Source organism: Odocoileus virginianus, chromosome 20, assembly GCF_023699985.2.
Source record: "Odocoileus virginianus isolate 20LAN1187 ecotype Illinois chromosome 20, Ovbor_1.2, whole genome shotgun sequence".
Taxonomy (NCBI): domain Eukaryota; kingdom Metazoa; phylum Chordata; class Mammalia; order Artiodactyla; family Cervidae; genus Odocoileus; species Odocoileus virginianus.
In genome coordinates this window covers 35,652,983-36,806,415 of record NC_069693.1, presented here as the reverse complement: position 1 = coordinate 36,806,415, position 1,153,433 = coordinate 35,652,983, and the positions used below count along the sequence as shown (strand labels likewise).

The 1,153,433-nt window shown below is 45.1% G+C and overlaps 19 protein-coding genes, 5 long non-coding RNA genes, 1 other non-coding gene and 1 pseudogene across 45 annotated transcripts; 13 read left to right on the top strand and 13 right to left on the bottom strand.

The window, feature by feature from the left end:
• The first annotated feature begins 58,548 nt into the window (after positions 1 to 58,548).
• On the top strand, positions 58,549 to 64,566 carry IRX6 (iroquois homeobox 6). Its single transcript, XM_020915290.2, has 6 exons — positions 58,549 to 59,163; positions 60,145 to 60,402; positions 61,106 to 61,215; positions 61,422 to 61,729; positions 62,533 to 63,147; positions 64,114 to 64,566. Exons 1-6 carry the CDS (start codon positions 59,119 to 59,121, stop codon positions 64,119 to 64,121), a joined length of 1,344 nt encoding a protein of 447 aa, XP_020770949.2. The 5' UTR covers positions 58,549 to 59,118; the 3' UTR covers positions 64,122 to 64,566.
• A 136,595-nt stretch (positions 64,567 to 201,161) lies between these two features.
• Positions 201,162 to 227,979, top strand: MMP2 (matrix metallopeptidase 2). The gene is made up of 13 exons (XM_070451292.1): positions 201,162 to 201,631; positions 204,570 to 204,796; positions 205,747 to 205,895; positions 206,965 to 207,093; positions 207,314 to 207,487; positions 210,113 to 210,286; positions 211,122 to 211,295; positions 213,506 to 213,661; positions 214,911 to 215,046; positions 219,055 to 219,191; positions 220,639 to 220,798; positions 225,188 to 225,297; positions 227,059 to 227,979. Exons 1-13 carry the CDS (start codon positions 201,476 to 201,478, stop codon positions 227,160 to 227,162), a joined length of 1,986 nt encoding a protein of 661 aa, XP_070307393.1. The 5' UTR covers positions 201,162 to 201,475; the 3' UTR covers positions 227,163 to 227,979.
• A 5,399-nt stretch (positions 227,980 to 233,378) lies between these two features.
• LPCAT2 (lysophosphatidylcholine acyltransferase 2) lies at positions 233,379 to 298,712 on the top strand. Its single transcript, XM_020900525.2, has 14 exons — positions 233,379 to 233,667; positions 239,210 to 239,349; positions 240,793 to 241,010; positions 242,492 to 242,604; positions 244,636 to 244,696; positions 245,383 to 245,441; positions 246,913 to 246,947; positions 249,631 to 249,685; positions 259,817 to 259,899; positions 263,167 to 263,292; positions 265,148 to 265,301; positions 287,629 to 287,727; positions 293,066 to 293,201; positions 296,837 to 298,712. Exons 1-14 carry the CDS (start codon positions 233,497 to 233,499, stop codon positions 297,019 to 297,021), a joined length of 1,635 nt encoding a protein of 544 aa, XP_020756184.1. The 5' UTR covers positions 233,379 to 233,496; the 3' UTR covers positions 297,022 to 298,712.
• CAPNS2 (calpain small subunit 2) lies at positions 274,254 to 280,058 on the top strand. Its single transcript, XM_020900526.2, has one exon. The coding sequence runs from the start codon at positions 279,133 to 279,135 to the stop codon at positions 279,871 to 279,873; it is 741 nt and encodes a 246-aa protein (XP_020756185.2). The 5' UTR covers positions 274,254 to 279,132; the 3' UTR covers positions 279,874 to 280,058.
• On the bottom strand, positions 283,234 to 284,166 carry LOC139029918 (integrin beta-1-binding protein 1 pseudogene; annotated as a pseudogene).
• A 35,084-nt stretch (positions 298,713 to 333,796) lies between the features above and the next one.
• SLC6A2 (solute carrier family 6 member 2) lies at positions 333,797 to 373,002 on the top strand. The gene is made up of 14 exons (XM_020900522.2): positions 333,797 to 334,287; positions 345,051 to 345,182; positions 346,191 to 346,428; positions 353,529 to 353,667; positions 358,557 to 358,691; positions 360,308 to 360,411; positions 361,623 to 361,747; positions 363,027 to 363,139; positions 364,398 to 364,526; positions 366,747 to 366,846; positions 368,064 to 368,164; positions 368,619 to 368,786; positions 370,603 to 370,674; positions 371,610 to 373,002. Exons 1-14 carry the CDS (start codon positions 334,020 to 334,022, stop codon positions 371,631 to 371,633), a joined length of 1,848 nt encoding a protein of 615 aa, XP_020756181.2. The 5' UTR covers positions 333,797 to 334,019; the 3' UTR covers positions 371,634 to 373,002.
• TRNAG-CCC (transfer RNA glycine (anticodon CCC)) lies at positions 340,117 to 340,188 on the bottom strand. The gene has a single exon. It is a non-coding gene; the product is annotated as a tRNA-Gly (tRNA).
• A 14,911-nt stretch (positions 373,003 to 387,913) lies between the features above and the next one.
• LOC110141577 (uncharacterized) lies at positions 387,914 to 393,343 on the bottom strand. Its single transcript, XR_002315084.2, has 3 exons — positions 393,217 to 393,343; positions 393,097 to 393,131; positions 387,914 to 391,167 (listed from the first exon to the last, which is right to left on the bottom strand). It is a non-coding gene; the product is annotated as an uncharacterized lncRNA (long non-coding RNA).
• An 8-nt stretch (positions 393,344 to 393,351) lies between these two features.
• Positions 393,352 to 417,461, top strand: LOC110141576 (liver carboxylesterase-like). 2 transcript variants are annotated; one of them, XM_020900521.2, is made up of 14 exons: positions 393,352 to 393,500; positions 396,325 to 396,529; positions 399,662 to 399,806; positions 402,268 to 402,401; positions 403,506 to 403,659; positions 405,371 to 405,475; positions 407,277 to 407,381; positions 410,286 to 410,324; positions 412,295 to 412,435; positions 413,999 to 414,079; positions 414,783 to 414,930; positions 415,627 to 415,758; positions 416,752 to 416,824; positions 417,103 to 417,461. In XM_020900521.2, the coding sequence occupies exons 1-14, from the start codon at positions 393,449 to 393,451 to the stop codon at positions 417,284 to 417,286; spliced, it is 1,698 nt and encodes a 565-aa protein (XP_020756180.2). In that variant the 5' UTR covers positions 393,352 to 393,448; the 3' UTR covers positions 417,287 to 417,461. The 2 variants fall into 2 exon arrangements, with proteins under 2 accessions (XP_020756180.2, XP_070307391.1); XM_070451290.1 differs by having other exon boundaries at positions 396,322 to 396,529.
• A 10,181-nt stretch (positions 417,462 to 427,642) lies between these two features.
• On the top strand, positions 427,643 to 460,590 carry LOC110143999 (liver carboxylesterase-like). Its single transcript, XM_070451291.1, is given in 15 exon segments — positions 427,643 to 427,709; positions 432,328 to 432,535; positions 435,275 to 435,419; positions 437,739 to 437,872; positions 440,238 to 440,391; positions 442,404 to 442,508; positions 444,318 to 444,422; positions 446,860 to 446,898; positions 448,393 to 448,533; positions 450,342 to 450,422; positions 450,784 to 450,931; positions 458,591 to 458,722; positions 459,889 to 459,961; positions 460,233 to 460,366; positions 460,369 to 460,590. Coding segments are annotated over 15 exon segments (1,698 nt in total). The 5' UTR covers positions 427,643 to 427,657; the 3' UTR covers positions 460,416 to 460,590.
• A 2,256-nt stretch (positions 460,591 to 462,846) lies between these two features.
• On the bottom strand, positions 462,847 to 465,139 carry LOC139029917 (uncharacterized). The gene is made up of 2 exons (XR_011482216.1): positions 464,852 to 465,139; positions 462,847 to 463,078 (listed from the first exon to the last, which is right to left on the bottom strand). It is a non-coding gene; the product is annotated as an uncharacterized lncRNA (long non-coding RNA).
• Positions 465,140 to 468,500: 3,361 nt separating this feature from the next.
• Positions 468,501 to 470,354, bottom strand: LOC110141575 (metallothionein-1E). Its single transcript, XM_020900520.2, has 3 exons — positions 470,235 to 470,354; positions 469,446 to 469,511; positions 468,501 to 468,734 (listed from the first exon to the last, which is right to left on the bottom strand). Exons 1-3 carry the CDS (start codon positions 470,260 to 470,262, stop codon positions 468,643 to 468,645), a joined length of 186 nt encoding a protein of 61 aa, XP_020756179.1. The 5' UTR covers positions 470,263 to 470,354; the 3' UTR covers positions 468,501 to 468,642.
• A 3,831-nt stretch (positions 470,355 to 474,185) lies between these two features.
• Positions 474,186 to 476,213, bottom strand: LOC139030050 (metallothionein-1B). The gene is made up of 3 exons (XM_070451921.1): positions 476,096 to 476,213; positions 475,347 to 475,412; positions 474,186 to 474,418 (listed from the first exon to the last, which is right to left on the bottom strand). The coding sequence occupies exons 1-3, from the start codon at positions 476,121 to 476,123 to the stop codon at positions 474,327 to 474,329; spliced, it is 186 nt and encodes a 61-aa protein (XP_070308022.1). The 5' UTR covers positions 476,124 to 476,213; the 3' UTR covers positions 474,186 to 474,326.
• A 2,580-nt stretch (positions 476,214 to 478,793) lies between these two features.
• LOC110141572 (metallothionein-1E-like) lies at positions 478,794 to 480,188 on the bottom strand. Of its 2 annotated transcripts, none has more exons than XM_070451289.1 (3): positions 480,060 to 480,188; positions 479,384 to 479,449; positions 478,794 to 479,017 (listed from the first exon to the last, which is right to left on the bottom strand). In XM_070451289.1, exons 1-3 carry the CDS (start codon positions 480,085 to 480,087, stop codon positions 478,926 to 478,928), a joined length of 186 nt encoding a protein of 61 aa, XP_070307390.1. In that variant the 5' UTR covers positions 480,088 to 480,188; the 3' UTR covers positions 478,794 to 478,925. The 2 variants fall into 2 exon arrangements, with proteins under 2 accessions (XP_070307390.1, XP_020756176.2); XM_020900517.2 differs by having other exon boundaries at positions 479,384 to 479,452; positions 480,060 to 480,177.
• A 5,571-nt stretch (positions 480,189 to 485,759) lies between these two features.
• On the bottom strand, positions 485,760 to 486,797 carry LOC139029916 (metallothionein-2). The gene is made up of 3 exons (XM_070451288.1): positions 486,634 to 486,797; positions 486,275 to 486,340; positions 485,760 to 485,998 (listed from the first exon to the last, which is right to left on the bottom strand). Exons 1-3 carry the CDS (start codon positions 486,659 to 486,661, stop codon positions 485,907 to 485,909), a joined length of 186 nt encoding a protein of 61 aa, XP_070307389.1. The 5' UTR covers positions 486,662 to 486,797; the 3' UTR covers positions 485,760 to 485,906.
• Positions 486,798 to 494,509: 7,712 nt separating this feature from the next.
• MT3 (metallothionein 3) lies at positions 494,510 to 496,133 on the bottom strand. The gene is made up of 3 exons (XM_020900518.2): positions 495,878 to 496,133; positions 495,580 to 495,645; positions 494,510 to 494,760 (listed from the first exon to the last, which is right to left on the bottom strand). The coding sequence occupies exons 1-3, from the start codon at positions 495,906 to 495,908 to the stop codon at positions 494,651 to 494,653; spliced, it is 207 nt and encodes a 68-aa protein (XP_020756177.1). The 5' UTR covers positions 495,909 to 496,133; the 3' UTR covers positions 494,510 to 494,650.
• Positions 496,134 to 510,930: 14,797 nt separating this feature from the next.
• Positions 510,931 to 513,215, bottom strand: MT4 (metallothionein 4). Its single transcript, XM_020900516.2, has 3 exons — positions 513,144 to 513,215; positions 511,682 to 511,747; positions 510,931 to 511,190 (listed from the first exon to the last, which is right to left on the bottom strand). The coding sequence occupies exons 1-3, from the start codon at positions 513,172 to 513,174 to the stop codon at positions 511,099 to 511,101; spliced, it is 189 nt and encodes a 62-aa protein (XP_020756175.1). The 5' UTR covers positions 513,175 to 513,215; the 3' UTR covers positions 510,931 to 511,098.
• A 35,199-nt stretch (positions 513,216 to 548,414) lies between these two features.
• LOC139029915 (uncharacterized) lies at positions 548,415 to 552,387 on the top strand. Its single transcript, XR_011482215.1, has 2 exons — positions 548,415 to 549,508; positions 551,206 to 552,387. It is a non-coding gene; the product is annotated as an uncharacterized lncRNA (long non-coding RNA).
• Positions 552,388 to 556,119: 3,732 nt separating this feature from the next.
• On the top strand, positions 556,120 to 581,444 carry BBS2 (Bardet-Biedl syndrome 2). 3 transcript variants are annotated; one of them, XM_070451284.1, is made up of 17 exons: positions 556,120 to 556,410; positions 562,373 to 562,600; positions 564,063 to 564,188; positions 564,466 to 564,528; positions 565,347 to 565,424; positions 569,315 to 569,419; positions 569,503 to 569,589; positions 572,445 to 572,580; positions 572,818 to 572,957; positions 574,186 to 574,330; positions 574,422 to 574,593; positions 575,276 to 575,405; positions 576,738 to 576,869; positions 577,310 to 577,447; positions 578,290 to 578,402; positions 579,727 to 579,875; positions 580,975 to 581,444. In XM_070451284.1, the coding sequence occupies exons 1-17, from the start codon at positions 556,294 to 556,296 to the stop codon at positions 581,079 to 581,081; spliced, it is 2,166 nt and encodes a 721-aa protein (XP_070307385.1). In that variant the 5' UTR covers positions 556,120 to 556,293; the 3' UTR covers positions 581,082 to 581,444. The 3 variants fall into 3 exon arrangements, with proteins under 3 accessions (XP_070307385.1, XP_070307387.1, XP_070307386.1); XM_070451286.1 differs by lacking the exon at positions 580,975 to 581,444 and having other exon boundaries at positions 578,290 to 578,406; positions 579,727 to 579,843; XM_070451285.1 differs by lacking the exon at positions 562,373 to 562,600 and having other exon boundaries at positions 556,121 to 556,410.
• A 4,658-nt stretch (positions 581,445 to 586,102) lies between these two features.
• On the bottom strand, positions 586,103 to 618,362 carry OGFOD1 (2-oxoglutarate and iron dependent oxygenase domain containing 1). Of its 2 annotated transcripts, XM_020892753.2 has the most exons (13): positions 618,134 to 618,362; positions 615,134 to 615,279; positions 611,685 to 611,731; positions 608,995 to 609,095; positions 596,215 to 596,331; positions 595,556 to 595,647; positions 595,222 to 595,350; positions 594,831 to 594,944; positions 593,354 to 593,433; positions 592,482 to 592,795; positions 589,555 to 589,677; positions 589,072 to 589,130; positions 586,103 to 588,587 (listed from the first exon to the last, which is right to left on the bottom strand). In XM_020892753.2, the coding sequence occupies exons 1-13, from the start codon at positions 618,285 to 618,287 to the stop codon at positions 588,426 to 588,428; spliced, it is 1,638 nt and encodes a 545-aa protein (XP_020748412.2). In that variant the 5' UTR covers positions 618,288 to 618,362; the 3' UTR covers positions 586,103 to 588,425. The 2 variants fall into 2 exon arrangements, with proteins under 2 accessions (XP_020748412.2, XP_070307388.1); XM_070451287.1 differs by lacking the exons at positions 611,685 to 611,731; positions 618,134 to 618,362 and having other exon boundaries at positions 615,134 to 615,251.
• A 185-nt stretch (positions 618,363 to 618,547) lies between these two features.
• On the top strand, positions 618,548 to 631,600 carry NUDT21 (nudix hydrolase 21). The gene is made up of 7 exons (XM_020892755.2): positions 618,548 to 618,805; positions 622,340 to 622,540; positions 623,391 to 623,454; positions 627,631 to 627,720; positions 629,223 to 629,298; positions 629,974 to 630,088; positions 631,323 to 631,600. Exons 1-7 carry the CDS (start codon positions 618,690 to 618,692, stop codon positions 631,342 to 631,344), a joined length of 684 nt encoding a protein of 227 aa, XP_020748414.1. The 5' UTR covers positions 618,548 to 618,689; the 3' UTR covers positions 631,345 to 631,600.
• A 6,854-nt stretch (positions 631,601 to 638,454) lies between these two features.
• Positions 638,455 to 678,761, top strand: AMFR (autocrine motility factor receptor). The gene is made up of 14 exons (XM_070451271.1): positions 638,455 to 639,091; positions 648,257 to 648,349; positions 651,507 to 651,671; positions 653,002 to 653,154; positions 655,464 to 655,504; positions 655,670 to 655,802; positions 657,357 to 657,490; positions 658,343 to 658,453; positions 663,068 to 663,258; positions 664,997 to 665,100; positions 671,148 to 671,282; positions 673,355 to 673,438; positions 675,953 to 676,137; positions 676,965 to 678,761. Exons 1-14 carry the CDS (start codon positions 638,474 to 638,476, stop codon positions 677,110 to 677,112), a joined length of 2,295 nt encoding a protein of 764 aa, XP_070307372.1. The 5' UTR covers positions 638,455 to 638,473; the 3' UTR covers positions 677,113 to 678,761.
• Positions 678,762 to 680,880: 2,119 nt separating this feature from the next.
• Positions 680,881 to 857,584, bottom strand: GNAO1 (G protein subunit alpha o1). 4 transcript variants are annotated; one of them, XM_020892757.2, is made up of 9 exons: positions 856,635 to 857,580; positions 856,345 to 856,387; positions 760,433 to 760,574; positions 707,697 to 707,857; positions 701,757 to 701,885; positions 699,860 to 699,989; positions 686,316 to 686,469; positions 683,174 to 683,389; positions 680,881 to 682,154 (listed from the first exon to the last, which is right to left on the bottom strand). In XM_020892757.2, the coding sequence occupies exons 1-8, from the start codon at positions 856,750 to 856,752 to the stop codon at positions 683,202 to 683,204; spliced, it is 1,065 nt and encodes a 354-aa protein (XP_020748416.1). In that variant the 5' UTR covers positions 856,753 to 857,580; the 3' UTR covers positions 680,881 to 682,154; positions 683,174 to 683,201. The 4 variants fall into 4 exon arrangements, with proteins under 4 accessions (XP_020748416.1, XP_070307384.1, XP_020748417.1 ...); XM_070451283.1 differs by having other exon boundaries at positions 680,881 to 683,389; XM_020892758.2 differs by lacking the exons at positions 680,881 to 682,154; positions 683,174 to 683,389; positions 686,316 to 686,469 and adding exons at positions 689,377 to 693,839; positions 695,952 to 696,105 and having other exon boundaries at positions 856,635 to 857,584.
• On the top strand, positions 749,007 to 756,944 carry LOC139029914 (uncharacterized). 2 transcript variants are annotated; one of them, XR_011482213.1, is made up of 2 exons: positions 749,007 to 749,424; positions 752,789 to 756,944. It is a non-coding gene; the product is annotated as an uncharacterized lncRNA (long non-coding RNA). The 2 variants fall into 2 exon arrangements; XR_011482214.1 differs by having other exon boundaries at positions 750,306 to 756,944.
• A 60-nt stretch (positions 857,585 to 857,644) lies between the features above and the next one.
• CES5A (carboxylesterase 5A) lies at positions 857,645 to 1,137,458 on the top strand. Of its 12 annotated transcripts, XR_011482212.1 has the most exons (17): positions 928,404 to 928,519; positions 928,688 to 928,781; positions 930,395 to 930,472; positions 930,693 to 930,833; positions 1,021,027 to 1,021,157; positions 1,107,484 to 1,107,622; positions 1,109,630 to 1,109,763; positions 1,112,799 to 1,112,952; positions 1,113,723 to 1,113,827; positions 1,115,645 to 1,115,749; positions 1,117,409 to 1,117,549; positions 1,120,484 to 1,120,552; positions 1,122,350 to 1,122,497; positions 1,126,015 to 1,126,164; positions 1,128,693 to 1,128,765; positions 1,136,889 to 1,136,987; positions 1,137,113 to 1,137,458. XR_011482212.1 is itself a non-coding variant. In XM_070451276.1 (16 exons), exons 5-16 carry the CDS (start codon positions 1,021,153 to 1,021,155, stop codon positions 1,129,086 to 1,129,088), a joined length of 1,455 nt encoding a protein of 484 aa, XP_070307377.1. In that variant the 5' UTR covers positions 925,011 to 925,070; positions 926,795 to 926,929; positions 930,395 to 930,472; positions 930,693 to 930,833; positions 1,021,027 to 1,021,152; the 3' UTR covers positions 1,129,089 to 1,131,686. The 12 variants fall into 12 exon arrangements, 11 of the variants coding, with proteins under 11 accessions (XP_070307380.1, XP_070307377.1, XP_070307381.1 ...); XM_070451276.1 differs by lacking the exons at positions 928,404 to 928,519; positions 928,688 to 928,781; positions 1,136,889 to 1,136,987; positions 1,137,113 to 1,137,458 and adding exons at positions 925,011 to 925,070; positions 926,795 to 926,929; positions 1,128,857 to 1,131,686; XM_070451282.1 differs by lacking the exon at positions 1,128,693 to 1,128,765.
• Positions 922,170 to 928,330, bottom strand: LOC110136826 (uncharacterized). Its single transcript, XR_002313739.2, has 2 exons — positions 926,915 to 928,330; positions 922,170 to 922,325 (listed from the first exon to the last, which is right to left on the bottom strand). It is a non-coding gene; the product is annotated as an uncharacterized lncRNA (long non-coding RNA).
• Positions 1,137,459 to 1,153,433: the final 15,975 nt, after the last annotated feature.

Here is a 1,153,433-nt window from a genome sequence, read left to right as displayed (position 1 = left end):
ACACACCCAGGGCTGTCTGATGGGGGTGTTTTTCCTTTCATTTCAGCAAAAAGACTAATCAATTCCATTTATGAAGCACACACCACATGCCAGTCCCTGAGTTCAGCATTTTACATGTATCATCTTCCTTCCAATTCATAATCCCATAAGGTAGCTACTATGCCTATCACCTCCCATGGAGCAGATGAGGATAAACTAGAGTTCAGAGAGGTTAATTCACTGGCCCAAGGTCACACAGCCAGTGAAGCAGCAGACCCAGGGTAATGGGCTGCAAGCAAATTAATAGATTCCAACTGGCATCTCTAAATTTATATTTCCGCCTCCACCGAGGTCCCTACCACTGCAAGTAATCCTGAAAATTCGTCATGAAGCTTTCAAAACAATTTATGCAAACAAACCTCAAGTGGGGCTATTTGTATTGGCAGCCCATTTCACTTAACCACCCACAACAAGGAACAGATGGCCGGAGCTCTGGAATTGCCTGCAAAGAAAAACAGGCGGGGCAAAGGCATCAGAAGCTGCCTTCCTTCCCCCACGCCTGCCCAGCTCTCTGACGGTTACAGGCTTGTTCTTGTTTATGTCTTTCATTCCGTTGTTATTTTATGTACTTGTGAAACCGACCCAGCATTGCACGAGACAAGTTTGTTCAAAGACCATTTGCCAACCATCTTTGGTTACCAGCAGCCTGGCTTTTGACACTGAACTTGGAGTACTTTCCTGGTTGAGCATTCTGGAAAAGGGCACAGCAGGAAGGAGAAACAGCTGGCAGATGCTGGATTCGAGATTGGCGAAAACTTCAAGACAAACATTTGGAGAGTCTTATTTACCTGCCTTTTTTTTCCCCCCACCCAGGTTTCCACTGGGCATTTGCCACTCTGAGGACAAGACACACACTGGGAGGCGGATCCTGGATTGATTTGTCCCTCACCAGCTGTGTTGATGCTGCACAAATTGTCTAAACTCTCTGAGGCTCTGTGAACTCATGAAACACTTCCTGGGCAGGGTTTTTATGATATTTAAGTGATCTTTGAAAGATGCATATATATGGGTGATTTGTCATCTTAAAATGCTTTTCGACCTGAATTGTCTTAACCGATAACAGTCATGTGGCTGTCTCCATCACAGACCCGTTAATCAACCAATAAATATAGCTAAGCATGTATTATTTTCAAGATACCATGGTAGGTATTTCCCTGGTGGTCCAGTGGCTAAGAATCCTCCTGCCAACGCAGAGGACACAGGTTCAATCACTGGTCTAGGAAGATTCCACATGCTGCGGAGCAACTAAAGCCTGTGGACCACCACAATAGAAGCCACTGCAATGAGAAGCTGGAACACCATAATTAGGAGCCCCCATTCACCACAACTAGAGAAAACCTGTGTGCAGCAACAAAGATCCAGCACAGCCAAAAATAAATAAAAATTTTAAATTAAAAAATTACTGTTAAAAAAAGATACTGTGTAATGGGTCTAAAAAAGACTGAAAGAAAATTAAGTCATGGTCCCCATTCCAGAGGGAACATTTCTAGGACTGTGGCAGATGATACTTTCCACAGATGACTGTAACAATACCTCCTACCCCAAACGCTCTAACACTGTGTCTTTGACATTCCTTTCACTGAGAGGTGGGGTCTGTTTCTCCCCCCTGAATCTGAGCAGGCTTGGGGCTTAAAGTGGTGATATGTGACACCCTGGCTAGCTCATAATAGGCAATATCTTCTGCCTGGTTCCCTGGGTCATGTGCCTTTGGAACCCTTCATGTAAGCTTCATGTAAGAAGTCTGAAGCTGCCGTGACGAGAGGAAGCCCAGTCCACACGGAGAGGCCATGTGCAGGTGTTTCATCCAATAGTCAGCATCAAATGCCAGACATATGAGCAAAGAGATTTCCATGTGATTTCAACCCCAGTCATCAAGTCACTTCTACCCTTGGGGTCTTCCCAGAAGAGACCCTAGACATCTTGGTACAGAGACAAACCATCTCAGTTCTATCCTTTCCTAGTTCCTGACACCAAAACTCCATAAACATCATACGATGATTGCATTTGCTGCTAATGTGGGGGATAATTGCAGCGATAGATTACTAGAACAAGAAAAAAAATGAGATAGATATACACATGGAAAGTGCATGTAAAATATACAGGAGCTGAGAGGAGGGAAGAAACGTGTAGGCTGGAGGTCAGGAAATATTTTTGAGGCAGTAAAGCAAAAGCTAAGCCTTAATTAAATGGGCATTATTTGGATAGGGAGGGCATAAGGTGAAGGGAGTTCACTTATTAATAAAAGAACCCATAACTCAATATGCCTATAGTGATTATAGTAATAACAATTATAGTAATAGCTAATGATGTGGGTGATAATTTTAAATACTTACCAATTATTGTTTTTCCCTGGTATTTCCTGTTACCCCATGACCCCTTCGTACCTTTTCAGCAGCTCCACCATATGGCATCCATTGCGTCCAGGGGAAGATGGGAAAGCAAAAGCAGAGAAAAGGTATTTGGGAGCCGAGTAACTAGGTCCCGGAATCTCCTTAGTAAAGACTTGACGAGGGAAACTCTGTTTCCAGAGGGACAGTACCAGAAAGAGATGTGTCGACCAATTGGCAAGAATATTGTGACTAATTTTAAATCCTTCTCTGGAGGTGATTTCTAAGTGTCAGAGCTACAGGGACAAGTAGATTATTTAAATGAAAGTCCAGACGATGTTGAAGAGGAACCTTAAATCCGAGGAGGAAAGGGGATTATGATAGATTAGAGTCTTCTTCTACCTTCTGAAAGCCATCCCCCCCCCCCCCCACTTAACATACTGAAAGCCATCTCTGCCCTGGATGACCCCAACCCCACCACTCTGCCTTGGCCTTCAGAAAAGCAGATACACATACTGTTCAGTGCCACATATTATCTTGGAGTGGCGGGCACATTTTCTGCTGTTCTAATGTCTCTTTGATCCTCATCTTCACCCAGATGTTATGAGCTAAGAAAGCTGCAACTATAATATGACTAAGGCAAGGAGCACTTCCCAGCCAAGACGTCACATACTCCCAACACCCTTAACCACCATGGTGAGGACCAGCAGGTGAGCAAGCCTGGGAATGGAGGAAGAAGAGGTGTCCCAGTTCAGGGAATTACAACTGTTCCTGGGGATTTTGTTTGCAACTTTAACACCAAACAGTAATTAATTCCCTGAAAGATCTCAGATGTTAATCCCCTAGGAAATCTTAATTAACCCTTCTTAGGATTATACTCGTTCTGAAACTTGGGAGGAAATAGACACATCCAAGTAATGCTTAATTGTGAATGTGTATCTTTCATACAAAGGGCTCACTACTGTTTCATTCATCCAACTATCCAGCCAACCAACCACACATCTATCTAGCCACCCAACCATTTATCCATCCATTCATCCAACCATCCATCTGTCCAGCCAAACATCCAACAATTTATCCATCCATCCACTCATTTAACAATAAGCAACATTCTAAATTACATTTCAGAAGAGATTGGGGGAAAGTTGGACATCATATAATCACACAAGTGTGCAATTACAAACTGATATTCAAAAGGGAGATTCTTGCAGACATAAGAGAAATTAGAAGGAAATGTGGTCTAGTGTGAAGGATGTTACTAGTATTAACTTTCCCTGGGAATTCAGGAGATTAACTTCCCAGCCCACTGGGGTCATGTGACTGGTTCTGGCCAAAAATATGGGTATAAACAACCCATTGAAACACCTCTCCATGATTCTCCAGCCTCTTATTCCCCTTGGAGGCATATGTGTTGAGGAGGTGGAGCTACAAGATGGAAATAACTTGGAGTTACACATGAAGGAGCAAGGCTCTGCAGAGTTGCTTGGATCTGCAAATGACTTGACATGACAGAGAAATAAACTTTAGCTACAATGGCCCATTGAGATTTTAAGGTTGGTTGTTAATGAAGCCTAAACTAGCCTAGCCTAGCCTAGCCTAACTAACATCCTTAGGGCGGGACAAGGCAGGTGGCCAAGAAAGACTTCCCAAAGGAGTGGTAATTCATTTGAAATGTCCAGGATGAGTAGGTATTAACTCTAGAAGGGAAGGCAGGTCTGCTTCATGGAGTCATCCACAGTCTCTCTCCTGGTCTTCTATGACCCAGGGCCAGTCTCTGCACTGGCTAATGCCATGTAAGAGAGTAAAACACGCAGAGATGAGCCCGGCCTGGTCCCAAAGGCTGACAAAATAAGTCCGTGGTGAGGGCTGGGGGTGTTTGGAAAAGGGAGACCCTTATTCTCCAATGAGACCCGTTGTGACCACCAACAAGACGTTCAAACTTGAAGTTTTTGGGTTGAGGAGAGGGGGCGGCAAGGAAAGAAGGGGCATGGCTGCAGCAGTGCAAAGCATTGGGTAGATCCTCACTGCCTGGATTCAAATCCTGATTGATCACCAACTAGCTGGGTGACCCTGGGCAAGCTCCTCCACCTCTCTGTCCTTAGTTTCCTCACCTGTAAGGTGGGGATAATAATAGCTACGTTTTTTTTTAGCTTACTTGCTTACTTGAGTTAATGTTTGGAAAGGAATCAGAATGGTACCTTGTACAGAGTAAGTGCTTTGTGCGAATCTGATAAATAACATAGAAGAGAGAGAACAGGGCAAGCCAGTCCACCAGCCCTGGGCTCCATGGCCTGTCTCCAGCCCAGAGAAATAATGTCCAGAGGGTGAGCCGGCTCGGTGACTCTGGCCACTAATCCATTACCCTGCTGAGGTCCTGAGAGCAGACTCCATTTAGATCAATAAGTATTCCCTACTCTGGGGGAGAACTGAGGCGACAAGAAGGAAGAACTCTTCCCACCTATAAGAAAAAGATCTTTAGCACAGAATAACATTAAAAAGAACCTTAGAGAAATCCCTGAAGGTCCAGGGGTTCAGACTCTGCACTTCCATTGCAGGAGGCACTGATTTGATCCCTAGTCAGGGAACTAAGATCCCTCATGCCAGGCAGAGAGACCAAAAATTGGGGTGGGGGGGAAGACCTTTAATTTCAGCTAGTAGGGCATGAATTTGAGCAAATTCCAGGAGACAGTGGAGGACAGAGGAGCCTGGCGTGCTGCAGTCCCTGGGGTCACCAAGAGTCAGACACAATTTAAGTGACTGAAAAACAGTGGAGCATTCCCTGTTAAAGTTTCTAAAATATTTCCATCAGGCATCTTTTCTTTGCTTGCACACGTCCAGGGACAGGGAGCTCACTACTTAATGGGTCAGCCATTCTTCGCTTGAGCACCTGTTTTGCCCATTGATTTCTGCCCATTGGGTTTAATGCTGCCTTCCAATGACTTGTAGAAGGCGCTCTGTCTCACTCCACTGGCAAGGAGAGAGTGCTCAGAGAGGGAGCCAGGGGCCAACACTGGGAGGAGAGGCCATATTGAAAGCCTTGAATACTAGCCTCATATAATGGGAGGCACGGGGACATGGAAGGAAACAGCGATCTCATCAGATTTCTATTCTAAATGGATCGCTCTCGCTGGCTGTGCGAAGGAGGGGCTGCAGGGAGCAAGGGTGAAAGCAGGCTACCAGGCGCTCAATTACTGCTCATTAATTAATATTGAACACCTTGGAAAGACTTGCCTGCAGCCATGGCCAGTGATAAAAAGACTTCTTGGTGGGGCTCCTGGAGTCACTGAGTTACTTCTCTCAAATCACTCTGTGCTCTAATTATCTGCCCACTTGTCCGTACTCCCCCAGGGGAGAGTTCCCCAGAGGCAAGGGCTGGGTCTCATTCACCACTGTAGCTCACCAGGGTAGCACTGGTACATGGGAGTTTCTGGAACAGCTCAACACTAGTTATTCAGTTGTTGGTGTCACTGACATCAAGACCATAAGAGCAGAGGGTGGGATGTATGCACGGAGCAATGTGGAAACATACATTGCCAAATGTAAAATAGATAGCCAATGGGAATTTGCTCTGTGACTCAAACTGGGGCTCAGAACAACATAGGGGCTTCCCAGGTGGCTCAGAGATGAAGGACAGACCTGCAACACAGAAGATACGGGAGACTCGGGCTGATCCCTGGGTCGGGAAGATCCCCTGGAGGAGGGCATGGCAACCCACTCCAGTGTTCTTGCCTGGAGAATCCCATGGACAGAGGAGCCTGGTGGGATATAGTCAGTTTTGTTCATAATTGAGAGGGTTAGTTTTATGTGTCAACTTGATTGGGCCATGGGGTGCCCAAATATTTGGTCAAACACTGAATCTGGATGTATCTGTGAGGGTGTCTCTGATAGAGTAAAGCAAATTGGGGCTTTCTGGTGGCTCAGACAGTAAAAAATCCACCTGCAGTATGGGAGACCTGGGTTTGATTCCTGGGTCAGAAAGATCCCCTGGAGAAGGGATGGCTACCCGCTCCAGTGTTCTTGCCTGGAGAATTCCATGGATAGAGGAGCCTGATACGCTATAGTCCATGGGTTTCAAATGGTTGTATAGCATCACCGACTCAATCAACATGAGTTTGAGCAAACTCCGGGAGATAGTGAAGGGCAGGGAAGCCTGGCACACTGCAGTTCATGGGATAGCAAAGATTCGGACACAATTTAGCAGCACAATAATAAACAACAAAGCTGATTGCCCTTCCTAATCTGGTTGAGCCTCATCAAATCCACTGAAGGTCTGAACAGAACAAAAAGGCTGAGCATCCCATGAGTAAGGGGGACTCCCTGCTGCCTCACTACCTTCAGGCTGGGGCATTGGTTCTTTCCAGTCTTTGGGCCCTAACAGTCTTTGGGCTTTTATCTCCTCCTGGGTCTCCAGCCTACTGGCCCTCTGATTGGAACTTGCATCATTAGCTGTCCTGGGTCTCCAGCTTATCAACTGTAAGTTTGGCAGGTTGTCAGCACCACCCCCTTATCACATGAGCCAATTCCTTATAACATGTCTGTTTATAAATGTATTTTATTGGTTCTATTTCTCTGAAGAACACTAATACAACAGCTATATCCTAGGATGTAGCCTGATACTCGGCACTTAGCACTCAGTTAATGCTGATGGAATGTGGGACCAAATTTAGATGTTTCTGAGGCCCTGAGTTTGTAGGGATAGTGGAGTCCCCAAGTCTCCATATTCAAATTAATAACAGGAATAAGAAACAAAACTCAAAATGTGCTCAATTTTTTTTGAAAAGCATATTTCTGAATTTTCTAATTGTGAGATTCAGGAAAAGTCTTTAGAAGCTGAACCGCAGAGCAGGGGGAGTTCCTCTGCTTGCTGGTGTCCAAACACACAACCTACAGCTGCATGATCTCGCACTGACTGAATAAGTGAATATAAGAATGAATGAAGGGGACTTTCTGGGCAGTCCAGTGGTTAAGTCTTTGCCTTCCGGTGGAGGAGGTATGTGTTGAGCCCCTGATCATCTGGGGCTGACATCCCACATGCCTCAGGGACCAAAAAACCAAAGCATAAAACAAAAGCAATATTGTGACAAATTCAATACAGACTTTAAGAACGGTCCACATAAAAAAAAAAAAAAAAAGAATGCAGGAGCATACAAGTGTCCGGGGTAATAAAGAGAAATCAACCCATAAATCACACTTTATTATTCTTTCACCTCTCTTAATTCAGCATTAGCCTGATTCCAGTGGGGTTATTTATTTTCTTGAGGTGCTGGTTACTTGATTCTTAACCTATCATTCCTGTGATACAGCAGCTTAAACTAATTAGCTTCTGAGTACAAGTCCTTCCCAGCTCACGGTCCAACCCAGAAACTCTGAGGCTCTCCACTCTGGGAAGGATGGTCCCCAGTGACACTTAGAAACAGTAGAGATCTGCCTCCTTCTTGCCACCCCAATCATGCCACGTCAGCTTTTCCATCTCCTTGTTCTGGCTCCACCACCATGAAATGACCCACATTTCTCTCGGGAAGTTATCTCTCATGTCTGCAGTGAAGCCAGAGAGAGAACCCAGATATTCACTGCAGGCCGTTCACCCCAACAGGTCACCTGCTCTGTACCAGCCACCATCTAATGATTTTCCTTTAAGGACCCAGGGCTGATAATGGCTCTTATCCTCATTTCTGCCCTTTGGGGCCATTCATTGTCACAGATGACAGAAATCCCAGGCCACTCAGCCATTCTTGACTGTTAAAAAGAAAAAGATGAAGCAAAACCCAGCCCAATTCTCTGTCTTTAGAATCAGCTCTGTCAGTTCAGTCGCTCAGTCATGTCTGACTCTTTGTGACCCCATGGACTGCAGAATACCAGGCTTCCCTGCCCATCACCAACTCCCGGAGCTTACTCAAACTCATGTCCATCAAGTCGGTGATGCCATCCAACCATCTCATCCTCTGTCGTCCCCTTCTCCTCTCTCTGAGAATCATCAGCTCAGAGAGAGGCAAAGAGACACTCTTCCCAGTTGGGCTGACGTGTGCGTGCATGCATGCTCATTCACTTCAGGCAAGTCTGACTCTTTGCAACCCTGTGGACTATACAGCCCACCAGGCTCCTTTGTCCATGGGATTCTTCAGGCAAGAATACTGGAGTGGGTTGTCATGCCTTCCTCGGGCTGATGTGTACAAGACCCAGAGTCTGTGAAAGGGGTAAGCTTTCCACTGGTGATTATGATTTTTTGTTACTTGGGTCTTTTCCTAGGATGTTCTGAGTACTTTCGGTGCATCAGACACTCTGTGGAGCCACTTAACCTTATGCCCTCTATGAGAAAGATGATGCAGGGTAGTGGTTAAGAAAGAGTTATCCTGGCTCAGATCCCAGCATCTGCTCATTGTGCAATCTCTGTAAGTTACTTAATTTCTCTAAGCCTCAGTTTCTCTATCTGCAAAATGGGGATAATAATAAATGGTGTTCTGTTCCACGGGGCTGGTTTGAGGACTAAATCACTTCATTCCCAGCACAGTGATTAAAACCAGGCCTTATGCATTTGCCATTTAAATGTTTTCATTTTATAGCAAATTTAGTACCTCTTTCATATTTAATAATGCATTTTGCTTAAAAGTCTATACTGTCTGATAATAATAGTTTGATTTAGTTTTTTTTTTTTTTTTGGAAGGGCTACCTTTTTACATTCTTTTAATTTTCTGTCTTTATAATATTAAACATGTCTTATGTTAAAAAATAAATAAAACAAAGTCAGGTTTTATCCTTGGAAAGAACTCAATGTACCTAAGCTCCTATCGTCCCATTTTTATACATAAGCAAGTGGGAGAGGCTTAGAGAGGGTGGGCCAATTTCTCAAAGTCACAAAGCTATGATGTGAAAGAATCCAGATTCCATCCCAGGCCTGTCTGATTTCAGACGCTCAGCTCATAACTGCTGCTCTTCCAGGGTTTAACAAATACAGAGGGAGACTTGCCTTGGGTCATTCAAGTTCTGCTAGATCAAAAGTGAATAATAGACCTAACATGGCACAGCATTAGACCCCTTTGACAGGGCATTTTCTGCAAAACTATCTGCTGGAAGAATTCACTCTTGACTTTCAAACATCTTTCTCCAGGTGCTTCTGTCTGCTTCTTCACTTGGCATGGGATATAAGCCCCAATCTCTACTTGTTGTCCCCTTTTCAATAGAAAGTTATACATCATGTCTTTCAAAGTCTTTAGTTACCTGGAATCCCATGCAAGTTCAGGCTGGAGGAGACCCAGCCAGAGCCCCTCACTCACCCATGAGGAAACTGAGGCACAGAGAAGGCAAGGGGCTTGGGTAAGGTCCCCCAGCCTCATAACAGGCAGACTGGGGCTAGAACCCAGGACGCTGGCCTGAGTCCACATGGATTCTCAGTGCTGAGAGGCTGAGACACGTTTACCACCTAATTTCATCCACGAGGTTCCCCAGGAATGTGGCAAGTGCTGCAGAACCAGGAGCCTCAAACATGAGGAGGAGGGAGTCAGGTTCGCCTTTCAGACATTCATTCCCACAATAAATGCAGAGCAACCAGGAACCACCTCTTGCCAGAGACACACCACAGCAAGAATAAAGATCTCCCACTTGAGTGAATCAGCAGGGCTCAGTCACTTTAAGCCATAACTCAGCTTCAGATCTGCTCTCGTGTGCTCATGCCGGGGCCCCAGCCATAGGGGAGCAACTCCCTGGCAAGACTGATGATGGCCAAGTGTCAGATAGCCAAGTACGACAAGACTTTGGTTTAAACTGGCTTGCAGGTGTTCTTAGCCCCATCTCACTGGCTAAAGCAAGTCACATGACCAAGGCCAATGTCAGGGAGTCAGGCATCACCCCTCTAATAGGGAGAGCTAAAAAAAAAAAAGCCACATACACAATAGCAGCTGGGGAATTAGCTCAAGTGGTAGAGCGCTCGCTTAGCATGTGAGAGGTAGTGGGATCGATGCCCGCATTCTCCACAGCTCGATTTTTACAAAGGGGGATCCTTTGCCCTAATAGTATCATTTGCCAAAGGATGTAGGTACAGAGAGGGATGAAGAAGTGGGCCAACAGTTCAATCTACCACAGAGGGCAAGAGAAGAGAGAATCCAGGGGTCACAGACACTGACTATGAGTACAGCTCCTTTATCCTGTCCTTTATCAGCTCTGAACCTTGAGCAAGCTGCGGAGCCTCTATTTCCCCCTCTTTAAAATGGACGTAATAATAGTATTTACCTGATAGAGCACTGGAGGTGCTTATCAGGGAGGGATTAAATGAGATAACTCATGGAAAGAGCTTGCAGTAGTATGTGGCAAAACATTAATGATCAAAAAGTACCAATCCTTTTTTCTATTGTGGGGCCACAGCTATTCAGGAGAGGCACACCCAAGGTTTGTTTCTCCCATCCTCCCAAAGTCAGTTAGGGTGCACTTGGCTGCAGACCTCTCAGGACACAGAGTGCCTTCCTCAAGCAACAACATGGGATGGGCTTGCGAAGTTGCACAGTGAAGATCCCCCACAAGCCAGTCCTGAGCCAGCAAGGGAGACCTCACCCCACAGGTGAAAACCCAAAGGAGGAGGCTCCCAAGGAAACATACCTGCCCCTATGGAACAGAAAGCCAGAAGTCTAAACCCAGCTGGGCTTCATACTCTCTGCCAGGCCTGCTTCAGCCTCTCGGGGCTGGCCTCCCCAACTCGTGATGCTTGTGAAAATCACAGGAGTAACTCAGCAGGAGCTATGAAAACTCAAAAAAAAAAAAGCACAGCCACTCCCACTCCACAGTTGCACTTCTAGGAATCTAAGGTTCCTTGTGCTCAAGAAAATACACTCACCAGAGTTGCCTGAGTACCATAGACAGAGGAGTCAGCATATCAATTATGATCCTTCATGATGCATCAGCATAAGGTGCATCAATTCTGCTTCTGCATCCTGGAAGGACAACTGTTATATATTAGCAGAGAGCTAACACACTGCAGAGCTTCCCCTATGGCTCAGATGGTAAAGAATCTGCCTGCAATGCAGGAGATGTGGGTTCAACTCCCAGGAAGGGAAGATGCCCTGGAGAAAGAAGTGGCAACCCACTCCAGTATTCTTGCCCAGAGAATCCCTGGCAGGCTATAGTCCATGGGGTCACAAAGAGCTGGACATGACTTAGCAACTAGACAACAACACTTTGCAGATCATTTTGTTGCACTATAAAACAATAACTAGAAACTGCGGCAGGACATACATAGAGCTGGGTGTTAACTTTGGGAGAGGAATCAGAATAGTGTTCCTCAACCTTTTCTCACTGCCCCTCAATGTCCCGCCTATGAAATATTAAAACCACAGATATATTGCCTATCTGTTAATGTACTATATGCATATCTGAGCTTTATACATAAAAGAGTTAGCTTTTTAAGACTTTCCTGGTGGCCCAGTGGTTAAGAAGTCATTTTTCAAGGCAGGGTACACAGGTTCGATCCCTGGTTGGGGAACTAAGATCCCACATGCCAGGGGCCACTAAACTCTTGCCCTGCAACTACCGAGCCCACGTGCCACAACTAGAGTCCACGCACCACAATAAAGGATGCCACGTGATGCAGTGAAGATCCTGTGTGCCGCAACTAAGACTCGATGCCACCAGATAGATAACTAAATATTGTTTTTTAAAAAAAGAGAGCTTTTTAAAGACCCCATCAAAAACCAATTTTTGCCCCCTTGGAAGTTACATTACCCCTGTTGAGAATGCATAGTTTGAGAAAGCATGTCAAGTTTTTCCCTTATTACTATGATTTGCTTCCCAATGGCTTAAATTTTTATTTAAAAAAATAATAGTGGACTCTAGAAGAATATTGTAAGCACAGGGGCAGCAGCAAAATCCCTACATACAGACAGAGGCTGAAGCAAGTGAATCTGGGAAGGAAAAGTAGGAGATCAGGTGAAAGAGGCTTTCAAGATGAAGTAGAAAGACTCCAAGCTCACTTCGTCTCCTGGGCCACCCAAATTACCACTATTTATAGAAAAACTATCAATGAAAAAGTTCAGCACCTATCAGAAAAAGGTCTTCTGCAAATGAAGATACAAAGAAAGAACCACATGAGACAGATAGGAGAGGGGGAGTCATGATATAGTCAAGTCCCAGACCCCACAAAGAGGAAAATAATTACAATCAGTTTCTCCCCAAAGAGTGAGGGGTCTGAGCACCACATCAAGATCCCCAGCCTGGGAGTCTTATGCCAGGAAGATGAGCGCCCAGAACATTTGACCTGGAAAGCCAGCAGGGCTTACATTCAGGAGGCCCAGAGGACCATGAGAAATAGAGACTTCACTCTTAAAGAGCACAAACAAAATCTCACATGCTCCAAGACTCAGGGCAGAAGCAGTAATTTGAAAGAAGCCAGGATCATCCTGATACCAAAACCAGACAAAGATATCACAAAAAAAGAAAAAGGAAGAAAATTAGAGGCCAATATCACTGATGAACATAGATGCAAATATCCTCAACACAATATTAGCAAACCAAATCCAACAATACACTGAAAGGATCGCACACTTATGATCCAGTGTGATTTGTCCCAGAGATGCAAGGCTGATTCAACAATCACCAGTCAATCAATGTGATACATGGCATTAACAAAATGAAGAATAAGAACCATATGATCATCTCAACAGATGCATAAAAATGTTTTTTACAAAATTCAAAATCCTTTTATGATAAAATTCTCCAGAAAGTGGGCATAGAGTGAACATACCTCAACACAATAAAGGCCATATATGACAAACTAACATCATACTCAACATCATACTCAATGGTGTAAAGCTGAAAGCATTTCCTCTAAGCTACAGAACAGCATAGGGACCATAGCCCCTATTTTATAATAACTATAAGTGGAGTATAGTCTATAAAATTTTGAATCACCATGTTGTGCACCACCTGAAACTAATATAATATTATAAATCAACAATAACTCCATTAAAAACATTTAATTAAAAATAGTGGTGAAGGAACTTCTCTGGTGGTCTATGGCTAGGACTGGGCACTCCCAGTGCATGGGGCCTGGGTTCAGTCCCTGTTTGGGGAACTGGATTCCACATGCCACAACCAAAGATCCTGAATGCTGTAACTAGGACCCTGTTCAGCCAAGTAAATAAATAAAAATATTTTTTAAAAAGTAATGAATCCTTATATAGCGCTTCCTACATGCCAGGAACTATACTAAGAAGTTTATTCATTTTTATCATTTAATCCTCATAAAAAAATCTATGAAGTAAGCCCTGTATTATCTACATTTTATATGAGGAAACAGATTCAGAGAGGGTAAGTAGCTTGCCCAAGGTCACACAGCTAGTAAGTGATGGTGCCATTACTCAAACCATGTCAACCTACATCCAAGTCAGTGTTCTTAATGAATTAGAACTGTTAATCACATTTGCAGTGCAAGGAAGAAAATATAAAAAGAAAAGGCAGGATGGGGGTGGGTTTTCAGTCTGTAAATGGATTAATGTAGGTCAAAGTAGTTTTAAAATCTGAAGTGGTTTATAAATGTAGGATGATATTCATTATGATGATTAATGTGTGAGACTACTACCACTACTATTACACTAATCAAATCAAGTCCAAATAAAACCACAGCCAAACTTGGAGATCTGACATCAAGTCCAGGAGATGGGGAGAAACTGACAAAAAGCCAGAGGCAGAATGAGAGAGCCCCTTTAATTAAGATGAACCAGAGCATGGGCAGCTGCGGGAAGAACCTGGAGGCAAAATATTTAGGCAGCTGCACTGCGTTCAGACGGCAGCCCCTGCCTGCTGGAGCGGCGCCCGCCTCCCCCCCTCCTCTGCTGAGCTCCTCCCAGCCCCTGGGGTGTGAAGCAGCCAGATGGGCCAACGTCTCAGCAGGGAGACCATACCTAGCCAGGAAGTGGGCAGGGAGTCACCAGAGCACTACTGTGGCCCACGTATAGAGTAGATACTAGCTACAAGGAAGGTCACTCTGATAGAAATGAGGAAGGGGTCCCCAGGACCCCGCAAGCTCAGCAGTGCCCTCCTCCCCCAGGACATCATCTCTGAATCTTTAGGATCCAAGGGACACAATTCCAAAACCACATTTCTAGTCTAATTTTACAGATGAGGAAACTGAGACTCAGAGAGGGGCTGACATTCGTCTAAAGCCACACAGCAAATTGGCAGCAAGTTTGGAACTGGAACCCTGCCTCCTGGCTCCCTGGTTACCAAGCCTAACTGCATGATACAGCTCTCCTAGGGTTTGAGAAGATGAGTTCGCTTCCTTCCCCTGGGCACTCTTGGCGGAATGGCTTATAACCAAGTTATATCAAAATCATTTGCCCATTCCAGAGCCTCTGGCTGCATCATCTCAGTTTTTTTAAAGGTCTGTCTGAATCACTATGACCTGGGAAGAACCCCATTAGAGCTCTTTCCCAGGGTCAAATTCTTTTTCATTGGGGCATTTTAGAATAACCTAGCACGTGCGCAAGCACGCATACACACACACAAGAAAGAAAATGAAAAACCTGGATAGAATTTCCAGGCATCAACAAGGCAGACAGCTTGGTATCTTTGAAGTTAAAACTGCTAAACTAAGGGACTCACTAGTGATGGATTGACTCCAGCTGTCGAATCTCTGAGGTCACCCTCAGCTGAACATATTTGCTACTGCAGTCCTTGAAGTCTCTGCCACGATGAGACGCATAGATGTCAGAGAACAATGTGCCACGGAAGCCACTGGAATGCAGGTTCCTCCTCTCCCTTCCTGTGCTTCCACCATTAACTGGCTGTGGTGCTCTCCAGCAGATCCAATATTCAACCTCAGAATCCTTCTCAATACAGCCCTTCCAGGCAGCCCTGACCAACGTAATCGGTGCTGGCCCTTAAAATGAAACACACATTCTTGATCTCATCCAACATTTCCCATTTTACGGATGAGACAAGAAAGCCCAGAGAAGCTAATTGAACCAAGAAACCCCTGACTCTCAGGAACCCCCACGGGTTAATAAAGGCCAGCCTTGGAAGCCCAACAATCTTGTCCTTATCTCATTTATTACTGACCTCTACGTCAGTAGAGTGGGTCACTCAGACCCCAGGCACCCAATTCTCAGCTCTACACCATTGCTCTCACCCCAGGCTCTTGGTGGTGGTGCTTGATTTTGCATCCATTAAGCAATCTAGGCTGTCGTAACAAACAGACCTCAAAACAAGATGCCTCAAACACCATCCACATTTATTAAAGAGTCCTTAGGCAACAGTTTTAGGCAGATGTTCCTAAGCAGCAGGGGTTTCCTCTGTGTCGTAATTCAGGGACCTCATCTCTTTCTGCTCTGTGGCTCTACCATCTGCTGAGGGTGAGGGAGGGACTTGTCATAATCCGTGTACAGCCTGAGGAAGGGGAGAGAGCGTTTCTGCTCACATTCCTTTGGCTTCGACTTTGTCACCTAGCCAGACTAAGTGTAGGGGGGACTGAGGAATGGGAAAGGGATCTAGCTCTGTGATGATGGAGATGAGGATGACGATGATGGTCATGATGATGATGGAGATGATAATGATGGAGAAGAAGAAGCGGGGGCGGGGGACAAGAAGGGAGAGAGAAGGTAGGAGAAGAAGAGAAGGAGGGGGAGGTGGGGGAGAAAAACAGAAGAAAAGCAGATTTTCGGTGAACAGCAAGCCATCTCCAACACACTCTCAGCTCTCCCTGGAGACTCAGGTGGACTTATGTCCTTTCTTGGAGTTGGACACCTCCCACTGCAGGTTCCAGTTTTCAGAACGTAATCCCAACAGCTAAGCCAATGTCCACAGCTAAAACAATGATCTGCCCAAGTTCACACAGCAAGACAGGACTCAATCATGACTCCAATACTGCCACACTCCAAAGGTTAATTGAATAGGCAGTTTTTAGAAGTAATATCTTCAACACTTAGAACATTATACATAAGGCACCAAACAGCATGTATTTATATGACAGGGGAAGGTTTTTATTTCTCATGATTTTCTTTGTGACTTTCAAATCAGGTTCTCATAGCCGCTCAGTCTTTGGATGGCATGAGGTGTTACTGAGAAAGACTTACAAAAGGAAAAACAAAATTGACTCCTGGAGTCAGAGGAAAGCACTATGCCACACTCAGGGGCTCAGTGAAAGTGTTTTCATTCATTTGATTCGAGTTCAGATTGTATCCTGGGCATCAGGTGCAAAATAAAGAAAGCAAACTATGCGTGAGTTTTCATTTGGCCTTAAGTACCTCCCATTTTTCTTATTTCTAAAGCCATATTCTCCCATTCTTAAAAAAGAATTAGAAAATACAGATAACAAGAGGAAGAAACTGAAAATCTCTCCCAACTCACCACCTTTGAATGGCCACTTTTAGCCCCCTAGCCGGGCATTCAGCCAGATTTTACATACATAATTCTTAATAAAAATGGGGTGTGGGGCTTTTAAGAGATTTTACCTAATTAGGCAAAAGTGACCAAGTCCCACCCTGCTTCCCAGGGAACCCACTGATGTTTGGCAAGCCACGCTTGATGAAATCTTCCAGCCCCGGTGCAAACGCGTGACCGGCATATATTCTTAATATGCTAATTTTTGTTTTGGTTTCTGAACAAAACCCGTCTTTTAAAGAAAAATTTAACAGATTTGAAACCAGAAACCCTGTCCTCCCTAGAGGCATTAAAAAAATGCAAACTGAAGGCTTCCCATGTGTGGAGGCTATTCCGGGTTTCCTTCCATAAACAGGAGAAGTGTAGCCGTGGCTGTAACGCTTGAGGTCCCCGAGCCAGAAACTGTTTGCTTTCTGCGCACTCATTAACCATGGTGTGGGATCCAGTAACTGCTCTAATTTCCTACTTTAAATGTTTTTCTTTCCCCCGCTTCTCAAAAATGCCTTTTTATGTTGTAACATTTACATACTCGTATTCAGCCACTTACGCTGATAAGCTGGTCGCTGTCAGACACAATAAAAAGAGACAGAAACCACTGCGAATTACAGTAGCATTAGTGTTGAAAATGGAAATTTAATTTCCAGAAATGAACCTCGGCAATAAAAGCTCCCTTTGTTGCTGTTCAGATCAGAAATGAATCGGGTCTGAAAGGGAGCTAACACGCAATTAAAAACTTCTCAAAGAGGTATTTGTTACGTGTTAGAACAGATGCGTTGGAATGGTGTTTGGAACACAGTGGGGGAGCGGGGAGAAAGTGTTTGATGAGAAAGAAGATAGTAGTAATGCCTTACACGTGGATCCTGCGTTGAAGGTGACAAAGTACTTTTGCCTCTGTAGTTGGAGTCTCACGTGGACCCGGGGAGGGGCAGTGCAGATGTGGAAAAGTTGTGCATGAAGAGGTAAAGTCACACAGTTTCCCCAAGGTGAGCTGGTGGAATCAGGAGGATGGGGTGCTCCCCTTAATACAGTTCAAATGACGGAAATACCTCAAACTTCAACGGTCACTCCCCAAGTACCACGTTACCCCGTGTGGGGGCGCTATGAAGCTGTATTTTGAAATACCTACCGGGTCTATTTGATCAGGATTTCCGGCCCTACCCCCACCCACCCCCCACACTCTGACAGCAGTGACCAGCGTTCTAGGGAACTAGCTTCAGCGGGCAGAAGGGAGAAAGAGAACATTCCCAGCTTTCAAGAGTTTCAAGAGAGACACTGAAAAAGCAAAACAAACGCAATAGTTTGAAAGGTCTTAAGCCTCAGAAACGAGGTTTTCATGTGTGAGTATTAAAAAGTGCATGTCCTTAATGTCCTAAAAAGTGCATATCCTTAATGTCCTAATAAGTGCATGTCCTTAAATGTCCTGATAAGTGTTTTAAGCAAACAAGGGCTTCCCCGGTGGCTCAGTGACCAAGAATCCTGCCAATGCAGGAGACACAAATTCGATCCCTGGTCAAGGAAGATGTCTCATGCCAGGGAGCAACTAAGCCAGCGTGCCACAAGTACTGAGCCCGGCGCTCTGGAGCCCAGGAGCCACATCAAGAGGAGCTACCACAGTGAGAAGCCTATGCACCACAACTAGAGAAAAGCCCTCCCAGCACCCAAGGCCCAGCACAGCCAAATAAACAATTAATTTTTTTTTTTTAATTGAGCAAAGGAGATCAGCCAAGGCCATCCCCCAGCACCCATGCAAGTCAAGATAGACGGTGCTGGGTTGGGAGGAGGAGTGGAAGGGATGGAAAGGGGGAGGAAGGAGGAGGGGAGTGGGAGTGGGGGGAGTAACAGTAGATCACCAGAGAGGGATGAGGACCCCAGAGGGGAACCCCTGTGGCTCTATTCCTGGGGCAAGAACAGGAAAACAGCAAGGCATTTGCTGTTTCCTGGGGAAAATATGAATCCACTCAGTTTACCCTCACTTGACTGATGGCTCCTGCCACATCTTGAAGCAGCAGAGAAACAATGGGCCATCCAGCACCTGAGCCTGGAGCAACTGTTCAACCAAGGGGAAGAAAAACATGGTAAGATTGTTCCATACCTCACACCTGGACAAGTAAAGCGTGACCAAATATTTTACAAATGCAGTTGTGAAAGTTCTGGAAGAAAACACTGAACCCTTTCTTTATCACCTGGAAAGGGCAAAGGTCTTCCTAATGATGGCTAAAAACCAAGATGTCATAAAAGAAAAGATTGATAAATTTGATTAAAAAACATTTTTTTAATCCTGCAAGTTCCCCCCAAAAGCAAAATATAAGTAACAACTATTTATAGGACTGGATAAGAAAAACGCCAGCCATCCAATAGAAAAACAGACGAGTAATGTCAGTGATTTTTACTGGAGGTGCATTGAAATACTGTTGTTCACCTGTCATACTGGCAAAAACTAAAAAGTTTAAAACACATTCTGTTGTCAAGGACAATGGTTAACAGGCATGCCTCATATATCATTGGTATTAATATAAATCATACAACCCTTATGGGGGGCTTTATTAGAATGACTAATGTAGATATCCTTTGACCCAGTAGTTGTATTTCAGAGAACTTATCTTACAAATATAAATGCATGGAGCGACATGACATAAACACAAAGTTATCCATTGCAGCATAGTTCTAAGAGCAAAAGTGTAAAAACTGCAAGTATTTATGATCTAAGGAAATGCTAGGCATCTATTTAAAAAACTGATAAATTATTCTATGCACTGATACAGAAATGTTGTCAAAATACATTAAGTGAAAAGGATCAGGGTACAATATTTTATTAGGAGAGAAATAAGAAAATTATATTTATCTGAGTGTTCAAGAGGATATTTTAAGGGACACACAAGAAACAAAAAAAAAAAATGGATGCTCAGAGTAATGATAGAAACTGGGCAGATTGGAGAAAGAGTAAAAGAAAAACTTTTCGCTGAATTTTTTCAATTATACTCTATGAATGTATTGCTATATAAATGTAACCTATTCAATGCTTTAAAAATCAGTGACAGATCTTTTAGTAAAAATAAAGTTTAGTGTTATTAAATGAAAGAGGGATCAGGGTACAAATTAGATTATGTGACAGAAGACATCTTTGAAAGTTATAGTTCTGCACAATATGAGCCTGTGGTCTGAGTGAAATTTGTATATTTTTAGCATTATGTAAAAGAAAAATAAAGTTTCATACACACACACACACACACACACACACACACACACACACTACAGTGGAGTATTACTCAGCCATAAAAAATGAAATAATGCCATTGTCAGCAACATGGATGAGCCTAGAGATTATTATACTAAGTGAAGTAAGCCAGATGGGAAAATATCATATGACATCATTTATATGTAGAATCTAAAAAAAAAAGAAAGAAATACAAATGAGTTTATCTCCAAAACAGAGACTCAGATCTAGAAGCAAACTTATGATTACCAAAGGGGAAAGAGAGGTGTGAGGACAGATAAATTAGGAGTTTGGGATTAACATACACACAATACTATATATAAAATAGATAAACAAGGACCTACTTACTGTATAGAACAGGGAAGTCTACTCAAAAGTTTTGTAAAAAAAAGAAAAAAAGAAAAAGATAATACTCAGAATTTGAAGAGATACTTTTTAAACTGTCCTTTTCAAATACTGCCACTCCATAGAGCAACTTCCCAATGTTCAAAAGCCTGAAAATCACACATAAACTTTATACCTAATCATTTCATTTGCAAATGTGCATCCTAAAATATAATCAGTGATATGAATTAGTGGTTATGGTCAAGGACATTGATGCAATAGTATTTATAAGGCAGAAAATTTGGAAACCATATAAATATTCAAATAATATGAAAGTGGTTACATGTATCATAGTATATCCATCTCACAGATTTTCTGTGCTACCATTAAAAATCACACTGGGAAAAAAAAATGTTTCATCACATGGGGAAATGGTCACAACACAGTAAGTGACAAAGGCAGATTACACAGCAATAAGCCCAATATGATCTCAGTTTTGTTAGGAAAAGACAGAAAAAGGTCCAGAGGATAAATATTTCTGGTGACAATCTTCAGGTAGAAGATCATTTCCTTTTTGTGCTTTTCTGCCTTCTTCAAATTTACTATATTGATATTGATGTACTTATATAAGTTAGAGATAGATGGATGGATGGATGGGTAGATAGATAGATAGATAGATAGGTAGATGTGTGCTCAGTTGCTTAGTCGTGTCTGACTCTTTGTGGCCCCATGGACTGTAGCCCATCAGGCTCCTGTGCTTTTCCAGGTAAGAGTACTGGAGTGGGTTGCCATTTCCTTCTCCACGGGATCTTCCCGACCCAGGGATCAAACCCACGTCTCCTGCATTGGCAGGCAGATTCTTTTCCACTAGCACCACCTGGAAAGCCTCTAGATAGATACAAACAATAGTACTGCATTCAGAGACATGCTGTTGCAGGTATGCAGGCAAGTTGTGGCTATCTGCATGACATATTTCCCTGGAATATAATGGCTTAAAACAACAACCAATTTATTATTTCATGTGTCAGCAACTCAAGCAGAACTCAGATGAGATATTTTCTACTTGACGTTCAATGGACTGGAGGGGTCCCTCCATGGTGTTCAGCTGCCAGTTGGATGGTCTGGAGAGACAAAGAAGGTTCACTTATAGTCTAGCCCTTGGGGGACTAGTTGAAAGGCTGGTTCAGCCAGGCTTACCCCCTCTCTGTGTCACCTCAGGGTTTCTCCATGTGATTTCTCCAGCTGTCTAGTTGGGCAGACTTTTCACAAGGCAGCTCAGGACTCCAAGAAGAAGGAAGCAGAAACTGACAGTCGCCTTAAAGGCTGCACTCAGACTGGCCAATGGTTCCTGCCACTGTATTCTATTGGGCAAACATTTCCAGACAGGCCCAAAAGCAAAGTGAGGGGAAGCAGACTGATCTCTGATGGGAGAAGGGTCCAAAAATTTGTGGCCAAGTGTAACACCTCACAATGGCATGTTTAAATGGCACAGAAGAAAATGAAACGTTTTATACTTAGAGAAAGAACTTAGGCTCAGGACTCCTGCCCCAACTCTCAACCACACAGATATCACTGAAGAAGTTCTTCCTCGCCTGTAAAAAGGGACCTATATTCATTATGAACACACTTTCCTATGTTGTCAGATACTGCACAACTCTGGCAGATTATTTGTGTTTAAAAAATATATATGTGTATGCAATGGAATATTACTCGGTCATTAAAAGGGAACAATATTGGGTCACTTGTAGAGATATGAATGGACTCAGAGTCTGTCATACAGAATGAAGTAAGTCAGAAAGAGAAAAACAGATATTATATATTTGTGGAATCTAGGAAAGTAGTTCAAATGAACCTATTCGCAGGGCAGGAATAGAGACACAGCAATAGCAAACGGACTTGTGGATATGTTGGGGGGGGTGGGAAAAGACAGGGTGGGACTAACTGAGGGAGCAGGATTGACATGTATGCAGTGCCATATGTAAAATGCTAGTGGGAAGCCGCTGAATAGTGCAGGGAGCTCTGCTGGGCGCTCGGTGGTGGCCTAGAGGGCCTAGAGGGTGGAAGGGAGGCTCTCGAGGGAGGGGCTATATGTACACATATAGCTGATTCACTTCATTGTACAGCAGAACCTAACACAGCATTGTAAAGCAACCATATCCCAATTAAAAAAGAAAACGCACATATAACCCAACGGAGCAGAATGTTCATAGATGTAAATGCCACCTATGGGTGCTAAAGATCGTTATCAAGCTTTTAGAGCTTGCTCCGACTGATACATAATAGTGTTGGCAGACTGCAGCCCTAGTGGCCGCAGGCATGTTTCACTGGGTTGTTGCGTCACATGAAAATCCAGATTCCTGCCTGGGCCCACCACATTCCTGCCTGGCAGCAGCTGACGGGGCTGAGTGATGGTTGTTCTCTGATGTGGAGACAGGGCCTCCTGGTTAGTCAAGGTCCCACCTCTCCCAAAATGCCTGCATGTGTGAGAACTTAACCCATTTCACTCGCATTACTTGGCCATCCCACGGCCATTTTCACTCGGGAGCCCTGAAATACAACATGCCCACATGAGTCGCAGGAGAGGATTGATGCCTTTCTACTATAATATGTGTGTGCTCTAAGTTGCTTCAGTCGTGTCCAACTCTGTGACCCTTTGGGCTGTAGCCTGCCAGGCTCCTCTCTCCATGGGGATTCTCCAGCAAGAATACTGGAGTGGGTTGCCATGCCCTCCTCCAGGGGATCTTCCCAACCCAGGGGTCGAACCCAGGTCTCCCGCATGGCAGGCAGATTTTTTACCAGCTGAGCTACCAGGGAAGCCCCTACTATAGTACAGCATTTGCTCTAATATCTAATAGTGAATCCATTTGGTCCAACAACCTAGGATGGTTTTGGCAAAGATGATGATGCAGATCCAGGGCTAAAGAACTACAACAGAAAATAAGGTTAGAAAATGCTGACCCCCTGTGTCGGGCAGTCTTTGAAATCTAGGAACCATGCCCAGGCAAACCGGGCCCCTAGAAATCCAAACCCCTCCCGCCCCCCCCCCCCAAGCCGCAAGACCTTCCTGGGGGTGGTGTGGGGTTCCTACACACCGCTGTGCACCTTGGCCAACTCAGGCCCCCAGAACGTGTGAGCTGCCAGCTCTGTCGCCGTTCTCACCACAAACCTGGAATGCATGTCTTCATTTATTTTGAAAAGCTTCAGGACTTTTTCCCTCCCAGATGTTAAACATTAAATGGCAGAGCCGATAGAGACGGACCCAATGTGACTTTGATTTTGGCATAGGCCATAATGCTCTTGCTGCTGGAGGAGCTCCTGTAGGGGGGGTGGGGGGGGGGCGTGTGTCCTTAAAGAGATAGCCACCAGCCCCCTCCTCCCCTCATTCTCCCAAGAAGAGCCCGCGCATCTCTCTCCCATCAGCAAACACAACTGCTTTTAATTCCAAAGAGCTGTTTTTCTCTTATCATTCATTTTGGCGGTAGAAAAATAACTCTTTGATATCAAAGACGGCAAGCCTACTAGAAATTATTATTATTATTAGATTAGTAAGAGCAGCGGTAATAAATTGGACCGAACAAGCATTGATGTAATGGACCCTCCTGGCCCCAAGCACAGAGCTGTCAGCTCTGCTTAACTCGCCTTTCTCTCTGCCCTGGGTTATGAGTGCTTGTGTGTCTGTCTGCCTCCCCGCTGGAGTTGTCAGCACCTGGAGGGCACAGGCCTCGTCTTGTTCGCTGTTTTACCTCCCAGCCCTCCGTGGTACAAAGCACAGAGAAGTGCTTAATCAATGCACCAAATAGGATATTCAGGAAAGCCTCAATTAGCTGGAAACCTCATTGAACTGAATTTTATAAATGACTCTCTCCTCGAAAGAGGACAAGGCCAGTGGGAGAGGATAAGCTCAAGGATTAGACGGTTTCTGTTCTGTTTGGGCTTTTGTCTAAAGCATTTTAAAGAGCTGGTCTGGGCTCTGCACATGTTTAATTCTACATCGGGTTCTTCCCCGCCCTGGGTCCGGAGACTAAGTCAGATGAAAGCATGATTGAAATGAGTCCTTCTTTGTCCCTGAATTATGAACTGAGGCAGAGGAAAGCGCTTCCCTAGTAGCTCAGAAGGTAAAGCATCCGCTTGCAGTGCAGGACACCTGGCTTCAATCCTTAGGTCAGGAAGATCCCCTGGAAGAGGAAATGGCTACCCATTCCAGTATTCTTGCCTGGAGAATCCCGTGGACAGAGGAGCCTGGTGGGCTACCATCCATAAGGCCACAGTGAGTCAGACACAACTGAGTGACTAACACAGAGACAAGAAGATAGTTTCCAGCACTGACTATAGGTTGTCCTGGGGCCTATAAATTCATTCATTCATTCATTCAACAAGTGTTCATTGGCCATTTACCATGCACACTGTTCTAGGCAGTAAAGACCTAAGCCCTAAGCCACCACGTTCTAGCAAGGAAGGCAGACAGACAGCAAACAAGGGAATGCGTAAACCTGTGTGCTATGTTAAGTTATCCTAAGAGCTGCAAAGAAAAATTAAACAACTTGAGGGAGTAGGGGTTCTTTAGGAGAGGGGACGTCTCAGGGGAGGGAGTGAAGCCAACAGATAATGAGAAAGAGTTGTCCAAGCAGAGAACCAGGCCAGTGCAAGGTGGAGAGGGACTGGAAGTTTAGGGAAGGAGACCGTTGTGCTAGACAGGCTGCCAGGGCTTCAGCTTTTATTCTGAGATGGGTTTTGAGCAGAGGGACAAAGGGGTCTGATTTACACTTGAAAAGCATCCCTGTGGCTTCCAGGGGGCAGGAGTAAGAAAGGGAAGAGCATATACCACACTGCTGCACCATGCAGGCTCTATGTGATGGTGACCTGAATGATGCATATGATGAGAAATGGTCACCGTGCAGGTTTCAGTGGTAGAGCTGGCAGGATTTTCTGATGTATGTTGTGTGTGTTGGGAGTCAGGGTGGGAATGTTGAGGGGAAGCCCCCATCTGACTCTGATGAGAGTCAGACAGTGATCAAGGATGACTCCAAAGTTTGGGCCTGAACACCTAGAGAGCCCAACACCTGTGAGAGATGGAGGTGTGCAGTGGGACAGGTGAGCTTACCTGGCTCTACCTGAATCTAAGCATCTTCTCATATAACACAAAATGAGGCTCTTGTCAATCTTGAGGGGCTGCTGTGTAAAGTGATGGGCAAAAAGATGTGGGTGAAGGCAGATTTTATACCTAGTCTTGCTTGTAAAGATTACCTCTATTCCCTCATCATTTTTGTCTAGAATCCATGCTACATTCTTTCAGGGTTTCTTACCTATTGCTTCACTATCATGGTTTCTCTCCAAGGGACGAATTAGAATTATAAGAGGGGGTGTTCTCATTACATAGATGAAAAGTGTAATTCCCAGGTCTACTCCAACCTATGAGTTCTCTGGCTAGAGCTGTGGGCTTGTGTGGGTCCCAAAGGTCTCCAGCTGTGCTCTGATGGTGAACTAGAAATTTAGAGTTCCAGCAAAGATGCGAACATGTGAAGATGATAAAGAGTGCCCTGTCTTAGAAGCATCTCTGATCTTGGGGGTGAAAACCTGAGTTTAAAGAATATTATTAGATTTATTATTATTAACAAAATATGCTAATATTCCTCCTAATACTAGAAGAAAATTAAGAGGAAAGGAAGAAACTAAGTATTTTTACTGTCTATATTAAAGGTGATATTAAAGTGATTTTGCATGGGAAAGAATATTATCCTATAATTTTACTACTTTTTGTGTTATTATTGTAAGTACAGTAGACTATATATTGGAATTCAGTAGAAAGTCATAATTTCTGGATATTCAGTAATAACTAGCTCTTCCAAGAGTATAAAATGACACAGCTTTAAAAATTACACATGTGTATGTGTTTGTGTATATGTATCTTAATAGGTATACATACACATATATGTCAGCAAATCTAAAAAATAGCAGAAATAACTCAAATTTTAATCAGTCATGTGACCTGCTCCTTCTTATTTTTACTTAAAATGTTTTATAAGTAAAAATTTACCAACTACTCCCACTACCAAAAGGTACTCTTATCTTTACTGTGAGGGCTTCCCGGGTAACTCAAACCATGAAGAAACTGCCTGCAAAGTGGGAGACCTGGGTTTGATCCCTGGATTGGGAAGATCCCCTGGAGAAGGGAATGGCTACCCACTCCAGTATTCTTGCCTAGGAAATCTCTTGGACAGAGGAGCCTGTTGGTCTACAGCCCTTGGGGTCACGAAGAGTCAGGCACAGCTGAACCACTAAGTTTCACTCCTTTTTCACTTTGAATTCCCTTACCTCACCACCGGGGGGTAGTAGCTCCCACTACTTTCTCTCTTTAAGGCGCATTTCCACCTGGAATATGGGCACATTGAACACACAGTAATTTTCGGGGTGTGGAGGAAAGTCGGGGCAATGTTTTATATGCCAGTAAATTGTGTGGGTCTTCTTATCATCTCCATTTAAAAGACAAAGAAACCGGGACCTCCCTGGTGGTCCAGTGGCTAAGACTCTGCGCTCCCAGTTCAGGGGGTCTGGGTTCAACTTCTGGTCAGGGAACTAAGATCCCATGTACAGCAACTAAAGAGTTCTCACACTGCAACTAGAGACCCCACGTACCATAGCTAAGACCCAGTGCAGCCAAATAAATAAAAAATAGACATTAAGAAAAAGATGAAGAAACGGATGCTCAGAGAGGTTAAGTGACTTGCAGGAAGCCACACAGCTCAACCTGTGCAGAGCTGGCATCAGAACTCAGTTCTAAGTGCAGAGACCAATTTGCTAACCACAAGGCTAAGTACCTCTCTGCAGCCGAAGAAATTATTTCAATCTACTGTCAAACGTGTCTTAAGGGATGAGCTGGTCCTTTGGAAGGTTTCTGAAATCTACAAAGTGCCATACAGATATGAGGCGATCTATGGGTAGTAAAACTGTATCCTGGCTCTCCCATATTGCCCTACCAAGATTCCACACTCCTTGAGCATGGGGAGCTCCGGCTTCCCCTTTTCTTGGGGAAAGGCCAGCACACAGTGGGTACCGCAGGCACGCTCACTGAAGTGCTCATTTGAATTTGTCCGCTCTGTAAAATCAGAGAAGCCAGAATTAATTCGGTTGCACTGTATTATTAATGTTGCTGAGATTGATATCAGCGTTGAATGCCAGAGGAGCATTCCAACCGCCTGTCCTCTTGAATACGCAAAGAAAGAGCGATGAAACAGTTTCCAGTTTCCCCCAGCGAGGACCCACCTAGTACTGATTCATAACTTCTGTTCAGACTCGACACCAGAGCAGGCAGCAAACTGAAGGGACAGCTTCTTATCAACAGCTTATATGACAACAGCTGACATCACAGGGTGTCTATCAGATGCCTGACACTGTGCTAAGAACTTCTCGTGCATAGACTTCCTTAGTCTTGCCTACATTCCTCTGAGGCAGGAACTACTAAATATGACCCTTATTTTATGACAGAGGTCCAAAGAGGTCAAAGAGCTGTAAAACAGAGAGCTGGGTTTCAAAGCCTAAATTGGTAACCTGTATACTTTCCGACCTCTGGAAATCAAAGCTGAGTCCATAAGACAGGATCTCACCAGTTTACCAAACTCTGGACACCCAGTGAAAAGCCTTGTATCCAAGGAAATGTACAACCCTCCCAAAAAAGCCAAAGAATTGATTATATAATCAGTCTCTCTCTCTCTCTCTCTCTCTTTCTCCATTAGGACACAAGGTATTTCTTCTGTTTGTGGGCATTTTGATAAATTTAGTCTGGAATATTCTGCTTGTGCACCAGGACATCAAAATGGAAAGTCAGGGGATCACTGTTACTTCAACAAATAACAAATTATAAAGCAAGGGACGTCACTGGAGTTATTGAGGTTCGAAAGTATCTCAGGACCCATTTACCATCGAGTTAGGCCTCAGCACTCCTGGGAAACAATGCCCAGGTAATTATTTTAAATGAGCATTAATTATGTCATTATTAGAAATGGGGAGAAAATGCAATTTCCTTCTGTCACTTCTTGATATCTTAACTAGAGGAATATTTGCCATGCTATTATAACAAGCCACTGTTCGCATAATGGTGCCCAGGCAATAATACAGAGACATGTACATTTTCATATGAATATATCATGCCTAACTAATGAGATTGCTCATTTCATAACTTCAGTTCCATTTTTATTATTTCATAAAACTGGAAGTCCTTATCCATTTTATGAAAAACACCAAACCTTTGTGAAATTCATTAAATAAGCATAAAAAATTCATTAAACAAGTGAATTGCATTCAGGGCTGCTTTGATGCAAATGCCCTTTAAGCAATGTAAAACTCCATATTGATTTAACCTTTCATGTTCTGATATTTCCATGTGGATATAAAAAAAAAATTCTTTATTCAGGGAATGAAATTAAGTGCTGATCCCTTGATCTCCAGCTGGGCAAGATAGATTGGTCAATTTAAGTAGCTGCTGCTGATCAGCAAACAACTGAATTTAAAAGTATTAAGGCATGTCGATATTTTAAGTATTGTCACCTGCACATCAAGCAAAGGAAAAAAAATTATTATTCCAGCTCAATTAAGTTTGTGTTTGCCGTCAAGCTGACCTTGGAAAGGCCAGCCCATTGGGCCATGGCTTCGTGCCCTTGGAAGTTGACAAGGGCAACAGTGGCAAGATGTAAAACACCAACAATAGCCTGAATATTTTGAATTGTGTGGTCAGAGCAACCACAAAATAATTAGCCTGGAGACACGGTCCCCTTGGGCTGTGTCCCCTCATTAGTGGGAGGCAGACAGTGGAGCAAACACTAGTTCAGAGGAGGAGAAAGGAGTTTGCCCTTCACTTGAGAAATGCTTCTGGGAACTCTCATTAGGCAAAGAGCATGAAGCAGATTTCAAAGGACTTCAGAGCTGACCCCTAGCCACTCATTCATTTATTCATTCACTCAGTCATTCATTCATTTATCCAACCAATATGTATTAGATGGCTACTCTTTGCCAAGTATTATGCTTGGTGCTAGAGGAATAAAGTTTGAATAACATAGTTGTAGCCCTAGTTCAGAAAATAAATAAATAATCAGGTCCATAGTGTTAGATGTCTGGATCAAATCTCAGCTATGCCATTTATTAATCACTTTGTGATTCAATCTCTATGGGCATCAGTCTCCTTATAGTTTGACTTCATGAGGTTGTTGGACCAACTAAATGAGATATTGTATATAAGAACCTTCAGCAAAGCAGATCAAAACAGAAAGTGACTGATAAGTGGCAGTCATCACCACCATCCTCATCCCTGCTATTATTTCAATCTTAGCTTTCTCCTTTTACAGATGAAGAAACTGAGATTGGAGAATAGAGGTCACACAAACACTGGGTAGCAGACTGGGACTCACAGAAGACTTTTCCATGCCAACAGTGGCCCCCACACCCCCCTAAACTATAAGTTTTGCATTTCCATTGATTCCTGACTCTACCTGTCTTCTCTGACCTTAAAATCCAGAGGGGGAACTACTGAAACTTCAGGTAAGGCATGATCCAGGAGCTGAGTGATGTCACCAGGATCCAGATTCTTTCTCTCGACTTTTCAGCTCCATTTGCTTGGTTATGACTCCAATCTCAATCAGCATTTCCAGTCCCAAGACAGCTTACAGCAATTTGAAGAGCTTCCTCTTCCTTTGTTTGTGTCCTGGAGAAGAAGAAAGAGAACCTTTATCTCAGTATTCCCAAAGACCTGAAAGCCAATATAATCACACCAACTAAATTCACCCTTCCACTCCTGAACCACTATCTAGGTGGAATGCATTGATTGACTTAGCCTGGTCTCAGTCACATTCCAGCCTGAGCCAGGAGTGCTAGAGCCTGCCCAAAATCACAAAAATCAGGGCCTGTTGGGAAAGTGGGGAATGGTAGAAAGAATGCACTCTCGAGATGTAACCACCAAGGTCCTCACATAAACTTAAAAGACAAACAAACGCATCACTGGAGGGTGAAGATTCTGCCATATATACCAGTATTCATAAAAACAATGATATGAGAAAGAGTTTAGTCTGGATGCTTATCAACATACACTAAATTATGAACTCCAAGAGGAGAGGAAATCACTTTTGTCCTTTGCACCAACATCTCCCCAGGGTGTGGCCCTGTGCTTGGGACCATTAAGTAGTTGGTGGGTGTGTGTCCAATGACCTGGTTGGAGGCTGCATTCCAGCCCCACCACTGACACATGAGAACTCCTATGTGAAGTACAAATAATTCAGGCTGTATCACAGCATGCTGTGAACATCCAATGAAAGAGTATCTGTAAAGCACACAAAAGAAATATGGCCAATAGGAAGCATGTGTATGCACATGTATGTGCTCAGTCATGCCTGACTCTTTGTGACCCCATGGACGATAGCCTGCCAGGCTCCTCTGTCCATGGGATTTTTCCAGGCAAAAATACTGGACCAGGTTTCCATTTCTTCCTCCAAGGAATCTTCCCAATCCAGGGATCAAACCTCCATCTCCTGCATTGCAGGAGGACACTTTATTGCTGACCATCAGGAGAAGCCCCACAAAAGAAATCTGGCCAACGGGAAGCATCCCCAAAATGCTCTCTATTCTTATTGCTATCACTTGGTACCACCAGACTCCAATCTGTGGTTTCTGTAGATCACACAAAGATATGTCGCATTAAGGAAAAGTCACTGCCTCCAACACACCCTGCGTTGTCTTGACCCACTATCTGTGTCACTGATGTCCCCCTTCTCCTCAAGACCCAGAGCAAAAGCCGTCTTCTCTGTGAGCCCTTTCCCAACCCCCTGAGCTGGAAGCAATCCCTCTTTGCCCCACACTCCCATAGATGTTTTTCTCTTCTCTCCTTTGGAACCCTTACCACCTTATATTACTATCTACCTCTAATTTCCCTGGAGGTACTCAGAAACTGTTGGAAACAATGTATTAAATTCTGCTTGTATGCCCAGAAGTGGGATTGCAGGATCAACTGGTAGGTCTATTTTTAAGGTCTATTTTTAGTTTTTTAAGGAATCTCCACACTGTTCTCCACAGTGGCTGTACTAGTTTGCATTCCCACCAACAGTGTAAGAGGGTTCCCTTTTCTCCACACCCTCTCCAGCATCTGTTGTTTGTAGATTTTTTGATGATGGCCATTCTGGCTGGTGTGAGGTGATACCTCATTGTAGTTTTGATATGCGTTTCTCTAATAATTTAGTGATGTTGAGCATGTGCCTCTTAGGCATCCGTATGCCTTTTTGAAGAAATGTCTATTTAGGTCTTCTGCCCATTTTTTGATTGGGTTGTTTGTTGTTTTGATATTGAGTTACGTGAGCAGTTGGAGGGGAGGGGTGGGAAGGAGGTCCGAGAGAGGGGATATATGTATAAATACAGCTGACTCACTTCCTTGTACAGCACAAACTAATGCAACATTGTAAAGCAATTATACTTCAATGAAAAATTTTAAAGTCAAAATAAATAAAATTTTAAAAATTAAAAAGCTAAAATTGTGCCTATAGATCACCCCAATTGTGGTACTTCTGTAAAAGACATGGGGCATCAGGAAGGAACTCAATCTTGGAGCTTGGAATCAGGGCCTAGACATATCTAAATATGTGAGGCTCCCTTGGTTGCAAGGGCTAAAATGCAAACTCTAGCTAGCAGAGTCTATGGAAAGAAAATAATAAGAGTATGATTGTCACAGTATGATGGGAATGTTATTGATGGGAAGATACTCACAGACTCAGAGAATATTAAGGTTTTATCATATCAAGGGAGTCAGAAATTAACAGAGATGCTATGCCAGGTAGAAGATAGCACAGCATGCAACCATCAGGGCCCCAGACCGAAACCACCTGCTTGGATGAAAGATGTCCATGTTAATCTTCATAAGAAAGGTCAATGGTTAATACCCTTCTGGTTCTCACCTCCCCTGACTCTTTGCAGTCTCTGGCCACTCCCCTACTCACTTATACAAACACATTCCTGAACTGACACATCAAGTGAACCTAAGGTTGATTTTTCAGGACTAAGTCCTAGAAATTGCATTCTTTTCAAGTGTTTAGCTGCAATAACTCTATGAGGCAGGTACTGTTCTCTTCCTCATTGTACAGATAAAAAACCAAGGGGAATTCCCTGGCAGTCTGGTTAAGACTTCGCCTCCCAATGCAGGGAGTGTGGGTTCAATCCCTGGTGGAGTGCTAAGATCCCACATGCTTTGTGGCCAGAAATACCAAACCATGACACAGAAGCAATATTGTAACAAGTTCAATAAATATTTTTAAAATGGCCCACATGGAAAAATCTTTAAACACCTGAGACAGAAAGAGCGACTAAGTGACTTCCTCTAGATGGAGTTAGCCAGCATGTTCACATGATTCCGTGCCCCAGACCCTCCACCTCTAACCTGCAGTGCCCTGTTGGTTGTCCAGGATTGAAGGAAGGGTGAAACAGCCAGAGCACGTGAAGAACCGTGAAACAGCTGGACCTGGTCTGCAGCTGATGAAAACGAAACAACTGGATCCTGGGGTTTACTCTTGCCTCCTCAGACTTAGCGGGTGGAATTCATTTTCTCTCACTGCAGTTGAGAATCCCCCTTGGTAGGAAACATGGCTGAGTCCATAACTTCTGCTCCACTCAGCATCTAATGCTGATCCAACTGAGGCCAGTGGAGTGGGGATCTGTGAAAACTGGGTGGCTCCCGCTGGAATCACGTGGCTAAAAATGAGTCAATAGGACTGTTGGGTGGTGCTGACTACACACCATGGATTTCTAAACGGTAACAAAATTCCAGCTTCTCTATAGAGTTATGGGAAATTGAAGAGATGAAATATACATGCAGGCATCCAACGTTAAAATCATGACGAGGTGAACATAGTCATTAGGGCTATACATCATCTTTAAAACTGCTTAATGATAAGAATGCCTGCTCACTGCCGGAAAGAGTAAAGCAAGACAAGTGAAAGACAGAACCACGGGGATATGCACAGCTTCTGAAGCTGTCAAAGCACGTGGCAGGCAAGGTGTGGCCAAGGAAGCAAGCTCTCTGCTTCTGAAGTTTAATCATTCAAACAGACAAAGCCTATAACTGGCATTGCTTATTTCTTCTCTGCCCTTCGTGTGAGCTGTGTGACTTTGGACAAGTCACTTAACCTCTCTGAGTAACAGGACTGGGAATGAGGGAAGCTCATAAAGCAGTGGTTGTAAATAAATGCTCTGCTGAGCCCTGAGGTGCTTCACAGAAGCTGCTGAAGCAGGAGGGTCTGGGGCTCAGTGGGTGGGAATTTGAGCCCCCCATCCCCACTTTAAGCATTCTGCTTTTATCTCTTTTATAATTAGAGTTCTGTATGATATTTTGAAAGAAGAAAGAATTCTGAGGCTAGAAAGAAAATGAAAACCACTCTGCCAAATGATCTCCGAGGCCTTCCAGCCCTCATATCCTAGCAGCCAAGAGATAATTGTCTGTGTTTTCTAGTCCTTCGACCTCTTGCAAATGATTCAGGCACCAAAAAGAAACCACACCCAGACGCCTGTCTGCGAGCTGCCTTCTGGGGGTACCAGATGGCTCTGTTACCCCCCAGTGAAGAGAAAAGTTCTCCCTCTGGATATAAAACCCATTGTAAAGAAAGAGCTTTCTCTCTTGGGCTGGACTTCACCCTCCCTGACACCACCCCATGGCAGGCATCTTCCTTGCTGCTTTACTGTTTATGTTCCCTTCAGAAAATCCAGAGTCATTGCGGTAGGATGGGGAGTAATTTTCCCTCTCGGCTAAATGGTTTCATGTGTAGTGTTTTGGTGTCCATGAGTTTGAAATAGAGCTTTCTGAGGCCCGGCAAAACTATCTATTCATTTGAGTTAATAACAACCGCTGACAAACACTATCTTTTCCATCTTGCTGATAAATTATGCCTTTCATGATGGACATCTGATTGGAAAGGCCCTTGGCAGTACTTGAAGGCATTTAACTTAAAACCATTATTAGACTTTAGTTTCGCTCTCCCTTGATACCCTAGTCCAAAAAGAAGGCCTGCAGGTACCCCTGAGATATTTAAGTATACATTGTCTTAGGAGACCACCCTCACACCAAAGGCAAATACTTTAAAAGTTGCTTTGTAATATTAAAAAGAGAGTGAGAGAAAGCATGAGAGAGATCTGGCTAGGTTTTTCATGATTACTAATTTAGCAGACTCTCAGTTATGTTTTATTGATAGCTCTAAACATAAATTTGCCTTTGGTATACTTTGCTGCTGATGCCTAAAATAAGACGTGTAAGAACACATAATCCTATGCCTACAGCTTTTCAGAATAATGTACAAAGGCTCTTTGTGGCAACACAAGCAAGAGATATTTAAATGGAGAAGCGCAAGGCTTAGGCAATTCTTCAAATTTGGGCAGAAAGAGAAGTTGCTGGCTACTCACTAGTGTATCACTCTAACTCTCCGTGTTCATGCAGCTTTAAATACGACACTTCTTCAAGTTTATTCTTGAATTAGGAATATCTGTCTCTCCCACGTTCTATTATTTGCAATTGGAGAATCACATTGTGAGGCCCCAAGTTCACAGGAGAAAAATAATACATATTGCACCACTTAAAAGGGTGGTTATTATTATATTATCTAGGGTGAAACAGATCACCAGCCCAGGTTGGATGCATGAGACAAGTGCTCCGGCCTGGTGCACTGGGAAGACCCAGAGGGATCGGGTGGAGTGGGAGGTGGGAGGGGGGACCGGGATGGGGAATACATGTAAATCCATGGCTGATTCATGTCAATGTATGACAAAAACCACTACAATATTGTAAAGTAATTACCCTCCAACTAATAAAAATAAATGAAAAAAAAAGGGGTGGTTATTTATGACAAAAACTTGCCGAGGTACCAGCATAATATATGCTACAAGATGCCTTTACGTGCTCAGAGAAACACCAAACTCCATGCATGCAGCCTGTAAAAAAGCAATCACTTTCAAGGATTTGCTGTCAGGATCTTTTTTTCTTCTTCTTCCTTTTGAAATCATGAGGTGCCCAAGGATAACCAAATGTATATATTTTATCTTCCAAATACTAATGAGCTTGAACACAGTGTGAAAGACGTGAGGGGTGATTAATGGAGGATGTAATGATGCCATTATAGGCACTGTTTTCTTTATAAATAAATGATCTCGATAAAATCTTTTATCCAAGAGGAATGCTACTGTGAACGATTTGATAGCATCTGTAACGGGAAATGGAGACGCTGCAACGGTGTCTTTATCCTGGTGGATAACACCGCATCTTCACAAATGATGTCTCCAGAATCAAACTGGTTTGCTTACTACAAGTTGCACACTGCTTGGGATCCAGGCAGTGGGAAAGCCATCACTCTGGTACATCAAGGCCATTCCCAGCAGGGCAGATGTTCTCTTCTCCTGGCCCCATTTCTGCAGGCGGCAATATAGGGCAGGAACAGAGAGACTTTATAAAGCCCATCTCTTAGTATTATTTTAAAGAAGACAAAGTATCTAATAGTGCGCTCTAGGCAAACACACTCTCAGAGACAGATCAGCTTAACTCCCCCATATCCTGCAGCACAAAGCATTTTAATAAAGAAAAGATTTTGGCTGCTTCACGAGTCTGAATTGCAGGCCTCTTTCCTAGACGTATGTATTCAAAGAGAGGCAGCTGGGAGCGTAGCTGACGTTACACTGAGCTTCAGGTCCTCGCCTCCAGCCCTTATTCCTCAAACTCAACCTCAGGCCCTAAGAGGCCAACTGGGGAGCCAAGAAGAGGCTTCCTTTCTCTTCTCCTCCCAGCCATGATTTGCCTTCCCCAAACAGAAGACCCCCAGAGCTGCCCTCCTTCACTGACCTGCTCAAGCCATAGCCTGACCAAAAGCTGACCTTTCCAACCATGGGTCAGGAGCAGGCTCCTGTTGCCAACACTAAGCTTTTCTTGGCTTAAGAACTGTGAGTGATAGGAAGTCTTTTTTTTTTTTGGCTGTGCTGGGTCTTCGTTTCTGTGCAAGGACTTTCTCTAGTTGTAGCGAGCAGGAGCTACTCTCTCATGGCGTGACTTCTCCTATCGTGGAGCACATGCTCTAGGGCATGTGGGGTACTTGGGCTGCCCAAGTAGCACTTAGACTCAGTAATTCTGGGGGCTTCGTTGCCCCATGGCATGTGAAATCTTCCTGGACCAGGGATCGAACCTGTGTCCCCTGCATTGGCAGGTGGATTCTTTACCAGTGGACCACCAGTGAAGTCCCTCTGGGAAGCTTCTTTAAGCTACTCACAGACAGAGAGAAGGCATGGGTTTCAAAGATGCTTTGCCTCATTGTAATAAATGTTTCATGCCCTTCTACTATGCGCCAAAATGTGATTCTGATGGTTTGTCTCCACCCTCAAGCAGTTCCAAGAGAGAACAATAATGAAATTGGACTATGAAGTCCCAAGCATAAAGGTGCAATGGAGTTTAAGCATCAGACTAATCCTTCATTCATTTATTCATTTTTGAATGTTACTACAATATGCCAGGTGGTTTACTATGTGATGGAGTGTCATAACAATGAATGGACATGATTTCTGTTTTCACAGGGAGAGCCTACTACAACATGATAAATGTAAGCAATCAGGACCATAAAATAAAGAGGATTTTTAAGATTTTTAGGAGACCATTCTCATAGGAAGTCCAGTGCTAGTGATATGTCACTTGTTAAAAATCTTGGTTAAAAAAAAAAAAAAATTCTTGGTAAGCCACGAGGGTACAATGGGGAGGGGTCTCCCTAAAAGGAGGAAGAAAAAAATTTGCTCAACTATACGCTTAAGAGAATAAGCTCTTTTAACTAAAGGATGCTTTGTTTACTGGACACTTCGATGATCTGGAAATCTGGGGTTAAATGGTTCATTCCATTTGTCAAGGGAAAAAATAGAGCGGAGGAGAAGAGGGCAGACAGAACAGGAACGTAGAATGGAGCTAGGTCACTTTTGTGGCCCATGGATATATAAGTTCATAGTTTTAACAATTCCTAAAATTGGTTGATGACCGAAATTACCCTGGGAAAAGAGTCAGGACCAGAGAGGGCAGAATGAGTTATGTAGGATGAAACATTTAAGGAGTCACTCACTCTCAGCATCCTGCAAGCACAGAGTTAGCACATGACTGTGGGTGCCTCCTTAAATCGTGCATACTAGGCAGCTCCTATGCCTTACCCTAGTTCTGACCCTGGGGAATTTTTTTTAATTTGTATTGGAGTATATTGCTTTACAGTGTGGTGTTAATTTCTGCTGTGCAGCAAAGTGAATCAGCTATGCATATACATATATCCCCTCTTTTGGGGGGGATTTCCTTACCATTTTAATTAGAATTTAAAAGATGCTTGCTCCTTGGAAGAAAAGCTATGACAAATCTAGACAGTGTATTAAAAAGGAGAGACGTTACTTTGCCAACAAAGTTCTGTATAGTCAAAACTATGGTTTTCCACTAGTCATGTATGGATGGGAGAGTTGGACCATAGAAAAGGCTGAGCATCAAAGAATTGATGCTTTTGAACTGTGGTGTTGGAGAAGATTCTTGAGAGTCCCTTGGACTGCAAGGAGATCAAGCCAGTCAATCCTAAAGGAAATCAGTCTTGAATATTCATTGGAAGGACTGATGCTGAAGCTGAAACTCCAACATTTTGGCCACCTGATGTGAAGAGCCAACTCATTGGAAAAGACCCTAATGTTGGGAAAAAATTGAAGGCAGGTGGAGAAGGGGATGGCAGAGGACGAGATGGTTGGATGGCATCACTGAATCAATGGACATGAGTTTGAACAAGCTCTGGGAGATGGTGAAGGACAGAGAAGCCTGGCGTGCTGGCTTGGGGTCCAAAGAGTTGGACACAACTGAGTGGCTAAACAACAACCGTTTAGATCATCACCGGAGCATTGAGTAGAGGTCCCTGTGCCATACAGGTTCTCATTAGTTATGTAATTTTTACACAGTAGTGTATATATGTCAGCTCCAGTCTCCAAATTCATCCCACCCTCCTTCCCCCCTTGGTGTCTGTACATTTGTTCTCTACATCTTTGTCTCTCTTTCTGCTTTGCAAATAAGTTCATCTGTACCATTTTTCTAAATTCTACATATATGAATTAATATACAATACTTGGTTTTCTCTTTCTGACTTACTTCACTCTATATGACAGTCCCTGAATACATCTACATCTCTAACCAGGGCACAGTTTTGTTCCTTTTTGTTACTGAGTAATATTCTATTGTATGTATATACCACATCCACTTTATCCATTCCTCTGTTGATGTACATTTAGGTGGCAAAATGCTGATTCCTGGGCCACACCTCAGAGGTTCTGATTTAACTGACCTAGTAATGGACCTGGGCATTAAGAATACTTTAAAGCTCCCCAAGTGATTATAATGTGCAGCCAGTTTTGAGAACCACTGACACAGCAGGTCTCCTCAAGTCAAACCCATTAGTAGTGGGCAGAGGTGTTAATTATGAATATCAAGGTTTGGAGGAGGAACAGTTGGATTCTCTGCATGCACTTGATTTCTTCTGGTTGGCTCTGCAAGATTTCAGTTTCCTCTTTTCCAGTGAGGCAACCCTGCTCTTGGTCAGAGTGGCTGTTGGGAGAGCTCCCACACACCAGTTCATCTAATTCTGATATTTAGATATTACTGTCTGCATTTTATGAAGAGGAAACAAAAGCCCGCAGAGATTAAGTCACTTGTCTAGGTGCTTCTCAGGCTTCCCAGGCGGCTCAGTGGGTAAAGAATCTGCCTGCAGTGCAAGAAACGCAGGAGACCCATGCTTGACCTTCAGGTTGGGAAGATCCCCTGGAGAAGGGCAAGTCAACCCACTCCAGTATTTTTGCCTAGAGAATCTCATGAACAGAGGAGCCTAGTGGACTACCGTCCTTGGGGTTGCAAAGAGTCTGACATGACTGAGGCGACAGAGCATACACTAGGTACCTCACAGAAAGGCAATGGGCTGTAGAATTCCACCCTGAGTTTGTCTTTTTTCAAAGCATGTGCTCTTAACCTCCCACTAAGCTTCTATATGTCTTTCCTGGGCAAGTGGCCACCTGGAATCAATGTTAATGGGAACCATGACTCTTAATTTGTAATCTGTGAGTAACTTCACTTACAAAAAGTCTCTCAGCCTTGACCTAAGAGAAAATCAAGCCATGCTATGCCTTTTAATCTCCAGTCACCGGAGTTAGCAGGTGTCCAGTTCTGAAGCCCACATATGATTAAGGTTAGATTTCAAGTTTGCTTCTGGCTCCAGGAAGGGTCCCATGTTGCCATGCCCAGACCTCTCAATAGTGGCAAGCGAGGGCACTGGGATGCTAGGTCCACACTAATTCTCCACAGTCTCCAGAGCATTCAGCCACTGGTAGCTGCCTTGTAGGGATGCTGGGTTACCCAAGTCCTTGAAACGACAGTCCCTTTCAGTTTGAAGATGCCTAATAATCACAGAACATGCTGGAAAGATGCCCCAAAAGGACATGCATAGCTTCCTGAAAGGTACAGAGGATTAAGGGGAGCACAATTAGTCTCAATGACAGTGTCTTTCAAAGCCAAATGCCATAAGCACCAATTGCTCCAAGAGAATACTATGTCCCAAGCCAAATGAGTTGAAAGTGGAATGGACTGATGTTGAAATAATCAAGGTTTGCATTCTCCATGTTGCCAGCTCTTATTTTACTTTTTATATTTATTTTATTTGTTTATTTGGTTGCCCTAGGTCTTATATGCAACATGCAGTGATCTTCGATCTTCATGGCAGCGTGTGGGATCTTTAGTCACAATATGCAAACTCTTGGAGCTTCCCTGGTGAAGAATCCACTTGCCAATGCAAGAGATGCAGGTTCAATCCTTGGGTTGGAAAGATCCTCTGGAGAAGAAAATAGCAACCCACCCCAGTATTCTTGTCTGGGAAATCCACGTACAGAGGAGTCTGGCGGGCTGGCAGGCTACATTCCATGGGTTTCCCAAAGAGTCGGACACGACTGAGCAACTAAACAAAAACAACAATGCAAACTCTTAGTTGAGCATGCAAGCTCTTAGTGGTGGCATGTGGGATCTAGTTCTCTGCCCAGGGATAGAACCTAGAACCCCCACCTTTGGAGCCCAGAGTCTTAGCCACTAGACCACCAGAGAGATCCTGGTCCCAGCTTTTAGCCATAGAAATACCCTCTTCCTTCCATGTCTGCTGATAACATCACTCCTGTGCTCATGGTCTTTATTGGGCTTTCCCCAAGTCAAGTACAAGTTCTGGTCCTTCATTATCAGCTATGTGAACTTAGGCAAGACACAACCTCCTATGGTCACAATTTCTTCACTTGTAAAGATAATAATAGTAGCTACCACTTGTGGTAGATAGATTACACATCAGTGATTTTTGCAGCATCTCCCCTCAGGAAGTGGAGCCTGTTTCCCCATTCCTAGAATCTGGACTGGCCAAATAGAATAGTGACTGTGCCATTTCCAAACGTAGAAGACTTCATAGGCTTTGTATGTTTCCAGTCTCTGTCTTAAAATCCTTGCAGTCTCTGTCTCTGAATCCTGTCAAAGACACATGAACATCCAAACTATCCTGATGGAAGAATGTGAAAGCATTCAACGGAGGCTGCCTAGCTTAGGTCATCTTAGACCAGCTAGACCCAAGCTGACCCATCAATTGAATATGATGGGTCATATATGAGTGACCCATATGAGTCACTCATATGAGTGAGCCTGAAATCAGCTAAGTTTGGCGCAGATCCACAGAACTTCTCTACACTCATGATCAATAATGAATGAGTATAATTTTAAGCTACTAAACTTTAGGATTGTTTGTTACACAGTAATAGCTAACTGATACATTATTTTATACAGTTTTTATGATTATCAAATGGTATCATATATTTAATATACTTTAGCACAGTGCTTAGAGCAGCCTAAAAGTTAGTTGTGTCCAACTCTTTGCCACCCCATGGACTGAAGCATGCCAGGCTCCTCTGTTCATGGAATTCCTCAGGGAAGAATACTGGAATGGGTAGCCATTCCTTTCTCCAGGGACTGAACTCAGGTCTCCTGCATTGGAGGCAGATTCTTTACCATCTGAACCACCAGGGAAGCCCAAGTGCTCAGTAAACACCAATTTGTATTATTAATAGTTACAGTGCTAATAGTAGTAGCAAAAGCAGAATAGAATACTCTAAACTTCTTATCACAATGTTCAGTGTCTCTTGTTTATTTTATGGAACCTGGATTTAAACCAGATTGAGCTGCTCTCCACACATACTTTGCATTTCTCATATCTTGAACTTGATTTAGACCTTTCCTCCTACCTGAAATGGTCTTTACAATGTGTGCATCTCCGAAATCATCTCAGACCTTGAAACCTTAACTGAAATGTTACCAGTTCTAAGAAACTTTCGGTGATGCCCATTATAGAATCCGTTTCCCATTTTTCTGTGTACCAGTAGCACTTGGATAATTCATCATAAGATCCTTCTTTGTCTTGTTTTGGAGCTAATTACACCTGCTCCATCACCTCTGCATGACTTTAGGCTCTCTGAAGGCAAACCTAACATGTATTCATCTCTGCACTTCCCCAGTGGACACAACACAGTTCTTAAATCAAGGATGGCAAAAACTGAAAGTTAAAATTTGGGGTGCAAATCATCCCTAATCAGTTGGTAGTCTTCCTGGAGTGCTAAGTTGAAAAGGATTGTGAGGCTGTGCCCAGCTCAATTAACAGCATCTTTCATGGGCACAAACGGGAAAGGGGCACCATCAGAGACCCGCAAATTTTTGCCAGTTACAGTTTTAAAAGTCTGTATCTGAAACAAAAATATGATATAATGCTGCATTTCTATATCGTGTCTAATTATTATTGCATTTATCCTCATGACAATTCTGTATTTATTACTCTCCACTTTACTGAAAATGTTAAATGGCTTGGCTGAAATCACACAGCTGACAAGAGGCAGAACCCAAACTTGAATGCAGATCGTCTGCCTCTAAACTTAAGGCTGCTTTTATTATGGGATATGAATTGTCCTAATTGACATCATAGCCTTGAGTTTATATTTTCATGCACCATGGAAATTCACTAAAATTATGTAAATTGGAATATTTATTTAAAACACAGGAAAGTACAATATAACCAATAGCACACAGGCATATGGGCAAGCATACATGGAATGGAGAGACATAAAATCAAAGAGCTTGCTTTCAGTTCTTTCCTACTATAATTCTCAATGTGGGCAACTGGGCACAGACATCATTATTGCTATAATTGCATCATAAGGTCATAATTTAATGACTGATTTACTCGGTAGAAAATGAAGACAATATTTCTAGCAAAGTAGTCTTGGCTGGGGAATAAAGGTGTTCTGGTAAATCCAATGTTCTGGTTAATAAAAAGGGATGACATGGAATATATAATATACACAGTAGTGAGGAACAATGAACCAGACATACATAGAATGATGTGGGCAGATCACAAAAGAGAAGCCTTCATGAGAAAAGTAGGAAAGAGAACAGAATGCTTAGTATAATCCAATTCATATAAATTAAACACACACACACAAAACCACATTACATATTTTACATATATCACACATATCCTTACATACGAAGGGGAGTGAAATGGAAATCACAGAAAAGGGAAGGAAATAAAGTTAGCAAGAAAAATTCACTCAGTGTTAATAACTGGCTAAGAATAGAAAAATATGAGTAAGATAATTCCATTTTTTTACATTTATTTATTTGGCTGCACCAGGTCTTAATCACAAAATGCAGGATCTTTTAGCTGTGGCATGTGAACTCTTAGTTATGGCATGTGGGATCTAGTTCTCTGACCAGGGATCAAACTTGGGCCCCTTGCATTGGGAGCATGGAGTCTTAGCCACTGGACCACCAAGAAAGTCCCAACATAATTCTATTTTTAATTAAAACCAAATAAAATCCCTGCTTTAAACAGAGAATGGATTCAAAATATACAACTACTTCAAAGGGTGCTTTATTATTGAAAATCATTTTCTCTACCTGCCATTCCATCAATACATATGGACCACTCTCTATAATCTAAATGTTGGGAGTCCAAAATAATGTAGACTCTCAAGGAACTTAAGAACTGCTAAAATTTATTAAGCACCTATTAAATGCTAAGTTCTGCCGAAGGTATGTTACGTATATTAAAATTAATTCTCAGAACATGATAGCAGTTATCATCCCCCTTTTAAAGAAAAGGAAATTAAGGCTAACAGAAGTCAAGAATTTTACCCAAAGACTCAGCCAGGAAGTAGCAGAGTTGGAATTCAGACCCTCATCCCTCTGTCCATGAAGCCCAAATTCTTTCCATGGATAATTTTGTGCAATTTGGTATTGGGGCAAAATAGGGATGGAGATATAAAACATATACTCCTGTTCTTACAGTGTCTTGGTGTAATCATTATAAATGTTGCACGGACTATGAACTCCTTGAGGGCACATACCAGTTCTCATTTACCCCTAGTGAGAGCACTCAGCACAATGCCTGACTTCACATTCTTAGGAAATGAAAAAAGTAATAACACTAAGAATAGAAGAGCATATTGCTGGTTGAGCTCCCTTTTTTGTATTTGTTCTTTAATATATAGACTAGGCAGTTGCATAGACCACCATAGGTATTGACACTTAATTGGTTTCATATGATACAAAAACAGTGCCCCAGTATGTGCCAGGGCTTCCCTTGTGGCTCAGCTGGTAAAGAATCCACCTGCAATGCGAGAGACCTGGGTTCAATCCCTAGGTTGGGACGATCCTCTGGAGAAGGGAACAGCTACTCACTCCAGTATTCTGGCCTAGAGAATTCCATGGACTGTATAGAGTCCATGGAAAGAGTCGGACATGACTGAGCGAGTTTCACCTTCAGTATGTGCCAGAGAAGATGCTCAACCACTGTCCAGAACTGGAGATTATCTGGGTTCTTCTACTTAAATAGAAGGGTTTGAATCCAGTTACTATAGCCAGCTTCTGAATCACCACCATCTTCACCATCACCATCGCCCCACTATCACTATTACCCTCACTATTGCCATGATCGTCAAGCATATTCTATGGCCAAACCCAGAGCTAAGCATTTCCATGCATCATCTCATTTAATAACCTTATGAGTTGATGCCATTATCTATCCTAATTTACAGATAAACAAAAGGAAGACTCAGAGAAGTTACTTGTCCACATAGGCAGTAAGCAATATACTAGTCAGGATAGGTTAAAATCTGCTGCATTAACAAATGTCTCCCAAATCTCAGTCTCTTAATTCTTGAAAACTTTGCTGCATGTCAGAGAATCTTAAGGCTAACCATCCTCCATGCAGTGACTCTACCATGTCCACATGAGACCTGCACATTTGCAAATTCAAGGAAAAAGAATGATAACCCTCTCACACAGAGATTTCTCATTGCTTCAGCCTGGAAGTGACTCATATTGTTCATTATCCTGTGGCCCAGACTAGTAACATGGCACTGTCTTATAGCAAGGAAGCTTGGAAATGTCTTCTCCAGGCTACCAAAAAGGAAAGGAGAAGTATATAGGTGAACACTAAAAATGCCTACCACAGACGAGGACTCTAAAGATCTCTTGGTTCCTGGAGAGACCCTTACTCACCATGAATGTTAGATGTGACTTCTTGAACACTTCTGCAGGAGCTGGGGAGGATTATCATGTGCTATGCCTGGATCCTGTGCTCACACCCATACAAGATCACTTGCATAAATGATCCTCGAACATTTACAATAACATCGCAAGATATGCACTACTGTCCCCATTTTATAGATGAGGAGACTGAAGATCTGAGAGGCAAGGTGACTTTCCTAAGCAAAGCTGAGACCCAAAGCAATGATTTTCTGCCTCCAAAACCCAATTCCAGCAAGATAATCACATTCACTCATGTGTTGTTTTACAAAATGCTTTCAAATGTGTTCTGGACTTTGCACTCATGACAGTCCTATAAGGTCAGTAGAAAGACCCCCATTTCACAGGTAAGGATGCTGGAGCTCAACAAGTTTAATTACATCACCCAAGAGTCCCAGCACTGGGCAAATGAAAAGTAGGTGCCCCCAGCCCCCAGCCTTATCATGGTAGCCCAATCCTTGGGGAGAGAGAAGGCAAGAGAAATTCCAAACCCTACAGAGTTCATGCTCTTAAACACTTATAAAAGCTTTAAGATCCAGACAAAATCCAGACCTAAGTGCAAAGGTTACTGGAGTTGGGATTTTATTGCCAGATGTAAATCCATCTTCTCTAAGACCTGTTCCAGGTCCCTTGTGCCTCACTTGAAATATTTCATGTGTGCTGAATGGATTTGTTGGCTCCCTGTTGCCTTCGTAAATTATGAAGTCCAAATTTCTTAGGGCCAGGATCCAGGAGAGGTAACTCTAACTGCCCTCCTCCAAGCCCTGAACGGAGGATAGCTTTGCTCCACTCCTGGAGATTGTCCTGATTTATTCTTTGATCCACCATTTTATATTTCAAAGAGCAGTGTTGCTTGGCTTGTAACAGGTAGACCCTGCAAGTCTCAGGGCCCAAGTTTGAGCCATCACCTGAAAATGGACCAATCATATTCTCTCTCTCAGGAATATCACACTTACTAAAAGGGATATTGCTATTGGATGCTTAATGGCAGCCTTCTGGAGGAAAAAGTCCTCAAATCTCTTGCTGAGAGCTCCGAATGTGTGTGCTCAGTCACTCATTTGTGTCTGACTCTTTGCGACACCATGGACTGTAGCCTGCCAGGTTCCTCTGTCCATGGGATTTTCCAGACAAGAATAATGGAGTGGGTTGCCATTTCTTTATCCAGGGGATCTTCCCTATCCAGGGATCGAACCTGCATCTTCTGCATTGGCAGCCGAATTTTTCACCAATGCAACATCTGGGAAGGCTGAGATCTCTGGATGTGTTTTCCTAAAGTAGGATTGCTAACTCGTCCTTTAATCCACTCTCCATTTACCTTTTTGTTCTTAACTGAGCCCGGCTTCATCTATCGTAGCAACAAAAAGAATCTTGACTGATACCTGTGTTAGCACCCACTCTCAAGACACAGGAACATCATCTTCAGCCTTCCCACTGCTTTTGTTGCTGTTCAGTCGCTCAGTCATGTCCGACTCTTTGTGACCCCATGGACTGCAGCAGAGCAGGCTTCCCTGTCCTTTACCATCTCCCAAAGTTTGCTCAAACTCACATCCACTGCTTCAGTGATGCCATCCAGCCATCTCATCCTCTGACACCCTCTCCTCCTGCCCTCAATCTTTGCCAGCATCACGGTCTTTTCCAGTGAGATGGCTGTTCACATCAGGTGGCCGCTGCCTATGACCTACTCTTCTGTACTTCTCTCCCAAACTCAGCAACTTTCACCCCTTTCTTTTGGAGCCCCCACAGAATGGGACAGCCTGGAGGGTGGGATAGGAAAGAAGGTGAGAGTGTGCACTGGGCAAGGGTTAGAGCTCTCGAAGATGCTACATTTGTCATTTGTAACACTCCTAGATTGAGAGATATGAATCAGAGACTCGGTGGTACCCAGCAGCCTCTCAGTCTGGCCCCACCCCATCCGTGCCTTCCCGTGCACCCTATTATCATCTCCAATGTCTCACTTCATGGTGCTGCCTATGCTAATTTCCTCTCTCACATGGAATGCCCCTTCCCTCCTTCTCTGATCAAAAACCCAGCTTGCCTGTCAGGGCCAGATTATTCCCTGGTCTTCAGCACAAGCTATAAGGCACAATTAGCTAAGATTAGTCACTCCCATTGCCCTTTATGCTTATTCTCCCTCATTACACTTCACACGTTACAGTATTATTATCTGATTTATTTCATGCCTGTGTCCCCATTGGACTAGTTGTCATTGAAATACCCCTTCCTTCATAGGATTAATGTCACCAAATTACCTAACATGTTGTCTCTGTAGATAGAGGACTTCTTGGTGGGTTTCCTTATTTGTTCATTTACTTGGCTATCCATCCATCCTAAAACAAGAGACACAGCCTCATGGAGGAAAAGTCTGCAAAGACCCAGTTCTTAAATGCTGAAGTAGAATGCATCATAAATGCTGCTCTGTGAGTGTGCCTAGCTCTGAAAATAACTAAAGGGGAAAGTTTATTAGACAAGAAGCTGTGAAAAGGACAGGCTAGCAAAGAAGAAAGAAGGCCAATCTCGGCAGATTCTCCTTGTGCTGTTAGCCAGCTGCTGACTGACATAAATCCTTTTAGAACATGATCCTCCATCAAGAGGGCTCATTCAAATGTCCCATGGACATTAAGAGAAAAAATACTGATCTCTGACTAGGGAATAATGTACACTGGGGTCCAAAGGAGGGATATCTGTGTGCTGTCTGGAAAAAGGTACAAGTCAATGGTTAAGAGAATAGAATGATACTCATTGTGTATAAAGTAGCAAACACTTTTGAGTGGTCACAGTGTACCAGAGAGAGCTACATATGCTTGACCTCATAGTATATTAAATCATCAGAAGAAACTGTGGTAAGCTTGTTATTCTCATTTTCCTAATGGGGGAAATTGAAAAACAGGAATTAAGAAACTTATTCAAGGGACTTCCCTGGTGGTTCAGTGGTAAAGAATCTGCCTTCCCATGCAGCAGATGCAGGTTGGATCCCTGGTCAGGAAAGGAAGACTCCAAGGACCCCAGGGCAACTAAGCCTGTGGGCCACAACTCCTGGGCTTGAGCATTCTGGAGCCTGTGCCCCACAACTAGAGAAGGGTGCTTGCTGCAATGAAGAGCTCAAGACCCAACAGGGCAACCAAAAACTTTTTTTAATTAAAAAAAGGAACTTATTCAAAATAATCATGGCTAGAAAGTATTGGGGTCACTACATACGCAGCCTGTATATCACTCAATACTATATAAACTGCATATGTAATACCTATGCTATACTACATAGGTTGCCTATATCTAAACCTCCAACCCCTCCAACATGCTATACTGTCATTAACTCTGTGTGTGTGTGTGTGTGTATGAGAGAGAGACAGAGACAGAGGGGGATTAGGAGACTGCATGTATAGCTTATATTTATATGACTTGTATTAACATAGAAAATTTCTGGAAGGCAGCCAAGAAACTGTTAGGAGTCTGTGCCTCTGGAGAGTGGGGATGAAATAATCAGATGACTTACTTGTCTCTTTGTACCCCCACTACACTGTCTCAGGAATTCATTCAGTTGAAAGTAATAGAAAACCCAATTAACAGAGACTTAGACAAAACCAGTTTGTCTGACATAACCAGAGGTAGTGTTCAATTGGCTCCCTGATAAAGGGGTACTTTTGCGCAGTTATCTTGACCTTTTACTCGCAGTGACTCTCCTTCTTTGCTTTCTTTTTTTCCTCCATAGCTTTTCTCTTCCTCTAGAATCTCTGTACTTGACCCGTGTACCTTGTTTATTGTCTGACTCAGGCCAGAATATCAGCTCCATGAGGATGGCGATTTTGTTTGGTTCACAACTGTACCCCCACATCTTAGAATCCTACCCAGTACTGAGTAAGTGCTCAATAAACATTTGTTGGACTAATGAACAAATGAAAGTTGCTGTTCCAGACTGAAAAGAGAGTGTGTGTGCTGCCATTGCTTCTGGCCTCCCTTGTCATGAAAACAAGTGCTTTCCCAGAATCCTCCATGCAAATCTCCTCTATGTTTTATTGGCCAAAACTGGTTCACACGGCATGCTCCTCTCCCTCATTGAAAGGTGCTAGAAATCCATGAGCAAGTGGTTACAGCTGCGCCTAGTCATCCCAGATATCAGAACATGCTTAGCCAGGAAGAAGCAGGGAATGGGTATGAGCTAGACAATCAGCCATATCATCCACAGGTGGTACAGCATTTTATCACTTGCATATTCTACTTTTATTTTTCGTTTTTCTGTTTGTTTTATTTTTTTTCTTTTTCTTTTTAAAAATTTTTATTTTATATTGGAGCATAGTTGATTAACAATGTTATATTAGTTTCAGATATACAGCAAAGTGATTCAGCTTTACATATATATATATATATATGTATATATTTAAAATTATTTTCCCATATAGGTTATTACTAGTATTGAGCAGAGTTCCCTGTACTATACAGTAGGTCCTTATCGGTTATCTATTTTAAATATAGTAATATGTACATGTCAGCAACATGGATGGACCTGGAGATTATCAGACTAAGTAAAATAAATCAGACAGAGAAAGACAAATATCATATGATACCACTTGTATGTGGAATCTAAAAAAATTATACAAATGAATTTATTTACAAAGCAGAAATAGACTCAAGACTTAGAGAATGAACTTATGGTTACCAGGGAGGAAGGGTGGGGCAGAGAGATAGATTGAGAGTTTGGGATTGACATGTGCACACTACTATATTTTAAATTTTTCTTGAATACAGATGTCCAGGCCACACTTCAGGCTTGCTCAGAATCTCAGAAGGCGAGGCTGGTCATGCGTACTTTTTAAAAATGCTCAAAAGATTTCAATGTGCCATCCATGATTAAAAAAAAAAAACTTTCCGGAGAGTCTGTGCTTATAAAGGTAGCAGAAGAATTTTTAAGTCCTGGAAAAGGAAGCGTGACCTGACTCCCAGAAAGATGTGAGCCCTAGGGACCCAGGTAGATCATAGAACTCAGGCTCTCCATTTTGCAGATGCATAAACTGAGGCTCCCAGAGGAAAAGAGACTTGCCTAAAGCCTTCCAGACAATCAGCAGCAGGACCAGGGCTAGATTCCAGCATTGTCTCTCAAACCAGTGCTCCGCTCTGTTAAGCTCTTGGCCACCTTTTCCTCCAACACCAAGTGTTTACAGCCAGGGGCAAGACCCTCCCGTTACTCACATTTAACTTTTACAGAGAAACAATCAAGTATCAACTTTCCCTTTCTCTGTTAACTGCATAATCTAGAGTAATAAATTAGTCCCCCAAGCAAAAAGATGTCCTTAATCCCCACACTGCTTTTCCATATCCCTGTGGTGTATAATGTAAAAGGAGTTTTAGTGGTTAATATCCACTCTCAGCCTTCCCCTTTATATATGTATAAATTTATATTCCATAATTATAGTTGCAGGTTTCCCCTCTGCTCTGCCCTTGCCCTTGAGCTGGAGAGTGACAGGAAATGGTTTATGTTCTCCGGTCTACACTGACAGTCTAATCCCACTCATGTATTTCATGCTGTCTCCGTCAAGTCCATTTTCTCCTGGCCATGAGATAGACACTGTGCCCAGTGTCTCCATCTCTGCAGGTTCAAAGCAGCATGTGCCTGGAGCTAATGTAGGTATCCCCTCTGAAAGACACCAGAAATGCAGGCGGGAGATCCAAAGTCCTGTTGGTGGATTTACTCCTGTTGATTAAATGTCTCATACTCAGTGTCATGTCCTGCCATTGCTGTGAACACTACAAACTTTCTCTTCTGAGCTCTCTATTAGAGTATACCTGAAACACCAGAAAACTTCCCAGGTGGCTCAGAGGGTAAAGAACCTGCCTGCACCGCAGGAAATGAGGGTTCGATCCCTGGTTGGAAAGATCCCCTGGAGAAGGGAATGGCAACTCACTCCAGTATCCTTATTGGAGAGTTCCATGGACAGAGGCTACTTAAGCAGAAAGCAGAAGCATGTATGGTTTTAAAACTGCCCGGCGAAATCTGATAGCAAGACCAAAATGAAAGAGCAAGGTGCCACCTTCCCAGAGATAAAAAGAGCTGCTAGGCTACTTCTCAAAGCCTGTATAGAAATCCAAGGTCGGACTTCATGCTTTCTTGCAAAAGGTGCTGGAACCCATGAGAAGACCATGCATCAATTCAGTGACCCATTGGTTTCCAGGTTGTCTCAAATGCTTCTCAGTTATGTGCCCTAAACCAGAGGTTTAATTCCTCTGAACCCTGGTTGCTCATCTGTGAAAAGAGGGTAAGAAAACCTCCCCTATTTAACCCTCAGAGTGACCAGGAGAACGGAAGAAAGTAAGTAATGGACCTGTAATAGATGTAGCAGGTAATATGGGTAGATTTGAAGCAACTGAGTCACAGCTCAGCAGTGCTCCATCTCCTATGCACATCAGCCAATATTTATGAGATGTGTTTCCCTGGTCATTTAGACATTATATACAACCCTAGTCATCAGTACATCAGTCAAAGGCAAATGTAAAAAATAACCCCTGAGAATCCAAGGTGTTTGTGTCAATGAGACCAAAACATCCACTTAGCTGCTCTATTGTTTTTCATTTCTATGCAGAAAATTGGTATTACATAGACTTTAAAAGGTAGAGGAAGCCAATCATATGCTATAAAAAATAACACAGCAGCTCAGATCATCTGTATGTTAGGTGAAGTGGTTATTTCTTGAAACAGCATCATCTCAGCAAGTAAGCATTTCATCAGAAAAGTTATTTTCCCCAGATTTTAAAGCCAGCAGTTAGTTCAAACCCCAGACTTTCAGAACTAGCTCTGTGACACTGGGCAAGTTAAGCTCTCTTAGGATTCAACTTCTGTAAAACAAAACAAATGATTTCTCATATCAGGTAGACATTACAACCAAACTGTAAACTCCATGGGGATAGAAATTTTCATCGTCTCTTTGAACAAATTCACAGCCCCTAAGTCAGTGCTCTTAAAAAAAAAGAATTCAGTGAATACTTGGCAAAGGAATTAATGAAGGTATAAAAGTTCTTAACTTCATGCCTAGAGTCTTGTGAGCATTCAGTAAATACTAAGCCACTTTCCCAAAGTATTACAGTGCTAGATAAGTGATTTCAGCATGATGAAAATAATATTTAACTGATTTGAATGTAACCTACATGAGGCAGGAAACTGTTCTGTTCAGTTCTGAATCCTCACCTCCTAGAACCACGCCCAGCACTCAGAAAATGTCTATTGATTAAATGATTTGGGTCGTTCTTCCCAGACAGGCCATGTGCTACTTGAAGAGAAGAATTTTCTTATATTCTCACCCCAACTGTGTGTGCACAAAAGGTATTCAAGCATTCAAAGCAGATGAGTTCAGTGGACTATCAGGGGCTCAAGGTTTCTTAGAACCACCACGATCTGTCAATAACATGTGTCATGAGGGTTATACAGTACTTTTGACTCCAAAGTAATGGAAACATCTTCTATTGCCCTGGAAACTCTTCCTGCAGACAGAATTTTGAGAGAAAATTGCACAAGAAAATACTCACTGTGAAATTTCACAAACTCTGTCACTATGAAAAATGTCATGGAAAAGGATTTTTCTTATAAAACAGCAACTTATGAAAGTAATCAGTGCCGGAAAACTCAAAGATAGATGAAGAAAACAAGAGGAACCGATCCAACAGCTCTGGTTTTATGAATAGACGATTCCACCATCCCACTCATTTGTAAGATTCTCATGAGATCTTTTTTATAGCAGGTTATGAATCATCTTCATGATATCTTTAAATGGATGATCAATACTATATTTTCCCATAAAATGTTTGGTTTGAAATCCGATTTTAAGTGCATTAGAGTTTTTGTGCACCGAATGGGTGAATGCCGTAATAAATTGTCATCAAATATGAAAGAAATATAGCAGAGATTAATTGCCATATTTATTTATGAGTCTATAAAATACCTTGTGAAAGTCCTGGCACATTTTTGGGATACCAATTTGAACCTTCAGGAAAGTTAAAAGCATTAAAAGAGACTGCAAGGAGATTTATTATCAGAATGTTTTTAATTGCAGACCTAAGCAGACATGCAGGTATTAGAATGGCTATGCCCCTAATGGGCATGTCTCATGTGTTTCTCTTTTTTTCCCCCTTTAAAAATGATATACTTCCCATATTTTTATTGATTTGTGAAGATTTGTCATAAATTACTCTGGCCAGCACGTGACATCACAAATGGTCCCAGCTTCCCTAAAGTAGCGGGCCCCAGGTGGCACAAAAAAGAAGACTCCCGGCCAGTTCTAATGCTCAGTTTCAAAAGTAGGAGAAACCACAGTGAAAGAGAAAACTGGTGGAATGCAGCTAATCAGACAAAATATGTGTGGTTTGAAGCTGCTCGTATTTTAATTGAAGCCTTAAAATCTACGACAGTGAAATACTTTAGGGAGAAGAATGACAAAATAGCATCCTTAAAAATGGCCTATTAGCAATGGTCCAGTTAGAGAGTTGTATGCAAAAAGGCGCAGTCCCTGGCTAGAATCAGAGCCAGCACCAAATCAGCTCCCTTTCCTACTGGTCTTGGCCATGTAGTTCTGTTCCCTAATTGTACACTCAAAACCACTCTTGGGCCTTGTTGCAAAGGGGAAAACGTACACAGTGTCTTATCCTCGCAAGTCTTTATATGCTGCCTCCTTCAGGTCTTTGTTTTTTACATGCATATTTTTTCCCAAAGACTTTGGCTTCTGGAACTGTTCCCTGGCTTTCAACTCCATATACATCACTTGTTGACTTTCAATTTTAATTCCTTGAGATTCCTTGAACTATCATGAGAAAAATGTCAAAGAAAATTAATAAAGAATTTCTATACATAAAAGCTGCTTTGTAACTGAGAAGTTAATGTACCAATCCCCCCAGTCTACCGATGCAAAAACAAAGATTAAAATATACATTCAAATATAAATAATTTGGTTGGTATATATGTGTGTGTGTGTGTGTGTGTGTGTGTATACATATATATATGTATGTATGTATGTATGTATACCGACCCAGGGATCAAACCCAGGTCTCCCAACTATGTATATAGGAGACCCGAGTTTGATCTCTGGATGGGAAAGATCCCCTGGAGAAGGAAATGGCAACCCATTCCAGTATTCTTGCCTGGAGAATTTCATGGACAGAGGAGCCTGGCAGGCTACAGTCCATGGGGTTGCAAGGAGTCAGACACGACTGAGAAACTACTATTTTCATACACACACACACACACACACACACACACACATATACATATATATCTTTCTGACACAGTCACTAACCAAACTGCATTAATTGTTTTATAAACCATTATAGATATATAGACACAATCCTGGGTGGATTTTTTAAGAAGTTTTTTGTCGCTGCTGGGATTTTAAATTATTATTATTCTTAGCATCACAGATGGGTCTGTTTGCCATTTTCTATTTTAATTAATGATCTTCATCAAATTTCTAAAACTCTTAAATTATCACATAAGCTCTTTCATAAAACAAGTTGATATAAAAGCATGTAGTAGAGACTTAACTCATGTTCTTACTGTGGTGTCTCTTCAGATATTTCTGGGCTAAATTACATTATGTTATTCCAGGGCAGTACATCTCCAGCTGTATCTGACTTTATATATGTTTGAAATAAGGTTTTGTGGAAAGACCCAAACTGCAGTTCTGCTTCCTCCTCTGTCATCTGTTCATTTGTGTGATCTGAGGTTTGCTTCCCACCTTTTCAATTTCCTTATCAAGAGCCTTAAATAAGATAAAGCAGAGGTGTTTAGGATAGCTCCCAAGAATCTACAAATGCAAAGGAATGTTATTATCACCAAGCTACAATTTTTTAAGTCTGAGCTCAGGTTTGTACCTGGCTTGCTGACACACCAGGATCTCTGCATTGTCTCATTTTTCACTTTATCTAGAAGTTCATTCTTTCTATTTGCCACCTTCCTAACAAGCAACATCAACACCCTCATCTGGGAATTATTGCCTTTTTATTTTCCTCTCCTGATGCCAGAGTTGCTGCTGACAATATGTATTCAGGCAAGGCAGGGGCTCGCTGTGTTTCACAATCAGATGCCATGCACACTACTTCCGTCAAAACAATTAGTGTTCATTTCGGTTTTACTCGGGGAGACCCATGGTGACTGATCAGTATAAATTATAGATGCACGTGTCCAGATGCACTTGTTCATTCATGCATAGATGTGAGGAGATGTCATCCTTCTCAGTTCAAAAACAGTCACTAAAAAAATTCATACTTAAAAAAATATAACAGCACATTTTTATCAGTGTTATTTTATCCGTATACTCACACACTCCATCTATGATCTGAGGCATCTAAAGTTGATTTGGGGCATTTTACAGTTATCATCCTCTCCCTGTAAAATCTGTTGTCTTTCTAAATCATTAGGAAATCAGAAATATTTAAAATATTCAAAATAGTACAGTATGATTTCTTTTCTTTTTTGTGTGTATGGCACCTGAATTAAGGTTTACTATCAAGACACATCCTTGACTCTGCCTGCTCAAGACCTTCAGTACATTTCAATCAAAGCAACCTGAACTTCAAATATACAATGTCAGATTAGTACTCTCCCTGCTCCAAAGAGGGCTTTGACTGTTGACTGTTTCAGATTTGTTTTAATGAGCAGTTAGAGGCGCTATCAGGGTATGTGGTATAATACAACAAAAGAATCTGTATCATCTATATAAAACAAGGTGGAATGACTCCCTTAAATACAATTGGGTCTGTATTTGATAGGTTTATTTACTTGCTTCAGTAAAATTCAATATGGATACACAGACAATTGGGCAGTTCTCCCCAAACTAAATGAATCAGGGCTGAACAAAGCAATGAAAAGCCAGCGCGGTGGAGAGGCTCAGGGCACTTGGCTGTCGATGTGACTGCCTGTCAACAAGTCCAGAAGAGAGCAAATTCCGTGGCAGCTTCCTTGAATCACTTTCCAGGAAACACTCCTTTTCACCCAAGGTTTCTGCCAGACAGAAGTTGATACTGGTTGAACCTGATGGTTTGGTTTTGTAATGAGGGCCCCCAAATAATGGGAAAAGGCAAGCTTCATAGGAACACTTTTAGGGAACCCCACTAAATGCTTAAGGCAGCGACAATCAAATGTCAGTGGCAGCAAGTGGGCTTGCTTTGAGTGCTGCCTCTCTCCAGGAAAGCAATGTGGAATCAAGGTCTCCATGCCTGGAAAGAGCAGTCTTCCTCTCCAAGACATTCTTATACCTTAAAGCAACTTAGAACACAATAGAAAGAAAGATGCCTTAACAGAAAACTGGCTCTTTTGTTTGTTTTCTTTTCTGCAGATGAAGAAAATGCTGAAGCATTTATAGTCACACCTCCCAATTCACTTCACCACTGTTCTTCCTCCTCTTTTCTTTTTTTCCCAAATCATGTTCCTTTTTTTGAATCCTAGAGAGGGAATACAAGAGGTAGGCCTGGAGGCCTTGCACACAGCACTGATACCACAGAGATCTTATAAATCAGCTGAAAATCAATAAATCCTATATGGTAGTTTCTCCTTTGCAACCAGATTGCCAGGGGACGGAACTAATGCTTTTTCTTCATCACCCTCCCCATTTTTCTGTCATTTAAAAAAAAAAAAATTCTGCTTAGAAATGAATGGGCAATCAAAGTTGCTGAGTAAGTATTTCAACTACCTAATTTTATTACTTTACAATTGACATACCTTCCCTCTGGAAATGTTTGCAATTAATTAATTAGCGGTAATCTTCCCCAAGGGACTAATTTAATGACTTCTCTCCAATTCTTACTTCAAAAAAAAAAAAAAAAATAGATGTATCCCAGCTGCAAACGTGTAGATGGCTCCAAAGTGCATTTTGAAAAATCAAGGAATCTTATCTTTTACGGTGAATTTTTATCACTAAATCAATCTGGCAATAACTGTAATTCTTCTAACTAGGATTTTCCCGGGTTGAACGCAAGGTTTCTCCAAGGTAACGACATGCAGTAGCCGCAGCCAGGAAACCTCGCTGGGTTTGTTCCTATTTGGAATGGATCTGGTGCTCCTGTTAATAATCTCTTAGGCGGTGGGAGTCTGCGGTTTGCGGCTTATTCAAGCTCGGTGTGCGTTCTGCAGAATCTGTAAAGAAAAAAAGGAGCCGGTGTCTTTCTAAAGAGGTCGCTGACTTCCGGGCCTACTAGTTTCCGCTGAAAGGTGCCTGAGGAAGGCTGGGGCCAGGGACCCAGACCGTACCCGTCCCTGGGCTTCCTCCTTGCCTCGCCAGAACCCAGGTCAGAGATTCTGGGTGTTCTTAACCTCCAGGCCACATGTTTTTGCGTTTCAGCTAGAAAGTAAAGCTAGGCCCTTGAACCACCACCCCCGGTTCCTCTGGGAAGGCGCAGAGAGGGACTGGGAGAGCGTTTTTGTAAGATGTAAAGCTCGGTGACCCCTGGAGTGACATTCTGAGACAATCTGAGGTGTCTGGCTTGCAAACCTGAAAACCCTAGAGTTCCACTCGCATGCCGGCAGCATCCCCGGAAGACCTCCTCCCACCGGACTGACAACCCCTTTATGCCCCCAGATGTCCTGGGGTTGGAGGCCCCGGGAGGCCCGGGGATTGAGCCTTCAGGAGTCCAGTTTCTCCCATATTCTAAAACTGGCGGCCCCTCGCCTGGGGGCCAGGCCTAGAGGACACAGCCCCCTCCCAGGCACCAATGAGCTCGTCCGCCATCAGTGCCCCTTTGAGGGCCCCTGGGATGCAGGGGATGGTCAGATCGCGGGGCCCAGCCAGGAGACCCAGAGGAGCGCAGGGAACCGACCGCCCTCCCCGCGCGCTGAACCGTGGCTCGCCAGCGCCACCCCCAGCGGAGCGCAGCGGCTGCAGCCCGGCCCCAACACCTTCGTGCGGCTCCCCGGTCCCCCGTGGACCCAGCGAGAGGCGCGCACGAGGAAGCCAAGCCTCGCCTTCCGATAAGACGCCCAGGGGTCTCCGCCCGCGGTCTGCAGATGCCCAGGGGAGTCCAACTTGGCGCCTTTCCCCACACAGTCCGAGGGGGAGATCTGAACTTGACCTGGAGGGGGCGCTATTCGGTCTATTGGAGGACCAGAGAGCAACAGGGAACCCTGGGGTCAAGACCCTAGTAAAGACCGGGTCATGGAGATCCTGGATCGAGCTAAAGTCCTAGGGCGGGGAGCCAGGCCCCCGAGGACAAAAGACGGCCGAACAGTGGATCCACCGACGCTGCCCCCAACGAGCTGGGGGCCCGCGGCGCGAACAAACTTTCCTGCAGCGGAGGTGGGAGGTGGGGGGCCGGGCTGGAGGCTTGTCCCCCGAGCCTCTGCGCTCCTCCACCTGCCAGCGTTCCACCGCCGCCCAGCCTTCGCCCACCCCTGTTTCCTCCCCTCCCCCGCGCGCCTCTGTTCGCCTAGACTCCTCATCCCTCTCCTCTCCCCTCCTCCTTCTCCCTCTAGCCTTTCTCCCCCACTTTCCTCCTGTTGTTACTCCTGTCTCTTCTTTTGTATTCTCTCCTCCCTCGCCGCCCGGCGCTTCTCTCCTCCTCCGGGCCGCAGGGGAGGAGGTAGGCGCGCTGCGCCCGGGGCCTGCGCGGCGCGGTGGGAGGCGTTTCTCCTACTTCTCCCGGGTAATTTGGAGAGATTGTATGTGCGCGCGCGCGTGAGCTTAAGGCGAAAAGGGGTAGGATCCTGCGCCAAGCAGAGAGGGTTAGGGTCTTTGACGTTCCTCACCAGCTGCACAAACCTCCCGGAACAAGTGTGAGTGTGGTTAAGAGTGCGCGCGCGCACACGGGCTGGCTGCGCTTGGCAGGCTTGGTGGCCCGGGGCCCCAGGGCCCGGGGGCCCGCCTGGCGGCCCGGGATTACCGTGACGTCACATTGAGCCTCTGGCCACCTTGGACTGGGGCACCTCGGGAGCCGCACAGCCCCGCACCGCGCCTCACCTGGCCTCGCCGCCGCGCGCTTTTGGGAACCCGCATCCTCTCCCTTCCCCTGCCCATCCATGGGCCCTTCTGTCTTCCGGACCACGCAGGCCGGAGGGGAGCCTTCTGGAGCGCAGGGCTCGGCAGCCGGGCTGCCTTCGGCTCTGCCTCCAGCCACGCCAAGCCGGAGGAGGACCCAGCACCAGGCACCGGCGACCGTGTAAGGAACCGAGGCCGCGGACGGCTGGAGGCGCAGAACCGCGGGGCTGAGGCGGCAACCCGCAAGAGAAGAGGGCGGCGGGGTCACGGACAGTCACAATGTCCTTCCCTCACTTTGGACACCCTTACGGCGGTGCTTCCCAGGTAAGAGCCGCCCCCATGGGGGATGGGGGCAGACTGGAAGGAAGGAGAGCCCAGTGCCGGAACCTGCCCGCAAAGCCCTCCTCTCCCACGAGTTCCCAGGGGAGCCAGAGAGAGCAGGAACCTGGGTAGTGTCCCGCAGACCCCTCTGACATGCCCCATCCCTGGCAGAGAATGCGCCGCTCCCCCAGGCAAGCTGAAGAATCGTGTGACCCGAAACTTGGTCACTCTGACCTCGCGCTCCGCGAGGTGGGTGGGATCTCCGGAACCTTCCAGACAGGCCTCCTGCTGTACAGATATCCGAGGTGGCCGGGAGGGTCCCCGACTCTGTCTCACTCTTTTTCTGGGCCCGTTCGTTTGTGATCCTCTGTTCTTCTCCTCTCCCTTCCATGAGTAGGTCCAAGCTCTCGGCTTCCGGTTCCTTCGATTTTCCAGATCTGGGTGGGCACTGTGCAATGACAGGGTCTCCTGGGGAAATTCTGGAGACGCCCACCCCTCTTCAGTTTCTCAGCAGAGAGCCCAAGGACTAGCCCCAGCTTGACCTCTGCCCTGCTTTGTGACCTCGGATAAGCCTCCTATTCTCCGTAGTCCTCATTCCCTATCTATAACGTAGGAAGAGTGAGACGGGGTCTTTAAGGCAAACTTCAAGTTCGGCCTCGGTAGGATCCTGTGGCTGCGAGAAGGGAGGGTTCACCAGGGAACTGGCCAAGTCTGGCTTTTGTAATTCGGGTTTCAGAACCTTCCCATGACCTGGATCCCCTGGAACTCTGGAGCTTTAGCAAAGCTTTCGGAGTGTCTATAAAGGCGGTTTGGCTAAATGGCGTCTACGGATCATTTCCGTCAGAGTCCTCAGGAGAACGCTCAGCACAAGGGGGAATTAAGTTCATATTGAAGGAAGGACTGATCTGGCAGTTCCGCCGCTGGCTCCCGCCAGCCCGAGGCGCCGGTCTCTGACCTCCGGTGCCCCCTCTCTCGCCCCCGTAGTTTCTGGTGTCTGCAAGTTCCAGCGCCACTTGCTGCGAATCCGCCCCGCGCTCGGTCCCAGATGTGGGCTCGGGCTCCACCCCGGCGGCCGCGCTCTGCTGCGCACCCTACGACAGTCGGCTGCTGGGCAGCGCGAGGCCCGAGCTGGGCGCGGCCTTGGGCATCTATGGAGCTCCCTACTCGGCCGCTGCAGCTGCCCAGAGCTACCCAGGCTACCTGCCCTACAGCCCCGAGCCGCCGGCGCTGTACGGGGCGCTGGTGAGTACCCGGGGTGGAGCCTGGGTCCGCGCGACAGAACCCACCCGTCTGGGGGCAGGAGCGGCAGGGGCGAAATCCCGTGTGATGTTTCCATCGAGGAAAATCTAGGACGTACAGCATCACTTCGAGGAACGGCAATGGTTAGGATTCTATATAAAATAAAATAAATAAATAAATAAAACATCTTTACAACATGTTACAGTTTGTAGAAGTCCATCCTGGTTAAAAAACATCTGTACCTCGATTAACTGCGTGAAGTAGGCAAGTCATCACTAGGCTCAGTGTATAGATGAGGAAACTAAGGTTCACAGTGGCTGGAATAATCTTACCCAAAGTCACAGAGATAGGAGGTGGAGAATGGCTCCAGAAAGGGAATAAGAAAGTGCCACAGCTGTTGGGAGGCGGTTGGGGGGGACACAAGTAATAATAGTTAAATGACAGTGAATACTTCTTATGCTGCACTAGGAATTCGTCCAAGCATGTTTCTTCAGTAACCTTTAGGCATGATTGTCATCCCATTTACCAAGAGGAAACTGAGGCATAGAGGGGTTAAACAGCTGTGCCCAGGATCACACAGTCAATGCGAGTGGTGGTGCTGCAGTTCTAACCAGACTTGACTCCAGAGTTCACACCCTTAGCAACTCCCCACCCCACCTCCTCCTCCCCAAATGTAGTCCTTATTTCTTCCCTGCTCCCCCTCCAGAATCCACAGTACGAATTTAAGGAGGCTGCCGGGAACTTTACATCCAGCCTGGCACAACCAGGAGCCTATTACCCCTATGAGCCAACACTGGGGCAATACCAGTATGATCGGTAAGGCATGGGGCGTTGGTGGCTGGCATCACAAGCTCTTTTCTCCTCCCCTGCCAAGGTAGGACCAATCCACAGAGCATGGGGTGGGGGATGGCTGTGGTCTAGGATGGTGAGCAGAACCTCACTTCCTTCAGGGACAGAGATTGTCTCCTGCCTGCAGCCCCAGGTTCCCAGCCCCAGAACTATGAGCCAGGTTCTCCCCACAGGTATGGAGCAGTGGAGTTGAGTGGTGCTGGGCGCAGAAAGAACGCCACCCGAGAGACCACTAGCACGCTCAAGGCCTGGCTCAACGAGCACCGCAAGAACCCCTACCCCACCAAGGGCGAGAAGATCATGCTGGCCATCATCACCAAGATGACCCTCACCCAGGTGTCCACCTGGTTCGCCAATGCACGCCGGCGCCTCAAGAAGGAGAACAAGATGACCTGGGCACCCAAGAACAAAGGCGGGGAAGAAAGGAAGGAGGAGGGTGGAGCAGAGGAATTGCTGGGCTGCCTAAATGGTGACACCAAAGGTACCCCATGTTCCCTGCCCCAACTTACCTGGGTTCTCCAATCATCAAACAGTTTGATTGGATTTTCACAACCACCCCATGGCGTAGCTTCTGTGGAAGTCTTCCCCTGGCTTCCTTTCACACCTGCAACCCCTGCATGCCTCAGGGCCTTTGCCTGTGCAATCAGTTCCCTTTGCCTGGAATTCCCTACGGATCTGGAAACTGCCTTCTAGACTTGAAAGCACCACCTCCAAAAAGCCTTCCCTGTGCACCCACACCAGCTAACTTCCTAAGTTATTCTCTACCACATGTGCCTACTTTTATTTCCTGTGGCATACTTACCCTCTTAAGGATGTCAGCTCCACCAGAGAGCCTCCACTGCTGTATTCTCTAAATTCCTAGTAAAATGCCTCAATGATGTCTGGCACATAGCTGGTGCTCAGTAAATATTTTCTGAATTAAATAATACACACCAGCTACCCGTGAGTGTTTAAATTGGATAAAAACTGCCCTCTGCTTTTTTAAGGCTGCGAAATAGATCCAGGTCTTAGGGAAAAGTGTCCCTTTCCTTGGGCTATCAAAGGGGAGGGCTCTTCTGAAGGGTGAGAGCAGGTCTAAGGGTGAGAGCAGGTCTAATTCTTTCCCAGCCTCAGGCCGGCAGCTCTGGGGGCAAGTGGCGGAGGCGGTGTGGCCATCCCGGTGAATTACACCGAGTCTTCCCTGAGTGCAGGGCACATCTTGCTAAAAGCTTCTCGGGGAGGGGCACTCCCGAGGATTTCCCTTGGGGCCGGGGGCTTTTCTCACTCGTTCTTGATTTCCCTCAGACGTTACTGCTGGCCAGGAGGCCCGGGGGCTCCGGCTGAGTGACCTGGAAGACCTGGAGGAAGGAGAGGAAGAGGAGGCGGATGAAGAGGAGTCAGTGGCCACAGCTACGGACAGACTGGCTGAGCTCCATAAAGACACTCAGTCGCTGCCGGCGGTGCAATGTGCGGCCGCTCGAGAGGGCCGGCCGGAGCGCAGGGAGTGCAGTCTGGCGGCACCCCGCTTCTCGTTCACTGAGCCCCCCAGATCCGGAGAAGCCGACTTCCTCCGGGCCGAGCCAGGAGGCCCCACGTTGACCATGCAATACCCCTGCAGCGAGAAACCATCGCGCATTTGGTCTCTGGCGCACACAGCGGCCGCCAGCGTCGTCGTCGAAGGGGCGCCTCCAAACCTGCCCCAGCCACGAAGTCCTGAGCACCATCTGATTCGCGGACAGCCTCCAGGCCCGGGCGCGCGACCCGCGGTCCCCAGAGACTCCGCGTGCCAAGAGTCTCCCCGAGTAGCCAAAGCCTTTGGAAACCCCACGTTTGCCCTACAGGGTCTGCCGCTGAACTGTGCGCCGTGCCCGCGGCGGAGGGAGCCGGCGATGCGGTGCCAGTACCCATCCGGAGCAGAAGGTAGTGGGCCCCCAACGGTGCTGGGAGTGTCTGACCAAAAGACCCCTCCCCTTCCCACCTTCCCTCACCCTCCCCGTACCCCAACTCCGGAGTACCCAGCCGCTGCACAGGCTCTCTGCCAAGGTTCAGACCTAGCCTAGCTCGAGTGTCTCACCGCACTCCTTGAAACAGAAGCTTAGAGATCAAGGTTCTAGCTCCTGAATCTTCTTAAAACCAAATACTAGATTACACTAGAATGAGACAGTAGCTTACCTAGGAAACACTGAGAAAGTCATTGAAGAGAAGGACAGCTTAGATCTCTCCACTGTTTAGATCTCTCCAGATGTGCCAGGTGGGCATGGTCATGACCCTTTAGCCCAGACATTCTTGTCCCCTTCCTGCCCTTTGGAGGAGGACAGCTGGCTCCCCTTATGGTCTTGTACCAAGAGTTTGCTAGGGCTAGGCAGGCACAAGGGCTTTCCCAGAAGTCTCAGGGGAAAGGCCAGATACCTACAGTCAGTTCAAGGCCAGTGCTTAAGGCCAAAAGCTCTCCATGCAACCCACTGAAATCCCTAGGGGTGTAGTTCAGGTGAGTGCTGTCTGTGTAGGGCCGTCTTACCCCCAAGCTGGATAGGACTGCCAATCAGCTGTCTCCTGCACCTGGCTGATTAACTGGTTCACTGGCTATGTTGGGTTGGAAGGGAATTTCACCCCACAAAGGGACATTCCCAAAGCATTTGGAAGCCTCCAGCAATTACCATCAGATTCTGCTCTTTGAAGTCATTTCTCTCAGGATTAACTACTAGCTTAGAAAATTGGGTTACACTGTTATTTGCATTTCCACCTAACAGGGTCCAAATGTTACCTCTGGCAAGCAAATTGCCTCTAGACCTTGGATTCCCTTGGAATGAGACACCACCGACCTCGGATTTCCTAGGAATCGCCCCCGAGTGGCCTTCGGGTTTTAATCAACCTTTCCTCTCTCAGCAGGTTAGCGCAATGGCTGCCATTAGCAGAAGCGTCCTGGAAATAAGCCCTGCTTTTTGGAACTCACCTCCACACTAAGAAGCTAAGAGACCTCGCCAGGGTCTGGGGCTCTCACTTCGCCTAAGAGACAGACACACAGAAATACTCCCAATGGCCCTCCTGGCACGCAGAGGGGAGTGGCTGGCAGAGGTCCCTCTTTTCAGATCCCTGGAGGAGGGGGGAGGGCACCTTGGGGAAGGTCAAGTGGGAAGGCTGGGCGAGTGTGCCCAGGGCACCCAGCTCAACACTCTGGTCCACCTCTCCCCTCTGGATTCAGGTCTCAAGCCACTCCCTCTCCTGTTCACTCACCCCATCACCCTCACTTTGTAACTTCAATGCTGACTTGGCTCCTAAGGACCACGCGTGTCTCCTCCCCTTTCTCACTCTTTGTGTCCTTAAAGATAATCCACCGAACCCAAGCTGTGTGGCTTGTTTGCAACTGGGGAATTCGGTGGGGTTGGGGTGGTGGGGAGAAGGGGATGCCGTCAGGGATTCTGGAGACACGGTGGCGTGGGCTGCAGGTTTCAGGCCCGTTTGTAGCTGGGAGAGAAACTGACAAGGTAATGGCCAAGACCCACCAAAATTTGCGGACCCAACAAAGTCGGAGAGCGCGTGAGACTCCCGGCTGATTCCGGGGAGTTGGAGGTGGGGAACGAGGGCGCAACTTGGGGTTGGGGCAGGAAAGGGGAGAGGAGAGCTGTCAGGTTATTTGGGTAGAAGCTGGATTTGTTTCCGAGTTCGTACTTGGGTTTTAAGTTTCTTGGGAGGAGGAGCGATGGGGGTCCTCTCGGCAGTGTTTGGGCGCGCTCCACCCCTCTGACCCAACGGCCAAGTCGGACAGCTAGCTGGGTCGATTAGAAGCGAGAAGAGGGCATCCTTCCCGTTTAATCAAGTGTCAGCAAACACTTCCGGTACAGGCCAACCAATGGGAGCCGATGAGCGGGGAAAGCGACTTTGTCCCCGGAGTGAGCAGTGTCCAGACTAGGGCTGGGGAGTGCAGACGGGCGGAGGTGAGAGCCTTGAGTTCGTGTCCCCGGCCCAGTGGCTTCGGCTTTAGCCCGCGAGTGCGTTCGCCGCTGCGCGAGAGGAAAGAGGGAGACGAACCCGGGACAGTGCCCTGCTGGGAGGTCCGGGGGAGCCGATGGGGACCGGGAGGCAGGAGGGAGGGCTGCCGGGCTGTGCGCCTAGGGGCCGTGTCTCCGCTGCAGGGCTCCAGCCCCTCCGGCAGTGGCTGGGTGACAGTCTTTCAGACCAGCGCGGCGCCAGCAGACTGGTCACTGAAGTCTGGGACGGGAAGGATCCAGACTTGAGAGGAGATTTTAAGAACATTGGAGGCTGCAGAGAGGAAAAGTGGGTGTTGAAAAAATCAAGGGGAACAGGCCACCTCCCCGCGCCCCACTCTGCTTTGTTGTCTATAGAATAGTCAGAGATAATGAATTACAAAAGCACAAACCCCTTCCTCAGATGAGGAAACTGAGGAAAGGCAGGGACTGACTCAGGGTCGTAGAGAACCCGTGGTGAAGTTAAATCCAACTCTCCACTCAGCGTCCAAGGCCCCCTTTCGCTCTGACTCCTCTCCCCCTTCCTCTGGGAAACCCCCTCCCTGCCTTCTTTCTGCTCCCGGGTGACAGCTGCTCCTACCCCCAGCCTCTCCGGGGACCCTCCAGTCGCCCTCACTGTCCGGCGGCTTAGGGTCTGGGAAATTAAACTGCGAAAAGATAAACATTATTTCCAGTCGGCTTTGCGGGATTAACGCTTGTAATAAAGAGCATTAGCTAGAGGTTTCTTTCAAGGCACTCTGGACCCCACCCCCTCCTAGGGGGCCAGGTAAACCCACCCCTATCCACCCCAGCCCCACCCCACCGCCAGGCTGCGGAAGCTAGTTCCTAGGGCCTCCAGTTGGAAGTGGGGCATCTGCTAGCCATTCTGTGGAGGGGAGAGGGGCGGTAGCATCTCATGGAGTCAGATTTCCAGATGGGAAAGTGAATGCCAGAGAGAAGAGACTCACCTACATCAAGGTCATGTGACTGAACTGGGACTAGGATGCAGAGTATATGGAGGATGGTAGTGGGCAGAGGGTTTACCTGCACCCTGCCTCCAGTCATGCAGCTTTCGTAGGACCCTGAACCTCAGAAAAGAAGGTCCAGGTACCATCCAGGACCTTATCTACAGGATCCAGCCTCTCTCTACCTCCCACATCCCAGAGCAGGAGCCTGTAGTCCAAGCTTGTCCCGAAGAGCTGGGACTGGTTGGCTGGAGTGTGAGAAGGGCCAAAAAGAGTAGCCTTCAATCCCAGGAAATGGCTTGGCCACCTCAATCCCATTGCATTGCATGCTCAGTTGTGTCCTACTCTTTGCAATCCCATGGACTACAACCTGCCAGGCTCCTCTGTCCATGGGATTTTTCCAGGCAAGAATACTGGAGTGACTTGCCATGCCCTCCTCCAAAAGATCTTCCCAACCCAGGGGTCGAACCCACCTCTCCTGTGTCTCCTAAATTAGCAGGCAGATTATTTACCACTGAGCCACCTAGGAAGTCCATTACTCCCTCCATATGTGGCCGTGGACAAGCCCTTTGCCCTCTCTTAGTTTCCCCAGCAGTCAAGTACGGAGATAATCTAGTTCTCCATCCTTGTGCTCAGGGCTCGGTGCTCTGGTGGTCGGCTCCAGGAGTACAGCCAAAGGCCTGAGAAGGGCGAGTCTGAGCCTGCGATCCCAGCCTCCGGCCCCCGGCAGCAATCTGCTCCCACTATCTCTGCCCCCACTGAGAGCCTCTGCAAATCTCCCAATATAATCTCCCAGAATCATATTTTGAATACTGTTTTGATTAAATGCTGGAGCAAGGGGAGGGGGAATGCAACCCTGCTGTCCTTGGCTGAGCCTGCTGGGGCCTGCAGACAACTGGCCTGTGAGCTCGGCAAAGTGAGCGACAGTCAAGGCAGCAAGGTGACGTTCTCAGGCTTGGAGAGACTATAGGAGGGTCTCTACAAATTCCCTTGATGACAAATGTGCTTCTTCCCTTAGCTGGGGAGCAACCACCAGAGAACTGGGTAGAGAGAGGCTGAGCTGAGGGAGCCATAGAACTTAAGTGCCTTCTTCCTTTATTGATTCCTTTCCGGCCAGTAGTCATGACATTGGCATGGGACTCACTAGATGACCTCTATGATCACTTTTGGCTGCAACATCCTATCACCCTGGTAATGATGTTAAGAGTTAAGAGTTTACTGTGTGCCAGACTCAGTGCCGTGTCCTTTAAATGCACTGACTCATTTATATGTTGCAGGAGTCCCAGGAACCTTTGTATTTTCTAACATGTCCCATCTACTCAATGAAGAAAAAGAAGCTCAGAGAAGTAAAATACCTTGATGTCAGTTATCCGGTTAGCAAGTAAAGAAGTCAGACCCTGAGTAGGGCTGACTCTTAAGTGAAAAGTGAAAATTGGTTGCTTGGTCATGTCTGACTGTTTGCGACTCCATGGACTGTAGCCCACCAGGCTCCTCTGTCCATGGAATTCTCCAGGCAAGAATACTGGAGTAGGCAGTCATTCCCTTCTTCAAGGGATCTTCCCGACCCAAGGATAGAACCCAAGTTTCCCACATTGCAGGCAGAGTCTTTACCATCTGAACCACTAGGGAAGCCCCTTAACCACTAAGTTCTACTGTCAGTGCATTTTCTTGTTTTAAAATCCTTTGATTCTGTTATGAATAGAAGCCTATTATGAATAGGAGCCTTGTCTCTGAGACTCTGTCTATGAGTGTTATCTGTTGCCTCTGGAGCTCCAGGTTGCCCTGCTTCCTTCTCAGGAATGTCCAATGGAAAAGGATTTTCAGTGCTTCCTGGACCTGCCCCCACATCCTGGCCAAGAGCATCCCCCACTTTCCCACTGCCCACCTTTCCCTGGGTCAAGACTGTCTGAGACACCCCTGGTCAGTGTTTGCTAAAATATAGCCTGTGAATCTCCACTGTTGCAATCAGACCATGACTAACGGACCCTGCTGAGAGGTGGGCTGGAAGATTTGCTTATGTGACAAGCACCCTAGGTAGCCTGAGGGGCCTCTGACCTGAGTAGTAGTGGCTGACCCTCAAGTGGCCAGACCCTAAATCCAGCCTGAGGCTTTAAAATGCCTCTTGTTGGCCAAGAGTAAATCACGTCCCAATAACAAGTGCAAATATTCCCTCCAGGATTTAATCTGGATTCACATGCAATCGCCTCATCTGGTTCAGCTCCCCACCCGCCACCCTGTAGCTCAAAGATTAGTTGTTATTGGAGGAGAAGGAGGAGGTGACCTAGGAGACGAACTTGTCTCCCCCAGCGGTCTGAGGACTAACTAGGGTTCCAGCGTTGGAAGCATCTTTGGGGCTCTCAGCACCTCTTCATGTAAGAGAATTCTGTCCCCAGACCTGAGCCTGCTGTCCAGAATCCTTACATATTAGAGAAAAATCAACACCATGAAGGGAAGATTGTATCTTATGCAAACAAAAGAAGTGATGGACTCAACATCACTCGTTATCAGAGAAATGCAAATCAAAACCACAATGAGGTACCATTACACACCAGTCAGGATGGCTGCTCTCCAAAAGTCTACAAGCAATAAATGCTGGAGAGGGTGTGGAGAAAAGGGAACCCTCTTACACTGTTGGTGGGAATGCAAACTAGTACAGCCACTATGGAAAACAGTGGAGATTTCTTAAAAAACTGGAAATGGAACTGCCATATGACCCAGCGATCCCACTTCTGGGCATGCACACCTAGGAAACCAGATCTGAAAGAGACACGTGCACCCCAATGTTCATCGCAGCACTGTTTATAATAGCCAGGTTATGGAAGCAACCTAGATGCCCATCAGCAGACGAATGGATAAGGAAGCTGTGGTACATCTATACCATGGAATATTACTCGGCCTTTAAAAAGAATTCATTTGAATCAGTTCTAATGAGATGGATGAAACTGAGCCCATTATACAGAGTGAAGTAAGCCAGAAAGATAAAGACCAATACAGTATACTAACACATATATATGGAATTTAGAAAGATGATAACAATAACCCTATATGCAAAAGAGAAAAAGAGACACATATGTACAGAACAGACTTGTGGACTCTGTGGGAGAAGGCGAGGGTGGGATGTTTCAAGAGAACAACATCGAAACGTGTATGTTATCTAGGGTGAAACAGATCATCAGCCCAGGTTGGATGCATGAGACAAGTGCTCGGGCCTGGTGCACTGGGAAGACCCAGAGGGATCGGGTGGAGAGGGAGGTGGGAGAGGGGATCGGGATGGGGAATACATGTAAATCCATGGCTGATTCATGTCAATGTATGACAAAAACCACTACAATATTGTAAAGTAATTAGCCTCCAACTAATAAAAATAAATGGAAAAAAGAAAAAGAAGTGATGGAGAGGGTGAGTCTCTCACTGTCTCTTGTTGCAGTCTTGGCTGCAATAGAAGGTTCTTTCTTTTTTGAACCAATTTTTTTCTCCACATCCCTCCTGAAATCAATCTCTTGAACCACTGAGTCTTACTCTTCTCCACAGTTCCGGGTTCTTTGTCCTACCGTGTATGCCTTCTCTTTCCCTTGCCAGCTTAGTGGGACCTGCTTGGCCCTTACTCTGAGATCACAGTAAGAATGCAGTCCAATGGCTGTCTCCCAGTTATGAGGTGAAGGACCCCCTCTGTTGGCATGATTTTCATTAAATACTAAGTTGGAGCAGGTGCTTTTGAATTATAGTATTGGAAAAGACTTAAGAGTCCCTTGGACTGCAAGGAGATCCAACCAGTCCATCCTAAAAGAAATCAGTCCTGAATATTCATTGATAGGACTGATGTTGAAGCTGAAACTCCAATCCTTTGGCCACCTTATGGGAAGAGCTGACTCATTGGAAAAGGCCCTGATGCTGGGAAAGATTGAAGGCAGAAGGAGAAGGGGATGACAGAGGGTGAGATGGTTGGATGGCATCACTGACTCAATCAACATGAGTTTGAGTAAACTCTGGGAGTTGGTGATGGACAGAGAGGCCTGGCGTGCTGCAGTCCATGGGGTCACAAAGAGTCAGACATAACTGAGTGACTGAACTGAAGCTGAAACTGGAGAGGGTGGAGAAGCAGTGACCTGAGTGAGTCCTTGGGCAGGTCACCAAAAGCCTCTGAGATTCACTTTCTCCTGGTAGGTTGAAATCACCTTGAACCACATGGCTTTTTCACAATTTCTCTAGCTGCCATGGAGACAAAGATGCAGGTCAGTGTTACTTAAATTTTGGCCAGTGCAAATCAATGCCCTGATTTTTGCCAAGAGTTGGAGAGATGTTAAAGACATGCTAGCACCAAACGGAGGATTTGTGAATCCTTTGTGAATCAGAGGATTCAAAGAAAGTTGAAGAGGGACTCATTTGGGTCACGCTGAGATTCAGAATTATTTAATGCCATGACCAGCTCACATCAAGGCTGGTACACATTCAACTGTTTGGCGAGTTAATCTGTATTAATGTGAAGGGTGATTATTATTTATGAGATCATCAGAGACTGAGGTCTTCCCTCATTGCCTGGGACTGTCTCCAAATTCCAACTTGGCTTTATTTAGACTCTTAGACAACCTGCCTTAGCACAATAATGCCAATAATGATAATGATGATGAGTCTAGAGTATTTGTTCTCAACCCTACAGGTGCATAGTATCAGCCAGGAAAGTTGTTTTGTTTTGATTTTTCATACCAATATCCAAGCTGTGTGTGCTAAGTCACTTCAATCATGTCCAACTCTTTGCAACCCTATGGACTGTAGCCTTCCAGGCTCCTATATTCATGGGTTTCTCCAGGCAAGAATACTGGAGTGGGTTGCCATGCCCTCCTCCAGGGGATCTTCCCGACCCAGGGATTGAATTCGTGTCTCTTAACATCTTCTGCATTGGCCAGCGGCTTCTTTACCACTAGAGCCACCTGGAAGCCATACCCCAGACCAACTAAATTCAACCTGTAGGGGTGGGCCCCCACAGGAATTTTGAAACTTTTCAGTAATTTCAATGTACAGCCAAGATTGAGAACTGGTAAACTACAATAAGGCTGTTTCTCTTTCTAGCCCCAGCATTTTTTAGAACAGGGAAGGAGTAAGTGATGAGGCTTAGCAGAAAAAGTTGACAAGCCTCTAGTTGCTTCCTAGATCCTATGGCCTTCATGTTTTCCCCAGGATAAAATGAGGTATAACAGTTACATTTTTCTACTTTGTTTACAAAGGAGCTCAGAGATGGATGTAATCTGGGACATCAGAGGCCAGTGTCAAGCCAGAGAGAGCTTCCTGAGCCTTGCTCATCTCATGTCCCAACTACCTGCACATAGAGTGGAAGGTCCTAGGCACATGAGCCAAGTCATGCCTGGGACAGCTCAGAGGTGGCTCTGAGCAGGGGTGGGAGCCCTGTGGAAGTGTTTCTTGGTGTTCCAATTATGTATTGCAGAGGGAAAAATCTCCCTCGAACTAAATGGCTCAACAGTCACTGATTTTGCCCATGGATCTGACACGTGAGCAGGTTTCAGTGGGAATGATTTGTTTCTGGTCCGTGAGGTGTTAGTAGATGCAGCTTGACTGGAATTGGAGGACCCACTTCCAAGGAGGATGTGGGGTTCCAGCCCCTGCATAAGTTTCCGCCCTCCCCATGGGCTGCTTGAGTTTCCTTACATTATGGCAGCCAGGTTTGGAGAACAAGTTTTTCAAGAGGCCTGGGAGAAGCTGCAAGGTTTCTTATGACCCATCCTCAGAAGTCACAAGATGTCACTTCCACTGTATTCTGTTGGTTTAGCAAGTCACTAAAGCTTGTCCGGAGTCAGGAGAAGAGGAATTCAACTCTACCATTTAATGGGAGGAGTAGCATAGAGTTTGTAGTAGAGAGCTGGACCATAAAGAAGGCTTTTAAACTGTGGTGCTGGAGAAGACACTTGAGAGTCCCTTGGACAGCAAGGAGATCAAACCAGTCAATCCTAAAGGAAATCGATCTTGAATATTCACTGGAAGGACTGATGCTGAATCTGAAGCTCCAATACTGTGGTCACCTTGATGCAAACAGCCAAATCATTGGAAAAGACCCTAATGCTGGGAAATATTGAGGGCAGGAAGACAAGAGGGTGACAGAGGATGAGATGGTTGGATGGCATCCTCGACTCAGTGAACATGAGTTTGAGCAAACTCTGGGAGATAGTGAAGGGCAAGAAAGCCTGGCGTACTGCAGTTCATGGGGTCACAGAGTCAAACACGACTTAGTGACTGAATAATAAGCAATCTTTACCCAAATTGGGATCATTGCTGAAGGCACAATTCTGAATGTACTTGCAGAGTGTATTATTCTCCTGTTCAACTTGTGGATTGGGGGTTCTGTCTTGGTCAGCTAAGGCTGCCGTAACAAAATACCATAGCCTGAGTGGCTTAAACAACAGACATTTATTTTCTCACAATTCCAGTCTGGTTAAGTTCATGACCAAGGTGCAAGCCAATGTGGTTTCTAGTGAGAGCTTTCTTCTTGGCTCACAGATGGCCCCTGTATCATGGCACCCTCTCACGGTGGAAAGAGAGAATGCTGGTGTTTCTTCCTCTACTTACAAGGGCACCAGTCCTATAGGATTGGGGAACCATCTTTATGGCCTCATTTGACCTTTATCACCTCTGCACAGGCCCTATCTTCAAATACAGTCCCACCCAGGTTGAGGGCTTCTTCATAGGGGTTCTGGAGGGCCATACACATTTAGCTCATAGCAGACCCTGACCGAGAACCCAAGTTAAACAAGTCCAGTTAGGAAGTAGGTGACTGAGAAAAGGGCGCTGACTCTCTGACCAATGATCTATACCAGGCACTAGCCAAAGTGATGCTGATTGGGGCAGGCATCTAGCTGCCAATCGTATTCTCCCATCAACATCCTGCCCTGGCGATCATGTCTGCAGCCTTGATGAGGAAGAAGAAGGCAATAACATATATTCAAGAGCCATGAAGTCTCTGACACCACATATAATTTCATAGCACTCTATAAAGGAAGAAACTGAGTTTTAAGAAGCAAAGTCCTGGGACTTCTCTGGTGATCCAGTGGTTAAGAATCTACCTTCCAATGCAGGGGGTGTGGGTTCGATCCCTGGTCAGGGGACTGAGATCTCACATGCTGCGGGGCAACTAAGCCCTTATGCTTCAACTAGAAAGCCTGTGTGCCACAACTAGAGAGACTGCATGCTGCAACAGAGATCCAGCGCAGACAAAATTTCAAAATTAATTAAATAAAACAAAACACACACACAAAAAGAAGCAAAGTCCGTTTTCCAAGGTGCCACATCTGGAAAATGACAGAGTTGGGGTTCCAACCCAGGTCTGTGTGACCCCCAAAGTCCATGCCATCCTTCAAGGGAAGAGAGAAGGAGGCTGAGTGCCTCCCCTCTAAGACCGTGCTGGGAGCAAAATGGTAAGAACATGACTTCTAAAAGCAGACCTATGGGTTTAAATCCCAGCTCTGCCATTTACAGGCTGTGCCACCTGAGGCAAATGGCATAACCTGTCTGGACCTCAGTTTGCTCATCTCTAAAATGGGAATTATAATAGTGCCTGCGTCATTGGACTGTGGTGAAGACAATATGTAAAGCATTAGAATTGTGTACCTGGTCCATAGTAAGCGTTATGTAAATTGCTGCCTGCGACTTCTTTTCCTATGACTATACCCCCGTGGTCCCTGCCTCCCCAGCGAAGCTTGAAATCACTGTCCCCACCCCCGCCTGCCCCGTTCCTTCCGCCAAGTCGATGTCACAGCTCACACGTGTCCCTCTTACCTAGAGCAAAGACATGGGGTCACTCTCCCGGGTGTCCACTTAGGGAGAAACCTCACCCGGCAGATTTTTATGAATTGCTCACACTTCCCCTCATCGAGATTAATGGCACCATTGCCCACAGTCAGTCCTTCTGTGGTCTCAGCTAATGAGTTCAACCCTCAACACGTTTCCTCTGCATTTGCTTCAGAAAATCGTTCTGAACAGCAAGACTGCTTTAATAGCCACTTGGTACTAATGATGCCTTTTAAGTGCGTAAAGAGAATCTCTAAGTACCAAACGGGAGTCCCGCTGACGGGTGACAACAGCTATTGACACGTGAGGCAAGGTCAGAGCGCTGCCCGCCACAGGGACTGTCACTCGGCCTAACGGTGGGGACTTTTTTTTTATTACATTGGAAAGCTCCTCATTTTTTCCTCTGGCTCCTCAAACACACCCACTAGCACCATTTGCTGGATTCAGCTATGCTTGTGTCAGAGCGATCAGCCTATGCTAGTTTTCATTTCACCTTTTAAGATTCAGGCCACAGCCAAACTTGCACCATTTTCTCTTGATATTTTCCTTTACATATACTCACTTCTACATTTTAAGTAAGTGTTTTTGGAAAGGGGACTTTGTATTGGTACCTACTCTTTATGTCTGCCCTTCCCGTTCTGTGTGGCCACCGTGACACGCTCAGCTAGTCGAGAGGTGGTGTGGTAGTGTGATTAAGAACGTGGGTATGGGGACATCCCTGATGGTCCAGTGGGTCAGACTCCACACTCCCAATGCAGGGGGCCTGGGTTTCATCCCCAGTCAGGAAACCAGATCCCACATGCCGCAGCTAAGATCCAGCGAAGCTAAATAAATAAGTGTGTATGTGTGTTGGTCGCTCAGTCATGTCCAACTCTTTGCAACCCCATGGACTGTAACCACCAGGCTTTCCTGTCAATGAGATTCTCCAACCTTCCATTACTGAAACACGTTGGTTCTTGGTCTCACCTTACGCTCAGCTTTTTGTTGGTGGTGGTTGGTGTTTAGGCTCCATCCATAAGGTTGGGGCAGAGCAGTGGGATGAAGCTATCCTCGGGGAGGGGATTCCTGAGCACTGGTGACAGCCATAAACTTTCAGTGAGCAAAAGAGAGGGGAAGGAATACGTGGGGGAGAAGCAGAAATGGAGTCTGGATTGGGGAGAAGAAGTGAAATGAGGACACAAGATGAAGGGGCATGGAGGATGTCAGTTCAGAGACTTCAGAGATGAAGAGCCAACTGTAGGCTGACCAAGCCTGGGATGTTCAGGAAATGAAGTCCCTCAATGCTGGGTATCCAGTGGGCTTTACTTAATGTGCAGTACGCTGTACATTGAATGCATGTGGCAGAAGGGCATGGGCTGTTATTGCATTTAGTACAAAACTGAATACTCTAGCACACATTCTAACTGAAGCAAAGACACTTCTAATCTGGGGTGTAGGCGGTTATCCTTTTCACTGTGGTCCAGGAGGCAACAGGCCCTGGGATGGATGCCGAAGCTCTGTCTGTGGTTCCTCCCACTCTCTCTTCATCTAACTCTCAGCTCCTATTCAGTCCCCTCCCTTCACTGTGACATTTGACACATGACACCCATGAGTTTCACTTGACCCCTTTGCCGAGTATCATTAAATGGCCTGAAGTTAAAATGTTAATTATCATTAATCATTCTTTACGAAATGGCTTTGCAAAGCCATAAATCCAGCAGAGAGAGGCTTCTTGCATGGAGCTGACAGTTTATGGAATACTGACTGTCAGAGAAAGCACTTGAATATGTGGATGTTTCTAGAGGGGTAAGTTGTAAAGAGAAAAATGAATGCCTACAGGTGGGAGGGGATGATCGACAGTGACTCAGGACCCAAAGGGCTCCTCCGGTGGCTCAGACAGTAAAGAATCACCCGGCAATGTAGGAGATCCAGGTTTGATCCATGGTTCGGGAAGCTCGCCTGGAGAAGGGAGTGGCTACTCACTCCAATATTTTTCTCCTAGGGAATCCCATGGACTGAGGATCCTGGTGGGTTACAGTCCACGGGGTTGCAAAGCATCTGACACAACGGAGCTACTAACACTGCTACTGCTACAGGACAAAAGAACATAACGGCACGATGAGTCCAGTGGTGGAGAGGGAAGGACAGAAAGAAGTCAGTTTTGTCCACCTTGCTCCCTACACCAAGCGCAGTGACCCATCAGAAGTAGATGTCCCAAAACAAACCTGGAAAGGTGAACAAATGAAAAAGGAGAGCAGAGTTCAGGAAAGAAAAAGAGGAGAAAAGCAGGGGACACGGAAGTTTACAGAGAGTTGGAGAGTAAATCAAAGGCGTGTGAAAAGAAAAGAGCCCAAATTTCTGACCTTGAGTTCATGACCCTGGAAACCTCAGTATATATGGATCTGCTTTTTTATTCTTGGCCAAAGTGTGATTTACCTGTTTGATTCCTGTTCAAGAAAAATTTGCCCATCATTAGTGATATTGCACTGTGCTTTTAAAAATCTGTTGGGGGGTGGTGAATCTCACGTCAATTCTTCTTAACCCCAAAACAAAACAAAAACAAACACACTCAAAAAGGAACACAAGGAAACTTTAAGAGGTGATGGATGTATTTGTTACCTGGGATGTGGGCATGATTTCACCAGTGTATACAGCTTCCCAAACTCATTGAATTGTATACATTAAATATGTGTCATTTTTGTGAATCAATTATACCTCAGTGTGCTCATTCGCTCAGTCTTGTCTGACTCTTTGCAGCCCTGTGGACTGTAGCCCACCAGGTTCCTCTGTCCATGGAATTTTCCAGGCAAAAATACTAGAACGGGTTGCCATTTCCTTCTCCAGGGGATCTTCCCATCCCAGAGATCAAAACCACCTCTCCTGTATCTCCTGCATTGGCTGGTGGGTTCCTTACCAGCTGAGTCACCAGGGAATCCCAAATACCTCAATAAAGCTGTTAAAAATAATCTTTTTATAAGAATAAACAGAGAGTGCCAGATAGTGTCTATTATTTATAGAAAAAAATTTTGAGAAGTGCACCCCAAATATAGGTGTGTTTGTGTATAAATTGCATGCATGTACTAAAATATGTAAATATACATAATATATTCATTAAAAAAATAGAATGTATGTGATAGTTTTAACCTTTCCACTCCATCTCCAAAAGTAGAAATCCAACCTCCCTGGACAGCACTTTTGGGAGAAAACCACTTCTAAATTTGAGGTCCCCATCTCCCCATTTTCCAGCCAAACTAACCCCAACTATAGGGTGCCAAGTTCCACAACAGGAAATAAAAACTCTGGTGTCAAAAAAAAAAAAAAAAACCTCTGCTGTCAAATTTGACATTTATAAAACACTGAAAGTCTATAAGACACTGCATAGCATCATAAAGGTGGAGATGTACTTCCTCCTGGCATAGTTTTTCTAGCACCTGTGGCTTCTTGGCTGAAGTACTCACATCGCCAAAGTTGCCCTGCCATCTCAGCTTTAAATTCAAGCAGCAGTGGTTTTACTTTTAGGGTTTAATATAATCATACAAGGGCTTCCCAGGTGGCACCAGTGGTAAAGAACCCACCTGCCAATGCTGGAGACATGAGAGACACAGGTTTGATCCCTGGGTTGGGAAGATCCCCTGGAGGAGGGCATGGCACCCCACTCCAGTATTCTTGCCTGGAGAATCCCCATGGACAGAGGAGCGTGGTGGGCTACAGTCCATAGGATCACAAAAAGTCCCACATGACTGAAGCAGACAGATGGGGACCACAGCATGGACAGTCATCCAGGGTGCATTTACGTCAACCCCACCCTGAAATTACCATGGCTTTCACCTTTCTACCTACTGTACATCACGGGGGACTATATTCAATATATTGTAATAACCTATAATGGAAAAGAACTGGAAAAATATATCATTCTGCTGTCCATCTGAAACTGACACAATATTGTACATCAACTACACTTCAATTAAAAATAATTTTTTTTCGAGATGAGGCTTTCAGCTACATGGAAATAGATGATGTTGCTTTTTATTTTTAAAAGCCTGGCTTCATTAAGGTGATTGTACCCAATACAATCACCCTTTTTCCCCTGTGGAGAAATGAAACCTGGGGTAAAGTTTTCTGAGGCAGTCCCAACAGATTTCCAGTTGAGTACCTGTAACAGAGAATGAACTGTTTATCTTTGTCAACATACCGAATATTAAAGACACTAATGCACCCATGTAGTCCATTTTATTGCCAACTCCCCATCTCTAAAGAAATAATAGTTAATTGGAATTCTAGTGTAGTAACATCCATAAAAGCAAGGCTCTCAGCTGAGATTGAGGGGAAGTACCATTTTAACAATTACACTTCCTTTACCTGTCAGAGGAAGGGATCTCTGCCCAAAGAATTCAGTCCTTGGCAAGTCTAGGTGAAATTACAGAAATGGAATCTAAACTGGTAGCTTGGGTGAAAAACACCTTGTGTTTTCCAGCCCACGTTATCCCTTTGTCCATTTAATGCTTTATAATTTGCAATGTATTTTCATGTGTTTTGTCATTAACCCTCACAATTGGCTATCCTAGTGGAGATTATTATCTCCCTTCCACAGTTAGCAGAACTGACGTTGAAGAGGTTCACATATCAAGACTGGATTTCCCCTGGAAGCTAACTCAAAAGCAAGAGTTGATTTGTTGTTTAGTCCCTAAGTCATGTCTGACCCTTTTGTGACCTCATGGACTATAGCCCACCAGGCTCCTCTGTCCATGGGATTCTCCACGCAAGAATACTGGAGTGGGTTGTCATGCCCTCCTCCAGGGAATCTTCCCGACCCAGGGATCAAACCAGCATCTCCTGAATTGGCAAGCTGGTTCTTTACCGCTGAGCCACCAGGCAAGCCCGACAAATTCAAGATACTTTAAATATGTGTTATGCTTAGTCACTCAGTTGTGTCCGACTCTTTGTGATCCCATGGACTGTAGCCCACCAGGCTCCTCTGTCCCTGGGGATTCTCCAGGCGAGAATACTGGAGTGAGTTGTGAGGTCCTTCTCCAGGGCATCTTCCCAAACCAGGGATCAAACCCACATCTCCTGCACTGGCGGGTGGGTTCTTTACCACTGAGCCACCGGGGAAGCCAAGACTTGAACACAAGCGATTTCTTTGGAAAATAGCCTCAGAAAATACCAGTGCAAGAGTAGAGAAGGAAGACACAGGAGGCAAGGAAGCCAATTCAGAGTGCATGGACAGACAAGTTACTTCTGTGGGCAGCGGGCTCGGTCCCACTGGAATCCACTGGAAACTGACATGAGATATGTCTTAGAGCTGCCCCCCTCGAGGGCACGGGAGCTGTGTCCATCTCCAGTGTCCTCTCCACATCCAATTTGCTCGCAGAGGTGTAATTTCCCAGCCCCAAGGGAATGCCAACATGCAGAAAAGAGAATGCCCCCAGCCCCTCACAGTAGAACAAAACTAGCATGTGTGAAGAGTGCCACGGAGATTCTGCAAGCATAGCCAATACGTGGTAGGCACCAGGGCTGCCGAGGAGCCCTGTCCATTCATCCTTACCTGTCTCCCAGCAAAGAGGTTTTCCCTGCTATCTCTGCAGCTAAAGTTGGCTTTCTTTTGGCTGATGAGATATAACAGAACACCCTTTGGAGGCTTCTGGGAAAGATTTTTTTTTTCTTTCCCATTAAAAGAAAACAGATTCACATGCTTACTTCCTGGCCTCCATGTGTTTCCTGCCTTTGGATGGGTTATGTGAGGTCATGCCTGGAGCAGTGGCGCCAACTGGAACCACTGTTTCAACCTTGACATCATTTGTATTCTGAACCAATTGGGGGACTGTATATATCCAGACTTAACATAATCTAACAGTGACTGACCTTTGTTTGAAGCCCCTGTTGGTTGAGTTTTCTGGTACTTGCAGCTAAATGCATTCTTAATTGACACAAAATTTGCTTTTGTCTCTGAATACAAACCTTGTGTCATTGTCTATTTAACTGTTCTTCTTTGTTCTGCTGGGTGATGTAAAGCGTAAAGGCAGTCTTTGCCTTACTTTTTTTTTTTTTGCCTGCTCTGTGTGGCTTGTGGAATCTTAATTCCCTGACCAGGGGTTGAACCCAGGTCCTCTGCAGTGAAAGCGTTGAGTCCTAACCACTAGACTGCCGGGGAATTTCCACCTTACATTTTTAATAATCATAATGAGGGTGGTGGTTTAAACTGATATAAATAAATGCTGAAACTTAACATACCATGCAACTGAAACAATCAAAATAGAAGATGAGCTATTATTTAAATGAATAAATTTATGCTTGTATTTTCTCAATGCCCCTTTCAGTTTTTACACCTCACAATTTGTCCTGGATATTACAGAATTCCTCCCCCCAGTACAAGCCCTACCTCCTCTTCTCCCTGCAAACAGTTCATGAATCAGATGTAATACGGTTCATCCATGGTGGGAGGAAGGGACAGAAGGATAACTTTTTGCAGAAATCAAGTTCAGAAAAGACAGAAATATAAACAAAGCTTTACCAACAAATAGTAATGCATGCAAAATCACTTCAGTCATGTCCGACTCTTTGCAACGCTATGGACTGTAGCCTGCCAGGTGTCAGAATGCCAGTTACAAGCCCAGATTGCCACCTGAGTTTCTGACCAACTGGCAATAGATTAGAGGGTCCAATAACCTCTCTCCTTGGGTTGGATCGTTTTGCAAGAGTGAATCTCAGAACTTGGGGAAACACTTATATTTACCAGTTTATTGAAGGATATGGTAAAGGCCATAGATGAGCATCCAGATAGAAGAGATGTGTAGGGCAAGGTATATGGGAAGGGACACGGAGCTTCCATGTCCCATCTGGGTTCACTATTCTCCCAGCGCCTTCACATGCTCACCAACCCAGATTCTCTCCAATCACCATACTTTGGAGATTTTAATGGAGGCTCCATCACGTAGGCATGATCAATCATTAACTCTGTTTTTTCCTTCTCCCTTCTCTAGGAAATGGGGGTGGAAAGCAGTGGAGCTGAAAATTCTAAACTTCTAATCATGACTTGGTTTTTCCCATGACCCGCCCTCACCCAGGAACCCACTCAAGTTGTTTCATTAGAACAAAAGACAATCCTGTCACCCAGGAAATTTCCAGGGTTTCTGGAGCTCTGTGTCAGCCACAGAGGTCAAAGACCAATATTAGAACAAGAGATGCTTCTAATGTTCTTACCACTTAAGAAATTACAAGGGTTTTAGGAGCCCTAGTCTGGGACCCAGGAGCAGAGACCAAAAGATATTTTATATTATTTCATAACCAGGCACCCACACTGGGCTCTTGTGTAGGTCATTTGCCCCATCTAAGCCCAGCTTGTCCCCCCAGTAAAATGAAAGTGCTATAAGGACTACCTCTAATTCAGTGGGATTCTAACAATGTCCTGATTTATCTTCATTTTCAGATTAAATTTTTGTATCCCTGTTTTTCTCAAAACTGAGCTCATATATTATTAGAAGCTGCAACCAAAGCTATGTTTGGTTTACTGGTCACTTCTAAATCTTTATTCCAAATATTAGTTGTGGAAATGTTCTAAAGACAAAAAAATAAAATAAAATAAATCAACCATGCCAGAAAATGGCATCCATTTATTTTAAAGTCTTCGGCTGCTACAAAGCAAGAGCATGTTAATATGACATTTACAAATCACCCCCAACCACTCTCTAATTAACTTATTGTGTGCCTTCTCTAAACTAACATACACAGAATTAGAGGAGAAACACTTATTTGTTCTGTTGCTAAGGAACCAATATAATTTGCATAGTGAAAAAAATCATTAGTATATTTAAACTGAAAATCTATCTATTTATAACAACCAGATTTAAAACATGAGATCAAAGTCTCAGCATTTTTTTTTTCCTTAAGGAAGCAGCCCAAAGCAGGAGTGTGGTTGTACTTAGTACATAATACTAGCAAGAACTTCTGGAGCAGTTTCTGGTACTTCTTCACAGTCAGCCGTAAGGACAGCCTGAGGAAGGTCAGAATCGGTCAATGGAAGTGGACCACATTGACATTACGTGTCATTTGGCTTCATTTGACATTTCACAATACACAGCTCAACATATACTTGGATTCCAAGTAAGTTCAGATTGATTTATTTTTAGGCTCTGGATAAAGGTGATTGTATTTTTTCTTCTTTTCCAAACTTACTCTTTCATTTGTATTTTCTGGAGGTGATGGTGACAAAGATATTGGAATTAGAGTCAGAAAAACCTGGGTTTGACATCAGTTCCCCTACTTATTAGGCCTTGACAAATTATTTCATCTCTATATAATCTTTTCCCATCTGTAAACTACACTAATAATAATATCTATTTCATAAGATCACAATGAGGATGAAGTAAGGTATTACATATGAGAATATTTAGATCAGTACTATACAAATGTAGTTGTGTATATATATTTTATTGTTATACATAACAATAAAACAATATTTTATTGTTGTGTATATATAATTTCAATTTTTTTAGACTTATACATGAACCTACAATAAACATCTTAATGCATAAAAAAAGAAAAAGAAAACCTGGATTTGAGTCTTAGGACATTGCCTCTGTGTCAGCTGAGATGACCATAGGCAAATGTCATTATTTCCCTGAGTTTCAGATTTTTCACCTATAAAGAGGGATTCCCAACATTATTGTGAAGCATAAAAGAGAAAGTGGGTCAGAAAGAGCTTTTCAAAGAAGGAAGTAATTATTTTTTCCCAGCTTCACTAAGGTACAATTGACAAATAATATTGTGACATTTGAAGTGTACCATGTGATGATTTGATATATGTATACACTGTAAAAGGACCTCCCTCACTGAGTTAATTAATACATGCATCAAGGGGATATTATTAATTAAGCATTTATTAAGTTTTTTTTGAGCACTTTGACATAAGGATATCGAAATTCATGTGGAAAAATAATCTTATAAGATTTTCCAGGAAAATTCTGAAAATAAACAATATTGTGGGGAACTAGTATGATAGGATATTAAAGCACATTACGAAGCTGCAGTAATAAAAACAGTATGGTCCTGGTGCAGAACAATGGAGGCAAATCAATGAATTAAAAGAATCCAAGTTAAATATATACAGGGATCTTACATATAATAAAAGTGTCATTTAAATTGATGGAAAAGCTATGGCTTATTCAATAAATGATGCTAATAAAACTGGTTAAACATTTGGAAAAAATGAAATTAATCATTAATGTACTTTTTATAACTTTTATAGATGTCTCAGATATTTAGATATCAAATGTGAAACCATAAAAAAACAGAAAGTGAGTTTAAATAATTGTATTTTAACAAAAAGGCAGAAGAAGGTTATTTCATATATGGCATACTACCCAGACACTATTATGTTAAAGATTGATAAATTTGACTACATAAAATTATTTCATGTGGCTAAAAATAAATCATAAAACAAATTGCAAAAATAGAAATAAAAGGGCAAAACACATAACCATTACATGTTTTTTAAAGAATTACCAATGGGTAATAAAAATGTGACTAGATGGTTAAACATATCAATAATTTGGAAAATGTAAACAATAAGATACTTTTCACTCACTGCATTGGATATGAGTGAGTGGATTATCCAAATATGAGAAGACTGGATAATGTCTACAGTTATTGCCTTTGAAATTCAACAGACACTCTGATGTTCTTTTTGGAGTAGATATATTTGTTGTAAACTGATTTGGAGTAATTTTAGTTGTTTTATTCGCTAAGTTGTGCCTGACTCTTTTTGCGACCCCATGGACTGTACCCCATGAGGCTCCTCTGTCCATGGGATTTCCCAAGCAGAAATACTGGAGAGGGTTGCCATTTCCTTCTCCAGGGATCTTCGTGACCTAGGGATCAAACCTGCGTTTCCTGCATTGGCAAGCAGATTCTTTACCATGAGCCACCAGGGAAACCCATTATTTTAGTAATAACTATTAAATTTTGGCCCAGTAATTTAACTCTCAGGAATTTTGTTCTCATGCATAAATTCACACAATTGTGCAAATATGTTTGTGTGATTATATTGTAACATTTTTGTAGTAGCAAAAACCTGGAGATAACCTAAATATAAAGGAGCCTGCTTAAATATAGTTTAGTAAATTCATATAATGGAATAGTAGGTGACTTAAAAAATGAAGTGAGAGAAATGATCTGATATAAAAAGTTAATACGTGTTACTTCTGCCCTTATGCTTGACATTTATTACAGACAGCTCACAAAATCCTGAGACAGGTGCTTTCACTCTGGTCCAGTTTTACAGATTAGAAAACTGAGAAAGGAGAGGAACTTGTCCAATGTTATACTGCTGGTGGTTGGTGAGCCAAGGCTGTCTGACTCCAGAATGATGCTCTAAACACTAGGTTGCACTGCCTCTCTGCAAAGCCTGACCACACCATTAAGTGAATAAGAGGCAAAATCAAATTACTGAACAACATAGCAAGTTGGTGTGGGAAGAGAATGAGAAATTTTGCATTTCCTTAGAAATGTCTGGAAGGCTACTTAGGGGAACCACAGATAGGGGAATGGATGGGGAAGGGGACTCCTTTTCCCTCTTCATAAATTCTGGTTTCGAATTTTTTAAACCATGACAATGAATGACTTTATTATTTTAAATAGTAGCTATTAAATTTCTCCAGGAGGAAATTGCCACAGGTCTCTCCTTACAGACTCCCTCCTCTTTACCTCTTACCTGTTGGCGTCCAAGTACCAAGAAATGTTGATTCATTCATTCACCTCTGTTGCAGGGTCACCTACAGTACAGCAAAGTGCCCAGTGAAGTCAGCTCAGATAGAGTCAGATCGAGCCTCAAATGCCCTAGAAGCACAGCAGTGATCTCTGTCCTGTGCTCGTCCTCACCGAGGTTCAACTCTGTCATTCTAAAGCAATCGGATGCCACTGTGGGTCCTTGGGGACTGAGCTCCACCAACTGGTCCTCCCACTGCAGTGGGTTGACTGATTGGACTTCATGACTCGATTGCCACCTGGAGTCAGCAGCTCTGAAAGGCAGCTCCAGGCAGTGGTGCATTGGTTTAACAACTGGCTGGCTCTGTAGGGTAGAGTAAAAGGAAGCTCTGATTCCTACTGATGGCTGATTGCTGGAGGATAAATACCCCTGAGTGCATGCTAAGTTGTTTCAGTCGTGTGCAACTCTTTGCAATCCCATGGACTATAGCCCGCCAGGTCCCCCTGTCCATGGGTTCTCCAGGCAAGAATACTGGAGTGGGTTGCCATGCTATCCTCCAAGGGATCTTCCCAACCCAGGGATCAAACCCGTGTCTCCTGCATTGGCAGGAGGGTTTTTTTTAATCACTAGCACCATGTGGGAAGCTCAAATATTCCTACTCTAGTCAATTTACAGCTACCAATATGTCACAGAACATGAAGTTGGGAAAAGAGGCAGCTTGAATAGCACATATGACATAGCATTTCATCACACAGCTCTAAAAATAATCTCAAGATCAGAAATATGGTAATAATAATTAGGAAATGATGACCTTTAAATATATAGGTCATCTTTGTTTTGAATATGATTTACTTAATTGAAAAGTTATATAGTCTAATTTTTAATAATGGCTGTGTGTAACAAACAACTTGCAAAATTCCCCAAAATGTAGTTATTAGATTTCGAGAGTTGGCTCAGGCTGGTGCAACTGTTCAGAATTTTTGGAATTGCAGCAAATTTACTGATTATGAACAATGATTACTTCTGTTTGGGGTGAATTTTTCTTTGTGGATTTTCCATTTATTTATAGTCAGATTTGACTATATTATGTTTTAAGGCCCAATGAACTCTGTATTCCTACTTCCTTTTTCATTCTCAGATTCATCCTTCCCTCCTCCAGGAAACCTCCCTTTTTCATGGTACTCACCCCTGTTCCAATATTATTTAAATAAACAGCCTATTGTTGGTGTAATATGTAATACTGATATTGTAATATGTTTCATTATTTATGTGATTCATTAGTTGTCTTTCTCCTTCCTAAACTGTAAACCCTTTAAAGTCAGAATATTCTGTTTGGTTTTGTTTTCAGTGAGATTAGGGAGGCTCCGTATTTTCTTTTCAGCTCCTGTCTTAATTGCCTGACACAAAAGAGTGTCCTAAAGAACATCTGCTGTATATCTTCCCAGAGAAATATATCAGCATCAACCCACCAGGTGAGGTTTTTGAGATGAGCCTGCTGCTGCAAGTTAGAACAGGCCTCTTTGGTTTTATTTTTGTGCTATTGGTTCTATTTATTCATTTATTTAGTTTTACTTTGTTTGTTTGTTTAATTCATGAAGAGCAGGGGCTTTAGAGAGAAGCTCCCATTCCACAGATTGGAAAATGGAGGCTGGAGACTAGGGAGTACTTTTCTCCAGGGCACACAGCCATTTCGTAGGAGCACTCAGATCCCCTGGCCTCACTTTTTACCACACTATGTCATCTCAAATAAATTATTTATCTTAATCATGGAAATAGGATGAGAATTTTTTAAAAATTAAAAGACAGCAGCATCAATAACAACACTCCTTCCTTGAAGACAGGAGGGCTGATGAATATTCTGAAACTTTGATATATTTGAGTAGAGCTTTAGTGAGGCCCAATGGCAATTATGAATCTTTGGGTTTAATTTGCTTGGGTTTTTTTCACACGTATTCTCAAAAATACCCAATATCCCTGCATGTATAGCCTACCATTTTCTTTGAATGAGAAGGAAGTAAACAGGCTGTCCCCCAGGACATAAAGATGGGGCTTAGCTGCCTTCGCATTTTAAAAGCACGACCTGAGTTCAGCTGTAGGAATAGAGAAATAGAAATCATTTGCGTTTGCCAGGCAGACTCTGGGTTTGGTGTCTTAAAAATGAGACAGTTGTAGTTATATGATCAAGAGAATCAGCTGAGGCACTAAGAATCCAGATTCCCAGGCCTTCCCCAGAACCACTGAATCAATTGATAGAGGAGAGACTCTGGAAATCTGTATTTTTACATAACCACGTGGGTTTCTTATTATCAGATAAATTTGGAAGATCCTGGCAGAGTAGCCAAGGGAGTGGACTTGAGAGTTGCCAGTGATGCATTTTCCTAAGTGGGTAAACCTGAAAGAATTAGTTGCTTAACCTCCTTGGGCCTCAGCTTCCCCATCTGTACAATGGGAATAATAATAATCACAATAAGCTCAATAATAATAATAATAGCAACCCACATCAGTATTCTTGCCTGAAGAATCCCATAGACTGTAGCCTGTCAGGCTCCTCTGTCCATGGGGTCGCAAGAGTTGGGCACGATTTAGCAACTAAACCACCACCACCTCCTCCTAAGATTTCTAAGACTGTCTGCTCCAGGTTTTGAGAAAACTGTCTTTAAAAAAGAGCTTTTATAATGAGTTCCCTACCCAAGATATCTAGTTTCTTGCTACTAAGAGGTACATTATTACAGCATGTAGAGAAACAGGAAAACAGAACAGTGTCCTCTTACCCAGCCAATATAACGGGACCAAGTGCTGGCTTTTCCAAGTTGCCACAAAGCGTGCTGTGCTGTTGGGTCAAGCTAAAGGACAAACACCAAGCAGGCAGAGGGGGCTGTGTAAGAACATCAGTTCAGGAGTCTGGAAATCTTACGAATTTCAGCTCCAACATTCACTAGAAAAATTGCCCTCAATGCAAGAGACCAGGGTTTGATCCCTAGGTTGGGGAGATTCCCTGGAGAAGGGAATGGCTACCCACTCCAGTATTCTTGCCTGGAGAAATTCCATGGACAGAGGAGCCTGGCAGACTATACAGTCCATGGGGTCACAAAGAGTCAGACACAGCTGAACGATTAACACTTGAGAAGAATTGAACTTTAAAAAAAATCTTCAAGCCTCCGTTGCATTGTTTATATAATGGGAAGTAATAAGGCATGCTTTATCTAGGCTGTTAGGAGGCTGCAGTTATCAAATGATAAAATGAATATCGATATGATTTTTATTTGGAAATAGAGGCTGGTTCTATAAGAAATGCTCATTAAACAAAACAGAGAAACTCCTAGATAGAGTTTTTTAAAATCCATTACCTACAATCTACCCAATCCAAGACAATGACTTTTTTCTAGTTTCATAGCATTCATGATTTGGAGTTGTGCTTTTTAAAGAAAATAAATTGCTTTTTCATGTTCTAATCATAGGGTCTCTACAGTTTTGCTTTTTATCTTCTATTTAGTATTATCTCATATGTATTCTTGCATCATTGAAATGACAACACAAGACCACCATTTACTTCATCAGTCCTGCATTGCTGGACCTTGCTTTGCTACATACCTTGTGCTGTGATAAAAATCACTGTCATGAACATCTTTGTGCTTTAATATTTCAAATTTATTTTTACTATTTCTTTTCAAGTCATTCCCAGAGGGAATATGGAACTACTGAGTCAGAGGTACACAATTCCAATCTCTAACACGTTTCTTAAAACCACAAAATGTTACGCAGTAAGGACTGGCTGCAGCTCACATTTATCAAGCCCTTCCCACAGCTGCATGGGACTGTCCTCCATGCCCCAGGAACAACTCACAGAGCAGCAGGGAATCCTTGTGTCAGTCCTGGAGACACTAATAAGTTAATAAGGATGACAGAGATGAAATCAGCAGAAACCTAGCCCTCAAGGAGCCCTCCCTAAGGAAAGCAGAACGATATCTTCATAAATAACGTCAGCAGATCCAGCCTCGGCTCAGCCACTGATGAGCTCTGCTACCGAGGACCAGACACTTCATCTCTGGGGGCCTCTGTTCCCACTCTAAAAAGAGGATCTCACACCAGATGGCCTCTCAGAGCTTCTGAGCTCTGGAAGTTCTCTGATTCTGCCCCCAAATTGTAGTTTATGTCTTCCAACAGGGATTCCAAATACTTTACTGTGCAGACTGAGTGCTCAGCGCTTGGGCATGTGAAGGATGGGACCAATGGGCAGTGGGCAGAGCAGGCCAATGACCCCTCCGCCTGCTCCAGACTTGGGATGTGCCGCCATGCACTGCAGAGGGTTTGCCTGGGCAAGGACCATGATTTTCTCTGCAAAGACTCAGTACTTGGGAGAGACAGATGTTTCTTCCCTCATGGGCATACTGCTTCTTTTTCTAGCTTTGGAAGGAAATCATACCCAAGTGAGATGAACTCTGTTCATCCATGAAGATAAAAGGCAGTACCATTAAGATGCAAAATGAAAATGTTTCCAAGCCCAAGTGTAAACAAAACTAGCATATTTGAAATGGCATGATGTAAATGACTTCACTAATATTTTTGTTTTTAAAATACTTTAAAGCAGTACAAATCGATCTGAAAGTATTAAATACTTAAATATGTAAGCTTATGCTGGGATTCCATGGTGGTTCAGACAGTAAAGAATCCACCTGCCAATTCATCATGGGTAACATCTAATTTTAGAGACAATAGCAGGATGAATCCAAACTATCTCTATGGTAACTTTTCCAAACATTTTTATTGTGTTGTTCTTTTAATTCAAATAAGACATCTTGTTCTCTGTGAGTGTGATACCTCCCTTGTTTACTTGAAAAACCTTCAAGAAAAACTCCCTGATTCTGACCTCATTGATTTTGCAGAGTGGGAGGTTTGCTAGATGAGAGCAGGAAATCTGGGTCAGCTGCCCCACCACCCACTCACTCTTTGCCCTGCTGCTGCTGCGAAGTCGATTCAGTCGTGGCCGACTCTGTGTGACCCCAGAGACAGCAGCCCACCAGGCTCCCCCATCCCGGGGATTCTCCAGGCAAGAACAATGGAGTGGGTTGCTATTTCCTTCTCCAGTGCACAAAAGTGAAAAGTGAAAGTGAAGGCGCTCAGTCATGTCCAACTCTTAGCAACCCCATGGACTGAAGCCTACCAGGCTCCTCCATCCATGGGATTTTCCAGGCAAGAGTACTGGAGCAGGGTGCCATTGCCTTCTCCATCTTTGCCCTGGAAAAGGCATTTTTCTCTTCTTGAACTTTAAGTTTATGATGGAAGCCAAGAGAACTACATTAGGTTTATAGAACTAGAACATTCCTCCTTTCTCTAGTTCAATAGTCTTGCTATTGAACTGGGGCTGCACTGAGATGCTCTTTGTATCTGAGAAGATAAACAAATAACCAGTAAAGTCGCAGAAAGAGATCTACTCTTGTGCTTAACAAAGAAGGTGTGGAGTCTACGTATTGGCCTGGATTCATCACCCCACCACACCCGACCATGTCCATGCCTTTCATCACATATTTGTTGTATATTTCTCTGCCCTTCAAGTTCAACCCTGTGACTTGCTTTAGCCAATAGAATGTTCACTGATGTTACTGGAGGCTTGAAATGTGCTTGGTTGATTGTGCTTGCAAAGATAGGCTTGCTGTTTTGCTTCTCTGCCATCATTCTAAGACCATATCCTGGTTAGCCTGCTGGTTCGAGGAGGAGAAAGAGAGACATGGAGCAGAGCTGTCTCAGCTGCTATATCCTAAAGCAGAATCTTTCAATGTATGAGCAATAATAAATGATCACTATTTCAAGCCACTGAGTTTCGGCATGGCTTGTTACACAGCCTTGCTGTGGCAATAGCTGACCAATATAAAAGAGGGCTTTTTATAGAAGGGAATTTATATCGGCCTATGAGTGAAATACCAAATAAAAATAAGCTTTGTTTGTTGTAAAATATAGAATTAAGACTTCCTACACCATAGGCAGCCTAAATTGGATTGTGTCCTGTATGATTTGGGGCTGATTAACTTCTCTTGACGTCAGTTTCCACATTTGTTAAGTGGGATGCCTGTGTAATTAGATTTACTGTGAGGATTAAATCTGAGATCTCATTGCAAACATTTAACACTGTGACCACACGCATAACAAGAACTCAATAAAAGGTTAACTTTCAGTTAGCCTACCATCTTCCAAACTCTTATGAAACAAAATTCAGCACATATCTAGGAAAATAACAGGTAAATAATCATTCTGATTGGCAAGTACTTTCTTACCCAACAGGCAAGCATCTAAAAGCAAAACTAGTTTCTGGGTCCACCCCAAAGGAATGGGACCACTGTAAGCACTTTGAGTGAAGTCAAATCATTCAGTCCTTTTTTCACTGTTCTTTACATCCTTCTGATTATCAAAGAGATATTCTCCACTGGACCTAGCACATCTTCAGCACCTTTCTGACACAGGACACAGGATTATACCCCTTTTTAATGAAGAAAGAGAAAGCCTGGGGCTCAGAAAACCTTAGGCAAGCAACAATTATTTTGATGGTTACTTTGTATTGGTAGTAAGTGGTCTCATTAGTGAGTTTTTTTTCCATTTATAGAAGTAATGCAAACTTCCCCTTCAAAAATAAATTTACTTAATTAAAAATTAAGTCTGTTTGAATAGAAAAATAGGTTAAATAATAATATAAGTTATACTTGGATCAGACAAAAAACAAAGTTGGTGCTTGAATGATGTTTGGAAATCACTGTGTTAACAAATACTTAAGTGATTAAAGCAAAAGTTCTGTTTACATATGGAACTTAGAAATTGTATCTGTTCTGCTAAAGCATTCACTAATTCAGATTTGATTTAGTGAGTGGCTTTATTTTCTATTTAATGATCTACTGATTGGCCCTATTTTTCTGCCGCTGAATTTTAGTCCAAATAACTGGATTTGATGGTGTTTCTGGTCTAAAAACATAAGGAACTCTTCTGGAGAAAAAAAAAAAATTCAGCATAACACTTCTCATTTCAACACCCAGGGCACTGACAACCAGCCCCTTTCAATAGTCTGAAGGAAAAAAAAAAAATACGGATTCTGTGTTTTCCAATTTTATTGGAGCCGGCAGAAACCATCTGCACACATGTAGACATGCAGGGTGACACCCATGACTCCAATAGGCTGGCAAATTAGGCAAAGGGTATCTTTGTGTCTACAATTATCAATTTCAAATCCTGGAACGATGTCTATAGAACAGAATCAGAGGGAAACAGGGCTCTCTCTCGTGTCTCCGTGCAAACAGCCATTGTTCAAGACCAATTAGCATTACTGGTGGTCCCTTCTTCCCGAGGTTTACACTTATGGGCTGTGAGCATCTGCTGTACGTTTTTCATTTCTTTCCCATTTTGAACAATTTGGCTCCTAAGCCCTCTTTCCTTGTGGCTTCCTGGAGTTCTGATGACAAACCACCACACTTTGTTCCTGTCCTTTAAGGCCTGAAGGGCACTGGAGAATGTGCAAAATTTGTTTCTAATTTTGCATCTGCCAAAACATTCCTAGGGTAACAATACAAGCCTGTAAAAATAGGATGCACCATCCCTCTAATTCCACAAAATAAACAAATCCAAAAGGAAATCAAACACAGTCCTTGAAAATGCATATTTTTTGCACCCACTCCCCCTTTACTTAGCTGGTGAGAACTTGTTCCTGAATTATGATTTGAGATCGCATATTCATCCTTTTATGTTTACAACCAAAATCATGACATAAGCAAATGAAAAGAAACACTAGGGCTTTCTTCTTCTTCTGGGCTTATGTCTTATAAAATGCATGTCCCTGAAGACAATTTAAGAGAATGAGGAATCCAATTTCCTCACTGGTGTTAGGAGTTTTATTTTTAACTACTCAAAATAATAGACATTCCCCATGTACTCTTATCCACAGCTGGAGTACACACAAGCAGAAAGAAGAATCATCTTTCCATTTTCATTTTCATATAATTCAGGGAACTTAGAGTTTTGAATTCCTGAATCTTGGCCAAGGTGATGTCATTAAATCTATAATGAAAACAGTGTCACTGGGAGAATTAATTCATTATGGTGGAATTAAGTTAAATCCTTTATGATATGCCATTAAGTACCCCTACTAACTTGCTTGCATCAACCTGAATGAAGCACATTCAAAAACAAAAAAGAAAAACAAGTTCCAACCTCAAACTTCATAGAATATTAGGTAACTTTCAAAGTTAAATTCATTTAACTATTAAAATATTTATAAATCTCATGGCATTTAAGCATCTTAAGATGTCTTTAATGCTGCTGTAGCCAAATACTTTGTGGTTTATACAACATCTTTGCCTAAGGGAGTATAACTTACTGTATAAATCATTATTATGTATTTTATAAATGTTTTTGCCTTGTTTCTCAGTTCCTTAAAACGGCCAAATAGCACAAGAATTGCCCAACATTTCAATAATCCTCAAAATATTACTATCTCAGTCCAGAGATGATAAAACAGCATTGCCAGCATTTGAGGTAACTTGGTCAAGATTTTAAAGACATTTCTCATCCCCAAGTCTACCATAAAACCAACAAATACTTATGTCGTTAGAGCCTGCAGAGAGGAATAAACAAATGAAATCTATTCCCTGTCCTCTAGGATTTTACAGTTCAGTCCGGAGCCATAACGTAGTCGTGTAAAAATCTATCCCCTATAACCTGGCCAGTATAGGAAGAGCTACATGACTATTAGCCTAGCACTTACAAGGGGCTATTTCTGCTTCTGACACCAAATTTCTGCTGAGTCCAGGGATACTTCCCACTTCCGCTCTATATCCTGGCTCACCACACACTTATTTAGAATAACGACTGCTTAGGAAGGGGGTTGGTTTCTTAGGAAAAAATATTATGATGGTATTGAATATGAAAACACCAATGTTAATAGTTCTGTTTTGGTTGTTTTCTTTCACAAAGGTCATTGCTTCAAAAACTAGGTCATTTCATACTGTTGAAAGAAGAGAAATTTTTAAGAGTTATTGAAAAAAATCTTAATTTGTGTTCAAAGCACCCTGCTTCCAACACATGACTCAGTAAAATGAGTTGACGATAAGCTGCGTAGAGTTTCTACAGAAGCTAGCTGTCAAAAAAGTTGTAGCCATCATGCATTCCATCATTAATAATGACAAGCCAAGTTCTTTGTCTGCAAAGACTATGGACTAAATATTGTTATAGCCTGAACTGGCTGTGCAAGCCTTTTTTTGTTGCCACCTTGCAAAAGAAAATTTTGTTTTTACAGATTGGCTCTCATTACAACAAACATCACCCCAAACCCTTGAAATAACAAAAAGAATTCCGAGGCCCAGCCAATGACCTGCTTGCTTTATACAATATTGATAGGGCAACCCCTGGACAACAAAGGAATTCTGACGGTGCCTTGGTTCTCTTTGTAATGGGGTTTGGCCAGGATCAGGAAAAGCATGTGTTTCTTTTTTTATTTATTTAAAATGTATAGCCTTCCTGCTTCTCAAAAGGTTTAGGATAGCCTACAAAAACACAACAGAAAAACCATCTGCATTAGGACCGGTACAAACATAAAAATGAAATGATTAAAAACTTAAAATAGAATGTTTTAAAAGCAAGAAAAGAAAGAAAGAAAATAGTCAAACACATCACTAGCCTAGACAAATACAGCTCCTATAATTGAGCGTTAAAGGAACTTCGAGGTAATATTTCCTGTTCAAGAAACAAGCCGGACAGAAACTCAGCTGGGACACTAGCGCAACTTACCAGACTTAACCAGCTGTTTTGTTTTCGGCTGGCTTCCGCTCCAGTTGGTGGGTGCTGAGGCTGTACTAGTTGTTAAATATGTTTATCATCACCCCAGGAGCTAGGCAGAGAAGAGGCACTCGATACACAGTAGCAGGTATTCAGTTCACATATATTTGCAATATACAGAAAATATATTCATGTTTTCCCTCTAAACAGCTGCCTGCTCAGTGCCTTCTGCCAGCAAAAGAAGACAAGGAATCAAATCGATCTTTCTCTGGGTTCTATTTTTCCTTAGTAGATGAAATGAGCACAAGAGGCCATTGCTCAGTTGACGTTTACCAAAAATCTGATTCTTCTTCCTAACAGACTTTGCAACACCAAATAAATTGAATACTGCACTGGGGTACCCCAGTTCTGCTCTATTGCTGAGAAGTATGCAAACACGATGTGGAGTTTTGAGCTTACAGCAAAAAGACAGGAGTTGTGGGGGGGGCGGGGGGGCGGGGGGCTCCTCACTCTCCTTTTCTCAAATTTTCTTTATATTTAAGCTTTCCACCTCTGGGAGACATCATGGAGCTAATTGTACATTTTCCCTTGTGTGAGTAAAGGACAAGTTGCCTGCTTTCACTTCAAATTGCCTGGCCCTCAATCAACATCACCATAAATGTGACAGATGAATATTAAATCCAAATATTTTATTGGTGCAGATAAATATGATTTGTAAAAAGAGTCAAATTAACAATCCATTACATACTAATGGGTTCTAATCAATAAGTTTAATTTGACTAAAAGGAGACGGGCGGGGGTTTGGGGGGAGAAAAGTGACTCAATTACACCCAAATGGTGCAATTTAAAATTATAAAGGCAACCGACTTCTACGACTTTTGAGCTTTAGTCTGACTTAGTGGCTTAGGGAACCAAGGCCTGAGCTATGTTGAAAGTGGACTTCTGTCTGGGGTCTACACGCTCTTATTTCTGATTATTTTTCCTTTAAAAAAATTACTTTAAAAACAGAAAAAGCACTGAGAATAATAAAAACAAACAGGCTTTCACAGCCCAGAAAGAAAAAAAAATGCTAGTGTCATATTTGTGTCAGATTATTTTAATACAAATAAATCAATGCACAGAAAAGTTTTTTGTCCCCCTCTCTGTCTCAGCCTCTCTTCTTTCCCTTCTCCCTCTCTACAACCTGGGTTGAATGCTGTTTCTTTCCTTCTTGTCCTTAGTTCTATACTCTTCTTACTAAATAGATAGGGCTCCATAAGTCAGCATAGTATCACTAGATGTGCTTGTGAAATTCTACTGCTGGCTTTTCCCCCTTGGCACCCTAAGTTATCTCTTTTGATATTCTGACTTGTGATTTTTTTTTCCCACTCATTCATTCCTCTCTTGCTAAGGTTATTATGACATCAGTTAGGAGAAAGGTGTCCACATCGCTTGGTCACAGATGTAGATTTCAGGTCTTAGGACAGGCCACAGCCTTACCTGTGGGAAGACCTACACTCTGCCCTCTAGGACTCAACGTGAGAGATCCAAGTGACAAAAATATCCCCTGTTCCTGCTCCTCTGTCTCCTCCTCAGCTGGAATTTTATGTGAGGACTCTGATCAGTTTGGCTCAAGCTGGCAGGAGTCTTTGAGCGTGAGACGTGCCCTCCTCCCCTCTCTTCTCTCCCACTCTGTGGCAACAGACAGAACTGAAATAAAGAAGGAAACAGACAACGCTTTTCTTTGCAGCAGCCCTGCCTCTTCAGACGGGGCGTCTGCAGCACACCCGTAATCCTTGTGTCAGTCTGCTCCCTAGCGTCGCAGGCCGCGTCCAGCATCTGACAACCTCCAATCTGCAGCCGCCGGCAGCTCCTTTCTGAGAAGCAACTCGCAGCTCCAGCCGCCCTCCTGCAGAAGAGGAACAAAGCCCAGCGGACTATCTTGCTATCTTCTGGGTGGCAAGGAAATCTCAATTATACACCCAAGGGATGTGGTTTATGAAAAACTAGAAAGAATGTTTAAATTGTATACGTAAATTGTTTTGTTTTACAAGCTGGGGTAAATCAGCACATTTGCAGCCCATATTTATCTGATCCACTCCATAAGACTCTTTTTGAATGTATGCCATTGATGTGGGGGAGATGCCTATGCAAGACATAACCGACCCCCTAAATTCAATTAGGGCATTAGCGGGGGGAAAATGGAAATTTTGCTCTGGGGTTAGTCAAGACTGCTGAGAACTTCTCGGAATAGTTCCTTGGCTGTAACCGAAGATTGAAATCGAAGGATAAAATTTCCAACGGATGCCGAGTAGTCAGAAGATTGGCTCGGGCTCGCCCTTTTAAGAAAAAGATGGCAAAGGAAATGCCCTTTTTTTGCTTGATTTCTAGCTCATTTTAAAAACTCTCTTCTTTGCGTCTCCCCCAACATAGCAGAGTCAACATTTATTGAACTAGATATAAAGCTTCATTCACATTCTCTACCCCAAAGATCATAAATGCTGGAAGATGAGAATACAAAATTCCACAGGACAAACCATAAATTGGGGGGGGGGGGGGAAGATACCCCAAGGAAGGAAATATTTGAAAACAGTGTTTTATTTTTATACAACTCTTAGCAGCAGAGCACACCCCAGGGATGTGGTTGATGAAAAAGTAGGAGTGTTTAAACCATGTGTGTAAACTTATTTTGTTTTGCAAGCTGGGCTAAGTCACAGATAGAGGTCACAGTGATGAGAAAAGTTTGAGGTGGCAAGGGAAGCTAGGCAGGAATAATCTCCTGACTTTGACCGTGGGCTGCTGAGCCCTAATCACTGATAACAACCATCAAGTTACCGAGGGACTCCACTTCATATCGATGTGGCATTTACTTCTCCAGAAAGTCCCCCATTCGGACCGACACTTATGGTGAGATAATTAATAGTCCCCTGAGTTACAGATTCTGCGTTAAAGGTAACAGTACATAATAGAAGTCAAGGTCATGCATAATACAGTAGCTTCTATAACAAAGGGGATTATTACCGCAATTACCGTCCTATTGGAAAGATTTTAGAAGTTTTCATCATTTTAATTCTTAAACCTTCCTTTTGCCACTGAAGTGTAAGCTCACCCATTTATGATAGAGGAGCAAAAACAAAAAGATTTCTCCCCCGAGCATTCAAGTGGCTACTGGGGAGGTGGAGACAGAGAATGGTGATCCTATTTAGCAGGAAGGCTTTTGAGAAGTTTCCACAGACTGGACCTGTCTACTTTGCTTTGCTCCTTCCTGGATTGTATCAAATACACACTCAAATCCCACCTTAGATGTAACTTTTTTCTTTTCTTTTTTTGCTATACAAAACAGGAAGGAAGTTTCTAGTTTTGTGTTTAACATTATTTATTCATTTTCAGCAGATAGGATTCTATTTTCCTTTGGCAGCCAGTGATTCTGACCCCCGCTCCCCCAGGTCACAAAGATTTTCGAAGGCCCTTGAAAAGCTTGAGGCTCTGGCCCCTTGCCAGAGCCAGTGTCCAGTGAAGGCATCAGCTCTATGTGCCAAGACCTAAATTGGACTTGAACCCAAGAACATGTTTCCCACCCAAACTATTTTGTAGCTAAATTTGCTCCTGGCTGGAAGAAAGCTAGTTCCTGTCCTTTAAACCAAAAAGCAAAAACAAAACCTGTTTGAAAAACTTCTAAAGAAAAAAAAGAGTTCTGGTCTAAAAATTGCAATTAGTTTAATAAGACATCCTGCACAGAGCCGCTCAGAAACTCTCTGCACCATTTGAGTGAGCCTCATGAGCACAGTGGTGACAGACAGCGTCACACAAGTGCTTTTTGAAATGGTTTCTAACTAACACTGCACTCATTTTTATGACCCGGACAGTCTTGCCGTCTTTCTGCTTGGGGACAAAAGAGCGAGCAGACACAATCATCTTTTGAGAATGATGGCATCGTCATTGTCTGCATAGCAGGACTGTAATTAAGCACCAGAAATAGGACAGCTGAGAACAGACAAAGAGGGGAAGGGAGGGACGGTGAACCGGCGTCGCGGTGAGAGGCCTGAGCAAAGATAGTAGCTGAAATCGAGCACACGCATAGATGAGGTCATCCTGGGAAAGAGCGTGTGTTTGGAAAGAAAAAATGTGAAGCAGGCCAGAGGAAGCGAGGCCCAGTGAGCTGCTTGGTGTCTGGGGCCCAGCTCATATGCTCCCTCCTCCAGGGAGACCTCAGGGATGGCTACTGGAAGAATTATTCATGTACCAAATATTTATATGGATATAAATGTGGTAATCTCTATTTTAGGTACTGGAGACTCTCTGTAAACAAACCAGGCCCTTGCCTTTTTGGGGACTCCTGAATGTCAACTCCAGAAGGAACTAGGCATCCAAAAATCCAGGGGGAAAGCGTTCAATGCAGAAGGGACAGAAATGACAAAGTTCCCAGGGTGTATCTCTGCAGGTCAAAGGAGGCCAGAACACTGGACCTGAGGACGCTAGAGGGTGGAGTCAGGGGTGAGACGGGAGAGGTGGGCAGGGCTCCGTCACATGGGATCTGTGGACCCCAGGTGAGGATTTGAATTGGGGTCGCTGAAACCATGGAACTGTCTTGGAACCATGACACTTCATTTGCACAGAACTGTGCATATTCACAGCAGCCCTTCTTTCCAGGTTTCTCACCTCTGATCCAGCACTTACAGACAATACACACCCACAACAGCCACCTCATCAAGGTACACAGAACTGAAAATTGGTCAGGATTTAGGTGAGGACACAGACTGTGAAAGCCCACTTATTCTGGGTGCTACCTGCAGACCTCACTTATGCTCAGCGAGTTGGTAGATGATGACAAATAAAATAAGAGCTGACTCTGAAACTAAACTCTCCAGGAGGGTTCAAAGAGAACTCCTACAAAACCTTGTTTTAATTTCTCTCATCCCACTGTTGATGAAGCTATAGAAAAATGTATTTCTCTCCAGAAATCAATAGGTCAGTGATGGGACTTTCCTGAAGGCCCAGAGGTTAAGACTCCTGTTCCCACTGCAGGGAGTGCTGGTTCAATCCCTGGTCAGGGAACTAAGATGCTGCGAGGCAAAAAAATAGATAAATAAAACCAGAAAACTTCTTGAACTGAATAAAAATGAAAAAACAACAAATAAACTTAAAAAGTACATTGGAGAAGTTATAGATTAAAAAACAAAATCCCTCATGAATCATTTAATATCCACCCAAATAGAGGCCCAAGTAGAGTGAGTATTGAATAAGAATACGTATACATTACCATATGTAAAATAGATAGCCAGTGGGAGTCTGATGTTTGATGCAGGGTACCCAAAGTCAGAGCTCTGTGACAACCTGGAGGGATGGGGAGAGGAGAGAGGCGAAAGTGGGGTTCAGGAGGAAGGGGACACATGTATGCCTATGGCCGATCCATGTCGATGTATGGCAAAACCATCACAATATTGTAAAGTAATTATCCTCCAATTAAAATAAATACATAATTTTTTAAAAAGAAATGCAGGTGAAAACAAAACAAAAAGAATATATACGTGAATGTAGTGCATAGGATGGAAAAGGAAATGGCAACCCACTCCAGTATTCTTGCCTGGAGAATCCTGTGGACGGAGGAGCCTGGTGGGCTGCTGTCCATAGGGTCGCCACAGAGTTGGACACAACTGAAGTGACTTAGCATGCATGCATGCATTAGAGAAGGAAATGGCAACCCACTCCAGTATTCTTGCCTGGAGAATCCTGTGGACGGAGGAGCCTGGTGGGCTGCCGTCTATGGGGTCACACAGAGTTGGACATGACTGAAGCGACTTAGCAGCAGCAGCAACAGTACATAGGAACTCATTACAGGTGTAAACAAATGAACAAATGGATTTCTTCACCTGTGCCTTGGACAGCTTCAAGAACTTGGGGCCTAGATATCCTGATTTGGGGGCCTGAAGAAAGAAGACTCCTTGACTCCAGCTCTCAGCAATTCCCCTGAGTTATTTAGAGATACTTTTTGTGAGTAGAGTCATACAGCATCAGAGCAGCAAGTCTAATCCCAGCTGGAAACTCTGAGACCCAGAGAGGGGAAGTGACTTGCCCGAGGTCACACAGGCAAACCAGGACTAGAACTCTACATAGTGGTCCTTCCAGTGTACCCCACTCCCTCCTTTTAGGTTAAAGAAGGGCAGGGGAAATCAGTTCAGAACACACATATATGAGTGAGCATTAACTAACAAAGGAAGACCTGAAGAGCAGGCAGAAACTTCTCTCCCTTTCCTCCCTGGGCCTGCTTTGTAGGCCCACCCATGACGGGGCCCTTTCAGCAGGGAACCCAGATTCTGGGGTTTCCAGGGCAAAGATCAGAAGAGGAGCATGGGCTTTGGGTGGGCATGCCCCCTTAGTTTCCTCATCTGTAAAATGGGTATAATTATAGTATCTACCTTACAAGATAGTTGCATGGTAGATTTATCTATGAAAAGTTTATCACAATGCCTGGCATGTAATTAAGTCCTTGATAAATACTAGAGTAGCCATTGCCAATATTGTTTTTTTTTAATGATAGAAAATATAGAAATATACACACCAAAAAAATCACCCATTATCCCAAACCTAGAGATAAGCATAATGAACATTCTGGGGATTATCTTTCCAGTCTTCCTTCCAAGCCTACATAATATATATGACATAGAAGTATATATATATGTTACACATAGTACGTATAATGTATACACTCTTTCATATGTGTGAGTGCATGCTCAGTCACTTCAGTCATGTCCAACTCTTTGCGACCCCATGGGCTGTAACCCACCAAACTCCTCCATTCATGGGATTCTCCAGGCAAGAACACTGGGGTGGGTTGCCATGCCATCCTTCGGGGGATCTTCTGGACCCGGGGATTGATCTCCTGCATCACCTGTGTTGCAGGCGGTTTCTTTACAGCTGAGCCACTGGGGAAGCCCACACTATTTCATACTCTACTCATTAATTTCAGGTATATAATAAATATTTCCCATGTCATCAAATCCCTCCAAAAATTATTGTTTTCATGGCTCTTTTAACCAACCTCCAATTACTGGAAATTCAGTTTCATCAACTTTGTGCTATTGCAAATAGGGCTTCAGTAATTATTCTTCTACATAAATCTTTATAAATATTTATGATCATTTCTCCAGAAGAATCCCTAAATGTTGACTTGTTGGGTCACAGGGCATGCATATTTTTCAAGCTTTTGATAGAAATTTCCAAAGTGCCCTCCAAAAAAGTTGGATTACTTGACACGTTACTAAGTAAAGGTACAAGAGTTTATGTCCGCATCGCCACCAACCCTGGGTGGTATCTCTACCTTTACCTTTTAGATAGGCCTAAAATATTGCATCTTGTTGTTTTCAATTCCTCAATTGCTAGGAAGTTATGAAGGTTGAACTTTCCTCTGTATTGATTCATTTAGGAACTGCCTTGCTCAGTCATGTCCGACCCTTTGCAACCCTAGGTACTGTAGCCTGAGAGGCCCCTCTGTCCATGGGATTCTCCAGCCAAGAATACTGAAGTGGGTTGCCGTGCCCTCCACCAGGGGCGTCTTCCTGACCCAGGGATCGAACCTGTGTCTCCTGGGGCTCTTGCATTGCAGGTGGATTCTGGGAAAGCCCAGGAAATGCCTGGTTAAATCTTTTAACTAGTTTTCTACTTGGGCATCTGTCTTAGTAGAACTACTGCGTCTTGGTCAAACCAATTTGTAAGAGGACGTTGTGTAATTGGGTTGCTAATGTTTTGGCACGTTATTAACTGAAATATTTCTCCCGTGTTTTGCTTGTAGCCTTTTGGTATAGTAACCAAAATGTTGGAAGAACCCAAGGTTGGTGTGATGTTTATCTGAATCTGCTATGTAGTCATTGGTGACTAGACAATCTCATTCCTGTTCATTCCGGTTCCCTAATCTGTCACCCATGTGGATTGGGAGTCGCTCCAGGAGGGGTCCACCTTGGTGACCACTGAAGCCCTCTCTAGCACCTCTTGCAGTCCCAGCACCCATCCCCCCTTCCAGTAAAGACCCTGTTTAGGGCCCTTGTAGAGATATCTCCAGTTGAACGCCTCCTCTGTGCCCTGGGATATACAATTAGCACACAAAAATTCCGGTGGGTTCCAGATAAGGGATATTGTCTTTGAACAAAGTGGAGGTGGGGGGGAGGTAAGGGTAGTTGCTGGCTTTTTTTAAGCAACCTAATTTAAGTGTAAAAATCAACTTTTCTTCTGAACAATGTGGCAACAACCTGAAAGCTGTGAAAGATGGTGCTAAAGCTAAGGAATTTGTGAGGAAAAGCTTTTATCAAAAGCCCAGGGGGGAAGCTGACTGCATCTGTGCTTACAGGACCTCCCTGACCTGCTTGGTTAACCCACCATGGTTCTTCCTTAACTCTTCAAGGATCTCTTCCTTGTCCCCATCGGTGACCTCGGACCAGGGGACACGTCCCGTCTTTAGTTGATGTGATGGACACTGATGCCCCTAGCTGCACTCTCCCTCCTTCTAGTGACAGGACTCCCATTTCTCTCTGGCAAATCCCTTTCTCAGTTCACGTATTTGAAGAGAAGCTGACTCCAATGCCAGTGCCAGGGATTTGTCTCACACAGTCAATCTGAGCAGCGCCATACTTGTGGTCTCAGCTATCTGTGTAGGGATGGACTCACGATTCAATTCAGGCCAGTGAAAGCCACGCCCAGAACTCTGGCCCAAAGCTTCAGGGCTCAGAGCTCTGAAAGCTTGGGGCTGCTGGCAGCCAGCTTGCCACCCTGAGAACTCATAGAGAGAAGTCGAGGGGAGAGATGACGATTAGGGAGCCCACAGATGAAGCCTCACCTATATTTTCAGTGGTGTGAGCCAGTCAACTCCCTAGTTAACATAACCCTCCCCCCTTTTTTTTCTTGGCTGCACTGGGTCTTCATTGCAGTGTGCAGGATTTCTCTAGTTGCAGAGCATGAGCTCTAGATCACGAGGGTTCAGTAGTTGTGGCACCTCTGTGGTTGCAGTGCTTGGGCTTAGTTATCCTGCCACATGTGGGATCTTCCCAGGTCAGGGATTGAACCCATGTCTTCTGCATTTACAGTCAGATTCTCAACTGCTAGACCACCAGGAAGTCCCCCAACATAAGCCCTTTTGAGTTGGGTTTCTATCACTGACTGTGGAAGGACTCCTCAATAATACAGTCCAGTCCATCAACTGGATCTCTGCCTTCAACAACTTAATTATAGATACCCATGAACCCAAACCCAGATGAGTTTAGTGTGTGGGTGGATGGGGTGAGGGGCATTGGTAGCCCAATGAGCTCCTAGGACAGGGACCTGGAAACACACGTGAGGAATAGTTAAAGAAAGCAGAGGAGAACTCCAAGAAGATGTGACAGCCTGTTGCCATGGAGACCCCACAGCATAGATCATTGGATGAAGGATTTTTAGAGCTGGGTTTTAACTCAATATGAAGAAAAGTTACTGATTCTCAGATGTGAGGAGGTAGTGAGGTCCCTTCCCCTGGAGATGTATAAGAAACAGGATGTCATGGGAGAGATTTATGGATTGTGTGCAAGTTGAACTATAGACCCTTGATGTTCCCACTAACCCTGAGCCACCATGAATCTGTTTTCTGGATGCAGAGGTTGGTGTTCGAATCAGATTTTCCTCTTCTGTGACCCAGCTTTTCTAGCAGGAAAATTATGTTTATGAGGGTACAGTTGCTATGGAGATGATTAAAATGACAGATGTAATGCACAAAGCAAGGAAACTGAGAAATTGCCTTCTACACCCAACCCCAAACCCTTACCCATTTCTGTTACCCAACACACACACACACACACACACATACCTCAGGGGGCTCCCCCAAAAGGAACTTAGCTCCCAGGAACCCAGAGTTGAAGGCTGGGTAGATTGTGGGGCAGAGATGATATCTGGGCACTCTCCCAGGGTTTGCCTTACTTGGGTGTCAGAAGGCCCCAAAGGCTAAGGTCTCTTGTTTTGGTCAGTCCCTACTAAGTAAGGGATTCTTGATCCACTGTGGTTCTCTCTCCTCCCCTCAACCCAGAACCATTTGCTCTTTTCTAAAATGGAAGCTGAATCGTTTATTCTGCCAGTGGCGGAATGTGTCTTAACACAAATGGCCTTATTGTGTCTTTCTGGATTCATATTTGGGGCATTATTTTGAGAATCAGTTAATATTTTAAAAATCTTTTTCCAGTTACTGGTGTTTTTCCATTTTGATGTTTTTAAATTGTGTGTGCACACGAGCACATGCACACTTTGTTACTATTTTTCAAGTCCATTTTAAAAGGTCAGGCAAAAAAATTTTCCAAAATACAGATTAGCTGTTTATAGGCTCCTTCTTTCTTACGGAATCTATTTATTTTGCCGTGTCAGCCATACCTGAACTATAGGTGTTTTTACTACCTTTCTGTAGGTCTAATACAACCATTGGGAGGAAGCGATTTTTTTAGTAAACTACCTTTAAAAAAGAAATGAGAGACTTTCCCCTTATCTCAGCATCTTTCATCTCTCTTTCTTCGGTTAGTGACTTTTCCCCTCTCCCTCATTTGGGTAAATACGTACCATGCCTGGGACTCTTATGATCCATAATCCACCAAAAATAAAATGTACAGATGTTTTTCAAATGGGCCAAAATGGACATTTTCCATATCTCACTCCTCAGGGTATTTTATTATTGATTTCTATTTAGGGGAAAAGATGCATCATCCTTTTGGCAATGAAACCAAAGCAAAGGCCTGTCTTTAAAGCTATATCCTTGTGACCCTGATGGGAACACTTGGTATAAGTGGACTTAGTAATTAGGAAACTTTTCCTAAAGCAAAGATGCCAAAATACCAACAGTGTTATCTCTGGGGTCTGAAAGATACGATAATTTTTTATTTTCGATTTTATACTTTTCCATGGCTTCTGGACTATCTATAGCAATCATGAGCTAGTTGAAAAATAATTGAATATGTGAAGACATATTCCTTAAAAAAAAAAAAAGAAACATGATTTATAAAGTTAAAGTCTCCTTTGACTACTATCCCTTCCCATCCTGATTCTCTCTCTAGATATAACTGCTGTTAGCAACTTAGTCTGTATCCTTCTAGAACTTTCTTTGATAAATTTACACACACACAGATGCACACATGCACACAAAAACATATGCATTCATGTTGTTCTTTAAAAATCAAGGGGAAAAACAACAAATCTGGTGAAAGTATAGCCAGGAATATTTAACAAATGCTAGAACAAAAAGAGCTTTAAGGGCTTTCTAGTCCAACTCCCTCATTTAACAAATGTGGCACTCAGTTCTCTGGAGCATCTCTTCCCGGGAAACCACACTCTGATGTGAGCCATATTTTGATATGTGGGTCTTCAGATGAGCAGGAAGATGTGTAAATACTCGTCTCCCAGGCCTGAGTATGACTTTTAATAATCGAATATGGAGCTTGAGCCAACATTTTATTCAGGCACTAAATTTAAAAGTGGAGCCAAGAGACTTTAAAAAATTTATGATTCCACAAACGCAGGGAATTTTTCCCCACGATCGCTATCTCAGAACTAAAAGCGTAAAACCGGCCCTGTGTGGCTTGGCTCTCTTTGCCTGAGCTCCAGCTCTGGGGTGTTCTGAAGTCTCAAGCAAGCTGCCCTGGCTGGGGGTCCCTCCAGGCAGCTGGGGTGGAGAAGGTGCCCACCCCTACCCTCATCCTGCCCCAGGACTAAGGAGTCTTCCTGAAGCCATTTGGCTCCCTTATCGCACCTCTCCCTGTCCTCCAGCCCTCGGAGCAAGCGCCTGAGTGCCCTGTGATAAAGATAGTGTTTCGACTTGAAAGAGTAATTGCTGACACACATTACTGTTTCCCTGGAGGAAATCAGTCCCGACAAATCCTCTGAAACCTAGGACAGCAAACGCGGCAGATTATGGTGGGAGCCGACTTAGCTTTTGGTCTCCCTTGTGAAGCAGCTCTGTCTCATTTTCAAGACTCCAAATGCCTGCCATGCCCACAATACCCTCAATCCTTCCCACCCAGCCTGGCCCATCACCCGGATCTGGACCTCAGAGGTTTGGGCAAAACTTTATCCTCCTTCCCTGCTGCTAGGAGACTCCGGGAACACAGCAAACCCCTCCTATGTGAAGCTCCAAGGACTGGGGGCCAGTGGATATCCCTCCATCCCAGAAGGAAGAAGCCCATTGGACAGACTACTTTCACAGGAATTTCTGTATCCCAGCCGTTATTCATTCATTCATTTGACAGTATTCATAAGCATCAACTATGTGCCTGCACAAATAGGTAATGATAAGCTCAGGAAAGAAAAAATAAAACAAGGCAGAGAAGATGACAAAGGCAAGCGAGGTGGATTTATTATTATGTAAGTGGTCAGCAGGGATGACCTCACTGATTGGATGACATCTGAGCAGAGATCAGAAGGAAGAGAGGATGTAGATCACACAGTCATCTGATGGAAGAACAGTCCAGGCAGTGGGAACAGAAAGTGCCAAAGTCCTGAGACATGGACAACGAAAAGGCAAGTCTGGCTAGAGCAGGATAAGTGAGAGGGAAAGTGGGAAATGAAATTGGGGAAGGAGATTATTTATGGCCATTTTAAGGATCTGATTTTTCCTTCAAGTAAGAGAAGCTATTGGAGGGCTTTGAGAAGAAGGGCATAATTGGATTCAGATTTTGACAGAATGACTCAGACAATTCTCTACATACTGTGACAAGAAAGGGAAGAAGGAAACCAGATAGGAGGCCATTGTTGTCATCCAAGCAAGAGACAGTGGTAGCTTGGCCCACGTTAGTAGCGTGGAAGTAGTGAGAAGTAGGAGAGCTCCAGTTATATACAACTGGACCTCTCTTCTCCCGTATATATATATAGATATCTATGCACCTTTACCTATATCTATGCACACACACACACACACACACACATATATATAACTGGACCACTCTTACCTCAACTTCATAAGTTGATCTTATGGAAAAATCTAAACATTTTGGCCAACTCAATACATATACATATGGCAGGGTCAACAGGAATTTGGCTTACAGTATTGAGGAAATGGAGGTATTGGGTTAACCAAAAGGTTGTTCAGGTTTTTCCGTAAGATCAACTTTTTGGTCAACCCAATATATTCTGAAATGGGACAATTGCAAAAGAACCAAGTCATAAGGAGTGGGAAACTAGGAATTTGGACATGCTCATTTTGAGATGTCTTTTAGACACCCAAGTGGACGGAGATTCTGAAGTTCAAGAGAGAGGTATCATCTGGAGATATGTTTTATGATGGTATTTAAAGCTATGAGACTAAATGAATAGCTAGAGAAGAAAAAGCATTAAAACATGTATAGAAGCAGAGAAGAGGGGAAGGATAGGGAAGGGGAATGAAAGGAAAGGGGAGGGAAGAGAAGAGTAAGAAAGGAAGAAAAAGAATCTGAAGGCCGAGCCTGGGGGTGCTTCAACATTTAAAGATTGGGAAGACACGGAACACCTCTAATTAAGAAAGAATTTCCAATGAAAAAAAGAAAGAAAGAAAGAAAGAGTTTCCATTAAGGTAGCAGGAGAGCCGGGGGAGTGTGGTATCCTAGAAGCCAAGAGAAAAGTGTTTCCTGAAGGAAAGAGTGATCAACTATATCCAACACTGTTGATCAGTTGAATAAGATGAAGCATAAGACTTGACCATGAGATTTAGCAACATGACCTTGAGAAAAACTTTCTCAGTGGAGAGGAACCTGATGGAACTGGGTTCAAAAGAGAATGAAAGTAGAAGATAATGATAAGAAATAATTAGTTCATGAAATTCCATAACCTCAGGTCTTGGAGTGATGAAAACGCACCCAATGCCTTCATGGATTTCCATCTAGTACAAGAAACCAGCTCCTTGTCAGTCATTGCATGTCTGTATGCCTGCACTTGAGAATTTACCAAGAGTCCAAAGTATTCAAACACACACACACAAAAAGGATGGGCATTTCTCTAAAGTTTCTCTATTGCACTTTTTTGTTTCAGTAAGGAAAAAAATCTTATAACACAAATGATACTAACCATATGGCTTTCCAGCGAATGGCTTTTGCTAGACACATTCCTCGTGGGAGTTCAGCGGATTCTGTAACTCTCACTTAAACTTTTAGAGACTATTGAGCAATCTGACTTTTTTCCAAATCAACCAGGAAAGAAAAACAGCTGGTCTTAAATAATTCATCTATTAAAGTCATGATCCAAGTGTAGTAGTCATAGCTATCAATGTTTCGTTACTTAAAGACTGCAAGAGTATCATGTTTCCATATGTATCATCTCATTTGATCTTCACAGCTATATAAGATGGCAGGAAACATTATCACAACTTTACAAAACAAGAAGTGGAGAGTCAGAGAGATTAGAGACTCATCCAAAGCTATTTAAAAAGTAAATGGTTGGACTTTCCTGGTGGTCCAGTGCTTAAGACTCTGCACTCCCAATGCAGGGAACCCTGGTTTGATACTAGGTGAGGGAACTAGATCCCACACACAGCAATTAAAAGTTCATACATGCCTGCCTACTGCCTACTTAGTTGTGTCAGATTCTTTGTGACTCCATGGACTGTAGCCCACCTGGCTCCTCTATCCATGAGATTCTTCAGGCAAGAACACTAGAGTGGGTGGCCATGTCTTATTCCAAGGGATCTTCCCAACCCAGGTATCGAACCCATGTCTCTTATGTCTCTTGCATTGGCAGGCAGATTCTTTACCACTAGCACAGTTCACATATTGCAAATAAGATGTATGATCCCACATGCCACAACTAAGACCCAGCACAACCAAAATAAACAAATTGAATACATAAATATTTTTTAAAAAGTAAATGGTGACCCTTCACACAGCATTGCTTCTCCCTCTAAAGGTGATCCTGACGCTTCCCAACACATACCTGATGTGGGATGGATGGACAGAGCACTGACGTGAGCCAGAGAGCAAGACAATTTCTCCCTGGACATTTCCCATGCATGGAGTGGGTTTCTCCACATACTGAAGTGGCTTCCTCTGCCCAAATGTGTATCTGACATTGTAGCTGACATTGAGTGAACATAGAAAATCATCTCTAAATGCCTCTGCAAGCTGTAGGAAACATGGAGAGTTCAACATATTCTTTGTACTTCACCTGATCAAGGAGTTTGCCCTCATCTTTTACAAATGCTCAATGATCATGGCCAAGACTTCCCACCAACCATGTGGACAATATGTCAAATGACTAATTGGCAAACACAGTGTTTCCAATCAGAGTCTTGATAAACCACTGCACTAGTCTGATGGAAGTCTGCCCAGCTGTAAAGTCCTAATGGTAATGGGTCCGTGTCATCTTTGACCTCACATCCAAAGTTCTTGGTTTTTAAATATTATTAATGTGCAGTCATTGCGTATGGATTTATTTTAATCAACCAGCAACAGCCATTGTGGCCTTGGAACATGAGTAGACAGGCGTCCTTAGATTAAGAGAAAGTTCAGAAACAAACTCAAATTTACATATTCATTTGTATGATAAAAGAGGTATTTCCAATAAGTTAGGAAATTAATAATGATTTAATGAAATTGTGCCAAGGAAATTGATTAACTGTTTAGAAAATACAAGGTTAAAGCCTCACCTCATTCTCCCTGCTCAAATGAATTCCAGTTCAATTAAAGACATAAATGTAGAACTAAAATAGTACAAGAAATAGACTAGATAATAGGGAGCTTTTTATCTGACCTTCAACTGGAGAGGATTGTTGCAAATACCCACACAAGGAAGGGAGCTGTGTATGAACATATCAATAATTTGAAAAATATTTTTCTGATTTTATTTATTCATGGCTGTGCTGGGTCTTGGTCACTGCACTCAGGTTTTCTCCAGCTGATGTGAGTGTGGACTACTCTAGTTGCAGTGTTTGGCCTTCAGCAATTGTGACCTGGGAGCTCAGTAGTTGCAGCTCACAGGCTTAGTTGCCCTGGGGCATGGGGGATCTTCCTGGACCAGGGATTGAACTCTTGACCCCTGCTTTGGCAGGTGGGCATTTCCCCACCAGGGAAGCCTTCTATTTTAATTAAAATAGAGTCTTGCTGCTCATGGCCTTCCCCCACTTTTACTGCTAAAACTCCCTTTTCCACTCCTTCCCTCTGACCTTGAGTCCTCCTAGGATCAGGAACATCAGGCCAAAATTATTCACTCATCTTGAGAAAGGGAAACCAAAGACCCAGAGAAAGGAAGCAACTCATCTAAGAACAGATAGCTTGTAGAAAATAGCTGGATGGCTTGGGTTTGACTCTCATCTCTGCCACTGTGTGCCACTGTGCCCAAAGCTGTGTGACTTTGGGCAAATCACCACCCCTGTCTGAGATTCAGTATCCTCAGCTATAAAAGAAGAAGGAACTAACACTAACTAACAACCCTAGTGGTTTGTTGTGAGAATAAAATGAGTTAATCTGCAAAGTATTGGGAACAGTGCCAGCTCTATAGCCAGAGCTCAATAAATGGTAACCCTTATCTCAGGCTTCCCTGGTGTTTCAGAAGGTAAAGAATCTGCCTGCAGTGCAGGAGACTTGGGTTCTATCCCTGAGTGGAGAAGATCCCCTGGAGAAGGGAATGGCTACCTGCTCCAGTATACTTGCCTGGAGAATTCCATGGACAGAGGAGCCTGGTGGGCTACAGTTCATGGGGTTGCAAACAGTCAGACATGACTGAGCAACTAACACTCTTACCTTATCCTGGAAGATAGGGTTTACATGATACATGTCCTCATCACAATGGTAGGTACTGGGCCAGCATTAAACCCTCAAGAAATACTTATTTTAGATAGAAGCTGAGTAATTGTGTATAGCGCCATTGCTTTGAGACCTAGTCTTTCATTTTAGACTGAGAACAACATTGGGATGCAAACAGGCCAAACACGACTGTACCCATTTCAAAGATGATAAAACTGGGATGTGGAAGGCCTTGCCTACAGCCACAAAGACTTGGGAATAAGCTCAAATATCCCGGCTTCTTCACTACGCTTTCACACTGAAAACTTTCCCCCCACAACCAAACAAACGATAGCCATGGTGCTTGTTTTTTTGTCATCAAAGTCCTCCCATTTATCAAGCTTCTGACGTACCAAATCCATCACTAATGCTGCACAAGCATCATCTCATTTAATTCTTAGAACAATCCTGGGAACTAGACATTCCTGTGTATATTTTATACCTAAGGAAATCAAGAGTTAGATAATAAGCCCAAGATCATAGAAGAACAGAACAAAATCCCTATTGTAATGGAGGTCTGTGTGATAATAAAGCCCAGGTTCTCTGCCATTTTTCTAATGGCAGAGAAACTGGGAGGCAGAAGGGCCCAATTCTTGCCTTAAAGTGGTCAAGAGTCCACCTTGGGAAGATGCCACAGCTTAGAACAGACATCACCAGGATTCGGACTCAAGTTGTCTGATTTGGAGGCCTATATATTCATTCCTATGTTACCCTGCCAATTAGTCCCCAAACAATAATACTGAAGCACTTGATGATATTAAAATATATTAAAATGGTAATACTGAAAGAAATCATTGTGTACCTACCCAAAAACAAAAGCACTATCTGGGAACCACAGAGATGCATCCATTGATTATTAATACACTGATGGCTCCAACCCACTGATGTTGATTCCTGCCACATGCCAAGCACTGCTCTCGATGCTGGTGACACAGCCACACCGCACCAAAGAGTTTGCCAAAAAGTTGGGGAGAAGAGACGTAATTAGACAATTCGAGAACAAGTCATTAAAGATGAAAGCAAGAGTTCAGGAAAGAGTTCCAAGAGATGGGATCTTGGTCTCTGCTTTCAAAACACTTAAGACCTTTTTGAAGAGACAAGACACAGAAATCACCAGGAGAAAAGTTCCATGATAGAAGTAAATAGGGTAGATGATTGTAGAAAGGCAGCCAATAAATTGCCAAATGAGGAGTTTGGACAGAGCATGGTCCTGGGAGGGTTAGTGAAAGTTAGAAAACTGCGGAGGGCTCATGCAGACTTCAGGGCCTAAGCTGGTACATCTGTGACTTAGATCCGTAGATAATCTTATTTCCCTGAGTTTAAAATGAACAATAAAAATAAAATGAGCAATAATAATAAACTTAAAAAAAAAAAGTAACAGAGCAAAGCGTTGTCTCCATCCCCTGCTGCCTTTCCTCTCCCCTTCCCAATCTTGCAGGTTGTCACCCCTCTCTCTGAATTGCCTGTTCCATAGATTCCCGTGTCTGATGGAAATCGAGGCAGGGAGAAACTGTGAGATCATGTTTCCTTTGCCTTGCTCAGCCCTTCCCCAAATCACTTCTGACCCCACTGTTAGGAGACAATATTGAAAACAGTCCAAAACCACCCCACTAAAAACATGAATCAAAAAGTCACGACTCCTGGACATGTTTTTAAAATTGCTTAGTTGCATGCAAGTCCCTTTAGTGCTGGAAGGACTTTAATAAAATTGATTTTCTGAGTATAGCCTTTTAGCAGCTACTGTATAAGCTTGAAATATGAACCCTTCATTGTTGAAAGTGTTTCATTTTTGGCCTGTTACTAATGATGAAGGGAAAGTGTGGGTTTGGAATTCTCTAAGGCTGACATTCTCATAATTAAATAGTGTTAATAATAAAGCTTTTGCAGATTTTAAACAAACTGGCACAGAGGTGGAACAGTTTGCCGTATTTCATTTAGAGACCACAGCAATTAGCCTTTAATGAATAGTACACAGCGACATAGAAGCAAGCCATTTCTCCCTGTCGTTTATTTGCCAAATCACAAAAGGCGATGTTTTCATTCTGCTGATTGAAAATGAAGCTCAGGATTTCTCCTGAAAGCCTCTTAAGTAATTGCCTCATGAAACTGAAAAATAAATAAATAAATAAAATGAAAAGGAAGAACATTAATTGCTTTTAATATCTCCGGTCTAATTTTGGCCAAGCTTAGCACGCTAATAGCTGGGGAATCTCAAGCTGTACAACAATGGATCAAAAATAGAAGGCTCATCGTGGTTGATATATTTATAGGCTGATGTTTTTCTTTTATAATTTTAGGAGAGAGATGTTCCCGGGCACATTGTGACTCCTCTCTGAGTGTTTTCATAGAGGACTCACTGGTGGGGTGACTCTGAAGTCACTGCCAAAGGAAGACAATGATTATCCTGAAGGTGAGACGAGAAAGAGCTGCTCCACGGTCAAGGTTGTGAACAACAAAGGGGCAGTTATCCTTTTAGGGTCTTCCTCCTCCAGGCTTTTGAGGACAAAGATGAATTATTTTTAAAAAGGTAGATAGCCTCTAGAACTCTTTTTTCCACACTTGAAAATATTATTTCTTATCTCTGAGACTCGATTTTCTTATCTGCAAGCTCATGGAGGAAGGAAAGGCAGGAAATAATGACTTAACTGGATAAATCCTAACATCACCTGAATGCTGTTAAACATTCAGATTCCCAGTTTCTATTTGGAATCCACTGAATTAGAATTCCCTAAGGAAGGGCTCAGGGATTCCACCCTTTATGAAAGCAGGCTCATATTGAGTACAGGTACACTATTTGAAAGTTCACTCAAAACCTCTTCACTTTTAGGAAAGACCTACATTAGTACCTGCTTCACTAACTGAAAGAAATCCAAAGAGAGTTTTTGCCTTTAGGAAAAAAAGACAAAAATGGGAAAATAGTGTTCAGTGTTTGTTTTGCAGAAGCCAGTATGGAGGCACCTGGATCAGTGAGAGTGATTCCACCAGGGTCCTTCTCAAGCAATACACTCAGCATCGCAGCATCAGGCCACCATGGCTTTGAACTATGTCTGTGAGTATCTGTGCTTTATCTCCATTGATTTTATGCGTCTGTTGGCAAGATGTATCACGGAGTATTGTTGCTTCACTTGACATCATTTCAGCTTATGAAAGGTTTCATGAAAATGTCTTACTTTTGGACAGCAGGGAATACTGAACCTGGTAAGTTTGGTTAACTCGCTTGAGCATCTTTGGACCATCCAGTTCCACAGGCGTTGACAGACTCAGGGACCACCATGTTTGAAGCAGTGCATCGTGGGAGAAGGCAGAGGCTCCCTACACGGGGCCATTTGAGAAATCACAGATCCGCAGCCTGAGAAAGTCTTCCAACCCGTCTACCACCATGGTGCAAACAGTTCACCCTTCACCATGATGCTGAAAGAGCAAGGGTTGTGTTGAAATAACTTCCTAGACTCAGTGTGGAGCTTCTCCTGCCCAGGTTGCAAGGTCAGCAAACCAAAACTCAGACAAGTCCATGTTCCTGTAAATGACTCTCCTGAAACACAGGCTGTCCAGTCAGCCAGTCCCCAGACGCCAGCTCTGGGCTCTATACTTATTTACTGTTCCTTATCCATTTTCTGTCTCTTCATTGTTCCTTATTCTTTACCCAGTGAAAGATCCATGCCTCCCACCCCATTCTGCAGTTTTCTGGACCCTTGGGGACAGAAAATGCCCGCTTTGTAGAGTATTCAAGTTTGTATCACCCACATGGTCTTCTTTAATCATTTTTAACAATTACAAGGAACAGGACTAAGGAAAAGTAAGCTGTAACAAGGCTTGGGTAGAAGGTCAGGAGATGGAGGAGGCAGAGGCCCCACAGGGAAATATATGCTCAGTAGCAGACAGTACAAGACAGACCAACAGACAATTTGAATGTCCCGTGCGCATCCCCTTCCATGCCCCAAGGCCTGAGTGGTTCAGAGGCCCTTCCTCTTTTGGGTCTCAGAGTGCCCAGCTAGAGGATGCAATGCGTGAGGCAGACACCAGAGGCGCCTTCAGGTTGTGGCATTATAGCTCATAACACTGGCAGCTTTGCTGGGATGGTCCAGACTTCTGCTGGGATAGTCTAACCTAATTCTACTTTGCAGGAAGGGCCTGGGTAAAGTACCTTGATTTGACCTTCTAGTGAATTCCAGATGGTGTAACAGGAGCTGGCCTCACCCAGAATGGCAGGTGCTAACTCCACATCCAGGCATTTTAGAAATAAGGCAGCCTTAAAGATTGAAAACTAAGGTTGTTTTGTTTGATTTGTTTTTAATATTCTGCCTTTTCTACATGAGGAAAAATGAAGAACAGCCTGATACAAATACCTGTCATCAGAAACCAACTTAAACATTTTAAGTTTTTAGTACCATTTAACTTTTTTCTCAACCTTCTTGCAAAGTCATTGTTATATCATGGTCTGTATTTCATAAAGCACATCATACTTTACTTGGCACACAGCAGGTGCTCAATATGTGTCAGGAGAGCTAACTGATATATCAATAATTTATTGAAGTATCACTGTGCTAAATACTTTCCACAAGTTGTGTCATTTAATCTTCACAGTCATCCTTAGAGCTAGGTATGTAGGTATGAAGAGGCATCTCACTGTAGTTTGGATTTATATTTTCCCAGCAATTAGGGGTGGTGAGCATCTTTCCTTGTGCTTCTTTGACTAGTTGTATATCTGCTTTGGTGAAATATCTATTCAAGGTTTTTTGTCCATTTTTGAATCGATGTTCATTTTTTGTTGCTGAGTTGTGAGAGTTCTTTGTGTATTCTGGATATTAATCCCTTATCTGGTAGAGAATGGACCTATGGCTACATGGGAGAACGAGAGGGTGGGACAAATTGGTATATATGCTATACACACACACACACACACACACACACACACACACTACAATGTGTAAAGTAGATAGCTAGTGGGAACCTGCTATAAAGCACAGGAAGTTCAGCCAATGCTCTTTGATGACCTAGATGGGTGGGATAGGGTGTGTGTGGGAGGGAGGTCCAAGAGGGAGATATATATCTTTACATATGACTGATTTGCTTCATTGTGCAGCAGAAACTAACACTACATTCTAAAGCAATTTTACTCAAATAAAAAATCCTTTATCAGATATATTATCTGCAGTCTTATTCCATAGGCTGCTGTTTCACTCTGTTGATGGTGTCTTGATGCATAGAAATATTTAACCTTGATAGTCCAATTTTTCTATTTTTTTCTTTTGTTGCCTGTGCTTCGGTTGTATTTCAAAAGCTTGAGTGATTTTGATGTGGCCAAATTTGGGGATCCTAAACCCAATCACTAGTCTAAACTTTTTTTTTAAATTTAGACAGTGTAGTCCTCACCTCCCTCTCTTTTAGTTTTTCCAAATAAAAACTCACTTAGAAAAATCTATCTTTAAAAGAGAGAACTTCTTGAATGAACGGTTCTCTTCCAAGTGAGTACCTGATTCCCGGGGCATCAATATCCCGCGGCAGTAATTTTAGAATAACCTCCACAGGTTTAAAAAGCATTGATCTAGTGATCAAACCTCACCTTTTTAAATGGGATCACTGAGTCCTAGAGAAGGAAAATTAATTTCCAGAAATGGACCGTATCTCTGCTGCCTGCCCCTTCGAGCTCTGTCTGGAGGACACTGAGGGGATCGGCCGTGGCTGAAAAAGGGAGAACCCCTTGATACCTGGCTGGTCAAGATGATCAGTTGATGTAAAAATCAATGGAGAAGATGTTTCCATGTGTATGGAGAGCTTTGGAATAAAAACATATTGCTAAGGTAAAATAAGACATGATTTCTTTTAAAGAAAAAAAAAATCACCTAAGTTTAACTAGGTAATTAATTAATTCACAAGTAGGTCCAAAGTGAGAGTGATTACTAAACAATGACAAATGATAAAGAATAAACCCTAAGGTAAGTGATGATCAAGAAGATGAAACAGTTTTAGCTTGGAATCCTATTACAATTCTATTTCAATATAAATAAGCTGACACCAGAAGCAAACGATTAACCCCAAAGCCACTGGCTGTTCATTAGCTAAGGAATAATTTTACATTTCATTATTATTCGTGTTGGCTAAATTTCCATTAAAACCAATTTAGTAAACTGGCCTTCTGATGGGCTTGAAATTAAAAGGAGGAAGAGAAGGCAAGGAGGGGACAAAACAGAGGCCACCATTTAGGCATCAAGGGACAGAAAACTCATGAGGGCGAATTGCCACTTTAATTAAAAATAATGTCTCAATTCACTTTCAAAATGAGCCACCAGAAAGTGCCTGGGAAATTTTCCCTGGCCAGGATGTCTGGCTCATTCACCAAGTGGGTGATTTCTGTTGCTGGGGTTTCTGATTGAATGGAGGAATGGCTGGCTCATTCCCTGGTCAGCTCTCCCCACCCCTAGCTGAGCAGTTTTCAGTTGAGGAGAAGGGCTTCAAACTCCTCAAATACTTGCCCCAGAGCCTGGGTAAAGAAGTCCGTGCTTCATCCCTTGGGCCATTCATCATGCAGGCTTAAGGACTCGTCTGTGACAATAAAATGGGACCAAAATACCAACAACTAGCTTAGCTTACATTTCACGAGCACTCACTTTAGCCACACCCTGTACTAAGTACTTTCTTGAATTAACTCATTTAATTCTCTGAATCTTTCTAAGGAGGTAGAGTCTATTTATATTCCTATTTTATAGATGTATAAGCTGGGGCACAGGATGAGTAATGGATATTACTCAGTAAAGATGGCCCAGAGCTGGAATTCAAACCCGTCATTTATACCAGAGCTGAGTGCTTAACCATTAAGCTATATTGCCTCTTGATAAAATAATGACAGAGCTGTTTAAGTATAAAAACTGACAGAGCACAAGGTATATAGTGAGTTGTTAGGGAAGACAGTGATACAAAGGTGAGTGGGGGACAATTCTGGGTGGGGCTTAGAATGCCAGGCCCAGGATTTTGAACTTGACTCTTTGGGGATTCACAAAGTACAGTGCCCAGACCACTGGGAGTCCATAAACAGATTTTAAAATAATATTTTGTAGTTATGTGTATGTTTTAAGTTTATTAGAAATATATTTAGCTCACATATATAGTCGGGCAAAAAAGATAATCCTTATTTAAGAACAAAAGAAATTTTATTTAACATTTGGAGTTCCCAGGTGGCACTAGTGATAAAGAATACTTCTGCCAATGCAGGAGATGCAGGAGACTTGGGTTCGATCCCTGGGTCAGGAAGATTCCCTGGAGGTGGGCATGGCAACTCACTCCAGTATTCTTGCCATGGACAGAGAAGCCTGGCGGGCTACAGTCCATGGAGTTGCAGTCAGACACGACTGAAGCGACTTAGCACGCACGCACATATTCTCTTACTGTGTATCAGGCATTGTTCTAAGTGCTTGGCATTTTAACTCAGAACAACTCTATAAGGCGGGTATTATTTTTCACTTCATTTATAGATAGGGAAACGGAGGCAAACAGGTTAACTTATGCAGGGCTCCCAGCCAGCAGATGACAGAGCCAGGATTGGAACCCAGGCATCTATCTCCAGGCTAGGCTCTCAATGATTATGCTAAGTGACTAAGAGATAGGAGGGTGGAACATAAGCATCATGGAAGCGATTGATGTCTGATGACCCGCATCTGCTCCAGGTGATGTCGTCTGGGATGTGTTCTTCCGGAGGGCTGCTGGGAGATGTGGCTGGCTCCCACCCCTGTGAGAGGCGCTGCCAGCAGACTGCTGTTTGTAGCCAATAGGGCAGGATTCCCAGCACATTTCAAGATCAGGTGTCCACATCGGAAACCAACCCAGCTCTCGGTGCCCAAAATCACTTTGCGGGCAGTGAAGCTTTTTCACTCCTGTGCAACGGACCAGTATGCACCCACTCTGGAAGCTAGAGGCCCCAGGGATCCCTCAGTCCAGCTGCTTTGGAACGTGGTGGAAGGAAGAGCAAGAGTGTGCCTTTGGATGGCTCCAATGCAGGAAATATTACGCATTCACAGAAGACATAATCATGCTGCCTCCTCTGACCTATGATAGCGAAAGCAAGACTGGAGACTGCCCTCCCCTGCACATCAGTGCCTAGTCCATCTCCATCGGAACCTTCTCACTGGTGAGTTCTCTACCTGGACCACCCTCACCAAGGATGCCCACTCCCACCCCAACCCACCTGCTTTCCCAAAAGCTCCACTGAGGCAGAACTGTGCCCTATGCCCCTTTCCTGTCCTGCATGGCAACCATAAACATTTGATGCCTGATCTAGAGTAGGAGGGTGGTCACCAGCCCAGGCTCTACCACCACTTGCTTTTTACTTTCTAACTAAATGGCCCTGGGCAACCCCGGTAACCCTTCTGTGCCCTCTCTCTTCATCTGAAAAGGATACTGCAGACCCAAGTCATATGATGGGGTTGGGAGGGTTATCCAGATAACCTATCTAAAACATTTATCCCAATGCCAGAGAACATATTGAATATTAGATAAATAATAACTTTTCTCAATAATATTAGTATGCTTCAAGTTTGATGGTCGAGATCTGAAGTTTGGAAATGGGCAAGCGTAATTTACATCTACCACTCACACCTGTGTTGGGTTTGGCATCAAGTAGGCACTACAACCTCCCAGCCCTGATGCCCTCTTCCCTTTATTAGATTCTCTGCTTTCCCTTCTGGCCTGAACAAGCCTTCACTTCTCTAACTAATGGGAGGAGTGATTCTTTGCCAGAGAAAGGGGAGACATCCTTAGAAAGGCATCTGAAACGTTGCCATTTACGGTTTCAGAGAGAAGGCCATAGCTACTCTTTCAATGACACATGCACAAAAGCTCTTGTTATGGACACAAATAAGAAAAGTGAACCCTTCGCCTGGTGTAATTCACTTCATTTATTGACCAGAGGCCTCTCCCCCAACCCCGATTTCTTTGCATTTGTCAGCGGTTCAGGGACCCCTGGCATTCAGCATGATTTGTAATGTAAATTATATAATTGTACTTTCACATATTTTAACATCAAATGAAATGATTGACTACAGAATCGGAGCTGTCTACAGGTGGGGGTCAATTACCATCTGAATAATCACAGTGCCACACAAGAATAGCACAGCCGCTGAGCGTGACATATTTTTATCTCTATGCATTTCAATGAAGTCAGGCTGGTACATAAAAGGTTATCACCTAGGAAACATATTTTCCTAAGCACAAGTTAAACATGCAAGTGAGATCAGCAAAGATATTCAATTTAGCCAGTCAACCCTAACCTATTAATATTTTAACAAAATCCAGTGAGGATAATTTTTTTCTTTGATCCCATTTCATGTGAGCAGCCGGGAAAGGGAAGAAAAATTAAAAACAAAATAGTCAAGCATACAGAATGAGGTTATGTATTAAGTGGGCTATTTAATGTTTCTGGCATTTCATAGCCCAGGGGGAAAGTGTGGATGGATTTAACCATCAAGAGCTGTGTTCCCTTGGCCACAAAGTTCGAGAAACATAAAATAATCTATACTTCCAAGCTGACAAATCGTACCTGACACCCAGCTTCATCTCACCGGGACTCCGGAGATCAGCATTAATCATCTGTTACAGGGAGTAAAAAGAAAAGTAAATCATGCACGCTGAAAAGTGAGATGGAAGGTCTTCGGGCAAGGATTTTAATCAATAATATGTGGGATGATAACCAGAAGCTATTGTTTTAATCTTCCGATATGAAAAGAAATGAATGCAAAACACAAAACTACCAAGAGCTGAAGTGGCTTCCGTGAGGCCTCGTAAGAACTGAAATGTCTGGCAGCCCAACTTTCCGGATTGATTCATGACAACATACACACCATTTCTTTTTAAAGGGAGTCAAGTGCATTCTTGGAGTGGCCTATTTCTATAGCCTCAGCTGTTGCCCACGTGCTGGGCCCGGGGCTCCGATTTTCTCAGTTGCCCTTGTGTAGTAAATGTCTAGGTTTTGTGCGTGCAACATCCATTACTGCCTCTTCTATGGGCACCTTCATTTTCCTTAAGATCCTCCCCTTCCCTACTCCCAGTCCCTGTGGTCTGGGTTGTGCTGACTTCACCAGGGGCTCCAGGAGAAGACGTGTCTCTGTCCCAGCATCACTGTGATTAATCAGTTCAGGGATGGGTGTGTGGTTCACTAGAACCCACGAAATGCAGCCTTGGGTGTTCTTGGCAGTATTATTGTGAAATAGACTGTTATGATTTGAACTGTGTTTCCTCCCCAAAACGCGTATGGCGAAGTCCTAACTCTAAATACCTGACAATCTGATGTTATTGGGCCATAGGATCATTGCAGATGTGATTAGTTACAATGAAGTCTTACTGGAGTCAGCTGGACTCCTAATACACTGTGACAAGCATCTTTATAAAAAGAGGAAATTCATACACCGGCTCACACATAGGGGAGGGCCATGTAAAGATGAAGAAGTTGGGGTAATGCTTTTACAAAGCTAGAGAGCACCGAATACTTCCAGCAAACCAGCAGAAGCTAGGGGAGAGGCAAGAAGCAGATTCTTCTCACAGCTCTGAGAAGAAAAACCAACCCTGGCGACATTTTTATCTCAGACTTCTAGTCTAGTCTTCAGAACTGGGAAACAATTTCTGTTGTTTAAGCCACTCCGTTTGTGGGACTTTGTGACGGCAGCTCTTGCAGACTAATACAGAGGCCCACTCTCTTTTATTCCCGTGTACCAGGAACTTTGAACATTTAAACCTGGTCTATGCTGTGGTCTGAATGTGTTCTCCCAAAATTCCTATGTTGGAATCCAAACCCTGACAGATGGTGGTATTAGGAGGTGGGGCCTTTGGGAGATGTTTAAGCCATGAGGATGGAGCCCTCATGAATGGGATTAACATTCTATAAAGAGGCTCTGAAGAGGTCTCTAGCCCCTTCCACCACATGAGGACACAATGGGAAGTCTGTGACCTGGAAGAGATCCCCCTCACCCAAGCTTGCTGGCACGCTGATGAAGGACTTAGAGCCTTCAGAACTGTGAGAAGTTGTTTATGAACTGCCTGGCCTGTGGCATTTTGTTATAACAGCCCAAACGGACTAAGAGAGAGCACGGCAGGCATTTATCTTTCCTAGCCATGGAGCCAACAATTACAAAGCTGAGAAAATACTTACAGAGATACCAACCTCAGACAAATGTTGCTTGAGCCCCTGGACCCACTCATCTCTATTAAATTCCCACTTTTACTTAAGCTGCTTAGAATTTAATTTTCATCATTTACAACCAAAGGAACCTTGAATGGTTTATTCTGAATGCAATCAATATGATCTTGCATGCCTGCATGCAAAGTCACTTCAGCTGTGTCTCACTCTGTGCGACCCCATGGACTGTTGCCTGCCAGTCTCCTCTGTGTCCTTGGGATTCTCCAGGCAAGAATACTAGAGTGGGGTGCCAAGCCCTCCTCCAGGCTATATGATCTTAGGATGAATTAATAGATACTAAGTCTTTAGAACAAATTAGACACAGGAGGATTGCATTCAATTTGAGGCATCATACATTCAAAAGGGATTCAGGTAAATGTGGGCAGAGTGTTTGGGTGGTTAGAAGCCTGGACAGTGAATCACAGGAGGCTTAAAGAGATGCTTGTTGTAGGCAAAAAAAAAAAATTTATAGAAAACATGACAGATGACCTCAAATATCCACAGGAATGGCAATTAAAGGAAAGACTGGGATTTAATCTCATGTCCCCAAGGATAAAAATAAGAAACCACGGGAATACAGAAAGAAAACACTGATTTTCTAATGCTCCCAGCTATGGGAGAAAGTAATGAGCTGGCCCTGAAAGCAATGAGTTCTCTGTCACAGAAGGTATTCCAGCAGCAGAGGGGAATTCTGTCTGCTGATGGGTACTCACTGAAGGGGCAGATAGGTTGTGCGTCTGCTGTGCTTAGTCACTTCAGTCATGTCCGACTCTGTTGACCCTATGGACTATAGACCACCAGGCTCCTTTGTCCATGGGATTTTCCAGGCAAGAATACTGGAGTGGATTACCATGCCCTCCTCCAAGGGATCTTCCCAACCCAGGGATCAAACCCACGTGTCTCATGTCTCCTGCATTGAAAGGTGGGTTCCTTATCACTGGCGTCACCTGGGAATTTAGATGACCTTAAAGTCCTTCCAACTTCGACTTTTAGTTCTGTAATTCCTTTACTAGAACCCAGGTGACTTGGCCATGTCCTTTCCCACTTATGGACCTCAGTTTCCCCATCTGTAAAATAAGGAAGTTGGGCCTGATGGTCCTTAAACATTACTTTGACTAGAACATGCCATGATTTCATTTTTCCAACTCCATCCTTTCTGCCTCAACTTCGACGGAAGTTGAGCTTGGGCTCACTCTGAATGCAGAATATCACACCACTAATCTTATTTTTTTTTTTAATGTGGACCATTTTTAATGTCTTTACTGAATTTGTCAAAATATTGCTTTTGCTTTATGTTTTGTTTTTTTGACGAGGAGGCATATGGAATCTTAGCTGTCCAACCAGGGATCAAATCTGCACCCACTGCACTGGAAGTCCTAACCACCGGGCCACCAGGGTAGTCCCTACACCACTAATGCTTGATTCAAAGAGCAGCTAACATGGATGTGGGACTGGTGATGGCAGGGGGACACAGAGCAGGGATCCTCTCACATTCTTTCTCTCTTTGCTTTAATGAAATCGCCCACTTCACAGCAGAGAGCTGAGGGGTGACATTAAACTTATAATCCATTTGTCTCTAGATTTCTTTTGGATGGCCCATAGGCACACACTATTGGCCAGTTAAGGAACAAACTGGATGAAAGCTTAAAACGGCATCACAAGCTCTGTCTAGCCTTTCTTTGGAAGATGCTGGAATTTCGTGCTAAGGAGCAGGGAAGGTGGGATGTTCATCTTATCTCTCAGCCCTAGGTTGCCCTATTCATCTTTAGCCCTTGCCACATGATGGCCAGACAGTCAACAGCCAACTCAGCTCAGGATTTAGGTTTGCTATTGCAAAAAAAAAAAAGAAAAAAGGCCTGGGCAATATAAGAGAAAACATTCTTGTTTTGCCTAGTATGGATGTGGGCTGGGCCAAGTGAAAGACAGTTGTTTATCATCAGGAGAGAAATCAAGACTGAACTGTGGAAGAGTTCCTATCCACTGGGCTGGGGGAAAAGTCTTGAGATTGTTCTGGGCACATATTTTGAAAAGACCCCATGCTGCTCTCCAGCATATTAAGATTGATCCACTTATTATCTTGGCCTGTTTAAGCTCTTCCTTGATTCTGAATTATTTTTCAAATCAGCAATCTTTTTTTCTTTTTCTTCTTTTTTTAACTGGAGGATAATTGCTTTACAATATTGCATTGGTTTCTGCAGATTCCATATCCCATTCTTGTCAGACATGGCTTTGGGGCTTCCCTGATGGCATAGACAATAAAGAATCTGCCTGCAATACAGGAAACCTGGATTCAGTCCCTGGGTTGGGAAGATTCCCTGGAGAACGAAAAGGCAACCCACTCCAGTACTCTTGCCTGGAGAATCCCATGGACAGAGGAGCCTGGCGGCTACAGTCCATGGGGTCACAAAGAGTCAGAGACAACTGAGCAACTAACACTTCCTTACAAATCTTTAAAACGAATCCCCAACATGAACAGGAACACTGTCTGTTTGGAACATCCATAAGTTGCCATTATTTTGAGGGTTTCTCCCAGTCCACTAAGAGGACCCATTTCTCAGGTTGGAAGGCATTCTTGAAAAGAAAAGAAGTTAGTGTTTTCTCTCAGAAAGGATTCATTCTTCATGAAAATAGTATTTTAAATTCGGAAAGTCCTTCAATTTAAAATAGTCTTACAACTGAGGACTCCCCAGAGTGAAAAGCAAAGGACAGACTGTAAAACTAATAATCCCGAAGGTCCCACACTGTCAGTAAGAATCCCTCAAGCCTGCATGAAGGGTCTTGAGCATATGCACCCCCAAGGTCATTGGCATCTCCCCATGCCCCCGTGAAGAAAGCATGGCTGGAATTACTATTTTCAGTTTCCAGGTGGGAAAACAGATTTAGAGAAGGTAAATGTCTTGCCCAAGGCTACAGAACTAATAACACAGTGTAAGAGCTGGAACCCAGGTTTTTCGACTCGATTTCCACTAGGACTGGCAGCCTCTAAACAGTGAGACCGGCAGGAATTTGAGGAGGGAAGAATTTCCTGATTGTTTAGACACCTGTTCGCCGATTCCTTAAAGTCCTGGTTCTCCAAGTGTGATCCCTGCACCAGAACCCTTAGCATCACCTCGATATTTGCCAGAAATGCAAGTTTCTTGGGTTCTATCCTAGACCTTTTGAATCAAAAGCTAGAAGAGGGGCCAGAAACCCGTGTTTCCAAGCCCTCCAGGTAATTCTGATGCACGCTCAAACTTTCAGAACCGCTTCTATAGAAGTTGAGGGTGTTTTGTGGGTTTGCTGAAATGGCTGCTTCGAAACACAAGTCAAAATTCAAACTCATCACCTCCAAATTCCATTTAGCCAAGGCCAGAGTCCAAAGCCTTGAAAAGCTTGTTATGATTCAAACTTGCCTTCCCCAGCTCTGAGACCGCAGGAATAAAGACTCACTTACACTCCTATGGAGGCCTGTCCCCAAATTCTCTGCCAGTCACTCACCATTGGCACAGAATTAAGCCCAGCTCAGCCAAGCGGCTGATTATATTCTGGGACTGGGTGACCAGTAACTTTAATCCTGTAATCTTTGGAAAACAAAGAGCTAAAGTCTCCTGGATGTCTGGGGTAAGCAGAGGAGGCCTCAGGAGTTTGGTTTCATCTGTATTAGGCCGGAAGGACCAAGACTCTGTCTGTACACATGCCCCATGCTTGCTCCCTCTTGGATCTAAGCATTCTTCTGTGGGAAATATTAATATGCAAAGAAAACAAACATCGCCAGAAAGATGGAAAGTACAGTCAGTGATTATTAAAGTTGGGAAGCAGGACTGGGTTCTTTCCCTCACACTCAGATGGACTCTGTGCTGTGCTAAGTCACCTCAGTTGTGTCCGACTCTTTGCAACCCTGTGGATTGTAGCCCACCAGGTTCCTCTGTCCATGGGATTCTCCAGGCAAGAATACTGGAGTGAGTTGCCAAGCCCTCCCCTGGAGTATCTTCCCAACCCAGGGATCGAACCTGCTGCTCTTATGTCTCCTGTATTGGTAGGTGAGTCCTTTACCACTAGTGCCACCTGGGAAGCCCCAGATGGACTCTGCTCCTGCTGCTGCTAAGTCACTTCAGTCGTGTCCGACTCTGTGCGACCCCATAGACGGCAGCCCACCGGGCTCCCCCGTCCCTGGGATTCTCCAGGCAAGAATACTGGAGTGGGTTGCCATTTCCGTCTCCAATGCATGAAAGTGGAAAGTGAAAGTGAAGTCGCTCAGTCGTGTCCGACTCTTCGCGACCCCATGGACTGCAGCCTACCAGGCTCCTCCTTCCATGGGACTTTCCAGGCAAGAGTACTGGAGTGGGGTGCCATTGCCTTCTCCCAGATGGACTCTAAGACCTGCTAAAAACCAGGCTGCCACGGAGAGGATTCCACTACCCAAGCTCACCAGCCTCTCCAGTGGTGCAATGGTCTGGCATAGGAAATCTATTTATAGAGACGGCTGCCACAGAAAACCCTGGGGAAAGAGGCTGACAAAAGGAAGGAAACTGCAGTGTCTTCAAAAGGCCAGGGGGTTTAGGACAAAGTTGAAAATCATACACAATGATGTAAATCAAAGATCTTTGCAAACTGGTAGTTCTCGGGCTGAACTTGACCGCCAGGATTTTGTTTAATCCACACTTGGCCCAACTCAAGGGTTTCATCTTAAAGGTGAGTGTATTGCCACTAAATAAAAATAAGGAAAGTTCACAGAAAAATTTCTGAATTGCCCCATCTCAAAATCAGAAGATCCAGCTGCATTGTATCTCAATTCCCCCCAGCTGCCGCTTTGTATATGACTCACCTGACCTCAGCAGTAATTTAAGTTAGTAAGCCCTAATTTAAGCAAACCCTGAGTTTATACCATTTAGTATCACAGACCTAAACTGGTTTTATAATAGTTCCAGGCTACAGTAGAACTGTCTCTTGGGTGGCTATTTTCCAGTGAGTAATCAGCAATGAAACACTGACATAAAATCAGGATGAGTCTTTAGAAGTCTAGAATCAATGACCCAGTAAATGTTCACATTCTCTGCCAATTAAATCAAATGAAAAATGTAATAATCTGTAAAAATGACAGTAAGAGAAGCTAACTGATGACTTAAAAATCTTTGTATTCATTGATTTTCTTTTTCTTTTGCCTGCCATTGTGACTAGAAGTCCTGTGAAGGTAGGGACTTTGTTCTGATCAACACCGTGTGCCGGGCACCTAAAACAATGTCTAGAACCCTGTAGACATTTACCAAATATTTGTTGACAAATGAACAATCGTAGTAATTGAGCCATTGCTCTGGGAAGTTTATAAGGCAGATTTCAGAGATACTCTAACAGATGAGGAAACCGAGATTAAAAGCAGGTAACCAATATGCCCAGTGTCACCTGGCTGGTCAGTGGTACAGCAGACCACTGACCATTCCTGTCTCCTCTCTAACCTCTTACTGCAGCTCAATTTCTCAGGCTGAAACTGACTAACGAAGGCTCCCAACGAGCCAGCCCAAACCTTTGAATGTCTTTCTGGTGCAAAGTACACGCTCACTAAAGCTTTCCAAGTTTGAGTTATTAAAAGTGTTATTTCTCTGAGAAGAACAGGAGGGCTCTTAAAGAAACCTGTGATCTAACAAAAATGTCAGAAGTCATGAAGTTAAAGACCCTCTCAGGGATCAGTTTGTATTTCTGCTTCCTCTTTAAATCAGTCCTTCAGCCTTCATAGGTTCCTGTTTTCCCATCTATAAAAATTGGGAAAATACTTTCTCTGACCTCCTTTTCACAGAAACATTTTCTGGGCGAAATGTGGTGGAAGAAAATGCAAAACATGTAATATTTATAATAATACACTTACTTGACAAGTTTAAAATGTGGTTTCCAATTTCTTATCTTATTGTCTCTGTCCCCAGCTCTAAGAACTCTGCTAAAAGACCATGGGTTGTTAATTCCATCAGAACAAGAAAAGTGAGGCTGAAAAGTAATTATCACTTGCCAAACATCACTGAGTTTTATTGTTTAGTCACTCAGTTGCATCCAACTCTTTGCAACCCCATGGACTGCATACACACCAGGCTTCCCTGTCCTTCACCATCTCCCTGAGTTTGCTCACATTCACGTTCATTGAGTCAGTAATGCCATCCAACCATCCCGTGCTTTGCTGTCCCCTTCTCCTCCTGTCCTCAATCTTTCCCAGTGCCAAGGTCTTTTCCAAAGAGTTGGCTCTTCACATCAGGTGGTCAAAGTATTGGAACTTCAGCTTCAGCATCAGTCCTTCCAATGAAAATCATGGAGTTTACAAATAATAAAACTGGGGCTAAAACCAACCCACTTCTTCTAGGCCAAGTGTTGATCAAGAACTATAGGGAGAATGGGATATTGCTATAAATGTGCTCTGTGATGTATGGGGACGGAGTGATTCAGATAAGCAGAAGGTCAAGCACAGAGCCAGGTTGTATACCTCACAATGAAGAAGAGAGAACAGGCACCCCAGAGCTTATGTTAAGCCATGAGCAGCATAAGGGAGGAGAGATGAAGGGCAAGGATTCCAGATAAAGAGTATTTGCAAGGTAGTTGAAAGAGCATTCCAGAAATAAGTGCAGAGGCTGTCCGTGCCAGATTTGAGATGCTAGCCGACATAAGAAGGGTCAGGGGAGCTGAGACCTTGAATGCCAGGCTACTGACATATCTTGTTTTTCCTAAACAATTGGAAGCCCATGGGATTTTCTTAGTGGCAAGAACATGGGCGTTGGAGGTACCAAGTCCTGGATTCAAATCTCAAGACTGCCTCTTTCTGTTTCAAATCATTGGTTGGCTGCCTGGAGGCACAGGCAGCGACTGCTCCACTGTCCCCAAGGGGCTGGACAGGGACTGGGACGATGCAGGCAGAGGAGGTGAGAGTCTGAAATGCCTGGCTGCGGGTTCATTAGTGATGAGAAGTGTTATTCCCGCCTCCAGGTTCTGTTGAAGTACAGAAGCATCTCAATCAGGCAGCGCAGGGGAAGAGAAGGGGGGTGTTGCAGGCTCCAGTGTTGATTTGCATTCGAGTGTTTTATACAGAGAGCTCTCTCTTCAGACTTGCAACAGGCCCATAATTAGGGAAACAGGGTGATGGTGTCCCTCGCAAGTTGGCTGATGCATTCCACTCTTACCGTCACCTTTCAAGTGTGTCTTTGAGACTTGTCTTTCTGGATTGTTCTGGGAGAGTCTTATGTGAGTAGATAACCACCCACCTTGCACAGTGTTGACCAGCATAACCTTTCTACACACTTTGCAGCCCCTATGAATCTGACAAAGCATCCTCCATAATCAGTGTTCTTTTTTAGAAAGGCCAGCTTTATTATTATTTTTTGAGAGCTATCGTGTAGGAAATAGATACATTCAAGGGGAAACAGGCAAGCTACCAGCCATTAGAAGGAAAGAAAGAAATAATTGGTTTTTAATACATTATTTATCACCTGTTCAATGCTAACATCTTTCTTGTGGAGCTCAAAACTTCAGTCACACTAAAGTAGGCTCTTATTTACTCGCCATTGTATAAATGTAGACAATAAAACTATGGGGCTTCCTTGCTGGCTCAGACAGTAAAAGAATCCGCTTGCAATGCAGGAGACCTGGGTTCGACCCCTGGATCCAGAAGATCTCCTGAAGAAGGGAATGTCTACCCCTTCTGGTATTCTTGCCTGGACAATCCTATGGAGAGAGGAGCCTGGTGGGCTACAATCCGTGGGGTCACAAAGAGTCGGACATGACGAGCAACTAAACAACAGGGAATTAAGATTCCACATGTCACTGGCAAGGCCAAAAAAATAAATAAATAGCACAACCCAGGCATGAATTGGTCCTGGACATGTGATGCTGTTTCCCACCCCTTCCACTAGGCCCCAGCTGTTCTGCTGTCCCTCTCCAGCCCCCCCTTTGCAGGAAACTAAACTAAGGGGTCCTGAGATTAGTTCTGGGGTTTGGTAACTAGATCCAGACCAGCTCTCAGGGAGCAGATGTTCTGCTAACAAATACTTCCATCGTGACTGGCACACGCTGTCACCTTGGTGGGCTGGCTCAGAAGCAAAGGCCAACGAGTAAATGGACCATGGAACCTGAATTACCAACCCAGCCCTTGGTGGTTTTTAAATTATAGATTTTTAAACAAAGCTAAATATAGAGCAATTAAGAAATGGCTCCACGTTCTACTCCGAAGAACAAAACAGCTGAACTGGAGTTAACATCACACATGCATATGCATGAGAAACGGGAGATGAACAGAAGGAGCTGCTTAGAGTAAAACCCAAACTCTCTTGCTGGGTTTTCTCTAGCATAGCCCACATGTTCCTGCCTCAGGGCCTTTGAACATGCTGTTCCCACCACCTCATATGATCCTCTCCCATTTCATTCTCCTCTTTGCTAGCTCTTTCTCTTTCTTTTGAACAGCCACCTCCTTAGATTCTCCCCCAATTCCCCTCTCAGTCCATTTTATCTCTTCTCATGGGTTTTATGACCACTGGCCTTTTTTTTTTTCATTTATTTCCTTTTTTTTGGGTCTGATCCCTTACTAGTGCCCAAAGCCTCTTTTTCTTCATCTGCATCATAATGATAATATTTCCACTCTGCCTGTTGCTGTGACAACTGAGATGCTGAAAGTCAATCACCTTCACTGGTCTCCCCTCCTTTGGCTCAATAGGACTGCTAGTCTGTTTTACAGAAACGATTAATATGGCAGTTGCCAAAGGCTGAAAGGAGAGGGAAATGAATGGATATAGAGTTTTAGCTTGCTAAGATGAAAAAGCTCTAAAGTTTCACTGCACATCAATGTGAATATAATTTAAAGTACTGAACTATACACTTAAGACAGCTAAGATAGTAAGTTTTGTGTATGTTTTTTTTTGCCACATTTTAAAAAAATTTAATGTATATAATATGATAACTTTTGTGTAAGAAACATGAGGAAATGCTAATTATATATATAGTATTTTTGTAATATATATTACAAAAATAGTGTATTTGAATATGTATTACATATTAAAATATTATACATTAAATTGTATATATCATACATATTTAAAATATTATATTAAAATATATATTACAAAATAGTAAATTTGAACATAGTATTTTTACATATATAGTATTTTTGTAAAAAGAAACTGAGGAAAGATAAACCAGAAATGAATGAAAATGGTTTCCTATCATGATGGGCTGGAAAAGGGCAAAAGAGAAGGGGTGAAAAGGAGAATTTAGTGAATACACTCTTTTAAATAAGGTTCTGACATTTGAACCTTGTGACTATTTTAAAAGAGCAGAGTTAAATTTGAAAGTGTCTGGAAAGTAAACCCTAACACTGAAATCAAACAGAAATGAATTAACTAAACTATCTATCACAATGATAATATAACCACACGCCCACACAAAAGTACTTGCAGCAACTTTTGAACATAATATCCCAACGGTTAACATATAGTGGGATGTAGTCTAAGAACACAAAAAGTATAAAGAAATCTTGAATTTTATTTAAAGCATGTCTTATCCATAGGAATATCTGTGTGGTAAATCCGAACGATTTTGTGTATATTGTAGGAAAGGGCAAATGAGTCAATACATCAATATTGTTGGTACCATGTTCTCCCTTTGAGAGAGAGCAAACATATGGGGCGAATGGGGAAACTGAAGTGAAGATATCACATTAATCCGAGAATCATGACTGGGAGAGAAATCATGAGGTCAAAACTATTTGGAACAGTTCTTCTTAATATGGTTCCCTGAAGAAGCATTCCATGCTACCTGGATTTTGGAATAGTCCTTGATTCTTTTAGTGTGGCTTTTCCTTTATTCTTAGCACAACTTCTTGCTTTTCTCTGATGGTCAGTTTTATGTGCCCATGTGGCTAGGCTATAGTCTCCAGTTACTTAATCAAATACTAATGTCAGTGCTGCAATGCAAGAATTTTGTAGATGTGATTAAGGACCCTAATCAGTTGCCTTTCCATAGGGAGATTATTCTAGATAATCTGGGCACAACAAATTCAAGCAGACAAATGGCTTGAAGAACAGGATAGAAGCATTCTAGAAGAGAAGAAATTCTGCCTGTGGACCATATCTCCATCCCATGCCTGAGAGTTGCAGCCTGCCTTCCTGATAGCCTATCACACAGATTTAGTACTTGCCTAGTCAGCCAATCCTTGCAATAAGCCTCTTAATTATATCTTCTACTGGCTCTGTTTCTTAGACTGAACCCTAACTGATATATCTTCTAATAGACTTCTTTTGTTTCTCCTTTAATTCAGTTTCTGTTACTTATCACCAAGTAATGTAGCCCCACTTAAATCACAGTGTTGAGAATATTGCCATCGCTATTTCTCTAGAAACTTCTCAGAGAAGGTCAGCCATAACCTCTACCCCTCATTAGACATGGGCCCTGTGTTGACCAAGGACTCCTCCTTCCAGATTTGGGGGCCCCGCAAGGATTCAGTGAATAAATAACTAGCTCTATTGCAACAGCCTATAAGAACAGCCATTTCTGGGTTCCTCCCTCTGTGTTCTGTTAATCAGACTTGGGATATGTCAGAGGCCCTGAAATATTCATGAACAACTGCTTCAATGGTTTCAACAGCTGCACAAATAGAGATGAAGTCCGCAGGGGAAGCAGGAAGACAGGGGTTCTGGGGTTTTCATGTCATCTTCTCATTTATTCTCAATCCCATCAAAGAAAGAATTTGGGAAATTCCAAGGAACTCTGATAGCCAGACAGTGCCAAGCTTCAGGCAGGAAGCTAAGGACCTCAAAGGCCAGGGCATCAGAATCCCCGGGGCAGGGGTTAGGGGGAGTGGGGGGAGTTTCTTAACATACAGGTTGCTGGGCCCCCCTACAGATTATCCAGTCCAGTAGGTCTGGGCTGGGGCCTGGAATTTTGCATTTTTAACAAATTCCCAGGAGGTGCCCATGCTGCAGTTCAGGTGACCTTACCGCTTTACAATTTTAAAGCAATAGCTCAAAAAGACAAGAATGTAGATAGTCGATGCTTTACCTATCTAATGAAAGCCAGTCTTAGTCTTTTTCTTATCTGAGTCTCTTCTGTGAATTTTGGGCTTTGCACTGAACTGCTGGGAGCTACCTGGTCATTACAGGATGTGATCAGAGGCCTCAAACTCATCAATTTGAAGGCCATTCTGAGCAAGACCCATGCCACTATCTCTAGATTCCAGCCACTCCTGTAAGACTCAGTTCCACAACTTTCTACCTGTATGTCTTGGTAAATGATTTTAAATCTCTGTTCTCAGTTTCCTTATCTAAGAAATGGGGACAACAATGGTCACTACTTTCTGGACTATTGTAAAGGCATCCTAAACTGATGTGGATAAAGTGGTGGCTCATAGCAAGCAGTTGTATAAGTCAGAATCCTGGTAAGAAACATAATTCACTTGGGAGGGTTCCAACAAGAAAGCTGCGATGAAGGAATTACTCACAAAGCTGTGGGCAGGTGTGGGGACCACGGTAGGATGCTGAGGCACCTAAAGACTAGCAGTAGAGAAAAACTGTTCCATCTTCTAGTGCTGAAAGACAAGGGGAGGAAAATGTGCTACTGGAGGCCAGAGCATCTGGGGCTTGGACGAGGGCCACCCCGACAGGAGCTATAACCAAGGAAGGGGGAAGCCATGGCCAGAGATGCAGCACCAGTAAGGGGAGGGAGAAAATACTCCTTCTTTCTCCTCCCAACTTACGATTTCTTGCTGGTCTTCCCATTGGCTGAAGCCAAAGGGCAATGAAATGCAGAGATGCAGTACACAAAAGTTTACTTCCTGGGTCACAGAGCAGGGAAAGAAGGGCAGAAAGAGGATGGAGCACTGCAGTACCAAGTGGAGACTCAAGAACACAGTGCTCCATAAATGTGTACCATTGTGATCTATACGGTGAACACACATTTCTCACTTCCTGGGACAATTCCACTTTATTGTTGTTTGTTTTTTAACTGGAGGAAAATTGCCTTATAATGTCATCTTGGTCTCTGCCATCCAACAAGTTCAATCAGCCATAATTATACAGATATCCCCTCACTCTTGAGCCTCCTTCCTCAAAAGACACATGTACCCCAACATGGATTACAGCACTATTTACAATAGCCAGGACAATTCCAGTTTATGCCCATGGTACATTTTCACTTCCAAAGTGTTCCCAGTTGGGAAGATAAATTATATGATTACCCTGATTATTTATCAAATATATGAACATCTGATCTGCAATGGGAAGAGAGTTCCAAAAAAATCATTTTGGTTCTTTGGAGACAATGTGTCCAAACTAATGTTCTGTTTATTGATGCAAGTGGGGGTCACATGGGTGTATTCAACTAGTGAACACATATGCAGAAAGGTGCACATTTGTGATTTCCAGAAAACTTTTCTGTATTTATACTATACATCAATAAGTCAGTTTATTGTTTTTAAGTATCCAAGCCACACCATGCTCAGAGCCAAGAACACAGAAAATAGCTATTTCACTAGAGCACACTAGAATACTCTGTAAAAAACACCTAACCCAGGAAATGGGGTGGCAGGTGCACATGTTGCTGTCGTTGTTAAGTTGCTAAGTCGTGTCCGACTTTTTGCAACCCGATTTTTCTGGTCGGGTCCACCAAGCTTCTCTGTCTGTGGGATTTCCCAGGCAAGAATATAATGGGTTGCCATTTCCTTCTCCAGGGGATCTTCCTGACCCAGGCATTGAACCCGAATCTCCTGCATCGCAGATGGATTCTTGACCGCTGAGGCATCAGGCAAGCTCACTGGATCCATGCTTAAGAAATACTCCAAGGGGGCTATAAGGAACTAGGACAGAGTTAAGTCTCTGTATCCAAAGAATCCACTCCACACCCCTACTCACTTGGTTTATCTGTTTAGCAAACTCGCCCCACATCTTGCCTCCTCTTTGCGCCTGACATCTAGCAGGATCTTTGAAATTTATTTTCTCCTTTTAGCCTGCTGTATTTTTAATGTCTGAGTGAAAGAACAAAGGAAGGCGAACACCAGACAAGATCGTTTCATTCCTCCAACGAGCTGTTGTGTAGCCCGGTTCAAGCTCAGCCAACATAAATGTTTTAAAATTCTGCCTTTGCACAGAACAAGTGCTGGTCTAGTCATCAACTCCAAAGTCAGGCCCCTTGTTTCTGCCTTTCATTGGGTGACATAAAAGGCCCCTGCATCAATCATTAACAACCTATTAACACAAGCAGCCCAGAGAAGTTTCCCTGGTCCAGTTGGTCAACCACAGTGTAAGAAATTCCTGTCGCCCAGCTGGCTGGCCATCCGCGTGATGCAGGCTGTTTTTCAGCTTTGAAAAAGGCCTGCTGATTTCTCTTTCATCTCTCTCTGAGTAACAGATACCTGGTAGGCTTGCTTTCCTTCCCCCCGCCGCTGCAAATTTATCCACCTGCCTCCTCAGCTTCTGGCGTTAAGAGACGCTTGCACAAACACTGACAACATTGATTCTGTGCAACCGGCGTGCCAGGCTGTTAGGACGTCTGCTCAGCATGCGGGCCAGAATCGGGTCTATTTCATCCACACATGTCAGGGTGAGCAGGGTCTTGAAGCGTCGAGAAGGCAGTCGTCTGCCTAATGTTTCTGACTCTTGTATCTAATTGGTTTTGATTTGAAGCAAAACCAATCAACATGAACCTGGTTTTTTAAAAAGGCTGTGTGGCTTAGCCAGACACACCCTAGAATCTTGCAGACCCAGAGAATCAGATTCAGTCTTACTTTTGATACCGAGTCACCGTGTGACCTGGAGGAAGCCATTGGTCTGTGCCGGGCAGGTTTCTTTCTTTGTTTTTTTTTTTAATTATGAAAGTATGAAAACATATTTACAAGAGGAGGCTTGGAAAATGCAGAAGAAAGTTGCATATGGTTCCACTATATATTATAATTATTTTTAAGTAGATAAATTAAGATTTTTTTGTCAAAGTTTCAATATCAAACCCTCAAAAATTAATAGAACGAATATATAGAAAAGTAGGATACAGTAGACCTGAAAAGTACCATGAACCAATTCAACATAATTAAGAGTTATACCATTTTAACACAACAGTAGGATACAAATTCTATTCAAGTTCCCATAGACTATAAACCAGGAGACACTGGAACATATCCAGGGACATAAGACAAGGGGCAAGATTGTCACGGTCTAGAGGTATTAAAATCATGCAGAGTCTGCTCTTGTCACTCAGGCTGGTTTCTCCGCCTAGGAATGAAGGGTTGGTGTCCTCGGACTCCGGAAATCTGGACCTCCAAGTCCCCACCTCAGCTCTGACACTGACCTTGACTGCGTGTCCTACTCCCTCAATGCCTCGGCTTCCCCATCTTGCAAATAAGAAGACGACTCGCCTTCCTCCCCCCCCAAAAAAGCTGCTGTGCTGCTCAAGGATGGAGCAGCAATTTAAAGGACTTGGGGAAAGTAAGGAATCAAAGTTCCAAGGATTTTAGAGCAAAAGGTGTAGCTACTTCCAGTAGGTGCTGCGCGGGGTCTCCCCAGGCATCTTGGGCTTGAGGGTGACAGCACTTACCTTGGGTCTTCCTCCCTACGTGCAACTGTGAGTTTCTAAGAGAATGGACCACACTGTATCTGTTGCCTAACCCAGGAGCTGACACCCAGTAACCACTCACCATATCTAAAGGGTAGGAGGAACCAGTGAATAGATAAGAGCAATGGGCACCATCTAAATTAAGCCCTGAGGGCTTCCCTGATGGTCCAGTGGTTATGAGTCGGCCTGCCAGTGCAGGGGCACTGGTTCTATCCCTAGTCTGGGAAGATCCCACATGCCTCAGAGCAGCTAAATCCGAGTGCCACGACTCCTGAACCGGTGCTCTAGAGCCTGGGAGCTGCAATCACTGAAGTCCCTGCTCACAACAAGAGAAGCCACCGCAATGAGAAGCCGGAGCACCCCACCTAGAGTGGGGTAGCCCCCACCTAGAGAGCAGCCCCCACACACAACTAGAGAAAGCCTGCACACAGCAACAAAGAGGCCAGGCAGCCAAAAATAACTAAATAAAAATTATAAAAAATAAACAAATGAAGCCCTAAGATGGATAAATCTAGAGAATATCATGCTTAGTGAAATAAGGCAGACAGAAAAAGACAAATACAGTATTATATTACTTATATGTAGAATCTAACAAATAAAACAAACATGTATAGGCAAAACTGAAAGAGACTCTCAGATAAAACAAACTAGTGGTTACTGGTGAAAAGGGGGAAGGGGGAGGGGCAAGGCAAGCATATGGGATTAAAAAATGCAAACTACTATGTATAAAATAGATAAATTACAAGGCTATACAGTACAGCACAGGGAATCATGGCCATTATCATGTAATACATTTTAATGGGGTAGAATCTGTAAAAACACTGAATCACTAAGCTCTACACCTGAAACTAATATAATTTTGTAAATGGATTCAGTTTTTAAAATAATTAATCAATTAAACCATGAGAAAGAAGAAGGGGAGGAGAGTGGATTACTCACCACCTGCTGATTCCTCTGTCTTATTTTATCTCCGCAGACAAGTATTAATTCTTTTTTCTGCCTTTTAAAATTTTAACTACCAAGGCACTGCTAAAGTCAGTATCCAAAGAGTTATATTTTAAACTTTAAGCCTGTCAAGGAGACAGGATTGGACAGGTACCAGCATTCCAGTTCAGGAATGAGACCATCTACTTCTACAGCCAACTCATCCTTAGCATTATCTCTATTCCCACTCTCACCTCCTTCCTACTTAGTCAATCTACATGACAGCTGCTCCCTTTGGAAAGTCAGGACTCTGTCTTCATTCATTTATTATCTGGCAAATACTTATTAAGGGCCCATAATATGTCAGGTATTATCCTGGGTCCCGGAGCTAGAAAAATGAATAAAGAATAAGTATCAGTCAGGAGGGTTGGATCAATGCTGCAAAAACAAGCATCTCAGAATGGTTAAAATAGGGAGTTGACTTCACTGGTCAGCAGGGGGCTCTACTCCTCCTAATTTCATAGATGCCAAGGCTAGACAGAAGCTTCTGCATTTCTGCAGGAGTGGGAAAGAAATGTAGTAATTCAAGTACCCACTCCTTTTTTATAATTTTTATTGGAGTATAATCGCTTTACAATGTTATGTTAGTTTCCACTGTACAGCTAAGTGAACCAGCCATATATATACATCAATGGGCATATATTAACATATACAATTATATATTTATTAATAGATAATTAACATAATTCTATATTAATATTAATTATAATTAATTAATAATTATATATATACCTTCTTTTTTGGATTTCCTCCCTGATTAGGTCACCACAGAGCACCGAGTTCCCTGTGCTGCTATACAGTAGGTTCTCATTAGTTATCTATTTCATACATACATAATAGTGTATATATGTTGATCCCAATCTCCCAAGTCATCCCTTCTCCCCTTCCCCCGATATTTGTTCTCTACACCTGTGTCTCTATTTCTTCTTTGTAAATAAGGTCATCTATACGAAGTTTTTCAGATTCCACATTAAGTGTTAGTATAGTGAAAAGGCTGGCTTAAAATTCAATATTCAAAAAAAACTAAGATCATGGCATCCCATCCTATCACTTCATGGCAAATAGAAGGAGAAGAAGTAGAAGCAGTGACAGATTTTATCTTTTCAGGCTCCAAAATCACTGTGGATGGTGACTGCAGCTATGAAATTAAGAAACACCTATTCCTTGGAAGGAAAGCTTCCAAGGAAGCTAGACAGCATATTAAAAAGCAGAGACATCACTTTGCCAACAAAGGTCCATATAGTCAAAGGTACGGTTTTTCCTATAGTCATGCAAGGGAGTGGGCTTCCCAGGTGGTGATAGTGGTAAAGAACCCACCTGCCCATGCAGGAGATATAAGAGATGCCAATTAGATCTCTAGGTCAGGAAGATCCTCTGGAGAAGGTCATAACAACCCACTCCAATATTCTTGCCTGAAGAATCCCATGGACAGAGGAGCCTGGTGGGCTACAGTCCATGGGGTCACAAAGAGTCAGACACGACTGAAGTGACTTAGCACATGTAAGGATGTGAGAGTTGAACCATAAAGAAGGCTGAGTGCTGAAGAATTGATGCTTTCAAAGTGTAGTGCTGGAGAAGACTCTAGAGAGTCCCTTGAACACCAAGGAGATCAAACTAGTTGATCCTACTGGAAATCAACCCTGAATATTCATTGGAAGGACTGATACTGAAGCTGAAGCTCCAATATTTTGGCCACCTGATGTGAAGAGCTGACTCATTGGAAAAGACCCTGATGCTGGGAAAGATTGAAGGCAGAAGGAGAAGGGGGCAACAGAGGATGAGACAGTTGGATGGCATCACCAACTCAATGGACATTGAGTGGCTTTTCTTGTTTCGGAGCATGGGCTCAAGGAGCACAGGCTTCAGTAGTTGTGGCACACAAGCTTAGTTTCCCCATGGTATGAGGGATCTTCCCAGACCAGGGATTGAATTCTGCATTGGCAGGCGAATTCTTTACCACTAGACTACCAAGGAAGTCAAGAGGGGGCTTTTTAACAAATATTATTTCAACATTTAATACTTTAGACAGCAGAAGCACAGTATATCGGCCCCAATCCAGTCCAAGCTCTTCCTATTCCTAATTCTGAATACTGAATAGCTGGAAAACAAGAACCCAGTGTAACCAACAGGATACAGGTAAACTTGGACCTCAAAGTCAGTTTTACAGTCCTTCCCTGATGCTCCCTGTCTGGGGAAAACTGAGAACCCAGTGGGGGCATGGCCCTTCTCTGGCCCTTTCTGTTCCCCCTTCCCTGGGCCCAGTCCTCTGGTCCGTGTTGCCCAGGCACGCCAGGCCACCGTGCCTTGTTTGGCAGCTGGAACCTTTGCCAAAACCCATATTAAGTTGTTGAAAGTTCCTTGCCTCGGCGCCTCTGAAGTTAATGATGGAATCTTTGAAAATGACATTAGAAGCAAAACATAAGCAGCAGAAGACATGAAACCACCTCGAGTCCATCTGTTCAAGCACGATCCACCTCAGAGCTCCCGTTCCCCATGTAAAACAGAAGATATGATTTATAATTCATATCTCACCAGTACAACCCTGATTGAAGCAAACCACTTTGATGAAATGTTGGTTTCATGCTAGTGGAACACCATTCCCAATCAGAGGAGATTTAGAGCCCTAACTCCTCTGCTGCCACTTTGAAGTAGAAAGATTTGTATTTTATACGCTTTTCTGAAAAAAAAAGAAAAAAGAAAAATATGTACACTCCAACATGCATGTGGTGGAAATATGAAAACACTTACGTGTGAATCAGCACCAAAATGTAATTACTGCTTAGAGGATTGCAACTATTTATAGACTCATATCTCGTGTTGAAGACCTGGTTCCAATAATTCTCAGAAAACTGCAAAATTCATACTTTGTTTTTTTGGGATGAACTTAATTGCTTTGAAATCTACAACACATGAAGAACAAAATCAAAGAGCGTCAACTTTCCATCACCTCAACTAATGATCTAATAAAGTTGTTCTAAGGAGAGATATGTGGCTATATGTATATGACTTATACTGGTTGAGAAAATGAAAGTCAGAGTCAGAAAGAAAGACAAAAATGGAAAGAGAAATAGATTGAAATTTGGAAAACAATCCTAACTATTCAACTGGAAAAATACCTGTTACGCTATAGCTAAAATATCAAACAATCAAATTAACTCTTTTAATTATTTCCTCCAAAGACAAAACTAACCAGTTAATTGATATAATTACTAACTGTTCATTCATTCACAGGTGTTCATTGAGCCCCAAGATGCTGTAATAAGCAGTGGTTCCTATCCTCATGGACTATACATCCCAATAAAGGGTCAGAAAATAAATATATAACATGCCATTATAAAATCTATAATAAACAATTTAGAAAGCAGAGAATGGAGGTTTCCCTGGTGACTCAGTGGCAAAGAATCTGCCTGCGGATACAGAAGACACGGTTCGATCCCTGATCCAGGAAGATCCTACAGGTCAAAGAGCAACTAAACGCATGCACCACAACTATGACGCCTGTGGTCTAGAGCCCAGGAGCCGCAACTACCGCAGTCTGGGGCCCCTAGAGCCCGTGCTCCGCAAGAGAAGCCACCACAATGAGAAGCCCGAACACCACAATGAAGAGCAGCCCTGCTCTCCGCAAGTAGAAAAAAATCCCAGCACAGTCAAAAATAAATATTTTAAAAAAGAAAAAGAAGAAGAAAGCAGAGAATGATTTAAAAATAGAAAAAGGGTATGCCATTTTGATTGGAAAGGTTTTTTGGAGAGATTTGAGTCATTACCTGAGTTAACTGAGAGAGACAATTGTGCAAATACCTGGAGCTCAAGCATCCTTTAGAGATGGATGAATGGGGTTAAGAGGAGGAGGTGAGGATGATGTCAGGGAGATGGGCAGAGCCAGACCCCACGAGGTATGACAGGAATGCCATGCAGGCTTCCTTCTGCGTCAAAACCGGAAAGGTGAGTTTAGCCACTTCAGGTCAATTTAACAACCATATGCTCAGTGTCTACGACGGTCAAGGCTCTGAAGACCTAGGCCCCATGGGAGAAGGAAAGACAAATTCACAATGATTGTAGACTAAAGAAGCATTAGATAAACATCATAAAAAAGGTACACAAAGGAATTTGTCTTTGACCTGACTGGATATTTGGGCAAACAGAAATGAGAGAACAAATTGAGAAAAATTCATGCAATCAATCAATCAATATTACTAGAGTTCAAAGCACTGTGCTATCAGGCTGTGGGAATATATAGCTGAACTAAAATAAAACAAGAGGACTTCCCTGGTGGTCCAGTGGCTAAGATGCCATGCTCCTAATGCAGTGGGGTGGGGTTCTGTCCCTGGTCAGGAAACTAGATCCCACATGCCGCAACTAAGAGTTCAAATGCTGCAATTAAAGATCCCACCTCCTGAAATAAGACCTGGCACAGCCAAATAAGCTAAATAAATAAATATTAAAAAAAAAAAAAAAAAACAAGGCCCAAGCCTCAAGGATCTTAGAGTTTAGTTGTACATACAAATACAGTTCTGACTGCAGGGGGTGTTATATAAGAGAGACTCATAGCAGATTCACCAACGGTCAACAGAGAGACTTCTGGAGAAGGCATGGCTGAGTAGGAGATGAAGGATGATGAGGTATTACCTGGAGCAAGGGGGATGGATCTCTCCTAATAGAAAGAATAGAAAAGGCAAAGATCCTGTGATCCAAGGCCTTAGAAGGAGAGTAAACATGAAGTGTCACTTGAGATGAGGTTGATGGGGACTGGGAGTCGGCTCTGTATTTTGGGTTTGTTTTTTTTTCTTTTTAATGTAGGTGTCCTTTTTTTGGCCATTTTGTGTAGCCTGTGGGATCTTAGTTCCTCGACCAGGGATCGAATCCATGCCCCCCGCAGTGGAAGTTGGGCAGTCTTAACCACTTCTCTGTCAGGGAAGTCCCTGAGAAGAGAGGTGTTGTGTTTTAAGAGCCATGGAAAGCCAATGAAAGGGTTTAACTTGAGGTAAGGGAAATGAAATAAAATTTGCTTCTACTGACAAATTCACTTGGATTGGAGTATGGACAGCAGATTGGGGAGAAAGATACGAGAAGAAATTCAGGGAGATCAGATCGGGGCTCCAGCAGACATCTAGGCAAGGGGAGAGTCTGGTGGTGACAGAAGAAATGGAGGAGAAGGTAAGTGATTCGGTTCAAGAGAAAGATTTAGGAGGCTGTGATAGGACTCGGGCTTATGACCAACGTGGCAATGTGACTTGCTTGCCAATGGACTGTGACCAGAGGTGATGCATGTCAATTCAGGTGGAAGCTTTAAAGAGCCAATTAATGTGTGATTGCCCACACTTGCTCTTTCGCTTTGATTGACATTTATCATCATTTCAAATGCTGGCCACACACACATCTCGGGTCCCTCGTGCAGAGGAGAAATGGCACAAACACCAGATGACCCACTGGATATGTACCATGGGTCGGAAATCAACTTCTGACAGTTTTTTTCTCCTTTGACCATGCCACGGGGCATGCAAGATGTTATTCCCCAGGTCAGGAATCTCGCCTGCTTCAGTAGAAGCACAGAGACCTAACCACTGGACCACGAAAGAAGTCTCCAACATCTCAAGCCTTTGAAATCAGGGGATTGTCTGTTACTGCAACATAACATGACCCATCTTGCCCCCTCTCCCCAAAAGGATATAAGAAGAAGGCATGACTGGGACACATTGAGGAGGATTCGGGATGGAAAGGACAATTATCTTGAGGTCTCTCAGGGCTTATTTTTCAGCCTGTTTTCAAGCACAATGCAGCACTTTAAGGGGGTCCCCTGCTCCTTGTCCTCTCCAAATTCGATCTGAGATGATTCAATGTGGCACAAAAGAAAGGGACTCTGTCTTCAGCAAATGTGGCCTTTAATGGTGCAGAGAGCTTTGAAGATGAGACGCTCCCTTGTGAGTGTTCTCCCTTGTTCTGCATCAGATGTGAGGATGCACTTTTTAAAAAAGGATTCAGTTTAACTGCCTTGCCATTGTTTCATGACATGACCATCAGGCATTTTCAAAGGGGTCAAGTTATGACAAGAATATTTAACTTCTAGTAAGAGCAGAGAATAATTGAAGTGAACCAGAGGATGAGCCAGGAACTGAAAGACCAGGTATTAATTCAGCAGTGGGATCTGTGGGCAAGAGAATGTAAGAAATGATGGAGTCAGTGTACTCATTTAGACAGCCTAAGTGTACAGAACCCAAGAGGGAACTGGTTGAATGGAGCCAAGGCCCCACCATCTGTACACGGACAGGTGAGGTTGAGACAGCCCATCCTGGACATAAGGAAGGGTGGATGGATGCAGACACACACACCCATGGCCATTGGTGTCTCCCGTGCATCAGTGTCTCAGCTAAGTGTCTGGGTCTTGAGAAGCTGAGCTGGGAGACTAGGAAACTGTCCAGCTCAGCTCCATGATTCCCACTTCACATTTGCTGTTAGAATCTGTGCTGCATCTTCACTGCAAAAGAGATTGAAGAAGATGAGGAGGCAAAGAACATCATGGAAAATCAGAAGAAAGCAGGCTTAGAATTATTGGGTGGCTGGGATGGTGCCAACAGGCAAACATATTTTTATGTGTAATATTAAGGCCAGCCAATCTTCCCATGGGTATATTGGCTCTTCCCATGGGTTCATGGGTTAAGGATCTACCTACAATGCAGGAGATCCAGTTTCAATCCCTAGGTCGGAAAGATGCCCTGGAGGAGGAAATAGCAACCCATTCCGCTATTCTTGCCTGGAACATTCCATAGACAGAGGAGCCTAGTGGGCTGTAGTCCATGGGCTCACAAAAGAGGCAAACAGGACTTAGCGACTACACAACAGCAAGGTTCTACCACTACAAGGTGGGGAGGTGGGGGGTCGCAATTTCAGTCATACTACTACTTGCTGCTGCTAAGTCGCTTCAGTCGTGTCCAGCTCTGTGCGGCCCCGTAGACAGAAGCCCGCCAGGCTCCCCCGTCCCTGGGATTCTCCAGGCAAGAACACTGGGGTGGGTTGCCATTTCCTTCTCCAATACTACTACCACTTAGATGTATACAGAAAATATAGCAGCTTTATTTTGTATAATTGATCTCATTTCCCCAAGCTTCTTGTCACCAGGGGTATAGGTGGTGGGTTCAGGAATGGATAAACTTGCTACTTAAAGGCCACTTCCTTTCCTCAGTTTGAAGCATCTCCGTTGAGTTAAAATAGTCCTGTCTAGTCTCCGAGTTGATGACTTTGGAAGAGAGGGGACCTCTCACTGTGTCTTCTGAGTACTCTCTGGCGCCCTCTGCAGGGCAGCCGCTGGTGTCCGCTTTGCTCCCAGAACCAAAGCCACCCCAGCGATCTATCCCGCTTGACGGACATTCAAGCTGCTGCGTATGTAGAGGCTGTGGTCCCAGCATTTCCTCCCTAAGAAGGACGGCCAGAACCCCGGTGGCCCAATGCTCACATCCCCTACACGACCGTGCTCTCATTTTCTTCTCACCTCTCACCTGTCAAGAAGGGGCTTTCTACTTCCTCTTCTTGTCCAGCCTGGGCATTTCCTCCCTCATATCATAGTCATTCCCAAGGTGACATTCACCCATCACTGGAGCAGCCAATGGGGAATAGCTGTGGACAACATTATTTATAGAGGAGTTGGATGAAAACCACAGGCATTTAATATTTTTAAAAAATTTTCTCCATTACAAGAGGTGCGTTCCTTTAGCCTAAGCTTTATTTCATCTCATAAAATGCAGATATGCCTAGTGAGTGTCAAGCAAAATCTCTTCTTTCTGAAGCACTCTTGGAAGAATGAGGTTGTTGCTGGCTCATCCAGCCCTAAGACCGCATAAACCCATCCATCCATTCATTCAGTAGCTGGTCACTGAGCACATCTCTGTGCTGGCCGAGTTCCAGGAAAAGGGGATCACGAACTTCTGAGAGGGAGAGGAAAAGGACAAGAATAAGGAATTCATGACCGACGCACAGGACAAGCACAGGATGAATAGCTCAGGCCAGGGGCTCTGGGAAGGTTATCTGAGCAGGTGACAAGTGGTGCAGAAGGACAAGACAGAATTATCGAGGTGGAGTAGGGTGGAGGGTCAGGCACCCACAACACAAGCAACAGGACATGCAGAGACTTCAGGTGGGAAAGAGCTCGGAGGGTCCCTTCCCAAGTGAACTGTGCAAATAGGCTCTTCGAGGGGATGGAGGGATCATTAGGAAGAGAGGCTGGAGGGAAGGTGTGGAAGGAGGCAGGGAGCTAAGGCAGTAAAAATTCACCTTGAGAAGGAATTCCCTGGCAGTCCAGCCATTAAGACTAAACTTCCATTGCAGCGGGCAGGGGTTCAATACCAGGTCAGGGAACTAAGATCCCACATGCTGTATGGTATAATCCCCCCACCCCTACAGAAAAGTCATCTTGAAAAACTGATGGGTAAAGTCATGGTCACATTTTCATTGCTCATTAAAGACCCACCGCCGCCGCCCAGATGCTTTAAGCCTCATTCTCATCACTTCCACACTGAACTTGGATGGCCTCCACTTTGGCCAAGTCTCTATGTTGTTGGGTTCTATCCTGACCCTCTGGGGGAAGACTGGTTGGGAGGGACCCTCAACATCACCCTGACCCTGCACCTGCTGTTGACCAGGTCAGGAGCCAAGTGCTGGGGAGGGAACTAAGCCATGGTCCTTACCTTCAGGGCGTCTGTTCTGGCAGATCGCAGCAGTGGGAACTGCCAAGACTTCTGCCCTTCTGCCAGCACCCTGGTCATGCTTCATGTGGGGGCACAAATCCCAAATCTGATGGATGTGTGCACACGCCTGCCCTACTCCTCCTTACCCTCCCACCTCCAGCCTCATTGGCCTCTCTGAGCTCCTAGAAGGAACCAAGCTGCCACCTGCCAAACTCCCAGCTCTCCTCTCCACTCCTCCTTCCTCAGGCAGCCTTCCCTGATTGCCAGGCTAGCTCAGTCTCCCTTAGAGCCTCTTACTCCCATCATTCTTCAGGGCAGTGGTCTTATATTGGGGTATTTACTGAATGAATGGCTCCCCACTTGGTTCTGAGTTCCTGAGAGCACAGAGGGCGATGTGTGATGCCACAGTGAGGAGAGTAACTGCACAGAGTGGGAGCTGTGTGGATATGAATTGGATGAAAGAAGTAACCGCAGAGGGAGTGAGCAAAGATTATTCTGGCTTCCTCCCCAGCATCCTTGGACATGCAGGCCTACATGGTCTGCAATCCTTCTCCAGCCTCCTCCTCAGATATCTGTTCCACCATCTCCCTCTAGGACACTTAACTCTGGCCTCATCACCTGTTCCTGGTGTTTTGGCTCCCACTGTGTTTCTGTTACAGGGAAACTATATTCCAGCCTCAGGGCCTTTGCACACCCTGCTCCTGTGACTGGAATTCTCTTTCCCCCAACATTCATGTGACTGACTCCTTCCATCCTTTCATTCAGGTCTCTGTTCATAGAATACCTTCCCCTTGAGGCCTTCTCTCATTGCATGTGTATCACCTCTCTCCCTCCACTAGAACGTGAACTTCTTGTGGGCAGTAATGTGGTCTCTTTTGTACTCTGCCATGTCCCCAGTTCTTATTGCTGCATCTGGCATGTTGTAGCCCCTCAATAAAGGTTTGTGGGTGAGTGAGTGAAGGAAGGAATGGATTCATTCATGCATCTTGGGCCCAGAGAGGCCCTGGGCTTTGTACTCAGAGACCCTTTCTCCTTTGACCCTGTGGCAAAGAAAAAAAATGAACTTCTATGCCCAACCAAGCTCTAATCCAAGCAGGCTCTAAATTCTCAGCTGCAAATTAATAGTAATAATAAACCACTATTAAGTGCTAACTGTATGTCAGATATTCTGCTAAGTGTTGTCATCTGTTTACATCTTTCTTACAGTACTATTGTGAGAAGAGTAGTTACAAGCCCTTTTTGATAGATGGAGAAAATGATGATCAGAGAGGCTAGATCACTTGTCCAGTGTCACACAGCTATTAAGTGACTAAGCTGGCATTTGAGACTTATCAATCTCTAGGGCAAAGTTTGGCAAAGTAGGGCTCACAGGCCAGCTCCAGTTCACTACATGTTTTTGTACAGCCTGTAAGTTAGGACAGGTTTTTACATTTTTAAAGAGTTGGTGCAGGGGGTGGGGGGAGGGTAGAATGTGCAACAGAAACCATACATGGCCCACAAAGCTTAAAATGTTAAGAGAACAAATATAACAAATTAAGAATTCCCCCCCCCCAAAAAAAGAATTCCCTGGGTACTCCCCATGTGGACAAGGAGTCTCAGAGAAGAGATGCATATTTAATGTATCGGGCTCCCCTTTTACTCCAAGCACCAGCTAAGCACTGGCATGGATATTATCTTGTTGAGTCACCTCATGACCTCCAGCATAGAGATGATTTAAAGTATCCCTAGAGGGCCTTCCCTGGTGGTCCAGTGGTTAAGAATCTGCCTTGCAATGCAGAGGACGCAGATTCGATCCCTGATCGGGGAACTAAGATCCCACATGTTGTGGAGCAACTAAGCCTGCATGTCACAACTAGAGAGTTCACACACTGCAAGGAAACTAAGACTCGACCCGGCCAAATAAATATTTTTTTAAAAGGTGGGATGAATTGAGAGAATAGCATTAAAACATATACATTACCATATGTAAAACAGGTAGCTAGTGGAAAGCCACTGTATAGCACAGGGAGCTCAACCTGGTGCTCTGTGACCACCTAGAGGGTGGGATGGGGGATGGGAGGGAGGTTCAAGAGAGGGGGGACAGTTCAGTTCAGTCACTCAGTCATGTCCGACTCTTTGCAACCCCATGGACTGCAGCATGCTAGGCTTCCCTGTCCATCACCAACTTTCAGAGCTTGCTCAAACTCATGTCCATTGAGTCAGTGATGCCATCCAACCATCTCATCCTCTGTCGTCCCCTTCTCCTCCTGCCTTCAATCTTTCCCAGCATCAGGGTCTTTTCCAATGAGTCAGTTCTTCACATCAGGTAGCCAAAGTTTCAGCTTCAGCATCAGTCCTTCCAGTGAATATTCAGGACTGATTTCCTTTGAGAGTGACTGGTTAGATCTCCTTGCAGTCCAAGGGACTCTCAAGAGTCTTCTCCAGCACCACAGTTCAGAAGCGTCAATTCTTCGGTGCTCAGATTTCTTTATAGTCCAACTCTCACATCCATATGTGACTACTGGGAAAACCATAGCTTTGACTAGATAGACCTTTGTTGGAAAAGTAATGTCTCTGCTTTTTAATATGCTATCTAGGTTGGTCAGAGCTTTTCTTCTAAGGAGCTTTTCTTCCAAGAGAGGGGGACATATGTATACTTATGGCTGATTCACATTGTAGTATGGCAGAAACCATACCAATATTGTAAAGCAATTATCCTCCAATTAAAAATAAATTTTTAAAAAAATTACAAGTGAAAAAAAAAGAGGCCTGGAGATTAAGTGAGGTGATCAAGGCCACATTTTAAGAGACAGAACCAGGTGCAGAATTACAAAGTCATGGCTGAAGAGTCATGGTTAGCATTCATCTGGTCCCAGCTCCTTCTCTTATGGATTCAGAACACAAACTATCCAAGTTCCAGGGAGACTGGGGACACTTGAGATTAACACCACAGCCCCTCTCCATCCCTGAGGCAGAGGTTTATCCTCAACTTTCCCTCCACTCCACCCTCATTTCCAAAATCTCCAGGAGTCTTTACCAGCCCCGGCATCCAGCCCATTTCCTCTCTCCATCCTGACCTTCCACCTCACCCGCAGCAGCCCTGCTTGCAAGGACCACTCCAACTACAAATGAAATGAAGGGGAAAACTAAATTGATACGATCTGAGCAACGGAAGCACGAAGGCCCCAATTTCCTCTCCACATTATACAGGAAGACCGGGGCCACGTGGGGAGCAGGCGCAGGGCCTTTTGATGTTTGCCTTCCTGCAAGCACCAAGCAGAAGGATAGGAGACGCCTTCACCTCCTCCATGCAAACTCACACCAGCAGGTTTCCAGTCATGCTTGAAACACAGCCAGAGATGAAACACAAAGAAAGGAGGCGAAGAAGGAAGAGAGAGATGAGGGTGGTTGAGAGAGCTTTAAGGATGATGAGACCCTTTAAAACTAGCAACAGGATGCGTGAAAGAGCTTACACACACTCTGCCAACACAGCCCTGGGCTGAGCTCCTGGAAATGTATCAACAGGGGAATCAGCCTGACCTGGAGCCTTCCTGATGGGGACACCAAATCCTCCTCCATTCACCGGAGCTGGCGTTACTGAAAGCCTGGGGCCAGGATGCTGCCATAGCTCACATAATCACTGCACCAGCCAGGACACCAGGTCTATAAACACCCCTTCAGATTCACATCTCCAACTCAGGTATCTGCGGTTCAACTTGGAACATGTGCCAGTCATGTTGGCATTTAGGGAAGCACCAGTCAACCTCTCTTTCCTTCTCATTCTCTCAAACTTTTTATTACAATGAGATGGGTAGCTAACTTCAAACTAAATCACCTTGGGTTTATTCTGCAACACTAGTAACTCTGAGTCATTCCAAGGTACTAACTGAAGATCAAAGGTCTTGTCTCATTGAAACAACTTCCTGCCTTAATTCACTACATTGACCACCAAAATTATTTAGGAAACATGGAAAAAATACATCCAAACAAGAAATTGCAGTGGTCTTTTCCTTCCAGAGAGAGGAGAATAAAGATCTCTTTTCTAAGTTGAATTTACAACACAACTTTTTTTTTATAGTATTGCAATCATAATATTTATTGTCATTATTTTATAGATGGTGGAACTAAAGCCTCAGAGAAGTTAGTTGACTTGTCTGAGGCCCACACGTTACACTGTGATGTAGCCAGACATCCAGCCTAGGGCTGTCTGATTTTAAAGGCTGAACCCTTTCAGATAATACCCATGTACATTCGTCCTAAAATGGCCACGTGGGCCATTTATGAAAGCAGGGTCGGACTGCAAACGTTCCTTGAAAATGATCCAGAGTAACCTGGATTCAGCAGCTGCCTGAACTTGTACTTGTCAGTGTTGTCCACATTGCCAGCAAAGTTGGAAGGTGAAGGTCTCCAGCTGCTAATATAACCTAAGTACAAGCCTGCTTTGCCTGAAACTGGGAGCCCATTACTACGGATGGGAAAAGTCACTATAAATGCAATTACATGCTCACCTCCATAGCCAAATGCCAATATATAAGCCTTTTTGTGCATGGATAACTAAACTCTTTGAGCAGGCAAAAAAAAATCTTCAGTCATATTTTCTCCCAGGCCTAAGGGTTACTGGAGGAAGTTAGCTTTGGTGACTTACACACAGAGGCTAATGCAGATGACTGTTGCCCCAAACTGGGGCGGGAGGGGGGTGTAGAGGGGATAATGACCCGCAATTCACATTGTTGGAGACAGGCAGCCATTGAATTTGATCTTAATATTCTAGTCCATGAGCCAGCAGTTTCACTAGAGCCTGAGTTTTTTTTTTTTTTAAAGGCAGGAAAACCCCACACACATTCTTTCAATTTCTAAAGGGAAATTTGACTCGAGCTGTAGAACAAAGGATGAAGAAATAGAAGTAAAAGAAAATCAAAGAAAAAGTGATTTGGATTCAAGGGGATCAGATGTTTCATTTATTGCAGGTTGGAGACCTTCAATCAGTCAAATGAAAGGAACATTTGTATTAAAATACCTACGAGGCAGAGAGAAAGCCTTGATCGGGCGCAGGAGAGTTAAGTTACAGCAATCTTGCTGAGAGATATGAACCCACCTTCGAGGCTATCTGTTCCTAATATTGAAGGTTTTCTGTGTTACAAACCTGAGATGAAAGGTAGTTGTTTTGACGTCTGGGTCTGGAAGCCAGACGCCGAAATTAGCAGCATTCTCCAACTGTGTGTTGCAGGGATGAAGAGCCTTAGATGGAGGGAAAATATATCTGCTTTTTTTTTTTTTAATTTTCTTGGCTGTGCTGGGTCTTTGCTGCACACAGGTTTTCTCCAGTTGCGATGAGTGAGGGTTACTCCCTAGTTGCAGTGTGCAGGCTTCTCATTGCCGTGGCTTCTCTTTTTGCATAGCATGGGCTCAAGGGTGAGCAGGCTTCAGTAGTTGCGGCTCCTGGGCTCCAGAGCACGGCCTCAGTAGTTGTGGCACATGGGCTTAGTTGATCTGGGGCATGTGGGATCTTCCCAGATGAGGAATGGAACTTGTGTCCTCTGCCTCGAAAGGCGAATTCCTAATCACTGGGCCACGAGGAAAACCCTAGCTGCTTTATTTAAAATGAAAAGATGTTTAAGGCAACACTAAGGGCCCAAGTCATTTGTGAAAGCACGGTATGGATGGAAATTATGAAAACACCTTCAGGTAGATGGGAAGGGGCAGGAGAGGAGCACTAGACAAGGAATCAGGGACCAGGGATACAGTCTCCTCTCCCCCTGGGATGGTAACTCCATGGTGACTGAGACTTGGTCTGCCTGGGTCACAGTGCCAGGTATATTAGAGGTGATCCGCAGATAGAAGTTAAATGGACACATGGATGGAAAAATGAATGAGACATTGGGTGAACCCTTCTCCTCTTTGAGCTTAAGTCTTGTAAAATGAGAAGGCTGGACTAGCTGAGGATTTCCCCAGTGGGATGGATACAATGATGCTTGGGTACCATATGGATGGGATCAGGGGATAAATATGAATATGGCATTAAATCACGCCGATGCACAAAGGGGAAAATGTATCACTTTTGAGCTCTCTTTCAAGCTTTCTGATTCCCTCCAATCGAAATCTCCAGTCCAGAACTAGTGTCTTTAACACCTCTTTTATGTTCTTAGACCTCCCGCTATCATAAGAGGAGGATTCAGGTTCCCATGCCTCCATAGGCAATAATTTCCAGCTAAAGTTAATAATGTGATTTCTTTCTTTTTTCATTATGCTTACAGTTACCTATTTATGGCAAGTATAAGTAATTTTTCCTTCCTAGAACTAATTTTTTAAGGTTTCTTTGCCAGAAAAATATAGATGAGTAAACATGAACTGACATAAAGAAATGCAGGAAAGGTAAACACCTTGATGATGAAACTGAATGTCTCTGACTGGGGAAAAACTGTCCCAGCTGACCTCCAAGTTTCCCTCTAGAACACTGACCATCTGAGCTGCACCCCTCTGGCTTGCAAAGAACAAACGCGCTGTCTCCAGCAAAGGGGCAGCTGTAGCCTCAACTTTAGGCTGCTGAATCATTCATTCATCTGTTCTTTTGATAAATTTTTACTAAGGGCGTACTAGGTATTCACTGCTTTTCCAGTTACTGGGGATAGAACAAGGGAAAAAATAGGTCAAAAAAATAAAAAACCCTGCCCTCAAGGAGTTTCTGTTCTAGAGGTCTGAGCCAGGGCAGGGATCAGTTAAAGCAAATGAGGCACCAGGGTGCAAAATTTAAGGAAGTACCCACTGTCTGGGTCAACCTCGCCCTGACTTGAGGACAGTGCCCCATCCAGACCACAACTTGACATGGTTTGTCATCACTTTGGGGGCCATGGATTCTACTCCTGGGCATCTGCTGTTCAGTCTTGAGTGGGGACCCCCAGAATCAGCACTATTCCAAAATTCTCCAGATGAGTCCATGTACATCATGATTGAGAACCACTGCATTATAGACCTAGACCAAGAAACCTTTAAAATTTATAGTCCGGCATTTTTCAAGATCATCTACCAATAGATGTTTACCAAATCAATTAACTAGTAAGTGAATGCCAATATATTGCCATGCACCATAGCAACAAAAATCTCTTCTTTCCTCTGTGGAGTTGCTAGGGATAAAGGGCTCTTCTGTGCTTTTTATAAAGATTTTTTTGATGTGGACAATTTTTTTAAAGCCTTTATTGAATATGATACAATATTGCTTCTGTTTTATTTTTTTGGTTGGGAGGCATGTGGGATCTTAGCTCCCCAAACAGGGATTCAACCCGCAACCCCTACATTAGAAGGCAAAGTCCAAACCACTGGGCCACCAGGAAAATCCCCTCTTCTGAGCTCTTTACACTTTTTGCCTCATTCAATCCTCACAACCGCCTCCAGGAAGTATGATTTATTATCATCATCCCATTTTGCAGATGAGAAAACAGAGGCAGAGAGACTCTAAGGAAGTTGCCCAAGGTCACCCAGAAAGCTACTCATAACCACTGTGTCCAGCTGCCTCTGTGGGAGGGACCTTGATGCCTGGGTCCTTGGGCATAGGCGTTACGGTGAAAGTGAGGGAAACAGGGGATCATTTGCATATTAAATATAGCACATAGGAATAGCCGTTACTTCCACCAAAAAATATGTCCTCAATCATCCTCTCCAAACACAAGGCCCACTCCAGTTTCATTTTACATCCACATCTGTTAAAGCCATGACTGTATAATAATGTTCCCCTATGCAGGAAAACAACAACAACAACAATACATGCACTATACTACATATCAACTGTCTTCCCTCCCTAGCGTTCGGGGAAATTTGGGGAATGGTTGGCAGTGTGGAAAATCAGAAAAGGTTCATGTTCAATGTCTCCAGCTCTTCTGACTTATCCAAAGAAACAAAAAATTCAAACCTAGTGTGAAAATTCCTGATTTCCACATGGGCTCTAACTTCTAAATAACTGCATGGGGCAGATATGTGTTTGGGTGTTAAGACATGAATGTGAAGTCAGGAGGGAAAGGTCAATGCTGAAGGAAAGTCCCTGGGGATCTGGTCTAAGATCTCCGTCTGGTCTGGGACCAGCGGCTGCATTTCTTTCTGCCTTGAATCTAAAGCTATAAGAAGGATGTAAAAATATCACGGATTCCTTCTTCAACTTTTAGTGACAATTTCTATATATTTAACACTGTGCCAGATGGCAGATTTAAAGATTAAATCAATATGCTTATCACTGAGAGAGAGACAGGGACAGTGAACTCTAGGTCCACGGGATGAGGGTGGCTATGAAATCAGAACCTGGGAGTTCTGTCTGGAAGAGATGACATTTTCAGCCAGGCTTAGAAGGCTGAAGTGATGCTCCTGGCAGCAAGGACAGAAAGGGAAGGACTTTTCCTTGATACCAAGGTGCTGTGTACGCCAACACAGCATGAATGTTTCATGAGTTCAAAAATCACACATGCACACCCATAAATAATTAGGAGAATGTGCAGATTGGTACCACAAATCCAAAACTGCACCTTTTGTTTTATATACAAATTACTTATTTAGGTGTTGAATCAGACTCACTGGGTTTTCCATTGAGCCGCTCCCCTTACTGGAGTTATGATGTCCAGGAACTCAGGTGAGACGCGTTGGGATCACCTCCATTTCATCCCTCTTCCTTCTCCTCCATGCATGATCCAGAGACCTGTCCCTCCAATCAAGTGTGTGTCCTCACCTACCGCCTGCCATCAGGCCACTACCACCATCTAGTTCAACCACTGTCTCCTGTGTGGGCACTTGTTTTCTTTCTGCTTTTCTTGTTTCTCTTCCAGTCAGTCCATTGACATTTCCAAAACTCAGATCTGACTGCATTGCTCTGCGGCTTTAAAGCTTCATTGGTTCCAGTGGCCTCAGGATAAAGTATAGCATGGCATCCACAGCCCTTGGCACTCAGAGCCTTGCTTCCTCTCCTCTCTCACCATCCCTCAGTCCAAAATCCCCCAAAACAGATGCCCAACGTGCCTTCTGTCCCTGCCCACCAAACATTCCACAGAACGTGCCTGGCGCTTTCCTACCTGGAAATTCTGATGCGGGCTCTTCTTTTTAGTGACTCTCCTGCCGTGTTTAGCAGCAGACTCACAGCCATGGCCAAGGAGTCCCTCCTCTGGACGCCTTCTCTATCAACCCCCACCATCCCCCTCCAGCCCCCACTGGGGCACAGCAAGCTGGGGACAGAGCTGGAGAGTTAAGACTGAAGAAGCAGGAGGGATCTTGAAAGGCAAGGAGGGAAAATTCATTTTTGCAAAACCCTCAACCCAGAAAGTCACTTTTTTTTTTTTTTTGCTAAAGCCTCAATCCTCCAAAACCTTTCAGCAAGCATGAAGACCCACCCGCAGAAAAAAAGAGAAAGCATTTCACACGTTGGAAAAAGGCCCGGGGCAGAAGACATGAAAGCCATGAAAGAGTTGGCAGTAGGTGCTGCAAGGTTGAGCAGGAAACCCAGATCAAATGGGAGGTTGGGACATTTCTGGGATGCACATGGACCCCAGCCCTGCTCAGGCAGGCGGATACTTGCTTCTGAGAGGCAGGGCCCCCAGGCCCTCTAGGGGCTCGGACAGCCATGTGTCCCCAGGCCTTGTTCAGAGCCGACGAAGGGGAGGTGACTGCACCAGGCCTGTCCTGGGCTGAGGCAGGTAAGCCCAACAGGTTAGAGCAAGCACGCTCTGGGCTGTGCCCTTATCAGTCACCAGGGAAGAAGAAAACACTTCCAACAGGAGTGTCTCCCTTTCTACCTCGAGGATTCAGACACTCTACTTGGAAAACAAAGTCACTGACTCCAACATCGTGGCCAGGCAGGTGAGGAGAGAAGATAGTATCACCTGGCAGGGATCAAGATGCGCAGACTATGGCCTTGACAGGCAGATCTGTTGACTTTTCTAGAGAGGTCAGCTATTGGGATTTTAATGGGAAATCTTATTATTAAAATGTTTGCTACAAAAAAAAAAAAAGTTTTCTCCATTTTTTAAAAATACCATATACTGCAAAAGAAAGAAGGCCTCCTGTGCCTGAACTCTGATGTCTGGGTTCAGGTTAAGCTCATTATTTCTAAGCAAAAAAAGAAAGAAAGAAAGATATACAGCCCTTGGGACTTCCCTGGCAGTCTGGGGTTAAGGCTCTGAGCTTGCAATGCAGGTTGAATCCCTAGTCCAGGAACTAAGACCTCACATTCCATGAGGCCAAAATAAATAGATAAATAGATAATAGATAGATCGGGGCTTCCCTTGTAGTTCAAAGGGCAAAGAATCTGCCTGCAGGGCAGGAGACCCAGGGTTTAATCCCTGGGTCAGGAAAATAGATAGATAGATCGGTAATACGGCCCTTAAGTCTGCATGACTCCCTCTCTTTGGCTGATAATTGAGATTCTATGGTGGAATTGGATTTTTCTTATTGTCCAGGTATTTATTTGGCCCTAGAGCGATGGGGTTACAGTACCAGCAATGAAAGTCACCGGTATTTCTCTGCGCCTTCCTGTATATCTGTATTTTTATTTGAGAGCCGCGTCCATATCATCTTCTGTTTTAATTTTAAGCACAAGAGTTCTGAGACATAGGCTCGCCTCCTCTCCCCTCCGCAAGTTCCCAGTTCGGGAAACCGAGGCCCCGGGGGAGGAGACAGGCTTACTAAAGCGCACAGAGCAACTGAGAGCATCGGATCCCAGGCGCGCCCCCCGCTACCCCTTCTTGGCACACCTCGGCTGTATTTACACAGCGTGCACACCCGCGCGGCTGTGTTTGTGTTTTCCCCGGTCCTGAGAAAAAGCCCACCAAGCTGCCAGATGTGCGGAGCTCAAGCGAGCCCGAGGAAGTGGTTTGCCGGCGATGAAAAGCAGGCCTGGTCTGGGGGTAATCGCTCCTGTGCATCAGCCTCGCCTTTCCGCCCGCAGGAGATAAGAAATCGGAATAGAGGAAACTGACAGGCAAGCACGCACCCTGCACCCTGAAAACGGTTCCCTCCGCCGTCGTGCAATCCGTGGGCTTCCACAGCCCCACGTCTCCTCGGCTTGTGCGAAGCCCCAGGACCCCGCAGTGCAGAGTGAGGAAGAGACGCCCCCTTGGGGTGGATTCTGTCCTTTGCCCTTTCCTTCCACTAATAGCCCCCTCTTTCCCAGGGTTTCTTTCGGAAGAAGGCACCGGACATATCCACTTCTGCTTTATGTGTGGGCTCTTGCATTTCTCTAGGGAACCCACAGAAGAGAGGCTGGAGCCAAACTCAAAAGCATGAGGTTCCAGTTGTGACACTACAGGCTGTTGGCCGTGAGGGACTTCCCGGCCCACTGTGCAGGGTACCTCTTCAGGGACCCCTTATTCCACCTTCTGATAAGACTGCCCTGAAACTCAAGCGGCTCTATCTGCCAGTGTCTTTCTTGTCCCGCATGTCACATTTATTCTCATGTCAGTGCAGACCTTGGCTCCAAACTATTTTCACTTAAAACAATATCTGTTTGTGTGTACCCATGAGAGATAGGGCTTCCCTGTAGCTCAGCTGGTAAAGAATCTGCCTGCAATGCAGGAGACCCCGGGTTGATTCCTGGGCTGGGCAGATTCCCCTGGAGAAAGGATAGGCTACCTACACCAGTATTCTTGGTTTTCCCTGGTGGTTCAGACAGTAAAGAATCCGCCTGCAGTGCAGGAGACCTGGGTTCGATCCCTGGGTTGGGAAGATCCCCTGGAGGAGGGCATGGGAACCCACTCCAGTATTCTTGTCTGGAGAATCCCATGGACAGAGGAGCCTGGCAGGCTGCAGTCCATGGAGTTGCAAAGAGTCAGACGTGACTGAGCGACTAAGTACACACACACACATACACACACACACACACACACACACACACACACACACACGAGAGATGGGAGGGGCATGGGAGGGAGGGAAGAGGGAGAGTGAAGCGCCTACTGTATGCTCAAATCTTCCCCACAGTCACCCATCCTATGAACTAGGGTTTTTTAAATTTATTTTATTGAAGTATAGTTGATTTACTATGCTGTGTTCAATTGTGTTGTACAGCAAAGTGATTCAATTATCCATATGTATTCTTTTCCATTATAGATAAAGAAGATGTGGTACATATATACAAAGGAATACTACTCAGTCATAAAAAAGAGAATGAAATAATGCCATTTGCAGCAACATGGATGGACCTAGAAATGATCCTACTAAGTGAAGTAAGTCAGACAGAGAAAGACAAACACCACATGATATCACTTATACATGGCGTCTAAAATATGACCAAAGGAACTTATCTGCGAAACAGACTCACAGCCATAGAGAGCAGACTTGAAGCAGGTTTTTCTCAGCCCGATTTTCCAGAAGAAGACCCTGAGGCGCCTCTCCTCCTCTCTATCCCTTGCTTTCATTCCCTCCCCTCCCGTCCTCTCCTCCTTCCCAGCATCAATGTCATCCTCACGCACTAAGGCTGAGGAGGCCCATGCACATTGCTGGCCTGAGTATAGAGGCCTGCCAGCCAGCACTCTGTCTCTCCCCGGGGCCCCATACAGTGAAGGTTGTGCCTTCATGGACGCCTGGCCTCAGCAGCTCCGGAGGAGCCACAGGATGCTGCAAAATGCTCTTTCCCTGGGGGGATGTAACCTCAGAACAAAACACTGCTGTGGTCAGGCAGCCGGGGGGAGAGGAGCCCCAACTGAAGAATCAAAGAGATGGTTGTACCACCTCAGGTCAACCAATCAGCCAGTCTCCATCAAATGGGGTAGTACTAATTAGTTCTAGTACTAAGTACTAGTAGTACTAACTCATACTAGTGTTATCTACTAGTAGAACTAATTTATACTAGCTGACTAACTACTGCTAGAACTAACTAGTAGCTTAGTGTTGCCTCGAGGAAGAACTGAGTGTTTGGAGATGTACAGAGCCCACAGATGATACCCAAAATTATTTTAGGTGATGCTCAGATAAGACAGTAAGTATCATTGATTTGCACAATTAGTACGTTATGTTCTTGTAAACTCCCTTTCAACCCTCCTAATAATATCAAGAAAGTCTCCATTTGATGTGACCATGCCTTTAACACCTGACATGTGTTTTCTTTGTGCTTTAACAAAGAGAGAAGACTTCAGGCACTGAGTCTATTCTAGGCAGCAATATCGGAGTAGAATTTAAGAAATTTTTTTTGATCAGAATAATTTATATGGTTATTGGTTTTCTATTTACACTGGTGGTATAAATTTCGCTTTGTAAGTAAATGGATTTAAGTTTTAATAAAAGCAGGTCCATTAAAGAGAGGGGAAAAGCATTAGGTAGATAAGATTCAATGACATTCAAATATGGCCAAAGTTTTTAAGGGAGCCGGGCTTCCCCGGAGGCTCAGCGGTAAAGAATCCACCTGCAATGCAGTAGACCGTCTGCAATTCATGAGACGTGGGTTCTTTCTGTGGGTTAGAAAGACCCCCTGGAGAAGGAAATGGCAACTCACTCCAGTATTCTTGCCTGAAAAATCCCATGGACAGAGGAGCCTGGTGGGCTGTAGTCCATGGGGTCGCAAGAATCAGACACTGCTTAACAACTAAACCACCACCACCATAAAGGGAGCCATGAGTGATGCAAGTTTGGAATCATTGAGAAAATCTACATCAGCAGGCTCACACAGTGATTGTGACTGTGGTTTAGGCATCAACCCAAGAGGTGATGTGGATTCTGAGAATCAGGACATGGTCCAGATCCAGACCCTCTCTCCCATTCCCTCCATCACCAGGACTCAAATTGAAGAAGTAACCATAGTTCATAGAACATGGGTGAGGATGGAAGCTGGACCAGCACTTGAGCTGGTGCCAGGACTCTAGGGCTTGGGCAGCATGGGCTCAGCTTTTCCACATGCCCGCCCCGTGTGTCCTCATCTAAAACAGGGAAGGGGATCCTTCCCACTCTGAAGATCTGGCAACCCTTCCTTGTTTCACCCGTCATCTTTCTCTGTCTGTTTCAAAGTCAGATTCTCTGATGAGAAGTGAACTTCATCTAATGAAAGCCCTGGGCGTCTCCTAGGGAACACCACTGCAGAAAGATGATCAATGCAAACAAACAAACAAAAAATCCTCTGGAGTTAAGCCAGTTCACCTTTCTGAGTCTTGGTTCCTCATCTGTAAAATGCTATTCCTGATAGTTCAAACCTCCCAGGATCTGTAGATTCACTAAGATGATGTAAATGTCTCACAAAATGTGGGGAGCTACCTCAAGATGTACGTGGACAAAGCATTAAGTGATATTGACACAGAAAGCAAGTTTCTTCATTGCACCAAGGAGGAAGTCTCACTTTGGTACTAACGTGGCTTGAACACTTCTCTGACACTTGCCAAAAAACCCTAACTTAAGCAGAGAGCAAAGCCTCAGGCTCTTGGTAGGCATCAGGGTCTGCCTGGGATGCTAGAAGGGTGTTTAGAGGGACAGGAAGAGTTTATCCCTGGGTGAGCCCTGGGGATAATAGAGCAGCCACAAGGCCAGCGGCCTTTGAGTTGAGCCCTAAAGAGGGAGGAAGATTCCTCCAAGTAAAGCAGACTGGGGAAGATACACAGGTATGAGAAAGGGCAGCTCCCTTCAAATCAGGGTGTCTTAGCCTAGTGAGTACCATGAACCCCTTTACAGAACAGTGTCTCTTTTTTTTGGTATGTGATTTGAAAATATCTGCATTGTTTCCATGGCTTTTTAAAGATTGTGATAAATTACACCACATAAAATTTGCCATTCTATCCAGTTTTTTAATTTATTCATTTTTAATTGAAGGATAATTGCTTTACAATATGGTATTGGTTTCTGCCATACATCAATATGAATCAGCCATAGGTATCCATTCATGCCCTCCCTTTTGTACTTCCCACCCCATCTCACCCCTCTAGGTTGTCACAGAGCTCGGGCTTTGAGCTCCCTGCATCACACAGTGAATTCCCACTGGCTGGCTGTTTTACCTATGCTAATGTATGTTTCAGAGTTAGTCTCTCTATCCAGGGTAAAGTGTGCAGTTCAATTGTGTTAAGTACATTCACACTATTGTGCTACCATCTCCACTAGCCATCTCCAGACCTTTTTTTCATCTGCCCAAACTGAAATTCTGTACCCATCAAACCCGTTCACCCTCCCGCCAGCACCTGGCAACCAGCATCCTACTTTCTGTCTCTATGAAGTCAACTCCTCTGGGTATCTTAGATAGGTAGAATCATACAGTGTTTGTCCTTTTGTGACTGGCTTATTTCACTTAATGCAAAGTCTTTAAGGTTCCCTACAGATAATGTGTTTAAAGGCATAAAATTTTAAAATAGGATTACAAAGAAAAAATCATATTAAAGGACAGCTATTCAAATAAGTTTAAAGATATAAGAATTCATGTGCTTCTATTAACCTTTAAATAACAATATATAGAAGTGGATCTAACAGTTATTTTAATTTCAAGATAGTAATGAGTCCATTTTAAAATATCCTGGAGCAACTATAATATGATATTAAATATCTGTGATTTCTGTTGATGACAAAAGCCACATGCAGTGCCAATACAGTCATGGTTTGTTACCTACATTCAGAATTGGTGGAAATGCTAACTTTCAATTGGAAGTTAGAAAAAAATAAATGTCTTTGTGTGCGTGAGAGTGTGTGTGTGTGTGTATACAGGCTTTCCTGGTGGCTCAGATGGTAAAGAATCTGCCTGCAATGCAGGAGACCTGGGTTCAATCCCTGGGCCAGGACTTTCCCCTAGAGGAGGGCATGTATATATATCTTTTTCCCATCTAAGTTCACAGACTCCCTGAATTCTCCCCCAGGAATCTTTCAGGCAGCTTCTGCCCCCATGGAATTCAAGTTAAGAAGACCCCCCAGAGAAGGGGTGTTTTTATTCTCTACCAGCTTAAGTCCATCTTGGTTCAGAAGTGAGACAAAGGCCAGATTCTTCCAGCCTCCACCTAATCTCAGAAACTACTATGTACACCAGTGGGTCAGTTTCCAGTCCACTGGGGCACAGTGGGGCTGATTTGTGGACATCAAACAACCTTCCCTGGGCTTCCCAGGTGTCTCAGTGGTAAAGAATCTGCCCGCCAATGCGGGAGACACAAGTTCGATCCCTGGTCGGGGAAGATCCCACATGCTGCAGAGTCACTGAGCTCCTGAATTACAACTACTAAGCCCACATGCTGCCACAACGGAAACCCACACACCCCTGGAGCCTGAGATGACACCACAACGAGAAGCCCGTGCACCACAGCTAGAGTGTAGCGCCTGCTCGCTGAAACTAGAGAAAGCCCACAGAGCAAGGAAGACCCAGCACAAACAACCTTCAATATCCCCACCCCCACCCGCACCCCAGGCACTGTGGGCTGCAGCCCATGAAAGGGAATGGTTAAAATAGAAGACAAGCCCATTTTTGCTCTGAAAGCTGCTCTCTTTAGCCTTGTGGTTCATTTCTATTTGTCATACACACAGCATCTGATGAAGATGAGGGGATGGTCCGAAACATGGGAGAGCCTCAGCGTGTGGATGAGGTTTTAACCAACGGGAGACTCATGGCCCTGTTCATAGTAGTTGTTTAATTTTTCTCATCTGCAAACAGGCTTTGGATAGCCAACCTTTAATTAAGATGCAGTTTTCTTTTCAAAAGCAATGTATTCTAATAAATACCATCTGAGTTGGGGCGGAGGGGCGGGAGTGGTGGGTGCTACAGAAATTATAACTGCAGCTGAAACACCGAGACTCACAGCAGACTAACCATGAAGACCTTCTGGAAGGGAATAGTTTCCATGTGCTTCAGAGAGGAGGACGTGCCTGGTGGACCATGTTCCCGGGCTTCAAAGCCAAGCCACTGTGCCGTGGGTTCTGCATTTTTGTGTGGAGAGAGGACCAGAAGAGGCAGAGTTATAGCTTAGATGACCCTCTGGCCTAGCGTTTTGACTTCAGAATCAAGAAGGTACAAGGGGTGAGGTTAGAAGGATTCCTACTGCCCTGAGACCTAGCAGCCTCTGCGAAGGGAGTGCCTAGAAAAGAAAATCTTTCTGAATTGAAATGTCTTGGCATCCCTCTGTCTATTCCCTGACCCACCACTTAGATTTGCCAGATAAAATACAGGATGTCCAGTTAAATTTGAATTTCAGATCAGTGATGAATAATCTTTTATTATAACTGTGCTATGCAATATGCTAAAATATGCAAAAATATTATGGTTGTTTATCTGAAATTCAAATTTAACTGAGCATCCTGTATTTTTTATTTGCTAAATCTGGCAGCTCTACCTTAACTCAAACTGGATCCTGCAATGTCTCCTTAGGATCTTGGGAAAGAAACTCTGGGCCAGCCTGGAACTTAACTGAATTCAGCTTACAGACATCTCTGCAGTCAGCATGGTGGTTAAGGATGTGGAACTTTGGAGTCTTAAAGACTCAACCTGGCTTCCAGTTCAGGCCTGTCACTGCCTAGTGGTTGTCCTTGAGAAGGTTACTTGACCTCCCAGAGCTTCATTGTTGTCCTCAGCAGAATTTGGAGATTGAATATTATGGGTGATGTTCAACCAGATCCAGATATGGTGTGTGGTCCAGCTTGTCCTGGTCATTTAAAACTGAAACCCTCCCCAAGCCAGGTGATAAATAGGGCTTCCCTGGTGGTATGTGTGTGCTTAGTCGTTCAGGCATGTCCAGCTCTTTGTGACCCAGTGCACTGCAGTCTTCCAGGCTCCTCTGTCCATGGGGATTCTCCAGGCAAGAATACTGGAGTGAGTAGCCATTCCCTTCTCCAGGGGATCTTCCCAACCTAGAGATCGAACCTGGGTCTCCTGCATTGCAGGCAGTTCTTTCCTGAGAATGGCTTCCCACTCCATTATTCTTGTCTAGAGAATCCCATGGACAGAGGAGCCTGGTGGGCTATGGTCCATGGGGTCTCGAAGAGCTGGACACAACTGAGGGATAACACATGCCCCCCTCCATCCTGGCTTCCTGTGCCTCCCCCTGACCCTCACCTTTTCTCATCTTGCAACGAGTAGCTGGCACAGGGCTTTGCTTGGAGTTCTTTCTGATTGGCCCATATTGTAGTGTCAGACAGTTCAGTTCAGTCACTCAGTCATGTCTGACTCTTTGCAACTCCATGGACTGCAGCACAACAGGCTTCCCTGTCCATCACCAACTCCCTGAGCCTGCTCAAACTCATGTCCATTGAGTCAGTGATGCCAACCAACCATCTCACCCTCTGTTGTCCCCTTCTCCTCCTGCCTTCAATCTTTCCTAGCATCAGGGTCTTTTCTAATGAGTCAGTTCTTCATATCAGGTGACCAAAGTATTGGAAAACATATGTGTGTGTGCTAGAGTCACTAATTATACTGGCTTTAAGAAATCTTAAAGATCACTCTTTAAGTTCCAATTCAATTCCTTCCACTTTACACAGAGGAAAACTGAGATCTGGTTTTATTTACTGACTTATCTGAACAAGGCCATCTCTATGCATTGGAGGAGAATTGCTTTGAGAAATCATTGGAAAGATTTTTTTGTTGTTGTTCAAATATATCCCTTTCATCCAACTGCCACAAAGCCTAAAATTTCCCCATTAGCATTTTCACCATTTTTTAAAAATTGAACTACTGCTTATCATGGTGTTCCTCAAAGCCCACTCTCTTTAACAGGAAATGACCCAGGGTCATCCAGAGAGACATAAGCACTGGATTTGAGGAGGCAGTGGGGTGGTAGAAAGGAGATTCTAAACGAAGCTGAAAGGGGACCTAGGACTTGCCAAAGACACATGTGGCCAACTTTAAAACTTTGTGACAGGCTGGCTATGCATGGAATTGTCCCCCTGTGACAGTTGTACGCTTGTGCTGTTGCATAATACAGAAGGACAAAATGCATAAAGACTAACTGATCATTTCATTCAAAAGAACTCCCTACAAGAAAGCGGGACCCCTTGATTCAGTCTTACGCTAAACAAAGCTAAAAGTCTTTCTTATATTGTTGGTCAAGGGTTTTTCCACTGGGTGGATGGAAATGTTTTTCACAGATCTACAAAGCCTGGATGGTGAAATAAAGCCTCAAACTATCCAGAGGCAAAAATGTAGCTGGGACTGTATCTGCTCATATACACAAATTGGTTCCACTACTTGGGTTAACGCTAACTCTTGGGAATTCAACATCCCTTGCGTTCAGTTGTCTCTTTATTCCACCTACTTGCTATTAGGGGGTCGGTTGCTGATACAGACTAGACTGTTGGCTCCAAAACATAATAAACATGACTTCCAGTCATTTGATTGGCTTAGTTTGGATGATCAGAGCCTTAGTGAAATGAAGAGGGAAACTTCTAGAAAAACAGGATTTCAAATTCTAATCTTTACTTCCAATATCAGTTCATTACCAATAGATGACCACTAAAGCAAGGAAGGATTTTTTTCCCATCCGAGTCCAATTAGTTTTCATTGTCTTTTCTCCAAGTTCTATTGTATTCCACTCTACCCATCGGTTGCCTGTTTTAATTAATTTTGCCCTGCATTCAAAGGTTTTTGCTTTGGAGCCTCTCTGTTTGATTTAAATTCCTTTTTTGCAAATAAATAAATAAATAAATATCAAAGCTAATGAGGCTCTGAAGATTTGAGATGTAAATATCGTATGCAGATTCTTTTTTTGGGTCCCAGCTCAGCGGAAGACCAAAAATAACTCTTGGAAGAAGTTTGATTAAGAAATCTCAGGCTCCCCCTTCCCTGTCTCCCTCCAGACAATCTTTCTGCTGGCAAATCTCAGTTATTTCACAAGAAATCATGCCCCACACACGCAAAACCCCGAAGCAAGTTCCTTTCAAGAAGAACTCAGGCGGGTGCAAGATGGTGCATAGCCCCTGAGATGGCTCTCCTACCAATGGATTCATGTCCATCCAGAGAGCTTTCCTACGTACACACTTGTACAAACTCACACACCTACACACATACATGCTCTCTCCAGGCACCCACGTGCACCATTTACGCTCACACATACAACACAAATGCCAACTCATACAGATATGTTCTGTATATGCATATCCTCACCCTTACACCAAACGCGTGGACCCATGCATACACAAAATCATACACACTCTGATACCCAAATTCACCCACATTCATACACACAGACACCCACACAATACTTTCACGCACACTCACAAATACAGTGCACACATTTTTATACACACTTGCACAAACTTCATTGCATCCACACACACACACACACACATTCATCCACTCATACACACTCATACACACACACACATAAATGCATGCAGTCTCATACCCACACATATATCATGCTCCGGCCAGCCCAGGTTTCCCATCTCAAAACTATGCCACCTAGATTTGAACCATGTCTCTAACATGCTCCCCAAAGACCTCACTGCAAGGCATCCCCAGACACCCCCCACTCCTTTCAGGCATACGGAGGGTCTCCCCGGGCACAGTTATTAAACTGTATCCAAAGAGCTCTGACACAGTGCAATCTGCTTTCGCCCAGGATATTTGTATCCTTTACCGAGAAAGGCTGATTCATTTCCCAGAAATTTTCATCTGCTATTAATCTTCCAGGATATAGTTAGTGTTGTGATATTTTCAGATATTGTTTTCGGGTGGCGGTGGGAGGGGAGGGCGGATTTCACGTGGCTGTCCCCTGGCAGTTTCTGAGATTACTCAGGGTACTAAGCAGCTCAGAATTGTGTGACAGAATTTCCATGCAAGGGACTTACAATCATGTTTCATTAATTCAACGTGAATGAAGCCTCATTTCTGGCCTTGAGGAGCTTAAGATTTATGTGAAATTAATAACAGAACAGATGTCTTCACAATTTGGTTCCTCTGGAAAGAAAAAAAAAAAAAAGGAACCTGATTACTTTGAAAACTTCAATGCTGGAAAATGCAGACCCAGGGAGTTTTTACTCCAGGGTAAAGAGTTATGCCTTGATATCGTCCACATCTCAGAACTAAGTGGAATTTAAATGTCAGATTTATATTAAATAGTCATATTCCCCATTATGACATATATAAACAACAGCTTATTACTTTCATTAATAAGATATGTTGGGCATTTAAACTAAAGCTTCCGAGATAAAGCTGGCACCTCATAAGCAGGAGACACTGGGGACGGCTGGGGGAAGATGCAGGCAGCCTGGTTTTGAGCTTGGTTTCTGATAATTTAATCATCGATTCCTCCTAGGAAAACAAAATGCATCTGTGCTCACACAAAACTCACCGCTTTCTAAAGGAGTCATCTCCCGAGGACGTTTGCGCCGGGGGCCCAATGCTCTCCATTTCACAGGACATTTTAAGTCTTGCTTCTTTATTTTTTCCTCTTGCCTGAAATCCTTTTCTTTTTTTTAAATCTAGGCTTCTGTCTCACTAGGCACCTCTCCAGCTGAATTTTAACATTCCTCCAGGCTTAAGTATGGGTGCACAGCAGTGGCGGCTGGGTTTTTACTTCTCAGAGTCCAAAGAGGGAACATGTGTAGAAAGATCACCCACAGGCTCTGGAGGAGGGGGGCCAAAGAACAAAGACCCAGGCATGGATGGATGGACAGACAGATGGACATTCTCCTCCTTCCAGCCAAGCAAGTTAAAGGCGCTGCAGAGGGAAAGTGAAAGTGAAAGTCGCTCAGTTGTCTCCAACTCTTTGCAACCCTATAGACTATACAGTCCATGGAATTCTCCAGGCCAGAATACTGAAGTGGGTAGCCTTTCCCTTCTCCGGGGGATCTTCCCAACCCAAGGATTGAACCCAGGTCTCCCGCATTGCAGGTGGATTCCTTACCAGCTGAGCCAAAAAGGAAGCCCAAGAATACTGGAGTGGGTAGCCTATCTCTTCTCCAGCGAATTTTCCTGACCCAGGAAATGAACCAGGGTCTCCTGCATTGCAGGTGGATTCTTTACGAACTGAGCTATCAAAGAGGGGGCTATTAAATAGCAAAGTCCAGAGTGGAGGTAGTAGGTTGCCGACTCAGGCCCTTACTCTGACTATGATGACGCGGTCCTCTATTCCAAACCTACTGGGTGTCATTGAAGCCACCACCTCCCCCATTTCCTCCGTGGATAACACAAGAGCATCGAACCAAACAATTGGAAAGCTCCTCCCATCCTTCATTGACTCTCATTCGGGGCTTCCCTGTCTCTGACTCCCTTAGTTCTCCTCCCATCTCCCTTCTTTCAAACCTGGACCAGGTCGGGGGCTCTCCTGCCCCAGTCACCTCTGCGGATTGACGCATAGATGATGGTCAAGAGTAGTTCTCAGGTCTGGCCTCGGCACTTCCTAACGGCGTGGTGTTGAGTGAGGCACAGAGTATGTTGATCCCTCTGTCTTTTCATCTGTAAGTGGACAGTGTAACCCTCGCCCAGAGCTATCGAGACAGTGGTGTGAGCTGATGCTGGAGGGTGGAGGAGATGGTCCACAAGTAGCAGCAGCGGTTAGTATTCCACAGATCCGTGGGAGTGACAACCAGTGGGCCCGAGGGAGACAGAGGGTCCCAGGAGTGACCTTAGGACACCGCGGGCTGCCGAGGGCCCCCCACCCCGCTACTGAAAGAGGATTGTCTGAATCTTCTGTATCCTTGGCTGATCTCGGGTTATGGCTCCAACAGCAATGAGGACCCGGCCAGAATGCAGAGGGCAGGCCCCTTCCAAAGGGGCAAGAATGGCTCAGAGTCACCCCAGGGGTGCATGCCAGTGGCATTGTGTGGAAAGGCTGATCCTTCCACCTCTTCTTTTTTTTTTATTTTTTTATTTTTTTGCCACGCTGCAAGGCTTGCAGGATCATAGTTCCCCGACCACAGATCAAACCCAGGCCCTCCACAGTGAAAGCACAGAGTCCTAACCCTAGACTGCCAGTAAATTCCCTCCTGTCACCTCTTCAAACAAGTTGGAAATACGGGGTTTTATGTGAAAGCTTCCTGGGGTCCCCTGGTGGCTCAGACAGTAAAGAATCCCCCTGCAATGCAGGAGACCCAGGTTCGATCCCTCGGAGGGGAAGCTCCTCTGGAGAAGGGAATGGCAAACCCGCTCCAGTATTTGTGCCTGGAGAATCCGGTGGACAGAGAAGCCTGGCTGGCTACAGCCCACGAGGCTGAAAAGTGTCAAACACAGCTGAGCAGTTAACACTTTTGACTCTCTGGTTTTGAGCAGAGGTCACTGAAAATGAAAGTGTTAGTCACTCAGTCATGTCCAACCCTTTTTGATCCCATGGCACCTCCGTCCATGGGATTTCCCTGGCAAGAATATTGAGTGGGTAGCTGTTCTCTTCTCCAGGGGATCTTCCCGACCCAGGAATCAAACTCGTGTCTCCTGTGTCTCCTGCATTGTAGGCAGATTCTTTAGAGTCTGAGTCACCAAGGATGCCCATGTTTGTTCTGAAGGACCCACGATTTCTCTTTTCTTCTCTTGTACCTCTCACAGCTCATGACAAGTCTCTACTGAGACCAGCACGGAGTCAACACAGGATATTGTTGTTGTTGCTGTTTAGTCACTCATTCGTGTCTGACTCTTTGTGATCCCATGGACTGCAGCACGCTAGGCTTCCCTGTCCTTCACCTTCTCCAAAGCTTGCTCAAACTCATGTCCATTGAGTCAGTGATGCCATCCAGCCATCTCATCCTCTGTCATTCCCTTCTCCTCCTGCCTTCAATCTTTCCCAGCATCAGGGTCTTTTCCAAGGAGTCAGTTCTTCGCATCAGGTGGCCAAAGTTTCAGCTTCAGCATCAGTCCTTCCAATGAATATTCAGGACTGATTTATGTTAGGATTAACTGGTTTGATCTCCTTGCAGTCCAAGGGACTCTCAAGAGTCTTCTCCAACACCACAGTTCAAAAGCATCAATTCTTCGATGCTCAGCCTTCTTTATGGTCCAACTCTCACATCCATACATGATTACTGGAAAAACCATAGCTTTGACTAGATGGACCTTTGTTGGCAAGGTAATGTCTGCTTTTTAATATGCTGTCTAGGTTTGTCATAGTTTTTCTTCCAAGGAGCAAGCATCTTTTAACTTCATGGCTACAGTCACCCTCTGCTGTGATTTTGGAGCCCAAGAAAATAAAGTCTGTCACTGTTTCCATTGTTTCCCCATCTTTTTGCCATGAAGTGATGGGACCAGATGCCATGATCTTAGTTTTTTGAAAGTTGAGTTTTAAGCCAGCTTTTTCACTTTCCTCTTTAACTTTCATCAAGAGGCTGTTCAGTTCCTCACTTTGTGCCATAAGGGTGGTGTCATCTGCATATCTGAGGTTATTGATATTTCTCCCAGCAATCTTGATTCCAGCTTGTGCTTCATCCAGTCTGGTATTTTGCATGATGTACTCTGCATATAAGTTAAATAAGCAGGGTGACAATATACAGCCTTGATGTACTCCTTGACAAATATCACAAGATCGAACTCGTGTCTCCTGTGTCTCCTGCATTGGCAGGTAGATTCTTTACCAGCTGAGCCACATGGGAAGCAGATATTGCTATTGCTGTTGTTATTCTTATTTCTCCTATTATTTATTCTTATCCACACTCTCCTTGGCCAAATCAATTCATTTACCCTGAGGCGCAATGGATGAAACACAGAAGGAATTTTAATATCACAGCAAAAAGACCAAGGAGTTGGCATTTTGAATGGAAACCAAAGCCTGAATTCAGCCAAAGGCATGAAAACCCTAACAATTACTCATGTGTGTAACTCTTTCCACTTTTTCCTCCATCACCTCATTTGATTCTTAAAAAAATAAATAACAAGAACTTACCATATAGCATGGGGAGCTATATTCAATATGATGTAATAACCTATAATGGGAAAGAATGAAAAAGAAATATATGTATATATTGTGTGTTTAGTCACCCAGTTGTGTCCAACACTTTGTGACCCCATGGACTATAGCCTGCCAGGCTCCTCTGTCCACGAGGATTTTCCAGGCAAGAATACTAGAGTGGGTTGCCATGCCCTCCTCCAGGGGATCTTCCCAACCCAGTGGTCAAACTCAGGTCTCTTGCAGTTCAAGTGGATTCTTTACCATCTGAGCCTCCAGAGAAGCCCAAAAATACTGGAGTGGGCAGCCTCTCCCTTCTCCAGGGGATCTTCCCAACCCAGGAATCGAACTGGGGTCTCCTGCTTTGCAGGCAGATTCTTTACCAGCTGAGCAACCAGGGAAGCCCTGTATATGTGTATATATACATATATCTGAATCACTTTGCTATACACCTGAAACTAACACAATTTTGTAAATCAACTATACTTCAATGAAAAAAAAAACACTCAAGGAATAAAATCAGGAAGGAAAATTGTCTCCATTTACAAATGAAAAAAACTGCCCCTTCCACCCAAAGAAACATTTATTTAGCAGAATTGGGATAGAATCTGAGTCAAGTTCAGATGTTTTTCTACAGAACACACATGAATATTCACTCTGCACATCCACACATACTCATTCTGTCATAAATACAGAGATCTAGGATTTCCCTGGTGGCTCAGAGGTAAAGAACCTGCCTGCTAATGCAGGAGACCCACGTTCAAGCCCTGATCAGGGAAGATCCCACTTGTCACAGAGCTACTAAGCCCACAACTAGTGAGCCTGTGCTCTAGAGCCCGGAAGCCGAAACTGCAGAAGTCTGAGCACCCTGGAGCCCGCGCTCCGCAAGAAGGGAAGCCACCGTCAGAAGTCCATGATCACGACCAAGAGCAGCCCCCACTGCCGCAGCTAGAGCAAAGGCAACAAAGACCCAGCACAGCCGAAAATTATAAGTAAATAAAATTAAAAAAAAAAAAGAAATACAGAGATATGGAGATAGAAATAAGCAGGCGGATCTAACAGATGACAAAGTTACAAACATTTATAGGCCTCACATAACCCCTGTCTTGAGCCAACTTTATTTTTTATTTTTTGGCCACACTTGGCAGTATGCAGGGTCTTAGTTCCCAGGCCAAGGATCAAACCTGTGACCCCTACACTGGGAGTGCAGCCTCTTAACCACACTGGGACTCAGAGTTTGTCCCGATTTCACTACTTAGTATCTGGACCACCAGGGCAGCCTCTTGAGTCAACTATACATCAAAGAATCAAAACGTCCCTGGGCCATAAATTTTTAAGCCATGTATCAAATCAGCTGCTTCCTGTCTTCTTCCAATCTTTCTACTATCTTTTTTATCATCTCCCACCCCAGGGCCACCACATTGGCCATTTTTCCTGTCCCCCACCATTATTTATCTCAACTGTGACCAGGAGTTTCTCTTAACCTTTGCTAATAAAAACTCTGTTCAGTTCAATTTATATTTACTGATCACCTAGGAGGTTGTTATTATCATGTCCATTTTACTGACCAGAAAACAGAGACTCAAAGAGTTTAAGTTAACTTGTCCACAGTGGTACAGCTGGACCTGACCACTTCCTCCTGCCGTCCCTTGACCCAGGGAGCCTGTCATTTGATTCTACCCAGTTTTCCTCTGTTTGAAACTGGGGAGAAAGAGTGTTCAGGTCCTATCCTTGAAGTAGGAAGGAAGTGGTTCATTTTAGTCCATCTTCAGATGAAGTCATCTTCATTCATTCATTTCCCATTTACTGAATTCCTTCCTAGGTGGCACTGGTGGTAAAGAAGCAGCCTGCCAACGCAGAAATCACAAGAGACACAGGTTCGATCCCTGGGTCGGGAAGATCCCCTGGAGTAGGAAATGGCAACCTACTCCAGTATTCCTGCCTAGAAAATCCCATGGACAGAGAAGCCTGGTGGGCTACAGTCCATGGGGTTGAAAAGAGTTGGACACAACTGAGCGACTGAGCATTCATGCACGTATTATGTGTTAGTTCTCTTGACTTGAGATTGTGAAGGGTCTGGAGGGCAGAGGAGGAGGGAGAAGAGAAAACACTACTTGTTAAAGTGTAATTGATTCCAAGATGTTTATTCTTGAGTTAAAACCTATATTAGCAACCATTCATGGAAAATTCGGAGAAGGCAATGGCACCCCACTCCAGTGCTCTTGCCTGGAAAATCCCATGGACAGAGGAGCTTGGTGGGCTGCAGTCCATGGGGTCTCTAAGAGTTGGACACAACTGAGCGACTTCACTTTCACTTTTCACTTTCATGCATTGGAGAAGGAAATGGCAACCCACTCTAGTGTTCTTGCCTGGAGAATCCCAGGGATGGCAGAGCCTGGTGGGCTGCTGTCTATGGGGTCACACAGAGTCGGACACGACTGAAGTGACTTAGCAGCAGCAGCAGCAGCAGCATGGACATGGAACAACAGACTGGTTCCAAACAGGAAAAGGAGAACATCAAGGCTGCATATTATCACCCTGCTTATTTAACTTACATGCAGAGTACATCATGAGAAACGCTGGGCTGGATGAAGCACAAGCTGGAATCAAGATTGCTGGGAGAAACATCAATAAACTCAGATATGCAGATGACACCACCCTTATGGCAGAGAGTGAAGAAGAACTAAAGAGCCTCGTGATGAAAGTGAAAGAGGAGAGTGAAAAAGTCGGCTTAAAGCTCAACATTCAGAAAACTAAGACCATGGCATCTGGTCCCATCACCTCATGGGAAATAGATGGGGAGACAGTGGAAACAGTATCAGACTTCATTTTTGGGGGCTCCAAAATCACTGCAGATGGTGATTGCAGCCATGAAATTAAAAGATGCTTACTTCTTGGAAGGAAAGTTGTGACCAACCTAGATAGCATATTAAAAAGCAGAGACATTATTTTGCCCACAAAGGTCCATCTGGTCAAGGCTATGGTTTTTCCAGTGGTCATGTATGAATGTGAGAGTTGGACTGTGAAGAAAGCTGAGGACCGAAAAATTGAAGATTTTGAACTGTGGTGTTGGAGAAGACTCTTGAGAGTCCCTTGGACTGCAAGGAGATCCAATCAGCCTATCCTGAAGGAGATAAGTCCTGGGTGTTCATTAGAAGGACTGATGCTGAAGCTGAAACTCCAATACTTTGGCCACCTCATGCGAAGAGTTGACTCATTGGAAAAGACCCTGATGCTGGGAGGGACTGGAGGCAGGAGGAGAAGGGGACAACAGAGGATGAGATGGCTGGATGGCATCACCGACTTGATGGGCATGAGTTTGAGTAAACTCCGGGAGTTGGTGATGGACAGGGAGGCTTGGCATGCTGCGATTCATGGGGTCACAAAGAGTTGGACACAACTGAGCAACTGAACTGACTGACTGAACTGATGTAGATGTATGCAAGAGACCAGGGTTTGATCCCAGGGTCGGGAATCCTCTGGAGAAGGGAATGGCAATCCACTCCAGTATTCTTGCCTGGAGAATCACATGTACATAGAAGCCTGGTGGGTTACAGTCTATGGGGTCACAAAGAGTCGGACACAACTGAGCAACAGTGTAGTACACACATGCAAATGTATAGCATCAAGATCTATAATAGTAGGTAATACATGCATACACTGAAAAAAATCTAAGTATTAAAAGACTCTCTCTCAGGACTTCCCTGGTGGTCCAGTGGTTAGGACTCCTTGCTTCCAATGCAGGGGTCACAGGTTTGATCCCTGGATGGGGGACTAAGGTCCCACACGCCACACGGTGAGGCAAAAAAATGAAATAAAACAGTCTCTCTCACATTCATCACGCAGCCACCCTGTTTTTCCACTTAGGGACAATGACTTCAGTTTCTCATGAATTCATCCAGAGAGGATAAATCATACGTCAATGAAACCACTGATTTCTCCAGAATCCCCCCGAAACAATATATTATCAAAGCATCATATTTGCCAGTCTAATCAATGAAAAAGAGGATCTCGTTTTTCTTGCCTGTTCATAGTCTTAGAACATTTATCTGTTCAGTTGTTTGATTTTTTGTTGTATTGATTTATAGAGATTCTTTATATATTCACTAAATCCAACTTTGCCTAATACAAATTACACAGTTTTCCATGTTTAAATTGCTTTTTAGGGGGCACTGCTGGCAGTCCAGTGGTTAAGACTCTCTGCTTCTAAAGCAGGGGGAGCTCAGGTTTGATCCGTGGTTAGGAACTAAAATCCCACGCGCCACACAGCACAGCCAAAAAAGTTTAAAATAAATTGCTTTTTAATGTCTTTGATGTTGCTATTGTCATTGTCACGCAGCATTAATTTTTTTTTCTTTGTAGGAGATTGATCAATGTGTTTTTTTATGGATTCTGGTGTTTCGGTCATATTTTGAAAACTCCTACCCATTCTGAGGTTATTTTAAAGTTTCCCAATGTTTTTTCCCAGTTCTTCTGGGTTTTACTGAATGTACAAAATATTGATTCATCTGGAATTTATTCCATGTAAGTTGTGAGGTAGGATCCACTTTACACTTTTTACAGATGCTGCTGCCACTGTTCAGTCGCTAAGTCCTATCTGACTGCGACCCTACAGACTGCTGCCCACCAGGCTCCTTGGTCCATGGGATTTTCCAGGCAAGAATACTGGAGTGGGTTGCCATTTCCTCCTCCAGAGGATCTTCCCGGCCCAGGGATTGAACCCAGGTCTCCTGCTTGGCAGGCAGATTCTTTACCACTAAGCCAGCAGGAACCAGTTATTCCAAAGACATTTATTAAAGAAACCATCTTTTCCCCACTTATTTGACATTCTCAAACCTTGGTAGCAGCTTCTATTTCAGCTTTCTTCACTTGTTTTATTGTTTGGAGGTTAGAGAACTATCTCAGACTGATAATATCACTCACTATGCTTACAAGAATCATTTTGCACAAAATTTAGCAGATAGAGATAAAATGATGTTGGTACAGAACAAGAGCTGTGAACATCCACTCATCAGAGAGACACATCACACTGATGCTATGAATGGCTTGGTCCAAATACTTCCTATCATGAACTTCTCTGATTGTGCTTGTTTCAGTCACCGAGAGAAAAAACTTGAATACCAAAATGAGACATAAAAGCGCAGAGCTTTGGGGCTTCCCTGGTGGCTCAGTGCTAAAGAATCCATCTGCTAATGCGGGAGACATGAGTTCAATCCCTGGTCTGGGAATATCCCACATGCCACAGAGCAATTAAGCCCACGCACAACTACGGAGCCTGAGCTCTAGAACCCGGGAGCCACAACTCCGAAGCCCACGCTCTCGAGTCCATGCTCCACAACAACAGGAGCCACGATGATGAGAAGCCCGCACACCGTAACTAGAGAGTAGCCCCCACCTCCACAACCAGAGAAAAGCCTGAGCAGCAGCGAAGACTCAACACGGCCAAAAATAAATAAATAAAATTATTTTTTCAAAGTGCGTAGTTTTGTAAACAAAAATTTATAACATATGGGTTGAGGAGGTTCTCACGGGAGGACAGCTTCAGGAACATGATGTTAATGTTGTGATTCTACAGTTACTATCACACCACTATCCACCCCGCCACACACACACACACACACACACACACACCAAACTCCACCTCACCCTTTACAGCAATAATTTTAATTCCTGGGGCCTGCCTTGAGCTTGAGGTGAACCAAGGACCTCCTTTCCACTGGAGAAGGCCTGGGTGCCCTTTAATCTTCTTAGGGCAAAATCCACTGAGCAAAATTATAATTTGATATGGCCGCACTTAGCCAATAGGAACTCATAAACCGTCTTAACATCATAATGCATTGTGAAAAGGAATCGCTAAGCACCATGAAACATATGAGAACCCCAGGCCTCCATTCATCATCAACTTTATACCAGGGCAGCATGTTAAAGTGATTTCAACTTCAGAGCAGAGCTCCCCAAAGGGTGCTCCAGTCTTAATTAAAATGTCAATGAAGTACAAAAGTGCACGGAGCACATTTTCAGAAATCATTCCCTTTTCACTTCCCGATGCATGGCGTGTTCCCTTCCCTCGAGCCCCGCCTGCTTGTCCACTCGGGGCAGACACTCGGCCCACCTTTTTTCTCTGCTACAGGGGAACTCTTGTCCAGACCCTGTATCACCCCCTTGGGAGACTGGAGGGAAGTGGGCCACAGGTGCCTACTTGAGGCTTCTTGAGCTGCCCGAGTTAGCAGGCAGGGGAGTTAGAAGGCAGGGGTTAACATCACCTGGCTACAGAGTCCAGAGCTAGAGAGTGAGGGGTGGGGAACTAGTGAGCAAGGGGAAGGAAGATGAGAAAGTCAGCCTCAGACTGACCGGGGCAGTGAACCAAGGGAGACAGGAGTGACACAGGGATGCTTTTAACTCAGGAGTTGAAAATGCAGATACCTATGCAGCCAGACTAGGGACATAACTGAGGGTGTGGGGGAGATGCAGGGTAGTAGGGAGTGGTGGCTGCTGCTGCTAAGTCACTTCACTCGTGTCTGACTCTGTGCGACCCCATAGACAGCAGCCCACCAGGCTCCGCCATCCCTGGGATTCTCCAGGCAAGAACACTGGAGTGCGTTGCCATTTCCTTCTCCAGCGCATGAAATTGAAAAGTGAAAGTGAAGTCGCTCAGTTGTGTCCAACTCTTAGCGACCCCATGGACTGCAGCCCACCAGGCTCCTCTGTCCATGGGATTTTCCAGGCAAGAGTGCTGGAGTGGGGTGCCATTGCCTTCTCTGAGAGAGTGGTGGAGATTGTGGTCAACTCAAAATTACCCTCCCCTCAGATAAGGGAAGGCTTCCTGGGTGGCTCAGTGGGTCAAGAATCTGCCTGCAATGCAGGAGACGCAAGCAGACCTGAGTTCGATCCTCCCTGGAGGAGGGCATGGCAACCCAGTCCAGTATGCCTGCCTGGAGAAGCCCCTGGACAGAGGAGCTTGTGGACTGCAGTCCATGGGGTTGCAAAGAGTCAGACAGAACTAAGCAACGGAGCACACATATACAAACAGGGCAGCTGCTACTCGGCTTCAAGATTGTTCACATGTGGAATTCAAGCTGGATGTCACTATGTCTTCTGATTTTTTTCAAATCTAGATATCTATAATTTTTAAATTTGAAACCTCCTGATTTTGTATTGGTTACTTATATTATTTAAATATTTTAAATTTTAAATATTTAAAGCCCTTGTGTGGGTCACTTCTATTATCAAAATAAAACATATACATGGATGAACTTTGACTTTCAGTCTGGGAGGCTACTATGAGGCCTCAGTTTTGTCCCTTCTTCAATTTCAATATCCATCCATCCATCCATCTGTCCATCTATCTATCCATCCATTTTTCTATCATCCATCCATCTACCCATTTATTTACCCATCCATCCACTTATTCATTTATCTATTCACATATCCATCCATGTGCATCCATCCACCCATCCATTGCATATTCGTTAATGCCTCCAGGTACAAGGGCATGTGCTAGAAGCAGAAAGGAGTCTAATCTAAGTCCAATCTTATCTGCAGCCCTATTCTGGTCTTACCTTGACCTTAGAGAGGGAGGCAGCCAGATAGTCTTTAAACAATATTGATTGCGTGTGTGTGTTTTAAGCACAGACCAAAGATCAAAAGTCAAGGTCTTTAGACCTACCTTGGCTCTTAAGTTCCACGTGACTTTGGGCTCATGCCATCCCTTCTTCAGGCCTCTGCTTTCCCACAGCACAAGCTGGAGCATCTTCTTTGAGACTTGAAGTTGTCACCTGTGATCACTTCTGGTCTGGTTCTTAATTTCATCTCTGGCCCAAGGTCAACACTAACCTTGGTCTTGACAACACCTCAGTTTGGTGAGCTGGTCTGAATGGGCTCACCTGCCTGAATCTGCCATGACTTTCTCCCTGTGGTCCTCCTGGACCATCCACAAGAAATGCCTCTATAAATGCCTCCCCGGAAGGAGGGAGGAGACTCCTGGGACAGGGCCTGAAGATACGGGCTGATCTCAGACTCCACAGGACCTCAAGGCACTCTGAGTGGGCTCTGCTCCCAAGGAGCCCTTCCTCTCAAAGGTAGCCAGGTGCATGCTGAATATTTGGCTCTCGAATCAAGTAGCATCTCTCAGGAAAAATTGTCACTTGGCAGGATCTCTGGGGCCTCAGGTAGAGGAATCAATCCGGGAGGACACTTGGGCTGAGGGGTAAAAGTGTCCTGTCCTCACTGAAACTCCTATCTCTGAGGCAGTCTTTACTCCTCCAGAAGCACAGGAAGGAAATAAACCCTTCCAAAGGTGCATCCAACCTCAGCCTTCAGCTGAAGAATGAAACCTTGTTTATGTCTAGAGTTGCAAAACTGCAACATAGCTTCTAGGTCCTTCCTTATGAAAAGCTCAAGATGATACCTTTAGACCATGAATGCCTGCTCCCTCTGTGTCTGTTTCTCTGAGCTCAAGGTTCCCATTTTATCTGCTGATCTTTTCCTTTGTGTCTTAGATTGTGGCTCTGTACGTCTCTTGCACGTATTTTCACTGATTTGGGGCCATTTCGGGCCTGGTTTCTGAATCCAACCTGGGGCTTTTATTCAACTGCCTTTCAGAATTTATGGGTCTTCAGCAGATAATCTGGCCATAATTTAACATTTGTGTTGTTTCAAACATTCTTCTTTTATGAGGGTATGCAGCCCTAAAGGGCCACAGGAATGGGAAGACGTGCTTGGGTTTGTTCCGCCTTTGTTTGAGCCTGTTGCTGAGAAATAGTGTATATTTTGTTCATCATCTTATCTTTCCAGCTTTTGATCGATAGCAGAGTGTGTTTTTTATATCAGAACTAATCAAATTTATTCAACAGATTACACATTTATTTTACCATTATGACATCGTACGAACAGATAATCCACACACACAAAAAAAAGCCTTGGATTTCTTAAAAGTGAATTTAATTATAAGGAGTCATGTGTACTGGAGAATTATAATTATGAAAAGTCATGTTCTGTAAGTCTGAAATGACAGATTATATTTCAAAGGCTTATTGCAGAGGAATTAAAGGACCCAATTTATTAGTTGTAAATGTACGATTATTGCAGCTTTGCTTTAAAAAAAAAAACCCATGCACACACACACACGATCACAGTATATTCTAGCCGGATTTGCTACGTCTAATCCTTTCGACAAGAATCGTATTTGGCACCAAAAGCTGCCACTCGGTTAATTTGTTTGTGAGACAGAGGCAACTAATCTTCGTTTTCTGATCCCTGAATAGCAATAATTTCCAAGACTTGGTGGGCATATTCTGCTTCCCTCATTCCCATTTTTGCAAAGTGATTAAGAAGTTGATGGAGTTCAAAGAACAGAAATAATGTTGTAGGGAAGAAATGGAGACACTCTTGTAGATGCTGGTGGGAATGGTGGGGCGGGAAGTACAAGGTCTTCAAAAAACTCAGGACTGGACCACATCTGTTTCTGCAACAAACATTTTTGGGGTGTCTACTATATTCCAAATACCATACTGAGTATCTTCTGTGTGTTATCTCAATAAAGACTCAGAAAAACCCCCTGAGGTTGCAGCACTGTAAATTTGTCTTACTGATAGGGAAACCCAGGCTTGGAGAGATCACCAAGTAACTGATACCCAAGTAACTGAGTTCCTGAGCGATGGAGCCAGGACTTGACCAGAGGGCTGTCTGGCCCCCAAGCCTGTGTGATCACCCCAGTGTCCCCATTTCTCTCCCACGTGGGACTCACAGGCTCACTGGAGAGAGAGTGGAGGGCAGTGGGTGTGGCCCAGTGGCAGTAAGCAGAGGTGGGCAGGCTGTGTTTATAGCACTCTCCGTGACACAGGAAGGGAAGAGGAATTAATCGTGTGGGTCGGGATGCGGCGGGGGGCTTTGGAGAGGCCCAAAAGGATCAGCGATAGCCATGACATTGAGCCAGACCCTGGAGGACAAGGTCGGTTGCTCCAGGCAGAGGAAAAGCAGCCCCAGTAGAAGGAACAGCCTCTAGAGGAGACTGGTTCTGAGGTGCACAAATTAAGCACCTTGTGTTTGCAAACACTTGTGTGATGAGGGCTTAGGGTGTAAATGAGAGCAGGGGAGTGGAGTTAGGGGAGGGAAGTAGGCTTGGATAGGCGCCGGGAAGAGGCTTTAATGCTCAGCTATAAACGTCCCGAGGGCTTAGCGGTAAAGAACCCGCCTGCCAACGCAGGAGACGCAGTTTCAATCCCTGAGTCGGGAAGATCCCCTGGAATAGGAAATGGCAGCCTACTCTTCTATTCTTGCCTGGGAAACCCCATGCACAGAGGAGCCTAGTGGGCTACAGTCCATGAAGTTGATAAGAGGCAGTCGCGACTAAGCAACAAAACAGACTCAGAAAGGAGACCATCCTCCTTCAGCCCTACTCTGCACAGCTGGGGGTGATGTGCTTGGAACAGAAATATTCCCTCAGCAGGCCGGGCACTGCCCACAGGTGCAGTTTGGAAATGCCCAGTCCTTTTCCCGTCTTCCTGAGATCCCTCCTAGTGGCCTGCCATCCTGCAGTTGAATTCTCTGACAATGAGCCTCCACTGGGTGAAGGGGTGGGCAGGAGCCTCCTTGTTAACCCCTCAGGGCTGGTCACTGAGCGGGGAGGCCCAATGACCACCTGAGTTTGATGAGATTATGGATGGGACATGGAGAAAGTTCCAGACTTGGAGCCTGGTTTGGGCATCACGGCTGGGACCCCAGCCGGCGATGGGAGTTTGCAGGTCTCTGGGCTTTACAGCTGGGAGGCAGCAGTCGAAAGCCAAGCTGTGGATTTTCCTCTCTGAAGGTTTCACCGACCCGAGGGGGAAGGATGAGGTGGTACTTTCAGGAAAGGGGATTGACTGGATTCTTAGAAAAACAATAGCCAAGAGCTTACAGCTGGGGCAGGAGGATTGGGGTCACCAGCTGGCTGTTTGATACAGTGATTGGTTCCTGATGCTTTGGAATTCAAGGGCAGGAGGCACTCTGAGGTCTCAACTAAGCCTTGAGCACCGCGGCCCCTGCCCAAGCCCCCTCCCTGCATCCTACAATATGTAGGGTATTCTGATTGTCCATTTCTCCTTCCTCCTCACTTGACTTATTTTTTTCCACTGGCAAGTGGCCGGGATAAAGTCTTAGAGGCGTTTATCTGAGCCGTGAGGGACCTTATGGGAGTGCACAGGGAACAGATCAACTCAATCTCAAAGCCAGCGGCTTTCTGTTCCTTCCCTGGGGGCGGTTGCTTGCTAATTACAGAGAGGGGTAGAGGCCTGGCTTGGGTGGGAAAGAGAGGTATTCTGGACAAGGGACAGGCAGGTGAAAGGTCATCCTTGCAGGTAAAAAGGCACCTACACAGAATCAAGAGACCCCGGGAGGGCAGAGACAGAAGAATCCACGGGCTCCCGTTATGATTAGAACACTATCCAACTCCTTAGCCTGGCCCCAACTTCATCTTCCTTTATTCCCACACTGCATCACTAGGGTTACTGGGTGCAAGCAACAGAAATCAAATCTGGCTAACTTAAAACAAAGTGAAAGTGTTAGTTGCTCAGTCACGTCTAACTCATTGCGACCCCAAGGAACCTGCCAGGCTCCTCTGTCCATGGAATTCTCCAGCAAGAATTCTGGAGTGGGTAGCCATTCCCTTCTCCAGGGGATCTTCCCAGCCCAGGGATCGACCCTGGGTCTCTCACAATGTGGGCAGATTCTTTAGGGTCTGTGAGCCACCAGGGAAGCCCAACTTAAATAAATGGGCATTAATTGGAATGATAACACAGGCGTGGAGGCAAAAGTTAGACAGCTAGGGCAGGTGCCAGGATGGGAACACCAGGTCCATGGGGCCCCACTGGCATGCTTGGGCTCCCAGTGTTCTGTTTGTACTTATTTTGTTCATGATTTTCTGGAGGTCCCATTGGCTGAACCCAGATCACAAGCCCACCCCGGCAGGGTACCCAGAGGAAGATCCTGGCCTGTAAAGGCACCAAGGACCCACGTGGCTTCTGAAGAGGGAAGGCAGGATCTTCTGTCTTCTCAGCAAAATAGAAGTCCCCCAGCAGCACTGTCTTTGTGGAAGGAGAGAAGTGCCCCCCAAGGAAGGAGGGCAGATGCTTAGGGACCAACCCACAAATGTCCTGCATGGCCTTCCCACACTCTGCTCCAGTCACAGTGGCCCTTCTGTTCTTCTAATACAATAAACCTGCTCCCACCACAGGGCCTTTGCACCTGCCATCCTCTCTGCCTGGAACACTCTACCCCTGGTTCTGCACAAGTCTGGTTCCTTTATCTCCTTCAGGACTCAGATCTGACATCAGCATCTTTGAAAAGCCCCTCCCTGACCACCCGTTCTCAGGTTTCCCCATCAGATCATCTTGACCCCAGCTTCACATGTCTTCCAACCACCAGACATGACCTTGATTATTAGTTTATTCATTTATCTACTTTCTATTGTCTATCTCCCTCCACTGGAAGGTACACACCCTGAGAGCAATGACCGCAGTTAGTTACTGCTGTATATCCAGGGCTGTATATCCAGCACGGGGCTTTAATAAACATTTACCAGGGAAACAAACAAGTAGAGACAAAGAGACCCAAACAGAGAAGGTGGCTTGGCCAAAGATGATCAGAGAGAAGACGGTGATGTCATCAAGGATGCAGAAGCCAAACCTTACCTGCTCCGGGGTGCCGGGTGGCCACTGGCTAAAAATATGGGCGCAGAGCAGATTGCCCAAGGCAATGCTTGCTAACGGTGCTAGGTATCTTCTTTGCAAGGGGATCTCCCTCTGAGTAAAGGCATAACCATAACAATATATTCCCAGGAGCTTGTTTGTAGGATCAGATGAACTGATACATAGAAAGTGCTTAGCACAGAGACTCACGATATCATAATCCAAGTTGTTACTATTCTAGATCTTCTATGTCCTTATTATTGATTGACAGGTCAGCGTCCAACCCCACCTTTATGGCAACAAGGATGAACAGACAAGCAAGACAGTTATAGTAATGATCAGACAGACATCAAACACACTGCAGCTCACAGGACCAGAGGCCAGGAGATCCTACCACAGCACTCCAACTCACCTGTGCAGAGCCCTTCATGCAAAGTGCAGGTGACAAATCCCGTGCTTTCTTCCTGCTCACCCTCAGGCCCTAGAGCTGGGAGGGAAGCTGTCTGCTGGCTCACTGGGAGGTCGTGGATAAGTGACTGCTACTTTCTGGACCTCGGTTTTCTTCCCCTTTAAACACAAAAAGAGATTCTCAGATGTGGAGTAGGTTGATGATTTTATTCCTGAACACGTGGGAGCAGGTACAAATACATCAATAAATGTCCCTTTGCAGTTCTGCTTCTCAAATCCTTGAGTTTAGAATCACCTAAGTAAGAATCGTGCCTAAAATGCAGGTTCTTAGCATGCACTCCACCCCCAAAATCTGGCTCATTAGTTCTACAATGGAGTCCTGGAAAGTTTAACGAACCTCCTCAGGCGATTCTGGGGCTTCCCAGGGCTAGTGGTAAAGAATCTGCCTGCCAATGCAGGAGACATAATGAGACACGGTTTCGATCCCTGGGTCGGGAAGATCTCCTGGAGGAGGGCATGGCAACCCATTCCAGTGTTCTTGCCGAGAGAATTCCAAGGACAGAGGAGCCTGGCGGATTACAGTCCATAAGGTCAGATCATAGAGAGTCGGACACGACCGAAGCCACTTAGCACGCACGCACGCAGGTGATTCGGAGGTTGAAGCTGAGTGTGATTGTACATTAAAGCCACTAGATGGAGCCACAAGCCCAGATAATGGTCTGACTCAGCGTGCGCCGCCCCTGAGGCTGCTTCACCAAGAGTAGCCACCAGATGGCGCAGCCTGTCTGCAGAAGGAGCCTCTCGCCCGCGCTGTGGGGTTGAATGGGGGCTAACCTGGCCTTTACAGCACAGTGGCCTGAGGGGTACAGATATGCTTCCCTGCTGAGGTGGGTTTTAGCCTCAAGAAGGAGCTCTGGGGCCAGGGGAGACCTAGTTCTATTTCAGGGTGATGGGCTTCCAACCCCTTGTTTCATCAGAAAACTCCATCTGCCAGTGGTCTTGGCACAAAATCACTGCAGATGGTGATTGCAGCCATAAAATTAAAAGACGCTTGCTCCTTGGAAGGAAAGTTATGACCAACCTAGACAGCATATTAAAAAGCAGAGACATTACTTTGCCAACAAAAGTCTGTCTAGTCAAGGCTATGGTTTTTCCAGTTGTCATGTGTGGATGTGAGAGTTGGACTATAAAGAAAGCTGAGTGCCAAGAATTGATGCCTTTGAACTGTGGTGTTGGAGAAGCCTCTTGAGAATCCCTTGGACTGCAAGGAGATCCAACCAGTCCATCCTAAAGGAAATCAGTCCTGAGTGTTCATTGGAAGGACTGATGCTGAAGCTGAAGCTCCAATACTTTGGCCACCTCATGTGAAGAGCTGATTCATTGGCAAAGACCCTGATGCTGGGAAAGATAGAGGACAGGAGAAGGGGATGACAGAGGATGAGATGGTTGGATGGCATCACCAACTCGATGGACATGAGTTTGAGAAAACTCTGGGAGTTGGTGATGGACAGGGAGGCCTGGCGTGCTGCGGTTCATGGGGTCGCAAAGAGTCAGACACGACTGAATGACTGAACTGAAATGAACTGAACTGAAAGGACTTGCATTCAGTAGGTGCTCAACAAAGACTTAATCACTTGAACAGATACACACACACAAGCCTACTTGATGAGCCCTGCAGGAAACACAATTATTACAGAAAGTGCTCAATTATTAAGTACCTACTGCATGCATGCCACATACTGTGTTAAGTGTTTCATAAACACTAACCTACCCTCAACCCAGTCCTGAGAGATGACTGGTATGAATACCAGGCAAATAAAGAGAATGTGCCTCCCTGAGATGAAGGCACCTCGAGTCGCACAGTCAGTAAGTCATAGTCAGCACTGGTCTGTGGCCGCAGGGCAAGGACTCTCAGTCAAGGAGGGCTCCCTGGGGGTGAGCTCCACAGGTCGAGTCATGGAGGGAGGGCATTTGGAAAAGACCCCTGAGCAAGGGTGAAGCCAGTGAGCTGAGGGTGGCGGAGGGCAGGGGTGGGTATGGCCGCAGAGGTGCTGGGACGGGTGGAAGACTGGGGGTTGGCTGGCCTGCTGAGCTGAGGGACGAGCAGCGGCTGTAGGGGAAAGAATAATAGACTCGGGTTCCAGCCTTACACTTCCATGCTGTGTGTCCTTGGTCAAGCTACTTACCTTCTCTGGGCTCACTTATGCCCGCACACCTGCATGCATGCTAAGTTGCTTCAGTCATGCCCAGCTCTTTGCAACCTGATAGACTTGTATCCCGCCAGGTTCCTCTGTCCATGGGATTCTCCAGGCAAGAATACTGGAGTGGATTACCATGGCCTCCTCCAGGAGATTTTTCAGATTGGAGGGATCGAAGCTGCGTTTCCTGAAGCTCCTGCATTGCAAGTAGATTCTTTACCGCTGAGCCACTGGAGAAGCCCTTTTCCCCTCATATTCGTAGCCTAGTCACAAGTTCAATGAGAGAACTAAGCACAGTGACCTCTGAGAAGGTGCTTGCCTCAGTCCTTGGATCATATGGAGACCCTGCAGGCGGCTCATTTCCCTTCCCTTGTGTGACCCCGGCAAACCTCCCCATGTGCCTCAGTTTCCCCATCTCTCCAAGGTACCTGTGTAGCATGCTGGCTGAGTGCAAGGGCTCTGGTGCCAGGGAGCCCCAGTGGGTATCCCAGTGCTGATACTATGTGCAATGCCCTTAGCGATGTCCATCTCTCTCTGCCTCATTTACTCAACTGTGAATCAGAGAGGCTAAGCACACGACCTGTGTCAGAGGAGCACCATGAGAATTCAACGTTCATAAAAGGCCTGGCCCAGTGCCTAAGGCTCCTTTCCAGCAGTGACTTCCATTAAACTGAGAGGTGTAATCGGACCCTCTCTAGGATCCATCCAAATCTGACATGCTGGTTCATCTTTAGTTAACAGCTCCTTACTTCTTCTCTCTTTTTTTCTCCTTGACTACACCTACCTCTCATCTGGGGGACCCAGCGTGCCAAGGTAAGCCCCATAACTTCAGACTATGTGCTTCAATCTGGGCCTTCCCTTCCCCAGACCAGCTTGGAAAGGTGGCTGATGACAAATGAATGGACAGCTCAAATGCACAAACATCACTGCATTCACAGCAGAGGTCATCAGTCAAGAGTCCTCTCTGTGACCTCTCTGATGGGGGGGTGGGGGCTGGGGGGCAGCCTGTCTGAACATATCCAGTGGCAGGGAGCTCACTACCTGGTTTCCATCTGCCTCCCCACAGGAACCCGTGCTTCTCTGAGCCATTCAAGCAGCGGCAGGAATGCGGGCCCTTCCTCACGGATGCCCTGGAGCCCACGGGCAGGATCTACATTCCCCCATCTCTTCCATAGCACGGTGCCTGCACAGGAAGATCTGACCTCCAGGAACTGAGGAAGGCAGGGTTCTCTGCCCGGCTTAGTGACATGCACATAGACAAACCGACACTGTCACAGTCTCATCCACTGATCACGCTTACCCCTGTGGCTGCATCCTGGCGGCAGAAGCACCTCAGTGGTGAGCCTTGTCCAGGTACCAGGTGGATTCACCTGCACACTTTAGGTACAGTGATGGAACTCCTACCCAAATTGGATGAAGTCTAAAAGTGTTCCTCAAGCAGAAAGCCCAGGCGAGATGGTTTCAGGTGAAGCTGGATCCAGGGTCTCAAAAAGTGTTCCCTCGTGCATCTTCTGCTCCTGCCTCCACTGAGACCAGGTTTACCCCTTGGATAGAAACCAGCAAGTGGCTCCTGTATCTTAAGGGCTGGATGCTCCGACTGGCCAGGCCTGGGCCATGTGGGAGAAAGGTGTGGTTTCCCCAGGAGAACCCAGTGTATGTCAAGGAGAAGGGAGAAAGGGGGTGGAGCATGCACAAACAAGGGCTGTGCCAGTACTACATTCTGTCCTAATGACCATGGCCAGTAGCCACACATCTGGACAAAAACAGACGTGGCAGTGCGGGGAGGAAGGAGTGGGCAGGGGCACAACCTCAGGGCAGGCAGTGACCCAGGGGCTCAGAGATCCCATGTGGGTGTGATGGAGAGGAAATGGATGGGCAAGATGGGGGTGGTAAGGACAGAAGACAATAGCCCACTTGTCCTTCCCAGCCTAGTCAGGGTCATTTTGCTGTCTGAAGGTTTTTGCGTCCACCCAACCAGTCCAGGCGAGGCAAAAGAGAGTTTCACCTGTCCTCTGTCTCTCTGAGGTCCCTTAGAGAAGCCATTGTCTCAGCCTAACCTATGGACCCTTTAAGGCCTCATTCCTTTGAGTCACTCTTGGGAAGTCCTTCCTGAAGTCTACCCTGAGTTTCTCCTGCTGTTGGTTACAAATTAACAACTCTGCCCTGAGCCTCTCCAAAAGCCATCTGTTCCCACCTGACCTCCACGTGGCAGAAAAGGGAAGACCTACGATGGCGCCTGTGCCTTTACAGCACAAGAGAAGCCCCAGAGCTTTGAGTCATCCAAAGTGACTCCTAGTTAACCCAGGTCAGAACCCCTGGGTGCTCATTCTGGCCTTTCCTTATATTCCAGAACCACTGCACATTCCCACCTTTGCTTACTGAGCCAGCCTGCCATGTCTCCATATCTAAGGAGAGTCATTCATTTATTCGACCATTTATTTAACAAATATGAATCGAGTACCTCCTATATGCAAACGCCGTTCTGCTGTTTGAATACTGGGGCCACAGCTGACGTTCTGACATTCTTGCTGGAGTCAAGAATCAAATAGGAAATGAAAATTAACAAGATGGTTTCAAGACAGCTGTAGCTGCCAGGAAAGAAATAACACAAGGAGGTGGATCCTTTCCAGGGAATGGTCAGTCAAGGAAGGCTTCCCCAGGGAGGCAACATTTGAGCTGAGGTCTAACGGATGAGACTCACGCAGGCCAAGAGGACAGGCGTGTTTCAGCTAGGTGCTCCCGGGACGATGTTATGGGATGGGGAATCCAAGGAGTTCGGGAAGATAAGGCCAGAGAAAGAAAAAGAGTGGGGAAGCAGGATGGGCCAGAGTCTCACCTTCCACGACAGCTCCTCTGAAAAGGTCAGGTGGCCCCAGCCGGGAGCTCTGAAGCCGAGGTACCGTGTGCTCGGGGACCCTCTGAGGCTTGACGAAATGAGCACAGCGTAGGCTCAAAGGCTGAGACCGATTCCTGCTGCTGTAGGCGGTCAGCTCCCTGCACTCTTTACCACCGAACAGCGTGTTCTTTCTTGAAGGAATATCTACGGCCGCCACCAGGGCGGTGCCAACCTTTCAGGAACTGAGAGAAAGCCCGCGTGGCTGCCGATAAAGCAGGGGCAGGAGGAAACGGCGGGCGGGCGGGTCAGTTTCCCGTTTGCTCCTCCAGGTGGCGCTCCATCTCCCGCCCCGCGCCCGGCTCCTCCCGCGCCTGGGGAGCCCAGCAAAGAAGATTAGGAAGGAGGAGGACGGAGGGTGTTTATTCCAGGATCCCTCCCCGGGAGTTTTTTCTTTTTTTTAGGGGAGGGGGTCAGGGGGGCTGTCCTTTCGTTGAAGGCACCTGCTCTCCCGTAACTGCACCATTCTGTCAACCTTCTGGGCCCGATTTGTCCCAATCTTGCTTCCGGCCCACTGCCCCCCTCCCCACGGTCCACCCACAGGCTTTGTATTTAATGCCTTCCTCGCTAAGCTCTCCTTGAATTCTCCTCCTCCGAGAGCGCCAACTGCTCCCTCCTGGGCTCCTGACTGTGTGGGGAGGAGCTGGCCAGGAATCTGTAGAGCTAGCCTGTGGTCGGGGTCCCAGCAAGAAACCTCAAAGTGTTTCCCTGGCCCCAGAAAACTGGCCACTATGCTCCTCTAGGACTGAGTGTGTTGGCACACTCGTGTTCCTCGACGTCTGCTTCTCAGATGTCTCTGGGACCAGAGGCAGAGACAAAATGAGGGAGGTCTGTGACCTCAGGTGGCAGATCTGACGTCTCAGCTAAGTCTTTCACTATCAGTCAGGAATCTCAGGCTGCAAGTGACAGACAAGTAACCCAAACCAGCTTCAGCAAAATAACAAACCACATGCAAATTTAGGAGTTGGGGGCAGTGGGGTAGGATATATTGATTCACAAATGCAAAAGCTCAGGATCCTCGGGCTTCAGGCAGGGCTGGGTCCACGGATGCCACCAGGTGCTCAGCATCACCTATCTGCTCTCTTTGGGGCAGCTTCAGCCTTAGGAAGCCTCCATCCTTAAGGGCATCGCACTTTTGCATCACACCATTTATAGCCGAAAGTGCAGCTGCATCCCAAGTATCTCCAGTGAAAGTCCCGGAATTAATTTTCATGGGCTCCAGTGGACTCATAAGCCTCCTTCTGAATCATCACCTAACCAGTAATATTCAATTCACTTTTTAGCCAGGCCTGGGTCATGTGGAGTCAGGAACCAGGAAGCAGGTCACATCCACTGAACCTCATACACCAAGAATTGGGGAGAGGAAGTTCCCCAAAGGAAAATGAAGGGGAGAGGCAGCTACCAAAAGCGGGAGGACAGGGTCTTGGGAAGGAATAAACAGCATGTGGCCACTACCTCCCCCGGGTCTGGTCTTCTTATGTTAAACATCTCTCATCCTTGTTTTCCCTCTTCAGTGATACAGACTTCATCTCAATGCTGCCATGCTCCAGCACCTGAAACAGGGTTCATTAAAGTTTTCCTGAATGAATGAATAAATGAACAAATGGCAGAAATCGATGCCATATCCTGGTGTTACCTAATCGCTGTTGTTTAGTCACTAAGTCGTGTCTGACTCTTTGCAACCCCATAAACTGTAGCCCACCAGGCTCCTCTGTCCATGGATTTCCCAGGCAAGAATACTGAGTGGGTTGCCATTTCCTTCTTCAGGGGATCTTCCTGACTCAGGGATCGAACCTGCATCTCCTGCATTGGTAAGCAGATTCTTCACTGCTGAGCCACCAGGGAAGCCTGTCACCTAGTTGAGACCTGTATAAATTTCCCAATGCTTCTGTAACAAAGTAGCATAAACTGAGTGGTTTAAAACGCCAGAAATTTGGACTTCTCTGGTGGCCGGTGGCTGAGACTCTGTGCTCCAATGCAGGGGGCCGGGATCAATCCCTGGTCAGGGAACTAGATCCCACCTGCTGCAGCTCAGACCTGGCACAGCCAAATAAATTTTAAAAATAGTAATAATTTTTTAAATCAGAAATTTATTTATCATAATTCTAGATAATAGAATTATCTATTCTATTAGAGGCTAGAAGTTCACAATCAGGGTGTTCTCAGAACCACGCCCTCTGCAAAGGCCCTAAAGAAAAATGTTTCCTCGCCTCACACAACTTCTAGGGGCTCCTGTCAGTCCTTGGGATTCTTGGTCTTCCAGCTGTGTCATTTTAGATTGCACTTCCATGGTCACATGTTGTGTTTCTGTGTGCAAATTTCTGCTAAGAACACCAGTCATTGGATTAGGGCCCACCTTAATCCAGTATGACCCCATCTAAACTTGATGATTTCTACGAAGACTCTCTTTCCAAGTGAAGGTACATTTTCAGGTACTGGAGGTTAGGAGTAGAACACATCTTTTGGGGGGAACACAATTTTTTAAGGGCTTATTTATTTATTTGGCTGTGCCTGTTCTTCACACACTGGATTTTCAATCTTCATTGCAGCTTGCATTCTCTTAGTTGCAGCATGTAAGATCTAGTTCCCTGATCAAGGATCAAACCCAGGACCCCTGCACTAGGAGTGTGGCGTCTTAGTCACTGGACCACCAGGGAAGTCTCGGGGGGGACACCATTTATACATATTAAGATTGGCTAAAAGATGCTGCAGTAACAACTGTATCCCCAGATCTCAGTGGTTTTTTAATGTCAAAGTTTGTTTTTCCACTTACCAAGTCTGCAGTGGTAAGTGGGACTGGTTGCTTTCATTTTGTGGTTCTGCCACATCACCACGGGGCTCTCAGGGTTACCGCAGCTCCCAGGGTGATCACAGCACGGTCGCCAAGGCAGAGACAGCTAAACGGATGCACAGGGGGCCTGGAATGTATGGCATGTGCTCACCAACAAGTTCACTACCACTAGATATTTCCTATGCTCCCTTAGTCCCCTGGGCCTTAGTCACTGCTGGGCGCTGCCACGGCTCTGCTGTTCACCATGAACACCTGTTTCTGCAGCTTTCAACATCTCTAAATGGTGTTAGAGAAATTAAAATGGAGGAAGTCTTGTTCAGACTTCAGAAGCAGGAGAGCAGTCCTCTGACCTTGCTCTGACCAAGCCACCCGGACACTCCCGGGATTCTGTGCCTGCCTGCAAGCACAGGAGTGAGGCAGCACTTTAGATAGGGAAGGGAGCGTGTCTTGGAATCCTTGAGCCCTTGAGGGTCTGACCAAGAATCCCAAGGACTGACAGGAGCCCCTAGAAGTTGTGAGAGGCAAGGAAACAGTTTTCTCTAGAGCCTTTGCAGAGGGCATGGTTCTGAGAACACCCTGATTGTGAACTTCTAGCCTCTAATAGAATAGATTAGACCAAACCCCTGGGGTCTAACGAAATCCTAGGACTCACAGGGTGAAAGAAACAGCATTGTGAAAACGTGAAAGTCAAACCAGAGCTGCATTTGGGGGCACAAACTGATGATGATATCAGTTTGCGGCCTGATATTATAAGTGGGAACCCCCCAAACAGCAATTTGAAGTCTCACCCATGGCGTGGACACACTGCCCGGGACCTTTTCCCATTTGGGACTCCAGATTGCTATTAGTCAGGACTTCCTAGCATGCTATTTAAGCCTGGATGTTGGCTGGCCCAATTTGTTGATGTATATGCTGTTACTCTTCTCTGTGCTTCCTATTTCTCTTCTCTTTTAATGATTGTATATTGAAATTAAGTTAAAGAATCCTCTATTAAGTATTGAAATTGTGTGTAATAAGTGGTTTCTTTTGTTAATGAATTCTTTGAATCTGAAACAAAAGAAAAACTTTTAGCAAAACATAAATTGGCAACATGAGCAGTATTCGTGAAACAAAATGCCACTCTTTAAGAAGAAAGAGGTTAAGATTAACGAAGATTTTATTCCCGGATGGGAAGATTTGCCTTACTGCTCGTTAGCTGCTGAATGGGGCATATCCATTGGATTGTGTGAGAACGGAGACCCCAAATTAAAGCAGATTGAAGCTTTAGAATTTATTGATTGTTTGTGGCTCATGCAAATTGAGAAAGGACAAGAATGTAAGGTGCTGAGTCAGAGGGGCTGGATCCTCCTCTCTGCCTATCTATAAGGTACACAAAACCAAATTAAAATTGGTTGAAGAGAAATTAAAATCGGGTAGAATCATGCAATTTACAAGGACAACTCCTCATGGTACTTGTCGAAGTTACATTTTAGCTGATCAAGTTTCTACTTTCCAGTCAGTAGCCAGAAAAGCTGCTGTCAAGTTTGTATAAGTTAAATAGCAAAAGCAGCACTTTCGACATTAGCAGATGAATAAAAGGAAAGTTCATCTGGCGATAGCTAAAGCAAGAAGAGATTGGGACCCCAAGACTTGGGATGGGAGATTAATCCCTCCAAAATTCAAGGACCTACTTAGACTGTAAAGCTTTTAAGAATACAATGGGCTAAAGGACATAGGCTTTGCGTGAGTGCTAAGTTGCTTCAGTCGTGTCCAACTCTTTGCCACCCCATGGTATGCAGCCCACCAGGCTCCTCTGTCCATGGGGATTCTCCAGGCAAAAATACTGGAGTGGGTTGCCATGCCATTCTCCAGGGGATCTTCCCTACCCAGGGACTGAACCCACATCTCTTACGTCTCCTGCATTAGCAGGTGGGTTCTTTACCACTAGCACCACCTGGGAAGCCCTAGAGAGGTTTTACCTAAAGCTAAACAAAAGATAATCGAATTTTAAAACCACCCAGGCAAAAAGGAGACTCAAAAATATAAAAGGCTATTTGGTTTCTGGAAACAACATATTCCACATTTGAGTCAGATATTGAGTCCACTTTACAAAGTAGCTTAATGTGATGGAAGTTTGTTCAATAATTAGGCCATTTCCAAATAAAATAAGATGCTAAAACTTTAATTACTAAACACTGGCTTCCTCCTACAGAGAAACTAATGATATTTTGGACTACTAATTGTCAACTAAAAAAGTGCACAAAGTGATAGCTCTGAGTTAAGTTTTATTTGGGGCAATATGAAGACTGCGGCGTGGGAGACAGAACCCCAGATAGCTCGGAGAAACTGTTTCGAAGAGGTAGGGGGGAAAGGACAGTATATATGTGATTTTGGTAAAGGGGGGAGTACAAACATTCAGGCACGTATTTTTTGTACAAAGTTTCTGCTGGTCTCATGACGCTTCTGCTACTCATGAGAAACAATCATCACTTTTAACAATTTTAGTGCTTTTCTAGATGGGAGGAGATAGAAGAATTGCGCTCATAAAATTAGCTCCTGAGAATATCTAACTGACCAAAGACCTGTCCTACCAGTTTTCCCAGAGCGCAAAGTGCCTCATTTCTGCTCTCCACCTTGAACTCCTTCAGGGAGTGTTGAAGGTCAGCGGCTGCAGTGGCACTTGATTTAATCCTCGCAGAGGTAGAAATCCTTGTAGAGGTGGATGGCAAGCCACCATGGCAGGTGCCAATTTGTGGTTGACATAATGAATATGTTAGATACCATCCTGAGAACTTCTCTATAAGCAAGCAAATATTTCTTTTTAGAAATTAGCACTGGTATTTATGTTCACCAACCTATAGAATGCTAATATAAAGGACAGTTCATGGTTGCTTAAGGAAAGTAGAATGTGTGTTTTTAGTAAAGAAGTTATGAGGAATGGAATTGCATTTTGTTAAGGGAAAAGGAAGTAGGTGAGACTTACAGATGTCTGTTTTTGAATGAGAAAATACAGTTGTGGATACAGAAAGAGGTAAGAAAGGTTTGTGGAAAGCAGACCCCGAGAAAAGAGTTCCAGGCATAGTACAAGTGTTCTTGGGATGCTGAACTGCCTTTGATAACAGATTTTAAGTTTATTTTCCTCTTAAGTGATCTGTTCTATATTTACCTTTGAAATCTTTTATTGTTACTTTGGCTGAATGAATAAACTATTGTTTCATAGTGACCTATGATTTTATCTAACTGAGTAACTTAAACCCTTTGGTATTTTTGAGAACTTACTAAAATCTAGTTCTAATGAAGCTTTTTTGTCTGTTTGCCTGCTTAGTCGCTCAGTCGTGTCCAACTCTTGGTGACCTCATGGACTGTAGCCTGCCAGCCTCCTATATTCATGGATTCTCCAGGCAAGAATACTGGAGTGGGTTGCCATTTCCTTCTTTAGGGGATCTTCCCAACCCAGAGATCGAATCAGCATCTCCTGCATTACAGGGAGATAAAGAACTGTCTCAGCCACCAGGGAAGCTCTGAAGCCCTTTTGACCTCTAGCTAATTTTGAGGGTGCTTCAGAGAGGCCTTGAGGCATCCCAAAGAAAGATATTAAACTAATTAGGTTCATTTGGTATGTTAAAAGTACATGGGAAAAGAAGTCAAAGTGTTAGTCACTCAGTCATGTCTGACTATTTGCGACCCCATGGACTGCAGCATGCCAGGCCTCCCTGTCCATCACCAACTCCCAGACTTCTCAAACTCATGTCCATTGAGTCGGTGATGCCATGCAACTATCTCATCCTCTGTCATCCCCTTCTCCTCCTGCCTTCAATCTTTCCCATGAGAGGGCTGCAATTGCTGATGACTGTGATATTCTAGTTTACTGATATGGCAGGAAATACTCCATTTCTCATCACAATATTCCATTCACAACAAACTGTGGAATGTTCTTAGAGAGATGGGAATACTGGACCAACTTACTTGTCTCCTGAGAAACCTGTATGCAGGTCAAGAAACAACAGTTACAACCAGACATGGAACAACAGACTGGTTCAAAATTGGGAAAGGAGAGTGACAAGGCTGTACATTGCCACCCTGCTTATTTAATTTCTATGCGGAGTACATTATGGGAAATGCGGGGCTGGATGAATCACAAGCTGAATCAAAATTGCCAGGAAAAATATCAACAACCTCATATATGCAGGTGATACCACTGTAATGGCAGAAAGTGGGAGGGAACTAAAGGGCATCTTGATGAAGGTGAAAGAGGAGAGTGAAAAAGCTGGCTTAAAACTCAACATTCAAAAAACTAATATCATGGCATCCAGTCCCATCGCTCATGACAAACAGAAGTGGGAAAAGTGGAAGCAGTGATAGATTTTCTTTTCTTGGGTTCCAAAATCACTGTGGACAGTGACTGCAGCCATGAAATTAAAAGACGTTTGCTACTTGGAAGAAAAGCTATGACAAATTACATTCCCTTTGAAAAACTGTTGTTGGCTTCTGACTGGACTTTGATTGATACGGAACAATTGATTATAGATCATACTGTAATATTACGACCTCAAGTGCCAATCATTCAATGAGTAGAAAGTTCACCCAAAACCCACAGGATTGGGCAAGACCAGGAGCCCAGCATAATAAAATGGAAATGATACATTCAGGACCAAACCAAACCTGGGCCCCATGGGTTCACTGCATTACATGAAAGGATTTCTGAAAGTCTTACAAAAGGGCTCGAGCAACAGGCTCTAAATAAGCCTGAGATAACTGAGTTACTTGTAAAATGGTGAATGCCCTTTGACTCTTTAACTGTGCAAGAAAAACAGCATGAGTGGTTTAGTGATGGATCAGCTAAATATATAGGATCCACTCACTATTGGAAAGAGGTGGCATATAATCTGGTCACTACTAAATCACTGACAACTACAGGGGAAGGTAAAAGTAGCCAATTTGCCAAGTTTTATGCTGTTTACCAGGTATTAAAGAAAAGAAATCTAACTGAATGCCATGTATACACAGATTCTTGGTTGGTGGCCAATGGATGAGCCACCTGGCTTCCCCTATAGGTAAAGAGTAACTCGACTCCAAAGAGCTATGGGGAGAATTATGGTCTGACATTTGGGAAATTGTTAAAACTAGTAACGTTTCAGTCTTTCATGTAGAGGGTCACAGGGTTCCAAATTCTACAGGACGATGGTATAACTCTATTAGAGATGAACAAGCCTGAATTTAAGCAGTAGAAGTCTATCCAGATTCCAGTGACTTGAAAGGTTTGACTCTGTGGGCACACCAAAAATGTGGCTATCTGGGAGAAAAAGCAACATACAGACTATTCTTCAACTAAGCCTGTAATGTGGATTGTCATTCATGACTCAACCTTCAAGGACAGGCTACAATTAAAAGAAAAATATGAAGGAAGCTACTGGAGAATCTTCAGGCTGGAGAAACATGAGCCAGACCCGAACTCAGGATAACTTCTCTGGCCCTGCCAACAATGTCTGTCCTTCCTTAACTTTGGCTTTCTATGGACAAAATTAACCTGTTTTCTAGATTACACAGCACTGCTAAAGATACAGCTCAAGCCTTGAATACGAGTATTATGTGCCGATTTCACGTGTTACTTTAATAACTGTACCCACTTATTGATAGACAAAGCTACCTAGAGATTGCTATGTGGACCAACTTCTCACATTTGAGGAGCCATGCTTATTGGAGTACTCCACCAACTATTGTGAATGGACTATCTTCCCTAAATCCTTTAATATGTAGTTTTAAATAGCCCCTCAGTTTATATATATTGTAACCAATGATGTAGAAACTAATTCCATGTATCAGTTAGGAACCCCTTTTTCCAGAAGCCTAACACATGTTGATCATTTATATTGAAAAGGGACCACCTATTATTTTCCTCCTATGAGAACTTTTTATTAAGGACTCAGGTGCTATTTCCTACTTTGTCTACTCCTAATATTAGATTTTCCTTAAAACCGCTATGTAAAATTTGCAAGGAACCAAAGAGTTACAAAATTTCATAGATAACTGTAATTGTGCCTTGATAGAACATTCTATCGTTACCACTATTGCCGCCAATAAGATAATGGAAGAGTTGATGTATGAAAGCATACTTCTCATTTATGTTGAAACTTTTTCTTTACTAAACCCTCTACTTCCCTGGTGGCTCAGATGGTAAAATGTCTGTCTACAATGTGGGAGACCTGAGTTCGATCCCTGGGTTGGGAAGATTCCCTGGAGAAGGAAACGGCAACCCAGTCCAGTATTCTTGCCTAGAAAATCCCATGGACAGAGGAGCTTGGTGCAGGCCACTGTCCATGGGGTCACAAAGAGTCGTGCACAACTGAGCGACTTCCCTTCCCTACTGCTCAAAAATTTTCCTCTGCAGTGTTTAACCCATTACTTGTGTCTTTGGTCACTTTATTTCTGTTGACTATCTGCAATTGTTACTTGACTTATAGAATTAAGAAGACTGCTCGCATTATCTTGCCTTATTCCTATGCTGTTCAACCTAAATAATCCCGAGGTCGACTTTTAGGGTAATTAAAATGGAAGAAGTCTTGCTCAGACTTCAGAAGCAGGAGAACAAGCCTCCGACCTTGTCTCTGACCTGCCTGGACACTGCCCAGATTCTGTACCTTCCCTCAAGCACAGTAAGTCAGGCAGCACTTCAGATAAGAAAGAGTAGATCTTAGAATCCTTGAGCCCTCGAGGGTCTGGCCAAAACTCTGGGGTCTAACGAAATCCTATGACTCACAAGGTGAAACAAACAGCATTGTAAAAAGGTGAAAGTCAAACCACAGCTGCATTTGGGGACACAAACCGATGATGATATCAGTTTGAGGCCTGGGATTATAAGCAGGAACCCCCCCCCAAATAACAATTTGAAGTCTCACCTGTGGAATGGACACACTGCCTGAGACCTTTTCCCATTTGGGACTCCAGATTGCAGTTACTCAGGACTTCCCAACACATTGTTTAAGTCTGGATGTTGGTTGGCCCAGTTTGTTGATGTATATGTACTGTTTCTATTTCTCTTTTCTTTTAATGATTACATATTGAAATTAAATAAATAATATTGATTTTTATTATTGAATAACAAATACTGAAATTGTTTATTGTGTGTGACAAGTGGTTTCTTTTGTTAATGAATGCTTCAAGCCTGAAACGAAAGGAAAACTTTCCACACAATAAATGGGTACCAAGCCCCTACACTGGGCCCTTGGAATGCCAAAACTGCACAGGTTGTGAAGAGGTGTGGTCAAAGTTGCCGTGTGCCAAGAGTGCCCAATGTCTCACAAAGGCCTGGGGGAAAAACAGTAGATCTCAAACGGGGCAAGTGATGTAAATGAGCAAGACTGGGCTGAGTCACATGTGAGGCAATAGAGAATGGCGGGGACTGTGGCAAACCAAAGCCCACAGCTCAGCTAACGGAGGCAGCCGCTGTTTGGCTTCAGCTGTCATTCCCACGTGGAAGCTGGCACCCAGGATTGCCGGGTTTGGGGGAATTTCTGAAAGAAAACCAGAAAGTCAGACTTTGACATGAAGCTTCCCAAGTTTCAAAATGCTGTTCAGGCGGGATTCAGCCCACAGGCCACGAGTTTGTAAGCCCTGCTCTAGTGAGACAACTTTTTCCATTTTCACTCCCAGCTCTCCGCTCTCCAACTTGGCTCTCTGGTAATCCAGAGGATGTGGACCTGAGCCAAATGGGGCTGAGCCAGGAGGCAACCCCCCTCCCCCACTGACCTCGGACTCACCCTCCCCAAAACAGGCAAGGCTTCTCTCTGGGTCAGGAAGATGGGCCAGGCTCCTCCTGTGGTGTGAAGTCCCTCCCAAGGGGTTCCTTACAGACTGCCTTCTGACCAGCCAGCAGGGCATGCCTGTCAGACAAGCCTGTACTTGTCTGAAACCCACTGAGACCCAAGCTGCAGAGGCTTTTCTGGATCTTGCAATAAAGACCAGATTCATCACCCTGACTTCCGACACCCTCACAGGCCGATTGTCACTGACCTCTCAGCCCATGATGTTGCCCCTCACTCCCACCTCCTCCCCCTCCCCCACTTCACCCCCAATTTCCAGACAGAGGGAACTTGCTGTCCTTCATCTCTGGACCTTTGTAAATGATGTTCCCTAGACCATGAAGATCTCCTGGAGGAGGGCATGGCAACCCACTCCAGTTTTCTTACCTGGAGAATCCCCATGGACAGGTGAGCCTGGCAGGTTACAGTCCATGGGGTGGAAAAAGGTCCGATAGGACTGAGCGACTAAGCTCAGCCAGACCATCCAGCACAATCCCTCCCACCCCCAACCCCCACCTAACACTTCCACGTCTTCAGATCCCAGCCCGGAAGTCACTTCTTCCAGGAAGCCTCCCCTGACCATCTGTGCTAGTTTAGGGACTGAGATCAGGTATTCCCACGCCTGCTGAAGATTCCCATCACAGCTTAGCACGTAGTGAATTCTCCTTCCTGGGAGAGGAAGGGGACGTTCCTCAGGGACAGGGACCAGGACTGCTGGGTTTCCCAGTGGATATCTAGCACCTAGCATTATGCCTGAGGCCAAGTAAATGCTTAAACATTCACAGGAAGGAAAGGAGGGGAGGAGGGGAAGAGGGCAGGAGGGGAGAACCCTTCACTTTGTTTCCATGTCTGTACCTCTTTGCATCTCTCTCATCTCTCTCCTTCCATCTCTAATGATCTAAACGCTCTTGCTCTGATGATCTGTAGGTGTGGACTGATCACCTCTTTTTGACCCTTCCTCCCCATCTCTGACCCACGCCCCGGGAGTGCCGGCAGTCCTGCTCCCCAGGACGTCGAGAGTCTAGAGTGGTCGCGCCAGATGTTTTTCCGCGGGGGTCCTTAGGTTTTGCCCCCCCCATGGGGAATACAGAGGTTGGGAGGTCGCGCACTGATGGTGCTCACAGAGGCCCAAAGCAGCTAGCTGAGGGGAGAGGAGGCGGAGAAAGGAAAAGAAAGGAGAGAAGAGGAGGAGGGCAAGAGGGGGAATGGGGCGGAGAGGGGCGGGCCCGAGCGCCCCCCCCACCCCACCCGCCTCAGCCTTGCCAGCGTCCTCCCAGCCCAGCCGGCCACATCTGGCGGCTGCCCGCCCTTGTTTCCGCTGCATCCAGACTTCCTCCGGCGGTGGCTGGAGGCTACGCATCTGGAGCTTTAAACATAAAAAGGCTTTGCCAGGACGGGGCGAGAGCAGGCGGCGGCGAAGCGGGCTGGGGCCCGGGCCATGCGCTGCTGAGCCTGGCAAAGCCGAGGAGACCGAGTCGAATAGCCCCTCGGAGCGCAGCGCCGCGCGGGGGAGCAGGCGCCAGCCAGGCGGCGACGCGGCCACTCGCACCGAGCCAGCCACCCCCGGGCGACGCGCGGGGCCCGGGAGCGCAATGACCGAAGCGCGAGTGTCCCGGGGCGCGCTGGCCGCCCCTCTGCGGGCGCTCTGCGTCCTGGGCTGCCTGTTGGGCCGCGCCGCCACCGCGCCGTCGCCCATCATCAAATTTCCTGGCGATGTCGCCCCCAAAACGGACAAAGAGTTGGCTGTGGTGAGTTGCGACGCTAGCCTCATCCAACCAAGTTTGGAGAAACTTAGGAGCGGGAGGAAGGGCCACCCCTCCCCCCACCCCCACGGTGGGCTTACAGCGTGGGGGAGGGGCTTCAGTGAACCGCGCGGGGTGGTCTTTGGACCGCCGAAGGAGGGTGGTGGAGCTGCGGTAAGAGGAGAAGGCCTTTGATAAACAGCTTGGCAACTTTCAGGACCCAGAGCGGGGGCGCGCCACCAGCAGGGTCAGGAACCGAGGTGCTATGGCAAACCGCTGGAATGGGCCCCTTTTGCAAATAACAATGACTTTGTCCAGTATCTGGGATTTGGCAACAGGGGGGCGGCTTTGTAAACAATTCTTGGACACATGGCGGGGAGGGGGGGCGGGGGGGTTGGCTGACAAAGCCAGTTGGCCAACGTCCTGGGAGGACTTTGGCAAAAAGCCTGAAGGGGTCTCTTTTGCTAACAGTGGAGGATCCTTGAAACCCCTGTGGGACTTAGGGAAGAGGGGCCCTTTAACACACAATTTGGTTAAACCTTTGCACACGTGAGGGTGGGAGCTCTGGGCAAAGCAGAACTTTGGCCAATGTCTGGGAACCTTCTGCACACATCTGGAGAGGGGCCCTTGGACCAACCTCTCGGGGGTCCTTTTGGCAAGTATTTGGGGCCGATGGGAAACGACCAGCGCATCTTTTCTCAGTGGCTCAATGAACAAACAAGTTGGTCAACGAGGGTCAAGGGTTGGACCTCAGAAGGTTTCCTCCAGCTTCTCCAAAGGAGCCGGACGACGGAGGGAGAGAACGGGCCAGCAGGGCGGGCGGGGGGGGGGGGGGGGTGGGGTGGGGGAGAGGCGGCACGAGGGCCCCGGCGCGTGGGGCGGGGGCGGACTGAGCCCGGCTCGGGTGGGAGAGCGGCCAGGGGGCCCTCCCTGCTGGCGGGTTTCCGAGCTGCAGCTCAGATGCTTCGCGAGCGCGCGCGCCTGGCGCGAGGGGCATCCCCGCCAAGAGGTTGCACAAACAGGGATGGGGGCAGCGGAGGGGCACTGCCCCTCCCCCTGGGTCCCCAGAGCCAGACTCGGGCTGGGTCTGGGCCCCTCAACACTTTCCTTCCAGCGCACATCTGCCCTGCTAATTGCTTCAACCACCCTTTGTTGTTGTTGTTGTTGTTTAGTCGCTAAGTCAACCGCCTTAGAAAGCCCTTATTCTCCCCAAACTGTCCAGGACAGGATCGTCACGCCCTTGGTCACCTGATCACCCGGGGAACTCCTTCTCAAGCTATGACACCACCCCTGCCCCTTTTCCAGCATCTAGGTCTCTGCCTTTTGTGGACAAATGGAGCTGGTCTGCATAATGATGGGGCTGTGGTTGGGGGTGAAAGTGGAGCTTTGTAGCATCAGTCACAAAGCTGCCTGGGTCCCCACACCTTCTACAACCTATGGAGGTCCATGTTGCCCAGAAGCATGCATTGGAGGGTGTGAGAAACCAAACCTTGAACTTAGACCACCTGACTTCAAATAGGGGGTGCACTAACCAACTGGCCTAGTAAATCTAGGGCAAGTGACTTCTCTCTGAGCTTCTCCTACAGAGTAATAAGGGTACCTGTCTTGGGGTTAAAGGAGAGATAATCTTAGGAAATTCCCTAGTGGTCCAGTGATTAGGACTTTATGCTTACACTGCAGTGGACACAGGTTGGATCCCAGGTGGAAGAACTAAGATCTTGTGTGCCTCGTGGCAGGACCACAAAAAATAAATAAAGGAAAATAAAGGAGAGGTCACCTTAGACACGTTGAAGGGTACCTGGGACATGGAAAACCCTCAATAAATGTTAGTCATTGTATGTTATTATTATCATTTATTATTAATATTATTATTATACCCTTTCTTTCCTCTTTCCTAACTACCCTCCTAAACAAGATTAGGGCCCCATTAATAAGGTCTTCTGGCTCTCCCCACCATTCCTATCACATATTTAATTTTTCACTTACTTGTGATCCATCAGCCTCCCTATACTGGGTTTTGAACCCTAAACTGAGACTAGAAACATCTGTCATGCTCACCACTCGACCTTCAGCCCAGTAACACTGGGCTTGGCACCTGTTAGGGGTCAAAAAGTTTTGTCAAATAAATAGATGAACTGATTGGTCTCTGACCCCCTGCAAGGGACTGTTTGGTTTTGGCCTCCATTTGGGCTGAACCAGCTGCACAGTTCCTGAGGACAGGGCTGTTTTCTTTGGGGAAATGGCAGATTCAGGATTTGAACCCAGGTCTGTCCCCTGCTGGGGCCCTGGGCACACAGCCCTTATAAGAAAAGTGAGGGAAATAATCCCTATGTCATCAGCATTTTGGTGGATTAAAAGAGACAATGGAGGTAAAGAGAGGTGGTAGAGAGGTAACAGTTCTAAGCCTGGGCTCTGGAGCCAGTGACTTGGGTCCCAGTTCAGCCCTGCCATTTGAGAGCTGGTGATCTTAGGCAAGTTTCTTAATCTGTCTGTGCTTTAGTTTCCTCTTCTGTGTGATGGAGATAATCATAATGTCTACATAATAGAGGCTATGAGCAGTTTTGTTTTGTTTTGTTTTGCCACACTGCGCAGCGTTGGGGGATCTTAGTTCCTGGAGCAGGGATCAAACCCATGCCCCCTGCAGTGGAAGCAAAGAGTCTTATCCATTGGGCTACCAGGGAAGCCCCTTCAATGAGCATCAAATGAGTTAACACATGCTGACATCAGTACCTGGGCATATAGTGAGCACCCAACTTGTACTCCCAAACCACACTATCTACAGTTGTATGTCACTTGGCTAATGGGAATGTGTCGCCATCTGGGAGTGTGTATGTCACTTAGCTAGTGGTTTGGGAACCTGGGACTCTACCCAGTGCTGATTCCTTTGGCCAATGCTATACCATCCTAACGTGGCTGTTTGTGCCGGGGTCCTTATCTCTTCCAGCAATACCTAAACACCTTCTACGGCTGCCCCAAGGAGAGTTGTAACTTGTTTGTGCTGAAGGATACCCTGAAGAAGATGCAGAAGTTCTTCGGGTTACCCCAGACAGGTGAACTGGACCAGAGCACCATTGAGACTATGCGGAAGCCGCGCTGCGGCAACCCTGACGTGGCCAACTACAACTTCTTCCCCCGAAAGCCCAAGTGGGACAAGAACCAGATCACATACAGGTGCCGAGGCAGGGCTGTGGGAGGCAGGGCGGGCCCTGGTCCACGGGACACTGTGTCTCGTTGGGCGTGGTCTTCTCCCCTCTCCAGGGACCCAGGAGGGATCTTGGGAGGACTTGGCATCCTAAGGAGTTTGCGTACAAAGTTCTTAGGAATGGAATCCAATGGACCAGGACTTGAATCTCACCCTTCCTGGCTGTGGGGCATTGAACTACTTCCTTTTCAGTGCTTTGACCCTTGGCTTTCCACTCTGCAAAACAGAATTAAAACAAAACCTTATTGATGGGTCGGTTGGAAGTCGACTGCGTACATAAAGGGGTCTCACAGTGTCTAGCACATAGTGAGAGGCGGTAGCCATTCCCTTCTCTAGAGGATCTTCCCGCACCAGGGGTCAAAGCCGGTCTCTTGCATTGCAGGCAGATTCTTTGCCATCTGAGCCACCACAGAAGCCCATAATCAATACTAGTCATTGTCATTATTAAATGAGGTTATTGGGGTGGGTAACGAGAACTTGATAATTGGTTGCTATTGATAATGGGGTTTCATGCTATAGAGTTGTAACTGGTTGTAAACTGGGCTGAGAGCTCTGTTCTGTAGGCCTCATGCTGCACTCCAAGGGTGACATCTCTGTGCTGGGTCCTGGAATGCACTGTTTACATTCCTATCCATATGGATTCATCTAAGGCTCTGCAGGACTTCGTGTGGGCTCTTTTCCTAGGAAGCTCTACTTAACATGTACACACATGCCTGCATGTGCAACCACACTCATGCAGACACATACATGTCATGTGTACGCACACATTCACACACCTGTGCACACACATCCACCATTGCACACTCACACACAATCACATATACACACCCTTGCACACATACGTACACACTTGTAGGCCTAGGCATACTCACATGCCTTTGCACACCTGCACACACTCACACGCTTTTGTCACTTCCAGGATCATTGGCTACACACCTGATCTGGACCCCCAGACAGTGGATGATGCCTTCGCTCGTGCCTTCCAAGTCTGGAGTGATGTGACCCCGCTACGGTTTTCTCGGATCCATGATGGAGAGGCTGACATCATGATCAACTTCGGCCGCTGGGGTAGGCAAAGGAGGGGCGCAGGGGGGTCAGTGTAAATGGGCAGTCTGGATATTAGAGAGGCCTGGAGGTGTCTCCTTTCCAGCTTAGCTAGGAGGGCAGAAGATGCAGACTCTAGAGTGATGTAGACTGGAGCAGACATTGGAAAGCCACATTGATGGGAAGTGGATGATCTGACTCCCTGGAGATGGTATGAAACTGAAAGCAGATGGGCTCCCCACACTGTCCAATATGGTAGCCCCTGGATCCTCAAGGCCACTTACTCTTAAATTAGTTACAATTAATATAATTTAAAATTCAGTTTCTTGGTCACTAGTCAAATTTCAAGTGCCCTGTAGTCACATGAGGCTAATAAGTTGGACAAAGAACATTCCCATCATGGCAAGAAGTTCTGTTGGATGACACTTGCAGATGCTGAGGAACTCCAGATATGAAACTGGGTCAGATACAATGGACCAGTGCAGACTTGAGAGTAAGCAGAATGGATGCCAGGGTCTAGGGTACTGTGTGGGTTGGGATGGGAACACAGCAGTGTAGACGTGAAGGTGAACAGTATAGACACTGTGAGTGGAATGTGATGAGGGGAAGTAGCACAGGAGACAGTGCAGGTATGTGGGTAGATGGTATGGCCCTGGGTGGCAAAGTGTTTATGAACACTCATGTTGTGGCCATTGGGAAAAATATGACTTGAAGAGAGGTGATATGGCTAAGAGGATGTGAAGGTAGTTGGTATAGACCCTGGGGACAATGAAGGTGGTGGTGAGGAGACTGGTGTAGCAGTGTAGGTATGTGGGTAGGTGTAGTGTCATCAACAATGGTATAGACAACAAAGGTTGGTGGTAGAGATTCTGAGGGCTGTGTAGACTTGAGGGAGTAGTGTAGACCCTAGGATGCTGACTGTCAAGTCAGCAACACTCTACTGGCTTGCTGTGTCCTCAGTCCTGGATAAGCCAACAGGGCGAGGGAAGGGGACAGAGGGTAGATGGGCTGAAGGGCCCCAACCATGGATGAGATGCAGCTGGGGTTCAGCCCCCAATGGGGGAGCTAGAAGCTGAGATCCAGTGTGTTTCAGAGCATGGAGATGGGTACCCTTTTGATGGCAAAGACGGGCTCCTGGCTCATGCCTTCGCCCCGGGCCCTGGAGTTGGGGGAGATTCCCACTTCGACGACGATGAGCTGTGGACCCTGGGAGAAGGACAAGGTAAGAATATGACCATCTACATGCCAGAGCCTCCTCGCCGATTTTCCGCATGCCTCCCTGTCACCTAGCAACAAAGACTGTGGCTTCCGTGGCAACTGGTAGACCCATCCATCTGCTCAGATGGGAGGGGGAGGGAGGTCACACACCCCGATGAGTCACAATCCTGGTCTCCAAAGAAAGGCCTAGAGAGATTCACCCTCCACCTTGTGTGGCTCCTCAGTGGTCCGTGTGAAGTACGGGAATGCTGACGGCGAGTATTGCAAGTTCCCCTTCCTGTTCAACGGGAAGGAGTATACGAGCTGCACGGACACAGGCCGCACCGATGGCTTCCTCTGGTGCTCCACCACGTACAACTTTGACAAGGACGGCAAGTATGGCTTCTGCCCCCATGAAGGTGAGTGTCCTGCTGGCTTCAGGCCTTGGCCTTCCTGGCCTCCACACTCCCCGGGCCTGGCACCGCCAATCAACCAGTGTCCCCTCAACTTCCTTCAGCGCCCACGTCCCAATGTGAGCCATCACTGTGCCCTTCTCATCTGTTCCGTTATTCACTTAATACTTGGATTAAATCGATTCCTCTTTTGATTTAATCGATTCCTGCTATTAGGTCTCACCAATAGCAATATTTTTGAACTCATCAGTTTGATGGGCTAATTATTTTTTCCAACATACATTAAAATGAACTTAGAATGATTAAAGTGCCCGGTGGGTCTCTTGAGAACCACTTTCTCCCCTCTAGCAGAATTGGAGGTTCAAGGGTTGAGGGGAGCCTTGGGATGAATCAGAAGCCTAACAATGGGATTGGTACTAAGGCTGGTACCCAACCTGGGGACACCAACCTGGGGGATTTCAGACATTGCTTCTGGTTCTGACGCTGACTCTGAGTGTGTGTGTTTGGGGGCTGTTCCATCTGCCTTTCTTGGTCCCCATCTGTCTTTGTTTGTGGCTGCATCTCTGGGTCTTGGCAAAGGCATTAGGTTTGACCTAGTATTTATGTGTGTGTTTTTGTCAGTGCTTGAGACATAAGCTCTAGATATTTTGAAACAATGTAGAGGGAAATTTTTTTTAAAGGGAGAAGGTACTGACATATACACTCAATTCTTTTTAATTTATCCTTGACATACTTCATAATCAGAAATCATGAAAGGACAGCATATATAACCTTATAGTCTTATCAAGTCATCAAGTTTAATGATTCAGGATTTTGAAAACTGAGAAGATACGGAGAAAATGTGAGAAAGTCCAAAACCTTTTAAAATACTTTTTTCTTACTAGTCCATAAAGACTCCTTGATCTATAGATACCTCTGTCTTCTTAGCTATAATTTTACACATTTGTGAATCTTTCTGACTTTATTGCAACTGAACCCTAAGTACCAGCCCTGTTGACAGAAGGAAAGAAACAAAGAGCTAGTTAAATGTGTTCCTGTTTACACTTTTAGTACCCAAAACTCATGCAGTACTTTTTATTAAGTAAAGTTCAAGGCATTGGCCATTAATAAGTCAGAAGTATTTAAAACCAAAAATATTTAATGTATCTTGCATTTCCCAGTAGGGATTTGGATGGCGTTAACCTTCCATGTGTCAACCCCTGTGTTTAGAACAGAATGTCTTGATAATAGAAGGGAAACAGCTGTAATTCATAAGTTGAGGAAGGGTTTTTCCCTGTTCTGGACATTAACCATTGGCTTGGTCCTTAGCCAGATGTAAGTACGCACGACATGCACGTGTCTGGGTCTTGGGGCAGAGGTTCTGGTTACTCAGCCCCTCCTGACTGCTGAGTCAGTGTCTGCTTCCCTCCATCTCTTTGGGGGCAGGATTTGGGAAGAGATGGGGGCTTCCTGGGTGGTAGAAGTGCCGCTGATGGGAAGCCAAAGGTGGAGACTGGTCTTCATCGAGGTTAACACTTCGCCGTTCCCATTTCGAGGCCACCAAGGCAACTTGTCTTCTCCGTCAGCCCCCTTGTTTCTGGCATTCCAGGTGAAGGTCACTGGGTTGGGGAGAGGGGAGCAGTGAGGGTAAGGGGCCCTGAGACTTGTGGGGGTGGCCAGGGACTGGGCTTGATTCTGGCCATGGTGGAGTTAACGGGGGCTGGTGAGGTCACCTCTGGCGCCGTTGTTCACAGATGGTCCTTGTTACGCACTTGTGGTTTTGCTAGTTGGCAAATCCAAAGACACACCATTCTGTAGCTTCGGGTGGATGAGGGTGCGGGGCAGCAGGGGGAGAACCCAAGACAGACAAGCCCAGACTCTTAATCCCACTGTCTCCCCTGAACCCTCCAATCATGGCCCATGTCTTGGGGCGGTCAGAGTGGGAGCCTGGCGTGTGTATTAAAAAGTTTGCAAAGATACCACCTCCCCCTTGCGCCCTCCCCCTCTCCTCTCCCTCCTGCAGGGACCACAGCATCTGGGAAAATGCCTGGGGTTGAAAGGAGGTGAAGTTTTCTCTGTGTGCGCAAGCGTGAATGACAGCATGAGGAAGGGAGAGATGGAGATCATGTGTTTCATAGTTCTCAGTTACAACCCTCATCCATTTAGGTGACCATGAGTAGTTCTGGAGCCAGCTTTTTTCAAACCTCAGTTTCCCTCTTGGTCAAATGGAAAGATGTTGCCATCCTGCCCACCTTGGATGATATATTTAGCAATCTGCAGGGATGCAGATATCAACCAAGCAGAGTAGATGGTGACCCTGGGGCTGGGGTAGGGTTTGGAGGCCCCCACTATGTGCCAGGGGTTAACTATTTTATTGCTGGGGCAGAGGGGGGCGGTCCATAAGGTCCAAGGAAAAGGATGAGGCTGGCAAGGGAGGAAGGAGTATTTACCCCCAGAAGTTCAGAGAAGCAACAGTTTACCAACCAGTATAGATGTTTTTTTTTTAATATGTTACCAATGCTACAACTTGCCTGGTGTGAGTGGGCGTGGGCAGCCAGCTCTGCATCCACACAGGTGCCCAGCGGATGCTCAGGTGGGTAGGTGGGCAGTCTCCCTCACATTTGTACCCTCCCCCTCTCTCCTGCACCCCAGCCCTGTTCACCATGGGCGGCAATGCCGACGGACAGCCCTGCAAGTTCCCGTTCCGCTTCCAGGGCACGTCTTACGACGGCTGCACCACGGAGGGCCGCACGGACGGCTACCGCTGGTGTGGCACCACGGAGGACTACGACCGTGACAAGAAGTACGGCTTCTGCCCGGAGACGGGTGGGTGTCGCGCCTCTCCCCACCCTCTGATAGCAAACCCACGAGAGTGCCCTCCCCACCCCGCTTCCCCAGGACAGGGGCTGCTAGTCAGGACGCTCAGCAGCTGGCCCAGCATGGACACCAAAGTCAGGACAGACGTTGGGCACCCACGGCCAGTTCAGCTGAATTGGCTGGTGATGCCTAAGGTCAGGCCTGCCCAGGACTTGCTCAGAATGACCTGCACTCTCCCAGCCTCCCTGGTCTTTGTCTCTCATCTCAAAGTCTCTCTTTGTCTTAGTCTGCGTCTTTAGATCTTTGTGTTTCAATAAGAATGCCTTCCCTCCCTCCCTCCCTTCCTTCCTCCCTTCCTTTCTCCAGCAGATATTTGCCAAGTCCCTGCTCTCTGCAGAGGACACAGGTAAGTCTCCCATTGGACCACGTGTGATGGAGCTCCTGGTCTTGGAAGGGGTGTTGGCACCCTCAGCTCTGCCCAGCTCCCTCTGGCCCCCCCATGGCCCCACCCATGGAAAGCTAATTTAAAAAGCTCTGGAGTCTGGCTGCTTGGGTTTGCATCCCAGCCCTGCCACTTCTTAGCAGCACTGCCTGGGCAAGTCATTTAATCCCTCTGAGCTCCAGTCTTCCCATCTATGCAGTAAGAGGTAACCTAGGGTCCCTACCACACAGGGTTGTTTAAGGGGGGCCAGGATGTGAGATGGGTATAAAGCCCCTGACCCAGCGGCCCGGACTGAGGGAGCGCTCAGTAAGTCTGGTTTGTTAATGTCCGTGTCCTGTCGTTGCTCCTGGTGGTGGCCTCGGACCCCCTGCCTCCCGCTGACCCATGTCCCTGATCCCACAGCCATGTCCACTGTGGGCGGGAACTCGGAAGGTGCCCCATGTGTCTTCCCCTTCACCTTCCTGGGCAACAAGCACGAGAGCTGCACCAGCGCTGGCCGCAGTGATGGGAAGTTGTGGTGTGCGACCACCTCTAACTACGACGATGACCGCAAGTGGGGCTTCTGCCCAGACCAAGGTATGAGGAGCCCTGGCTTTAGGGCGGAGAAGCTGCACATCCGGCCCCGCCCCTGTGTGGGCGGGGAAACCGTCCAGAGTCCCCACCCACCTCAGCCATAGGCGCCGCCCCCTAGACACCGGCCTGCCGTGGCATAGGTAGGTGCCAATGCCACCTACCGGCATCTCTACTGCGGACCCTCCCACTCGGCAGTGACGCTGCCCGTGCCTGGTGGGGACCGCTTCCCTGCTTAGCCCCGCTTCTCTGGGCAAAGAGGTGGCCTCCAAAATAAGGCCCGATCCATCCCAGTTCCTGGGCGGGAGTCAGTTTTCCCCAGCAGATGCTGCTTTCCCCTCCCACCTCTATACCCCTCCAGGTGGGTCTGTCACACCCCCAAACATCTCAGTGCTGCATGCAGGGAACCCTGCTCCAGAGAGATGATTCTCCTGCGAGACATTCCACTCCAGCAGAGAGCTGCCTTCAGGGAGCTGGGTGGGCAGAAGAGGAATACAGTAGGCGCCTCAGCCTTGCTCTCCCCACCCTCCACTCAGAATGGGGAAGCCCTCACGGCCCTCCCTGCCCCATGGACACCATCCTTTGCCAGGTTGTGAATGGAGGGGTCCTTGTCAGTATTGGGTGCTGAAAACACAGCTGCCAGGGACAGCTCTCTGCCCTCCAGGGCCCACAGGCTTGAGCGAGAGAGTGACTAGGACACAGGCTGTGACCTTAGTGTGTGGTCCCTGCAGTGAACAGGATCCTTGGGGGCACCGGGGAGTCACTCTAGGCTGCCCCAGTGTCACTGGGATCAAGACCCCAGGTGACCAGGTGAGAATGCTGGGCTTGGGCCAGCCAGTATTAGGGCAGGTTCTTTTTAAGTTACTTTTCTTCTTTTTTACTCTCACTGAGATGGAACTTGGAGAATGCCAGCTGATAGAGGCTGGCCAAGGGAGTTTTTCTTATCCTCCCTCAAGTGCCATGTTAAGACTTGCCCTGATTTTACCTGCTCTGTTCCAGCCTCTATCTAAAGGTGGGGTTCTCCACCTGCCAGAGTGGTTTAAGGCTCCAGAGCACGTATAGTGTAGTTGGTTGGGGGAGGGTGCAGTGTATTCGTGTCCTCTTGCTGTGTGTAGTTTCTAAGTTGTGTCCGACTCTTTTGTGACCCCATGAACTGTAGCCCGCCAGGCTCCTTGATCCATGGGATTTCCCAGGCAAGGATACTGGAGTGGATTGCCATTTCCTTCTCCAGGGGATCTTCCCCACCCAGGGATCAAACTTGCATCTCCCAAATTAGCAGGTGGATTCTTTACCACTGAGCCACCAGGGAAGCCCATGTTAGTGTCCTAGGGCCACCATAACCAGATAGCTTAAAACAACAGAAATTTGAAATCTCTGCCTCTGCTGTTATTTGACTATGTACGTCTCTATGTATCTTCTAAGGACGTGGGTCACACTGGATTAAGGGAGGACCCTCCTGCAGTATGGCTTCATTTTAACTTGTAGCTTAATTTATCTGCAAAGACAATATTTCCAAATAAAGTCACAGCCACACATACGTGGGCTTAGGACCTGAACGTGTCTTTGCAGCGACACAATTCAACACACAACCGAGTGCAACAATGGGGTTTGCCCACTGTCTGGCTTGAGCCTGGGCAACCGCTCCAAGTGAGCATCTTTTTACAGCTTCCCCTGGGGAAGAAATGGTGGACCAAGGGTTTCCTCTTTGGAGACTCTGCAGAGCAGGTTTTGCACTTGTTCTTTATAGAGAAAATGAAGAGCCAGGAAATGGGATTTTTAAACAAATGGGCCTTTAAGTAAAGGACTTGCCAATACTGCATGCTCCCCTCTATAGCACATGTGCAGTCCACATGGAAAGGGATGAGGGGACCTGGGTTGACTCTAATTGATAGTAAAAGGTACAGTCTGTCAACCCCAGAATTCTCAGAAGAAGAAAACATCAATATGTGCCACTTCTATGCTCTGAACCATATCATGGAGATGTCCTCAAATGTCACCATTGTTGGAGCCAGGCCTGACTACTACTACTTTCTTTTTTTGGCTGCACCGAGTCACATGTAGTATCTTAATTCCCCTGTCAGGGATCAAACCCCTGACCCCCATGTTGGAAGCCCAGAGTCTTAACTATTGGACCACCAGGGAAATCCCCTGGTCTGACTTTCTCTCTTATCTCTCTCCCTGTCCTTCTGACCCCCTCCCGTCCCTATGGCCCTCAGGGTACAGCCTGTTCCTGGTGGCAGCCCATGAGTTTGGCCATGCAATGGGGCTGGAGCACTCACAGGACCCTGGAGCCCTGATGGCACCCATTTACACCTATACTAAGAACTTCCGCCTGTCCCACGATGACATCCAGGGCATCCAAGAACTCTATGGTAAGCCTCAGCTTGGGGTCCCTGGGGCAGGGGTTTGGGGAGGTCGTGTCGCTGGGGGTGAGGTGCCAGGGGGTGGAACCAGCCAGGTCTGGGACTGCAGGAGACAAGGGCAGGAGTGTTAACCTGGTCTGGGGATATTGGAGCATCACTCCAAGTGGGCCCTCGGACAGCCTTTTCCTTTCCAAATAACAGCAGTGTCTGAGCCTCCCTTGGCTTCCCAGAGCCACGCCGCAAGGCAGGCGGGGCAGAAATGGGCTCTCCATTTTCTAGGCGAGTCAGCTGAGGTCTGAGAAAGGTGGAACCCTCTAGCCCCAAGGTCAATAAGGTTCACGCATCCAAGTGAGGTTTAGAATCCAGGAGAAGTATTAATAGCTAAATACAGGGTAGAAATTCCCGGCACCTGGAATGACCTTAATGAAACAGGAGCGCAAAGCTTCTAGTTCTCTAAACAATTCTTTTATTTTAATGTGTAATAGGATCAGTACAGCTAGTACCTGAAACCATTGATTTATGTATATTAATGCATACAATGAGGCCAGAGTTTACATAACTGACTCCATTTTTAAAAATAAATCAACATATAATAGTACTGGTGATACTTAGACAAGGCTGAAATCGTGAAAATGGTTCTGGAGCAACAAAGTGTGGGGAGCATAGAACTTGGGAAAGAACTGCAGTAGAGTGAGTGGCTCCGGGTTCGAGCGTCGCCTCTGCCACTCACCAGCTTCAAGGGATGGAGCCGGTCTTTACCTCTCTGGACTCAGTTTCCTCACCTCTAAACTGTGGCTGGTTACCCTCAGGAGCGAAGGAGCTGCCTGCCACACCCTCAGTGCTGGCCACATGCTCTCCCCTCAGATCACTCTGACTCTCTTGTGGGCTCAGGAACCTGGGCTTTGGGTTTAAATCGTTGGGCAGGTCATATACAAAACTTGTCTGGGCCTCAGTTTCCTCATTTGTAAAATGGGAGGAAAGATGATGCCTACCTCTTAGGGATGGATATAGAGAGGACTGATTCGGGGGATGTCGGGGAAGAATGTTCATACAAGGTGAAGGACCACAGAATTCTGGTTTCTGTTCAGTCTTCTTTCCAAGTCCAGGCCTCATCCCCCTGTCTTTCCTGGGCTGACACCGAGACCAGAATACTATTCTTCTGACCATTAGCAGGTTGGGTGGGCCAGTCTCGGGGCTCAGCCTGTGGGGGAGAACACCTGGGGCTGGGGAGAGTCTGAGGTCGGGTGTCTTCCCCCAGGGGCCTCCCCTGACATTGATACTGGCACCGGCCCCACCCCAACCCTGGGCCCCGTCACTCCTGAGCTCTGCAAACAGGACATCGTCTTCGACGGCATCTCTCAGATCCGTGGGGAGATTTTCTTCTTCAAGGACCGGTGAGTGTAGGAGCTGGCTTCCTTGCCCTCTGCCCTGTCTCCATTATTCTCATGCTCCCATCTCTTGCTCAAGGACCCCACTGGGGGCTTCACAGAATGGCCAGAATGAGACCCATTTTTGTTGCATGTCCAACAGATTTTGCTGCTATCACAACAGGCACTTCCTGTGCTCTCTCCTAGCCTGTGGGTCTCCTTGGTGTCTTGGCTTCGGGCTGCAGCATGCAGGGATGGTCTGCATGTCACTCCTTCTCCTGGGGTTAGCAGCTACTCGTGACAGATGGCAGAAGCACAAGAGGCCAGATCAGACCACACAAATATATTTAAAGCCTCCACTCTGAGCATATTTGAGTGAGCATAGCTTCACTGGCTGAAGCTAGTCACATGGTCAAGCCCACTCTAGGGGATGGTACTGCACAGTCCTGTGACATCACACATGGATGTAGATTTCTAAAACAGGGATGGAGGGAAGAATTAGGAACAATGATTCCATCTACCACAGACCTTCTCCTGGAATGGCCTTGACCTCAAATGTTCTATATATAGGGAATAAGTCACCACAGGCAGAGAGGTGGTGTCTTTCAGGCTATAAATAAAGGCTCTCACTCAATCCACCAGGGCTGTGATTCACCCCGCTGTCCTAGAGGCAGGCAACAAATCTACAACTACATTAAAGCATCCATCCACCCATCCTTCCATTCTTCTACCTATCCATCACGCATCTATCATCTAATATCCACCCATCCATCCATTATCTGTCCATCCATCATCATTATGTATTCATGTGCATCATCAAGTCATTCATTACCTGTCCATCCATAGAGCATAATAGTTGAGAGAATGGTTCTGGAGCCAGGTTGCTTAGGTTAGAATCCTGGACCTGCTACTAACCTGTTGCACGATTATAGGCAAGTTAATTGTGTATCTGCTTTTTACCTCCCAAATTACTCATCTCTAAAATGGGATTAATAGTCCTACCTGTCTCATAGGGCTGTTTTAAGGATTAGATGAGCTTAGTGCTTAGAACAATGCCTGACACAGACTAAGTGTGTTTAATCGTACTAGCTGTTCTTATTGACAATTACTTGACTTCTACTGTGCCAATACTTTGCTAAACTTTGGGATCTCTGGGTGAGGTGTTTTGTGCTGTGGGCAGAGGGGCTGCTTAATGCTTAGATTGTTGTTTTAGTCATTAAGTCGTGTCTGATCCTTTTGCTACCCTGTGGACCATAACTCACCAGGTTCCTTTGTCCATGGCATGTCCAAGGCAAGAATACTAGAGTGGGTTGCCATTTCCTTCTCCAGGGGATATGCCCCACCCAGGGATTGAACCCACGTCTCCTGCATTGGCAGGTGGGTTCTTTACCGCTGAGCCACCAGGAAAGCCCAATGCCTAGATTAGTGTTCTCAAAAAAAGGTCAATGAATCTGCCCAACAAAAATCACTTAGAGTGTGAGGGTTAAAAGTTTCTGCCCCCACCCTCAGGCCCTCTGACTGAAATTTCTGGGAATGGGTCCCAGGCATGTGCATTTAAAAAAATTTCCCCGTGAGAATTCCCTGGTGGTCCAGTGGTTAGGATTCTGTGCTTTCACTGCCAAGGGCGAGGGTTCACCCCCTTGTCAGCGAACTAAGATCCCACAAGCTGCAAGGCACAGCCAAAAAAAGAAAAAAATTTTTTTTCCCAATGATTCTGATGCACATTAAAGTTTGAGCGCCGCTCGTCTGGTTTAGGGAACAGGGGCAGAGAGGACCGTCATGGCAGAATGAAAGAGATGTGACTGCAGAGATATTAGCACAACACTTTGTGGACACATCTGAGTCCAGGAAGGCTCCGCAGGTGAAGTGATACCCAAGCGGGAATATTAAAGAAGCAGATGCAGGTGGACGTGATGGGGCTGGCAAGGTGGGAGCGTGGTTGAGATGAGGGAATTGCAAGAACAAAACTGGAGAGATGCGAAAGTTACTGGCTTATCCCAGGAGAGCATGGTGAGGCTGAAGATGTTCCACAAACTCTTGTGAAGGGGGTCCTCTGCTCCAGGCACTGGGCTAGGTGCTGGGTGGCGGGGGAGGGGTGGGAGGAGTGGGGCAGATGCCAGTAGGGAGATAGATGGCTAGAATCCAGAGAGAGATGAGACCCATAATGCAATAAGTCAGGTCCATCAGTCCATGAATGCCCAAACCAGGACATGTAACAACAGATCTCAGTGTGCCCTGCAGCCCTCATTTCAGGGATGGGGAGGAGGTGAGCCCAGGGAACCCACACTCCGGCACCACCCTTGATCTGCTGCACTTCTCTCTAAGGAGACCTTGACCACACTGGTGGGTCTGAGTACAGAGCTGGGAAAGGGTGTGGTGCCTAGGCCCAGGTCGGAGCCATCCCTGGTCTGACACATCCCACTTTCTTTCAAAAGGAAGTTGATGAGTGTTTAATGGGCTCCTTGAATTGATCAGTAAGTATTTAAACACTGACCATATGCAGAAATTGGTTCTGGACATTGTGGGGGACTAGAAAGGCAGTATTGAAGGATAATTCAACTTTGGAGTCAGATCTGGATTTGAATCCTGGCAATTCCACCACCTCTCGGAGCGTCATTTGCCAAGTAAGGATCGTGGTACTTTCCTGTATCAGGTTGTTTTGGTCGCAAGTAACAAAGAATCCCAACTCAAACCAGCTTAAACAATGGAAAGAAATTATTCCCACGTGGTACAAAGTCCAGGGGTAGGGCTACCTCCAGGGGCAGAAAGAGGGTCATGGATTCATTGATTTCTTTGTCCACTACCCTCCTTGGCATCAACTTCATCCTAAGGCTGCGTCCCTTGGGGTCACACGATGACTTCTAATGGCAATTGGGGCTGTAAACTTCCTTGCCCACATGCAGCAGAAGAGTGATTGAGAGAGAGAGAGATCTCCAGATGTGAAATACAAGTGTATGTCTTCAATCTTATTGTGCCAACATAGGACATATGGCCACTGCTGAATCAATAACAGTTGCTGGGGAATGCTAAACTCTGATAGGATTAGATCAGTGGTCCTCAAAGTTTGGCATGCATTAGAATCGGCTGGAAGGATTTTTAAGTCACAGATTACTGGGCCCCAAGCCCAGAGGGTATGATTCATGGGTCCTAAGTGGAGTCCAATAATTTGCATTTCAAATGAGTTCCACGTGTTGGTCTGGAGATCTCACTTTGAGAACGGGTAGCTTAAACTCATCAGAATGGGGACTGGATCCATCTATAGGAAAGGAAGGACCATAAGTGTGGGTATTTTGTGAGGAAGGATTATAGGGAAGTAAATAATAGATGCTGGTTAGACCACCAAGAGTGCATATTATTTTATAATATTGTAAGGTTGACATTTTACAAGCCACATGAAGTGCTTGGCACTTAGTAGGCCCTCAATAAATGATGGCTCTTTATTACTCCTGGAGGAGGAAATGGCAACCTGCTCCAGTATTCTTGCCTGGAAAATTCCATGGACAGAGGTGCCTGGCAGGCTGCAGTCCATGGGATTGCAGAGTCAGATACGACTGAGCAACTGAGCATGCACGTACACTTTATTACTCCTGCCAAAGTGCATGAATCCATCATTTCAATTCGGGAAATGCTTTTGAGTGCCATCAGCTCCTTCCTCAATTGACTTCTAATCTGGCAGGAAAGATAAAACACTTAAAAAAAAAACAATCAAACTACTGTTACAGGCCCTTGGTGTTGCCAGTTTTGAGAGACTCAGAGGGGGGAGAGCACAATATGGAGAGAGAGGTAGTTAGGGAAGGCTTCCTGGAGGAGGGAGCAGGAGGGGGAGCAAAGTGGTTACTTCTCTGCTCTGGCGTCTTGCTGAGGGGACTCTGCTCATTCTCCAGTCCTTCTCCACCCTTCCTTTGACCTTGCCTCCCTGCTACCCAGCCAAGGAACTGTCCTGGGATGTTTGTGAGTGGGCTTGGGGAGGCATGTGTGGTTACAGCTACAGAGGGACTGAAGGTGTGGTTTCCTGTGTCCCCTTCCCCCACCCAGGTTCATCTGGCGAACCGTGACACCACGTGACAAGCCCACAGGGCCCCTGCTGGTAGCCACATTCTGGCCTGAGCTACCAGAAAAGATCGATGCTGTGTATGAAGACCCACAGGAGGAGAAGGCTGTGTTCTTTGCAGGTCTGTGGGAGGGGAGCTTCTTGGCCCTCAGCTCCAGGGGGCGCTGTACCATGATTCCTGTACACCGGGGGGTGCTCCAGCATCTGGGAGATTGGTTCAGACATCCAGCATCAACCAGCATTGGCTCACAGAATGAGCATTTCAGTAACCTTTTACTTATTTTTCAATCTTTCTGATTCGTTTTCCAGAGGAAAATGACACTTCAGTGCTACTGTCTTTAATACCTTCCTAATGCTGGTGCCTTTGGCAGATGACAGTTTTAGTTAGAATTTTTTAAACACGTATTTGTTTTTATTTTTACTGTTTACACTTATTTTTGTAGACTTCAAAATGAATTCCTTGAAAGCAGAATGTTGAGTTAAGTAATAGTACGAGGAGACTCTTGTTTAGTTGGTAAGTTCTATCTGACTCTTTCCAACCCCAGGGACTGTAGCCTGCCTCTGTCTCCTCTGTCTATGGGATTTCCCAAGCAAGAGTGGATTGCCATTTCCTTCTCCAGGGGATCTTCCCGACCTGGGGATCAAACCTGCGTCTCCTGAACTGTATTGGCAGGCATATTCTTTACCAGTGAGCTCCCAGGGAGGCCCATGAGGAGTCTCTCTAAGTGGTAAAAATCATCGAGGTAGGGTCATATGGGCTTCCCAGATGGCTCAGTGGTAAAGAATCCAGCTGCCATTTCAGGAGACACAGATTTAATCCCTGGGTCGAGAAGATCCCCTGGAGAAGGAAATGCAACCCACTCCAGTATTCTTGCTGGGAAATCCCATGGACAGATCAGCCTGGCGGGCTACAAATCCATGAGGTCGCAAAAGAGTTGAATTTGACTTAGCGACTAAACAACAGCAGGGCCATATGGGTAACATTTGGGAAACCTTGCTCCTTTACTCTTTATCTGAGCACCTCCCATGTGCCAGGGCTGCAACCCCTGCTCTCAGGGAGCTCATGAACCAGGAGGGGAGACAGAAAAACAGGCTGTTTGGAGGGGACGCAGGAAGGGCTGTGGTGGTTGGGGGGGGTGAAGGCTGAGATGCAGTCATAGGGACAGCTTCCTTGACGCTGAAGGCTCAGACAGCACTGTGGGTGTGTGCTTACCAGCGGACTCCCCAGCTCCTCCATCCCAGAGTGACCAGGGCAGCTGCTGGCTCACAGGGGACCTTTGTGCGAATTAGAAAAAGGTGCCTCTTCGCGGCAATCGTGGCACTTAGAATCTCTGGCTTGATGAGTGAAGCCAGGGTGGGATTCACTCCCGCTCACCTGCTTGGCCAGGGACTTTCCATAACCAATTTGTGAAGGCTTAAGTGGAGGCCCTGATTCTGGGCACTGAACCCGGAAGTGAGCAGAACTCGTGTCCCCATTGAGAAAGGCCACAGTGGGATCACTGGCAGATTGGTGGTGAGAGGAACAGCCTTGGGCACTTGCCGCCAACGCACCCTCTGTTTCACCCCAGGGAACGAATACTGGGTCTATTCAGCCAGTACCTTGGAGCGAGGGTACCCCAAGCCACTGACCAGCCTGGGGCTCCCCAGTGATGTCCAGAAAGTGGATGCTGCCTTTAACTGGAGCAAGAACAAGAAGACGTACATCTTCGCCGGAGACAAGTTCTGGAGGTAAGGGAGGGCGGTGCTAAGGACAGCTGCACCGCCGGCCATGTCGACAGAGAGAAGACATTGGCCTTGAGCCTCTTGGATTGAGCTCAGAGGCTGGCGGGCTGTGGACGCTCCCTCTCTGGTCTCTAATCCGCCAGGGCTATGGGCCCTCTGACCAGTCACCAAAGGGCGAACCATTCTTGGGCACGTTACTGGTACAGTTCTGGTTAGGGCCTCCTTTCCTTGTTCAGAAGTCTTTGGATTGGGCTCATGACTGTCTGGTCTGGAGCTTTGTATTTTAGGGCGACTCAATGAAGAGGGTAATAAAAATAAAAATAATAGCTGCTACTCTGATCCTATGTATGAGGTGGGTATTATTATTATTCTTCCTATTTTACAGGTGAGGATATGGGTTCAGAGAGTTTAAGTATCTGGCTTAATGTCACACAGTCAAGTAGTGGCAGGCTGAGATTTGAACCCTGGAATTCTGGCTCCCAGAGAACATGCTATTCTCCACTTTTCTACACTGTACCTGAGGTAGTGGGGTCTCAAGAGATGGGAGTGGTGAAGGCAGGGATGGCAGAGGGCAAACATGGGATGAAAACTGAGATGGGTACTCACAGGAGCCAGCATCCAAATCTGGCCTCATTGGAAGCAGCGGCACCCTGTGGCCCGGCGTCCACAGGCCCCCTGGCTATGGGTGCAGGCTGGCAGGAAGCCAGTTTGGAAACATGTAGCTCTCTGCCCCAGCTCATCTAAGGGAAGGGTCTAGGGATTTCCCTGGTGGGTCCAATGGCTAAGACTCCATGCTCCCAATGCAGGGGCCCCAGGTTCAATCCCTGGTCAGGGATCCCACAGCCATGACTAAGAGTTCGCATGCTGCAATTAAAAATCTAGCCTCCTGAGACTGAAAAAGATCCTGCATGCTGCAACTAAGACCCGGTGCAGCCAAATAAATAATTTTTTTTTAAATAATTTTAAAACTAAATGGAAGGATCTGATTCTAAGAGACCACGGTCAGGGCTGAGGGCCAGGGAGTCCAATATCCAGGAAAGGTTAGTGACAGGCAGCCTGGATCTCAGGAGTTTCATTATAAATCTTCCCATTTCCTAGATGAGGAAACTGAGATCCAAAGAGATGAACTAACCTGCCTAAGTTATTTGTAGGCAAGTGTGTTGGCTGCCGATTACGCAGATTATAGGATTTTAACTGCTTCTTTTGCCTTCTAACCCTGGGCCCCCAGCAGTGTACCCTCAGGGTCATTGGGTCGGTCGAGAAGGGTTGGTCTTCCTCTTTGCATCCTGGCATTCTCACATTCCTCCTGTGTCTGCATCTGAACCTTTGCCACCCCGGAACAATCCTGCTTCCCTCCAGAGTTCACTGTCTTCCTCCCTCCTCCCCACCACCCGCCCCCAGTTGCCCTGCATTCAGAAGCTGTTTATGTCCCCAGCTGCCGTTTCAGGGTGGAATTCCAGACATATTGCTAAGATACTTAGCAACTTAAGCTGATTGATATCTCAAGCCTCAGGAAAGGAAACAGCCAGGAAACCACAGCGCTGTGCCCACAGGCTCCGTAACACTCCCAGGCACATGCACATACTGTGTGGAAAGGCATCTAGGCACAGCAGTCACTGCATCTCCAAATCTTAGAATCAAAGAGCCCTAGTGTCTTTGAATCAGTGTTGAAAGGACATTTATAATCATCCTGCAACACACACTGTGAATGTAAACATATGGGAACAGACGTGTCCATGTGTAATCATGAGTATATGTGTGTGTATGCATGCATACACACACACACACACACACACACACACTCTCTCTCTCTCTCTCTCTCTCTCTCTCTCTCATGCTCAGGGTGTGCAGGCACCTTGCTGGGTTTTGGGCAGAGTTACCTGCTTTCTAGTCCTTTTCAATAGCAAGCCTACCTGCCAAAGCCTAGATCTGGGACAGACAGCCTGTTCCACAGGGAAAGCTCTGTAAATCTTCCTTAAAAGCAGCAGAACTGAAACATCTATTGGAGGTTCTGGGTGGGGTTTCTAAAGGAGACAGATCTTTTTCCCAGGAGAGATGAGACACTGGTCCTGGTAGAATCTACATAGGCCCAGGCCTCCTTGCTGGAAAAGGAGAAATCGCTCCAGAATGATACAGGACAAGGAGCTACTTCCAGCTTGGACAACTCCAGGGAGTGCTCAGCCCTTGCTTCTAGAAGCTTTCACTAAGCCCAGAAAAATGCATTCAGTATCTCCTATGTGCCAGGCATTTACCTTGGTGCTGGAAGATAGTGGTCAAGCAATAGGCTCTCTCTGGGACTTCCCTGGTGATCCACTGGTTAAGACTCTTTGCTTCCAATGCAGGGGGCATGGGTTCAATCCCTGGTCAGGGAACTGAAATCCCACATGGCAAAGAAATGAATATAATACAGAACTTTTTTTAAAAAAGGAGAAAAAAGAAATAGTTGCTCTCTGCCTGGTGGAACTTACAGTATTATGAAGGGAAGAGATATAAACATGTACAAATAAAATAGTGATGGTTCTCATGATGGGCCCTGTACCACATCCTGGGGCTATGCATTTCACCTGTATTTCTCACTTAAGGTAACCACTATTATTAGCTGTGTTTTCCAGGTGGCCTCAAGGATATACCTTTGAAAATCTCGGACACAAATATCTGTGTTCGTAACACCTACTCTCCACTATAGTTCTACAGCCAGAGAGAAGGTCAGAGGGTCACAGAGAAACCTTTCAAAAAGTGTCCCAGTGACACTTTTTAAAGGTAACACTGTAGGAGGAAGCTCTGCGGACAAAGTGTGAAGCCACATGGTCCTGTTCAGAGCCAGCATCTTCCGGTGCCTCCATGCTGTAGTCTTCCTGGAGGAAAAGAACTTAGAAGCAGATTGGTTCGCCTCTCTGAGCCTCAGTTGATTCTTGCCCTCCCTGCCCTCTGGGTAGAGTGGGAAAGAAGTGAGGGCAAGTTCAAGGGCACACAGCTCCGAGCCATTGTCACTCCAGAGAGTGTAGTTGGAGGGGATGTGGATGGGATGCTGGAATCTTCCCAAGCTGGGAAACTTGGTTTTGGTAAATCAGGTCACAAGGAAGCATGTTAGGTTTTGCAAGAAGTCTCATGACAGAGATGGGATTATGGAAGGCATTTCTGGCAGTTCTGAGGGTGATGGGCGGAGGGGAAAGACTCCTATAGAAGGGAGCTCACAGGGGAAGGTGTTTTTGGCATCTGGGATTGGAGGTGGTCAAGCTGGCTGTGGGGAAGAAAAGAGTCAGCTATGAGGCTGGTACTGGGCTGTCACCAGAAAGATATTCAAAACACAGATCTATCTAGAAAATTAGCACCGTGAGGGCAAGACTTTATCTTGTTTATTACAATATCCACAGCGACATAGTGGGAGGTCATTAAATGTTTGCAGAATAATAAGTGGATGGAGTGTAAGTGGAGAAGCAGTGGAATCAAAATGACCCCAGCCTTTTAAAAGTTCTCCCAAAATTAAAATGAAAAAGACAGATGTTGCTGGCCAGGAAAAGAATATGCCAACTAATACTCCAGGTATTTACACAAATTAAAGGCAGAGCCCCGGATAACGACTTGCCCTGGGAGCTGCCGTTGTGACTGAGATGACAGGAAGTTGGTCTGTGACTCACAGGGAGCTCATGCACCACCTTGTACTGTAACCTCATGTCCCAGATGAGATCATTGCCCAAGATGTGGACTATCAACTCACTTGACAGATGAAGCAGCAGCATTTTTTCAAGCCGAGCAGTGATGGGCAGGACCTTGTCTCTGGGCTCCTGGTCCAGTGCTGTTTGTATGCTGTTTGCAGCGTTTGCTGTTTGCAGAGATCAGAGTTTCTAAGGGAACTAACATTTCTCAGCTACTGTGATAGGCATTTTGCATGTGTTATTCCATTTCATATATATGATAATTAAATATCAATACATTAAATATAGCCCATCTAACAGATGGTAAAACTGAGGCTCAGAGAGCAATTTGCCATCCTATAGCCAGACAGGCCTGAGTTGGACTCCCAGTTAGAAACTGGGTCCCCTTTTTAAGCCTCTGGTATATAAAATGAGTATTATGGTAGTAACTATCATAGGATTGCCATAAGGATTGACTAAGAAAGTATATGGAAGGTGGGTAACACAGTTTAAATGTTAGCAGTAATTATAAGATTATTTTTACGGGACTGTCCCAAGTCACCTAATGAGTGAGTCGTGGAGTTAGGATTTACCCAGGTCTGACTCCCTGCCCCTTAGCTCCAGTCAGGGGCCTCCCTGAAGGGTTAGAGCCGGCCTCGCAGGCTCACCCAGGAGCCATCAGCCGGACCCTCCAGTCACGCTGGGGATGGGCTGGCCGTGAGGGAGGCCCAGTGGTTCACCACGGCCATTTTCCTTGCAGATACAATGAGGTGAAGAAGAAAATGGATCCCGGCTTCCCCAAGCTCATCGCTGACGCCTGGAACGCCATCCCTGATAACCTGGATGCTGTGGTGGACCTGCAGGGCGGTGGTGAGCTGCCCAGGCCTCTGGCCGCTTTCTAGGACTCCCTGCCCCCAGCCAGGGCCCCGCTCCTCGCAAGCACACACTCCCTCATTGTGTGGGGAGGCAGGCGGCGCCCCGGGAAAACAAACCAGCCCCTTCAGCCCAGCGCTGGGAAGGCATCCAGACCCCTGACCTCTGCTCACTCAGCCGGCTCCAGGCAGTAAGACCCAGAAAGGCCCCTCACAGCTGCGGAGCTTGGAGCCAGAGAGCGGGGAGGAGGGGAGGCCTGCCGGGGGCGAGAAACCTGGGCTCGGTGCCCTGGATTCATTCTGGGGTTTGATCCAGGCCCTTTTGGGTTCCACAGGAGGCCTTGTGACCGCCTCCCATTAGCAGAAGGATGGCTCCATTTGAGACAGGACCAACTTTGTCAGGCCCTGATGCTGAGGTGGCAAAGATAGTCCATTTGTCTCTGTTCCTTTGCTGCATAAAACAACCAAACCAGCGAAGGCTAGAATTTGGAGTTTGGAAACCAGATTCCTGAGGAGTCTTCTGGGAGGTCTCTAGGGCCCTGGAAATGAGTCCAGTTTGGCTTTTTAGAGGAGATTTCAATGAAATTTCACAAAGATGCTTTTTGAGCTCCTATCACACGCTAAGCACATGGCCCTGACTAAACCTCTCACATGTCCAAGAAAAAGCACCAGGTGTCAGGTTAAGGATTATCTTCAGAAAGAAGCATCTGCTGAGCACCTCCTGTGTGCCAAGGGGTTGAAAGGAAGTAAATGAGGTCATATGTGTCAGGAGTAAGAAATTCCAAATCCCTGAGGGGCCAAGCTGGTGCATTAATGAGTGAAGCAGGCAAGGCAGACAGCAGGGAGTGATGTGGTCTGTGGAGCATCAGAGAGTACATGGCTTGTTTTCTGGGGACAGCTGCTTCTCTGCTTCTGATGATCTCTGCCCTGCAAGAAAAGGGGAGCAGGGACGGCAATCCAGTAGTTAAGAATCCGTGCTTCCACTGCAGGGGGGTGCAGGTTCGATCCCTGGGTGGGGAACTAAGATCCCACATGCCACCTGGTGCGGCCTCCCAAAAAGAGAAGAGGGGAGTAGTGTTATTAGATATTCTAGCTCTTTTAAAAAGAAGTGAGAAATCCATATTTTCATATGAAATTTCCAGATTATTCAGAACAAAACAGAAAACTTGTGTGGATTAAATAAAACCCACATGTGGGCCATCTGATAGGGATAGCAGTCTCTTGGTTTGCCACCTCTAGGAATGCAAAGTGCCAGGCTTGATGCTTATGCTCAGCCCAGGACTATTATTTATATTAATAATAGCATATATCATCTCATTTTATCATCACCATAACCCCTACGAGGTGGTATCTTTATCCACATAGAATAGAAGAAACAGGGACTCAGAGAGCTTAATTCCTTCCTCCAGCCTCAGAGGGGTCTTCTGTGATTTACACGTTTCTCCCTAGGGACCTCCCTGGGAGTCCAGTGGTTAAAACTTCACCTTCCAATGCAGGGGGTACAAGTTCAATCCCTGGTCGGGGAGCTAAGATCCTACATGCCTCCTGGCCAAATAACCAAAACATAAAACATGAAAGCAGTTTTGTAACAAGTTCAAGAAAGACTTTTAGCAATGGTCCAGATCAAAAAAAACAAAAACTTATAAACTAAAAACATCTTCTCTATGACAGGCAGACTTGTAAAGTTCTCAGGAACCTTCTCTGTGCTATGATGTCTGGAGGATGGGTTGGTCACAGGCTCTTCTCTTTCTCGTTCCAGGTCACAGCTACTTCTTCAAGGGCGCCTATTACCTGAAGTTGGAGAACCAAAGTCTGAAGAGCGTGAAGTTCGGAAGCATCAAATCTGATTGGCTGGGCTGCTGAGCTGGCTCCGCCTCTCCCAGGGCCTGCCCCTCCATCACCTGCTGCACCCCGGGCCCTGAGCACCAGGGAAGGACCCGGGTGGGTGGGGTAGCCCACAGTTCTGTAATTAATCAGCCTTCTCACCCCCACCTGGTAATTTAAGAAGACCTAGAGTGGCTCTGCCCTGTGCTCAAGTAAAGGTGCTGATTGTACCCCTCCTGGGTGTCCCTCCCCCTCCATATCTCACCGGCCCTCCAGAGCCACCCCCAAAGAGATGCCTTGAGATTCTCAATGCAGCCATGCCTGGGCTGCCTTGGTGCTGCCACGCTTCAAGCTCTCCTCCTTCCACAACTTTCTGTGGCTTTACAGCACCTGTGGAGCCAACAGAGACTATGTCGAGAGGGCACTGGTGGCCCGACAGCCTGGCCGGGCATGGGGCAGTGGGAGAGGGGCACGGTCGGGTGACCACCCCAGACACCTGGCCTTCTCCCTGCTGGCTGCCTTAGAACCGTCCCTACATTAGCAGTTTGCTTTGTATGCACTTTGTTCTTTTCTTTGGATTTTTTTTTTTTTTTTTTTTTTACTTTTCCACTTGACATTGCATTTGCTGACGGAAGGACTCAGGTTGTCTGAAGTCACTGCACAATGCATCTCAGTCCACGTCATGATGGTCCCCTTGGTCACTCTCTTTACTTCTTTCCCTCCTCTGTCACTTCCTTCACTGGATGGAGGAAAACCAAGTCATGGCTCCCCCCGCCCAGCCTTCCCCTTCTGTCCCTTCAACAGTTTCCCCGTGGGAAAAATCAGTGAGTACGAATAAAGACACTAATTGAGTGGTTGTGTTTGCCGGCTATTTTAGCGGAGCCTAAAGAGGGGCCCTAGCCCCAGCCCCAGCCCTAGCCCCAGCTCAAAGAGGAAATGTAGAAAGTCTAAATCTCTGCTCCCTGCAGGGCATAGGTGACATCTGCTGGAAAGGTCACAGCTGCCAAAGTAATCAGCAAGAGACTCTCTGGGTGGGTGAGCTGGAGTCCCTCGGTCCCATGGAAAGAGCCACAGCAGTGTTTCTATTATTTAATTGCAGGGTCTTGTTCAAGGTTTCCTTTCTTCTTCAGTCTTAGTTTCTGCCTAGAAAATAACATAAATTCTAATACTAATAGTAGTGAATTTAACAGTAACACCCCTTCCATTAATACAATGCTTACTATGTGCCAGACCCTTCGCATGCAACACTTCATTTACATTACAGCAACCTAAAAAAGGGAGGCTATTATCAGTCAACTTTGATTGATAAGGAAACTAAAGCTTGGAGGAAAGTGATTTTCTGAGGGTACCATAGATACTGGATAACATCCTGAGTCAAGGCCAAAGATGACCTAGAGAAGAAGCTTTAGTATCTCCATCAGCAGCGTTACCCTCCACCTCCCCTCCCCCAAACTCTTTCATAAACACAGCTAGGGGAGAAATGTGTGTGCATTCTAAACACAGCTTCTATTGATGGGTAAGCTCCTTACGCTTCCTTCCCAGCAGACTGCCCATCCTTAATCCCCTCCTGTATGGAAATTCTAGAGCTGCTGAGCTGAGTTGCGCTTAGTCACTCGGTCATGTCCAACTCTTCATGATCCTATGGACTGTAGTCTGTAAGGCTCCTCTGTTCATGGGATTCTCCAGGCAATAATACTGGAATAGATTGCCAGGCCCTCCTCCAGGGGATCTTCCCAACCCAGGGATCAAACCCAGGTCTCCAGCTTTGCAGGCAGATTCTTTGAGCCACCAGGGAAGACCAAGAATACTGGAGTGGGTAACCCATCACTTCTCCAAGAGAATTTCCCCACCCAGCAATAGAACCGGGGTTTCCTGCATTGCAGACAAATTCTTTACCAGTTGAGCTACCAGGGAGGCCTCGCCTAGAGCTGCTAACAGAACATAAGGCCTGGGGTTATTTCAGAGACCTTTCCTGGTTCCAACAGTCTATTACTTCCTGTCATGGTGGGGCTGGTGGGGAGGGGATGAGGAATGGACAGGTCTCTGGAGGTGACCTCAGTGGAGCCCACTTTTTCTCCTGTGGCCTGTCCAATCACTCAGGTTCTTAAGGACTCTGGAGAGACTTCTGTGCTGAAGGGCCACACAGGTCTGCCAGCCTCTACCTGAAGACCCCAAGATTGGGACAGCTTATAGTGTTAGTTGCTCTTTGCAACCCCATGGACTGTATCCTACCAGGCTCCTCTGACCCATGGGGTTTTCCAGGCAAAAATACTGGAGTGGGTTGCCATTCTCTTCTCCAGGGGATCTTCCCGACCCAGGGATTGAACCTGGGTCTCCTGCATTGCAGGCAGATTCTTTACCACAGAGCCACCAGGGAAGGCCTAGGGACAGTTTATATCATGGCTGTAATACATGGTTATTAAGGTTCGTTTTAATACTGAGAAAATCCAGCTGCTCCATGTGTAATACCTGAAAGGTGCCATTTCATGAACACTACACTGGCATTATTTTACTTATTACCACAATCCATTAGGGGTAGGAATGAATCTTCCCATCCTGAGATGAGTATGCAGGCTCAAAGAGGTCACGTGAGTACCTAAGGCTACATCTATCTGTTAAGCGGGTAGGAAGATTCTGAGAATATCTACAGTGAATCTACAGTGAATATCTGGGAAGGAGCAGCCGTCCCAGGGCCCAGAGTCAGAGTCTTCATCATGCCTTCAGCCTACTCTGAGCAGTTGATTGATAAACATGTCATTCACCAACTCCATCTACTTCTCAGCCACTCAGGGCTTGACGAACTGGTCTCAAGTCCTGGGAGTATCTTCCCCTAACCCCTACCAGTGAAAGGTCTAGCTAGGCCCTTGAACTTCTTCTGGGTAGTTAAAAAGTGAAAGTTGCTCAGTTCTGTCTGACTCTTTGCGACCCCATGGACTGACTATACAGTCCATGGAATTCTCTAGGCCAGAATACTGGAGTGGGTAGCCTTTCCCTTCTCCAGGGGATCTTGCCAACCCAGGGATCGAACCCAGGTCTCCTGCACTACAGGCAGATCTTTTACCAGCTGAGCCACAAAGGAAGCCCAGGGTTCAAGGAGGCCTCCCTCTCTTTCTTTTTTTCTTTTTAAAATGATTTTAATTTATTTTATTTTTGGCTGTTCTGGGTCTTGGGTGCTGCATGGGCTTTTCTCTAGTTGTGAGGGGGGCCTATTCTCTAGTTGCATGCTCCGGCTCTAGGGCGTGCGGGCTTCGGTTGTTGCGGTACATAGGCTCGGTAATTGTGATTTGCGGGCTCAGTAGTTGTGGTTCCCAGGCTCTAGGTCACAGGCTCATTAGTTGTAGCACATGGGGTCCGCTGCTCCACAGCATGCACGATCCTCTGGGACCAGGGATTGAAGCTGTGTCTCCTGCATCAGCAGGTGGATTCTTTACCACTGAGCCACCGGGGAAAGCTCCTCTCTGCCTTTCTTGCTGTTGGCAGCTCACTGGGCCTCTCCCTGGCTATGAGCTCCTGTCATTCAGCAGGTTGGCCTGAGCTTCCCTAAGTAGTGGCAAGAATCTGAGAGCAGGAGCTATAAGGCCCCTTGTGGCCCAGGCTCTAAAACTCACATGGTACCACCTCTGCCACATTTTACTGGTCAGAACAAGTTGTGAGGTCAGCCCAGATTCTAGGGATGGGGAAAAACTCTACCTCTTGATGGGAAAACTGTGAAACTGTTTTGCTGTGTTTTTCGATTCTTCATAACAATACATTAAATTCAGCTACAGATACCAAGATAATGCATGTCCTTGCCCCATGATAGTTCTTTCTTTTCCTGTTTTATTCATCACTTGTTTTTTTCTGTTTGTTTTGTTTGTTTATTCTGTTGGCTGTGCTGCGTGGCCTGTGGGACCGTAGTTCCCCAACCAGGGACTGAACCTGGGTCTTCAACATTGAGAGCTCGGAGTCCCAGCCACTGGACCACCAGGGTATAATTCCCTGTTTTAATCATCACTTGGTTTATTATCCTAAAATAATTTTGTGAGATCTAAAAAGATTCATACACAGACTTACAGATATTGAACACAAACTTACAGTTACCAAAAGGGAAATGTGGGGAGAGAGAAATCAGGAGCTTGGGATTAACATACACATACTTCTATATATAAGATAGATAACCAATAAGGATCTACTATATAGCACAGGGAAGTTTGCTCAATATTCTGTGATAACCTGTATGAGAAAAGAACCTGAAAAAGAATAAATATATGTATACATATAACTGAATCATTTTGCTGTATACTTGAAACTAACACTGTAAATCATTTTAATTTCAGTTCAGTTCAGTCACTCAGTCATGTCTGACTCTTTGCAACCCCATGGACTGCAGCACTCCAGGCTTCCCTGTCCATCACCAACTCCTGGAGCCTACTCAAACTCATGTCCATCGAGTCGGCAGTCCAAGGGACCCTCAAGAGTCTTCTCCAACACCATAGTTCAAAACCATCAATTCTTCAGCTCTCAGCTATCTTTATAGTCCAACTCTCACATTGATACATGACTAATGGAAAAACAAAATAGCTTTGACTAGACAGACCTTTGTTGCTAAGGTAATGTCTCTGCTTTTTAATTTGCTGTCTAGGTTGGTCATAGCTTTTCTTCCAAGGAGCAAGTGTTTTTTAATTTCAGGGCTGCAGTCACTATCTGCAGTGATTTTGGAACCCAAGAAACAGTCTGTCACTGTTTCCATTGTTTCCCCATCTATTTGCCATGAAGTGATGGGACTGGATGCCATGATCTTAGTTTTCTGAATGTTGAGTTTTAAGCCAACTTTTTCACTCTCATCAAGAGGCTTTTTAGTTCTTCTTTGCTTTCTGCCATAAGGGTGGTGTCATCTGCATATCTGAGGTTATTTATATTTCTCCTGGCAATCTTGATTTCAGCTTGTGCTTCATCCAGCCCAGCATTTCACATGATGTACTCTGCATATAAGTTAAATAAGCAGGGTGACAATATACAGCCTTGACGTACTCCTTTCCTGGTTTGGAACCAGTCTGTGGTTCCTTGTCCAATTCTAACTGTTGCTTCTTGACCTACATACAGAATTCTCAAGAGGCAGAATTTAGAGACTCCTGAACTCTGTTCTCTCCATTATGTAGATGAAAACAAAGGCTTGATAAGGGGAGTGGTTTTTGTCATGAGTCTGTGGTGAGTTAACCCTGGACCTCAATCTTGCTTTTGGGTTTTGGGATTTCCAAGTCTGTGCTCTTTTTTCACCAGACCACACCATCTCTCTGGTTCTGACAGTGAAGTGCTACAGGCAGGATATTTGTTTCTAAGGTGCTACATATTTCAACTGACTCCTTGAAACTTGCCATAAGCCACTTCCAATTCTCAAGAGTCACTTTTCATACTTTGATCATGCCACTTGATTTCATTTTTGCCTGATGAGCATTTGCTTGGGGACATCAAAATGCTTCCCTGCTTCCATGGATTTGCTGTCCCTATGTCCTGCCTTCTCCTGAAGCCAGCCTGGCGGAAGCTCCATTGGTGGACCTTCTGATCATGCTTTTTATTTTTTTTTCAGACTGTGATGTGACAACAGACTGGAAAAGTGGAGACAAATAGTCTCCAAGTCACTTCCCTATTTTTGAGACCAGGTTCCTCATCTAGTTCAGAGGGCAATGGTGGTTTTGTATTTTTCTAGTAATTGCAGCTTAGTTTTCCTTGGGAAAACTATCTTCCCGTTGTCATTCCATATTTTGACTGGAAGACAGTCCACTCCTGGCACAAAGTTTCTATATTAGTCAGGACTCTTTCAGCTGTAATTGATAAACATGACACTCAAACTGGTTTAACCAAAAGCAAAACATGCACCAGAAATCAGATCCACCCTGGATAATGAACCCTCTTAATGGAACAGCCCAAGAGTTGCTCCTCCAATCGTTGGATTCAGGTTCTGTTTATCTCGGTATTACGAATGGGGCAACGGAGGTTCATGGAGACAATGATTTGGGCAAAGAGCCAGTAAAAGCGAAAGTTAAGCCAAGTTGGCCTGATGCTGGAGCAGAGAATAGTCTAAACTGTCTCTCTTGTGGGTGCGTCGCTTTGAAGGAAAAAACATTCACCTCCAAGGGGGCGGAGCTATTAATCTCAAAAGGAAGGGCCGACACCTAAAAGGGTGGGGCTGTGCTTGAGTGGGCGGGGGGTGGGGCCAGAACGTGGGCGTGTTCGGAGCCAGAGGGGCGGGGCGAGAGCTGAGGGCCGCTAGGTAACTTTGGCGCCTGCGCAGAAGCCCCGAACTCCTAAGAGGCTCTCACGGAGTCTCGGCGGCGGTGCCCACTCGCGCGCTCCGCGTGGGTCGCTTCGCTCTAGTCAGACGCCAGGGTCGGCCATGAACCCGTGCGCTGACGCGCGGGCCGTGGCGGCCACTGTGCCGGGAGCTGGCGTCGGGAACGCGGGGCTGCGGCCGCCCATGGTGCCCCGTCAGGCGTCCTTCTTCCCGCCACCTGTGCCCAATCCCTTCGTGCAGCAGACGCAGCTGGGCGTGGCGAGGCGCATCCAGGTGCGGGGCGAGGGTCTGACAGGAGAGGTAGATTCTAGTGAGGGACATGTGTTAGAGGGAGGAGGGCAGAGCCCGGTGAGGGACGGCTGACGGGGGAGGCAGACCCAGGTGAGGGATGTGAGTCTGAGGAAAATTCAAGGGAGTGACTAGAGACTGACAGGCAAAGCAGATTCAGGTGAGGGATAGGAGTTTGACAGCGAAGGCAGTCCAGGTGAGGGGAGTGGGTCTGAGGGAGGAGGCAGTTTGAGGGGGTCCATGGGTCCGTCAGGGGAGGCTGTTTTTAGAGGGCAGTGTGGGTGTGAAGGGGAAATGACTGAGGGGAGTGAGTCTGGGAAGCCAGGCTCGAGGAAGAAAGGGATGTAAATCTGAGAAGGGAGGGCTTCTGAAGGGGCCAGGAGTCTGCAGCAGGCAAAAGATGCTGCGCTGAGAATTTAGGACCCTTGGAGGATGCTTGGAGGTCTGGGTGTGTGTGTGAGAAGAGAAGATGCAGAGAGCATGTGGGTCTTGGGAGAAGGTGCTGACTTACAGGAGGAGGCTGAGCAGGCCCATGAAGAGGAAACATTCCATGCTGAGAACAGGAAAGGGCTCTGGGAGAAGAACTTCAACCTGAGTGTGTGAAAGTGTAGTGGGAGCTCATCGTACTGCAGGAGAGTGGGTTTGGGGAGCTTTTTGTTGTTTTGCCTGAGGGAAGGAGAGAAGTCCTTTTGGGATGAGAAGAGTGAGGGAAAAGGCAGAGAACCCAGGTCTGGAATTAGAACCAGAAGAAAGGTGGGATGTTTTGGCCGTGCAATTGCATCAAGGGTGGGAAATCACACCACCACTAAGAAAAGTTATAATATGGGTCCACTTAAGGCATTCAAGAGTTTTTGGTCCTGGATTGGTTTTCACCCAAACACTTCTCATAGATTCAAGGACAAGAGACTTTCTCTCGTTGTTAAAAACGGCTCTATACAAAAAGGAAGTTCCTGTCCTTTCCTTTTTCTTGTAAAGCACTGCTTTTACCATTAGCAGTTACACTCACTCTTTGGACTTCCTCTTTGGTGAAGTTAGTGATCAGAGAACAAGATAGACTATGCAAGCTACATTTGTCCTATGTGTTCTGCATGGGAAAAAAATTGTTTTAATGTTTCCTGTCCATCTTACATATTTATTTACTTTGGATTTGAAATAGTGTAATTTTTGCACAGCATGCTTATCTGCACTGAGACCATTGTACTCTACGGCAGAGATAGGTTAAGTGTTGGGCTAAGCAGTGTGGGGTGGTGGTTACAGTAATGGTTGATGGGTGTCTGAAGGTATGAAAAAGGAAGAGTAAGATAATGAATGTAGCAATACCTCTTTGTAAATAAACTAAATGTTTAAAAACTTGATCTTAAAATGTGTCTTAAAATGGATTGATATTCCCATGATATCTTAAAATTACTGAAAGTGAAAGTCACTCAGAAACTTAATAAATTCATTGACTTTCATTCAGAGTTCCTTTTGGCCTGAGTTCATCAAATCAGTTATACTTAAATGAAAATACATCCATCTCTTTGGCTTCATGTATTGGAGAAAGTCTCAAAGTGGCATGTTTTAAGTATGTACATTGTACCTGGATTACTAAGTTTTTGAGTTTTTGTTTTTTGTTTTTTTTAATAGCATGCCTGCAGTCATTTAGAGAGCACTTCCAAGTAACTCTATAAGAATTGTGATATAATGGAATGATCACTAGTCTTAGAAAACCTGCTCAGGCCCTGTCATTTGTAAGTTGTATGACTGGCCAAGTCAGTTGACCTCTCTGAACTTCACTTTCCTTATCTATTAAGTTGGAATAATAATACATCAAAGGAGGGTTAAAATTAAGTGAGACAATATGTGAAAGAACCTGATATTGTTTGCTGATCTTGATAGTTATTAATGCTATTTGTTATCTACAAATTGTATATTGTATTTAAAATCTACCACTTGGATTGGATAGAAATGAATACAGTTGCAATATTTTTTAAAAAGTTAAAATGCATGTAGACAGAGATTCCAAAGTAGTTTCAATGGCTTGAACAGTCTGGGTAAAGGAAAATTTAAATAGACACGATTGAAAAACAATGTTGTCTGTATTATCCAGTTTAAAAGATTGACATACTTGAGTTTAAGGATGACTCAATATGATGAATTTAGGCTAAATGTAATCTTAAATGATGATCAATATCTTGTTTAAGGACTGTTGTCACTTTTGCCTTTCATTGGGCTTAGCTTTACTGCTCCTCCTCTCTTTTTGACTGTTTAAGGGTTTGTTCCATAATGGCATGGAAAACATTAGCCTAGCTTTTCTTTCCTCAATAGAATATGGAATTAAAACAAGTGTTTGCTTGTAACTGTGGGTCATTTACCATACCAAAAATATTTGTTGGATGCCTACCATATGCCAGGTACAATGTTACTCTCTGGAGATAGAGATATAATGAACAAGAGAAATAAGGACTCTGCCTATCTTAAGCCTATATTTCACTAAAAAAGTTAAACAAGCAAGAATAGAAATATATATATAATTCCATGTCTTAGTAAGTACTATGAAGAAAGAGAGGAAAATAATTTCAATAGTGTTAAAAGAAGGCCTTCCTACAGAGATAACTTATTACCAAAAGAAAATATGATGCATAATCCTCTTAATCTGAGAGAGAGTTACTCAAAATTGGTTTTGTCATCTTAATAATGTTTAAGGATTAAAATTTTAAATCAGCAGCAACTGCAAAATGAAATTAAATAATCTCATGATAGCAATAAGTGAAAGTCATTCAGTCATGTCTGACTCTTTGCAACCCCATGGACTACACAGTCCATGGAATTCTCCAGGCCAGAATACTGGAGTGGATAGCTGTTCCCTTCTCCAGGGGATCTTCCCAACCCCAGGGATCAAAGCCAGGACTCCCACATTGCAGGCAGATTCTTTACCAGCTGAACCATCAGGGAAGTCCAAGAATACTGAAGTGTGTAGCCTTAAATGATGATCTTTTGCAGCAGATCTTCCCAACCCAGGAATTGAACCGGGGCCTCCTGCATTGAAGGCAGATTCAAGACCACTACAATGAAAACAACAGAACACTATTGTAAGAAATTAATGAAGATTTACATAAAATAAAGAGGTATATCATGTTTGTAAGTTGGAAGAATCAACATTATTAAGATGGTAATTCCTCCCAAATTGATCTATAGGTTCATTGAAAGCTCAACAAAAATTCCAACAGGCTTTTTGTGTGGAAACTGACAGATTAATTCTGAAATTTATGTGGAAATAAGGATCTAGATTATCCCAAAAAAAGTTTCAAAAAAGAAAAAGTTGGAGGACATATACCAACAGATTTCAAGACTTACTACAAGACTACAGCAATTAAGAAAGAAGGGAATTGACAGACATACAGACGAATAGATCAACAAAACAGGAGAGCCTACATGTATGTTCAATGGATTTTTTTGACAAAGTGGCCAACAAAATTTATTGGGGAATGTGGAGTCTTTTCAAAATTAGTTCTGGGGATGGCGCTGCACTGGCCGTCTAATGGTTAAAACTCCGCACTTCCCTGCAAGAGGCATAGCTTTGATCCCTGGTCCAGGAACTAAGATCCTACAGGCCTCACAGCTGAAAAAAAAAGCAGGGGCCGGTTCTGGAACAACTAGATAAATCTGTAGATAAAATGAAACTTGATCCCTACTGTACACGAACACAGAAAGTAATTTACAATGGATCGTAGACTTGAACATAAAAGCAAAATCCATATATCATCTAGAAGAAGAAGATATAAAATATCTTCATGATCTTGAGTTAGGTAAAGATGTCTTAGAAAGGTGGCAGAAGAGAACTAAATTGATAAATTAGTCGTCTTCAGAATTAAAATGCTTCTCATTGAAAGATACCAATAAGAAAGTGAAAAAGCAAACCATGGAATAGGAGAAAATATTTTCAATACATATATTGAAAAAGGGCTTGTAAACAATATATGAAGACCTCCTAAAAATTGATCAGAAAAGGACTAACAACCCAATGAAAATGGACTAAAGACTTGAACAGATAGGTTAAAGGGATGACCAATAAGCACATGAAAAAATTTGCTCAGCATCATTGTTCATTAAGGAAACCACAATGAGATATCATTTTACACTCACCAGGATGGCTACAAAGACTGACAACACTGAAAATTGATGAGGATGTGAAGCAACAGGAACTTTCATACTTCATTGGTGGAGGTAAAAAATGACACAGCCACTTTGGAAAACAATTTGGCATGTTCTTTAAGCACATCCTGGCCTGACAATTTCACCACCACCCACCATGAGTGAACATGTATGAGACTCGAAAATTGATGTTTACTCATATAGCTAAGAACTTATGATAGGCTAAATGTCCCTGAACAGATTAATGGGTAAATTAATTGCAGTATATTCATACAATGGAATGTTACTCTGCAATGAAAAAGACTGTATTACTGATACATATGACAACATGGTTGAATCTCAAAAATATGAAGTGAAAGAAGCCAGATGTAAAAGAGTACATACTATGTGGTTTCATTTATATGAAAATGTGGAACAGGCAAAAACTATAGTGAAAGACTGGCAGTGGTTGCCATACACTGAGGATATATTGACTGCAAAGAGACACAAGGGAACTTTTTTGAGTGATGGAAATGATCTATATCTTGATTATGGTGGTGTCTGCATAGGGCTATACATTTGAAAAGCTCATATTTAAAATAGGTGTATTGTATTTTATGTAAATTATGCCTTCATAAAATTGATTTTTTAAAAGTGATTTTAAACACCAAATGTCAGCAAAGATATACAGTGACTGGAATTCTCATACACTACCAGTGACATTTTAAAATGATACAACTGGACTTCTGGTGGTTAAGAATCCACCTTGCAATGCTGGTGACACAGCATTCAATTCCTGGTCTGGGAAGATTCCACATGCCATGGGGCGACTAAGCTTGTGTGCCACAACTACTAATCCTGCATCCTGCACTACCACTAAGCCCAACATACCTTTTTGTTTCCCCAGCAACCCCTATTCACATTCACTGGTTTTCTCCCCTATTTCTTTTGCTACATAGTAGACTTTGTGATCGGAGAAGGCAATGGCACCCCACTCTAGTACTCTTGCCTGGAAAATCCCATGGATGGAGGAGCCTGGTAGGCTGCAGTCCATGGGGTCTCGAAGAGTCAGACATGACTGAGCGACTTCACTTTCACTTTTCACTTTTATGCATTGGAGAAGGAAATGGCAACCCACTCCAGTGTTCTTGCCCGGAGAATCCCAGGGATGGGGTCACACAGAGTTGGACACGACTGAAGTGACTTAGCAGTAGCAGTAGCAGACTTTGTGATGTCAGATATAATGTCTTATTTTCTTTGTGCTTAGATCATTGCCTGGTGCAGGGTAATGCTCAATTCATCTTTGAGTGAAAGCTTGAATAGCATAAGATTTTTCTTTTACGTATATCTGTTTGATAACTACAGCATTAAAATAATGTCATCTATTTTTTTTTAAATCAACTTTGACTTTCAGATTTTCTTCCTTGGAATTATCCTGCTTCCAATTCGTGCCCTATTGGTTGCATTAATTTTATTACTGGCGTGGCCACTGGCTGCAATTTCAACAGCATGCTATCCTGAAAAGCTGACCCACCCAATAACTGGTTGGAAGAGGTAAGAAGTAACTATGTTTAAATATTAGGTGAATCAAGATTAGAAGAATTTATCGAAGTTTGGGCAGTGATCAACAGTTGTGGCTCTGAATATAGGATATTTTGGAATGCAGTCATTAGAGGCTGTGCTGTGTTGTGCTTAGTCGATTAGTCATGTCCGACTTTTCGCAACCCCATGGACAGAGGAGCCTGGAGGGCTACAGTCCATGGGGATTCTCCAGGCAAGAATACTGGAGGGGGTTGCCATGCCCTTCTCCAGGGAATCTTTCCAACCCAGGGATTGGACCTTGTTAGAAGCTACATCACTATAAATCAAAAACAGGAGGTCTGGAAGTTCTGTGACAGGGTGAGCTCTTTATCTTGAAATAAATAAAGATCTCAACTCTTAAACTACAGAGCAAGGAGAGAGCGATCATTTCCCTGTGCCCTCCTGAAAAGCACTTGGGCTTTCTGTGTCTCACTTCTCACCATGAAATAAAAGTTAGAGAAACTTTCTTGGGAGTTAGTTGCTTAATAACTCTTCACGGTTTTATTATGTGAATGTTGAGAAAATTCAATAGGAAGCTCATTTTTTAAAACTCTTGTTAGATGTCTTATGGGAGACACATATTTTTCATGAAAAGCTATATGCTTATTCACATACTGAGATGTCTATCATGTGTTTGCACTTCTAGGACTGTGTTTTTGTTTTTCTACTCAATTGAGTTTATCAGAGACTGGATCTTACTTGTCTTATGTGTCCAACAGGATTCCTGGCACAATTTGATTTAACTAATTTTTAACAACAGCTTCTTTTAAAATAGTAAACAAATCAATAACCAGAATTAAGTGCATCTTTGTTCCAGGGAAGTGAGATAATAAATTTACTACTTAAGATTCTTCATGATCTTTAAGGGCTATAATGATATAAGTAATAAGGCTTACTTTTAAAATTTTATTTTTAAAATAACTCTGAGGACTGTTTCAGCATGCTAGTTCTAAAAGTGTTTTGGGGGGTAGCAGCATCTTTGTTACACAAATATAGATATCTAAGGTGACTCATATGAAGGACAAGACTGATTTGAATTTCTCAGTGGGGGATGCATGTTGAAAATTCATTCTTATTACTTTATAGTCACAGAATAATGGAGCCACTTAGGCACGTGGCCTTGGAAAAATTGCTTCTCTGGGCCTCAGTTTTCTCATCTGTAAAATGGGAATGATGATAAATGCTCTCTGTTTCATAAAATTGGGCTAGGGATTAAAGAAATTAATATGCATAAAGTACTTAGAACAGTGCCTGGCAGAAAGAGCTCCACTGAAGTGTTAGCCGTTCTTCCTAGCTGATATTTTAAAATGAAGTGCTGACATGGTTTGGTTTTTACTTTGTGCTTTAGAGTAAAACCCTGCTGTTAGCTGCAGTTGGTAAAGCTAATTATGTCCATTTTTATATTTATTTCCAAAGGAAAATTACTCTGCCAGTCTTGAAGTTTCTAGGCCATGTCATGTTCTTCTCAATGGGGTTTGTAGTTACTGTGAAAGGAAAGATTGCAACTCCGTTGGAAGCACCAATTTTTATCGTTGCCCCTCACTCAACATTCTTTGATGGAATTGCGTGTGTTGCAGCTGGATTACCTTCTATAGTATCTCGAAATGAGAATGTGCAGGCACCTCTGATTGGCAGTAAGTACGCTGTAAGACAACAGAGATAAAATATTTTCATGTTCATGCTTTAAATTTAGAAAATCCTGTATAGTTTACTGATTAATTTTTTAAAGACTTAAAAATAATAAAACATTTCAAACATATTTCATTGCTTTTAATGAGGTACTATATCAAAAGAATGAATTTATGAAAATAGATTGAAGACTTCCCTACCTATATCTCATCATTCTTTTTATTTTTAAAAAATTTTTAAACCTTTCAGACATAACTCTTTTAAATGTTTATCTATTTATTTCATTTATCTTTTTGGCCGTGCCGTGCAGCATGTGGGATCTTAGTTCCCCTACCAGGGATCAAACTGGCACCCCCTGCAGGGAATGCACAGTCTTAACCACCAGATCACTAGGGAAGTCCCCTATCATTCTTTTTTAAACCTTACCTCTGCCGCTGCACCATCGCTTCTTCCTGCTCCTAAATATAAGCCAAAATGAACAGTTTTTCTGTACAAAATATGGTAAATTTTTTTAGAGAGAATTTAATTGAAGAATTTGTGAAAGCACCAGTTACATAGTATTTCAATGAATTTCTCTTCAGGGTATTCAACTGATAAATGCAATAAGTCTTTTCTTTTAATTCGGTTTTCTTCATTATTGCCCCCAAATCTCCACGAGGGACAAATGTGTAACTCTTTGAAAATTATGATGTAGAACAGTAAATGCTTCCTGCCATAAAAATAATGAAACAAGTGAAATGTTTTTTCCCACCAGATACTTTGCTGTCTCCCTGGGGGATTAGTCTCTAAGTAACTGCTTCCAGTTGTCCCAAGACTATTGCCAAGCATCAGGTGGTGAGAGGGTAGGTTTGAAAATTGCCTGATGCTGTCTTGGTACTCTAGAGAAAATAATAGTAGTTCTTACAGCTTTGTCATTCAGCTAAGAAAGACACACACACTCTCTTTCTTTTTTTTAAAAGATAACCACCTTGCTTTGTGTAACATGACATTTTCCCCCAAAGTTGTTTAGCAATAGATTTTTGGTGAAATGAGGTTTATTGTGCTAGGAAGCTACCTATTTAAAAGACTATTGCACTGATAATTTTATTAAGATAAATAGCAATTGCTCCCTACCCACATGTACTGTGGCTTCATAAAATCAGTTTGCAATATTATTGTGGGAATATTCCCAAAATAAAACAAGACAATCTTATGGTGTATTGCAAATGTTTAATGTAAATTGAGAAAGAAGTCTTTTAGGGAGAAAATTGCATTTTTTTTTTCATATTCCTCTTGCTAACTTCTGTCAAATCAATGAAATATTTTTAAGTATAAATAGCCACCTGTCCTTTTGAAGCCAGAATCTATTAATAAGTTCTAACAAACTTTGAGTTAGAGGGTTTTTTAAGTTGTTCTCTTTGATTTGCAATTTGTTATATGATTTGGTATCATTTCTATAGTAGCTGTAGCCCAAAAAATGACTTATGACTTTTCATTTGTTTTAAAGGAATATTGCGGGCCTTGCAGCCAGTATTGGTATCCCGTGTAGATCCAGATTCTCGAAAAAACACAATAAATGAAATAATAAGGCGGGCTACATCAGGAGGGGAATGGCCCCAGGTAAAACACAGTAGATGTTTATTTAAATATATTGAAATTCAATATATATTCAATATATAAATATATTGAAAATTTATTTTTTGTACACTTGTATATATTCATTTGGATCCACAGATAACAATATCAGGGGACAATTTATGCTAGTTGTCTTTAGCATAATAAAAGCAGAATAAATGAGTAAGGATTAAGAGGTCCTCTTCTGCATGAGATACTCCTAGAATTAAATGTATCATTCTTTTTTATTCTCCAAACTCTTTGAACTAGTTTTTACTTTGTGTCATAAAAAGTAATTCTCTTCCTCTGAATTTATTATCATTTTAAAGATGAGCTACTAAAGCTCAGTTATTCTCAAAAATATGGTGGGTGGGTATATTTTGAAAGTGATTAATATCATAAGATTATCTGAAGTATATTTAGATAGTGCTTTTCAGTTCAGGGGGCATATGAGAATCACCTGTAGAACTTTTCTACGTTTTACCATCCCATCTCCTTGAAATGCTTTTTTTTTTTTTTTAATTTGTTTATTTTTGGCTGTGTCTGGTCTTAGTTATCCTGCAGAATGTGGGGTCTTAGTTCCCTGCCCAGGGATTGAACCCACCTCCCCTGCATTGGAAGACAGATTATTAACTACTGGGCTACCAAGGAAGTCCCTGGAATGCTTTTTGAAGGTGTGGAAGGAAAATTTATTGCATAAATAGAGCCTCACGGGTGATTCTGATAAGTACCCCCCTGCCTTTGACCACGTGAAAACAAGTAATCTCTAACAGAACTCATGGTCCTGAGGTGATCTGGCTACTCGTGGTAATGTTTAGATATTAAAATACCAAGAGGCATATGATCAACCAGGAGGTTTTAGAAATCAAGGCATGTGAGGAATGATTTAAAGAGTGACTGGGAAGAAATGACATTTGGAATAAGGGTTTGATTTTGTTCTTTGGCTTCAAGGAATTTATCTAGGACTGGAGGGTGAAAGTTAACAAGATTTCAGTTCACTTTGCTCATTTCAAGGAACTTCCTGTCCAGAATTAGAATGGTCTGATTTGGAACCTCTTTCTGGAGTGTTCAGGCATTGGCTAGGCAACCAGTTGAGGGGGATATTGTAAAAAGAATTCAAGTATTAGAGATGCTATATGATGTTTAATGTACCTTCCAGTTCTTGAGAGTTTATGATTTACTCTATATTAATTTATTCTTCGTGGTATAGCTATAGAATATCCATTACATGAATTATATTTGCTATTGTAGCCAATTGGAATAGGAAACCTGTTTGTTTGGTTTTTTTTTAAGTTGGAGAATGTAATCACACCTATTCACAATTTTTATTTTACAAATAACTTGTTATTATGGCAGTTTATCTTACTAATTACTGTAATTATTATAAAATACCTATTACTAAATGCTGTAAGTGCAGGGATTTTGTTTATGGCTTAGCAATTTACTCATTGCTAAATTCCAGAAGCTTCAGAAAAATCAATCTGCTGTTTTATTCAGTTAATGGGGAACTGTAGTGCATAGTTTTTGTGTGGAAATCATAATATATTAAAAGCTAAAAACACCTCCTCAGAAAAGAATATTAAATTGTATTCCATATGTCAACAAATTCAGGTAAGCATAAAGCATCATTTAATGGGAAAACTGAAACAGAAGTAGCGAATGATTTAGTTCAAAGTATATACCAGTAGAAGAAAGAATTTAATATTGTGTAAAATGAATGCAACTTTGACCATGATTCAGGGTCTACAACTTCTGTGAAGCCTTTTCAGATCTTTAGCATCAACATTAAGAAACATTTACTGTGTATATTCTCTTTTCAAAACTTTAATTCATTTTCAGGTTATCTTAATGGTCAGACCATACTTCTTTTAGAGCAAAACTGAATAATCTGATTCTAGGTTTCACTGGAATCAAGTGCTAGCCTTTTATTTTATTTTTGCTTTATAAAAATTGGCAACTGTGAAATCATAAGAAAGCAAGTAAAGAGGTAATCTGTTAATTAGACTGACGTATTAAATCTATTCCTTTTCTCCCAAGATATTAGTTTTCCCAGAAGGTACTTGTACTAATCGGTCCTGTTTGATTACTTTTAAACCAGGTGAGATCAATTAAATTATGTATTGTGACAAAATAATATGGATGATTTCTCAAATGATCTAATAATAAATATACAAAATAACTCATCAGTTTGCTTGGAACATTTCTTATTTTCTGATAAAAAGTTTTCAATAATGTGAATCCACAGCTCACTCTTTTACTTTCTCTTTTGGTATCATAACACCTTCTTCTTTGGAATGTCGTATGTGTGTGTGAGTGTGTGTTTGAGCAGAAACTACTAGCAATTTTTCTTTTCCTCCAAGAACAACCCCTACAGACACTTGGGGTCTGTGTCATTAAGTTAGAAAACCTATTTCAATTATCATTATAATGCTTTCAATTCCTTCTGAGGTTCATGCCTTTTAAAAATATTATGAAGTTGTGAATTTTATAGCAATTTATAATTTCATATGTCATTTCACAGTAATTACTAATATTTTTAAATAGAGATAGAAAGAATATTTTAAGTGACTTAGGCATAACATTTAATATTTTGCTTACATATTTCTAAATTTAAAAATCTCTCATTTTGGCTAACATTAGGAATTTACCAACATTTAGCCAATAGTTTATGTGTACTCTTAAAACATTTAGTATATTTACATCATTTATTATTAATTTTTTAATCACTCTAAAACCTGTATTCACATAAAGAGCATGTTGTAAAATTTCACTATGTGGTTATAGGAGCCTTCATTCCAGGAGTTCCAGTGCAGCCAATTCTCCTCAGGTACCCAAACAAGCTGGTAAGCATCATATTTTGCTATGAGAAGAATCTCACCATTCCAAACAGCACAAATTCTCTAGGACCCCTTTTGCTTGAATAAATTGATGAATAGATAAATGGTGGGAACAGGTGAGCAGTCTCATTCTCCTTGCCACATTTAGTTTTTAAAAATGTGGGAGACTGGGGAGTTCCCTGGTGGTCCAGGGGTTAGGGCTTCACCTTCTGGTGTTGGGAGTGAAGGTTGGATCCCTGGTTGAAGAGCTAAGATCCCACATGCCTCATGGCCAGAAAATCAGAACATAAATAACAGATGTAATATTATAACACATTCAATAAAGTTTTCTTTTTAAAAATCTGAAGCCTGGTTTACAACCTTAAAAAAAAGATACTTTCTTAAGAAACTTGTGAGGTAGGCACAAATTGGTTGATACCAACTTTTGATACTGCTTTTGCTATTACTAAGCTACAGGAAGATATCTCCTTAGCTTCTGCCCTGTTGTTCCTGTGATGGTATGAGCAAGTCTCAGCTCCAGGGTCTCTTAGATTGGATTTGAAAAAGCTCTCATAAAGTTGTGATTTTTCATTAAGCTTGAAAGGAATAACTTCTCCTGATTCAATGGTCATTACTGGTGGAGAAGGATTGAAGTAGCAGGATAAATTTGGAAGAGGCTTGGTGTTCAATGACAGTCAGTACTTAGTAGCTGTGACACTTGGCAAGTAGCTTAAATAAGAAAATAGCTGCAAAGAACTTCACATTCTACAGAAAGTCCATATGGGCTCAGGAAATAGTCTTTGCTCCGGCAAGATGCATTGTTGTCTCCTGGATATTGGTTGTGTCACCATTTTCCTAAAGAAAGTCATTTTTTGGCAGGGAGAGGGATGTTTTGTTTCTGAGAGGAACTTTCTTTACTATAGAATTTACATAAAAAGGCAAGATGTAATTATTTGTGATTATGTTATTTAAGATTGAGTGCTTGATCAACTTCCTATCAGTGGTTGATTTCTCAGCTTTGCATACTTTTAGTTAATTTATCAAAGTTTTGGTCAATATACTTCTGCCTATGGATTTGCATTTGTCATTTATCCAAATTCCTTCACTCTGTACTTTTTCACTACTATAGTCTCTTCTCCCATGTAAACTTCTTTTTGAGAACTGACGTGTTCTGGTTTTTGTGACAATTAATTATCCAGATATATTTGTATTAGGAAAATAGTTAAGCATACACAATAGTTTAAAAAAAAAAAATTCAGAGCAACTTCATTCCATAAAAAGATACGTGGTTACATATGGATGACAGACAGATCTTTGCCATGTAGATATATAATCCAAGAATTGATAGATCACTTCACTATTGTTTAGTGCTTATTTTACTTTTCAACATATTGCTTTTAATTCAAAAAGGAAGTATATGAATACCAATATCAAAATAAAATTTTTTATTTTGTTTGATATTTTTTCTGTAATAGTTTAAATACTATTGTTATTCTAGGATACTGTGACTTGGACGTGGCAAGGATATACATTGTAAGTTGCTTACATTATTATTCATTTATATAAATTCTATTCAAGTGATGAAAGAGAAAGAATATGTTCTTTTTTTTTTAAAGCCTTGTTTTTGTAGAAGTAAAAATTTCTCATCAGAGCCTTAAATAACTGATAAATTTCTGTAGAGAGCATAACTATCTTGCCCATTAAACCCCAGTGTCTCCCATGTGCAGAATTCTAGTTGTTTGTCAGTTCTAATGTGTCTCAAGTGTTTACCAATTCTTAAGAAACATTCCAGTGATCTCATTTGCATCCTCTTTAGCTTAAATTTTGTAGTTTCATTCTCATTGAAAATTTAACGTTATCTGGTGTCTCCATCTTTTTTTCACTTCATTGGTTTAAACAGTCCAGAGCAGTTTAGTCATATGGCCTGAAATAGTTGTGATAATGTCTGATTTGAGTTGAGGAAATAGCTAAGCAAGTTTTCACTTCCACTCTTGGGTTTTGAGAGGCTGGGAAATCAGCAGTTTCTGTAAACAGTTAAGAGAGGAATACAGTTTCACTCTTAAACAAGCTGAAGTGAAATAGACCTTTTAAAAAGAACAGAACACATAGAATCTTACTTTCTCTCAAGAAGTTCTTTTGTTTAGTTCTCTTCCCTATTCATTCAGGTGCCTCCTTTGGTCCTTTTACCTGTGCAGACAACATTGACATCCCTCAGTGTTCACCTCAAGGAACCTAGCTGGCTTTGGGCTGCAGGAGAGAAAAATAAAATTATAAACCTTCCCCAAAATAAAAAAAAAATAATAAAAAAAAAGACAACCTGTTTACATTTTGGGTTTGAGGGCTTTCCCAGAGCTTAGGCAATAATGCCTTTTGATACTGTTACACACAGAGCTCAAATTATTGATGGATAGGTGACCATCACTTGGAAATATTTACAAGAAATCATACTTTGCCTTCAAATACATTGTAGACAATCCAAACAACTTATGAAAATTAGATTTTTTCCGCTACAAACTTATTTTCTCCATTTTTTGTGTATGTAAATTGCTTTGAAATAATACATTTAAATCAGAATAGATGGGCTGATTACATGTGTTAATAAATACTGATACTTGTGAGACATTTATATTCCTGTTATGCTTCAGTCCTTGGTAGTCAAAGTTAAGTAAATAACACTATAAATAGGGCACATAAACTGTAAAGGATATCTATTTATTCCCTTGGCTAGAATACCTTTCCTGTCATTACTAATTTCAAATTCCTGGTTTTCAGAAACAAATAGTATGAGAACATTTTAGAAACAAATACCTGAAAATTGAGAGATAACATATTTATATTTCCTGAGGTATGTCATCCTCAGTGCCTTTACAAGTTAAGTCCTCTTAGAGATAGTGACTTTGGGTTCATTGTGAATTTTTTTGGTTTTGCAGCTGGAGTAGTGGAAATGAAGGTCAAATAGGAGATTGGGAGTAAATAGAGTGGCTGAGTATTTAATCTAGGCTTCTAACCTGAGAAGTATGTGACAGGAGGAAAATAGGAGAGACAATACAGCTAAGAAAGAGAGGAAAAAAAAATTTTCAGAGTTAAAGATATCTTAGGATTTGTAAACAAACACAAGACCTTCTAAAGAAACAACTTTTTTATCTTAGGTCACATCGCACTCATGCATGGTAACATCCCATTTTTACCTTATCTTCTCATCTCCATCATATTATATTTAGCACTGTGCCTATTATGTCTAAATCAGTTTCCCCAATTGTCCTTGAGGATTCCATAAGAAATGCTGTTTGGTTTGTCTGTAGTGTGGACAAGTCGAGTTTAAAGAGATGTTGTGTGTGGTTTCATTTTTTTTTAAAATAGTGTTCAAAATTTTCAAATCAATATTCAAATCATTGAATTCCAAAGCTCTTTTTTAATCATTAAAGAACAATTTACTTAATGAGAGATAATATGGATTGGCTTTTATTTTCATGGGCCCACATTTTTTTTTTCACTATTAAAAAAAATTTAGTAACATAATAGTCTACTCAGGAGTTTTTCTATAGACAAATACTGTATCTTAAAATATGACTGTGAGTAGTTTTCTCTAGGCCTAGGAGTCTTAGCTGTCAAGGAGACTTCAAATTTGGGGTCCATTCTGGGGTTCAATATGTACCACAAATACATATTTGGTATTGTGCTTGGCAATTTAACCTTTGAATATCAAGAATAGTTCTCTATCCTCCAGTTAAAAAAAATATCCTATGATAAACCATGGGGGCTTCCCAGGTGGCACAGTGGTAAAGAATTTGCCTGCCAATGTAGGAGATGCAAGACACAGGTTCAATCCCTGGGTCAGAAATATCCCCTGGAGAAGGAAATGGCAATCCACTCCAGTATTTTTGGGAAATCCCAAGACAGAGGAGCCTGTTGGGCTACAGTCCATGGGGTTGCAAAGAGTCAGACATGACAGAGCAACTGAGCACATGAGAAACCATAAAGGAAAAGAATATTAAAAAGACTGTATAATAAATAATTCAAAAGAGTAAATAAAAAATTTTAAAAAGAGTAGTTCTCTAAGCCCAAAAAGTGGTATAGCAGCAGAATGGCATCTATAAATGCAGAATACACACAAAGAGTGACAAGGGTTGCTTGTTTGTCAGGAAAGGATTGTTGAGCAATATTAGATAGTACTTGTGTTACCACATAAAAATGGCCTTCTCTCTTTTCTCCTCAGCATTCAACTTTGTGTGCTTACTTGGTGCCAGCCCTTCACAAGGGTGGAAGTTGAGGTAAGTGGTTCAAAATGTAGCCTTGAAACTTGTGGTTTGGCCTTTCTTATCATAGTGAATTTTCAGTCTGGAGAGATCAGATGTAGAAAGATTGGAAGTTAAGTTTGTCACCTTGAAAATAAGCCCTGTTCTTTTGCAAATTGTGTATCTAAACCCAAGCTGTCAGAGCTAGCGCTTAAACTGTGTTGGGAAGCACAACTTCCTAGCTTCTGGGAATTTCCAACATGTCACCACCCTGATTGGCCATATTTGCATCACTCACTCCTATCTTTTTATTCCTTTTAATGCTGACAAATAGATTTAAGGGACTAGGTCTGAGAGACAGAGTGCCTGATGAACTGTGGATGGAGGTTCGTGACATTGTACAGGAGACAGGGGATCAAGACCATCCCCAAGGAAAAAAAATGCAAAAAAACAAAATGGCTGTCTGAGGAGGCCTTATAAATAGCTGTGAAAAGAAGAGAAGCGAAAAGCAAAGGAGAAAAGGAAAGATATACCCATTTGAATGCAGAGTTCCAAAGAATAGCAGGGAGAGACAAGAAACCCTTCCTCAGTGATCAGTGCAAGGAAATAGAGGAAAATAATAGAATGGAAAGACTAGAGATTTCTTCAAGAAAATTAGAGATACCAAGGAAACATTTCATGCAAAAATGGGCTCAATAATGAACAGAAATGGTATGGACCTAACAGAAGCAGAAGATATTAAGAAGAGGAGGCAAGAATACACAGAAGAACTGTATAAAAAAGTTCTTCGCGACCCAGATAATCATGACGGTGTGATCATTCATCCAGAGCCAGATATCCTGGAATGAGAAGTCAAGTGGGCCTTAGGAAGCATCACTACGAACAAAGCTAGTGGAGGTGATGGAATTCCAGTTGAGCTATTTCAAATCCTAAAAGACGATGCTGTAAAAATGCTGCACTCAACATGCCAGCAAATTTGGAAAACTCAGCAGTGGCCACAGGACTGGAAAAGGTCAGTTTTCATTCCAATCCCAAAGAAAGGCAATGCCAAAGAATGCTCAAACTACTGCACAATTGCACTCATCTCACACGCCAGTAAAGTAATACTCAAAATTCTCCAAGCCAGGCCTCAGCAATACATGAACTGTGAACTTCCAGATGTTCAAGCTGGTTTTAGAAATGGCAGAGGAACCAGAGATCAAATTACCAACATCTGCTGGATCATCAAAAAAGCAAGAGAATTCCAGAAAAGCATCTATTTCTGCTTTATTGATTATGCCAAAGCTTTTGACTATGTAGATCACAATAAGCTGTAGAAAATTCTTCAAGAGATGGGAATACCAGACCACCTGACCTGCCTCTTGAGAAACCTGTATGCAGGTCAGGAAGCAACAGTTAGAACTGGACATGGAACAACAGACTGGTTCCAAATAGGAAAAGGAGTATGTCAAGGCTGTATATTGTCACCCTGCTTATTTAACTTCTATGCAGAGTACATCATGAGAAACGCTGGGCTGAATGAAGCACAAGCTGGAATCAAGATTGCCAGGAGAAATATCAATTAACCTCAGATATGCAGATGATACCGCCCTTATGGCAGAAAGTGAAGAACTAAAAGAGCCTCTTGATGAAGGTGAAAAAGTTGGCTTAAAGCTCAACATTCAGAAAACTAAGATCATGGCATCCGGTACCATCACTTCATGGCAAATAGATGGGGAAACAGTGGCAGACATTATTTTTGGGGGCTCCAAAATCCCTGCAGATGGTAACTGCAGCCATGAAATTAAAAGACACTTGCTTACTCCTTGGGAGGAAAGTTATGACCAACCTAGACAGCATATTAAAAAGCAGAGACATCCATTGTCAACAAAGGTCTGTCTAGTCAAGGCTATGGTTTTTCTAGTAGTCATGTATGGATGTGAGAGTTGGACTATAAAGGAAGCTGAGTGCCAAAGAATTGATACTTTTGAACTGTGGCATTGCAGAAGACTCTTGAGAGTCCCTTGAACTGCAAGAAGATCCAACCAGTCCATCCTAAAGGAGATCAGTCCTGCGTGTTCATTGGAAGGACTGATGTTGAAGCGGAAACGCCAATACTTTGGCCACCTGATGCAAAGAGCTGACTCATTGGCAAAGACCCTGATGCTGGGAAAGATTGAGGGCAGGAGGAGAAGGGGACAACAGAGGATGAGGTGGTTGGATGGCATCACGGACTCGATGGACATGGATTTGAGTGAACTCCGGGAGTTGGTGATGGACAGGGAGGCCTGGCATGCTGCTGTCCATGGGGTCACAAAGAGTCAGACACAACTGAGCTGAACTGAATGCTGACCTCTGCCAAGTTTCATGATAAACCTTCACATCCTGACCAAAGGAGCTACAGTAGCTGGTGGAATCCCCGCAGCTTCTTGAAGAATTATGTTCTGTGAAATCTGAGAGATTGTGAGAGGCAGAGTCAGAAACTCTCATTTTTAGAATCAGTCTGCACGTGGAAAACCTGAAGAAATCGTGTTATATGAGCCGTTAAGGCAGAAGAGCCATAAAGGCAGCTTGTATCATCATTCACAGGACACTTTTTCACATTCAGTTCCAGTGGCAGGTGGGGAGTGGGGGAGTAATTAGAATGTTCTGAAAATTCTGACCAGATTTTTAAGACTTTGAAGATTGATTCCAAGAACTCTGCTTAGTTTCTAGGGATGACATGGAATAATGGGCCTTTGAGTTCAGAGTCTTGTTGGCTTTGGTGATACCCTTAGGTAGCCTCTGAAGAGAGAGGATCAGAATAGTGGTTCTCCAGATTTTTGCCTGGATTTTCCAATTGCATCCTCAGCTTTTGTAATGAAAACCTTAAGTTTGTGTATGTAATTCAGAGTCCTGAGTGGGGGCCAGTGCTCTAAGTGATAGGACTGTGGAATTTAAGTTATAAGAATCCTATTTTACCTTGTTGGATAGCTTGGTTATTCAGCCATTTAGGTGTCAATAATGCCAAATGTTGTAGGAGCACAAATTATGTCAGAGTGAGTTTGACCACAATGAAATTTTTCTTGAGACTTGCTGGTTGCTTGCCTGCCGTGAAAATACTTGTTTATTAATTATGTGTCACACTTCCCCACTTTTATAACCAGCTCAGTATCTCTCCGTGTGACCAGAAAACACTAGATCTTGGAATATACTTTGATGTTTCTAGAGAAACAAGTTCAATTCCTGAGTCTATGAAATAAACTGACAACAGGTAGATTAACAGCGAAAAAGATATATACAAATTTATTAATCTGTATCCTAATAAGTTTAGAAAGTACGAGGAGAAGCAAAATGAATCAGATTTCTTTTTCTGAGACTTCTCAGTGCCTTTGAAATGTTTGACCACTGAACCCCTTTTCTCTCTGGAAACCCCCTAGAACCAGTGTTCCATAGAATAGCGTTTTGGGAATCCTTGTTGGAAAGAAATTCTTTATTACTTCTAAGTACTCTGAGCGCTGCTGTTCCTTCTTGAATAGCTGCTCAGATAGCTAGCCCTGTTTTCTTTATCTAAAAAGAAAAAGAAAACCCAAACATAAAACATGCATACTATCTTCTCTGCAAATTCAGAGATACTGTTTTTATATATGTGTGTGAGAAGTCACTCAGTCATGTCTGACTCTTTGTGATCCCATGGCTTGTAGCCTGCCAGACTCCTCTGTCCATGAGATTTTCCAGGCAAGAATACTGGAGTGGTTGCCATTTCCTTTTCCAGGGGATCTTCCCGACCCAGGGATCAAACCCAGGTCTCCTGCATTGCAGGCAGATTCTTTACCACTGAGCCACCTGGGAAACTCATTTATATATATATATGTGTGTGTGTGTGTGTGTGTGTGTATATATATATAAAAACTTAAGAGGAAGGAACAACATATATATATGTTACCCCTCTTTAGCTAAGATCTATCAGTAGATGTGAAAATGCATACAGAACTGTTCATGTTTTTGTCTAGCACACATGTCAGTGGTCAAATTCTGTTACAACAGATGTATGCAAATTCCTCATGCTTTTGCCCTGACCATTGTTACCACATTTCCTTTCTGGGTGGTGGCTTCCTTTCTTTCTTTTCAATTACAGTATTTGCATCCTCCTACCAGTTCTTAGACCATTCAAATATTTTCTGCAAAGCAAAGAATATATCCTTTGTTCGATAACTTCACACCCAAAATAGCTTTCAACTAGTTGAAAACAGCTGAATAGGTAGGGATTTGAGGTGTAAGAATTGAAGATGGAAATTTGTGGAGTTCAAATGGGATATTCTTGTTTTTGTTGTTGTTTAGTCGCTCAGTCGTTTCCAACCCTTCTGTGACCCCATAGACTGTAGCCCACCAGGCTCCACTGTCCATAGGATTTCACAGGCAAGAATACTGGAGTGAGTTGCCATTTCCTTCTCCAGGGAGTCTTCCAACTCAGGGATCAAACCTGTGTCTCCTTCACTGGCAGATGTATTCTTTACCACTGAGCACCTGGGAAGTCCCAATTCTTATTTTAATTGTAATTTGAAATTTATGAGTCTGCCTTTCACCCAGGGGACTCCTAGCTACTTTATGCCTTTTGAATATGTTGATTCCTCACTATTGGGTTGTAATTGGAAAATGTGTCCCAGAGGCCCACCAGACACTACGTATATGCACACCATGGCTCAAGACTCTCACAAGGGACTTCCCTGGTGGTCCAATGATTATGACTCTATTTCTGCTTTGCAAACTTTGCAAATAAGTTCATCTGTACCATTTTTCCAGATCACAAATGTAAGTGATATTATATGATGTTTGTTTTTCTCTTTCTGACTTACTTCACTCTGTATGACAAGCTCTAGGTCTATCTACGTCTCTGCAAATGGCACTATTTCAAAGAACTGCACATTTCTTAAGATTCACTTGTTAAAATCCTTTTCTGTTACTTAGAGGAGGAAAAGATTGATTGTCGTATCATTACTAATCAATCTTCCTCTCATCGTCATCTATTTAGTAGAAAGGAATGTGCTCATGTGGTCAGTAAACAACGAATAAACCAGCTTTACTGGTTCAGAGTATTCATGCAAAAGACTGGCTCTGAGTAACAGAGAGCCTTAAACAATGCTTGAGGGAATTGGGGCTTAATCTTGTGTGGAGTCTAAGGCCCTTGAGGAGGTACTTTTGGGACCAAAAGTACAAACAAAGGATGCTAGTGTGGGAAGCAGTCCAGTTAGACTCTGACCTCCTCCTCATCTGGGTCAGAATGGTACAGAGTAAATAGGGTGAGGGAGGAGAGAAGATTGCAGCGAGGAAGGGAATGGAGCTGTGGAGCCTGTTCCAGGTGCAATGGGAAAGTGAATTGCAGTTCACATGGGATGCTGTAGGGGAGGAGAGATTTCCCTCTGCCCATCCAGGTTCAGTTCCTGAGTCTGTGAAATAAACCAACAACAGGTTGATTAACAGCAGAAAAGATATATACAGATTTATTAATTTTTCATGTGGTATATGCAAGGGCATCACAGGGAATAAAAAGTGAATACCCAAAAAGAGTGAGATTTGAGAGCTTGTATACCTTATTATTAATAATCAAACAGGGGAGGGAGGGCATAGGCCACTTAGGGGAGAATAAATGATTTTTAAGAAAGAACAGTAGGCTCTTAGAAGAGATGGGAGATGTGATGGTGTGTGATAAAGTTTGTCTGGGTGTGATGTTGCCTTCTGGTCTCCTGCCCTCTGATGAGAGTCAGTCTTGCCTGTATGATGAAACTCCCTAGGAGGAGATTTAGGACAGTTGAGTTCTTTTTGGAAGATCTGTCATAGGCAGATAAGGGGCGTTCAGAAAGCATCTCCCTCCACTGCTGTTTTTTCAAGTGTCTTCAGCTTAAAATAATCAATATATCTAAGAGGCATATTTGATGTGGCATGTCCTGAACTCCTTCACTGTCTCCTTTTCTAAACTTGAAAATGAAGTATCATTGAAATGAAAGTGGAATTGCAAATTGAGACACAAGGACCATGTTTGAAACAGGAAAATAGGATGGCAGCAGGTCAAAGAGGGATATAAGAGGACTTCCACACAGCAGTGAGGTTCAATTTAAGTAACTTGATCCTCGCCCATCACATTGACAATAAAAAAAAAATAGACTTGGTGTTAAGATCATGTATTTTGGCCCACCTGCACAAACTAGAAGGACAAAAAATCTTCAGTAGAAGAAACAAAAAAACTTTTTTTTGTCTCATTGCAGCTTGTGGGATGTTAGTTCCCTGACCAGGGATCGAATCCATGTCCCCTGCAATGGAAGTGTGGCATCCTAAACAATGGACTGCCAGGGAATTCCCAAAAAAGTACTTTAATATTTGGAGCCAGCATGGTCACCTTGGGAAATTACATAATTTTTCAAGCAGCTCCAAGAACTTGAACATGAATTTGTAGTAGCCTCAGCCAGTGAGGTTTTGTACCTTTGCTGAGCATCTCTCAGTTAGCATCACTCTCTAACAGGATTGGGAAGGCAGGATCAGGAGAGGTGACTGAGCATGTGATTAGCACCCTGCATGTGGCAGAAGTGGCAGATTTAGGTGCAGAAAAGTCACATAGAAGTGTCTGACTCCCAAAGTCCAGTGTAGACAGGCAGACAGATGTTGCCAAGAGGGGTTGGATAGAGAAGGATGAAAAAAGGTGCTGAGAGAGACCATCAGGTTCTTAGAGTTTCTACATGACTAGGCTAAGGGAGGAGTAAACACTGATAGATAATCAGAAAGTCATGGAAAACCTTGTCAGAGGAGGATATTGGAATGGCCAAGGCAGAGTTGAGAAGGGTATCTTGGCCAGGTGAAGGGGCTGTGAAATCAAGATAGGCCATCAGTGTGGATACTGAGGATAGCAAGAGAAGATAAAGGTAGAAACTTTGTGGCAGAAAACTTATAGTCCTGGGGTCATGGGATATTTAGGTGTGTATTAGGGTTCAGTGATAGATAATGGCAATCATGTTACCCTCTCTCTGGCTGCTCTTCCTTCCAAATAAAAGATACGTTAATGCAGTGAAACTTGAATGACTTTGTACAAATTGGAAATGCGATATAGAGGACAAAGTCTTCTCCAAGGAGAAGTGACTTATTAGAATTTCCACTGAATGGCTTCTCAGAAGGGTTGGGGGTCTCCAAGACCTATGACTGTCAAATCCAGACTGTTAATTATTTTGAACTCTCAGTGGAAATTTTTTTTTATGTGGAAAATACTACCTGCTCTAAAAGCAACCAAACTCATAGTTCATTGTATTGTGTTCAGTTAGCAGTGTAACAGCAATGTGCTTTTATGACCCACCAATCAAGTGTATTATAAATGATCATTTGACTTTTTAAAAATGAATAGTTATTTGACAATTTAAAACTTTAATTGATCATATTATTTTGTTAGTTTTTCTGTGAACATCTCTTTTAACATAGTTTTCTCCCTTGGATTTCATCCTAAGCAACTCTGAGAGATTTTAACTTGAACAGGATGGAGGGAACTTCTAGAATTATTTATTTGCAGATTGTTTGTTGCTCTGGATATATAAGTGGTGTGGGGACCTCTGGTGGCTTAGTTTATTTTTCCAGCTTGGAGAACGACTAGGTACTAAGTGAAAAGCTAGACTTAGAAGTCTGGTTGAAAAGGAGGGAATCTAGTCAAATTTTTTCCTTTGACAGTAGAGGTAATTGAGGCCTATAAAGGCTAAATGACTTTTCCAGGATCTCGCACAGCAGAGCCAAGGCGTCAACCCAGGCCCATTCTCTCTCCACACTGTGACATTGTCCTCTTGGAGAGGATGTTTAAAAAAAAAGTGAGAAGTAAAATGACATTATCCTATGATTTCTGTCCATTTTATCCTAAAAATGTCCTTTGGGTCCATTCTGGCCTCTACATCCTCCCTCTCTATGCTCATGTTATTACCATCACTCACAGGTTGATTGCGGTTGTCTCCAGGGCTCCTCCCTGCTCTGAGCCTCTTCCCCTTTGGTTATCAACTCCCTGCCACCAAAGTTACTGCTCAAAAACTTGGACCTGGTCATTTGACTCTCTTGTTTAAACTTCATCTCTGAGTCACCATTGCCTGTAGGCTTCTGAAATATGATTAACAGGCTTGAAAACAGATCTGTGTGAGTCCGAAAGTGGTGTTATTTATACAAATCTTTATTTTTCTTTCAAGCTGTGACCTGGTCATTTGTGTGTGGCCTTAGCTATATTGTTTAACCTCTCAGAGCCACATTCTTTACCTATCAAAGGGAAATGGGTAGAATTTGCCTCATGAAATTGTTGAAAGAGTTCATCACATAAAACCCTTTATATAGGACTGGATAAAGTAGATGTGGTACATATATACAATGCAATATTACTCAGCCATATAAAGGAATGAAACTGAGTCATTTGTAGAGATGTGGATGGACCTAGAGACTGTCATACAGAGTGAAATAAGTCAGAAAGAGAAAAATATCATATATTATTGCATATATGTGGAATCTAGAAAAATGGTATAGATGATCTTATTTGCAAAACAGAAATAGAGACACAGACACAGAGAACAAACGTATGGGTTGGGGGGAATGGAAATAGGGTGGGATGAATTAGGAGGCTGGGATTGAGATATATACACTATTGATACTATGTTTAAAATAGGTGAGAACCTACTGTATAGCACAGGGAACTCAGTGCTCCGTGGTGCCCTCAATGGGAAGGAAATGCAAAAAAGAGGGGATATTGGTATACCTATAACTGATTTGCTTTGCTGTACGGTAGAAACTAACACAATTATAAAGCAATTACACTCCAATAGAAGTTAATTTAAAAAAAAAAAACCTTATATAAACTACCCAGCACACAGTAGATGCTTGAGGATGGTAACTCTTATTGGTGGACTTAGCTCACTGAATCATACATTTCTGTCTCTACATGAAGACCTCCTTGAGTGCAGAACTTTCCTGTTGTGTTCTCAAGGCTTAGTGCGGTACCTGAAAGATACCAGGTGCCTAAGCAGTATTTTTTAAATGGAAATGAGCCATGAAATCTTGAGCAATTCATTTAATCTTTGTGAACCCCAATTCCTTATGACTAGAATTGAAAGGATGAGTGAAATAAAATAATACATATTAAACACCTAGCATGGGGCCTGGTTCATAACTGATAAACAGTAGCTATTGACAAGATCATGCTTATCCTCAAAAAGTCAAGATCAAGTGTTAGGTTTTCTGTAAAACCTCTTTGATTGCTTTTCCCAGCCCCTTGGCCAAATTAATAATTTCCTGTCACTCATACTCATACTCCAGGAGAGTTGTAAAATATGACAGACAGGCCTTGGGCTGAATCCTGGTCATGTGACCTATATAACTTTAAATAAGTTAATTAAGCTTTTAAGCCCTATCATTAGGGATAATGATAGTGTGTGTTGTGTCAGTCTACGCTATTAAAATATGTATCTTCTTTAGAGCAGGAGTTAGGGTTCTGTTCTTCTTACCTGGTACATAGTAGGTGCTCAAAAAATGTAAAATGACTTAAATACAGTACCAAAACCTTGTTGATGTTAGAAAACTATAACCAAAAACAAGGACAGTATCAATGAGGTATCACAGAATATCACGTGGAGAAAAAAAGTAAAATTTAAAATGATAAAGGAAAACATGATGTTAGACAAAATATAGAAAGCCCACACAGGGTTAAAAAACAAGCAGAAGAAATGATAAAACATAAAGTTTGATCAAGTGATAAAGTATGACTGATACAGGAATAGATAGAGAAGATAAACTGCAAAAAACAAAGTGCTACTCCTAATAACATTTTCAAACACAAAGGCTGGGTGGGAGAAAAGGCAGCTTTGAGAATAAGATCTGAGCAGTTTCAGCTTTACAGCTTCCAGAATTCCAGACATTGACTCATTTAATCCTCACCACAGCCTGGGATGTGGGTGATCATAGCTCTCTTTTTAGAGTTGAGGAGACAGTTAAGAAAATTTAAAGGTCATAATAGTTAACATACAGAAAGACCCAGAGCTTGAATTAACATTTCCTGAGTCCAAGCACAGTGTTCTTTACATTCTATCTTGTAACCTGTGTGCTAGAAAGGCAGGGGATTTCATATAATGACAGCTTATAAATTAATTTATTTAGCATTTAAAGTCTTAGGCCTCACAATTGTAATGGAAAAGTTTATTTGCCTTTCAGTTTATGCCTGTTCAAGTACCAAGTGATGAAGAAAGAAGTGATCCTGTCCTTTTTGCCAGTAGAATCCGGAGTTTAATGGCAGAGTAAGTATCTGTATGTGATTATAATCCGTAAATAGTTTTTAAATTATTGGTAAATGACATTTACTATTGTTTGAAGTTTTTGTTTTTTTCTTCTTGAGGGCCTCATTCCCCAACTCATTTTGGTAAGGAAAAAGAATGTTGCCCAGGAATGTAGTCAGTAAGACAATCTATAAATATTTTCCCCAAGATGTAACCCCAAACTATTGGAAACATGCCTCTGCCAGAATGGGAGCAGGAAGGGTACATGACCCAGAAGAAACCAGCCAGTGACTTCCAAAGGACGGATTCCCCCAACCTGGCCTGTCACCATCAGACAAAGGATGGTCTGAGCAGTTTATGCCGTGACCCACCTTCTATCTTCTTAGCCTCCATGTAGCTGCTGAGGCCGGGTGTTTCAAAGGCATAAATGATTACAGCACAAAAAAGGAAAAAGTCTGCAAGGGACTGCCCTAGATGCCTAAAAAAGGGGAAAAGTCACCCTCACTAAGGGGATAGCTATAAACTTAGGATTTAGAAACTGCAAAACATAAGCCAAGTGTTTTCCTGCACATAAAGGAGTTTTAACTGATTGCTCTTCTGATTATATAAATTACCTCTCCTCCTATAATGAAATAGTGTGTTATATTGAGTTGGTTTTTTCTCAAAAACCCTAATGAACTTTTTGGCCAACCCAATACTGTCCCCACCACCCAGGCAGTCTCAGAGCCCTCCAGGTGTGTATACTCTCCCCCAGCACCACATCCTTCTGTCATGTCCAGCAGTGGGTTTGGAGCTAATAAGCCAGCTGTATTTATTCTCTTAGTGAAAATGCAATGAGAACTCTGAATTTAGCTTCATATCTGAATTTGGCATTATAAACAAGATATATATATTATATCAGTATGTTTATATATATTATATATATTAATACTTCACAAGAAACTAACTTTATTTTCAAAAAAATAAATGTCTAAGTCTTTGGCTGAAAAAGTTTTGTTACTCTATGTCCCAACATGTAGTTGATTAACCTAGTTTCTCGAGCAGCTACAAAATTTGCTTTGATGTTGTTTTCTTCCCTTTTCCCTTGTGTTTTCATACTAGCTTATGTCCAAAAGTTAGGAAGGAAGATAAGTATGAGGAAATGACATAATTTATATGAGATATTTTGACTTCCTGAAATGTCTAAAAACATTTTTTTGTGTGTGCCTTAAAACAGAGGAAGGATTTGTTTAAGCATCCTTTTCCTGGATTTGGAGGCGTGGAGGTAGAAGGGCCTTGGATAAAGAATAAAGGAGCAGATTTCCCTGGTGGTCTAGTAGTTAGGACACCATGCTTCCAGCACAGGTGGTGCGGGTTCGATTCCTGTTTGGGGAACTAAGATCCCATATGCTGCATGGGGTGACAAAAAAAAAAAAAATGAGTAAGAAAGACCTCAATTAGTTGTACAAGCTTGGACAAGTTCCCTCCAAGGCTCCTTTCCTCATGTGTAAAGGTGGGAGTTCTAATCCTTGCTTAGCCTTTCTTATGGTTTCGGTTATTATGAGAGTCAAGTAGGAAAGTATTTGTTGAATGCATTTGAAATGGTAAAGAGCCAAGTCAAAGTGAGTCATGGTGGTCAACCATCAATTAATATTTGCCAAACACTGTTCTAGACCATTTACTTGTATTATCTAACATAATCTTCACAGCAGCTCTGAGGCAGGTGAGGAACAGAGGCTCTGAGGGCAAAGTGTTTTGTCCAAGACCATGGCGGGTAGTGAGAGTCTCTGGCATGCATGCTCCATCACTAAGTCATGTTCAACTCTTCTGCAACCCCATGGACTGTAGCCTGCCAGGCTCCTCTGTCCATGGGATTTTCCAGGCAAGAATACTGGAGTGGGTTGCCATTTCCTTCTCCAGGGGAACTTCCCCACCCAGGGATTGAACCAGGGTCTCCTGCATTGGCAGGCAAATTCTTTACCACTGAGCCACCAGGGAAGTGAGAGTCTCTTGACTGGGATTCAGATCCATACTTCATGTTACCAAAGCCAAAGTTCTTGACTGTTTTGTTCTGTTCACTGTTATAATTCCTGAAGTGTTTTTTAATTCTTCATATTTTTTACACCAAATACTTATTAATCAAAACAGCTTAGTTGCAGGTAAGAAAAAAATGTTTATTCATATTGCATTCATTGAAAATTTAAAGTTCTTAGCCATGATTCAGCAAAGTCAAATAACAGCTGATGACATAATTTTATGATTGTCACTGAATAGGTGTGAATAAAACTTTAGCCAAGAGGGATCTGCAGGAAATTTATGTACTGCACAGGTGTTCTTCTTGTCACATAGGTGTCTTTTCAAATTCTTGTTAATATGTATTTTTGCCAAGTCTGGTTCCCTGTTAGTAGATCTCTGAGCAGGAAGGAGGTAATTGGAGTTGTGCACCTCTTTGAGGATGGAGGGTGTTTAGGTTTGGAAGAAATACAATCTTATTATCAGTTCTGTTTAGTATTTTTTGAACAGTGCTGGGTAGCAAGAAGACAATCTTCAAACTTAAAAGATGAAAAAATGCAGATGACTAATGATTTGTAGAAACTATTCACTTATAATATCTAGGTGTCATTTATCTGTTTAAATAGCATGTCCATAGGCATTCTTAGTTGGTCCTTAGAATAACCCTGTGGTTGCTTTGTGTTGTTTAGTTGCTAAGTCATGTCCAACTTTTTTGTGACTCCATAGACTATAGCCGGCCAAGCTCCTCTGTCCTTGAATTCTCCAGGGAAGAATACTCGAGTGGGTTGCTATTTCCTTCTCCAGGGGGTCTTCTTAGCCCAGTGATCAAACCCGTGGCTCCAGCTATCTCCTGCATTGTAGGTGGATTCTTTACCACTGAGCCACTAGGGACGCCCACAGTAACCCTCTGCAGGAAGTGACTATTCCTATGCGCAGATGAGAACAGTGAGGCTTAGGTTAAGTGCCAAAAGTTCCACAGCTGGTAAAAGACTCCACAGAGCCTTCAACTTAAGTTTTCTCATTACTTTCCATGGACTGAAGTCAACTACTATTATCATTGTGGTCAAAACACAAAAATGGCGAGCTGGCAGAAGCACATAGACATAAGGAAATTGACTTGGGCCACAGTAATCTGTGAAATAAAGAAATATGTCTTTGGCAATAACAAGCCAAAGTCACTGGTTCAAAAGGTAGTAAATACTTTTCCATTTACTGTTTGTTGACCAATTCAAGCTTACTGAAACATCGTCACCTTTTTTAAAAAATTGAATTTGTTTGCTTTTTAATACTTTATAGAGCTCTGAAAATTCCAGTAACAGATCACACCTACGAAGACTGCAGATTGATGATTTCAGCAGGCCAGTTGACACTGCCTATGGAAGCTGGGTTGGTGGAATTTACCAAAATCAGCCGGAAATTGAAGTAAGCGTATTTTAAAATCACCACACTTCCCTAAAGGTGTCCAAAAGAGATCTGAAATCCTGTATGTTTATTTTCTCTGGTTTCATTAATGTCCAGCTCTAGAACCTACATGGTGTTTATTAGGAAAGCCATTTCATTTATACAGTTTTGTTTGTTTAAAGAAATGCTACTTCAGAAATGTTTGTTAGTAGTGGGAGAACAAGAGATAGTAAACATGGGTCAGTACAAATCTACCTCTCTACTCAGAAATGGCTCAGAATAGTTAGTCAGTCCTGCCACCTTCTTATGAGAAGTATGGCGTAGGGACTTCCCTGGCTGTCCAGTGGTGAAGGCTTTGCCTTCCAATGCAGGGGTTGGAGTGCACCCCTGGTTGGGGTGTGAAGATCCCACAAGCCTCACAGCCAGAAAATCAAAACATAAAACAGAAGCAATACTCTAAAAATTCAATGAAAACTTTAAAAATGGTCCATATAAAAAAAGAGAAGGATGGCACAGTTATATGGTACTGGCATGAGGTGGTCAGAACTTCTCATGTGAAGTAGAAATTGACTTGTAGAGAAGCAACTCTGACCATTATTACATTTTAAATACTTCCCTAGATCAACCTTCTCCTTCTGGGCACATAATTTTTTTGTAAGGCAAAATACTCCTTTGTGATTTTATGATCTAGTTTAAAACTGTTTAGAACATTCCCTTTGAAGTTCATGGTAAGAAGGTGTAGCTTCCACATCCCTCTCTGATTACAGTTCATTGTTTTCAGGCGCATCAGTAGACCTTGGCATCCTCCCTTGGAGGGAGCTGCAGAACCAGTTACTGTATTAAAGTTCAAAAATTAAAAAAAAAAATATTTTGGGAGCTTCTCTGGTGGTCTAGTGATTAAGAATCTGCCTGCCAGTGCAGGGGACACAGGTTCGATCCCTAGTCTGGGAAGATCCCACATGCCAAGGAGCAACTTAGCCCATGGGCAGTAACTACTGAGCCTGAGCTCTGGAGCCCATGAGCCACAACTGCTGAAGCCTATGTGCCTTAGAGCTCATGCTCTGCAACAAGAGAAGCCACCACAATGAGAAGCCCAGGCACTGCAATGAAGAATGGCATCTGCCCTCACCACAACTAGAGAAAGTCTGAGTGTAGCAACAAAGACCCAGTGCAGCCAAAAATAAATAAGTAAAATTTAAAAAATACTTTTTGATAATTGATGTAGGAAATATCATTTATATCTTCTACATAACAATGTTTTGATATTGTATTTTTACAATATTCGTATAGATTTGAAAAATTTAGATAGTCAATGAACTTAGATGTAGAAGTATGTGTTAAGTCACCTGTTTAATTCTACAGGATATGATATAAGCCACTGTATATTTTCCAGTGTTTTAAAGTTTTTTATAACTAACATTGGAGGAAGTGTGCATAGTCTAATGAATCCCCCATCACAACATTGTGTGAAATGTGAGTCCATTATCAGCTGGAAAACACCTTGAAAACAAGAATTATATCTTTTTTAAAAATAACTCAGTAAGTATTGTTGACTTTAAGTAATATTTAGATTAAAATGTGAATCCTTGTTTTCTTCTCATGACTCATTTATTATCCTACCACATTGCTCATCCTCCCAGTTACTTTTCTTTCTCTCAGATACTTAGGATAATTACAGTTATGCTAATACTTTAAAAAAAAATTAGAAGTCTGTAATCATGTCCAGTACGTGCTTTAAAATATTCATTTTATTCTCCCTTTCAGATATTAACACTTCAAATATTTTCCCATCAGACAGATGAATAAAATAGCGCTCACAAAACATCCATGTGGATTGTGAAGGGCTAATAACGTGTCTTCATAACTCTTTGTTTAGATTGGATTGGGACGGGATTCGAAAGCATTTGGATGAGTATGCCGCTATTGCAAGTTCCTCAAAAGGAGGAAGAATTGGAATTGAAGAATTTGCAGAGTATTTGAAGTTGCCTGTTTCAGATGTCTTGAGACAACTTTTTGCACTCTTTGACAGGGTAGGTTAAAGTTTAATCTTTAACATTTTTATTTCATGAGTCCCCGCAGAATATAAATCAGTATGGTAGGCATTAGAAAAACTTGCTAGGTCACTGTTAAAGAACAAGACTGAGCCCATAGTTAAATTGCATGATTTTGATTTTTCCCCTTAATAGTAGTAGTAGTAGCACTAGTAGTAACAATAATAGTAATAGAATAATAATTGTGAATACGTGTATGGCAACTGTTATGAGTGTCTACTTTTTATTTTTATTTTATTATTGAAGTACAGTTGCTTTACAAATGTTGTGTTAGTTTGTGGTGAATCAGCTGTACGTATACATATATCCCCTCCTTCTTGAGCCTCCTTACCATCCCAACCCCCAAACAACTATAGTTTCTGTTTCTTTAAACACCAGGTCAGAAATAAATATTGTCACCATATAACCATATTTGTGTATAGAATTGAAAACGTTTATATAATTAGCAAGAATTTTAAAATTTATGTAAAAATCATACATTGATGATATTGGTGGCACTATTCTATTTTGAAGGTTTCTGGACTTTCCCCAAAACATCTGAAGACCAAATAGATTTTAATTTATTTATAACTAAGCTTTTAATTAAAGCTTGACTGTTTGTCTTTATAGAGGGGTTTCAGTTTTCTGTTTATGAATATGTATGTACATGGAGTTAGATAACTGAATTGTCAAAAGTTTCCTTAGGAAAAATGCATCAAGACTTCAAGTTCTCTCTCTTTCAGTTTGTTTTTTTAATATGTAAAACTTACAGTAAAACTCACTTTATGATTATAGTTTTGTGAGTTCTAACAAATGTATAGAAGCATGTAACTACCACCACATCCAAGATACACAATAATTGGGGAAGAAATTCCCTGTAGGTATGCTTTTGTAGTCAGGCCCTTCCCTCACTTTTAACTGCTGGCAGTCACTCCATCCCTTTAGATTTACCTTTTCCAGATGCCATACAAATAGAATCATTTAGTATATCCTTTTGGGTCTGGCTTCTCTCATTCAGCATAATGCATCTGAGATCCAGCCATATTGTTGCCTGTATCAGTAATTTGTCTCCTTTTATTGCTGAGTGATATTTCTATTGTGTGGATGTACCACACTTGGTGTATCCATTCCCCAGTTGAGGAACATTTGGTTTCCAGCTTTGGGCTATTATGAATATAACTGTTCAAAGTGTTCACATAGAGGTTTTTGGTTGAATGTAAATTTTCCTTTCACTTGGTAAACACTTAGGATTGGGTAAATACTTGGGTTGTGATCTTTTTATTTTGCAGTCGTTCCTGAAGGATATTTTGGTTGTACATATATAGAATTCTGTATAGAGTTCTTCCCTTTCAACAATTTAATAATTTCATCTTTTGCCTTCAGACCTCCATGATTGTACTGCCTAACTAGTTGTTTCTCAACTGCCTCCTGCTGCCGTATTTTATCCAGAGATAAAGTATTTTATCAAGAGATGAAGTGCTTGTTTTTTCCCCCCCTCCTCCTTCTGTAGGGGAAAGGGAAGTCTTTTTAAAAACTTTTTTTTACATTATTATTATTATTTTGGCTGCAAGGCATGTGGGATCTTTAAATTCCCCGACCAGGGATTGAACCCATGCCCCCTGTATTGGAAGTGTGCAGTCTTAATCACTGGACTGCCAGGAAAATCCCAAATGTAGTGATTTTTGAATTTCAATGAGAGCCTGTGATTGTAGTGAGAAGGAGAGATAGGCTGCCCTGGGATCATTCCATCCTGGCTGGCACCAGAAGTCCCAGTTCTCTGTCTACCACTGGGAAAAGATAACTTTGCAAAGAAATTATAGCTTGATGACAGAAACCAGAACAGAGCTTTTTTTTCTTCTTACCCAGAGCTCATTAATGTTCCTAATGCCTTACTCTGTGATCTCTTAGATGAGCTCTTCTTTAACATGAGGCAGATAAGCAACCTTCTTCTGTATGGATTGTGCAAACCTCCCTACTGGGCTTGCTGCAGCATACAAATAATCTTTCCTTGTCCAAGAAAAGGTCATGTATCACTGCAATGGTGCTGCTAAAAAGTGTAATGAAGATTTAAGAAAAAGGAGAGATAAATTACTAGATATAACCATGCAAATTGGGAAAAGAAAGGATCTTTTCACTTGTACCATTACTTGTGTTTCTATGAGATTTATATAGCATCTTTCAGTATGGCTCTGGGAACAATAAAAGCAATCTTAAAGTTTTTAGAAATATGAACTTGGTGACAGGAAGGAATATGGCAGGGGCATACAAATAAGGACAGAAAGTGAGGAAATGGGAAGTGACATGAAACAGGGACCAAGGAAGTTCAGAGCACAGCAGATGTTATGCTCATCAAGATTTTAAATCAAGATTAAAAATAATCTCTATAGAGGTTGCCCCACCTTTCAGGTGTTGAAGTGTCATAACAGCAGTAACAGGGTTGTGTTGACACAGTTCTGTCTTTTGATGACTAATGATACCTGCCAGTGGCTTCATTGTTTCTATAGCACTGGGATGTACGGGAAGATTTGGGAGTAGGGAAGAGAGTGTAAACCAAGGATTACAATAAACCTAGTAAGCCAAAGTGACTCACTCTGAGCTAGAGAATACAATTGACTCCAAGCAGTTTGGAGACTGGTGAGCCTTTGTGGCCAGTGTGGTCAATCACAATTTTGCATGCACTCCTTCAGTCGACTCACGTACCAATTATTTCTGTGAGTTTTCTTCACTTCTTTGTGTAGTGTGTAGACTTGACTTTAGATATAGACCATGAGTTGGTCTTTAAAACACATTTGATCTCTAACACCCTGGAAGGTAGAGAAAATAATCTGGAGAATTAGCAAGGAATGCATTTGACCTTTCTTTCCTCCTTCCTTTCCTTCTTTCCTTTCTTTTCTCTCTGTCTCTTCTTTCTCTCTTTCCGTTTTTGTTTTTAACATACCTGCATGTCTGAGCCTGTGAAGATTTGCTTTGTTTTGAGAAGCTGAACTATGCAGTCATTGCCGCACCCTGTGTACATCCCCATTTCCAGGCTCTCTTTGAGAGACTTAGCTGGGGAATGTGTGTGTGTATGTGTGTGTTCCACAGGAAAGACAAAGAAGTTCAGTAATGTCATAGTTTGTTTCTGTCTGAGTAGTTTATCTTGCTAAACTCAGTGTTTATGAGGGGTGGGGGAGGAAGAAGGGTGGAAAGAGAGAGGGTGGGGTGTTCCTCTTGTTCTTTCAGTAGCTATAAATTTTTGCAGGGCAGAGGGCTCCTCCCATGTGCCTTTCCCAGTTTATCCTCCGTTTCCCCTTTTTTCTTTACTTCTCTCAATCTCTCCCAAGTCTCGTTCTGTTGTGGTTGGTATTTGGGGGAAGTAGAGAGACCTAAGTATCTCTCCATGTTCCCTTACTCTTTTTTCCCACATACATCCCTGGCTAGTCTGCAAAAAACTTCTTAACGGTTTTCATCTCAGTCTGGTTCCTGGAAAAAAAAAAACCCAAAAAACTCTGTCTATTCAGTTCCTTCTGATAGTCTCACACATTCTTTTAGATTGTCAGATATGTGATGGCAGATAATTTAAAGGGTCAACAGAAATGTGGCATTCATAATCCAAAGCATGGCATGGTTCAGTGAAAGTAAAGTGAAGTCATTCAGTCGTGTCCGACTCTTTGTGACCCCATGGACTGTAGCCTACCAGGCTCCTCTGTCCATGGGATTTTCCAGGCAAGAGTACTGGAGTGGGTTGCCATTTCCTTCTCCAGGGGATCTTCCCAACCCAGGGATCAAACCCAGGTCTCCTGCATTGCAGGCAGACACTTTACCATCTGAGCCACCAGGGAAGTCTTAGTTTGGGATAATTTCCTTAGGAGAAGTCTCATCTCTTTGACAAAAAAAGGAAAAAGACCCTTTTGCTCTTTAGGTTTCATTCACGTTCTTTATTTTCCTGAATGTACACTGAATTCTCTAGATCAGAGGGTGATTTGGATTAGTCAAAATTTCAGTTGAGTTAGAGTTGAGAGCTGAGACAATGGTTTAAAATTGTTTTTAAAAAGTTAAGGGTGGCTTCTCAACATTTTTTATATTCATAATTCAGTTTTCAAGACTAGAATTTTTGCCAGCACTCTCGAAGGGATTTAAATGCACTTAATGGGACTAAGAGACAATACTGGCTAAGTCAGAAATGATTATAAACAGTCATTTTTACAGTTATAATAGTGTCCACACAGCATCACTTTATTTCATTCATTCTTCAGTGCTGTTTCCTTGAGTTGAACCTGTGCTGCCCTGACAGCAGTATTTTATATACCCATGAGACAAAGTCCTCAAATGGACTTTAGGATACATGTTGTCTCTTTGTTGCTAGTTTGACAATATTCCATGTTATCTACCTCTTACTAGGGACAAGTCACATCTCGTTTAGGCTACATCTCATGATACATTCAGTGTAATGCTCCACGTGGCACACATCACCATGCATATATATATGTGTGCTCAGTCATGCCCAGTTCTTTGCAACCGCATGGACTGTAGCCCTCCAGGCTCCACTGTCCTTAGAATTTTTCCAGGCAAGAATTCTGGAGCAGGTCGTCATTTTCTACTCCAGGGGATCTTCCCAACCCAGGGATCAAATCCACATCTCTTGTGTTCACTGGTGGCAAACCTATATTTCAACGGTTAGCAGACTGTTTCAGCAAAGAGCCAGATAGTAACTATTTTTGACTCTGTGGGACATTTGGTCCTAAACTTTCAGCACAACTTGCACAACTGAGTAAAATAGCTAATCCACCCCACTTAAAAAGATTTTTCTGTTTATTTCCAGTCACTTAAGCCTCTTAAGTACCCTTTACTAACTCTCAGCATGGAAATCTGTATAATACAGCACCCTACCTTCTCTAACAGGGAAGGGCAAGCAAGGATGCTTGTTATTGTTGGCTCATGATTTAACACTTGAACTAATGTCAAGAACAGGGCATACAGGAAGAACTTGGGATAAAGAAACACATTGATTCCACACAGTGATAAATAGTCCTAAAAGATCTCCAGAAAATTTATAATAGTCAAAAGTGCTGGATTGTCAAAGTACTAAAGTACACACACATCTTTCCTGTCTAATATTTAAACAAAGTACATAGTAAAGCCAGAAGAATTAAGTACTGGTTAGAAGGCAGAAATGGGAAAAATCATGATACTTTTCACATTTTTTTACAAAATGGAAATATCTAAATTTTCTTAGCCTGTGGTCTCTTGTGTGCATAATGGTTTTGGTAAAAAGGCTGAACTTGCGCCAGGCTATAGCTGAGTGATTAGTTTCTGTCATCTTTGTAGATGAATGATGTACCACTAATTAGAAATGGGAAGGGTATCAATAAGAAGCAGACAGATATGGCGAGAATAAAGATTCAGAGTGACCTCCTTTAAATCAGATGTGGAACAGTGGTCACCATGAGCCCTGACTGCAGTCCTTCAATCCAGTCCTTAAAATTTACCAGCATATTTAAATTTCATCTGTTTAGGAAATATAGAAAGTAACAGTCAGTAAACTACACTTGATGGATGAGATCCAGTCTGATGCTTGTTTTATAAATAAAGCTTTATTGGGACACAACCATGCTCATTTATTTACATATTGTCCATGTCTGCTTTCTTACACAATGCCAGAGATGAATAGCTGCAACAAAGAGTGAAGTCTTCTATCCTTTAATTTTTAATTGAAGCATTAGTTGATTTCTAATGTTGTGTTAGTTTCTGGTGTACAGCAAAGTGATTCAGCTATATTTACATATTCTTTTTCAGATTCTTTTCCATTATAAGTTATTATAAATACTAAATATAGTTCTCTGTGCTATATAGCAGTACTTTGTTGTTTATCTGTTTTACATACAGTAGTATGTATCTGTTAATCTCAAGCTCCTAATTTACCCCTCCCCTAGCTCCCCTTTCTTCTACCCTTTAAATTTCCAGTTCAGGTTTGATATTTACTTTAGTATTTCATAACTCATGTGAAAAGAACTCATCTTGACTCCAATCTCAATTAATATAATTTGTTATATGAAATATACTCTAAAGCTCATATGATATAATTAACAGAAGAAGGATATAACTTTCTGAGTGGACTAGATGAACATTTCTATGCAGTTGTACAAGTCATCCTGAAAGTTGGATGGTCCTATATGACTAATCATTTCCCTCTTCAGTTCTCAGGTTAACTCAATCCCCTTGTGTAGTCCATCGTAACATTGGGTGGGCCAAAGCATTCATGTGAGTTTTCTGTAACATTTCAGTAACCCAATATTTTCCCTCCCTGAATGTTCTAAATATCCTTTTTCTTTTTGTACTAAGAATTTTTATTGGATTATTGTTGCTGGGAGGGGAGGAAATGGCAACCCACTCCAGTATTCTTGCCTAGAGAATCCCATGGACAGAGGAACCTGGCGGGCTGCAGTCCATGGGGTCGTAAAGAGTTGAATCCCACTGAACACACACACACACACACACACACAGTTGCCTTACAGTGTTGTGTTAGTTTCTGCTGTATAGCAAAGTGAATCAGTGTGCATATGTCCCCTCCTTTATGGATTTTTTTCCCACTTAGGTCACCACAGAGCACCCAGTAGATTTCCCTAGTTATCCCTTAGAGTTCTCATTAGTTATCTATTTTATTTAGAAATATTCTTTCAAGCATGAGAATTATATGCTTTCTTTCTGGCTTCGCAATGTGAATCTACTGAGGAGACACTTAGAGGAAACAGGAAGGAGAGGGCATTGATTAAAGCTTAACTTTTTATTGGAGCAAGTGAGCAGCTGCTGGCCTCCTCAAAGAGAGTAAGGAGGTAAAGAATAGGGCTTTTGTAAAGAGCAAGTTGTGTCAGACCAATTTAATTTCCTCCTATGACAGAATGACAGTCCAAGATGATAAAGAAGAAATATATATTATCTATATGGACTCTAGAAAGGCTTTTGATTTCATGCAACATGACATTCTCATCAATAAATTAGGAAGGTCTGGTTCAGATCACGTTGCAGTGAGGTGAAAGCCCCACTTGACAGAGAGACTTCACTGAAAGTGGGAGCCATGTGTCCTTCTGTGTTTTACCCACTGCAGTCCCCCCACCTTGGAATTCTGTCTGGAGGAGCAACATACTTGATAGGTTGTCGAAATACTTTTGAAAACCAGACAGTAGTACATCAAAGCAAAAATAAGAGTAAGTAAGGATGTCTTTAAAAGTTGTAGAATCAGACCCAAGAAAAAGATGAAATTAAATTCATATATTGCATAAAAATACTCAGGCATGAGAAGGAAACAGAATACAAGAATGAAGCTGCTACTTGATAACACATGAAGATCTAGACTCAGAATTCTAGAGCTGAAAGGATGGTTAGTGTGAAATTGCCCATCTTCCTCATTTTGCAGAAAGCTTCCAGCTCAAGAGAGGAAGTTGCATGCTCAAGACTACACAGTTAGTTAGTCACAGGATTGGGACCAGAAGTCCTAGTTCAGTAGTCTTTTTACTACAGACTGTCTCTGGACTTTTTAAAAGTAACTTTCTTGAGGCATATTTTACATTCAGCTATTTTAAGCATACAGTTCTATGATTTTTTATTGTTTACCATAAATCAGTTTTAGAGTTTTTCTATCACCCCATTGTTATTCCTTGTGTCATTAACTGTTCATTCCTGTCACCTACTTATCTCCCATCCCTAGGCAACCACGTAGAGTTGTAAGTCCCCGTGTGTTGTTATAGACTTGGTCTAGAATCAAGACTAGAGATTTTCTGTCTGTATAGATTTGCCTCTTCTGGACATTTCAATGAATGGAATCCTACAATATACAGTCTCATGTCTGGCAGTTTTTGAGGTCCATCTGTGTTGTTGCATGTATCAGTAATTTCATCCCTTTTTATTGCCAAATACTTCTTTATTATATAAATATATCATATTTTTGTTTATTCATTCACCTGTTAATGGGTATTTAGGTTGTTGCTATTTTGGAACTATCATGAATAGTGTTGCTAATAGCATTTGAGTATCACTATTGACTTTTTAAGTTCAATAACTCTTCCCCCATCAAACTGAGGTTAAATTTTCCATTGAATGTGGCCTCTTCCCCTACTCTTTCTCTCCAGATCTGGACAGTAGAATTCGTCCAGACAGCAACCAAAGTTCCTATTAATGGTCTAATAAATAGCCATAGGGGATTAAATAGTCCAGAGAAGAAAAGGCTTGTTAATCTAATAACAATCTTTTATTCCATGATGGCTTATGAGAAACTGTTAGCCAAATGCTCTCCATCTTCACAGAAAATAAATGAGAAGAATTGGATTTAAACTTCAGCAGAAAACACTTCAGATGGGCATAAGGAGGCACATTTTATATGGCAATGGATGCTGTCAAGTTAATTTTGCAATATTATAAAAAGAAAGCCCATGTAATTTCCTCAGAGAAAAGCTTATATGAATGGATTTAAATCCGTCTGAGACCAGATGGCCCCTTGTAATCCCCTAAAGGGAAGAAGTCCTTTTGTGGTGCTTCCTCAATGTGGTAAAGGAAGACATTTCGCCTTTGATGTTTACATAGACCATTTCATGGTGCCCCTGAGACCAGTTATTGGAGTCCTAGTGCCATAAAACTAGTTGGCAGAGAATTTTATACAAAACACTAGATGTGGCAGAAGGAGACCTTGCTCCCATCCTATATAGAGCAGGGTCTCGCAGCTACTGTTCTCTCCCTAGTCATAGATAGAATAATCATTATTCAATTCAAGAATTTTACAGTTTATGAAGTAATTTTTCATTTAATCTCCTATTTGCACTTAAAAAGTTATTCACTTATTGAACTTAAAAAGTTAACAGTGACACATGATTGCTGTTAGGAACACTATACATAATTGTTCCAAAGTAATAAAACCTAAATATCCACTAACAGGTGAATGAGTAACCAAAAATGTGATATATTCATATTTGACTTCATACTTGAAGCTTAGGAGTTTCCACAGTAGCCTGTGAGATAGACTCTGTCAAATGGCTGTTCAAAGTCCTCTCCAATTTCATTCTATCCTATTGAGCCTTTATCTCCCATCATTTCCAGCAATAAACTCATCATGTTGAACTATTCACCATCTATTGAATTCCACACATCCTTTAATTCCTCTATCTTTTCACAATACTGCCCCTTCATGTATATCCCTTGTCTATTTGGAGAACTCTGACTTAGCCTATAGTTAGGCCTATACATTATCTTTTCTATAGGTAAATGTTCTCCTATCCTTTGCCTCAACAGAACTTATTGCTCCTCTTTTGGGGACTCATAGTTGTTTGATAATCCACTGTTTAGATAATATATTAGCTGTATGACCTTTTCAAAGTAGCTTAACATCTCTTGAGGTTTCCTTTCCTTATCTTAAATGTCTGTGTCTTTCAGAGGAATTTTATGAGACCTAGATACCAAAGAATATTATATGCAAATATTATATACAAATGTAATATTTTAGTATTAATGGTATAAATATGAAATAGACTTCAGGTTATAATTACAACACCTAGTTTTCTGTGGGTCTTCTTACCTTTGAGCACAGTGACCCTGATGCATTTGTCTTTCTCTCTTAAATATTGAGTCTAAGTCCTGAAGCATGATAAATGAAATTGAATCATTATAAATTTGACAGGGAGATACTATTATTATAATTTTGCAGATTGAAATTAAGGTCCAAAATGCTGAGAGATATAATGATTTAGTTATGTCCTGGTTACTTTTCCCTGAGTTTACAAATAGAATTTCCAGAGACTTCTGGAAGACTTGTACCCTGACTCTAACTAGTATCAAGGCTGAGGTTTCCCAAGGTATTGTCTGGGACTACCTGTCATAGACTGACTTTTGAAGATATGTATTAAAAACATAAAATCAAATCTCACAAATGTAATCTTGAGCAAAAAAGCCAGACACACAAAATTAGAAAAGAGAGGACGATACTACCAACTTCATAGAAACAAAAGGTATTAGAAAAGAGTACTATGAGCAACTCTATGCCAACAAATTAGATAACCTAGATACAGTGGACAAATTCCTAGAAATGTACAGCCTACCAAGACTGAATCATAAAGAAATAAAAAATCTGAACAGACCTATAAGTAGTAAGGTTGAATGAGTAATTTTTAAGAAACCTCTCAACAAAGAAAATCCCAGGACTAGATGGCTTCACTTGTGAATTCCACCAGATATTTAAAGAAGAATTAAGTATCAGTCTTCCTCAAATTCTTTCTAAAAATTAAGGAAGAAGGAATACTTCCTAACTCATTCTGTGAGGCCAACATTATCTTGAGACCCAGGTCAGGAAAAGATACTAGTGTTGACCCTTGAACAATGCAGAGGTTGGAGAACCAACCCCTTGTGCAGTCAAAAATCTGCATATAACTTTAAAATCAGCCCTACATATCCATGGTTCTGCATCCACAGTTTCAACCAACCTCAGATGGTGTAGTATTATAGTACATACATGTTGAAAAAAATCCTAGTAGAAATGAACCTACATAGTTAAACCCATTTTGTTCAAGAGTCAACAGTACATGAAAAGAAAACTAAAGACCAATGTTCATAAGAATACTGATTCAAAAATCCTGAACAAAATATTAGCAAATAGAATTCAACAGCACATTAAGAGGATTTTACATCATGACTAAGTGGGATTTATTCCTTTAATGCAAGGGTGGTTCAACATGCAAAAATCAGTCAATGTAATAAACTACATTAGCAGAATGAAGGGGGTAAACATGGTTATCTCAACTGATACAGAAAAACCATTTGACAAAATTCAGTACTCTTTCATATAAGAACACTTGGCAAACTAGGAATAAAAGTAAAGTACCTCAACATATAAAAATCATGTATGAAAAGCCCACAGCCAACATCAGACTCAATGGTAAGAGCCTAAAAACTTTTTCTCTGAGATTAAGAGCATAAAAAGTTGCCTGCTTTTTGTTGCATCTATACAAAATAGTACTGGAAGTCATAGCCAAAACAGTTGGGCAAGAAAAGAAGTGAAAGGAATGTGAGTTAGAAAGGAAGAAGTAGAATTATCTCTGCTCACAAAATACATGATCTTATATGTAAAAAACCCTGCAGACAACACAAACACACATAACCGTTAAGAACTAATAAACTAATTCAACAAAGTTGCAGGATACAAATCAACTCACAAAACTTAGGTGCGTTTCTGTAAACTAACAATAAACAATCTGAAAAGGAAAGTAAGAAAGCATTAAAAGGAATAAAATACTTAGAAATAAATTTAACCAAGAAGGTGGAAGGTTTCTACACTGGAAACTACAAAGTGTTGTGGAAAGAAATTAAAGAAGACATGAATAAGTGATAAGACATCAGTGTTCATCTATTAGAAGACAATATTAAGATGTCAGTGCTACATAAAGTGATCTACATAACCAGTGCAATCCCTATCAAAGTTTCAACAACATTTTTAATGGAAGTAGGGAAATCCATCCTAAAATTCATATGGAATCTCGAGTCTGAATTGCCAAAATAGTCTTGCAAAAGAGCAAAGTTGAAAGTCTTACACTTCCTGATTTCAGAACTTACTACAAAGCTATAGTAATCCAAATAGTGTCATACTGGCATCAACATAGATATATAAGCCAATGGAATAACATAGAAAGCCCAGAAATAAACTCATATGTGTGCATACAAATGATTTTCAACAAGGGTGCCAAGTCCATTCAATGGGGAAAGGATAATTTTTTCAACAAATGGTGCCAAGATAACCCCATGCAAAGGAATGAAGTGGACTCTTACCCTATGTCATATATAAAAATTAACTCAAAATGGATCAAAGACCTAAACATAAGAGCTAAAACTATTATGTTTTGCCTTAGACAGAAACACAGAGGAAAAGCTTTGTGACACTGGATTCCTTGTTGATTTTTTGGATATGACACCAAAAACATGAGCAATAAAAGAAAAATTAGATAAATTGGACTACATAAAAGTTAAAAACTTCTATGCATTGAAGGATACTATCAACAGAGTGGAAAGACAGCTCATGGAATGGAAGAAGATATTTGCAAATCATGTAATTGATAAGGAGTTAATATCCAGAATGTAGAAGGAACTATAAAATAGCAACAAGAAAGCAAACAACCCTATCAAAGAATAGGCAAAGGACTTGAATAGACATTTTCTCCAAAGAAGGCATACAAGTGACCAACAGGTATATGAAAAGATGCTCAACATCACAAATCATTGGGGAAATGAAAATTAAAGCTACAGTAACATATCATCTCATTTCCATCGCAATGGCTATGATAAAAAAAAAAAGTCTGAGGAAAAATTGGAACCCTTGTACATTGTTGGTAGGAATGTAAAATAGTATAGCCACTGTGGAAAATAATATGATGGTCCTTCAAAAAATTAGAAACAGATTTACCATTTGATCCAGCAATTCTGCTTCTGGGTATATATCCAAAAGATTTGAAAGTAACAACTTGAAGAAATATTTGTACACCTATGTTCATAGCAGCATTATTCACAAAAGCCCAAAGATGGAAGCAGCCCAAGCATCCATCAGTGGAAGAATAGATAAATAAAATGTTATATCCATACAACAGAATATTATTTAGCTTTAAAAAGGAAATAAATTCTGACACATGCTACAACCTGATGAACCTTGAAGACATTTATGCTAAGTGAAATTAGCCAGACACAAAAGGACAGATACTGTATGGTTCCACTTACATGAGATACCTAAAACAGTCAAATTCATACAAACATGAAGTATAATGGTGCTTTCCAGGACCTAGGGGGAGAAGGAAATATTTAATGGGGCCAGAGTTTATTTTGCAAGATGAAAAAAATTTCTGGAGTTGGATGGTGATGATGGTTGCACAACAATGTGAATGTACTTAATGCCTCTGAACTGTGTACTTAAAAATTGTAAAGATGGTAAATTTTATGTTACATGTATTTTACCACAATTTTTTAAAATTTAAAAACAAGATACTGAAAAAAAGTATATGCTGTATGATTCCATTTATTTAAAGTACAAAATTGAATCTGTGGTGTTAGAGGTCAGAATAATGGTTATCCTTGGAAGAGGAGAGTACCTAGAAAGAGACATGAAGAAGCTTCAGGGGTCCTGCTTACATTCTATTTTTTGATCTGGGTATTATAACATGGGCTATTTGCAGTCTGTGAAATCCTTTGAGCTATACATTTGTGATTTTTACAGTTTTCTGTGTGAATGTTACACTTCCAAAAGATTCCAAAAATGTAGATCATGAATGCAACACCAAACTGCGCAGAATCAGAATCTCAGAGCATGGGATCTAGGGACCCTGCATTTTAAAAATCTCCCTTCCAAGTTTTTCTTAAGAACATTAGATATTGAAAATCTGCTGAAGGAAGAGAATTAGATAAATATTTTCCTAATGCCCAAGAATTCTTCAGTTGTGCCCTAGCAATAAATAAATATTCCTTAGAGAAGAAATTCTTGATATCCTTAGGTCATTTACTTTCTTCTGCTAGGAAAATCCAACTAAGAATAATTAACAGCATATAAAAATCTGTAGTTTAATATACTTAAAATATGATTTCTTCTAATTTGTCAGATTTACTGTAACTTAGGAATATTTTATTGAGGCCCTCTGAGAAATGGCAGGTGCTAGGACCTAGTGGAATTCAGGCAACTTCAGTAGGAGGTGAAGCGTCACACCCCAGGGTGTGGTACAGTGCAGGCAGGTACAGAAAAGCCAGTTCTTCCACTTGTAAGCTACTTAGACTCCATTTCATCTCTCATACCACCTCCAAGATTTCAGCAGCTTTTACCTTTGCTGGGTAAAACAAAAGCATGTTTCTTGCAAAAGCTCTATTGGAAGGAGCAAATCAAGGTCTTGGACAAGCCCTTGGAGGCCTTCTTGGAGGAGGCGATCAGAGAAGAGGAGGAGGGAATATTGGAGGGATAGTTGGAGGAATTGTGAATTTTATCAGTGAAGCTGCGGCTGCTCAGTATACCCCAGAACCACCACCCACTCAGCAACATTTCACCAATGTGGAGGCCAATGAAAGTGAGGAAGTTAGGCGTTTTCGGCAACAGTTTGCTCAGCTGGCTGGACCAGACATGCAGGTGGGTGCCACTGACCTGATGAATATTATCAACAAAGTCCTTTCTAAGCACAAGGATCTGAAGTCTGACGGCTTTAGTCTTGACACCTGCCGGAGCATTGTATCTGTCATGGACAGTGACACGACTGGGAAGCTGGGCTTTGAAGAATTTAAGTATCTCTGGAACAACATCAAGAAATGGCAGTGTGTTTACAAGCAGTATGACAGGGACCAATCTGGGTTTCTGGGACGTTCTCAGCTTCGCGGGGCCCTGCAGGCAGCAGGCTTCCAGCTAAATGAGCAACTTTACCAAATGATTGTCCGCCGATACGCCGAGGAGGATGGAAGTATGGACTTTAACAACTTCATCAGCTGCCTGGTTCGCCTGGATGCCATGTTCCGTGCCTTCAAATCCCTGGATAGAGATGCAGATGGCCTGATTCAGGTTTCTATCCAAGAGTGGCTGCAGCTGACCATGTATTCCTGAAGTGGGCATTACGTCAGGACCCTCCCTGGAGGACAGGACTGCTAGAAGCCTAGCCATTCTCTCTGCATGGTTGCAGATACCCCATCTGGAGCTGTCATTTCCTGCTGAGTTCTTTCACAACTGGACCTATTTCTGAACTTGCGTTGCCCTTTATTGCTTAATTAAAACAGATTTTTCGTGAAAAATGTTCTGAGTGGTTTGTATGTTGGCTTTTTGAGATTCAGAATTTATATGGACCTATATATGTAATGGGAAGGCATGCAGGGCAGGCTCTCATGGAGTACATTTTAAGTGGTCATTCCTTGTTTGGTGAATTAATTCCAAAGATCAGGGAACTTGTTGTTGTTACTGTTAAGAATGAGATTTGGAAAAAAAAACCCTGGGATAAATCAAGAAAGCTCTCAAGAGATGTATATTTTTCCTTCAAAAAGGTGAGGAGGTGGGAATTTCAAAATCTGCTTTTCTCTTAATTCACGTCTGGTCTTCCCATTACATTAAAAATATGCTTTCCTGGAAACATTTAACTGTACAGAAACAGGCTCAGAAATGTGAAATTAAGCAGTTTTATATAAGGTAGTATTTTTTTTTTTAGTGGTGGAGCAGCTATCTAAAATCTAGAATTCTTTAGTCTTATTTTTTCAGTAAAATAAACATGTAAAAGTTTTGTTTTGATATATTTATAGAGGACGAGAGTGTTGGGGAATGAAAGGGTGTGCTTATAGTTGAAATGTCACTGATTGCCTTAATGAATCAAAATGATCCCTCTTACATGTACTTCACACACAAAATCAGGCATGCCCAGCTGATGTTAGCCAGCTCTTGTCATGTCTTGCCCTGCCTCCTAGCAAGTCATTTGTTTGAAAACTGTAGACAAAAGTGAACAAAGAGAAAAAAAGAACATGTACATAAATCATATGTGTACATAAATGTACACATATATAAATCATTATATATATATAAATGTTGCTGAGTCTTTATTGCAGTGTTTCTCAGCCCTGACTGCAACTTAGAATCACTGGGAGAGCTCTTCAGGAATAGTGATAGCTGAGTCCCACTCCACACAAGTTAAAGAAAAATCTTTGGAGGTGGGGCTCAAAGATGAGTATTTTTAAAGCTCCCCAGCTTTAAGTGATTCTGATGAGCAACCAAGGTTGTCTGACAGTGCCTTAAGTGTAGGCTGTTTTACTGTATTTTTCATATCAGTCTCAGCTGAAAACTGTGGCCCTGCAGCAGTCAGTGTTACCAGTGTCCAAAAGAATGAAGATAGGAGTATGGAGAAACTGCCACCCAAAAAGCAGAGGTAGTTGTGCCTTCCTGAATGCCATTGGTTTGGCTTTTTCTTTTTTCAATATTTATTTGGCTATGCCGGGGCTTAGTTGTGGCACACAGGATCTTCATTGCAGCATGCGGGATCTTTAGCTGAAGCATGTGTCTAGTTCTCTGAGCAGGGATGGAACCCGAGCACCCTGCATTGGGAGCATGGAGCCTAAACATCTGGACCACTAGGGAAGTCCCTGGCTTTCTTCAGTTTGATTCAGGTGTTGATAGCAGGGCAAACCAGAATCTGGAATTCCCTGGCCTGTGGACTCAGCTAGAGAGGGCTCATTTGCAAGTGCTCCGTTCATCTGCCTGCTTATAATTGGTTTCTACTGCTCCTGTTTCGCTGGTTTTTAATTCATTGCCTCTCTCCTAGTCTACTTTGGAAGATCATCCTAAATTCGAAGATAAATCCTTTCTGACTCATTTAGAGGAAAGTTGTAACTCTTAAAATGATTTAAGTGGCCTATTAACAGACTCAGCTGCCTGTTAGAAATCCCCAGTGAAATTGAAAGAGTTTGGCATTTGGCCTCTATGTACAAAATCATCACCATCATATAATATTTATTAAATACCACATATATGTGATTCTGAGTTGAGCCAAGCACAGAGATCTCATCCACTTTCCTCAAGAGAGTTGTAATTTAAGCTTGGTCTGGGGAGCTACTTAAAGCAGGTGTGGTTATATAAGAGTGAGGCTGCTGCCAGCAACCACACATTAATATCAGGATCCCTATTTTAGAATAAAGCCACTAATATGTTAGGCATAGATGTAGTAATGTAGGCAGGAAAGGGGAGAGCTGCCAAGATGCCTTTTAAGGTCTAAGAATATTAAGTTTATAATTTAACCTTTCCACGTGATGGTTGGGGAAAAGAAAATGCAGGCCCACTTTTCTCCCCTCGCTTCATTCTAAATGTTTTATGAAAGTTAAGACAATTATCTCACACTAGGAGTGGTACTGAGTATTTCTCTTCCTCTTCATGTTAAAGGATTACTACTTTTATGATTCTCTTCCTGCATGCCAGGGGAAAACATTCTGAAATTACTAAGTTTCTCTTTTATTCTCTTATGAATTTGTATAAAACTTGTATAGACAACCCAAGGCACTAGAGTTGACCCCAGAAAATTTAGTCCAAAGTCTGGATTTTTCCAAGTAACCCAACCTTTCGCATTGTGTCAAACCAATAGCTTAAGAAGTGATTGGATTTCTTAGTTTCCGTTCAATGTTTTGGTTTTTTTTTTTCAGTTGATGTTTTAAAGGCAGATTTTCAATATAAAAGGGAGAGTTTACCTAATACTTTTTTAAAATTTGCCTTTCCTACATGGAAGACTATTGATAGCCTAAGATGAAGGACTTTGATTCATATAACTCTATCATTTTTAAATTTTTAAGAGCAATGCGATCAATGTAGTAAGTAGAAAATAATAATGATTTTGTTTAAATGTGACATTATATGTTTACACTTTTAAATTTCAAAGTATCTCATGATTTTGGAATACACCTTAGTCTTGATACAATCCACTGAATTCGATAACCTGTAACAGCAGAAAAAAGAACTGTGTGTTCTGTACCTAAAAACAGCAAATGTCCAAAAACATTCAAAATTTGTATATCATCTCAAGGTTCACTTTAAAAATATTTTTTGAGTAATAGTGCGTGTGTTTTTAAAAGTTGATTTATATATCAACTTCAGTCAGAAATTTCATCAGTAATATTACATAACTCACCCACAGTAGGCCCTTAAAAAATATTTGGTCAAGCACCTGCAGGGCACTGATATTAAATACACCTATTGATCCTGCAGTGCTTTCAGAATTACTTTTTTTAAATGTCTATTTTTAATGCTAAGTGGATTAAAACAATTTAATTCCTAGCAATTGATAATATAATTATGCAGATGGGTAGAAATATGCTCCTAATAAGAATGCTGAGGGAAACAGTACCTCTTCCTGGACTCTCCTGTATAACTGGGAGTTTATTGAATTTGAATAATAGTACTTTTCCTGAGAAGTTCAATTGATTTTTTTTTTTTTTTAACAAATGACTGGTATTTTATACACTGCATTTTCTTCAGAAAATCGAGAGCAAAAGATTGCTCATATTTCCGTAACAGTTCAACACTGCAGACTGGAAACGGAAACTATTGAGAAAACAGCTGAATTTGCACATGAAGCTTACTCCCCCCTTGCAGAATTCAAGGTTTCTCAGAAGTCAATACAGAGTCGAAAGCAGTGGATAAAACTGCAGATTGCTTGTGCTTGTCCCAGGCTGTTGCACTGGTAAACCCACAGGCTGTATTCTTGGTTGCTCGCATCTGTGGTCTTCAGAGCCAGTAAGCTCTTTCCTGCCCCAAGACCGTCGTCGTGACACACCATCCGGATGATTAAATACAGAGCGTGCCGATGCAGAACGTCATACTGATCTGATGTGGACACTTTTATACCGTACTTGGAAACTCCCATAATAAATTCTTCCTCCAGTGGAACGAAGGGCAGCTTTCCATCTTGCTGAGCAACATCTATATAATTTATCAGATCCAGCGGCCCTTCGAGACTTTTCCCCCCTGAGAGTGTCAGTTTCTCAATGGCACCAACATACTTTATTCGAAATTCTGCACAGGTGTCTGAATTGTTGTTGCTTTGTCCTGAACTGTGGGTGGAATCGGTGTCAAGGCTCGCCACGGTGCTGGACCGTGAGAGCCCGCCAAGGCTGGAGTCTACAGACTTGCTCTTGGTACTGATTTCACTGCTCTGGGAACTGCTACGGCTGTGGCGCTTTTTGCCTTTCCGAAACATCTTCCACCATAGCTTGATCCACAGGCTCCTTGCAGAATCGAATACTATTCTACCGTCTTCAAAGGTTCCACAGACAGCAGTCTGCAAAGATAGCTTCCTTTCATTCTGACATGGTCAACTCTTGACAGAAAAACAGGGTACCTCCGCGCCGTTCGCGCTCAGGCGTCAGCCAGCCACCGTCCCGGAGGCTCCTCCGGTTCTAATTCCAGCACCAGCTCTCTCAATTGATTTTTAAAGGAAAAAACCCAACAGATTTGAGGAATCATTTTTTTTTTTTTTTACCATGGGACTAATTTGAACTTGAAAATTTAAAGAAGTGTATTTTACTTATACTTTTTTATTATCTGTTTTTTAATATATTTTATCAATTACCTGCTTTAATTTGAATGAGAGTCAGATTACCTAAATGTTAATTGTCGTTATGGCAATAGTGAGTTTTGTGACCTCAAGTAAAACTTATGTCTAAATTTTTTATTAGTAAAAATTAAGAAGTTGACTGGATGATTTCTAAGATCCCTCCAGTTTGAAATTTTGTTATTCTGAATTTGGAAACTTAAAAATGTATTGTTTTATTAGTCCAGTAATAAAATATCTCAGAATAATTTCCACAATGCTTTTTTCCCTTCACATTATTAGGATAAAAACTCGCATATAATTTCTCATATGATTATCAAGAGTCTGCTTTAATATTCTTTTTTTGGTCAAAGCCACTCATATGGAACTGTTAATGAAAATCAGGGATCAGAATATTACCTTTATTTGTGAATAGCAGTAATATTACTATTACTAATTAATATTAATAGCAGTAATATTAAGAGTTCTCTACATTTCTGGTGCTCCATTGAAAAATCAGTTATAATGCTTTACCTGTATTATAACATTGGATTTAGTAGTGTAAATAAAAATTCGATGCCTCACAATAATTCAAAGGAGTATTTCCATAGGTAGTAGCCATACTACCTATGGCTGTATCTTCAGTGTCCATAGATATTATCTTTTTAAAAATTTATTTAATCAAAGTACTAAGTTGACTTACAATTGTTGTGTTAATTTCTGCTGTACAGCCAAGTGATTCAGTTATACATATATATATATATATATATATATACATTCTTTTTCTTATCTTTCTCTCTTATGGTTTATCACAAGATATTGAATATAGTCATAGATCATTCTTGTATCTATTCTTCAGAACTTGAATTTAACACTTCTTTGTTTCTTAGTAGAAAAAAACCAATTGCACAAGAAATTTACCTTCATTAGGCATATATCCACAGTTCAATAAGCTATTCAACCTCTAAGGCCTAATGAACAACAGCCCTCCATAGTACATAGAAAATTTAATAGAGTCACAACAAGGAAAATTTATGTCCCTTAAAAGTCTACCATCTCTGAAATTTCTGGGGTGATGAAAATATCGCTGTCACTTGTGGTAGTGGTTACCCTGGTGTCTACATTTTTTCAGAGAACCTCAAACTATACCCTGAAAACTGATGCTTTTTATTGATTGTAAATGATACCTCAATGAAGTTTATTAAAGGAAAAAAATAGCTCTTTTAGAGGCTGGTAATCAGACAAAAGGGCTTCCTAGGTGCATCAGTGGTAAAAAAACCCTCCTGCCAATACAGGTGTCATGGGTTCAGTGCCTGAGTTGGAAAGATCCCCAGAGAAGGAAATACTAGAGTTCCCACGCCAGTATTCTTGCCTGGAAAACCCCATGGGCAGAGGAGCCTGGCAGGCTGCAGTTCATGGGGTCATAAAAGAGTCAGATATGACTTAGCAACTAAACAACAATAAATCAGACAAAAATGGAAGTCAGATCTGAGTTATTAATCTCAGGAAGAAACCCTATTGCTTTAGGGAACTCTTGAAACCTCTGTTTCTACCTTATCCAGTGGGCTGGTTAGTGAAAGTAAATTACTTTTTTCCGTCCCTACCCTGCAGCAAAATAAAGGTAATATGGTGATAGACTTGGTTGCTTTAAGAAGCTGATGGGGGACTTCCCTGGTGGTCCAGTGGGTAAGACACCACGCTTCCACTGCAGAGAGCATGAGTTCAATCCCTGGTCAGGGAACTGGGTCCCCCATGCCACCATGACACAGCTAAAACCAAAACTCGTAGAAGCTACAAAAATTTTTCCCTAAAATAATGTATGTATAGAAAAGGCACACCCTTTCAGGGGCTTCAAGGCCTTCCCTTTCAAGCTCATCTGTGAAACCCAAGTGAAGAACACTGCCTTAATGTGTTAAGGTGAACCCAAAGTAGTAGGTAAGGGTAGATGAGGAAAAGGTAGCATGGTTTTTATCACCTACCTGAGAAGGAAATGGCAACCCACTTTAGTACTCTTGCCTGGGAAATCCCATGGACGGACGGAGGTGCCTGGTAGGCTACAGTCCAGGGGGTTGCAGAGTCGTACACGACTGAGCAACTTCACTTCACTTGTGTGTGCTAGGCAGTGAGAACACACTGCACAGAAGGAAGGCAACCCTTGCCCTGGGGGAACTTCTAATAGTTGAAATGTGGACACTTAGTCACAGTTAAAGATTATGGTCCTTATCAGTATGAAACGTCTGCTTACTTATCAAGTAGCATACTAACTTTGTTGTTACTAGTTCATAGCTTATCTGGAAACTCACCACTTGAAGATTTTGCTGCCAAAATGATCTCACACCTGGGATTATAATTATTGTGCTTGTTATTCTGTTTCTTTCTCCCTCCTACTCCTCTTTCCTCCTCCATCTTTCTCTCCCACTCTCCATATCACTTTTCCTTTCTCTTCTTCCCCTTTCCTTCTTGTTAGTTCTGCTTCTTTTATGTCTTCCTTCTGTCCTCCCTCCCTCTTCCTTGCCTCTCTCTTCTTTTCTCCCTCTCTTGCTTAAACTGTCCCCTTTCTCCACATTCATCCCCTCAGTGTTTTTGTCTAGGTGAGTAGTTCATGTGCAGGAAAAACTCTGCATTCAGTCAGCATGGATTAGAACTATCAACCCATCCTTTTGTATTGCCATCATGAAATGCCTGCTGAAGTGTATAGATATTAACATCATATGAATTAGTTTTAGTTTCCAGAGGCTTAGAAGTGCAGGATCTTCCAGCACCTGATATCACTAAGAGGCCCTTGCCATTGCTCATGTTTGCTTACTTGCTCCTGCTTTATTGCAGATTAAGCCTGGAAAGAAGAAAGAATGTAGCTGTGATTATTGCTTCAATTTGCCCTTTTCCTTTCCCTTCTGTTTCCTACCTGTAGAGGGTCTCTTCATGACCCACTGAGTGTTGGTCATCATGGCATGCCCACCATCAATGGTGGATGAAGGCTTTGGTCTCACCTAGGAATGAATCCTCCATCCTGCTTCCCAGAGAGACTCCTATCAAGGCTGAGCTCAAAACCCCATGCTGATATCCATAGAATCACTCTTAATGAGCCTCAGTGATAAAATGTTTATATTTATCACTGAGCACAAATCTATTTTTCTTCCTTCTGAATTGGGCTGTTTACTAGCTGTTCTATCTCAGTGTGAGCTTTTTTCCCAAACGGACTCAGTGCATGATGATGCTGAGTGGCATGACATGCCTGAATTTCACTTTGTGATTAATAGTCATTCAACCAGTGGCCCTGCTAATTGATTTCTCCCATCCTTTCACAGAACCACGATGGCAGTATTGACTTCCGAGAGTATGTAATTGGCCTGGCTGTCTTGTGCAACCCCGCCAACACAGAGGAGATCATCCAGGTGGCATTTAAGGTACTGTCAGCCCCACTGAAAGCATCTTGGTCTGTCTCGTAAACAAGTGTTGACTCTAAGTGTATTATTTGAAAATCAGTACATCCATTACAAGTGTTTATAGATTTGCTGTGACATGAACACGAGAATAATGTGATTAAGACAATCGCTACTGAGAATAAAGAAAACACAAGCATCCGTTTAAGCAAAAAAAGTCTTGGAAGCAGCCCAGTTAACAGCATCAAGATTGAAGAGCAGGTGATTTAATAAATTAGCTTAAAGATTATTTCTTTTCAGCCTCCCCATTTGGGAGCCCCAAAGTGAGGTTTATAAATAAACATGACCTGTCTCTTGTCATCCTAATTTGCCATGAAGAAAGTTTTGATCCATCCTTATTTTCTCACTGTATGTGTCAGAGATGTTTTTGGCAATCTTTTCCTGATGAAGTTTATTTTGTTGTGGTGGCATCAAGTGATAAGAGTCCACATACATAGACACAAGGTGAGATCAAGTTTTGATTTTACTTGAGAACAGAGCACGTATGATTAGAATTCAGAAAGGAACATCCCATTCAAATACAAATTAGATGAAGCACCTTTCATCTTTACCATGATGTCTCAGATTTCCACCCTGTATATTTTCCTGTTGTATCATATATATTGTCATAGCAGGATGGGGGATTAGGGGGCAATGAATAACATCCATGTCCCCCATCCCCAGCAGAACTTAATGGAGGTTTAAATGATGAGAACTCTGATTTCGTTTATCACTTATATGTACAAAAAGAGGTGAAGAATACATTCCCAAAGTGTGTTCCAATTCTTTGGAGATGAAAGTTGCTTCATCTAATTTGTATTTGAGTGGGATATTCCCTTCCAAATTCTAATCACACGTGCTCTGTTCTCAAGTAAAATAAAAGCTTGATCTCACTATGTGTCTTTTAAGTCGTGTATGTGGACTCTGTTATCATTCAGCCCCTTGAGTCTCTGCTTCATCCACCATATGCCTGAAAACCTTCCCCATGTCTGTTTCCTACTCATTTCTTCCTGATTTTCTCAGAGAAAAATATCCCACTGTGTCCTCAACAAGTGTCTTCCCCTCTCTCATCCCAGAAAGACCCTCTTCCTCCCAGAGCCCTTTCTCGTGTCTTAGAGACCGTCCTGGATAGCCTCAAGACCTTCCATGTGTTTTGTCATTGACAGAGAGCCCCCAAGTTGACTTTTTATTTCAGATTGTTTTCAACTGAGTTAACTGCTGGGTCTATAAAGAACCTAAGAGGCTGATGCTTAGCAGATGGTCACAAGGAAAGGGCCAGAACGCTTTCCAAGTTGAAAACTTTTGGCTTTTACAGACTTATTCATCGTAAAACCTAAAATTATGCACATAGCTAACTTATTCCGATCCAGTTATTTCTGTTCCTGTTCTGGGATTGTCTGTATGATTATAAGTTCAGCTGTGCAAGTGGTCACTTTGGGCTTACCAATGAAAGACCTGATAGAAAATTTGGCCCTTAATCATAGTAATTATTGTTTTTAAAGAAGTCCTGAGATTTTTCCTCTAGCCTAGACCTTGGTTTTTGGGGAGAGAGGTAGGGAAAGGAAAGGAGAACCTAAAACTATAATTAGCTCTTTTTTTCAGTAAGGCAAGTGTCACGCTTTACTTTGGTTATTTTTTTAACCTTCTCAAGGGTGTTTGATGTTTTTGAAAATGATTTTGGCATGCTTCTATGTTTTTCCTTTAGTAGTATCATTTTATATATACAGGATCCATTCTCATCCTTTTATTTGAGTAACGCTTCACAGTTAACTGCCCATCTTTGATCATGTTTCACCACCATGGTGACCTTTAGAGGTAGAATATTAGTCAGCATTCTTTAGTCATTAGCAGTAGACTGGCTGAGGAATCAGTTGTGAGGACAACAAGCAGGCTCCTGGGAAGACCCTGAAGCAGGCAGCTCCAGAGGTCCCAGCTGGGGGAACTGCTCTACGTCTCCCTTGGGCACTGCTGTCAGAGAGACAAACTCCAAACTGTTCATCATTCAGATTCCAGGCAGGATCCTGGTGGTCTTGAACCTCCAGCTTGCTAGGAAAGACAGGATGTTTTGATTCAGAGCCAAGTTTACTCTACCCAGCAAGGATCTCATTTAACAATTGATGGAGAGGTCAAAAGCTTTACAGGGAAGCAAAAGTTAAGAAAATTCAGCACCACCAAATAAGCTTTACAAACAAATGCTATAGGGACTTCTATAGGAAGGAAACACAAGAGAAGGAAAAGACCTACAAAAACAAAATCAAAACAATTAAGAAAATACCAATAAAAACATATATATCAATAATTACTTTAAATGTAAATGCATTAAATGCTCCAACCAAAAGACACGGACTGGCTGAATGGATACAGAGTCCTGCAGCTTTCTGTGCCCTGGGGAGATAGCACTCTCCCATTCCCCAAGGAAACTGGTGTGTTGAACCTTCTACCAGGGCCCAGAGGATGGGATTTACCTGAGATCTGGGAACTGTGTAGCAAAGAGACTATTGGGAACGTGAGGAATTCAGAGAAATGGAGGGGTATTATGGGGTCGTTGTGGCAAAATGTCCTTTGTCACAACGACTGTGACAGGAAGTAAAGGTCCCAGGATGGACGTGTGAAGGGAACTTATACAGAGGAGAGAGCCGTCAAAGCACCAAATGTGGCAAGAATTTAGACGATTTGATGAGTTGGTGAGAATTGTTTAGGAATGGAAGACTTTTACAGAAAACTTAGAATTTATGGCAGTGGGGTGTGTGACAACCTGGCTGTTCATGTCTGAAGTCCAAGGCCCATAAAGAGCCCTGGGGCTACCATTTGTGAAAACAAATGCAGAGTGCTAATGCACTCTGTACTTTACAACTGTCTTATCCTCCATTCAGGGACTGAGTGTAGAAAATGGACTAGGAGTCTGTGCCTTCTCATCAAGGGGCAGCAAATCACAACTTCAAGTTCTGTTTTTCTCCTCCCACCCTAATGGACAATTAAAGCAATATTCAGTATTTGCTCGTTGTTATTTTCATGATTATCACACCTTACCCTATGCCTGTTTTTGACTGTGTGTTTGGTCAGAAGTAGATACCTTAACAGCAGGAGCTGTAGATATTATCTGCCTGCATTTGGGTGCCAGCTTGACCACTGACAAGCTCTGTGACCTTGGGAAAGTTGCCTGGCTTCCGTGTTCCTCAGCTTTCTCATCTGTGAGATATGACTAATAACAGCCCCTCCCTTATTTAAGACTCATTAAAGTAGACTGTCATCAGGGTTAAATGAGTGTGTAAAGGTATCTGAACATGTTGGATCGGTGCCTGCAAACAGTCAGTGTTGATATCATTTTTAAAATGTGAATACCCGGGAGAAGATTTTGAATATGACATATCAACTATCCCCGATTTGCAACTTGACTCTCAGTGTATCCCACCCTTTCCCCTCTGCCTATAAACATATTCAGTCTCTCCCTTCCTGTAGGCAGCCTCCTTTTGTGCATGCTTGTTACCCCCTTTCTCTCCTGCCCTTTATTCCATAATTTCTTTTTAAAGTATTTATTTTTGGCTGTGCTGGGTCTTTGTCACTGAGCAGGCTTTTCTCTGGTTGCAGAGAACAGGAGCTGCTCTAGTTGCAGCGTGTGGGCTACTCGTTGTGGTAGCTTCTCTTATTGTGGAGCACAGACTGTAGTGTGAGCAGGCTTCAGTAGTTGTGGCATGTGGGATCTTCCCAGACCAGGGATCAAACAGGAAAAACAAGAGTCTGGGGTGGAGAAGCAGGAAGGGCAGGAAATGAGAATTTATAAGGAAGCAAAAACAGAACTTGCATATCAGTTAGAGGTCTGTAGTGCTGGAAAAGACGGAGCCAGTGGTGGCCGAGGTGTTCTGGCTTGAGCAAATGGGTAAAAGTGAGTTATGTTACTCACTGGTATCCCAGGCATTGCAAGGTAGATTTTTAACCGCTGGACCACCAGGGAAGCCCTCCATAATTTCTTAAAAGAAGAGCCCGTGCCTTTGCCTCCGTACCTCATATCTATTCATTCCTTGACTCCTATTACCATCTGTCATCAGGATCTCCTAATTGCCAAATCCAGCAAACCTCTTTGCTCCTTGCTTGGCCTTCCTATGGCATTTTACTGTGTTGGCCATTACCACAGTAAGAGTTTCTTCCTCTTTCCTAAAAACCTCCCCTAGCTTCCAAGATGCATGCTCTTTCTTTCTGCTTCTCCGTCTGTCTGACTGCTTTTGTTATTGTTGTTGTTTTTGCTGGTTCCTCTTCCCTGCACACACCTCAACTCTTACAGTTTCCAGGACTCTGCCTTACTTTGTGCATTTTCCACACAGAAGCTCAAACACATTTAGAGTTTCAGTTCTTACCTGAATTCATATCTTAAGGCTCTTCATTCTCCTGTGCTGATGTGCTAAACTTTACTTCTAACTGACACTTCTGATTGAGATTTACCTCTCCAGGTCTAACCCTTGATCTCATTGGGTATCTGTTCCCCCACTGTGGATAACATAATGTTTTCACCCCGTGCTCAAGTCAGAACACCTCAGCCATCACTGGCTCTTTATTTTCTATCACTGCAGACCTCTAAGTGAAATGCAAGTCCCACCTTTGTTTCCTTATAAATTCTCTCTTCCTTCCCTTCATGCTTCTCCACCCCAGACTCTTGTTTTTCTTGTCTCATAGATTCAATGGATATTATTTTGAGCAAACGCCAGGAAATACTGAAGGACAGGCAAGCCTGGAGCACTGCAGTCCATGGGGTTGCAAAGAGTTGGATATGACTTAGCAATTGAACAACAACAGAAGTCTTTTCAACCTTCTGCCTCCAATCCATCCTCCACCCTCTTCCTTAGAGAGCTCCCTCAGTTCACAGTCAATCACGCCACGGTCCTTCCCATCATCATCCTGCAGGGTTAGATGATGCACTATGGTCTGATCCTTGGTTGTCTTTCTCTCTCCTGACTTGAGCCCCAAGCTTGCATATTCCTTGTATAGTCCTTGTGTATTCCTTGTATATTTTCTTCATGTTTTAAGACCCAACTCAAATGTCATAAAGCCTTCCCTGACCTCTTCAGGTAGGATTCATCTTGTTCTACAGAGGACCCCCATGTGCTTCTGTGCTTACTATGGTTCTAGCCCCTATTTTAATTTTATCTCTTTCTACCACTAAACTAGTAAGTATTGTGAAGGCAGCAGAGATCATACATATGGACAAATATCCTGAGCCCCTGGCACAGTGAATGTCTGAATTACTAAAGAATTTATTTTCCAAGATTATTCCATACTGCCATTGCTCTGGAGGAGCTCATTCTTAGGCTTTATTTTCTTTTTCCTTCAGCTCTTTGATGTTGATGAGGATGGCTTCATAACAGAGGAAGAGTTCTCCACCATCCTGCAGGCTTCCCTTGGAGTGCCTGACCTTGATGTTTCTGGTCTCTTCAAGGAAATAGCCCAGGGGGATTCTGTTTCCTATGGTGAGTAGGCAGTGTGGCTCCTGATTCAGTGTACGAGGAGGGCATCCAGACTATGACTGACCCTCATACAAGTGTTGTTTCCCTCCTCTAATATGTTAATGATAGAAATAATAGTAACAAGGATGATGATAGCAATAATAGTAGTAGAGGTGTAATGGTAGAAGCTAATTATTGGGACATTACCATAGGCTAAGCACTCTTCAAACATTTTATATATATTAATTCATTTATTCTTTACAGCAGGCCTATTCAATCAGTACTCTTCATTATTCTTATGTTATCAAGATGCAAAGAATTTAAGTGACTTACCTACGATCATTAGCCAGAAAATGTCAGAGTTGTAGAGGGATACAGGCTGAGGGACCTACAGTAATAAGAGTAACTAAACCATCTATTGATGTTTCCTGTTAGTAGCTTAGGTGAGCTGTCATGTTCATTATATCATGTCACGTTGATGGCACCCCTGTGAGGGAGGGACTATCATGGAGGAAGACCTTGAGGCCAGATGGCAGGTCTGTACACCAGCCTTTCTCCTAATGGCTCAAGTCCATGCATTAAAATAAGTGCCCTTGGGACTCCTGGCAGTCCAGTAGTTAAGACTCTGCACTTCTGAGACAGGTTCGATCCCTGATTGGGGAACTGAGATCCCTCATGCCGCATGATGTGGCCAAAAGATAAAAACAAATAAAATTAAATAAAAACAAAAATTTAAAAATAAGTCCTGTAAGGAATGAAGGGATGGTTCATCAGTTTCCATGTATTTCATAATGTTCTTGGGTAACACAACTTGGCAGAGCTTTGATGTGGTCATAAACATGGCTTATCTTCCCCAGTCTTCTCTGGTGGGCTGGAGGAGGATTCCTCTTGAATGCCTTTTTCCTTCTGGTGCTCAAAGAGTTTCAGCCTGATAACTTTCATTGGATGGGGGCTTTAGATCACATACTACGCTTACTTTCTGTTTTTAATTACTGTCATTTGGCTATTTTTTCTTCTATTTTAGATAATTAGGTGCCTAGGGCACTTACTCTATTAAGTTCATTTAAAAAAAAAGAAAGGATAAAGTATAAGTATATACTGATAAAGGATAAATATATACTGATGTAAAACTTAAGAGTCATAAACCTCATGTGTACTAATTTTCTGGCCATTTTCATTGCATAATTAAGATTGTATTACTCCAAGCTACCATTTTTTTTTAGTATTCTTTTTAAGATTTTTTTTGATGTTGACCATTTTCAAAGTCTTTATTTAATTTGTTAAAATATTACTTGTTTTATGCTTTGACTTTTTTGGCCTCAAGGCATGGGGAATCTTAGCTCTCCTCTCAGGGATCAAACCCACACGCCCTGCATTGGAAGACAAAGTCTTAACCACTGGGCCACAAAGAAGTCTCAAAGCTACCACATTTTGAAAAACTATTTTGAATTATTATTTCAATGGAAGCTAGTACTGAGAATTATTTGTAGGTAGTCATATGTTTACCTGTTGATTTTAATTTTTTTTTATAGATATCTACTTTGTTTTTTGGAGTTCAACATTTTTCTTTTTAGAATATAAAGAATATCTCCTCTTCCCCAATATTATGCAAGCCCACTTTTTTTTTGCAGGAATGTTTGAGGTATTTAAATATGATTTTATGAAAGAATAGGTATAAAAATTTATCATGAATGTGACCATTTACATTGTTTAAATATGATCATGTAAGTTTTCATTCTTGGTTTTCCTTTAGCAAAATTAATGCCCAAATTCTACTTATCACCAGTTCATAGCACTTCTAGAAATGAGTTACTCTTTAATGCCACTGGCATCCCCAAAGGAGACAGAGACCTTCATCTTTTGGCCAGAGCACAAGTCTTAAAATTAAAGCTCATGGTTTCCATAGATCAACTCTCCTGCCTATGTATCTTAGAAATCACTTAACGTCCACTTTACCTCCATCACTGAAATAGACTCATGCAGATAAATCTTTATTTTGGGTGTCAAGAAAGAATAATTAATAGCTTACCTGATTTGGAAATATAAAGTCTATTAATACAAAATAATGTTGTAATTACAGAGAATGGTCTGGGCTCAATCTGGTGACTTCCTCATCACTAAGACCTGTTTATATCATTAGGAATTGCTAGGTACTCTAATGTGCCATGAAGTAGACACTTGGTTATTGGAGGATTTTTTTTTTTAATGGATAGAAATAGGATATTGGGTTAAAAGCCTTTTATTAGAGAGTCAAATAGCAAGTTTATTCAAAGACCAGGCTCCCTTTGCTATATAAGTTCAATAAAGCTTTCTCCATCCTAACAGAAAAAGAGAGAGAAATTTCAAAGTTGAGGGTAGCATCATATTTCAGCAACTATTCGGGGCTTAAGATTCAAATTCTGATGGTTAATTTAGTAAGTTAATTTCTATACTCTACCTTATCAAGTCACAAATCAAAACACCTGAGATAAAAGGAGGCCCATGACTCAGGGGTCTTGTGATACAATTATTATATATTGTACACTCTACTTGTTCTTACTGATCATAAGTCAGGCAGGGCTCAGCTTTTCAACATGGTTCTTTACCAGTTTTAAAGGTTAAAATCATTTTAAAAGTCAGTAACAGAAAGTCCTGGGCTTCCCTGGTGGCTTAGCTGGTAAAGAACCTGCCTGCAATGCAGGAGACCTGGGTTTGATCCCTGGGTTGGGAAGATCCCCTGGAGGAGGGCATGGCAACCCACTCCAGTATTCTTGCCTGGAGAATTCCCATGGACAGAGAAGCCTGGTGGGCTCTGGTCCATGGGGTAGCAAAGAATTGGACATGACTGAGTGACTAAGCACAGCACAGCACAGTAGAAAGTCCTGGAGAACAAATTTTTGAACATTTTTTATTACAGAGAAATAATAAAATTATATATAACAATAAAACATAAACATGGAGCATAATGAAGGTTTATAAATGAACACTTGTGTACTACCACTCAGATCAAGAAATAGAATTTTTCAGTAACTCTAGAAGCCTCCATGTGCCCCTTCCAAAAATATAGCCCCTTCCTCTGTCTTAAAGGAGGGAACTGCTGACCTGACTTTAAAAAGGTATCTCAGCCTGCTTTGCTTTAGCATTTCACCACAAAAGTACAAATTTTAAATCTATTTTAATTTTGCCGAAGTTTTTGAACTTTGCATACTAGCCTCATACCACATGTGTTCTTGTGTATTTGGCTTTTTTCATTGGACATTATGGTGTTAAGATTTATCCACATTGTTACAACACAGCTATTCATTCATCTTCATTGCTGTACAGAATTATGTTCTCTGAATATGCCAGGATTTATTTCTCCATTTCAGCTGTTAACAAACATTTGAATTGTTTCCATTTTTTACCTATTATGAATAACATTGCTGTGAACATATTCATGCTTGTCTCCCAGAATACAATATGCACAAATCCTCTAGCTTATCTACCCAAGAATCAAGTATGCATATCTTCAACTTGATTAGATAATGGAAAAAACTATCTGCCAAAGCGGTTGTATAATTTATAAGAGTTGAGTAATAGACTTTTGCAATGGTTATATTATTAAGATCATATGTTAATCTGCATCATGCTGAAAGAAGATTCATCTCAATTTACTGAATTTTTTTTTTCTACTCTTTTAGAGGAATTTAAAAGTTTTGCCCTAAAGCATCCAGAATATGCTAAGATATTTACAACCTACTTAGATCTCCAGACGTGCCATGTGTTTTCATTACCAGAAGAAATCCAAGCAACTCCCTCAGTTGCAAGTAATAAAGTCAGCCCTGAAAGTCATGAAGAAAGTACCTCAGATAAAAAGGAAGACTGAAAACAAATATTCCTCATAAGGAAACTGTGATGGCTTTTATTTGAAATTTCAAAGTCATGTACTGATAGTATTTTACTTGTGATTGAGTAAGGATGATGTTTAAAATAGATAGCTTTTTTATAAAAATGATAGATTTTTCTTTATTGAAAGGCTTCTATTCACATGTATTTATCAATATTCCTTTTCATACAATGTTTTGCTATACCGATTGGCTTACTGGTGATAAAGGTATTTTTATTGATTTTCCAGGTTCGTTTGCATATCCAAATAAATGAAATGACTCCCTTGTTTACGGAGGAGCATTAATCAACACTCTAAAAATTTTTTAAGTATAAACACTTTTTAATCTACCTTCCTCTAAAGAAATAAGGTTGTATTCTGTTAACTCTAATTTCTTCCCATTCTGGAAATAATGAAGAGCCTGAGGAATGTTGCATAATTTTATACCTTTAACTTCACAGATTCATCTTTTCCATTTGTATTTCAGTTTCTTGGATCACTGAATGTGGGGGGATTGGAAGGGAGAGCTCTGTTAATTAGATAAGACTCCTTAAAAACTCATATTCTCTTGAGCGTGCATCCCTATTGTTGATTTCCGTAACCATCTGCTAAGAAAATCGTATCCTTTTGTGAGATCTACAGATTTAGAACTTTGTTTTAAAGACAACAACTGTGGCCAAAGGCTATGTGGGAATTGCCTTATTGAAGGTAACATTAATTGCATAAGGAGAAAATAAATTGTTTGCCAGAGTTTAGTTTCATTTGAGTTGGGTAGTTTAGAATGTAGTGCTTACCCAGTAAATGAATCAGATTTACTTTACTTACATAATATTAGAATTAATATATTTTACCATCTAAGTGGGAATTTTATTAAGTGTCCTCTCAAATTTGAGAAAATGAAAGTGAAAAGTGTTAGTCACTCAGCTGTGTCCAACCCTTGTGACCCCATGGACTGCAGCCCACCAGGCTCCTCTGTCCATGGAATTCTCCAGGCAAGAATACTGGATTGGGTTGCCATTCCCTTCTCCAGGGGATATTCCTGACCCAAGGATCAAACCTGGGTCTCCTGTATTGCACGCAGATTATTTAACATCTGAGAGCTTGCCTGAAATATCAACAGGAAAAATAGGAAGGTTCCAAAGTATCACCAAAAGCTAGGGAATCCAAAAACCTACTTTATTAATGCAAGACCACAATTTAATCCCCAGGCAGGAATTTAGCAATGATGTAGTTTTTTCCTTTAGTTTAAGCAATAATTTCCCTCAAATGCCATTTTCTTAGATGTCATGCATGCTTACTAAAAAGTTTCATCCTAAAGTATATATGTATGATTGTTTGCTTTTTACATATCTTAAGCTATTTAAACAAAGCACGGAATGAGCTGAAAGCAATTGCTCAAGTAATTAGGAAAGTACGTCTTTATAATATTGTTTATCACATGGAATTGATATATGTATCCTGATTTTTATAATGGAAAAGTACATGTTAATCCCATTAATCATGAAAAAGTAGCATTTTAAATTACAGGCTTTCTATGAGGCTCTTGAAAGTGATCCCATTGTTTTACTGTTTTAGAGTAATATTTGTGTTCTTTAATTCCACTTCTGCCAATGTAATATTCCTCTTTTATTATGTTACTGAACAAACTTGCTACATAAAATTCTTGGCAATTAAAAATTCTGGTTTTGCCATTTTTGTCTCAAATGTAATATACTTTTTTAATATCATGGTGTGAGGGTAAGTTTGTATATTTGTGAATGTGATCAATCAATTTTGTTTGCACTTAAGCCTTATGAAATGTCACACAAAATTTTACTCAAATGAAAGACTCAAATTTTAGCCAAAGCAGCAATAGTTAGTATTCCTAAAGTTGACTTTTGACTGATGCAGTGTATGTAATAACACAGTTACTACCAACTAGGCCTCTTCTTTTATGCCATCTAAACAGAGATTTTCTTCAAAGAGGCTCTTCTCTTAGAATTTAAAGTTAAGCAATTAAATTGTATTAAGTCAGTTAACTGCACTGTGATTTTATATAATAGTTTGAAAGACCCAAATTACTCTTTGAAATGAGAAATACTAGATCCTAAGACGTATACACCATAAAACTTTCAATAAGAACAGTTCTGTTGAAGGATAACAACACACTGAATGTTTACAGAACAAGTTGCTCGCTTGATGTATATTTAATTCTCTTCTGCCACTGTTCTTAGAGTCTTGGAAGGCTGAATGTGATGCTAGTAGTACTACCTCTAATGGAAACTTTAAAAAGCCCCTTTTAGAAGACGTATGGGGTGCTGTCTGTATGAAGCATGGCAGTATGGATGTCTGATTCTCAGACTCAGGAACTCTCCCTTTCAGACTGTTACAAATGCAAGGTGGTTAGTTGATGGCAGTTAATTGATACACCACTGACTATTAGAATACAGGGGCTCCTCACCACAAAGGTCCTTGTGGAATCCTTATAAGGGTATCACTACAGAGGATAAAAAGATACTAGTAAGAAACCCTTTCCTAGGAATGCAGACATATTTATAATTCTTTTTTTCTTTTCTGTTCAATTGGATTGACTTCGCCATTTTTTTGCTCCGTTGTTAGACCAGAGTGTTCTGTCAATGCCATGCTGTGAGTTGTTAGAAGGGAAAGGCCCTCATGAAGTTTTTAACATATATCCAACATATATATCTTGTATACATATCATTAACAATGTATATGCTATTTATGTCCTACTATTCCACTTGCCCAGCTTCATTTTGTATTCCAAGGCCAAATTTGCCTGCTACTCCAGGTGTTTCTTGACTTACTTTTGCATTCCAGTCCCCTATAAGGAAAAGGACATCTTTTTTGGGTGTTAATTCTAAAAGGTCTTGTAGGTCTTCATAGAACTGTTTAACTTCAGCTTCTTCAGTGTTACTTGTTGGAACATAGGCTTGGATTACCATGATGTTGAATGGTTTGCCTTGGAAATGAACAGAGATCATTCTGTCGGTTTTGAGATTGCATCCAAGTACTGCATTTCGGACTCTTTTGTTGACCATGATGGCTACTCCATTTCTTCTAAGGGATTCCTGCCCACAGTAGTAGATATAATGGTCATCTGAGTTAAATTCACCCATTCCAGTCCATTTTAGTTCACTGATTCCTAGAATGTCGACATTCACTCTTGCCATCTCCTGTTTGACCACTTCCAATTTGCCTTGATTCATGGACCTAACATTCCAGGTTCCTATGCAATATTGCTCTTTATAGCATCGGACCTTGCTTCTATCACCAGTCACATCCACAACTGGGTATTATTTTTGCTTTGGCTCCATCCCTTCATTTTTTCTGAAGTTATTTCTCCACTGATCTCCAGTAGCATATTGGGCAACTACTGACCTGGGGAGTTCCTCTTTCAGTATCCTATCATTTTGCCTTTTCATACTCTTCATGGGGTTCTCAAGGCAAGAATACTGAAGTGGTTTGCCATTCCCTTCTCCAGTGGACCACATTCTGTCAGACCTCTCCACCATGACCCATCTGTCTTGGGTGGCCCCACATGGCATGGCTTAGTTTCATTGAGTTAGACAAGACTGTGGTCCATGTGATCAGATTGGCTAGTTTTCTGTGATTATGGTTTTAGTGTGTCTGCCCTCTGATGCCTTCTCGCAACACCTACCATCTTACTTGGGTTTCTCTTACCTTGGACGTGGGATATCTCTTTACGGCTGCTCCAGCAAAGCGCAGCTGCTGCTCCTTACCTTGGACGAGGGGTATCTCCTCACAGCCGCCCCTCCTGACCTTGAACTTGGAGTAGCTCCTCTCGGCCCTCCTGCGCCCGAAGCTGCCGCTCCTTGGAAGTGGGGTTGTGCCTCTCGGCTGCCGCCCCTGACCTCAGATGACCAACCTAGATAGCATATTAAAAAGCAGAGACATTACTTTGCCAACAAAGGTCCATCTAGTCAAGGCTATGGTTTTTCCAGTGGTCATGCATGGATGTGAGAGTTGGACTGTGAAGAAAGCTGAGCACCGAAAAATTGATGCATTTGAACTGTGGTATTGGAGAAGACTCTTGAGAGTCCCTTGGACAGCAAAGAGATCCAACCAGTCCATCCTAAAGGAGATCAGTCCTGGGTGTTCATTAAAAGGACTGATGCTGAGGCTGAAACTCCAATACTTTGGCCACCTCATGCGAAGAGTTGACTCATTGGAAAAGACCCTGATGCTGGGAGGGATTGGGGGCAGGAGGAGAAGGGGATGACAGAGGATGAGATGGCTGGATGGCATCACTGACTCGATGGACATGAGTTTGAGTAAACTCCGGGAGTTGGTGATGGACAGGGAGGCCTGGCGTGCTGCAGTTCATGAGATTGCAAAGAGTCGGACATGACTGAGCAACTGAACTGATTGCACTTGCAATGTAACATTTTCCAGTATCATTAAAATTATCTGGAAATGTAAATTTTAAAATGTATGCCTAAGGTTCCTTCGGATAACTGTAACATAATCATGTGATCATACTTCAGATTTTGAAACTAGGAGTTTCATTTTCATCTTTGGACTATTAAAAATAACCAATTCCATATTCCATGATAAGTTTTGAATTATGAATAGTTTGCTAAGGGGCTTATTTATACTTTCTGAATTCTGAAATGAAAAATTTCCTAAAGATTTTATAATTATTAACTTTATTTTAAACCAATTTTATTACAGGAAAAAATTGAATTATTATCCTAGATACTATAGAGTAATTCTAACTTCATGTAGTAGTTTACACATTCATATCTTTTAAAGGTAAGTAGACTTCACCTTTTTAAGAGTACTTTTCCTTTTGTGAAAGTAATAGATTTACTAATTATTACAATAAGTAATAATAATAATACCAATTTGGAGCCCTTACTATGTATCAGGCATTATGCTAAGTGATTTACAGGCAAATACATATTTAAACACTCAATGAAGCAAAGGTATTGTTGTCCCTAGTTTTATTAAACAAAATTTAGAACTATCCCTAAGTCATTCATTAAATGATAGAGCTTGCAATTAAACCCAATTCTGTCTTGATTCCAAAGGTCATTCTTCTAATAATTTATATAAAGTAGTAAAGCTGCCTGATTTATAAAATTTGTAGGCTGAGCATCTGCCGTTTATTTTCCTCCTTGTGGGAAATTTTGACTTCGTTCTTAAACAGAAACAGAGGTGGTTCAGAATAGTTCCTTCCAAGCAGTGGCTGAGATGGGGAGAAAGATTGGCGAGCCACAGCGTAGCCAAGGAAACCCTCCTGACCCCTTCCTGTGGCCCAGGATAGGTCAGCTGAAAACCTTGAAACCTTCCTGTAGGAACAGTCCAGTTACTATAAACCAAAGACGAGGTGGATGTCCGGATATTACAGTAAGCTTTTTCCTTTGTGGGTAGTGTGGAGAGTGCATTTTCTAGTTCTCATGGGTCCCTCTGCTGCAGCGGCCTGTTTAGTCCCATCTCTCCTCTCAGAACAAAGCAAATGCTGAATAAAGGAGAGTTTGAGGGACTTGAGGATAAAGTCAGAAGTGGAGCATCTAGGACCTTCATTCTAACTATTGTGAAGCGTTGCCTTTGTTGGTCTCCCTGCTTTATCCTTTACTCTTTTTATTAGTGCACTTAAAGTTCTGGGGGTTTTAGTTATATGTATATATATGTATAACAAATATATATTTATATATTATAATGTTTATATATTTTTCACGTATTTATTGTCTGTTATGCCTAGCATTTAGAGGGTATACCTGATACTGAACACTCAGTATTTGAAGAATGAATAATGATAACTGTATCTTTCACTTATTGAGCCTTGTATTTAGAATAGAGATCATCTTTACAACAAACTTTGAAAACTGGGATTATGATCCTTAAAACTCATGTAGGGAATAAGTCTCAGAGAGGTTCTGTCACTTGCTCACAGTTATATAACTGGTGAGTACCGGAGCTGAAATTCAAACCCAAGGCTGCCTGGCTCTAAGTGAGGGAACTTTTGATTAGGCCAGTGTAACTTGAACCCATAAAATATGTAAAAAATTAAAGGATCCAGAAGCATGGAAACTAGATAATCTGAGAACCCTCTGGCCTCAAAACCCCTAGAATGCTAAGCAAAATGTCGCCAACATATTTGAAATGTGTAACTGAGGGTGCACAAAACTAAAGGAAATGCTCAGAGGTCAAAAATGAAAAGGGAGCTGGACTCTGGAACTGTGTAAAGGTTTGAGTTACCATTGACCTGGGGGCATTCAGCAATCTTAGTAACAAGGAGGGTTGTATCTTGTGGCTATGGGAGACAAAAGGTGTTTATATGATATGGGGATTTGGAACTGAGATCTCTGGGAAGGAAAAAAAAAAAAAAGATCTTGAAGGGCTACTCTCAGTAAAAGAATGAATTAAAAAAATTCATCTTCTGGTAAATAAAGACTGTGAGGAAATTTTTTTCTGTCCTGGCCTGGGTTCTAGATTGGGGGAAAAAAATCCTCCTCTGATAACTTTTTGTAAAACTTTCAGTTCTTTTAAATGTTTTGAGACAGAGATCGAGCCCATGCTCCATTTGTTGGGAGCATGGAGTCTTAACCACTGAAACACCAGGAAAGTCCCGTTTGGTTCTTTTCTTAGTTTCTATTTGGCTAGTTTGTTGTTTAGCTGCTACATAGCACCTGACTCTTTTGCAACCCCATAGACTGTAGCTTGAGGAGGGCATGACAACCCACTTCAGTATTCTTGCCTGGAGAATCCCCATGGACAGAGGAGCCTGGTGGGCTACAGTCCATGGAGTTGCAAAGAGTCAGACACAGTTGAGTGACCAAGCACAGACTGTAGCCCACTAGTCTCCTCCGTCCATGGGATTTCCCAGGCAAGAATACTGGAATGGGCTGCCATTTCCTTCTCTGGGAGATCTTCCCAACCCAGGGATCAAATCCACATCTCCTGTTTGTCAAGTGGATTCTTTACCACTCAGCCACCAGGGAAGCCCACTTGGCTAATGAGAAATCATTATTTGTTCCCTCATTATGTTCACAGATTTCTTTATCGTCTGGAATATATTTATAATATTAATAGTAGTTTTACAGTCATTGTTTCCTATTTCATCATCTGTGTCATTCCTGAGTCTATCTACACTGGCTGATTCTTCTCCAAGTAATGGGTCATATTTTCCTTCTTCTTCACATGTCTTTATGCAAGTTATTTTATGTACACAAATGTGTACAGTTTATCCTGTACCTTATAGATGCCACCTTATCGAGTGTCTAGATTTGGCTATCCATCCTTAACAGAGTTTGGAGTTTTATTCTAACAGATAATTAATTTACTTGCATGTTATCACATGAAATTCAATTTAAACCTCACACCCTAATTCAAAATGATCACAGATTTAAATGTAAAATGCAAAACTATAAACCTTCCAGAGAAAAATGTGTGAGAAAATCTGTGCTCTTTGGAGAGGCAAAGAGTTTTGAAATTCGACACCAGAAGCATAAAACTGTAAAACGTTTTCCCAAAGTAGCTGTACCAATTTACATTCCCCTCAGCAATGAATAAAAACCTTGATGGCGCTGCATTCTCACTAGCATTTGGAGAAGTCAATATAAGTCGTGTTTTGCAAGAAATTTATATTTTTTACTTAAGTTGTTGAATTTGTTGCAATAAATTTGTTCCTAATATTCCTGTGTTATCCTGTTGATGTCCACATAATCTTAATGATATACTCTCATATTCTTAATATTAGTAAGTTTTAACCTAGACTAATTTTCCTAGTAGGTAGCTTCACAGGTCACTGGATGCATTTTTGCTCTATTGATAGAAAGATGAAGCAAATGTGTCTGATGGAGAGAGTTCAAGCGAGTGATAATTTGGGGAGCTGGAGTTGGGGGAAGGATTAAATTCCTTCCAAAGTGGTTGTTTGAATTAGCATTGCTGAATTGGAATTCAACTTCTCCATAGTAGAAAAGCCTGAAGTATCCCCTAAATTTATTTTGCACACGCACACAGTTTTCTTCAATGGAAAACATTCATAATATAAATTTGCAAATTTTTCCAAGTTTCTTAGATTCAGTTACCTGCTTGTCAATGTTTTAAACTAGAAGGTGCTGCAAATTAAGTTGAGATGCATGCATGCCAAGTCACTTCAGTCGGACACAACTCTTTACAACACTATGGACTGTAACCTGCCAGGCTCCTCTGTTCATAGGATTCTCCAGGCAAGAATACTGGAATGGGTTGCCATGTCCTCCTCCAGGGGATCTTCCCATTCCAGGGATTGAACCCGCATCTCTTGTGTCTCCTGCACTGGCAGGCAGATTCTTTACCTCTGAGCCACCAGGGAAGCCCTAAGTTGAGAGAATTGAAGCCAAATCTCTATGTGCAGCACCATTGTTGGGGGAAAGCAATTTCCTTTGAAAGGTAAACACAGGCCTTATGAACAGCGTTGAACTGCTGAAATCACTTTTCATCCTATTCAGAGTTACTTTGACTCACAAACTGGAGGAGAACAAATGATTTGTCAAACAAAATGAACAGGGGAAAGTTTAGGAGGCCAAAACGGATTTCTGATGCAGGAAATTTATTTGAGCACAAGTGTTTCCTCAGACAATAGATTCAACCTGCAATAAAACCCAACATTTGTTCAATAATCCCCCAACCCTCTCATACTGTGTCAATGTTATCTTCACACATCATATTTCCTCTTCGTCCAAATTCTGCCACATTTAGAGGCCTTGCGTGACTTCCTCAACTCTGCCATGTTATTTCTGGATGAATAAGTAACTGAATACTCTCAACTTCAGAGTTTCTTGATGAAGAAACAAAGCATAGAAATCTCCAAAGAGTTGCACTGTCACTTTCCCCAGTGACACTTTCACTCTTTGTTTAAACTGTGTGTAAACAGAAACCCAACCAGCTAGTAAGCTGCCTTTAAATCTGCCAAAACTACCCCCTTCCCCATCATCACCCTGCAATGCCTGCACCACAGGCATTACTAGCTAGTTTGGCAAATGCAGGACAGTTGTGGGAACATTCAAACATAAATCATAAATGGCTCAGAAGTGAAGGAACCAGATCACAGGTCTTGTTCTACAGCTGTCTGGCCCCTAGAGGACATTTTGGAGAATGATTTCATTTTCTGCCTTGAGCTCACTTATAATGGTGGTGGTTTAGTCGCTAAGTCATGTCTGACTCTTGCAATACCATGGACTATAGCCTGCCAGGCTCTTCTGCCCATGGTATTCTCCAGGCAAGAATACTGGAGTAAGTAGCCATTTCCTTCTCCCGGGGATCATCCCAACCCAAGAATCGAATCCGGGTCTCCCACATTGCAGGAGGATTCTTTTTTTTTTTAAGACTAGTCAAGTGCAGTAGTGAGAAGCGGGGTAGAGTAGAATGAGGAGTTCGATCTGTAACTGACTGTGAACAGTCAATTGAGATAACTCACTACCTTCGGACCAGCCTGCAGGAGGATTCTTTACCAACTGAGCTATAAGGGGCTCCCCTTCTTCTGACATATTGTCACATCTCTCACCTCTGGGACTCAGTTTCCTTATTTGTAAAAAGAGACTGTTACTTCACTTGCATAAAGTCACTGAGATTTTGTGAATCAGTTCAGACCAGACTCCGCGTGTGAGAGAGAGAGAAAGAGGTGAGGGGAGACAGACAGAGCAAGCGTGAGAGGACATGTGAGAGAGAGCAAGAGAAAACCCTGCAAAGTGTAACATCCTTTGCAAATACCAAGTATTTCCTTGAAAGCTGACATTACTGTCTGAGCACTGGGAAAGCTGGAGACTCAGGTGGATATAATCTGGCATTTTCCTCCCAAGGATCTCAGAGCTTAGCAGAGATCTTGCCTATGCTGTCCTCCTGCCCTGGGACACCCGCTGTGCAGATTCGTGGAGAAAGGCAGAGGTAGAACCAGGAAGAATAGGAGAGATGGGTGCTCATTCTCCCTCCAAACAGCAGCCGAAGAGAAGTAGAATGAAGGGATGCTCTCTGATTCATCCCAGGTGGGGGTCAAACAACAGCTATTGATGTAGTTTGGATGGGGGGTAGGGGTGGGAGAGTGGAGGTCTATGGAGTGTTACTATGTCCTTCTGTTGAGTATGAATTCATTTCCTCAGAACAAGCATGCTTTTCAGTCTTGTTAAAAGGGATACTTCAGTGACATGAACCCCAGAACTCCAAACTGGGGGGAAAAAAATCAAGCTCATTTTCTAGAGCTTTCATCAAACCTATTATTATTTTCCTCTTGAATCATAAAGGGAAGCTAAGCAATGGCTTCCTGTTTATCCCCAACATCCACTAATAAATCCATTCCAATAGCAGTCACATTTTAATTCTTTTTATAACTGGTGTACCAGAGAAAAAAATCTAAATATCATATGATGTCACCTGAGCTGAATGGATTTGGTTCGAGGCTGTATCACATAAAGAAGACCAACCTTCAATTCAGATACCACTAAAGGTCTAGGGTCCTTAATCCTATACCAATCAGGAGAAGCCACCAGAAAGCTTTCAGTCTCCATCTGAAATAACTCAGAATATTAAAGGTCTTCCCAGGTGGCACTAGTGGTAAAGAACCCACCTGTTACTGCAGGAGATATAAGAGACATGAGTTCGATCCCTGGGTCAGGAAGATCTTTTGGAGGATGGCAGGGCAACCCACTCCAGTATGCTTGCCTGGGAATCCCATGGACAGAGGAGCCTTGTGGGCTACAGTCCATAGGGTTGCAAAGAGTTGCACATGACTGAAGCAACTTAGCATGCACACATGTAGGGAGAAGAAAGTACATGACAATCTCAGGGTCCTGAGCTTTGGAACCAAACCACAGACTGCCCAGATAGGCTAGTGCATTACTTAGCACCACGCATGCTCAGGTGTCCCGGCCAGAACAGCATCATACTGATTAAATGAGATGAGGAAACCCTGCATCCATACCTCCCCTTGATGGACCTCTGGGTGGACCAGTGTAGGCTGTTGAGCACTGTTAGTCTTGGGTCATTCATGGCGACATTTCAATTGCCTTTGTCTTTGAGGACATCGTTCAGTAATCAGCTTGGAAAACAACAATGGCTAGAAGTGGAAAAGATCTTGGTACATGTTGTGGGTTGAATTGTATCCCCCCTGCAAAGAAGACATGTTAAAGTCCTAAACCTAAGTACCCAGAATCTGCAATTATTTGGAATGAGGGTCTTTGTCGATGTAATTCATATAAGATGAGTTTGTTAGGGTGGGTCCTAGTCCAGTACAGACACACACAAAGAGAAGACAACCACATGATAGTGGAGGCAGAGATTGGAGCCACACAGTTCCAAGCCAAGGAACTCCAAGGATTGCCTTCAAACCCTGGAAGCTGTGAGACACAGAAGGATTCTTTCCTGGAGATTTCATGGGGAGAAGGCCCTGAAGACACCTCAATTTGAGACTTCCAGCCTCCAGAACTTGTTTAAAGCCACCAGCTTGTGACACATTGTCACAGCAGCTCTAGGAAGTTCATACAATCATTTTTGGTAAATGTATTGTTTCCAAGGGCTTCACTGGTGGCTCAGTGGTAAAGAATCTGCCTATAGGGTTATCGTTATCATCTTTCTAAAGTCCATATATATGTGTTAGTATACTGTAATGGTCTTTATCTTTCTGGCTTACTTCGCTCTGTATAATGGGCTCCAGTTTCATCCATCTCATTAGAACTGATTCAAATGAATTCTTTTTAATGGCTGAGTAATATTCCATGGTGTATATGTACCAGAGCTTCCTCATATATGGACTTTAGAAAGATGATAATGATAACCCTATATGCAAAACAGAAAAAGAGACTCAGATGTATAGAACAGACTTGTGGACTCTGGGAGAAGGCGAGGGTGGGATGTTTCAAAAGAACAGCACTGAAACATGTATATTATCTAGGGTGAAACAGATAACCTGCCCAGGTTGGGTACATGAGACAAGTGCTCGGGCCTGGTGCACTGGGAAGACCCAGAGGGATCGGGTGGAAAGGGAGGTGGGAGGGGGGACTGGGATGGGGAGTACATGTAAATCCATGGCTAATTCATTTCAATGTATGACAAAAACTACTGTAATGATGTAAAGTAATTAGCCTCCAACTAATAAAAATTAAAAAAAAAAAAAATAATGTGCTTTTTAAAAAAAAAAAAAAAAAAAGAATCTGCCTGCCAGTGCAGGAGACGTGGTTTGATCCCTGGGTCAGGAAGATCGCCTAGGGAAGGAAATAGCAACGTGCTCTAGTATTCTTGCTTGGGAGGAGATTAGCAGGCTACAGTTCATGGGGTCGTGAAAGAGTCGGACACAACTTAGCGACTAAAGAACAACAGCAGATTGTTTCCAAAGATGGTGCTGAGCAAGATTCAACAGCAGCCCTGCAGATTCCCAGGCCCCCACTAGGGAAGCATTTGAGCACACTTTCTCAGGGCAACAGGTTAATTCATGCTCAGATTACCCTGATAACCCATGGTTCCTTCCCCATCCCTCCTGCCTATTCAGCAGAACATCTGCTCAGGTTCACATGCCAGACCAGGAGGATGGACCAAAGGCACCTGACCTGGTCAGGAAACACCTGGCGACACTCATATAGGTAGGGATGCAGACAGAAGGCCAGCGACGACTGGGGAGGTAGATACACATGGGAAGCCCCTTGTAGAGGCAAAGCGATAACTCTTCCCCAGCCAGCACCACATCATGGTGGCAACGCTGGTGACCAAGTGGAAGTGCCAAGGGCCAGGGTTGCAAATTCTCAAAATGACTAGACAGAAAGGGAAGACTAGACAGAAAGGGAAGTGAGTATGACTGTCAAGAAATGAGGGGTCAGGTCTTCCCTGGTGGTCCAGTGGTTAAGAATCCGCCTTGCAATGCAGAGGATGCGGGTTTGATCCCTGGTTGGGCAGCTAAGATTCCACATGCTGAGGAGCAGCCTGAGCACCACTACTAGAGAGTCTATGTGCCCGAACGAAAGATCCTGCATGCTGCAACTAAGACCCAATGCAGACAAATATAAAAAAGAGAGTTTTAAAAGAGAGAGAAAAAAATAAGGGGTCCGGGGTGAATAGGAGAGCTCCTGCCTTCTCAAAACTTAGGGTGGCCAGACAGAACTCCCCATGCTTTATGGGAAGCCAGAGACCTAGATTTTTTTTTTAAATTGAAGTATAGTGGATTTACAATATTGTGTCAGTTTTAGGTTTACAGCAAAATAATTCAGTTATCAGAATATATATATATTTTTTCTATTCTTTTCCATTATAGTTTATGACAAAATATTGAACATAGTTCCTGTGAGTGTAAAAGTCGCTCAGTTCGGGCCTGACTCTTTGTGACCCCATGGACTGTACCCTGCCAGGCTTCTCTGTTCATAGAATTCTCTAGACAAGAATACTGGAGGGGGTTGCCATTCCTTCTACAGCAGATCTCCCCAACCCAAGGATTGAGCCCAGGTCTCCCGCACTGCATACAGAGTCTTTACTGTCTGAGCCAGAAGGAAAGCCACTTAGTTCCTGGGCTACAAAGTAAATTCTTGTTGTTTATGTATTTTATCTACGGCAGTGTGCATCTGTTAGGCCTATACTCCCAATTCATCCCTCCCCCATCACTGCCCCTTTGGTAATTATGTTTGTTTTCTGTGCAGAGACCTAGATGTTTACGAGAAATTTCCTGATCTGTAAGCACTGGGTGGGCCAAGTAAAACACTGGGACCTTGAGCTGGGCCCATAAGGCGCTGGTTGGTGACGCCCTATACCCGAGGTAGCTCCTTCCACCATCCATGGAACATCTGTCTATCCAAGGCCACAGGAGCCCTTGGATACCTTCCTAAGTGATCACAAAGGTTATGGCCTTCTCCGGTGTGGAGACTGGGCAGGTCTCTCAGGGGCAGTGAAGCAGTACAAATGTTTGCATTTCACCAGGATGAGATCGTTACAAACCGGATCAAGGAAACCTGAGAAAGTCAAGGACTGGAAGGGGAAGAAATGTGTCCCTGTGGCCTCTTAAGCAATGATCGTTGGTGTCCCTGGCAGCTACTCAATTCCAGAGGCAATTCCAGGAGCTGTGATTTGGAATCAGCCTCTTAAGACACACTTAAAGGTTTTGGGGCTGGATGCTTCTCAGAGAAGAGAAAACTCAAGGTGCTGATGGGGTGGAGAGGGAGTGGTTATACCTGTCCTTCAATACCTGCAGGGTTGTTACAGAAGGAGGGGGAAGGAGCTTCTTTTGTGAGGACCCAAGCATTAAACCCAGGGCCAGCGGAGAGGTCTAAGGGTGGAGTCGTGTGCCTTTGGAAGAAGTGAGCACTCCATCATGGGAGGCATCCAAGCACATTCAGTGGCCAAGGTTTGGAGATAATATGGTGAAGAGAAGCACAGCCGTGGACACTCTGGAGTCCTTTCCATCCTTGAAATTCTGTGACTTATTAGTCACAGTTTGTGATGTTCAATAAACCTGCTCTATTTGGGATCCTGTTTTTGTTTGTTTGGGATTTTGTTTTAGAAGATATGCAGAAACTTCAGAATTCTCTTTCCACTCTGGAAATGGGACTTTGATCTCTCAGCCCAGGAACTGTGATGAGTGGAAGGTGACCCAGGACCACGATACTTTCGAGGTGAAGGCAGCAGGGAGTCACCGACGGTGCCTTAATTTGTGGCTGCTGGGAAGAGTTAAAGTACAAGCCAGGCTTCTGAAAAACAGGAAGGAAAATGGGCAGATAGGACACGGGATCCTGGAACTAATAAGAAGTCAAATGGCTGAGTCACTGAGATAATTTCAAAGTCTGAAGGTAACAGAGGGAAAGAAGGAGAAAAGGAAATCAGACAATTGGAAAGTAATGAAGGCTTTGCAAAGACCCCTGGTGACCAAAACAACAGAAGTCGGGAAAATTTAATTACACACTGATAGGTGAGTCCTTTGTGACAGCCAGACTGTCCTGCCCCTGGCCCTTCCCTCTCACTGGATTCCTTTCTGGTCAGTGGCATTTGCAACCCCCACCTCAGGACGCAGTTAGATTGGAGGCTCACCATTTGCTCAAAGCAATCTCCTTCACCCCCAGTTTAGTGCTGATCAGTCCATTTCATCATTCCCCCTCAGTGAGGACACAGAATGTCAGAACAGAAGTGAACGTTGGGGATCATTGTGCCCATTGTACAGAAGGGAAAGCTGAGGCCCAAAGAGTGGATCCTATGTCAGGTGCAAGAGGGAAGGTTAAGGTGTACAAAAGCCAATTCCTTTTCTCTCCTAAATTAATAGAAAAGAAGCTTATATTGCTTAAGTTAGAGCTTATGCTTCTATTTTTTTTTTAATCATCTTTTAAAAAACACAATCTTTGGGGGACTTCCCTGACAGTACAGTGGCAAAAACTCTATACTCCCAATGCAGGGGGCCCGGGTTTGATCCCTTGTTGGGGAATTAGAGCCCACAACTAAGAAATTCCCAGCTAGATTCTGCAACTAAGAGATCCCACATGCTGCAACTAAGACCCAGAGGAGCCAAATGGCTCTCAGTTGGGAGAGCATTAGTCTGAAGACCTAAAGGTCCCTGGTTCAGTCCCGGGTTTTGGCAACTGTTTCTGACCCTTGGGGCTTCCCTGGAGGCACAGCCGGTAAAGAATCCACCTGCAATGCCTGGATTCGATCCCTGGGCTGGCAAGATACCCTGGAGAAAGGAACGGCTACCCTCTCCAATATTCTGTCCTGGAGAATTCCACAGTCCATGGGGTCACAAACAGTTGGACGCAACTGAGTGACTTTCACTTTCTTTTCAAAAAAGAAGACAAGACCATTGATTCCTGTGGCCATGTTTAAAAAAAGAAAAGATCATCTTTGAGATTAATATGGGAACCTCTCCAACTCAACAACTGGATTTCTCCTGTCCCACAAACTAAAAGTCACCTTTTTGTTGACAGGGTGAGGTTTGGGGATGTATTTATGAACAACCAGGCTCTGTGTTCTGCCCTGTTCACGGACCCATCCAGAGAGCAGGCCTATCCCTGGATGTTTCAGGGGCAAGCAGCCTGTTTGTCCCACTCTGAGGGCAGAGAGAAGCCCCCAGATGGGTTGCCAGGAGGACTGGGCAGATTAGGCGGTTTTGTAAGGAACTAGAGAGAGCAGGTCTGTTTACTCTTTCAGTATTTCTTTACATTATTTTCAAGATCAGAAAGTGACCCCAGACTGTTCTTTTGGGGTGTGATTTAGACTCATTGTTACAACCACTCTTTGCCCCCGCTGTCGTCCTCCTCCTGCCTGGAAGGAAGACCCCAATTCCCTTTCCTCACCGCCCCCTGTTCTCTTCCAGTGGCTCTAGAACCTCCTGACCAGGCCTCTGCCTGCCACTCTGCACAGAGGGCCGGACAGACCTTTTCAACACAACTTTGATTGCGCTGCTCGCCCTAAAGAGCCCTCAGGGACTTTCTCACCGCACTGAGTAAATGCCATCCTCCTCTGGGTGGCCAAGAGACAGCTGCAAATCAGGCCATCTCCCACCTCCCCTTCCTTCCCCTTGCCCTTGGCCACACCCCTGGGGGGCACTGCCTGCCTCGTTGCTCCAGTCTCCCAACCCACAAGGTGCTTTCTCTGCCTGAGTCACCCCTCACTGATCCCTGCCATCCTGGGTCCCTCTCACCGTTTGGTCTCTCATTTGGAGAGGGTTTCCCTGAGCACCCAACTAAAGGGCCCTCCCCAGACTTTCTGAGTTAACCCAGTGCTCCAGTGTTGTCTGCAAGGCTTTGTCAATATCTGTTGATAGCTGATTTATTTGCTTGTTTATTTCTTTCTCGCCTTCCCCCTGCTTGAGTTTAAGAGATACCTCATCCGTTTTCTTTACTATAACAATCCTGGCTCATAGAACTTCTCCTGATGTGTAATAGTTGCTCAGGAAATACTGTGGGAAGGTAGGAAAGAGGAAGGGAGGGAAGGAGAAAGGGACAAGAAAAAGGGAAGGCATAAAGGGAGGAAGCCTCTTGTATCTGCATACTCTAGTTGGGTTTTAACTTAAAGGAAGTAGTAGCTAAAACAAAAGGACTAACTATGGGCTTTAATGCACTAGGAACAGCAATACTGGGGAGCAGCTTTGGAGTGGGGAACCTCCGGTCTCACCGTCCAGGCAGCCAACACTGTGTAGCCCAGGGGTGGGACAGGAGCTGGGGAGGCAAATCAAGCTACCCCGGGTGTGTGTGTGGGGGAAATGGATGGAGTGGATGGAGGAGGGGAGAAGTCTCCATCCTCACAGGTGGGCAGCACCTTCCCCGCCCGGCAGGCTTGTAATAGTAGCATCGGCCATGGTGTAAACAGTTTCAGGATCAGCCTTGCCCCCAAATAACCTAGAGTCAATGAAAGAGTTGGGGGAATGCAAATATTTAGGTCAGAGCAAGGAATACAATTTCCCTCCTTCAACCCATGACCTCCTGAGAGACCGGGCGGTGTCTTCTGAAGTTATGCAGATGAGGTATATCGCTCAAGATCTGACCTCAGGTAGGCACTGCACACACAGTGCGGTATGATGAAAGTGACTCAGGAGGGGTGGGACCTTGTTCCGGGGAGGTGGCATTTCACCGATCCTTGGTGTTCCAGAGAGCAGGACTCATGTGGATGGACACACACTCCACAAAAGCAACTGGCTGGGCACTGGCAGAGAAATCTCTTCTAAACGAGAGTGCAGACATTGGACAGCCTGCCTAGGGGGCTGGAGGGGGCATGAGCTTCCCACTCTGAGGCCAAGGAGAGCAGAAAGTGCTCGGGTATTGTGTTGTTTAGTCACCGAGTCGTGTGCAACTCTTTGCGACCCTGTGGACTGCAGCAGGCCAGGCTCCTCTGTCCATGGGAGTTCCCAGGCAAGTATACTGGTGTGGATTGCCATTTCCTTCTCCAGGGGATCTTCCCCACCCAGGGATTGAATGTGCATCTCCTGCACTGGCAGGCAGATTCTTTACCGTTGAACCACCAGGGGAAGCCCCCAGGTATTAGGTAGGAGATGGTAAAGATTGTAGTCTAGAGTCCTGGCCGCACCAGAGTCTGTGATGCTCAGATGAGGTTCGTCTCCTGTTGATGCCCAAGTGGACTCTCGGAGCCATCAGGAGGGTGCTCAGCTCATCAGGGAAAGTCAGTTCCCTACGGCTTTTCCTTATAACTTTGTTTGCAGATAGCGAGCCTTTTCTGTCCGTCTCCTCATCCCGATCCTTTCTGCCTGTAACAATCACATTATTTAATTTAGACGAGTGAAGTTACCTTAGATCAATTATACTTATTTTTCCTGTGTAATTTTCAAAGCTTAATATCTCCATTCAGGCCCAGCCTGGGGGACAGGTTGTCTAGCAGAGTCCTAAACGATTTCAGCCCTTAATTCAATTGTACTTTTACCACAGCCCGGCCAGCGAGCATAATTCTTTTATCCCTAAGATGTCTCATTAGCAATAATCTAATAGCACGTATTAAAATATAGGTCACCGAGGTGGGCTGCCAAGTGAAAGGCTTGTCATAACTTTGAAGACTGGACAGCTGTCTTGTTCCCCTCCAACACCACACCACCCCAATCCCAGGCTTAATTCTCCAACAATCAACTCACAAAATCAGGTCACTTTCTGCTGTTCAAGGTGAAGAACTATCTATTCCTGGCTAGGAAATAGTGTTGGTATCTGTGCCATGGGCTGGGGTGAAGGGAGACGTTCTTGCCAGCATGACACAGTAGAAAAGATCTCTGGCTTCCAACATTTGGGGCTGTGGCCCTCATCCCAGCTGTGCTCCGAACTTGCAAAGTGACCTGGGGGTATGGCTCTTACTCTGTAGGCCTCAGTTTTCACATCTGTTAAAGGGGACAGCAGTGGAGTTAGCTCCACTGTTGCTCTGGCTGTCCACATTCAACTTGTCACAGTGTGCCCTTGATGTTTTCCTTTAAGTCTACTCATTCTTCTAAATTAAATACATTTGTTTTAAAAAGGAAGCTCAAGTATCAACATGGAAAAAGCTCAAGAACATTTGCCGAAATATTCCTGCAGAATGATGCCTTTTGTATAAACTTTAAACGTGCAAAATTATCCTTTCTGTTGTTTAGACATGCAAGACTGATCCATACCATGACAGGGTAAGGTCATGGTTCCCTTTGGGGTGCGGGGAGATGTTGACTGAGAGGGGGAACATGGGGAAATTCTGGAGTGCCAATCATTTTTTTAAATGGCCTGGGTGGTGATTATATAGGTATGCATGTGTGCATACTCAGTCACCAAGGTATGTCCAACTTTTTGTGACCCCATGGACTGTAACCTGCCAGACTCCATCTGTCCATGGGATTCTCCAGGCAAGCATACTGGAGTGGATTGCCATACCCTTCTCCAGATCTTCCCCACCCAGGGATTGAACCTGCGCCTCTTACATCTCCTGCATTGGCAGGTGGGTTCTTTATCACTAGCGCCACCTGGGAAGCCCATTTTAGTTGTGTATTCCTATATCTATCTTTATCCATCCATCTGTCTCCCTATCTACTTACCTATCATCCACCTAGTAAAAGCATAGATACCTGCTTGGGAATAATCAACATTATATAAGGATGGTGGCAGGCCAGCGGAGGTGGGAGGGAGAGGGATACAACTGGGGAGAGAGACACAGGGACTTCGACCATATATCTAATGTTTTTCTTACTTAAGTCAGCTAGCTGTTTGTTATAGGATTGTCTATAGTTTTATATAAGTCTGAGATATGCCACAAGTCTAAAATCATTAAGTTAAAAGTCATAAATGATGAGGAAAGCTTTATTTAACATCAGAAATAGAAAACCACTGAGAGAAAGAAAATGAAAGTGGCTCAGCTGCGTACGACTCTTTGCTATGGACTGGAGTGGGTAGCCTTCCTCTTCTGTAGGGGATCCTCCCAACCCAGGGATTGAATCCAGGTCTCCCACACTGCAGGCAGATTCTTTACCAACTGAGCTGTCAGGGAAGCCCTAGAAAACCACTACCCCATGCCATATACAAATATGCAAGGAGACCAAATGCTGTTACTCAATTGTACTATAGGGAGTCAGCCCCCAGCTCATCAGAGCACAGGTAAGGAGGGCTTAGAGGGCTGTATCAGGGGTGGGAGAAGACACCCTCCCAAGGTGTGACGGCCTGGTTCCCAGAGACATCCAAGCTGAGCCCTGGTGTAAGGACAAACCACACGCCGGGGACTTTTGCCTGACAGTTTCCCAGGCGCTCATGAGGCTGGGGATGGGGACCTCCAGAGGAGCGGGGCTAAAAGGGTCTGACTCCAAACCCGATTTCCCTCTGTTGAAATGGGGATCAGCAAAGAAGAGAGAAGTGCCCCTTCAATAGTCAGGGTTAAAAAGACCCAGTGTTGTTGGAATTTGGATCAGAGAAAGGCTGATTGCAGAGCCATGCAAGGTGAACAGGTGGCTCATTCCCCTAAAAAACACGGAACTCGAAGGGTTTTGGCAACACATTTTTAAAGGCAAGGTGAGGGAGGAGCATAGTTGGTTGTTGCAAACTTCTTGGTGTCAGAATCCTTTGTTTTTGCCATTGTCCACATAAGTCCGGTCACAGCATTCCTATAAACCTTCAATGAGGCAAATGTCGCTCTCTGTGTTCTGTACTGTTTTATCTCTATATGAATGAAAAAGTGTTATATCCTTCAAGGTCAGAGCCTTGAGAATGGGCTGTGCTGTATGTTTAAGAGTATAGGCAACATTCTTAAATAGAAGCAAAAGCAATGGAACACAAAGGTTAAAGTAGAAAAAACAGATTCACTATGGAGTCAGGTTTGTTCTTTTCTTTTATAGTAAGAAGGGGTTCATGCTTTCTTCCTATGTGAGTCAATGTTATTTAAAGCAGGACCTGTGTGGCCGTAAACAGTCAGCGTCTCATGACCCACTCCAGGAAGGAGTAGTGAGGTTCTTGCTAAGCTCTGGCCATTCTGACTTCTAAATGGTTTGGGGAGTAGGATGAGGTCTTGTTCGGAGTGGGCTATGGGACAGGGAAGAAAAACAGGAGGGATTATTATCAGTAAAATGGTGAGCAGAATTGGGAAAGCCTTGAGGAAGAGTCCCCTTCCACCCGAGACCCCCTTCCCCAGCCTTGTGCGCGCCTGGGAAACCATCAGGCAAACAGTCGCCACTGTGGGGTTTGTCCTCACACTGGGGCTCAGCCTGCATGCATCTGGGAACCAGGCCATCACACCTGGGAGGGTGTCTTCTCCCACCCCTGATACAGCCCTCTAAGCCCTCTCCTCTGCGCTGGTGAGTTGGGCGCTGACTTCGTGCAGGGTGTGTGTATAGGCTTCAGTCCTGCTCTTGGGTCACAGAGAGTATAATTGCTGCCTCTCCTCTCTGAACACACGTCTCCCTGCAAGGCCGGCAGCTCTGCCCCCCAGTCCCTGAAGGCTGCAAGTCCCTTCACCACCGCCTCTCCTCGAATCTCCCAGCATAGACACAAGCAGAAATACACGTTTTATTTTGGTGGGGACAGGAGTATCTGCACTGACATTGGTTCAAGAGCCCTCATCTGTCCCTGGCCAGTGTGAACGGGTTACCTGGTCTTACCTCAAGGAAAGCAGTGCAGTGGAGGGTTAGTATGTGCATTTCTGTATCCTCTGGAATAATCAGGGAAGGCCTAATGATGACCTCTCTTAGACTCTGTCATCACCCAGAACCCTGCCTGGCCTGGACCTCCCTCCATTAGGATCAGACTCCTCATCTCAGCTTCCCTGTCCCTTGCTTCATCCCTTCAGGGTGTGCTCAGACTACCTAGTCTGATAAACGCTCCATGGAGAGGATGTGGCATAGGGAAGAGCCCTGGACCATATGTCAGGGGTCAGGGTCTGAATCCTTGTTCTGCCACTACCCAAATGACCTTGGGAGTCAGGAGGAGGTGTGTGTGGGTGGAGGGTCTTCTTCAAGGTAGTTCCCTGGGAGGAAGGGAAAGGAGCATGATACAGCACAGAGCGAGGATGCCATTGGATGGAGAAGACCTGGGTGGGACAGTGGGAATCGGAGAGAAGAAAAATAGAAGAGAATCAGGATGATGTTGCAGCAGGTCCCAGAGGTGGCAGGTAGGGTGGACATAGGGACTGGGGTAGGAGGAGGTGGTTAGCCTTGAGAGGGAAGGACTCCAGCTGTGAGAAGAAGGGACCAGAGAAGATGGTGGCTGCAGACAGACAATGCTGGGTTCAGAACTGCATCAGCCACAGCCTTTAGGTTTCCAAACAAAAAGAGAGAGGAGACCTGCTTAGAAAGGGGGGCTTGACTAGGGCAGGAGAGAAAGTGAGGCAGATGAAGAAAGTGGGGGCCAAAAAGGGAGACCCTGAGCCACCAGGATAGAACAGTGGTTAATATAGCATGTACCCTGGAGCCAGCCTAGTTTTGGGTTTCAAATCCCACCCTTTGTCCCATCCTACCCATGTGATCCTGGGCAAGGCATTTAACCACTTTTACTATTAATTTCTTTTGAAAAATTAAAAAAAATTACTGAAGTATAGTAGTTAATACCATTAATTCTTTAATCTGTAAAATGGAGATAATAATAATGAGTATTACATGAGGTAAATCTTAGCATGGCTGTTGTTTAGTTGCTGAATTGTGTTTGACTCTTTTGCAACTTTATGGACTATAGCCTGCCAGGATCCTTTGTCCAGACAATTTCCCAAGCAAGAATACTGAATCGGGTTGCCATTCCCTTCTCAGGGAATCTTCCCCACCCAGGGATCAAACCTGCATCTCCTGCACTGGCAGGCGGATTCTTTACCACTGAGCCTCCTGGGAAGCCCACTTAGCATAGTGCACCTAGAACCAATAAATGCTCAATGAATGGAAACACTCCCAGATATACTGCAAGTATCTACTGTGTATTTAGTATGTGCCCAGCATGAAGCATTTCACAGTCATGATTCATTTAAACCTTACAACTACCCTGTGAAAGAAATACTATTGATAAGCCCCACTGTATAGAGAACTGAAGCACACATCAGCCCAGGCTAACAGGGCTACAAACGACAGGTAGAGTAGGGGCAGGCCTCACATAAGATGTGCCATGGGCAGGTGTTTGTTATGTGTGGTCCACAGAGTGTGGCTACTGCCTGTGCTGCCCTCGCTAAGTGACTTATTAGATTCAGGTTCCCAGGCATGAGAGCAGAGTGGAACCAGCCCAGACTGGGGGCAGATCCCGCAGCCCTTGGTTTCATTGTGCTGAAGTCTCATGAAGATCACCTTGATGAGAGTGCAGTTCCCACCTCCATCCCCTTGCCCATCCCTCACACCTGCTCTGGGGGTTTTATGGCTGCTCCTGGTACCTCTATCACTATACCTTAGACAATGAGCAGGAAGCAGCTCTTCTCCTTCCATGCCCTAGAGGGCACCCGTTCATCTCTCCCAGGGAGAAAGTGGCTCAGCCAGGAAGTGGCTGCATGTTTTTTTGCCAAATGTGGCCAGAGTAAAAGGAAGCCCCAGTGCTAGGAAAAGAAGGCACTCAGATGACGAGTGTGAATTGCTATAGCCATTCTTAACCTGGGACCATGCTTTGGAAACATATCACTAATAGTGGAATTGCATATTTTTACTTTTTTGGAATTGCATATTTTTAAAATAGGAATTAAACATGCCACAGACATGCAGATTCCTGGTCCCCTCTGCAGACCCACTGAATCTAAATTTCTGGGGCCAGGCCCAGGAATCTGCTCTTCAAACAATCTGCTAGACTGATGTGAGCTACAAAAGTGGCAAAGAGGCCACAGAACTCTAGAAAGAAGAAGATGACCTTCAAGGACATGACTATAACTCACATCATGGAGCCTTGCTAAATGAGTCCCTTCCTAAAACATTACCAAAGTCTCCCATTGGTTGTTTTATTTAATAGCTGTGTTATTCCCATTTTACAGATGAGGAAATTGAGGCTCAAAAACCAAAGTTAACCAGCAGGTAAATAGTGAAGCAAGGTTTTGAACCTACCCAACATTTTTTTAAACTCCAATTCCACAAGCGTAATTGTTTTTTTTTGTTTGTTTTTGTTTTTTCCATTTATTTTTATTAGTTGGAGGCTAATTACTTTACAACATTGCAGTGGTTTTTGTTATACATTGAAATGAATTAGCCATGGATTTACATGTATTCCCCATCCCGGTCCCCCCTCCCACCTCCCTCTCCACCCGATCCCTCTGGGTCTTCCCAGTGCACCAGGCCCGAGCACTTGTCTCATGCATCCAACCTGGGCTGGTGATCTGTTTCACCCTAGATAATATACATGTTTTGATGCTGTTCTCTTGAAACATCCCACCCTTGCCTTCTCCCACAGAGTCCACAACTCTGTTCTATACATCTGAGTCTCTTTTTCTGTTTTGCATATAGGGTTATCGTTACCATCTTTCTAAATTCCATATATATGTGTTAGTATACTGTATTGGTCTTTATCTTTCTGGCTTACTTTGCTCTGTATAATGGGCTCCAGTTTCATCCATCTCATTAGAACTGATTCAAATGAATTCTTTTTAATGGCTGAGTAATATTCCATGGTGTATATGTACCACAGCTTCCTCATCCATTCGTCTGCTGATTGGCATCTAGGTTGCTTCCATGTCCTGGCTATTATAAACAGTGCTGCGATGAACATTGGGGTGCACGTGTCTCTTTCAGATCTGGTTTCCTCAGTGTGTATGCCCAGAAGTGGGATTGCTGGGTCATATGGCAGTTCTATTTCCAGCTTTTTAAGAAATCTCCACACTGTTTTCCATAGCGGCTGTACTAATTTGCATTCCCACAAACAGTGTAAGAGGGTTCCCTTTTCTCCACACCCTCTCCAGCATTTATTGCTTGTAGACTTTTGGATAGCAGCCATCCTGACTGGCGTATAATGGTACCTCATTGTGGTTTTGATTTGCATTTCTCTGATAATGAGTGATGTTGAGCATCTTTTCATGTGTTTTTTTGCCATCTGTATGTCTTCTTTGGAGAAATGTCTGTTTAGTTCTTTGGCCCATTTTTTGATTGGGTCATTTATTTTTCTGGAGTTGAGCTGGAGGAGTTGCTTGTGTATTTTTGAGATTAATCCTTTGTCTGTTGCTTCGTTTGCTATTATTTTCTCCCAATCTGAGGGCTGTCTTTTCACCTTGCTTATAGTTTCCTTTGTTGTGCAAAAGCTTTTAAGTTTCATTAGGTCCCATTTGTTTATTTTTGCTTTTATTTCTAAAATTCTGGGATGTGGGTCATAGAGGATCCTGCTGTGATTTATGTCAGAGAGTGTTTTGCCTATGTTCTCCTCTAGCAGTTTTATAGTTTCTGGTCTTACATTTAGATCTTTAATCCATTTTGAGTTTCTTTTTGTGTATGGTGTTAGAAAGTGTTCTAGTTTCATTCTTTTACAGGTGGTTGACCAGTTTTCCCAGCACCACTTGTTAAAGAGGTTGTCTCTTTTCCATTGTGTATTCTTGCCTCCTTTGTTGAAGATAAGGTGACCATAGGTTCGTGGATTTATCTCTGGGCTTTCTATTCTGTTCCATTGATCTATATTTCTGTCTTTGTGCCAGTACCATACTGTCTTGATGACTGTGGCTTTGTAGTATAGTCTGAAGTCAGGCAGGCTGATTCCTCCAGTTCCATTCTTCTTTCTCAGGATTACTTTGGCTATTCAAGGCTTTTTGTATTTCCATACAAATTGTGAAATTATTTGTTCTAGTTCTGTGAAAAATACCATTGGTAGTTTGATAGGGATTGCATTGAATCTATAGATTGCTTTGGGTAGTATAGCCATTTTGACAATATTGATTCTTCCAATCCATGAACACGGTATATTTCTCCATCTGCTTGTGTCCTCTTTGATTTCTTTCATCAGTGTTTTATAGTTTTCTATGTATAGGTCTTTTGTTTCTTTAGGTAGATATACTCCTAAGTATTTTATTCTTTTTGTTACAATGGTGAATGGTATTGTTTCCTTAATTTCTCTTTCTGTTTTCTCATTGTTAGTGTATAGGAATGCAAGAGATTTCTGTGTGTTAATTTTATATCCTGCAACTTTACTGTATTCGTTGATTAGCTCTAGTAATTTTCTGGTAGAGTCTTTAGGGTTTTCTATGTAGAGGATCATGTCATCTGCAGATAGAGAGAGTTTTGCTTCTTCTTTTCCTATCTGGATTCCTTTTACTTCTTTTTCTTCCCTGATTGCTGTGGCCAACACTTCCAAAACTATGTTGAATAGTAGTGGTGAGAGTGGGCACCCTTGTCTTGTTCCTGATTTCAGGGGAAATGCTTTCAATTTTTCACCATTGAGGGTGATGCTTGCTGTGGGTTTGTCATATATAGCTTTTATTATGTTGAGGTATGTTCCTTCTATTCCTGCTTTCTGGAGAGTTTTAATCATAAATGGATGTTGAATTTTGTCAAAGGCTTTCTCTGCTCTATTGAGATAATCATATGGTTTTTATCTTTCAATTTGTTAATGTGGTGTATTACATTGATTGATTTGCGGATATTAAAGAATCCTTGCATTCCTGGGATAAAGCCCACTTGGTCATGGTGTATGATTTTTTAAAATATGTTGTTGGATTCTGTTTGCTAGAATTTTGTTAAGGATTTTTGCATCTATGTTCATCAGTGATATTGGCCTGTAGTTTTCTTTTTTTTTGTGGCATCTTTGTCTGGTTTTGGAACTAGGGTGATGGTGGCCTCATAGAATGAGTTTGGAAGTTTCCCTTCTTCTGCAATTTTCTGGAAGAGTTTGAGTAAGATAGGTGTTAACTCTTCTCTAAATTTTTGGTAGAATTCAGCTGTGAAGCCATCTGGTCCTGGGCTTTTGTTTGCTGGAAGATTTCTGATTACAGTTTCGATTTCCTTGCTTGTGATGGGTTTGTCAAGATCTTCTATTTCTTCCTGGTTCAGTTTTGGAAAGTTATACTTCTCTAAGAACTTGTCCATTTCTTCTAAGTTGTCCATTTTTTTGGCATAGAGCTGCTGGTAGTAGTCTCTTATGATCACAAGCGTAATTGTTATACTAACCCATATTTGTTACTTCATCCCAGCCTGGGAATTTGAAGTCAGATGTCCTAACTTAAAATACTAAAGAAGATCCCTGCCTTCCATGGATGTGAAGACAACAAGAAGTAACACATGCTATCCCAGGCACTCTTCTAAGTGCTTTGCATATATTTATTCATTTAATCCTCTCGACAATTCTATGAGCTAAGTCCTATTTGTCATCACCATCTTACCTGTTTTACAGACGAAGAAACTGAGACATAGAGAAGTAGGAGAACTTGGCCAAGATTTCACAGATAAGAAGAAGCCAGGATTAAAATTCATGCAATATGGCTCCCGAGTTCATGCTTTTAGCCATTCTGTCTCTCCAGACTGCAGAGAAAGCTTAACCTGCTAAGTTTCCTAGGAATAGGCATCAGAAGGCCAGAAAGACAGGAAGGAAGAGAGTGGGAAAGTGGGTGTATGCATATGTATTATATATCACTGGTGACACCACTGGGAAGTGTTTCCTGAGGAAAAAGGAAACAGCACAGAGACTAGCAGCCAGTCATGTCAGGTGTCCCGAGTTAGAGTCTGTGCAAGAGTTTGCAAGTCCCCTAAACCTCTGTTTAAAATGCCATGTAGAGACTTCCATGGTGGTTCAGAGGTTAAGAATCTGCCTTGCAATACTAGGGATGTGGGTTCAATCCCTGGTCAGGAAACTGAGATCCCACATACTGCAAGGCAAGTAAGCCCATGCATTGTAACTAAGACCTAACACAGCCAAATAAGTAAATATTTTAAAAAATAAAATGCTGTGTATATTAAAAATGACAAATACACAGAGATAAGTACTGTTTTCTTGAATTGGAATACTCAATACTATAAAAAAAAGTGTCAGCTTTCCTCAAGTTGATCTATAGATTCAATGTAATCGTGGTTGAAATTCTGATGGGATTTTTCATGGAACTCAATAAGCTGATTCTGAAATTTGTGGGGAAGAACATTACGAAGACACTTCCAAAGAAAAAGAGCTGCAGAATCTTGCCCCATTAGATGTTGTTCAGTTGCTCAGTTGTGTCCAACTCTTTGTGACCCCATGGACTGCAGCACGCCAGGCTTCCCTGTCCTTTACCATCTCCCAGAGTTTGCTCAAACTCATGCCCATTGAATTGGTGATGCCCCATCAGAGAGAAAAACTTCTCATAAAGCAATGCTGTTTGCTTTTTTCCCAGTTTTACTGGAATGTGAAGTGAAATGAATTGAAAGTCACTCAGTCATGTCCAACTCTTTGTGACCCCATGGACTATACAGTCTATTGAATTCTCTAGGCCAGAATATTGGAGTGGGTAGCTATTCCCTTCTCCAAGGGATCTTCCCAACCCAGGGATCAAATCCAGTCTCCCTCATTGCAGGTAGATTCTTAACCAGCTGAACACAAGGGAAGCCTTTATTGGGGTATCATTGACCAAAAAATTTATGTATTTAAAGTGTATAATGTGGTGATTTGATATATAAATACATTGTAATATGATTACCATAATTAATTAGCAAGTCTGTCATCTCACAACTTTTCTGTGTGTGTGCAGTAAAATACATAAAATCTATTTTCTATAAATTTCAAATATACAATATAATGTTAGCTATAACAACATGCCATAATTTTGAGCCCTAGGACATAGTCATGTTATGACTGAAAGTCTGTACTTTGAAAACAATGTTAATTAAGACAATGTGGTATTACTTCGACACAGAAAATAGACCAGTGGAGCAGAATTAAGAGCCCAGAAGCAAACCCAGTTGTACAAGGAGACTTGGTTGGTGGGTGACCATTCTCTGCCAATCAGAGCAGAAAAGATATAACTACTTAATGAAGTAGGGTGGACCAGGACAGTTTATCAGTGATTTACATGAGAAATAGTGAAGTGGAATCCCTATCTCATACCCTATACAAAATCAACTCCATACCAGTTCAATTCAGTCACTCAGTTGTGTCCAACTCTTTGTGACCCTGTGGACTGCAGCACGCTAGGCCTCCCTGTCCATCACCAACGCCTGGAGTTTACTCAAGCTCATGTCCATTGAGTCAGTGATGCCATCCAACCTTCTCATTCTCTGTTGTCCCCTTCTTCTCCTGACTTCAATCTTTCCCAGCATCAGGGTCTTTTCAAATGAGTCAGTTCGCATCAGGTGGCCAAAGTATTGGAGTTTCAGCTTCAGCATCAGTCTTTCATATAGTTTAAAGATACAAATAGCAAAGGTTGTTGTTAATGTTGTTTACTCACTCAGTCTTGTCCAACTCTTCGTGACCCCATGGACTGTAGCCCACCAGGCTTCCCTGTCCATGGGATTCTCCAGGCAAGAATACTAGAGTGGGCTGCCATTTCCTTCTCCAAAATATGAAGGGGAAAACTATCAAACTTTAAAATATAGTTTAGGGAAATAATGGGTAGAGAAAGATTTCTGAAATAAATACATAAACCAAAAGAAAAGATTGCTATATTAAAATACAGTAAAATAGGAATTTCTCTGGTGGTCCAGTGGTTAAGACTGACTTCCAGTGCAGGGGATGTGGGTTCAATCCCTGGTCAGTGAACTAGGCTTCCACATGCCAAAGGACAACTAAGCCCATGTGCTGAGGCTAGAGAGATTCCTCATGCAGCAATGAAAATCCCATGTGTCACAACTAAGAACTGATGCAACCAAATAAATTAATTAATCAAAAAAATAAAATATATTAAAATAGTAACCTCTTGTTTACCAAAATCACCATATAGAGAAAAAAGACTTATCACACAACCAAGAAAAGATATTTGCAACAGAAGTGACAAAGATTTGTGCACAGGATATTAAGAACAACTGTGATGACACTAGTGGTAAAGATCCCGACTGCCAGTGGGGAAGACCTAAAAGACCCAGGTTTGATCCTTCGGTCAGGAAGATCCCCTGAAGAAGGAAATGCCAATCCGCTCCAATATTCTTGTCTAGAGAATCCCATGGACAGAGGAGCCTGGCAGGCTACAGTCCATAGGGTTGCAAAGAGTTGGACACGACTAAGGCAACTTAGCACACACACATATGAATCGGTAAGAAAACACACACACACACAATTGCACAAATGACATGTCATCATGTTGCAGAAGGAAACAAAACACAAATGACCCACACACATGTGAAAAGATGCTCCAGGTTATCAAAAGTCAGGGAAACGCACATTAACATCACATCTTAAAGACTGATAGAAAATAAAAACCAGGTAATACCCAGAGTTGGCGAGGATGTAAAGAAATTGTAAGTGAAGAAATAGCAGAGTTTCAGCTGGTGCCACTTTAGAAAAAAGCTGACCTTATTTGATAAAGCTGAACAAACACATACTCTACACATAGGCATCAGAGTGGTCTGTACAAAAGACTCTAGGTAGCATTGTTCAAAATATATAAAAAACTAGAAACAGTCCAACTATTGAAGTCCACTTCAATAGTTGAGTGAATAAATAGATTGTTATAATTCAGACAATAGAATGAATATATGAAAAGAAAGTGAAAGTGTTAGTCGCACAGTTGTGTCCTACTCTGCGACCCCATGGAAGCCTGCCAGGCTTCTCTGTCCACAGAATTCTCTAGGCAGGAATACTGGAATGGGGAGCCATTTCCTTCCCCAGGAGTGTTCTCGCCCCAGGGATCCAACCTGGGTCTCCTGCATTGCACAGATTCTTTACCACCTGAGCCACAAAGGAAGCCCAGAAGGAAAATATACAACAATGAAAATGAGTGATCTACAGCTAACTCCATCATCATGAATGAATCTCAAAAATATGGTGTTCTGCCAAAGAAGTCACAGAACAATATCTGTAGTGTGATTCCTTTTATGTAAAGTTCAAAGAGGGACAAAACTAAAGGTACTCTTAGGAATAGATTCATAGGTGACAATACTGTGAAGGGTAACAAAGAAACAATGATTTACTAAATATAGGAAAGTGGTTACCTTGGAGTGGGGGAGAGGGGCACAGGGGGGCTTGAAGGATATGTTCTATTTCTTAATCCAAGAGAGTGGGTTCGTTTTGTAAAATTCATTTTTCAATTTTTTCCTTTTTGGCCACATCCTCTGGTGTGTGGGATCTTAGTTCCCTGACCAGTAATCAAACTCATGACTGCTACAATGGAAGTGTGGAGTCTTAACAACTGGACTGCCAGGGAAGTCCCGGAGGGTGGGTTCTTACATGTTCATATTACTGATATTTAAACTATAAACTGTTTACATATGTTTTATATGCTTTTTGTTAGAAATTTCACACTAAATATTTAAATGCCATGTGTGTGTGCATATTTCTGGGAGAGCCTACATTCATCAGATTATCGGAGCGTCTGGTCTTCTAACAGAGCGCACCTGAGTGTGAAGGTTTCTATGGTCCCATCATGCTCTAATATTCATTCCCTAGATGGATAGAACTCTTGTGTCAGCCTGATTATGGTTCATCCTGATCAGCTGACCTCAACCCCACTCTGCCTTGGAGAGGGACATGAACCAGATGTGAGTTTTCTGTTGTCATAACTCACGTGACCACCTTAGGGTCAAAGGATGTTATCTGGTGGCTCATGCAGAAGGGGGATGTCCTTCTTTCCTCCCAGGACACTGAATCCCTTTGTCTTGAACACCTCCATTCCTTTCTCCCTCCCCAGTTCCAGTCCTGACATAACTTTTGTCTATCTTTCTTCTTCCTCCTGTCCATCCCCATCTTGCTGATGGAGCTGGCCCTCTCCAAAAAGCCCTAATATAGCAGAGCAGGAGTCAGGACTCAGCCCTGTGCTTTTTCTGCCACCCCACCTGGCACTCCTTCCCCCCACCCTACCCCCAGCACCTGTGTCCTCCCATGGGGGCGGTCACATGCTTGTCCAGGCTCGCAGTGCCAAGGCCACAGAAGGATGGTTTACTCGGTAGTCCATCTCACCCACTGAAGGACTCCAGATTTTATTCCCAATGAGATGGGAGCCACTGCGGAGAGGGAAGGATAGGATCTGAATTCATTTCTGGAAGGTCTTCCTGGTGACTGTGTCGAGCTTCAGGGGTAAAACGAGAAATGACAGAGGCCATTCAGATCCTACGGCACTAACCCAGGTGAGGGATGATGGGAGCAGGGTGGTGACCCTGAAGACGGGGAGAGGGGAACGATTTATACAGCCCAGAGAGTTTGCAGTAGGATTGGTTGTGGGAGTATGAGAAAGAGGACTCTAAGGTTTTTGGCCTTTGAGGATCTACAAGGAAGACGATGCCATCACTTGGAATAATGGAGGTGTGTGTGCACGTAAACACGGGGAGGTCAGGAATTCTATCTTTGACACAGGGGTTCCAGGTGTCTTTTGTTGCCCATGTGGAGATGTTGCTCTGTGGTTGGATCCAGGCAGGCGATGTTAATGGATGTATCCATCATCAATGACAGGTGCTCTTTAGTGCCAGTGCCTGGATGTGGTCCCAGGTCGGGTAGGAGCTCCACAGAGAAGAGAGAAAGGACTGACCATCTGAGTAGGTTGGAAGCTTCGAGGACATCTGGGAGGCTTTAGAGGGAGAGATCCTGGAGGAGGCTGACTTCAGCTCACTGGGGTCTTTTATTGAGGGCACTTTTTTGCTGTCTGGAAATGCAGTTTAACATATACCAATCATCCAGGGCAGGTCAGTGGTCAGAACATACGTCTAATGCCCCTGATCAAAAGAAAAACAAAATAAAGAAACAGAAAGAAAGAAATAGGAAGGAAGGAAGGAAGAAAAAAGAGAGGAAAGAAGGAAAGGAGGAAATGCACAGGGAACTTCTCCTCCTCCCTGACCTCATTTTCCCCATCAGTGCAGTGGGGGTGCAGGCTCTGATACTATCTTCAGGACACTTCCAGAACTGAGTTGCTTAGATTCCAAATATCCTACAGGCCAGCCTTTGTGTGTCAGGGTCTTGGTGTCTGAGGGGAGATGGCCAGAGCTGGGCCAACAGCACCAGCCATCACCTTGCCCATGGCCTGTGTCACCAAGTGTTGTGGTAAGTGGACGTGACGCCTCCCCAAGGATCACGCTAGCTCTGATAATGCTCCAGCCATCTGCCCCCCCACTCACCCGCAGGCAGCCTGGAGGGGCAGGAGGCAGCGCACAGAGAGAAGCCACATGGCCCCATGGCTCTTGGATCTGAAGGCAGGGAGTCTGGTCCCCAGATGGAGAGAGACATTTTCCCCTTCAGCCCAGCCTCAGGCTGCTCTCCAGAGGTCTATGAAACCACAAGGTGGAACCCTCAAGTTTTGCTGTCAGGCCCTCCAATGCACATCCAATGATATGCATGTGTGTGGGGGGGGGGCGGGAGGGGCAGTGTCTCCCTTCATCTCTGTAGGGGACACTCCAGGGCCTGCCCACACCCCTTGTAATCCACTCTTCTTGCCAACATAGACCCAACCACCAGCCTCCTTCTGCCCGAACCTGGGACTCTAATGGGAGCCTTTTTCTGGCAACAAGAGTTTGATCAGCCCACACACCAGGCAGGATGGAAATGCTGGTAAGTTAGCACCCTGGGAGCAGTCTTCATGGATAAATACTCCAGCTTTCTTGCCCAGGGATGGGACAGATCTGAGATACCTCTGGCCCAGAGGTTTCCAGCAGGACTGACCACCAGCTGCCCACAGCAGTGACTACTTCTTAAGGCCCCCTCTATTGGTTTCCTTCTCTTTCTTACCTCCCCTGTCCTCTACCACTGTTTCCAGGATCATCTCACTTGGTCACGTCCAACTCTTTGTGACCCAGTGAACTGTAGCCTGCCAGGCTCCTCTGTCCATGGAGTTCTCCAGGCCAGAATACTGGAGTAGGTAGCTGTTCCCTTCTCCAGGGGATCTTCCCAACCCAGGGATCAAACCCAGGTCTCCTGCATTGCAGGTGTATTCTTTACCATATGAGCTACCAGGGAAGCCCCCCTAAATAAACTACTTGAACTCAATTATTTGTTTCAGGTTCTGTTTCTGGTAGAATCCAAGAGAAAAAAGCCCCAACCAAAAAGACACCAAATCCAACCAACGATTGAGATCTCTCCTGGTTCCATTCTGTTCATATTTCTGGAGTGTAAGCTATGTAACAGGATATATTAGGTACTGTCTTTATCCCTAGTAGGGAAGTCATGGAGAGAAAGTTCTAGACAAATATACAAAACAATATAAAGGAGGAATTTACTCTCTTGTGGGAGGTAGTTATCAGGGAAGGTTTTACAGTGGAGGTGACACCTGAGGTTTTGAAGGATGAATAGGAGTTCTCCAGATAGACAAGAGGAAGACGGAAAGCCTTTTTAAAAATCCAGAGGTATAAAAATGCACAAGGTATCCAAGGAATCGCTGGTAGTTGACTTCTCTTGTTCCTCGAGAATAAAGCATATTTTGGAGGTGGTAAAGGAATTTTAAAAGAATACAGAGAGGTTAGAATAGCAAGAGATGTGGTTAAATAGGCAGGCAGAATCTTGTCTCTATTGCAGAAGGTGTTTTGATATTATCTTGGAAAGATGGGAAGATTTTAAGAAATCATGGGTTATATTTTTCTGATTGCATAAGTATCAAAGGCTCATTGTAGAAAAGTTGGCAAATAAAGAGAAGTATAAAAAAGAAAATAAAATTACTTCAAATCCGGGGTTAATTAAATCACACTGATGTGTTGTTGTCTCTGAGAGGAGTTTTAGGCAGAAGAGTGTGGTGATCAGATGAGTTTTAGAAAATGCTCTGGCAGCTGGTGAATATCATGTGGCTGGAAAGATACTGGACACGGGGTGACCGGCGAGGAGGCTGCTGCAGCGAAAGGTGATGGGTGGGACCCTCTGTGGGGATGCTTCAGCAGTGGGAATGGGGCTTCGCAGAATGTTTTAAGGTGGGATCCTCAGGATCGCTTGTATGAGACACAAGGTAGCAGGCAGGAGGGCAGCGTGACTCCTAGTGAGTTTCTGAGTGTCTCCATCCATAAGCTAGTGGAGAAGACAGGGGCTAGGAGCCAGGAGACCTGGGTTCTCATTTCAATTCTGTCACTTCCAACCCGTGAGCTGCAGTTTCCTAGCCCCCCAAATGGGATGATGGTTCCAATCCTACTTTCCTCACAGGCTTGTCAGAATGGTCCAGGGGTCAGAGGAGATGAGCGTCGCTGGTGCGTGTGGTCCCAGGCTTTCCTCCTGAAACCTCCTCCTTCCCCTGACCTTCTGCCTCCGACCATTAGCCTCCAGAAGGCCAGGGCAGATCCACCACCCTATTCTCTTCCCCTTTCTCTTCTCTCTGCATCCTTCACAGAGGACATCTGTCATGTTGGTCGCCTTAATGAAAATGCTCTAAACACTCTCCTGCGTGTTAAGTCACTTCAGTTGTTTGGACTGCAGTCCTATGGACTGTAGCCTACCAGGCCCCTCTGTCTATGGAATTTCCCAGGCAAGAATACTGGGTTTCCATTCATTTCCTTCTCCAGGGGATCTTCCCAACCCAGGGATTGAACCCGCATCTCCTGTGTCTCCTGCATTGGCAGGTGGATTCTTTACCACTGAGTCGCCTGGGAAGCCTCTTAGTTTCCCCATCAAGGATCGAACCAGTCCTCCTGCAGCGCAGTCTTAACAACTGGATCACCAGGGAAGTCCCATGTCATGGATTTTTGACAGAGTTGTCCACTAATGTATCTCAAGAGCCTAGAACAGTCTCTGGCACTTAACAGGCATATGTAGGAACACGTGAGCAAATGGGTGCACGAATGGGTAAATAAGTGAATGAATAGCAATTCTAAGCCTCATGTAATAGGGGTCAGAACCTCAAATGCCTTGCTAGCCTGCCCATAACAAACAGATATAGGAGTAAGCGCCCCGTTGTGACCTTTCAATCCGAACAAGCTAAACAAAACCCACCCGATGGCCCACCAGCCCTCAGTGTACCTTCCTAGGCACTGAACAGAACATTCCCTTCTTGTTGATGGAGAAACTCTGGCCAGGTAGCTTATCGTGGCCTGCAGCGGATGACAGAACTGATACTGAACCGCCATTGCACTCCCCAGTTTTCTCCCTGTTCCCTCTCAAACTCAGATCTTAGTTCCGAGAGTCTCGCTCTCTTCCTATAGTCGAAGGTCAGAGCCTATTGCCCCCAGGAGCTGAGTCTGGTGTCCCAGTGCGTGCAGGAAAGGCAGTGGGCACCCTGGTCCGGCGAGTCGCCGGGAGCGGGGCGCTTGCAGTCCGCCGAGCCCGCGCCGCGCCCCCGCCCATGCCCATCCCCGGCCGCGCTGTCAGTCTCCATTAGCGCTAACAGGCTCCAGACAGAGCGGGCCCGGCGCTGGGTTAATGCAATCGTCGCGTTACCTGGGGCGCAGGCTACATTACCAGCCCGGCCCCCGCCCAGCACGGTCAGAACCAGCAGACCCGCGCCCCGCCGGCAGCCCCGCGCTTTCAGCGCTCCTCCGGCCGCGCCCGAGCGCCACACGGCGGAGCCCAGCCCCAGCCCGCGCCCCACAGCCTGGCGAGGCGAGGCGGGTCCCGGGCGGGCAGGCAGGGCGCACGGCACCCGGGATCCCGTTGCTGCCGGACACGTGAGTGCGCCCTGCGCGCGGGACCGGACTAGGTGTGCCATCCCAGGCTGGGATGCGCAGAGCTAGGGTGTCAGCGAGTTTGAAGGGCAGAGGTAATAAGTGTCCGGGGAGGCTCCTGGTGCTGTTGGACGTGGCGCAGACCCAAGCTGAGGGTAGGGGGCAGAAAGCTGCACCAGGTCAAGTCACCGCCCCGGGAAACCTCTGCCTGGGCGTGTCCAAACCTCGTCTTTTGGGGGCAAGAGGGAGCGGACGAATGAGGGAAGCGCCCGGGGTCCCAAGAAAGATCCCGAGGGCTGCAGGGGCGGCCTCCACGTATAAGTTCCGTCCCAGTCCGGCGCGCCACTACCTCTGCTTCCAAATTTTTCCAACAGACGCGCGCCTTTTCTGGGCACCCTGCGTCCGCTCAGCGCGCGCCAACCACAGTATCCCGGCGCTCCCGGGAGACCGCAGGCAGGGTGGAATGGCCCAGTGATCACATCGTTTCCTTTGATCCCAGCAGAGCCTCTGCGAGCTCCTAGTATTCCTGACGCTCCTCTCACCAGCCGCACCCATGCTTCTGGCGCGGATGAACCCGCAGGTGCAGCCGGAGAACGGCGGGGCGGGCCCGGGGTCGGAGCAGCCCCCGCGGAAGCGCAAAGAAGTCTTGGTGGTGAAAGAACGCAACGGCGTCCAGTGCCTCCTGGCGTCCCGCGACGGCGATGAGCAGCCCCGGGAGACCTGGGGCAAGAAGATCGACTTCCTGCTGTCGGTGGTCGGCTTCGCAGTAGATCTGGCCAATGTGTGGCGCTTCCCCTATCTCTGCTACAAGAACGGAGGCGGTGAGCCCCCTGACGGGCTGGGGGTTTTCACTTGGGAAGCTACCCGTCTGCGACGAGGGCCGGGAGAGGATCTGGGGATACCCATGGGAGGAGATAAGGGGACAGACGGGAAAGTCCAGAGCGCAGGAAGAGACCAAACAGGGCTCACGGAAAAAGGAGTCCCCTTTGGAAGAGGGAAATCGAGGCATGACCTTGGCATGAACTTGGACAGTGATGGGCGCATGCGTAGAAGGACAGATTCCAGGGCACCAGGTTAGGTGATGAGCTGGGACCTTTTGATGGTCTGCAGCAAGGGAAGTAGAGATCTGGAGAGCTTCTGATGCGGCGCCCAAAGTGCACAGAATGTGACAACCAGGCTCCAGCGCTCTGAGTTTGATAAAGGACTTGGGTTCCCTGAAGACACTTGGGAGGCCCTGCACTCTTGGGGCAGAAATCCTTGGATCAAAGACACATAAAGAGAAGCTAGTGGCAGAGAGAACTCCACTGCTTAGGTTGATGGTCCTTTGGCTGGAGGGGCCAAAGAGCACAGCCTAGGAGGGTTGTGTCAGCCACTACCAAGAACTGGCCTGATCCTTGAGGCAGGAGGCTTGGGTAATTGATTAGGAAGAAGCCTCTACCTCCTGGGGTCCTGGCCACATTGCAGGGTAGAGTGGGTGAAGGGCCTGGAGGAAACGTCACTCTAGCAGTCAGGCTCTCTCCCCCTTCCCTTGCCAGGTGACCTCATACTGCCTGCCCTGGGATGAGAGCCTAGATATCAACTATAGCCCACTCAGGGAGCAGAGTCCTGGGGAACGCAGCCCAGCGTGCAGGATACTGGGGCCTAGCCCTAGCTCCTTCCTGAGAGCTTTTGCCGAAACTGCCCCAGATCTCCCCTCTTTGCTGGGCTGAGCTCAGGAGTACCCTGTAGCAAGCCTGGGAAGATGACCTAGAGGAAGAAATCGGCAAAGGTGGGGAGGGGGGGCAACCACAGCGGAAACATTTTTCTATCTACTGGGCCATCTGCCTGGCAGGGGATCTGGCTCAGGACTCCAGGGGGTCAGAGGGAGGCAGAGTAAGGGCTTAGAGTTGGAGGAAAAGCTCATAACCTTGTCCCATAGGGTCTGGGCCCCTGCTGTTTGCTTCACTGTGTACTCTGGACGCTTGTTTTGGGTGAGGAAAGGGAAACAGGTGATTCAGAGGTGAAACTTTTCCTCATTGGGCTGCTGCAGCTTCTCATGAGTTTCTGATCAGGTTTAAGCATTCTGGCCCTTCAGACTCAAGGAGGGAGGAAATACGGTTTCTCTGACATTTTTTGGCTGGCAGAGAAATGAAGAATGAAAGACAGACTAAGAGAACCTAGAACAGTCTGTCTAGTGTGTCCTCTGTGACCATCCAAGGCTGCATGACCCTAGACAGCGGAAGGTTCTGTCATTAATCAGCGATATGTATTGGGCTCCTCTTGGCATGAGGCACAGTGCTGGGCTCCACAGGGGTCACCTAGATGTATGAACTGCCCCTTCTGCCTGCCAGGCGCTCTGGTCACCTAAGGGCTTTGTTGTCATGCTGCTACACGTCATTCTCTTTTTTAAGTGTCTGTTGAAACTAAAAGCACCCCAGATGGCCAATTGGACACGTCAGTGAGATGGATATTCTGGTGTTTTCACTGACACTGTGCTCCCTTGGCCATCGCCCCCAACTGAGAGTTCCTGCTGTATGCAAGGTGATCCGTACCAGAAACCCAGGGCACAAGACAGAGCACATTTGTCACACGTTCCGATTTGGGGGCGAAATTGGCCAGACGCTCCCTCTCCTGGAATTGCTAGCCCTGCCCATCACCCGTTCTGGGTTGTTTGGTCATTTGTCTCTTTGTGGGTCTGTCTTCCAAACAGACTAGGGCACATTGAGAGGAGAGACTGTGGCTTTTCATGCCTGTATTTTTTTTCCCTGTTTATTATATTAGTCACATTGCTTTTTCTTTATTTGGTTGCATGGGGTCTTAGTTGTGGTATGTGAACTCTTAGTTGTGGCATGTGGGATCTAGTTCCTCAACCGAGGATCAAATCTGGGGCCCCTGCATTGGAAAGTGGAGTCTTAACCACTGGACCACCAGGGAAGTTCTTATGGTTGAGTTTTGTTTGTTTATTTGGCTGCACCAGTCTTAGTTGTAGCATATGGGATCTAGTTCCCTGACCAGGGATCGAACCCAGGTCCCCTGCATTGGGAGCACAGAGTCAGCCACCAGACCACCAGGGAAGTCCCCATGCCTGTATTTCTAATGCCCAAGATAAGGGCTAGATCCAGGGGATGTGGTAGAAGGTGCCCGACAAATTAATGAGTAAATGGATCAAGTGGTCCAGGCCCTCAGAGACCTAATGCCTACCCAGAAACAGCAGAATCCCTACCCCCACCAGCAGGAACTAACAAAGTGAGGCAGCTGAGCTTGTGGGGGTAGGGGTGGCACCAAGTGGTTAGGAGCACTGGCTGTGGGTCCTGGGTCCCAGCTTCTAGCTGTGTAACACTGGGTGACTCTCCAAGCCTTGGTTTCCTCATCTGACAAATGTTCAACTCAGAGGGTCACTGTGAGGACTCGATGTGATAATGCCCCTGGAGGGCTTGGCGTGAAGTATGGCCTTAGTAAAGGTAGCTGCCACTTCTTATTCATATCTTTAGGTTGATGTGTGAGATGGATGAGCCTGGGGAAGGTCTGCTTAGGAAAGACTCCGAGGGGGTGGGCTGTGGTTGGAGCACCGATGGGTGGGGCACACACAAGCCTCAGGAAAGGGAGGAGGAATTCTAGTTGCGTGAGAATGCAGGTGGGATCACCTCTGAGATTAGAAGTACAGAATGGTTGAAGGGCAAGCTGGGAGAGATAAGGGTGGAGAGGCAAGATGGGGCCAGGCTATGGGGACCTGGACTGCCAGGCTCTGGGCCAGGGGAATTTACACCAGTGAATTTCCATTTCTGGCTAGAATGTCCATGGAGGACAGTGGAACAGGGCAGCCTCATGTATCAGAGTCTGAGTCAGCTCCTGTTCTAACTTACTCCTCACCCCTCCAGGGGATGCTCGGCAGGCCTCTTCGGAGCTTTGTCTCTGCTGAGACCTCCTAGCTGCTCCTTGTGGATCAATTCCCATCCAGTGATTATAAAGTCAGCCCCAGAGATGGGCAAGCATGTTGGCAGGTGATAACGGGTGATTCTGGACACAGTCAAAAGACCCAGGTTCGAATCCCATCTCTCTGAGCTCAGGTCCCCCTCTCTAAGTTCAAGTCCCCCTCTCTGAGCTCAGGTGCCCCGCTGAAGCTAGAGGTAATCTTGGGTGACCCCTGAGATCCGTCCCTCTCCAAGGCCTGGATCAGTGCTGCCCCCAAGCCAGGACTCACACGCCCTGTTATTTAACAAGCGGTGTGCTCTCCTGGTGCCAGTATTAACATGGTGACCTCCAAGTCTAGCTGTTCACACTGGCCCAGACTGGAGGATGTTTTGAAATGATAAAGGTACCAATAGTTTAGGCCTCTGGCTAATATTTTTTTAATGAATTACTGAGAAAGATCAGCTTGTCTGAACATCTTCCCAAAAGCTAACTGCTGAGATGCATGGGTACAGGTGGCTTCTGGCCGGGAAAGCCCCTCTCAGAAGTTCCAAGGCTTTGTTCAGAACCTTCTCGAACGTGGAGGCAGTGCCAGTGGGGCTCTTTCCAAGGTCCTCCATGCTTGTGGTCTTGTACCTGGCCTTGCTGGTCCCCAGGGAGGAGTGGACAGATCAATTGGGTCCCCGTGTCTGCCTCCCTGCCAGGGAAGAGACCACTGTGAATTATCTTTTGTAAATGACAGCTTGAGACTTGTCTGGCTGATGGCTCTGAGCTGTCAGAGAGATGTCCTTTAGGTTCCGACAGACATGAACTTGACTCTGAGCCTGACATTTCCTAGAAATGTGGCCTTGGACAAGTCACTTCTGGACCTCAGTTTCCTTGTGCAGAAAAGGGGGCTGATTGTATCTTCCCATAGTGTGATGTGATGTTAGAGATAATACAAGCAAAGGACTCACAACAGTGTCTGGCACATAGTAGGGACTCAGTAAATGAAGTTGTTGCTAATGGTTCCTGGATCTGGAACTGCTAGACCCAGGCTAGATCCGGGAGTAGGACAGGGTCCTGATTTTGGAGGGAGCAAACTTGGCTCTAAGAGGAAGTTAGAAGGGCTATAAGACTGGAAAGGAATCACGCTTGGACCTGGGAGTTCTTTTTATTTTATTTACTTATTTTTGGCTGGGCTGGGTCTTTGTTATTGCTCTAGAGCAAGGGCTCAGTAGTTACGGCACACAAACTTAGTTGTGTGATCCCACAGCATGTGGGATCTTCCTGGACCAGGGATCAAACCCATGTCTCCTCCATTGGCAGGCAGATTCTTAACCACTGGGCCCCCAGGGAAGCCCCAGGCCTGGAATTTCTAATGGCCTAACCTTATCCCATTGTTGTTTCCCTACCTGAAAAATGGGGATGAACGTTCCTATATGGGGTCCCATGAGATATGTAGTTCTGGGTCCCAAATAGGTTTCCCTTCTTTCCTCAAGTGAGCTCAGGTTCTCAGGTACCCACAGACCTTTGGGAATCCTCTTGGTAAAAATATCTGGGGTTCTTAAGGCCAAGGAAGAGGTGGTGGCAGGTACAAAGGGCAGGAGTTTGCAAACTCAGTGGTCTCCCACTGGACCTGGCTGCAGGGGACCATCTACACCCTGGACTTCTGAAGCCTGACGCTGGTGATTCAGCTCAGATGCACATGAGCTGCCAGCTGGGGTGGCCCTCTGGCTAAGATGTTTGTGGGAATGAGGCTGTTCATCAGGGGCTGGAGCTGAGACCACGATCTGACATTACCAGCATGATTGGCCCATTGCCCTGAGCTGGCCAAAAAGATCTAGAGAGACCGTTTGCAACAAGATGGGGTTTCACAAGGATAAATGCTACATCCTGCCCTGCAGTCCCAAACCCAATTGCCTAAGTAAGGATGAGGCCACAGCACAAGTGGAGAAAGGCCCCGGGGCTTGCATTAGCTGTAGCCTCTGTGTGAGTCACTGCTGGGATCCATTTATTTAACAACAACAAAAAAAACCCGTTTACTAAGTGCCCATCCTGTGCCAGGAATATAGAGATGAACAAAAGGCAATCTTTGCCTTTAGGGAGTTCAAAGTCTATTATAGATATTCTACAAGTTAATGTCATTTTATATTCTGTTACTGGGGTAGTATTAACTCCCAAATCAGGAAGGGGAGGTTCCACTCTGTTCTTCATAGGTTATATTTTCTTCTCTAATATGGTTCGAACCATTCCAAGCAGCCTATAATTGCTTGCTTTTAAAGAGACCAGGGTGGAGGAGATGAGAAACCAAAATCTTCAAGAATCTTCATTAGGAGGAATCAAGTCAGATCCTGCAAAGTTGATAGCCAGGGGAGAATTGTCACAGGGGGAGGGGTAGCCCAGCTCCAGTCTCCCTGATTTTCACCCCCACTGACCTCCTTAGAGAAGTGGGGTTTAATCTACAGGGGAGTGAGCATTCTTCCTCACTATGACTGTCCTGCACTCAGAGCTAAGGCCAGAGGTCAGCTGGAAGAACCCAAAGTGAAGATGAGATAGTAGGGGGGATAGTGAGAGATTGTGGCACCAAAAAAAGTCAGTTCTGGTCATTTTGTGGATCATTTTGTAGAATCCCCTCATAGAGCAGCAGGGGCTTCCATAGACAGGTGTATGGATGCTGCTGGCTAGTTTCAGTAAAGGGGAGGGGATGGAGTAAAGAGGTGAGGCACGCAGGACCTTTAACTGCAGCAAGTGAACTGTTAGTTGCGGTATGTGGGATCTGGTTCCCTGGCCGGGGATTGAACCCGGGCCCCTACATTGGGAATGCAGAGTCTTAGCCACTGGACCACCAGGGAAATCTCTGCATGGCCCCCTTACCTGGATCCTTCTTTCCCGGCCCGGATTGGGTTATAGGCATGTGCAGACCCAAGCCAAGGGGAAGCCAAGGGCCCACTGTCTGCAGAGGCTGTGAACAGAGCTTAGACTTGTGAGCACAAGAGTCCACATGAACATGCAAAAGGCCTCATGCATCTCTGGATGGAGCCGGGGTGGGAAAGAATCAGGATGTGGGGTCCCCCCGCAGAATGCCTCCACATTCCAGCACAAATTCTTCAAGAACCGAGGGTTCCAGGGTCGAACTTTATAATGAATAGAACCATGCTGAAGGTCTAGTTGTCAAAATAGGATGATGGGGCATGTGTAACAACTGTGAGCTGAGTTGTCATCTTTAATATGTAGACACTGTAAGGTAGATCTCCATGTGTGTCTTGTTGGGCCCTGCCAGTCGGGTGGCCTTGCTGCCTGCTGAAGCTGTGTCTCCTACTGAAATCGCACCTTTTCTTTTTCCCTGCTGTCTGTACCCTTGGGGTATTTGGGGAACTGGGACAAATCTGCAACCCTAGGCACTTACCACGGTTTTCTGGGAATTCTGGTGAAAGCCCCGGGCAGTGACAACCTATAGCTGGGCCTCAGGCACCAGGTGGACAGTTCTGTGGGTTTTCATATCTTCATGTATCGGGATGTGGCCAGTTTGAGGAATCCTGCCCTTCACAGCCTGGGAAACTGGTCCAGTAAGGTCTCAACAGACCCTCCTCTCCCTCCTGCCACCCCTTTCTGATCACAGCCCCTCCACCTTCTCCTGATTCCTCACCAGGCCTGGGCCATGCCATGTCTTACTAAGTCCCCTCCCACATCTTGCTGGACACCTTGTCCTGGGGTCCTCCTCACCCACCCGGGGTCTGCTCCAGCACACCCCACTCTAAACTGAGTGACCACTGGCTTCCCTTTCTGAGGACTTGGCATTTGCACAGAGGGTTCCAGAACCCCACTCTGACCAGTAGGGTTCCTCTCTAATGATGGGGTGTCAGGCAGTTTGTGTCAGACAGATACTTTTCTTACCAATGGTCACTGGTTGGAGTCCCTTTTGCAGTTGACAGTCTTTTGCTCCTGTGTTCGTGCGAGCGTGTTGATGTGCAGAAGTCTTTGTGTGAAGATGTACAAGTGTGCATCTGTGTATGTGTGTGAATGAATGCTGGAGACTCCCAGAAGCTGAGATCCTTTGGAAGTATACCCTGCCTCTGTTTCTCCAGCTCTGCACCTATCAGCCCAGAACATACACAGCCAGAGCCAGGATTCTGGGCTTGTGGCCTCTAAGGTTCTCAGCTCTCCAGTCCTGTGTGAGGCTGGATGCAGTTGGCACCACCACACAGGAAGATGAGGCAGGGCTGTGGAAAAGTGGCAGTTTGGGGCCTTAAAGAGCAGCACTTTCTAGGAAGTATCCAACCAGTCTCAGTGTCCCAGGAGCTGCTGCAGGGCTGTTTCTAGGAGAAGCATCCTCTGTTGATCTTTAGGCACCCCTGATAAATCTCTTTCTGACTCTTCAGCTCTGCCCTGGCTTCCTCCAGATCTTTGAGCAAGGAGGCTTGGACCAGCTCACCGGTTGATGTCTTCTATTAGGATAAGACACTGGCCACTGGACAGCTTTCTGGTTTTCATTCATACTCAGCCATTCCGTCATTCTTGAGTGTTTCTGGTCTGTTGCCAGCTGAAGCTTTGGCTGGCCCACATCAAATGCACTTGGAAGACTCCTGGACTTGTGCAGACCCATCATCTTTCCTCTTGTCCCTCCACTGGGCATCCCAGCCAGCACAAGAGGAGATGAATCTCAAACGGGGCAATTTACCTACTGTTGACAGTGCTGCCCAGAGGCTTAGAGTTGAGAAAACTGGCCAACCTGAGATGCCTGGTGAATTGGCTGATGCTCTTCTTTCCTCTGGCTGTAGAAAAGAGCATCTAGTCACCAGGAGCAAGTCACACTGCCAAGATCTGAGGCGTGCCTCCTGGCCTTTTTCTTTCCTTTTGTTCCTTGGGCCGCTGACTTCAGTCTCCAGGCCTGTTAACCCTCTGATGCGTCTATTTCCCTTACTTTCTGGCTCCAGGACCCCAAGGACAGTGGCAGGTGGTCACAGGTGGGGGGGGGGGGGCGCAGACAGATCCCGGTGTGGAGCCAAGCTGCCTCCTTACTGGTTCAGACCAGCAACTTGACCTTTCTAAGCCTCGGTTTCCTCATCTTTTACGTGGGATTGGCAGTAATTCTCATAGGAATGGTTTTAAAGGAATGGTTATTCAAAAACTTAGTGTGTGGCTTGGCATATAATGGAGGCTTAACAAATGGTACCTGTTACTTTTACCAACTCCGTCATCACCACCACCACCCTGACCTCTGTCAGCATCATGAACATTGCTGTCGGGAATGTGGACAGATGTGTGTTCTGAAGCCAGACTAGCCCTCTCTGTGGGGGGACAGAGAAGGGTAGAGGTTGAAGGTAAGAAATGAAGAGGGGAAGGGAGAGGTTGGCATGTGGCCATTTCAAAGAAGTCTAAGCCTTGGGACTTCCCTGGCATCCAGTGGTTAAGACTTCGCCTTCCAATGTAGGGGTGCGGGTTTAATCCCTAGTCCCCCTAATCAGGGACTAAGATACCACATTGCCTTGCAGCCAAAAAACCAAAACTTAAAACAGAAACAATATCGTAACAAATTCAATCTAAAGACTGTAAAATGGTCCACACACACACAAAAAAAAAAAAAAAAAAGAAGAAGAAGAAATCAAGCCTGAAGCAGGGGCTGAAATGTTGAACATGACCAGTAGACCGGGTGGATCACCTGGCCCCCAGAGCCCCAGTTTCAGAACATACTCTGTTGAGACTTTATTCAGACTCACGTCCTACATCTTGGCTGAGATAGTCTGAAATTGGCAGAATATTTTGGGAATGGCTCTGGAGTTCTGGAGCCAGGCAGACAAGGGTCTAAATCCCAGATCTATCATTGACCAATTGAGTGAACTTAGATAAGTCACTTAATTTCTCTAAGCCTCAATTTCCTCCTCTGAAAAATGGGTATATCAGTTGCTACCCAAGACAGTTTCTGGGTGGGGTAAATGGGATGACAGCTGTCCAGTGCCCCGTGCTGTGCTGGGCACATAGGAGGTCCTCATTTTTCAGTGGTTTCTTCCCTACTGCACACCCTACTGATCCATCTCCTGCTACAAAAGGACCGGGCCTCAGAGCTCTGGGGCCAGAATTTCATGCTTTGTCCCTCAGAGCCCTGGGCTTCCTGAGGAGAAGCCCTGGGAGGAAAGTGGAGACCGACAGTCTGAGTAGCTGGGTGAGTTTAACCCTGGGTGCACACAACTTTGCCACGATTCTCTGCTCACCTGGAGGCCCAGTTTCCACATCTGTAAATTGGAGGTAGTAATACTTTTAAGGTTGTTGTGAGGATGGAATAGACATTGCATGGAGCACAGTGCCTGGAACACAGCCGGGAATATTATCTTCCTCATATTATCATCACTGAATATTTCCCAGTTTCTGCACTTTCTTACTGTGGGCGGGTCAGAGAGGGTTTGGTTTCCAAGGTTACCGCATCTCAGCCAAAGGCCAATGGCAGGAGGAGCATGGTCTGGCCTGGCCACCTCCAGCTGCACCAGGCCAAGAAGCTGGCATTTTGCTTTGACCACGCTCGCAGCCTAGGCTGATGTGGTATGTATCCCGTGAGTCACCTCGCGGCGTCAGAACCCGTTAAGCTCACCCCAGGCTACCGGACATATGGAGAACTCTCTCTGGAGCTCAGACTTGTCTCGTTCCACCAGGAATTCTCCCAGGGATTTGTGGCTCCCTCTAGTTTCTGCAGTGTTCTGGGTGATATCTTCCTGGTCAGAGACTGGAGCCTCTGGCCTCTTTGCTCCAGTGTTTGTTTACCTTCAGCTGCCAGTCTGCCTTCAGCTGCCCCCAGGGTGTGGGGTGGGGGTGGCTCGGGGTCACAAATAATGACCCTCTCTGATTATGTCTGTGAAGTGAAGTGAGACTGCGGACAATCCAGTGAGGTCATATTTGGGAAAGTCCCAGGTGACCTTTAATGGTGGCTAAGACTCCGAGCTCCCAATGCAGGTGGCCTGGGTTCAATCCCTGGTCAGGGAACTAGATCCCACACACTGCAGCTAAGTCCTGGTGCAGCCAAATAAACAACAACAACAACAAAAAAAGATCCGACTCAATCATATATAACTTTGGGCCCTAGTTACATATCTCTCCCTCTCTGCTTTCAATTTCCTTACCTATAAAAGGAAGGGTTTGGGGTGATTGGCATTCCCCAGAGTGGTGATTCATGAAAGAGAGGATTCTGTGTTGAAATCAGTTTGGTAAAGACTGCAGCTGATCTTCCTCATAGCCTGTCACAACATGTGCTTGTGTATCAAAGGCATGGAGAATTCTGCAAGGAACAAGCCTATTTAGCTTTTAAAAAATATTTATTTATTTTAATTTTGTTATTTATTTGCCTGCACTGGGTCTTAGTTGCGGCATGTGGGGTCTAATTCCCAGACCAGGGATCAAACCCGAGTCCCCTGCATTGGGAGCACAGTCTTAGCCACTGGGCCACCAGGGAAGTCCCCTATTTAGATTTGATGAACCAGATTTTACTAATTTGAACACAGAACCTCATGATTATGATTGTGACTAGTGCTATAACTTTCATTATATTATGATTATTTGTTTAATTGCCCTGGTGTTCCTACCACAAGACACCCCTTGAGAAATGGCCAGGTGACAGATGAATGACGACCCTTGAAACTCTGACCGACATTGATCCACACACTCTGAGGGGCAGGCCCAAGGCTGGACAGGGGTCTTGGGGTTCATGCTCCGCCTCTGTGTCCCCCAGGTGCCTTCCTGATCCCGTACACCCTGTTCCTCATCATCGCTGGGATGCCTCTGTTCTACATGGAGCTGGCTCTGGGCCAGTACAACCGGGAAGGGGCAGCCACCGTGTGGAAGATCTGCCCATTCTTCAAAGGTAAAGAAGGAGCCAGAGGTTGTTCTAAAAGACTTCCTGTGCCCCCTGGAGAATCTACCCTAAAGGTGGGATCCTCGCTGGACCAGCTTTCTTGTGGAATTTATAAGTATTGACAAGGTCAAGCACATCCACCATTCAAAGTTACATGGAGCACTTTGGAGATGTCAGGAATAGCTTTAGCCTAGAAAGTCTGGAAATCTGGGTTCCAGTCCAAGCTGTGCAGCTGAGTGACCAGAGGGAGTATGTTTTCCTGTCTGGGAAATACTCATGAAGTGTTAGAGGTACCCAGAACGCTACTGTCTCCCTCTTGCTCCCCAGGCAGACTGATAAATCAATCATGCACCTTTCCACCCTGGGCAAGGGGCTTCATTCCACTGGGAGAGAATGTTATCGTGTCTCATTGTTATTCTACCCAAGGGGCGAGGGAGCTGGGATACTTGTGCTCCAACACCTGGCCTAGCTGCTCCCTGGGAGTAGTAAAATCCTGGCATTTCTGTCCTGCCAGGTGAGTGAACAGAAAGGGCTCCAGTGGCAAGAAAGAGCCCTCAGGCAAAGGGATGGTGGTTGCCTGGGGAATTTTTTTTAAAACAGTTTGTTTAATGTTGGAGTATAGCTGGTTAACAATGTAGTGATGGTTTCAGGTGGACAGAGAAGGGGCTCAGCCATACATATACATGGATCCATTCTCCAAACTCACGTGTCATCCGGGCTACCAGTAACATTGAGCAGAGTTCCCTGTGCTGTACAGTCGGGCCTTCTTGGTTATCCCTCTCAAATATAGCAGGGTGTACATGTCGATCCCAAACTCCCTAACTGTCTCCCACCCCCCTCCCCCCACTGCATTCTTCTGCCTGGGGGACTTAGGCTCGGACGGTCTGCTACAGAAAAAAAAGACAGGCACAGGGGTGGGTAGTGCAGTGGTTGGAGCCAGCTTCCCCAGAGTCGTGGCTCTGGGAGGGAGAGGGGGCCCGGGGAAGCCCCTGCCTGACCGCTGTGCCGCCCGCCCAGGAGTTGGCTACGCTGTGATCCTCATCGCCCTCTACGTTGGCTTCTACTACAACGTCATTATCGCCTGGTCCCTCTACTACCTCTTCTCCTCGTTCACCCTGACGCTGCCCTGGACCGACTGCGGCCACGCCTGGAACAGCCCCAACTGCACCGACCCCAAGCTCCTCAACAGCTCCGTGCTGGGCAACCACACCAAGTATTCCAAGTACAAGTTCACCCCTGCAGCAGAGTTTTACGAGTAAGTCCTTGACTCCTCGTCCTATTCACACGGGGACCTATGCTGTTCACAGCGAGCACGGGTACTGGGCAGAACCTGAGCCAGACACTAAAGAAAACCACTGGAGAGGAAGGGGCCACATCAGTCCTTGTAACGTGCAGCAGCCACCACAGGCCTGAGGTTGGCTAGGTACACAGGTTATTTAGTTGCAGCATGCAAACTCTTAGTTGTGGCATGTGGGATCTAGTTCCCTGACCATTGATCAAACATGGGCCCTTTGCAGCAGGAGCTCGGCATCTTAGCCACTGGACCACCAGGGAAGTCCCACAAATGAGAATTATTTTTATAGTGTTGGTCCAAAGTGATTTCTAGTCTCATCATTCCCTCTAGATTAATTGAAGGGAAAAGTTGTCCCTTTCCCCTAATTTATCCATTCATTCATTTACTCATTTCTGTCTGTATGAGCTCATTGGAGTTTATTTTATTCTGTGGTTTAACCCATAACCATCATTATTTATTTTATTGCTTCCTTGAACGCCCTCAACTGCTACTCCATCCTTTCAAGTCCTTGAAGTTGGTGATAGTCAACTTGTCAGCCATCTCATTTTGAAAGTTTGCATGGTCCCTTCAGAATGTAGCATCTATTGTCTTTATCCCTCAGGGATGGGGGTGAGCCCAGTTTTAATAATCCCTACACAAGTGTTAGCAGGTAAGCAGAAAGTCCCTGGCACAAGGTGTGGGGCAAGACAGGTAAATCCCACTCGAACCTCACTCTCAAGGGACACATGGTCTAGAGTAGTGGTTGGAAAACTTTCTAGTAAAAGATTACATTTTGGGCCTTGCAGGCCACATACCTATCTTGCATATGCTTTGTTTAATTTTACCCTTTAAAAAGATGGAAACCATCTGTAGCTCACAGGCATCACTCAATGGGTCACAGCCGAGTTTCAGGGTGTGTGGCTTGTTGACTCCTGGTCTAGAGCAGTGATCCCGGGGAGAATGCCCATGATGATAGAAATGTTCTGTGTTTGCACGGCCCAGTGCAGTAGCTGCATGCCACGTATGGTTAGTAAGTAGTTGAGATGTGGCTAGTGTGATGGAAAAGTTGAATTTTAAATTTTATTTAATTTTCATTCATTTACATTTTAAAATATTTGTTTGTTTATTTGGCTGTATCAGGTCTTAGTTCTGTGTCATGCAGGATTTTTTGTTGCAGTGGGTGGATTCTCTAGTTGTAGTGCTGGGGCTCAGAAGTTGTGGCATGTGGGCTTAGCTGATCCATGGCAATCGATGTCTGAGTTCCCTGACCAGGGATTGAACCTACATCCCCTTCATTACATGGCGATTCTTAACCAGGAAATTTCCTTCATTTATGTTTAAATAGCCAGTTGCTTCCATATTGGACAGTGCAGGTCTGGAGAATGAAAAAAGACAAGTTCACAAATTCAGGGCTAGTCTTCTCTGGTCCTGTGTATTTGCTAAGCCACAGACCAGAGAATGGGGTTATCCAGAGAATGGGGTTCTTTAGGACTATTCCCACCTTTGCCATCTCGGTGCAGTCAGACCAAGGAGATTTAATGTAGTTAAAGGTGGCCTCTGGGAAGTCTGCTGCCTCCTGGGGTCCAGGGGAGGGGAGTTGGGATTCTCAGGACCCAGGAACTACCCTCCATGAGCCATGGCCAAGAATTTGCTAAGCATCCTGGACCTGCATGTCCATCTGCCTCCATCTGTGCTTCCTGTGGACTTTCAGAACCTAGTGCACAATTATATAGATTTGGAAACTCAGTGGGGAGAGGGTTCACAGTTGTCATGGAACTTGAAATCCTTCTACAGCCCCCAAAGGATCTGAAGAACCACTATTACTTGAAGTGAGCATCTATTTAAGTTAATACCATCATCCCTGTCTTCCTTTCCATCACATCAACAGCTAATCACTTACCATGTGCATCAGGCTTTCTGCTAACTTCTCTCTGTATGTATTATATCAATGTAAGCCTCACACCAACCCAGTGAGGTTTCTACAACTCTTCCATACATGACTCGGCTGCAAACATTAGCTTCATTTTGCAGATGCAACAGTAAATCACTGGCCCATGGTCACACGGCTAGTCCCGTGCAGAGCCAAGATTTGGACCCTGGCAGATGGCACCTGCTGGACTCTTGAGAGTGAGCTCCTCCTTACCCTTTGTTCCATGATCCTTGCTCTCTTCACCCTAGGCCCTGCCTTCCCAGGCAGTGAAACTCTAGAGCCTGCAGGCTTCACCTCTGTGTTATATTGGATTCCAACCATTTTGAATGGCTATTATGATATCAGATTATTATGATATCAAATCATCATGAAAACTAACATTTATCCAGCTTTGATTATGTCCCAGCCATGCATTTAGAAGTGCCATTTGAAGTGAGTTTGAACCTAGGAAGTCCGGCTTCAAAGTCCAAGCTCTTAGCCCAGTGATGCTGAACACTGGCTGCTCTTTGGAACCACCTGGAGAGCCTTAAAACACACTGATGCCTGGATCCTATGCCTCGAGATTCATTTATTGGTCCAGGTGCAACTGTGGTGCGGGGACTTTATTAACAGTCCCTCCAGCGAATCTAATATCCAGCCAAGGTTGACAGCCCCTGTCTTGGACACTGCACTCTCCCATCTCAGACAGAAGGAAATTCTTATTGGGGTCAGTCTGATGTGCTTCCAGTATCGTGTCATGGAAAATCTAGGGCCTCCTTTAGTCTTCTGAGGGGGTGTGGCCTCAGACAATCCCAGAACCACGGGAGAGCTTGCTGGCAGAGGTTTTAGGTCTTCCCAGTTTATGAGTGCAGTTTGGACTGGGAGATGGTAGAGGATAGTGCAGTTGAGGATGCTGCTGATACATGTAATTGGTTCTGGGCTTTCTCCTTTATCATCTCATGATAGGGGAAAATCCATGATTTTTCTTCTTGCTTTTGGCAACCCTCGTCCTTATAAATTAAAATGGAAAGCGATAGCCTCATGTCTAGCCTGGTTATTATTTGATTCCTCCTCTGACATCTTCATGGCCAGCGGATCTGCTGCTGGAGAAAGGAGAGGTGAGTTGGGTTTTGAGGCTCTGCTTGCTTTAATTACAGCCTTAAACTTCCTCCGAGCTTGGCTGTGAAAAGGCTGATTCTCTTGGGGGATGTCATTGAAGGCAGAGTCCACGGCTTATTTTCAGCAGCTTTTTGCTCTACAGAGCTACAGAGCTCCCTTCCCATCCTCTCCTCCCCCTTCCCTCCCCTCCTCCATCCTTTTAAGTGCCCCCACCTCCACCCCAAGTCTGGTATCTACTGTGATCCGGGCATCAGCATCTCCTCCTGTCCACGTCCCATTTAGTCTTCACAGTTCGTGGAGGTGGAAATTACTCCTGTTTTACAGATAAGAATGTAGTGGTTCAGGTTTTAGGGACGTGGTGGAAGGGGTCTGAATCCAGGCTGTCTGGGTGGAGGCTCTTACTCCATCCATGAGCCTCTCCTCTGTCTTCTTCTCCAGTGGGGTGAAGAAGTCCCTTCAGAGTCTCCAGTGGGGTGTATTCAGGACAGGAGCGCAGAGGTGTCTGTGGGTATATCGGAGCCCTTCTCATGCATCTTTCTCACCTTCAGGCTGCTTTTGTGTGCTTCTCAGTATCTGAGTCATGAGCTGCCTCTGGGATTTGTTTGTAATGGCCCCTTAATCTAAATGCTTCTGCTTTAAAAGTTACTCACTTTCAGTTTGGGAACCCAGCAAGTAGGAGTCCCAGTGCCAACCCTGAGGAGGTTAGCTGGGTTTTTTTTTGTTTTTTTTTGCTTTTCTTGGAGCCTGCTGGCCAGTTCTCTTACCATCTTGTGCTCCTTTAAGCTGATGAACTGAACACATCATTTAAGGGAACAAAACTGCAATACTCCCCAGGCTCGAGGCCTGAAGCCAAACAGCCCGAGGCAAAAAGAAACCCTGATGCTCTGTAACTCTGTCTGTAAAAGGACACCCTTGGTGAACACGCACCAGGAATAGAAAACTTCTACTCCCTGCCTGTTCCTGGTGGGGGAAAGACCTCTCCCTCGACCCCAGCACTAACCCTCTGCGCTTAAATGTCAAGTGAGATCTGAGCCCGTTTGGCCCACAGACTTTGGAAAGTCTGGAACATATACCTAACGATGATTCATTTTCATTAAACTGCTGGAAAACTGCAACAAACCCAAGTTATTTGTCCTAACCCCCAAGGCTTGGGGCCACTAGTGGGGAGGAGGCTGGATTCACTTTTCTTGGAAATCAGCTCTGGAGTCTAGCTTTTTTCACTGATGAAATATCTAGACAACCACTGCAAACCTTAAAGCGGACCTCGCACACATGTGGGTCACCTGGTTGGTTAGGGGGCACGTCAGCCATCTGATGGGATGCTGGAGTCGTTTTAGCATGTTTCAAGGCAAGCACAATTGGTTCAGAGCCCCACCCCCCCAACTTTTTTTTTCAGTCAAATTGGCCAAACGCTCACTCATACCATTTAACACTTGATTGTATGTAAAGCAATGGGAAGAAGCAGGATTAAGAGTCAGATGGGTTCAGTACCTGATTCTAGTTCTCTGTCTTTTTAGATATGCCCAGCCTCTCCTCTTCCCTTCCCTTCACTTCCCTCCTCCACTTCCTCCTCTTCCTCCTCCTTTTCTTCTTCTTCCTCTTCCTCCCTCCCTCCCTTCCTCCCTCTCTCTGTCTCATTTTCTCCCTCGCCGTTCTCTTTCCCTCTCTGTTTCCTCCCTTCTCTTTCTCTCTCCCTCTCCCTCCTTCCCAGGACAGGAGAGTGGGCCTCAGCTAGGGCATCAGTTTAGAGCTGAGACTAGCAGGGAGAGAAGTTTGCCAGGCAGACACATTGGGCCAGGATGTGTGTTCTAGGCAGAAAGGAACAGATAGTTCCAAGGCCCAGAGCGATGAGAGCGTCATATAACTGGGGGATGACAAGTAGCTGGCGGTCACAAGGAGCCAAAACCAGGATGTTGCAAGGCAAGGGGATGCACTTTTCACAGGACAATTCTGAAAGGCCTCAGATTCTGAAAGGCTTTTGTTTTTTTTATCCTCTTAACCAGGATTTCACAACCTTGATGCTTTTGACATCTGGGGCTGGATAATTCCATGTTGCAGAGGGTTGGCTCTCCTGTGCATTTTTGATGTCTAGCTTATCCCTGGCCTCTACCCACTAGATACCAGTAACACCCACCCTGCCCTCCAGCTATGACAGCCAAAAATGTCCCCAGATGTTGCCAAGTGTCGGGGGAAGGCAGGGGCAAATTTGCACCCAGTGAGAACCATTGTTTTAGGTAATAAAGAGCTTATGAGGATTTGGGGGCAGGAGAGTGACAAGGTTAGAACACAACTTGAGATGGATCAGATGGTTCTACAGCAGCACAGACTGTGGATTTAAGGCAGCTGACTGGAGAGACTGGGATGATGGGGAATGGGGAGGTTTTTACAGCAGTCCTGGAAGAAGCGAATATGGGTCTGGCTTGACATTGGGCCATGAGGATAGGATGTTGGTAGCAGATCAAGAGATAAGATTAGGAGGGACCAGACACGGAGACTCATGGCTGGGGACGCCGATGGAGGGATGAGTAGCTTAACAGCCATGACATCCTGCCCTGGGGCGGTCAGGATGAAGGCTGTTCTGGGGATGGGAACACAGGTCTTGGTGACCCTTGATCACCCACACAGCTCGGCTCACTCATTGCAGACTTCTCCGTATGCCTGTCAACACCCCACCTTCCCCATCTCACTCCTGCCACACCCAAGCACCCTGGCTCCACTCACCTGCTCTCCCATGGGTCCGCAGAGAAGGCACCAGACACTCCCCTCTGTGGAGCCTGCCCTGCTGACTCCCTTGGCTGAATTTTCTGGGCCCCCCTCAGCTTCTTTGCTGATGCCTGCTGTTCCCATGGAGGCTGGGACTCAATCAGGTTGGTAGTTCCAGTGATCATTGATATTGAGCATTTTCTGAGTTTTAGCAATGTAAACCTCGTGAGAGCCCTTTTGCTATAGAGGGGAAAAAAGCTCAAGATAGGGAATGTTTGCACCAGCTATTGTCACCCAGGAGTGTCCTACGTGGCTGGAGCCATCACCTCCTTGTCCACAGCCTCGTCACCAGCCCCCCAGCAGCCCTCTTCTGGTTTTGACTTCTTTCTCATGAAATTATGTGTGTGAGATTCATCCAGAGAGAGCTAGTTGCTGTATAATGTTCTACTTTATATGTCATGATTTATCTAGTCTACTGTTGATAGATATTTGAGTATTTTGCAATTTGAAGTTGTTATGAACAATGCTGCTGTGAGCATTCTACACCATGTCTTTTGATGAACATGTGTATATGTTTCTATTGGACAGATACCCAGGAGTAGAATTGCTAAGGCAGAGGACACACATGCGTTTAGTTTGAGTAAAATAGAAATGTTTACTTCTTGGTCTCCAGGCCAGGGATTCTTAAGCTCAGCAACATAGGAATTTTGGAGGCTGTTTTGTGCCGTATAGGATGTTTATGTTGTCCTGTGCATTATAGGATGTTCCACTTCTCTTTCCTCTAGATCAGTGGATCCCAGACTCTGAGATCTAATGCCTGATGATCTGAGGTAGAGCTGACATAATAATAATAGAAATAAAGTGCAAAATAAATATAATGCACTTGAACTCACGGAAAGACTGTCTTCCATGAAACTGGTCCCTGGTGCCAAAAAGGTTGGGGACCGCTGCTCTAGATGCCTTCTGCCCAAGTTGTGACAACCAAAGATATCTCCAGACATTACCAGATGTTCCAGTATCCTCTGCTTTAGCCTGTGAGCGCTGTGAGGACAGAGACCTTTCCTCTGTTTATTCACCACCATCTCTCCAGGACCTGGCAAGCAGAGATATTTATTATGTTGAAAACTTCTGTAACTATTTAAAAAACAGCCTTGGGTGGGAGTGTCTCCCGAGAACACTTGCTGGCTGGAGCAGGGCAGTGCTAGGCACAGTGGCTGCACAGAGCAGGTCCAGGTGATGCGGGGCAGGAACTGGGGCCGCCTGGGCCAGTCTCCATTGATGTGCAATTTCAGGGGCTGGCTGTGGTCAAGGCTGAGGTCATTCTCCCTGATGATACCATCTTCCCCGGCAGGCGTGGTGTCCTGCATCTGCATGAGAGCAGTGGGATTCATGACATTGGCCTGCCCCAGTGGCAGCTTTTGCTCTGTCTGGTCGTCGTTGTCATCGTCCTGTTTTTTAGCCTCTGGAAAGGAGTGAAGACATCAGGAAAGGTAATGTCTTTGTTTCTCTTTTAGTTGGGAGGTTGGCCTAAAAAAAAAAAAGATGTCTTTTTCCTACCTGTAATTCAGGTAGGTGGGGAAAGGAAAAGGTGATGCTAGAAGAACAAAGTCTGGGTTTTCACCCCAGCTCTGCCACCAGCTTGCTGGAGGCCTCAGACAAATCCCTCCCCTTCTCTGAGCCCCGGACTCTCCAGCAGTAGGGTGAGGGGTGTGAGTGGAATCCCTCCCCTTCTCTAAGCCCCGGACTCTCCAGCAGTAGGGTGAGGGGTGTGAGTGGATCAGGGTTCTTCACACTTTCCCACCAAAGCTTCCCTAATAGCAGAGACCAGGGAATGAGGACACCCAAAGCCCAAAGCAACCTATTGACATGTCTTTGATAAATCTTAAATTCTGGGGGACTAAAATTGCATGCCAGTGCTGCAGCCTTCTCTATAATATAACCGTTTCCTTCACTATAAAATTGATCATTCTCACTCCTGAATTTTTGAGTCAGAGAGAATGCTCTAGAAGATATTTGGATGAATCCTGGGGCATCCTCTGACACAGGGCTGAGTCCTCACAAGCAAACGTTTAGGTTTCCTGGGGAGAGGAGTACAGAGTTAGATGACCTAGGACAGCTTGCCAGAGTTGGCGTTCTGACTTAGGTGACACTGCTCCCCATAGCCAGCCCCTCAGGGTGGAATATAATCAGGTCATCACCCACATTGATTCTAAGCCTGAGAAACATCATGAGAACAACAACTCCATTTGGACCCTATGGGTCTATGTAGAGCTTGATTGTATTAACGAGTGTGTGGCTGGGAAATATTCTATCCAGTGTTTCGGTTGGCTCTTGTTGTGTAATAAAAGAGCTCAAGATTTCATGATGGAAAAATAACAATCATTTTATTGTCTCTCATGTTTCTTTGAGTTGACCGGGCTCAGCAAAATGGTTCTTTTTCTCCATATGATATTTCTTGGGCTACATGTCTGGGGGCATGACTGGGCTGGAACCTTTGAGATGGCACGTACTCACTGAGGGCAGTTGGTACTGGTTAGGAGCTCAACTGGAGCTGTCAACCAGAGCACCTTGGGTTGTTTCCACATAGTTTTGCTGTGTGTCTTAGGCTTCTCACAGCATAGTGGCTGAGTTCCAAGAGCATGTTCCAAGGAAACAAACCCTAATGGGCAAGCAGCTCTTCCAGTCTCTCTTTACATCATGCTTGCTATTGTCCCAGGGGCCAAAATAAGTCTTGTGGTAAAGCCCAGAGTCAATGTGGAACACATGGAGTGTGTATTCATTGGGAGTTACAAGGCAACAACCTATCATAGTCAGGCAGCCTGAATGTATGAGAAGCTTCATTAGGCAACTGATTTTGGAAAGTGGGATGCATCAGGGATCTCTCTGGTTCTCCTAGAGTCTTGGTTAAGTGATAGATAGCAGAGATGGTGGCAAGGCACCAGCAGCGAATGAGATTGAAGTCTGTCAAGAAGAGCTTGAAGTGGAACTCCCTCTTAGAATGTTGGAGACATGGTTTCTGCTCCAAGGAAGATCCCAAATGAAATGCAGACCAGGGCATGGAGGAATTCTAAGATAGAGCAGAACCAGGATTGGACCACAACCATCCCAATACCTGACACATAGTAGGTCTTCAGTAAATATTTATTGAAGAACTAATGAGGGAAGAAGGGAAGGTAGGAAGAAGGGTAGGTGGGTAACTGAGTTTGGGGAACCTCACTAAGTGTTCTTTTGAATCCACTTCAACTTTTTAAGCTGGAGAAGGAAATGGCAACCCACTCCAGTATTCTTGCCTGGAGAATCCCATGGACGGGGGAGCCTGGTGGGCTGCTGTCCATGGGGTCGCACAGAGTCGGACACGACTGAAGTGACTTAGCATGCAACTTTTTAAGCATTTATGGATACCTCCTATGTGCCAGGCTTGGTGCTAGTACTAGTGATGCAAGAGTAAATAAGACAGATTCAATTGATTGTAGTATTATGTGTCTTACAGGCAGGTGTAGGTCAATCACATTTGTTCTTGCATCCCCATCCAGAGACACATGTGTGTCTCCATTTCAAAAAAATCATCACAAACTATACATACTATTACAGATCTTGCTTTTTTAAAAAACTTAACTTTCTTTACCTTGAAGATAATTTTTCAACAGGTAGTCAGGTTGCATTTTGAGATACAAACTTTGGGTTTTTCAACTGTCATTAAATCAATTTAGGGGGTCACCACAGTTTTTCAAGATGAAATTGTCTAGATAATAACAGTGTACACTTCCTGTAGTAAAGTAAGAGCTGTCTTGTGGAATTTGTGATTCAGTTATAGCAATCCATGTGTCTTAGTATGTAAGGTTTTTCTCACCATGGTTCCTATGGTCCATAAAGCTGCATTAGTGGCAGAAGGACGTTCATCAGACTGAGAGGGTCTGCAAAGACCATGCAGAAGGTGGCATTTGGGATAGAGCTCAAAGGACAGGGGCAGGTGAAGATGGAGCAGAAGGAAGGCATTGTCAATGGAAGGAGCTGCAAGCGAAGCCACAGAAGCCCCAGGCCAGCCTCATCCAGCCCCTCCGTGCCTCTCCTGGGGGTCTGCAGCAGGGCTCTTCTTGCCTCTGCAGAAAACAGAGCTGCAGCAGGTGTGTGAGGTTTACTGCTGCTGCCAGCATGTGTGAGGGGCCGCCACGCACTTCTAATACTGCACCCCCAAATTAAGTTTCCTGTTGCCTTCGCTGAAGGGGTACCGCCTGCCCCACCTGGTTTAGCACTTGGCTGGAGCAGGCAGGAGTTGTCTCTGAGGGGACTGATGCTAAAGAGAAAAGGAGTGGAGCTGAGCAAGCTCCGTTCCTTTGTACAGAGGCACCTTCAGAGGAGGACTCATCCCCTCCCCTGGGGAGTGTAGTGAGGGGCCTGGCAGGGCAGGGGTGTTGCCCTAGGAAGCCCCGCCCCCGATGAAGATATGTCACCCAAAGTCCCCACCCGCATTTTGCTCAAGTCCTCCAGTGTTCTGGTTGCTGAGCAGGCAAGGGGCCCTGCAGTCCATTGGGCTTTCTAGAATAAGGAGCTTCACACAGGACACTGCTATGCTCTTTGTTTTTATACTTTGGCTCAAGAGAAAACCACAAGTGTTGCTTATTTCTTCCCAGACTACACCTAGAATAGGACATGGACCTTCCCTTAGCAGGCTGTCCCAGCCACAGAACTGGCCTGGGATGAATTGCAAATGTTCACACTTTCTGTCTTGGCTGGTGAAGGCTCTATTTTGGAAGATGCATGACTTCACAGCTGGCACCTGGGATGGCAAGGGGCGAATACAGTCTGATCCAGGAAACAGGGTTACCGCAGACCACACACTCTGTGACCCTGGCTCACTGACCACCGCAGGGTGAAGGGTGGAGATTTGAGTCAGGAGTCAGTTAGCCCCCAGGGCGTCAGGCAACCATGTCAAACACAGTGCTGTTTGCTGCCCTGGAGTCCTGTCTGTCTGCCTCCTCCAACTCATAGTCCTTGGCTGAACCAGCCTTAGCAACTACAAGCCTGTACTGAACATCTAAATGCTGACCTAGAAGGTTCTCCAAGACCATCTACTCCAGGTGCTTGTACAAATGGGGACGCTGAGGCCAAGAGACGGACAGGGTTTCATAGGAGTCTTGACAGAAAAGACTTGAACCTGGGGCTCAAACATACAGTAGTGAACACAGCTTTGTGGTCAGATGCCCTGTGTTGGAGTCCAGACACCATCATTCCCTACTGGGTGACCTCAGGATGAATGATGCCCCCTAAGCTTCAGTGTCCTCACCTGCAAAATGAGGCCCATTAGTGGTCCTGCCAGCATCCAGGGCAGTTGGGAGGATGGGGTGAGAGGTCCTTGGTGCTGGGCTAACAGATGGAAATTGCTTCATAAATGTTCCTCATCTGTCTTTGTCCCCTGCAACCTGGGAGAGCTTAAAAAAAATTATTTATATATATATTTATTTATTTGGCTATGCCAAGTCTTAATTGCAGCATGCAGGATCCTTAGTTGCAGCATTGTACTCTTAGTTGCAGCATGTGAGGTCTAGTTTCCCGACCAGGGATCGAACCCAGGCCCCCTGCATTGGGAGCATGGAGTCTTAGCCGCTAGACCACCAGGAAAGTGCCAGGGGGAGCTTTTAAAGCATGAAGTGCAGGACCCATTCCAAACCAATCCAATCAGAAACTCCAAAAATGGAATCTGAACTTTGACATTTTTAATCTATAATTTCCCCCAGAGTATTTTCATGTGTAGTCAGGGGTGAGAAGGAACAAAAAGGAAGCCACACAACCTTCTCCTCGCCCTGCTTCTCTGTTTTTCATCTTGGGCAAGATTGGCAGGTGTCTTTTCTTAGTCTGGGGACAGCCTCTTCGCTTACAGGTTTCTGGACAGGGCAGTTTGTATTTGCCCTAAATTGTATTTGCCCAAAAGAAAGAACTGCTACAGATGAGACTTTCTGCCCAACCACATCCCTCCTTGGGCAGTGAGCTTAGGAGGATACGCTTGAATGAAGGTAAACAAGGCAGAAAGAGAGGAGGGACAATGGAGGGCATACAGGTGGGGGTGCCTGGTTCTACCTGGGGGTCAGTACAGGCAGCTTGTAGAAGAGGAGGCCTTGGGCCCTGGAAGAACCTAGTCTTCTTTCTTGCTGCCCTTAGCTTCCTCGGTGGCAGCACCGCCGGTGCGCTGACTTTCTCCTAGGTGCAGCCTTAGTCTGTCCACGCTGTCCTGGAGTGCCCCAGGTCTGACCTAGTGATGGAGATTTCAGCATGTGCACTGTGGGAAGGAGGTGGAGGGAGGGTGTGACTGGCTCCCTCACCCTAGCCCTGCACCACACGGGCGGCAGAGCCAGGCTCTCACGGCGAGCTTGTCCACTGCCAGGTCGTGTGGATCACGGCCACGCTGCCTTACCTCGTGCTGTTCGTGCTCCTGGTCCATGGCATCACGCTGCCCGGCGCCTCCAACGGCATCAACGCCTACCTGCACATCGACTTCTACCGCCTAAAAGAGGCCACGGTCAGTGCCCAGCCACCACCCACCCTTGGGCCAGGCTGTGGAGGGTTCTCAGTGCTCTATGTGGCCTGGGATGGATCCTCCCCACTCTGAGTAGCAGTGTCTCCATCTGACCAAAGACTGGTTTCATCTGCACCCAACAGTACCCGTGAGCCTGTCCAGCTCTGATGATCTGGAATCTGTGGTTCTAAGTGGCCTTTGCAGACCCCCTCTTTTCAAAGACAGCACTATCCTGTCCTGGGTTCTTATCCCCGCCCAGTGTCATGACCCACTAACCCACTCCAACACCCCAGACCTGTTTCTACTCTGGTCTCCAACCCTGGCCTCTGGTACCGTCTGTGATGTCAGCATAAGGAGCAGCATCAGCCACAGGGAGACCCATACCCTACTGACTGTCTCTCCTCACATCTCCTTCAGCTCACTGTCCTGCCCGGAGATTATGCAAGTGGGGTGAATTTGGAGTGGAGTCCAAAACAGCGGGGTGAGGCCAGGAGCAGAGACATCTTGGAGGTTCCTAGTGCCTTGAGCATCTTCAGATCACAGCTGAGATGATTTCCAACCTCCTTCCTCATTGCACCTCAGTGACAGCACCTCAGCATGCTCCCCTCAGAATCCCCAAAGATGTCCCCATACTCTTTTTGAACCCACAATATCCTGGCAGGGAGGACCAGCAGAGGTTTAGGAGGGACACAGCTCCCATTGTCCAGGCATGCCTCAGTGTTATAGTCCAATAACCAGGAGAAAAACACGCTTCCTTCGGAACTGACAGAAAAATAACAGCATAAGAAACAAATCAGCCTTGTAAATTGTGAAGCAAGTCAGAGTTCTATCTGTTCTGCACTGTTTCCATATGTCAAATCTTTCCAACAGTAGAAATAGCCTGAGTACCATCCGAAGGAGCAGCTCTGTCTTCCTCCATCAGATGGCTGCTCTTGTTACACCCTCTGCTTACAAAGTGGGGAGATGACAGACGTCTCAGCTCTGATGGTGGCTTAGTCCTGGTGAGCTAGGTAAAATTATCCCCATTGTACAGATGAGGAAACTGAGATATAGACAGTGAAACTGACCAGGGCTAGACCATGAGGCTGAGCAATTGGAGGAACTCAGATCTCCAGGCTTCCAGGCATGCAATTTCATCATCCATCAGATGAGGGGAGCAAGCCCTATTGGCCACCAACGAGTCCCCACTCTCTGTGGGTTGGTCAAGCTCCTAGGAATCGTAACTCCTTCCTGAAGCTGTTGTCTCCGTAACACCTGAGATAGTCATAACCCTTTGCCCTTGCCACATCCACTTTCTTGCCTGGAGCATTTAGTTTATTAACTTCCAGTTTTTAACGTTCTTTGAAAATCAAAATATCAAATTCAGCCAGTGAGTTCCTCCAGGGTGAGCTTATTCATGACCACCCAAGGCTGTGCGATGCCAGAGAGACCCCAGCCTCTCTCCACAGTGATTTTGTGCAGGCTGCTGGGGAGCAGGAATTCTGTGACTGCCCCATCTCTGGCTAGATCTCATTTCTTGGGTCTAAGAGCATCCCTGGGGCTTCTCAGCCCATCTGAAGCAGTGAGGTAGTCTAGTTCTCTGGGAGCAGAGGGTGATGGCCTTTATCTGCCCATTTTAGGTATGGATTGATGCTGCAACTCAGATATTCTTTTCCTTGGGGGCTGGATTTGGAGTCTTGATTGCATTTGCTAGTTACAACAAATTTGACAATAACTGCTACAGGTAAGATCCTTCCTGTGACTCCAGAAAGCTCTAAATCCTGGGGACCCTCACAGGGGTGGGAGAGAGGGTTCTGGTCTGGAACAAGTCAGTTTTTCTTCTTGGGTTTCTTTCCCTGTGAGATGAGGCAGAGTAAAGATCATCCTGGATGTTCCATGAACTCTGACATGGCCTATGGGGGTCCTGGTGAACATATGTCACTTCAGGACAATTCTTAAACAGTGCAAGCTGAGGAACTGGCATAGTTGAGGCCATTAACCCTGGAAAATCATGGGAGTGCATAACTGTGACAGAGGGACACTGTGTGGCTTTCAGGGCAGCCAGCACTGCCTGTCTGTCTGTCTGACACCTGGGGGGCAGACAAGGGCGGAATATCCAGCTGGTTGCTCGAGGGGTGAGGGCCCTGGCAGGGTCAGAACTTAAGACCACAGGGAAGAATAAGAAGCCTGCTCAGAAGACGGTGCTCCAGATCAGCTGGCTCTGTAAGCATTTAATGCTGCCTCCTGCAGGCCCAGTGCTGTGAAGCCTTCAGACAGGGGCATAGATGGGGACTGCTTTATCACTGTCTGTCAAAGGCTTAAGACAGAATCCCTGGTACAAGACAGAGTAGGATGAATGCATGCCAGTGGGACAGGCTATGGGGAGGCTAAGGAAATGGGGCAACAAGCCCTCTGATAGAGGATCAATGAGAACATAGAGGGTACATTTGAGGTGAGCCTTGGCAGAGTTAGGGTTGGGATAGGCAGACGTGGAGTGGGTGGATCACGAGCAGCCTGAGCAGAGCCAGGAGAGGTGGTATGTTTGTGAACCAGCAAGTTGACTGGCTTGCTCAGAGAGTACGTGTTAGAGAGTCCCACTAAAGAAGGCTGGGAAGAAGCTGAGGTCATCTCAGCAAAGCTCTTGAATGCCTGGGTGAGAAGTTGAGGGGTACTGGGGAGCTACAGAAAGTTTGTTGAAGAAGGAACCTGGTGATTCAGTCTCCCAACAAGAGTTTGATATCAGCTGCTGGTATCAAAGTGTTTTATCCAGCAGTTGTTGACCTATTTCCTACATCTACAGGCTCTGACCCAGGGATGGTGGGGCACTGGGGTCTGAGTGGCGTCAGGCAAACTGAAGAGGGGGATGGCATTTGAAGCTGTGGATTCCATAGATGGTCCCTGAGCAGGGTTGTGAAGAGTCAGACCACTTGAACTAACAGTGCTGCTTTTCCCCAGGGATGCCCTGCTGACCAGCACCATCAACTGTGTCACCAGCTTCATCTCCGGGTTCGCCATCTTCTCCATCCTTGGTTACATGGCCCATGAACACAAGGTCAACATTGAGGATGTTGCCACTGAAGGTGGGTGGGTAGTCCTGCCCGCTGAGAAAGAAGGGGCTGAGAAACTCACCCCTTTCTCAGCTGTGCAGTTCTCCTGTGGCTGCAGGACCGAGGGGAGCTGGGCATGGGGCTTTCCCTATTGCTGCTGGATAGACTTTCTTTGAGGCCATCAGCAGAAATTCCAGGCAGAATCTTCTGAATCAGGCCAGGCCAGATAGGTTTTTGGAGGACCCACTCTGTACCAGCCCCTGGGCTAAGCACTTGACATATCTTGGTTTAGTTGTGGCAGTGCTGCCAGGCAAGTCTTAGTGGACCCACTTTAAAGATGAGAAAGCTGAAATTCAGTCTATTAAAGTTATTTCAGGTCGCCCAGCTAGTGAGTCATGGTGCCAGCGTTTGAGCCCTGACCAGTCCTGCAGTAGAGCCTATGCTTCCCCACTGCTTCTCATATTCTTTTTTTTTTTTTCTTCTCATATTCTTATGGCCACAAAGAGGCTGAGACCTGGGGAGGGGCTGCCTATGATGAACTCTGAAAACTCACAAAGTTTTGAGGGTAAGAGGATCCCTCACGAGGTGTAGGAGGTGGAATTTGAGAACCATTGCCTGTAGCTGGCCAGGAGAAGGACTGCTCTCTGGCTTGGCTGTTTAAGGTCAGCTTCTTTGGCACATGTGTACCTGCTTGGTCACTCAATCGTGTCTGACTCTTTGGGACCCCATGGACTGTAGCCCACGAGGCTCCTTTGTCCGTGGAATTCTCCAGGCACGATTACTGGAATGGATTGCCATTTCCTTCTCCAAAGGATCTTTCTAACCCAGGGATCAACCTTTGGCATACTGGTGATATGAAACTGATATCAAACTCTTGGGAAATCAAGTCATCAGCCTCCTTCTTCAACAAATTTTCCATGGCTCCCAAGCGCCTCTCAGCTTCTCACCTATGCATTCAAGAACTTTGTTAAGATGACCCCACCTTCTTTCCAGCCTTATTTTGGAGCCGGCTTCATCAGTCATATTTATTTGTTTATTTTCTTGGTCTCACCACATGGCATATGGGTTCTTAGTTCCCTGATCAGGTATTGAACCCACAGCCCTTTCACTGGAAGTGCAGAGTCTTAACCACTGGACTGCCAGGGAAGTCCCAGTCCATCATCTTTAGAACCTTGGTTTGCTCTATCCACACATGACTGACCAAATTGATGGGACTGGACTGGGGCTTATTGGGCCTCAAAATGCTCCCCTGTCATCTGCAGCTCAGACCCACAACCCCAGCCATTGATGAAGTCCTTGATGTTTCTTCCAGGAGCTGGCCTAGTCTTCATCCTGTACCCAGAAGCCATTTCTACCCTCTCGGGATCCACATTCTGGGCCATCGTGTTCTTTGTCATGCTCCTGGCTCTGGGAATTGACAGCTCGGTGAGTGACCTTGTTCAGGATACCATCCGCCCCCAGAGACTAGCCTCTGACCCTCCCTCCCCAAATACACACACACTGCTAAGTCTCAGGTTTTCCCCCATTCAAAACCCTGATTAGTAGTTGTTTCCAGAAGGCCCTATTTAAATGCAAGCAAAGAAATCAGTACTCAGAAAGGCAATGAAGATGGCATGTGTGCTCACTTGTGTCCAACTCTTTGCGACTCCATGGGCTGTAGCCCGCCAGGCTCCTCTGTCCACGGAATTCTCTAGGCAAGAATACTGGAGTGGGTTGCTGTGCCCTCCTCCAGGGGTCTTCCTGACCCAGGGATCAAACTGGCATCTCTTGCATCTCCAGCATTTGCAGGCAGGTTTTCTTTTTGTCTCTGAGCCACCTGCCAGGAACCAGGAGAAACCACCTTGGCACCGTGGAAATTTATATTAGAAGGGACCTGGGATAAGCCAGCCCAGTACTCTGCTTTTACAGACGGGGAAACTGAATTCAGAGTTTTGTAACTCCTGTTCTCTCACCAGCCATTCTTCCCGTGGTATTTCATCAGCATCCACTCAGGCTGAGTGAGTGGACGGGAGTCAGGTCCCTGTTGATAAGGTGGAGATAGGAGTTAACTCCTGGCCCCCTCTCACATGGTTTCTGAGTTCTGAGCTTGGTTGACAACAGGGCAGAAGTGGGGTGAGAGGACAGGGAGAAAGTCGAACCTGCCAATTTCTCTAGAAATCTCTTGGGGGTGCGTGAGTTCAGAGCTGCTGAGAAGTCCGAGGGAGCCAGGGACCTGAGACTGGGGTCCAGAGAAGGACTCCCTGGACTGAAAAACTTTACACAGCCTTAAAGCTGGTAATTATGGTCTATTTGGTGAATTTTCTAAGGACTTCAAGCCTGAGAGGCAGCCTATCAGATTGCTCTGGGGCTGTTCTGAAGAGGTAAGGTAGGAGCTAGGATATATAGGAGTTTTGCAACAAAAACCAGGTGGTCAGTGTTAATTAAAGAAAACCAAACATCTCAAGTTAACTAATTTAGTGCTTTTCTTTAAGGGAAAGATGCAAGAGTCTGGGCTCACTGAAATTATTTCTTTAATATGTACCTTAGCCATCTAGGGCCAGTATCCTGTTTTTTCCCATCCTGAGTCCCCTCAGGGTGTACCTTTGGTTGGGAGCTGATGGCTAAAGCATCCTTTGTTTGCTGATATGGTGGGCCACAATTGTCATTCACGTCTGCATCCCACCCTGCCCGGTCCTCCCTCCAGATGGGAGGCATGGAGGCGGTCATCACGGGCCTGGCTGATGACTTCCAGGTTCTGAAGCGACACCGGAAACTCTTCACGTTTGCTGTCTCCTTTGGAACCTTCCTTCTGGCTCTGTTTTGCATAACCAAGGTGAGGGGGGCTTGGCTCTGGGTCACCTGGGGCTCATGAGGCCGCATTTTAATGCAGTTAGATATTCCCAGACTTGAAGCAGAAGGTAGGACTAGGGGGACCATGGCAGTACCTGGTATCCTGAACTCTGTGGTCCAGTCCTCTAGAATTACATCCCATTGTCGTCTATCCCCTCTAAGCCTGAGGACATCCAGGTAAACCTGCTTATTGGTTTGGGGGTGGGGAGCAGCAAAGGGCCATTTTAAACTGTCAGCTGAAAAAAGTGCACAACCCGAAAGTTGAGAATTAGGTTTTATTTGGTAAACCAAACTGAGGACTTAACCTGAAAGTGTTAGTTGCTTAGTTGTGTCCAACTCTTTGAGACCCCATGAACTGTTGCCTGCCAGGCTCCTCTTTCCTTGGAGTTCTCCAGGCAAAAATACTGGAGCAGGTAGCCATTCCTTTCTCCAGGGGATCTTCATGACCCAGGGATCGAACTCGGATCTCCTGCACTGCAGGGAGATTCTTTACCATATGAACACCAAGGAAGCCCTAAGCCTGGCTCAGCATCTCAGATAGCTCTGAGGTGCTGTTCCAATGAGGTCAGGGAGGAGCCAGGATGATTTCGGATGCATGCAGCAGGAAGCAGTAGCTTGCAGTAAGCAGTGGCTGGAAACAAGACCTTCGTTCCCTGACTAGAAACAAACCCTGGTTGCCTGGGTGGAAACGAGGAATCCTAAACATTAGACCATAGGGGCTGGTGCCTGGAATCTCTGTCCCTAGTCCTTGACTGCCTTGTAAGGAAAACTCAGACAAGGAGACGGAATGTATAGAGGTAAGTAAAATATATATTAGAAAAGCAGAGTGCATGTGGAAAGATGCATGGGTGAACACAGAGCTGCTAGAGTCGCACCTTTGGAAGGTTTAAATCATTGTTAAAGGGGAAGTCTTCCAGGTCTTTATCTTCTTCTTGGCCAGTCGTCTTGCTTTGACCTCCCCATGGCTAATTTACCTCAGGACCCTTCCCTGGGTGTGCACACATTTCTCAGTCAAGATAGATTTCATCGCAGAGGCATATGGAGGGGGTCTGGCGTTAGTATGGTCTGGCATCCCCTGCATTTTTGATCCCAAGAAGCCTTTTGCACATGTGGAGTGTCTCCCTGGCCCAAGGATGGAAAACGTATGACCTCTTGATCTCTTAACAGGGTTTAAACCCTCTCTGTTCACGCCAGTGAAGTACCCAATGCCTGGTTACCCACGGTATTCCTATTGTCATATCGAAGTGTGGATCTCAAAATGTAGGCAGGCCTTTGGTCCTAAACATGTAGCCCAGGGCCCATTAGTCTCTTGCTTCAGGAAATGTAAACAGAGGGCTGGTAGTGAGTATCTGGCCTGGAGCCTGTCTTTTTATCGCCCCAGTACGTGTGAACAGGGGGCCAGTTGTAAATGTCAAACCCAGAGCCCATCTATCTGCTGCCTCAAGAATATATGAGTTTTTGCAACAAAGAACAAGGAAATCGGAACATCAGAAGATTACTGTTAATTAAAGAAAACCAGACATCTCAAGTTTAAGGAGTTTAGTGCTTTTCTCTGTATAGGAAGATGCAAGAGTCTGGGCTCATTGAAATCATTCCTTTGACATACAGCTCCGCTATCTGGGGCCAGTATCCACACTTTCTGATGCTGAGTGCCCCCACAGGGGGTGACTGCAGCAGTTGGTTGCTATATGGCAGGCATCCTGTTTCTATCCTGAATTCCCCCCGGGCTCACCTTCAGGGCAGCTGAATGTGACGGCTTGATGGCTGCAGCATCCTTTGTTACTTACATGGGATGCAACATTTTATTCATTGATAAAATCCATCTTGCTTTTTTTTTTTTTTAATACTGACTTATTCATTTATTTGGCTGTACCGTGTCTTGGTTGTGGCACATAGGATCTTCGATCTTCTGAGGCATGCGAGATCTTTCTGTTTCATCATGCAGGATTTAGTTCCCTGACCAGGGATCGAACCCTGGAAGTCCCCCAGCTTGCTTTTTACTGGCTGAAGTCCCCACCCTCAGACCCAGTGACCCCAGAAAGTCTATGTTAGAATACGTAGCACCGTAAACCTCATTACTTGAGTATGGGGTAGGGGTGAGTTCTGAGTGAGCTGGACAGTGGAGAGCTCAATTTGATGGATGTAACAGTTGATCGCTATTTCTAGCCACGAAGGCCTCAGGCTCTCTCTGTCCACGCCCCAGGGTGGAATATATGTGCTGACCCTGCTGGACACATTTGCGGCGGGGACCTCCATTCTTTTTGCTGTGCTCATGGAAGCCATCGGCGTCTCCTGGTTTTATGGTAGGTCCTGGGCCCTGAGTGTGTGTGGAAAAGCCTCAGCCCCCTGAACTTCTGGAGACTCTTCACCTGGTCAGGCAAAGGGGCTTTCCATCTCCAGGGCTGTCACTGGCTGATCCCAGAGTTGTATAAGTGACTTATATTGGTCATAGCTCTCAACTCATCTTTGCATGAACTCCCTTTAACCCGAGGCGGCAAAGGCCCCAGAGGCATCGGTGTCAGCTGTTAAGAGAGGAATTCAGAGGAAACTGCTGCACCCTGAGCCATGCCATTCATTCTAGAGTAGGGCTGCCAGATTTTGTCAACCCAGGATACAAGACCCCTTGTTAATAAGACCCCTTATTTCAGATAGTAATTTTTTTTAGCATATATCCCTATGTCCCAAATACTGCATGAAATTACTTAAACTAAAATTTATATTGTTGTCTCTGAAAATCAAATGCAACTGAGGGTCCTGTATTTTCTCTGGCAACCTTATCTTGGAGCTGAACGGGGAGAACTTGGTAGAAAGTGAAATGTGTTGTCATTTGCTTTTTTCCCCGTGCATGTGTGTTAAGTCGCTTCAGTCGTGTCCGACTCTTTGCAACCTATAGACTTTAGCCCACCAGGCTCCTCTGTCTGTGGGATTCTCCAGGCAAGAATGCTGGAGTGGGTTGTCATGCCCTCCTCCAGGGGATCTTTCTGAACGAAGGATTGAACCCGTGTCTCTTATGTCTCCTGCACTGGCAGGCGGGTTCTTTACCTCTAGCGCCACAGGGAAAGCCCCCAGTGTATCACAGTTAACGTGTTTATCCTGTTCTCACTCTTTTCTGCTCATCAGAAAGAGTCTCGTCTCTTCTACCAGATTAAAGTCAGGGAAGCCTCTGAATCCACAGTCATCATTGTTTTAAGGTTCAGGAAGCAAGAGGAAAGAGATGGGCTTTGGGATCAGGCCACTGTGGCTGTGTAACAGGGACAAGTCCCCTCCCCGAGCCCTGGTTTTCCTGCTGAAAAGTGAATTGGGTTACTCATAGAAGGGGACGCTACCCTTGAGTGTGTTCTCGCCTGTTCTGAACCAGCCGAGTGCCCATCTCAGGTCTGCTATGAGCCAGGGTGCCCCTGCTCACCCCAGCTTTCTGCTCTCCACCTGGGGGCAGACCCACAGGGAGGCAGCAGACGGGAGTGGGCAGCCCCGGGCTCTGTGGGGGCCGCAGTGACGGGCCCACCCTGTGTGTGCGCAGGTGTGGACAGGTTCAGCAACGACATCCAGCAGATGATGGGGTTCAAGCCCGGCCTGTACTGGAGACTCTGCTGGAAGTTTGTCAGCCCTGCCTTCCTCCTGGTGTGTAGTGTGTGGTGGGAGCGTCCCAGGGTGAGGGTGGAGGTGGGGATCTTTGCTTCTAAGGGGAGGAGGTTGGGATGCAGAGACCTGCTCAGGAGGCTCCGCCTGCCCTGTTGATTCCAAGGAGGCTTCTATGTGAGCAGGGTGTCCAACCCGGAGCCAGGTCTGGGGCGGGGGCTGTGTGTGCCGCCCCTCAGCCCAGCTCCAAAGTCACCTTTCTAGTCTTCTTCTCTTTGTATTGCTCCTGTTTCTTTGTCTCCTTTTCGTGATCCATCCTTCCTTGAATCCTTTCTCTCTCTTTCCCTCCATCCTTATTGTTTCCACCCCCTGCATCCATCTCATGCATCGGTCCTCACTTCTCTCTGGCCCTGTCTGCGTCTCTCCCTCCCTCCCACCTCCTCCCCCATCTCCCCTTGTCTCTCTTCTCCCTCATCCTTGTATCCTTTCCCCCCAGTTTGTGGTGGTTGTGAGTATCATCAATTTCAAGCCACTCACTTATGATGACTACATCTTCCCACTCTGGGCCAACTGGGTCGGATGGGGCATCGCTGGCTCCTCCATGGTTCTGGTGCCCGCCTACGTCGTCTACAAGTTCTTCAGCACCCGGGGCTCCATTCGAGAGGTGAGCTCTGGACCAGCCCAGGGCCGAGTGGGGGACAGCTGGGGAGGGTGGGGGACAGATGGGGAGGGTGGGGACAGCAGGAGAAGGGGCATCCCAAGTCATTCCTGCTGGAGTGAGAGAGACAAACAGAAAGGAAAGAGAGGAGATGTATGTGTGACTGTGGTTGATTCACATGGTTGTATGTCGGAAACCAACACACCACTGTAAAAGTTTAAAAAAACACACACAATGAAAAAAAGAATATGAGAAAAGAATACACACACACACACACACACACTCACATAGCTGAGTCACTTTTCTATATAGCAGAAACTTGCATAGCATTGTAAATCAACTATACTTCAATAAAATAAATCTTTAAAAGAGAGAGACAGACAGGACACAGACTCTGGAGTCAGACGGACCCACCATGTTGAACCATGTTATTTACCCGCAAGCCGCAGGTCCCACTTTTGTAACCTGGGATAATCACGTGGCCCTTGAGAGGTGAAAGGGAATGCTTAGCCTGGTGCCTGGCACACGGTCGATCACCCGCACATGATGCCTGCTCTTATGTCGCCTGTCATATGTAGTGTCCTGCCCCTCTGTTCCTACCATTGTCACCGTGATGAGCTCAGCCCTCCAGTCCCCTAAGGAGGAATTAGTTTGCATTAACTGCGCCCACTCCTGTCTCATCTCCTAAGGTTTGTCATCACCGCACACATCTCCCACTATCCCCATCTGTAGTCACCATGACCTTGTATTTTGGATTTCACCTGCCTTTTTCCTGGATCTGATACCTGATCAGCCTAAAGAGAGATTTCCAAAGTACATTTCTTCTCTGAGCTGTGTGCATTGCAGATACATACATTCAGGATCAGTATTTGGGAACCAGAGACTTTTAACTGAAATTCTGTCTGCCCTATTCTTTGGTTAAATGCCGTTTCTTTGTAAATAATGATGATAGTCTTTTCCTCGTGTCCTGATTTCATTCCTTCTTTATCCACTGTCTTTACTCATACTTACTGAGAGTCAGAACAGGGCAGGCTGTATTCTCAGCACTAGACCCACTCCCCTGGGCTCACGTTCTCATGAGAGGACAGATACATACAGGAGGACCTAAAAGAGTGAGCCATGCAGGAACTTAGGGGAGAGGGTCCCAGGCAGGGCTGTGTCCACCCCCACCCCTGTGAGCCACGTCTCCTGTTCATGAAATCCTACGGTCCGGGAACTTCTGGGCCACTGGGTGGACCATGTTCAGTGAGCTCATCCTGGATGTGGAACCAGGACCTACTTTGAGTTTTTTTATTCTTCACACTTTGAGGTCCCCCCACCTAGTGATCAGACATTGATTCCAGACACATTCCCTGAGTCCACCCTGTGTCTAGCCCCCTAAGAAGGTGGCCCCAGCCCCCAGGCAGGACTGAGGTTCTGTCAACTGTTTGCTCACTGTGCTCTGAGCTTGTCTGCAGCACTGCCTCCGGTTGTGGTTGTAAAATTGCCTGTGTGTGTGTCTGTTCAGTGTCAGCCCCTTCCGTGAGCTGTAAGCTCCCCCAAAGCAGAGTGTGTGGGTGTCTTTCAGCCCTGGACCCCCAGGGCCGAGGCCAGTGTGTGACAGCAGTCATCGGCTCAGTAAGCATTTGCTGAATGCGTATCTTAAAGTCAACTGACCAGCTCCATAAGCCAGGGTGGAGAGCGTCTTGTACAAACCTCTCCTGCTGTCCACGCGGGCCTGTAGGACAAGCGGCAGGCGGCCCTGATGTGGGGTGTGCTCCGGGCTGCCGGAAGGGTGTCCCTGGGCCGAGCTGAGCCCTCCTCCACTTCTCCATCCTCACAGAGACTGGCCTATGGCGTAACTCCAGAGAGCGAGCATCACCTGGTGGCCCAGAGGGACATCAGGCAGTTCCAAGTAGGTGCAGCTTGGACCATTCTGGCGGGGACTGCGGGTGGGGACCCACTGCTCCCTGCTGTGCTAAGGCAGGACCACACACCACACACGCCAGAAAACCCAGAACGCTGCGGGCTCTAGCGCCTGGGGGTGTGATATTAGGAACAGAGGAAAAGGGGCCTGTCTTCTGCCCACTCCCAGCTTCCACCTGCCCCTCTGCTCCTGGGTCCCGAGGTACCAGAGGCCCCAATTTCCTCAACTCTGTTCTCCCTCTTTGAGTTGTGACCGTGGAGCATCCCCAAATTAGGCTGAGGCTTGCTTAGCTTGAAGGAAGCGCTGCACGTACATCAGTGACTTGGTGATCTAAGTCCTACTCTTCTCCCTTTCAAAATGTGGGGGTGGGGGTTGAGGAGTTTCCCTGTGACTCCCCTGCTTCAGACTGATTGTGTGACTTTGCAAAGCCTCCTTTGCCCTTTCTGGGTCTCTGTGAAAGTTACAATTTAATTTTTTCTGTTTTATTTAATTTATTTTTGGCTGTGCTCGATCTTCATTGCTGCACAGGCTTTCTCTAGTTGCGGCAAGCGGGGGCTGCTCTCTGGTCGGGGTGCTCGGGTTTCTCATTGCCGTGGCTTTTCTTGTTGCAGAGCACGGGCATGTGAGCGCAAGATCTCGGTAGTTGTGGTGCATGGGCATAGTTGCCCCGCAGCATGTGGAATCTTCCCGGACTAGGGGTTGAACCCGTGTCCCCTGCATTGGCAGGTGGATTCTTAACCACCGGACAGACCACCAGGGAAGTCCCCGTGTGACAGCTAGGGAATCCTCCTGGGTGTTCTCCAAGTCTTTGAAGGAAGCAGCTGTGTCTCCTGCCCTCCCCTCTGTCCCACTGTCTTTCTCGGCAGCCTCCGTCCCTCCGCCCCTGCCCGCCCTGAACCTGGCCTTGCTGTCTCTCTCTGCAGTTGCAGCACTGGCTGGCCATCTGAACCTGGCCCCGAGGAGGAACCCTGCAGCGCCAATGTTCAGGTCAAAGGCCGCCCCGGACACTGTCTTGGGATTCCTCTCCGACCCCCTCTTCTTCCTCTTTTCCAAGTTACCACTGATTTAATGACCTGGTTTTCTTTCACCTTCTGTTCACCTGGCCCGAGGGCTGTGGGCTTTTGGATTGCTAAGCCTCGTGGGAGAAGAGGAGAGGAGGGAACAGGAAAAATGACTTCTGTTGAACCTCTTTAGTTTCAAGGAAGTCTCCCCCCAGTTGTGGGAACCAGCTGGGGCTGAGGTTCATGTCTCAGGCAGAACTCCCTGCCGTGCTGGCTGGTACTTTGGGCCACAGAAGAAATCTTCAGTCCACCAAATCAGACAGAGGATGTTGCTTTTTGGGTCAGACACTGTAAAACCAAAACACGAATAAGCAGCCAGGCTGAGTTTGGGGGGCAAGGGAGTGGTACCTAGATCTAACCTCTCTCGTTTGCCCTGGCCAGTGCTGGACCTTGATCAGGGAGCTTTGGGGATATATGTTGCTGTTATGCAGTCCATGGATAGAACCTCTGCGGGGATCATGAGCATAAATCTTCATGGTTTCCATTCCAATTGACCTGGGTTTGATTTGTGTGTGTTCTGGGACATTCTTCTGGCTTCTGGTGCTCAGAGGGCCCAGAGCTGTGGGTGTCATAGTAAGTGGCTTCTGCATAGGAACCAGATGAGTCTATAGAGGCCACATGGGGGTCTTGCTCTGTTAGGGACATGACACCCAGAGAGCTACCTGTGGCTCCTGGGACCTTTCTCGGGGACTCGGGATAGGAAGCCAGCAAGGCCAGCTGTGTGTCTCCACCACAGGACCCTCTGCTCTCCTCACAGAGCCAGGTCAGTGTCCAAAGGCCATCCGACAGACAGCTGTTTCTGTGTTGTTCACAGATACCTTCAAAGCCTTTCTGTGGGAATCCCCCCCAGTGTGGACCAGGGGTTCTTGAGTGACAGGGAGTGGGCCCTGAAAACTCCTTTTGTCTCTCTTCATGAGAGCAGCACGGAAACCCAGGACACCGCTCCCCGGTCACTCATATTCCGAGCTGAGGGAGCAGGTTGGCTGTTGGGAAGCATTTCTAGGTTGATTTCTGATAAACTCTCACGAGTGATGCCCTCTGGTGGTGTGTACTGGTTAGTGTTGGCTCATTCAGAGGTGATTTATAGTCGGTGGCATCTATTTGGAATTTCTCTTTGTGGTATCAGTTCCTTATACGCTCGGAAACCTAGACTTGTGGGTTCTTGTTCTGACTGTGAGAGGCCCTGTTGCAGAATCTTGGGGGTAAAAACGAGGCCACATCATTTTCACTGGGAGTACAGGGTGACACCCCAAAGGTGCTGTAGGGAAAGTGGGGCGGGGCAGGGGGCAGGGGGCGGGCAGTCTCGGAGCCTGATCTACTGATTGCGGAGTCCGTGGCAGATGGTTACTTGGGGGCTGGCTGGGGGCAGGGGGATGGATTTTCTGTCAGAGCTCTGTTGAGTCAGGCTCCTTATGTCTTTCTTTAAAGCGGGAACCTCAGGAGACTTTGGATCTTCTCATATAAAAAAGTCCAGTTAGAAATCAGAGACAACTCAAGTAGCAGGTGCCTTAGACCCTGAGAAAGGTGCAGCCTGGAAGCATCCAACCGAGTGGAATAAACAGGTGTGGGAATGAGAGCGGGGTGACCAGTGCCTGGTGGTTTTCTGGTCCCACCTGTGGCTCCAAATCCGCCCCTGAAGTGTAATTCCTCCCTAGGTATGACTTTTTTGTTGTTTTTTACAAAGCACTTTCATTCACGTTGCCTCCCATCCGCCCAGCAGATTCTATAGGGCTGGCTTCTCTGTCCCCATTTCCCAGATGAGAAAACCAAGGTCCAACATTTCTGTCATTCTTGCTCAAGTTTCCTCAGCTACTAAGGGATCCAGTCGGACCCTCAACTCTCAACTCTGACTCTAAGCTGAGAGCAGTTTGACATTCCCAGCACAATATGGCTCACCATGCCCAGGGCTGTCATGAAATGTAAACAACAATCCATCCAGTCAAGTGGCCAAGGAGTATTTATTTCTTAGCAAAAGAGCAATGTGTTGGAAGAAGGGAAGAGGGGAGGAGGAGATGTCATTTATTCTCCTCTAGCTGTTTGCCAGGGAGGAAAGTATTTCACTGACTTCCTTCGATGAAAAGAGCCACTCTAGGGCCATGGTCCCCAACGTTTTTAGCACCAGGGACTGCTTTCATGGAAGACAGTTTTTCCATGGACCAGGGTAGGGAGGGTTTCAGGATGATTCAGGCGCATTACATTTATTGTGCACTTTATTTGTAATGTTATTACTTCTACTCCACCTCAGGTCATCAGGTGTTAGATCCTGGAGGTTGGGAACCCCTGCTCTAGGGAACAGTGGCATGTGAAGAGCTGAGTCTGCTGGGCAGATATGAGTCAGAAAAGCCTGTGTACCAGGGGCCCCCTTCAGACAAATCCTGCCGTTTGCTCTTGCCGTCTGTATGTGGCCCTTCTGCTTCCAGACATATGTCTGAGGGCGAATTTGGAAATGTGGTGCTAGCTGACCCAACACCAACCAGCCCAATAGTGCTGCTTTCTGGGGAGAATTGACTCCCGAGCCTGGGGAACAGCTCTGGGGGTAGGGGGACCTGGGACACCCGTGGACGTTCTCATGAGGTGTTGGAAGACCTTCTGGGTTCACCTTTCACCCACATTTAACGAGAAGAGAGCGTGGGCTTTATCATAAATGGTGTTTGACTTCTTCTTTGAGGACATTTTATTATTATTATTATAGAGGTTACCCAGGAAAAGGGTGCTCTTGTGTACTGTATAGGGCACTTTTGCTATTTTACTAGATTTGTAAAGAATTTTTGTTTTCCACAAAGTGTTGAAATATCTGTTTAAGATCATTCCGTTAACATCTCTTCAATGTCTAATTATTTAGTGTCGACCTGTGAGTTGGTCTTCATTCCAGATGCGAATGAGACAGAGGTGAAGGGGACCTGAAGACTCTTGCCAAATATCCTGCTAAATAAAGGTCCTCGAAGCTGCCTTAATTCTCAGAGGGGTTCCAGCCCAGGTGGGGGCCTGTCTCTTGCCAAAGGATCCTGGTAATGTGAGTGAGACTAAACATTCTTACCAAAGATGTCATTTCTTAGTAAGAAGTTCACCAAGCTCGTTTCGTTTCTATCCTTTGAAAGCCATGGACAGGAGAACAGAGGGAGTGTGGCGTGGGGGGAAGCAGTGCAGCATTTAGAGTTTTACCAGACTGAGTCTGTGACTGTCTTATCGGGTAACCTGGGGGCATGGGTTCCACTTCTGTGGGCTGCAGAGTTCTCTGTCTGTAAAAAAGCAGTGGTTGAATCAGAGGATTGAAGGTCTCACCCAGTAAAAAAAAAAAAATCCTGTCTCCATAGCAATGTTATTATGTTAAATTTACAGAGAAGGAAGCACACAGCTTACTGGAGGGCTTTCCCGAATGATCTAGTGACTGGTAACAATCTACTAAGTAGAGACATGTTGGAAGTATAATGTTTTCTGCACATTCAGCACTTCCTCTTTCTCCAGTATTTCTTCAGCTGTTGACAGAAACACTTGGTATTTTAAAAAATAAATGCAACCCTTTTGTTTGAAGGAATTTGAGGGTAACAGGTGTCATGCCCTCGTGAGTCCGAAAATCCACAGCTCTGAGGATGTGCAGCTTGGTTATAGTTACAGTCGTACAAGTCACCAAAATTCTGGTGAATGTGAAGTTGCTTTTGGGGTTCCTGCCCTCATCCTTCTGTTTATCCACTTCTGTGTAAGCAAGGACTCTTTCAATGGTGCCCTGTGTCACGGACTGTTCCAATGTCATGCAGATTTCCATATCTGGTGTGTGTTTATTTTAAAAGCTGTCTTCTTCATGGAAAATTCAGTGTACAGAATAATAAAGGATATTTCCTGTGTCATATATCTGGTAGTGGTATTCTTTCTGGCTTGAAGGTAAACTGCTGCAAAATTAAGTAAATCCAGTGGGTCTTCCATGATCAGTCTCCAGCTAGTAATGAAGAGTTTCTGGTCATCGTGGCCCGCCTTTCACCCAGATGACTCTTTTTATAACCTAGGACAGAAGTTTGAAGGGAGGTAAATGGTTGACACATATTTTCAGTTAATTAGAAAATGGATATCTAATTAGCTAACTGGCTTCACTTTTTCATTTCTAGGGCTGAATTTCAAGGGCCCTTCTGTTTTTGACTATGATATACTCTCAGGGAGCAATTACAGATTGTGGTGGACGAATTCATACTAAAATGTGAATGACTACCTTTCTAGGTAGCTCCTAATAGGCCGAAGTGGAAGTTGCTGCTTTTCATCCATTCCATATTTTTAATGTAGGTTTCAGCAAACATTTTCTGTAAAGATCTCTGTCACAAGTACTCAATTCTATTGTAGAATGAAAGTAACTTTATTTACAAGACAGGTGGTGGAATGGATTTGGCCTGCAGTCTGTGGTTTGCCCTGGATTGGGGAAAAGAACAAAGGGTTTTGAGTCAGGTTAGACCTGGGTTTGAATACCAGCCCTACTACTTACTCCTGTGGAATCTTGGACAAGTTACATAAAATCTCGGAGTCTCTCTTGCTTCTGAAGAATGAGAATAAGACTTTCAAGAGGATTAGCAGGATCAAACAAGATGATGAACACTTAAGAGCAACCTTTCAGGGGCCGCAGTGCCTGGATCCAAATTCTGGTTCCATCACTCAGTTGTGTGAAGACTTTGGCAAGTTATTTAACCTCCCTTGCCTCAGTTATCATCTCTACATGGGAATGATGATAGTGACCACCTCATGGGGCTGTAGAGAGGATTAAATATTAATATTGGATTCAGAATAGGGCTAGCTTGCACAGCTTGTTAGTTTATGTTTAGCACGTGTCGGTTACATAATGATTATCTATTTCTTCTCCTTCTCACCCATCTTTGCCCATTTCAAAGGCAGCCCAGCTACTGCTGCTGTGTTTTCATGTAGCCAAAACAGCGTCTGTTCCCTTGTCCCCTCAATTAGGATAGCACCCCAGATGTTTGAATTGGGAATAGCCAAATCTGAGTCTCCCTATGCCTGAGCGCATGTGAACAGCTGGGCAGGAAGTTCCAGCTTCAGAAAATACCAGCTTCCATGGGTCTTGGGAGGCAGCAGCCAACGTCTTGCAGGACCCAGCTGCCCCACAAGCCCTCCGCTGTCAGCCCCCATTAGGTTGCTGGCGAGGGAGATGCTCCCTTAGCTGGGTCATGTTTCAGGGAGGCCCTGGCCTCAGCTATGACCCAGAAGAGATGGAGACAGAAGTGTGGTAACCAGAGACTCCTGAAAGATCTGGCGACTGATTGGCTTCAGATGTCCTTTTTATCAGCAGCTGGCTTATCAGCCTTGGGCCAGGGAGGAGCTGAGCTGCCCATAAAAACATGAAGGTAAGGGATTGGGCTGCAGGAAATCAGGCCACCTCTGATTTGAGGTGCAGTGACCGCCTCTGTCCCCAGAGAAGGCCCAGCGAGGGTCATGGCCTGACCATACCCTGGAGCCATGGCTGACTGTTTCTACAGCAAAGAATGGCTTTATGCAGGGAGCAGCTACCCCACCTGCTGCAGCTTCAAGTCTAGTCCAGAGTCCCGGCCTCAGATAGGAAGACCCGGAGTCAGAGAGGAGAGCCCTGAAGCAAGTCCAGCTCCTGGAGACGGTGAGTCTGGGGCACACTTGAAGGTCACGGTCAGGCCAACGACAAGTCACCTGCCTGCTGCCCACCCTGAATCCATGCCCAGGTTCCTGCTACATTTCTGATCTTACACCACAGCCCCCCAGACTTCCCTGGTAGTTGCCATTGACCCCTGACCCCTCCCATCTGGTCACTTGGTAGTAACGAGAACCTATCAATGGGGGGGAGTGAGATGGCAGGGCTGACCAATGAGACAAACTCACTTCGCAGATGAGGCAAGACATTACAGCTCGGACATTTCCAGTGAGTGACAGACAGAGCCACGACTAGAATTACTAGGTAAGCAATTAAACTGCATAGAGTCCCCCATCAGGGTTTGGGAATTGGAAGTGAGCATGGCACAAGGAGTACATGGCTTTGTTAAAAGAGAAAAGGGGACTATCCACGCTCACAAGCCATGGTCCCCAGGAGGACTGAGACCTCAGGAACATCAGCACCTTGGACAAGGCCAATGCCCTGAGCTGACAGGCAGTCAACAAGCACACTGTCTTACCTTGCGGCAGTTACTATTCCCAGTACTTTACAAATTGCTACTCTTTGAATCTTCTCAATGAGCCAATGAGTTAGTATTACTATCCCCATTTGTAAGTGGGGAAAAGTGAGACAAAAAGGGATGATACAACTTAGTAGCTGGGGGGACTAGGATTTGAAGCCGGGAAATCTGGCTCTAGTCTGACCTTTAACCACAGGTGCCATATCCCTTGGGTCTCAGACATTCAGGCATAACGTGATCCAGTTAGTAGAGGCATGGATCCTCAACTACTTCCAACACCCTCTTCAATTACAAATACATAATATAAAAATAAATTTGTGTGTATCCACATTAGTAATTTGAACACATACATATATTTTATATATGTTATATATATTTATACATGCACTTAAATATTATACAATTATATATAAATATAATTTGCCTACAATATGCTAGGAAGCAAATGACTTGCTCTGGATAACAAAGTAAGAGAGTTCATCTTGAACAAACCTCTCCTGTAAGTCAAGGAAAATACCTTTGCTCGCTTTCTCCAAACACACTGCATGTCTCAGTCATGCAGTCCTGCCACCCCAAACCTCAGAATTCTCCTTAAATAGTCCTCCCCTCTTTCAGAGAATAGGACGGTAGTTTTCAGGATGTTAGTCTGCTACCCTCCTCATTTGCTGGCAAGTTAATAAATCTCTCAAGGGACTTCCCTGGTGGTCCACTGGTTAGGGTGCTGCACCCTAACTGTGGAGGGTACAGATTGGATCCCTGATCAGGGGACTAAGATTCTGCAAACTGCATAGGGCAGCCAAAAACTAAATATAAATAAACATTTATTTAGGACTCCAGAAAGGCACTGGCCAGCACCGGTGTGTTTCTGTAGAATGTGCTACCCCAAAATGGCTACTGCCAGCTTCTATGTCCTCAGGGTGGGCTTCAATTGCTTCCCACCTCTCCAGGAGACTCTTCTAGAACAGCAGAGATGACTCAGGAGGCCCTGGAAGATCTCAGCATCCCAGGATGGAGAATCCAGATGCCAAATCACCAGGGAAGGCAAGTTGCAATTGGCAAAACCCATTTGAGCTGCGATGTGAATGAAAAAACATATGCTTGTTGAATGAAGGATTAATCAGTGAGCTAACAGACTGGACTGTTTCTAAGTGCCAAGAGCAGAAGAGCACAAGGTTTCTGCAAAGCTTTGGAAAGGATGGTGAGCTACTTAACAGGAAATTTTTCTCACTCCAAACAACTGGATTAGATAACCTGGCACCCTGGTGAAGCTATCCAGAGAAGCCACTGTTTTTTTCCATTCTCTCCTGTTGTCCCCACATCTAAAGAGCACAAAGTGTTTCTAAGGCTATATATAGCCTTATGGGGTGGTATTATGATCAATACTGAGTTCTGAAGACCCTGCTTTGGCCAGTGGAATAGTATCATCTAGGAGAGCGATGCATGTGCATTAAAAGGAGTGTGGTTATGTTAAAAAAATTTTTTTTCTTTTCTTTATTCAAAGCTTTGTCCTTGTTCTCATTCAGCGTTGGGAACAGGGTCCAAATTTTCAGTTTCATGCTGGGCAGACCATTTCTGGCTGTTCCCCTTCCCTGGGCTGACAGGGCACTTTGGCAAATGGAGGAAGACAGTCCAAACAGAACATGAGCACCGTGGCCTCCAGGTGGCACCAGCACACACTCCTGGCTGCCAAGCAGAGGCTGAGGGACACCAGGAGGTCTAAGGGTCTTTGTTCTCTGGACCCATCTCAGAGCCTCTTTGAACCCTCAACACCTGCCTGGCCAGGATAGTGAAGAGCCATTCTTGTTTCGGTGAAAAAACTCCACTGGGTTTTGTATTGTTATATCTTGGGTGGAATTAGTCACTTATTCATTCATTCTTTGATCAGAATTATACTCAGTCCCATTCTTATTCCAGGAAGGAACCAGAGAATACAAGGAAGGAATAACCCTGTCCTCAGGAACTCTCAGTCTGATGAAGAAGACAGATGGTGTGCTAATAAGGAAACGTGTGTTGAGCACTGACTGCATGCTTTTCTAAAGCCCTCTAATGGCTCCCATGGCCTTCAAGGTAAATCCAAACTCCGCCTCCTCAGCCTGCCCCACCTCTCTGCTCCAATTACCTGGACTAGCTGCAGGTATGTCCCCAAGCACACCTGGCCCCCTGGACCTCATCCCCGTGCCTTTCTCTGAAACTTGCTAATTCCTCTTTGTCCCTTAAGATGTCATCTCTTATAAAAGCCTTTCTGAGCCTGTCCTTGTCACTGCATTTACCACAGGTTGTCAAAGATCTTTCAGAGGACTAACAACTTTTGGTACAGAGGGTCACAACCACTTACTTTTATGTGCATCTCCAGTGCCTAGACAAGTATCTGGCATATGGTCAGCCCTCAGCGGATGGCTGGGTTTACAGATGAATGAAGCAAGGCCATTTCTCAACCTGGCAGTGAGATCATGCACAGAATCCCACCTAGGGAGACAGAGAGGTCTCCCCATAACAGGTGGCCCTTGAGCTGAGTCATGAGGGAAATTCCAGGTCATGAAGTCACTGGAGTGACAGCACAGAAGTAGGAAGCAGTACGGGAATACAAGGACTTGCAGACTTGACGTGTCTCAGTAGAAGGGCTGCAGAGGGAAGTAAAATTCGGAAGACAAGGCCCTCCTAGTCTGGATAAGAAGATGGAACTTTTTTCAGAGGGCCACAGGGAGCCAGTGAAAAGCTTTATATTTTTCACTGGAGTAATATGACCGAGGGACCAAACTCAGGTCTCCTGCATTATTAGCAGATTCTTTACCGTCTGAGCCACCAGGGAAGCCCTCTCACAATGTGACCATACTTGGTTGTATATAGTGTATCAGTGAGCAGTTGCTGCATAACAAACCAGCCCCAGGCTGAAAACAACTACCATATATTCAGCTCCTGAGCCTGTGGGCCACCTTGGAAGTTCTGCTGACCTGAACCAGCCTCAGCAGATCTTGACTAGGCTCACCCATGTGTCTGCAGCTGTGGGTCTTAGTTGCTTCTAGGTGCTGTCTCATTCTCCAGCAGGCTCAGCTGGACTTGTTCACATGGCAGTCACAGGGGCGCAAGAGTAAACGTTCACGTGCAAGGCTTGAGTCCTGAGTCAAGAGCTGGTAAACCATTACATCTGCTCTGTTTTATTATCAAAGTAAGTTAAGAGTCCAGCCCAGACACTTCCTGAGTGCAGTTACAAAATCACACCACAAAGGGCATGCACAGAGAGAAGCGAAAATGATTGTAACCAGTCAGATGGATCACTCTGGCTCTGCAGGGTGGAAAACAGCAGCAGGAAGCACTAAAAACTTGGCGCAAAAGTTTATTTGGGTTTTTCTGTAAAATGTGCTGGGAAAAAACCCAAAGGGGCCTTTCAGCCAACCTAAATAGGATCCTCAGTTAGCCCAGGTAAGAGGCAAAGGATACATCCTTTTCAGACAAATGCTTTATGAGTCAAGTTGCCTCAGCACTTCTGAGGTGCTAAGTACTGAACTGGTTCCATCTTGGAGCCTGAGGAGGTCACCTGGACCAGAAGGCATTTAATCTCAGCTTGAAGGAGGAATAAGATTTGGGAATCTCCATGCCGCCGACCCGCCCCCCACCCCCCAACTCCCGCCCCAAGCAACTGCTTCATGGTTAGGGCCCTAGAGGCTTCAAGAGACAAGGGAGCAATCTGAATGCTGTCCCTGGGTGTGTTGGCTCAGGCATAGTCACCATTCTTTGGGATCATTGCTGAGAGTCTTGCCCTGGGTTGGAGGTCAGCCATCACCCTTGAAGGAGGTGTGGTTATTATTGACACTTCCCACAAGAGGGCAGCAGAGAATTGTCAGTCAAATGGGTGCCTTTGGCCAGAATCAGGCATGAAGTTACACATGAGAAGCCCAGATAAATATCTTTAAACCGTGTTCTGTGTAGGAAGGAAGAATTACTTTGCACCTATGGACTCAGGTTCTGGAGTCAGACAACCAAGTGTCGTATCCCAGCTGTGTCATGGATGTGAGACCTGTGCTCTTATACAACACCCACTCTCAGAAGCCTCCAGGCTCCATGATTGCTTTAGTACTCTATTGTTGTAATCTTGAAATTCTTAACAATTTTTAAATTATTCCATGTGCAGTCCAGTCCCTTTTTACTAATCTTCACAAAAGCCTGGCTGTCCACATCTATGCTTAGTCATTTCGGCCATGTCCAACTCTTTGCAACCCTTTAGACTGCAGCTTACCAGACTCCTCCGTCCTTGGGATTTCCCAGGCAAGAATACTGGGTTGCCATTTCCTCTTCCAGAAGATCTTCCCCAACACAGGGACGGAACCCAAGTCTCCTGTGTCTCCTGCATTGCAGGCAGATTCTTTACCCACTGGGCCATCAGGGAAGCTCAAAGTGTCACTAAGTAGATATTAATATGTCCATTTTACAGATGAGTGAACTGTGGAGATGGAGGCCGCCAATATGGACTTTCTAAAGTGGAAAGCATCTCCTAATTTGGTTCTTACTCTGCTCTTACCCTCGGTTCCAGGCCTCTCACAGTATCACAGCACCAGAAGGGTTAAACCCAGTGGAGGCTGGGCTGTCAGACCACTGATGGCCAGAGCACTGGCTCTGGACTCAGGAGACAGAGATAGAATTCAGAGCATGATTTTCCAGCTGACCTTGGGCACATTTCCCTCTCTGAGGCTCAGTTTTTTCATCTATAAAATGGTACAGATGCATTCTGAGGTCCCTTTCTGCACCCTTGTATTCATCATGTCCTCTATGTCCTGTATTCTGATGCTTTGACTGCTGGAGCCTTGCTGATTCTGAGGGGACTGCACCTCTCAGAGTTAGCCAATCCCTGGAGATAAGAATGAACTTTCCCTTCCAGCATCCCAGAGCCTGTTCCCCAACTTCTTTCTTTTTTAGGTCCTCCACATGGACCACTATCATCCAGTCCTTATCACTCTAGGTCAAGGACCTGACACCTGTGGGCAGTCCCTAAGCCTCAGACCATGGCGGGGGGTGGGGGTTGGCTAGCTCCTTCACCCCCGCTCCCACCAACCAAGATCAAGTTCTTACCCCCAATTCCTCCCTCCTTCCTCTGCCCCCGACACACCCAGGGCATCACCTTGTGCCCCACCAGGTGGCGTCCCGCCCCCTCCTCTGGGGAACTGGGACTAACAAACTATCTCTCAAATGGCGGCTGGCCCAGATCCATGGGCTTTACCACACCTCAGAGTGTCTATCAATACACTGCATGTTAAAACAACTTCTTTATTTCTGAATTCCTCCCTTTTTTTTCACTTTCTCCATTCCATGCACTTTTAAAAACAACCCATTTCAATCTCACAACAGTCCAAAGACAACCTAGTTGTCACTCCCATTTTAGATGTGCAAAACTGAGGCACAGCAAAGGGACATCCCCTGAGTAAGAACACACACCTACTAAGTGCAGAGCCAGATGGGAACCCACACATTCTGGCTCCAGAGTAGGTAATAATATTCTGTTGAGCCACTCTCCAGCATTTGGCCTCATCCATACTAACAAGCGGGGCTTCCCTGGTGGCTTAGATGGTAAAGAATCTGCCTGCAATGCAGGAGATGAGGATGCGATTCCCGGGTTGGGAAGATCCCCTGGAGAAGGAAATGGAAACCCACTCCAGTATCCTTGCCTGGAGAATCCATGGACAGAGGAGCCTGGTGCACCACAGTCCATGGCGTCGCAGAGTCAGGCACGACTGAGCAACTGGTGCCCAGGCGCGTGCGCGCGCGTGCACACACACACACACACACACACACACTATACTATACTAATAATCAAGAGGAAAATAGGAGCTGCTATCCCACATTCTCAACAGCGAGGGAGGAGTTAGCTGATTTTTCTCTGCACATGTCATAGCCCATGCAGCTGTGACTTGGGGTGTTTACCCTCCCCTGTGTCTCTTGAGGACACCAGATTGGCTGAGTGCAAAACTCCAATTCCAGAGGGCATGCCGCTGCTGGGAACATTTACCATATATGCATCTCTGGCACCTTGCCCGGGCCAAATATTTCCAAACGCCACCCCGCTCTTTGTACTTCAGAAGTGCTCATTCCAAGCTGTGGAAGTGCAGAGCGAGGTCACGATCAGAGCAAAGAGCCACAGCGCAGGAAGAGCGCAGCCCATGTGGCTGCAGGTCTTTAGGAGTTTGGAGGGACAATGCGGCCCCGTTCCCCGCTCTGCCCCCCTCCAGGTCCCGCCCTCTCCATCTCTGGCCCCAGCTTCTGCCCTCCCCACCCGCCTTCACCCCACCCCCATCCCTGGCCACTTCTAAGATACTCTCCCCACAGAGTTTGCCCTCATATCAATATATTAACAGCCAGGACAAACACTCTCCAATTACAGGTAACCAAAGACTCTTCAAACAACTTGTTTCGTAAGTGCTTCTCCCTTCCTGGACTCTAACCTTCATGCTCTATGAGATTCCCAGGGCAGGCACAAGCAGACAGAGGCCTTCGGACAAGGGGAGGCTTTGGTCTGGGGCCCTCAGAACAACTGGAAAACTTGCAGAGCGACTCCCAGCCCCACAGATGCCAAGTTGGGGAATTAGGGAAAATCTTTTCATTTCCCTGGGCTTCTATTGCCATACTCTTATTTAGAGTTCCATGCTCTTATTTTAGAAGTATCCTAAATTTCTTTCAGTCTCCCTTCTGATGCCGAAATTAACTTTACAGTGTTCCTGCCAAGTCTCAGCCTCCTGTTACACAACTCCAGGGTCAGGGAACTCATTACCTCTCCAGGCAAGGATCTTTGGAGAGAATGTCCTTGCAGTAAAGGGACTCTACCTCTCCATCATCTTTGACTCTAATTATTCATTCATCCATCCATCCCTCCATCCTTCCTCCCACTTATTCATTGTTTCACTTATTCTCACTATGCTAAGTGTCATGGATACAAAGATAAATCCCGGACATGTTCCTGTAAACTGGACTGGATCCTGAATTCTAGTTTCCTCAAATATCTGGCCGTGACTCTCCAAACCAAAGTTTCAAGTTTTTTCCCCACCCTTCTGATTTGGAGTGACTAAGCACAAAGACTGCTGTTGGATCTCTTCGGAAGGGAACCGTTTATATAGCAAGTTCTCCTCACTACCTAGATGACAGCCGAATGTCAGGGACTTAAACCTTAGGTTCTCATTTCTCAACTTCAAAGGACTCCTCTAGACTCTCGGAGCTGCACACCAGCTAGAGACTTCAAAATTGAATGGACTAGGAAAAGTAGCTGATATTGAAGTAGACTACTTCCTACCAAGACATTGGACTCGGAAAGTTTCTTTCATTTCTCCTTCCCTAATTAACCATCTTTTCCTAATTCTTACACCATGAACGGTTTTTTAAATTTTTTTTAATTTAATTTTTAATTTTTTTTAACTTGTAAAAGATTTATTTATGTATTTGTGGCTATGCTGGGTCTTTGCTGTTACACACAGGCTTTCTCTTGTTGAGATAAGTGGGGGCTACTCTAGTTGTGGTGCACAGTTGCTCCTCAGCATATGAGATCTTTCCGGACCAGGGATCAAACCTGTGTCCCTTGCGTTGGCAGGCGGATTCTTAATGACTATACCACCAGGGAAGCCCTCTGATCTTTTGCCCACCTTTTGTCTTGTTCTGGCCTGGAAAGAAAACGCTGTTGTTCAGATATCTGACATTGCAAATAACGGTAATCCAACTGGCTCAGTCAGTTAAGATGCAATGCAGGACACCTGGGTTCAATCCCCAGGATGGGAAGATCCCCTGGAGAATGAAATGGTAATCCACTCCAGCATTCTTGCTTGAGAAATCTCATGGACAGAGAAGCCTGGCGGGCTACAGTCCTTGATGTCATAAGAGTCAAACAGCTGAGCACCTAAACCTACCTAACCTCCAGATGACTGTTGGATTTGTTACGATGGTGGTGATTCTATAGTTTTTCCTGTCACAAACTTACCCTGATTTCCAATGCCTCAGTTTCCCTGGAATGAACTCAGCCCCCTCTGTATTGTATCAGACAACCTGACCTGGGTTGGGGGTTCCATTTCCCTGTCTGATTTCCTGCCTCTGGTCCCAAACTCTGTACAAAAAGACAGACTGAATAAATATGCCTGTGTGGCCTCCAGACCCTCACATTTTCTTAATCTCCATGGCTGATGCCTTTCCAGCCCTGAGACACAGACTCGAGTGAGATTTATCAGGAAGCATTCATGATTCAATATTAGCTTCCTAAGGCAGATTACTACTCTTCCAGGTAGTAAGTGCAAATGAGGCTATGATCAGGAACCTCTCTCAACTGTTAAAAGTATTGCAGGATCTGGGGACTTCCCTGGTGGTCTAGTGACTAAAACTGTGCTCCCAATGCACAGGGCCTGGGTTTAATCCCTGGTTAGGGAACTAGATCCCATATGCCACAATGAAGAATAAATATTTTTTTAAAAAGGGGGGGATTGCAAGATCTTCTGTTAACACTATGGCTGAAAGCCTGAAAGTGTTAGTCACTCAGTCGTATACGACTCTTTTTGACCCCATAGACTATAGCCCACCAGACTCCTCTGCCCATGGGATTCTCCAGGCAAGAATGCTGGAGTGCATTGCCATGCCCTCCTCCAGGGGATCTTCTTGACCCAGGGGTCAAACTTGCATCTTTTATGTCCCCAGCATTGGCAGGCAGGTTCTTTACCCCTGGCACCACCTGGGAAGCCCCTACCCAACAAAAATCCTTAGGCTCTCTGGACGGGTTGTTCTTGATAATAAAAGGGCCACTGATTATCTTTTAGTTGAACAAATAGATGTCTTGTGCTGTGGTCCAGAACGCTTGAGACACCTGGATTAACTCTTCTGGGAAAGTTGAACGTTACCCGAGCACGAGATCTTTGAGCAAGCCACGTGGCTTAAGAAAGCGACTCTTTCAGTGGAGTCTTTCCTTGACTTATTTGATTTTGACTGATTTAGGTCTTGGAGACCACAGCTTTAGGGTACGCTCTAGGGATTGGGAATTATCTGGTTTATGATAATCATAGTAATCTCTCTGGTGTGTTGTAGCCTCTCAAAATCTTTAACCGCATATTCACAGCTACTAACCCCCAAGCAAATGATCTCCCTAAGACTGGAATATCGGGAAAGGAGCAGAGAGGGTGGGAAGAGTTGGGAGGTTGGTACTGAAATACAAACGCTACTGTGTATAAAACAGATAACTAATGAGGACTTACTGTACAGCACGGGGACTCCATTTAATACCCTCTGGTGACATGAAGGGGAAGGAAGTCCAAAGGGACGGGTTGTATGTACACATGTGCTTGATTCATTTTGTTGTATGGTAGAAACTCACACAACATTGTAAAGCAACTAAATGCCAATAAAACTTAATTTAAAAAAAAAAGGAACAAAGAGAATAACCCCCCCCAAAAAGCGTGAATCAAAACCCCTGACCCCTGAATACCACAGAGATTCTGCAAAGAACATCATGATTTGTGATTACCATGGCACATCATGACCTGTGCATATCACACCGAAGATCAGCAAAAACTCCAGAGTGGCAGCTACAAGTGGCCTGAAATGTGTATCACATCTCTTGGTTAAGCCGAGTCTCTGACCCAAAGTGGAAAATTGTCCAAAGAGACAACGATCCCAAAATGGAGTCACTTGCATTAAGTCCATGTCACCAGACGGATTTAATATCTTAACTTGCTTATAGCTTCAACTTCTCCCAGGCATAGAATATTAAACCAGTCAATCCAGAATTACCTGGTCCTCTGCCCTCCCTTAATGGAAGGGGACCATGCCAAGAGAAATCCACTCTTTTTTTTTTTTTCCTGACAAAAGACTTTTATTCTGTGGTTCCAGCCCTCTGGATGAGCTCATTACATGATTGTATTAAATGTAATTCAGTGATACCTCATCAGTGAGGGCCATACTGTTTGCGACCCCACGGACTGTAGCCCGCCAGGCTCCTCTGTCCATGGGATTTCCCAGGCAAGAATACTGGAGTGGGTTGCCATTTCCTCCTCCAGAGAAATCCACTCTTATTTAGTCATTTTCTTGGCCCATCTCCTTCTGCCTGTGAGAGTCTTTCATTTTGTATAGCCCTCTGAGGATCTTTCTTCCTGCTTGATGGGATGCTGCCCAATTCGTGAACCACTGAAGAGAGTCAATAGGATCTTTCAGTTTTACTCAGTTGAATTTTTATTTTTTTTAACACTTTTAATTCATGGCAACTTATAATCTTCCATTTATGGCAATGGGTAACATTTTCTTCTTGAACAATTGCATTAAAACAAAAAGAATGAATTCATTTAAGAAAAATGCCTGGGCTTCCATGGTGGCTCAGTAGTAAAGAATCTGCCTGCCAATGCGGAGGATGCGGGTTGGATCCGGGAAGATCTCACAAGCTGTGGGACAACTAAGCTCGTGCACCACAGCTACTGAGCCTGTGCTCTAGATCCCAGGAGTCGCAACTACTGAGTCCATATGCCACAACTACTGAAGCCTGCGTGCCCTAGAATCCATGCTCAGCAACAAGAGAAGCCACCACGATGAGAAGCTCAGGCACCGCAACAGAGAGTATCCCCAGCTCTCTGCAACTAGAGAAAAGCCCAAACAGCAACAAAGACCTAGCACAGCCAAAAGTAAATAAATAAAATTATTTAAAAAAACCACAACAACTGCTCATAATAGTATATAGATGGTGTGCTGCTATGGCTGAAAGTGTGATGTTAGCATGAGAATAACAGGTTCCAGAAACATGGTGTATGTCTAGGCTGCATTGAAAATTTTCATAGGATTCTAGTTCATACAGTGTTGATCCAAGGTGGATGAAGACCTCACCTCACCCATAGCCACCCCCCACCCCTTTTTCATAAAGGACCTCCAAAGTCACCCTGTGGGTTTCCCGGACCTCTGGTCCCCTAGTGCAGTGCTGCTCACCTTGAAGGCCATGCCCGATTAATCCCATCATTAATTAATACAGCCCAGTGAATGGTCCAGGAGAACATGAGCTCAGACTTGTCCAGTGCTTGTTCTGGGAACTGCTCTCCATGGATATGTTGAGTGAAGTGATGGAGGTGGCAGGAGGTGGGGGTGGCTGATTTGGAGTTTAGAGGGGTCTTCTCTCCTAAGACCTGCCGAACTACTTAAGCATTAAGTCCAGTCTAGGATTTTATTCTTCAGACTATATAGTTTTATATGGGGAACTTGAGTTTCCCAAGTTAAAAACATAGTTCTATCAATTGCAACTGAATCAGTTTACAGCTGGTATGATCCCGGGAGATGGCACAGGTTGAGCAAATAGAGGTTTGGTTTGAAACCTCATCTATTTCTGCAGAGTCTTCCTGAGCCAGGAGTGGGCCAGCTATAGGCTGCAGCCAGATACATCAAGGTCTGGGCACTGCTGTCCATGTTTGCAGAATTGTGGGTGTCACAGTAAGGCATGTGTTAGAACAGGGGGACTAGGAGAATAATTCATCCTTACCTTTTATATTTGGCTAATGCAGAATCCATCTGGCTAATGCAGCTGGATGAAGCACAAGCTGGATTCAAGATTGCTGGGAGAAATATCAATAACCTCAGATATGCAAATGACACCATACTTATGGCAGAAAGTGAAGAAAAACTAGAGAGCCTCTTGATGAAAGTGAAAGAGGAGAGTGAAAAAGTTGGCTTAAAACTCAACATTCAGAAAACTAAGATCATGGCATCTGGTCCCATCACTTCATGGAAAATAGATGGGTAAACAATGGGAACAGTGGCAGACTTTATTTTGGGGGGCTTCAAAATCACTGCAGATGGTTACTGCAGTGATGAAATTAAAAGACACTTTCTCCTTGAAAGAAAAGTTATGACCAACCTAGACAGCATATTAAAAAGTAGAGACATTACTTTGCCGATGAAGGTCCATCTAGTCAAAGCTATGGTTTTTCCAATAGTCATGTATGGATGTGAGAGTTGAACTCTAAAGAAAACTGAGCACTGAAGAATTGATGCTTTTGAACTGTGGTGTTGGAGAAGACTCTTGAAAGTCCAAGGAACTGCAAGGAGATCCAATCAATCCATCCTTAAAGGAAGTCAGTCCTGAATATTCATTGGAAGGACTGAAACTGAAACTCCAATACTTCGGTCCCCGATACAAAGAACTGACTTATTGGAAAAGACCATGATGTTGGGAAAGACTGAAGGCAGGAGGAGAAGGGGATGACAGAGAATGAGATGGTTGGATGGCATCATCAACTCGATGGACATGAGTTTGAGTAAGCTCCAGGAGTTGGTGACGGACAGGGAAGCCTGGCATGATGCAGTCTATGGTGTCTCAGAGTTGGACACAACTGAACGACTGAACTGAACTGAAATGAATGCAGCATCCTGGGGTCTTCATAGTCTAAGAGCCAGGATTGAATTACAAGTTGCAAAGGCCAGCTGAACAGGGAATAGGGCAGAATGGCTATGACTTAACCACTGTGTGTGTTGGGGGGGGGGGCAGGTGCACATGTATGTATAAGTAGTAAGGCACACACGTGTGTATGAGAGCTAAGTGATTAGAAACAGGCTTGTTGTCTACTTTGGAAGACAGCCTGGATCGTTCAGTGTGGACAGAGACAGGAGTGTTTTTTATTAGGGTACTCTTTAGAACCTATGTATCTTTCCTGGTGAAAGGGAGGAGCCCCAGCCCAGGTTGGTCTTTGTAGAAGCAGTCACGTCTTGGGGCTGACTTCGCTGCGGTCCCAAACTCTCACCCCTCACTGGTCTGCCATTGCCAGAATGAGTGCCGATGAGCATCACATTTAGAACTTGGGTCTCCAGAAGGTTCATTTCAGCCACAACCCATGATCTTGGCCAAGAACCCATCAACTTTTCTAAGATTGTCATGTGGTTTATAGTTGCCCAATCCTTCCCTGTGTCAGCATTTCTCTGGCCTGGACCAGGTCAGTTTTGACAATTGATCGTTGGAAAACAGTGCACGCGTGTAGAAGGCAGAGCTGCCTCTTCAGTCTGCTGCCCTGGAGACAATCCCTTTATTTCTGCTCCATCTCACTCGCAAGGAGCCTCATACCTCAGGACTCCGGTTCCCACGACGTTTAGAGCTGGGGCTGTAACATTGTGCTGTTGTAGTTCAGTTCTCAGCTCTTCCTCTTACTTACTGCGTGCCTGTGGGCTATTTCCTTGTCCTCGCTGAGTACTGGGAAATCATGATAGCAATTCAAGGGTTGATTTTGAGAACTGAGTGAGATCCTGCATACACACCCTCCGCATGGCGCTTCCCACACAGTGAGCTCAGTGAATAGTTGTCATGTGAATGTCTGAATGAATACAAATGGAACATGCAAAGAAGTAAAAACACATTTAGCCAGAACATGGCTGTTGCATACAGAAATCCAATATCTAACCTTCCAATTTTTTTCCTACAAAAGATACATACTTCTTATTATGTGAATGAAAGTCACTCAGTTGTGTCTGACTCTTGCGACCCCCATAGGCTGTAGCCCACTAGGCTCCTCTGTCCAGGCAATTTCCCAGGCAAGAATATTGGAGTGGGTAGCCATTTTCTTCTCCAGGGGAATCTTTCCAACCCAGGGATTGAACCCGGATCTTCTGCGTTGCAAGCAGATTCTTTACCATCTGAGCCACCAAGGAAGCCCAGTTTTCCTTATTATAATGGGATATTATGCATGACTAAGTTTTGAAAATATTTCTTTATTGAAAGATAATCCACACACCATGAAATTCATATTTTAAAAATTTATTTATTTATTTATTTTGGCTACACCATGTGGCATGTGAGATCTAAGTTCCCCCACTAGGAATTAAACCTGCTGCCACTGCACTGGAAATGTGGAGTCTAAACCACTGGACCACCAGGGAAGTTCAAAATTCACCTTGTAAGGCTTACAGCTCAGTGGTTTTTGACTATATTCACAGAGTTCTGCAACTATCACCACTATGTAATCCCAGAACATTTTCATCATCTCAAAGAGAAGCCTCTACCCAGTAGCACTCACACATCACTCCCCGCCCCGCAAACCCCAGGCCTGCAGCAACCTCTGAACTACTTTCTGCCTCTATGGATTTGCTTAATCTGGACATTTCATATAAATAGAATCATACAATCTCTGTCCTTTCATGTCTGGCTCCTTTCATTAGTGTAATATTCAATATTTTCAAGGTTCATCCCTGTTTAGCATGTACCAGTACTTCATTTTTTTAATGTCTCAATAATACTGCATTGTACAGACAGATATTATTTAATTTGTCCGTTCATCAGTTCCTGGACATTTGGATTCTTTCTACTTTGGGCCATTATGAATAATGGTCCTATTTAATTATTGTAGGTATATACCTAGAAGTGGAATTTCTGGGTAATATGATGACCTTGTGTTTGATTTTTTTGGTTAGTTTTTTTGGCCACACCACATGGCATACAGGATCTTAGTTCCCCAACCAGGGAGCAAATCCATTCTCCTTGCAGTGGCAGTTTGGAGTCTTAACCACTGGACAGCAGGGAAGTCCCTGTGTGTGATTTTTGAGGAACTGCCAAACAGTATCCTAATACAGTCATAACTATATTATAATTGTTTTCCCTTCACAATATATCATGCTTGCCTTTCCCTATTAAGAAACAGAGGTGCACATCACTAGTTTGAGTGAAAGCATAGCCTTAGCCGGCTGTACCAGAGTGTACTTAGAGAACGTCCCATGTATTGGACATATAATGATTCTACTAGACGGGCTTTGAGCACCTTCCTCTGTCCCTAGAGGGTGAGGGCACTGGCACAGGTGTACTCAGGGCTCTCGGCATCCCTCTACCTTGGTGTTGCCAGATTGCATTGCAACCCACCAATCACCTCTCCCTGCCTCTGTCTTATCTATTACATGTTGACTCCTGCAGGAGATGGACCATGTTTTATCTTTGTATCCATAGCACTTAGCATAGTGCCAGGCATTTGGTAAATGTTTGGAGAATGAATGAATGAAATAGTGAATAAATGGAAGGAAGGATGGATGGATGGATGAATAATTAGAACCAAAGAAATGGAGAGATGGAGTCCCTTTATTGTAAATAAGACATTCTCTCCCAAGATCTCTGCCTGGATAGGTAATTAGTTCCCTGACCATGGAACTCCGAAATTGAAGCCAAAGGAAATGAAGAGCTTTGCCCTTAAATTCTCTGGGGCTAGGAGTTGCTCTGAAAGCTTTCCAGTTTTTCTGAGGACCCCAGATCAAAAACTCACCTTATCTGAAGGCCTCTTGTCTGCTTGCGCCTGCCCTGGGAAGATCACAGAGCAGTAAGATTAGAGTCCAGGAAATGAGAAGCATTTAGGAAACAAGTTATTTATAGAAGCTGCAGCTACCTGCAATTGGAGAGTTAAGTCTGGGTTCTTGATTTCAGAGATGGTAAACTGGGTGGGCGTGGCTCACACACTCCAACCACTTATAAGCAAGGGAGGAGAGATTTGCTTGTTATTGAGCAGCTGGGGCTGGAGCTTGTGGAGGGAGCTGGGGGTGGCAGCTGGGAGCAGCACTGAAACAGCACCTGTGAGCAGCGCAGACACCTGAAGGGACGGGAGCGGCTCTTTTTCCAGGATGTGGCTCTTAGCTCTGGTCCTGACTTCCCTCGGCTCCTTCACAGCTTGGGGTGAGTCCTCCTGAAATGCAGATAGCAGGAGCACCTTTGGAAATCCTTGTAGGGGACAAGAATGGGCACAGGGCAAGGCATGACAGGCCGGGTTCTGCAACAGCATGCTCTCTGTGAACTTGGACGGTGTAGCCCAGCCGGTGCCCCAAGGCAGGAGACACAGGGGACCATGCCCACCCTAGACTCAGCTCGGCACGGCCACACCAGAGGAGGAAACTCAGCTCCCCTCCCACATCCCGCTGAGGACTTTGGCGAGCTCCTCCATGTCTTTCCCTCTTGATTATTAATATGGATATGGAGTGGGTCGTTACCAGAATCTTGCAACAGATCTCTGTTATTGTTGTTTAGTAGCTAACTCATGTCCAACTCTTTTGCAATCCCATGGACTGTTGCCTACCAGGCTCTCCGTCCATGAAATTTTCCAGGCAAGAATCCTGGAGTGGGTTGCCATTTCCTACTCCAGGGGATCTTCCCGACCCAGGGATAGAACCTGTGTCTATTGGCAGGTGTATTCTTTACCACTGAGCCACTTGGGAAGCCCTGAAGGGATCTTACCGGGATCTTAATACCAGCTCCGGAGACAGAGGTGTGGGTTCCCGTCCCGGGTCAGCACTTAGGGGCTGTGTGTTCTTACACAGGGGATGTCCCTTCTCTGTGCCTTGGTTTTGCATTTCAAAAATGGGGGTGATAACTCTACCTCCATGGACTGTTGTGAGGTGGAAATGGGCTGTTTATTCTAAAGAGTGCCTGAAGTAGAGAAAGTGAAAAAAGAGATAAAGGAGTTATTTTCAAAGACACTGTATTACTGCTACATTAAAATGGTTAACTAACAAGGACTGACTGTATACCACATGGAACTCTGCTCAATGTTATGTGCCAGGCTGGATGGGAAGGGAGTTTGGAGGAGAATGGATATATGTATATGTATGGCTGAGTGCCTTCGCTGTTCACTGAAACTATCACAACATTGTTAATCAGCTATATCCAAATACAAAATTAAAAGTTTAAAGCTTAAAAAAAAGATATGTATTAATAGACTATTAGGGTATTCTGAGGCCCACAGATCAGGAGCCAACTGCCTTTTGAAAAGATGGTTTATGACTCACATTTTCATGGAGGAGAGAGCACGGTCCTACCATGGTGTGCCAGGTGGTGAAGACCGGGGTGGGTCACGAGGGAAGAACAGAAATTGGGAGTAAGGGTATTTATCTTGGTCGCTGATAGGGAAGGAAGAGGTGAGGCAGGATAAATAGGTTTGGGAGTGGCAAAGTAGACAATTTCAGCAGGTTGGGGGATGCACCCAGTTTTCAGTTACTTTGTCCTAGAGTGGTTGGGGCAGATGATAGTGGCCAATGTGGAGGACCTGATAAATAAGGAGTTTGGGGTACAGGCTCTGGCATGCTGGAAGGGGAAATTCAGGGATTGGCTAACTCTGGGAGGGGCAGTCCCCCCAGAATCAGCAAGGCTCCAGTATCAAAGCATCAGAATACGGGACATAGAGGACATGGTTAATACAAGGGTGCAGCAAGGGACCTCAGAATGCATCTGTACCATTTTATAGATGGCAAAACTGAGCCTCAGAGAGGGAATTCTACATGCCCCAAATCAGCTGGAACATCACGCTCTGAATTCTGTCTCCTGAGTCCAGAGCCAGTGCTCTGGCCATCAGTGCTCTGACAGCCCAGGCTGCGCTGGGTTTATCTTCCTCCTGGTGCTGTGACACTGTGAGACGCCTGGAACTGAGGGGAAGAGCAGTTATGTGTTAGCCACTCAGTCATGTCTGACTCGTTGTGACCCTGTGGACTCTAGCCCACCAGGTTCCTCGGTCTAGGCAAGAACACAGGAGTGGGTGGCCATTTCCTTCTCCAGGGGATCTTCCCAACCTAGGGATTAAACTCAGGTTTCCTGCATTGCAGGCAGATTCTTTACCATCTGAGCCACCAGGGAAGCCCTAATTAGAAGCTGATTATCCCCTTACTGCTAGTTACCCCCTGGAAGGGTCATACCTTTTCCACCTTTAGAAAATCCATACTAGCTGCCTCCATTTCCTCAGTTACCTCATCTATAAGAGGACATATAGATGTCTCCCTAGCCAGGCTTTTCTGATTAGAGTGCCCACGTGGTATATAGTAAGTGCTCAATATGCAAACATTACCTGTAACACAAACAGTAACCGCTGCAGTCACCATCATTGCCTATACCTCACAGCCCATCACCCACTTTTTCACTCTTGCCAACTGGGCATCTGTCCATGTCATGTCTCTCGAAGGCTGTCATTGGATGTGTCTATAAGACCAGATCTGGGTTATTCTTTGTTCTGGCCACATACTTTGAGGGAGAGGTTGACCTTTTGTCTATATCTAAAGGGGAACAATTGGAAGGGTGAGAGGCTGGAAATCATTTCCTGTAAGGATGCTTAAAGAAACTGCAGCTGTTGAGGATGGACAAGAGAGGACTTGAGGGTCGAGCATGAACGGGGGTTGCTAAGGCCACCTGCCTCATGAAGGATGTCCCCGAGCAGTGAGGACCGGGCCTGATGTGGCGACTGCAGGAGACGCATTTAAGCTCAGCGAGAAAAAAACCGCCTGCTCCACAAGAATGGGACAGATGGACTGTGACCCCGAGTCACCCTCCCTCTGATGACCCTGTGAGTTAGGAAAGACAGCTTCACCCTGTCTTACATAAGAAGCTGAGGCTTAGAGAGTTGAGAGGACATTCAAGATCATGTGGCAAAGTAACAAAAGTGCAAAAGTAACAAAATCCACCCAGAATCCAGTTCACTGTCACCACTGACGTATCCTCACTTCCTCCCAATGTCCAGCAGGGCTGGCGCCCTCACCGCCTGTCGTGGAAACCGCTCAGGGCAGAGTCCTGGGGAAACATGTCAGCTTAAAAGGATTTGCACAGCCTGTGGCCGTCTTCCTGGGAATTCCTTTTGCCAAGCCTCCTCTTGGATCCTTGAGGTTTGCTCCGCCGCAGCCTGCAGAGCCATGGACCTTCGTGAAGAATACCACCTCTTACCCTCCCATGTAAGTCGGGGTGTGGCTTTTGGCATCTTTCAGTGGGGATGTTAGTCTCAAAGGGATGCAGGAAGGAGCCAAGGCAATCCTCTGAGTGACTCATACTTTGCTGTGAAATCCTCAAACTCTTGTAGATCCTTATCAACATTCCAGAACTCTCACAGCATTCTAGAGCCCTTTATTCAACTAGGTGTTTACATGCTGTGACTAAAAGGCCACACGAGCCAAGAAACATGCAGCCAAATAAATAATTTTTTGAAAAGTGATGATGGTAAGTAAAATTAAGGCAATGAAAATCATACACAATTCCAACACCTAGCAAGAGCTCCTGTTCATAGTTTAGATTCTATTTTTCTAGTCTTTTATCTGTTCCATAATTTCTCCCTTAAAGTGGAATCACATAATTTTCTGTACCCAATTCTAATGTATGTGTGTGTTTCCCACACCAAAAAGCAATTCTTGCAGACCATATGTGCGTCCAACAATTCAACTAACTTCTGACACTGTTTTGCCAGAGACAGCATCAGATTCCATCCGTGAAGGGCTCAGTCCCACAAAACCTCCCTCTACTTCAGATGCCAATTCCAAGCTGTCAACTCTGCTTCTGACCAACTGGCTATAATTCAGAGGTTCCCGTGACCCGCTTCCTGGGTTCTATTAATTTACCCGAGCGGCTCACAGAACTCAAGAAACTAATTTCCTCACTAGATTACCAGTTCATTATGAAGGATATTGAAGGATACAAACCAGTAGCCAGATGCAGAGATCCGTAATGTGAGGTCCCTGACAGAGGATCCAGCACGGTGGCTTCCCTGGTAGTCCAGTGGTTAAGAATCCGCCCTTCCACAGCAGAGGGTTCAATCCCTGGTCGAGGAAGTAAGATCCCACATGCCATGCAGTGTGAAAAATAAAAACAAGTTCTGGTTCACCAACTGGGTTGCTTTCTGAACCTGCCCTTTTGAGTTTTTACGGAGGTTTCGTTACATGGGCGTGAGTATTCATTGCTCAGTTGTGTCTGACTCCTTGCAACCCCTTGGACTATAGCCCACCAGGTCCTCTCTCCATGGAATTTTCCAGGCAAGAATACTGGAGTGGGTTGCCATTTCCTCTCCCAGGTAATCTTCCAGGTAGTCTCCTGTGTCTCCTGCATTGGCAGAAAGGTTGTTTACCTCCGAGCCACCGGGAAAGCCATTACATGGGCAGGGGATTGAAATCATTGGCCCCTGTGACTGATTCCCCTCCAGCCCATCTTCTCTTTCCAGAGCTCAGGGGGCTGTGACAGGAGGTTCCCTCGCTTTTAATCATGAGATTAATTCCTCTGGCAACCGAGTTCCCGCCCTTAGGTGTGGTCCCAAAGTCACTTCGTTAGCCCAGCAATATACACTGCTCAGGAAATTATGAACACAAGGGTTTCAAGAGCTCTTCAGCAGAAACTGGCCAAGGATCAAATACATACTTCTTACAAATACTTATTTTTCTTATATCACAGTATCATATTACACAGTACAGATAGTTTAGATGAAAGTAGTAGACGAAGTTCATGAAAAGTATATCATGAACAGCATTCTGTGTCATTAAATATCACAACCTGACATTTAATCACCATTTTATGTTGAGTATTGAATCATAATTTCTTTACTCCATCTCTTATTTGGAGTTCTTCATTGTTGTTGATATTTTTTATACTATAGATAGCACTCTGATGAACATCCTATAGCTAAATTTTCATGCATATTCATTTCTGGATAAATTCTAAGATATAACATTTTGGAGTAAGAGTATTTTTAAAATTTCCCTTCAGAAATATTCCAACTGCATTGTTTTAATTAATATATGAAAATCTCCATTAATTGAATTTTTGTCAATGCTTGGAGTTATTAAAATGGTTTTCATCTACTGAATAGGCAGAATAATGTTAATGATAATAATTGTTATCATCACCATTATATACAAAATTATTCTTTTTATTCTGTGTTTGTTTCAATACTACTGACATTGAGTATTTTTCCTTTTTAACTATTAATCTTCTATGAATATTATGCCCCTTGCCTAGGTGATTTGGGGAAAGTCCCCATGGGATGGAAATCAAGAGGTTATCTTTGAGGTTGATATTCTGTGACTGGACAGCTGTGTCATCCAAGCACATCAGCACCTCAGTTACCTCATCGACATACTGAGGGCAGTCATGCCTTTTTTTGTGGGGGCATTGAGATCCGGAAATGTGGCTTATAATATCCTTGAAAACATAAGCAGTACATCGTGTGATTCTTTCTAGCTGTGTGACCTTGGGCAGGTTCTCTAACTTCTCTGTGCCTCAGTTTACCAACTAAAATGAGGATAATAATAGAGCCTATATCATGGGGCCAATGTGAAGATTAAATGAGTTAATAAATAAGAAGTATTTAAAACAACAGTTGGCAAATTGAGAGGACTCGATAAGCATTAAACATTATAATATCTGTAGCATCTTTAGCATCTTTAAAGTCTCCTATTGGGACAACCAATAGCTCTTGCCTGTGATGAGTTGCTGACAAATATTAGCATGTCCGTGTTGCTAGATCCATTTAGAAATCACTCCCCTCACTTACATCAGACAGATTGGGACCCAGAGCAGGCAAGGCATTCACCCAAGGAAACCCAGCAAATCAGGCTGAGGCAGGACTAGAATATAGTTCTAATGCTGCCCCACAAATATTTGACCCCTGATCTGTTGTAGGCCCTAAATATCTGCCATTTCCTTGGTTTCCCCTCGTTTCTGGAAGTCTCCTGTGAACTAGACCATGTTTCCCTGTGGGCAGAATATAGGCACTCTGCACCGGGCGTCATGCAGCACTGGTGTGGCCCCAGGGAAGCAGGAAATGGTCCTTTCTCATGCCCATCAGCACACTAGGCAGCCTCCTCCCTTGCCCCAGGGCATTCCAGAGGCCCCAGGAAGGGAAGAGGGTCAGGTCTGACCGTACATGGTCCTGGGAGACCTTGGTGAGCCTGAGGAGCCCCATCGCATGCCCCAGGTATGGGAAGAACAACGCTATTTGCTGGCCTGAAGCTGGCAGTCCAAGGCCTTTGATGACCACAGGAGACATCTCCTTGGTCAGCTCTGATTGAACCTCAAGAATTCTTCTCTCTCCTCGCCCCTCACAGGTGCTCCCAGGACCCAGTCGGGGCGCAGTTGCTCTCGGATCTCTTTACCAACAGAAAGGAGAACGTTAGTCTCACGTTTTCCGAAGACTGTCTTTACCTAAATATATACACCCCTGCTGACTTGACGAAGAGAAGCAGGCTGCCGGTAAGCGGTGGGAACCCCTGGTCAAGGCTGGTGTAGACTGGAAGGGATGAAGGTGGTGTTAAGTGGGGGCATCTTGGGTCAAGGTTCTTCTGGGGCCCCAGGGCTTTCTTTAGCATCACAGCCAAACCTGACATCAGGGAACACAGGTTGCTCACACCCGTTTCCCCTCGGCCAGAGTTGGGCCCCTGGGGGAGGTGGCTGCACATCTGTAATGTACATTTGAATTTTTATGGAGTCCCCCTTGCTAATAGATGGACAAGAAGAATGACTTTTAACTGCTAGATTATGAATCTGATACCCAGACAAGGTAAAACGTCATTTCCATAAAGTTAGAGCTGGAAGGAATCTTAAAGATAAGCCAACAAGCCAACCCTTCTTTTACAGACACAGAAACTGAGGCCCAGTGAGGGGAAGGCGAGGTCACAGATAGGATTGGCGGGACTGGAGCACGGGGCCCCTGGAACAGCCGGGAGCTCTCTGACACAGGCTAGCAGAGGAGCCTGTGTGTGGCCTTTCATCAGCACACAGAAACTCTCTCTGACAACTTACTGTGACTTGGTGTCACCGGTTGGAAGGCAGAGCCTGGAGCAACAAAGATGTATTTTCCTTTGCCTTTCAGTTCAGTTCAGTCGCTCAGTCGTGTCCGACTCTTTGCAACCACATGAATCGCAGCACGCCAGGCCTCCCTGTCCATTACAAACTCCCAGAGTTACTCCTTTGCCTTTGCCAGCTATCAAGATTTTCTTATGGTTAATTTCACTTCCTCATTGTTTTAGCTAAAGCTGATGATCCAGTGAGTCAGCATTTCCAGAATACATGGAACCCAGAGACAGAGCTGACTTGCAGACTCAGGCTGGATGTCAGGGCAGGTCTGCTGGAAAAGGAGGGGTCAGTGGGTGTAGAGACGGGTGGGCACACCAGCCATCACCCAGGAACACCCCTGGCATGGTGCCAAGATGTGGAGAAAGGTGTCTGTGAACTTGTGACTAGAAGCTCAGAGAGGTAGGGACAATTTTTCTCTAATTCATTTATGCATTCATTTCTTTTCCCTATTGTGTACTTGGCACTCTCATAGACAGAGGTAGAAATAAGAGTTAGGAGAAAGGAAAAACATAAAACCATGACCACACAGCCCCTACCTTTGAGCATCTGCCCAGAACTGGACTGGCCTTTTCAGGAAATCACTGCTGACCAGCCCCTGGCTCAGCCTGGATTCAGAGATGACTGAAAACTCAGTCCCTCCACCTGGAGGTAGTTAGGGATCAGAAGTGTTGGAGGAGCAGGGGCTTTGGGAGCCCGAGGCTGGAGAACCTCTACTGTGGACACAGACTCTGGAACCACAGAGTCTGGGTGTAAATCCTTGTTCCACCTTTTACTGTTTCTTCAAATTGAGGATAATCACACACAAGTGTTCAGTGACAAATATGAAGATTTATGGCAGTGTCTGGCACAGCACATGAGGCTAGCCTTCCTGATGCATTAGTTAGAGTTGAAGGGAAGGAAGTCCTTCTGCCCCAACAGCCAACCTACTGCAGCATGGCCATTGGCTGCTGTATGCTGGGTGGCTCAACATGTGGACTCTGGAGCCAGACTGCCTGGGTTCAACTCCTGCCTCCACCACCTATTAGCTGTGTGACCTCAGGGTGGTTAAGTGCCTCAGTTTTCTTGTCTATGAAATGGGACGATAGTAATTCCTTTCTCATGGATGGTTTATTTTAAATGCTTAGAATGATGCTTGTTACATAATTTATATATGAGTTCTTTGATTTTTTTATTAGCCAAATGTTTCTGTTATTTTAGTCATTCTCACTTTCTTGCTATGTGAACTCCTTAAATTGAGGGCTGTGAATTATGAATTATCAGGTTCTCTCTCATCCTCAGTTCTTACTTAGGTGCCCCGGCATCTAGTAGGTTTTCAGATCGTATTCATCAAATGGTTGAAGACTTCTGGAGGAGGTGGTTTTAGGCTGCTGGGCTTTGGAGGATGGGTGAGATTTGGGGAGTGGAGGAGGAAGTAGAGCTGGAGTAGCAGAAGTCATATTAAGAAGAGGTACCACCCATGGCGTGTGCTTCTTAACATGATCGTTCATTCACTTGAGAAGTTGAATTCACCACCTGAAACATAACTAAGCTGAAGCTGAAACAAGCTTCTAACCAAGGGCTTCTGCATGCTGAGTGTGCCGAGCTGGGTGAGGGGTCCAGGAGTGAGGGTGGTGGGAGTGTTGGGGAGGAGATGATGCGCGAGCCTCGGCTGTTCCCATGATGATGTTCTGAGCATGAAGAGCCCTGAGAATAGGTGGCCCTGGGGCAGGGGAGACAGACAGGGGCAGCCAGGGTGCCCTGAGTTGGGTGGTGGCCTGGGCCGCAGCTGGAGAACGGGTAGGTGACCAAACCAGACAGCCTCTGAGGTCTTCCCCAGCTCTGCTTCCTGTAACCCTGAGGTTGCATCCTCTCCATCCAGGTGATGGTGTGGATCCACGGAGGAGGTCTGCTGCTAGGTGGGGCATCAACCTATGATGGGCTGGCCCTCTCTGCCCATGAAAACGTGGTGGTGGTGACCATCCAGTACCGCCTGGGCATCTGGGGATTCTTCAGGTAAGACCCTGGACTCTCCTGGTGGCAAATTGTCCCCAGTGTAGGGGTGCTAGGACCCCACTCTGGTCATGCAAGCCCTCAAGGGGATCCTTGCTAGGCTCCCTACTAAGACATCTGAGTCCCCTCACAACTGGGCTCCACCTATATTCTCATTCCCCAGCCACCCTGGTCCACTTACTCCTGAGCTCTTACACATAAAACACCTAATCTACCTGACAAACTCCTATGATTCCTACAAAGCCCAACCCATTGTTATCTCATCTGAACTACTTATCTCTTTTTTACCTGTGCTGCCTGGCATGTGGCACTTTCTTTAAGACAACCGTTACCATGCAGCACAGCTCTTAGAGGCTCACACATCTTTCCTCCTGGGAAGTAAAGAAGGGGCAGACTCATGTGGGAGCTCCATGATCTTGTAGGTGAAGGAATGGGTGCCTGGAACTGGGAGGTTGTAAGGAGCATCTGACTCCAGGGGTACATCTACTGGGAGGAGCGTTGGGCCCACTCACCCCACTTCCTTCCTGGAATTTGGCACATGCATGAGTGAAGGCTTGAGTCTCCCATGTGGATTCTCTGGGGACAGGAATCAGGTCTCCAGAAGGCAGTTACTGAGCTTTTCCTGAATGCACTGGGGCCAGGACCTCTTACCCTGAGATGCTGTGGGGTGGGCCGGGAGAGGGTTGGTCACCTCCCTGGAAAGACCTTTGGGCTGGGGCAGGGTTGTCCCAGGGGAGTCGTGTCCCAGGACGTGTCCCCTTCACAGAGACCCCTCAGCTCTTCCCCCCACGGCCCGTGTCTGCTCCCACTGACACTCTAACTACACATACTCGCCCCACTTCCTCTCCCCTGGCCTCTCCTCCACCACGTGAGCCAGGGTTTCACCCCGACCATAGGAATGCACATCAATAGATGAAGGATGGCTGTGTAGAGCCCTGTAGCAGAGCAGGACAGCAGGAAAGTGAAGACCCCCTGTCGGCTGTGGAAGCCCAGTCTTTCCCAGAAAAGAAATCTGGGGCTCACCTGGACCCCCAGCCCCATCTCTGGTCCTCAGGGCCCTGCCGGGACATCTCTGCTCCCAACCCCATCCTGATCTCTCACTCACAGCACAGGGGACGAGCACAGCCGCGGGAACTGGGGCCACTTGGACCAGGTGGCCGCGCTGCGCTGGGTCCAGGAGAACATTGCCAACTTTGGAGGGGATCCAGGCTCTGTGACCATCTTTGGAGAGTCGGCAGGAGGGGAAAGTGTCTCCGTTCTTGTAAGTCTTCCTGGCCCTGATGTGGCTGCTGATGGGACCCCTTGCAGACCGGCCCATCTAGTCCTGGGACCTTTACTTCCAAGACTTGGATTCAAGGCTGACCCAACTCTGTGCAACATCAGATGTTGGAGAGTTAACGGCCAGACTCCCTGAGCCCCCGGGAAGCTCAGGCCTCAGCTCAGCCTCCGGGGCTGTAGCTGTAGCCACAGCTGTGACAGATACACTCTTCCTGTCTTCTGTTGGTTGAGTTATTCCTTTTTTCTTCATCATTTTAACGTTAGGGCTCACCTCACTTCTCTTGAGATTAGGGCTGTGTGTAAATGATTAATCAGAGGAGCCGACCATGAGGTTGGTCTGAGTGTCCTTGTCTGACATGAAGCCAGGCCTGCAGTTCAGGGAGACGTGAGCACTAAGAACAGGCTGGGGGCCCCCTCTGAGGGCATCTGGTGGCTTGTCCATGCCCAGCAGGGAGGGCAGCAGTCTCTGGGGCTGACGGCTGGAGCCGGGCTGGGGGGAAGGAGAAGAGGAGGAGGGATGGGGATGGGACGGGGGACAAGGGACACAGAGGGGACCTGGGAGTGTGGTGTGGGGAGTGGGAATGGGGGAGACGCCAAGGGGGGCAAGGATGGAAATCAGATTAGAAGATGCTGCGCCCTGTGAGAAACACTCCAACTGCCTCACATCTGAGCAGAGGGTTAGTGCTATTACTGTTTCTTCTTTTTTTTTTGGTCACTTGGCTTGTGTGATTTCAGTTTCCCAACCAGGGATCAATTGGTTCCCCAACTCGGTTCCCCAACCAAGCCCCCTGCATTAGGAGCTTGGAGCCCTAACCACTGAACCACCAAGGAAGTCCCTATTATTGCTTTTTAAAAATCTATGTTGGTTTCACAACTGAATACTCAGAGGAAAATGTTTTTATTCTTCATAAAGTGGAGAAATAAAAAGTACAGATAACCTCAAAGAAGAAAAAAATTCATTCACAGTCCCCTTGTCTGTGGAGACTCACCGTGAACATTTTGATCTGTATTTTTCTAATTTTTCCCATGATTCTATCTATGTATTAATCTAGGTGACATTTCTTAAATACAAATTTTCCTTAGCATTATAAAACAACATAAATCTTTATCTGACAATTAAACACCCTTTCATATTTTTGTGTGTATTGTCAAGTAGTTCCACTGTAAGAATGAAAAATAGCTTATTTACCCAATCTCACAATATTGAAACCTTGGGTTATTCCCAGTGTTTACTATTATAAACAGCATGAGCATTATTAAAAGTTGCTGTGTACCTCCATGCTCATTTTCCTTAGGATAAATTCTGAGTAATGGAAACAGAAGATCAGAACTGTGCCTCCATTTTATTGTTTTATTTTATATTTCCCCAGCCAGGTTTAAAATTTTTATTTACTTTTATTTTTTTAATTAATTCCTACTGGAGTATAGTTGCTGTAAGAACTGTGCCTCTAAAGTGTTGCTAGGAATTGCTAAGCTACCTTCAGATACTGTTGATTGTTATAGTCAGTGGGCGCCACACACCGCCTGTTCTGGCCCTCACTCTGCTCCTGCCTCCCTCCCGCTGAGGTTTTCTCACAGATGCTGGGCCCATGGTCTCCATGGGAACAGTCCAGGACAGGGTTGTGGATGGGTATAGCTCTTGAAGACCACCCTGCCCGTGAGCATAAACTCCCTTTCTTGCCACTCTCTTCCAGGTTTTATCTCCCCTGGCCAAGAATCTCTTCCACCGGGCCATCTCAGAGAGTGGCGTTGCCCTCCTTCCTGGCCTGGTCAAGAAGGACTCGAAGGCTGAAGCTAAGGTAGGTCTCACGCTGGACTGTCCCCACACCATTTGTTCTGCTTTCCTGGAGTTGTCAAGGGCTGTTCTTAGAATCGGGTCTGGCTGACATCCTCGAAGAGTCACAGAAGTGAGGGTGGCTGAACGTGTAGGGGAAGGACACCCCTCCCCCCCGTCCCAGTGATGCCACCTAGCAAACTGGGAAGAGAGCTTCCGCACTCGCCAAGGTCAGAGAGTGATGAGGGCAGAGCTGGACTCGGGCTCATGACTCTGCTCTGCCAGCCCCGTGCACTTTGCACTGAACATGGTTCCCAAAGTGTGCCAGGTGGGGTGAGGGGCTGCACAGTGGGCAATGGCCTGTCATCTGTCATCTCAGGGTCTGAGATCTGCTGAACTCCCTGGCTCCATGAGACTCTGGAGGATTCTTCCTGGGGGTTTGTGACTGGGATAGTTTCCTAGAGGATTCATTCACTCAACAAGCAGCCATGATATAATCTGACATTTAGCAACCTCATGAAGCTTCTTTGATAATTTAGGAGGCAGATTAAATTCTATAATTGCACAACTTAGAAAATGTCAGCTGTGATTGCAGCAATAGAGGTACGTGATGTCAACAGAATCCAAAAGCAACACATAGTCCAGTTTGTAGGGGGAGGTCATCGTGAAAGGCTTCTTGAAAAATAAAATGATCATGAGTTGAGATGAGAAGAATTAGCAGTACTTTATTTGATAAGAAAAGGATATCCAGGAAGAAGGAACAGTCTGTGCAAATGTCCTGTGGCAGGAGGCGGTATCTCAAGAGAGTGAGTGAGGAACGTTGATGTGGCAAGGTTAGAAAGTGCAGACAGGACCTGGAGAGAGTTGAAGATGGGGCCATTGGCAGGGTCATTCTACATAGGGCCAGGTGAGGGCTTTGTCTTTATTTGGAGACTATTAGAAAGACAAGAAAGGATGAGCAACACAGAGTCCCTGCTGAGGAGTGTGCCTTAGTGTGAGTGACGTGGAACGTTTGGTCCGGCTGTGAGAGCTGGTTTGGTGGAGGGGTGGGGGCAGCAGCCAGACTTAAAGGGATGACTGGTAAGTAGGAGCGGAGGAGATAAGAGTCCAAGAATGTTTAGAATTTTTGAGAACTTTTTTCAGAATTGTTTGGCTATTAACAGCAGAAGCCCATTAATCAGACTAAAGTTAAGAAGGGGGAGTTTATTCAAAGGAAATGGATGTGGCACAGATGGACTTGGATTTTGTTATCAAACAGGACCAGAAATTGCAGAATGAAGAATCTTAAGTCCCTTATTTTGCGCTCTCACTCTTCCTTTCTCCTCTACTTCTTCCTGTGCCTTTTTATTTTTCCACCACATACATACTGAGCACTGATGTCTGTCAGACACTGGACCAGGCTCCAGGCAGCCCGTGCACCTTCTCCAGGGTCCCGTCATTGTGGTGCCTGACTTCTCTTCTTCTGCATCTTCCCCTCTGGCTGCACTTTGCAACAGACTGGCCTGAGGCCAAATGGCTATTAATCAGATGAGCCAAGGTTTGAAGTTAGAAAGTGGGATTCTGGATTCCAGGCTCTTAAGCACCTCCTCCATGCTGCCTCTCTTTAGATGTTCAACTTTGAGATCATTCTGTCCACTTTAACAGAGATTAGGCAGCAGAGGCTGAAGAATATAAGTGGCGTGCCTGGGACCCAGAATCTACTGGTCTGGATTATTTTCTGCTATCACAGGCTGCCTATAGAAATTGAGGTTGGGAGAGAACACTCAGTATTGATGGAGGGAAGAGGCATGGCTCTTGAATTCTGCTGTCACCTGTGATCTCTACAGCAAATTGCTGTCATTGCTGGCTGTAAAACCACCACCTCGGCTGTCCTTGTTCACTGCCTGCGCCAGAAGACAGAGGACGAGCTCATGGAGATAACACTGAAAATGGTAGGTGCATCTACTCTCTTGGAACCACAAGCCCCCTACCCTGGAAACATGGCCCCAGGCTTCATTATTTCAGCTTCAGTCCTCTTGCCCTGGAAGAACTACCTGGGGCAGTTTCTCACCTCCCAGGGGCAGTGTCAGCCTCTAGATCTGAATGGGAAATTTCTTCCCTTCCTTCCTAATAAGGAAGTAATAACAGTCTGTAATAACAGACTATCTCAGATGTTAGCAAAGACAAAAAATAACGTAATAAACAACTGTGTAATGACTCCTCGTATCTATCAACACTTACTTTTTCCAAACTTGTTTTCTAATATTTTTAAAAATTTTGTTTATTTATGGCTGTGCTGGGTCTCCTATGCTATGTGCGGGCTTCCTCTAGTTTTGGTGAGTGGGGGCTGCTCTCTGGCTGGTGGTGTTCAGGCTCCTCATTGCCGTGCCTTGTCTTGTTGTAGAGCACGCGCTCGAGGTAAGGGGGCTTCAGTTTCTGATACATTTTTAAGAAATTAAACGTTACATATTCTCAGAGATAATTATCACCCTGAATTTGGGGGATGGGATTATTTCGAACAAAGATTTTCAGAAATATTGTCACAATTTGTTTTGGTTCATTTAGAAACCACCTCAATTATAACCCAGTGGTCCAGTTTTCTAGATTTTCTGGGTGTCTGCCTCAATTGTGATTCTAACATAAATGTGTTTTTACCCATTCATCCATCCAACCTTCCAGCCGTTCATGTATCCATTCAGTCATCATTTTTTAATCTGTCCATCCACCAATGAATCCAATTTATCAGTATCTTTTCACCAACCTAAAATAATATCAATTCATCTAAGCATTCATTCATCTGTTACCAATTATCCATATATATGGTATTTCATCACCCATCTCTCTAACATCAATGATGAATCCATCACCGAGTCTGCTGGCTATCATTTGTCTATCCACTTATCCCCCCAATTCACCCATACTCCTTGGATTGACTAATTTCATCCATCCATCCATCCATCCATCTCTGCTAAGCGTATGCAGGGAGATAACAGAGTAGGTGATGCAGTCATAATTGGATGTAGTCCCTGTCACAGGAGAAATAGACACATTGACTTAAGTGGACTAGGTGCTGTGGGAGTACAGAGGTGAAGCATTCATTATAATAGGCAGGGCAGCTTCACAGAGCAGGTGACATTTCATGACTGACGGATGGCTATGGTGGGGGGTCGTCACAGGAAGTTACAGCAGGACAGATATCCAGAGAACACCACAGTTAGAGGCAACGGGAACTGTTGGAGTAGCCTGAGCACCTGGACTCCCTGTCCCGACCCTGGAATCCTGAGGCTACTCCTGGGCTCCCCGGGGCCAACCTCCAGCACTGGACTCTGCTCTATTTCCATGGGCTCAGTCCAAAGTAGCCTTGAGTCTTGGTTTCTCAGGCTCAAATAAGGTGACCACTGTGCTCAAAGATAAAAGCACAACTGTTTTCTGGTTGTGTATATTTCTGTCAGAGGTAAATTTCTTCCATCAATTCTTCATGTGGCACAAGAAAGTCAGCTTATAAGGGGAGACTGGGTGACTTTGGGAAAACCCAGAGAACCTGAGTCCATGTTATTCTTCTGAGATCTTCTGAGATCATGTGGAAGTGTTTCCAGGATTATCCTCTCTCCCCAGTACACACACACACATACATGCAGGTGCACGCACACACATGCAGGTGCATGCACACACATGCACACCTGGATTGTGGGCCTACAGCACACAATGAAGGGATCCTTACTAGGATTTCCTGCATAATGGTCAGGCCTGTTAGCTACAGTGTCACAATAAAACTAGTACGGTCTTGGTAAACTCATAACGAAGAGAAGTGTGAGGTGGGCTGAATTTCAGTGACTTTGTATGAGTCAGGATTTTCTAAAGCAAGATAAGAAAAATTCATCTTAAAGTGCCTTAAGAAGAGAAAGGAATATGTTGTGACAGAATCTTCAGGTAACTCACTGACAAATCCAAGAGTGGATGGCTTCAGGCATGGCTGGATCCAGATGCACATATGCTATTATTAAGAATCTATCTCTATCCCTCAGCTTTTACCTTTCTGTGTTGGTTTCACTCTCAGACTGATTTGTCCCCTGGGGAGGTTAAAGATAGCACAGTACTCTAGTCTTACATACAATTTGCTTAGAAACCCTATTTCCCAACAATTGCAGCAAAAATTTGGGTAAACTCTATTGAACTGACATGGGCAGATGTCCACCCCTGAAGTAGTCCCTGTATCGAGGGATTTGGTGCACTGGAGGTCACACACTGCTGCTGCTGCTGCTGCTAAGTCACTTCAGTCGTGTCCGACTCTGTGCAACCCCATAGACGGCAGCCCATCAGGCTCCGCCGTCCCTGGGATTCTCCAGGCAAGAACACTGGAGTGGGTTGCCATTTCCTTCTCCAATGCATGAAAGTGAAAAGTGAAAGTGAAGTCCCTCAGTCGTGTTGGACTCCTAGCGACCCCATGGACTGCAGCCCACCAGGCTCCGTCTATGGGATTTTGCAGGCAAGAGTACTGGAGTGGGGTGCCATTGCCTTCTCCAGGAGGTCACATACAGATGCCTGCAAACATGGAGTGAGAGTGGGGAAGAGGGGGTCCCCAAAGGAAAATCGGGGTGTTGTTGCCTGGAGGAACAAGAAGGGGAAACGGGTGGCGGGCAGGGCAGGCAGCAGCAACAGTCCTCCGGGAGCTCCCCTCCCCCACCCCACCCCTGCACCTGTGCTGGCGCCCAGGCGAGGGCGTCCTGCCCGCTTCCTTTCAGCCCAGCCAGGGCGGCGCCAGGAGGGAGCACTTGGTACCTTTGGGCACAGCTCACAGAGCTCAGCTTTCCTCCCAGGAAGCCTCCTCACCAGAACCTCTGCCTTTGTCTTCACAGAACTTTTTTGCTCTTGATTTACATGGAGACCCCAGAGAGGTAAGGGCCTTTGGCTTCTTGATCACACCTTTTAAGTCTTGACACCTTTGCTCAGTCACTAAGTCGAGTCCCATCCTTTACAACCCCATGGACTGTAGCCCGTCAGGCTCCTCGTTCATGGGATTTCCCAGGTAAGAATAACGGAGTGTGTTGCCATTTCCTTCTCCACTTGACACCTTTACGCTCCAGTTAATGAAAAGGAAAGAATGAAATAATTCTTTGTAGAATCATGGTATCTCCTTGTGCTTATATTGCTGAGAGAGACAGGCAGTGACCCTGCCTGGGTCACACAGCCAGAAGACCAGATATAGGAGTGGAACCAGTTTCCCGGACTCCTAGTCCAATGCCCCCAGTTCTGTGTCCCTGTCCCCAGCCAGCCCCTGGTCTTGTTTACGTTCCTAAAAATGCCCTGTTGGGAGAAGGTGGAGGAGAAACCTCCAGTGTGGCGAGTGGAGATGACTGGGTAAGGGGATCTTCAGGAGCCTTCACGAGGAGCCCGGATCATCTCCTGGGGGGGCTGCAGGGTTGACTGGCTGTGCAAGTCACACTATTTGCAGGGATGTGGGGAAAGGAGCCATGAATCTCAGTCCTCAGGACACCTCCTCCCAGTCATGCAGGAAACTCAACAGCAGCCTCCCCAGACTGAGAAAACATTGAGGCCTTGTTGGTTGATGTTTTATTATCAATAAATATTACACATAACTAACTGTCTGTAAGAAATGTATATTACATAAGGTGTCTTTAAACAGGAACATTCACAACACAAGGTTGAGAACATGTGAACAGAGGCTTAGGAACCTGGCCCCATATTTCCCCTGTTGAAGTGACCAAGCATTCCCTAAATTAGAGTAATGGTGACTTTACAGAACTTAGGTGCTACGAATGCTGAGAATGTTACCGAACTGATCAGGGGTCCTGCTGCTTACTGGTTATGACGTCAAATACATATTCACAAATCGTAAAAAAGAAAGGTGCCTTTAATCAGAATATAGCAATCTGGGAAGATGGTGAAGTCAGCATCCCCCCAAAACCACCTCCCAAGTTTCTGTTTGGCCATGAATCTTTCTGTTGTTGTTGCGGCATGCAGGCTTCTCTCTAGCTGTAGTACGTGGGCTCAGTAATTGCAATGCGTGGGCTTAGCTATCTGAAGGCATGTGATATCTTAGTTCCCCAACCAGGGATCAAACCCAAGACCCCTGCATTGGACCACTAGGCAAGTCCCCGGTCCTGAAACTTTTTAAAGAGCAACAGAGAAGTAATGTCAGTTTGCCACTGAGATAGGAGATCAGAGTGGTTACCATTCCCCTCTGTCTGCAGGCTCATATGCAGGTTGTTGATTCCTCATGATCTTCTTCTAGATATCTTCTTGTTCACATAGTTTATTTCAGAGATTACTAAAGGGGAAGCTAGGGAGGAGACCTGGTCATCTGTTAATTACTTATTCTTCATTTCTACTTCTTTGATCTATGGGAAGAACCAAAAAGTTAGGCAAGGTATTGTGTGTTAAAAGATCTGAAAAGTGTACTTGGGCTGGAGATGAATAGAGAATGGCGGAGGGGTCTGGTTTAAAAGTTGGTTATCATATAGCTTTGCTAAATTGACCAAAAAAAAAGGGACTTCCTGCTGAGGGTGGTTTCCTGTAAAGAGATGCTTGCAAGGACTGTAGATGGAGAAATGCACATAGATATATTACTGTGTACACTTCAAATTAAATGCACATTATATTATATATTTTCATACCAATTTGAGTGAAGATCTGTCCCCATCACCTGACCACTGCTGTCCCCTGGTCAGAGTTCTGTCCTCTCGGACCTGCAGACTTAGCCCACTCTGTTAGGACCCAGGTGTGTGGCCATCACCCACAGGCACCCAGGTGTGTGATACTGTCCTCGGGTTCCAGCAGGTGGAGAGGGGGATGCAGGTGTGACTTGGGAGGGGAAGCACAGACACTCCCTTGCTGTCTTCCCTAGAGCCATCCTTTACTGCCCACCGTGGTTGACGGAATGCTGCTGCCAAAGATGCCCGAAGAGATGCTGGCTGAAAAGAATTTCAACAATGTTCCCTACATGGTGGGAATCAACAAGCAAGAGTTTGGCTGGATTATTTCAGTGGTGAGAAAGCGCAGGCCTTGTAGACGTGTCTCCCATCACATCACCCTCCCATCTGTGGTCACAGACATCTCTCTGGGACCAGGGCAGCTATCCCCGTCATACAAGTTGACATTTCCATGGAAACCATCTCTGATGGTCCACACTGTCATCTGGGTGGTCAGTTCTGGGGACCCGCATCCGCACACACTCTCTGATTGTCCTCCCATCCATGAATCCTGAAATGTCAGTGCCAGGAGGGCTGGTAGAGATCATCACTGGGCAGATGAAACACCCAAGGGCTGGAAAGGGGAAGGGGCTCGGGAGTTAAGGAGAGTGGGGCTTGGAACCTGCAGCCTCTCGCCTCAGGCTTGCTGCTTTCATGTTTTCTCCATAAATTACCCCCACCCCACCCATGCTCTCAGTCATCTCACTGGAAAGATTCGGAGGAGCCCGCTTCCTCCTGAGCTAAAATTGACTTCTAAAAGTTAGGAAGGGCTTTCCCTTCTGACAGAGATAAACAAAGCCAGACCCTAGGTGAAGTGTAACAGATTTGATTCAGTTACACCCCTGCTAGAGGGAAATGATCAGTCATGAACTGAACCCAATCCTTGAAATGAAAGCCTGGAGCCTCTTTAAGGCATGGGTGAGGCGAGGTGGATTGTCCATGTACTGGGCTCCCTGGATTTGTTAGCTGGCATTTATGTGGAGAAGAAACAACTCCTGCCTTTATGAAAGGCGGCAGTGGTGTAAGTAGAAGCAAGACCCCCACTGAAGTTAGGCCTTTATCATCTCACCGGGACTGGAGGAGAAAGCAAGAATTATCCCTGGATGTATGTTTTTCATAAAGATGGCTCTCAGATCCTTGAGGAAACAATTTTGGGTGGAAGATTTACATCTAAAGGGGCAAAGAAAAGATTTAGAAGTGGTTCGTGGACCTACCTGCCTATCATCAGGTTTGGGCTGGAACAAACAGTAAAATCTCCTGGCAGCCCAGAGCCCAGATCTCTTTAAGGGGGCCTGCGGTCATACTAGGGACATGGCCTTAAGTTTCCTGAAGCTGTTCTGGAGTTTGGTCAAACCTCTTAGGACAGAGTTTTGATGGAGTTGTTATGTGCAGAGTTCTATGTTTCTTCAGCACGATTTCAGAGGTTATACCAAAGGACCAAAGTCATAATGGCAGGATTTGGGGCTCTCTCAGTTATCTGACACAGGCAGGGTATTTGTGGAGGTCTGTGTCCTCTGCCCCAGAGCCTTCCACTTCAACACTAGGCTGGCTGAAACCTTCCCTTTCTGTCTTGATGATTATTGTGGGGACTCTAGCCTAATTATTTGTACACACACACACACACACACACACACACACAAAGACTGGGGCACCTTCCCTTAACAATTACTTTATCCTCCTTGCACTCCTTGATCTCTAGATAGAAAAGTCCATTTGATTCATTGGTTTTGCCCAACTCATCAAAGACCTATGCCCATCAAGACATGACAAAGTGACCTTAAGTCTGCATTGGTTTGGTCCCTTGGGTTTTTCCTGCCATTGCTTAATGATTCACAGTTGTTTAACCTTTGTTTTAACAGCTCATGGGCTACCCTCTGTCTGAAGACAAGCTGGACCAGAAGATGGCCACGTCACTCCTGTGGCAGTCCTACCCTCTCCTTGTAAGACTCTAGAAATCACAGGAACTGGTTGAGCCCCAAAGAGGGCCAGAAGCTTGTCCCCAGTTGCAGAGCAATTAATGGCAGAATGAAGACTGGGGCTGGGAGATTCTGACCCACTTTTTCTACTTTGCTTATTGTTACTCAGGTTGAGGGGTGGGGGAAAGTTTCAAGTTGACTTGAAAGGCTCACCATTAACCAAAGAAGACATGCTGTGTCCACTCACCAGGGGTGGTGAGGTCAAAAATTGAGAAGTAGCAAAATTAAAACCACCAAGTGAATGAGTAATATTTAGGAAGAATTTATTGTACATAAACACCACTTTGCTGTCTGGGAGCTTCCAATTTCAAAGACTGATAGGTTTGAGGACATGAAGTTACAACATGTCTTCTAAAGTGAAAATGAGGAAGTTGTTCACCTTTTCAGTGATTGTTTATTACAATAGAGTTTTTTCAGGTGTCAAGGGAATGGTGAAAAGTGCTTATCTCATACCATTTTAGGGAGATGACTTAAGTTTATTTTGTGATTGTCAATGGGCTTTACAGAAAAATAACCTAAATTAGGTTTTGCTTAGGTACATAAAATAAGTGAGAGTTAGTTTTGCTCCCATGGGTTAAATGGTTTTGTCTGCACAGATAATTCACAAGTCTGGTCTCTATCTTGTATTTAATTTTAACAGTGGTCACTTTCACTTGATCTGTTTCAGAGCATTCCTGAGGAACTGATTCCAGTGGCCACTGACAAGTATTTAGGAGGGACACACGACCCTGTCAAAAAGAGAGAGCTGTTCCTGGACTTGATGGCAGATGTGGTATTTGGCGTCCCATCTGTAAATGTGGCCCGTCGCTACAGAGGTGAGTCCTGGACATGGAGCAGGAGAGGGTCACCACCATTCCACCTTCACTGATTCCTGTCCGACCCTCCGCATAAATACAGGCGTGGAAACCGTTGGGAGTTGTACATCCGATACTAACTGCATTTGGCCCGAAACGCTCAAAAACAGGCAGAACTGAAAGCACGTGTTGTGCTGCAGGTTTTCTCCACAGGAATGAAAAGCAGCCTGCTATCCATGAAATGTACTGGTATTTCTGTGGACATAAACTGTATGTATCTAGATGTTCTGGTGTGAGAATGCATCAGGGCAAAGAGGTTTATATAAATTGACCCGATGCCTCTATAATGATAGTTGTTTTTAATCAGTTTCCCCAGAGTTTCAACATTGATTTATTTATTCATTCATTTACTCAGTCATTGAATAAATACTGGTTCAAATGTAGTTCCGCCTCTACCAATGCACCCTTAAGCAAGTCATAGAATGTTTTTCAAGCTCTTTATTCTCTATTGTGCTAATAACCAGGGGCTTCCTGTAGGAACACACAAGGTTGGCACACAGTTGGTTCTCACAGTGGGCAGCTGCTATTAATACTGTTGTTGTTCATTCAGGACCACGTGCCCCCAATTCCCTGATTGCTTATGGCCCCCTGGAGCCCTTGATACTGTCCAGTTGTGCGTCTGCTGAAATGAACCGTGTATGAATCCATGTTTTCCAGATGCTGGAGTCCCGACCTACATGTATGAGTTTCAGTATCACCCAAGCTTCTCATCAGAGCTGAAACCCAAGACGGTGATAGGCGACCACGGGGATGAAGTCTTCTCTGTCTTTGGGGCTCCATTTCTAAGAGGTGATGGCCCTTTGGTGACTATAAACTTGGAGTTAGGAGATCTGGGTTCGAGTTTATTTGGTGACCTTGGGCAAGTTCCTCCTTCTCTCCAGGTCTTAGTTTCCTGAATTCACCATCACAGGGTGGAAGGACAAAGGGTCCCGACCATTTTTTTGTTGTTGTTGTTCTAACATACATGATGGAGAATGCGTATCCTTGTGCCCTCACCCATGGTCACTCTAAGAATCCAGACCTGGGCATCAGCAAGATGGGACCTGGGTCACCTGCAGGGCCCTGCTCAGGGCTAGAAGGCCACTATTCATGCCACACTCACAAGAGTATATCAGAATGTGAGTGAGAGTGTAAGGATAGAACTGCTGTTAACCTTGAACCAGGACTAATGTGTTTGTGTCTGTATATCCAACCATCCGTCTAAAGCTCATATCTCTTTTAATGATATATCTTTAAGATTATAATATTTTAAAAAATAACTCTCACAAATGTCTTTAAGGTCTTCACCATCAACAGTTAACAGACAGCTTGCGTGTGACACACCCCAGGGCTGTGCCTCTGGACACTTCCTGATGGGTGACTGATGGATGACTATTTGGGGATCTTGCAGCTTGGTTATTTTTCAAATTCTGTGAAAATATATGTGGGTGAAGAAAACTGAAAAAATACCCAAAGGAGAGCATCCTGGGAGTGGGGTTACTCTAGCAGAAACCCTGGGGTGTGTCCCTGAAACACGGAAGGGGGAAGGGCAGTCGGGAGGGCACAGAAGACGAGGCGATCAGCTTCTGGATTGACTCCAGGCCTTCACTGAGCCCAGCCTCAGTTGGTAACTGTCAAGCTTAAAGTGTACTTGAATTACCCAAGATCTTCTTAAAATGCAGGTTTAGACTCAGTAGGTCCAGAGTAAGGGATCCATTTCTGAATCTATTAACAATTTCTCAAATGCTTCTGTTGCCCATGAACCACACTTTGAGCAGCAATGGCCTTATCCCCTCCCCACAGATGGTGCCTCAGAAGAAGAGATCAATCTCAGCAAGATGGTGATGAAATTCTGGGCCAACTTTGCTCGGAATGGGTGAGCTGCTGGCAGACATGGAGCGGGGTTGGGAAGGGACAGGGTGTGTCTGTTGGGTGGGGGGAGCTTCCAACGTGTGATGGTCGAACACCCCGCCCTGTGACCTCTAACATGAGAGCTCCCTGTAATGGACTGGCTGCCCAGGACATGGTCAGCCTCCTGTCTCTGGCAGCATATGAACCTTTGGCAGAAATGAAGCCACGGGGTCCCTGACCATCTCAGAGTGTTGTTGGGACCAAACCGTTGCTCTGGTGAATTTCTATTTGATTCTGTTTCAGGAACCCTAATGGGGAGGGGCTTCCCCACTGGCCAGCATATGACCAGAAAGAAGGGTACCTTCAGATTGGTGTCAACACTCGGGCAGCCAAGAAGCTGAAAGACAAGGAAGTGGCTTTCTGGAATGAGCTTCTGTCCAGGGAGGCGGCAAAGAAGGCACCACAGTCAAAACATGTCGAGCTGTGAATGGGACACTCGACTGGGCCCCAAGACAGGGGTTTCTCTAAAAGTTTTTATGTGCCAAAGAGGCATCTTATTGTGGAGTCTGAGGAATTGTCTGATGGGAGTGGCAGAGGTCAAGGAGGGGGAGTTTCTGTTTCTGTGGCCTCAATTTGGAAATAAATGTTCTTTTGCAGACCAAGTCAATGTCTTTGTCTTGCACTGTAATAAAGCCATCCTCCTTAGTGAGAGAAGGATGAAGACAGTGGGGCACCATTGGCATGAAGGTGCTCTGGCCAATTCTGGCTCGACCTCTGAGCGTGCAGAGTGGAGCAGGCTGGGCCCTGGGAGGTGCTGAGGGGGACGCTGCATCTGCTCCACGCCTCTGGGTCATCCGCAACTCCAATGAGAGGATATGGGGGACTAGAGTGCCATGTCCCCCTCATCCATGTGGGGCTGCCTGGCCCTTCCTGGCCCTCCCGTAGGTCTGCACTTCTTCCTTCAACTTACGGATCATCCGTCCAGGCCCCTCCCTGGGGCCATCTCTTCCAAGAGCTCATCTGAACCCTTTCTGAGGCCTGGACGACATCAGAGCCAAGCAGTGACCACCTTGGAGTGAGTCCCTGAAGTGTCACCTGAAACCTGTCTCTTTCAGATCCCTGGGGTGATTTCTGGCTTCTCCTGGGATGTAGAAATCTCTAAGAATGTTACAGCCACCATTTCTGCAAGAAAAATCCAGATTATTCCCAGTTTCATGACTATTTGATTCATTCAAAGAGGTTGCAGGGCAATTACTCTGAAGTCTAAAGGAAGACGGGCACTGTGGAGGAGAGATGGGACATGAACACTGGCTGACTGCTGACACGTGGAAGATGGAGTCATCATGTGTGTGAATACAGTGACTTGAAAATGTGAATCGAGGCTAGAGGCCAACTGTGGTGAGTATCAGAGTATATAGTCCTCAGGAGCCACTAACCCACAGCGGAGTTTACACTTACGGCAGGCCCTTCTCTGGACCTCTATCAGGGACGCGTGGGAAATACTGGTGACAGATAGTTCTTTCTGTTCAGTCTGCAAGTCATGTCCGATTCTTCGTGAGTCCCTGGACTGTAGCCCCCCAGGTTCCTCTGTCCGTGAGGCTTTTCAGGCAAGAATACTGGAGTGGGTTGCCATTTCCTTCCCCAGAGGATCTTCCTGACCCAGGGATTAAAGCCTTGTCTTCTGCATTGGCAGGTGGGTTCTTTGCCACTGAGCCACCAGGGACGCACAGCAGGTAGTAAGGTCAGTGAAAACCTGCCTCAGGAATGCAGGATTGAAGCCCTGCTCAGACATTTCTCCCTTAAAAAATAATATCCCCAAACCACTGAAAGACCAGCATACCCACTTCCCTTGGGGCCCTGGGTTTAAGACCTATTGTAACTGAGTGAAAAGAAAATTTAAAAATTTTATATAGAGATAGCAAATGTTAGGTAAAATCCTAGTACAAGCGATAGCAGGAACAGTAGATAACCTCCTGCATCTCTTAGGAGAACAGGGACAGCCTTGATCGTGGCTTTACATCACTAGTGCCACCTCCTCATTTGTGGAAAGGATGATAACCCTCTCTGGACAACGGCACAATAACACTTGGTTTTTGAGGATGACACAGGACACACAGCCATGAACAGCAACCCTGGCTTATTGGTTTGGAAGTCGAAAAATATCTCCTGTAATATGAATGATAAGTAATATCTGATAGTTCGGTTGCTCAGTGTGTGCTAGGCTTCATTCTAAGACTATCCATCTCTTACATACTTAAATCCTATTAAACTCTTAAATCTTAAGCTTGTTGCCTAAAGTTAGATTCTAAAACAACCAGGAGCTGTGGTTGTACCTGTCACAGAGGAGGAGCCTGAGCAGAGAGGTGAGGTCACCCAGTAGTGACACAGGTGGGACAGGCACTCATGACGGCTGAGTGCAACATCCTTGCCCTCACCCCGACCGGTCACCATGTCATCTCATGACTGGTAATTTGTTCCTGCTGAGGCAGGTGCCAGGAAGTCTGGTCAGTGTCCTGCTGAGCTCCAGGTCCCTCCTCATCCCAGACCCTGGGTTCCCAGGGGAGGGCCCGCACTCACTCCTCTTGCAGGAGGGCCATCTGCAGGCCTTGCAGGTGCAGGAGCCACCTGCCCAGATGGGAAAGGCCAGCAGTGGGCAGGGGGGTAAGAAGGAGCCACTGCAGACATCAGCAGGGCCCCCTCCCCTCCTCCTGGGTCAGCATCAGCGCTGGAGCTCCCAGTCCACTCAGGCAGATAGAGAATCCCCAGCTCCTTGCTTTGGGTCCCAGGAAAGTAAATCCCCTTCCCAGGGAAGGCCCCAGGCTCCAGAGCCAGCCGAGATTGACTGGGGCTCAGGGCCAAGTCTATGTCCCGAACCCCAAGAGGCACCATGTCCCCTCCTGCCCCAAGGCCACGCAGGTCCAAGGACTCCGCCCAGCACTGGGTTGTGGTCTTGCTGTCCCCTGACCCCCTGGATGAGGACAAGAGGGACAGTCTGGAGCCTCCGTACCTTCAGATTTAGAATGGAGGCCAAGGGAGCCTGAAATGCTCTCAGGAGCCTGGCTAGGAAGACATTCCTGGATCAGCAAGTGACAGGGGTCCCCTGCGATCAAACCCCACACACTCCCTTCTGCAACCCTAGGGACCCTCCGTTCTGTGCCTGGGAAGCAGGCATCAGTAGGGCTCAAATCCAGGGGCCCCTCACCAGTGGGGCGGGAGCACTTGGGGTCCATCAGGAGGAAAGGCGAGGTCCAAGGTCCAAAGCAGTGGTGAAGCAGACCCACTCACTGGTCTGGTGCAAGGCCTTGGAGGCCAGAGCCTGGCCTGCTTTCCAAGGGGAGGGGACCGCGCTCAGAGGCCCCGCCCCCTGCGCCCGCCGCGCCCGCCCCGCCCGCAGCGCCCGGGCCCAGCGCAGCGGCACTTGGGTCCGGAGGTGCCCGGCGCCCAGCGGTAAGCGGTGTCCCAGCCTCCCCCGCCTCCCGTCCCCATGTTCGCCACGTGAGCAGCAACCTGTTCCCGGGCGTCTGGGAACCGGCTCCTGTGTCCTCGCAGCTTCCCCGCCACAGACCCCGCTCAGCCGGCCTCTGGGTCGCCCTTGCCTGGAGCCAGTGAACCACGCCCGCCTCCCGCTCGCTCCTGTCCCACTTGGCTGAAGTCAGGGAGTGGTGCCCCAGACCCAAGGTAGAGGTGACCCTCGCCACCGTTTCCCCTTCCCCGGAGTCCCCAGGCATGGCCTGCCTCGGTCCCCACCACGGTCCTTTCACAGCGGTTTTCCTGTAACGTCTCCTGTAACAGCCCGGCGACCCACATTTTTTTAGGCCTCTGGTCCTCACTTCCGTTTTCCTTTCTTGAAGAGACGATGGCGAGTTTCTCCAGAGGCCCCTTTGCCTCAGGTTTCCAGCGGCTTCCCTCAACTGTAACGGGGCTTCTGCACTCCAGGATGGAGGTTCCCTAATCATAGGATGCCCCCCAGGAAGATAGACAGACCTGGCATTCAATAACCCTGTCAGTATTGCTGACATTTTCTGACAATTACATGCCTTGGAGACTGTGCCAAGCCTTCGTAATTACTTTTACTTTTTGAATTCTCACAGTGACCCCAAAGGGAAATACTAGTTAGGACTACCTTTCTCAAAGGCAAAACTGCACACAGTACAAAGAGGCTACTCAGGCAGGCTCACAGTGCTGGGAAGTTATTCCCTTCTGGGGTTTTGTCGCTTCCCAATTGAAAGAGCATCGGTGAGAAAGCCTCCCTTTGAGCCAGAACTATGTGTTCAGCACTTCTCACTGTGTAAGGCTCAATCCTGGGAGTGACACATGAGAAAGAAAAGGAATGTATATATGATTTTCTGGCTACGGTCTTACTCTCCTTTTCAGTAGTGGTCATTTTTCATATAATGAACTTTTCATGTAGCTTTATTTTGCATATGATATACCTAAGAAAATATGAATCATTGAGAAGAAAATGGTAAGGAAATCCTGAGGCAGGTGAGAGCAGAAACGGCAGGATCCTTCTGTATCTGTTAGGAGGACCCAGACTGTCTTGCTTATGGCCTTCTATCTCTAGGGTTAATGCCTCTTTTCCTGAATGGAGGGTAACCCTCTGAGGGGAACTGGTCACCTGCTCACAGGGTTGATGAGGATGACACAGAACCCGGAACTAAGCCTCCTACCCTTGCTTGATTCTCTGGAAGGAGGATAATTGTTCTTATGTCAATAATCATAATAAATAAATAGTTGATATTATAGATACTCACTAAGTGCCAAACATATTTTGACAGTCTGCCCATGTTACATTCTTTCACTGTGAGAACCAGGCACAATTATTTTGCCCTTTAGAGCAGAGGAGACTGAGGCACAGAGAGGTTATGTGGCTAATGACACAGGCTGGGCTGACACTTGCAGGCTGCCTGCAGCCTCCTACCCTGACCCCACACCAGGCACCACGTCATCCCGGGACAGGTGAGCACATGAACACCTGGCACAGAAGCAGCAGTGGGAAAGCACTGACGTGGCTGTCAGGACCCTCTGTGTACACGGTGAGCTCTCTGGCTTCATCCTCCCATCTCCCCAGCCAGAAGCACACCTGGACTGTGTCTGAGCACCCTTACAGCTCTGAATAAGGAGAGGCAGGGTCAGCATCCAGCAGCATCATCATCAACACAGCGCGGTGTGGCCAGGAGGTGAGACAATGTAGTTTAGGTTCAGCCCTCTGACTATGGGCTGTGTGACCTTAATGAAGTTGCTTTACCTGTCTGTAACTAGCAGTCACTCCAGACCATGCAGCTTCACTGAGTTTGCTCAAATGGTGGTACAGTGATTTATTCTGTAGGGCTTATTGGAGGACATGCACAGGCCCTGTGGGTACTGGATAAGCAAGGCTCCTATCCGTTTGTGGCCTCACCCTGAGCATGGTTGCAAACCAATGAGCCTTTCTCCAGGTGCCTATTGGGAGCTGCATTAATGTCAGTGTGGATATGGAGATCATAATGGACACTGTTCAGGAAGCCTGTACTAGGAAATCAAGCCACTATCTCATTTATTCCCCCACATAGAAATATCATCTTTTGAATTATTTGTTTATTTATATTTGGCCATGCTGGGCCTTCGTTGCTATGTGTGGCAACGTGTGGTTTTCTCTAGTTACCATGCACAGGCTTCTCATTGCAGTGGTTCCTCTTGTGGAGGAAAACAGGCTCAAGAGTCGTGGTGCACAGGCTTAGATGCTCCGTGGCAAGTGGGATCTTCCCAGATCAAGGATCCCACCCACGTCTCCTGTATTGGCAGGAGGATTCTGTACCACTGAACTGCCAAGTGAAGTCTTATTATCATTATAGGAAAGAGGAAATGGAATTCCAGAGTGTGTCCGTAACTTGCCTCTGCCAGGAAGTGACAAGCTGCCTGTGAACAAGGATGCCTGACACCCAAACCCATGCACTCTGCACAGGCTGGCTCTTCACACAGGGCACGTGAAGGCAATCTGAGAGCTGACTTCAGAGCCACAGTTCAGTCCAGTCGCTCAGTCATGTCCCCCTCTTTGCAGCCCCAAAAACTGCAGCTTTCCAGGCTGCCAGGTCCATCACCAACTCCTGGAGTTTACTCCAATTCACGTCCATTGAGTCGCTGATGCCATCCCACCATCTCATCGTCGGTCATCCCCTTCTCCCACCTTCAGTCTTTCCCTGCATCAGGGCCTTTACAAATGAGTCAGTTCTTCCCATCAGGTGGCCATAGTATTGGAGTTTCAGCTTCAGCATCAGTCCTTCCAATGAACACCCGGGACTTATCTCCTTCAGGATGGGCTGGTTGGATCTCCTTGCAGTCCAAGGGACTCTCAAGAGTCTTCTCCAACACCACAGTTCAAAAGCAACAATTCCTCAGTGCTCAGCTTTCTTTAGAGTCCAACTCTCACATCCATACATGACTACTGAAAAAATCATACCTTTGACTAGATGGACCTTTGTTGGCAAAGTAATGTCTCTGCTTTTTAATATGCTGTCCAGGTTGGTCATAACTTTTCTTTCAAGTAGCAAGCATGTTTTAATTTCATATCTGCAGTGATTTTGGAGCCCAAAAATGTCAAGTCTGTCACTGTTTCCATTGTTTCCCTATCTATTTGACATGAGTGTTGAGACCAGATGCCATGATCATAGTTTTCTGAGTGTTGAATTGAAGCCAAATTTTTTATTCTCCTCTTTCGCTTTCCTCAAGAGGCTCTTAAATTCTTCACTTTCTTCCATAAGGGTAGTGTCATCAGCATATCTGAGGTTATTGATATTTCCCCTGAGAAACTTGATTCCAGCTTGTGCTTCATCCAGCCCAGCGTTTCTCATCATGTACTCTGCATATAAGTGAAATAAGCACGGTGACAATATACAGCCTTGACATACTCCTTTCCTGATTTGGAACCAGTCTGTCGTTCCATGTCCAGTTCTAACTGTTGCTTCTTGACCTGCATACAGATTTCTCAGGAGGCAGGTTGGGTGATCTGGTATTCCCATCTCTTTCAGAATTTTCCACAGTTTCTTGTGACCCACACAGTCAAAGGCTTTGGCATAGTCCATGAAGCAGAGGTAGATGTTTTTCTGGAAGTTTCTTGCTTTTTCGATGATCCAATGGATGTTAGCATTTGATCTCTGATTCCTCTGCCTTTTCTAAAACCAGCTTAAACATCTGGAAGTTCATGGTTCACATGTTGCTGAACCCTGGCTTGGAGAATTTTGAGCATTACTTTACTAGCATGTGAGATGCGTGCAATCATGCGGTAGTTTGAGCACTCTTTGGCACTACCATTGGGATTGGAATGAAAACTGACCTTTTCCAGTCCTGTGGCCATTGCTGAGTTTTCCAAGTTTGCTGTCATATTGAATGCAGCGCTTTCACAGCATCACCTTTTAGGATTTAAAATAGCTCAATTGGAATTCCATCACCTTCCCTGCTTTGTTCCTAGTGATGCTTCTTAAGACCCACTTGACTTCGCATTCCAAGAGTCTGGCTGTAGGTGGGTCATCACACCATCATGGTTACCTGGGTCATAAAGATCTTTTACGTATAGATCTTCTGCATATTCTTGCCACCTCTTCTTGTTATCTTCTGCCTCTCTTAGGTCCATACCATTTCTGTCCTTTATTGTGCCCCTCTTTGCATGATATGTTCACTTGGTATCTCTAATTTACTTGAAGAGATCTCAAGTCTTTTCCATTCTATTGTTTTCCTCTCTTTCTTTGCACTGATCATGAGGAAGGCTTTCTTGTCTCTCCTTGCTATTCTTTGGAACTCTGCATTCAAATGGATATATCTTTCCTTTTCTCCTTTGCCTTTCGCTTCTCTTCTTTTCTCAGCTATTTGTAAGGCCTCCTCAGACAACCATTTTGCCTTTTTGCATTTCTTTTTCTTCTGTGCACGTAACTCCCCGTTCTCTTGAACATCAAATAGCGGTTCCCTCCAGAGACCGCCAGGCGGGGGAACACCTCGAATCTATTACCGTTCACTTAGCACACAGGAGCCTGACAGGCTATGGTCCATAGGGTTGCAAAGAGTCTGCCAGGACTGAAGCCACTTAGCACACACACACCGCGCCCTTCAAACTGCAGAGAAGCCATCACCCTGCAGAGGAAGGTGTGAAGTTCTCTGTCTGGAACCAAGTCTCAGGTACACTCGCTAGAAAAGAGACTGGAAATTCCCTCCACATCTAAATCAGTTTGTGACTTTCAAGTAGCAAAGGGCTGAATTGTCAAGGAAGGGTGGACTTCAGCCTGACTTAGGGAGGAACTTTCAAAGATTCAGAGCCAGGTCAGCACGGGGAGCTCTCAGGAGAATCGGGTGACTTGTCACTGGAACTGGCCAGGCCAAGCCTGATGTTCCCTCTGGGGATGCCAGGCACAGCACCTGAGGCATGTTTGGTCTCACACTGGGGCATTTGTAAAGTGCTTCCCGCCAAGCTCCTCTCTCCACAGAATTCTCTGGCAAGAATACTGGAGTGGGTTGCCATTTCCTCCTCCAGGGGAGTCTTCCCAACCCAGGGACCAAATGCGTATCTGCTGTGTCTCTTGTATTGCAGGAGGATTCTTTACCCACTGAGCCTTCAGGAAGACTAGATTATTAAAATATTTCATTAATGAAAGATAATCCACACACCATAAGTTCATGTTTTTAAAAATTTATTTATTTTTGGCCACACCATGTGACATGTGAGATCTTAATTCCCCCACCAGCAATTGAACCCCTACGCGCTGCATGGCAACTGTGGAACCTTAACTATTGGACTACCAGGGAGGTTCAAAACTCACCTTCTAAGGCTTACAGTTCAGTGGTTTTTCAGTATATTCCCAGAGTTCTGCGACCATCACCGCTATGTAATCCCAGAACATTCATCATCTCAAAGAGAAGCCTCTATCCAGTAGCACTCACAGCTTATTCCTCCCCACAGCCCAGGCCTGCAGCAACCTCTCAACTACTTTCTACGGTTTGCTTAATCTGGACATTTCATATAAATAGAGTCATACAGTCGCTGTCCTTTCACATCTGGCTTCTTTCATTAGCGTAATAGTCAATATTTTCAAGGTTCATCCATGTAAGCTTGAACCGGTATTTCATTTCTATAATATGGCATGGTACAGATAGATATTTGTCCATTCATCTGTTCCTGGACATTTTTTATTTATTTCCTTTCATGTTTTATTTATTTATTTTAGTTTTATTGATTTCTCCTTTTTTCTGCTTTAGGCCATCATGAATCACTGTTACTTGTGTACAAGAATTTGTAGGTACATATTTTCAACTATTGTTGGTATATACCTAAGAGTGGAAGTGCTGGGTAATATGATGACTCTGTGTTCAATATTTTAGAAAACATTTTTGAACGATCCACATGGCATACAGGATCTTAGTTCTCTGACCAAGGATCAAACCCATTCCACCTGCAGTGGAAGTGTGGAGTCTTAACCACTTGACGGCAGGGAAGTCCCTGTGTGTGATTTTGAGGAAGTGCCAAACAGGATCCTAATGCAGTCATAACTATATTATAGTTGTTTTTCCCACTGACAATAAATCATGACTGCCTTTCCTTGTTAGGCAACAGAGGTGTGCATCACTAGATTCAATGAAAGCATTGTATTGCCTTAGCCGGCTGTACCAGACTGAACTTAGAGAATGTCCCATTTATTGGACATATAATGATTCTACTAGATGGGCTTTGAGCACCTTCCTCTTTCCCTAGAGGGTGAGGGCACTGGCACAGGTGTAGTCAGAGCACTCTACCTTGGTGCTTCCACATTGCATTGCATTCGACCTATCACCTCTCCCTGCCTCTGTCTTATCTATTACATGGTGACTCCTCCAGGAGATGGGCCATGTCTTAGATTTATCTTTGTCTCCATAACACTTGGCTTGCATGGGAAGTCGCTTCAGTCGTGTCGACTCTTTGTGACCTTATGGACTGTAGCCTCTGCCCAGGCTCCTCTGTCCATGGCGTTGTCATGCCAGAATACGGGAGTCGGTGGCCCTGCCCTCCTCCAGGGGATTTCCCGACACAGTGATCACATCCGCATCTCCCTCACTAGCAGGCAGGTTCTGTGCCAGTTCTGTGCCACTAGCGCCATCTGGAAAGACAAATGACACTTAGCATAGAGCCAGGCATTTGGCAAATGTTTGGAATATGAATGCATAAATGAAATAATGAATAAATGGAAGGAAGGGTGGAGGGATGGATGGATGAATGGGTAATTAGAGCCAAAGACGAGGGACAGGTGGAGTCCCTTTATGTAAGCACCTTCTCTCCAAAGATCCCTGCACAGAGAGGTAATGAGCTCCCTGACCCTGCGGGTGCGCAACAGGAGGCTGCTTCACTCGGCAGGAACACTGTAAACTTCATCTAGGCATCCGAAGGGCATCGAGAGGCTTCCAAAATAAGAACTTGGAACTCTGAAACAAGCCCCTTCATTCTCTAACTGGGCAGCTATGGGGCTAAGGGTCGCTCTGCAAGTTTTCCAGTTGTTCTGAGGGCCCCAGACCAAAGGCTGCCCGTGTCTGAAGGCTTCTGTCTGCTTGTGCCTGCCCTGGGAATCTCACAGAACACTGAGCACAGAGTCAAGAAAGGGAGAAGCACTTAGGAGACAAATTGTTTGAAGAGTCTGTGACTACCTATAATTGGAGAGTTAGGTCCGGGTTCTTGATTTCAAAGAGGGTGAAGCCTCGGTGGGCGTGGCTCACACGCCCCAAGCACCCACAAGGAAGGAAGGCCAGTTTCTCTGTTCTGGAGCAGCTGGGGTGGGAGCTTGCGGAGGGAGCTGAGGGCCCAGAGTGAAGCAGCGCTCTGAGCAGGGCAGAGACCTGTGGCCACAGGAGCAGCTGCCGTTCCACAATGTGGCTCTTTGCTCTGGTTCTGACTTCCATCTCTACTTACACAGCTTGGGGTGAGTCCCCCTGAATGCAAATAGCCGGGGCTCCTTCGGAAATCCTTATGGGGAGCATGGGAGAGGAGATGTGCACGGGGCAGGGCAGTGACAGGCCAGGCGCTGCAGCAGCGCGGGCTCTGGGAACTTGGCTGGTGGAGCCCAGCCCACGTCTCGCAGCAGGAGACACAGGGGACCGTACGCACCCTAGACTCGGCTGCGGGCCACCACTCCAGAGGAGGACAAGAAGCTCACCTCCACATCCCTCTGAGGACTTTGGCGAGCTCCTCCAGGTCTTTCCCTCTTATTAACACGGCTATGGAGCAGGTCCTTACCAGAATCTCGGAAAGGGTCTTTGTTTTTTTTGGCTAAGTCGTGTCTGACTCTTTTGTGATCCCATGGACCGTAGCCTGCCAGGCTCATCTGTCTATGGAATTTCCGAGGGAAGAATATTGGAGTGGGTTGCAATTTCCTTCTTCAGGGCATCATCTGCACCCAGGGATCAAACCCATGTCTCCTGCACTGCAGGCGGAATCTTTACCACTGAGCCACCCGGGAAGTCTTACCAGAGTACTAATACCGGCTCTGGAGACAGCGGTGTGGGTGCCCAACGTGGCTCACCACTTAGCAGCTGTGTGTCCTCCTTAGACACATTAGGTCCCTTTTCTGGGCCTTGGCTTTCATTTTCGAAAACGGAGATGACAGCTGTATCCACCTCAGTGGGCTCTTGTGAGGTGGAAATGGGCTGTTGCTCCTAAAGAGTGCCTGAAACAGAGAAAGTGAAAAAAGAGATAAAGGAATTGTTTTCAAAGACAGCGTATTAACACAAAGTCTGGGGTCTTCTGAGGCTCACATATCAGGAGTGTGTGTCTAAGTCCCTTCAGTCGTGTCAGACTCTGTGCAACCCTTCGGACTATAACCCTCCCGGCTCCTCTGTTCATGGGATTCTCCAGGCAAGAATTCTGGAGTGAGTTGCCATTTCCTTCTCCGGGGGATCTTCCCAACCCAGGGATCGAACCCACGTCTCTTACATCTACCTATATTGGCAAGCAGGATCAGGAGCCAACTGCCATTGAAAAGATGATTAAGACACATTTCCCTGAAGAAGAGGGCATGGCCTTACCATGGTGGGGCAGGTGATGAAGACAGGGGTGGGTCTCTAGGCAGAGGGAATGCAAAGAAATTGGGATGAAGGGCCTTTATCTTGGTTGCTGATGCCAAAGGAAGGGGAGAGACAGGATAAGCAAGACTGGGAGTCCCGAGGTAGCCAATGTCAGCAGGTTAGGGGAGCCCACAGTGTTCAGGTATTTTGCAGTGTGGTGATTGGGGCAGTGCCGGGGTCCAGCCTCCACAGGATCCAGGGGGTACCCTCAGGCTGAACAGCGTCGGCGAGAGAGAGAAGACACGTGAGACCAGCCTTGTTAGGGCCAAGTCTGCGAGGGGGGGAGAGAGGGAGAGAGAGAGAGGGAGAGTGACCAGACGAGGGGTGCAGCCGAGTCTGGCAGCATCTGGCAGTCCTTTATTTTTTACCATAGCTTTGATACCCTAAGTTAGTACATTTCTAAGGGGAAGATAGTTTAACATTATATCAGCTTGTCCTTCAGGAAACCAGGGTGTTTTCTGCATACTTCTTTGTTTATGAGGGTCTGGTACATTATCTTCTGGCCTTGGGGCCTATTAACATTTTATGCAAGTCAGGGGAATGTAAACCTATTTTCTGTTTCTCTGGTGACCTTAACTGAAAGGTAGCAGTCTCATAGGGCAACAGTACAGAGTAGAAGTATAACCTTGTTAACACAAAAATTAATCCTTCTGCAGAAGGTGTCAGTTGCGTTTATCTAAGAAGTTCACCCCACACAGACTCTGCAGCTTCAGTGAGGCAGCCTCTGCCTAGCACTCCTGGCTGACAGTTAGCAACCATCTCATTGTTACCACACTAGGGCTAAGTTCTTATTTCTCTAGATCTCTATATTAACAATGGTTTCTATAACACAACCTTAGCACATTAAAAGCAAAAACACAGGAAGCAAACAGCAACCCAATAACCACCTTTAGAATAATTTTTCTTACGTTTTCTAATAGGACTCCTTCACCCCTCAAAAATGCTCTATGTCTATTAGGGCTTTTATATAATCAGGTTCTTTATGCTATTTTATGATTAGGATATTATAAGCAATCATGCATATTAGTACCAAGGGCATAAATGTATTTGGCTAAGAAACTACCAGCAAAGGAGTTTAAATTAAAACACTCCTTTCACCCTGGATAATCTCATAAAATACCACCACCTGGGAAACTTCTTGATTAAAGTTGTAAATTGATTCTTATTTGGGAAGAGATCGGGGAAGGCCTTCTGCCTGTGTCACAGAAATTAGGCAGTAGTCCATTGAGGCAGGCATCAGAAAGACAGATATCATCTTTAAGGTGAGCGCCGGGGGCAGCTTTTCAAAATCCCTGAAAACCTGATCTGCCTTGCCTGTCAGGTTTTCTCCTCATGACCTTGTCATGGGCGGGATCTCATGACCTGCCCTTTTTGAAACAAACCCCTGAAAACCTGATCCACCTTGCCCATCAGGTTTTCTCCCTCATGACCTTGTCATGGGTGGGATCTTGCGTGCCAGCTCCCAGCAGGGCAAGGTGATGGTGATGGAGCAGATAAAGAAGGTGATGGCCTGATAAAGAAGGAGATTGGGGTACAGGCTATGGCAGGAAGAAGGGGAAGCTCATTCCTTTCTCCAGGGATTGGCTAGCTCTGGGAGGGGACATGCCCCCACAATCAGCAAGGCTCCAGGTGTCAAAGCATCAGAACACAGAACAGAGAGGACATGGTTAACCCAAGAATGTAGCAAGGGACTTCAGAAGGCATCTGTTCCATCTTATAGATGGAAAATCTGAGGCTCAGAGAGGGAAATGTACGTGGATGTCAGCTGGAACATCAGTCTCTGAATTCTATCTCTGTCTCCTGAGTCCAGAGCCAGTGCCCTGGCCATCAATGCTCTGACAGCGCAGGCTGCACTGGGTTTATCTTCCTCCGGGTGCTGTGAGACTGTGACAGGCCTGGAACTGAGGAGAAGCGCTGAATGAGAACACAATAGAAGCTGATTATCCCCTTACTGCTGGTTTACCTGGCAGGTCCATCCCTTACCACCTTTAGAAAGTCCATGCTGCCTTCCTCCATTTCCTCAGTTACCTCATCTGTAAAATGGACATGTTGATGTCGCCCTAGCCAGGCTTTTCTGATTAGAGTGCCACGTGGCACATGGTGAGTGCTCAATCCACAAACATGCAACACAAGTGTCAACATCTGCTGTCACCGTCACTGCCTTTGCCTCTCAAACCATCACCCATATTTTCACCCTTGCCAGTCGGGCATCTGTCCACTTCATGTGTCTTGAAGGCTGTCATTGCATGTGTCCATAAGACCAGATCTGGGTTGTTCTTTTCTGTTCTGGCCACACACTTTTGAGAGAGAGGTTTGCCTTTCATCTGTATGTAAAGGGGAACAATTGGGAGGGTGAGAGCCTGGAAAGCATTTCCTGTTAGGATGCTTAAAGAACCTGCAGCTGTTGAGGATGGACAAGAGAGGCCTTGAGGGACAAGCGTGAACAGGGGTCACACTAAGGCCCCCTGCCTCATGAAGGTGCAGAATGTCCCCGAGCAGGGAGGACCGGGTCTGACATGCAACTGTAGGAGACGCATTTGAGCTCAGTGAGAAAACACCGCCTGCTCCACGAGACTGGGCCAGACAGAATGTGACCCCCAGTCCCGCTCCCTCTGATGACCGTGCTCAGAGTCATCGGACGGAGCGTCTTCATGCTGATTGTGTCTCTCTCTTACTCCAGGACGGTTCACGGTTGCGCATTTACCCCCTAACTAAAGCCGAATGGCTGGCCTGGCATTTGGGACTCCCCCAGCCTTGAACCTTCCAGGATTATGCTCCACTCCCATGACTTCCTGAGCCAAAGGGACCCATCGCGCTTCCTCAGGCAGGCATTATGCTTTGCTGTCTCAGGGCCTCCCCTCTGCACAATCTCGTCTCTCTCTATACCTTTATACCCTCTCTTTCACTTCCCGGTGTCACTCTTTCCACCGCTGCTAGTCCCAGATGCCAGGTCACTGCTTCCATGAAGCCAGCAGTCAGAGGGCCTCGCTCCCTCTTCTGTCTCCGATGGGACCTTACTCGGTACCTCTCCCAGGACAGGGGCACTTCTCCCCACAGGAGGGTCAGGTATGTGTGTGCTCATTCTCCACGTAAGGTCAGACGTCTGAGGAGAGCAGCCGCCGCTTGCTCCTCCTCTCATCCAGCGTGCAGCTCACTGCTGGGATCCAGCGGGCGGTTGTTTCCAGAGGCTCCTAAGTATGGAAACTGAGTGCCATCTTCACTCCCAGCTGCTCTTCTTCATGCATTTATGTCCTGTGTTGTTACACAGGATGCTCTTACACCTCCAGTTGCAATTTGTTCCTTCAGCTAGCCCTGTGAGTTAGCAAGGAAAGGTAGCTTCTCCCTCTTACATGAGAAGAAACAGAGGCTTAGAGAGTTGAGAGGACATTCAAGACCACTTGGCAAAGGTAACAAAATCCAGGGAGGCTCCAGTTCACCGTCACCCCTGATGAGTCCTCACTTCCTCCCAATGTCCAGCAGGGCTGCTGCCCTCACCGCCTATTGTGGACACCGCTCAGGGCAGAGTCCTGGGGAAACATGTCAGCTTAAAAGGATTTGCACAGCCTGTGGCCATCTTCCTGGGAGTCCCTTTTGCCAAGCCTCCTCTTGGATCCTTGAGGTTTGCTCCGCCGCAGCCTGCAGAGCCATGGATCTTCGTGAAGAATACCACCTCTTACCCTCCCATGTAAGTCGGGGGTGTGGTTTTGGCATCTTTCAGTGGGGATGTTAGTCTCAAAGGGATGCAGGATGGAGCCAAGACAGTCCTATGAGTGCTCATCGTTTGTCCTGGAATCCTCAAGATATTGTAGATCCCTATAAACCTTCCAGAACTCTCATAGCTTTCTAGAGCCCTTTATTCAACTCATATTTATTGAGCAACTTTCCCAGGTATCTTCTAGTTTCCTGGAATCCATTAGTGACCAGAACAAAGATCCCACCTTCATGGAGCTTGCATTGTAGCTGGGGTAGACAGATAGGAAGAAGTATGCAAATTAACACATAGATTATGTAATGTATCAGAATATGATAAGTGCTGTGGGAAAAAATAGGAAGTGGAGCAGGTGAGGGGTTTCCAAAGTAATGATTCTGTTAGCCTAAAAGGAGAAAGCCACCAGATATTGTCCAGCAGAACCAGGGTTGGTCTGGGAGCGCAAAGAACTGCCATGGTGGATATGCAGCTATGGCAAACCACTTGCCAATCAGGTCAAACAAAGGAAATTCTTTATAGAGGCCATGGGGAAGTCAGGAGGCACTGCGACAAACAAAACGTCCCCTGAAGGAAGCAGAGTTTCTTATGTAGTGGCTTTTCATTGGCTGAGGAATGACAGTCTCTCATTGGCTGAGCTGTTGCCAAGGGAAGAGTTTATCTTTCTCATAGTTAAGTCCTGTCACTTCCAGCCAGAGGTGCAAAGTCTGTCTCTACCTAATGGAGTCTGTACTGAGGTGAAGCGGTATGTTCCTGAGAACTCCCCCTCCTGACCTCTGCGTTTATTTTAGTGAGGTTTCCCTTTATTAATTTTCACAGTTCTATTTATTTTCCTTCTTGAACTTTACCATAGCGGGGAGTAAGGCGGGCCAGGAGATGTGTGGGTGGTAGTGCTTTGGGGTGTTGATTGCCCAAGTTCTCAACTCCCAACGTGTCTTGCTACCTTGGCACAAGCAGAACCATGGTTGATGTTTTGTAGTTAGCTGGCCAAGTTGGACAAAGAAAATGCTCAGCTGCTTCCCAAGGCACCTCGGATGTCTGCAACCTTTGAGTCACATATTATTTATCTCAGTAAGAGATTTCTACTTATTTCCAGGGTCCTGCGTCTGCTACATTCTTTTCCTTGTTCTCTTCTCTACCGTCCTCACTCCCATCCATCTTCGCTTTCTTTTAAAAAAATTCATTCTTTTCCATTCCTGATTACAAGTAATAAGTAGTACTTACTTATGACATAAAAGAGACTACTACTGCCTGGTAGTCCAGTGGCTAAGACTCCATGCTCCCGATGTAGGGGGCATGGCCTCAATCCACATCAGGGAACTAGATCCCAAGTGCCGCAATGAGGAGTTCCTCTGCTACAACTGAAAAATTGCACGTGCCATGATGAAGATCTGGTGCAGCCAAATATTAATAAATAAAATTAAGTAATTAATTGTTTTAAAGTGTGGAAGTACAGGTGAGTAAAGTTAAGAAAATGAAAACCACACAATTCCACCACCAAGCCAGAACTACTATCCATATTTTAGATTCTCTTTTGCCAGTCTTTTATCTGTTGCATACTTTCTCCCTTAAAATGGAATCACAAAGTTTTCTCTACCCATTTCTAATGTGTGTGTGTGTCTGTGTGTGTTTGCCATATCAAAAATAAATTCTTAAAAAAAAATCAATTCTTGCACACCATATGGGTGGCCAACAGTTTACCTAATTCTGACACTGTTTTGCCTAGCATAGCATCAGATTCCATCTGTGAAGGGCTCAGTCCTACAAAACCTCTCTCTACATCAGATGCCAATTCCAAGTTGTCACCTGTGTGTCTGACCAACTGGTTATAAATCAGAGGTTCCCGTAAACCCCCTTCCTGGGTTCTATTAATTTACCAGAGCAGCCCACAGAACTCAAGAAACTAGTTTCCTCACTAGATTGCCAGTTCATTATGAAGGATATTGAAGGATACAAAGCGCTAGTCAAATGAAGAGATCCATACGGTGAGGTCCCTGACAGACGACACAGCACGGTGGCCACCTCCCTGGCTGTCCAGTGGTTAAGAATCTACCCTTCCACTGCAACAGATTCAACTTCCTGGTCAGGGAAGTGAGATCCACATGCCACGCAGTACAGAATAAAAGCGTTCTGTTCTGCCGGACAATCTCTGAACCTGTCCTTCTGCGTGTTCACAGAGTCTTCATCATACGGGCAGGATGTTTGAAATGATTGGTGATTCTTTCAGGCTGAGGCAGGGCTAGGATGCAGTTCTAATGCTGCCCCACAAACATTTGACCCTCATCTGTTGTAGGCACTATATATTTGTCATTTCCTTGGTTTCCCCTCATTTCTGGAAGTCTCCTGTGAACTAGACCATGTTTCCCTGTGGGCAGAATATAGGCACTCTACACCGGGCATCATAGAGCACTGGTGTGGACCCAGGGAAGCAGGAATTGGTCCTTTCTCATGCCCATCAGCACACTAGGCAGCCTCCTCCCTTGCCCCAGGGCATTCCAGAGGCCCCAGGAAGGGAAGAGGGTCAGGTCGGACTGTACATGGTCCTGGGAGACCTTGGTGAGCCTGCGGAGCCCCATCGCATGCCCCAGGTATGGGAAGAACAACGCTATTTGCTGGCCTGAAGCTGGCAGTCCAAGGCCTTTGATGACCACAGGAGACATCTCCTTGGTCAGCTCTGATTGAACCTCAAGAATTCTTCTCTCTCCTCGCCCCTCGCAGGTGCTCCCAGGACCCAGTGGGGGCGCAGTTGCTCTCGGATCTCTTTACCAACGGAAAGGAGAACATTAGCCTCACATTTTCCGAAGACTGTCTTTACCTAAATGTATACACCCCTGCTGACTTGACGAAGAGAAGCAGGCTGCCGGTAAGCGGTGGGAACCCCTGGTCAAGGCTGGTGTAGACTGGAGGGGATGAAGGCGGTGTTAAGATTGGGGGGAGGGCGTCTGGGGCCAAGGGGTCTTCTGGCGCCCCAGGGCTTTCTTTTCCACCACAACCAAAGCTGACATCAGGGAGTGCAGGTTGCCCACACCTGTTTCCCCTCGGCCAGAGTTGGGCCCCTGGGGGAGATGGCTGCACATCTGTAATGCACATTTGAATTTTTCTAGGGTCTCTCATGCTAAGAGATGGACAAGAAGGATGACTTTTAATTGCTAGATTAGGAATCTGGACCCAGACAGGGTAAAATATCATTTCCATAAAGTTAGAGCTGGGAAGGAATCTTGGAGATAAGCCAACAAGCCAACCTTTCCTTTACAGGCAGAGAAACTGAGGCCCAGTGAGGGGAAGGCACGGTCACAGAGTAGGGTTGGCAGGACTGGAGCACAGGGCCCCTGAAACAGCCGGGAGCTCTCTGACACAGGCTAGCAGAGGAGCCTGTGTGTGGCCTTTCATCAGCACACATAGACCCCTCTGACAGCTTTCTGTGTCACAGGTTGGGGGGCAGAGTCTGGAGCAACAAACTTATCCTGGACTTTCCTTTGCCAACTATCAAGATCTTCTTGTGGCTAAATTCACTTCGTGATTGTCTTTGGCACACGCTGATGACCCAGTGGGTCAGCATTTCCAAAATGCATGGAGCCCAGAGAGATGACCAACTTCTTGACTCAGGCTGGAGGTTGGGGCAGGTCTGCTGGAAAAGGAGCGGTCAATGAGGGTAGAGACTGGTTTGGGTGCACAAAGCCATCACCCAGGAACACCCCTGGCATGGTGCCCAGATGTGGAGAAAGGTTCCTGTCAACGTGTGACTAGAAGCTCAAAGAAGTGGGCACAGTTGTTCTTTCATTCATTTACCTATTACATACTCAGTGTACACACACACATAGCTAGAAGTGGGGGTTAGGAGACAGAGGGAAGGGAAAACCGTGACCACATAGCCCCTGGCTTGGAGGATCTGCACAGAGCTAGACTGGCCTCTTCAGCAAATCACTGGGGACCAACCCTTGGCTCAGCCTGGACTCAGAGATGACTGCACACTCAGTCCCTCCACCCGGAGGTAGGCAGGGATCAGACGTGTCGGAGGAGCAGGGGCCCTGGGAACCTGAGGCTGGAGGACCTCTAGTGTGGACACAGGCTCTGGACCTGGAGGGTCGAGGTGTAAGTCTTTGTTCTGCCTCTTACTAGCTGTTGCCTCCAATCGGGGATCATCACACAGGAGTGTTCAGTAACGAATATCAAGATTTACGGCAGTGTCTGGGTCAGAACATGAGGCAAGTCCTCCTGATGCATTAGTTAGAGTTGTAGGGAAGGCATTCCTTCCGCCCCAACAGCAAAGCTGCTGTGGCATGGCCATCGGCTTCTGTGTGCTGGATGGCTCAACAAGTGGACTCCGGAACCAGACTGCTTGGGTTCGAGTCCTGTGTCTACCGCCCATTAGCTGCGTGACCTTAGGGTAGTGAAAAGCCTCAGCTTTCCTGTCTGTATAATGGAACAATAAGAGTCCCTCTCAAATGGATGATTTATTTTTATTGCGTAGAATGATTCTTGACACATAGCTTGTAAATAATTTCTTTTGTTTTATTAACCAAATTTTTGTGAATATAATTTTAGTCATTCTCACTTTCTTGCTTTGTAAACTCCTTAAATTTAGGGCAGTCTTTTACGAATTCTCATGTTCTCTCTCAGGCTCAGCTCTTCCCAAAGTCCCTGGCACCTAGTAAGTTTTCAGATCATATTCACCTCATAGTTGAACACTTCTTAGAGGAGTTGGTTTTATACTGGACTTGGAGGATGGGTGAAATTTGGGGAGCTAAGAAGGCAACAGGATGTCATATTAAGAACAAATCCCATCCAGGGCATATGCCTCTTGACACAATCATTCATTCACTTGAGAAGATGAATTCACGAACGAAAAGGTAGCTAAGATGAAGCAGATCCAAGCTTCTAAACAAGGGCTTCATGCAGAGTGGACTGAGCTGTGTGAGGGGTCCAGGAGTGAGGGTGGTGGGAGCGTTGGGTAGGAGGTGATGCTCGAGCCTTGGCTGTTCCCATGATGATGTTCTCAGCATGAAGAGTGCTGTGAGCAGGTGGCCCTGGGGCAGGAGAGACAAGCAGGTGCAGCCAGGGTGCCCTGAGTGGGCGGTGACCTGGGCCACTGCTGGGAGAATGGATAGGTGACCAAACCTGCCTCTGAGGTCTTCCCCAGCTCTGCTTCCTGTAACCCTGAGCTGGCATCCTCCCCATCCAGGTGATGGTGTGGATCCACGGAGGAGGTCTGCTGATGGGAGGAGCATCAACCTATGATGGACTGGTCCTCTCTGCCCATGAAAACGTGGTGGTGGTGACCATTCAGTACCGCCTGGGCATCTGGGGATTCTTCAGGTAAGATCCTGGACTCTCCTCCTGGCACATTGCCCCCAGTGTGAGGGTGCTAGGACCCCACTCTGGTCATTCAAGCCCTCAAGGAGATCCTTGCTAGGTTCCCTACTGAGACATCTGGGTCCCCTCATAATTGGGCTCCACCTACCTTCTCATTCCCAGCCACCCTGGTCCACTTATTCCAGAGTTCTTACGCGTAAAACGCCTAATCTACCTGACAAACTCCTATGATTCCTACAAAGCCCAACTAAGTTGTTATCTTATCTGAACTCAGTTCAGTTCAGTGGCTCAGTCATGTCCAACTCTTTGCAACCTCATGAACCGCAGCACACCAGGCCTCCCTGTCCTTCACCAACTCCCAGAGGCTCTCCAAACCCATGTCCATTGAGTCAGTGATGCCATCCAACCATCTCATCCTCTGTCATGCCCTTCTCCTCCTGCCCTCAATCTTTCCCAGCATCGGGGTCTTTTCAAATGAGTCTTTCATTCGTATCAGGTGGCCCAAGTATTGGAGTTTCAGCTTCAACATCAGTCCTTCAAATGAACACCCAGGGCTGATCTCCTATAGGATGGACTGGTTGGACCTCCTTGCAGTCCAATAGACTCTCAAGAGTCTTCTCCAACACCAAAGTTCAAAAGCATCAATTCTTCAGCACTTAGCTTTCTTTATAGTCCACCTCTCACATCCATACATGACTACTGGACAAACCATAGCCTTGACTAGACGGACCTTTGTTGACAAAGTAATGTCTCTGCTTTTTAATATGCTGTCTAGGTTGGTCATAACTTTCCTTCCAAGGAGCAAGCATCTTTTAATTTCATGGCTGCAATCACCATCTGCAGTGATTTTTGGATCCCCCGAAATTAAAGTCAGCCACTGGTTCCACTGTTTCCCCATCTATTTGCCATGAAATGATGGGGCCAGATGCCATGATCTTAGTTTTCTGAATGTTAAGCTTTATGCCAGCTTTTTCACTCTCCTCTTTCACTTTCATCAAGAGGCTCTTTAGTTCTTCTTCCCTTTCTGCCATAAAGAAGGTGTTATCTGCATATCTGAGGTTATTGATATTTCTTCCGGCAATCTTGATTCAGGCTTGTGCTTCCTCCAGCCCAGTCTTTCTCATGATGTACTCTCTGCATACAAGTTAAATAAGCAGGGTGACAACACACAGCCTGGACGTACTCCTTTTCCTCTTTGGAACCAGTCTGTTGTTCCCTGTCCAGTTCTAACTGTTGCTTCCTGACCTGCATACAGGTTTCTCAAGAGGCAGTTCAGGTGGTGTGGTATTCCTATCTCGTTCAGAAGTTTCCACAGTTTATGTGATGCACACAGTCAAAGGCTTTGGCATAGTCAATAAAGTAGAAATAGATGTTTTCCTGGAACTCTCTTGCTTTTTCGATAATCTGTCGGATGTTGGCAAGTTGATCTCTGGATCTTCTGTCTTTTCTAAAACCAGCTTGAACATGTGGAAGTTTACGGATCACGTATTGCTGAAGCAATTTTGAGCATTACTTTACTATCTGAGCAACTTATCTCTTTTTTACCTGTGCTGTTTGCATGTGGCACTTTCTTTAAGACAACCGTTACCATGCAGCACAGCTCTTAGAGGCTCACACATCTTTCCTCCTGGGAAGTAAAGAAGGGGCAGACTCATGTGGGAGCTCCATGAAGTCTTGTAGGTGAAGGAATGGGTGCCTGGAACTGGGAGGTTGTAAGGAGCATCTGACTCCAGGGGTCCATCTACTAAGAGGAGCTTTGGGCCCACTCACCCCATTTCCTTCCTGGAATTTGGCACATGCATGAGTGAAGCCTGGAGTCTCCCATGTGGATTCTCTGGGGACAGGAACCAGGTCTCCAGAAGGCAGTTACTGAGCTTTTCCTGAATGCACTGGGGCCAGGACCTCTTACCCTGAGATGCTGGGGGGTGGGCCGGGAGAGGGGTGGTCACCTCCCTGGAAAGACCTTTGGGCTGGGGCAGGGTTGTCCCAGGGGAGTCGTGTCCTAGGACGTGTCCCCTTCACAGAGACCCCTCAGCTCTTCCCCCCACGGCCCGTGTCTGCTCCCAGTGACACTGTAACTACACATGCTCGCCCCACTTCCTCTCCCCCGGCCTCTCCTCCACCACGTGAGCCAGGGTTTCACCCCGACCATAGGAAATGCTCATCAATAGATGAAGGATGGCTGTGTAGAGCCCTGTAGCAAAGCAGGACAGCAGGAAAGTGAAGACCCCGTGTCAGGGCTGTGGAAGCCCAGTCTTTCCCAGAAAAGAAATCTGGGGCTCACCTGGACCCCCAGCCCCATCTCTGGTTCTCAGGGCCCTGCCGGGACATCTCTGCTCCCAACCCCACCCTGATCTCTCACTCACAGCACAGGGGACGAGCACAGCCGCGGGAACTGGGGCCACTTGGACCAGGTGGCCGCGCTGCGCTGGGTCCAGGAGAACATTGCCAACTTTGGAGGGGATCCAGGCTCTGTGACCATCTTTGGAGAATCGTCAGGAGGGGAAAGTGTCTCCGTTCTTGTAAGTCTTCCTGGCCCTGATGTGGCTGCTGATGGGACCCCTTGCAGACCGGCCCATCTAGTCCTGGGACCTTTACTTCCAAGACTTGGATTCAAGGCTGACCCAACTCTGTGCAACATCCGATGGTGGAGAATTAACGGCCAGACTTCCCTGAGCCCCCGGGAAGCTCAGGCCTCAGCTCAGCCTCCAGGGCCATAGCTGCAGCCACAGCTGTGACAGATACACTCTTCCTGTCCTCTGTTGGTTGAGTTGTTCCTCTCCTTCTTCATCATTTTAACGTTAGGGCTCACCTCACTTCTCTTGAGATTAGGGCTGTGTGTAAATGATTAATCAGAGGAGCCGACCATGAGGTTGGTCTGAGTGTCCTTGTCTGACATGAAGCCAGGCCTGCAGTTCAGGGAGACGTGAGCACTAAGAACAGGCTGGGGGCCCCCTCTGAGGGCATCTGGTGGCTTGTCCATGCCCAGCAGGGAGGGCAGCAGTCTCTGGGGCTGAGGGCTGGAGCCGGGCTGGGGGGAAGGAGAAGAGGAGGAGGGATGGGGATGGGACAGGGGACAACGGACACAGAGGGGACCTGGGAGTGTGGTGTGGGGAGTGGGAATGAGGGAGACGCCAAGGGGGGCAAGGATGGAAAGTCAGATTAGAAGGTGCTGCGCCCTGTGAGAAACACTCCTACTGCCTCACATTTGAGCAGAGGCTCACATTTGAGCAGAGGGTTAACGCTATTACAACCTGTCTCTCTCTCTCTTTTTTTTTTTTTTTGGCTTCTTTTCATGTGGGATCTTAGTTCCCCAATCAGGGATCCAACTTGAGCCCCCTGCATTGGGAGCTTGGAGTCTTAACCACTGGATAACCAGGGAAGTCCCTGTCACTACATTTTATGAACCTATGTTGGTTTCACAGTTCAACATTCAGAGGAAATGTTTTTCTTTTATGAAGTGGAAAACAGGAAAGCTACAGAATATCTCATAGAAGAAAAAGTCATTCAGAATTCCATTATCCATGGATACTCATGTTGAGCTGTATTTTTCTAATTCTTTTCCATAATTCACCCTGTGTATCTGACTATCCATCCATCAATCTAGCTAGAACTTTTATAATCCCTTTTTAAAATCCTTGGCTGTGCTGGGCCTTCATCGCTGCACCCTCTCTGTTTGAGTGTGGGGGCGTCTCAGTGCCTTGCCTTGCTGCGGAGCTCAGTTCTAGTTGCAAGGGCTTCAGAAGCTGTGGCCTACGGGCTTAGATGCTTCATGGCATGTGGATCCTCCCAGGTTAGCGAATGAACCTGTGTCCCCTGCATTAGAAGGTGGATTCTTAACCACTGGACCACAAGGGAAGCCCTAGCTAGAAATTTTTAAACACAAACTTTCCCTAGCATTATAAACAACATAAATATTTTTCTGAGCATTAAACACTCTTTCATATTTTTTGTATGTATAGTCAAGAAATTTCATTGTAAGAAAGAAAAATAGGTTATTTATACCATCTCATAAATTTGAGATTTATCTAATCTCATAATATTGAAACCTTGGGTTATTTCCAATTTTTACTATTATAAACAGCCTGAACATTATTAAAAATTGGTATATACCTCCATGCTCATTTTCCTTAGGATAAATTCTGAGTAATGGAAACGGAAAGTCAGACTGTGCCTTTATTTATTTATTTTATATTTCCCCAGCCATTTAAAACTTTTGATTCACCTTTGTTTTTTTAATTAATTCTTACTTGAGTATACTTGCCATAAGAACTGTGCCTCCGCAGTGTTGCTAGGAATTGCTGAGCTGCCCTTCAGATACTGTTGATAGCTATAGTCAGTGGATGCCACACACCGCCTGTTCTGGCCCTCACTCTGCTCCTGCCTCCATCCAGCTGAGGTTTTCTATAGAAGCCCGGCCCATGGCCTCCACGGGAGCAATCCAGGACAGGGCTGTGGATGGGTCTGTCTCTTCAAGAACAACCTTCGTCCCTCCCGTGAGCATAAACTCCCTTTCTCAACACGGTCCTTCCAGGTGTTATCTCCCCTGGCCAAAAATCTCTTCCACCGAGCCATCTCTGAGAGTGGCGTGGCCCTCACTTCTGCCCTGGTCAAGAAGGACTCGAAGGCTGCAGCTGAGGTAGGTCTCACACTGGTCTGTCCCCACACCTTTTGCTCTGCTCTCCTAGAGTTGTCAGGGCCGTTTCTTAGGGTTCATTCTGGCTGACATCCTCAGAAAATCATAGAAAGGAGAAGTGGCTGAACAGGAAGGGTGAGGACACACGTCACCCCCCCTCCCAGTTCTACCACTGAGCAGACTGGGGCAGAGAGCTGAAGTACAAGAGCCTCGCCAAGGTCAGAGAGTGATGAGGGCAGAGCTGGACTCTGGCTCATGAGTCTGGTCTGCCAGCCCTGTGCACTTTCCAATGAACATGGTTCCCGAAGTGTGCCAGGTGGGGCGCTGGGCTCAATGGGTGTCGTTGTGAGTTGTCTCGCACGAGGTCTGAAATCAAGTAGACTCATATACACTCTGTGGGCCTGGAGTGGCTTTTCCCTGGGGATCTTGTGACTAGGCAGGGTACCTGAGAATTCTTCATGGCTTCATTGATTCATGCAACAGATTATTTGGGGATAACCTGATACCTAAATTCTATTCTCAAGGAATAGAGAGATTAATGATTACATAATTTTACCACTTATAAAATGTCAATTGTACCTAGAGCAATAAAGGAAGGTATCCGAGGTCATAACAGAATCCAAAAGGAGCACTTCGTCCAAGGCATGGGGGAGGTTGTTAAGAGAGGCTTCCTGAAAAAAGAAAGAAAGGATCAATGAGTTGAGATGAGAAGGGTAAACAGTAAATCACTTGGCAAGCAAGGAATATCCAGGAAACAGGAACAGGCTGTGCAAATGTCCTATGGCTGGGGCCAATATCTCGAGAGAGTGAGGAAGGCTGATTGGGCAGAGCAGAAATTTCAGAGGCAATCTGGAGAGAGCTGAGGATGGGACCATGGCAGAGCCATACTACATGGGACATGGTGAGGACGGTGTCTTTATTTGGTGAGTGTTAGGAAGACAAGGAAGGGTAAGCACCACAGAGGCTCTGCTGAGGAGTGTGGCTTGGAGTCAGTGATACAGAGCGTTTTGATCGGGCTGCCAGAGCTGATTTGGAGAGCGTGGGGGCAGCACAGACTGAAGGGATTGGTAAGTAGAAAAAGGATAAAAGGGGCTCCATGAATTTTTAGAATTTTTGAGAATGTTTTCAGAATTTTAGGATATTAACAGCAGATGCCCATTAATCAGGCTTACATCCACAAAGGGGGAGCTTACTTAAAGGAAAGGAAGGTCTCAGATGTGGGATTGAATTTCACGATCAAACAGGACAAGAAATCACAGAATGGAGAATCTGAGACTCTCATTTTACATTCTCGCTCTTCCTCTCTCCTCTACTTCTTCCTGTGCCTTTCTGTTTTTCCACCACATACATACTGAGCCCTGAGGTCTGTCAGACACTGGACCAGGCTCCAGGCAGCCCGTGCGCACTCTCCAGGATCCCGTCATTGTGGTGCCTGACTTCTCTTCTTCTGCATCTTCCCCTCTGGCTACACTTTGCAACGGGCTGGCCTGAGGCCAAATGGCTATTAATTGGATGAGTCCAGATTTGAAATTAGGAAGTGGGATTCTGGATTCCAGGCTCTTAAGCTCCTCCTCCATGCTGCCTCTCTTTAGAAGTTCAGCTTTGAGAGCATTCTGTCCACTTTAACAGAGATAAAGCAGCAGAGGCTGAGGAGTCTACCTGGCATGCCTGGGACCCAGGACCTACTGGTCTGGGGTGTTTACTGCTACCACGGACTGCCTATAGAAATGGAGGTTGGGACAGAACACTTCGGTATTGATGGAGGGAAGAGGCATGGGTCTTGAATTCTGCTGTCACCTGTGATCTCTACAGCGAATTGCTGTGTTTGCTGGGTGCAAAACCATCACCTCGGCTGTCCTTGTTCACTGCCTGCGCCAGAAGACAGAGGATGAGCTCTTGGAGATAACACAAAAGATGGTAAGTGCACCCACTCTCTTGGACAAGCAAGCCCCCCACCCTGGAAACATGGCCCCGGACTTCCTCATCTCAGCTCTCCCTTTGCCCTGGACAAACTGCCTGAGACAGTTTTTCACCTCCCAGGAGCAGTGTCAGCCTCTGGATCTGAATGGGGAATTTCCTTCTGTCTTTTTTTATTATGAGTATCTCAGATGTTAGCAACGACAATAAATAACAAGATGAACAACTGAACAATGACCCCTCATATTTATCAAAACTTACCTTTTCCAGTCTTGTTTTCTTCTATATATTTAAGAAATTAAACATTACATATGCTCAGAGATAGCTATCAACTTGAATTTAGGAATGGGGTTATGTAGAACAAATACTTTCAGAAAGCTTACCACACCTTGTCTACAAACCACCTCAGTTATGACCCAGTGGTAGCCCAGTTTTCTAGATTTTCTGAATGTCTGCGTCAATCATGATTCTGTCATAACTGTTTACCTACCCATTCATCCATCCACCTGTTCATCCATCCATCATCGATCATCATCTTATTATACATCTGTCCATCTATCGATGAATTCAATTCATCAGTATCTCTTCATCAGTCTAATATCAATTCATCTGTAACATTCATTCATCTGATACCAATCACCTCTTTATCTAGATTTTATCACCCATCTCTGTAAAATCAGTGAATCATCCATCAGCTAATCTGCTGGGTGTAATCCATCTGCCCAGTTGTCCCCCCAGCTCATCCATACTCCACATAGTGATCAGTTTCATCAACCCATGCATCCATTTATCCATCCACCCAGCCACCCATCCATCTATCCATCTCTGCTAGGTGTATTGGGGGAGGTAACAGAGTGGTTGATGCAGACATCATTGGATATAGTCCCTGTTTGCAAGGAACTATTCACAGGGAGAGACACACATAGATTTATGTGGATGGAGGGTGCTGGGAGTAGACAGAGGAAGCATGCGTTATAGTACGCAGGGCTGCTTCACAGCGAAGGTGACACTTCAGGATTGGCGGCCGTGATGGTGAGTCATCACAGGAAGTTACAGCAGGGAAGATATCCAGAGAACACCACAGTTAGAGGCAACGGGAACTGTTGGAGTAGCCTGAGCACCTGGACTCCCTGTCCCGACCCTGGAATCCTGAGGCTACTCCTGGGCTCCCCGGGGCCAACCTCCAGCACTGGACTCTGCTCTATTTCCATGGGCTCAGTCCAAAGTAGCCTTGAGTCTTGGTTTCTCAGGCTCAAATAAGGTGACCACTGTGCTCAAAGATAAACACACAACTGTCTTCTGGTTGTGTACATTTCTTTCTGAAACTCCATGTGGCACAAGAGATCCACCTTATAAGGGGGAGATTGGGTGACTTTGGGAAAACCCAGAGAACCTAAGAGTCCATATTATTCTTCTGAGATCATCTGAGATCATGTAGAAGTGTTTCCAGGATCATCTTCTCTCCCCATTGCACACACACACACACACACGCACACACACACACACACACACGCACACACACACACACACACACACACAACACACACACACACCCCTGGATTGTGGGCCTACAACACATAATGGAGGGATCCTTACTGGAATTTCCCCTTACAGGGTCAGGCTTTTTAGCATCAGCATCACAGGAGAACTAGTACAGTCTTGGTAAGCTCACAACAGAGAGAATTGTGGGGTGGGATGAATTTCAGACAGTTTGTATGTCAGGATTTTCTAATGCAAGATAAGAAAACTCATCTCAACGTGCCTTGAGAAGAGAAAGGAATATGTTGTAACAAATCTGCAGGTAATTCACTGACAGTCTAGGAGTTGACACCTTCAGGCCTGGCTGGATCCAGATGCACATATGATTTTACAAAGAATCTGTCTCTGTATCTCAGCTTTTACCTTTCTGTGTTGGTTTCACTCTCAGACAGATTTGTCCCCGGGGAGGTTAAAGACAGCAACAGTACTCTAGTCTTACATACTATCTGCTTAGAAACCCTATTTCCCAATGACTGCAGCAAAAATTTGGGTAAACTCTAGTGAACTGACATGGGCACATGTCCACCGCTGAAGTAGTCCCTGTATCCAGGGATTTGGTGCCCCTGAGGTCACATACAGATGCCAGAAATCATGGAGTGAGAGTGGGGAAGCGGGGGTCGCCCAAGGGAAAATCTGGGTGTTGTTTCCAGGAGGAACAAGAAGGGGAAACGGGTGGAGGGCAGGGCAGGCAGCAGCAACAGTCCTCCGGGAGCTCCCCTCCCCCACCCCACCCCTGCACCTGTGCTGGCACCCAGGCGAGGGCGTCCTGCCCGCTTCCTTTCAGCCCAGCCAGGGCAGCACCAGGAGGGAGCACTTGGTACCTTTGGGCACAGCTCACAGAGCTCAGCTTTCCTCCCAGGAAGCCTCCTCACCACAACCTCTGTCTTTGTCTTCACAGAACTTTTTCACTCTTGTTTTATATGGAGACCCCAGAGAGGTAAGGACTTTTGGTTTCTTAATTGCACATTTTAAGTCTTGACACCTTAAACTTCAGCTAATGATTAGGAAAGAATGAACTAATTCTTTGTGTGTACTCTTTATATTGCTGATACCCAGAGAGGGGCTGTGACCTGCCGGGTCTCACAGTTAGGGCGACCATATAATGGGGCCAGAACCTGTTCCCCGATCCCCAGGCCAGCATTCTCCATCATCAACTCTGTGTGCTTGTCCCCAGCCAGCCCCTAGTCTTGTATACATCCCTAAAACCGCGCTGTTGGGAGAAGGTGGAGGAGAAACCTCCACCTCCTTTACAGAGCTGTGGGGAGAAGAGTCATGAATGTCAGTCCTCAGGACACCACTTCCCTCCCAGCCTTGCAGGAAACTCCAAGAGAAGCCTCCCCGGGCTGAAAAACATTGAGACCTTGTTGACTGGTGTTTTATTATCAATGAATATTGCATATAACTAACTATCTGGAAGAAATGTTTATTATGTAAGGTATCTTTATAAACAGAAACATTTACAGAACAAGGTTGAAATAATGTGACCAGAGGCTCTCAGGGAGCTGATCCCTTATTTCGCCAGGGCAGCGACTCAGCATTCATTAAATCAGAGTCACAGTGACTTTATAGAACCTAACTATCACGAATAATGAGAACATTACCAAGTTAAATGGGGGTCCTGCTGCTGGCCAGTGACGACCTTTATTCAGAATGGTCACAATCTGGGGTGATGGTGGACTCAGTTTCCTCCCCAAAACCAGCAAGTTTGTGTTTGGCCATGAAAGTTTTTGAAGAGCAGCAGGGAAGTCATCTCAGTTCACCCCTGAGTTGAGGGGTTGAGCGTGGTCACCATCCCTGTTTGCCTGCAGGCTCGTGTGCAGGTTGTAGACTCCTCCTGATCTTCCTCTAGGTGTTATCTTCTTCTTACATTTGGGAGACTCCAGATGGGTCAGCTAGGGAAGAGATCTGATCATCTGTGAATTTCTTATTCTTCATTTCTGCTTCTTTGATCTATGGGGAAAACCAACAAGCTGGGCAGGGCATTGGGTGATTAAAAGATCTGAAAGGTGTGCTTGGGCTGAAGATGAGTAGAGCATTGGGGGGCGTGGCTCAAAAGTTAGCTATCTTACAGCTTTGCTAAAGTGACAAAAAAAGGGTAGGCTCCTTGTGAGGCTGGTTTCCTGTAAGAGGTGCTTACAAGAACTGACTGTAGATGGAGAGATGCTTAGAGATACAATAATGTATGCTTTTCAAATTAAATACACTTTGTATTGTATATTTTTATACAAATTTGAGTGAAGATTTGCCCCCATCACCTGACTACTGCTTTCTCCTGGTCAGAGTTCTGCCCTCTGGGGTCCACAGACTTAGCCCTGAGCGTGTGACCACCAGCCATGAGCACATGCTGGTTGTCAGCCCCGGCAAGTGGAGACGGGGATGCAGGTGTGACCTGGAAGGGGAAGCACAGACAATGCTCTGCCCTGTTCCCCAGAACTATGCTTTCCTGCCCACCGTGGTTGACGGAGTGCTGCTGCCAAAGATGCCAGAAGAGATGCTGGCTGAAAAGAACTTCAACACCGTTCCGTACATCGTTGGAATCAACCAGCAAGAGTTTGGCTGGATTCTGCCATTGGTGAGAAAGTGCAGGCCTCATAGATTTGTCTCCCCTGCCCATCATATCACCCCTCCCGTCTGTGGTCACATCACCCCTCATATCTCTGGTCATAGGACCCTTCCTTCTACAGACCCCTCTCTGGGACCAGGGCAGCTGTCCCCTTCATACAGAAGTTGACATTTCCATGGAAACCATCTCTGATGGTCCACACTGTCATCTGGGAGATGTAGCCCTGGAGACCCATGTCCCCACACACTCTCTGATTGTCCTCCCATCCATGAATCCTGAAATGCTGGTTCCGGGAGGGCTGGTAGAGATCATCATTGGGCAGATGAAAAACCCAAGGCTTGGAACGGGCGAGGGGCTCGGGAGTTCTGGAGAGTGAGGTCTGGGACCTGCAGCCTCTGCCCTCGGGCTTTGTGCTTTCATGCTTTCTCCACAAGTCTGCCCCACTCCTGCACCCATGCCCTCAGTCATCTCACCGGGAAGAGTCAAAGGAGTCTGCGTCGTCCTGGATTAGAATTGACTTCAAGAGTTAGGAAGTGCTTTCCCTTCGGCCGAAGATAAACAAAGCCGGACACTAGGTGACATGCTAACAGATTTGATTCAGTTATACCCCTGCCCTCGGCAAAAGATCCATCATGAATGGAGCCCAGACCCTGAAATGAATACCTGGATTTGTTAGCGGGCATTTATCTGGAGAAGAAACAAACTTCTGTCTTTATGACAGGAGGCAGTGGTGTCAGTAGAATCAAGACCCCCCACTGAAGTTAGGCTTTATCATCTCCCAGGGACTGGAGGAGAGACCAAGAATTATCCCCTGGATGTTTGTTGTTCATAGAGATGGCTCTCAGATCCTTGAGGAAACCTTTTGGGGTGGAAGAGTTACATCTAAAGGGGCAAAGGAAAGATTTATAATTGCTAGGTTTCTAAAGTAACTGTTGTAAGAGGAGTTTCGTGGACCTACCTGCCCATTACCAGGTTTGGCTGAAACAAGCTGTAAAGTCTCCTGGCAGCCCAGAGCTCTTTAAAGGGGCCTGCGGTCATCCTGGGAACATGGCCTTGGGCATTCTACAGCTGTCCTGGAGTCTGGTCAAGTCTCTTAGGACAGAGTTTTAAAGAAGTTGTTATGTGCAGAGTTCGGTGGTTCTTCAGCCCGTTTTCAGAGGTTTTACTGAAGGACCAAAGTCATAATGGCAGGATTTGGGGCTTTCTTAGTCATCTGACATGGCAGGGTATTTATGGGGCTGTGTCCTCTGCCCCAGAGCCTTCGACTTCAACACTAGGCTGCCTAAAACCTTCCCTTTCTGTCTTGATGACCACTGTGGGGACTCTAAGCCTAAATGTGGGTGTGTGTGTATGTATATATATATATATGCTTCCCTGGTGTCTCGGTGGTAAAGAATCTGTCTGCCAAGCATGAGATGTGGGCTCAATCCCTGGGTCAGAAGGATTCCCCTGGAGTAGGAAATGGCTACCCACTCCAGTATTCTGGAGAATCACATGGACAGAGGAGACTGGAAGGTCCATGGGGTCACGAATAGTCAGACACAGTTTAGAGACTGAGCGTGCACACGTGTGTGTGTGTGTGACACACAAAGACTGGGACAGCTTCTGTTAACAATTCCATTATTCTCGTTGCACTCCTTGATCTCTGGATGTGAAAGTCCATTCGATTCATTGATTTTACCCAACTCATCAAAGACCCAAGCCCATCAAGACATGACAAAGTGACCTCAGCCCGCATTAGTTTGCTCTCTTGGTCACTTTGGTGTTTCCTGCCATGACCTGATGCTTTCACGATTGCTTAACATTTGTTTTAACAGTTCATGAAATATCCGCTCTCTGAAGACAAGCTGGACCAGGAGACGGCCACATCACTCGTGTGGCGGTCCTACCCCATCCTGGTAAGAGGCCAGGAATCACAGGAACTCAGGGGTGTGAAGTTACAGCATGGCTTCTAAAGTGAAAGTGAGGAAGTTGTTCACCTTTTCAGTGATTGCTTATTGCAATAGAGTTTTTTGGGTGGCAAAGGACTGATTAAAAGTGGTTCTCTCATGCCATTTTAGTGAGATGACCTAAGTTTATTTTGTGATTGTCAGAGGGCTTTACAAAAAATAACCTCAATTAGATTTTGCTTATGTGCATGAAAAGCTACCGTTTTGTTTCCATAACTTAAATGGTTTTGTCTGCACAGACAATTCATAAGTCTGGTTTCCATCTTGTATTTAATTTTAACAGTGGTCACTTTCACTTGACCTATTTCAGAGCATTCCTGAGGAACTGGCTCCAGTGGCCACTGACAAGTATTTAGGAGGGACACATGACCCTGTCAAAAAGAAAGGCCTGTTCCTGGACTTGATAGGAGATGGAATGTTTGGCGTCCCATCTGTGAACGTGGCCCGTCGCCACAGAGGTGAGCCCGCACGTTGAACAGGAGGGGGTCACCGCCATGCCACCATCACTGACCCCTGCCCGGACCTCAGCACAAACACATAGGTGGAAACTGCTGAGGGTCATCCTTCCAAAACTGATTGCATCTGGGGCCCTGTCCTACTCTGGTTTCCATCAGAAGCAGGCTCTGTGAAAAGGACCCAAATGCAGGTAGTGTATTTGGGGGTGATCCCAGAGAACACTGGTAGAGGAGTGGGAAAGGGACACGGATGGAGAAGGAAGTCAGTCTACACGGTGCTGTCAGGCAAGTGTCCACCACGGACAGCTGGCGCTGGGGAGCTCTGGGAAACCAGCAGAAGACGGAGCTCTGGCTATCAAAGACCTCCGGCAGAAAGCTGCAGACACGGGAGGTAGAACTCAGGCCAGTGTGCCCGGAAGCAGAGAATGTGGGGAAGCACCGACAGCCTCTGCCCAGGGGCCCCTCACCTGAATCACAGTAGTCTGTGCGGCCACAGGGTGCATATTGGAGGTTTTGTCATAGAAGTCTCCAGGGTCAGAGCTAGCTACAATCTAGTTTGTCAGCCAGGGGAGCTGGGAGTAGCATGAGCCCAAGCGTAGGCTCAGGAGTGTTGTCTGGTGGACTTCGGTGATGGTCTGTGCTTCAGACTCTGTGCCTCCAAGGCAGAGGGTAGTGGTTCGAGCCTTGATCAGGGAACTAACAGCCTGCATGCTGTGCCATGCAGTCAAAAAAAAGGAGTGTTTTCTGGGACCAAGAAAGTGCAAAGGACTGAGCACTGGAAGCGTAGGAGCAGGTGGTCTGGTAAATGTCAATGTCTGTGGCCAACTTACGTTTATCCCAGTGGTGCTGTGTCTACCACAGGACCGTCCAACGTTGATCCGAGGCCGTGTGTGGGGTGTGAGGTCAGGGATGGATGAGCCCACCTGGAGAAGAGGTGTTCCTTTTGGGTGCCTTCTGAGTTCCTCTCAGCGCCCTTCCTTTGCTGGAGCCCTCATTCACCTAGTCCGCAAGCCAGGAGATGGTGCTTTGATCCAGACCTCTCTGCCTAACCGTGCTAGGAGGGTTTTTAATTAGAGACTTTATAAGCAAGTAAAGTGTAGCTAGAGCTGATATATTCTGTCCCCAAGCATTCAGTAATGTGGAGGTGCTAGCTACCACTTCCTCCTTTCGGGCTGCCCGGAGTCAAATCTTTCATGTACTTGGTCTTGCCTCTTGCTGTGTGTCTGATTTCTAGGATCACCCTCTGCATCCGTGCCACTCCCAGCCATGCTAGGCTTGAGTTTTCTTTTATCTGACTTCTCATGACTTTGTGTTTTTTCCCGTTTTTTACACTTTTTATTTTATATTGGAGTGTACCCCGTTACACATCCTGTGATCCTTTCAGATGGACAGCAGAGAGACTCAGTCATATATGTACATGACATCTCACGACTTTGAATTCAGGGTCTTATTGCCAGCACTTCTTGGAGTTTATCAATGCTATGTTTTCATTGTTGTAGTTCTCTCAATCTCTTTTTGATTAAAAAACATTTTACTCTAAAAAAAATCATTTTCTGAAGCTGAAATTAATCTTACCATTGTAGAAAGTTTTGAAAATAGGGGAACATATACAGAAGCAACTATGAATCACTCATAATTCCTTCACCTAAAGTATGAGCTATAAAGTTTTGACATATTCTCTTTTATTAATCTTTCCATGTCTTAGGTATAATGTTAAAATTATTATATTGTCCACAGAACACTATATTGCAGTCACTTCCTCATTGTCAGTACTGTTTCATGAAAAATCTCAATTATTTCATGGCATGATGGGTTAAATTTACTTTAGTGTCCCTGTCCCAGTGGATATTTAGTCAGGCTGCTCATTTTGATGCTAGACACAGCATCGTACTCAGCTTCATGTACGTATATCTTTAGCCAAGTCTCAAATCATTTTCCTGGGGTTGGATTAAGAAGTGAAACCATCAAGCTGGGCTGTTGGAGCGTTTTAATGTTCTTGATACCTTTGGTGAAATTGCTTTCCAGTGTGTGAGAGTGCAAATTTCTTAATTATCTCACTTGGGATAGTCAGATGAAAAGAATAAAAATAATGCTGCCAATTTTATTATTATTTTTCTTTTTTGCTTGCTCTAATTTGTTTTTTTTTTCATTTATTTTTATTCATTGGAGGCTAATTATTTTACAGTATTGTAGTGGTTTTTGCCATACATTGACATGAATCAGCCATAGATTTACATGTGTTCCCCATCCCAATCCCCCCTCCCGCCTCCCTCTCCATCCCATCCCTCTGGGTCTTCCCAGTGCACCAGCCCTGAGCACCTGTCTTATGCATCCAACCTTGACTGATGATCTGTTTCACCCTTGATAGCATACTTCTTTCAATTCTGTTCTCTCTGAATATCCCACCCTGACCTTCTTCCACAGTCTAAAAGTCTCTTCTGTACATCTGTGTCTCTTTCTCTGTTTTTCATATAGGGTTATCATTATCATCTTTTAAAATTCTATATATATGCATTAGTATACTGTATTGGTCTCTATCTTTCTGGCTTACTTCACTCTGTATAATGGGCTCCAGTTTCACCCATCTCATTAGAACTGATTCAAATGAATTCTTTTTAATGGCTGAGTAATATTCCATAGTGTATATGTACCACAACTTTCTTATCCATTCGTCTGCTAATGGGCATCTAGGTTGCTTCCATGTCCTGGCTATTATAAACACTGCTGCGATGAACATTGGGGTGCATGTGTCTCTTTCAGATCTGGTTTCCTCAGTGTGTATGCCCAGAAGTGGAATTGCTGGGTCATATGGCAGTTTTATTTCTAGTATTTTAAGGAATCTCCACACTGTTCTCCATAGTGGCTGTACTACTTTACATTCCCAACAGTGTAAGAGGGTTCCCTTTTCTCCACACCCTCTCCAGCGTTTATTGCTTGTAGGCTTTTGGATAGCAGCCATTCTGACTGGCGTGTAATGGCACCTCATTGAGGTTTTGATTTGCATTTCTCTGATAATGAGTGATGTTGAGCATCTTTTCATGTGTTTGTTAGCCACCTGTATGTCTTCTATGGAGTAATGTCTGTTTAGATCTTTGGCCCATTTTTTGATTGGGTCATTTATTTTTCTGGAATTGAGCTGCAGGAGTTGCTTGTATATTTTTGAGATTAATCCTTTGCCTGTTTCTTCATTTGCTATTATTTTCTCCCATTCTGAAGGCTGTCTTTTCACCTTGCTTATAGTTTCCTTTGTTGTGCAAAAGCTTTTAAGTTTCATTAGGCCCCATTTGTTTATTTTTGCTTTTATTTCCAATATTCTGGGAGGTGGGTCATAGAGGATCCTGCTGTGATCTATGTCAGAGAGTGTTTTGCCTATGTTCTCCTCTAGCAGTTTTATAGTTTCTGGTCTTACATTTAGATCTTTAATCCATTTTGAGTTTATTTTTGTGTATGGTGTTAGAAAGTGTTCTAGTTTCATTCTTTTACAAGTGGTTGACCAGTTTTCCCAGCACCACTTGTTAAAGAGGTTGTCTTTGTTCCATTGTATATTCTTGCCTCCTTTGTCGAAGATAAGGTGTCCATAGGTATGTGGATTTATCTCTGGGCTTTCTATTTTGTTCCATTGATCTATATTTCTGTCTTTGTGCCAGTACCATACTGTCTTGATGACTGTGGCTTTGTAGTAGAGCCTGAAGTCAGGCAGGTTGATTCCTCCAATTCCATTCTTCTCAAGATTGCTTTGGCTATTTGAGGTTTTTTGTATTTCCATACAAATTGTGAAATTATTTGTTCTAGTTCTGTGAAGAATACCGTTGGTCGCTTGATAGGGAGTGCATTGAATCTATAGATTGCTTTGGGTAGTATACTCATTTTGACAATATTGATTCTTCCAATCCATAAACACGGTATATTTCTTCATCTCTTTGTGTCCTCTTTGATTTCTCTCATCAGTGTTTTATAGTTTCCTATGTATAGGTCTTTTGTTTCTTTAGGTAGATATGTTCCTAAGTATTTTATTCTTTTTATTGCAGTGGTGAATGGTATTGTTTCCTTAATTTCACTTTCCATTTTCTCATTGTTAGTGTATAGGAATGCAAGGGATTTCTGTGTGTTAATTTTATATCCTGCAACTTTACTATATTCGTTGATTAGCTCTAGTAATTTTCTGGTAGAGTCTTTAGGGTTTTCTATGTAGAGGATCATGTCATCTGCAAACAGTGAGAGTTTTACTTCTTCTTTTCCTGTCCGGATTCCTTTTATTTATTTTTCTGCTCTGATTGCTGTGGCCACAACTTCCAAAACTATGTTGAATAGTAGTGGTGAGAGTGGGCACCCTTGTCTTGTTCCTGATTTTAGGGGAAATGCTTTCAATTTTTCACCATTGAGGATATGTTTGCTGTAGGTTTGTCATATATAGCTTTTATTATGTTGAGGTATGTTCCTTCTATTCCTGCTTTCTGGAGAGTTTTTATGATAAATGAATGATGAATTTTGTCAAAGGCTTTTTCTGCATCTATTGAGATAATCATATGCTTTTTATCTTTCAATTTGTTAATGTGGTGTATTACATTGTTTGAATTGCAGATATTAAAGAATCCGTGCATTCCTGGGATAAAGCCCACCTGGTCATGATGTATGATCTTTTTAATATGTTGTTGGATTCTGTTTGCCAGAATTTTGTTAAGGATTTTTGCATCTATGTTCATCAGTGATATTGGCCTGTAGTTTTCCTTTCTTGTGGCATCTTTGTCTGGTTTTGGAATTAGGGTGATGGTGGCCTCATAGAATGAGTTTGGAAGTTCACCTTCTTCTGCAATTTTCTGCAAGAGTTTGAGTAAGATAGGTGTGAGCTCTTCTCTGAGTTTTTGGTAGAATTCAGCTGTGAAGCCATCAGGTCCTGGGCTTTTGTTTGCTGGAAGATTTCTGATTGCGGTTTGGATTTCCGTGCTTGTGATGGGTCTGTTAAGATCTTCTATTTCTTTCTTGTTCAGTTTTGGAAAGTTGTACTTTTCTAGGAATTTGTCCATTGCTTCCAAGTTATCCATTTTATTGGCATAGAGCTACTGGTAGTAATCTCTTATGATCCTTTGTATTTCAGTATTGTCTGTTGTGATCTCTCCATTTTCATTTCTAACTTTGTTGATTTGGTTCTTCTCCCTTTGTTTCTTGAGGAGTCTGGCTAATGGTTTGTTAATTTTGTTTATCTTTTCAAAACACCAGCTTCTAGCTTAGTTGATTTTTGCTATGGTCTCTTTAGATTCTTTTGCATTTATTTCTGCCCTAATTTTTAAGATTTCTTTCCTTCTACTAACTGTGAGGTTCTTCATTTCTTCCTTCACTAGTTGCTTTAAGTGTAGAGCTAGGTTATTTATTTGACTTTTTTCTTGTTTCTTCAGGTAAGCCTGTAATGCTATGAACCTTCCCCTTAGCACTGCTTTTACAGTGTCCCATAGGTTTTGGGTTGTTGTGTTTTCATTTTCATTTGCTTCTATGCATATTTTGATTTCTTTTTTGATTTCTTCTATGATTTGTTGGTTATTTGCTGCCAATTTTATATAAGTCCTTCCTCACCAAAAAAAGAAGAACATCACTTTGTTTTAGTTTACATATTTTTTATTACTAGCTTTCTCCCACCTTCTACTTCTCTTGTAGCTCTTAAGTGTTATTATTGAAATCTCTATCTTACGTTTCTGTGAAGATTATGTTGTGATTGTGGGAATTTTTTAAAAAGTAAATCTCAATAGTTTAAGGGGAAACAGTAAAAAAGCAAAACAATAAGAGGAAGGGAAAGAAGATGATCATAATTGAGTTCTGTCACTCACACTAGGTCTTTCTTGTATGGCTGGGTGCTGAGTTTCTTTCTCTTTTTTGCCCACAATATATTGCGGCATACTGGATCCTGGGTCCCTGAGCAGGGATTGAACCTGCGCCCCCTGCAGTTGAAGTGCAGAGTCTTAACCACTTGACCTCCAGGGAAGTCCCCTGAGTTCTAACACTTGGGAGTGGCAGAAGCAAGAGTAAACACCCTGTCTCAACAATTCCTGCTCCACACGGAAGCACCTGTTTAGCACGTGGATTATCGAGCTGTGGAAGGATAGTTTCTTCCAAACAACACCTCTTGCTCAACCAAGAATGACATGATGGGGTAGAAAAGGGAGGCATCTAAATTATTCTACATCCTCCTGTCAGGGTGGTGAATATTCTTACACCATGGAGTGGACAAATGTTTAATAATATAAAGAAGTTATTATAGTCATTACAAAACTACATATCCAATAATACCCTTATTTTGTATACATAAGTACTAAAGTATTAGCAGAGGTTTGTCTGAGTGGTGTGATTATAAGTTACCATGTGTTCATTTTCCTTTATCTGTATTTTCAAACCGTGATAGTGTCACAAAGTGGGGAGAAGTTCTGCTATCTCCCCACCAGTCTGCCTTGGGGCCTGACCCTTCCCCATTAGAGTCACTGGCTGTGGCATAACGATCAATGCAAAGCACAGAGGTCCCCAGGTGGGGGGCCCAGGAGTTAGCCCTGAAGGAGAAAGATGGGCGTCTCTGCTGAAGCATCAGCAGAAAAAGTAACATCTTCTTGGGGCTTCATGAGGGGGTGGAGAGAGGGGAGTGCGGAGGGGAAGAGAGAGGCCAGGAGAGAGGGACTGTCCCCTTCCTCAGCCCCTTCTCCCTTCTGCCACTGCTGAACACTCCCTGGGCCATGCAGAAAGCAAGACACGTGAGAGGACAGACAAAAAGGAAATGCTGGATTGGGTTTTTCTGAGACACAGGGAGTCAATTGTCCTCTTTCTGCATAGGTTTGTGTTTCAATATCTGCACTTTCAGGCCAGCAACTTGAATTTCCTTGAGTTTGCTTCACTTTTAGCAGGTGAGAAAAACACTGGAAATGCTCAAAACTAGGCAGACTCGAAGACTCCTGTTGTACTGCAGGGACTCTCCACAGGAATGAAGAGTAGCCCGCTCTCAATGTAACGTGCGCTTCCCAGCTGGCACTAATGCTAAAGAGCCAAGAGACAGGAGAGATGCTGGCTCGATCCCTGGGTCCGGAAGATCCCCTGGAGAAGGGCATGGCACCCCACTCCAGTATTATTGCCTAGAGAATCCCATGGACAGAGAAGCCTGGCGAGCTATAGTCCATAGGGTGGCAAAAAGTCAGACAAGACTCAAAAGTCTTAGCACACACATATCAGTGAAATGTAGTAGTGTGTCTGTGTACATAAGCTGTATGTATCTAGACGTTCTGGTATGTGAATGTATTGGTAGGCAAAGACGTTTATATGTATTGACCCAGTGCCTCTATAATGAGAGTTAGTTTGAATCAGTTTCCTCAGAGTTTCAACATTTATTCATTCATTCAGTAAACACCTGGCTCAATCTAGTTCTACCTCCACCACTAACACACCCTTAAGTCATAGAATTTTCCCAAATTCTCTCTCTACTGTGCTAATAACCAGGGGCTTCCTGCAGAGACACACAGCGTCTGGCACACAGTTGCTCCTCACGGTGGGCAGCTGCTAATAATCTTGTTGTTGTTCACTCAGGACCCGGTGTGCCACCAATTTCCTGACTGCTCACGCCCTCTCGAGACCTCGATACCATGCAGGTGTGCATATGCTGAAACGAACTCTGTATGAATCCATGTCTTACAGATGCTGGAGCCCCAACCTACATGTATGAGTTTCGTTATCGCCCAAGCTTCTCATCAGAGCTGAAACCAGAGACAGTGATAGGAGACCACGGGGATGAGCTCTTCTCTGTCTTTGGTGCTCCGTTTCTGAAAGGTGATGGCCCTTTGATGACTAAGCTTGGAGTTAGAAAATCGGGGTTCAAGTTTTGATTTGGTGACCTTGGTGACAGTTCCTCCTTCTCTCCAGGTCTTACTTTCCCCAAAACAACGTTGAAGGATCAAGGGTCCCAACCTTTTTTTTGCACTAATGTACATGATGAAGAATGCATATCCTTGTGCCCTCACACATGGTCACTCTAAGAATCTAGAGTTGGGCATCAGCAAGATGGGAGGTGGGTCACCGGCAGGGCCCTGCTCAGGGCTAGAAGGCCACCACTCACTGCCCACTCATAACAGCATATGAGAATGGGAGTGAGAGCAAGGTTAGAACCACTGTTAACCTTGAACTAGGACTAATATGGCTATATATCTAACCATGCATCTAAAGCTCATATCTTTTAAAATTAAGTATATTTAAATTATAGTATTTTAAAGAATACCTCTCACAAATGTCCTGAAGGGCTTTAATGTCTTCACCATCAGCAGTTATAGACAACTTGTGTGTGACACACCCCAGGGCTGTGCCTCTGGACACTTCCTGACGGATGCCTATTTGGGGATCTTGCAGCTTGGTTATTTTTCAGATTCTGTGAAAATGTGTGTGGGTGAAGGAAACTGAGAAAAGACCCAAAGGAGAGCGTCCTGGGAGGTGGGGTTAGTCTAGCAGCAGCCCTGGAGTGTGTCCCTGAAACGTTGAAGGGGAAGGGCAGTCGGGTGGGCACAGAAGACAAGGCAATCAGCTTATGGATTGATTCCAGCCCTTCACTGAGCCCTGGCACCTCAGATGGTAGAGAATCCACCTGCAATGTGGAAGACCGGGGTTCGATCCCAAGGTTTGGAAGATCCCCTGGAGAAGGGAACGGCAACCCCCACCAGTATTCTTGCCTGGAAAATGCCATGGACAGAGGAGCCTGGTGTGGTACTGTCCATGGGGGTCACAAAGAATCCGAACGACTGAGCGACTTGCAATGGGTCCACTGTCAGTAGTGACAGTCAAGCTTAAAGTGTGCTTGAATAACCCAAGGTCTTTTTACAATGCAGGTTTTGACTTGGTAGGTCCGGAGTAAGGGCCCCATTTCTGAATTTTGAACAAGTTCTCAAGGGCTGCTGTTGCCCACAAACCACACTTTGAGTAGCAATGGCTTTGTCTCCTCCTCACAGATGGTGCATCCGAAGAGGAAATCAATCTCAGCAAGATGGTGATGAAATTCTGGGCCAACTTTGCTCGAAATGGGTGAGCTGCTAGCAGAGACAGAGCGTGTTTGGAAGGAACACGGGACAGGGTTGGGGGAGCTTCCAACATGTGGTGGTCAAACAGCCCACCATGTGACCTCTGACATGAGAGCTCCCTGTGATGGACTGGCTGCCCAAGACATGGTCAGTCTCCTGTCTCTGGAGGCATATGAGCCTTTGGCAGACCTGAAGCCACGGGATCGCTGACCATCTCAGAGGGTGGTTGGGACCACACTGTTGCTTAGGTGAATTTCTATTTGATTCTGTTTCAGGAACCCCAATGGGGAGGGGCTTCCTCATTGGCCGGTATATGATCATAAAGAAGGGTACCTTCAGATTGGCGTCAACACTCAGGTATCCAAGAAGCTGAAAGACAAGGAAGTGGCTTTCTGGAACGAGCTTCTGTCTGGAAGGCAGTTAAGAAGGCACCACAGTTAAAACACGCTGAGCTGTGAACGGGACGCTCGACTGGTCCCCGAGACAAGGCACTCCCTAGAAATGTCTATGTGTCAAAGAGGCATCTTATTATGAAATCTGAAGAATTATCCGATGGGAGTGGCAGAGTTCAGGGAGGGGTAGTTTCTGTTTCTGTGGCCTCAATTTGGAAATAAATGTTCTTTTGCAGACCAAGTCAATGTCTTTGTCTTGCGCTGGAATAAAGCCATCCTCCTTAGTGAGAGAAGGATGAAGACAGTGGGGCACCATTGGCAAGAAGGTGCTCTGGCCGTTCTGGCTCAACCTCTGGGCATGCAGAGTGGAGTAGGCTGGGCCCTGCGAGGTGCTTAGGGGGACGCTGCATCTGGTCCATGCCTCTGGGCCATCCGCAACTCCAATGAGAGGATATGGGGGACTAGAGTGCCGTGTCCCCCTCGTCCATGTGGAGCTGCCTGCAGAGATGAAGGCGACACAGACTGAGGATGTCCCTGGAGTGGGAAAGAGGGGACTGCACATGGCGAGACGGAGGCATGGCTGCCTGGCCCTTCCTGGCCCTCCTGCACGTCTGCACTTTTTCCTTCAACTTACAGATCGTCCCTCCAGGCCCCTCCCTGCAGCCATCTCTTCCAACAATTCATCTGAACCCTTTCTGTGGCCTGGGCCACACCAGGTCCAAACAGTGACCACTTTGGAGTGAGTGAGTCCCTGAAGTTTCACCTGAAAACTGTCTCTTTCAGATCCCTGGGGTGATTTCTGGCTTCTGGGTTGTAGAAGTCTCTAAGTAATGCCACTCCCACCTTAACACACACAAAATTATATTATCCTTACAATCATGACCTTTTCTAACTGTTTCAGAGCGGCTGCTAGGCAAACAACTACCCTGAAGTCTCAGGGAACACGGGCACTGTGGAGGAGAGATGGGGTGCAAACGCTGGCTGACTGCCAACAGGTGGAAGTTGGAGTCACTCCATGTGTGAGTAGAATGAGTCTAAAATGTGAATCAACTGCAAAAGGCCGACAGTGGGCGAGTACGGAAGTATACAGTCCTCAGGAGCACAGACCCCTAGGGGAGTCTACAATCATTGCAGGCCCTTCTCCCTGGATCTCTATTAGGGACTCATGAGAAATGCTGGTAACAGGTAGTAGTTGTTGTTATTCTTAGGTCTGTAAGTCATGCCTGACTCTTTTTGACTCCATGGACTGTAACCAGCCAGGCTTCTCTATCCATGGGATGCACCAAGCAAGAATATTGGAGTGGGCTTCCATTTCATTCTCCAGGGGAGCTTCCCAACCCAGGGATGGAACACATGTCTCCTGCACTGGCAAGCAGTTTCTCTACCACTCAGTCACTGCAGAATCCCTTTCTCTTGGATTGAACATCAAGTAGCAATTCCCTCCAGCAAACACAAGGGGGCGGAACACCTGGAATCGATTGCGTTCACTTTGCACACACTGCTCGCTAGTAAACACCACCAGGCTCTCCTACTGCTGAATAAACATCAGCACGCAGAGGAAAACATGAAATCCTTCCACTGGAACCAAGTCTCAGGTACACTCACCCTTCCTTGACAATGACTAGGAAATTCCCTCTGAATCCAAGTGAGCATGCAGATTTCCACTAGCCAAGGGCTAGCTTTGAGGGAAGGGCAGCTTTCAGCCTGACCTAGGGAGGAACTTGCAAATATTCAGAGTCAGGCCACTGCAAGGACCTGTCAGGGGTCCTGTCAGCAGCACTGGGAAAGCCAAAACCGATGTTCCCTGTGAGGTGGAGGGGAGCAGAGCCACACCAGGCATGTGTGGTCCACACAATGGGGCATTGGTGAAGTGAATCCAGAACAGGTGCACATCTTCAGTGAATATATGTGCATCTGATAAACGTCTCTAATGCTAGTAATTTGTTCTTCACATATTTAGGTGAATGTATGTGTTGAGGGAAAAATGGGTTTGATATATATTGTTGTTTCAAAAAATTTTTTAGAAATCCGTTTATTGACCAAAGTTTAAAACCACGGTGTTAAAAAAAAAAAATAGATTTTTCCATAGTGTTTTAGAAGTGAACCCTGTGTGGATGTCAAGCCAGAGGTGTGTGTGTTGGATTTCATCCCCTCCGAGTACTCTTCCAGGCTCTCACCAAGACTGAATTTGGCAGGGTTTCCCAGAGAAGGAAAATGAGAAATGGAGAACCTTCTCTGCAGTCCATACTCTTAACACGAATACAGTGAAACCCTACGTTTCTCAGAAGCCGTAGTCATCTGGACAATGCTTTCATTTTGAGCTGAGAAACTGAAAATATGAGAGGTGACCTGCTAAGACACTGAGTTGGGGGTGGTGGGGAGGCTACACTCTGCTCCAGAACCCAGGTCTATGGGCTTCTGGTCCAGTTCATCACCCCTGTCCTCATGGATATGAACTTTTTGTGTCTAAGACAAACAAAGGAAAACAGGGCCAGGATAAAGTCAACAACGCTTATTATCACTCAGGTGTTTCATAGAAACAGGAACGTGGCATCAAGTCAGGTTGTATGAAAAGGAAGAAACTGCAGGTTGGTCCTGGTTGCTCTATGGACACCTGGGGCAGGGTCGCCCCTACGTCAGGCGCAGTGGCTGCACTTGTCCGAGGGCCCCTTTGCAGACACAGCCCTGGGCACACGTGGCACAGCCCACAGGGCTGCAGGAGCAGCAGCCTGGGGAAGCAACGGCAAGGTAAAGTCAGAGCACACGTTATCCAGCAACACCCTTCCCACCAGCAGGCCTGACACAAGCTGCCGTGACGCCCAGACCCTGACTTTCACGGAGTCCGCTGTCCTGACGTCATTGCTGTCGGTTACCGGGTACAGCTTTCCTGCCGCATGTTTGCCCAGGACAGGGCACAGGGCCTCAGAGAGACAGTGACCAGGGCATCTGGGGACAAGAGGAAGCCAGCTCCCAGTCCATCACTTAAGAAGGAAGGTCCCCCAGGGCAAGGTAGAGGCCGTGACCCTCACAGAGCACCTCCCAGTGGGAATAGGGATGGTCTGGGCTGCTTCCACAGGAAAGAGCAGAACCAGGTCAGAGAAGCCACACATGGTCACCAGCTCATGTCCCTAAGGTGCTTCAGTGCATGAGGGGATTCAGAAACCAAAATCAGGAGGCAGTACTAGATCTAGTGATGGGTCTGACTTTGTTTGGTTGGGACCATGCAGGCCTCCGTTTCCCCATTCCCTAGTGAGAGCTTGATGCTCAGTTATCTCTGAGGTGATTGCAGGTGATTGAGAATCAGTTCCCAGTGAGGGGGTGCCAGAAAGTGCGGTTAGTGACCTGCTCCCGCCTGCTGAGCTCTGGGTCCCTCCTAGGACTCAGCTCAGCCCCGTTTCCAGAGGAGGCCCTGCACTCTTCTCTTCTTGCAGGAAGGGCATCTGCAGGCCTTGCAGGACCAGGAGCCAGTGCAGCTGCAGGAGCCTCCAGCCAGGAAGGGAAAGGCCAGCAGTGAGCAGGTGGGAGGAGGAGCCACCCCAGACATCAGCAGGGCCCTCCCCCTCCTCCTGGGTCAGGACCAGCCCTGGGAGTGGGCCCCTGCACTCAGCCAAATGGAGAAGACCCAGCTCCTCTCTCCCTGTCCCAGGAAAGAAGATCCCCTTCCAAGGGAAGGCCCCAGGCTCCAGATCCAGCCCAGGTTGACCAGGGCAGGGGGCCAGGTCTATGTCCTGAACCCCAAGAGGCACCATGTCCCCTCCTGCCATCGAAGCCTGGCAGCTCCAAGCCTTTCTCATAGAACTGGGTTCCGGTCTTGCTGTCCCCTGACCCCCTGGGTGAGGAGAAGAACAGTGTAGGGCCCCGTGCCCTCAGATTTAGAATAGAGGCCAAGGGGAGCTGAAATGCTCTCAGGAGTCTGGCTAGGCAGACATTCCTGGAGCAGCAAGTGACAGGAGTCCCCCCGGGATCAAACCTCACACACTCCCTTCTGCAACCCTAGGGACCCTCCGTCCTGTGCCTCGGAAGCAGGCATCAGTAGGGCTCAAATCCAGGGGCCCCTCACCAGTGGGGCGGGAGCACTTGGGGTCCATCAGGAGGAAAGGCGAGGTCCAAGGTCCAAAGCAGTGGTGAAGCAGACGCACTGGTCCAGTGCCAGGGCTTGGAGGCCAGAGCCTGGCCTGCGTTCCGAGGGGAGCAGAGGCCCCGCCCCCTGCGCCCGCCCCGCCCACAGCACCCCGGCAGAGCGCCGCTGCACTTCAGTGCTGGCTGAATCGGAGGGGCCTGGAGCTGAGGTGCCCGGCGCCCAGCGGTAAGCGGTGTCCCAGCCTCCCCGGCCTCCCGTCCCCATGTTCGCCACGTGAGCAACAACCTGTTCCCGGGCGTCTGGGAACACGGCTCCTGTGTCCTCGCCGCTTCCCGGCCACAGCCCCCGCGCCGCCGGCCTCTGGGTCGCCCTTGCCTGGCGCCAGTGAACCACCCCCGCCTCCCGCTCGCTCGTGTCCCACCTGGCTGAGGCTGGGGAGTGGTGCCCCAGACCCAAGGGGGAGGTGACCCTCGCCACCACTTCCCCTTCCCCGAGGTCCCCAGTCATGGCCTGCCTCGGTCCCCACCACGGTCCTTTCGCGGCCGTTTTCCTGTAACAGCTCCGCGACCCACATTTCCTTAGGCTTCTGGTCCTCACTTCCGTTTTCCTTTCCGGAAGAGAGAATGGCGCGTTTCTCCAGGGGCCCCTTTGCCTCAGGTTTCCAGCGGCTTCCCTCAACTGTAACGGGGCTTTTGCACTCCAGGATGGAGGTTCCCTAATCATAGGATGCCCCCCAGGAAGATAGACAGACCTGGCATTCAATAAGAAAGTTGAGTGGGTAATTACCCTGTCAGTATTGCTGACAATTTCCTGACAATTACATGCCTTGGAGACTGTGCCAAGCCTTGTTTATTACCTTTACTTTTTGAATTCTCACAGTGACCCCAAAGGGAAATACTAGTTAGGACTACCTTTCTCAAAGGCAAAACTGCACACAGTACAAAGAGGCTACTCAGGCAGGCTCACAGTGCTGGGAAGTTATTCCCTTCTGGTTTTTTGTCACTTCCCAATTGAAAGAGCATCAGTGAGAAAGCCTCCCTTTGAGCCGGAACTGTGTGTTCAGCACTTCTCACTGTGTAAGGCTCAATCCTGGGAGTGACACATGAGAAAGAAAAGGAATGTATATATGATTTTCTGGCTACGGTCTTACTCTCCTTTTCAGTAGTGGTCATTTTTCATATAATGAACTTTTCATGTAGCTTTATTTTGCATATGATATACCCAAGAAAATATGAATCATTGAGAAGAAAATGGTAAGGAAATCCTGAGGCAGGTGAGAGCAGAAACGGCAGGATCCTTCTGTATCTGTTAGGAGGACCCAGACTGTCTTGCTTATGGCCTTCTATCTCTAGGGTTAATGCCTCTTTTCCTGAATGGAGGGTAACCCTCTGAGGGGAACTGGTCACATGCTCGCAGGGTTGATGAGGATGACACAGAACCCGGAACTAAGCCTCCTGTCCTTGCTTGATTCTCTGGAAGAAGGAAAATGGTTCTTATGTTAATAATCATAATAAATAAATAGTTGATATTATAGATACTCACTAAGTGCCAAACACATTTTGGCAGTCTGCCAATGTATTACATTCTTTCATCCTGAGAGCCAGGCACTGTGATTTTGCCCTTTAGAGCAGAAGAGACTGAGGCACAGAGAGGTTATGTGGCTAATGACACAGGCTGGGCTGACACTTGCAGGCTGCCTGCAGCCTCCTACCCTGACCCCACACCAGGCACTACGTCATCCCGGGACGGGTGAGCACATGAACACCTGGCACAGAAGCAGCAGTGGGAAAGCACTGACGTGGCTGTCAGGACCCTCTGTGTACACGGTGAGCTCTCTGGCTTCATCCTCCCATCTCCCCAGCCAGAAGCACACCTGGACTGTGTCTGAGCACCCTTACAGCTCTGAATAAGGAGAGGCAGGGTCAGCATCCAGCAGCAGCATTATCAACACAGCGTGGCATGGCCAGGAGGTAAGACGGTAGTTTAGGTTCAGTCCTCTGACTGTGGTGTGACCTTAGGCAAGTTGTGTTACCTCTTTGTAACTAGCAGTCACTCCAGACCATGCAGGTTCACTGAGTTTGCTCAAATGGTGGTACAGTGACTTAGTCTGTGGAGCTTATTGGAGGATATGCACAGGCCCTGTGGGCACCGGATAATCAAGGTTCCTATCTGTGTGTGGCCTCATCCTGAGCATGGTTGCAAACCAATGAGCCTTTCTCCAGGTGCCTATTGGGAACTGCATTAATGTCCGTGTGGATATAGAGATCATAATGGACACCATTCGGGAAGCCTGTGCTTGGAACCAAGTCACTGTCACCTTTATTCCCCCACACTGAAATATCATCTTTTAAATTAATGATTTATTTATATTTGGCTGTGCTGGGTCTTCCTTGCTGTGCTCAGGCTTTCTCTAGTTGTAATTCGTGGACTTCTCATTGTGTTGGCTCCTCGTTGGGGAGCACAGGCTTTAGCGCACAGGCTCATCAATTGTGGCACACAGCTGATCAGGAGGCTTAGATGCTCCATGGCATGTGGGATCTTCCCAGATCAAGGATCCAACCTGTTTCTTCTGGATTGGCAGGTGGATTCTTTACCCCTGAACCACCAGGGAAGTCCTTTTATCTTTTTTTATAGGAAGGAGGAAATGGAATCCCAGAGTATCAATAACTTGCCTCCGTCAGGAACTGGCAAGGTGATTGTTAGCAAGGATGCCTGACTCCCTCATACCCATGCACTCAGCGCAGGCTGGCTCTTCGCACTGGGCACATGTAGGCAATCTGCATCCTGAGTTCTGAATCACAAGACTCCCCTTTCTCTTGAACATCAAATAGTAATTCCCTCCAGCGACCGCCAGGGGGTGGGACACCTGGAATGGATTACCATTCACTCAGCACATGGGAGCCTGGCAGGCTAGTTCGTCGGGTGGCAGAGTCAGACAGGACTGAAGCGATTTAGCACGCACGCATGGCAGCACACACTGCTCCCTATTAAACACCACCAGGCCCTTCAAACTGCAGAATAGCCATCATGTGCCGGGGAAGACATGAAGTCCTCTATCTGGTACTCTCAGGTACACTCACTTTTTGCTGGGAAAAAGATGGGAAATTCCCTCCCTTCAAACTGCAGAATAGCCATCATGTGCCGGGGAAGACATGAAGTCCTCTATCTGGTACCAAGTCTCAGGTACACTCACTTTTGCTGGGAAAAAGATGGGAAATTCCCTCTAAATTTAAATTAGTTTGTGGGTTTCAAGTAGCAAAGGGCTAAATTTCAAGGAAGGGTGGATTTCAGCCTGACTTAGGGAGGAATTTTCAAAGATTCAGAGCCAGGTCAGCACGGGGAGCTCTCAGGAAAAACAGGTATCTTATCACTGGAACTGGCCAAGCCAAGACTGATGTTCCCTCTGGGGATGCCAAGCCCAGCATCTCAGGCGTGTTTGCTCACACAGTGGGGCATTTGTAAAGTGTTTCTAGAGCCCATGAATGCCTTCAATGAACATATAAAAATCACAAACTTTTCAAAGTTATCATCTTCATATATTAATGTTGCTTATTATGTGTTGAATCCTAAAGTAGGTTTTACATACTGTAGATTTTAACAATTTTTTAGTAATCCATTTTTTATTTTTCAAAATAAAAGTGTGGTAGAAAATAAAAACCGATCATTTTAGTGTTTTAGAAGCAAGCTAAAACATGGAAATCAAACAAGAGGAGCATTAAATAGCATCCCCTGTGAGTACTTTTGAAGATTCACATCACCAAGGACTGAGGTTGTCACAACTCCCCACAGAATTTAAAGAAACTGAAGTTTCTGAGCCATCAATACAATGAGAACAGAGGGGAAACCAGTACCTGCCCGATGTCATTGTGTCATGTGGACAAAGTTTTCCTTTTGAACTGAGAAACCGAAGCTCTGAGAGGTAGCCTGACCTGCTAAGACCCTCAGTGTGTTAGAGGCTAATATTTGGTCCAGAGCCCAGTTCTCTGCACTTCCGGTCCGTTCCCCACCCCCAGTCCTCATAGGCATGGAGTCTCTTTGTCCAAGACAAACAAAGGAAAACAGAGCCAGAATAAAGTCAAAAACTTTACTAGAAATCACATGTCTCACAGGAAAAGGAAATGTAGCACCAGGTCAGGTTGTATGAAAATATATATATATATATAAATTTGTCATGGTTGCTCTATTGACCACTGGGGCAGGCTCTCCTGGGTATCAGGCGCAGCAGCTGCACTTGTCCGAGGCCCCTTTGCAGACACAGCCCTGGGCACACTTGGCACAGCCCACGGGGCAGCAGGAGCAGCAGCCTGGGGAAGAAAGGAGAGAGTGAAAGTCGGAGATAATATTACACCAAAACGCCTTTCGCAAGAGCAGACCTGCCACAGGCTCCTCCTCCAGGCCTAGAAGACTCTGACTTCAGGATAGAGAGCTGTCTTAAGAAATTTGCTCTGTGACTAAAGGAAAAGGCTGCCCTGCCCCATGTGAGTACAGAATAGTCAGAGGGCCTTGGAGAGACAGTGACAGGGCCTCGGGACCAAGGGAAGGCCCCCCTTAGAAGCATCCCAGGAAGTGAAAGAGTCTTCAGGGTCAGAGAGGAGGCAGACTAGTTACAGAGCTGGTCCCAGGAAGACCAGGTATGCTCTGGGCTGCACTGCAGCAAAGGACATGGTTCCGAGAAGCTACACATGGTCACCAAGTTCAATATGAAGAACTCAGGACACTGGAGGGTTCACAAAGTGGCATCAGAGAAAGGAGACCTGGGTTCTAGTCTCCGATCCATCCTCGACACTATTATGTGACTTCTATGGGCTCAGTTTACCAGTTAACCTTTTGAGAATGAGAGGTTGGTATTGAACAATCCTTATGGCTTGTGTGGGTCTCAATCTGTTTCAGTGCTGAGGGTGGGGGGCGGGCACAGGACATGTAGGGAAGGGTGGTCAGTGTCCTGCTCCTGCCTGCTGAGCTCTGGGTCCCTCTCAGCCCAGACCCCAGGTTCGCAGAGAAGGGGCCACACTCACTCTTCTTGCAGGAGAGACATCTGCAGGCCTTGCAGGTGCAGGAGCCGGCGCAGCTGCAAGAGCCGCCTGTTGGGGAGGGAAAGGCCAGCGGTGAGCAGGGCAGGGAGGGCTCCATCAGCAGGCCCCCTTCCCGTCCTCATGCGTCAGGACCAGCGCTGGAGTGCCCAGTACACTCAGGCAGATAGAGAAGCCCCAGCTTCTCTCTTCCGGTTCCAGGAAAGTAGGTCCCCTCCTGATTTACTCCCCAGGGAAGCCCCCAGGCTCCAGACCCAGCCCAGGGTGACTGTGGGTGGGGGCCAAGTCTCTGTCCTGGAGCTCAAGAGGCCCCATGTCCCCACCGCCCAGCAAGGCCCGGCAGCTCCAAGGCCTCCTCGCAACACTGGGTCCCGGTCGAGCTGTCCCCTGACCAGGTGGGTGAGGACAAGGATGGGCTGGAACCTCAGTACATTCAATTCAATAAGAAGCAGGGATTTCCCCCGTGGTTAAGACTCCCCGCTGCCACTGCGGGGAGACACGGGGTTCCGTCCCTGATCGGGGAAATAAGATCCAGCACCCGTGCAAGACGACAAACTAAAAACAGCAAAAAGGTGGGGCGGGGGGGGGGGGGAGGGGGCGGGGAGTGGCAAAGGGAGATAAATGCTCTCATAATTCTGACTAGGAAAAACCATTGGTCCAATGACAGAAGTCCCCTGAGCACAAACTCCACATCCTCCCTTCTCTAGCTGCCGGGACTTTCTGTCCTACGCCTGGAAGCGCGCATCCTAGGGCTCAACGCCAAGGGACCCTTACCAGTGGGGCAGGAGCAGTTCGGGTCCATTTGGAGAAAAGGCGAGGTCCGAGGTCCAGAGCTAGTGGCAGAGCAGATCCACTGATCCAGTGGGAGGCGTGTTGGAGCCCAGGAGCCGAGCGCTATTATACCCACAGGAGGCGGGCCGGGCGCAGAGGGTCTGCCCCCGCCTGCACCCACGCCGCCCTCTGCGCCCGGGCTGGGCGGTGAGCACTATGCGCGGCCGAGCGCAAGATTCCCGGAACGCGGCAGGGCTACGTGCGCACCGAAACGCCTCCTTCCCCCTACTCGCCCCCAACGCAGAGGGACTTTGTCCGGAGCAACAAGTAGCGCTCCAGGCTTCCTGTCCGCCCCTTCCCAGCTTTCCACGATGTGGGCAGCCATCGGTGTTCCCGGCGTTTACAGGAACCCAGCCCCTGAGTCCTCGCAGCCTTCCCCGCCCCTGCAACTCTTGTCTTTGCTTTCACCCTTTCCCGGAGCCCATGCGCAACCCGAGCCTCGTGCTCACATCCCAGGCTTGGCTGGAGCCCGTGTGTCGTGTGCAGAGACCCGTGATGGACGTGAGCTTCACCATCAATCCCCTGAACCCCGCTTCCCTAATATGTCTTCCCACAGCCCCCACCGTGGACTTTGAACAGAGTTTCTCTAGTTTCTCCTGTAACAGCCCAGCAGCGAACTCAGCCTTTTGTCTCCCAGCCTTCCTTACATTCTCCACGACTGAATAGATGAATGGGCACGTTTACCCACCGAATCCACTGCCTAGCCAGTCCACCCGGCTCCAGGATGGAGGTTCCCTAGTCATACGATGCCCCCTAGGGAAAGCATCCTTGTAAGTGATAGGCAGACCTGGCATTCAATAACGAAGTAAGACAGTGAGTATTTCCCTTTGAGTAGTCCTGACAATTACATACCAGAGAGTCTATGCCAAGCCTTGTTTCATCACTTTTCCTCTTTGAATTTTAACAGGTAAAGGGAAATACTACTTGGGAGCTTGTTTCCCAAAGCAAAAAGTACATCCAGTCCAAGGACGCTACTAACCCAAGGTCACAGTGCTGGGATATGGTGCCCCAAATGCTATTCCTATCTCTTCTTAAGGAAACGAGTCAGTGAGGAAGCTTCCCTGTGGCCCAGAGGTGTGTGTTCAGCACTTCTCTACTGCATTAGCTCAGTCATGGATGCCGAAGTAGTACGAAAGGAATTCATATATGTCTTAGTGGCTACCATCAATGTCTAGAAGTAAATTGATCTTCATAGCATTAAAGAGTTTGCTTTTCATGTAAATAAATTTATATGTATATAAAATGTTAAGTAAAATCTTGGTGCAGGTGACAGCAGAAATGGAAGAATCCTTCAGTATTTTGTTAGGAGAACTCGGACTGTCTTGCTGATGGCTTGACATCCCTAGTGCCAGCCCCTTTTTGTTGGAAGAGTGGCATAACCCTCTTAGGGAAACTAGTCATCCACTCCCATATTTGATGAGAACAAGAGAGAACACTCAGCTAGCACACCAGCTCCAGCTTATTGGTCTGGATGTAGAGAAATATATCCTATGCTTCAACTGATAAGAGTAGCTGATATTACTGTATTGCTGACTGTGTGCCAGGTTTCATTCCAATTTCTTTGCAAATATTTAATTATTTAATCCTAAGAGCCAGACACTATTATTTTGCCTCTTAAAGCAGATGAGACTGAAGCACAGAGGTTATGTCATGTGGATGTGACACAGGTGGGACCGGCACTCATGCAGGCTGATGGCAGCCCCCTTGCCCTCACCCCCTACTGGGCACCATGACATCTCACAACAGGTGAGGACACGGAACACCTGGCATGAAAGGAGCCGTGGGAGAGCACTGAACTGGCAGTCAGAACCCTCTGCATAGCTCTGTGACCTCTCTGGCCCTCAGTCTCCCATCTCTCCAGCCAGGAACATAACTGGACCATCTCTGGGCACCCTTGCGGCTCTGAATAGGGAGAGGCAGGATTCAGCCTCCAGGGACATTGTAACCAGCAGTGTGTGGCCAGGAGGTGAGACAGCTGTAGTATAGGTTCAGTCTTCTGACTTCTGACTGTGTGTCCTTGGGCAGCTTGCTTAGCCTCTCTGGAAGATGGTACAATGACCCCAGCCCCTGCGCATTTATTCTGGCACTGGTTCCTGTGCAGCTCAAATGACATGAAGGATGGGAAAGTCTTCTGAGTCTGTCCTGACACTGTGTAGGGTCTTATCCTGTGGGTGTCATTGGAGGGCATCCCCACTCCCCTGGCACTCAGTCAGCAAGGTTCCAACCCATTCCCAGCCTCAGTCCTGGGGAATCCTCCCAAATCCATGAGCCATTTTCTAGCAGTTTGTTGGGGCCTCAGTGGATTCGCCACATATCCACAAAATTTTGTGGGTAAAGTGATTATAATGACCACTTCCTAAAGTCATATCTAGGAATCACCACTATCCCATTTATGCCCCTGCCGTTGAGATGTAATCTCCGTTATACACATGTGAAAATGGAGGCTCAGGCAGTATCAAATACATGCACAAGTCAGATAGTGGCCAGGTAGTTGTAAACAAGGATGCCTGACACCAAAACCATCCCCTCTTCACACAGGAAATCTGTGGGCAAGTGTGGTTCTAACTTCTAGGCCAAGTGACTTGTTTTATGGTTTGTTTTATTTTGCGGGGCGGGGGGCGGGGGGTGAGATTGTACAACAAATAGCAATACCCTGGAGTAGGAAGGGGAAACCTACTCCAGTATTCTTGCCTGGAAAATTTCATGAACCAAGGAGCCTGGGGGGAAAACAGATCCTGGGCTCACAAAGAGTCAGGCACAGCTGAGCCACCTGAGCACACAGGCACGCACATGACTTACTTTAAGTGTCCTTTTACTATTAAAAGATTCCTGCATTTTAAAAAAAATAATGGCAATACCCTCCACAAATGGCCAGGGGCAGTGAGCTTTGATATAAATAACAAGTCACTGGGCTCCTCCCTCCAGCCTAATGACCACCACCTCGCCCTCCAAACTGGGGAATAGCTATCACCTTGTGGACATGAAGTCCTTCACCTGGAGCCAGTTCTCAGGTACACGCCCTCTTCATGGGAAATAACTGGGTGGTGACTCCTTCCACTTTCACAGTCACTTTGCTGCTTTCATGTAGCCAAGGGCTGGATTTTGAGAGAGGGACAGATTTCAGCCTGCCCTAGGGAAGAACTCCCAAAGATTCTAAGCCAACTCACCACAGGAAGCTGGCTAGGGGTGGTGGCTGTCCCGTCAGTGACCCTGGGCAAGCCAAGGCTGATGTTCCCTGCGGGCATGTGGGGGCAAGAGCTACTTCAGGTGTGTGTGGTCCACACAGTGGGGCATTAGTGAAGCACTTCCAGGAAGGCTTATCCACGGCTTCGACGAACATATGTGTAGCATTTAAAACTCTTAAATTTTCTTATTGGTTCTTCATAGATTGATGAAATTCTGTGTACTGAATCTAAAAATGGGTTGTTTTTTTTACACTGTGACCTCTAAAATTTTTTTAGTACATATACCAAAGTTTAAATCTGTGAGCATTAGAAAATAAAAACTGGCCCTTCAGCAGTGCTTCAGAAGCAAGCCCTATGTAGAAGTAAAACAATTAGGGTTCGGATTTCACCCAGTCTGAGTACTTTCAAAACCTACAAACCTAATAATGCTGAGGCTTGAACTTTGGTAGGGGAAGAAGCCCAGAGAGTGAAAATGAGAAATTGAGGAGTTTCCCCGTCATCGACACTTAAAATAATGAGGACAGTGAGGACCTGTATGTGCCCAATGCCTTTATATTCACTTGGAGGACATGTCCCCTTTTACCTGAGAAGCCAAAGCTCAGAGAGGTAACCTGATCTGTTTACTCAGTGTCTTAGGGGCAACTGGTTAGGTGCAGAACCCAAGTCTGCATTTCCATGCAAGACACGCAAACAAAAACAGAAGCCAGAATAGAGTCAACAAGATTTATTACAATTCATATATTTTATAGAAAAAAGAATGTCGTATCGCATCAAGGTAGTGAGAAAAAATTGTGAAATACAAGTTTGTCATGGTTGCTCTGTGGATACCTGGGGCTGGCTCTCCCCGCCTTCAGGCACAGCAGCTGCACTTGTCCGAGGCCCCTTTGCAGACGCAGCCCTGGGCACACTTGGCACAGCCCACGGGGCAGCAAGAGCAGCAGCCTGGGGGGAGTGACAGTGAAAGATAACATTATGTGAAACATGTGAAACCACCCTTCCCAACAGCAAGCCTGGCACAAGCTGACCCCAGGCCCTGAGGACCTTAGGAAAGTATGCTCTATCTGAAGAAATTCGTCTCTGACACTCTGAAAATTGCTCTGGGTTCAGGACAGGGCAGAGAGCCTAGAGACTGTGGTGGGACCTTTAGGGGCAGTGAAAGGACAGCTGCCATTCCTCAGAGGGCTTCCTAGGTGGCCCTAGTGGTAAAGAACCCTTTGCCAATGCAGGAGACATAAGAGATGTGGGCTTCATCCCTGGGTTTGGAAGATCCCCTGGAGGAGGGCATGGCAACCCACTCCAGTATCCTTGACTGGAGAATCCATGGGCAGAGGAGCATGGATGGCTACAGTCCATTAGGGTCACAAAGAGACATGACTGAAGCGAACAGACAGTGAAGTAAGCACGCACACACCCCTCAGAAACAGTGAGGTAAGGAAAGTGGTCAGGTTCAGAGAGGGGTAAACTGCTGCCACAGCTGTTCACCAGGGGTCAGGGAAGGACTGGGCTGCCCATGCAGCAAAGGACTGCACCCCCAGGGCAGAGACACCGCACCTGGTCACCAAGTTCAAGAACCTAAAGTGTCCAGGACACTGGAAGGCTCACAAGGTGACATCAGAGACAAGAGACCTGGGATCTAGGTCTAGTTTCCATCCTTGACCCCATTCGCTGACCTCTCTCAAGCCATTCTAGAATGAGAAGCTAGAACAGAATCATCTCTCTGGCTCTTTCAGCTCAGATTCTGTTTCAGTGCTGGTGCAGAGGGATGGGGGTGATGTAGGGAAGTCTGGTCAGTCCTGCTCCCTGCTGAGCTCTGGGTCCCTCCTCAGACTCAGCCCAGACCCCGTGTTCCCAGAGGAGGCCCCACACTTACTCTTCTTGCAGGAGGGGCATCTGCAGGCCCTGCAGGTGCAGGAGACAGCGCAGCTGCAGGAGCCGCCTGCCAGGAAGGGAAAGGCCAGTAGTGAGCAGCAGGAAGGAGGAGCCACCGCAGACATCAGCAGGACCCTCCCCCTCCTCCTGAGTTGGGACCAGCCCTGGGAGAGCTCCCCTCCACTCAGCCAGATGGAGAAGCCCCAGCTCCTCTCTTCTGGTCCCAGGAAAGAAGATCCCCTTCCCAGGGAAGGCCCCAGGCTCCAGACCCAGCCCAGGTTGACCGGGACTGGGGGCCAGGTCTATGTCCTGAACCCCAAGAGGCACCGTGTCCCCTCCTGCCATCAAAGCCTGGCAGCTCCAAGGTCTCCACCCAGCACTGGGTCCCAGTCTAGCTGTCCCCTGACCCCCTGGGTGAGGACAAGAGGGACAGTCTGGAGCCTCAGTACTCTCCATTCAAAAATAAGAGTAGGAATTCCCTGAGTCCAGTCCTTAGGATTCCCCTGCTCTCACTGCTCAGGGCCGGTGTTCAAGCCCTGGTGGAGGAACTAAGACCCCACAAACCGCATGATTGGGGGGGGGGGGGGGGGCAATGCTCTCTCGATCCTGGCTAGGAAGAAAGCACTTCTGGGTGAACCCTGGGCGTCCAGTTTAGCTCAAATTCAGAATCCTCCGTCGTCTAACCCCACGGAACATCTGTCTAGTGCCTGGGAAGGGGGCACCCTAGGCCCAGAGCCAGGGGTCTATTACTAGTGGGGCAGGAGCAGTTAGGGTCCATTTGGAGCAAAAACACGCGGCTAAGAAGAGACACCCCATCCGGTGAGAGGCGTGTCGAGTAGAGGAGCCCGCTCGCAGTTTGTAACCGGAGGAGACGGCCCGGGCGCAGAGGGCCCGCCCCGCCTGCACCCGCCCGGAGGCTCCGCGCCCGCGCCGCCCACAGCTCCCGGGGCGGGGCGGTGAGCCCGGCGCGGGCCGAGTGCACGAGTCTTCCAGTGCCCTTGGGGCCGCTGCACACCGAGGGCCGCCTTTGGCCCCGGCCCGCGGGGAGGGACAGTTTGCCGGGAAGTACGCGGTGTCCTAGCCTCCCTGCCCGCCCCCTCCCAGTTTTCCCGAGGATGGTAGCCACCCCGCTCCCGGCTTTTTCCGGGAACCCAGCCTCTGTGTTTTTGCCATCTTCCCCACCCCCGCCCCCCGCGCTGTTATCTTCGGGTTCGCCACTTCCCGGAGCCAGTGTGCAACCCTAGTCTCGCGCTCACATCCCACGCACAGCTGCAGCTGTGTGTCGTGTGCAGAGCCCCCTGCCGGATGTGACCTTCACCACCAAGCTCTCCACTCTCTCTTGCCCCACCATTCCCTGTCCTGGTCCCAGCAAAGGGCCCTAGGCAGCGTCTCTCTAACAGCCCCAGGACCAACTCACTCAGGCCTTTGCCTCCCATCCTTCCTTCTGTTCTCCACGACTGAAATGGATGGATGGGCACGTCTTTCCGGGCGCTCTTGCCCTAAACTTTTCAGGGGTTTTCCTGAACCTAGCCAGTCCACCCCATTCCAGGATGGAGGTTCCGGAAGCATGATGACCCCAAGGAAGGGAAGATCATAGCCATGACCTCTTGGACTTCAGTCTCCCATCTTTTCTGCGGTTAGCACAACTAGCCTGTCTCTAGCAAGCCTGCCAGCTCTGAATAATGAGAGGCAGGGCTCAGCATAATATGACCTCGTAATTATTCACCTTTGGCAAGGAGGCAAGACAGCTGTAGTATGGATTCAGACCTCTTGACTACGATCTGTGTGCCCTTGGGCAGGTTGCTTAAACTCTAGGTAATTGGCAGAATCCCTCCATCCCCTGCAAGTTCACTCTGTTATGGGTAGGTCATGTGATATGAAGGGTGGGCATTGAATTTGTGGTTGTCCAAATGGTGTGGCAGCATCATACCCAAGGGGGGCTGTTGCAGGGCATCCACACTCCCCCTGGCAATGGATTCGTACATTTCCAATCAAACTTTAACCTCTCACCTTTCCCCAAGAGCTTTTTGGGATTCAACAAGATTCTGTCCCAATAAAGTCACAGTGAACTGAAGGATCATAATAGACACTGTTTATTAAGCCCTAGTGGGGAGCTAGGCCACTATCACTTAATACCAGGTAGAGATACAACCTCCTTTTTATAGGAAATGGAGACTTAGAGGATTTGAGAAACTCATTCAGGATATGTGGCAGAAATGCCACTGCCTAAGTGAACCAGGACTGCCTGACACCAGCACCTATGCCCCCAGCATAGGCTGGCTCTAGAAATCCCCTCTTCACACAGGATACCTGTGGGTGAGTGTGGTCCTGACACTTGGGCCATGTGACTTTCTCTTTATCAAATAACAGATCACTCCAAATGTTGTGGGGGTGGAGGGGGCAGGGACCAGCTATGGCCATTGTTTACAAGTCACTCAGCACCCCTCTCTTTCCAAACACACACAGCCACAACTTCGTAACTGCAGAAAGTGACACTGCACTGCACAGGGAGACATGAAGTCCTTCATCAGGAGCCAGTTTCCAGGTATATTCCCTATTGTTGGGAAATGACTGGGCATTACCTCCTAATTCCTAGCCACTTTTCTGGTTTCAAGTAGCCAAGGGCTGGATTTTGAAAGCAGAGTTCAGCCTGACCTAAAGGAACTTCCAGAAGCTTAGAGCCGACTCACTGCAGGGAGCTCTCAAAGGTAGCAGGTTTCCAGTCTCTGGCACTGGATCAAATGAGATGGATGCTCCCTGTGGGGATGTGGGGAGGAGCTACTCCGGGTATGGATGGTCCACATAATGGGACACCTCCAAAGTGTTTTCAGTGTTCAGCATACACCTTTGATGAACAAATGTGTAGTTTGTTTCTTTTTTAAGCTGAACTATAGTTGATTTACAATACTGTGTTAGTATCAGGTGAACAAACATGGTTACTTGTTAAATTTTTCTTGTATTACTGTTCCCCATGTATTTATTCAAATCTGTCAAATCAATAATTGGACTTTGTATTTTGTGTCCTTGTAAATTTTTATTAGTAATTCACTTAATTTTATTTTGCCAACGTTTAGGTTTGTGAAGATAGAAAATAGAAACCACAGCCAGAAAATTCACACTAGCCTTTCAGTGCAGGGAGTTTGAGAGCCCCAGGTAGGGATGTAGGTAACTAGGGGTGTGAGTCCAACTTCTTTAGAGTCTATCAAGCCTAAAATCTATGAGGAACTGAAGTTACTCAGGGCAATCAGAGGATGGAAAATGAAGCCACTAACCCTTGACATGAGAAGGGAGGGGACCCTGAATCTGCTCAGCACACTTAGTTTATTAGGGATTAACATTTTGTTCTAGTAGCCACATCTCTACAGTTCTCATCCAAGTCTCCTACAGCAGCCCTGGATGGCACAAAAGGCCTTATTCCGAATGCATAGAAAAGAAAGCTGAATCAGAATAGTGTCAACAACCTTTATTACCATTCACATATTTCCTAGGAAAGGGAATGTAGCAATCAAGTCAGAGTTGTATAAAATGCAGGTTGGCCCACATTCCTCCATTGATACCCGGGAGCAGGCTCTCCCCGACATCAGGCACAACAGCTGCACTTGTCTGAGGCTCCTTTGCAGATGCAGCCCTGGGCACACTTGGCACAGCCCACGGGGCAGCAGGAGCAGCAGCCTGTGGAGAGATGGGGGAAAGCAGGTGTCAGCAATGCATTTCCCAGGCACCTCCCTGCCCAACAGTAACCCTGTGGCAAAGCCCTCAGACCTAGAGAACCCTGAGTGCAGAAAAACATGCCCTAAGACAGCTTGGAGGACCTTTGGCATTTGAGTCCTACTAGGAAATGGCTGCCTGGCTCCATCTAAGCCCAGGACAGGGCAGAAAGTTAGAAGCAGCAGTGACAGGTGGGTGCCCAGCAGCAAAAGGGGGCCAGGACCCCAGAACCATGCACTCAGAACCCATTCTGGGTTCCCTCCCTCCCCCAAGCTGCAGCACTCCCCACCCACCACCTCCCTGGGTTTCCAGAGGAGTCCCCACACTCACTCTTCTTGCAGGAGAGACATCTGCAGGCCTTGCAGGTGCAGGAGCCGGCGCAGCTGCAGGAGCCGCCTGCTGGGGAGGGAAAGGCCAGCGGTGAGCAGGGGGGAGGAGGAGCCACTGCAGACATGGCAGGGCCCTCCCCCTCCTCCTGGGTCAGGACCAGCCCTGGGAGCTCCCGTCCAGCACAGAACAGACAGAAGGCTCATTCCCCCACCCCCCACCCCAGCCCCCTGCTCTGCCCTTCGGTGCAAAGGGCTATGTACTGTCTTGCATTTACCCCCAAGGATGAGCCTAGGCTCCGGTGCCCATTCAGGAAGCCTGGATCTGATGGCCAGGACCTTCTGTCTGAGCCCGGAAGGGAAGGGGCAATATCCCCTCCCCCACCCAGCCTAGGCAATACGGAGGCCTGGACAGAGCACTGGAGCCGACCCAGAGGCTTCGTGACACCTGGATGATGTGAGACCGGGCAGCCTTGAGCCTCAGGTCTCTTGCCTCTGAAACGGAAGACTCTAGGAGGAAGGGAAGGCTCTAATGGGAGCTGAAGGCGCTAGTTGTGGTAGAAAGCACATGCTGGGTTAACTACAGACGCTCACCCAAAATACTCCCTCTTCTAAACCCAGGGACACTTCTTGGTATTGGGGAGGGGACATCGGAAGTCCCGGAGCCAGGGATCCCTTACCAGTGGAGCAGGAGCAGTTGGGGTCCATTCGGAGACGAGGTGAGGCCGTCCAAAGCAAGTGGCAAAGAAGAGGTACTCTAGCCGGTTGGAATCCAGGAACGCGCGGTTTAGTTTATACCCAGAGGAGGCGGCCCGGGCGCAGAGGCCCCGCCCCGGCCTTGCACTCCGCCCGCCGCGCTCGGTGGATCCGCGCGGTCCGCTCCGCCGCGCTGGGCTGAGCGCACCTGGCGGCGCCCGCCCAGCGCAGGTTCAGTGAGCAGGACTTCGGTCCGTGCGCAGTGCCCGGACCGCCCTCTTTGGCACGAGAACTCGCGGAGGGAAGGGGTGCCGGGTTGCTCTCGGTGTCCCAGCTTCTCTGCCCGCCCTTTCCCAATTTCCCCAAGGTAGGATGCCACCTTTGTTCCAAGAACCCAATCATCGGTCTTCGCCACCCCAATCCCCTCCCCCGCACCCTCGCCGCCCGTTCCTTTGTACTCAAGTTCTCAAGTTCGTCCTTTCCGGAGCCCGTGTGCAACCCCAACCTGTGCTCACGTCCCTGCTGAAAGGGGGCGGTGGAAAAACCCTAGCATTTCCTCCCCCGGTGCTCAGAAGGCCTTTGGCCCTGTTTTTCTGTCTCAATTCAAGGCGCGCCCGGCGGCGTCTCCTTTGAGTGTAAACTTTGAGTGAAACGGCCTCTACTTCCATCCTTCCTCCTCTCTAGTTTGAAGGGATATATGGGCACATTTGTCTGGGTCCTTTGCGTTATCTCTACAGCCTAGCCACCCCACCTCACTCCAGAAAAGATGTTCAGAATGTGGGATGCGTCCAGAGGGATTTTTTTTAGGTGATATTTAGACCCAGCCTTACATAACATACCATTTTGTCATTGTTTCCCTTTCAGTATTACTATTTGACAGCATTTTGTGTGTGTCACATCAGGTTCAATTTTTTTTTTTATCTTTAATCCCTCACAATGAATCTAAAAGAGGGACACTATTATTTATGAGCCCATTTCGCTGATGGGAAGGGAAGTCACAAGGATGTTAAGTAACTTGTCCACAGAGCTAGGAATTAGTGCCACTGGATCTGAGTCCAGTCAGCTTCCCAAGAGAAGGAGAAATGTCAAGGATCAAGTTTTCCTTTGATGTGTCTTCAATATCAGTGTACTGCCTGAGATCTTTTAAAGAGAGATAGGCCTCAAGCTTATTAACTCTCTAAGCTTGTGTTGTGATTTTTGTCCCAGGGACCTAGACTGTCTTTTCCTCCTCCAAGACACCACACTGGTCCATTACGTTGATGGTATGCCGATTGGAGCTAGTTGCAAAACATAGCAAGTACTCTAGGCTTATGAAGACTGCAATGGCGCTAAGAAAGCTTATGTAACAGAGGAGATCCGTTAGGGCATCTCTTAGTACTACCCTGCCCTGAGATTAAAGTCAGTGGGAAACTACTATAACAACCCAATCAAGGCCAGACTGATAAAGGCCCAGACCCTTCAAGAATGAAGGTTTAGGGTCAGCCCACCAGATCAAGAACCATGACCAGATGAGGTCCAAGCAAGGGGCAAAGTGAACACAGAGCAGGCAGAAGAAGGTATTTATAAATGTCAGCTGTGACCATATGACTGGTTCCAGAAACAGAAATGACACCTGTAACTATTATGAGTACTTCTTCATTATTTTCTTACAAATATGTAATATACATAAATATGTAAATAATATAATATATTTGTTGTTGTTTAGTCACTAAGTTGTGTCCATGACCCCATGGTCTGTAGCCCGCCAGGCTCCTCTGGCTATGGGAATTTCCCAGGCAAGAATACTGGAGTGGGTTGGCATTTCCTTCTCCAGGGGATCTTTCCTATTCAGGGATCAAACCTGCATCTTCTGCATTGGCAGGCAGATTCTCTACCCCTGAGCCACCAGGGAAGTGCATGTAATATATATATAAATAGGTAAATATATATATATATGGCAAATATATTTATTTGCTTTATTTTCTTCCCTCTTTTATTCCCTTCTCATGTAACATAGAATGTATTGACTGTATATTGTAGTTTTTATGTATTGTTAATATCACAGTATTTAAGTTACATGATAGCAAGTACAAAAGTGACCATCACCCAAGGACTTTGCATCCTCCTTTGAGGACAGTGTTATACATTTTCAGTTGTAGGTAAGGTAGTTGTGTTGTGTTAGACAGAAGTATGATCTTGCTATTGTCTTTGTTGGGAGATTAAGTATGGTGTAAAAGGTTGTATGGGTGACAAGTGAGGTTGTATGGGTGACAAAAAGGTTGTATGGGTAACCATCTGTAATGGTTAGTTTTACATGCCAACATGTCTAGGTTATCATACCCAGTCCTTGATCACACATGCTAGTCTGATGTTGCTGTGAAGGTGGTTTTTTTTTTTTTTACATGATTAACATTTAAATCAGTATACTTTGAGAAAAGCAGATTACCCTTCATAATGTGGAAGGCCTCATCCAGTCAGTGGAGGCCTTAGAGAAAAAATGAGGTCTCTTGAAAAGGAGAGAATTGGGCCTCCAGATGGCCTTTAAACTCAGGGTTGCAACCAACATCAACTCCTACTGGAATTTCCAGGCTGCTGGCTGGTCCTGCAAATTTCAGTCATGCCAGTTTCCACAGTTACGTAAGCCAATTTCTTAAATCTGGCTCTCTCTCTCTACATCCTACTGGTTCTGTTTCTTTGGAGATGCTGATACAAATATATTTTAAAACATATAAATCATTTAAATGTTAAGTAAAATACTGGTGCAAGTGTGGTAGCAGAAATCGCAGCAATTGTCTGTATGCACCATAAGGGCACAGACTGTTGTGCTCGGGGTTATAAACCCCCGGTGCTGATCACAAGTTTGTGAGAATCAATGACTCTTTTTGGACCACAGGTCACATGCTCAAGTGGCTGATGAAGACAACACAGGACATACACCTAGGCACGCCAGCACTGCTTCTGTGTCTAGAGGGTACTTGAATAGCCGCTATTTTATGAATAATAATGATAATAATAAATAGCTGACATTATAGACCACTCACCATATGCCATGTACCATACTAAGTTTTTTACATGTATTAGTTCTTTAATCTCCTGAGTCATATGCTTTTGTTTAAAAAATATTTATTTATTTGGCTGTGCCAGGTCGTAGCTGTTGCTTGTTCCCTCACCAGGGATCGTACCTGGGCCCCCCGCATTGAGAGCGCAGTCTTAGCCACTGGACCACCAGGGAAGTCCCTGAGCTGTAGGCTTTTATTTTGCCCCTCAAACAGTGGTCGAGACTGAGCCAGAGAGAGGTTACGACGTCCTATGACTGTAAGGACTGGTACTCTTGCAGGCGGACTGCAGCATTCTGCCCCCACCAAGGCTCCTACACCCCAACTTCACACGACCAACAAGGATGCTGAAAGCTGGCACAGGGGCAGCAGTGGGAAGTGCGCTGAGCAGGCAGCTCTGTGATCTCTCTGGAATTCAGTTTCCCACATGTCAAGTCAGGAGCAAATTCAGACCTTTTCGAAAGGTACTTCTACCTCTGAACAGTGAGAGGCAGGGTTTAGCATCCAGTGACATGGTGATCTACCAGCTGTTGCCAAGGGTTGAGATCAGCTGTAGTATAGGTTCAGGCCTCTGACCTCTGAGCTGTGTGTCCTTGGGCAGGTTGCTTAACCTCTCTGAAACTGTCACAGTCACTCCAGCCCCTGCACATTCACTCTCTCACTGGTTCCTGTGCAGATCAGATGATGTGGTTGGGAATGTGTCCAAATGCTGTGGCAGCATCTTGTCCTGGGGGTGCTCACTGGAGGTCATCCATACTCCCTTTAGCACCAGATCAGCAAATTTCCAATCCCACCCTTAACCTCCAGCCCAGAGTATTGCTTCTAAACCAATGAACCTTTCCCCAAGAGCTTGTTGGGAGCTGAAAGGATTCTCTCTCTGCGAATGTCAGTGTGGATATAGTGATCAGAGTGGCCATTGTTTATTAAGCTAGGACACTATCATTTAATCCCCACGTAGAGATATAATCTCCTTTTCACAAATGAGAAAATGGGGGCTTCCCTGGTGGCTCAGTGGTAAAGAATCTGCCTGCCAGTGCAGGAGCCACAGGTTTGATCCCTGATCCAGGAAGATTTCACAGGCCATGGAGCAGCTAAGCCCATGTGCCACAACTTTCAAGCCTGTGCTCCACAACAAGAGAAGCCACTGCAGTGAGAAGCCTGTGCACAAATAGAGAGTGGCCCCTGCTCACCACAACTAGAGAAAAACCCATGCAGCATCAAAGACCCAGCACAGCCAAATATATATATATTTTTAATGGGAGAATGGAGACTCAGAGATGTTGAGTAACCTGTCCAGGGCTTACCACTGTGGCAAAATAGGCTGTGAACTGCAACACCCATACCCTCAGCACAGGCTGACTCCTGGGATCCCCTCTTTACCTAGGGCACCTGTGGGCAAGTGTGGTCTTGACTTCAGGGCCACATGACTTGCCTTTCCCTTTTATTTGACATCAAATAGCAATTCTCCCCACAAGCAGCCAGGGGGGACTAACCGTTGGCATTAATTACAAGTCACGGGACACCTCAGTCCTGCCTAACAAACACCACCACACCCTCCGAATTGCTATCACCTAGCTTTGGCAGACATGAAATACTCTCATCTGGATCCAATTCTCAGGCATCCGCCCTCTTCATGGGAAATGGCTGGGTAATTCCCTCCAATTCTCTGGTTACTTTGCTGTTTGCAGGTAACCAAGGGCTGGATTTTGGAGGGACCGATTTCAGCCTGAGCAACGGAACAGCTTCCAAAGGCTGAGCACCAAGTCCCAGCAGGGAGCTCTCAGGGCATTGGGTCTATTGTGAGTGGCACTGGGCAAGTCAATTGCCTGTTCCCTGTGTGGATGCCAGGGGTGGGAGGGCAGTGCTATGCGAGGTGTGTGGGGTCCACACCCGGGGGCTATTTTATGAACTGTTTCCGGTTGTCCTTGGACACTTGATGAATGTCTGTGTAGCGTTCCTTTTTTTTTTTTGACTGCACTTGGTCTGAGTTGCAGCATGCAAGACCTTTAGTTATGGCATGTGGGATCTAGGTACACCACCAGGGATCGAACCCAAGCCCCCTGCATTGGGATTGCAAAGTCCTAGCCACTGGATCAGGGAAGTCCCCTGAGCAGTATTTTAAAATCTGATTTTGTTTGTTCATATAGTGATTGAAATGATGTGTGTTGAATCTAAAAATATGGGCTTTGTGTTGCTCCTTTATGGCATTTTTATAGTAATTATTATTATTTTTTTTACCAATGTGTGATGGATGGGTAGTAAAATATGTTCCTTCACCACAGGGATTTATTTTAGAAGCCCCATTTATATTCAAGCAGGAGGGGTTTTAGTCACTTTCAAGCCTAAAACCCAAGAGGAACAGAAATTGAACAGGGAAACCATACAGAATGAAAATTCTAGATTGAGAAGCTTCCATGCCACCAACCCTTGACTTGAAAACAGAGGGGACCCCACATGTGCCCAGTGTCCTTGTGACACCTGCCCTAAGGCACTTCCATTTTACAGAAGATGAAGCTCAATGCCAAAATGTGGCTCGAACAAGGCACTAGGTTTGTCAGGGGTTAACATTTCCATCCAGAAACCAAGTCTCTCTACTTCTAGCCCAATCCCTCACTGAAGCCCTGGTCAAGTCAAACAAAACAGTCAGAATAAATCCAACCACTTTTATTATCATTCTTGTATTTTATAGGACAAAAAAAAAGAGGGATGTAACAAACGGGTCAGGTTGTATTTTTTAAAAAACGCAGGTTTGTACACGTTGTTCTATTTACACCAGGGAGCAGGCTCTCCCCGCCTTCAGGCGCAGCAGCTGCACTTGTCCGAGGCCCCTTTGCAGATGCAGCCCTGGGCACACTTGGCACAGCCCACGGGGCAGCAGGAGCAGCAGCCTGGGGAAGGGAAAGGGGCGGCAGTGATGAGCGCTTGGGACAACCGGTTAAGAAGGCTTCCCGCCCTCTCCGGTGGAGGCGCCACCTTCCCTGGGGAAGGGGCACCCACTCCGCTATTTAAATTCCCCTCCAGTGGTGTAGGGGCTTCCCTGGTGGCTCAGACGGTGAAGAATCCTCCTGCAAGGGCGGGAGGGGGGGGGTGGGGTGGGTGGGTGGTGGTGCTGGGCGCGGGGAGTGGGGCCCGAGAGGGGTAGACATAGAGAAAATCCCACTTACTCTTCTTGCAGGAGGCACACTTGCAATCTTTGCATTTGCAGGAGCCGGCACACGTGCAGGATTCACCTGCCGGAAAAAGATGCGAGAACAGCCCCTGGAGAACCGAACGCGGGCATTCGGGCTAGCAGCCCGAGTTTGACTCCCAATTCCACAACCAGTTCGTGGGAACCTGGGCGAGCCACGAACTCGAATGGCCTTATCGGTCAAACGGGGTCTCCTAGTTGAACTCAGAGGAGAAGAGGGTACACCGAAACCCTTTGGAAAGGGGCAAACAGTGCCCTGAAAGTGAGTGATGAGGAGTCAAGAGATTCTCCTCTAGCTCTGCGATGGACACCCAGCCCCAAACCAGAGGTCCTTACCTGCGGTGCAGGAGCAGTTGGGATCCATGGCGAGCTGAAGCGGAGGCTGGGGTCCGGAGACGGCTGAGCAAAGGATGGCGAGGATGTCGAAGGGGCGTGCTGGAGCGGAGCGGGAGGTGGGCTGCCTTTATAGCGGGAAGGAGCTGGGGCGAGTGCAAAAAGCCTCCGGGGCCGGGCGCTGCCTGCACCCGCCCCGCGCTGAGTCACTGGCGGGCCGCGCGGCTCCCCGGGCTGTGCACACGGGCCACCAGGCATCAGTTCCCAGAAGCCGCCCTACGCGCGCCAGGGCGATGGAGAAGCGGGCCGGGTGCAGAGCGGCGAACACCGTGTGCCGGGCGGCCCGGGCCGTGGGCCGAGCCCCCGGCCCCTGTCCTCGGCGTGTGCAGAGTTTCCGCCACCGCCTTCCCTTCCCCCAGCTCTCCCTCCCCTCCCCTCCCCCTGCCCCCTGCTCTGTACCCTGTGCTGGCCGGGCCTGAATAGCTTAGAGAGTTGATCCTGAGCATCCTGTTCAGTTTAGTTCAGTTCAGTCGCGCAGTCGTGTCCTACCTTTGCGACCTCGTGGACTGCCGCATTCCAGGCCTCCCTGTCCATCACCAACTCCCGGAGTTTACTCAAACTCGTGTCCATTGAGTCGGTGATGCCATCCAGCTCGGATGGAAAAAACGGTTGGAACCCAGGACAGATTACAGAAAACTTTTTGTACCTGTCAAGGCTTTAAAATTGTGTAGCCTCAAAAAAATAAAAAAATAAAATTGTGTAGCCTCGTACTGAATCCGTGGGATGATTATTAATGTTGTACTGTAGACACCATGGGGGAGTCAGTAAGCCTGTTATGCAGGAGCTCTCATTTAATCCTCCAGTCAACCCTGTGAGGTAAGGACTATTCCTCATTTGCATTTTAGAGTATGGAGGCCCAGAGAGGTTAAGTAACTTTCCCGAGGTCACAGAGCTAGTGAGTGGCAGAGTCTGGTGATTCAAATCAGTGGGCCCAACAGATGCTGAAGTCCCTCTAAAGGTAGACATCACCACCAGGGCAGACCAAGGATCAATAAGCCACAAGCTTTGTGCTTAGGGAACTCAGAGTCACGGGGGCAGCTTCACTGGGGCATGGGGAAGAGTAATACCAGGGTCGCGGCTAGGATGGAGGCAGGGGGAGCTGAGTTGGGAGACCCAGCCCAACCTGGGAGCAGATGGGCAAGCACCTGGGGCTTGAGGGTGAGAAAGTCTTCTCCAGGCAGGGGAGGAGAAAGGAGTTGTGTGCCAGTGCCTGGAAGAAGCAACTGGATGGAAAGTTGGCACCTCCTTGGGACATTGGGAAGGGAAAACTCCACAAGAAACTTCTTCCCCAGTGGATGCGGAGGGGAAGTGGGGAGGTGGTGTCCAAATTCCTCTCTGCGGAGACACATCCTGCTCCCTTGCTGGCACATGTCTGAATACTAAGCAACGGATCTTAGATCATCCTGCCCCAGAGCGAGTCATCGGAGGACTGGGTTACTGGAAAGTTCCTAGGGGCTTAGAGGATGCTATTTGCTGCAGTGGGGAGTTCAGTGAGGCGGTGGGCAGAGGACAGGCTGTCCTTGGAGTATTTACTGTAAAGTCCTGTGGAAATATCTTCACAGCTTAGCTCAAACATCACTTCCTGCTGGAAGCCCATCCTGACCCTAAGCACCTAGGTCAGCTAGGTGCCCCTGGAACATGCTGGTAAACAGCCTGTTCTTTTCCTTCCTGGCACTTCCCGTGTCTGTAATGTGTTGGAACATGTGTGATTTTGAGATCCGTGTCTGGGTCCCTCCACCCTTGCCTCCACTGAAAACATCAAGAGAACTCAGTGCCCCTGATATGTGTCTACGGCAGTCAGCCCAGGGCCAAGTTTACGGTAGGCCCTTAATAAATATTTGTCAAATCAATTAATGAGGATAAATCCATCCATGTGTCCTCCCTTCCCAGCCTCTTTTCCCCCCAGCATTAGGGCTGATTACAAAATGAAAGTAAAAAACTGTTTTTCACCACTCTGGGACCTGTGTGGTCACTCAGAAATGCCAAGCAGGGCAGGAAAGTTGAACTGTCAGAAGGACTTAATTCTAATGCTCACCGCACCACTCACAGGCTAAGTGACCTTGGGGCTATTATGGGCCAGGGCTCCCCACACCCCACCCCGAGCATCAGTTTACTCATCTGTCAAATGATTCCATCGTACTAGAATTGGAGGCTCACATGCAAACACCCTCTGATTTGAGAGCCAAGGTCTTAGAAATTTCGCTGTCTGGCAGCCCCATGGACCGAGAGCATGGAAGGGCCACTGTTTGGATGGTGGGCAGATTTTGTTGTTATTTACATGTACATGTACATTACATGCAAAATTCCAGATCTCTAATAAGCCAGACGGTCACTTGTCCACTCAGGGGAAACAGTCCGACTCTATGAGGAAGACAATAAAGCTTGTTCTGGCCCTGAAAAGTGTTGAATCAAGCCCTGGGTTTGGGCCATCTGTGTTGGCAGTAAAATTTGTTTTCAGGTCGAAGCTGTCTCGCTTGAGTCATTTTGACTCTGTAAGGGAAGGGGTGACCAATCAACAAAGGTGAAGGGCAGCCCAGGCCCAGTTTTACTCATCTCTGTACTCCTGAAAGCCTCATTGTGTTGGGGGAACAGGGGTGGAGAAGAAGAGTGCCTGCCCTCCTCACATGGTAGAAAGTGAAGGAAATGAAGCCAAGTGGTGTAAAATGAGAAGTGTTAAATGCAGATTTGGTGTGAGTCATCAGTGTGAGGCAATGGTGTGGCCTTAGCCTGCATTAATAGAACTATGCCATGTAGAATGAAGTGTACTTCTACTGCTGAGTCATCCATTCATCCTTCCCCTGTGATAGTATCCTTAGCCTTCCTTTGTAGAATCGCTCTTTCCTACTCTTAGTCCATATGATTTGGATGGAGTAGGCCCCTGTGGGCTCTCAGAACATTCCCTCTTCCTGGCCACAGTGATTGACTCTGTTTGGGTCACATAGTCATGAACCAGAGAGAATCAATGAAACTCCTGCTGGAAATGCTGGGAGAAAGATAGATACTCTTTCCATCTAGACTTGAACCTAGAAGGATGTGAAGCTGAGTTTCTAAAGCCTTTGCTCCATGAGAAGGAGTCAAGAATAAGTTCATCGTAAAGGAGATGGAGCCTGATGATATCATTGGAGCCCCTGGTTCCAGCCAAGCCTGAAGCCACTGTGAGTCCAAAATTTCCTTTTTTTGTTTAAATCATTCTGGAAATAAGATTCCTAACTGGCACAGTTGGACAGACCACCCTGAGGGCTGTGTTCATGGCTGGACTTCAACAGTCCAGAAGACAGTTAATAACGAAAGTCCTAAGACTCAAAACCCCATCATGTGAGTAACAGTTGAGAGGGGTGGGTAATTTCAGTCTGCAAGAAAAGTTACCTTCAGATATGTGGACAGTGGTTGCTCCAATTATCTATAGCTAGGCAACAAACTGGGCTTCCTTGGTGGCCTAGATGGTAAAGAAGCTGCCTACAATGCAGGAGACCCAGGTTCTACCCCTGGGTCAGGAAGATCCCCTGGAGAAGGTAATGGCAACCCACTCCAGTATTCTTGCCTGGAGAATCCCATGGACTGAGGCACCTGGTGGGCTACAGTCCATGGAGTCGCAAAGAGTTGGACACGACTGAGTGAGTAACTTTGAATTGTGCAACTAACCACCCAAAACTTTGCAAGTTAAGACAAGAACCGGTTTATTCTCTTTCTTGGTTTTGCGGGTCAGGAATTTGAGAAGGGCTCATTTGGGTGATTCTTTTGTTTCATGTGAGGTCACTTGGCGGCATTCAGTCGGTGGACCAGCTGGTCTGGCGCCGACTCACGTGTCTGGCACCCTCACAGACAGGGCTAGAGGGCTGAACTCAGCAGGAATTAAAGACCAGAGCTCCCTCTTGTGGTCTCTTCAGCATGTGGCCACAGGGCAATTAGGTTTCTTACATTTGGCTCTGGACGCCAAGGGTAAAAGTCCCAAGAGACTGGAGCGTATCTGTGAGTCTCTTAAGTCCTGAGCCCTGAAATTAGCACAGGTCACTTTCACCACATTTGATCGGTCAAGAAGCCACAGATTTTAGGGGTAAGGATGAAGACCCCAGGACTTGATGGGAGGAATGAACGTTTGCAGTTATCTCTAATCCGCCCCAGTCGTCATGGAGCATAATATTGAGCACCTACTATGCATCAGAACACTCTGAATTGACTTCGCTTAGACCTCAGCACAGTCCTTCAGCACTGATGCTGTTCGTCTCTCCATTGTACAAACGAGGCACTGAAGAGTTGTACTGTGGCCCGCTCTGGGCCACACAGCTGGAAGTGGCAGCGTGGGGATTTGAACCCAGGACTCTGACTCCACAACTACGTGTTTATGCCATACCGAAAAGAAGAAATTAGACTGTGCTCTGTGGTCCCAAGGGCAGAACCAGGAATAAAGATTCTGTTCTGGGCAGGAAAAGGCCTCTCTGGCCATTAGAGCTGGTGACGACGAAGGGACGGCCTAGGGAGATGCTTTCCCGTCACCATGGCAGTAGGAACAGAGGCTGATGGATTCTGACAGATTAGCTGGTGGGATAGAAACAATATATGTCTCATGAGAAGATCATCAACATTATGGAGGTGATGAACTGGCCTAACTCTTTAAGGTCTGTCTCCAGATCACTGATGCCCTGGGCACTTCTGTCACCACCATCACACACCTGCTCACCGAAGACACCCATATATATATATAGTTTATGATTAGCATTATACTACATGTACATCTTGGTTTTTTCCCCACTAACTGATAAGTTATAGTGTTCTTTCCATAGCAGTACCCAGAGCCTTAGAGCATTCTTTTTATTAGACATTCATATGACCAATTTTATACTTCTCTCTTGAAGGATATTTAGCTTGTTTTGAGGCTTCTGTGGATACCAATGATGGGCAGTGAAATTCCCAGGTTGAAGCTATGTGCGTTTTAAATTTGAGTAACTACTGTTAAAATACCCTCCGAGATTCTGCTTTTGATTCTTTTGGGGTATATACCCAGAAGTGGAATTGCTGGCCATAAGATAATTCTATTTTTATTTTTTTGAAGAACCTTCAGCTTACATTTTCTCCAGTGCTGCACAAGGGTTCCAATTTCTCCACATCCTTGTCAGCAGTTGCTATTTTCTGGGTGGTGGTTGTAGTTTCAATTTTGTTTTTTGATAGTGGTCATCTGCTGTAGTCTCAATGTTTGTGTCCTCTGGAGCTTTTGAGAGGTGCTTAGGTCATGAGGGTGGAGCTCTCATGAACAGGGTTAGTGCTTCTATAAAAGACACCCCACAGAGCCCCTAGTCCTTGCCACCATGTGAGGATGCGAAGAGGAGCCTTTGACCCAGAAAAGGGGCTTCACCCAACCATGCGGGCACCCTAATCTCAGACTTCTAGCCTCTCAAACTGTGAGAAACAGATTTCTGCTGTTGGTAAGCTGCCCAGTCTGTAGTATTTTGTTATACCAGCCCAAAGGGACAGACACTATCATAGTGGGTATGAGGTGATTTAGCTTTGTTTTGATGCTTTTTGTAACACAAAGCAAGCCAGAAACAGAGGAAACAAGTGTGTTAGGTTTTAGTCAGACAGCCTGGGTTCAACTCCTGCCTCTGCCACCTTCGAGCTTCATTACTAAGTTGTGCCCAACTCTTTCGCAACCCCATGAACTATAGCCCGCCAGGCTCCTCTGTCTGTGGAATTTCTGAGGCGAGAATTCCCTTCTCCAGGGTATCTTCTCGACCCAGGAATCGGACCCATCACCTGCTTTGGCAAGCAGATTCTTTACTACTGAGCCACCAGGAAAGCCCACCATCTTTTAGTTTTGTGGCCTGTTAAACACAGGACAGCAGGCTCAAAATGGAGTTGCTTATGCTAAGCTCCATGTCACCAGAGACTTTGGCTCTCCAGAAATGGAATCTTTAACCATACAGGAATCACCTGATCAGCACTAGTTAGGTAATCTACCTGAGAAAGTCCTGCCACCCCCTAAAGGAAAGTAACTGCAATAACCAACCAGCTTTTCCACCTGTTATAACTTCCTTGTTTCTTGCTGGCTATAAAAGTCTTCTGTTTTGTGCAGTTCTTCAGAGGTCCTTTCTATCTGCTACATTCAATGCTGCTCAGTCTGAGTAGGTATTTGCTCAAATCAACTCTTAAAAATGTTAATATGCCTCAGTTTATCTTTCAACAGATCACACACAAATTTTACCCCAAGCTCTATTGGCCCATCTGTAAAATGGGTAAAATAGTCATACCATTCTTCAAGAGTTGTATGGATCAAGTAAGATAGTGTCCTTAATAGAATTTTGCACAAGATAATCTAACATTTATTAATCTTTTTAGTGTCTTATTTAAGAGAGTCACCCCCAGAATTCCCTGGTGGTCCAGTGGTTAGGACTCTGTGCTTCCACAGCTGGGGACATGGGTTCCATCCTTGCTGGGGACTAGGATCTCACGAGCCATGGGGTGAGGCCAGAGGAGAAAAAAGTCATCTCCACCCCATAGTATTCATCATACTCCTGTTTTCCTCTTCCAAATTCTTTTATAGCTTTGATTTTGCTCCTGGGAATTTAAGTCAATTGAAATTTATCTGATAGGCACAAGGGTAGGCAGTTGTTTCAACACTTTTCACTAACTAGTGTATCTGTTCACCACTGATTTAATCACCTCCTACTTGCAGCTGCACTGGAGTCTATTGTTGAATCATCGTTTCTGTCCAACTGATCTATTCCTGAGCCGACACCACTTCCGAGAACTTTATAACAAGTCCTACCACGGGGTTAGAGCAGGCCTGTTTTGTTGTTCCAAAACTGGCTTGGCTTTTCTTGTACTGTTTTTCTTTTCAAAACTCAGCCGGTTAGGTTAAAAAAAAAAAATCCTGGTGGACTTTTGAATGGACCGTCCTGATGAAGTAACTTGGAGGAAAACTGACATGTTGACAGCATTCCATTCTCTTAGCTGGGAAACTTTTCTCTCCCAGGACTTTTTTTTCTATTCAACCCAGGTAGACCAGAGTGTTCCCTCTCATCAAGGATTGCGCCACAACCACTGTGGATTAAAGCTCTCAGGACCCTACCTCCCCTTGAAAAAGGAAGGAGTTATATACAAATTGCCAAATGAGAAGGTTTGAAAAGGAGTGGAACAATCTGTTTGAGGGGAGACCGGCTATTCAGGGTGGTGACCTTGGAAACGCAGATGCCATTTGGCCAAGACAGGCGCCGGGGCCTCCTGGCCTCGCCTCTGATGACCCCGAAAACAGGCAGCTCTGCAGGAGTGGCTAGAAAACTGCAGAAACCGCAGGCCTTTGGGGCTGGGGTCTGGTTTTAACTTCCCCCAACCCCATTGGCTTCCCAGGTGGGTCAGTGGTAAAGAATCTGCCTGCCAAGCAGGAGATGCAGGTTCGATCCCTGAGTCGGGAAGTTCCCGTGGAAGGGGAAATGGCAATCCACCGCAGTATTCTTGCCTGGAAAATCCCATGGACAGAGGAGGCTGGCAGGCTACAGTCCACGGGGTTGCAAAGAGTTGGAGACGACTTAACGAAAACAGCAACAACAAGTCCCATTGTACAGATGCAGACTATGAGGCTGAGAGGCAGAAAGAGACAGACCCATGTGAGTCTGGTCTCCCCTCTTTCCCCAGAGTTCAGCTTGACTTGGCAGGAGGGTCATGTGCCATCTGAAGATGGGGAGGATGTCCTCCCAGTCCCAAACAGACCAGTGTCCAATCTCCAGATTTTATCTTCCAACTGGGAAGTTCTGATGAGGCTCCTTCCACCCCCACCCCCACCCTCACCCTGGCGTCCTTCCCCTTTAAGAAGAGACCAGTCCTTGGCTTATGCCATTCATAGGATTTATTGTCACTTGCCAATAGTTTGCAGGAAAGGGGACACACCGCTGGGCCTCGCCACAGGGCAGGTGGCACTGGGCCACCCCGCACTATTTACACACGTTTCACGCAGGACGGGGGGCCGTCCTCACTGGCAGCAGCTACACTTCTCCTCCTCAGCTTCGGCCCCCTCTCCACTTTTGCACACACAGTCCTTGGCACATTTCTCACACTCTGCGGGGCAGCAGGAGCAGCAGCCTGCAGATAAAGTGGGGGATGCCCAGTCTGATGGCCTGTCCTCCCCAATCTGTCCCCATCAAAAAGAAGGGGGGAAAGGAGGGGTGCCAGAGGTCACTGCCCCCCGCTTCCTAGTCTTACACCTGGGTTGACTCAGGGTCTCTGGTGTGTCAGCTACACACTGGGCTCCCATGGAAGAAGGGTACCCAGTAACTAGCCCACAGCCCCATCTATGAGCCCAGGAGTCCTGGGGACAGTGGAGTGAGGCCCACGCTAGGGGGAACCAGGCCTTAAGGAGAAAACATCTAGGGGAAATGACCTTGAAGGACAAACCTGCAGAAGCAGATATGGTACAAGCGTAGGGGGTCCAGGAGATTCGGAGAGGTGTATGCCTAGTCTAATACACAAACAAGGGTGCCTTCCCCCTGCGTATTACACTGCTTTGGGGGAGATTCAGGGGAGGTAAAATTGAGGGGATCCACACAGGCCTGAGAGGGCCGAAGGGACCCCGACTCCAGAGCTAACCCCTGGCCTCACTAATGTTTCCCCAGGAGCTGGAGGCCTGGAGGGGAGCGGTGAGCCCGGGAGAGCAGTTCCGCATCCTAACTGCCCATTAGAACCTTCCGGGAATGCACAAACAATTGCCCGGGCCCAAGGTAACAATCATTGAAGGAGTGCCCCTGCAACTGAGCCTTCAGGCCTCTGGGTGGTTCTGTTCCCGTCAGAGTCAACGCAGTGTCACAGCCGGCCGAGGGGCCGCTCCGTGCCTACGTGGACAGGCATGGTGCTCACGGGAGGACCGGGGGGGGGGGGGGCGCGCAGAGGGGTCCCCGCACTCACTCTTCTTGCAGGAGGCGCATGTGCAGCCCTCGCACTTGCAGGAGTCAGAGCAGGTGCAGGAGCCGCCTAGAGGGGGAGGGGCCACAGGAAGGGTTAATGGGGTAGAACTCGGGGTGGGGCCAGGCCTAAAAGGAGATGGGGTACCCAGCCTCAATGCCCTCTGAATATAGCCATGCCCATCCTTCAGGAGATTCAAAGTGGGAAATAAGGGTCCCTTCCCCCAAATGTCCTTGAGCAAAGGCATAGGGTTCTTTTCAAGTAAAGGGGCGCACGGTGCCGAAGGGGGGCGGGGGCTCACCAGTAGGGCAGGGGCAGGTCTCAGGGTCCATGCCGGAGAGGAGCGACCGCCGAAGGAGGCGAATCGGCTTCTAGGGCAATTGGATGCACTGGCGGCAGCAGGTGGCGAAGCTTTTATAGCCCCAGGCGGGGGCGCGTTGGCACAGTCTTCTAGGCGCGCGCGCCTCCTCTCTCCATCCGCGAGCACAAGCCGGCGCGGAGGCGCGCATTGCGGCACCGCTCCCCGCACCCCTGCCGTGTGTCCCCCGCCGTGTGCACGGCCGGGGAACTGCCCCCACCCCACCCGGCTGCCGTCTGCACAGCCGGGTGCGCGCGCAGTCACGTACTTCCCGCCGTGTGCACAGGGAACACTCCCCTCCCGCCTTTCCGCCCTTGTCCACCGCTGCAGCCGGCTCCCGGCAGAAAGTGCACGCTTCCCGCCTCTGAAAGCGGAGGGAGAGCAAAAGGCTTTGTTTTCGAGTCCTATCCTGCTTCTCATCCTCTCCACCGCCGTTATCCCTCATTCTGGGTTTCTCAGGGTGCGCTGAGTCATTCCGCTGCTCCAAGACTCCCTGTCTGATGGGGAGAGAACACATCCCGCCCCCACCCAAGGGCCCTCACTGTCTTGGGAAGGACCTGCTCTGAGCCCTGCAGCACTGGACTGGGGTGACCAGCGGGAGTTTTGGGGGGAGGGGTGGTGATGCTAGGTGGCTGCATCTCAGCTTCAGAGGGAAGCCTCTCTCCTTTTATCTGTTCCTCCTGCTGAGTTTCTCAGAGTCCCTTGTGCCTGCGGTTGGCTGAAAACTGGCCCGGCAAGAGATATCTATGTCAAATCCTGGAATCTGTGATTATTACTTTATTTGAAAAGGGAGGCTTTGCAGATGTAATTAAATTAAGGATCTTGAGATGAGATCATCCTGGATTATCCACATAGGCCCTAAATCCAGTGATGAGCATCCTTAGAAGGTCCACAGAGACAAGAAGAGGAGGGGGCGATGTGACCACGGAAGCAGGGACTGGAGTGATGGGGCCAGCAGCCACAGAAGCTGGACACAGAACAGTTCATGGCCTTTGTTATAAGACTGTGTCCTCACTCAGCAAGTCAGGACACTTAATCCCTAGGAAATGGAGGAGCAAAGGACAGCATTAGATAACTGGCCAAGGGTTAAAGGAGGAGGAGAAAGGGTTGCTGATGGTGTTTCAGAAAGGGCAGCCACATGGTGACCCCACCCCTGCCCCCCACACACGGGGAGGCCTCACTTCTTCTGCTTGTAAGCACCTTTCACATGGTTGTATTGTGCCTCACAGAGGCAAGGCTTATCTAGAGACAGTAAACAAACAAAAATGTTCCCCAGGAACCCTGCATTAAGAGGCTTCCACGGTGCCTCAGCAGTTAAGGAATCTGCCTGCAATGCAGGAGTCGTGGGTTCAATCCCTAGGTTGGGAAGATCCCCTGGAGGAGGAAATGGCAACCCACTCCAGTATTCTTGCCTGGGAAATTCCATGGACAGAGGAGTCTGTCCGGCTGCAGTCAGTTCAGTTCAGTTCAGTTGCTCAGTCGTGTCAGACTCTTTGCGACCCCATGGACTGCAGAACGCCAGGCTTCCCTGTCCATCACCAACTCCCGGAGCTTGCTCAAACTGATGTCCATAGAGTTGGTGATGCCATCCAACCATCTCATCCTCTGTCATCCCCTTCTCCTCCTGCCTTCAATCTTTCCTTGCATCAGGGTCTTTTCCAGTGAGTCCGTTCTTTGCATCAAGTGGCAAAGTATTGGAGTTTCAGCTTCCACATCACTCCTTTCAATGAATATTCAGGACTAATTTCTTTTAGGATTGACTGGTTTGATCTCCTTGCAGTCCAAGGGACTCTCAAGAGTCTTCTGCAACACCATAGTTCAAAAGCATCAATTTTTCTGCCATCAGCTTTCTTTATAGTCCAACTCTCACATCCATACATGACTACTGGAAAAACCATAGTTTTGACCAGACGGACCTTTGTTGGCAAAATAATGTCTCTGCTTTTTAATACGCTGTCTAGGTTAGTCATAGCTTTTCTTCCAAGGAGGAAGCGTCTTTTAATTTCATGGCTGCAATCACCATCTGCAGTAATTTTGGAGCCCAAGAAAATAAAGTCTGTCACTGTTTCCATCGTTTTCCATCTATTTGTCATGAAGTGATGGAACTGGATGCTATAATCTTAGTTTTCTGAATGTTGAGTTTTAAGCCAAATTTTTCCACTCTCCCTTTCACTTTCATGCATCCCAGGCACGCTCTGCTATAGTCATGGGGTTGCAAAGAGTTGGACTTGACTTCGCAACTACACAACAACAACCTGTTGCCTCCTCAAGAATGGAAGTGCCTCCACAAGTTCTCCCAAAGAGACCTGATCACCTCTCACACCCAACTTCCACTTTTTAAAAAAGAGATACTAAGATAGGCTGGCACCTGGGACTGTCTACCAGAGTGCTTGCACTTGAACCTGGACAAATGTCTCTTCATTTACAAAGAAACTGTATGAGACTAAAAATAACCATGAATGCACAGTTGGGGCAATTAGGAACAATGAAATACAGGAGGGCCACAAACTGACTGCCATTTTGGAGGGGCCCAGAGTAGATGCCCTGGAGGAGGCCTTAACCCACTCTAGTATTCTTGCCTGGAGAATCTCATGGACAGAACAGCCTGGCGGGCTAAAGTCCATGGGGTCTAAAAGTCAGACACGACTGAAACAACTCCACACACAGCAAAATCAGGGTACTGTGCATGATCGCTGTGCACAGCACACCTAAGCCACCCCTCTGGCCCAGCCAGAGCCGCCCCTAACCTCATCCCATTTAAGGAACCAGCCCACCCTCCTGGGAAAGCGAGCAAGGACACCTGTTTCTTGTTCTCACTCCGTCATGCTGCAGCCTGAACCCAATAAAGCCTTGCCTAGCCTCTTATCAATTTCTCTTGATTAAAGGGTCAATACCTGTGTAGGATTTGCAGCCCTCCCCCTTTGGAGGTGGTCCTGAGGTTGCTTCCCAGGAAGAAGGAGCGACTGAGACTCGCCAGGACAGACCCAGCCCTATTTCATTTCCCCTGGGCAAACCTGAGCCTCTTCTAAGTCGGAGCTGGATAAGCACTTGAAAATGTTGGTTGGAAACTCTGCACCCCAAAAAATATTAGCTTCCAGGGGGCCTCCAAATGGCCTCAGACAAGGAGCAAGCTAAGCTTTCTCCAGACTTTGCTATGTGTTGGCTCACGAGTCTTCAGTTTCGATGAAGTTGAAGTGAAGTTGCTCAGTTGTGTCCGACTCTTTATGACCCCATGTACTATAGCCTACCAGGCTCCTCCATCCATGGAATTTTCCAGGCAAGAGTACTGGAGTGGGTTGCCATTTCCTTCTCCAGAGGATCTTCCCAACCCAAGGATCGAACCTGGGTCCCCTACATTGCAGGCAGACGCTTACCATCTGAGCTACCAGGTAAGCCCCTGATAAAGTTGAAGGAATGTGGGGAGCCGGCCTGCTCAAGGCCCAAAAAGGCCCTGGGAAAGCCTTGAAAGAGGCCATTCCCTGTCCCACCACCCCATGATAAAGTAGTAAAACATTTGCCGGGTCTCCTTTGTTCTTCCTTGAGAAAAACATAGTAGTGACCTTCACTTAGTAGTTTATCTTGAAATGCCAAAAACAAGATGTAAGCTTCTGCAATCACTTAAGACAAAGAATGGTATTGATGTGACAAAAACCAGATGGCATTTTTATGAACTATGTTTTCTGCTTGTACTAGCATAAAGGTAGCTGTTTTACTCAATAAAATCCCTGACTTGCCTAAAGAGCATTCAGTCCTCTCGACCCCATTCTTTACTATCGGCTTTTTTCTCAGGCTTCCGTGCTGTTGCGGTCGGGACTTGTTCTCTTTGCCGGTTGGTCCCGGCAAAGGAAGAGGAAAAAGGAGGAAGAAAGAAAAGTCCAAAGAGGAGACACTATCATCTCCTATCAGACATGACTTAGTGACTTTAGTCACTAACTCAACAACCCAAAGGTATTTAACGTGAAGCCAGGTGGCTTTTCAACAGTGGCTTCAGGCAATTTCAATTCAAGAGCTCACCACCTCGAGCAATGCTGTTTGTTTCTTTTTGGTTTTGTTTTGCCTAAGGGCATTCAGGCCTTAGACTTGTCTGGCCTGGGCTCTAACCTTGACAGGACTCAAGGTCTCGCTATCTGGAAGCTTTAGTGCCAGGTTAGGTGTACAACCTAACACACTCAAGCCAAGCTACCTGCCTGCCATTTCCCCTCGGACTACTCAGATTTCCTCAGAAAGAGGTTTCAGAGCTGGGAGAATCAGCTCTCACCCTGACGGCTAATTTTGTCAACCTGACTGGGCTCAGGGGTGTCCAGAAAGCTGATTAAATGTTATTCCTGAGCTGTCTGTGAGGATGTTTCCAGAAGAGATTAGCATTTGAAACAGAAGACTGAGTTACCATTGTGGGTGGACGTCATCCAATCTATTGAGGGTCTAGGTAGAACAAAGAGGCAGAGCAAGGATGAATTTGCTCTCTGCCTGAGCTCAGACATCCATTTTCTCCTGCCCTTGGACTTCTGGTTCTCAGGCCTTTGGACTTGGACTGCGACCATAGGCTTCTCCATTCCCAGCCTTCCAGACTTGGATTGAATTTCACCATTGGCTTTACTGGATCTCCAGCCTGCAGATGGCAGATATTGGGACATTTCAGCCTCCCTAATCCAGTAAATCAATTCCTAAAATTAGTCACTGTCTGTATGTGTAGATCGCATATGGTTCTGTTTCTCTGTAGAGTCTTAATATATCACCCAAGGGTGATATCTTAATATCACACCCAAGGGTGCCCAGGATTTTGAGAGATCTGAAAGCCACAACATCCTTCTGAAACACCTTCCTGCCACCCACCCACCCACCCCAAATTCTTCACAGAACCAGGCTTCTCATCCTTCTTTCTCAGGTTCTGTGACCTCCAAAGAGCATTTCACGTAGGTGCATCACTCCAGAAGGGTCCCCATTACCTCGCCTTCATTCCTCTGACCCCTTGTTAATTCTCACAGTGTAAATTTATTTTGTTTGTGTTTCCTGCACCTATGATGCTCCTTCCTCAGATATCCACATGGCTCTCTACCGTCTTTCTTTTCTTCTAAGCTCAAATCTTGATCACCTCCATGATCACCCTGTTTAAAATTGCAACATGTACCTCGGTCCTCCATACTTTGCTCTGTCTTTTCTTTTTTCATAGCATTTAACACCTTTTCGTGAACTAAATGATATATTTGTGAAGCTTATGTGCTATTTCCCCCCTGCTAGAATTTAAGCACTGTAATCTGATGAGGAATCATTTCTTTTGTTCATGAACATATAAAGTGCCTGCAACAGTGTCCTGTACATCAGAGACATTCAGGAGATATTTATTGGATGCATGAATGAGTGGCTCTGAAGTCAAGCTCTAGCCTTTGTTACCGAAAGGTTCTTCACCTCCTTAGTCAATAGAAATTGATAAGCCCAGACAAAAAACTTAGGCAAGGCTTTTTGGGTTTCCTGCTGCAGCAGTGGGGAGCAAAGACTAATGACAGATTCCCATGCTTACTCCCTGAGAGGGGGCAAGCTGGTTCCTTCTATGAGGTGAAGGTAAGAGGGGGTCCACATGTCAGGCCAAAGGGTTGGCTTAGGTGGTCTGCCTTCGATGGTGTTGTGTGGGTTTTTGGTCTTTTTTTCCTTGTTTTGTTTTCATTTTTATTTAATAATTTTTGACTGCACTGGGTCTTCATTGCTGTGCCCTGGTTTTCTCTAATTGTGGCGAGCGGGGGCTACCTTCTAGTTTTGGTGTGTGGGCTTCTCATTGTGTTGGCTTCTCTTGTTGGAGAACACAGGCTGTAGGACGTGTGGTCTTCAGTAGTTATGACGCATGGGCTTAGTTGCCCTTCGGCATGTGGGATCTTCCTAGACCAAGGATAGAACCCATGTCCCTCTCATTGGCTGATGCACTCAACCGACTCTTAACCACTGGACCACCAGGGAAGTCCCTGTTTTTTTCTCTTTTTGTATCTCGTTCATAATTTGCCCCAATTGCATAGGCAATTATTTTTAGTCTCTTATAGTTGATTTGTATCTTGTTGCTTAAAGACGTTTGTCCATGTACAAGCACTGCAGGAAGGGTCCCAGGTGCCATCCTGTTTCAGGTCACAATCTGATTCTGACACTAGTAATGTGGCAAGTGACTAGCAAGTTGCTAACATTTCTACCTCTTGGGGTTGCTTGAGGGTAAAATGGGAACAGTTTTTTCAGCAGCTTAAATTGGGTGGCACTTGGAAAGCTTTCAGAGTAGGGCCCTAACCATGTTGGCTCTTTCTGTTTGCAAATAAGTCTGAGACTCATGAGGTCAGGTGAGGACTCCGCAGGAGCCTGGGGTCCCTAGAGCTCCTACCTGACACCCAGCTCCATTGTTAGCCTCAGTTCTGGGCTTCCGGAATGGCTGCTCCCTCTGATTGACATGGTTTACAGGCGTTGGCTTGGACCAGCTGAGTCACAGACATCAATCCTCACCCTGAACCCTGCACCTAATCCCAGTGCTTCCTGGGAGAAGGGAGTGCATGGAGATACTTATATTCTAAATGAGATTGGAGCCAGGAGGCAGGATCAGGTGGGTTGAGGGGTGGAGATCACTTAGGATCTCACTAATAGATGGAAAATCCCCAGGTGATCTCAGAAACAAGCCCAACAAGTCCCACCCCTTGCTGAAATTGGTTCAGTGCAGTATTAAGACTGTTGCATTGCTCTGTTAAAGAGTTTCCCAATTTATTATCCTGGGACTGAAAGTTGGCCAAGAGTTTAGGAGCCTGAGTAAACAACAGTGTACCCAAAGAGGTTGCAAACATTCTTATTTGCAAAGAAAGTCATTTCTTGGAGAGATCTGGACATTTATTAGTAGAGTAATTGTTAAAAGAACAATATTGTTCACAGGGGCAGCTGAAGCAGAGGAATGGACTCTGGTCCAAGGGCCCCATGGTTCCTAGTTCCAGCTCTTTCAAAAACTAGCTTTCTGAACTCAAGGACATCTCTCCCCAGTTTTCACATAGTTTGACCAGATAACTGCTAGTGACCAATATTGATAATGTTCACCATTTGCTGGGTCTTTACTATGTATTTCGAGTACCACGTGTTTTATAGATATGTTCTTTTGTGTCATATTTTAGAGTCCACATCTAAGTGATATGTTATTTGCATTTCTCTGACTTACTTCACTTACTATAATAATCTCTAGGTCCATCCATGTTGCTGCAAATAGCATTATTTCGTTCTTTTTAATGGATGAGTCGTATTCCATTGTGTGTGTGTGTTATATATATCACATATTTTTTATCCATTCATCTGTTAATGGACATTTATGTCTTGGTTATTATAAACAGAGCTTCTATGAACATGGGGGTGAATGTATCTTTTCGAATTATGGTTTTATCTGGGTATATGTCCAGGTGTGGAATTGCTAGATCATATGATGACTCTAGTTTTTTGAGGAACCTCCATACTGCTTCCCATGGTGGCTGCCCTAATTTACATCCCCACTAGTAGTATAAGAGGGTTCCCTTTTCTCCACACCCTCTCCAGCACAATGAGTGAGATTCTTCATGCAGATCACCTAACACATGATAGCTGCTCACTAAACAGTGCTCAGTGAACTCTTCTCTGTTCAGGAATCTTCCAGGATCTGGAACTAGCAAATGATGGATGCCAGTTTCCCTTCACCTACTTCTGCTATCTCTTCATGGTCTGCCCCTCATCTACCCTGGCAACCAAGTGTAGTCCGTGCTAACCCAAAAATGTGCCCCAAGCTCTCCTGCTTCCATGCTTCTGCTCATACTTTTGCCACTTCCTGGAATTTCCTGCCCATGATTTCTACCTGTTTAAAATCCCATGTAACCTTTGAGGCCACCTCCTTCCGGTGGCCTAACCCTAACCCTAACTCTTGTCTACCACCAAATGTAACTGCCCTCTTTAGAACTTCCCCAGGGGTTTCTGCCCCATAGGAGAAGGGTACAAGGTAGTCTGACAGTCTCCCCAGTGGACTCTGAGGTCCCAGAAGGCTGAAGCTGGAAGAAGCAATTTCTTCCTCTCTCCTTGATTCTGTGCCTAGCAAAGCTCCCTGTATACCTGAAATGTCCTTGATTGTTGAGTGAATAAATCAACGTGAGAACTGAGAGCACCCAACTTTGGACTCACTCTTTTTGTGGAACACCTTTGAAGGCTGGGTCAGGAAAAGAGATTGATTTAAGTATGTATTATTGAAGTTATTCCGTGGTTCCCAGCATCTTCCTTGCCTAATGAGTCATTTACTGGTGAACCCTTTCATACTGCAAATATTTATTGAGCAGACACGAAGGTGAGTGGAACAGTGTCTTTCTTCTCCAAGAACCCATAGTCTGGCATTTAATTTAAAAAATCAACACACAGTAAGATGAGCACAATTTTATTAATCAGTCCCCAAGTTTGAAACATTTTTGTTGTTTTCAAATCTTCACTGTTATACTTCATACTGTGATAAACATCTTGGCATCTTTTGAGTGTGTCCATTCATAATTTTTTTCTTAGGACACTACATTCCTTGAAGTAGAATTTCTGGCTCAAAGTACACATTTTTTCCTTTTCAAACAGTATTTATTTAAAAAATGCTACTTCAGTAAATTTTGGAAATTTCAAAGTAATAGAAAAGTGGAAAAGTAAAGAATTTTGTCTATGATCTGAACACAACCACTGTTATTTTAGTATTTTAGTATTTTTAATATTTTATAATATAAATATTTAATATTTTAGTATATTTAATTTCCATATTTGGTATGGTTTTTTTTTTTTTTTTCAAAAAAATCCTGCATAATGAATTGTAGCCTAATATTTATTTAAGTTGTGACTGTAATCATTTCCTGTGCTTTTGCATTTTCAATGGTTATATCATATCCTCTTGTGTGCACAGACCATGGCTTACTTGAGCAACTTCATGGAATTGAAGTAATTTCCAGTTTTTCGTAATTGTAAATAGTGAAAATGAAACTTTTTCTGAGTGGGTGAAGTTGTGTTTTTTTCTTCCCCCGAATTTGTGGTGAACTCTTAGAATAGATTTACAGAGGTGAAACTACTGGGACAAATGGGTAAAATGATTTTGTGGTTCTTTGACATATCAATATATTGCCAAATTATTTTATTTTTTAATTTTTTAAAACATTTTATTTTGAAGTACAGTCGATTAACAATGTTGTGATAGCTTCAGGTGGAAAATAAATACATATACATGTATCCATTCTCCCTCAAACTCTCCTCCCTTCCAGGCTGCCACATAATATTGAGCAGAGTCCCCTGTGTACACAGTTGTTGTTTTAAGTCGCTAAGTCATGTCCGACTCTTTGCAACCCCATGGACGGTAGCCCACAAGGTTCCTTTGTCCATGGGATTTCCCAGGCAAGAATACTGGAGTGGGTTGCCAATTCTGTCCTTGTTATTGCCAAATGATTTTTAAAAGCCTTACGCCTGTGAATCTAGGTGCTTTGTACCTTGTTAAGCTCTTTGGAGAACTGACTTATCCTCCCCCAGAGGTGACTAAGGATTCTAGCCCCTTTCTGGGATTTCTTGGGCTCCAAACCCAGCCAGTCTGAGGTTGAAACAAGTCTGTGCAATTAATTCCCTGAGGCGCAGAGAGGACTCAGTATGCTCCCGCCTCTGGGTCTGGAGCGCCCCCTGCAGTTCACATGAGGAACTTCCCTCCGCACCCGGTGACCTGGGCTCCATTCCTTCCCCACCAAACCCTGCTCTGGTCTCCATCCAAGTCGGAGCTTGACCTGAGCAGGTCCAGCGTCTGTCATAGCCTCTCTGAGGTCTCTGTTGTACTGTGGGCAACACAGGAGCACAATCTGTATTGTGTCAGCCTGCTATCATGGCGTTTTCCTGCTCCAGGCAACTCTGCCATGAGAAAGCTTTTTTCCCCCTGACTTCAAATCACATTCCTTGGTGTTTCTTGAACTGCTCAGGTGTCACTCATTCAGGGTCATATGTAACCAGTTTGCTCCTTTTCACTATGGCCTTTGCCCCAGCTCATCTTCCCTCCTGGTCTTCAAGCTTTCCTCTCAGCCGGTCCTGCCTGAGTAGGGAAAAGGTCTTTTACTTCTCTGAGTCTAGTTTCTTTACCTATAGAGTTAACATAATCGTTGCTATCCTGCAAGGTTTTTGCAGGCATTCAAATAATACCGATAAAAAGCTGAGCATAGGGGCTTCCCTGGTGGTCCAGTGGTTAAGAATCCAGCTTGCAATGCAGGGGATACGGGTTCGATCCCTGTCGGGGAACTAAGACCCCACATGCTGCAGAACAACTAAGCCAGCGTGCCACAGCTAGAGTCCTGATGCTACAACTAAGACCTAAAGCAGCCCAAAGAAAAATGCTGAGCCCAGGTATATGGTTCAAGATAGAAGGCTGAGGACATGCATTTACCTCTCCTTCCTCCTGAAGATCCATGGAAAGAAAAACTCAGAAGACAGCAGGGACTTGGTGTCAGGGAGGATGACTTGGATTAATGAATCCGATTTTAACATTTTTCTGGAATATCAAAAGGGGTCAAATCACATTTATGGGTGGATGGAAGGAGAGAAAGCCACAGCTCTGATCAAGAAGTAGAGATGTCCACGGAGTGCGATGGCTATTTTATTCTGTTTTAGGTGGGAAGTCAAACTGGGAGAGGGGAAGAACAGGGAAGCACAGCAACCAGGATGGTGACTGAAGCTGGAGAGCCACGACATGGCCTCCTTCACTTCTACTTGTTTGGATCTGTCATGTTGCCCCAGACTGACTGTGAGATAGTCTCCAAAGGAATGGAGCAACCAGTCTCCTGCTGCTGCTAAGTCGCTTCAGTCATGTCCAACCCTGTGTGATCCCATAGACGGCAGCCTACCAGGCTCCCCTGTCCCTGGGATTCTCCAGGCAAGAATACTGGAGTGGGTTGCCATTTCCTTCTCCAGTCTAGGAGGGGCCAAACTCGCCAGCAACAAATGAGAGTTCCTGTTGCCCCACATCCTCGCCAGTATTTGGTGTTGTCCATCTTCTGGACTTTGTTCATCCTCATAGGTGTGTAGCAGTATCTCATTGTTGTTTTACATTTCCCTGAAGACATGTGATGTGGAGCATCTTTTCATATGCTTCTTTGGCATCTGTATAGATCTTCTTTGGTGAGGTGTCTGTTAAGGTCTTCAGTTCACTTTTTGTCATTTTGAGGACATAGGATAGGAGGTGGAGGAGTATTTTCTTAGGGACCCTTGTTAGACACAAGAGCTGGTGTTTAGGGTTAATTGATTGGACTGTGCCAAACAAGTACTTGATCGTGAGTGACAGCAGCCCCCATGTATTATTCAATAAATTTGTGTTTTGAGTGTTTGGATATGTAGGCTATTTAGAGCACACGCCCAAGGTGGGGACCTTTTATTCCTGGGTGTGGGGCTGGAGGACCTGCAGCCTTCTCTGCCCCATCCATCTACCATAGGCACGAGCATGAACTCTAAGCCCAGCAGCCCCAAATTCAAGTCCTATTTCTGCTGCATATTAGCCTTGTGACTCTGAGCAAACCACTGAGTCTCCCAAACCTTGGCACCCTCACCCTCATCTGGGCAGAAGGAAAGATGGAGGGTTAGCCTGTAAGTTCATCCCTTTTCTTCCACCCCTGGCTCCATTCCCTTCTGCAGACATCAAAACCCTAGTGCCAGTCCCTATCCTTGAACTCCCCCATTCCTCAGGCCAAGGAGCACACAGACTCCTGGCATGGCCCACCCTCAGGCAGGACCGACTTGGGAAAGAGGCCCACACAGGCCCTGAAGTTGGTCCCTGGTACGCAAAGCCTTGTCTCATTGGGGGAAGTGGGAGAGGGACGGATAGGAGAGATCTGGGTGAATGTGTTTTCATGGACTCTGTCTCCTTACCTGTAGGGAGGGGAGCCCGAGACAGACCCTCTAAGCAGGGCCCTGAATGTCCAGCTCTGAAGTGGTCCTGATGGTGCAGGCTCCATGAGATGACGGTTATAACTGCTTAGCCCAGTGCGTGGTACTTGTTAAGTGTTCAGCAGTCTGTGCTCAATAAATATTAGTTGTTGGTATTATTATTATTATTAAAATGAGACTCTGAGGGCTGATTCTCCCCTCAAGAATGTGGTAGGGATAAATGAGATTGTTCAAATGAAGCATTTGAATGAGATGAGATGGTATCCCTTGGGAGCGCTGAGGCTGAGTGACTGGTCAGCCTGCTTATTGGAGACACAGGGGACCTCTCTGCCCCCTGGAAGGTTTGGTTACCAGGATCGTGTCCTTCCTGAGGGGCCCCAGAGCTCTGCCATCACTGAGAGTGACTTGCCAGGGACCTTCTCAGAGACTCATAAACAGAAGCCTAAGAAAGGCTATAGCCCTGTGAATCCCCATTTAGGGAGCACCTACTGTGATCCTATGCTGTGGGTGTGCCCTGTGAGGGAGGGACACTTTGCAGATGTGGAAACTAAGCCTTAGGAGGTAAGTGACTCATTCAAGCTCATATGGCCGGTGGGGAGTCGGGGGCAGGGGTGGAGTGTCCGACTCCCAAGTCCTTTCCATTGCACTGCGATGCTGCATCTAAAGCTCAATTCATGGGCAGAGGGGGAGCCTTCCCAGGCAGGTCCCAGATAATTTGCAGAGAGGATGACAGTGTGGCCCATGGAAACAGCCAGCATCAGGAAGCACACAGTAAATCCAGCTCCTTGTTTTGCTGGCTGAGCTCAGCCCCACAGGACACCCTTGGAAAAAGTTTCATTCATTCCTGCTTCTGGGTCACCTTGACCTAGGCCAGTGGTGGAGATAGATGCTCTGGCCTCTTGGGTCCTGGTCTTAGGCCCTTGGCAGCATGGACAAACACCCTCCCCAAACGTGAGTTTATCTTCTGCTCTGTTGAGGACAGTGGGATGGGTGAGTGTGAACTCATCCTACTTCCTGTCCCAGGGCTGGCATCAGGGACTTCAGCCTTCACAGCCTTCTATCCTGGAAGCTGTTTTTGCACCTCCACTTGCTCTCAGGACATGGCTTTGGGGTCTGTCAGACCTGGATTCAAATCTCAATTCTACAAAACTAGCCAGGGAGTCTCAGGCAAGTCATTTAACCTCTGTATTCCTTGGTTTCCTCACCTGTAAAGTGGGGTTGATAACAGTACTGACCTCATGGAGTCATGTTGTGATGATTAAATGAAGTAATGCATAGGTGGTGCTGGACTCAGTATTTTAATCTATTATTAGTATTATTAATAGCAAATTAGTAATGTGTTTTAAGTAACAGATCACATGGACGATAGATTCTTTTTTTTTTTAATTTTTTTAAATTGTAAAGTTGCTTTAAAGTGAAGCGTTAGTCTCTGCCATACACCAAAGTGAAGCAGCTATATGCATACATGTACCCCCTCCCTCCTGGACCTGCTCCCACCCCACTCCATCCCACCCCTCTAGGTCATCTCAGAGCACTGAGCTGAGCTCCCTGTGCTAGAGGCAGCTTCCCACTAGCTAGCTATTTTACACACAGTCATGTATACATGTCTGTCCCAATCTCCCAATTCATCCCATCCCACTACTGTCACGGACCATAGATTCTTAATCAGGATCTCCTGGGGGTCCAGAGATGGCTTTGGGGGACTGTGAATTCCCTAATATCATAAGTGAGATTGTCTGAGGTCATACCCAGATATGAGTGTTTTTAGGGAGAATAAGGTTCATTGCTGTTGGTGAATTTTTATGGGTGTTTTTGACCCCTGCTCTAAGGGGTCCCAGGCACGGTGCTAGGCTCAGTCGGTCAGAAAAAGAAGTAGTCACGAATCTTGGATGTCTTGGGCAATGCCACCATGGCGGAGGTGTGTGTGGCGTTTTTGCTTTGTCTCCCATATTTTCTATAACCTTTTTGTTTCATCCAGGTTTTTTTCGTCACCTTATTTTTTGGTTGTTTAAACTTTTAAGTTTTTCATCTACCTGTTTTTCTTTCTTGAATGGAAAAAAGCACTTGGGAGAGAGTTTATAAGAGAAAACACTTGTCAAGTTTCCTGGGGTGGGTGTGTGTGTGTGTTAAAAAACAATCAAAGCTTCTTCCGCACACCCACCCTGTGGAAGGCCATTGTAGGGATTAAATGAGGAGCATGTGTGTGCCCTGCTCAGCATGGGGGCTGGTGCGTTTAAGTGTACAAAGTGGCAGGACTCATTATCATTAAACTTAATTGGATTGTGCTGGTGGAGTGAAAGTTCTGATACATGTGTCAGCAATCTGGAAAGGGGGTGGGGGAGATAGAGCCTCAGTGCTTCTTCACATTGATCTCTGTGAAATGCAAGGACATCATGCAACATTAATGTCAATATCTGCCCAGTCACTGTGTGCTAAGGTGGACCCAGACAACTCAACTGCTAATGCCCTCAATGCTTTGGCCATGGGGATCGATCTTCTTTAGCTCTGCACAGATTTCTTACCTGTTCATTGCTGGTTCAATGCTGAAGTCCCTTAAATAGCTCCATTCACACAAAGCATTTGGGGCCAACACTATTCCACTATTCCAGGAGAGGCTGGCTAAGATTGAGTTTCCCCCAAAGTGGACCCTGTACAAGTAGTTTCTTTGGGTGGGCATCCCAGGAGGGCCTGGCAGGAGAATGGAGAAATGAGACAGAGAAGGAAGAAAGCCAGTGAGGAGGATGTTAAGAAGCAGGTTACCTCTGTGGGCTATTGGAGTTCAGTGCTGCTGAGGACTTCTGTTGGGGGCCAGTATAGAACAGTATAGATTTGTCCCACTGTCATTGTAAAGATGCTGGAGGTATTAATCCACTATCTCCTGCTTGTGATTGGTTGAGGGCTGTTACCAGGGGTGGCCTGACCTGTGCATGCATCATGCAAGCTCATGCTGCAGGAGGAAACCCTCAGGCAGTGTGGCAGGATCTCATGGTTAGCAGCCATCTGCAAAATGGGTCCAAACTGGTGCCTGCCATATCTGCATGGGGCCAGCCCTTTGTGGTCCTCCTGGGTTGGGGTAAAACATTGCTCGGAGCCACCAGACAACCACAAGTGAAAACTTTATTGCTCCAAACACTTTCTGTGAATGTCACCAACACCTGACGTGGACAAATATATAAAAAGCACAACCTATTGTACAATCATTCCAACTCCTCAGCTAAGGCGCTGTACACATGCTTCCCGGGCCTCGTCACCAGCACGGCGGATGCATTTCAAGGGCAGCAGCTGCATTTGTCTGACGCCCCTTTGCAGATGCAGCCCCGAGCACACTTGGCGCAGCCTGGGGGGCAGCAAGGACAGCAGCCTGAAAGGGACAGGATGAACTTGGGGTCATCACCCTTATCTGACCGCTTCCCCCTGCCCCACTTAGCAGGAAGTAGAAAAAGAAAGCATGTCACACACAGACGCTGATTCACATGAGCAAAAAAAACCAGAACAGGAAGTGGTGGGATGTTTAGAGCTGGAAGGGACCTCAGGGGTCACCCAGAGTCCATCAGAGGCCGGGGAGGGTTGGCCTGAGACCACTGAACAGTGGCCGATCCGTAACACCAGGTTGGTACTCTGTCCCCTCCACTACTGGGCTGGCTGGAACCTTCTCCCAGTCCTCTTCCTCTCCAAACCCCTGGAATGGATGCCCCAGGTGGGCTGCAGTCCAGGGGACTCAGCTTTCATTTCAGATCTCTCCCAAATGGGAAAAAGGCACCCAGGAACCCCTCCATCCCACCACAGCTGGAGGGTGGCAGAAACAGACTCTCCTAGCCCCCGGCCAGCAGTGCCCATGGGCCCCAGACTCACTTTTTCGACACGTTTTACAGCTGCAAGTTGTGCATTTGCAGTTGTCTCCACAGGCGCAGGTTCCTCCTGAGAAGAAAGGGCAGAGCCACAAACATGAGTGCCGAGGTGGAGGGGGCACACAGGCTTGCTGCAGACCATCCTGGTGCCGGGGGGTCTGGGGTGCCCTTGGGCAGAGGCTGGACAAGAGTGTGAAGATGCTGCTGAGAATCACCCTAGGGGTGAAGACCATCCAGTCGTTCCCAGTCACAGTGCATGGTCAGAAACTGGGAGGCTGCATCAGCATCCCCAGGGGTACTCGTTAAGATGCATTCTGATTCATAGGTCTGGGTGGGGAAAGGGAGTCAGTATTTTTCAAAAGCAACCCAGATAATCCTGATGTACCATCAGGTTTGAGAACAACTAGGTTAGGCCAATGGGCTTTGCTGGTGGCTCAGACGGTAATGAATCTGCCTGAAACGCAGGAGACCTGGGTTTGATTCCTAGGTTTGGAAGATCCTCTGGAGAAAGGAATGACGACCCACTCCAGTATTCCTGCCTGGAGAATCCCATGGACAGAGGAGCCTGACAGGCTACAGTCTGTGGGGTTGCAGAGAGTTGGACACTACTGAGTGACTAACACTGTCCAGGGTCCTCTGGGGACTGTCAAAGCCCTTAATACCATCCTCACATTTTCAAGATATCAGGCAAGATGAAATCCTAAATGGGTAGGAGGAAGAGCAAAAACTATAAGCAAGCCCAAAGCAAGAGCCACAGCTACTGCTTGTTTCCATATCATAAAACCATCTATATTTTTTTTAAAAAATCACCTTACTTACTGCTTTTGAGTATCAAGATACTGGAAGCTTCTGTAAACTTTTGGGCAGATTTTGGGGACAGACTAGGGAAGCTTGTGAGATTTCTTGATACCATTTCCCAAGGTCACAAAACCCAAGGTGGCTCTGAACCCCAACCTCACTTCTCCTGGCCAACATGCTTCTGTGGAATTAAGCAGTTTTCAGATTCAGGGGTTCACATATGCTTCTAATAACTCCCCTGACATCTGCAAAAGCTTCATGATTTTATCACTTTCACAGCCACCCTGGAAGGTGTGCAGCTGGGAATGAGTAACCCTAGTTTTCAGATGAAGAAAATGAGGCTTGGAAATAAGTATCAGGAGTGGATGGAGGCAGTGAACCAAAAGCAGATTGCTCTGGGCCAGACTCTTTCCCTTCTGCCCCGGTGGCTGCCCTCAGAGGCTTGCCCCTAGGTCCCCTCATGGTCATTCCTAAGCCAGGTTATTAATTCTAGTAAATCAAGCTGGTATCCAGCGGAGAGCGGGTGCTTCCCCAGAGGTGGCCAGTCTGAGACAAGCCCCATTGGTGCCTCTAATTGGAAGAAGAGAAGCATTGATCCCAGTCCTGCAGCCTCTCTGTAGGGAACTGGTGAAAGGTCGCAGAATCCCAAGGTAGGCATCCTTACTCACCAGACATGCAGGTGCATTCCCCGGAGTCCATGGTCCAAGCAACCGAGAGGCTCCGGTGTGGTCACAGCTGGGGAAGGGAGGCTGATGAGCAGTCGCCAGAGGCTCCTTATTTATAGCCATGTGGGTGTAGACCTGGGCTCACCCCACCTCTCCCTGGGGCCAGACGCCCTGCACACGGCCCAGCCATGGGCTGGGGGTTGGCAGAGGAGAAGGTGAGCCGTACAGTCATTTAGGCAGCTTTTCCCAAGGAGCGCGGGTGGCTGTACCTGCCCACCTGCCAAGGTGTCAGGGAGCCAGACTCAAATGGCAGTCACATACGGAGCCACCTATGTCTCTTCTCCAAGTCCTTCACGTGCTATTACTTGCTATTTCTCTTTTAAAATTTTATGTACTTTTAGTTTTGGCTGCGCTGGGTCTTCGTTGCTGTGAACTTTCTCTAACTGCAGAAAGCAGGGGCTCCTCATCGAGGTGGGTTCTCTTGTTGGCAGAACACAGGCTCAACGGCTGTAGAACCCAGGCTTATTAGCCCCACGGCATGTGGAATCTTCCTGCATCTGGGATCAAACCCATGTCTTCTGCATTGGCAGGCAGATTCTATACCATGGGACCACCGGAGAAGTCCATTACCTGCTGTTTCTGCTCCCTCTTTCACAGGGGCTGTTCCTACCGTGGCCCAGGTCTCATTCTCTGCCCTCCTGGTTGGCTGTAGAAGCCCTTACCGTGGGAAGGTGGGTGCCTCTATCTGGACCCTGGCTTTAGAAGGTCCCACTCAAGACCTCTTCCCCCTTACTCACCGCCCCCCACCAGAGTCATGAGCAAGTGCCCACCCAGAGCCTATAACCTCTCTTTCTAGACTGCACCTGGACCACCCTGGATTCTAGAATTTTCTATCATCCCAAGCCTGCTTCCTTCTAAGAACTTGCTCAGTTCTCCTCCCCAGACTTCCACAGGCAGATTTGCAGGCAGTGTGTGTCCCTGGAGCCTGGGGGTGGCCAAGGGTGGCTGTTTGCTGGGGTTACAGGCAGAGTTTGAATGTGTGGGCTGGGTGCCCGCAGGGGTGTGGAGGGAAGGAGCTGGGGTGGGAAGAGAAGGGAGGTGGGCCATAGATTGGGGGTGGGGGCCACAGGGCAGAACTCCTGGCACCCCTGCCTCCTAGGTTGTGATGAAGCTCTTTGTTAAGGTTGGGGAATCAAATGTATTTTATGTATTTGATGTATACCTTTCAAATGTTTTCACCTGGTAGTGTGTGGACCCCCACTTATATTCTTGTGCTGCCCCACTAAACATTAGAAGGGACCCAGGACTAGCCTCCTCTGGTCTTGCCCCCTCCTCTCATACTGAAAGTCCAAAAAGCCATTCTGGCCACAACCAGGGAAGGTAGCTCCTCCTACTTGTAGGTTAGTGGGGTCTCCATTTCTCATCCACAAGGATTGCTGGGGCCACAGTCTGACCCATGGAGCCGTGATTGAGCTGAGAGCTAGTGAGCAGCCCCATGGTCATCAGGGCACTGGGGAGGGGTAGGCAGGGGCCACATTGCCGTGATCCCCAGATGGCCCCTGCCCAAAAGGAGTTCACAGCCCCTAGCAGGGAATCCAGGCCCATTCATTCATTCAACACCTTCCAAGGGCCAGCACTGTTTGGACACTGTGGAGCCAAGGGGTGAGTAAAAACAGAGCTAATGGCGTAGAAGGTCAGGAGGGCATCTCATCCCAGGAAACCCATGACCGGGCAGGGCTGCTCTCAGAGTCCAGAGGCTGGATCTGTCTTCTCATGCCTGCATTTCCTGCTCAGTCCCCACCCATCTCTTCGCAGGTCCAGCTTCTCCCCCTGCCTCCCACTCTTGGGTGTCCCCTGTAGCAGATACGAATGCCTTAGAGGGTCTGGTCCAAAAAAGAAAGGATTTCCCTTCCCCCTATCTAAGCCACCTCTCCTCTCTGCTCACTCTTTGAGCCAGGAGTTGCTTCTTCCTTGGATGACTGACACTGCAGTGTTGCTTAAGGCCCTAGCTAAATGATAGTATCAAAATCCAATCACCAAGCATGATGCTGTTTCCCAGTTTCTGGGCTGTGTGGACTGAAACGACTATGTATCATCGGGCAGGGGAGTCCCTGTTGACTGCGCCTAGGTTGTCGTATTCCTGTTACACAGAGTCCCCTAGGCCCTGGGGACGCACATCCAGGGGCCCCTCTGCCCTTTGGGCCATCTTCTGGGTCTCAGCTCCTGATCTCTGCAGGGCAGCAGGAAAGCAAGAACACACACCACCCCTGGAACATGGCATGACTGGCGGGCATAACTTAAATCTGCACCTAGAAAATAGATACAACTCACTCTCCATTCCCACAGCGGTGGAACCTGAGGCTGCTGAAGGTGGAATGTAACTCACCAACTCCCACGGATCCACAAGACTTCACCATCTATGGATTTGGTACCCACTGCGACACTGAGGGATGCCTGTATTTCTTCAGAGATGTGATCTTTAGCCTTCTCAGGGGATTCCAGAGGCCCTTTGAAAGTCTGATGAAAGTTCTAGCCAGAACATGCACGTGTGCTCAGTCGCTTCAGACGTGTCCCAGTCTTTGCAACCCTGTGGACCGTAGCCCACCAGGTTCCTCTCTCCATGGAACTCTCCAGGCAAGAACACTGGAGTTGGTAGCCATGCCCTCCTCCAGGGAGTCTTACCAACTCAGGGATCGAACCCGTATCTCACATCTCCTGCATTGGCGGGTGGGTTCTTTACCACTAGTGCCACCTGGGAAGCCCCCAGTCACAAATTTCACAAATCAGCACAAATTTCAGCCCCCTAAAAATGCACAAATACATTTTCCCTCGCAAGTTCAAAGGATTTGTAGATCTCCTGAATCCCATTGCAGGGCTTCCTCCCCCACCCCCCAGGGATCCTGAGGTAAGAACTTCTCTGTAAAGAAGCAGACCTGCCCAAGTAGCCCTTCTGTGGCCACCACTGAGCCCTAAATAACTCCTCCTCCACTGTTGGCCTCTCCATATGAATGGGCAAGTTGTTTTCTCAGAACAAGGTAATCGATTTTTCCACAGGAGAAGCTAACGCGCCACCTGTTAGCCTAAAATGACTGGGTCATCATCTTCTCCTCCTCCCATGAAAGTCAAAGCTGTGTGTACTCAGACACGCAGTCGTTTCTGACTCTTTGGGACCCCATGGACCATAGCCTGCCAGGCTCTTCTGTCCATGTGATTCTCCAGGCAAGAATACTGGAGTGGGTTGCCACTTCCTCCTCCAGGGGATCTTCCCCACCCAGGGATTGAACTTGCATTTCCTACATCTCCTGCATTGGCAGGTGGGTTCTTTACCACTAACACCACTTGAGAGGTCCTAGCTAGGCACCTGCTATCCTGCACCAGCAGTTTCTGCCAGAAGTTCTGGGACTCATGGACTGGGAATGAAGGGTGAGCCTTGGTACTGATGGTTGACGAAGGTGCTGCGCACACCCCTCTTGGGTCACCATGCTTTCCCATACAGGACCCCTCTGGACATGGGCATCTCCCCAGGGGCAGTCTGGAGCTACCTACAGATTTTATTACATTGGTTTATAAACTGACCTCTCTCTAGACCACAGGCTCCTCACGAACAGAGGCTGTGCTTATGCATCTCGGTGTCTGTGTGGCCAGGTACACGGAGTGTTGCCCATGCAGTGGGTGTTTGATAAATATTTATGAGCTGCTGATGAGTAAATGACTCAATTCATAGAGTTACGTGTGGGCTGTCTTCTCTGGCTCTTGTTGTATAGACTTAAAGGGCCTCGTCGCTCACTGAGAGTGGGCAGGAGCTTGAGATCTGGAGTCATGCTCCCTAGGCCCTGATCCTGGTTCTCTTTCTTTGCTGTATGATTTTTTAAAAAATAATTTGTATATATTTATTTTATTTTTTGGCTGTGCTGGGTCTTCGTTGCTTTGCGCGGGCTTTTGCTAGTTGCAGTGAGTGAGGGTTACCCTTCGTTGTGGTGTGCCAGCCTCTCATTGTGGTAGCTTCTCTTTTTGTGGAGCACAGGCTCAGAAGTTGTGGTGAACAGGTTTTGTTGCTCCTCGGTATGTGGGATCTTCCCAGACCAGGGATCGAACCGGTATCCCTTTGCATCGGCTGACAAATTCTTATCCACCGTGCCACCAGGGAAGTCCTGCTGCATGATCTGGGGCAAGTTGCCTAACCTCTCTGAGCTCCAGTTCCCTCATCGGCAAAAGTGTAACTCATGAAAATGATAACCCCATGGCACTCTCATTGCGAGACCGAAATGAGGAAGTGTATATTCAGCCCTTAATTCAGAATCTGACGCAAGTATTATCATTATTTCACTATTACTATTATTCTTATCTGTGTCTGTTACAGCTGGTTCAGCTGCTCACCCATTCATTTCAGGCTCTGTGGGGTGCGTTCATCAGCAGACAATATTGTGGAGAGTTTTAGTCTCTGCATTCCCAACTTTTAAGCTCAGCCTAATTCCTTTTGGATCTCAGGGCATGGGGACCATGGCGCATTATCTTTTTTTTTTCTGACTTCCCTGGCAGCAGTTTGTATCTGTTTGGAGTCCGAGTTGACCTTCCACCCACAAGGCTGTCTTATCGAGTATTTCTGGCTTCCTCTATAGGACTAGACATAAGGCATGGGTGGACAGGGCCCCCAGGGGCCCCGAGCTTGAATCGAGATGGTCAGCACTGGGAGAACCCTGAGAAGTCACGGGCCAGCTTCTTACCCCATTGGGAAATCAGAGGCCCAGAGTGACAGGGTCAACCTTGGTCACCTAGCTTAGGCTGGTGGCGGGGGGGATTTGAACATGGCTCCCTAACTCACTACCAACACCCACTCTCAAGGTCTGAGGCACGCATGACAGAAGTGTTCAGCAGTTTGGGACCTTGTGGTTTTCTATACTTTTTATTAATTTTATTATAAAAGTTCAAGCACACTAAAAACTACAAAGAATAGTACTACAAACATCCGTGTGTCTACCACCCAGAATTAACAGATGTCAACATTGTCATATTTGCTTCAGCTCTTTTATTTGTAAGACATTAAAAATGAACAGGATTGTGGCTTTAAATACCACCTCTTGCTGGTGACACCCCACTCACATCCCCAGCCGGGGCCTCTCTTCTGAACTGCAGGCTCGTATTTTCGGCTGCTCCTCGACATCTGCACGTAGCCGTCAAATAGCATCTCTAGCTCCCCAGGGAGCTTTTGCTGCCTGCCTCACCTCCAACCAGAGCAGTGTCTTGTCTGCCTCCATCACTTCCACCTGGTTTGAGCCACCATCACCTCCTAAGAAGATTCAGCACTCATTTCTTGACTGGCTTTCTTGCATCTGACTTAGGCTCTTTCTACCACATTTTCTTTATTATGAGAATGCTGCTGGGGAATGCCCTGGTTGTCCAGTGGTTAGGACTCTGTGCTTTCCCTGTTCAAGGCCTGGGCTTGATACCTGGTCAGGAGCTAAGATCCCGCAAGTCATGTGGTAGAGCCAAAATAAATAAAAATAAAATATTTCTTTTAAAAAAAAAAGTGCTGTTATGGGAATTCCCTGGTGGTCCAGTTGTTAAAAATCTGCACTCCCAATGCAGGGGGCATAGATTCAATTTCTGGTTAGGGAACTAAGATTCTGCATGCTGCACAGAGTGGGCTAAAATTTTTTTAAAAATTAAAATGCTGCAAGGAACATCTCCACTCATATCATGTACATGAGTATACAAGCCTCACTCATCCCTAGAAGGAGAATGGCTAGGTTATAAGGGGCAACTGCTCTGCAAAGATCTTAATTTGCTCTCTTTCTAACAATTTCTGAGACTCACAGTCTCTCTACCTCCTCCTTCAGTACTTCCTATATTTAGACTTTGAAATGTTTGCCTATCTGATAAGTGTGATGTGTAATGATACTTCCCTGAGGTATAATTTGCATGTCTCTGCCTCCCGACTTCACTGTTCGTTAACATCCAGAAAGGAAGCCCTGGTCTGGTGGCCCTCACACTGACTGCATGGCTCATTAGTCTGTCATACTCTAGCAAGAGAGAGCATGGTGGGCTCCTGACATTCACGCACGGATTCAATTCTGGCTCCTCCACCTGCTTGCCATACAACCTCAGGCAAGTTCCCTTGTCTCCGGGAACCTCCACTATAAAATGGAGATAACTGGGTCTACTCATGGAACTGTGGTGAGGATTAAGAGAAAATGAAGATTAGGCATTTAATGCACCATGTGCTTGAAGAGTGGTAGGTATTGTTAAGATTTCATGCTTATGGGACTTCCCTGGTGGACCAGTGGCTGATGTTCCACGCTCCCAATACAGAGGGCCTGGATTTGATTCCTGGTCAGGGAACTAGATCCCACATGCTACAACTGAGACCCAGGGCAGTCAAATAAAAAAAAAATTTTTTTAAAGAAATAATTGTTTAAAAAAGATTTCATGTTTACAGTGGAGTGATATATTGATAGGCAGCTTGAATCAGAGTCAGATATGCCTGGAGTTCGGCCTCAATGCTTTGGTAAGGCCTGCCACCTTTCTGAACATGAGGCTGGCATCTTTAGGAGGGAGATAGAGCAGGACAGGAGATTCTAGGGTAGACAGATCAAAGGAGAAGTAGGAAGCCATGGAAAATATAAGGGGCCAGCATCTTTGTTACAGAAGATGGAGATGGAGCAGAGGGGTGAACCCCCGTTCAGAGCCCCACATCCTGGCAGGTTGGGCTTTGGGGTGGGAGGCTGGTTGAGTACCCCCTACCCCCCGGCGCTGATTACCCCTCCCCTGCTGGGGTCACGAGATGCCTTCCTCCCTGTGATCCGAGCTCTGAAGACTGTGCTGAGGGCATTTTTAAAGATCTCAGCAGCAGAAGAGATTCTATAGATTTTGACAAACTCGAAGGTGCTTCCCATTTCCTTTATGTTTTTTCCAAAGATTTGTTCCATCACCTAAGGTAAAAATGTGTGTTATGTGTGAGAGAAAGGGAAAGAGACAGACACCCTGAGCAAGGTGTATATACAAGGGTGGCTGGGGCTATCTTCTCTCAGGATAGTTCTGAGAAATGCTCTTCCCACAACCAACACTCACACTCTTACACACTCTTCTGCTTTTCTGGCCCCATTTGCACTCATGGAACCTCAGTACATAACCCTACAGCCCATGGGGGAGCCAGCCTGGGAGGAGGTGGGTCCCAGCGCTGTGGACTGTAAAAAAGCAGGCCACCGCTAATTAAGAGCTAGCTTGCTGGGTGCCCAACCACCTGCGCCCTGGGCAGGCGTCACAGACTCTCCAGGGCCGGCGGCTGCTGCTTAATTACATAGGACTCCAGCCCCACGGCTGTAATTCAGTACCCACTGGGCAAGTGAAACCATCTGCTTTTGCACACGGCCCCAAGGGAGGATGAGTAAAGCCAAAGCCGACAATTACTCACACTCACGGCCCCCAGCAGTGCAGCAGCTGGTCCAGGTTGGCTGGCCTTTGGAGAGGGCACAGGAGGCTCTCCTCTGTCCATCCTTCCTTATTTCATCCTCTCCATCCCCCCTCCCTCCCTTCCTTCCCTCAATCAGTTATTCAGCAAACATATTCAGGGCCTACGATGTGCTCAGCTTAGGGTTCGCCCTCTGGATAGAGTCACTGAGCCAGACACAGGGCCTGATCTTCGCGAACTTGCTTTCCAAGAGGGGCAGGGAGCGTGTTGGTAGCTGTCAGCAAGGCAGGAAGCAAGCAGGGTTTCTGTGAGGACGCACCAGTGCAGGGTGGCACTGGGATGACCCCGGGAGGGAGTACTTCCCTAAACGATGCTCCGAGGTGCCTCCCTTGCCTCATCCTGTCTCAGCCCTTCATTTCTCCCCATCTAGGTGACCGCTGGGTCCCTCATGGAATGCTGGGGCTGGATTCGAGGTGTTCGCATGGGAGGCTCAGAACCCTAGGGCTTCATGGAGGTGTCTGGCAGTGGCTGCTACAGATGGGATTCTAGGTCCCTTCCCTGTCTCCCCCTCTCCTGTTTAAACAGGGCAGCTCTTCTTTTTAAAATTCATTTTATCTTGTATATCCCAGCCCCCCCCCGCCCCCCGCTACCCCCGCCATCCCTCTTATAATGATTTTACCTGGGGGCTGGGGGAGGCAGTTGCTATAGCTAGAACCATTTGGATCACTGGTGACACCAGCTCTGCCTTCCAGGTTAATGGCCTTGCCCCAGGCAACAGTGGGGCCTTCCAAATATGCCCCTGGAATCCCAATTAGATCTCAGGCCCAATGCGCTTTCTTGTTTTCTTCTTTTTCAAAACATTTATTTATTCTTTAAAATAGCAGTAATAAATCCACTACATGTGAATCTAAATAGCACGTCAAAATTTTTATATTATAGTTAATTAACAATGTTGTGTTAGTTGCAAGTGTATGGCAAACTGACTCAGTTATACATATATCCATTCTGTATCAAATTCTTTTCTCATATAGGTTATTGCAGAATATTGAGTAGAGTTCCCTGTGCTTACTAGCACGTCCTTATTGATTATTTATTTTATATATAGTAGTGCTTCAGTCGTGTCCTACTCTGTGTGATCCTATGGACTGTAGCCGGCCAAGGTTCCTCTGTCCATGGGGATTCTCCAAGGCAAGAATGCTGGAGTGGGTTGCCATGCCCTCCTCCAGGGGTCCAAGGAATCTTCTGGACCCAGGGGTCGAACTTGCATCTCTTACATCTCCTGCATTGGCAGACGGGTTCTCTACTGCTGAGCCACCAGAGAAACCCATATATATAGCAGTCTGTATGTGTTAATACCAATCTCCTAATTTATCCCTCCCCCCACCCAACATTTCCCCTTTGGTAAGCATAAGTTTATTTTCAAAGCCTGGGAGTCTGTTTCTGTTTTAAAAATAAGTTGATTAGTATCATCATTTTTTTAGATTCCACATATAGATCATATATTTATTTTTCTGACTTATTTCACTTAGTATGATAATCTCTAGGTGCATCCATATTATTGCAAATGGCATTATTTCATTCTTCATAACTGAGTAATATTCCATTATGATGTATATCACATCTTTATTCCTCTATTGATGGACATTTAGATTGCTACCATGTCTTAGCTATTATAAAAAGCGCTGTCGTGAACATTGGGCTGTGTATATCTTTTTGAATTATGGTTTTCCTTGGATACATGCCCAGGAGTGGAATTGCTAGATCATATGGTAGTTCTATTTTTAATTTTCTAGGGAACCTCCATACTGTTCTCCATAGTGTTGTTTTCTCTTTTTAAAATTATTCTTAAAATTTGAAATGATTTCAGAAACGGATAACAGAAAATTAAATACAGAACCTTCCAATGTTATCAGATATTAACATTAAGTTCTGTTCACTTTAATTTTCAAAGGAACAAAATAATCAGAGTAGAAACTGCCTGTGTAAACTTTCCATATCTCATTCTTCCTCCACCACCAAACCCGGGAACCAAACTCATGAAGTGTTTATCATGTCCATGCATGTTTTTCTTCTTTTACGACATATGTACATATCTATAAAAATTACATACCCTTGTTTTACAGGTTTATAAACCTTCTATAAAATGGCATCATTCTCTATGTAGCCTTTTACAATTTTTTTTTTTTACTTTTTTGGCTCAGCATTTTGAGATTTATGGTTTAACTGCTTTATATTATTCTATTATATGACTACTTCACAATTTGTCCAGTTGATGGGCTTTTATATGTTTCTGTCTACTTTGTCATTGTTATAAACACTGCTGTGGTAAATATCCACACATATGTGTTTCTGCATGTGAAATGAGCCAGGGTTTCTCTAGGGGGTGTACCTTGGAGGGGACTTGCAGGATTGAAGGGGACAGCCTTGTTCTGCTTTACTAGATCTTTCCAAATTGCTCACCACAGGGGTTTACAATCCCATGACCAGTGTACTCAGGTGCCCAGTTCTCCATGGCTTTGTTAATACTCGGTGCTGCCAGACTTCATTTTTGCCAGTCTGACAGATGTGAAGTGGCATTTCCTTGGCTGCTGATTTGCAGTTCCCTAATTACTACCGAGGCTGAGCATACTATCATAAGACTCTCCGGTCTCCTCTACGTGGCCCGCTCTTCTTCCTCAAATGCTGCGTTCCACAATCATTCGGTAGGACAGAGTGCTGAGCCATCCTGCTTTGGGATCGGTCTACATATTATTTCCTTAGACATGTGGCAAGTCTGTGTCTTTCCACATTTCTGGTTTTTTAATTTCCCCGTTCAGGAGGCTCATGGTGACTTTGGTTGATGAGGAAGATGAACATCCTGATGTATCCCCAGGAAGGACAGTCTCAAGGTTGGCGGCAGTGGGGGGAGCTGACACAGCTGTATCTGCCGCCTTCTGCAGGCCCACTGGGGACCCCTCGACAAAACTCATATCAGGCGCCTGCACTTTATCCTCTTACTTTAGAAACCCTTCCTTCTGGCTGAAACTGATTTCTAGCAAGGCATTCTAGATTTGCTCTATAATGGTTCTCGAGAAGAGGAGGAAGTAGAATTCCTGGAATGAAGGTCATTCTAGAATGCGGGATCTGTAAGGGCAATCGCGTGGGCCAGACTTTGTCTCAATCCCAGCCCCATTTACAGATTGGGAGTCTGAGGTCCCAGAGGGGAAGTGCCCTGGCCACCATCTCATCCACAGTGCAGATCAGCTGGGCCAGATGAAGAACTGAGGAGGGAAACTTCCCAGGGCCTTTGACATCTCTTAGGTGTCTGTGGAGTGAGGCCATTTGCAGAACCTCCTGCTTGGGGTAAGCAACTTCTGAGGGCCCCCACAGTGCTCCCTGCCTCACCCAAGGGTGCAAAGAAGGGTCATTGTGTGATTGGCAAGGTGAGGCACCAGGGAAGAGGCCGCTGGTGAGCGTCACAGGCCAGCGTGGCCAGATGGCGAAATTATCAAGGCTGCCTCTTCTCCCACTCTCCGCCTCTCCTGCTTTCCTTTCTCTCCATCTCTTCTTCTGGTTTCCTTTCTTCTTCCTCCTCCTCCCTTCTCCTCCTCTTCTCTCACTCCCCCTTTGTCCTCTCACATCTCACCCTTCCTCTTGCTTCTGTTTTTCTCTCTTAGTGCAAGAAGCCAGGAAGTCAGGGCAACTGAGTGTCTCTAAACTCACTCACTGGGACTGCTCACTCACAGGGTCACTTCCCAGCCCTGGGCCACAGGTCACCTGAAGCAACGAGGAGGTGGTCATTGCTAGATGACTACTAGGACCTCTCTTAGCTCTGCTCTAGGTGTGTGTAAAGAGATAGCTTTTTTTGTTGGCCGTGCCACGTGGCATGTGGGATCTTAGTTCCTTGACCAGGGATCGAACCTGCGTCCCTTGCATTGGAAGCTCGGAGTGGTAACCACTGGACTGCCAGAGAAGTCCTGAGACAGTTTCCTGTCTCAGAAGATCCCTGTTTCTTAAATTTCTAGAGGGGAAGCCCCCTCTGCCAACACCCACCGCCCAACCCCACCCAAAGCAGTTTGTATCTACAGCTTTGGGATCAAAGTCATTTTTTGGAGAAATTTAAGCAATTGTTAATTGTCTACAGGAACTTGTCTACTAGCTGTGCTTTCCCCCCAAAGATGTGGGAGGGAATTTAGCAGCCCAGGCCCTGCAGCCCCAGTAGCATGTTCTTCCTACAGAAGCCTCGCCAGATCAACATTTTCTCCAGTTTCAAAAATCCTTCAGGGCTAGGGACTTCTGTTTGAACAGGCCCCTCGGGTAGAGGAACCAAGGCTCAATCCACAGAGCCCTGCCCCACCTAGCAGGGATTTCACTAACTCAGAACCATGGTATACTAGGTATTAACTTTGTTGATTTCTCCAGGATAAGTACATAGTTCTCTGAAAATAATCAGATCCTCTCCAATTAAAGTTAGGGAGAAAAAACAAAGACCACAGTTTGAAGGTTGTATAGTGGAGAGCAATTATCCACTGCAGTCATTTCCTGCATGGTAAAGGGGTTGATGATAGAGCCTGTCATCTCCCTCCAGACCTGCGGGGCTACTAGTGTCTCTGTGAAATCTGGGTCTGGGAAACCCAGCGTGAGAACCAGGAGCGTTGGCCACGACAACCCAGCTGGGCAGGAACACCTGGGTGTGCTAGAATGCTGGGCCAGATACAGGTCTGAGTGAGCCTCAGATGGACATAGATTTAGGCTGCCACTGCTTTGACTCCATCTCCATCTTTCTCTGTCTGGTCTTGGGCAAGCCGTTTGACCTCAGTTTCCCTGCCAATAAAATGGGGATAATCATCCACTCTTCTAAGGGTGCCTCTTAAGAATAATTGGCCAGTTTCTGCAGGGCACTTTGAAGAAAATTGCTGTGAAGATGTTCTGCTCGCCTGGAATTTTCCATGCTGCCCATATCCAACAGTCGAGGATGGCCATTGTTCTGATTTTGGCAGTTGCAGCTGTTACCATTTTCCCCAGTTCAGTCGGAAGAGGGGGAGGGGCCGTGATCACAGCCTGGGCCTGCCTGGACTATTAAAGCCACAACTCTGCCTTTGATGCCTGCCTGCAATGCTTGTTAATTTTAATAGGAAACCAACAGAGACGAGAAGGTTCTGCCTGGCAGGAGAAAAGAGGTCGAGACTGAAGAGGATTAGTGCCAGTTCAGTTTGGATCTTGTTTGGCTTTGAAGTCCTTGGCCCCAGTGCTGGAGTGACAGGACAACTCCTAGATGTCAGCAGGGTGGGAGGCAGGGGGCTGGGGTAGTTTGGACCTGAGGCCCTTCAGGTCCTAGCCTAGCCAAGAGCGGATGGCCCCTGTCCCAACTGGGGAGTCACTGGAGGATCTCCCAAGCTGGTGAATTTCTGGGGAAACCTCAAACAGGGGTCTCCAACTACCTTGACTTCAGGGGCAAGTCAAGGTAAGACTTTGATCTTAATGCATAAGAGCAAAGTAAACTGATTATAGTAATAGACCGCGGTGATGGTGGTTATTGTTCAATTGCTAAGTCATGTCCGACTCTCTGCAACCCCATGAACTGCAGCACACCAAGCTTCCCTGTTCTTCACTATCTCCTGGAGTTTGATCAAACTCATATTCACTCAGTCAGCCAACCAACCATCTCATCCTCTGTCGTCCCCTTCTCCTCCTGCCCTCAATCTTTCCCAGCATCAGGGTCTTTTCCAATGAGTCAGTCAGTTCTTTGCATCAGGTGTCCACAGTATTGGAGCTTCAGCATCAGTCCTTCCAATGAATATTCAGGGTTGATTTCCTTTAGGATTGACTGGTTTGATCTCCTTGCAGTCCAAGGGACTCTCAAGAGTCTTCTCTGACTGCGGCTAGTTGTCTAAGCTCCAGTCTGGGATTTGGGAATGAGGGTCAAATTTTGCTATCTTTTCTGATTCTGCAGGAGAATGGGAAACTGGATGTTGTGTATGTGTGTGAATATTCTAATTTTTAAACAGTGATCAAAGTTGTTTCTTTATTATATTAGAATACTCTCCTCATGAACAAACATATGCATAGGCCAGAGAAGCCTATTGGGTCCTATTTTGTGACCTCTGTCTTAGAATTCTAAACCTTTAGGAGTGCATAGTCCTTTAAAATTCACTAAGACCTTTGCTTACCATTTTCTAGAGATTTCAGACCAGTTGCCGGTTGAGGGTATCAGAATTACAGAGAGACAATTTTTATTAATAAAAAAAACAAGTATTTAGGGATTCTGATGCAATGGGCTTGGAATGGGATCTGGGGAGGGTCTCCTATTATTTTTTTTTTTTTAACTCTTCAGATGTTCAGTTGGGCAGCCAGGTTTGGGAAATGGTGACCTCATCAGTTCTCAGTGATTAAAATTTTTCAGTCATAAACACTTTTGAGAAGTTGAAGAAAGTTATGAACATTTTCCTGGGTGGGGGAAGATGCTCATCCAGAAAAAAATTTGCACACAGTGTCAGGCAGTCTGACTACCTCTCTCTGAAGGCCATTGGAGACCACCCAGTGAAGAACGATGGCAGTACTTACTGCTGGAATCTCACCTACAAGCGCCATGAAAATAGCCTCTGGGGCCTTACTTGTACTCCTCCAGTGATGGGGAGCTCATTACCTTTGGAGAAAGCCTCCCCCCTTTTTGCAAGCATTAGTTTTCAGCAAAGTCCTTCTTGTGGTGAGCAGAACACAGTCACCTCTTCTCACAAGCAGCTTTCTCCAGCACCCCTAGCTTTCACCTGCAAATCCCACATTTGTGCTCTAGCTCATCTTTCTGGTTTTACTGGGGTCTAAAGGGAAGAACTGTAGCAGGAGACCAGGAGAAGCTGAAGGGGTGGGGGGGTTGGCCAAGGATGAGGATCACTTCCTCTTGGGATTTGAGAATTCAGGAGCAGATAATTGACCAGATCCTGGTGAATCCTGTTCCTGCCACCTCATCCCTTTGTCCTCTTTTGAGACCTCACTCCATGAATCAAGCATTAGATGCCAAAGCCTTCATGGTCACCGTCTTCTCCCTGTGGCTATCTCTCTAGGAGAGGCTGACCCCCAAGCCTGGAAGATGAACTTTTTCAATGTGAGTCAGGTATAGCTTGGAGATACTAGAAGCATCAAATAAAGGGTTATTTGAATTCATTTAGCCCAGCTCTCTTGCTTTTTTTTTTTTTTGGCCACACCGTGTGGCTTGAGAGATCTTAGTTCCCCGACCAGGAGCTAAACCTGAGCCCTTGGCAATGAAAGCCCAGAGCCCAAACCACTGGACCACCAGGGAATTCCCCCAGCGCTTTTGCTTTGATCAGCATCTGGTGGGCACTTGCAGGAGAGGGATGCTGTTGTGACATCCATGTCATCACTTTCCTCCAGAACTGGCTGAACATTGATCACACATTTGTAAAACGTCCCTCGGCCCAGCCTCAGCTCTGTCACCATCATAATGTCCTTCTGAGCAAAGCAGCTTGGGGAGTGTGTGTGGCTTTTTTTTTTTTTTTTTTGCCTTAAACTCTTTTAAAGGGGGAGCCTCTCCTTCTAATAGTTGAGGTTGGGTGTCCATCATTCCTTCCTCTGCATCTACTCTGGGATTTTATAGATTTAATTCAAGTCTCCTTTTCTCCATCTAGAAGAAGGCTCACTTTGAAGCTCTGTCATCTCATCATCCCTTTGATCACCTTAGTCATCATTTACTTGCCTGACAAATGTATCCAGGTTTTGAATGCAAATGCCCCTAAGTGCTCTCACTCACCTCTCATCCCAGAGCTTCTGGAACAAGGGAACATATGGGCATGATCAACATGGGCTTGAGTGAATCCCATGGAGAGGCTGGGAAAATGATATCCTCTTACTAACCCTGCAGGTAAACAGGGAAGATTGGCCCCTGAATGGACGCCCCCAAGCCTGGCAGAATCTCACTCATGCATTCCACCGTTCATTCATACCACAAAATTTTACCAATTTCCTAAGATGGGCCAGGTTCTGGGCTGCATACTGCAAATGCTGCAATCTGCAATACCAAGCAATCTTTGCCCTCCCTGGATCTCTATTTTAATAGGGGAGACAGAGACAAATAAACAAGCACACACATGAAAAATTGTAAGTTGTGATCTGTGATATGAGAGATAAGTACAGGTATATAACCCAATTCAGACCCTTGTGGAGGGAAATGTGTTCCAGGCAGAGAGAATAGCATGTGCAAAGGCCCTGTGGCTGGAAGAGCTGACTTTTTTGAAAAACCCAGAGGAGTCCAGGGCAACTAGCAGCTAGCGACTAAAGAGAAGGAGATACTTCAAGAATTGTGATTCAGATGTATACAGGGTTGAGCAGGTTTCATGGTTGAGAGAAATGAGCCAAATGGGAGACAAGAAGGAGTAGTGGAGACTGTGGCAAGTTGGTGAAAAGGAGGCAGTCGTGAGACTTTACCCTGACAATCCAGTGGTTAGGACTCCAGGCTTCACTGCAGGGGGTTTTGGCTCAGTGCCTGGTTGGTGAACTAAGATCCCATATGCTGAGTGGTGTGGCAAAAAAAAAAAGTTTTTAATTAACAATTTTTAATTTAAAAAAAAAAAAGGCAGTCACTGCTTAGCTCCAGCCAGCCTTGCACATGTGAAAAAGAAATCTTGGCCAGTATTGCCAGACCTTTGTTTTTTGAAGAGAACTCTCAATTCTAGACTTCTATTTAAAAATCTTTTTTTAAAAAACAAAACATTGAGATCTTCACAACACGTTTGAAGACTGAATTTGTCCTCCCTGGTGCTGCCTCTCGGAGGCCCCGGAGCTGAGTAAATCCACAGGAGAGATTTAAGGAATGGTGGAGTTTACCTACAATTGTAGAGTTTACCTCACCCTGGGAGGTAAACTGAGGCTCCAAGTCCTCTCCGATTCCAATTCTTGCTCCACCCCGTGGTTTCCTGAGGAATGGGCAGACTTTTAGGCTGATTTCTTTTTTACCTTCAGGCAGGCTTTTAACTGGAAGACTCAGTTTCTCTAATTAGCAAATGGGAGGGTTGAGGCCAAGCTTGATGGCTCCCTGGGGCTCTAATACCTGGGGTAGTTAAGGTTTGTAAATGACTTTGAAGCTTCCAAGAGTAAAGTACCCACCAAAGTTCAGAAGGAGACACCAGTTTGATCGCCGGGTTGGAAAGATCCCCTGGAGGAGGGCATGGCAACTCACTGCAGTATTCTTGCCTGGAGAATCCCATGGACAGAGGAGCCTAGTGAGCTACAGTCCATGGGGTCGCAAAAGTGCCGTACACGACTTAGCAGCTAAACAACAAAATTCAGAAGGGGGTTGCTCCTTAAAGTGCCACCAAGTTATATATCCACCCTCCCCAATCTCCAGGGGGTCTTCCCCAGGTAGAAATGCTGTGGGATTCCAGGGAGCCCCTGGTACTTCCCTGTCTTCCCCACCAGCCTGTCCCTTCCCTCTCTCCCTTCTGTTCCCTTTCTGTCTTTGCTCAGAAACCCAGTGGGTCCCTTCTAGCTGCTAGTCACATGGAGTTGCAGTGTTGGCTCTAGAAAGTCACCGTTGTGGAACTTGCAGCTTCGCAAGGAAAACAGGGAGTCAAACATAAGCAATGCTTGTTACAAGATGGAACTTGGAGGGGGTCATAGGAGCCAGTAATCCACCCCTAGTTTCAGGAACCCACACCTAACTCCAAAATAGTGATGAATAGAACTCCAAAATAGAAAGCTGAATATTGGAGTAAGGGTTAGTCAGAGTGGGGGAATATTCCAGGTTGAGGGAGCTTCTAGGATCAGAGGCTGGAGGCGGAGAGGGGCGGGTGTGCTCTAAGTTTTCCTAGACTGAATTTGGGCCCACACTTCTGGGACCTCAGAGCCCAAGGCCTCGTGGTGGTTAGGTGGTTAGGCTCCTGTGATCCTAGGAGCCAGGGCAAATTTTTTTTTTTTTTTTTTTACATTGAGAATAATAAGGTAATAGGAAGTTGATGAGTTTCAACCCAAAAAGAAATGTTAGGATTTGCTCGCATTATTCTGGACTCAGTGGTTGCTCCTTAGTGGAAAGTCTGGCCAACACCTTCTGTGATTTCCAAATGCCCTTTCTGCATCCTTTCTTTATCTCAAGACACCAGCATTTCACCTGCAAAGTAGGTGCTATGGTGGGTCCATAATGTGATGAAATATTGGCTCAGAGAGCTCATCCAGCCAGGAAGGGACAGAGCAAGGATTTTTTTTTTTTTTCAGAGCAAGGATTTGAGCCCTGGTGTATCTGTTTGGAAGCTTGGGCTTTGTCCACCTTGCGTGCATGGTCACGATAATGATGGGCACTTGGAAATCCCATCCTCAGCCACATTTTCAGGTAGAAAAAGCCCTGGTCTGTGGAGCTCTCCTTCCAAGTGCTGGAGAGAAAAAAAAAAAAAAAAAAACCTGCCTCTAAAATTAACATCAGCACAGAGCTGGGTCACGAGGGAGCTCGAGGAGCAGAAGCTCTTGTTCACATACTGAGGAGGCAGATGCCAGGGGCTAATTAACAAGGGCCTGGCCTCCAGGGATCTTAAGATGCCTGCTTTTGCCCAAGTCTTTTCTCTTCCAGAGAATACTGAGCTGGGTCCTGGAATTGATGCAGCACAGAAGGGCCATTCAAGGCTTCTTTTGAATGAAATGTTCTGTTCTCAGCACACAAGTTTTTACAGACATGGGGAGAAAATAGAAACCCGGGGGACTAAGAAGTTCTGTTTCTCAGGGTGGGCAGGCAGGAGTGCTGCAAAGTTCAAGGACAGGCCTGCGGTGGGACAGGCCCCTGCAGCCTGCTGCTGGGGGCACTGGGGGCTGCCCTGGGCCTGGGCCATCACCTTCCTGCTTGCTGTTGTGCAGCCGCTGTGTTGTGTGTGACTCTTTGAGACCCCATGAACTGCGGCACACTAGGCTTTCCTGTCCTTCACTATCTCCCTAAGTTTCTCAAACTCATGTCGGTGATGACATCCAACCACCTCATCCTCTGTCGTCCCCTTCTCCTCCTGCCCTCAATCTTTCCCAGCATCAGGGTCTTTTCCAGTAAGTCGGCTCTTCACATCAGGTGGCCAAAGTATTGGAACTTCAGTTTCAGCATTAGTCCTTCCAGTGATTATTCAGAGTTGAATTCCTTTAGGATTGACTGATTTGATCTCCTTGCAGTCCAAGGGACTCTCAGGAGTCTTCTCCAGCACCACAATTTGAAAGCATCAATTCTTTGGCACTCAGCCTTCTTTATGGTCCAACTATCATAAATTATCGTCCTTAATTTACAGCTAGAAAACCCAAAATGAGACTTGAGTCATTGGGCATGGTTGTGATCTAGATGCACAAGGAGATATGGACCCTGTTCTTTTCAGTCCTCAGAGGGCTCCAAAGAGGGTTCAGCCTGAGATGGACACCATGGATTTCCCTGTGGAAAGGCTGGGTCTCTGGTAGAAAATTTAGACCATTCACGTATGTGCAGGGAAAGATGATAGAAATAATTAATAGAAATGGCTCTTAGAGCCGAGTGATAAGATACTCATCTACACTTTACTAATAGAAATGTAAATTCAAGCTACAAATACATATCATTTTTACAAAATGTATCTGATTGGCAGAGATCTCAAAATGTGAAGTATGCTGTGTGGGCGGGCTGTGGGGGAACAGACAAGCTCAGTCATAGATGGCGAGGTCCAAACTGCAGGATAACCACTATAGCTCCCCCAGTTTAAAAGGTGCGTGTATGTCTAGGTGCTTGGGAATACATCAGTGAACAAAACTGGTGAATATCCCAACTCTCATGGAATTTATGTTCTTAGAGAAAAGCAGGAGGGAAAAAATAAACATACTCAAGCAATCAGTCATACAGTTTGTTAGGAGGTAATAACTGCCACGGAGTAAAGGACAAGTAGAGAAGAGTAAGAGGGGTCAGAAGTTGCCAGGGGCAGGGGACACGTGGAGTGTACAATCGGGCAGTCAGTGTAGGCTCCTTAGAGAAGGGCCTGCAACAGTCCTGTGAATTTGTCCCCATTTCACAGATGGTAGAGCTGAGGCAGAGGTGAGTTTCGTGACTGGCCTGGAGTCACACGCCAAGAAAGGGAATGCAGGAATTCTGACCCAGGTTGAATGACTTGAATCTGTATGTTTCATCACCTCATTATGTAAGAGCTGTAAGGAACCTGGAGATGGGGAAACTGAGGCCCAGAGAAATAAAAGAGACTTGCTCAAAGTCCTGAGCAAGAGGAAGAGTGGTGTTAGTGAATCCTCTGCTCACCAGGGAGACAGGTGCTCCAGCCTGGGGTTCCCAAAGGGAGAGGCTTTAAGATGATATATGGAAAAGCATTGTTATTTTAGTTATTTTAATGGCCTTTAATGCATATTAGAAAGAAATGCAACTAACACATGGCATTTATAATTTGCACAAGCTTTGTGCTTAGGATGAATCATTTTTAACTGAATCAATGTAATGAGAAGACTGGGTAAATTACAACACAGGCAGAATGCAGTTATGACAAAATTTAGGGCAACTATTCACAAAAGACTGACGTTTGGGCAACTCTGCTGTCAATTGTGGGCACCTCTGGAGCCAAGGAAGGAAATTTTTGGAATGGCCTGGAAGCTCAGCCTCCTGGCTCAAGGCTCCTCTGCTCAGGAATCTCGACCCTGTTCTGCATTGTCAGCACTGAAGCCTCCCCCTAAACTGTCCCTGCCTTAAAAGCCTGCACCTGTGGGAACCAGCCCTTTTTTATGGGCAATGTCATCTTCAAAGTGCTTTTGGCTTATTAGTTGGTTACGATTCACACCAAGCTGACTCAAGATCCCATAGCCTGACAGAGGAGAGCTGATGTCATCGGCATGGGGAGCTCTCTGCCAGGCTGGTGGCCGGGCCGCACCCTGGAGGCCAGCCTGGGAGCAGATCCTGGCTTCATCCCTTTAAAGCATCTCTGGGAGCATCAGTCTTTTTCATCTATGAAGTGCGGGTGATAATATGGTTGTTGGGAGCAGTTCACATGTCAAGTGGCTGGTGTGGGATGGCTGCTCCATAAGCATTGCTTCCCTTCATCTTCAGATGCTACTTCCTGCTCTAGGCATTTTGGGGTTCCTTGTCTTTCCTCCCTAACTTTCAGAACATTCCACGTATTCCTCTCTCTCTCTTTTTTTTTTTTCTTCTTTTTGGCTACACTGGGTCTTCATGGCTGCACATGGGCTTTCTCCAGTTGTGGTGAGTGGGGGCTCCTCTCTAGTTATGGTGTGCAGGCTTCTCATTGCAGTGGGTTCTCGTGGCCTCCAAGCACTCAGGCTGCAGTAGTTGTGACACATGGGCTTAGTTGCTCCGCGGCATGTGGAATCTTCCCAGACCAGGGATCGAACCCGTGTCCCCTGCATTGGCAGGTGGATCCTCAACCACTGGACCATGAAGGAAGTCCTGTTCTTCTCTCTTAACATGATCAGTTCTCTGTTTTGCAGGAGGGTGAATTGTGTGCCTGTTGCGGTCGTTAACTCACGAGCTTGGGGCTTTTGTCAAAGGCATCCTTTTCTCTCTCTGGGGAGGAAGGCCAGGTCCTGGTGTGCAATTCCATAAATGTTTGTGTGCTTAAGAGGCAGCAGGGCCATGGTGGTGTAGTGAACATGAACGGGGGTCCTAGAGCCCCGCTCTGGGGGCGTAGTCCCTTTTATGTCACTCGTTAGCTCTGTAATCTTAGGCAAGTCAGTTCCCACTTCATGCCTGGGAGTCCTGACCTGTAAAATGGAAATAATTGATAACAGCACCTACATCATAAGGTTGTTGTGAGGGTTAAATATGTTAATGTGTGTAAGACAGAAACTGCCGCATGGTAGGAGTTTTATAGGTATTGGCTATTATTATACCAACATTTTTCAAAGGGCCTTTCTCCTGATGTGGCCTCTATAAATCTTTGTTTTCTGTTTTGGCTGTGCTATGTGGTGTGTAGGATCTTAGATCCCAACCAGGGATTGAACACGGGCCCTTGGCGGTGAAACAATGGAGTCCTAACCACTGAACCACCAGGGAATTCCCCATAAATATTTGTTAAACTGAACCAAAAAAACTGTATCCTCACTTCTTATTATATACTTGGCAGATTTCTGAAATTCTCTCATCTCTAATTCACTCTCTAGAGTGAAGACATTGTACCTTTTTAAAATGTGAATGTTATCATCTTCAAATGTTACTTAGACACTTCCTGTGTAAAAAGCTTTGTGCAAGAATACACTCTGTGGCCTTAAAAGGAAAATAAAGGTGCTTTCCAAAGCATATTGTTAAGTGCAAAAGGCAAAATCTAAAACCCTGTTTCTAGTATGCTAGCATTTATGGAGGAAACAAAAGCTAGGGAGAAGGGTATATGTAGGAGGAGAGGGCTTACCTGTGTAGTCACAGACTGTTTTCAAGAGACCTAGGAAATTGGTCTAGGGGGTCTTCAGGGAAGGGATCTTGGTGGCAAGGGTTGTGGTGATAGGGAGACTTCCTTTTCATTGTATTGGGTTACCAGAAAGTTTCTTAGCGTTTTCCATAACATCTTATGGAAAAACTGAGAAAAACTTTCTGCTAACCCAATATAACTCTTTTGTGTGTGTGTGTGTACACAAACGTATATATGGGCTTTATAACTTTTTTATGTGTGTGTTTGTGTGTGTGTATGTACACATATATATGGGCTTCCCTGGTAGGTCAGGTGGTAAAGAACCCGCTTACAATGCAGGAGACCCCGGTTCAATTCCTGGATCAGGACAATCCCCTGGAGAAGGGATCGGCTCCCCACTCCGGTATTCTTGGGCTTCCCTGGTGGCTCAGATGGTAAAGAATCCACCTGCAATGCAGGAGATCTGTGTTCGATCCCTGGGTTGGGAAGATCCCCTGGAAAAGGGCATGGAAACCCACTCTAGTATTCTTGCCTGGAGAATCCCCATGGACAGAGGAGCCTGGCGGGCTACAGTCCATGCTGTCATAAAGAGTCAGACACAACTGAGTGACTATGCACAGTACGAATATATATATATATATATATATATTATGGTAAAAATATACATAACAAATGTTATAATTTTTAGCATATAATTCAGTATCATTAAGCACATTTACAATGTTATGTAATTGTCACCACTATTTAAGAACTTTTTCATCATCCCAAATGCTATCTCCCTATTAATACTAACTCCCTATTCTTTCCTCCTCTCCATTCCCTGATAACCTTTATTCCATTTTCTCTCTTTATGAATTTGTCTATTCTAGTACCTTATGTAAGCAGAATCATATATACTTGTCTTTTTGTGTCTGGCTTATTTCACTTAGCATAATGTCTTCAAGGTTCATCCATGCTGTACAATAGCATGTATTGGTACTTTACTCTTTTATATGGCTGAATAATGTTCAATCATATAAATTTTCTAAAAACAAGTTTTATTTATTTTTAAAAATTTTGGCCACACCCTAGAGCATGTGGAATCTTAGCTCCCCAGCGAGAGATATACCCACAACCGTCACATTGAGGGCAGAGTATTAATCACTGGACCGCCAAAGAATTCCCTGTTCAGTCATGTGTTATCAATGATAGCCATATATGTCACATCTTAGTTATTCATCTATGGGCAGATGGTTTGTTGCTACTTTTGGCTATTGTGAATAATGCTGCTTGAACATTCGTATATAAGTATCTGTTTCAGTAGTACCTGTTTTCAAACCTTTAGGATCTATACCTAGAGGTGGGGTGGCTGGGTCATATGATAATCCTATGCTTAACTTTTTGAAGAATCATCTCACTGTTTTCCCCAGTGACCACATCATTCTACATTCCTGTCAGCAGTGCACAAGGATTCCAATCTGCCCACCTCCTTTTGCATATGCTCTGATATGCTGTTGGAGAAGACCTGAGAGTCCCTTTGACTGCAAGATCAAACCAGTCAATCCTAAAGGAAATTAGTCCTAAATATTTATTGGAAGGACTGATGCTGAAACTGAAACTCCAATACTTTGGCCACCTGATGCGAAGAGCTGACTCATTTGAAAAGACCCTGATGCTGTGAAAGATTGAAGGCAGGAGAAGAAGGGGACAACAGAGGATGAGATGGTTGGATGGCATCACCGATGTGATGGACATGAGTTTGAGCAAGCTCTGGGAGTTGGTGATGGACAGGGAAGCCTGGCGTGCTGCAGTCCATGGGGTCATAGAGTTGGACACGACTGAGCAACTGAACCAAACTGAATGTGATATGCTGTCAAAGTGTTACCTTTTCAAATCTCAAATTAACATTTTAAAAAGACATTGTGCTAAAGAGGTTAGGATGCATGAGTCAAAGGGTACAACAACAGTAAAACAAAAAACAGCCCTGATGTTCGGGAGTGCATGTCATGACTCAGAATCCAGAATCTCTTGCATTTAATTGGCCACATTGCCACACCCCTCTTTGGGATTCGGTTTCCTCAGGGGTCAGATAGGAGAGTTGGATTCGGTGCTCCTGAGTCCCCTTCCTGCTCTTTGAGCTGAGAATCCCACATTGGTTCCCAAGAAAAGTACAGACAATGCTCCCCTCTAGGTATTGGGTTGGCCCAAAACTTTGTTTGGGTTTTTCCATAAGTGTAATCACTGAGTCATGTCCGACTCTTTGCAACCACATAGACCGCAGCCTGCAGGCCCCTCTGTCCATGGCATTCCCCAGGCAAGAGTACTGGGGTGGGTCGCCATGTCCTCCTCCAGGGGGTCTTCCCGACCCAGGGATCGAGCCTGCGTCTCCTGCATTGGCAGATTCTTGACGTCTGTGCCGCCGGAGTGACTTTTCCATCAGATGCTATGTTAAAACCCAAACGGCCTCTTGGGCCAATCCAGTAGATTTCTCCGTGTGTGTCTCCCATCGCCCTTGCCTGCTGGTTCCTATTGGCTGAGACGTTGCAGGAGGCTGGAGGGTGGGAGGAGAAAGCTAGGGGGTCTTTGTTGCTTGGCTCCCTCCTTACATTGCCACCTCGGTCAATACAGCTCCTGACAGCCTCACTCTCACTGGGCATCTGAGACATGGCTTCCTTTCCTTGTGTCTTTAGGCCTAGAGGCGGTTTGTTCGTTCCATAGGGCCACCAAAACGAAGTACCACAACCCGAAGGATAAACAACAGAAACGTATTGTCTCATAGTTTTGGAGGCTAGAAGTCTGGGATTGAGGTGTCAGCAGGATTGATTCCTTCTGAAGTCTGAGAGAGGGAATCTGTTGCATGTCTCTCTCCAAGTTTCTGACGGTTTGCTGGCCATTTTTGGTGTACCTTGACTTGAAGCATCACCCTGATCTCTGCCTTCATCTTCGCGTGGCGTTCTCTCTCTGCATGTCTGTGTCCAAATATTCTCCGGTTGTAAGGACCCTAGTCATATTGGATTATGATGTCCTAATGACGTCTTCTCTGCTTCCGTGGTGGTTCAGTGGCAAAGAGTCCACCTGCCAATGCAGGAGACGGGTTCAATCCCTGGGTCGGGAAGATCCCCTGGAGAAGGACATGGTGACCCACTCCAGTATCTTTTATATATATATATATATATATATATATATATAAAAAATTTTATTTATGACTACACTGGGTGTTCACTGCTATGTGAGCTTTCTCTAGTTGTGGTGACTGGGGGCTTCTCTCTGGTTGTGGTGTGTGGGCTTCTCATTGCAGTGGTTCCCCTTGTTACGGCGCACAGGCTCAGTAGTTGTGGCACACAGGCTTGGTTGCTCTGAGGCAACTTCCTAGACCAGGGATCGAACCCATGTCCCCTGCATTGGCAGGCAGAGTCTTAACCACTGGACCACCGGGGAAGTCCCCACTCCAGTATTCTTGCCTAGGAAATCTCATGGACAGAGGGGCCTTGTGGGCTACAGTCATTGGAGTCTCAAAAGCGTCGGACACGACTCAGAGACTAAACAACAGCAACAACCTCTTTTAACTTGATTGTTTATGTAAAGACCCAGATTCCAAATAAGGTCACATTCTGAGACATGGGGGTTAGAAATCCATCACACCTATTTTTTTTTTTTTTGGAAGTTGGGGGGGGATACAGTTCAGCCCCTAACAGGTGCCTCCTTTGCCTATGTTGGTTTCCCACGTCCTGTCCACACCTTCATTCAGCCCATTGAGCATGTCTTCTCTGTCTTGCAGAAACCCACAAAGCTTTAGCACTCTGGCCATTTGCTTTTGTCTTTCAAAAAATAGCTCTGATCTTTGTCTCCTGGTGTCGCTGTTGGAGAATTTCATGGCGGCCTGACACCTCTGTTCTCTGTGCGGTACTATTGTCATGACCTCTGCTTTAACCCTGGGAGCTTGAGGCAGGTGGAGGGGAAGGACGTCTCTGTGTGTAGGAGGGGAGGGCTCATAATACATTATATCTGCTTTAAAGCTCTGTTCCTCAAGGGACTTCCCTGGTGGCCCAGCAGTTAAGACTTCACCTTCTGATGCAGAGGGTGTGAGTTTGATCCTGGGTTGGGGAGCTAGGATCCCACATGCCTCCTAGCTAAAAAAACAAAACATGAAATAGAAACAATATTGTAACAAATTCAGTAAAGACTTTAACATGGTCCACATTTTAAAAAAAAAAACACAACTTAAAAGTGAGACAAAAGTTTTTAAAAATAATTTTATGCATTTATGTGTTTTTGGCCGTGCTGGGTCTCTCGCTGTGCGAGCTGCTCTCTGGTTGTGGTATGAGGGTGTCTCATGCACTGGCTTCTCTTGTTGCAAAGCGTGGACTCTGTTCCTCAGTTTTCTCAACTGTAAAGTGGGGATAACGATAGAACCCATGTTATGGGTCTGACCTGAAGGTTTGATAGTAATTTACTTCCTGCTGGGTCTTCATTGCTATGCGACTTTCTCTAGCTGCAGACAGTTGGGGCTGCCCTCCAGCTGCAGTGAGTGGGCCTCTCACTGCAGTGGCTTTTCTTGTTTCAGAGCACATGCTCCGGGGCTGAGGGCTCCAGTACTTGCGGCTCTCTGGCTCTAGAGCACACAGGCTTAGTAGCTGTGCTGCACGGGCTTAGTTGCTCCAAGGCATATGGGATCTTTCTGGACTAGGGCTCAAACCTGTGTCTCCCGCATTGGCGGGCAGATTCTTCACCACTGAGCCACCAGTGAAGCCTGGAGACAATTTTTTTTAAGTTCTATTCATTTCAAAGCAGGCTCTTTAAGGAAGAAGTAACAGTTAAATGTGTCCAGGTGGGTAAGGGCACTAGAGATTTCATCCTCCCAAACTCCCAAACCCTTGAAGGATCCACCTGGGGGTATTTAGCATAAAAAAGTTGTGGAGGGAAGATGATACATCTTTAAACCTCCGAGTAGCCCATATGGGGATAGCAATGAAGTTCTTCTGTCTGTTTTTACAGAAAGACTGATACATGGACCAATATAAGAAGAGATTTCTCAGAATCATGTTCAGATGTAATGGCCTCCATGAGACTCATAAGCCCTTAAATCGAGGGACATATTCAAACAGGGTCTGGATGGTGATTCTTGCCTTGGTTAGAAGCCTGGGTTGGCCATCTCTCTGGCCCCTTCCTACTGGGAAATGACATGACTATGCAAATGGAACTTGGAGTTGCCTTTAGTATGCTATGTCCCCTGAAGATAAGAGTGCTCTGCTTTCAGGAGTTCCTACAAAGATAGAAAACTCAAACTTCCCAGAGCAGGTGCCCAGAGGTTGACTTCCCATCCAAATGGGAGGTTACAAAAGCCGAGGCAAGCCTCAGCCAGTGTCCCATGCTGCCCACACCCATGTATGGCTCCAGGGAGCAATAAAGAGCACACTCCTTGGAAACTGGAACAGACTCCAGCCATCAGCTTTGATCTGAACCCAGGGGGGTGGGCTGGGCTGGGCCAGGAACCAGTTCCTCTGCTCCTTGGATGTTGGACTACTGCCATCCCATGTTGCTTTGTTGCTTAGTTGTGTCCAACTCTTTTTGACTCGATGGACTGTAGCTTGCCAGGCTCCTCTGTCCATGGGATTATCCAGGTAAAAATACTGGAGTGGGTTGTTATTTCCTTCTCCAGGGGATCTTCCCAACCCAGAGATCAAACCTGTGTCTCCTGAATTGGCGGGCGGATTCTTTACCACTGAGCCACCTGGGAAGCCCTCTATCCTGTGTGGGCTCTTCTAATTTCAAAATCACTTGAAGACTCTTGGGTCTTCATTGTCCTGGCAGAGCTGACTTGTTATTGTCAGCACATCTCTGGTCACGCCTTCCCATCAATCAATACTATTTACCACTGTGGGTTTGGCAGGTGGAGATGACTGTGGAAGGAGTCTTCTTATAGATGACAAAAACAAAAAGATTAAAGAGGGTAGATTTTTAGATAAAAAAAAAACACACAACTCATGTATGTTACATAAGAGCTTCAAAATCAAAAGCTTATGCTTAAAGCCAGAAAGTATTAGAACATCAACAAAACTTGATCAAAATGTGTATCTTTGAGTGAATTGTTTGGCAAGGCTTTTATAATATTTGAATCCTGCTAGACAAAAATCTTTACTTTCCTAAAGAGTCTTTAAATGTAACTTACTAAGTCATTGAATAACTGAGAATGTGATGCATCAAAGTGGTTGCTTTATTGTTATTTCTATAAAAAGAAAATTAATTCTTGGTCCTCATATGTGGGCTTCCTTGGTAGCTCAGTGGTGAAGAATTCGCCTACCAGTGCAGGGGACACAGGTTCCATACTTGGGTCGGGAAGATCCCCTGGAGAAGGAAATGGCAACCCACTTCAGTATCCTTGCCTAGGAAATCCCATGGACAGAGAAGCCTGGAGGGCTACAGTCCATGCAGTTGCAAAAGGGTCAGATACAGCTTAACAGCGAAAACAACAAAACCAGTGAGCAACCTCATATGTACAAAGACGGTAATCACTCCCCCATGTTCCCTTCTGTGCTTCAGGAGGCTCTGGCTCACCCCGAATCATGAATCATGCTCAGCTCATGCCCACAATGTCAAGCATGGTCTTGTGGGTGTCATGGTACAAAAACAAGAGACAGAAAGAGGCATCACTTCTCAATGCTCAGTAATACAAAACCATAGGATCTATTTTGAACTTTTCAGTGGGGAGAAATTATGAAGGCCTGTCCTACAGGGTGGGACTGAGAGAAGCAGGGTCATGAGAGAGAAAGATGAAGGCTCTGGGCAGGCCTATTTGAGAAGGAAAGTGTTGAGCTGAAATCTGATGGACACATGGGAGTCAGGCTTGAAATGATCTGCGAGCTGAGCATTCTGGGTGGAGGGAACTGTAAAGTGGTGCAGTAAGTCCTGCCAGTGAGTTATTTAAGATGTGAATGTTGACTTGTTTGAATAGACCGTCATTCAATCACCAGATATTTAAACTGCAGCCATGGACTTGCCTGGTGGTCCATTAGTTCGGATGCTGTACTTCCACGGCATGGGGCACAGGGTCTGAGGAACTAGGATCCTACATGGCGCATGGTGCGGCCAGAGAAAAGAAATAATAACGTGCATTTACTTTTTGTCAGAAAGTGTTGAAGATGCTTGGACGACATTCAGTTCAGTTCAGTTCAGTCGCTCAGTCGTGTCCGACTCTTTGCGACCCCGTGAATTGCAGCATGCCAGGCCTCCCTGTCCATCACCAACTCCTAGAGTCTACTCAAACTCATGTCCATCGAGTCGGTGATGCCATCCAGCCATCTCATCCTCTGTCGTCCCCTTCTCCTCCTGCCCTCAATCCCTCCCAGCATCAGGGTCTTTCCCAATGAGTCGATTCTTCGCATGAGGTGGCCAAAGTATTGGAGTTTCGGCTTCAGCATCAGTCCATCCAATGAACACCCAGGACGGATCTCCTTTAGGATGGACTGCTTGGGTCTCCTTGCAGTCCAGGGGACTCTCAGGAGTCTTCTCCAGCACCACAGTTCACAAGCATCAATTCTTCGGCGCTCAGCTCTCGTCACAGACGTTAGACTGGAGTACTCTTTGCAGAGGGGGTGAGGGCACTGCACAACAGTCCTGGTGTCCCTAGCTCCCGCTGTTCCACTCTTACTCCCGGGGCGCGCAGCTCAGCCGCCTCTGGAGAGCTGGCCTGCCTACCCCGGGATGTGTGGTGAGAGAGGCCTGCCCTTAGGACGTGGTCTGTGGTTTTCCAGGGATGAACACATCTCCGATGCTGGCATTCAGGATTAGCCAACTCATTTTCTGGCATATAGAAGTTACATTCTCCATTATCATTTCTTATCAGGGATAAAGCAATACACTGACCCGCATCTGCCTGACTTCTCTCAAGGCAGCAGCGTAGGGGTGGCTAGGGCCTGGGCTGCCCTACTAACAGTGGGCAAGAGACTTGAATTCTAGCTCAGAGAGACAAAAAAAAAAAAAAAAAAGTAAAATAATGGAGGAATTCCCTGGTGGTTTAATGGTTAGGACTCCAAGCTTACATTTTAGGGGCACAGATTTGACCCCTGGTCAGGGAACTAAGATCCTGCAAGCCAAGTGGCAAAGCCAAAGAAAGAAAGAAGGAAATAAAATAGAAATAAATAAATCTTTTTTTTTTAAAGGGGAGGGTCTTCCCTGGTGGTCTAGTGATTAAGAATCCACTTTGCAATGCAAGGGACCCCGGCTTGATCCCTGGGCGGGAAGATTCTACATGTCTCAGAGCAACTAAGCCTGTGTATCACAACCGTGGAGCCCGCACTCTGGAGTCTTCGAGTTGCAACTCCCGAGCGCACGTGCCTGGAGCCTGTGCTCCGCAATAAGAGAAGCCACCTCAGTGAGAAGCCTGAGCTGCCCAGCTGGAGAGCGGCCCCTGCTCGCCGCAACTAGAGAAAGCCCAGGTGGAGCAACGAAGACCCACCGCGGCCAAAAAATAAAATAAAAATAAATAGGTGTTTTTTAAAAAAAGAATTAAGGAGGATCATCTCAGAAAGAGATAAACACTATGAAGAAAATAAAGCAGAAATGCTGTGTGTGAGAGCAAGAGAGCACGCTGGGGCACGGGGCACTTGCAAAAATACAAGTAAATAATTGAGAGTCCGGTACACAGAAGTGTTCAGATATTAGCTCCTATTACGATGATGACGACGTAGCTTTCCCCAGTCTGCTGACCAAAAAGCAGCTGTTTCTGTTTTGCATAAGTGACATGCTGTGACGAGGCTCTGAATACGAGTCTTATACTTCTCATTTCTTGTGAGTGACGTGGACCGACAGAAGAGCCATGTGCACAGTCTCACCCTCATGGCCCCAGCATCCCACAGTCAGCAGAGAGTCACGCGACGAAAGACGGATGGATCGGGCATCCAAGAAGCCTGCTTGTGGACCTTTCTCACACAGCCAGGCTCTGTGCCCTGCGCTCTGCCCGTGTCCCTGGCCCCTGCCCTCCAGGTGTTGTGGAGGGATGCTAATGGTGACTCTCTTAATGTCAGGGAAACTTGAGCCTGGGGTCCTGTACTGGCAGGTTCTGGGGCAACTGGTGGGGAGAGGCTGTGGATCTCCAAAGGGCACAGAGAGCCCCCACCCTCACACTCCTTTATTTTCAAGTCATGTACATATGTTTTATCACAAAAGTAAAGCAAGCTTGCTATAACCACAGCAAACATCACAGTGCGTAAGGAAAAAGGCAGAAATCTACCTCCAGCTGACCCCTGCCCGAGTCTACATCCCTGATGTCAACTGGACCAGTGGAGGCCTCAGGTCCTGGGGGCCGTCCACCCCGCTTCCCTCTAGGCCTTTATTCCTGAGTCCTAATGTGTGAGAGCCTCCTTTCTTTACCCTTGCACACCCTCTAGTGGGGGTGCTTTGCACAGGCGAGGTGAGGACAGCAGCAGGTGTGACCTAAGGCCCCTGTGACTCAGGTTCTAAATTCTCTGTCTCACCTAGTCCCACCAGCCTTTGACTAGGGAGTTTGGTTTTCTGATCCCAAAGCCGAAAGGATATTGGGAATGAAGCCACCTACTCTTAAAAAGAAAAAAAGAGAGAGAGAGAAAAGACACCAACTATATTACAATATAGTTGGATGGCATCACCGACTCAGGCGTGAGTTTGAACAAGCTCCGTGAGTTGGTGATGGACAGGGAAGCCTGGTGTGCTGCAGTCCATGGGCTCACAAAAAGTGGGCCACGACTGAGCAACTGAACTGAATATTACAATAGCGACCTTAATGATGCTGGGAAAGATTGAGGGCAGGAGAAGAGGGTGACAGAGGATGAGATGGTTGGATGGTGTCACCAACTCAATGGACATGAGTTTGAGCAAGCTCCAGGAGATGGTGAAGGACAGGGAAGCCTGGTGTGCTACAGTCCGTGGGGTCACAAGGAGTCAGAAACAACCGAGCAACTGAGCAACAGGTCAAAAGCAGCCTTTTCACCTAGAGGTAATAATAATAACCTTATAATAACAATGATAATAACCATTTATGGGATCTCTTATTAAGTGCCAGGCATTGCTTTAAATGCTTTATTTATATTAGTTGGTCTAATCCCCACAACAACATTCTCCAGAAGTTGTACTATTATTCATCTTTCTCTTTTCTAGAAGAGACACAAGTCCTTGGGGTGTTGACTGCAGGAGACTCATGGCTCAGACTCTGGAGCCTGGACCCCTTGGGCTAGCCATCCTGGTTCTGCCACACACCAGCTGTGTGGCCTTGGGCTTAGGTCCCATCAGTCAGTTTCCTCTCTTATAGAACGGGATGATGACAGAATCTCTCTCAGAGGGTGGCTGTGAGGATCCAGTGAGTTAGTGTGTCCAGTGCCTGGCACAGAGAAGGCCCTCAATAAATGTGAGCGGGAGGGTTAAATGATGGGCCTCAGTCTCAGCTAGGGATTGACCAAGGAGGAATTTGAACCCAGGTCTGCAGGCTGTCAAGGCTTGTGGGCTTCCCTGCTATGGATTGCTGCCAACCTAGAGCCAGCCCCTCCCCTCCAAGTCCTGGGTCCCTATGAAGGAGCCTCAGATCTCAGGAATGTGAAGATATGCCCTCTCTGAAAAGCCAGAAATTCCTAGTGGGTCGTGAGAGGTAGAGAAAGACAGTGGCCCAGTCTTTTCTGGCCCTTGTCGGAAGGCTTCCAAGTCCCCTGCCCTGATCAGGGTTTATTTATTTATTTATTTTTTCCATTTATTTTTATTAGTTGGACGCTAATTACTTTACATCATTACAGTAGTTTTTGTCATACATTGAAATGAATTAGCCATGGATTTACATGTATTCCCCATCCCGGTCCTCTGATCAGGGTTTAGATGAGGATTCTCTGCCCTTCTGTGGATCCATGCTGTTTCTAATTAGGGTCGTGATGTTGTTGCTGTTCAGTTGCTAAGTCGTGTCCAACTCTGCAACCCCGTGGATGCCAGGCTCACCAGGCTCCTCTGTTCATGGGATTTCCCTGATAAGAATACTGGAGTGGGTAGGGATATGATGCAAAGACTCAAATAGCCCCAGTGTGGCGGATGATATGATCGTTGGGGGACTGATGGAAGCACAGACGAACGGCGGCTACTGCTCAAATGTGACAGCCGCTGTGAGAGAGACGGCCAGACGCGACCCCTTAGAGTGGTGCCGTCCAACCTATGAGGAGAGGGTGAGAATGTTCCAGGCAGAGGGCTGGTGTGAGCAAAGGCAGAGAGGTCAAGAAAGCACACCAGGAGGGAGTGAGCTTGTGGCAAGAGGAGAAGAGGCGCAGAAGAGGAGACTGCAAAGGCCAACAGGGGTCAGAACTTGGAGGTCTTTGTGCGAAACGTCAAAGAGCTTGAACTTACTTTGGCTGAAAATGAGGAGCCAGTGAAGAGTTATGAAGGGAGGAAGTGACTCTGGTAAGGGTTTGTCATCTGTCAAATGGGATAGCAGTGGTACCTGCCTCACAGGGTTACTGGAGGATTAAGAGATGATCCATACAAAGTATTTTTTAATAATTTATTTTTCTTAATTTTTAAAATTAGCTTTATTTATTTTTGGCTCCACTGGGTCTTTGTTGCTGCGTGAGGGTTTTCTCCAGTTGTGGGGAGCAGGGGTTACTTTCTAGCTGTGGTGCGCCAGCTTCTCATTGCAGTGGCTTCTCTAGTTGCAGGGCAAGGGCTCAGTAGCTGTGGCCCATGGGCTTAGTTGGCCCCTAGAAAATGCTTATTAAACATTCAGTGATGCTGCTGCTGGTGTTGGTACTGTCCTGCAGTGAAGAGTGACAGCAACTCTTGCAGACCACCCAGGCAGTACAGAGTGAGTGAGGTTCAGCAGGGTGGACAGAGACTAAGACCACCCTTATACAGATATCCAGCAGGCCATGGATATCTGCTGTCTGCCCGCTAAAGACTAAAAGGCAAGCTTCCTGGTGTGGCCCCTCCCGGCCTCTTTCTCACTCACTAGGCTCCATCCACATTATTGTGTTTCTGATCTTCAAACATGCCCATCCCTGGGCCTTCGACACAGCTGTTTCCTCTGTCTGGAAGGACCTTCCTGTCGGGAGCCAAGAAGAGGACAAGCGAACGCCCCGCCCATGACAAGGCTCTGGGTAAAGGTCATGGACCCAAGGAGGCCATGAACCCAGGGGAATCCGAGTCCAGCAGGCTCCGGGACTCTCCCTATTCTTGCTATATGTGTCTTGTCTGTGCTAATACTCTTTCTTGGAATTCTTGGTGATTTTTCGCTATTCCTGGTAGACCTCGGGGAAGGTCCCAGGGACATCTCTAGGGTGTAAACATCTGGGGGCTTCCCAGAAGAGTTAGGCTTACTCTGCCCCCAGGGAGATGGGAACCATATGAATAACCTGGTATGCGGGAGGTATTTAGATTTAGGCCATTTATAGATGTGTGGGATTTTATATATAGGAGGTATATTAGGGAATATGGAAATAGATTAGAATTTAAAACTGCTTATAAATGTGATTGTGAATCCCATCCCTGGACACGCAAACACTATTAGATTTAGTTGTAAGTTTAATAACCACACAATGCTATAATTCTCATTTTGCAGAGTAAGGGTTAAGGCAGCTGCGACGCTGCTGCTACTCCATTTCCCCTGCCCATGGTGTGCCTGGGAGTACACTAGAAAGTAGTGTTAGTGCTATAGGTATCATAGAGGCTGTGTGAAAATAGAATGAATTATGGCTTATAGATTAAATAGTAAGCAAGATATTGTAGTATGTGTATAATATAAAAGTTAAGTTTTCATAGTAGGTAAAATTATAATAGAAACTATAGTGGTTAAGTGATTGATTATACTGTAAAACTGTTAAGATATTTTTTTCCCTGTAGCTATGTGTTTCTTTGTAGCTGACGTTTGTCCATTCAAGTGAAGCAGTGAAGCAAGAAGAACGTTTAAACCTGAAAACAGAGTGGGCTAAGAGGTCCAAAACAATCCTTGTCACGCGCCACTAGGGACGGAAGATTTTGTACCCTGGGAAATTCTGTCTTGGAAAATATCCCCTGACTTGTTTTGTTGATCTAAGGGGCACGTCATCTGGAAAGATCTGAAAACAATAATTTGTACCTTGGCCCCGGTAGTAAAAAAAGGATATATAAGGTGTTAGAGAAAAAATAAAGAAGAAGAAGTTTTTCCACTGCAACTGTGTGTGTGTCTGTGTGTGTGTGTGTGTGTGTGTGTGCGCGCATTCGCCGACGCCGCTCATCCCAAGGGTTCCCTGGACCAGCGGAGGCTGGACCCCCGCAGTTGGCGCCCGGAACAGGGACCCGAAGGGTAAGTCCTCCCCCCAAGAAGTTTCCCAAGGCAAGGTCGGGGCGGCTAGGATCTCACCTAGGGTACTGCAGACCCCCCTGCGTAAGATTAAGGTAGGGTGAGAAGGGTGAGGAATCGTGAAAATAACCCTGCGTAAGAGTAAGGTAGGGTGGAAAGAGTGAGTGAGAATAAACCCTGCGTAAGAGTAAGGTAGGGTGGAAAGAGTGAGTGAGAATTAAAAAAAAAAAGAAAAAAAAACCAGAAAAAAAAAAAAAAAAAGAAAAAAGAAAAAAGAAAAAAAAAAAAGAAAAAGGAAAAAGAAAAAGGAAAAAGAAAAAGGAAAAAGAAAAAGAAAAAAGCAGAATAATTGTGAAAACAAAATGGGAAACAGTGAGTCAAAAGATAGACGCCTCTTCATTGATATTGTAAAACAGATGCTCTCTCATAGAGGGATTCATGTGAAAAAGAGTAGCCTTTCTACTTTCTTCTCCTTTGTTCAAGAGCAGTGTCCCTGGTTCCCTGATGAGGGCACTGTTAATCTGAGAATTTGGGAACGAGTTGGCAGAGACATTAGGAGGCATTATGATAATGTTGGGCCAGATAGAGTCCCTGCTGACACATTTTCTCTATGGAATCTTATTAGAGATGCCCTAGACCCTGAGCATGAGGGTGAAAAGTTTAGACGAGAGACCAAGAGCCCTGATTCAGACGGAGAAGATCCGGTGACAGACGAGAATAGAGGAAACACATCTGAAGGGCCCAAAATGAGTCCTAGTTCTTCTGATTATCGCTCATTAAGACAAATGTTGGCCTCTATGGCTGTACATAGGTATGATGATGATTCGGATGATGATGTTCTTGATCCTAGAGATCAGGCTGAGTTGGAAGAAGAGGCAGCCAGATATCATCGTGATGATGGTGGCTGGTCCCCGGTGGGAAAAGTAGTCCCTCAATATTTGATTCCACCCTTGAGACCTGAGAAAAAGCCTATAAGGGCCAAATTGCCTAAAAAGACAATTATTCATCCAGCAGATGATCCAGATCCCCCGCCTGTTAGACCCCCTCTATCAGGGGACAACAATGGGTCAGACATTACAGAGACTGACAAAACTGGTTAGGCCAGGAGGTGGCATGCAGCCCAGGGAGCTACTGAACTATGGAGGCTGTTTTTCTTGTGGGCAGGCAGGCCGACAATGAAGGGGAAAAATCCCCACCACCACAAAAAGAAAAAATTAAATATAAAGTAAGTAATAAAAAAACTCTAGATTCTCCCACCCCAACTTGGGGACAGATCAAGAATCTCACTCGTCAAGCCCAGACAGTTGCCGGACCTGGTGCCAGCCCAGAACAACTCTTTCTTGCAATCCTTGCTATCCTGAGTTGTCAGGTAAGTATGGTTACTCCCTTTTCCTCTCAATCAGAGAGCGGAATTTATTGGGCCTATTTCCCTGATCCTCCAACTCTGCAGGTTGTCCCTTGGACAGAGTCACCCCTTCGGGTAACAACTAATGCACCTCGGTTGCTAGGAGGGAGTTGGACATCTCATTCTTTAAAAAGTTATCCTATAAATCTAAATTTCTCTTTCCACGGATTAGTTGAAGGAATCCCAATTTGCTTTAATTTTCCCCGTGAAGGGACTCGAGGCCTTATTACTCCAACTAAAGAGGGATGTGTCCAGACATCAAAAAAGGCCATTATTACTGATTCCCCACTTAATAAAGGAAAAAAGGGATCAAAAAGATTTGTTTGGGTTTTATTGGGACAAATGCCTGGAATCTCAGATGAGATCCAAACACAATTTGGAAGGTTTAATCATTCTCTCCCCTTTGATGACACTTATAAACGATGCTCATCAGACCCACCTTCAGATGACAGCTGGGGTGGAGTAAATTATCAGATAGGATACCCTCAGTGGAGAGAGTGTATTTATGATTCTATGTTAGCCTATAAAATGGGGAATTCAAATACAATATCCATTCAAGATTGGAGTAATCCAAATCCAAAACACAATCTGAAAACAGTAAAAAATTATACAGATGAGTATGTAAATTGGGAAAACTCTACTGTACCTTGGCCTCTTTCAGTCAGTAGATGGCATCACAACGCCCTAGTTCCCCCCATGGTTGCTTATCAGCAAAATTCAAAGACCTTTTGGCAGCCAGAGCTATGGAGAGCAGTAGCTGCAACTTCCAATGTAACTTTAAAACGACCTAATTCAACCTTAGAAAAGGTTGTTTTGGCTTGCCTTCCTTCTCCATATGTTTTCCTGTTTGTTAATGATTCAAATAAGTTGCAGATATATCTTAATCAAACTGGAGGACCTACCATTGTTGATTGTGATACCTGCTTCCTTTCTGGCTGTCTGAGTCCTAGGTTTAATGTTTCTGCTTTTATAATTTTAAAACGACCTCCCTATCTCATGGTACCTGTTAATTTGACAACATATTGGTATGATAATTATGGCTTAGCTGTATTACAACATGTTAAAGAGTTAATGAGAATTAAAAGGTTTGCAGGATTGTTAGTTTTAGGAATATCTGCCTTAATTATGGCCATATCTTCTGCTATATTAGCCTCTGTTTCTCTTGCACATCAGGTTCACACAGCCGCTCATGTTAATGATTTGTCAAAAAATGTTTCCTTAGTGCTAGCAACTCAAGAAGCTATAGATAGAAAACTAGAAATGAAAGTAAATGCTTTGGAAGAGGCGGTAATGCATATAGGAACTGAATTACAGGCTTTAAAAACGAAGTTGGCTTTATCCTGTCATGCAGATTACAAGTGGATTTGTGTAACACCCTTAAAGGTAAATGAAACAGATTATAATTGGGAGCGGATTCAAAATCATATTTCTGGGGTTTGGAATAGCTCTAGTATTAGCTTAGATTTAGAAAGATTACATCAACAGATTGCTAATGTAAAAGATGCTAAGTTAGACTTTACTGTGGTTGAAACAGCTCATGATTTCTTTAATCAGTTAAGTTCCTTCATTTCAGGAAAAGGTCTCATTTCTGGAATTATGACCTGGGTTTCTCTAGGATGTATTGTCTTAGTAATTATTCTTATCCTTCCTTGCATTGTTAGGATCCTCGGAACTAGTATTCAGCGCCTTTCTGTTGAACTTCAGCTGCTTGCCTTAAAAAATAAAAAAGGGGGAGATGTCGGGAGCCAAGAAGAGGACAAGCGAACGCCCCGCCCATGACAAGGCTCTGGGTAAAGGTCATGGACCCAAGGAGGCCATGAACCCAGGGGAATCCGAGTCCAGCAGGCTCCGGGACTCTCCCTATTCTTGCTATATGTGTCTTGTCTGTGCTAATACTCTTTCTTGGAATTCTTGGTGATTTTTCGCTATTCCTGGTAGACCTCGGGGAAGGTCCCAGGGACATCTCTAGGGTGTAAACATCTGGGGGCTTCCCAGAAGAGTTAGGCTTACTCTGCCCCCAGGGAGATGGGAACCATATGAATAACCTGGTATGCGGGAGGTATTTAGATTTAGGCCATTTATAGATGTGTGGGATTTTATATATAGGAGGTATATTAGGGAATATGGAAATAGATTAGAATTTAAAACTGCTTATAAATGTGATTGTGAATCCCATCCCTGGACACGCAAACACCATTAGATTTAGTTGTAAGTTTAATAACCACACAATGCTATAATTCTCATTTTGCAGAGTAAGGGTTAAGGCAGCTGCGACGCTGCTGCTACTCCATTTCCCCTGCCCATGGTGTGCCTGGGAGTACACTAGAAAGTAGTGTTAGTGCTATAGGTATCATAGAGGCTGTGTGAAAATAGAATGAATTATGGCTTATAGATTAAATAGTAAGCAAGATATTGTAGTATGTGTATAATATAAAAGTTAAGTTTTCATAGTAGGTAAAATTATAATAGAAACTATAGTGGTTAAGTGATTGATTATACTGTAAAACTGTTAAGATATTTTTTTCCCTGTAGCTATGTGTTTCTTTGTAGCTGACGTTTGTCCATTCAAGTGAAGCAGTGAAGCAAGAAGAACGTTTAAACCTGAAAACAGAGTGGGCTAAGAGGTCCAAAACAATCCTTGTCACGCGCCACTAGGGACGGAAGATTTTGTACCCTGGGAAATTCTGTCTTGGAAAATATCCCCTGACTTGTTTTGTTGATCTAAGGGGCACGTCATCTGGAAAGATCTGAAAACAATAATTTGTACCTTGGCCCCGGTAGTAAAAAAAGGATATATAAGGTGTTAGAGAAAAAATAAAGAAGAAGAAGTTTTTCCACTGCAACTGTGTGTGTGTCTGTGTGTGTGTGTGTGTGTGTGTGTGCGCGCATTCGCCGACGCCGCTCATCCCAAGGGTTCCCTGGACCAGCGGAGGCTGGACCCCCGCACCTTCCCCTACATCTTCTCTTGGATGCCACTTTCTTGTCACGGAGCTCTTGGATCAAATGTCATTTCCTCTGAAAAGCCTTTTCTGAGCCTTGGCGTATCAGCTTTATCTCCAGAAAAAGCAATCTTACTTGCTTTCGGGTTTAATGTCTGTTGCTCCCTATCCCCTTGTAACAGACTGAATTGTGTCTTCCCCGAGCTGTAATTCATTTGTTGAAGTCCTGACCCCTGTACCCCAGAATGTGACTGTATCTGGAGATGGAAACTTTAAAGAGGTGATTACATTAAAATGAGGCCCTTAGGGCAGGCCCCGATCCAATCTGACTGCTGTCCTCAGAAGAAGGGGAAATTTGGACACAGAGAAGGGTGAATGCACAGAGGTACTGTGGGAAGAGGAAGCAAGAGGGTGGCCATTGGCAAGCCAAGGACAGAGGCTCCAGGAGAAATCAACTGTTTTGGCATCTCGGACTTCCAACCTTTAGAACTGCGATCACACAAATGTGTGTTGTTTAAGCTACCCGGTTTGCGGTATTTTGTTAGGGTAGCATATTAGCAAACAAATATACTTCTAGGTGTAACTTCCATAAAGGCACAGAGTATGTCTTTCTGGTTTGCCACGGTGTCCTTTATGTCCCTCATTTATTGAACACAGACTAGCACATGGGGACCCTCAGTAGGTGAGATGACCTCTGTTAGAGATTTATTCTTTTCAAGCTGTTCTGGGAGACATGGCCTGTCAGCCTGTAGTCAGCTATTAGCAAAGTGGATTCAGTGAGATGATGCCTTCCTGGAGACAGAGTTTAGGGGTTGAGAGGAGGAAAAGAAAGTGAAGTCGCTCAGGCGTGTCTACTCTTTGTGACCCCATGGACTGTAGCCTACCAGGCTCCTCCGTCCATGGGATTTCCCAGGCAAGAATACTGAAGTGGGTTGCCATTTCCTTCTCCAGGAGATCTTCCCGACCCAGGGGTTGAACCCAGGTCTCCTGCAGTGCAGGCAGACGCTTTACCATCTAAGCCACAAGGGAAGTCTGAGGGGAGGGGTACCCCACAAAGTTTTGATTAGAAAAGGCAGGAGGACAAACCCAGGGCATTTTCCATTATGGGGCAGGCTGAGTAAGTGCTACAGGTCTAGACAGTGACAGCAGAGACAGTGGGGCAGAAAGGATTGGGAGAAGTCAGAGGCAAAGCCTGTCAGAGTAGCCTTATTAGGCCATTGGCTCAGGGCTTGAAAGTGAAAGTCACTCAGTCATGTCCGTCTCTTTGTGACCCCATGGACTATACAGTCCATGGAATTCTCCAGGCCAGAATACTGGAGTGAGTAGCTGTTCCCTTCTCCAGCGGATCCTCCCAACCCAGGGATTGAACCCAGGTCTCCTGCATTGCAGGCAGATTCTTTACCAGCTGAGCCACCAGGGAAACCCAAGGATACTGGAGTGGGTAGCCTCCCACTTCTCCAGGGGATCTACCCAACCCAGGAATCGAACTGGGGTCTCCTGCATTGCAAGCAGATTCTTTACCAACTGAGCTATGAGGGAAGCCCTACGTTCCATCAAGGCCCTCAAATTTAGTCTTTAGATATTATCTCCCAAAGAGATTACAACTAGCCATGGATACCCCCTGTCGGCTTGAAAAAAGATGCTCATTTGAACAGCTGTAATTGCAAAATGCAAATATCAAGAATATTCTAGAACCCATCTTTCAAGACCTACCTTCAACATCTGACACAGTGATTTTTCTCCTGCTCGCAACATTCTCTTCACTTAGCTTCCTTCTCAGTCTCCTCTGTTGGTTCCCACTCATCTCATCCCTCAGCCTTAAACGTTTATTTTCAGAAGTCAGCCAGAGCGATCCTTTAGTGTCTTTGCACCCGAATTTCCTCTGCTGAAACACACTTTCTCAAAACTGATTCCCTTTCAGATTCTCGCCTGAATGTCACTTTCTCAGTGAGGTCTCTTCCCTACCACCATATTTTAAAAAATTATTTCTTTATTTTGGCTGGCTGGGTCTTTGTTGTGGTGCATGGGCTTTCTCTAGTTGCAGTGACTGTGGGTTACTCTCTGCTACTCTCTAGTTGCTTTCCTGGTGGTTCAGATGGTAAAGAACCCACCTGCAATGAGGGAGACCTGGGTTCAATCCCTGGGTTGGGAAGAAACCCTGGAGAAGGGAACAGCTATCCACTCCAGTATTCTGGCCTAGAGAGTTCCATGGACATGGGAGGCTGGCAGGCTACAGTCCATGGGGTCACAGAGTGGGATATGACTGAGAAACTTTCAGTTTCTCTAGTTGCAGTTCGCAGGCTTCTCATTCCAATGGCTTCTGTTGTTGCAGAGCATGGGCTCTGGTGTGCAGGCTCAGTAGCTGTGGCACACAGGCTTAGTCACCCCATGGCATGTGGAATCTTCCTGGACCAGGAATAGAACCCATGTTCCCTGCATTGGCAGACGAATTCTTAACAACTAAACGACCAGGGAAGTCTCCCTACTACCTTATTTAAAATTGCACTTTCTCCAAACTTCCATCCCTCTTTCCTCTTTACCACTTACCACCAAAAGACTTCCCACATGTGTTTCTCATTTAGTATTTGTCTCCTCCGACTTGTATGTCAGCTTCAGGAGACCAGAGGTTTGTCTTATGTTTACTGCCATATCACTACTACTAGAATAGGGCCTGACACATAGTTGAGTTCAGTTCAGTCCCTCAGTCTTGTCCAACTTTTTGCGATCCTAAGGACTGTGGCACACCAGGCCTCCCTGTACATCACCAACTCCCAGAGTTTACTCAAACTCATGTCCATTGAGTCGGTGATGCCATCCAATCATCTCATCCTCTGTAAACATAGTAGTCTCAAAAAATAAATGTCTGAACGAATGCTAAGAAATTGATTTAAAGATGAGAGTTTAAAGTATGATTTTTTCCCCCAGAGGATTGATATATTAAGTAATTACTGTGGGCATCAACATAACAGCTGAAGTAAGAAGAGTAGATATTCAAGGCGTTTTTGTCATTCAGTCACTGTCATGCCCAACTCTTTGTGACCCCAAGGCCTGCGGTGAGCCAGGCTTCCCTGTCCTTCACTGTCTCCCGGAGTTTGCTCAAACTGATGTTCATTGAGTCGGTGATGCTAGTCGCCCCCTTGGACTTCCCTAGTGGCTCCCTAATCTGCCTGCAATGCAAGAGACGAGGGTTCAATCCCTGGCTGGGGAAGATCCCCTGGCGAAGCGAATGGCTACCCACGCCGGTATTTCTTGCCTAGAGAATTCCATGGACAGAGGAGCTTGGCGGGCTACAGTCCACGGGGTCGCAAGGAGTCGGACACGCCTGAGCGACTAACACACACATTCAAGGCATATTTATTGAATAAGCCCTTGGAGTTGGGTAGACAGAAGTATGTGTAAGCTGTAACAGTTGGGCAGCTTGGTTGTGGTGCTAGAATGAGAAGCCCCAGGGGTGCGATGGCTCAAACACCGCCACTGTAGACCCGGAGTTGAATTGAATCCAGTGCCGGTAAGTTAAAGCAGGAAAATGGCAGAACCCCGCCGAGGCCCGCGGTAAGTTAAAGCAGGAAAATGGCAGAACCCCGCCGAGGCCCGACCGCGCAGCTGCAGGAACTCGGTGGGCGGGCCTGCGCAGCCGCAAAAAGAGCTCGCGGCCTCGGGTCCGACTCGAGTCTTCATCAGTTTCCCGCCTGGCCTGATGAAGCCAGACCCGGTCCGGTCTGGTCTCCGCGCCTCTCAACGCCTCGGTGAGGCCGGGACCGCAGCGCCGGTCTCGGGCCACTAACCCTCTTCTCCAGAACCGCCGCCAACATGCTGCAGCCCGTGTTCACCCTGAAACTGCGCCACAAAATCAACCCCCGTATGGTGGCCGTAGGGCGCTACGACGGGATTCACCCGTGCCTCGCGGCCGCTACCCAAGCGGGCAAGGTAACCGCTCCCACCCGTTCCCACCCGCACGGGGCCCGGGCCCCTGGGGTCCCCACGACCTCCGCGGGCCGCGTCCCTGCAATCCCGCCGCTCCTTCTCAGACCCCGCCCCCAGCCAGGGTTGCCCGGCAACGGGTCGGTAGCCTTGCCAGCTCTCGGTTCTGCGCAGAAATCCTGAATAACAAAGCGGAACGGCCCTACCGGAGCAGTTAACTTGTCTTCGGGCTCTTCGACTCGGATGGTGTTGGAGTCTCTTTACAGATAGGGAGCATAGGGAAGAGAAGTCCCCTGCAGGGAAGGCCTTGGTCAGGGTTAGCAGTAATGGAGGACTCCCAGATTCAAGCCCAGAGCCTCTGCCCTTCGCTGGGAACCTCCTAGCATCTCAGACTGCCTCTCAGAGCCAAGCAACTCTACGGCAGGGAAAAAAAAAAATTATAGATACCTCTGACTTAAATGGTTCAAATTGCTCTTTTGATCTTTATCCGTGTACATTCATGTCTCTTCCTGTAATTTATTCACTCAGTACCTATTAGGGGCTTACTGTGTACCCTGCGCTGTGCAAAGTGTGGGCGTCGCGGAGACGAAAAAGATACGGTCATTCAACATCGCACCAGACTTACTGAACACCTTCTTCGTGCTAGAACTTGGGGATTCAGAGATAAAGCTGGAATCTGTGTTTTCACAAAGCTCCTAGTCCAGAAGGACAACAGACAGGGCAAATCAGGGCACTATGTGTGCTGATGGAGGAATGCCCAAAAAACATGGAATACAGTGACGCCGAGCTTAATGACTGCTAACAGTTACAAAGCCTTATTACATTAATTATCTCAGCGTCCTTGCTAAATTGCCAACTGCTGTAGCATAGCACAGGTGTGGTAGATCCTGGCTTTGGTACCTACTGATTTCATGACCTTGGGCAAGGTGCTTAATAGTATCTACCACATAGAGTTGTTAAGAGGATTAAGTAAGTTACTATGTGTCATGCTCTTGGCATATAGGCAGTGGTCACTAATTGTTAGCTGTTATTTTCTTTTTATTACTCCCACTTTACTGATTAGAAATAATGGTTTAGAGAGGTTCAAAGCAATGTTTGAGGCTGCTCAACTGGAAAGCGGTAGAAATGAGATTAGAGTGCCTGTTCTCTGACCCAGTGTGGATTTAACAAGTTGACATTTATATAATGATTTATAGTTTTCAAGACACTTCCACCTCCAATAGGTTTTCTCATTTGCTCCGCCTTGGGATACATCAATTAAAAAGTAGTGATTCATTTCAATAAAGTTGTGTGATGGAGGAAAACACTTAGCACAGAGCCTGGCACGTAATAATGTTAGGTGTAATAAGGTGAGGAGGCACTGACAAATACCAGAAAGAAATTCTTACTGGTTTTTCTGTAGGTACACAGCAGCTACATAAATGGGCTGAAAAAGTCCCATTGATATTAGCTCAGCCCTGGGTTTACTGAGGGCTTGCTGTGTGCTGGGCACTGTTCTTAAGTCTGTAGTTACAAGGGTGAATGTGACAGACAAGTCTTACTGGTTTTATTCCCAGGTGGCGCTAGTGGTAAAGAACCCGCCGGCCAGTGCAGGAGACACAGGAGACATGGGTTTGATTCCTGGGTCAGGAAGCTCCACTGGAGAAGGAAGTGGGAAACCACTCCAGTATTCTTGCCTGGGAAATCCCATGGACAGAGGAGCCTGGCTCCTCGGTTACGGTCCATGGGGCTGTGAAGAGTTGGACACGGCCGAGCGATTAACACTTCTGTCCACTCCCTTGGAGGTTACATTTGAGAGAAGGAGCTAGACAGTAAACAGATACACACAGTCTGCAGAGGGGTAATGGCAGTTTTAGACAGAGTGATCAGATAGGTTTCTGATAGGATAACTGTGGATCAGAGGTTTGAAGGCAATGAAACAAGCCCTGAAGATAGGTGGAATTAAGTGTATCGGCAAGTACACACGGGCTTTGAGGTAGAGGGTATACTTGATGTGTTCCAGAAACACAGGAAGGCTTCTGGAACTGGAATGGAATGAGGGAAGCAGTGAGGTGGCCAGTAGCTGGATCATATAGGTCCTCATAAGCCATAGCAGAGACCTTGGTTTTTGATAAAATGGGTGATTGGGATTTGGTTTATGTTTCAAATGAAGGATTACTGGCTGGTACTGCAACAGAGATGCAGGAGTGGAAGCAGGTTTCTCTGGAAACCCTTTCATTAGAATGTGACCTAGAGGGGGAGGCAGGGACCCCTTATTCTCGGTCTGTTTCTGAAGACAGGGGAAAAAGGGAGAGATGGAAGTTCCTATGTTCTCTCTAATCAGATACGTTATATTCAGAACTTCAAAAACAGACCTGGGAAGTTCTGACCTGATCTTTAGACTAAAAAAAAAAAGGCACCATTTTATGATCCAGACAACACACAAAAATATAGTTTCCTTTAAAAACAAACATCTCCAGTAAGGCTGAAGCCCTCCTTGACTGTGGGGGCCCATGTCTTTAGAAACAGAATTTCATCATTTTCTGTGGGACTCTGTTGTGAAGGTGGGGCTGGCTTACTGGGAACTAGTCTCTGCACCTGAGCAAGGATATTTTGAAAAGGAATTTCTTGCAGGATGAACATTAGTTCATCTGGGGACATGTTTCCTCTCACCATGGAATATATATTGCAGCAGCACCCCCTCAGCTAGAACAGATGTGTAAATTACAGCCAATTCTTTGGCTTGAAGGCACCGTGTGTGTGTGTGTGTGTGCGTGCGCGCGCGCGTGCATGCCTGCGTGCTCAGTCGTGTCTGACTCTTTGTGACCCCGTGGACTGTAGCCCATCAGGCTTCTCTGTCCATGGAATTTTCTAGGAAGGAACACTGGAGTGGGTTGGCAGTTCCTCCTCCAGGGAATCTTCCCCACCCAGGGATCGAACTCTAGTCTCTTGGGTCTCCTGTATTGGCAGGCAGGTTCTTTACCCCTGAGCCACCAGGGAAGCCCTGGATAAAGGCCCTGGGAGTGACTGAGCCTGTGGGCCAGAGTCGTCTCCTGGTCTGATTTCTGTATGTAGAAAACAGTGGGAGGAACCAGACTCCTGGGACTCCGGCAATAAACCTCAAACTCCTTTCATCCCAATAACAATGAACATGAAGTCCACAGGTTATTTTTCTTCCAGTTCTTTTTCAGCCTATCTAATTACTAGGAGACTTGGTAAGAATTCTTTTGTTCAAGACTGTTATAAAAGGAAGTAAGATATGGCTGGAGATGAGTGGAGCCTGACACCAGGCTTGTGTCTTACTCCTGTCACTTATCAGCGGTGAGACCTTGAGGAAGGAAAGGCCTTAACCCCTCTCACCTCTTCTGTATATCCGGAGGAACAAATGCAGTAATGTTTATAAAAGCATGTTGTAAAGTATGACACAAATGAGAGCGTGAACACAATATTCAGTAGCTACACACCTTTTCTATAGATTTCTCACCAATCTTTTTTTTAAATTTATTTTTAATTGGAGGATAATTGCTTTTCAAGGTGGTTTGTTTTTGCTGTACAAAAACGTGGATCAGCCATATGTATACATATATCCCCTCCTCACCGCCACCCAACCCCTCTAGGTTGTCACAGAGCACTGGGTTCAGCTTGCCGTGTTACGCAGCGACTTCCTACTAGCTGTCTGTTTTACATATGGTAGTGTATATGTTTCCATGCTACTCTCTCAATTCATCCCACCTTCTCCTTCCCCCACTGAGTTCTCTATGTCTGCATCTCTCTTCCTGCCCTGCAAATAGGTTCATCAGTTCCATTTTTCTAGTTTCCGTATGTACGTGTTAATATATATGTTTTTCTCTTTCTGACTTACTTCACCCTGTATGACAGACTCTAGGTTCATCCACCTCAGTTCAAGTGACTTAAAACGCGTTCCTTTTTTATGGCTGAATAGTATTCCATTGTGTATATGCACCACCACTTCTTTATCCAGTCATCTGTCAATGGACATCTAAGTCTAATAAGTCTTATAAAAATTATCTTTTGTTGAATAGGTTGCCTTGTTTAGATAATAATTTAAAATTAATCCTGCTTGGGTTTAAAACCAAGTGCCCTAATACTGAGTTCCTCTACCGAGTTAATGATTTAACTTCTCTATCCAAAACTCTCTATTTCCTTTCTTGTTCCACACCCTCAGGCTTGAGGAGTATCAGAGAAAAGAGGAGACTGTAACCAAGCTGGACCCTAGGGGGCCTCCCTGGGACAGCCCCCCCACCCCAACCAACTGTGTCCTCTACTTCTTGTTTGTTGAAAAGCTTTAGTCTGCCAGGCCTCCCTTGAGTCTCAGAAGGCTGGCTCAAGTGTTAATGTCTAGGAATGTGAAGGCGTAGAAACAAGCTTTTAAGCTGGGAAACTGGGAACAGTTTGGACTATAGAGTTAACCAGACTCCCAACTCCCAGTTCGCTGAAAACTATGAAGGTCTGACACACATTCCTAAGTTGTTTTTATAGGAAGCAGACCCCTACCAGTTGAAAACTGCTGATCATGAGCATATAGACCCCAGACTGGGTTGAAACCAGAAGACAGGTGATGCTTAAAACCTTCCTTGATGCCAACCAGTCCAAGAATTGTGCGCGAGCTGCTCGCATGCCCTGTGGCCCCCTCCTGCCCACACTGCCTTTAAAATTTTTGTTTCCTATCTGGCAACTTGGAGACAGTCTCAGGGTGTTAGTCCGCCTTCTTCCCAGGATTCTGGCCTCTTGAATAAAGCAAAATTTCCTTTCCCACCAACACTCGTCTCTCGGGTATTGGCCTTTTGAGTGGCGAGCAACCAAACCCGCCTCCCTGGGTTACAGATTTACACCAAAGGGTTGAAATGCTCATTTAAAATTAGAAAATTTTCTCAGAGCAGCTAAGCCCATGAACCACAACTGTTGAGCCTGTGCTCTCGAGCCTGGGAGCTGCAACTGCTGAAGCCCACAAACCCTGGTGCCTGTGCTCCGCGGCGAGAGAAGCCACCACAAGGAGAAGCCTGCGCACTGCAACCAGAGAGTAGCCCCTGTTCACTGCAACTCGAGAAAAGTGCTGCTCGTAGCAGCAAAGACTCAGCACAGCCAAAGATAAATAAATTAGCAAATTTTAGAACTAGATGGGGGCTTAAGGGATCTCTAGTTTCTCATCCTTTTTTTTTCCATATTGCCTTTTATATTGCTTTTTTTTTTTTTTTTTTCAGAAAATGAAAATTTCCCTGAGATTTCTGTACTGTATCTCTATGACTTAATGTCTAAGATCCTCCCCACCCCAAACCCAATTACCCATTTTGGGAGCAACATCATCCCTCTTGAGAGTGCTTCTTCTAGTCTAGACCTCCTTTTACATATGAAGCCCAAGGAAATTTAAGGATTTGTAAGGACACTCAGATGATTATATTTGTGATAGTGGAAACTGCTAGATTAATTAACTTGGAGTTAATTCTGTCTACTTGTATAGACTATGAAAGCCTTCAAGAAGCTTGCTTTGTGTGACTCAGTTTAGGATTATAAGACAGATTTACTACCGATCGGTTTTAAGGGTCAGGAAGTGAATTTGTTAGGCGTTGGGCTGAAAGATAATGAAGTGTTTTCTCTGATCTTTGTGTGCTCAGTCTCATTGTAACTGATAGCAATTTCCTATAGGTTGACCAGGAAAAGGCTGGTTTGTAAGAGTGCTTGAATGTCCTGCCGGTTGGTTGTATGTAAGCTGCCCTGGGAAGTGACAACTAGATCTTGGCCATTATATCTCGGTCTTTACAAGGCTGAGAGCCACTGGATTTCCACACTTTGAAGTGATTGAAAGCCAGCCATGCACAGAACTGTGTATGGGTGTTTTTAAGTTTTGTGGATGATTAAATCCCTTCTTGTTAGTGTTGGTAATTTGTTAATAACCTGAGCCTTTTAATAAAACTATGTTAATTTTACATTTTTTTGATGTTAAGGGGATGTAATTAACTTTTTGTTGTAGGTTTTTATTCACAACCCTCATGCACGGAACCAACATCTCGATGCACCCAGGGTCCTCCAGAGCCCCCTGGAGTCTGATGTTTCACTTCTCAACATTAACCAGACAGTCAGCTGCCTGACCGCAGGAGTACTGAACCCTGAACTTGGCTATGATGCTCTTTTAGTGGGAACACAGACCAATCTGTTAGCTTATGATGTCTACAATAATTCAGATTTGTTCTACAGAGAGGCAAGTATACCCATTTATAACCATAGAACTCCCACTTCCCATTAATGTCCACTGGTTTTTTATTTTTTTTTAAATGCTTGAAAGAGATCAGACATACATTTGGGTTTATTATGTGGCTGTTGTAGTGTAGTTAAAAAAAAAAATGCATGTTTTGCCATTTACATCTCGTTGACACTTATTTGGTCATGGTTGGTAATCATTTGGTGATGCTCCAGATTATCTTTCAGGAGGTATTATCTATTGATAGCTTCCCTGTGGCTCAGAGGTAAGGAACCCACCTGCCAATGCAGGAGGTGCAGGTCCGATCCCTGGGTCGGGAAGATCCCCTGGAGAAGGACATGGCAACCCACCCCAGTATTCTTGCCTGGGAAATCCCATGGACAGAGGAGCCTGGCAGGTTACAGTCCACGGGGTTGCAAAAGAGTTGGAAATGACTTAGCAACTGAAAAACAACAGCGTATCTGTTGATACTTTCATCTGTCAAGATTTGTCATTAAAAATGCAGCCAGCAGCCAGAAAGCCAGCAAACAGGTCTCCTGGTGGCTTTGCACTGAAGTTTAGTAGTTTCCAGGAGAAGCACTTACCATAGCCTGCCATCTACAGGCTGCTGCAACTTTAATACTCAGATAATCCATACTTATTATATAAAAATAGAAGCAAAGTAAAAATAATCACCCATAATTTCTTCATTTGGAAATAACTTAACTCTTGATTGATTTATCCTAACTTTTTACTTAGTATTTGTGAGTGAATTCTTTTTTTGTTTACAAAATGGGATCATCAAAAAAGTAATCTTTTACTTTTTTTGATAACAGATTTATTAAGATATAATTCACATACCATACAGTTCACCTATTTAAAGCATACAGTCCAGTAGTTTTTAGTCTATTCAGTGAGTTGTGTAACCATCACCACAATCAGTTTTAGAACATTTTCATCAAACTGTGCTTATGTATTTTATTCAAGAAGTCTGAGACATTTACTAGTTCAGAATGGTGGATCTATAGGTGCTTGTAGTTTTTAGTACTTATAATTAAAAATGAGCAGTAGTAAGAGAAGTAATTAATCAGTAGTAATAGATTTCCATCTAAAGTGGTTAAAGTAGATTACAAAAGTTTGGGTGTTTTAAAGGCATTACGTCTGATATCTGAGAATTTGGCCTCTAGAACTCGGTGGTCCAAGAGAGCCTGGGGTTTTAGAGTGGGTTATCATAGCAGGTTAGTGCAAGAGACCAAGGGCCTGAGTTTATCCTGAGTCAGTGCTCATCCTTGCATAAGCCGCGTTAGCCACAGACACTGTCCTTGATGGACAGCTCTGGCCTGCCTCTCAGGAGACCAGGTGGCTTCTCAGGAATGATGACAGAGGCCTTTGAGTTTCCAGATAAAAAGAAGGATGTACGTTACCTCCAGTGTGCCTTGCAGCACTGTGTTTGAGGGTTTGTCTTTTCTGTTTTTCTTCTCAGGTAGCAGATGGGGCCAATGCAATCGTGCTGGGGACGCTGGGAGACATCCCCTCTCCTCTTGCAATTATCGGTGGAAACTGTGCTCTGCAGGGTTTCAATCATGAAGGAAATGATCTCTTTTGGACGGTATGAAGAACGAAATACTCTCTTTAGTACTCTTAAACATTTTTACTTTTTAATGTTCTTTAGGTCTTGTTTGCTTGTTTGTTTGTTTTTAACCACTGACAGTAATGAATAATGGAAACAAAATAAAACAGTATTTATAATTTTATACATTAAAAAAAGGCTGTGAGTACTGTGAATTTTAAATTCGTGGTTTATTTCATCCTGTCTTTCATGTAGCTCCTGTGTTTGGATTAAGTGAATAGAAATGGCATAGTAATGACTTGGGCTTTATTTTCAGGTTACTGGCGATAACGTCCATTCCTTGGCCTTGTGTGACTTCGATGGCGATGGAAAGAAAGAGGTGTGTGGGGGAGGAGATCCTCCTCTTGTGTGTACTTCTCAGCTGAGTACACACATTTCCCCAGGACAGTGACCATCGTGTTAAGAGAACTGTTAGCTTCTCAGGGTTGATTTTGCTGTTCTGTTGCCTGAATGAGGAACTAATTGGCTTCATTTGTCTTTCTCCTCTCTTTTGAACAGTAATTCACTTGGGTTTGTTAAATACAGAGATCAAGACCATATTTCAAAGACACCTGATGGGGGAGAGGGCAAAATAGTTGTTGGGATCACAGTCACAATCACAGTCTTATAACTTGATTCCAGTGTTTTAAAATCATATTAGTACCTAGGTCTCAGTTTTGGCCAACTTTTTCAGGAATCTGGAAGTTTTAGAGATTGGCTTTTAGCTTTTTAAATTACTCTAACGGTTTCTCTAGAAATTAACCTCTTGAGCAGCCAGTGAAGTACTGTGTTGGACACTGACCTACCCTCCGATTGTCTGCAGATACTGGGCTCTGGCTTTTGCAGCAGGGCTTTCACCTGCGGGCAGACAGATACCGAGTCAGGGAGCATTTTCAGGTGCCTGGTGAAAGAACTTGTTCTGGTAGGAGGTGCCCACGTGGCAGGATCTGTAGTAACCAGTGTTTCTTCACTGACCAACTCACGACCTTCTCAGTGGAAGGAACCCTTCTGAGCATCCATCACCGAGAAGTTGGAATTCCTGGGTGGCTCTAGCAGCTTACAAAGTATCATGCAGTTTTTTTTGTTTTATTTATGGAAATTTTGCTGTCTTCACTTACTGAACTAAATATGCCTGATTTTTTTTTTTTTTCCTTTCAGCTTCTTGTTGGATCTGAGGATTTTGATATCCGAGTTTTCAAAGAAGATGAGATAGTGGCAGAAATAACAGAAACAGAGGTAAGCACCACCTCAGAATTATGATAACCTTGACAGATTAGCCTAGTCAAATGTAGCATAAAGAGAGAGTGCTGGGATATCTCACTACCCAGTTTTACGGTAAAGACTGTGGGGATTAAATAGAGTAGTACGTTACAGAAAAAGAAGCCTTTAAATATCCTTTATCGAGATATATTTTGACTCAGCACTCTCTAATGACCCAGAGGAAGGGGAGGTGGGAGGGAGGCTCTAGAGGGAGGGCATTTATGTATACATACAGCTCAGTCACATTGTTGCACAGCAGAGACTAATGCAGCATTATAGAACAATTGTACTCCAATGAAAAAAAGAAAAAAGTTATTTTCGAAAACACTGATTAGACAAAAATTATGGAGCACAAAAGGTATTTCTTTTAGTGAGCTATTATATAATAATAATAATAATGGCAACCATTTATTGTGCACCTGATACATGCCAGACACTGTTCTAAGTTATTTACATGAGCTACTCATTTAATCCAACAACAGCCCAATTATGAAGGAATTAGTAGTTCTCATTTTACAGATGAGGGAACATGTTATGTTTGTTTGTTAAGTTACTCTCAAAAGGTCATGGCTATTAAGTGGCATGGTCAGGTCCTCCTCCTGCTTCTCATCATGTGTATTAAATGGGATTGAATATTGAATGAACTGTATCTGTGAGGGTTTTAGACTTTTTCTCTTCATTCAAATTAAGTACTTCTTAGGCACATTTCTGTTGGTAAACTTAAAAACTAGATGTCAGAGAACTTGACTAGTTTCTTTATGATTAGAATTACTCATGTAATTCAAACTGAAATGTTTCTGAAAGAGTTGTCTTTTTTTTAAACAGTGTCTAAAGATTGCCCTTATCCCTTATGGTTTGGTATTCTTAGAATATTTATTTGCTGATGGTTTTCCAGGATTGGGCAAGATGGAAACCAAAAAGATAATTAGGATATTCTAAATTAAGGAAGGAGATGGAAATAAAGGAGCATTGACTTGTGAGCCCTGTAAATGGACAGAAAAAAACAACAGAAGGAAGTCTTAGAGATCCAAATGGTGGTATTGTGCAGAATTGTATCAACTGGTGTTTGGGAGGTTGTATCAAAAAATTGAGGGCAGCAGCCTGAGAACTCACCTTGGGATGAGAACTCATCCTTGCTTCTCTTCACGTACAAAAGCTGTTTAGGGACATCAGGTTTCTGTTCCCCTGCCTGCCAAAGGGAGACCAAAAAGCAAAATGTGCGTATTGATATATAAAGTGTTACCAGTGATTTTGAAGGGTTTATATGGACTTCCCTCGTGGCTCAGATGGTAAAGTGTCTGCCTACAATGCAGGAGACCCAGATTCAATCCCTGGGTCGGGAAGATCCTCTGGAGAAGGAAATGGCAACCCACTCCAGTACTCTTGCCTGGAAAATCCCATGGATGGAGGAGCGTTGTAGGCTACAGTCCATGAAGTCACAAAGAGTCGGACACGACTGAGCGACTTCACTTCACTTCTTCACTTTTACTATAGATTTTTACTTAATCTGACTCTACTTTTTTTTTTTCCTGACTCTACTTCTTATGTACTCACACTTTTTATGGTTGTAAGCTGATAGTTGTGGGTAGAGGAAAATGAAGGGGAGAAGTGAGTGCCAAAAGCAGTGCATATCTGAAGATGTGTGTCCATATGGGGATTTTGTGTACCTGTATGTGTTTCACGTCTGCTTTTCTAGAGAGCGTCCTTCAGTTCAGTCACTCCGTCATGTCCCACTCTTTGTGACCCCATGAATCACAGCACGCCAGGCCTCCCTGTCCATCACCAACTCCCAGAGTTCACTCAAACTCATGTCCATCAAGTCGGTGATGCCATCCAGGCATCTCATCCTCTGTCGTCCCCTTCTCCTCCTGCCCCCAATCCCTCCCAGCATCAGGGTCTTTTCCAATGAGTCAATGCTTCACATGAGGTGGCCAAAGTATTGGAGTTTCAGCTTCAGCATCAGTCCTTCCAATGAACACCCGGGACTGATCTCCTTTAGGATGGACTGGTTGGATCTCCTTGCAGTCCAAGGGACTCTCAAGAGTCTTCACCAACACCACAGTTCAAAAGCATCAATTCTTTGGCACTCAGCTTTCTTCACAGTCCAACTCTCACATCCATACATGACCACTGGAAAAACCATAGCCTTGACTAGACAGACCTTTTTTGGCAGTGTAATGTCTCTGCTTTTTAATATGCTATCTAGGTTGATCATAACTTTCCTTCCAAGGAGTAAGCGTCTTTTAATTTCATTAGATTGTTGAAGGGGATTGCCAGCTTGACAATTAATGACCTGTAAGTGCTGGGTTCTTCATTACCATTTCCCTTTCATTTAAATTCATAGTAAATCTTTTCCCATTTGGGGAATCATTGAGGTTTTGTTGGATTTCTGTTAATTGTCAATACTAGATGTCAGGGGGAGTACATTCTGTGAAACACCTTTTTTCTAAATCCTAGAAAAGGACAGGAGAACATGAAATAACAGCGAGGAATTTGATGTGCCTTTTGATCCTCTAGTCCACAAAAGAAGAAACTATTGACCTTATAAAGGACTAAGGGATCTAAGGAAACTGGGGCTAAATTTAGGAAAATGTGGACTTTATAAGATTGTTCATTTCAGGGCCGTTTTCTTCTCCTCTGGTTTGATTTTGCTCTTAGTTCAAATGTGTTTTTGCACATCGGCAAAATTATGAACAGTACTGCCAAAAGAATGCCTTGAGCTAAATAATTCTGGAGTCCCACTGGCACTTTGTATTCAGAGTTAAGTGAAGTGGGTGGTTTTATAGAAAAGCTGTAGGTGTAGAAGAAATTACATAACTATTCTCTACTTTATACAGTTTATTTCTTATTATCTCTTACATTAGTCAGAGTGTAGATCTGCAGGGTCATAGATATCTTTAAACTTCAATTTTAACTTTTACGGATAATTTTGTTCAGTATCTAAAATTGTAGATTTTGTAAATTGTTAATTGTAAATTCTCTTAAGTGTGTTAAATCCTCTTAACAGTCCTATTAATACTCCAGTATAACATATGCAGTCTGTATATTGTTGCTGCTGCTGCTAAGTCACTTCAGTCGTGTCCGACTCTATGCGACCCCATAGACAGCAGCCCACCAGGCTCCCCCGTCCCTGGGGTTCCAGGCAAGAACACTGGAGTGGGTTGTTATTTCCTTCTCCAATTCGTGAAAGTGAAAAGTGTAAGTGAAGTCGCTCAGTTGTGTCCGACTCTTAGCGACCCCATGGACTGCAGCCCACCAGGCTCCTCCGTCCATGGGATTTTCCAGGCAAGAGTACTGGAGTGGGTTGCCATTGCCTTCTCCCTGTATATTGTTAGATATGTACAAATCCATGGTATCCTAGGGTTTTGCTTTTTAAAGGATTATGTTTTCTTCTAGCAAACAGTAAATTATACTTTGGAAAAGTATACTCTTAAAATATATTTAATTGTGGATTTTATAAGTCCTTTTAAAATTTAGACTGCAGGATATTGTAAGTTAAGGAAATGGAAATAATCATTAAAATATTTTGAGCTAGTATGTATAACATCAATTTTACATAGTCCAGATCTTGTGTGCATAGTTTATTTCCTTCTTAATTCCTCGATTTTATTATTTAAAAAAATAATTTGTTGAAATTTGCTACATATGCTTGATCTAAAACGGTAAACTTTGTGAGTTTAATTCTTATGATCCAAATCTGAAATAGAGGACATGGATCATAGAGAAGAACACATTCCCAGCTAGTGGATTGGAAGTGCATTTAAACCTAATTTTAACACACTTGTAGCAAGGTATGCAGTTTTATAAAGTCATTTTGCACTAAATTGAGCCTTAATGAACTTTATTTTTTTCATTATTTTTTGCAGATCATCACCTCTCTTTGCCCCATGTATGGCAATCGATTTGGTTATGCCCTTTCCAATGGCACCGTTGGAGTTTATGACAAAACAGCCCGATACTGGAGAATTAAAGTTTGTATGATACAGCCTCTGATATTCAGGGATTTTATACTTATTGAGAGATTTCTATACTAATTATTGAAATTCCTTTTCAGTCCAAAAATCATGCCATGAGTATTCATGCTTTTGACCTTAATTCTGATGGAGTGTGTGAACTGATAACTGGTTGGGCCAATGGGAAGGTAAGTTTAAAGAGTAGTGTTCAAGTATAATTTAAAGTCATAACTATCTGAGATATATGGGCTGCATGACTCCAAACAGTGACAGGAGAATATGCATGTGAGTTTCTCAGCTGTGCTTTCAAATGTAACTTCTTAACCTTCCTGGATTTCTTCTCCCTGCTCTGATTATCAACACTTAAAAGTGAGTGAGCGTCCTTTCGGTTTATAAGCCCTATTTGGGGGAAGAGCTCCAGGAAGGTCTAAGTCCCTTCCTTGAAGGGATGGGAATCAATTTAATCAAGTTGATCACAGGCATAGGCAAGTAAAAAAAAAAAAAAAAGGATTTTTAGTAAGCTAGTAGTGAACTGTGTATGTAGCTCTTTTCTAGTGAATCTTCAAGTTTGACTAAAATCTTAGAATTAGTGGGAAAAGTTATCATTGTTTTCCAAGCTATAACTTCAAACTAGGATTTTTTTTTTTTTCCTTCTTTCCTTTTTTAACTTCAAATCAGAAGTTTGTACAGTCTCTTGGCAAGTCAGGATTGTCTTGTTAGAAACTGCCGAAGGAGCTGCCAGATCTCCATGGATACCATTTGCCCTAGCTCTTTCATCTGTCAGTGCTGATGGCCTGAAGGAGATCAGCTAGCTCTAGCTTTTCTTCTTTGATTTTTTCCTTCACTTTTGGCCAGTGTCTTGTAACCTCCCTTTGGTGTTGTGTGAAAAACAGGTTCAAAAAACCTGTCATGTTGGTTCCTACTTCTCCACTTGGTTTTGGTTTTGGTATGGGTGTTGAAAATTACAAAGGATGACTGTGTAGTTGCTTATTAAAAAACTTGAAAATCCATAAAAGGGGACCCTATTCTGGGGGAATATGAATTATTATGATTGATCTAAGAATTAGAAAACTACTTGACTTAAGAAGTTATCAAAAGTAACCTTCAGATCTGACTCTGAACGTCGAAGTCTGTCTAGTTAAATGCTTTCAAAATTTTACAAAATTGCTATTAAATAATCATAATTTGTATGTTCTAAGCTATATGAAAGGTAAGCAAACTATACAGTTCATTAAATAAGTGGAACAATTGGTATCTTCACTCAACAGAAACAACATTAAAAGGAATATAGATCCACCTGGTGAACATAGGTGCAAAATTACTTAATTTAAAAGCAACTAGCCAACTAACTTTTTCTTTAGTAGGTCATTTGTTGAGTTGGAGGGTCATCTTTTGCATGGCAAAACTTTCATGTTGGATAAAGCAAAAGAATAGAAAAGCCACAGAAATACAGATTTGTAGCCCTGTTTCTTAGTTAGCACGTTAACCCTCTTATTTGCTAAATATTGCGGAAACACAGTGCTGAAGGTCATGGAGAAGTTAGAATGAAGCAAGTTCAGTTCAGTCTGAGTTCAAGGCTTCTGTTAATGTGTGAGGAACTCTGGTCAGTACAGGCCATTCATTGCTTTACTAGCTTTAGCATCCATAATTTTCAGGCTGACCTGATGTTGTTATTAAGAATATGGTATTCTCCAGCCAAGGGGTAGGAGCTGGTAGTAAGCTGTGACCTAAATTAGTGTGTTTTTCACTGCAAAATTTTGCCCAGAAGGCTGTTTATGAAAAGACAAAAATAGTGGTCACTGAGGTGCTTGCTCTGTTTCATTTTCTGTAGCTAGCCTTTTATCAATAGTGCATGTGTTCTTGCTTAGAACAAAAGCTCATTTTAGGTGGTTATCCTTCCCCGTTGTTTTGTGAGGCATTCGTTTCTGAAGGGTCAGTGATTTATTTATCTGCCTCGTTTGGGAAGAGGAGATGTGGATGATTGTAGGGCTCTCTGCAGTATCTCAGTAGTTCACGTGGCAAAGGGACCTTAAACAGGGCTGTTCCAGAGGGTGGATGGTGGAAGACTGGGCTTGCTTGGCATTTTTCAAACTTCAGATATAACTGGGGACTTCCCTGGTGGAACAGTGATTAAGACTTCACACTCCCAATGCTGGGGGCCCATGTTTGATCCCTAGATCCCATGCTGCAGCTAAGAGTTTGATGTCACAACTAAGACACAGTGCAGCCAAATAAATAAAAACTTTAGGTGTAATATATTTTATATATTTACATATAATAAAGGTGAAATTTGTATGTAGAGCTAATATGTCTTGTATACTTCTATGTGCCAGTCCCTGTTCTACCTGCCTAACACATTAACCCTTTTAGACCTTGTTACAACCCTGACGTGTAGATAGTTATTTTCCTCATGTTCTTACTGTTGATCTCCAGATGAGGAAGCCAAGTCCAGAATGTTTAAGAGGTTTGCCCAAGATCCCACTGGTAGTGAGTGGCAAAGCTGGAATTTGAACCTGGGCAGTTTGGACTTTCACACTGTGTTATATATTTTCTAAAAGCACTGTCTCTCAGCCAACCCACTTTTCCAAATGAAATACTAGGCCAGTATGTAAAACAGCTTTTAAGAAAAAGCAGAGCTGAGTGAAGTCCCTTGGCCCCCTGGTTATAGCTAAGTATTGAGAAGCCACGGGGGGGTGCCCCTTGGAGTACTCATTAAAAATTTTTTTTTCTTTTTTTACATTTGGCTGCATTGGGCGTTAGTTGCAGCTTGAGGAATCCTTCGCTGCTGTGTGCAGGCTCTCTAGTTGTGGCGAGAGGGCTTAGTTGCCCAGTGGCACATAGGATCTTATTTACCCCACCAGGGATAAAACTCTTATCCCCTGCATTGTAACATGGATTCCTAACCACTGGACCACCAGGGAAGTCCCCTCCTTGGAGCCCTCTTAAAAACTTCTAGACTAGAGCTGATTGAACTTTAAAAATTCTGTGTCATTTTTAAGAACCTGTAGCAGAAGCTATTTTCAAGTTCTTGTTCTATTTTTAGGTCGATGCTCGAAATGACCGGACCGGGGAGGTCATCTTTAAGGACAGCTTTTCTTCTGCAATTGCTGGTGTGGTGGAGGGAGATTACCGGATGGATGGCTGCCAACAGTTAATCTGCTGCTCGGTGGATGGAGAAAGTAAATTGGGATAGGAGAGATCCTTGATAAGTCAGATTTCTCAGTCTGATTGGGTCAGAATCCTGGGAGACTTACCATTAAGTGTTTGTGCTGATACCCTTTCGTCCTAATAAATTCAACTGAGTTGGGGAAATGAGAACTTAGGTTTTAAGACTAGGTCATTGATGACTTAAAAGTAAGACCTGGCTGTGCCTGGACCCTCCCTCAGTCCTGTGTTTTTTTTTTCCCTCTTGTCAGTCCGGGGCTACCTGCCGGGCACGGCTGAGATGAGAGGCAACCTCATGGACACCAGCCTAGAGCAGGACCTGATCCGAGAGCTGAGTCAGAAAAAACAGAACCTGTTGCTGGAGCTCCGCAACTATGAGGACAACGCCAAGGTCGGACCGGATGGGACGGGCACGTGGGAGGCTGAGAGGCTGAGAGTGACCAGGAGGATGGGTGGTTGGGAAAGGAGGAGGGTCTCCACATCTGGCGAGGCGGGGGCTCCCCCTCCCCGCTTATGGGCGGGCAGATGGCCTGGCCTTTTTGCCAGTGTCAGAATGAAGAGGGCACGTGTCCTTTAACCCAGAAATCCCACTGCCTGGGAGCTCAGCCAGAGAGAGATTTGCATGAGTGTTCACACACACTGCAGCACTGTTTGCAGCAGGGAACAGGTGGAAGCAGCAGTAACTTTTGATCAGTCCTGGGAGGGTGGGCTGGGGAATATTAAGCAGCTCAAAAGAATGAAGTATATACACGTGGACTAATGTGGAAGGATGTCTGGTATTATTGAGTGAAGGGAAGCAAGAATAGTGTGTTTAGAGTATCTTTTGTCTTTTTCAACCACAAATAACATAAACATGGACAACTGCAGAGACTCTGGGTGTGGTATTGTGTGTGTGTGTATATGTGTGTACATGTACTTATCCAACTAGCTGGAGGGTGAGCTGGGGAGTAGGATTTTAATTTGTCCCATCACGTATAATTGTTTGAATTTGCTAAACTAAGTGAATTTCTTTATTCATTTAAAACAAAACAATACAGAAAAATGTAAAAGGTGGGCGGCTTCCCCGGTGGCTCAGTGGTAGGACTCCGCCTGCCTGTGCAGGAGACATGGGTTTGATGCCTCGTCCGGGAAGCTCCCGGTGCCTCGGGGCACGTCAGCCTGTGCGCCGCAACCGCTGAGTCTGCTGTGGAGCCCGGGAGCTGCGAGTACTGAACCCGAGCGCCGCGGAGCCTCTGCTCCGCAACAAGAGAGGCCACTGCAGTGAGAAACCTGTGCACTGCCACTAGAGAGAAGCTCCCTCGCCGCAGCTAGAGAAAAAAGCCCACACAGCAGCGAAGACCCAGCAGAGCCAGTAAATAAATGTTTTTTTAGAATGTAACAGGCGTGCTGGGGGACAGTGGTCCCTAACCACAGGAAGAGATGAGAGTATTTCCCTTTGGGAAAAGGCCAGGTTAGAGCGAAAGCACTAATGAGGTGAGTTCTCTGACGTTTAAAGACTCGGATGAATATAAGATGACAGGGGATCTGTCTTCTGAAGCCAAATAGCTGTATTATTTAAAATTGACATGAGTTCACTGTTCCGGGACTGAGTTGGAAGTGAGGCGGGTTGTGTTTTGCAGGCAGAGCTGAGCAGTCCACTGAACGAGGCTGATGGGCATCGGGGCGTGATCCCGGCCAACACCAAGCTCCACACCGCCCTCTCCGTCAACCTGGGGGGCGAGACACAGGCCGCCCACGCGGAGTTGTGCATCTCCACCTCTAACGGTAAGGCGTTACTGACACACGGCTGGTGGTCGTTGGCACCTGTGTCATCTGGGGGCGGCTCTTGGACTGCTGTCTCCTCTCTTCCCTGCAGACACCATCATCCGAGCAGTGTTGATTTTTGCGGAGGGCATTTTTGCAGGTGAAAGCCATGTGGTGCACCCCAGTGTTCACCATCTTTCCAGCTCCGTCCGCATCCCCATCACACCTCCCAAAGACGTCCCCATGGACCTGCACTTGAAAACCTTCGTGGGTTACAGGAGCAGGTGACCCTTTGCACATCGCGGTTCATGTCCAGGCAGCACTGAGAGGAGAGGAGAATGTGTAGATTTCCCCTTTTGCCATGGATTCTCTGGGGCCAGAGAAGCCACTTAATGGCTCTTTCCACCCAGGCAAGGTTTCCCATGACTTCTTATTTCTCTAATTCGAAATCTTTCCAAAAAATAAATAAAAAGTATGTAAGTTTGAAATGGTTATTTCTGGTTTTAGTCAGATGATTTCATATTCACAGCAATTCCAAAAGTACACTTAATGGGTAATTTAGTTTTGGCCACCAAGACTACAGGGGTTTAGGTTCCATTATATGACAGTCATATGTAACCTCAGCCAGTGAAGAAAAGCACTAGATTTGTGGAAGATAGAAACATTTTCACATTCCTTTTTGGGTGTTGTAAACCCTGGGTGCGTGCATATGTATACACAGACTCATGTCTCTAAATCCCAAACCGCATTACTGTGGGACTTGAACCCTCAATTTTTTTTTTTTGTTTTTTGTTTTTTTTGAGGTGAGGGTGGGGGGAGGAGAGTAGACAAGAGTTTCTTTAGTGAAACCCTTAAATAACAGCTTGATGACTCAGTAGTGACCTTATGTTTATGGGGGGGGGGGCTTTCCCTTTGAAATAACATTCAACAAAAACAGTTCTCTTCTGTTCCATTGGTTGCCCATAGCACCCAGTTTCACGTGTTTGAGCTGACAAGACGGCTGCCCCGATTCTCCATGTACGCGCTCACCAGCCCGGACCCTGCCAGTGAGCCCGTCAGTCACGTCAACTTTATCATCGCAGAACGGGCCCAGAGGGTGAGTGTCTGGCTTTTCTCTTTGCAACCCTTTTGCACTTTAGAATATTTGACGTCATTTCACAGAAAAGGGGAAATTACATGAGTGTGTTATATGGTAGCAGTAAATATGACATGAAGGAGTTAGCTTGGAGTTGGGATAGTTTATAACAAGTACCGAAAATGTTGCTAAAATAACTTCTTCCATTTTTTTTTAACTTCTTCCGTTTTGAAAAAATTATTCAAAAATTTTTGTCTTGGCTAATCAATTCAGAAATATTTATTTTGAATCATTAATTCAAAGTTACTTACCTAAGCAATCCTTAGTCACAGGTGAATTCCTCTCAGTTTGTAATTCCTCTTTTTGTTAGTCTTAGTGGGATTGTCCAGATCTAGTGTTTTAAGAGGAGCCTGCATCAGAATGGGAAGAGAGTGGCCCTTGGAAATGGGAATATTGTGGGGGTTCAAGTGCTACCTTAACTAAGTAAATTCTTAGGGGTCTTGCGGAGTTCCCCTTATTGAGGATAGTATTACCTCACAGGGGGCCCCTGAGGATTACATAATTGGCATAATAGCACTTTGTAAAGTTTAAAGGACTAGTAATACCTGTGGGTTTTAACCTTGGCTGGACTTTAGAATTCTCAGTGAGGCTTTTTAATCACGGAAATTCTCAGGCCCCTTTCTGGCCTTTGAAACTTGAGACTACAGGTGGCCCCTTCCAAAAGGCCTCACAAGTGGATCTTATGTGGAACCTGTATTATAAACCACTGTAAAGTATTACTATTATTTATATTAAGATTTATTCTTTACTTATAGTGTGGCTGTTATCTCTGTGTCTGTGCGTGCAGACTTTATTTAAATGTAGTAAAGGATGGAGTAGAATGATTTTAAGCAGGCTAGAGCCACAGAAGAGCCACCTTGTAAACAGAATTAGCATAGTACTTGAATCATATCTACATTGCATGTAAGGTTAAGTAAGTAGGGGACTTCCCTGGTGATCCAGTGGGTAAGACTATGCTTCATTACAGGGGCTCGGGTTCAATCCGTGGTTGAGGAACTAAGATCCCGAATGCCACACAGTGCAGCCAAAAAGTAAAAACAAATAAATAAAAATGTTAAAAAACATATGTCCATATGTCTGAGTAGAAAATGCATGCTATGGGACTAGATATAATTGTACATGTTACTTAGAACATGTATCAGGTGGGAAAAAGGAGTGTGAATACTGTTTTCTTGGTGGGGGAAGAGTTGTAATTTTTTTTTTTTAAACCAAGTAGTAAAACTAGAAAGAAGGGTAGCTCTTAATGACTGTACTTTTAAAATGGAGATTCATTTCACACTCTTCATCTTTAAGGTTGTTACGTGGCTCAACCAGAACTTTCTGTTACCAGAGGGCACTAACATTCAGAACGCTCCATTTCAAGTGTGTTTCACATCCCTACGGAACGGCGGCCAGCTGTATATAAAGATAAAACTTAGTGGAGAGGTAATTTTTACTGTCATGGACACAGATTTCTCACGTAAACGTTTAACACTCAGTGTAAAGTGAGGCAGGTGACACCAATCTCAAGGTTGTGAAACCACATGTCTCAACCTAGACTGTGTTATCCCCTCTGACACAGGCGTCTAACGTATATCAGCAGTTTTTCTACCTCCCTCCCCCACTTCCCTTCACCTGTTTATCACCTAGTTTGGGATGGTTTAGGAATACAGAGAACACAATGTTTTCATTGTTTGAATGATTTTGTTGTTCTTGTTTTTTCTTGGCCTGTTGCTAGAAATAATGTTATTTCCTTGAGGGCTGGACCTTATTTTTATTTATCATTGCATATAAATTTATGTTCAACAAATGTGTTGAATATGGGGAAGTTCGGGTACTGTTCCAGCTATCTGAGGATGCTAACTTGTCTTTTTTCCTGTGGATAGATCACTATAAATACTGATGATATCGATTTGGCTGGTGATATCATCCAATCGATGGCATCGTTTTTTGCTATTGAAGACCTTCAGGTCGAAGCCGATTTCCCTGTCTACTTTGAAGAATTACGAAAAGTGCTAGTTAAGGTGAGGGCACCTGGTGGATGAATTTGTGAGAACACGGTGTTGTAATAATGTTTGCAATATTTCTGTTAAATTAATGAAACTACAAATGTACGTATATTACATGACAGTCATGTCTTAACTTTGAAAAATTCTTAAACTAAAAATTGAGCTAGTATTAGAGAATTCATGAGTTAAAGGATTTCTTTTGTAAAAGTGAGTGGTTAGCTTGAGCACCTGCTTTCTGTGCTTGGTTTGGAAGGATACTTGAAAAATATATATAGTAACATTTTCATTTGCTAGCTTTTCATCTTATCTGTTGTATCTACTTTGCATTCTGGCTTAGTGCTTTCCCAGGCGGCTCAGTGGTAAAGAATCTGCCTGTCAATACAGGAGACATGAATTTGATCCCTGGGTCAGGGAGATCCCCTGGAGAAGGAAATGGCAACCCACTCCAGTATTCTTGCCTGAAAAACCTCATGGACAGAAGAGCCTGGCGGGCTACAGTCCATTGAGTCACAAAGAGTCAGATGTGACTTATTGACTAAACAACAACAAAGAACCCAAAGTCAAAAGTAAGGCTTGTGATGGGTCCCCACTTATAACATCCCCACCCTAAACCTCTGAAATGTTAGTATTTGTGTCTCTTGGGCTCACAGTGCTAAGATGTGGAAGAGCTCGACACAGAATGTCATTTTGAGTATTTCACTGAAGAGGAGATGAAACAACAGAGAATAGTTAAGATAGAACAAGTGAACGGCAGAAAAAACAGGGCCTCGGTATAGAGAAGATAGCTCCTTCTCAACTTACTTAGTTTCCAGGAAGCTGGTGAGGCCTTTTTAACTCGTGGTGTTCATGGTTTCCAGGTGGACGAATACCACTCCGTGCATCAGAAGCTCAGTGCTGACATGGCAGATAACTCTAATCTGATCCGCAGTTTGCTGGTCCAAGCTGAAGATGCCCGTCTGATGAGGGACATGTGAGTATGTACCATGGCCACGACAGGTGCTTTGTCTCTAGGGCTCCCCCTTTTTCCCTCTCTCTGGCTTTTTCTTTTAAAGCAGAGAGATGTTGCGGGCTTTAGGCATTTGACTGTGCTTCCCTGGTGGCTGAGACGGTGAAGAATCTGCCTGCAAGGCGGGAGACCCAGATTCAGTTTCTGGGGCGGGAAGATCCCCTGGAGAAGGGAAAGGCTACCCCCTCCAATATTCTTGCCTGGATAATTCCTGGATCTCTTCCTGCCAGAGGAAACTGGCAGGCTGCAGTTCATGGGGTCGCAAAGAGTCGGACATGACTGAGCGACAAAAAAAAAAAAACTGGAGGGAAGTAACCAACAACCTCTAAATTCCTTTTTTCTTGATTTATATTTCATTTAGAAACTGTCAGATGTACACAGTTTTTATTTTTTAAAGCCAAGTTAGTTGATATGTAACTTATACATGTAGAAAATTTACCCTTTTAGGTTTACACTTCAATAAATTCGGGGAAATTTATACAATAGTGTTGCTACTACCTCAGTCAAGCACTTCTCCTAACCTCTAGTCCATGGCAGCCAGTGATCGAGTTTCTCTTCCAATTGTTTTATCTTTCCCAAACTGTCACATAAATGGAATCAGACAGTATAAATGGAATCCATATAAGTGGAATCAGCCTTTTGAGTCTGACTTCTTTCAGGTACCATAATGCCGTTGAGATTCATTCACATCGTTGTAAGTTACCAGTAGTCCATTCCATTTTATTGCTGAATATTCTATTGTATTGATATCCATACTTGGTCAATATCCTACCAATTAATTGAGATTTGGGTTGTTTCCAGACTTTGGTGATTGAGAATAAAGCTGCTATAAATATTTGCATACAGGTTTTTTGCAGACATGTTTCCAGTCTTCTGGGTGAAATGTGTCATAATGTGATTGCTGGGTTGTACAGTAAGTGTATATTTAGCTTGATAAGAAACTGTCAGTATTAATCTGAAGCTTGGGAATATAGCCTGTCACCTTGCTCACTTGTCCCCACCCCTTATATCATGGGCACGATAATTCTTGGTTCCTAAATTCAAACAAACCATGGATTAATAACCAAGGAAGGCCACTTGTCTTCCATTTATTTGGAAGAAACAGAATAGTTCATAGAATATTCTCAATGTTTTCAAAGCAAACTTTAGAAGTTACCCTGTTTTAATGACAGTATAGCTAAAAATCTTGTTTGATCATTTATTAAATGTGTCTAGGAAGTTTGCAAGTCTTCATTTAAGCCTGCCGTACTGAGGTCCAGTGATGTTAACCTTCTATTGATGTACACAGGAAAACAATGAAGAATCGCTATATGGAACTCTATGACCTTAATAAAGACTTGCTCAATGGATATAAAATTCGCTGTAACAATCACACAGAACTGTTGGGAAGCCTCAAAGCAGTAAATCAAGCCATTCAAAGAGCAGGTCGTCTGCGTGGTAAGTCCCTTTTGGTAGCACTGCATTTCGTCTTTAATTTCGGGGTGAGAAGCATTAAAGATGGTGATAGCTTCAAGAATTCCTATCAGGGCTTGTATCTATAAAGATACCTTTCACATTCAAGTTTGTACCATTCACTTGAGTTTAGCCAGCCTACTGTTTGGCTTTAGTTAGTCTGCCAACTTCAGAGGGGAAAGACTTTCAGTTCCTTTTTTTTGTTTGTTTTTTTTTAAAGACTTGTTTATTTTTGGCTATGTAGGGTCTTCGTTGCTGTGCTTGGGCCTTCTTCAGTTGTGGCGAGCAGGAGCCAGCAGTGGTCCTAGGTACAAGGACTCCAGTAGTTGCAGCTCACGGGCTCTAGAGCACAGGCTCAGGAGTTGTGGTGCATGGGCTGAGTTGTCCAAGGCATGTGAGATCTTCCCGAGCCTGCTGCATCCTCTAAAGATAAACTGAGTGACATATTCCCAAGAGGAAAGCCTTAAATACTCAAATACTTCTATTGGAATCTGCTGTTTTGAGTCAGTGCTTTGACCTCCTTTTAGAAATAATCTTTGCTAAGTGGATATAAGCTTGGATCCTTTTCTGTAAAACTGACTCTGAAGTTTCTAGGTGTACAATGGTCTCTCAGCTTGGTTTGTGATTAAAGTTCCTCATGAGAATATCTTTTTTAGGGAATGGTAAGATAAGATAAATTTGTACTATCTAGGACTTCCCTGGTGGTCCAGTGGTTGAGATCCACCTGCCGGTGTGGGGTACGTGGGTTCCATCCCTGGTCAGGGAAGATTGAACAGGCCGTGGAACAACTAAGCCCGTGCACCGCCACTCCTGAGCCCGAGCGCAGCAGGAGCCGCTGCAACGAGAATCCCACGCACAGCAGCTGGAGAGCAGCCCACTCCTCACCGCTCGAAAAGCCCGAGTGCAGCAGCAAGACCCAGTGTGGCCAAAAATAAACAATCGAAAAAAATTTTTTTTTAAATTTGTATTATCTCTAACTCTTCCCTACTCTAGTTTTATGTTGTTTCTAAAGATGGCTTCTGATTTATAATTTCGCTTTAATAATTTTTTCACTCATGTGGATCTGATGTTTCTTCCCTGACAGTTGGCAAACCAAAGAACCAGGTGATCACTGCTTGTCGGGACGCCATTCGAAGCAACAACATCAACATGCTGTTCCGAATCATGCGGGTGGGGACAGCTTCTTCATAGAAGGGGAGAGACAGGGAACCAGGTTCCTAGAAAAGGTTTCCTTAAACTTCGAGGCTGGTTTGCTTTGGATCACATCCTGGTGAACCCAGGGTGCTGAGAGCAAAAACAACCTTGGTGAGTTTTACCAATGAAAAGACAAAGCACTGTATCTTAGAAGTGTATTCTATTTTTTTAAAATCAGTTGTACTGTTGCTGAGTAATACTGGTTTGTATGGAGGGAAATGAACACTTTTGAAACATTAGGGCTTCAAAGTCCAGTTTTTCTGTACGTATGTAAAGTCAGTGTATAGATATATCTTTTCTTGAAATTGTAATTGAATTTGTAATTAAAAATTATCATCTCCTTTTCCATTAAAACGTAAAGGTGTTGCACTTTGTGTTGACTGTAAAAATCACATCAGGACTGCATAGAACCATTTGTATTGTGTGGAGATAAACAAAAACTGGATATTCATTTTGTGCACCTTTTGTAAAACCTCCCATCAATGTATTGAATATATTTATCTTTCAATTCTAGGGTATTATTTGTGGCACATGGGCTCTTTGCTGTGGCACGTGGGCTCTCTAGCTGTTGTGCCTGGGCTCAGTAGTTGTGGCGCACAGGCTTGAGTTGCCTCATAGCAAGTGGGATCCTTAATCCCCCAACCAGGGATCAAACCCATGTCCCCTGAACTGGAAGGCGGATTCTTAACCACTGGACCACCAGGGAAGTCCCAAATATGGATTTATTAGGAACTTATTTACAATAGGAATGTTGGGTCCAAAGATGGATCAAATTCTCTGTATAACAAAACAAAATTTGGGATTTTCAGAGCTGAATGTGGAGAAGTGAGTGAATTCTAAGGCAGTCATGGAGGTCTGGCTCAGAATTATCTATTCCAGTTTTCTTCGAGTATGACTTCCTTTTCCTGTGAAGAGCAGGAAGCTAAAACAGATTTTTCCAGTTCGTCTTCAGCTGGTGATCGAGGTTTGATTCAGCTTCCATTTCAGATGCAGGCACATGATGCTTGGAATCTGAACTGAGATAAGTGGGATGCTGGGCAAGCATTCGGCCAGTGTGGGTTGCAGCAGAGGTTCTCTGTCTGAGGCTTGCCATTGAGCAGAAATGGATTCTGGACAGTAGAAGAGCTGGCATGATGTGGGCCTCTGAAGCTAGAGTGGCAGCTTCCTGGTTTTGCACAAGGTTTCTTGAATGCAGCACAGTTAAGCTGTTCAGAACCAGTAGCAGTAGCTGATTTAGCGGCTCAGGGTGATGTACGTAATACAGGGTGCCTCCTGGTTTCATAAGCACCTACCTTCCTGATTTGGTAGGAGCAGCTCCTCTGGCAGCCTGGTTCTGCAGTATAGGCTCTAGAAGAGATTCTGGAATTGCATCCTACAGGTTTTTTGTTTAACCACCTTAGTAATTCCATAAACCACCTGGCATGCTGTAATTGTTTTATTTAAATTGTCTAGCACATTGTCTAACCCGTTCTCTGCATCAGAATATTGACCAATGTGCAGCCCCGTAGAGGACATACAGAGAGAGGCCAGGCCTTTCCTCTGTGCTAAGTTAACTTTACTAGTGTCCTCCATTTGGCCATGGAGGATTACCTCTCCCATTTCTGAAATTAGAGGAGTTCTAATTTTTATGAGACTAAGTCCCTATAACACCTTTGTTTTGCATTTTGAAATCTGTTAAGCTCAAAAGACATCCTCGTATATTATCTTCCACAATCTCCAAAGTAGTAAAGTATCTTATTTGCTTCAAAGAAGAGGAGACTGAAGTGCAGGGATTAAGTACTTACTAGAGTACTTGGCAAAACTGAAGTCCCACTGTGGGGTCTTTTTCTGGTTAGTCATAGTCTGATTTACACCTCTTGAGATGATAATCTCTAGTTGGTGCTGGTTTTTCTAAAAGCATTTGCTTTTTTATTTTTAAAAATTCTATTTATATATTTTGGCTGTGCTGGGTCCTTGTTGCTACACACAGGCTTTCTCTTTTTTTCAGCAAGCGGGGGCTACTCTTTATAGTTTGGTGCTCAGGCTTCCCTTGTTGTGGAGCCCGGACTCCAGGAACACAGGCTTCAGTAGCTGTGGCACCTGGGCTTTGTGGAGTGTGAAATCTTCCCAGACCAGGGGTTGAACCCGTGTCCTCTGTACTAGCAGCCAGATTCTTATCCACTGGACCACCAGGGAAGCCTGGTGCTGATTTTAAATTGTATGGCATTGTTTATTTTTAGGGACCCTTAAGGAATCATCTCATTAAAGGTTATTCTGTTGTTCTTCAGCCCCCAAACTCCTTACAACCTAAAAATATTCATGGACAAGGCTTGAAGGAGTCAGTCTGCAGCAGGATATCTTTCATAGTCCTGATCTATAGATTATAAATAGGTTATTTTCACATTAATCTGATCTTCTTATTATTGTCTCTGAGTTCAGAGAGGCAGAATGTTTTCCACAGGGTCCCAGTGCTTGGTAAGTTGCAGTGTGGATTCTGAAACCAAGTAGTCATGGCCCTTTCTGCTATTTCAAACTGTTCCCCAGTGAGTAAACGCTGTTGCTGCTGCTGCTAAGTCGCTTCAGTCGTGTCTGACTCTGTGCGACCCCACAGACAGCAGCCCATCAGGCTCCACCATCCCTGGGATTCTCCAGGCAAGAACACTGGAGTGGGTTGCCATTTCCTTCTCCAGTGCATGAAAGTGTAAAGTGAAAATGAAGTCACTCAGTCGTGTCTGACTCTTTGCGACCCCGTGGACTGCAGCCCACCAGGCTCCTCCGTCCATGGGATTTTCCAGGGAAGAGTACTGGAGTGGGGTGCCATTGCCTTCTCCAGAGTAAACGCTAGATGAGATGAAAATTGTTCATAAAACATTAATCCAGGAAAATGATAAAAAGGATAAAACTTTTTATCCTCTTAGATGTCATTCATGTCCAGCTTAGGGAAAAGAAAAGTGTTTGGTTATCAGCTAGTTCTCTATTTTGTTGCTGTATTTTTCTGTGGTAAGAGGATCTGAGTGCCTTCTAGAAGCCACAGCTTAAGTTCTATTTTTTTCGTTGCTGAGTTTTATTGTAGCTTTAAGTTAACGCTCTGCTTTCATTTAGAAGCTTGAGGATTCTGGTATCTGGGAGGATGCTTCTTGATGTGTCCTTCTCCAGGGGATCTTCCTGACCCAGGGAGCAAACCTGGGCCTCCCGCGTTGCAGGCAGATTCTTTACTGTCTGAGCCACCAGGGAAACCCTCTGGTGCATCAAGGCTCAGTCCAAATGCTCTCTCAGGGGACCTTTCCTCTCCCATGTCTGTTCTTTAACTGATTATATTCTATGTTGATATAAAGGTATAGTGAGAGCAAGGGCTGCAACTTAAGCAGCTCTGTCCTCCTATGGTGCTGAGCCAATCCCTTGAGCAAAGAAAAGCATCTGCTATTCTCCGTGAAGTGTCTGTCCTCAGTAAGCCTGTCAGCAGCTCCAGGAGTGAACGAACTAGAAACTTGACAACTATCATGCAAACCTAGAAGTACTGTACCAGAATGATTTTCAGCATTATTAACATTTCACCTCTTATAATTAGCAGTTACAAATCTGCCAGTGAAAAAAGAAAAAAAAGAAAAAAAATCTGCCAGTGGAGTCCTGTGATCACAAAACTAAGTCAACTGCAGTCTCACTTTGATACTGTGTACAGTAAGACACCACAGCAGCCTGGTGTTTTGCATTTTTGCCTCTTCCCCATCTGGCCCCTGCCCACACTATATGCTCTAGCTCATGAGTCATCTTTTCATCTGTGTGGTACAGAAATCTGCTATTCCTGAAATGAAGCCACATTTGCAAGTTCCAAGTAGTTTTCAAAACTATTCTGTGTGGACTGATTTTATACCAGAGAAGGAATCATCTGTTTTTGTAAGAATGTCCAGTTCACACAGGCTGAAGGGCCTGCCTTTGGTGTCACTCACTCTACCGAGAACCTTTGAACAGGGTTTGTATTTCTCATTCAGTTGTAACAGTGGTAAGTACACAATGATAGTGAAGAGAGATTGCAGCCAAAAATTATTTGTTGAGGAAATGCTGGTCTGGCAGAGGCAGCCCAAGCACTGTTATTTTTCAGTACTCTTTGGGAAAGAAATAGCACATTCAGAGGAGTTTGGGAGGCAAGCTATAAGCTGTAGAAAAGCCACGTTCAAAATGTTAACAGCCTCTTTCTTGTCTGCATTTCATTTTTCTACATCTTTAAATGAGGGACTGAAATTAGATTATTTATAGGGTTCTTCCTTAAATACTTAATTTTCCTTCTCAACAGAAATACTAATAGGCTCTCAAAATAACTTTATGAAAATGTTCTTAATTTACATAATGGTTGACATGATAAAGGAAATCTGTCAAGGGGACTTGACCTTACACAGCTGTAGGGAGTGGCAAAGATATCTTAAGTTTTCTAGGCTGAGGCTGCAAGTTGAAGTGCACAGGACAGGCAGTCGACAAGGATGTAGAGTTGGGAAGAACAAGTCGGAGCCCACCAGGACACATTAAAATCCGTGTCAGTTCTTGCCTGACCTCGATGGCGTAGGGGAGACCCTGCATAAGAGAAGCTGAAAGAAGAGCCAGTGGAAGGTGGAGCAGTTGCAGGCGCGGATTCCCACTGAGAAGGTGAGCCACTAGGGAAGTTATTCAGTACAGTGTGTGTGAGGTGCAGAATGACTATTGCTTCATCCTGGCCCTCCATATCTTGCCCAAGAACTTGTGGCTCAGTCTAACTGGACACCCCCTTCAGTATTCTCTCCTGGAAAAACCCATGGACAGAGGAGCCTGGTGGGCTATTTAGTCCATGGGATTGCCAAGGGTCAGACACGGATTTAGTGACAGACTTTCTAACTGGAAAGAGGTTTTGGAATCCTGGGAAATGTCGTTCAGTCTAGCCAAATTGATACATTACACAGCACACAGTGGCTGGCACAGGCTGGTGGGATTCCGGGTGACCTTTATGTTTTTATATGTTGTATTCTTCACAATGAACATGTATTACAGAGATAATCTGATAAAAAGAGCTATTCTCTTTGGGGAAAAAATATCTCCCTTTATTAAAAGGAATTATAACAATTAAGAGAGAACACTTTTACAGGTGAACATCACAGCTTGTACCTGAAAGAAGTATAAAAAAGATGCCCATGTTGTAATTCCTCTTTTGCTGCTTAACAGTTGTCTACAGTGGCTCCAGGCCCTAAAAAAACTAAGATGAAGAATGAAATACTAAGGAAAAACAACTTCTTGATCACTGGGTACCTTCAGTGCACAGAAGTGACCTGCAAGTTACACTTAGCAGCCAAAGAGGTACCGCTGTAGGTGATGTAACTGACAGCAACATCACAGTCCCTGGCTCTCAGGGATTCTCTCCCCTTGGACACCAGAATACTCTAGTGTACGGAAAACATGTTGATAGGCCATAAACACACTGAGATTAAGGAGAATGTAATAAGTACATTTTAATGCTTGTGTAGGATGCTAAGACTTAAGACTCAGTGCTCCAGAGCTCTTAGATGTTACCTAGAACAATGAGTCTCAAACTGTTTTCCATACTTGGCACACACCTGCTCAGCCCTATTCCTGGGTTTATGCCACTAACATAAACATTTTTATGTTAACAAAAGTAATATTACAGGATGACCTTCAGTCTGCAGGAACTTAAAAAGCAAGCTTGGAAATTTAAACCAACAAAAACAAAGCAGTAGTTGTAATCCACCTGAGTGTCACTATGCTATGGTTAAAATATTGTAGTCCCCAAACCAGTATGCATGAAAAACGGTTCCCACCATGTCAATGGGAAAGACAATATATAAGAACCAGTTCTAGGTATTATTTTAGTTTATCTTTTAAAAATTACTGTTTTATAACAACCAATACTGAATATTAGTATAGGAAATGTGTAAAATTTATAAATACCCCATATAATAAACATACATGCTAAAATTTTTTTTTTACCGATTGAGGTGCAAGATCAAAATTTTGAAACCATCAGCCTAAAGAAAGTGAAACTGTCTTCACTTAAATGCAAATTTTAGTACTCAAAGTTTTAGGAGATAAAAAGGACAAAGCCCGATGCTTTTCCTACTAATTTGTAAAATCCAAAATAAAAGCTACTGCAGTAGCTCATAATAAATGTAAAAAAGAGAAAGTTAGCAAGGAGACAGCACTGGAATGGAATGAGAAGCGCATCTTTCACCTCATGATGCAGTGACAGTGAGCGCCCACCCATGCACACTCACGCACACAGGCGGCAGGTATCATACCAGCCCCTTGAACAGTGCAGGGGAAAAAGAATGTAACAGGACAGCTGCTTGGCATTCTGATATGGCCTTTAACATCTGGTCTCTTAAAGAAAGGCTAGTTTGACAGATGACCCTACAGTATTTGGGACATGAAAGTCACATATGAGATTAGAATCATCTGGTTAGACTGGAGGCTCGACTCCAGCGTGGAGCAGTCATGGGCACCTGGAAACCACTGCACAGGGCACAGGTAGCCACCTTTGTCACTGATCAGAAGTCTCTCGGGGCCACGTGGTTTCAGACCAGGCTTTTTTTCCAAGGGAATATACTAAACATTGTCTTAAGTCTATACAGTCCAGAGTCACAGTGAAACAAAGCCACAGGCCGTGGGAGGAAGCCAGAGGGGCCCAGAATCAAAGGGGGTGTGAGGTTCTATAATCTTCTAAACCAATAAGACTGGGAAGGACAGAAACTAGTCATAAATTTATGACTCTCTCTCTATATATATACATACTTTAAAAAAATCAACTACTAGAAACATGGATGAAGCTTGAAGATTTTACAGTAAGTGAAATTAAGCCAGTCACAAAAAGACAAATATTAGTAGATACCTAGAGACAAAGTAGAATGGTGGCTTCCACAGGCTAGGGAGGGGAAAGCAGGGAGTTACTATTTAATGGGGACAGGTGCAGCTGGGGAAGGTGGGAAAGCTCTGCAGATGGATGGTGGTGAAGACTGCAGGACCACGTGAATGTACTAATGCCACTGAACTGTACACTTCAAAATGGTTAAAATGGTACATTTTATGTCGTGTATATTTTACCACACACAGTTTTTAATCATTGAAGAAGCCAATATGGAAAATGAAGAAGTGAATGTTAAAGACAAAACCCTTAAAAAAAAAAAAATCAAGAGGTAAGTACCTAGCTCCCAGCTCAAGGTCTGAATTGACGACAATCATCATGAGCCCTACTAAAGGACAGCCACACTCAGTTTTTAAGACCGCTGTCACACAGGTCACCTTGTGGCTCTCCTTCATTCGATGTCTTAACTCTTCCAGCTGTGCCAGTACTCAGGAAAGGTCTTTTTCCAGCTTTGCCCTGCTTTGTCATTCGTAATAGACAAATGAAAAGTCCCAGAAACCTGTTCTGTTTGGGAAGCTTTTCTTTTGTTCTAGGCTTCGGTGGTTAATATGCTTGACAAATTTCAGAGTTTCTCTGTCTCTGTAGACCAGTGCCAAAGAGTTGTTTTCTGGATTCACTGTTAGCAGCTGAAACAGGTAAATACAATGATACATCAGAACACCGCTGATTCTCATCTCTTTTCTTAAACAGATTTTTCCATATCAAATACTCAAACTCTGGCGATAGGGATCTTTTAAAAGATCCTTTATTAGAAAGAGCTATTGCTCTGGCTCTCAAGACAAATTACAGCAAGCCCCATTCTAGTACATACCCAGAAAGGTTTTACCTCATGCATCTAGGTTTTCCTACCTTGAAAGATTCATGAAAATGTACCACCTGACTCTTCATTTATTTGGAATTTCTCAGCTGGGTAGAATGCCTAGGGATTATCCTTTAGCATCTTTACTGCATGCTGAGTACTTTCTACTAGAAATCAGAACCACTGCCAGATAGACCAACATGGATTTATCAGCTAAAGACACTGGCATAAAGTCATCAAAGTTGGGTCTCTGAAGAATGAAAACATTTTTAAGAACTAAAAAGGATGGTTTGCTATCAGAAGCAACTTACCTCTTCGTCTTCTCCTTTGGCAATGTAGGAGGTAAAGCCACCATACTCTGGCTCCCAGCCTTACAGGGGCAAACAAACAGCGTTCAGAAAGCTCTCACCGCAAGAGTTACATCGTCTATTTGAATCACTGATTCCATGCTGCTTAACACTGGGGGTCTGGGAGCTGAGTTGTACCCAACTCTGACTTAGGAGCCTGAATTTATCATTCAACCAACACTGAGTAAGAGCTGAAAACTAAAATATAAAATATACCTGCAACGACACTTACATAAAAGCTCTGGGGGGTTTCTTAGGAATTATTATTTGGTCCATCTCCTATACCTCGATCACAAATACAAATAATACTCTGAGCTGGAAGACTGAAATTCATGACCCCTAAGACCCTTTCAACATAGGATCCTATGATCTAAGATCATAGCCAAGGCAGATAACTTCTGAACTGGTTCAGTTAGAGAGGGTCCCTCGGGAGCGACTGTCTCTTACCTTCACAGCCACAGTAGAACAGTAAGTCCAGGGCAAATTCAGTCTTGCTGTTGTCATGGATTAAAGTGTAGTGACCGGTCTTCCAATGCCTCAGTTCCCCCTGGCATGTGGGAACACCTGATTCTAAGAAAAGCGTACAGAAGGTCAGAAAAAAACGACCTTGATACCACTGCTAGATTGCATAAGAATGATAATTGGGAGTAGTACAGCACTAAAGAGAAACCATTTCCATAAACCTGAAGCTGACCTGTGGCTCTATTATAATACTATATATAATACATAAGCCTTATAATGAATAAAAGTTGACTCATTACCATGAATTTCAGATGGAGTATATACTCTAGCCGCCCACCCCCCATTTTAATAAATAACGTAATTATTTTTTAAGTAGAATTTTTTTAGAGCCGTTTACAGAAAACTTAAATTTCCCAGAAAGTACAGTTCCCCTGTGCCTGTCACGCACAGCCCCTGCCCTTCCCTATCAGTTTCCTCTGTTGCTAACATCCTGTCTTAGTGGGGTGGTTATAACTGACCAGTGTCAGGAGACTAGTGTTAACTGATGTCCACAGTTTACATTAGGGTTCACTCTTGGTGTTGTACATTTTACTGGTTTAATGACATGTGTCCATTCCATCTGTCTGCACATGATTAAACTTCCTCTACTTTTAATAATTTCCTTCTACCTATCTGTCCAAGTTCAAGCAGGTTTTTCTTAGGGTGATACTGGTTCTTAGCAGAAAGAAACCACTCATCCTCCTCTCCTTTAGTTCTTGTGTTTTAGAGTAAGTTTAGGCAAAGCCAGTGGTATTTCTCTCTACCATTTGTACTACTGTTCAGTTCAGTCGCTCAGACGTGTCCGACTCTTTGCAACCCCATGAAACTGCAGTACGCCAGGCCTCCCTGTCTACCCAAACCCATGTCCATTGAGTCAGTGATGCCATCCAGCCATCTCATCCTCTGTCATCCCCTTCTCCTCCTGCCCCCAATCCTTCCCAGCAGTAGGGTCTTTCCCAATGAGTCAACTCTTCGCATGAGGTGGCCAAAGTATTGGAGTTTCAGCTTCAACATCAGTCCTTCCAATGAACACCCAGGACTGATCTTTAGGATGGACTGGTTGGATCTCCTTGCAGTCCAAGGGACTCTCAAGAGTCTTCTCCAACACCACAGTTCAAAAGCATCAATTCTTCTGCACTCAGCTTTCTTCACAGTCCAACTCTCACATCCATACATGACTACTGGAAAAACCATAGCCTTGACTAGACGAACATTTTTTGGCAGTGTAATGTCTCTGCTTTTTAATATGCTATCTAGGTTGATCATAACTTTCCTTCCAAGGAGTAAGCATTTTTTAATTTCATGGCTGCAATCACCATCTGCAGTGATTTTGGAGCCCAAAACAATAAAGTCTGACACTGTTTCCCCATCTATTTGCCATGAAGTGATGGGACCAGATGCCATGATCTTAGTTTTCTGAATGTTGAGGTTTGAGCCAACTTTTTCACTCTCCTCTTTCACTTTCATCAAGAGGCTTTTTAGTTCCTCTTCACTTTCTTCCATAAGGGTGGTATCATCTGCATATCTGAGGTTACTGATATTTCTCCTAGCAATCTTGATTCCAGCTTGTGCTTCATCCAGCCCAGCATTTCTCATGATGTACTCTGTATATAAGTTAAATAAGCAGGGTGACAATATACAGCCTTGATGTACTCCTTTTCCTATTTGGAACCAGTCTGTTGTACCATGTCCAGTTCTAACTGTTGCTTCCTGACCTGCATACAGGTTTCTCAAGAGACAGGTCAGATGGTCTGGTATTCCCATCTCTTTAAGAATTTTCCAGTTTATTGTGATCCATACAATCAAAGGCTTTGGCACAGTCAATAAAGTAGATGTTTTTCAGGAATTCTCTTGCTTTTTCGATAATCCAGAGGATGTTGGCAATTTGATATCTGGTTCCTCTGCCTTTTCTAAAACCAGCTTGAACATCTGGAAGTTCACAGTTCACATACTGCTGAAGCCTGGCTTGGAGAATTTTGAGCATTACTTTACTAGCGTGTGAGATGAGTGCAATTGTGCGGTAGTTCGAGCATTCTTTGGCATTGCCTTTCTTTGGGACTGGAATGAAAACTGACCTTTTCCAGTCCTGTGGCCATGGCTGAGTTTTCCAAATTTGCTGGCATATTGAGTGCAGCACTTTCACAGCATCATCTTTCAGGATTTGAAATAGCTCAACTGGGATTCCATCACCTCCACTAGCTTTGTTCATAGTGATGCTTTCTAAGGCCCACTTGACTTCACATTCCAAGATGTCTGGCTCTAGGTGAGTGATCAACACCATCGTGATTATCTGGGTCATGAAGATCTTTTCTGTACAGTTCTTCTGTGTGTTCTTGCCACTTCTTCTTAATATCTTCTGCTTCTGTTAGGTCCATACCATTTCTGTCCTTTATTGAGCCCATCTTTGCATGAAATGTTCCCTTGGTAGCTCTGATTTTCTTGAAGTGATCTCTAGTCTTTCCCTGTACTATTGTTAGCCTAATAAAACGTGCTGGATATTCTTCCTGCCCAGAATGCTCTTCCTATAGATACGTCTTGTCATTCAGACCTGAGCTTAATGACAGCTCACCCAGACTGCTCCTGCCTCCAAGAGGCCACCCTGGTCATTCCTCCGCACATAACCCTACTCAGATTTCCTGCACCGCAAATATTATTTGGCATTTTGTTGTCTGTGTATCATTTAATCTCTGGCCTCTCTCTTACTATAATATATGGGCTCAGGGAGAGCTGAGACTGTGTCTGTCTGCTTCTCCAGCTCCAGAAGCAGGGCCTAGCACATAAGTAAGTGCTTAAGAAATACCTGTTAACTGAATAAACCACTGAACTGTGACTACCTAATGGTAAACTAAGGACACAACATAACAACAGCTCACCTTTCTTCCCTTCGTCCTCCTCTGGCTCTGGGTCTGTCGGTCCGTCGCTCTGTAGACTGCTGTCGCTGGTGGCCGCCCGACTGTCCTCTGGCTCAGAAGAGCTGTGACTAGTCCCTTCTTCAGTGTTCTCAGCAGCAGCGACTGCGGCTCGCTCCTTTTTGTCCTCGGGCTCATCTTCTTCTGAAGGCGCCAGGAAGTGAAGCTTCAGGCCGGTGAAGTTGGAGAGCAGCAGGAACACGGCCTCGGAGCGGAACAGCGCCATGCAGTCCCTCAGGATGTCAGGAAGCTGGCTCTCCTCCGCCTTCTCGTAAAACCTGCCAGGCAGCAAGGCAAGGTGCTCATCACCTGACATGGATGGAACGCCACTCACAGGGTGAGAGCTGGTCATTAGCTTGGCACCCCTCTCCCCTCTCCCTGGAAGAGCTTCCGGAACCCCAATTTGTTACACACTGAGACTCTAGACTTCCCTGGTGGCCTCCTGTCTGAGAACCCACCTTGCGGTGCAGTGGACACGGGTTCCATCCCTGGTCTGGGGAGACCCCACATGCTGTGGAGCAGCTACTGCAGGCTGTGTGCTCTAGAGCGCGTGTGCCACAACCAGAGAAACCACCGCAATGAGACCCCATCACGCCAAAACTAGAGAAAACCCGAGTGCAGCAACAAAGACCCAGCAAAGCCAATAAACAAATGTTTAAAAAACTGAGGTATAAATATGTAACATTTAAAAATAAAGAGATCCTGTTAGGGTCTCCTACTGGATGTGCCTGAGAACAAAACATTAGGGCAAATGTCCTATAATTAGAGGTGAGCCTCACAGACAGACCAGGTAGATGCTAAATGCAGAAGCAAATGTCCTAAACGATGAGTTCTACCTTTTGTTAGGGGGACCTCGGCTGCTCCATTCCACACCTCCTCTCTCCAAAGCCTCACACACCTCTGCAAATTTCTCAGGCTGGAGAATGAGAAAATGAAGCAGCACTTAGCAGAGCTTTCTACATCCCACACTGGTGGCTGCAGCCACAGCAGCTCTGCAGAATCACTCTGGCCCATTCCCAGCGGGGCCAGGTGACCTTCTTCACCCGTTCACACCTGGTACCCCAGTCCTGACAGCGTGAAGTGAGAGCAAAGGCTGGATAAACTGTCAGCATGCTTTAGTCAAGAGACCTGAGTGTCAATTTAGGCCATTACCTTATGTACCTGTATGTCTTATATCAAACTGCTAGACCTCTAGGATTCCTGCATTTATAAAACAAGGATCCTAATGCAGATTCTTTAATTCATGTGAGGAGAAAACTGCATTAGTATAGTTATAACTAATTAAATTAATACACTGTACATTACAACTGATATACTGTTATAATGAAAATGTCCATGTAATAATACATTCTTTAGGCCTCTGCTCATTCCCTTCATTTAATCAGCATTCTAAATTTAAAAAGTTCAGTATAGTACAAGAAACTAATTAATCTAAATATTCTCCATAAGAGGCTGTCCTAAGTACTTGTTTAAATGCAGTTTCCCAAGGAGTGCTCTACAAACAGTAATCCTATAAGTTGTGAAACAGGAAAGAGGATTCCAAAGCATGGTTTATGTAAGTTGAATTAAATAGGATTAAAAAAGTTCATTTACTATAATACTTCTCAAATTCCTTAAAATGCTATTATCTGCTATATAATTCCAAGAGGCAGGATGTAGTGTGTCTCAACCTTTTTTTAATGTAGGGACAACTCTTGGGACTGTGATTCCATGGGACCCAAGGGTCACCTGGGAAGAACCACATCTGTCTATGTGATCTCATTCAGTCATCATGACAGCTCTTCAGGATAGGCAAGGCCAGTATTATCCCAGTTTAGCTGATGACGAAATAAAAGCTGAGACCTCTAGTGATTTGCTGAGGTCAGTAAAACCAGAGCCAAGACGTGAATATAGTCTTCTGACTTCTAACCCAGGTCTCTTTCCACTGTAAGGTGCCACCTCGTCATTCTCAAACATGTGTCACTAATTTGTTAATGTAGGGACAATTATTTAAAAGTAATCCAGTCATCAAAATGAATAGGGTGGGAACTACATACCACTGCCCCACAGTATACAAGTGTGTGAGTGAGACAGTGTGTGTGTGATTAAGAGTGTAGAGAACTGGGGAATAAACACCCAAGAGACTCAGCCTACTAACATGCAACTGATACCAATGTTAGCTAGTATCATTTCATCATTTGAAGAGGATGATACAAAATTGTAACCAGGAACAAAACAAAAACTAAAAGCTCTCTAAGTGATGCCTGTTCACCCACCCGAGAAGCAAGGCTATGTGCCAAACATGGTATTATCAGACAGGATTTGCTGGCCTACCTGAAGGAATTCTTTTAGGAGAATTTCAGAGCTTTCCTCAAATTCTTCTTGAATTTGAGCTTGGTATTCCATGTCAAGATAAGTAGGGTTGATCCAATCATACAAAATTTCATGCTGGAAAGGAGCAGCAGATGTGAAGGGTGAGTTAATTATTCCCTCTGCTTTTGTTCTGCCATCATGTCATACCAGTAAAATTAGACTTCATACTGCCAATTCAGGGGGCCTGGGTTCAATTCCTAGTGAGCGAACTAGATCCCTGCAATCCCTGCAACTAGATCCGTGCTGCAATGAAGACCCAGTGCAGTCAAATAAATAAAATAAAAAAGAGAAAAGCAAATGATATGCCACAGCTTCTAAGATGAGAATCCCAGCAACAAGAATTTATACTTACATCTTGAGGGATGTGAGGGCTCCGAGTTATGAGAGGTTCAAAGTAGGTGGGAGGCCTGGGCAGTGAAGGACCATGAAACCAGCCGCTGATGGACAAACGTGACTTTTCTTCGGACAAGACCTCAGACACCTGAGAAAACAAGACAAGCAGCACATCAGCATAAAGATGAGGGGGGAAGATTACCAGCCATGGCTCACTAATTTCAGGACCCTTTACACTAGGTGTGAAAACCACCTGGCCGGGTAGTCCAACCGGAAGCTGCCACATTTAGAAAGGGGGAGACTGAAAAGCATGCTCTTTGGCACTCTATGTATTTGTGGCTTATAGTCTTTACCTGGTGAAAGGATACTGGAGACACTTCAAAGAAAACCAGTGTGTTCCACGAAGGGATAAGGGACTTGACAATCTGCTTCGGCTGAAAGTGTTCTGTGCCGGAAGAGAACATATCCATAAACGAGCTTCATCATCATTAGCCACTTTCAGGCTGCCTTGTTTCCACCTTGACAATTCGCAAATTTCTAAGGGTAGCTAGATGTCCCCTTCAGATCCCGAAATGCCACCCCTTTCCATCTGTTTCTCTTAACACAGTTCTGCTAGGCGACATCTGTTCTTACTCCACCATGCATTACTGATGAAAGCTGGAAAAAGTTCTGAACAACTTCTGGAGTCAAGTGCTGCTGTCAGTCATTAAAAACAAACAAAAAAGGACCCTGATCTCCTGGCAGATTCATAACCAAGGGCGGCTGTACATACACTCCCATGGCCAGCATTCAAAACCAGGATCTGACTGTTCCTCATCTTAAATCAACTCCAGTTTATCTCTGGAGGAATCATTTCAAGCACAACCCAGAGAGATGGCTGTCAGGGCTGGCATTCAATGCCCCTGTGGCTGTCAGGGTAATGGATGGCTTCCATCTCCTCTGACGAGCACAGACATTGCGTGTAAGAACTTGGAAGTGTCTGCTGGTGTTGAAGTGCATGCCTCTGTCTTACCATCAACGCTGAACAGGTCCAGGGTGCCCCCCAAGCTGGCATCCCAGGGAGGAACCAGGTAAAGAATGAAGGCGATCCGGCGCCCTTCCAGCTCATCATCGTGACAGAGCAGGGCATCTGTAATAGATGAGCGCACACCATGATGTCCCCGCATGGGCAATGAACAGCTGCCTGCCTCTGTGCTTACTGTCAGTCAGTCCATCTGCCAGTGCTCTGTAACGGCAGCTCCTCCAGCTTTATTACAACACTATTTCTCCTCTTATAATTACAGAAATAAAACTCAATGCAGAAAACTCTAAAAACACAGAACACACAGAGATGGTCACTTCCAGTATTTTTCCAACATATATGTATTTGCCTTTTAAAAATAGTATCCTACAGTGGTTTTTTTGTCGACTTTTTTTTAAAATTACATGGCAAATGTCTTTTCCGTATCACTATAAACACTTGTCATCTCTTCTAAGGCAAATCATGCAACATGACATTAATCCAAATCTACACCCCAACCACTAATTCTTAAGAAGCTGAATGATTCTATAAAGACCTACAAGACCTTCTAGAACACATACATACACACATAAAAGGTGTCCTTTTCATCACAGGGGACTGGAATGCAAAAGTGCAAAGTAAAGAGATATCTAGAGCAACAGGAAAGTCTGGCCTTGGAGTACAAAGTGAGGCAAGGTAAAAGCTAACAGTTCTGCCAAGATAACACATGGTCATAGCAAAAACCCTCTTCCAACAACACAAGAGACAACTCTACACATGGACATCACCAGATGGTCAATACCGAAATCAGACTGATTATATTCTTTGCAGAGAAGATGGAGAAGTTCTATACAGTCAGCAAAAACAAGACTGGGAGCTGACTATGGCTCAGATCATCAGCTCCTTACTCCAAAATTCAGGCTCAAATTGAAGAAAGTAGGGAAAATCACTAGACCATTCAGATATGACCAAAATCAAATCCCTCATGATTATACAACTCTCACATCCATACATGACTACTGGAAAAACCATAGCCTTGACTAGACGGACCTTTGTTGGCAAAGTAATGTCTCTGCTTTTTAACATGCTGCTCTAGGTTAGTCATAACTTTTCTTTCAAGGAGTAAGTGTCTTTTTACTTCATGGCTGCAGTCACCATCTGCAGTGATTTTGGAGTCCCCCAAAATAAAGTCTGCCACTGTTTCCCCATCTATTTGCTATGAAGTGATGGGACCAGATGCCATGATCTTAGTTTTCTGAATGTTGAGTTTTAAGCCAACTTTTTCACTCTCCTCTTTCAGTTTCATCAAGAGGCTCTTTAGTTCTTCTTCACTTTCTTCCATAAGGGTGGTATCATCTGCATATCTGAAGTTACTGATATTTCTCCCAGAAATCTTGATTCCAGCTTGTGCTTCATCCAGCCCAACGTTTCTCATGATGTATTCTATATAAGTTAAATAAGCAGGGTGACAATATACAACCTTAATGTACTCCTTTGCTTATCTGGAACCAGTCTGTTGTACCATGTCCAGTTCTAACTGTTGCTTCTTGACCTGCATACAGATTTCTCATGAGGCAGGTTAGGTGGTCTGGTATTCCCATTTCTTTCAGAATTTTCCACAACTTATTGTGATCCACACAATCAAAGGCATTGGCATAGTCAATAAAGCAGAAATAGATGTTTTTCTGGAACTCTCTTGCTTTTTTAACGATCCAGCGATACTGGCAATTTGATCTCTGGTTCCTCTGGACTTCAAGGAGATCCAACCAGTCCATCCTAAAGAAAATCAGTCCTGAATGTTCATTGGAAGGACTGATGTTGAAGCTGAAACTCCAATACTTTGGCCACCTCATGCGAAGAGCTGACTCATTTGAAAAGACCCTGATGCTGGGAAATATTGAAGGCAGGAGGAGAAGGGAAAAACAGAGGATGAGATGGTTGGATGGCATCACCGACTCAATGGACAAGAGTTTGAGTAAACTCTGGGAGTTGGTGATGGACAAGGAGGCCTGGCGTGCTGCAGTCCATGGGGTCACAGAGAATCAGACACGACTGAGTGACTGAACTGAACTGATGACTATACAGTGCAAGTGACAAATTAGATTCAAGGGATTAGATCTGGTAGACAGAGTGCTTGAAGAACTAAGGACAGAGGTTCTTAACACTGTATAAGAGGTGGTGACCAAAACCATCCCCTCAAAAAGGAAGTGCAAGATGGCAAAGTGGCTGCCTGAGGAGGCCTTACTGAGAAAAGAAGTAAAAGGCAAAGGAGAAAGGCAAAGATATACCAAACTGAATGCAGAGATCTAGAGAATAGCAGAGATAAGAAAGCCTTCTTAAGTGAACAATACAAAGAAGTAGAGGAAAGCAATAGAATAGAAAAGACTATAGAGATTTCTTCAATAAAATTGAAGATACCAAGGGAACATTTAATGTGAAGATGGGCACAATAAAGGACAGAATGGTATGGACCTAACAGAAGCAGAAGATACTAAGAAGAGGTAGCAAGTATATACAGAAGAACTGTGTAAAAATGGTCTTAATGACCCAGATAACTGTTGATGGTGTGGTCACTCACCTAGAGCCAGTCACCCTAGAGTATGAAGTAACGTGGGCCTCAGGAAGTATTACTACAAACAAAGCTAGTAGAGGTGATGGAATTTCAGCTGAGCTATTTCAAATCCTAAAAGATGATGCTGTTAAAGCATTGTGCTCAATATGCCAGTAAATTTGGAAAACTCAGCAGTGGCCACAGGACTAGAAAAGGTCAGTTTTCATTCCAATCCCAAAGAAAGGCAATGCCAAAGAATGTTCAGATAACCATATAACTGCACTCATTAAACATGCCAGCAAGATTATGCTTAAAATCCCAGATGGCTAACAGACACATGAAAGGATACTCAACATTGCTCATTAGAGAAATGCAAATCAAAACTACAATGACGTATCACCTCACACCTGTCAGAATGGCCATCATCAAAAAGTCTACAAACAATAAATGCTGGAGAGGGTGTGGAGAAAAGGGAACCCTTTTGCACTGCTAGTGGGAATATAAACTGATACAGCCACAGTGGAAGACAATATAGAGATTCCTTAAAAAACTAGGAATAAAACCACCATATGACCCAGCAATCCCACTCCTAGGCATATAACCTGAGGAAACCAAAACTGAAAGAGACACATGTACCCCAAGGTTCACTGCAGTACTATTAACAATAGCTAGAACATGGAAGCAACCTAGATGTCCATAAACAGATGAATGGATAAAGAAGTTGTGGTACATATACACAATGGAATATTACTCAGCCATAAAAAGGAACACATCTAAGTCAGTTCTAATAAGGTGGATGAACCTAGACCCTATTATACATAGTGAAGTAAGTCAGAAAGAGAAAGATAAATATCACATACTAACAAATATATATGAAATCTAGAAAGATGACACTGATGAATTTATTTGCAAGGGAGCAATGAATAAACAGACAAAGAGAACAGACTTATGAACATGGCGAGAGGGAAGGAGACAGGGTGAGATGTATGGCAAGAGTAACATGGAAACTTGTACCATATGTAAAATAGAGAGCCAATGGGAATTTGCTGTGTGCCTCAGGGAACTTAAACCAAGGCTCTGTATCAACCTAGAGGGGTGAGATGGGGAGGGACATGGGAGGGAGGTTCAATAGGGAGGGCACATATGTATACCTATGGCTGATTCATGCTGATGTTTGACAGAAAACAAATTTTTGTAAAGCAATTATCCTTCAATTAAAAAACAAATAAAATTTTTAAATATATGCTCAAAATCCTTCAAGCTAGGCTTCAGCAGTATATGAACCAATCAGATATACAAGCTGGATTTAGAAAAGGCAGAGGAACCAGAGATCAAACTGCCACCACCTACTGGATCATAGAAAAAGCAAGGGAATTCCAAAAAAAAATCTACTTCTGCTTCATTGACTATTCTAAAGCCTTTTACTGTGTGGACCACAACAAACTGTAGAAAATTCTGAAAGAGATGGAAATATCAGACCATCTGCCCTGTCTCCTGCAAAACCTGTATGCATGACAACAAGCAACAGTTAGAACCGGACATGGAACAACAGACTGCTTCCAAATAGGGAAAGGAGTACGTCAAGGCTATATATTGTCACCCTGCTTATTTAACTCATACGCAGAGTATATCATGCGAAATGCCAGGGTGGATGAAGCACAAGCTGGAATCAAGACTGCTAGGAGAATATCAGTAACTTCAGATATGCAGATGACACCACCCTTATGGAAGAAAGCAAAGAGGAACTAAAGAGCCTCTTGATGAAGGTGAAAGAGGAGAGTGAAAAAGCTGGCTTAAAACTCAACATTCAAAAAACTAAGATCATGGCATCTGGTCCCTTTATGGCAAATAGATGGGGAAACAATGGAAACAAGTGACAGGTTTTATTTTCTGAGGGTCCAAAATCACTGCGGTCAGTGACTGCAGCCACAAAATTAAAAGACACTTGTTCCTTGGAAGAAAAGCTATGTTAAACTAAGCATATGAAAAAGCAGGGACATCACTTTACCACAAAGGTCCATCTAGTCAGAGCTATGGTTTTTCCTGTAGTCATGTATGGATGTGAGATTTGGACCATAAAGAAGGTTGAGCGCTGAAGAATTGATGCTTTTGAAATGTGGTGCTGGAGAAGACTCGAGAGTCCCTTGGACAGCAGAGATCAAACCAGTCAATCCTAAAGGAAATCAACCCTGAACATTCCCTGGAAGGACTGATGCTGAAGCTCCCGTACTTTTGCCACCTGATGCAGAGAGCCGACTCACTGGAAAAGACCCTGATGCTGGGAAAGATTGAAGGCAAAAGGAGAGGAGCGCGGCAGAGGATGAGATGGTTGGATGGCATCACCGACTCAACGGGCATGAGTTTGACCAAACTCCGAGAGAGTGAAGGACAGGGAAGCCTGGCATGCTGCAGTCCTTGGGGTCGCAAAGAGCTGGACACTTTGTTCCGACTTAGCAACTGAACAATGACAACAACGATATAGATGTTTTACAATGTTGTGTTCATTTCTGCTGTACAGCGAAGTGAATCAGCTATATATATATACATGTACCTCCTTCTTAATTTCCTTACCATTTAAGACACCACCGAGCACTGCGTAGGGTTCCCTGAGTTATATAGTACCATTTCTTGAGCTAAACTTCTAAAAGCCATTAGGTATGACTGAACAAGGCAGGTATCCATGCAAGGGGGGTGATGGGAGTGGGTGCTATGGGTGAAGTGAGATCCTTCCACATGGAGGGACTATTTTAATAAAGAAGCATATTGAAATTAATGGGAAACAGATTTCTCAAAGTTGAAGAACAGATTCACAAATTCGGAAAAAGAAATACAGAATGAACCTTATGGTGTGGAAATGAAACTGGAGGAATCATTGTGAATTCAATATCATTCATTCATGTATATATATGTAAATATACACATGCATTTTATATACATATATATAAATTATATATATGAAAGAACCCGGGTTCTTTGGAAAAACAGCCAGCTCCGGATCTAGAGCACAGAAAAAGTAAGATAAGCTTGGAAAATCTTGTTTTGCTAGAAAGTAAGATATGATAAGGATGATGTGTGAAACTGAGCAAGCCCACAAAGTGGCCTTCCCGGCAACCCACCTCTTGGTGTCCCATGCTTATTGCTGATTGGGGAAAGGGGCTCTGGAAATAAACTGTGACCTCCTACGCTCCCCATGTGAAGCGAACAGGGGGCCCCAGCAGCTAATGACTGAGAAATAAAGAACACAGAAACAAAGAGGGCAGGCAGACAGGAGAGTAGCCGTAACTTAAATCAGTCACAAGGACTCCCAGCTCTGTTTCAAAGGTAAAGTGTAGTCTGACACACATTCCTAAACTGTTTTATACAGACAACCCCCCAACCCCCAACCAGATGAGAAAAGCTAACCATGAGCATGTAGCCCGCAGACCAGCTGGAACCTGAAGACAGATGATGCCAACCTGTGACCTCATCTTGTTTCTTCACCTCGCACCAATCAGAGAACTGTGCACAAGCTGATGAGACACCCTGCGACCCTCTCACTCACCTTGCCTTTAAAAACCCTCCACGAAACTCGATCGGGGAGCTTGGACGTTTTGTGGACAAGCGCCCTGTGCCCTGGTCTGGTGCCCTGGAATAAATGCTGTACTTTTCCTCACCACGACCCAGAGCCAGCAGATTGGCTTTGCTGTGCACTGCAAGCAACCTGAGTTTGGTTGAGTGACATGAAGACACATTAAAAGGACACAAAGGTCAGCTTAAAGGGGCTCCCCTTGATCAAATCAAGGACAATATGGGCATCAACATAAAGACAGGAACAATTACATAAACAGTAACTCTTAAATTCACACTGACATAAATAAATGGGTAGGACTTCCCTGGTGGCCGAGTGGTTAAGAATCCATCTTACAATGCAGGGGATGTTGGTTCAACTCTTGGTCAGGGAATGAGGATCCCACATGCTGTGGGCTCCACGCACTGAAACTCCTGCGCCCAAGAGCTGCAACAAAAGATTCCACTAAGACCAGACGCAGCCAAATAAATGTTTTTTTAAAAATGAGTAAATAGTTGGGGAGATGGCAATGTTTTCTTTACAAAAGAATAACAACTAATAATAGAGAATAAATTATTTTATTAAAAAAACCCACCATCTGGCAACCTGCATAGTAGCAATGTAATAAGAAGAAATATTGGGCTTCCCGTTCAAGATGGCGGAGTAGAGGACATGTGCTCATCCCCTCCTGCGAGAGCACCAAAATTGCAACTAGCTGTTGAACCACCACTGACAGGAGGAAGCTGGACCCACCAAAAAACAATACCCCACGTCAAAAGAAGAAGCCACAACAATATGGTAGGAGGGGCGCAGTCACAGTAAAATCAAATCCCATACCCAGAGGATAGGTGACCCACAAACTGGAGAACAATAATACTAAAGAAGTTCTCTCACTGTGGTGAAGCTTCGGAAACCCATGTCAGGCTTTCCAGCCTGGAGATCTGACAAAGCGACTGGGAATCCCTAGGGAATCTGACCTTGAAGGTCAGTGGGATTTAATTATAGTATTTCCACAGGACTGGGGGAAACAGACTCCAGTCTTAAACAAAACTGTGCACACACCAAGACCCAGAGAAAAGGAGCAGGGACCCCACAGGAGACTAAACCAAAACTACCTGCTAGTGTTGAAGGGCCTCCTGTGGAGACGTAGGTTGCCAGGGGCTCACCTGGAATGAAGGCACTGGCTACAGCAGTCTGGGAAGGGCCCCCTGGCATGAGCCCTCCTGGAGGTCACCGTTAGCCCTACCACAGAGCCTGCAGACCCCAGGGCAGCGTTGCCTCAGGCCAAACAACAGAGAGGGAGCACAACTCCACCCATCAGCTTTACTGAGCAAGGCCTTGCCCACCAGAGGAAGACCCAGTTTTTCCCATGGCCAGTCCCTCCCATCAAGAGGCTTACACAAGCCTCTTAGCTTCCTCCATCAGAGGGCAGACAGAATGAAGCAAGAACCATAATCCCACAGCTAGAACAAAAACCACATTCAGTTCAGTTGCTCAGTCATATCTGACTCTTTGAGACCCCATGAATCACAGCAGGCCAGGCCTCCCTGTCCATCATCAACTCTCGGAGTTTACTCAAACCCATGCCCATCGAGTCGGTGATGCCATCCAGCCATCTCATCCTCTGTCGTCCCCTTCTCCTCCTGCCCCCAATCCCTCCCAGCATCAGGGTCTTTCCCAATGAGTCAACTCTTCGCATGAGGTGGCCAAAGTATTGGAGTTTCAGCTTCAGCATCAGTCCTTCCAATGAACACCCAGGACTGATCTCCTTTAGGATGGACTGGCTGGATCTCCTTGTAGTCCAAGGGACTCTCAAGGGTCTTCTCCAACACCACAGTTAAAAAGCATCAGTTCTTTGGCGCTCACCTTTCTTCACAGTCCAACTCTCACATCCATACGTGACCACTAGAAAAACCACAGCCTTGACTAGATGGACCTTTGTTGGCAAAGTAATGTCTCTGCTTTTTAATATGACGAAAAAGCAAAAAGTTATGTCCCAGATGAAGGGAGAAGATAAAACCCGATAAAAACAACTAAGTGAAATGGAGATATGCAACCTTCCAGAAAAGGAATTCAGAATGACAGTGAAGATGGTCTAGGATCTCAGGAAAACAATGGAGAAGATGCAAGAAATGTCTGCCAAAGACCTAGAAGAAATAAAGAACAAACAAACAGAGATGAATAATACACTAGAAGGAATCAACAGCCTAATAACTGAGGCAAAAGAATGGATAAATGACCTGGAGGACAGAATGGTGGAAATCACTGCCACAGAGAATATAGAAAAAAGAATGAAAAGAAATGAAGACAACCTAAGAGACCTCTGGGACAGCATTAAATGCACCAACATTCGAATTACAGAGGTCCCAGAAGGAAAAGAGAGAGAGAAAGGACCTGAGAAAATATCTGAAGAGGTAATAATAGCTGAAAACTTCCCTAATGTCAGAAAGGAAACAGTCAACCAAGTCCAGGAAGCACGGAGTCCCAGGCAGGATAAACTCAAGGAGGAACACACGGAGACACAGTGATCAAACTGACAAAACTTAAAGACAGAGATAAAATGTTAAAAGTAACATGAGAAAAACAACAAATAACATACAAGGGAACTTCCATCAGGCTATCAGCTGATTTTCAACAGAAACGCTACAAACCAGAAGGGAATGGCATGATGTATTTAAAGTGATGAAAGGGAAGAACCTACAACCAAGAATACTCTGCCCAGCAAGACTCTCCTTCAGATCTGATGGAGAAATCAACAGCTTTCCAGACAGGCAAAAGTTAAGAGAATTCAGCACCACCAAACCAGCTTTACGACAAATGCTAAATGAACTTCTCTAGGCAGGAAACACAAAAGAAGGAAAAGACCTACAGAAAATAAACCCAAAACAATTAAGAAAATGGTAACAGGATCAAATGCACCAATCAAAAAACAAAGACTGGCTGGGAGGATGAAAACACATGCATGTATGCACTTCCACTTACCACATCACTCTGCCTGACCCCACAAACTGTATGTAATTATTTTATATTGTTAGGTTAATCATGTTCCCATTATGGCTTGCAATTGTAATTATCTTTCATTTTTTTATCTGGCTACTGATTGTGAAAACTGAAAAGCATCTTTTACTATTGTGATTATGTAACTATTACTCACTTAATACCACTGTATCATGATCGATCAACAGAAAAATAGTAGAACTCTGTACCACCAAAACTACGATTTAATAGAAAAACCTATAATCACTTTTTAAAATCCAGATGTATGTCAGAATTATCTTGGAATTTTTTGAAAAATACAAATGACCAGGTATTGCTTTTTTCTCCAGAGTTCCAGGTATATTTCTAACGAGCAGCTATGTTTAAAAACAACTGGACTATATGATGATCTTTCAGTTTTATCTAGTTTTGTTTCACTTTTTCTACTTCATATTCAGTGCTGCCATTTCATTTAGTTTATGTCTTCCAGTTTCTCCACCTCTTTTTTTCTGATGTTCTTTCTCAAGCTTTTATCAAGCATAGCAGAAAAGCTTTTGTATACATATATATAAATATGTATAATATATATATTCAAAAACTTATGAATTTTTGCCTAACTAAAAAATGTGTATTTTGATTCCACTTTTTTGACTTAGAATGCTCTATTTCTAATTAAATAAAAACAGATATGCAACAAACAACAAAGGTTTACTCTATCTAGCACAGGGAAGTGAAGCGAAAGTCACTCAGTGAAGTCCGACTCTTTGTGACCCCCATGGACTGTACAGTCCATGGAATTCTCCAGGCCAAAATACTGGACTAAATAGCTTTTCCCTTGTGCAGGGGATCTTCCCAACCCAGGGATTGAACCCAGGTCTCCTGCATTGCAGGCAGATTCTTTCCCAGCTGGGCCACAAGGGAAGCCCATGGCACAGGGAACTACAGTCAATAAATATCTTGTAATAACCTATAATGGAAAATGATTTAAAAAATAATGTGTGTGTATTTATAACTCAATCACCTTGCTGTGCACCTGAAACACTGTAAGTCAACTCTACGTCAATAAAATATATAAAGAAAAAATATCAGGGGATGCTGAAACAAGGGAATCAAATTTTAATGAGAAATGGGATATTTACATAACGTGTCTCCCTATAAAATATTTATTACCTTAAAGTTTACAGTGGAAAAACCTGATGTCAGTCACCACCTTAACTAAATAATCACTTAATTAAGCACTGGTAACATGACATACTATCTACCACATGGTAAGAGGCAGTAAAGAGCACACGAGAGAAATCAGCAGACAAACCCAAACTGAGGGAAGTTTTGTAACATAAACTATCTGTAAACTGTCAGAAGCATCAAGATCATAAAAGTCAAGGCAAGACTGAGGAACTGTTGTAGACTTAAGGAGACTAAGACGACATGAGAACTAAATGCTCTGCACAACCTGGACAGGATCCTTCTGCTAATAAAGGACCAAACCACAGAACCTGAATGGAGCCTGCAGATTAGATGGGAGTAACATATCAAACCTAGTTCCTGATTCTGATGGTTCATTACTATCACGTAGGAGGTCCTTGCTGCAGGAGTTACTGAAGTATTCAGGGGTCACAGAGCATCCTAAAGGCAACCTATTTTTAAGTAAAATAGAAAAAATTCATTTGTATTATTCTCACCACTTAGCTGTTTCAAACTACTTCAAATTACGACCCCACTCCTCAAAAAAGGGGTATGTGGGAAACTTCCCTGCTGGTCCAGCAGCTAAGACTCCATACTCCCAATGCAGGGGGACCAGCTTTGATCCCCGGTCAGAGAACTAGATCCTGCATGCCACTACTGTACTAAGACCTAGCACAGCCAGATAAAGAATTTTTTTAAAAAAAGGGATGTGACATGACTATGTGTGTAAGTTACCCTCAAAATGTGGTTACCAATTTGTACTTCCCCAGGACAATGTATGAGAGTAAACCCAAATCAAAATTTTATTCGGTAAAAACAAAACAACTGAAAACGCTTATCCTTTCAGCTGAAAACCAAACATGCTTTCAAAAGGACATTTATATGCTCAGAAAGGGAGCAGGAAGGATGCATCCCAAACTGGTGACAATGGACACATCTGAAGAGAAAGGAGGACAAGGAGAAAGTGAGGGGGGTACTATTGTGGATTACATGCTCTTCTATATTGTTTGACTTTTTCTCCTTAAGAATATATTCAGAGAGGGATAAACTGGGTGATTGGGACTGACATATACACACTATATATATAGAACAGATAACTAATAAAAGGTCTACTATAAAGAACCGGGAACTCTACTCAATACTCTGTAACGGCCTATATGAGAAAAGAACCTAAAAAACAGAGTGGATATATGTGTATGTATAAGTAATACACTTTGCTGTATAGCTGAAAGTAACACAATATTGTAAATGACCTATACTCCAAGAGAAATTTAAAAAAAAAAAATGAAGAAGAATATATTCACTTAATACCTTCAGAAGAAAAAAAAAGGCATTGAGAGAGACACTTGTTTCCTAAGAAGTCTAAGAGTGAGTTTACAATATTACCTTTGAATTTCCTGATGCCATATGCAAAGCTTATGTGTATATGCATTATTAGCAATTTTCTGAAAATACTGAAACTGAGCAGGACCCTGCAGGGCCTTCCTGGACACAAAGCCCTTCTGTGTCCTCCATTTCTTGCTTATGGAAAAAAAAAAAGGCTTGTCTCCTAGGCCTCCCCAGGTTCCAAAGAGCAGGCTCAAGCAGTTAATGATTAGGACACAGCAGTCACAGGACTCCTAATTCCTCCTGAAGGGACGGAGGTAAGAATCTGATGCACATTTCTGAGCTATTCTCCAGAAAAGACAGCCCCCTCACCACCCAAGTGGAGGATGGCAATGTCAGGCTGACCACAAGCAACATGGAGACCCCAGACTGGTTGGAACCAGAATGTCGATGACTGAGATTCCTGACGTATCACTGCTACCTCACCACCAACCAATCAGAAGGTCCACGAGCTATCATGCATCTGAAAACCCTCTGCCTTGTCTTTAAAAACCCTTCCCTGAAAGCTACTGGGAAGTTCATATTTTTTTTTTTTTTGAGTGTGAGTTGCCCATTCTCCTTGCTTGGCATCCTTATTTTGCCGCAAAGGCCACTGTCAAGAGTTTGGCTTTATGGGACTTCCCTGGTGGTCCAGTGGGGTTAAGAATCCACCTGCCAATGCAGGGGACATGGGTTCAATCCCTGGTCCAGGAAGATCCCACAAGCCATGGAGCAACTAAGCCCTCATGCTCTAGGGCCCAGGTGCTGCAACAAGAGAAGGCACCAAAATGAGAAGCCCATACATTAAAACTAGACAGCGGCCCCCACTTACAGCAATGAGAGAAAGGCCAGGCACAGCAATAAAGACCCAGCACCACCAAAAAGAAAGAAAGAAAATGTCTGGCTTTGTGTGAAGTGGGAACGCTAACCTTGCTTGGTTACAACATGGTCATAGCTTTCATCACACTCCCAAAGAGAACCCTGCCTTATACCTTCCAATAAGATTGACATTTCTCTATCTGAGCTGGGTCAGATCATCCTCACTAAGAAGATCCTAACACTATGCAGGGATACATAGTCTAGGAGTTTGCAACACTCACACTGTCTTCTCATATAGTTTAGTTAAAGCCTTTAAATCTCAGCGACAACAAAGTTTTATCTCTCTTACCTGAGAATTCATATTTAGCACAGGACATGTCAATGGTTGACTCCAGGTCAATCTTGGAAATGTCTGAAATCCAAGACCGGAAATGTTCAAACAGAATTTTCCTATGAATGTAAACAAAAGATAACTTGTTATACCATGATGGGGGCTCCATTTGGATCTATGCCACAACTATTTTTTCCTGCAGGTTTTAGTTAAATGAAGATCCATTCTTGAGAATGTTCCTTAATTTAAACTTGCCAAGTTTAAGACTAGTATTCCCAGAGAAATAAATGCAAACCTTTCTACTGTAATATATTTTGCTCTACTGTTTCAGCTTATTTTCTTCATCTTAAATTTATAGTACTGCCCTATCACGATAGCGGTCTGGCCTTTGACAGCAGAATACCAATGTTCTAGTCCAGAGTTACTGACTTCTAGACATGCTTTTCAGCACTAATACTAGCTCTATTATTTAATGAACACTTGGGTGGGTAGCACTGTTCAGGATTAAAAACTTTAAGCTGCAGTAATGGTGACTACTATGCTAATTGTGTAATAATCAATAAACTTTTTTCATAGAAGCTCTGATACTAAGATAATACCAAAGAAAAGATGGTTGAACATTTCCATTTACAGCTAAAGTGGCTCTGAATAGAACTCTAACACAATTTAAGACTCACTCAACTCTGAAATTAGGTTAACTTGGATGGATCACCATTTTTATGTCAATTTTATCTCCATAAAATTGGGGAAAATATTTTTTAAAATATTTTTAAAGGGTTTATGCTAGTTCAAATTTTGCACATGAAGAGACAATACTGTTTCAATCATCTTAATCCAAAAGTACATAACTGAAATCCCCATAAAATGCAACTGTGCTATTAATAACTAAAGATCAAGTCTCCAGGCTGATCCCCTGAAATTTTATTACCAAATATCTTTTTATACTGTGTACTACCCAATCCAGAATGTTCCAGAATATATTGTATTTGTTAGTCTAACCATAAAAGCCATGTAACTTTTACAGGCAGAGTTGCAAATTAGAATAGACCAGCAAAGCAAACTGTAAACCAGGCTTCAGGTAAAGTGGGTGGTCAAAGTCTTGAGTCTTAAACGTTTATGCAACTGATATTATCAAAGCTTTCCATCCCTCTTTTACTGGTAACATCAATTGCCACAAATTTATTCCATAGAAAGCTCTTCCTCTGGTCATCCCACGAAGGTGTCACAAATATAGGGTTATTTTCTGCCATCATTCTCATTTGTTAACAGTATTCATGAGAGAAATAACAGAACCTAATGGGGAAATAAAAAGGTCACCTTTCTGTAAAGACAAGGAATTCCATCTCTCACACCTGTAACAATCTGCCTGTTACCGTTTAGGTATAGAATGTAACTCAATCCCAGAGGAAATGAGACAATGCCCTGGAAGCATGGTCATCGGAGAAAAAAGGTCTAAATAACTGTGAACTGTTATGAGTACAGTTAACAAATACTTCAGGTTTTAGAAAGAAATAATCTGTGCAGACTGCCACTTACGGAAATATCACGGGGGTGGGGGGAGGGAAATAGAATGAGAAAAAAATAACTTGTATAGACGAAAAATAAACAGCTTTTACGAAGTAACATGTGTCTACTGTAGCAAAACTAGGGGAAAAAATCCTATAAAAAGTAAAAAGAAACTTAAAAAAACCTATAGTCCTATTAGCCAGATGTAAACATACCATTCCTACAAGTCTTTTTCTTTGTATACACATAGATAGGTATACAAATAAACATTTCTTTTTTTTAAAATGAGATCACACCATGTGTGCTATTTTTAACTTTTCTCTTTATATTTTTCTAGCCTATGCCTTTGCCAGCAGTAAGTATCATATTTTATAAATCACTTCAAAAAACACTGCAAATTAAACTGGGACAAAACATTAATTGTGTGAGATACTGAGTCTCAGAAAGATTAAAATGTTAAAAAAAAAAAAGTGTCTTGGAACTGATGAAACAACTACCATACTCATGTATTGAGTATTTAATGGTATTAGTTCAGTTCAGTCACTTAGTTGTGTCTGACTCTTTGAGACCCCATGGATTGCAGCACACCAGGGTTCCCTGTCCACCAGCAACTCATGGAGCTTGCTCATTTAATGGTATAGTTTTCCACTCTGTTCTGTACCATTATCTGTATAACTCTTGATGGGTGGCCATTTAATTTGTATGTAATTATTCACTATTATAATAAACAATCTCATATGGAATCTTTGAGCACATCCTTATTTTCACAGGACAAATTCTTGTATGTGGAATTATAGTACAAAAAGAAAGCATAATTTTAAGGGTTTTGATACATTTTTCAAAACCATCTTCTAAGAAAAATTGCAGCATTGTATATCTACACTTCTGCCAACACTGGAGCTTTTGTTTTAAATATATGTCAACCTGACAATGTGAAAGACGGTACCGCCAGTGTTAATTTGTTTTCCTGGTTACTAACACAGTCATTTTATCACTGAAAACTTTGGCCATGGAATCAGACATGGATCTGTATCTCAGCTCCATTTTCCCCTAGATGACTTTGAAGAAATTACTACTTTCTGTTTCCTCCTCTACAAAAGGGGACAATAATGCCAATAAAGATGGCATGATGTGACATTTAAAGCACTTACTCCTTTGTCTGGCACATATTAGGCCCCCAACAAGTATGAGTACTCCTTTACCTTAAAGCACAGATGTGGGGCTCTCTTCTCTTCTTCAGATCATCAGACTTGACCGTGAAAAAACAAAAACAGGATTTCCTTCATAAATCAGACACTCAGAGCAGGGCAGTTCGGGGAGGGAGCATACTGGCAGCCCGGCACTGTCACTGAGAGCCCGGACTCTGAAGCCAAATTGCCTGGGGTTGACACATGGCCCCCTCCATTTGGCAGCTCTGGGACTTGGGCACGTTGCTTAGCCTCTCTGTGCCTTATTCACTCAATAAATACTTACAAAGGTATTACAGTGGAGCTTATATATTCTTGTGGGGGAAAGACAGTAAACATTAAAAGTTGATTATTAGAATAAAAAAGGAGAGAAATGTCAAGGGAAAATAAAGCAGAGTATGAGGGACCAGGAGCGCTGAGAGCAGGGAAGGGCTTGCAATTACAAATTTGGTGGCCAGGTTAGACTTCATGCACGTGCGGCACAGGCTTAAAGGAAGCTGGGAGGTGTACCCAGGGAAGATCTCAGCAAAGCAGATTCAATGTCCTGAGTGGGAAGAATGCCTGGCCTGTTGAAGAAATCATAGGATGTGGCTTAGCGAGTTGGAGGGAAGCAGCAGGAGGTGGGGCCAAAGGTGTAATGGGAGACGTATAACCACTCTGGTTTTTGCTCAGAGAAATGAGAAGCTTAAGGAGAGTCTGAGGAAAACTTTTTAGAACTGAGATGAAAATCACTTAACATAAAATTTACTATTTTAACATCTCCAAGAGTGTAATTCAGGGGACTTTTAGTATTTTCACACGTGCAACTATCACAGATGCATGCTCAGTTGTATCCGACTCTTTGCGACCCCACGGACTGTAGCCTGCCAGGCTCCTCTGTCCATGGAATTCTCTAGGCAAGAAAACTGGAATGGGTTGCCATTTCCTACTCCCACTATCTAATTCTAGAATATCTTCATCACACCAAAAAGAAACCCTTTACATATTAGGCAGTCATTCCCCAACCCCACCCCCTAGCTCCTGGCAACCACTAATGTACTCTCTACATTTTGCTGGTTATTACCTATAAATGGAATCACACTATATGTGGCCTTCTGTGTCTAGCTTCTTTCACTCAGTTTGTTTTCAAAGTTTACCCATGATGCAGCAGTATTTAATACTTCATTCCTTTTCCTGGCTGAATAATATTCCATTGTATAGACATACCACTTTGATCTATTCATTCATCATCAGTTGATGGACACTGGGTGTTTCTACTTTTTGGCTATTATAAACAATGCTGCTTTGAAATCTGAGTACAAATTTTTATGTGAGCAAATGATTTCAATTTTCTTGGGTCCATTAACATTTTATTTATTTATTTATTTTCCATTAACATTTTAAACAAACACAATGGCTGTAGGTGGGCCAAGGATAGAAGCTAGGAGAGTAGTTAATCCACCAACAGGATAATCCTGGTGAGAGAAAAGGCTTGGGTCAGGTGACAGCTGTTAGCAGTGGAAATGAAAAGTGTGTTTTTTGAATATATTCTGACAGTAGATCCAACAGAATTTTCCAATGGACTGGAGAAGAGGTATGAGCGACGAATGAAGGGTGACCTCAAGGTTTCTGGCTTCGGTCACTGGAAAGGTTGACTCTCATGAACTGAGATGGGGGGAAATTGTAGCTGGCGCAGATTAAAGGCGAGAGGACAAGGAGTGTAGTTTTTGCAAGTGTGAAACACTTAACAGATATCCAAAAGTGGAGGCAAAGCCATGAGACTTCCTGAAGTCTCCAAGGCAAAAGTCCTAGAGTACTCTGTCATTAAGAAGCCAAGTACCAAAGGAAGACCTGCTGAAGGGAACTAAGAAAGACTTGCCAGTGAGGTAGAAGGAAAATGAGAGTGAACGTAAAGTATCCTGAATGTAAAGTGAAAAACAACCAAAAAAATCAGGCTACTCCTAATGACTAACTTGGTTAGGAGAACTGGAAGTTGTTATAGACCCAATTATCGAGTCAATTCATAGCACAAGCAAACAAAACGGGCTATAAGTGAAGTTTGATGGGACAGGAGATGGAAAGCAGGTTTATATTTACTGTCTTCAGGTAAAGAAGTCCCACAGTGAGCATAGTGAAAAATTATTCACAGAAGTTCCATTAAGCACTGTGGGGATCTAAAGTAATGGCTTCTTTCTCCCTCATTACCTTAGGGCCATTTTTACTATTTTGCCTCTCATGGACTTCACAGAAGAATTTTCATCTACTGAACTGCATTAAGTAAAAACCAGTTTGGCTTCTCAATTTCAGTAATCAGATATGCATATAGCTCCAAATCAACAAAAGAGGCCTAGTGTTATCAAAGCTGATATAATTACAAAGATAGAAGACTATGATTTTTATTAACTTATACAACTTCACTATGGATAAAAGCTATTTTTCATTAGATTTCCAGAATTAAGAAGAGAACATCATTCGTATATTTAACCAGATTAAATCATACATATAAAAGGCCCAAAGATAGACAGACTGGGGGACACAACCAGCTGGAGTGCAAAAGACTAAACATAAGACAGAGGAATTTGTTACTTTTACCCTAGATAAGAAGAAATAAAAGGGAAAACGGAAAGAAAACAAGATAGTTCTTCATCCTCATTTTTTTGTGATTTTAAGGGCTGTCTTTAAGGTTTTATAAAGATCTCCAAGAGTGATGTACACCACGCAATGAAAAATACCTCCCCAAACTGGGCAAACCAATGACCTGTATATTTTTAAACCTAGCATGGGCCTGGCTTCTAACAGCAGGAAAACAAGCCTTGATTTTGAGATAGTCTTCTGTCAAATTCAACTGTCCACCAATTTAAAAAGACTAGATCTAACTCTCTGCAAGACATATGGCAATACATAAATCCACCTAAACATAAGACACAAACTCAGAAATTTAATTGGTTAGTGGCTCAGACAGTAAAGAATCTGTCTGCAATGCAGTAGACCCGGGTTCAATCCCTGAGTCAGGAAGATCTCCTGGAGAAGGGAATGGCAACCCACTCCAGTATTTTTGCCTGGGAAATGCCATGAACAGAGGAGCCTGGCAGGCTACAGTCTATGGGGTCCCAAAAGAGTCAGATATGACTGAGCAACTAACGCACTATCTTCCAATGTACTACTCTCTTTATTATATCACTCCCCAAAATGTACTTATCAGCTTACTGTACTTCTTGACTATCTTTCACCATCACTACCACCTCTATAATTTTAAATTTTAAAGGCTTTCAGGGCAGGAACTGGCAAAGACTCCCCCATAATAATTAACACCTAACACATAGTGCTCAGGTTATGTTAAATAAATGAATGTTTTTAACAATGTCAAGACCAAGACCCCCAGTGGCAAACCCAAACTAAAACCTCAAGTCAATAAGGTATTGAATGATTTTTATAGAAAACGACTTTCTGAAGTGGAAAAGCTAATGTGAAAGGGGCATAAATACCTGCTGGAACTTATATAAATCGTTATACTTTTCATGGAAGTCCAAGTTCAAAAGTTCCTTCTGAAGTCCTTCCAAGAAGTTTTGGCTTTGGATGAAGTTTGGGATCACACAGTGAAGAAAGGGGTCCATATCCATGACAATCGCTTCTGTTGGGAAGAAAGTGTTATCTGTGACTTTTCCTTCTTGTATTTTTGACTCATGAATAGCACAGCAGAGAGAATACAAAAGGGATGGTGATGAATTTTCAGAAACTTAGTACCTAAAGTCAAAGATTTGGAGGAAGAACTGTAAGTTCTTTTTCTTTTCTCTTCCCACTCAATACTACTTTTCAAAGGTATTGTGCTTAACAATGTTAGGCCTTAAGATGAATAGGTGATATCACTAAATTAAGACTCCTGCTCTTTTCGAGAGTTTTATAGTTCACTGATTACTTACTCAGCTGAATGCATTTTAGTCTTAATTCATTTCCCCCTAAACTTCAAATCAAAGTAGCAAATTAAAAAAAGAATAGCAATACTGGCTTGCAATTTTTTTCAATCCTTTTTCTTTCCCTAAGGTATTGCTAGAGGAAGTCACTATATATATAATATATATATATATATATATTTTTTTTAAATAGGGTCAGGTATAACCTCCTCTGGGACTTCCCTGCTGGCTCAGACAGTAAAGTGTCTGCCTACAATGTGGGAGACCCAGGTTCAATCCCTGGGTTGGGAAGATCTCCTGGAGAAGGAAATGGCAACCCACTCTTGCCTGGAAAAATCCCATGGACGGAGGAACTTGGTAGGCTACAGTCCATGGGGTTGCAAAGAGTCGGACACAACTGAGAGACTTCACTTTCACTTTTCACTTTATAACCTCCTCTAACTCCTTGAGTTTTATCTCAACGTTTTACCCACTAAGGCTGCTGGGAGAGATTATGTACCCCTCTAATAAAACTCACCGCCGCCACCACGCACCAGGTGCCAGGCACAGTAGAGCTTCATACTGTAAAGCTTACAGGTGTTATCTTGTTTAGTCTTTTCAACAGTTTTAAGGTAGACCGCATCACTATCTCTATCCCACACAGAAGGAAACTACAAAGTGCTTGGTGCACAGAGCTTAAACATGAAGCCATCACTTTATATGTGCATTCGGAACACCCAAGACTCAGCTCCTTAAAGCACTTAACCAATGAAACAAAAAACCTGACAAACTTTAGAAGCGAAAGTATGATGCATTAAGCAGAGTCCTTATCTTACAAGGTGATATTTGAAGCTGAGGATGAAATAATTTGAGGCAGGTTCCTTCCTCTGTTCAAACCATGTTATGAACAGCATGGGTCATGCTGTTGAACTATAGGCTGGCAAAACTGAGCAAGCCCATGTGCCTACTACCAGGCAGCTCTCAACAAATGTTCTGGCTATGCCATCACAGGACAAACAAGCATCACCTTCAGGCTTCAACAATATGTGAACTGTGAACTTCCAGATGTTCAAGCTGGTTTTAGAAAAGGCAGAGGAACCAGAGATTAAATTGCCAACATCCGCTGGATCATTGAAAAAGCAAGAGTGTTCCAGAAAAACATCTACTTCTGCTTTATTGACTATGCCAAAGCCTTTGACAGTGTGAATCACAACAAACTGTGGAAAATTCTTAAAGAGATGGGAATATCAGGGTACCTTCCCTGTCTCCTGAGAAATCTGTATGCAGGTCAAGAAGCAACAGTTAGAACTGGACACGGAACAACAGACCGATTCCAAATCGGGAAAGGAGTACGTCAAGGCTGTATATTGTCACCCAACTTATTTAACTTATATGTAGACTACATCATGCCAAATGCCGGGTTGGAAGAAGCACAAGCTGGAATCAACATTGCCAGGAGAAATATCAATAATCTCAGATACGGAGATGACACCACCCTTATGGGAGAAAGTGAAGAACTAAAGAACCTCTTGATGAAAGTGAAAAGAGGAGAGTGAAAAAGTTGGCTTAAAACTCAACATTCAGTAAACAAAGATCATGGCATCTGGTCCCATCACTTCATGGCAAATAGATGGAGAAACAATGGAAATAGTGAGAGATTTTATTTTCTGAGGCTCCAAAATCACTGCAGATGGTGACTGCAGCCATGAAATTAAAAGACGCTTGCTCTTTGGAAGGAAAGTTATGACCAACCTAGACAGCATATTAAAAAGCAGAGACATTACTTTGCCAACAAAGCTCTGGTCTAGCCAAAGCTATGGTTTTTCCAGTTGTCATGTATGGGTGTGAGAGTTGGACTAGAAAGAAAGCTGAGCGCCAAAGAATTGATACTTTTGAATTGTGGCGTTGGAGAAGACTCCTGAGAGTCCCTTCGACTGCAAGAAGATCCAACCAGTCCATCCTAAGGGAAATCAGTCCTGAATATTCATTGGACGGACTGATGCTGAAGCTGAAACTCCAATACTTTGCCACCTGATGCAAAGAACTGACTCATTGGAAAAGACCCTGATGCTGGGAAAGATTGAAGGCGGGAGGAGAAGGGCGACCGAGAATGAGATGGTTGGAGGGCATCACCAACTCGAGTGATGGACAGGAGTCTGAGTAAGCTCAGGGAGTTGGTGATGGACAGGGAAGCCCGGCGCGCTGCAGTCTATGGGGTCGCAAAGGGTCGGACACGACTGAGAGACTGAACTGATCTTTGTTTACACAGTAAGGAGCTGAACCCATTGCCCAACGACGCACAAACAGCGAAGAAGATGCTAACTCGCTAATCTCTAATTTCAGAATTTCCACCAACTTGCATGCCCTCTTACTTCATGAAACTTCCTGGCCTACATTTCTTCCTCTACTGGGTTTCTAAAGCCAAATGAACTTGGATTAAAAAGGGACAGCAGGCCAGGCAGGAGAGTCGGAGGCGGCCAAAGTCACGTTCTCTCCAAGAGCCTCCTGTACTGTAGTTTAGTTGCTCGACTGCCAGGACTTTTTCAGAGGCCCCCAACCCGGCGCTGCGCCTCCCTCATCACAGCGCCCGCTTACCGTGGCGGAATGGTGTCCTGCGACTCCAGGCCTCAGCCACTTGCTTTTTCAAAGTTTCCTCTGTGACAGCATCCGAAAACTTCGCCATCACCTCCTTCTTTCCTTTTTTCCCCGCCCGGTCAGAATCGGGCTCAGCAGGCCGCTTTCCGCTCATCTCTTCGCTAGCTACAAGACCTACGCCAGGCTGAAGTAGCAGCTCTTTTCTTAAAGAGACTATAATTCCCAGAATGCCTCCTTGCCCGTATTTCCCTACCGCTATCCAATAGAAAGCACCGAGGTAGAGGAAGGCGGAACCAATACCTGAATTACCAATGGGAGCTCCAGATATTGCCGTCATCCCAGCAGTGATTGGATCGTTGGGGATAGGAAACCGCCTTTCTACTTCCTGCCGCCAGAGGCTCCGGGTGCACTTCCGGCGTCCGTACGCCTTCTTCGGCGTTCTCTTGTTAATGGCTGGCGGCGGCTGCTGAGTGGGACGCAGATAACCGCTGCTCACACAGGGGAAGTCTCACTGCCTCCCGTTTTCCGCTCGCTGCTAGTGCCCGAGCTCGCCAGCATGTCCGTGGTGCCGCCCAATCGCTCGCAGACCGGCTGGCCCCGGGGAGTCACCCAGTTCGGCAACAAGTACATCCAGCAGACCAAGCCCCTCACCCTGGAGCGCACCATCAACCTGTAAGTGCGGCCTGGTCCTTGCGCGCGGTTCTGTCTGCATCCCCTTGGCCGTGAGCGCCCCTAATGGCGCGCCCTCGGCGGCCTCCCCTTCCTTACTCTCCAGCGCCACAGGTTAGAGCACTACTTGAGAGGGTTTTCCCTTTCCTGGAAAGATGGCTTGTTTCCATGCCCCTGCATTCATTGTAGGAAAACGCTTTGAACTCATTCTTTGCCCACGTCTGTGGAGATAACCAGCCGCAAACCGTGGTGTTTATCCTTTAACGGCGCGTATATGGCATTTTGTGTGTTTTTATTTGCTGTGAGTGGTATAACGTAGTATCGTTTTTGCCGTTTAGGCTTTGCTTTAATAGTAAGCTTTCGAGATCTAGCTATAACGCGCAGGCTTGTCTTTTCCTCTGTTGCTTTCTTGAGTTTCGGCTCCTGAATACATTTTATTCATCTGCTTAGGGCTGTCTGACTTCCCCCGTGTTCCGTTACATGTTCTCGCTGCCGCAGCGACAGCATCCGAGCAGCCAGGAGGCCCCAGCTTTGGGAAGGGGCTGGGGCTTTCAGACCTTGGAGATGGTAGTTCAGGCTCTAAGCCGTGTTTGACTCTTCGGCGTGCCAGGGACTGCAGACGTCCAGGCTCCTATCCATGGGATTTTCCACGCTATCATACTAGAGTGGATTGCCATTCCGTTCTCCAGAGGATCTTCCCGACCCTGGGATCGAACCCGCGTCTCTTGCCTGGCAGGCGGATTCTTGACCACTGAGCCACCTGGGAAGCCCTTTCAGTCCTTGGAGAGGACCAAAATGTAGCTCCAGAGAACCCCTTGTGGGCTGTATTTTACTTTTAACATCTTATTTTTTAAGCGCTTCGAGCCATTGCATTTCGAAGCCACTCTCAAAAGTAATCTGTGGCAGGAAATTGAAATTTGGGCTATGTCTTGCTAAAGAAATTATCAGTATGCTTTTTCTTAAAAAAAAAAAAAAAATCATTCCTGAGAGTTTGAGAGGCACCATGGTGCTGAGCTAATGGAGGAAAATGAGCAGTTTATGTTGGTCAGTATTTAAAGGATGCAAGGATTTACTGATTCTGGTGTTTTGGTAGGGCACATTAGGTGTTTCTCTACTTTATCTTCAAATAAATGAAATTTACTCAAAAGGGATTTGAATTGAAAAGATGGTTTTGCTTTATTTGACAGAACAGGTGATGGAAATTTAGGTAATAAAAATGTTGGGTTTATGAAATCTGGAACTAGTAGATGGTATACAAGTAATAGAAATTCCCTAGTGGTTCAGACACTAAAGTCCGCCTGCAGTGCGGGAGAACCAGTTTCAGTCCCTGGGTTGGGAAGATCCCCTGGAGAAGGATATGGCAAACCACTCCATTATTCTTGTCCAGAGAATCCCATGGACAGAGGACCTTGGCAGGCTATACAGTCCATGGGGTCGCCAAGAGTCAGACACAACAAAGCGAATTCACTTCACTTCATACAAGTAGTACTGTATATGTTAACGGATCACAGGTGGCACTAGCGATAGAGAATCCACCAGCCAGTGCAGAACAGGAGACACAGGTTTGATCCCTGGGTCATAAAGATCACCTGAAGGAGGAAATGGCAACTCCAGTGTTCTTGCCTTGACGTTCCCATGGACAGAGGAGCCTGTTGGGCTGTGGTCCATGGGGTGGCAAAGAGTTGGATATGACTGAACGACTAAGCATACACATACAAGTTAATATTTCTAGCTATTACACTAACTATAGCATTTTAATTTCATATCACACCTTAGAAAAATCCTCATAGTATTCCCGTGAAATGGAAAAGGCTAAATGTTTTTTTAAAAAAATGTGAAAGCACAGCTTCTTTATTACTTTCATTGGTTGTTAGTGCTCACAGTTTTACCTTGCTTTTAGCTTGATTATTCGATCGTTTTGCATCAGGCCATTATGTTGAACTAACTTGGTGAAAATGTTTTGTTTTTTGCTGCATTTAAGTTATGAGTTAATGGATTTGCAGTACTTTCCCTCTCCTATATGATCACAGTATTCAGAAGGAATTGTGTTGTGAATTCAGTTCACCTGGTTGAGTAATGGCCTAAATTGAAAATAAGTTCTCTTTCCTCCAGTGTATTTTATGAGGAAATACTGCCTGAATGCTTAGTTTGTAGCAGGCACTGGGATTAATGCTGGGTAGACAGTGGTGAGGAAGTCAGGTGTAGTCCCTGCTTCACAAAGCTCACAGTAGGATGGGAGTACTACAGGTGTGTCTGGGCTGCCACTGACTTCACAGCTGAACAGTCTTATATTTCATCTTAATGGCATCTCTTGATGTGAGAGCTGGGTTTGCAATAGAGATGTATTAGAGCTGTCTTTAATTCTAATTCAGGTGGTGAGAACTGAATGTTAATGTATATAAAGGCTTTTTGTTTTTAACTGCAGGGCACAAAGTGCTATGTGGGGTTGCTGCTACTCATGATGAAGATGTTAGATTTAGCATTGAGTCTACTGGGGAAGTCCTAAAATCTTTAGAGCACCTTGGAAATAGTTTATTTTAGTTGCTTTAGCGCTGCTTCACTTATGCCTGGAATTTGGCTTCTGGGATTAAAGTAATTTTTTTTTTTTACATTTTGGCAACCTTGATTTGTTTCTCCTTCTAAGAATAGCTTAGTGGATTAGTTGTGTAGTTGTTGACTTCTAACACAAGGTGTTTTGGTAGACAAGATATGTTGGGGACAGGCAAGTGTAGCCAAAGCATTCTTACCCAAAGGCTTATAATCAAAGGCTGCTTTCTGTAAGTCTTATGATCAAAGGGTTACAAGGTGGTACCTGTGATGAAATAATAAATAAACTTATTTTTAAGGAAAAAATATTTACTAGGCAAGAAGAAAACTTTTCAATATGTTATATTTTGAATTCTTGATAAGTAGAGAATGTTTATATTACATCTAGTCAGCAAAAGATTGAAATGACGAGAAAGGAAGAATAAAGATACTGAATAGAAGAAATGCTGGAGGCTCAACATCTTAGAAGGGAAAGAAAAGTTCATCTGAAGAAGAAAGGTACCAGAAAACTCTGACGATAGTTGACTGGGACAAATAGAAAATAACTGGGGAGATGGTGGAAAGTGGTGGCTCAGTTTGTAGAAAAAGACATCAGCCATTAGCACCCATGATTAATAGAATTTATGATTAGATTGGTAGAGGAGCCCAAGGGCACATTAGCCAGGTTGACAGTGTTAGCATCTAAAACCAGAGAATCGCATTACTCAGATAGCCACTCCTCTATGCGTATAAGAGCTTTAAGGATACTGTCATTTGTACTTGAGAGTTCAAGTAGGAAGTAGCAGCTTGAGCTAATGAAAGCTCTGGTTTGGGAGTCCAGAGAGCTAGAGTCTAATCTCTGCTGTCTTATTAACTAGTTGTTTAACTTTGTTCAAATTCTTTGTCTCTAAGTGCAATATATACACACTTTTTACCAAGGTTTCATGTGATTGGTGTCTGCGCTAGTAATTTATGGTCTACAGTTTTCAGATATCTGTCTTTGGATCGCAGGTACCCTCTTACCAATTACACTTTTGGTACAAAAGAGCCCCTCTATGAGAAGGACAGCTCTGTTGCAGCCAGATTTCAGCGCATGAGGGAAGAATTTGATAAAATTGGCATGAGGAGGACTGTAGAAGGGGTTTTGATTGTCCATGAGCACCGGCTACCCCATGTGTTACTGCTACAGCTGGGAACAACGTTCTTCAAATTGTAAGTGTCATTGGAAATGAACAACTTTTAATAAGATGGCTGTTTTATGCAGCTTTAAAATACAGCTTTCGCTCTTAATCATTTGTCTCAACAAACACGGCTGTTACTGGAGTCTTTTGGAAGAGAAAAATTCGAAAGCATTTTTTTCCTCCATTGCAGTGTTCATTTATTGTCTAAATAGAAATCTTCATTTTTCTGTGTATCATTGATGCTAATGATTGAGCTTGAGAGAAGCCCTATGAGACAAAACGAGTCCAAGTTCAATTTCTAGATGTCTTTGTAGCATTACTGAGAACAATTGATATTATTTCTTGCTTAGGATCAATAGTGTTTCCTATTCTTAAAATGCTTTACATTTTTATAGATGATTGTTTAGTTTTCTCAAGTTTATAAATCTCTCAGTATGTTTAGTCCACAACTCTTTGACTAGATCGTACCAAAAAGAGTGTTCTCAAAGAGTTTGGAATTTTTTTTAAAAATACGCATTCTTCAGATCTAGAGAATGTGGGTCCACTGCTCTCTGGGCATTTCTAGACTCCATTACCACTAGATAACTTCCAGAGAGAAAAAATTGGGATGTACTGGTTTCCAGCAACTATGTGATGTTTATGTTGTGGTACATATTTTGTTTAAGACTAGGGTTTATGTACTGTGAATGTTGTGAATGAACATGCATTCAGTTTTCTGGCACATTCTTCCCCCTCCATTTGACGTTTGTTTGCTTTAATTGCCTTATGTGACACCGAAATGTGTTACGAAGCTACTTGATAGAAATAGTAATTATTGTGTTTTTCCTGTTAACCAAATTTGTTAATACAAGTTGAAAGCTGAAATTTTAACCTTTATACAGACCTGGTGGTGAGCTTAATCCAGGAGAAGATGAAGTTGAAGGACTAAAACGCTTAATGACAGAGGTATTTTTCTGTTTAACCACTTTGATAATTTCATTAATGCTCATCTAAATACCATCAACTTAATGCATAGTCAGATTTTTTTATGCCTTGAAAAGGATGAGTTTATCTTAAATATTTAGTTTTCTGTAAATAACACATAAATCTTAAAGTGTTAGTACAATGTTTATTTTCTGTAAGTTGAACTTATACTTTGTCATAGCATTATTTTCCATTGAAATAGTTGATGTAGCAATAATGGTTAATAAAACAGTATTTACTGAGTATTGATTGTTAAGCAGTGTTCTAAGTGCTTTACATGCATAATTTGTTTAAACATCATAACAGCATTAGGAAGTGGGTGCCATTAATCCTGTTTTACTGCTAAATTAGGGCACAGAGAGTGCAAGTAGCTTCCTTAATGTTTTACAGCTAGTGTGTGGTGAAGCTGGAGATTTGAATGCAGGCAATTTTATTCCAGAGTAGGTGTCGGAATTTTGACAGGACAGTAATTCCTGTTACATACCTATTTTCATTTTTGCACATGTCTTTTAGGCTTTGCCCAGGTTGTACTACTTTTAGAAGCTGTTCTAATCTCTTGTCTGTAAAGATGTGAGGCCAGATGCATATAGATGCTGGAGGTTTTTGAGATTGTAGGCTGTTTCATTAATAAATAGTTTTCTTTCTTAGCATGCAACCCCCCTTAGTTACAAAACTAATACATATTCTCTGCAAAATCCTTGGCAAATACAGAATAGAGACAAAACTAAAACCTGTATTTCTTTCACTTTGACTTGTCTTTTTAGTATTTCTAAAATGCATTGTTACTCTTAAATATTGTGCTGTGTTTGAACTTTGATTTATATACGGTAGATTGGACCTACCTGCTTACCTCAGCTTTTTCTTATAACTCCACCAAAAAACATTAAAGGGGTTTTAGAAAGATAAAAGTCCACTAGGTTGATGGAGTGTAAAATGAGACAGTAACAAGGAAAAAGTGTTTGAAGGTAGAAGGCAGATGAGCGAATCATAATTGACTTAGTTAAAACCTCAGCCTGCCAGAAGACTAGTCAAGGACCCAGCACTCTAGAACATCAGAAAAGCTTAGGAATTGGGGGTGCCTGTGGAAGAGGGGGTGTGCATGGACTGAAAGCTGAATTGACGGGCAGTCTGCATGAGATTATTGATGTACCTAGATCATCTTCCCTACTTTACATTTAGGCAAAGACTGGCTGCTGGTTAATTCTTGGTAGAGGTTGAATTGGAAAACATTAAGCAGTGGACAAGTTAAGGAGGTGGGAGAGTAAGTGAGGTTACGTCCTACATAGTGAGACTTCTGCTCGGCTGATAGTGTTAACAGCTAGTTTTACACACCCCAGGCTGAAGATTAGAGGGTGTTGTTTTTTTTTTTTTCCTGGAGAAAATGGAGAGTTCCAAAAAATACTTTGATTGTAGATAATATTTGGGAATCTCCCCAAAGAACTAGAGTAGCCTTGTCACTTATGTACACAGAGTTGTCAGTTAAGCAGCTTATTTTGCCCTTAATTGCGAGCAGGTAACCAGTATCACTGGGCTTTTGGGGAAAACGGTCTAAACAGGAAACAGCAAAAGAAGCAAAGGGAACTTAGCAGAAAGAGAAAATTCAGTTATCAGCGGAATTATAGTTAATATTATTGATGTGATAAAAGGAGATACTGTATCTGTAGAACAGTGTGCCTGTTCTACACAGTAACAGCAACAGCAGAAAAGACCATATAACCAACAAAAAAGGACTCATGAGTAATTTTTTTACAAGGCAGAATTAAAAATTGAGTAGCGAGTTAAAAAATTGAGTTGAAATATACCAGAAATTAGAACAAAAAGAACATAGGTAAGAGAAAAGGATCAGTATAAACTGTACAAACAACAGGGACCTACTGCATAGCACAGAAAGCTGTATTCAGTATCTTGTAATAACCTATAATGGAAAAGGACTGAAAAAGGATTTATATGTATAGCTGAATTGGGTTGCTGCACACCTGAAACATTGTTAAGCAACTATAATTCAATTAAAAATTAAAATCTAACCTGGATAAATAAAACAGAGGAAAAGGAATTAGCAAGCAATAATTCAAGAAAGTTTCCCAAACCTAGTCATCAGTTTTTGGATTGAAAAGACCTACTGGCCTTCTCTTTTGAAAAAGGGTCAAGAGAAAAATCCTGAAAGTTTCCAAAGTTGGGGAGAAGGAATGGGTAGACCTGGGTTAAATACAGAAACATCAAAGTCAGAAATGGCATCAGCCTCCCAGAAACAATACCAGAAGCTAAGTCATCATGGAGCATACCTTCATAAATCTGAAAGTACATAGTTTCCATCTGAGACTTTTTTATCTAATCAAACTATAAGTCAAGTGTGCAGATAAAGTTATTTCCAGCCCGGCAGAGTTTCTAAAAAGGTGATGTGTTTTGTACCTTTTTTTAGGAAGCTAGTGGAGGATATTCACCACCAAAATGAAAGAATGAACAAAGAAAGAAGGGGCAGCGTTAAGAATATAGAGAGGACTAATAACGCAGGAGAGTACAAGGGAAGCCCTAGAACTCCATCTGTGAATCGGGGCTGAGAGCAACTACAGATTGAAGCAGGATGATAGAAAAATGTCTCTTAGAAAAATAGAATAATATTTGATAGACTAATGTTTGAATTGAGAAGAAATTTAAGTTCTTGTGGAGAATGTGGGGAATGAATTAGTGATAGTGAATGAAATGAGTTATTATCTCTGAAGGAAAGGATAGTTGTTCAAGTAGGGATGTGTAATTATAGTTTAATAAATGCTCTGCTGATTCACCAAGTCATATTAAATACTGACTATTGATTTAAATACTGACAATGGGAGCATGGTAGAAGAGAAAGTATGAGTGGGGAATATGATTTTAAGATCTAAAGCCTTGTTCCACAGTAGAGGGTGTTAAATTTTTTAAAAGATTTTTAAAAATGAAAAGCAATCAAGGAATGATCATAAAAGAATGTTAAAAATGTAACTATTAGAAAGTACAGTAGAAAACTTGACAAATACTACCTCAGCCAGTAGTATCAAGGTTAATATCAAAATCATGTTAATAGAATGTACCCTTGCAATGATGTGATGAGAATGAAACTTTACCTCTGTGATTTTCCTTCCCCAATTACCTGAAATCTTAGTCTAATAGAAGGACATTCTATAATATAAAATACCTAACTCCTACTCCTCGAAACTGTGAAGGTTATCAAAAATAAGGAAAGTTTGAGAAACTGTCAGTCTTAGAGAAGCCTGAGGAGAAATGCAAATATAATGTAATATCCTGGGTGGGATTCTGGAACTGAAAAAAAGACGTTAGGTAAAAATGAAGGTTATCTGATGAAAATATGGACTTCAGTTAACAATAAGGTTATTGGTGTTGGTTCCTTGGTTGTGACAAACACTATCTTAATGTAACATGTTAATAGTAGGGAAAACTGGCTGTGGGATATTTGGGAAGTCTCTTCAATTTGTAGATGCTCTCAGCTCTGATTCACAGCTGGAGTTCTAGAGCTTCCCTAGTTCTAGGCTTCAACTTTTCTGTAAACCTGAAACTGAGATAAACAGTTTATTTAAAAACAAGAAGAATGTTTTTTTAAAAATGGAGGCAAATATCAGAGGGGAAAACGGCTAAGAGTTGAAAGTTGTAGCCAGTGGGAATGGTAAAGTGGGACAGTTAACTGCTCTTTCTCATCATGAACTTTGTAAAACCATTTTTGGCTAATTAAAATATGTAGAGCATAGCTCTGATTAAGTTAAATTAATCTTATGATATACAGATTTATAGAAAGGAAAACTGAATTTTGCATACTTATTTCTGTAGCTTGGTTAGGTGGGTGATTTACAAAAGCTGTAGTTGATTCTAGAAAACTGATGTGTGCCGTTGGCTGATATAGGTAATTAATCTTTGGTTTTCAGTGCCAAGACACAGAACAGCTGGGTTGGTCCTCCATCATTATGTTGTTGCTAGCTTGCCAGTTTGGAACGAATAGTTTATGTCTTGGGCAGAATGACACAGATAAATTATAGAAAGGAAATTTATATGGGGGGCATATTAGCTATTTGTCTCTATTAGGAGTGTTGTGAAAAATACCTTCTTCACTGAAGAAGGATATTCATTGGTATGTATATTTAGTTTACCGGCTCTGTCATTTCTTTTTGACAGATATTGGGTCGTCAAGATGGAGTCCTGCAGGACTGGGTCATCGATGACTGCATTGGCAACTGGTGGAGACCAAATTTTGAACCTCCTCAGGTCAGTGTTCAGTTATATTTGCTGGGCATTTGGGGAAATAGGAAACTGATTTAATTCTAGCCATTTAGAAAGTTCGTAATATAATTTGACTTGAAATTTCCTTTTTTGTCTTATTAATTTAAATTAAAAAATAAAAGTCAAGCATTTTTTCTTTTAAAGGAAAATTTCAAATATATACAGAAATAGCATAGTAAAAGTGAACAAATCCCATTAGCTGTCACTCACCCCCACCAATTAGCTCATGGTCATACTTTAGCAATCCTATTCCTTTTGACTGCTCCGTCCCTGCTGTCCACACTTTTGCTGTTTTGAAGCACGCTATTCTCACTGGATCTCTGATGGCCAGTGTGCATGGTTTTCATGATCATGTAAGGTACCCCAAAGCCTGGGCTAGCTAGCCGTCTTGATTCATTAATCCCTAGGGATGGCTCTGGTATGGAATTACTGTAGTCGGAGGACTGTTTAGGTTCTGTTGGGATGGCACAGTGGGAAGTAGGCTTTTCTAATTAGGTAAGAGTTAGATAGATTCCTTAAATCCTGGCTTCATTGCTTAGCTGTATCATTATGGGAAGGATACTTCAGTCTCTTTGCACAAGTTTCTTACAGAAATGGGGGTGCTGATACCTCCTTTTGGCAGCCTCTGTTTTTATCTTCCTATCCCGTTATGCCTGTTTTTAGCACTTTTTTAAAAATTCCCCTGCCCTCAAATACTTCAGAAAGGAAAGTAGGCTTCTCTGAATGCATTATGGGGGGATGTAGGAGAAGTTTCATTATGTGTGCACAGGAGAAGAAAAAGAAATCTTTATCTTAGACTTTTAGAATTCTCTGTGTAAAATTCTTCTTTCTCAGATAGCAACCCTCCCTCTGTAATTCTCTTCTTCCTTTACATTCTTCAAAATGTTTTCTCCATTTTCACAAACAATTTGACTTTGTTCAGTTGACAGAGACCACTCATCCAGTGTTCCTGCAGCATTGTCCCATGTTGGGGGTGTGGTGGTTGTGGGGAAAAATTTGCTGTCGAGCACCTCATTGTATTTAAACTTTTTATTTAGTAAACATGGTGTACATCAGGATTCTAGCAAATTTAACTTTGTAATGATAAGTTTTTAAAAGAACTTTTATTATAAATATGTAAAATTTCATTGTGTTTAAACTTGTCAACCTGTAGTTGTTTCTGTGACTGAATCATTTACTGCTTGATATTTTATATTTATTAAAGCTTGTATTTATTAGTTCATCCGTTAGGTACCAGATCTATTAGGTAAAGGGAAAACTAGAAAGGATTCTTCTTCAGGCAGTTTACACTGTATTGGGGGATAAACACATAAGAAATAGATGAAGTCATGGTGTACATGTTAAAATTCTGTTGGGGTTATAAAGAAGTTGGTCTTCAGGCCTGATACTTGAGCTTAAAGTCTGAAATGGGAAAAGTTGGTCAGTGGAGGCATGGGAGGTGTCAGGGATGTCTTGGCAACTACAAATTATTCTCTTTGTTATTTTAGTACCCATATATTCCTGCACATATTACAAAACCTAAGGAACATAAGAAGTTGTTTCTGGTTCAGCTTCAAGAGAAAGGTAAGTTACTTTGTTTTGAAGGCAGCCATCTAAAAACTTCTGTAGTGTAATTTCAAGGGTACCTCTATTTGTGTTTTTCCTCAAGTTACTTGAATTTGGGGATTTATCATAAAACTAAAAGCACATACCATTTTTATCCAGAATTACCTAGTTTTTCTTGCATATACCAGTTATGTTACAGGGGAAGAGTAAGTAACTAGAGCCAAAAATATCAGATTATAGTATTTTTAATAACTGTTCAACTGCTGGTATTGATTTTCACATTGTGGTAAACTGAAAATTTTAGGAGACAGATGAATTGAATTTTTTTAATGGAATCTTTAGCTCTGTTGTGCACATTAACAACTAATTACTCTGGTTTTTGATACTTTTAAAATGGAATTCAAAATAAATTAGAAGATCAAAGGTCTCCTCCTCCTTCTCCCAGAGCCAGCACTCATAGGATGCTCTTGGTTGTTAACAGCATGGATTTCTTTAGAGTCCATTTCAAAGCTTTGACTGACCTTTGCTTGAAAGACCACCAGAATGTGTTAATGAGATTTTTTTTTTTTCCTCAGAAATTTCTCAAATGTAAAATTGATGATTACTAGTGAAGTAGAAGCAGTGATTATCTAAGAAAGTATAGAAAACAAATACTGTTTTTATTTTAGCTGATGAACACTGTTTTTGTTTTAGCCTTGTTTGCAGTCCCTAAAAATTACAAGCTGGTAGCTGCACCACTATTTGAACTGTATGACAATGCACCTGGATATGGACCCATCATTTCTAGCCTCCCCCAGCTTTTGAGCAGGTATGGAAAGTTGGGCTTTTTGTGTTTGCTTCATCTAAACTGCTGGATTAAAAAAAATTCAAGCCACTTGAGGGATAGTTCATAAATTTTGGTCTTCAAGGAAACTAAGACAGTAGATGGATCCCTAGGTCTTGTGTAGATTAAGCCAAAGATGACTGTGTCCTCAGACCTTAAGTTGCAGCATGACATTCTGGTATTTGTGCATCTGTTCTTCTCCACATCTGCTATTTTCCACAGGTAAGTTTGAAATCTTCATTCAAAGAAGAGATGGTAAAATCATAGTTGACAATATATAATAAATATGATGGGAGTTATGTATATAAAACTGTGGAGAATTGAATCTCTTGTAATGAGTATTCTCATTACTCACTGGGAAATCTATTCAGGTCCAAGTTGGGGCATGTAGGATTAAGTCCTGAATTTTTACATGGAGTTTAATTTTTTTTTTAAGGCAGATGGAGTGATGAGAAATGTGTGTTGTTTTGTTTTTTCAACTGACTTGTACTGGTTGAGGTCCTTGTCAATAACAGATAGGACTCATAGAATAACATAATGGTTAATAATGTGGACTCTACAGTCAGTGTGTGGATTTGAATTCCACCTTCTTTGCTTCCTGGCAGTGTGGTCTGACAAATTATTATACCTATTTCTTCACCTGTAGAGGGGGATGGTAGACCCAGCTTCATAGATTTATGAGGACTAAGTGAAATAACATGTAATAAAGTGCTTAGAATAATGCCAGCTAAGTGTTTAACAAATGTTACTTTAAAAACAATTCAGTTGTGTTCTTGGCCTTCTGTGAAAGTGTGTTTACTGTGAAATTGGTCTTTCTGTTCTGGCTCAGAAGTCAGACTTCCTCTTTTGTTCCTCTGCTTTGGTCTGTTGATGGGTTACACGCCGAAGTATGGGATGTGAAAAAAGAGTCATGTTATTCATTTATTTAAACACAGTCAAGTAACAGTAATTGGGCTGGGTGGTCAGAATACAAGGAGGTATAAATGTCTGCTTCCCTCAAGGAAAGTGGATGATCAAACTTACACTATTAGAATTTTTAAAAATTATAAGTATTGAGCAGCATTGAACGTAAGATGTGACAAGTGGAAGAAAAGGGTGTCTATGTAGAAAATGCCCAAAATATCAAGGGAGAGTTTAAATGTCCAGATAAATTTATCTAAGGTAGGAAAAATGTAAATAATATTGTTTTTAATAAAGATATTGTTCTTTTTAAAATTAGGTTCAATTTTATATACAACTGAGTTGCTGCAGAGCAGAGAAGTGAGAGAAGCCGTCTCTGTGAGCACAGCTACGCGCAGTGGAGAGTAAATGTCCCTGAAGTTTGTTTGGTGTTCTCTCTTTCCCAGTCCTGAAATCACCTCCTGCTTTCTATTGTCTGAATAGTAAAGTTAATATGAAAAGCTAGATTGTGCTGAAAACAAATGTGATATTGTTTAGTTTACTTTTGGTTCTACACAAATATTTTTTGTACAACATTAAAGAAAGTGGACTTCTTTCTATGTTTTTTGTTTTGTTTTTTAGTTTCACATTAAACTTGTAAAATTCATACAGCCAAGGATTCCTTTTCCCCAACTAGGCAGGTGAATGTTAAGATATAATGGCAGATTAAGGTCAGTCAAGCCTGTGGGACTCTTCACTCTGATACCATTCTTGGGGATATACTTCCAAGACCATGTTGTAGATTTTTGTGATGAGGATTGTCTGTTACTTTGGGGAACTACATTTGCTTGATTGAATCCAAGGTGCAACTGCTATACCAATTTTACACTCTTTATGAGTTATATCACAGCAGAACTCCAAGTATATTACTGATGAGTACATTTTATACCAGCATAGCTAGACCTTATTTCACAAGCAACAGACATTAGCCATACAGGAAACTGTTAAAATTGACTGGGTCGGGGAAAGTCGTGGGAATTGGTATAAAAAGAGGTCCAGGGCTCAATTAACCACCCCCCCCCCCCATAATGGAAGTATTTATTATCTGTGCTCTTGTGAAATTATGTGTCTTAGTTATTTTTATGGCTGTGGTGAAATGGTGATCTGTGAAGGAAGTTTCTAAAAGTGGGTCTGTTAGGTTTTGAACTCTTGGATTATAAAGTTTGTTATTTCAATTAACGTGGAGTTACAGCCAACGAGATGAAAGTTTGGTTTTAAAAAGTGACATAAAGCCTTTTCAAAAATATTTTGGAATAATCAGAATTAGATTTTGTCAGTCTAAGAGAAAAATACCAAATTTAAGAATCCTAAAAGCGCAGTTAAATTAGGATCAAATTTGAGGGAATAAAAAAAATTCTTAAGGCATAAGAATTGGCCTTGTTATTGTTTAATAGTATATTGTGTATGCCTTATTATAAATGGTTGATTGTAGATTTAATGTAAAGGAAGTCTTATAAGATGCAGCTATTAAAATAGATTGCTAGTTATGTTTTTCATAGATAGAAATGAACTTTTGATTAGTTGTACATCTTTATGGTACTGATGACAGAGCTATTCTCCTAAATGTTGGGTGATGTGAAAGATACATCATATATTCTTCCTATTTAGGCTTGAGAAAATCAGACCAAGAGCAGCTGAGCAATTTTAAACATTCAACTTTATTTAGGTGAGGTCCTAAGAAACCTTCACACAGTTGTGAATCTAATAGTGTGAATCTAACTGTGCCTACTGATAGGTGAGCACCTGTCTCCAGGACCAAAAATAACCAGGGATCTCCTTTGAAAGAGCCCCTGTCTCCATGGATAGTCCCCCTCCTTTAAGTGTAACAGTTCTGCCATTCTGCTTCACATTCACATGTTTCTAACTAACTAATTTTACTGTTGAGCTCACTGATGCATCCTACAAGATTGGGGAAGGCAGAGATGGACATGGCCCGATCTCCAGCCTACCTTCCATAATTGTTTCTGGCCTCCAATTGAAAAGCTACAGTGACCACTTTTCAGGTGTGTTAGCTCATGCCCTTTGGGGAAAGTGGAGAGAGACACATTTTTTCGTGGTGTGATGGGAAGTGTTGTCAGTAAGGAGTGTTAGAGTTGAAATGTCATCCAGTTCGAGGCCACTCATGTTCTTCTGTAACTCAAGCTTTGACCTAGGAATCCTTTCTTGATCATTACTTCCAATAGTATAAGTGCTTGATTGATCATACCTTGGAGCTTACGTGAAAAAAATAGTAAGCTGGAGTTCCTAACCTTGAAATATAGTAGACCTGATTTTGAGTTAAAATTCTTAATACAAACACATTTTAAAACTTGTTTTTGAACTTGTTATAGTTGTATCCCAATGCTCTCATGTTAGGTTTCCTGATGAAAATAGAACTGGGGAAGTTCAAATTTGAGGTAGTCCATTAGAAAGAGGGTACAGGGTACTGTTTAACACTTTGATATGGAAGTTCTTATCATTTCTTCAAGAACTAACAGTCTTAAAATGTTCATTCCAATTATTTACATAATCAATACTGACTAGTTTTAAATGACTTATATGTTTGAATGCCTTGTTTTCCAGGTTTGTAAATGAAAGCCTTCTTTTGCATTGTATAATTAGAATATATGCCATGTTCTTTTCCCTGAGTAAGGAGTGCATATTCTACATAAGACTACTAAATGGCATTGGAAGGTATTCAGTAGATTGAGGGGGAAAAAATAGTTTTACTTAAATGTTTTAAATCACATTTAGGATTGACATCCCTTTGAAGAAAAGTGAAATTTGTGTTTTTCTCTATGTGATAAAGACTTGTGATTTTTTTTAAGTGGGTAATACTTAAAATAGCATAATGACAGTTCTGTGTCTGAATACATCTTTTGACAGCAGTTAAAAGATTTTTTTACTTTTTATCGTTGTCTTCCCTTGTAATTATTACATTATTGTGTGGTGCAGTAATTCCTTTTTTATGTTTAAGGGTTTTGTTGAGTTAGTATTTTATTTGGATCAAACATAACCAAACTAGCCAGTCTGTTTTCTTACGTTTAGTCAGAAGTGAGAGGTGGAGTTCCTCAGATTATGCAAACCAGTCAGCCATTCACTTAAAATTCCCTTAAATAGTGTGACTCTTATGCTTTCAGTTTTTTAATGCCTGTTTTTTAAAGTACCTGCTCAGTCACTTGAGACGAAATGCTTGGAGTACATTTGCTTCCTTGGAGTTCCTCAAACTTGATGTTTTCACCCATTCATAGTGTTTGGAACAGTTTATGCCCCTCACTAAGACCACTTCCAAGAGCACGAAATTTTGCATATTGCATTTGCCAGAAGAGGCTTAGTGGGCTCTGACTGTGATACAAGTCAGTGTTTATAAGTGTAAAGTTTGGCTTCCCGTAATTATTCCACATGGTTTACATCACTCATTATTTGGGTTAAAGTGGACTCATTTGAAGGTATTTGCTTTTGTTAAATACATAATGAGAAGCATAATATTGTAATTTGACTTGAGCCATAAAACACACTTTAATATTAGCTTTTATTATATTTATCTAGCTTGTTTTGGGGAAAAAGAAAACTGACTAAAACCTAAGTAAGTCTAGATTAAGCCAGGTAAGATGTAATTTGTATTTTAGTGTTGGATTGTATTGTGAGACTAGAGTTAAGTTGGGAAAATGTATCATGTTCTTTTAAGGGAAAGATCAGTGCTTTAAAAACTTAAACTTTGGTTGCTGTGTTCACATCATAGTGTACAGGAATCATTTATAGTTTGAGAATTACTCTGGCGTTAAGTTTATAGAAAAATGTATAAAAGAAACTGAAGTTTTGGTTATATTTTTATAATTGTAAAAAAGTTTGATTAAAATGTTCAACTGTTCTTTTTTTATTTTATTTTATTGTCATTTCAATAAAAAAAATTAAAACAGAATGACTCTGAATTTTGTGTGTGGCTACTAACCATAGTCTGCCATTAGAAATCCTGCGTGATTCTTTTTCAGTGTCGTTGGCCGGGGGCCATTACATTAGGTAAGAGACAACTTGCATAACAGCAAGGACCTGAAGACCTGGGACATCTATGTTGCCCTCCTCTCACATTCCTCCATTGTTTGTTGGCAGTGGTCTTAGGCAGATTCAGTTTCCTGCAAGGTGAAAGGGTCATTTTCTACAATGTGAAAGGACTTGGAACTTGAAAACTGGGATTTACAAGTAGACATAAATTTTGTTAAGTATGTTATATCATTGAGGCCTCAGTTTCCATAGAGTATTGACTTCAGTTTTTTTTCTTTTAATCAGATTTGCTTGAAGGTCATGATGGTCTGTGGTAGCATGCTTGCTACTTCTGTAACACTTTGCAATTTAATTCCATCATTGTAATAGTAACTCAGAACTTGAGAACATGTGTAATAAAACCACAGCATTGAACAAAGGTTGAACAAACCTGATAAAAGTTATTGTGAAGTTTTTCTGAAAATTTTACTACTTGTATATTTTACAGCAGGCACCACAGAGCTATGAAAAATTATGAAACAAAAGCTAAATGTTGTAATATTCCCATTAGCTTACTTTTTTTCCCGACGAACTTGGTTATTTTTTCCCCTCTGCTAGACTCAGTAGTGGAACACATTGGTCCAGCTAATGAAAACACCAACAAAATTCTATGGGCAAACAGTGAAGGCTGCTGGATTAGATGAGGTTTGTTTCCTAGGCTGTTCAGAACCTTAACACAAACACTACTCAGCCCTTCTCATGGCAGGGTGAAAATCAAATGGTCATGGGTATAGAAGGATTTTGGATATTTTTAAAAAATGAACAATAATGTATCTAAATAATGAATCCTCACAACTCTGGTTTATCTGAAATGCTATGTTTCCTTTAAATCAAACCAAATCAGAGCCCCCACCCCATAAAGATGACAGGGAATTCAGTCTCAGTCATTATTGGGAGGAGGGGCCTACCCAAAGTCAAGAATCCAGGAAGGATAAATGGTACTCTGAAATGAAGGTGGAGGTGGGGAGACCTCTAGCTTCCGTCATGGACTCCATGAATATTTGTCCAATTGCCTCCCTGTCACACTTAGGCCTTAGAACCAGATGATGCAAGTGGCCCCTATGCTTATGGTCCCACCTTCCTAGGCACACTAGTATTCATCCTCTGAGTTTTGTTTCCTTTGCTGCTCCTGTGATGATGCAGGAAGCAGTACAAAGAACCAAGAGCATTGGTTGACTTTAGAAAGTGGGTTCTATCTTTGGGCAAAAAAACCTTGAGGGAAGGATGTGCAAAAGCCTGGCTGCCTACTTGGAGTGGGTGAGGACAACATGTTGGTAGAACAAATACTAATTATTACCCTAGTAAAATGTCCAGACACCAACCTCTAAAATCTTAAAATGCAAATAAAAAATAACCTTATTTAGTTGGGCTAATGTCACATATTCTCATATTGAATCTTCAGAAATTTCAAGCTTCTGAAAGTTTAGATTTTTGTTTAGTCACTAAATCACACCCAATTCTTATGACTCAATAGACTAGCCCGCCAGGCTCCTCTGTGCATGGAATTTCCCTGGCAAGAATACTGAAGTGGGTTGCCATTTCCTTCTCCAGGAGATCTTCCTGAGCCAGGGATTGAACCTGCATATCCTGCATTGCAGGCAGATTCTTTTACACTGAGCCACCAAGGAAGCCATGCTTTTTATATAGTCAGAATCAAATGTTAAAGGCTGATATTAAATACTAAGTCATTCCAGAAAACAGGTTGCCTAAAGCTTTAGCACATAGAAACTAATGGTTCTTTCAAAATACAATTCAGACTATAGCACTTAGAATTCAGGATGGTAGAATATTGTACCTTAATAGCCCCTTAAGATGATTTGACAAGTTTGGTATATGATATTTTGTAACTGTATTGTGACTTGGATTGAATGTGGATTGTAGAATAGTGTGGTTTAAAACTTATGGGGGCTCAGATAAAGTAGAACATTTCTGTGGAAAATTATAATCCCTTTTTCAAAATGAAATTTTATTTACCAATATAGTTGAAAGTTTAGCATTTTAATCAAATGGCTGCAGATAGAGAAAGGGAACTGAAAGTGTAATCATACAGATCTCATAAAGAAAATGTGTGTGTGTGTGTGTGTAGACGCTCATCCTCCCCGGTAAAAGCCAAACTGTTGCATTCATCATAAGGCCTTTAATAGGATGTTTCTAAATATTGCAAAATTTTAGGATAGTAATAACCTTGAGCTGAACCATCTTTTGTTTTCTAACTAATAAACTTTTAGCATTAGAATATTAGCCATGAAAGAGACCTTGAACGTAATTTAGTCTTTTGCCTTTGAAAGTTTGTAAGAGTCAACAAATATTTGCTGAACACCTACTCTACATCAGGCACTTGTAAAGGCCTTGGAGATACAACAAGGAATAAGACCCCTAAAGGTAGCAGTTTTGTTCCACAGCTCTTTTTTTTTCTGTCTTTTTTGTTGTTACAGCCTTATTGGGCTATAATTTACATAACTCACCATATAACTACACAAATAAAGATTTTTAGTATATTCAGAGTTCTTCTACAGTCACCAGAATTTTAGAACATTTTCATCACCTCAAAAAGAAATCCATGTTTTGCTTTTATACCTGTTTCCTCATCTCCCTATTGCTCAATCATTAACCTACTTTATGTTTTGGCCTATGCTGGACATTTCATGTAAATGGAATCACACTATGTAACCATTTGTGTGTATGCTTATACTTAGCACATTTTCACGCTTTGTCCTTGGAGCATATTTCCCTACTTCATTTTCATGGCTGAATACTATTCCATTTTAGGGGGTTATCCCTTATTTATCTATTCTTCCCTTGAGTGACATTAGGGTTGTTTCTAACTTTGACTATTAAGAATAACGTTGTTACTGACATTTGTGTGCACGTTTTGTGCGGTGGTGTGTTTTCATTTCTCTTGGGTATACATCTAGCAGTGGAAGTGCTAGGTCAAATGGTCACTGTTAGGTGTAAACTTTTTGAGGAGCTGACATCACTTTCCAAAGTACCAGCACTATGTTACATTCCTACCTGGCGTATGAGGGAACGCATTTTTACTTCCTTGACAAATCAAGTTCACTTTCGGCTTTGCCGGGGGTTACTAGTAAAAGCAGATACTTTATTTGTGAGGAATTGAGACTGTTGATTCATTGTCTTTCCAAGGGGCCAGGGCCTCTATTATCCCTAAGCATTGTCTCCTCTTTCAGCCACTTGGGAAGCTCCCAGGCCCACAGGGAGGCTCTGGGGTAACTTGCTAAAGGGGAGGTTAAGGAAACTAAGGACTAGTGGCCGGATGCCCGGACGGGCCCACGCGGCCAGCGCTCGACCGCCAGTCAGTGCCGTCGGGCCTGAGTGACGTTTGGGCCCGGCCCGGGGCGGGTGCCCTGAGCGTCCGCGGGCCAGGCCGAGCTAGGGTGTCGGCGGAAGATAATGCTTGGTGCTGGGCCGCAGGGCCTGCGGCCGGGGCCTCCGCCAACTAGGCGGCCGCGCGACCGCTGGGGGCGGGGGACCGAGGCCGCGCCCCCGCGCCCGTCCCGCCCGCACCCTGCTGGGGGCGGCGGCCAGCCCCGAGCCAGCCGAGGCTCTTCCGCGCCGGCAGGGGCAGCAGCGGGAGCGGCGCGGGGCGGAGCGGCCAGGAGCGGCCCGGCCCGGCCCGGCGCGGTGGCGGCGGCGGCGGCGGCGGCGGCAGCGACGCCAGAGCTCGTGGGCGCCGTTCGCGAGGCCGCCGGGACCCGGCCGCAGCGCGGGGAGGCCTGGGGGCTGGAAGCCGCCGCTGCCGCCATGCCGCTGCTCTTCCTCGAGCGCTTCCCCTGGCCCAGCCTCCGCACCTACACGGGCCTCAGCGGCCTGGCCTTGCTCGGCACCATCGTCAGCGCCTACCGCGCTCTCAGCCAGCCCGAGGCCGGGCCCGGGCCCGGGCCCACCGAGGCGGAGCCGGTAACGGCCCCAGTGCAGCCAGACCCGGCCGCGCTCGTCCGGCCGAGCGCCGGGGGACCCCGGGCCCGCGACGTGGCCCAGTACCTGCTCTCGGACAGCCTGTTCGTGTGGGTGAGCGAGGCTGCCGGGCCCGCCGAGGAGTGGAGCGGGGCGAGGGGTGGGGGCCGCGTGTCACCCATTATCTGTGGGGGGCGTAACTGGGGCTGGGGTCCCCTCCCCCCGGGACCCCGGATTGTGAAGCCGGGGGTGGGGCCCCGCCCGCGTACGCGCCTCCGTGGGGCCCGGTGAGGGTTGGGGTGTGGCGGTGGGGTCGTGAGGGGGAGAGGGTCCCCAGGGGCGGGTCGTCTTTGAGGGCCAGAGGAAGGGACTTTGGGACGGGGTTGGGGAGGCGCAGGGGGCGGGGCGCGAGGGAACGCGGCGGCCGGCCAGGGGCGGGCGGGGGAGGGGTGTGGAAGGGAGGTGGGGGAGGGTTGGGAATCGGGGGGGTCGGGGGGAGAAGTAAAATATGGGGGGCCGAGTTGGGGTTGCCGAGGGACCACCAGGAAGTGAACTGGAAGACCTCAGAGAGCAGAGTCAGTTACCCCGGAGTTGGGAAGGCTTTTCGGACGCGGTCAGGCAGGGAGATGTTGTTAACGCGTTTCACGTGTAAAGAGAGAAGAGACAATTTCAGATGTTGAGCATAGGAGAATTTTGGGCATCTGGGTGTGTTTGGACGTTGTTTGGAGAGGGACAGTCTCCCACAGCTTCCCCCCGCCCCTTTCTTCTTCATTATGTGATTGTCCGCTTTGAGTGGACCTAAAACAAACACAGACTGTGCTTCCTTTCCTGCTGCTTTTACCTGGTGATTCATGAAAGTTTCCTTTGATCTCTGAAGGCAGCCAAAACATTTGGAGTCGAGAGATGTCTCTTCATTTTAATTCAGGGTTTCTCCTTCTAGTGAGCCACGTTAAAATAAGGTTTCCAGTTTGTCTGCCAGTGTAAGATAAGCAGCGTTTAGGAGGCATGAATGCTGGTTTCACTTATTAGAACAGATAATTTCAGGCGGGCAGATCAACAATATTTTGGCTAAAGAACTTGGTTTCCATCTTGGCCTTTGAATGCCTCATAGAAATGTCACAGTGATCAGAAAAAGTTGTTCTGGGACTGAAGTCTGTCCCTAGGGTTTGCTGTGGTGTCTTGAGTCTTGTCTCCTGTAAGTTCCCATTTCGGTTGAGAGTCGGCTGTAAATGACTGGGATTAATATTACAAGTATACAGAATGATATACAGCTCATTTGCTGTAATTAATCCCATTGTGCTTCATCAGGAAGCAGTGGGATTTATGAACTCTGTGGGTGTAGATTAAGTCTGTTGGTCCTTCTGATGAAGAGGTTAGCAGAAGGCGGGGAAGGGTGAGGTTCCCTTCTTCCACTGCTGTGTAAAGCTGAACCTTACAGTAGGGGAGAAGGGAGAAGAGAAAGAACTCAACCCATGTCTCTTGTTTAATGTCTGTTAAACCTAGATTTTTAAAAATCTGTTTTTTGCGTTTTAGTTGACAGATAACTTAAAAGTAATGTGAAGAGTGCTTTTGCCAAATGTTGAGATTATAATGTAGTCTTTGATATATATACATATTTAAGTATAAGATACAAGTAAGCCTTTGGGATGGAACTGCTGTAGTGTTTAACAACTACTAGTATTGTTTAATGATTACCCGCCCAGTCTCTTTGTACAAAACTCATTCCAGTTCCAAGGTTAGCACCTCGTCATAAAACATTACATAAACATAAAACATTAAAGCCTGTTGATTTTCTGTGAAAATTATTATTTTTAAGAAAATTTCCTTTTCTTCCCAGCTTTTTCAGCAGAGATCTTGCCTCCAGTGAGTTTATGATTTCTTCCTATCTGTGGATGATTTTTTTTTTTTTCCTTTCTCAGTTGGTCTTGCTGCCTTCTTCCATCTTTCCTCTGTGGTTTTCACACTTTTATCTTGGTCTTTCTTGGTTCCTCAGACCTTCCATGTGTTCATTATCAGTTTTCCTCATCACCCATTACTTAAGTTTCTGCTCTAGTAGCGAAATAGGAGTTGCAATCTCAAAAGCCTTCCTCTGAGACCTGCCAGATAGCATAATTAAGTGAATACATGGTGGCATCTTTGTTAAAATGGATCCTTTTTTTTTTTTGGCCCTGCCCAGGGACACTCATTCAGTTTTTAAAAACCAATCAAGACAAAAACAATCAGTTGATCTTTCTGCCAGTTTGCAAAATCCTGCTAGCTGTTATTTTGCATATTGATCTCTAAAACTTATTTTCGTAGGGCACAGTTTAGATGAATATAGCTAGGAATATGTCTTCATTCTAATTAATGTCCTAGTGATTTTCTGCTCATTAATGGTTGAGAAACTGATCAGGGAGAGGATGGGGTAGGGGGTGAAGGTCAGGTTATGTAAACCTTGCCTGCTCTGTTAAGGGGTGTTCACATTATTTCATGGGGAGAAGGGGCTGTCATGATGAGATGGTTTTTTCAAGGAGGAGGACCTATAGCAGCAGTGGGGAAGATGGATTTATGTAGAATGGGAAGAGGCTAAGAAACTCCAACTCCGAGGAGAGCTCTCCGGGGGCCCTCTGGCATGGATATTGAGAACAGGTTTGAGGGGAGGTTCTCAGTGTTGTTTCTCTAACAAATACCCAGATTTGTCTTGATTCATTGTTTCTTCATGTCTTTCTAGAACTTCCATTCCGAACTTTCATTCCAGTTTATGTTTTACTTTGTTATTTATTTCTAGGCTAATTTTACATTGTTCAGATGTCCCTTCCATTCAAGTATCTCATGATCCTTTTCCATCATTGTTTTGAATTGTTCAGGTGTTTCTGGCTTTTCAACTTTGCTGACTTACTCATTACTTACTCATTACTTTCTCCTGGTTTTTTTGTATTTTCCTGTTCCGTTCTGGTTTGGTTTTTTTTTTTTCCTCTTTTATATTTGCTTTTAAAATGGTAAGAGCAGGAAGTGGTAAAATAGAGAAATAGAAATATGGAACAAATTTTAAGCTTCTGATGACTTAATTAGATGCAAATAGAATAGTTAAAATAGAAATGTCAAAGGAAAAAGTCACCAAAAATGAAAATGGATAGAAGAGGCCTGATCATTGGGAGCAGAGATTAGCGAACCTTCTTGGCCTATTTGGCCTATTAGCTAAGAGTGGTTTTTACATTAAAAAAAAAAATTTTTTTAAAGGAAGACTATGTGATTGAGTGCATGTGGCCTACAAAGCCTAAAATATTTACTGTCTAATAGCCCATTAGAGAAAAAGTCTGACTCTTGCCTTAAAAAGCCCATCTTCACATAATTATACAACTTGAGAACTGAAAGTAATTTGCTAGGTTTGAGTGTTGATAAGATGAGTATTCCAAAGAAGAGAGAAAAATATTAGCTCCAGAAATGTTTGGGGCAACTTAAGAAAAAAACTAACCTTGTTAATAATAGGACATAAGCCTAGATAAACAACTCAAAAATACAGGAAAAATCTCTAGAGTGAGGGGGAAGGAGATAGCTATTTAATTGCTTGCTAGATGTGTGCTATGTGCTTTATATATGTAATCTCATTTATTTCCCTAATGTTGTGAAAAGAGGGAAACAATTATCAGTGTAATAAGGAGGGGAATGCGTTATTGGCATTTTACACTTGTCACTGGGAGCCTGCAGAAAAGTAACAGTCCAGTGTCCTTAAAAGAGGAGACTGATAAAAGATGTGTTTGTGGGGGGTGGGGGGTGGCGGGTGGGAGGTAGGTAGTGCTGGTGTTAAGTAGGAGACTAAGTAACATTCATATCGATTGTATCCTTGAAACCGTTCCTGGGAGTTGAATCGCATTTTGTCAGAAGGTCATAAATAATGCCCCATTGGTGGCCAGCATTTTATAGAATCAGAAACACCCGCGGGGTTACACAGTGATAAATGTGGCCAAGCTGTCTCTTAGCACTCTCTTCTCTTCCTCGCAGACCAGGCTGTCTCATAACTTCGTTTCTGTTTCTTCTAGGTGAACAGTGGAGCCATTCTGGGAGAAAAGTTTCCTTACGGGGCCTTTAGAGTGAAGGGAATTACTCTAAGCTTGATTCAGTAGGGGTTCCTTGGGTCATTACTACCTGGTCTGTTTGGTTAAGACTACTCAAGGACTAGCAAATCTTGGTTTTTATTTTATGTAGACAAGAAAAAATAAAGGCATTTGGTGAGATTTTCAAAAATATTAAAGTTTTTTTTTTTTTAAACACTGCTATAGATAGGAGAAATTTTTCTGAAGTATTTTAATATAGTAGAAATGCAGTGTGTTTTACCAGGTTAACTTGGGACTTAGGCTACCCAGTTTGGGTTGTTACTCGTCTGTCTCCCATGGTGCAATGAGAAAAGTAATGTGAAACTTCACAACTGGTCAGGTTAGATTCTAAACTTTAATAGCTTCTTTTTTTTTTTCTTCAATAGATTCTTAAAGAAATTAATAAATGATGTATGCTCATGGTACAGAAGGTAAAAGGTGCACAAGTGATGTATACAATGAAAAGTAACTCTCCCTTTCCCTCTTACCTGCCTCCCTCCCCTGAAAGTGGCCCTTACCAGTTTCTTCTAAAGTAGTGCTGGTGTTAAGTAAAAAATTAAGAAATACCCAGATTGATCAAGTCCCTGACGCAGTTCACATTAACATATTATACAAATATATATGGTATATATACAATATGGTATATATGTTGTTGTTGTTTAGTCGCTAAGTCATGTCTGAGTCTTTTGTGACCCCACGGACTCTATAGCCCGCCAGGCTCCTCTGTCTATGAAATTCTCCAGGCAGGAATACTGGAGTGGTTTGCCATTTCCTTCTCCAGGGGATCTTCCCGACCCAGGGATTGAACGCACATTTCCTGCATTGGCAGGTGGATTCTTTATCATTGAGCCACCAGGGAATCCCATAGTATATATACATATTCTTTCTTTTTTACACAGAAAGTAGCATAGTAATCACATTTCTACACTTTGCCTTTTTTCAGTGAGCAAGTTTTCTTGAAGGTTCTATATGATGCTAGCAAATGTGTAACTGCTGAGTTAGTTTTCCTGGTTTCACTGTATTCCACTGAACGGCTGTTTTTACACTTTGTTGAACTATTCTCCCTAATGGCCATGTAGTTGTTTTCCCTTTTTCTGGTGTTATAAACAGTGTTCCAGTGAATTCCTTATACTTAGATTTATTTACATGTAAGTTTGGATTCTGCCCACAAGGGAAGGTTATAGAAGGAAGTTAGTACTTTTACTGTAGTCTGTAAGGATCAAACTAGGCCTGTTGAAAGCGAGTCTCATTTTGATTATTGGAGGTGAGAAGGTTTGTCCTGGTTTTATTGGTTTAAATATGGACTGAAGTGTTGTTTCTTTAAGAATGTCACTGATGACCTAGTGGGATCTGATTTGCAATTTGCTTTTAGTTTTATGTGGGAATATAGTTGATGTACAGTGTTGCGTTTCCTGTGTACAGCTAAGTGATTGTTGTACATGTACACACATCCTTTCTTTTTCATATTCTGTTCTCATATAGGTTATTACAGATTATTGAGTTCCCTGTGCTATGCAGTAGGTCCTTGTTGCTAATCTATTTTATATATAGTGAAAGTGAAAGGCACTCAGTCATGCCCAACTCTTTGCGACCCCATGGACTATACAGTCCGTGGAATTCTCCAGGCCAGAAGACTGGAGTGGGTAGTCTGTCCCTTTTCCAGTGGATCTTTCTGACCCAGGAATCGAACTGGGGTCTCCTGCATTGCAGGCAGATTCTTTACCAACTGAGCTATCAGGGAAGCACTTTATACATGGTAGTGTTTATATGTTAATCCAGGGATTTTTCAGTGTTTCAAGGCTCTGTCAGTTTTAAAATTGAAATTTATATCTGTATTGGAATGACAGTATGTGTGAAATTGACATTTTTTTCTGTAAGCAGAAGAGAATTCTTCAAGAGCTGGGAATACCAGACCACCTGACTTGCCTTCTGAGAAATCTGTATGCAGGTCAAGAAGCAACGGTTAGAAGCAGACATGGAAAAACAGACTGGTTCCAAATTGGGAAAGGAGTATGTCAAGGCTGTATATTGTCACCCTGCTTATCTAACTTATATGCAGAGTACATCATGCCACATGCTGAGCTGGATGAAGCACAAGCTGGAATCAAGATTGCCAGGGGAAACATCAATAACCTCAGATATGCAGAGGACACCACCCTTATGGCAGAAAGCAAAAAACTAAAGAGCCTCTTGATGAAAGTGAAAGAGGAGAGTGCAAAAATTGGCTGAAAACTCAACATTCAGAAAACTGAGATCATGGCATCTAGTCCCATCACTTCATGGCAAATAAATGGGGAAACAGTGGAAACAGTGGCAAACTTTATTTTTTGGGGCTCCAGAATCATTGCAGATAGTGATTGCAGCCATGAAATTAAAAGACGCTTACTCCTTGGAAGGAAAGTGATGACCAACCTAGACAGCATAGTAAAAAGCAGAGACATTACTTTGCCAACAAAGGTCTGTCTAGTCAAGACTATGGTTTTTTGAGTAGTCATGTGTGGATGTGAGAGTTGGACTATAAAGAAAGCTGAATGCTGAAGAATTGGTGCTTTTGAACTGTGGTGTTGGAGAAGACTCTTGAGAGTCCCTTGGACTGCAAAGAGATCCAACCAGTTCATCCTAAAGGAGACCAGTCCTGAGTGTTCATTGGAAGGACTGATGTTGAAGCTGAAACTCCAGTACTTTGGCCACCTGATGCAAAGAACTGACTCATTGGAAAAGACCCTGATGCTGGGAAGGATTGAAGGCGGGAGGAGAAGGGGATGACAGAGGATGAGATGGTTGGATGGCATCACCGACTCAATGGATATGAGTTTGGGTAAACTCTGGGAGTAGGTGATGAACAGGGAGGCCTGGCTTCTGCAGTCCATGGGGTCGCAAAGAGTAGGACACGACTGAGCAACTGAACTGAACTGAGGTGTTTTAAAAGCACTTTTTCATGATCTTAAAATCTTTAGTTACTTCTAATCTTGTATAGCTTTCACTTTTGTATAAAGTTCACAAAATATTATCTTTTTTTAATGTAAAATCTCTTTCTAATATCAGGTTATTTATATCAATCTCTTTTCCCCTTCTTAGCCTTGCTAATTTTCAAATCTTCAATTTATATTTAAAATAGAAATGATTATCTACTGGTGATGGAATTATCAGAGACTTTCACTTTTTTTTTTTTTTTTTTGGTAAATCAGTTACAAAGTTTTTATATCTTATCTTTGAACTTAGAAAAACTGAAAAAGAGGTTTTAACTGAGAAGTAATACTTTATTGCTTATTTTATACCTCAGGGTGTGTGAGAAAGCTGTTTAGTAGAGAAATGATTGAGTGACCCTAAATTTGATTTCTCCTGTTGTTCTTAGGAGAGCAGCTGACTTGGCCTGTTAGATGTTGACCAAGTTCTGTGTCCTGTAGATCCTAACAGCTCTTTGAGTGCAGGGTCCAAATCAACCTCATTTCTCTTAACCTCCCACATACCTTTAACATGTAGGTGCTAAATATTTATTTCTGCGTTTCATATGCCTACCTGCAAAAACAGGAAGACTTTAAAAAAAATTGTGTTGCAGTTAGGCTCGGAATGGATGTTTGGCTGACTTTAAAAATCAGGTTCAGCTGGGGCATGTGGCATGAGGAACCGTGGTTGTAGTTTTGTCTTATGACATTTTTCCCTTAATTGACATGATTGGGGTTCCCACTAACTAATTTAGAACACAAGGAAGATGAGCCTTTTAAACACCTATTTCATCTCCTTAAAATTTAGTGTTCTATCCGATTTGTTGGAATGTTTTGAATAGGGCTGTTCCACAATACTTAAGGAGGTTAGGATATTTTGGATAGCTAATTTCGTTGTTGTTTTTTCTGGTTATCTGAGGAAATTACCAGAAGAGTTTTGTTTTTCAGCACTATTTTTGTTTTAGTTCTTTGAAAATACATCCTATACTTACTTGTCCCATTAGGCAGTATGTAACTAAACATAATGTATTCTTTTGTAATGAATCAGGGCTGCCATTCATGATACATAAAGCATCAGGGTTACCAAAGGGCTGGGTAATGTCAAGTACAAAGAGGGCCCTGGAGAGACCCTAGGGAGTGCCCTTCCTTATGTTGCCCTCTCTGTCACCCTCCTTTATTTACTCATTTTTAGAACACCATTTGCTTCCTCAGAAGTAGAGGGACGGAGGACTTGGAAAGAGGAACCTGGCCACCTGCACCTTCCTAACACTTAGTGAAACAAAGATTGAAGTGGTCTTCTGTCGTTGGTGTTCATTTTCATTTGCTCTAACTAGAAGTCCTCTTTACCGTTCTGCATCAAGGTCCTTTTGGCTTTTTCAGATTCTTTGGTTTTAAAAATCACTGGAGCATCAGTACGGTGGTATGCCATACTAACTTCTGAGTTGGGGCAGCCCACAATTTCATTTTGTAAGCATCAGATTTGTTGTTTAGGTGTAAGGTCTTTCTTAATTACTGAGGAAATTTTCTACTTGCTGGTGAAGAAGGCCTTGCACTTTCACTGGTGTCTCATGGTGGCAGTTCTAAGCTGCTTCTGCCAGTTTTCTTCTTTCTTCCCACTTTCTTGATTCTGCTCCTCTCGCATGCCCCAGAACCTTTCCTTTAAGGCCAACACCAACCACAGGTATCTTTTGTCCCATTGCAATAAATTTGAAAATGTGTATGTTTTTGATTCTCAATTCTCCATGATCTCGTAGACTCTTTTTGTGACCATTCACCCTCTTCTCCACATTTCCTGTTTTTCAACAGAGCAGTGTAGGAAGTTTGGGTGCTGGACTTTTACTGTTCGTGATAACTACATTTTCTGGAAAAGTTTTCTTCTAGACTGTTCAAAATCTTAATGTGAGATTGATATGCCTCAGAGATAGGATTTTCTAAAGTGTATACAGTTTTATACATACAGTACAGAGTTTATGCTCAATTTAGTTAAGACTGAAGGGGATGATGGCCTTCTGAAGAGTTCACACCGGGACAGGGCTCTGTGAGTTAACCACCAAGCTGGTACCTTCCCTCCCCACTCCTCATCCATACCCCCACCACCCATAAAAATGGGCCCCTTCAGATGTTACTGATCTTGTCCTGGTAGAAAACTGGAAAGGTTCAGTCATTAGAAATGTTGGCTGAATTCCCAATAGAAAATTTTTAGAGCTGCATTTATTTTTCAACAAGAGGAAATAAACTTCCTTTCTTTGATTTGTGTACAGGTTCTAGTAAATACTGCTTGCTGCATTTTGATGTTGGTGGCTAAGCTAATCCAGTGTATCGTGTTTGGCCCACTTCGAGTGAGCGAAAGACAGGTAAGTCCGCACAGCAAGGATGCATTCTTGTGACTAGATTAAAAAAACAAAAAACTTTCTTGGGTATAATTTCAAACTTGCAGAAAAGTTGCACAAATAGTATGAAGAACTCCCATATAGATTTTATCCAGATTCAGAGTTACTAACATTTTGCCCCATTTGCTCTAACATTCACCTTTTATCTATACATAAATATCTATATCTGTATATATTCACCTTTTATCTATGTATGTTTTTTTTTTCTGATCTGTTTGAGAGTAAACTGGGGACTTCACATATAACCTCAAATAGTGCAGCATATGTTTCCTAAGAGCAAGGACATTTTCTTATATAACCATAGGACAATGATCAACATCAGGAAATTCAGCATTGGTAAAATACTTCATGTCATCCACAGTCTGTATTTAATGTAACCAGGCTGTCCCAGTATTGTTCTTGATTGCTATTTCCCCACGACATTGATGAGGTAATTCTGAAAGAAGCTCTGACTTTTTGTTTGAATAATCGTATATATATCATTCTTTAGAATATGGGTACTTTTCCAGAGGAATTTACTGAGAAATTTTAACTTTTCCATTTGGAAAGGAATATTAAGATTCCTCATTTTGCAAGCCAGTGTTCAGATGAGATAGGCTGACATGTGAACAGTACTCTCAGAATGTATATATGAGCAGGATGTGCTTTCATTAAAGAATTAATGCCATGAACATACTCTGCAGATTAGCAGTTCCCCAAAGGATTTTAGTGGATAGAGTGTAGAATGGTGTGTTTTAAAGTAAGACTTTAGAACTGGCCTTTACAAGAGTAATATATGAGCAGGACTATGTTGTACTTTGTCTTATTCCAGTGGTAAGACCCAAAAACCTGCTGTCAGTACGTTAACAGTACACAGTGGCCTCACCCCTTACCTCTGCTTCTCAACCCAAGTCTCTTGTTAGCAAGTCAGCTGAGGTCCTGGGCAGAGTTAAAATGCAGTTACTGTGTGATTGAGCCCTTGGATGCTGTGAAGAGCAGGGATGTTTGTTTTCCCCCCAATTTTTCATTAGTGAGTATTGAGCACTTTCTGCAAAATAGTAACTCCAGAAGTCTTCCAGATGGGATTAATAGAACATAGTTTTTTTGGTATCATACAAAAACTTAAATTTTTTTTTATTTAATTTGTATATTTGGCTGCACCAGGTCTTAGTTGTGGCATGTGGGATCTAGTTCCCTGACCAGGGATCAAACTCCGGGCCCCCAGCCATTGGACCACCAAGGAAGTCCCCAAAAGCTTTCTTTGATGCTTCTTCTGTTTTCAAGTAAAACTTTGACTTGTGGGCCAGAATTCAGTTAGGACAAGCAAGCTGTCTAATTGTTGGTGGGTTGTTCTGGCACCAGTGGGCCTTATGTACCACTTTCTGTTTCTTAAAATGTTAAATACCAGTTCAAAATTTACAAAAAATATAACCTTGAAGTATTACAGAGATACCTGGAGGTAATCATAATTGGCACATTGGTCGCTCATCTCCACTTTTTTCAGTATAGATCACCTCTTTCATGTTGTTCTGTGATGACCATTTTTGACCAGTGCCATCCTGTAGTATTTACTAGCACTGTTTTGAGTTAGAACACTACAGCGTTGACATGGGTTTACTCTCTGGGTGCTTAAAGTTGAAGAAGTAGAGTAAATACTAAGGGCAAAGACATTGAATGCCTAAAATGGGACAAATATTAAACTGTTAAGTGGTGGTGTAGAACAAGAATTTCTTTTTTAAATGCACTTAATGCCTACTGTGGCACTTGTCTAAGCACAATATATGTATTAACTTACTTAGTTCCCCAGCTATTCTATGGGTTATATGCTGTTGTTATGAGACCTGTCTTACAGATGGGAAACCAAAGCATGGGAATGGTATCCAAAACCACACAGGAGATAGATGGTGTAGCGAAGGCTCAGAACCAGGGCACAGAATGTTCTAGCTTCACCTCATGCTTTCCTGCCCCAGATCTGGAAACAGACATTCACTCAGGATTCCTAGTTCATTTTGTTCTCTGGACAAAGGGCGTCTAGGCACAGTACAGTGTTTTAAAGTTCTCAAAAAACTCTTTATCTTTAAATGGTCTTGTTATCAATGTGTTCCACATGTGGGTTCAATTATTTCTGTTTTTTTTTTCAATTTTGCTTTTCTTTCTGTTTAAAATTTTGAATTTGTGAAACATTTACACAGTTTAAAAACTTTATATAAAAGTAAACTTAGGAGCCGTGTTTTCATCCTTCTCGTCTGCACTCAGTTTCCACCACTATGCTTGATAGTACTTTTTAATCTGTTGGGTTGATGCTCCTCGTTGCCCTTCTTTTTTTTTCAGGATGGTAAATGTTTTTAAAACTGGACATCCTCAGTAAGAAAGAGTACAGTGAAGCAGATAAACTTATGTGGACGTGTACATTTATATAACTTCATTGGAAATCAGTGGATGTTACTTATTAGAAACCATAACAACATCCATAACCTTTGCTGAAAAAATAGAATTTTGTACAAAGATATTCATTGTAATACTTTTTGAATGGTGAAAAAACATTTCATTGACCATTTGAAGCCACTAAGGTGGTCCATTCAGACAGTATTCATTGGCATCAATCTGTTTTACATTTAGGAAGAAAATTGTATGAAAATCTTAAGGCTTTTGTTTTACCTTTTCTTTGTACTTTTTCATACATTATTGATTATGGCTGGAAAATAGCATATGTTACTTTTGAATGTGAAGGATGTTTAAAAAAAAGAATGTCTAATCTTTTGTTTGTTTTAAGAATTCAGAGAGTAGAAATAGTAAAAATGATACTTGTAGCTGTCACCATTCTTTTTTATTTTGTGTTTTATTCTGTTATATAACATATATTATTAATATTATACTAAACTAACATTATTCCACTCTTAATGTCTAAAATTTCATAACTGAGGAATTCAATCCAGAATCTATAGATTACTTCCTAGATGTCTTACCTTTGTTCTTCAGAGGGCTCATTTCTTTCTTTGCCTTTGGTTTTGTCATGGACACATGTTAGAAAGCAGAGGATAGAATATTCTCTCCTCCTTAAAAGCCAGCTTTTGTTGTGTTTCCTTCTCGAGAACGGGTTAGGTGTAACGGTACTCACCTTTACAAATATTTTTCTTTTTAGCACCTCAAAGACAAGTTTTGGAATTTTATTTTCTACAAGTTCATTTTCATTTTCGGTGTGCTGAATGTCCAGACGGTGGAAGAGGTGGTCATGTGGTGCCTCTGGTTTGCTGGACTAGTGTTTCTGCACCTGATGGTTCAGCTCTGCAAGGACCGGTTTGAATACGTGAGTTTTTACCCAGGCTCTTCCTTTCCTGCTTAGGCATACACATGCCAGGTCTGAATGGTGTCATATGAGTGATCTGTGACACGCCTGTGCAGGACGGCCCTCCCAGGGAAGGCTCCTGGCTCAGGCACCTCCTGCCTGTTTCTTGAGGAACTTTCTGCAGCAGCCAGGGAATGCAGGGGCAGTGTCGCCTCAGGAGGCTTTCTTCCCTCCCCAGCAGTGTTACATGACAGCCCACGTGGGGTCAGTTCACCTAACACAAACTGTTTTGATCGCAGTGACTGAAAGGAAAGCTTAAACTGAAAAAATAGCTGATCTCTTCCAGTATTTTCTGTTCTCATCTCCTTCCGTTTTCTCCCTTCTTACTCTGACCCTTGGGGCTCCTCTTTCTGACTAGTTTATGTTGTTTCCGCCCGCGGGCCAGGACTGAAGTAGCTCTCTTCGCTCCCTTGGTCCCCGGAGAAGTGAATCCTTTTCTGTCTGGGTATAAGTTCTGCCTTTTGGCTACAGAGTTGTGTGGAAGAATCTTCATTCCTGAGTGCTCCCTAACTAATCTCATGGATCCAGAGCAAATGGGCACCTGTGATCCTACCGCTCTGTGAAACCCACCCTACAGTGCTCTTTGCCCCTTTCTTTACCCAGTCTTCATGGACCGTGGTGGTCCTTGCACCTCGGTGTGAGCTGATCTCAGTTCCACAGCCTTGAGCTGTTTCACAATTCAGCCCCCACCCCGGGCCATGAACAGGTGCTGTTTATCTCCCCAGCTGGTTTGGTATCTACAGTTTCCTGCTCAGGAGTCACAGTCCAGACCTCCCTTCTCCCAGCTGTTGCCTCTGCTTGTGTACCGTTAACACAGCACGACGATAGTGGCCCATCTTCACCTGGAGTACACTTCAGTTGTCCCAGCTGTGAACAGGCTAGGAATGTCCCCCCAAGTGACTTTGAGGGGTTAGGATTAGAGCAAGATTGAGAAAGAGCATGACAGAACATGATGTTGCCCAGAGTCCTGTTGAAGCCAGAAGGGAGAATGACAGAACTCTGGCAAGTTGCTTCTAGAGGCTTGTAACCCCACTGGTAGGAGGATTCTTGAGAATTCGAGATGAAAATATAATGTATATTGTGGTGGTCCCTAAATTAAATGGTGAAGATCTCAAGGTATCAGCACATGCTCATATTGAGGTTGGCTGGAGAATTCTGACCATCTGGTAATGGGATACTTTGCTGTGCAGACCTCCCAACAAAGACACCAAGATTAACCTTGAGTTTCTCAGTCAGGGTTAACGCTGCCATGCTGAAGAATGAGCTGCTGTCTCCTGTTTTGTCCTTCCAGCTTTCTTTTTCTCCCACCACCCCCATGAGTAGCCACGGCCGAGTTCTGTCCCTCCTGGTCGCCATGCTGCTTTCCTGCTGTGGGCTGGCAGTTGTCTGTTGCGTCACAGGCTACACCCATGGGATGCACACGTTGGCTTTCATGGCCGCAGAGGTAAGATAGGATGCAGGCGTCTGCTCTGGTTGTGTTCCGTGTGTTTTCAAAGAAGCTAGAGGGTGGTTGACAGATTATTTTTCATCCATGATGGATAGCTGGTCTTTCATTTTAACAAACATTTTTGGAGTTCCTTTGTTTTAGATTGGGTACTGGTACTGAATGCTTCTATGTGTGTTATTTCATGTAATCCTTGCTACAACCTAATAAAAAGTACAGTTGAACAACGTGTGAACTGTGTGGGTCCACTTATATGTGGATATTTTTCAGTAGGAAATACTACACGGTCCCTGGGTGGTTGAATCCACAGATGCAGAGGAACTGGATATGGAGGGCCGACTATAAATTATGCATTCCTCTGTTGCCCAAAGGGCCAGCTGTAATTATTTTTGCCAGCAGTTATACACAGTGCTTAATGTACACTGGGGATTGTTGTAAATACCTTACATGCCTGTTTATGAATGGAAAAATGGCATGGAAGCTGAGCTGCTAAAAGTTTCAAAGGGGTAAAATTAGCATAATCCAAGGTCTGTGACTTCAAAGTGGGAAAGGTTTCCTCCTTAAGAAGCAGTACTTGGTAACAATAGGGAAATACCCTGTAATTGGTTTGGAGGAGGAAATGTCAATTCACTCCAGTAATCCTGCCTGGGAAATCCTGTGGACAGAGGAGCCTGACCTGCTACAGTCTAGGGGATTGCAAAGAGTTGGACTTGACTTAGTGACTTAGTTACCACCTGTAATCAGTTAGTTTAGATAGGCCATAAATTAAGATTTTACAGAATAATACAATAAATATGGAAACTATATTCATTATTTTCAGAGAATAATCTGAGATATTCATGTATATTTAAAATGTACTTTTAAAAACCTTTCTGAAAATACCAATTTCTATTCAACAGAAATCAGATTTTTTGTATGTTCTTTCTTTTCATTGGCTATATTTGCTTTTTTTCTTCAGGCCAAAGGAAAAACACTTTTATGTTGTCCATAATTGCTATTAATGAACAATGAAATAATAGATATCTAGTATCACTGTCAATAGATGGCTAATATCAAAATTGTAAGTTTAAACTGCTAGTTGGGAATTTGTTAGAATAGGATTAAAATTTATTTTGCTTAATAGTGTTCATTTTGGAGTATAATGTAGTGTAAGTACACTGTTTTCCTTTTTTGTTTCTTGAGCTTTTAATTACTACTAGGCCAAACTTTGAAAAAGGTACACCTAAAAATAAAGATACTTAAAATAGGTCTATTGGGTCATAGTACATATTTTTATTTTAGCTCATTAAGTTTTTAAGATAAATTATCTTAAAATAGATTTAGTTATAGATTTGATATTTTGAACTAAATCATGTTTTTATAGTGTTTCTCTTCTGTGCAAAAGATTTCCTATTTGTAAATGAAAGTTTTCTAATCTCTAAAAATTTTATGTTTAATTCTCCTAGATTATGAGGAAGCTTTTCTTAGCATCAGTTTCTATAATACAAAATACCATGAAGGTCTTATCTTGTTACTGATTTCCTTCATTCAGTTTTCTTCTGTGGCAGTGAACAGGGTGCAGAAAGCATTATGCGGCAAGCAGGGACTCGTAGATTATTTAAGATAGTAGGGTCTAAACCTTACCTTGGGTATATGGTCACCAGGTATTCAGACAACCTCTTCGGGTTATCAATTATGGTGACTCAGTGCTGTACAAAATAGAAGTGATTGTCCAAACTCAGTGACCTCAAGATTGTGGAAGACATCCCCAGGAGCTGGACAGGTATAATTGGTTGTCACCTATTAACAGGAAAAGGCTCAATAAAAGTTGAGTTTCTAGATCATGAGAATATTCCATGGAAATTTGAAGCACATGAACTAAAATGGTTGGTAACTTGCTTTTTTTTTTCTTTCAGTTTTAATGAGATATACAGTCTGTATAAGTTTAAGGTGTACAGCATAATGATAATAATTTATGTGAAATGATTATTACCACAATAAGCATCCTCTTAATACCCCCAAAATGTTTTTTTCCCTGCGATGCAACTTTTTAGGATGTCCTCTCTTCAGAACTTTGAAGTATATGATACAGCACTATTGTATTGCCTATAGTCATGTTATACATTACATCCCCTGTACTTATTTACCTTATAACTGGTAGCTTGTGGCTACCATCCTCCAAGTCCCCCTCACCCTCCCAGCCACTGAACAACCTGCTTTTTAATTGAACTGAGAAATGTTTGTCTTTTATCATTTTGCAAAAGTTAATTTGGTCTGAGCAATCCTAAACTTGACTAAAAGGAAAAAAAAATCTCTTCTTTTTAAAATAGTCTCTTCTTGTGACAGTGAGGACTGCTCATGTGATTTTACGGTGAGTAGAAATTTGGGAGGGAGGTGATGGAGGTCTACTCATACAGATGATTTTAAAGTATAACATGTAAAAAATTTGTAAAAATATGACTCTACTGTATCCTATTTAAAACAAATTCAATTGTGACGGTAAATCATTAACATGATTCTTCTCTGTCCATGGCAGATATGTAATTCACCTCTGGGACCTCAACCATGAAGGGACATGGGAAGGAAAGGGGACATACGTCTATTACACAGATTTTGTCATGGAGCTCACTCTCTTGTCCTTGGACCTCATGCACCATATTCACATGTTGGTAAGTTTCCCAGAGGGAACTCCAACAGAGAGAGCTAAGTTTTTTAGAATCAGGAACTCTGTTTAGTACAGAGTTTAATAAGTGAAACATTTGTGGATGACCCACTTAAAAGACTATAAAAATGATGCAACTGTGCCCCTCCCCTTTTTTTTCTTTCTGGCTAATGGGTGTAAAACAGTGTGAAACAGCTTTGGTGCCCATCTCAAAAGGTGTTTGCTGTCCTCCGAGGAGGCTTAACTCACTCTGCTGACCAAGTCAGTAGATAATTCTTTCAGCATGGTATTAAGAGACTTCCTCTCCTCATAGATTCTGTGGCTTCTGATATTTAACAGTTACTTTGTAGGTGGTAAAGGGAACTCCCACAGTGTTAGCTGCTTCATGGATACATAAATGTACCATCTTTGTAATTAAAAGCAAAGTCTTTATTCTTAATTGCTCCTACTTTGTTGTTTGCATTTTACTTTGGTGTGCAAGAAGTCACCATGCTGAAAACCTGCTTCCCTGGTTAGCACTTCAGTGATCTCAGAATAGTGAGAACCAACATATTTGGTGGGCAGTTTGTTTATATAAAGTAGCGTTTAAAAATTTGGGAGTTAAATGTAGCACATTTCAAAGTGTACTTTTTTAAAATGACTTTGAAAACGTACTTTAAACCCCCCAACCCCCCCCCCAGACAAATGTCCAAAGTTAAGTGTTGACATTTGTTTGTGGTTACTGCTTCTTTCTTTATTCAAAGCCATATATTCATTGTGTATTGGGCATACAGCTTAGGTTTTTGTAGCTGTTGTATTATGTGCATCTTCCTATGCTAGCAACATTTCTTCTAAATCATTTTAATACCTTTAAGATAAAAATTCCACAACAGAGGTATGATGATTTAGTTGAAATACACAATACAGCACTGTTATAACTATAGTCATCATGTCATATGTTATATCCCCACTAAGTTTTTATCTTATAACTGGAAATTTGTACCTTTTGACCATTTTCCTTCTTTCAATTCCCCACCCCTAACCCTTGAACACTGTGCTCCCATAACAGAGTATTTTATTTTATTCAGTTGTTTGCCTATTCACATCTTTACATAATTTTTTGGTCACATATTAGTTTTTTTTAAATATGTTTTTCCTTTTTTCACTTAAAATGTTATTTACGCATATTATTAATCTTCAGAATGTTATATATAAAATAGAATATAATTATATATAATGAGTATATAATATTACATTATGTGAGTTCACAGTATAACTGTTCCCCTACTGGGCATTTGGTCTGTTTCCTGATTTTCTGTTTTATAATGTACATCATTGGGCATAAAGCTTTAAAATTTCTGATGAGTTCCTCAGAAAAGATGGCTGTTGATGGCATGACTAGGCCCAGGCGCATGGACAGTGTTCAGGGTCGTGAGAGAAGTATGTGCATTTGCTTCCCAAGTGACTGCTCCTGTCCACCTTTACCCACGATTCAGACCTTCTGTTGCTTGCCTCACCCTTAGTGCTAGCAAGTTCACGTTGACTTTTATTGTACATTTTATTCTCTCGCCCTCTCATCAAGTTATTTGGCAACATCTGGTTGTCCATGGCCAGCTTGGTCATCTTCATGCAGCTGCGTTACCTGTTTCATGAAGTACAGCGTCGCATCCGCCGGCACAAGAACTATTTGCGAGTGGTCGGAAACATGGAAGCCAGGTGAGTCAGCAGATTGATGCCACCCATGTTGACACATTTGAGATCTTTAATAATAACAGATTCTGGGTTATATCCCTGCTTTTTGCAGCTGTTAATGAAATGATGAAGAGTGCAGGCTCAGGAGTCAGGCTGCCTGGATGTGAAGCCCACTTAGTTACCGTGTGATTCTGGACAATTTACTTACCTCCCTGTGCCTGGGCTGCTTAAGCCTAGGGATAATAACAATACCTTCTTCCTGGAATGTTGGGTGGATTCAGTGGGATAATGAACATAATATACTTAGAACAGTACTGGGTAAATATTAGTTTCTTTTATTACATCGTTATTTTTATCAATATTATTAAATGGAAGTCTCCTTGGGCTTCTGCCCTTTTTATTCCTTACACATTCGTGCTTACATACACAAACAGACACACACACACACATTCTGTCTCTCACACTCTAACCTCACTGAGGTGTTCACTTGGCATCCTGAGGCTGAACCAAGCCTGAAAGGTGTGAGATTAACAGGCATCTTTTTTGTGTCCAGGGGAGCAGTTTGGCTCTCTGAGGTGTCTTAACTCCTCTAATCTGCCCAGAAATGTTCGCTCAAGTCATCATTAACAAGGGCCACTGTGTTATGACACAGTCGGTTTCTGTGTATAGGTGTCTTGCTCTTTGATGATCTCTGAAGAGCAGCACATGGTTGCATGGTTTTGGTGGGTGGAGCTTCTGTGTTAAACGTGACTCCGCTGTAACTGTGCTGTTGGAGGTGACGTCTGTGTGTAAGTGATGCTCAGTGTCTGCACGTGGGGCTGACGCAGACCCCTGCCAGCTGCACTCTGTGATGGTTCTCATTTTCTTTTCTCCTAGGTTTGCAGTGGCAACTCCAGAGGAGCTGGCTGTCAATAATGATGACTGCGCCATCTGCTGGGACTCCATGCAGGCTGCGAGGAAACTGCCCTGTGGACATCTTTTCCACAAGTAGGAGCTTTGCAGGGGGCCACGTGGGACTGGTGTTCTGTCCAGGCCACAAGGATGCTTCTTGTGCCGGGGCTTAAGACCAACCTTAGCTGAAGAGTGGGCGCGTTCCCTCAGACTGGCCGTGGTGCTGGTACTGAGTGGGGTGGGGGGGGCCTGGGAGCGTCTGCCTTATTTCTCAGCCTCTTCCCTACATGGCAGGATTGTTCCCCACTCACAGTGTGCCATCTCAATTTCTGGATGTGTTAGCTGTCTTCACATTCCTTCTCTGTAAACTCTGAGGTATAACACATAGGCCCTTAAGACTTAAAACAAAGGGGTGGAGGAATCCTTGCTTTCCAACAGCTTATTCCCTTTTCTCACCTTTATTGGGGTGAGAATGTTTATTTGTGCATTTCGTGCATGCCCAGAAGCAGCATAGAAACACACACCAGGGCAGTGTGATGGGATGGGGATCAGACCAGAGACAGTACGCAGCCCAGAACTGTGACTGTGTCATCAGGGATTACAGAACCTCCACGGCTGGACTAGATCTGTGTGCAGTGCAGGCTCTTCTGTCCCCTGCGAGTCCTTGTCTCTCGCTGTTGTAGTCCTCACCTCCTAATGTTATTCAGTTTTAGAGCTCTCATACGGACTGTGTCTGTTCAACCTAAATCCTAAACCATTCTGTTTGTAGATTGGATGTTTTTCATGTTGATAGACCTTGAGGTATCTCTTGACCTTTTGTATCTGTGGTCAGTCTTGCATATTGAGGAAGTTATAATCTTTACATCTTTAATCTTCCTTTCTTTATTTTGTATTCCCAAATAGTTTTTCTTCTCCTCTTTAGCATTAGAAAGACTTTGGAGCTGGAGTATCAGTAACTCAACAAATTTATTGATTTTTTTTTTTTTTTTAAATGTGCTGGCTGCTGAAATGTTTTCTGGGAAATAACGTTAAAATGACAGAGGTGGTCTTTGTTTCACAAAGTGTTCAGCCTAATGGAGGAGACAGACATGAATTAAGCAGGAGTGTTTATGAGCATGTAAGGATAAATTGAGACAAGTGCTCTAAAGAAAAGGAATATGGTCCTTGAGAGCTTGTAACAGAGGAATCTGACACCTGGAGAAGGTGACTCCTGACAGTGAGTAGGCGTGAAGGCATCAAAAGAAGGGATCAGGTGGAGGAGCCTTTGAGGCAGAGGGAACGTTACTGAAGCAAAAGGGAGTCTGGTGTATCCAAGGAATGAAAGAGAACCCGTGTGGCAGGAGTTCAGGATGTCAGAGGGTCGAGTGGTGTTTGCTGAGGCAGAAGACACGGGCCTGAGTCACCTTGCAGGGAACTGAGGGCCGTGGAAGGTTTTAAAGTAGGGGTTCGGGATCAGATATGCAGCTGGGAGAGATCGGGGAGGCTAGTTAGTAAGGGCTGCAGGGGTTAGGATGGGCGCCGAGAGGCGTGTGGGCTAGAGCAGTGGGAGAGGAGCAGGAGAGGGGTGGACAGGTGTAAGAAGAAATAGGAGGCACATGCTGCTAGACTGGCTGTGAGAGAGGAACGTAAGGTGTCGAGGATTCTTCTAGTTTTGCAGCTGAGCGACTGGATGGATGGTGGTGCTGATTACTGAGGTTGGAAGACCAGAGACACGCATTTCTCAAAAACTGTCAGATAGTTCCTAAGGAGCTTGGAGAAAGTTTGGAAGAATAGCTCAAAAGAGTATATTTCACTCCAGAAGAAATGTTTTCAAGCATTTGGTTAGATTCATTTTAGGATTTAGTTTTTTTAACTGAGGCAAAATTCATAGAGTACACAATCAGCCATCCTAAAGTATGCGATTCGGTGGCATTTGGTGCACTCACAGTGTGGTTCAGCAGCACTCTCCTGAGTTTCAGAACTTGTCCCTCACCCAGAATAGCCCCTCATGTCCGTTGCAGTGAGTCACTCCCCATTCCTTCCTCTCCACATGACCTGGCAGCCGGTAATCCGCTCCCTGTCTCTGTGGGTTTGCCTTTTCTGGAAAGTCCATATGAAAGGAAGCATACAATATGTGACTTCTTGTGACTGCCTTCTTTTACTAAGCATGAAATTTTCAAAGTCATCCAAGTTGTAGCATATTTCAGTACGTCATTCCTTGTTATGACTGAGTTAAACATTTTTTATAACAATTGAACAATCTGTTTATCCATTCTTCTGTTGATGGACCCTCCATTCTTCCACTTTTTAGCTATTCCAAATGATGCTGCTATTAATATAAACATTTGTGAACAGGTATCTGTATCTGTTGGTGTACATGTTTTTAATTCTTTTCAGTATATACTTCAGGAGTGAAATTGCTGAGTCATAGGGCAATTCTATGTTTAACTTCTTGAAGAACCACCAGATTTTCCCACAGCAGCTGCAACATTTTACATCCTATCAGCAATGTATGAGGGTTCCAGTTTCTTCAGATCCTCAACAATATTTACTGTTTTTTGTTTTTTCTTATTATAGCCATTTTGGTTGATAAGAAGTGTTATCTCATTATGGTGGGTTTTTTTTTTTTTTAATGATAGTTCTCAAATGTGATGTTTTTGTTGTGGTAAAAAATGTATGAAGTGAAAAGTGTTAGTTGCTCAGTTGTGTCCAACTCTTTGTGACCTCATGGACTATAGCCCACCAGGCTCCTCTGTCCGTGGAATTCTCCAGGTAAGAATCCTGGAGTGGGTAGCCATTCCCTTCTCCAGGGGATCTTCCTGACCTAGAGATTGAACCCAGGTCTCTTGCATTGCAGGCAGATACTTTACTGTCTGAGCCACCAGGGGAACCCTTGAAAATGTTTACATAACATAAATTTTACCGTTTAACCATTTTTAAGTGTACCAGTTCAGTGACATTGAGTACATTCACATTGTCGGGCAACCTTTACCACCATCCATCTCCAAAACATTTTCATCTTCCCAGACTGACACGCTATACTCATCAAACAATAACTCCATAGTCTCCCCTTCTCCTCAGTCCTTGGCAACTACCTTTCTGTTTTCTCAACTCTCACACAATAGCACATTGTACAATATTTGTCCTTTTATGTCTGGCTTTTTTCACTTAGCATAATGTCTTCAAGGTTCATCCATGTTGTAACATGTGTCAGAATTTCATTCCTTTCTAAAGCTGAAAAATATTCCATTGTGTGAATGTATCACATTGTGTTTATCCATTCGTCTGTCAACAGACATTTAGGTGGTTTCCGCCTTCTCAGGTTATCATGAATAATGCTGCTGCAAACATGGGGGTACAAATTTCTTTTCAAGACCCTGCTTTCAGTTCTTTAGGGTATATACCCAGAGGTGGAATTACTGGATCATGTGATAATTCTGTTTTTGAGGAACTGTCATACTGTTTTCTATAGCTAGTATACCTGTTACATTTTACATTAGATAATAGCCATCTTAAAGGTTGTAAAGTGGTTTCTCATTGTGGTTTGATTTGCATTTCATTTCATTATTAACCAATGATGCTGATCATTGTTTCACATGCTTGTTGGTGCATTTGTGCATTCTCTTTGGAGACTGTCTGTTGAAGTCAGATTATCCTATCTTATTTGGGTTGTTTTTCTTTCTGTTGATGAGTTGTAAGAGTTCTTCATGTATTCTGAATACTGAACCCTTAACAGATGTATGATTTGCAAATACTTTCTCCCATTTGGTAGCTTGTCTTCTCACTTTCTTGGTAATATCCTCTGATGTATACCTTTTAAGTTTCTAATGAAATCCAATTTACCCATTCTTTCTTTTGTAGCTCATATTTTGAGTGTCAGATCTAAGAATCCATTGCCAAATCTGAGTTCATGATAGTTTTTTTCTAGTAGTTTTATGGTTTTATCCCTTACATTTAGGTCACTGATCCATTTGAGCTGGAAGTATGAAGTAAAATTAGATTTGCTTATGAAAAGTGTGTCACCTGTAGCATTGTTGGAAGGCAAGGATTTTACATACTTTTTGAGCCCCACACAAGGCTGGTGTAACTAGAAGTGTGATTTAAGGGTGTTGATTAAAGGAGCATGAACTTTTAAAAATATCATTTATTTGGCTAATAATTGCATGATCACAAACAGGAGTTATAGGTACTTTATTATTTCTAAATTTGAGAGCATTGAACTTCCACATTCATTATTTTGGAACATTACTGTCATACACTCTTCTGGCAGAGAGATAGTAAGCTGGAAAATAAGAGCTTTGAAGTCATGATTTTGATGAGAAGGCCAAGGTTTTGACCATGTTAGTGGGTAGCTAAAGTAGAGTGAGAGAACAGATCATTGGAGTGAGGGTTCAAAGACTTGGGAGGCAAGGGTGTTGGATTGGAAGTTAGTCAGATTGAGCTGGAGAGGAAAATGGTGAGCTGTATGAGGAAGTCTTACTGAAAAAGGGTCATGCCTGGGAACTTGTGGATGACCGTGTACACTAACGAATTGATGTTCAGGGCAGGATGCACCAGAAGTACACTAGGGTGAAGCAGGGCGACAGGCAGTGTCAGCAAGTGTTTCTCAACGTTTAAATCTTGCTAATGGTGAATAGAAAGTAAAATTACAACTCACTGATACATTCAGAGTACTTCTGGTGAATTCTCGCAAAATATGCTAAGAATATCTTATTTTGGACTTTTTGGTAGCTCCTGTCTTCGTTCCTGGCTAGAACAAGACACCTCCTGCCCCACATGCAGGATGTCTCTTAACATTGCTGACAATAATCGTGTCCGGGAAGACCATCCAGGAGAGAACCTGGATGAGAATTTGGTTCCTGTGGCGGCAGCCGAAGGCAGACCTCGCTTAAACCAACACAATCACTTCTTCCACTTTGACGGTTAGTTGGTTTCAACCTCTAAAACCACCTGCAGGGTGTTCTCCTCTTAGGGGAACTGTTTTCATTATAACTTGTCCTGGATGGGCTAGTTTAATAATTTCAGTTTGAACTGACAATGTTCAGTAAGTATGGATAACACTGAGGAGTTAGTCTATACTAGGCACTTTGCTAGATTCTATGTGAATTGGGGGAGGAAGAGGGTGCAAGGAGGTGAAAGTAGTTACAGTTGAATCAGCCATGCCTGCAGGAGTGAGCTTAATCACTTTAATAGTCAACTGTTGCTAACAACTTATTACATTGGTATAATACTTAAGCATATAATGAAGGGTCACTGAATAGTCACTCCAGTGAGTACTAGAAGGAGAATCAGAGCTGGAACCCTCTTGCTTTGTCCATGAGATATGAATGTTCAGCCTTCCAGAATGTTGGAAAGAGTTGTATTCATTATAAAACAACACTTAAAATTCTAAGATCATGGGTACCATATCAGTAACTGGTTTCTCATCCCTTAATTCACATTACATTGGATCATTGCTGATTTTCATCAGTTTCAATACCACTAAATGCTGAGTTCATATTTCCTACTCTAAAGTAGGTGTCCCTAGATTATTTGTTTAGGAGGAATGTTCTTCCTGTCTCTGATTTGAGTTTCCAAGGGTGGGACACAGCTGGAGTGGCAACACGTTGAAACCCCTGATAGGAAGGACCAGAGGAGCGGAGTCCACTCTGAGAAGAGGGGAACGTGACCGCCTGGCTGGCTGAGCAGGTGTAGAGGGGCCGCTTTGTGGCTGCTAATTAAGACCTCTTCCTCATCAGACTTCTGAAATAGACAAGCGGGTCTTTGACATAGGTTCTGGCTATGTAAGCTATTTCTTATGAGTTATTACTGAAAACCTAGTCCAAATTGATAAAGGCAACTTTATTTCTCTTTAGTAAGTACATGAAATAGGTATCCAGTTTTTTCTTGGGCACAAACTGTCCAGGCAAGACTTTTGAGTGGCCCTTGAGCTTGTTTGACATTGCGGGCCTCAGTGCTCCTTTGTGAAGGAGAGGAAAATCCTCCTTAAATGTGTGGCTTGACGTGGGGCTGTTTTAGTGCCGACGCCCATGATCGCGTAGCTTAGGACCCCCTTCCTTAGGGCCATGGCAGCAGCGGCAGGCTTCTTGGTACCCTTAGTCCAGCAGCCTGTGTTGTAGTGCTGTTGGAGAAGCATTTTGAATGAGAAAAATAAAGTCTTTAAACCAGATTATTAAGTAGAAACTACTTCATGAAAATGTCTCCGGGTGAGTAGTGTTTATGAGTAGTGCGAAGAGAAGAATGAAAGGTCAGCTCCTGTAGCAGCTTTGCAGCCCAAACACCTTCCTGACTGTGCAGGCTGTGGGAGGGATGGCGTCTGTGTGGGTCCAAGGCCGCTGGAGTGCGGGCCAGCCCAGCAGAGAAGTGTCTTGGAACCTGACTGTGTGGCTTCAGGTCCTGGCCACTGTAACTAAGTGCTGGATCTTGGACAAGTTACCCAACTTCTGAGTGCCTTGGGGACCAACAGGAGCACTGGAGTCAAATCCCTGAGAAGAGTAAAACAGGAATAATAATAATAAACGCAGGAGGGGTTTTAGTGAGAATTGACACTTGGTCAGAGGCCTGGTGTAAAGGAAGCCCTGGCTAGTAGTGACACTCACGTGGTAGCTAACATGAGGAGGGAGGCCTCTCAAACCTGTGCTGGACTCTCGTTTGTTTCAGGGTCCCGGATCGCGAGTTGGCTGCCGAGTTTCTCAGTCGAAGTGATGCACACCACCAACATTCTAGGCATTACGCAGGCAAGCAACTCCCAGCTCAATGCAATGGTAAGAAGCGCTCACTGCTTTCAGAAGGAGCTTATTAATCAGGAGGGAAGGAGAAGCTGGAGAGCGTGTGCCACGTGCGTGACCCAGCTGGACTCACTCTGCTCTGGCGAAACGACGGGGTTTTCAGGGGCATCGTATTCATCGGGACCACTTCAATTCCTGTGCAGGGAGGGAATGGAAGCACAGATGTAGGGGGGAGAGTGGGACGAACGGGGAAAGTAGCACCAACGTGTACACTGGGAGGTGTGAGGTGGAGAGCGGGTGAGAAGTGGAGAGGTGGGGTGGGAGGGGCGGAAGGAGGCTAGGGAAGGAGGGTGTGTGTATAACTGTGGCTGATTTGCATGGTTGTATGGCAGAAACCAACGTAACGTTGTAAAAACTTTGAAACAAAATTTAAATAATTACCAAGAAAAAAAAATTGAAACTGGCTTAGATGCGAGCTTTCATTTTACTGATGTGGCAGATATGTAACCTTTTCCGAGCTCTACTAGGGTCACTCTTGTGATCTTCCCTATTCTTGGGGCTTCTCTTGATTTTCACCAAAAGTATCTGGGGAGCTACTGACTTGAGTGAATGATCTGATTTTTGTTAAAAATTGTAGTAGGCCTACCAAGTGTGTTGTTTTGACTCCCATCTCCTCCCTTTCCAAAATAAATGAGTATACATTCACACGCACCCTTATACGTACATATATGGCTGTGGACGTAAGTGTGTGTGTTTATACACGCAAACACATACACTGTGAGATGTTGAGGCATACTCTTGGCTCATTCAAGGATATTGTCCAAATACTTCAAGATTCTGTGTATTTTCTAAAGCTTTGTCATCTGATCTTCACTGACTCGCCACTGTTGAAATGTAGTGTTCATTATGATGATAAATGCAAGAGTCTTAAAAATGTAAACTGTGTTATTCCTGCCTGAATAGGGCCTCTGGTTGACATGGGCAGGCCTGGCCAGTACTTGGTTCATTTGTTTGTCCATTAATTTATCTTAGTGTATTTATTCAACAAATGTGTAGTGAAAGCCTGTTCCCAAGACAGGCTCTGTGCCGTGTCAACAAATTGCGTAGCACCTGGAGTGTCAACAGGGTGGACAGGAGTCCTCTCGAGAAGTGTGAGTTCTTTGTGGGGGGAGAGAGGGAGACTGACTGTAAACACAAACAGACAAGGTCATTCCAATGGGGATGAGGGCTCTGGAGGCTGTAGGGCAGGTAATGTGGCGTGGTGAGTACAGACTGTTGTAGAAGAGACATTCAGAGAAGACTCAAGAGGTGATATTTAAGCTGAGACAGGAAGGGTGAAAAGGAGGTGGTGGAAACAGTAGGTGCAATGGCCATGAGGTGAAAATGTTCTGGAAACTAAGGGAAGTGATTGTGGTTGGAGCGTGTGAGTTGAAACCAAGACTGTGACATGATCGAGGCTGCAGAGTAGGTCACGGGGGGATGTGTAGGCCACGGTCCAGTTTGGATTCTGTAATGAAAGTGTTAGTGGGCCATGTGGGGCTTTTTTTTTTCTCCTCCCCCAGGTGACTGTGACTGACAGGACCGTTAGCAGAGAATAATTTACTTCTGAGAGAATGACATTTACAGGGGCGGAAATGGAACCAGCACGACCAGTTAGGAGGCTGTTGCAATAGTTCAGGCAAAAAAGGATGGCGGCTTGGACCAGGGTGTTGGTAATAAAGGTGAAAAGAAATGGCAGACTGAAGGCTTTTTGAAGATGAGCTGATAGGACTTGACGGTGCTTTTGGTTTGGATGTAGGGTAGTGGGGTGAGCGGAGTGTTGGTTTTCAGTTAAGCAGTTGAGCAGACACTGGTACCAGGTATTGAGATGGGCAGGACTGAGGGAGGAGCAGATGGAGGACGGGACCTCGGCCCTCTGTTTGGCCGGGGATGTTAGGGTGTCCATGAGGCAGCCAAGGAGAGGTGTCATGCAGACAGTTGTGGACTTCGAGAAGGAGATCCAGCTGGAGAGAGACGTTTGGGAGCTTTAAGTCGTAGGGGACTGGATCTCTTCAGGGGAAAGAAGGTGGCTCATGAAGAGAAGAGGGCTCAGGACTGAGGTCTGGCAGAGAGAGAGGAGCCATGATTGAGACGGAAGGAAACCCCAGGAGAAGAGGCAGGTCAGATGTGTGGTAATTCTTAGCAGATGAAGTCAGAGAAGTGCATCTCGAGTGTGGCAGAGTGGAGGTGGTTATCAGCTGAAGAGGAACAAGCCGTTTCCATGGCTTGAGGGGTTGAATGCTAGATTGTTGGATTGGAAATTGAGTGGGAGCTGAAGACAGTCAGTAGCTGGCAGTGTGTTACAAGATGGCGCAAAGAAGTAAGGTGGTAGCTTAATAGGGGTGTGCCATCAGAGGAGTTTTTATTGATTTTTTTTTTTTTTAATTTTTGAGCAGGCCATTGATCCACAAATTTCAGAACCTGTAGGGAATTTCTCTGGTGGTTCAGCGGTTAAGACTCCATGCTTCCACTTCCGCTGCAAGGGGCGTAGGTTCCATCCCTGGTCAGTGAAATAAGATTCCACATGCTTTGAGCCATGACCAAAAAACCCCCAAAATCAAAAAAAAAAAACCTATAGAGTATCTGGTGAAGTCACACTCCTGTCCTTGCCTCCATCTGCCCAGACTCCCTCCTCTCACGGAATAATGATTTTGGTTAGTTTTTTCTGTGTTGTGAACTTCCACAGTGTTGACATACACACAGAAGCGAGTGCTAAGTATGTATTCTTTTTCTTTTCCCCATGGGTCATCTTTTTCCCCCTACTTTTTGTTGTTTGTTGTTCAGCTGCTCAGTCGTGTCTGACTCTTTGCAACCCCATGAACTGCAGCACACCAGGCTTCCCTGTTCTTCACTATCTCCTGGAGTTTGCTCAAACTCATATCCAGTGAGTCAGTGATGCCATCCCACCGTCTCATCCTCTGTTGCCCCCTTCTCATGCCCTCAATCTTTCCCAACATCAGAGTCTTTTCCAGTGAGTCACATACTGTACACTTAACCATTTTTAAGTGTACAATTCAATGATATTAAGTATATTTATGTTTTTATGCAACTCTTACCACCATCCATTTCCAGAACTCTTCATCTTGCAAAACTGAAGCCCCAAACCCAATAAGCAGTAACTCCCCATTCCCTCCTTCCTAGCCACTGCAACCACCATTCTCCTTTCTTTCTCTATGAATTTGACTACTTTAGGGACCTCATATAAGCAGAATCATAAAATTTTTTGTGTGTGTGACTGGCGTATTTTACTAAGCTTAATGTTCCCAAGGTTCAGCTGTGATGTGTCAGAGTTTCCTTCCTTCTTAAGGTTAAATAAATATCCCTTTGTATGGATAGACCACATTTGGCTTATCCATTCATCTGTCAGTGGACACTTGAGTTGCTTCCATGTTTTAGCTATTGTGAGTAATGGGACTATGAATATGGGTGTACAAATATCTCTTTGAGACCCTGCTTTTAATTCTTTTCTGTACCCAAGAGTCTTTTTAAAAAGATTCTAACGCATGCTTGGTATGCAGATAGGAGTGATCACTAGAAGGGGAGAGATTGATGGTACAGGACAAAGTTAACTGAAGGTGCAGTTCTTGAGGTGGAGGGTGGGCTGGGTGCCAGAGCCGGGAGAGACGCATTCACCTTGGTTGGGGGAGGGATGAACATGGCTACAGGCGTGTCATTTTGAGGCAGTTTTTTAAAAAGGCATGGCTCATAGTAACCATTTAGGTAGAAGCAACCTACGTGTCCATAAGCGATGAATGGATTATGGAAATGGTCTGTTCACACAATGGGAGCATGATTCAGCCAACCAAAAAACTTTGAGGATATTGTGCTAAGTGAAATCAGCTAGTTACAAAAAAAGACAAATACTGTGTGATTCCACTCACATGAGGTATCTAAATTACTGAGACTCTTGGAAGTAGAATGGCTGCCTGGGGAAGGGGGAAGTGGGGCGTTGCTGTTCCGTGGGTGTTGTGGTTTTGCCAAGATGACGGTATTCTGGGGATGTCTTGCACAGCAGTGTGTGTGTAGTTAACACTGCTGTATACTTAGAAATGGTTAAGATGGGTGATTGTATATGATTTTGACATTAAAAAAAAAAAAAGACCAGGTTTCCTGCTGGCTTCTGCTGTCTCAGTGAAGCACTCAGCCAGGTCATCAGCAGAGAGAGAGAGAGAGACGTCGTGAGGGCAGATGGCCTGGGAATGTGGCCGCCCCGATGCTCTGCGTGGGTACTTTAGGCTCAGTCAGCTGTTGAAGCTCTTCAGGCAGATCACCTCACCTGCCCCCTTAAAAAAGTCAGAATCCGTGGGCGTATAAACCTCCCAGGAATGAGAATTACCTTGGAATTGATGTGTTTAGAATTCTAAACAGATCCTGGTGTTCTTCCTCCCCATCCACAGTGGATTGGAATAGCCTATTTTTAGCACAACTAATTTACTGGCACAATATATTTTTTATAAAGATCTAATATATAATTTGCTGGGTTTTCTGGGAGAAATGCTTTGGACTTGCTTTATTTGGGAAACAAAGGGGGCACTGTTTATGAATAGAGAAGAATGTTATTTGATTATCCAGGTTGTTGTGAACCATTGCCCAGTTAGCTTTGACTTGACCTGGGTTTTGAAAGATGATCAACTCATGTTCATAGAAACAACACAGGGATCCCAGGACCGCAGAGCACCAGGTCCTTCTGTGCTACACACATGTCTTTCCCTCTCTGCTCTAACAATGACCCCAAGCAAAGCTTTAAGCAGGTTTCACCCTGGTCTTTCCTTTCTCGGACTGATGTTGAGACACATTGCCCCTCTTTCGACAGTTACAACAACATGGTCCTCTTCCAACAGTAAACTTTCTTGTGCCCCCAAAGCAGTTATATTTTTCCTCCTCATTTTTTCTTTTGATGATTGGGACTTTTTCCACATAAAAAACCATGAATATAAGTATTTATAAAATAAATATACATGCATGAGAAAAACATCTGGAGCTGCTCAAATGAAAGTGTGAGGTGGTGGCGTGTGAGATCTCTGCCTGCTCCCCTCTGTACATTTGACCACCTAGAGCCCTGATGGCCTCCGTGATATTTCTAGAGTACAGTTAAACTTCAGCTCTGGAGCAGTATTAGCAATTACATTCTTTAGAATCTCCCCCCCACCCCCTGGCCAAAGTGTGACTTACGTACAGTAAGTTCAGTGTTTTTAGTAACTACCTCTATGAGTTTTGTCAGACCCATTCAGTAGTGTAACCGGCACCATAATGAAAACCCAGGGCAGCTCCGTTCCCCCTCCCTCAGATTCCGTTGTGCCCTTTGCAATCACTTCTGCTTCCACCCCCTGCCTCTCGGAACCACCTATTGGTTTTCTACCCTTATAATTTTGCTTATTCTGGAATGTCACATAAATGGAATCCTTAGACTGTGAAGAATCTGCCTGCAATGTGGGAGACCCAGGTTCGATCCCTGGGTTGGGAAGATCCTCTGGAGAAGGGAATGGCAACCCATTCCAGTATTCTTGCCTGGAGAATGCCAGGAAAACAGGAGCCTGACAGGCTAGACTCTGTGGGGTCGCAAAGAGTCAGACATGACTGAGCAACTAGCACTGTTACCGTTTTATAGTACATAGCCTTTTGAGTGGAATATTCACACAACACATTTGAATTTCATCTGTTGTTCCTTCTAGGAATATATAACTTTAAGGAGAATATGTTTGTATACCTGTTACTGAGCTTATTTATTTATTTATTTTTTGGTGCCAAAACCCAGGATTGAATAAAATGAATACTTTTTAAAGCTAGAATATTCTAATTCAGTCTGCCTCAGGATCATATTTCTATGCTTTTTTTATTTGGAGTTGATGCCGTCACCAAGGTTTCCCTTTGGCCTTCTGGAGAACTACTGAGTGTGGCGGTGGCCTGCAGCGTGGCGGTGCCCCCCATCCTTGTGTTTTCACGGCAGGTCACCGAGTTGAGTGCCCAGAGCCTGCCTCACCCCGTGACCTCAGGGAGTAACTGTTGAGAGTGACCGCTTCCGTGGCCTCTTTGTCTCCCTGCAGGCTCATCAGATTCAAGAGATGTTTCCCCAGGTGCCATACCACCTGGTACTACAAGACCTCCAGCTGACACGCTCGGTTGAAATAACAACAGACAACATTCTGGAAGGACGGATTCAAGTACCTTTTCCCACACAGGTAAACTGAGGGTTCAGGCATGACAAGTGAATTCTGTCCTCACCAAGGTTTCATCTTCTAAATTAACTTTTTAGTTACTTAACAGCTGAGAATCATTTATGATTTGATGAAGGGTTTCTGTGAATTCCCTCTTTCCAAATTATGATTGAGAGCAGGCTCATCCAGGAGGCTTGGCTGAAGGCAAGGACACAGATATTTGGCTGATTTTTTATGCAGATGTATCCCCCAAACCAGTCTGCCCTCACCAGTCCAGGAGGTCATAGTATCAGTTCACTTTTTGACAAGGATTGGCAGTCTTTTTCTATAAAAGGCAGATTGAAGTATTTTAGGCCCTGCAAGGCATGCATTATCTGTTGTAGCTTCTTAATTCCATGCTGCAGTGCTGAAGTAGCTGTGGACAACATGAAAATGAATGTACATGACTGTGTTCCAGTAAAACTTTATTTACAGAAACCATTGGAGTAACTTATCCTATAGGCTGCAGTTTGCCAACCCTGGCCGGGGGAGACAGCACCCTTTGTCCTCAGCTGGCTTTGCACATCAGTGTGGCTTTCCACTGGGTATAGTTCCTCTCTGTGTGAGGCTTGTATTTTTAACTTTTTTAAAAAAGGTCCTGTCTCCGGGCCCATCATAAACTCTCTTTGATGGGTACAAGAAGTATTGACATTTTAAAGACAAGCTTTCTGGCAGGACCAAGGAATGAATATGTGATTAGAGTATCATAAGAGCTTCCCAAGTGGCTCAGTGGTAAAGAATCCGCCTGCCAATGCAGGAGATGTGGGTTGGATCCCTGGGCCAGGAAGATCCCCTGGAGAAGGAAACAGCAATCCACTCCAGTATTCTTGCCTGGAGAATCCCATGGCCAGAGGAGCCTGGCGGACTACAGTCCATAAGGTCACAAAGAGTCAGACACAACTAAGTGACTGAGCCACATGCAGGCTATCATATACCAAGAAGTTACTCGGTTGTGATATGCCAAAACATGGAAATCTGTTAGTAAAAATCTTGAAATGTGAGAATCTTTGAAGAGGGAATAAGCCTGGAATTGGTACTCAAAGGGGTTGAGGTATTAGAGGTGGCTCTGTGGTCCTTACCTGTAGGAACTGGCTGTGGCTCTGGGAGCAGACTCTGAGAAGGATGTGGATGCCAGTAGTTAATTTGAGAAGTGTTCTGGGAACCATGCAATACTTCCCTGGTGGCTCAAATGGTAAAGAATCTGCCTGCAATACAGGAGACCCAGGTTCAATCCCTGGGTTGGAAAGATCCCCTGGAGAAGGCAATGGCTACCCACTCCAGTATTCTTGCCTGGAGAATTCCATAGACGTAGGAGCCTGGCGGACTGTAGTCCATGGGATTGCAAAGTTGGACACGACTGAGTGACATTTTCTGGGAACTATGGGAAGGAGTCTAGGAAACACAGGCAGCAGGTGGGACTGTGAGGTGGGCTAAGGACTTGTCCAACAGTTCACCCTCATGGGTGTCTAGAGCTTGAGACCACTGGAGGCTTCTAGGATCCAGTGTAGAATTCATGTGCCTCCTGAGGGAAGAGGAGCCAGGGTGTTTATACACCATTTCCCATCAGTTGTTGGCAGAGGGCTTCCTCTGAGGAGCACGGAGGTCCCTCACACAGCCAGAGTGAGTTCTCGGGCGATGAAATACAGAAACCAGCCAGCCAGCACCGAGGGGCCAGACCTGCAGGGACGAGGACAGGGTCCCGGGGTGTCTGCCGTGTCGGCCAGGATGTCAGCCTGGCTGAGCGTGAGAACAGCGGCACCTAGTTCGTAGGACGCTGAGGAGGTGGATTAGGTGGCCGCGTCAGGGCTTTTCCACAGTGTTCTGTCTGTCCTGCTTGTCGTGGTACAGTTATTATTACTGAAAGGGACGTTAGCACTGATGACACTCGGACAGGCCTCAGACTCCTCTGTCGGGTCGTTAATCTAGCGTCCTCGTGTCTTGGATGCTGGGGGCTGGCTGAGCTCAGCCTGTCGGTGGTGGCTCTCCCCCCGCCCCCGGCCCCGCACCTGTTCTTGAGTTCGGAGCGGCTCTGCATTCTGCTGTGATGTCTCTTCCAGCGGTCAGAGAGCATCAGGCCCGCATTGAACAGCCCTGTGGAAAGGCCCAACGGCGAGCAGGAGGACGAAGAAGCTTCTGTTCAGGTAAGGCCTATGCCCTAGAGCGAGGAGGAGTGGGGTGGGGCGCCTGGCGGCGGTCGTCGTCCGCCTCTGATGCTGGCGTGACTGAGCGCTCGAGTAGCGAGCAGCCCGTGTGCCAGTCCTGTCTCAGCGTGTGGGGCTAACAAACTTCACTGTGCCCGGGTGTGGCCGGCAGCCCACTCCCTGGGGACTGTCTTCAGGACCTGGAGGAGAAAGGGGCCATGCTCTCCTGGCCGGGCCTGCCACCATGAATTTGAGTGTAGCACTAGGAAGGGTGCGGTGGGGCTGGGCCGGGGACTCGGGGTGACCACATGGGCCCCACTCTCCAGAGCCGAGGTCATCAGGTTATTCTCCCCCACACCTCTCTTGTTGAGCTCAGCGTTTTCAGGAACTTCCACACATTTCACAAACAGGAGACCCCCAGGGTGGGGGGAAGCGTGGTTATCTTGGGAACCAAATCTGTGTAGATAACCACTCTGGGTGACCTTGGGTTACTGCCCCCAACTGAAAACAGCTCCCCTGTCCAGGGTCCAGGGCAGAGGTACCTCCACCCCGAGCTTTTCACCCCACAGCCTGGGGTGCCAGTTCACATCCATTTTCTGTAATTCCCAGTTGCTTATCAATGACCGTACTTGCTGGAAACTTTCTTAAGGGACTGAAAACCCCCAAGCAACCCTGCCTTTGTGTTTCGTTGTGTGTGAGAGATGTGTGGGGATCCCCACACAGGGAAGGGGTCCGAGGACGGCACTGCCTTCCCTCCATTGGGGGTCAGGGCTGTTCGGAAGCAGCTGCTTTCACCTCATGGGTCTTTCCCTGCAAACAGGAAACACTAAAAACTCCTAAGACTTCTTCAGATCTGTTGCCGAGTTAACATGTTCATATCCGAATCTGCAACTGGGTTGTGCAGTATTGGTAAAATAGTGTCTGGCTTCTGAAGAAGGGGATCATTGCTTTTCCAGTTTTTGTAGCTGGCTTAGCTCTGATTTAGATGCTGGGCTTACTGGGTGGCCTTGTGGGTACAGCACATTCAATTTCTGTCTTGATTTCCCAGCTTTCTTTTTAGAGTGAGCCTGAAGGTTTCTGACTTTTTTTTTTTTTTTTTTAATGTAGTGAAAGGAAAGTACTTGTTTTACAAGGAAGCTTGCTATATAACACTTTTGGCTGTCCTCAGGAAATAATAAGTTCTTGGAAAACAGTCACTTAATAAACACCTCGATTTAGCCCAGTCAGCGGATCAGCTCTGCCCATTAATTCGAGGCCTTCCCTCTGCCCGAGCTCAGGCCTGCATGGATCAGGCTTGGAGGCCTGTGAGGGCCTGAGGGTGGGCTTCCATCTCTGCCTCCACCTCCACTCACCCGCTCTTCTTCCCGACTCCTCTAGGGTCAGACTCAGGAGGGGAGAGGGTTAGCATGGGCCATGTGACCCCGGGGGTGTGTGTGTGTGCACACGCATATACATGTGTGTTACAGCTGTTGTTTTAGAGATCTTTCTGTCCTCTCTGGCACCAGAAGCCTTGAGTATTCTTCCTTTGAACTTGGGCTGTATTTCAGCAACCAGCCCTTACTTCATGGGGCTCCCCTCCCCTCCCAGTGGTCCTCTGGGGCAGTCTTTCAGCAGCCTCGGGCTGGATCCTCCTGTAGGACCCATGTCTCCTCCCCAGAGCGCACACAGCAGTGCCTTACAGTTGGTGGAGGTTGAAGTTGCTCCCGTCAAAGCCTTTTTAAAATCTGCTACAAGCCAGTTTCTTCCTGTTAGGTTTCTCAGCTGTGTGTTAGTCATCACTGGCCCCCATATCCCCCAGCGTCTAGGGCATGTAAGTAAGGCCCCAGGATTCTCTTGAAGTTACTCCTTGCTCAGCTGAGAAGCTGGAGAAGTGCTCCCACCAGAAACTTAAAAATAGGCCTCTTAGCCGCTTGCTCCTCAACTCTGCCTTTGCCTTGGACTGGTGCTGGCCAGCCTGGGTCTGGGAGCGCGAGCAACACCGATGGCCTCTAACCAAGCCTATGGAGGACTTGGGCATTGTCTTGGCCTTCACAGCTGCTGTAATGGAGAGAGTCCCATTATTACATCCTGTGACTCACGGACAGGATCTCATGTCAGTTTTAAAAAAGATACTAAGAATTTACCCTTCTTATCTGCCTAGCTGTTCTCAGAGTCAAGTGAGGGTATAATATTTGTGCAGTACATGTGGTAAGACTTGTTGAAATTTTAGAGCCATGAGTAGTGGTGAACAGAAAATTCCCAGAATGCAAATTAGTAGTTAACTTGTGTGTCTTCCGAGAGTACAGTTTCGAGGTGCTCCTGTTTTCCATTTGGTAATCCTTCACTTACTCCCCAATGTTGAACATGCCGTGGTGAGTCAGGCCCTGCCCATCAGGAACCCATGTCTGCTGACATGTGTTTGTCAGTCCCTGCCTGGCAGCCTGTCTCCTTTGGGGTCTAGAAGAGCATCACGAGGGGCTCTGGTCAAGTGGGGAACTGGACTGCTCACAGCAACCCCTTGCTTCCCGTGTCCAGACCGAGCGGGTGCCGCTGGACCTCAGTCCTCGGCTGGAGGAGGCGCTGGACTTCAGCGAGCTGGAGGTGGAGCCCAGTGAGGGGGAGGACTTCGAGGCCCGGGGCAGCCGCTTCTCCAAGTCTGCGGACGAGAGGCAGCGCATGCTTGTGCAACGCAAGGATGACCTCCTGCAGCAGGCGCGGAGGTGAGTGGGCCTGCAGTGCCATTGGGCGGCACCTCCCGCCAGTCCTGGGGCCTGAAAGCCCTTGCCATAGATGCCAGCACTGGAGAACTAGCACCTGTCACCTACAATTTCCAATTTCAAATCTCTGTTGAAAAGCCAGAGGATCTGGTAATACTGTGCCACCTGATAACCTCTGGCCAGTGCTGCCAGCGTCCCCAGTGGGCACTTTCACCCACACTCCTGTGGTTAGCACTTCTGTGCCACCATGTTCTAGACCCTTTATGCTAGCTATTCTCTCATTCTCTTCACTCTTAAGAGGGAGCATGGTGATTATCCCCATTAAACAGATTTAAAACTGAAGAAACCAAGGCCTCAGGGTCCTCACGCCGGCCTGCTGCCCAGCTCCCGAGTCCTCCGTCTTGGCCACTCTGTGCACGGCCAGCCTCGGAGCACGGGCCACATCCCCACAAGCCCTAGCCCCGATGGGGGCAGCCAGAGGGAGAATGTTCCCTGACTTGGCAGGCACTCGGTGGTTAAACGTTTGGCGACAGGGCTGGTGCTCTGTTCCCGTGGGTGGGTTCGGTGCCCAGCGCCAGCCTGGTGAGTCGGGACTTCACGCCGTGTGTGTTAGTGGGGGGCGGGGGCGGAGGAGAGCGAGGGGCTGAGCAGCCTCCGCTGCAGAGACCCCCCCCATTCAGGGAGGGGTGTCTTGTTTATGGGGTGGCGCTGTGCGACAGCTTGATGGCCGTGCTGGGCAAGGGGGGATTGCGGGAGCATGTGGTGTGTTTCTGTGTGCCTGCCTTCCAGGGCTCCCCGGGTCCCTCACTTGCGCCTTTGGTTTTTGGTAGGCGTTTCTTGAACAGAAGTTCTGAAGATGACTCGGCCTCGGAGAGCTGCCTCCCCTCAGAAGGGACGACCTCTGACCCTGTGACCCTGCGTCGAAGGATGCTGGCCGCTGCGGCCGAGCGGAGACTTCAGAAGCAGCAGACCTCCTAGCGCTTCCTCGCCTTCCTTGGCTGCCTCCGCCCGAGCCGCGTGCCCGGCCTGCTGAAGAGGCCTGTCCCCAGCTGTGCCCGCTGTGTGAAGAAGCGGGCTTGACTGCATCGCCGCTGTATAAAGCATGTGGTCTTAATAGTGTTTGGACAGCTGACAGATTTAATCCTTTTTTGTAATACTTTCTATGTGACATTTCTCTTCCCTTTAGAAACACTGCACATTTTAACTCTAGGCATGATCTCTTCTGCACTGACTGGACTTTGGAGGGGTGGGGAGGATCAAGAGGAAGTGGGCAACCAAAGACCCTGAAGCAGGCAATGTCCCTGACTGCCTTATGCAGAAGTCATAACAGATGCCAGTGTCTTTAGCTCCAAATGTGGCAGGAAGTGTGTGTGCAGCAGTTGGGGGTTGGAGGCAGGGGGATCCATACAAAGCAGTGTGGAGATGGACAGCCAGAGCCTGACTCCACACCACTGGGTAATTTCTGTTGTCCAGCTGCTGTTCTTAGTGAGGAGGCATTCAAAATGTTACAGAGTGAGGCCAGAGCTGCGGGCTTCTGGACCCCTGGGCTGGCTGGGCATCATGGAAAAACCGTGTTTGGTTTGATACCTGGAGCAGAGCAGGGGAAAGCCCAGGGATGTGGTGTGAGGAGCTGACAGTTGTGTCCCAGGACACCCAGGACTTTCCGAGCCCCCTGTCCAGAGCTGGCTTTACTTCCGTTAATGCTGGTGCTCCTCCATCTATGAGTACACCCTGCGTGTCCATCTTCTCCTCTGTATTTCATTGTCCCCTGCCCACCTGCCCCCAGACATGGGAAAAGTCAGCACTGACAGGGTTAAGCAGCAAGCTTTGGTTTGTGGTTTTAATTCGTTGGTAAAGTCAATTAGGCAATGCCAAAGGCTGTGGGTTTGGTCTTTGGGGGATGGGAGAGTATTTCTTGGAGGGCTTCATTGAAGAAATAAATGATACCTTTTGTATCTTTCTTTCCTGGAACCCTTCATTTTCATAACTGTGTTGGTTAAAAGGTAAGGTGTTGTGTCCACCTGCCTTGGAGCAGACCCAGGTCTGAACTTTTTCAAATCCTTGACAAATTTCACTTGAAGGGTTTGAAACACGCAATCATAGCTTACGTAGTTCAGTTTTATGTCCTACTGGATTAAGGTTTTTTTTTTTTTAATGTTTGAAAGCATAGTTTTATGGTAGTCCTTTTGGGAAGAATCCAGTATTACCTAAAATTGGCAAAGTTAAATGTATTTTACATAACGAAGTTTTTAGGATATTGAGAAGTAACTGAAAATAGAGCGATGAGTACGTGTTTAGGCTGAGATAATTTATTTCAATAAATCTTTCAAAAGCCTTATCTTGAAATGCTGTTAGTAAATTTCTGTGATTTTTTTTCTTTTTAAATTTGTTTTGCTGAGAGCATAGCTATTTGTTTTTATTGTAAAACAACAACAACAATAATAAAAAGCAAACTGTCTTAGTGTGTTGTGTGTGGCTTGGAGCTAAGACAGTTTTCTTCAGAAGTGCAGAAATTAGATTGTGTTTTGATTTTGTGTGTCTTGTTTTGGTTGGTGGGTTTTGCCTTATAATTTTGTACGTGTGTATGATGTGCACCTATAAAGATGATACCAATTCCATGTGTTTCAGATGTGTGAAAAGAGAGAATGTTTTGGAGTCAGTTTTAGAGGGTCCTGAGATATATGACGCTGATCACAGGGGAGACATGCCTTTAAAATGACCCCAAAAGAGAAGTCCTAAATTCACCCTTAGATTTTACACTTGCATAGGAAAGGATTCTGTACACTTACTGTCTCTTGGCTTCTGTCACTTCTTGGGGATATCTGAGACAGACTAAAGGCAAGGGCAGGATGCTAGGCCAGCCCCCAATTCCATGGGGTGGCCCCCAGCCCCTTGGTTGTGCCAGCTTCTCCAGCATGCACCGCTGTGGAAGCGGGAAGCTGGCTCAGGTTTGTAAACTGAGGGTGTTTGGGTGTTCTGTGAGCGGTGGTGGAGGTGCCCTTGCCCTCTCTGGGCTCTTCTGGAAGTGGTCTCCCTCACTCCCTTTATTTTCTTTTGACCTTTTTGACATCTTGGGTTTCCAGTTTGGTTCCTCCCCGTCCCCCACCCCCCAACTTTGAGGCTTTTATTTGCCATAGAGATCCATGATCCTTGTGGATGTTGTAGTTCTTTGATGTGAATTTTGGGTGCGCAGGTGGCCACATGGACCTGGCTTCCCACTTGAGCTGGGCAGAGCGTGTGCCCTTCGATCTTTGGCCAGCAGATGTGGTCCTCTCTGGGTAAAGCTGAGAGCTCTGTGGGGCGGGGCCTCGCACGCACAGGTGCGTGTCCTGCTGCCCAGCTAGTCAACAGACAACTCAGCCTGCCTGCCTCGGGACGCCTTCATCTCCCGTCTTCTCACCCCTTCTTTTTCTTAGGAGTGGTTCTGAACCTGACTGCACATTAGAGTCACTTGTGGAGCATCAGGAAACCATGACGCATAGGCTCCACGCCCACGTGTCTTGTTCTAATAGTTGAATTGGTCTTTCCCTGCACCCTTCCCAAGCACAATGCTTCTGGATTCCTTTTTAAGTAAGACAGGGCAAAGAAATGTCTGTTGTTCTTACCTATAGAACTAACAAATTAGGCAAGAACCCTGTTACCCTGTGGCTCTTTTTTTGAGAAATTCAGGTGATGCCACGTGCAGAAACCATGGCATCCTTCAGCCTTTCATCTGTAACACCCCCACCCCCAGACCCGTGTCCTGAAGTCAAGCTTCTCAGTCAGGTCCTGAGAGCGCAGGCTTCCCATCAACTGAGATGGCGCGCCTCCTCCTGCAGATAAGTTGGGGTGAGGGAAGCGGTGGGAAAAGCCCTGGGGGAGAGCCTGGCTGGCTCACCGGGCTTGTCCTGGCTAAGGAGCTCTGGATCCATTCTTTGTAATATAAGGGGACTAGCCTCTTGGTACTCCATGATCTCTGCAGCAGTGTCAGCCCCTACCCTCCATCCTCACCAGATTTAAAAGGCCACTGGCAGTGCCAGGGAGAGGCCTTCCCGGGCTGCTGGTGTGTGGAGGAGTCTGCTTAACTGACCTCACCCAGTCCCTGCCATCTCCTGGGTGGAGCACTTGACTGCTTGGCTACTAAGTGACCCAAGGACATGACACAAGGATTTTGCTGAGCTGTGTTTCCTCCAGGTCCCCAGTCTCAATTGACTTGCAGTTTAATTGCAGCAGAATCGTGGCAACCCAGGGGAATCGAGAGCCAACTCCGTGCGCCAGGCTGTGCTGGTCTCAGTCATCCCGTGTGTGTTCAGCCTGCTGGGGACTGCTGGCATCCAGGTACAACCGGGGAGGCTCTTCAAGACGTCTGAGTGAGTGCACATGAGCCTTTGGGTGCAGGGGGCTGGGGCAGTTCGGCCTCATCCTTGGGACCACCTGTTATGCTGTGGTGGAGCCCCTGGGTACAGGATCACGTGTTAGCAGGAGACGGGCTTACCTGCCCTTCCAATGAGGAGGTGCTGGACCAGGAGGAAGGGGGCACTGCAGCCCAGAGTGGCCCATTCGCCCACCCACCCTGCTGCCAGGTGGCTGCGCTCGGCCGGTTCCTCCTTGATGGCAGCACTGACACAGGCGTGTGGAAGGTCCGGGATGAAGGCTCCTGAATCCGGCACTCACAACCCTACGCACCAGCCTCCCAGTGTCTGTGGCCCAGTCAAGTCCCTCCTTCCCTTTCCTGTCAGAATGAAGCCCGAGGGGGAGACTTAGGAATACAGACAAACATTCTCTTTATTGAGCTACACATGAATTTTCCATTAGTCAGAGAAGTAGACTGGCAGTGTGTAAGATATCACAGAAACCTCACCGATTGGGAATAGAAAGGCTTAGAAAGACCCGTGGGCTTTTTTTTTTCTTTTTTTTCCTTTTTTTTTTTCCAAGTTTTTTTTTTTTTTTTCTGCATTTTAAATTTTTTGTGTTTTGTCTTTTTGTCTCTTTATCTGAAATGGCTGTGACTGGTCTTCTTCAGCAAATATTGTCTTAAAAGTGAACCGTGAAGAGGTTTGGGGTTTGGATACTAGTCAAAGTAGAAATGACATTGGACTGATCATGAGAACTGTGGCTTTCATGTAAACATTACATTCCATCTTTTTTTTTTTAATTTTTTTTTGTTTTTTTTTTCCATCTTGTGGTATTTAAAAATTTTTGTTTTTTATCTGCAGCACAAACATCCCCACATGAGAAAGAGCGAACACAGGTCACTGAAACAAAGGAAAGGGAGGGTGCGCGCGCACACACACGGAGCATCCATCTGAGACGGAGAAGCGGAGATGTCAGCAGGAAAAACCACAACCCGGTTCCCAGAGACTACGAAAGCTGATCTGTATGTAATACATAGTGCTCATCAGTACAAAAAGAAAACCAAAACCTAAAACAACTTAAAAAAAAAAATGATAAAGGGACTCTTTAGGAAGGGAATGAGGGGGAAACTGTTTTCTATTGGGCTCTATTTATGTATATGTTCTGTATCCTTTGGGGGCAGCTACTGGCCAGTGAGAGCTGTGCTTTATCTATACAAGCCCGGAGTGAGCGTATGGCTCAGGGCGGGGTGGAGGAGGGGTGCTGTGGCTGCTGTGGCTGCATTGGGAAAGCGGGGCCTGAGCACATGCCCGGGAACCAGCGCCCAGGGTGTGGACAGGTGGCACCTCTGCAGGTGGGGTGGGGTGGGCGAGGCTGCAGGTGTGTATGTTTATTTCACAAAGGAAAAAAAAAAAAGATGGATGAGATGGTGAGTTTTCCTTTACCCTTTTTTTTTTAAACGCTACAAAGCACATGAGAAATGTTCTTCCTTTCCTTTCAAATTCTAAATGTAAAGACTCAAACTAAAACCGAATTCTACAGCATTCTAGAGAAATACACAGCCGTCAGTCACTCTGGGTCGTAGGTTAGACAGGGGGCTTGATACAGAAAGGCTGTGTGTCTTACAAAGGCCAAAAGGTCATGCTACCAGGAGATCAACGTCAACAGCAAAGAGTCCGTGAAGCAGTCTGTAGAGAGAGAGACAAGGGGTCCAGTCGGACCATTTTCCTTGATTTAGAACACCAACCAACCAACCGACCGAAAAACCCTTCAGCGTGTTTAATGACATGGGGGTAGGGGCAGGGTGGGGCAGCATTGCAGAGGGATCCGGAACCCAAGGGAGGCCTTGCCCAGGCCCCCCTGGGAGGCCTTACCCCAAGGACCCTGCCCCAGCCAGGTCTGCAGACCACAGACCAGTTTCCCGCTCAGCTGCTCCTGCCCTTCTCTACATCATCTTTCCCCCGCCCTCTTGGAGGGAGAGCGGCTTCAGCTCTGCAGGTGACTCTGTGACGGCCCCTCCCTCAGCTGCAGGTGGGAAGCAGACCAAGTCTCCCTTTTCTCTGACTCTTGCCTTGTTAACATGAATAAAGAAAACTCAGGAGACAGTGGATTGATCGGAGCAATGATTCTTCTAAATTCTTGAAGTTAACAACCTCTGCCACCCAAAAGAGAAGCATCCTTAAGTTTTCTCTTGTTGGAAAGTATGGGGCAGGGAGACATTTGGGGTGCTGGCCATTTTTTAGAAAACAGTTTTGGAATTCACACAAATGCAGGACAGAACCGAGAGCACACAGCCTGAGTGGGTGGAAGCTGAGAAAAGGCTGGACTGAGGCCAGGGCTTTCCTCGCCCTCCCCCTGCTCACAGAAATGGGTCTCAAGAGTGTGAAAGCATGTGACTGTTCTTAAAAGGATGGACTCCCAAATCAGGACTTGTATCGCAGTGCGTGTGTGTGTGTGTGTGTGTGTACGCGCATAAGTGCACGCTCAGGTGCTGTCCCAGGAAATTGATGAGCAATGGAATGGTGGTCAGTTCTGTCTGAAGCTCTTTCTAGTACAGACTAAAAAAACTTTAATATATATTTGTCTATATATATAAGGTTTGTTATGCCTTTTTGGAGTTTGTTTACCAACTTGCATTTGTTAGTGGGGGCGGGGGCGGGGGGGTGTGTATGTGTGCAAGCTTTTCTGTGAGTGCTGGAATCATTACCAAATAGGTTGCTATACAGGACAAGAGGTCAGTACAAGCCGCAGCCCCGGAGGTTGTTGGCAATGATGATGTCGGTGACGGCGTCGAATACCACCTGGATATTATTCGTGTCTGTGGCACAAGTCATGTGACAATAAATTTCTTTGTTGGGTGAACGGTTTTTGCTTTCAAATTGTGCTTGGATGTAGGCGGCGGCATCTTCATAGGTGTTGGAGCCTGTAAGGAGACAGAGCAGGGGGTGGAGGGAGGCCCTGGTGAGAGCGGGCTTGGGGGTGGGTGGGCTGGAGATTCAGCCGTGACCTTCTCCAGGAGGCTGCCTGGGGCCCTCCTCCAAGGCAGAGTCGCAGCTCACGTTAAAAACCACACACAGCTGAGTGATCGCCTAGCTTTCCCAGGTCTTTCCCTCTGTGTTCACAAGCAGTCCCGCCAGGGGCCCTGGGCGGACAGTGGCCACAGGCTAGCCCTTCCGCCTTCTAGAAGAGCACCCTGAGGCCTGCGGGTCCGCCCTTCACAACGCTCAGCCCTGGTCCAAACCAGTCCTGCTGCTCCTGCTGCAGGTGTTTCGGGTGGCGTGGTGGCTCTGGGCGTGCAGGGCGCCATGCCCACACTTTCCTGAATGCTTCCTTCACCAGTAGGGCCGGGACTGTCTTTAAGCAGTCCCCATGCTTAAAGTGAGTGGCCAGGACAGGGGGCATGGATACCCTCCATCCCCCGGTGGGAAGTTTGAGGGGCTGGTGGTATTATAATACCAACTGCCCCCCCCAATTCCTTGGATGCTCCTTTGATCCTGACTGGGGTCTGGTGGGGATATCTGTGGATGATGTAAGGACAGTTTGCCCACCAGCTGTAACCCAAGCCCCGTATCTCTATTCTGTAGTTTTTAATCAACGTAAAAAAAAAAAAATGGACCAACCCAGAATTGCCTAAAAGCCCATCCAAGTATAGTCGCCCCATTTTCTTCAGTGCCTCTAGGACCTGGCCAGCAGGGAAATGATACAGTCTGACATTAAGGGTGGGCGGCTACACCTCCCCGCCCCCTTTGGCTGCCCTAGTCTCCAGTGGCTGCATGTGAGTCACAGGGGGGTCTGTGGCTTGGGTGCTGGAAAGTGTCTGCAGCCAGATAATTAAATGTTAGGGATCAAGGCTAAGGGGTGGGGACACCTCTGGGTGGGGGTCGGGACGGAGACCAGCTCTGGACAGCCCACAGAGCAGAAAGCCTCCTCAGCTCCACCGCTGGCTGGCCGCCAGTGAAGCCATTAAGTTGGGGGCGGCTCAGGGACTAGACACAGCCCCAGAGGACCCCACCAAGGGCCCTCCCGTGCAGAGGGGGCCAAGACGGCACCGTCGAGGTGAAAAGTGCCCAGGAGGGACTCTGAGGGTGCCCCGTTCCTACCTTCTCGGCGTCCACCGAGTCCGTGCCCTTCCACAGCCCGACGGTCCCTCAGAGCTCCCCTGAGACAGCCCGACACCCACCTGCCCACCCCAGCCCCTCTAGCTGTCATCCCTACAGGCCTACGCACCCCAAGGGGCCACCTCATTGACCATTTGTCATCCATCATGTTCTCCAAACTCAAACTGGATCCCTCGGGAGATCCTGAAGCACTCAAGTGTTTCCCAGAGTCAGACCAACTTCACCTGGGCGCATCCAGCGCCCTACACAACCCGGCAATGAGCCTGACCACGCCTCGGGCCGTGTCCTGATTGGGCTCCAGGGGCACCAGGTCCCTGGGGACAAGGAAGAGCCCTCAGAGGTGGCACTGGCCTGAGAGGGCCTGCCGAGCCCCATCCAGTCACCACAACTCTCTGAAGACCTGAGCAGGTCCTGAAGGTCCTCGCTGGGGCTGGGAGAGGTGGCTGCCAAGAGGGGATATGGCCTGGCTCCATCCACCCCGGCGCCGTCCTGTGTCCACCTGGACTCACCCCGCCCTGCAGAGGGCACCCCAAACACGGCCAGTGCCCCGTCCGCGGTGTCCATCCTCTGGATGGTACTGAGGTGCTGATGGCAGGCGTGGGGCAGGCCTGTCCCCGGGCGCCATCCCCATTCCTCCCCGCGCTCCCCCAAGCGGTGGGGGGGTTCCTGTCCACTGTGGGACCCGGATGGCACACACATAGGCGACTAACCTGCCCCAGGGTGTGGTCTGGCTCCAGAGGCCGCCTCAGCCTCCCTGCAGCCTGGGGAGGGCGGGGAGCCAGCAGGTTCACGCGGGGGAGACAGTGGTGCTCAGAACAGGCCAGTGCACCCTCCTCCACACCCAAGGGTGAGGGTGGACTCTCCCCAGTAATGGAGGAGGTTGGCGGGGGTGGGGGGGGGGCAGCATCCATTGCTCCTGGAATCGGGCTGGATTTGAGGACCCATGTCGCCCTGGGAGCTGCCTACACCCTGGGGCAGTCAGGGAGAGAGGGTTCCCGACTGAGCCCGCCTGGGACATCCTCTGCTGCCACCTGAGGAGCCTCTAGAAGCTTCCCAGTCCCCAGGGCGACAAAGGCTGGGCTCTGACCTCCCGTCAGTGCTGCACTAGCCTTTAAGCAGCAGCTCAGAGCTGGGCCATCCTACACAGCCAGCCTCCATCAGCCTCCAGAGACAGCCTCATCACAGGGGTGTGTGACACACTCCCATGGAGCCAGCTGGGAAGGAAGAGCCCCCGAGAAGGCGTGGAAGAGAGGCAGGCAGGCGGGGTGGGAGGAGGTCTGCAGAGTCAGGGTGGTTTGATTGGGGAAAAGCCCAGGATGGAGGGAAAGCAGGAGAGGATAGGTGGGATGCTGGTGGAGGCAGGGAGCTGGGCTGATGGCTGGAGCAGAGAAACGCAGGGCTGAGGCGGCCCAGGCCCCACTCACCAGGCACATGTGCACCCTCTTTAGTGCAGGCAAAAGGGCCATGTGGCCCAGCAGAGGTCCAGGGCAGGAGTTAAGGAGGGGTACTGGGGAGATGGGAGGCCAGGACAAAAGCAGAGGGGGAAACTGGGGGGTGGTCCGGCCTCCCGATCCTACCATATCCCTCCAAGTCACCTGGTCACAACATGCGAGCATTGTAAAGGTTCATTTCCCACCATGCCCAGGGCGGCACCCTTGCCTCTTCTATCCCCGCCCCATCTGCCAGATGCCCGGGAGACGCGGGTCCCTGGCAGGTCCATGCGGCACCCACCTGTGTACTCGGGAAAGCAGATGGTCAGAGGTGACTTCTTGATCTTCTCCCCAAAGAGATCTTTCTTGTTGAGGAAGAGAATGATGGAGGTATCGATGAAGAACTTGTTGTTACAGATGGAGTCGAAGAGCATGAGAGACTCGTGCATGCGGTTCTGCAGCCCCAGGCGGGGGAGGGGGCGGAGAGAGCCAGACAGACAGCGAGAAGGACAGACAGGGAGACAGGGAAAGAGAAGACGACAGTTAGGCAGGAAAGGGAGGCTCGGGGCTATTGGCAGCTCAGGAGGGGCTGCTGGGCCCCCACGGCTCCTTGGAAGGCCGACAGGCAGAACATCCCGCACAGCACGGCGCTTCTTGTGTCCAGTGTTCAGAGCAACCCATACCCCTGTCTCGGGGCCAGTGGCAGAGACAGGACGGGGAACCAACCAGGGCTCCCTCGGGAGACGCTGAGGACAAGGAGCCCAACCCTCCCATCTGCAGAGTCTGAAGCCCCGAGAGGGTCTCCCTGCGTCTGTGTGGCCTCCAGGTGTGTTTGTGTGTGCGCATGTGTGTATTTGTATGTGCATGTGTGTGGTCTCCAGGCATATGTGTGTGTGTGCGCACGTGCATGTGGTGGGGGGATTGCTGGACAGGAGCCTGAGAGCTGTGCTCTGGCCTTCTGGTCCACACCTTTCCTGCTGGGCCTATCCTGTGGGTGGGGGTGTCCTCTGGGAGTGGAGAGGGGCTCTAGGCCCCTCCTGTGGTCTGAGGGGAGAAGTCACGCCAGGCTCCTGCCAGCAACCTCCGGGGATTGGGAAGACAATGCCTGCAGGCATGCCTGGAGGATGGCCGCACACCCTCGCGCTGGGTCAAGCTCAACCACAGTTCAGGTCATGAGAGCTGAAAGCCGTGCAGCACTGCTTTGCACACAGGAGTTCATTTAGCAAATGAATGAAAAGGATGTGCACTCCCAATCAAGCAGGACCCTGGGGACAGCCTTCTGCCCTGGGCAAGGACGGCCTTATTCTAACCTGTTTCTTGGCAGCCCCTTCTCGGTGAACTAACCCATTTATGCATGGGAAGGTGGCTCCCTTGTGAACTACCTCTCCGGGGGAAGGGGGACCCCCGTCTGATCCCCAAGCCCAGCTCTGTGGGTCTGCAGCTCAAGCCCAGGAGTAATTCCTGGCTGCATGCTCCCTCTGAAATAAGAAGACTGAAGCAAATGACAGGAGAGAGCAAAGCAATGGTGTGGGCGTCATCCCTGGAGATAGACGAGCAGTCAGTGGAGCTGAGTGGGCTGCTTGAATGTGAAGTGACCACCACCTGTCACCGAGTCCCACTCCGCCAACTCTTCCCTGCCTCGTGTCATTTAACCCATTAATCCTTAGGGGACACTGAGGTGACAGGGCTGGGACCGGGAAGGACAGAGACATGCCCCCAGCTCTGGGCCAGACCACAGCTTCTGCAACACAGTGGGTCTCTCCGGCCAGTGTGAGTAGCCTGTGGGCGCCAGAATAAATGGTCAGAGGGTTGCGTGTCTTTGGTCATCTCTTGCATAGCTGGGTTGTCAGACCGGTGACCTGGAAGGGGTATTGGCACCAAACCCTTGTTCTTACAGCCAAAGCCAGTTGGTGGAGGGGGTGGTCTCGGGTCTCAGCTGCCCCTAGACAACGGTTTTACTGCAGCCTCTGGGACCTGTAGTAAATAGCATGGTCCTTCCACTTTGCCGCACAAATCCAGCAGACTCCTATGGTCTTACTACCCTCCTGGCCTCAACCAGTCCATTTTATTCTCAATCCCCACCCCAGTTTCTGCCGGTTGGTCACTGCATAGTCACACTCGAGTGGAAAAAACGTGTGATGCTTCTGCCCAGTGCCATTTCAGTGGAGCCTGTTCAGAAGGGGGCAGGCGGAGGTTTCCTGGGAGGTCAAGCGGATGTTCCCAGGGCTGGGAACACCCAGGGTCCCGGGACCGCCAGGGAAGCAGAGCAGAGCCGCACCGAGGCAAGGATTCAACACGAAACGCCTCCCCACCACACAGCAGCACCTCGGCCTACCGCTGCTCAACCACAAGCTGGAAGCCCACGGCCAGAGGCAAGGTCCCACCTCACTGCCCAACTAGCTCAACTTGATCTACAGACGTGGGGTGGGGGCATGATGGGAACATAGGCCCAGGGCACTCCCAGGACCAGAAGAGGCCACCAGGGAGACCTGAGCTGAGAGTGGGGACTCTGACCATATGGCACATGGGCTGGGCTGAAAGGTCTGGAGGCCGCCAAGCGTTGGTCTGAAGGAGAGATTCAGGCCAGCTGCCCTGTTTCAAGTCCCACTCGGCTAAGGCTCGGCCCCTCCTTGCCCCAGGGCTGCAGAGTGGGCTCTCTTCCCGTTCACACCAGCGGGGTCTGTGTGCAGCCCTCTGCGGGGCTGCAGGAATGACCAACACAGGCTCCTGCTCACGGAGAGCTCACAGTCTAGTCACGGAGAGAAAATGCACACACGTGAAGAGCTCCCGGTTCCGAGCGAGCGAGCGGCACAGAGCAGCAGAGGGGCCCGGAGGCAGTGAGGGTCCCCAGTCAGACCTGGGGAGTGAGCCTGGATGGAGGGAGACGCAGGGACGGTGGTGGGGAGGGGAGGCGCCGGCGCTGAGACCCCCTCCTCACCCCGCAGGCCTCACTGCTCATCACTCTGAACCCACTGGAACCCACTGCCAAGGAGCCGAGAGCCCAGCCTGTCCATACATGCTTGCCCAGAAAACACAGACGCCAGAACACGTTCAGAAGAGATGTCAACATCTGAGAGAAGAGTAGGAAGCCAGGGGTCACAGTCAGGTGATGGCACCCACCCCGGCTCAGCGTCACCTTCCTGTCTCTCCCACTTGCCACCAGAGTGTGGCCAGTGGCTGGCACCAAGCCCTCTGGATGGACAGGACAGCCTCTGCCCTCACCATACCCCTGGCACCTGGAATCCTCCTGCCGTGGGGCACTGTGCCCTCTGCCGGGCGACCCGCAGTCCAGCCCCAGGACACAGGGCAGGTGAGGGGTTACCCGGCGGAAGCAACTTGGGCACTGATACAACACACCACACTCACGCTAGAAAAAGCTGGCACTTTTTATTAATGGTAGGTGACTAATAAATACATTACGGCAGCCAATAAATTATTACAATGACTAGAGATTTATTAAACCAACGAGTCACTCTTCTTACAAAATTACAGTTAATATGGGGTGGAGGGGTTGGGGGGGAGCTGGGAGGTGGGACCATTGTACCTAAGAGAGGAGGTTTGCTAAAGAAGGAAGGGGGGTGCCCAGGTCCACCTCTGCTGGGCATGGGGAGGGGAGGACGCAGGGGGACTGAGGCAGAGGAGACAAGGAGGTAAAGGGCCTGGCTGCTCAGGGAGGCGGGAGGAACGGGGGTGTAGGGATGTGGGGGGCAAAGAGGAGAGGACAGACCACAGGACAGCAGTGCCTGTGAGCCGCTGGCTCTGCAGGGAACAGGCTGTGCATTCAGGCTGGTAGTCTGGGTGCATGCGTCCTGGGTGGGCCTTCTCTGCTTCTTCCCTGGGCCAGGCCCTCCCCCAGCAGGGGCCTTCACTTGTTGGGGTGGGATCTGCCTGGAGCCCCAAGTGAAGGCCTTACTTTGCTCCTGGGCCAGAGGGCTGAGACTCGCCTTTCTGGGGGTGGGGGTGGAGTCGGGGGCAGCAGCTCACAGACCCTGTTCCTGACCTGGCTGTCCTGTCAGGCCTCATTGCTGTGGGCGGCTGGACCCTTCTCTCTGTAGGCCTGTGGGCTGACATCGGGGAGACTGGGGGTTGCTGGTCTCTGGCACCCCAGGTTGAATCTCCGGTGGCCCTGGAGCCAGAGCCTCTGGCCTCAGTTCCTGAGAACTGCCAGGCTGTGCCTGAAGGCATCCAGAAGGCTCAGGGAAGGGCAGAGGCCACCAGAGGCAGCTCCATGTGCCCTACCTCTCAGAGAGGGGGCAGGACACTGCCTGGTCTGAAGGAAAGGCCGGGGCCCCGACTGCGGTGGATTTCCTCATCAAAGGCCTGTGCTTGGCCTGCCCTGGGTCAGGCCAAAAGAAGAGGGAGGGGCCAGGAGAGAGGCCGGCCAGAGTGGAGAACCGGCAGGATCACCCACCAGGCAGAAACTGTCACAGGGCAGGGCGGGGTGAAGCCAGGGGATGACCTCTCACCTTGCAGGACTCACCCCGGCAGGAGGGAAGGGCCTGGGCGAGCTGAGGCCTGGGTCCTCCCCGCTGGGGGTTTACAGACAGCCTGGCTGTGGGTGTTCCGGGTAGGGAGGGCACTTGCGGAGTCACAGAGGACCGCTGTGGGGGCAGGGGTGTCTCCAGGTTGTCACTGGGGCGTGGAGCTGGATATGGGGTGGGGGCAGCTGGGAGGTCCAGATACCGGGGTATCCTGGCACCAGATACCGGGGTGGTCATCTGCCCGAGCTGTGCCTCCTGCCTCCACAGTCGGAGCATGTGGCCATGAGCGCCCAAGCTCTAATACTGCCAGAGAGGACAGGGGACCAGGGCGCTAGACCTCTAGTGCTCCGTAGAAGGAGGCCCCAGAACCATACTGTCCGAGCTGTTGGCAAGAGGCCCCGAGCCGTGCTGTCTGCTCAGAGCTGGGGCAGACCCTGCCCCCTCCTCAGGGCAGAGCCCACAGGCTCCACCGAGCCTGTCTGCGGGCCTCGGGCACTGCCCCCTCCAGTCAGGCCAGAGTGCCTTGGGGCCTCTCCCTGTTCTTGGCAGGAAGGCCAAGCGCCGGCTCTTTCCAGGGCAATCGGTACAGGACACAGACGCTGCCCACAGGCATCCAGACAGCAGGTGCAGCCTTCATGGGCTCGGCGCGGGCACCCCTCCCAGATTCAGGTTCCCTTTGGCCTGGTGACTAGAGGCACACAGAGGGCTGAAGCATGGCCTCTGGGGGGCGCACACGGGGCCACCCTGTCTGGTCACTCAAAACACCGCGCCCAGCACCCCCACCCCCACGACGGAGCCGAAACTCATCTGTCACTTCAGGTGCTCCTCCTCAGTCAGGGTGGAGCCGCCTGGGACGATGCGGATGGGAGACGCAGTGGACAGGGAGGAATTTCACCCCAGACACCTGCTTCGTGGGGGCTGTGACTAGACAGCCAGGGACCCCGGGCAGGCCGGGGTCAGAGGGCAGGAACAGCACAAGAAGCTGGGCAGCGCAGAGACAGGGCAGACCACCCAGGGGACGGAGGGGCAGGAAGGCCCCAAGCACCCCGCTCCCCAGCCTCCTAACGCTGCAGGTGGGTGGGCTGGGGTCTGGAGCCCTCCCACCTGCCTGCTGCCCAGGAAAGCTGGTGACCCCCACCTCCAGGACGATGGCCTTAGAGATGGGGCTTGTCAGCTGCTTTTGAGCCTGAGGTCATAGGGTGGACAGAGGGGCATAGTTGGTCATACCCAGGGTGGTGGTGCCCGGAAATAATGGTGATGTTTTCAGCACTGGGCCAGATGGCCTGACAGGTCCGGGCTGCCCACACGGGACATGGAGGCAGTTGGCTCCAGGGGCCTGATCTCTGCCACGACCCAGCACCTGGTACAAGGCACAGCACACAGCAAGGGAGACAAGACCGAAATGGACCTGGGCTGGCAGGGTGGCTCCTGTGGCCTGGATGCCTGGCGAGTTCCCACGAGACCAGGGGCAGCAGCAGAGAGCCAGCTGGGGGACCGGGCTCAGCCACCCCTGTGGGCATTGGGCACTAGGGCAGGTGCCCTGGCTCTCCTGTGCACCACCCAGAATTCTGCCTGTGGGATACAAGAAGCCCAGGGCTCCTGGCTGCAGGGCAGTTGGGGCTGCGCTGGGAGTTCAGGGGTCCTGCCTGACCCAGGACTGAGCAGAGCCCAGTCGGGACCGGAGGAGCAGAGGGCCTGAGGAGGGAGCAGCTGGAGCTGCCTTGAGGGGTAGCCCCTCTCTTCCCATGGGCACGTTTGTCTCCCTAGGCAGAGCCATCATTCAAGGGGCAGAGCCGCCACCCAAGCACATGGGGTGTCTGCCAGGCTATGGGTTGGCAGCATTAGCCAGCTAGGGGCACCCAGGAGAGAGAGGAAGGTGTGTTCACCACCCCAGGCCCGCCAGGGCCTGACTGACCAGGGGTCACCCCACCCTTTTCTGCTCAGGTATCTCAGGAGCAAAGCCCCTCCAAGCGGTCTGAGGACTCTCGGTCCAGAGGAGGGGACTGGGTGTGCGTGGGCCAGGCTGCACCCCTCACAGGGCACGCTAGTGTAGTGGGCCCGTCCACGTGCCCTCCTTTGCCCCCTGAGCTGGCGGGACCCCAAAGGCTGCGAACAGATTCTCCTATTTCTTCACCAAGACAGGAGGAGGCTGGAACGTTGGCTACAGGACCTGTGTCCACACCTCCCCTGGGCCTCCTCCACCCCAGGATCTCCAGTCCCCAGGCCCCCGGTGGCCTCGGCAGGTTTGCACTGGATTCACCCTGAATTCAAGACAAAAAAGCACATCTGCTCACACTCCAGAGTGGCCACCTGAGACCTGGCTGAGGGGAGAAGCAGAGGAACTACCCCGGCACCTGCAAAGGTGGGGTGTGAGGCCCCCACGGCAGTCAACACAAGTGCCACTTCCCCTGGGCCTCCCCCCACCATGGCCTTCCCCCCAGACTTCTGTCCAGGCACCGCGGGACTCGACCCTTCCCACTACCCCCCACACACTCTGCAAGAAGTCAGTCTCAGAAGCATTTGCAGACCTATGAGAGTCAGGGGTGGGGGTTCCCCAGGAGGGTATTGGGGCGTCCAGAGAAGGAAGGACTGGCGTCCGGGAGCGGAGATCCAAGGGGAGGAGGAGCACTGGCTGAGGCCTGAGCACCCCCAGACCCCCAAACGGCTGGTGGGTGGCCTGGTCCCACCCTGGCTTTTTGGTGACGGCGCTGCCCTCGACCAGAGAGACCCCAAGAAAAGCTAAGCAGTGGCTCCCACAGCCCCCACCCCGGCACAGCCTCAGATGACAGGAGGAGACCCCAAAACTTCGAGCGTGAATCACCACACGTAGAACACACACCCACTCTGGGCTGGACGGCGGCCTTGACCCCACAGCCCTCTCCCGCAGGGAAAACACCCACAACGACGAAGCAGAGGCTGGCGAGGTGCCCATCACGGCAGGTGTGGGCACTCGGCATCCCGACCAGCCCCGTTACCACGTGTTCTGGTGTCTGGGGCCAGGGTGGCCGTGGAGGGCGCTTCCTGTCCACCCCCCCGGTGCCAGCCACTGGTCCTTCCTTGTTGAGGGCAGAGAATGGGCTGGGAGGTGGCTGAGTGAGGGCTCCAGGGTGGGCTGGGGCAGCAGGGTGGTGGGCGGCTGGGCAGCAAGGCCGGGGCTCAGTAGAGGCCACAGCCCCGGAGGTTTTTGGCGATGATGACGTCCGTCACGGCATCAAAGACAAACTGGATGTTGTTGGTGTCGGTGGCACAGGTGACATGGGTGTAGATCTCCTTGTGGGCGGACTTGTTCTTGCTCTCATACTGGGCCTGGATATAAGCCACGGCTTCTGTGAAGGAGTTGGGGCCTGTGGGAGAGACCAGGTCGGGAGCTGGTGAGGCGAGGCCCCCACCTGGGTGCCAGCCAGGCCACAGGCCAGGGAGAGGACACCGGGGGCCCCTTAGTGAGTCGCCTGCAGGAGGAACCTAACAACAGCTTGGTGCAATCAACAGTGGGCTATCAAATCAAGTCTGCGGCTCATGTCCAGTTTAAAAACAACGAAGGAAGTGAGAGTGCAGACCTCACTGAGCCTCACTGGCACTAAGGGTGGGGTGCTGTTTCACAGAACTCCTGTTTCAACTTTTATAGATGCACTTACAGGTTCCTGATGCAAACATGCTTCCTTTCTGGGGGTCCTGCCCAAAGAAGCCTGAACCAGCGCTCATAGGGGATCAGAAGTCTGCCAGCCCCTGCAGGCTGTCCTCTGCCAGCGGTCACTCCTTGGAGCAGACAGGTATGCCCCCGCCCTTGGCGGCTGCTGGGCAAGCTGGGTGGACACTCAGCAGCACCTGTGAGCTTCCCTGGCCTTCTTCCTCTCATCCCCTCCTACCTCCTTCTCATGTCCACCTTCCAGGGATGAAGAACTGTCTGGCTCCCTGACTTGCTGCCACACGACTCTGTGGGGTTTCAGGAGAACAGCTGCTGTTCAGGGAGGAACAGAAGGGACTCCTGGCTTTGCCCGAAGCCTCCACAGGCCCAGGCAGGGTGGCCAGACATGCCGAGGGAGGGAGGGAAGGGGCTGGGTTTGGAGCTGCAGTGCAGACCAGAAACCTAGGAGGGGCACGCCTGCGGGGACGGGGGTACCTAGCCCCTTGGCACAGGGGCACAGACCACCAGGCCTGGCCTGGAGGGCCTACTAGACCACAGCTCTTTCCTAAATCTGGGCTGGAGGTGAGGGAGAGGGTCCCTGGGACCTCGTCAGCACCAAACCGGCCTTGGTGACTTACCCCCTTGCTCCTACTGCCCCGTGGGCCAGTCTTTGCCACCTAGGGCAGGATGCATGGGCCCTCCACAACTCATATGTGACTAAACAGAGGCCGACTGGTGTGTGCTCAGGGTGCTGAGCCTGGCCCGCCTCTGGCTGTGTGCTGCTGGGGTCTGGCCTTGGGGGGCCGTCAGTCTAATCTCGAGGAAGGGAAGAAACAGTGAGCTGCACCACTTGCCCAGTTCTGGGCCATGGCCCCCATGTCTCCATGGGGAATTGGGGTTCAGCCTGGAGGCTCCCCTACCAAGCTGGGACTCTGACTCCCCTTGTGCTCTCCAGGTTGTGGGGCTGGGCAGGCTGGAGATGCCCACTTCTGCTTCCACCTGTCTCTCTGACCAGGCCCTGGCCATCCTGAAGAGCCAGTGGGCTATTCCAGCCACGCTGCTGCTCCACGGGGGCCTGGCCAGGCTGCCCACCCACCCACAGCCAGGTGACCCTGCTGCAACAGTGACAAAGGTGGCCTCCGTCGGCCACAGCATCCTCTGCAGGGAGGTGTGATTAGGACCCCTCATGAGGCTCTCGCATCCAACAGGCTTTCTGACTCATAGCTACCCATCTGGGGGTGCCCTCAGGGTACTGCTCAGTTGTAATCACAGTCACAAAAGGGTGTTCAGTGAGCACTTACTATGCGTCCACTGCCATGCTAATAAGCTCCTTCCTGCTCACTTTGTCCTCCTGGCAACTCTGGGAGGAAGGAATCGATAATCATGGTGATTACCCATCTCAAAGATGTGGAAATCGAGGTTCTGAGAGGTTGTGTAACCTGCTGTGAGTGGCAGAGTGGGGGCAGGAACCTTGGGATGTCTGATTTAAAGCCCCATCTTCAAAAAAAAAAAGCCCCATCTTCACCCCAGCATCATCTTGGTGTTGCCGCTGTACTGACAGCCTCTACTTACAGACAACCAAGCTGAGGTGCAGAGGCTGCCAGGGTCAAGGGCTTGTAAATGGCTAAGCCAGGATTCCAGCCCTGCTTCCCCGGACTAGGAAGCCCAGCTGGCTGCCCCGGGCCTCTCGCTGCAGGATGTTGCAAGGAGGCAGGGGACCTGCCTTCGGTTCTGTGCTGGATCCTCTGGGGCAGAGCCCGGTGCGTCTGCGGCGCACGGTGAAGGGGGTCTGAGAGCCCCTGCAGTCCCAGTGGGGAGCGGCTGTCTCTACCTGTGTACTCCGGAAAGCAGATGGTGAGCGGAGACTTCTTGATCTTCTCTTCAAATATGTCCTTCTTGTTAAGAAACAGGATGATGGACGTGTCCGTGAACCATTTGTTGTTGCAGATGCTGTCGAACAGCTTCAGCGACTCGTGCATGCGGTTCTGCAACAGAGCGGAGGAGAGGCGAGTGAGGCCTGTGCGGCGCCCGGGGCCTGGACCCACCGCGGCCAGTGACACAGCGGGACAAGCAAAGGGACGGTCCGCCAACACGGCTGAACACACCACCAGGGACAGAGACGCGAGGACCCACAAGGACACGGACCTGGTCCCTGCTGCATTCCACACGTGGGTGGGGTGGGGGTGGAGCAGGGGACAGGACAGGGTGGGGGAGCACTGCCCCTTCCCCGAAGAGGGCTGACCCGGGCGGGGGCAGTGAGGTCACCGGAGGGACTCCAGCCCACCACAGAGAGGACATGCACCATGCACGCGGGGACGCCATCCTCCACATGTCCACGCGGGACCGTGGGGCATGCAGACGGCTCTATAGTGGGCCTCGCTCGGCTTCACCAGCGGGGGTGGGAGGATGCACGCATTCAGTTGGGAAACATTAACCGAGGACAGAGGGATCCTCGCATTAATCCAGAGTTGGAAGCAGACACCAGGGGGACAGCGTCGGGGGAGTGCTCTTGCTGTGGCCTTGGTCTAGTTGGGGACCAGGTGGGTTGCCTGGGCCGTGGCTGGGCTGGGGGTGGCTCTGTGTGAGCTCCTTATCGAGACTTTTCCCAGTAGAGGGGCCAGAAGAACCCCAAGATGAAAGCCAGCAAAACAGATTAAAACAGAGAGGAAGATAAAAAACCCAGAAAACATGAGAGAAGAAAAGAGAGGGGGGAAAAAAAACCCCCAAATCAGTTCAACCAGTCTCAGGCCAGGAACTCAAAGCCGGTCCATCTGGAGGGCCCCCTGGGGCAGGCTCCAGAGACCACGGCCGCCCGGGGGCTGTGGACCGTGTGGCTGGAGATGGAAGGCGAGGTGGGGCGTACCAGCCTAGGCCGGCAGGTGAGGAGAGTGGGACGCGGGAGTAGGGGCAGGCTTCACAGCAAAGTCACCCGGCGGTGCCCTGGGAACCTGCTGCTTTCAACTCTTAGCTGACAGTCTCAGCTAGAAGGAGGCGCTTCATACCTGCCCGAATTGCAGCGTGTCTCAGAATCTGCTCATGGGTTTGGCCTTGGTTTGGCAAGTTAAGGCCCTGCAGGCGGCGGTGACGGTGCTGCTGCTGAGAAGTTGTGGCAGGTGAGGCCCAGGGCCGCGGGGGTCCGGGCTGTGGCGGGCACGGTGGCCGGCTGGTGGGCAGGCAGCCACCAGCCCCACGGCTCCTGGCCAAGCTCCAGGAGCCCCCAGACACCTTTTCTCAGGCAGCCCCAATTCTCGCCCTCTACCTCCGGCCTGGGACGGCGGGGCAGGGCCGACCAGAGAGGAAGGTGGGCGACCAAGGACAGGTCAGCGGCTGGAGCTCTTGCTCCCGGGGGCAGCACAGGCGAGTCCCACCATCTGGCCTCGAGTGGTGCTCCTGGGCAGAGTTGTGTCGCAGCTGCTGTCTGCTGCGTGAAGGGTCCCGAGCGAGCGCAGGCACTCTGAAAGCCCCCAGCCCCAGGAGTCCTCAGAGCCACCCAGAGGCCGCTCGCCGTGGGCTCCGCTTTCTAGAGGAGCAGGTGGAACGGCTGCCACGCCCCACGGTGCCAGTGGGGCTAGACCCCGGGCTGCGTCCACCTGGCCCTGGACACACCGGCGTTTGCTCAGCTCCAGGGCACTGTTCTCACGGGCACCATGGCAAGGAGCTGCCTCTGCGGGCTCTTGTTGAGGGGCGAAGCCAATGCCGGAGCCCTGGAGAGGCTGCTGTTCTCTCCCAGGTGGAAAGGAACCGAGAAAGAGCCCATCTGCAACCCCACATGCTGTGGCTTCCCCAAAGTCCTCGGAACCAGCCTTTGTGAAGAAAGGCAAGGAAATGGGGGAGAAGGAGCTGAGGGAGAGCATGGGAGAGAGACAGTGAAAGCAGGAAGGCGAGGAGGAAGGCGCTCCAGAACGGGCCCTGCTCCAGAGCGAGAGCTGGTGAGGAGCTGACAGAGGCTGGTGGGCCGGCAGACCAGGAAGGCCGTCTGAGCATGAGGCCCGGCACCTGCTGGCTTCACTTGAGACCCGCGGGACACAGAGCTTGGGACCCCGTGGCTGCCAGACCCGCTCCGACGTCCTCTGCTCTGCCCATGCTCGGGAGGCCAGTGCGCACCCCTTCCTGAGAGGGACTTGGGACTTGGGACTGAGCAGGGTGGGTCTCCAGGAAGAGGCCTAGGGCCCTCAACACTCTAGTGCTTGGTTTTCTTTCAAACTCACAGCAGGATTGGCTTCCTGCACCAACCCTGTTTCCCACTCCCAGGCATAGCAAGGAGAAAAGATGAACCAAATGGAGCTCAGATCACAGGGTGGCCAGGCAGACTGTGAACAGTGGGTCCAGAAGCAGGGTCAACAGTGATCAGTGAGAGATGTGCCGGGGTGGCCCCTGCGCGCGGTGCCTTGTGGGGGGCGGCAGGAGCCGACCTGGGCTTCAGGATGGTCAGTGGGTCCAGGCCTGGGGGTCTCAGACACCACAGCTCCTGAGGCCGCTGAGAACAGTGCCGGCGTTAGAAAGAGCTGCACAGCTGGAGTCCCAGAGCCTTGCCCCGGAACAAGGCAGGGTTTGTGGGGCTCCGCTAACGCCCTGCTCAGAAGTGTTCTGGGGACCAAAGGAGAAAGGGCGAGGTGGACAGGCCAGCACGCAGCACGAGTCCTGATGGTCCACCCGGCCAGTGGCTCTGGCCCCATCTGCCCACGGCACCGTCACTGCATAACCCCGACCCCTCAGAACGGCGGCGCCTCCTCCCCTAGCACCACACACCAAAGCCCAGCAGACCTCGGTAGCAGCCCCGTGGGACCAGCGGACAGGACCAATGATGAGACAGACCCGGAGAGAAGACAGCCTTGCTCAAGGCCCACCGTGATGAGCCCAGTCCCAAAACCTCAGTGCCAGGGGTCTGTCCCTGACTGCATCACACACAGGAGATAACGATCGCCAAGGATGTGACCCCACGGCCCAGAAGCCCCACCTCAACGGATGCTTGTCTCCTGAGACCCCACCAGGCCCACCTCTCTGTGGGCAGCTCAGGGGGCACCCGGCTCAGGACAACCCCCAGGGACAACACGACCACCAGCCCAGTGCTGCTAAGCCAGAGACGGTTCCAAGTCCTTGAAGATTCTCACCCCACTGCCCACGCCCCACCAGGCAGGTATGATGGTTACACCCCTAAGACAGAGAGGGTGCTCCCTGAATCTAGCAGCAAACCAGGGCCAGGCCCAGAGAAAGGCAGCACCCACTGCAGGTGAGGGCCCCGCTCTGAAGCCAGCCTGGCAGTTCTCCGAGGCCCCAGACTGAAGACGCAGTGATGGAAGGTGCGAACCCAGGCTGTGCCCCCCACCCCATCACTTACCATGAGCCCTAGCCCACTGCTCAACCCTCTGCCAGCCCTGTCCACTGCTCAGGGAGGGCTGCTGGGGCTAAGAACTGCTATTTCTGTCTTACATACATTCTTGCTTGACTGCACCCTGATTTCATTTAGGATTTGCTTAATTTGGCTCTGGCCTGACGGCCTCTGCGTCTCCGCTGTGTTTACTGAAGAGACCCTTGCTGCCTGAGCCCCGGTGTCGGCACACAGGCTCTGAGCAGGGGGCCCGCGGCTGCCTTCACTGCATCAGCATCATGAGGCACCTGGCCGAAGTCAGGACAGAGGTGAAAACAATCTAGCCAGCGACGGAACCCCCAACCATTGCAGCCGGCTCCACCCGAGAGCCACTGTGGGCCGCTGAGGCCGGGCGGGCCGGGGCCACTCACCGTGGTCTCGTCTTCGTGGAGCACCTGGTCGTAGCCGCTGAGCGCGACGCAGAAGATGATGGCCGTGACGTCCTCAAAGCAGTGAATCCACTTCTTGCGTTCAGACCGCTGGCCCCCGACGTCAAACAGCCTGTCGGGCAGACAGGGAAGCTGGGGATGGGGGGTAGGGAGACCCCAGCAGGTATGGGGACACTGGTCGAGCTGAGGGGTGGGGGAAGAAGGCTGCTGTGCACACAAGCCTCCCGATGAGCCTTGCTCCAGGCTGAGGGCTGAGCATGGCATCCTCGGGGCAGGATGGCCATCACTGCTCTGTCCCAGGACAGGGCGGTGCCCCCCACAGTGACGCCAAGACCTGCCCCTGTTTCTGAGGGCTGTCACTGAGGGGTGACCTCAGCTGGACATGCCTTTGCGAGGTCCCCCTCTCTGGGAGATATGCACATCCTGCCCCTGGCTTTCTGAACATGTCTGTTTGCGTCTGTGGTCTGTGGAAACCGCAGAGCAGCCTGGGAGGGACAGAAGGAGGCGGGCAGGGACCTGCAGCTCCCACATGGAGGGACAGTGAGGCAGCAAGGGGTTAAATGCCAGGGTGCCGGCAGGAGCTGGGGTGAGACCAGGGTCTGTCTGCAGACAAAGCCTCTGCTCTGTGCCCTCCTTCCCTCACCCCTTCTCAGACACCATCCCCCGGGGGCATGAGAGCTGTCAGGGGAGATGGTGGCAGAGGGGCTTTGGTCCTGGAAGTGCGAGGTCAACCTCACATCTAATGCCCTGAGTGAAGATCCCAGGCCTGATGCACAGATGCTGAAGTGGGCTGGGCCCCGACCCACCGATAGAGGAGAGCAACTGCAGGCCGGAGCCCATAGCGGGCCTGGAGCAAGGACACAGGTCCGGTCCTCGTCCTGTCACTGCCTCCCTTGGACCCTGCTTCTCCATCTGAAATGCTGGGCCCGGATGACGGCCTCTGAGGCCCCTCCACAGCACGTACTCTCAGCTGCTGCGGGCTGGGTGCTCCCAGCCCAGCTCCACACCCTCTGTCCCGAGGAGTGAGTGGGAGAGACTGAGGGACTAGGGTTCAGGGGCATCTTGTGGGGCTGCCTGGCCCATCCCTGCCTTCCTCGGGTTCAGGGGAGGCCTCAGGTAGCCTTGCAGGGATGGAGATAGAACCCCAGCCCTCTGTCTGTGTGGGAGCAGGCGGGGGCTGGGCCTCAGGCTGGGCAGGACCAGGCAGCGCCCTCACACGGGTCTACTGGTCTACTGTCCCGGCCATCCTGGCTTCTCCTCTTGTTCCACCCGACACCCAGAAACCACACCTGGGAGGCAGGTGGAGGCAGCTAGGGGCACCCAGACCTCAGGGAATGCAAGATGCCCCAGGTGGTGCTGGCAGGTCCCTGGCAGGACCTATGGTGCTCAGACCCTGGGCCTGAGCTGTGTTCTCTGCTCAGGACCAGACTTGCTCCTCCAGGCCTCAGTTTCCCCTATGTATCCGGAGAGGGCAGGCCAGCTGATCTCTAAGCCCTTTCCAGCTCTGAGATGACATGGGTCCTTGGGTTGCTTGGGTTCACCCGCTCTTATTCCCCACGCCTCCACATCTTCAAAGACCACCTGGGTGATCCACCGTTCTCCCCCTCAGAAGTCACGCAGCGATAGGACTCCCCTCCTCTGTTCACTTGAATCCTCCCTATTCCTCAGAGCCCCACTCCAGGAAGGCTCTCTGCTCACCGCAGCCCCCGACCTTAGTGGCAAAGAGGCACAAACACAGGCCCCTCCTCTCATCCAACTGCCTGTCCCAACTGGAGAGCTCCCTGAGACAGGAATGCTCCAGACGAGCTGAGGTTGAGAGGCAGGCGTCACCCGTGTCTTAGCATCTTCTCCAGGGTCGGGGAGTCTCCCTGGGCCTCACCTGAAGTGGAGGTTCTTGAACGTGAAGTGGGTTTCTACGATGCCGGTGGTTTTGACCCTGGTTCGGAGGATGTCCTGCTCAGTGGGCTGGTAGTCGGTGGCTCCGATCCGGTCCAGGCTGTCCAGGTAGCTGGGGATGGCAGCACACAGGGACCGTCAACCAGGTGTGGGCACTGCCCTCCCCGAGCGCCAGCCTCAACCTGGGCCAGGGAGGGACGGCACCACCCATCCAGGGCCAGGCGTGGGGCGGAGCTGAGGAAGAGAAGCTCACGTCCCGGCCTCAGGCGCTCAGAGCCTCTAACTCAGACCAAGGGCTTCGCGCATGGTTCCAGGCTCGCTCAGACAAGGTCAGACTTTTCAATGAGACCAACATGTTTATGAGCTTCCCAGGTGGTGCTAATGCTAAAGAACCTGCCTGCCAATGCAGGAGACATAAGAGATTCGGGTTCGATTCCTGGGTCGGAAAGATCCCCTAGAGAAGGCATGGCAACCCATGCTAGTATTCTTGCCTGGAGAATCCCATGGAAACCTGGTGGGCTACAGTCCATAGGCTCCCAAAGAGTCAGACATGAATGAAGCAACCTAGTATGCACACACATGTTTATAACACTGTCTGTCCTTTCTTCATCTTAAAATAATAATGGGCAGTAGTTAGATTCCAGTCTTTTTGTGCATTATCATGTTTCTCCCTTAATTTCTTGAGGTAAATGTATTATTTCCTCAATTAGAAAACTCAGGTTTTCTAATTAAGGTGAGTGCCTGGCCCAGTCGTAGTCAGGGGTTGGGATCCCACCTCCTAACAGTACCCTGAAGTGCTTCCCAGAGGCCCTCTGCACCTCCGCCTACCTCCTGCACACCTCAGGTTTACCAGGGGGCTGTCGCTTCTTCCCATCTGGTGTTCCTGGGAGGGAGGTCCAGAAGCCACACAGCCAGGCAGGGTCAGGGCCTTGCTGGGACCTAGGCCTTCGGCAGCAGGGCCCCTGCCATGCCATCACTTGCCCTGGAGACAGACCAGGCCTCTGCATTTGGCCCTCCAAGGCCACACACTGGGAAGGCTTTAGGGGTTGGTACGGGTTAAGGTTTGAACCCTAAGCCAGGCTGGGATCCAGGAAACCAGGAAAGAAGGAGATTGGTCAGATTGGCAGGAAGATTCAATGACCCACAGGGCCAATGAATGGACTACCCACCCCTGTTCGGGGAGAGTCACACACAGCCCATGGGGAGCAACCTCAAGGGTCTGAGTCATGGCATGACGTGGGAGTCTCAGGCTGTGCACAGAGGGGCTGAGCTTCATCAGCACCCACCCTAGATTCCCCTGGCAGGGCTGACTCCCCAGCTTGTGGATGTTCGCAGGGCTGGGAAGGGCAGATGCCTCCACCAAGGAGGGTGTCCACTGGTAAACCAACAATCCAGGCTGCCTCAAATCCTTGTGAGAATGCTAAGTAAACATAGCCAATGGTGGGTCCTCGGTTCAGGGAAGGTGAGCTTGAAGCCACACTCCTAGAAAGAGGATGACACTTGCTGGGGGGTCAAGGCTGGGTCTGCCCGACTCCAGAGCCTATGATCTTAGGCAGGCCTCCAGGCCTCCTCTCCGCCGTGGAAGGAGGGAGGCTGATATGGCAGAGCAGACCTGAAAGCTCTGGCCGCCATGAAGCCTCCTCACCAGGCCCATGGGCATCTGGGCAGTCTCTGACCTCAGTCTGAAGCAGATCCTCCCAACCTCTCTGTACGTGCCCCTCCCCTGCCCCCACTGTCTCTGCCCAGAAGCGGTACTGGTTTCAGGAGCCTCCTCTTGTCATCCCCAGCTGGAGACCTGGGCTGGGAGCCTCTGGTCTTGGCCCCATCCCAGCTGGAGAACTCTCTTTTAGGCAGACAGCCTGGCCCTGTCTCTCTGCTGGCTGAGCCTCACACAGGGAGGCGGCCACGGGAGGGCAGAGGGTGCTCAGGGGACTGTGCACCTACTGTGTCTACTGCCTGCCGACTGTCCTGGGTGCTGTGGGGGCACAGGCCCCACCTCCCGGAGCCTCTGTTCCTGGGTGTGTGTGCAGGAGGTAATTAACAGAGAAGTAAGCTGTGCAACATGTCAGGAGGTGCTAAGTGTCAGGAGGGAAGACTCAGGCTATCAGGAGAGGGAGGCCGGCTGGGGTCGCAGTTTGATATCAGGTGGTTAGTGAAGGTGCGTGGAGCAGGGCAACAGACGGAAGGCATGAGGGATGAGCTTCTCGCGGTCGAGCCAAAGGACTGGTGGGCGCAGAGGCCATGCCCGCTGTGGAGGAGGAGCTGGGCCTGCAGGCACTGGACAGGAGTCGGGGCGAGGCTGTGCACGGGGCAGGGTGGGGCAGGCAGCTAGCAGTGAGGCTGGAGCAGGTGACGGAGGTGAGGGCACAGCGCGCAGGCCCCCGAGGTCAGTGTGAGCGCCTGCGCGTTCACTCTGGAAGGCTCTGACCAGAAGGGTGCTTTGCCAGTCACACCTTTAGTGGGGACCTGGGTCTGGGGAAAAATGATCCTCCCAAACCATGGAACTAACTACCTTTTACAGCCCTGGCTGGCACGTGCTTGGGTTTCTGGGCTTCCGGAACCCGTCTCAGAGCCATCGTTCAGAGGGGAGAGGGAGTGTCAGCTGTGTTCAAAGACCCACAACAGAGGGAGACCTTGGCTGGATGGTGTCCCCTCACCCTGAGCCCTGGAGCCTCCCAGTAACGTGAGAGGCAGGCTGGCCTGCCCCCCATGGCTGGGCGGGGACACTTGGTGACTGGGCTCTGGGCCTTAGGGAGCTGCTCAAACTGTCTAGTGTGTGAGAGAGAGAGTGTGTGTGTGTGTGTGTGTGTGTGTGTGTAAGAGGGGTGTGTGAGGTGTGTGTGTGTATGTGTGGTGTGTATGACTAGGGTGTGAGTGTGTGTGTGTGAGGTGTGTGTGTAAGGTGTATTTGCATGGGTGTGAGGGGTGTGTGTGTGTATATGTGTGTGGGGTGTGTGTGTGGTGTGTATGTCTAGGGTGTGAGTGTGTATGTGTGAGATCTATGTGTGTGTGAGGTGTATGTGCATGTGTGTGTGGGGTTTGTGTGTGTGTGTGTGGGGTATGTGTGTGAGGTGTATGTGACTGTGTGTGTGGTGTATATGTCGGGTGTGAGAGTGTGTGTGTGTGAGGTGAGTGTGAGAGTGTGTGGTGGGTATGTCTAGGGTGTTAGAATGTGTGTGTGAGAGGTGTGTATGAGGTATGTGTGAGAGGTATGTGTGTGTGAGGTATGTGTGAGAATGTGTGTGTGTGAGGTGTATGTGAGAATGTGTGTATGTGTGAAAGGTGTGTGCATTGTGTGACGTGTGTGAGAGGTGTGTGTGTGTGTGTGAGGTGTGTGTGTGTGAGGTATGTGTGAGAATGTGTGTGAGAGGTATGTGTGTGTGAGAGGTGTGTGTGTGTCATGTGTGTGAGAATGTGTGTGAGAGGCGTGCGTGTGTGAGGTATGTGTGTGAAAGGTGTCCGTGTGTGACGTGTGTGAGTGAGAGGTGTGTGTGTGAGGTATGTGTGAGAATGTGTGTGAGAGGTATGTGTGTGAGAGAGGTGTGTGTGTGTGAGGTGTGTGTGTGTGAGAGGTGTGTGCATGTGTGACATGTGTGTGAGAATGTGTGTGAGAGGCGTGCGTGTGTGAGGTATGTGTGTGAAAGGTGTGCGTGTGTGACGTGTGTGAGAGGTGTGTGTGTGTGAGGTATGTGTGAGAATGTGTGTGAGAGAGGTATGTGTGTGTGAGGTGTGTATGTCACCCAGAGCTGTGCCAGGCGACAGCTCTGTTAGGCCTTTCTCTCCCTTCGTCACAACAAATCTACTTTGAACTGCTTTACCTTTCAGGCCCCAGCTCTGTCAGAAGACGAGAGCTAGCAGCTAAAACTGCAACAGCAAAGCAACCCGGGACCAGAAGGTGTTCGAGGGCCTTCGGAACCTGCCTGCGGGCCCCCCGCCCTCCGCAGAGCCCGGTCCCAGAGAGCGGAGGGCCGTCTCCTCGGCTCACCTGGGGGAGTTGACAAGTACTCACTCAAGTGTCTCATTTCAATTTACCAAGGTAACCACCAGAGGAACTAAAGATAACCCTGTAACTAGCCAAACACTGGGGGTGGAAGTGGAGAAGAGTGAAGGAAGGAAGGAAGAAGGATGGAAGGGGCGGGGAGCTAAATTCCTCAGTTTTCACAGCTGCGGCCATTAAACACCATGGAGAGCTGGCAGGTCAGGTTTTCTGGACATCGCTGGGACAAATAAACAGAGATAGTTAACAGTGAGAGGGGGCAGGCCTGGGAGGAGGAGACCACTATGAATTTTATACATTTCCATACTGTTAAAAAAAATTTTTTTTTGCAATGGACTGATATTATAGCTAGTTAAGTGGCAATCATTTAAGTGGCGGGCACGATTTGATGTCCTGAGGTGCCCCTGAGGGTAGTGGGGGGATGGGAAGGGTCTGGACTGAGGCTGAGCAGGGGGCAGGGAGTGGGAGAGGAAGGGGGCCCCTCTCCAGGCCTGACTGGCTGGGGGTTGGGGGGACACCTGAGTTGAGATCTATGATTTGAGTGCACAGAGAGAGGCGTGGACTTGAGCCTCTGGGCTCACATCCCTGCCACCAAGGTGTCCTGGGGGCTCATCAGGGACTGGGGCCTGGGTCACTACCACCTGGGACTCACAGGACACACGCGCCTGCCCCCGGGACAATCGAGGTGTGTAGAGCGGGGAAGACAAGCCCCTGGTTTACCAGATGTCCTCACGGTCAGTGGCCACGTTCCAGTGTCTGTTAGTGAAGGCTGCCTTCTCGGCACCAGCCTCCTCGACATCAGCACCATGGAGACCAGCGTTTCTTACTCTCGGTGCTACTGACACTGTGGGTGTGGTATTTCTTTGCTGTGGAGGCTGCACGATGTATCTCTAGGAAGTCAGCAGCATCCTTGGCCTCTACCCACCAGATGCCGGTACCACTACCCTCGTCAGGACAACTGAAAACCTCTCCAGACATTGCCGGTGTGTCCTGGGGGGCAAAGGCGCCCTGGTTAAGAGGAGCCTGAGCGGATCAGTGTCGGAGTACGTGTGTCCTAACGCAGTGGGGTTTAAGCCCAGAGGTGTCCAGTGTCTGTAAATGTGGGAGAGTTTCCTGAAAGCTGGAACGCAATCCCAGTGTCTTAAAACAGAGCACACATCTCTGACCACTGAGAACCATTCCCTGGAGCCCCTGATCCAGGGGCCACGGACATGTAAACCTCCAGATGCCTGGAGTGACTAGGCTGCAGTGGGCAGTCATGTGACTGACCCCGCGGTCACAGGAAGGGCCACCTCTCTGCCCTCCCCTCTCTTACCCACCCGCTCTCTCTGGCTTTCAGTGCTTCACCCCCCACTTCTTCCCTGCCCTGGGGGTCGCTCCCTCCCCTCTGTCCTCTACTTCTCCTTATTAGTTGTAATGCAGTATTGAAGTGTATGCCTGACTGTTTATTTCACTTTTCTGATGGGTTACATTTTCCTTATTTTTAAAGATAGAGGAATGGAAAGCCTATTATTTTCTCAAAATGAAAACCATGTAAGTTATTTTCTGCCTATGTTACCCTTGATTTGTACTTACGGGGTCAAGGATTCTCCAGGGGGAAAAAAAGGTGGCTTCACTAAAAACCTTCCTTCTGGTGCGGCCCGGCCCGCTCCAGGGCAGGTGGGTGATGGCCCTGGCCCTCTGGGAGCCCTGCTGGTGGCTATCTCTAGTGTCCCCCACTTCCCTGGCCTCCTTCTCATCCTGGGGGGGCGGGGGATGGGCAGGAGGCGATGCCCCTTCTTCCTTCCTGACACACAAGGCAAAGTATCTCACAGCGGTTTCAACCTCAGCCCAGGACGCCTCCTTGCCCCACAGCCCCCACCCCCAGACCCTTCCACGCCACATCACTGCCCCACTGGTGGCCTCCCGCCTGCCCAGGACACTCACTATTTGGCAGAGTCATTGAGCTGATACTCCCGGGACCTGTTGAAGCACTCCTGGATCCCCGAGTCGCCCCAGAGTCGCATCATGGCGGAGAGCAGCTCTGGAGAGAAGGGCTCCGTGTCTTCCATCCGACTCACCACGTCACACACCATCTTGGCGTCGGCCTGTGAGGAGATGAGGACACGGACAGAGTCTTTTATTTGTGGGCACAGCAATGATCACTGTCGGTGACCCCACTCTTGAGTCCTTTGAACCCTGCCACCCTCCAAGAAAGCAAAGAGAGACAGACATCCCCCTCCCCCGCAGGCCATGGCTCATGGCTCAGGAAGTGAGCAGGAGGTGGAAATCTGCAGGTGGCCTTTGGGGTGGGAAAGACATGAAGGAAGGGGTCAACACCTGGAAGGCGCATAGCTGACAAAAGATTCTCTACCAAAGTGCTTGTGTGCATGCTAAGTTGCTTCTGTCGTGTCCGACTCTGTGTGACCCCATGGACTGCAGCCTGCCAGGCTTCTGTGTCCATGGGTCTCTACCAAGGTATGTGGGGGGCAAAGCCTTCCGTGGAAACTTTCAGAATCGAGCTGTCCAGCTCAGTAGCTATCCACGCATCAGGGCCTGTCTAATGCAGCAGGTCAACATGAAGGTGCAGGCACTGTCCCCTCCTGCCTGCCTGCCCTGGGAAGGAAGCTGTAACTGGCCTGGAGGCCAGCAGGCCATGCCCATGATGCCAGCCCAGACCCAGCTCCCTAGGGTCAGTGTCCCACAGACCCCAGCCCTCAGACTCCCAAGTCTCCCACCAGGAAAGCCTGGGTCCCGGCCCCTCTCCAGCACCTGAGCCTCTCCTGCGGGCAGCCACCGGAAAGCTGGCCCTGGGACCCAGGTGCTGAGTGCCTTAGGCAGGCAGTGACTCAGGGAGGCAGGGGTGGGTGAGCAGGGGTGGTGCCTCCACCTGGGGCTAAAAACAGGCCTGTGAGTCAGGGCCCACACGCTGATGCTGCTCCATGTGCCCGCGTGACCTCGGGAAGGCTCACCCGTGTGAGGAATGACTGGGAGAAACCTGGCCAGTTTCCCAAACTTCTTCCTTTGGACCCCTCTGTCAAGGTTTCTGCCTGATCCGAGAGAAGGGAGTCGGGACCAGAGGGTGGTGGGCAGGGCCAGACTTCCTGCTGGGGGAGACACCCTCCCACCTAGAGCCGTATTATGCCTCAGTCAGGCCATTAGAGGGCATGGTTTAGAACCCTGGGCCTTATAGAGCCACTTGGTTGGTGCTCCTCTGTCTGACGTGGAATCCTGGGAACTGCACTCCAGTGGGATGCGGTGGACGGTTTGGGGAAGGCCGGCCTGGAGCTGTCCTCCCAGCTCCACCCCATCACCGAGGTGTGGCGGTGGTGGGGGTCTTGTGCTGGCGACACCTCTCAATCGGCCCTTGCTCTGTCTCCCTCCGGTCTCCCCAGCTCAGCGCATGGCACCACCATTGGCCAAACCACTAAGATTCAAGTCACCCACTTCCATCCCCATATCCACTTCTCCCCATCTCCTCTGGGACACCCCTGAATCCAAGCCACTCCCTGTCTTTTCCTGGCTGTCCCCAGCCCCCATCCCAAGGGTTCCTTGCCTCTCTCTTGCTTCTCTTCAGTCTGTCTTCCAAACCACAGTCAGCAGCGAGGTTGTAGAAAAAGAACTCCCCATTTTTCCAACTGGGGACACTGATATCCAACTTAAAAGATTGCATCTCCTCGTTTTGCTTGTGGCAAACATGTGACCATGTGACCAGTTTTATCTATGGAGAAGTCAACCCAAGTATAGTGAGGTCTTTGGAAAAGGCTTTGTAAAGGGATGGTGCACCCCCTTCTCTCACTTCCTCCTTCCTGAAACCTGTGATGGCTGGAGCTCTAGCAGCCATCATGGACCATGAAGATACGGTCTATACCTGAGGGACAGTGGGCTGGCGATCTAAAAACAGTCAGGTCCTTGACAACTTTGTGGACACCATACCTTCTGGATTTTTTTTTTAAACATTTAAATTAAATTTCTATCTCATTTAAATCACTGTTTTCTAGGTCTCAGATATTCACAGTCAAACCTAATTCTAATGGATACAGTAACTCTCTCTGTTTAAACTCTCATTAGCTTCCCATTATCCCTAAATTCCAAACTCCTTACCGTGGCCTCCAAGGCCCTGGCCTGGCTGCTCTCTGTTCTGTCCTCCTCCCACCTTTCCCCTCTCCTGGTCCTCTAAGCACATAGCCTTTCCTCTGTTCCCCAGGTAGTCAGGGTCATCTTATCTCAGGGGGCTCCATCCTTCCCCTGGCTCTGCCCTTCTCCATCTTAAGTCACTTCCTCAGGGAAGCCCTCCTCTACGCCCCCAGGCAGAGTCTGCCCCCACAGTGCACCAACCACACCACACGTCACAGCTGGTGTTGCGCGTGCCTGTCCCTCGGCTTTCTGAGTATTCAGGGCACCCCCATCTCACAATGCTCTGTACACAGTCGGTGCTCTGCAGTATTTGTGAGATGAACAGATCCTCGGCATTTTACTACCAGGCACGACCCCAGTTTCTCACTCCACCCTCTCTATCTCCCAAGTCTTCTCATCTCGTCCGTCTCAACAACAGTGTGCCTAGTTCAACCACAGCAGCAGCTCTGCCGGGGAGCCATCCTGTTTAACAGATGAGGAGACTGAGGCTCAAGGTCACATGCTACTAAGTGGGAGAGCCTGGACCCAGGGTTAACCCCTACGGTGCTCCAGGAGACAGCCCTGGACTTGCATCTCAGACACTGGTGTCTAGCCCAGCCCCTCACCCCCACCACCGTGAGCAAAGGTGTGGGCAATGGGTAAGAAAGAAGGAAGCGTGAGGGTGGCGGGAAGGAGGGGTCATGCCAATGCACCTGGAGGACTGCGGTGGCTGCCAGGCCTGGCCAGCCCTGTGGGGGGCAAGCTAACAAGCAATTAATAGAGCCAGAGGGGGTCCCTTGTCTCTTTGTCTTCCTGCCTTTAGGGCCCTGGGGGGTGGGGCACACACTGGGCCTGACCTTCCTGTCCCCGGGTCCCCTCCTGGGCCAGTGGGGGGGCGCACTTTCCCACACCTTGCTCTCAGCTACAGCCCCCACGGCACTGCCTCTCTCACTGGTCAGAGCACGCCCAGCTGTCCTGGCAGCAGGGGGTGTGACACAGCAGATGCATGGACCAGGGCAGCCCCACCCGTGCAGATTTGCTCACTGGAGGATGCTGGGGCGAGCTTCTGTAGAAAACACACCCTGTGGTCCCACCGGTGGCAGCCACCAGCTTCCACGTGGCTGCGGAGGGCCCAGTCCCTCTGATCTGCATCCTTTTCACCCCTCCACCGGTGGGGCTTCCAGTCCCTCCTTTTCTGGCACCAGAGCCTCTGCTCCCCTGAAGGGGAGCACTCCTCCCCAGCCTGAGCAGTCTGGGTGGGGTGGCCCCTATCCCACGGTCTCGGCGTGGACACACAGTCTTGGCCTGGCCAATCCATCCCTCTGCCCTTAGTGAACAGTTCTGGGTGGACAAAGAATCCACATTTGTCAAGTGAGACTAACTTGACCAGCCCCAGGACACCTGCATAACTTATCAGGAGAGACCCTCCAAGGAAGGGCCCACCTGAATGTGGAGGAAAGCAGGACTGAAAGAAGGAGGCACCCCAAGTCCCAATGACACATCAACACCTGGATCCAGCTGTACGTGCAGCCACACACATCTCTGGCTTTCCAGTTACCTCCATCAATCAATCCTCTGACTCTTTCTTAACCTGGTTGAGGATGTGTTTTTGTTTGGTTGGTTTACTTCTGCACAACAGCCTCAAAGAGTGCTACACTTCCTGGTGTGTTGAGGCCAGTACCAGGCTCACGTCCTCCAGGCAGACCCCTCCCATTACTGCAGTCCACACAGTTCCTCTGGCATCTGACTCCCTTCCCCTCTTCCTGTATGGACAATGCCCTGGGCACATGCACAGGCCCACATGCTGTGCTATTTCCTGCGGGGGGAGCACCAAGACGCGTTGGGGGCACTGGCCATGTCCCAGGGGCTGTCTGCTGGGCTCCTGGAGACAGTTCTACACAGGAGCTGAGGGAGGCTGTCCACTGACGCCGTGCCCAGCGGTCCCTGCGTGGTGGGCTGAGTGCAGGACATTCGGCACTGTGGGCGCTGTCACACACCGCAGGCCCAGCCCAATAATTGCCACTGCCACAGACAGCTCTCAAGTGTCTAACATGCTCCTGTGGGGCACCACTTCCACTGAGGGTCATAGTCAGGGAGCTGTCTGCCGGCCCAGGGCCAGGGACGCAGCGGTGAGGGAGCAGGCCCTTCTCTCCTCCACGGCCCCCAGGGGCGGAGGGGCACTCCCAGTGCGTGTGCGAGACGCCGCGTTTCCTTAGACACACAAGCCCGTGGTGTGGGTCCAGCAGGTACAAAGTGCCCGGTGTGCCCAGCCCTCCACGGCCGCCGCTGTCCACCTGCTGGGGCTGCCCATGCTGTGACGTCCAGTTCCCATGCTCCCCCCCCGACCCCCAACAAGTCTTCCTCCTTTTCCCACAGCCCCCTTTGGTCACTCCTGCCCTGGGCTTCTAGTTTATTCCGTGTGGACTTTGGGGGGCTCAGGCCACAGGCTCAAGGCTCCATCCACAACTGGGCTCCTGGCTTGAGTAGGGTCTTGACCTCTCTGAGGCTCAGCATCCTCCCCTGAAAACCAGGCTGGCAGTCTCATCACTTCCTTCACAGGGCTCCCTCTTGTTGTGGGAGCAGACAGAGGATGCTAGCACAGGACGGCCTGAGGGGCGGGCCGGGCTGTGCTCCACCTCCACCTGGAGACCAGAGGAGATTAGGAGGCCAACCTGCCCGCCCTTGGGATGCCTGGAGGGTGGGGTCATGGGAAGGGGTGAGACATTGAGAAACATGTGTCTGGGACCCTGCGTTTCTGACTGTGAACAGCAGGCAAGATGCCGTTCTGATGGGTTTTGGATCGGGAGGCTTGGGGCACAGGAGTGGCTGTAACTAACTCTCAGGGCCACCTGCAGGATTCTTACCCGGTCAGTGATTTAAAATCAGCATCGACACTTCTTTTTATCAGAGCCGGTATAAGTTTTCTGGCTAAATGATATCTTAATGCTCACACATGAATGTTGACATATACATGCCCTGAAGCTGCCCTAGGTGGATATGAGATATTTTTGGAAAGCCCCACAATGGTGGAGATGCCCCTGTGGACACCCCATCCATAAGCAGGTGGAACAAGGGGTGGGGAGGGAGAGGAAGCAGCGCCTGGAGACAGGGGGCACCTCTAGCATTTGAGGGGGCTGGGGAGCTCTGCCAGGGTGCCTCCCAGAAGTAGGCTTGCCCTGGGTCAGTGCTGGGGAGCAGGGTTTCTGGGGAGGTGATGAGGGCAGCTGACCCCCTGAACTGGCAGCACACAGGGGACCCCCCCTGCAGCAGACAGGCCCGGCCCCCTGCACCAGGAGGACATGGGCTCCTGGGAACTGGCCATAAGTGTACTTGGGAAGCAGCGCCCACGATGCGGGGGCCAGGCGGTGGGGCTGCCCATTGGTGTCCATGGCTGAGGGGCTCTTTCCTGAAAGCCATCACCATACTTCAAGGAGGGCTGGGGGCTCCCATGGCCCTGCCCGTCTCCCACTTCCTGGACCACAAGAGAGCCCCCTGCACCCACTTCTCTTGCCTAGTGTCTCCTGTCCACCCTCCTCAGAGATGTGGCTGGTCACACCAGGGCTGATTGTGGGGTGAGTGGTGACCAAGGGAAGCGGGAATCAGCCTGGCTGAGCCACTAGCAACCAATACCACACACACCTGCTCACATGCCAGGCACTGCAGGGCCTTGCAAGTCCTCGCCACTGCCGCCCACCCTCCGCCCACTGTGGACGCATTCTCTGAAACTGGGACGGCCGAGTGTGTGATAAGCACCTAGGTCTGCAAAACTCCTCCCCTCTCTTCTGAGCAAAGGGGCTTAGAGCTAAAGGGCCTTTCCCTCTCAAGAGACAAAATGCAAAGGATATGGGGGAAAGCGAATAGGGATTTGCAGTCAGGTGACCCAGGTTCAATCCTGGCTCTGCTGCTTTTTAGACGTGTGACCTTGGACAGACCACTTAACCTCCCTGAGCCTCTGCTCTCGTTAGTTCCCACCTCACGGGGATGTTTGCGCAGATGAAAGGCTAAATCGATGCCACACAGCTCTGCAACATAAAGAGCCCTGCAAATGTTAGTTATTATAAGCAAAGATGAGGTCTCTGAGACACAAACAACAAGCTGACATAAAATTAGCCCGCTTTGTACAAGACTTCTCAGGCAAGCAGGATAATCTTGATAACAATAATCATAGTAATTATAATAATAACCCCTTCCGTTTGAGGAGCTGCTTTGGATCTTTCAGAGTTTTCCTCCTCTAATCTTTCAGGCCAAGTGAAGTGTGAGAGCGTGCATGTGTACACGCACGCACACATACACACACACAGTCCTCGGTTGCAAAGTCCTCGCCATCCCGCCCGGTCCTGCCACGTGCATTGTAGTAGCTTCAGCTCCCGCCAGGGGGCAGGAGTGCACAGGCCAACAGGAGACGCAGGGCTGCCGCACAAGCCCAGCCCAAGAGACCAGGCAGGGCAGGGCCAGGCTGGGCGGTGTTCCTCTGTTCCTCAAGTGAAAGGGGCTGATAGACCCCTTCTGCTGGAGCCCCAGCCTGTGCGCTGCAAGGTCAGCAGGTGGAGAAGGGCAGGGGGCACCTTTCCAGGCACTTTGCACACGTCATCCAGATCTGAGCATCTCAGGAGACGCTGTAGTCCTGGTCTCTCCCTTCCTCGCTGCTGCTGCTGGGGTAAGGGAGAGAGGGGCACACTCCCTCACCCCTGCTTCCCTGGCCCTGGGCTGGCAGACGGCTCCCAAGCTGTGACTCTCGGGGACATGGTCCCCCCACAGGTACTTTAGACATTCGTGAAGGGTGTTTTTTGTTGGTGGCAAAACCTGGGGAACTATAGGCAATTAGCAGTTGGGGGCTGGGCATGCATGGGGCTCTTTCTTTGGTTGGACTTAGCAAAGGCCTGTACCTGGAGCACGCTGTCAGGCACAGACAGGGTCTCTAGGGGACCTGGAGGACCCCACAGGTCTACCATTTGTCTCAGTGAAGGCAGCCTTCCTGTCTCCCTGGAAAGATCAAGAGCAGAAGCAGGGATTTGCTGCTGTTTCTAATCTCGCCTCCTTTCGGCTGTGCCCATCCCTTCTCCAGCCATCCATCCACACATCCCATGGCCCCATCCAGGGTACCTACCTCCCCAACGTCATGCGTCCACCCACCCATGACATCATCGCCCATCAGCCACCCTGTTCATCTATCAACTCACTTCCATACCCACCCAGTCACCCCCTCGCCTCCCGTCTATCCTTCCACAGCGTCTGTCCATCCCTTCATTCTTCACGTGTGCAACCCTCTTCATTCCTTTTACTCCTCTTTGATCTGTGTAGCCACCCACCCACCTTCATCCACCCAGTCACTCCCTTATCCACTGTATACCCACTACCCAGTGGGGTCCCCGCCTTAGGAAGTTTCATGTTCTCCAGAAAGAGAAATCTTTAGGCATAGGGAGAGACGGCCTGCCTCTCCCCAGCCCCGAACACATCGGGGGAGAACTTCCCCCTTGACAGCTCCTCGGCTCTGTCCCAAGGCCTGGTCTTTGTCAGGGGCCCAGGGCCTTGTAAAGGAAGACTCTCCCAAGTCCTCCAGCTGGGTCCACCGGGCTCCTCCGGGATGTGTTTGTCCTAAGCACCTCTTAGAGCTTTCTCTGTTTGAGGCCCAGGCTGTCTCCGAAGGGGCGGAGGGAAGACTGGGTTTTCTAAAGAACCTCACTTTTTTTTTTTTTAATCAATCTTTAAAAAATTTTTACTTATTTATTTTTGGCTGTGCTGGGTCTTCACTGTTGTGTGTGGGCTTCTCATCATTGCTGAGCGTGGGCTCTATAACACACGGGCTCAATAGTGGCGGGGTGCATAAGCTTAGCTGCCCTGAAGCATGTGGACTAGGGATTGAACCCATGTCCCCTGCATTGGCAGGCGGATTCTTAACCACTGGGCCACTAGGTAAGTCCCAAGAATCTCACTTTCTGAAGGATCACACCCTTTTCAGTCTCAAAACCCTTGGATCTTCCAATTGTTTATAGAAACAGCTTTTCCCGCTGGTGTACCATGTATCTTCAAGAACCAGGGGGTGTGTGGGTGGAGAGGGGGTGGGGGTGACTTTGACCTGAGTTCCAGCTCTCACACACCTAAAAGTTTCCACTCAGAAGCCGTGTGGCAGCCCCTGTAACTGGTGTGGTTTCCCACCCCTGGCCCTGGCCCAAGCTCAGCAGAAGGACCAGTGCTATAGCAGTGCATGTCTGCTCAGCAGGCTGGCTGAGCCCAGGACTGGGTGCTGGCGACACCGCGGACAGCCGGGGCTGGAAACTGCCTCCCCGCTCCCCGCCCTGAGCCTGCTTGTCCCGTGGGGGTGCAGACACATCAACCAAGCTCTGGAGTCAGGGAGGCTCCTCCAAGGAGGCTGCCGCTTAGGGAGGGCCACTCAAGGACACACTGCTGCCGGCAGGGGAGGCGAGATGGGTCCATCTGGAAGACAGGCCGTCGTGGGTCTGCTGTGCCCACAAGGCAGGCACCATTCAGAGACTGGCCTTCTCTGAGGGGGGAATTAAAGGGGGACCTGGGGGCCTTGCCAGGGGGCATCAGACATGCCTTAGGCCATCAACAGGGCCTGTGGACAATGGTGGACTAAGAGTCCACGCAGCCCTTAGACATGAAATGAAGAACGGCACCCAAGCCCACACACAGACAGAGCCCAGCGTGAACTGTGGACCTCCCACCCCCAGGGGAGAGGCTAGGGGCAGCCGATGCTAACACTCCCCGAGGGCGGGGCCAGGGACATTTTCGGGCCCCCAGTCCTCTTGCCAGCTTTGCGGTTCTTAGGTGAAGCTGCTGTGTGTGTCTCCTAAAGCCACCCTGGTAGAGGTTTGGGGTGAGACTGGCGGGTATGGGGCAGGGTGACTCTGAGGCCAGTGTAGATGGCGGGGGGGGGGGGGGGGGGCAGGGACTGCAGAGGTGACTGCCGGCCAGAGCACAGGGGGGTGTCTGGCACAGCCAGGGGGTGTAGGATGGCGGCTGTCCTAGGTGCTCAGGGGTGGTGGTGTGGTTATGTCACCAAGGCTTCTGATCACCTCAGATCCCGAGGATGGAGTGGGGATGCATGCTTGTCCAAGACCCTAATTACCACGTCACCTGGTGCCACTTTCTCCTGGTGCCCTTCTCCCCTGGGTGGGTCCAGACCTGCAGTCTGTGTTCTTGTGTGGCTCTTCTAAACGGGGGCCGGGGGTGGGGGGTGCGTGGAGGACAGCTGAAGCACCAAGCAGGCTCTATTCAGGCCAAAGTAAACCTTAAGGTGAGTGGGGCAGACATTTCCACATCCTCGCCCTCTGTCTCCTTTCTCCTAAGTTCAATGTTCTAAGACAGGAGAAAAGAACTAAAATTGGATAGGCTAAGTTTCTAAGAAATGAACAAGGGCAGAATGAAATTACCCACACAGAGAGCTCAGTCAAAGGGAAAGACAAGTGATAATGGCCGAGCTCGGCTCTTCAGAACACACAGTGACGATGCTGAGCAGTTTTAATTAGAGCCGCCTCGGCTGTGAGATATTAACACACAATTATGGAAGAGCAAAGACGGAAGCTGGAGCAGTGTGCACATGGCAGGGGTGAAGGGAGGCTGGCGGGTCGTGGGGACAGCGAGTGTGGTGGATGGTTCCTCTCCCCAGGCTTATTTGCTGACACCCACTTCTCTTTCCTTGTCTCCTCACTGGCGACCTCAGTTCCCGCACCATCCATTAAAGTGATGAGATGATGTTTTTGCTTGACAAGGAGCACGTCACCTGCCTTCAGGACCTGAGGGACACAGCCTGGGGCAGTGAACCGGGGGTCCATGCTCTGACCCTGGGCAGGTCTCATCTGTTTTCAGAGCCTCTGTCTTCAAAGGAACAAGGACAGGGTTGGCTGGATCAGTGCTTCTCACACCCCTGGGGGTCTCTGAGGGGTCCCTAAGATCAAAACTGTTTTCCTAACTCTTTGACGATGTTACTGGCCTCTCCAATGGTATTAATGCTGGAACTGATGAGAGACAAAACGGCACCCTTCAGCAGGAAGCAGGGGCACCAAACTATACGAACTGCCATTCTCTTCTTTGCCACCATGCAGTCACAGTAAAACTAATGCTGGTTTTCCAAGACATTTAAGAATGTCCACGGGAGCTCCCTGGTGGGCCAGTGGGTTAAGACTCTTGTGCTTCCCATGCAGGGTACGTGGGTTTGACCCCTGGTCAGAGAACGAAGATCCCACATGCCCCCAAGGCATCTGAGCTGGTGTTCTGCAATTAGTTCCTGTGCTCTGGGGCCTTCTCATCACAACTGGAGAGGTGTCCACGTGCCGCAACTAAGACCTGACACCACCCAAAACAGGCAAGTATTAAGGAACAAAGACTGTCCCTGAGGAAGTGGTCAAAATTGTGAATCACAAGCTCTGCTGTGGCACACACGTCTTTTTCATATTCTCTGATGAAACGGGGAGGGTCCTGCAAATTGCAGGTGATGCTTGTCTGGAGGGAAGGCATGTGCAAGGCTGCCCTGCCAGCCAAAATGGTTCCTTTTTTTCACAAGACACCACTTTAACTTGAAAGAATGACCGGCAGACAAATATAGGTAATTCAGACTTGGTCTCTGGAAGATAGCTTCTAAAATATCAAGCTAGCCTATCGCTTCAAGGAAAACACCTAACAAATTTGCTACCAAAATGAAAAAAATTCCAGCTTCCAGGGGAAGAACCAGAATTTTGGAAAGCTTGCATTTAACACCATAAGTTTGACAGCTTTCCAACACCTGAAGACTTTTCTGGTAAGACAGACATTGATGGTAACAAATGTCAGTTTTTTATGTTCTCTGTTGAAAAGTGTCACCATTTGGAAGATGTGCATAATTCTGAACCACTGTTTTCCAAATGATCAAAATGATGTTAAAAATCTGGCATGGTGACCCATTCAAAGAGCAAAGTAAACCAATGGATTTTTTAAAAAGACTTAATTGAGAGGAGGGTACAGAGATTTCCCATATAACCCTAGAGCCTCCCCCATTACCAGAATGGTACACTTAATCAAAAAAAAAAAGAACCTATACCAACATATTATAATCATCCAAAGCCTGTTGTTAACCTTTGGTTTCACTCTTGTTGCTGTTGAGTCACTATGTCATGCCTGACTCTTTGCAACCCCATGGACTGCAGCACGCCAGGCTTCCCTGTCCTTCACTATCTCCCGAAGTTTGCTCCAACTCACATTCCATGGGTGTAGACAAATGCATAATGACGTGTACCTCTAAGTACCATGATCTGTGGTATCATACAGTGTATTTTCACTGCCCTAAAAATCCTCTGTGCTCTACTTCATCTGTCCCTCCCCAGCCCCTGGCAGCCACTGATCTTTTTACTGCCTGATGGATCCATTTCAGATGAAGTTCTTCCCTTAGTGACATGCTTTTCAGGTTCTTCCATGTCTTTTCACAACTCGATCGCTCATTTCTTTTTAGTGCTGAATAATATTTCATTGTCTGGGTGTGCCCCAGTTTACTTACCCATTCACCTACTGAAGGACCTTCCAGCTGCTTCCAAGTTTTGGCAATTTATCAATAAAGCTGCTGTAAACATCTGTGTGCAGGCTTTCTGCACAGACATAAGCTTTCAGATCTTTTGGGTAAATATAAAGGGACATGATGCCTGGATTGTATGGTAGGAGTATGTTTAGTTTTGTCAGAAACCACCAAGGTCTTCCAGCGTGGCTGAACCACCAGCAAGGCCTGAGAGTTGCTGCTGCGTTGCATCCTCACCAGCATCGGGTGTAGTCAGTGTTCCAGGTTTCGGTCATTCATGTGTGTGGTGGTGTCTCCCTCTTGCTTTAGCTTGCATTTCTCTGTAACAGATCATGTGGAGTACCTTTCCATATGCTTATTGGCTATCCATAGACCTTCTTTGGTGAGGTATCTGTTAAGGTTTTGGGCTTATCTTAAAATCAGATTGTTTGCTTTCTTGTTGAACTTTAAGAGTTCTTTGTATACTTTGGATAAAAGCTCTTTATTGAACATACATATATATTTTTGGGGGGGGGGGCAAATATTTTGTCCCAGTCCAAGGCTTGTCTTCTTACACTCTTCACTTTCGCCTTTCGCGGAATAGTTTTTAACTTTTCTGAAGTCGTGGATTGTGCCTTTGGTGCTGTATGTAGGGTCACCATCACGCCCAAGGCCATCGAGACTGCCTCCTATATTATCTTCTAGGAGTGTCACACTTCCACATCTGCTGCCATCACCTGCTCTGCCCTGCCCTGCCGCTAAGGGGCTGGAGCTCCCTGGGGGCCCGGCTGGTGCCCACCCTGGGGACTGGCGTCAGCCTGTTGATGCCACAGTGTTTACCTGAGGCAGGCGGGATGGCGACAGGTGTAAAAAACATGGGTGACAAATACGCGGGTCAACCAAAACACGGTGAGGCAGGGTGGCGCCCGCGGCTGTGCCCCAGCAGAGGTTCCAGGGGCCACCCTGGGCAGGCAGGAGGGGGAGGACACAGTGAGGCCAGGCTGGCTGCCAGCTCCCTCATGCCCAGCACTAACCACGAGAGGAGTGCAGGGTCGGGGGAGGCTGGGGGCTGAGTGAAGCCCTAGGGGGGTTATCTGTCTCTCACGTGAAGTCGGCCCACAGCGAGCTGCTCAGCCCACGGCCTCCACCCCGGCAGCCTCCTCTGAGGCGGGGATCAGGGTCGGAGGCCTCCCCTGTCGACATAGCCCCGGCCAGTCTCACCACCCGATGTGGACAGCGGGGCATCATGGGCACCACAATGCGGGGTGGGACAAGGCTGCACAGACCTGGGCGCGGTGGGGTGGTCAGGTGCCCACCGGGCAGTGTCCGGGCCTCAGCTCGACCCGATGTTGAGGAGCAGCAGAACGGGGCTCCCTGAGTGAGAGGGGCAGCCACAGCGCCCACACCCCCAAGGGCCTGGCCTCACGCTCTGAACTGGCAGGGTGCCAAGGCGGGTGCCAAAAGTGCCGCCCGGGCTCAGGTTTCTCTCTCCCCTCTCACCCGTTTTCATGCCCTGGCCAGGGTAGAGGCCCATCCACATGGCGCCTTCCTTGGGGTCAGAAAAAGGAAGCTTTCCTCAGGCCTCATGTCTCAGTGATGGAGAAGGAAATGGCAATCCAGTCCAGTACTCTTTCCTGGAGAATCCCATGGACAGAGGAGACTGGCAGACTACAGTCCCTGGGGTCACGAAGAGTCGGACACGACAAAGTGACTGACACACATAGCTCAGTGAGAAGAAGGTGGGCTGCGTCCTGGCCCTCCTCTGGCCCCGGGTCTGGGATCCTCCTATGGCCACAGCCTGCCTCCTATCTGAGCAGGAGTCCGTGGAGGGTGAAGGTGCAGTGTGCCGCTCCTGGACCTGGCCCCTCAGGTGCATGTGCGCCTCCTGCCCTGAACGCAGAGGATGACAAAGTCTTGGGGGGAACAGAGCCCTAAGACGGAAGATTCAGTGTCATGAATACCGTGCGGAGAGCCATGCACCCACTGAGAGCAGGTGCCTAGACTATTAGACGAGCAAGACATAGCCTGTTGCATTTGAAGCACGAATCCCTTGGGGCATACTTGTTGCAGCAGCTAGTGGTACCCTGACCAATACGCTCTCCAGTGTTCTTCCTCTCCTGATTGTTGCTCCCTCCGTGACTTCCGACCTCTGTTCAGCCCTCGGTTATGAATCACCTGGTACTGTTCCTCTTTTACTGCTTCAGTGAGCAAGACACTGCCCTCTCCACGAGACTGACAAAAAGTGACAAAAAGTCAAAGTGTGAGTCGCTCAGTGTTAGCCGTGTCCAACTGAGATAAAAATCAATGTTTGTCCATCATGTGAGCTCAAATGTGTCCACTCACTGGGAAGGGCCATCCCACAGTGCCCAGCATAAAATGGGCACACAGCCAGTGCGTCCTCAGGACACGGGGCAGAAGAAGCAGGCCTGGGTGGGGAGGCCGGCTCCAGGCCCTGGGCTGGAAGGCTGGGTGCAGCTCACTTCACTTACAGTTCTGCCGGCCTGGACCCTCCTCCCACTGTCATGGTCTCCCCGGCAGGTCCCATGAAGCCTGGAGAGCCACCCTGATTTACCAGGTGTGTATGCTGCTTGCTGGTGGGCAGCACAGGACTCGGGGCAGGCCACAGGCTCCAGCTTCCACCAGCTGCAGGCCTCCTGTTTCCTTCTCTGTCCCTGCCTCCCTCCTTGGTTCCTTGGTTTTGGCTTCCAACAGGAATGAGCTCCCTGGCAGTCCCAGCTTCTAAGAAGCATGTGGCATATTCTCAGGGGACAGGAGGGGCATCTTTGCCTTCCTGGCCTTGGGTGGGGAGGTGGCAGTAGCGATCTGCCCCCTCTGCCCTGTCTCACTACTGTTAACAGCCCACTTGAGGCTTCACCTTTGTTAAGAGATGATCACCTCAAACAGCCTGGATACAGATGCAGAAGAACCAGGGGCTCTGGCCCAGTAAGGAGCTCTGTTGTCATGGTGCCTTCTGGTCTCCTAGCTGCCAACGTTCTCTTGGAAGGGAGCAGGGAGCAGAAGGTACATGCCCAACCCCCAGGCTGGCAGAGAGGACAGAAGGAAGGAGGAAGGACATCCACCTTGCTCACCTGTCTGCAGCAGCCCCGTGGCTGAGTGGGCACTTGCCCTCTAGTGAGGTGGGGTGTCCTCTCTGCCTGCCTGTGGGGAGGCCAGAAGGACCCAGTCCCCGGGACCATTGAATCCACACCCAGGACTGCCCCCTCTCAGGTCTCTGGGACCCCACCCAGCCTCCACATGAACTTCAGGCAAACCCAGAAAGGGAAGTCACAGTGCTGTGCATCCCACATCAGACCTGAACTGCAGAAAAGGTGGGGACGGAGGTCTGGTCTTCTCAGGCCATTTCTGTGGACTCTTCATTCTCGTCCTGCCCGCACCCCCATCCACGCCCTCTCTGGGGCCTTCTCCCTTCACCTTCACCCCCGCACTCACACGCTGGCCTTGCTCTGACCCTGCTCCCCCTCAGGCCACTGTCCTCGCCTTCCTGCTTCCTCCTTCTGTCCCGCCGCCTCTGTCTCCTCTCCCGCCAGCGCGCTCAGAGCCTCCCCACTGCCTGCCCTCTGCTCATTTCTCTTCTCCTGGGGCTCTGGGCCCTGTGGATGCTGCTTCCTGGGCATTGAGCTCCCCTGCCTCCCTTGTGGGCTCCTGTCCATCTACCGGACACTTAAGTTCTTCAATCCTCAAAACCCGTCTTACTCTCAGAAGTCACCTTCTCGGTGGGCCAGATAGCACCAGACCCTCCTCTGTGCAGACTCTCTGGGCAGTGACCTGGGGTTCACCAGCTCCTCGACTTCATTCAGCACGTTCCTGGCCAGTCCAGCCCTCCCCCTGACTCCTGGTTTCCCATCTCACTGTCTCCATCATGGCCTTCCTTCCCATCTCAGGCTCAAGATGCCTGCTGTATCGGCAAATGATCACTGCTGTTTACTTAATTTTTAAAAGTGACATTAAATAAACTCATTTAAAAAAACCAGCTTATCCTATAAAAGAGATGTGGTACATATATATGATATAATATTATTCAACCATTAAAAAGAATGAAATAATGCCATTTGTAGCAACCTGGATGAACTTAGAGAGATGATCATACTTAGTGAAGTAAATCAGAGAAAGATAAATATCATATGATATCACTTATATGTAGAATTTAAAGTATGAAACAAATGAAATTATTTACAAAACAGAAATAGAGTGATAGACATAGAAGACAAATATATGGTTATCAAAGGGGCTGTGGGGGTGGGTGGGATAAGTTCGCAGTTTCGGGTTAAAATATACATAATACTATATATAAAATAGTATCCAACAAGGACCTACTGTATAGAACAGGGAACTACACTCAACATCTTGTAATAATCTATAATGGAAAAGAATATTAAAAATATATATATATACATATATATAGGACTTCTCTGGTGGTCCAGTGGTTAAGAATCCACCTGACAAAGCAGGGGACATGGGTTTGATCCCTGGTCCAGGAAGATTCCGCATGCCTTCAAGCAGCTAAGCCTGGGTGCCACAACTACAGAGGCCTGTGCTCTAGAGACCGTCTTCTGCAACAAGAGAAACCACTGCAATGAAGAGCTCACACACCACAACTAGAGTAGACCCTGCTCACTGCAGCTAGAGAAAATATGCGCATAGCAATGAAGACCCAGCATAGCCATAAATAACAAACAAAATATATATATATATGTACATATGTATAACTGAGTCATATTTCTGTACCCATGAAACTAACACAACATTGTAAATCAACTAATATCAATAAATTTTTTTAAAAATTTTATCCTCGACAATAATCCATGAAATCAGAGGTTGGTACGCTAATTTTTCTAATATATGTTAAAACACACAAAACTACTCAAACATTACAGATGGAGAAAACAAGCGTTTGGTTACCAGGGCATGGGGGTGGGGAGGGATACACTGGGAGACTGGGACTGACATATACACACTGTCGTATACAAACCGCTAACTAGTAAGAATCTACTATGTAGCACAGGGAACGCTATTCAATACCCTGTAATGGTCTACACTGGAAAAAAATCTAACAGCGTGTAACCAAATCACTTCGCTGTACGCCTGACACTAACACAAATTGTAAATCAGCTACACTCCAATAAAAATTAAAGACAAAAGGAAAAATAATTGCAAAGGCACAAAACAAACCTATTCAAACAGAAGATACTGGCCTGCAGGAACCCCTAGGTGAGCGTGTGTGATCCCCCCACCCCCGCCACCCCGCAGGAGCGCCTGTCCCACTCTGGGGACACACAGGCAGCCCTGCGTGTCCATCACACAAGCCGGAGGCCCCAAGGCCAGCTCCACCCTCTTCACTTCTGTTCCTGCCACCAACTGATCCCCAAGAACTGTCAACGTTTCCCCAGAAAGGTCTGACTCCCCTCCATGGCCACACCTCCTCTCCAGTATGGAGGTCCACAGGGGTCCCACGAATCTCCGGGTCTCTGGGTTCCCTCCCTTTAATCAGTCTACTACCGAGAGCATTTAATCACCATCACGAAACCCTCCACAGCTCCAGACTATGGTGTGACCAAGGCCACGTCACCCACCCACCTACTAGAACTCCTTCCATCTGTTACCCAACTCTGGCTCATCAGCCACCTTGCCAGCCCGTCTCCCTGCAGAGGAACTGGATAAAGACCTTGGCTGAGAGCGAGATGGAGATCAGAGGGAGGGTGTGGAACAGAGAGCTAGCAAACAGCTAGCTCTCAGAAGCCGTGGGTGGTGGGGGCAGGGAGCGGGGGAGTCCAGTGGAGCAAGTGACACGAGTCCACATGAGCTCTGTAGCAAATGCAAGGACCTGGCCTCCAAAGATGGGGGCACGTCGCTTCAACAGTCTGCGACTCCTTGGCTCTGAGTGGTGGTGGGTCCATGTCATGTTCTCCCCCTAGGGATTCTGTGAGAATGCAGGGTCTGGGGCCGTGTGCTCTCTGAACTGTGAAATGATTCAACTAGGGTGTGCATTCATGTGAGCATGTGTGCAGACCAATGCTAGTAGTCTGAGTTACCGTAACAGTAAGTCTGCTGAGTAACGCTATCTTTTGAGGTAACTCGGGAAGGACAGAAGCGGGAGGACATGCAGGAGCCCCCGAGGGCAGCCACCTCCGCACATACCTGAGGCCGCCGTGTCCTGAGAGCCAGGGAGCAGTTCTTTCATGTCCTGGGGGACAGGCCAGTCAGACAACTTCCTCCAACTCAGAGATCCACCCACCTGCCTCCTAAGTTGAAAGGGATTGGGCCTGCGGCTCCCAGGATTCTGGGAGGAGGGAGCAGGCCTTCTCCACCTGCTAAGCCTTAAAGGCTAGCAAAAAGAAGTCCCCTGGAGGGAGTAGACCCCCTCCCCATGAGGGCAACAGGGACTGTTACTTGAGAACCAAGCCTGTTTGTTTCTATGGCACCAGGGAGAGACTGTGGGGAGACCCACAGCCAGCCCAGGCTAGAGCTCTGCCTGGTGGGCACCCCCAGGCTGGCCCAGGCTGGACAAAAGCTCACTCTCCAAGGCCAAGGCCACTGCCTCAATTAGCTGTCCTCCCAGGAGCGGCCCCACTGATCCCCTAAAAGGCACAGCAGGTCCTTCAAGGTTGCAGGAGGGGCCCGGCCCAGCCTGCGAGCCTCTGCCAGAGTCTCAGTCACAGTGTGCCCCAGGCCCCCCACTGCTCTTTTCACCCTCTTCCCCCCACCAGCGGGAGGCGGTGCCTTTGAAGCCGGGTCCTCTGTTCCAACTGGAAATGGCTCAGAACCAAAATTAGAGGCTGCACAATCAGCTTGCAATTTAAAATGCCACCAAGGCGTCCCCGGACCCCCCTACTCCCTTTTAAAATGTCATCTTAATTAGACGAAGCCTGGCTTCATGTTTTCTGAATTTCAAGGTAATTTCTCTAGGATGTTTCCCTCCTTTTGGCTATTTTTATCTTTGGCATAAGGTGAGTCTGTGAGTCTCACCAAGGCTAATCTGTGAGTCTGCAGACACCTGCACACGCCCAATTCTCAGGCAGCTGGGGTTTGGCTGCCCCCCTGGCTCTGGAAGCTGAGAGCTCACTGACCTGAGGGGTGTGAGGAAGGCAGGTCCTGAGGTCTGTTGTTAATTCAGTTCCCTCCAGTTAATTCAACACCAGGCTGTCTGGGCCTCTTACCTGGGCAATGAGGCTATGCTAGGGGTTGGGAGAAAACACGAAGGAGCCTGGGTGGGCTTAGCTGGCCCTGGCCACCTTCCTTAATTCAGCTTGTCACCTACTTCCCTGCCGAGACTCTGCCCTGCCTGGCAAGGTCAAAGTGCCCCCAAGTGTAGGCCACTGGGGATTGCAGTAATAACCACTGAATCACTCCCGTTCCAGCTCTCAAAGATTCTGATGAATCGAGGATGAGAAAGTCTGTTTGGTGCCATTAAGTCTTTGACGCTCCTGGTGCTGCTGCTGCTAAGTTGCTTCAGTCGTGTCCGACTCTGTGCGACCCCATAGACGGCAGCCCACCAGGCTCCGCCGTCCCTGGGATTCTCCAGGCAAGAACACTGGAGTGGGCTGCCATTTCCTTCTCCAATGCATGAAAGTGAAAAGTGAAAGTGAAGTCGCTCAGAACATTTGCTAATTAGCTCTTTCAACAGACAGACTGCGGGAGGCCTGTCTCCTCTGCCTTGGGGGCATTTGACTATACTGATCCCAAACCAAAACCCAGTCCTCAAAGAGGGAGTCAGGTTGTGAGCTTCATGGTGTCCTCCCAAATTCACATGTTAAAGCCCTAAACACCCAGCACCTCAGGTCTTTAAAGAGATTAAAACCTGGCTTAAAACTCAGCATTCAAAAAACTAAGACCATGGCATCCGGTCCCATCACTTCACGGCAAATAGAAGAGGCAAAAGTAGAAAGAATGACAGATTTTATTCTGGGGGGCTCCAAAATCACTGCGGATAGTGACTGCAGCCATGAAATTAAAAGACGTTTGCTCCTTGGAAGAAAAGCTATGATAAATCTAGACAGTATATTAAAAAGAAGAGACATCACTTTGTCAACAAAGGTCTGTATAGTCAAAGCTATGATTTTTCCAGTAGTCATGTGTGGATGTGACAGTTGCACCATAAAGAAGGCTAAGAGCCAAAGAATTGATGCTTTCAAATCAGGGTGCTGTGACTGCTTGAACTGCAAGGAGATCAAATCAGTCAATCGTAAAGGAAATCAACCCTGAAGATTCACTGGAAGGACTGATGCTGAAGCTCTAATACTTTGGCCACCTGATGCAAACAGCTGAGGTCATTGGAAAAGACCCTGATGCTGGGAAGGACTGAGGGCAGGAGGAGAAGGGGGTGACAGAGGATGAGATGGTTGGATGGCATCACCGACTCAATGGACATGAGTTTGAGCAAGCTCTGGGAGATGGTGATGGACAGGGAAGCCTGGCATGCTACAGTCCATGGGATCACAGAGAGTTGGACATGACTCAGTGACTGAACAACAAGTTAAAATGAGGTAATTCGAGTGGACCCTATCTGTTTTGACTGGTGTCCTCATAAGGAGACAGGGACACACAGAGGGAAGACCATGTGAGGACACCAGGAGAAGACAGACATCTACAAGCCCATCAGAGAGGTCACAGGAGAAGCCAGCTCTGCTGGTATCCTGATCTCAGACTTCCAGCCTGCAGAACCATGAGAAAAGGCCCTGTTGTTTAAGTCATCCCCCTTGTTGTGACAGCCCAAGCAAACAAATACAGCACCCAGGATGGGGTCTCCTGGGGATGTGAGTGGGGGTTTTCTATCATTCCAAACCCTACCTACAAGGCCACGCAGGGTCTGGGACTTGCCTACCCTTGAACCTTATCCCAAGGCTCCCCTGCCCTCATTTACCTCAATCTCCTGGCCACCCTTCTTTTCTAGGCTGTGCAAAACAGCTGCCAAGCTCATTTCCACCTCAGGGCCTTTGCACGGTTCCTCCTGCTACCTCAAGACTTTGAGAGACCAGCTCTTATTTTCCAGTCTCAGTTTAAAAATAACATTCACCCCAACTTCCCCCACCCAGAAATCGTTCCCTGATGACTCCCAACCCCAACTAAAGCAGGTGCTTCCTACTGTTTTCATGCCAACATTATTCTCTTTAATAGAATTTATCACAGTGTGTAAGTAGATACATTTATTTATGTACTAGATTCATTCATTTACTGGCTATTTATCTTCCCAGACCGACTGTGAGCTCCCTACCAGCAGGGCTTGCATCTGCTTTGCTGACTAGTTTGTTCACTGACAAGGTGCTGCTTACGGGATGAAGAAATTAACGACTTCTAGGACATAAACGGTGGAGAGGGCAATGGCAACCCACTCCAGTACTCTCGCCTGGAAAATCCCATGGACGGAGGAGCCTGGTAGGCTGCAGTCCATGGGGTCGCACAGAGTCAGACACGACTGAAGCAACTTAGCAGCAGCAGCAGCAGCAGGACATAAGTGGAGCTGGGAACCAGGTGCCGTTGCCTCCTAGTCCTTGGAAGGCTTGGCAGCACCAGGGTGAACCAAACAGGGGCTTGGGAAGCAGAGGAGGGACTGCCTGATCTCAAGGTCTCTGCTCACCTCAACAGGGGACCAGGGAGAGCAGTTATGGGGCAGACTAGTCATCAGAGGAGCTGAAATGCCACAGGTGTGGACAGATGCCTCCAGAGCTGGCTCAGCTCCAGCAGTGCTGGACGGTGTCCTTCCTGGGTGCCTACCTCTGCCAGCTGAATAGGGATACAACCACACACGTGTGGGGCACACATGTGGGGATCGCCTCCCCACCAGGCCAGGTCAGGTGGTCCATGGAATTCTGAAACTCAGCTGCGCATGGTGTAGGGCTGTTTTCAGGGAAGAGGGGATTTGTTTTATTGTCTAACATTTCAAATCCTCTCATATTCCTCCCAAGAAGTTGTCTAGCTGGGAGTCCTGCAAATGAAAGCTGAACTGCAGAAAAGTGAAGAATGTTGGTCAACATTGAAAAAGAGAAAAACAAAATGGAACTTGCAAGCTGACTTTTGAGCCTAACTGTGTAGTGACACCCAGATGGGCCCCTTCTTCCCTCAGGGACTACGAGGAACCAGGGTTCTCTTGTTACAGATGAGGGACACGAAAGCCAGCTCTCCAAAGTGAAAACACGAGACTGTGTTTGGTGCAGCTAATATACCCCTGGTTCAGAACAATATAGGAGAAAATGCCCATTAATAGAAAACCAGAGTTTCCATGAACTCCCTAAATAAATGATAAATGATACCCCCAAAATACTGGCTTGATGAGAAATTGGGGATCTACCTGTCTCAATGCCATGGGTCTTGGTCGGCCCTGGAGACGAGAGTGGAATTTGGAGCAAGGATTCCAGCAAGGAGTGACAGAACACAGGCATCCAGAATGGCTGGCAAAGCTCCTGGGAATGAACTGGGGCAGAGACAAGGGCCCCACTGCAGCCTGGGGCTGTAGAGTCTTGCTTGCTCCATGAGTGTCGCACTGGGAGTGGCTACCACCACCCTCCAGAGCATGTGTTTCCTCTGTCTGGATCCTGAGTGCCTAAGTCTGGCTCCCTCCCACGGAGCAGGGCTCACAGCAGGTGCTCAGGTAACACTGGCCGGACTAATGAACTTGCTAGGGAAGGAGCCAATGAGCGCTACAGCCGGCGTTACAAACTCGAGGGGCAAGATGGGTGTTCTCCCCTGTGGCCTTCCAGCTCACTCTCCCTTGCCAGACTCTGAAATAAGCGACAGGCACTGGGCAGACCAGGCTTCCCTGGTGGCTCTACGGTAAAGAATCCACCTACAATGCAGGAGATGCAGGTTCAATCCCTGGGTCGGGATGATCCCCTGGAGAAGGGAACGGCAAACCACTCCAGTATCCATGCCTGGGAAATCTCATGGACAGAGGAGCCTGGTGGGCTACAGTCCACGGGGTCACAAAGAGTCAGACATGATCTAGGGACTAAACAACAACCGGGCAGACCAGAGCTGGGAAAGTGGCTTCAACCTGAGGGCCGCCTGGGGCACGGTCGTCTAGAGAGGATGCTGAGGCCAGGCTCAGTGCTGGGACTGACTGGCAGGGATGCTAGGTATGAAGAGGGCTGCGGGTCAGTGCAGCACACAGCCGCCTCTGTGCCTCTCCTTGGACATGATCCTGAGGCGGCCGAAACCATCATAATGTGTGACGTTGCACAAGTGTGCGAGTACTTAACATGTCCAGCAGTCATGAGGGGCTCTCCTGCCCCTGACGTTGAAATCTCCCCCCAAAACCTCACCACCTACGATGCCCACTCAGGCTTTGCCTCCTATGGGCTGGTCCCCCAACATGTCAGGGTCCAACGGAAAACAATGATCTGTATAGCACCTCCTGCACATGCAGGAGGGGATCCCCCGGGCACACCTGTAACCCACCTGCTCCAGCACATGCTGGGGGGCGGGGGGAGTCTCTGCTCTGGGAAGGTGCCGCACCAGCTCCCACACCTGCCTCTCCCCTGAGTCCCAACACTCGGCAGCTGTGAGTCGCACCAGTGAGTTGCCGAATGGGCTTCTGTGTGTAGGTCTTGAAAACAAGACTTTGATCCCTCTGGGGTGGTTTCACTGTCGAGAAGTGGCAGTAACTGCACTTGAAGGCAGCTTGTGACTCCCATGGGCCTTCTCCACCTCGGCACCTCGACGGACCCTGGAGGACCCCGTGCCAGCCAGGGGGAGTCCCAGTGATGCCGGGACATTCCCAAGCTGAGGCTGCAAGCATGCTGGTGCACGCTGGGTACACGCTGGGGGTTCGTCACAGCATTGTATCCTCCCAGAAAAATCTGAGGTGGAATTATTTATAGACAGAGAAAAAAATGATTTTCCCATGATTCATTCAATTAACTGTAAAACAGCTGTTTTTAATAATTTGGGACACGTAAGAAAAGGGAAATGTCAGGGCAAGCACTGAGCATTGAGCTGACACGGGCTAGGTGAGGGACGCTATGGGTGACCTGGGTTCCAGGGTCTAACGGCAGGTGGGCTGGTGGGCCGCCTGTGCTCCGGGCGCCTTCTGAGCAGCGGCCAGCATGCCAGCCCCCATCAGGCACTGCTGACCACAACAAGGGATTTCACTTTCATCCCAAGTTTGGTGGGAAACCATGGGATGGCTTAATGGAGGGGTGAGAAAGGCTACTCAGGTTTTGAAAACTCACTCTGGCTGCTCTGTGCAGCCAGGTGGGGTGGGGGAGAGCTCGGCCGGTGGTCACAGAGAGAACCCCAAGGAGGCCACCACCGTCAGCAGACGAGGGACGGCGCGGGTATGCAGTGTGGAGCTGGAGGGACCCTCAGAAGCGATGCTGTCTCCACGCCGTCGTTGTACAAGTTGGAAAAAGGACACAGAGGACACAGAGGGGAAGGACTGCAGGGTCCTCTCTGGTCCAGCTGGAGGCTCCCAGCAAGGAGGTAGGACTCAGCTCAGGCTGGCTGGGGCATGGGGCCCATTCAGGTAGAGAAGGTGTGGATGCATGGGTGAAGCCCACTAGGGAGATGCCATAGTCTGAACTGCCAAGTAGCTGGGGCCCAGGGAACTTCAGTCTGCCTGGGCTGGCACTGGACTCTCTGAGAACTGAACCCTGAGGATGGGATGGGGCTGTCAGTGGGGCTTGAAGGGGCAGATTCTGAGCTACACGTGCATAAGACAGCTCACATCAAGGTGAGATGGGATGCAGGTGCCACGGTCTGGATGGGGTAGGGGGACCCTCGGGTGGGGGCGCTCAGGGCCCCAGGACTTTCAGCTACAGTCATGTTTACAGACAGCAACATAGTGAGAGACACTGGATTCTGGGACCAGGCCAACAGCCTCTCTGAGTCTCAGTATTGGCTTCTGTGACATGGGGTGACAACAGCATAGGACTCTGGGTGTTTTCAACGTTAGTGCAGTCAGGTGCTTGGTCTGACACAGACTAAGAATGCAACATAATGGCCACTGCGGTCTATGAGTCACGAATACCTAGGGCTGCTGTGACTGAACCCCTCAATCAAGTGTAGTGGTAGGGCTGTGTCCCACTTGGAAGGAATGCACAGTAAAATAAGTATAAGTCAGCATGCTGGTTAAAAATAACTCACCAAAACAAAATAAGAAACCACAAACAAATACATAAAAACAAAACAAAAAACCAGTCTCCCTGTGCACAGATGCACGCACACGGTAATAATGAACAAAATTATCTACTTTCTGATTAGTAAGTGCTTGGAGGGTTAAGCAAAGAATGGCCCTACCTCCTACAGCCCCTGGATAAACGAGAACAGGGCAGAGGAAGATGAAGAGGCAAATAAGTGGCATGGTCCTAAACCTGGAAGCTAGAGTTGGGGTGTGTCTAGATCTTTCTCACTCCCAAAACCTGTGTTCTTGGCTCTACCACACACCGTCTGTAAGGGCTCTGATCCTTAGAAGCACATCCGAGTCACGCCAAGGTACTTAATGAAGTGGGTTATCCTTTCCATTAATACTCTTAGGGGGCCGACATCAAAAACCCTCCATCAGTGGCAGGGCTAAGGGCGGCCCAGACTCAGCATTCTAGGTCACTGTAACTGTCTGATGCTACCAGCCTGTGTCCAAGCATCAGCTGCTGTCAGCACCAGTCAGCCTATGTTTACATTGGCCACGTGGGTCAGCCTGTGCTCATGTTGGCCACGCGGGCGAATGTTGGAGCTCCCAGAGGTCCAGGGGATGAGACCTGGTGCTGGGCTGAGAGATGTGAGCCTGTGGCCACTTGGCAGCAAGTGAGCAGTGAGAACCGCAACCTCAGGGACCGGTGGCTGCGGGTGTCAGGTTTCTGGAACTAAAAGTGTTCCCTGGAACTCTGACAGGAGAGTGGGAGACAAGGCAAACTCTCTAAGTGAAGTGAGGTTTCAGGGAAACTCCTCACACTGGCGGTTCCACTGGAAGCCCTGACAGGGTCTCAGAAAACTCAGGAACCTCTGCAGGACCACAGAAATGCCATCAGCTCCACCTGGGGCACTTTGGTCTACTTGCACAGGAGTTTATATTTTAAAAACTGCTCTCTTTGCTTCTCAGGGATAAGCTAAGGACAGAATCATCCCATTTTTATAGATGAGAAAAATGAGGTCTGGAGAGGGACGCATTTTACCCACTGAAGCATTTGGACATGGGCAGGCTTAGATTTCCCAAAAGAATAAGAAAGACTAGAGATCTCTTTGAAAAAATTAGAGACACCAAGGGAAAATTTCATGCAAAGATGGGCACAATAAAGGACAGAAATGGTATGGCCCTAACAGAAGCAGAGGTGGCAAGAATACACAGAAGAACTATACAGAAAAGATCTTCATAACCCAGATAACCATGATGGTGTGATCACTTACCTAGAGCCAGACATCCTGGAAGGCAAAGTCAAGTGGGCCTTAGGAAGCATCACTATGAATAAAGCTAGTGGAGGTGATGGAATTCCAGTTGAACTATTTCAAATCCTAAAAGATGATGCTGTGTAAGTGCTGCACTCAATATGCCAGCCAATCTGGAAAACTCAGCAGTGGCCACAGGACTGGAAAAGGTCAGTTTCCATTCCAATCCCAAAGAAGGCAATGCCAAAGAATGCTCAAACTAATGCACAATTACACTCATCTCACACGCTAGCAAAGCAATGCTCAAAATTCAGTAGGTGAACTGTGAACTTTCAGATGTTCAAGCTGGACTTAGAAAAGGCAGGGGAACCAGAGATCAAATTGCCAGTATCCGTTGTATCATCAAAAAAGCAAGAGAGTTCCAGAAAAACATCTACTGCTTTATTGACTACGCCAAAGCCTTTGACGGTGTGGATCACAACAAACTAGAAAATTCTTAAAGAGATGGGAGTAACGATCACCTCACCTGCCTCCTGAGAAATCTGTATGCAGGTCAAGAAGCAACAGTTAGAACCAGACATAGGACAGCAGACTGGTTCCAAATCGGGAAAGGAGTACATCAAGGCTATATATTGTCACCCTGCTTTTTTAACTTATATGCAGAGTACATCATGAGAAATGCTGGGCTGGATGAAGCTCAAGCTGAAATCAATATTGCCGGGAGAAATATTAATAACCTCAGATATGCAGATGACACCACCCTTATGGCAGAAAACGAAGAAGAACTAAAGAGTCTCTTGATGAATGTGAAAGAGGAGAGTGAAAAAGTTGGCTTAAGGCTCAACATTCAGAAAAGTAAGATCATGGCATCCAGTCCCATCACTTCATGGCAAATAGATGGGGAAATAATGGAAACGGTGAGAGACTTTATTTTTGGGGGGGGGGATGGGGATCCAAAATCACTGCAGATGGTGACTGCAGCCATGAAATTAAAAGACGCTTGCTCCTTGGAAGACAACTTATGACCAACCTAGACAGCATATTAAACAGCAGAGACGTTACTTTGCCAACAAAAGTTGTCTAGTCAAAGCTATGGTTTTTCCAGTAGTCACGTATGGATGTGAGAGTTGGACTATAAAGAAAGCTGAGCACCAAAGAACTGATGCTTTGAACTGTGGTGTTGGAGAAGACTCTTGAGAGTCCTGTGGACTGCAAGGAGATCCACTGAGTCCATCCTGAAGGAAATTAGTCCTGAATATTCATTGGAAGGACTGATGCTAAAGCTGAAACTCCAATACTTTGGCCATCTGATTCGAAGAACTGACTCACTGTAAAAGACCCTGTCCTGCAAAAGATTGAAGGCAGGAGGAGAAGGGGACGACAGGACAACAGGACGAGTCCATCTCATGACTCAATGGACGTGTGTTTGAGTAAGCTCCGGGACTTGGTGATAGACAGGGAAGACTGGTGTGCTGCAGTCCATGAGGTCTCAAAGAGTAAGACATGGCTGAGTGACTGAACTGAACTGAGCCTTAGATTTTGGTCTGGCTCTCTCACTAGATGTCTGTGTAACCTCACCAAGCCTTACCATCTGAATCTGTGTAACAGTCCCAACTTCTCAGGGAGTTGGGAGGGTTAAAGGAAATAATGTAAGTCCTTTAGGACAGAGCCTGGCACATGATGAGCTGGCAGTGGATGGCAGATGTCACTGTGTCACATAGCACAAGCTGTGGCAAGGAGCTGGTGGGTTACCACCTTGACTTCCGGTAGCCACCCATTCATGGAACCTTCTTACTTAAATCTTCTGCACTGCTTGAGCACTATCTGGCTTTTCCTGTTTATTTGTTTGTGTCTCGTCTCTCAGCTCTTCTTGTTTACTTGATCGTTTCCTATCTCTAAACTCTTGGTTGTCACTGAGCCCCTGTGTCATACAGTAAATTCCCACTGGCTATCTATTTTACATATGTCAGTGTATACATTTCCATGCAACTCTTTAAGTTCAGTGAGAATTAGTCTCTCTACAGGCCTCAGCTAGCAGCTTATGTGTCTGGCATATAGTGGGTCTTTAGTGTAACCTTTTTAGGATTGTAGGAGGCCCCTTTGAGAGGTGACAAAATCAATGAGCTCTTTCTTTAGAGAAATAACCTGGCTCAACACACACAATCACACATACACAAACCAATACACAAACCAACTGCCTCTTATTTCTAGGGTTGCAGCCCCAGAATCCCCAGTTAGGAGCCCGGTTGACTATACAACATGGGAACCCCAATGGTTTCAAGGCCGCAAGATCTGTTCTGATTGTCTGACTGCAGCTGCCCCAGGCCTGGGTGAACTGGGCTGGTTTCTCCCAGGGGAGTTAACAGTCCTGACAAAGTTGCTCGTGTGACAGTTTTCATCCTGCTGAAGCTGCTGTTTCGTCACCGTCTAGATTGCGTGGAGGAGTCTGTTCTGCCGGCTCCCCCTGCGAATTTCATACTGCTCTGAAATCTCGGCCCCACATCAATACAAATGCACTTATGTTTATAAAGACTCCTTCAGTCCCCAGGAGTCTTTCAGAGATCATTCAGGGAGTTACTTGATATACTGAGTATGCAGCTTATTGGAAAAAGTGATTCAGAGACAAGAACGAACGAAGGAAAGGAAGGACTGGGAGAAGCCAGGGAAGAAAGGACAGGGAGCCCAGGAGGGCCTCGGGGTTGGGTGGGGCTGGGCCGGGGCCGCCGCAGGCACGGACAGTCCTGGGCATCGCAGCTCTGCCAGTCACACGCAGCAGTGTGCCAGGTGCCTTCTGAAAAGGCTTTTTATTTGATTTGATTGGAGGAAGCAAGCCCAGAGCCCCCTCCCAAGTGGGATTCACCTCCATCAGCCCTTGAATGAGGAGCTAGAAGAGCTTGCTTTCTCCAGCCACAGACCCAGGAAAGCTGGCTGGGGCCCTACATTGGGGGCTTCACCTGGAGCATGGAGACAAGACTACTCACGTGGGCTGTGGGCTCTGAGCCTTGCTGGGGCTGCTGACCTATCTCTGGAGTCAGGCAGGCCTGGGGCTTGGTCCTGGCTCTGCCACCAATCAGCTGTGTGACTGTGGGCAAGTCACTCAACTTTGCTGAGCCTCAGTTTCCTAGCTATAAAATGAGCATAATCACATCACCTACTTAGCGCCCATAGATTCAGGCACGCTTTCCCTAACTTCACTCCTTTCTGTTCTGCTTTCGTCATTTCTGCCCAATCCGTGTAATACTCCTGGCCTTAGCTGTGTAGTATGTATTTCATTTGACTCACTTTTTCAAAAAGTTAAGTCCCTACACTGAGCCTTACTCTAATATCTAGGTAATCATGAGCTAAACGGGCTACATACTTTTTGGATTCATATTATAATAAACATGTCACTATTAAAGTGAAGAATGGAAATGAAGGACATCATAAACAACAGTGTCTGGCACGGGGCCTGCTTGCATGTGCTCCTTACATGGCACAGTGGTTGCTGTCCTGCTGTCATCACCGTCACTCAGAAGGACAAGTGGAGCAGGGGCAAAGGCGGGGCCCTGCCAGGAACCTGTTCAGGAACCCTTACCCCACCTGGGGTGCCAGTCTCCTCCTGTCAAAGCCTAGACCCCAACCTGGGTTCCTCCCTCACCTGCTCCCCTGCCCTTCCCACCCTACTCACGCCTGCACCTTTAAAACAATCACGCTGTGCAACGATAACTGACTTTCTTTTTCTTGTCTGCTGCTGCTGCTGCTAAGTCGCGTCAGTTGTGTCCGACTCTGTGCGACCCCATAGACGGCAGCCCACCAGGCTCCCCCGTCCCTGGGATTCTCCAGGCAAGAACACTGGAGTGGGTTGCCATTTCCTTCTCCAATGCAGGAAAGTGAAAAGTGAAAGTGAAGTCGCTCAGTCGCTCAGTCTTCGAGACCCCATGGACTGCAGCCCACCAGGCTCCTCCGTCCATGGGATTTTCCAGGTAAGAGTACTGGAGTGGGATGCCATTCAAGGAGGGAGTCCACCCTCCCTGGTCCAGCCCAGCTGCACACAATTTTCCCATCTTCACAACTCCCCCATCCCCTTCTCAATCTGGCAAAACCTGAATTTCAAAGGAGGGGAAAGAGTCCTCCATCTAGCACTGCCTGGTTATTTGTCAATTCTGCCGAGCTGACTAACCCAGAATTTCCTAATTACCACTCCACCGGGAAGCTGTAACAGTTTCATTAAAAAAGAAAGAGAGGGAAAAAAAAAAAAACCCAAATTCAAGCCTTACAAAAAATTCTCACCTTGTAAAAACAAACACACACACAAACAAAGCAGCCAAACAAAGCGGGTGCGCTGTGTCGGGGCCTCAATGCGGCTGGAGGCTGCGAGTGCGGGGGAGCAGGCAGGACGTGGAAGCCCCAGGGCCAAGTACAGAGTCCGCATTCACCAGCAGCGTGGGGCTGGACAGAGCTCGACCCCTCGGAGCCCCAGTGCGACGGCAGGGTCAGGGTGGCTGGTTCGTGAGGCTGCTGTGTAGTGTGGTGGGGTGTGAGTGCTTTGCGAGGTGTGGGGTACTGTGTGGACAGCAGAGGTGCAAGCATTTTCCGTCTGAGTGGTCACTTGTGGGCCTGGACTTGAGGGAGGCAGGTGGAGGTCACGTGACTCTGCCCTGGGCATGGGGAATCCCACATCCTACTCCCAGAGGGCCATTTTCTCAGTTTGCTGACGGCTAGTCCCCACTGGGAGATGCTTTTCTTTCCAGGGGTATCAGTACTTCAACCAAGCTTCCTAGAGACTTAACAGTCTTTAAAACCCAGAGGGCTGCATCTCCAATTAGGGAACTTCAAGTCTGGGGCAGTTTTGAATGGGGCCTCATTCCCACTCCGGGATAATGAGTCTCTTGTGGGAAGAGCCCTGGGATGGCTCCAGCTTCCAAACACTGAATCCTCTCGATTTTGTTCCTAGGGAAGGAACCTGGACCCCAGAACCAACTCAGACTCCGACCTGGACTCCCAGTCAGCCCCCATTGCAGGCTCCGTTCAGGTGCCCAGAAGTACTGAAAAAACCAGGTGCTTTGGCTAGAGATGAAGGTCTGCTTTCTAGCCCCCACCTGCCCTTGCCCCTGGCTGTTAGGGCCCTGCGAGTTCTGGGGAGAGGTTATCAGCTGGGCAGAAGCAGCTCGGGGGCTCCAGGGCTTTGACCCCCAATCCTTGGCCTCAGCATCTGTGTGTTCCCTGGGCAGGGGCTGGACGCAGACAGAGCCCGGCCACACTGCTGAAGCTACGCCACAGTGACCAGTGAGACAAGCCCTTCTCTGTCCCTGTTGGGCAGCCTCGCCGTGGGCCCCTAGAACCAGACTCTGCATGAGAAACAAGTGCTTCAGCCTTCAATGCTAAAGGACTTTGTCTAGCTGAGCTCAATTCCGGAGCCTGTCACCGTGGCAATGGGTCTTTGGGGGATTTGCATCTTATGCATCACAACAGGGGGAAAGCCATTTAGCAAGTTGGAGCAGTGGTTAAAAAAAACCCACCCCACAAAGCCGGTGGGCCCCTCCCTCCCCAAGGGGGCAGCCACAAGACAAAGCAGCGTCAACAGGAAAATCTCCCACAAGCCCCTGCGGCCTCTGCTGGCACTCACGAACAGGGATTCAAACTTAACCAAACTTTCACGTCTCCCGTGTGAAGCTCAGGAAATTGGTAATTGGTTTTATAATTGAATTTTCTGATCACGTATCAAAGGAATGGGTCCTGCCAAAGGCCAAGGAATGGCTTGTCTCCAGGAAGGACAGCCAAGGTCCCCGATGGAGGCTCTTCTGGGAGGTAGGGGAGGAGAAGTAACTGGCGGTAGCCTAAGAATAGAGCCTGTTATTTATAACCAGAGAAGAAGCTGGTGACCGCTGAGCCCCGCCCTCACGAAGTGGTCTCCCCCAAAATGCACCCCGGGGCCACAGGGTTCCGATTCAGAAATGGAGCCTTTGGTGACACAGGGTGAGAGATGGGGGAGGCAGAAGGCAGGGAGACCGTCTTGGTAAGGAGTTTTCCCCAGAGCTATGCAGACTGCTAAGGAGGCCTGCCCGGGGCAGAGGCTGGGCAGAGGCTGGGCAGAGAGGGGAAGGGGCTGGTGCAAGAACCCTTTTGGAATGGGAAGTGGGACACAGGAGGGAACAGAGAAGTCTGAGGTGTCTAGCCCTGGGTAATGGTGAGGAGGGTGGTGCTTTCAACATAAAGAAGGAAGACAGAAGCAGCTGGCTCTGCCACCTGGACTGGTCTGGGCCCTAGTGCTGAGGGCACATCGCCCCTTGGCAATACACATGCTAACAGGTATAGCTCAGCCTTTCGGTGCCCTCATTCAGTGCTCTACCACCATCATCATCATGCTTAAGTTTCACAACAGCCCAAGGGAATGATCGTTTATCGTCCCCCTTTTTCCAAACCAGGAAAGCAAGGCTCAGAGAGCAGAGGGGAAGATCTGCCCACTCGTGAGCCCTGGAGCTGGGACTTGGACCCAGGACGGCCTGACCCCAAAGTCCACAGGTCTACCCCTAATGCCACACTGCCTCTTCACCTGCAGATAAAGGGACCTCGCAGCCAAATGAATTAGAAAAGGGTCCCTCAAGCTCAAAAGAGAGGTATGAGCTAGAGATGGAAGCCTGAGAGTCAACGAATCAATGTTCATTAATTAATCCACTTAAAAATGTTCATGGTAAAGACAGGCCACAGACTGAAGAAAATAGTCACAACACATATATCCAACAGAGAGCTTGCATCCAGGAGAGATTCTTTTAAAAAAACTCTTTACAATTGCTGACTAGCGGAAAACATTTTAAGCATAAAAATGTATCCCCCACCCCCACCAAAAAATAAAAAAAAAACCTATTACAACTCATTAATAAGAAGACTAACAACCCATGAAAAGGGAAGAATAAAAAGGTATGAACAGATAGTTTATAAAGAAAATATACAAATGTCCAAAATGGCACCAAATATCACTAGTCATCAGGGAAATGCAAATTAAGGGCACAATGAAATACTACTACATACAAACTAGTATAGCTAAAATATAAAAGGACTGACAATTCCAAGTGTTGGTGAGAGTAAGGGGCAACAGGAACTCTCTCCTACAATGCTGGTGGAATTTTAAAGAGTACAACCACTTCAGAAACCAGTTAGGAAGCTTCTTATAAAGTTAACATATCCTTACCAGATGACCGAACAATTTCACTCATAAGTAAGTAGCAAGAGAAGTGAAAATATATGTCCACACAAAAACCTGTACATCAGTGTTCTAGCAGTGTTAATTCACATTAGCCCTGGAAGAGAAATAATTCAAATACCCATCAACAGATAATTAGGTGGACAAATGATAGCCTCTACTTGGGTTGGAGAAGGAAATGGCAACCCACTCTAGTATGCTTGCCTGGAGAATCTCATGGACACAGGAGCCTGGCGGGTTATGGTCCATAGGATTGCAAAGAGTTGGACACAACTAAGCATTCATACTTGGGTTACATCTGAAGTTTGGTCACAATAAAGTACCCAGGTGTTGTGGAGAGAGACAACAGCAAGAATCCACAGTCAGGCATGGGGTCAGGGACAGGCAAAGTCTGTAGGCATCGAGATCGCATCTGGTCCAGCTCTGTTTTATTTTTGTTTGTTTTAAGCAAAGGCTTCTGCTGTGGTTGAAGTGAGGACAGCGTCCCTACATTCTGCGAGCTGGGTGCTGCACAAACCACTAAGGGGACCTCCTGCCCCATGCATACAGGGGCTCAGAGTGGGTGAGGCCTGCCAGACATGGACTCCTAAGTTAGTGCCAGAGCCAGGACTGTGACTGGACTCCCCCCGCAAAGACCGGGGGGGGGGGGGGGGCGCGGTGCAGAGCTTGGCTCTGCTGCTAGTTGGGCAGGTGACTCAGCCTTTCTTTGCTCATCTGTAAAATGGCAGTAATAACAGCTACTACAGGGTTTGGGGCACAGTTGAATGACACGATGCAATGTGTCCTAATGCCTAACACGTACTAAACTCGTAACACATGCCAGATACTGCTGTCCGTTGTCTGACACTTTAACCACCCTAGGCTCTGTCTACATTGCATGAGCACACTCGGAGTGGGGTGGTCACATAGCTGGCCAGCCCTGGAACCACAGTTCCTCAAGGCAGTCTAGCATCTGAGCCTTTTCACCCTATGCCATGGTCCCAGACTCAGTCCTTCACGTGTCACTTCTTTTTCCATGCCAGTAGAGCCCTGACAGCAGCCTCATCTTCAATGGTTATTTGTGTGAAATTATGAGCTTGATGTGTTGTGACTTTTTTCTAATACACATTACAATAGACATAGAATGACAGTAAAAATCAGAGGTTTACATGTAGCTCACATCCACCAAAGTGTGTGTATGAGACTCAAGAAACAATGACATTAACAGAAGCTCCTAGATCACAGCATATGGAATCAGAGTTCCAGGGCTATCATGCATATAGGTGCTGGAAGGCAGCCCGTTTCTACGGAGTTGGGACAGAGGCGATGGGGAGGCTTTATCACAGCCACCACCAGCAGCCATGTCCAGGTTTGCTCCATCGGGTCACAGAGAAGCGCTGCTCTTGCAGTGTGTGGCCCCCACAACTCTGCTGGGTCCCTGTTGAGGAGGAGATGAACAGAGCCAGGAGAGCCAGGAACATGCACCTCTCACCACAGGAAAGGCGGGGCTTCAAGGAGCTGGAGGCGATTGAGCTAAAATCCCCGTCCACAGGCTGTGCCAGACACTGGCTTCCTGTGACAAGAGCATTCTGGCTTTTCTTCCTGAGGTCACAGTGAGACACTGTCCAGATCCCACGGCGCAGGGTGTGACTAGATGACCAAGTTCTGGCCAATGGAATGTGAGCTGTCCCCACTCCAACCCCAACTTTCCTTACAACCGTCCATGTGTTCCCTTTCCCTGTCTGCTTGGCCTGATACCAGGAGACCCCAAGGCTGGGGGGCTGGCAGAGCCACAGAGCAGAGGGGAGCCAGAGCCCCCTCACCTTTCACATTAGGCGGTGATGTGAACAAGAAACATTCCTTTACTGTGCTGAACCGTTGAGATTTAGGGGTTGGTTGTTACAGCAGGTGAAGTCAGGCGTTTTTCGGAATGTCAAGGAGACTCTGCTGCTACTATCCTGGGACTTAGTACTAGGAAGGGACCAATCCTCTGGGATTTCTGAACAACACTGGCCTCCTCTAGGAGCTGACATCTACAAACAGGACAGCAGAGGCAAACTTGTTGCCTGTGAGCCATACCCATGCTCTGCAGTCAGACAACCCAAGGAGCAAATCCTGGCTCCGTTTTGTGCAGGGAAGACAAAATACTAGCATCTTTTGAGATTGCTTGCAGATGCGGTGGGATGATGTGAGCAAAGCATCGAGTGCCGAGTGGATACTTAATGTACTCTGCCACTCTCACCCTGCGGGGCTGTGGGCAGCACTCGTCTGACCAACACAGAGCCCTCAAACCCAGGGCAACCACAGTCTGGGTACACTAGGATTGCTGACTGGGTGAGAACCTGCCGGGAACATTGTCCACAGAGCAAGGAAGAGGCAGTTCCTGTAGCCCCAGGTGAGCTGGTGAAAAAGATAAGACCAGAAAAGAAGGAGGCCCAGGACTTCCTTGGTGGTCCAGTGGCTAGGAATGCACACTCCCAATTTAGGTGGTCTGGGTTCAATCCGAACCTGGGAACTAGATCCCATATGCCACAACCAAAGAGCCCGCATGCTGCAATGAAGACTGAAGATTCCACGTGAAGACCTGGTGCAACTAAACAAATAAATAAATATTAGAGGAAAAAAAAAAAAGAAAGAATGAGGCCCAAGTAAGGTGTAGGGGAAGAAGTGGGTAGACTTGAAGGGGCATCATCCAGGAAGGGGAAAGATAACCCACAGATGGGGAGAAAATATTTGCAAATCATCTGATACAGGACTGGTATCCAGAATGTATAAAGAACTCTTACAACTCAACAGTAAGACAAATAGCCCAATTAAAAAGTGGGCAAAGGTTCTGAATAGACATTTCTCCAAAGAAGATATACAGATAGCTAATAACATGAAAAGATGCTCAATATCCTTAGTCATTAGGGAAACACAAGTTAAAACCACTCTGTGACACCACTTTACGCCCAATAGGATGGCTACAATACAAAAGATGGACAAATAACAAATGTAAGTGAGAATGTGGAGAAACTGGAACACTCACATATTGCTTATGGTGATAAAAAAAAAATGGTGTGGCCACTTTGGAAAACAGTTGTATACTTCCTTGGAAAGTTAAAACAGAAAAGCAGACTTCACATATGACCCATGAGTTCCATTCCTAAGTACATACCCAAAAGAAATAAAAGTGTGAGCACACAGACACTTTTGCGTGAATGCTCACAGCAGCATTATTACCAGGATAGCTCAAAAGTGGAAACAAGCCAAAGGGCCATTACATAATAAATGCGTGAACAGTCTGACATATCCAAATTCCAAAACAATGGAATATTATTCGATATATAATATTGGATGAGCCTTGCAAACATAATGCTGGATGAAAAGAAGTCGGACACAAAAGAGGACACACCATATGATTTCACTGCAATTAAATGTCCAGAACAGGCAAATCCACAGGGACAGAAAGTAGACTGGGGTGGCCAGGGGCTGAGGGTGGGGGGGAAGGGGAGTGACTGCTCATGGGTATGAGGCTTCTTTCTTGGGTGCCTGTGCTCTGTCCTGTCTGAAGAGGGCCCATGTTCCAGGGGAAGATGCACAGAGCCAGCTTCCAGGAGGAATCACCTCTCGCATGTGTCACCTGTGTGACCTGCTCTCCCTGCTGCACAGACTCCAGTGCTTTTCACTCAGTAGCTGAGAAAACTCAGGCCTGAGAGATGGTATGAGTAAGGTGGCTCTACAAGTCAGGATCCAAATCCATTCTGGTCTTCCACAATCCAGTTTTCACCTCTGAACTCACAGGGGTCATACCCACAGCAGAAAGGGCAGTGGGCCAAGTTCTGAGATATCTGGGCCCAAGAACAGCTCTGCCACTGACTAGCTGCTTGACTCTGGGCCAGTCATCTGAATTCTCTGAGCCCCAGTTTCCTCATGTGTGAACATCTGTTATACCTGCCCCACAGGTGGGAGGTCCAGAGCACAAAGATGGCAGTAGTAAAGAGGATTTACCTTTGTGCCAAACAGAGGACTTGGAGCTGGGGAGACAAAGGATTCCTCCCCTTAAGGGGCTCATCACAGCTCATCACAGAGCTAAAGACTTCATATATGCCAGGCAACTTCACTACCAAGGGCCAAATCAGGGTAGAAGATCATAAAGGCTAAATCTTCTAGGTAAGAGTGTTCTAGATTGAATCTACATGTCCTCCAAAAATTCCTGTGATGAAGCCCTAACCCTCAGTGTGGCTGTACTTACTGAGTAAGGAATGAAGATTAAATGGGATCATAAGGGTGGGGCCCTGACCTGATAGGACTAGTACCCTTAGCAGAGATCTCCGAGAGCTCTCAATCCCCACCCTCTGCACGTGTGTTTACCTAGAGAAGGCCACGTGGGGAAACAGTAAGAAAGTGACTGTCTGCAAGCCAGAAGGAGAGCTCTCACCAGAAACAATCTGGACCAGAACCTTGATATTGGGCTTCTGGCCTTCAGAGCTGTGAGAAATACATTTCTGTTACTTAATTTACTGAGTCTATGTTTAGTTATGGCAGCCTGAGCCAACTAACACAAAGAGCTTTTGCATACCAGTGTTTCAGGCACTATTCAAGCCCTTCACATTGCTGACCCAAGCACGAGGTTAAGAAATGGCATTATCCCAAATCTACAGATTAAAAAGCAGCAGCACAGAGCTGACAGGTACCTTCCCCCAGGTCACATCGGGTACAGAAAGCAGCACTGGGCTCCGCGAGTGGACAGGCTGGCTACAGAGCGTGAGCCTAAGCGCTATTCAAGTTTGTAAGCTCATTGTGTGCACAGACCGGGAGGTCTGGGTTGAGGGTGTGGGTCAGTCAATGAATTGTGTACACGGCATTTGTGATGAAGCCCAGAAGCATCGCTGGCCTCATGCCCCGACCCTGAACCGGCTCTGTATGCTCTGCCATCTCATTCTCATCAGGCGAATGGCTCCCGAAATCCACCGTCCACTCCCTGCCCCCGAGGGAGCCTGCCCTAGTGATCAGAGGGAAGCTGACAGCTTCGCGAGGCCTTTCATGTTCATCTCCCCCCGCAGCCCTGCAGCATGGTTTATCCTTGACACAGATGCGGCGACAGTGATACCTGACCGTTTTTCTGCTTGATTTAGTGGCTTTATGCCCGTGGCTCGGTGGCCCACGTGTCACCCCACACTGGGATCCTCCTAGGCTGGAATAGCACCCATATCTACAGCCCCAGGCCCCGGCCCCAAGCTGTGCATCCTGGGTGCCCATGGTGGGGCTGCCTCCACCGCTGACTAGCACCACTCCCTCCCCTAGACGAGTTGGTCTTCAATTTGTGCCACCTTTGCAACATGGGGGATTCTTTCTCTTTTGGATAAAAGGGAAGAGGGGGCTTGGCAATCAGCTAAGCTGAGCATTTAAGTTTTGCCAGAAGGATTTACAGAACTTTCCAGAAGTTATAGAACTGAAATGGGGGGCAGGGTAGAGGGGAGATCTAGAGGCCCTCTGGCTCGTCAGTAGGAACTGTAGGACGAAGGGCTTGCCTGAGGTCACAGAGCAGGCTGGGGACAGGACCTGAAGCCCAGCTTTCCTGTGAAGCATCAGTGTTCTCCCCACATAAGCTGAGGCCCGCGTGTGTGCATGCCGAGTCGCTTCAGTCATGTCCAACTCTGTGCAACTCCATGGCCTATAGCCCACCAGATTCCTCTATTCATGGGATTCTCCAGGCAAGAATACTGGAGTGGGTTGCCATGAGCTGAGGCCTGCTACACCTCCAGCTCAAGTCTGACCCTAATCTGACAAAGACCCTGGCCTCTCTCTGAGTTCCTGGGGAACTCAGTCCCAGAAGGACTGGGCTCCTGCCCCTCCATGTGCCAGAGTCACAGCAAGGGAAGATGGGTCCCCATGCTGGTATTCTCCCCATCCAGCTGGGTGGCGGGTAAGAGAAGGGCTGGGATGGAGTGGGGAGGTTGTGATCTCCCACCTCCCCAGCTTTTCCAGGAGAAACAGCCTCCATGCAGAGGCTAGATCTGATTCTCTTCTCCCCATCCAGCTTCAAAACATCTAGGACTTACAGCCCAAGGATGAGCTTTGGGCCTTGCTTCCTGGCACACTCTGGAAGATGACGCTTGGAGTGGTCTTTCCACCTGCTCACCCCGATGGCTGGCAAGCCCCCAGGAGCTGGCCAAGGAAGCATTACTACCAACAAAGCTGGTGGAGGTGATTGAATTCCAGCTGAGCTATTTCAAATCCTAAAAGATGATGCTGTGAAAGTGCTGTACTCAATATGCCAGCAAATTTAGAAAACTCAGCAGGGGCCACAGGACTGGAAAATGTCAGTTTTCATTCAAATCCCAAAGAAGGGCAATGCCAAGGAATGTCCAAACTAATGCACAACTGTGCTCATTTCACATGCTAGCAAGGTAATGCTCAAAATCCTTCAAGCTAGACTTCAACAGTATGTGGACCAAAAACTTCATAGGATTACTCCAAAAAACCCTGAAAGTTTGGGAAACTCTGGATGAGATCCACGTCAACAAGCCTCCTTTCTGCTGGGCTCTGAGTGCCTTCGTGGCTCCCCAAGAGAAGACACAGTCTGTGCCCCCAAACTTACTCAATGAGAAATACCTCCATCACATCAAGGGATGACTGTCTGAGGAATCCCAGCCAGAAGAGTGTCAACAATTCCTTCAGCACAGAACTGTATGTTCACAGCAAAGTGTGCACTGAGAAAGCTAGGATCAAACTCCAGTAGGGATGCTGCAGACAGTGAGAGATGTGGATACACAGACAAAGGATGCATTGCTGGAAGAGAAGGAGCCTCCGGGGACAGGACGCCCTTTGCAGGTCCAGCAGGAGGTGCTGGGCACCATGGGACTCTCATACTGCAGGGAGGCTTGCTCCTGAGTAGCTGGTGGAAGAGGATCTGAGATTCTCATGTGCTGCACCAGGACCTTCAGTACCACTGGGTCTTGGAGAAGTAAACCGGAAGCATACTGACACAACGCAACAAGGTCCAGGGAGGGGTCTGCACCTCTCCTGCCCACCAGGAGTCTCCATGGAGCCTTTGCTGGCCGTAGGCTCTTCCCTCAATGCAAACAACCCCCAGTCCAGGCCATGAGCATCCATACTCCTCACCCTGACACTCAGGACCTTCTCTCAGCCAAACCCACACTTTTTCCCATGCTCTGCCATGAGGAAGACCTGGGTTCGATCACTGGGTTGGGAAGATCCCCTGGAGGAGGGCATGGCAACCCACTCCAGTATTCTTGCCTGGAGAATCCCCATGGACAGATGAGCCTGGCGGGCTGCAGTCCGTGGGGTCACAAAGAGTCAGACATGACTGAGTGACTAAGCACAGCACAGCACAGCACGGGCTAGGTGGGTTAGCAGGAGCGGCGCCTCAGGCCTGGAACGAGGCAGGGACCCTGAGTGTGCCAGCGCAACAGGGCAGAAGGGCCTGGCCAGTGCCACCTCCGGGCTGCTCAAGCGGGAGAGAAATGTGTGTTCATCTTCTTTATGCCACTGTTACTTAGCGGTCTTTGTAACAGCAGGGAAACCTGCACCCTGGCTGATATACACTGTTATTATTTCCATTTTACAGAGGAGGAAACTGAGGTTCAAGTTCAGGGTACTTAAGCAACCTGCCTGAGGCCACAAAGCTAAAAGAGGAGGATCCAGTGTTGACCTTGTACTGGCCTGACTCCTGAGAGTGTGCTCTTTGCCCCACGACACACAGAACCTCCCTCGGAGGATGCACGCTGTGGTTGCACAGGAGAAGACAAGAGGCCGAGACCTCATCATGAGGCTCCCTGCTGCAGGGGGACACCTGGATGTGGCCCCAGGGAGGGCCATTATCTGGGAATCAAGGTACTGCTCACTCAGGTGCACAACCCGGACTCTGAGAACAGCTGGGGTTGGGGTGGGGGGCACCTGGGCCCCCAGCAGGCACCCTGGTCTGCAGAGCTGGGCGCAGAGAGCCGCCTTCCTCTCCTCGGCTGGTTGTCATCAAGGGCACCAGCTGGTCCAGGCACCCGGCAGGGAAGTGCGGCAGGAAGGAGAAGGGAAGGAAGACAGAGGCCTGGGCAAGAAGGGGGGTGGTGCCCACAGAGTTGCAAAAGCGGGACCTAATTTGGCAGTGAGCTATTTCAGGACTGTGCCCTGGGGACCTCAGACCAGAGACACTGGGGGAGGAGAGTCTGCTTGTGCAAACGCTCCTAATCCACAGCTCCTCTAGGGCTGTCAGCTGCTCCCGGGCTCACTCGGGAGTGAGGCCGTAGAGGGGCCGAGGGCCAGCACCCATGCTGGGTGATGCGCGTTCGCTGTCTGAGCCCATCAGAGCTGGTAACATGTTCCCGCTGTGTCTGGACGAGCACGTGGCACAGCAGGACTCCTCCCTGTCTGTGGCACTTGTTGTGGTAAGTATGAAACACCCCTATTTTACAGATGAGGAAACTGAGGCCAGTCTGCTCGTCTCCGCTCATTCCTGTTCACCCAGTGCCTGACACACTGCTTGTGCACAGAGGCCACAGCACGTGTGTCTCTGACAAACAAGTGAGGGGACTTCCCTGGCAGTCCAGTGGCTAAGACTTCGCCTTCCAACGCAGGGTGTGCAGGTATGATCTCTGGTTTGGGAGCCAAGACCCCACACGCCTCACGGCCAAAAAACCAAAACATAAGACAGAAGCAGTACTGTAATAAATTCAATAAGGACTTAAAAAAAATAAAAAAAACAAGTGAGACAACCAATGCAAGAGAGAGGGAGAGAGAAGCTGAAGGTGCCCAGGAGATGGAAAAGATACTTACAGCCGCGGGGATTGGCAGGGTTAATGGTGGGAATGATGTTCTCAGGTCAGGGACAGCCTTAATGCAAAGAAACAAAGCAGCGACCATTCAGGGAGCATGTGCTCTGTGCCAGGTGCCCCACTGATGCTGGGACACCTGACGGGGGTTGACCTTCCTACTCAAGAAGAACCATCTCAAGCGTTTCTGGGGGACTATCACCCAGTGCCGACTGCCTCTCTCCTCCCTGGGGTCCTGCCTCCTCTCTCCCTGGGTCTACCTCTTTTGGATTCTGTCTCGGGCCTCGCAGGACCCCGGTTCAGGAGTAGCCTTCCTCAGCTCCACTCCTGCAAAGCCAGGAAGGGGGACAGGGGCCAGGGCACGCACCTTGCTCCCCAGCCTGGAACCAGAGCCGACGGGGAATTTTGCAGGGGAAGGGACTGAGGCTGCCTCTTTGACTTGTTCAGTGGCCTCGGCACTAGCTCTTCACCCAGTTCTGAAACAATGGTCACAGCCAGGCTTCTAGTCCTGGCTCTCCCTTCATCAGACAGGGGGTGATGTGCCTGGTGACACATCCTTATTGAGAGGAAGACAAAAACAAGAGTTGTTTACTGAGCACTTACTGCGTGCCAAGCCCCATGCTTAGCCCTCAACATATATGAATTCTTCAACCAAAACAGCCCTGTGAGCAGGTCATTGTTATTATTACCTTCAGTTTTCAGATGAGGAACCTAAGGTTGTAAACCAAGTGACCACCCTGAAGTCCAAAGCTGATGACAGGCAAGGCCAAGACTCAAGGCTGTATCTCCGACTCCCAGCCCTGGCTCTGACCCCTGCTGAGCTGCCTCCCGCTGGGCACGGCCCTCTGCAGCTGCACTGGTCTGGCTCTAAATAAAGCCCTGACTGGCGCATGCCTAAGGTCCCTGCTAGCTCAGGTGGGCTGGGAAAATCGGAGTCTTCCCAGGAGATGTTCCTGCACACGGGCCTACGTCTTCCACCTGCCTTCACCCATTCTGCCATCACCCACTGCTGCAGCCCCAGCGGAAGGGTGAGAAGGGAAGGGTGAGTGGTGGGCTGGGGGCTGCACCCGGGATCCTGGCTGGCCCACTGCAGGAGAGGCCACCAGGAGAGGAGCAGCTCTGGCTCCAGCCAAACTGGCTATGTCATAATCCTGCTACACTAGCTTGAGCGTGGCTGGCCATCCACCAATACGATATGAATCAGGCACAGTGGGCAGCTCTGAAGTCAAGGAGAGTATTCAGGATGGCTACGGTGGCCTCTCCAGCATCTCTTTCTTCTGCTTCCATTTCCAGTTTCATGAGTTCCTGGGGAATTCACTCTGGTCCCAGGAACCCTTCAGGCAATCAGAGTACTGCATCCCCTTGGTCACAGACTGGCTCAGCGATGTTCAGGGATGGGCATGTGATCTCAGTGGGGCCAAGGAGAGAGGGCAACTCCCAGGATCTAAGTGTCTTCTCAGGGAAGGGTGTGCAGGGGCACACCCTCTGCTCTGCACATTCAGGGATGCTTGCAGGTTGGGGTAGGGGGGAGCGGGAGGAGGTGGTGATGTAACTGTGACAGCCGTTTTCTTGCAAGATGAGAAGTGATTTTGTGGGTCCAATGGGAAGGCCGCATGGGGGACAGAGTGTGGGGAACTGAAGAGGAGTCAGGGCAGCTCATCCGGGTGGAGCCTCGTCTGCAGCAGACCCTCTGGACTTCTTCCTTCCTGGACCAGGGGAGTGTTTTTTTGCTTTCACAAGCCAGTTTGATTGTATTTCTTATCTTTGGTGACCAAGAGTGTCCTATCTTATCCAGAGGGGGTCCTCAGCAGTGGTGCAAGATCCCGGTAGGTTGGGCGTAAATAAATAAGAGGGGAAGGAGATGAGTAAAGAGGAAGATGGGTGTGTGTGGTTATGACAAGGGCAGACAGCACTGGTTTTCCTGGGGAAGCCACCGCCACCCTGCCTGTGTGGGACTACACCCCTCCGCCCCAGGCACACAGAGCACAGGGCCTCCGAGCTGGGGAGGGACCCAGACACCACTCCACGGCCACCCTCTCACCCACACAGCTGCCTCGGCGCACCCCCTAGCCCCATTTCCACCCCTGACACCCCACAAAGAGCCAAAGTCCATCTCTGGGTCCCTTGGCTCCTCTGTAAAACACTGGGTCCCTCAGAAAAGGTGCATCATTCACAAGGGGCTCCAATGTGGGGTTTGGACTAAATTAGGTATAGACAGTCAGGGAGAGAACTCCAGGGTGAACGGTGACAGTGCTCACTCACCACAAGGCTTGAACCTATGTCCCCTACAGGACCATACAGCCAGCCCCGCACTGCATACTAACATTTTTATAGATCCTATAGACTATGTTCTGGGTAGCAAAATTATACTGCATTGCATTAAAGGTGAGTCCAAAGTATTAATTTGTTAAGCATACATTTAAAAGTGTTAGTTGCTCAGTTGTGTCCGACTCTTTGTGACCCTGCCGGCCTCCTCTGTCCATGGAATTCCCCAGGCAAGAATACTGGAATGGGTTGCCACTTCCTTCTCCAGGGGATCTTCCCGACCCAGGGATCGAACTGGGTCTCCTGCACTGCAGACAAATTCTTTACCGTCTGAGTCACTAGGGAAACCCATTTGAAATATACAATTTTGTGACCTTATTTTAAGAATTCTTCATTTTTCAACATGCCAAGAGCCTCAACACATGAGCACTGGCCAGGCAGGCCTCTCTGAGCTGTCCTCTATGTCTTCTGAGCCCGGGCGAGATCCTTGGCAGCTCGTTTGCCACCTTGAGCCCAAAAGATGTGCCCACAACACTCCCTTTCCAAATAGAAGGCTTTTGGCTTTCCTATGGGGTAACCAGCAGAAATGTAGGGGGTGGGGGTAGACTGAGGGCTGTCATGTGGGGCCCCCACATACTCAAGGGAAAGGCCACTAGTGGGGACCCCCTATCCTGATGCTCGGAAATATTCACTTGCACAGTCATAACATTTTTTCACCATTAGAACCGGGTAATTCAGGGCTTACAGGGAGAGACCGACGAGGGGAGTGTACGCTACTGTGAGAGAGAGAGAAAGAGAAAGGGAGGGAGGAGACACAAGCGCAAGACATCACTGCCTGCGGTTTTCATTTACTGTTAGTTGGAGTTGTTAGGTTTCCTTTTTTCTTGTTAAAATTCCACACCTCTTTCTACAGATGATGAACGTGCAGAGACTGGCCGAGGCCCAGGCCTGAACACCCAGTCCACTAGCCTTGCCATGGAGGCCAGGCGCAGCAGTCACCCAGCCTGCCCAGGGAAGCCGGGGTGCCAGGCTGGGTAGGTGGTGGTCTCGGGGTGGACTGCCTTGCTCTCTTTGGCAAGCCCCACCCAAGGTTCCTCTGCACGGACGTTCCGCCCAGACAGTCTGCCGCAGCTTTGCGCTGCCAGATTTACTTGCCACCAACCATCTTCTTGTCTCCAGTGCCCCTCCGGACAACATTCCAGTTTCTGATGTGGGTGCTACAGGCCGACTGTGTCCTCTCAAAATTCCTATGTAGAAACTTCATCCCCAGTGTCCTCATATTAGGAGGCGGGGCATCTGGGAGGGGATTAGGGGATGAGTGCCCTTATAAGAGACTCCAGAGATCAATCCCAGTCCTCCCGTCTCGAGAGGACACAGTGAGAAGACAGTTGTCCGTGAACTAGTAAGGGGCCCTTCCCAGACATCTCATCTGCTGCCGCCCTGACCTTGGATTTCACAGCCTCCAGAACTGTGAGAAATATGTTCCTGTTGTTTAAGCCACCCATCTATGGTATTATTGCTACATTGGCCGGAAAAGACTAAAAATGGGCAAACAAAGGCAGAAACCAGAGAAGAAGCTAAGACCACCTCTGTCCCAGCTTGGAGGACCACACATTCCCCACAGCAGCTGCCCCTCATGCCCCCATTTCTAGCCTTCAGACTGGACTTCCCACTGACTCAGCCCATCTGCTTCCACGTTCTTACAGATCCCCGTGACAGTTCACAGGCAGGGCGGCCGGAGGTGACCGGTGCCATCCCGTGGCCTTCTCTCTTGCTTCTGTGTCCTACTAGAGCTAAAAAAAAGCCACATTCTTGTTTTCCTCAGCTCCCTCCCTACTAAGCCAATGTGCGGTTTGAAGTTGGGCAACCCAGCATTCCCCTCCTGCCCTGGAGTCCCTGTGGGAGGTGTTACCTGGAGCCACAAGTGCCCAGAGGGTCCTGCGGGGTGGACCCAGGCCTGACGCTGTGAGGAGCCCCGGGGCTGCCATCTCTCATGAGTCCCTGTCTGGGAACTGACAGTGTCCCTACCGTCAAGGACACCGATGGTTGGGCGGCCTTCACTAGCAGCCAAATACAGCCTAACTTACACAATGCAACTCAGAGGAGCTCTGTGACTTGCTCAAGGGAAGGTGTTTACCATTTATATCTAAGGGTGTGACTATGGCAAACCCAAAATGGGGACCACCTCCATAATCCTTCCATAACTGTAACTGCGTCCCAGGGAACAAGGCTGGGAGCGTGTCCATGCCTGGCCTGGTGCCTACGGATCAAAGGCCTCAAGGCAGGAAGGACATGGGCTTTCTCCCAGCTGAACAGTTTTTCCAACAACTTAGTCCCCAAAGCAACTTCTTCAGAATGTCCCGGGGTGGCATATTAGGTCCAGCCTTCTACTGGAATGTTCTCTGTCTCTGGGCCTGGACCACATCTCTGACATCCACTGAGAGAACCTTGAGGCCCACTATGACCCTGCATCGACAAGGAAATATCCTTGTGTGCTCTCAACACTTGACTTATGAAGGCAGTGAAGGGCTCAGTATTTTATCAAGATTCAGAAAAATGGTTTTCTGTTTAGCCCTCAAAGCTCCCTGGAGGAGAACCCCCATCTTCTCATGAGCACCCCTTCATTAAATGCCAATCACACAAAGAAGCCCAAGCCAGATCCAGCTTTCCTGATTCTTGAGGATGGGCAGGTGACAGCAGGACAAAACCCAGGCAAAGGCAAGTCTCCTCCCATGAGTGCTCAGACCCCTGCCCTCAGCCAGGGGGCCTGCCTCACTTCTGGAATCCATCTGTAATGTCTAACCAACCTCTGAAAACTAGAGTAGTTGTCACTCTGCTTCAAGGCACATGATGCTAATAACAGCTAAGCTTTCCTGAGTACCTACTGGGTGCCGGGCTCGACTCTAAGATCTTGCACCTAGAAGTCATTTAACCCTCAAGACAACCCATTGAGGAGCATCGTCATCACCACATTTTTGATGAGAAGATAAAACACTGTCTACTTGACTTCCCTAGTGGTCCAGGGGTTGAGAATCCGCCTGCCAATGCAGGGGATGCAGGTTCGATCCCTGGTCCAGGAAGATTCCACGTGCTATGGAGCAACTAAGCCCATGTGCCACAACTACTAAAGCCCGAGCACCCTGGAGCCCATGCTCTGCAACAGGAGAAGCCACTGCAATGAAAAGCCCCCACATCACAAGCTTGCTGGAAATAGCGAACCCAGCACAGCCAATACATAAATAAAAATTAAAAACAAATCAAAAGAAAACACCACTGTCTACTGAAGCATCTATCCTTCTTGCCTATGCCCTGGTGCTAGGGATTGGGTCTTGCCCACCCCTGCAGGAACACCTACGTAGATGACTGAATGGGTGAATGTGCAGGTAGACAAGACCATCCTGGCCCTGCAGGCTCCCCTCCTTGCCTGTCCGGCTGTAGAATGCCAGGGGATGGCTGGGCTGGAGCTCCAGAATGACCGCATTCAGAGGAGAGAGTGACCATCTTCAGCTGTGGAAACCCAAGAAGAAGCTAAGGAGGAGAGGCATTAGAGGGCCATCTCAAAACCTGGCGTTTCAATCCCCCGCCTCTACCTTTCCCATCTTAAAACCTGCCGTTCCTCTGAGTTGGTCTTTTTGGAGGAGGGCCAGGAAGAGCCACTTATGCTGCCAACCTGGGCCAAGGTACTAGCAGCCAGGTGTGGCACTCCTTATGGCAGGGCTTAAAAAACAGACACCTGCCCCAAACCCAGGGCCTGGGGCCTGAGCCAGTCTTAGATGACAGGAAGCAAGCCGACCTGGCTGCACTGAATCCTGCAGAGCCGGGGAGGCTCCCTCTTTCGTTTTTGCGTTTTTGCATCTAACCCTGCCTCCCTGTGCACTGTCTGCCAGGGGTGTTGTGACTGCTGACTGAATATCTGTGGGATGACTGGCTGACCCACCAAATGAAAGACAACGAGGCCCCAGGTTGGCTGAGTGATCTGGGGCAGGCTGCTGAGATGGAAAGAGAACTGAGCAGAGATTCAGAAAACCTCAAGTTCTAGTCCTGGGCTTGCCACGTCATCCCTGGAGTAAGTCTCTTTCCTGTTGGGGCCAGGTGGGGCCCTCATCTGCAAAATGGAGCAGCAGATTTAGATGATCTTAAACGGAGGAGTTTCAAGCTCTGTAACCTGGGTGGGCAGGGTCAGAGCTGGGCCGGGGCTGGTCTGCTCAGCTGAAGAGTGGCGGTGTCCAGCGCATGGTGGTGTACATGCCGCTGCCCGGAGGAAGCCTCTTTCCAGCCTCAGGTTTGGGCCTTCATCTGTCACCTCCCCAGCCCCCCATCAGACCTGACAACGACCGCTGAGGTTTCTCCAGACCCCAGCAACTCAGGCAGATACAGACTAGAGAGCATCCTTGTTTTCGTCTGTTTCAGAATTCTCGTAGACCACAGGGTAAACAGCACTGCACTGTGGAGACTGCATCACAGCATTTCCCTTATTAAAAAGGAGACAGTGTTCAGTGCTCCACTGTGTGACTCAAATGGCAAGATTTCTCTTACTAGAGGAGATCTGATGACATTCTAGAATCTCAGTGTGAAATCTGATTCTGCCTCCCCAAAGAGTACAGTTATCTCATCTCAGGGTAGGGAGGGGGCATTCCAAAGAAGGCCCTTGGTGAACCTTCAGAGGCTGGGTAGCAATTCCAGCACCAGCACTGACTTTAGTCCTGCTTCGGGCACTGACCCCGGACTGCTGTACCTGTCAGGCACTGTCGCAGCGTTCCATGTGCATTACCTCATCTAACCTTAACACCAGATGAATGGGGGTGGTATTAGAATTATGTCCATCTTACAGACAGAAATACTGAGGAAGCTAAATAGTGTACCCAGGGCCATACAGTTGGTGGTTGAACTGGGATTAGAACGCAGTTTATCCAATACTTCTTATGTCAGGCATTGTATTAGATGGATAAGACCTACGTTCTGTGCAGGGGGAGTTTAAAATTTAGTGGGAGAAATAGGCATGTGCACAATGAAAAAATGAAAATGAGAGGGTTTTTCAACTGAATAAAGCCTCACACGAGTTCAAACCATTATTTCTTTGCTATTGTTCCATTATAATGTGCTTTACATATGCAAGTATACATTGCATATGCACATAAATTTTTTGTGTATTTCTATATACACGTGGGTGTGACCAAATTTATCACAAGGGAGTGTTTATAGACTTCCCCATCCTTTGCTTGCCCAAATGAACCTCCTAATCCTCTAACTGTCCAGTTTCCCCCAGACTTTGTTCCAGTGTCAGGGTTGAGGCCAGTTCTGCCAGATGAGGTTCTCTGCTTTTGTGATGCAGATATGGGCCCTGGGCGTGAGAAAGGAGGGAGAAGTGGGAGGGGGAAGATCCTCTCCAAAGTTTAGGACACTTTACATGACAATGAGCTGGGGTGAGTAGGGAGGGGGGAGGAAGCAGGGAGATGGAGATGCAGAGAGAGGTGGTGAGCAGGCGGAGGAAGGAGGTGGAGCAAGGGGACAGAGACCGCTGGAGACGTGAGAGGGGGAGAGGAGGAGAGAGGGAGGAAGACGGCAGGCAGGAGGCAGAGAACAAATGAGAAGCAAGAGGGGAGAAGCCTGGCAGGCTTGTGGGGGTGGGTAGAGAGAAGATGTCCGGGGCACTTGGGAAGAAAGCAGTTCAAGAAAGCAGGACTGGGACAGACAGGAGGAAGACAGGAAAGGACCTGAGAGGAGAGCAGTGGGAGCTGTCCTCTAAGTGCCTTTCTGTGTTTTTGGAGAGATGCAGAAGAACAGGGTTCTGAAGATCTGTTGCCTGGCTGTCCTGCGTCTCTTTAAATGGGACTCTGCCCAGGACCTGAGCCACGTGGATCATAGCTTCCTTAGGGTTACAAATCTATGAATATGTATTCTGTGCTGAATGACCTTGGATAAATCTCTTTGCCTCTCTGTGCCTCATTTTTTTTTCCCCACTTCTCACTCCCAACTCACCAGGCTCACTTCTCTCTCAGGGCCTGGTGGTGTCTGCTTGAAGCCTCTGCCTCTCTTCCTCCCAAGGCTCCTTCTCAGGCCTTTTCATCACAAACATCCCTTTCAGGTTCAGGGAAACCTTCCCTGGCCACCTACTGTGAAGTATCTGCCCCGCTCCACCTCACCCCCCACATCCCCCGCAGTTGATAGGTGGGGCAGGGTGGGGGAGGTGGTCCCTGCACGCAGCTCCTGGACAGCAAATCCACACCAGATCACTCCCAGAAAACACCTTCTCCTGCTGCCTGGCTCACTGTGGCCTAAGGTGAAATAAAACAGGAGGAGCCGCCCGGGGCCTGGAGGACTTCCTGGCAAGCCTGAGTGCCCTGGTGCCACCTGCCGGCAGAGGACCGGGCTCTAGCTCCTCCGTGCCCGGAGACCCTCCAGGGAGCACCCGTGCTGTTCTCGGTCTCCCTTCTCAGTGGAGCCTTTCCCAACCCTCTACTTGAGGGCTGTCTCCACCACACAAGAAACAGCCACAGAGGCCAAGGGGCCCCGCAGTATAGACCTTAACATGTCACGTTCCTAGCAATACCCAAGCAACCACCTCTCTGCTCAGGAAAATAAACTGGGAAAACAAAATCCTCCAGGAACAACAACAACGTTTTCCAAAACCAAAGGAGAAAAGCATTTCAAAGTCACGCTGACTGTTTAGGGTTATAAGCAGGGCAGGAGGTTTTGAGGAAGGAAGAGCTGCTTGAGAGGCGGGCGTGGCAGTGAACACACACACTTTTGGAAGGTCTCGCAGGCTGTGGGGGTGTGTGTGTTTGTGTAAAGTGTGTGCTATGGACACGTGAGCCTTCTGCACTGTGTCTGTCGTCTGGTTAACTGAGATTCAGGCACCAAGCTTTCTTTGGCCAAAAGGCAGACAGAGAGACCAAAGGCCCGTCCCGTGTCTGAAGACCAGACTGGGCATGTCCTGCTTTAACGCCCACAGGCGTTGACAAAAGTGAGCCAGTACTTGTGAAGTGCTTATGGCACAGCCCCTGGCCACTAGTAGGTGCTCAGTACAAGAGAGCTATTGGTGTTACTGTTGTGACCGTTATCATGAAAATGAATGAAGCCCTGTAACCTGTCTGGCTACTGGCAACCTGTCTTGGCTACATCTGATGTTCTGAGCTGCTCTTTGCTGATGGGTCTCTCTAGCTCTACTGTCCTGGAGAAGGAAATGGCAACCCACTCCAGCATTCATGCCTGGAAAATCCCATGGACAGAGGCGCCTGGCAGGCTACAGTCCATCGGGTCCTAAGAGTTGGACACGAATGAGTGACTCATACACACACCTCTCCAGCAAGGCCTGGCACGCTGTATCCTCAGTGAATTCTTAGTGCAAATAAAACTGAAGAATTCGCAGTGTCCCGTGTTCCACGGCTCTGGCTCTGTGACCAAAACCAAAGCCTGTCCCCAGGGAGAAGGGTTTCCTCGCCAAGGGACGGCGCCTGGCTTCCCCGCCCCAGGCTGGCCCTGGACACCCTCAGTCACTCAATATCCCCTCCTCTGGGTGGAGGTGATGCCTGAGCTGGGGTGACTGTCGCAGAGAATTAGGATTTTGTGCATAAAATATTGAATTTTACATTTAAAGCTATCTGTCACAGATGATTTATTACACACAGCGAAGGTGAGGATGGTTTTCCTGTGTGAGGGAGGTAATTTTTTGGCAAAGAAAGGATATATACATAGTGCACAACCAAACCACACGGTAATCGGAGCTTAATGCTCTCTACCCAGAGGTTTCAACGAGGGGCCTAGGCACTTGGCAGCCTCCACCTGCTCCCCATCTCACACTCCAGGTCATGGGGAAGGGATGGTTGAGATTCAGAGTCCCAGCAGGAGACAAAGAGCCACTCCTGGAGAGAATTTTCCAAAGCTGTTTCCCCGCGCCCCTTTTATTTGGCTTTTCCAGTACAGCTGTGTAAGGTTCAGTGAACGCAGACATTTGCAAATCAGAGTTTTTATGACTTATTCCATTCACCATCTATCAGAAGTCTGGAAACTCAACTGAAAACTGTCCCTGTTCTAGGATGTCAACTTCTTGCAGGAAGGAGAGTGCCCTTGGTCCTCAGACTCACCTCAGACGGGCAGAAAGCATAGCCCTCTGGCACAAAGGAGGAAGAGAGTGGATTTGAACGGCTGCCTCCACCACCGGCAAGGAAAGGGAAGCTCCCCTAAGGAGGGGAGATGGTGGCCAGGTGGGGCTTGTAGTGCCTAAAAAATATTTTTTTATGTTCAAGTGAGTTGCCCAAGGGCACGTACTTGGCCAATGTTGTGAGGGTCACGATTGAGGGCAGTGTAACCAACCCTTCGTCATCTACACAATAAACCCTGGAATTCTGCGTCTGTCGCCTCCGTCGGCGATGGTGCTGTGGCCGTCTGCCCGCCGCTGGAGCCCCCTGCTGGCCTGTCCTGGCCAGGTGGACGATGCTGACTGGTGACACAGCACAGTCTCGTCCTGTCCCCACGCGGCAGCCTGGCCTTATAGAGGACACGGCGGGTACCGGAGACAGGCCGTCTCCTCCCCACGCCCACGGGTGCAGCGGCCTACCTTTCTTTCCTTGTCACCGTATTCGATGCCCAGAGTGTCCATGGCCCGGACGATGGCCGCCAGCGACTGGATGGTGTTGCTGTAGACCACGGGCTTGTACTGTTTCACGTCTTCGCCAGAGAAGCCATCTTCGTGGATGATCCTAGAGAGAAACCACACACATCTGATGAGTGTGCTGGCCTCACCTGGCAACGGGCGCGTCAGATGTGTGGAGCCGTCCCCTCTCCCTTCTTCCCCCCAGTCCCCGGCCAACCTCCTGGCTTGGCTGGCTGAGGGCCTGGTCCAACCTGGATGCTGAGTTACTGAGCTGCTGTGATCATACCACAATATCTGTAGGAAAAATCTACCTGAATTACCAAAAATTAATGTGAAAGACAGAACAGTGGAAAAAAGAAATGCAGTCTCTTTATATTCTCTACATACCATGGAAACAAGATCAGTCAAGGGGTTGATAACACTTGAACACACTCAGAACACACACGGAGCACTCAATATATGCTCGTCGTGAGTATTTTTAATAATTATTTTTGGCTGCTCTAGGTCTTTGGTGCTGGGTGTGGGCTTTCTCTGGTTGCGCTGAGTGGCGGCTACTCTCTGGTTGGGGTGCGGGGTCTTCTCGCTGTGGTAGCTTCTCTTGCTGTGGGGCATGGCCTTGAGGGCGCAGGCTTAGTAGTTGTGGCACGTGGGATGCCCTGAGGCATGTGGAATCTTCCCAGGCCAGGGACTGAACCCCTGTCCCCTGTATCAGCAGGTGGATTTCTCAACCACTAAGCCACCGGGGAAGTCCTGCCAATAGTATTTTTAAGCAAAGCTCAGGGTCTTAGCTTAAATATCCACTCAGGAGCATACTGTTGAAGACCCCTGAAAGAAGCCTGCAGATGAAGAACACATTTTTCTTTCACAGGAAACTCCCACTGCTTTTAACGAAGGTAAGGTCACTCACTCCAAATGAACCACCTTCGTCTCTGACAACAGAAGAGCCAGCAGGAGGAGGGGACTATCCTCCATCCTCGGTTGGGATGTGACCACTGTGTCACCCTTATTCTGAGGCTCTGAACCTGACACGAAGGACACGGAGGTGACACTGCAGTCCCCGGAGGCCACGCGACGTCCCGTGCCCTTCTGCCCTCAGGCTCAGCTGGGGTCAAGGCTGAGGCCAGACATGCCCTGAGGCCCCTGCTCCCTGCGGATGGTGGCCGCTCAGTGAATGCCCATTGCTGACAAGGGTCCAGGGAGCAGAGAACACTAGAAAGGGGGTAAAACTGAGACTCTGCAAGAATCTGCTCATGGCTGAGGCACGGTTGAGGGAATTAAGAAAAGACAAATGGATTTTAAGACTAACACCCAACATCAGAGGCTTCCCAGGTGACACAGTGGCAAAGAATCCACCTGCCAATGCAGGAAATGCAAGAGATGTGGGTTTGATCCCTGGGTTGGGAGGATCCCCTGGAGAAGGGAATGGCAACCCACTCCATTATTTTTGCCTGGAGAATTCCATGGACAGAGGAGCCTGGTGGACTACAGCCCATGGGGCCATGAAGAGTCAGACACAACTGAGCATGCACACACACATAACACACACACACATCCAACATTACTTATCTGCCAGTAAACTGCAAACTCTCCTGTGGTCACGTTTTTCAGTCCAAGACTGAATACCACCCGTGCCGTGTACATCCACCTGTGTAATAGCTCAGACTTCCTTACTACCTCTACAGCCCTCCTCCAACCTTTCATGTCCTTCGGTGCTGGAGAACACCACTAATGAGTCTTTCCTTCTATAAACAGTTTTACTGAGATATAGTTCACAGACCATATAATCCACCTGTGGAAAGTGTGAGATTCAACATTCCTTAGTATATTCACAAGGTTGGGCAGTGATCGCTAAGTCTAATTTCAGAATGTTTTTACCCTGCCCCAAAGAAATCCTGTACCCATTAGCAGTCACTCCATCCCCTACCCCCAGCAGGAAGCAAGCACTCATCTGATCTGCCTTATGTTTTTACAAATTTGTCTACTCTGGACATTTCACATATATGCAATCAGACGAAGTGTCGTCTTTTGTGACTAGCTTCTTTCACTGGGCATGTTCATCTGTGTTCTTCCATGCTGTAGCATTCATCAGTACTCCCTTTCTTTTTATTGTCAAACTAGATTCCATATACAGACAGGCCATGTTTTACTTATGCCCATGTCAGTTGATGGATATTAATGATTTCTATTATAAAATGTGACTTAGTGCAGGGTTGTGAGTCTTTATCCTGAGTTTCTCTAAGAAGCAGATCAAAATGACCCTACTGCCTTTTCACTGTCTTTTATTGGCCCTAAATCGGCTTTGTACAAGTTTCTTGAGCATACATCCAGTCTGCATCATGGATGTGTACTACCCTGGAGGGAATCTCAAAGGGAATTGTTAGTTCCCACTGTAAACAACTAGAGATCTGGACAAAATACATGAAACAAGGGCTTTCAGACACTGGAGAATAAGCAGCGCAGGACTTGTGATCTGGGACGGAAAGGAAGCGAGCGTGGCGAGTCCTCTGAGGGATGAGTCCTATGATCGCCTTGGCTTTCTGCCCGGAGGCATTCACCAGACCTCAGCGCCGGGAGGGAGGACCCGCGCACAGCACAGCCGCCTTCCTGAGCGCATGGGGTAAAGAGAAAAGTTCTGGAAGGCGGAGGTGCAGAGTACCTGAGAGGAAAGAGGAGAGGAGAGAGAAACATCGAGACAGAGAGCTCCACATATCTGAAGGAGGTCTTCTTGAGCCTCTGGCTGAATCGAGTGAGACTCTACAGACTGGAGAAGAAACATGCGTCAGGCAGCTTCTAAGGTAGACCTGTCCCAAAGCTCACCCAAGGCTGGGCGTGGTGCAAGTTCCCACTGGTCAGAATGGAAAGTCAAACACCGAGGGCATTTGGCAGAGACCCCAGAAGGCTCTCTCCATGGTAATAAAGGCTACTTTTGGACCTGCCCTGACAAAACTTAAAAATGAGCCTCAAAAAAACCCCAAAAAAACCCAAATTGACCCACAAGTAAATAACTGCGTGACAGAATAAAATCTAACACTCTTTAAATGAGGACAGTGAAATCCAGACACTTAACAATCTAATATTCATAGTATCCAGCATCCAATAAAAACATTTCTGGATATGCAAAGGAGGAGGAAAGTGTGATCCATAACCAGAAGGCAAATCAGTCAACAGAAGCAAACTCAGAAGTGTCAGAGATGATGGCATCAACAAATGAGACTTCAAAAACAGCTATCTAAAATATTCTCAAGAAACTAAAGGAAAACATGAACATAATGGGTAGAGAAATGGAAGATATAAAAAAGAACAAAATGGAGTATCTAGCGATGAAAATACAGTATCTGAAATAAAAATTTCACTGAAGGGGACTAATAGCAGATGAGATACCCCAAAGAATAGTGAACTTGAAGACACAGCAATAGAAACCATCTACACTGAAACAGAGGAAAATGGCTGAAAAATGTATTGTGACATACATATGATAACATGTAGAAGAAAAATTTATGCAATGACAGCACAAAGGATGGGAGGGGTAAAATGGAAATATATTGCTGAACAATTCTTATATTATACAAGAAGTAGCGCAATATTGCTTCTCTCGTGGCTTAGCAGTAAACAATCTGTATGCCAATGTATGTCAATGCAGGAGGCACAGGTTTAGTCCCTGGGTCGAAAAGATCTCTTGGAGAAGGAAATGGCAACCCATTCCAGTGTTCTTGCCTGGGAAATCCCATGAACAGAGAGGCCTGGCAGGTTACACACAGTCCATGGGGTCACAAAGAGTCGGACATGACTTAGTGACTAAGCAACAACAGCAAAGCATAATATTACTTGAAAGTAAAGCCTGGTAAGATACATACTATAAACTCTAGAACCATCACTAAAAAGCCTCCATGGCCTGACTCTCCTCAGAGGGTGGGAACTCTGGGTGCCCTGAGAGATGCAGTCTGGATTTGCTGGTTCCCATGACACACTCTCGCAAGAAGCCAGCGCCATGAGTTTCTCATGCTTGGTTTTGGACCAGCCAGCCTTGCTACTCTCCTGGGAATGCTCTCTAGACCCTTCCACTAGGGTTTTTTCACACCTGTTAGTATTAACAGGTTAGTGTTATTATAAAGGTTAGTATTAACCTTTATACCACCTGACAAGGTAGGGAGGGTAGACTTTTATTCTATCCATCTGTATTGAGACTGAGTAAGACTGAGTAACTAGCCTAACGGCTGTCAGCAAAAACAGTAAGAGCCAAATGCCGGAACAGAACCCGGGTCCCTAAGTACATGGTCTTTTTTGCCACACCTCAAGCCTCGGGGTGGACTAGACCAAATACTGCCTGGAAGGCCTCACAGGTGTCTGGGTGGCCCCAAATAAGAAAGCTTCATTTGGGGCTTACAAAAATGATGCAGTTTGGGCAAAAACTGCTCAAATCATGATTACTGGTTGCATAACTTGTTCACGCTGGCTTATATTAACTTAAAATTGGGCTTCTTGCTTCAGGGTAGAATTTTATACCTTCCGTTCCCTCTGACTCAACCCTAGAAAAGCTGCACCATGCATAACAACACCGAAAGTAATATTCATAATGCTACTATTCAGAGAAAAACGCAGCACTTTTTTAATGTAAGTCCTTCAGCATCTCTTTCATGCCACATTCTTCTCCCCCAACTCTGCCTCAGCATTGATTTGAATCATTTATCCTTAAAAGTATCACTTAAGACCCCTTTATTTTCTATTTCCCATTTCATTCCAGGGAGAAGAGTACAGCAGTGGTCAGATCTGAGGAGTTAGAAAAATGTGGGTGACGCCAACTCCATCACTCATGAGCTGTGTGTTCCTAGGAAAGGATTTAACTCCTCAGACTTTGGTTTCCTCAACTGCAAGAAGTCACTGTGAGACATAAATGTAAAGTGCCTATTGTATAGCAGAACTTCCCTCATAGCTCAGTTGGTAAAGAATCTGCCTGCAATGCAGGAGACCCCAGTTTGGTTCCTGGTTCAGGAAAATCCCCTGGAGAAGGGATAGCCTACCCATTCCAGTATTCTTGGGTTCCCTTGTGGCTTAGCAGGTAAAGAATCTGCCTGCAAGATGGGAGACCTGGGTTTGATCCCTGAGTTGGGAAGATCCTCTGGAGAAGGGAAAGGCTACCCACTCCAGTATTCTGGTCTGGAGAATTCCATGGACTATACAGTTGATGGGGTCTCAAAGAGTTGGACATGACTGAGCAAGTTTCACTTCACTTCACTGCATAGTAAGTATATAATATATGGTGGGCTTCTCTGGTGGCTCAGCAGTAAAGAATCCACCTGCCAATGCAGGAGATGCAGGTTTGATCCCTGGTTTGAGAAGATCCCCTGGAGAAGGAAATGGCAACGCACTCTAGCATCCTTGCCTGGGAAATCCCATGGACAGAGGGGCCTGGTGGGCTATAATGGGGTCACAAAGAGTCGGGCCCAGCTTAGCAACAACAAACAACAACAACAATATATAGTAGCTATTAGTAACAATACCTTCATTCTAAAGTCAAAATCCCTTAAAGAGAATATCCTTCACTGGTGGTATAAGAGAAGCAGAACCATAACAGCCACTAATGTTTAAGGGTTTACTCTCTGTACTAAGTGCTTTGCATGTACTATCACATCTAATCTTCAAAACAATCCTAGGAGATAATTTTTATCTCCCCTCAACAGACAAAGGAAACAAAGGCTCAGAGAGGTTAACCCAGTTACCCGAGGTCACACAGCTGGTAAGGGTGACAGTGGCATTTGAGGCTGTGCTTGTGCCTACCAAGTGGATGCTGAGATGCAGGACTGCTTCTTCTGCTAGGATTCCTATATCCACTTTCCCTGAGAACCCAGAGATTTCACACACCAAGTTAGCATCAAAACACCTTCTATATCAGTCCAAGGAGTGTTGGGCAAGGAAGGGAGGAAAGGAGGCATAGGGGTTGGAGAGGTAGCCTGGGGGAGGCGGGTTTCTTGTGGCAGCCCAAGTCTAGCCCTGGAAGAGATGAGGATGGGATTTGGAAAGCATGAATGAGGCTGCATGGGGCACCTTAGGAACGGCCAGTGTACAGTCAGTAACGGCAGCTCCGGCATCTCACACTGCAGCAGCCTCAGGCAAACTGAACTCCATGTACACAGCTGAGTGACAGAGGCACAGAATCAAGCCCCAGAGACGGCACCTGAGGCACTGGATCCAGCTGTTCCTGAAGCTCACCCTGTCCTGAGACCTTTGAGTGATGTGAGTCCTTTGACTCCCTCTTATTTTTGCATAAGCTGATTTGGGTTTCTGTCACTTACAACCAACACAGTCATGACCAAAACATGTTTCACACTCTGGAAGGCCATCTCCTGGTACACTTGTTTATTAACTTTCTGTCCATACCAGCAGCCTGTCTGTCGGTCCTGGGAGGTCAGGTACCACATCTCCTCCACCTCAGTTCCCGCTCTCCTTATCAACTGACCCACAGTAGGCTCTGAATAGTAGTTCAGAGAACACAGGATGTAGCTCCACGAGCAAGATTACACTGGGGCACAAGATCTGCCCCTCTCCAAGGAGCTCGCTAAAGAAGACAGGTGTATGTGTGTGTGGTGGGGGGGAGCCCATTGGATACCTTACATCTGCAGAGCCAGCATCACGAAGGTGGACCGGGCTAGATGCCACACTGGTGCCCACTCCACACTAGGCCATCTTCTAGTACACTTGTACTAGGACTCAGGGACTCTGAGGGGTTTTCCAAGCTGCCAGAGCAGAAGAAACCTAGGAGCAAGCAAGGCTGACTCTGTAGCCCTGAGTGTTCCACTCTGGATGGGAGCCGCTGGCAGGACTCTGGAAACCTGGCAATGCAACTGAGGGAGGAGAACCCACGTGGAGATGGGGAGCACAGGAGGGTAGCAGCTGAGCTCACATGAGGTTTCTGGGAAGAGGCGACCAAGGACGGTCCCCTGGCCTCTCCTGCCCTGCTCCTCTCTCTGCTGTCTTGGCGACCCTCAGGGGGGCCTGGGTTGGGGCTCCCTTTGCTCTCTGCTTCCCCTTCTCCACGCAGGGCTGCACTCGGCAGCACTGAGACTCCCCAGGCACTGCGGCCTTATATGGTCACAGAATCACAGGCTGGGGAGCTGGAAGGGACCCTGGAGGATCATCTGGCCCTGCAGCCGTCCCCCCTCTCTGAATCACGGATGCCTCTGACACTGTGACAAATGCACCAGGACACACAGTTTTAACCCCCACCCGCACCCCGCCCAACTTCTGGAGGTTCGCAGACTCACAGACGCTAAGCTGCTGGAACACGATTTTTCACTCCATCTCCACGGTGGATTAAATGCCCCTTCTCTGCCTCCTTTTCTCAGCACCCTTTCCCCTGCATCGGGACTGTCACTCCATCCCCCACGATAATCCCCTTAAGAGTTCAGACGAATGGGGTGCTTTTGGAGCCAGACTCGAGCTGTGTGACCGGGCAATTTCCTTAACTGCCTGGTGCTTCAGTTTCCTTAACTTTCCATGGAGAGGGGGGCTTGGTATTTAATAGGAACTATCCTCACTGGGTCGTGGTACGTAAAGAAGAGGGCCCAGCACAGGAAGTGGTCGGTGCAGCTGTTACTAGGACTGTTCTCATTGCATTTGGTGAGTGGGGCTGAGGGAGAAAGGACAGGGTGTCCTGTGTCTGTCCTCCTGAGGACAGACAGTGACCAGGGGCCGTGGGGAAGCAGGGAGCTTGGACACTATGGGAGAACCCCTGGCCCCTGGGAGAAGGAAGCAGTGCTCATGGCCACAGCAAGGAAGCCAGGGCAGGGGGGAGGGGGCCCTGTCCAGACTGGAGCAGAGAATCTGCTCACTCACCTAGTGAGCATTAGGTGAGCAGCGGTGAACAGCAGCAGCAGTGAATGGAAAGGCTGAATTTCCTGAATGGGGACTGCTTCATGAGGGGACAGAAGGTGCTTCTGATCATAAGCGGGCCGCCTGGGTTAGGGTCGGTGCTCAGAGCTTCACTGGTGTGACCGCTGATGAGGGTTTTTGTTTGTGAGGGAGACCCGATGAGTAACAGGGCTCTGGCCCTGGAGCCAGTGGAGAGGGGAAGTGACCACCCCGGCTCCAGAGAACGCAGCTTTAAGCAAACAGTCAACAGTGAGATACCAGTGAGTTAATGAACCACATACCAGCAATTAGGGGCTCCACAGAACCCACCAGAGCACTGGATCTGAACAAGACTATAAGATGAAAACACCAGGTATAGCGCAAAGTGTGCCCCGCACAGCCATTTGTGTAAAGCTAGATTCGTGTGTGATGATGTTGGTAAGAGGAGGGAGAAGGCAGGGGAGAGAAAAGACGACACGGGAGGATGCTTAACACGGTTATCACCAAGATCACTTTTGATTTTTTTTTAACTTTCTTTTTATTATGTTTGTTTTGTTTCATTAAAAATGTGTGTTTGTTATTTGAAAGAACAAATTGTGTTCAACGGGAGACAGACACTGTTTAACAGAAGAGAAGAATCACTTAACAAGGGGTAGTCATCAATCATTAGGAAATTTCCTGACTTGTTTCACTTGGGTTCAGCCTGGTCCCTGCCTGCCTAGGACTTCTGTTCCAGGCCAAGTAAGAAAGCTGCTGCTGAGAACATGAGAGTTAACAGTAACAAGTGGCATTTGCCAAGGGCCAACTGAAGGGCTGAAATTCTACAAGATGGCAGAGTAAAAGGACGTGTGCCCATCTTCTCCTGCAAGAACTCCAAAATTACAACTCGGTGCTGAACAACCACCAACAGAAGAATGTTGGATCCCACCAAGGAAAGATACCCCATGTCCAAGGGCAAAGAAGAAGCCCCAGCAAGACAATAAGAAGGGAAAAATCACATTTAGAATCAAACCCCATATCCACCAGAGACACTTGGAGGGCTCAAACAAACCTTGTACACACCAGGACCCAGAGAACCCAAAGACTGAGCCAGAACTGTGTCTGAGTGTCTCCTGCAAAGGTACGGGCCAGCAGTGGACTGCTGCAGGGGGAGGGGCTCTGGGCGCAGCAGACCTGGGTACGGCCTGAGCCCTCTTGGAGAAGGTGGCCATTAACCCACCATAGAGCCGCCAGAACTTACATAGGACTGAGGAAACAGAATCGTGGAGGGCACAGACGAAAGCATGTGGGCACCCGGACCCAAGAGAAGAGCAGTGACCCCACAAGAGACTGACCCCGGCCTGCCCGTGAGTGTACAGGAGTCTCCGGCGGAGGTGTGGGTCGGTGGTGGCCTGTTACAGGCTGGGGGCACTGAGTGCAGCAGTGGGTGCATGGGACCTTTTGAAGGAGGTCGCCAGAATCTTCATCACCTCCACCATAGACTGGCCTCAGCTCAAACAACAGGGAGGGAGCACAGCCCTGCCCATCAACAGAAAATTGGATTAAAGATTTACCGTGTATGGCCCTGCCCATCAGAACAAGAGCCAGTTTCCCCCTCAGTCAGTCTCCCCCATCAGGAAGCTTTCATAAGCCTCTTATCCTTATCCATCAGAGAACAGACAGAATGAAAACCACAATCACAGAACACTAACCAATCTGGTCACATGGACCACAGCCTTGTCTAACTCAGTGAAGCTATAAGCCATGCCGTGTGGGGCCACCTAAGACGGACGGGTCACGGTGGAGAGTTCTGACAAAACGTGGTCCACTGGAGAAGGGAATGGCAAACCACTTCAGTATTCCTGCCTTGAGAACCCCATGGACAGTATGAAAAGGCAAAAAGATAGGACACTGAAAGATGAACTCTCCAGGTCATCAGATGCCCAACACGCTACTGGAGATCTGTGGAGAAATAACTCCAGAAAGAATGAAGAGACAGAGCCAAAGCAAAAACAACACCCAGGTGTGGGTGTGACTGGTGATGGAAGTGAAGTCCGATGCTATGAAGAGCAATATTGCATAGGAACCTGGAATGCTAGGTCCATGAATCAAGGCAAATTGGAAGTGGTCAAACAGGAGATGGCAAGAGTGAATGTCGGCATTTTAGGAATCAGTGAACTAAAATGGACTGGAATGGGTGAATTTAACTCGGATGACCACTATATCTACTACTGTGGGCAAGAATCCCTTAGAAGAAATGGAGTAGCCATCACAGTCAAAAACAAGAGTCTGAAATGCAGTACTTGGATGCAATCTCAAAAATGACAGAATGATCTCTGTTCATTTCCAAGGCAAACCATTCAATACCACAGTAATCCAATTCTATGCCCTGACCAGTAATGCTGAAGAAGCTGAAGTCAAATGGTTCTGTGAAGACCTACAAGACCTTCTAGAACTAACACCCAAAAAAATGTCCTTTTCATCATAGGGGACTGGAATGCAAAAGTAGGAAGTCAAGAGATACCTGGAGTAACAGGCAAATTTGGCCTTGGAGTACAAAACAAAGCAGGAAAAAGGCTAATAGAGTTTTGCCAAGAGAATGCACTGGTCAAAGCAAACAACCTCTTCCAACAACACAAGAGAAGACTCTACACATGGACATCGCCAGATGGTCAATATCAAAATCAGATTATATTCTTTGAAGCTAAAGATGGAGAAGCTCGATACAGTCAGCAAAAAAAAAGACCGGGAGCTGACTGTGGCTCAGATCATGAATTCCTTATTGCCAAATTCAGACTTAAGTTGAAGAAAGTAGGGAACACCACCAGACCATTTAGGTATGACCTAATCAAATCCCTTACAATTATACAGTGGAAGTGACAAATAGATTCAAGGGATTAGATCTGATAGAGTGCCTGAAGAACTATGGATGGAGGTCCGTGACATTGTACAGGAGGCAGTGATCAAGACCATCCCCAAGAAAAAGAAATGCAAAAAGGCAAAATGGTTGTCTGAGGAGGCCTTACAAACAACCGAGAAAAGAAAGGCAAAGGAAAAAGGAAAGATATAGCCATTTGAATGCAGAGTTCCAAACAACAGCAAAGAGAGATAAGAAAGCCTTCCTCAGTGATCAGTGCAAACAAACAGAGGAAAACAATAGAATGGGAAAGACTAGAGATCTCTTAAGAGATTAGATTAGATCTAATCTCTTAGATTAGATTAGATTAGATTAGATCTCTTCAAGAAAATTAGAGACACCAAGGGAACATTTCATGCAAAGATGGGCACAATAAAGGACAGAAATGGTATGGACCAAAAAGAAACAGAAAATATTAAGCAGAGGTGGCAAGAATACACAGAAGAACTAAACAAAAAAGATCTTCATGACCCAGATAACCACAATGGTGTGATCACTCACCTAAAGCCAGACATCCTGGAATGTGAAGTCAAGTGGGCCTTAGGAAGCATCACTATGAACAAAGCCAGTGGACGTGATGGAATTCCTGTTGAGCTGTTTCAAATCCTGAAAGATGATGCTGTGAAAGTGCTGCACTCAATATGCCAGCAAAGTTGGAAAACTCAGCAGTGGCCACAGGACTGGAAAAGGTCCGTTTTCATTCCAATCCCAAAGAAAGGCAATGCCAAAGAATGCTCAAACTACCACACAATTGCACTTATCTCACACACTAGCAAAGCAATGCTCAAAATCCTCCAAGTCAGGCCTTCAACAGTACATGAACTGTGAACTTTCAGATGTTCAAGCTGGTTTTAGAAAAAGCAGGGGAACCAGAGATCAAATTGCCAACATCCGTTGGATCACTGAAAAAGCAAAAGAGTTGCAGAAAAACATTTACTTCTGCTTTATTGACTACACCAAAGCCTTTGACTGTGTGGATCACAATAAACTGTGGAAAATTCTTAAAGTGATGGGAATACCAGACCACCTGATCTGCCTGAGAAATCTGTATGCAGGTCAAGAAGTAACAGTTATAACTGGACATGGAAGAAGAGACTGGTTCCAGATCCGGAAAGGAGTATGTCAAGGCTGTATATTGTCACCCTGCTTTTTTAACTTATATGCAGAGTACATCATGAGAAATGCTGGGCTGGATGAAGCTCAAGCTGAAATCAAGACTGCCGGGAGAAATATCAATAACCTCATATATACAGATAATACGACACTTATGGCAGAAAGCAAAGAAGAACTAAAGAGCTTCTTGACGAAAGTGAAAGAGGAGAGTGAAAAAGTTGGCTTAAAACTCAACATTCAGAAAACTAACATCATGGCATTCAGTCCCATCACTTCATGGCAAATAGATGGGAAATGATGGGAAAAATGACAAACTTTATTTTTGGGGGCTTCAAAATCACTGCAAATGGTGACTGCAGCCATGAAATTAACAGATGCTTGTTTCTTGGAAGAAAAGCTATCACCAACCTAGACAGCATATTAAAAAGCAGAGACATTCATTTGCCAACAAAGGTCCGTCAAGTCAAAGCTATGGTTTTTCCAGTAGTCATGTATGGATGTAAGAGTTGGACTATAAAGAAAGCTGAGCACTGAAGAACTAATGCTTTGAATTGTGGTGTTAGAGAAGACTCTTGAGAGTCCCTTGGACTGCAAGGAGATCCATCGAGTCCATCCTAAAGGAAATTAGTCCTGAATATTCATTGGAAGGACTGATGCTGAAACTGAAACTCCAATACTTTGGCCATCTGATTCAAAGAACTAAATCACTGGAAAAGACCCTGTCCTGCAAAAGATTGAAGGCAGGAGGAGAAGGAAACGACAGAGGATGAGATGGTTGGATGGCATCATTGACTCAATGGAAAAGAGTTTGAGCAAGCTCCGGGAGTTGGTGATGGACAGGAAGCCTGGCATGCTGCAGTCCATGGGGTCGCAAAGAGTTGGATACGACTGAGTGACTGAACTGAACTAACTGAAGGATGTGTGTGTCAGACATGCTGACTGCCACCCAACAGTCATAAGGAAAACTTCTCATCATGGTGCATCCCCTTCCTAAAAGTGACCATATGAACCAGCTCAAGTGAGTAAGATTGAAGGGGAGTTAGCTAGAAATGCCCCTAAGAAACAGTTTCTCTTCTTGTTCCAGTGCCTTTGAGAACGGCTTTCTGGCCCACTCACTTTTCCACTGTCCCCCTCTCCTGGCTGTTCGTCAACTAGCCATTCTGTGGCTTCCTGCCTTTATATGTGGTTTGTGAAGAAGTAAATACTGGAGCCATGACAGCCATGTTGTGACCATGAGATTAAATGCCACCACCCTAAGGATGGCAGGTCAGAGGAGTGTAGAACATTCCTAGTGACACTGCAGAACTGTCAAATCAACCCTGAGACAGTCTGATGACAAAGGTCATGCTCCTACCATGATGCTGCCTGCCTGGGTAGGTGACTGTGACTTAGAGAAGACAGACTTGCCTACAGTCACATGGTGAGCTTGTGGCAGAGGAGGGACAAAATTTCCAGAGACCCTTACACTGTGTCATAGGCCTGTTGCCTACCTACCTCAGTGCACCCCTGAGACAGGCGAGGTGATGGGTGATACCAGGTGAGAAAAACATCAATCAATTGCAAAATAGAAATATATTTTTTCCCCTTCTGTCTTTAAGCTCTAGTTCCCACCTTTGAGGCTTCTCAGAGAGTATTTTGTAAGCTTCTTCATCCTGTCCCTAATTCACTTTTCACATATTTTTCAGGGACAGACTATGTACCCGTTAAGTACTGGGGATGTAAGAGTGACCTGATAGATGTGAAGCCCTGCCCTTGTGGAGCTCAAATGCGGAAGGTAAGACATCCAAGTGGAGTAAGTACTACCCAAGAAGAAAAATAAAACCATGAAGAGCTACAAAAGGAGGACCTAGAGCAGAGGTGCAGGGCCCACCTCTGGGGGAAGCAGCATTCCACGTGGGGCAGAAGCTGGTGGGAGAGACAGGGAGGGAGAAGGGATTGTGGAGTGGGGTGGACAGGCAGAGGCAGCACCATGGAGGGTCAGTGTGGGCTCTGCATGCCTTCCAGAGCCCCCGGCTGCCACATAGGGTGCCGGGAAATTGTGCTAATGGACAGAAGGCACTTTAGGGACCGGCAGGTGGGACTAGAAGCCAGAGAGCCCAGTCAGGAGGGCCGGTCTGGGTCTGATGCTGGCAGAGGGCTGATGTTCCCTTGGAGGGAGGATTTCATTGTGTCTCATGGTGAAGTACAAACAGCAAGTTAACTCAATGGGGAAGCACCAAAAACACCAGCCAGGCTACAGGCACTGGCAGGACCAGCAGAGCAGGTTGAGGTTGGCATGGCAGAGGGGAGGCGCCCGAGCTGATGTGTGTGTATATATGGGGGGTGCAGCTGGCCATGCTGAAAGCCGCCCCCTCCTCTCTCTGTTAGAGCCCTGCTGACTCTGTTCTGGTACATACTTTCACTGACGAAGTCTGGTGCCCAGTGAGGTGTGACTTGCAGGAGAGACTCTGGCCCCCAGTTTGGTGGATGCCACCGAGACTGAAGATGAAGCAAGGCAGTCGGCAGTGGTCCAGAGGGACTGGGGAAGGCAGGGGTAAGGGGCATGGGGGTGCGGGGTGGTGTTTCCAGGACCCACAGCAGCCAAATCCCCTAGAGCACACTAGTCATTCATTTCATGCATTCTACAATGGACACTGAGCACCCATTAGGAGCCAGGTACACCCTGACTCTCCTCCTAACTAGCCCTGTGGCCCACAGGCAAGCTACCCGTCCTGGGCCTAGGTCTCGCCTCTAGAAAACAGGGACGATGCCTGTCTATGCAGGGCTGTCTGTAGCACGAACGCACATGTGGGGAAGGTCTGGCGCACAGTTGGGCCTAGTAACTGCCAGTCGCTAGTATTAAAAGTCACAGACTGATCAGTGCCAGGGAGACCAGGTGCCTTGTCTCCCAGGCCATGGGTCCCCCACCCATCCAGGGCAGCAGTGCCCTGGCCTAAATGAGTGAGGGGTTAGAGCCAAGGGTATCCATGATGTGAGATCACCAACTGGGCAGAGGCATGACACATGTGTCTTACTAAGTAATGACGCTGGGTCCTTGACTCCAATTTCCCAGAGTCCCAAGAGTGTAGATGCGCTGAGACCTGGAGGCCCCTCTTGGGAGGCTGGGAGCTTTGCTCTGCTCTAGGCATAAAGGCTGCTTCCTTGACTGGCCGAGCTGGAGCCACCCTCGGGATTACTGTGCCCAATCTCCCGCCCGTGGCTTCCTCCTCCTCTCACCTGCAGAGGTGAACACTACGTGCCAAGTGCTGCTCATGCTGCACCCACAAGGCAGTGGGCCACAGGTCACACAGAGCCCTAATTTCAATGGAGGCACAGTCTGGTAAACAAACAAACACTGCAGTGATAAACACAAAACGGGAGTGAAGTGTTAGGAGCCAGGACATGAGGTGACATGTGGAACTGAGACCTGAAGGATGAGACAGAGTGGATCTTGCATACACGTGAGGAAGAGCACTTCAGGTTTGTGCAAATGTCTCGGGGCACCTTGTGTGTTAGAAGGATGGTGAGGAGCCAGGTGGGCTGGAATGAAGCAAGGAGCCAGGAAAGTAGCAGGGATGAGGTCAGAGAGAGCAAGCGGGATCCTGATATGTAGGGCTAATGTACTACTTAAATTTTTTAAAAATACGTTATGCAGTCACCTATTAAAATTCTCTTAAAAAGTTCATCGTACTGCCCTGAGCCATCCTGACTTCCACCAGTTCTGCTCTAAGCATAGATCACTTTATTATGGTTTGGCTGCACTGCGTGGCATACAGGGATCTTAGTTCCTCGACCAGGGATTGAGTCTGAGCCATCTGCAACCGAACAGAAGAGTCATAACCGCTGGACCACCAGAGGAGTCACTTTATTTATTTATTTTTTCATTTATTTTTATTAGTTGGAAGCTAATTACTTTACAATATTGTAGTGGTTTTTGTCATACATTGACATGAATTAGCCATGGATTTACATGTATTCCTCATCCCGGAGAAGTCACTTTAAAGTGGCAACTTTTCCTCCTCTTTCCCTGACTTCTCCAGTCCTGCCTGAAAGGCCTATTCTTGGGACACACATAGAGGCCAACTCACATAGCTAGGAAAACAAGAAGAAAAAACTCAGCCATCACCCCATCACCTGGAGGGAAGCCCCATCCACAGGTGAGTATAAATTTCAGTCCTCTCACCCAGGAGTCCATCTGCTTACTGTTTCCCCAGAGAAAACCAGGAGCTGTCTGGCTGCTTGGGGTCCCATCATCTGAATGGGCCCTGTGTCATTCAGCCAAATCCCTTTCGGGGCCAGCTGGGCTGCTTGTGAGCCCACCCCTCCCAGAGAAGGCAGAAAGCCATGAAACCTGCACAGAACAAGCCAGGAGCTGAGCGACTCCTGGCCCTCCAGGCCGGGCTCCAGGGAAGCCCGTGAGCACACATGGGGTCTTTCGGCTGTTTGAAAACAAGACATGCAAGACCTGATTGGAAACCCATCCATGTAACTGTGGGGTGACGTTGTATGGTATGAGAAAAATTATCTAAAAAAAAAAAAAAATAAGATCCCTTAGTAATTAAAGTTAGGTTTAAAACTTGATATTCTAATATTAGAATAACATAGAAGAAGAGGGAATGCAGAAAGAATAGTATCAGGCAGACCAATCCCCCAGGGGAATGACTGGCACAAAACAAGGGGTACATCCTATTGACAGTGACTTGCAGAAATCTGTTATAAAGATGCCATTTTTAATGAGGGGGAACTCGGGCCAGGAGCAAAGATGTCAGTTGCCAACTGTCACCAGACGGAGCCAGGGGCAAGGCCGGGACTTGTTGTGATTCCAGCACACAGCCTCTGCGGCCATTATCTGGAAAACAATTGTGGACCTTACCCTTTCCTAAGACTCCTAGTGCGGCGGGGGCAGTGGGCACAGGAGGCTCTCATTGGAGTCGGGGGGCGTGATGCTCTGAGCACTGCCTTTAGGGGGCTGTTCCTTTTCCTCCTTTGGGTAGCGTGGGTGGTCTGATTCCTGGGACTGCAGCCTTGGGTTAGAGACATCATCAAGTCTTGAACTTGGAAGCAGAAGATCTGGGTTCTTATGCAGTTTGGTCACTAACAAGTACTGTGTCCCCAGGTGAAGTAAGTGGGAAAAGGTCCCAGAGAGCTGGGGCCTCTGGCTGGCCCCACCCACCCTGGCCTGAGATGCCACTGTGGGGTCCAAGGAAGTCCTTCGAGGAAGTTCTGCCAGCCTCCTGTGAGGATACCCTCGGCTCCCTAACCCACCCTCGGGTTTTAGCCCCTGGCTCTTCTCATGCTCGTGTTGTTAGAAAACACCAGCATTTCTTGCGGCAGCTTCGACCCCAGTTTGGTAACACAGGACGCCTGGGTCTGGTTGTGGCTCTGCTACCGACCAGCTGGAGTGAGTCCCTGGGGCTCCAGGTTCATTTTATAAAAAATTTTTCTTTATTTAGCTGAGTCAGGCCTTAGTTGCTCCATGGTATGTGGGATCTTAGCTCCCTGACCAGGAATCAAACCTGCATCCCCTGCACAGCAAAGTGCATCCCTAACCACTGGATTCATTTCCTACATGTGCTGCCCCAGCCTCCAGGACTGGGCAGGTGCCAGCTTTGGGCCCGGGTAGAGTCAGCTCCCTGTGGTCACCCCGCTTCACTCAGGCTAACCAAGCTCTGTGGTCATCTCTATGTCTTCTAGAGGGTAAAACAAATCACAAAACAGGGGAGGCAAACAATCCAAGCAGCTCTTGGTGGATATAAGAACGAGGAGCTGTGAAATAGGGGCCTGCATCTCTCGCTGAGTTTAAGGTCTGCTCAGAGGTCACCTCCTCCGTTCACTAAGAGGCCCTCCATAGTTCCCTGTCTTCATCTTATTTTCCTACAAAACAGTCATGATCGCCCCAACACCTCATATAATATAGAGTTACACATATGTTATCTGTTTCCTCACATACCAATGAGCTCCCTCAGGGCCGGGACCTCATCGGTCTCATTGACCACAGCACCGTCAGCAGTGCTTGGCACACAGTGAAAGACCAATAAACGCTGGTAGAAGAGCTGAATGAAACAAGTGACCACTTAGGACCTCAGCAGCTCTAAGACAGCAGGTTCTACACATGAGTCCTCTCTGCAAAGGGACACAGCCTTTAAATTGTGAGCCAGGAAACAGACGTCCCTCCCCGGCCCAACACCACCTCGTAGAGCTCCACCCAGCTTGACACTTTGGGTGCTGAACAGTTTTTTTCCTGAGGACCCAGAAACTGTGGCCCTTTTCCTAGTGATTAACCAGAACCTCTCCCTTCCTCACCAGCAGGGGCCCGCCCCACTTGTACATTAATATCCCGGTTCTTGTAGGCTTTCTGAGGGTGAGGAAGGACAGACACCTTAGACTGCCCACTCCACATCACTTCTGGGAAAATCCAAAGTCGTGTTTTGAAGCCCAGCTGTGACACTCAGTGGTTGTGCTGCAAAGATGACAAGAGAGCTTTGTGGCTCCCGAAACCGCTTTATGATGCCTTATGTAAAGATGTGAGCTCTCGTTAAACACAGTAAAAGCCTGCGAGTGAGGCAAATTGGCTCAATGTCGATTTTACTGCCTGAATCTAAGCAACGCATCTGGTTTCCCATCTGCTTGATGAGGGCAGCTGCTGGATCGCCCTTTCCTCCTCCTCTGACATAACGAAATGAAGTATTCTTATTAGTGCATTATGTCTAATCTATGGATAATGTTATACACCAGGGGGCACTTTGCCCAACTTTCTGCTTGTATTTTGTGGAGAAAGCGTGAGTGAGGCTGCCGCACTTTGCTCCTCTTGTTCAATCCTTGGGGAAGAAACCCTTCCTGCCTCCAGCATGTTCATTCATTATTTATGACCTCGCTCATTAGCCCTGGGATGCATTCTCATGAACCCCAGGGAAGACACCAAAGACCACCAGAGCACGCAGTCGCTGGCCCACAGCTCACAGATGAGACGGCCACCGAGAACATCTCCCTTTCTGACACATCCGGAAGGCTCTGGGGTCTACGCAGACCAGGTTGGACTCTGACAGTCCGTGGGAGGGCTCCTCTCTGGACTCCCTCTGGCTCCCTCACCACTCACTGTGGGGCGCAGGGGTGACTCACTGTGGAAAGCGCCTGTGAGCAACAGCTAGCTCTGTAAACAGCTAACGAGGGCTGATGCGGTGGCTGCTGGTGTTGCTCTATTCTCCTTCTCTTTGGAGAACCATCCTTTCTCCCACTTTGCGGAATGTCCCTGTCCTGAGCCTAAGTTCCAGAGGCGGGCCCCTGATCCACACCTGGCCAGTCAGTGCCACCTGCACCTGGATCCAGCCGTGCCCGATGCTAGTCTATCCCTAGGCTACTCAGTTCCACGAGCCAACATGTTTCCTTCAGCGCTTCAGTCACTGAGAGGTAGGTTCTGGTTCTTAGCAACCAGAAATTGTGATGATGGAAGATACACTGTCCAGCCCTTGGGAGTTTGTTTGGAAGGATGGCAGTAGGACACCGGACAAGCCACAGAGAGTCGCTGATGTGAGAGGGCGCAGTGACTGCACACCGCTGGTTACTGGTAACTTCTGGGGGCTACAGCCCTGCAGCAAAGTCTCTTCCCCCATCCTACCTTACAGTGGCTAAGCCAACATGGGGATCACTTTCTTGCCTACATGTTCCAGGGACCAGCAGCTCCCAAAGCATACTCTGCTGTCCCCCAAAGAGAAGTCATTGAGTCGTGTCCGACTCTTTGCGACCCCGTGAACTGTAGCCTACCAGGCTCCTCCATCCATGGGATTCTCCAGGCAAGAATACTGGAGTGGGTTACCATTTCCTTCTCCAGGGGATCTTCCCAACCCAGGGATCGAACCCAGGTCTCCCGCATTGGAGGCAGATGCTTTAACCTCTGAGCCACCAGGGAAGCCCACCCCTAAAATCAGGAACTTCACTCTCCTTGCTTCTCTTCTAGATCACAGACCCAGGCAGCCTGGAAGACTTTTCAAAGGCTCTTGGTTTTTCCCTTCCTTTTCTTTTTAAGTGAGGACTTGTTCTGCTTGCCCTGTTTCCCACCGATCAGGCAGGAAGGACACCAAAACACCGCCACCGACCAGCAGAGACATAGAGGGCATGGAAAGCACCTCCTGTTCTCTGGTTCGGGCTGCCTGGCCCGCACACAGGGGACAGCTTTTGAGATCCTCCACGGAGCCTCCCAAGCACTGCCCCAGATGGTAGACCATGCTACGTGAGCATTTATTCTCAAAAAAAGAGACAAACAAAAAGGCCCTTCTCAGCTCCCTGCCAAAGAGAAGAGTTCAAGGCAAAAGGTACAGGTCACCGAGACAGGGCTCCCTGGGGAAACTGCACTTCTCCTGCCCTCCAGGGAAATGAGTGTGGTGAAGCCGGCTTCACCAGCCAAATGGCAGTCTGAATCCACATTCCTCTCCAGAGTAACTCACGTCTCCCCCAGTCTCCCCCAGACCTAACCTAACGGCAGTGGTCAGCTGCCACGCCAGCTTCCCAAACAAAGGAACCCATCTGTCCTTGGGCCCCTGAACTTTTCTGATGGAACCACATGAGCTGCATTCTCCTGGTTCCCTGTGTCAACCATTTGTTGAGTCTTTGAAAGAAAGTGAGGCAATTTCCAGGTGAGGGCCTCTCTTTCCAGAGAAATATAGTCCCAGAAACATGCAGCACAGCACAGCCCGGCCAGCCTTCCTTCCCTGGCAGTGGACGCAGCCCAGAGAAGATGCCGGTGTCCGGGTGGTGATTGAAATAGTCCAGGTTTCCCATCCCAGGCTTTCTCAGGCAGATCCAAGATCCTCATGCAAAACCACTAGCATATGATCACGACCCAAAACAGAGAGTCTGCACACATCACTTTGCAAGCTCCCACTTCAGCTCTCCTCTCCAGGGATCTGGGGTGGGGCTGAGTGTTCTCCTCCTGAGGCTGAAGTCACCCACTTGGGTTGCAGGTGGGGTGGAACTGTACCCTCTCAGCTTTGTCTTTGCCACGGCTGGGGCTGGCAGGTCATGGAGTTGGGGCTCAGCTGAAGGTTCTTCTGCTTGTCTGTGAGGCCTGCAAGAGGGTAAATAGAGCCTGGTGCTTCATCGTGATCTCTGAGCTGCTGCTGAGGAGCAGACCTGCTTCTACCTGGTCCAGAGGCTGGCAGCTGAGGGATTTTAAATGTGAATTAAGCCCCACATGGGCTCACACTGAAATCAAGCAGTCCATTGGGATGCCTCACAAGCTGCCATCCTGAGAATATGTCCACTTGGTCAGGCTCTCCTCATTAGGATTTCAGGTAGAGACCAAAGAAAAATGCACACTGCCTATCTTCCAAGCCCGCTGGAATTGCACTGCTCAGCCATACCAGGAGCAAGGAGGGCTGGCCTAGGGAAGACTATGGATGGCCAGCACCTGCCAACCCCACAGGTGCCAGCACTGTGCCAAGGAAGGGCTGGACACTCACGAATTCAATCCTCCCAGCGCCCTTGGGACCTCAGCTCTCAGTAGTCCAGTTCAGCACAGCTGTGTGAGTCTTCATGTCAGTTCCATCTTAAAGGATGAGGAAACTGGCTCACAGCCAGGTTCACACACTTTCTCAAGGTCCTGCACCAGGTAAAGGTGGGTGTTTCCAAAAGCCCAAGCGTCTAACTACCACATGGACAGCCTGTGGACCACAATTTTTGAATACTGATGTCATCAAGCACATTCAGAGGAAAGAGACCAGGCTAGTGAGGGGCAAGACTCCTGACCAACTGGAAAGGAGGGGAAAGGCATTGGGAAGGGGTCCCCACAATCAGGAGGTTACTATGACCACACGAAAAGTGAAAGTGTTGGCTGCTCAGCCATGTCCGACGCTACACGACTACACAGACTACAGCCCTCCAGGCTCCTCTGTCCACGGGGTTCTCCAGGCAAGAATACTGGAGTGGCTTGCCATGCCCTTCTCCAGGACTATGACCACACTGGGCCCTTAGTCTGCACATCTTTAACACCTTGCAGTGTCACAGCTTAATCCTCATCAAATGAATGCCCTGCCCTGGCCCTTCTGCTGGCCCCTCACAGCACTGCGTCTGTTCCACTCACCACTCTCTACCTGATGTTCCTATTGCTTACGACGCATCTCAGCCCCTCCCAGTGGACGGAAAGCCTCTCAAACGCAGAATCCAGCTCAGATTCTTCCTCCTGCCCCAGACCCCTGGGTGCGGAGGGAGTGAACAGTGAATGAATGAATGAGTCTGTCCTGGGAGGCCCTGATACTGTGTGTCCCCACCAAATTTATTTTTGCTTATTAGCACCAGAGCTGACTGCTGAGATAGCTGTTCTAAGACACTTTTGCATTCCATGTGCTTAAGCTCCCACACACATTGGTCAGCACGGTCTGGGCGCAGGGGTGATTAGAGCCCCGGAAGGATGGTGGGAAGGGGCAAAGAAGACACACGGTTTTCCAGCATCAAATGTGAACCCAAACAGGGCTCCCAAGAATGGACTTCAATTCAGTGAGCTCTTTCCCAACATCTCCTAAGTGCAAGGCACAGCCTTTGCCTCTTTAGTGCAGATCATGCCCTTCGAAGAGGAGGCAGCATTCCCAGCATGTGTGAAGCTGACGGTGTACCAGGTCCAATATTCCAGGGCAATGGCTGCAGCGCCGGGTGGTGGCACTGCCCGTGCCCTCGGAAGCCAGGCCATTCCTCCCAAGCCAGCTCCGGCATCCCCAGCTCCGACATGGACTGGCCGGCTCACGGGGATCACCAAACGTCCCTGGGACTGTTTGGTTGATCATGCAAGAATGTGTAAGCAAATGTTCTGCTCCCCGGCATGGGGTGTGTTGTTTTAAGGCCATTACCATGCTCTGAGGCTAAGATCAAGGACCATCTGAAGCCAGACATGTGCCTGGTAGCGCTCGTGCGGGCGCAGCCTGGACCATGAGGTCCACGGGGAAAGGAGCAGCACCAGCAGGGCTCTGGAGCCCAGGGTTGCGTGGCACTCCCATGTGCAACGTCAGCCTAAACCTTCACCACACCTGGCCCAACGCCTCACTCCTCCCCAAGGAGAGGACAGACACTCTCCCTCTGTCTCCTCAGCACCCCTCGATCCTGGGACGGGAGGGGGCCACTCAGAGACTGAGAGTGGGTCAGAGTCGGGGTGTGGAGGGCAGCGAGCCTCCGACACCAGACCCAGGGGAAGATGTGGGGATGTGGCACTGGGCCTTCATTGACAGCAAGTCTCAGGGCTTCAGGAATCTTATCATTACCATCATGACCCTGAACTAAACAAAGGAGCGAGGACTGAACGAGGCCGTTCTCAGGCCAGCCCTGCCGTCGAGACAATAGTTCCTATTGACTTAACACTAACTTTGTACTAGGCATCTATATATATTATTTCATTTAAACCTTATAACAAAAACATCTCAGGGATAAGGAACACAGTTATCCCCATTTTACAGATAAGGAAACTGAGGGTTCGGGAGGTTAACCGACTGCTTGGCCAGTCTTGGAGCTGGTTAGTAGCAGACCCGCAGGTGGAAGCAGGGTCCCGTTTCACAGTAATGGGGGAGGTATGAGAATCGAAGTGTCTGTCTGATCCACTATCCCAGAGCAGAGGCCTGCAACTAGACATCTGCACTGTGGACTTAGGCCAAAGAGATATGTTTTGTTTGGCCTGCAGTGGTTTTGTTTTTTGTTTGGCTTAGTTTTTTTTTTTTTTAATTGGAGCGAATGTTTATAAATCAGGAGAATTCTCACTAAGAGATACTAATTTCCAGTTTCTCCGGAAAAAAAACTGGACATGCTGATCTGCCTTGTCAGATGGGAGCTGAGTCTGGCTCCTGCGGTGGGCAGGACCAGTGCTCTCAAGTGACCCGCTGGCCCCACTGGTCCGCAGTCCTCGGTGGACTGCCTGCTGGCCCTGCTGGCATTGTGACCCCAGTTGGTGGTGTTAGCCACAGTTCTGGTAGACTAAACATTTCCAGCATGTTGCTAGGGAGGAAACGTGCTAAACTAATGGCCGATTTTTTTTGTTATCCTAATAAATATGGGTGGGAATAATAATAACAAATATGGCCAGGAATTTGACAGGCCTGAAGAACCTGGAGTTTATGAGGAACCATGTTCCAATTTGTGAAACAGGCCCAGCTTGCTCCCATCTTTCAATGCTGCCTCATTGGAGGGTATGACACACACCAAGGATTCGACAAGATGCATGGCCAACCAGAAGGGTCTGCAAAGCTGGAAGCTTGGCCACAGTCCACATCTGCACTTAAGTGCTGCTTGGTCAGACACATGGAACACTAATGACGATCACGTGGCCTTGGCTGCCGAGAAGTGCTTCAGAAATGATGGGAAGCAAATCTCTTGAGCGAGCCAATGAGAAGGCACTTAGCCAACCAGTGGGAAAGTTACCTATGCATGCGGTGGCAAGGAGGAAGGAATCTAGTCTCTAAACACTGGGGTGCCCCAGGGCTTAGACCTTGGCCTGCCAACCAAACATCTCCACTGAGATATACAAAAGGCGTTATAGACTAAATGGATTCCTCATTGAACTACTGGTTTTCCCACCAAATCTCTCCTCCTCCCGCCCCAGCTAAAGGCAAATCCTGTTGCCTACCAAAGACTCTGAGCATGCTACCTGCTCTCCTTTTTGTTAAAAGGAAGATGTGTAAGTGTTAAAGAGGTGTCACAGACATAGTAACATCCAACTCAAGAAGAACTGAAAGAGAATTGAGAAAAAAAGAAAAACTTTTCCGTCATGAACTCAGTGCTAGAGAAATTGGGTCCTTGTTCCTATCGTAAATCATCTTGGGGGCATTAGCACTGCCCAGTCTACAATGCAAGGGACCCTGGAGCATATGATTCTGGAATCCAGTCCAGCGTCTGACGTGATTCAAGTGGACGAAGGAGTGGAGGCGCCTTTAGAGTGTGGGGGGATGCTAGGGTCCCAGGGGTCACTCACAACAAAAGCCTGCCCAGAGGAAGGGGAGGGGAGGGGGTGATCCAGTCTCAGCAGACCTACTGGAAACTGAGAGTGGATGGCAGGGATTCTGGGAACACAGCAACCTGAAAGAGACCAGCATCTCTAATCTATCTGCCCATCCTGAACCAGAGAACTACTGAGCACTTTGGGTAAATGGGGGTACATGTGGGAGATAAAAGTGAAACACTGGGGTGAGGATCTCTCTCTGTTACCTCAAGAGCTGTTTAAGAGAGCTTTGGAGCAAGAATCGAAAGCTGATATTTAAAATAGATAACCAACAAGGACCTAATATATAGCACAGGGAACTGTGCTCAATGTTATGTGGCAGCCTGGATGGGAGGGGGATTTAGCAGAGAACGGATAGATACATGTATACCTAAGGCTGAGTCCCTTCACTATTTTCCTGAAACTATCAGAACATTGTTAACTGGCTATGCATGCAAGCTAAGTTGCTTCAGCTATGTCCGACACTGTGAGACCCCATGGACTATAGCCTGCCAGGTTCCTCTGTCTGTGGGATTCTCCAGGCAAGAATACTGGAGTGGGTTGCCATGCCCTCCTCCAAGGGATCTTCCCCACCCAGGGTCAAACCCATGTCTCTTACGTCTCCTGCACTGGGCAGGTGGGTTCTTTACCACTAGCACCACCCCAATATAAAATAAAAAGTTTTTAAAAAAGAATCAAAAGCTGTAGATAGTGGGAAGAGACTGGCCAAGAGAGACCTGTGGAACCAGCATGTGTGGGATAATCTGGGAGTAGGGATGGGGAGTTTGAAATCGGCTTTGCCTGGTTGGCCCAGGTCTCTTGAACCTCAGGAACAGAAGGAGATGGACAGGTTGGCTGCACTCCCCCTGCCCCGGGGCTGAAGGAGAACAGGGAGCCCAGGGAGAAGAGATTCCTCCCAGGTGTCCCAGGAGCAGACCACTGGCTTGCCTTTCTGGATACCACTGGCCCAGAGGGCAAGGGCAGCTGCACTCTACAGTGGAGAGCTGTGACTCTGGACTCCACAATCAGAAACAACGAAAAGTTCACAACACGCTCAAAGTCCCAGCAGAAAAAGACCAGTCAGAATAAACAGTGCACGTGCTCCAAGAGACAAATGACAGGTCAAACAGAAAATCACACGTGTCCTAAAGCAAGTCAGGGAAGACATAAATGACTTTCCAACTACAGTAGGTGAGTCCCCGTTAAGATGTGAATTAGTGGCCTGGAAGACCAGAAGGAAAAAGCATCTTCAAGTACAGAGCAAACAGAGAGACAGGATTCATGAGGGAAAAGATAAAAGACCTGGAGGACTGGGACATGCCTGGCGGTCCAATGGTTAAGAATCTGCTTTCCAACACAGGGGACGTGGGTTGGATCCCTGGTCAAGGAACTAAGATCCCACATGCCACAGGGCAACTAGCTCATGTGCTGCAACTACTGAGCTTGTGCTCTAGAATCCACACACCACAGCTAGAGAGAAGCCTGCATGCCACAGCCCAATGCACGGATGCTGGCTGCAGCCATGAAATTAAAAGACGCTTGCTCCTTGGAAGAAAAGCTAGGAGAAACATAGACAGCATATTAAAAAGCAGATACATCACTTGACTTTGTCTATAGTTTGACTTTAGTCAAACTTTGACTAAAGTCAAAGCTATAGTTTTTTCAGTAGTCATGTATGGATGTGAGCAGGGAGGCTGGGCGCTGAAGAATGCTTTTGATGCTTTTGAACTGTGGTGTTGGAGAAGACTCTTGAGAGTCCCTTGGACTGCAAGGATATCAAACCAGTCAATCCTAAAGGAAATCAATCCTGAATATTCATTGGAAGGACTGATGCTAAAGCTGAAGCTCCAATACTTTGGCCACGTGATGTGACGAACTGACTCAATGGAAAAGACCCTGATACTGGGAAAGATCGAGGGCATGAGGAGAAGGGGGTGACAGAGGATGAGATGGTTGTATGTCATCACTGACTCAATGGACATGAGTTTGAGCAAACTCAGGGAGATAGTGAAGGACAGGGAAGCCTGGCGTGCTGCAGTTCATGGGGTCTCAGAGGGTTGGGACACAACTTGGCAACTGAACAACAACAACAACAACAATGTATATAAAAGACCTGGAGGACAGACCCAGGGAGATCTAACTTGAGAATATTAGGAGTTCTAGAAGAAAGAAATGGAATGGATGGAGGAGAGCCAGTAATTAAGAAACAATAGAAGATAATTCTATAGAAATAGAAGATAATTTCCTGGAGCCAAGAAAAAAACCCAAGTCTGCAGATTGAAAGGACCCATAGAGTTCCAGGAAGGGTCACTGGAAGAGATATATGCAACAGGTTATCCCGGAAAAATTCAACTTTGAGGATGAACACAAACCCTAAAAGCTTCTAAACAGAAAGAACATATTACTTATAAAGAAAACGACATAACACATCTGACTTCTCCTCTGAAACACTACAAGCTAAAAGAGTAGAATACCATCTACTGAGCATTCAGAAAAGAGAAGCAAAGCCCCTCAAATACTTTTTATATTTTTCAAGGCAAAAGATAATTGCAGATATGCAAGAGTCCACGGAGTTTGTCACCCACACATCCCACCTATGGAAAATATTTAAGGCAACAAATATGTACCAGAGCAGACCTCAACATGGGGAAAGTGAACAGGTCAGGAAAGCATGACAGATATGGATGTTTGCTCACAGGCTTGCTCCCTCCCCTTTCTCCTCAATCTGAACAGAGAAAGGTAGACTCTCTGGAAACAGAGCCGATAAATGAGGACTCTGAAAATAGAAGGGACATACTATCAGGGAAATTCCAACCACAGCCCATGGCTAAAAATATTAAATTATCCTAACAAAATCAAAAGGTTGAAAAGGAAGGGAGTAAAAGTCTTCCAAGGTCTCACTTTAAGCAGGGGCCAGGGACGTGATTCTAAGGTCTCATCCCACTGAAGTGGAGAAAATGAGAGAAGAAATGGACCATCTCCCAGGGAGAAATGGTTATTTGTGTTATCCTGCTTTCAAATAATAGTAGGGCAATATGTGTTTGATTATGAATCAAGGGGGAAAGAATGTAACCTTTAATAAGATGGAAAAGTAGAGAACTTCGAAGCTGACAAGGGAAATGCAAAGCAACTATTAATACATCAAACCAGCACAAACAAGAGAAAAGAAAACATGGAAACAGTGATAGAAGGAAATTAAAAACATACCATAAGATGGAAGGAATAAAATCAAGTACATCAGTTAATGACGATGATGTCAGACTGGATTGAAAAATCAGAACAAAAAACAAAACCCAGGTACACAATGTTTTTAAGAATCTAAATAAAGGTATGTAAAAATGTTGAAAATAAATGAAAAGACAAAGAGATACCAGGCAAATGCAAACAGACAGAAAGCATGAGTGTCAAAATTAATTAGATAAAGGGGAATTTTAGCTGAAAAATAATGCAGAGGATGAAGGTATTTGGAATGATAAAAGGAATACTTTATGAAAAAGTTAACAACCGTCAAAAACTTATATGCATTAGATAACAGAGAAGCTAAATACATAAAACATGTATTAGAAATGGAATAAACAAAAAGCTGATGGAAAATTTCAAAAATGTCTATTTCAGAAATGGACAAATCTTATAGGCAAATATTAACAAAGGTAACAGAGAAACTAATTATATAATTTGAATTTCTAGAAATATGCAGGACCTTACATCCCTTAAACACAAAATAAACTATTTTAATGGACTGGATCATTTACAAAAAGTGATTACATGTTGGGTTGAAGAGATAACACCTTAATAAATTTTACAAAGGAGAGCTTTTATACATCACAATATCTAATCACAATCAATTAAATTAGAAATTGAAAAAAGTGAGAAGAAAAATATTGACTTAGAAATTAAGGAGCCCACTCCCAGATAAAATCTAGGATTGAAGAGGAAACCAAAAGGGAAATGACAAAGTAGCTAGAAAGCAATTAAAGAAAGTAGTTCATATCAATTCCCATGGAACAGAGCAAAAGTCATGCTCAGAGGGAAATTCATAGCCTCTATGATTAAAGAAGGAATATGAAAAATAAAGAAATTTGGTCCTCTTCTTAAGAGATTACAAAAAGAACAAACCAAAATGGAAGAAACATGAATATAAACTAGTAAGTTAAAAGCTGGAATTAATAAGATTAAAAAATAGTAGAAGAGTGGAGAGTATAAATAACTGCCAAAACTGAAAATAAGTAAAATAAAACTTTCATGAGACTAAGAGGAAAAGAGTAAATTTACAAAGATCAGAAATGAGAAAGAAGACCCAACCAAAGCGACAGAAGAGAAAAGCAAAACCATAAAAGAATACCACATGCAGGCTTGTGGCCACAAACCTGAAAATCTGGTAACTGCATAGACAAATGTACATTACTAAAATTGACCCAAGAGGCAAAGGAACATTTGAAAAGACAAATTATCACAGAAAAGCTGGAAACTGATCAAAGATCTACTACTGAAAATGGTGCTAGGTATTTAGTGCCAGATAGAGTCAATGAATTTTATCCACTCTTTAAATGGCAGATAATTGCAATGTCATTTCAAGGATTCTAGGTCATCTAAAAGATGGAGAGTTCCCCAATTAGTGCTATGAAGCCACTAAACTCTATTAAAACATAAGATAGTACAGGAAAGAAAATTATAAACCATTCTCATTTATTAAACTTGATGCAAAAATTAACTACATAATTGAGTCTAGCTAAGTATCAAAAGAAAAAAAAACATGTTACAACTAAACCCAGAAATGTAAACTGGTTCAACATCATCATCCATGGAAACCACAAAGATGGGAAATTCACATTAACAGATGCTGAAAACGTATTTGGTAAAATTTAGATCATTTCTCATTACAAACCAGGAACAGAAGCTAATGATTTATACAAAATAGAAACTATTAATCAACATCCAGCAGCAAACATGATTATAAACAGGGATATTTTTAAATCATTTTAACTAAAATGTAGAACTAGATAAGGATGAGTATAATCAGCATTATTATTTATCATGATCTACCACTTCTATCTAAAGTAGTACAGCAAGAAAGTGGTATCAGTGTTGTCAAATAAGAACTAAAATGATTTCTTTGATGATATTTGGATACCCAGAAAATCTAAGAGACTACTGCAAAAAAGAAGAAAAAGATCTCCTACAATTAATAAGAGAATTGGTAAGGTGGCTGGATCCAAGATAAATATTCAAAAATCAATATTTCTTTCTAGTCATAAATACCAAAAACAGAACATTTAAAAAATAGCCTATCTACAACAGTGACAAAATTATACATACCTAAGAATAAATTTTACAAGAAACTTACAGAACCTACATGAAGAAAACTATAAAAATCTTACTGCCCACCAGTTCTATTCCTAGGTACGTACCCAAGAGAAACGTGTGCCTAAGTTCACCCAGAGCTATGAACACAAATGATCCTAGCAGCATGGCTGGTGATAGCGCAAAGCTAGAAGTCATCCCCATCACTTGGAGAAGGAATGAATATTACTGAGGTTAGTTACACAGTGTAATACTATACGCAGCGAGAAGAAACAGCAACTATACCCAACAGTGTGGATAAATCTCAATGTCAAGTAAAAGACAAAAACAAGAGCACACACTGAATGGTTCTATTTGCAGAACATACAACAACAGGCAGAACTGATCTAAGCTGCTGGAAGCCAAGGACAGTGCAGGCAATGGTGAAAAGAGAGGAGTGCAGGCCATGCTGGGGGCTGGTGTGTTCACGCTGTGAAAATCCATCAAGCGGTACATTAGGGATTTGTGTCTTTTCCCAGGTGGAGCTAGTGGTAAAGAACTGGCAGTTCGATCCCTGGGTCGGGAAGATCACCTGTAGGAAGGCATGGCAACCCACTCCGGTATTCTTGTCTGGAGAATCCCATGGACAGAGGAGCCTGGTGGGCTACAGTCCATTTGGTCGGAAAGAGTGGGACAGAAATAAAAGACTGAGCACGCCCACACCAGGTATGATAAACGTCAAAAAAAGACACTTTGGGATTTTCCTGGTGCTCAGTGGGTTGGAATCCACCTGCCAACGCAGGAAACACAGGTTTGATCCCTGGTCTAGGACGATCCCTTATGCCACAGGGCAATTGAACCCACGGGGCACAGCTACTAAAGCCTCCATGCCTCAGAGCCTGTGCCCCGCAGCCAGAGAAGCCCCTGCAATGAGAAGCCTGTGACCACAGCCAGACAGCAGCCCCCACTCAGCACAGCTGGGGGAAACCTGAATGCAGCAAGGGAGACCCAAAGCGGCCAAAAGGAAATTTTTTAAAATTACTAAAAAATAATAATAGTGAAAAAAGAAATTTTTACTGAAGGCTATAAAACCAGATTTGAAGAAAAGATATATGTTCTTGAATGGGGATATGTATTATTTTTAAAATCTCTTCCTTTATATATTGAAATTTAATAAAAATTTCTGTTAAAATTTCAACAAGGTTGTTTTGTTTTGCATTTTTCATTGGAAACTGAATCCCAGGAAGACCTGACACCTCCCTCCCACCCCTACCCAGGCTGGGGAGGAGGTAGGGCCCCAGTGCTGGCTCACCCACACATCCCTCAGCTCTGCTTTCACAGGAGAACAGAAGCATGTAGCCCACTAGGTCAGGGCCAGGCCTCAGAGACATCTCCAGTCTGTGCAGACCTCCCACTGCAGGGGGTCAAACCTGAGCGAGACCCAGCAGTTGTAGTTTCAGCCTCGAAACTAGCAGGGTGGTCCAGGGAGAGTGCCTGCTTTCACTTCAGATAGATGAAAAGAGTGGTCAGTATCTGCTTAACTGGGCTAGAAAGAATCTTTTCATTTCTCAAATTCACCTCTGACTTTCTTTAAAATCTTCTCAAACAACCAAGCGCTGCCTTATGGTTATTTTATGTGACATTCACACATACCCTCTTACGGAGAAAGGATAGCTGTTCTCTTCTCCCTCTATTCTTCCAGGCAAAAAAGCACGTTTGGAGAGGAAATGTGACTTGCTCAAGGTCACCAGCGGGCAGGCAGCCGCAGCGGGGCTCACCTTCGGCCTTCTGTCTCCACAAGCAGCTTCCTCCCCGCTAATCTCTGTGATAAGAGGAGTCACACGCTGCAGCGGGCGGGCGGACCAGAGGGAGAGAGGGCGGGGGTGATGGGTCCTGGCACCAGACCCAGGGTCCTTCAGGGAGCCTTTCTGGGAGAGCTGGCCAAAATCTGGGCCAGGCTAGAGGGCCCCCAAGAGGGGTGACGCTGTTCCCGGCCCCAACACTTGGCTCCAGATGCAGCGGCTGCTGCTGGCTCATCGGCCACTCAGAGGTCAGGCAGGAGCAACTCCTCAGCTACACTCCTGGCATGAGGCCAGCGAGTCAAGCAGGTGGGCCCATCCCCGGGAGCCCCACTGCCACCTCAGACCTGGCTCCAGCACGGCTCCTCCTCTGATTCCACCCGCCACATGGGCCCTGGGGGCTGTGGGAGGACCGTTCAGCAAAGCAGCTGGGTGTCCCTCCCCTGTGAACACAGGGCCCATCAAGCTGCCCCTGAGAAGAAGGTACAGCGGGACGGGGCTGGGGCCAGGAGGAAGGTGGGGCGAGTGCCCAGGAGCCCGCCTGAGTATCCTTGACATTGGCACGTGGATGAGCTGCTCCTGGTCAGCTGGCTCAGTGAGGCCGCACTCCTCAGAGCGGGCTGGTACCCGGGCATCGCTCCCGAGACCCTGGGCAGGACTCGGACATGGCATGGAAGAGGTCAGCGGCCTCACTGCCTGAACACACTGAGGCATTTACTCTGTGCCAAACGTCGTGCTTGTGGTTCACACACACCATCTCATTTCATCCTCACCACAACTCCTGAGGAGAGCACGATGATTAGCCCCCTGTCAGAGAGGAGGAAGTGGAGGCTGGCAGAGATGAGCTCACTTGCTCAAGGTCACACAGGTAGTAGGCGGCAGGTGCCGGCTTCTGTTTCACCCCAAAGCTTGGGCTCTTACCGAGGCGCTGCCAGCCCAGCTCGCCTTGCTCCCCCGGGGCCTAGCGGCCTGAGGCTGCCAGCCCAGCACAGGACTCATGGCTTTCCCTAACCCGCATGTGAGGGGGTCCTGCCAACAGCCTGGCATCAGGGGGCCAACCTGGGGGTGAGGAGTCAGAAGACCTGGTCCCGCTATTGCTCTGTCATCCGGAGGCTAATAACAGTGGGGAGACAGTGGAGGACCAACAATTACCTTGGGCCTTCATTTATGTGCTCAGTGAATCATAAACACATTTCCGGCCTGGTCAGCTCGTCTGATGTGAGAATTCCCTCTATCCCCCGAGTGACCCTACTGTGCAAGTGGGAGGATGATTCCTTGCCCTCCCTGTAACTTATCTGCCCACTGCTCCTCCTGGAGGGAACAAGTCTAACTTGTTGTCTGTACAACGGGGCCTCAGAGAATTGGAGACTGTAGCTGATGCCTTCCAGCCTTGAGGCCTTCTGGTTCCATCTAAGATCCCAGGAAAATACTTCCGAACACCCAGAAATCTAACGGGGTGCCTCAGCATCCTCCCTGGAGCCACTGGTTCACGAGAGAAAATGGCGGCTTGGCTGATGGACTGGAGCTGGAGTTCGGGGAGAGATGGCAGTGGGCAGATAATCCCACTTGGTATGGAATCGACTCCTGCAGGAAAAAGCTCGCTGTGCCAACCTTGGGAGCTGACTGAAATCTGGCCCACGATCTGTAGCACCCTCAGCTGACAAGGGTTTGCATGCTGGCCAGGGGAGGGCGAGGCTGGGGAGGGAGAGGTGACTCAGCCACAGGCAAGTTTTTTAACTTTTAAGTAATTTTATGTACTTATTTATTTTTGGCTACACTGGGTCTTCGTCGCTGCACAGGCTTTTCTCTAGTTGCGGTGAGTGGGGGTTATTCTTCCTTATGGTGCACGGGCTTCTCATTGCAGAGGCTTCCCTAGTCGAGGAGCGTGGGCTCCAGGCACACGGGCTTCAGTAGCTGCAGCTCACAGGCTCAGTAGTTGTGGCACATGGGCTTAGTTCCTCCATGGCATGTGGGATCTTCCTGGACCGGGGATCAAATCCATGTCCCTGCACTGACAGGTAGATTCTTAACCACGGGACCACCAGGGAAGCCCCCAAGCTCTTCTTTATGAAGGAGGCTGTGAGGAAAATCCTCCTGGTCCTTGGCCACCTGGAGATATTACAATCCTTCCCAGGACCTATCTCAGCAGAAGGGGAAATGATCTGCTATTTTAAAGAAGTTAATTAAGTGTTATTAAAACATGCCCTTGAGCTTAATGACATTCTTTCTTTTACCATTTACATATCTTGAGCCTTCAAGTCACGGGGACTCCTTGAGTTGACTCTTCAACTTGATCTCATTTGTGCAGTTTTAAGAACTTCTTTCATCAAATACACACAGATTCACAGTGAGTCTTCGATGTAATGGGCAATTTCGCAGGCAGAGTAGACTAGAACACTGAACCTGGGGTCAGAAGATCTGGGTTCAAAGGTCTTTATTACCTGGACAACTCAGAGTAAGTCATTAAGTTCTCTGACCCCCTTCTGTAACGTGGGATAGTCCCCAAACTCTCCCCGCCACCTTTACAGGGGGATTGTGAGGACTGACTGACATGTCTTGAGATAGCCTGCTGTAGACCTTAAACACACAAGGGGATGTCAAAACAAACTATGTGAGACATTTCTTGAACTTGGACGTAGAATCTCGGGTTGATGTTTGGGACTTGGGACTACTGACTGTTCTGTCATCAAAGAGTTTGGAGTGCCACCTTTCACTCACCCTTGTTCAGTGTCGTTAGGGTGGGGTCCGGGCACACTGCCTCCCCAGAGGCACGGTGGTTGGTTCAAGGATAGGAACACAAGCCAGTCAGAAGCATGAGCAGTAAGCCTTTTCAGGGGATGTCCAGTAAGGAAACACAGTTTCCACGGGATTCGAAGCTGAGGCCACATCTCATGGCCCTGAGGGGTGAGCCCATCTGAGAGCAAAGTTAACAGAAAGGAAGGCAGAGAAGACAGACACTAGTGCTGACGGTATCTTTCAAGTCCTTGGGTCCACACTTTTCAGTGATGGGTAGGGATGTCTATCATTTGCAACTGAAAGGGTCTGATACACCACCTGAATGAAGGCAGGAACAACAAAAACACTTTCAGGCTGTGTTTTCCAAAGGAAGACACTGTCCTGCGTGCTTCACCTCCTACCCAAGAGCCATCAACGACATCTGGCCCCAGCACAGAGTTTAAGCCAAGGACAGTCCACCTTCTGCATAAGTGCAACTGCTCAGGGCAATAGCAGCTGTAGCCCTTCCTATTCTAACTGCCCAGGCCTCTGAGTACTGCAAGAATTCCTTCCTTGGGATGCCCTTGGATGTAGTCATGAGAGGCCAGGATGCCTGGAGTTGTGAGAGTGCCAGGTAAGTGCTAAGGCTGGCGAGACAAAAAGATAGAAAGACGTGGGTCCCTGGCGGCAGCACTGGCAACCTCAGGATTGCTTGCTCTCCAGACTTCTTGATATGTGAGCAAATAATTTTCTATACAGTCTAAGCCACTTTGAGTTGGGTTTTCTGTCACTTGCAATCACAGCTGCCTGATATGAAAGCTCACTTCAAGCTCCTCTCCTCCTTGGAACTTTCCCAGATTCCACCTGGCCCCCAGCACTGCCCTAGCCAGCACACCCTCACTGGATTCTCTGTCAACATTAGCAAAGCGAAAGTCTTCCTCCTGGATGTGGGTTGAAGCACAGTGTCAGGGATATGCTGAGGCCACACTTGGGGGTTGTCTGCCACAAACTTAGGAGGAGGCTCGCCCAGCTTCTCATGACCACACAAAACTCCTGATTTAGCTGCCCAGACCAGTTTCTCCTGTGTTCTTATTTAGCAGCATCTCCATCTTACCAGTTACTCAGGCCAAAATCTTGAATTCACCCTCAACTCCTCTCTCTTGCACACTCACGTTCAACAGGAAAGGGAATCGTGTTGGCTTCACCTTCAAAACATCCTCAGAACCTGACCACTCTACTGCCTTAGCCCTAGATCACCATCGCCCTGGTCCAGGCCACCAGGGCCTCTTTCTCAAACAGCTCCTTCAGGCCCCCAGTCATCTCCCTGGGCCCACTCCTTGTCCCTGGGCTGTTCTCCACAGTGAGATCCATGCTCGCCAAAGGTACCATCACACTCAGAAGAAAAGTCCCAGTCCTCACTGCAGCCTCTGACACGGCCAACCACAGCGTACTGCACCCTCGCCTGACCCCCTATTTCCCCATCCCATGCCCACCACTCTCCAGCTACCCAAGCCTCTGATTCACATCAGAAATGCTTCCACCTCAGGGCCTTTGCACTTTGTGTTGGCTGTTCCTTCTGCCAAAAACACTTCCCTCACTCCCAGACGTCTTTCAAATCTCTGCTTCAAAGCTACCTTGGAGGGGATGTCTCCAACCACCCACCTAGAATAGCAGCTCCTTCTATCTCTCTTACTTGGCTTTAGCTTTCTTCACAGCCCATCTGCTCCAACACACTATTGTTTTTTTAATCTCTTTGGTGTCTACTTCCCCATCTCTGAGAGCTGGGGCTCTGCCTTATTCGTGGTGGCACCTTGGGAACCAGAGCAGCTCCAGCCACAGGGCAGACACTGAGAGGACATCTGTTCAGGGGACAAGCTCTTTTCTGCATCCTCCACCGGTGGCTCAGTGGTAAAAGAACCCACCTGCCAATGCAGGAAACGCAAGAGACACAAGTTCGATCCCTGGGTTGGGAAGATTCCCTAGAGGAGAAAAAGGCAACCCACTCCAGTATTCTTGCCTAGAAAATCCCATGGACAGGGGAACCTAGTGGGCTATAGTCTATGGGGTCACACAGAGTCAGACATGACCACTCACAGCACAGGATTTTGTAGGTATTCAGAAAGTTTGTCTACAATATGATCACGTCACTGCTTCAATTTCACTCCTGGCAGAAATGAAAGTTTCCTTGCTACAAGTGGACAAGGGTTGGAAAGCAGCAGAGAAAAATAAATAGCAGTTAAAGGTGGTGGAAGCTTTTGTATGTTAAACTCTCTAACCACCGTTATGACGGTCCAATTAAAAGGTATAGCCATTTTGACCAAAAGGTCAAAAACCATTTCAAAGAACTGTACACGTTCTTCTTAGCAGTGTCATTTAAAACAAAGCAGCTGGTGTTAAAGGTGCCAACAAGTGAGTGTGCAGACAAAATCTCCTTCAGAACCCCTTATCACCAAAGATATCTCCAGAGAGACTTCAAACCTTTATAAACAGGAACCTTCCTACACTGTTGGTGAAAATGTAAGTTGATGAAGCCACTGTGGAAAACAGTATGGAGGTTCCTCAAAAAACTAAAAATAGAGTTACCATGTGATCCAGCAATCCCATTCCTGGGCATATATCCAGACAAAACTATAATTCAAAGAGATACATGCACCCCTATGTTCATAGCAGTGCTATTCATAACAAACAAGACATGGAAACAGCCTAACTGTCCATCAACAGATGAATGGATAAAGAAGATGTGATACATAATGGGTTGGTCAAAAAGTTCATTAGGGTTTTTCAAACCCAAATGAACTTTTTGGCCAACCAATATATCTCTATCTATACACATACACACACACAGAGGAATACTACTCAGCCACAGAAAAGAAGGAAATAATGCCATCTGAAGCAACATGGATGGGCCTAGAGATTATCATACTAAGCAAAGTAAGTCTGAAAGAGAAAGACAACTACCATATGATATCACTTAGATGGGGAATCTAAACTATGGCAGAGGAACGCATCGGTGAAACAGAAATGAAATCATGGACCCAGGGAACAGTTTGGTGACAGCCAAGGGGAAGGGGGTTGGGGGACGGATGAAGTGGGAGACTGGGGTTAGCAGATGTAAGCTTTTATACACAGGATGGAGAAACAACAAGGTCCTACTGTATAGCATAGAGAACTATATTCAGTATCCTATGATATACCATAATGGAAAAGAACATTGAAAAAACAATGTGTATATAGACACATATGTATAACTGAACCACTTTGCTATACAGCAGTAATTAACACAACATGGTAAATCAAATATACTTCAATTTAAAAAAAGAAAAAAAACTTTAAGAATTGCAGAGAACACAGTCTTCAACTGGTGCTTGTGAAAATGCACACTTGATATCAAAATCGCTTTAACTTTACACGCTATTTCATTTATAATTCTGAATATCATTACATGGGGGTTAATTATCAAGAAGTGATATAGGTTAAATGACTTTTGGCCTTAGAAAGCACTGGGTATAATTCTCAATCTTGGGAAGAATAACTGGAAATATTTATTTATCCAGCCAGCATTTTTCAAGAATCAACCACATACCTACTTAAGGAGCCCCTAACTTCCTGGGGAGACACAGGGGTACCTATTTTTATACAATTTCAGGGAAGAGGGTGTGAGGTGGGCTTCGGAGAAGGACTGTTCAAGTCCCTGTGGTCCAGTTACGCACTGAGCATCCATTATGCGCAAGGTGCTCCACTGGGCCCTGCACACTCAGACACAAGGCTGTCCACAAGAAGCTTATAATCCACTGTGTGAGAGAAGATCTGGGAAAAACTCACCTTAATAGAGAGAAGCAATATGTCAGTTGCCTCAAGAGAAAAGGAAAAACCAGCCATGTTCTAAAGGGGCTCAGAGGAGGAGGGAGCAGAGCTGACTGGAGAAATCAGGTGAGGCTTCTGGAAAACCATGACACCCTGGGGCCTAGAACAAGAGGTGGGCGTGACAGGCAGAGACGTGGGCCGTGTGGGCAGAGGTTATTCCAGGTGAGGGAAACCATGCACCCGAGGCAGGCAGGCGACAGAGTTCAGGGCCTTCTGTTCTGCTCAGGATGGCCAGCCTTTCTGCTCTGGACAGTGCAGTGTGAGTGTGTGTGTGTGTGTGTGATGATAAGCAGTCATTACCTAAGATGATCTCTGGTAAGAAATGCTTTCTAAGTGTTTCTAGAACCATATGACCAAGTGGGACCTCTTTGTAAAGACTGGGAAGAGGAAACATGGCCAGTTAGAGAGGCTGTTACCCTGGGGAAGGGCCGCATAGGAGATTTAACTCGGCAGAATGGGCATTTTATTAATACCTTATATTGATGTCATATATTCTTTTTATGGACAAAACATTACATAATAAAAAGGCCTCACTGATTAATTCATTTAGTTAACAAACATAAATTACAGTTTTGCTCTTTAGAAAATCTTTTTGAAGATGCTGATGTCCAGGGCAGAGAGATGAGAAGGCTGTACTAGGGGGAAGGGCTGTAGGCAAGGAAAGGAGGGTGAGTAGGGAAGAAAGGACAGCGGACTGGCCACTGAGGGAGAACATGGAAGCACAGAGAACAAGGTCCATGGCAGGGGTTTGGGGGGCAAGGTCCACAGTAGGGGTTTGGGGGGCTGCAGTGCCGTGAGCTTCTCCCTGAGCACAATCCCAGCAGAGGAAAAGCGCCTTTGGTTCTTGAACACATTGGCTCCCTGTCCTTCTTGGCCCCCAGCTGGGAAGTTTCCTAGAGGTACTTTTAGCCAGAGACACTGAACTTGGACATCGCATCTTCTTGTCGCGGGCAGCGGCAGGGCCCAGGGACGCCTGCAACAGGATCCTGGCCTGTGTGTACCGGGCTCCAGTGTCTTGGATTGTAACCCTGGTACGTTACCATGAACATAGACACTCCATGGAAGAGGTTTTCTTGCTGATGCCCTTTGTGATTGCTGCCAGCAGGAGCTTTCCATGACATGACCTTTGAGGAAAGCTTATCAACTGTGTTAGCAAGACCTGGGACTTGGGAGCTCCTAGTGGATAGAAAGGAGAGTTGGGTATTAGGACCAAACTCCCCTTAAAGAGGGCATGCAGGAGTCAGCCATGTCTTCCCATCAGTTGTGCGGACAGGTGTGTATCCTGAGACAGTAACCTGAGTGGCAGGGAACCTGTGACCTAGGAGGGTGGGAGACCTGACTTCTGTCCCTGACTGAGCAGGGGCCCTGAAAAGACTACCTAGCTGGTGAGAAGCTGAGCAGTCTGTATGGAACAGGCTCTGAACGATCTGCATCAGAGTCCGACTGCCCCTTACCAGAACACACCGAATCTGTTACAGACCTACTGGTTTTCCAAAGTTTATAAGAACATCCGTTCAGGTGTTTAGTGTCCCTCTCCTCCATAAAACTTTATAAGCCCCACAGGTGCACAGGGTGTGTTTGCGCTGCTCAACGTTTTCTGCCTAGGGCAGTATCGGGCACACAGACGTTCCATTATTTGCTAAGCGGATGGATGAACCTGGTGAGCAAGCGACTTGATCTCTAAGCCTCACTGGGTGTTTCTGGTGCAAACAAAGCACTCAGCACAGCGCGTGGTCAGGCTCAGCGCCTAATGCATGGAGCTGCACACAGAGTGCTCCTAAAAAACAAGCAGCCTGGACTGGATTTCAGAAGTCAGAGCAGGAAGCGCCTGACCATCTGTCTCAACAGCCCCACCATTTGGAGGATGAAACCCAACACTGAGAGTGGAAGAGGGGAGTGATTATCCTGGTAACCTTCAAGGACCCCCCTCCTGCCCCACTGTCCAGCTCCAGCTTTCAGTCTTGGCACTGGCAATGTTTTTTTGTTTTTTTGCTCTCAGTGGGCCGTGTTTTGACAGAGAAAGTACACCATATCAGTCCCCAAATCTTATTTATTCCTCAGGGGCAGCTCAAATGCTATCTCCTCCAGAAAACCTCCTGTGGGCCTCTGGCAATCCCAGAGCTGTTCCTTCTTAGTTCAGTGCCCCAGCCCTCCCACTAGTCCAAATATGCTCTGCCTTGATGAGTACCCGCGTTTACCTTCCTCAGTACACCCGTCGGCTCTTTCTGGGTCAGGAACACATTCACGAGAACTGCTCTGGTACTTCCCCAAGTTCCTGGGGCAAGGCCTGCTAGGTCCATGAGTTAACGAATGAGTCAGTGAGCGGCATTTTCTGGCTGCTTTAGGGCAGGCCACCCTTTAACTGGCCACAGCCAAGCATTCTTCTACAAAAGACCTGAGCATCACCCCAGCCAAGCTGAATCAAGCGGAACACCGAGGCTGTGATCCCAAGATAAATTCCACCCGAACTGAATTTAGCAGTTGCAGGGAGCAGAAGCGGTCCTTGTTGATTCCTTGCGCATGGATAAAAATGATCCTGACTGTCAGATCATCATTAGCAGCCGACAGCAGGCCACCACCTCTCTCCAGGCCAACAGCGGTGGTTGAGGCAGCTCTTTAAACAAACCTGAAGGGCTTCCTCATCTATGAAATAAATGTTGTTTGAGGGCTTCTTCCCGCCTCAGTTGTCCTAAGGCTCTGGCACAGGCCTATCCTACAGGCACTACTTTAGTCAGTGGAGAACATTTTAGTAGACCGTGTTGGGAAACTTATTGCCAGAGAACACTAGTGCTGGAGCTGACCCAAGGGGCCATTACTCTTAACTCGGCTCTCCAGGCACAGCCGAGGACAGTGCTGATGACTGCGACCCAGGCCTCGGCCTCGGTCTCCATTAAGAGAAAATCCAGTGGATCTGAGCACAGAGGGCCCTGCCCTTCTTCTTCACAGCAAAGCGCTCGCCCAGCCTGGCTACGGTGGTTGCTCCCCCACCCCCACCCCTGCCCACCGGGGCTCCCGCCTTCCGCAGGGAATTTCTGGGTGGTATGAGAACACTTCCTTCGTTAGGATCTGAGCTACTAGAACGCTGGGGGTCCAGCACAGGACAAGTCCCATGGGGATCCAGTGACCTTGGAGAATCACTTTCTGACAGAAAGGCGGAAGCTCTCCTGAAACTGGCCGTCCCTACCCAGCAGCCCCAAAGTGGGCTCTGAATCAGGCTTATCCCACCACACGGCACTTCTCAAGTAACGCAGGATTCAGTTTCTTGTTCTTGCTAAGCAGTCAGATATGTAACTGCTAATCAGAGCTTCTCATCAGCCTGAGGTAACCAGGGTTACCGCCCTGGTCAGATGTAATTCCATCCAAGAGCAAAGATGCCCTGTGGTCTCGTTAGCTGGCAAGGCCTGATAACAGACAGGATCCTGCTAGAATTTTTTTTTTTAATGCTAAGGGTTGTCCACAGATCCTCATTAGTACCTTCAAGAACCCCTCTTGCATCGAGCCTAAGACACGGTGGAAGATACGAAGGCATGGAGGCCCAGTAATGCTCTGCCTTAACCAAAGTCCCAGAGTGAATTAGTGCAGATGGTCATCCAGACAGTGTTTCTGGGGCTTCCTTCTCTTTGTAACCCACCGGGGCAGTGAACCCCTCCTTCGTCTCTAGTGCAGCATGGTGACTGGCTGAGAGCAGGAGCCTGGTACCCGACTGCAACTCTCCACCCTGCACTCGCTGCGTGGGCAGAGATGCGGCACTGAAACCCTGTGCTTCGCTTTCCTCATGTGCTAAGCTGAGAACAGTCCCCTGGGCAACTCTGCCTCAGTTTCCTCCACTGTAAAATGGGGGAATATATCCATACAGCAGGGCCTACCTCATTGGGTGATCGTGAGAATAAAATGAGTTACTGTGGGCACAAATGCTTAGAACTCTGCCTGGCACCTAGTAAGGACTCAATAAATATTCTTCACAGCTGTACTGAGATATAATTAGCATACCATACAATTCACCTATTTAAAACATACAGTTCAAGGATTCTTGGTATGTTCACAGATAGGTGCAAACCATCACCACAGTCAATTCTGGAACATTTTTATTACTTAAAAAAGAAACCCTGAAGCCCTTAGTTATCACCCCTCTTCCTCCCCCACGTCCCCCACACCCCTTCCCACACCTGAGAAACCAGTAATCTACCTTCCGTCTCTATCAATTTCTCTATTCAGGACTTCCATGTGAACAGAATCATATAATATGTGGTCTTGTATGACTGAGCTCAATAATGCTTTTAAGGGTCATCCATGTTGTACTGTGTGTAAGTACCTCATTTCTTTTTACCGTTGAATAACAGTTCATTGTACGGATACACCACATTTTGCTTATCCAATTGACAACTTGGGTTGTTTTCCAACCATGAAATCATGAAGTCACACTGTACAGCCATTAGGTAACTCTATGTTTAATCCCTGGAGGAACCGCCAGGTTGTTTTCCAGCTGTATCATTTTACATTCCCACCAGTAGTGTACAAGGGTCCCAACTGCTCCACATCCTTGACCAACACTAGCTGTTATCTTTTTGAGTCTAGTTATCCTAGTGGGTGTTAAGTGGTATCCCATGGTTTTGATTTGTATTTCCCTGATGGCTAATGATGTTAAGCACCTTTTCACGTGCTTATTAGCCACTCATATGTTCTTTGGAGAGCAATCTATTCAGATCCTTTGCCCATCTTTAAATTGGGGTATTTGCCTTTTTATGATTAAGTTTTAAGAGTTTTTTTATGTATTTTGGATACAAATCCCTTATCAGATACATGAGTTACAAATATGCTCTCCCACCCTTTGGGTTGTCTTTGCACTTTCTTGATGATGTACTTCGAAGCACAAAAGTTAAAATTTTTATAAAGTCCAGTTTATTTTTTCTTCTATTGCTTTCGTTTTGGCTGTCATATCTAAGAACTCTTTACCAAATTCATGAAGATTTATCTTTGTTTTATAGTTTTGGCTTTTATGCTTTGGTCTTTGATTCATTTTGAGTTAATTTTCATATATGATGTGAGGTAAGGGTCTAACTTCATTCTTTTGTATGTGGCTATTCAGTTTCGGCACTATTTGCTGAAAAGACTATTTCTGCACTGAATGAGGCACCCTTGCAAAACACAGTTGACCACATATGCATGTGTTTATTTCTGGACTCTTGTTTCTATTCCATTGATCTACATGTCCATCCTGCGCCAGGATCATGTTGTCTTGATTACTGTTGCTTTGTAGTAAAAGTTTTTAAATTGGGAGGTACAGGTCATACTTTGTTTTTCTTTTTCAGGGTTGTCTTGGCTATCCTGGGTCCTGTGAAATTCTACATGAATTTTAGAATAGGCTTGTCAGTTTTCACAAAGAAAGCATCTGAGATGCTGAAAGGCCCCGCCCTGATTCTGTAGATCACGTTGGGGAGAGTGCACAATAAATATTAACCTTCCCCATCTTTTTCTTCCTTCTCCTCTTCTTATTACTACCGCTGTCACCTTTCACCATTATGAGAAGTAAATAAGACAACCCACGTGAAGGGCCAGCCCGCAATAAGGGTTCAATACACGTTTGCTTAAGTGTTTTTGGCTGGGCCCCAGGGGCTGTCCGAGGCTGGCAGGAGAGCAGGCTGAGTGACCTCCACAGCACCCCAACTCTGCTGGTGACCACGCGAGAATGCAGGCTGCCGTCAGGTTTGCTACAGGGACTCCCGAGTCCAGGACTTTGCTTTTTCCCAGGCGTGGCTTCCTACTGAGGCTCAAGGCTGGAGTCTCTGCCAGAGGACAGCACGACCTCTACTCCTTTCAGCTCCCACAGGCCTGTAATCGGGAGCTCCCGTGAGTGACATAAACCACACACTCAAACTGAAATGCCTTCTCAGCTGCCTTTGCAAGAAAGAGACATTGGACGGCGTGGTAAGGAAAAGAGTAGCTCTTATTTAGCATTTCTCCAACTTGAGTCACTCAAGGGCCACCCTCATGATTTCTGGCCATAGCCACGTACCATCCTACTTGACTAGTCCAGTAGTTGAATTCTACATGCTGGAAACAGATACATCTTACTATTTAAAAAAGAAATTTTATATGACTGCCTTGAATGAAAAAAACAGTATCACAGGCTTTAAGTAGGAGATAATGATGAAAGCAAATACAATAGAAACAAAACCGTAAAATTTAAGACCATAGAATAAAATGCTCTTTGTTAAAAGAAAGAAGATTAGCAAGACTTAGAGGGACTTAAAGACATCCTAGTGACCAGCTGAAACTCTCTCCTCAACTTGATCAGAAGGCCTGAAAGAGAACGGTAAGAGGTTCATCTCCCTCCACTTGGTGACAGACTGCTGTGCTATGTACCGTCACCCCTTCATCTCCAATGCTGCACGCCAGGCTGAGGAGGGGCTTGAGAAAGGATGCTTCATCCTCCAGCTCCACTGCCCAACCATCCTGGCATTCTCTGAGGCTGAGAGTCACAACACAGGCACTGGGCATTGCTGCCCACCCAAAGTGCTTTGAACTCACCCTGAAAAACTGCAGGAGCAGCGTCAGAGCTCAGAGGGTCACCGGAGAGTCCTGCATGGCTCCTACTGGGATGCAGCCCAGGGACTGCTTGGTTCTCCAGGTCTGCCCCTGCTCCTCCAGACCGCCACGCGCACAGAGCAGACAGAGTGCAGAGCCCTAGAGAGAGCGGGACGATGCCAACGCCACCCCTGGGGAGGGGCACCTTCCCCTAGAGGCACCTTGGCCTTGGCTCTGCCTTCTCCCTTCACACGAAGGTTGGCCTCCCTGAGCTGAGCTGAATCAAAGCAGAGCCCATAGAGAACTTGTCCTATTAAACTTTCCAAATACCCCTCCCATACCTGGGTTCTGAAGGACGACCCCACTCCATGAGAACACCCTGGCTGGCTTCATAGCTCACAATCTTGTCATCCAAAGCACCTGGCTATGAATAGCCCTGAGCCTTCAGAGAGAGGAAATCACAATCTAAGACCAATCAATTAAACCAAGATCGAGTCATGGAGCTCCACTTAGGACCTTGTATAGGAATTCCATGAAGGAACTGGCAAGTCTACAGAAATGGGGAAAATGAGATTCCAATATGAGATGCAGATCAAAGTTCAAGATGACAGAAGAAATGCCACCAAACTGACACGCTCAAATGGATATACATATGGGACCCCCCACCTACTAAGAGCATTACACAGGGCCATGACAGATTGACAGGACATTTTAGGGAGGTGGTTGAAAACTGATACCACCCCAGGCGGTGAAGTTACAGGTGTTCACATCTGCAGACACTTGGAGGCGAGGCCACAGAAGAGGCGCCCAATGACGGTTTGGATATGGAGGGCAGCACAGTGCTTTCCATAACTCAATGGACAGAGAGGGTCCAGGGAATGGTATTCACAAGAGAAAGGGTCTCCAAGTCTGCCTCTGCCTACCATGAGCCCTGCACAGACTGAGCTGAAACCAACAAGAGGATACTTCTCCAGGGGCTGCTGCGGCGGCTTTCAGATGCACTTAGAGAAGAGTCCCCAAGTCTTCCTCAGACATCAGGAGCCGGCCGGGCCCCTGACCTGAATCCAGACTGTGTTGTATGAAGCCTCCTCCTGAACCTTCCAGACCACCCAAGTTTTCACCTTCTGTGGTGCAAGGGGACAATGGCAAGTTGTTCTTCTGATTTAAAAAGCTTGACCTGCAAGCACCTTTGTAGAGACAGGACCCCCTCTTTGAGTAGCTCAAGGACACTTACTGAAACCCTCTCCCCACCCCCCACCAACCCCTTAAAGGCACTATCACAGCTTCTGCAGAGTCACCTTACCCAGATGCTGTATGCTATCTGTTCTATCTTTCAATGAATAAATGGCAATCTTATTCATCCACTCTGGGAAAGAGAGCCAGGGCTGAAGGATCCACTGATAATGAGCGACATTTACAAGGGTCTAGCACCTGGATTACATGTGTAGTTCCCACATTAGCCAGTTTGTTCTAAATACAGAAATTCTTAACTTCTTTTTCTCCCAGAATAATACACACTCAGCAATTATCTCTAGAACTCACCACTGAAACAATTCTTCATTAAAACCTGAAGAATGTGATGCCTCAGCACTGCTGGATTTAGGCTCCAAAAGGGGACAGATATTCTTATCTAGTGGTGTCTTACCAGACCCTGTGGGCTTGGCAGCTGGAGAAGCCTGTTCACTGTGTCACTAGGAACCTCTCTGTCCATGGAAGGGTTTTTCCAGCTTCAGGAAGCCTACGCTGGGAAGGGGAATGCTGACATGGCTCCTTTTTGTAAGTATCTAATCACCAAAGAGAGTGCTATCAAAATGTAGTCCCCTTTTCTTTGTTAAAAAAATCTGAGTAGGTTTTCTAAGTAGTACCCAAGGCAACTTCCTGCCGTCTCCATGGTGCCAAAGATGGCGGTGCATTTTACCTTGATAGTGGTGGATGGATTGAGCATGCTCATAATTACAATTTAGAGCGGGAAGCGTCTTAGGTAGAGTGTTTGTGATGGGTCAGTGCAAACTTTTAGAGGTGCTGAAGATGTGAGTCTGCAACCCAACGGTGAAGTGTGTTTTTTTCTTGTCTCTGTCTCTGACAGCAAGAAGGGAGAAGTAAAAGGAAGACTTGCCAGGAGTGCAGTACAAAGGGATGTGCCATTATTTCTGTTGACATGTGTAAATGTTCAGCGCGTATACTGAGTGTGAAGAGGGGTAACAAAATTATGTGTTCAGTTTGATGCTAATTTTTGTTTAAAGACACATATTCCTGCATTGAAAGAAGTCTGGAAATACATATCCCAAAATGCCAACTGTGGCTTCCCTGAGTAGTGGTAAAACAGGCTATATTAATTTTTTTCCATTTTAAAGTCTATATACTCTAATTTATCTGCAACAATAAAGTATTAGTTGTGTTATTAAGGATAAATGTGTGTGTGTTAGGACAGACTACGCCAGTGAGTCTGAGTCTACTGTGGTCTCTTTTGTATGCTCCAGGGTGGAGATGGACCAGGGGCTGGAAACAGAGTTGGAGCCCCTGAGCTTGTTTTCCAAAAGAAGCACCTTGTCAACAAATTCTCATAGTATTTAACATTACTAACATTAAAAAAGAATGTCAATACAATGGAAGGCAAGATTTTGAGACTGTGACACTGTTCTCATGTTTTTGCCCCCACTCTCCATCTGGTCTCAGCTCTGGGATATTAGAATCCAGCTGTGCCTCTGAATGCACGCATGGGCAAGGGCGTCAGGGTGACTACCGCCAAGATGCACCTTTTTTTTTTTTTAAAGAAAAGATGTACCTTTCTAGCTTAAGAGGGAAGAGAAGAAGCTGCTAGCCTGTACCTCAAATGGCACCTCACAGGCTGTCACAAATTGGGAAAGCCTGACCCTCATTACCCCATCTTTAGAAAATTTCACCTTATGGCCTGGTATCAGGAAGAATCAACAAACCTGCTGGAAAAGGTGGTCCCACCTAAGGGTGTATGTGCAATGGGAATCTGGGATGGGGATTCATGATGGAGAGTCCCTGTCACACGAGCCTCAGCCCATGTATCTCCTTTTACCCTCACTTCCTTAGAACATGGTAAAACGTATGAAATAACGCTTCTGGCTCAAAGCTTTGAGAAGGATGGAGAGAGGAGGTTATGGATAGCCAGTCACAGATTACACACACGAGACTATGCAAGTGGTACCCCAGGTACCCAGACACTGAACTGGCTTTTTTTATCCACTGCCAGCTTGCCTTGCAATATGCAGCTGTTAAACAAACAAACAAAAAAGAATTCACATTTAATTAGACTAATCTGTGCTCTATAACTTGTCCATTTTTTTTTTCTTCTAGAGCCAGAGTGTCTGTTATTTCTTTGCAATTTCAGGAGTTATGAAATGATTCATGGTTTTGTTGGAGCTGAAGTCAACCAAAACCATTCATAATTGTGAACAATCTCTGTTATTGTTAGAGGGAAATGCCAAGGCATCTGCGCTTCCCAAAAACACACGGGGGAGAATTCCAGTTTGGAAATGGAACGGCTGTGTTTTCCCCCCTAGAGTTAAATTTACCCAGATGGATTTCCAGGGAGACTGTTGCATTCTCCTGGTTGGCAGAGTGGTGGTGGCCACCAGGATGTGTGATTTCTCCCCTCTCCCTCCTCTGTCAGAAACAGGGCATCCGTGTTATAACACTCTGCACACTGTTAAGTACCCATTAAATGCCTGTCTCCCTGCCAAGAGGGTAGGATTCATGAAAGTAGGAGCACATCTGTCTTATTCATCCCAACATGCATTCTATGCCTTGCACACAAGTAAGTGCTTAATAAATGTCTGTTGGAAGACTGCACAAACCCCACTAGGCTAATGTCACTACTCTTTAGTTCTTTGATTTTTCATACTTATCTGCATTGGGTGATAATGTCTACAGCTATAAGAGAGACCAATCTAAACACAAAAGAGAGCAAAGAATAAAATGATGATGATGATAGCAAATATTCTGTGAGTGCTCCCTATGTGCCAGCAACATGGTAATAAGCACTTTATGTACAGCATACAACTCAATCTTCACAACTCTATAAATTAGGTCCTATTATTACTCCCATCTTTTGGATGAAGTAACGGAGGCCCAGATAAATTGTATAAACTTTTCCAAGATCACCCAGCAGTAAGTGGTAGTACTAGACACAGGCATCCAAACACACAAGCCCACACACTCCACCAACAATGCCGTCGGCCAACGCACTTCTGGAGAAGACTCTTGAGAGTCCGTCGGACGGCAAGGAGATCCAACCAGTCAATCCTAAAGGAAACCAACCCTGAACATTCATTGGAAGGACTGATGCTGAAGCTGAAGCTTCAATACTTCGGCCACCTGGTGCAGAGAGCCGACTCACTGGAAAAGACCCTGATGCTGGGAAAGACTGAAGGCAGGAGGAGAAGGAGGAGACAGAGGTTGAGGTGGTTAGATAGCATCACCGACTCAGCGGACATGTGTTTGAGCAAACTCAGGGAGATAGTGAAGGACAGGGAAGCCTCGCATGCTGCAATTCATGGGGTCGAAAAGAGTCAGGCATGACTGAGCGACTGAACAACAACAAAGCACTTCTGACTGCCTTTTCCAGAATGTTTTCAGAATCTGAAAATACTTAATGGTGTTAAAACTTGAGCCTCCATTGATGAGGCTAACTCTCAGAAACAAAGATAAATCATTCGAAGCCATAAGGTGCGTGATGATCACAGAGGACCACTGAGTTTGGGAACAAAGCTGCTTGTGTGACTACAGTGCCAGGAGAGCCAGTTTGCTCTGGTGAGTCATGAACCAGCTTGGAAAGGTCACTCCAGGAGAGAAGTAACACATTATAGTGAAACACAGCACTCGACTGGGAATTAGGAGGTTTGTTTGCAGGAGAACCAAAGGCTGGTACTTCATTTCTCTGACCTTAGCCAATTAGAGTGACCGGGCTGGCCTGAATCAATGCTGCTCAGACATACTTGGCAGTCACTGCTGGGAATCTCTAAGGTCCCCAGGAAGGGCACCTCTACTTGCCCTTCTTTTCTTCCAAACTACTACTGACAGAGTTCCATGGGCTGAAACTGAGTGATATATACTTGTGTGTGTGTGGTGGGGAAATAAACAAGATACAATTTAACAGAGTCTCCCTTTTCTCCAACATGATCCATCTTGCAAGTCCTGCCTATGGTTAGATTCTTCAATTTATACTACAGTGAGTATTTCCATGCTCTTAACTTCTTCTCCTTAAAGTAGATCAATGCGGATTTGCCAGTAAAGGTCCATCAGTTTGGCAACTTCAGAAAAGACCTAGGAAGCCGTGATGGGAGAACACTGTTTCCACTTTACCTGAGAAGTAAAGATTGACTGCCTGAACTCAAGGGGAGACCTGGGCTGACAATGTCTGTATCTTAAGACTGATGTTTAGCTTCCCTGTGTCAAAATGTGCTATGACTCAAGAGAGGCACCATCTCAGATAAAAAACAGGATAGTCTTTATTTTTTTTTTTTGACTGTGCACTGTTTGGCATGTGGGATATTAGTTCCCCAACCAGGGATGGAACCTGTGCTAGCTGCATTGAAAGCACAGAGTCTTAGCCACTGGACCACTGCTGCTGCTAAGTCATGTCAGTCGTGTCCGACTCTGTGTGACCCCATAGACGGCAGCCCACCAGGCTCCCATCCCTGAGATTCTCCAGGCAAGAACACTGGAGTGGGTTGCCATTTCCTTCTCCAGTGCATGAAAGTGAAAAGTGAAAGTGAAGTTGCTCAGTCATGTCCGACTCTTTGTGACACCATGGACTGTAGCCTACCAGGCTCCTCCTGCCATGGGATTTCCCAGGCAAGAGTACTGGAGTGGGTTGCCATTGCCTTCTCCACTAGGAAGTCCTAAATAGGGCAGTCTTGATCTCCCTTTGTGATGATTTCAAATGAAAGAAAGAGACTCACTCAAGTCATGCACATAAAGTGCCACTCCACTTCCCCTCTTATTTTACATATGACCATAAGATCCCCACAGGTCAAGTGATGAAGATAAATATCTAACCTCCCGGCAGAATCAATGCACATTCATCTTAGTCCAACAGGGCAAGTGCCTAGCTGTAAGGTGAGGTTACCCCAGCAGAGAGCTGGGTGCTGGGAGCAGAGGGTGAAGGACACAGAGGCTGCAGTCTGCACAGCAGAACAGCCAGGGAGGCCAGAGGAGGGTGGGGCACATTCGACACACACTTCCATCACAATCCCATGGACATAGAGAGTTCTCTCCTGGTAAGTAACCCACTGTAAGCACTACCTTTGAAGACAAGCTCTAGATTGGTGCATGCTGTAAAGGGCGCTTCAGGTGGCCCAGTGGTAAACAATCTGCCTACAATGCAGGGTTCGAGTCCTGGAGAAGGAAATGGCAACCCACTCCAGTATTCTTGCCTGGGAAATTCCACGGACAGAGGAACCTGGCAGGCTATAGTCCACAAAGAGTCAGATCACAAAGAGCTGGACACAACTTAGCAACTAAACAACGACAATATGCTCTAAACAAGCCGAGGGGAAATGGGGTGTGGGCAGAAGCTGTCAGTGGAGGCTGCTCACTCAGGCCGCCCTCCAGGTGTCCCAGCGCTCTCTACATCCTTGTGGTCTCTGCGGGCATTGGCTTCCTCATCTGTAAACGGGCCAGGCTGCACACTCTTCTAAGCTCCAGCTTCTCTAAGAGTAAGTCTCAATCTATCTTAAGTTTCTGGATGATCTACACAGGCTGAGCTTTTCAGTAACATCCTAAAGCCCCCTGTGATCAGAGGGAAGTACTGAATTTCTCTGAGGGAGCCAGATGATAGGATAAAGAATGTACCTCCATCATCAGCATTCAGAAGGCTGAGCTTAATACCTTCTCCCCCACCTCCAAAGGCACCCTGAGAGCTGTGAGTTGTGGCGAGGCATCTCTGCCTGGTCAAACGGTGTCATTTCTAGAACTCAAGCACGGGTGCCCCATTTAAACTCTCTGATGAGTTGGGTGAGGGGTGTCAGGGGAGAGACACAGATCACATTTTCTCGGCAAGCAGGTGGCTAAACATTAGCTAGCCAGGTGCAGGCCAGCTGCAGATGGCTGTGTGCTCACCACCCCAAGGGAGACAGGTCTCTGATTCAGACAACGGTGGGGAGAGAGCAAGGTGGCTTCCTTGGCTTCTAAGGCTGGGGTGTGCTCTCCTGGAGAATCTGAGTTTGGAAAGGGCCCTGCACATCCCAGGTGGTCACCAGAGCAGGAGTCTTGTGGGGAGGGTAGGGGGAGGGGGTAGAGGGGTCAAGTCTGGACCTCAGAACTCCTAGCCCCTCACAGAACACCCTCTGGGTTCGAGAAGCAAGCAAGCCCAGGACTGGGAAAATGGAAGCTGCAGAGCTGAGAGCTGAGTCAGTGCTGAAATGGCTCACAGGCGCATCCAGGCGTCCGTCTTTGGTGAGAGCGCCCTGAACTGCCCATCAGAACCCCATGGGAGGGGGCCTGAGGAACTTCAGGCCTGGCTGAAACACAGTAACCTCTCTTTCTGGCTACACTTCCTGAGAGACAGCATTCAGCTGCAGGCCACCCCCTCCCCGGAGACCTGCACCCATAAGACTGGGCCATAAGTCTCCCCAGCCTGAGGACAATTCTGGGCCAGGGGCCAAGGCCATGGATCTGGCAGGTCACATAAGCTTGACTCAGGCCTTTGCCGCTCCCTGAATAGACTGGTTGCTACTGGGGCCTCCAGCCAGAGGGTGGGCCAGGGGTGTGACCACCCACCTCCAGCTGGAGCAGAGACTGGCTGGGTTGGGCCACTCACAGTCCTCAGAAGTCCCTAACTCTGGGAGAACCCTGGCTCCACCAGGAGTAACAACAAAGTGGCTGTAGATGTCTGGATAGAATGGAGTGGAGTTAACATCCCAGCCCAGGAGACAGGCAGAGCTTAGGTAACTGAAGGCAGAGAGCGGCCAGGGGCAAATCAATAACACACTTCCCAGCAGAGCCCGGTCAGCACAGCGTCTGCACTGCTTGTTTTGGTCCAGTGCCTCGGTTTTGTTTTCTCAAGAGAGGGTAAAGTCAACACCAGCAGGCCAAGGGTTCGCATGCCACTTTGTGGTGCCAACTCACAGAGGAGGGAACAAATGTGGTGCCTTTGGGGGGCTAGGATATCAAAGAGGCCAAGGGGCTCTGGGGCCCCCTTGGACAGTCGGGGGTGCTTTTGCCTCCCACCCCGCACGCCACACCTGGCAACAAATTTCTGGTGATGGCCCTCCCTAGGTAAGCAGTTCTGCTGAACACTCTCCGGCTGGGACAAACACAGACCTCACGTAGTCACCCAGAATAGAAATCCACGAGTCTTGGAACCTCGAGGCCCGCAACGTTCAGATGACACCGTTACCTTCCAGGAAATCACCTCCCGCTCCACTTCTGGGTTCCCCGCTGTGACCTGCATCCTCTCATTTGTGGGCCGGAAGAACAAGGCAGAAGAGACAACCGCCCTGCCCCAGGGAAGGCCGCTCGCTTGTACCCAGGGGGCCTGCTCTGCTGGAATCTGACTCTCAGAAAGGTGCTCTGCTCTCCACACATGGCAGGCCATGTGTTCATTTTCTCAGGTGTTCAACCAGCATCTTTACCAAATAATCACCAACTATGTGCCAGCCCCTGCTCTAGACACCGGGGGGGACAGGAGTGAACAGAACACTGCTGCGACTGAAGCAGAGCCCTCAGTGCAGGGGTGATTAACAGGGGCGCTCTCAGTAAGCCCTGGCTTCGCACCGGATACCACCTAAATGCTCGACGTGGATCCTGTGTAACCCTCAAGACAACTGTAGGCTCACAGACCCTACTAAGAGCATCCCACTTAACAGGGGAGGAAACAGAAAGACAGAAGTTAACATCCCATGGGGATGGCAGGACTGAGAACCACTTAACGCTCTGACGCTCTGACTCCTGAGCTATGTGAGCATCACTGATGCCATTTCCCGACGGAGAGTCCTTTTTGGCCTGTCTTGAAAGCCATTTGTGTAGAGAACGTGTTTTACTCACGAAATGGAAAGTGCCTGTGGGCTTTCTTAGGACAATAAAAACAGAAACACAGGATATAAAGAAGAGGGGATATCTTTGTGAAGCTTTCTTCTGTCCTTCCAGTTAGAGGCAGCAAAAGGCTGGTTGGAGGGCACCCCACCCCTTTTGAAAAGGCCTTATGACCTATTTTTGAAAATATACTTTTACTATTAAAGTTGAAAAAAATAAAAACAGGAGAGTATAAACAGCAAAAGCTGGACACCACCTTGTGTAAGTGATCTAGTTAGTCTGTGGTTGGATGAAGACCAGCTCTGAGACAGGCCAACAGTTTTTCATGTAGAAAGAGTTCTGAGGTCAAACAAGTGTGGGAAACTCTGAATTATACACAAGGAGCTGCTGGGTTGTTTTTTTGTTTGTTTGTTTGTTTGTTTAACTACAGAACTTCTCAGAGCATCTAATATGTTAAAGACCACTGTGTCTCTCCAAGACAGATGCAGGAGGTAGCATTTTCTCACTTGACTGTACAACTGTTTCAGGGGCAGGCACAGAAAAAAAGGCTCAGGAAACCAGAATTCCAGGAAATATGAACCTGGGAAACACCTGACTCACGGGAACCACTTTCTCCGCCAGAAGTCCCATTTTTCTTACTGGGCACAATTTTTGAAGATGCATGAATTTCCTCCAGCAACTACGCCAGAGTTACAAGTCTTCAGTGGATCAAGCATGTTAGAGTAGACATCAGGAGGTCCTTGCCAGGCTTTGGGGGACTTTTTTAAACAGGGGAAGCTATAGGAGAGAGGGAACATCAAAAGATCAGCATTATTAGAGAACTTTAAAAAAAAAAAGTGACAGAGAAGGTTCTAGTCTGGGTTTTGCAACTGTCTTGCTATGTGCCCTTTAGATAGGGTCTTTACCCACTCTGGCCATCGGGCCCCACTCACCCTTCTGCAATAGATGGGAAAGGACCAGATGGTCTGGGGGGCCCCTCCAACTCCCATGTTGTATTTCTCCCTCTGACCTGTCACCGGGAGAAGTGCCAGTGGACAGCTTTGGGGAGGACACTGTAGCTGAGACACACGTGTCTCCTGAGAAGGTTAGACCCGGCACCTTCTCGCCAGGGGCCCTGCCCTACAGAGTGGGAAGGGCATCATGCCTAAAAGGAGCAGAGGCCCCTCTGGAAATATAGGCTGGGCCAGTAGGGAACCTAAAACACTCAACCTCAGATGCCAGCACCGAGCACTGAGCCTGGTGATTCTGGAAAGAATCACAGATGACCGCCTTGAAGCAGCTCCGAGCGCTCTGTGTTTGGAGTTGTTTAGGTGGTTCAGAGGGCAGGGCACATCCTCTCTCTTCCAGGATCTGGTCCCAATCCCCACCCCTGTCGCTGCCTCTCCTCCCCAGCACCCCCTGCTCCCTCCCAGCCCGTCAGCACCTTCAGGTGCTCCACAGCCGGCAAAGCCCCAAGGACCCACACACTGCCTTCCCATCCACTCCCATCTTCACAGGACCCTCGCACTGTACCCCGTCCTTCCTATTCCCCCACTCCTTCTTTTATTCAGTCAACAAATACTTAATAAGCACACAGAGCAGGCCAGGCACTCTTCCAGGCTGTGGGGATACAGCAGTGAACAAAAGAGACCTGCACTGGACTCTCAGGGAATGTATGTTCTGGAGAAGGAAAACAGAAAATGACAAGCATGTGAGAGGTGGTCATAAGTGAAGAATTAAAGCAGGGTATGGGAACAGTGAGAGATGAAGAATGCTCTTTTAAAAGGGAGAGTATCATGGAAGGCCTCTTGGAGGAGGTGACATTTGGGCAGAGACCTCAATGAAGGGAGTCATTCTGGAGCAGGGAGTGATTCTGCTCCGAGACCACCTCCAGACTGTTCTCAAAGCCAGAGTATCAGGAGACCTGGCCATGGAGACGTCTGAACAGGGACCAACCAAGCCCTTCACAGAGAGAGAGTCAGTCACACTGCCTAGTCACAGCAACATCCTCTTTATGGACCTGAACATTCCACTCTCCACCCCTCTCACTGTGTCTCTGGGACCTGGCTTTGTGATGGATCCATGGGGAGGAGGTTAACCAGACAGGAAAAGAGAACAGAAAGTCAGCTCTTTCCCAGCAGAAAGAGATACTCAGGGCCCCCAGTCCACAGCCCTGGACTGTGAGATTGCAGACTGGCAGATGACAGTGGGGTGGGGCTTCCCTGTCTGTCTCCGGGTCTCAGTTTCCATCTGTGAAATTCAAGGGCTAAAGGGTCTCTAAGAGCTCTTCCAGTCCTAAACCACGGTGTGGCTCTGAACTGGCACAGACTGAGTTTCCAGGAAGAGGCAAAGACACAGACTGGAGAAACGTTGTCTAAGAGTCAGAGGAATGCCGGCACTCCCACACCAGAGAAGACGATCGGAAAAGCAGTCGCAGAAGCATTAACCCACAAAGAGGTCCTTCTGGGAGGCCCTCGGCTCTCCGACATCAAAGTCTTGTGGGCCGAGTCTCAACTGTCCACTTCATGTACCGTGCTCTGGACCTCTAGTTTATATAAAACAGACTCTAAAGGTTATTCTGACAGCTTCGGGGACATTTCATATTCTCTCCGCCCACTCTCTGATTGGGGATGAAGGGCAGAGCTATAAAATCTGCTTGGGAGGCAACCCCTTATCAGGGGGCCGGCAAGGCACTGTTTGCTGAAGGCCCTGTCCGCCCAGGTGCAGCCACCATGCAGGTCTGAAACAACAGATGGCCCGGGCTTGGAAGTGAACATGCCGTCTCCTCTGGACAGGCCGTGTTTACCCAGGGACAAGTGGCCTGAGATCCCACTGAGGGCTGTGCCAGAGACCGGGCCTCACACCAGGTGCCACTGGGCCCCTGCACACGGCTGAACGTCCCCTGGGTGCACAAAACTCACACCAGGAGCTTACCACCCACGAGCTGAACACAGAGCAGCAGTTTTAATTGGAGTTTTAAAAAAATTACAAAATGGAGGTTGCTAGATAATGAAAAGCATCATTTTTATAGTAAAAAGGGGCATTTGTTTTACAATATAAAGGCAAAACAAAAATTCACATTAATCTTTTAAAATGAAAAATTAGACATCAAAGAATCTCTGAGCTTGATTCAGGCAGATGCCCTTTGACCTTCCTGTGTGCACACTCGCCAGCCTCTTCCACAAGGGCTGCTGCTAAGTCGCTTCAATCGTGTCCGACTCTTTGTGACCCTATGGACTGTAGCCCGCCAGGCTCCTCTGTCCAGGGGAGTCTCCAGGCAAAATTACTGGAGTGGATTGCCATGCCCTCCTCCAGGGGATCTCCCTGACTCTGGAATGGAACCTGTGCCTCGTAAACCTCCTGCATTGGTAGGCAGGTTCTTTACCTCTAGCGCCACCTGGGATGGCACCACCAGTACCGCCTGGCATGGTTCTTTATCACAAGGGCTACTTGGTAGAAAAACCTGACAAGCTTTAGGGGTATAAATGCCTGGGCTAGGTTGGATGCATGAGACAAGTGCTCGGGCCTGGTGCACTGGGAAGACCCAGAGGGTGGAGAGGGAGGTGGGAGGGGGGACCGGGATGGGGAATACATGTAAGTCCATGGCTAATTCATTTCAATGTATGACAAAAACCACTGCAATGTTGTAAAGTAATTAGCCTCCAACTAATAAAAATAAATGGAAAAAAAAAATAAATGCCTGGGCTATCTTTCATTCCACTGATGCTCTCTGGGTGTCTGAACTGTGCCCCATGGGTTTGGGCATTCTGGAGTTAGTTACACTTGAGATTCTGTTCAGACCTCTTTGTGGCCAGGTTCTGACACTCTGAAACCCAGGGCGACTGACTTTTAGAACAATTTGGAGGTAGGCTCAGAGCAGAATCACTCTTAGTCAGAAACAAACTTGAGGCCCAGAATCCCAAGTTTAAAATCTGTAAAATGCAGATAATGAATTTACCACAATGGGTTATTGTTAAGATTAAATTCTTTCTTTTTACCTACCTAGCTAACCTTCTTCTAGAACAGCACCTGGTAGTCAGCAGAGATTCAATTACTGGCAGCTCCTGACCCTTAACCACGGTTAAAGGCGACAGTGATGTTTTCCATCAAAGCAGACACCCCTTAGAACAATTCCACTTCTACCCTCTAAATCCTCCTTTCAAGTATTAAAGTTATTGGTTCTTTCTCCTCCATCACAAAAGTGCACCAAGCAACATTACATTACATAGAGGAGGTTAATTCATTCAACCAACGACTATTTATTGAGTTCCTACTGTGTGCCAGGCACACCACAGAGAACAACAAATAACCCCTGCTCCCCTGGAGCATGGGTGGGGGAAGACAGCAAACAAACAAGATACATAAACACCGCAGGAAGCAGCGAGGACTTCTAGGGCTACAAGCAGGGTGAAGGGGAGGGCTGGGATCTACCATAGGATGGGGTGGGGAGGCGGTTCTGAAAAGGACCGAGAAAGTGACATTTGCACAGACCGAAGGAAGGGAGCCAGTGAGGCGAGGAGACGTGCGCACAGCATGCAGGTGATTAATAAGCAGACCTGAGACTCGGCACCCAGGATTCTGACGCCCTGGTGCTCTTCCGGCTGCACGAGCTCTAGGCTGGCAAGAGGGAGGGACGATACCAACGGGACCCATAGGGGCGTAGAAGAAAGTGCTATCATTTCCAGTTATCATTTGTACTTAACTTTTCTATTTGTCCTTAAGTATCTTAATATACATAATATAAAGATACACCCACTGCTGGGACCCATGGGGGCATAGGAGAAAGTGTTATTATTTTTACTTTTCTATTTGTCCTTAAGTATCTTAATATACATAATATTAAAATACACCTATTGGGGATGCAGACTTAAACACCTTTTACTAAAACGATGTTTTTTCTTCAGGCCGAATGTGAAACACCTGCAGAGCCCTGCTGCTTGAGAGGTCAGCCTCCACCTACCCCCGGTCCAGCCTGCCTGGGGCTCTGACCAAGTCCTGGGATCTCTCGCCTCCGGTCGCACTTGGAATGCAAGAACCTGCCCAGATGGAGGCAGGCTGGCCTCCCTTTCTGGCTCAGGCAAGCGCCGTCGGCTCCAGAGCAGTGTGCAGGGCCACCTGGTCATGCCAGCTCCGGGGGGGTGGCGCCTTCCCGTCAATCCTGCTATGCCGCTCGGGTAACCCAGCCCAGCACGGCCCTCTTGATTCAGGGGAGCCAGGCAGATGAAGCCACGGCAGCCGGCTGTGCATTCCTCTCAGCTCCTCCCTGGAGCTTCACTCAGCGCCAGCCGTGCCGGGCGATGCTCAAGTGCACCATGTCATTGATTATATCACCAGCAAGACAGGCCGGAAGGCTGTGAACAGAGACAAACAGTGCCCCCATGCCTCATTCTGTTAGCAAATTAATAACAGCAGTATTGCCGGGGTGGGACAGTTTCAGCTTTTACTAACTCAAATAATCACAATTCTCAGTGCTCAAGAACAGGGTGACTTTGTGGCTGGCTCTGGAAGGGAGCCACTGAACGTGCAAATCAAACACCCCTGACACCCTGGGGGCAGGCTCAGGCGTGGGGGGGCAGGACAGGAGCCTGGCAGCTCACTCCCTGATGTGCGAGGACCAAACCAAGAGCCCCTGCGGAGGACACCGCAGCTGCGCTGCTCCTGAGCAAGGGACACCACAGTGCCCACGGGCCAAGCCAGTAACGCGTGCAGAGCAGCCAGGTGGCGACACAGGAGGGAGCGGAGAGTGCACTCTCATCCAAGGCAATCACATCTTTCTATTGTTTTTTAGGCCAATAAAACAAAATGATTCAAACTGGAAAAGCTCCCCCTTGTCAAAAAACCCCACCCCATACAACACAGCCAAAGGCGGGGGTGGTCAACCCTACTGTAATCTCTAGCCTGAAGACTGTTCCAAAACATGCTAAGACCCACTTGCAACATCCTAAGAAGAGTAGTGTAGAGCTGAGAATGGATCGGGTGGTTTCTGCAGGGGTTAGACTCTTGGGGCAGCATCAAACCAGTTCAGTTCAAACTCAGCTCTGCCATTCACTGGCTGTGCAAGCTCACTTCAATTTTTTTGGCCCCTTTTGTTGTTCTGTACATGAAGAAGAAACCAGCAAACTCACAGATACATTCTGGAAGGACTAGCATTTAAATGAGATAACGCATGCAACTGCCCAGAACTTACAAAACAGATGTCTGATATGATATTGTTGTTGTTTAGTAACTAAGTTCTGTCTGACTCTTTGGGACCCCATGCACTGTAGCTCGTCAGGCTCCTCTGTCCATGGAATTCTCCAGGCAAGAATACTGGAGTGGGTAGCCACTCCCTTCTCCAGAGGATCTTCCCAACTCAGGGATCAAACCTGGATCTCTGGCATTGCAGGCAGACTCTACCACTGAGCCACCAGGGAAGCTGGTCTAATATAATGCATGTATCTAAAATTTAACATGGCCAGAAAAGAACCACTACCCCCACTGCTGTCCCAGCCTCTTTCTCTCAACCTCTGGTCCTTCCCAGCTCCATGGATGGCATCACTGCCACCCAGACGCTCAGACCAAAGACCATGGGATGCTTCTCAGCAGTTCCCACCTCCTCACCCTCCCATGGCCGAACCCAGGAGTGTGCTGGAGCTGGCAAGGACGGGCTCACAGAGGTAACTGTGAGACTGGGAGCCTGAAATCAGCCATGGTGGGGATATTACACTGCAGAGGATGGCCCACTACTAGTGAGGGCTTCCCTGCCACCCCAGCTGGCTTACCGGCATCCCACTGTCCTCATTATACATAAGCCCGATTCACTCTAGCTCCCAAATAGCCTGATTCCAGTAATGTCTCAAGGTCCACTACCACACCCCAGGTCCCAGTTGCCACCCTCTCTCAGCCACCTGGAAGACCATAACAGCCCGCTTCCTGTCACCCTGCTCTCTTTTGTGCCTCTCCACCACCACCCTCCCCAGAGCAGCCAGAGTGAACTTTCCAACTACCAATCAGAGCATCTCTCTCCTAATTAACTCCCTCTGACAGCTTCTCAACATGCTCAGAGTAACTTTCTGAGGGCCCTTCCCTCTGCCCTCTCCCTCACTCACTGGGCTTTAGTCCTGGCAGCCTTCCCATCTCCAGGTCATCACATGCTCACCCCTGTCCTGTTCCTTCTGTCTGGAAAGTTCTTTCCCCAGGTCTCTGCAGGGCTGCCCCTTTCTCACCACTGGAGTCTAAGCTCAGGTTTCACTCCTTCAGGAAGGCTTCCCTGACCACCTTAGCTAAAGCCACTCCCCAGCTATCCACCATCACACTTCCCTCTCTTATCCTCTGGCTGGCCTTGGGTACTTGCAACTTACAGTCTGTGTGTCTGTTGGTCCTTCTGAAACGAGAATGGCAGCTCTCTGAGGCTGAGGACCCTGACTCTCTCTCTTACAGCCCCGTTACCAGCGCTGGAGCACTGCACACAGCACACACAGAATCACTGATGAGTGGGGCTGCGGTGATGAACCCACTGTTTCGCCCGGCCCCTCTCTGCTAGAATGGACTCCAGCCTCCCAGCAGAAGGCGGGGAAGATGCTCCAGGCCCATCAGATCTGGAGAGAAGGCACACACCTCAGTGCCGACCTGACAACCAAGGGAAGCTCAGATTCAACTAGTTAGAGCCCAAATAACTGCCGCTGCTACCCGCCGGGTGACCAGGGAGTCACCACCTCCCCACCTTCATTTCCCCACCTGCAAGACTAGGAAAATCAAACCTGCCTCAAGGGATCACTGTCAAAGTGAGCGCTGAGCCCAGGCCTGGCACCCAGTAGGGACACACCAGTACCTCTTTCATGGTCCCACCCACAGCACCTTCCATTCCTCCTGCTACTGCTGACACCATAACACTTGACATTGGCTCCCCAGAAAAGAACAGTTCTGACTTTGCTCAACTCTCCTCCAACAACCAGACATGATGACAAAGCCCTCATTCCAGTGAGACAGCATAAATGCCACATTCTGCTCTACAGAGACGTTAGTGGCTTTTCCCGTGGCTGCCCCGTGTCAGGGGCGGCCTGGCACGGCAGAGAGCCCGGAGATACTGGGCACCACCCAGCCCGCCTGAGCTGGCTCTTGTGGAGACAGGGGACACCACCAGCTGCCCAGAAAGATCTCATTGGCTGCCGAGCTGCCCTCAGCCTGAGCAGAGCCAGGGAGCTCTGGGAACAACAGTGCATCTCAGTCCTGGAGTTTGAAGTGAGTGTTTTCAAATCATCTCTCTGAAAGGGTCTTGAAACCCAGGGTCGTCACCTGGGACCCTGGAGGTGTCCACATGGGTTAGGGATGGTGCAGCTGAACCCCAAAGAGCCAAATGGCCCCTGGCCCCATAACTATGCTGTGCAGCATATCAAAGTAAGGGGCACTGATGCAGCGTGAGCAGGTCGGCATCTGCTTGCTGTCCTACTGTGTCACTGCCTCCAGGAATCTACCGAAGCCTGAGGAACAAAGTACAGAAAGGCCTTGCCACAGGCCACCTCCAGGAAGAAAGAATGGGGGCTGTCACTCATCTGTGTCAGATCCTCCCTCCAAGGCTGGACCGGGGGCCAGGGTCAGAGTCAACACCTCTATCCCACAGGACTGGCTGCCAGCTTAGCTGAGACCACAGGGTCTAGAAAGCCCGAGAGAAGTGGCCACAGCCCAGTGCCAAGGAGGATGCACTGATCAGGGATGCACGGACTCTGTTTTGGGCTCTGCCATTACCTGAGGCATCATGGAAGGGAGGGCCCTTCCCCACGAAGCCTTGGGTCCCCAGCTATGAACGAGGGGCTGGGACTGGTGACCTTTAAGAGTCCCTCCATCTGTGATACTCTTTGCATCTGAGGGTGCTCATACAATTCATTCTTTCTGGTCCTCGGTCATTCATCCAAACTACCTTCCTTGAGCATCTTTTCTGGGCCAGGCGCTGTGTTAGGTACCATGGGGGATGTCAGAGACGAATAAAATGTAGTCCTTTCCCTCAAAGAATTTTGAATCTTATTCCTCGTTAAGAGACTTAACATCTCTTAACTGTTTCCTCAATACAAAACAGATGTGGTGACAATTCCCACAACAAAGACCAACGAAGCATTTACCGAGGTGCCTAGACTGAGTATCACAACCCAGAGGCAAGCACCATCCCCTTCCTCGCCTCACAAAACCAGGAGTGAGTGAGTGATAGACGCTCAGTTGTGTCCAACTCTTTGCGACCCCATGGACTATAGCCCGCCAGGCTCCTCTGGCCATGGGATTCTCCAGGTCAGAATACAGGAGTGGGTAGCCATTTCCTTCTCCAGGGGAAATGGCAAACAAAAGCAGGAAGACAAGCCCTTTTCCCTAAGTCACTGTGACAAAGACAGTCACACCCTAATCCCTGGAACCTTTGCAGGGGCTTTGCAGATGTCATTAAGGTTATGGACACTGAGAAGAGGAGATTATCCTGGATTATCCAGATAGGGCCAATCTAATCACATGGGTCCTTAAAAGCAGAGGAGCTCTCCCAATTGGGTCAGAGAGAGACGCAGAGCTAGAAGAGGGATCAGAGAGAAGCGATGAAGAAGGACTCAACTAGCAGCGTCTGGCTCTGAAAGTGGAGGAAAGGGGCCACGAGCCAACGAGCGCGGTGGCCTCCAGAAGTTAGGGACAGCCCTCAGTTTACATTCAAGAGGAGGAGAGGGACTCCTACAACTGCAAGGAATTGAAGTCCACCAACAATACAGAAAGAGCGAGAAATGGATTCTCTCTGCAGACTCCAGAAAGGAACACAGACTGCCAATATCTTGATTTTAGACTAGTGAGACCTGTACCACACTTCTGACCCAGAGCTTACTAACAGAATACCTGTGTCCTGCTTTAAGTCCATGACACTTTGTGGCAATATGGGGGCAGCAGTCACTGAAAACGACTACAGTTGCTACATACTCAGAAGGTGCTGGGGCTGGGTGCTGGGGCTTCAAGGTTTGCATTCTATGGAGGACCTCGTGCGTAACATGGACACTCAGCCACACTGTGATGCTAGTCTCATAGAGAACGCATGTCTATGCGTGCTCAGTAGCTCAGTTGTGTCTGATTCTTTTGTGATCCCATGGACTGCAGCCTGCCAGGCTCCTCTGTCTATGGGATTTTTACAGGTGAGAATACTGGAGTGGGCTGCCACTTCCTCCTCCGGGGGACCTTCCCAACCCAGGGACTGAACCCACGGCTCTTGCACTCCTGCATTAGCAGGCAGATTCTTTACCACTGCGCCACCTGGGAAGCGCCTGGAGAGTGCGTGAGATGATACCAATTCACCATGCCTGGTACACAGCAAGCCCTCAAACTATGATACTACTGTCACCCTCCTCATCAACCGTTACAGTCTAGCAGACAAGTGATGTTGCACTGCTTCCCTGCATTATCAAAAAGGGACTGGACACCATACTCTCCTGCTCTCCCTGGACCTGTCTCCTCTGGGTTTACCTGGGTTTACCCTCTGCTCACTCCACGTCTGCATTTCCACCTGAGATGGAAGCACAGGCTGCCAGGCTCCAGGGTGAGCCTTCGGCAGGGCTGACAGATTCCCTGCACACGTGAACAGGGAGAAGACCTTACCCGGCGGTGGCTTTCCCGCTGCTTCTTGGAGGCCACGGATCTAGGGAATGCCAGGGCCCCCGAGCTTGGGGGAGGGGGTGGGTATTCCAATCGAGAGTGTCACATCACCCTGGCTGTAGAGGGGCAAAGCAAACCCCTGGCCCAAGGAAGGGCTTATTTTATGCTATTATTATTATTTTCTTAAGGGTTGAAGGCTACCTTTAGACGGGCAGCCCACCACGTCCTGCATTAACAACCCTAGTGTTCCTCGGTTTCTAGGGAGCATGGGGGTCCTCTACCAGCCCCACAGTCTGCTAAGGAAATAATGGGAAAGGACTGCAAAGCTCACTGCAAATCGAGGAGGCTGCCTCACTTGCCCTCTAGAGCTGTGAACACTGTGCTGCTCCCTCCCACTGACATGCTCTGTGCTTAATAAGGCTCCCATAAAGATCGCTCCTTCGAGATAATCATAGACTCTCAGGGGCATGCCACTCTTAGCTGTCAGCATCATTTAGGAAGACCTTATAAAGGCTTTCTCAGCCTCCTGTTCATCTCAAAGTTGAGCTCTCTTTAAAACACTGTTAAATCCCATTGCAAAACGTCTGTGCTTTTTCCCTAAGTTTCTCCCACACCCCACCTGGCCTCCTCTCCCTATCCCTCACCCCCTCGCACCCCCTGAAGGCTTGGGTCCAACGGCTGCATTCTCTCCGAGCACCATCGTTGGCTCTGGTGCTGGTTATCCTTCTCTCTGCCTCGGTTTCCTCCCGCACCCTGGGGAGAGGAAAAATTACAGACCACGGGACACTGGCACGTGTACAACTTTGCCAAAATGGGAACGATGACTACAAAGTCACAACCGTGTGCCCATCCTCTGTTCACTGTGACAAGCTGCCTTTGGAGAACTAATAGCTGTTCTCAAAGAACAAGGCTATAATCCCATTATCTGGTCCAGTTTCTTAATCTGCCATCAAGCCCAGGTGTGGCAGATCCACAGCCTGCCTTTGGGAGACTATTAACCCCAATAGACAAATACTGTTTTTACGAACTCAAAACAATGCAGGAGACTGAAGAGATTGTTTTTTCTGAGGATACTCTTGGTAGCTTCCATCAGTTTCTCAAAGCAATCTGAGACCCAAAAGACATTAAGAATGCTGGTTTTAGGACCTACACTCCTCCTGGAGCCTCTGAGAAACACTTGGAAGTTCAAGTACCACTCTGTTCTGAAAGCCTGAAACTTGTCATGGAATCTGGCCATAGTAGGTTCTTGGTAAACGATTTTTAAAAGAACGATTTTGAAAGCACCACCTGAGGCGATTTCTTCACAGGGGTGGGGTGGGGTGGGGAAGCACATGGGGTAGATGGGTGATGAATTTTTGCAGTCAGATGGGTATATTGGCAGAATCCCAGGCTAGGTGATCTTAGTCTTGGTCCCAGGTCAGCCTCCAACTTCAGTTTTTCATCAGCAAAAAAAGGCCAGAACCATCTGCCCTGCAGGGCTGTCCAAAGAACTATGGGGAGCTTTGTCATTGTCTACCTCTTCTGTTGTGTTTCTGGAGCCAACAGCCCAGTCCCGTTGTTTCTCAGCATCAGGCTGACAAATACGTTTCTCTGTTCTGTTGGATTTTTGGACTGACCAGGCCTCCTCGAGTTCTGTCAATTCAAATTCTCAGATCTTGGAGAGCCCAAGGCACCAGGGCCTTCCCTACCGACAGAAGCCATGGGGCAAGTTTTTTTTTCCTGCTGCTCCAGGGCCGCCAGTACACATTTCCAAGTGCTTCGCTCTCAGGGGTTACTTCACAGGTCGGCGTTTCTCAGGAGTCTTCCAGAGCACACAGGAAGTCAGAGCCACGACAGAGCCACACAGAAAAGCAGGCGACAGTGGACATGGTCCTGCATCAAGTCAAGAGGTGCTGGCTCCAGTCTTCACTTCTGGGGCATTCCTTGACCTAGAACGAGTTAGATTTCCTCTCCTTCCTTTATCTGGAGACAGCACAGAAGGTGGCAGAAGGAAAGATCTCATTATCAGACACAAGAGAAAAGTTGCTCTGTTCCATGTGTGATGGAAATGCCAGTGGCCCAGGGTTCAGAGAAGGCTTCTGTGAAGTTGTGTCTCTGCTGAGGCCTGGATGGGGAGTAGGAATTGGCCAGGCAAACAGCAGGGTAAAAGGGGCTCCAGGAATAGGACCCAGCATGGACAAAGGCCTGGAGATGAAAATGAGCAAGCAGAATCTGTCTCAGAAACCGAGACAGCGTGGTTTCAGCAGACAAGGAGGAAAGGAAGGCAAGGGGCTGGAGAGGCGGGAGAGGCCAGATCATGCATAACATGGAGCCTGACCGAGGGAATCAGGCCACGGGGAGCCATGAGGCACTGCTGGGCTGTCATGGGTGCCCAGTAAATGCTCTTCTTAAGCCAGCCCATGGAGTCAGTCAGCTATCATGGTGGATGGCATGGTTACGGCCCAAGTTCACCATCAGGACTCATCACCTCTCATTCTGTGGAGCATTTTAATGTATTTAATTTGGCTGTGCTGGGTTCTTCATTGCTGTGTGCAGGGACTATTCTTCATTTTGGTGCACTGGCGTCCCATTGTGGTGGTTTCTCTTGCTGGGGGCACATGGGCTTAGTTACTGCACGGCTGTGGGATCGAACCCGTGTCCCCTGCATTGGTAGGGCAGATTCTTAACCACTGGACCACCAGGGAAGCCCTCATTTTGGGCAGAGTTTTATGCTGGGACCTTTTTTGCCAAACTTATCAACACAGGAGAACATTATCCCTTTTCTCCACTGATGTTGGTACCTCATTTTCTACCCTTCCCTACAACTCAACACCCCTGGGAGCACCCAAAGGGTGGGTGATGGTCCGTCCCCACCTACCAGGAAAGACATTTGAGGCCCACAAACAAATCACCTCCTTGCTCGAGAAAGTGTGAGCCAGCCAGGCATCCAGTTTTCAGGGGGTGGCAGCTCTCCTTAGCACAGTAGGGCATCGCCCATCTCCCGCAGAGCACAGGGAGAAAATGAAGAGGTGGGACGTTTGAGAGACTTTCCAAGCCCACCTGGGGCCAGGCACAGCCTGATAACTGTTTTACGGCAATTCCAAGAATATCAGAAATACACACTTGGACATCTGGATCACAGCACAAAGCGCAACAGAACTGATTTGGGATCACGAGTTGTTTGGCATCTCTTCTGCCTCCCCCTGAGTAAGTGCCCCTGCCCTCCACGGCACACACGCAGCTCATTCTCTCTCCCTTACTGGACTTATATCATGTGTTGTGATTGAATTATTTGTGTTTTATTTCACCTACTTTTTTTTTTTTTTAAAGACTAAGAAGTTATTGTTGGCTGCACTGGGTCTTCGTTACTATGTGCAGGCTTTCTCCCAGATGCGGCGAGCAGGGGCTACGCTCCAGCTGCGGTGCGAGGGCTTCTCATTGCGGTGGCTTTTCCTGGCTCGGGCTGTAGGGCGCACAGGCTTCAGTCACTGCAGTGCACGGTCTCAGCTGCCCCAGGACGTGTAGGATTTCCCGGACCAGGGATCGAACCTGTGTCCCCTGCACTGGCACGTGGACTCTTAACCACTGGACCACCAGGGAAGTCCCCTCCCACTTGATTTTTAAGTTTACTCAGGAATAAGATCCTGGGGATGTCATTCATACATAACACGAGGGGTTGGGAGCCCTGGGACTGTACAACCGAGGGTCCTGGGAAAGCTCTTGAGATCACCCCCTGGGCTACACCGCAAGACAGTAACCCTGGACAACTGACTTAACCTTGTTTTAGTCTTCTCATCTGTAAAAAGGGAGTCATAATACCTAAGTCTCGGTGTAATGCCTGATGACTAAATAATCTTAATGCATATAAAACACCTGCCACTTGGCAGACCTTCAGGGAATCCAGCCTTCTTACTCCTTCTCTGCATTTTCCTTCAGTCCCTAGCTGGGGCCTTCACAAATACTCAACAAAAAGCTGGGTAAAGAGGGAGCCAACGATGTGACTCTGGTGATAGGGGTCCCTTGCCCCCTTGGGCAGCACAGAGGCCACTGCGTCAGCTGTGTATGAGCTTTTGGAAGCCAGGCTCACACATCAGAAAGCTGCAGAGGCTCGGCCTGTGTAAGCAGCGTCCTGAGCTGATATGCATACTCCCTCACTGCAAGCGTTCAGCTAAATCTGGTGTCCTGTTAAAAATGACTAAGCAGCAATCACCTTGAATTGAACAAGAATCCCTAGTCCGTCACTTTTTGCTGAATTGTAAATCACAACTGATGCTGCAGCAGAAACTCTTGAAGCAAGGACATGTCACAGGGGACCTTTATTTATTAGACAAACTCAAAAGATTAAAGGTTTTTCAGGATGAAAAAGTTACCAAATATAGCAAATAATCTCAAGTTCCCTAATCATGCAAAATATAGCCAGTGCATGAAACAGTTATATTCAAATAAGGCCTGTTCTGGTTTTTGGTGTTTCTTTCTCCTTGGTTTCTGGCCACTAAAGATGTCCTCTCGAGGCTTACCAGAGAATCTTGCCCTACGGTAACATGAACTGCGTACCTGAGCCTGATCCAAGTGCTTCACCTGGATTTACTTGTCTAATCCTTTGCTCAACGATGTGGGGCAAGTGCTATCACTACTCCCACTTCACATCTGAGGAAACTGAGGTACCAGGAGGGTGCAGAGGCTGCCAAGGTCACGCAGGTAGTTTAGTGGCTGGGCCAGGCAGGCCAGTCCACCTCCAGCACCTGCACACTGAACCACTGGGCTTTACTGCCCCTCAAAACCCAGGAATGAAGCTGGGCTCGGGAGTCCACTTTGCTTATAGAGTCTATCAGAAACCCTCACATCCAGGATCTCATTTGCTGCTCCTGACAACCATATGAGATAGCATAGGTCTTACCACCATTTTACGGAGGGTGACCCCCTCATCCCCTGAGGGGCTTACTGAGGGTCCAGACTTGCCAATTTCTAGCCTGGCAAGCAGTAGAGACAGCATTTGAGTGCCTGCACTTCCAAGTGGCAGGGGGTTTGTGCACAAGAGTGGGCTGTGCCCGGGAATGCACATGCTAGCGGTTCCGGGACTCTACAGTGGGTGCTGGGGTATCTCCTTCCAGCTCTGCACCTCCAGCTGCAAACGTGGGGGATGAGAGAGGTTCACAGATGGCTGATGCCAGCAGTGACGGGGGAAATCTAGGCAGTATGGGGCATACCTTTCTCCTTTGAAGACTCAAACACGTCCCCCATGGAGCACCGCTCCCTGCTCCCCTCAGCATTAGATTCTCCTGAGGCTGATAGACTCAGAGGAGCATCACTTAGTTTCCTGGACCTTCCTTTGCTTAATAGAACACACTATTATTACCTTTCAAGAAACTGAGATAATTTTTTTTAAGTGGACCATTTTTAAAGTCTTTATTGAATTTGTTACCACATGGTTTCTGTTTTCTGTTTGGGGTTTTTGGCTACAAGGGATGTGGGATCTTAGCTCTGTTGGGGTTCTTTGGCCACGAGGGATGTGGGATCTTAGCTCTCCGATCAGGGAACGTACCCACCCCTGCATTGGAAGGCAAAGTCTTAACCACTGGACTTCCGGGGTAGTCCTAAGAAACTGACATATAATGTACATATAGTAAGACATAAAATCCTAGATACACAGCTCCATAGATTTCTATAGATTATAACCTGTATAACCACTGCCTCGATCAAGACATTATTTCTTTTAGATTTTCTTCCCCCTAGTGTATGAAGGCGGGCTTAACACTGGAGCCCTGCTGCAAACTCTTCTACTGCTTGCACCTGGCCCTAGCATCTGCGGGAAGGAATTGAAAATTCCAAGATCTGTAGAGAAAGGGAGCAAAGAGCCGAGCCTAGGCTCTGGAGAGAGGAGATGGGGCAACCAGAGAGGAAGCCTCCATAGAAGCAGGGGCAGCAAAGCCCTTCCCTCCCAATGCATACCGTAAGTGCTCAATAAAAAGCTGCGGCTTCATATGCTCAGCCAGTCTTAATCCACTGGGGACCCACATATACAAATAATACGTAGCACACATGTGCAGTGGAGTTTCATATGAGAGTTGTGAACACTTCTTCCAGACCCAACAGGCAATTTACAAGAAAACCCACAACAGTGTAAATGGGCTGCTCTACTGATGGTGTAAATTGGCCCCGAATATTCACTGCACACCATGGACCTATTTGGCTTGTGGGGTAGAAAAAAGTAGGTATTGGGATTTCCTCCACAGGAAGGTTACAACCTAGATGAGGAAACAAGTCCTAAACGTATCAAATGTTTGCAACTGGTAAACAACAACAACCATAATTATTATTATGCGCCTTCCCTGGTAGCTCAGACAGTAAAGAATCTACCTGCAGTGCAGGAGACTTGGCTTCCATCCCTGGGTCGGAAAGATCCCCTGGAGGAGGCACGGCAACCCACTCCAGTATTCTTGCCTGGAGAATCCCATGGACAGAGTAGCCTGGAAGGCTACCCCCTTTGTGACCTGGGGGCCACAAAGAGCCGTACACAACTGAGTGACTAACAGCTTCACTTTTTTTTCAGGGCTGGGTTACATACCTTCTACTCTGCTTCCTATATGCCTCCAACCTACTGACTGGAAGGTGGCACAGCCAGGATGCCACCCAGGCAGGGCGGACAGCAAAGCGGGCGCCTGTGCCCTCCCACTGAAGTGGCTTCTCTGGGCACAGCTCACGCACGGTGCGCTCCACGAGGCTCACGGGAGCAGGGCTGTTCTGGGAACAGTGCAGGTGCGTGCACTGTGCGTGGATGGCGCCCAGGTAAACAGGGGAGATCTCTACACAACCATGACAGTATATTAAGATGCCGCACAGTGTGGTGCGGATTCATGCATGAGACAGTCTGGAGAACAGAGGTCCTGGTGTGGGTGAGCGTACAGAGCAACAGCCCGTGGAGCAGAGGAGGCTGAGCTGATCCTCAGAGGCCATACGTGCACACACAGAAGACAGCAGGGGCCCGCCTGGGCCTCCAGCACCGACGGAGAGATGGAGGGGTGCCAGAGGTGGCATCCCAGAGTGGGCTCGGGATCTGGGTGGCGGGGTGGACCATGATGCGCTCCAAGCCAGGCAGGGTTTCAGACCCACTTGAGGTGGCTGCACAGGGCAGTGAGAGAAGGCTCCAGGCACCAGACTCAGAGAAAGGTTGAGCTGGAGATGACCATGAGGGGCCCTGGCTGGGCGCCCGCAGTGGAACAAACACACCCGCAGACAAGTGCTGGGAAGAAGGTGTTGGCTCACGGACCTGGGTGAGGACAGGGACACTGCTGCTGCCCCCAAGACGACACGGAGGAGCTCTGCCCAGCCACCCCCAGCCTCAAGAGGGCAGAACTGCTCTCAGAGTCAGCATCATTTTTTTTTTTTTTTGGCCACTGCATGATTTTTATTCTCTTTTTAAAAAAAATAAAATTCTGTCTAAACGTCATTCTACACTATAATTATCTATAAGACCATGGTTTTGATATATTAGGGACTTTTGGTCCTAAAACACACAAAAATAAACACATTAACATATGAGTTCACCTGCAGACCACTAAGTTTGGGCTACACGTGGAGAAACGTGCCCTGAGGTTCCTGATCACCAGGGATCTGCACCTCGACCCTGTGATTGTCTCCTAAAGCCCAGCCAGAAATGACCATCCTTCCGAGGCCATGCAGAGTCTACCCACTTCATCTGTGGGAGGGCTCCTTCCTTCTTTCATCCCTCCTCTGTCAGGACACACACACACACACACACACACACACACACACACACAGATCACCAATGCCCCCCACCCCCATGAAGCAGGCCTTGCAGGGGAATAACAGTCCTCATACCCAAAAAACAAGGGTTTGCAAGGGTCTGTGAGGAAGCTTTCTTTCTGACCTCGCCTTTAGATCAGACCACATTCCAAGTAACCACTTGGCACCCATTTTCCTGGTTCATCTGTGACTCTAGCTATGGAAACTTCCTTGTACTTCCCTCCCACACACAGGCACACTCCTGGCCTAGCACCTTCGCACTTCCTATTCCCTCTGCCTACAACACTCTGAAGCTGAAGCTCCAATACTTTGGCCACTTGATGCAAAGAACTGACTCACTGGAAAAGACCCTGATGCTGGGAAAGATTGAAGGCAGGAGGAGAAGGGGACGACAGAGGATGAGATGGTTGGGTGGCATCACCAACTGGACGAACATGAGTTTGAGAAAGCTCCAGAGTTGGTGATGGACAGGGAAGCCTGGCGGGCTGACGTCCATGGGGTCGCAAAGAGTTGGACACGACTGAGCAACCGGACTGAACAACACTCTTCCCCTACTGTACACAGCTGGCTCCCTCCCCTCCATCAAGTCTTTGCTCCAATTTCATCTTCTTGGTGTGGCCTTCCTGACCTCTTTGAAAAACCCCTCCACATTCTTTATCCCCCTTCCCTACAAGGTATGAGCTCAATAAAGACCTGCAGAGTGAAAACATGAATGAATGATAATGTTGGTGGAAAGCTTTTTAACCAAATGGTTTCACACACTTCAGGGCAAAGACCACAAACATCTGAAAATAGCCATTCACACTCCCTTTTCCCTGGAAGAATTGCTAGTGTGGATCTTGACCAGAAAAGTAGCAAACACATCTGGCCTGGCTGAGCTGAGAGACCTTAAGTTCTCTTGCAGGTGAGCAGATGGCCGTGGTATCCACCACTGGGGAGGGCTCCCCAGGAACCCTGTGTGGCACCAATGCCATTTTACAGAAAAAGGCCAAGCAGAGCACTTCTGCTACAGAGATTCTTCACATCAGCCTCCTTGCTGCTGAAGTCAGGCCAACATCTGCTACAGCAAATGACAGTACATCACTCTTATCTGGGAGCCTCTTGTCCAGCAATTTCTGTGAGTCAAAACCTCGCCAGGAGCCACAAAGGACAACGAGGAACTCTGAGCAGTAGACTGTACAACAGGAACCTTGTCACCATCGAATACGTTTGTAAAGCATTTCATGGTTGTCAATTCATTTTTACATACTAATCCCATGTCATAAGCGGAAAGTCCAGGTACCACAGCATGAGCACTCTACAAGAGTTCCTCGGGTCCTCACTTAGATCCTATTTCTTCCTGCCCTACACACTACTGTGACAAAGCTCGTCATTTCATTCCAGGCCACTGCAGATTCAGGGTAGAAGAAGAAAGGGAAATAACATCTGAGGTAGGAATGCTGAAAGAGCAAGAAGGGACAGATGACAGCAAGTGAAGAGATGGGAAAGTTATATAAAGCATATCAAAGCAGAATTAATTATATTCCAGGACCATTTGCAGGGGGTGGGGAGGGGGTGGGAGGAAAACAGTCTGCCCATCAATTGCCCTCAGGGGCACTGCTGGTTTTTAGCACCAAAGCAAGAGCAAAAAGTGATGACTTGGGGCGACCAGGACAAAGGTTAAATATGGTGTTCAGCATTCAGTTACTTTTGGTAACACCATAGGACTACTTTCTTCTGCAAATGTCCCTCCTAATTTCTAAACCTCTCCCTGAATTGATAAATAGAGCTTGAAAGGAACATTGACTTTTTTTTTTACAAAGTAAAACCCGCTTTCACAAGTAGCACTGTGACAGGACTTCCTGGCTTTTCTCAATTGCCAAAGACCTTCCTCCCATCCATCGCCAAGCAGCCTAAGTCTGCACGCTCTCATCTCAGGTCCAGGCTTCGATCCAGCTGGTCCCTTCCTTTTCCCCACGACTCCTCATTGTTTAGCTCTGGGGTTGCATAATTTACAGTCACCCTGTGAAGGGCCGTGTGTTCCCGAGTAGGAAGCTGTCACACTGAATACAGCGCGGCTGGGCTGCGTTCACAAACAGAGCATTGCACAATTCCTTTGCACAGCCAGCAACAGCAAACCTCCTCCTTGCCTGCAGGCAGCCCCTGCCAATGGGCGAGACTGGGGGCAGGGGTGCTGGGAAGGACCGCGACCATAAATTCTCTCTACTTCACTGTATAACAAAGCAGGCTCATAAAAACCACAATCGTATTTTCAAGCCAGGACTGAAACCAGAGGCCCAGGGCAACACCTAATTTGGTTCCTAGAACCCAACAAGTTGTGAACTCGTTTTCTCAGTTGAGAGGGAACTACGTAGGGGGGCAGAAGTGGAAACTGATTTCAGGACTTTGGGTAGGAATGTAACCCAAGAGCTGACAAAAAGCAGGCCTGCCTGAGTCCAAAGATGCTAGGACAGCCTCATTAGCGGCAGCTCAGATATCCAAGGGCTGGGCTCTGGAAGACAGCATGGCAGGGACCAGAGGCCCAGAGAGTTCTAACCCTGAATGCAGAAGGTGTGCCAACTGGTATCACAAGACAGAGCAACAGAACCCCTCCACCTCTGGAATGTCTGCTCAGTTATGAACCAGGGTGTGACCCTGTACAAGTCTTTCAGATAACGTCTGAGTCTCACTTTCTTCAACTCTAAAATGGGGATAACCAGGGACTTCTCTGTGTGGTCCAATGTCAAAATAAGACTCTGTGCTCCCAATGCAAGGGGCCTGGATTCTACCCCTGGTCAGGGGACTATATCCCACACGCCACAACTAAAGATCCTGCATGCCGCAATGAAGACTAGGCGCAGCAGAATTTAAAAAAAAAAAATTAAAATAGGGATGACCAGTAACCTGCTACCAGTGAGTTAAGCTGATCGTATACTGGGTTAGTCCCTCAGTCGTGTCCAATTCTTTGCAACCCCATGGGCTTAGCCCACCAGGCTCCTCTGTCCATGGGATTCTCCAGGCAAGAATACTGGAGTGGGTTGCCATTTCCTTCTCCCGGGAATCTTCCTGACCCAGGGATCCAATGCAGGTCTCCTGCACTGCAGGCAGATTCTTTACCATCTGAGCCACCACGAAGCCTGATTATGTTTATTAAACATCTTAAATAACAAATGTTCAAGAAACGCTATTTCCTTCTCCCCAACTGGCTTCTCCCAGCCCTTCCTGTGAATATTCTCTCTGGAGAAGTTAAGGGAGATATGGGAGCACACTCATTCTTGCTCTGATATTAGATACCCTTGGGAACCCAAACAGCCACTCCCTTCTCTAGGCCTTACAGTCTACAAGAAAACATTAGAATTTACATAAAAATTAAGTGAAGTTGATGAATACAAAATCAATACACAAAATCAACTGTTATATCCGTACACCAGCAGCAGATACAAAATGCAACCCAAATGCTTCTACCATCACCTTAGGAAGGAAGTCTTTCCAGTCAAAAGACCTGAATTGCCATGGTTGCTGCTAAAAACAAGTCAGCTGAGCTGTATTCCTATCTGGAGTGGGAAGAGTCTGGGACTGAGGAAAGGGGAGAAGATAAGAAAAATAGTTCTAATGTGAGAGGAAGCAAGGAGGGAGGGAGGGATGGAGGAAGAGAGGGGAAAAAGAAAAGGAAGGAGGGAGGGAAGGAGAGAGGAAGAAAGGAGGAGGCATACAAACTAGATATTCTATACACTGTACAGATTCTAGGTGCTAACAATATTTAATGAAAACTTTCTTCAGGACTTTCTATGTTTTTAGCAAAAATCAACTTAGATAATAACCCTAAAATTAGTATCTGTCTAAATTAAAAAAGTAATCTACTGTCAAGACCTAGAAATACCAACAATGTTGGAGCAGTTAAATTAGTATTAAAAGTGTTGTGACAAATACTACATGATCTCACTTACATGTGGACTCTTCAAAAACAAAAATCCCCAAACCAAGCTCATAGATAACAGAGAAGAGATTGGTGGTTGCCAGGGGCAGGGGGTGTCAGGTGGACAAAACATATAAAGGGGGACAAGAGATATAAATTTCCGATTATAAATAAGTCATTGGACATATACTACAGCATGGTAGCTAGAGTTGGTAACACTTCATTATTGCATATTTGAGTTACTGAGACTAGATTTTAAAAGATCTCATCACAAGAAAAAAGAATTTTTGTAACAATGTATGGTGACAAATGTTTACTAGACTTATTGTGATCATTTCACAATGTATACAAATGTCAAATTATTATGTTGCAACCTGAAATTAATATAACAGTGATAAGTTGACTGTGCCTCAATTAGAAAAATAAACTATAGGTGTCAGTAAAAAATAAAATTTTAAAAACACAATAAAAAAAGAGCAATTATAAGACCATTGTGAATATCAAGTATCTAGTTATAAATTTAACAGAAAGTATGTAAGCCCTCTATGGGAAACACTACACATATTTTAGGAGAAATTATGATAATCTAAATAAGTGGTGAAATGTAACACACTCATAGATCAGGAGGACACAAGATGTAAAGATATAAATTCTACCCGGAATAGAAAGAAAACAAGAAATACGAATCAAAATTCCAATAGCAGTGTGTGTGTTACATAAATTGATTTTAATATTTACATGCAAACACAAAGGACTGAGAACAGTCAAACGACTCACAAAGACCAAGCTGTGGGGGATTTACAAACCAAATATCCAGACTTGCTATAAAGCTACAGTCATCAAGATAATGTGGCAACAACCTAGGAATAAAGGGTCTGATGGAATGGAACAGAGAGTCAAGAAACAGGTCCCTGTGTATATAAACATTTGACGTACAACAGAGGTGGTTATACAGATCAGTGACCAAAAAAAATTCTGTTTTTCAACAAGTGGTGCTGGGACAAATGGGTACCCACTGAGGGAGGAAAAGTGAAACTGGAGCCCTATCTTACACCACACACAAGGGCCAATTACAGACGAATTGAGCACCAAATTACGGAAGGAAAAAGCTTCCAGGTTTTCCGAAGAGGAAAAGAAAGACTAAGTTTTGTCATCTCTAAGTAAAACACAGGTCTCTTAAATGGGACACAAAAAAATACTAACCAAAAAGGGGAAGACTGAAAAATCTAACATTAAAAATAAGAACTTTGAGGCTGCTTCTTTTACCACTGAGCCCTAGGAACTCAGTGGTTAAGAATCCACCTGCCTGTGGAAGAGATACAGGTTTGATCCAGGATCCAGGAAGATCCCAAATCCCCAACTAAGCCCATGCACCACAGCTACTGAGCCTGGGCTCTAGAGCCCAGGAGCCTCAACTACTGAGCTCATGCTCTGCAACAAGAGAAGCCACCACAATGAGAAGCCTGCTCACTGCAACTAGGGAAAAGCCCACGTAACAATAAAGACCTAGCACAGCCAAAAATAAATGTCATTTTTAAAAAGAAGCTTTTTAAAAAATCATAATACATCATTAACAAAGTGAAAGGACAAAGGGAGAAAATATTTACATGAATAAAACTGGAAAAGAACTACTATCCAGAACATATAAAGAACTCCTACAAATTAATGAGAAAAATACAACCTAATTTTTTAAAAAAGAGAAGAACAGATGCCTCACAGAAAAGAAAATCCAATGTCCAATAAATATATGAAAAGCTGTTCAACCTCATTAGTAGAGCATGTAAAGTAAAATCACAATGAAATACTATCAATTAGGCAAAAAATTTTAAAGTTTGACAATACCAAATATTGGCAAGGATTTAGAACAGGAATTCTCTCTGCTAGTGCAAGTGTAAAGTGGAATAGCCACTATGGAAACCACTGTGGCATTATCTAATACAGCTGAAGATTCCCAGCAATTCCACTTCAAATAACCATGTACAAATGTAGGTGTCTCAGGATCTAAATCTACATGGGTATTCATAGCAGCATCCTTCACAATTGCCCCAAACTCAAAATAACCCAAAGGCACATCAACAGCAGAATGGATAAATAACCTGCAGGGTTCAGAGCTGGTATATAATGGTATATGTTGTCCAGCAGTGAACTGAATAATATCTGGCAAATTCATGAGTATACCCAAGTATTTGTGAATGCTACATAGAAAAATTATAACTATTTGGGAGAAAAAGGCTACACAGCAATAAAAATGAACGACAGCTATGTATAACAACTTGACTAAACATTACAAATACAATGTTGAGGGAAAGCTACAACTTAATATATAACAGTAGGATTCCGACTACGTCAAAAGCAGATAAGAATAAACTTTACAATAAGATGCATGTACGGGTGACAAACTATACAGAAAAGCAAGGAAACATTATGAAAATCAAGGCAGTGGGGAGTGAGGGAGAGAGAGCTATGATTGAGTAGGTATATTTGGGGATCTTCTTTACATGAGTACATGCTTTGCAGATGCCTGTTAAACATGAAAAATTAATGCATATTTTGCATATGTATTGATCTATGTCATGACAAAAGTGTTTTTGCTAAAAAAAAAAGAAAAGAAAGAAAGTAATTCAACATTACATCGTCTAGAAGTCTTTACATACTCCAAACCTACTTAGGTGCTCCTTAGCATCCTTCACCTCTCAGCTGGCTGTGATGTCAATGAACTTAAGGGCATCTCTGCCCTCAAGGGCAACCATGGAGCCTGTCTTGTTTCACCATTGTAGCTGTGCATACGTGGAGCATGTGGTGTGTGCTCAATAAATATCTGCTAACTTAACCAATGACTGCACTAAAGGATCTGTGTTAGTAAAGTGCTCGGGCCTGGTGCACTGGGAAGACCCAGAGGGATCGGTGGAGAGGGAGGTGGGAGGGGGGACTGGGATGGGGAATACATGTAAATCTATGGCTAATTCATTTCAATGTATAACAAAAACTACTGTAATGATGTAAAGTAATTAGCCTCCAACTAATAAAAAATGGAGAAAAAAAAAAAAACTAATTAGCTCCCTCCTTCACTGTTGGTGGGAATGTAAACTGATACAGCCATTATGGAAAACAATGTGGAGATTCCTTTAAAAACTAGGAATAAATCTACCATATGATCCTACAACCCCACTTCTGGGCATACACCATGAGAAAACCATAATTATAAGACACATGCATGCCAATGTTCACTGCAACAATATTTATAATAACCAGCACATGGAAGCAACCTAGATGCCCATCAACAGATGAATGGGTAAGGAAGTTGTGGTACATTTATACAGCGGAATATTACTAAGTCATTAAAAAGGTACAAATTTGAGTCAGTTGAAGTGAGGTGGATGAACCTAAAGCCTCTTATTCATAGTGAAGTAAGTCAGAAAGAGAAAAACAAGTATTGTATATTAACACATATATATGGAATCTAGAAAAATGGTACTGATGAACCTAGTCAAGAACAAACTTGTGGACACAGTGGGGGAAGATGAGGGTAGGACGGACTGAGAAAGTAGCACCGACATGTATATGTTATCATGTGTAAAATAGTGGCAAGCTGCTGAATAACAGAGGAAGTCCAGTCTGGCACTCTATATTGACCTAGAGGGGTAGGATAGGGGGAAGGGAGGGAAAGAAGGGATAAACATTTAATTATGACTGATTCGAGTGTTGTATGGCTGAAACCAACACAAAATTGTAAACTAATTTGCCACCAATTAAAAAAATAAATTTAAAAAACAATTAGCTCTGGACAAACCAACTAAAAACCAGGAAGAACGTACTAATGTGATGGAAGGAGAGGCACACCTGAAGTAAGAAAAACCAGGCTCTGGTTCTGTCGTGTACTGGCCACATCATCTTAAATAAATCACTTTTTTCACGAGGCACTGATGGTAAAGAATCACCTGCCAATGAAGGAGACACCAGAGACTCGGGTTTGATCCCTGAGTCAAGAAGACACCCTGGAGTAGGAAATGACAACCTACTCCAGGATTCTTGCCTGGAAAATCCCATGGACAGAGGAGCCTGGCGAGCTTCAGTCCATGGGGTTGCAAAGTCGGACACAACTGAGCACATGCTCACTGATGGCCTATGTGGGATCTCTCGCCTCACCTCTCTCACTGATGGTAAAAATACTACGATCATCTAAGGGACTTAAACATTATGCTAAATGCTTTTAGCTATGTTGCTGCATTTAATCCTCATAGTATATCTGCAATGAGCTTAATCTTTTTTAATCTCTTTTTAATGATTTGGACACTAAGGTTCAGAGAGATTAAATAATTTCCCCCAAAGCACATGACTGCCAACAAACAGCAAAGCCAAGATCTCCAAAACTCATGCTTTCTTGATAGTGCTATACTTTCACCTCAGTTTTTTCATCTGTAAAATGGGGATACGGGAATGTCTGTGCAGCCTGACAAGACTGTTGTTAAGTAAGGCTCAAAGGTGATAGTGGGTGTAGAAGCAGCCTAGAGCACCACTCAAAGGTGAGGAATGTAATGGGTAGTAAGCATTTACCATGGGCCCACATAAAAGCAGATGCTTTCCACCCACACTGAGCTTTCAAGTCAGTTCTGAAGGAAAGCTATGTAAACAAGAAAACTAGGAACACACACCAATAAACTGGCTTAAGGAAGCCTTCAGGAATAGCACACAATACAGGCTCAATTGTAAGGCCAGCAGTGGGTATACTGCTTCCGCTGTGCGAGCTTGGCTCTGTTGTTCAACAGCCACATAGCAATGCAGCCAAATGGATTTCGTTACAGCTTACTGCAATCCTTTTTTTTCCCCCTTAATTAATTTTTTTTTTTTTTTTTACTGTGCTGTATGGCATGCCAGATCTTAGTTCCCTGACCAGGGATTAAACCCATGCCCCCTGCAGTGGAACTACAGAATCCTAACCACTGCACAGCCAGTGGCTTCCTAAAAAAATGGACATTTCTTTTTTTTTTCCCATTTATTTTTATTAGTTGGAGGCTAATTACTTTACAATATTGTAGTGGTTTTTGTCATACACTGACATGAATCAGCCATGGATTTACATGTATTCCCCATCCCGATCCCCCCCTCCACCTCCCTCAAAAAAAAGGACATTTCATAAGTCAGATTTACTGAAGCATAACTTACTTACAGTAAATTCACTCTTTTGGGGTAGACAGTTTAATGAGTTTTGGTAAACATATAAAATTGTGTAACCAAAAATTAAGAGGGAGAATATTTTATCTCACCTCCAAAAGTTCCCTTGTTTCCCCTCATAGTCAATCTTTCTCTCTTCTCTCCTATCATCCCTAGAAACCACTGGTGTGATTTCTGTCCCTATGGTTTTGCTTTTTCCAGAATGCATAGGAACTTTTTAAAATATGTACATCATGTCAAGTTGTCCCATGTTTTAAGGCCCCCAGAGCATTCTGAAACCCAAATGCTTCTCCCTAGGTTGCGTGGTGGCTCCTCTCGGCTTCTTTAATCCCATTTTGCGCCACTTTTTCTTCCCTGTGGTCCAGCCTCCCTGGCTGCCTTTTTGCTCATTTCTGCCCCAGGACATTTGTATCTGCTCTTCCCTCTTCCTCAGCTCTTTCCTAACCAACTCTCTTTCCCTCATCTCCTCTAACTGATCTAAACCCATTGTTCAAACCCAGCTTCTTCTACTGGAACATATCACTACATGAACCAACCTTGCTTATTCACTTACTTGTCTATCCCCCCTTCTTTAAAGTTGAAAGATCCTTAAAGACAGGGAGATTGCCGGTTTTATTGAGTTCAGAGCTCCATTCTCAGAAACTTAGAAAACACCAACCCATGATTGGTCTTCCATTGGTATTCATAGAATGCACACACATGTGCTGAAGAAATAGGGACTGGTGAGGTCTGTGTGACTGAAACTCTAAGAAGATTCAAAGAGGAAACAGGCTTTATATCTGGTAGTAGGGCTGGCCACAACTCCGAACCAGGGTCTCCCTACGGCCATTCTACCATCCTTTCCCCAAAGTCCCCAGTGATGAAGTCACAAAGTGCCCGGGACACAGAGCCAGGCCTCGCCCATTCTGACCCTCTGGTGCCCTCAGGCTTGTTCCTCTCCTGAGGCCGGGGTCTCTCCAACTCCTCTTTGCCCACCTGGCTGGAACTCCCCTTCAAAGCCAGCTCAGACTCATGGTCCTTTTTTCTCCCACCCATGTGCATTCAAAGAGACGGGGACCCCAGGAGTTATTCTTACTCTCTCCCCCTTGGAAGAGCTTCACAGGACCCTGGTCCTACAAACCCGACAGTATTATGAGACAAATTCCTGTCTCACAGGGCCCCACACTCTCAGTGGAGTGCACACGTGGATGCAACATGCCCTGGTGTCCACAGTTCCCTGAGCTGATGTCCCAGTTTTCGTTCTCAATTAGCATTGCAGTTCTGAGAGCTTGATTTCGTTATAATTTATTATCTCAGTGGAGGGTGGCCAAGGGAGAAGGCGGGGAATTCCTCACCACAAGAACATCTGTTCTGCTGGACAGCAAAATTTAAATTATGACCTCAAGACTTGAGCAGAAGCTTATAGATCATTCTATCCAGTTTCCTAATTTTATTATTTTTTTAAGATTTACTTAAAAATTTAAAAAAAAAATTCACTTATGTTTTGGCTGCTCTGGGTCTTCATTGTTCTGCATGGGCTTTCTCTAGTTGCGGCAACGGGGGGCTTCTCTCCAGCTGCGCTGCGCAGGCGTCTCACTGCAGTGGCCTCTCTCGTTGCAGAGCACAGGCTCCGACCTCGGGTGCTCAGGCTTCAGCTCTGTGGCGTGTGGGCTCAGGTGTCGTGGCTCCCAGGATCCAGAGCACAGGCTCCACAGCTGTTGTGCACAGGCTTAGCTGCTCCTCAGCATGTGGGATCTTCCCAGACAAGGGATCAAACCCACGTCCCTCACACTGCAAGGTGGTTTCTTAACCACTGGACCAGCAGGGAAGCCCCAGTTTCCTAATTTTATGTATGAAGGTACTAAGTCCCAGAGACGTGAAGGAACTTGCCTGAGGCCACCAAGCCAAAGAGGGACAGAGCTGGGGTCCAGCTCGTCTTTAATCCCAGTTCAGCCTTATCTCTACCCAAAAATGTTATTTCAATGTCATGTTTATCCCTTCCCCTCCACTCAAAGTGCTCTTTTCAAGGCCAGTAATAGCCTCAATCACCAAATTCTGGATTGGCCAAAAAGTTCAATCAGGTTTTTTTCCTTTACATTTTATGGAAAAACTCAAGCGAATTTTTTGGCCCACCCAATACAATGGTCTGTTCTCAGTCCTCATCTAATGGGGCAATGCCATGAACAGAACACACCACACAGAACTTCCCTCAGCACACACTGCATGGTCTCCTTGCTTTCCTCTGACCTCCAGCCCCTTTTCCCAGGTGAGCTACCTCTGCATCTATCAAAGGCTTCACCTCCACAATAGGGGAAGCTCCTTCCCTGAGAGCCCTTCTCTCCATCTGCAGACTCTCTCCAGGGACACTACACCCACTGACTCTCATGGTCTTACCACGCAGGGCAGCCCAGCCCCATTCTCCTTCTAGCCCTGACCTCTCTTCTAAATGGCAGAATGACTTCCCCAAGAAAACTGTGAGCAAAAAAGTCATCCAGGAAGGACCTGAAATTCGTACCAGTGGTCTGACTTACCATCTTCCTCCTACCACTTCCCTCCCTACTCCTATGCCTCCTAACTTGAAGGCATAACTAAGCTCCATCATCCAGGTTCCAAACTGGGGGGACTCCTCTCACCTACTCTTCTCTCCCCATGTTCAACTGGACACCAGGTCTCAATTATTCTGCCAAAATCTCTCCTACACCCAATTCCTCATTGCCTCTCCTAGCGAGGAGACTGGTGCAGACTATAGAATTTTTCTCTCTGCTCTTAAGCCTCTTCTCTGGTCTCCCTCTTTAAGCTCTCCCAATTTGGCACCCTACTGCCCTACCATGTAGGGAGGAGGTTAATGTCCCTACCATAGATTCAGTGTACCCCGAAGCCAAATGCACAGTGAAGTCTACAACCCAGTTCCAGTCATCCTTTACACACTTCTCCTCACATCCCCCCAACCCCAATTCCAGTCACACAGGACTGCCCCACCCCCATGACGGCAGCCTGCATGTATGAGCTGTGCTTTTGCGCTCTAGCTCATACTGTTTCATCTTCCTGGAAGGCCTTATCCATTTTCAAAATGATTTTGGTTGTAAAGGAGAGGATTCCAGCTCAAATTAGTTTCTGTAAAGAAGAAGGGATTTACTGGTTCACATAACTGTCTGGTGCATAGAGCCAGCTTCAGAGACCACAATAATAATAGTCAAATGTCTTTCTGGCTTCCCCTCTCTCCTGTTCTCTTTCCTCTCCATTCCCCCATATCCTGAAGTCTCTCCCACAATAGGTAAGCTTCCTTTCTGCAGAGAGTAATGCAGATATGGAAACATGGCCGCAGATAGCTCCGGGCTACCATCAATTCAAGCCGGTGAGGACCTTGCTGGGGCCCCAGAGGAAGAGCTCCGATCTCACAAGGGCTGTAAAATCCCAGAGAAGGACTCTGGCTGACCTGGACTGGGTCACACCCCATCCTCTGGGCCAGGGGTATGGGATTTTATAAACGGCAAGGTCTGGTCACATGCCCTTTTCTATCAGCAATGATAGCAGCTCTCATTTCTGTATCTGGTGCCTCCAGGCTTCATCCTGAGCCCTTGTCTGAATCAAACTCCACTTCTGCCTCTTCTGTGCACTGATCTGTCTCCTCCAACTCTCTGAGGGCAGGAATTGGATCCCTAGGTGAACAGTTTAAGGCCTCACTCAAAGGTGTGACTCCAGAAAAATTTCATAGTCTGCAATTACTATGTCCAATTATTTGTTTGTGAAGTGGTGGCCTTATTCCCCTGGGGCAGACTTGCTCACTACCAAATCTCCAAGCACCTAAAACAGTGCCTAACACACAACCAGTGCTGGATAAATATTGAGTAAATGAACAAATGAGTTTGAACAGACATTACCAGTCTTTGGTGTTTGTTAAATGAGCACAGCTGCTTTTTAATTCTCCCTACTTTACAGAGAAAAATAAATGACAAGGCAGGAACTCCGACTTTTTGTAGCCACCAGCGCATCCCCAAATTTCTGTATACACTCCTTGTGCTTATGGTCTGTCAGTCTGAGTAGATGCGCGCTCATGTTCAGACCAAGTTGCTCATCCTGACTCTGCACTTCCTGCCTGACCATCCTCTCTGGGCTCTGCTCCTTCTACCACTTCCCCCTTCCTCTACCTTCCACATCCCCCTCAGTCTGGGCTCTTTCTTTATGGCTTCTCAGTGGATCCAAGTCCCTCCACAGGAGCCAAATGAAGTCAAATAAACCCTCCCCGAGCCCCACTACCTGTCTCCTCCCTTCTGTCTCTGCCTTTCCCTCTATAGCTCCAATTTCTTTTCCAGGAGACTCCGCTTCTGGCCTCAACTTCCTCAGTCCCCCTTGCTTAACCCCACTGCATTTTGGCTTTTCTCCCACCATTCTATTGAAACTGTTCTTGCCATGGTCACTGCCAACTTTCCAGACCCAGAGGGCATCTGCTGGTCTTCCTCGTATTTGACTGCTGCAGTATCTGACTCAACTACTTCCTTGCCTTTTTGAAATTTTTTTTCTTCCTTGGCTCCAATGATACTGCTTTATCTTGGTTTTTCTTTTTCATCTCTTGGCTCTCTCCTTCCTGGTTTCCATCACAGGCTCCTCTCCCTAAATGATCCTCCGTTTCTGGAACTGTGTCGGGAGGGAGGCGTGTGCTCATCCTCTGCCTTCTCTCCCTCTCTCACTCAGCCGGGTGAGATTCCCAGCCCCCGTGGCTCTCACTGCCCGCAAGCACCACAGAATTCCAAATTGACCCTTCTCCTCAGGTGCACCCTATTTCCTCATCCACTATCCAACTGCCTGCTTGCCAGGGATCTCCACTTTAGCCTATCCACAAGAATCATCAACATGACCAAATAAGTCAGCATTTTTCTCCCCGAGCCTTTCCTCTTCCTCCTCCATTTCTCCATCTCAGGGATCGGCACTACCGTCTCACCAGTGGCCCAAGCCAGGAATCCTGGGCTCATTTTTGTGTACAGCCTTTAAAACGTACAACCCCCTCAATACCATTCCAATTGATCATCCAAAAAAATTCAATTATTCTACTGTGCAAATAGCTCTTAAATCTGTCTCCTTTTCTCACCTCCTGCTACCACTGCTTTAGTTTAGTTCTTAAACTTTTCCCTCCTGGATCACAGTCACAGAAATAACTTTCCATCTGGTCTCCCAACCTTAGAACCTGACTCCTTCCAGTCACCCAGGTGATCTTTCTAATGCGCAAAGTCATCCTGCCACCCATTTCCTTAAAACCCTCTGGTTCTTGAAAGTTCTCATCACAAGGTAAAAAAAAAAACAACCTAGCTCTGCATGGTGATGATGGATGTTGATGGATGTTAAGTAGACTTACTGTGATGATCATTTTGCATTACATACAAATACTGAATCATTTCACTGTATAGTTGAAACTAGTATAATGTCATGTCAGTTAAACTTCAATTTAAAAAAAAAAAGGACCCTTGTGAGGTGGCATCTCATCATATTCAGAATAAAATCCAAAGTCCTTGGTACAAGGAACTTCATGACAGTTCTGTCTCATCTTTCATCCTCCATCTCTTGACACTCTGTTTATATATGATCTTCTAATCAAACCAAATTATTTCACATTCCCAACATGTTCCATGTGGTGACATAGCTCAATGCCTTCTTACATGCTGGTCCATCTGCCTGGCATTCCTATCCTCCACCTGCTAACTACCACTCAATAATTATTAAGACTGAGCCCACGTGTCATTTCTCTTGGCCAATGTCCCTGAACTTCCCGCCTAGAGAAAGTACCCTCTGTTCTCCCACAGCCTCATGACATTTCCTGCTCTGCAGTAGAAGGGTCTTTTACATGTATCTCCCTTGAGGCTGAGTTCCATAAGAGCAGGGACTAAGACCTTCCTCCAGACCTCCATATATATGTCTAACTCAAACCAGGTGCTCAGTAAATGCTCATGGGTGAGCAGATGGATGGATGGATATCCTATTATCCTCTTTTTCTCTTCTCTGACCACTTCCTTCCACCAGAGTCAGAGCCTTCAGTGGCAGTTCCTCTCTGCTATCACCTACTAATGGCCCACACTTCTGAAGCTGGAATGGAAATTATTCCAGGAGCTGTCCAGACGGTGGTCAGGGAACACTGAGAATCCATGTGATACACGACGGTGACCACCACCTCCAGAAGGGACCCAGCACCAACCAAGCACTTGCTCTTCTCTCAACCACTGACCTCAACCAAGGCTTGTGCCATCCCGTTTGCTGATGGTACTGGGTTCCAGCTGCCAGCTCTCTCTTGCCCACACAAGTGGTGATCTAGTAACAGCTGTGCAGGGTTAGAACGGAATGGATACAGGTTTTGGAGTTAGACAAATCATGATCTTAACATATTGCTGTCACCTACTAGGCTGTGTGACCTTGAGTAAGTCACCTAGCTTCTCTGTGCCTCACTTTCTCATCTGTAAGATGGGATTGATGACTATTTCCTCATGGGTTGATGAGAAGGAACAAATGAAGATAACAGATGGGACTGAAACTGATGAACACAGTTTAAGACCAAAGGCTTTCAATACTATTATTCAGTCCTATGTAGAAATGAGTCTGCATCCTTTGCATGCCTCAGTTCTTTCTCTTTCTTCAATTAACATTTATTAAGCAACTCTTTTGTGCCAGACATTGGGCTCAGTGCTGTATGATGAGCAAAAATAAGTCACCATTCCTTCTTTTAGGGAGCTCTGGTAGGGAGGGGCCACCCAGGCTAGGAAGGGAGACAGACACACAAACATCTAATTTTTTTTTTTTAAACATTTATTTTTATTTATTTGGCTGCACAGAATCTTAGTTGTGGCATGTGGGATCTAGTTCCCTGACCAGGGATCGAACCCAGCCCCCCTGTATCAGGAGTGCAGAGTCTTAGCCACTGGACCACCAGGGAGTTCCCCAAACATCTAATTAATGTGCAATAAATATTAGTGCTCTACAATTCTGAAGGCAGGTGGCCCAGGTTGATCTTACAGCATGGGAAAGTTGTTCCTATAAGTAACAATTTTCCACAGAAAACCTATCTGCTGGTCAAGCCATCAGCAGAGAATCCAGGGTAAATTCTTGGCCATGGAGCTCTATCCTTATATTATCCCCCTTTTCTCCATTCTTGGTTGAGAAATCAAGTGGGCAGGGGGACAAAATCAGGGTACTGACTATTAGCCTTGCAGGATTTTATTTTACTTTAATTTTTATGGTGCTATGAAGAGCACAATGTTTTTCCTCTTTTCTGTAAAGAAAATTAGAACTAAAGATGGCTCCGCAGATAAAAAGCTGTGGGTGGTAAATACTCCCACTGTTCTCCCCCTGCATTTCAGGCTTCTAGGTTTCTCTTTGCAGTTACTGAGCTAGAAACCTGAAAGAGGCCTGAGGAATTCTAGCCCATATCCTAAGGAAGAGATGAACAGAAAGACTCAAAGCGGCTCAATGACTTGCCCAAAGTCAAGTTAGAGAACGAACCAAAATTAAAACACAGAACTCCTGATCCTCCCCTTTACCCCTTCCGCAAATCCCCCGACTTCATAGAGCTTGGGCACCTGAACTTGGGCAGGTTCCTTCTTGTCTATGCAGCCATCCCATCTCAGGTAGAAGCCAGGGCTGTCTCTATTGCTAAGCATCCTGGAAACCACAGACAAACCACTTATTCCTCTAACATGTCACTGGGTCCCTCCTCCCAGAAACATCTTGTTTCTCAATCACAGGATACTTTCAGATCCTCCTCTTTGGTTTGAGAAGCATGTCTGCATGAAAAGTTTGGTTAGAGGTGGTTTTCTCTAAATGCCTTTCAGGACTCTGACTTTTCTGGCTGACAAAGCTTTGTGGTTGAGGTTGCTATTCTGCAATTAACTTAGCCTTAAGAGAGCTTTCATGGGTACCCCCAACCCCCTCTCAGGAGGGAGCCAGAATTGATTCTTCTATGTTTAGAACCTTGCATCAAAGACCTCAAGACCCTGAACTTGAAGGTAATTCCCAGTTTCCTCGACCACTTAGAACAGAAAAGGAGCTTGGGGCAGCCCTGGGCCAACTACTCCACGAAATGGGGCCCCCAGAGAAGCAGGAGCAGAGCGACTTGTCTCGACTCCTGGTCCAGTGCTCTCTCCCACTCTCTGTAACATCACTCCAGCCTCCTGGGCTGAAGCAGCTGCGCCATCAAAAATGTCACATCACTTATGACAACACAGTTAGTTATATAACTGATGCTGCAGAGCAGGCAAGGGGGAAAAGACCTGAGCGTGAACCACAGCGCCCCCCTTCTGGCTCTCCGGCAAGCTATGGCCCACATCCTTGAGAATCCCATATGGGAAGGGAACACCCACTAATCAATCAAATGAATCAAAACTGTAGCTGACATCTGTAAAATGATTTCTAGAAAACTGTTATAAGGTCATTTCATACATTACACCCCTTAATGCTCACAACCCTGTTAGTTATTTTTACTGTCTACCCCATTTCCTACGTAAGAAAAGTGAGGCACAAAAACTGAAGTACTAGTGAGTGGTAGAGTCAATATATGAAGTCAAGCAGCCTGGTTACAGACTCCAAGCTGCTAACCACCTCTCAGTTTTAAAAGCAAGCTAAACCACTTCTCTCAACAGGAACCTTACCTATCTCTTTGAACGAGCAGAAGGCCACTGCTCCTTCCTCCTGCCATTTCTCAGGCGATTTCTTTTCTATCCACTATTGTGCATGAATGAGAGGCACAAAATAAAATAAGAATGTGATACTGGTTGGAATAAATTCTTAGAATGGAGTTTGAGCACTTTCAAGCTTTTTATGGCAATGCAATCAATAAAGTGAGGTGAAGTGCTCTTCGTATAGCATCTGCTAGTCATTTTAAAATCCATGTAGTACGTGTTTAAATATATTCAAAAATTAAAAAAAATTTTTTTTCAAAATCAAAATTTGTTCTTTGCTAGTGTCAAATTTTGGAGTAAACCTTTCAAAAAAAAAATTTTTTTTTTCACTTTGAAATCATCTCGCAGTTTGTCTACTGTCTTTTGGATCAAAATGTGCTCTTGTGATCATGGTCTGTCTAGATTTCTAAGGAATGTGAGACTGAGAACACTTCGGAGAGAGGGAACCAAGTCCCTGAATTAGATGGATGGAACATACATCAGAAAAAATAAGACCTTCCTCTGCTCATATTAAATCTCCAGTGTTAACAGAGACAGGGCACTGTGAGCCGCTAAAAAATGTAAGTGATCCTGTCCTATCTTTAGCAGGTGTGGCTAAGATGCACAATATAATTTGGGGCGCTCCAAGTACTTAAAAAGAAAAAAAGAAACAGTCCTCTAATTCTGGGCACTATAAACCTAATCTAGCCCTACAATAGAGACTAGAAATTCTGGATTTCTCTGGAGTCTTGTCAATCTTGTATGAAGTTTCATCCATTTAATCTCATCGGCAACACCCTTTCAATAAGCACACGGGTTCAATTTCAGAAGCCGACAGGTGACAGAGGTTCAAGAATTCCACAGCTGATTCCTGAGATCAGGTGGACTGTGGGCTACTCTTCTGGCAGGAAGGTCTGCTGGTGTTTACAGCTCAGTGAACAGTAAGGAGGAAGAGAGCACCATCCATCAGCAAAAGAGAATGCTTCTGCTACTCGATCTGACATTCTGTTTGCGCTCACAATGTCTCCAGAGAGCGAGGTGCATCCATTTGGATAAACATGGAGACAGGAGGAAGGGGAGGGCAAGCAGAGCAGCCACAGAGATGATTACAGAAACAAGTCCACAGATCTAGAAGAGCAGCTCTCAGGGGAACGCTGCCTCAACATGGGGCCCATTGGGAATGTGCAGGAAACGCCCTTCCGGACCACTGTACTTTTACCGAGTAATGGTTCCAAGTTGCTACTCATCTCCACTCAGGCCTGCCACTTAGCAGGTGCCAAAAAGCAGTGTGTTGAATGAACACAGGCTTGCCCTGAACCCAAGCCAAACAATCAACACCCTAATCACAAAGTCAGAGTCAGCTGGTAGGAGGAAACTACCAGCTTTTGGCAATCTTAAAATCACCTTCCCTGTCTGGTAGGGTCTGTCCTCAGAATTTTTGTTTCCTACTGGAAGGGCTGGGCTATTTGTATGAGCAATGACGTCTTTACCAGGCAAATCCGTAAGTTTTGATTTCCTAATGGCACTGAGCAAGCACCTTGGAAAAGAACACACATCCAAAGTGTTCCACTTTACTGCATCCATCTACATAAAGCTTACCAGCTAGCAAGCCATGCCTCATTGCCACCTTTGGACTCTCTAACTCCCTAAAAATACACTAAATGCTCCGGAGACAACAAAGAAAACTCAACACCTCAAATGAGGACAAACTGTGGTGCCCGCAGCAACTTCATGGTTCATTTTACATTTTCATCAGGTAGACAGTCCAAATTGTTGTCACTATTTGTTCAGAATGGGAAGTCGCTTAAAGGGATTATGTTGATTCCACATATAATGCCCTGAGAGAGTTCTTTGGGAGGGTTTGGTGACTAACTAAAGTTAACACTTACTGTTAAAACTTTGATTAGCCTCAATAAAAGTCCCCTGACTGCAAAAATGCCGAGGCTGTATCACAGGTGAGGTCAGGACCTCCTAACAAGCAAAATTATTTAAAATGCTGCACACACAAAAGTCACTGATTACCCATGGTATGTGTAAAATTATACTTTGCTGTCTCAATGATCACTGCTTATTTCTCAGGACGGAAATGTTCTGGATTATCTGACAGAGAACTACCAAACACTAGTCCACAATCACATGTGTTCTGCGGTGCTTAGTCGCTCAGTCCCGCTTGACTCTTTGTGACCCCATGGACAGCAGCCTGCCAGGCTCCTCTATCCACGGGGATCCTCCAGGCAAGAATACTGGAGTGGATTGCTATGCCCTTCTCCAGGGGATCTTCCTGACCCAGGAATCAAACCCGGGTCTCTTGCATTGCAGGCGGATTCTTTACCAGCCGAGTTACCAGAGAAGCCCACACATGAAAGGGGCGGTTGGGGGGGGGGGGGGGGGGGACCTAGCAAGCTATGTTCAAATGAAAATTTTAAGAAAGTATTAGGAATCAGGGTTTTCATTGACAATCTAACCTGTGGCATCTCTTGGTAGATGCACATTTCCCACTGCAAGATGTGTCAGGCAAAAGAATTTCAAAGATCAGTCTCCCTGCACTGATATCCTAGGCTGATACGGGTGTTAACACTTTGCTCTAAGCAGCATCTGCCAGCCAGGCTTTTCCATATAATTTCAGTTAGTAGGGGCATACATGGAAGTCTCGTCCTTCTTATAATCAGCATGCCATAACATGGATAAGAAGGTAGGCCGAATGGAGTGGCTCTCTGCTCTTTTGGAAATGCTGACTTCAAAGGATCTAGAGATGTTTCCCTATCAATAGTCTTCTTCTCAATGCAAAAAGCTGAACCATTAAACCCTAGTCCCTGTTAGGAAGTCATCAAGTTCTCACAGGACATCACCCACAGAGAACGTGCTAATTGCATTTGCCCAGGTGAAATAAAACAGCATCCTGATTAACTCCTAAGTATGGTCTGATAGGTTGGTCACCCACTGTGTTGTCCAGGCAAGTCCAAAATTGCGTTCTGTAAACGCCACCTAGATTTTCAGGGCCAGCCCCACCCAGAGAACAGTACAGTTCTCCTGACTCAACTGATGCTCAGCCAAGTGGTGATCTGGAAAATCACCTCTTCGAGGGAGGACTCACAGGAATTTGTCACTAGGATACAGTGACACCAATCCCACATTTTGTGGTTAATAAAACAAGTTCTGCATCCAGCTTGGCACAAGGCCCTGATCTGATTTATTTCAAGCCAAGCTGGAGGATTCATAGGAAGAGCAGCCATTCATGAATGCTTCAGCAGGACAGGACACAGGGACCCTAGTTGCAAAATTTACATGGGCCAGAAATCTTTCTGACTGACCTTTTGTGAGCAAACTCAGCTCACTTTCTAGACAGAACTGATGTATTTTAGAAAATATACTCACAGTTTTACCTACAAAAATCTCAACTTTGTCTGATATCTTTCTCCAAAAAGGCGTCCTGTGGGGTGATGGGGCGGGGGCGGGGCGGGGGGCCGGGGGAGTGAGGGAAAAGAGAAAAACTGCCGGGTCGTCTGATTTAACCATCCGAAACACTTAACGCTTGATTTTTAAAAAAATTTTTTTCTCTCCCTCCTCAGTGTAACCAACTATAAGTTCCTTAAGACTTTTCCGGGTAAGTCTAAATACAGCCTTCGTTACACAATTAGGAATTTTCATTCTAAAATGGCACACCTATCTCCTTGGAAAGCGTGGCTCTCTTTGAATAAAAAAGGAAAGGTACCCTTCAGGGGACTCGGTATATATTTTTACACTTCTTATTAAATCAGCCTAGTTTATGGGGCTTGTTCAGGAAAAGCAGGTAAGGAGTTGCTTTGGCAGATGCAAAGTTTATTTCCAGACTGGAGCCTACCCCGCATTTCATCCCCGCTCCCTTCACCCGAGTGCTTCCGAAAGCCTTCGGTCCCCTCGTCGAAAAAGCTCGGCTCTCTCCGCCAGGGCCCCGGTTCGGTTCCGAACACTGCCGAGTCCCTCCGAGCCCCGCGCCCAGACTGCACCGAGCCGAGCCGAGCCGAGCGCCACCGAGCTGAGCCTCATCGACTTTTCCGGCCTCGGCTGGGCGCTGTCCACCACTCGCAGCGCCTGAAACCTCACCCCGCTCCGGTGGCTGGGGCTTCTACCCGGCTTCAAGCCGGCCACTGCAGATTACAGAGTTCTGAAGTTTTGAAACGTCCCCCGCTGGGAGAAAAGTGTGGTGCTGCTTGCATTTACCGACCTGCAAGAGCTCCTGGCAGATGCAATATGCACCTTGTTGCAAAGAGCAATTCCCCAGGCCCCGCCTCCCCATCCATTTGGGTTGCACAAGCTCCAAAGAAGCCCCAGGCCAAATTACCCGTGGCTCAGTGGGGTGCGGCAAGCCGAGGGACCTCTGCAAAGAAAGCCCCAGGGAGCTCTAGAACAAAAATAAGAACATGTCAAGCCGAAGGGAGAAATTGTCTCCGAGTCGCTACTCCCTACCATCATGGCGCCGCCTAGAACCCGCTTGTCATGCCTGTTACACATGCAAGATTTTTTTGCATATTGGTTTTGAAATCGCAAGCATGCTTCGTCTCCCACCCACCTTTCTGCGAAAGGGGTTTTTATTTTCCATTGTTTTCCTACGGGATGCAATTACTTCGGCTATTCTGTCAAGTTGAAAAATAATCATTTTTGTTTACTGCACAGCAACCCCTAATTAGGAGCTGTGTGTGCACGAAGGTGTCACAGCAAAGCGACGTGGAATCCTCGCTAAACGGTCTTAACTCCTCCGTCCACAACTGACAAGACAACGGAAGCAGCAGGGCCAGGAGGCCCGAGGCGCGCACCCTTTTCCTAAAGCCACCCCCTCCCCAAGCAAAGCTGCCTGTGGGCTCACCAGGAACTGCTAACCAGGAGTGGATGGGGCAAGAAGCAAGCCTGGAAGTAGCAAGGAGGGGCGAGGCTCCTTACTGAGCAAGTGTGAAAGGGAAGGAATATCCCATTTTGTTTTAATTTTCAACCATCACTCAAATCCACCCCCAGTTAATTAGGAGGGGAAACTGATATCTAAGGCAGAAGGGGGTGGTGCGGCAAGTGGGGCCTGAAATCCGCATTGTGGGTAGATTACATGGAACACAGCCTATGCAGAGTGTAAATAACTACAATGATAAAGACCAGAGAATGAACGAAAACTGCCAGTGTCAGGAGAGCAAAGGCTGGGAGGGTGGGGGAGAAGAAAGGGGCAGCAAGGTGCGGGCATTCAGCCTCACATCCAGCGTCCTACCTTCCACCTCTACCCTGGATATATCTGTGCCAGTACCATTCGATTGGAAGTCCACCCCTGCCCCTACCACACGCCCCTTCCCCCAACCTTAGTCTTTTTGAGGGGAGGGGGCAGAGACCACAGCCTCTAATTCAGCACCAAATCCATGAACAGCAGACACCTGATACTCCACCCCAGCCTAAGGCTGGGTCCCCCCTCCATGTTTTTGCCAAGTTCAAAAATCACTGCCCCAGGAGAAGAGCAGGGGTAAATGGGATTATGGATGTGGAGTGGGGGGAGAGGGGTGTAAGGAGAGAGAGAGAGAGATATGCAGAATGAAACAGAGACACAGAGACAGAAATGGAGGCAGCGATACACAGGAAACATCCCACAAACAAGAGTAATGACCATAATCATGCCAATAATGTGATGTTCTGATCAATATGGCGGACACTGTCATTCATACAACTACAGGCGCTCCCCTTTCCTCCACCCCCTTGGGGAGAAAAAAAAAAAACCCACCCCGGGAGTTGGGGTGGAGGACCCAGAACCAACGCAGGGCCTGGGAGAGGGGAGTCAAATTCAGGGACGCGCGTGTGTGTGTACGAATTAAAAACCGGGCCTGGAGAGTGATGTGAACAAGGTAATAAAATTCATTTTAAAATTACGCTTAATAAAAGTACAAATCCCAATGCCACAGGGACTTACTTCATCTGCTTCACAATGGTGCTTTTTCCTGATTCTCCAGCCCCTGTTGGGACAGACAGGGGGGAAAATTGGTGAGTGTCAGCTTAGGGGAACGAGGGCGGGGGGGGGGGGGGGGGGGGGGCGCTGCAGGGGGAAGGGGGTAAGGCATGCTAAAGAGTGGGCGATCGTGGGCACATCGTGGTGCCAACTCGCGGGCCTGGTCTCCCCAGGAGCGAGCGGGGTCAGGGGGCTGGTTGGGGGGTGCAGAGTGGCCGGGGTCGAGGGATTGGGGTGGCAGCCCCGGTCCTTACCCAGCAGGAGTAATTTCACGTCTTTGGCGGCGCTGATGCCATCCTCTTTGAGGTTTTTCTCAATCGCCTTGCTCCGCTCGAGGGCGGCTCGCTCCTCTGCGCTCAGAGTACATCCCATGGTGGCCCCTTCCCTGCCACAGCCCGCACGACTCGGCTGGCACGGCTCCCCGGCTCGGCGCGCCCCCCACCCCCCCAAAGAGCAGAACCTGGGCTCAAAGGAGAAAAAATCACGATAGCTTCCCCTTGGCTGAAAACAAAAATGTCGAGAAACCAGAACCCCCCAAAAAGACAGCCTCTAACAAGCTCCCAGCCGCGGAGACTCGCGGCAGCTGGCGGGGCTCTGGGGGTGTCGAGGCGAAGGTGGCCGGGGTCTGGGGCTCCGGAGCCGAGGGAGGAGGCGCCCGCGATCCGAGGAGGCGCGGGCTGCAGGCACTGAGGCTTGTGCACGACCCAAAATAAATAAAATAATAGTCGAGGCAGGAGCCGGAGTCGGCGGAGGGTGGGGTAGGGGGGCAGGGTGGGTCCTTCTACCGCTGCTGCCGGAGGAGGAGGCGGCGCGGGGTGTGGAGGGAGTGAGTTAGGGGGTGCCGCTAGTGCATTTGCATCGCGGATCCTCCGCCGTTGGTGCGTCCGCGGCGCCTTCGCCGACCCCCGCGCGCTGGGCAGGGCTGGGCAAGGGGCCGGGCCGGGGGGCAGGTCTCTAGCGGGAGGCGGCGTCGCTGTCTCCCAGAGCTCGCATCGCTCGACGGAGCCTACCGGAGAGAGAGGGAGAGCGAGAGGGAGCCGCGGGCGGCCGGGAGCTCGAGGGGGAGAGAGAGGAGAGAGGCTGGGAGGGAGGGGAGAAAAAAATGAAGGGAGAGAGAGAGAGAGCGCGCGCACAGCCCGGGCGGGGGGAACAGGCGAGCGCAGCGCGCGAGTGCGCCAGCGGCTCTGCGCACCCCGCACCGCCAGCCGCCCGCTGACGTCAGCAGGGCCGCGCGCCGGGCCCCCGGGACGGGGAGGGGCGGGGGGCGGGGGAGGCGCGCGCGTCGGGGCCCGCGTCAACTAGCGGCGGCGCGCGCGTGGCGCGGCCTCCCCTCCCCCAACTCCCCGCAAGGCCCGAGGCTCTCTGAGGTGGGCTTGTGCAGGCCTAGCGGGGGCGGGGCCGGGGGCCGGGCTCGCGCCGCGGCGCCCCTCCCCGCCCCCGCCTCCGCCCCCGCCCCACGCGCAGGCGGCTCCCGCCCTCTGGTCAGTGGGAGCGCCGGGCTGGGCGGCTCGCGCCGCCGTCAGGTGGGTCCACTAGCTGCGGGCCGGCGCCGCCTCCCTGCCTCACCCGTTTCTTCTCCATCTTGGCTCCAGCAGCTCACCTTCTTGGTTGCTCTCCTGCTGCTGGGGCCGTAACGGCGGAGGTCAGGTGGCCTCAGTTTAACTGACGAGACGGTGATTCTGAGGAAACCTGCGTTCCCTGTCATTCGTCCTTGGGGATTGGGGGCAGATGTGGATTTTTCGCTTCCTGCGTCCCACATTTATTGAGCACCTAGTATGTGAGAGAAGTAGGCTGTGAGGAGAGGAACACAGAAGGTTAAGACAAAGGGCCAGTCCTCAAGGAGCCTCTGCCTCCCTTTGCCTTCGCGGACCCTGCTCCGTGATTCCCGGCCAAGGGGGCAGCACACGCGACAGTTCCCATGCTGAGAAGGTTTTCGATGGGAATGACAGGTTTTCATGGAGTGATGCTTACTTCCTCAACACTTGCTTTTCTCGTTTTGGAGGGTTTAGTTTGATTGTAACCTATCTCCCAAAACACAGGTTAAATGAATTTTGAATAAATTTTCGGTGAGAGAAGAGAGTTTCTTCCTCTTCCTGTTTTAAAATACTCCATCTCTTATTTAAACCCAGAAACCCGGGTCAGTTTGTGTACAGCTCATCCAATACTGAGGAAACACGTACCCTTCTCCAAGGGTTGGGCATATTCTGTGTGGTCTGAATGATTTTGAAGAAACTATTAAATAGTTCTCACTGCACAAAATGGTTTTACAATCAGTTCCATCAGGCAGCCTCAGGGGCACTCCTAGAGAAAGGGGCCAATGGGAAAGATTGCATGGGGATAGAAGAGGCAGGCGGCCAGTGGAAAACGTTTTTTGTTTTTTGTTTTTCCTAACAGTTGGGCATTTTTGTGGCTCTAAAAGCGAACTTGTTTGTTTCATTTCAACAATAGAAAAAACACCCCTGTTTTTGGAAATGTTACCCAACATAAAAATACATTTGCAATGAGGAAAAAAAGGCAATTAAGGCCCACCCAGAAGAAAACATTTTTCCCCATGTATTTTTCAGTTTGTTGTTTCCCAGTTTGGGTTTGCCTAATTCCACAAGTAACTATCTATGTCAAAAGTTGTATGTAATGTAATTTGAATATTTACACTTAGATCACATTTTACATGTTCTAGAAAACTGACAAAGGTCTCGTATAGAGAATTGTTTTATGAAGCAAATAACTTCCCTTCTTCCTCACCCCCCATCCCTACCCAATTTCCTTTTTTGTGTGTAAAGGAAGGGAGTTTAGGGGGTAAATATGGTTTCTTTAAAATCTGGGTGTCACTAAAAATCAGGCTCCCAGATTCAAACAGCTTAGCTAACCAACATTCTATAGAATTTGTTATTTCTTTTAAAGGTTGCTAGGATGATTATGCAGATCTACCAGATATAGGAAAAAAATTAAGCCACCTCACCCAGATTCTGCAATCCCTGAAAGGCTGCGTCTGAAATACTGAAGTGGTAAGACCATGGCCATTTCTTTGTAAATGGTGGGTCATATTTTACATTTTAATGCTCTTTCATATCAAGTAATTTTTATTTTAAGATCTTAGACTCTTGGGGCATTGTGGTTTATATGGTTAAATCAAACTGTCTTTGATTTTTGGTATATTTATTCCTTATTGGTGTCATACCTAGTATGCTGGAGACACAAACTTGTGTTTTGTGTTTTTTCTTTACTCACTCAGTACTTATTAAGCACCTGCCCGCCTTGAACAGCCTAATGTTCTAGGCACCGTAGATGTTGTATTTCAGGTTTGTGTACACTGTTTTCTTTTTCTGGGTCACTTTGCATCTTAATAGCTGGGCTTCATAAAAGGCTAATAATAATCTGCTTCACCTGTGTAGTGCTTTACAGTTTACAGAGCACTTTCATGAAAATTATCTCTTGTGATCCTTCCACATAAACCTCAGTTAGGGACTGTGGTGTTGGAGCATCATGGCTGAGTGGAAAGAGCCTGGGCCCATATCAACCTGGGTTCCCATTTTACAGCTGAGAAAACTGAGCCTCCAAGGGACTGAATAAATTGTTCAAGATCATACAGTCATTAAGTACTAATCCAAGACTCCTTTTACAGGTTTGTGGACCATTTGAAAGATAACATTTTGCATGCACTTATTATATATATGTCTATATATATATACATATATTATGCTTCCTAGACTCACAGAAAGCTTACAACTCCAGAAATCAATCATATTGGTCTCCCTCACCAAAAGAAGTGAGGATGACAACATCTCAGTTCTCAGTGAATTATTAGTAATTAGATAATGCCATACATGTTTAACTTGTCCACAGTTAATTCCTGTGGGGATGAGGAAATTACAGTCTTAACATCAGGAGTAATCAGGGACAGATTTCACTTACTTTTATTTTATATGAGCCTCGGAATTATTTCTCTGATTATTATTGTTGATCAAAAGAATAATTCTCGTTTACCCCACTTTAGGTCAACTATAGCTGGTTCCGCATGTTTTTAATTTTAAAAGTATATGGTCAGCATATTTTATAACTCTCTCTAAAAGGAACAACAAAAGCCTACAATGAATTGCTTTTATACTAACATGTGGCTCCTAATTCTGGAGGACAGTAATTTATGATATAAGCAAGATCCAGCTCTGACTTACAGAATATGGGCTCTGATCTGATAAGCTGAATTTCTCTATTTGTTACCTTTTGTGGTAATGTGCATGTATTTACCACCCACTGTGTTTAATGTATTGATTTAGACTCAAAAGGAGGTTCAGACATGAGCTTGGCTTCCTGCAATCTTGAAATCCCTGGAATGTTTCAAAACCGCTCACATCAGAACCAACTGGGATGCTTGTTAAAAATTCAGTCAATCTTAATTCTACCAAATCAGACTACTCTAAAATCTGCATTGGTAGCCAATTCCTAAATGATTTTTCTGTACACAAAGTGTTAGGTGTTGTAGAGAATCTGTGTTGATTAATACTGCTAGTAGTTTACATATATTTACATATATAAAGTCCAAATATCTTACCTGTTTCTGAATTTAAATTTTCTTTGGTAGTTTTTGTATTTCTGTCAAAGGAAAAACTTATGAAAATTACTATTCCTTATGAATACTGTTCTCCTCATAGGAAGAAAATAGACTAAAATATGTGGTTCATGAGCAAAATGAAACCTAACTAAATGTCATATGTATTAGGCATTTAGGGGAGAATGGCAAATCACTAGAGACTTTTTAAGTTTCTGCATAAGGGTTTGTTTTTTTTTTTTTTTTGACAGCTTATACTCTAACTTAGTGGTGAATATAATTTAGAAGATTGTCTGGGTAGGGCACGACTTAGAGTTTCTGATAAATATCTGGCATTAGGGAAGATGCTGATCCATTTCTTTTTATGTCCCTAGAAGATACTAATAGGATTCAGTTCAGTTCCGTCACTCAGTTGTGTCCAACTCTTTGCGATCCCGTGAATCGCAGCACGCCAGGCCTCCCTGTCCATCACCAACTCCCGGAGTTTACTCAAACCCACGTCCATCGAGTTGATGATACCACCCAGCCATCTCATCCTCTTTCGTCCCTTTCTCCTCCTGCCCCCAATCCCTTCCAGCATCAGGGTATTTTCCAATGAGTCAACTCTTCGCATCAGGTGGCCAAAGTATTGGAGTTTCAGCTTCAGCATCAGTCCTTCCAGTGAACATCCAGGACTGATCTCCTTTAGGATGGACTGGTTGGATCTCCTTGTTGTCCAAGGGACTCTCAAGAGTCTTCTCCAACACCACAGTTCAAAAGCATCAATTCTTCGGCACTCAGCTTTCTTCACAGTCCAACTCTCACATCCATACAATTAACCTATTAATATTCAGTGCTTCTCTGGCTGGTATTAATATTATTTTGTGCACATCTCTCAGACCTCCCAGAGCAGTGATTATCAAATGTTATTGTGCATAAGAATTATTTTGGGATGCTTTCTTTTTCTTTGAATAGTTTCTTTTTTAATTTTATTTTTGTTTTTTTTTAACACCAAAACATTTTGTATTGGGGTGCAGCCAATTAACAATGTTGTGATAGTTTTGGGTGAATAGCGAAGGAACTCAGCCATAGGTATACATGTATCTATTCTCCCTCAAACACCTCTCCCACCCAGGCTGGCACATAACATTGAGCAGAGTTCCATGTGGGACTCTTTCTAAAATGCAGATTGCTGAGTCAATGTCTAGAATTTCTGATTCAGTGAGTCTCAGGTGGAGCCTGGAAATATTCATTTTTAAGATCATACCTTCTCCGTCAAGTGATGCATTTAGGAAATACATCACTGGACTTTAAACTCCTATGAGGGGAGGGAGTTATCACTTCCTATATATCCCAAAAGGTCAAGCATGGCCCATTGTCCACAGATCATCAGTTTTAATGATTATTAACCAAATTCACCTGTCTCTATGCAAGGGCTAAAGCAGATCATATATCAAAGTTTTTCCCAGTTCTGAGACTTCTTGATTTTTCTAATAGAAATTTTATGACTTAATTCTAGAAAGCTTTTAAGATTGGGTGATTTCAAAGAGGTGATGACTTATTTTCAAGTAAGTTTCTGAAAACTGATAGTGATTTTAAACAAACAAATGGGAAATGTATTGATACTTAGGAACTTGTGAGAAGAGCATATGCCAAATGTCTCTGAAGTTCTCATCAGAATATTATTCGCTAAATTTCTTTTCTCATTTGTTGTTTTGTGGACTTTATGAAAAAAATAGTTTATCATTGTTAGAATAAAAGATGACATGGGAAGAAATAAAGGTTTTTTGTACATTTAAATGAAGGGACTTGCCTGAAGACTTGTAGGTAATTGAGTTGAACTCTTAAGTTATTGAAGTTCATTATGCAGTCACTGTTGAGAATGTTATTCGTTAAAGTGTATTTTGATGGTTCAAGAACACCAAAGAGGGTATGCTTTGTGATTTTGCTCAATTTAGGATAGCAGGAGACTCCCACAGGGATGCATTTGGCTGCTTTCACATTGGTAAAACTAACCAAGAGCTAAAATTGAAGTTGGAGGCTTGGCTTAAAGTAAAGGTATTACTTAATGGCCCTGATCCCTGTTGGCATTTTCTTGGAAAATCTTTCATCAGAAACCAAGATTCTTATTTGTTATAATAAGTATAATAGGACTTTTCAATTTACCTGAGCTAGCATTGACTGATATGATCAGCAGGTACATGTTTGTAAGTTCAGTTCAGTTTAGTCGCTCAGTCGTGTCTGACTCTTTGTGACCCCATGAACTGCAGCATGCCAGGCCTTCCTGTCCATCACCAACTCCTGGAGTTTACTCAAACTCATGTCCATTGAGTCAGTGATGCCATCCAACCATCTCATCCTCTGTTGTCCCCTTCTCCTCCCGTGTTCAGTCTTTCCCAGCATCGGGGACTTTTCCAATGAGTCAACTCTTCGCATCAGGTGGCCAAAGTATTGGAGTTTCCGCTTCAGCATCAGTCCTTCCAATGAACATTCAGGACTGATTTCCTTTAGGATGGACTGGTTGAATCTCCTTGCTGTCCAAGGGTCTCTCAACAGTCTTCTCCAACAATACAGTTCAAAAGCATCAATTCATCAGTGCTCAGCTTTCTTCATGGTCCAACTCTCATATCCATACATGTCTACTGGAAAAACCATAGCTTTGACTAGGTAGACCTTTGTTGGCAAAGTAATGTCTCTGCTTTTTAATATGCTATCTAGGTTGGTCATAACTTTTCTTCCAAAGAGTATGCGTCTTTTAATTTCATGGCTGCAGTCACTATCTGCAGTGATTTTGGAGCCCACAAAAATAAAGTCAGCCACTGTTTCCCCATCTATTTCCCATGAAGTGATGGGACTAGATGCCATGATCTTGGTTTTCTGAATGTTGAGCTTTAAGCCAACTTTTTAACTCTCCTCTTTCACTTTCATCAAGAGGCTTTTTAGTTTTTCTTCACTTTCTGCCCTAAGGGTGGTATCATCTGCATATCTGAGGTTATTTATATTTCTCCCAGCAATCTTGATTCCAGTTTGTGCTTCATCCAGCCCAGCGTTTCTCATGGTGCACTCTGCATATAAGTTAAGTGAGCAGGGTAACAATATACAGCCTTGACATACTCCTTTTCCTGTTTGGAACCAGTCTGTTGTTCCATGTCCAGTTCTAACTGTTGCTTCTTGACCTGCATACAGATTTCTCAGGAGACAGGTCAGGTGGTCTGGTATTCCCATCTCTTTAAGAATTTTCTACAGTGTGTTGTGATCCACCCAGTCAAAGGATTCAGAGTAGTCAATAAAGCAGAATAGGTAAGTAAGTGTTAGTCACTCAGTCGTCTCTGACTCTTTGCAACCCCATGAACTGCAGCCCACCAGGCTCCTCTGTCCATGAGATTTTCCAGGAAAGGATACTGGAGTGGGTTGCCATTTCCTTCTCCAGGGGATCTTCCCAACCCAGGGATTGAAACCTGGTCTCCTGCACTGCAGGCAGATTCTTTACTGACTGAGCTACAAGGGAAGCCCTTGTAGAAGCAGATGCTTTTCTGGAACTCTTTTGCTTTTTCAATGATCCAGTGGATGTTGACAATTTGATCTCTGGTTCCTCTGCTGTTTCTAAATCCAGCTTGAACATCTGGAAGTTCACCGTTCATGTACTGTTGAAGCCTGGCTTGGAGAATTTTGAGTGTTATTTTGCTAGCCTGTGAGATGAGTGCAATTGTGCGGTAGTTTGAGCATTCTTTGGCATTGCCTTTCTTTGGGATTGGAATGAAAACTGACCTTTTCCAGTCCTGTGTCCTCTGCTGAGTTTTCCAAATTTGCTGGCATATGGAGTCAGCACTTTCACAGCATCATCTTTTAGGATTTGAAATAGCTCAACTGGAATTCCATTACCTCCACTAGCTTTGTGTGTAGTGATGATTCCTAAGGCCCACTTGACTTTGCATTCCAGGATGTTTGGCTCTAGGTTAGTGATCACACCATTGTGATTATGTGGGTCATGAAGATCTTTTTTGTAGAGTTCTTCTGTGTATTCTTGCCACCTCTTCTTAATATCTCTGTTCCTGTTAGGTCCCTATCATTTCTGTCGTTTATTGTGCCCATCTTTGCATGAAAGACCTTTATTGTGCCCATCTTTACATGATTAGCAGGTACATGTTTGTAAAATGTTTATTTAATACTTATTGAGTCCTCCAGAAGACAGAAGATTTCCTGACACAAAGATTCCTTGCATTATTTATCATATTTTCTATCTCCATAGAGCCTTTCACACATGCAGCTCAAACTTATTTTAGACATTATCTCATTAGTCTTCTGTAAGCTGAAGGTCCAGTCTTATTACCGCATTGCTTTTTAAAGATAAAAATGTTTTTGTTTGGTCCTGACAGTTGTATTTGTGAAAGCAAAAGAGAGGTGAATTTATCCAAATTCAGTTAAAACTAGTTTGGATTGTCTGTAACCAGTGTGATTAGAGGAGGGCGAGGCTATCAATTAATTCAGACTTATTAGAAGTAGGTTGAAGGTGTTTGGCCAGACTAGACTGATTTAATTTTGTGACCTGTCTGCATCCTCTAAAGTACATGTGGTTTGGGGTGTTCCCAAAGTCTGCCAAGTGCTGAGAATGTAGTGTTCCAGTGGGGAAACATGGTTCTTCAGTTGTGTGGACATTTAGGGATATTATCTATTTCCCAAGGGCCTGTAAAACCCTGACCTCTGTGGCAGGGATAAACATTTTTATGAAATTCCTGTGTGTGTGATGGAGCACATCAATAAAATTGAAGAAGGGTAATTCAGAGAGAGATGTATTTCCAACCAGTCCTGTAGAACTTTCAACTGGGGTCCTGTAGAACTTTTAACTGGGATCCTTCAGACCTTGAAGCAGTAAGAAATGGTTTTCCTCTCAAGGAAACTTGCAGTTGGCTATCTTTCCCCTTGGCCATTGTAAACTTTGGAGAAGGCCAACAGAAGAGGAAAGAAAAAGGAGGAGGGAGGACTTTGAATTAGTTACATCCAATAGTAAATTTATAACAGCACTTTTTCTAGTGACCAAAGAGAGGACATATACAGATTTCAATGGAAACACTGAAAGTAATGGTATAAATTGACCAAAATTAAAGAGGTAGATTCCCAAAGGCAGTCTTAAAAAATTGATTATTAGTGGAAGTAGTTTTCGTGGATTGAGAGATGGAATAGGTGGGGCAGGGAAAGAGAAAGGGTAAATTTGAGGATTGTTCTTTTGATCATCCTTTCTTTGATTCTACCACCTCTGTTTCTATTTTAGCAGAGATGTGAAGCAAAGGTTTGGTGAATGCTTCTTTCCTTCTTTTTTGCTTCTCCCACCTCTGCTCCACTCCAGTACTTGGCTTAATCCCAGCATAAACATTTCTCCAGTTAGAAAAGAATGATAAGAATGAAAATTTCCCTGTCATTGCCTTCACTTATTTAATACATATTTGTTGTGTTTACTGTGTACCAGACTCTGCTCTGGGCGCGCACTGGGAATGCATTGTTGAATGCAACACACTGGGTCCTCTGCCTTCACAGTGCATGTAGGCTCCGATCTTTGAACTGTAGCACTCTCTCTCACACAGTATTTGATTTGATTCTTTTAACAATGCTTTGAAATAGCCAAGATTTCTATTTATATTTTATGCATAATAAAAGTAAACTTAGGGGAGTTCAAGTGATTTATTCAAGATCATGTAGCTGGTAAGTTGTATAATCAGGATGGTCACCCTAATTTTCTGAATTCCAAAACAGTGTTCTTTCTGTCACATTATGCCTAAGATCCAAAGTTCAAAGATTATGTCTAAGTTGCTCTTTTTTTTTAATTGAAGTATGGTTGATTTACAATGTTGGGTTAGTTTCTGGTATACACGAAGTGATTGTTATACATATGTGTGTGTATATATATATATATATATATGTATGTATATTCTTTTTCAGGTTCTTTTTAAGTTGCTCTTTTAAGTAGCACCTAAACCAATTATATTATTTATAATTTAGTGAGCTATTGCTTTACTCAATACTCCTCTCCCCCTTTGTCAGATATTATTGATCATCATAAATGAACTTTAAGCAATTTATGATCCCATAATATTTATTCCAAGTTATTTGTAGTTCTTAATATAAAATAGGTTATCTTTGTAGTGCATAATTATCATAATACTCTCCATGTTTTGCAACACTATCTCCCTCATAAAGTAACAACCAGAAATGGGGAATAGATGATATATATGATAATTAAAGGAAGATATTGAAAACTATTAGTCCCAGTATGTTTGGGAAAGTAATTTTCAAAAGTGGGAAAAAAAAAAACTAACATCAAGAAAGTCAACAGAGGGAAGAGAGCATTGGGCCAAGAATCAAGAAACAAAACTTTTAGTTTTGGTTCAGGAAATTCTATTTTCTTTCCAGGCCTCAATTTCCTCAGTTAAGGAGTTGAATTTTAAGCATCTTCTCTGATCTACATCCATAATTCTAAATTGAGTTCTGTGGACAGAGACCCTGGAGAGGGACATTTAGGAAACTATTGAAGGGAGAGCAGCAGGTCCCTCCACAGGGCAAAGCAAGAAAACATTACAAACCCGTTCAGTTCTTTAATCTGAGTCTGTCGGTTCCACTAATGAAATGGTTCCCTTTTCTTTTTTTTCTCTTCAGATCAAGAGTGAATTTTTCATACTTCTTAATGGCATTTGCTTTAGAATTATAACAACTTTGTAAACAAAACAAGCCAATATTATGAAAGGACTGTAAGGACTGTAGCTTGATTCTGATTTTTCAACTTAGAAATGATACCACTCCTAGATATACTAGAATTTTTTTTAAAGCCTATCTTGAAAGGTTTTCTCCAAATTGCCTTATGTCTCTTTTAGCACAGCAGGCGCATAATGGCTCGTAATCACCACCCAATTGATTTTGAGAGTATTTCTTTGTGGATGAATAGGATGAGTGGGAAACATCCCAAGGGACTGGGGAGGGAATGTCAAGGGAGTAGCATAGGTCCAGGAGTGAGACAGCCAGGGGTAAGTAACCAGAGGGGCAGATGAGCTTGAAAAGTGGTCAGCCTTCTCCCAACAGCCTCTCTGAGTTCTATCAGCCCTGCCCTTATTGTGATTTTCTTTGGCGCTGGTTCTGACAGTTCTCCCAATTCTTCCCTCACTTCCCCCGCTCCTAGAGCGTATCTGCTAGGTTAGTAATCATTTGGTTAATGAATACTAGTTGCTCCCTGCCTACTTGCTGAAAGGGTTTCATTGAGGGAGTGGAGGAATTCAGCCTATGCTTAGAGATATCAGTCTCTAAGCATGAAGGAACTTAAACATGGAAGAGAGGATTTATGGGTTCCTTCAACAGTGAGCTAAAAGTTAGTTTTTCTTTCACTGAAAAAGTGATCTCATACTTTAAAGAAAAGTAGAATTGCACAGAGGGCACCTGGGTTCTCTACTCTAGGCTGTGATATTTCAGAATTCCTTAGGAGTAAAGAGAACTTGCTGTTGGCTCTGGAATCCAGATGCCCCTTGCTACCCTCTTTCACAGCTGGCTGCCATTATTAGAACTATTGAGAAAAACCATTGTTACCTCTGTGGCAACATCCTGAGGCTTATGTCTGAAAAAGAGTTCAAGTAGGAGATGAGGAGCTGGGTCAGATAGATCTTTTCCAGTTCTTTCATTAGGACCACTTAGCTCCCTGAGGGGAGCTAACCCTTGTAACAGGTCCCAGACTGATACAGGCCATAAGCAAAGAAATCCAAGAGCCTCTTGTTAAGTTACTCAGTGGCTGACCTTCAGATAAGTCTCTGCAGTGTTCCTTCTCTGAGCTTACCCTGGCCCTGAGTAGTAGGCTCTCAACTTGGTCCTTATGACTGATTCAGGTAATAGCATTTGTCAGGTTTTTGTATCTGACTCTGACTCTGCTTTGGGATTGGAGTTCTTCTTTGATCTTCTCAACATCATGGAACTTCAAACCCAATCCTGAAACCCAAGTCTGCACAACTGGATCCTTACAAATTGCTATTTCTCTGATGCCCATCAGCAGTTTACTTGAAACATCACCTATTGTCGGTGCCTGGCTCCTAACAGATTGCTCCACTTTTGGATTTCCACATGTTTACACTGTAGGACCTTCCTCCTACTCCTATAGTAGTCTACATGAACCATCTACTTACTGCCAGATTCCCTTGATACCATGTCTTGCCTGCATATTTAGATTTTTTATTTTTGGTGCCTATTGAGTAGACCTGATTTCCTGCCTGGTCCCAATGGGATTACTTATAGTCATTTTCAAACTTTAATGTGCATGAAAATCACCAAGAGTGCTTATTAGAAGTGCAGGTTCTGGGGTTCTACCCTTAGAAATTGTGATTCAGTAACTCTGTGAAATCGGGCTTAGACATCTGCATTTAAACACATACCTCTAGGTGAGAGGAGGGTTCAGGATGGGGAACACATGTAAATCCATGGCTGATTCATGTCAATGTATGGCAAAAACCACTACAATATTGTAAAGTAATTAGCCTCCAACTAATAAAAATAAATGAAACATAAATAAACAAATTAACACATACCCCTAAATAATTTTGGAGTAGATAGTATAAAAAAACCACAATTTGAGACGACAGTTCTATTCTCTGGGACTTGATCCTCCTTAGGCCCTTCCCATTACTACCCAAACTTGATTTTGACAGATCATGAAAAAATTGCTTTATCATGAGAAATTTCTGAATATAATTAGTTACATTTTAGAATTATTTTTGATTCTGTTTTTCTACTCATTAAAAACTTTACAGAGGTTCTAATACCTCGTTAACTGAACTCTGACTAGTCATTCAAGTATACCACAATTTAGAGTCCAGATTTTGCTCATGCTTTGGGTTCTAATTTCTTGTGGTGAGGAAAACAGGGTGTTTCAGAAATGCATGAATTATTGTCTCCATCAGCACTTTGCATTTGTTTCAGAGAAAGAAAAGAGTAAAGATCAGAACAAAGATCAGTGAAATAAAAAAGTAGAGGGGAAATAAATGAAATAAAAGTTGCTTATTTGGGAAGATCAATTAAAATTGATAAACCTCTAGCCAGACTGATAAGGAAGAAAAGATTTAGGATACAAATTACTAATTCCAAGAATGAGAGAAGTGGCATCATTACATATTATGCTAGTATTAATAAGGATACTGAGAGAGTATTATGAAAAACTTAGATGCTAATAAATTCAACAACTTAAAAGAAATTAGCAAATTCGTTTTGAAAGACACACGCTATCAAAGCTTACTCAAGAAAAAATAGATAACCTGGATGACCCTATATCTGTTAAAGAAATTAAATTTGTAGTTAAAAATATTCCCATGAAAAAAATGACAGGCCCAAATAGCTTCACTTGGGAATTCTGCTAAACTTTTAAGGAAGAGGGGGAAAAAAAAATTCTTACAAACACTTCCATACAATTGAAGAGAAAGGAATACTTCCCAACTCATTCTGTAAGGCCAGCATCACCCTGATACCAGAACCAGACAACATTACAATAAAAGAAGGTTACAGACCAATATCCCTTGTGAACATAGATGCAAATGTTCTAAAGAAAAAGGAGCTCACAATTCTTTACTAAAAGCAAAACCCCAGTGCTTCTCTTAATTCAGTTGAGGTTTTTGGTAGAAAGCCACATGCATTTACATCTCTAATAAAATATATACTATAGATGTACACTTTGGTATTTGGTGTTCCTAAAAAACTGATTCAAAGTGAGGAAGCACTAGAACATAAAAAAGCCACAAACAGAAATGGCTTTGCCCTCCAGGGGACTTTATAACTGCCTTCACTATATAAAGGTAGGAGACCTATGGTTATATTTATTATAATTTAATTTTTATAATTTAATATTCATTATAATTTATAATTTAGTTGACACTCTGAATAGGATTTAACTTTAAGATAAGCTTATTCTTTGTTTCCTTTGGCAATCACTTTTACATTTTAAAAAATCAGGAGCAATTATCACTTGTAATTTCAGAGTTTTAAAATTCCTTCAATGACTTGTTCTAGAATATTTAAAGTTTATGGTATCTAAAGAATATTTCACCCACTTTGTCTCATTTCTCCTGAAATTTGTCAAGGTTTACAGTAATGAAGGTAAAAGAAATATATTGAATCTATATTTTAAAAGTTGAAGTTTTCAATGCTTCATTTCATTCAGTGCTTTATATTTTTGTGTGTTTTTTCATGATAATCTAGCAGATGATAATCTTTACTCATAAAATTATGAACCAAATATGTTTTATTCATTTATCATTTAACTAGAAATATTTTGGTTAACTTTTGTGTTTATGTATGTCTTATCATAAATCTTCAGTTAATTGGTTTACTTAAAAGATGTATGTAGTACTATCCTTGATCCACAGAGAGAGAACCAACTTTGTTTTCTTTTTTTTTTTAACTCTTCTTCCTAATCACAGAATGTGCTTTTTAAAAAGTAAATTCTAGCAGTATTACCAAGTTCTTGCTGACATGTTTTATCATGATAATTACTACTTCTAATTTTGAAACTAACCCATAAGATCATATGGACTCTATGAAAAATGCATCACAATTTATTATAAATATAGCATTACTATAAATACTAACACTATTGTTGCATACTTATTTAGATTAAATTATTTTATGATCAAACTGTCACTTAAGAACAAATCAAAAAGCTATTTGGTAAGACACTGAAAAATTTTGTGATAATTGAGTGCCTTAATTATGCATGGAGATAATAAACAAATTAAGGATATAATTGAAGAAAGTGCCACCTTGGATTAATGACTCTCCAAAGGTTATAGTCAACTAATTATCCTTCATTCCTGGTTTGATAGAATAATTAAGTTAAAAATGTGACCCTGAAACTGCTTTAGAAAACCACTACTGTCACAACAACAGCAACAACCATCATGCTAACAAATAATAGTAGCAATTATTACTACCACTAAGTGAGGAACAGTCCCTCACTTTTCTTTTTGTGGAACCACATCTCCTCCATTGTTAGTTTATATAGTTTATGTAGATTTGCTCCAGCCCCAGATTCCAGAGGGGGCAATAAAGTTTAGGTCCAGCCAATTTGAGAATCTCATCCCAGTGGCCAGAACATTACCTTACAGGAGCAAGGGATGCAAGTTATGTCAGTGAATACTTCCCCCAAGACTATTTCTATTGTTTTCAGTAATAGTATGGATAAGATTGCTGCAATACATGTGGACATTGAGGATACAAAATTCAATTCACTTCTACTTCTTCCTCTGTCTCTAAAGTTATGATGGAAGATTGGAAAATATTCATGGGCCTGCCTAAGCCCTGCTCCTGTAATTCATGTGGGCTGTATAAAGTAGACTGTATATAGTGCTACCTATTTTAGCCTCATACTAAAGCCTGAATATCAGTGAAATCATGGTTTTGATATACTGTGTTTTTTTCTGATATAAATTAAAGTAGATACATGATTACTAAGAAAATTTAGTTACATACTGCCTAAAATAATTTCATGTTTTGCAGTAGTCTGCGTACCACATTTTGGAAAATTCTGGACTAGAGAAGATGTCACACTGTGCTGTGTTGTTTAGAATGCTACATTTGTTTACTCATTTGTGTTTAAAGTTATAGCATCTCCCTCCCCCCGCCCCCAAAAAAAAACCACTATGAGCAGTTCTGGGGGAAAAAGTCACACCCAGAGGAAGAAATGTTTGGGATTGTATTTTAACTTGTGTTTTGTGCCAGTATGGATATGAATCAATTACGAAGTGGTCCTTTTTGCGTATTTGATAAAGTTTTTCTCTTGTCATTCATGCCATTTCTCTGGAGCCTAATCTGTAGGTCTGGGCAAAAGGAAGCCAGCCTCTAATGGCTCCAAAATTAGTATGTCTTTCTCTCACTCTCCTGTTCAAATAAGACCTCTCACTTTAGTTTCCTTCTGTGAATAATGATAAATTAGGCTCAAAAAGTTGGGACATGTCTGTTTTGTTTACTGTGTTAATCTGTAGCACCATGCCAGTGCTCAGCACTGAGTAGGGCTCGATGCATACTTGTTGAATGAATGAATAAACGAATGAGCATATTCATACACAGGCTTGTCAAGTGAGCAAGTCAGGTACTGTTATTATTGATGATGAAACTGAAGCTAGGAGAAGTTATGAAGTCTTTCATGTCATATAATCAGTGACAGAATTGTCTTTTACCCTTTGTGTAGATCCCTGAACTGTATTTGGTGAGTAAATAAGTTAATGAAACAATAATATGTATTGTTCTTTTAAACATAATCATACTTTATTGGTTCTAAAAGGCACATTTCAAAGAGAGACAAACTGGCTTCATGTTGTTAAGAACCAAGTGAAGGTGGGGTAGGAATGAGGGGATAAAATGGGCAGATTTACAATAACTTGAATATCTTAGAAATAGCTTGAACATATTGTCTATTAATAAGAGTAATTTAATGATGGAATAACAGTGAATGCCTTAAAGTAGCTCACACACCAGTTTTTGTCTGTGTCATAAAAATGTGATTAATAAGAAAATTGTTTCATGCTGGAAAATGCTTCTTGTGAGATCTGTATTTTGGTACACAAAACATTTGTTTCTATTTACCTTGAAAAAGATCCTCCTCAGAGATAGCATGTGGAGAGCAGCCATCTGTCCAGGGTTACACTTCTGAATTGCTATTTCTCTGAACTCGCCGGACTCTGTATATGGTAATTTTAAAAATAAGGACTGTTTTCACCCTTTATTAAATTTGTTTGTCAACACTATTATAAAGATGTAGTTATAATCTAATGTGTGTTAATAACTGTTAATTGGCTATCGAATAACAAACTGGGAGCCCTGGGGTCTCTGAATTCAACTGCTGACTGTTTTTACTGTGCCCCTAGACTTTGGAACAAATCATTATATACATCTTCGCTTTCCTCCAGATAAATAGCTTTGAATGTTCGTGAAATGAGGGGCAACTCATATGCTTTTTAGTTGATTATAACTCTGCTAGAACTGAACTAAGGTGCAGGAGAAGGTAAAAGGGGAGTATGCATGGCAGTGATCTTAATTCTTATACCCACTACTCTAATCTGACCTCAGAAGTCTGATGCTGAGCAAGTGGAAAGAGACCCAACTATCACCAGGTAAGCATCTCTTCTGGATGAAGCTACATGGCCTTAAAACAGACACAGAGTTTTAGAAGGCTCTTTTCATGTGCATCATCTCATGTAAACCTCATTCAACCATGGAGGGTAATAGGGCTGGTTTTATTACCCTGGTTTTACTGGTGACAGAATAGAGGCTCAGATTGGCTAGGTGATTTGATCAAAGTAACACAGTTGTTGGGTGGTAGAGCCAGGATTTTAATTCGTATTTTCAAATCTCTTTACATAATGCAAAAATCTTTGATTTTTCTGGGGAAAAACATTGTAAGAAGTTAAAGGAAATATGTCATTTATAGTTGGTAGAGTGTTAACTACTTTGACCCCCTTGCAAGATTTTGTAATATCTTTTACTGAAGCAAAAATCTGGTGGCTCAGACAGTAAAGAATCCGCCTGCAATGTGGGAGCCCTGGGTTTGATCCCTGGGTTGGGAAGATCCCCTGAAGGAGGGCATGCTATTCCTAAAACAGCTTGGAAGAGAATGAAATATTTTTATTGTTTCTTTTCAACTTTCTCCTCAGAAGATCAAGGGGCATTTTATTCTTGGGTCATTTACTTCACCAAACTTCTATTGGGTGCCATGTACCAGGCCATTACCAGCATTCTCCTCTTTTGTCCTGGTGTTAGGCCATTGGATGATGCTACTGAGAACACAGTAGAAGGCTTTTATTTCCCTTATTAAATGTGAGTATGTGGTGGCCACTTGTAAGGACTTCTGTCCTGCTAAATAAGCAAGGGTGGAATTTTCTGTTCCTCTGCGTATGATGAGTACTTTAACATATATTGCCTTATTGCTGTGAGATGTTTCACAAGCATTTGCTATTAGAAAGTAAACTCCTTGAAGGAGGAAACCATGGGTTATTTCTACCCCACTTTTCTACTCAGGACAAGTCCTCAGTAGTGAGGAATTCTTTGCCAGGGAGTCCCTGGATGGATGGGCTTGTGAGCTCCCTGAAATTTAAAAAAATTAGTTTTGCATGTGCAATTTTTTGAAACAGATCTATTGTTTTCATTAGATTCTCAAAGGGTTCAGAGACTCAGTGGCTAACCACTATAGATTAACACTCTGATGGACTTTTGATGCCTACTTGAGTGGGAGAAACAACAGCAAGACAGATGTGACCTTGATGTACAAGAGAGTGTTGTCATGATCAGAAGACATGTTTGGGAATGGCTGTCCGTCCCCCAGCACAGGAGATGTTAATAGTTGGATGACCCATCAGTGATAATGTTGTTGGGATGTTGATTCTTTTTGCCTTACGATTTTATGATAATATCAATCTTCGCTAAAGAATACTTCACATTCTTCACATCTTACCCTGACACTATGGCCATTTTTGTGTGATTCACTGTTTGGACTGTTTATACACCTAAAGAATCTGTTTGACAGATAACCAGAAAGCATGCAAATCAAGCTATGAAAACTGTGACCCTAGGAATGTATGTGAAATACCAAATAACAGGCAGGGAACTTAGCATGAACTCTAGAAAATAAAGAGAATGTAGAATGATTTTTGAATTAAAGATAGAAGATAAGAAAGTAGTTGACAGGCAGGTTGACACAGTTACTAATAGATGAAATAGAATAGGATTTAATTTGGTACTAAATTGGACTAGTTACCTGTAAATTGAGAACTCTGAGCAATTTTAGTTGGTGCTGCAACTTTGCTACTTTCATTCAAAGAAATTAGGACAATGCAGCTTGAGATGAGAAGTGAAAAGCGGTAAAAACATTCATTTTCAAGTATGTACATATACAAATTAGTGCATGAATAAAACAACATGTTTGGATTTCCGTGGTGGTCCAGTGGTTCAGAATCTCCCTGCCAGTGCAGGAGACACAGGTTCCATCCCTGGTCTGGGGAGATTCCACGTGCTGCAGGGCAACTATGCCTGTGCACCCTAGAGCCCATGTTCCGCAACAAGAGAAGCCACCGCCAGAAGACTGTGCATAGCAACTAGAGAGTGGCCCCTGCTCACTGCAACTAAAGAAAATCTGCCCACAACAACGGAGAACCAGTGCAGCCAAAAACTGAATACATAAATAAATATTTTAAAAGAACATTAAAACTACGTGTTCATGCCTTGATACCCATAGAGATAAGAATTAGTCCACACGTATATATTCATTCACACATATGCCAGATGTAAGGAGTATTAAATATGGTATCTGATAGACAGTTTTCACATGCAGGGAAATAGTATTTCAAAGCAAGTATCTGATGGATGAGAGGCTATTTTAGGTGATATCCTGATGCCTCTTTCAGGGTTAATGTCACAAAACTTGACAGGGTGTATAAGGAACTAAGTGTAGGCAGAACCCAAGCTGACAGTATCGTATCATACCAAGAGCTAGTCTAGGTGAGAGATGTCGTACAGATATCCATTATAGTCTACAGGAAACTGGCCACCATTACGTGCTCCAGTTTTCCGTGGAAGAGTGTATTTGTTAAAGCACAATTATCAACAGCTCCAGTCCCAGGTTGCTGGATGGCATAGGGCCCTTTAATCAAGTGTCTCCTCAACATGCTTTCTGATGATCTTCTGAGCTGGCTACTTTCTTTACTCTTTAGCATTCTGCAAAGTCTCAGCATCCTTTAGCTTGTACATTTTTGATGAGTATGGTATTGCTATTTTTACATGTTTTGTAAACTTCTTTGAGGAATGCAGGGGTGCATGGAGAGAAAGAAACAGTGGTGAACTCCTTCCTTTATTTAATCCATCCATGCCCCAATCTTGCAGAGACCAATCTAAAGCTGTACCTGTTAGAGCTAGCTGATTTGCCAAGTGTTTTTCCTCCGAAGGGACATCACCTATTTTTAGCAACAAAGAAGTGTTAGGAAGGGGAGGAAGGCATACCTCAGAAGGCAGATCTGAAATGAAGCCCAGAATACTGAAGAGAGCAGTGTGGAAAAGCAAAAGAGTGCCTAGTGAAAGGTCACTGAAGCAGTGAGCACAGAGCTAATGTTCTGGATGGTTGTAGGAAAAGCCTCAATTAAGAGTTCTGTTAATAGAGAATTTAGGAAATGTTATTAAAAAGTTCTCTAAGCCAACCTAATAAAGGAAATTAGGACATGGCAAACTAGGCTGGTTGTTTAATTTATTCAGTAATCTGTATTTTTTAAGATTGATGCAAATTATCAACACATTTATTGAGCAACTATATGTATACAAAGCATTCTGTTAGGAAATATGAGTGAAAGGTGAGATGATGGTATTTTAAAAACACAAGATGAGTACATGTTCTCCAAAAATGTAAGGAAAACTATGTTAAGAACTGTGTTTGGTACTTTCTGTATATTATCCCATTTAATCTTTAAAACAACTATTAGGGGACTTCCCTGTTGGTCCAGTGGTTAACTTTGCCGTCCAATCCAGGAGGTGTGGGTTCCATTCCTGGTCAGAGACCTAAGATCCCACATACCTCACAACCAAAACACCAAAACATAAAACAGAGGCAATATTGTAGCAAGTTCAATAGATGCTTTCAAAAAATGGTCCACATCAACCAAAAAAAAAAAAAAAAAAAAAAAAAAAAACCTTAAAAAAAAACAGCTGTTGGGAATTAAAATTATCCCTATTTTAACAGGTGAACAGCCTGAGACTCAGAATTTAAGTTGCTTCCTCCCTCCCTCTCTCCCTTCCTCTTCTCTCTTTTTTTTCAAAAGCTTGAGCTCAAAAGCCTTATGGAACATGGTGCCTTTTTCCAAGTTTTTACTTTTTCTGAAGGTAGAAGAGTTATATATTAAGAGCTGTAGTAGAGATATAAACCCATGGGAGCTCAGAGATTGAAGCAGTCCATTCTACTTGATGATATCAGAGAAGGCTTCCTGGAAGAGGTAATATTCAAAGTGAGTCTTAAGAGTGAAGAGTCCATCTAGTAGACAAGAAAGATAAGGCAACAATAATAGTGTGGAAGCCACTACCAGATGCCCACTCAGCACACATTACCTTCTTTCTTTCTGGAAGTGCTGAGATTTTGCTCAAGTGTCTCCTCACCTGCTTGACCCAAGGGAGAGTGATCCTATTGCTGCCTTCAGGAGGAAGTGCTGATTGATTAACCATTTATGGTAATCCACTCCTCTTGTTTGATTAGTCTAGGGCTGGGCATATGAACCAATTCTGGCCAATGAGATATAAAAGGAAACCTGCTGGGGAGCCTTAGGAAATGCTTCTTGCCCTTAAGAAGGAAACACTGAAAGAGATAGCCCTTCTCCCTGCCACCCCACCCCACCCCCCGATATTGCTGTTCTTGGAAGTGATGCTTAGAACTACCACAATTATCTTGTGACTGTGAAGGGAGCCAATCTGAGGGCAAATCAAAATTTCTGAGGATGGCAAAGCAAAAAGATAATAAAAAGAACCAGCATCTTCAATGATATTGTTGGGTTCTGAACAACCTTTTCAACTTCCTGTCACATGATGTTATAGTTGTTTTTGTTCTATTGACCACTTTGAATTAGAGTCTTCTGCAGCAGCATCCTCACTGACAACAGAGCAGATGCAGAGGCAAAAGACTCAGAACAGTCACAGGCTACGTAGAAATTGCCCCCAGTTCTTCCTGACTGAAGTGCAGGATGTGGTGTTGAGAGTAGGGTGGTGGCTAGAGACAAGGTGAAATGGTAGCCAAGGATCAGAGCATGAAGGGCCTCATATGTCAGAATCAAATAATTGGACACTATTTTGTAAATAGTCAACAGGCATTGAAGAGTTTTAAATAAGGTAATGGCATAATTAGATTTGCAGTTTAGAAGCATTCCTCTGACTATGATGTGGAAGATTGAAGAGGGTAAGAAGGTTGGTGAGATGCCAAGGTCACTGAACTCAGGGACACTTGGAGTCACGTGTAGTTTGGTCTCTCCATTATCGTTCCATTTTAGCCTGGAAAGACAGAGGTTAAGACAGTGTGTGCAAAGTGAAAGATTAGAGGGGCAGACAGAAGGCACTTCAAGATTTTATGGAAGAGGAGTATGTTGGGGGTCATGGAGAGTTTCAAAGAGCAGATTGGGTATCTGAACAGTGATCTGAACACTGAAGGACTTAGAAAGCATGGGGGTTGAGTAGAGCATAAAATAACATAAGGAAAGGACAAGTCAAGCTGAAATGGAGAGTTTTATGCAGGGATGATAAAGCTGGAATGATCACTTGCAACCAAAATGACAGAGGGGAAAAAACCTGAAATTTTACCCTAATTTCATCACTTACCAGTTGCAGAACACTTGATAAAATTTTGTTTCCTAACTGGTTGAGTTGGTATTACAAACATGTGCTTTATTAACATCACCAAGTGATATCACATGGATATCATATACCCTCTGCTATGTGATGAGAAAGACACTTCCCCTTTGCGGTATTCTTTAAAAAACCCCATAACCCAAGTCTCCTTGTGAGAAAAACATCAGACACACCTAATTTGAGGAACACTCTACAAAATACCTGACCAGCACTTCTTAAAACTATCAAGGTCATGAAAAACAAAAACAGGAAACCGTCACAAACCAGAGGGGATACAACAACTGAATGCAATGTAGTATCCTAGACTAGATCCTAGAAAAGAAAAAAAGACGAGAGTTTAGTTAATACTAATTTACTCGTGTTGGTTTCTCAATTTTTAAGAACTAACCACAGTAATGTAAGTAATAGCAATAGGGGCCACTGAAACTGTGGGAGGTGGATACTATAACTGCTATTTTTGCAACTTAAATCTAAAATTATGTCAAAGTAAAGTTTATTTAAAAACTGTATATTCTTCACTGAGTTGTTACGAGGATTAAATGAAAGAAGAAAAGCAAAGCAGTATAATGCCTGACATGTAATAGGCCCTCAAATGTTTCTCCATAAACTGATGATTCTTGAATTCACAAAATGTATAAAACTTACCTAGAGGTATTTTGTCAGAAAAACGAACAAGTCCCAGGGCCTCAATCTCAGAGTTTCTGTTTTAGTAGTTCTAGAGTAGGACCCAGGAGTGAGCATTTGTGATAGGTGCCCTCTGGAGAATTGCCACAGACTACCAGGACCCTAGGGTAAGAATTGTACATTTCCCCAGGAGGAAAGCAACAGAGATAAAATGCCTGCTCCACTTGCCACAAATGTAGAGAAAGAGGGAAATAAATAAGCGAGCACTTCCAAACCTGTAAGTTACAATTTAAATCATTACAGATGAATTTGGGATAAAGGAGGGGTCTGATTAGGTAGCCACTTAAAAACAGCAGTGTAGTTGAAATCTAATTTTTATTCATTTGAGCTACCTAGAAATATTCAGCTGGTTTTTCTGCTGAAGTACACAGATGACCCACAGGACAAAGGCAAGTTCATCCCCTTCAATTACAAATAAGCTAACTGAAGCTGAGAGAAGAGACGTGACTGGTTTAAAGTCACAGAGTTAGTTACCGAGAAAATAGATTGGAAACCACTCTTTTTTCAGTTTTATCGAGGTATAATTGACAAATAGACATGTATAAGGTGGAGTATATGATGTTTTGATACACAAATACATTGTGAAGTGATCACTATAATCAAGGTAGTTAACATACCGCTCGACAGTTAACCATCTTTTTTGTGCGTGATGAGAACACAAGATTTACTCTTTTAGTAGATTTCAAGTATACAGTACAGTATTGTTCACTGTAGTCACCATGCTATACATTAGATCTTCAGAACTTATTATCTTGCATAATTGAAACTTTGTACCCTGCTGGTTCAGTGGCAGAGAATCCGCCTGCCAATGCAGGATTCTCAGGTTTCATCCCTGGGTCAGGAAGATCCCCTGGAGAAGGAAGTGGCAACCCACTCCAGTATTCTTGCCTGGGAAATCCCATGGACAGAGGAGCCTGGCAGGCTACAGTCTATGGGTCACGAAGAGTTGGACAAAACTTAGTGACTAACAACAAAGGTGAGACCATGTGGTGGTTGCCATTCTGTGTCTCACTTATTTCACTTAGCATACTACTCTCTAGGTTCATTCGTGTTGTTGCAAAGGGCAGGATTTCTTTTTTTTAACGGTTGAATAGCATTCCATTATTACAATATATAGCTTTCACATTTTCTTTATCCACTCGTCAGTTGATAAATACTGAGGATGATTCCACATCTTTGCTATTGTGAATAATACTGCAATGAACACTTGAGTTCAGATATCTCTTTGAGATAGTGATTTCTTTTCCTTTGAATATATACCCAGAAATGGAATTGCTGAATGACATGGTAGTTTTTTTGCAGAGCTTCCATACTGTTTTCCATAGTGGCTGCACCAGTTTACATTCCCACCAATACAGTACACAAGAGCAGAAGCCTCTTTTGCAAGCTTCAGCCCAGGTGTTCTTTCTGTTACCAGATAATCAATCATTGAATGCCTCACTCAGAGTCTCTTAAGGGCTTTCATATGCGCTCTAGAAAAAGAGAAAGGATGTCTGACTTGCTGAGGAGAATGCCAAAAGTTTGTTTACATAAGTCTCGCTGACAGATTTGTTCTTGGCCCACTGTATTTTAGAATGAATAACTCAGTTTTCACTTCAGCTAGATAAAAAGGGATCATCTGAACAGGAAAATAGGCCCTTTGTGAACAGTCTTCAGTCATGCTCAGCTTCCAATCCTCACCCATGTCAGCAATGTGTTTGTTATTAACCTGAAAAATCTCACCAGGATTTCAGATTGCTGACTGGCAAAGGTGGCACCCCTCTGTGCCCTGGCTCAAGCCTAACCAGAGTACCATAAGGTATATTGCTTTTAACTATGCTGTTCCAAGATGGTATAAAACGCAAGGCTACTTCTAGGAGAAATAGAAGCCAAGGCACATTCTCTGTTTTTCCCATCACTCTAACTTTGTATAAGTAAGATCTGATTTAAATCAAGGGCATCTTCTCGGCACATTTGGCCTTGCCCCTCATATTGCATTTCCTGGGCTATGCTCTGCCCAACCACATTTCCTAAGGCCTGAGAGTCTCCATTATCCCTTGGGGTTTTGATTCCAAGATGACTAAGCAAAAAGTAGATTTTTACTGTAACTTCACTTTCTTGCTATTTTACCCTTAGATACCCCTGCCCCCCTACCCCTGCCCCACCCCTGCCCCAGTACAGGAAGGCCTTCTCCTTCTACCTCATGTACTGAAAAATGCCCTTACATCACAAACTATATCGTTCCTATGCTCTGACTTATAGTGAAGACCCTTTACTCCAAATACTACAAGTTTGTGACCTATAAATCCCCTTTTCCCCTGCAAAAGATCCTAGCTCTTACAAATGAAATAAATCTTTAGCTTTAACAGTTGCTTTCTTTGAAATAATTTTCATTTAGTAAGAACCCATTCAGAAGTGAGATCCTAGACTGAAAACAGGGAGATTAGGTTAAAATGTGCACATGAATGGTGAAATCCCTCAGCTTCTTTCTTTATCAATTAATCGTTCCTCAGGAAGCTGCAGGTGGATGTACTCCATCACAATGAGGGATTAAGTCAAGAAAGAAAAGGTGTGGGATTCTGGAAAACAAGGAATGTATAGGGAATCCTTAGGGTGGTCCTGAAGGAAAATCCCAGGATACAGCTGTGCATTAGGCCTAGAGAGCAACCAGTCCAGACTGACAGGGAGTGTGGAGGGCTCCAGGGAAAATGATCATCTGCTTGCTTTCAATATATGGAAAGCTGAATTATTGCCGTTAAAGGGCATGGGAAGATCTAGCCACTGTAACAAAGCAACAACCAAAAAATTCCCAACAGATTCTAAGGAGGAACAAGTATTGGCTCCAGAAAAAAAAGAGGTAATCATGGTCAACCATTTAACTCAGCAGTGAACAGTATTTAAATGTCCAATTAATGTAAACTCTGTTGATTTGATTTAAAAAGAAAGCATGGGATATATTTATGATGGGAAAACACATAGAGGAAGATGGATGAAAGTGAGCTACATTCTCACCAAAATCACGTAGTAAGTCAATGTCCAAAATTCATCAATCAAGATGTAACACATATTTAGAATATGAAGATAATCACAAAGAGAAACAGCTAAAATATTTAAAAATATTTGCCTCAGGGGAGTGGACTATAAGCTCCAATAAACTCCACCTAACAAATCAATTTTTTAGAGACAAATTGTGTTATATATTTAAAGGCTTAAATCAGCAAAAAACAAAAACAAACAAGCCAAGACACTTCAAACTCTACCTGAACCAGCTGGTATTTTCCTTGGTTCAAGGCCCCTCACATTTGGTTCCCATCTAATTTGGAAAGAACTTCAGGGAGATTTGCTTTTTCTTTTTTTTTTTCTCTTTCAACATGCTACAGTCAACACCCTCGGTTAAGAGGACATACCAGTCTTGTTAGGGCTGCAAAGTAACTACTGATAGACATTGAATGTAAGCTTGTGATGATTATCATCTCCTTTACTTTAAAGTTTGGGGAGGTTTTCCTATTTTGACCTCAAGTTTTCCTGTTTCAAACCTGTGCTACTTTATGGAAGTTTGCATTATGCTTCATATTATTTCAAAAGATTCATGACATGAACTACTGAACATAAATAGTCCTAGCAGCTCTTAATTGTAATTGATAAACTAGCAACACATTTTATTTTTTCTTATTTACTTAAATTGCATGATAAACACAATACTTAATTGGTCTAATTGTTAAACTTGAAGAAGCTATATGGTTGTGATTAAATGCAGACTGTGATTTCATCTCTGTACTCTTTTTTTACTTCTCATGTATGCAGTGAAAACAGCTCTCACAATTAAGTACGTATTCCAGGGAAATATGGCAGAAAGTGAAGAAGAACTAAAGAGCCTCTTGAAAAGAAGAGAGTGAAAAAGTTGGCTTAAAGCTCAACATTCAGAAAACCAAGATTATGGCATCCGGTCCCATCACTTCATAGCAAATAGAGGGGGAAACAGTGGCAACAGTGGCTGACTTTATTTTTCTGGGCTCCGAAATCACTGCAGATGGTGATTGCCACCTTGAAATTGAAAGACACTTACTCCTTGGAAGGAAAGTTATGACCAACCTAGAGAGCATACTGAAAAGCAGAGACATTACTTTGCCAACAAAGGTCTGTCTAGTCAAGGCTATGGTTTTTCCAGTAGTCATGTATGGATGTGAGAGTTGGACTATGAGGAAAGCTGAGCACCAAAGAATTGATGCTTTTGAACTGTGGTGTTGGAGAAGACTCTTGAGAGTCCCTTGGTCTGCAAGGAGATCCAACCAGTCCATCCTAAAGGAAATCATTCCTGGGTGTTCATTGGAAGGACTGATGTTGAAGCTGAAACTCCAATACTTTGGCCACCTGATGCGGAGAGGTGACTCATTGGAAAAGACCCTGATGCTGGGAAAGATTGAGGGCAGGAGAAGAAGGGGATGACAGAGGAGAGATGGTTGGATGGCATCACTGACTCAATGGACATGGGTTTGGGTGAACTCTGGGAGTTGGTGATGGACAGGGAAGCCTGGCATACTGAGGTTCATGGGTTCGCCAGGAATCGGACACAACTGAGCAACTGAACTGAGCAGAGAAATATCCCACCATGAACATTTAATGAATTTATTCGATGCACTTAACTTTTGTCCCAGTATCATGAGCTGTAGTCTGCAGAGTAGTACTTCTCATCTTTTATATTACATATGTACATTTATACCTAGTTAAGGAGCTGAACCTAGAACTTCTCTTTAATGATTCCTACTATAGTGCTTCACTCTTGTCTGTTTTAAAATTGCCTTTCTTCCACTTTCCCTGCCTTCTTTTTTTCCTAACACTTCATTTCAGCCTCCTAGTCTTTGTGAGTTCTTCTCTGATGTCTCATGGGTACCATTTCTCGGAGATCTTCACACTTTAGCAGTTTTTGCATTTCTTCAGAGGTTATAAATGTTTGATTAGGTAGGTAAATATTAACAATACATAAATATTTCATACAATAAGATTAGTAAAAATAATTATGTGTACTCTATTAGTCCACTTGAGTAATATATTTTATAAGACTAAGTAAATAGAATCCTAGAAACATATACATTTCTTGTAAATACTCGTTACCCATCAATGTAGTATTTATAAATTAACAGTCATGGATTTTTCACTTGAATACTAAATGCTGGCACAGTCTGGAATCAGTGTGTAACCATATTAGATGAGTACCTGAGCACCTGATGGATGGATGGAGGAAAAACATAGATGGATAAATAGATTAGTCTCACGTTTTGGCTTTCTTCCCCCAATGTGTTCCTGAATTACTCCTTCAGTGATATAAGATTTTAGCAATAGTAGAAAGCTGAGTTTTCTAGTTTATATGTTTTTATAGGTATGTAATATTTCAGGAACTTACCAGTGGATTCAAGAATAATTATTTATTTTACAAAATGCTTTACCCAGACTCCTTATTTAAGAAACATTAAATCTCATGTAATATACAAGGCAAGCCTGTCCCATATATGTGTTACTCCTGTAGTTTTGATATATTTTGTCCTCCCTAAATTGTTGGCTGTTAGCAATTCCAGGGATCAAGTTGAATACAATGAACTTAAAATACTTATTTACTGAGGTGTTCGATCTAACATTTTACTTTTGATTGTGGACTGAGCTTCTGTCTGACAATAGGTCCCTGGAAATGAAACACAGCAACATTGCTGGATGTTTTATAAAATCATTTTATCAAGTGAAAGTTAACTAAAAAAATAAACAAACATGTATTTTAACTATGATTTTTCTAAATATGAAGAAAAATATGGGAAGTATAACCAAAATCATGAACCCATCACCCAGTTTTAATAAATGCTAAAATATTAGCATATTTTCCTATAAAATATTAAAGGATGCCCTTAAACCATTTCCTTCTCTTCCTCCTTAAAAGTAACCACTAGTCCAAAGTTGATATATGGGATTCACTTAATGCTTTTCTGTTTTTAAAAAATTATGTAAAAATCATAAATTAGTATGTGGTCCTGTGTGTTTCAAAATTTTAAACAAATGACATCATGCCATATAATTCCTTTTACAACTTGATTTTTCCATTGAGCATTAGATTGTTGAGATTTATCTCTAGCTCATTCATAAATAAAGCCAGTTATTTATCCCTTGCCTTACTGAAGATGCCAAAGTTGTTTCCACTTCTTTTAATATTACAAATAGTGTTGTGGTCAGCATCCTTAGGTATCTCTTCTTGTGCATATGGACAAAAATTCTTCGAGAGCGATGGCCCTCAAATTTGGGCATGCATTAGAATCACCTCGAATGCATATTTAAACACTAGCTACTGGCTCTGGAGCTGTATACTCTCCACCCTAATATAGAAGTTGCTAAACCCAGGCTTCCATAGCTAAGGGCTAAATATCCATGTCATGATTGCTACTAGCCAAACAAATCTCTACATGTTGCTTTTTTGCCCATATAATTGAGATTTATGTACGGTTTATCATCCAAATCAGAACTCTTCTGAGTGTGAAAGAAGCATAATTAATAATTATAACATGACACCCTGCTCAACACCCAGTTCTGTACACCTAATAGCAAAGGAGCCTGGGAAGTGTAGTTGGGAATTCTAGTTTAGAAAGGAAGATTTACTCTGTGCAGAAATATCTCAAATCAGCCCAAGGCCTTCATAAATTTTTGGACAGGCCTACATAGCAATAATTACTTTGTAATTCTTTGAAGTTTTATTTATTTCTTTTCCCATCTTATTCTACTTGCTAGGACTACCAGAACAGTGTTGAATAATTGTGATAATAATAATTTTTCTCTTCTTCCTTGGTCTCAAGAGAAATGCTTCTAAAGTTTCATTATTAATTGTGATGTTTTCTATAGAGTTTTAAAATATGCTTTTTTCAGGTTAGAAAATCTGCTTTCATTCTTGATTTTTTGAGGACTTTTCTTTTTATGATGATGATGTACTAAATTTAATAATGCTTTTTCTACATATAATAAGGTAATTAATGGTTTTTCTCCTCTAGTCTGTAAATGTGTTAAAATACATTAAAAGATTTTCAAATATTAAGCTAGACTTTAATTCTTAGGATAAATCTTACTTGATAACACTATATATATGTATATATATATATTTACATTTATGGTATAAATTATTGGGTTTTGTATGCTAATATCTTATTTATGATTTTTGTAAATATGTTCAGAAATGAGCTGAGTTAGAAGTTTCCTTTCTAATTTACTTTTTCAGTCTTGACAGTTAATCATCCTCATTAAAATGGTTAGGGAATTTTCCATGTTTTTGTATTCTCTTGAAAAACTTTAAGATAATGATCATTAGAGGTTTGTCTGTGTTTTTCTATAAAACCATCTGGCTTGGTATGATTTTTATTTTGTGTCCATAGACCACGTTATCTCACAAACTGCTATCTTTATTTAAACATGTCTGCATCCTCTAAGACCTCAGTGTCAAATCTCATGGACTTTGATGTGAATAAAAACTAAAAATTGAAGAGAGACCAAGATAGCAACATGGGACTTCCCTCCTGCATGGATACACCTAATGTACAGCTACACATAGAGCAATTCCCTCTGAGAGAAATCTAGAAACCAGCTGAGTAACTTTTACAATTAGGTAACTGAAAAAATACCCATACTGAAATGAGTAGGAAAGACTAAAACATACTCTCTCTTTATAGCCAGGCCCCATCCTTGGCACAGCACCATACAATTGGGGGTGAACATCTAAATCCTAGCTTCTTTCTAAGGTGCAGAGGGTTTGGATTACATATATATGGTCCCAACATTTAGCATTCCCCAATCAAGAGATGGGCCTCTAAAGCACCTAATTCTGAAAGTAAATAGGGCTTTCATCCACAAGACCCACAGGACTATGATAAACTAAGACGTAGATTTTAATGTGTGAGTGAGCACTCACTGAGGCTGTCCTTCCAGGGCTCAATACATATGGAGCAGGCAAAGATGCCCATCTTCCATTCTTTTCTTGGAAGCAGACTGGCTACATACTTTACAACCTACTGCCCAAGGGTCTGGTTTTTAATTTGCACACATCCAGGGGCTAGCTATAATCCCCCACAGAGCCTGGGGGAGCTGGTGTGTGTCTTTCTCACCTTCTCCTTATGGTTCATTCCAGTGGTAAAACTAGATGGCCAACGTCTCTCTGGAAGGAACTTGTGCCTTGCTTGGCACTCCAGCTTTTGCAACTGCAAGCTGAGGGGTGGGCCTCTGGATCACCCAGCACTGATAACCAATGGGTCACACAGAACTGTAGCAAGAAAACAGTTTTTAAATAGGTGTAGGAACACTCCTCCATGACTATACACTCAGATTCAGTGCAGAGGGAACAGGCAAAAATGCTCATCTCCCAGGTTCTCCCTGGAGGGGTTTAACTACATACTTTCCTAGTTGCTATCTGATGGTCTAGCTTCTAATCAGCTTGCATCTATGTGCTGACTGCAATGTTCCCCTTTGGAACACAGATAAGTCTTGGTATATCCTCTATTATAGCCAGTAAGAACAAAGACAGTGGTTTGGACAATTACAGAAGTCTGAGAGACCACCAGAAGCTTGGGGCAGATTGATTGATGATGTTCGTCTTATACTTGCAACCAGTCTGTTCAGATTCAGGAAGGTGGTTTTATCTAATGTGCAGAAAACAACAAGTCAAGGAAAATGAAGAAACAGGAAAATGTATTAAACAAAAAACCAAGATAAATTTCCAGAAACCAAACTTAATGAAGTGGACATGAATGATTTACCTGATAAGGAGTTAAAATAACAATCATAAAGATGCTCACCAACGTCAGGAGAGCAATACAGTTTAAAAGTTAGGATTTCAACAGATAGAAAATATTAAAAGCATCAAACAGAAATCATGTTTTTGAAGAGTACAATGACTAAACTGAAAAATTCAGTAGAATTCAATAGCAGACTAACCAAGTGGAAGGAAGGATCAGCAAACTTAAAGTCGAATTCATCCCATGAGAGGGGAAAAAAGAGAAAAGAATGAAAAAGAGTGAAGACAACTTAAGGGACTTATGAAACACCAATAAGTGGACCAATAAGCTCATTATGAGAGTCTGAGAAGGAGAAGAGAAAAAAAGGAACAGAAAGCATATTCAAAGAAATAATGGCTGAAAACTTCCCTAACCTGGGGAAAGAAGCAGACATCCAGATCTAGGAAGTCAAATGAATACTAAATAAGATGAATCTAAAGGGACCCACATGAAGACATACTACAACTAAATTTAAAAAAGCAACTTGTTATGTACAAGGGGAACCCCCATAAAATTATTAGCATGTTTTTCAGCAGAGACTTTGCAGGCCAGAATGGAGTGAGATGATACTTTCCATGTGTCAAAAGAAAAAAAAACCCTGTTAAACAGGGTGTCAAGAAAACCCTACCCAGCAAAATTGACCTTCAGAACTGAAGAAAAGATAGAGTCTTCCAGACAAAGAAAAGCTGAAAAGTTTTATTACTACTAGACAAGTCTTATAAGAAATATTGAAAGGAGTTCTTCAAGCTGAAATGAAAGGATGTTAATTAGTAACACAAAAAAAGCACATGGAAGTATAAAACTCTCTGATAAAGGTAAATATGCCATTAAATTCAGAATACTCTAGTATTGTAATGATGATGGGTAAATTTATAACTAGTATAAAAGTTAAAAGGCAAAAGTATTAAAAACCTTTAATACAATAGTTTGAAAATAGAGAGTATAAAAAGATGTAAATTGTGACATCAAAAACATAAAATGTAGGGGGAGTATAAAAATGTAGAGCTTCTGTATGCATTTTAAATTGTTTTTATCAGCTTACAATAGATTATTATAACTGTAAACTATTTTATATAACCTCATGGTAACCACAAAACAAAAAGCTTACAGTAAATACAAAATATAAAGAAAAAACAATCAACATATACCAGTACAGAAAGTCATAAAATAACAGTGGAAGAGGGCAAGAGAGGAAGAAAGGAACAAAGGAGCTACAAAGCAGCCAGTACGTAATGAACTAAATGGCCAAACCTATCAATAATCACTTTACATGTAAGTAGACTAACTTCTCCAGGCAAAAAGCATATTATTGAATGGATAAAAAAGAAAACCCAACTATATGCTGGGTTAGGTTTTCTACAAGAGACTCACTTCAGCTTTAAAGAAACTCACTTCAGCATAGATTGAAAGTGAGGGGATAAGAAAGACATTTCATGCAAATGGAAACCACAAGAAAGCAAGGGTAGCTGTATATATCAGAGAAGACAGACCTTAAGCCCAAAACTGTAGCAAAGACAAAAAAGTTCTCATTATATAATATAAAAGGGATCATTCTAACAAGAGGATATGCAGTTGTAAACAGTTATGCACCCAACATGAGACCACCTAAATGCGTAAATATTAACACTTCTGAAGAGAGTTGTTCAGTTGCCCAGTCATGTCTGATTCTTTGTGACTGCATGGATTGCATTACGTCAGGCCTCCCTGTTCTTCTGAAGGGAGATCATGATGAAATGGAAAATCTGAATAGAACAGTTAGTAGTCAGGAGACTTACAGTAATCAAAACTTTCCAACAAAGAAAAGTTCAAGATAAAATGACTTCACTGGCGAATTCTACCAAACATTTAAAGAATTAATACCCATCCTTTTCAATACTTCTCAAACTCTTCAAAAAATGGAAATGAAGGGAACATTTTCAAACTCATTTTATGAGCCCAGTATTACCCTAGTACCAAAGTTAGATAAGGACAATATAAGAAAAATTAAGGTCACTATGTCTGATGAACATAGATGTAAAAATCGTCAACAAAATATTAGCCATCCAAATTCAGCAGTACATTAAAAAGACAATACACCAAGGTCAAATGGTATTTATCCCAGGAATACAAAGATGTTTCAACCTTTGTAACTCAATAGATTAGATATATCACATTAACAAGATGAAGGATAAAAATCACATGATTATTTCAATAGATGTAGAAAAAACATTTGACAAAATTCTTTTATGATAAAAATCCTTTTATGATAAAAACCCTCTCAATAAACTTAGTATAGGTAAAACACACTTTAACCTAATCAAGGTGGTATATTACAAACCCACAACTAACATCGTACTCAGTGGAGAAAAGATAAAAGCTTTCCCTCTAAGATCAGGAATAAGATTAAGCATACCCACTCTCATCACTTTTGTTCAACATAGTACTGGAAAGCCTAGTCAGAGCAGTTAGGCAAGAAAAAGAAATAAAGGCATCCAAACTGGAAAGGAAGAAGTAAAATTATCTCTGTTTGCTGATGGGATGATAATACATTAGAAAATCCTGAAGACTCCACTATTAGTACTAACAAATGAGTTCAGTAAAGTTGTAGGGTATAATATTAATACACAAAAGTCAGTTTTGTTTCTAAATACTTAAAAGTGGATTACTGGAAAGAAAAATAAGTGAGACAGACAATGAAAAATACTGCAAGGTATCACTTATATGTGGAATATTTTTAAAAGTCAAAGTCAAAAACAGAGGATAAGTTGTGGTTTCCAGGGCTGGGAGTTGGGTTGATTGGGGAAGACTGGTAAAAATGTACAAACTTTCAGTTAAAGATGGATAGGGTCTTAGGATTAATGTATAACATGCTGACTACAGTTGATAACTCTGTTAGTGTATAATTGAAATTTGCTAATAGAATAGTACTTAAATAGTACTTAATAGTACTTAAATGTTATCACAAAGAAAGATAAATATGTGAGTTGTTGGATGTGTTAATTAACTCAATTGTGGGAAACTTTTCACAATATATGCATATATCAAATAATCACATTGTACACTTTAAATATATTACAGTTTTATTTGTCAATTATACTTCAGGAAAGCTGAAATCAAATCATGTCAGAAACTATTTCTTCGGAAAAAAAGGTGTGGGAGAAATAACACCCTCAGGAAAAAGATGAACCAAAGGGGATGGGACCCTGTATTATTGCCCTTAGAAGAGGCAATTCTCAGAGGTCCCAGTGAAGGTGAACCCTTTTACCTAAAGCAATGACTTCAATAACACATCCTTTCCTGGCTTTCTCCTTCTCTATCTCATTCTCCCTGCTCCTTCACTCCTACTCCCTGGGATGACCCCTCAATAAATGCCCTACACCCAATCATGGTCTAAGGCTTTGCTGGGGGAACCCAATATAAGTCACAAATCTCCTGTAATTTTATACTGTTTATACTGTTTATAGGCAAGTATGGTTTTATCACTGATTTGCATGCATGCATTAAGAGATAATGTATAGTATTCTTTTGCATGTTTTTAAGCTTTATTTAAACAGTATAATACTATTAAGAAAAACTCAAAAGGGAAATAATCATCCTCATAAAAGGAAAATTTCTCTTTTCTTCTGATCTGTTTCTCCATTATTTCTCAAAACAAAACAAAATAAACTTCAAAAAAACCAAAACAATAAAACAATCCTCCCATAATCAAAACAACCTATTTCTGCAACAATATCTTAAACATATAGCTCATGACATAGCATCACAAAATGGTGAAAATTGTAGTCCAGGTGTAGAACAATATCTGCGCCTGCTTTCATCATAGTGCTAATGCTTCCTTGAAGCATTAGCTTCCATTAGCATAGGCTCTGTTGAAGCCTAGTTCAAGGAAGATGAGGAAGGAAGTAGCATTTCAGTATGTGAAACGCTAGGTAAAACTATTTGGCTGTGTCACAGTATTTGTGTGTTTAAGTATAATGGGAAATTAAGTAACTCTGATGCTGCCATCACTGTCATCACTAGGAGTTCATCCTGTGAAAGAATGAAGATGTTCAAAGGAAAGCCTTCAGGCTCATGCCAGATCTTTCCAGCTGCATAAGTGCCTAACTCAGCTACTAGTCCTTACAAATTAAGTTGCTCATTGAAAATTCAGGCTCTAGCCAGAAGCTCCATCTGAACTCAGATGTTGAAATCAGTATCTCCTGCTGATCAAACTGTGGCACAGTCAGAGTAATAGGCCTGGCTTCACTTAATCCTCAGTGAGTCCTTCCTTTCCCTATGCATTAGTGTGGCCTTTAAAATCTAAGACTTTCATGTACACTGCAAACCATTCCTTCTCAGGACAGGTGGGAGTAAGAAATCTATCTGTTACAGTCTATAGCATTGTATTTAGAGCTTTAAGTAATGAGTGATCTAGTGACATCAACAGAGGACAACCAGATTATTTGGAATAATAATTGACAGGTAAGGGACTGGTGAGGAATGACAGACAGGTAGTAGATGATAAAGTGAAAGTCAAAGTGAAGTCGCTCAGTCCTGTCCGACTCTTTGCGACCCCATGGACTGCAGTCCACCAGGCTCTCCGTCCATGGGATTTTCCAGGCAAGAATTCTGGAGTGGGTTGCCATTTCCTTCTCCAGGGGATCTTCCAGACCCAGGGATCAAACCCGGATCTCCCGCATTGTAGGCAGACGCTTTTACCGTCTGAGCCGTAGAGTTGTACATTTTGGAGAGAAGGACTTTATTTTCTTTTTTACAAATTTATTTATTTGTCTCTACTGGGTCTTAGTTGTGACACTCAGGATTTAGTTGCAGCATTCGGGATCTTTAATTGCAGCCTCTGAACTCTCAGTTGTGGCATGTGGGATCTAGCTGTCCAACCAGGGATCGAACCTGGCCCCCCTGCATTGGGAGGGCAGAGTCCTAGCCTCCAACAGGGAAGTCCAAGGACTTTATTTTCATATACCTCCAGGAACACTGCTGATGATAGTAAAGTAGTAAGAAGTTGATATCAATAAATTGCTAAAAAATCATTTTAAATTGGCACATTTGTCATTTAGAAGCGATGTTTATATGGCAGTGGTTCAGTTCCATTCCCTAGATAAGAAACTGCTGTCAATGGTTAATTGTGTATCTTTTCAGAAGCTTCTACTGACTATATAAGCACATATATACCTTGTATTTTTTTTATACAAAGAAATCAGGCAACTTGCGTCATAAACAACTTTCCATATCAGGTCATGTGGATCTTTTAATTTCTCTTTAACTATGAAAGAATATTGTGGGAAGTAATTTATTCAACCAGTCTCCCAATGGACATTTAAGGTGTTTCCAATCTTTAACTAAACCTGCTGGAACAAATAGTATTATTCATATCGTATTCTATTCAAGTATGAGTACATATATTTTTTTCTAGGATAAATTCTTATAAAGTAAAATTACTGGGTGAAAACTTATGTATACTTTAAACTTTGATTGATATTACCAAATTTCTATCCAAAGAATAAATTTCTTGAAGTAGAATTGCTAGGTCAAGGTGTATATACATTTCACCTTTCAGAAATGTTGTACCAATTTATATTCTTGGACAATATGGCAAACTAGGTAATCTGAAAACCTCAAAAAAGACACCAATATGGCAAACTAGACAATCTGAAAACCTTCTTGGAAAAGACGCCTATGATATTAAACAATATGTAACAAATATCTCATCTGCTAGGCTTGCAAAAAAAAGTAAGGCAAATTCCCAGGGACCAAAATGGAAGTCGCTGAAAACCAAGAGAGGAAGCAGTCACTGAAGCCACAGACGCCCGGAGACGTTTGCTGTTCCTGACAACCAGGATGCTCAGTGTTTAACAGCCACATGAAGATAAGACTTGGTCACAGCAAAAGTGGAGAATCAAGGCGAAAGCAAGACCTTCACGTGAAACTGGAATCTCCAAGCACTATATCTGCCATGAAAAGATGCACTAGAAAAATACAACCTGCAAGAAGAGATTGTAAAGCAAATTCTCTGGCTTAGCCTGATGATACAGTTGGGAAAAGAAGTTTCTCCTGAGGATTTACAGCCACAGACATGCCCTCAAGTGGATGAGGGGGTTCTAATGTATACTACCTTGGGCACCTTGGGTGCTTAATAGAAGTTAATACAAGCCCTCTCTAAAGACTTGTGTCTTCAACCCAGCCCCTGTAGCTAAAAGGTTTGACTGAACACAAACACACAATCCAAAGTTGCATAGATTTCCATGCATGAATGTAAGTAGAGAAAAACAGCAGGATTTTCAGATAGTGAATATTAAATGAATTTTATATTTTTAAAAGGTTTAAAGAAACCTTTATGTCAGAAGTAACATGTAACTCAGAATACCCACAAGACCTGACAGATTTAAAAAAGAAACAAAGCAGAACTTAAATTTTGGAATGGAATAGCAGGGCTAATTAAGAAAATGAGACTCAGTTTCGAAAAGAATGAACAAACTGGAAAGATCTAAAGGAAGTTTCCAAAATGAAGTACAAAGTTACAAGGTGGAAAATATGAAAAATTTTGAACATGTGAACATGAAAAGGATGAACATACATTGTATGCGCATTCTAGATGAAGAAGAGATTGGAAGGAAATAGGAAATGTTTGATAAGGTGAGAATTTTACAGAATAGATAAAAGACAACTCATCAGATTTAGGAAGCACAATGAATTCCAAATTTTTCCCATTTCATTTTAATATTAATAACATATTTTATGAAATGTAGTTACATTTTTCAAAACAAAATTAGATTGTTTTGCATTTTGAAAATATCTTTAGTGTTTGTCTCAAGAAGACAACTGGATTCTCTTATCTGCTTCCACATTCAATCTGTTCCAATATCATGTAGCCTTTGGAAAATTCCAAGTTGTGAGAGTATGAGAAGGAAAAGGACAAATCAGATCTTCTTATTATTATAAATGTAATTTTTACCTTATGGAACTTTTGAAAATTTATCCAGTATCCTCAAAGGTCTCTAGAGCACTCTTTGAGAACACCAGATTTATAGTAAGTTTCCCATTATGGGTCATGGTTGGTTAACTGGGTATCACAAACAAATATTCTACACATATATGCATATATACTCCCTGTATTTTCTATAAGGAATCATAATTTTTCAGGAAATTAGTACAGTAATGTACACTTGGATTTGAAGGAAAACTCAAGGGATTAATTTCATCTCTCTTCCTTGATTCAGAGGGTACTTCTGGGTCCTGCAGTGCCGTTTTTGTGAACGAGTGCATTATGTTCACATGTACAGAAGTCTTGGATTATACCACATAATTTTTAGTTAATAAAGTGGTAAAGAATCCGCCTGCCAGTGAGGATGCTCCGGTTTGATCCCTGGGTCAAGAAGATCCCCTAGAGAAAGAAATGGCAACCTACTCCAGTATTCTTGCCTGAAAAATCCCGTGGGCAGGGAAGCCTGGCAGGCTAAGTCCATGTGGGTCGCAAAAGAATAGAACATGACTCAGTGACTAAACAGCAAATAACAACAGTAAAGTGGTAGGTAAACCACTTGTTACTGTATCATGCTTGAGTGATATATGTCAAAGATAAGTATGATTCTCTGCTACATAATTGAAAAATTGCCTTAAAAGTGAAGGACAAAATCATCCACCAGGCCAACACATTGAATTTCAGAATCATAGGAAACTAATACAAGTATTGATGCAAAACACTGACTCGGGAGACCAATGCAGGAGAATTAGATATTTTTTAATGGCCTGGGAAAAGACTCTTTTGCATAGCTTGAGTTAAATTTTGCTATCAAATTTTTTTAATTTGCATTTGATACTTCTCATTTCCTATTTTATATCATTAAAGAGATGGCCCTCATCTGAATCTATTAAGGGATCAGATTATTTTGCTCTGTTGATCTCATCCACATTGGACAAACATGATCCACATGTTTTTCCTGTCTTGTTTATTTCATTGTATAAAATCTAATATGTAAAATGTTATTTCAATAGTTCCCAGGAGGACAGTTATAATAATCCATTAGATTTCAGACATCTTATTTTCAATTAAAAAGACTAACATTCTTCCTAAATATTAAGGTGAGTCCTTAAGGCCTAATCACAATTCATTTCTGTTGAAACATAGATTAGCTGGCCAATTTTTAACATGGGACAAAATAATGTGACCTGATAGAATTAAGAACTGTTTATTCTCCACATCATTACAAAAAGGATATAAACTAATAGAATGATTTGTTCCTGTAGAATATTGTTTATTCATGCAAGCATGTATTGGATAACTCCCGGTTACTGAGCCACTTCCCTGGTCGCTCAGTGGTAAAGAATCTGCCTGCCAATGCAGGAAACAAAAGTCTGATTCCTGGGTCAGGAAGATCCCCTGGAGAAGGAAATGGCAACCCACTCTAGTATTCTTGCCTGGGAAATCCCATGGACAGAGGAGACTGGTGGGCTACAGTCCATGAGGTCACAAAGGAGTTGGGCACAACTTAGTGACTAAACAACAGCTGGACACTTTGCTAGGCCCTGGGTTATAAAGGAAAAACAGAAACAATTCTTGCCTTCATAGCTCAGCAGTGCATATATGCCTATAAATAAAAATTGCTTTAGAGTATGATAGTTTTATAATAAAGATAACTATGAGATATATTTATGGCACAAATGGAGCAATACATTCTCCTTATGGAATCAGAATGACCTGGTTTTGAGGAATAGGTTGGGGTTTTCTAGGATGTCAAGAAGGGTAAGAACATTCTAGGCAGAAAGAACTACAAGTGCAAAGCCCTTGCATGTCCAGGCATGGCTTGAAGATGAAAATGGAGAGCAGTTGGAAATGATGTCGGAGAGTGGGTAGAAATCATTTTGCTAAAGGTCTGTAGCCAAGTTTAGAAGCTCAGGTTTCTGGTTTTCCAGGTATGCTCTAGCATGCCAGAGTATTCACAGACGCACCTGAGGTGTTGGTGGGACTGTAATCCAGCCTAACAGGTAGGAAGTTGCTCCCACTCCTGCTTCAGTAAAAACCACTCAGCTTGACATGTGTGCATGTTTTAAGTTGGACTTCATTTTACTCAACAAATGTTTATTTAGCACATACTAGGTGCCAGGCATTGTGCTGATATACACGATTCCTCTTTTCCCAGTGCAGAAAACATTCCTTTAAAAAAGTTAGAGGGGATATGTGTATAATTATGGTTGATTCGTGTTGTTGTATGGCAGAAACCAACACAACATTTTAAAGTAATCTTCCTCCAATTAGAAAATATATATTTTTTTAAATGGTAGAAAATATTCCTTAAAATAAGTTAGAAATCCACAGCTATATTTGGTGGGGAAACTGACACTGTAGGATGTCAGGCAAGAGAGTGATATGATCAGATTTGCTTCTTGGAAATCTCACTCTGGGTTGCAGTTTGGACAAAAGATTAGAGAGTAGGGAGGCTGGGCAGAAAAAGAAGTTATGAAATAAATAGAGCTTGAGGTACATTGAATGTGGAGATGAAGACAATGGTGTAATAGAATAAGTCCCAGGCTTCTGGCTTAGATCTCCCATAAGGAATCTAGGAGAAAGAGAAGGGGACTGGAGTAGAACCCCTGGGGCTCTCAATTTTTAGGAATGCTGGAAGAGGCAGTGAAAGAGAATGAGAAGGGAGAGAGAGAATGAATGAATGAATGAGAGAGAAAAAATAGGAAAAAGTGTTACCAACGAAGCTTTGGTCACAAAATTTCAAGAAGGGAGAGATCAGTATTGCCCAGTGCTATCAGAAAGACCTGTAAGATAGACAAGAAGTCTTCCCTTGATTTGGCAAATGGAGAGGCTTGGGTGACTTTAGCAGTATCGTTTTCAGTGCAATCCAGATTGCAGTGGGCTGAGAAGTGAGGAGGTGGAGAGAGTAAGACTCGAGTATAATTGGAATGTATTCAGCACATATGTGTACATGTATCTGTGTGTCCACATATCAGGGATATTTTAAGAGAAATTTATTGAGAAGTGTTTGAAAATGAATTTGTTTTTTCAGGGTACTGGAGGATTTGGAGTATCAAGGAATTGTGAGATTCCAGTCATGCCTTTTTAGTTATTATATTTTTCTATTTAGGACATTCACATTCCTGAATGACAGGGCCACCTTTGCTTCAGTCTGACTGATGCTTCAGTCGCTTGTTCTGGAGTGCTCAGGAAATGCATAGGGTTTTGTTTTGTTTTGTTTACTCATTGGAGATTCTTTAAGAAACTTCCCTTTTTCATCTTTCTCCATCCTTTTATTTATTCTTGTTGGCACTGAGTTTTCCAAACTCAGTGAGTTTCCAAACTCAATGAGTCACTCAAAGCTGTTTCCCCACCTCTCTAAATGTATCTTCAGTATTCAACAGTAGTTTTTCATTTGCCACCTGTGGATCATCCATTTGTTAGGTGAAATATTGTTATTTTATTTTCTGTTCCACAACTGGATTCTATCAGAGATGTGCTGGTGACCTTTTGAGAGAAACCAGATGTGTGAAGTTATTAGCCTTTGGGGATGATTTTAAAATGAGAAATGGCACCATATTCTCTAAATAGTTGCTGTTTCATGCTTTTTAAACATCATAACTTGCCATCCTCTGGCCTGTAAGTTTGATGGCGAGAGGAACGGGTGGAAAGATCTGGTTGACACATATCTCTTCAGGGAGAGCTAGAAACCTGTATTTGTTAATCCATGGAGTCACAAAGAGTCAAACACGCCTGAATGACTTGATTGTGTGTGATTGTGTTCTTGAGTTTGCTACTACTGTCCAATGTGGGGTGGGAGAAATATATTAAATCCTAGTATGTGTCAGATTCTCACTCTGGAGAAAGAAGGGTCATACCACACCCATGGTGGTTCATGGGGGAACACATCTATTTAGCAATTAAAAGGAAGTTCAAGCTAATATTATAAAATGTTTCTGACAATTGGGCCTGTTAAAGTGTGAAATGGCCCTTCAGGAGAGCGTCAAATGACACAGCTCCGCCTGGCCACAGTATTTATTAGTGAGTATGAGGGTCAGACTAGGTCTCCCAGACAGGGACCAGCCTAGTTCCTTTGGTGCTTTATAGGTTTTGACATTGATTTTAGGGCAAAGACATATAAATCTCTACTTCTCATCTTTTCAGCTTAATTTACCAAAAGATTCATGTTCCTGACTATTCCACATACCAACTCTCTCCACCCCTGGGAACTCCTCCTGAACATGTGCTATTACAATTTCTAGTCTGCATTTGCTGATTATATGGTGCCAAGAGCTGCTGACTTATCTTTCACTGCTAGGCCACCTTCACTGTCACCTGCCTTGGTTTTTACTTTCTCCCAAACGTATAGAATACATTTTCTCTAAACAGTACCCAAACCTAGATTGTCAAAAGGAAGTTGACAAAAGGATGCTGTGCTACACACTGTGAAGGAGCTAATCAAAGCAGCTTTTTAATTGCTATAGTAATGATTTAGATGTGCAAAAAATACTAAAGTTAAATTTGCATGACTAATTAATTAAGCAAAGCTCACAGTTGACAAACATAATTAGCACATCCAAAATTGAAACCACATCTTGGTCCTCTTAACTTGGAGCCAAAAAAGACATCGTGAAGCACTCAAAACCCCTTTCTTTCCACTATCTGCAGGTCTGGTTGCCAATTCGCATATTTAGGTTTGTTATGCATGGAGCGTGGTTAATTGCAAAACATTCCTGAGGTTCTCACTTTTTTTTTTTAACAGAGAAGTCTCATGAGTTTTGGCATATTTGTTCAATCTTTTGGCAGCTATATTTTAACTAAGAGTGGAAATCTTCTCAAATGAGGGGAAGATATCTCTGTATCTATCCATTATCTCTGTCACCTATCTTTCATCTGTTTATCTATCTTTCTATAAATTGTTGTTAGATTCAGTTTTTTTGCTACATAAATGTTTTATATGGGAAAGAGACATCAAAAAACTATGTAATTTCAGGTCAAGTTACCATGAAGCTCTACCAGTAGAGCTATATGCAGCTTTCTGTGGCAAATTCTTGAAGGACCAAAGTAAATACAAATCTCCTGGAGTCCTTTCTGAATCAATGCCATGCTGTGTCTGAGGAATTAGGGAAAATATCCTTTCTGCCACTCGCTCATGCTCATCCAATGGGTGATACAATTTGTCACTTGGCTACCAAAGAAGAATTGCTGTGTTCAGCGTAAAATGGGGAAAAGTCACTTCTTCTGTAAACTAGACATCTTTCCTCATTCCAAAAAACAATGACCTCAGTTGGACTAGAGATCACTATCTCGGTCAGGCACCATATTCTTTTCCCCATGGTGAACCCTCAAACGCACCTGCAAAAGCAAATTCTCATTCTTAAGCAATCATAGTTTATGAGTGGCAAACCTCCCTTCATGCAAGTTGACTCTTGAAGTCCCACACACCAGCACAACACACTTTATGCATTCATTGAACCTATCCTAATGGAATGTCTCTTATGTGCCAGACACAGTTCTGGACACAGGTCATGGCATGTCTGATAGCAGAAGACTGGACTTCTGCCACCTACATGTGTGTGTCCATGTGTGCTTGTACACACAGATCATGTGTAGCGTTACATTTGTTTCCTTTTAATAGCAAATGTTCTGATTCTGTAGAGTTAGTAAGAAATATTCATCCTTAATACACAGATTGCAAGAAGGACTTTATGATTACTGTTATGAAAACTTTCAAAAATACTAAAGAGTACTGAGGACAATACTGTGAAATACCAATGGAGCCATCAAGAAGAATTTCCAAGTGACATTGTAATATTTGCTTCAAATTTATTTTAATTAAAGAAGTAATGCTTTACTTATAAATCTTTGATGTCTTCTTTTCTCGTACTTATTTCTTTACTTCTGTTTCTTCCCAGAGGCACCACTATTATGATTCTGCTGGGCAGTCATCCACTATATTGTTTATATTTTACTAGCTATGGAATCTGCTTAATATATATGTAGTATTTTTTATACATTTGGTAAATTCTCCATAAATGTTATCATGCTGTACACATTGTTCTATTATTGGTTTGGGACTTGATCTATTTTAGTTTGTTTTAGCTGCTATATATTATTCCATTGTGTAAGCATACCTCAATTTGTCTCTTTTTCTACCTGTGACTATTTAGAGCATTTCCAATTTTTCTTCCTACTATAATACAAACAATACTGAGGAGACCATCTTCAAAAATACTAATTTACACAGGGGAGAATTTTCCTAAAGTATATGTCTAGAAGTAGACTCATTGGGGTGATGAGAAATGTGAAATGAGAAATGTGAAATGTTATTCACATTTTCAGATATTAATATTGTTCTCCAAATGGTAGAACGTTTTACCAGCAATATATGAGTCCTCCTTATCTTTGCCAAAATTTGTCATTGTCAAACCTTTACATCTTTGTCAGTCTGGTGAGTTTCCTTGATTACAGGTGAGGCCTAGCACCTTTTCCCTTGGGCCTTTTGATCATTTGAAACGTGGCTAGTCTGAGCTGTGCTGAAAGAGTAAGATACACACCAGATTTTGAAGATTTAATGTGAAAAAAGAATGTGAAATGTCTCATTAATAACTCATATTGATTACATGTTGAAATGATATTAATTTGGGTATCTAGGTTAAATAAAATATATTATTAAAGTGAATTTCTCCTGTTTCTTTTTACTTCTTTAAATGTGCCTACTTGAAAATTTTGAAATGCACGCGTAGGCTTCACTAAACTTCTGCTGGGCAGCAGAGGTCCGAAACCCGTGTGGTGCTGAACACCCGTGGTGGACGCAGACCTCCTTGTTCTGTGTGTAACTTCTTTGGAAACACTGCTTTCTGATGCTTGCTTCTGGTATTCTGTAGCTATCTATTTTTTGTTATTAAATTTATTTATTCGTATATTTTTAAATGAAACAAAGATGAATATTTTTAATGACAAAAGGTACAATTCATCAAGAAGATAGCCATCATAAACCATTGAACACCTAACAGCAAAGAAGCAAAGACACATAAAGCAAAAAGTCAGAAGAAATGTAAGGGAAAAGAAAAAAATATATAATCATAGTGAGACATATTAACATTTCTCTGAGAATATTGTATCAAGTGCAGAAAAAATAAGAACAGAAGCATCTTGAATGATGTCATTAATTGAGGCTACCTATTAAGGAAATCCTCTACTCCTACATTGTCGAGAGTAATTATAATGAATGACGATTAAATTCTGTTGTTTTGACTGCATCTATTAGGATAATCATGTAGATTCTTCCTTTAATCTTTTGTTATGGTCAACTATATTGGTTAATTTCTTTTTTTAAGTGTAATGTCACCAGAGATAAACCTACTGGCTATTTTGTGCTCTTTTATACCCTTTTGGATTTAATTTGCTTAACTTTTATTTTTATTAGAGAATTTTCCATGTATATTCATCAGTGAGATTGCTCTATGATATTGATTTTTTGAGGGGGGTACTTGCTTTATTGGAACCAAGTTCACACTGTAACTGCTGCTGGTAATAGTCAGCTTTTTTTTTTTTTTTTCTTTTTTGAGCACTTACTAGTGCCAGGAGCTTTCCATGCATTACTTATTGACTCCTGCAACAAATTTGTAAGATAAATTGTGAACCCCATTTAATAGAAGAGGAAGCTAAGCACAGAGGGTCTGGTAACTTGATTAATGGTGGCACTCCATTTGGGGCAAAATAGAGGACTGGCTATTCCAGGAAGACCCCCTAATACTAAAATGCTGAATAAAACATTTTTAAAAAATCTTAAAATGTATTGTGAAAAGAAAGTAAGAAAAACCTTAGATTCCCTTGTTGTTTTTAATCCTTTGAGCTTCAGTTTTAATAGACCCGAATGGGGAGTAGGAGAGAAAGCTAAGGTTTTGAGCAAGATGAGGAGTTGGATTAAAGACCTCCAGAATGATTCCAGGACCTGAAAAGTGACCATTTAGTGATTAAGCTGGAGAAAATCGACTCCTCTCGTATTCTCAAGGTAGGCAGAAAGGACATTTGCCTGTTGCAGCCTTGGCTCTAGGTGAATGGGCCGGGGAGCAGAGGTGAGAAGGTTCAGGGCTGGTATTGCCCACCCATCCTAGGAGTTTTGAAGGAGCACTTTCAGAGAACAGATATTTTCACTCTCATTCAGTCTAAATCTTTTATAATTCCCATTGTAATTTATTCCTTAACTTTTGATTATTTAAAAGTGCAAAATCATTTCTAAATATAGAGTGTTTTATTGTTACTGTCTTTTCTTCTTGATTCAAATTTAATTGCATTGTGGTCAAAATATGCAAACTATGTGCTGTTGATTTTTTGAATTTTGTTGAAACTTCCTTTGTGACTTAATTTGGTAAATATGCCACATATACATCAAAAAATGTATAATCGCTATTTTGGGGGGTGTAGTGTTCTCTTAATGTAGCTGTGAAATATAAGATGTTTGTTAATTGCTTTGTTTGATTTACCTATCAGTGTCTAAGAGAGTTGTGTTAAAATCTCCCACTATAAATGTGAATTTATCCAATTTTCTTTGTGATTATATAATTTTTTATTTTGTGTATGCCTGTACTGTATTAGTAGATGCATGCAAGTTCATGATAGTTATATTTGCTTGAAGACTTTAAAAAACTCATTTTATAGTAAAGGCTTTTATCTCCATTTATGCTTTTAGCCTTATTTTCCGTTTTATCTGCTATCAATATTGCTCTTTAGATTTGTTTTGATGTTGTTTAATCTTTAAGTCACGTCCAACTCTTTGCAACCCCGTGGACTGTAGCCCACCAGACTCCTCTGTCCGTGGGATTTCCCAGGCAAGAATACCGGAGTGAGTTGCCATTTCCTTCTCTAGTAGATATTCCCCACCCAGGGATCAAACCTGTGTTTGAAGGCAGATTCTTTACTGCTGAGCCACCAGTGAAGCCCTTATTTTGTTAGTATTTGCTTTTTCTCATCTCTTTATTTTTAATGTTTCTGTATTTTCTTTAGGTCTGTCTCTTGGAAGTAGCCAATTACTAATGTTTCTTTATCCACAGTTATGGCAACTTTCTTGAATAGCTGAATTTAATCTGTTTCCATTGACTGTGATTATGACATAGTTGGACCTATTTCTACCATCTTATGTTACTTGCTATTTACCAAGCTTTTTACCTACTTCTTTTTTTATCCTTTATTACTCTGTTTGAGATTTATACATTTTTATTATTCTTTTCTCCATCTCCTCCCCAGCAGTTGAAAATTTTTTGAGCCTGGGTATTTAAAAATAATTTATTCACATTTTAAACATACACATTAAGCTTTCCATCACTGTTTAGTTTCTCTGTTCTCCTTCTGAGAAGACGATGAATTTAGCAGACTTTAATTACCCACAGAATCCTTCCTTGAATCTGCCATTTTACTGTCATGTAGAAATTTAATTTTACCAGTATTTAAAGGTACAAAACTAGTTGCTATTGTTGTTTTGATTATTATTGTTAGCAACCAATACCTAAATAGATTTACCAATTCATTTTGTTAATTGTTTTTTGCTCATTATGCTCCTTATAGCTCACTCCTTCCTTCTGGGTTCATTTTTCTTTTCGCTGAAGTATATCCTTTCATGACCTACTTCAGCTGAAGCAGCATTGGTTTTGCTCTATAGACAATTCTCATTATTTTCACTCATCATTTGGAAGCTATTTCCCCACTGTCTGCTGGCGTCAATTCACTGATGAGAAGCCTGCTTTCAGTTTAATGACTGCTTCTTTGTAGGTAATCTGTCTTCTCTCCTGGTAGCATTTAGGATTTTCTCTTTATCCCTGCTGTTCTGAATTTTCACTATGGTATGCTTAGATGTGGATTTATTTTTGTTTTTCTGTCTCAGCAGTTGATATAAACATTCCCTCTGGGGACTCATGTCTTTCTTTACTCTTCAGCCTGAAAAATTCTTAGCCATTCTCAGCTGTTAGTTCTTCCAATGACGACTTTCTGCACTTCCTTTACTCTCTGCTTCTGGAATTCCATGAGGTATTCACTGGAACTTCTCCCACTCTTTCATGTTTCCTAGTTTTCTATCTCTTTATAATAGTTACTATCTTTTTATTTTGAGATTACAAATTTATATATGTTCAAATTAAGTAACTTCCTTTACCACAAAAAAGTTGAGAATGTTTTGCTGATCTGATGTTCTGTTATTCCTGTGAACTTTAGTGGACATTTCCTACACATTCAGACTTTTTCCTATATGAGTATAATGCAACCATCAAAACCAGGAAATTAACACTGACATATTACCACCATCTAATATTCAGGCTTCATTCCACTTTCTCTGAATGTCCCAATAATATTATTTATAGGAAATGATCAGAAATTAGTGGCATTTAGTTGTCATGTCCCTTTAGGTCTTCTTCATTCCCAAACTGTTCCTCAGTCTTTCCTTGACTTTAATGATCTTGATTCTTTGGGTATTTAGAAACCAGTTATTTTGTAGAATGTCCCTCCATTTTTGTTTGTCTGATGTTTCCTCGTGATTGGGTTTAGGGTATGCATTTTGGCAGGAATATCACAGAATCTATGCTGTGTTCCCCATGTCAATATGCATTACTAGTGATGGTATTAACTTTGATCACATAGCCAAGATGGTGTCTGCCAAGCTTCTACACTTTAAAGTTACTGTTTTTCCCTTTGTAATTAATAAGTATCTTTGGGGAAGATACTCTGACTATGCAGACATTTTGTTTCTCATCATACTTTTGCCCAAGCTGCAGCAATTAGTATGCTAGTGTTTGTCTGCTGGAGATTTTCTTATTTTCCCTTATTTCTTCTACATTTATTAATTAGATTTTGACTCTTAAGAAAGAGCTGGGCCTTCTCCTTTGTTTATTATTTATTTTCATTTTTGCTTTTTAAATGCATTTAAAATTTTTGTGGCAAAATATATATTATACATAATATCCCGCTTTAGCCATGTTTAAGGTACAATTCTGTGGCATTAAGTACATTCAACTTGTTGTGCAAGCTTCACAACCATCCATCTCCACAAATTTTTTTATCTCCTCCAACTGAAAGTCTGTACCCGTTAAACACTGATTTCCAACTCCCGCCTCTACCATTCTATCGATACTTTCTGTTTCAATGAATTTTATTACTTCAGAAATGTCATATGAAAGTAATATTACAATGTCTGTCTTTCTGTAACGGACTTAGCCCCTGTGCCTACTCGCTCAGTCACGTCCAGCTCTTTGTGACGCATGGGCTGCAGCCCACCAGGCTCCTCTGCCCATGGGGATTCTCCAGGCAAGAATACTGGAGAGGTTTGATGCCCTCATCCAGGGGTTATCCCCTGCTTAGTTTTGCTTGACTATTTAGATTAATATTGAATCATGGATATTTATTTTATATCTTATGGATTATAAACCATTACTATTTATTATTATTATCTTTTTATTGTTCCCATTGCCTCATCTTTGGCCATTGGGAACTCCTTCAGGTTAGCTTCTGTGTCACTTTTTTGAGTATTTCTCTACTTACCTTAGAGAAGGAAATGGCAACCCACTTCAGTACTCTTGCCTGGAAAATCCCGTGGACAGAGGAGCCTGGGGACTACAGTCCATGAGGTCACAAAGAGTCAGGTACAATTGAGCAGCTACACAATAAACAAACAGCACTACCTCTCTCCACAAGGTATTCCAGGCTCATCTTGTATTTTTCCTGTCCCAGCTCTGAAACCAGTCACTTCTCCAGGGAGCCCTGGTCCCTGACAAAGTGTTATTTAGAAACCTGAATTTGGGCAGTAGGTGTTCTTATTGCTACTGTGTATCATTTTTTCCAGACTCTCTCAAGTGGACAGAACTAGGAAATGTATGTATGTAGACAAACACACATGTACACATATACTTACTTATATCTGTGTGGTCAGGAAGATTCCTTGGAGGAGGAAATGTTAACCCACTCCAATATTCTTGCTGGTAAAATTCCATGGACAGAGGAGCCTGCCAGGCTATAGTCCATGGGGTCACAAAGAGTCAGACACAACTGAGTGACTGAACATGCATGCAGAACTACACACCCATCTGTATATGTATTATAATCCATGAATGAATATTGATACCAACTCCAATTTAAAATTAAATTCCAATTTAATGCTATAGGGTTTGTTCTGGCCTCCCCTTTTCCTGAGTTGTAACTTCATTCTCTGATAGTAGGAAAGCTGGCTCTCATTATCCACAGAGTATATAGTGCTGTGAAACTGTACCATAGTTCTAAGAATCAGAGTTATGGAAAAAGATGTGTTCAGAGAAATGTTGCTCCTACCATCCTTACTTCCCTTTTCCTGCCCTCATTTTTCCTCCCTGTTCCCACTAACAGCCAGAAAGTAACCATGCTCATTAGTTACTGGTTAATTCTTCCTGTATTCCTTTTGCACAAATGAGCAGATACATGTTTTCCTATGTTCCCTTTTTTTCTTATCTGAAGTGTAGTATACTGTAGATACTCTTTGTAATTTTCTCTTTTATTTTTTTGCTTAACAATATATCCTGGAAATCTCTCCATATCAGTTTGTAGAGATTTTGCTTATTCTTGTTTCCAGCTACACATAATGTAACACTCCATTGTGTGGATGTATCATAGTATTTCCAGCTACTGTTCTAAGTATGGGCATTTATATTGTCTCTACTATCCTGCAACTACAGTGTTGCAATGAATAATCTTGTGAATCTGTATTTTTGAATTGTCAGAGATGTATCATCAGGCTAGATTCCCAGAAGTGGAAATGCTGGATCAAAAGGTACATGCATACGTAGTTTTGTTAGATATGGCCAAATTATTCTCTGGAAAGGTTATATCATATTGCCTTCCCGTCAGCAATCTATGAGAGTGTCTGTTTCCCCACAGACTTGCCAAGAGGTTATGTTGTCATGCTTTCAAATTTCTACCCATCTAATAAGTGAGAATTGGTATTTCAGTGTTTTCATCTGCATTCCTCTAATTATGAGTGAGTTTGGCCATTTTTGCATGTTTAAGGGGCTTCTCTGTTAGCTTAATTGGTAAAGAATCCACCTGCAATGCAGGAGGCCCCATTTCAATTCCTGGGTCGGGAAGATCCCCTGGAGACGGGATAGGCTACCCACTCCAGCATCTTGGGCCTCCCTTGTGGTTCAGCTGGTAAAGAATCTGCCTGCAATACTTGAGACTTGGGTTTGATCCCTGAGTTGGGAAGATCCCCTGGAGAAGGGAAAGGCTACCCACTCCAGTATTCTGGCCTGGAGAATTCCACGGACTGTAGTCTATGGGGTTGCAAAGAGTCGGACATGACTGAGCAACTTTCACTTTCACTTTGAAGGGCCACTTTAAATCATGGTCTCTCTGTGTATCTGTTCATTTTTAGCATATTGTCTCTCAATTTTTAAGAGTTCTTTATATATTAGAAATGTTGTCTTTGTTGTTCAGTCAATAAGTCATGTCCAGCTCTTTGTGACCACATGGATTACAGCACACCAGGCTCCTCTGTCCTCCACTAACTCCTGGAGTTTGCCCAGCTTCTTGTCTATTGAGTCAGTGATGCTATCTGACCATCTTATCCTCTGTCACCCCCTTGTCCTCCTGTCCTCAATCTTTTCCAGCATCAGGGTCTTTTCTAATGAAAAACATCTGACCACATCAGGTGGTCAAAGTATTGGAGCTTCAGCTTCAGCACCAGTCCTTCCAGTGAATATTCAGGGTTGATTTCCTTTAGGATGGATTGGTTTGATTTCCTTGCAGTCTAAGGGACTCTCAAAAGTCTTCTGCAGCACTACATTTCAAAAGCATCAATTCTTTGGCTTTTAGCTTTCTTTATGATCCAACTTTCACGTCTGTACATGACTATCGGAAAAACTATAGCTTTAACTATACAGACCTATGTCAGCAAAGTGATGTCTCTACTTTTTAATACACTGTCTATGTTTGTCATAGCTTTCCTTCTAAGGAGCAAGCATCTTTTAATTTCGTGGTTGCAGTCACCATCTGCAGTGATTTTGGAGCCCAACAGAATGAAATCTGTCACTGCCTCCACTTTTTCTCCTTCTATTTGCCATGAAGTAATGCGACCATGCCATGAAGTGATTAGAAATATTAGCCCATTGTATGTAGTATGTGTTGCAAATATTTTCTCTTTTGTCAAAGTCTTTTAACTTTGTTTCTAGTGTTATTTCTTTTGCCATATAAAAATTTTTCTGTATAGTCACATTTATTCATCTTTTCTTGTAATACCTCTGGGTTTTGGACCATGATTAAAAATCTTTATCTAACCTAAATTGACTAAATAGGAACTTGCACGCTTTCTAGTATGTTTTAATGTCTGGTTGAGCTATATCCCTCTCTTACCATGGCCTCATGGTTTTTGTTTTACAGTATTTTTCTGGCTATTCTTGCATGATTGTTTTTCCATGTGAACTTTAGTTTCAGCTTATCTAACTCCATAGAAAATCTTGCTGATATTTTTATTGAGTTACATTTATAACTAAACTTAGGAAGAGCCAACATATATATGATGTTGCATCATCCTATCCAAGAAAAGAAGAAATCTTTGCATCTGTTCAAGTCTACCTGGGGTCTTCAGGAATGTGTATAATATTTTATTTTACTTATTTTGATTGCGATATCAATTGCTGCTATATTTCATTACTCACTGGCACCTTGCTGTTGGTGTAAACTTCCTGGATGTTTTTTTACTTTATTCTCGTTTCTTTGTCATCTGTGCTTCCATATGCCATTTACATTTCTGTAGTCAATACCATTTTATAGTCTTGTCCCTTGCTTTTCATGATAGAGTTTGTTAAAAAGGCCACCTGGAAGAGTCTTATCAATGGGAATCTAGGCCTGGGTTGGAGAATCTTGGAAAGAGCTATAATCCATATGCCAGAGCCTGGGTGAAGTTAGAGTGGTCTTAAGTGATCAGTTGCACAGAAATGAGGGTCTATTTATAGACCGACTCCAATAAGATTTGGGTGGTGACAGCTTGAGGTATGGGAAAAATGGGAGAGTAAGATTAGATAAGTGGGCAAGAAGCCCAGGGTTGGGCGGTGTAATAATAATGTAATAGAATGAGCATGGACTCTGGAGTCAGACAATTTGGATTTGAAGCCAGTTCTGTCATTTCCTTGTTAAGTGGAGCTTCAGTTTCTCATGTGTGATAGATATTAATAGTACCTATCTCTGGGTTGCTGTAATGATTAGAGATGATGCCCTTAAACCACTTAGTCTCTGTGAGATGTAGATATGGACATATAGCTATGTGAGTCATCACATCACATCACATAGACCAGACTAGAATAGACTATGATAAGTATATGAGCCTGTTATCTATAACCTGAATTCTCCTGCTCTTCCCTCATTATCCTGGAACTATGATATACCTTTTAAAATTTAGAGGTGTGGAGAAGAGCAGGTCATTATCCTTCAGGTTTTGGACTTTTGTTTAGCAGACTGTGGTTCCTCACGTTGGACAGAAAATTGCAGGCTTAACAGAGGTCTTGGTGCCCATGTAGAGCTAATGGAAGATGAATTTGATGAGTTTGGGGGATCTTGTTCATGGGCATATTATTCTCTGGGGATCCATCCTCCCTGTGGTCTAAGCTTTTGATTAAATTCTTGACAATTTGAGCCTCATGAAACTATTTTACCTTTGGCTGGTGAACAACCGATGGTGGGGAGGCAGGACTGAAAGAATGACTGCTTTGGTTTTTATTCAGTTGGCTGAAGATTTTGTCATTTGCATAAGTATATATTTAGTGGGAAGGGGGTTAAGGGAGAGTTGGATAATAGGTCATCTTAAGTATCTACATGAACAGCTAAAGTGCCAAAACTTCAGATAGGGGATTGAAGACATGATAAAACTTGCAATTCAAGAAGCGGTTAAAGGGCTGACCCCCATTCTCTGCTAGGGCTAGCATATAAGCATAGATGTACCATAGTATTTCCAGCTACTGTTCTAAGTTTGGGCATTTAGGTTATATAGGGTCTAGCTTCACAAAGTGGAGTTAAAAGTGTGATGGGAAAGGCCTGGAACTCTTAGGGATTCCCTTCAATGTCAGAAGTAAAGGAGTGCCATTTAGTAAATAAATGTAGCTCCTGCTGACAGTGAGAAAGGAAAAGGAGAAGAAAGGACAAAGGGAGGAGGAACTGGCATCCGCGGTACAAAATTAATCAATAAAGTGAAAATAGGAAGGTCAAAGAGTCAAAAAAAAAGGAGTCAAAATCAAGTGCTATTTTGCTTAATTCAAGATATCTGGTCAGCTTATCACTGGAGAAAGAGAACACTGTGAATAAATGAATATACAGAGAACCTTGATTGTCACGTTAACTATCTCTCCTCTCTCCTCCCATCATTTTCACTAGATCATGTGAAAAGTTTAAGTTTGCTGATTTGAGTTTCATCTTCTTTTATTTTCTCTGCCGAGTTGTGAAGAGGCTAGTGAACCTTAAAATAGCCAAATGGCAGAAAACCAAGGGAATAGGATAGGGACAAGCTTAAGTGCCTGGCCTAGATAATTAGTCTTTGAGTAATCTAGAATGGGGTGCATTATCATCTTAATATTGGCACAGTAATTAGACTTAGAAGCTTTCAACTATGATGCTATAATTTGTGTGTGTGAATGTGAAGTTGGATAGTTTGGGGATACTTTAGTTTTTAATTTAGTAACAAAATAATTGAAGATCAAACCAGTCAATCCTAAAGGAAATCCAACCCTGAATATTCACTGGAAGGACTGATGCTGAAGCTGAAGCTCCAGTACTTTGGCCAACTGATGTGAAGAGCTGACTCATTGGAAAAGACCCTGATGCTGGGAAAGATTGAAAGCAAAAGGAGTAGACGGAGGCAGAGGATGAGATGGTCAGATAGCATCATGGACTCAGTGAACATGAATTTGAGCAAACTCTGGGAGATGGTGAAGGACAGAGAAGCCTGGGGTGCTGCAGTCCATGGGGTCGAAAAGAGTTGGACATGACTTAGTGACTGAACAACGACAACAGCATTTTTTAAAAATGTGAATATCTTGGTCCATGTTTCTGGGAACTCTAGAAACATAAAGCTGAAACTTACAAACACCAATGCAGTGACCACAGGTCTATTGTTTTACTAAGGAAGTCCTACTCCCTTGTTATTTTAAATGCATAGTGTGTCATCCCCAGAGCGGTTTTCAGACTCACTGTGTTTTGAGACACAGCTGACTCCCAATTATAAAAGTAAAAGCAATTATCTGTATTCTCACCATGCATTTAAGATTATAGTTTTATGTTTATTTATAAAAAATAACACAAACCAGGCAAATGACTTACTTAAAATGCACCATGTGCTCAAACTGATTTAAAGCAATAACAACAGTCATATCCACCACAATTCTCTAAAATATTCCTTTTCCTCCTCTGCAATTTGAATCCAAATGTTCAGTCTTGATTTTGAGGTCTCTTCTAAGTTTTGTGACTTTCTGGGCTCTTTGCATATTAGAGATGAAAGAAAGAAGAGAGACAGAGAACTAAGAATCCCAAACTATGACATTTTAAAACTCAAGTTTTAGAGTTGTTTTGGTTAACAACTAAGATTTCTATTTTGTTTAAACTGAAGCTACAAATTCAGTTGTTAATTAAATCACCCACAAAATGGAATCACTGTTTTTCCAAAACAGCTTGCTTATCCTACTTAGCCTAGAATGGGTTTGTAATTCTGTAGCTCCCCTATTTTACAGAACCCGGAAAAGGTAATGCCTCCTTAAAATAAAAGAAACCAGATGAAATATGATTTGAACAATGTGCATATTCTCTAATTAATTGAAACTCTTTTAATATAATCATCTTTAGGGATGGGATGGCAAAGAATATTTACAGTATTAAAAAAAAGTCATGTTACCTTTAGCATAAACCATAAAATTAAAAATACCCAAAACAGAACACAAAAACTGCAAAACTGTTGCCTAGTAGGGTCGACAAGTTTACCCTGTCTCACGGTGGGTCTAGCTGAAAAGTAGAAATTCCTAAAACCTTGGTGATTTTCTACCAACTCCAAGTTCTTTGGAAATGAAATTTAACATTTACACTCATTCTTTTCCATCCCTTAAACTTTTGAGACTTAGATATGTTGGTCCTGTTCTATTATTTTTAGTTCTTATACTTATTTTGTATATATATATATTTTTTTTTACTTCATTTTTTGATTGAAGAATAATTGCTTTACAGTATTTTGTTGTTTTCTGTCAGACCTCAACATGAGTCAGACATAGGTATACATATATCCCCTCCCTTTTGAACCTCCCTCCCATCTCCCACCCCATCCCACCCCTCTAGGTTGATACAGAGTCCCTGTTTGAGTTTCCTGAGCCATTATTTTGTATATATTTTTAAACCTGTCTTGCCAACTAGATTATGTCTCTTGAAATAGAGATCATATATCCAACTTTTAAAATAATCTTACATACCTCCTTGTAACATAGCTTGATAGATTACGTCAGCTGCTTTCAATCTAAAATTTTTAACACTGCTGTGCTTAGTTGTCAGTTGTGTCCAACTCTTTGCGACCCTTTGAACTGCAAAGGGACCCAGAGGACCCGTGGCTCCTCTGTCCATGGGATTTCCCAGGCAAGAATACTGCAGTGGGTTGCCATTTCCTCTTCCAGGGGATCTTCCTGACCCAGGGATTGAACCCACATCTCTTGTGTCTCTTGTATTGCAGGTAGATTCTTTATCTACTGGGCCATCAGGGAAACTCTTCATTTTCTTTAAATATGTGCTCTTAAGAGATTTACTCCTTTCTGAAATGTGATTTTATTACACATAGCAACTCAATTCTCAGTTAAATGCGTTCTATTAATTGAGACACAGACACACACACACACACACACACACACACATATACACCCCTCCCCACCACTAATACACCCAGAGGCAAAAGCAAATGTAATGGTAGAAATGATGGAGAACAGAGTAAATCTATTTGCATTAATTAAAGAGGTAATTAATTAAAGTCATTGATAATTGCAAAGGTAGCTTGTTTCCTATGTGTATCTAAGGACAAATGAAAAATTCTTTTTCTATACCTGGTTTCCTTGAAGTATTTTACTTTGAGGATATGGAAATTTCATATTCTCAAAGACATGTCTCTCTCAAGCCCTATGACAGTATCACTACTTTCCCCCTTGAACTCTGATTATGAAGGCTAGAGAGAGCTGGCAGTTCTGCAAGCAGGATTAATCTCCTAAATCCAGTGTGTACCTTTGGTATGGGCTAGGGCAAGAGAGGACAGAGTTTTTGGTATTAATATAGTAAATGGCTTCTATAAGCTGACTTAGCTGGCAACAGGATGTTAGCTACTTGATCCTGACAATGAGCCTGATTTTTATTCCCCTCCATTAAAGAGTGCTTTTGAGAACTCTTTTACTTTCTAGCAGTTGCAGAAGAAACCAAGTGCCCTGAAGGCTAAGATAGCAGAAACAATGGGTGATCTCACTCAAAGGCTCCCTTGCCTTTCTACTTTCTGCCACCATAAAAAAAATTCACCTTCTTAATATTCACTATTGGTAATAGGTCCAGAGTTCAGCCTCATTCAGAAACTTCCCAGCTTCCTGTTGCCACTGTGAACTGCTGATCAATATCAGCCACTGGCTTTGGGCATGAATGTAATTGTCAGTAAATTCACAGTGACCATCACAGTCCAGGTTAAGCCTTAAAATGAATGCAGTTAAATAAAAATAGATTATATATATATATATATATATATATATATGATTTTTTGACATAATGTCCTCTAAATATGTGTAGGATGTTACTATAACACGTAATTTGCTCCTTTTTGTTGTGGTTTTTATTCCTTTGTGCCTTGTGCTATAGTTAACATCGATAGTTCATCTACCAGGCAGTAAGGCACTTGAGGTCAGTATATGTATCTCATCTTTTGATATTACTCCCAGTTGCTAACATGGTGATTTGCATTGGGCTGGTTTGTAGCAAATTACTCACCAAATGCATGAACAAAATGGCATTTGTTACTAATGTTTAACAAGTATCATCGATGTGTGCAAAATACTATATGTGATTTCACTGAGTCTGGAGGTGTGTAAATATGACAGCAGGTTCTGTTTTCTATTTCTTGGTGCATAGCCATCAAGCTACACAGCTTTTCAGGAGTAGATGTGCCTCCATTTTGGCTGAGAGGACTGAAGAATGGTGGTTTGCTTTCTCTCCTGCTTTCAGTCCCCTCCTTGATGATACCCCAAATTTTCTGGCTTCAGTAGCCTAATAGGGAAAGAAAGTGAAGTGAAAGTGTTAGTTGCCCGGTCATGTCCAACTCTTTGCGACCCCATGGACTGTAGCCCAGCAGGTTCCTCTGTCCGTGGGATTCACCAGGCAAGAATCCTTAAGTGGGTTGCTTTTTAATTTCCTTCTCCAGAGGATCTTCCCCATCCAGGGATTGAATCCAGGTCTCCTACATTGCAGGCAGATTCTTTACCATCTGAGCCACCAGGGAAGCCAGCCTAATTGGGGGGGGGGGGGGGGGAACACTGTAATTCCAGGTGTCACTTTCTGGTTCTAATTGGTAGTTCATCCTTTTAATAGGAGGATTTGTATCATTCTATTCAAAATACACTTGCATCACATCTGCCACCCTTCTCCTGCCCACTCCCCCTACATTTGGTCCATGGCACCTTGACATTAAACTACCCAGAAGCATTTAAGTTTGTCTGAGTTAGAAGTTTATTGCTTATTTCTTCTTCCATATCATTTGGGAGTATTGAGTCATGTCAGTCCTTACATCCATCCCTTTTGGACTTTGGTTTAATATTTATTCATTCCAAGAAGCCATGGTTGGTTCTTATTAGTTTTCCTTAGAGGTCAGGTCTAAAGAGATGGGAAGTGAAGGACAAGAAGTGTGTATCTTGCATCCTGTGTTACACGAGGCTCTGCAGCTGTGGTCTACACTTGCTCTTCCTCGTAGGGAAAAAGAGATCTGCATTCTACAAAACTCCAGCCAGAGCAGGGCTAGTTGTCTGGTATTTTCTGTAATCTAATAGAGCAAGTTTAATAACTCAAGAGAGGTCTGCTGTATATTACAGCTCATGGCTCATGAAAAGATATACTATGTTAATTTTCTAAACTGGGTCTCTCAGGCTGAATAACATTATTTCAGTGATGCCTCTCTAGAATTAACTGCATTTATTTGAGCATCCAGCATCTCCAACTTACCAACAGAAGGGAATCCTTGGATGTTAGTGAGCTATTGAATTCCAACCGGAGCTCATCCTGTGAGAGGAAAATGACTAGTGGATACGGAATTCTCAATTCTTTGGGGTAAAATAGTTTTTGTGTGGGCAAGCTCACTTCTCCTCTGTTGATAAATGTGAGTTGTGAACTATCATGAACTTCTCTTTTTAGAACACTTCAGTGCTCTCATTCCTCCAGGATGGACTCCAAACTCCTTAACACAGCCCTCAGCGCCTTTTGCCCACTGGTCTTTGCTTTCCACGCCAGCCTCGTCTCATTGCCTCCTCCCTGTCTTCTCTCCAGCTGGACTGGAGTAATCTCAGGACACCACATAGCTACATTCTTTGTCCTCTTTGGGCCAGTCTATCACAGGCATCCTGCTGTCCTTTTCCCACATCTGTCTATTAGTAATGACAGTAGTAGTAGTAGTTGTTAGGCTCTTAGTAGGGCTCACATGGATTCTCTCACTTAATCCTTACAACAACCCTTGAGTACTATCATTCCCATTTTGCAGATGAGGAAAATGAGGCTTAGTGAGCATGTAAGAGGCCTACCCAGGCTCACACAGCTATTAAGTGGTAGCACAGGGAGATGACGCTAAGTAGTCTGACTCCTGAGCCCACTCTTGGCTATACTGCCTCTCAGCATGTGATTAAAGCATGTTTACGTGGCTAACTCCTAGTCATTATTTAGACATCACTTGCTCCAGAAAACCTCCCTGATACCTCCTGCCCTAGCCCCCAGCCGGTTATGCGCTCTTCCTGTGCCTGTTCAGTCACACCTCCCATTTCTCCCTTTATAGACTTATCATGCAAGGCCGCCTGCAATTGCTTGTTCACTTGTCTGTGTTCCCCACAAGCTCCTGAGACCCATGGGGCAGGATCCCACCAGCCTGTCTTGCCATTTTATCCCCGGCAGCTACCAGGAAGCTTGGCATTCAGCAGGAGCTCAATAAATGTTTATGGAAGGAGTAGTCTTTTAACTGAACTTTTGTTGTTGTTGAGTCGCTAAGTTGTCTGACCCTTTGTGACCCTATGAACTGGAACTCGCCTGGCTCCTCTGTCCATGGGATTTCCCAGGCAAGAATACTGGAGTGGGTTGTCATTTTCTCCTCCAGGGGATCTTCCCAACCCAGAGATCAAACCTGCATCTCCTGCAGGTAGATTCCTTACCATTGTGCCATCTGGTACAATGACTAAGCCCTTGACTAAACTTAGTGACACTGAAAACTGCACAGTTCTTCTGGCAGGAAGAGGTTAATCCTCATCTTAGTGAATTGTCAGACTCTAATGGAGGAAATACCCAGCAGCTTCTCCTTTCTTTGGAACTTCAGAATTATGTGACTAGACAGAGGCTTTCTTGTGGTTAACAGAGCCTGTGTGTCAAGACTATCACTTTAGTCAAGCTTTTGTTCACTCCAGCTGTCTCCCCACCCCTCACGAAATGCTTGTCTGCAAAAGAGATAAACCAGGAAGTGGCTTGTTGCTTTACAGAAAGATTCACCTAAGGATTCTCACTTCTCATTTGGCCCGTTACTGGGTATCATGTAACACTGAAGCTGAAAATGATGCTGGACTGTTGCTCATCCAATCCTTTTTAGATGAGAGAGAAAATAAGGCACAGAGAGGCTCAGATTCAACCACTAGTTAGTGGCCAAGCCAGAGCTATTAATATAATCCACACCTTTTATTTAAGTAATGAACTTATGTGATACATTTAAAATATAATTACTTTATGAAAATGTTTTTCACATTCACATTTATTGCAATAAATGTGTTAGCTCTAAAGCAGCATTCACCTATCTGTATACTTCAGCAGTGCAATCATGAGAAAAGATTTTCAGAAAACTTTGCTGAAGTCTAACATACATTCAGAAAATTGTATATAACTCAATGAATTTTCATAAAATTAATCCATCCATGTAACAGACACCCAGATCAAGAAACAGGACATTAACTGTGGAAGATTTTTACTATAAATAATATATGATTATTTTTATATTATCACCTACATATGTTCTATAAAATGTATTACAGGTTTATCATAAAAGCAGGTTCTTATGGGCGGTGGGTAGAAAGGAGAAGGAACTTTAAGATGACAACTTATCCTTATGTGCATCTCTCATAATTCCATAATGCAGTATTTAAAGAATATATCCTTTTGCTTTTGTAATGAAGGTGAAGTTTATTTATTTGCCTATTTGTTTGCAGAATTACTATGTATTTCACTGATTGTAAAATCATAAAGTTCTAAAATCATAAAATTCATTCATACTGGTATGACTCATTCTATAGTACTCAAATATCTACTTTAGAGCACTTTGCAGGGATCATTTGTTACGTGAGATTTGTAAACATTGGTATGTGTGTGTGCTTTATTCTTTTTTTTTTTTTTTGTATTTCTTTACATCTATTTTATTGGAGTATAGTTGACTTAACAGTGTTTCAGGTGTACAGCAAGGAGATTCAGTTATACATATATACATATTATTTTTCAGATTTTCTAAGTTATTACAAGATACTATAGTTCCCTGTACTATACAATAAATCTTTGTTGCTTGCTGCATATCTTTTTAAATTAGAAATCTAGTATTCTAGTCATATTAAGTCATTAAAAGAAGGTGAAATCATGAATCTACTATTAGCAGTGTACACACTTACTCTGGGCCCCAGTGGGTTTGCGTGGAGCACATTACGTGTTTTTACTTATACTTTTTGGCAAACTTGGATGTATTTCTGTGTGGACTGACGCATTATCGTGTCTGGTTGAAGAGCTGACCTGCCTCTGTTCTAAGCCAGCTAACCCACGCATGTGGCCCAGCTCATTAGCACAAGGCTTTAAACATCATTTCAATACTACCTGATGAAGACTTTATTCCCCATGTAGGCATTTCCCAGAACTTTGGACAAGTTATTTAACCTGAAATAGTCTCCTCGTTTCAACTCTTGGAGTAACCAATTCTGTCACATAATTATGATAAACATTTGGGGGAATAAATCTTCTAACACTGGATCAGTGTTAAACTTATCTGCAAGGCCAATACACAGTTCAATTAATAGAACAGACTGGGAAATTTCTAGAAAATCCTTCATGATCTAAAAGTTGCTTAGCCCAATGGATTTTTTAATATCATCTAACATCCTAAGAAACGTTTTCTCCCCACCAACCCATTCCCTGTCTCCATCCAGTTGTTCAGAGCAATGGCTTAACTAACTTTAGTCCAGAGAAAAACAGTTCTTACCTGTTTTAAACTTACTTCCTGCTGTCTAGAATAGCCCCTTCAGCAAGCAACATGTTAATCTACTTAATTAACATGTATTGTGCCTTCTTCAAGGCCAAGCAGGGTCCAATGATGTGCTATAGCTAATTTTACCTTCTTCCTTTTTGTGTCTCATTCTGCTTCCCCTCAGCTCCCCCTTTAGCCTTATCTGCTTACAACAAAAGCTCAATAGGAGACTAGCAATAGCATGATAAAATTAAATAGAATGTCACAAAAAGGCCTGGGAATTTGAAAGGTGCCTTTTAACTTTAGCAGGAAGGCAGAATAACATGGCCCTTGCCCTTGGCTTGGAGAAGTTTAAGCAGCAAGTACTTGATGGTTATTCTGTTTATTTGCCCTTGATGGACACTGTTTTTTCTTTATGTGAGAACCATATCTCAGTGGAATTGCAATTGAAAGTACACATCCCCTAGTAAAAGCAAGTATTGTCATCCTGTTGACGCCACTAAAGCCTGTTAGGACTATTAATTTTGTTGTTCATTTAGGCATGCATGGTTTCCACAGTAACAGCAATGTCATAGTTCCTTCAAGCCCTCTGTGCAGTGAGCATCTGTTGAGAGTCCTATGAAGGTGCCATGGTTTCTATCCTTCCTGTCACAGATTGAACCCCTGCCTTGCTCTCTTTATGTGCTACATATTTATCAAGAATCCCTAGAGAGAGGAGACTCTTTGCTGGAGCCAGTCAAAGGAGAAATAGAAATGAGTATGAAGGCTTTTGTTTCCCATGGGCTGCTGTAGAAGACCTCAGAATAAGTGGTTTGGAAGTCATACAATTATTAAAAATCTTGGTCAGCTGAAATGTGAATCAGTCCTTGGCAAAATTCATAGCCAATCTTTTATAGAGGATGGCCAGGACACTGAGTGTCCTGCTTAAAGCCAAAATTGTAAATTCTAGCCTAAACTCCCAGTGGTATGCAGTAATAGGGTGCAATCTCTTGCCAACTATTTTTCATAGTTTGAGACCTTCTCCTAAAGAACTGTATGGTTTTCAGAAAACATGTGTCTTGAAGGATGCATTTTCCCTTTTAATTTCCTCCTAACCACGGGCTGGTATCTTACATGTTTTTAAAAGCCATCTTCTATGGCAGCTATCTTCTTAGTACTATTCAACATGAGTTGAATATCTTATCTTTAATCCTGTCCTAATTAATCTCATTTGCAATTTACAGTCAGAACTAGAGGAGAGTAACAATTTATAGATAAATTACATACTAGCAAGTGAAAGGAGCTGAAACGAGGCAATCTGTCTTTTCACAACTGTTGAGTTATCTTACGTCCTTGCAGAATTGTTAGTTGAAACTTACATGTAAATATTAGGGCACCTGACTGAGTAAGTTTATCAAAACATCTTTGTAGGTTTCCTACTCCTTCTGTCATTACTCTGATCAAGATGATCAAGAACTGATTTCTGTCTTCATTTCTGCAGAGACGCTTACTCACTCCTCTTCAAAATTCTCTTACCTAATGATACCTATTGTTCAATCATAAGTAATATTTAGCAATGAAATCTTTTACTTGGAGTGAATTATCTTTGGAATTCTCTACTGATCAAGTAATTGTCATTTCCACCTTTCAGTTTATATAAGAAGCTTCTAGGTTGAAATACCGTGCTTCAGAAAGAAGGTTGGGTCTGGGTTACTCCAGCTTCCACCAAGCAGTGGGCATGTTCTGAGGGCTTCTGTTTTGCAGATCTTGTGGGGACTCCTGGGACCAATTTTTGTAGGATCTCCTACTCTAAGCACATTTTCTGGACTGTTTTTACTTTTTATCCCCATTTTATCAACAAAGAACTCTTCTCTTTATTTTTTATTCTGTAGGATCATAAAATCATAGTACTTTTGACCTGGAGAGTACCCACCCCACCCCTGCTGATCCTCTATATGCTTTTCTGTCCTCAAAACTTACAGGCCTAACTATGCTCATGTCAATCACTTTTTAAAAACTTATGTACATAGATTCATGGACAGTGGAGCACAAATCAAACATTTTGTTATATACCATTTATTATACCAGTGTGGGTTTAAAGGAAAAAACCCTAAATTACAACTGAGATTGTTTTTTCTATTTCCAGCTCTGATTTTAACTCATGCAATGACCCTGGACATGTCTCTCAATTCTGCTGGGTGTCAGTTTCTTTATCTGTAAAATGAGAATAGCATTCTATCATAACTTATTATAAAGATAAATGAGACAATATATGTAAAGCTTCTTGGAAAGTGTGAGGTACTATATATAAGTATGAGATATGTGGCCATAATGCCTGTCTGTGGACTTTAATTGCCCATAGCCAAGATCACAACACCCTTATAAGTCCACTTAACAAAAAATGTGGTTTACCTTGACCAAACAGTTTCACCAATAGCAATCCATAGTGCAGAAATTTTCATTCATGTGTGATTCTTGGCAATTGACTTAACTTTCCCATACTTCATTTTCTTACCTCCAAAGTGGATTTGACCATTTACCTAGCTCAAATCAATTAAAATATATAGAGTAAATCTAGAAGAACACATTTGATTATCCTAAGACATGCGATAGTGTCGAATGTTTCTGTGAAGTTAGAATATGTTGCAGTCTAGTTGTTTTCCCACTTCAACTGTAACTTCCAACTGTGGGCTTTCTCTTAATTGCTTTCCTTTGGCCCATACAGTGACCAGCATAGTGCTAGGAACATGGCAGACACAGAAGATATGTGTTTTCCAAGAATAACAATATCTTGTTATATATTAAAAAAAAAGGGTTTTAACTTGAAATTTTCTGTTAAGTTATTCATTCATTAATTTATTGATAAATTTATTAATTTAACACTTCTTGGCCATACATTAGAGGTCAAAAATAATAGGTGTTGGTATACAATCATGATGAAAGGCTTGTATAAATATCTATTTAGACTGAGTAGTCTCTACCTGTAGGTCTGAACTGGTACAAGTTTTGGTATCTGGTCTTGAATACATTTTATGCTGTCACTTGCAATCCTTCTACTTTGAAGAGTACTCTTCAATGACTCAGATGAAAACTCAGAGGAAACTGGTAGGGCCTTGGAGAGCCTGATGGAGCATGAAGTGCTCCAGATAATTCTGAAAGCCTACAGACCTCGAGCATCCTTTCCTCTGGTTGAGAGATCTGTTATGAATTCTCCAGTTTGAACAGGGCTGATTCTGAAACAGCAAGCCTAGGGGTTAATTAAAGACATTCCCTCTGGAGCCACTGCCTGAGTTTGAAGCTAAGCCCTACCACTTACCAAGTTGGTAGTCTTGGGCAGACTGTATGCTCTCTCTGCCTCAGTTTACTCGTCTGTTGAATGGAAGTAACAATGTGACCTCCTTAGGTTGTTTTGTAGATAAAGAGATGTCTAGGAAAGTACATTAATGAGCAGGAACAGCGCCTTCCACTCTTAGACAGCTGGAAATGTGAAGTTCTTTTTAAAGTGCCTAAGTATAGTTCTATACTTAGAGTATTGTATTGTATTGAAAATAGTACTGAACTCTGAATAATGGTAACCTGCTTCCCTAGGACAGCATCAGGAAGATCCTAGAAACTCAAAGAAATACAGATTTTGGCAAGCATAATCCAGAACTGGAAGTTAGGGAGATTATCCAAGTGTATGGTCATCAAGAAAGCAACAGGGGGTTTTTCTGGCAGAACTATGGGAAAACCCACAGTCTAATGAGGCAGAATCATGAAGTATGATAGGGGGCTTCTGCTCCCACCCCAGAAAGGTTCACCAGCCTGGTATCTGGCTTTCCTCTCAGCCATGTTCTACCCAGATCATTACCTCATGTACTCTATCTGTTCTGCTAAAACTCTCCCAGAGAAGGAAGCAAAACCTTCCCTCCAGGGAGGTCACCTAGGATTGCAGTGCTTTGCTTCATGCAAACATCTCTCCAGGGAAGGAGCCTTCACTGTCCCTGCTGTGTGGATAGATTGAGGAGCCCCCAAGGCTTGGCAGCAGGTCAGTGCCAAGTCAAGCTTCCAGACCCAGACAGAGGCACAGATTTTTATCTGAACTTAATTCCTTTTTCAGAAGAGCATTCACAGCCTCTCGTCTCTTACTTGAATTGAATCCCCATGGATCACAATTTTGTTCTGTGGCTCTAATCTAGCTGAACACAATTCAAGGGCTCTTGGTCATTGGCTGGTTCCCAGAACTACAGACCTCTGACAAGATCAGCCCTCTTACCCTAGGTGAGGAACCACTGCTCGGGAGAGTCACGTGACTGGCCAAGGTCAAGTGGCGAGTTGGTAGAAGCACTAGACTACAAGAAAGGTTACCAGTCTTCATCTAGAGTTCCTGCAATTTTTATTAGCAATAAGAAAATCTACTCAAAAACAACTCATAAACCTCTTAGAATAGAGATCTTTGATGTCGTAGGTAAAAAGTATAGAGATTGTGTAGCATAGTCATCTGAACTAAATTTTAGAGTTTTGTAAGTACCTTCTCCCTTTATTATATTTAAAATAATGTCTGACTCGCCACAGCCAGGAGTCTGAGATGTGTTCTAGTCCATGTGCACTTGTGTATCTAGGGGTGATGTTGGCATGGTTCCCCGAAGATTTCAAGAGGATGCCTCCTCTCAGGTTTTATTTTGTAGTAAAAATACTTAGTGGTGATTTTGATTTTCCTTGTCTTATGAGATGGGAGTGTCAGAAAGGAGGCCACTGACTCCTGATTTTCTATGTGGTCATTATCCGCACTCCATTCAGACCACAGTGAAGACCACTGGATCATAAATGATCCCCCAGAGACTGTTTGTGTGGTCATCTGTGGGGAGGGAAAGGGAGGTATGCAGGCAAGCAACACTGACCAAAAATATTTCTCCTAAAAGCTCTCATACTTGCAGTGTGAATTCACCACTGGAAGACTGCCATGCTTTCTATTTTAAGGTCCCATGTCTTTTATGTAGCTCTGTTGCTCCTTCTAATTCTACCCTGTGGTGTGGAGAGTAGAGATGAAGATAATGGGTCCTGGAATTGGATTGCTTGACTTCAAATTTTGGCCTTGCACAGGCTAATTTTGTGATTATAGGCAAAAGTCTTAATCTTTCTGGGTTTGTTTCCTATCAGTAAAGTGATTTGACAACTTCAACTCAAATGATTGATATGAGAACTAACTGGGGAGAGTACAGACACACTGGCCTGCAGTGGCCACTTAGTGTTAACTGTTACCATTAACATCTCCTGCTTGTGCAGCCCAGCACTGTGAAAAGAATACTGGATTAATAGGACAGGAGACCCAGGATTTGGTCTAGGCTCTGACTTTTAGGTAGCTACATGAACTTGGGACAGTCAGTTGACCCCAGTTCACAGAATACAAAGTATAGAAGTATTTGGTCCAACCTCCTCATTTGATGAATGACATTGGATGGCGAGAGAGGAAGAGGCTTTCCTAGAGTCCACAGGGAGTTAATGCCCAGGCAAGGATCAGCCAGTACCTGCTCTCTTGACTCCTAGCCCAGAGTTTTTTCCATCGTTACTTTGGGGACCAAAGATCCTGCCAAGTGTCCCCAACTTTGCTGAAGACCTGAGGACTTTGCGGTTGGCAGGCACATGGTTCCTAACAAGCTGTCTTTGGGTTGTGGCCATCCCAGAAGCAGCAGCCAGTGCATTCTAATATGTCATGGCTGGTACAAGTGTTGGAAGTAGAGTGATGCCTTTAAGAAGCTACTGGGTGGAAGCCGCTGCTGTTCTGGGGAGCCCAGAAAAGCTCATTCCAGACCAACAGGACAAACTTGGGCAGGTTCTCACAGCTCAATGGCTTAGTGACTGACCACATTTCTTCTTTCCCTTGTCTCCTGCCTGAGAAACTCACAGTGACCATGTCTCTACCTTAAGCTGTGGATGTCTCCTTGATAGCTCTTACTGTAGGCTCTTGACACCCATTTCCTCCTCTGCTCTGACTCTCACTCAGACCCTGGGAGTATAGGTTGACCATATTCTCCACTCTTACATATGTGACTTGATCCACAAGGTACTCTTTCTCTTCTGTACCCTGCCCACAGCAGACACTCAACAAAGCCAGTCCTCTGCTCATTATTCTAAATACATCCCAGGCTTCTGGCTCTGGTTCATTGCATATATTATGTCTCTCCATGAATTCTTGCTGAATCCTCTCAGATTAACTATTAGATTTCTGCAAAGCCCACAATGGTCCTCCTACTCAGAAGTGGTCTTCTTTCCTTGGAACTTTCAAAGCACATACTGACTATAACTGATGGTTTCCACATGTCAAGAGACATCCTCTTCCTCTTAAGAAATTCCTCAAGAACCATATAATGACAACTTTCTATTCCCCGAAGCATTTAGCAGAGTTCCTTACCCATTGTAGCAGCTCGGTTAGACCTGCTTGAACAGATATTGACTGGTTAGCTGGGTTGCCAACCAGGGACTCCAACCTTAATAAAAAGGTAATTCCTTCACAATGAAAAATGCTTTCTCCCTGGGTATCATTGTGAGACTGTGATAAGTCAGTTATAGCCATTCAAAGGCTCCTTGAAGCTTTGGCAATGCCCAATCATGTTGAGAATTCTACTTTTTAGAAATCTGGAGTGACACATATTTTTAATTAATATCAATTAAAATAAGTTTTGCTCTTCTTTTTCTATTGGTAGAAACTGACCACCCAACATGGGCAAGCAAAACAAGCTAACATACTCTAAAAATGCAAGAAGAAGTTTAAGGACATAAAAGGCATGATGAGTAATGGAGTCCTGAAACTTTCATTCACTCACCCACTCATTCACTTGGTAAGCAAACAGGTTGTTGTTCAGTTGCTCAGTCGTGTCCAACTGTTTGAGACCCCATGGACTGCAGCATGCCAGGCTTCCCTGTATTTCAGTATCTCCTGGAGTTTGCTCAAGCTCATGTCCATTGAGTTGATGATGCCAACAGAATAAAGCAGATAGGAAACAGTTGTATTATTCTATTCATGCAGAGTTCTATGCAGAGATCTATATAGCCCTCTGCTAGAGCCCTGTGCTTCTGAAATTGTTTGCTAAAATAATGGTCAGAAGTAGTTTGTGTTCACCAAGTTGAGCTCGGTTATTCCCTAAAATCAAATACTCCGCGACTAATTTTATCACCAAATTCGGGGAAAAAATGAGAAGAATGCAAAGATTAATCCTTGGAAGCCCTTGAATAAGCCTTTCCTCCTCCATTTTGTCTGCTTTTTAAGTTTTGTATTCAGAGAATAATAGGTGAGGCCTTCTGTGGATAATTAAAACACATGTAAATTGAAATTCTCAGGTCAGTAATTAAATTGAGGAGCTCGCTGGGTAATGTTTACTTTTTAGCTCCCAGATTGTGTGTTCAGTTTTTCTTTAAGCTGCACTTTTCTTTTCCTTTCTTTCTTTTTTCAATCTCAGAGATTAAAGCAGCCTGAATTTTACACTAATATCTTATGAAAGCCACGGTGGGGGAAGCCACAGTGGTTTCAGTAAACAATGTGCTTTGATGTCTCCAACTTGAAATTCATATTTTGAGAGCCCTGATACATCTAATAGTATTTGGAATAAGATTTTAAGTCACTAAGCTGGGGCCATTTGCAGAGACACATGCCCGTGAAAACTAAATGTTAGCATTCAACTTGCATCTTACCACTGCCTTACAACAAAACGCTTCCTTTCTTCTCTGGGATGTTTGTGTGGTGCACGTGTCACACACGGGTGATGTGTCCACACTTCTTTTTGCCTGCTATTCACAAAGTTAAGAACTGTTAACCTTGGCTTGAAGCTTTGAGCAATTTATTTGGGCTTGGGAGTGGATATTTAAGAAAAAGTTAAAGAAAAAAAGACTTTCCATGAATATATCATTTTTTGTAAAACTGTGGAACCATTTGAAGAGTCCTCTTTTGACTGTGAGAAATACCATTGTTAGGGATTTATGTCTTTAAGCTGAAATCTGTCGGTCCCATTAGTCTGTTTTCGGGTGCAGGTGCTGTGGCACCCTTTTAAAAATATCATGACCCTTTGACCATATTCACAGGCTTCTGGGCAGTGAGAAGCTCCAATAAATATTAAAATATAAGAATAGATCTCAAGAATGGCATTTCTGTTAGAACCTCAAGACAAAGTTCCCTTCATTCTTGCCTTGGAATCCCTTAGATCATACAGGCCATATGCCTCCAGCAGGGTCTCAGTAGCTCTCGTTTCTTTGGCGGTCACCTTGTGTCTGTGATGTCATGAGTGGTTACCATGGAGGTAATTGTCATGATGTGGGAGATGTGTGAATTCAGGTGCGGAGAAACTCAGCAGTGAGAGAGAGGTCTTTGAGAAAGAGACAAATCCCCTTTCATTCCAACTTCCTTAGTAACAAAAGAATTGAAGGAGGAAAAAAAGGTGGGGAGGAGATGTAAATATAATAACTGAAAATTATCATATTTTGAACAGCATGCTTTTTAGGCTTTGCATGGCATATTGAAAAGTTTTCTGTTTATTTATTTAATTATATTTTTCTCACAGAGTATGGTGTTAAAAATAACTTTCATGTTCTTTCTTGGAGAAAAGAAAATATGGCTTGTGATAGCAGACGAGAATACTATATTATGCAGTCCAAGTTCAACAGAGAAATCTTTTGAATGATATACCAGGAAACTCAAAGGTGATATGTTTTGCCCAGTTGGGAGAAAAAAGAAACACTGTTGCAATCTGCAAAACACTACAAAACAAGAGAGAGCCAATCTAACACAATGCAGCCAGACTGGCTTGCTGCTGGCATTTGACAAGCTAGGAAAATGAGACTGCAGAAATCCACAGGGAATGATTTTACTTTCCTGCTAATGAACAACCGTACATATCTTGCTTGGAATGAGGGGTGGTGGGGTTGAGGGCAGGGGAGCTGCTGAGCAAGCACTTTCAGGAAATGATCCAGAAACCCCTGCCTGGGGTTCGAGATAATCAATGTCATCACTGCTTGTTCCGATGCTCTGTCTTTTCTGGGAAAGGACCTGGCGAGGCTGGCAGACTTAGGTAGTCAGTGTGGTGGCTGGTGAAAGAGGGACCCTGTCGAGGCAAGTGCCGGGAGGCTGGGCACCCTCAAACTTTGGATTCTGAGGAAGTGGCTTGAGTTTCAGTCCTAGATTTGCCTCTGTGAATTTTCTCTGACCTTCGTCAAAGCCCTTAACTGCTCTGTCTCCTCATCCTGTTAATTACATGAGACTATTGTGAAAATAAATGTATTGGTATAAAATAACTATTTTTAGGCATAATACAAATGTAAGGGGTGAGACTTTGTTATTTGAGGTTCCATGTCAGCACAGGGCTTCCCAGGTGACTCAGTGGTAAAGAATTTGCCTGCCAATGGAGGTGACACAGGAGACATGGGTTTGATCCCTGGGTGTGGAAGATCCCCTGGAGAAGGAAATGGCTACCCAATCCAATATCCCTTCCTAAGAAATTCCATGGATAGAGGAGCCTGGTGAGCTACAGTCCACGGGGTCCCAAGGAGTTGGACACAACTTGGCAACTGAGCACACACCATATCAGCACAAAGATATTTAGTTTTTCTTGTCCAGTTTTGTCCTTCATAGACCTACAGATGCCAGTGGGTACTTTGGTGAGCACTAATCCTGAAGCCCCACTCTCCATGGCATTGCTTTGGGGAGAAAAAGATGTAATAGGATTCTCCAGAGAAAGAGAACCAATAGGATCTCTCTCTCTCACTCTTCAATTTTCTGTGATCTATTTGTCCATCTATTTTTCTATCTAAAATGAGATTTATTATGAGAAATTGGCTCATGTCATTATGGAGGCTGAGACGTCTCATGATCATCTGTCTGCAAGCTGGAGACCCAGAAAACCCAGTGGTATAATTCAGTGTGAGTCTGAAGGCCTGAGAACCAGAGGAGCTGATGATGTAAATCTCAGTCTGAAAGCAGAAGAGATGTACTAGTTTAAGTAATGAGGCAGGAGAAAGGGAGCAGATTTCTCCTTCTTCTACCTCTTGTTCTATTCATAGGCTCTATGAATGGGATGATTGCCTACCTGCATTGGGGAGGGCAACCTACTTTACTGAGTTCACTGATTCTAGTGCTAATCACATCTGGAAGTATCATCACAGACACCCAGAAGTAACTTTTAATTTGGGCAGCCCTGAGGACCACGTGAGTTGACATGAAATTAACCATCCCAGAGTGATGTCTCTAGACAATGCTCAGTTACCACAGGGTCAAGTATAAACTCCTTAGCTTGGTGTTTGGTGTCTCTGTCCCCAAGGTGTTGCTGGACCATTAGTAAGGAAGACTTGTAAAGGAGTGGCCACAAAGTGATACAAGGAGCCCTATAGCAGCAGGGGTGAGTCCAGAGGCCTGAGGAGTCACGATGAACCAGCAGAGACCTGCTCTCCTTGTGTGGGGGCAGGCATAGCTGGAGCAACTGGAGGGAGAAGGTGACCGTGAGTGGTGACATAACGCAATCTCATTCATGTTCACATTTTCCATTACAATCTGGGTGCAGATGGCTCTGGAAATGTACATCTCCAGCCCAGACCCATCTATCACTTATCTTTCCACAGGGAGAAAGCCTCAAGGGCTCCCGAAACCCTTTATGTCCTCAACTGACCTCAGGATCTTTTTACCCAAATCTGGTCACCTTCCGATGTTCCACCGTTCCAGATGGCACCGCCCATCCATCTGGTTGGCTATACTCGGGTTCGGTAAGTTTATTTTCTTGGCTCACTCACCACTCCCAGCTCCCAGTCCAAGTTTACATCTGTATCACTTGCCTGAGACGATGCAGTTCCCTCCTCACTGGGTGCCCACACCCACTCTGTGCCCCCATCCCCTTCTCCCCACAGCAGCTGGAGTGAGCATTTCAAAACGCAAATCTGATTATGTCCCATGCTCCCTAACTCCCCTCCTCCCCTGCATAAAACCTCTTAATGCTGTCTCATTTCTCTCAGGATAAAGACCCATATCCTCAGTAGAGCCTCTAAGACCCCTCGTAAACTGACCCCTGGTGACTTCCCCACCCCACCTTGGACCAGCAACCCCACCTCTGTCATCAGCATTACCAGCCTTCTTTCTGCTCCTCAGCGGCCCCAGGCCTAGGCCACTCCCTTGGCAGGAATCCTCTCTTCTGTTGCTGCTGCCACTCCCACCCGCATTGCCTAAGTTATCCCTTCTCATTTTTCAGATACCGCTCAAATATCACTCCTTCAGGGGAACCTTCTCTGGTCCCCCAGACTACTTCAGCCCTTCCACCATGTATATCTCTGAACACATTTCCTTATCAAATATCAGTCTGTAACCATACATGTACTTTCGTGGTCATTTGATGCGTGTCTGTTTTCCCTGGAAGGTTGTAAGCTCTGGGATGCCTGGCTGGGTTTGCTGTCTGCCACAGTGCTGATTCCCAGCACACTGCCTTACAACCTCCATTAATCATGCATTGGAGGAATGAATGCACAATGTTGTTCATGAATGGAGGGCAACCCCGTGGGAGGAAGTAGCCAAAGGTGAAGCTGGGTCAGGATACTGTCGCCTAGGCTCGGGGGTGCTGTGCAGCCCGGGACACAAGGATGTGACAGCCCACGAGCTGCCTTTAGAGGAATAGCTCTGAGGGGCGTGTAGCATGGAGGCAGAAGATCTTAGAACCAGGGCAACACTTTCGGAAGCGTCTGCTGAAGATGCCCTGTCCTGGGGCTGCGAGAGGAAAAATGGAGAGGAGGGGACAAATGCTTTTAGTATTTCCCATTTCTGTTTTCCCCCCTTAAGGATGGAAACAGTGGATCAAGGGGCTTTACATGGTTTAACATTTTTAATCTGTCCGACCCCAAGGTCACCAATGTGGAGAAGAATGAGGGGGTTTTGAAACTGATGGGGTAGTGGCAGTGTGGTGGAGTCATGAATCTGTGGGTCTTTCTCCTTTCCCAGGCAACTGTGGCCTGTGGAAGGTTAAGAGGAGTGGATACTCTTAGACTTGCTGCCCTGAGCTGATGGTGAATTGGTGTGTGAGGGGTGCGAAATCTAGGGAACCTCCTTTGGGGCTAAACATATCTGATTCCCACCTTCCAGTCCTGATCTGAGAAGTCTATCAATGGAGGCCTGGCTTAACTGAGACTCCAGGTGTCTTATAATGAAGGGTATTTTGAAATGGGTGTAGTATGGAGCACAGAGTGGTCTCAGGACCACCAGGTCAGACCTGGGCTTGGGGCCACATCTCTTATTTTGCTTACACTTTTCTTTCTTTTTTTGTTTGGCTGCATTGTGAAGCTTGAAGGATCTTAGTTCCCTGACCAAGGATTAAACCCAGGCCCCCAGCATTGGAAGCACAGAGTCCTAACCATTGGACCACCAGGGAAAGTAAAGTGAAAGTGTTTGTGTTTGACTCTTTGCCACCCCATGGGCTGTAGCCTACCAGGCTCCTCTTTCCATGAAATTCTCCAGGCAAGAATACTGAAGTGGGTAGCCATTCCCTCCTCTAGGCAGATTCTTTACCATCTGATCACCAGGGAAGCCCATGCTTATTATTTTCTGTGGTTCCTGTAGGCCTGAATCACAACAACAGCACTAGGATCATACGGATTGCTCTACTATTCCATCATTGTTAGATAGAATGCAAAACTAGATTATGCCACTAAGTTTTTAATTTTTTAATATTTATGCCACTAAATTAAAAAAATTTTTCTTTCAATTTATTTGACTGTGTCTGGTCTTAGATCGTCATTGTGTCATGCAGATCTTTCATTGTGGCACATGGACTGTTTAACTGTGGCTTGTGGGCTTGTGGGATCTTAGTTCCCCTACCAGGGATTGAGCCCATGTCCCCTGCATTGCAAGATGGATTCTTAATCACTGGACCACCAGGGAAGTCCTGATGCCAAGAAATTTTAACTTTTCATGAATGTCTTTTGTGGATCTAGCATCCCCCATCCCCTTTATAGTGTGACCAATATATTAATAACAGTGTTGTCTTAATAGTGTTTGTGGCTAATGTGTCATTTGATGTTTTTTATCTATAAGCAGGGTTGCAACATTTGGTTATGCCAGTACTGCATTGCCCAGTTCTGGCTGTGCCATTCCTGTAGACTCCCATGGGACGGCGCCCCCTGGAGGTGCGCACGGTAGCAAGGCTGACTATGAAGCATGCAAGGCAGGCACTTGCCTTATTTTGCACCTCAGAATGGTGACGTGCCCTGTTCAGTGTCACGTGACAAGTAAATGTTGGTCCTGCAGCTAGGGCTCAGCTTCTGCGTCTAAATCCAGCCTTAACTTGGCCGCGCCTTGTGGCCTCTTGACTGATCTGTGCTTGAGTAAATGAGTGAATGGGGAGAGATAAAGACTCCACCCAGGGGCCAAATGAACACACAAGGTCCATGACTTGTCCTGAAAGTCCAGAGACCTGCCATCTGCAGAACCAGCTGCCCTAACCTCGGTCCATCTGCCTGGACCTCAACCATTTCCATGTGGACTTTGCCCACACGGTGGGCCCCGGATGACGTGACCTTGGGTGTCTTTCTGATTCCTTTCCTGAACCCCTTGCCTTTTCCTGGAACACAAGGCCACCCCTCCCTTGCCTGTCCTCGTCTCTCAGGGCCTCTCTTCCAGTTGCCACTAGGTTATCCTCTCCCTTAAGGCATTCATTAGTAAAATGGAAAATTGTAATTTCAAGGGAGGTGTAAAAAGATAAAACAGCCTTTCAAACACAAAGGAATTACTCCATTAGAGTGGAATTCCTGGCCAGCTGGGAGAGTCATGAGTCTCTCTTTTACAGGGCAAAGCAGGAAATGCTGATGAGGAAACTGGGAAACCACATAATGCAGTTGAGGCAACTGAGGACTCAAGACTTTGTGGCTTGGCTGAGGCTAGAACCCAAAGGTTTTTCCATGCTACCCTGTTTGCTGGAGCCATTTTAAGTTGGGGTCTATTCCTCATGCTTTTTACGCCTTACATGACTGAGGGCAGCCCTGCTTTCAGACCATCTCTGCCCCTTCAGTGTTTGGGGGAACAGTGTCAAGGGGATAGGGAGCTTGGTCAGTGGTGTCCTGGACTCTGGCACGACCCGAGGATCAGGGCTTTTAAATGCCATTATGAAATGCAGCCCGTCTAGAGCTCAGTGCCTCTTCCCATCAGAGTAATGCAGCCGTGGTGTAGGGTGGAGTGGCGACTGGCTGCCTGGCAATCTCCCCTGGAGCCCAGGAGAGGGATTACCCTCACTCAGGCAGCCTCATCACTGTAATAAAAATGGGAGTTATGTTTATCGACTCATCAGGACTGCCCATTTAGACGATTACCCCATCTCCAATCCTATTTCTAAAGAAAAGAGGATTGCCAGACACTTCCTCCCGCCCCCACTGTTGGCCAGACCAGTGTTTGTGGGTGATTTTGTGGGGGGATGTGTTGAAGGTAGGTACGCAGCAGGCCGAGAGCTTTGCCCTCTTTGTCTTTCAGAGCTGGCAAGCCCCAGTGGGATGGCCAACCCCCAGGAGATAGGAGAGCAGGAGAAACAGCCTGGCAGAGGCCCGGATATGCCGGCTGGCGTCAGTGATTTCCTGCAGGAGATTCTGCCGGCCGAGTGCACATCACCCTTCTTTCGCCCCTCCGTCTTCTCCCATGTGCTGTTCAAATAGACTAAAGCTACCCTGGATCATGCTCATCCAAACAGTTGTTTAACCTCATCTGTGGCACCCACGTAGGAGGCAGGATCATCCGTTTGGAACAAGATGGGGAGGAGATGAGATAGATCCCTGAGCAGCTGGATTCTGCATTACAGTTTCTCTTTCCACACAGAGGAGCCTTTTGGGCTCTTGCTCAGAGACCATTGACTCTTACTTAACACACAGCTCTAATTAGCTTGGTAAAGTACTTTCTGGCACCTAAGCATATTGTTAGTGCAGGTGAAAGGTGGGGAAAAGACTGTTACAGGCTGGAGTCAACTATTAAGAGCTAGACAGAGGAGGTGGGGTCTATGGGAACAGCAGCGGCTGGGTTTCCTGCTCAAAGGGGGACACTGGGCAATTGGCCCTGTAGGTCCCTTCCACCTTTTCAGTTCATGGCTCTGTATCTGGTTTGACTGTGATAGTGAGGGGAAGAGAGGAGGTGAAGGTGACTCCAGTGGGGAGCTGGTATCCAGCCGGAAAGGCAGGCTTGTGTTTTGGGGAACCCTGAGTTTTGGTGCACAAATGTACTCACCCACTTTTGCCAGAGTCCTCCAGACTCTCAGATGGTACTTGTCCCTCATGGTTATGATCTGATTACTTATCTGTCACCCTGATCCCCAAGCATCCCTAGCATCCCACACAGTGCCTCTTGGAACTTAATAAATAATTGTTGAATGAGTGAATGGTTATTCCAGACAATCCAGATAAAGCCTCTTAGCACAGTGCTCACCTTGTAAACATTAGATATCAGGCATACAAATGCCTGCCTGCCTATTTCACCATAGAGAAAATAATCTTCCCTAGATCTGAGCAGCTACATTAAGTTTGTGCTTGCCTGACATCCCCACCACATGCCCCTCCCTGGAGATGAGATTCTGGAGCAGTGGTCTCTGAGGATTCTCCAAGAGCCAGACGCCTGCGTCAGAGCATCAAGGGGGCCACTTAATGACAGAGATGTTGGGCTAAGTAGGCTACTCTCAGTCAATTTGAAAATTAAAAAGGCATCCTTCTCCCAATGGAGAAACTTCAAATTATGAACCCCTTGGCCCAAATTTCCATAATCAGACCCCCTGGTCCTTTGTTAGTTAGTGAGAGGACCCCACCTCACTCTCTTTTCATGACCCACACACAGCACATATGTAGATATGTTTATACCTTGTGTTGCTTGTCCTTGATGGCTAGTATACTGGTGTGTTTCTGTGTATGTTAATTTTTCCTTTTCACTCATCCAGTGTAGTTGTGGCCCCACCCCCTGAGACCCACAGGAAGGAGACATCTTGTACAGTGGTCCCAGGAGGCTCTGATCAGCCACAGGACTCATCATAATGTCTGTCATTTATTATCTCCTTTGCACCAGATGCTCCACCTACCTCACCTCGAATCCTCTCAATAACCCCACAAGTTAAGAATTATTATTCCCATATTATGTATAAGGAAAGTAAAATTTGAGGTGCTTTAAAAAATTTCTCCAAGTTTATTTGTAATAGAACCAGGCTTGGAGCTAAAGAGTGTGGACTTAAGAGTCTAAGCTCCATTCCCTGGGGTTGGCTGCCCCTCCATGGCTCAGAAGTTTCTGAAGATAAGAGTCAGCACCTCCCAAAGGCTTGTGCTCATCAGACTGGTTCTCAGGTCTACTCCTCCCTGTGTTTCCCCAGGTCCATGCTCTAGAGCATACCTGTATCGGTATGCTGTATCAGTCCATGTCTGCACACCTGCAAGGACCTCCTTCACGGATTCTTGGTCTCAGATAACCCACCACAGCCAGGTTGCTCCCATCTGCCATTGCCCAGCTCAGAACTCACAAGAATGCCCATCTTCAGCTTTACGTACTTTTTGGTCTGCTTCCAAGACTTGCTATTCTGTTCCTTTCCCATATCTCACTTCATCTGAATTAACTACAGTCATCTGCATGACCACAATGGAGGCCATCCACATTTCCACACCACTATGCTGAATCTGTCCTTGGAGACCCTAAGCCTTCTTCCCATGCCTCAGATTCTCCCTTTCCTTTCAGATCCTGAGATAGGTTCCCTCTGAAAGGTATACTGACTGCTCACCTACCTCTCCTGAGCTCTCCACAGCACCTGGGTGCAAGGTATAAATTAGTACCCAATGCCCTTCTGACTTGTGAGTGATTATAAGAGTTCCTTCTCATTTCCAATCCAGTTTCCCCATCTGAATTACAGCCTCCTTAGGAATGAAAACCTCTTTATTAAAATTTGTCGAGGTGTAACATGCATTATAAAATCCATCTGCTTAAAACTTTTCGGTAAGTTTTGACAAATGTACATACCCATGTAACTTAACCATCATCACAACCAAGGTGGAGAGCATTTCCAACACCCCAAAAGTCCTTCTGTGCCACTATGCAGTCAGTCTCTCCACCCCCTAACCCAGGTACCCACTCATTATTACAGGTGGGTTTTGCCTGTTTTTGAACTCCACGTAAGTTTTAGTTACAAAGAGTGAACTCTTTTGTGTCTGTCTTTTTTGCTCAGCACAGTGTTTTAGGGAATTTTCCATATTGTATGTATCAAGAGTTCATGATTTTTTGATGCTAATTAATATTCCACTGTATAAGCTATACCACAACTTGTTTATAATTTCACATGTTGATTGATATTGGGATTGTTTCCAATTCTGGGCTGTTGTGAACATAGTAGCTATAAGTGTTAATGCACAAGTATTAGTGTGGACATGTTTTTATTCTCTGGGACTGAAATTTCTAGGTCATCTAGTAAGTGCATGTTTAATTTTATTTTGAAACTGACAAATTATTTCCCAAAGTGATTTCTCTATTTTACATGCCTACCAGTAGTATGAAAGTTCCAGTTGCTCCACAGCCTCACCAAATACTTGGCATTGTCAGCCTTTTAAATTTTAATGAGTACGTAGTCACATCTCATTATAGTTACAATTTGAATTCTCCCTATGATTTAAGATTTGACTACCCTTTCATCTGCTTATTGATCATTCACATATTTTGTGAATTATCTACTGAGAAGTTTACCTTTTAAGAATGTTTGATTGTCTTTTTAATTGTGAAGTTTTGGGGGCTCTTTCTATACTTAGATTATCTAAGTCCTGTCAGGTTTATGTGTTGTGAATATTTGCTCCCAGGCTGTGGCTTGCCTTTTCATGCTCTTTTTCACTAGTTTTCATTGGGGTGTAGTGGTTTCACAGTGCTGTGTTAGCCTCTGCTCTACAGCAGAGTGAATCAGCTCTATGTACACATGCGTCCCCTCTCGTTTGGATTTCCTTCCCAGTTAGGTCACTGCAGGGCACTGAGTAGCCTTTGCTGTGCTGTACAGTAGGTCCTCACTAGTTACCTATTTCATACGTAAGAGTGTATGTGTAGCAATCCCAGCCTCCCAGTTCACTTCACCCCTTTCCCTGACTGGTGTTCATATATTCATTCTCCACATCTGTGTCTCTATTTCTGCCTTGCAGATAAGTTCATCTGTATCATTTTTCTAGATTCCACGTATAAGTGACATTATATGATGTTTGTTTTTCTCTTTCTGACTTAGTTCCCTCTATATGACTATCTCCAGGTACATCCACGTCTCTGCAAGCGGCACAATTTCATTCCTTTTTATGGTTAATATTCCAATGTATATATGTACCACATCTTCTTTATCCATTCCTCTGCTGACAGATACTTAGGTTGCATGTCCTGGTTATTATAAATTGTGCTGCAATGAACATTGGGGTGTATCTTTTTGAGTTGTGGCTTTCTTCAGGTATATGCCCAGGAATGGGATTGCTGGGTCGTGTCGTAGTTCTATTTTTAGTTTTTTAAGGAACATCCATACAGTTCTCCATAGTGGCTGTACCAGTTTACACTCCTGCCAACAGTGTAGGAGGGTTCCCTTTTCTCCACACCCTCTCAAGCATTTCTTGTTTGTAGATTTTTTGATGATGGCCATTCTGACCAGTGTGAGGTGATACCTCCTTGTAGTTTTGATTTGCATTTCTCTAGTAATTAGAAATGTTTAGCATCATTTCATGTGTTTGTTGGTTAAGGTTAGGGTTGCACATGTTGTTCACTGTCTAAAGAATTGTTTCATTCATTTTGCTCAGTTTTATAAAAATGTTTATTGGCAGGGTTACTTGGCACCAGTTATTCCATCATGATCAAAAGCAGAGTTCTAGGAGACTATAAATTTCTAGGAGACTTATAAATTTCTTTGGTTATCACAGATTTAATAGGTGCTGAAGACAAAACGGAGAGAAATTCTATGGGTCTGTCTATCTGGGATGTTTTGCTTGTGTTTAAGGCTAGAAAATTATATTGGGACAGGTGTTTCTTGAAGGATAAAAGCACCTGGTGAAGTCCAAAGCCTTGGACCACTTCCTTTGGTAATAGGATGTCACTGCTATAAGGTGTAGAGACCATACTTTCTTTCCTCCATGAGCGTCCTGGTCACAGACTCAGCTGTTGTATCTAGGAACCATCATAAAGATTCACACAAGGCCAAGTTAATGAGGATTGCAGTCACTGTCACATGTGACTCTCCAGGAGTAAGCAACAATTATGCAGTCTCTGAATTTATTGTTATCTGCAGGTCACAAATGGCTCAGCAATCCAGCAGAAAGGTTAGCCAAGGGAGCTTCATAACTGAGCCATTATATTCATAGGAATAAACAAAATATTTGGGGGGATGAAATATTTTATCCATAAGAAAAATAGGGAAAAGGAGGCCTGAGAGGTGGAAGATGACCGTCAAACCCAGGAAGACTTCAGAGCTGAAAAATCAAAGGTAAGAAGAAGGGGCAAGGCAGTACCATCATGATTTGCCTCATGTGCAGGAAAATGGTTCTTCTGGATCCCAGTACTGCTCTTCTTTGGACTGGAGCTACTACATCAGCATTCCTGGGTCTCCAACTTGCCAGTTCACCATGTGGATCTTAGGACTTGTCAGCATCCAGAATTGTGTACACACACACACATGCACACACACACATACACACACACATAACCTATTGGTTCTATTTTTCTGGAGAATCCTGCCAAGGGCAGCATGGGGAACCACATGCTGTTTAGTCACTAAGTCGTGTCCTACTCTTTGTGACCCCATGGACTATAGCCCGCCAGGCTCCTCTGTCCATGGGATTTCCCAGGCAAGAATACTGGAGTGGGTTGCTAGGAACCATATAGATCTTCCTAATTTCAAATTCCCACTCAGCTATTTATTAGCTGTATGATCTTGGACAAGGATTTTCATTTCTCTAAGCCCCAGAGTCCTCACCTATAACATGAGGATATTTCAATTAGAATTGTTAAGAAGGTAAAAAAGGGAAGGTAAAAAGGTCCAATTGCTAGATGTGTAGATATCTAGAGAATTCTTCCTGCTATAGTTCTGTTCTTCTAGCTGCTAACCCACACAGGAGAGAAGGTTCTTGGTAGGGGGAAAGTAGCAATGATATCCTGCAAGTCTCCCGTTTCCTAGTGCTTCTCGGGTAAGACAAGTGAGACAGGGGAAAGTGACATTTACTAGCAACTTGAATTCACCTACAGAGGCTTTTCAGGAAATTGTACCCAAGGATACTGTATTAGAGTTCTCCAGAACCAATAGGCTAAATATAGAGGTATGGAAAGAGATTTATCATGAGGGATTGGCTCAAATAATCATGAAGGCTGAGAAACCCCCTGATCTGCCATCTGCATGTTTACATAGGCCAGAACCACAGCCCTGCAGTCTTGGGTTTCTCCGACAGCTCTTTCTCCCAGCTATTTCAAGCCTCCAGACTCTTCCAGCCATTCACTCCACCCCACAATCTCTGCAGAGCCCCACGTCTACCTGTCCACCTTGTATTGTCTCTTGGCTGTCCCCAGGCACTTCAGACGTGGCAAATTCTCCAAACCTCCTCCGTTTCCTGTGTTTCCTGTCTCCAGAAATGACATCACTGTCCTCACAGTTGCCCCCAAATTCAGGTTTTACCTTTGTTTTCTCCCACTCCTTTACCAGTCCTTCCCTTATCCAGACAGTTACCAACAATGATATATTTCTTGGGCACTTAGTAGATCGTAGGCACTGCTCCAAGCAGCTTGTGTCCTATTATTTTATTATCTTGTTTAATCCTGCAGCCCTCCCCAAATGGTACAGATTCTCACTGTCCCCATTTTACTGTGGAGGAAACCGAAGCCAGGAGAGTGTAAATGAGCCACAGATAACCCGCCTGTGAATGGTAGAAACAGAATCGAACCGAGCAGCCTGTCTGCTGAATCTGTTCTCTTAGTCATTACAACAGAGTGGCTCCCAGCCTAGAGGGAGAGACAGGCAGTGAACCAAGAATTCTACAAATAATTATTTCATTACCATGGTGATAAATGCTGTAATGGAGATGTGCAAGGAGCTCTGTTTAAGATGGCTGGGAGTCTCAGTTGGGGAAGGGAAGGAGAATGTTTCCCTGAAGAAGTCTCCTTTACACTGAGCCCTGTAGGGTCCCGTTCATGACATCAGCAAGCAGGGGGCATGATGAGGGGGGACAGATGCCCCTCATAGACCCAGAGCTATCAGGCTGTTGCCATCCCCTCTCCACAAATGGCCAGCCAGTGGTCTCCTTTAATGTGCAGTGTGATCTGGACCCCTTTAGCTTGATGCTTTCCCAAAAATTGGCTGTCAGGAAATTGCTTTGATTGTGCTCCTCTGGCTTTGGCTAAGGGTTGGCCAGATAGTCAACATTTTAGGCTGCAAGGGCCAATTGGTCTGTTGCAACTATTTAGCTCTACGGCGGTGGTACAAAAACAGCCTTAGATGATATATACATGAATGAGTGTGGCTATAAACTAATTCCAATAAAATTTTATTTACAGGCACTGAAATGTGATCTTCATACACTTTTTACATATTATGAAATATTATTCTCCTTTTGATTTTTCAACCACTTGAAAATGTAAGGGTAAAGAATCTGCCTGCAATGCGGGAGACCTGTTCAATCCCTGGGGTGGGAAGATCCCCTGGAGAAGGAAACGGCTACCCACTCTAGTATTCTGGCCTGGAGAATTCCATGGACTGTATAGTTCACGGGGTTGCAAAGAGTCAGACACAACTGAGCGACTTTCACTTTTAAAAATGTAAAAGCCATTCTTAGCTTAAGGACTGGCATATTGAGAATAAATGAAGGACTGGATTTGGGGCCTGCAGTTTGCCAGCACTGCCCTAGACTGTATTTCCCACCACCATACTGACATCACTCTCCACTGCCTGCTCCATAGAAAGTGAAAGTGAAAGTGAAAGTGAAGTCGCTCAGTCATGTCCAGCTCTTTGCGACCCCGTGGACTGTAGCCCACCAGGCTCCTCTATCCATGGGATTCTCCAGGCAAGAATACTGGAGTGGGTTGCCATTTCTTTCTCCTGCTCCATAAGCCCTCCAAAATTAAGATCTCCAAAACTCATCACCCCAATGAAATCAGCTCCTTCTCATGATAGTCTGGTTTCTGTTAAGAACCTGGGATGTCTATTCCTCAGGGGATGTTGGGACAGGAAAAAAAGGCACAGATAGCACTGTTCTAACCATACTAGACTGTTGGGTGTTTTTGTTTTAATATTTTGTTTTGTATTGGAATATAACCAATTAACAATGTGATAGTTTCAGGTGAACAGCAAATGGACTCAGCCATACATATAATGTATCCATTCTCCCCCAAACTCCCCTCCCCTCCCATCCAGGCTGCCAAGTAACACTGCAGGCTAGGTTATCTTAACGTCTCAAACCTGCTGGGCACGTTCCTGCATTTGCTCGGCATCCGCGCTGCCTCTCTCCTACTCTTCACGGCCAAACTTCTCCTAAGACTTGTGTCTACTCCCTGTGGCTGTTTCATCACCTCCCACTCCTCACCCCCTCCAATCTGGCTTCCACCCCACTGCTTCACAAAAACAGCTCCCACAAAGGTCACTGATGACCTCAGTGCTGCTAAATCCAAAGGACATTCTTCAGTTCTCATCTTACTTGCCATTGACACCATTGACCACCCTTTCCTTCTAGAAATACTCTCTCTGACTGCCCTTTGTCTTTCTCCTTTGTACGCCTTCCTTCTGCTACCTGGCCCTGACCTGTTGTGTTGAAATTCTGAAGGCTGAATCCAGGACCTCCTCATCTTCTCCTTGGAGTTACCCTCCTGGGGTGATCATGCATCTATAGCTCCTGTCCCGACCTCTCTCCTGGGCTGCAGCCCATTGATCCAGCTTTCTACCCATCATCTCTCATTAGTCTTGTGCTGTGCTTAGTCGCTCAGTCATGTCCAACTCTTTGCAACCCTTTAGACTGTAGCTCGCCAGGCTCCTCTGCCCATGGAATTTTGCAGGCAAGAATACTGGAGTGGGTTGCCTTTTCCTTTCTCCAGGGGATCTTCCTGACCCAGGGATTGAACCCAAGTTTCCTGTGTCTTCTGCATTGCAGGTGGATTCTTTACCCTCTGAGCCATCAAGCCTCAGATGTCTTAAAGCACCTAAAAAAATCATCCACTCATCCAACTGTCCACTCAATTAGTGGCTTCTGAGCACTTGCTGTCTGTCAGACACCATACTGGTTGCCAAGGACACAATGTTCAGTCAAAAAAGACAGAGTCCTGCCCTTGGGGGACTTAACAGTCTACTGGGGGAAATACATATTGACCCCACCTACACACCTCAGGCTCCTCACAGCTAGTCTCTCTACCACGCTCTGCCCTACCTAGGATCAGTGCTTCCATTTGTCCAGATCTAAAAACAAGAAGTAACTTTGACACCTCCCTCTCTCATACCAAAGCCCCACAGCTTACCTTCCAGTCCTATTGACTTAGCTTTACATATCTCCTGAAGTCATTTCTCCCCATCCCCACTGCTGCTCTCCCAGTCCTGGCCACCACCAACTGTGTCTCTTGCTGAACCACTGGTTCATCCACTGTGGCCCTAATCCAGTCTCCACATGCACGCGTGCCTAGTCGTTCAGTCACGTCTGACTCTGTGACCCCATGGACTATATAATCTGCCAGGCTCCTCTGTCCATGGGATTTTCCAGGCAAGAATACTGGAGTGGGTTTTCATTTCATCCTCCAGGGGATCTTCCCAACCCAGGGACTGAACCCATGTCTCCTGCATCTGTTGCATTGGCAGGCAGATTCTCTATCACCGAGCCACCGGGGAAGCTCCCAGTCTTCACACTTCAGCCAAACGATCTGTCCAGAATAAAACTCACCATGCCATCTCTTGCCTGCCCACCCCCCACCCATATAATGGCACCAATTAAAATATTTCTAAGACTGTTTCTAGTTAAAGTATTCTAAGAATATTTCCTAGAGTAAAGGTTGGGAGCTTCTCATCAAGCCCCTAAGACCCCCATACCCCCTCTTCTCTCTGGCCTCATCTCCACACACTGTTCATCCCATGCTACACCCTCCAGCCTCCCTGGACTATGTCAACCTGTTGTTCTCACTGCTTCTTTCCCACTGTGAAATGCGCCACTTCCTCAGTTGGGAATGCTGCCATCCTCTCTCTCTGCCTGGGTGTCTCCAACTCTCCCCCTACCCTTAACCCATAGGATCTCAATTCCACTGACCACCTCACAGCCAAAGCCCTCCATAATTTCTCTGCCGTGGTCAGAGGTCAGAGCCTTAGACTCTAACAGAGCCAGAACCTTGGACCACCCCTCAGGACAATATTACACTGCAGTTTATATCTGAAGATTTTATGCTTTAGTCGATATTTGCCTCCCCAGGAGCTCCCAAGGGTAGGGATTCTGTCTCTTCTTACTCAGAATTCTGCCATCAACAGCCAGCGCAGCACCTGGCAGAAAGTAAGTGCCCAGCATTGCTGTTGTTCAGTCACTCAGTTGTGTCCGACTCTGCGACCCCGTGAACTGCAGCATGCCAGCCTCCTCTGTCCTCCCCTATCTCCCAAACTTTGCTCAAACTCATGTCCATTGAGTTGTCGATGCCATCCAACCATCTCATCCTCTGTTGCCCCCTTCTCCTCCTGCTCTCAGTCTTTCCCAGCATCAGGGTCTTTTCCAATGAGTCAGCTCTTCTCATCAGGTGGACAAAGTACTGGACCTTCAGCTTCAGGGTCAGTCCTTCCAGTGAATATTCAGGGTTGATTTCCTTTAGGATTGACTGATCTCCTTGCCGTCCAAGGGACTCTCAAGAAACTTCTCCAGCACCACAATTTGAAAGCATCAACTCTTCAGCGCTCAGCCTCCTTTATGGTCCAACTCACATTCGTACATGGCTATGGAAAAACCATAACTTTGACTATGTGGACCTTTGTTAGCAAAGTGATGTCTCTGCTTTTTATTATGCTGAGTTTGTCATAGCTTTCCTTCTCAGGAGCAAGTGTCTTTTAATTTCATGGCGGCAGTCACCATCTGCAGTGATTTTAGAGCCCAGGAAAATAAAATCTGTCACTGTTTCCACTTTTCCCCTTTCTATTTGCCTTGAAAGTGCCCAGTAACTATTTTTTAATTGCATGGATAGTTGGAAGGTTGGATGGATGGATGGATGGGTGATAGGTGGATGAATGGTTGAGTGAATGCTCTTACCATGGCTGAAGCTTTTTACCTATCCATCCTTCAAGGTCAGGTCAAATGCCGCCTCCTGCAGAAAGCTTTCCTTGATATTCTTGGTGGAAATTCACCTCCCTCCTGTTTATATGTATGTGCTGTGTGTAACTCTGCTACAGTTATTGATTGCCTCTTACCTGGTGTTACTGTGCTCGCAGCTGTTGTCCCCTATGGTCTGGATGTTTCCGGAGATCTAGGACCAAACTTGCTTATCTTTGCATCTCTCACTTGGCATGGTACCTTGAACATGAGAGAAGCTCAATAAATACTCAGGGAATTGACTTCTTTCAGATTATTCTAACTCTGACAATGATCCATCTTTGAAACATGATGTAACCACAGAGAGAGGCCAAGAAGGGAAACTCTCTGCCACTTCCACCCTTGTCATTTCATAGCTCCTCTTTCCCTGAAAGTTACTAGTCACCCAAAAGTCTTCTCTTTCCCAAGCTTACATCAAGACATATTGTAAAATTTCTGTCCTAGCTCACTATTAACTTTTCTGAGTTGCTAGTGATTCAGCAAGTCTATTAATACGTTTCTTCACCGCCTAGGGATCCATTTTATCCTGCTTGCTGATTTATTACATTTAATTTTTCTAGGAATTTCCTTACCTGTGTTTTTTTTTAAATCAACAGCTGTGTTTACATGGTCTTAATCACTTCCTAACTGTATATATCTATCCCTCTCTCTTAAATTTTCTTGCTAAAGTCTGATGACTGAAATAGAAAATCAGTCACTCAGCTTTGTTTCTTCCACTGTGATGAAAAGTGAAAGTCGCTCAGTTGTGTCAGACTCTCTGTAACCCCATGGACTGTACAGTCCATGGCATTCTCCAGGCCAGAATACTGGAATGGGTATCTGTTCCCTTCTCCAGGGGATCTTCCCAATCTAGGGATCAAACCCAGGTCTCCTGCATTGCAGTCAGATTCTTTACCAGCTGAGCCACCAGGGAAGCCCACTGTGATGACAAAGGGTTATTAAAAGTTGGAATAACTCATATGGTGTGCCTGTCTCTGAAGTTATAACTTCTTTTAAAAAATTTTAAGCATGGTGTTTAGCACCTTTAGTGTTTGGGAATCCCAATTAAATTCTCTTATAACCTATCCCTACTTGGTTTCTGTTCCATTCAGCTCTTTCATATGAACCGTGAGCTCTAATTTGTCTGGCATTTTGGGAGAGTAGGGTGTTTGTTTAATTGAACGTTCTGGTGAGTTAAGCTCCCATAATTGGTATGTATGGACCTTCAGTATTTATAACATTAAAAATACGGTAAAATTTCCTTCACTGTATTGCTACACTAGTTATTTAAAACACAAATGATGCTTTTGTCATGCCAAATACTATCTCAAGGGCTTCACACTTGTTTCCTCATTTAATCCTCTGAACTACTTGGATGAGGAAACTTCTGCACAGAGATGCTGAGTAACCTGCCTAAGGCCACAAGGCTATGAGTGATAGAGTCTGGATTCCTCACTCCAAAGCTCCCAACCATCACAATGGAGTTTTGGTTTACTCTTCTCTGATCATCTAGAGGGCCCCTCTGTCACAAGGACACCATTTACCACTGTGCTGTGGCCCAGACAGTGTAGGGGCTTTTACTGGATTGTCCTGCCTGCCTTCTTGCCCTCTGGTCCCACAGTTGCTTTGAAACTCAGGCATCATAAATAGGTTTTAAGATCCTGGGCCCAAAGGACTGTGGGAATGGAGAAGTTGGTACATTAAGACTTGGTTTTAAATCTTAGTTGAAATCCCTTAAAAAAAAAAAAAAATCTAAGAAACTCAAGCTACACCTGATATGGGAGACCCAGATCAAGTAGTCCATCAACAAATCTTTATTAATGCCACTAAATGCGAGGCCCCATGCTCAGTGCTGTGGGCAGCTATCAGAGCAGCTCTGGATTTTACAGTAGAATTGTAATTTGCAGTTTCTGATGAAAAGAACTATTTGTGGCATGCCAGAGCTTATGGGGCTTATGGCTAGTAAGTCTGTTTAAGCCTGCAACTGAGATTGAGGCTTTTTCTTGAGGAAAGAAGAAAACAAAACCAAGGACCCATCCCTCTGTTTGGAAGTATGTAAGTTGAGCTCTCGTGTTATGAAACAGTGGGAACTGAACTGAAACTGGCTTCTGTGGGAAAAACAATAAATAGGGGGCCTCCTGTGCTCACTATTTCTACAGGGAGAGTAAGGATGAGATTTTTTTTTTTTTTCAAGTCCAAGATTTTCATGTTACATCTCATGTAGGCCTATTTTTCCTTTAAATGACTCTGAACTTCTCTTGCCATTTGGAAATGTTAGCTTTGAAAGGGCAATTAGCATAGGGATGGACTGATTGGGCGGGCATGTGAAACTTGTAGGACGGGGAGGAGAAGGAGGTAATGGATTGTGAAAACTTGCAGGGCTGCCTGGAAGCACAGTGTTGGATGTACAGACCACAATCCAAAGATGAATAGGTGGGAGTGAGGGTCTGGGGGACACAAGCTGAGGGAACTGGGCCCAGCTAGAGGGACATTTCACTAGAGTCCCTTGAAAGTTTGCAGGTCTGATCTGGCCAGCAGCATAGTGATACCATCAGGGGAAGATCCAGTGAGGTGCAGAACATTTTTTCTCTGAGAACCCATGTCTCTAAAAACAGATCTGTCGATAAACATGAGGAGCTGTGTGTTGCTTTGCTCTGACTTAGCTGAGTGATGGCTATTCATATAGGTTCCTGTTGGTGTTGGAGCTCAGCCTGTATGCTCTGGAGCTAGACTGCTTAGGTCTGAATCCTTATCAGTCATGTCACCTGGGCCAAATGGCTCAATCCCTTGTGCTTCAGTTTCTTCATTTGTAAAATGGGGATAGTGATGATATCTACTGCAGAGGGATTTCAGGGAGATTAAATGAGATACAAGGTACAATTGGTTTAGAACAGTGCTTGGCACATAGCAAGCACTTAAACAAGTGTTGTTGTTGTTGTTGTTGTTAGAAAGTACTCCACAGTGTGGCTGTGAAGGACAGATTGAGAGGACAAATCCCAGGCAGGTGTCAGGACTTTTATTTACCTGAGAAGTTATCAGATACTAGATAGGGTTGGCCAAAATGATGCAGTGGCTTACCAGGATCATGGTAGATGACAATGATGATGTTGGTGAAGATGAGGATGATGGTTTTCATTTTCACTTTTCTTTTGGGGAAGTATCACCATGATCTTAGACCATAAAAGGCAACCATATCTAATACTATGTATACACAGAGAAATCAAGAAGGGAAACAAAGAGACTTCAACTTCCAACAGAGTGGTTTAAATGTAGGTAATTTCAACTACTCATTTCAAATGCTTTTATCTTCATAGAAATGAAGATGGGGAAAAGAAAATGGAATACCGCATTGCTGGAGAGTGATTGTGAGCAAGAAAAATAGAGGTTGGAATCAGAAAGACTTTTATTAGAATATTTCAAACTCACGTGTCTTGGTGCCTGAGGCTTAGATACATAAAAGTGATGTGCTGTCAATGTGAATATATATTTTAATGGTCATCATAAGAAGTGTGCATGAAGTGTGCTGGGTTTGTGAGTGCTCAGTGTCCATAAAGCCCCTCAGTGCTTAAGGCAGAGGTTTGAGGAGCAGCTAAAGTGGTTTGTTATTGCATGGAGAATGGGGTGTGCTTCTTTCAGGATGAATTTCCATGACTTTGCTGACAGATCAGGATGAATACCGGCAGGACAAAGTTAATCCATGTATTTAAATCATAGAGCCAGAAGTGCTGGCTGACTTCAGCTGCTGGGTAGAGAAGTGTTCTGAGAAGACTTTAGGCTCTTCTTCCAGGGTTCTTAGAGCCCAGTTATGGTTGATGATACCCTTGCAGAGATGGTATTAGGGAGGCAGTCAGCTCTGAGAAGCCAGAGAGCTGCGTTGCACTTGGAAAAGAGAAAGTTATAGCCTCTTTGGGAGCCTTAGAACATACCCTGGTCAGATCAGAAAGGAAGCATCCAGAGTTTGGCCAGGCTGCCTCCATAGAGGCTAGGGGGAGCTGCAGCCTTGGGAAGAAGTCGAGGCTAATATGGAAACAGGCCTGCCAGGAGTTGACCCTGCACATCCACAGCACCCATGTCCCTACTCCTGGCAATAGAACCTGGTCTAGAATAATGGCTATTCAGAGACCCTGAGATTGGAGCCTCAGACTGTAGTTACTCTTGACAGTAATTGTCAGGGTCTGTTCTTTCATTGTATAACTTTTATATGGTGCTTTGTGATGACAACATCTGGAAATGGGAAGCGTCTTTGATCAGGCTTCATTTATAGTTACTATTTATGATGTGACAATGTCCTGGAGTTCAGTGCACAGCCTGCAAAATCTTACCTGGTGGTGGCCCAGGTCCTATATTTTGGGTGGAAGTTTAATAAATTAAACCTAAATCCAAGGACTTTCCCCATGGTGCAGTGAATGAGATTACACCTGCCAGTGCAGGGGGCAGAGGTTCAATCCCTGGTCGGGGAAGAGCCCACAGACCACAGAGCAGCTAAGCCCATGTGCTGCAGTCCTGGGCCCGTGCTCTAGAGCCTGTGCTTCGTAACAAGGGGAGCCACCACAACGAGAAGCCTGCGCGTCGCAACAAAGAGTAGCCCCCTCGCCACAGCTAGAGAGAGCCCACACAGCAATGAAGACCCAGTTCATTAAATTAAAAAGACATTTAAGATTTTTTTTTAAAGCCTAAAAAGAGGAATCTAACACCCATTATTTTCTCCCCTTCTTCAGAAAGATTCTGAAATTTACCAAAAGCAACCAGTTCTGCTTTCTAGTCACATCAGTGAGTGAAAAGCCACTATTCATGTAGTTTATGTTTAGAGTGGATCTCTAGAGTGGAGGAATTTTATAAACCTCTAGCCTGTAATCGATATCTCCAGGGAGATACTACTCCCACATGGAAATGTCCACCTCTGGCCGCTACTCTGTCCACAGTACTCACAGGCTCTTCCCACAGATTGGCAGGGTTCTGGGAGTCTCTCCATCTGGACCTGTCTATTGTGGGGGTACAGTAGTCTCAGAATGGCCCTGATGCAGCAACTTGTGGTCAAATAATTCGCTGTGGCCTTTCTCTATGGCAGTATTGCCAGTTCTACTTAATTTTACTCCAATAAAATGTGTAGTAAACCTATGGCTCAAATGACATTTGGCCAGCACTGGACTTTCTCGTCAGTATAGTTGGAAGCTGTGGCCAGGACATTTTCTTTTTTTAACCTTTGATTTTAAGCTTATTAGGCTATTATTTCTAAAAATGTCCTCAAACCAAAAACTCACCTCTGATTTTTCATCAGATCCCAGAAAATAGGCCCCATGACCATGATGCATATTACAGAAAATCCACCCAATTAGAGTTCTGGTAAATTCAAAATACTCTGTTTTCTTTTGTCATAATGGGAATCATATTCTGGCCTCTGTCCCTCTCACCTTGTTTCACGTGGTCCATCTTTCATCTTTTAAACCCCAGTCTCAGGTGGAGGCTGAGGAGGACTGTGGCAACACCTGCAGGGCCAGCACTTCCAAGCTGCTCAGTAGTTCATGGTGGGGCCATAGGGCTTTGAAAGAAATCCTCGGTCCCCTCCCAGCCCCAGGTTTTGAAGTGAACTGAGCTCCAGTCTGTCTAAGGATCTATCTTTTCATGTCTTTAAATAACAACAAGGACTTGCTGCACAGACACCAAAACATTTGTATCTGGAGCCTTTGTTTTCTTTTGTATAGTTTATTTTTAATTTTTAAAATTAATTAATTTATTTTTGGCTGTGCTGACTCTTTGTTTCTGTGCACAGGCTTCCTCTAGCTGCAATGAGCAGGGGCTACACTGTAGCTGTAATGAGCAGGCTTCTCACTGCGATGGCTTCTCTTGTTGCAGAGCTCAGGCTCAATAGTTGTGCAGAACCGGCTTAGTTGCCCCACAGCAGGTGGGATCTTCCCCGACCAATGAGCGAACCCATATCTCCTGCAGTGGCAGCCAAATTCTTAACCACTGGACCACCAGGGAAGTCTCTGTTTTGTATAATTTTAAAGGAAAGAGCTTTGATGCCCTCTGAAGAAAAGTGCCATAGAAATACAAGACTTTTCTCTTCCTTTCAAGAAATATGTACAAGATTCTAGACACATTATTTTAGATGCTTGCATTCTTTTTAAAAAAAAAAAAACAAGGAAGTATGTCAGATTTCTTTCCTGTCCTTCTCAAATTAATTTGCTCTCCTCCTCAGAATATCAGTATTTTAAATCTGGTGCTACAAGGATTTGTGCTTGAATTGAGACAGTTGGGTAGCCACTCAGTAAGCACACAAACTGCCTCGAGAGGATACACTGTCAATAGAATAGCATCCGCAGAACCAGCATATGAACAGAACAGTGAAACCTGTGGTCACACTGAAGTACGGAGCAGTGCTTCGGGGAAGCCGTTGTGAGGAGAACATTAGGTGGGCTGTCAGGTGTGCATCGTGTTTGGGGCCAGAGAGGGTGGTTTCTGCCTCTGTTCCCTCAGTCTGGGCAGTCTGCCTGGAAGAGGTGGACATTCCCAACTCTGTCTGAAGATGGCCATTTTAGGCGTTGGATTTCTCTCCTTCCTTTATAATCTTATGGTTCAGTTCCTGCAGTTTCAGGTTAATCATGATCAGGTTGGGAGGTGACATACTGGTTACTGGGTGCCAACCAAAGCCCAAGACAGCCATTCCCTCACTGAAACACTGAGTTATACATAAAAGTCCCAACAAGTATCAGTACCAGGCTGATGGTGTCTTTTTTAACTCTTTGGGCTGAAGTGAGAAATGTGGATAAACATGGCAGATTATGCCCTATAACCTCTGGTCCCTCCCCAAGCCCCACTAAAAGAAGAGGTATAAACCTACAGAGACAAAGACAAAAGGAGAGAAAGTGATACCAGAGAAGAAAGATCAACAATACATGAAGAGTAGGGGGTGCTGTCTCGGCAGAGTGAATAATGATGCCCACAGAGGGGAAAGCTAAGAAGAAGCAGGGCTGCTTGCATCCAAAAATAGTTGGAAGGCTCAGGGACTGGAGGCACCGATCAACTCAACCGATCAGCTTGGAGAGGGTAGGAAGGAACATAGGAGGAAAGGCTGAAGGTTTTTCTCAGGAGGTCTCTCTTCCCAGTCCAAACAGCCAGTTGTTTCTCTTCTGCTCCAGCAGGAAACAGGAGATTTAATTCCTGGGTAATTGAACCAGAGAGAATTCAGTTTGAGGGAAGAGCAGGAAACAGCAGAGAATAGCCCTAAGCTAGATGAAGAATGAGGGGTAAGGCCTAGGGTCCTTACTGGGGGCGGGGTGGTTTTAGTATGCTGACCCTATATGCCTACTCCCTCCAAGCATGGAATTAGAGTGTTCCTCTAGATAGACAGGCTTCCCCAAAAGGAAAGTCACAGTTTCTGACATGTACGGAATCCCATGATGAAATGGTTGATCCCTGGTTGCAAATCCCACAGTGAAGCCATCATCCAATAACCCCTTCATTTGAGAACAGAAATCCCAGTCGCTTTACAGTGCTTTTTCCCTATGTGAGCAGACAGCTAAAGATCAGCAGGAATAAATTACACCCTAGAATTGATAGCCTAATAGATGAGAAGATAGAACAACTCTGGAATAAGACCAGGATATTATCAAGGGGAATGCAGCAGAAATAAAATAGTCAGAGAATGGGATCAGAAGATCAAATTGGGGAAATTGTGCCGAAAGTAAAACAAAAAGACAAAAATACAGAAAATAGAGAAAATGCTGTAAAAATTAGAGGATTAAACCAAGCGGTTTATCTGACAGTCAATTAAAACAGGGTTCATAGCCTTTTCTGTGCCATAGACCCCTCTGGCAATCTGATGAAGCCTATAGACCCCTTCTCAGAATAATGCTTTGAAGTGCACAAAATACATTGGAGTACAAAGGAAGTCAATTACATTGAAATACAGGCTTTAAATTGTTACAAAGTAAAATAATGATATAGTAATATATGCTTTTTATGAGCATACCAAAAATAAGACCTAGAGGTCGATGTATTGTAATTTTGAAGTTGTTGTTGTTTAGTCACTAAGTTGTGTCCAATTCTTCGCAGCCCCATGGACTGCAATACACCAGGCTCCTCTGTCCTCCACTGTCTCCTGGAGTTTGCTCACATTCATGTCCATTGAGTCAGTGGTGCCATCTAACCATCTCACCCTCTGCTGCCCTCTTCTCCTTTTGCCTTCAATATTTCCCAGCATCAGGGTCTTTTCCAATGAGGCAGCTCTTTGCATCAAGTGGCCAAAGTACTGGAGCTTCAGCTTTAGCATGAAAGGTGTTTCACAATACCTGTGTTGACATGCTGTAAATTACTGGGCTGAGATCATTTTAGGCAGCATATCCCTAGAAGACAAAAGCCTAGAAAGTTTTGGGAGGGCCTTTCTTTTGCTGCCTGCTTATCCCTAGTTTTGGTATCACCCCTGAAAGAAAGCTGAGCACTGAAGAATTGATGCTTTCGAACTGTGGTGTTGGAGAAGACTCTTGAGAGTCCCTTGAATAGCAAAGAGATCCAATAAGTCCATCCTAAAGGAAAACGGTCCTGAATATTCATTGGCAGGACTGATGCTGAAGCTGAAACTCCAATATTTTGGCCACCTGATGTGAAGAACTGACGCATTTGAAAAGACCCTGATGCTGGGAAAGATGAAGGCAGGAGGAGAAGGGGATGAGATGGCTGGGTGACATCACGGACTCAATGGACATGAGTTTGAGTAAACTCCGGGAGTTGGAGATGGACAGGGAGGCCTGGCATGCTGCAGTCCATGGGGTTGCAAGAGTCAGACATGACTGAGTGACTGAACTGAACTGAACTGCCCGAAATTGGTTCCAAGTTCTCTCCACACTTTCCTAGAGCTCTTTCCCAGGCCCTGGTTTTTGCTAACAACATGAGTTGCTGGTGCTCTTGTTTCTTCCCTCCATGTGGTCCTGGTGCAGCCATTAGTAATGTTGTCTAGACTCTTTGTCATCACATTACAGTGACTCATCCGAAGGGTGGACACATAGCATCCAGGCTCGTTGGGGACATTGCATGGAATCTTCTGATTGGAGGTGGAAGCCTAGTTTTCCTTCATTTTAAATCACTAAGAGTATATGTCTGGAGTTGCTGAGAATTGTTTTCTCTGATATGTGAAGAGAAATTCTCTCATGTGAAAGAGAAAAGGATTTTGATAGAGACACAATGAGATAGAGATGGAGAGAGAGAAAGAGAAGGAGAAGAGAGAGTAAAAAGAAAGAGGTGTCAAGTGAGATGAACATATCTGAGATTTAGACACAGGGAGGAGAGGATATGGAGAGGAGAGGAGAAAGGCATTTTCCATCCATTTCAGTGGGTTTGCATTTTCTGTCCTAGAGTTTTGGTTCCTGGAATTCTGCTTTCCATTCTCTGAGTCACTCCTGCATCCCTCTCATCCATTGTCCTTCTTCTTGTCCTTAACTTAGTTATGTCCAACTCTTTGTGACCCCGTACAGTGTAGCCCATCAGGCTCCTCTGTCCATGGGACTTCCCAGGCAAGAGTACTGGACCAGGTTGCTATTTCCTCCTGCAGGGGATCTTTCCAACCCAAAGATCAAACCCGCATCTCTTGCTTCTCTGCATTGGCAGGTGGATTCTTTGCCACTGAACCACCTAGGAAGCCTTTTGTCCTAGAGTTTTGGTTCCTAGAACTCTTCTTTCTGTTCTCTGAGCCACTCTAGCAACCTTCTCATCCATGAAAGCCAATATTTCCCTTCTTGCTTAAGTCAGTTTGAGTTGACTTTCTGTGACTTGCAAACCAAGGGATCCTGACTACCCGTCGGGTGTCTGCAGGCATTATGATGTGTCAGGATTTGTTTTTAGAAGCCCTCTTTCTCCCGTTGAGGGCTCTCTTCCCTAGAGTACATGGCATGCTCCTCAGGCACCCTCCAGGCTTCCCAGCATCTTTTCTGGGGCCCTTCTCAGTCACACTCTTCACAGAACCACGCCTGGACCATTTTCTCTGATTCCAAATTGTCATTTGTTCATTTATCTAGCAAGTGTTTTTGAGCATACACACAGTGGAAACACAACAACCAGTAGAGTGAAAATAAAGACATATCTAAGAATCAATGTAAAAAATAACTAATTTCTTAAACTATGAGAGGTCAGAGGAAGGAGTGACCATTGGAAAGCCTCTGTGGTTATTGTGGATGGACTGAGAGGTAGATTTGGGGCCCTGGAGATGAAGGAAAACGTGTGAGCCCAGTGGGGAGTGTGACGCTCCAGGAAGTAGAAGCCCAAACGACTGCAGCAGAAGCTGGACTTGCCCAGCACCGTGGAGAGGTCCAGACAAGCTGCTCACGATGCCTATCCTCTCCTGGCCCTGCTGTTAGGTCAGCAGGTAGTCCACTTGCAGCCTGAGGATTAATGCCTGGTGGAGAGCTTTACATATCAATATCCTAAAAGTATGAGGAATCTGCCCCCCTCCACCCTGGGGGCTGGGTAAGGGAGTTTGAATGGTTTCAGGCCTAGGAAGATGGAGGGAGCTTTGTTGCTCTGAGAACCTGAGCGCCTTGTCACCACCCTCCAAAGTGTTCCTTCCACACCAGGGCTGGCGTCGCCTCTGCAGTGGTGCTTGGCCAGGTCTGAGTGAGGGCAGTAAGGCTGCTAAAGGAGGGGCTTAGCAGTGTGCCTGCTTTCCTGGGCAAAACCCCGCCTTTTGCCCCTCCCCCTCCTCCAGCTGGAATTTTCCATGGGAAGGTGGAAGCATGGCTTTCCTCCCTTTGATACCATTTCTTGGCACCAATAACATGGGCTGAGATGGGTCCGCTTCCCATGATATGAGGAAGGTAACTTTTTTATCTGGTCTGGGGAGGAAAGATTCAGCCTATTTCTGTGTGTGTATGTCTCTCCAGAAAGCTATTCTCTGTAGGATAACTCCATGCAGGTACATCAGATCACTTTACCAACTTCTCTTGAAACCAAATCATCCTGGAAAAACAGAGTTTTGAGGTTCTTTGTTGTTTTTACTTTTTTTAAACCTCTGTTACTCTTAGAGTTTCAACAAAATATAATTAAAGCAGTTTTAAAATAACTCGAATAATCAAACCCTCTTCCTTTGGTCCAGACTGAAATTGTAGCGAATATGAACTTGCCATATATTCTCTGCCATCATCTGGATTTTCAGGTCCTGGAAATGGGTTATTATATGTCTTTGCCTGAAAAGACTAGACACTCGTAGATGTTAAAAGTAAAAGGAGTGCCTTTAAGACCTAGCAGAAGGCCCTTCTCCTGCAGAAAGCTTCCTGACTATGCTAGTCTTTCTGTACACCTTTCTGAAAATCAGGCGTAGTCGCGATGATGGTGATGATGATGATGACAGCGACTATAATGAATACAGTCATCTAGCAGCCTGTTGTAGTGCAGGAGCTCCGTGTGTATTACCTTGTTGAAATCCCCACAAAGGCCCAAAATGCTTTCCAGATACAGAGGTTCCTGCACGTAGAGCATAAATTTAAAGAAAAACAGTAGAATGATTTATCAAAAAATGTTCCCCTCCATAACTAGTCACTGAAAATTCTTATATTAGAAGGTTTATTGGTTTTTAAAGTAAACTCTCTTAAAACATGAATGCGTTTGAGAGGAGTCTACCCTTGTTATTAAATGAAATGGTTTTCTCCAAGGTTTTCCAAGATGTCTTTCAGTTCAATGGTCTTCTTCCCCTAGTTCAGAAACAAGATGAGTTGATAGAAATTTTTGACAAAGCTGATAAATTTCTCTTACAGGTTTAGCAATGGCAAATGCTCACACATGAAGGGAAAAAGTAGGAACTGGGAATTTCTGTCCGTTTTCCCCCATTGCCTCATTGTGACTCCACCCAGCTGGAGTCATAGTCCAGTTCTCTAGAAAATATGAGAAAAGTGAGATTTCTCTCCAGTCCCATCTTCCTCTAACTCTTAAGTCAGTGTTACTAATGAATGAATGGCCTTTTTCACATTTTTATGACTAAAGGTATAGATGACGATATGTGGTCAGACTGAAACATCAGGAATAAGCACACATCAAATAAATATCCAGGACCCCCCAAATGGGCAAATTTCAGATGGACAAACCACCACAGCTTAAAAGTTCTCATAATCCGCTGGGTCTACTGAGGTGAAGGGCAAGTGAAACAGAATTCTCATGAGCATGGGGAAGTCGTTTTCCTCTCTACAGAGAAGAAATCATAAAGTTGAGAGCACATACTCCTAACCAGATAATGACTCATTTAACTGACTAGCATTTGTCTTAAGAAAATCTTCTGTGACTCAGTTTTCTTATCCATGGAATGGGTATAGTAATACTTTGCTGGTGCTGGTGCTCAGTCACTCAGTTGTGTCCGACTCTTTGCGACCTCTTGAACTGCAGCCCTCCTTGAACTGCAGAATATTTCTGTCCACGAAATTTTCCAGGCAAGAATATTGGAGCAGGTTGCCATTTCCCAGATAATCTGCTAACCAACTGCTAATTTGTTCTCAGATGCACCCCCACAGTTCCTCTGCTCTCTTCTGAATCACAGAGGAACTTACTTCCCAGATCTATTGCCCTCTGGCTTCTGTGCAGGTTCAGTCAGTAGGAGGTCTTGACAGAAGATTGCTTAGAAATGAGGGCAAGAAGAAGAGAAAAGCCAGGGTGTTCTCTCTCTTTCCCCCTCTGCTTCCTGTGAAGTGCTGATAGTAGGTACTTGTGTCTCCTCCGTGGTTCCAGGGCCCACCAGGCAACCCCTGCCTCCATGGTCTCAACTCCTGTATGCAGTCCTCATGATATTTCTCATTCCTAACAGCTGATCTCAACGTTTAGGCACTGGAAACACTACCTCCTCCTGTTGTCTCTCTAGCCTCAGAATTGGTGCAGCTTCCTTCCTATTTTCACTGTTTTATGAGCTGCCTCATAGCCCCCAGTTTGGCCTCTCAGGAATTCTGTCACATGCATGACTAACTCCTTGTATTCAGTCCCTTCCATTGGAAATACCTGGAGTGGTTTGCCTTCTACTGGCTGAACTGACAGTTACATACACCAAACCCACAGGTCTATTGGGAAGTGAGTTAAGGTCTATAATTGTTTAGTGTATGCCCTGGAACTCAGCAAGGGCTCAACAAAACATTGACCTCAGGGATGATTCTGAGAGTACAGTCTATAGATTATTATTATTTTACTCTTAGTATTTACAGTAGGTTATCACTTAAAGCAGAGAAATCTGAAATGTACATGCCTGCCAAGGAAGACTATTGAGTGTCTCTGGCTCATGTGCAGTTTTCAGTTTCCATAGAAACCAAGCAAAGAAAATTTGCTAAAGTAAGCCTAGAAAATAAGTAGATTCAGATCTGTATGATTATGTCTCAAACCTTTTAACACACAAACTGACTCATTACTATTATCTTATTGTCTCTTGATATCTCTTTTTTTTTTATAAGATGCAATAGACACAGATTCTTTCTCTATGCAGACGATGACACAGAGTATAGGATTTCTTTGCCACAGCACATTCCCTATCACATCCTCAATAGCAGGGCTTCTGAGGCCACTGTTACTGTGTTTATCTGCCAAAATGCCGACTAAACCCAGTTCTTGCCATTCTGTGAATATTTAGAGGTTGTTTGTTGTCTGCTGTCAAGATACAGGAGCAAGGAACCAAAAATACTAGCTTAAGCAAAATCCCAAAATGGAGAGAGAAAAACTGAAATTCCAGTTAACATCCTAGCAGTGAAACCTCAGGTAGGATGGAAATATTAAATTCCCCTGCACAGGGAGGAGATGGGGATTCTTGGGTTATTTGATTACATCCCAAATCCTTTGAATCCCTCTTCAGCCATCAGAATTGGTGGTGGGAATAAGAGAGACAGCTCTGAGTCAGACCTTCCAAAATTTGAATCAATAACTAGGTAATCTTGCTTCAATTTCTAAGCAATTTTAAATCTTTTTTAAAAAATGCCTTTGAGAAGGTAGAAATTGAAAAGCTGGGAGGGGGATGCAAGAAACTGGAATACAGAAGTGAACTTCACTTTTCTGTGTAAAAGGAGGCATGCAGGTGTCCATCAGACACTGGGGAGGCTGGGATCCTGGCATGCTGGCCTCCCTGGAGTGGTTCACCATTGTTAAAGGCATACTTAGCTCAGTTGGTTAGAACACAGAGAGAAAATAACAACAAGCACAGGGAAATAATAAGAAATATGTATATATTGGTCTCTGTCCCCAGTTCCTGGCACAGAGCACCTAAAACCCTTCTAAATAGAGGTGCTAGGAGAATCTTTTGTTCTGACATTTAGTCTCTGACCCTAGTTCCTGATGTAGAGCTTCTAAAACCCTTGTCATAGCCTGAGTGATAGGAGCGTCTGAAACTGAGCTTCTAAATCCTTTGGAATTTACAGGGTGATATGACTGTCTTTTGTTTTAATAAGGTGACTCCTGGTGGGCTCCTGCATAGGGGTAGTCACCAGAAAGACCGAGCTATGTTTCAAAGCTTGCGACTTTCAGCGTGTCTCCTCCCACCTCCCCACCCTCTTGAAAAGGGAAGAGGAAAGGGGCTAGAAATCGAGTTATTAATTTATTGTGCCTGTGTGAAGCTTGCATAAAAATTCCAACAGTATGGACTCCAGAGAACTTCCAGAATGGTTCACATTTATATTCTGGGAAGGTAATGCATCCCAACCCAGAGGGACAGAAGCTCATGCACTTAGGACAACCCCACCCCCAACCTTGCCCTATCTATCTCTTCATCTGGCTATTTGCCTGTATACTGTATCATACCCTGTATTATATAATAAAGCAGTACAGTAAGTAACTATTTCCCTGAATTCTGTGAGCTGTTCTGGCAAATAATCGAATCCTGGGTGGGGGTGGGTCATGGGAACTTCTGATTTGTAGCCAAGTCAGATAGAAGCTGTGGGTAACCTGGGGACCTACCTCTTATAACTGCACTTGGTGTCTGAAGTAGGGGCAGTCTTGTGGATCTACACTAACTCCAGTCAGTATTAGAACTGAATCGAATTGTAGGATACTCCAGTTAGTGTCACAGAGCATTGTTTTGTGTGAGGAACCTACCCCCCCAACAGCTGGTATCAGGAGTTTTGTGACCACGGTAGTAGCATGAGAGTGAAGGAGAAGCCCAAGAGTGGTTTTTCCATTACAGTCCTATGGAAGGCATGTGATTGGATTGCAACCTGGCTATGGCTGGCCAGGCTGCAGACTGGAAGGACCTCTATCTAGGCTTGGTGTTGGAAGCTCTGGGGCCATCTTGGTTCAGCCATTTTCGAGCTTTGACCCTGAGCTAACCACTACATTCATTCGTCTATTTTTCACAAGGGGTTTAGGACAGAGGGACTATGGCTCAGTGCAAAGTATTTGCCAAAACTGGGAAAACTTGCTTCTGGGGAAGCAATGTTACATGTGCAAACACCAGAACATCCATCAATCAGCATTTATTGAACACCTACTCTGAAACCAGTAGTACTATAATAATGACATCGTGAAAACAACAGAGTGGCTTTTCCACATGAACTGACTATGGAAGTGTGTGAGAGAGTAGAGAATCACAAACCCACAGCCTCGTATCAGCCTCTCTCGAGCCCCCAGTTGGCAGAGCCCTTCATAGCCATCTCTGATTGCTCGTCTAAGGGTCATTCTTCCACCCATGACTTCGAAGACCACTGACAAGAGTGTCTCTAGATAGAGTTCTTAAAAGCACCCAGCATTTCCCCCAGGACTGTTCTCACCAGAAGCCTAAAAGTCAATGCTTTCTCACTGTACTTCGTTTTTAAAGAAGTCAAGTCCTCTTCTGATGGTTGAGGTAAGGAATGTGGAGTTGAAGGAGGAATATAGAAGTGATGGTTTCCGTCAGGCAGGCCTGGGTTGTCATAGCATCCTATGACTGCTTAAGTCACTCCAGGGAGAGTTATTCCAAAGGGAACAAGGGCACTCCCGAATGTGCCATCATTTATGTTCCTTCGTTGCAAAGTTCTTCCCAGTTGCCAGTGAGCTAATCCTCCCAACAGGCCTGATAGGCAGATCAATACTACTATCACTTCTAGAGCTCAGTATTATTATCCACTTTAGGGCTCATTATCTTATCAGCCCAATTACTCCACCTTTAAAGTCTCATCAGTGTTCTCTTAAAGAAAGACCCCATTTTGTGATTGTGAAACACTGCATCCGCTCCCTAAGAGAGACCAGAACCAGAGTAGGGTACAAAGACACCATGGGGCTGCATATCATCAGCATTTAGTGTTATTCCAATGTGAGGTCTCTAAGTTGCTGGGCAGTAACTCAGAGGCCAGGATCACCTGCTCACTCACAGGGGGACCTCAGGAAAGTCACTTCTTCCTGGGATTCTGTTTGTGTATGTGTTGAATGGGGATCACGATAATTTCTATGTCTCTTTGGAGGAAATGGCAATCCACTCCAGTATTCTTGCCTGGAAAATTCCATGGACAGAGGAGCCTGGAGAGCTACAGTCCATAGGGTCGCAAAGAGTTGGACACGACTGAGCAACTAACACACTTTGTTTGACCTACCTTTTCTCTTTCACAGTGTTGTTAAGATAAAAGGAGACCATAGCTGTGAATATCCTTTGGAAGGAAATGCAGTAGAGAAATACAAGAGGTGATAATGATGGCACATATCAAAGAAATGATATAATCAATTTTGCTTCTTATAAACATTTGGACTCCAAAGTATAAAGTAATGGGCCCAATAGCATGTCAAGCTCACTGACTTCAACAGGATGTAACTCTGGTACATGAAGAAATTAGGATTTGCTTAAAGTCACCCCAAATGAGCAAATTACAAGGTCTAGAAGGCAGAATCTCATAAGGTGACCAACTTGTCCCAGTTGAATTCACCCAAAAGGGGGACAGAGACTCATGGTCAGTGTCTGGTGGATGAACATCAGAGTCTCTGGTGGCCACCAAGCCCATCTTCCCATCACTAAAGAGCATTCATAAAGACTCTAAGGAAGATAATTTCAAGCCTCTGTGAGATGTCACGAGGAATGAAGGGGTCACAGAACTCACCTTTGTTAATGACCTGCTTTCCTCAGTTTGTCAGTCTCTGCCCTCAGTGGTTACAGGTAGTGGATCTATTAATTTCAGGTATCTCCCCAGTCACCCATCTGAAGAGTAGTTAATGAATTAAACACCTGGGCTCTGAAGCACCAAGACAGCCTGACATGGTGTTCCCAAGAGAATGACATCATCCTATTGTTGTCTCCCCAAGATGCTGCACTCTGGCTACTGAATCTAATTCCCAACAGGTGCCTCCTAGGTAGGAGAAATTAGTAAATAACATTTGACCTCATGATAGAGGCAGGGTAACTGAAGCAAAAGACTATCAAGGCAAACTATCTTCATTGTACTTATACTATATATTCAACATAGAGACTCAGGTTCACTCAGAGTAATTGGTTAAAAATATATATATATATAGCAGAATATAAGTAGTGTCATAAAGTGTGGCTGAGGCTGTGGTTGCTACAGGGGCTGTAATACCTGTGTGGGACTGAGTTAGGTATTTTGACCTCAGTAGTAACACTACAGCGGTTCTTGCTGTGTGGCCACTTACAGGCTGTCATTTATCTCTTATATTTTCTTTTCTTGTGAAGGATCATCTTATCCAGGATCGAAGACTGAAGATAAATAGCCATGTCTTACAACACAAGGAAGAAATGTTAGGAATTGATAGCCTAACATGGCTCAATCAATACCACCAAGCAATGTCTGTTGACAGATTTTCATCTCCTTATTTCTCAGGGTCAAAGCTCTCCCAGTGGAGAAGGGGTTAAGACACCCTCAGTCTGTCCTCTCCTCTAGTGCAACGGCTGCTGCTTTAGTTCATGCTCTTGTCATTTCATGAATGAATTATAACCATAGTCCAAACCAGTTTCTCTGCCTTCTCTTTCTTCCTTCTATCCACTCTTCACATTGTTGACAGAGCTGTCTTTTAAAGACACATCTTAGCGTGGAAGATCACATCCATTTCCTCAACTTCCCTCTCCTCTTTTTACCTCAGACTATGTAGTTGGTTTCTCCCACAAATCCAGGAATTTGGAATCAGGATGAGCATTGAAGGTGGTATAGATGAACCTGTTTGCAAAACAGAAATAAAGACACAGATGTAGAGAACAAATGTATGGATACCAAGGGAGGAAAGGAAAGTGGTGGAATGAATTGGGAAATTGGGATTGATATATATACACACTACTATGTATAAAATAGATAACTAATGAGAACCTACTGTATAGCACAGGGAACTTTGCTCAGTGCTCTGTGGGGACCTAAATGGGAAGGGGATCCGAGGAAGAGGGGAAATATGTATACATATGGTTGATTCACTTCACTGTACAGCAGAAACTAACACAAGATCGTAAAGCAACTATACCCCAATAAAAATTAAAAAACAAAACAACCCCCTTCTTCTTTTTCTGTCCTGTCACTCTTCCTAATGGTGATCCTTTTTATTTTCCTTCTCTGTTTCTATGCCTCCAATTCTTACCCATCCATTGCCTTCTCAACTTGCTGAAACCTGACATCCATCCCATTGATTTGTTGTAACTCCTCTGGGTAAGGTTTCCAGTGAGCACCATCTTATCAAGACTGCTGGCCCTTTATTACTGTTTATACTCAGTATGACCTAAATCAAATCCCTTATGACTATATAGTGGAAGTGAGAAATAGATTTAAGGGACTAGATCTGATAGACAGAGTGCCTGATGAACTATGGACAGATGTTTGTGACATTGTACAGGAGACAGGGATCAAGACCATCCCCATGGAAAAGAAATGCAAAAAGGCAAAATGGTTGTCTGAGGAGGGCTTACAAATAGCTGTGAAAAGAAGAGAAGCAAAAAGCAAAGGAGAAAAGGAAAGATATTCCCATTTGAATGCAGAGTTCCAAAGAATAGCCAGGAGAGATAAGAAAGCCTTCCTCAGAGATCAATGCAAAGAAATAGAGGAAAACAACAGAATGGGAAAGACTAGAGATCTCTTCAAGAAAGATGGGTTCCATAAAGAACAGAAATGGTATGGACCTAACAGAAGCAGAAGATATTAAGAAGAGGTGGCAAGAATACACAGAATAACTGTACAAAAAAGATCTTCATGAGCCAGATAATCACGATGGTGTGATCACTCACCTAGAGCCAGACATCCTGGAATGTGAAGTCAAGTGCGCCTTCGAAAGCATCACTATGAACAAAGCTAGTGGAGGTGATGGAATTCCAGCTGAGCTATTTCAAATCCTGAAAGATGATGCTGTGAAAGTGCTGCACTCAATATGCCAGCAAATTTGGAAAACTCATCAGTGGCCACAGGACTGGAAAAGGTCCGTTTTCATTCCAATCCCTAAGAAAGGCAATCCCAAAGAATGTTTAAACTACCGCACAATTGCACTCAGCTCACACGCTAGTAAAGTAATGATCAAAATTCTCCAAGCCAGGCTTCAGCAATATGTGAACTGAGAACTTCCAGATGTTCAAGCTGGTTTTAGAAAAGGCAGAGGAACCAGTGATCAAATTGCCAATATCCACTGGATCATCGAAAAAGCAAGAGAGTTCCAGAAAATCATCTATTTCTGCTTTATTGACTATGCCAAAGCCTTCGACTGAGTGGATCACAATAAACTGTGGAAAATTCTGAAAGAGATGGGAATACCAGACCACCTGACCTGCCATTTGAGAAATCTGTATGCAGGTCAGAAAGCAACAGTTAGAACTGGACATGGACCAACAGACTGGTTCCAAATAGGAAAAGGAGTACATCAAGGCTGTATATTGTCACCCTGCTTATTTAACTTATATGCAGAGTATGTCATGAGAAATGCTGGGCTGGAAGAAGCACAAGCTGGAATCAAGATTGCTGGGAGAAATATCAATAACCTCAGATATGCAGATCACACCACCCTTATGGCAGAGAGTGAAGAGGCACTAAAAAGCCTCTTGATGAAAGTGAAAGAGGAGAGTGAAAAAGTTGGCTTAAAGCTCAACATTCAGAAAACTAAGATCATGGCATCTGGTCCCATCACCTCATGGGAAATAGATGGGGAGACAGTGGAAACAATGTCAGACTTTATTTTTTTGGGCTCCAAAATCACTGCAGATGGTGATTGCAGCCATGAAATTAAAAGATGCTTACTCCTTGGAAGGAAAGTGATGACCAACCTAGACAGCATATTAAAAAGCCGAGACATTACTTTGCCAACAAAGGTCCATCTAGTCAAGGCTATGGTTTTTCCAGTGGTCATGTATGGATGTGAGAGTTGGGCTGTGAAGAAAGCTGAGCACTGAAATATTGATGCTTTTGAACTGTGGTGTTGGAGAAGACTCTTGAGAGTCCCTTGGACTGCAAAGAGATCCAGCCAGTCCATCCTGAAGGAGATAAGTCCTGGGTATTCATTGGAGGGACTTATGCTGAAGCTGAAACTCCAATACTTTGGCCACCTCAGGCGAAGAGTTAACTCATTGGAAAAGACCCTGATGCTGGGAGGGATTGGGGACAGGAGGAGAAGGGGACGAGAGAGGATGAGATGGCTGGATGGCATCACCGACCCGATGGGCATGAGTTTGAGTAAACTCCGGGGGTTGGTGATGGACAGGGAGGCCTGGCGTGCTGCGATTCATGGGGTCACAAAGAGTCGGACACAACTGAGCGACTGAACTGAGCTGACTGAACTTGTTATTCAGTCACTAAGTCGTGTCTGACTCTTTGCAACCCCATGGACTGCAGCATGCCAGGTTTCCTTGTCCTTCACTATCTCCTGGAGTTTATGCAAATTCATATCCATTAAGTCAGTGATGCTCATCTCATCCTCTGTTGCCCCCTTTCCCTTCTGCCCTCAATCTTTCCCAGCATCGGGGTCTTTTCCAATGAGTCAGCTCTTCTCCAGTGAGTAGGCTACTCTCATCAAGTGGCCAAAGTTTTGGAGCCTCAGCTTCAGTGTCAGTCTTTCCTGTGAATATTCAGGATTGATTTCCTTTAGGATTGGCTTGTTTGATCTCCTTGCTGTCCAAGGGACTCTCAAGAGTCTTCTCCAGCCCCACAATTTGAAAGCATCAGTTCTTCAGCACTCAGCCTTCTTTATGGTCCAACTCTCACATCCATTCACGACTACTGGAAAAGCCATAGCTTTGGCTATATGGAAACTTCTATAGCTGACTTAAATTTCTGTTTTCTCAAGTTATATAAAAATAACAAAATTCTTCAATATATTCAGGTTCCATCATTTTTGGTTTTGGCTGAAGCAATATTCTTTTCTTGTGGTGTCTATCATAAAAATATTCGATTTACTTCTGTTTGAAATTGATATTTGAGGTGAAAGGCATTAGGCAATTACTTCCCACTTTTGTGAGAACATCTCCCCGCAGTGAGAAAAGGAAGAAAGAGGTAATAGAAAATTTCACATCCATTTTCTCTGAAATTGTGTAAAAATGTAATCCACTAAAGTATCCTGTAAGATTTATTATATTGCATTACAAGGAATATATAAGTAGTATATTCATTTTAAAAACACATTTATTGAGCCATGATTCCTGTGTCATGTAATTCACCCGCTTAAAGTGTATAGCTCCTTTTTTCAGTATTTCACAGGGTTGTGCAGAACTGCCACAGTCTAACTTTAGCACAGTGTTGTCTCCTTTAAAAGAAACCCCACACTTGTAAACAGTCACCCCAGCCCTTGTTGTCGTTTAGTCTGTGAGTCGTATCCGACTCTGAGACCGCATGGACTCTACAACACCATGGTTGTAGTGCTCTGTCTGTGGGATTTCTAAAGCAAGAATCCTGGAGTAAGTTGCCATTTCCTCCTCCAGAGGATCTTTCCAACCCAGGGATGGAACCCATATCTCCTGCTTGGCAGGCAGATTCTTTACCCTGAGCCACCTGGGAAGCCCACTCCATCCCTAAGCAACCACTCATCTGCTTCTGCCTCTATAGATTTCCTCTTCTGGACATTTCATATAAATGGAATTGTACAACATATGGTCTTTTGTAACTGGCTTCTTTCATTTAGCGTAATGTTTTTGAGGTTTATCCACATTGTAGCATATAAGTGTTCCATTCCTTTTTATGGCCAAATAATACTCCATTGTATGGATTTACCACATTTTGTTTATTCACTCACCCAGTGATGAACATTTGCATTGTTTCCACTTTTTGGCTGTTGTGAGTAGTAGTGCTGTGGACATTCACGTACAGATTTTTGCATGGCCACGTGTTTTCAGTTCTCTTGTGTAGATAGCTAGAAGGAGAATCACTGTCAGGTCATAGAATAACACAGTACTTACCTTTCTGAGGAGCTTCTGAACCGTTTTCCCTATATTTGTTTTGAAGAAGTTCATGATAGCTTTAAGAGAGACAGACAGGGAGATGGAGAAGAGGAAAGGAGAGGCAAGGAGGAGAGGAAGAGGGGATATTGGGTATTCGTGGCTGGAGATTATGCTCAGCCAAGAGAATCAGGTCCCAGGCTGATTGCTGTCATGGGAACTGACCCAAGTTAATCTACAGAAGTGCAGCACATCTCGAAGGCTGTTGGCTGTGCTTTGCCAAGCCAAAATTGTGGCCTAGAATTAGATCTTCTGATTGGAATAAAGACGGGACAGAAGGTTCATTTTTGACCTTGGAGTGATAAAAAGACCAACATATTTTGTTTGTTAGCCGAGGAGACTGCTGTAAACAAGAGGCTTGCTGCCAATGCTCTTCTCATACCGGCCCTCCCCTCTCAATGGCAGCCTAGCTGGGGTGATATTTTCTGGCTACCTCTGTCCTTTCATCTGCTTAAGCTAGTTGCTCTGTCACTTTGAGCTCTGGCTCTGCTTTCTCTGGCTCTGATTCCTCTGGAAAGGCTGCTGTCCAGATGTTTAGGTATTTAGCAAATGCACTTTTCAGATGCCCTGGCAGGGTTAATTTCAGATGGGGATGAATATTTGATACTCTTGGCATTAGGAACATGTACACTGAAATGACCAGCAAAGTCCGTGTCTTAAACTGCCGGCGTGTCTAATTCCTTTTTTAGTGACAGTTGTTACATCATTTAAAGGAAACTCGCTGGGGAGTGGAGGGAAGGCCACTCCTGTTTTTTCCCCTTTGCCCTCTCATGGGTACTGCATGAACCGCCCAGATTTTAAAGAAGGGTACTAGATGTGGGCTCCCTCAGGTTATAGTGAAGGACAGAGTGGCTCTTTCCATCTTTGAGGGGTTGCATCCCCTCTTTTAAAATATTTGTTTATTTTTGACTGTGCTGGGTCTTCCTTGCTGTGTTCTAGCTTTCTCTGTTTGCGGTCAGCAGGGAGTACTCCTTAGTTGCAGTGTGAGGGCTTCTCACTGTGGTGGCTTCTCCTGTTGCAGAGCTCAGTTTATAGGGAACGTGGGCTTCAGCAGTTGCTGCACGTGGGCTCAATAGTTGTGGCTTGGGGGCTCCAGAGTGGGGCTCATTAGTTGTGACATATGAGATCAGTCGCCCTGTGGCATGTGTGATCTTCCCAGACTCATACCGAACCGATGTCCCTTGTATTGCAAGGCAGTTTCTTAACCACTGGGCCACCAGGGAAGCCCTGCACCCCCTCTTTATACCACTTCTGCCTCATACATATAAAATGTCCTACCCACTGTGGGTACACGGTTCTACACAGCTACTTTATGTTTTTATCTTTTCTTGAGCTAAGAAGATCTTAGAGAATATTTAGACTATCCTCACATTTTATAGGTAGATAAGCTAGGTTGGTGAGGGGAAGAGACTTTCTCAAAGCCAAAGTGTGTCAAGGAGGAATCTACTTCCCATAACCCTTCCCACTGCTCTCTGGCCTCAAGCTTAACCCTTCACCATCCTGAGACTCTGTGGTGTCACCTACCCTTATATTCAAAACTATCTAGCTCAGGGTCTGACACATGTTTCAGAAGCCAGGCTTTTTGGGTTTGAATCCTGGGTCCAACAAGTGCTACCTGTATATTCTTTGAGAACTGATTTAGCTTTCTGTGTTTCAGTTTCTTTCTCTATGATATGTAGCTAATGATGATACCCATCTTAAAGGATACTTTAAGGTAAATTAATTAATATATTTAAAGTGATTAGAACAGTGCCTTTTCCAGAGTTGGGGCTGAATAAATTGTTGAATGCATGAATGATTCTGTGCTCATCCCCTCAGGGACCAGTTCAGTATCCTGCAGTATGTCACTGCCTTTTCTAAACAACCATGTCCTAACACTGGGCTAGAAGTCTGGGCTAAGAAGGACAGATCTGTGGGGGCTGCTGTTTTTGGCAGAAGGTGTTTTGAGGGTAGCAACTCTCTTGGACATTAGTTCAACCTTGGGTGCTCTCATGGGGATTTCATGAAGATTTGGAGGTAGCAGCACAGTGTTCTGGATACAGTTCCTTGCTTTCATTGTTCACTAGCCTGTTTTACAGTAGATCTTATCTCAACCACTTCATTCATGCAAAAGCATTTGGACCCTTAATATAATTTTGTGAAGGTTTCCAACTCCTTTGGGCTTTGCTTAGGAGCATAGCAAACAGAGATCTCAGCATCTCAGAGGGAGGCTGACGCTGATAAAAATATTAATCAAGACAATCAGAGCTTTGCTGAACCTCTCGCTTCCAGGTTTGCTGTCACTGGGAAGTTGCCTTGGCCCACTGTGGCCAGTGGCCTGGCTGCATCATACGTGGGGTTAGGGGGTCTGTGTTGTAGAGTGTGTAGACAGTCTGCATCATAGCCACAACTCCTGAAAAGATGTTCAAATAGAGAACACACCCGGTGCCAGGCAGGGCAAGGGAGTGGGCAGAGAAATCTATCTTTCTGGCACTTTCTCATCTTTTTCTTCATTGCCTGCCCACTCCTCCTCCAGTTCCACAAATTCAGAGATCTGTCTGGAATGAAACGTACTGGATGAAGTCCTTGACCTTCTGGACAGAGACATTCTTAAGGCAGATGCTATGGGGCAATGAATGAATCCTAAGTGCTGACATTTCAAATATTACCTTTATATCAGAAAGATGCCTAGAAGAGCAGTGAGCCTTTCTGAGTTTCCTCAGTATTTAATATGTAACAGTTACCTGTGCTTAAGATCGGTCTGGGGCCTGGCTGCAATGGTCTTTGGTAAGCTTTTGAAAACAAAGATTCCTTAAGCTCTAGAGTTTTTTCTGAATTAGTAAATCCAGAGTAAAGACTAGGAATCTGAATATTTATAAATATCTCCCCAAGTAATACTATTATACAATCGGGTCTGTGAATACCTGTCTGTGGTTCTCATTCCCAGCTTCACATCAGTGGTACTGCCTTTTAACAAAGTTCCCTTGTCTGGGCCTCACTCCCCTTGCCTGGGCCTCACTCGAACTGTGGTGCTGGAGAAGACTCTTGAGAGTCCCTTGGACAGCAAGGAGATCAAACAAGTCAATCCTAAAGAAAATCAACCCTGAATATTCATTAGAAGGACTGATGCTGAAGCTGAAGCTCCAATACTTTGGCCACCTGATGGGAAGAGCTGACTCATTGGAAAAGATCCTGATGCTGGGAAAGATTGAAGGCAGGAGGAGAAGGGGATGACAGAGGATGTGATGGTTGGGTGCCATCACTGACTCAATGAACATGAGTTTGACTAAAGCCTGGGAGATGGTGAAGTACAGGGAAACCTGATGTGCTGCAGTCCATGGGGTCGCAAAGAGCCAGACACAGCAGAGCAGCTGAACAACAAGGAGAGAGAGCCCTGGGGATTAAACATTTTCTAAAGGCTGCCTTGTGAATCTAGGTGCAGTTGAGGGCCATTAAAAAACAGACAAATAACTACTCCTTTTCTTAGTAAGGGCAGTGCTGAACTTACCACCACCAGGGGTGGAAATCAACCATAAGTGAGCTTAGAGACTATCCAATCTATAGGTTTCTGTCCTTTCAATTTGGTGGGCCAGTACAATTGATACGATATTTTGAGGACTGAAAAAGAATTGTAGTTTTTTTTTTTTTTTTCATTTTCCTGACTTAAGTCAGTAAAACAAAACAAAGCAAATAAAACTTAACTGTCGTTCATTTGTAGCATAATGTAATTTTTTAAATGAAGTTTTAACATTTGTTGTTGTTTAGTTGCTAAGTCATGTCCAACTCTGTTGTGACCCCGTGGACTGTACCCCGCCAGGATCCTCTGTCCATGGGATTTCCCAGGGAAGAATATTAGAGTTGGTCACCATTTCCTACTCCAGGGGATCTTCCCAACCCAGGGATCGAACCCACATCTCCTGAATTGGCAGGTGAATTCTTTACCATTAAACCACCTGGGAAGTCCATAAGAAAAACCTAGGGTCAAGGTTGAGAACAGTCTCTTAAACAGAATACGTTTGGCTTTAAGAGGAACTCACTGCATAGTCCTCATTTTTCCCCACTTCAGCAAAAACTTTGTTACAGATTAGGCCTGGTTCAAGAGCCAAAGCCATAATTTTACATGTGAGGAAATTGAGACCTGGAGAGGGGAGGGCACCTGGCTCAGACCCTGGCCAAGGTAGCATTGGGACCGGGGGCAGAGCCACTCTCCCCATTCCTCTTCGATCCCCTCTGTGCAGTTCTGATGAAAAGCCTGGTATTCTAAGCACCGCCCGCCTACCATCCAGGGGGTAAGAGCCGAGCCACCGGGCAAGAGTGCCCAGGCCTCCCAGCCACAACCAGCATACTCAGAGAAGTGCCATGCTCATGCTCAAAGACGTGAGCTCTGTGAGGGGGGCTCCGTCCTCAGACCTCCAGAAATGATAATCCGGGTCTTCTGACTGACAGAAGGGCAACTTCAGTTGCCTCAGTTGCAAAAATAGGGACACATATTATTGCTCCGTTACACTAGGATACTCTGCTTTGTAAGTTTAAAATCCGTGAATTAATTTTCTGATGGCCTCCTGCAGAGTCCAAGCCATCTCTTCCTTTGTTATGCTGTTATTTTTAATACATCAGCAAATTGGCTAATTCTCTTGGAAATGCTTTGGTTTGAGGAAATGGACATTTTATACAATTCACTCGGAGAAGGAAGAAAACAGATTTCCAAATGCATTATCAATAAGCAGGGCATTTGGACCCTGTGATCGGAAATGGAGAAGACACGGTGAGCTCTTGGGTTCAGATGTTCAATTCAGTATGGGGAGGAGATGATGAACGGGCCCTGGCAGAACGCTCGCTCCCGCTGGATGACTGTCGGACTGTGGAAGGGCGGGCTCAAAGCCAACTTGGATCTCAAGTCCACCTGAAGTGGGCAAGTTCACTGCTTACGATTGTCAGGGAACAGAGGTAGAAAGGGACGTTCTCAACTGTCGCCCTTGGAGCTGCCCTTTGTGGAAAGGACCATGTCCTATTTTTGTCTCTAACACAGGTCTGGCCCCTCATAGATAGGAACACCTATTTGTTGAAATGAAGTGGCTTTTAGGGACCCAAAGGCATTTCCCTATATTGAAATCAGGTGACATCTAGAGAACTAGACTTAACCAGGGCAGTTTTGCGGGGATGGGAAGCAGTGCCTGGGAGTAGTCAGGAGGGAGTTGTGTCTGTCACGAAGCCATTGGATGGCTTTCCTGAAAATGGGTCATGAAGGTGCCCTCAATGGGAGGGAAAAACACGGAACAGAAGTCACCGACCTCATAATTTTGTTGAAATCTGGCCCTGCTTCTCTCAGCCCATCCTTCTAAAGCCTATTTCCTAGAGCAAAAACTGCAGGTTTAATACTCCAACTCCAAATCCCTCCATTAACCCAGGCTCCTCTGGGATCCCACCTATCAGAGGTAAATGACAGGACGGATTCAGTTTTCTTTAAAATCATCACCTGACTTCCTTTTGACCTCTTTCCTGATTTCTAATTTAGTCGAATAAACCCACATACCTTAAAACCATGCCCTGCACTCCACAGGTGCCCAAACTCATTTTAAGTACCTTTAGAAAGAAGGGAAGGAACTCCCCCCAGCCCTGCTGTCTTTCTGCTCCTGAGCACCGTGGCTTCTTGGGGACTAGAGAGGGAACACCTCCCCTGTCTGCCGTTCGGAAGACGAAGGAAGCAGGGGGCACACAGAGCCAAGAAGCTTCCGCTGACAGCCTCGTTGCAGGTAGAGGCACTTGGAGCACAGGAAGAGAGGGGCCTCAGGCCATGTCAGACCCACAGCAGCAGTGTTGGGGCTGGAATAGGGTATGTTGACCTCTGGGGGGATCCCCAGTGGCTGCATGGGTAAAGAATCCAACTGCAATTCAGGAGACACAGGAGATGCGGGTTTGATCCCTGGATCAGCAAGAGCCACTGGAGAAGGAAATGAAAACCAACTCCAGTTTTCTTGGCTAGGAAATCCCATGGATAGAGGAGCCTGGTGGGCTACACAGTCCAAAAGGTTGCAAAGAGTCAGACAGGACTGAGCAACTAAGCGTGGACCGCAGGACACCAATCACATCAACTCCTGGCTGTCTAGTAGAACGAACTCATCTCTTTGCTTGCCTAAAGGACAGCTCCAGGCTTCCGAACCTTGAGCTATAATCCAGGAGGTTTTTTGGGTTTTTTTTTGTGTGTGTGTCCTATATAGATGTTAAATGGTTTAAGTTACAGTAGTTTGTAGGGATTAATTTGGAAAATTCCTTCTGTGTGTGTTCGTGTGTGTGTGTGTGTGTGTGTGTGTGTGTATGCATGTCTCTGTGCCTGCATGTGTGTGTGTGTGTATGCTTGTGTGTATTTTGGCCAGGGTTGGGGGGTCACTGGGGTTGGGGAGGAAGGACGATCAGCAGGGCTAATTCTGAGTATCAGAGAGCCAGACCCGTCCTCCTGAGCGGTTGCCCTGCGCACACTCCCTGGAGGACCTACCCCGCCTTCCAGACTGGCTTGGGTGTGGACTGCAGTGAGAGCACCACTGCCCTCTACTGTACTGAGAGGCGAATGTTGCCAACATCCCCGCCTCACCTTGTCCCAGAGTGGGATAGGGATGTGGAAATAAAATAAAAGGCCTCGCTCACCCATTGTGAGGCTCAACTGATCTATCCCTCTTGGTGTTATTCCACTCTGCCTTTGCAGTTCTTCGCCGCAGGAGGTGAGGCAAAAGCATGCAGTGTTTGGTTGTTGGTGTCTGATTGTGGGTCAGAAGTAGTCATTGTTCCAAGCCTTCCCCAGGCAGGGTCTCCTGACACAAAGATAGTCCTAGCAAAGCTTGCTATGCATTTGTTATCTTCCTGGCACTGTTGGAGGTCAGAATTCTTCCAGTGCTACTCAGATTGGATACTTTTGGGTCCATCCTTTCACAGGACAAACACGATGTCCTGGGGAAGAATCTCAAGTACTAGTTCCAGATAAGAACACCCCACTGTGTTCCACTGGACAGCAGAGATCAAACTGGTCAATCCTACGGGAAATCTGTCCTAAATATTCATTAGAAGGACTGATGCTGAAGCTGAAGCTCCAATACTTTGGCCAGCTGATGTGAAGAACTGACTCACTGGAAAAGACCCTGATGCTGGGAAAGACTGAAGGCAGAAAGAGAAGGCGATAAGAGAGGATGAGATGGTTGGATGGCATCACCAACTCGATGGATATGAGTTTGAGCCAGCTCTGGGAGTTGGTGATGGACAGGGAAGCCTGGCATACTGCAGTTTATGGGGTTGCAAAGAGTCGGACACAACTGAGCAACTGAACTGAACTGTTTCACAGCACATTATAGTTTGAACATAGTCAGCTGTGTACCAATGAGTTGTCTCAGTTATCTCCACAAACTTGTGAGTTTAATAGAGCAGCGATTATTATTCTTATGTAACAGATGGGGAAACTGAGGTCCAGAAGGTTTGTTACTCTTTGATTGACTTGGAGGTAATTAGCTAAGACATAAAATGTATCTCCAGATGGAATGAAATCTATCAAGTTTTAGATTAAAACAAATTAAGCTACAAGATTGTTGTTGTTGTTTAGTCACTAAGTTGTGTCCTACTCTTTTGCAACGCCATGGACTATAGCCCACCAGTCTCCTCTGTCCATGGAATTCTCCAGGCAAAAATACTGGAGTGGGTTACCATTTCCTTCTCCAGGGGATCTTTCCAACACAGGGATCGAACCCTGATCTCCTGCACTGGCAGGGAGATTCTTTACTGTTGAGCCAGCAGAGAAGCCCCAAGATAGTTAAAACCAAGCAAAACATGTAGGAATCAATCAGCTATTACAAAGGGAAGAAGATTCATAGCAGTGCTCTCTATCAACTCTGGAGCCTCAATTTAACCCCTGAGTTCTGGAGCATATCCATTTTTAACCAGGTCATCAGAGTTTCATGGTTGGTAACTAACAGCTTTCCTTTCAATAATTAAACTGTTTGTAGCTTTTCAGTCTTAAATTTAAAAATAACCTCTCTATCTTGCTTTTTCCTCCAAACACATTTGTAATGCAGGGGCAGTAGTTGCTATTGCTTCCATTTTGCTGAGACAGAGAGTAAGGTATGAATAACTTGCGTACCTTTATGCAATTCGTGTTTGCTCAAGTGTTCACTCTGTGCCCATCACTCTGTGTTAGTTGCTCTGCCAGTTCAGAGACTGCAGTAAACATGATGGCTATGGTCCCAGGTCTCACAGAACTCAGAACCAGGCTGAGGGGGAGATAAACAGATAAATACCTTCTCTAGTGGATGATGATGTACATATGATGAGTACTATGAAGTTGAACGCAGCACTTTGAGTGCAAATGTTTGGGTACCTCACCTAGTTGAGGTCTAGGGGAAGCTTCTCTGAGGTCGACCGGTGAAGTGGAGTTGGCCCAGCATGTGGGGGTGAAACTTGGGATGTAGTTTGGTCCAGGCAGTGTGAAGGCTCTGAAAAAGCAAGTTGCTTGGGGCATCCATGGACCTGAGAGAAAGCCAACCTAGCTAGATCACAGACAGCAAAGGGTAGAATGGTCCATGGTGAGGTTTGATGAGGCCTGTAGAGCAGAGGTTAATCCCTGAGCCTGGTCCCATGGCTAGTTAGAGGTAAAGTGGGGACTGTAACCATGTCTCCTTTCTGCCAAGGCGTTCTTCTTTACCTTGCTTTTCTTCCTCGATTCTTCTCCCACTGTCTATCCAAACCTAATTGCCTTGACTTTCCAGGACCACAGCTCCTCCTCCCCTGTGTCCCTGCTCCTGCGGTTTTTGCCATCTGGTTTGCCTGTACCTGTATCTTCACACGTCAAAAATGCTACTGATCTTTTAAGCCAAGGATTATAAACACAAATTTGTCAGCAGATGAGGTCTAATGGCCTTATATATTAAGTGGTGGGGAGTTGGCAAACCGGAGCAGGCATGCCCCCATCATGTATAAGCCCAGTACTGTGCAATAGAACTTTTTATATTGATGGAAATGTCATACACCTACACTGTCCAATATGGCAGCCACTAGTCATATGTGACCAATGTGACTGAGGAATTGAATTTTTAATTTATGAAATTTTAGTTAATTTAAATTTAAACTTAAATAATAGCCACATGTGGCTAGTAGGCTATCTTAATGGACAGTGCAGCTCTAGCCACTTGTTTCCATTTTGGAGAGAGGGCCCAATATTGCCAGATTATTCTAATTTTTTTCTTCTTCTTTTTTTCTCTTTTTTTTCTAATTTTTTTTTAAGAGAAGCCAGATCTCTGGATTGTTATTTGAAATCTTCTGGTTTCTTAAATTCTGGCAGTAAATTAAGATTTTAAAGATACACAGTGGGTAACACAGGAAGATGGAATACATGTACTTTTCTCTATTACTCCTGCAAAGTACAACTAAAAACCTAGGCACTTTATATAACACAAGCATGAAAAGGTTCTAAAAAGTGGAAGAAGACAGATTGGCTGGAGAACTTGGGACTCAAGAAGGAGAGACACAGTGGTGAGTTTCCTGGTTTTCTTTATATGTCATATGTCCCAAGTTTGGCATTGAAGAATTCAGCAACCCAGAAACACCATGAGCACAAACAAAACCCCAACAAAATCCTGCTCTCTCTGTACTATTGTATTGGGGAAAAGACAGCCTAAGAAGAAGAAATATTTTTAGACAATAATCAATCTACACTTTAGCCAAACACCATGGAAAAAAGGCTATGGCCCAATTCCAACACAGGTCAAATGAGGAGTCTTGACTATCACCCTCCTGAGGTGGTCATGAGGCATCCAACATCCCTGCTGGGCTAGTGTCAGATAAAGCTGAGCAGAGGACTGGAGCATTCATCCCTCTGATCTGGTGGCCAGCTCTTCCCTTCTGCAACCATGGTATCAGTGGAGACCGCTAGGGAAGTGTGGGAGATTGGACTTCCAGTTATACCTGGTAGTAATGAGGCTTCTCTTCCCTCCCACTGGAGTGGTTCCAGAGGCGTTTTAGTGGAGATTCGGGTCTTTCACCATCAGCCAGCAGGAGTGAGGCCGGCCACCTTGGTGTTAGTGGGGACCATCTGGGGAGCCAGAGCTCCTGCCATCGCTCAGCAGTTACAACAGCTCCCTCATCACCAGCGTCACTTTGGCTGTCAACAAGGTCTGAGTGGAAACCTGGGTTTTTACCTCTGTCTGAAAGTAACAAGCAGGCACCATCCCTCTTTCTGCTGGAGTGATGTCAGAGAAAGCCAGTTAAAACAAAAGGTTTAAAGAAGATCCAGAGTCTCATAACTTACTACAAAAAATGTCCAAGTTTCAATATAAAATAACTTGCCACACCAAGAACCAGGAAGATTGTAAATTGAGTGAAAATCTTGAAAGGAACTAGAGTATGATATCTTATATCTGGGGGAGAACAACTGAAATAATAGCAGATTTCTCAGCTGAAACCATGGAGGCCAGAAGAAAGTGGCATACTATTTTTTTCCCCAAATACAGAAAAAAACAGTATGCACAGTGAAAATATCCTTCAAGACTGAAGGGGGAAATCAAGACATTCTCAAATGAAAGACATTTAAAAGAATCTGTTGCCAGTGAATTGAGGAGAAAATTGCAAGTGGCATAAGTGCTCTGACAGCATGTTCAGCCTCTGCCCATGGGATTCTCCAGGCAAGAATACTGAAGTGGGTTGCCATCTCCTCCTCCAGGGGATCTTCCCAACCCAAGGATCAAACCCGTGTCTCCTGCATCTCCAGGAAGACTCTTTACCACTGAGTCACCTGGGAAGCCCCCAAAATACCCAGGAATACTTTAAGCAACCAAGACTTATTCCCTTAGAAATGATACTTAAAAAAAGAAGTTAATGAAAAATAAATTCATTTTGATGAGGAGCAAGGAAAATTCTAGAAAGCTGAAAACACAGCTTGTGAGAAAAAGCTGTAAAAAATAAGGTTAGACCATATTAAATAAATGACTAGGTGAGAAGAAGTATTAAATGGTCACCCTCAAGGATATCTTGAGAAATTTTATACTTTATGATATATGATATAATCATGAAAAAACTTTCCCTGGTGTAAGTGTGATTTTTTTCTAGACCACTTAAAAAGCAATAATTTTCTTTTGGTGAAATACCCAAAGGCTAAGAGAAGCACAGATTGATGAAATGATTTGCCTCAGGCACCACAGACAGCGACAGAGTAAAGACTAGAATCCATCTTCTCATTCTTAATCCACTGTGCTTTTCTTTACCAGTGGAGTCACCATGTTTCAGCTCCTTGGACAAGTTTAACATGTAGCAACTTAAATTGGATGAGAAGATTTTTTCATATAAATGACAGTTGTGAGAGAATGAATCTGGTTGGCCAAATATTCTCTAAATATTTAAGATTGGGGTTCTGGCCTTTCAGGATTGTATGTAATATTTTACTTGGAGGCAGGAAGAGGAGCTGGTCTTCAGAAGAATCTTTAACTTTGGGTATTTTGCAAGACAGCTTTTAGAGATAGACTTGGAATAAGTTGTGCTGAAAATCTTCCCTTTACCTCTCCAGGTGCATTTACCCATTATTTTCTGCCTCAGGAAAGTGATCTGCTTGGACTAAATCTAAGAGCTTCCTTGTCCTCTGGCCTGTGGAGAGCCTTGGTGGGAAATGTTGAAGGAGGAAGCAGAGCAAAGTCAGGGTATCAATTCCTGCATTTCTCCCTCTGGTTTCACCATAGACCAGCTGCTGCCTTCAGCTGAAAACCACAGCTCCCATCAGGTGCCCTTTCTGCATAGTTGTTCTCTGCTTCTGGGACCCATGACTGGACCCCTTTCCCTGAGGGCCTGGGGGTGAAATTGACCTGCTACTACTGTCTCTGAGGTACTGCGCTATTTCGTGTGATTTCTCTCCATCTTGTTTGCAACTGTGTAACTAGTTCCTCTATGAAACTATTTCCAGCTTCTTGTAACCAGTGTGGGTATGCCATCTCTCTCCCTTAGGTACTCTGACTGATACAGTTGTCAGAATCAGTGTTCAGTGCCCAGTGACTGTACTGGAAAGGCTAGAACTTTTTGCAAGGCTATCACCAACTGAAGAGTAAGTTTAACGCTTTTCCCTTTGAGAAGCTGAGAACTTCTGGAGAAGATAGGTCAAGAAGTCATGGTATAAGGTTCTTTTTTTGTAATTTTAAAATTATGTATTTATAGTTGGCTGTGCTGAGTCTTCTTTGCTGCATGGACTGTTCTCTAGTTGCAGTGAGCAGGGGCTACTCTCTAGTTGCAGAGCACAGGCTTTTCATTGCGGTAGCTTCTCTTTTGGAGCATGGGCTCCAGGTGTGAGAGCTTTGGTAGTTGTGGCATGTGGGCCCTAGAGCACAGGTTCAGTAGTTGTGACACACAGGCTTAGTTGTCCTGTGGCATGTGGAATCTTCCCAGACCAGGGATTGAACCTGTGTCTCCTGCATTGGCAAGTGGATTCTTAACCACCAGGGAACTCCAGAGTATGTGGTACTAAAACAAAAACTGGCCAACTTTTGGGCAGAAAATTTCTTCATTAAAAGAACTCTGAAAATAAATCTCAGTCATCTGAACTCCATTGTCAAATTTACAGTAATCAGATTTACCTAATAACTGTCTTTATCAATTCTAAATATCTAGCAATAGTCATCTGTAAGGAGAATGGCAAGATTCTGCTCCATATTTGGGGAGAATTTGGAAGACTAGACGTAGAACTACTCTAAAAGCAGGATCCTGAGCTCTGCCTGGACGTATGTGGTCCCAGCAGAGAGAATTCGTAATTTCTCTGAACCTTCATTCATGCATTTGTAAAATATGGGAATTAGGCAAATGATTCTTAAACTGTCTTTTAGCTCTATGTGATTATGAGGAGGTGGAAGGGAAGGTATAGTGTGGTATGTGGATGGGGAGAAAGGTGTACAGTGTGTGGGCAGGCAGGACTGAACAGTGTTGGGTATAAGGACTTGGTCTTTAGTCTGACATTGAGGTAGAGAATGGTGCTGAAAAATCAGCACTGAAAAGGATATATTTGGGATGCAACTTGGGATAGTTCTTACTGATGCAGAGTCAAGCAAGAAGTGATGGCATCTCAAAGGGGACAATGATGGCACTTTTCATTTCAACTCATACTGGGACCAGAATTAAGTAATAATTATTTAATGATCCATGTGGGATACACAGGGCTTCCCTGATGGCTCAGTGGTAGACTCCACCCGCCAATGCAAGAGACACAGGTTCCATCCCTGAGTCAGGAAGATCCCCTGGAGAAGCAAATGAAAACCTTCTCCAGTATTCTTGCCTGGGAAATCCCATGGACAGAGGAGCCTGGCGGGCTACACTCCATGGGGTTGCAAAAGAGTTGGACGTGACTTAGCGACTAAAAAACAATGGAAGAACTGCCCTTCTCTCTTTTGAAGTTATATGTAGCATATGACTTGATTAGTGAATGAAATGTGAGCAGAAGTGAAGTGGGTTACTTCCAGTGGAAGAGTTAAGAGCCTGTGCACATTTCAGCACATTCCCTTCCCACTGGCCCGGGGGCTGTAGAACAGCTGTCAGCATAGAGCCTGCCATCCCCTGGGTCTTTGAGACTATGAGGAGTGGGGCCCCACTGCCATGGGGAATGTGCTGTGAATGAAACAGACTTTTTTGGCATTACACTGAGATTTTGGGGGGTTGTTTGTCACTACAGCATACCCTAGTGAAGCCTGACAGAAACCATGCTTTATGAAGTACTTTCACAAGTGTAGCCTCAATTCTTTCTCTGAGGGACATAGGCACTTTTCATCCTTATTTTCCAGATAAAAGTCTGAGGCTCAGAAAGGTTAGGTACCTTCAGGGAAGAGTAGTAAGTAAGTAGGTGGCAGATCTGAGTTGGAGCCCAGACATTTTGACTCTCAGACTTTATTCTGTCCATGATGAGACATTGTCTCCACTGCTGTAACAAGATACCATAGACTGGGAGGGTTATAAACAACAGAAAATTATTTCTCACAGTGCTGGAGTCTGGATGTCCAAGACGAGGTACCAATGTGGTTGTGTTCTAGTGATGGCCCTTTCCTGGGTTGCAGATTTCCTACTTCTGGCTGTGGCCTCACATGGTGGAGGGGGCATGGGAGCCTTCTCAGGCAGCTTTCATAAGGACACCAATCCCATTCATAGACTTGACCCTCATGACCTAATCACGTCCCCAAGGCCCTATCTCATAATACCATTACCTTGGGAATTGGGTTTCAACATATCAGTTTGGGGGGTTCACAAATATTCAGACCATAGCAAGATAACTTAGGACAAGAGTCACTTCCCTCAAAGTGTAATACAAGCCTCCAGGTGTACATCCTGTTCTAATGACAAGATAGGGGAGAACCGGAGAGGTGAGAAGGAATAGGACCCCCATTTGGCTGAAGGATGGTTAATACAGGGCACCGATCAAAACACCTCAGTAAACAGCACACATAGCTACCTGGATCACCTGGCAGGAGATCAATAAACCTGAGCTGAAATGAGAATCATGTGAAAAGTCAAGAAATATTGCCTGGAGAATTACATTAGACAGCATGACACTCGATAAAGTTTGGTCTTGTCAGCTACTTGCCCTGCCTTTGCTTCAGGAAGACTCTTTCTTAGATTGGAATTGGCATGACCGGGAAAGGCTATTAGCTGTATGTAGACTTCTGCTTTGTGAGCATTGAATGGAGCCCTGTGAGCTCTCTGGGGGGCTTAGAAATCCCTTTGCTCACAAGGAGGATCTTGATGGTGCAGGACTTACCGGAAGAGGTATTACTGTTAGCTCAGTTTCTCGCTTTCTTTTTCTTCTCTGTCCCTGTGTCTGTCTGTCTCTTTCTCATATACACACACACACACAAACACACACTATTTTCCCTTTTGGCTGTTTTTCTCTTTTATCTCTAGAATCCTGTCTTTACTTGAGACTTGCCTCACCCAATCTTGTTAAAGCATTGTCCATGGCAGCCTATGTAATATGAAATGCAAAACTAGACCAAAAGTTAAAACTCAGGGAAAATTGAATTTTTCTCCCCACTATACTCCTGCCCTTCAAAAAGCTCAAAGAAAAATCCAAATAATTCTTCCATAGTAGATTAACACCCCCATCATCCAGAATGATAAGAAAAAATGTAATATTCTGTCAAGGACTTCCCCAATGGCTGAGCAGTGAAAAATATGCCCGCAATGCAGGAGACACAGGAGGTGTGGGTTCAATCCCTGGGTGGGGGAGGATCCTCTGGAGAATAAAATGGCAGCCCACTCCAGTATTCTTGTCTGGGAAAGCCCATGGACAGAGGAACCTGGAGGGCTACAGTCCAAGGGGTCGCAAAGAGTCAGACATGACTGAGCACCAACAGCACACACAAACACACACATACACTCTTCTGCTGGAAGAGGACTGTTACTACACAGTACATTTTGCCAGTGTCCAGACAGTTATACTGCAGTGAAATCTGCTGTATAAAAATCCTAGGACTGCTTCTCATGATTCGGAAGATCCATCATAGCCTGGTAGGGTCTTGTTACATTATTATGAGTGGGTCTCATTATTTAGGATTCCAACTGGGCAAATATAGGAGGCTGAACTGAACCTTTGCTGACACGTGGACTCCTGGGGAAAATTTATATATAATCTGTCTGGTGTAAGCCTGATTTCTTTGACATTTATCTCTTTCATGAAAGTAAAAGGCTGAGAAAAATGTCTGTTTATTTTAGCTTTACTTTGTTTGGGTTCTGAGAAGCAGGAGGTTTATAATCCTCTGAGCTTCTTACCATCTTCCCAATGATTTTCTCATCCATGGTTTCACTCTATTGTTCTAGCTTGTCTGTGAGGTTGGGAAGGGACAATTAGCATTTTCCCTGCACTACAGGTTGGAAAGCAGAGCTCCTGTCATAAGGGAAATGTGTTTCCTAGGTCCCTCTCCCCCTTCCCTCTGTTCTGCCCTTGGTCCTCTAATCTGGGACTCCTCTGTATCCTCATCTGTTGCTTTGCCATGAAGAACACAGAAGTACAGAAACATCCTTCCTTCTTCCAGGTTCCGTGCCATGTGTCGCAACCCTGTGCCACTTGGGCAAATGGTTTGCAAACTTGGGAGCTCTTCCTTTTTTAAAAAATTTTTAATTGGAGGATAATTACTAATTGCTTTACAACATTGTGTTGGTTTCTGCCACAAAACAACTTGAATCAGACATAAATAAATATATGTCCCTTCCCTCTTGAACCTCCCTTCCATCTCCTACCTCACCCTACCACCTCTAGGTTGTCACAGAGCACTGGGTTGGGGAGCTGTTTCTAAAGAGGCAACATAGTGCAAGCAGAAGAAGCACTCATCCAGGAGTTGGGAAATCAAGACTCAAATCCTGACTTCACCTGACACTTCTCAGCCTTTACCAAGGACAATTTATCTAAATCCCCTGAGCTTTAGTTTCCTCATCTGTAAAACCTGTAATCCTGCCCTGCCATTCTCACCAAGTTCTGACACAGAGCAAATGAACTAATTGTTTGGGAAGCCTGTGCAGGGCCATCTGGATGAGAGAACTTGGTCCTCATCTGTCCCTGAAAGTGAAAGTCGCTCAGTTGTGTCCGACTCTTTGCGACCCTGTGGACTATACGGTCCGTGGAATTCTCCAGGTCAGAATACTGGAGTGGGTAGCCTTTCCTTCTCCAGGGGATCTTCCCAACCCAGGGATTGAACACAAGTCTCCCGCATTGCAGGCGGATTTTTTTTTACCAGCTGAGCCACCCGGGAAGCCCAAGAATACTGGAGTGAGTAGCCTATCCCTTCTCCAGCAGATCTTTCTGACCCAGAAATTGAACTGGGGTCTCCTGCGTTACAGGCAGATTCTTTACCAATTGAGCTATCAGGGAAGCTCTCATCTGTCTGAGATCCCCTTTGTGGATTTTCAGTAGGTATGAGGTCGTGGTGATGAGGTGTTGAGAGCTTAGTCGAAAGTTTGGCATTTTTGCAGGCACTCAGCTGCCTGAGTATGAAGGGTTTGTAAAGAACTCCCTCTCAGCTGAAGTTCAGGTTCATCTCTAGATTGGGGGCTGGTGAGGCATGGCAGTCAGTCAGTATCCCTGGGAAACTGACCTGAGCCTCTTGCTACTCATTCTTATCACTTACTATGAATCTGCAAGTGGCCAGGCCTCACCTTTAGATGCAGAATCTAGAAACACAAGAGGTGTGAGTTGAGAACTATGGTTTTTCAAGTAGTCATGTATGGATATAAGAGCTGGACCATAAAGAAGACTGAATGCTGAAGAATTGGTGCTTTCTAATTGTGGTACTGAACAAGACTCTTGGGAGTCTCTTGGACTGCAAGGAGTTCAAACCAGTCAATCCTAAAGGAAATCAACCCTGACTATTCATTGGAAGGACTGATGTTAAAGTTGAAATTTCAATACTTTGACCACCTGATGTGAAGAGCTGACTTACTGGAAAAGATCCTGATGCTGGGAAAGATTGAAGGCAAAAGGAAAAGAGGGCAGCAGAGGATGAGATGCTAAGATGGCATCACTGACTCAGTGGACATGAATTTGAGCAAACTCAGTGAGATAGTAGAGAGCAGTAGAGCCTGGCTTGCTGCAGTCCATGGGGTTGCAAAGAGTCAGACATGATTTAGTGACTGAATAACAACAACAAAGAGTCCTTCTGCTTATGTTTATCTCTCTGTCTTATCTGAATTCTATCATCAATCTTGCCACTATCCTGAAGAACTTTTTGCGATGATAGAAATGTTCTCCAACTGAGCTGTCCAATACAACAACCACCAGCTACATGTAGCTATCAAATATTTGAAATGTAGCTAGTATGACTGAAGAATTGAATTTTTAATTTTATTTAATTTAAATTAATTTAAATAGGCACATGTGGATATGCAGATTAAAGTATTTCTCCTTTTCATTAGGGCACCGTGTTCAGAAGATCCCTGTTAAATTGCTTATGTATTATTATTATTATTATTAAGTGAGGCCATATGGCCAAAGATGAGGTTCTGGCATGTGTGGGGACAGAGGAAGGGAGCAGAGAGGAAACTCGCCAGGAAGGCCAGCTTGCTGGGCTCCCAGGAGACCTCCAGGGGAACATCTGGCTCTCAATCTTGCAGGCTTAGAAACTAGGTTTTTCAGGGCAGAGAGAGTCAAATTGATCTTCAGAGGTGTGAGCCTTTAATCAATCTTCCAAAACTGATGTAATCGATCAGAAAATGAGCATGTGGAAGCACAGGGAAACCAGTGATCACTCATCCCTGGGTGCATGAAGAGGGACTAGTAATTTTCTACATGATAGCAAGAGTCTGATGTGGAGGTGATTTGATGAGCATAGGCCCAGAGTAGGTAGCATAAGATGATTCAAATGGTTAATGGGCTATAGTCTTATGGCATGGCAGATCTTATCTGTCCTGGGAATGGTCCAGCTGTATTTCTGACTACAGTTCTTCCTTGCTCAATGCTGCTTGGTGGTTATCAGCAGGTTTTGCTCTGACTCTTATTTTCTTTCTGGTTTTTTTTTTTAAATCTATTTTTGGCTGCACTGGGTCTTCATTGCTTTTTCACGGCTTTCTGTAGTTGTGGCAGTCTGGGGCGACTCTTTGCTGCACTGCGTGGGATTCTCATTGCAGTGGCTTCTCTAGTTGCAGAGCACAGGCTGTAGGCACACTGGCTTTAGTAGTTGTCGCATGCAGGCTCAGGAGTTGCGGTTTGCAGGCTCTAGAGTGTGGGCTCGGTAGTTATGATGCACAGGTTTAGTTGCTCTCAGCACGTGGAATCTTCCTGGACCAGAGATCGATCCCATAACCCCTGCATTGGCATGTAAATTCTTATCCACTGGGCCACTAGGGAAGTCCCTGACTCCAATTTCTAAGTTTCTATGATTGGCCAGCCCCAGACCTATTGACACCTTCCTTCTTCAGTTGTGTCACACACACAGTCAGGTTCCGGTCCTGTATGGCCTCTCTGCCCTGCACAACTGTGGGCTGACTTCACAGGTTAACTCTCTGAGGACAGTCTTATTTCCCAGGTCTCAACTGACTGTATGTTTCCTGTGAGGTGCAGCCTATTGATTAGTTATTGATAGCCATGTGTGTTCCTTTTGAAAAATAGCTTGTGGTCAGGGGCTGATGATAGAAGTTGCTTTTTGGGGCCAAACAGAAACTGAGTGAAGTAACCTGGTGGACATGTTGGTTTGGATGTCATAGAAGCAGAGTACTGTAACTTAGTTCAGGCTGTTTATAGCCAGGCTACAACATGGGCCCAGAATTCCTGCATCTTCTGATGTTTACAGAGAAGTTGAATATCTAGATATTAATGTGAAATCTTCTGATTTTTCACAGTTGGAAACTAACTGAGTTAAAACTCAGGACTGGTTATAAGCCTAACAAAATGTATAACCAAGTTGGATTTCACTCACGATCACCATCTTGGAGCTTCTGGCTGTTGTGGAGGGACCTGGCCTAGGAGTCCGCCAGGTTGGGTTCTAGTCCAAATCTGCCTCTGACTGACTGCAGTTTTAGGGAAAGCACATCTCTCTTGCTGCTCAGACTCCTCCCCTGTGATGTAAGAGTGTCAGGTAGGGTGTTATCTAATATTCCCTCTTGCTTTGTCTTAGTTGGCTAGAGTTGCCATAACAAAATACCACAGGCTAGGTGGCTCAATGTGTTCAAGCTGGTTTTAGAAAAGGCAGAGGAACCAGAGATCAAATTGCCAATATCTGCTGGATCATCAAAAAAGCAAGGGAGTTCCAGAAAAACATCTATTTCTGCTTTATTGACTATGCCAAAGCCTTTGACTGTGTGGATCACAATAAACTTTGGAAAATTCTTAAAGAGATGGGAATACCAGACCACCTGACCTGCCATTTGAGAAATCTGTATGCAGGTCAGGAAGCAACAGTTAGAACTGGACATGGAATAACAGACTGGTTCCAAATAGGAAAAGGAGTATGTCAAGGCTGTATATTGTCACCCTGCTTATTTAACTTATATGCAGAGTACATCATGAGAAACGCTGGGCTGGAAGAAGCACAAGCTGGAATCAAAAAAGATTGCCAGGAGAAATAGCAATAACCTCAGATATGCAGATGACACCACCCTTATGGCAGAGAGTGAAGAGGAACTAAAAAAACCTCCTGATGAAAGTGAAAGAGGAGAGTGAAAAAGTTGGCTTAAAGCATAACATTCAGAAAACTAAGATCATGGCATCTGGTCCCATCACCTCATGGGAAATAGATGGGGAGACAGTGGAAACAGTGTCAGACTTTATTTTTTTGGGCTCCAAAATCACTGCAGATGGTGATTGCAGCCATGAAATTAAAAGATGCTTACTCCTTGGAAGGAAAGTGATGACCAACCTAGACAGCATATTAAAAAGCAGAGACATTACTTTGGCAGCAAAGGTCCATCTGGTCAAGGCTATGGTTTTTCCAGTGGTCATGTATGGATGTGAGAGTTGGGCTGTGAAGAAAGCTGAGCACTGAAAAATTGATGCTTTTGAACTGTGGTGTTGGAGAAGACTCTTGAGAGTCCCTTGGACTGCAAGGAGATCCAACCAGTCCATCCTGAAGGAGATAAGTCCTGGGTATTCATTGGAGGGACTTATGCTGAAGCTGAAACTCCAATACTTTGGCCACCTCATGCAAAGAGTTGACTCATTGGAAAAGACCCTGATGCTGGGAGGGATTGGGGGCAGGAGGAGAAGGGGACAACAGAGGATGAGATGGCTGGATGGCATCACCGACTCGATGGGCATGAGTTTGAGTCAACTTCGGGAGTTGGTGATGGACAGGGAGGCCTGGCGTGCCGCAATTCATGGGGTTGCAAAGAATCGGACATGACTGAGGGACTGAACTGAACTGAACTGAGGTGGCTCAAAGAACAGAAATTTATTTTCTTGCAGTTCTGGAGGATGGACCTCCAAGAGCAAGGTGTTGGCAGGTTGGTTTCTCTTGAGGCCTTTTTTTTAAGCTTGCAGACAAGAAGGCATCATGTTCTGTTCTCACATGGCCTTTCCTCTGTGCGTTCATCACTGGTGTTGCTTCTTCTTATACGGTCACCAGTTCTATTAGATTAGGCCCCATCCTTATGACCTCATTTAGCCCTAATTACCTCTCTACAGGCCTTATTTCCGAGTACAGTCACTTTGAGGTTTAAGGCTTCAACATGTGAATTTAGGGGTGGTTGTTCTGTCAGTAAGTCATGTTCAACTCTTGCAACCCCAGGGACTGCAGCTGGGGTGGCACAATTCAGTCCATAACCTGCTCTGAGAGTCTGTACTTTGTTGACAAGGTCACTGAGGCTGGGCTGTGACTCTGACTCCCCTGTCTTTCTTTGGCTCCTCCAGATCCACCCTCCAGCCCTGTACCTGGGGAGACTGACCTCTATGGATGACATCAGTAGAGGCCTTCCTTGCTCTCTGACTGTAGTTAGGCTCAACCAATGTTGAAGTGAAGATGTAGATGAGAGGGAGAAAGAAGAATCAGGTTGATGTATTTTCCTCCTAGCAACCTTGCACCAAGTTGCCATGTCCCTTGGCTGAATGTCATTGCTCTTCTCAGACAGTTGCTCTGTCTCCAAGTTCTCCATTCCTTCCCTGGCCCTCCGACCTGGGGGTGTAACAGCCCTGCTGCTGCACACTCCAGGACATAGCACCACCCCTATGGCTTTCCCACCCCTTACTATACTCTTGAGAAGGGTACTTTTATCACATTTTTCTTAAATCACCTACTTTGTGGGTGCTGGGACTCTGATACCACCAAAGTATGAAAGAACCTCATCAGTGGGTCAGCTGTCCACCCCCTCCTTTGCATCCTTACTCGCCTTGCTCCAGTTTCTGGACAGCTCAGCCTCAGCCAGAGGCTTGGCTGTCTTCCCAGGCCACACATTCATTCTCTGAGGTGAACCGCATCATGACTCTTGCTCTCTGAGTGGGTTTGCTGTTGTCCCATCACAGTCCCTTTGGATATGGAAAGACAGGAAGGGTGGAAAATGCCACCCCCTGCAGCCAGCCCACCTGACTGAAGGGATATTAGCTCCTTGACCTCTTGCCCCAAGCAGGTAGGCATTTCTTCAAGGGTTGCAGAATGTAGTTTGAATGAAATTTACCCTGTTCTCTCTCATGATCACAGACCTTTGGGAATAGATCAGGTTCCCTCTTTCATCTAAAATACCCACAAATTTTAGTGGCTATTTCAAATTTCTTTCCACTAAAGTTTCAGGCATTGTGCTGGTTATTGATATCAATGAATAAGGCCAAGCTGGTAATACATTCACCATCCAGAATGAAGGAAAGGAAGAAAAACACACAGATGATAATTATAATACAAGATAGGCGTGGAATAAAGTAAACACTATAAGAATTAATCAAATTCTAGAGGTCGAGTGTAGCAGAACAGGAGAGTAATTTAAAGCTGAGGGCTGCAGACTCAGGCTACCTGGGTTCAAAGCCTGCCTCACGACTCAGTAGTTCTAACACACTGGGCAAGAAGTCTAACTTCTTAAACCTTCCTAATATGCAAAACATGGACTGTATTAGGTTAATTTTCCTGGAAGTAAATGATGTGTAATGCCTATAATGCACTTAGCTTAGTGCCTGGCATGTCCTAAGTGCTTACTAAGTGATACCTTTCACTGTTACTTAGCAAAGATTATACAAAGGAATGGGGTTTGTGGTGACTTTGGAGAATGGGAGAACTTTTCTGAAGTTTTTATTTTGTACTGTACTGGATTGTCGTTGATCAAGAATGTTGTGATAGCTTCAGGTGCACAGCAAAGCAACTCAGCCACACACATACCTGTGTCCAGAAAAATGGAAAAACTTTATAAGAAAGAGAAATTCATCCCAGAAAGACAAGAAACATGAATAAAGTTACAAGGATACCCCTGTTTAGGAATTATTAATGAATCCAGATGGCATATGGCAGGGGTAACTACTAGAAAAAATAGCAGGAGAAGCTGGCTGAAGCCATATCAAGAAGAATACCAAGGTGAGGATTTTGTATGTGATGTTGTAGCCAGTGAAGAGCCATTAAAAACAAGGATTTGGGGACTTCCTGGTGGTCCAGTGGTTAAGAATCTGCCTTCCAATGCAGGGGATGCCAATATGATCCCTGGTCGGGGAACCAACATCCCACATGCCTCAGGGCAATGAAGAGCCTGCATGAGCAACTAAAACCTACCACAGTCTAAATAAATAAATTAAAATAAAATTTTAAAATAAACAAAAACAAGAATTTTAAGCAGGGCTATATATGCTTAGGTAAACTTTAAGAAAATTAATCTGGCAGCTTTGTGTAATCTGGGTTGAAAGTGAAGAAAAAAAGGTAGAAAAGCATGAGGCTATTACTATTGTCTAGGGAAATAGTGATAATACATGTCTTAGGGAAAGTTGATAAGTGATGATCAAACTCCTAACAACTAACAGAACTAGTTTGTCAGGAGACAGACTGGTTGGAATCTGAAGTGCCTAGAGACATCTGCAGTCAGGGGACCACTGGGAATTGAAAGGAGGCACTGAACAATCTTAATACCAAAGTGACACTCACTTTATGAAATTCTAATTTTAAAACACATTTTTTTTCTGGAGCAAAACTACAGAACCCACCTGTATAGACAACAAGTAGTGCTGGCACCAAAGAGTCAAGAACACTCCTGGAGATGGGGTGGGAGAATGGGGCGTACATGCACATGCTCCTAGGTGGGCAACCACGTGGAGCAGCACGTGGCAGGAGTCCAAGCAGCTGATGGCTGTCAGCAAAGAGCACATCCACATGTTTGTTCAGTACTCCCTCACAGCTCCTGCCCTGTTCTGATGAAGAAGCCTGCTAACATTTAGTCAGTGTTTTATTTAGAAAGATAGTGCCTTGGCTGGTATTTTCACTTGTAGGAGCTGGCTGTCCTAAATGTAGTAGGAAATTGCCCTTGAAACCCACACACCAGACCAAGGAAGGTATAGGATAGGGCCAGATTATTCTCCCTGAGAAATGGATGGTTAGTCAAGAAATACAGTCTTTAGGGTGGAGTCAGAACAAAGAGTCCCAAGCTCCCCTGGACTCGCCTGGAGGGAAAAAGGATCTATGAAGAATAATCAGCTGGGGACTTCACCATAGGACACTGAAAAGAAACCCAAGTCTCTAATCCAGCAAAACCTCTGAACAACTTAGATCCCTTTGATGAGCCTCCCATCTGATGGGGTGCACATAGAGATAAAGAAGAGGATGAATTCCTTGTCACAGAAAGCCAGAGGTTGTCTAAGTGGTCAAGGTCCTTTTAAGAACCATAGAATCTTGCTCCATTAGAGCAGGACCTCCTGGTAAGGCAGCTGTCAGCTCGTCTAGGAAGGCCTCCAAAAGGAGGCTGTCCATGGTGCTATAGTTTCCCTTGCTAGAGGCCATTGGACAGTTTCTGTTAGCAGCTATGTGAAAGGTGTTGTTCATATAGTCAACACCTGAAGGTCTATATAGTCAAAGCTGTGGTTTTTCCAGTAGTCATGTATGGATGTGAGAGTTGGACTATAAAGAAGACTGAACGCTGAAGAAATGATGCTTTTGAACTGTGGTGTTGGAGAAGACTCTTGAGAGTCCCTTGGATTGCAAGGAGATCAAACCAGTCAATCCTAAAGAAAATCAGTCCTGAATATTCATGCTGAAGCTCCAATACTTTGGCCATCTGATGCGAAGAACTGACTCATTAGAAAAGACCCTGATGCTTGGAAAGATTGAAGGCAGGAGGAGAAGGGGACGACAGAGGATGAGATGGTTGGATGGCATCACTGACTTCATGGACATGAGTTTGAACAACTCTGGGAGTTGGTAATGGACAGAAAGCCTGGCGTGCTGCAGTCCACGGGGTCACAAAGAGTCGGCCATGATTGAGTCATTGAACTGAACTGAACAGGTGTTGTGCCAGGTACTTTACACTGTCTCCTTTAATTATCCTGGAAACTCTGCAAGGTTAGAATCAGCAGCTTTTTCTACAGACCTGGAAACTAGCTCTGAGCTTCACGTTGTGCCTTGTCCAATTTGAATGACCCAAATAACCATTTCAGACACTAGATTTGAAGACATACAGCCTAATAAAGAGAGCATATCTGTTTAACAACCAGTCTGTGGTCTGTGTGAAGGAATAGTGTTCCTCTCAAAGATGGTGGTGGAGGAACTCTACAACAAAAGCAGCAGAGTTTACGTCACAGGGGAGTCTTTAATGAGAATCATAACCCGATGTATGGCAGAGACCACTACAACATTGTAAAACAATTATCCTCCAACAGAAGAAAAGAGTCATAACCATATTTTAGACTTTTGATTAGAAAAGAGTACAGGAACTTGAGACATCTTTGCCAAAAGAGAGGGAAAATTAACCCCAACTAATTCAGTTCAGTTCAGTTCAGTTGCTCAGTCGTGTCTGACTCTTTGCAACCCTATGAACTGCAGCACGCCAGGCGTCCCTGTCCATCAGAAACTCCCAGAATTTACTCAAACTCATGCCCATCGGGTCGGTGATGCCATCCAGCCATCTCATCCTCTGTCGCCCCCTTCTCCTCCTGCCCCCAATCCCTCCCAGCATCAGGGTCTTTTCCAATGAGTCAACTCTTCACCTGAGGTGGCCAAAGTATTGGAGCTTCAGCTTCAGCATCAGGCCTTCCAATGAATACCCAGGACTTATCTCCTTCAGGATGGACTGGCTGGATCTCCTTGCAGTCCAAGGGACTCTCAAGAGTCTTCTCCAACACCACAGTTCAAAAGCATCAAATTTTCAGTGCTCAGCTTTCTTCACAGCCCAACTCTCACATCCATACATGACCACTGGAAAAACCATACCTTGACCAGATGGACCTTTGTTGGCAAAGTAATGTCTCTGCTTTTTAATATGCTATCTAAGTTGGTCATCACTTTCCTTCCAAGAAGTAAGCGTCTTTTAATTTCATGGCTACAATCACCATCCGCAGTGATTTTGGAGCCCCAAAAAATAGTCTGACATTGTTTCCACTGTCTCCCCATCTATTTCCCATGAGGTGATGGGACCAGATGCCATGATCTTAGTTTTCTGAATGTAGAGCTTTTTTTTTTTCATTTATTTTTATTAGTTGGAGGCTAATTACTTCACAATATTGTAGTGGTTTTTGTCATACATTGACATGAATTAGCCATGGATTTACATATATTCCCCATCCCGATCCCCACCTCCCACCTCCCTCTCCACCCAATCCCTCTGGGTCTTCCCAGTGCACCAGGTCCGAGCACTTGTCTCATGCATCCAACCTGGGCTGGTGATCTGTTTCACCCTAGATAATATACATGTTTCGATGCTGTCCTCTTGAAACATCCCACCCTCGCCTTCTCCCACAGAGTCCAAAAGTCTGTTCTATACATCTGTGAGCTTTAAGCCAACTTTTTCACTCTCTTCTTTCACTTTCATCAAGAGGCTCTTTAGTTCTTCTTCACTTTCTGCCATAAGGGTGGTGTCATCTGCATATCTGAGGTTATTGATATTTCTCCCAGCAATCTTGATTCCAGCTTGTGCTTCTTCCAGCCCAGTGTTTCTCATGATGTACTCTGCATATAAGTTAAATAAGCAGGGTGACAATCTACAGCCTTGATGTACTCCTTTTCCTGTTTGGAACCAGTCTGTTGGTCCATGTCCAGTTCTAACTGTTGCTTCCTGACCTGCATACAGATTTCTCAAGAGGCAGGTCAGGTGGTCTGGTATTCCCATCTCCTTCAGAATTTTCCAAAGTTTATTGTGATCCACACAGTCAAAGGGTTTGGCATAGTCAATAAAGCAGAAATAGATGATTTTCTGGAACTCTCTTGCTTTTTTGATGATCCAGAGGATATTGGCAATTTGATCTCTGGTTCCTCTGCCTTTTCTAAAACCAGCTTGAACATCTGGAAGTTCTTAGTTCACATATTGCTGAAGCCTGGCTTGGAGAATTTTGAGCATTACTTTACTAGAGTGTGAGCTGAGTGCAATTGTGCAGGAGTTTGAGCATTCTTTGGGATTGCCTTTCTTAGGGATTGGAATGAAAACGGACCTTTTCCAGTCCTGTGGCCACTGCTGAGTTTTCCAAATTTGCTGGCATATTGAGTGCAGAACTTTGACAGCATCATCTTTCAGGATTTGAAATAGCTCAGCTGGAATTCCATCACATCCACTAGCTTTGTTAGAGGAAACCAAAACATGGGTTTTCTAAAGGTTAACAAGTCATTTTTATTCTTCAGTAGTTTTCTGTTTTTCTTGGCTACAAGGTAAAAAAAAAGTTTCCCAGACAGACAAGTTAGAAGGAAAATAAAGGCACAATATTTGTTATTGAAAGAAATCTTTATTAGAGCAATTGAAACCATAATACACATGACCTTTTGATGCTAAGCATCTCTGAATCTCGGACCTGAAACAATATTTGGGTTAGAGAAGGGGTTTTGCTCAGACTCATAGTGCTATTAAAAACTCAAGGAGAGAGAAGCACAATGTTTAAGCTTGGTCTAGGACTGAGAACCAAGTCAGGCGTTCTTGACTTGAGTCCCAGGGTCTCCTGGGAGTGGAGGGAAAGAGGAAGATTTGTAAATGTGTTCCAGGGAATCTGTACTCAACATGTAAGCAAAATGTTGTCTGTGGATGCATTTTACAGGGAGGGGCTGATAACTTCCAAGAGGTTGTCAAAATGTCCAGGAATATCCATAAGGTAAAGAACGACTAGTTTAAATAGTCACTCCAGAATGTTCAGCCTCAGTGAGCAAAGCATCTGATTATACACATGTATGTATGTGTCTGGGTTTGAAATGAACAGCACATTTAAGTATGGCATTTATGGTAATTCAAATTAATGTCTATACTTGTATATCTTAATAAATATTTTTAGTTTTATAGAAAACATGTCTAATTAAGTAGAAATGGTACATTGTTCTTTTCAACTGATTTCTTTTTTTTTTTTTTCATTTATTTTTATTAGTTGGAGGCTAATTACTTTACAACATTGCAGTGGTTTTTGTCATACATTGAAATGAATTAGCCATGGATTTACATGTATTCCCCATCCCAGTCCCCCCTCCCACCTCCCTCTCCACCCGATCCCTCTGGGTCTTCCCAGTGCACCAGGCCCGAGCACTTGTCTCATGCATCCAACCTGGGCTGGTGATCTGTTTCACCCTAGATAATATACATGTTTCGATGCTGTTCTCTTGAAACATCCCACCCTCGCCTTCTCCCACAGAGTCCACAAGTCTGTTCTATACATCTGAGTCTCTTTTTCTGTTTTGCATATAGGGTTATCATTACCATCTTTCTAAATTCCATATATATATGTTAGTATACTGTAATGGTCTTTATCTTTCTGGCTTACTTCGCTCTGTATAATGGGCTCCAGTTTCATCCATCTCATTAGAACTGATTCAAATGAATTCTTTTTAATGGCTGAGTAATATTCCATGGTGTATATGTACCACAGCTTCCTCATCCATTCGTCTGCTGATGGGCATCTGGGTTGCTTCCATGTCCTGGCTATTATAAACAGTGCTGTGATGAACATTGGGGTGCATGTGTCTCTTTCTGATCTGGTTTCCTTGGTGTGTATGCCCAGAAGTGGTATTGCTGGGCCATATGGCAGTTCTATTTTCAGCTTTTTAAGAAATCTCCACACTGTTTTCCATAGTGGCTGTACTAAGTTGCATTCCCACCAACAGTGTAAGAGGGTTCCCTTTTCTCCACACCCTCTCCAGCATTTATTGCTTGTAGACTTTTGGATAGCAGCCATCCTGACTGGCGTATAATGGTACCTCATTGTGGTTTGATTTGCATTTCTCTGATAATGAGTGATGTTGAGCATCTTTTCATGTGTTTTTTTGCCATCTGTATGTCTTCCTTGGAGAAATGTCTGTTGAGTTCTTTGGCCCATTTTTTGATTGGGTCATTTATTTTTCTGGAGTTGAGCTGGAGGAGTTGCTTGTTTATTTTTGAGATTAATCCTTTGTCTGTTGCTTCGTTTGCTATTATTTTCTCCCAATCTGAGGGCTGTCTTTTCACCTTGCTTATAGTTTCCTTTGTTGTGCAAAAGCTTTTAAGTTTCATTAGGTCCCACTTGTTTATTTTTGCTTTTGTTTCTAAAATTCTGGGATGTGGGTCATAGAGGATCCTGCTGTGATTTATGTTGGAGAGTGTTTTGCCTATGTTTTCCTCTAGGAGTTTTATAGTTTCTGGTCTTACATTTAGATCTTTAATCCATTTTGAGTTTATTTTTGTGTATGGTGTTAGAAAGTGTTCTAGTTTCATTCTTTTACAGGTGGTTGACCAATTTTCCCAGCACCACTTGTTAAAGAGGTTGTCTTTTTTCCATTGTATATCCTTGCCTCCTTTGTCGAAGATAAGGTGACCATAGGTTCGTGGATTTATCTCTGGGCTTTCTATTCTGTTCCATTGATCTATATTTCTGTCTTTGTGCCAGTACCATACTGTCTTGATGACTGTGGCTTTGTAGTATGGTCTGAAGTCAGGCAGGTTGATTCCTCCAGTTCCATTCTTCTTTCTCAAGGTTACTTTGGCTATTCGAGGTTTTTTTGTATTTCCATACAAATTGTGAAATTATTTGTTCTAGTTCTGTGAAAAATACCGTTGGTAGTTTGATAGGGATTGCATTGAATCTATAGATTGCTTTGGGTAGTATAGCCATTTTGACAATATTGATTCTTCCAATCCATGAACACGGTATATTTCTCCATCTGTTTGTGTCCTCTTTGATTTCTTTCATCAGTGTTTTATAGTTTTCTATGTATAGGTATTTTGTTTCTTTAGGTAGATATACTCCTAAGTATTTTATTCTTTTTGTTGCAATGGTGAATGGTATCGTTTCCTTAATTTCTCTTTCTGTTTTCTCATTGTTAGTGTATAGGAATGCAAGAGATTTCTGTGTGTTAATTTTATATCCTGCAACTTTACTGTATTTGTTGATTAGCTGTAGTAATTTTCTGGTAGATTCTTTAGGGTTTTCTATGTAGAGGATCATGTCATCTGCAAACAGAGAGAGTTTCACTTCTTCTTTTCCTATCTGGATTCCTTTTACTTCTTTTTCTGCCCTGATTGCTGTGGCCAACACTTCCAAAACTATGTTGAATAGTAGTGGTGAGAGTGGGCACCCTTGCCTTGTTCCTGATTTCAGGGGAAATGCTTTCAATTTTTCACCATTGAGGGTGATGCTTGCTGTGGGTTTGTCATATATAGCTTTTATTATGTTGAGGTATGTTCCTTCTATTCCTGCTTTCTGGAGAGTTTTAATCATAGATGGATGTTGAATTTTGTCAAAGGCTTTCTCTGCATCTATTGAGATAATCATATGGTTTTTATCTTTCAATTTGTTAATGTGGTGTATTACATTGATTGATTTGTGGATATTAAAGAATCCTTGCATTCCTGGGATGAAGCCCACTTGGTCATGATACATGATCTTTTTAATATGTTGTTGGATTTTGTTTGCTAGAATTTTGTCAAGGATTTTTGCATCTATGTTCATCAGTGATATTGGCCTGTAGTTTTCTTTTTTTGTGGCATCTTTGTCTGGTTTTGGAATTAGGGTGATGGTGGCCTCATAGAATGAGTTTGGAAGTTTACCTTCTTCTGCAATTTTCTGGAAGAGTTTGAGTAAGATAGGTGTTAGCTCTCTAAATTTTTGGTAGAATTCAGCTGTGAAGCTGTCTTGTCCTGGGCTTTTGTTTGCTGGAAGATTTCTGATTACAGTTTCGATTTCCTTGCTTGTGATGGGTTTGTCAAGCTCTTCTATTTCTTCCTGGTTCAGTTTTGGAAAGTTATACTTCTCTAAGAACTTGTCCATTTCTTCCAAGTTGTCCATTTTATTGGCATAGAGCTGCTGGTAGTAGTCTCTTATGATCCTTTGTATTTCAGTGTTGTCTGTTGTGATCTCTCCATTTTTGTTTCTAATTTTGTTAATTTGGTTCTTCTCCCTTTGTTTCTTAATGAGTCTCGCTAATGGTTTGTCAATTTTGTTTATTTTTTCAAAAAACCGGCTTTTAGCTTTGTTGATTTTTGCTATGGTCTCTTTAGTTTCTTTTGCATTTATTTCTGCCCTAATTTTTAAGATTTCTTTCCTTCTACTAACCCTGGGGTTCTTCATTTCTTCCTTCTCTAGTTGCTTTAGGTGTAGAGTTAGGTTATTTGACTTTTTTCTTTTTTCTTGAGGTAGGCCTGTAATGCTATGAATCCTCCCCTTAGCACTGCATTTACAGTGTCCCATAGGTTTTGGGTTGTTGTGTTTTCATTTTCATTCATTTCTATGCATATTTTGATTTCTTTTTTGATTTCTTCTATGATTTGTTGGTTATTCAGAAGCGTGTTGTTTAGCCTCCATATGTTTGAATTTTTAATAATTTTTTTTCCTGTAATTGAGATCTAATCTTACTGCACTGTGGTCAGAAAAGATGACTGGAATGATTTCAGTTTTTTTGAATTTACCAAGACTAGATTTATGGCCCAGGATGTGATCTATTCTGGAGAAGGTTCCATGTGCACTTGAGAAAAAGGTGAAGTTGATTGTTTTGGGGTGAAACGTCCTATAGATGTCAATTAGGTCTAGCTGGTCCATTGTGTCCTTTAAAGTTTGTGTTTCCTTGTTCATTTTCTGTTTAGTTGATCTATCCATAGTTGTGAGTGGGGTATTAAAGTCTCCTACTATTATTGTGTTACTATTAATTTCCTCTTTCATACTCGTTAACGTTTGCCTTACATATTGCGGTGCTCCTATGTTGGGTGCATATATATTTATAATTGTTATATCTTCTTCTTGGATTGATCCTTTGATCATTATGTAGTGTCCATCTTTGTCTCTTTTCACACCCTTTATTTGAAAGTCTATTTTATCTGATATGAGTATTGCGACTCCTGCTTTCTTTTGGTCTCCGTTTGCGTGGAATAGTTTTTTCCAGCCCTTCACTTTTAGTCTGTATGTGTCCCTTGTTTTGAGGTGGGTCTCTTGTAGACAGCATATATAGGGGTCTTGCTTTTGTATCCATTCAGCCAGCCTTTGTCTTTTGGTTGGGGCATTCAACCCATTTACATTTAAGGTAATTATTGATAGGTATGGTCCCGTTGCCATTTATTTTGTTGTTTGGGGTTCACGTTTATACCACCTTTCTGTGTTTCCTGTCTAGAGAAGATCCTTTAGTATTTGTTGAAGAGCTGGTTTGGTGGTGCTGAATTCTCTCAGCTTTTGCTTGTCTGTAAAGCTTTCGAGTTCTCCTTCATATCTGAATGAGATCCTTGCTGGGTAGAGTAATCTAGATTGTAGGTTATTCTCTTTCATTACTTTAAGTATGTCCTGCCATTCCCTTCTGGCCTGAAGGGTTTCTATTGATAGATCAGCTGTTATCCTTATGGGAATCCCTTTGTGTGTTATTTGTTGTTTCTCCCTTGCTGCTTTTAGTATTTGTTCTTTGTGTTTGATCTTTGTTAATTTGATTAATATGTGTCTTGGGGTGTTTTGCCTTGGGTTTATCCTGTTTGGGACTCTCTGGGTTTCTTGGACTTGGGTGGCTATTTCCTTCCCCATTTTAGGGAAATTTTCAGCTATTATCTCCTCGAGTAACTTCTCATGGCCTTTCTTTTTGTCTTCTTCTTCTGGGACTCCTATGATTCGAATGTTGGGGCGTTTCACATTGTCCCAGAGGTCCCTGAGGTTGTCCTCATTTCTTTTGATTCTTTTTTCCTCTCTGCTTCCTTTATTTCCACCATTTTATCTTCTAACTCACTTATCCTATCTTCTGTCTCTGTTATTCTACTCATGGTTCCCTCCAGAGTGTTTTTGATCTCATTTATTTCATTATTAATTTTTAATTGACTTTTTTTATTTCTTCTAGGTCCTTGTTAAACATTTCTTGCATCTTCTCAATCTTTGTCTCCAGGCTATTTATTTGTAACTCCATTTTGTTTTCAAGATTTTGGATTATTTTTATTATCATTATTCTAAATTCTTTTTCAGGTAGATTCCCTACTTCCTCCTCTTTTCTTTGACTTGGTGGGCTTTTTCATGTTCCTTTACCTGTTGGGTATTTCTCTGCCTTTTCATCTTGTTTAGATTGCTGTGTCTGGAGTGGGCTTTCTGTATTCTTGTGGTCTGTGGTTCCTTTTTATTGTGGAGGTTTCACCCAGTGGGTGGGGTTGGACGATTGGTTTGTCAAGGTTTCCTGGTTAGGGAAGCTTGTGTCAGCGTTCTGGTGCATGGAATTGGATTTCTTCTCTCTGGAGTGCAATGGAGTGTCCAGTAATGAGTTTTGCGATGGGTCTATGTGTTAGGTGTGACTTTGGACAGCCTGTATGTTGACACTCAGGTCTATGTTCCTGCATTGCTAAAGAATTTGCGTGGTATGTCTTGTACTGGAGCTTATTGGCTCTTGGGTGGTGGTTGGTTTTGGTGTAGGTATGGACGCTTTTGGATGGTCTCTTATTCCTTAATGTTCTGTGTAGTCAGGAGTTTTCTGGTTTTCTCAGGTTTTGGGCTTAAGTCTCCTGCCTCTGGATTTCAGTTTTATTCTTCCAATAGTCTCAAGACTTCTCCAACTATACAGCACTGATAATAAAACTTCTAGGTTAATGGTGAAAAGATTCTCCACCGTGAGAGACAACCAGAGAGGTTCACAGAGTTACATAAAGAATAGGAGAGGGAGGAAGGAGATAGAGGTGAGCAGGAGGAGAAAAAGGGGACTCAAGAGGAGAGAGACAGATCTATGCAGTTATCTGTTCCCAAAGTGTTCTCCGTAGCCCAGACACCCACAAAGATTCACAGAATTGGACTGGGAAGAGAAGGGGAAAGGAGGAAATAGAGGTGTTCTGAGGTAGAAAACAGAGAGTCAAAACTGGGAGAGTAATCACCACACTCCTGAATAGAAATGGGAACTGAATATTGGATTCTTAAATGTCCAAAATTTATATCACATACTGAAAAACAAAGATTAAAAATCTAGTGTAGAGGTTAGACTCTTTGAAATACAATATTTAAAAACAAAAACACACAAAAAATTTAGAAATGTATATGAAGTTCGATTTAAAAATAGGGTTTCTCTCTCTCTTTTTTTTTTTTGGCAAGGTTATAGTGAAATGAAAATGAAAATTAAGGAATGATAGAGGAGTATTAGAGGACTTTAAAAGGAAATAGGAGAGAAAAACAAGAAAAAGAAAAAAAAAATTTTTTCCCTAATTAAAAAAATCGTAAAAATATATGAAAATGAAAGTTGAGGAGTAATGGGGGAGTAATAGGGAATTTTAAAAGAAAAGAGAAAAAAGAAAAAATAAAAAGAAAGAAAAAAAATTTTTTTAATTAAAAAAAAAATACATATATATCTAGGAATTTCTCTGGAGTTGTTGCGGTCAGTGTAGGTTCAGTTCAATTTCAGATAGCTCCTCTTTGCAGCTTACACTTCTCGATATCTATAGGCCCCTTCCGGTGTAGTTGGTGTTACCTTCAGGGATTTTAATCTGTTGCACCGGTCATTTCTAAAGCGGTTCCCTTTGTTTATTTGGCTTCTGTTTGCTGTCTCTTCGGTGTCTAATTTCCGCCCTGACACAGGCGGGCGGAGGTGATCTCTTATTTAGGTTCGCTAGTTCAGTTCAGTCCTGCTACGGGGAGGGCGGGGCACTGCAGACAGATACCGCTCAGTGTGGATAGCACTCACCGTGTTCCGGCCACACTGGGTTTGCCCCGCTCATGGGTGTCAGTGCTTTCCCCGTCTACACTGCTCAGGCTCCTGGCTGCTCTATATGGAGCTGGCCCTGCATTGAGTGCGGTTCCAGTTATCGGGTACTCCACAAAAGCACGAATTCGGTTGCGCCTGCGTTTTGTGCCTTTCCCGGCCTGAGCGGTTCAGGCAGCCAGGGGCTTGGGCGTACTCTCCCCGGGTGCAGAGCACCTTTTCCCTCCGCGTTGAGCGGCCCAGGCAGCCAGAGGCTTGGGCGCACTCTCCCCGGATGCAGCGCGCCTTTTCCCTCCACAGCGAGCGGCTCAGGCAGCCAGAGGCTTGGGTGCACTCTCCCCGGGTACGGCGCGCTTTTTCCCTCCACGGCCCCAGCGCGCGCCGCCAGTCGGGTCTCAGGAAGTCTTTAGATAGGAACCGGGGGCCTGTTTGCAGTGTGAGAGGGGGTGGCTTCTCAGGGACTGAGTTTGCCCTTTTCCGCTCCCCCCTGCCTCCTACCTCCAGCGGGGATGGGCCGGCTTGTCTCTGGAGTTTCTCAGTCCCTTTGTTTTGCGAACCGCCGGCAGTGTGTTCGGGCCGGTTAATTTTGACCCTTGCTATCCCACAGTTTAAAAAAGCTCCCTCCGATTGCTCTCAGGGTCTTCAGGCCGGTCCTTACCCTAAGCAATGCCGCCTGCTCCTCTCCATTCTGCCCCCGCTTGTTGCGGGTGCGGGCGTCTGGGGTACTTTTCTGCTGGGAGTTGCTTTTAGGCACATAATCTGTGGGCCTTATTTAATTCTTCCTCCCAGTTAAATTGCCGAAAACTTCCCCCAGTCCCGCCAGTGCGAGGGTTTCCTGGTGATTGGAAACTTCCTCTGTTAAGACTCCCTTCCTGGGACGGGTCTCTGTCCGTAGCTCTTTTGTCTCCCTTTTTATCTTTTATATTTTGTCCTACCTCCCTTCGAAGACAATGGGCTGCTTTTCTGGGCGCCTGATGTCCTCTGCTAGCGATCAGAAGTTGTTTTGTGAAATTTGCTCAGCGTTCAAATGTTCTTTTGATGAATTTGTAGGGGAGAAAGTGGTCTCCCCGTCCTATTCCTCCGCCATCTTGGCTCCTCCCTATTTGACGCATACAGTGTTTAGTCCCTCAGTCACTCAGTCATATCTGACTCTTTGCGACCCCCAAGGACTGTAGTCCACTAGGTTCCTCTGTCCATGGGTATTCTCCAGGCAAGAATCTGAATTCATTTCTTAAGGGAGCCCATAAAATGAGAGAAAATATCAATCAGTCAGGATACATTTGACAAGTGCTTATGATGTGGGAAGGCTATCACTCACCTGCAAAAAGCTCCTTACACAAGTCATTCACATTCTAGTACAAATGCTGGAAGTCACTCTGTGTCTTCATTTGTCACCAAGAGGCCCATTAACTGCCAAGACAGGGGAGCAGGGGAAGCACCAAGTGTGGATCACTCTCCTTTTTGCTGACTCAACAAAGTTGCTCACTAAACTCTGATTGCCAACTATTTTACCTAGCTTAATTCAGGTAAGAATTAAGATTCTATTGGGTGTTTATTTACTTATTTGGCTGCACTGAATCTTAGTTGTGGCCCTCAGGATCTTCCTTGTATCACAAGAGATCTTTCCTTGTGGCACACAGTCTCTCTAGTTGTGGTGAGCAGGCTTAGTTGCTCCTTGGCATATGGGATCTTAGTTCCCTGACCAGGGATCAAACTCATGTCTCCTGCATTGCAAGGCAGACTCCTAATCACTGGACCACCAGAGAAGTCCCTCAGATGTGTTTTTAAAGCCCACAGATTCAAGCTGGAGGAATAATGCTTGAGTGCATATAGAATTCTTTCCTGCACTCCTGTCCTCTATCTTTTCTTGACTCTATGGGGATTTAAAAGGCACAGCATGTATGTTATGTGTGAGGTGTGTGGCAACACTATCCATGAAGAACATTTGATCTCTCTCAAGCGTCTTTGACAGCTCAGTGAGCTGACATAACCCAGAAAACATATGGTGTTATTTTGGGCAGGGCTGAAAAACGAGTCTAATTTAGTTATCTTAGAGTTTCCCCTGAAAAGAGCTAACCTTTGTGAAGGCAAAAAGGATGTGATTAACGGCCTGTGGTTCACAGGGTCCCAGAATATTTGGGTACCTAGAAATGTGGCAGGTGTAAAGGACACAAACTCTCTAGTGACATCATCTCATCTTAGGACAGAGAGAGGTATGAACTGGAGGCAGCTGGGACCTGAAATGAGCCCAATCCTATGGACTGAAGCAGGCATGACAGCTGCAGATCAGGATTTTCAAAAGACATAGCAGCCATGGCAGCTAGCATCTCACCGGGCCCCAGGGGGTCAGAATCTTAGAACTGGGGAGGACCATGGAAGTCATCCAGGACCACCACCACAGGGGTCAATTGTATAATCCCAGCCAGAGCTGGCATTGGAATCAAACAAACCTTGATTTTTCTAGTCATAGCTTTTGTCAGTGCCCTGCATGTGTCAGGTCCTACTCTCAACTCTCCCGCTTTTTACTCCCCTTCCTCAACCCAGGGGTTGAGGCTGGAAGTTGGCCATGACTTGTGTAGTTCCATGGTGGGAAGGACCTGGAAAGGTTATTCTTTGGGAGTGGTCACAGTTTTCTATGAGGCCAGCTGGTGTGGAACCAGCTCAATTTTATGGTTGTCTGGTGTTTATTATTTTTTTTTATGTGGATCATGTTGAAAGCCTTTATTGAATGTGTTACAATATTATTTCTGTTTTATGTTGGTTTTTTGGCCACAAGATATGTGGGATCTTAGCTTCCTGATTAGAGATTGAAAATCTGCTCCCCTTTTACTGGAAGGTGAAGTTTTAACCACTGGACCTCCAGGAAAGTCCTGTTATCTTTCTTTAAAAAGAATATTTTTGTATTTTATTAACATTGTTTTCTAAGGCTGCACCATGCTGCTTATAGAATGTTAGTTCCCCAGCCAGAGACTGAACCTGTGCCCCTTGCATTGGGGGTGTGGACTCTTAACCACTGGACCACTATGGTTATCTTGGTAGCTGCAGAACCCTTCACAGGAATAAAAGAGCAAACTTGGAGCATATGCCAGGTACTGCTCTATTGCTTTCTATGTGTTATGTCATTTAATCATCCCTGCATCCCCATGCAGTAAGCATTGTTACTCTCACTGTTTTATGGATCAGGAAACTGTTTTATAAATCTAAACAGAAAGATTAAGTAATGTGTCTAACATCACATTTATACTGAGAGGCAGAGATAGGATTTGAACTCAGACAGTGAGGCTTCAGTGTCTTAGCCATTATTTCTTGGCTTTTAGTCACTATTTCTTGATTCTTGGAACTGTCTGTTGATTTTTATTTTTGTTTTTTAAATATTTATTAATTTTTCTTTGACTGTACTGGGTCTTAGTTGCAGCACACGGAAACTTCAATCTTTGCTGTGGCATTTGGGATCCAGTTCCCCATTCATGGATCGAACTCAGGTCCCCTGCATTGGGAGTGCAGAGTTTTAGCTACTGGACCACCAAGGAAGTCCCTTGTCTCTTTATTTTTGGAATAAGGCATCAGGCTGTCCTTCTATATGGTTGTCTTTCCTCCAAACAAAGCCCTACCCTTGCTTACTTAAACTCTCACCTGCTCAAAGGAAGGAGGAGACAGTTTGGGGGCAAACATCAAGGAATACGTCAAAGTGAAGAGTCCAAAGTAAACTTTGCTTGGATGGCCCATTTCACCACTACTTTCCACAAGTCAGAATTGATGAGGAGTGGGGGGTCCTAGTGACACCCTTCATTTTTCCCTCTGAATCCTACCTGGTTACCTGGAAAGAGAAAAAAGGTGGCATGTGGTGCTAAATTGATAGGATGGCAACCCACAGAGATGGTGAAGGGAACATCACTTCTGAGGCAGCACAGGGAGACCACATCCTACTAGTAGCAAATGCTGTGTCTCTATGTGCACCTCGGTCCCGGAGGAGCCCTTTTTGGTGTGTAAGAAAGCGCATCTCAGTATTCAAACTTAGGGATGTTGAGACCTGCGTTGTTGTGAAGTTTCATGTAATCTTAAATAAAACTTCTACTCTCTCCTCAAATTAAAGAACTGAGGGCACTTATCTTGTAAATCAGTGAGCTAGTAATTCATTTTATCCTGAACTTCCTGACTTCTTGTTTATACAGATCTTACTGGACTTGGTAAGGGTTATATCCTGATAAATCCATTGTAAGTTAGATATATCTTAAGTCAAAAATGCATTTAATAACCTCAGCTACCTTCAGTATGCTCAGAACACTGTAGGCCCTAGCCTACAGTTGGGCAAAATCATGTAGCACAATTCTATTTAAAAATAAGGTGTTGATTATCTCATGTAATTTATTGAAAAATGTTCTGATAGTAGAAAACAGAATGGTTGTCTGGGTACATGATGGTTGTGTTATTGGTTGTTTATCCCGGTGATGGTGTGGCTGACTGGGAGCTGTGGCTCACTGCCTCTGTCCAGCATCACAAGAGAGCATCCTAAAGCATATCACTGGCTTGGGAAAAGATAAAAATTCAAAATTTAATGTATGGTTTCTACTGAACCATGTGTTTTGCTTTTTAAAAACATATTTATCAATCCCATTTAATTTTTAATTTATTTGTTTAGAATTAAAAAAAATTTTTTTTAACTGTGTTGAGTTTTCATTGCTGTGCATGGGCTTTCTCTGGTTGCAGAGAGCAGGGGTTACTCTCTAATTGAGATGTGTGGGCTTCTCTTTGCAGTGGTTTCTCTTGTTGCAGAGTAGAGGCTCTGGACCCTGAGGGCTTCGGTAGTTGTGGTGCATGGGCTCAGTTTCCCCACAGCATGTGGAATCTTCCTGGCCCAGGGATCAAACTCATGTCCCCTGCATTGTCAGATGGATTCTTAACCACTGAACCACCAGGGAAGTCCACTTGTATCATTTTTGCAACCATTGTAAAGTCAAAAAAATCACAAGTCAGACCACTGTAAGTTGGGAGATTGTAGTAAAATACAGGCTCTTAGTGACCCATTTAAATATTGATGAGAAGCTGCTTTTTTGACTCATTGAAGTAAATTTATGGTTCTGTGAAAAGAAGTTATGTTACATTCCTGAGGAGGCAGAGAAGAAAATCTGACAAGAATGTCCCCTCTCCTAGTGAATTATGACAGTGTTTTATGCATGAGGCTAAATCTAAACTCATCACTTTGAAGCATGCAGTAATGGAGCTTGACCTCTGGAGTGAGATGTACAGGGAGAAACGTGGGCTCGTGGGCTCCAGATGTTCTGGGGAAAAGTCACTTCTGTGGGTATCTGAGGTTTAGTTTTACTCTCAGCCAGGCGCTAAGTCATGCACTGCACCCCCAAACACTGATGCCATTAGTATTTGGTCAGAATTCCATGGATGAGTTTAGAGTTGATGGTGCATGTGTGAGAGTCAAGTCCTACGTCACCCCTTTACTCCTATTCATGTAACATGTCACTGTCTGTTAGGATCATGAACTATCAGAGCTTAAAGCAACCTCAGAGATACTCTGCCTTGTGCAAGTGGAGAAACTGAGTCTCAGTGTGGGAGAGTGACTTTTGCAAGTTCGCACTGCATTTACCAGCAGTGTTAGGATCTAGGTCAGCTTATATTTTGGAAGGGCCTATAGCCCTTGTTCAGCTCCAACTTCAGCCCTTTCTGAGAAGTTTAGTGGGATTGATTTGTTCACCCATTAACTCTGAGCTATAACCATGTTTTCCCACCTAATAGTGTCTTCATGGGCCCATCATCAATATTAATGGGTGGTAGATTTTGCCACAGCTCATAAATCCATAGAGAGCCATAATTTATACACAGGAAGATGGGCAGTCTGAATTCCTTGGGAATTTATTTAGACTTGATTCTTGCATTCTTTAGTCTCTAGTCTCTCAGCAAAGCGATTGGTGACTGGTCTGTGGCAGAGAACATAGATCACATTGAACTTATCCTTCAGGGACATATTGATCATGTGGTTCAGAGGGCAACCATCCTGGGAGACCTGCTCGAGGGCCAGTTTCCCACTTTCCCAGCCAGCCCTATTGACCACCATCCTCCTTAGGGCTCCTTACCTTCTAATCAAACTGGAGGGCTTTCTCTTGCTTCCCTTGCTTACTTCCTGCTGTCTTGATTCAGGAGCTTTGCCTTCATCATATTATTCTCATTTTCTTCAATGCCTTTGCACCCAAGCATGTATATATATTCAGATCTTATCCACCTGGCCCATTCAAATTCAAGTAACTGTAACACTTTTACATAACATGTCAATACCTTTGATGAAATACAGTTTTTGCATGGGCTATTTCTGATCCCTTTGCTGTACTCCCTGGCATCTGGCAGAGTACCTTATGTGATGTGTTCTTCATGATGTGTACATTAGGTGAATGAATGAATGATTAAAGAAATGATTGAGCAGAAAAGCAGTCCTTCTCAGAATCTTTCACTAAGTCAAGGACCATAGAAACTGAAGTTTTGTCATCCACCTAAAAAAAAATATTTAAAAATGTTCTCCTTGTCTACTGATACATTAAAAAATACCACTCTCATGCTTGGTGTCTTAAAACATCAGCCTGTTATTTTTGTTGGTTATGTGGACTGAATGAGGTAGCTGGGTGCCTTTCACTTGAGGTCTCATACAGTTTTAATTCTATGCAGGCCAAGGCTGCCGTCATCTGAAGGCTTGACTGGGTTGGGTGTCCAAAATGTTGCACTCATGTCTGACAGTTGATGTCAGCTGTTGGACTCTCTATACTTGTTGACTAGACTGGACCATCTACACTTAATCTCTTCCTGTGGCTTGGACTTCTCATCACATGGCAGCTGACTGCCGGAAGAGAGTATCCTAAGAGTAAGTGTTCCAAGAGACCTGGAGGAAGCTGCGAGATTTCTAATGACCTGATCTCAAAAACCCAGAATGTTACTTCCACTTCATTTTATTGGTCAAGCAGTTCACCAAGGCCAGCACAGTTCTAAGGAGAGGGAGTAGCATATGTGTGCAAAGATAGAAGGAACCAACAGCGTCTGTCTTTGGAGATTATCCAGCTATTAAGCAAATATATTAATATTATCCTGGAGAGCAGCCTACCTCTATGAACACCGGAAGGTTCACCAGGTTAACTGCTGCACTGCTGAACACTGGGGACAGCTTCAATACTAGGAAATACTTTGGTGAGGTAGGGGGCAGGAAGAAGGAGAGGGAGAAGTCAGGAATCTGTGATAATGGTTAAGGAATTAGGAATTAGGCCTGAGAGAGAGAATACAGGATATGAAATAAGGATATTAGGGAGAGGGCACTGGGGGAAGGGAGTGAGTGCTGAAGAAAACATTGCCTACTTCCTTAACTGGTTCCATGTATGCTGGGAGTGGGTTGCAGAGAGAAGTAAGCACAGTTGCTAAAAGTACTGCAAAATGTATTTATCTTTCTTTAAATCACATGTAATTGTAATAAAAATTGTTTTAGGACTTCCCTGGTGGTCCAGTGGTTAGGAATCCACCTGCCAAAGCAGAGGACACGGGCTTGATCCCTGCCCTGGGAAGCGTCCACATGCACCTAAGCCTGTGCATCACAACTGCTGAGCCTGCACTCAAGAGCCTTTGCTCCGCAACAAGAGAAGCCACCACCACGAGAAGCCCTCGCACTGCAAGCACAGAAAGCCTGTGCACGGCACCAAAGACCCGGCACAGCCATAAATAAAGAAATAGCTTTAAAAGAATAATAAAGATTATTTTAAAAGATTTATAAAAGCATCCATAATCCCACTAACTGGACACAATGGCATTAATATTTCTTTTCAGTCTTAATTCCTTCTTCTGTATAGTTTACATCACTGTTGTCATCCTGCTTTGGGCATGGGTTCTACACTTTTCATCCAGGCTCATATATATGCTTCTCCATGGTAGCTGCTATCTTCACCTGCATTGTTTTAGAGGTTGCATCCCATTCTGGCTGAGGGAGATTTGTTATGGGCCAATGAAATGAAATGATTAGCAGGGTGACTCAGGTCTCTTGAGCTCCTGTCTCTCATTGGTGAATAGGTCAGGCTCAGGGGAAGTTGAACCCGTCCCCTCAAGGTTTTGGGGGGTGTTATCTCTGCTCTGGCTACCCTACTGGGGATGCAGCCCTCAGGGTGCTTCATGGATGTGTGTAGCTGCCAGCAGGAAAATCCTCTTCCTTTAAGCGAGGAGGCAAACCTAGTATTTTCTTCCTTCTCTCTTCAACCTTGCAAGGAGCTGATAGTTTCTTAAATCAGTTAAGCTGGGGCACAAAGGTTTAGATTTCTCATCTCTTACAAAGGTTTCCATTTCTTCCGGAAAGGGGATTTAATTTTACTGCTGTAGCAATTTATTTTGGCCAGAAGAATCTGCTTACTTCTTTTCCTGTCACTGAGATGCCAGGCTTGGCACATTCTGGGCAGGTAGAGGGCATTCCTCCTTTAGCTACAATGCCCTATGCTCTCCACCCATTTCACATCGCTCCATGTCCTCCTTGAAGACATCCTTGGCCTTTTACACCCACACCCAGGTTTCTGACATCTTAAAACATTTACTGTTTGCTCACAGTCACTTTCTCCTAGAGGGCAGCTTGATGTCAAAACAGACCCAGGACTGGAAAGCAAGATACTTCAAACCTTGTCCCATTGCTCACCATCTGTGTGGCCTCGACTAAGTCTTTGCACCCCCTGGGCTCTAGCTGCTCCAGTTTTAAAAGAACCCAAAGCCTGTGCTCTGTGACAACCTAGAGGGATGGGATGGGAAGGGAGGTGGAGGTGGGAGGGTGTTCAAAAGGAAAGGGACATATGTACATGTAATGCTGATTCTTGTTGATGCATGGCAGAAACCATCACAATATTGTAAATTATCCTCTAATATGAAAAAATAAATAAAATATAAAAAATTGAGGGGCTAATCTCCTTTGTTCCTTCCAGCTACGATTCAAATCTGACCTCTTTGGACCTTTGAGGTTGCTACTGTGTGGAGATTTGTGTCCTGGATTCATGCGCCTTTCTCCAATGACCCTGAGTCTTCAGACATCATCTGAGCAGTGTTTAAATGGCTATTGTTATTGAAAATACATATTGAGTCTCTGCCACAATTTGCTTCCTGCCCTACCCCTGCTTATCTCCTTTTCAGCCAATAAGTAGAGTTCAAACTCTGTTCTTTCTTTTGTTTGAAGCCTAGTCTCTGATCATGATAAAGTACAACAAATGGAAACATACTTTCTGAAGGCCATACTTCAAACACTAATGCAACATGCCACAGACCAATCCCAACAGATTGCCCACAGCTAATTCCATTCCCCTTTTATGAGGCAGAGATGCAAAGCAATATCTACTCTTCTCAGAGGGAGAAGTGGTTAGCTGGAGGGCAGGTGCGTGCCAACTATCTCTGTCACCAGAGCATGAAGGCCCCTTGCAAGGACAAGTGACCCGTCCTGAATGACCATGTTTGCTTTGCCCCAAATTGCTGAAGATTTGGTTGTGCTAAAAAAAGTTACAGGAGCAGTGCTGAGAGAGATGAACATGATTTGGCTTAAAATCAGAAAAAGTCAGAGCTTTCTGAGGCTGTTTTTATGTCCCCAAATGCAATGTCCTCTGGAGAAGCCACCATTCTGGTTGGCCAGCAGCCATCAAATGATAGACCCTCCAGTCTATCCAGTCAAAATCCCAACCTGCCTTTATGACTTACATCCACCGTGTTCCCTCACCCTTCCACCCAAGGCACACCCCTCATAGTCTTCTGTACCCCCAGCTCACCCTCAGACTCTTCCCTCTGCTTGGGATGCACTGACTAGCCCATATCATCCTTATAAATATTCTATTCACTGTTTGGGACAAAAAGGAGCTCAGACAGTGTCTCCACTATGGGCTTTGGAGTTTAAATGCACTTGCATGCATGCTAAATCGCTTCAGTTGTGTCCGACTCTGTGCAACCCTATGGATTGTAGGCCACCAGGCTCCTCTGTCAATGGAGATTCTCCAGGCAAGAATACTGGAGGGGGCTGCCATGCGCTCCAGGGAATCTTCCCAACCCAGGGACTGAACCTACGTCTGGTTCTTTACCACTAGTGCCACCTGGGGAAGCCCAGAGTCTGAATGACTTGGGTCTAAATCCCAGCTCTTCCACTTCTAGGGCAGGCTACTCACTTCTCTAAGCCTCAGTTTCCTAATTTGTAAAATGGGGCTAATAATATCTGAGCTTTGCAGAGCTGTTGTAAAGATCTTTTGAGATGTCAGAAGGCTTGCAACACTGAACATAAAGTTCCTGACATATAGCAGGGGCTTAACAAGTGGCTTTTATGATTATTTCCCTTGTGTATACTTTCTTGGGCAATAATATGGTACTATATTTATGTAGATATGTAACTCATCTCTCTGCTCAATAGAAACTTCTTGAAGGTAGGAATTATTTGGCACCCCTGTTCCTTTCTGTGCCAAGCATAAAGCTTTGGACAGAGTAGATTCTTAATATGTTTTGCTCAGATGAATTAAATATGTCATTTTACCTGCCTTTTCCTCTTGGCAATACCCAACAAAGACAGAAGAAAGTCAAAATTGAAAAAAACGTGGCAAGAAATAATTTCTTTCTACATATTTAGGCCACGTCATTTGAGGTTCAGCTTTGGGGTCTTGCCTCTTAAACTATAAATTCCCGGGAGTAGAGAGGGCTTTGAGACCATGACCTTTATGTGTGCTTTTGGTATTTAGTGCTCTGCAGGGCACTTGCTGAATATTTAAGTGTTGCTATTCATGATAAAAGCTTGAAGAGTGACAGATCAGGGAGCAGAAAGACAACTTGGTAATGGATTTTATCGCAGACAAATGCAGGAGAAAGTCTGCTTAAGGGTTATAATTGTCCTAACTATTCTAGCCACAATCTGAAATGCTGTTCTCTCACAAATGAAGCTCGGGGGTTTCTGGGTTTCATCTTTGTCTTGAGCCACTGGGCCCCACTTCTACACCAGAAGGAGAGGCCTGGGGTTTGGGCAGCCCCTCTCCTGGGGTACCAGTATAAGGTCCTTTGGGTCAGAATAATCTAAAGTTTTCTTAGGAGTCATCTAAGCTGTAAAAAACTGTCAACCAGACTGACCTGTGGTTCCATGTTGGTGACCCTGGCACAATAAATAAAGCTTTGGGCTCAGCAGAGGCAGTGTAGCACAGTGGTTAACAGCATGAACTCTGGAGCCCTTCTTTTTTGGTTTGCTTCTTGGCTTCTCTCCTTGTTTCCCTGTGACTTTATGCAAGTTATTCAATGTCATCAAGCCTCAATGTCTCCATCTGTCAAATGGGTATAGGAAAGTTGTTTTATGTTATTCAGTCGCTAAGTCATGTCCAACTCTTTGCAGCCCCATGGACACGCCAGGCTTTTCTGTCCTTCACTGTCTCTCAGAGTTTGCTCAAATTTACGTCCATTGAGTTGGTGATGTTATAGTAAGAGTGTCTAACTTGTAGAACTGTTATGAGCATCAAAAGTGTTGAACTACGCAAATTATGTAAAACTGCACCTGAGACATAGTGAGTGCTCTGTAAGTGTTGACTCTTATTATTTTCAAAGTATAAGGGTTGTTCTTCCAAGTTATATGAAAAGTTATGTATCGTGTGCTTCTTTTGTGCCTCAGTTTGGTCGGTCCTCACCCTTGGGTCTGAGGTGAGCCCAGGGGTGGAGAGGGGAAGCATCTGCTCTGGTGTAGGCAGGAGACTAAGGGAGCATGGCAGCAAGGATGACATGAGGGGGACAGATCTGGAGATACATAAACACAGTAGTGTCGGTTACATGTGCAGCTGAGGGACAGGGAAGATCCAGGGGTGTCTCCCAGGTGATCGAGACCCAGGATCTGTTGGTGGTGACACCATGAAAAGAGAGGTTCATATGAGGAGACTGGGCTTGTGAAGTCAGTAGAGTATTGGGATGGCATGTAGAGCTGTCTAAAAAGTGTTGCAAATGTAACTTTCGAACTTGGGAGAGAGGTCCAAACAGAATTGTAGATTTAGGAGTCACCAGAGTCAGACACAACTTAGTGACTAAACAACAGCAACAGCAATATTTGCAGTGAGTGCCATGAGAACCAGTGAGATTCTTCAGACGGCTTGCAGCCAACAGTCAAGTGTCTAGACCATGACTGGATACTAAATATTTTAAGCTTTGCAGGCCATATGATCTTTATTGCTAGTGCTCAACTCTGGCATTTTGGCTTGAAAGCCACCACGGACAACACATAAGTGAAAGGATGTGGCTGTGTTCCAACAAAACTTGATTTACAAAAGCCCGTGGGCTATAATTTGCCCCAACCTGCTCCAGACCAACATCTTACACATAGTAAGTATACAATAAATTTTTATTGGCTTAATCTACTAGCTACAGAAGTTGTCTAAAGTCAAGATTTTTTAGAATAATTAAATTAAGTTTTTAGGAATTTAAACTTTTGTTAGGAATATACCAACACACACACAAAAGCAAGTAGGAGAGGAGATGTTTGGATTTCTGGTGCCATGCATGAACTAAGGGGGGCTTCCCAGGTTGTGCAAATGGTAAAGAACCTGCCTGCCAAAGCAGGAGACATAAGAGATGAGGGCTTGATCTCTGGGTTGGAAATATCCCTTGGAGGAGGGCATGGCAACCCACTCCAGTATTCTTACCTGGGGAATCCCATGGACGGAGGAACCTGGCAAGCTACAGTCCATAGGGTTGTAAACAGTTGGACATGATTGAAGCGACTTAGCATGCACACATACACATGAACTAAGAAGCCCCGAATTAGAGATGTGCCATTTAATTTCAAAGTATACAGCTGAAATCTGTTCTGAATGTAGGTTCTAGGCCCTCAGCCAAGTATGATAAATCAGATTGGTGAATTATGGGGCTAGGTGATGAGGGAACCATTAAATATTAAACCCCCGAGGACCAGGGCTTGTGGGGAAGGTGAGAGGCCTGGCTTCTTGGAGAGCTCTTAGGAATCCAGGGTGGCACGCTCATCAAGTCTGGGAAATTGACTACAAATGTGTTAAATAATTAAGACACTTCCCACAAGTATTTGTAGCTACCATTACAAAGAAGCAGAGACAGGAAGAAGTGGGAGGAAATGAAAAAGAAGATGAAGAATTGAAGCCATGTAAGGGAGTAGGCATTTTGCACTCAGGGAAATAGTCATAGAAAAGTTGAGGGAAAGAGGGAGAGATTGACTGAGACCCAAACCCTTCCCTCAAAACAACAGAGAGATACAACAGATTGTAAACAGTAGTTAAAACAGATAACCCAAGGGCTGAGGGGTTCAGCTGCTGAATCATGGCTGACGATGTGCCCCCTCCTTTGTGTCTTATATTTTTGGCTGGTGGATCAAACCCCCAAAGTCTGTCTCTTCTCTTTGAAGACTGAAGCTGCATGACTCAATTCCCTGGCCATATTCATGGGGCTGATTCTGGGGTCTTGGATGTCAAGTAAAGGGAGACAGCCTAGAGGAGAGGCTCATATTCAACCACAGGTTGGGAATGACTTCTTTATCTGTTTACAAAAAGAACGTGTAAGAGTGAAGAAGCCCACAGCTCCTGGGCAGTCAGTGTGGCTTGAGATAGAGTGGTCTGTGGCTGCAGTGACGGCAGCAGCTGTGTGCCAATTTGGGTACAGATGTACATATAAGCACCCATGCATGTATAGACACACATTCCCATACATGTATGTGTATATATACACACATATGTGTATATTGTATGTGTGTGTATATACATTGACAAGTTTTAAATTTTTATTTATTTAGTTAGTCACTTGTTTTTTGGCTGCACTGTGTTTCCCTTGCTGCTCATGGGTTTTCCCTTGTTGTGGCAAGAGGGGCTTCTCTCTAGTTGCAGATTGCGGGCTTCTCACTACAGTGGCTTCTCATGTTGCAGAGCATGGGCTCCAGGTGTACAAGCTTCAGTAGTTGTGGCACACAGATTTAGTTGCCCTGTGGCATTTGGAATCTTCCCAGACAAGGGATAGAACCCATGTCCCCTGTGCTGGTGGGCATATTCTTAACCACTGGACCGCCAGGGAAGTCCCCACATAACTTTTTGGTCATTGGGAAATTAGAGGATGTGATTCAGGAAGAGGCTTGAAATGTCTTGGGTGACTGGGTTTTTACCCTCCTTTGTGCTTCTTTCATTGCCATAAGGAAGACATGCCCCAGAGGTTGGCCCCAGAAGAATGAGAACTATGTGAAACAGACCTGAACCTAATTCATGGCCTGGAGTCAAGTCTAACTGAACCTAGTCTAGATCAAACAAACTTCAGCCAATTTCTAGCTAATAAATTATGTGATAGTCTTTTACATAGGAAATGCTGGAGTTACACTTGCTCACAAAGACAAAAAGAACTGATTACTGCTGTCTAGTTTTTCTGATCTGGTTTTAAGGATTAGTCATACAGACATTGGAGAAGGAAGTGGCAACCCACTCCAGTACTCTTGCCTGGAAAATTCCATGTACGAAGGAGCCTGGTAGGCTACAGTCCATTGTTCACAAAGAGTCGGACACGACTGAGCAACTTCATGTCATCATACAAACATGAAACAATACATCATGGGGAGTGGTGTTGCTCACTGGAAAAGACCCTGATGCTGGGAAAGATTGAGAGCAGAAAGAGAAGAAGGTAATAGAGGGTGAGATGGCTGGATGGCATCATTGACTCAACAGACATGTGTTTGAACAAACTCTGAGAGATAGTGAAAGACAGGGAAGCCTGGCATGTGCTACAGTCCATGGAGTTTTAAAAGAGTCAGACACAGCTGAGCGACTGAACAGCAAATTGCTGAAATATGGGAGTGAGGTTGAGCTGAAAGTAAATACGCTGAAACTGAAGTCATGTGAAGGATGATGGCTGAGCTCTTCTGCTTGAATTTCATATCAGATCTGAATGAAGAAAAGTCCTCCAACAGCTGAAGTGAGGAGGGGCCCTCTTCTGATGGCCCATCCCATGAGCTTGGACTCTTAGAATCCCTCACTGGGAGAGATTTCCCGCTTTCATCTGGCCCAGCTTCTTGTCCCCTGTACAAATGCATTCTGTGGCATCCTTGATGGAAGCTGATCCAAATTTAGTCACTTACCTGCTGTGTAATCTTGGATAGCAACAGAAAATGCTGGAGTCAGACAGACTTGGTTTTACACTCTAACATTGTGACCTTAAGAATTTACTCATCTTTGAATCTTTCATCTCTGCTAGAGAACAGAGATAATGAGAATGCCTACCTCACAGAGCTGTTGGGAGAGTTAACTAGACAACAGAATGGCACATTTGTCACAGCACCTGGCACCAAATGCAGTGGCTCCCTTCCTGATTTGTGTGTGTGTGTGCACTTGCTTAGTCACTGGGTCATTGCCAACTCTGCAACCCCATCGACTGTAGCCCACCAGGCTCCTCTGTCCATGGGGATTCTCCAGGCAAGAATACCGGAGCTTGTTGCCATTTGCTTCTCCAGGGGATCTTTCCAACCCAGGGATTGAACCCACGTCTCATATCTCCTGCATTGGCAGGAGGATCCTTTACCACTCTACCACTACTACACCAGCTGGACCAGCACAGAAAACTCCAACCCTCTGCCATACAAAAGCCTTCTGACATCTCTATAAAGAGAACCAAGCTGAGCTCCAACCGGGTCCCGGCAATGTCCAGATGCTGAGTCTGCTGGGCTGAATCAGGTGTCTCCTTCCCAACTCATTTGATGGATAGGGCATTTCAGTTTTAAGTTGTAGATCATCAGCACATTTAACTATCCCTGGACTAGAAAAACATCAGAGGCAATTATTTACTGTTTATTGAGTTAATCAGACAGTTTTACACAAATTATAGTCCATAAAATTCCAAACTTCTTGTAGTCACCCACAAGCAGAGTTTCATTGTAACTTAAAATGGAAACTACCCATCATTCCTATATCTGGAAAAGCAGAGAGGGAGCAGTGTGAGCAATGATGCATGGGGATGGGGGAGGGGTGTTTCGAAGAACAGAAGGCAAGTCCTAAGTGAGCTGTACTGTGCGTGTGAGTGAGGAGAAGAGAGGACAAGAAAAGGAGGTTGGGGACAGGTCAGGAACACCTTGAATAACATGAGGAGTTTGAAATTTGAAGGCATTGGTAAACCATTGAAAGTTTTTGAGCAAGAAAATGGCATGGTCAGAGCTTTGCTTCCAGAAGATAACTCTGGGAAGAAGGAGGGAATGGATTGGTTTGGTAGCAGACAGAGCAACTAGGGACAGAAGAATACTTAGGAGTCTATTGCAGTCATCTGGACAAGAGGCGATAAAGGTTGTGCTTGGGTTCTGGAAAATAGAGAACAAATATGAGACATATTGTAGTGAAAAATCTATAGGGCTTATTGACTGGCCAGGGAAGGCAGAAAGAGAGGGAAGGATGACTCAGATTTTAAGCCTGGGGAAAGTGACTGAGTTATCTAATTTAACAAGCAGGATGTGGAGCATACCTGGCATCACCAGGTTTTTGTCATTTAATTTTAATGCATATATATGTGTATATATAGCTCCATGTACATATAGAATAGTATAAAGTAAATGGATAACCCAATACATACATACACATTCTCTCTCTTCCAATTCAATATTCATTAATTTTAACTGTATGTAATTACAGTGAAATGAGAGTATGGAGGCTTTCTAACTTCATCTGAGAAATTACAGTTTTCATACTGACAGTGCAGGGATTATATTTTAGGATTTTGAAACTATTGTTAGTCCTACTGATAATGGTAGCTGAAGTTGACTGAGTACTCGCGTGCCAGTGCTGCTCACACATCGCCTCATTTGTCCTCACAACAGACTGTGAGATGGACACTGTTAAGTGTCTCCCCAAACCATCCCCAATTCCATCTTCCCTTGCTTCCCGCAGTAAAGGATTGCCTCCTTTGCCACACAGCCCAGGTCTGCACAAGGAGAACGTAAATGATACCTGCTTGGAATGTTCTAGATAAGACAATGGCCTCCTGATAGCAGGATAAAAGGAGACTGAGCTGGCACTTCCTCTGTCCTCAAATTCCTGGCTTGAACATGCAAATATGCTTAAAACTGGGACAGCCATTTGTGACCATAGGTGACACACATACAGATGAAAAGTCAATGGCTCAGGATGTCAGAATATAAACTGTGTGACCTCAGTGACATTGTTGAGCCACCGAACAAGCCTTGGAACCACTATGTCTAAGCTTCTTGGTAAGCGAGACAGTGAATATCTGCTATGTTCAAACCACCTTTGGTTGTTTTTCTATTACTTACACACACACACAAAAATGCAGCCGGATGTTCACTTGCTTGCCTCGGCCCAAACCAGAAAATGGTGGACCTGCGAGTAAAACCCAGGTCTTTCTGACTCCAAAATGATACTATTAGCTCTCACACATCAATTTTATAGTGTGATGGATGCATCTGCTGTCTTTTTCATGGTCTCCATTGCTCACTTCTTCCTCCACCGTTTTGGATGCCTCGGAAGTGTCAGATACTGAGTGAAATCCTAGGAGATAGTAAGATGATTATGATTGAGTCCCTGTCCTCAAGTTGTTCATGATATAGAAGAGAGGTTTGCAAGCTATGGCCCATGGGCCTAGTTTGGTTCACTCATTTTTGTACAACCTGCCAGCTAACAGCAATTGTTATATTGTCAGATGATTGAAAGAAAATCAAAACAATAACATTTCATGACCCATAAAAATTATAAGAAATTCAAATTCCAGTTTAGTGTTCATAAATACAATTATATTAAAACGCAGCCATGCCCATTCACTTAGGTATTATCTATGGCTCTAACTGCAGAGTTGAACAGTTACTACAGAGATCATATGGCTTGCTAAACCTGAAATATTTGCTACCTGGCCCTTTACAGAAAAAGTTTGCTGACTCTTGGTCTGGAGGGGTGGCAGCATCTAGAGAGGAATTAGGCAAATGACCAACTCATTTGAGAGAAGGGATGTATACTGAGATACTTTGAAGAATTTTCCCAAACAGGAGAGTCCAAAGCTCTGAGTCTTATCAAGAGTCTTTTCCCCTTAAAGATAATTTCTAAAAGAAGTTGGAAGTGGGGGTGGACTACAATGAAGAAGTTGGAGGTGGGGGTGGACTGCAATGTCTGTCAGGTTGATGCAACTTTGTCTAATGAGTATCTGTTGTTACTTGTTGTTCCTTAGACACAGGACCATGTGCTCCAGTAGGTTTGAACTCCACCCAAACGGAGAGAACAGATCATGAATTCTTTTAATGCACACTATAAAATTACCTTGGAAAAAATTGATTGACCTTTTAATTAAGGCCCTCAGAGCCACCCACATATTGGCTTTTGCCTGAAACTCTTATGCTGGAGATTTTTGTGAGCACATGAACCATCCCTATCAAATCCTAGTTCCTGTCAAGCAGGACCTGCTGTCCTCAGGGACACCACATACCTTGTACACATCACTGCGTTGGTGGAAAAGACCTTTCTATGAACCTAACTCTAAAAATCAATAGAATGTTTAATTCTCCTTCTTTTTTTCTAAAGGAAAGTGCCAGAAAACCTCTTGCAGTAATAATGGTGCTTGTTATCTGCATATAATCATACAACTGATTGCTTTTTTGTCCATTTTGATTCTGACTCTTAAAATAGCCATGACCTAAATAATTTGATCTTAATGAAAAAAATGATGAAGCTGTGTAAAACTACACTTCTGATGTACTAAAAGAGACTTTTGAGCTCAATAAACTCACTCTCTTTTTGTCTTTATTTTACAGATTAGGACACTTAACTTAGCCAGAAAGACAGCTAGTCAATGGCAGATCACGTGTGCTTTCCAGTTATGATGAAAACGAAGACCAAGGCTACCTGGCACCTTTGTCAATCACACACAGGGTTTCGGGATGAGGTGAGCCTATAATTTGTTATCCAAGCTGAAATCCTTTGGCTCAACAGGCACAAAACAAAGCTGTTCATTAGGACCAGTGGTCACTCTACAGGCAGGTAAGGCAGGCGCAAGAGGTCAGGTTGGCCTTTGGGCTCATTCTTCTTTAATTTTTATTTTATACTGGAGTGTAGTTGATTCATAGTGTCGAGCTAGTTTCAGGTGTACAACAAAGTGATTGACTTTGTTGTACAAAGTGTGTGTATGTATATATATGTCCACTCTTATTCGAATTCTTTTCTCATTTAGATTATTACAGAATATTGAGTAGAGTTTCCTATGCTATACAGTAGTATGTTTATGTTAATCCCAAACTGCTTGTTTATCCCTCCCCTTTCCACTTTGGTAACCATAAGTTTGTTTTCAAAGTCTATAAGTCTTTTTCTGTTTTGTAAATAAGTTCATTTGTATCATTTTTTAAAAAATTTGACATATAAGTGATATCTTATGATATTAGTCTTTTTCTGTTTGACTTACTTCACTTAATAAGGTAACTTTTATTTATAGATCCATCCATGTTGCTGCAAATGGCATTATTTTATTCTTTTTTGTGACTGAGTAATACTCCATTGTATATGTGCACCACATATTCTTTATACATTCCTCTGTCAACAGACATTTAGGTTGCTTCCATATCTTGGCTATTGTAAATAGTGCTGCTGTGAATGTTGGGGTACATGTATGTTTTCAAATTATGGTTTTCTCCAGATATATGCCCAAGAGTGGGATTGTTGGATCATATTTGCAGCTCTATTTTTAGTTTTTTAACGAACCTCCATACTGTTCTCCATCGTGGTTGTAGTTGTACCAATTTACATTCCCACCAACAGTGTAGAGGGGTTCCCTTTCTTCTGCACCCTCTCCAGCATTTACTGTTTGCGGACGCATCCTGGTAATCAGCTGTGTCTCTAAAATGTACTTCTATTTCTTGACTCATACCTCTAGTCCTTTCAATCTTGTAACCTTTGTACTTGATGAGGCCAGGTCCCTGGAACAGTTTTGAGATCCAGTCCTGGTAACTCCCACTGATTGCTGGTTTTATTGCTGCTCTGATTGCCCAGAGCTTGGGCAATGGAGAAATCAGGAGCTGGATCAAAGAGGAGAACATGGGTGTGACAGGTGCTCCTACATACAGCAGTTCTCATTCTCCAAGGTCCACATTTCTGTCTTTAGGTCCAGAGAAAATGTTTTCAAACAGGACTGGTAGCTGGTTCTAGTCAAGCCAACATAAGATATTCAGGCAGAGGATGAAAGAGAAGGGAGATTTTTTTCTAGACATTGAGTGTGTGTTTTATTCGGTTTTGTTTTTAGAAAAGTGTAGCAGTTAATCAATGTTTATTGATTATCACTGGTGGCCTCTTCTATGAGCTATGTAGGAAAACTAAGAAATATGACAAGGAAAGGAAAGAAAATACAATCATTCCATTATTGCTTGTGGTAAAGAACTAACTAAGGGGATAGAGAGCTAAGGGCATTAAAATGATACTATACTTGTGGTGTTGGAAAAGACTCTTGAGCGTCCCTTGGACTGCAAGGAGATCCAACCAGTCCATCCTAAAGGAAATAAGTCCTGAATATTCTTTGGAAGGACTGATGCTGAAGCTGAAACTCCAATACTTTGGCCACATGATGCGAAGAACTGACTAACTGGAAAAGACCCCGATGCTGGGAAAGATTGAAGGCAGGAGGAGAAGGGGACCACAGAGGATGATATGGTTGGATGGCATCACCGACTTGATGGACATGAGTTTGAGCAAGCTCCAGGAGTTGGTGATGGACAGGGAAGCCTGGCGTGCTGCAGTCCATGAGGTCGCAAAGACTCGGACATGACTGGGCAACTGGACTGATACTTGTAAAGGCAACTGTTAGAACAAAAATACGAATCTTTCTAAATATCAGAGTAACAAGACACAAAATAACTATAGACTACATAATGAAAGATTTTTAAAAACTAGAGCTATTCAATCACAACATGGCAAAATTAATATGATAAAATAAAGACCAAGCATATTTGACCTGTTGTTAGAGTAAATTTTATTGCGATAAAATGATTTTCAGAATGAATCACAAAGCAAACCCAACCCTATGTTATATGTAAGAAATACGTCTAAAACAAAACCACAGAAAAACAAATGTGCACCAGAGAAGTATAGACACAAAGAAAGCAAAGGTAGTTATCTCAATATCAGATAAGATGGAGTTCAGGACAGATATACCCAACTGAATGCAGAGTTCCAGAGAATAGCAAGGAGAGATAAGAAGGCCTTCTCAAGTGAACAGTGCAAAGAAGCAGAGGAAAGTGATAGAATGGGAAAGACTAGAGATCTCTTCAAGAATCTCTTCAAGATCTGTCCTTGATTGGAGACATCAAGGGAATATTTCATGTAAGCATGGGCATGATGAAGGATAGAAATGGTGAGGACCTAACAGAAGCAGAAGAGATTAAAAAGAAGTGGCAAGAATATACAGGAGAACCACACAAAAAAGCTATACTAATGACCTAGATAACCACAATGGTGTAGTCACTCACCCAGAGCCTGACATCCTGGAATCTGAAGTCAAGTGGGCCTTATGAAACATCGCTACAAACAAGACTAATGGAGGTGCTGAAATTCCAGCTGAGCTATTTCAAATCCTAAAAGATTATACTAACAAAGTGCTACACCCAATATGTCAGATATATGGAAAATTCAGCAGTGGCCACAGGACTGGAAAAGGTAGTTTTCATTCCAATCCCAAAGAAGGGCAATGTCAAAGAATGTTCAAACTGCTGTACAACTGTGCTCATTTCTCATACTAGTAAGGTTATGCTCAAAATCCTTCAAGCTAGGCTTCAACAGTACATGAACTGAGAACCTCCAGATATACAGGCTGGGTTTAGAAAAGGCAAAGGAGCCAGAGATCAAATTGCCAACACTCATTGGATCATAGAGAAAGCAAGGGAATTCCAGAAAAACATCTTCTTCTGCTTCATTGACTATGCTTAAACTTTTGACTGTGTGGATCACAACAAATTGTGGAAAATTCTTAAAGAGATGGGAATACCAGACCACCTTACCTGTCTCCTGAGAAACCTGTCTGCAAGTCAAGAAGAAAACTTCAAAACCAGACATGGAACAACTGACTGGTTCAAAACTGGGAAAGGAGTATGACAAGGCTATACGTGTCACCCTGTTTATTTAACTTATATGCAGAATACATCATGTGAAATGCTGAGCTGGATGAATTACAAGCTGGAATCAAGGTTGCTGGGAGAAATATCAATAACCTCAGATATGCAGATGATACCACTCTAATGGCAGAAAGTGAAGAGGAACTAAAGAGTTTCTTGATGGGGATGAAAGAGGAGAGTGAAAAAATCTGGCTTTAAAGCTCAACATTAAAAAAACTAAGATCATGGCATCTGGTCCCATCACTTCATAGATGAGGGAAAAAGTGGAAGCAGTGGCAGATTTTATTTTCTTGGGGGGCTCCAAAATCACTGCAGATGGTGACTGCAGCCATTAAATTAAAAGATGCTTACTCCTTGGATGGAAAACTATGACAAACCTAGACAGTGTATTAAAAAGCAGAGACATCACTTTGCTGACAAATATCCATACAGTCAAAGCTATGGTTTTTTCAGTAGTCATATACAGATGTGAGAGTTGGACCATAAAGAAGACTGAGTGCTGAAGAATTGATTCTTTTGAATTGTGGTGCTGGAGAAGATGCTTGAGAATCCCTTGGACAGCAAGGAGATCAAACCAGTCAATTCTAAAGGAGATCAACTCCAATGAATATTCATTGGAAGGACTGATGCTGAAGCTGAAGCTCCAATAGTTTGGCCATTTGATGTGAAGGTCCAACTCTTTGGAAAAGATCCTGATGCTGGAAAGATTAAAGGCAAAAGGAGAAAAGGGCAGCAGAGGATGAGATGGTTAGATAACATCACTGACTCAAAGGACATGAATCTGAGCAAATATCTGGAGATGGTGAAGGACAGGGAAGCCTGTGTGCTGCAGTCCATTGGGCTGCAAAGAGTTGGATACAGCTTAGTGACTGAACAACAACAGGACAGATAAGGTGACATTTGGTACAAAGATCATTAAATGAAAAAGAAAGATATATTGTAATCTAAGGAGTATAATTCAATAAAGACAATATTTTCTTCCAACTTTACTGAAATAAAGTTGACAAATGACGTTGTATAATTTTAAGGTATACAGCATGATGATATATATATATATATATATATATATAAAATGTGAAATGATTATTGCAATAATGTTGCTTAACACATGTCACCTCACATAGTTACTTTTTTGTGCTGAGAACTTTTAATATTTACTGTCTTAGCAAATTTCAAGTATGCAATATAATATTTTAACTATAGTCACCATACTGTATCTGAGAACTCCAGAACTTACTCATTTTACAGCAAAAAAATTTCTACCTTTGATCTTTCTATTTTCCCCACTCCCCCTCCCCCAATGCCTGGTAACAACCAGTCTACTCTGATTTTAAGAGTTTGACTAAGACAACATTAATAATATAGTTTCCACATTTATAAAGTGGAAGTTACAAGAGATGAAAGAAATAGGTAGACATATATAAGTAGAAGAGGAATATAATTCACTCTGTAAGAATAGATCAAGAAGACAAAAATAAATAAAGATAAGAATATTTAAGTAACTAATGAGATAGAACTAATTAAACCATGTAACCAAAGAATAAACATTTTGTTTTCCCCAAAAGCTGTGAGAATTTTCATAGAAACCAATTGTATATTGACCCATAAATAAATCTTCAATAGATTCTCAAAGTTAGATGCAGTTTGGATAACATTTTGTAACTATTAAATTATATAATTCACTAAACACTGATGATAAAATAGAAAGGGAGAAAGTTCCTTCCATGTGGAAATTTTTTAAAAGCTCTCTTAAACTCTCAAAGAGGAAATAAAAACAGAAATGGAAGACTGTTTTAGGCAACAACAATAATGAAAGTACTCTTTATGCAGATTTGTGGACATAGTCTGTTCTGGGTTGAATGGTGTCCCACCCTCTAATCTTATGTAGAAGTTCTAACTCCCAGTACCTAAGAATGTCACCTTTTAGGGAACTGGGGTCTTTACAGAGGTAATCAAGTTTAAATGAGGTCATTAGGGTGGGCCCTAAATCAATATGACTAGTGTCCTTATGAAAAGGGGAACTTGTTCACAAAGACACACACAGGGAGAGCACTATGTGAAGATAAAACCAGAGATTGGGGTGATGCTTCTACAAGCCAAGGAACACCAAAGATTGCCAACAAACCACCAGAAGCCAGGGGAGAGGCATAGAACTTCTCTGTTTTATAGCTTTAGAGGAAACTAACCCTACCAATAACTTGATCTTTGACATCTTGCCTACAGAACTGTGAGGCAATGTATTTCTATTGTCTAAGCCACCCAGTATACAGTATTTTTTAACAGCAGCGCTAGGAAATGAATACACAGCTAAATCAATGTAGACAGGAAAATCATAGTCGAAAAACAAAAGAGAGAATAAAAAACAAATGAGTTAAGCGCTGTGCTCAAAAAGTTATAAAAAGTATACAAAAATAAATGGAAAACTATCAGAAATAGTGCTAATGATAAAAATAGAAATTAATAAATTAAAAAAGAGATAAACAATACTAATAAATTAATCCCAAATCTTGTTCTTTTTAAAAATTTTATTTATTTATTTATTTTTGACTGCTCTGGGTCTTTGCGTGGGTTTTCTCTAGTGGCTAGCAGGGGCTTCTCTCTAGTTGGCTATGTGCAGGCTTCTCATTGAAATGGCTTCTCTTATTGTGGAGCATGGGTTCTAGGTACACAGGCTTCAGTAGTTGTGGTGCACGGGCTTAGTTGCCCCATGGCATGTGGAATCTACCCAGACCAGGAATCAAACCTGTGTCCCCTGCATTGACAGGTGGATTCTTAATCACTGAACCACCAGGGACATCCCCAAGTCTAGTTCTTTGAAACAATAAGATAGCTAAATCATTAGAAAACATAATCAGGAAAGAAGTATCAATATACAAACATCAAGTGAAAACTGAAAGGGATAGAAAAAGTTACAAATAAAATATCAATTCTGAAAAAAAGTTCAGTTCTTCCTAATTTAATTTAAACATATAATATGATCATAATAAGATATATGGAGTTTTGTTTTGTTTTTTGAGTTTTGTTTTTAATCAAAGAAGCTTGTTCCAAAATTCACTTGAAAAAATAAACAAACTAGAATAATAAGAAAAATATTCACAAATAAGAGAAATGACTAGCCTTACCACTTATAAAAACATGCAAAGCCTCAATAATACTATCAGACCATAAAAAAGGTGAAATCTTATCATTTACAACAGCATGGATGGACCTTGAGGGTGTTATGATAAGTGAAATGAGTCAGATGGAAAAAGAGAAATACCATATGACTTAATCATATGTAGAATATTAAAAAAAGCTAAAATGAACAAACACAAGGAAGCAACAACAAAAACATAGATACAAAGGACAGAGTAGGGGCTAACAGAATGGAAATGGGAGGTGGGCAAAATGGGTAAAGGGCATGAACTGTACAGTGATGGAAACTAAACTTTTGGCGGTGAGTACATTGTAGTATTTATAGAAGTCTAAATATAATGTTATAAACCAATGTAACCTCAGTTTTAAAAAAAAATCAAGTGCTGGTAAGGATGTGTAATAACTGGAACTCACACTTCTGGTCTGGGTACAAATTAGAACAATCAGTTTGGGGCACATTTGCCAGTATTTGATAAAGCTAAGCCCTCGCTATAACCTAGTATTCCTCTCCCAGTTACATCTTCAACAAAAATCCATATACATGTGAACAATTATTTGTATTAGCTGCAAACTGAGAACAATGCACATGTCTATCAACAGTAGAATGGATAAAGGTATTTTTGAATAATGGAATACTATATGACAATGAAAACAAGTATGCTACTGCTATACAGAATGTGTTGGATGAATTCTACTAATGTTGAAAGAAGCCAGACCCCAAAGAGTATATACTGTGTGATTCTGTTTATCAAAGCTCAAACAGTTAAATTTAGTCCATAATATTAGCATCCAGAGTAATGGTAACTTTGGGGAAGAGTAGATGGTAGTAAGTGGAAAGGAGTATTAGGGGAGGGGTTGATAATAATTGTTGATCTGGGTGCTGATGTTAAATATGTTCACTTTGGAAAATTAACCAAGTGCTTTCTATATGATACACTGTATTTCAGTGAAAATTTGTTAAATCAAAGCAAAAGAGTGGAGGCTTAAATGTTCCTTCCTTTTTCCTATTGAATCTCACAGGATTAGTTACATCAGGGAGGTGAAAAGGCAATATATTTTAGTTTAATTACATACTTATAGACTTCCCAGGCGGCTCAGTGGGTAAAGAACCTGCCTGCGATGCAGGAGCATGCCGGAGATATGGGTTCAATTCCTGGGTTGAGAAGATCCCCTGGAGGAGGACATGGCAACCTACTCTAGTATTCTTGCTTGGAGAATGCCATGGACAGAGGAGCCTGGCAGGCTGCAGTCCATAGGTCACAAAGAGTCAGCAACTGAGTGAAGCAACTGAGCACAGCAGACACATACTTATAACATGAATCTAGGTTCCTTAGGTGGAGAAGGAAATGGTAGCCCACTCCAGTATTCTTGCCTGGAGAATCCCATGGACAGAGGAGCCTGGAAGCCCATGGTCCATAGGGTTGCAGAGAGTTGAACACAACTGAAGCGACTATGTAAGCAAGCAAGATTACTTAGGTGCCTAATTATTTTGTGTATATACAATACATAATATATAATCAATAACATTTGTGGAACAATTGCAATTTTCTATTCATTTTCTTATTTAATTTTAACACCAAAATACATAGAGTAGCAGGGAGGTCAGATATTGTCTCAATTTTACAGATGTAAAAATTAAGTCCCAAAGAGATTGAGAGACATGCCCAAAGTTACCTAATCAGAATTTGTATGTAATTAAAAAACTATAAAGGCACTGGCTGTAGGTGTGTAAAATACCACATGCATTTTTATCTTCCTTCACAGTTCAGAAATCCCAGGCAGCAGGAATTTAAGAGCTGAGATCCTTGGGTACAGCTCTTCCCTGTTCCTTACCCAGGCAGATTGCACAATCTTTCCATGTTGCAGTCCATACCCACTAATAGACTCTGGCTGGAACACGACACTTATCTCCTTCTCATTTGTACCACACAAATGAAGTTAAAATAATGGCACTTTGTTGGCACAGAAGAAAGCCAGTTCCAAAGTGTCCCACTTTTTCTCTTCTATTGAGTGTTCAGAGTTGATGTGAAATAACAAATGTTCTGGCCCAGTTTGAGAACATAGCCTGGTTGTGTTGTAAAGATCAGGACTTATCCTTCCAACAAGTGGTTAGGCATGGGGCCTCCCATCCTGCCTGGACCCACGGAGTCCCAGATCCTGGAAAAAAAAGTCCTGGAGTAATCATCTATGAGGGTTGAAGCAAAAAAGGAGACTGAGCTAATGACTGGGTGCAAATTCCTTCTGAGACCCCAAGGGACAACAGTGGGAAAGAGGCTGGACCAGATACTGGAAGACCTGGTTGAAGTCTTCATTGTAATACCCGCTAACTGTGGGAACCTGAGCAAACCACAAACCACATCATCACACAATGTCATGTAAAGAGCCCTGGACTCGGAGTCAGACAAATTTGAATTCCAGTTGGGCATCTTACCAACTGTGTAACCTTGGCTCAGTGTGTGACCATTTCTGATCTCATTTTCCTCATCTGTAAACCAAAGGGACTGTGTGGATACTCTTAAGGAGCCATTTCCTGCTAGTTCATATTAGATTTCCAAAGATCCACATCCCCATTTGTGAAGTGGGGGTGACTGATTTCTGCCAGTTTATTAGGTTGTTGAGAGAGACAACAGGAGCGGGCAGCAGTAGGCAACTGGGAGGTTTTCTTAGTATTAAATAGAGAGCTGCTTCCTAGATTCTTAACAGCATAACCATTAACCCCACTTTCTTTTATGGTCCCTTTGATAGGCTACACTTTCTTGAAACCATTAGCTTACATTACCTGCCTTTTAAAGATCCGTTCATCCCTCAGTGAAAAGGCAATTCAGTCATCAAATGGAACCAATGGAACAGCATTCCATTGGCTACCAGGGGGAGGGAGAAGTCATCTTGTGTTCTAATTTCAGCCACTCTCTCTTCTTCCACTGCTCTGCCAATCTCAGGCCTAAGCAGCAGGAGAGTAGCCCTGCTCCATGACCCCCAGACACTGAGGTTTACTGCAGGAGAATCAAACTATGCACCTTTTTTTATATAAACTCGAACCCAAAACAACAAAGTAAATGGCAACGGGACCATACTTACCAATAATTACCTTAAATGTAAATGGATTGAATGCCCCAACCAAAAGACAAAGACTGGCTGAATGGATAGAAAAACAGGACGCCTATATATGCTGTCTATAAGAGAACCACCTCAAAACAAGGGACACATTCAGATTGAAAGTGAAGGGCTGGAAAAAGATATTTCATGCAAATGGAGACCAAAAAAAAAAGCAGGAGTAGCAATACTCATATCAGATAAAATGACTTTAAAATAAAGGCTGTGAAAAGAGACAAAGAAGGACACTACATAATGCTCAAAGGATCAATCCAAGAAGAAGATATAACAATTATATATGCACCCAAGATAGGAGCACCGCAATATGTAAGGCAAATGCTAACAAGTATGAAAGGTGAAATTAACAATAACACAATAATAGTGAGAGACTTTAATACCCCACTCACACCTATGGATAGATCAACTAAACAGAAAATTAACAAGGAAACACAAACTTTAAATAACACAATGGAGCAGTTAGACCTAATTGATATCTATAGGACATTTCACCCCAAAACAATGAATTTCACCTTTTTCTCGAGTGCACATGGAACCTTCTCCAGGATAGATCACATCCTGGGCCATAAATCTAGCCTTGGTAAATTCAAAAACATTGAAATCATTCCAGTCATCTTTTCTGATCACAATGCAGTAAGATTACATGTCAATTACAGGAAAAAAAAAACTATTAAAAATTCCAACATATGGAGGCTAAACACACGCTTCTGAATAACCAATAAATCATAGAAGAAATAAAAAAAGAAATCAAAATATGCATAGAAATGAATGAAAATGAAAACACAACAACCCAAAATCTATGGGACACCGTAAAAGCAGTGCTAAGAGGAAGGCTCATAGCAATACAGGCTTACCTCAAGAAATAAGAAAAAAGTCAAATAAATAACTTAACTCTACACCTAAAGCAACTAGAAAAGAAAGAAATGAAAAACCCCAGGCTTAGTAGAAGGTAAGAAATCTTAAAAACTAGGGCAGAAATAAATGAAAAAGAAACAAAAGAGACCATAGCAAAAATCAACAAAGCTAAAAGCTGGTTCTTTGAGAAGATAAATAAAATTGACAAGCCATTAGCCAGACTCATCAAGAAACAAAGAGAGAAGAATCAAATCAATAAAATTAGAAATGAAAATGGAGAAATCATAATAGACAACACAGAAATACAAAGGATCATAAGAGACTACTATCAGCAACTATATGCCAATAAAATGGACAGCCTGGAAGAAATGGACAAATTCTTAGAAAAGTATAACTTTCCAAAACTGAACCAGGAAGAAATAGAAAATCTTAACAGACCCATCACAAGCATGGAAATAAAAACTGTAATCAGAAATCTTCCAGCAAACAAAAGCCCAGGACAAGACAGCTTCACAGCTGAATTCTACCAAAAATTTAGAGAAGAGCTAACACCTATCTTACTCAAACTCTTCCAGAAAATTGCAGAAGAAGGCAAACTTCCAAACTCATTCTATGAGGCCACCATCACCCTAATTCCAAAACCAGACAAAGATGACACAAAAAAAGAAAACTACAGGCCAATATCACTGATGAAAACAGATGTAAAAATCCTTAACAAAATTCTAGCAAACAGAATCCAACAACATATTAAAAAGATCATGCATCATGACCAAGTGGGCTTCATCCCAGGAATGCAAGGATTCTTTAATATCCACAAATCAATCAATGTAGTACACCACATTAACAAATTGAAAGATAAAAACCATATGATTATCTCAATAGATGCAGAGAAAGCCTTTGACAAAATTCAACATCCATTTATGATAATAAAAAAAAAAAAACTCTCCAGAAAGCAGGAATAGAAGGAACATACCTCAACATAATAAAACTATATGTGGCAAACCCACAGCAAACATTATCCTCAATGGGGAAAAATTGAGAGCATTTCCCCTAAAGTCAGGAACAAGGCAAGGGTGCCCACTCTCACCACTACTATTCAACATAGTTTTGGAAGTTTTGGTCACAGCAATCAGAGCAGAAAAAGAAATAAAAGGAATCCATATTGGAGAAGAAGAAGTAAAACTCTCACGGTTTGCAGATGACATGATCCTCTACATAGAAAATCCTAAAGACTCTACCAGAAAATTACTAGAGCCAATCAATGAATATAGTAAAGTTGCAGGATATAAAATTAACACAGAGAAATCCCTTGCATTCTATACACTAACAATGAGAAAACAGAAAGAGAAGTTAAGGAAACAATTCCATTCACCATTGCAATGAAAAGAATAAAATACTTAGGAGTATATCTACCTAAAGAAACAAAAGACCTCCATATAGAAAACTAAAAAACACTGATGAAAGAAATCAAAGAGGACACAAATAGATGGAGAAATATACCATGTTCATGGATTGGAAGAACAATATAGTGAAAATGAGTATATTACCCAAAGCAATCTATAGATTCAATGCAATCCCTATCAAGCGACCAACGGTATTTTTTCACAGAACTAGAACAAATAATTTCACAATATGTATGGAAATACAAAAAACCTCGAATAGCCAAAGCAATCTTGAGAAAGAAGAATGGAACTGGAGGAATCAACCTGCCTGGTTTAAGGCTATACTACAAAGCTACAGTCATGAAGACAGTATGGTACTGGCACAAAGACAGAAATATAGATCAATGGAACAAAATAGAAAGCCCAGAGATAAATCCACATACCTATGGACACCTTATCTTTGACAAAGGAGGCAAGAATGGAGAAAAGACAATCTCTTTAACAAGTGGTGCTGGGAAAACTGGTCAACCACTTGTGAAAGAATAAAACTGAAACACTTTTTAGCACCATACAGAAAAATAAACTCAAAATGGATTAAAGATCTAAACTTAAGACCAAAAACTATAAAACTCCTAGAGGAAAACATAGGCAAAACACTCTGACATAAATCACAGCAGGATCCTCTATGACCCACCTCCCAGAGTAATGGAAATAAAAGCGAAAATAAACAAATGGGGCCTAGTTAAACTTAAAAGCTTTTGCACATTGAAGGAAACTATAAGCAAAGTGAAAAGACAGCCTTCAGAATGGGAGAAAATAATAGCAAATGAAGCAGCTGACAAAGAATTAATCTCAAAAATATACAAGCAACTCCTGCAGCTCAATTCCAGAAAAATGAATGACCCAATCAAAAAATGGGCCAAAGAACTAAACAGATATTTCTCCAAAGACATACAGATGGCTAACAAACACATGAAAAGATGCTCAACATCACTCATTATCAGAGAAATGCAAATCAAAACCACAATGAGTTACCATCTCATGCTGGTCAGAATGGCTGCTATCCAAAAATCTACAAACAATAAATGCTGGAGAGGGTGTGGAGAAAAGGGAACCCTCTTACACTGTTGGTGGGATTGCAAACTAGTACAGCCACTATGGAGAACAGTGTGGAGATTCCTTAAAAAGCTGGAAATAGAACTGCCATATGACCTAGCAATCCCACTGCTGGGCATACACACTGAGGAAACCATATTGAAAGAGACACGTGTACTCCAATGTTCATCACAGCACTGTTTATAATAGCCAGGACATGGAAGCAACCTAGATGTCCATCAGCAGACGAATGGATAAGAAAGCTATGGTACATATACACAAAGGAATATTACTCAGCCATTAAAAAGAATACATTTGAATCAGTTCTAATGAGGTGGATGAAACTGGAGCCTATTATACAGAGTGAAGTAAGCCAGAAAGAATAACACCAATACAGTATAGTAACACATATATATGGAATTTAGAAAGATGGTAACGATAGCCCTATATGTGAGACAGCAAAGAGACACAGATGTATAGAAGAGTCTTTTGGACTCTCTGGGAGAAGGTGAGGGTGGGATGATCTGAGAGAATAGCATTGAAACATGTATATTATCATGTGTGGAATAGATCGCCAGTCCAGGTTCGATGCATGAGACAGGGTGTTCAGGGCTGGTGCACTGGGATGACCCAGAGGGATGGGATGGGGAGGGAGGTGGGAGGGGGGTTCAGGATGGGGAATACATGTAAACCCATGGCTGATTCATGTCAATGTATGGCAAAAACCACTACAATATTGTAAAATAATTAGCCTCCAATTCAGTTCAGTTCAGTTCAGTCACTCAGTTGTGTCCAACTCTTTGTGACCCCATGAACTGCAGCTTGCCAGGCCTCCCTGTCCATCACCAACTCCTGGAGTCCACCCAAACCCATGTCCATTGAGTCGGTGATGCCATCCAACCATCTCATCCTCTGTCATCCCCTTCTCCTCCTGCCCTCAATCTTTCCCAGCATCAGGGTCTTTTCAAATGAGTCAGCTCTTCACATCAGGTGGCCAAAGTATTGGGGTTTCAGCTTCAACATCAGTCCTTCCAGTGAACACCCAGGACTGATCTCCTTTAGGATGGACTGGTTGGATCTCCTTGCAGTTCAAGGGACTCTCAAGAATCTTCTCCAACACCACAGTTCAAAAGCATCAATTATTCGGCGCTCAGCTTTCTTCACAGTCCAAATCTCACATCCATACATGACCACTGGAAAAACCATAGCCTTGACCAGATGGACCTTTGTTGGCAAAGTAATGTCTTTACTTTTAAATTTGCTATCTAGGTTGGTCATCACTTTCCTTCCAAGGAGTAAGCGTCTTTTAATTTCATGGTTGCAATCACAATCTGCAGTGATTTTGGAGCCCCAAAAAATAAAGTCTGACACTGTTTCCACTGTCTCCCCATCTATTTCCCATAAGGTGATGGGACCAGATGCCATGATCTTAGTTTTCTGAATGTTGAGCTTTAAGCCAACTTTTTCACTCTCCTCTTTCACTTTCATCAAGAGGCCTTTTAGTTCCTCTTCACTCTCTGCCATAAGGGTGGTGTCATTTGCATATCTGAGGTTATTGATATTTCTCCTGGCAATCTTGATTCCAGCTTGTGCTTTCACCAGCCCAGCATTTCTCATGATATACTCTGCATATAAGTTAAATAAGCAGGGTGACAATATACAGCTTTGACGTACTCCTCTTCCTATTTGGAACCAGTCTGTTGTTCCATGTCCAGTTCAAACTGTTGCTTCCTGACCTGCATATAGATTTCTCAGGAGGCAGGTCAGATGGTTGGATTAAAATAAATAAATTAAAATACAAAACAAAACTATGCACCCTTCCCAGTGGGGAGGGGCCAGAACGCCACTGTAGGAGGGGCTAGAACATTCAGGACAGTGGGAAGAAGGAATGCTGTCCTCAGTGGTCTCCCTCTCTTCTGTTCATATGACTTCAGGCGTTTTCATGCCCCTGTGGTCACTCGGTGGTGGGGGTCTTACAGAATCTCTGCCCTATGGCGATGGACAGGAGCAAAGCAAGATCCTCCCTCTGAACTTGAGGGAACCTTTAGATTGGCTATCTGTCACTCGGGCTGGGGTGGGAGGATGGGGGCGGAGGGAGGGTTAAAGGAGGCACAGCGCCCCCATAGGCCAGCATGTTAGTTGCAGACGTGGTCAGAGGGAGCCTCAAGAGAGCAGAGTTTGCAAATTTGGAGAGACTAGGCTATGAGGTCCATGCTCCAAGCTTGGAGAGTGTCCCGTTGGAGTCCTCGGGCTGTATTGAATCAAATAGTGTCCCTCCAAAATTTCATGTCCACCTGGATCCTCAGAATGTGGACCTCATTTGGAAATAGAGTCTTAGCATCTATAATTAATTAGGATAAAGTCATACTGGATTAGAGTGAACCCTAATCCCATGACTGGTGTACTTTTAACAAGAGGGAAATTTAGACAGAGAAACAGAGACACAGAGGAAAAGGCCCTGTGAAGTCAGAGGTAGGGATTGGACTGTTACAGCTGCAGGTATTTCCAAGGATTGCTGGCAACCACCAAAAGCTGGGAGGAGTCAAGAAGAATTCTTCCCTGAATCCTTCAAAGGGAGCATGGCCCTGTCAACACCTTGATTTTAGATTTTTAGCCTCTCTAAATGTGAGAGAATAAATTTCTGTTGTTTAAAGCCACCAGTTTGTGGTGCTTTGTTACAGCAGTCTTGGGAAACTAATATAAGGTCCAAGCTTTAATTCTTCTTATGATCCTGCCTATAACTTAGACCATGCTTCTGCCACCCTATACTGAATTCTGTGATTCATCTCACCAGCAGCTCCGACAGACGTAAATTTAAAGAGTCCCTCTTGAAGGGGACATATGTACACCTATGGCTGATTCATGTTGATGTTTGACAGAAAACAAAAAAATTCTGTAAAGCAATTATCCTTCAATTGGAAAATAAATAAATTAAAAAAAAAAAAAGAGTCCATCTTCCAGAAGAGAAAGGCACTCAGCCAGATGTGAGCCAGCCAACACCACATCATGGCTCTGAACCTACATGAAAAGAGGGACTGTCTTGTCTCCCATCTGCTGCCTATTTTGCACTCATCCTTACAGGTCCAGGTAGAATCTCAGGGTTCATATAGACCTTAAAGATCCCTGGTCCCACGTGCACCCCAGTGTTCATCGCAGCACTGTTTATAATAGCCAGGACATGGAAGCAACCTAGACGTCCATCAGCAGATGAATGGATAAGGAAGCTGTGGTACATATATACCATGAAATATTAATCAGCATTAAAAGAATTCATTTGAATCAGTTCTGATGAGATGGATGAAACTGGAGCCCATTATACAGAGTGAAGTAAGCCAGAAAGATAAAGACCATTACAGTATACTAACACATATATATGGAATTTAGAAAGATGGTAATGATAACCCTATATGCAAAACAGAAAAAGAGACACAGATGTACACAACAGACTTTTGAACTCTGTGGGAGAAGGTGAGGGTGGGATGTTTCGAGAGAACAGCATCGAAACATGTATATTATCTAGGGTGAAACAGATCACCAGCCCAGGCTGGCTGCATGAGACAAGTGCTCGGGCCTGGTGCACTGGGACGACCCAGAGGGATCGGGTGGAGAGGGAGGTGGGAGGGGGGGATCGGGATGGGGAATACATGTAGATCCATGGCTAATTCATGTCAATGTATGACAAAAACCACTACAATATTGTAAAGTAATTAGCCTCCAACTAATAAAAATAAATGGAAAAAAAAAAAGATCCCTGGTCCCCACTGAATGTGCTTAGGGGGAAAAACTGACTCAAACCATCCACCCTGGCCAGGCACCATAGTAACCACTTCCATGAGTTATTTTATGACATGAGGTCCTGGTAAGGAACAGGGAACTAACAAGCCACCATCAAGAAAAAATCAAAAGGAGATCCTGTGTGTCCTACCAACCTCCCAGAATCCTCCTCATTGGAATCCATTTGGGGCTGAGCAATGCATGTGCTGCCAGGAAGGACCTGGAGTCAGAGTGATTGGCCAGAGACAACCCAGAAACTAATTCCATCACCATAAAACTCGAGACTGTGAGCCCCATGGCAGAGCAGTCCTCCTGGGTTCCCCTTACACTCTTGCTCTCGGCCTTGGCACCCCTTACCAATAACATCTGCTTTGTCAGCTCATTTGTCTCCTTGGATAATTCAATTCCGAGTGTTAGACAAGAGCTCACTCTTCAGCCCTGGAAGGGGTTCCCCTTCCTGCAACAAATGCATGACTCCTATGGGCAGTATTCCCAGCAAGAGGTTACCTCACCTCCTGCCTGGGTCCTCCTGGAATCTTCATGAAGTCTTACTCCTCCTTACTTCTTCCACTCCACAAATAACACTGATGACCAGTGTGCCCAGCTCTATACAGCAAGCAGATTCAGTCCCTGCCCCTATGAAACTCACATTCCAGGGTAGATTTGAGCCTGGAAAACCCTTCCTTTGTTGGGCTCCAGTCTGCCACCAAAGCAAGTCTGTTCTTGGTCTAGCTGGGTGGGAGTTGCAGCAGTGAACCTGCACCACTCTCTTTAGGCCAGAGCAGAGCCTACTGTCACGTCTTGACTGAAGCAGGCATCAGGAAACACAAAGACTGTTGAACTGGCATTTTTCTCCCCTCTGGTCAGCTTGGATTGCTATAATAGTCCCCAAATCCATTTCACAAGGCAATCGGTATTTAAAACACTGTAACCTTGAGAGCAGCAGCCTCGAGAGAGGGGCAACTTCTATGCTTTATTAATCTCCAAATCAAATTAAGTCTCTGAGGTGTGTACTGGGACACACCTTGTCACATAATTTCAAGGTGTATTAGCACACTTATATTTGACTAAAAGCAATATAGGTACATAAATTATATAATGTGGCATACTAATTAAAATGATGCTTCTTATACACTGTATATTTTACTGTATATGAAAATCTTCTGTAGGTTAATCAAATTAACTGAACAATCTGATGACATTTCATGGATGTTTAGAGTTGGCATCCTTAATAATTAGCTAGTATTCTCATTTTTATAACAGAGGAAATTAAAGTAGAAAGAGCTAAACTAACTTGTTACAGAAATAAAGATTGATAAAAAAAAAAACCCCAAACTCAGATCTCTGGGCAACTTCCCAGCAGCCTGGTGAGACTGATTCCCATTTTATAAATGATGCTCTGAAGAAGTGAAGGCTTAGCTGGTTAGCCAGGGTCACGTGGCTGGTGTTACTATGTGTGTGAAGTGGACTATTCTTTTAGTATGAGGTGTACACCTTGATAGAACTTCCCAGGTAGTGCTATGGTAAAGAACCCACCTGCCAGTGCAGGAGAAATAAGAGACTAGAGTTTGATCCCTGGGTTGGGAATATCCCCTGGAGGAGGGCATGGCAACCCACTCCTGTATTCTTGCTTAGAGAATCCCATGGATGGAGGAGCCTGGCGGACCACAGTCCATAGGGTCGCAAAGAGTTGGACATGGATAAAGCAATTTAGCACGCAAGCAAGCATGTACACCTTGACAACTGAAGAGAGATAGAGACCATGTAACATGTGTTTCTTTTCTACTTTAAAATTCTGTGGTGGGGGACCTCCCTGGTGATCCAACATTTAGACTCCGTGCTCTCGATACAGGGACCATAGACTCAATCCCTGGTTGGGGAACTAAGGTCCCACGTGCAGTATGGCATAGCCAAAAACAAAAATCTGTGGTGAGAGTCGGTCTTCTATTGATGAATAATGGCATAATAGACCTTAATGGAGAGGGAACCAAGACTGGCTCTGAGAGGCTGCTTTCCCACTGCCTGGGGTGGTCAAGATGAATCTTCATCTGCTGTCAATAAGATGGGCCTGGGACAATGCTTAGACATGTCCAACTCTTTGCAATCCCCTGGACTGTAGCTCACCAGGTTCCTCTGTCCATGGGATTCTCCAAGCAAGAATACTGGAGTGGGTAGTCATTCCCTTCTCCAGGTGGGACAATGCAAGGCCAGGGAAACTCTGCTCAGGGAAACTCTCAGAGTTAACAAGGGCCCCTAAGTAGGAGACTGTAGGGGATCCATGTCAAATAGGAAACTGGTTCGAGGAAGCCAACCCCATGAAGAAGACCTCAGAACATCATGAGGAGTCTAGTCTGTGTCATGCTCCTGGTCTACATGCCACTTTTTGGGGCTTTGTCCCTAGACCTGTGCTCCACGGACATATGATGGCACCATCTCCTGGTGCCTGGTTTGGTGCCCTCAAGTCTAATCCAGGCTTGTGATCATACAGGGCTGTCAAAGCAGCCAAGAGGGCCTGAACTGGAGCTGGGCTATTGTTGATGGTCTCTTGGGGCTCAGTTCTTCTTGAAGAATGCATGAGCCCATGAACAGTTATAGGGAAGTTTGGTGCCTGCTGTAGGTGAGGTGACAAAGTGGGCTGAAGCTGGAGGAGGAAGAGCTAACACCAGTTCATTCATTTATTTGATTCATCTGTTCAGGAAATACTTATTGAACATTTACCACATACCATTCATGCTTCAGGGAGCTGCTAGATAAGGGAGCTGCTAGATATAGCAGTAAACAAATGAGATCCCTGTTCTCATGGAGCTTCTTCTGTTCCAGGAGAGACAGACAATAAGGAAGCAGACATCTTTCACATGCAGTGTGTTATCACAAAGTGATAGATGCAATGAAGAACTGAAGAACAGTGATAGCTGCAATGAAGAAAAGCAAAGTACAATGAAAATACAGCGAGTGATGAGATGTTTTAGGTGAGTTTTAGGTGGGGTGTTCAGACACCTGAAAGAAGGCACAATCAGGCAGAGGACTGGATCAGGTGGAAAAGTCAACCGCAGGTATATTGAGGAGGGTATGGCATTTTATTATAAGTGGCGGGAACTGAAAGTGCAAAGACCGTGAGAGAGAAGGACGCTTGCGGTGCTCAAGAAGAAGCACAGAGGCAGATGAGGCTGGAGAGGAGGTGGGTGGGGGCCTAGAGAGAGCATATGGCTAGACCAGAGAGCCTGATTGTGAACAAGGTGGGGGGCGCATTGGGGGATTTTGTGCAGACTCTCTGGCTATTGCATGAAGAAGAGACCTCTGGAGGCAAGATGGGAAATGGAGCATCAACCTGGGAGGCTGCTTTAGGCATCTGTGCTAGTGGCTGGATGAGTAGAGGTAGTTGTAAGGTTTGTGGATGATCTTGTTTTGTCTGAAGGTATAAAAACATTTCCCCTGTGCCATTCTGATAGCTTCCGTCCAATAGCTTTTGACACCTCCCTGAAGTCTCCCTGGATTGGGCAGGAGAGAATCAGTGGCTTCCCACTCTCAGTGCTCCCTTTGTTCTTCCTCAGAGGTGAAGGGTGGGGTGGGGGCAATACTGGGGAAGGAGTTAGAAAATCTTAACTCTGTTCCAGCCCTTTAATACTTGGCCTTTGAACTTGGGTACATCACCCAGCATTTCTGAGCCTTCATGTCAGCACTTTTAAAATAGTTCTTATCTTTCCTTTGTTCTCACTTCACAGAATAGTTGATTGTGTCAAAGGAGCTAATTTTAAACAGTTAAGAAGCAAACATGTGAAAAGGACTACAGTCTTTTGTTTATTTTATCATTATCCTGGCTATTCAGAAAGAACACCACATGCTAAGTGGGTGATAAAAATACTTACAAGATATAATCTCGATAAACTGGAAGCCAACTAACTAGAATTAACCAGTTAAACAGAATCTTTCAAGCAGGTGGAGAGAGGGGAAAATGTATTTATGTAGCCATGATGGTTTTTCTTCACATTCTAGAGGATTTAGCTTCACCTCTCATAAACCTCCCTTATCTCCAGGAGTAGATGAGACAATGGTCCACAGCACCCATGTCCTCCATCATCAAACCAAGATTCCTTCACAATCCTTTAGCTCTACTAAGTGAGAAAGAAAATTGATCCTGACAGCAAAGCTTGGGAAGTAAAAGCACTCAGGTCATCCCATCCTAGAGTGTGCTTTTGTCCATAATTCTTCCTTCACTTTATGCCTTGGCTATGGCTTCTCCATGGCTGAAGTATACTTCCATGCCCCACTGATGTGGGACTTGATCATATGACTTACTCTGACCAATGAGATGTGGGAGGAGGTATTGTGCAAGTTCCAAGCTGAGACTTAAAGAGGCTTAGTGAGTTTCTGCAGCCCTCTTGGAGCTTGTGTTCCGCATTGTGAGAGTAACATGCCCCAGCCCTGATGGAAGACACACAGAGGAGATCTGAAACATCCCAAAGCATGGGTCCAATCTCATTTATTGAATGCTTCTAAACCCAGCTGAGAATGGCCAACTACGGTTGGCCCATGATTAGGAAATGACTGCTTATTTGTTGTAAGGCACTATAATTTTGGGACTGTTTGTTGCATGGCATTATTACAGTAAAACCTGACTCATACCTTCTGAGATGACAGAAAATTTTGTTAATCACATCAACCTGTTCTCCAGCTCTTTTGATCCCCTGAGGTTACTCTAAGCTATCTAGGGCTTCTGTTTGCTCCTTCTGTGGCTTTACTTTATTTGTTCACCTCAAAGAACCTTTCCTGGGTAGAACAGTTTTGAAGAGCAGACTCTATGCCTATACCCAGGAAAGGGAAAGTGAAAGATGCTCAGTTGTGTCCGACTCTTTGCAACCCCATGGACTATACAGTCCATGGAATTCTCTAGGCCAGAATACTGGAGTGGGTAGCCTTTCCCTTCTCCAGGGGATCTTCCCAACCCAGGGATTGAACCCAGGTCTCCTGCATTGCAGGCATATTCTTTACCAGCTGAGCTGCAAGGGAAGCCCAAGAATGGGCTATCCCTTGGGTAGCCTATCCCTTCTCCAGCAGATCTTCCTGACCCAGGAATTGATCCAGGGTCTCCTACATTGCAGGCAGATTCTTTACCAGCTGAGCTATCTGCTTTAATCAGAATCCACCCCTGTTTATCCCATGATGGGAGTTCTCAAGTCAAGAGAGCTGATAGGACTTTTTCAGATGGAAGGTCAGACTGCGGGTATATCAGGACCTTATGGCTTCAAATGAGAAATAGATCAATGTGGTTCAACAGAGAAAGCTGACAGAAAATCATATATGACTGCAATATCACTTTTCATTGGAAGAATGACTCATCAAAAGCGTTGAGACTTGGTGAATCAGAAATAACTTTTCTTGTCAGTAATGGCCATCAGCTATTGGTTTAAAGAATAAACTTTGAATCTCCAGCCTCATGCATATTTAGCTATGCATACTTGATGGATAGATGCATTCATCTCAGTGGGTTTGCTATTTTATTGGTACCAGAAAAGCTTACCCCAGGACTGGTGGTGTAGAAAGAATGTAATGGGATAGCCTGAAGGCATCAGACCCCTGGAATAGAGTCACCTTGGAATTCTCTGGTCTTGAGGGCATCTAAGTCATAAATTCTGGGCATCTCAGGGGTGGAAGATGCTGAAAGATCATCTGCCAGCTCCCTGTCCTAATGCTTGAAACCCCTAAAAGCATCTCAGAAGTAGGTGTCCATCGGAGTGGGAACAAATGTCCCTTTTCAAGGCCTCATATATCCTCTTTGGATAACTCTGCAATAGACTAAATGCCTGTGTTCTCCCCACCTCCCCAAATTTATGTTGAAACCCGAATCTCCAATGTGATGGTATTTGGAAATGGGCCTTGGAAGGGAAACTAGGTTTAGATGAGGTCATGAGAGGGGGGCCTTCATGATGGGATTAGTACCCCTATGAAAAGAGACAGGAGAGAGCTGGTTCCCTGCCCTGTGGGGAAGCAGCGGGCAGATGGCCATCTGCAATCCAGACGCCAGACCTGTCAACACCTTGATATTGGACTTCTCAGCCTCCAGAATTGTGAAAAATAAATGTTTTTGTTTAAACCACCCAGTAGATGGCAATTAATTATAGCAGCCCAAATGGACTATGGCTCACTCAGGTTATTAGTAGCTTCCTCTTCCACCAAGCTAATCTCTTTCTTTCTCCCTCCTTTTCTTTCTCTTTCTTACTTTCACTCTCAGCTCATCAAAATATTTTAAATGTTTATCACAGGACCTGGCAACATTTTTCTGTAAAGAACCTAATAATAAATATTTGAGGCTTTGTGGGCCTTATGGTCTGTCACTACTACTCAGCTGTTCCACTGGGGCAAGTGAAAGCAGCCATCAACAATACGTAAATGAATGGGTGTAGATGTGTTCCAAGAACACTTTATTTATGGATACAGAAATTTGTATTTTATCTGATTTTTACTTTGTACAAAATATTATTCTTTTGATTTTTCCCCAACTATATAAAAGTGTAAAAATCATTTTTGCTTTGTGGGCTGTACAAAAACAGATGGGGACTGATTTGGCCTATAGTTTGTGGCTTGCCTGCCCCTGGCAAAAGTGTCTACCTCTTCTTCAAGACACTCTTTCAATTATGAGTCATTTCTAGACCATCCTGGATACTCAACCAACAAGTATGGAGCACCTGCTATGAGTTAGGGAACAAGTTTACATAAACTGCAGGGATATGAATCTGAAAATGACATGAAGGAGGCTGGGGTCAGCAGTAATAATGATAGCTAGTGTTTACTGAGTGCTTATCATGTGCTCAGTGCTCTAAATGCACTTTCTGTTTTCACATAATTTTATTTTTGACTGTGCTGGGTCTTTGCTGCATGGGCTTTTCTCTAGTTGCAGTGAGTAGGGGCTACTCTCTAGTTGTGGTGCACAGGATTCTCACTGCAGTGGCTTCTCTTATTGTGGAGCGTGGGCTCTAGGGCAGGCAGGCTTCAGTAACTGCAGCTCTTGGGCTCTAGAACACAAGCTCACTTGTTGTGGCACATGGGCTTAGTAGCTCTGTGGCAGGTGGGATCTTCCAGGATCAGGGATCAAACCTGTGTCTCCTGCCTTGGCAGGTGGATTCTTTATCACTGAGCCATCAGGGAAGCCCTAAATGCACTTTGTAATTTAACCTTCACAGCAATCCTTTGTGTCTCTTGCTGTTATCATACAGAAGAGAAAGACAAGATCAGAAAGGTACAGGTCTAAGAAGTGGTACAGACTGAATTGAAACTCAGGCAATCCTAGTTCAGCATCTCCCTTGATGTGCCATCTCTGTACAGAAATTGAGATAGTCAACTACGTTCCTTTCTGGGCTGGGCACTTTACTTGCGATGTTTCACTTAAATCTTAACAATGTCCTAGGAGGTGAGTGTTAGCATTCAGATATTACGGATGGGACTCCTGCAAGGAAGTTACTTGCCCAGGGCCATGTGGAGCCTTTTCTATCTTGCTGTCCTGAACTTCAAGCCAAGGGATGCAAGAGGAGGGGGCTCAGAGCTGCCCTCAGAGCACTCATAGTCTGGGCAGGAAATAAGATTTACCAAACCTGCCATTCACTCACAATACTTGGGATGCCTCCCTGAGGTGCAGAAGACAGTGTGCTCACTTCGATGGCTTCATTCTGTGCAGTGACAGGAAAGAACTAGGGGTTGATGCCTGATGAATGAGCACTGAGATTCAGAAGGAAGGAGGAGGCATTATAAAAGGGATCTGGACTCTTGCTATTAAAACTGTGGTTTTGGGTCAGCAGCTCTGACACTATCTAGGTGCACAATCTTGTGAACGATCATCCCCTGCAGAGTGGCTGTCATTTCAGAGTGTCAGGCTTTCCTGGGTGACACTGGCCATCTTCCTTACCTTCACATATCCCAGCAGGCGCAGAGAGCTCACATCAAACTAATGGCCACCTGGATTCTATACAGCTCTCTCTCTCTCTCTCTCTCTCTCTCTCTCTCTCTCTCACTTGCTGTGGGACATGGGGCAAGTTTTAACCCCACTCTGGGCCATAGTATATTTTCTATAAGATGCCCAGATCAGTTGTTTTCAATCCTGATGGCCCACTGCAATCACCAGGGTAGCTTTTCAATAATTCTTGTGTCCCAGGCCTATAACCAGAAATTCTATATTAACTGGTATGGAGTGAGGCCAGAAATTGGTACTTTTAAAACTTCCCAGGTCATTATATCATATAGCTAATGTTGAGAACCAGGAAACCAGATCACTTCTGAACGCATTAGCTTTACCTGGGTGTTCCTTAAAGATTCAGCCATCTCCCAAGATGATGCAGACACACAGCAAAGCTTGAGAACTCCTGGAATCAATGGCCTCTGAGATCTCTTTCCCCTCTGACTCCAAGGTTCCCCAGTTAATAATTCTGTTGTTTCTCCCCATGATGGAGCTGCCTGTTGTCAATGAGCAGAGGTGTCATCAGCTTGTAAGCCAAGCTTCAGTGCCCGCTGAGAATGCAGCCAGCTGGCAATGGTAGAGGAAAGTGGTAAACACGTTTGACTTTTCTTTATCAGCTGTGCCGTGTACATGATGCACAGGAGGACTGGGGCTCTGCGTCAAGCCCAGCTGGGCTGCTGAGGCCTCGTATTAGGCCCAAGGGCAGTCCTGGCCACCCACTCTGTTTGCCTGCTCCCTGCCTCAGCTCCAACTGCCTGTGCCCCAGCCCCACCCCTTCTGGAATGACAGAGGTGAACCATAGAGCGGGATGCATGTGCCCCTCCTACTTTGTCTTTCTGGGTCAGCCTGGCCGGATCAATATCTTGACTCCCAGAGCTGTAATAAGGAACCCAGAGGCAGGCCTGGAGCAGGCTCCAGGGCTGAGCTCCAATGCTGCCCTGGCTTGGCAGGGCCATCCGGGTATCTCCTTTCCTCCATGTGACATGTGGCTATTTAATGGCAGAAATTTACTGTGGGTAATGCAGTGTTGAGCTCCCTATCACTAATGGATTAGTTCAAATGTGGAGAAGGAGTTATTAAATAAGTCAGGCATATACTTCTGAGAGAAGATTACTGTGAGTGAAAACAATTATTTAGTTAAACAACAGGGAAAGAAATTTTAAATGCATCTTTAAAGTTCTCCAAATCAGTTTAAATGTGTAATTTCAAAAGGTTTGGGGTGGAGCAGAGATTAGTTTCAGCAAATTACTTATCAAGTTTTTGTCTTTCTTTCTTTTGATTCAGCAAAAAGCCAACTCTCCTATTTGGCTGTCACTCAGGAGGTTACTGATGGGTGTTTGGAGAGGAAAAAAAAGTGCTAAAAGAACAGGACCTAGTTTGGTAGCTTCCCACAGTTCCCAGATTCTGATTTCCTTGGTGTACCCACTTTAGCAGAAGGTCAGAGTCAGAGAAGCAGCAGGAGCTGTCATTCAGAGAGAAGGCTCAGGGCTGTCTTCCTTTCATTATTATTATTATTATTATTATTAATTTCTTTGGCTGCACCGGGTCTTAGATATAGCACACAGGCTCTTAGTTGTGGCATGCAGGTTCTAGATCCCTGGGTGTCCAACTTGGGCCTCCTGCATTGGGAGCGTGGAGTCTTAGCCACTGGACCACAAGGAAAGTCCCAGGGCTGTTTTCCTGATACTAGGCAAATGGTCTAGAGCCATAGAGTTGGAAGGACTTTGAAAGACCTTTGGTCAATTCCATTTTGCAGCTGGGCAGCTGAGACCCAGAGAGGGAAAGGGAATTTTCCAAGGTCACACAGCTTGAAAGCCTGGAAGCCAGACTTCCCCTTTGTTCTCCCTTTGAAATGGAAATAATATTGACCTCTCAGGAATGTCTGGAAGGAGACAAGGAAATAGGAAGGAAAGTGCCTTGGGAAGTATACGTGTTTCCACCTGGACCGAGTGACTATGGGGGACAGGTTGGCTATGGACCCCCTTGGTGGGTTTATTTTGGTGAGGAGCCCACCCTCTCAGCTGCTTCACCTGTCCTGTAGCCAGGACCACAGCAGGCTGAGGTCCCCCGGCCCCCTCCCTGAGGAGAGGCACAGGCGGCCACAAACCCCTGACATTTTCTTTGAGACAGTGACAGCTGGTGGAACTTTTGACTAGAGGAATAAAGAGCAAGCAGGCAAAAAAAAAAGTGACTGTGTTAAAAAGCGGTTTAAAAATGTGCTGTGTGCCATCTGTTTGGCCACCACGGCTTTGAGGGGTATATGTGGGGACGGAGACCTCCTCTGTCCTTTTCCACTCCAGGTCTCACCTTGGTCAGGGCCCACAATGATGAACTTTATCAAGTCTGCAAGCTTTGTTTTCCATGTCCCTCAGTCTTTTTTTCTGCTTCCCTCTGTTCCCAGTGCATGCCCTCATTTTTCTTTCTGAAAAGACATTTTCTTAATTTTCCCAATTGCTAACAAAGTCTTCCATCTACAAAGCCCTGTACACTTGACTTAAAAGGCAAGTTTTTTGGTTTGGGCCTTTGTTGTCTGAATCTGGTCCTGAAAGAGAAAGTTGTTCAGTCATATCTGACTCTTTGTGACCCCATGGACTATACAGTTCATGGAATTCTCCAGGCCAGAATACTGGAGTGGGTAGCCTTTCCCTTCTAGCAGATCTTCCCAACCCAGGGATTGAACCCAGGTCTCCCACATTGCAGGCAGATTCTTTACCAGCTGAGCCACAAAGGAAGCCCAGGAATACTGGAGTGGGTAGCCTATCCATTCACCAGCAGATCTTCCCAACCCAGGAATCGAACCTGGGTCTCCTGCATTGCAGGTGGATTCTTTACCAGCTGAGCTAGAATCTGGTCCTAGTGTTAGAAAAATAGAGCTTTAAAAGACAGGTATTTAAGCTCTGCTTCCCTGGTGGTGCTAGTGGTTAAGAATCTGCCTGCCAGTGCAGGAGATACAGGAGACTTGGGTTCCATCCCTGGGTAAGGAAGATCCCCTGGAGAAGGAAATGGCAACCCACTCCAGTATTCTTGCCCTGAAAAATCTGATGGACAGAGGAGCCTGGTAGGCTACAGTCTGTTGGGTCACAAAAGAGTCAGACATATCTAGTGACTAAACAACAACAACAAACAACAAAATTTAAGCTCTAGCAATTTTGCAGCCTTCATACTTATCCAGGTTTTCCTTCATGTCCTAAAGCTTTTTACCTTTCTTCTGCTGGTATTTTTTATTAAGTTTGTCTGAGATATTTTTCAGGTTATTTTTTTCCCTTTTGTGAATCGGGTTATAAAGTTCATGTTCTAATTAGTTGTTGCTATGGAATATGAAAGCTGTTAATTTTGTGTGTTGATTTTATGTCTGTCACCTTGGTAAATTTATATTTGATTATACGAGCCTTTTGGTTCTTGTGGGTTTCCTAGGTAGATGGTTATATTGACTGCAAATACTATTCATTTTGTCTCTTTCTGTTCAGCAGTATATTTATTTCCTTTTTTTCTTGTCTTTCACCACAAGTAAGCCCTCAGTACACTATTGAAAAGTGGCAGAGTTTATGAGTGTTCTTGCTTTGATCCTGTCTATAATGGGATTGTTTCTGGTAATTTACCATTAACTTTGATGTGTGCTGTGGGTCTATAGTAGAAAACATTATTAAGTCAGTTTTTTCTTTTAAATCAGAAATGGATGTTAAATTTTATTAAATTTCAGTATCAGTTGAAATGATCTGTTGAGAGGACTTCAATGTAGTCAGAAACATGGATGATCTTCTAGTGTTTCATTCTTATATACCTGCTCACAATGCAGTACTGGTTTTAATATTCTGTTATTTTGTTTAGAGTTTTTGCATCTTTACTCATAAATTATAATTGGCTTACGGATTTTCCCCTTTTGTATCTGTTTCCCCTGTTTAGTTTTGAAATTGGATTATGCTAGCCACATACAATGAATTGGGTAATTTCTATCTTCTTATAAAAGTGGAATAATATATTGCATGGAATTCTGGATTTGTTGAATGTTTTGTAGGACATTCAAAACTGTAAATTTTCTCACTTTGGTGCACTTTAAGAGGGTAGAGTTAACGTGACTATTTATATTTCTCATATGGTTATTGTTCTTTTGTGATTTTTTTTTTCTTTTTGAGCCAATTTTTGTGATTTATTGCTTTCTAGAAAATTATCTGATTCATCTGGATTTCCAAATGCTTCGGTAGAAATTAGCACATACATTCTCTTTAATTTAAAATATACTTCATCTAGTATGTTTTTTTCCCCATTCTTGATGTTGTACTCTCTTGTCCTTTCTACTTTCTATTCTACCCACAAGTCTCATTCTTGCCACAGACTATTCAGTTCCTTTTCTTGTTTTTCCCTTTGGGTTCTATTTTGTTTGATATTATTACAACTCTGCCTACTTTGTTTTTATTGGTATTTGTATGGCATAGCTATTTTCATCCTTTAACTTTAAACCTTCCCCTGGCATATAAGCTTTTATTTTTAAACTTAATAGTCTCTGTCATCCAATAGGTATTTAAGCCACTCATGTTATTGATATTACTGATGTATTTTAACTTATTCCTGCCAATTTTTGTGCTTTTTATTTATCATAAATTCATGGTTCCCCCCCCATCTGTCCTGCCTTTTTTAAAAAAGATTCTTTATATTTACTTATTTTTAGTTTTGGCTGTGCTGGGTCTTCATTGCTGCGCACGGGCTTTCCCTAGTTATGGCGAGCTGGAGGTACTCTTCGTCGGGGTGTGATGGCTGCTTACCGTGGCAGCGTCTCTTATTGCAGAGCGCAGGCTCTAGGCACGTGGACTTCAGTAGTTGAGGCACACAGGTTCAGTTGTGGGGGTGCATGGGCTTAGTTGTCCTGAGGCATGTGGAGTCTTCCTGGATCAGGGATCAAACCCATGTCTGTTGCATTGGAGGGCAGATTTCTATCCACTGCAGCACCAGGGAAGTCCCTCTCTTGCCTTTTTTTTTTTAAAAAAAAATTATTGAATACACTTTTTTTCTCTAATGTTTGGAAGTTATGGATCTCATTTGCAACTTTCAATCAACTGTAATAGGCTGGGTGTGTTTTTGAGAGGCATGATAATATCTAGAATCAATCACTACCTGCATTCTTTCAATGAAGAATACTAAGACCTTTTACTTCCCTTCTCCTGCTACTTTTTTCTCTCCTCTCCAACACTTATGTTGATAGGGTTTGGGATTTTGGTTACAAAATATTAATGATTTTGTTTTAATATCATCATATATTTCGATTAGTAAAATTTCTTAATTCCTTTGGATTCCTTTTCTTAACATGACTTGAATCCCATATTTGGATAAAATATGTAATCCCTCTTGGATTCCTTTTTTCATTTATATGGTTCCATCTTGTCTAAGAATTCTTTCTGGCATGTTTGACAATATCTTTATTTCCTCCCTTACTTCAAAGATAGTTTTACTGAACATCAAATTCCAGGTTAAAAATAAATTCCCTTAGATCTCTGGGACTATTGTTCTATTGCCTGTTGCATTCAGTGGTGCCAGTGAGAATTTTGTTAACACTTGATTCTCATTCCTTTGTGAGGAATCAGTTTTGTCTGTATGGACAACTTGTCTCTTCTTGTAAAAATGTCCACAAGATAACTAAGTGTTGTTGGTCTTCAGTCGCTAAGTCTTGTCTGACTCTTTATAACTCCATGAACTGCAGTATGCCTGGTTTCCCTGTCTTTCACTATTGCCTTGAGTTTGTTCAAACTCATGTTCATTGAGTCAGTGATGCCATCCAATCTAAATGTAGATCTTGTTAAATTTTAACTTGCTCACCACTTACTTGATGTCCCTTTCAATCTAGAGACTTTCACATTTGTTTGTTTTCCAGAATTTCTCCCCCTGACTTCTTACTTGAGTACTTATTCTTCATTTTAATTATCCCCTCTTTATAGAATGCATTTTAGATGAATTTTGTCACTGTTGGGTTCATTCTCCATTTCTCTACTTTCTTCTTACTTTCCATCTCTGTTGCTTTCTGTACTTTGTTCTGGAAGAAGTCGTTGGTTCCATATCTTAGTTTAGTAATTTGCTCTTTAGTTCTATCTATTCTGATATTCAGCCCATATGTTGAGTTTTTTATTTCAATACTCAAGTTTGTTATTTCCAAGACTTCTAGTTGATTATTTTGTATATATGCAATATCGCCTCACATGAGAATGCTAATTAGACTTTTCTAAAGTCTTTTTCCATTCGTTTCATTGATTCCTTCCATGGGTTTTTAGTTCTTCAGTTGGTTGAATTTAGTTCTTCATGCTACATGTAGTTTTTGATTATTAAATTTAGTATTTTTCTATTATAGTGTTGAGTTTCTTCGGTAACAGTCACCTTATTGATCATCCTTGGACCTCCTGCTGCCTCTGACTTTGGTGCCTCTGAGGTTGCTCCCCCCACTTTTTGCAGAAAGCTTCTCCTTTGTACAGCTAGGTAAGATGTGGTTTCTTTTTTAAGTCCTTCCTATCTTAAGTCCTTAAGTCCTATCTTAAGTCAGAACTGCCAGGCTGGAGCAAGAGTCTGGACAAGGGAACTGCCTACTGCCCTGGAAAGGATGTGACCTGAGAAGTCACTCTCTTCATCTGAGGCAATCCTGAAAGGGCTGATAGCTGACATCTGTATTCCTAAGTCATTGCCAGAGCTGGGGAAATACATTCTTTATTCCAGAAGGAGGATCTGGGTGGTGGTGGTCTATTTTAAGTCCTTCCTATCCTTCCTTGTCTTTTAAGGGATTACTAACATTTTTTGGTCTGAGCATTCCTCCTTGTTTCAATACTGTTAGGGATTTTTATTATATATCATTATATTATTAAGCATATATTCTATAGTATTTTATTTATATAACCATCAATGTTTATGATTATTATTCTTTCTTTTAATGTTTCTTTCTAAGCATTTAGGATAAGAAATAGAATGTGCAAGATTGTACTTGATTCACAATTTTTGCCTAACTTTCTGAGTTTTTCATATAGTGAAGACTAATTTTTTAAAATCTGTTTTTTAAAAAAAAATGTATTAATTAATCAATTTATTTACTTTTGGCTGCTCTGGGTCGTCACTGCAGTGAGTGGGGGCTACTGTCTAGTTGCTTCTCATTGCAGTGGTTTCTCTTGTTGCAGAATACAGACTCTAGGGTATGTGGGCTTCAGTTGTTGCAGCACATGGACTTGGTTGCTCCACAGCATGAGGAGTCTTCCCAGACCAGGGATTGAACCCATGTCCCCTGCATTGGCGGGCGGATTCTTAACCACTGGACCACCAAGTCCAAGACTGATGTGTTAAACCAAGACTGTAAAGTATGTGACTAGATTTTACCAGGGTCTGGGTTGACAGCTGCATGACAACCCATGGCTCCACTGTGGCATCCTTAAGAATTCCCTGTGAGTTCGCTTCCATTGTTGATATATCCTTCTGTTTCACCACTGCCTGGAAATTCTATGAACTCACCTGGATTTGACCAGCCATGAATTAGTGCAGAAGAACTGGACATAGAGAAACTAGCTTGCCTCCTTGTGACTTATGCAAGGAAATGTGGTGGACATTTTGATCCAGCATCCAGATCCTCCTTCTGGAATAAAGAATGTATTTCCCTAGCTCTGGCAATGACTTAGGAATACAGATGTCAGCTATCAGCCCTTTCAGGATTGCCTCGGATGAAGAGAGTGACTTTTTTCTCAGGTCACATCCTTTCCTGGGCAGCAGGCAGTTCCCTTGCCCAGGCCTCTCACCCGAGCTCTGACAGTTCTGAGGGATTATCTCATTTTCAGAGCTCCTAATACATCTCAGCTCAACCCCTTCCTCTGCGCAGTCGGCTTCCTTTCCTTCATTCCACAGCTGTTGATCCCAAGAGTACTCTCTTAAAAAACCTCCAGCATGCTAAACTTTATCTGAGTCTACTTCCTGGAGATCCCATCCTAGAATCAAGAATTTACTGGAAATCACTAAATCTATCAGAGGGAAGTACCACTGTGGGTGTATTTGGCTACGGAAACCATTTAACCTGCCCTGGATGTGGGTAGCTGAGTTGTGTGAGGCTAGACCCAGGCTATCAAAAAACAAAGGAAGTAACTGTCTTTTCTACATGCATTCTGATTTGCCTACCCAAATCTACTACTTCTACAACTTTCCCCAACTCAGCAAATGGTAACTACCACTTCCAGTTGCTCAAGATAAAAGTCTTCCTGGTGTCTTTTCTGAATCCCATCTCTAACACCATGCTTTCAATCTGTCAGAGAATCCTCTCAGCTTTACCATCGAAATAATCTCAAACCTCACCCTTTCTCACCACCAGGAGTGCCAACCCCTGGTCCCAGACACTACTACCATTGCTGGCTTGGAAACTGCTGCCAAGTCAGACCCTCAGCCTCCACCCTTAGCCCCTACAGTCTGTTCTCAACACCGCGGCCAAAGTGATCTTTTAAAACCAAAGTCCAATCATGTGTCTCCTTGTCTCACAACCTTGCAATGTTCTCTATCGAATCTGGAGCAAAATCCTCAGTTCTTTTATGGCCCCTGTCAGCATTCTCCAGAGAACCAGAACCAATAGGACACAGGTAGACATAGATATAGATACAGATATATAGATATGAATATAAAGAGGAGATCTATTACAGAAATTGACTCATGTGGTTATGGAGGCTGAGAAGTTCATAGTCTGACGTCTGCAAGCTGGAGAGCCAGAAAAGTGGTGGCATGATTTAGTCCAAGGCTGAAGGTCTGAATGTCGGTTGTGGGAGGGGTGGGAGATAAAGTGGGGGAGGGGGCACTGGTATAAGTCCTGAAGGCCTGAGAACAGGCGCACCAGTGTCCAAGGGCAAGAGAAAATGGAAGTCTCAGTTCAAGAAAAGAGAGAAGAAATTCGCCTTTCTTTTGCATTTTTATTCTACGTGGTCCCTTAAGAGACTGGCCGATGCCCACCCCCATTGGTGACGGAGAATGTTCTTTACATAGTATACTGAATCAAATGCTAGTTTTTTCCAGAAATACCCTCACAGATGCACTCAGAAATACTGTTTTACCAGCTATCTGGGCACCCGTAGCCCAGTCACGTTGACACATAAATTAGCCGTTCCAGCCCCAAAGGCCTCCATGACCCAGTCCCGCCCCCAGGCTGTCTTGCTGACCTCTTCTACCACAACATCCCCTTTGCTCACCTTGCTCCCTGCCAAGTTCATTCCTGACTCAGAGCCTTTGCGCTCGTTATCTCTTTGCCAAAAAGGCCCAGATATTTTCTCGGTTGCCCCTTTGCTTCTTTCAGCTTCCTAACTATCTTAATCTGTTCAGACTGCTATAGCAAAACACCACATACTGGGTGGTTTATAAACAGAAAAAAGTTACGTCTCACCATTCTGGAGGCAGGAAGTCCAAGATCAGGGTGCCAGCATAGTCAGGTGAGAGCCCTCCTCTAGGTTGCAGACTTCTCATTGTATACTCACATGGCAGAAGGGGCAAGGAAACTCTGTGGGGTCTCTCTGTTTTTTTTAATTTATTTTTTGGCTGTACCACATGGCATTTGGGATCTTAGTTCCACTACCAGGTATCGAAACCATGTCCCCTGCAATGGAAGTGTGAATCCTTAACCATTGGACTGCCAGGGAAGTCCCTATGGGGTTTCCTCTTAAAGGCACTAATCCCAATCTGGAGGGCTCCACCCTCATGACCTAATTACCTCCAAAGGCCACACCTCTTAATACCATTATCTCAGGGATTAGGATTTCAGTGTATGACTTTTGGGGGGGGACATTCAGACCATAGCACTGATCAAATGTCATCTCAATGTGTGAGAACTTTCTTGACCCGTATATAACACCACCTTCCTCTGTATATGACACATCTATATATGATACCACCTTCCTCTCACTACAGCCACAGTGTTAACACTTATTTCCCCTCACTCAGCTTATGTTTGTCATCATGCTTATCACCCCACAGTGAATCTACTTTTTGCTTATTTGTTGCCTGTGCCCCCTCCCTCAGTAGAATGGAAGCTTCAGGAGAGGTGTTTTGTTCACTTCTTTATCCCTAACACCTAGAACAGTGCTTGGCACAGAATAGGTGCTAAGAAAGTGTTTGTTGAATACATGAAATCTTAATTACCCGGCTGTTTGAAGGAGTATCAAGTGGGAAAATTGCTTAAGCACAGTCAGTATTCCTCACTCTGCTTCTTTCTTGACTAATGACCCACTGCAGGGCTCTTTTTCTCTCTGGAAGCTGAGGAGGTGGGATAAGACGGTCATCCAGGGTCCCTTCCCAGTCTGATCATTTATAAAACTGATTTGTCTCAAGCAAACAACCAGTTGTGACAAAGAAGAGGTCATGCACCTCTCACGTGGGTTTTCACCCTGGGAAATGGAGATGGAAGGCATTAAGTAAGTCAAAGTCCAGGCAGTTTTGTGCTGCCTACTTGGAGACTGTATATTTTTTATTTTTTCTGATTTACATGTTCTCCTTCCTTACCACCCCTCTCCCCATGGAGACATTACTGTGGCCATGCCTCTATGGCTTGAGTTAATTCCATGTGAGTCTGGTCCAGCTTCTCCAGGATCATTTCACATAGTCCCTGTGTCACTTCACCTGCAGGGACTAAAGCCATGGTGCTGACTCTTTTTCTGTTCTTACCTACCTGCACCCAGCCTATGTTCTGATGCACTCCAGCCTCTGTAGAGCAGGATGTATACCTTACCTTTTGCCCTAGTCAATGGACTGTGAACCAATGTGGTGCCAGCCGTGGCTTGAGATTAGCTTGAGCTGTGGACTTGCCTTCTTTGGCTTCTGCCATTCACCACAAGAGAAACATGCTACAGTGAGTCCACTTGTCCAAGAATTGAGGGATACCTGAAGCAGACCTGGACCAAACCGAAGGCCATAGCCAAACTCTACCAAGCTGAGATCAGCCGAATGAGATCAGCAGAGCTGCCCAGCCAACACACATGTGTGTGAGTGAGAATAAGTAACTGTCTTTAAACCACTGAGTGTTGGGATGGCTTGTTACACTGCATTATCATGGCCATAGCTGGCTGCACCAGCCTTCCAAAACCAAGCCAGGGTACTGACTCTCCCAGAAAACATTTCCCTAACTCAGAGATGTAGGCTAACAGTAAGAATTTTGAGTACTAGGGGCAGTGGTTTGTGGAGGCTGAGATAGAGACTGTAGCAGAAAGAAGGAAAAATGAGAAGCCAGTATTGCTCAACAGTACCATTTGAGGACTATGCAAACAGGAAAAGCAAGAATTGGGATTTACAAGAGAATCTGGTTTTATAAGGCTGAGGTTGGCTTTATGCTTTGGTACATCTTTCTCAGTCTTTCCACAAGGCTTTCCACCAGGACAAGTAGCCCCATGTCCTTGAGGGTTTGGCCTCGCGCTTCTGGGTATATCAGACTGGGGCAGCAGGGCACTGCTATTCTGACAGTGGAAATGATACCTTCCAAAGGACGTTGTGGACATTGAGAATCAAGTCTTGTCAAAGTATCCAGATTTGTATGTTAGGAAAGTCAAGACAGAAGCTATCTTGGTTCTTTCTTACCCAACGAAAGGATGATTTTTGAGAAGACTTCACTGCAACTGTGTTTCTAGTGCCTAAGTGAATTCTAAATGCTACTGTAAATTCCATTTATTATTTATACAGCTTCGGCTCCCTTGAGAAGCTGAGTGCCTTACAGGAAGGAAGGAGTGATCAAGTCCATGCGGGGTGGGATGTTCAGGGGATCAAGTGGCAGGACAGAGGGAGAGGGTCTGTGGTGTTCGTGGTGGGGGGTCAGGAGCCCAGATGAGTGCTAGTGCAGCAATACAGACAGAACTGGGAGAACTTCTAAGATCATCCAGACCTAGGATGTTTTCTTCTGATTTTCTTGGTCCTGAGAATCATGAGTCGCTTGTTAAAAATATAGAAGTTCCAATCCCTCCCCTGGAGAGTCTATTTTAGTATCTCGAAAGTGGGGTCCCTCCCAAATATCCATCCTTTTAAGAAGGACCCCAGTTGATTCTGACAACTGGGCATGTGCATAAAAGTGCTCTATCAAGCTGCCTTATTTTATAGATGAAAAAATCTGCGGCCTGTGTAGAGGGGTCTTGCCCCAGTTCTCAAAGCCTCAGAGGGTGCTAGAGTTGATCTGTATAAGATCTCTGAGACCTGAATGACACAGTTCAGGATGGCTGGTTTGCAGGTACCCTGGGATTGACAGTGTAGTTTGCTGATTCACTCATCTCTCCACTTCCTACATTTGGGTGCTTGTTTTCTCTCTTTAAGAGCAGCAGAAGGCAGGGCTCCTGGAGTCAGACAGAACCTGGAGTCAGACAGGTTCAAATCCTGCCTTTACTTCTGAGATGCTGTGCAACCTTGGCCATATTGTTTAACTTCTCTGGATTATTGGTATGGGCATTAAATCAGATAATGTACCCACTAGGTGCTCAATGAATCATTACTATTGCCTACAACATGCCAGACCCTGTTCCAAGAGCTGTAAAAACCAGTATTCATGGTTTTAAAAAGACAATGATTAATCCCATTTTAAAATTAAGGAAAGTAAAGAACAGAATTAGAATGTCATGTTCAAAACCATGCATTTAGCATGTGAAGGGCAGAGATTGTTTGGGTTTTGTGGCCCTAAAGCATATGGTAGGGGCAGAGGTTCTTAAGCAGCCTGTAGCTTTCCTTTTTCCTTTGAAGGTAGGGCCTGGTACACTTACTCACAGTGGCCCCGGCTATAAGCAGACATGAGTGCTTGAAGAACTAAATTGAGAGTTAAAGGCAGGGCAAGAAGTGCACTTCAAGCATGGGGCTGAGAGTGCTGTGGGGCAGATGGGAGAGGCCTTGGAGGAGAAAGGCCTGTACCCAGGGAAGGTGGGACAGAATCTAGGAGCTCTCTCCCTGGGAGATAAAGACTGATTTCAGCCCAAATAATTAATACTGAAGTGCGCAGGAACCAGGAAGTTTCCCTGCACCATCGCCTGCAATAAAGAAAAAGCCAGACTGAACTGGCTGCTTCCATTAGAGGTGATGTAACGAGCTTGCTTTGGCCTAGTTTTCTTAAAGCAGGCGGCCCCCTGGCTCTCCCACAGCCTTCTTTCTCAATCTGCAAATGATAGCTACCGCCATCTAGTGGTCTGAGTAGCACTATACAGGCACGGGGGGTGGGGGGGGGGGGAAGGTTGGTTCTGGACCCCAGGGATTTAGAAGGTAAGGTGTCTCTGGCTTCCCTCCTGCAAAAATAAGATTCCTTTATCTTGGTAGGGAGTTTTATTCTGCTCAAAGTATGTCTTTCCATTTTACCTCCTTCTTCTCAATTATACAGGGATGTAGGCAGGGGTCATGAACTCTGTTTTATTGGTAGAGCAGTAAGTTTTATTGGTAGGACAATAAGTCCATATAGAGGACTCTTAAACTCTTGTTTGAGAGTTGCATTGTCAACTATTAACAGAACTAGGACTGTGACCCAAGTGTTTGCAGTATCAATTCTTGGCCCAGAAGTGGCACACAAAAGGTGTCAGGTCCTTTGAGATCGTGGACAAGGAAATGGGAGATTATTTATCATAGAGGTCTCTTACTTCTGTACACGGAAGGGGAGTCCCTCTCAGCTTAAGGACTTGTGAGAGTTTTCTCTGGAATGAGAATCCTCAGGTGGGGTGTCTGGAATGATAGTATTCATATGGAAGGTTTTAGAGTAACATGAATCCTTCCTTTCCAGCTCTAGACCCTAGGATAGGATACTTACTTAGAACATACCTGGCCCAGATCTCTTGTATTAAAGATCAGGAAATCAAGACTCGGGGGTGGGGGGAGGGGGTTGGTGGTGACTGGGTTGACATCAAACAGTGGCAGAACGATGGTTAAAGACCTTCTTTTCCAGCTGGTCTTTCTGTTTTACACACTCTGATGTAATAGCTGGTGCCTGCAGGCTGCACTGTTCCAGGCAGATATCACTGTTTTGGGCTTCTCTGATGGCTCAGCAGTAAAAGAACCTGCCTGCAATGCAGGAGGCATGGGTTCAATTCCTGGGTGGGGAAGGTCCCCTGGAGGAGGGCATGGCAACTCATTCTAGTATTCTTGTCTGGAGAATCCCCATGGACAGAGGAGCCTGGTGAGCTACAGTCCATAGAGTCACAAAGAGTCGGACATGACTGAAGTGATTTAGCATGCCTATATCACTGTTTTATCCTAGAGTGAAAACAGATTTTAGAGTCTTGAAAGTCATACCACAGAGGCTGCCAGGGCAGAGGGGAGCCCCTGGACATTTATATTGGCTTTATTAATAGCATCTGTAGTATCAGCAGTTCTCAAACTTTTCAGCTAAAATCTTCGGCAAAAGTATGGATGAAAGTGATGAGAATTGTAGAGGCTGACAGTTACCTGCCCGTGGGCATCTCTGCAATGCTTCAGAGCAGGGAGAACAGAGATTGAAAACCAGGGCATTGCATAAGGAGCAGCTGGGTCCTAACACCTGGGCTCTGGTCCTCACTCTGGCACACACTGTACACTCTTGGGAGTCCATCCCTGACTCTAATCATCTTCTAGTTTCCTCATCTGTAAAGTAAGCCAATCTTCCTGCTTCCTGAGGTTGCTAGGAAGATCAAACGGAGAGTATAGGGGAATGGATGTGAAAATGCTTCATGGAAAGTTGTGCCATATTTGTAAAGGGTTTCTTTTCTTCTAATTAAATCGAGGTTATTTTTATACAATAGAAACACACAACTTCTAAATATTCAGTTCTGTAAGTCTGCACAATTGTAATCAACTCTGAAACCACCACTCCAAACAAGATATAAAGCATTTCCATCACTCCAGGAAGTTCCCTTGGGTCCATTTCCAGTCAACCTTCCCACCCTGCAGGCAACTACTGTTCTGATTCCTATCACCTTCGTTTAGTTTTACCTGTTCTAGAACTTTGCATGGATGAAATCACACAGTGTGTACTCTTTTGCGCCTGGCTTCTTTGGCCCACTGTAATATTATTGGGATTCATCCAAAAACATCCAAGATTGTTCTTCTCTTTACTGCCAACTAGTATTCCACTGTATGAACATAGCATTGTTTGTTTATCTATTTTCTTGTTGAAAACATTTGAGTTATTTTGGGGTTTTGGATATGATGATTAAGGCTTCAGGGTGTAATCCTGTATGTATTTTAGGTGCACAAATATATGCATGTGTTTCTGTTGAATTGGAAGTGACACATTGGAGTAAATGATCTGTTTAACTTTATTAGAAGTTGCCAAACAGATATTCAAAATGGTTGTACTATTTATGTTCCCAGCAGCAATGCATGAGAGTTCTAGTTGGTCCATAGACTTAACATTTTGTATTATTGGTCTCTTTTGATTATAGCTATTCTGGTGGGCATCCATGGCTTGTTCTCGATCTGAGGGGACAGCACTTAGACCTTCATCATTAAACAAAATATGAATGGTAGAGGTTTTTGTTTTTGTTTTTGTTTTAGATACTACTTATCAGGTTGAGAAAATTCCCTTTTATTTTAGGCTCACTGAAAGTTTTTATCATGAATTGGAGTTGAAATTTGTTAAAAGTTTTTTTTCTGAATCACTTATTATGATCATATGGCTTTTCCCCTTTAAAGTTTTCACATGATGATACCATTGATTGATTTTCTTATCTTGAACCAGGCTTATATATTTGCTGGTAAATCTCACTTGGCTATGTGTATTATTCTTTTTATTATATTGCTAAATTCGCTTGCTATTATTTTGTTGAGAAATTTTATATCTATATTCATGAAGAGTATTATCTGTAGTTTTCTTTTTGCCACTATCTTTGTCTGCTTTTGGTATCAAGGTGATGCTGGTTTCATAAAATGAAGGGGTGTTTCCTTCACTCCAATTTTTGGGAAGAGACTGTATAGACTAGTGTTATTTCTGCTTTAAATATTTTGTGAAATTTGCCACTGAAACCACTGGGCCTAGAAATTTCTTTTGTGAAAGGTTTTTACCTACAGATTCATTTTCTTTCATATTTATAGGACTGTTTAGGTTGTCTGTTTATCTTGAGTGATTTTTGGCTCTTTGTGGCTTTCCAGGAATTGTTTAATTTCATCTAAGTTGTTGAATTTGCATGAAATGATGTATTTATAGTATTTCCTTACTCTTTTAATGTAAAGTAGTAATATCCCTTCTTTCTTTCCTGATATTAATATTTGTGCTCTGTTTTTCTTTGTAAATCTTCTAAGACACACTTCAATTTTATTGATCATCTAAGAGAAGAACAAGTTTGGGCTTGATTAGTTATTTCTATTACTTTTTTCTTTTCAATTTCCTTTACTCTGCCTTACCTTTATTGTTTATTCTGATTGTTTTGGTTTTATTTTGCTTTTCTTTCTCTACTTTCTTGTGGAAGTTTAAACTACTGATTTGAGACCTTTCTGTTTTACTAATGTAAACATGTGATAAATTTCTAAGCACTGCTTTATAAGTGAAGAGTGAAAGTGTTAGTTGCTTAGTCGTGTCTGATACTTTGCAACCCAATGTACTATAGCCTGCCAGGCTCCTCTGTCCATGGAATTCTCCAGGCAAGAATACTGGAGTGGGTTGCCATTCCCTTCTCCAGGGGATCTTCCCGACCCAGGGACTGAATCCAGGTCTCCTGCATTGCAGGCATATTCTTTACCATCTGAGCCACCAGGGAAGCCCAATGCTTTATATGTATCCCACAAATTTTAATATGTCATGTATTCATTTTTATTCAGTTCAAGTATTTTCTGATTTCTCCTGAGACTTCTTTTCTGACCCATGTATTATTTAAAAGTGTATTGTTTCATATGCTACTGCTTGGAAATTTTCCTCTTAGTTTATCTTGACCATTATAGCTTGAGAACATATTTTACATGACTTCAAGTACTTTAAAATTGTTAAAGTTTGTTTTATATCTAGAATGTGGTCTATCTTGGTAAGTATTTAATGTTCTCTTGAAAAGAATGTGTATGCTACTTTTGACTGGGAAAAATAAGGAATTGGTAAACATCAAATGGATGTAATTTGGTCTTGGTGGTGTTCAGTTCATCTGTATCTGAGAATTCCCAGTTGTCCTTCCTATTCCTTGAGCTAGAATTATAGAGTTATCCTAGAGCTCTCTGTTCACGATAGTGCCCACTTGGGTTTCAGGCCAGGTCCAGGGATATGAGAGCAGGGGAAAAGATAATTCACAACTGGTTCATTAGTACTCTGAATTCTGGTCTTATTCTGCTATCTATCTGTTATTATTTACCTTACAGAGTCCTCTGAATGCTCCATGCATTTTTTTTTTCCAGGTCTTAATGTTGGCTTCTCTTTGGGGAACTATACCCTTGCACTCAGTTTATGAAATGTGAATGGAGTGTCTATGATGATTGGTTAGGGAAAGGGCATGTGCACCCTTTCCTTGAAAGGACAAATGGCTGACTTTACAATTGTCCAAACAGAAATGGTTGTCCTTAGAGAATCTTAGCATGAGAACAAGCCAGAGAAGTTGGGTCTCAGCATGCAGCCAGAGAGTGTGTGTACAAGTCTACATCTGTTGGCAAGATTAATGTGCAAGGAAGGCCATGGGCCAGAGTTTATTTTTAATAGTCAGAAGCCAATCTTACTTTTGAAATGTGCTGCATCTTCTTGAGATGACAGGTAAGAGATGGTTCATCCCTCCTTTCCCTCACTCCCTCATTCCCATGAAATCTAAACTTCTCAGAATTTAGAGATGACAAAGCTTAGTCACCCTGGAGACTCAATATTCAAGAAGGAAAAAAAAAAATGGGAGAGGGTAGGGGGGAAAGACAGGCTTTTTAAAGATGGGAAGAAATATGATCTGTTTCTCTGCAGTGTTTTGCTGCATTTGCTAAAATTCATTAGGCTCCTAAACTATGGGGGCAGGTAAAATTTTGGGCATGTCATGAGGCACAGTCCTTGGCTGTTGGGATCATATAAGCTTAAAAACATGGAGACCATGAACTTGTAGCCCAGGATTATTCTGATGGAGAGAAAGAGGACTCTTGAAGGAAAGGACTGTGCCTGAGGTCTACAGAGAATTAACAGCAAGATAAGAATATTCCCTTATGTAGGCTCCTCCATCAGTGTCCAAATTCCTTCCCGTCATAGCTCACATAGTACCCACCTCATTTATAGCTTTCCTACATTTCCAGAAGGATCCCTTTTTTGAAAGGAGTTCCCAAGGTGTGGATATGTCAACTTGGCTTGGACACTGTCCACCTGTCTGTCACCGATCCATCTGGCAGTCCCCCTGGAGTCCTCTTTGGCATAGCGGAATTTGGCCAGGCAAGGTCTGAGGTATGAAAAGTGTAGCCAGAAACATGTAACTTGCTTTGGGCCATGGAATGTAAGTGGAAGTGACATGGATCACCTGAGAATAGAGGCCTTTAAGTAAGTTTGTGCTTGTGCTGAATCACTAAGTCGTGTACTACTCTTTGCAACCCCACGGACTGTAGCTTGCCAAGCTCCTCTATCCATAGGATTTTCCAGGTGAGAATACTGGAGTGAGTTACCATTTCTTTCTCCAGGGGATCTTCCCCACCCAGGGATGGAACCCTCATTTCCTGCATTGACAGGCAGATTCTTTACCACTGAGCCACCAAAGCAGGGCTTGTAAGCCTGACTTACTGCCGTGTAATTCATCAGAAGTCATCCTGAGCCATGCTCCGTGCTGAAGAGGCCCTGGGTGCACAGTCTCGCCTCTGCTCTCCAGGAGCTCACAGGCAGTGAGGGGGGCAAATATGAAGCAGTTGTCATCCAGGGTGATCAGGCTGGGTACTGCTATGACTCCGGCAGGAGGCATCAGTCAAGGGAGTGGTCATCTTTGCTGGAGGGAGGGGTAAGAAAAGGCTTTACCAAAAACAGAGACCTAGGGCTGAATCTTGAAGGACATGTCCAGTTCTCCAGGAAGGAAGGCACAAGAGGGGAATCTAGCAAGGGAACTACCCTCTCCGCTTTCCTTCCTCTCTTGTGGTGTTTATCTTACTCTGCCAGTCTGATACCACTCATGTGTTTGCTTGGACTCCTACAGCCTATTTGCTGCCATACTTAACATCCCTGTATGTCAGTTTCCTCATCTGTAAAGTGAGTGCAATACCACTGCTCCCTCATCCAAGGACTAAATTGTTAAACCATATGAATGTCTTTGAGGTATATGGAGGTGCTCTCTGTGCATGATAAACACTCAGTAAAAGCTACAGTACAATACTTTGTATATAATACCTGCTCAAAAATGATTTCTGCATTAAAGTGTTCTTTAACTTCAAGTTAAGAACTCTAACTTCCCTCATCTAAAACAAAAACTTTATTCTAACTGTAGGGAGCCTCTCGTAACCTCATGTCTACTCTCAAAAGTCATCCCTTTCTCGAATTAGTTAATTCTCTGATCCATATTGGTGTCACTCTGTGATCTGCCAGGACTAAAGAAACATCTACCATTAAAAGTCAAAGAGACACAGAAGGTCTCCTAGACCTGGCTATATGACTCAGGGACCAAATGGAGAAACGCAACATATGCTAGGATGCAACTGTAAAGAGACTTCACAGGACAGACCTGCTTTCCAGCTTGTAGGTACTTTCACATGGAGAGCATCATTGCCAGGAAGGTGGGGGGCGTCAGGGAATTATCTGATTTGGCAGAGAGATCCCAGCAGATTCTCAAGTGGATTCTCCAGCAAGTCCTCCAAACAAGTCTGCTAAGAAAGGGAAGATACCAGACTGCAGAGGTGCAAAGACGGCATTGTGAAATCAAACGCAAAGTCCCTCCTTTTCTATTCCCTTCCATTGGTTCTTTGAGGCACAGGAAGTAGATTTCCAAATATCGCAGAAAGTTAGGCATTCTACGGAGGATGGTCCAGAAATAACAGCCCCGGTACTGGGAAGACTAGAGATGACAGCGGCCGTAAGGATGCATGAGAGTTGAGGTGTCACATCAGAGGACGCCCACTGAAGTCAGCAGTACAGAAGACCCGAGCACGTGGGCTGTCCTTGGCGACCATGAAGGACCCATCTACAGGCTGGAATTTTGGCAACAAAGGCAGTTTCAGCATTTGTGTGTCTTTGCTCCGACTCAGTGTTTTCATATGTTGCTTCCTGTTTATTAAGTTCTATTCCTGATAACTTTGTGATGAGAGCCTTGGCAGGCGTACCTGTCTCATATTTCATATGGTGACAGGAGGACTATGTGGAGTGTGTGTGGAAGAGAGGGTATACTAAACAAAGGCATTAATCGCTGAGACACATTCCCAGGAGAGTACATGGGAGGGTGCGCTGACATGGATGAGAGATAAGGAACTATTTCAGTATTTGAACCACCTTGACTAGCAGGGTTAGGGTGGAGGGGTAGCTAGGGACCCACGCAAGGGCTTAGATAGCACACTGAGAGTTTCACTTGCATCCTGACAGTATTGGGAGCCACTACTGGGACTGAGGAGGGTGAGGGGCAGGAACACAGTGGGTTTTACCAGGAACTGGGTGAGGAGAGTGAGGCATTGCCACAGGCATGGAATTTAAGTGGAGGCCTAAAACCAGTAACTAAGATAACTTATAATGCAGTGCTTTAAAATTTAAAAGTGATGCAAAAAAAAAATCTACAGTATACAAAATACCAAAATGTACACCCAAATTTTTAAATAAAGACATCTAACCCTGTACTTGCACGATGTGGCATTCATCACCTCAACCCAATCCTCGGCCTGTCAGAGACTGTCTATATGTAAATTTTTGATATTTTGCTCATTGTGGACTTTTTTGCGTTAATTTTGGTTTTTAAAAATATCACACAAACTATTATTTATCTTGATCACTGAGTAATTGTGAAGCTGCCGTAAATATTGTGCCTCAGCCGCCTCACCCTAGCCCCAGCCCCAACTCTGAGCTGATAACTCAGGCCTGTGGGGAGTGGAGGCCTGCAGGGCTGGGGTGAGTGGGGAAGATGAGTGGGAGTGGGTCCATGTGAGAGATGCAGCCAGATTGTGTGAATGCAGGCGGGAGGAGATGTGCGGGCAGGCCTGCTGCTCGCTCCTCCCCGCTTCGGAGTATTCTGAGGAGGGGGCAAGAGGGGGATGCTGTCAGCAGCCCATCTGTTCTACATGCCTGCCAACCAGGCTTCTGAGCTAGGCTTCCCCTTCCCTCAGCAAGGCTGCTGGGAAACCATCTTCCCAGAAAGTCAGAAGGTTGAACTTGGCCTTGCCTTGGGGCTGATCCGCGATGGTCCCCAGGGGCTGATGGACCCCATCTGCTCCCTTCCAATGCCTACTCAGAGCCACTCCCCTCAGTTACCACCCCTGTGAGCCCTGGTCCCAGCTTTGACTTCTCTCATGTGGTCTGTGTAGACCCCCTGAGAGGCCACACGTGCTGAGACCCCACAGGCCTGTGTCACCAAGGTCTCAGATTGTACCCAGACCTTGAACATAACCTGCCTCTGTGCTCCTGCAGGCTGAGGCTGGGAAGCAGACCCTGGATGTCCACTAAGGGCCTTGAGCTCCAAGGCCACCCATGATGTAAAGTCAGAATCAACTGGGAACTCCTGAGTCTTGAAACATGATTGTCAAGACATTGTCAGGTCAGGACCACGTGGTCTCAGGTTCTGAATAAAGAAATGAGAGGGACAGAAAAGGAGGGGGAAAGACACTGGCTCAGAAGTCAGCAGCCCCGGGCTCTGGTCCTGGCTGTGGGGCCACCTCCTTACGATGACCTTAAATCCCTTTGTCTCTTGGAGCCTCAGCTTCCCTGTCTGACAGATTAGGACATTAGACTAGAGGGGCCCTGGTGTTTCTGTTACATGAGTATACCCTAGGTACTGTGGGAGAGCTCAAGAAGAATTTATGGATCTATTCTTGAGGGTAAATTTTAAGCTGATGTATCAGCTATCACCACAGTGTTGCTGTGTGACAGACAGCCCCATGCTCAGCCTCAATGCCGTAACACAGCAATCATTTGTCCTCATGCTCACAGTTCTGCAGGTTGGCTGCCACTCAGCTGAGCTAGGCTGACCCAGGGCTCTAGGCTCTAGGCTGGGTATAGGTTCATTTCACCTATCTCTGCTCCTCCATGGGCCAGGAGCTGCTCTGTGATCACCATGACACAAGACAGTAAACCAAACTGGGCAAGCAGGTGTCCAGCTTCTGCTCAGTTCATATCTTCTAATGTCCTTTGACCAGTCACGTGGCCAATCAGGGAATCAAGTGAGGGAGTTTACTCACCCACCATGAAGCTGTGGGAAGGGTGTGGATGTACAGTACCACAGGAGAGCAAAGGATTGCGACCAGTAATCCACCTGGCACAGTTAGGGAACATTAGAGTAACCCAGAAAATAGAGAAATGTGCTTCATGTCAGGGTGTGGCCAGTCCACCTCTACCTGCTTCTTATCTGTGAGTCTTAAATCTACCCAATGGCACTGGCATCACTGGCAACTCAAACTTCAAGGACACCCAGGTCAAATGTGGGGTGATGGACACCTGGAGCCTCCCATATTGGAAACAGCACTAAGAGGGACTCAGCAACTGCCTTTAACACTCTTGTTTATTCTAACATCAATATTAGCTCACCAGCCTGAGCTTCAGCTTGTTAAGACCATACCGCCAAGGCTTCATTCCTCTGGCAGTCTTTGTATCACAATGTGGAACTTGAGAATGAAGCCAACAATTCAATTCGGTTCAGGCACTCCATCGTATCCAACTCTTTGCAACCCCATGGACTGCAGCATGCTATCACCATCATCCTTGTCCATCACCAACTCGCAGAGCTTGCTCAGACTCATGTCCATTGAGTTGACAGGAAGTACAAAAGTAAGAAACTTTAAGGGGCCAAGCCTAAAACATCATCAGAACCCCTAGATACAGCCATACCTGAAGCCAGGCCTTCTCAGTTATATGAATCAAATAAATTTATTTTTTGTTTTCAACTAACATTCAAATTGGGTTTTCTGTCACTTGCAACAGCATGAGTGGGCTAGGTTTAATACAAGAACTTACCTACCCAAGAAGATCCCACGTAGGAGGGAGGGTGGCAGGTACTTCCCAGGCACAGTGAAGCTTTGTCTGCCCCTCCCCCCTGAGCTTTGTCCAGCAGCCACTGGAGATGATACTAATCACAGTGACACTGGCTTCTCTGTAGCCCTTTGACATGCCAGAGTATGAGACTGTTTCTCCATCTCTGTGTATTTATTTGTTGAACAAACCTCAGAAGAGCTGCATGTGGGCCCTGAAGGCCTGACACAGCCCAGCTCTTCTGCAGGGAACATGGAGTAGAATTGCCTGGAAGCTGGTGAAGGCCATGAAGGAGGGGAGCCTGCCACCTGGGACTCACTCAGCCTCTGCAGATAAACACTGCCCAGCGGGACATTTGATCTGAGACCTGGGGACTTCTGTTACTGATTCTGTGTGTGGCTGTATTAAGCTTCCAGCCTAACAGAGACTGTTAGCTGAGGTGGGCTTGGGGTAGGAAGAGGCTCTGGCAGAGCACTGTCAAGGCTCCAGAATTAAGTTGTCCACCTGGCATCAATGCCTCTCTCACTATCTGTTTTGTTAGCTCTCTGTGAGATCATGGACAAATCACTTCACCTCTTTGTGCTTAGAGAAAACTTGGAGAGGAGGAAATTTGAGATGGGAGAAATCAGGAGTTCTATCATGGACACGTTTAATTTGAGATGCCTATTTAAAATAGCCCCCAACATCCCTGCATCCTGCTGTTCATGCCCTGAGTAATATTTCCCCCTTGAGTGTGGTCTGAATTTAGTGACTCACTTCCAGCAACAGAATTGGGAGAGGTGGTGGAAGGTCACTCCTGTGAGTGATGACAAGAAGACCACAGCTTCTGTCTTGGGTGCTCTTTCTTGTTCTCTGGCTCACTTACTATGATGCAAGGCAACTGCTATGTCGTGGGCAGTTTACAGAGAGGCTCCCATGGCAAGGAGCTGAGGGAGACCCCCATCAACAGTCAGTGAGAGATAGGGACTCTCAGTCCAGTGGTCAGCAAGGAAGCAAATCCTTCCCACAGCCACAAGAGTGAGCTTGAAAGCAGGTCCTCCCTCAGTCACACCCTTAGGATGAGACCACAGCCCCAAATGACAGCCTGACTACAACCTCATGAGAGAACCTGAGCCAGAGACACCCAGATAAGTGGCACCCGAATTCCTGACTCACAAGAACTGTGAGACAACACATCTTTATTGTTTCACGCTGCTAAATTGGGGGGTAGTTTGTTACTTGGCAATAGAGAACTAATATACTCAAGTGGCTACTTGTGCTTGGAGCTTAAGGGAGAGGTCAAGGGTGGACATATATGTTTAGGAACCATTAGTGTTTGTTGGCATTTGAAGCCATGGAACTGACTGGTACTATTTAAGTAGAAACAATAGCTAGAGAAGAGCAGAGGTCTGAAGAGTGAACCTTGGGGCTTCCCAACTTTCAGAACCATTGAGCAAAAGAGAGACATTCAGCAAAGCGAGTGGGCATGAAGTGGCTGAGGTGGAAGGAGGAAGGCAGAGGGTGCAGTGTTGAGAATCAGGAGGAGGTCATGTGTCAGAGGGTGGTTGAGGTCAGTGCTCTTGAAGGGTCAGTCAAGGCCAAGGCAGAGGAGTGCACTTTGGCTGTGACACGTGGAGCTTGTTGGTGACCTGGACCATAGTGGTTTGAGGCAAGTGGGCCCCCCTAGAGAAGACTGAGGAAAGCGTGGCGGGCAGATGATCTGTGCAATCAACTACGTATTGAAAGCATGAGGCATGGTCAGAGAAATACGGACTTTCTCTTTTAGTTCCGGTATAACTGTGTTTGCTTTTCCATGTGGTCCCTGGCCCTGGGAGATGGCTGGCAGGAAGAGACAGAGGCTCTACAGAATGGAAGGTGGCTTTAGGGAACAGGACACGACTGGAGCAAGTTTGGTGGCAGAGCCAAGGAGCTCAAGTTAAGACAGTTTCTTTGTATGGCCTGAGTTAGAATCTACCTTCCAGTCATTCAGCAAACACTCACTGTGCCAGGACTCTGCCAAACTGGGGTGATCTGTCGTCAGGTCAGACGTCACCCCAAAGGGAGAGCATTCAGGGTCTAGGGACAGGTTGTTTAAATGAACGTCAGGGCGACCTTGTGATAGTCAAGTGTAACAGAGGTCTGTCCTGTGCAGTGGGCAACCACGGAAAGCAGGGCCTGAGGCTTGCAAATGAAGACTTCCTGGAGGAGGTGGTCCCGAAGCAGAGGCTGAGGGCTGAGTGGGTACAACTGTGCCAGGCCCCTCTTCTCCCCTCGCCTCCAACCTACGTGTCCTTCCTTCCTTTCCAGCTCCTCCCCTTCTCTCCTCCTCCCCTCCGCCCTCTCTCCCTCCTGCTTCCCTGGCCCATGATGAAAGGCCGTCTTGGCCTCCCAGCTGATGAATTATGCATGCCCTTCAGCGGTGTGCCTGGCATCCAATTAGGACCTGGCCAGGTTGATAACAGAAACAGATTAAAATGTAATTCATTGAGGCTGACATTTAAGCCCCAGTGTGAATGACAGGGAAGAGAGCAAAGCTCTCCCAGAACTGTGGAGTGGGAGCTCTCAGCTACCTGCACCTGCTTAACTCAAGCCAGGTTAGCACATGGGCCAGTCCTTCTGATGCTCCACCAGTATGGGGAAAGGCCCACAGCAGGCTGTGAGCTAAAGCAGTTGTTTTTTAAACCTCTAGTTTGGAAACAATTTGCGATTTATACAGGAGTTACGACAATAGCTCAGAGAGTTCCCAGATAGCCTTCAGTGTGAGATTTCCCTAATGCTAACATCTTATGTAACCATGGTACAGTGATCGAAACTAAGGAATTACATGGGCACAATACCATTAACTAAACTACTGATGTTTTTAGGATTTCAGACAGTTTCCCACTAATGTCCTTCTTCTGTTCCAGAATTCAGTCCAGAATCCTACATTCCAAAACAGGCTTTGGTGGCCCTGCCTCTACAGGGGCAGCAGTCTCTCAGCACACACCAAACCAGGGGTTCTCAAACTTTACAGGGTCCAGAGAGTCACCAGGGGTTTTGCTTAATGGCACATTCTTCCCTAGACATCCCGAATCAGCGAATCTTGGGTAGAACCCTGGCATCTGGTTTTTTTTTTAATTAAAAAATTTTAAATAATTTAATTTATATTTGGCTGTGCTGGATCTTCATTGCTGCATGGACTTTTCTCTAGTTGCAGTGAGTGGGGACCATTCCAGCCTCTCATTATGGAAGCTTCTCTTGTGGTGGAGCATGGGCTTCAGTAGTTGCGACTCCTGGGCTCTAAAGCACGGGCTCAGTAGTTGGAGTGCACGGGCTTAGTTGCTCCATGGCATGTGGGATCTTCCCGTGTCTCCTGTATTGGCAGGCAGATTCTTTACCACTGAGCCACCAGGGAAGCCCCTGGTATCTGTATTTTTAGCAACCACCCTAGGTAATGGAGAACCGCTGGCCCTGACCAGCATTCCAAGTAAAGTTGAGTTGGTTCCTAGTTCCTCTGGCAAGTCAAAATCCACCAGCAGATTTTCTCTCATCCTAGCTCAGCCTTAGGACAGAACAGAGTTGCTGCTAACCATCACTTATTGCTAGATTCTGAGGGGAGGAGAGCTGGGCTTAGATGCTGACCAGGGCTAAACCCCAGGGAAGCCCTGCTTGGAGAGGAGAGGAAATAACATTTATCAGCCAGCCACAGAAGTATATATGTTTTCTTATTTAATCTGAAAAATAACCCTTATGTGAGCTGTGCCAAATCACTTCAGTCATGTCCAACTCTTTGTGACCCCATGGACTGTAGCCCACCAGGCTCCTCTGTCCATGAGATTTCCCAGGCAAGAATACTGGAGTGGGTTGCCATTTCCTTCTCCAGAAAATTATAGGAGGCCCAGTTAAATTTGAACCTCAGATGATACAATACTGGGAACAGACTAATCTTAAAAAATAATTGTTTTTCACCTGAAATTCATATTTTACTGGGTCCCCTGTATTTTGCCTTGCAACCCTATCTAAGTGATGTCCTGTGATTGCAGACTTGGTAAGTGGGCTCGACCCGAATCTGCCTCTATTTCTGAAGCACAGTGCACCGTGTGCTTACCTGCTTGATGCCAACCTCACCTGCTGGACCACCAGAAACAGGAGGTGGAGACCATGTTTATGGGTTCCCTGCTGTATCTCCAGAGCTTGGCACAGTATGGCAGTGGGTGCTTAAGAAGTATTTGTTGAATTAGTCAATGCATAAATAGGTTTACTATTGTCTATTTTTTTTAAAAAAGCTGCAAATTATGGTGTTAAACAGAAAGACTAAGCTGGTGGGACGGGGCCAGGGGGCAATGATATGACAAACTTGCTGATACAATGCAAGAGGAGTTCAAGGGTCCAAGGTCTCACACCCACCCCTGGGAACCCCAGCCCTTGCATCCTGAACAAGGGCAAAGAGCCAACTCTTCTCATCTCAATCTCTCAGGGCTTCTGCCCTCCCAACTGGGAAATGGGATTGGGTCCCTTCCAGCACTAGGCTTCTGTGATGCTATGACTTTTCTTCCTAACTCCGCCCTTCTGAGTAGGGAAGGATTATGACCAGACGACAGGGTTTGCTCCCAACTCCTGTGTCTTCCTCCCAGTCCACTATTTCCTATCACTCCTGTTCTTCCTCTCCCTCATCCTCCTCCAGGGCAATTTGCTAAGCACCCCTGTGGTGCCTGGTCTTGAGTTCCTTTCCTAGAATACTGTCTTCCACACCGTCAGACCAAATCAGAAGCGCGGAGAGACCCGGCATGGCACAGTTCTTTGCAGACAAGGGAAGATGTTGGGAGCGCATTGTATCTTTTAAAATAGACCCGTTGTCGTCGGAATGTATTTTTAGCTATGGGAGAGATTGGCATGCTCTCAGTGCCACCATCTGCCAAAGGCAGTTGCTAGGCAACTGACACTGACGACAGCAAGGGGATGACTTCATGGAGGATCTGGGGACCCTGATGGCCCAATCCCTCTCCTCTGTCTAATTCCTGCATGCTGACAGCAAGGCCCAAGGGAACCTGCATCCCTCTTCTGGGAGAGGATAGGGAGCCAGTTTAAGGCCTGTGAGCTGAGCACAGAGGATGTTGTTCATGTCACAAGGGACACTAGGCCATCACTGCCACTTGGAGTGGTAGATTTTTCTATTTGGAATCTGTAGATGCTGCTGTGTTTTAAGGCTGAGCTCTTGACTCAGTGAGTCCAAAGGGTGCATGTCCCCCTCCCCTGCAGCCCTGGAGGCACTGGTCTGAACTGGAGCAGGAGCTGTTTGAAGGTACCAGCCCAGAGCAGGCTCCATGGATAAAGCAGCCTGCTGGCAGCCAGGACCCCTGGGTTCTGGCTCGATTTAACCTTTTGCTCTTTCTCTCTCTGGGTGATTTTTGGTGAGGCCCTGCCTTTCTCTGCCCTCCCCCCCATTTTGTCACCTTCAAAGTTAGGATTTGGAACCAGATAAAATACATTTCTAAGGATAAAAAGCAGAATAACCACAGAGCACAAAAAAGCCTGGGTTCAGATCTTGACCTTGCCCCTTACTGCCCCTATGTGATTTCACAGAGGACCCTGAACTCCTGAGTGCCTCAGTTTCCCAATCTGTAAATGGCAACAGTGACATTCACTGTGTTGTGCAGAGTCAGCAAAGCAGCCCATGGAAGATAAGCAGAGCACCTTTATTATGGAGTCCAGTAAATGGGTAGATTTTATTTCATTTCTGTAGCAGAAACTACAAAGTGGCCACAGCAACCATTTTACCTCCTTCAGATTACTGCTTCAAGCAGCGTACATTTCCAGCTAAGTTGCAGCTAAGTTGTCACTAAGGACACATGAAAGGAAAGGATGGGTACCACTTCGACGTCACTCACTTGTAGCAAATTGCTTCCCAGCATGTCCTCTTTTTTCCTTCCTTCAAGCCAGGGCATGGCTATGCCATGACACCTCTTTGGCTGTGCAGAGCAGGATGGCATGCTGGGAGTGGTGGAGGGCTGACAGAGCAACAGATTGGAAGGAACCTGGGTCCCGGTATTGAGACTAGGACTGAGTGCATGTGGTTTGCTTGGGAAGGCTCAGGGCACTGGCAGGTGAGTGGGGAGGTGACAAAGGGAAGAGAAGGCAGCCAGTAAAGGCCAGCTACCACAGTGGATGACCAGGGGTGAGTTTCATAGGGAAGTTCTGAAAAACAGTGTAGAATACAGCCTTCAGAGCTAGCCACAGGTGAAGGAACTGGGCCATATTTATCCCACACCCATCAGTGTCAGGGAGGGGGTTGGGGGGGACTAGTTCTCAGGCACTTCCAGTCTTCTGTGTACTGGTGGGTCAAGTGAATGTCATCAGGCCAAGGGCAGCCCTCTGCCAAAGATGCAGGTGCTGGCTTTGGAAGTCACACTGGTGGGCATGGGCCCAGTAAGGGGACCCAAGGGAGTGTAAGCCCCAAACCAGAAGCTTCAGCTCTGGTTCTTCAGAAAGAGAAATAAACTCCTGTGTAACTCAAGCCACTATATATTGAGGATTCTTTGCAGCTTAATCTTGACCCAAATTTAATCTCCAAATACTATGCATATGGAAACTTTCAGTTTTATGCAGTCTCTCCAAGCTCTTGGACCCCACATGATAGTCACAGAGGTTGTCATGGTTAAGGAAATGGTTCATGCTAAGGAGCAGACATATCTCAACAGAGCATACAGCCCTTGGTATCTCTGGGGCTCAGGCAGTACATGGTGTATGTCCTCAGAGAGGGGGAATATGGGTGTGGACCGGCATAGTCACAGAACCTGAAACTTTACCTGCAGGAGACTACGGGAAGAGATGAAGTGGAGGGCATCCTCACTGAGCTGTGGGATGGCTCCACTGTCGGGTGAGGGGCACACAGGTACCTTGGCTCAAATGACTGTTGTGAGTGGTCTTAAACCAGTAGATGCTGAATTTGGGTGCATTGTGCATTTAGAGGAGTGGGCTGCAGGGTGCCTCTTTGCTGGGAGTGAGTGGTGGAGGGGGACCAGCCACAGGGCGCGTGACTACCGCTCCCTATGTTCTGAGGAGGGGAAGCTGGTGCCCCTCAGCCCACACCTGATGCCACTGCTGTCCAGCTGGTGTGTCAGGGCTCACTGAGGCTGTGGCTGCCTAGCAGAGTTGAGGGTCCTGTAGTGCCTTGGGTGACCAGCTGAGGCTGGGCACTCCTGTGGGCAGCGCCTCCCACTGTCTCAGCATACAGTGAACACGCCAACTTCTTGGAAGGCAGAGCTGGGGGCCCCCTAGAGATGATCTTTTCTAGCCCCATCATTTTGAGGATGGTGGCACTGAGCCCAAAGAAGGAAATGAACTCCCGAGGCCAGTAGAGGAACCTGAATCCAGATTTGCTGATTTCCCAGAGTTGGGGGATGCAGCTGACATAAAGATGGGGGGTGGGGGGTGTGTGTGCTCAGTTCTGTCCAACTCTTTGTAACTCCCTGGACTGTAGCCTGCCAGGCTCCTCTGTCCATGGAATTTTCCAGGAAGAATACTGGAGTGGGTTGCCATTCCCTACTCCAGGGGATCTGCCCGACCCAGGGATTGACCCCCTGTCTCCTGCGTCTCCTGCATGGACAGGTGGATACTTGACTGCTGTGCACAGGCCTCAAAGCTGCTGTTGGCTGCCTCTGAGCCATTTGCTCCACTTGTAGGACCCTTTAAAAGTTTGTTATTTATTTGGATGCAGCATGTGGGATCTTCATTCTTCATAGAAGCATATGGGATCTAGTTTAGGCATACAAACTCTTAGTTTCAGCATATGGGATCTAGTTCTCTGACCAGGGATCAAACCTGAGTCCCCTGCATTGAAAGTGCAGAGTCTTAGCCACTATTTCATGGACCTCAGAATTCGAAGAGCACTCAGGAGATGATCAGGTTAGATCTCTCTGTCTCCAGGCATGCGTGCATCCTCAGCTACGGCAACTCACTTGAGATCACCTTTCCTTGCCCTTCAGACACCATAGGTCCTCTCTGCCACCTCTGTGTGTCCTACCGCAGTGGTCTGCCAGTTCCCCTTGATGTCTTACTGCAGTCATTCCTGCTTCGCTTTTGGTTTTATTTATTTTAACCTCTAGATACAGGTTAGCTTTGCTACATCATGCATTATGACAGTGAGGAGTGGGTTGAAATCCGTGAATTCACCCTCACTTTCTTTCCTATTTCCATGGGAAAGGAGCTGGAGGGAAGGATGCAGCCCCTGACCTCCAGACCCTATGGGCTGAGGACAAATAAATGAGGACTGTCCACCCAGACTCCCCAGGTCCCTGTCTTCCCTGAGGCTCTGGTGGGAAGGGTGGAGGGCAGGTCTTTCAGAAACCAGTGGGCTCGACAGCATTGACCCAACCCCAGGCAAATGAAAGTTGCCCTTTTCTGCTTTGTTACAATCCCATCACTTCTCCTCCCTCCTCCAATCTATAAATATGGAACATTTTTTTCTTCTGTTCTAGATTCTCTTTGCGTTTTATTCTCTTTGGGAAAATATGAGCATTTTCTTTGTTCTCTTTGAGCAGTTTGTGCCTGGAATGGAGAGAAGGGAAGAAGGGATGTGGCCTTCACCTGTCAAGGGAAAGGGGTGGCTCCCTCTGTAGCTAGTGCTGGGTGCCTTTGCCCCGTGTTGGTGGGGAGGTGGAGGGGCCTCTGTAGGGTAAACTTTTTGGGAAATCAGATTACGAGTCAAGGTGCTTATGGCCAGTGCAAGATATAAGGTGAACTAAACTGTGAGCAGAGAGAGCATCCTGGACTTACAGGTAGTGAGAGAGATGGGAAAAATTAGCATGGACTCTAGGAGTTAGGAGAGGACACTGTCGGAACAAGAAGTCTCCACTGGCGGCTGACAGATAGGATCTGGGCAAGATGAGAGGAGAAGCAGGAACAGGAAGCATTCATGTTCAGGGGTGGGAGGCCAGGATGGTGAAGAAAGCAGAGGTCCTGTGCTTGAAGGAGTAGGAGCAAGACTGGAGGGGTGGCTAATTTCAGGGGTAGATGGACAAGGGCTATGGGAGGGGACAAATTGGAAAAGAACCAGGCAGGGCAGGGTGAAGAGAAGGCAAAGCCAAGTGCAGACCAGAAGTCAGTTAGTCCCACCAGATCACTGATGGCCTGGAAAGGCTTCGGGGAGTGGTGGGACATCCATGTCCTTTTTCCAAGAGCTGTTGGGGAGGTATGAGGGGTGGAGATGGAGGGACCCAGTGAGCGGAGCCCAAAGAGGGAGTATAGGTGATTTCCTGTGGAGTCCGGTGTGCTTCAAACCCCAGGAGGCCTGGAGATGGCCCTGTAAATCTTCTACACAGCACGTCCGTGAGGAATAGTGACAGGGCTTGTCCTACTGTCTGTCCCCCCGTCCCCCGACTCTCACTCCAAGAATCCCTGGGATGAGTGAGCCAGCCTTGCCACATCCTGGGGGAGTGTCCTTGTCAAACTGATGGGGCTTATCTGAAAGTAATGAAAGCACTCTGAGCAGAAATCATCTGCCATTTTATTCTGAAATGTGTTGCCCACAGGATGAAATTCTCCATTTCTTCCCATAGCATTTGAAGCTCCTGATAAATTGACCCTGACCCAATGTCCTATTCTCATTTCTCATCGTTGTCCTATATCATCTCTGTTATCGTTATCACATGAGTAATTAAAATCAACTAGCTTTTATTAAGCATCTATGTGCCAGGAATTCTTCTAGGCATTAAACATGTAATAACATTTCGTCTTTATCACAACGTCAACTCTTTGCAGCCCCATGGACTGTAACCTGCCAAGCTCCTCTGTCCATGGGATTTCCCAGGCAAAAATATTGGAGTGGGTCGCCATTTCCTCCTCCAGGGGGTCATCCCAACCCAGGGATCAAACCCACATCTCTAGGAACTATTATCCTCTGCATCTCACAAGAAAAGATACATGAGGCACAAAGAAATGTACTGGCCTCAGACCTTTCCAGCAGCCCGTTACTCAACAGCCAATACATCCGACAGTGAACTTCTCACGTTCCATGCTTGCCCACGCCTGGCAGACTTTCCCCAGGCTGTTCCCCCCAGCCTGAACTCCTCACCTCTCAGCTTCTCTCCACCTGAAGGACAACCACACAAGACCTACCTGCAAGCCCTAACTTAAAAACCGCCTCTTGTGGAAACTCTTCTGCAGCTTCCTAGGGAGTGCTTTCGCTTGGTCTCCCCAGCACACCCTGATTATGATGTCAGTCACATCGGGCTTCTGGTTTTTGTTCATGTGCCTGTTACTTCCCTAAAAGGAAGAGATGATTCTTTTTAAAAATTTTTGCACCGTGAAGGAGACAGTTAATGACATGCAAAGAAACTAAAGGAACTACATTTTGTTTAGCTTCATGCCTTTTCTCTTCCTCCCCTCTCCCCACCTTGCCAGGTCTGGTATGAAGCAGGGGTGCAATAAATATTTGTTATATGGAGACCTCTTTCTGGCCCCACTCAGCTTTTTTTCTGACCACCCCATTCCCAGCTCTGTGCTGTGTGGGAGAATCCAGACATCTTATACAGCTCCAGCTCAGTGTATCCCATTCTGGCTGGAATTCAAGGAGCAATTACAGACAAATAAGTATTATTACAACTGGCATCAGTCAGCATCCCTCTCCTCAAACGCTCTCACCAGGAAACAAGAATGATCTCAGTTAGACACTGTCTTGTTCAAGCCCAAGTGTCTTTTTTGGTGCCTAGGGCGTGTGTGATCCTCGGAGGGGCCACCCCCTCAGCCCCAACATTGACCATTTGTAACAGTCTATATAGTCTGAGACTACAGGTCCCTAGAGGTAGATAGACCTGAATTTGAATCCTGACTATCACTTTTTCTCTCTGTGAATTTGGACAAGGGGCTTAACTTATTTGAATTTCTCACAGATCACATAAAATCAGTGATTCTTCCCAGGGCTGTTGTAGCAAGGATTAAATGAAATAGCATACTTAAAGTATCAAAAGATTTCCCAGGAAATTAATAAATTAAAACTTCCATTTCCTCTTATGTGTGCATGCTAAGTTGCTTCAGTCATGTCCAACTCTTTGTGACCCCATGGACCATAGCCTGCCAGGCTCCTCTGTCCATGAGAGAATACTAGAGTGGGTTGCCATGCCCTCCTCCAAGGGATCTTCCCTACCCAGGAATCAAACCCATATCTCTTAGGTCTTCTGCATTGGCAGGCAGGTTCTTTACCACTAGCACCATCTGGGATGCCCTCCCTTTCCTCTTCTCAATTATTATTGGTTCTCTCCTCTGTACTAGGGTTATGGTCTATAATCACGAGGGCTTTCTGTCAGTTCAGTTCAGTTCAGTTGCTCAGTCATATCCGACTCTTTGCGACCCCATGAATCACAGCACGCCAGGCCTCCCTGTCCATCACCAACTCCTGGAGTTTACCCAAACTCATATCCATCGAGTCGGTGATGCCATCCAACCATCTCATCCTCTGTCGTCCCCTTTTCCTCCTGCCCCTAATCCCTCCCAGCATCAGGGTCTTTTCCAGTGAGTCAACTCTTCACATGAGGTGGCCAAAGTATTGGAGTTTCAGCTTCAGCATCAGTCCTTCCAGGGAACACCCAGGACTGATCTCCTTTAGAGTTGACTGGTTGGATCTCCTTGCAGTCCAAGGGACTCTCAAGAGTCTTCTCCAACACCACAGTTCAAAAGCATCAATTGTTTGGCACTCAGCTTTCTTCACAGTCCAACTCTCACATCCATACATGACCACTGGAAAAACCATAGCCTTGACTAGACAGACCTTTGTTGGTAAGTAATGTCTCTCCTTTTTAATATGCTGTCTAGATTGGTCATAACTTTCCTTCCAAGGAGTAAGCGTCTTTTAATTTCATGGCTGCAATCACAATCTGCAGTGATTTTGGAGCCCCCAAAAATAAAGTCTGACACTGTTTCCCTATCTATTTCCCATGAAGTGATGGGACCAGATGCCATGATCTTAGTTTTCTGAATGTTGAGTTTTAAGCCAACTTTTTCACTCTCCTCTTTCACTTTCATCAGGACTCTTTTTAGTTCCTCTTCACTTTCTGCCATAAGGGTAGTGTCATCTGCACATTTGAGGTTATTGCTATTTCTCCCAGCAATCTTGATTCCAGCTTGTGCTTCTTCCAGCCCAGCGTTTCTCATGATGTACTCTGCATATAAGTTAAATAAGCAGGGTGACAATATACAGCCTTGATGTACTCCTTTTCCTGTTTGGAACCAGTCTGTTGGTCCATGTCCAGTTCTAACTGTTGCTTCCTGACCTGCATACAGATTTCTTAAGAGGCAGGTCAGGTGGTCTGGTATGCCCATCTCTTTCAGAATTTTCCACAGTTTGTGGTGATCCACACAGTCAAAGACTTTGGCATAGTCAATAAAGCAGAAATAGATGTTTTTCTGGAACTCCCTTGCTTTTTTGATGATCTAACGTATGTTGGCAATTTGATCTCTGGTTCCTCTGCCTTTTCTAAAACCAGCTTGAACATCTGGAAGTTCATGTTTCATGTATTGCTGAAGCCTGGCTTGGAGAATTTTGAGCATTACTTTACTAGCATGTGAGCTGAGTGCAATTGTGTGGTAGTTTGAGCATTCTTTGGCATTGCCTTTCTTTGGGATTGGAATGAAAACTGACCTTTTCCAGTCCTGTGGCCACTGCTGAGTTTTCCAAATTTGCTGGCATATGAGTGCAGCACTTTCATAGCATCATCTTTCAGGATTTCAGATACCTCAATTGGAATTCCATCACCTCCACTAGCTTTGTTCGTAGTGATGCTTTCTAAGGCCCACCTGACTTCACCTTCCAGGATGTCTGGCTCTAGGTGAGTAATCACACCATCGTGATTATTTGGGTTGTGAAAATCTTTTTTGTACGGTTCTTCTGTGTATTCTTGCCACCTCTTCTTAATATCTTCTGCTTCTGTTAGGTCCATACCATTTCTGTCCTTTTTCAAACCCATCTGTGCATGAAATAGTCCCTTGGTGTCTCTAATTTTCTTGAAGAGATCTCTAGTGTTTCCCATTCTATTGTTTTCCTTTATTTCTTTGCAACGATCACTGAGGAAGTCTTTCTTATCTCTCCTTGCTATTGTTTAGAACTCTGCATTCAAATGGGAATATCTTTCCTTTTCTCCTTTGCTTTTCACTTCTCTTCTTTTCATAGCTACGTGTAAGGCCTCCTCAGACAGCCATTTTGCTTTTTTGCATTTCTTTTCCATGGGGGTGGTCCTGATCCCTGTCTCCTGTACAATGTCACAAACCTCTGTCCATAGTTCATCAGGCACTCTGTCTATCAGATCTAGTCCCTTAAATCTATTTCTCACTTTCAGTGTATAATCATAAGGGATTTGATTTAGGTCATACCTGAATGGTCTAGTGGTTTTCTCTACTTTCTTCAATTTAAGTCTGAATTTGGCAATAAGGAGTTCATGATCTGAGCCACAGTCAGCTCCTAGTCTTGTTTTTTCTGACTGTATAGAGCTTCTCCATCGTTGGCGGCAAAGAATATAATCAATCTGATTTTGGTGTTGACTATCTGGTGATGTCCATGTGTAGAGTCTTCTCTTGTGTTGTTGGAAGAGGGTGTTTGCTATGACCAGTGCATTCTCTTGGCAAAACTCTATTAGCCTTTGCCCTGCTTCATTCCATATTCCAAGGCCAAATTTGCCTGTTACTCCAGGTGTTTCTTGACTTCCTACTTTTGCATTCCAGTCCCCTATAATGAAAAGGACGTCTTTTTTGGGTGTTAGTTCTAAAAGATCTTGTAGGTCTTCATAGAACCGTGCAACTTCAGCTTCTTTAGTGTTACTGGTTGAGGCATAGGCTTGGATTACCGTGATATTGAATGGTTTGCCTTGGAAACAAATAGAGATCATTCTGTCATTTTTGAGATTGCATCGAAGTACTACATTTCGGACTCTTTGTTGACCATGATGGCTACTCCATTTCTTCTAAGGGATTCCTCCCCAAAGTAGTAGATATAATGGTCATCTGAGTTAAATTCACCCATTCCAGTCCATTTTAGTTCACTTCTGCTATCTCCTGTTTGACCACTTCTAATTTGCCTTAATTCATGGACCTAACATTACAGGTTCCTATGCAATATTGCTCTTTACAACATCGGACCTTGCTTCTATCACCAGTCACATCCACAACTGAGTATTGTTTTTGCTTTGGCTCCATCCCTTCATTCTTTCTGGAGTTATTTCTCCACTGATTGGGCTTTGTGTCAGCAGCTATTAATAGATGATAAGTCCCAACCTTATCTACAGTTTGAAGCTTCTTGCAAAGCACACTTTTGCCCCCAATCCCTCTTCAAACCCCACTGAGCTCAGGCCTCTGACAGTTGTGGATGGTGCCTCTGATAATCCCACTTCATTGTGAATATCCTTCTGGGGAAGGTTTAAATAAACGATCATTTCATAGGATGTTGGTCAGGACTGAGAGGTGAAACCGAGGTGATGTCTTCTTTCATCTGCCTTCCTGTCTCCTATGGGAAGGGCCTCAGGAGGTCAGTCCTGATGGGCAGTGAAGTTGTGCCATCACTTCCCACCTGGGGGTGGGAGACAGTCCTCTTGGGCACTTGACCAAACTGGACAGAAGGCAGCATGTAAGAATATTTCTACTGCCCATTCCATGTCCCATTGATCACAGCCTCCAAAATGTCCAGTCACCATTACAGAGTGGATGCTCACATTTCTCATTCCCTGACACTGTGCCCCGGCCTGCCAGGTGATGAAGCTTCTATTTCCTTCTGCTCTATTTGAGCAGAGGATGTCGAAAATCTTCCATGGCTCTGGCAAGTGAAGGATCAAAGCGGTGCTCAGCAGCCAGAGGCACAGTCAAAAAGGTGAAGATCAAAGGGAATGGGCTTCATTTGAGAGCAAACTCTCCTGTTCCTCATTACAGTCCTCGCCAAGGCTTCTGTCACCCTGTGCTGCAAGGAACAAGGATGAGGAATGTGGGCGGCGGCTGGCTGTTGAAGCCGCGTGCTGACAGACAGACAATCTTGGGACAGCTGCAATGTCATTGTGAGCCTTGCAATTAACATAAAATCCATCGATTTATAAAACAAAAACAGAAATCAATACTAGTTGGATCTGAAAAACGAGTTCATTCCAAGAGCCCTTTGGTTGGCCTAAATCCTCCATTTAAATGGGCGGTGGGAGTGTTTGCCATGGAAACCATCAGAGGGAAGCTGAGGGAACCCAGGTGTTGGCAGGTGATTGCAGACTGTTGCTGGCACCCACACAGCAGGGGGCATAACTGAGGCCTAGATAAATAGGAGATCAGAGAGGCTGGAGCGGAGGCTTGATGTGTTTTGTAAGGGGAAGTCTTCCTCACTGAGGAAGGGGCATCTGCTTTCCAAGCTGTATGGTCAGCAACTTCATGTATTTTGTCTATATGAGTTTAACTCTATGGTGAAGTTTATATTTTTTCAACAGAACAAAACTTTAATTAGGTTGCCCATGAGGTATCTGCTCACTGACTTTATTTTCCTTCTTGTGTAGGTATGAAGAGGTAAGCTGCACTTCCATAACTCAGGCAAACCCCTCCCTATCTTCTTGCCTCAATTTCCCCATGAGACACACAATAAGGATGTGCGATCAAACGAGTACTTCCCTGCTGTGCTCTTTAGAGAAGCATTGAACGAAACTTGGGTGAGACATTGGGCAGGTGGGATGTAAATATCCTAAGATGTATGTGTAAATGTCCTGGTACTAAGATGAATGTGTGCAGGTTAAATTCAAGTTGGCAGGCAAGCTGCCTTAGCTTTTGGCTGCAGAGTGAGGGCAAGTTTGACTCCTATTCCTCACCCCAAATCTGCACAACTTGGCTTGCTTCTTTCCGCCAAGATGGTCTCTAAGGCTCTTCCTGGCTCTGACAAGGAAAGCGGTCCTGTAGGCTGTGTCCTTTGCCCTTAGAAGTAGCCATGGCATTGCAATTTCATATTTCCTGGAGGACTAGTTCCCTGGACTCCTGAAGACTGCTGCACAGGCTTTATTATGGGGGGGATGGTACTGGGCTGCTTCTTTCAGAGTGAAAGTCTCCTTGTCCATCTGAGGCAGTTATTATTCCTTGAGAGGAAAGCACAAAGGCCCAATGTGCTTCTCATCTGCCTTTTCTCTCTTGATCAACGTGAGCGGATATTAATCTCACTTAATTCCCTGCAGCTGGCCTTACTTTGCATGGCTGTTTGGGAATAAAGTTCTTTTGTCCCCTCCCCACCCCTTTTCTTTCTTTTTAAGCAAACATATTTTCTTTTGAGTTCTGGATGAATGTCATTCCAAGTTTTCAGTAGGAAGCAGCCCTCTCTGAAACATTCTCCTGGGACAGGACATTAAGAGCAGTAAATAGGAACAAAGCCATTTCCTGTGGCTGGAGAAATGAGCCTGGGTGGAGGCTTCTCTGTTGATAGGAAGGGTTAACAGGGACTCTGTTCAGGTCTGGATCCATGCTTACTTGCTGTGTGACCTTGGGAAATCCCCTTATCCTCTCTGGGCCATATTTTTGCCATCTGTGCAATAAGGAGTTTGGATTTGATTAATGATTTCAGTATCTAAGAATACTTTGGAACCCTTTATTAAATTGAAATCTATACAAAGGCAATATGGATCATGTGAAATTGCTATTTGTTGTTGCTGTTCTGTCACTGAGTCATGTCTTACTTTTTGTGACCCCAAGGACTGCAGCACGCCAGGCCTCCCTGTCCATCACCATCTCCCAGAGTTTGCATAAATTCATGTCCATTGAGTGGGTGATGCTATCTAACCATCTCATCCTCTGTCATCCCCTTCTCCTCCTGCCTTCAATCTTTCCCAGCATCAGGGTCTTTTCCAGTGAGTCAGCTCTTCACATCAGGTGGCCAAAGTATTGGAGCTTCAGTTTCATCATCAGTCCTTCCAGTAAACATTCAGAGTTGATTTCCTTTAAGACTGACTGGTTCACATGGTTTAGTGCAGGGTTTCTCAGCCTCTGCACTGTTGGCCCTGGGGGTGGATAATTGTGGGAGGCTGCCCTGTGGGATGGCAGCATCCCTGGCCTCTACTCACCAGAAGCCAGTAGCATTCCCCAAGTTGTGACAACCACAAATGTCTTCAGACATTTCCACTTGTCCCTGGGGGAGGGGAGCAAAGCTTGCTCCTGGTCGAAGCCCACTATTTTAATCCAATAAAACAGTTAAAAGGTGAGAGTCTCCTTTGAAGGGAGATGGGAGGGACTGTGATGTGGATCCATTCTCCATTCTCCATTGCCCCAGAGGCTCTTCTGACACGCTAGTGTTTTAGGAGACACAATGTAAAAACAGACTCAGAATCCCAGTTGTCTGTTAGCTCAATATTACCATGGGAATCTAGGGTCCCATTCCCAAGTCATATTTTCAACTGGAGAGGCAGAGGAGGGGGCTCTGGAGGGATCGTCAGTCGCTTCCTCAGTGCTCCCAGCTCCCGTTTTGGAAGGGTGTGTAGCACTGCAAGTGCTTTTTCTAGGCATCTTCATTTGGACACCTTCTCAGGAAGCCTTCCATCATAATGCCAGTGAGAGAACATACTCTCAAGTCCTGTATTGATTCTGAAAGCACCATTTGGAACCATGGTCCGTTTGGAGCCAGTGAAGTGGAACCATTCTTTCCCACCTAACTGAGCTTTCCTTTCCTTGCTACAGGCTCAGACAGTTTTCAAGCTCTTTGAGATGCTGGTGTCCAGTATTTGGATCCGCACTGAGTCATATGAGGTGTCTCCAGGCCCTCACCACAGAACCTCCATCTCAGCGTCCAGCTGTCACGTTAGAAGTGGGTTGATTGAACCTCTGCTTCCTCATTTATGAAATGCAGCCATTAAGACATCCATACAGGATGACTGAGAAGAGGAAATTAAATTACCCACTTAAGTACCTTCACTGTGCCAGGCGCTCAGTGATCTCTTGGAACACGGTCATGAGTGTGATGACACCTGTAAATTTCAGCGTTGGCACCACCACCCCTAGTTTCCTTGTTCAGGCTATCTTCCCAGGAAGCCCCCAGCTTCTCCCATGATAGCAGAGACCTAGCCAGATTGGGACAGGGGATTCTGTGCCCTAGCTGTTAGGGACATATCTCATTATTAGGATAAAACCTTTCTTCCATAATTAGAGATGAGGCTTTAAAGGACTTCTTACTGAATTTCAATTTCCAAGTCTATTGAAACAACCTCTTGAGGTTTTATCAATACTTTCATTCCGCCAAATTTTTTATGTATTTAGGATGAGCCATTATACTTTGTCTGGAGGCTTCCTCCTTTAGTCTCTTATTTGCCTTTATTTTTCTTCAGGTATGTCTTTCCCCAAATAAAAATAACCATTTTTTTTTCCCCAAATAAAAATAACCATTTTTTCCCAATTATAAAAATATTACTTGCTCATTACAAATAAAGTTTCAAACAATATGGAAATATATGAAGTAAAGACCACTCTGGTTCCTGTTTTGAAGATCTACCTGCTTTTGACATTTTGTGACCCACCTTTCAGAGTTCCTGAATACACTTAACACATGATTTTACATGCATGCACTCAGGAAATACTCACTATTTGCTTTTACCTTTTTATCAAAATATACCATATAACATGTATATGGGAAAGTGCACAAATCCTCAGTATACAAATCAAATTTTCACAGATTTTTGCTCATGCAACACATTACACAGATCAAAATGGAGAGCATCCCCAGCACCCAGAAGCCTTGCAGTCATTACCTACCTCGCCAAGGCAACCACTGTTCTGACTTCTGCCACTATAGATTAACCTGACTGTATTTGAACTTGAGATTATGGGGCTAATGCAGTGTTTAATCTTTTTGTGTCTGGCTTTTTAAGTTTGACATTGGGAGAGACATTCATTTCATGGCATATAGCAGCAGTTCATTCTTTTTTGTTACTGTATGATATTCTACTGTATGGCTAGACCACAGTCATTTTTTTTTCCCATTTATTTTTATTAGCTGGAGGCTAATTACTTTACAATATTGTAGTGGTTTTTGCCATACATTGACATGAATTAGCCATGGATTTACATGTATTCCCCATCCCGACCCCCCCTCCCACCTCCCACTCCACCCAATCCCTCTGGGTCTTCCCAGTGCACCAGCCCCAAGCACTTGTCTTATGCATCCAACCTGGGCTGGTGATCTGTTTCACCCTTGATAATATACATGTTTCGATGCTTTCTCTCGAAACATCCCACAGAGTCCCAAAGCCTGTTCTGTACATCTGTGTCTCTTTCTGTTTTGCATATAGGGTTATCGTTACCATCTTTCTAAATTCCATATATATACGTTAGTATACTATAATGGTCTTTATCTTTCTGGCTTACTCACTCTGTATAATGGGCTCCAGTTTCATCCATCTCATTAGAACTGATTCAAATGAATTCTTTTTAACGGCTGAGTAATATTCCATGGTGTATATGTACCATAGCTTCCTTATCCATTCATCTGCTGATGGACATCTAGGTTGCTTCCATGTCCTGGCTATTGTAAACAGTGATGCAATGAACATTGGGGTGCACGTGTCTCTTTTAGATCTGGTGTCCTCGGTGTGTATGCCGAGAAGTGGGATTGCTGGGTCATATGGCAGTTCTATTTCCAGTTTTTTAAGCAATCTCCACACTGTTCTCCATAGCGGCTGTACTAGTTTGCATTCCCACCAACCAAAAGGGTTCCCTTTTCTCCACACCCTCTCCAGCATGTATTGCTTGTAGACTTTTGGATAGCAGCCATCCTGACTGGCGTGTAATAGTACCTCATTGTGGTTTTGATTTGCATTTCTCTGATAATGAGTGATGTTGAGCATCTTTTCATATGTTTGTTAGCCATCTGTATGTCTTCTTTGGAGAAATGTCTCTTTAGTTCTTTGGTCCATTTTTTGATTGTAGACCACAATTATTTATCCTAGTAATACATTTATTTACTTATCCTACTGATGCCAGAAATTTGAATTCATTCCAATTTTCTACTTTTACAAATAATGCTGTTATGAACAGTAAAGTAGCTTTCTCTCTTTTTTTTTTTTGTAAAGTAGCTTTCTAAAGCCTAATGGTAAAGACATACTGTCATCTGTAAGTGCCTCTTAAGCAAAAAGGAAACATGGAGATATCTACCCCATGCTGAGTTTTTATTTTCCCCATTGTACACTGAGAGGCTTGGAGGAGATGTTTTTCTGGGGTCCTTCCATCAGGCAAATGAGGGGATTCTGGGAACACAGCGCTACAGCCAGGCTCCTACCTGGTCCTTCTTCAGGCTAAGGCAGATATAGTTAGTAGTCAGGGTTCTCCAGAGAAACAAGAGACAATAGGATAGATAGGGAGAGATATATAAGAGGAGAGTGGTTGTAAAAATTGGTTCACATGGTTATGGAGGACTGAAAGTCCCACGATTTGCTGTCTGCTGGTGGTATAATTCAGTCTGGGTCTGGAGGCCTGAGAACCCCAAGGAGCCAATGACATAAGTCCTCATCCAAGTCCAAAGGCCAGAAGCACAGGTGTCTGAGGGCAGGAGAAAATGGGTATTTCAGCTCATGCAGAAAGCAAATTTGACCTTTCTCCACTTTTTTTTTGTCCTATTCAGGATCATGGATTAAAAGATGCCCACCCACATTAGTGAGGGTGACTATCTTTATTCAGTCGACTGATTCAAATGCTAATCTCTCCCAGAAACACCCTCACAGACATACCCAGGAAACTATGCCTTACCAGCTCTCTGGGTTTCCTTTAGCCCAGTTAAATTGACTCATAAAATTAATCATCACAGCTGGCTTCCACTCGACACATTCATTTGGTTTAGGTGTTGATGGACTTCTCCTAAGAAAGATGAAGCAGGGAGTTCCCTGGCAGCCTAGAGGTTAGGAATCCACACTTCCATTGCAGGGGCACAGATTCGGTCCCCTTAGTTCGGGGAACTAAGATCTCACATGCCTCTTGCAGGACCAAAAAAAAAAAAAACAAAGCAAACCTTCATCTTGGACTCCTCTAAGACCCTGGGTCACTTACAGGGTCCCAGGACCACTTCCTCCTCTTCCCCCAAAGCGCCAGCCCTGGAGGTGTCTTGGCCTTTGGTCAGAGTAAAGAACAGATCGCTCTCCCTGCATCCCACTTCCTGCTGGCCCTCCCCTCCCCTGCTTCCAAGAAAAGTGCTTTGTTTCCCACAGAGGACAGCAGGGAGTAGTCCCTGGTAGTTAGATGCTCTTGGCATGGGCTTCAGAGGAACAGAGCACTTAGCAGTCCCCTGGAGACACAAGCTGCAGAGGAGCAGGATGAGAGCTCTTTGCACCAAGTGAGCAGTCCAGGCCTCACGCAGGAGTGTGGGGATGCTGCCGTGGCTCCAGTCAACAGAAAACCCACCTCTGTGAACCCATCCTTGGGATGAGTACCACTCACTCTGGGGGCAGATAATGAGTTGAAAACACAGGTTTTCTTATAGAGTTTTACTTTCAAATGCTGACTCTGTCCATTCAGCGTCCAAGACCTTGGGCAGGATAATAACTTTTTGAAACCACAGTTTTGTCATGTTTAATATAAGGATAAACCCTATCTCCTAGGGTAGTCATAAGGATTAAATGAGACAATGCCTGCCACCCTTTTGGTCCACAGTGCTTGCATATTGTAAGGCTGACACCCTGAATCTGTGTAGAGAACAGTGGTCAGAAGTCAGGAACCTGGGTTCTGGTCAAAACTAACCCTCTACAGCTCTGCGTGGCCCCAGTGCTCTGATGAGGAGGTCGACTTTGGTCATCTCTAGATCCCTCCTAGTTGTAATTCTCTTGGAATCTGTACAGCCATAGTTGTTGCCTCCAAAATCAAATTGCAATATAAGATAGGGGATGAAACTCAGAAGTTAGGGAACTAAGTACTTAGTTCGCTTAAGCCTTAATTCTGTCCTGTATAGAATAGCAGTAATAATATCCATTTCATACAGTTGTAGGTAGGTTAATTAAATCAATGTATGTAAAGCACTTAGCACAGTGAAAGCCATGATATTAATAACAAAACAGTAAATATTACATGGCTATATAATATTAATATGATCACTCATAAATAATTTAAATAATTAATTTCCTCCAGCTGGAAGAGCTGAACTTCTAAAGCTTGACTCCCATGACAATCATTGAAAGTAAAGGAGAATATTGTAATGTAACTACCCCAAACTTAGAATAAAAATATATTGTTCTTTGATGTTGGTAATGCTAAATTAGCATGCAGAGACCTCACTGTACACAAATGGTGAGAGAATCTAGCCTGAACACTTTCTGGGTTCCCTAACCCCCCTATCCAGTTCTGGAAAACCAATGATAAACCCTGGAATTCAGTGCCAAGCCATGGTTTGGGAGCAAGAGGCTTGCAGGGTCAACTGCTAGTCAGCTAGGAGACCCTGACTCTGAGGGTTAGATGGCTGTCGGCTAGAACAATGGAGACACTGGGCCTCAGAACATTGTTCTGTGACTCTCACTGTCCAACAGATTGATTGATTCAACACAAGGGAGTGGCAGGGTCCCAAAGGGCAGCAAGAGAAGGAAAACCCCAATATATAGATATTTTTCAAATCTCTGCTTGTGTTATATTTGCTGTTGTTTCATTCAAAGTGAAAGTGTTAGTCACTCAGTCATGTCCCACTCTTTGCAACCTCATCAACTGTAGCCTGCCAGACTCCTCTGTCCATGGACTTCTCTAGGCAAGAATACTGGATTGGGTTACCATTTTCTTCTCCAGGGGATCTTCTTGACCCAAGGATCGAACCAGCATCTCTTGCATCTCCTGCATTGGCAGGTGGGTTCTTTACCATCTGAACCACCAGGGAAGCCCACAAAATAAATCACATGGCCAACCTCTGAGTCACTGTAGGAGAAGAGTCAATGCCAAAGTTTTGGATATGGGTAGATATGGACAATATCTACCACTAATCTACTGGGGCCCCTTCCCACTCCTTACTCCCTCCTTCTGATAGGGGCCCAAACACTTGTTCTCCTTTGATGCGGCTCTGCAACTTCTTGGGGTTAGATGTCATGGTTTGAAGCTCAAAGTGGGAGGGTAGGATGAAAAGTACCCTCAAGGCTAGGGGAAGAGTATGCTAGGGCCTACGAGCTCCCTGCAGAGGAGGATTGAAGCCTTTGCTCCAACAACTATGAGTACAATGGTTTAACTTTAATAGAAACTGCCATGCAGTTCTACAAAGTGGTTTTTGCTATTTTAACTCTTCCCAGCAATGTATACTCTGCATCCTTGCCAATACTTAGTTAGATTTTTTTATTTTTATCATTTTTGGTGGTAATTATACTGTGGTTTTAATTACATTACCCTGAAGGCTAATGACATCGAGCACCCTTTTATGTGCTTGTTAACTATTTGGATAGATTCTTTCATAAAATGTCTGTTCATTTTTTCAGATTTTTTTTTTCATTTGTGTACAGTTGATTTGCAATGTTGTGTTAGCTTCTGCTGCGCAGCAAAGTGAGTCAGTTATACACACACATACATCTACTCTTATTTAGATTGTATTGCCATATAAGTCATTACCGAGTACTGAATAGAGTGCCCTGTGCTAGTCAGTCGATTGTTAGTGACCTATTCTATATGTAATAGTGTGTATGTCAGTCCCAATCTCCCAAATTATCTCTCCCTCGACCTTTGTAACCACAAATTTATTTTCTACATCTGTAACCCTATTTCTGTTTTGTAAATAAATTCATCTGTACCATTTTTTTTAGATTTCACATATAAGTTTTGTCCGTTTTTAATTAGATAATTTGTCTTTTTATCATTGTAGTGTGGGAATGCTTGTATATTCCAGATACGGTTTGTCAGATACATGTATTGTGAATGCTTTCTCCCAGTCTGTGGCTTGTCTTTTCACTTTCTTAATGATATCTCTTGATGAGCAGTTTTGTATGTGTGCTAAGTCACTTCAGTCATGTCTGACTCTTTGTGACCCCGTGGACTGCAGTCTGCCAGGTTACCTCTGTCCATGGGATTCTCCAGGCAAGAATACTGAAGTGGGTTGCCATTTCCTTCTCCAGGGGATCTTCCTGACCCAGGGACCAATCAAACCTGTATCTTCTGAATTGTCTGAGCCTGCCTATGCATATTCAGTCTCTCCTAAATATGTGTTTGTTTCTTTTTCATCCTTGAGGGGTATTTTCCCTAGATAAAGAATTTTTGAATGACAATGCTTTTTCTTTCATCATTTTGTTATCTTTTGCATTCCGTTCATTCTAATGAGACTAGCCATCATTCTTATTGTTTTCCTGTGAAATCCAATATGTATTTTATTCTCTGGCTGTTGGCAAGACTTTTTTTAAGTTTTGGTTTTCAGCAATTGATTGTGATGTGCCAAGGTGTAGGTTTTTTTGTGTGTATTTACCCTGTTTTAGATTTTTTGGGATTCTTAGATATGTGGGTTGATGTTTTCCATCAGTTTTGCAGCCAGTATGTCTTCAAACGGCTCTGCTGGGTTTGAATTATTCCAGGCCACGTTTGTGTAAAACTCCCCTTTAACTATCAAATTGAATAGGAAAGCACATTCATAATTTTAAACTTAACATTTGTTAAAGACTTGCTCTGTCTGGCTCTAATCTGGTCATTGATGTGTAAAAGGTAAATCTAATGCGTCCCTGACCTCATGCAGTCCATACCCTGATAAGAGAGGTAGCTCTGAGGTTATAGTAAGATCTGAAAGTCATTGAATGAAAAGGTGACTGAATCCCCAGGAAGATGGGCTTTGCAAAATTATGGCAAGTATATACTGTGACAGTTTCCCTAGTTCTTCTCCTATGGCTATGTACTTGGGTGACTGTGTCAGCAAACAGTTCCAGGACTGTTGGACACAAAGTCTGAATTGTCTTTAACTTCTGTAGACCCAAAGTGTCATCATGATCCCATTATTAGAGTGGGGACCTATATAGGAACAGATAATAAATGGAATCTCAGCTAAATTTTAGCTCATAGTGGGCCTGCTGGACCAGTAGACCCCTACCCAGTGGTCATTTCTCTAGTACCCAAGTGCGTAAATTGGGATTGATATACCTGGCAGTTGGAGTAGTCCCCCATACTGGGTTCATGGTTTATGAAGTTAGCGCTGTCACAAAGGGAAGGCCAACTGGAAACCTCTGTCCTGCCAGAATCCAGGAGGTCCCCATCCCATGGCCAAAACGAGAAATATAAAACAGTATTGTGTCCTGGAGGAGGGATATGGCATAGATTAATGCCACCATTAAGGACCTAAAAGATAAAAGGGTGTTAGTTCCTCTCACACATCTATTTAATTCACCTGTTTAGCACCTGTAGAAACTGAATGGAACCTGGAGAATAACTGACATCTACAGCAGACTTAACCAAGTAGTAACTCTGATCATGGGGCTTCCCAGGTGGCACTAGTGATAAGGAACCCACCTGCCAATGCAGGAGACTTAAGAGACGCTGGTTTGATCCCTGGGTCAGGAAGTTCCCCTGGAGGAGGGCATGGCAACCCACTCCAGTATTCTTGTCTGGAAAATCCCTATGGACAGAGGAGCCTGGCGGGCTACAGTCCATAGTGAAGCAAAGAATCAGACATGACCAAAGCGACTCAGCATGCATGCACGCCACCCTGATCATAGCTGCTGTGCTAAATGTGGTATCCTTGCCATTAAATGTGGTATCCTTGCCACTAATAAGGCCTCTGCTACAAGGTATATAGTCATTGATTTAGAAAATGTAGTCTTTCCTATTCCAATTTAGAAATAAGATCAGAAATAGTTCACATTCACGTGGGATGAGTAATAGTCATCTGCAAGGCTGTCTCCCACTGTCTGTCATAGTATAGTCCAAAAACATCTAGACTGCCAGGTACCCCACAGAACACCACACTCTCCCATTAAATTGACAACTTCATGTTGACTGGGCAGGATGATCAAGGAGTGGCTAGCATTCTGGAGGCCTTAGGATCCAGAGGGTAGGAGATAAATCCTATGGAAATTCTGAGAGTGGACACTTCATTGAAGGTTTTAGGAATCTAGTGATTAGGAGCATATGAGAATCTCCTCTTAAAAATAAAAGAAATTGAAATTCCTATCAAAAAGAAGAAAGTTAGGCCTCCTTGGGTTCTGCAGGTACCAAATTTTACACCAAAGCATAGTGCTTTGCTCCAAATACCAGGTGAAACATAAAGAAACCTGCTGTTTGAGTGACAGGATTTGCCAGGCCTTATGGTGTTGGAGATGTCAGAGTCAGGAAAAGATGCACTCTGTGGAGTCTATGTCAAGCTCCAGTGGGATAAGCATGATGTAGTTCCCTGGAATTCTGGAGTAAGGCCATTGCCAACTCCAGCAGAGAATTACATGCCCTGTGAGAAGCATCTCCTGGTATGTTACTGGTCCTGGTAGAGAGGAAATGCTAGATCCTGGGCACTGAGTGCCCATGAATCTGAAACTTCCCACTGTGAACTGGATCCTGGCTACAGTTTTCTTTAGGGAAGGACTTAGGAATTGCTTATGGATAGTGGCATTGTATAATTCTTCCGTAAGAGGACCCAGAAGCCTTTATTCAAGATATTGTGATTTTTCATTGTTATGGCTTACATAAAACTTCTGCTCACCAGTTCTTGACTTTTTCTGGTTTTAAAAGTTAAATAATATTCAAATTGGCTGTCCACCTATCTTACTTCTAGGAATACCATGGTCTGTTACCCACTGTCATAGATCTCTATGGGATGAAGCAACCTGGTTGCTACTATGGGTTGCTGCCCATTAAGGTAATTATTTCTGCTTTATCTATAATGGTTAAGTAGCACTACCTGGCCTCTGCTTTTCCTGACTCACTCACACTGAATCCGAATAAAGCCTATTTTCATGGTAGAACTGACTACTGTCAACCCTGATCTAACAAGGACTGTCACCATCTGGCTTCTTAAAGATGCTGGTGGCCTCTACACTAGTGCATTTCTTGTTGCCTTTGTGAAGAGAGCTCCTGGGTTCTCTTAGTAAAGATCATCAGGTGGTGGTTTCTCTCGTTTTAGGAAATAAATGTATTCTAACAGACCCACAGTCCCTAGTTTTCTGATCTCTTCATCAAGATTCTGCCATGGCAATTCTAGCAGCTCCACCTCTTTTACTATAGGCTGTCAATGTGTCCAAGCTTCAAGGAGCCATTCCTGCAGCCTGCTAGACCAGCCCGAGGCGTTCTTTCAGGACAATAAATCCTGAGTCATAAGAATGTGCTTCTGGGTTAATCGGTTCCCTCCCACACAGACTTATGTTCTGCCCCATGCCTCAGGTCCACCACCCTCAAGAGTCACTCCCACACGTATTTTTCTCATTCCTACCAGGACATATTAGCCATGTCATGCAATTAATTCAGTAAGAAGTCCATTTCCTCCCAGAGAAGCAACTATATTTTCTTGTTTAGGCTGCAACCTGTCCCTGGTTATTAGCTTGGGGCAATGCATGAAGTCAGGTGATCTTTATGAGGAAAAGCATTTTCATAGGAGACACACGTCATAGATCACATCTGCTTTCTTCTAGTGAGAAGGAGAGAGCTGCTCCTGCTAGTTTGGAGAGTTTAAGAGAATCTGGGTGCTCATTTCTCAAATGCATAACTCCAAATGTCTCCATTCCATGTCTTGGGGTCTTAATCATTCTGTATCTGGGACCTAACTTTAGCATAGGAGATCTTCCACAGCTATATATTCAACCTCCTCTGTAGGTCTCTCACTCTTGTGGTTAAATTTTGAGAATAACTTTTAGCATGACCTAATTATGGTTCCAGGAGAGAAGGTAGCTTTCAGAGCTGACAGAAGCCTTCTAATTTTCATGGCATCCTCTGTTAATAGCTGAGCTTGTCATTTTCTTTAAGATTTCCAAGAAACTTCAAAGCTAGCCCAAACCACAGTCCTTATAATTATCATTTCCTCTGTGCTGCTGCTAGAGGCACTTCGGTCGTGTCCAACTCTGCAGCCCCATGAACTGTAGGCCACCAGGCTCCTCTGTCCTTGGGATTCTCCAGGCAAGAGTACTAGAGTGAGTTTCCATTCCCTTCTCCAGGAGATTTTCCCAACCCAGGGATCAAACCCATATCATTTAGTTCTCCTGCATTGGCAGGTGGGTTCTTTACCACTAGAGCCACCTGGGGAGCCCATTGCCTCTATAACTTAGAGTTAATCCCTATATCAGTGCTGTCCCTCCAGCTGGAGAGAGTCTTCGTGACATGATGTTGTCAGACTGGAGTAATCCAGTTACAGAATCCCACTGAGGGTCTCTTCCTAGGTCCCCCTCTAGGACTAGTTGTCTTAGTTTTGTCCCTTGAGAGCAGAACCTGAGACAGACAGGTGAGGAAACCACAAGATAAGTGTGTATTACTAAAACTGCTGCTGTGACCAGGGAGAGCCCAGTTTCTCCAGGACTTCCTGCTACCTGAGCAGGGTACAGAACATCTCCAGAGGCTGGAGCACAGGGTTACTCCTGGGGGGTTTAACCATCCTGTAATTCCAGTCTCACTTGAACAAAGACAAATGGGAGCAGAAAATAGAAAGTCACATGGCCCATTGAGGCTTCAAGTGGCATTCTCTCTGCAAGGTGAGGCTGAGCCCGCATAGAACTGTCCACTGCAGCTAAGACTTAAACCAGAAGTGTGCTGAGGTTTAGTGACCAAGTGATGATTGATGTCATCATCGTTGTCATTGTTATCCTCCTCATCATCATTACTTGTGGCTAAACCAGCTGTAGAACAAGGGCAGAGTTTTATATATATATATAAATCTGGGAGAAAATCTATCTATCTATCTATCTATATATAAATCATCTGCCTCCAGGAGCCAATGCCTGATGTTCTGAGGTGGAGCTGATGTGATAAGAATAGAAGTAAAGTGCACGATAAGCATAATGTGTTTGAATAATACCTAAACCACCCCCCACCCCTGTTCCAGGGAAAAATTGTCATACACAAAGCCAACCCCAGTACCAAAAAGGTTGTGGACCATGTTATAAGTAATATAGCAAGATATCTACAGAATATATAGGAGGAAAGGAAAAATGAATCTCACATTTGAGAATAAAGAGGTCTATATAGAGGAGATGGTATTTCCATGGGATCTTAAAAGACAAGTAGGATTTCATCAGCTGAAGTCAAGGCAAAACATCCAGGAGAGGAAACTATAATGAACAAAGACCTTATGCACCCATGGTGAACAGTGATGGAGTGCAGGATGAGTATAGTTATGGGGCTGCAGTGATGGCATGTTCTTATGGGGTTGTCGGGATGGGGTGCAATGAGGCATCTCTCTGGGATGGCAGGATTTGGGTTTAACATGAATGTGAAGTGGGTTTGAAGAAAGATTGAAAGAAGGAAACTAAAGATCCAGCTCTGGGCCCATGTGGGATAACAGGGGCATTGCCTGCTGACCTGATTCCATCCCCAGACCATCCTCCCTTTGTTTTGTCAACCTGCGGGCCACTCTCCACTTTGAGGCCACAGAGTTGCTCTGATGCCTTCAGGGTTCCTTCAGTCTCCCCTTATGAGAATCGGAAAGTGTGCTTTTGATATCCACTACCATCTATCAGCAGGGGTAGTTGAGCGCATGCTTTACGCCACGCCTCAGACTGGGGTCCTCTCTCATTTTTGGTTTCTCCCTCAGGGGTTATAGCAGAGCAATCTGGAGAACAGAGAGAGCCCATTGAAGGCCTGTGTCTCTCTGGGGCCATCCAGGCCACTGATCTGTGCTACTGATGGGGACATCAAGGTCCTAGGAGGTGATGTCAAGTGATTAGTCAGCTTCCGAGATGATTACGTGATTTTTCACAGATCAAGAACTGCAGAAGTCAGCCATCCTTCCTGAATCTTACTTCTGTTCCTCATTTCTTCATCCTTCCTGAATCTTACTTCTGTTCCTCATTTCTTACTCCATCCTCTCTAAATGGCAAAGCCTGCAGCTTGGAGGCAGGAAATCTGGGCTCAAGTCCCAGCTATGCTGCTTTTCAGCCTTGTGATATTTGACAATTCATCCTACCTTGCAAAACTTCAGCTTCCTCATCTACAGAATGGCAATCATCGCATTAAATTAGAGAATAGCTGCAGAGCATTCTGCCTGGGATCTGACACCTACAAGGCATTCCATACATGAAAACTAGTACCATTGTTTCTTGACATATATTAGTCTCCCAGAGTGGAGTTGCTGAGCATTAGGGTACAGGCGATCTAGATGGAACAGGAAATAGAAGATACATGGTTAGGAAGCCATATCCTCCACAGTTCTCTTTCAATAATGGTTTTGCAGAAAAGATAGACTCAGTTTGCATGTTTCATATATACATACATATAAGATATACATACATATATAAAATAAAATATATGTTTACATATATTATTAATAATATATATATATGTGTATATTGTTGTTGTTTAGTCACTAAGTCATATCCTCCTCTTTGCCACCCTATGAACTACAGCCTGCCAGGCTTCTCTGTCCATGGAATTTCCCAGGCAAGAATACTGGAATGGGTTGTCATTTCCTTCTCTAGGGGATCTTCCCAACCCAGGGATCAAACCCCTGTCTCTTGCATTGCAGGTGGATTCCTTACTGCTGAGCCACCATATATATCTTGTTAATTTTTCTTTATAACAAAGAGAGAACACCCTTGTCCCTCTGGTTAATGGGAGAAAATTACATTGTGTTTAAACTGGTAAACTCAGTCCTATTCAATACTTTAAAGTCTCTTTAAGTAACATAAACTTTCCTCATGGAGAAGGAAATGGCAACCCACTCCAGTGTTCTTGCCTGGAAGGTCCCATGGACAGAAGAGGCTGGCGGGCTACAGTCCATGGGGTCACAAAGAGTAGGACATGACTTCACAACTGAGCACATACACATATTGCTAACACAACATTATAAATCTACTGTACTTCAATTAAAAAAATAAATAAGCTTTAAAAAGTAGCTTTTTCAAATAAATGCGTGGCCTCTCAGATTGGCTTCCTAGCTTCCCTCCTCCTCTACAAGGTGCAAGCTGGCTGTGTGAATTGGGGAAACTTATATGAGTAGAAGGGCAGAAGGAGCCTGGAGCCATTTGTAAACATCTTCTTCTTGTGATCTCCATAGCAATTTCCCTCTGCACCAGGTTTCTGGGAGGTTGATGATTTTTAACATGGTGAGCTTGTGATCTGTCCTCTTGTCTTGATCAAAACCAGTGGTCCTCCCCTGCTAACTCAGCCCTCACTTTAGCTCTGACCAGCACTCAGCACTGTTCTCCTCCCAGGTCAAGTTGTGGTTGCACTTTGTTTTCAAGTCTAGAAAGCACCTCTGTGGGCTTCTTGCCCTCTTCCCCCTCCAGCCCCTGGCCAGGTTCTCAATCACCTCTGTGTTCCCTTCAAGATTTTATCTGGGGTCCTTCCAAGGAACAGCAGATCCGAGGGAAGTGGGAGCATCACCTGTGATTTGTCTGTCCTCTTTTATTTTGTTGTGGCCGCTGCAGGCTGGTTCAGTGGTGTGGACACACCGGCGGCAGCCTCCTCCTCCTGGAGAGCCAAGCTTGCTTTGGAACTCTCCCACCTCTCATACCTCCCACTTTGGGACTCAAAGCAACTTGTGTCAACGCCTGCCTTCCCTGCCTCTGTTTCCTTCTCCTTCCCAAGGTCCACAGTGTAGGAGGGACCAAGACTCTCCTCTTGGTCCTATTTTGAGATGCTCTACATCACACCCTTTGGCTTCACATGATGGTTGTCAGGAGAAGGGGGAATGATTTTACAGTATGGAAATGCAGGACACACTGGTTTACTCTTTCTAAAATACTATCCCTATTGTGTTAGATATTAATGATTTCTTTGATTATTAACAGTTTTGAAGGTCAATTTAAAGAAAAATATCAAGTGAATTGATAGTAAAGTTAGTAGTGGGAATGATACAAATTGTAAAGTTAGGAGGTCAATGGTTGAGTTGGGGAAACACCAGGATACATGGAAAAAGCTGTGATGAATACATGGGTAGAGAAGACCTCCTCAAGGAGTAAGGCAGTCATGTACACAACTCATTAGCAAGCAGGGGGTGTGGAAAAAGCAGAGCATTTAGTTGTTGAGGAGAACCTAGGAAAGCTTCTTAAAAGATGTGGCCATTGAACTGGACTTTAAAGGATAAGAAGCTAGAGAAGAAAGACTTCCAAAATATGTGTGCGGAGATGTGACAATAGCAACGGTACAAGTGAAGACACTTTTAAAACTGTTGAATGAGTACTGGTATAAGGTATTAATATTATTTCTAATTGGATGGAGGGACAGAATTGTAGGGCAACAAGACTCTTTCTGGAGGCAGTGAGGGAGGGCCAGAGCAGGGAGATAGTCTAAGAAGGCTCAAGATTATAGACAAAATGGTCATTTCAGATGCTGGGTGGGAAGGCCAGGGGAGATGCCATTCTGAATTGGCAAAGTTTGTGCTTCAGAGTCAATCACTTATCCGATCAGCAGCCTTCTTCCTCTCCTTGGAAACTCCTCTGCCTTTCCACCCTGCTCTGGGTTCTTCTGGCATCACAGGCAGGAATGGAAACCTCATTCATACTGGGGTCTCTAGAATTTGTAATCCTTAAATGTCTTCTCAATTCTCATAACATGGGAGACTGAGGCCTGGAGAAAAAGGTTTAGATTCTGATCTAGCAAACACTGCTGACCACCTACTATACAGTCTGGGCATAAGCTAAATGCTTTGATGTCTAAAATGCTATAGTTCTTTTGAACCTATTACAACAAACAAAACATGAATTAAGATATTTGCAGGGACTTCCCTGGTGGTCCAGTAATTAGGAATTCATCTTGCAATGCAGGGGACAGAGGTTCAATCCCTGGTCAGGGAACTAAGATCCTATATGCCACAGAGCAACTAAGCCGGTGCACAGCAACTGCTGAGCCCACGCACTCTGGAGCCCGTTTGCCACGGCTAGAGAGTCCATGTGCCATCACAAAAGATCCTGCATGATGCAACAAAGAGTCCATGTGCTGCAACTAAGGCCCGACACAACCAAGTAAAAACTTTTTAAAAGGTGTTTGTATGCCTCATGTTAAACCAAAATAAGTAAACCATGCAGACAAGCTGGAAATGTTTTCGATATTCTGGCCCCACCCCCCATTCACCTCCCAGGATTTATGGTCACCTGAAGGTGGGCAATTTGGACCTTAAGACTCCTGAAATAAGCAGTCCCTCTCTTCTTTACCCCCGGTCCCCAGTGGTTCTCATCATGCATAGGGATTACTGTCCATAGGTGTTCACCAGATTTCAAAGACAATTTGAGGGATTTTTCAAGGTTTATTTGAACCATGTGGGGTTTTTGCTGAATTAAGAATCAAACCCTCACAAAAAACTCCACTGAAGTCCCTTTTCCACAACCCTTAGTGTTGTCAATGGCATAGCAGATATGCAGTTGCAGCTGGGAAGGAAGATATTATTTACTGGAGGACTTCATATCCACAAAAGTTTATGGATCACCAATGAGCAAAGTACATCAGGCAGCCCCTTGCTCTGACCTTGAGGATGACCTTACCTGCTAGTGCAGAGTTCTGTATCTGACTCATAACTCCCCTGTCTCTTATAGGAGGTGACTGACTGTTCTAGAAAACTTTCCTTGCTTCTCAAACCCACTATTGCTGTTGTTAAATTCCTTCCCTGCATCTCCAGGGGGTGGGTCAGAAAAACGCACTTTTCAACAAGTGCCCCTGATAATTCTGACCCACTGGCCCAGCCCCAAATATTTGGGAAGCTCTATCCTGAGTCTTTAACCCTACGTGAGGTATGGAGCCTATGAGGGGCAGGATGGTGATGATCCTGGGTTCTGAGATGGATCATCGATGACCCACCAGTACTGCAACAAGAATCCAGAATGCTGTCCCAACAGAATGGTCCCAACAAAATGGCTTATAATAATTTCGATCCCTAGGTTTGTCTCTTTATATTTACTGTGGGGAGCCTGGAACTAGATTAGGATTGCAGAGTCTTCATCCACAACACAACTCAAGCCAGTAGAAATGCTGTTGGGCTCACATGGTGATTTTTTTTTTAATTGAGGCCACAGTTAAGAATTGAGAAGTATCATAGACTTCTAGTTTGGCCAACCTACATCATCATGAACTAAAAGTTTACTGGAGTGAAGTAGTCATTGCCCCTTTAAACAGAGCGTGTGCTGTCTGGTTTTCCACAGTCCCTACCATTCCCTATTGCCTCTCCTGGCCAGCTTCATTCACTGCTTGTTTGCTGCCTTCCTAGCCTCTGTAGGCATCTGAGTTGAGATTTACCCAAAAGTCCCCAAATGTACTTTCTGCCTCTACCATCCTGTGAATCCAAAGCCTATCAAACTATCTCTAAATGCCCCCCGCCCCCACACACACCCAATCCTGCACTCAAGAGTTAATCATCAGCTTCTTATGTAAATCAGAACAGGAAAGTCTTGTTTGGCCAATTCCTCTGAAAATCTTAGCTATTATTCTTCACCTAGGCTGTGTCCTGTGTCTGCCTGCTCAACACTTGTCTCCTATCTTCTTGTCCCTGACTGAAGATCCTTGAGGCCAGCTGTGGCCATGGATGTCCAGAGAGTCAGGCGGGCCGGCCAGATGAGTGGGGAGTGGGTGCACCCAGGCCAGACCCTTATCTGGGCTGTTTGGGTCCTTGCAGCTGCCATCAAGGGTGAGAAGCCCAGTGGGAGAGGAGGGCTCTCAGAAGATGGGATAGGGGATTTCCCTGCCTTGGAGGATTTTTTACTGGTGGAAAATGGAAAATGGAGGGTTGTGTAGAACCTCAGGGCACCTGACCCATGTCCTGGTGTTGCTGAGAGCCCCAGGCCAGAGTCTCCTTCTCAGGTGTGTGTAGAGCACAGAAGATCCTGTCCTGTCTTTGGGTTGCTTGAATCTTAGGAGGTTTGGAAGGGCATGGAACGGAGCCTGTGTTTCTATAACACCTACTGCTGAGGCAGGACTGTCGCTGTTGAAATGACTTTAGAACAGGTAATGCCAAGAAATCTGGCCCTCCTAAGTAAATAGCTGGGCAACTAACTTCTCAAGGTTCCGTATTTGATGTGGATACCGAGATGCTTGCACAGTCTCTGTACGTGTTATCCTTGTACCCCTGGAGGTAAATGAACTGATTTCAGGTAGCGTAAGATAATTTTTTAGTTTTGTTGCTCTATATGTATTTTCTTGTGTACTCAAAAGCATATACCTAAGTCATCAAAGCCACAGTTCCATAGATGGCATTGTTTAGAATTCCCCTAAGTAAAATTTTAGAAGTCTATCTCAATTTAATTTTAAGAAAAGAAGAAAGCCAGTAGTCACACAGGTGATACACAGACATACCAGCAGTTATGCCGGTGGGTATAAAAATAACTGAAATGTGGGCCAGATTTTATTGAGTCCTAGGGTAATGAATCCGCCTGCAATGCTGGAAATCCAGGTTCGATCCCTGGGTCGGGAAGATCCCCTGGAGAAGGGCATGGCAACCCACTCCAGCATTCTCGCCTGGAGAATTCCATGGACAGAGGAGTCTGGAGGGCTACACAGTCCACGGGGTCACAAAGAGATGGACACAATTGAATGACTAACACACACAGGCTCTACAAAGGCTAGTGTGTATCTCTTCCACGTAAAGAAAACTTGTGTGCAGCAGCAGGGAGATAGGTTCCCAACTTACATCTTGGAAAGTTTTGTGGCTTGGTGCTATGCTCCTAGGAGACATTCAGTGAGTGCTCTGGTGAAGATGACCTCGGGGAATGTCAAAGGAGCAGTGGACATGGATTCATTGAGAAGGAATCCAGATACTTGCACAGTCTCTGGGCTGAGAAAGAGCGCCCCACCTTGGGAAACTCTGAGTTTGGCTTATTCCCAGCCTCTTCCTCGCGCCCCTAATTCCTCCCTATGTGTTTCCTCAGGGCCAGCCACCGCCGATGCACCAACCAGGCACACCAACCTGGGATGGGTCCGGGGGACGCAAGCTTCTGTTCTGGGAAACGACATGCTCGTGAATGTGTTCCTTGGGGTCCCTTATGCCGCACCCCCTGTAGGGCCCCTGCGATTTGCAAACCCGGAGCCTTTACTTCCCTGGAATGGTTTCCTAAATGCCACGTCCTACCCTAAATTGTAAGAACTGGCTTGGCCCCAGGGGTGGCCTGTACCTGTGAGTAGGGGCAGAATGTGGAGGGGGAGTAAAGATCATGCAGCCCAATGGAAAATGGGGTGCATTTGTGAGGAGGATGCGGAGGGTCAGGTGTGATTGAGGCTTCTGTGATAGCATGGCTCCCCACCTTGTTTAACATGGTTCCCCACCTGTTTAAACAAGCAGAGTCCCTGGGCTCTCTTCTGAACTCCCTGGATCCCCAGAGCTGGGCCTGGGAAACTGGCTTGTAAAGAAGCTCTCAAGCAATATTGAGGACCAGTCAGGCTAGGGAACCACTGTGATGGGCTGACTGAGTCTTTGGGTTAAAAGAGGTTATTGATGTGTCTCCAAGTGACCTCTACCCCAGGCTTAGTCTCCACCATCAGACTGGGTCAGGTCTTTAGGGTGAGAACCATCCCAGAGGAATTTTAACTCTAGCGATTCACATGGTGCCCAATGCAGGGCCTGGCCCATAGTGGGGAATCCATAATTACCTGTGGGATGGATACATGAATGTGTCTCTGTGACCCAGAGCAGCTGGGAGGGCTGATTATCCCAGACACTGCAAATTTTACAGCTTAGATGAACAAGCAATTCCCAGGTAAATTGTGGAGGTGTCTTGTGCACTGGGTGGGAGGTGAGGCTTGGAAGTGCCAAGAATCTTTTTTTTTAGGTATAAGTTTATTTATTTATTTACTTTCGGCTGTGCTGGGCCTTCGTCGCTGCTCAGGCTCTCGTTCTGGTGAGCAGGGGCTGCTTTCTAGCCCATTGCACAGGTTTCTCATCACGGTGACTTGTTGTAAAGAGCAGGCTCTAGGGGTGCAGGCTCTAGGCATGCAGGCTTCAGTAGTTGCAGCGCACGAGGTCAGTAGTTGCGGCTCATGGGCCTAGCTGCCCCTCAGCATGTGGAGTCTTCCCAGACCAGGGATCCAGCCTGTGTCCCCTGCACTGGCAGGTAGATTCTTGAACACTGGACCACGAGCGAAGTCCACCAAGAATCTTTCAGCTCTCAGATTCTGTGAAGCCCTCAGACTGGGCCATGCTGGTTCTTGGTACTGGAGTCCCAGCCAGAGGGAGGACCCTGGTGCCAGAAAACTAAGCCGCAGAAGAAATCCCTATGTTGTCCGGGCACCGAGGACAATAAGTTGAACTTTGTGTGTTCATTCATCCATTCAAGTAATATCCACTGAGAATCAACTCAGAAACTGGCTCTCCATTAGGCCCTGGGATCATGACAGTGAGTTAGACACAGCTTCCCTCAAGGAATCTGCAGACTGGCTGTGGTAGTGAAGACATAAACAATAAGGACAGTTAAAATATGGGGTGACAAGGCAAGCATTAGGGAGTCAGAGCAGGTCAGCGAGGGAGTCTTGAGGGGAGGCCAGATATGGCTTTGTTAAAAGCAATGAGCCCCAATTTCTGATACACAACATACAAAGGAAGAAAAAAGCATTTGAAGCAATGATTTTCTGCTGCCTAATCTGTACACTATTCTATTTTAGAAAAACAATGAACATTAATTGAGTACTTACTAGACATATTCACATATATAATCTCACTTAATCCTACTATGCCTTGGGATAGGGACTCTAAGTTACCATGGTGACTCACACAGAACCCTAGGCTTTTAGCTGCTCACTGGGAGAGATTCTAGGAAAGAACACAAAATATATATGTGTTTCCAAAGACCCCCTAGGTGGCTCAGTGGTAAAGAATCCACCTGCCAATGCAGGAGACACAGGTTCAATCCCTGGGTTGGGAAGCTCCCCTGGAGAAGGAAATAGCAAGTCACTTGAGTATTCTTGCCTGGGAAACCCCATGGACAGAGGAGCCAGGCGGGCTACAGTCCATGGAGTCGCAAAACAGTCTGACACGACTTAGCGACTAAACAATTCCAAAGAGCTATGGTCTAGCTGAAGAAATCGCAGGAGGCTTCTTGGAGAAGGTGACACTTTGACAGAGTCTGAAAGAAAGGGAAGAATGTGAACAAGCAGATCTGGGGAGAAAGTAGTCAGGGCAGAGGGACTAGCTTAAGCAAAGGCCTGATTGCAGGAATCTTCCTGCTAGCCTACCTCTGTTGTTTCCGGTAGAAAGGCCTGGGAATGTCCTTTTGTTCCTCTAGAGGCAGAAAAGGGAGCCGCAAGAGCACAACCCTTGATATACATCCCTGTGACCTACTGTCTACAGCTTGGAGAATTATTGAGCCAGCTTGAGTCTTTATGTGTATGTCTGGATCATGGTGATGGTGGTAGGCATGAGTGGGTCCTGGGGGTAGGCATGAGTGGGTCCTGGGGTTTCATGGTATAATTATTCTGCACAGTGTGCTTTCTTACCCAGAAACCAGATCAAAGAGAATTATAGCTTGTTTGGGCTTCCCAGGTGGCACCAGTGGTAAAGAATCTGCCTGCCAATGCAGGAGACCCAGAAGATATGGGTTTGATCCCTGGGTTCAGGAAGATCCCCTGGAGGAGGGCATGGCAACCCACTCCAGTATTCTTGCCTTGAGAATCTCATGGACAGAATCCCATGTAAGCCTGGTGGGTTATAATCCATAGGGTCGCAAAGAGTTGGACACAACTGAAGTGACTTTAACATGCACAGCTTGTATAGGCCACCATGGGGACTGGGATGTTTTTAAATTTTGTACCAGAGCACTGAATCCCCATTCTGCTCAGGCATAGGAGATCACTAGGCCTCCCTGCTGTCACAAAAGCTGGCCCCTCCCAGGCAGGTCTGCTGATAGCAACTCTGGGGGTTTCTCCTTCCCTTTTCCAAGGTGCTTCCAGAAGTCAGAGTGGCTGTTCACAGATCAACACATTCTCAAGGTGCGTTACCCCAAATTCAGAGTATCGGAAGACTGCCTGTACCTTAACATCTACGCACCGGCTCATGCAGAAACCGGCTCCAGGCTCCCGGTAAGGCTCACAGCTCCTGCTGCGCTGGGGAGTACAATTACAGGTTCTGGGCCTGGGACCTGGGTGGAGTGGCTGGATATCTGGAATCGAATCTAGGCTCCCTTGGGTAAAAGGGAAATGTACTCACTTGACATGTCAATAGCTTTCTTAAAAATCATTCTACTGACAGATTTGCTTTGTCTTCTTTTGTGATTACTTCTTTATGGTTAGTAATTTGACCTCTGATTGTTTATTTTGTTTTGGTTTTCGCCTCTGTTGGGTATTAAATAGTCTGCAAACAGAAAAGACTCTGCTTTGAAGGACTCTGATTTTTTTGGTTTGGGAAATCCTATCTTTTAAAAAATATTTATGTATTCGTTTCTTTTTGGCCACGCTGTGTCTTTGTTGCAGCCAGGGTTTTTCTCTAGTTGCTGTGAGCTGGGGCTTGTCTTATTGCAGAACATGGGCTCTAGGGGGCTTGGGCTTCAGTAGCTATGGCTCCCGGGCTCTAGAGCGAGAGCTCAGTAGTTGTGGCACACGAGCTTAGTCACTCTGAGGCATGTGGAATCTTCCCAGACCAGGGATTTAACCAGTGTCCCCTGCATTGGCAGGCAGATTCTTATCCACTGGCCCACCCAGGAAGTCTGGGGGACATCCTGTTTTAAAGAAGATAGTTGCCTTTTGCAAATTTTTTATTTTCAGATGAAGACAGGTTATAATAGGAAATGTTTCACTTAAGAATAAGAAAGATCTTTGTACAAGAGAGTGTACTATACATCTAATTTTGAACCACACCCTCTATCACCCTCTGTCTCCCCCTTGCCACTGCAACAGAGACTTGCTCTACTGTATCATAACAGCAGCACCTATTGAGGGCTGACTGTGTGCCAGGTACAGTTCATTCTCTCATCTCAGCCCCCACAATAAGCCAGTGGGGCAGGATTATTGGGCCTATTCTACAGATGAGGAAGCGGAGAATCAGGGAGGGCATAAGCCACTTGGTCCACGTTATACACACAGTAAGTGGCAGATCTGGGTGTCAAGCCAATGCTTTGTCCAGTTCTCCTTTACCTCCATGGCTTTCTTCTCTTTCCTACCCCATGAGTTATAGTCAATAGCATGACTTTTAAAAGAGAAGAGAAGGGATTGTTTAAAAATTAGTATATACCTGGTAATATTCATTAAGTATGGGCTTCTCAGGTGGTGCTAGTGGTAAAGAACCTGCCTGCCAATGCAGGAGAGACTCAGGTTCGATCCCTGGGTCGGGAAGATCCCTTGGAGAAGGTAATGGTGACCCACTCCAGTATTCCTGCCTGGAGAATCTCATGGACAGGGCAGCCTGGCGGGCTATAGTCCATGGGGTGGCAAAGAGTTGGACACGACTGAAGTGACTTCACACACATACATTAAGTATATACATGGTGATAATACCATTTGAATGTTTGATGTTTCCTGGTCCCAGTTTTTCTAGTTGATAAAGTAAAACTTCCACACTTTTCTCTTTTTCCCTCCTCTCTTCTCTTCTCTCTGTAAGTGGATATAAACTCTAGATTAAAACAGTTTAAGTGGCTCTTGGTCTCATATATCGCTTATAGCTATTTCCATTTTTCTGTGGGTCACAAGTTTCATGACATTCAGTTAACACTTTTTGAGCTCTTGAAATATGCCAATGTTGTTCCATGAACTTCAGATGAAGAATTTTTTTTAAACGTCATGCTAACCTCATAAATGAGACACTTTCATTCTGCACATCTTACCGATGAGAAAGACGAACCTCAGAGAGGTTCAGAAGCCTGCTCAAAGTCACACAACTAGTCAAGGGCAGAGATGGGAATCAAACCCAGGCACTCACATGCCAGAATCCACATACTTAACCCTGGGCCTTCTTCAAAAGACAAACCTCTGAGGCTGTTTGGGAAGGAGAGTGAAACATTCCTATTTCCCTAAAGAAAGAATGTCCCAGCATGCATGGGGAGGGGCTGTGGGTGCCTGTTGGACTGGCTGGAGGGTTCCTTTCCCCTTCCTCAGGTCATGGTGTGGCTCCCCGGCGGCGCCTTCGAGACTGGCTCAGCGTCCATCTTCGATGGGTCCGCCCTGGCTTCCTATGAGAACGTGCTGGTTGTGACCATCCAGTACAGACTAGGAATATTTGGCTTCTTCAAGTGAGTCTCCCCAAGGGATTGACACCCCTGACTCCCAAGGGGCAGCTGGGCACAGCCACAGGGAACTTCGTGCTCGGCAACCTAAAGAGAAATGAGCCTTCAGTGGCTCTGAACTAATTTGGCCCAAACTAGTTAGGTCGTTTTAGCAGCTGTAACAGATAAGCCCCAAGCTTTAGTGGCTTCAAATTATAAAAATTTCCTTCTCACTCAACTGAAATCCAACCAAGTATTTCTGACTGACAGGCATTCTTCTCCACGGTCAGTCAGGGACCCAGGCTCCTTCCATCTCTCCTCTGGGGCCCCACCCAACTCCTCTGCACTTGGCCAGCAGATGGAGAGCAAGCAGGAGAGTCATACCAGGGTGGTCTTCCCAGGTCAGCCTGGAGGGGACGATTATTGCTCTGTTTACATACAATTGGCAGAACTCAGTCATAATAGCCACACTCAACTGCAAGGGAAATGTGTTCCTGGCAGATGAGGAAACCGGGAGTGTGAGCAGTTCCAAGTGTCTGCCATCGGGCCCCACATCAAGGCTCCTCCATTGCTCACCTAGGAATAATCACTCCACTGATGACTTCCCTCCCCCACCAAGTAATATCAAGCATGTTTCAGTGCTCATATGAGCCCAACACCATGCTGGGTACTTGCTATGCATTCGTTATAGCTCACCCCAGACTAATTCTGTGAGAAACACACTGTTGTTATTCTCATTTTACACTTGAAAAATGGAAGCACAGAGAGGTGAAAGAACTTCCCAGAGGTCACAGAACAGAACTAGGTCTCTTGGCCGCTTCCTTGACCCTACTTAGAACGTGGCAGAACTCAAGCCCTGGCCAGGAGGCAGTGTAAGCCAAAGGTCAGAAAGTATGGGGAAGGCAGCAAGGAGTCCAGCATGTATCCTGCCCTTGAGAGGCTGCCAGTGTCAGGGGGAAAATAACACAGGGACACAAATCTCCAGGCTCCCAGGCAGGACATCAGTCACTGGTGGTTCTGAAGGTAAGAGGCGCTGGAGCTGCATGTAGAAACAGAGGCGGGAGCTGCAGGAAATCAGCCAGTCTTCTGAGAGAGGTGGGATTGGAACCAACTGCACCTTAAAGACGGGGTTGGACTTAGGCATGAGGGGTTGGGAGAGAGCCCGAGCAAAGACTAGGAAGTTGGAAGGAAACGTAGCCACATGTGGGGCTGGAACAGTATTTGCAAACTGGGCTTTGGGGCATGTAGCACAGGGAGGTGACTGAGAGGCTGCAGTGGAGGCAGAAAGGACTGAGATCAGACTAATGTCCTGACCAGAGTGATTACATGTTTAGCGGGTCTGTACACTGGGATTCTGCCTAATATTCTCTCAACAGAAAGGTTTCCAAAAGTTGTTTATAACATCTGGGTTCTAATAGACAGGTAACTGAGGATATAACAGGAAGTGGGTGTGAAAAGGTAGGGCCAGGCCTGATTGGGAAAGACCCTGAATGCCAGGCTCTGCATGGTGACTGGTTTTTAGTGGATAAAGAAGGAGGGATCCAGGAGTGCCCTGCAGAGCAGTATAGTGGAAGGTCACTCAGAGCAGGGTGCAGGCTGGCCCAGGGGTGCCTGGGCTTCAGATGGGACATCTGGTTGGGGTGCTGCTATACAGCCTAGATGCAGGCCATGGGGTGAAGCAGGCTGGTGGCTGAATAGCTAGAGGGATTGCTAGCATGGATATGGCACTTACTGTGTGCTTGCACCATCAGTCTTCACAACAGTCATGTGAAGCAGGTACCGTTAATCAACCCCATTCAGACATAAGAACATTGATGCAAAGCACATTAAGTGACTTGCTCATGGTCACGCAGATCATAAGTGACCAGATTATGAATCAGGATAAACAAAGGGAGGAATGGGAACCAACGTGGGAGCCATGATGGAATGGAGGTGAAATAAGCAGAGTGTGGCTCCTGACCAGATGCAGGGATTGTGGGAGAGAGAAGGTGGAGTTGGGGCCAGCCTAGGCATCAGGGACAGACAGAGAGAACCAAGTGGAAGAGCGGGTGTGGGGGACTAGAAGATGGAGGAGGAGCAGACTGTGATCCCAAGGTTACTCTCATACGTGGTGGGCAGCATGCATGAACTACCCAGCAGCACGGGGACACAGTTAGGAGAATGGACCCAGATCTGCAATTTTCTAGCTCCTGGACAAGGAACTTCACCTCTCATGCCTCTGCTTCCTGTCTGTGAGATGGAAACAATGAATCCCTCAGTATCCTTAGAACATGCTTGCGGATACCCCTGATGGGGGTGGGCATGACATGAGTGAGTTCTGGCTGCCAAGAAATGCAGCCACTGCCCAAACCACTTCCCAGCAGAGGTAGGGGAACATGGGGTGATGGAATCAGTCCCTCAATATTCCACCCTGAAACCCCCATCCAGTGCCTTCCTCTGACTGCACACAGTGGGGAACCTGGGTGGGGTAGTTCATGAAAGTCAGCCTTTTGAAAACAAGGTGGAGAAGGGCAGAGAGGACCCAGAAGGATGAAGGAGAAAGACCAGCACCACCTACCTCACAGAGTGGGAGGTTAAAGGAACTTCAGCTCTAAAGCCCTGGGGACAGCATTGTACACGTCGCTGCAACAGCTGCTGTTATTATCATTATTTTTCCTTTTTTTTTTTTTAATCATTATTTTTCATTCAGTCATTCACTTTGAACCGCTGTGCCCAGGGAGGTCTTGCTTCCTGGTGCAGACCAACTTTCAGGAGCAGGACTCTTCTGGAATCCATGGATTCAGGGGAGCCTGCGAATACCCTGAAATTTCACGTACCAGATTGTCCATACATTTTTCTGGGGGTATAGAGTTTTCATCAGATTCTCAAAGAAACCCAAATCCCAACAGAAGGTGAGAATTAAGCCTGGTTCTCCCAGCGACCCCAGGCCTCTGACTCCCCTCTTTTCTCCAGCTGGAGTGGCGGTGCCCTGACACAGCCCACAGCCTCCTCATCTGACCCCCGGGGATGTGGGAAGCAGACAGCGGCCAGATGAGCGTTCTCACTCTGCCTCTCGTCCACAGCACAGGGGACAAGCATGCGCTGGGGAACTGGGCCTTCATGGACCAGGTGGCTGCCCTGATGTGGGTCCAGGAAAACATTGAGTTCTTCGGTGGGGACCCAGGCTGTGTGACCATCTTCGGCGAGTCAGCAGGAGCGATAAGTGTTTCCAGCCTTGTGAGTTTCTTCTCTTTGGGACCTGAAGGAACCTCGGTGGGGGAGGTGACAAAAATGAAGACAATGAGTCATGCACATCTAATTGCTGCTTTCATGTTGAACAAATGCTCATAAACACATTGTCTCCCTCGAACCTCACAAATACATGGTGAGTGAGGGGCTTAGTCTCATTTCAAGGGCAAGAAGTGAAGGAGCCAGCACTCCCATGCCAGAAGGCTTGACCTCCAAGTTCATGAGGAACCTGGGCCACTGAGAGGTTAGAAGACTTGCCCAAACCTTTGCAGCTAATCCTTGAAATTCCCAAACCAGGACTTTTTTTCCCTCTGAGTTTAGAATACTTAAGGAGGCTTCCTAGGAAGTTTTCTTTATTTCTTTTATTATTTTTAATTTTTTAATTGCTTTAAAATGTCTATTGTTTCTGCCACACAACAACACGAATCAGCCCTGCGTATACATGTGTCCCTCCCTCTTTAGCCCCCCTACCACCTCCCTCCTGCCACCTCTCTAGGTTGTCACAGGGTGCCAGGCGGGGCTCCCTGTGTCATACAGCTGCTTCCCACTGGCTATCTGCTTTACACATGGTAATATATACACGCCAAGGCTATTTCTCAGTTCGTCCCACCCCCACCCTCCCCCACTGTGTCCACAAGTCTGTTCTCCACATCTGCATCTCTATGCACGTTTTCTCTAAAGAAAGGCTGGGTGTTATGTGTGATGGGTGGGAAGCTCCCTGAATAACGTTTCCTGGGTCTCCTGTGTTCTCTCTCCAGATTCTGTCCCCCATGACTGAAGGCTTATTCCACAGAGCCATCATGGAGAGTGGGGTGGCCATCATCCCTTACCTGAAGGCCCCTGATCACGAGAGGAATGATGATGTAGGTATACTGTTAACTCTTCTCCAGCTTCCTCTCTTTGGTCAAGAGACAATGGGGTCAGGTGTCCAGAGACCATCTGCTTGGCTGTCCGTACTGACCATGACCAAAGGATCTGATGTTGGCCCGAGGTGACCCTTCTGACTTCATGGAAGGTTCAATAGGACATGGGCCCAGGTGCACAGTGCACTACTGCCGGTGTGCTTGCCTGTGTGTGGCGGGGTGGGAGGGGCAGTGTAAGCAAATGTGTGATAGTCTTACATCTTATCCATTAGTCTTTGCTGGTGATATATGACTCAGTTTTGTATGTTATGTATCGCTTATCTGCTTTCTCTACTCCACCTAGAGTGCTATGTTAAGAAAGATTCTGAGGTTGTTTCCAGTTCAGTGTGAAATAGCACAGTGACTGATAAATGCTGTCTGGCATGAGACTGTGAGGGGGAAGTGAAGCATGTGCCCCACATATTTGTCATCTATCATCTTGTCTTAGCACTCTACCAGATAAGAGGACCTGGAGGTCAAGGTCTCTCTGTATCTTTCATGTCCCAGCAGAGTATCTGGTGTGTATTAGGAGATTCTAAATGTTTGCTGAATGACTGAGCCTATTCACTCAATGAATACTAATTAAGCTGGACTATGGAGCCATCTTCTGGGTACCATTCACAATAGTGGTGCACTTTTTTAAACACCTCGTAGAAAATGACAACCAAGAGTGGGAACATAGAGCTCTAATATGATTTTAAAAAATACTCTCAATACACAGAGAATATTGATTTTGGTAGAATGATATATCAAGCTACTTTTAGTTTGTGTGTTTGCCACACACATATTGAGTGCTCATTGTTTTCCCTGCTCTATTTTAAGACCAATGAGTGTTTAAGTGGAGAAGGCACATACTAACTTAAGACTGTGTGTGTAAGCAGATGCGTGATAGTTCTCACATCTTATCCATTACTCTTCACTGGTATATTCTTTTGCTGATATATAACTCAGTCCTCTGTATTATGTATGGTTTATTTACTTAATCTACTTTGGCCACCTGATGCGAAGAGCCAACTCATTGGAAAATACCCTGATGCTGGGAAAGACTGAGGGCAGGAGAAGGGGGGTGACAGAAGATAAGATGGTTGGATGGCATCAATCCTTTTTATGATTTTTAACCTGGAATCCATGGAAAGTAGAAGAGGTGCTTCTAGAACCCCTGCAGTTCTATGCAGACTGCATGTGTGTGCATCTTTCAGGGAGAGGGTCTGTAGCTTCCATTGGATACTCAGAGCATCCATGACTCCCAGAAGAGTAAGGACCACTACTTTCAAGGGCCAAGTCCAGGGAGAGAGCAGGAAGGTGTTTGGCAAAGGCTAACTAGGGCAGAAAGGTGAGGACACTTAGAGCCACAGGAGATTAGAAGAGGAAGGACTCACGGGGTCTATAGTCTAAAAGGACATCCTGGAAAAGATGGGGCTGGGGCCTCCAGGAATAAATGGAATTGGTGTAGAGACAGAAAAAGGATGTTCAGGATGTGTTCAGATGTTCCAGGTTGGGGTGGCGGTGGGGCTTGAGCAGGGCTAACAGGCTGAGACAGATCCAGCTCAGGTGATTACTAAAGATGGTGAGGAGGGTCAGGCAAGAGAGAAACGATGATGCAGTGCCAACCTGTCCTCAACGTGTGCATTCCATAATGGGCCTGTGGTGGGAGAGGCCACATGCTGGTCTTCATATACAAAGCAGCAGCCTAGGGCTGGATTGAGGACGTTTTTCAACTCTCATTTTCCTGGAGGCTTTCAGTTCTGTGCACTGACCTGTTCCTTCTCTGAAAATAGTTGCAGACAATTGCAAGTATTTGTGACTGCAGCGCGTCAAACTCCGTGGCTCTGCTGCAGTGCCTGCGGGCAAAGTCCTCCAAGGAGCTGCTGAGCATCAACCAGGTGAAGAGGGAGGGGAATTTGGGGACAAGGTTGTCCTTTGAATGGAATCGTAAACAAATCCTACCTCTCTCTTATTTATTTTGATTCAGAACTTGGACAGATAGGGGTTGGGGATTCCTAGTAATGACTATTAAAAAAGCAATGTGGAATATAGAACTCTTATAGTTTATCTTAAGGATATTGAGAAGCCAGGGTGCTGCTTAACTTGCAGAAGACACAACAAAACACAAAGATTGCAATTATCTCTACATCAGTGAAGGGATCTCACAGGGAACAGGGTCCACATTTACTCCACAGGCCGCCAGGAGCTAAAGTCAAGATCAAGAGCTGGAAGTTGGGGAGTCATAACTAAGCACTTTCTAAAAACTCTGTTATCTGAAAAGGGATCAGCTCCTTTAGAACACAGTGAGATACCCACCTCTGTAGGTATGCAAGCAGGGTCTAAATGACTGCAGATGAATTTCAATCACCAAGTAATTCACTGGACTGGATAATCTTTTATGCCTAATCTTCCAATCTTGAGACCCTCTGATAGTCCTTGAGAGACAATGAAGTCCTTACTGTCCGATTCCAACATTTGTTAAGCAATTATTTGGCATGGATTAAGAAATCTGCTACAAGTTGTACTAGGATCCAGGAAATAGATAAGTTCTTGACCCAATGTAGTGTGAAAGTTCTTTTTGTGGGCTCTCTTGTACACCTACTCCCAAAACAGAGACCTAAAAAAAAAAAAAAAAAAAAACCTCATGAATAGAATCAGATGTTGCTTCCTAAGACCCAAGAACCATCCATCCAGACCCAAGTCTCAGTGCTGAGGAAGATGCCTTGGGAAGACCCGCACACCAACCCACACTACCCTGGCCATCCCCTCACCTCAGCTCTCTGCCCATTGCATTTGGACAGTGGTTCCACGCTTGAACATGCATCAGACTCACCTAGAGGGCTGGTTGCTGAGCTGCACACCCCAGAGTTTTGTATTTGGCAGGCCTGGGATAAGGCATGAGAATTCGTTTGTGTTTTTTTAAGATTTATTTTTATTTATTTGTTTATTTTTGGCTGTGCTGGGTCTTCATTGCTGTGCAGGGTTTCTCTAGTTGCAGAGAGCAGGGGCTACTCTTGGTGGCAGTGTGGGCTTCTCATCGCGGTGGCTTCTCTTGCTGTGGAGCATGGGCTCCAGGCACTTGGGCTTCAGTAGTTGTGGTACACTGGGCTTAGTTCCTCTGAGGCACGTGGGATCTTCCTGGACTGGGGATCGAACCTGTGTTCCCTGCATTGGCTGGCCGGTTCTTTACCACTAGACCACCAGGGAAGCCCGAGAATTTGCATTGCTGACAAGTTCCCAGGCAATGCTGCTGGTCCTGAAGCCACTTTCTGAGAATCATTGTGCTGGGGTGTTATATATCTTAGGGAGTTACTACTTTTTTATCCACCTTTAGAAGACCAGAAAATTCAGGCCCGAAAAAGTTGGGCCCCTTTTCCCAAGTGAGTGGCAGAGTTGGCCAGGCAGCACTGATGCCTCGGGATGGGCCAAGAGTGATTGACTTTTCTTTTCTTAATGCCTTTTGCTATAGTGGATTGGCTCAGTTGGGCTAGAGTCTGGGGACAGCAGATTTTGTGAAATGAAACAGCTGCCGATTTTTCTCTTCTTCCTTGTTTCAGAAAACCAAGTCTTTCACTCGAGTGGTTGATGGCCTTTTCTTTCCTAATGAGCCGCTAGACCTGTTGGCTCAAAAATCATTTCATCTTGTTCCTTCCATCATCGGAGTCAATAATCACGAGTGTGGCTTCCTGCTACCCATGGTAAGAATTCCTCTGTGCCTCCTCCCACTCCTTCAACAGTCAGGCAGCTGTCTGCTTCACACTGGGCATGCACATGGATCTCACCAGCATTATGAGGGCTGGAGCCCATCACCCCAAGTACACAGCAGTCACTTTTTCTCTCTGAAGGAGGATTGGGGTCAGCTGTAGCAAGTGTTCACTCTGTTCTTCCTATAGGGTTAAAGGAACAACTGTACAAAAAAGTGATAGATCCAAGTGAACTTTGTTCAAAATATTACAAATGATTGTTTCAAATAAGCACTGTTTCTCCCTCAAAGGTGAAATTCATACAGGTTTAGAAAACTGCAGACCTTTACACTTTCATGTCCAGCCTTGGTTTTGGCATTTCATTTCCAAGAATGCCAGTGCAAGTTGCAAAATTATTGAATTGTTTCATTCATCCAACAAATATGAACCAAGGGTTTACTCTGTGCCCTGCACTCATTTAAAAAAAAAAAAAAACAGCATTCAGCAATGAGCAAGTCACATTGTTCCTGCTTTTTGCCAGCTTACATTCTCAAGGGAAGAGACAGATGATATGCAGGATTGAATGGATGGTTTCAAAGAGTCTAAGGGCTATGAAGGGCATAGACTGAGAAGAGGAGGCTTCTTTAGGGAGCCTCCTAAGTCTCCCTTTAGGGAAAAGGGGTCAGGAAAGACTTCTCTGAAGAAGGACAATTTGAGCAGAGATCTGAATGCTTAATAGGAGCCATGATTTGTTTGACCCTGTAGTTTGAGTCTCCCCATTTGAAATAAGCTTTTCATCTGTCCTTAGAGGGCTTCCCAGGTGACGCTAGTGGTAAAGAACCCACCTGCCAATGCAGGAGACATAAGAGGTGCAAGTTTGATCCATGGGTCAGAAAGGTTCCCTGGAGGAGGAAATGGCAACCCACTCCAGTATTCTTGCCTGGAGAATCCCATGGGCAGAGGAGCCTGTCAGGCTACAGTCTACAAGGTTGCAAAGATTCAGACACAACTACAGCAACTTAGCATACATGCGTGCTGTCCTCAGAAGAGAGTGCTCAATTCTTAATATTTCCTAGTTCATTTCTACAGATCAACCTCCACCTTTCAAGTAGGGGCAATGACATACAGTGTATGAAAGGCAGGCTATGAAACACAGTGGTTTGTCAAGTTACAAGGCTAGCTGGTGGTCCTCTGGAACCAAAACCCTGTGTTCACTGGGCTGTTAAAGACATGTTCTGGCGATTATTAATTTGACATACAGAGCAGTGTTTCAGGGTAGGTGGGGTGGGGATATTTTTTCCCTCATTGCAATTGAAGCAACTGAGTCACAGACTGTGGCTTAAGTTAGTTCTTTTAATGCTTTGTGGATCTGTACTAGAGAAAGGAAGAAGGGTGCTACTGATAACAGCCACATCACTACAGTCACTGTGACTGAGTGTCTTTCATAAGCCAAGTGTTTGGTGACTGTACAATAATGCAAACGGGCATTATTATCCCCATTTAGCAGCTAAAGAAACTGAGACTCAGAGAGGCTCATGTGACTTTCCTAAATCTCCGAGCTCGAGAGGAGACAGCAGTGTATAAATTTCATATATTTAGGTTCTGCCTGTAAATCTGAGTTCTCTGTTTACCGGCTGTGTGACCTTTGAGGAGCTCCCTAACCTCTCTGAACCTCTGTCCCCTCATCTATGAAATACAGCTAAAGTTACTTCCTGCCTCACAGGTACACATCAAATAGCCTGGCATATGGTCTAAGTGCTAGGCATATGTTAGATATTGGAATTATTCAAGTGGGAGGACAGGACTTGGTGCCCAGGTCTGTATAGCCCAAAAGCCTGCGTGAGTGCTGTCCTTCTGTGGTTGTCTGAGACCATAGACAGTCTCCAAAAACCAATCCTAGCTCCTGAACATAGAGAGGGTTCTTAGCAGTTAAAATGTACTTGTGGATTATTTGAATGACTCCAGGGGTTCTCTCAGATTCCACAAGACAGATTTGTTTAAATATCTGTCATGATTCATTACCCCAAGATTTTCAGCAGAAAATGTACCAGAGAAATTCATTTGACATGTGAATACTATTTCTATTCCTTCACGTTTTTAAGCTGTGATTTTGGCCAGGGAAGGGTCCGTTTTAAAAATAACTTCTTGTAGCTCTTACTCTATACCAAGCAGCCTCTGTCTGCAGCCTCACCCGCTGCCTGCCCCTACCAACTTCTGGCTTCTCAGAGAGCCCAATGACAAAGGACTTTAGAAAGAGAGCAATAAATAAACCCCTTCAACTTGCTGCTGAAGCCAAGTAGTGGTCTGTATTAATTTCCTAGGGCTGCCATAATGAAATACCGCAGAGGTGGCTTAAACCACAGAAATGTATTTTCTCAATGTCCTAAGGCTAGAAGTTCGAGACCAAAGTGCCAGCAGGTTTGGTTTCCTCTGAGGCCTCCTCTTTGGTTTGCCGGTGGCCACCTTCTTGCTGTGGCCTCACAAAGTCTTTCCTCCATGTGCACACCCCTGGAGTCTCTGCACGTCCAAATTTCCTCTTCTTATAAGGACACTGATCAGACTGGATTAGGGCCTACCCTAATGTTAGTTTAACAACCTCTTTAAAGACCCTCCTCTCCATACACAGTCACATTCTGAGGTCCTAGGAGTTCCACATAGGATTTTGGTAGAGGACGCGCTCAACTCATAACGTGGTGGCCACTTAGCTCCCTCAAGACCTCGGGTATGTCAGGGGACAGTTGCCTGAGAAATTCAAACGTGAGAAAAAGAATCATCATTGCTCAACCAACCCACTCAGGCTGCTCCTTACACATGGACCCCTTGGGGCTGAAAGGGTTCCTGCTCTGGCCAGCCTCCCCTCTGAAAGGTGGGTGCCTGGGCCCTTGGGGAGACCAGTTTCCCTTCTATGACCTGATGTACTCGCAGAGGACTCCCTGCTTCTTTCCACAGAAGGAGTTTCCTGAGATCATTGGGGGCTCCAACAAGTCCCTTGCCCTGCAACTGATACACTCAATGCTGGTAAGTGAGCTTGACTCTCCTCTGAGATCCATTCATTTCACAAAACTCCTGGGTCACATGCAGGGTTAAGGCTGGGATAGAGATTTATTCATTCATTCATTTAGTAGATCTTCACTAAACAGAGTTCTGCAATCCCTTATCCACAGTCTCAACATCCAAATAGCTCTGACAACCCAAAAGCTTCTTATAACCCACACAGCAGCCAAAATTGACCTAGACTGATACACAGCCATTGGTCTTCATTATTCCTAAACATTCATTCACTTTATCCCACTATATGTTTCTCTGTGATCATATGAATATGGGGGCTGAACATATCATATAATATACAGCATATGTGCTGAATTATTCATCTAAGAACTGAAAAGTTTTGAATTCTGAAAACCACCTGGGACTAGAGACCCATATTCACTACATACCAGTCAGGTACTGTTCTACGTTCTAGCAATGCTGAGAGGCTTTAGTCAATCATTTATTCATTCACTCCCTATACTATGGATATAGAGATATATTTAACCTAGACACTAAGACAGAGATAGATTTCTTTCCTTCCTTCCTTTCTTCTTTCCATAAACATACACTCAGTGTGTATTCTGTGCCAGGTTCATTTCATTCATTTTTTCATTGAATAAATGTTTCTTGAGAGTCCACACACCCTGGCATGTCTTAGGTCCTGGGTACAGTGATAAAGGAACTGAAGAGCCTCTTGATGAAAGTGAAAGAGGAGAGTGAAAAAAAAAACTGACTTGAAACTCAACACTCAGAAAACTAAGATCATGGCATCCAGTTCCATCACTTCATGGCAAATAATTGGGGAAACAATGGAAACAAAGTGAGAGACTTTATTTTCTTGGGCTCCAAAATCACTGTAGATGGTGACTGCAGCCATGAAATTAAAAGACACTTGCTCCTTGGAAGATAAGCTATGACCAACCTAGACAGCATATTAAAAAGCAGAGACATTACTTTGCCAACAAAGGCCCATCTAGTCAAAGCTATGATTTTTCCAGTAGTCATGTAGGGATGTGAGAGTTGGACCATAAAGAAAGTTGAGCACCAAAGAATTGATGCTTTTGAACTGTGGTGTTGAAGAAGATTTTTGAAAGTCTCTTGGACTGCAAGAAGATCAAACTAGTCAATCCTAAAAGAAATCAGTCCTGAATATTCATTGGAAGGACTGATACTTAAGTTGAAGCTCCAATACTTTGGCCAGCTGATGCAAAGAGCCAACTCATTGGAAAAGACCCTGATGCTGGGAAAGATTGAAGGCAGGAGGAGAAAGGGACAAGAGAGGATGAGTCAGTTGGATGGCATCACTGACTCGATGGACATGAGTTTGAGCAGGCCCCAGGAGTTGATAATAGACAGGGAAGCCTGGTGTGCTGCTGTCCATGGGGTCGCAAAGAGTTGGACACGATTGGGCGACTGAACGGAACTGAACAGTGATAGCAGGCATTCTCCCTGCATTTGAGGGACTTGTAGACTGTTGGGATGGGTGAGCATGACCAAATACCTCGTACTGGGGTTAGGAACATGGGACCTGGATGCAAATAGACTTGTGAAGGAGTCAAGGTTCCACCACTTTGGGCAAACCACATCACCTCTCTAAACCTCAGTTCCCTCACCTATCAAATGGGGTTAATTCTGACACCTGCATCATAGTTTTACTGTTTGGATTCAATGAGGCAATGCATATAAGCACTTAGAATTATGCCTGCAAAGGCAAATGTTTGGTGAGTCTTGCTATGATGGCTATTGTGATTGACCTGGATCTCTTGCTACCATGATGTTTTACAGCACATCCCTGTCCAGTATTTATACCTGGTGGCTAATGAATATTTCTACAACATGCACTCTCTGGTCGATATACGAAATCGCTTCCTGGATTTGCTTGGAGATGTGTTCTTTGTGATCCCTGGGCTGGTCACAGCTCAATATCACACAGGTAAGTCTCCTCGCAGCCCTTCTCCTGCAAGGCTGGCGGCCGCAGGGATCCCTGTTGCCTGTGTGCTGGCAGCCCCCTGCTCTACCCTGCCCTTCTGTTCCCTTGCTGAGAGGGAGCTCCCAAGGCTACCTGGGATATAGCCCTGCATGCTGACCTTCGCAGTTCCCCTGCCTTTCAGGGTTCAGGAACGTTGATCAGTCCTTGTTGATTCTAGTACTTTCCTTTCTTCAGGACTATGTAGAAAAGTCCCATCCCCCGCCCCATATTTTCAGAGGCCGGCCCCCACTTACCTTTCTCTTTGGAATGCGTGCGTGTGCATGCCCAGTTGTGTCTGACTCTTTGTGACTCCATGGGCTATAGTCTGCCAGGTTTTGCAGGCAATAATACAGGAGCAGGTTGCCAATTCCTCCTCCAGGGGATCTTCCCGACCCAGGGATCAAACCCATGTCTCCTGCATTGGCAGGTGGATTCTTTACCACTGAGTCACCTGGGAAGCCCTGCCCTTGGAAATGTCTTCCCAAATATCTATAAGGAGTAGTGGGACAATAAGAAAGAGAAGATTACTTGTGGGGCACAAACCTGCCCTTCTTTCTTTTTAAAAAAAGTTTGTATTTATTTACTTTTAATTGAAGTATAGTTGATTTACAATGTTGTGTAAATTTCTGCTATATAGCAAAATAATTCAGCTATATATATATATATATATATACATATATATATTCTTTCTAGTATTCTTTTCCATTATGGTTTATCACAGGATATTGAGTATAGTTTCCTGTGCTATACAGTAGGGCCTTGTTGTTATCCATTCTATATATAATAATTTTCATATGCTAAACCCAAACTCCCAGTCCATTCCTCCCCCACCCCCCTTCCCTCTTGGCAACCACAAATTTGTTCTCTGTGTCTATGAGTCCATTTCACAGTTAAGTTCATTTGTGTCATATTTTAGATACCACATGTAAATGATACTATATGGTATTTGTCTTTTTCTTTCTGGTTTACTTCACTTAGTAATCTCTAGTTGCATCTATGTTGCAGCAGATGGCATTATTCCATTCTTTCTATGGCTGAGTAGTATTCCGCTGTATATATATAAATACACACTTACACACCACATCTTCTTTATCTGTTCTTCTGTTGATGGACATTTAGGTTGTTTCCGTGTTTTGGGTATTGTGAATACTGCTGCTATGAACATTAGGGTGCATGTATCTTTTTGGATTATGGAGCTTCCCAGGTGATACTAGTGATAAAGAATCCTTTTGCCAATGCAGGACATATATATTTAATTTATATATATGAATTATTATTTGGCCATTAAAAAGGAATGAAATATTGATACGTGCCACAACATGGATGAAGCTTGGAAGCACTGCTAATTGTAGGAAGCCAGACACAAAAGGTTACATGTTGTGTGATTCTGTTTATGTGATATGTCCAGAATAGGCCAATCTACAGAGTCATACAGTTTCCATGAATGAAAGGGAGGGGTCAATGAGGGAATGAGTGCTTCAACAGACCTGGGTTTCTGTCTGGAGTGACAAGTATGTTCTGGACCTAGATAGTGGTGATGATTGCACAACATTCTGAACTTTCTAAAAGCTGCTGAATTACACACCCTGAAACTGTTAAAATTTTCACCTTTATGTTGGTGAGTTTTTAAGATTTACAGTGAAGAAACTGCAAAAACAAGCCACAGATGGAAGAATATATTCACAACAAAGCTATCCCACAAAAAGCCACATCCAGAATAGAATTCATATAGTTCAATAATGAAAAGACAAATAATCCATTTACAAATGGGTGAAAGGCTTGAAAAGACACTTTGCAGTAGAGGAAAAATGAGAACAAAAAGCACATGAAAAGGTGCTCCACAGTATTAATCATCAGGAAAATGCAAAGTAAACCCAAAATGAGGTAATCATTTACACCTGCTAGAATAATTAATGTTTAATATTAAAAACTCAAACCATATACCAAAAATTATTGCCAAGGATGTGGAATGTTTAGTACTTTTGACAAGAATGTGAAATGGTTACAATCACTCTGGAAAACAGTATGTTTCTTACAAAATTAAACATATACCTACTGTATTACTCAAATATACGTAAGACTTGTGTATGGATATCCACAGCAGCTTCGATCATAATAGCCCAAAACAGGAAAGAACCCAAAATGTCTTTCATCAAACGAATAGATAAATAATTTACGGTATATTCATGCAGTAGCATACTACTTGGTGACAAGGAGTCAACTACTGACACAGGAAAAACATGGATGAACCTCAAAAACATTATGATGAGCCAAAGAAGCCAGATTCAAGAGAGTACATATTGTGTTATTCCATTCACACAAAGTTCAAGAACAAGCAAAATTAATCAATTGTGATAGGAATAAAAATATTGTGTTTCTTGGTAGAATGACTAGAAGGAGCTACAAGGGAACTTCTGGGGTGATGGAAGTGCTCTGTATCCTGCCTGGGGTGGTGTTTACATGAAGGTGCATGCATTTGTTAAATCTCATCAAAATGTACACTTAAAATCTCTGCTTTTTACCTGAAACTTTGATGAAAAGAGAGAAAATGAGAGGAAAGGAAGCAGAGATAGTGAGTACAAGGCAACTGCATTATAAGGCTAGCTAGAAAGGATTTAGAGAAACAAGCCAGTAACTGGAGGGGAAGTTGAGACCAAGAGTATGTATGTTTGTGTGTGTTTCTCTATGTGTATGCATGCACACATGTGTGTGTATGTGCTTTAATGAGAGACTTTGTAAGCTTATTGCCACTGATGGTGATGATCCGATAGAGAAAAACTGATGCAGAGAAGGAGGGCAAATGACAGAGCAAAGACATTTACTAGAAGAGAGATGAAGCAACATAGGATGCAGTGGAACATCTTGGAAGCAGGAGGATAGCTTTGTCCTATTTTTTGCAGACAGTGGAACCAGGGTCAGTGAAAGGAAGTCACAAGGAGGTATATCTTGGATCAGTATAAAGAATTTTTTAAATTGGAGAATAGTTGCTTTACGGTGTTGTGTTAGTTTCTGCTGTATAATAACATGAATCAGCTACAAGTATACATACACCCCCTCCCTCTTGGACCTCCCTCCCATCCACCACCACCCCAGCCCTCCAGGTCATCACAGAGCACAGAACTGACCTCCTGTGCTATACAACAGCTTCCCACTATCTGTTTTACACATGGTATGTAAATACATGTCAATGCTATTCTCCTAATTTATCCCACCCTCCCTTGGTTTGTGTTTGTTTGTTTGTTTCGAGAAGTAGAACTGTTGCCCTTGCAGGCTGCCCTGAGGGGTAATGAGTTCTGTTTCCAGGAGCAGGAAACCCTAGCCTCAGATGAGGAAGGAGTTGGTTTGCTTTAGGTCACCTCTAGTCTCTGGGCTGCTTCACCTATGAGTCTGTGAATCCCAGACCAGATGGGTGGAGTGTGGGGCCAGCCTCTCCTGTCCCCTGCCTGCATGCCTACCACAAACCCTCTCTACCTTCCTGTAGATGCTGGTGCCCCTGTCTACTTCTATGAGTTTCAGCGTCAGCCCCAGTGCTTGAAGGACAGGAAGCCACCTTATGTCAAGGCTGATCACACTGATGAAATCCGCTTCGTCTTTGGAGGCGCCTTCCTGAAGGGCAACATTGTCATGTTTGGTAAGAAACTGGCCTGAGGGGTTCCTGCTCTTGCAGGAACATGAAATAGGGAGAAGGGGAGAAGGAGAGAATCACCACCGTTAGCATGAAGCCTCACCCACCCCAGCACTGTGCGAGAGCCTGGAAGGACTGGCAGTGTGGACTGCACCTCTGATTTACAGACACAACCTTTCCCTGGAGAATGGCCCCACTCATAGTTTTAGAAACCAGGATGAAAAAGAAGGGCCAACATTTGCTCGATAAATATTTCTCTCTGGACTAAAGCCAGGGTGGGCTCCTGGGGGCACTCATGCAATTCGATAGTTATTTACTTGACTGCGCTGGGTCTTAGCAGTAGCATGTGAGTTCTTCCGTTGTCCTTGCGGCACACAGGATTGTCACTTGCACCATGTGAACTCTTAGTAGCAGCATGCGGGATCTAGTTCCCTGACCAGGGATCGAACTTGGGTCCCCTGCACTGGGAGTGCACAGCCTTAGTCTTTGGACCACCAGTGAAGTCGCACACTCTGATCATTTTGAGAAACAAAGCCACTTGGTTCCCTCTCCCTGACACCTGATCTTGTCCTCCTTGCCCTTCCCAGAGCTTGTGAGGCTACTATCCAGGGCTTTCAAAGGCAAAAGCCATATTTTTCATAATTTTAACTGAAAGTGGTGTGGATTCAGGTGATCTTATGTGAATGCTTGTGAACTGTTTCTAGTGAGGTTAGCTCATTTATTCCTGAGCTTATGACCTGTTCAGTGAGGTTATCAAAAATTTAAAAACCACAGGAACTATACACAGGAGTTATGACTCAACTATTTCATTTAAAAAATTGCACAGTATGGACCCTTAATAAGCCAATTCATGCTGGCCTCTCTGTGATAAGGACAGAACCTCTCCTCTAGAGTGTGTGTAGTGTGGTTTGTTCATTGCTTTATATATTCTTTCTTATCTTTAATGCCAGCAATAACAGAACTACCTCTTAGGTTGTCATAAGGATTAAATGAAACAATTCTCATAAATCACATGGTGAGTGCTTAATAAATATTACTATTACTACTCAGTAGCCATCACTGAGTCTGTAGTATGTGATGGGCACATAGACTCTCAAAAATGGACAAATGCACATAGACTCTCAAAAATGGACAAATGAACAACATATGTTTGTGTCAAAGAGTTAAATTACTTGATACCTGAAGAACTTGTGAAATTAATGAGAAAAGCACAACCCAGTCAAAAACTAGGTAACAGATATAAATAGATAGTTTATGGAAACAGAAACACCAGTGGCTTTTGAGCATAAAAATCTACTCTGACTGGCTCCTGGCAAAGAGGATTAAAAACTAACCTTGACCAAGTAATCATTTTTCATAAGTCAAGGTTGGAAAGAACATTTTACATAATGTATTTGAGCAGGTGGGGGATTTGTGCACCTCATATATCAATGGAACACTCTATCAAAACTTAAAATGCACGTAGTCATTAGTCCAACAGTTCAACTTCTAAGATTTTTTGTGTGTGCAATTATACTTCCACATGTGCAAAAATATATATGCACACACAGTGAAACATTGCTTTTTTGAGCAAAAGATTGAAAAAATGTCAAGACCCATTAATACAGTACTGGATACCTGAATTATATATTTACATATAATTAACTATAAATATGGGCTTCCCATGTGGCTCAGTGGAAAAGAATCTGTCTGCCAATGCAGGAGATGCCAGAGATGTGGGTTTGATCCCTGGGTTGGGAAGATCCCTTGGAGGAGGAAATAATAGCCCGCTCTAGTATTCTTGCATGGAAAATCCCATGGACAGAGGAGCCTGGCGTGCTACAGTCCATGGTGTCACAAAGAGACGGACACAACTGAGCACACACGCAAGCACATACATATAAATATATATTTATATATTATCTGTTTCTAGAAAAACAAAGAGCAACAAATGGAAGTTTTATAGGTGCCAGTGTGGAACTAACTCCTGGATACAGTTTTAGTAAAAGAGAAAGATATACAATGTGTGTCCATTATAGTACCAAGTGTGTAAAAAGATGTCTGCTTAAACGGCTGTGCATTTCTACACCCCTTTGGAAGTGCCCTCAAGAGCAAGGAAACAATGGTTGCCTCTGAGGCTGGTAACTCAGTGACTAGAGGGAAGAGATGGGAAGAAACTTTACTTTCATTAGATCTACTTCCTGTATTTCTAATTTTGTACTTTGAGCAGTATTACATTTTCAAATAAAAAAATACAATTAATGGATTGGTAGAGAGGGAGAGAGGTGATCTTTGTCCCCAAGAAATCGCAGTCACATGGAAAGGGCTGGAAGAGCACTGGACAGACAGCAAAGGTGTGTGTTCAGCCTCCGCCATTAGAAAGCATGATTCCTTGGGCAAGTCATTGTCTGCAAATACACAGTGAGTACGGTGACTTGGTAGGCTGTTAGGGATGCAATGGAAAGAAAAGTGTGAAAGTGGTTCATCCAATGTGAGGCCCCTTGGGCTTCTGGCAAATCATTGTGGGGATGAGATTTTGTGATTATTTCCTGCAGAAGAAGCCACAGAGGAAGAGAAAGAGCTGAGCAGGAAGATGATGAGATACTGGGCTAACTTTGCTCGGACTGGGTAAGTGAACCTCCCAGCTTCCTCCATAGCCAGGTGTTTGAGGATGAAAATCTCACTGGGTATCTGAGGCAAAAAAATCTCTCACTTCCAGGAATCCTAATGGGAAAGGTCTGCCTCTGTGGCCGGCCTACAGGCAGTCTGAGGAATACTTGCAGCTGGACCTGAACATAAGCGTGGGACAGAGACTGAAAGAGGTGGAGCTGAAATTTTGGACAGAAACCCTCCCCTTAATGATGACCTCGTCTGGAGCTCTCCTGGCTTCTCTTTCTTCCTTAACCTTCCTTTTTCTGCTCCTGCCTTTCATTTTCTCTTTTGCTCCCTGAGAAGTTATCTTTGTGTAGTTTTGGTTTTCTTTCTCCTACAATTTCGTCCACCATCTTTAGCTTCGTCTATGTTCAGTTACTTTATGGAATCAGCTGCTTTATCTGTGTTTTGGGAACTTGGGGATGATCCTTAAAAAACTATTTTCAGCATCAAAAAACGCAGTTTGTCTTGGAAGGCTATCAGATTTCTTTAGTAAATCTGAAAGAGGGCTGGCCCATCAGTTGGCATCATCATGATCCTGTTACTCATCTAAAATAAAATAAAAATGCAAAACATGTACAGAGAACAGAATTTAATTCTGGGCTGAAAACTCTCCCCCCAGTCCCAGCCACCAAGATGAAGTGGACTTTCTATCAGCAAACTGTATCTTGTGTATGTTTCCCAAATTACAAGTCCTCCAACCCCCATCCAGGTGATTTTTAACCACAAACCAAGAATGGATGTCCTGAACATCACTGACTTGAACTATGTCTCTTATTTGACTCTGGAGATATTTCAGGGAGGGGGACATACCAGACATCCTCCTCAGAAATGGAAACCAGATGTCCTCCAAGGTCTGGGTCCCAGAAGTCAAGCACCAAGCAGCAAGTTCAGTCAGAGACACCAAGAAGAAAAGATGTTACACTGATGTGTGAAGACTAATCCATCATTCAGTAAATCTACACTGGATGCCTGATAGATACCAGTAATATCTCCAATGGGCATATAGTGGTTAACAAAGGCATACTATCCACTGAATGGTAAGCAGACAGGAAGCAAACATTCACACATGTGACTATCTTACATTATAACATTGAAGAGTTCACTCAGAAAGTAAGGTGTTTTAAGAAAGTGTAAGAGGGGAACCTAACTTAGGTGAAAGTCTCAGGAAATTCTCTCTGGAGAAATAACATTTGTAATAAGAAGGGATGAATTAAAGTTAACCACATGATAATTAGGGAGAACATTATACATACCATCATTCAAAGGGTGTACTTTTACTTTTTATACCCATATAATCCCTGTTACATCCATATAACTTACCTAGGTAATTAACATTTTTTATTTATTCCTTCAGAATTACACATGAGGTACACAGAATAAGAAAGTCTCAAAAAAAAAAAAAAGAAAGAAAGAAAGTCTCTGAAATGTCAGTAACTTACAGTTCATCTCGGTCAGAGATTGCTTACAGCCTAAATCTGATCCCCACAAGTATTTTGTTTAGCTCACACAATGTCAAATATGTTTTGGAGTTAGTTTCTACCTAATTTTAAATTAGGGAAATTTCACATTAAAAGCTATATTTACAGCTTCTCAACAACAGATCTGCTCACATTGGAACAGAATTACCACACAGTAACATGGGCTTCTGAAAGCCCGTGAAGTACCTCTGTGCAAATTAGAAGATATCCTTTCCTCAGAACTCTCCACAGAAAATATCTACATCTATGATATGAATGACACATCCTCTGAAATAGTGTTCTTGTACAGTGTACGACCTTCGTAACTGTTCTCTGATAGAACAGTCTGCAGGAGCTGAGGAGTGGCTACCCCTTGACAAAGGAATGAACTCTCAGTGTTCCACAGCCCTCACTATTCCCCACTATCTTGGTCCTGGCCCACTTCGCTCACTGACATTACCTGCCCCCTGAAGGTGTTTAGGTTTGGACCCCTTACCTTCTCATTTTACAGTAATCTGCAGGGATGATGGGATTCACCCAAGATCACTTAGTGAGTTAGCAGCAAGCCAACTTTCACCAACCAGGCCTTGAATCTCTTGTCTCTCCAGAGCAAGACCCTTCCTGTCATATTGGCTGCCTCCCTCAGCAGATGATCCAAAGTCACTGGATTGTCTCTAGTTTAGGTGATTTTGAGAGTTGCAGATTAGTGATGTTCAGGCTATTTTATGGCTCTTAAAAGAAGGACTGAGCCACATGCAAGCAAGCTGAAAATTCAATTGCTTCTGCAGCTGCAGAAGGCTAATTTCTACATTGATATGTGGCAAAACTACCAACTAGAAAATACCACTCAACTCATATTTTTAAATATTATTATATTAAATGAAATTACATGTATTATTTATATACCGAATGCAGTCCTAACATCAAATATAGTTCTTATTTTGGTTGGTATCTTGCTGGAAGGAGCATATTTCTACTTCATCCAGATATAGGGCCCTCTCTCCTCGTATTCCTGTCTACCTGCAATCAGATGTTTTATCAAACCAAGGTTGAAATATAAATGACACTTTGTATCCAACTTTTTTCATTTAATTCAGAATTTATATGGGGTGTAAGTAGAAGAATTATATGGAGGGTTTTTTCAAAATCCAATGTCTAGCCACACCCCAGTATAACTGAGGCAAAATCTTCTTGGGAGGGACCTGGATATCTATATTTTCAGCTTTTACATGTTCAGTGCGCACCCTGAATAAGAACTGCTGAGCATTAATCATGTGGCATATGTATTTTTCTAATTGTTAGAGAATCTTAAAAAAAATCAACTTTTATGGGGCATGGCCAAGTTGGCAGAGTAGGAAGACCCCAATTCCACCTATTCTCATGGGCAAACTAACTTATAGCTATTTACAGAGCAACTATCAATGAGAATGACATAAAGACTAGCAGAAAATATTTTGTATAATTAAATATTTTAATTAAAAGAGGCTCTACAATGAGATGGGTTGGAGGGGCAGAAATATTATAGTCAAGATCCATACCCCTGTATAGGAAACCCACAAACAGGATTATAATTCCAACTGCAGAGGTTACCCCCAAGAGTGAGGGGTCTAAGCTCCACATTGGGGTCCTCAGTCCAGGGGCCCTGCATAGGGAAGATGATCCCCCAAAACATTTGATTTGGCAGGCCAGTGGATCTAACTTTCATGAGAAGGTTGTAGGAAACAGAAACTCCACATTTAAGGGCACACACAAAACCTTACATGCTCTGAGACCCAGGGCAGAAGAAGTAATTTGAAATTACCTGGGTTAGACTCATTACAGAAGGCTAGCATCACCCTGATACTAAAATCAAACAAAGATATCACAAAAAAAGAAAATTACAGGCTAATATCACTAACAAACATAGACGAAAATTCCTCAACAAGCTATTAGCAGATTGAACTCAACTATGCAGTAAAAGGAACATATAACATGATCAAGCAGAATTTATGGCAGGCATGCAGGGATAGTTCAATATCTGAAAATCAATCAATATGAAATACCACACCAACAAATTGAAGAATAAAAATCACATGATAATCACAATAGATGTAGAAAAAGCTTTTGACAAAATTTGACATCCATTTATGATAAAAACTCTCAAAAAATAGATGTAGAGGGAACAAACCTCAACATAATATAGGTCATCTATGACAAGCCCACAGATAACATCACACTCAATAATGAAAGGCTGAAGGCATTTCCTCTTGTCAGGAACAAGCCAAGGATGCCACCCTCACCACTTTTATTCAACTTAGTGCTGGAGGTCTTAGCCACAGAAATTTGACAAGAAAAAGAAATGAAAGGAATCCAGATTGGAAAAAAAGAAGTAAAACTCTCCCTGTTTGCAGATGGCATAATATTATATACAGAAAATCCTAAAGCTACCACTGAAAAAACATTAGAACTCATCAATGAATTCAGTGAAGATTCAGGATACAAAATTAATATACAGAAATCTGCTATGCTTCTATACACTAACAATGAACTATCAGAAAGAGAAATTTAGAAAACAATTCCATTCACAATCACATCAAAAAGAATAAAATACCTAAGAAATAAATCTAACCAAAGAGATAAAACACCTGTACTCAAAAAGCTATAAGACACTGACCAAAGAAATTAAGAATGACACAAACAAATGGAAAGATATACTGTGCTCATGGATTAGAAGAACTGATACTGTTAAATTGACCCTACTACCCAAGACAGTCTACAGACTCAATACAATTCCTATCAAAATACCCATGGAATCCTTCACAGAACTAGAACTATTTGTGTGGAGACACAGAAGATCCAGAATAGCCAAAACAATATTGAGAAAGAAGAACAAAACTGAAGGTATCATGTTTCCTGATTTCAAATTCTCGTACAAAACTACAGTAATCAAAACAGTATGATCCTGGCACAAAAAAGGGCATACAGATCAATGGAACAGAGGAGAGAGTCCAGAAGTGAACTCACACGTATATGGTCCATTAATCTAGAGCTTCCCAGATGGCACTAGCGGCAAAGAACCTGCCTGCCGATGCAGGAGACATAAGAAACACAGTTTGAATCTCTGGGTCAGGAAGATCCCCTGGAGAAAGGCATGGCAACCCACTCCCGTATTCTTGCCTGGAGAATCCCAAGGACAGGGGAGCCTGGTGGTCTGTGGTCCATAGGGTGGCGAAGAGTCAGACACAACTGAAGCGACTGAGCACACAGCACACAATCTAGGACCAAGTAAGTAAGAATATACAGTGAGGGTAAAGACAGCCTCTTCAATAAATGGTGCTGGGAAAACTGGACAGCAATATGCAAAATAATCAAGCAGGACTACTTTCTCACACCATAATCAAAAACAAATTAAAAATGTATTAAAGACTTACATGTAGGACCCCAAATCATAAAACTTATAGAAGAAAACAGGTAGTACATTCTTTGACTTTGGTCTTGGTGATGTTTTTTTGGATCTATCTCCCCAGGTAAGGGAAACAAAAGCCAAAACAGACAAATGAGGTTACATCAAACTAAAAAGGTTTTATACAGCAAAGGAAACTATCAACAAAACAAAAAGTCCACCTATAAAATGGGAGAAAATATTTGCAAATGATATATATGATAAGAGTCTAATATCCAAAATACACAAAGAACTCACAGAACTCAACATCCAAAAAAAAAAAAAACCAAAACATGATTTTAAAATGGGCAGAGGGCCTGAACAGACATTTTTCCAAAGAAGATATACAAAGGCCAGCAGGCACTTGAAAATACGCTAACGTTGCTAATCATCAGGGAAATAAAAATCAAAACCACAATGAGGTATCACCTCAAACCTGTCAGAATGGCTATTATAAAAAAGACAACAAATAGCAAGTGTTGGTGAGGATGTGGAGGAAAGGGAACCCTTGGCTCTGTTGGTGGGAATGTAAATTTGGTGCAGCTACTATGCAATACAGTATGGAGAATCCTCAAAAAATTAAAGATATAACTGCCATATGATCCAGAAATTTTACTCCTGGCAATTTATCCAAAGGCTACATAAACACTAGTTTGAGATGTTTCTTGCAGAATTATTTACAATAGGTAAAATACAGAAGCAGCCTAAGTGCCGTCAAAAGACGAATGGACAGTGAAGATAGGTATATATACACATATGTCTATGTGTGTGTGTGTATGTATATATATATGCTTAGCCATAAGAAAGAATGAGATCTTGCTGTTTTTGATAACGTAGATGGACCTAGCAGTTATTATGCCAAGCAAAATAAGTCAAAGAAAGACAACTATCATATGATTCCCCTTATACAAAATAAAACAGAAATATAATCATAGATACAGAGAACAAACAGGTGGTTGTCAAGGAGTGGGGGTTGGGTAGAAGAGAAAAATAGGGGAGGGAGATTAAGAATTGCAAACTTCCAGTTGTAAAACAATGAGTTGTGGATGTGAAATGTCCAGCATGGGGGATATAGCATATATATGTGCTATTGTATAGTGAGAGATGGTAACTAGATTATCATGGTGATTTTTTGGAAACATGTAGATCACTATGTTATGTAATAGGAACTAACAAGAGTGTTGTAGGGCAATTACAGTTCAAAAACAAACAAGCAAAGCTGTGCTGTGTTCAGCCGTGTCTGACTCTGCGACCCCATGGACTATAGCCCTCTGGAGTTCTCTGTCCATGGAATTGTCCAGGCAAGAATACTGGAGTGGGTTGCTATTTCCTCCTCTAGGGGATCTTCCTGACCTAGGGATCAAACTTGTGTCTCTTCCATCTCCTGCATTAGCAAGCAGATTCTTTACCAACTGCACCACCTGGGAAGCCCAAACAAGGAAATAAACTAAAAAACTCATAGAAAAGCAGATTATATTTTTGGTTACTAGAGGCGGGGGTGGGGAAGGTGAAATAGTGTGAATGTTGTCAAAAGGTACAAATTTCCCATTATCAGATAAATAAATACTAGAGAGATGCAATGTACAACATAATAAATTAACACTACATGCATGCATGCTAAGTCACTTCAGCCATGACCAACTCTTTGCAACCCCGTGGATTGTAGCTCACAAGACTCCTCTGTCTATGAGATTCTCCAGGCAAGAATACTGGAGTAGGTTGCCATGCCCTCCTCCACAGCCTCGTCCCAACCCAGGGACTGAACCTGGGTCTCTTACATCTCCTATATTGGCAGGCAGGTTCTTTACCACTAGGGCCACCAGGGAAGCCCTGTAATTAACACTACAGTATGTTATATATGAAGAGCTTCCCAGGGGGCTCAGCGGTAAAGAATGTACTTGCCAAGTAGGAGACGCAGGTTTGATCCCTGCTTCGGGAAGATCCACTGGAGAAGGAAACGGCCACCCACTGCTGTATTCTTGCCTTGTTGTGCAGTCTAGTCAGTCGGGTGCGACTCTTTGCAACTCCATGGACTGCAGCGTGCCAGGCTTCCCTGTCCTTCACCATCTCCCAAACTTGCTCAAACTCATGTCCACTGAGTCAGTGATGCCTTTCAACCATCTCATCCTTTATCATCCCCTGCTCCTCCTGCCTTCAGTCTTTCCCAGCATCAGAGTCTTTTCCAATGAGTCAGTTCTTTGCATCAGGTGGCCAAAGTATAGGAGCTTCAGCTTCAACATCTGTCCTTCGAATGAATATTCAGGACTGATTTCCTTTAGGATGGACCGGTTGGGTCTCCTTGCAGTCCAAGGGACTCTCAAGAGCCTTCTCCAACACCACAGTTCAAAAACATCAATTCTTCGGTGCTCAGCCTTCTTTATGGTCAAACTCTCTCATCCATACATGACTACTGGAAAAACCATGGCTTTGACTATCAGACCTTTGTCAGCAAAGTAATGTCTCTGCTTTTTATACACTGTCTAGTTTTGTCATAGCTTTTCTTTCAAGGAGCAAGCATCTTTTAATTTCATGGCTGTAGTCACCAGCTGCAGTGATTTTGGAGCCCCCCAAAATAAAGTCTGACTGTTTCCATTGTTTTGCCATCTATTTGCCATTAAGTGATGGGACCAGATGCCATGGTCTTGGTTTTTTGAATGTTGAGTTTTAAGTCAGCTTTTTCACTCTCCTTTTTCACCTTCATCAAGAGGCTCTTTAGTTCCTCTTCACTTTCTGCTGTAAGGGTGGTGTCATCTGCATGTCTGAGGTAATTGATATTTCTTCTGGCAATCTTGATTCCAGCTTGTGCTTCATCCAGCTGGCACTTCTCATGATGTACTCTGCATATAAGTTAAATAAGCAGGGTGACAATATACAGCCTTGACGTACTCCTTTCCCAATTTTATACCAGCCCATTGTCCTATGTCCAGTTCTATCTGTTGCTTCTTGACATGCATACAGGTTTCTTAGGAAATTCTTGCCTGGGAAATGTTATGTATGAAATTTGTTAAGAGAGTAAATCCTAGAGTTTTCATTACAAGGGGAAAAAAGTTTATCTTTAATCTTGTGTCTGTATGAGATGATGACTGTTCACTAAAATTGTGGTAATCATTTCATGATACATGTAAGTCACATCATTATTCTGTAACCTTAAACTTATACAGTGCATATGTACTTTAATTGATACTTTTAAAAACTGTTTATGGCTTCTGAATTTGCAGGAGATCAACTGGATCAAAGGCGGTGCCCTATTAACATTACTGTCCTTTTGTTCTACAAATTCACTTCTGGAAGATCACATCACTTCTTCAACAGTCCAGGTACATGTATTTCACAGACTCTTCTGCTTTTTCATCATTCTAAAAGCATTAAATATTTAATTACTTTCTTGTTGCAAACTTTAAAACTTCTTCATTTACAGAAAAATCCTTTATTTTTTTTTCAGACGATCTTGAATTGAATTACTAAATCAAACCCAAACAAAACTAAGAGATTAATCAGTCTTCACCTGTGAATTTCCTCTCATCCAGCAGAGGGCAGCAATGTAAAAGGGGAAAAAATTTCCCTTCCCTCAGGGCTCCTGGGACGCAGGTGCTGTGATAATGCTAGAGCTTAGGAGGAAAAGAAAACCATACAAAATAGTTAAGTTGCAAACCAACACCATTAACCATTGTCTCTTTTCTCTGTAATATTTGGAAAGAGGAAAAGTGTAGTTCATTACCTCAAGGGCAGGAACAGACACAGATGTAGAGAACGGACTGGTGGACACAGTGGGGGAAGGGGAGGGCAGGAAAATGCAGAGAGCAGCATCGACATGCACACACTCCCACAGAATGGCTGGTGGGGAGCTGCTGTCTGGCATGGGAGCTCAGCTCAGTGCTCTCTGATGACCTAGAGGAATGGGGCGGGTGGCAGGCTCCAGAGGGAGGGGTGTATGTATATAAAGAGCTGATTTACATTGTTGTACAACAGAAACTAACACAACATCGTAAAGCAATTATACTCCAATTAAAAAAAAAAGTCTGACTGAAATGACTCACAGGCAGAACAGAGTTTGGGGCCCGCGGTCTTTTCCTTTCCTATTTTTTCTAGTTTTCCATCAATCCCTCGGGGCCTCAGACGGGTCGGAAGCAGTTCCTTCCCCAGCAGATCCTCTTCTTTCTACTCCTCCCTCAGTGGCCCTTTGCGCTGTGGACCTTTCTGCCTGACCGCCCAAAGCCTGTTCCTCCTCCCTGTCAGCCTCTGGTCTTGGCCACGAGTCATGGGCTCCCCCTCCTGGCAGAGGTGGGGTTCAGGACCCAGACCTGGGAAGCTGTCGTGCCCGGGCGACCGCTGCCCTAAGACGGCTCCAGCGCACCACAGCCCCGTGCTCTGCGAGTTCGTAAGTGTGCAGCTCATTTCATCCCCTGGGAAGGGAGGCGCGGGGAGGAAAAAATCTAACTTGTCATTTGATTGTGTTCAACGACAAGGGGATTCCTGGGCAAAGAGATTGCTATTCTGTGTGGATGGACTGAGTCTTAAATTGGAACCAGAAGGAATGGGGGAATCAAGGCCAGCAAAGCTGTGTAGGAGCTTGGCCACAAATGCGCAGGACAGGGTGGGAGTCAGCCCAGTGTGCGGTGTGGCCAGTATTGTCATGGGTGCTAGAGCACAGCCTTGAGGCTTAGAGAACAGTTTGTATACCTTGACCTGTAGGAAATAGATCTCTTTGTTTACAGTGGGATGATAGATAAAAGGTGAATTTACCTACCTATCCATTCATTCATCCATTATCTATCATCTGTATCTATCTATCAGGCTTCCTTGCTGGCTCAGATGGTAAAGAATCTGCCTGCAATGTGTGAGACAATGTGTGAGTTCAATCCCTGGGTTGGGAAGATCCCCTGGAGAAGGGAATAGAAACCCACTCCAGTATTCTTGCTTGGGGAATTCCATGGACAGAGGAGCCTGGTGGGCTACAGTCTATGGGGTCACAAAGAGTCGGACACGACTGAGCGACTAACACATACACACATACATCTATCTATCGTCTATGTATCTGGGCCCCTTTATAGACATACCTCATTTTATTGTACTTGAATTTATTGTGCTTCAGAGATACTGCATGTTTTACAAATTGAAAGTTTGTGGCAACCGTGTGTGGAGCAACTCTGTTGGTACTATTTTTCCAAAAGCATTTGCTCACTTTGTATCTCTATGTCACATTTTGGTAATTCTCACAACATTTCACACCTTTCTTCATTATTATATTTATTATGACAGTCTGTGACTAGTGATCTTTGATCTATTTTAATTGTCTTCTGGCACCAGGAACCGTGCTCTCATGTTCACATAAGATGATGAAATTAATAAATGTGTGTATTCTGACTACTCCACTGATGGACCATTCCGTTCTGTCTCTCCCTCTCCTCAGGCCTCCCTATTCTCTGAGACAAAGTTTTATTGAACTTTGGTCAATTAATAACCCTACAATGGCCTCTAAACATTCAAGTGAAAGGAAGGGTTTCACGTCTCTTTAAATCAAAAGCTAGAAATGAATAAGCTTAGTGAGAAAGGCATGTTGAAAGCCAAGACAGGCTGAAAGCTAGGCTTCTTGTGCCAAACTGTTAGTCAAATTGTAAACGCAAAAGGAAAGTTCTTTTTTTTTCCATCGGATTTTTCATTTTTGTTTATTTATTTTTTTATATTGTAGTGGTTTTTGCCATATATTGACATGAATCAGCCATGGATTTACATGTGTTCCCCTTCCCGATCCCCCCTCCCGCCTCCCTCTCCATCCCATCCTATATGCAAAACAGAAAGTTCTTGAAGGAAATGAAAAGTGCTACTCCAGTAAACACAAATGATAAGAAAGCAAAACAGCCTTATTGCTGATATGGAAAAAGTTTTAGTGGTCAGATAGAAGATCAAATCAGTCACAACATTCCCTTAAGCCAAAATCTAATCTAGTGCATGACCCTGACTTCCTTTAATTCTGTGAAGGCTGAGACAGGTGAGGAAGCTGCAGAATAAAAGTCTGAAGCTAGCAGAGCTTGGTTCTTAAGGTTTAAGGAAAGAAACTGTCACCGTAACATAGAAGAATAAAGAAGTGCCAAGAAGCTGCAGCAAATCATCCAGCTTAGCTAGAATGATTAGCAAGGGCAGCTGCGCTAATGACCGATGTTCAATATAAACAGCCTTCTATTAGGAGAAGATCCATCTAGGATTTTCACAGCTAGAGAGGGGAAGTGAATGTCTGGCTTCAAAACTTCAGAGGACAGGCCAGCTCTGTTGTTAGGGGCTAATGCAGCTGCTGACTTTCAGTTGAGTCAATGCTCACTTACCATTCTGAAAATGCTAGGGCGTTTAGAAGAATTATTCTAAATCTACTCCACTTGTGCTCTGTAAATGGAACCACAAAGCCTGGATGACAATACGTTTGTTTCCAGCACGGTTTGCCAAAAATTTTAAGCCCACTGTTCAGACCTAGTGCTCAGGGAAAAGAAGGATTCCTTTTAAAATATTACTGCTCACTGACAATGCATCTACTCACTCAAGAGCTCTGTTTCATGCTGCTTAAACATCCTTTCTGCAGCCCATGGATCAGGGGCTAGTTTAAACTTTCAAGTTATGTTATTTAAGAAATACGTTTCATTCAGGTTATAGACAATACAGGTAGTGATTCCTTTGATCTATCTGGGCAAAGGAAATTGAAAACCTTCTGGAAAGGATTCATCATTCTAGATGCCATTAAGAACATTCATGATTCGTGTGAAAAAACCCAAATGTCAATATTAACAATAGTTTAGAAGAAGCTTATTCCAGCTTTCATGGATGACTTTGAAGGGTTCAAGACTTCAGTGGAGGAACTAACTTCAGATGTGATGGAAATGGCAAGAGAGCTAGAATTAGAGGAGGAACCTCATGAAAGTGCTGCCATCTCATGATAAAACTTTTTTACCTTTTTTAAATTGGAGGATAATTGCTTTACAATATTGTATTTGTCTATGCCATACGTCAGCATGAATCAGCCATAGGTATACACAAGTCCCCTCTCTTTTAAGCCTACCTCCCACCTCCCACCCCATCCCACCCCTCTTGTTTGTCACAGAGCACCATGTTTAGGCTCCCTGTGTCACTCAGCAAATTGCCACTGGTTACCCATTTAACATATGGTAAAGTATATGTTTTTTGTACAGTTCTTCTGTGTATTCTTGCCACCTCTTCTTAATATCTTCTGCTTCTGCTAGGTCCCTACCATTTCTGTCCTTTATTGAGCCCATCTTTGCATGAAATGTTCCCTTGGTAGCTCTAGTTTTCTTAAAGAGATCTCTAGTCTTTCCCATTCTGTTGTTTTCCTCTATTTCCTTGCATTGATCACTGAGGAAGGCTTTCTTATCTCTCCTTGCTATTGTTTAGAACTCTGCATTCAAATGGGTGTATCTTTCCTTTTCTCCTTTGCTTTTTGCTTCCTGTCCTTTCGCAGCTATTTGTAAGGCCTCTTCAGACAGCCATTTTGCTTTTTTACATTTCTTTTTCTTGGGGATGGTCTTGATTCCTGTCTCCTGTACAATGTCACGAACCTCCATCCATAGTTCATCAGGCACTCTATCAGATCTAGTCCCTTAAATCAATTTCTCACTTCCACTGTATAGTCATAAGGGGTTTGATTTAGATCATACCTGAATGGTCTAGTGGTTTTCTCCACTTTCTTCAATTTCATTCTGAATTTGGCAATAAGGAGTTCATGACCTGAGCCACAGTCAGCTCCCAGTCTTGTTTCTGCTGACTGTACAGAGCTTCTCCATCTTTGGCTGCAAAGAATATAATCAATCTGATTTCGGTGTCAACCATCTGGTGATGTCCATGTGTAGAGTCTTCTCTTGTGTTGTTGGAAGAGGGTGTTTGCTATGACCAGTGCGTTCTCTTGGCAGAACTCTATTGGCCTTTGCCCTGCTTCATTCTGTACTCCAAGGCCAAATTTGCCTGTTACTCCAGGTGTTTCTTGACTTCCTGGCCATGTGAAGTCATCAGACATCCTGGAATGTGAAGTCAAGTGGGTCTTAGGAAGCATCACTACGAACAAAGCTAGTGGCGGTGATGGAATTCCAGTTGAGCTATTTCGAATCCTGAAAGATGATGCTGTGAAAGTGCTGCACTCAACTGTCAGCAAATTTGGAAAACTCCCGAGTGGCCACAGGACTGGAAAAGGTCAGTTTTCATTCCAATCTCAAAGAAAGGCAATGCCAAAGAATGCTCAAACTACCGCACAATTGCACTCAGCTCACACGCTAGTAAAGTAATGCTCAAAATTCTCCAAGCCAGGCTTCAGCAGTACGTGAACTGTGAACTTCCAGATGTTCAAGCTGGTTTTAGAAAAGGCAGAGGAACCAGAGATCAAATTGCCAGCATCCGATGGATCACCGAAAAAGCAAGAGAGTTCCAGAAAAACATCTATTTCTGCTTTATTGACTAAGCCAACGTCTTTGACTGTGTGGATCACAATAAACTGTGGAAAATTCTGAAAGAGATGGGCATACCAGACGGCCTGACCTGCCTCTTGAGAAACATGTATGCAGGTGAGGAAGCAACAGTTAGAACTGGTCAGGGAACAACAGACTGGTTCCAAATAGGAAAAGGAGTGCATCAAGCCTGTATATTGTCACCCTGCTTATTTAACTTATATGCAGAGTACATCATGAGAAATGCTGGGCTGGAAGAAGCACAAGCTGGAATCAAGATTGCCAGGAGAAATATCAATAACCTCAGATATGCAGATGACACCACCCTTATGGCAGAAAGTGAAGAAGAACTAAAGAGCCTCTTGATGAAAGTGAAAGAGGAGGGTGAAAAAGTTGTTTTAAAGCTCAACATTCAGAAAACTAAGATCATGGCTTCTGGTTCCATCACTTCATGGCAGATAGATGGGGAAACAGTGGAAACAGTGTCAGACTTTATTTTTCTGGGCTGCAAATCACTGCGGATGGTGATTGCAGCCATGAAATTAAAAGATGCTTACTCCTTGGAAGGAAAGTTATGACCAACCTAGACAGCATATTAAAAAGGAGAGACATTTCTTTGCCATAGTTCATCAGGCACTGTGTCTGTCAGATCTAGTTAAAATAACTAGATTTAACTTTATTGTTAAAATAACAATAAAGATTTAGCATAATACATAAACTTCATTGGTAAAGCAACAGCAGGATTTGGGAGAATCTGACTCCAATTTTGAAAGGAGTCCTACTGTAGGTACAATGCCATCAAACAGCATTGCATGCTCCAGAGAAATCATTCATGAAAGGAAGAGTCAATCAATGCACAGACTTCACTGTTATCTTTAAAAATTGCCACAGTCACCCTAATGTTCAGCCACCAACACCCTGATAAGTCAGCAGCTATCAACCTCAAGTTAAGACCCTCTACCAGCAAAAAGATGATGACTTGCTGAAGACTCAGATGATGGTTAGCACTTTTTCTTAGCAAAAAAGAAAACAAAAACGTATTTTTAAATTAAGATATGAGCATTGATTTTTTTTTAAACATAATGCTATTGAATACTTAATAGACTATCATGAAAGAAAGAAAGTGAAGTCGCTTAGTCGTGTCTGACTCTTTGTGACCCCATGGACTGTAGCCTACCAGACTTCTCCGTCCATGGGATTTTCCAGGCAAGAATACTGGGGTGGATTGCCATTTCCTTCTCCAAAGGACCTTCCCAACTCAGGGATTGAACCCAGGTCTCCCAAATTGTAGGCAGACTCTTTACCATCTCCGCTTGGGAAGTCCTAATAGACTGTTACAGGGTATAAATATAACTTTTATATGCGCTGGGAAAACAAAAAATTCAGAGATTACCCATCTTACTTTCAGTTTGTGTGCATCTTTAGATCTGAAGTGAAGTGTTAGTCGCTCAGTCATGTCCGACTCTTTGTAACCCCACATGTGGGAGTTCACCAGGCTCTTCTGTCTATGGGATTCTCCAGGCAAGAATACTGGAGCGGGTTGCCATTTTCTTCTTCAGGTTAGATCTTAAGTGACTCTCTTTTCTCTTCTTGTGTTTCTTGAATCCCTATAATGTGAATGGTATTCTGCTTGATGTGGTCCTATAGGTCCCTTAAGTTATCTTCATTTTTAAAGTTCTTTTCTTCTCTTTGCTGCTCTCTTTGAATAAGTTCCACTGCCCTGTCTTCCAAGTCACTGATTCTTTATGATGCTTCTTCCAGTCTGCGGTTGAACCCCTCCAGTGTATTTTTTGGTTCAGTTATTGTATTCTGCAGGCCTGTGGTTTATTTGGTACCTTCTCGTGTTTTCTCTTTGCTGAAATTCTGCTGTGTTCATCCTTTCCTCTCCCAAATTCAGTGAGCATCCTCATGATCATTGCTTTTAGACTTCTATTGGGTAAATTACCTATTTCTATTTCATTAAGGTTTTTCTGGGGTTTTATCTTGTTCTTTCATTTGGAAAATATTCCGCTATCTCCCAAATTTGTTTTGCTCTCTGTATTTGTTCCTATGTATTGATATAAGGCAAAATAGCTATCTCTGCCAGTCATGAAGTAACAGACATGAGTAGGAGATAAAACAGCATTTAACCTGACCTAGCTTGGGTTGTCTCTTAGTCATTTGTGATTATCTAAGCAGCCTGATTTTTTTTTAATTTTGTGGTTTAGAGTTTTAAAAAACTTTTATTTTATATTGGAGTATAGTCAATTAACAATAATTTCAGGAGGACCGCAAAGGGACTCAGCCACATATATCCATGTATCCTTTCTCCCCCTAACTCCTTTCCCATCCAGGCTGTCACATAGCATTGAGCAGAGTTCCCAGTGCTATACCGTGGGTCCTTATTGGTTATCCATTTAAAATATAGCAATGTGTACATGTCGATCCAAACTCCCTAGCTATCCCTTCCCCACATCCTTCCTCCCTGGCAACCATAAGTTCATTCTCTAAGTCTGTGAGTCTGTTTCTAAGCAGCCTGATTTTTTTATTGATAGGTGCCAGTTTTTGAGGGTGTCAAGAACTCTCTGATTTTTCAGACCCCTGGGACCCAGAAATATAAAACTCCTTGCCACCAAAGTGAACCACTCAGTGGGTGTCCCCACTGTGGCCTGCGTGTGTCTGCCAGCTTTGGGGGAGGGTCACAGGAGCCGTGCAAGGGCAGGGTACTTGCCCAGCCAGGCTTGGCAAGACTGTAGGCACCCACCCAACTGGCTTTGGAGGGACTGCAGAACTGGTACAGGGGTGAATCACTTGCTTGGTCAGCTTTGGTGGGGCCAAAGGAAAGTCTCAGATGCCAGACATCCCCCACCACCACCCCGGAGATAGCAGGTCAGAGGCAGAAGGCAGAAAACATGTCTGCCAAGCTGATGTTAGCAGCGTAAAAGGAGAAGCAGAAAGGGTGCCCATCGGTGCCTATATCCCCAGAGAGCATCCCTACAGGTTCTTGCCCCTCCAGAAGATGCTTAAGGCTTACCAAATAAATCTTCTTCACAAATGGTCTAGGCATGTTTCAAGCTGCTGCTTTTGTGCTAGATCCCAGGCAAGTAAGTTTGAGCATGATCTCTTTAACAGAGAAATCTCCATTCCCTATAGGCCCATAGTTCTCCTGAAGAGGAGTCCTGCTGGTTTTTAAAATCAGGCATCCTGGAGCTGTCTCTCCAGTTCAGGTCCCAAGGGCTAGTGGGCACAGGCCCCTCATTCCTCGGGGGTAAGGGGTGTGTTTGTGAGATCCCTTCTGCTGTGGGTCACCACACTGGGGTGGGGTTTGGGGAACACCATGACTCTGCCCAGCCAGCCCATCTTGACGTGGCCCTTTGTTGTAGAGGAGCTGATCTACTACCATTGGTTACCAGTGAGATATTTTCTTCTGTAAATTTCCTATCTCTAGCTGTGGCCTTTCATTCTTAGAGAAGTGCCTTTAGCATTTATTGTAAAGCTGGTTTTCTGGTATCCAACTCTTAGCTTTTGTTGTTTAATCACTAAGTCATGTCCGACTCTTTTGTGACCCATGGACTGTAACCTGCCTGGCTCAACTGTCCATGGGATTTCCCCGGCATGAATACTGGAGTGGGTTGTCATTTCTTTCTCCAGGGAAAATCCAATTTTCCCTACCCAGGGATTGAACCGGCATTGTCAGGTGGATTCTTTACCACTGAGTCACCGGGAAGCCTTCTTGTAGCTTAAACTCTTTATCTTATTTTCAAACCTGAATGATATCCTTGTCAGGTAGAGTATTCTTGATTGTAGGATTTTTCCTTTCATGACTTCAAATATATCATGCCACTCCCTCCTGACATGTAGAGTTTCTGCTGAAGAGTCAGCTGATGCTTTATGAGAATTTCAGTAGGCATAACTAGTTGGTTTAACCTTGGTGCTTTTAATAGTTTCTCTTTAACTTTTGACATTTTGACATTTTGTCTTGGTGTGGACCTCTTGCTTTGATCTTGTTTGGGACCCTCTGTGCTTCCTGGATCTAGATTTCTGTTTTCTTTCCCATATTAGGGAAGTTTTCAGCTATCATTTCTTCAAATAAAATTTCTGCCCCTTTCTCTCTCTCTTCTCTTTCTGGAACCCCTATCCTGCAAATGATACTATACTTGATGTTGTCCCAGAGGTCTTTTAAACTATTCTAATTTTTTTTATTCTTTTTTTTTTTCCTTTTGCACTTTGGGGATCCCCACTACTCTGTCCTGCAGTTCACTGATAATGTTCCTTTGTATCACCTATTCTACTGATGATTCCCTCTAGCATGTTTTTAATTTCAGTTGTTCTATTCTCCAGCTCTATTTTTCTTTATACTTTCTCATTCTTTGTTGTGTTTCTCACTGTGTTCATCCAGTCTTCTCCAGTTTGTTGAGGCTCTTTATATTCATTCCCTTGAACCCTTTATGGAGTAGATTGCTTATCTCCAGTTCTTCTAGGGTTTTATCTTATTCCTTCCTTGTAACATATTTTGCTTTTGCCTCCTTTTGCCTAGCTCTGTTTTTATTTTTTCGTATTAGATAGGTCAGCCACGTCTCCCAGCCTTGGAGAAGTGGCCTCATGCAGCGGCTGTCCTATAGGAGCCAGCAGCACACTCCCCTCAGGTCACCAAAATTACAGGCTCCAGTGGTGCGGCCTGTGTGCATTGCCAGTGTCCCCCTGTCTCGGCAGGGCGGACTGCTGCGGGCCCCCAGTAGGTGGGGCTGGCCCCTGGCCCAGGTGGCTGCCAGGGGATCCTGAATTGGGGGCAGGTCCCGGGGCTGGTTTCAGACCATTCATGGCAGGGCCATGTGCCAGCAGGTTGGCTCTGAAGTTGGGTGGTTTTACAGCTGGTGCTGACCTGTTGATGGGTTCTGGGCCTGCTGATGGGCAGGGCTGTGTCCCAGAGTGGCTGACTGCTCAGCCTGAGGGGTCCTGGGACTTGTGCCAAATAACTGGGGGGTAGGGAAGAGCCAGTGCTAACGGACTAGAGGGAGGGCTCCCAAATGGCACTTGCTAGCCCTGGGGTCCTGGCGGTAGAACAGGCGCCCATAAATGGCTGCCACGATAATATTTTTCCTTAGGGGGTATCCCAGTTGTCTCCTGCCTCTTTAGGAGGCTCTCCACGATCAGCAAGTGGATCAGATCTAGGCTCCTTTCAAATGACTGCTTCCTTGCTGGGTCTAAGAGTATGTCATATTTGATGTGCACCTTCCCCAAGGCCCCCAGCTCCCCTGCATGCTGGCCTTCAAAGCCAGAGATTCTGGGGGCTGGCCTTCCTGGTTCAGGTTGCGCAGGTTGGGGGCCCTGATGCAGGCAGGACTCAGACTCCTCGCTCCTTGGGGAGAGCCTCTTCAGCTGTGCTTCTCCTCCCGTGTGTGGGCCACCTGCGCGGGGGTGTGGTCTTCTCCATCCATCCTCTTGCATTGTTGCTTCCTTCTGTGTATCTTAGTTGTGGAAAACCTTTTCTGCTAGTCTTCAGGTCATTCTCATTGTTACCCTATCTGGAGTGCCTGTTGGAGGAGGTGAGTTCAGGGTCTTTCCACTCCACCATGTTGCCCACTCCTTAGAAAATTGTTTTCCTGAAAATAAGTTACTCGGTGGGAAAAGCATACCACTGCTGATCAGCTAGTAATATAAGGATGGGAGTGCCTTGTCCACCATCATGACCACTAGGCAGGTGACCAGGCATTGTTTTCATCAAGGGTCACTGTTACTGCAGTCAATTCCTGGAACTTCAGGAGACTTCTCCTTTTGACACGCAGATCTCTGGACAGAAATAACATTATATTGAGACTTCCAGGGTCCTTCTGATGCCCTGTTGTGATCAGGTGATTGGATTCCCCGGATGCAGTCCAGTTCTAGGAATGGCTGAAGCAGAGCCCACGTGGGGAACTTTGGCCTGGGTGGATCTTGGAGGGAAGAGCTGCACTCTTGATGCACAGAAGTTGGGGATATCTTCACCCCCACTTTAACAGTTACCTGGCACCTCTAAGCCAGAGGGCTGTCTATTGCCTCCATTCTGCATCCATCTGTTGGGGGCTCCCTCTTCCCCACACATCGACTCTCCCTCTCTCTGCTCTGAAAGTAGTAATCATTGTTCTGTCATCTTTCAGCTTCCAAAATACTGTTGCCATCATCTCCTCTTCTGTTTTGTTTGGACACAGCAGCTTGTGCCTTAACAAATGTTATTTTGCTCTCCTTTTAGAAAACTTGAGAAGGGAGTGGAAATAAATGCATGGGGTTTTTAAATAGATTTTTAAAAATATTTGTTTATTTGGCTGTGTCGAAGCTTAGTCGTGTTATTTGGGATCTTTTGCTATAGCCTATGAACTCTCTAGTTGTGGCAGGCAGGCTCAAGAGTGTTCAGGTTCAGTAATTGTGGCCTGTGGGCTTAGTTGCTCTGAGGCATGTGGAATCTTAGTTACCCAGCCCGGGATCGAACCTGCATCCCCTGCATGGCAGGCAAATTCTTAACCACTGGACGACCAGGGAAGTCCCCATAAATGCAAGTTTGGATCCTTCTTCTTTAATAGCAAGTGCCAAACTGCTTTTTTAATGAACACTTAAAAACAATATCATATATGTTTCTACATTTTTGACTGCTACATAGCATCCCACAGTAGAAACACTTAATAGATTATTTAACCATTTACTTTGTTGGTCATAGGTTACTTCATACTTTTTACTACTGTCAGTATCACTGAGGTGATCAATCTGATACAGACATCTTTGAGCACATTCAGAATTATTCCTCAGTAGAGAATAGCTGGGGAGAAGGCAATGGCAACCAACTCCAGTACTCTTGCCTGGAAACTCCTCCCTTGCCTGGAAACTTCCTCCCATGGTCGGAGGAGCCTGGTAGGCTGCAGTCCATGGGGTTGCGAAGAGTCAGACACAGCTGAGCAACTTCACTTTCACTTTTCACTTTCATGCATTGGAGACAGAAATGGCAACCCACTCCAGTGTTCTTGCCTGGAGAATCCCAGGGACGGAGGAGCCTGGTGGGCTGCCGTCTATGGGGTCACACAGAGTCGGACACAACTGAAGCAACTTAACAGCAGCAGCAGCAGAGAATAGCTAGGGCAACCCGGATATCCTTTGTAAGTTTTTGGATGTGCTCAACTGCTTCAGTCATGTTTGAAGTTGTGTTCGACTGGAGCAGATTGCCATTTCCTTCTTCGGGGGGATAGATTTTGCCAAATTGCCCCAAGAAATGCTGTATTAATTTATCTCCTACATCAGTTGTGAAACTTCCTGTTTTTCTTGCCAATACTTGGCACAGCCACTAAAACTGTCATGAGATGGTTCCTTGCCAATTGGATAGGTACAGTTTGATACATATAGTTTTAATTTGCATATCTTAATGTTCATGCTTATTGTACTCTGGAGTGACATTTTATATGTATGTATAGCTTGAAGGGTACTCGAACCCTGGGCGATATGTTGGGGGAACCGTGGGCTGATTCAGCCTCCACACACACTGCACACTTGTGCCCAGTCTCCAATGTGCTCCTGACCTGCTTCCTAGAAGGCAAGACAGTGATTCAGGGGGATCTCAGTGGGTTACAACTTCCCATGGCTCCTGTGACCTTTCAGAGCAAGAACAAAGAACTCACAACAATAGATCCTGGGATCTGACAAAACATTCTGGCATCTAGCGTTTTGGAGATTCTTCTGTCATTATTCTTGCTGAGGTCTGTGGGAACCCCTAAGGAAAAACTTTCACCTGCAGAGAACTTAACCATCTTTGCGAAGGAGCGCTCACCTTCCCCCATCTCAGTGAGTGTTTGGAAGGTTCCTTTTAGAGTAACACTCTTGGCTACTCCAATGGCTTACATGCTTTTCCCAGATTCTACTTTCAGAAACATTCTTCGTATCTTGTCATCCCCATCATCTGGGGTGAAACCCAACTCTCCTTAACTTGGTACTTTTCAGGGTAAAAAAAATTGGTCTCTGTCCTTTATTCACCTCTCAGCCCCTGCTGCCAACCCCCAAGAAGCCTCCAAATCCACCTTGCACTGCTGCTAATGTCCTTTCTTCTCTGTTCTCCAAATCCTGCTCACCTCTTAATATCCAGTATGATCAGAAGTCATGGACAGATTTGGGCTTTTATAAAAATAAACATATATAAATATATATATATATATACATATATATATATATATATATATGTATATATATATATGTTCTGATGGGCTTTCCAGTTGATTCAGTGGTAAAGAATCCACCTGCAGTGCTGGAGGCACAAGTTCAGTCCCTGGATGGAGAAGTTCCACTGGAGGAGGGCATGGCTACCCACTCCAATATCCTTGCTTGGAAAATTTCATGGACAGAGGGCTGCAATCCACGGGGTTGAAAACAGTTGGACATGTGATCCTGAGCACACACACAGGCTCTCATGATAATAGTAATACAGATGGTATACTAGAATGACAAAAAAGCATGATGTTATTATGAGAACAACTGAGGTTCCAGAAACACTACATATGTCTAGGCTGCAGTGGAAAGTGTCATATAATTCTTTATTTATAGAATGTTGATTCAGAGTGAGTGGTGCATGAGAGATCACCTCACCCATGGCCGCTCCTACCTCTCACCACTCCCTTTCCAGAATAGTTGCCCGAATGCCACCCAGTGGAGTTCCCAGGTTTCTGATCTCCCAGTGCTGTGTTCTACATCATGAAGGCTTTGTCCGATTAATCCCATGGTTAACCAGACAAAGCCCAATAAAGGACCCAGCATGATGCAAGCTCATACTTGTCCAGTGCTTGCTCTCGTATGTGCTCCCTGTACATCTTTTGAATAAATTGATAGAGTTGGAAAGGTTTTGTCTTCTCTCTGAAGACCTGCCCAACTGCTTAGGAGTTAAGGTCAGTTCCTAGGATTTTACTTTCCAGATCATCTAGTTTCACATGGAAACTTTAAGGAGTCAACCAAAGGAAAGGAGATCATCCCAGTCAATCACCACTGACACCTAAGAGCTGTGTTACTTATAGCGGTTGTGATGTCATAAGATTATATACATTAAGCGAAACTGAGGTTTGGTTTCAGGTTTGATAGGCTTCAGCCTTACCCACTTCTGCAGAGTCATCATGAGCCAGGTATGGGCATCCATAACTATAGCCATTCAGAGCAAGGTCTGGGAGTGGCTGCCTCTCTTTTTGAAATTGTGGGTGTTGCAAGTAGATATGTGATTGAACCATGAAATGAGGAGAATAATTCATCCCTTCTTTTTATATTTTGTTAAGACAGCACCCCATAGTCTTCATGGGCTAACAGCTAGGGTTGTGTTCCCAGAATGGAAAGGCCAAATGGCCAGGGCAAAAGGCTGGATGGTTAGTCCTTGACAGGCGTATGCATTTATGAGTTTCAGTGTGAGTGTAAGTTTGTGTGTGTGTGTGTGTGTGTGTGTGTGTGTGTGTGTGTGTGTGGTATGGTGAGTGATTAGAAACAGCCTTGTTTTTTGCTTAGGTAGACCACTTGGATTGTTCCACATGGATAGAAATAGAGGTTCCCTTTTTAGGGTGCTCATATGACCCCTGATTCTTTCTCAAATAAAAGTAAGGGAAGAAATTACGCTTCATAGAAGCAATCTTCTCTGAAGGCTGATCCCAATTCTGTTACAAAGTCCTCATCTGTAACACAGGGCTTCCCCTCACTGGCCTGCCATTGTGGCCAGAATGAGTGCAAATAAGCATCCTTTCTAGAATGTGGGTCTCCAGAAGCTTCATTTCAGCTATAACCTATGCCCTTAGCCAAGAACCCATGAGCCTTTTTAGGATTATCTTGTGTTTTATAGCTGCTGGTTGCTCAGCTCTCTCTGATGTCAGTATTGGTCTGGCCTGGACAAAAGCAGGCCTGCTAAATGACATTGTCAAAGCCTGTGAGCATAAAGGAGGTACTGCCGCCTCTTACTGTGCTGGCCTGGCTACAATTCATAAATGAAACTATAAAGTCTCTTTTTCTCTCTCTGTTTATATGTATAAATATGTGTGCTGTAGATGTGTGTGTATTTTCTACCTCTAGATGGTATTTCCAAAATTAACTTGTAAAAAGAGCTCTATTTAATTAGTTTAAGAAAAATTAAGTGCTTATATAAGTCAAACTCTCAGAAATATAATAGAAACTAGCACAAATGTTTCTCAAGTTCATATGATCTAAAATAATCTTTAATAAATAAAAGCTGGTTTAAGATTTTTGGGTGTGTTAGTAAACATATCTTGTGCCACATTGAAAATTTTGCTATAAAAATTATGCTTCTAAAAAATGTATTAAATGTATTTTTAAATTTTTAAATAAGTTGAATGAGTTTTCATATCAAAAGTGTGTGATCAGTTGTTCAGTTGTGTCCGACTCTGTGCGACCCCGTGGACAGTAGCTTGCCAGGCTCCTCTGTCCATTGGGTTCTCAGACAGGAATACTAGAGTGGGCTGCCATTTCCTTCTCCAGGGTATCTTCCTAACCCAGGGATCGAACCCACGGCGCCTACTGCCTCTCCTGCATTTCAGGTGGATTCTTTACCCCTGAGCCACTGGGACCTTTCCCAATATCAGAAGTAAGCTGGTACAAATTAAAAGTTGGTTTTTTCACTGTTAAAGGGAAAATGTTTTATTGAATTATTGGTCTGATAGTGAAAGGTTTTTCTTTACCTTTTAAAATGATCTGCCTAGAAAACAAACATTTTGAGACTTGTTAAAATAATCACATGTATGTTGTCTTTAATTACTTAAGTAAAACTAGTCCTCTCAATAGTAAATGAGGTAAGTTTTGCTCAGAATATATAACCTTCCATATTTGCTTGAAAAGTCTTTGTCACTTTGGTTTATTAGATAACTACGTATTGTTTCACAGTGACCTGTGATTCTCTTTGACTGTTTTTAAACCTTTTGTTATTTTTTACAAACTTCCCCAAAGTCAAATTCTAAATGAAATCTTTTAACCTAAACTAACTTTGGGATCTTTTGAAGGGTTCCTGAAACACCTTTAAAAATTTATTCTCTCTCATATGAAAAGATATTATTAGATTTATTTTATGTGTTAAGTTACAAAGGGAAACATTGTCAGAAAAGAAGTAAAACTAAGCTTTTTAATGTTGTATTTATGTTAGTATGTATTATGTGTTCCAAAAATTGCATGAAATTCCTAAAAATCTGAAATGTCTTAGTAATTCCAGTTATTATCTTAAAATGTTGTGTGTGTCACAAAAATAACAAAATTTCCATATCAATCACATTGTAATGAAATCTAATTAGCTCTTTAACCATGGTTATTTTAAGTCTTTTGTCGTTTACAGATAGTTCTTGTTTTACTTGGATGCTTTTG

Excerpts from the sequence above, each read along its gene's own strand:
- BBS2 (XM_070451284.1), top strand. The coding sequence starts at position 556,294 with ATGCTGCAGCCCGTGTTCACCCTGAAACTGCGCCACAAAATCAACCCC. Across the intron at positions 565,425-569,314 it reads CAGAAATAACAGAAACAGAG|ATCATCACCTCTCTTTGCCC; the intron begins GTAAGCACCACC and ends TATTTTTTGCAG. Across the intron at positions 579,876-580,974 it reads AAGAGCAGGTCGTCTGCGTG|TTGGCAAACCAAAGAACCAG; the intron begins GTAAGTCCCTTT and ends CTTCCCTGACAG.
- SLC6A2 (XM_020900522.2), top strand. The coding sequence starts at position 334,020 with ATGCTTCTGGCGCGGATGAACCCGCAGGTGCAGCCGGAGAACGGCGGG. Across the intron at positions 345,183-346,190 it reads GATCTGCCCATTCTTCAAAG|GAGTTGGCTACGCTGTGATC; the intron begins GTAAAGAAGGAG and ends CCGCCCGCCCAG. Across the intron at positions 368,165-368,618 it reads TCAGCCCTGCCTTCCTCCTG|TTTGTGGTGGTTGTGAGTAT; the intron begins GTGTGTAGTGTG and ends CTTTCCCCCCAG.
- IRX6 (XM_020915290.2), top strand. The coding sequence starts at position 59,119 with ATGTCCTTCCCTCACTTTGGACACCCTTACGGCGGTGCTTCCCAG. Across the intron at positions 60,403-61,105 it reads CGGCGCTGTACGGGGCGCTG|AATCCACAGTACGAATTTAA; the intron begins GTGAGTACCCGG and ends CTCCCCCTCCAG. Across the intron at positions 61,730-62,532 it reads CCTAAATGGTGACACCAAAG|ACGTTACTGCTGGCCAGGAG; the intron begins GTACCCCATGTT and ends GATTTCCCTCAG.
- LOC110141572 (XM_020900517.2), bottom strand. The coding sequence starts at position 480,087 with ATGGACCCCAACTGCTCCTGCTCCACTG. Across the intron at positions 479,453-480,059 it reads CAACTGCTCCTGCTCCACTG|CAGGCGGCTCCTGCAGCTGC; the intron begins GTAAGGGATCCC and ends TTCCCTCCCCAG. Across the intron at positions 479,018-479,383 it reads ATGTCTCTCCTGCAAGAAGA|GCTGCTGCTCCTGCTGCCCC; the intron begins GTGAGTGTGGGG and ends ATCTCTCCACAG.
- OGFOD1 (XM_020892753.2), bottom strand. The coding sequence starts at position 618,287 with ATGAGCGGAAAGCGGCCTGCTGAGCCCGATTCTGACCGGGCGGGGAAA. Across the intron at positions 609,096-611,684 it reads CCCCACATCTGTGCTTTAAG|GAAAATTCTGTTTGAACATT; the intron begins GTAAAGGAGTAC and ends TTACATTCATAG. Across the intron at positions 594,945-595,221 it reads GCCCTCACATCCCTCAAGAT|CATGAAATTTTGTATGATTG; the intron begins GTAAGTATAAAT and ends GCTCCTTTCCAG.
- LPCAT2 (XM_020900525.2), top strand. The coding sequence starts at position 233,497 with ATGAACCCGTGCGCTGACGCGCGGGCCGTGGCGGCCACTGTGCCGGGA. Across the intron at positions 244,697-245,382 it reads TTTGATTACTTTTAAACCAG|GAGCCTTCATTCCAGGAGTT; the intron begins GTGAGATCAATT and ends ATGTGGTTATAG. Across the intron at positions 263,293-265,147 it reads AAAATCAGCCGGAAATTGAA|ATTGGATTGGGACGGGATTC; the intron begins GTAAGCGTATTT and ends CTCTTTGTTTAG.
- LOC110141576 (XM_070451290.1), top strand. The coding sequence starts at position 393,449 with ATGTGGCTCTTAGCTCTGGTCCTGACTTCCCTCGGCTCCTTCACAGCT. Across the intron at positions 407,382-410,285 it reads TGGAGATAACACTGAAAATG|AACTTTTTTGCTCTTGATTT; the intron begins GTAGGTGCATCT and ends TTGTCTTCACAG. Across the intron at positions 410,325-412,294 it reads TACATGGAGACCCCAGAGAG|AGCCATCCTTTACTGCCCAC; the intron begins GTAAGGGCCTTT and ends TGTCTTCCCTAG.
- MT4 (XM_020900516.2), bottom strand. The coding sequence starts at position 513,174 with ATGGACTCCGGGGAATGCACCTGCATGTCTG. Across the intron at positions 511,748-513,143 it reads GGAATGCACCTGCATGTCTG|GAGGAACCTGCGCCTGTGGA; the intron begins GTGAGTAAGGAT and ends CTTTCTTCTCAG. Across the intron at positions 511,191-511,681 it reads CTGTAAAACGTGTCGAAAAA|GCTGCTGTCCTTGCTGCCCC; the intron begins GTGAGTCTGGGG and ends TGTCCCTTTCAG.
- LOC139029916 (XM_070451288.1), bottom strand. The coding sequence starts at position 486,661 with ATGGATCCCAACTGCTCCTGCACCGCAG. Across the intron at positions 486,341-486,633 it reads CAACTGCTCCTGCACCGCAG|GTGAATCCTGCACGTGTGCC; the intron begins GTAAGGACCTCT and ends TTTTTCCGGCAG. Across the intron at positions 485,999-486,274 it reads GTGTGCCTCCTGCAAGAAGA|GCTGCTGCTCCTGCTGCCCC; the intron begins GTAAGTGGGATT and ends TCCCTTCCCCAG.
- CES5A (XM_070451279.1), top strand. Across the intron at positions 1,113,828-1,115,644 it reads ATCACGAGAGGAATGATGAT|TTGCAGACAATTGCAAGTAT; the intron begins GTAGGTATACTG and ends CTCTGAAAATAG. Across the intron at positions 1,128,766-1,128,856 it reads GCTAACTTTGCTCGGACTGG|GAATCCTAATGGGAAAGGTC; the intron begins GTAAGTGAACCT and ends TCTCACTTCCAG.
- GNAO1 (XM_020892758.2), bottom strand. The coding sequence starts at position 856,752 with ATGGGATGTACTCTGAGCGCAGAGGAGCGAGCCGCCCTCGAGCGGAGC. Across the intron at positions 701,886-707,696 it reads CTCAATGACTCTGCCAAATA|CTACCTGGACAGCCTGGACC; the intron begins GTGAGTGTCCTG and ends TGCCATCCCCAG. Across the intron at positions 693,840-695,951 it reads CTGCTTTCCGGAGTACACAG|GCCCCAACTCCTTCACAGAA; the intron begins GTAGAGACAGCC and ends TCTCTCCCACAG.
- LOC139030050 (XM_070451921.1), bottom strand. The coding sequence starts at position 476,123 with ATGGACCCTAACTGCTCCTGCCCCACTA. Across the intron at positions 475,413-476,095 it reads TAACTGCTCCTGCCCCACTA|GCGGCTCCTGCAGCTGCGCT; the intron begins GTAATAGACCCC and ends CCTTCCTGGCAG. Across the intron at positions 474,419-475,346 it reads ATGCCCCTCCTGCAAGAAGA|GCTGCTGCTCTTGCTGCCCC; the intron begins GTAAGTGTGGGG and ends CACTCCCCCCAG.
- MMP2 (XM_070451292.1), top strand. The coding sequence starts at position 201,476 with ATGACCGAAGCGCGAGTGTCCCGGGGCGCGCTGGCCGCCCCTCTGCGG. Across the intron at positions 207,094-207,313 it reads GACCCTGGGAGAAGGACAAG|TGGTCCGTGTGAAGTACGGG; the intron begins GTAAGAATATGA and ends GTGGCTCCTCAG. Across the intron at positions 211,296-213,505 it reads GGGCTTCTGCCCAGACCAAG|GGTACAGCCTGTTCCTGGTG; the intron begins GTATGAGGAGCC and ends TATGGCCCTCAG.
- NUDT21 (XM_020892755.2), top strand. The coding sequence starts at position 618,690 with ATGTCCGTGGTGCCGCCCAATCGCTCGCAGACCGGCTGGCCCCGGGGA. Across the intron at positions 622,541-623,390 it reads GGAACAACGTTCTTCAAATT|ACCTGGTGGTGAGCTTAATC; the intron begins GTAAGTGTCATT and ends ACCTTTATACAG. Across the intron at positions 623,455-627,630 it reads TAAAACGCTTAATGACAGAG|ATATTGGGTCGTCAAGATGG; the intron begins GTATTTTTCTGT and ends TCTTTTTGACAG.
- LOC110141575 (XM_020900520.2), bottom strand. The coding sequence starts at position 470,262 with ATGGACCCGAACTGCTCCTGCCCCACTG. Across the intron at positions 469,512-470,234 it reads GAACTGCTCCTGCCCCACTG|GCGGCTCTTGCAGCTGCGCC; the intron begins GTAAGGGTCCCT and ends CCTCCCCAACAG. Across the intron at positions 468,735-469,445 it reads ATGTCTCTCCTGCAAGAAGA|GCTGCTGCTCCTGCTGCCCC; the intron begins GTGAGTGTGGCC and ends TTTCTTCCCCAG.
- MT3 (XM_020900518.2), bottom strand. The coding sequence starts at position 495,908 with ATGGACCCTGAGACCTGCCCCTGCCCTACTG. Across the intron at positions 495,646-495,877 it reads GACCTGCCCCTGCCCTACTG|GCGGCTCCTGCACCTGCTCT; the intron begins GTGAGCCCCCGC and ends CTCCCCCTCTAG. Across the intron at positions 494,761-495,579 it reads ATGCGCCTCCTGCAAGAAGA|GCTGCTGCTCCTGCTGCCCC; the intron begins GTGAGTGCGGGG and ends CTTTATCTGCAG.
- AMFR (XM_070451271.1), top strand. The coding sequence starts at position 638,474 with ATGCTTGGTGCTGGGCCGCAGGGCCTGCGGCCGGGGCCTCCGCCAACT. Across the intron at positions 665,101-671,147 it reads ACTCCCAGCTCAATGCAATG|GCTCATCAGATTCAAGAGAT; the intron begins GTAAGAAGCGCT and ends GTCTCCCTGCAG. Across the intron at positions 673,439-675,952 it reads ACGAAGAAGCTTCTGTTCAG|ACCGAGCGGGTGCCGCTGGA; the intron begins GTAAGGCCTATG and ends TCCCGTGTCCAG.
- CAPNS2 (XM_020900526.2), top strand. The coding sequence starts at position 279,133 with ATGTTTCTTGCAAAAGCTCTATTGGAAGGAGCAAATCAAGGTCTTGGA.